Genomic DNA, 1153433 nt, shown 5'->3' on the forward strand with positions numbered 1-1153433 from the left:
GGTTCTCAGCTCTAGGGGTGAGTGGGGGGGCCCTTTTGGGGGTCTTCGAGTAGGTTATCAAGAGAGCTGGGAGAGGGGGTTTCTCTCCAGGCCCAGGGGGCGTTGGCGAGTAGGGGGAGGTTTAAAAGTTAGAGATAGTAGGGTTGTAGGGACCAGGGGTTATTTACCCCTGGGGTATTTAACGGTTAGCTCAACTTCGTTGGGGTTTTGCCTCTAGTAGGGGCCTTTTCTTTCCACAGGTAGGTCCCGGCTCGGGGGCATAGGTAGCGGGGAGCGGCAAGGGGCTTATTGTAGTGCACCAGTAAAGGTTGGGGCAAGATGGTAGGGCAAGGTGCAAGCAGGGAGGGGTTGGTGGATGCGAGGGCGCTGAGGGAGGCCCTGGACATAATTAGCAGGGCAACTAGGGCCCAGCTGGAGGGGGCGGTGGGGGAGGTCACGGGTGAAGGGCAGACAAGTGGGGGTAGGCCGCAGCGGAGAGCGGCAGCTGATGGGGCTCTCGCGGCAGTGGTGGCTTGCACCCCCGCAGCGGGGAGAGGGGAGGTTTGGGAATCCAGGGGCAGGAAGATGAGGAGGGAAATAGACAGGAGGGCGTCCGGGGAAGAAGGAAGTTTGGGTGGGCAGCCACGTGGGGAGGGAATGGGGGATAGCACTAAGGGAGCAGCGAGTGTGCAAATGGAGGTGGCTCAAAGGAACCACGGTGAGGCTATGGTGGAGGGGCAGAAAGGGGTGCAAGGGCAGCGGGGAAGAGGGGGGAAATACCTACGGAAGAGTGCGGGTGGGAGAAGGAGAGGGAGGTCCCCATCAATTGAGGTGGATAGGGCGGGGTGCGGAACGGCCCCCCCGGGTAGGGTGAGTGAGGGCGGAGGGCGCTGTGCAGCCCCCGCTGGGCAAATGGAAGTAGAGGGTTTGAGAGCGGCCCCTACTCGGTCAGCGTACGGAGAGCCTAGAGGGTGCAGCACGGCCCCTAGCAATGAAGAACCCAGGGTGGAGGTCAGAGCGCCTCGCCCGATAGAAGAGGACCAGGCAGGGGTTTCCACAGCCCCACCGGTAAGACGTCAGAGGAGTGGCGGGGTGGACACCCCGGGCTCGCAGGAGGAGGAGGAGCAACTCGACTGGGGCACGAGCTCGCAGCCACAATGGTATTTGATGGGTGATGAAATGGGTTTGGAGGATTATGTGGGGCAGTGGGAGGTGGATGGTTATAGGTCAGCGGGGAAAAGGGGCGAGGAGAGAAGAAGAAAATGGGCTTGGGATAAGGAAAGACAGGTGCAGGGGGGTCGGGGGGCAAGTGGGAGGGGGAAAGGTTGGCTGGGTGAGTCTGCTGACATGTTTTGTCCCCGCAGTAGGAGCCCGATAAGGAAGGAGATGAGGAGCATTGGTGTGGACGCAAGGCAGCAGATGGCGGGTGCAGAAAGAGGTGAGCAAGAAAGGTATTGGTCAGCTGCATGGCGGGGGGGTCGGGAAACGAAGGGTCGGGTTTGCAAGGGCTGAGGAAAGAAGTTGGTGTGCAGGCCATTGGAGCCTTGGGGGTTGAAAAGAGCATTTGCTCAGTGGAGATTCAGACGGACAAGGTGGTAGAGCCATTGGGGCTCGACGTGCAAGAGGGAAAAGAAAAGGGGGTTGAAATGAAAGGAAAAGAAAAAAGATTGCCATACATGGGGATAACAAAACCATTGGGGGCGCACTTGATGGCGGCGACCAGGGAAAAGATCCAGGCGGGGGAATTTGTAGACGTTTTTAAATTGCTCCATAGGGAAGTGAGAGCTAAGGAGGGGTCTAAAGAAGAGGAGAGGGAACTGGCTGCGCGACCAAAGGTACCGGTGACCATTGAGAATTGGACGTCAGCATTTATCATTTACGCCAGTGTTTATTGTGAAAGATTTCCTGAGCGTTGTGTGGCCCTACTTAAATATATGGACATAATTGGGAAGGCTTTCACGAGTTTTGGGGGTTTTGCGTGGGTGAGGTATGACGAGGAATTCAGAGCAAGAATGGCGGAGGACAGTCAAGCGGTCTGGGGGGAGATAGACATGGATCTTTGGATGCAATGGATGGCTCCAACGAGGCCTGCCCCGACACTACACACAGCAATTGGGCTGCCTGTGCCCTTCAGGCCCTTTCTTGATCGTCCCGCCCATGAAGGGGCGGGGGGAGGGGGCAGAGGGCAGTCCTCAGCGGCATGTTGGGCGTTCAACAAGGACGGCTGCACTAGGACCCTGTGTAGGTTCAGACATGAGTGCAGCAAGTGTGGTGGAAAACACCCGCTTACACAGTGCTTCCAACAGGGAGACAGGGGGAGGGGGAGAGGTGCGGGCAGAGGGGTTGTGGGGAAAGGCTTTTACGCCAATTAAGGTGGGGGTTCTGCAAAAATGGTTGCAATTTTATCCGGACAGGGTTGGGGCGAGGATTTTGAGTGAAGGGTTCAGTCAAGGTTTCAGATTGGGGTATCAGGGCCCAAGGGTGCGCCGGTGGGCTGAAAATCTGAAGTCAGCCAAAGAAAATGTTGAAGTGGTAAGGCAAAAATTGAGCAAAGAAATAGCAGCGGGAAGGATCGTGGGGCCATTTGATGACCTGCCGGGTGACCTGGGGGTGGTGCCCAAGAAAGCTCTGGGGGAGTTTCGGTTAATACACCATTTGTCTTGGCCGGAGGGCATGTCGGTGAATGATTTCATTGCCCCGGATGAATGTAGGATTGTTTATGCAAGTGTTGACCAGGCAGTAGAGCTGGTAAGGAAAGAAGGGCGGGGGGCCTTCATGGCCAAGTGTGACATCAAAGCGGCGTTCAGGTTACTGCCGGTGCACCCGGAGGATTTTTGGTTGCTAGGTTTGCAGTTTGAGGATCGCATATACATAGACAAAGCCTTGCCAATGGGGTGCGCAATTTCCTGTGCGCTGTTTGAACGTTTCAGCTCATTCCTGCAGTGGGTTTTTTTCATTTAAATCGGGTTGGGAGAGTGTGCTGCACTATTTGGACGATTTTCTGTTCATTAGCGGGGCAGATAGAGAGGGTGAGTGCAGGGGGATGCTAAAGTTGTTCCAGGAGCTAATGGAGGAGTTGGGGGTGCCGTTAGCGGAAAACAAAACAGAAGGGCCTGCAGTGGTGTTGACATTTTTGGGAATTGAACTGGACTCAGTGGCTATGACCTCACGCTTGCCGCACGACAAGGTGAGCAAACTGGTAGTGTTGCTGGAAAAGGCAGTGGGGGCCAAGAAAATGACGCTGGTTGACATGCAGAGATTGGTAGGGCATCTGAATTTTGCATGTAAAGTGGTAGCCCCAGGGAGGACGTTTTGTAGGAACATGGCGAGGGCTATGGCGGGGGCAAAGTGCCCACATCACCGGATAAGAGTATCGGGGTCAGTGCGGGAGGACTGCCGAATTTGGCTGCGTTTTTTGGAGAAGTTTAATGGGGTGACAATGTGGTTGCAGGGGGACCCGGTGACATGGGAGGTACAGATATTTTCGGACGCGGCAGGAGCGGGGGGTTTCGGAGTGTTTTGGGGGGGAGAAATGGTGTGCGGAGAAATGGCCGGAACTGTGGCTGAAGGAGGGAAGGAGTATAGCATTCCTTGAGTTTTTCCCACTATTGGTGGCATTGGAGCTGTAGGGGAAGGATTTGCGGGATAGGAAAGTGAATTTCAATGTGGACAATGAATGTGTGGTCCACGTGGTAAACAGGCAGTCAGCAAAGGATCAGAGGGTAGCGAAACTCATGAGGGAGTTTGTGCTGAGATGCATGGAACTGAATGTGATGTTTAAGGCAACACATGTGCCGGGGAAGGATAATGGCATCGCTGATGCATTATCTCGTTTTCAATGGCAGAGATTCCATGGATTGGCTCCAGAGGCGCATCAGGAGGGGCAGCAGATTCCTGAAGAGCTGTGGAAGATAGGAAGATGAGAGCGCTGGCTTTGGTGGAGGGTTCATTGGCCAGGGCGTCTAAGGAGGCGTAAAGGAGGGCATGGGAGGATTTTATTGGGGGGGGGAGCGCGTAGTTGGAAAGGAACATGGGATGCAGAAGAGAGGAGGAGGGACGATGTCGTGAATTTCCTCCTGAGGTGTATGGACAGGGGCTGGTCAAGAGCGACTATAGCGGGGAAGTTAGCTGGAATTGCTTTTTACGGGAAGTGGTTTTGGGGTTTTCAGCCGAGTGGGGGGGAAATGACGAGTAGGATGTTGGAAGGATGGGCAAGGGAAAGTAAGAGGGACAAGGACAGGAGGAGACCGATATCGGCGGAATTGCTGCAGAGGTTGGTTAAGGCAGTAGGGGGAATTTGCTGGTCGGTATGGGAGGGGGAGTTGTTTGCGACATGTTTTATGTGGCTATTTTTCGAGGCCTTTCGGGTTTCGGAGTTGGTGGGGGGAAAAGGGGATCTGGGGGTCTGCAGTGGGAGGATGTGCACATTACAGAATTGGGTTTGGACATAAGGATTAATAAGTGTAAAACGGACCAGAAGGGAAAGGGTTCCTGGGTTTTGTTGGGGCGGGGGAGTAAGGATCTATGCCCAGTGCTGGCAGGTAGGCTGTGGAAGGAGCGGTGTGGGGTGGAGACAGGCTTGGTGTTCAAGCATGAGGATGGGTCATCGGTTTCAGCGGCACAAGTTTTTGGGGTACTGTGTAAGGCTCTGCGGGTGTTGGGAGAAAAGGGTGAGGATTTTGGTACACATTCATTCAGGATGGGCGCGGCATCAGAGGGAAAGTGGTTGGGTTTCACAGAGGATAAGGTGAAAAGTTTGGGGCGGTGGAAGTCTGGGAGGTACAAGGGGTACGTCAGGGATTTTCATAAGGGAAATTGTTGAAGGATAGGGGTTTAAGCGGGGCTGACAACAACGTGGGGTTGGGGTATTGTATTGTGGTGGTAATTTTGTAATTTCTTTTTCAGATGCTGTGCGAAAGGAGGGGGAGTTGGCGCAAGTGTGGATTGTCGGCCATTCAATTGTTAAATGGGCTGGGAAAGAAGCGGAGAAAAGGGTTCTGGGCAGGCAACTGGGGTGTAGCTATAAGGATGTGGTGGTAAAATGGCACGGGTTAGGGGGCCTGCGCTGGGACCAGTTGCTGCCTATGCTGGCAGGGTTGCGGGAGAGCTACGGGGCGCCGGAGGTGTTGATCATTCACGCTTGGATTGGTTGAAGAGTTGGAAATAAAGGACAGTGGTTGGGGGGGTGGGGCAGAAAGAACACCTCTGGGGAGGGTTTTTCTGTTGCCAGGGGCATGGCCCCTTTTGATGTGGGGGGAGGGAAGCACAATGGGGGAATGACACGGGAAAGGAGGGGGTGGTGCTGTTTGCACAAGCGGGCCACCCCGGGGGAACAGGTATTGAGCCTGGAGGGGCATGGCCCCAGGGAGAAAGCGGGACGCCTGGGAAAGGGGTAAGGAGATGGTAGGGTCCAAGGGACATTTAGGGAGAAAATGGCTTTATTTAATTATTTAATTGTTGGGGGAAATGAAAATGTGTAATTAGCTAATTGGTGGTTTAAATATTTCGTTAGTCTGTAAGGCCATGGAGCCAGGTGAGCATTAATTGTAAGCTTGGGCCTGTCACATTAAAGCAACCTTTTCCACTTTTAAATGAGTCTGGGCTTTTGTGCAGTAAGCCGAAAGGCACGATATGCTAGAGATCTTGAAGGGAAGCTGTCAAGTCATATTCTGTCATTTGTGTGTGGAAGAATGTGGCTGATCAATCTACCTCTAACTAGTGCCGTAGTTTGTGTAATGGGAGTTAGCCCTAGCTATGCTTTGCCACAGTGAAGCTGGCCAAGATGCTCAGCAGAAATTCCACAATTTGCGATTCTCTTGGAAATCCTTATTTGGTTTCCTTGTGGGCATTGATGTAAATTGGATGAAGGTTGTGACAGAGACCTTCAAAACTGTAGGATTGGAGCATAGTGCTTCGTCTATGCCCTCCTTTCCGTCTGTGACGAATTTGCCGTTAAGGTGCCCATTGAGTGGAAGTTGAACCCCTAGTGTGATATATGTACGGTCCTCCAAACTCCCCTTGCCATCCCTTGGGGACTCCTCCGTTACATGCCCTGCCATTACCCAGACAACAATCCAAAGTATCCATCATGGGGAGTGAAGGATAGTGACCAACACTGTATTTAGCTGGAAGAAATGAGAACAGTGGGGGAAAAAAGGAAAATCTGCCCAAGGGAAAGATTACTATGCAAACAAAGCCATGCAGGTACAGAGTGCTGGGCCCCAACTGCAGTTACACTAATGGAGTGGGGTTTTGTGACATGTGCTCTTCAGAACCATAAAGTTAGATAAAAATTACACATCGGAAGAGGAAAGACCCAGCGTCAGGGTCCACGAAGTATGCGCAGGCCTTGTCTGTGACTGAAAAAACTCACTTGCTGCATTGCCAACAGGAACGCAGGATCAATCCACCTACATGACACTAATCCCAAGAGGGCAGACAGGCTCTTTCAGACCTCAGGCGAGTGGCAAACTAGGACCTTAAAACCTCCACAACACCTGAGCCGAAGTGAAACCAAGAGGAATACTCCTTGGGATGAGCAAACATGAACAACATATTTTATGAGGAAAGACCACCACCAACCGGTACACTCTCTGAAGCACTTACGGTCAATGCTCAACTATAAAAACAGGCAGGAACTTTCTAACTTGGAGGGTATTAGGATGACATCCAGAGTCTTAGTAGTGCGACAGAGAGAAGAGAAACAGCAAGATGGTATCTGTTGTGGCCATGCCAAATAGCCACATTGAAGTGGGGACCAGGTTTAGAGGACAGGCTAGAGTAGATGGCTTACTGGGAGCCTTGGCCCAAAGGACGGTGGAAGCCAGGCTTTGAGAAGAAGCTTTAGAGTAACTTGCGTGGGGCTCTAATGCAGATACTCGTAGCTTCAACATAACTGGCATCAAGTAAGGAAGTTTGCAATAATGGATAGAATCCTTGGCTTGGGGTGTCAGTTATTGCAGCCTGACGAATACCTAGTTAGGCTCGAAGAAAATCCTATCCAGAGGAACCCTCAACTCAGTAAAGCTTCAGGAAATCCCAAATGTGGAAGCTACACTTCTTGCATCAAGACACCACTAGGGCATGAGAAGAAATAGAACTGGTCTTTCCCAAATCAGTTCATCAATGCTACAGAGTCTCTGAGGACTACCCAACATCTGGTTTATCTGTCAAGGAAAAGACAAATTCCCCAGGACAGTTATCAACTTGAAGGATGCTCCCCAGGGTGTTGCCGATGTGGAACTTTATGAAGTAGAAATAGGGGCTGCACATTCGACAAACCCCTTCACTGGAGTTGCTTTAACCTGCCATGCTTTCTCTTGTGTCTTTTAATTTCACGATTTCAGGCAATTCCCCTCCCCGTAGGATTTTCTCCAACCCTTTCCTGCTGGTAGTAAATAAAGGTGTTGACTCTGTGTTGTGTGTTCTGTTGCATCCAACCCTTGACAGTTCCTTTTCCAAAAAGTACTTCTCGCAGAAACGCACAGGTTATGGGCAGCAGTTCCAGTATCAGTCCAATCAATGCCATTATAGAGCCTCCCGCTCCCACACTGGATAATGGATAAGTTCAGGATGTTATTCCTTAATCAGATCTTTCCCAGGGAAATGGCCCAAAATGTCGCCCTCACAATTACGACGGCTGAAAATTGTGACTTTTTCTTTTTGACCTCCCCTTTCACCATATATACGTGGGGGGTATGTAATATAATGGTAATATGGGGAAGTTTGAGGGGTCTCCCCCCGCATATGTATGTGGTGTAAGGGGGGTTTAAAATGAAAGATTTTTTTTTTTAAAGTCTGCCTTTTCGGCCTTCGTAATAATAATGGTCGCAATAATCACTTAGATCCTTTCCCAGTCTGGTTGGCCCAGGACTGGTTGTGCTCCATGGATCTTCAGGATACATACATAAATGACCAGCAAACCTCACATATTATTCAGGTTTGTTTTGTGTGGGGACAGGAACCCCTCTCAGCCGAGAGTGGGAGGTCTACCGTGGTGTCATCCAGAGCCATTGCTACCCCAGTGGCCCACTTGTGCGAGCATATTCATGTGCAGACTGTGATGAATGAAGTGAATTCATCTCTTCTCCCCAAAGGGAAGCCCCCCTGAGGCTAAGGAGGTGAACCCGCTCCGCAGCATCCTCCCAGGGGGTCGAGGCAAGTGGGACCTCACTGGCAGAGACTCCCCCCTTAGGGTACAAACTGTGAGGAACTCCTTGAAACCGGAACCATGATGGCGTACATGGGACTATCAAACGTATTAAATAATGGCAAGTACCATGACTGGGCCAAAGAAGATGCAAACATGCTATCATCCTGAAGAAAGAGAAATGGTTTCTTTAATAAAAAATGAACCATTCTTTGAGATGAGTGTTAAAGGTCGAAGACTCGCCAGGAAGAGGAAGAGAATGAGTGCAAGAGGAACGTACTTCAAAGCACAAAGCAGGGGACGTCTCCTGCAAACAAGAATCTGAGAGGAGGCAGAGACCTTGAGCCCCTGCGAAACTGCAGCAATTGGCACGGCTCCCCATTCAAAAGATGAGTAACTGAGAGGAAGCACGGAGAACGCCAGACAGAGACGCAGACAGAGACGCGGCGGTAGTGCAAAGGCGAAGAACGAACCGTGAGGATCCCTCTGGCAGTCTCTAATCATAAAGCAGGTAGCTGGGAACCGGGGTTGCACAGGAAAGTAACAAAGCATTAGTACAAGAATCTGAGTACTCAACTCTGTACCGATGAGAAAGCTGAAAAAAGAAAACTTACGAAGTTTGAACTGTGACCAAGAGAGAGAGAATGATAACGTTCCCTGAGACGGAGAGGAATTGAAGAAAAAAAAGGCTTAAAGTCAACATTAACAAATCTGAATATTTCCAATAAAGGAAAAGAAACCATAGAGAAGATCCCAAGAAGTAATGATAAAGCTAATATACATATCAAAAGTAGAAGTGTGGGAATTAAGAAGGAAAGAATACGAGGATCTGCAGGCCAAGATAGCCTTTGTGATAAGTCAAGGAAAGACACTTCTAAAAAGAAAGTTAAATAGCCCCACTTGAGGAAAGAGCAACATGAACTAATCAGAAGAGTCGCTAAAGACTATTAAAGGAACTCTTTTGAAACCAAGAAGAGAAGTGCGAGAAGCATCGAACAGGAGAAGGGAGTCATTCTCCTGTCCTTACTTTTGTTCATATAAGTGATAGGGTCAGATAGTGCTCGCTTTTGGACATTCCAAGACGAAAGATGAGCGTTTTAGTCAGTAAAATAGGTAGGGAATACCCCATAGAGATGGGGAAAGTTAGGGCTCCATATTATTTTTTAAAACATCTAATTCGAAATTTCCTCAAATAGTCCATGTCCTTCTCCTGACCCTTCACAAGACCCATATCTCTAGCCTTGCCCCATTTCTCAGTTACTTGCCAGTGTGTCTTTTCATATTCAGAGACCATCAGACTGATGCAACAAGTCAACAGCGAAGGCCAAGCAAACAAATCTGCATCAGTGCCCCACACGCACGCAGAGCGTAAGAAACCGGCTAGGAAAGACAACCGAGAAAGAAAGCCGGATATAGAAACCACAGCCCTGCAGAGACCCAACTGCAGCAGCGCACTGCCAGCTGAGAAAGACACCAGCTGCAGCCACACACAAACACAGCGCATTTAACCCACCCCGCAGAGCTGGAAGTGCCCGCTGGCAAACGTGTGCAACAAATCAGAGGTCCCCTGGACTACCCCGGACAAAAAGGTTAACCCCCCTCAACCCCAAACTTACAGGGATACCCCATGTGAACAAGTCCCGAAACACGAACTTGAGCACTGGGCTTCCCAAGCCGCCATCTTTGGTATCCAGCGAGCCTGTGTGAAGAAAGTAAGTGGAGTTTAGCCCCCTACTGCGATGTGGATCTGACAGTACAGATGTCAGTGTTACGCATATAACTTCTTTACTAGTCAAAGCTCTAGTGCAAGTAACGTGAATGAACATTAGGATAAATTCAGCTAATTCTCTCAGAGGAACAGCCACCAGCACCCTCTCTATCTCGAACTCACCAACTCTGTCACTCTCAGAACACACAGAGGGTGCACTCACTCAACATTCCAGATGACACTCTAATGCCATGGCACACACAAACCCAGCAAGCAAAGAGATAAACACCAATGCTAACATATCTCCCTCCTTTACAAAACAAAAAGGAAAGCAGCAAGGGGAACCCACCCAGACACTAAGACCCTCACAAGACACCATTCCAGCCAACACCAACCAAACCATTCCAGGCACGTACGACAACAGGGAGGAAGGTCCCCCCCCCCCCCGCAACCTTGTGGAAAAACATCCCGCGACAAAAGGACGCGACGAAAGGACGTTGTACCCCCTCAATAGGCTCCCAGCCCCAGCATACCCACCAAAGGCTCCCAGCCCCAAAAACAACAACAACCTCCTAAGCGACACTGACCACCAGAAGACATAAGTACGCAGGAGTACACCAAAGAACAGAGAAAAGTATCAAAACTACTAACCAACAGAGCGTCAGACAGACGAGCTGCACCCCACCTAACATGGAAAGGAGGATGAGGAGAAACATGCTCCACAACCGAAACACAGTGCCTGCCGCCTGTAGGCACACAACTAAGCAAAGGCGCAAAACTCCAAAATTGGCACAGGTCAACCAACCCTGAGTGCCGAGTGTAATACACCCCTCCACCCACCCCTTGCCCCACAAATCAAAACGGGTAGCTAAACCCACCTTTTGGTGCCTACTTATGCACTTTTACATCCAAACACCAATCCGTACATAAAAGGCACACACTTTGCCATCCAAACGTGCATTCTGTCTGTAAAACGTAACTCGCCTCACCCTTCCGCTCACTGTAACACAAAGTGAGTGCAACACTGACATTGACCATGCTCTAAAAGTTTAAGGAAAGCTCAACCTTTATCCCTTAAGTGCCAAGGACGAGATACCTCATCCTTGACACTTAAGTGGTTAATGAAACAGAAAATGTTAGAAGGCATTGAATGGCGAAATATCAAAATCACCAAAAAAAGCCTTGGCACTGGGGGGTGGGGGGGACCCATGGCAGTTTTAAACTTGATATAAGAAAGTCCATGCACTACAGGAAATGGCATGCCTGTGAAAAATAAAAGGTTCGTGGAAAGCATAAAACACTTCAAACATTGCTTAACCATCACTGTGGTTCACAAGAGGCCACGTCATACAATACTAGCAATCCATCTCCCATCCCACATGCTCACAAAAAACCCCCACAATATAACAACAGACCTCACATCCCGATTGACCTAACACAACAGATCAAACTAAGCATCTAACACTAGCCGAACTAAAACGATGCATTCATGAAATAAAATGACCCAACACGACTCCCACAGTTAATGTCCAACCGCAACGTCACAAAATTGTCAGGGCACTCTCCAGCTGCATCAGTCACAAGGCAATAGTGACAAACGTCCCTGTGATGGGCCGCCTTAATAGCACAGTACCTCATAGTGAGGAGTTCAGCAGGTGCAACAGGCAGTCCACCAGCGACACACTTCTTCAGCCATTTGTGCTCTGGCTCCTCCGAAGGATCACCAGACACCCCCTCTTCTAACACCATTGGCAAGTGCCGCGGAATGGGGAACCCAATGCAGCTAGAAGGCCCGGGACCACAAATTAGGGCAAAAGGGGCAAACACAGTACATACAAAATATAAGATAATCGCGGAAAGTCAGGAGAAGGGAATCCTCTCTCTTCCCCCACCTCTGCTCACATAGTGTGAAGACAGAGGGGAAAGCAACATAACACCCAGACCAGAACAGAATGTTCACACCAGAGTGTGAGAAAGGATGGGCAATAACAAAGAGCCAAAGGGGTTTAGCAATAAGCAACAGGGGGGGAGGAAAAGGAAAGAAGAAAGGAACGCCAAAGATGCAAAAGAAAGAATACAGAGGTGTGAATAACTGTCGGTGCCAGCCAGCCGGCTGGCTTGGGCTACCAAGCCATGACAATATGCATTACCTCATGCCACACTTCGCGAATATAAGGAGGGCCAAGGGAAGCTGCTCTCGAGCCCGATCAGCACTCCGGACGGAGTGCATGCAAAGTCATCTGCGTTCAGAGACTGCTTTTCTTCACCCGATCCCATCCAACCCTAAGAAGGAAGAAAGAAGCATACAACGGGAAGAAGACAAGACAACGCACGCTGTCATACTGTCGTGGGAAGAAGATGGCGGCACGGTGCAGGAGGACAACTGATCCATCTGCCCAAAAGAACAAAAGAGATGAGACTTTGTTTATACAGGAGTACATTTTATGAATAAAATTGCAATCATGTTTTATGATTTACTTATGTATTGTGAAATCAAATCCACAGCCGTTTTTTTCAAACACTAACCAAAGTCTCAGCCTATCATCAGTACAAACCCACCTGGGGAGGTGTAGGGTCCTCGCTCAAGCCTGGGTGCGTGGCGCAGCAAGGAATAGGCGGACAAGGAGCTCTGCCCCATACATGTAACTTTATAGAATTCCCAACATGAACTGCCCTGTCCCCGCCCCCCACGTCACTTCCCGTTCCTTCCCGCTCACTGTCCCTCCCACCCCCGTTGTCCTGGAAACGTCAACATGACATATCCCCCCTTTTTAAACGATTACCAAACTCTTCGCAACAGGTAGCGGTCTGGTGAGCCTCTAGTCCATTTCCTCAATCCACCGACGAGGTCTGTTCCGAGCTCGCTGCAGTCGTGCCAGTCCTGGCTTCGGTGACGTTCCACTCTCAGCAGTTCCTTGTCCCCCGTCCAGCTCAGATTCGTCTGAGTCCCCCTGGTCGCCTAAGTATGGGTCATCAGGCTCATAGTCCAGGGGAGCTTGCACTCTTCCACTCAGATGTCTCGTCTCAGGTGATGGAAGTTCCTTGAAGTGGGACGAATTGCGGGTGACAGATCCTGCTGACCCTTGGGCCGTTATCGACCCTTTCTTTTGTGTGACGAGAAGGGGCTCCTCTCTAAAGGCTGCCGTGTGTTTGTGAGTCACTGGTTGGCGAACTGCTACCACATCGCCTACTTCAATTGGAGATGGCTGCGCTTGCTGACGGCCGTCGGCATACTCTTTCATCCAGGCCTTGGCTGCTTCATCTCGCTATCGGACCTCCAGGTCTAATGCCGGCTGTGGGCTGATCACTTCGGCTTGGGGAATACGTGTTTGTGTATTTCCCCCGAACATGAGTTCAGCAGGGGTATTTCCTGTTGATGTCCGCAGAACGGGGCCCCATTGTCAGTCTTGAGCACCTTGGGGACTCCATATGCCGTGAACATGTGGTCTAGCGCTGAGACAACATGATGGGCGGCCGTGGACGAGACCAGCCGCACATCTGGATATCGTGAGTACTCATCCATCACGGCTAACACATATTTCCCCCCTTCGATGGGTCCAAAGCAATCAGCCGTGACTGCCTCCCATATGTTCTGCGGGAGCTCTGACATGCGCAAAAGTTCTGGGTGTTGGTTTGGTGTGATGACGCTACAGGTGGGACACACTTTTATGGCAGACTCTACCCGGGCGTCCATGTTAGGGAGCCACACCTTTTGACGGAGCATGCGCTTGGTGGAGACCATGCCCCTCTGAGTCTCATGCGCTAATTTGATGACTTTCGCTCTCATGGCCTCAGGGATCACTTGTCTGCAGTCTTTGAGTAGCAGATGATCGTCCGGCACTGCCAGCCCTTCTTTAACTAGCAGGAGCCGTTCCACGTCTTCCCATACTTGGCCTCCAGCTGCTTTCCCTCTTTCTCTGGCTCGTCGCCACTGTCCAGACTCTAGACCGTTGCAAATGATATGGCAGGCCGGGTCATTCTCCATCTCTCTGGCGAGTTCCTCCAAGTTGACACCCTCCGGTGTGGTTTGATGGACTAAGTATCTTAAGTATCGGTCAGCCACTGATGGTTCTGGTGTGCTCTCTCCCCTTGGTCTTCTCGATAGGAAGTCGGCTGGGTTCTCGCCTTTCCCTGGCCTGTGGATGATGTCAAATGGGTAGTCTTGAAGTCTTAGCCCCCATTGGGCGATCCACGGAGGCATTTTGGCTTTTGGGTTGCCGTATAGAAATAGCAGAGATTGGTGATCCGTGACGACTTGAAATGGTTTCCCGTACAGGAACAGATGGAAATGCTCGCACGCCCAAACGACGGCAAGCCCCTCCTTCTCTGCTTGGGAGTGTGCCTGCTCGGTGGTTGACAGGCTGCTGCTGGCATAGGCCACTATGTGTTTCTGCGAGGGTCTCGTGGGTCGAGTTGTGCAAGGATGGCTCCCAGCCCTACGGGGCTGGCATCAACTGTCAATTCCGTACTTCTGTTGGGGTCGTAATATGACATGTTTTCTGCCTTCGCCACTCTCTCCCTTATTGTCTGAAGGCATTTTGACAGTCGCTGGACCACTCAAACTTTTCATCCTGATGGGTGAGTTTCCTTAACGGCTCGCTGACTGAGGCGAAGTCACGAATATATCTGTTGCAGTAACTGGCGAGGCCCAGAAAAGACCAGAGCTCGGACATGTTGGTTGGAGCCGAGGTGTCTTTCAGGGCTGACACTTTGTCTGGGTCTGGGGTCATCCCTGATTCAGAAACGACATGGCCAAAGAATTTTAGGGTGTTCTTCCGGAACTCGCATTTGTCCTTATTTAGCGTGAGATTTGCATCATGTAGGGCCTTGCAAACTTTCATGAGTCTTGTCGTGTTTGTTCACGTCGGTTCCGAAGACTAAAATGTCGTCTGAGTAGTTGAGGCTTTTCAAGATGTGTTTGATTATGTTGTGGACTTCTGTTTGGAATGTCTCTGCTGCCGAGGACACCCCGAAACTTAGTCTTTTGTACCTGAAAAGGACGACGTGAGTGACAAAAGTAGTTATGTTGAGGCTCTCGGCATGCAATACCATATGGTGGTATCCCTTTTGTAAGTCCAGTTTGGAGAAGACTTTTGCCCCATTCAATAAATGAATCATATCTGTGATTTGGGGTGCCGGGTATCTCTCTCTTTTGATGGCTTGCTTCGGGCGCCGCATGTCGAGCATAGTCTAATGGCTTCAGATCCTTTCTTCGGGACTGGGACAATCGGAGAAACCCATGTGGTGGGTCCAGTGGCCTTCTCGATAATGTCCTGTTCCAGCAATTTTCTTAGCTCGTCCTCCACCTTCTTTTGAATGTTGACAGGGATTCCGCGATATGGCTGGGCAACAGGGCATATGGAGTTGTCCACATGCAGTTTGATCTGCCTGTTCTTGAGTCTTCCGATACCTTTGAATATCTTAGGGTACAAGTTATTTATAATTTCAGCTGGGTCTATGTACTTGTGGACCATTATGTTGTAGAGTATGTGTATCAGGCCCATGTCAGAGGCCTCACTTCCCGATGAGCTGGGATCTGACTCGGTAGGGGATTGTTCTACCAAGTAGCGTACATGTCGTCTTGGTCTCCGTTCAGGTCGCGCACGCATCACAAACCTCCTTCTCTCTCTCCTTCTCTGACGGTCTTCTCCAGAGTCTCTGTCCTTTTGGTCACCCGGGACTGATGCTGGATGATGGAGGTGCTAGGGGCTGGATTGATGTTGAACGGCCCCCCGTATTGACTTCTTGTGCGAGATGTGTTGTCTTTGGGTAGCTGTCTCCCTCGGTCTCGGAATAGCCTACACACTGTCTTGAAGTGTCCTTCGCCGAAAGACGTGCAGCGTTGTCCGACGTCGGGGCATGTTCCTTCATGTGGATATTCAAATCCGCACTTGTAACAGAACAGTTCTTCTGATTTCTTTTCTAGCTGCAGTCTGTTGAGGTTCTCTCCGGCGGGGGTGTTTCCGAAGATTTCTACGAGAGTCAATTGCCCTTTGAACCCTGGCCAGCGCTAGGATTTCTTCGAGTGTGCAGGATTTCTGGAGCAGTTTCCTGCTGAACCCTTGAGACTCGCATCCAGATATGATTTGTGACCTGAGGGCCTCAGTATTCGAATAGCTTGCAAAATCGCAGTGTTTCAGCTTAGTGCGTAATCGCATCACATAGGCATCCATGGTCTCCCCTTTCGCCTGCTTCGTGCTGTGAAACAGGTGCCTTTCGTAGTCAACGTTGGTGTGCGGCGCAAAATAGGCTGCCAGCGCGTCTTTGAGATCTTGTATTGAGTCTATGGAGTCCTGGGGCATCTCATCAATGATGTCGCGTGTGGCAGAGCCTACAGCCAATTTCAGGAGGCATACTTGCCTTGTGTCTGCGACTGGTCCCGTGGCTCCCATGTAGGGATCAAAGTCCCTGATCCATTTAGTCCATCTGGGACCCATGTTGCTTGTGTCGGTTACGTCAAATGCACCCGGCATCTGGGCTGCCAGTGTGTCTGGAATTTGGTATGGCACATGATCGGGCGTTGGAACTGCTGGTGCTGGGGGCCCATTCCCCTGAGCTTGTGCTCCTTGTCTGTCGTCTTGACCTGACATTCTGCCAGATGTGTGTCTGCTTCCGGGGTTCGATTTGCCAGTTGTATCCTCCCTCTCATTTACTGGTGTTGGATGGCTGCCTGGTAGGGCACGAGCACCATCAGCTTGTCCTCCCCTTAGGGTGTTTACAGCACCACCTGCTGTGACTTTGTGTCCTGGGCACCTGCCTATGTCCTTTACTGGTGTGCATGCACAGCATTTACTGCTGCCCCCCTTCCTTATCCTGTGTGGGCCTGGGGTGCCACGTGAGATCACTGCTCCCTCAGCACGTGGTGCTGGTGCCCAGATCTCCTCCCTCAGAGAGTCCGGAGCGGCATCAGTGCTTTCTTCTGTGAAAACACGTGTCCTGCTGGTGGGTCATACCTCGTGTTGGCCTTCCCAGCGCGGCCGGGGCTCCCGGCTCTTATGCGGGTGGTTTCCGTTGCAGCCAGCTCACCGCCGCGGCCCAGACGAGGCGTAGTGTGCGGGCGGGGCTCCCTGCTCCTCGCACTTTCTTCTCGTCTCGGGCAGGGCTCCGCCTCGGGGTTCTGCTGCAGGTGTGTTGCCCCTTCGAGCGCTCTGCCCTTCTTCGTGAGTTGGCGGGGCGGATCGCGCCTCTCTCACCACGAAAGGCGCGCTGCCCTGCATCCCATCCTCGTCCCCATTGTAGGGACCTCGCTCGAGACCTGGGCGTGTGGCGCAGCAAGGAATAGGCGGACACGGAGCTCTGCACCATACATGTAACTTTCCCAACATGAACTGCCCTGTCCCTGCCCCCCCACGTCCCTTCCCGTTCCCTGTCCCTCCTGCCCCCGTTGTCCTGGAAACGTCAACATGACAGGAGGGTTTGTGTTATACATGTATAATTGCCATTTCTTGCTCCTCAGTTTCTGCACTCCTCGGCACCCAATTCCAGTATTACGTCCCACCCAGCTGGACAGCATTCAGGAAACATGCTCCGTCTCCTCACCCACGCAAAAAACAGCACGCTGAAGCATGGACACGGTGCAAACACGCACCATGCTTGAAACGACCGCCATCATCACACTCACCCTCTAGAGATTCTGCGACATCATCAGTCCTCCGAAGAAGCTAAGCAAAGCAGAGTTCTGCGTCTGCAAGAACACTTTGGGCTCCAATCTCCCACACCAGCCCTCACCAACACGCAAAACCTGCACACTCCTCTTCAGCTCTGCATTGCCAGTAATTTGGTGAGTCTCACGACCACCAAAATTATATTTGCTCAACCATAGTGACCACTGAACAAGCTCTAAAAGTTATGTTCAGCTGCCACTGTGTCACAACTGTTTTCTTGCCTGCCGCTGCGTGGTCTCCTAACCGCAGCTCGCAGTGCTGCTCTTCTTCTACCCCTCGTATAAGTGATACTCTCGCCCCTTGCAGGAGGGACTGACCTGCTAGGTTCAAACACTGTCCTGCCCCTCGCAGAAACTGTTTCTCTGCCTCTTGCAGAAATGATTGGCCTCCCTGGCCCCACACCGACACTTGCAGCACTTGCACGCATGCTATGCTGCTCCCAGTGTGATGTCCATGTGATGGGTGTCACGTGGATGAGCTAATAAAAGGAGGAGGGAAGCCCGGGAAAGGCAGTCCCTGGTCCAGCTCATGCAGCAGTCAATGTGTGCTGTGTCTTTCTTCCGTGCTGGCGCCCTGTATCACGCTCAGCTCCCCCTACACCCAGCATCACACTGCTGATGAGGTGGGATCGTGGAACCCGCGCAACGCAACCCAATCTGCATCCGCGTCCCCAGGTGACCTGAGGCATGCTGAGTCACTCGCGCCTGTAAAGTCGGGGCCTAGGTGGCGTGGAAAAGAAAAAAAAAAGCAGCAACGCTCTGGCAGAGCACTCAAGTAAGTGCATTCATTGACAGCTATAGCGGGACCCGCACAGAGCCCCACAACCTAACCAGCCACCGCCTAGCGCACCCAGAAACGTGTGCAGCCGGTTCAAAAAATAAAAATAATAATAAAGGGAGCAAAGAACCTTTTCCTTTTACCCGTCACAGTGCACAGGCAGAATTTTCGCAAGCCGCACATTGGGACAGCCCACAAGACAGGCAAACCAGGAGGTGCACAGACTCCCACAGCCCCCAGAGGCCACCTACGCCAGGATAGACGCTACGCACAGCTACTCCAGGCTCACAAACCAAGAAGCTAAAATCAAAAGAAGCCCCATGGCCCACCACCCACATTATCCACACGCCCACCTCGGCAAGAGCATACAGTGGGTGACAACACACGCTGGTGAAGACACCAACCACACGCTAACACGTAGCAGCACTACGACGACAGGATCAAGCCCACCCCATCATTGCGGATGACCTCACAACACCGCAAAGACAACATGGCCGCAACCCCGATACCATCACATGGTTATATGCCACACAAGGTACGTTCATGCAGCCCATTCATCTGTTTGGTCCACATACTAGCCTTCACTGGGAACTATGGATCAAACAGTTCGAGTTATGTCTCCTCACGCGCGACATCAACAGCGAGGAAAAGAAGACAGCATTCCTCATGCTCAATCTAGGCACGATGGCACTCCGCCTATTGAACGCCTTACCAAACCGAGGCACGTTGGACGATTATGAGACAGCAAAGACGTACTCACAAGAAAATTCAAACCAAAAGTCAGCCCCGACTTCGAGAGGTTTAAAATGACCCAGGCCAGGCAGCGCCCGCAAGAAGGCATTGATGACTTCCAAAGCCGCCTGCGTGAAATGGCGCTAGCCTGAGACTTCCCAAACAAAGAATTCTCAGTGAGGCAACAAGTCATACATGGCCTGTCCTCTGACAAACTCAGACGCGCCATACTTTCAGAAACTGACCTTCCGTTGGACACCATCCTGTCAATGGGACGACTGCGTGAGAGGACAGACGAACAAGTCACTGAAATGGAACAAATGATAAGCCGCCTGCCACTAGACACCGAACCAGCGAAAAACAATGCATCAACAATCAACGCTCTAAAGCAGCAGAAAACTCGACAAGGCCAGCCCTGCACCCGGCCAAAACACTGCCTATGGTGTGGTGGACAACATAGCAGAAGCGAACCGTGCCCGGCATATGGCACCACGTGCCACAAACGCCACAAACGTGGGAAGGTCAACCACTATGCATCAGTCTGCCGAAGCTCCAGGCAATCCAGAGACTACTCACCCCGGAGGAACACTCAAAACCACAAGAAAGACTCCAGACCTCGCAGGCCACCCTGAACGACATGACCGCCAACAGAGAAGACAACCAGGCAGGACACGCAACGGCAAAAGTGGACGCGCCAGCGCCATTGATGGCGAGAACATTGACAGTTTTAGCACCGACGAACGATTCAGCAGGGAACAGTCCCCAGACCATGAGAGCAGGCCCAGGAACCCCAGAAGAGAGAAAGAGTGCACATGATTTCAGCAATAAAGTCCGGTCATGGAAAACAGCCAAACGGGAACAGGCCACGACGATGCACCATATCTGTAGGGAACACCCCAGTAACAATGATGATTGACATGGGAGCGACAGTAAATGTCATGCCAACAGCCAGATTCAGCAAACTTGACCCCAAACCCACGCTCCGGCTGTGACCAGTCCTGCTCTATGCCTGCGGCTGCAAAAAGCCCCTTCCAGTCACCGGATATTTCAAGACAACACTAGCACACGACGGGGAAAGCTGCAAAACGGCATCTATGTCGTAGATGCTGGGATAGAAACCCTACTCAACTACTACAACAGCAGAACTGCTCAACGTCACCCATTTTAATGTTGCCATTCAACCTGATAACATTAAGTACCTGCTAGCGAAGCAAAAAAATCTTTTCACAGGTATTGGCTGCCTCAAAAGCAGGTGGATGAAACTTCACATCGATCCCACCATTGAACCACGCGTGGTACGACACAGAAGCGTACCCTTCCACATGAGAGCAGCGGTCGAAGCAGAACTCAGCAAGCTGGAAGACTTCAGAATCATTGAAGACCTCAGGACCCCTCCCCCCCTGGGAGTCACCAATGGTAGTCATGGCAAAACCAAAGCACCCAAATGCAGTCGGCACATGCATCAACATGCGGCTCCCCAAAACTGTGATTGGGAGGGAGAGACACATCACGCCGACAATAGATGAGCTGATCGTTGACCTGACCGACACAACCATTTTCAGCAAGCTTGATCTCCGATAAGGCTACCACCAGATCCGCCTAGTGAAAGAGTCACGCTATATCACCACTTTTTCCTCACACCTGGGCCTCCAACGCTACCGTCGCCTCAACTTCGGCATCTCTTCAGCAGCTGAAGTGGTTCAACACGAAATACGAAAAGCCCTACAAGACCTGCCAGGAGTGACAGACATCAGCGACGACATCCTGGTATACGGCAAAACAGAGGCCGAACACACTGAACGACTTGCAGCGACCCTACAACGACTAGAAGACTCAGGGCTTACACTCCACGAACAGAATTGTGAATTTGGCAAACGTTCACTAAGTTTCTTTGGATATGTCTTCAACGAGCATGGCGTCTCACCTGACCCCAGCAAAGTTGAGGAAATCAAAAACACGAAAGCCCCAACCACTGCGACCGAAATTCGTAGTTTTCGGGGCATGGCCACTTACTATGTTCATTTCATTCCGGACCTGGCAACCACGGCCTCCCCCCACAAGAACTCATGAAAGCCAAAACTCCATGGCAATGGGGCGAGGAGCAAGAGCAAGCGTTCAGAAAGATCAAGAACTCTCTCTCCAGCGATGCCACTATGGCGTTCTTCGACATATCCCGCATAACAGAAGTACTAGTAGACACAAGCTCCGTGGTGCTAGGGGCAGTGCTAACACAAAGAGACAAAGAGGGGACAATCTTCCCCATCGTGTTCGCGAGCAGAGCACTCACATCAACTGAGAGAAACTATGCACTTTGAAAAAGAGGCGCTGGCAATTATCTGGGGGTGCAAATACTTCCACATGTACATCCTGGGACACCCAGTAAAAGTGATGACGGACCACAAACCGCTAATTCCCATCTTCGGAGGACCAGCACCACACTCCCCACCAGGATTGAGCGCTGGCTACTCCAGCTACAACAATTTGACCTGGACGTCCAGTACCAAGCAGGAGCTGAAAACCCGGCGGACTTCCTGTCACGACACCCCCGACCTGCCACTACCACAGAGCACAAATCCACAAAAGTGACGGAGGAACACGTGCCAGGTCATCACATGCGCCAGGCCCAAGACCATGAAGATCGAAGAGATCCAGGCCGAGACAGACAATGATCCATGCCTTCAACTCGCCAAAAAGGCAATCCTAACATGAGAATGGAGGACATTCCTCACAGCAGTCGCACGAAAGACACTCCCAGCACAAGAGTTGTTACAGGCATTTTTTGGTATATGCCACAAACTATCGATATCACTAGATGGCCTCGTCCTGAAAGGCCACTGAATTGTGCTACCTGCCTCCCTCCACGAAAGAGCCCTCAGACTGGCAAATGAAGGGCACCAGGGAACAGTCAAAACGCAAGCATTCCTCAAGTCCCGCATATGGCTGCCCCACATGCAACACAAGGTCATAGCGCTCGTGGAAGCGTGCACGGCATGTCTGTCCACACGCCGACCAGGGACACCTGAACGCATTGAGTGCCCCCCCGCTCCCCAGATCGCAAACAAAACGTACCTACTTGTGGCAATCGATGAACATACCAGATATCCAGAAGTTGAGCCTGTTGCCTCAACCGACGCCGCGTCGGTCACCACCGCTCTAGAAAAGATGTTTGCGACGCACAGCATCCCATCCTCAATCCGAAGTGACAACGGGCCCCCCTTCACGAGCAAAGGATTCAGAACCTTTACGGACGGTCTGGGAATCCGCCGCAACCATATCACCCTGTACTGGCTGCAAGCCAACGGAGATGCAGAAAGATTCATGGCCTCAATTAACAAATCAGTGCGAATCGCCAAGGACAAAGGGCAGCCATGCTTACCAGAACTCTACAGCTTTCTCCAAGCATATCGACTCCCCCGCCCCATTCAGCAACCCGAGTCAGTCCAGCAGCCATGATGTTCGGAGTCCCCATCCAAGGAAGCTTACCCCTACACCACTCTGGGAGGCCTCCACTGGTGGACCTAGGAGTGGAAAACCGATGGCACAAACACAACGCCAAGGAAGACGAAGACGGGAGAGCCATCCCAAGCAAGCTCTGAGTGGGAGACACAGTATTTGTGAGACGAACAGGACCCAAAAAGGGAAGATGACCCTCCCCTACGAATCTGCACCCTGGACAATAACTCACCGGGAGCACAGCCTCGCCTCAGCCACCAGAGGGCAAGAAACAGTAACCAGAAACGTGTCCCACTTCTAACGGACCCTGCCGACACTATGGGAAGAGGCGAATGTAAACTCCAGCCCCACAAAGGCCTGCCCCACACCAGGGAACAGCCCCACAGCGAACAGAAGGCCAGAGGAGGATCCAACTCGAAAGTGCCCGGATCCCGAGGAAAGAGAGAAAAGCGCAACCATGTCCCAAACCCCACAACGAGGGCGAGGGGAACACTACTCACTCCGAAAACGACTGGTGCCGTCAACCAGACTGCAAGGCTATGTACTGAACGGCATCTACTCCCGTGAGGGAAGCTGAAATCACGAGACGAGCAATACCAAGAAGACAAAGACAGCCCAGGTCAACTGTTCCAATATATAGACTATGGCCCTGATCACGACTTTTGCGGTATTAGCCCTACCGCCGAACTCCCCGGCGCTAATAGCGCCAGGTCACGAGTTCGGCAGTAATGTAATTCCCCATTCTCCATTGAGCCCATTCGGGAATGCCCCATTCCCCATTGGTCTCAATGGCGAAAATTCGCACTCTTACTGCCGGCGGATTTCCCCCCAGCCAAGAGCTGGGGCGAAATCCGCCAAAGTCCTGATTTGGCGGACCCTTAAATCTGGCGGTAATAGCGCGACCACCGGATTTAAGGGTTACCGCGAAAGTCGTGATGAGGCCCTATGTTTGTTCTCCCATGTTCACTGTGTTTGTTTTGTTCATCCAAAGTTGGAAAGGCATGTGATGTCCACGTGACGGGGGTCACGTGGATGAGCTAATAAAAGGAGGAGGGAAGACTGCGAAAGGCAGTCCCTGCTCCAGCTCACGCAGCAGCCACTGTGTCCTGTGTCTGTCTTACGCGCTGATGGCCCGCAGCACGCACAGCTCCCCCTACACCCAGCATCACACCCAGCAGAGCTGGTCGCCTGGCCCTCACAGATCCGGAATGCATACTCCCTGCTCCAACACTGCCTCTAGCAGAGTCGGAAGGCGCTGTGCCCGTTTCCAGCTCGCCGAAGCTCCTGGAAAGAGAGGAGGGCCTTCTGCAGTCAGGGAGAGAGGTTGGGGGGGAGGTTGTTGCTGTTCCTGCTATCCCCCTCTCCCAGCACAGCCTTCGTCCTTAAGGTTCTTTTTAGCTCATTGCCAGTATTGCCAGAAGCGTAGCCAGGATTGTCTATCCAAACGGGGAACGGGGCCTGTAGCTAATGTAGTTGGGCCCACTGCACTGGGTCTGAAAGTACAGTTGATGCTGAAGCCACAGTTTAACGTAGATAACTTCTTTACCAGGTTAAACTCTAGTATAAGTAACCTACAGGAACATTTGGATATATTTAGATGAGTCTCTCAGACGAACATCTACTGGCACCCTCTCTTTCTAACTCACCAACTCTATCACTCTCAGAACACACAGAGGATGCACTCACTCAACATTCCAGATGGCACTGTAATGACACCACACACACACACACACACACCCAGCAAGAAAAGAGATACACATGAATCCTAACATCCCTTTCTTATGATTTTTCAATCACACATACACACTTGGGGTAGAGACGACGGGGACAGATCAGCCCAGCAAAGTTGTCCAATCCTCACAGGGGAGGGGTACTTAAGATGGAAGCAGGAAGTGCAGGTTTTTCAGGATAAACCAGAGGTGGAGGATGATCAAGAGGCCAGCATGGGGAAGGTGGGAGTAGCGGCTAGTGGAGGTGAGGTGAGGTAAGGTGAGGAGAGAGAGAGAGAAAGAGAGAGAGAGAGAGAGAGAGAGAGAGAGAGAGAGACAGAGAGACAGAGAGAGAGAGAGAGAGAGAGAGAGAGAGAGAGAGAGAGAGAGAGAGAGCGAGAGAGAGCGAGAGAGAGAGAGAGAGAGAGAGAGAGAGAGAGAGACGCAGTGGCAAGTGGGGTTAGAAAGATTAGAGAAAGGAGGGTTTGTTAAGTGGATGTAAAGAGTGAAAGAAAGGTGTTTAAGTAGTTGGAGGGAAGCATAGTAGTGGTGTGGAGAACGGGAGTAATTGCTTGGAGGAGGAGTAGTGTGGAGTGGGAGGAGAGGTAACATCAAAGGGTGGAGGCAAGATCAGGATGATTTAAACAATGAAGGGGAGGCGTGAGCAGGAAATAGAGTAGAAAGAGAGAGGTGAGAGAGGCTGTGTGAGGACAGCCTGATATAAACCAGAATAAATGCAAGGACCTACCCAAAATAACCATTAGAACACCAACCGTTAGATATAGTACGGACAGTTAGGAAGACTCTCTGGTGGAGTTCAGACCGCCATCGTCTTAGTTTACCATTTGTAGCATAAGGCAGCCTATAGACAGTAGGGATTCATGTTCAATAGCACTACCCAGGGGTTACAGAAGCCTGGGTCAAGGACGGTCAAATCCAGACAAGAGAGAGAGGGAAAGCCACAGGCCCACAAAAACCCTTCAACTGTCTCTATGGCAGAGTGATTTCTGTGCCATCTGTGACAGTTGACCCGTCATCATTATCAGTGATTTCGGCCTGAAGTAGGGTCCACTATTTTTTCTTTAAGTGCATGGCAGAGGTGGCATTGCATCCGAGGAAAGTTGAGAAGATCTTTGTGTATCTGTACCTAGACCAGAGGTCTTCAACCTTTGGCTCTCCAGATGCATTGGACTACAAACCCCATTGGTTCTCGGCAGCATAGTAAATGCTGCAAGATCATGGGTGTCATAGTCCAAAACATCTGGAGAGCCGCAGGTTGCAGATCCCTGATCTGGACGATGAACTAATCAAAGCAGACTCCCACCTGAAAGCAGAACAACACTTTGACTATAGCAAGTCTAGCAAGATTGGGCCTTCAAGAGACAATGGGGATCAACCGAGCACTCGACACACACAAAGTGAGATTCAGCTTCTTTATTATTACAAGGAGGTTTGGGTGAATGCCTTGTGCTTGGGTTGGATCTAAATTCAAGAGGCTGGAGAGGGTGTGAGGATCGGTGATGTAAATAAACCTTTGAGGGTGGAAGCTAACGGGGACTAGTGCCACAGTCCAAGGCTAGTACCTATTTTACAAAATGCGGTTCCAGATGTATACATTCTGTGCTGACCATTTTATTTTTTGTTTGATTTCTCATGAGTCTTCTGGGTTTCTGGTCTGTAAACTCCACACATCTACCAGCAAGTACTTTTGATTCCCGCTTTCCTTAGTTGATACCCATAAATGATTAAGGGCAGTCATTTCTCAACCCTGTGCCTGTGCACTTGTCAGACCACAGCCATTTTCCTAGTGGTTTTCTGGCTCACACCAGGCCCTGAGCAATAACCCCCAGCAGGCTTCGAATCCACTCCTCCTTAAGGACCTTGCTCAAAAGCCTCCTGTTGACTTTTGGCAATGTCTGTTTCCTTGAAGTACTCTAGCCCTTGGCAGGACCTGCTAGACAGCCCCCAGTATGCTCTTGGAAATGTGCTTCCATGACTGACCTGTACCGCTCAATATTTTGCTCCCCTGGTTCCCTCTCACCGTCTCTTCACCTTCCCTCCTTCATTAAGTGATTCAAGAATATCAGTGATTAGTTGGCCCTGGGTTACATTATTGATCTGGGTCCGCTGGTCCCATCTCCTCCCCAGCTATTTACACTTTTCTCTTCACTGTGCCCATGGGATGTGGCGGTCTCTGATCGCAGTGTCTGCATACATATGGGGTTGTTGGCTAAAGGTTTAAAGGCTGCCACAGCCATTTTGAAGTCAAGCTGAGCTGTCATGGTGTCTCAACATCCTGGTTTCCCCCAAAGTTACTATGTCTGTGTAGCTTGCGAGCTGTCGAATTAGCCTATTGTTAACTGCTGTCGGTGAGCAAACTACGTAAAGCGCAACCAAGCGTGCCAACCCCAACTACAGCATGCCTGGCTCATGAACCTCATGCTCACTTCTATGCAAATAGTTATTCTGTCTGATATATTCCCTCTTGCCCCAGCTATCTGGAAGGACACGCTCACTTGGCCTCCACATATGATTTGTGACGCTTCCTGTAGTCCCTTACACATTAGGTTGGGGGGGGAGGGGGTTGTGGTTTCCACCATATACCACTCCTATGGGTCACCTCACAGAACAGGTGGTTTTGTTTGGCCTCCTACTGCCTCTCAACATGTCCATCAAAGGTCACTTAGTCATAACATTTTCAAATCTGTTCCCTCTGTGAACCAGGTAATTCAGTTCTTAGCAGCATTCGAAAATAGTTAACCATAGTCAGAAAATTCTGTAAAGAAAGGAATCTTTTAATAAATCAAACCATGGTGATGGTATGCCATGCTATATATAAAACTTCTACTAACATTGCAATAGAAGGAGAGATACTCCAACAGGTGGGTTCTCATGACTAATTTGGGTGTCGAAGATAATGCCAATTGAAAAAAGTGAGCTAATCCTCAAAAGACGTGTGGGTGCAATCCATACACTAAATGCAAAAACAGGCTATAGTCTATCAGTAACAGTCATATATGTCTACACAACCCAGGCATGGTCTGCTGCACTGTATGGTTGTGAGATCCTGGGATACGATGCTACGTCCACTTTGGCCACTATCAAAACCAAATTTATTTTAAAAAAACGTGTAACCTTCCGAACAGCACTCCCTCATACCTTAATTGTTGAAATCTGGCTTTAGAGTGCTTAGGTTTGTGACCTCTTCAATGCACCTCCTTTTCTGGCTATGCTTAACTGCCTCTGCTAAATTTATTTTAAACAGCAAAGCCTTTAGAGGTGCAGTTGAATTGGCCAATGGTTAATCATGGAAAACTGTACAGACACTTGTATAACATACTGCAAAGCATAGGGATGCTATATCCTTTAACTGAAATTGTTGCTATCACGCAAGAAATAAGAGAACCCTGAAATCTGAGCTGGAGACTCTTATCTTTGGATCAACTAATTTCATAAGCTTTCAGGGTTACCTTATTTTTAAGTCTAACCCAGATCTGGAACTCTACCTTAAATCTATGTTTCCGAGCCCTATACATTAAATGCGTATACCCCTTTGCGGACAGGTGCGTGTAACCTGCTGAACCTGTTCATGATAGGGATTGAAGAATTCCCAGGAAGTGCGGTGTGAGAAAACTCAGGCTGTCCTCACATCTACTCCCCTTGGATCCTCTGTGCAGGTGGCCAGGGTAAGGCCATCGTTTTGGCATCCAGACCCTGGAGAAGCGAGGGAGGATCACCTAAGTCGAGGGTCCTTTGGGATTGGGAATGAGATGTTCACAGGTGAGACTCGGTATTCAGCCTTTCCCTTCCAGGAAGAGTCCTCTATTCCAGAGGCAGTTATGGGATATTGTTACCCATGTCCCATTAGCCTAGAAAATAGATATCGCCCGTCCAGACGCACCAGAAAGAGGGTGAAATGGGATTAAGGGTAGAATAAGCAATACATGGTATCCCCCTTTTCCCATTGACGACCAACCTAATCCTCCCTGACATTTCCCCAAATGTGATACTTGACAGTAGTGAGACGAGGAAGTGGAGACTGAGAGTAATGCACACTAGACCATGTAACCACTTCAGTACAGGGACGAGGAAGAGGCCTGTAAAGTGTATTGAAGGTCAGGCATGTCCTCTTAATCATCGCCAGGCAAATTCAATTTGAAGTATTCACCTGCAGCCTGTTACAAGGTTACAGGTGTATAAAAGCAGACAGCATGTGGAGCAAAGGAAGAGACGGGGAGACCTGTGGGAAGGAGACCAACAGGAGACCTGTGTTTGGAAGAGGCAGCCTTGGTGGGACCTGTGGGGTAGCCAGGATGCCGGCCATAAATCCAGTGTGCAGGAGCCCTGCGGCGAGAGACCTGGAGCTGTGAAAGCGTCACAGGGAGCAGGACACTGTCCGCGTCCAGTTGGAGGCAGTGGAGCACTCAGCGGGGCAGAGACAAGCCCCTGAATACGAGCGGGTCTCGTACAAGTGGGCTCGCTGACCTGCAAGGCTGGAAGAGAGAGTGAGAGCAGCCGGGGAACATCACTGCAGAGCGGTGAGTGTCAGGAGAGGCAGCCGGGGGCGTTCCTAGCTGGTGGCGAAGCAGCAGTACATTACCAAACGAACGGAAAATTTACAATTAAAGCTGCAAGTACATATTCAATATCGAACCAAATGGGAATTTAAAATTAAGCCTATTGAGCATTTATTAAACAACAAACTGAATGAAACATAACCATTGAGCACATTGCATATTTGATTAATACTGAGCAGAGTGAACTCACACAATTACGCTTGTGGAATATAAAACTAATTGAAGCTTTATGGGCAAAGCAAGTGATAAAAGACTGCCAAAGGGAAAGTGCCCAAGCAACAACAGTATCTAAGAAACTACATCAGTATGAAAGAGTGCCATAAAAGGTGGGATCAAAGTAAGACCACCACAAAGTGATCGTTATGAACAATTGCAGTGCAGCAAGGCCAAAGACTGGCAAGAGGTGTGTGACATACTCTGGCAGAGACAGGGGAATACCAAGGAGAAGCTAAAGAAGTGTACATTTTATACCTAAAGCCAAGAGGCCACAATGAGAGGGATCCTGATTGCGTGACCTGTGGTGGGTGGACCGCGTGGTCCGACAACTGCGCCTAAAGCAGTGAGCCCTGAACTGCAAGAACCAAAAAGGCATTGTGGAATAATACTAAAAAGGGGCACTGCCAGTGAATGGATGAGGCAATCCAACAATATGAACAAGCCAACCTTAAATTGTGTTAACCTTTTTGTTTGAAGGATTGAAATAACTATATCTGGCAGAGTTTAAGTCTTGGGGAAGGGAGCCCTGAAATATGAGACATTACACCTATTGTCTTGGGGCAAAACTTCAAGACCATTTTTCCTTTGAAAGATATTGCTTGGAATTTGGGGAAGGGGCCCCTGAGGACTGTGTGGAACTATATTACCTTGAGTGGAAGAAAGGTAATTCTAAGACTTCTGTGGAACTTTCTTGCACTTGGGAAGGGAGCTGAAGAAGAAGCTGAGAGCTGGAAGCAGCTCCAAACTTTGTGTTGACCGTTATTTCTATTGACTTTGACATCCCTACACACTGTTTATCTTTAGTTGTGAGGGCAAGGATAGGTTTTGGACACAGACAGACTTTTAAGTTGAACTCTTTGACTCAGACTTTCCTTAGTTTCATTCAGGTAGGGAAATCCAACCTTAGCCTAAGGCAAGTTAGGCCTTCAACCATCCTGACATTTTAGTTAGTAAATATCTTTTATTTCAATTTCAAGTCTGTTGTCTGTGTCTTACTTCATTATGCCTTCACAGCGGGTCATAAGCGTGCATGGATAAAGTCCTTGCCCTTTGTTGCAATATTACTCATAAATGGACAAGGGGGTTCTAGTAATCTTTGTCCATATTGCATTTAGGAAATCAAAACAGATCTGCATGTCCTAATGATTTTCCCTGCATGTGCTAAGACTGCGAGGAGTAGGCTCTACCCCATCTTTGTCAAATATCAAACACCCAGCACTTTAGATACGTACGACTTATGCAAATCTGCAATTTTCAAGGATTCTTTCGCTGTTTTTGGTTTTCTACATAAACTTCCTTGTGCAACCGTTCAAATTTAATCTCATGTTTTAATGATTAGCTGAGTGAGCTTTGCAAGTATTGTATTCATGTAAATTCATGCTAAATGAGTACCTCTTTTTGTACTGCTTTTTTGTGCATAACGTACATGCCCTTTTTAGATACAGCTATTTTAGGAGGAATGTCCCACTTTTTCTTTTAAATCATTATTTATGTTCTGTACTTCTGCACAATTTGCACTATGTCTCACATCTGCAGTATTGCATTTTTATACTTTTATGGGCCTTGGCCAAAATAAAGTTATTATTGATTGATTATTATCAGCTGTCTTAAACCCAAGCCTAGGAAATCCACATAGACTCTGAATATTTGGTGAGGAGTTGCACTTCAAGGGCAAATGTTTTGTCATGCTCTGGTAATGCATGCATTAGTGGAGTCCCTGGGAAGCCACATGGACCATATTTCATTTCATTTCATTTCGTCACTTGTATAGCACCTTTCACCATGGGTATGGTCCCAATGCCCTGTCGGTTGAAAGCCACCGGAGGGTCCGAAGCATGGGAAAGTTAGGAGGTGCTAATATGCATGTGTGCATTGTGGCCATTACAGGTTAGGAGGGCTTGGCTGAGTCCCTGCTAACCACCCATGTCTAATTGGCATGTGTGTGGGTGGCGAGATGTACACTAGGGAGAATTGCTGGAGGGTGTGTGAGAGAGGAGAGTCAGTTGTGTGTGTAGCTAGATTTCAGATTTTTTGTCGTGAAAGGTAGCTAAATTCTTATGGCAGAAGTGTTGTGCATAATGTCAATTGAGTTGTATGTGAAAGCAGATGAATGCGGGAGTGTGGTCTTTGGCTAATTCCAAAAGTGTGGCGTACGAGAGGAAAAATGCATTGTTATATTTAAATGAAAGCCTACAATTGGTACATTTGGTACAATCCTAAAACATCTGGGTTGATAAATCACCTACCATGCACTCCATACATGGATCCCATAAAATAAGTACACCAATGTAAGTGTAGTAAGAAGGCTTCTTACTTTACATCCCTACACCTTTTTTGTGCCACACAGGGTGGGGCATTTTCAGGCTAATGTCCTTTCCCTAAACGGGTACCCTGCTGATACCCCTTTAGCAGGCTCTAAAGAAGGAGGAGATATGTAACAAGTTCCCCTGCTTGTACCTGGGAATTTTCGATGCGGTGGTCACAAAGACCAGGTTCACTGCCTGCCATGTGATGCTCGGCCTAAAGGTGGTACATGGTGAACCCTCGAGCACTCCTTCTTAAACTAGCCCCTCATAGGCAGATTATGAACCACATCATTTAAGGTTTCGGCTGTAGGCCAAGGTCGCCCTTTATCTCCGCTTAACTGGTGGAAAATCTTTGTAAGTCTTACTGTCAGCAGGGGGACTTGAAGCAGCATGCCAGAGGCACTTGGGGCAGAGCCTTTGCAGCTTCTATCCTGTACATATGCAAACCCCCCAAGATGGTGACCACGCACCACAGCCGAGGTGCATTGCACTCGGGTGAACTCGGTAACACAGAACCACTGCTCCAATCCCACACCAGTCATATTAACGAGATGCAGGTTTCCTCACTCCGAAGGGGGATGGCACAATGGAAAGAGCTAAGCCCCCTATAAGAGGAAGATCGAGTTTGACAGAAAGGAGAGTGTGAGGAGTTGGGGTCAGATTTCTGGAGCTTGATGGAGAGAGGTGGCGGAAGAGAGAATGAAGAAGTTAAGGAAGATAGGAGAGAAGGTGACGAAAGGCATTTCAGAGGAGGTTGGAGGAGAGGATAGGGGAAGTCAAGGAAACATCAACGTGGAGAAGAAAGAGACTAAAAGAGACGAAAAACACTCCTAGTTGGTGGTGTTAGGAACTGATAAGTGAAGAGTAATTCAGAGGGAAGTGGTACAGAGTCAAGAGGAGGTGAACCCAGTATCTAACCAAGGTGAGCCTTAGATGGGTTAATTTATGAGCATGTCAGGAAGCCTCGAGGGGGCAGGTGGTGCAGGAACATTTCTACCAGGCCTGAGACTGTTGCTACCTGCCGAGGAGGAAAGTGAGAACAGGGCTTTGGGGAGTAACGCCATGACCCTGAGACAGGTAGGTGGCGAGAAAGCAGAGCTCGAGCCTCTAGGGCAAATCAAATTACCAGCCTTTTGGTGCCCAGGGATTCTGCCAAACACAGGCTACACAGGCCACAGGCTAAGGAACAGAGACTTAAGAGCAGGGTTCTTCCAAGACGCAAGGACTGGAAAAGGTGGACCATGGACCAAGGAGATTGGAAAGAAATGTGGGGGACACTCAGAAACCCAAAGAACGTTGGATGGTTTTTTCAGAATAATAAGCTGCTTGTAAAAACTAAAGTTCTCTGGATGATAACGGTAAAGTGATTTATTCAGGATACATCGGTAAGACACCCTAGTGCAGCACGCCTCGCCTCTTTCACCACACACTGCGCGTCACCCACTTCTCCTGGCATTTCCACGAAGAACTTTCGACACAGAAAGTGGAGTTCCAATGGAACAGGAAAATATAGGAAAAGAAACGTACAGGATACATCCTATTGCCGCAGGAACCCCGAACAAAAGCAGATTAAACATAAAAACAAAAAGAATAAAGCAAATTATATACCCTATAAAGTAACCTACAGCGTACCTATGTATGAGCAACATGTGTGCAGTACTACACTAGTTTACCGCCACTCAATACAATGCAAAGTCCTCAGAGCGGGTGTTCTTCTGGATGGAGGAGGTGCCAGCTAGCATAGGCAAAGGCTCACCTTCTCCCAATGAGACTGATGGGTGCCCTCAAGTACACCCTCTGGGAAATCCCCACTCCTGTCCAAAGCAGGTTCACAAGAACCATCACCAGTCTTTCACCCTTCATCTGCCAACAAATCACAGTTGTACTAATCTGGACCATGTGGCACCTCTTTCCTACTAGTGTAGGAAGAACCCTTGTTTGTCCCCTGACTCCTATGTGAACCTTCCAGGACAGCAACCTGAATCTAGCTCTATCCCCCACGGCCCTCAGTTAGGACATGTTCTCTACCTACAGCTGTGAATCTAACCGGTCTAAAGAAAACCACATTCCCCTTGGAAACACCAAAGATTTACTCACCATGACCAATTCCCCCACTTTTGTGACTAGGGCACTTGCCATGCATCTAGAATCATGCGTCCTCTCTCCCCTTGTAACTACTCTGGTAAGATGCAAAAGGTCTTTGAATCACAGATGGATCGATTTCACCTAGGGCTGCCCCCGGCATCCAGAGAGGATGAATAGTGAGGGACTCGCCCTCTAATACTAATTAAAAATGTGACCCGTTGCCACATGACTGAATGTCTCTGTATGCCTCTCGCATGTGCCCACAAAGATTTCTCCCAGTCAAAGCCACAAGCAATAGCTAATTGCAGATCCTCTTTGACCAGGTGATTGACCCGCTCTACTAACTCATTAGCCTTAGGGTTGTACAGCACTGTCCTGCAGTACACAATCCACTTCTTCAAATACCTCTGTATTTCCCCTGGAACTATATATACACACCATCATCTGAAACAATACTCCTGGGATAACCCACACTAGAATAAACCTCCTCCAAGAATTGGGTGAGTCTGACCATGGTGTTGATGTCTACAAACACTATTCTGAACAAGTTGGATGTGTAGTCTATCAGGCCTATGCCAAACTTACTCTCCTAGCCCATAATGCCCAAGGGACCAATTCAGCCAACACCAGCTTTTTCCAACACCTGTTATGGGGTTCTCATGGGTATAAGTTCTTGGGAGTAGGTTGTATGGGATTTCTCACTCAGGATTTATGCATAGCACTCTCCCATAGACTCTTCCACCATCATGTCCATCCCGGACCACCATAACATGGACCTCAACCATTGCTTGGTTAAGTGTCCTTGTTGAGCCAACTACACCACGTTCATATGTAGCACCAACCGCTCGTCTTGGTGAACTTGCAAAACTCGTCCCTAACCATGGAAAAGGTCAATATCCTGGGGGTTTCTCTCAGCCAACCTTGGTCAACATAGCCCATCACCTCTGTCAAGTCCCTGTCCTCGGACCCCAGGGGGGGGGGGAAGAACACACACACACACACACACACACACACACACACACACACACACACACACACCCACCCCCCCCCCCCCCCCCCACCACCACCACCACGCACCCTTCACTCACACCTAAGGGCAAGGGAGTCAGAGACACACTATACACTGCCTTGGACCTTCCTGGCACAGGGTTGGAGGAGAGCCAAGGTCTAGCAGCACTAAGGTGAGCAAGGACCCAACAATATCCCCCATGGCACCAGGGCAAGGTCTCATACGAATTACAGCTTTTTTTTTTTAAATATTTTTATTCAAATTTTTTTTTAAACCAAACATACATTTCAACTGTTTCAATATACAAAACGCATCATGTGTCATTTAGTGTCCATTGGAACTCCCCAACTCACCCCCCCCTTCAACTAGAGCCGAATCTTCCATGTCAACTGCTGGAGCATTCTCGGGCGGAGCAGTGTCTAAGAAGTCATTTCCCAAGTCTTCTGTTTCGTTGTTACTCTGGCAGGAATTAGCTATGGAGGACACCAATTGCCGCCAGGCCAACAGGGGGCCCACTTCCTCTTCGCCCCCCCTGGTGACCGCCTCAAACCAGACAACAGATTCGGCTTCCGCCCACTTTAAGAGGTCTGCCCACCACAGTTCCACCCTGGGTTGACGGGCCGCCTTCCAGCCCATTGCGATCCTGCGCTTGGCCAGAACATAGGCCAGGTCCTTCATTTTACTTATGTGTTTGGAGTGCCTGGGTCTGGGAAAGAGCCCTAGCATACATGACCAAGCCGATTCTACATCCAGCGCCACTCCCCCGCCAGCCAGCCTCGTTTTGGCCTCGTTCCAGAACTTGCGCACTTCCGGGCAGGCCCAGAACATATGCAGCAGCCCCGCGTCCACCTCCCCACACCTAGGGCATTGCTGCGTGGCTGGGCCCCCGAACCTTGCAATCTTCCCCGGGGTCAGGTAGGCCCTGTGGGTAACATACAGCTGAAGCTGTTGAAATCTAGCATTACGAGACACCTTTTTATGGTATCTCTGTGCCCATTCCCATTGCCCATCCAGCATAGGTCCTCCCACCTCCTCCTCCCATTCCTGTCTTAGTCGGGGCAACTCCTTCCCCGCCCTCTCTCGTAAGAGTTCATATATTCTCGAGATTTCGTGCCCGCCCTCTGACACATCATACATGGTTTCTAGGGAGTTCTCAGGGTCCTTCGCAAGCACTGTCTCGGGCCATGTTTCCCTAGTCTTATTAATAAGCCTGGCATAAGTAATATATTGGCCTTCATGCACCCCCGCCTCCTCCTGCAACCTCTGGAAGTCCAGCGCCTCACCACCCTGCCATATATCCCCGAGGGTGGCCAGGCCCACCTGCTCCCAGTATCTTCGAACTGATTCGAATAGCTGAGGGTCGTCCCCGCACAGGACCACCAGGGGGGCCTGCCGAGAGTATGGTTCTCGGTCACCCATCATCTTCCAAGTCCTTTGCCAGATCTCCCAGCCCAGTCTCTCAACAGCCGTCCCCTGCCCACCATTTGATCCCTGCGCAACCACACCACGTCTTGCAGGAAGTACGGGGCCGAATCTCCATGTAGAAGTCGCACCTCTGCCGAGTCTTCCACTGAGAGCCACCTAGCCACATACAACAGCTGCCCCGCGAGGTAGTAGAGCTCAAAATTTGGCAGGCCTATGCCACCTTTGTCGTACGGGTTCTGGAGCTTCCACAGGGCCACCCTATTCCTGGAGCTTCCCCATAGAAAACCCCTGCACATGCTGTGTAGTTTAACGAAAAGGCTTTTTGGTATCAAAAACGGGATGTTCACAAAAAAGTGCAAAAGTCTAGGCAGGACCACCATCTTGAGCAAGGCCGCTCTCCCCATCATGGTCAGGGGCAGTTTGGCCCAAAAAACCATGCGGTTTTTAATCCCTTCAAGCGCTCTTTCCGTATTGTGTTTGTGTTCTGCTTCTATTTTATGATAGATGTTTAATCCCAGGTACCTGAACGTTTCTGTCTGCCATGGTATCAGTAGAACAGGCAACCTCTGCGACGGGACGTTCCTGTATCTGCCCAGAGGAAAGAGACTGGACTTTCCGAGGTTCACCGATATGCCAGAAAGGGTGGCATATCGCTCCATTACCTCTAACACATACTGCAGGTTTTCCTCTGGATAGCGCAGGTAGAGCAACATGTCGTCCGCATATAGTGATATCAGGTGCGTGCCGCTATTCGTTCTTATGCCCACCTCCCCGTATTGGTGACGCAGACACACCGCCAACGGTTCTAATGCTAGTATGTATAGCATAGGCGACCAGGGGCACCCCTGTCTGGTCCCTCTACTAAATTGCCAGGCGTCAGAGATTATGGCCCCAGTTTTAACTCTCGCCAGCGGGGCGCTGTAGAGCAGCTGGACCCACCTGAGGTATCCCGGTCCCATTCCGAATCCCTTCAAGACCGCTTTCAGCCAGGGCCATCTTACCGAGTCAAAGGCCTTGACTGCGTCCAGTGACACTATGGTTAGCTCACCCGATTCCCTTTCAGTCTGATCAATAACATGGTGTAGCCTTCTGTGGTTATCTGTAATGTTTCTACCCGGGACGTAACCTGTCTGGTCTGGGTGTATCAGCTTCCCAATCACCCTCTTCAACCTGTTGGCCAGCACCGCCGTGAGTATTTTGCTGTCCTGGTTGAGCATGGACAGTGGTCTGTAAGACCCGCACTCGTCGGCTGGCTTCCCTGGTTTCAGGAGTGGGACGATCACGGCCTCGCGGAGGGACGACGGGAGTTCGCCCTGCTCGTAGGCCTCATTAAAAGTAGCTAGCAGTGGTTGGATTAGCTCCTGCTTATATGTTTTGTAGAACTCGCCAGGCAATCCGTCTGTGCCAGGCGCCTTACATGTGGGCAGATTCTGGATCACTACCTCCAGCTCATCAGAGGTGATAGGTGCGTCTAACTCTGCACGCTCTAGGTCATCTAGGGTGGGCAACTCTGTGTCCTCCAATGTATCGCGTATAACTTGTCCCATTTCCTCCCCAGTGTCCTCGTACAAGTGCCTATAGAACTTGTGGAACTGCATGTTTACCTCCACTTGGGTGTTACACATGCAACCTCCATCGCCCTTGACCTCACTAATCACCGAGCGGGGAGTCTCACACTTATATAGCCAGGCCAGCAGTCTGCCTGGCTTGTCGCCACCTGCATGTATCCTCTCAGTGTATCTCCTGTGATTAAGTCTGCACAGCCTGTCCCAGAGTTCACTGCAGGTAGTCTGCAAGTCTTTTATCCTAGTTCTATTGCCATGAGCGGTGTTTTCACACCGCGTGAGGTCTTCTAGCTCACTTTCCGCTGCTCGGAGTTCCTTTTCTACACCCCCCTGGAGCCCTTTAGCCTTAGAAATGGCCGCCCCGCGCACCACCACCTTAAACGCTTCCCACAGAGTGCCCATCGAGCGTACACTGCCCGTATTTATATCAAAGTATTCCTCAATGGAATCCCGTAGGCCTTCCCGAAACCCCTCATCCTGTAGCGCCTCGGTCCTAAGCCTCCATGTCGGGATCCGCGGTCTTGGGGGCTGGTGTTTCCATTCCACTATCAGGGGCGAGTGATCAGATAATACTCGGGCCCTATATTCCGCCCCCACTATGTCCCCAAATATCTCGGCCGTCACAAATACGTAGTCGAGCCTGGTGTGCAAGTTATGTGGCGCTGCGTAGTGTGAATATTGCCTATCCTCTGGGTGCATTCTCCTCCATACATCCACTAGGTTTAGGTCCCTCAATAATGTTCCTAGCGCTCTGGCCGGCGGCGACGTTTTTTCCCGCCCTGTCCATTGATCTATCCATCCTAGGATTCAGGGTGCAATTGAAGTCCCCCCCCCCCACACTACTGTACTCCCTGCCAGGGGTCCCATTGTACCATAAAGAGTCCTAAAGTAAGCTCCCGTATCGTTGTTGGGGGCATACACGTTTACAATGTGCACTTCCCTGTTCTCCAAGAGGCCCGTCACCACCACCATCCTGCCCTCAGAGTCTGCCGTGTGGCTAAGCACTCGGAACGGCACGTGCGGCGCCACCCACGTGATGACCCCTCTAGCATTTGCAGAGTACGCAGCCCCCACCACCGTGCCCTTCCATTTCTTCCTAACCATCTCCTGCTTCTCGCTAGTAAGGTGTGTCTCCTGCAACAGGGCTATATCTATACGCATTCTCTTTAAGTACAGCATTACTTTATTCCGTTTCAGGTAGCTGTTGAGGCCCCGTACGTTCCAGGTCACAACTTTGAGGTTACCCGACGCCATCCGTTCTGGCCGTCCCCATCCCAACCCTACTCCCGATGCTCCCGTTGCTAATTAGTTTTCCGGCTCTTTCCCAAAAAGTTACAAACGGAGTCCCCTTATCTCATCCCCCCCATCCACCCCACAGCACACAACTCCCACCCTCCCCCCTTCCTACCAACCCCCAACAATTGCCCAGCTCCATCCCTGGATCTCAGGCCTACCCACTTCTGGACCTGTCCCATATTTGAGGACCCGGACCCTGTAGGGCGTCACCAATCTAACGGTGACCTAACTAAACAAACTTCTATTGGGGTCAGAGAGCGCTTCACGGGAGCCCTATCATCTATGTCAGGAGAGGCGCGCCCGACGGGACCCGCCGGCAAATACCTTGGCTTCCGTCCCACCAGCACAACAGCATCCTATATTCCAGTCCCAATGTCATAACTATGGCACTTAGGGTGCTCTCGTCACGTATTACTTATCCTCAGCCTCTTCCGTCTGGGCATCCGGTTCTTGAGGTTGGCCCTGCAAGTCTAGCCAGTCCATCGCCTCAGTAGGAGTCTCGAAGAACAAGGATTTGTTCTTGTAAAATACCTTCAGCCTGGCGGGGTAAAGCAACATGTAGCGGAGGCCTACTTCCCTGACCCTCCTCTTTACCGCTCCGAAGTTCATTCGATTCCGCTGCACCAGGAGCGTATAATCCGGTACGCCGTTATATTCCCCGACCCCCTTTCAATCGTTCCTCCTTTCCGAAAAAATTCAAGAATCCTCTCGCGGTCACGATAATTCAAGATCTTCGCGATCAGCGGCCGTGGGGGGGCCCCCGGGGCTGGCCTCCTGGTCAGGGCCCTATGCGCCCTTTCTACCGCAAACCCCTGGGTCAGCACCCCGCCAGTTATCTCCTGCAAAAGCATTGTTTCGACATATTCCGTGGGATTCGGGCCCTCAATTCCTTCTGGGACACCCACTATACGGATGTTGCTGCGTCTGGCGCGCCCTTCTGCTTGCTCTGCTCTATCCTCCAAGTTGCCGACTCGCTGAATCAGGGCATGCAGCTCCTTAGCATGTGAAGCGCACGCCTCCGCGTTCGGGATCAGCTCCTTTTCCAGTGCCCCCGTGCGCTCTGCGATCGTACGCACATCTTGTCGCAGCAGGTTCACCTCTTCCTGGACCGCTCCGATCTTGAGGTCCAGGCCCACTTGCAGCTCCTTCATGGCCAGGCCTAGCTTCGTTTCCCAGGCCACCTTCAAATCAGCGATTGCTGCCAGCACCTCCTGGATTGTGCCCGGTGGGTCCCCCGCGACTGCAGGGGCGCTCGGGGGAGACTTGGTGTAGGCCTCCATCGTGGGCTGCTTGGCCCGGGGTCGCCCCGCTTTGGCAGACATCTTGTCGCGACAATTAGGCACGGTCTCATCGTGCTGTCCCTCGTTGGAGTCTGTCTTGTCCACAGCCCCCACAGTGTCCGCTCCCGCTCCGCTCTTCGAACACGCTTCGGGCGGCAAGCGAAAAGTTCATTATTGGGGTCTCAATAGTTTCAGGCCCAAGACCACCGCTCGCGTCGTCTTCTTTGTGCTGGCCGCCATTTTGTCTGCGTCTTCAGTTCTGGACCCGCTGCACTGCGGCGAGGATAACTCGAGTCCGAAGCACTCCCCACGCACCAAACTTTCGGCGAATGTCGCCACAACCTTCATGCACGGATGTGTGGGTTTGCAGCGCCGGCTGGTCACTGCGTGCACCCCTTCTTCCCAGGATCGATGCCGGATCTGCAGAGCTCCGTGAAGACACAGCCTCCTACGTGGCCATCCAAGCCACGCCCCCTCCTCATACGAATTACAACTTGGGAGAGAACCCGGCAGCAATCTTAGAGCGGCACTTATTTCAAACCCGATCCAACGATCCAAACAACCTGTCCGCGTGCACGTGCTCAGCGTTCACACTGCAATGCTCCCACCAGCTTGGGGGTCTCCTTGCTTGGAGGGATTGGATTTACCGGATTACCTGAAGCCACACTTCACTTACCCGATACTCGCTTGGGGACCAGGACTCAGGAGAGCATCTCATGATTTGAGCCATCCTCCACAGCTACAACAGAAAACAAGGAAGGTTATCCTCTGCAGTCAAAAGGACTTCCCTGGCATATGGGACATTGCTAGATTCTCTTTGTAAGCCATTCGTATTCCACCGAAAACATGATTGGTTACCCTTCGCATTAAGATGGCTTACTCCAGATTTAGACATTGATAAAGGAGCTCAACGGAATCCACGGGGGTCTGAACCTTCTTCACATCCAATTTTCCTACGAGAGAGAAATGCAGATTGCCTTCAACTTGAAACTCTTCACTGTGCCTAAGAAGCAGGGGCAAGCAGGACCACGCTTTGAGCAGTGACAGAATTATCCAGAGTTTCATGGCCACCTATATCCTCACCTAAGGTAATCAGTCGGAATATGGGAAAGGGTGGCGTCTAGAGGGAGTGGGAACGTTAGTGGGCATGTGCTTGGAGTTGTGTTGTCTCACTCCCAGGCAGGCAAATGGTGAGCGAGCACGCCAGACACGCTAGCTCGAGCTACTCAATAGGAAGGGGGAATTCAGACCGACTAAAGCCAAACCAATCCCATCTGCTCGGAAACCTACAGAGGTGTCTCACAGGCCCTTGGGGATTTCTGGAAGAGGTGGTGGGGACTCCACGACATCCCTGCAAGGCTGCAAAGAATCGGGTGAGCGTCGCACCAATGCACTACCGTCTAGTCTTGCCATCTACTCTTCCTTGCCCTTATCCACGATGATGACTTGCCTGTCTGGCACCTAGACAGTCTGTCACAGGATTCTCCCTACCTGGACCGTACACAACTGTAAATTCGTATTCTTGCCAGGATCCCTTAGTGTTGTGGTGTGTAACCAGACCAGACCTGTGGTGGCCCGCTCCCGGGTCAGCAGAGCGGGCCACACAGATGTCGGAATCACCCAACTAGCACCATCTGGGGCTGCGGTCACGCAGCGCATGAGTCCAAGGGATCACCCTGGGAGCTCTGGATCACCGGAGCAGCACACACGAGCTGGGAGCCCCGAGCTCACCGCAGTCCCGGCTCTGTGGGCACCCAGGCCGGGATGCGCCTTCATTCACACTCACATGGCCCTAGCATACACAGGGGACGGTGTTGCCCTGCAGGGGCACCCTCCTCGTGCAGGGCCCCGTCCCTGGGCCTCCTGCATGCGGGGTGGCACCAGCATGGTGCCTGGAAAGAACGACACCGGAGTCAGCTGAGGATCGACTGACGAGCCGGAAGCGGCTCGTTCTTTTTATTAACTTGGTCACATGGTTGCCACCATGTGACCATACAGAGATCCTTGGGAGGTACCATGTTCCCCAGGAGGGGTGACATGCAACACTCCTCCGTTTTCATAACAAATCAAAATGCAAAATCACAGCACACTGCACACAATCATGCTAGTATCATAACTCCTACTTGTCTTCACACCCTTGGGGGCCCAGGTTGTCCACGGGGTGACGGTCTGGGTTGGCGAGTTACTGGTGACACATTAACATTCCACGTCCAGGCACACCCTTTATTAACCTGGGTGAGGGGCTCTTGTACCCCTGACACAACACCATCACTCATAGCTGGAACCCTGCCCTCCCAAACACAATAATGCAGTATCACACCACATTAGTACAGGTCCGCGGGCCAACAGTTCGACTTCCAGCGAGGACGCTTCAGGACAGTGCGGGGTTCACGGATGGGTAAGGTCAGCAGAACACATTTGTGGCTGGATGCCGGCAGCCAGATGAGAGTTCAGGGCTGGCAAACCCGCACCTGGGAGTACCAGGTGCCACATCGGCCTAGTCCGTAGCTGGTGGGCAAGCCTTGTGGCAGGATTGTGGTGGTGGTAGCCAGATGATTACAATGTTCAGGGGCTGGGAAAACCACACCTGGGAGCACCAGGGGCCACACCAGCCTTGTTCATGGATGGTTTAAGGCTCACCGTTGCAGGGTACTGCTGGCGGATGGCAAGCCACTCATTTCACTTCCCCTTCCACCCAGGGGCTGCTGACAGGGAGATATTGGTGACCGGTATTTGGGGCCACCTATCCTCTTCCGCTCCCTCAGTCAGGTGATTCTGTGACATGGGCGGGTGCACAAGCACTCCTTATGGCACCGCTGCCCTGCCGGACTCCTCCTGGCAAAATCAAGAAGCTCTGTGAGCAGTGACCAGATGGGCCTGTGGGTCATCCTCTTGCGCCCCCGACCTGGTGGCACACTAGGTTGATGGGCAGCGCTTGTCACATGACCTACTCCTTTGTTGCTGTGAGGGCCGCAGCGGACCATGGCCTTCTCTACCTGCGACCTGGAGCCCTCTGGGCCCATTGTCCCCAGTTAACCTAAAACCCAACACTGGCCATCTGTTCCCATTGGCCGTGCTTGATGGTGAGCGGTGCCCACCTCACTGGCCACTGGGTCCTGGATTTAGCGACCTCCTCGTGGACAGGCACAATGCTCAAAGGGTTTGTAATCTGCACCAGCCTATGAACTCCCTTGTTGATTTCACCTCTGCAGGCTCGGGTCTTGTTCGGCCACACCCCTTTCTTATCTGGGTCGCTGCGGGCCTCAATGTCCTTTGGGGCTGTTCACAAAGCCGGTCTCCTTTTGGGCACCCAGGCTGCTGAAGCTGCCCATTGCCAAGGCTACAGGCACGCTGGAGGACCCACAGGTCTGCTGTGTTGTCAATCATCTGCAGCTCCTCCATTTCACTGCTGCAGGCCCGGTCTCGACAGCCCCGTACACTTCTTTCTCTGTGGGGTTGCATGCTGCCCTGTCCACCATGCCGCAGGGTCAGCCAGGCTCCACCCACGCTGCCCCGTGTGGGAAAAGCTAACATGTCTCCCGGCCTGTGTCACAATGGGGCCATGCCCCGTTTCTTTGTACTCCTGCGGGTGCAGCCTGTCACACCCGTTGCAGGCCAAGGGAAAACTCCTGTTCTCCCCTTCAGGTAGCAATACTGCAATGTATCACCGCTGCGGCCCGATGGTTAAGGCCACGCCCCTTTTTCAGGTCGCGCACGGCCCATGGCCCGGAGTAACACTTTTTTTTTCTTTTCTGTTTTCTCACCGCCACAGCCCCGGGTAGCTATGGGTCCGCCTCCTCTGTGAACCCCACCGGGGTCCTCCGACGGCCATGCGTGGAGGACCAGCTGCAGTCCTGCACTCCTTCACCGATGCAGGCCTGTACCTCTCCGGACTACGCCCACTACCTTTGCCCAGCTGCCGCACCTCCACGCACCTGATGCTGCAGCTGCTGTTGCTTCTGCCATTTGGCCATCCGCTGCCTCGGGCACCAGGCGCAAGACTGAGCATTTGCTTCTGCAATTTGTAAAAGTGTTAATCGTCCATGTTTTGCCTGTAACTGGCGGTAGGTTCCACAGTGTTGATTTATCCTCCAGGCTAGAGGCAAGAGGCTACCCAGGACATGTTATCCATAGAGCACGCAAAAGGCCAAAAAACATGAGCAGAGAATCCTGTCTTACTCCCGACGCCACGCGAGAATTGCAAAGAGAAGATAACCTGTGTAACCATACTCTACAAACAGAATCCTTTCAACCAGCAGAATCTTTTTTTTTGCATTTAAACGCAGCAGGAACCTGAAAGACCTTTTGGCCAATACTTGCATTGAACCAAGTCCACCACCAAATCCGCAATCAACACTGTGGAACCTAGCGCCAGTTACAGGCCACCACAGATGCGGAGCCTGTTCTGTATGCTGCCTCACCAAGAACCTAAAAACCATTGACCTAAATGGCAAAACATGGACGGTTAACACTTTTACAAATTGCAGAAGCAAATGGTCAGTCTATGCAATCCAGTGCCCATGTAAGCTACTGTATGTAGGTAAAAGCAAACGAGAAATAAGACAGCGGATTTGCGAACATAGGTCTTGTATTAAAAATGCTATACCAGACAAACCCATGATGGCACATTTCCAACAAAAAAACAACAGTCACAATGACATTTTTTGGTTCGTTCTTCAAACAGCCAAAAATCCATTCAGAGGAGGAAACAGAGACTTAACTCTTCGTAAACTAGAACAGCAGTGGATTTTCCGTCTACATTCAGTAAAACAAGGCTTGAACGTTTCTATCGAGTGGAATCTTTTCTTCAAATAAACTGAACACTGTGGTCCTTATAACTACTGTTGTTCACAGACCAATTTACCCAGTAATCCCATGTTATTGAATCAAATTTACACCTCAATCACATAACAAAATTCTCCTTGCTGAAACATATGTTAACAATTTGAAAGTAAAAATTGAATAACGTTTTTACCAGCGACATAAAAATGTGGTCCACTGTGTTTTTTTCTGAGTCTTGCATATGTTTTCAAACTGTACAGAATAGTTTCTTTTTTGACAAGAGATCCCTGATTGTGAACGTAATAATTATTTATATATTTTTTCGCAATGAAAAAGTGTTCCTCACATGTATATGTAAACATCAAACACTTAGACACTGCATTCACCCCGTCAGATGTCATCGAACGAAGAACAATAAAGCTTCATTCAATTGCATCGACGCGTAAAACTCTCAATGGGCATGCGCATAGCTTTCCCACTACCAGGCAACAGACGGAGCTACAGCTCGCCATTTACTGAGTTGAAGAAAGCTGTTCCTCGATCAAATTCTGCGCTGCCTGGCAGTAAACCACCGCATCGCCAGCCCCATAGACGAGGTAAGATGTTCACTGAGAGCACTTCACATACTCCTACAAGCCCATTCTCCACTGATCTTCCGATCGCAATGGATTTCCGTGTCGCTACGCACACGCTATATCAATGCATGCGCCACATTAAGCACCTCCGATGCGGTGTGTATCATCAATTCTCGAACCAATTTTTGTTGTCTTTTTAGAGGCCATAAGGTCCCATAGTGTCATCTAACATCACTCAGACACAGATCTTTTTAACGCCATGTGTAAAGATAAAAGAAAAATACCCATGTCTCCAGCACATATGGTCAATTAACGTGACACTTCCTTATGTCTCACACTATATGGCAACAACCACATTAGTGATGCTACTTTGGATATTTTCGTCAGTCGACCCTCTAGGACACAGTCACCACCACTACTAACTATGATATTATCATATATGTCAGTTACAGCAGTGTACATCACTAAGAGATGTACTCATATTCTCCTTATTTTTAGGCGACCCCGCTTGACATTCACAATCTAATGACTAATTACATTGTGACGGGGGCGTGGCTGAGAGGCCATGAAGTAGGACGGGTTTCCTAGAGGGCTCCTGTCGATCCAACATGATCCTGAGTTGAAACTGCATGATCAATGAGCGTTCGTTCACAGATGAGAAAGGCCTGATGTGTGAAATGACGGAGCACACCCGGTAGAAAGCTGGAGTTCTAATATGGACATATAGACAGTAATGAGTCACTGCAAGCTTGTACCCAGTGGGAAGGAAAGTGAATCAAGATGGCCGGCGCTGGAGAACAAAGGGCTGCCTGATTACCGCAGCGAACAAGCAGGGTCGGAAGAACGCTGCGAGGGAGCATGCACATCTCAGAAACGCAAGAACATTGCAGGGCTCTGGAGACCCGAGCAAAGGTGACACTAGGACATGACAGAAGGAGACCCACATTGCCCAAGAGACTGCTGGAGAGCGGATCGGTTCTGGCGAGGCAGGAGACGGGCTGAAGTGGTGCCGAAGAGAGAAAGACTAAGGAGAGAGCCCACGTGTGTGAAGAAGGAAAGCACCAGCAGCGCTGGGAGAAGAGGCAGGAGTCTGCTGGAGCCGTGAACGAAGGCACAGGGGCACGGTCCATAAGTGGACAAAGGCAACAGGCAGAGGGCCCTGTGGAAAACAGCATAGCCTAGTCAGGCAAAGAAAGGCTCACCTCTAATACACAAGCGCTGGAGCCCTGAATGGGGAATATCTACATCAGCTGGCAGTGAAACTGACAAGGTATTCGCACGAGCGGACCCGAACTGTAGGGATACCTGCCAAAAACACAACACCGGACAGCAAACAAAAAATGACACTGGAAGTCATGCAGTGAGAGACGCTGTGTAGTAAGGCTGCAAATGGGCACTCCCAGACTCGACAACATAGTGCATTGGAGGAGGGCAGGAGGGAGAGACTACACACAAGCTAACACAGACTGCAGCGCAGTGCACAATGCATGCACTCAGACAAGAGCTTGATCCCCCACGAGGACTGGACGGGAAGGGTCTTTGGCGATGACTGGGGTGCGAGGAGCCGCAGGAAAAGAGACAGAGTCCACGGAAGCGTGGGGTGCACGGAGGGCACCCAGCTGTTGTTAGAAAGGATTTGGCAGGTGTCACTGCAAACACCAGTAGGAGGCCCGGGTGCATTGCAGCCACTGGAGGGGTGCTTGGGTATACGTAATTGGTGGCGGGCACCAAGCGGGGAGCCTTTGGTAGCGCCAAAGAACTGTTAATATGGAGTAGCAGCACCTTGGTTTCGCTGCAAACTTGGGCAGACTGCAAGTAGAGATTGAGATGCCCAGTACCTGAGCAGGGAAGCGCTCTCTGGGGCAGTTTTGTACGAACACACTACGGGCTGGAAGATAAAAGGCTCAAGAGCAGCGGGGGCAATGGAATATAAGCAGTGGATGTGAATCACTGCAACATCTACGGCGGAGAGGAATGGCCTCGGAGAGAACAGTATTGTTAGAGGCTGTTATGGGACATAAGCGCTGGGGACATTAAATGGCCACAGTCCATTGATGCGGGCAGGGCAGCGCCAGGACTAGTAACACTGGGCGCCTGACGCCAGAATCAGGTCCCTGGCCCAACGTCCAGCAGAGGGACATGTGGGAGTCCATCACAAGGAGCTGGAACCCCTGGACACTGCACTATAGGAGGCGGGCACACGAGCAGAATCACCCCGTGCACATAAGAGGTGCAGAGGGCATAACCCGTGGCACAACTTGAAACGAGGGCCCCGCTGGAGCTTGTGTTACATAAGATCGCTGCAGACTGACTAAGGCATGCCAAGGAGGAGGCTGGTTGAGCTTTTGAGGTACTGATGCCCCCATGCTTGTGTAAGGCTTTGGATATTGGGACTGGGTGTGCGCCCACCCCCTACTTGTGGAGCATAAGAGGTGGGCAGCCCCACAACATAGGGCTGCTGCGTCATGTCTAATAAGCCACTAAGACAAAAAGTGAAGCAACCTACGCTGGACGAATTCGCCAGGACACCGCGGGGCCCGGAAAGTGCCAGGAGCAAAGACAAGCCCCCCGCAGGTGGCATGGCCGCCGCGGGTACAAATCAGGAGGTCCTGGCTGTGATTGCAGACTTGAAAGCAGACTTGAAAGCGGCCTGGGAGGCCAAGCTCGAAATCGTTGTGTCTGAACTGAAAACAGCGTTGGACCTTAAGGTCGGTGAAGTGCAGGAGGAGATGAATCTACTCCGACAAGATGTAAGGTCCCTGTCGGAGCGCACAGAGAACCTTGAGAAGGAAGGGAGTTCTAACACAGCGGACTGCGCCTCACACAAGTCGGAACTGCATGCCCTGGTACAAAGAGTGGGCAACCTGGAGAATAGGGCGGAGGAAGCGGAAGGACGCGCCCGAAGGAACAACATCCGCATTGTGGGCTTGCCGGAGGGAAAGGAGGGCCACAACCCCACGGAGTTTGTCGAAAACATGTTGCTACAGGAGATACCTGGAGGAGTTCTGTCTCAAGGATTTGCTGTGGAATGAGCGCATAGGGCTCCAACGAGGAAGTCGCTGCCAGGCAATCCGCATAGGCCGGTTATCGCCAAGATCCTTAACTATTGGGACCGGGAAAGGATACTGGAACACTTCCGCAAAGGTGGAACAATCAAGCGAGGGGAGGCAAACATAACAGCTTACCCGGACTATACCCTGATGGTGCAGCGAAGCCGAATGAACTTCGGGGCTGTTAAGAGGAGACTGAGGGAAGCGGGCCATAAGTACATGCTACTTTACCTGGCGAAATTGAACGTTTTTCATAAGAACAGGACCTTGTTTTTTGACACTCCGGAGGATGCCATGGGGTGGCTTGATATGCAGGGATGCCCCCAGGAGGCCGACATTCAGACGAGAGAAGGAGGAGGAAGAGATAAGTAATGAGTAATGGGAGCACTGGAAGATGGTGCGGCGTAAGACTATGGGACTTGACTATAGTCAATGACGTGGCCTGTTAGTAGATGGGACCAAATTAGAATAGATAATGTATTGTGCACTGTGACTGTTGCTTTATTAAGGAGCCTCGTAGGGCTAGTCCTCACACCCCCATTTAGTATTAATAGTTAAGTGGCCATTAGGGCGACTTCACCCTACTGAGGTATGAGCGTACTAGGCAGGGCTAGATGTGGGGGTGACTGAGATCCAGGGATGGAGCTGGGCAACAGTTGGGGAGGGAGTTGTTGGGGAAGGGACGGGTGGGGTGAGGGGAGGGAGGTGGGGAGTTTGATGTGTATATAGTTTTGGGGAGTTTGAGTTTAAACACGAGCCTATATAGAATAGCCCTAGAATTGTATCTGTATTGCGCAGGCGGATGGGAGTGGCTGGGAGGGAGGGAGATGGGTACTGACAAGCTATGGGGGATCTTAGAATAGTGACGTGGAATCTCAGGGGACTTAACAGTTATTTAAAAAGGAATAAGGTCATGCTGTATTTGAAAAGACAAAAGATAGATATTGCATTGTTACAAGAGACGCATCTGACACGGGAAAAGTTGGAGTTGGTGAGGAGTAAATGGAAAGGTACTATAGTGGGGTCTTCATATTCAGCCTATGCTAGGGGAGTACTGGTCTGGGTGGCGCCACATGTCCCGTTCCAGCTAATACAGGAAATAGTGGAAACTGAGGGGCGTTTAGTCATAGTGAGAGGGTTGGTGGAGAATAAAGAGGTGTGCATTGTAAACACGTACGCCCCCAATCAAAACACAGCGGCGTACTTCCGGACTATGTGCACCAACCTAGGTTTGTGTGTGGGCAGCGCAGTGATCTGGGGAGGGGATTTTAATTGTGTGCTGAACCCCAAAGTAGACAGATCGGATAACAAGATGGTCAGGCCCGCCCCGGCAGCTAGGGCATTGCAGACGTTGCTAGATGACTTTGAATTGGTAGATGTGTGGAGAACAAAGCATCCTAATGAGAGGCAATATTCACATTACTCAGCCCCGCAGCAGTTGTATACTAGACTTGATTATGTTTTTGCCACGCCAGATGTAGTGATAGAGATCATTCACATAGAATATAAAGCGAGGGTCCTGTCGGATCACTCGCCCCTGGTTCTGGGGTGGTAATATTGCCGCCGTAGGGCGCGGATTCCGACATGGCGTCTCCGTGCGGAGGCGCTCAAAGATCCAGTTTTTAGAGAGGATATAAGAGATGAGATCATTAACTACTTTGAGGTGAATACAGGCAGTGTTGACTCAGCTGGGATACTGTGGGAGGCCTTTAAAGTGGTGATGCGGGGTGTGGCCATCGCTAAATCGAAAGGTCTGCAGGGGGGGGTCCTGGCTGGTTTACAAAGAGTGGAAGAGGAATTAGAAAGAGTACTAAAAAGTGGAAGCGTAGACACCGAGCTGGTGCTCAAACTACAGCAGCAGTGTGCGGAACACTGGGAAAGGCTCTGCAACCTTAATTACAAAAAGTACGTCGAGAGACAACATGCGGGTGGGGATAAAACGGGCCGTCTCTTGGCGTGGTTATACAAGAGTGAAACCCCTAGGCCCCCGATTAGGACAATAACCAGAGAAGATGGTGAGGTAGTGGACACCCAAGAGGGAGTCAATAGGGAATTTGCGGATTATTATAGGGAACTATATGAGGACAGAGGAGGAGGCAGCCGGGATGAGATACTGGAAAGCCTGCAGGATATAGGATTGCCCAAGATCAGTGCAGAAGAAAGAGAAGAACTAGATGCACCAATTACTTTAGAGGAGTTGGAGGAGGTTGTTAGGCAGCTGCCTACTAGTAAGACCCCGGGAGCAGATGGATTCCCTAGTGAATTTTATAAAGCATATAGGGCAGAAGTACTCCCCCCAATGTTGGAAATGCTGAATGAGGCGTTTGAAGTGGGATGGTTGCCAGAGTCGCTCAGAGAAGCGATCATAATACCGCTCCCAAAACCTAATAAACCTGGACATAGCTGTGGATCATACAGGCCGTTGTCGATGCTGAACCAGGACGGCAAGATATTGACGGCTGTCCTGGCGAATAGACTGCGGAAAGTAATTAGCAAGTTAATACATCCAGACCAAACGGGCTATGTCCCGGACAGGAACATAACTCACAACCACAGGTGACTCCATCGGGTGATCGAATGGGGCTGTGACAATGAAGGAGAAATGGCAATTGTGTCTTTAGACGCAGTAAAAGCTCTTTCGACTCGGTTAGATGGCCGTGGCTGCTGGCGACTTTGGGAGAGTATGGAATGGGGCCGGGGTACATCAGGTAGGCGCAGATGCTGTATAGTGCGCCGCTAGACAGGGTTCGAACAGGAACAGTGATATCTGAGAGATGGCAACTTAGCAGGGGCACTAGACAGAGGTGCCCCTAGTCCCCGATGTTGTACATTCTGGATCTGGAGCCCCTGGCACTATACCTAAGGCAGCAATACGACACGATAGGTATTGAGGTAGGAGGGGAACGGCACCTGATATCCCTATATGCGGATGATTTGTTATTATACTTGAGATAACCGGAGGAAAATCTTCAGTATATTCTGGAGGTGATGGAAAGGTATGTAAGGCTGTCCGGTATAGCGGTAAATCCCCACAAATCTAGCATTTTCCCGTTGGGCAGTTACAAGGGAACCTCTGTAGAAAGATTGCCGGTGTTACTGGTGCCATGGACTGTGGGCTCCTTCGAATACCTTGGAATAGATGTGTACCATACGGCGGAAGAGGAACATAGGCGTAAAACCGAGATGGCCATTGGAAAAATCCGCAAATGTATGAGGTTTTGGGAGAAGTTGCCCTTAGCGATGATGGGACGGGGAGCGATGCTTAAGATGGTGGTTCTGCCTAGGCTCCTACATTATTTTAGTAATATTCCACACATGATTCCCAAGGGGTTTTTTGTTCAACTGAATGGTATGTGTAGAGACTTCCTGTGGCATGGTACCCGGAATAGAGTAGCGCTATGGAAGTTGCAGAATTTTCACGAGAAAGGGGGTATTAAACTACTGAATTTTGAGGTCTATTATATAGCGAGCCAATTACAATATGTGGCCAAATGGCTCTCTGATGAAGCGACCCCTGAATTTAGATTGTTTGGACAGGACTGTACCCCGTTTTACCTGAAGGAAATTGTCTGGTTGCCTGAGTCAGAAATGAAGGAGCGCCCGGGGATGATGAGGCTGGGGTGGAAAATGTGGCGTCGTGTATGTATGATGATGGGGGACCCGCTCCCCTGTTCCCCGCAGGTACAGCTGGTTGCTTTGGCGGGAGGGGATAAGCAACTGAGGGTGATTATCAGAACCTACTGGGAGTCGGCTGGGCTGGTAACGTTGGGAGATATATGACAGGAGGGGACCATCAGGGATTTTGAAGGACTTGGGGAGGAGGCGGGATTACATGGGGGCCAGTATGTTACGTATCACAGGTTGGTGCGGAAGATTCGGATAACGTGGCCTGAGACAGTATTGGCGGAGGAACCAGACGCCATTATGGGGATGATATATGACACAGCTGAAGGGGGCATGAGATCTCTAGATTGTATGAGATGGTAATGACTAAGGTTGGAAAGGAATTGACACATTTGAGATTGGATTGGGCAGCAGAGGTGGGAGCCCAAATGGAGGATGGGATGTGGGAACGGGCCCTGGGATACCACAAGAAGGTATCTAGGAATGCCAGACTGCAGCAAATACAGCTGTACGTAACGCATAGAGCGTATATGACCCCGCTGAGGATATCTAAGTTCAGAAATGCTGGGAGACAGGCCTGCCCTAAGTGTGATGAGGAAAATGCTGATATGACACACATGTTTTGGTCATGCCCAGTAATCGAGGGTTTCTGGAGAGAAGTGGCACAAAAGCTAGCAGAGAAAGGGGTCACGCTAGCCATAGACACGGCCTGGGCCTGCCTGTTGGGAGGGTTCCCTAGGGCACGAAAACTGAAGCATGTTGGGAAACTAAAAGACTTGGCGTACGTGCTAGCAAAGCGAAGGATAGCTATGGGATGGAAAAAGTGTCATAAGCCACGGGCGGAGGTGTGGTGGAAGGAATTACAGAAATGGGCGGAGGCTGAAACGGTGGTATGGCAAGGGGCAAGTAGCATGTCTTGGGAGGAAGAAGTGGGTACCCTGATGGCATGGAAAACATTGATATCTGGACTATTTGGAACAATATTAGATCCAGAGGAATCTGATGAAAATGACGCCCTGCCGCGTGTAGTAGATAGTGAGAGTGAAGGTCAAACAGGCTCGAAAAGGGGGGTGGGATCAGGGGGGCAGTGAGCAAAGACCAATTGATGTTAATGTAATAGTTGTGGATTGCACTGCGTGTTTGGTTTGTATTGTTGGTTGTGTTGAAAAATTAATAAAATTATTTAAAAACTAATTCATTGTAACAGCTTCAATTTAGCCCTGCTTTGCCTGGTCCAACAGCAAAGTGCCAGGTATGTGTTTCCTATATTAATCACCTGACTGCTGTAAGATGCATACATATCAGACAACAAGGTAACTTTTGTTACTCTCTTCCTAGATCCACTATCCAATAGGATCCAACTAACCTCGCCAGAACCACAAGCGGCTGACGTTCATTCATTTAAGTTCATAAGACGACAGTATCAAGGTAGGTCTCTGACCTGCAGCCTCTTTTTAATATACTTCATTCCTCTTGGTCACTCACCCCTGACACACATCATGTCATCTATTTTTATAGGTATTTTACACTACCTGTTCTCCTACCAACCTCGTCCTGATGACAGTTCGGTCCCTTCAGCCACCTTGCTACAACAGAGCAACTCCTGAGCGTCAATAGTATTCCGAACCAGAAACACTGATCACCTAATGTGTCGACAACAATGGCGTACTACTATCAATAAGTAGTACATGAATTTGCACAAATACCTATGCTAGTAACCTTCACTATAATGTATAGCTAAAACATATTTTTTCTCCAGCCCTCTGGGCTCATGTGTCTTTTTAAGGCATCATGTTATATTATAGGCCTGCACCTTTTTCATGTTTGTCAGTATACAAATTAAAGTAAAAGTTATTTGAACTCAGTTTCTCTTGTTTTGTGACCTTCTGGCTAGTAGTTGTGAAACCTAGCTTGCTGCACCTCGCACCTACCCCAAATACGCCTTTGAACAGGGGTCGCTTCTGACTCTTTGTCTTTCCTATATGGCCTCGCTTTGCGCAAGGAGCCTACAACTTCATAACATCCCACTAGCTGGCCTCCCATAGAACTTGAGGCTGCAGCCTTTGCTGAGAACCACGTGGGTCTTCAATTAGTAGAGGGAGCAGTGGCCAGGGCGCCCTTGTTGAACTCCTCCCCAATGTGTAGAAATGAAAGAAAACACCTGTATGATGATGATGTTAAGGTGATGCATTCAGGCTTCATTGGGAAGACAACCCGCGCCACGCCTCAGGTAATACTCCACTCGTCATTTGCATCTTCTGGAATTTTCTAGAGGAATGTTGTATATAGAACCGTGAATTGCACGGGAAGAGGTAATGCAAGGAAAGAAAGTTACAGGATAGAACTGTGTTCATTAGAACAAGTCCTCCTTTCCCTTCTAAAGTATTTGTATTTTCTAATTGTACTAATAGGTGAGTGCTACGAAACAGACCCCTGAGGGGGCTTCACAAAGAGACAGTGCTATGAGAAAGTTTTGGTCCATATGTTCAAAGGTGATTGTAACAATGACATGAACTGGGTAAAGTGCATAAAAACGACGTGCCAGTATATACAGTTAAAGTGCGTACAGCAGGGGGCTCCCCTGGAGCGGGGCTTATGTAGTGGGTGGGGATGTTCACGGGAGAGGAAATAGATTTGAAGGGCAACAGGGGAGCGTTGCAATAACAGAGGGCAAAGAGCGGACGTGGAAGGAGGCACAGAGGGGATGGGGGACAGAGAGATTCGGTGACGACTAGTAGCATAGTGTGGGAACCGGGGCACAGCAGGTGTAGATTAGTGAGGGAAGAGGCTACGCCAAGGCTACATGTCAAGACCAGGAGAAAAATTTGAATATATATCTGTTGCATGGAGATCCAGCCAGCATCGTCAGTGAGAACAGTAGGGGGAGTAGCCGGGAATGTACATATTGCAAGGAACAAAGTTGAGGGTGGGCTAGTGTAATAGTTGAGGCAACTGTGTAAAAGGGTTGTGATACAAGTGTTAATGGAGGACTAGGTTGGAAGGTGGTGATTTTCATTATGTTAACGAATGTGACGAAGTCACGTGCCACAGACTGGAGGATGGGAATATGGTGAATTTGGGGCCGTGTACTACCAGCCATTCTGTGTTGTAGGACATGCAGGGGGTACACAGAGGATCCCCGAAGCCCTTCAGTGCATCACCAGACTTGAATATGTTACTTCTTCCTTTGATATTGACAGCTCCTGGACAACCCCGAATAGTGTGTCTGAGTACGCAGAAAAAGGCTTCCTGAGAAGTATATATACACATATATATATATATATATAAAAAACTATGGCTCGAAGGCGGGTTCTCATAAGAAGAGATGCCGACACCTTGGAGTGCTACGTTCTGAGAAAATACACGAGGTCAAGATGGTCCACTGACTTCTGCAAGATATACAAACCCTTCCAAAGCCCAGAAACACCTTCTATTAGGCTGGAAGTTGACCTTCCCGCATCCTGAGGAATTTCAGGAAAAGCCAAGACTCTGCTTAAACCTGCGACCCGGGATCCCCCCAAAAAATAGGAGCGAGAATGTGAGCAACTTCGAAGAAGAGAAATGTCGCATAATTTCGACCCAGCTCAGCCACTGTAGTGCTTCACAAAGACGGAGTGCCTAAGCCTTTGCAAACTTGGATCCACAGCAGCGCAGGCATCCACAGAGCTCAGGTCTGGAACAATGAAACATGGTTTTAAAAGCAGAAGAACGAAGCATGTGTCATTTGTGTTCCCGCTCTCAAGCCCTCGCTCACGAAGCCCAGGATGGAATGGAGGAATGTGTACTTACCCAATGTGTATGAGAAGACCCTCCAAGCAATGCCGGCTGATGGCTAACACAACAGGGCCATCTAGATCCAAGATGGTGCCCAGGGCCCTCAGTGAGAGGATCTGTGTAAGGCCCAGCTCACAGATCAAAGACAGCAGAGAGCTTTGTAGTTCCCTGAAACTTATGAATCGATTAACAATCCTGTGGGGGTCAGGTGGCATGGTCCAATAAAAAGGGTCAGTAGGACAGATCAGTGATATTGGAAGTAAGGGTTGCTGGAGGTGCAGCATTACATGCTGACTGCCTGGATTCAGTTTGGTCAGATAATGGGCTAAAAAGCCACCTTTTATGTGTTTTCTCCATGCAACACGTGCTGAGTGCTAAAAAACAGTCAGATGGTGTGACTGAGAAGAGTTCATGGACCAAATGACTTCAGAGTTCTGTAATTATCCCTGGATACAAAGTGAGGGACTGGGGCTTGAATCTGGTGCTTTCATGAAAGAGCTGAACATAACATGATATGATATGATATGATATGATATGGTATTTGTAACGCGCCTATACACAAGTGTTTCAAGGCGCGACGAGGCAGGGAGGGAGGGAAACAAGGGGAAGACAGACAAACGATCCTACTAGGCCAGGTGTCATTCAGATCGCGCAAGTGCAGAGGTAAGGGGAAAAGGAGGAAGTGCAGGGGGAGGAGGTGGGGGGGAAAGTGCAGTACAAGGTAAGTAGCGTAAGAAATAATAATGAATAAATAATAAATAAAAAGGGCCAGCTGGTGGCAAGTGCGAGGTAAGTGCAGAGCAAGTGCTGGGAAGGGGGCTGTAGGGTACAGTGACAGTCCCACAGTGCACGGGGAGCCAGGGAGGCAGTGCAAGTGGAGAGTGGCTGGGCCCTGGACCGAGGTTGCTGAGAGTGGCCCAGATGCAGGTTTAGTGCTGAATTCAGTGGGGGGTTAAGCAGGTTTAGCAGGGGAGAGGGAGAGAGAAGGCAGAAGCGAAGAGGAAGGTTTTGAGGTGCTTCCGGAACCGGAGATGGTTCTCCTCAAGTTTCAGGGAGGCAGGAAGGCTGTTCCAGAGGGAGGCCCCTGCTGCGGAGAGAGATCTACCCCCAGCTCGTTGCTTCGAGAAGCGGCTGACCATGAGGGAGTTGGAGACGGATGAGCGAAGGGCTCGTGAAGGAAGATATTTAGGAAGAGAGAGTTGAAGGTATTTAGGTCCCTGGCCCCAGAAGGCCTTGTGGACAATGCAGAGGGTTTTGAACTTAATCCTCGCAGCCACTGGGAGCCAGTGAAGGGATTTCAGTCCTGGAGAGTTACGGTCCCTGGGCTTGAGGCCAAGGATAAGTCTCGCAGTTCTGTTCTGGATAAGTTGCAGAGGGCGGAGAGTGGAGGCATGCAGATTAAGATAGAGGCTGTTGCAGTAGTCCAGCCTTGAGAGAACCAGGGCTCGGGAGACAGTGAGCTTCTGGGGGAAGGAGAGGAAGGGAAGAATACCTCTGAGGAGGTGCAGCTGGTAGTGTGACTTCTTAGAGACGTCAGATATATGAGGAGAGAAGGAGAGTGTGGAGTCGAAGATGACCCCGAGGTTTTTAGCCTTGCAGGTAGGGGCAGGAAGGGGGCCAAGGGAGGCCGGCCAGAGAGCTGCAGGGAAGGAGGGAGTGGGTGTACCGATGAGTAGAATCTCAGTCTTACTGGCGTTCAGGCAGAGGTCATTGGCGGCACACCATTCCTGGATAGCAGACAGACAGTCGGAGATGAGGGAAGGAGAGGAGGAGGCCGAGGGTAGCCTGAAAATGAGCTGGGTATCGTCGGCATAGCACTGGAAGTAGGGGCAGAGAGCGGCGATGCGGTGGGCAAGGAGTGCCAGATACTGGTTGAAAAGCCAGGGAGAGAGGTTGGAACCCTGGGGGACACCACAGGTGGAGAAAAAGATGTCAGAGAGGAAGGAGCCCATTTGGACCTGGGAGGGTCGACCGGAAAGGAAAGAAGTCAGCCATGCCAGAGCCTGACCAGTGATACCCAGGTTATCACGGAGACAGTTGAGCAGGATGGCATGGTTGACAGTGTCAAAGGCAGAGGAGAGATCGAGCAGAATGAGAACACAGGGAGTGTTGGAATCGAGGTTCAGGAGCAGGTCCTCACGGATGTTCAGGAGAGCAGTTTCCGTGCTTCTGGCCGCTCTGAAGCCGGATTGATGGTCATGAAGATTACCAACAGATTCAGCATGGAGGTTAAGCTGGGAAATGGCCAGTTTCTCCAGGAGCTTACCCAGGAAGGGAGTAATGGAGATTGGGCGATAATTGGCCGGGCAGGAGGGGTCGGAAGAGGGTTTCTTGAGGAGGGGGTGCACAAGGGAGTGCTTGAGGGGGGATGGGAAGACTCCAGAGGCGAATGAGTGGTTGCAAAAGTCAGCCAGGGCAGGAGCCAGGGAGTCGATGTGGTTCTTGATGGTTTTGGAGGAACAGGGGTGAACCTGTTTAGACGAGGCTTTCATAGATCGGACTTGTCTGGAAACCTCATCAGCAGAAAAAGGTGGAAAAGCAGAGAAGGAGGGCGGAGGGGCGGCTGCAAGAGAGCAAGAGGAAGAGCCGGGAAGAGAGGGAGGGGGGAGAGAGGAGGAGAGCGAGGACAGGATGTCCTGAGTTTTTGAGATGAAGTGCGAGGCCAGTGCAGTGCAGAGGGCCTGGGAGGGGACAGGAGAGGTAGAGACTGCAGCAGGGTTGGCCAGCTCCTTGCAGATTTTAAAGAGTTCGGCCGAGTTGTTAGATGCCTCAGAGATGCGGGCTTGGATAAGGGCTCTCTTCTTGGTGAGAACGGAGAGCCGGTATTGCCTTTGGAGCAGGCCACAGGCCAGTTTGTCAGAGGATGAACATGAAGCATGCCATTTCCTCTCTGCCACCCTGCACTTGCGTTTTAGGGTGACGAGATCCGAGTCATACCAGGAGTTACATTTGGCTTTGGGCTTCAGGCGGATTCTCATGACGGGGGCAAGGATATCGAGAGTATCAGATATAGAGGAATAGAGCATGGAGAGGGCTGTGTCAGGGTGGGAGTCAGCCGAGGGGGGAGGAGGGGGCGAGAAGGTAGCAGCGAAAGCCTCAACTGACACGCGCTTCATGGGTCGGATGACCGAGAAGGTGGGTGGCAGTGAAGAGGGTGGCTTTGCCTGTGGGGAAGGGAGGGAGAGGTGGGAGGATAGGAGAAAGTGATCGCTCCAGGAGAGAGGAGTGGAGAGAGGGAGGGAGAGGGGAAGGTCAGAAGAGATCAGAGCATCAAGAGTGTGCCCTGCAGAGTGAGTAGGCCCAGATGGGAGAATAGAGAGTGAGAGAGAGTTGCAGAGTTCGCGAAAGAGACCAGTGGGGGGACAGGAGGCATCGAGGTGGATGTTGAAGTCACCGAGAAAGAGGAGTTGGGTGGTTGAGGACAGGAGTGAGGAGGAGAGGTCAGCCCATTCAGAGAGGAAGGAGGAAATTTGACCAGGTGGCCGATAGATGATAGCCACGGTAAGGGAATGGCTAGGAGAGAGAGAGAGTCGGCAGACAAGGCATTCAAAAGAGGAGTAGTTCTGCACAAATTAATGGAAGAGCAAGCAAAACCAATCCAAATCTAAGAAGTAGAAAGTGAGAAAAGATGTTCTTTTAGTGATGAATGACAAAGAGAAAAAGAGGTCGAGGACCTTGTTTTGCTTTTCCATCACGTGTAATGACCCCACAACCCTTATTACACGGACCAAACGTTCTTAGACTTAGGCAATAATACACACCTAGACTCACAACTGGAATATTATTGGCTCTTTACAGGCCCCTTATTCACGCTTAATAAGCATACTGATAACTAGTGGAATAAATGCAATTGGTTATACATAGACACACAGACAAGGATAGCTACAAACAAGGTCTACATCACCGTTAGTGCAGGTGAAGGAGAAAACTTCATCTCGGCCACTACGACACTACCCAGTCCCGAGGCAGGTAGGCAGAGCGCTCGCACATGTTAATGGGGTCTGGTGAGGAGCATCCTCCCTCTCAGTGAGACTTCATCATCTGGGGTTCCAATTCTCTTTCTACCATCAGGATACCTCTCCTCTTACGGGGGAAAAATCCATGCCTACCTAGGTTGCCAACCGTCCCCGGCCAAAGGACAGACAGCAAGCATTGGAAGCAAAGAGCGGAAACATCCAGTCATTAATGGAAAAATCCAGTTAATCTCCTGCACGCTTGTTCCCAGCACCCCTTATCAATGCACCAGCACATCTTCAACTCCTTTCTCGGCTCGTCCTTGAGTGAACAATACAACTATGCTTCATAGTGAGCTCATCTGTTTCCTAATATAATCTTGCAACCATTGAAGAATTCATGTCTGCCTTCTGAGCTCAAAGAAATGTAGACTTTCATTGCGGTTTGGAAGTGAATGTCCAAAATGGCATGTTTTAGCTCATTTTCGCACACACATTACACTCCACCCTTTCGATAATCAACTGCCATATCCCAATGAACGAAAAGGCAGTTTCTGAAACCGACGAAACATCCCCATCAAATTCGGGATGCAAGAAATGCAACAACAAACAATTAAAACAAAAAGCACAATAAAAACCCAAACAAAAATATAATGCGATAGCCCCGGAATCCATGAAAACACCTGATCCAACCAGCTCCCGCCCTGATCCTTAGTGACTTGAGAAATCGGGTCTTTTAAACCTCCAATGTGCTTCTCAATAGAATGGGAACGATCATCCAAATCAAAACAACACATCTCTCCGACAGCACTGCAACCCAAATTGTGCTTCAAAAACAAATAATCAATAGCAGCCCTTTTCGGCAAAATAGCTTTTCTAAAATTTCTGTTGTCTAACAGCAGCTCAGTCAAAGCTTGAGAGGTCTCATTAAGTCCTTTTACTACCACACAAGCCAACCTAATTAAGAATTTATAGCCCCCAGCATCTAAACCAAAACCCCCCACCAAGGAAATTGCAAGTGCTAACACCTCAGCTTCAGACAACAAACGAACATTAGAATCACAGTCAGGAGACAGGCCAAAATGATGAACAGCAAGCGTACGAATAGCAGGCTGCAAAGGAAACATCCTTAAGCTAAGGCGTGTCAAAGCACAAGGGCCACCAGAAATGTTAGCAGGAATATAGGAGTAGGTAATATTACTGCAGAAAAATTGCCAACCAGTAGGAAGCTTAACATGGCGAATATGACTGGCCGCTAAGACAGTAAAATTACAGAATGTGTCATCAGACACATCAGTACAAACAGACATAGATCGGGTACATAAACGCTTTTCAAAGTCAGTGCCACTTCGAGCATTATTAGTCAATTACAATTGTTGACATTTGCCAATGTGCTATGGATCACAAGTCATTAGGCAACAAACTTCAGCAGGAGTGATATTGTAGGTGACAATACGGGTCATATTTCTCCATTTGCGATCTGTGTCTGCACAAAATCTGCAGTGCTCATAGACAGAAAAAGAGCCTCTGACATGAGAGAATCATTATTCAGTACTCTGAAAACGTGGCGTAACACAGGGCACAGGGGAGGCATAGGCACAGACACAAGTCACGTTGAAATCAAATTTGCAGCATCATGAACATCAGCCAAGAAGTAATGTGAAATGTTCGGCATACGATGGGCCAAAAAGACCCATACATGTTCAGATTGTTCGACAATTGGAGCATACCCATGCCACATTAAAGACACGGAAGCTGTGGAAGGGGGCAAAACATGGCCATGCCTATGCCCATGACGTTTCCTCCAGGAGCCACGATACAATGCAGTGGAACCAGCAGCAGGCAGCATGGTAACATCAAAGCCGTCAATCGTCATCCAGATCCCCGAAAAAGACTTCACACAAATCCGCAAGCGCAAACACCCCTCCAGGATCTGGAAAAAAGAATTTGAGAAAAACATGATATCAGTGGAGTACATCACTCACATTTCATTTGTCAGCAGGGACATGGCTATTTCCTTTACCCTGGTTCCATCACAAGAACAACCTGGTCCGCTCCTGCTGCAATTACATCTGCCGGAACCGGTGGACCACTGGGTTTCTCAACCCAAACTTTCGCTCCCGGAATCATTCTGTCTGATGAGCCAAAACTTTGCCCCCACGTGTAGTTATCACCATGGGTGGCTCTGCTTTCCTCACCTTAGACAATTTTACAGGTACAATGATCAATTGCGCCACCCTATCACCATGATGGATAGTAGCATGTTTCCTCCACTATTGATTCGAATCACTTTTATCTCTCCTTGATAGTCAGCATCAACACACCCCCCAATCCCCCCAATACTTGGATTCCCCTCAATGCTAGTCCAGATATAGGGGCAATTATTCCATATGTTCTGATGGAATTTGTACTCCAATTCCTATGTCAATAACCCTGATTGCAAAGGAGAGCGAATATTCAAAGACTACACCTAGATTATAAGACGAATTAGAGAGAGGCGGGTTTGGATAGGATACAAAGGAAAACATTATCCGACACTGGAGAATGAATTGCAGTAAGACAAGCGGAAAGATGGAAAGAGGAAATAATAGGTTAAAGGGAAATAGTGTAAAGAAAAGAAAAAGGAGAGGACCGAGAACAGAGCCTCAAGGTAAAGCGAAAGTACATAAGAAGATTGCCCAGACCAAGAACCAGCATAAGTACGATCAGTAAGACTGACCCAGAGAAGCCTAAAGAAAGCATGGAAGAGGAAATGGAGCGATCAACAGCCTCAAAAGCTGCAGGAGAGAGCAAGGAAGAAGCCAAGAGTGCTTAGCATGGCCAACAGTGAGCTAAAGTAATTAGAAACCTATAGTAAAGCTGTCTCCTTAGAATGGACAGGATAGAAGTCAGATTGCTGAAGACTGAAAAGAGAAAAGAATGTTGATTAAAATAAGTGAATACCTGTGTATAAAACACTCACTCGAGAAACATGGAGATTGAGTGGAGCAGCGAAGTAGGGTGATAAGTTGAGTGAGAAGAGGGGAGCATTTGTCCTTCCCCTAATGTTTTCTTCTTCTTTTCCGTTTGAGGTTTTCTTTCGCTATGCATTTTCTCTTACAATCTTGTTTCAAACTGGGTCTGCTGTTTTCCTGCTCCATCCGAACATCTTCACTGACATTCCCTAAGAACCTTCCTTTTCATTGGGCATCTTCTTACAAGGCCTACTTCCCTTTTGCTTGGCTCACTTACTCAGGACTGGCCTGCTGGTCTCTCACTGTAGTCTCCCTTCTGGTTCAGCATTCATTTGTGCCTGGTGTCTAGAGATTGCTTATATATCTCAGACCCTCCGCTCGTTATAACGCAGGCTATGTGCTATCTTCCAAGCGTATGTCCCATGTATACCAGACTCTAGTTCCAGGCTGATGCCAGGTGCCTCGCTCAAGGAGTTGGCATTGTTCAGGGTCGGTGACGAAAATCCACCTGGGCAGCCGCACTGGTCTTCCACACAGATCTGTACAGCCACTTTAGTCCCTGTTGAGAGCCTCCACCTCCCGATTTTTCCAGTTCTTTGATCCAGTTCTCCTAGGCCACCATGCCCTGGACCTACAAAACCCACATCAGTGACTAACGGGGGCCATTGCAGGATGCAACTGCAAGTTCCTGGACATACCCAGTGCTGGAAACCTCTGCCACATGCACCATCCACAAACAGGTGGTATGAGAAGCCAAATGATGACATTCCTTTTCCAAGAGGGGAGGATAAAGAGGATGTGATGACCTGACTACTGCCCTCCCGGAGTACTGCCTTGCATAGCGGCTAAAGCGCCCACTCAGCTGCACACTACTACTAAATTAGCAGTGATCCCAACCATAAAGGTGAAACAGGCACAGCCTGACGGGTATTTCTCCTTCACTGTTTGGGGTGGGGCTGGCTGAGGGCAGGCTACACTCTTTAGCAGAGGTGCCAGCTGGCACAGAAGCAGCACAGAAAATAGTACTGGCGTATTAAAATAAAAAACTTTCCAACCAAGGTTCTACAAAAATAGGATCTTTAAACAAACAAAAAACACTAGTAAAAACATTTTAGGAACATCAATGTAACGGAAAACACAGAGAAAGCAGACTTTAAAATAAAGGGACACTCTGGGTTGGTAGACAGGCTGCTCGGGCAACGATCTGTGCTTTTAAGTGGGTGCCAATATCATGTTTAACCAGTGTTCTAGAAGTAATGGTTTAGTTGCAGGTGTAAAATAGCTCCTAATGTAATTAAAATGTTTTGACCAAGTGTGACTTTAGCCACTTGATTTATAAGCAATATGTGTGCCTGTGTATATGTTCCTTGGACTGAATTCCTGTTAAAATGAGCGTTGGCAAAGCCAGCAGTTTCTGGTGTCGTATAGACATCAGAAAGACATGTTCCAGGCAATGCCATGACATACCTATGTACTAACACTATTTGCCAGCTCTTGCCATCTCATGGCCAGGTAGTACCATTATGGCAGTTCCTGGAAAATGTCTACTCCATGCCTACAAAAAAAATCCTAAACTGTTGGCTTTGCCAGTGCTGGTTTCTAATTAGTTTCTTTCATTAAATAGCTTTCCCTGAGAATACACACCACTTTGTTACTCAAAATGACCTTCCTGCTTGGAAAGGGTCACATAGTTTTCTATACTGGCCACTGATTGGTAGTGCTGCTGAATCTGCACATGTCTCACAGATCCTGTTTTTAGGAATGTGTGAGCAAATTACTTCATTCAGCATATCACTTTCCTGCCAGAACTCCACTCTGGCCTGTGATGATTCCAATGGAGTCATCACAGATTCCCCAGAGGGAACCTCCTCCCATTTGGCCACAGAACGGCAGCTGCTACCTGATCCTGACCCTGCGGGCGGCTATAGCAGGGAGGATCACATGGGAGGAAACAACTACCGGGAGATGTAATGACTTCACTGGACCAGTCACAGTGCCCCCCCCCCTTTCCCATGAAAAAGACCCCCGGACACCCAAAACCTTAATGGCCTATTGTCAGCAAACATTTCATCACTGTAGAGGAAGTCAAGAAACCTTTTCTCTACATCATTCTAGTCATTGAAGGGGATTCCCCTTATTTCCCAAATTTTCAACAATTCCAAACAGAAATTCCCAGTTTACTCTATCGACTGCCTTTTCGGCATAGTACTATACATTGATGGAACCATAGATCGAGTCTGGAATATATTTTTTGTGGGCGTGAATATTATAATTACCAATGTCTAATCTTGAACTAAGAACTTCCCCAGCCAGTGGGCCCCATGTAACTGGATTGTAGCGCCCTGATACCTGAGGGCATGTGTGCGCTGTATAAATGCAAAAAATAAAAATCAATAATGTGCAGCCCTTTAGAGAAGGATTCAACATTTGCCAAAGGTCCACTTTGCCCAACCAGTTGAGCGGTCTGTCTTTTGCAGCGATGTGGGTGGGGGGTGGGTTACTGGGGGGAGGGCAGAGGGAATCTAACCAACCTAGGAGGAATGTGTTACATTAAAATCCACTCCCAAACATGTCATATGAGCAAGATAGGGTGAGCATCTGGTATACAATTCTACAAAGAAGGGTGTATCCCTGTAGGAGCATATATATTAAAAAAGGACCATTTCTGTGACTTAATTGTTCCATGTATTAGTAGGTATCGACCTTTGGGATATTTTAGCTCACCTTCTAATAGGAGTGTAACCTATATTGCCAGAAGGATGGTGACGCCCACATTTGCTGATGTATAGGCGCGTAGTTACTTTGGAAGAGCCAGCTATTTCGTTTCTGGGTGAAGGAAATTGCACGTTGGGCCTCTTGTGCAGTGTTCTCGGATTGACTCTTAACATTTCAAGAGAAGAAGTCAGCCTCACCCATACTTACGTGTGGTTACTGCTCCCTTCATTAATCTTGTATATGCCCTAGTTATAACATGAATCGGGCAGGTATTTCCAATCTTTTAATATATCTTAAGTGCTTAAAGAATATCCCAGGGTACCAGCCCAACCAGTGGTACAGGTCAGCTCGTGCTGAAGACTCAAAATTCTCATAATGACCATCCTGGGCCTGTCCTGCTCATATCCTTATCAAGGCCTGGCCCACAAGGATGGTTTATTGCAGAGCTCTGCAATCTTTGGCTCTCCAGATGTTTTGGACTACATCGCCCCTCTTCCCTAGCATAGTCAATGGTGAGGGGTCATGGGAGTCCTAGTACAAAACATCCAGAGAGGTACAAGTTGCTGACCCCTGATTTAGTGGCTCGTATTTATCGATTTATTATAACATCCTATTTAAACAACTGGTTGGGAAAAATCTTCTGTCCCACCTGGTATCAAATCCTTCATACTGGACCCCACACCGGCCCAGCATTGCTGAAGCAACTGGCGGAAACATATGGTTTTGCATATTGCAAGAAGTACTTTCTTGAGACGTCTGCGAATAATCCTGTGTTCTAACAGAGATCTGAGTTGTACCTCGATGTGTGTTGTTAATCCAATGCGTTTTTGGGTCGCAGGATGGGTTTTGAAGTACTGCTTTTATAATTGAATGGCGAAACTGCAAGTACCTCTCACATGCAAGGGTTAAGACAGAACTGGAAAGGCTTCTCCCACGTGAAATCATTCCAGAGCATTGTTGTAAATTTGAGAAATTTCAACTGCAGTAATGTTACTAAGCCCCACCCAAACAATGCTTATTTATTTCTACAATTGCATGCGCAAGAGTCATTTAATAATTTCAAATACAATTCCACCCCCTGGTGGATCTTTTCGGTAAAGGTTTATTCCTAAACCCCGCATTTGAGGGGAAAAAACATTTGAAGGACAAAGCGTAAAAGGAAGGATGTGGAGTGATGCACATGTGTGCATGATGGAGTCAGTTGTTTGAATGCATTTATGGCAACCTGCTTCTCCCTCACCACAAAAAAAATGTTAAGGGAAACCCAACATTGATTGAATCTCAGGGCTGGGCGTGTACCCGACTAAAAAAGCAAAGAAGGGTATGTTATGATAGGTTATTACCCAGAGGTTTCTAAGCGCGGACCCGGGGATCGCACCTGTGGTGCTCTTTGTCGTCTTGCTACTAAGGCGTGTACGTTGCCCCTGCGCTATCCTCTCAATCCTCGTAAGTACTTTAATGCATGTACAAACTAATCACAAAACATTTAAATTAAAAGTCAAACTGTTCATTATACAAATAGGACGTGGATATGTGTAAATGGCCTCAACGCCAACACCCAAAGTCACTCCAGTGCAAAAATATATTAAAACGAATATTGACAAATTCAGCCGCATAAAATGCATACAGATACAACAGAATGTAGATACATTGAAAATCAGCACGTGATGTGGGATTGTTGCGTCACTCTGCGCTTGCCAGTTGCTATGTCAAATGCTTGGACTGTCGCTTTGAGGGATGTGCTCTGGTACCCCCATACCTTACTCTTGTAAACCATGATGCAGCGTGTCACCCCTGTATAGCGCCTGTCCACCCGGGTTGTAATTACTGGCTTGACTCTAGTATTTGTATAGCACATTAAAGGGTTTATTCACAATTGTATTGCCCCCATGTCGACACGTGTTTCGACCATTCGGTCCTTCACCAACCTCATATTTTCTGTTCTTGGCCATAACAATTTTGTTTGGGATGGACAACTATGCCATTGCTTTATTGTATGTTAATTCATATTGTTTATGTATTTCATTTTGAAACATGTCATGGGTAATAATCACAATGCCTACATTGGAACAAAACATTACTCAATATCCATGACAATTAATGGTAATTGTATATATGTAAGACCAGCCCTGTCTTGATGACGACCGAATGGTCGAAACACATGTCGACATGGGGGCAATACAATTGTTAATAAACCCTTTTTGTGCTATGCATATACTAGAGTCAAGCCAATAATTACAACCCAGGTGGACAGGCGCTATACAGGGGTGACAGGCTGCATCATGGTGGACATTGAAAACCATTTGCAGTAAATCTAGTGGCTCACAAACAGTTGTAAACCTGGGACAAGTTCATTATGTATGTGGCACCATTAACTAATATGTTCTTGGGAGTGTGCAAGGGCCCACCGTTTCTTCTGACACAGCAATCTTGGTGGAATTCAAGTGTGATAAAGTAATGAGCCAACTTAGGTTTCGCTCTGGTGGCCCCGTCCATCCTCAGCCCAGCCTTCCTCAGGGCATAGACGTGGTTGGCCAGGCTGAGTGACTCAATGGAGACAGATCTTTGGTTCATTAGGGAAAGCAATCTAGTCCCCATTAATAAATGTGTCTCTCAAAAAGCTCCCCATGCTGATACGGATGCTTGAGCTGCACCCCGGAAAGTGTGACAAGTGCACGGATTCCATTATCACGTCTTGGGCAAGACCTGTGTGGAATTCTGCTTTGCCCCTCCATGGATGCATGCTTGTCTGTGTGCTCGTGTGACGTCACCACAGTGTTCCCACGCCCAGCGTTCTACTGGTGTCATTTGGAGTTGGCATGTCTGGGTGGTGGGAGCCGGAAGGGTCTTTTTCCTTTCATCTTGCCATGTCGCGACTTATGCCATGTAATGTGATGCTTGAATAAAAGAAACATAACTGTAGACGTACCTGATGTCCCCACTGTTCTCCATGTGACGTGACATGTTTCAGTAGTGCATGATGCGTGCCTGTGCTGGAGGTTCCAGGGGGGCAGGTGACAGTAGGAAAGAAGTTATTGGGTGTACATTAATGCCGTGGAAATGTCTCCAGGTAGGCGACTTTTATTCCCTGGCCCCTTAACATTCTTTCCCCAATTATTCTAGCAGGGGTATCATTATTTATTATTGCCTCCAATCCTAGAATATTGGGGGAAAGTGTTGGATTTTCTAGAGGGTGCATTTTTTGGTAAACGTCGCCCTCTGGCGGCCATTTTTCCACGGCGACACAATCACCGGAGACCCATTGATGGCATGGGAGTTCCGCTGTAGACGCTACTGGGAGAATGTATTGGCAGTTTGCATGGGAAGAATTCTCCGGAAGGTTAGGTTGCATGGGCAGTAGTAGTGTGTTGCATGTGAGGGCTATGACTAGTTAGGAATTAGGTATGGAGCTTATGATTACTTGAGTGGAATGTTGGAAGCAGGAGTGTTGCAGGTGGGTTTGCTGTACATGGTTACGGATGACCTGCTTGTACTGGCTTCCTAGATGCTTCTTATGATTTTACGTTGCTGTGCAACAGTGCGTTGCACATCTATGGTTAGTGCTTTTTAACGTGTCGTATCATATCCTCAGTCACAGTGAAGTAAGTTTGTAGTGTGTTTGTGTGTGAGAGCGGGGTGTGTTGTGATGTGTCGTGTGAGCATTTTCTATTGAAATGTAAGTGAGGAGATGTGAAAGGTATATGTGTTCCCTAGGTATAGGGTTGTAGTTCCATGAGGGAGAGGATGTGTAGTGTTCTGGTTCAGGTGTTAGAGGGAAAATATGCAGTAATGTGCAAGTGTGGATGCTATCATGGTGTGAAGAGACATTCACACCTAGGGAATGGTGCTCAGCCAAACAGGTGGCTGAAAACGTAGGCGAGAACACACAGTACACCGCCTGCATTTTCCCAGCCACCTGAGCTCTTTCCTGGGTGCCGCCATCTTGATTGTGCGTAGGCAACAGGGAACCTCTCCCTATTAACTCCCCACTCCAGCACCCTCCACAAGCTCCCCTTAAGACATTCCGCACCCTTCCACTAGCCCCTTCCCTCCCTACCCACGTGCCTGCTTGATCAGAGCTTCCTGCTCTAGTCGCAGCATTCCATCCCGTTCTCAGCCTCCATCATAGAAATAGAAAAGGGACTCAATCCATTTTCCATTTACTATGGCGGTTGCCATTTATTTTTATTTTTTTCACTGGAGAGTGGGCTTGTGCAATATGTGTGGAGCCAGTCTCCATTAAACATAAATAATACAAATATTTGCACCCTGGACACACCCTTGTGTGCAAAAAGCTATCACCACCTTCACTCGGGTCTGCCTAGCCTCTGGCTGGCGAGTTGTTCCCAGCTGGGGCATAACATACACACACATTCTGGGGGGTGGGGGGCAGGGGACACCTTTGGGACTTCGGTGCAGACGCAACATAACCCAATGCAAACCGCCAGAAGGCTGAGTGCCAATCCTTAAAGCCCTTTAAATATATGTGTTCTTTGCTCTTAGATTTATTTAAAAAAAGAAAAACAAATAATCACTGTTTAAAAAAAAACAGTCACACTTTCAATACTTAAAGCTCAATATAAACACTTTTTCAGAAAAACAGTGTTAGAAATAAAGTATTTGTGGACTATTAAGACTAACCGTCAAACATTTGAGATGTAACAGCAGGGATTTTAACTAAACAAAGTACTATTCACCTTTTTGAAGCTTCCAATGTAATTGTTGTAACGAGGCTTTGATATTTTGTAATTTTTTGCATCTTTGCATCCTTTAGAATCCACAGCAAATTATTTTGCTATTGCTTGCATTTCTGCCAGATTCATGATAGCTTTATGTCTATTGCTGAGCAATATGATTCAGTCTTTTCTGAGACACAGTAAGGTTTTCGGTCGTTGCAAAACACTGAAGCTTCTCTCAGCCTGACAGGAAGAAACTGGAACAGTTAAGAGGATGTGCAGCAGCTTCCCCTGTGCAAAGAAAGCTCTTTGGGAAGATTCCTTAGAAATATATCTGCCAGTTTTGGGACTGAAGATACTTGTGGATGCTTGATAAGGTTGTCAATTGTGTAGAGAGGAGAACATATTTGATTTCTGGGTATTTAACAATCATTTCAGAGTGTTAGATCTCTCTGCCCTTCCAGCCTGTTAGCTGGGAAAGAAAGCACGGCGTCGCCAGTTGCTCACCGGCGCATCCACGACCAAAGACTTCAGCGCAAAACTAAAGTGTATCCTAGCAGTCGAGTGCTTCACTTACCCCGGATGCAGCGCGGTGCCTGGAAGGTAGCCTGGCAACGCTGGCGTCCTCTACACTACAGGAACACTCGCCCTGCTGTGACGGTATCATGCAAACCAAGTCACGTGATACAGTCTTCATAAGCTCCTCCCTGTACAATCACCGGCGCTTCTGAACTTTTTTCGGTGGCGTTTTGGATTCGCTTCCTGTTTCCTGATCATAGTTTTTCCTGGTCCTCCCGGTTTTGACTTCGGACTGCTTTGTTTGCTCTTTGGGATTTGCCTTTTGATCTTTTGCCTTCCTCCTTTTGAACTCGGACTGTCCCTGATTTTGCCTTGGATTCTGAATTGGTCTGCACTGCCCGCTCCCTGCTCGACATTGGCCTGACATTGGATATTGCCTTGGATACTGATTTGGTCTGCTTTGCTCGCTCCCTGCACGACATTGGATTGTTATTGGACTTTGCCTTGGATTGCTTCCACGCTGCTACCTCACCTTGAATGATTTTGGCTTTGTTTTGGTTTTTTGCCTTCGTCCCTCACAAGTACACGGACTAGAGACTTCCGTGGTGTACGTTGTGGGTTGTTTGCTTCTTAAGCCTCGCGACTGAGGCTTCTACGAACTTCCTCTGCCCATCCGGACCCTTGTTACCAAAGGACAGGAGTCCAACACGGTAAGACTATAAAAGTAATTAGAGACTCCTAGTTATTCTGTTGATGCTTATTGATAAGTTACTCATTGCCGTATTCTTTGCTTAGACTGCAGGTGTCAGCATTACCAGCCGGTTAACTTCTTACCTGAGTTAGCAGGTTAGTGGTATTCCGTGTATGCTGTTTGTATTGGCCTTATTGTTTATGCAAAGTTTGATACTTGCTTTGTCTTCAGCTGGTGGTGTTTCCTCCTGAATACCGAGTCTACACTTCTACGGCGCCTGGGTCATCAGTCTCCTGTCTTTCCAGTAATAGACCATTCTGGTTGTTATTTCTAATAGCCAGACAGGTACATTATTTGGAAGACTTTGTCCACTACACGACAAGGCAAGTCGCTCCATATCAAGTGCTCCCTTGGTTTGACAGATTCAGAAGCCTTTAATATGGATGCGAACGAGACCTTGACCACTATTTTGCAATTAGTGGCCGACCTTCATAATGATATGACTGCTGCCCATTCCGTCACCCAACGACGGATCGATGAGCTACAAGCAGGTATGCAATCCCCAGGCGCACAACTACCACCGTCTGACATGGCATCTGGGTCAGGTGTAGGACCACCGGCACCAGGGGCTGGGCCAGTGTACATGACGGCACAGTTCCCATTGGCGCCTCCAGAACGATTCAACGGAGATCCTAAATCTTACAGGACCTTTTTGAATCAATGCAGGTTGCATTTCGTCAGTAGACCTGCTTCCTTTCCTGACTCTACGACTAAGGCCGCCTTTTTGCTTTCCCATTTGGGTGGTACAGCAGCCGCCTGGGCTAACCCATTGCTAGAGGATGGCAGTCATTTGCTGTACAATTGTGACGCCTTGATAGAGGCAATGAGTCGTGTGTTTGATACACGATATGCTACTCAAGCTACAGATCTAGAGTTATTGGGCCTCAAGCAAGGGGAGATGCCTCTTCTTGCATATTTGGCCAAGTTCAATCAACTAGTGGCAGAGACCGGATGGCCTGAAGATAAGAAGGCATCCCTGTTTTACAAAGGCCTTTCGGAACCCCTGAAAGATACCCTGGCCACTGTTCCGGTTGTGCCAAATACCTTCCCTGAACTTCTTGATTTGGTATTACAAATCGATTCAAGACAAGCGGAAAGAAAAGGGGAAAAACAAACTGTTCCTCCCACGTCCTTTTCACCCCCCGCTCCTACGCCTAGACCTTCAGAACCTATGCAAATAGGTGTATTACGGGGACCTCTCTCCGCTGAGACGAGAGAACACAGGCGGAAGAACGGATTGTGTTTCTATTGCGGGGCCTCAGATCATCTTTTGCGTGTTTGTCCCAAGAAACCAGCTAAGAAGCAGGGAAACGCCAAAGCTCGGCAGTAGAAGGGGTCCAGCTGCCGGGCATTTCTTCTATGGACTCTAATTCTTCCATCCCTTATTACCTCTCGGTTACTCTCTCTTCTGACACAGGTGGTCCAAAAGAGGTCTTGGCCGTCCTAGACTCGGGGGCTACCGGCTGTTATATGGACGAAAGTTATGCTCGAGAGTTGGGATTGCCTATTGTGATTAAACCTTTTCCTGAAACCGTGAGTGCTGTTGATGGGTCTTCATTGGTTTCAGGTCCCGTAACAGAGCGTACAGCCACTTTGATGATGACCACTAGCTCAGGGCATATTGAAAATATAACTTTTGATATCATTGCGGCTCCGCAGCTTAAGTGCATATTGGGACTGTCTTGGTTACGGTTACATAACCCCGTAATTGACTGGCAATCGGGGGAGGTGATGTTCCTTTGTGATCATTGCGAAAACAACTGCTTGGAAAGTACTCTCGACTCATCGAAACCTAGTCGCGCCTTGCTTGATACCGCTTCCATTGTGGGAGCTGTTATCAACACAGCTTTACCAAAAGAATATCAATAATACAAGGACGTTTTTGATTCAGTTGCAGCAGACATTCTGCCACCCCACAGGACTTATGATTGTCCAATAGAACTGGTACCTGGGGCAAAGATACCATCCGGGCAAATATACTCTTTGACACCCAAAGAAGATTTAATCCTAAAAGACTATATTGAGAAATCCTTAGAAACTGGTTTCATTCGCCCATCAAAGTCCCCGGCAGCCTCTCCTTTATTTTTTGTCCCCAAAAGGGAGGGGGACCTACGCCCTTGTATTGATTATCGGGCTCTGAATGCGGTTACCATAAGAAATCAATATCCACTCCCGCTGATCTCTGTCTTATTGGATCAACTCGGAAGTTCAGTGGTGTTCACTAAACTGGACTTGCGTGGGGCATATAACCTAGTGAGAATTCGAAAGGGAGATGAATGGAAGACCGCGTTCAAAACCAAATATGGGCTTTTTGACTATTGCGTGATGCCTTTTGGGCTGTGCAACGCCCCGGCCACCTTTCAGTATTTCATCAGTGAAGTGTTCCATGATATGCTGGACCGTTATCTGGTGGTTTATCTGGATGACATTTTGATCTATTCACCCTCTCTGGAAACACACATTTCACATGTAACCAGTGTATTGCAGCGATTAAGAGAAAACCACTTATTCGCCAAATTGGAAAAATGCATATTTCATGTACAGGAGGTGGAGTTCCTAGGTTACAACATTACCAACCATGGGGTGCAAATGAGTCCCTCTAAGGTATCAGCAGTGTTGCAATGGCCGACCCCTGTTACCTTGAAAGAGCTTCAGTCCTTTTTGGGGTTCTCTAACTTCTACCGACGCTTCATTAAGGATTTCTCAACCATTGCTGCCCCCCTCACGGTTTTGACCAGTTCCAAAAAGTCTTTTTGCTGGAATGGGGAAGCTCAAAAGGCGTTTTAAAGTCTTAAGACCGCATTTACTACTGCACCTGTACTCCAGCATCCCAATCCGGCAAGGCCTTACATTGTGGAAGCAGATGCCTCAGGTATTGCTCTTGGAGCGATACTGTCGCAATTATGCCCCGAGACCAACGGGCTTCACCCGGTTGCATATCACTCCAGGAAACTCACCTCATATGAAAGGAATTACACTATCACAGAACGAGAGTTGTTGGCAGTAAGAGATGCTTTCATGGTATGGAGGCACCATTTGCAGGGTACCTCAGAACCTGTCCAGGTGTTTACCGACCACAGAAATCTGCTTGCACTCCAGTCCGTTAAAGTGTACTACAGCTCGGCATGCTCGCTGGCACAAGTTTTTCTCAATGTTTAATTTCACTATCTCGTATCGCCCAGGAGCCCTCCATTCTAAAGCTGATGCACTTTCTCGTAACCATGGTAGTCCTGAGCCCAGTAACATGGATGGGGTTCCACTTTTACCTAATCAGGTGGTATGTGGTTGTACCCTCCAACCGTTCTTTATAGACAAGCTTCGAGACTGGGTGGAGACATCTCCCACGGAAATAACCACTCTGGGGTTGGAGATAGTGCAGTCCCTCCCTTATAAAGATGGGAAGGTCTATCTACCCGATATTCTTACTAGACAACAGGCGATGCAATGGTGCCACGATTCGTCTATTGCCGCCCATCCGGGTATCCGGAAGACTCTGGATTTACTAAAACGTTGGTGTTGGTGGCCATGTATGGCAAAAGATGTTACAGACCATTTGTCAACCTGTGCGGTTTGCGCCCAGTGCAAGTCCCTTCATGGCAAACCAGTAGGCTTGTTACGGCCTATGCCCATACCCGAACTGCCATGGACCATGATTTCCATGGAATTTGTTGTGGAACTACCGCTGGTGGAAGGCTATGACACGATATGGGTTATCATTGACTATCTCACGAAGATGGCCTTGTTCGTTCCTTGCAAAGGAATCCCTACAGCTCCTATTCTGGCGAGCCTGTTCTGAAGCATGTATTCAGGCGTTTTGGTCTTCCATCAATCATCATTACTGATCGGGGTTCACAATTCACTTCTCTCTTTTGGCAAGCGTTAACCTCCACCCTAGGTATTGATGGTAGATACTCCAGTGCATATCACCCACAAACCGATGGGCAGACTGAACGCGTAAACGCGACTATGGAACAATACCTACGCTGTCTTATCAGTCAGCTTCAAGGTCCTTGGGTCTCGCTTCTGTCCTTTGCTGAATACGCCTATAATGACTCTATACATACTGCGACAGGTGTTTCTCCGTTCTTTGCTATGTACGGAATGAATCCTAGAGCCCTTCCTATACAGTTTGAGCTTCCACTGAATAACCCTGCTGCTCTGGCTTGTGTGAGGGATTTGTCTGAAACACGCAGAAAAGTTCGACAACATTTACTCCAAGCTCAAGCAAAACTGAAAGAAACGGCGGACACTCATAGATCTCCGGCCCCGGAATACAAAATAGGTACCAAGGTGTGGTTGTCCACGCGTAACCTGCGAATACCAGGTCGCAAAGCTCTAACACCTACGTTTGTAGGGCCGTACGTCATTTCGGAAATCGTTAATCCGGTGGCTATCCGGTTGAAGCTCCCATCTACCTGGAAAATCCATCCGGTGTTTCATGTTTCTCTTGTTAAACCTTGCCATCCTTCTACCAGGCTTCCATCTCGCCCGCTTCCTATTAAAGTTCATGGTTCAGATGAATATGAAGTGAACGCTATTTTGGGCACACGGATAAGCAGGGGTAGACGGTTTTACCTGGTGGATTGGAAGGGGTACGGTCCGGAAGGTCGTACCTGGGAACCGGCATGTAATATACATGCTCCAGCTCTAGTGTCCCAGTTCTGGTCTGCCCGAAGGGTGAAGGCCTCTTTGGGGGAGGATACTGTTAGATCTCTCTGCCCTTCCAGTCTGTAAACTGAGAAAGAAAGCACGGCGTCGCCAGTTGCTCACCGGCGCATCCACGATCAAAGACTTCAGCGCAAAACTAAAGTGTATCCTAGCAGTCGAGTGCTTCACTTACCCCGGATGCAGCGCGGTGCCTGGAAGGTAGCCTGGTAACGCTGGCGTCCTCTACACTACAGGAGCACTCGCCCTGCTGTGACGGTATCACGCAAACCAAGTCATGTGATACAGTCTTCATAAGCTCCTCCCTGTACAATCACTGGCGCTTCTGAACTTTCTTCGGTGGCGTTTTGGATTCGATTCCTGTTTCCTGATCATAGTTTTTCCTGGTCCTCCCGGTTTTGACTTCGGACTGCTTTGGTTGCTCTTTGGGATTTGCCTTTTGATCTTTTGCCTTCCTCCTTTTGAACTCGGACTGTCCCTGATTTTGCCTTGGATTCTGAATTGGTCTGCACTGCCCGCTCCCTGCTCGACATTGGCCTGACATTGGATATTGCCTTGGATACTGATTTGGTCTGCTTTGCTCGCTCCCTGCATGACATTGGATTGTTATTGGACTTTGCCTTGGATTGCTTCCACGCTGCTACCTCACCTTGAATGATTTTGGCTTCGTTTTGGTTTTTTGCCTTCGTCCCTCACAAGTACACGGACTAGAGACTTCCGTGGTGTACGTTGTGGGTTGTTTGCTTCTTAAGCCTCGCGACTGAGGCTTCTACGAACTTCCTCTGCCCATCCGGACCCTTGTTACCACTGGACAGGAGTCCAACACGGTAAGACTATAAAAGTAATTAGAGACTCCTAGTTATTCTGTTGATGCTTATTGATAAGTTACTCATTGCCGTATTCTTTGCTTAGACTGCAGGTGTCAGCATTACCAGCCGGTTAACTTCTTACCTGAGTTAGCAGGTTAGTGGTATTCCGTGTATGCTGTTTGTATTGGCCTTATTGCTTATGCAAAGTCTGATACTTGCTTTGTCTTCAGCTGGTGGTGTGTCCTCCTGAATACCGAGTCTACACTTCTACGGCGCCTGGGTCATCCGTCTCCTGTCTTTCCAGTAATAGACCATTCTGGTTGTTATTTCTAATAGCCAGACAGGTACATTATTTGGAAGACTTCGTCCTCTACACGACGAGGCAAGTCGCTCCATATCAAGTGCTCCCTTGGTCTGACACAGAGCTTCTCCCTGATTAGTGGAAGAGTGGAATGGAAGAGTTCAGAAGGGGGACTATAGGAGAGTGAAAAAAGGGAGTAGTGGACAGTAGGATAGTAGCTAACAAATTAGTGTGAGAGTGGTGGAAAAAAGATGATCATGGAGGGGAAGCATTTAAGAGGGAGAGTGCGGTATAATGTCCAAAAAATAGGTTTATAGATCCAATTACTCATTTGGCTATTACCATGCCTGTTGCAGCATTTTAGACTCCACTTAGAGCAAGCACTGACAAAGCAAATAGTGTTGGTCTGACGTAAAAGCATTTTATTTGCATTAGTGTTAATCTCCAGGTACCCATGCTAATTACCACCTATTTCCATCATAGGCCCAGAAAGTACCACTGTTTGTCAGGTATGGGCATGATGTGCTCTGGTACTCACACCATGGAACATATATTTCGACCGTATACCAAGTAACGCAATCAAAAGCCCAAGGACTTACAATTTAAAAGTTTTAGGATCAAAATCCAAGGTACTCATACCATCACCGGTTATTGCCTTCAATACATCAGATTCTCGCACAAGTGCCGTCCAATGCCGAGGTACTCAATCAATTATTGAGGCTATGCAAAATTCGCATAGTAGAGCCAGTGTCCATGATGTTCAGTTAGGAGGCAGTGTCAACTTCCATTATGTCGAGTTAGCAAAGAGGTTCCTGGCTATATTGTGCCCATTTAGCACAGCAGTGCAAGATTTGGTTTCACTCAATTATGATTATCCATTTAGCACAAAAAGGCCAGATACCAATATGCCAAGTTATCACATGCAATGGCAGATTAAAAAATGCCCAACCATCACAGTGATGTCACAGTCAATTATTTGTAGTTTTCACAGTAGAGCAAGATTGTATTATGAACACCAGCATAGTAAGCCAAGACTTCAGTATGCTTGGATAGCACTGCACTTCTGCATATTCTGTAGGGGGCTGTATGTGTGTGGTGCTGGGGGAGTGGTAGTGTGCAGTGCTCGGGCACTGTATGCTCAGTGGATTGAAGTGTAGTGTGTGCATTGCTGTGCCACTGGCAGTGTGAAGTGCTTTTTTTAATGATGTGTGTGTGCAGTGTGGTGATGTACATGCGCAAGTTTGGGGGTGGGCATACAGTGCAGTGGGGTGTATGCACATCGCTGCGTTGGCTGTATACTCAGTGCTGTTTGGTGTGGATGGGCAGTGGTGTGTATGTGCACTGCTGCATGGGGTGTATATGCAGTGATGGGCATTGCTGCCTATGCAGTTCTGGCATGTTTATTGTCAAAGCGTAATTGGGCATATGTTATGCCTGCTTCATACTTTACAATTAAAGGTGTTTCTTAATGTTCACCACATCTCAGAATGCATGTCCTTTTAATTTACCTAATTAATCTAAATGAAATGCATTCAAGTGCCATTCTCACACTTTTTAAAGAAGTTCTGCTTTGCCAACTTTCAGCCAAAATTAAAAACAAGCACTGGCAATGCAAACCGTTTGGGCATTTGTGTAGGCATGGGAAAGGCACTTGCCAGGAACTGCTGTAGTGGTATTAACATGCCATCGATGGCAGCAGGTGCACACTTGTGTGATGACTTGGGCATCTAATAGCAGTGTTTGGCTAATGCCAAATACTTATACAGAAGCCAAACTTGTTGGCTTTGCCAATGCTTATTTTTCATAGGACTTCAATGAAGGACATGCATAGTGCTTATAAATCGAGTGGCTGAAGGCAGACTTGGCTAAGACAGTTTTATTACACAAGTTGCATGCTTACACCTCCAATTAATTAATTAACTCTCAGAAGATTGCTTTGAAAAAATATTGGCAGGCACTTTGAGTGCAAGGTTTTGATGGTAAGTCTTGATTAAAACAAGCTCAAAGAGTTCCCCTAAGGAGGTCATATGAAGTGGGGAGGGGCAGGAACTGGGCAGAAATGGCCATAGAGATTAGTGTGGCCATATGCAATCAATGGATGGGCAAATAACCAAACAACACCGACAAACTTTGTGTCCCTCCTCATATACAATTTCTCCCTAGCTGTACTCTAAAGCAATAGTTTTGGCTTATAGGTGGTGCAAGGCCAAGGGTGGAACATTAGAAAACTTCAATGCATCAGATTCTCAAAGCTTTTTTGAAGCAAGTGAGATGTGCTTGCGCATCTCCTCACTTCAGCCACAAAAAGAAGCCCAATGCACAAGGGTCACCTGAATGAGTGCAACCTAGATGCACTCATTCAGAGGCCCTTTTTCCCCCCTTTGCGCATTTGCGTGAATAAGAGGGAGTTTCAGGGCATTTAAGTGCCTTGAAATTAGGGTCATTACGGCAAAAGGAGTAGGGAGGAGGCGCCAGTCATGACAGGGTCTTTTCTGACTCTGTCATGATTTTATATTTTAAGTGTGAGAGCCCCTGTAACTCCTCAACAAAGGCACAGAGGATCTAGACAAACACCAAGAAACAACCAACCACCAAACTGGTACAGACACAACCCACACACCTCACCTTCACTGGACCGCCAGGAAAGGCATCCAACAATGAGTTATCCAAAGCACACATTCTACACTGCAGCCTGCTCAACTGAAGGCGGCATTGAAACATGACTATCAGACAACTATAAAATAATTGCTCATGTAGCCATACCCGGCAATTATAAACTAATATAATCTAACAGAGAAAGCAGATGAGGAGGAGGAATTGCTGTGGCACACAAAAACCAAATCAGCTTGACATATTTACCTTCAACAGACATATAAAACTGCAAACTCAGCGACCAATCCAACCTACTCTTCCTTCTTATCTAGAGACTGCCCACCTACAACCCTAACCTTGCCCCAAATGTCACTGTTGCCATAGCCAGACTAGCTGTAAATCATGACAACATCATCGTTCTCAGAGATTTCTACATGTGTTTTGAAAGAGAAAACGAAACCAAAACTAACTCCCATCAGCAAACTGCTGGAAATTGTCCATCTCAAACAAATGGTGAACGGACCCACCCACAGAGCTGGGCACACCCTCTCCACTCCCACTAATCATCCGGAGGGACCATCATATGATCCCATTCACAGTTAGAACACCAACCCGTATCATACCCACAAACATAAAGCAACCAATGACAAACAAAAGAAACTGGAAAAGGCTTGATCTAGAAACTCGAACCCAACAAATAGAAACCATCAAACCCGATTACTCTCAAATACATGAAATGACACCAGACACAGTTGAAAAGAACTTTCACACCTGCATCACAGATGGATTAGACCAATTAGCACCTTTACAAACGTTCAAACCTGCACCAAAAAAAAGTAGTCGCTATACAGTTCACACAAGAAATTTGAAAACTCAAGAAAATAACCCATCAAGTAGAAAAAACGTGAAAAACTACAAGCAACTGGACAAAAATAACTACCAAATACAAATTTATTCATACAGATCGGCAGTCTTCAAAGCCAAGAAAGCATATTACGCTGCAAGAATCCAATCGGCAACAAACCCCCAAATGGAAATGTACAGAATTATCAAGGAAATATAAAACCCAACCTCATTCAGTAACAACACTGTACCCTCGCAAATGTTATGTGACAATATCGCCGACCACATTAGAGCAAAAATATGCTCAATCCAGCAAGCCATAGAGGCATCCAGTAGAACAACTAACACCACCCTCCCAGAAACCAGATCGCCAATAACCAGCGCAACATTCACCCAATCCAAACCAGTTAGCGAGAAATCCTTCAGAAACCTACTGAAAGAAACCAATAGAGCCGGATCCCTCATGCCCATGCCCACTGCATATCTATAAACAGCTACTCACCCATAAAATACCAGCCATTTACACCGACTACTAATTAACCTATCCCCTAACACTGGAACTCTATCAAAATTATCCAAAACCAGCTAATATTAAACCACACTTACAAAAGGAAGCAGGAAAAACAAATGACCCCGAGAAGTGCAGACCTATGTCAAGCCTACTCTATCCAATGAACATCTTGGAGAACCACTTGTACAAAGAACTGCTCAACCATGTGGAATCCAACAGAATACTTGACCAATATCAGGTTGGTTTCAGACCGATGAGAGGAACTGAATCAGCACTCCTCTCCATATGCGACAACCTAAAGATGAATGCCGACAACACTCAATCTGCCCTCATACCTCTGGACATATCAGCTGCCTTTGATACAATCAAACAGACATTACTGAAAAGACTGGAAGAAGCAGGCATTCAAATACAGCACTTCAATTGCTGAAATCTTTCCTCACCAACAGAACCTACCACCCTCCGTTCATATCAAACACAAAAAACTTCACCTGTGGTATATGACAATGATCAAGCCTCTCTCCACTTTACGTCAATATCTACATGCCCCCCTTAATGAAGCTCATACAAACCTATGGACTGACACCTTACTACTATGCAGATGACAACCAACTCATTTTCAAGATGACTACCAAAAACAACCCTGACAATGCCCTCAATAAATGCCTCCCGATATGAACACCCGGACGGCAAACAACAACCTTAAACTAAACCCAACGAAAACAGAAATAATGCTAACCCCACTCGACAACAACCTAACACAGACATCTCTCACCTGTCCCTCATGTATGGGAACTGAACCTGAATCGTCAACCATGACAAATAACCTGAGGAATACTCATGGACAGTGGTCTCACCCTGGAACCACAGGTCAAAGTAATAGCAAACAAATAATTCTACCATCTTCGACTAATAAGAGGGACCTTCCCTTACACCTTCTTCCCACACAGTACATCGTTATCGTCTCATTGGTATTATCAAGAACAGAGAATGCAAATAGCTTCTACCTAGGAATGCCCGAACACCTCACCAAAAACACAGCACATCCAAAACACAGCAGCAAGACTACTCCTGAGACTAAATAGAAGAGATCACCTCAGCCCTGAGAATTCTACATTGGCTACCAGTCAAGAAACAAATCAATTTCAAATCCCTCTGCATTGCCAATAGATCACTACACAGACAAAAATCCAAATTCCCCCAAGCAGAAATCACCCAATACTAACCCAGAAAATCCTTAAAGTCTAGTACCAACCTCCAAATAGAAACAAGACACTATGAGAAAACTGAAGTAAACTGCTTTCACCATTCTCATAATCAAACTATGGAACTCGATCCCGAATTAAATGAAGACGACAGAAGACCACCTAATCTTCTGGGAAACCGCTTACAACTTGGTTATTCAAAGTGCCGAGATAAAAACAGATCAACAAGAACTATACAATGATCACCCTCATGTGTAGGCCATTTCAACCCCATGCGATGTCCAAACCTTGGGCAGGCTCCTATACCCATATTGTGCTGAAACCACATCCACAAAGGCATTGAAACCCTAGCCCCAAGGGACAGAACCGTCAGGACCCTACAACCGAACACTCCTCAATTCTCGGACCGATGTTTCAGGAAACATGCACACAAGTTTGGATCAAGAGGACCCAGAAAACCCAATAACCCCTGGACAACACCCAGCCCCTCTAGATAATTACCCAACCCAGTGACAGCTAACGGTCCCCTACACAATAAGTTCTACCATACTGATCTATTTCCTTCATTGTAGTCTTGTCCCACAAATCCAATTCGAACCTCACGCCAATGCAAATGTGAATGCCCTACAAAAAGAAAACAATAGCATAGCTGCATAGTATCCAGAGACCACTCAACACCCTACTAACCATGTCCTCTTCTCTACCACCTTCCGTCACCACACACTTGGCACCCACGCCCAGATGGCTAGCGATCCATCCTGCTAAACACCCAAAACCGCACATCACTCTCAAACCAAACTCCAAACCCCAACAGCCTCCAACACCCAACAACACAAACACTGGATCACGCCCATCCGGAAACAGTAAGCATGCAGTGTACAAAACAAAGCACACCCAGAAAGCACGTGCAGCAATCACTTGGTTGCTGGAAGCCTGTCATACATTAGTGTCGGGAGAGCGCTCCAACACTAATATATGCAAGGGGGCTCAACAAAATGCTCAGGTCACTTTGCAAATAGGGTGATCTGAGCAATTCTGAAAGCAGCAAAAATTAAATGAGTGCATTTGCTGCGCTCCTTTCTTTTGCACTGCTTTTTGATAATCTGGCCCAATGTATGACTATACTATCCCATGAGCAAATAATGATTCAATATTCCTCCTAGTTGGAGAAGGAAACCTTAATGGTTGAATTCTCTGCTAAACTACATTACACAGTCACATACATTTTATTTGTATATTAATACTTGTTTTTAACTCTGAACTATGCAAGGCAAATGTTAGTTTGTGGACTTAACACTTACATCTTTTCACTGTCCTTGAAAAGATGCTCTGCAGATTATCATGGACGGTTGGGATTTGCCCTGCAGCCTCTTACATAAAGGTGGGAGGGGTTGTGACAGCTGTGCATCCACTCACCCCCTACTCTACTGATACAATGACCTTACTGAGCAGTTCATTGGAGGTAAGCAGTGTCTGTATATATTTCAACCATTTGGAATAGGAAAGGCACATTTCTAAAAGAATGCTCTGCGCCACAATTCGAAAAAATAAATAGCCCTTCTTTTCCTTTGCTCCAAATTGTGGGGAGGGTGATAAAACATATTGTATGCCCCCTGCTTAAAATTGTACGGGGGATTTATCCTCCCTGTCCCCCCCATTTCCTCTGCCCATGCCTGTCACAATGAATGTGCAGACAAAAAAAGATGCCCCCAAGGAAGGGGAGTGTCTGCTTTGCAGGCAGGTGAATGGTAAGTAACTGCAGACCTGTTTTCCTGAAGCATCGCCCTTGGGTTCTGCTATGCAGTTTCATTGTGTTCCCACCTTAATCGAACATGGTTGTGCAGGCAAGTTCTAAGTTGTATTTCTTTGTACCTATAGTGCACATTAATGTTCTGTGTTCACATTGCCCATTTTGGCTCTGGAGACTATGAAGAGAAATGCTTTCTGTTGTTTCCTTGCCTGCTTCTCATATCAGAATGCTTTCCATGCGGTCAATACTGGTAGTTATTGACTGCATTCCAACAATTCCGATTGGCAGAGAGGCGCACAATAATGACATCCATGCGCTGATAACAAATATATTTTAGTATACCAGTATGGTTCCATTTAACTCCAATTCTCTTATTTATATTTATTTATTTGTAATTTATTTATTTGTAAAGCGCTGAAAGCCCACCGGCATCAGAGCGCTGACAAGAAGACAGGACAACGAATAGTGATAAACAGGACACAAGTAAATTGACCAATTTTCCTCAAAGAGATTTAGTCTGTTCCGCGGAGTTAATTGAAAAGTAATGTTTTCAATTTTTTACGGAATGAAATGTAGTTGGACTCAAGCTTCAGTGAGGTGGGAAGTTCGTTCCATTTTTTTATACTTAGAGTCGGAAAGGCTTTTCCAAGTCCATGCTGCTTTTTTGTTGTGAATGTTTGCAGTTGGCCTGTATTAGAGGATCTGAGCCGCCTAGTTGGGGCATACCAGTTGAAGTGTTTCTTAAGGTAATGTTGGGTGTCCTGACTCACGTTTGAGCTATCATGCTGCAACATTTGGTGCTGTGGGCTTATAAAATCCAAGATGGCCAAAAAGCCCACATGTACGCCAGAATAGGAAAACTGTGCAGTACTGGCATGGAAAACATCATGATGGCCAGAACTTCCCAGAAAATGCACAGGGAAATGCATGAAGAATAGGCTGCCACCCATTTTTGCCTATGTTGTGAGCACAGGAGGGCACTGCCTAAAACCACCATTGGGCTACCCACACAGTAGCCTGAAACCATTGGGAATGGCAATGCTGATTGCCAAAAGCAAACCAGAACTGTGGGGAATTCATTTTCTTGAATCCCAAAAATGGTTGCATTACCAGTACTCACCACTATCAGAAAGCCGGCGTTTTAAAACCACCAGACTTTTGTGTAAAACTGAACAAATGAAACAAAACCAGACCAAGGAAAGACTTGCTAAGAGGTGGATACAATGTAAAACTATATTCTGAAATGACTTGAAGGAAGTAATTATTTAATGTATATTTAAAAATTGTAAGTGATTTAAACTGGGAACAAAAAGTGACATTTTAGCTGAAACCTGGCTTAATGAAACTGAATTCTGCCTGACATCTACCCCCACAGGAGTTAAAACCTGCTCAGCCACTCTTCCCCTTGCCAAAAGGAGTTGTCACCTCTCTGATTAGATTAGGGGTGGAGCAGCTACAGGGAGTTTAACAAAGGCCTGTCCTGGACTCAAGCAAATGTTATATTGGGGGCGTCGTAAAAGTGGCCTCCTCTTGGCAGAAACGGGGAGGGGCAGCCCCCTCTGAGGACAGGCTGAGTTTAAAGAAAGTGGATAGACTGGTTTCTCCACCATGTGACCTGGGAAGACACACCCCTGTTGGCCAGAATATGATTTTAAGAAAGATGTCTAACTCATGGTGCGGACTTGTCAAAATTATGTAAATGATACCATAATTCTTGTGATTTTTCTGCCCACATTTTAAGAGGTTTTAGGACCCGGTGGTATGATCTGGGGGGTTACGAGCGGAAAAGAGGTTCTCACTCCAAATGTCTGCATGTTAAAAATCTGACACTTCATCAATTAATGTCCATACTCCTTGCGCACATGTGTGTAAATTTGGGTAAATGTCCGATATTGCAAAACCAGTTAAAAAGCGCAAAATGTTGCCATTTCTGAATGCAAGCCCCCAGGAAGAGCAGATTTTGAACAGAGTATACCTCATGTGATATGTGATGGGTGCATGTAATTTTAAACAACTGTGTATCTGTGCAATATGTATTTGAATCAAATATAGATTTGTGGGCAAACTGACCAGGGAGGATCCTCTGACCCATAAAACCTACAGCATCACTCTGACTCACATTTCCTTCCCCCAATCATGGGAGAGGGGAGAATTGGGCCAATGACAAGTAGAGAGGGGCAGGCTTAGCTAGGCACACACCCATTTTCAAAACACATAAAAAGAGACTGCTAGGACAGGTAGAGACATTCAATTCCATTTGCTGCAGAGCATGCTGACCGACGACTTCACATCCAGAGATCCAGACTTCAAATCCATCAATCTCCAAAAACCAGAACTTTACTTCAGAACTTAAAGGAAGGGCCTAAACCTACAAACTGAGAACTCTTCTCAGCAGGCCTCAGCAACCTCAAATCATTGCAAGCTACTCACAGCCGGGCGAGCTGCTTGAATCCCTTGCCAAGAACTTTTGCTAGGACCAGTGCAGAGATCCAGGAGCCGTGCAGAGACCGCTGTATCCGGACAGACCAGTGCCAGACCAGACCAGACCGTGCAGAACCGCAGACCCAGAGACCAGATCGCTGTGAAGTGCCGCTAGCCTGATTGATCAGATCCGTGGCGAGGCCTATTTCAAATTTATATTGTGAGTACCTAGCAGAACTGTGCAGAACCAATCTCTTAGTTAAAATAATCTAATCCAAACTATTTTAACCTAAGTAGAACAGCCTCCTAGAAATCGTGTCACTTGTCATTTTGTAAAGCTGCACCACTGTCACTTGTCAATTCTGCAGCTGCAAAGCTGTCACCTGTCATTTTGAGTTTACTTTAAATCCGAAAAACTACCTTTATTTAATCGTTCATATCTCTGGAACCGTTTGGGCTACGAACTTGGTTTAACTTTCCTCTGAAAACTTAGAATCTCAGCTTTTCAACAAGCCTAGAACCGACCTGCTACTCTTTATAATTCACGATTCACGCACTCGCGAATTTTACCGCGATTTGCGATTTGGTTAAAAATCCAGCCACGTGTAACCATCAGCAGTCATTTCTTTCCTTGCTAAAAATTAGTTTGCCTCTTAATTACCATCTCTGAATCATTGCTAAAGTGAGCCTGAACTTATCCCAAGTAGCTACCACTCCCCCTGAACCTCCTAAAGGGAATTAAAACCATTTTCAGCATATTTCTCACTTCATTGCCATCACCTTTTAAAAGCATTTTGGGCCTGTGTTTCAAACTTCTATCTGTGGTCTAAGCTTGCTGGGGTGAACTGAATTATATTTGATTGCATTCCTGAGAACTGTGTGCTCCTCTTTCCATCTACTTCCATGTCTTACATTACATAGGGGAGGGGGTGAATTGCCAGAGAAAAAGTGATTATTTTATCTTTTGCTAAAATCATATCAAGTATTTCTGTACTGCATTTTATTCCTCATTGCTTTTCCCTTGAAATCCTAAAAGTAGTTTTGCTACTTTATCCATCCTATACTAACTCCTCATTGATTGTAAAGAAGTGTGCTAGTGCCATATAACCCGTTGTTGATCAACATCATATGTCTAAGTGTACTATCAGATATTAATTTATTATAAAGTGTGATATATATATATTGTTTAAATTCTCAAATAAACCTTTTAAACTTGCAAAACAGAACTACTTCTTGGCTCAGTGGGGTCAGGGGGATTCTAAGAGAGGGGTGTTATATAGGGGTAGTCATCCAGAACTCATGAACTGGACATAAAGTTATATCAATAAGGGTTTCCATTCAGTATCCCAGACTAGGCATTGACTTAGCTGTAGTGTTGAATTGAATCTTCTTACAGTAAGCTGGCGCATTACCGTATAAGCAACGGTGAACCATTGTGAGAGATTTACACATGATTCTTTCTTTCATGGCCAACCAGTGGAGGGCCTTCCTTTCGCCAGTGATGTGTTCCCTCCAAGTTCTTCCTGTGATGGTCCTGATGGCGTTATTTTGAATCACTTCACTTTTCTTCACGCAATTGCTGTTTGCTCCTAGAAGTAGGGCATTACCATAATCCAATCTGGATAGTATTGTAGCACTAGCGATGGTCGTGCTATTCTTTTGGTCTAATAAAGGTCTGATTTATTTTAGTAATATCTGGTGATATTGACAGTTTTTCTTTAGGTAAACTGTGTGGGCTTCACCACCTAATGAAGCTTGAAGGTATACTCCTAAAGTCTTCACTTTTTCAGAGATCGGTATTTGGGTGTTTTTAATGGAAAATGAGGAGTAGAGTGGACTCAATTGTCTTCTGGCCTGTGTGGAACCGAATATCATGAGCTCGGTTTTAGAGCCATTTAGACACATCCAATTTGCTTTCATCCAGCATTCTATGATGTTATATAAAGATGAGAGCATGTTACTGTCCTTGTCGTAATCCCCACTAAGTTCTAAGACCAGCTGGGTATCATCAGCAAAGTTCGTAAAGAATATACCCATTTGGGAGAGCATGGTACAGAGGCAGTGCATGTAAAGGTTAAAAAGAAGTGGGGAGAGACTGGCTCCTTGTGGGACGCCACAGTCTACCGGTTAGATGTTTTATTTCCCCAGACAAACCTCGATTGCCTGTTTTGAAGGAATGAAGCTATCCATTCGGTTGCCCCTGATGAGTAATTTCCTGATTTTTTCAGGGCTTCTCTGAGTTTTGTGTGGCCCAGCAAATCAAATGCTGCCGAGAGGTCCAACAATATCAGTAGGCCTGATTTGCCTTTATCTAATATTGACAGCATTTCTGTCTGAAGATCTAGTAGGGCAGATTCAGTACTATGGCTGGATCTAAATCCGGACTGCTGTGGATGTAGTAAATTATTTTCATCCACATATTTTTGTAGTTGTTCTGTAGCAACCTTATCCAAAATTTTCAACAGAAAATTGCAGTTGGTTATAGGTCTAAGGTTGACTGGGTCTTGCTGGTTGAGGTCCGTTTTCTTTGGCAGGGGGGTGACCGTAACAGTTTTGATGATGTTGGGTACTGTTAAGTCCCTAAAAGAGGTGTTAGCCATTCTTGTAAGGAAGGGGGCGAAGATAGCTATGTTGTCCAAAATAAATTTTGGGGATAATACATTTTCCAAACACGATGTGCATCTCATGCTGGAAAGTGTTTTTTTCATTTCATCAAGAGTGATGGATCTGAAATGAAATTTGGGGTTTTCTGATTTGGTCTTGTTCTCTAGAAGATTGGTGTCAAATGAGGAATTTGTAGTCTGGCAATTTATGATGTTTTCTGTAGCTTTGACAATTTTATTATGAAATGCGGTTTGGCCTTTCTCGCAGTCCATGTCAGTTGGTTGGAATGGTGGAGTAAGCGTGGTAGGTTTGTCCAACGATTTTAGGATCTGGAAGAGCTTTCCAGTGGAGTTTGCCGCCGTACTAATGATGTTATAGTGATTTTTCTTCAAATCTATAATTTTGGATTTGTAAATGCGGTCTGCATTCTTCCAATTTGCTTTATTAGTTTCTGAGGGTTCTTTAAGCCATTTCCTCTCAAGATTCCTTTTGTCCTTCTTGAGTTCAATTGCTTCTGCATTAAACCATTTTTGGTGGTTAGAGTTGGGTCGGACTTCTTGTTTTTTAGGGGGGCGTGGAGGTCTTATTATTTTGTCATGCCTTGATTGTATGTTGTTATTAAGTATTCACAAGGGTCTTCATCCTTGGTGGTGTTCATGATTTCCAACATTTCTTCTGAGGGCATGCTACTCGTAATTTTTTTAAAATTCCTGTCATAAACTGATTTGGGTATATTAGATGGTTTTTCCTTTTTAAAGTTCAGAGTCAGGGAAATTTCAATTTTGAAATGATCTGACCAGATGCATGGATAGGTGCCGAGCATGGTTACTTTAGAACTGTTTGTGACAATCCAGTCCAGCTGGTTCCCTGTAATAGCCGTAGGGCCTTTATTAATGATGTTAAAGTCAATATTTTGTAGGTCCTCTTCTAGGGTTAGGGCCTGTTGGTCATGTTGATTTCCTCTCCATCTGTTTATGTCGCCCATCAAAATGGTTTCTGATTTGAGGTTATTTAGGATGCTCACAATTTCATCATTAAATTCTGATGTTAAAGATGGAGGTCTGTATAAGGCTATGATATTTATACAGTTATTTTGGGTGGGGGTCAGTTTAAGGTGAATGACTTCACATCCTGAGCACTGAATCGGGGTGGCAAAGAGCTTAATAGAGTTTTTTGCGATGATCGCCACTTCTCCGCCCTTTCCGGATTCTCTGTTTTTGAGGTAGATGTTGTAGTCAGGTGGAATAGCAATATCAATAGTGGGTCCAACAGGTTCTTGTAACCATGTTTCCGTTAGACATAAAATGTCTAAATTCTCATCGATAATGTAATCGTGAATTTCTTGTGCATGTTTGGTCATTGACCTGGTGTTTTGTAATGCAATTTTAATATTGGCAATACTGCCCTCTATCTCATGAATTGTTTCAGTGTATATATCAGCTTTGGGTGGTATACTTCTGGTCGGCCTTACATTTAGTTCGAGGGGCTCAGGTCTGTATCTAAGAAATTCCTGGACCATGCCTTGCTGTTGTAGAATGACAGCTTGAGACAGGAGATCATTGATATTGGGGTAGCCCATACCTGAATTTTGGCTGGCAGTGCCTGTGTATGAAATCCGGCAGCGATTTCAGCCGTGTGCCGTGGGACGCCGTGGACCGGCGTAGACCGGCGTAGACCGGCTTCGTTGCGGAAGCGCCGGCGCTGAGGCGCCTGACGTTTCCTTCAGGCGACGTTTGGGATTCTGGGAAATGTAGTTCCCAGTGGTGGTTCCTTGTGTCAGTGCTAGAGTCTGCGTCAGCAGAGAAGCCTGAAGGCGCGCGAGGTGCTTCTTCACTTAAGGTAAGTGAGCAAAACAAAAACAAAGAGCGGATAAACAGAAAAAGATGCCTTTCAATCTGACTAATTACTCCAAATGTGTGCTGGCTTGTATCTAGTTTTCGGATTTCAGCTTGCAGTACAACTGTTTAGAGAGAACAGCTTAATGGTACAAATCTCTTGCTTCAATCCTTATGGGACTGAGCTTTTATTTCTATTGCAGTTTGACTAGGCGCAAGGCACAACACTAAAGTTCAGTGCACTAAATGTTGCCAAGAATGCTACAGTATAGCGCGCAGCGCACAGTTAGCGATTACTAGCTGGCCACCTGGGGCAGACTAACCTGAATGGGAGGTATTGCAGGTATTAGTATGGAGGTCCGCCGGGTCTTGATGGGCTCGACTGGCCTTTTAAGCTATCCACCTGGGACGATGAATGGTCCATGTGGGCAGTTTCTTTGGCTGGGCGTTCCTGATGGTGTTCTGTTGATTTATACCGTGCACGGCTACCACCATGGCAGTCTCCAGGCGCTCTATTGTGAGCTGTCCTTCTGAATCCTATCACCCAGTATTTCCCTAGCAGTCTGCAGACACCCTAGTCTGGTGCCAGGTGAAACTCTGGGATGCATCGCAGTATTGGCTTCTGTCCTGCAATGTGCGCAGTTAGTTCCCATCCTGAGACTTCAATATGTCTCTGGTAGTCTGCAGACACTTTGGTATGATGGCAGGGTGGCCCCTGTGTCATGCGTCACTGCACTACCTTTTGCCTGTGGTATGAACGGTTTGGGTCCATCCTAGGACTACTGCACCTTCCTCTTTCACAGTATTTCTCTAGAAGTCTGTAGACACCCTACTTTGGTGCCAGTTTGAACCACTGGCTTCTGTCCTGCAATACACAGAGTTTGGGCCACACTGATGGCTACTTCACCTTCCTCTAGTCACATCTACTAGAATGGGTCCTGGCTCCTGAAGAAAAATATAATTCTACATTCAGGTTGGAGGTGTCCTGACTGTGATGAGTCAGAAATAAAAGCCAGACACAAAGATGTCATGTTGTGGTTAATTACTTGTATTCAATGAAAGGTGGGTTGGGAAAATGCCCCTCTGATCCTATGCTGAAGAGGAGTTTCCCTACATGTAAACCAAAACTAAGGATTTGTCTGTGTCAGGATGTCAATAACTGAAAAGCCGTCCTTGTGTCCAAAACATCCTATCCGTCCCTCACACTACAAGCCAATCAATAAAGGGTGCACTTGTATTTCATTGGAGCTTGACTCTGTACTTTGACTTTTCTGTATTCAAACAAACATCCTAGGGGCTTGGTTCTGCACCTTTCCTTTTCTGCTTCAAATAAACTTCTTGTATTTTCTGTATCCGAAATCTCAAAACATCCAAACTGTTGTTGGCGTGGTTGCTAGAATGCCCCACGGTCCCCAATTGCTTCAGGTTGACTGACCGGTTCTCTTCAGCAGCTCTGGTCCTGCTTGCACTTCTGCAGCGTGGCTCTGTGGCTCACTTCCCACTCTGGAGGCTGCAGACGTCCTTCCGGCTTCCTTTCCGGCTCTGTGGTCACATGACTGCTTCCCTTCAAGTCCCAGTCTGGATAATGCTGCTTCTTCGAGCTGCCGAGCGCCCAGGAACTTTCTCACGGTTCCCGGCGTCTCCATGGCACTTCCTGCTCTCACTCTGCATTTCTCCTTCTGCTTCTGAGGATGCCTCTGCTCCGCTGCACCGGTATGTGTCTCCCGCACTCTAAAGCCTTCTCTTTGGAGTGGTATCTTCTCCTGCGCTACCTCTGTAGTGTGCCAGCTTTACATGTGCCGTGCACAGGTATTTCTGTAGAACAACTAGTCTGCACATTGAGCTTCAGGCATCTGTTACCTTGTACCAACACCTTCATCCTTCTCATCTCAGTACTTAGGGGACAATTGGAGTTGGAGTCCATAGATGTCGGATTTATAGTATTTAGGTAGTTTTTCTCCATAGATGTCGGATTTATAGTATTTGGGTAGTTTTTCTCAGTAGTTTAACATGAGCTGACATTTTCATACAAAGATGTATTGAAAGTCCCTACTGAGGTCCGTTAACCCTAGAATTCTTCGACCGAACCTGAGTTTGCGAAACAATAAAATAAAGATGAGAAAGGCTAAGGAAATTCTTGGCCACCCAGGTACCTGATGTTTGACCATGTATTGTTAACTATTGTCGCCTTAATCCTTCAATAATAGACTCAGCTTAATGAGAATGATTTTGTTTGATCCCAATCTATGACCCTTACAAGCGATTTTATTGCAGCCAATCTTTTCTCATTCGTCCCCCATTGTACTTCCTTTTCTGAAATGGTGAACTATTTGGATTGCCCTGTCCTGTTCTTAAAAGGCATGATTGTAAAATTGTTGTCCAACTCCAGACCATGTTGGATTTTCAGGATACATTTGCATACAATGATTCTAAATGTATGCACATTTTTTCTCATGAATTTTAATGAAGGATACCCTGAAAACCTGTCTGGTTTCCCTTCCTCGAGGCATGGAGTTGGACAACCATAGAAGTACTTGAAGGAAAAAAAACGTATGTCACCTTGAATTTCCTCCATAGAAGGTATGTACATGGAGAAAAATCAAGTCAGCAACTGTTTGGACTTGGGAAACGTGTACTATGTTTTATCTCCTAAAGGCACCTTTCACTGGTTAAAGGCGCTACATTTGAAAGGACTGCCATCTTGCACTATGGCTTTGAACTTCGGTTCCGCCACACATACTAAAAACAAAAAATAGATGTTTATCAGTGCAAGTCCCTATCCTGCCCTTGGCTTGATTCTGGGGTGAAAACTCTCCGCAACAGTGGGGGAGGGGCAAGGCCCGTGCAGCGATGTATTCTACCCAGAGAATATTGCTAATTTAGGACCCTATGCTCGCAGTGGCAGATTGTATGTGTTTAAGACAAAATGGCACCCAGGTGCCCCTCAGTTAAGATCACCCTAAACGAGACAGTTGTTTAGAATTGCTTTATTTTAACAGCGGCCTGGGGCGGATGCGTGGGTGAATTACCATGGTTATGTTTCTTAACCGCCAAATTATAGTGCAGGTGAGCCCATAGTGCATGTGAGCCCACGAGAGAGAATAAACACCTTTATCTTGAACAGCAAAGACTTTCATATTTTTCCAAGGTGAACGAAGGGGAGAAGCCTGGGAAACTGAGCACATGTTCAAAACAGTAAAGCTATGTGCAGTTTAGAGGTCAGTGTTTTCACAGCGCAGCATGGAGGACGCATCGAGGCTCGCGGTGCTCTGGCTGTGCTTTGTGCTGGCAATTCTTGCTGCGTCACCGAGCAAAGCTGGCGGCGACCACGAGGCCCCCGCTGGATCTGCGCACGCCATGCCCAGCGACGCTTTCCACAACAAATCCGTCATCACAGACCATCAGTAAGTAACGTCGCGATAGACTGCACTTACAGTCCAACTTGGATGGCTTTGGTGCCCTCAAAAGACCAACAGTGGAGGTGGAGGTTTGTTTTGGTACATAGACTTTCACAAGGTTTGGTGCTGCCTGGGGCCAAAGATTTGGTGTGGCCCCCTTACTATCTTTTGCCCTGGCCCAGCGGTAGCATGGCACCACCAAAAGGAGATGCAAGAAGTCTCCTTTGAGTTTGTAGGTGGACTGGTGGAACCCAAATTAGGTTTCTTTTCAGTGCTTTAACTGGCAACCGAAATCGAGGGGAGGCTCTTTGGGGGGGCGTTTGTTGCATGGCACCCCTGCAAGGGGCCATGGTATCGTCTAGTGTATTGTGTCATGGTCACATGGTTACCCATGTGACCATCTTAATAAAAGGTCCGAGCTGCTTCCGGCTCGGCAGTCGAGACCAGCGAGACTCCGTGGTGTGTGTGTTTGTGTCAGCGCCATGGAGGCGCCCCACCACGTGCGCTGGGCCCAAGGAAGGGGCCCAGCTCCAGGACGGTGCCCCTGCCGGGCAACGCCGTCCGGACGGTGCCCCTGCCGGGCAACGCCGTCCCTGTGTGTCTCCCTGGCCCTGTGAGTCGGGCCAGGGTGGCGACCCCGGCCTGGGTGCCCCCAGAGCCGGGGCCGCGGTAAGCCGGTTGCCAGCCGGCCATGTGTGCCGCTCCGGTGTCCCGGAGCGGGTGGGATGAACCCCCACCCTTCATCGTGCGGCGTGATCGCCGCACTCCAGCGTGTTGTGTCGGGTGCTACCCGACACGAGCATGGGGCTGCCCGGTGGACTGGGACGGCCCCCAACAATGGCGACGAGGTCGGCCCTGCGTGCCCCGAGGATCGAGTGCACGGGTGGGCCCATCATCAACTGGGCCCACAATGCAGATGGGTGCGGCGGTGGCCGCGCGGGCTGCCCCCCCTCCAATCTGGGGGAGGTGTGATCTGCGGCGTCGGCCGCTAGAAAAGAAGTGATGCGGGCCCATCTCCAACTGGGCCCGCAAAGGTGCTGCCTGCCCGCATGAGGGAGGTGATCGGCCCCCACCACCAACAGGAAGGGAGAGGGCGCCCGCGAGCGGTGCAGTGGAGGATGAGCACACGCGGTGTCGCCGGATGGAGAGGTGAGCGGCCCCTCCCCCAGCATGCCAGCTGGCCGCCCACCACCGCGCGGCTGCCCCATCGGCGAGACATGAGGCGGGCCCAAACCAGCTGGGCCCGCGTGGAAAAAAAAAAAAAAATGTGTGTTGCAGGCCCGAATCCAACAGGGCCTGCAAAAGGAACGAAGGAGGCGGGCCCAGCACCAGCTGGGCTCGCAAGCACAATAGTGTGCTCGCCCCGAGGAGCGGGCGGAGAGCTGCCTGCCCCCCCCCACCCGCAGGCCGCGGCAAACATCGCCGCCGGAAAAGAAAAAAAAAAGAGGCGGGCCCATTATCAGCTGGGCCCGCGATTAGAAAAAATAGGGGAGTGCTCGCTCTGAGGAGCGGGCAGAGGAGTTGCCCGCCCTGCCCCTACTGGCAATGGAGCGGCATCCGCCGCAGTGGGGGAGTCAGCTGCCCCTCCGCTGTCCCCATTCCCATCTGAAGGGGGACGGCCCGCGAGGGTGTGTGTGTGCGCACACTCCGAGGAGCAAGGAAAAGAGGAGTGGTGGCGGCTGCAGCTGCAACAACGAAAGGGGGCTACCGGCTTTCCCCCAACGGCAAATAAACGGCAGGCATGAAGGAGAGGAAAGGAGGCGTGCGGAGGGGGCCTCCTCCGAAGACTTTGGACTTGGCCGATGTGGCCCCTGGGCCTACCCAGGTGCGGCTTTGCCGGTGTTGTGTGACGGTGTTGTGACTGTCCTAAACAAACCCTGGTGAGGGTGCGAGCTGGCTTCCGGCGACTCCATACGGAAGATGGACATCATGAGTGACATTCCCCGGAAGACTGTGAGCCGGCAGACATGGACTTGCTTAAAAATGGTCCAGTTAGTGGGCAATGTTGTGTGGTGCCCACCTGCAGGCTCAGAGTGCTTTATGTGGTGCCAGTAGCCCTCACTGGTGCTGTTTAGTGACATGAGAGCCACTCACCCAGGTTAATAAAGGGTGTGCAAAGTAGTAGAGTGGCTCAAAGAGTAGTTGTTGTGGTTAGGTGGGGATTTTGGGGTTTTCGTTTGTTGTTATGAAAAAGGAGGAGTGTTGCATGGCACCCCTGCAAGGGGCCATGGTATCGTCTAGTGTATTGTGTCATGGTCACATGGTTACCCATGTGACCATCTTAATAAAAGGTCCGAGCCGCTTCCGGCTCGGCAGTCGAGACCAGCGAGACTCCGTGGTGTGTGTGTTTGTGTCAGCGCCATGGAGGCGCCCCACCACGTGCGCTGGGCCCAAGGAAGGGGCCCAGCTCCAGGACGGTGCCCCTGCCGGGCAATGCCGTCCGGACGGTGCCCCTGCCGGGCAACGCCGTCCCTGTGTGTCTCCCTGGCCCTGTGAGTCGGGCCAGGGTGGCGACCCCGGCCTGGGTGCCCCCAGAGCCGGGGCCGCGGTAAGCCGGTTGCCAGCCGGCCATGTGTGCCGCTCCGGTGTCCCGGAGCGGGTGGGATGAACCCCCACCCTTCATCGTGCGGCGTGATCGCCGCACTCCAGCGTGTTGTGTCGGGTGCTACCCGACACGAGCATGGGGCTGCCCGGTGGACTGGGACGGCCCCCAACAGCGTTGCCTCAAAGGGGGCATGGCGTACCTGGCGACTGCCGGCTTAGGTAAGTGTTGTCGACCCCCGCCAGGCATCCCTTTGCAGCGATCATCACGCTTGATGATCCCTGCATCTCTTAGCTAAAGGCAGCGGTTGAAGGGAGTGAGAATGGTCGGGAGCGGTGCTCCACTACTTTTATTTATTACTGTTAACAGCACCCCTACTGTTGACAATCATTTTCACCACTCTGGAACTGTTCTTTATGAAGTTAAAGCACACTTCTCCACTTTACCCCCAGATATCAGTTACACCTAAATTGAAATCTATTTCAACTCAATTGGCTGTCAACCAGCATGACTGCAAGCCTTGAAAAATGCGTTGCACGTTTCTCCTTTCCTTTTTACTGTGTCCCCCGCCGGAGTCACAGTTCCACTACTTTTTGGCACACTTCCATCACTGGCTAAAGGGATGCCTGGAGGGGGTCTGCTCCACACTTTTCTTCCTGAACGGAGGCGCCCACAATAGCCAGGCATCCCTTTAACTAGGAGATGCAGTGATGCACCATGCTTTCCTCCTGAGTCTTCTGTGAGCACTTGATATTAGCCTGCATGAGTTTCATGCAGTCATAGGATTCCTATGGAATCTTCCTCAAATGATTACCTTCTAAGGAGCCAGTGGATTCCGTAGGCATCCATTAGTAATCCCCAACTACAAGTGTGATTTTCTAGCAGTGTTTACTGTTTTAAAAGACGGAGTAAGTAAAAATAGTATGCATGCGTTTTACGCAAAGCCTCCTTTTCATTCATTTGTATGGCAGCGAGGGGATATGGAAAGGAACATCTGATTCTTCCTCCCCCATCCTCTCCGCCAAGCAAAGGTCACATTTTCATGATGGCATAAATGATATGGTTCCTATGGAATCCACCTGCTTTTTACACCAGCAAAAATCAAGCATATTCTTTAGGAATCTATTGTAAATGCTGCCTGCCAAGCATAAATGGCATGTGCCGTTAATCAGCTTCCACTGCGAAGTGCAAAAGGGTTGCTTACGGATGATTTCGTGTGATGTTTACACCTTTTTTAAACATTTTGCAGTGCAAATTAAATAAATTACGTGGCGGTGACGGGTTTGCACATAAGTGCAAAGGTAGGCGTGCCCTCTGTGCAATTTACGTGGACTTGGCGCATGAACTCAAAGGCGTTTTCATCTACTTTTACTCTTTAGCTTTGCACTTCACCTTGTAAATAGTGCAAATTGCAAGCAGGGGAGAATACAGCACTCCAGTGCTAATGTTGGCGGTCCCCTGTATGCAAATTGCATATGTTTAATGACCCATGTTTCTACATGCTATTGTAGAAAATGCCAAAAACCTACATCGCCCTACTTCGTCCAAAAGGCTTTCTGGGGCCAGGGCCAGCACTACATCCAACTCTCTCTTCCAAAACAACTTCTATCGCAAGCCCTTCTGTCAGCCACCTCAAACTCTCTGAGGGTCAGACCCTCCTCCATGCAGAAAGTGGGGGGTAGATCTCTCTCCTCTGCGGGTGCCTCTCTCTGGAATGCCTCCCTCCCCCTCTCAAACTTGAGCCGGACCACCTGAAGTTCTAGAAGCAGCTCAAGACCTTCCATTTCACCTCTGCTTTCTCTCTCTCTCCCCTCCCAACCTACCTTTCTGCTGCGCCGACTGGTTGCCTGGCTACCCTCATAGTCTCACTTCCCACTTTCCCTTTCCCTGGCACTTCCCCCGCTCCCTTTCCCCTTGCACTTTGCGTTATCGCACTTGCATGATCTGAATGACACAAGGCCTAGTAAGAACGTTGTTTTGTCCTCACTCTGTCTTCCCTCCCTTGTCTTGTCACGCCTAGAAACACTTGTGTACAGGTGCGTTATAATTGACATATCATATCATATAACATCATACATGTTACCAAATGGAGCGAGTAAAACCAATTTCTAACTGATCGACTAATTTCCACCAAGGTAGAATGAGGGCCAGTCCCTCAAATAGAGGGTCACTATCAGGAGCGCAGAACAATGTTACAAGGTCATGCCACTCATTAGGAGGTTGCAAGTTAAAGTCATCGTTTTCTGGGAGGCATTTTTGTTTGTACTGGAAGGCCTTCTAGTCCAGCATTTTGCATTGTGCATGTTGGTTTTATATATGTTGTCGATTTAATAACTGGCAAAGGGACAATATACATCGAAAAACGCTGCTTTATCACATGTTCTGCCATGTTACGTTGTGTGTAGGTTTTTTTTGGGAACACATGGTCCACAGATTGGCAGTTTAACATTATACAGTTACTTGAGTGTGTTTACGCACGTCATGTGAAATGAGCCACATACAGCCACGCGGTGACCCTCAAAGCTTGTTTAAATCCATACCACTGAATTTTTCCAGTGGTCGAAGTGAGCGGGAACGGTCGGGAGCAGCGTTCCACAACTATTCTTTTTTACTGTTAACAGTTCCACTACTTTTTGCACCCATTTTCTCCTTTCCCGGACTGTTCTTTCTGAAGTTAAAGCACACTTCTCAACTTTACCACCCAATAGCAGTTACAGCTGAACTGAAATCTGTTTCAACTCAATTGGCTGTCAACCAGCATGGCTGACACCCTTCGAAAATGTGTTGCACAGTGTTCCCCGCCTACCCGCCCCATCCCACACCCGGGGTAACAGTTCTATGACTTGTTTTGGTACACTTCTACCAGTGCATTTTTCAAACTAGTCACTGCTGTCTGACACTTCATGCCTTTTGCCTATTTGACGCTTAAACGTGCAGCACACTTTTAATTCTTACTCTGCTCTATGTATGGTTGGGACTGCATATGAATAAATAGCCTCTTATTTCTTGCCGATGTGGCAATGTTATGTCGGGTCAGTGACGCTTCACACCGCTGCTTCACAGCGCTTTATCAATAATCAGCCCTTCAGTGTTCTGCATCAGTACTAATAATCCAATTCAGCAAATGAGAAGCAAAAATGGGATCCCAAGGAGAACAATGCTGGGAAAAAATGAAGACAAGCAGGAGGATGGCGCAACAACAAAAACATGATGAGGGTTGGTTTGCATCAAATATACATACTATTAGGGGGAGGGGAAATGAGAGTGCAAGGGCGGGCTTTGGGGGGTATTATATTTGCACAGTAAGGCAAAAAATGCACACAGAAATTCCCTTAATCAAAAAAAAAAAAACACTCCGGTGAAGTTTCCAGAACCATTGTAAAGACACATACTTCCAGCAGCCAATGGCAAAGGTTAAACATAGAACTTTTGTGAAAGAAAAAATGACTGGTCTAGAAAGTATATGAGCATTTTCTGGCATTTGTGGACGAATAAATATATGCAGTAGCATGACCAGTGAAATATTCTATGTTGTCTAACTCCTTGTCACGTTAAGGTGATTTATGACAATCGTTTCTGCCTAAAAACACAGCTGTCTGAAAAGTGATGCGTTAATTGCAGTGAGTGAGATGGTCCTTACCTAAATTATTGTCCTATTAAAGTGATTTACAACAACAGTGTTTGCCGGAAAAGGCACAGGTCTTCATTGAGTGGGCCTTGCCCCACCTGATTTCTAAGCAATAAGACATCCCAACACACAGCCTAGAATTAAAGCACGCAGCTTGCCTCGTTTTTCTTTTGTATTTAAAAGGTAGAGACAAATAACAAAATTGTATTCATTGTATTGGGATCATTTGCAAAAAAATGTAATATATGAAAGTTGTAATGTAAAAAATACTTTATACGGGGTGGGAGTTGGGTGCCTATAGACACATCAAAAATAAGCACCCCGGAGGAGCATTACATCGACCCTTTATCATTATCGGCTGTCTCGGGGTCACAAACACATACTGTTCCCTTTAAATTATTTGTATACAATACAAAAACATGTACATCGAGAAAGTCACAATGAATCCAAGAATTGTGTTGTGGGGGTTAGTAAGTGCCTAATCTAATACACAGCTTTCTCTGCTCAAAAGTAGTTGTGTACAATTATTCTACACTTCTTGTGCGCCCAGTTGTATTTACAATTTAACCAGCATGAATCATAACTCAACTGGATAGCTCAGGATGTAGAGAACATTAATGTGCACTATACTAGATCTCCATGTCAAGTAATGACATTCATAAAGCAATATCATCACCTGTCGACAGTCCGGTGGTAACCGTGCTGGTAAAACCGGCAGGTAACCACCGGACCCGTAATGAATTTCCGGCGTCTGACTTCCCGGTGCCACCGGGCTATTCCGAATCCGGTGGCCAGGAAGTCAGGAGCTGGTCATTTTGTTAGTCCCCATTCCCATGCGAATGGGGACACGGGAGCACCGGCAAAGAGTGCCGGTGCTTCCGTGAGAACTTCGCGGGCGGGTGCCTTCCTGCCCGGCAGGTCTGACCATGGTGGGTGGGACGGCACGGCGGGTGCCTTCCCGCCCGGCAGGTCTGACCCTGGCGGGCGGGACGGTACGGCACCCGCTCGCAGAGTTGTACTGTGCCGGTCCAGAAACAATGGTGCCGGTAGGCTTACCAGCACCACCGGCACAACGTTGCCGCTAGGCTTACCGGCACCATTGTTTCCGCACCGGCACAGATGTAATGAGACCCACATCAACACATTCTGACCCATCATGTCATCAAGTTGGCCTTCATCATGACAAACTCATTCTTAGTGAATTTGTCAGGCACAATACATTGTAGAGGGGGATATTGATATGCAGGGAAAGTGTACATTGTTGGTACCAAATGTTACAGAGGTCAAGTCAGTAGTGCCACCGTCTGGCAGAGAAAGGCCATGGGTGGTAGCCCAACATCAGTAGCAAAACCTTCTCCCGCATTCACGTGAAAGAAGGGCCAGAGTAGACAGCTGTGTGACCTTTCTTGCCTAAGGCTCAACAACATGGCCTGGCTTTCCATAGAAATACAGGTCTGTTCGCTTAAAAAACGTGAAAGTACCATTTTAAGTGCTGAATGAAAGATTAGATGTGTAACCATTTTAAGTGCTGAATGAAAGATTAGATGTGTAACCTAAAATGGATGCCAAGTGGAGTGAGTGCTCTGCTGCCTTCCGTAGAGTGCTGCTGTGGGATTTGCCAGGGGGACTGGAGAAAATATTTTTTTTTGCTGAAGGATGAGCAACAGTTGGCTTAGGTGGGATTTTAAGGGCTGGTTGAAGGATGATTGGTTGGTGTATGTCTTGTGTCAGAGTGATAACTTCACACGCGTGTAAGCAAGTTTGATACAAATGAAGCTACCTGGGCAAACGTGTATTTTCTGATTCCTGAGAACTTCTAGAATTAATCTTCTCTGTCATTAACTCTAGGCCAGCAGCCGCCACGGTAAAGTCTTGGGGCACTCGTTTTTTCCTAGAGCCCCAGGATGGCATTACACCTGGAAAGGCTGGTTTCAGGACGCACCGTCGTGAAGCGTGGGCCCCATGAGAGATGCATTGGGCCCCTGGAAAAGCTAGGATGGAACAGGAGTTGAGGCGCAGTGATGGAAATAACATATCAGGTTAATTTGTTAAGTGTACACTCACTCCATGAGTGATGTCCTGGTGCTATAGGTAGTTGACATATGGTCTTTGCTACCCAACCCAATGGCACTCTCTTTAGTAACCTCAAAAAGATGAATGGGCGAGTAGACCTGCTGGCATTTGGAACCTGGGTGAATGAGAACACATGCAGACCCCAGTAGTGGAGGCATTTGTCCACTGAAACAGATCTTTGAGCAAGAGTATTCCCCATGGGAATGATAGGCTGACAACCGAGGGCCCCCTAGGGTGCCCTTGGGTCCATTTCCAGGTCTTTGAGGGTGGGTAGACTCAGTGACCGGCATGGGGCCTGCATTATTAGGGTTGCTTAGATTTCATCTAATGGAGCTCAAGCTTAGGACTATGGCCTATGCAGCCTCCCCACATACACCAATGGATGGCGGTGCAGAGGGAAGGGAGGATGTTAGAGGTTTGCTTACACAGTTGACTGCTGGGCTTACTCGTTGGAGATCTAGGGAAGTGCTGGTTGTGTGCGTGCGCAGTTCCTCTGTCCACCATCCTAGCTAAAAAATAGTAATGAAAGCTAATGATCCAGCTGAGTGCAGTGAGGGTCTTGGTAGGTCACAATAACATAGAACCTGCCATACTGATCATCCCTCTTCTCCCCCTAGCCACATTGAAGAAGATCTGAAGCACCAAATTGGCGAGATTGACCTGGAGACGCTATCAGAGGAAGAACTTGAATTTTACTACTTCACGTAAGTCGGGTTTCACTGTTCTTTGAAACTTTCCCAGAAATGCCAGATTCATATATATAACATGATATGATATGATGGTTGTTTCTAACACGCTTAATACCCAGAGGTTTCTAAGCGCAGACCCGGGGATCAAACCTGAGGTGCTCCGTGTCGTCTTGCTTCCAAGGTCAGCATGTTGCCCCTGAGCTATCCTCCCGATACATGACCACCCACACCACCCTCCTGTCCTTAAGGAAATCTCTGTTGACCCACAGCAAGAGGCAATGTAGCCGACGTTCTGTGTTTTATGCTTATGTTGTCTCTTATAATGCGCTGCCTGCATACAGGGTATTTCAAGAGTATAAAAGAGTTACAAGTTACATGAAGGAATGCATGCATATTGGTTTCAGCTCTGGTGGTACACTTGTGCTGGGGTAAGAAAGCTGTTATAGTAAATGTCAAACTACAGAACATACATGAATATCTTTCAAAGTAGTCCATGTTGCCTCGTGCATCCCAAATGCCCTCTATGGAACTGACAAATGAGTTGTCATGTAAGAAGGCTGTATCAGAAGTTGGGGTGATGCCATCACTTTGTAAACTTAGTTCTAAAGCCACATCACCCCCACCTTAGCAGTAGAGTATTAAAATGTTTTTGAAATTTGGAAGGGAACACCATGCTCTGTGCATTGTCCTTAATCCAGATGTGTCACGGCAACTTGGAGTTCCATAATCTTGCCTAGGCTCTTGGATTGCTGGCGTGTTCCTCTGCATGGCCACAAAATGCCCCACTGTCTTCAAATATCCCAACTGGTCATGTCCGATGTACCCGATCCCCTTATCAATCACCCACAAACCTCTTATGTTCCACTTCCTGCCGCGTAGGGAATCTTTGCAAATAAAGTGATCCTATGTTACTACATCCAACTAAAGAATGTGTTCCCTGATACACCCTCAACTCACGCCTGTGACCTGACCAAGCCAGTTGTGGTTGAGCAGACACACTGACTCCAGGAGAGGGAATTGGGGGCATCAGTGAGTCAATCCTCTAATGCAATGTGAAATTCTGACAAATGCAGTTTTAACAACATTTTTAGTTTTGGCTGTTAGCTGGTGCTCTAAGCATTGCCAATGAGCCATCATCATTGGGTTTGGAAGTGAAGATGGGAGAGATTGGGATGCGAGGAGGGACACCGCCATTCGGTGTTGTTCGGACTTTTACCCATCCATTGACTGCCCATGGCCAAGTTAGTCCCTATGGCTGTTCTCACCCACGTCCTGTCTGTCCCTGCCCAAAACGCACAGCCCCGGGATCTCTTTGAGCTATGCCTGTGCTTTTAAGGGGATCCTAAAGTTATTTTTAACAGACTCAACGACTTCCATACGCTGACTCAACCATCGCCAGCCTGTTTCTTGTCATATCCAAGAAATTGTTGGGACCACTGCTTCTTTCCCAGATGTTGATCCTGAAAGGTATGTACATCCTGAAAGGTATGATTAACTATTGAGTGCTAGGCACAGTGGGACCCATTCTCACCATCCCTTCACATCATCAATCAAATTAACCTCAATTTCATGGCTTCTGCTGGAGACATCTTCATATGAGCAAACGGATTAGACTTCTATATGGTACTGGACTTAAGGCCCCACCAAATAGGCCTACGGAATATCCACAATCACCGTGTAAGAGAGCTGGACATCTATTGAAATTAGATTATTTGCATACTGAATTTCTTAATCGTCCCGAAAAGACACTGGAATTCACTGTTCATTTGGTTGACAAACCCAACTCTTCTTTGATATTGAGGGATAATGTGTACATTTTAAAAAAATCAAATATGAATATGTTTGCAAAGCAGAAACTATTTCATGATTGTATTTGTTGGAACACAATTTATGGCTGGCTTGTTAGCGAAGGCTGCTGGACCGTAGTTCCTCACTCTTTTATGCAAAGCATGACAACCTGCTATGTGCTTTCTCCTGTGTCTATTTGCAGTCTTCATGACTTCGACCAAAACAAGATGTTGGATGGACTAGAAATACTGGCAGCCCTTAGGGAAGGTCTGCTTCATCATGTCGGCTCCGTCTTCACCCCAGAAGAACAATTGCAGCACTACACAGGTGAGTGAATAGAAGTGGGCGGCTCTGTCACAGCTGTTAAGATCATCAGTTTCCTAAGGTAGGGAATGTTGTACTTCCAAATTTTCCACATTTTAGCCAGTTATATATATTTCATTTAAATGTATAAAGCACAAAAGGACAGCCTGAAGGTGTGGCAGGGTGCTGTGAAAAACATTGTGTAAACAATAGAGTTGAGCACAAAGTGTTCTTCATGTGAATAAGGTATGATACAATATCGAATACTATTTTTAGAACATTGTTCTCCTACAGCAGGGGTCTGCAACCTTTGTCTCATTAGATGTTTTGGACTAAAGCTCCCATCACTTCTAGGCATCTTAGTCAATGGTGAGGGATCATGGGAGTCATAGTCCAAAACATCTGTAGAGCCACAGGTGGCTAACCTACAGTAAAAGGTTGAAAATCACAATGAACGGCCCTGCCCTGAGGATGGTTTCTGCCATCCACAGCAAACAGTTTTGCACCTTAGAATCGTAGACTGCAGCAAAACTAAGTGCTACACTTGGCACTGTCCTGAGATCGTTCGGGGGAGGTCGGCAAAGGAAAAGCATGTTGGAGCTTAATTAAGAATGGCTGGTCATTCAACATTATTTGTTTAATTTTAGATTTGGGTAGCTGCACCCTATACGTAATATAAACCATTTGATTTATTACAATTCTATTAAGACCAACATGAAAATATTTTAGCAGTGGATGGCATGCCATTGTCTTACAGACCAGTCACGTTGCGTACATAAACTCTACTTTTGTTGTGCCAGATGGCCACAGAGAACCAAAATCCTTCAATTTAATGAATGCTCCTCAAATGTGAGTTATATTGGGTCTGCCCTGCTTAGAAGCCCATAACCCGAGTATCGATTGGAAGGCAAAATGGCTGACCTTTTCCACTGATTGCATTTAATCGTGCTACGCAAATCCACCCAGTGCATCCAATTATTTGCCAGCAGCAACAACCTGATGCTCAGAATGGGTATTGGGACTCATTGGGGAGTATCCAGTCATTGCATCGAATATAAAGCATTGAATGCCAAAAGCATCGAAAAAAAGCATCAAATGCATTTTTTTCAAAGGTAAAGTTTTTATTTTAATTATAATGGGGTTTAAGGGGTAAAAAACAGGGGTTGGGGGCCCATTAAAAAAAAAGGAAAAAAAATGCATTCAATGCTTTTTTTTGTTGCTTTTGTTTAGATGCTAAGGCATTCAGCGCTTTGGCATTCAATGCAATCACTATAAACAATTGGGGAGCTTCCGTCCATATACCAAGAATACAAAGATGCGTTCAGAAAGGATCAAGCAAACACACTGCTGCCACACAGGCAATTCGACATCCAAATGCATCTAATTCCCGGGGCCAAAGTACCACTGGCGGAACACGAAAACAAACACCTTCGCATTTATCTGGATCAATACCTGGCTAACAGGTTTATCCACCCGTCAATGTCCCCTGCAGCCTCGCCGCTATTCTTCGTTCCAAAAAAGGAGGGGAACCTACGAACCTGCATCGATTACCAAAAATCGAATCATATTACGGTAAAGAATAGCTACCCTTTACTGTTAATACTGGTTCTTTTGGACCTAGTCAAATAGGCTGTTGTACAAACAAAACTGGATCTCCGGTGGGCCTACCATCTTTGTTTGTGAAAGAGGGTGATGAATGGAAAACTGACTTCTGCACCAAATATGGCCTCTACGAATATCAGGTTATGCCCTTTGGATTATGCAATGCTCCGTCAGCGTTCCAGTATTTTATGAACGATGTCCTGTGCAAATTATTAGACATCTGCGCCATTGTTTATATTGACGACATTCCGGTGTATCCAACAACCATAACTGACCATGTGAAGCATGTCAAGGTGGTGTTAGAGCGACTAAGACAACGCTGACTCTTTGCAAAAGTAGAGAAGTGTGCATTTCATGTAACAGAGATCGACTTTCTGGGTTTCATCCTTTCACCACAAGGGATACGTATGGACAATAGGAAGGTTGAGGTGATCCTACAGTGGCCTTCTCCAAAATCAGTGAAAACCATCAAGAGTTTTCTAGGGTTTGCACATTTTTACAGACGCTTCATTCTGGGATTCTCTGATATTCTTCATCCAATGACCTCCTTATTGCACAAACATAAGACCTTCCAGTAGAACAAGGATGTGGAACAATTCTTTCAGACCCTGAAACAACAGTTCACAGTGGCACCGATTTTGCAGCATCCCAATCCTGACCTCCCAGTCATTGTGGAAACCGATGCCTCAAACGTTTCCATGGGTGCAGTCTTGTCGCAACAAGACCCAAAAACTGGGCGACTACACCCCATCTCCTTTTGGTCAAAAAAGTTTACTTCAGCAGAAAGAAATTCTGCCATAACCGACAAGGAGCTGCTGGCTATCAAGGCTCTGTTTAACGAGTGGCGGCACTGCCTTTTGGGGGCCAAACTTCAGATCAGGGTCTTCACCGAGCATAGAAACCTACAGTACCTGAAGGCATCATGGGCCCAGTCTGCCAGACAGCTTCTTTGGGCACTTTTCTTTGCAGAGTGTTATTTTGTCATATTTTACTGGCCAGGGTCACAAAATGGGAAATTGGATGCTTTATCACACCTAGATTGCAAAAGAGATTAATAAGATCCAGACTATGGACCCCCAGAGCCCATGGCCATCATTCCAATTGATGCAAGAACAACTGACCTGATAAAATTGCAGAATGAAGTAAAGCAGGCCCTGTCATCTGAAGACTTCCAAGCCTGGGTAAAAGAGCATCCGGAGCGACATTTAACAAATGATCTACCATATCACCACAAACATATGTTTATTTGCAGGCCCCCACTCTGTGGGCGAATACTTCATAGTTACCATAATACCTTACTGGAGGCACACCCCATAATTACCAAGATGAACAACTAATTTGAACAGCATTATAGGTGGCCCACACTACGACAGGACGTCGTTCACGATGTAAATACCTGCGATGTGTGTGCACAACAGAAAACACTGAAAAGTAAACCCCAAGGTTTGTTGCAACCAATGCCAATCCCACCAGCTGTGTGGCATACTGTATCCCTGGATTTCATAGTCGACCTACCTCAGAGTCATGGATGTAACACTATGCTACTAGTAGTCGATATGCTCTTCAAAATGGCCCTCTTCCTTGCACTTCCAGGAATACTATCAGCAAGTGCATTAGCAACACCGACTGCATGGATTTCCCTCAGTCATAATCTCAGATCGAGGAAGCCAATTAATTTGACACTTTTGGAACAGGTGTTGTCAAAATTGATGTCCGTCTAGCTATCAGTAATCCGCAAACTGATGGACAGACAGAACACACCAATCAGACTCTTGAGCAATGCTTACGCTGCATACTACCATATTCTGATCAAGAATGGGTGGACCTTCTATGGTTAGTGGAGTGCACGTATAGTACCACACACAGCACTACAGGGTTCACACCACATTTCTTCCTACACAGGATGCATCCACGCACCTCAGTGTATGTCCCTCCCGAGGCCTTAGAGATGTGTGCAATACAAATCTTACATAACACCATCATCACACGCTCAGACAAGCCAAAATCCATCTCCAACAAGCTAAAGAGACATACACAAAATACGTCTATAAAAGAGGGGGGCCAGCACCAATATACCAGGTGGGAGACCAGATATGGTCAGCCACACGTCACATCCAGCTAAAAGGACCAAGAAAAGGTCACCCATGATACATCGGTCTGTACTTGATCACTGCTATTGTAAACCCAGTGGTGGTCCGGTTAGATCTACCACCAATGTTAAAAACCCATCCAATATTCCTTGTCTCTTTATTAAAGCCGGTTCATCCAGGCACATGCATCCCCTTAGCTAAACCACTTCCAGTTGTGGTAAACGATGAGGGGTCTGAATACGAAGTGCAAAAGATATTTGATTCCAAACAGGGTAGAAACACTCTCTACCATCTCATTGACTGGAAAGGTTAGTGGGCAATAGACAGGTCTTTGGAGCCAGCCACAAATGTACATGCCCCACGACTAGTGGTCCGCTTTCACAGGGATCATTCAAACAAACCAGGACCCTGACATACCACCTTGGGAGGGGTGCTCAGGGGGGAGTGCCATCATGACCATGACCCCCAGGCCCCGAATTCAGTCCCAAATGGCTGACCCTATACCCACATCAGCATACACGAAGGCTGCTCTATGGACAGTCCTAATGCATTTTTACAGGAAAGGGAGACCGTTCAAAGATGGCCACCTGATTAGTGGCAGACTAAACAATTCCAATATGTCACGCAAAAATCACAGATCAGGCAAAGCATGTTCCAGTCTTCCAAGGGACCCAGGGCTATATAAACCCTGCCCTGGGTCACACCTGTGCTTGGTGTTGTATTGCAAGCATGAACGGCTTGCACAAACGTTTACTGTGGGCTTCAACACTCACCTGATTGATGCTTCCAATACGGTGTTCTCCGTCCTCCGCATTTTGGATCATCAGCATTCAGAACCTGCAAAGAGAAAAGAACGCAGATCAGTTTACAACTTACTTGATTCATCACAGATTCAGCAGAGCGTCTCTGATGGCAGTTCCACACAGCGCTCTTCGTCAATACTGTGCAAAACTCCCTGATAACAGCAGCTGCTCACATTGCTGCAAGCATACTCCACGCATAGAGCCATGTTGACTTACCGCTTTATCTAAAATGGCTTTCCAACATTGATGAGCTTCCTGGACATCGCGGGATCCGCTAGGTGCAATCATCTGCAAGACAGAAAAGACAAGGATAGAAAAGGACATTACTAGCATAGTCTGCAAGAAAGAAAGGGCAAGGAGAGAAAATGACATTAATTGCAAGCAGCAACCAGGCTTTAAGGACATGTAGCAAACCAACATAACAGGAAACGCAATACTCTGCAAACAAAAAGGAAGAACCATTTAAGGGCACAGTGGAGTGTTGCATGGCAACCTGAAAACAACAGGGAAAAGATATGGACCTCCCCCCACCCCCCAACCAGGGATGTAACTGGTGTACAAAGCATATGCAGAGGCATTCCAGGGTGTGTCAGCCTGTCAAGGAGCATATTAGCATCACTAGAGAGGGAAGGGGTAATTAGGAACGCTTCTCGCATACCCGCGGCCACTAATTGTTTCCGCTGTATTTTCCCTGGGAACACAGCTGACGATAATCTCCCGGGTACCAAACTAGCAAAAACGCATCCAAAAACTCTACCCCTTTTGTTGCGGGTGAGTGAGTGTGCCTTTTCAGCGCCACACGCGGTCGCACCAAGCAGAGGTGTTGGCATAGTAGTGAAGCCTTCATCCATCCCTGCAAGACACCAGGTACGCATTACACGCCCTTACTACTACTCTGCATAAAATCATCTCTGAGGCCCACCAGGACCACTGCAGACCACTTTTGCCCACTTCTGCGCTGGATGGGCTTTTTGTGTTAAAAGCACCTCCTCTTCCTGGAGAACCAGGACCGCTCACATAGGTCCCTTAAAGTGGCAGTCATTCACTGTTCGTCGTAAGTCACAAGCAGCAACTCTGTCCACTTTCGCCCACTCCTCGATTCCGATCACAGCCTCCTGGGCTTGAAACGACCTGTCTCAGTTTTCTGAGTTGGAAATGCCCTCCCTGTTACTCCTGTAGAGGTGCACCCGAGGGTTTACTGGTTGATATGAGGCCTGCCTCCAGGTCTCGTTTCAATGAGTGTGTCATAGATGCAGTCACAGTATCCAAGACTGATCTAACACATCCCCAGAAGTGCATGGTAGTTGTGCAGAAACTCCTGTGTGGTTTCACAGTGGTTTGCGACTCTGGGGCATCCCCTTTAAGCGTGAAGTATACTCATGTCTCTGATCCTGCCATACAAATTGAAAAGAAGGAACTCTGTCGTAGCATCAGATTCTTGAGAATGAGGACCACTGGGTCTTATGAGCGAAAAGTGCATACATTTAAAACCATCCTATACAAACTGGATACAATGTCATAAGCTCTTGATGCATCATAGAGATTCCAAAGCCATGCTTGGAGCCTTTGCGGGCGGGGACTCTGGTGTGTTTTGGTCCCTTCTTAAAGTCCTGGGAACTCAAGTCTAACTGCAAGCTGAACCGATTTCCATACACGTATGGGTTGACCACTTTTTAAAACTGTACGATGGCAATCAGGAATTTAGTCCAGTGCTGCTGCCTGACATTCCGGATACTTGGCATTTAGACATTCATTATGAGGAGATTTTGGACATTGTTAAAAAGAGTAGATCGTCCAAGGCCCCTGGTCCTGATGGTCTTTCGAATAAAACCTTCAAAACGAATCCAATGCTATGGGCAGTAGTATTAAATGGTTTGTTTAGAAATATTATGTTGACGCTATCTATTCCTTTCTCATGGCATGGTGCAATAGTAATACTGGTGTACAAGAAAGGGGATAGAGTAGATCCCAGAAATGATGGCACAATTTCATAACTGGACACTGGTAGTAAGATCTTTTCAGTCATAATGTTAAAGGAATTGCAGGCTTGGCCAATTAGGGTGGGAGTGCTAGACATTCATCAGGCTGGTTTTAAAGAGGGCATGGGGGGGCGTGGCCTGGAGCACCATCAATGTGGCTACTCCTTTTATGGCCTCTGTGAGAAGCCTGCTGCTTCGGTGAAATTATGCGGTCCCTATGAACGAAATGAGCTGCTGAGGTTACCCTAGGCAACTGGAATGGCTGGGGCTTCAGCGACCTAGAGTTGGCCGGCTGATGTGCACTCCTTGCTCCCGTAATCATCCGGCGAAGGCAGTGCCCCGCAGCACCCAAGAATCCAAGATGGCAGTCAATGCCCTTGGTGCAGAGAGAGGGACTTGCGCTCAGTGACGAATAGAGGGATCGGATAGGCAAGGAAGAGGATCCAGGTGGCAAATAGACTTTGACATCCCCAGAACCTAAAGGGTGACTCGAGGGTCGGGGACAGGCGGCATCTGCAGTGATAGCGGAACACTTCCCAGCAAGACGGACACAGGAGGCAGGCTCCCCCCCCTTCCTTCGGACTATATTGGGACTCAGACTCCAGATCCCGGGCGAAAGACGCGTCGGTGTGCTCCAGGTCCCTGGCGTTTTTGAGACTTGGGGTTCCATTGTACAGCTGGTCCCTTCGAACAGGAGGGACCTGATCTTGTTGAATCTTCAGTCTGCTCGAATGGCATCCCCTCCCCACAGCGCACTTCAAAGGTGCCCACGGGTTATACAGATTAGCACAAACACACATGCTAAAGAGACCCGTGGTGGATGCTGAAAGGACATGGTGCTCTAATAGCACGAAACGACCCTGTGCTTCACCCCAGTTTAGGAGGATACTCACTTCCCAACAAAGTGGGATGCCTACCCCGCACAAAGTGAACTGGAACGCCCAGGGAGCCTAGTCCCTTTTACACCTTCTCCATGCTCTCTCTCCCTGCACTGTCTGGGGGGTGCAACACACCAACCAAGTGAGACACCAGCCCGCCGTGAACTTTTTTGGGGATAGGAGGATTCCCCTCCACCCCCCAATGTGGGCCCTGTCTCCACTGGAGTAGCAAGGTGGTTCCACATAATCTATCCAGAGCTGAAACTTACGGGGACAGGAACCATTCATCAGCTACGCACTCAAGATCCCCAGTGATAAGGACAGGGTTGGACGCACACTCCCTATCCCGAAGGTGCCCTTGACAGCTTCAGTCTTCTCTCTGTGGCGAAAAGGCCTCCGCAGAGCCCACCAGGCCTTCATCGCCATGTCAAAACACTCCAAGACCCCCAAGAGTGCAGACATCTCCACCATGCTACTCCCCACAGAGAAGGGAAAGAAACTGGAGACTCCCAAATCCTCACCCCAAACCTTACCCGGGGGCACTGGGCAACTGGCGACTAAGGAAGACATCCAGGCCTTCATGATGGACATTAAATCGGAGTTTCGATCCTGTATGTCAGAGCTCACCACTACGCTCGCGCACATGGACTAGAGGGTGTTGGAGGTGGTACAGAGGATGGGAGAGTTGGAGGACCTGACACAGGAACACTCAGCGATGCCATTTGGAATGCAACGTAAGATCCAGGCCCTAGCTGACAGGAACGAGATCCTGGAATACAAGCAGGAGGACATGGAGAACAGGGCCTGACGGAACAACATACGTATAAAGGGGGGGTCCCCTCCTCGGTCCCAGACCAGAATCTAGCAGAATATGTGGGGGACCTGTCCCAGTCTCTCTTGCCACATCTCGAGAAGTCCCAACACAACTTGGATCACACCCACACACTGCGCCCCACGAAGAGGGTTGGAGACAGACTCCCCCCAGATGTGATCACCCGGGTCCACTTTACACCACCAAGGAGGCAATAATGGCGATAGGTCGCTCCGGAGATGAGCTGTCATTTCAAGGATCCCCCTGCACATCTTCCAAGAGTTAGCCACAGCAACAATACAGAAGCGGAGGGTCCTGAGGCCGCAATGCTATTTCTTCGAGACCAATCGGTATTGCTGGCTGTTCTCTACTGCACTCCAATTCTCCTATAAAGTTGTCTCACGAAAGATCGCACATCTGGAAGATGCGGAAGTGATCTTGAATCCCACTCTGTCGGATAACAGGAATGTCTCTCCCCTCAACTCTCCTGAAGGCATTGAAGACCTCCTTCCCAAGGTGAAGCGGACAGCCTGGTCGAAAGCCCAGAAAGGGCAAAATACAAAAGGAACGTCCCCCTCGGCCTGACTGGTCAGGTACAGGGGGCTGTCCACGCAGCCACTTCTGACGTAGCCCTAGGATCAATGACTCAGCCAGTCGGCCCAAGGGAAACCAGGGCGATAAGGAACCCAAGGCATTTATAGCGGGCCTCACACTGTCCATGCCAGACTCCAAGGTGGATGGCATCTAAAAACCCTTGGAGTGAACTGCAGGCAATTTTGTTCTGGTTTGTTAAGGAAGTTGCTGACAGGGAAATGTCGGTACCCTACCAGTTCATTGTTACAGCTTCAAGTTGGAAGCCTAAGTTAAAAAACCCTGGTTGCACTGTGGAGCGATGGAAGTGAAAGGGGTGAATGGCGACTAAATCGGACCTGGCCTCCCCAGCCACTCGCCAAACTCGAATAAACGAGAGGGCCCTTCACCCCACCAAAAATTGAACTTTAACTCAGTAAACGTAAAGGGCCTGAACTCTCCCTCCAAATGGAAGGCAACATTACAGCGGCTTCAAGATATGGGAGGGTCAGTGGTCTTCCTTCAGGAAACTCACATATTGCCACAGGACTTTACACTCCTCCAAAATAGGCGGTTCCCTCTTCAATACCTGGCTTCTAATGGAACTAAAAAAGGGGGGACCACCATACTCCTGGCCAAGGGAATCCAATTCAGTGCGCTAGAGACGCTATGTTGCCCGGATGGACGATAAACAGCAACTAAAGGCCTTACATATTATTGGGAACCAGATCCCACAACGTATCCCCTGACGTCCGAAAACGCCAGGGGGCTCGTTCAGGGAGAGACTTTCTCCCAGAGAGCACGGTCTGCAGAATAGAATCAACCTGTCAGACCAAGGGCTCAGATGAAAGGGCCGGCCAGCAACAGAGCTAAAATGGGAGAAAACACACAGGTACACTGATCATGTTATGGCATAACAGAAAGTAACCATCTTCCCACAACACACTTCCCAACTCTTACCTGTAGTCCAGAATGGTAGACTGGAAACCTATGTAGGCTGCGCCTGACCTTGTGGGGGTGTAAGGATATGCCTAGTGAAGTGCAGGATCCCTCTTTGAATGGAGCTCCGATGAAGATAGCCTGACCCAGATGGAACGAGGGCGCAACTAAAAAGACCAAAGTCAATGTTAGTGAGCAACCAATCCGAAGGAAGTGAAGAAAGTTCCCAATGAAATCTTTGGAAAGGTAGAAACAATTAAGTCACAAAATCCAGTCAATCCTCAGAAGAAAACCAAAAGGCAGTCCAAAACTTGCAGTGTCCTTGCAGTTGTAGGCAGATCCTGGCATGAGGTGAGTGATCAGAGCGTTGAACCAGCAGCAGAGATGAAATCAACCAGAAGATCAGGAGCAACTGAAGGAAAGGGGCGTAGATGACAACGGGCAGGACTCCGGCGCACAACACAGGGAGAAGGCGTGAGAAGGGACGAAATTCTGAATTCCGTGAGCAAAGGTCCAGTAGCTGCGTTCACAGTGTAACAGAAATGGAACTGGGATAAGGAACACCAAAGCAGAAACAACTCAAGTGCGGATAATACTGTGTCAGTCTGTGCATAGGGACCAAGCGTCAGAAATGAAACGTTGAATGAGAACGCAATCCAAAAAGGCAAAACAGGTCAAAATATCCGGGAGAGCAGCCGTGGGGGTAGGAATCCGGGCGTAGAACCAAGGGACTAGAAGACAAAGAATCAATCCGGAAAACGAAGCAGGAGTCCTGGAACCTGGTATAAAAATAGTGAAAAACAGCAGAATTCACAGCAGCCTTGCCGGGACGAACGCGATGGTTAAGGAGCGTCACCCGGCAACAACAAGGAAGCTTTAACCTCCTGCTTCCGTATTGCGCATGAGGCATGATGACGTGCTCGGGCTGTAGGGCTGCTGGGAGACGTAGTCCATAATGGCGGATGTCATTGGGAAAGATGCCAAGGTAACCGCCAATGTCTTTGCGTTACCGGGAGGAGTATTCTTTTGATGGCAGAACCGCATTTCCTGACATATATGGACAGCTCTACTCCCTGTTTCAGTTTACACCCCCAATGAAGGTTACGAGGCGTTCTACGAGGCACTGGGGGCTAAACTTCTTCCTTTTATAGAAGGCCAACTAACCATTGGAGGGGACTTCAATGGGGCCCCAGCCCTCCTGTGGGATAAATCACACTCACTGGCCCCCAGAGATTACAAGATCGCCACTGGACTTCTTCATCTCTTTCGGACGCTCAGAGTGGTGGACTCATGGAGGGTATTACATGAAGGCGAAAAGGACTTCTCCTTTTTCTCGCACGTGTATCGGACATCATCCTGGATAGATGTGCTGCTGAGCTCTCCGCAAATTCTCACTTTCGTGGACGAAGTGACCATGGGAACAACTGCACTGTCAGACCATGCTCCGAGTAAATTAACACTCCGAGCCCATAACCTGGATCCGCCTGCCCGCCACAGCTGGAGTCTATACGACACAATCCTGAATGACATGCCATTGCGGGATGCTATAGCCAAAGTGATACGGAACTACTTTCAAGAGAACTCGGCGGAGGACAAAACCCCAGCCAATACTTGAGACGCCATGAAAGCCGTAGTCAGGGGTGAACTGATCTCCCATGGGGCAGCATACTGCTAGCGTAAACAGCAGACCTGCATACAGCTGGAGGAGGAGGTCTGGAAGGCCGAGAGCAAATACAAGGGGGGCCGATCACTGAGGGTCCACCGATCTCTGCAAGTAGCCCGGAAAACGCTGAGGGCCCACTATGCAGAGGAGACGGCTCATCTGCTGGCGAAATCCAAACAAGACTACTAAGCTAAAAATAACAAAGCAAACAAACTTCTGGTGGACAAATTAGCCAAGGCTAAGAAAAGGAACACCATTGTATGCTTACAAGACCTGCAAGGCATGGCCCATTACTCGGAACACATCAGGCTACAATTAGCAGCGGCCCACCTCTTGGAAACGATGTCAGCAACCCCCCGCAATAGAGATGGACAGGTGAACTACTTGCGGGGCGCTTCTCTTCCTCATCTCGAAAAGCCCGACAGAGTGGGACTGAACGCCCCAATCACAGAGTGAGGAGGTGGAGGCAGCCATCAAATATCTGAAGCCCAGGACCCTGATGGCTTCATGACAAGGTTTAACAAGGTGCTTCGCCCCCAACTGATAGCCCCGCTAACGGCCCTCTTCAGGTCTTTCGGTGAGTCGAGATCCATTACTCCATCCATGCAGTAATCTGTAACCATCATTCTCCTCAAACCTAGGAATGACCCCAAAGATGATACCTCATACAGACCCATTTCCTTATTAAACATTGATGCCAATATTTACTCAAAGATTTTAGCGAAACGCTTAACTGCCATTCTTCCCAAATGAATCAACGCTGACCAAACAGGGTTTGTAAGTAATCGGTCAACCGGGGACAATATTCGTAGAGCCCTAAACCTAGTGGACATCGCAGTGCGGGCTTCGCATAAATTGGCCTTGCTAGCTTTGGACGCCTCCAAGGCCTTTGATAAAGTAGACTGGTCCTTCCTACAGTTGACCTTAGAAGCATTTCAGTTTGGCCCAAATTTTTGTAACATGGTCTTATCTAACCACCAGTCCCCGAAAACCTCCCTAGGAGTGAATCACAATCTCTCTGCACCCATCCCCCTGACTAGTGGAACGAGACAGGAATGCCCCCTGTCCCCACTCCTGTTCACTCTGATTGAGTTCCTTGCCCAGCTCGTCTGTATGGACCCCAACATCAAGATTTTACCAGTTGGTACCTCCCAACACAAAATCTCGCTCTATGCGGATGGTGTACTGTTGTCCATAAAAAATATCTGCTCCTCTTTAGAATCCTTCCTCCAGGAACTATGCAGATTTGTAGAAACAGCTGGGTTTGCTATTAATTTCGAGAAGTCCTCAGCCTTGGGAGTGGGCCTAGGACAGTGGAACTGAAGGCCCTCACGCCCCTATAACCCATTCGTTGGAACAGGAAATCAATACGCTACATGGGGGTTTGGATCCCAGCCCATCCAAAAGATGTGTACTCAACAAAGAATTAGAAAAGGACCTGGAAGGGTGGTCCGCCCAGGAGATATCACTTATTGGGCGGATCACGGCCTGTAAGATTAACCTTCTTCCACAGTATCTTTATCTTTGTTATTCCCTGCCCATTGCGATTCCATTACCCCTCTCACCCCCCGCATTTACAGAGGAAAATGCTCCGGTTTATATGGAGAGGGAAGAAGACAAGAGTCTCTCAAAACCTAATGAAGGGCAGTTCCCGTATGGGTGGTCTGGTGGTCCCCGACTTGCGTAAATACCAAGTGGCGTCCCAACTACTGGTGCGCTTACAGGCCTGGGGTATAACAGGACCCCTGAAATGGGTGGAGTTGGAGCAATCCTGGCTCCCGCTTCCTTTCTGCTTCCTTCCGTATGTCCCGACCCCTCTGGGGAGAGCTTGGCCCGGGATCCTGGCTTCCACCAATAATACCCTTTGCATATGAGTATGGTCATTAAAATCTAAGGGAATTGTACGAGGCATGGGCCCGAACTCCCCAATCTTCCACAACCCTGCGTTTTCCCCCTGGATTACAACCTTTGAATTTTAGAAATTGGATCAAAGGAGGGCTAGAATCCCTGGGGCAACTCTTTCAGAACGGTCAACCTTGCATCTTTGAAAGTTGCAAATAGACCTTTCATTTGGCCGAGACGGACAGATTCTCTTACTCTCAATTTCGGCACTGGTGTACGCACCCTCTAGTTCAATAGGGAGCCACACGAAATCTTAGTCCCCTTGAACTCATTCTGCAGGGGCACCCATTGGAGGACCAAACCTGAGTAGACATATGGACTAGAGCCCACTCCTACTCATTCTGCATCAAAAACCGTGAATGTGCTCATAAGTTGTTCTTTCACTGGTACTATCCCCCTGTACGCCTGCACCAGTTTCAAATATCTTTCATGCCTGTTGGCATAAGTGTGGACAGCTTGGCACATACTTTCATATGTGGTGGTCCTGTCCCACCATGCAAACCTTTTGGAACCACTGCATTTCTGCCATAGAAAGCATTTCCAAGGTAACACCTCCTAGGAACCCAGAGGTGATTTTACTGGGCGCACCAACGCCGGGATCATACCCAAGGACCGGGAACACTGCCAGACTCCTTACACAACTTTTACTAGCAGGGAGGATCACGATTGCCTGCACTTGAAGGACCGCAGAAGGCCCCTCATTGGCCTGATGGTGGATCAAACTATGGGATATTTTAGTGGCAGAGAAAGTCACTGCGGCAAAAGCGGGCCTTGTGCATAATTTTACAGAAATTTTGGCCCTAATCATAGAGTATGACCGGATATTTCCAGCACAAACTCACAAACCCCGGTCCGCACAGTTAGCCCTACTGGATAACGCTGGTCTGGAAACGAGTGACCCTGAACTGCTGGGCATGTGATCCAAGGGGTAACGTGGGGGGGTTAAAGGAGAAGGGGGGGATCAAAAAGGAATGGGGCCATTCGGCCATAACTGATTTCTGAGTTATGATAATTCGTAAGCCTTGTGTTGTATCCACTTTTACAACCATTTAAAATACAAAAAAAATGTTTATAAAAAAGGGCATTGGAACCTCACAGCACCCAACGCTATGGTGACAATTGCACCTGAACGGTTAATCACCACTATCTTAAATATTTGAATTGCCTTGCATGCAAATACTAGGATCAAGATTCGGCTAGACCAACAAGGCCATTTTTCTAGGTGGATCAGGATGTATCGTGGGATTCTCCAGGGTTGCGTCCTGGTGCCTTTTTTAAATCATTTTTATATCCACAATATTTTCTCTTGCTTAGTTTACATTAGAATGAATCTGCCATGCCTAGGCTTAATGCGTTTACACTATACTAACCATTCCCGATGTAACATATGCCATTCAAGCATATCTTAAAAGTCCATATCGGTCAGTAATTCCAAGGCTCACTTCTGTCCCCCTTCTTAAATATCGGAATTACCACTGATTGCTACGAGGAAGAGGGTGTAGGACCCTGTGACTTATTAATGGTCATTGAAAAGGCTAAACATATTGGTAACTTTCTTCTTTTGTATTTGAAAGGCATATTTGTATCAGATGGAATGAGAGGTATGCGTGGTATAAGAACAGTAGCTATGTTTCATCGATTACACAGACTTCTAATATGCGTCTTTGTAGACGTGTAATTGTCAACCTTGTTCCATTGCAGAGTCACTGTGATGGCGTAGTAGCATAATTACAGCACCTACTTTCAATTTTAGCTCCTGAAGAGGCCTTCGTCCTACAGCATTTCGCTCTTTAGAGACTGAAAACGTTCAGCCGGTAATTAACTGTTCATTGACACTGGAACCGCCATGCGCTGTGTGAAGAGAAGTGTGGGTGGAAAGAAGTAACTTGAAATTATTCCGCATTATTGCGATAGTGAAGGTGAAGGTGACCACGTAGAACCATGCTCATTCTGTTAGTTAAAATGATAGCTGTTGTTGAAGTGGAAGGGCACACAGAGGTGCACTTGCAATTTGGACAGCAGAGCACTGATAAATTGCATCAGCTGAGTAGAAATATACCTAAGCATTATATATATATATATATATATATATATATATATATATATATATATATATATATATATATATATATATATATATATATATATATATATATATATATATAAGCTTTTGATTTAATGTGCAGAAGACTACATTCTAAGAACCAATCGTGGGGGAAGGGCAGTACCTTTAATTACCATCTTGATTCATCCAGCATAGAGGTAGTGAAAGAGTATAAGTATTTAGGCATATTTTTTAAAATAACCGAAACAAGCAAGTGGCGACAAGTACGCTTTACTCACAAGTGCGTTTACTTGACAGCCGCGACGGTCGCTTCTCCATCGTTCTTATCAGTTAAACATACTTAATAGACTAACTTTTAGCGCCGAAACATTTCTCTTTGTGATTGATTGGTACAGAATTGAGGCTCTTATTTGCAGAAGGATGCTTGCACTGCCACAGGGGGGTAGCCATTGGCATAATTCGGCATATGCTGGATTTGGTGTCCATTAAAGCTTGTGATGATTGGAAATTATTATTGCAGTTGTATGGCAAACCTTTGTCTCCCCCCTTCTGTTTCTTTGTTCTTGAAAATACAGGAACAATTGGGGCCTGGGTCTCTGCATGTAATGCTAAATTAGCTGGTGTGGATTCTACTGCGGCAGAGTTAATAGCTTTCCCTAACAAACATAGGGACGAAATTTCTCCTGTAGATAATCCGGCCCATTGCCATAAAAGGCGCACTGAACTATGCAAAGCGCTTTAAATTCGATTTGCTTGGTCATCGGGAGCCAATTGCAGTGCAACTGTTAGGAAGCAATTGTGCAATAAGAGACCTATGATGCTCCTTCCAGTCTGCATGTGTTGAATGTATCCTTGTTGATGGGAGGACTTTTATTCCATCAATAAAGGGCAAAGAAAAAGCTACAAAGAAATGTTCTTTATAAATAATAAGCAGTACCTTGTGGGAGAGGCTTGCAGGCGATTTAGTGTTGTTCAACTGGTTAAGAGTAAGTGATACTGGATTAAATGAGAGAAGAACTATTTGGCAAAATGATTTTCGGGAGACGGTGGGTGGTAATGCAGGGTTTAGACCTCATTGTGCATAATTCATACAGCCCAAGAAAGATTATCTTTTTTTTGACAACTTTTCCTTGTCTTTGACCAATATGTTATCAAACTTTTTGATGATTTTCATAAATATTTGTTTTTATTTCTCCAAATCCTTTTGATGTAAATGTATCTTTGAATGCAAAATATATCTTTTAAATAAACTTTTGCACCACTAAAGTTGAAAACATATTTCAATTGTTAACTTTTTTACCCCGTTAATGGGTATTAGAACCCTGTTAGCGCATAAATGGGTATTCGTACCCAAGGTGGGAGAATAACCCGTTCCTATTCGCAAACTGGCTAGCATAGCTCCAAGATTTCGTGTAGCCTGCACATTTCAACATTGCTTTTCTTTTTCCCAAAAAGCAGCACACTATCAGTGCTTCACCTCACTCTAGTAGCTTAATTTAAAATTACATTTTCCTTTAAATACCGTCCCTTTTTGTTTGTTAGTCTGTGCTATTAGGTGGCACTGAAAGCGCTGCCTTAAAATCCAAAACTATTGTCATTAAAATAGGAGCTTCAAATGTGGGCTTTGAATGAGGGTCTGTAATGATTTTCCAATGGAAATGACATTTGAGGAGGGATACACAGTTGTAATCCTTCCCATATCCTTCCCATTCCCTGCCCCTAGCCAATGTATTCCTTATGGCTAATCCCACCCATTTCTGCCCATCTCGGAACTCTTTGATTTGTGGGAGCTCTTCCATGGAAGCATCCATCTTGGATGATTGTCTCTAAGGAAGCTCTCTGGAAACAAGCCGGCCATCTTTGATTGAGAAAGATACCATGCATCTTCCAAATAAAATAATATATTGTTTAAAATAGGGAAAGTAATTTGCATTTTGGGAGCTTGTTTTGATTTGCAATGAAATGAGGGCTAGTTTATTGTGAAATCATATTAAATTCACCATTATTACAAGTATAGTGCTCTTGAACCCATCTTCCAATGATAATGCACTAGGGTTAATCTGTTTTATTTTGGCCAGCCTCCTCGTGCTTTTAAACATGTATAGAAAACAGTTTATTTTAATTTATTCCTGAGTTTTAATTATGGGATATTGCATCTTGTTGTCTTTGGTTATACTTTGTTGAATATATACTAAAATGGGCTTTAAGACAAAAAGCCAGGCATGTTGCTGTTATTGTGTTAACCATGAGCATTATTTCACTGGGACTTGTGCTCACCCTTCTAGCCTGAGTTTCTCACCCACACAAGGCTGGCCTGCTTCTGCAGCTGCCCGCTCCCGGTCTTGCAGGTGACGTCATTACAATGAAATTCACTGCCATGTGCCGGGCTCGGACAGGGAGGGGCAGGAGGGGAGCGCTGCTTGCTGATGCTCTGTCATCTGACTCCGGCCACAGACTGCTTACGGCAGAGCAGTGCAGGGACCATCCCTGCACTCACGAGTTGGCTCTTCAATGTGCAGAGTAGCAGAACCGACCCTGCAGTGTACACCGTGCATTTGGAGCAAGGTTGGTCATCAAAATATTCCATAAACCGTGGCCCGCTCGCCATGTATCCTCACGACCACACTTCACAACTGAATTCTAATTAGGATGAAACAGGGCAATACTATATTTTTCAGCAGTAATCGTGAAAATGCGTCCACTTATTCCTAAAATAATGTACTTTCTACGGTCCATTATAATGCATTGTGAGCATAAGCAGATCATCTGGTTTCAGTTCCATTTAATATTTTTCTCAAAATCGAAAAGAAAATAAGACACATAAAAGTGTACGCCTTGAAGTAAATGTGCTTCTGACAGTGTGCTTTTTTGGCTTTTAATGCCAGTGCTTGTGGCCCAGTCACGGTCCCCTGATTCAAAATACATTCTTACAGATTGAGTTACTTGCTCAGTTTTCATTGTGTGTGTCTTAGTGACTAAGCAGGCGCCTAATATTGTCTTTACTTTCAACATTTGACTCTGCGCCGTCTGATGACGATGTCTGTTGGACTTCGAAAGCTAATGCATTGTTCCATCGCTGCATAATACATCCAGTTAGTCCATTAAATGGCATCAAAACCTGCATTTTGTGTGAACTTCACCCTACCAAGAAGGGCACAATATGCCTTTTGGTGAACACAGAAACCATCCCAATTCATAGAATCTTAGACTGTGCCTTCTACAGTCACTGAACTTCAATTATTTCACATAACACATTTTGGGAAAGCCAGTAGTTCTACTTGTTTTTTTTACCAGACGTGTCCTGTATTGCTTCGATAAAAGGGTCTATGTGTTGCAGTGTGCGAATGGTGGAACCTGCCTAAATAGTGTTGTATGACGCACTGGCGCCCAAGCCATATTTTATGTACCGGCGTGGAATGCACTGCACTGTATTGTCCAGATGTGCAGCTGACCAGTTAAATGCTTGACTCTGACATGGGGAAGAAAGCGCTACAAGAGACAGTGGGTAATAATATGTTATTATTGCACTTAAAAGGCAGGAATCGTACTTAAAAGAACATTTTGTTTTATTATCGTTGCATGCGTGGGTCCAATGATCACTTGTCATAAATACATCCTCTTTGAGCCTTCACTTGCCGTGGTACCCCTCTTAAATGCTAGGCATATTGTTACCCAAGGGCACCCTAAAGGATGGAGAACCGTGAGGCTAATAATTATTTAAGCATCAGCATTAGATCGATTAGCCCCTTAATATATTGTGTGTGCCATGGCAATTATATCTAGGGTGCCAGTTTATTCTTTGCCAGGGCTGTGTAGCTGAAAGAGTGGCTTGAAGCCAGTGGTCGAAGTGAGTGGGAGCTATCGGGAGTGGAGTACCTCTACTAATGTTACCTTTTCAGTAAGCGCCAAGAGACAATTCAGTTTGTGGTGGGCACTATATAAATAGGTGATCCAATCCAAGAGGGTTCCTGGAAGGCCTCTTTTCACTAGGCCCAAGAGCAGTGGTCCTCTACTTTTTAAATTAGCTTTTACAGCTCCTATACTTTTAATTTAAAAAGAAACCGTTCCGGAAAGGTTTCGTTTTAAAATAAAAGTGTAGGAAGAAGTTGAAACATGCACTTTCAGTGCGCTGCACTGAACTTTCCCTTAAACAGCAGGTACAAGTGTTTGGGGGTGTGTATTGTCTGTGGGAGGGGACGTGGTGATGGGGTTTGTGGGGAGTTGCTGTAGGGCAGCAGGGAACATAGTTCCACTACTTTTCGTACACTTTGACCACTGCCCAAGAGGCACTGCTGCGCGCCTTGCGAGAAACGCCTGAGCTCGCCAGGTGATTGACTCATGGACGCTAGGCAAGTACGTGCTCGCCCCACCTTCTGCTAGGCGCGGAAGAAAGCCCCCCTGCAGGTGAATGAAAAGCAGAATGTCGTCTGCCGGCGCTCGCAGCTCCTGTGGGGCAGCCCCGACTTCTGAACTGTGCCCAGGTGCTTACACTGTCGGCCGCTGTGACGACACCTGTCAGTGCATGGATCAGTGGGAGGAGGCGGCGTGAGCGGATGTGTGTGTTAAAGCGGTCGCGCCCCTTGAATTGTTTACAGAAGTACTTACATCTAGGCTTCTAGAGTCTTCGCTGTCCGCACAGCCCAGTGCCCCACAGTATGCTAAGCCCTATGGCCATTCCCACCAAGTTCCTACCTCTACCGCCCAAAACTCCTCCTCCTTGGAAGTCTTTGAGCTCACTCTAATCCAGCCTTACCATCAAACCGTGTGCTTGAAGTGCCTGCCAGTGTTTTTTTCAAATGTGAGAGTTAATGGCTTAATTTGGAATTGTAAACCTGCTATTGGTGCAATAAAACCAGGTCTGCTTCAGCCACTCAATTTATGAGCACTGCGTGTCCTTCTTTGCAATCTTGTTCAGTACTGGTCATTGGGCCGGCTCTCGGCGGATCTGCCATCCGGCACCAGATGTGTAGCCGGATCCCGGGATCCAGGCAGAGTCAGCCGCCCAAGCCCATGAACCGCGCTGGAAAACTTTAAAAAATAAAAATAAAAAAAAAGCGTCCGCGACGGCAGCATTGCCTTTTACCGCAGCTTTGACACTGGTGTGTAATGCACAATGCTCGCTACATGTACAACTGATTCCTTTCAGTTGTACATGTAGCGAGCATTACACACCAGTGCCAAAGCCAGTGCTAAAAGGCAATGCTGCCGTCGCAGGCGCTTTTTTCTTTTTTTTTAAGTATTCCAGCATTGCTGCATGTCCACTACGAGCCCCGCCCCTCTAGACCACACCCCCTCGCACCATCCCTCCTCAACCCGCCATCTCCTCCCCCACCCCCGGCCCTTGTGTTGTGGGATCCCCCACGACATTTTCCCCATTTCCACCACTGGTCTTGTTAGAAACATTGCCAATAGTTTTGGCTAGTGTAGTATTAGGCATTTGGCAGGTAACAAAAGCCCTAACTATTGGCATTGCCAATGCTTGTTAAAATTAGTAATAGGAATAATGCACTATGAATCGGCATGAATTATATTTTTTGCCATGTTATTTTTTTTTATTTTTTGTGATTGGTCATGGGTTCTTATAGATGTATAGACTTGGCCCTCGTGCCATGCTGGCGTTATGGGCCTCCATGCCTCGTTAAAGGCCTGAGCGAGTGCAGGGCCCATAACTGCCGGTATGGCCCTCTGGCTAAATCCTAGAGCTATATTAGTCGCATAGCTGTGATTAGTCAAATAACATTGGAACATTTATACATTTTGTCAAAATACAATTTAAAATAGAAATGATGAAAAACGGTGGCATTTAATTAAAAAAAAGATGACTGTGGAGGTAACAACATTTATTCTGCAACCCAATTGCGCTCAGTTATTTTTTCTCTATACCACCATGGACGTTCTGGACAAAGCCTCTTTGCCAGCGGTAAGCCGCCTGTGGCCCTCCAGAGGTTTTGGCCTGCAGCTCCGGACAGCACTACTCAGCATAGTCAATGGTGGGAGCGCCTGTTCTTCTTCTTGCTGATAGAGTTTTATCCATCAGCGGTGATCTTTGGATACCGAGGCTTGAGCTTCATTACTCCATCTTCGCGGGTTGAGTATGTAGTCGTGGGTTTGTGTTCTTCTTGGTCTGTGTGGTCTTGTCACAGTAGAGCTGCTTTCACTGGGTCTTCGCAGTGATGAGAAGTCAATGGTGGGGGTGGGGGGTCGGGGGGTCATGGCAGGCATGCGCCGGCGCATCCGAGGGAGTGCAGCTTGCCCACCGCTGCCCAATGCCCTCGACCCTCACACTGCAGCAGGGTACTTCTAAACTGCAGGCATCAGCACAGCAGCAAAGCATTCTTCCGTGTTCCCTCTCTCCCCACTAACCCAATGCATCCCCTCGCTTTCAGACCCTCCAGAGCGCCTGGAGACCATGCAAATGGCGGCCGCGCGCAGTATACACCCCAATAGCACAGCGTGAGCATGGCCTCTGTAGCGATAACATTGCCTCTGCTGGACCTTTGCACGTATGGCCGCTTTTCTGTACTCTGACCCTCTTGTTTGTGCACAGGGATGACGGACGAAGTTCTGGAGAAGGACGACCTCGATCAAGATGGGTTTCTGTCCTACGTGGAATACATGCATTCCCAAAAGAGAACGGCAAGTCCCACCACCATCCTGGATAAAAGCGCCAAGGACAAGAAAGGCCTCAAAAATTCTGCTTAGGGATGCAGCAACAGAGTTTGTTTGGACTCGTGTCCTGTTTTTAGCAATGCAAAATATTGGATACACACAGGCGGCAGTTACATTTTCATGGGTCAAGCCCTGATGCATGCGAGCTATGGCGTGTAATAAACAAATACATAAAAATAATAAAACATGATGTTCTTGTGTTAATTGCTTACCTCAGAATTTGCAAGTGCTCACACACACACACACACGTTCCGTAGTGTTTTGAGTTATTTAGATGTTCTTGAGTTTCTCAGAAAACTTTAAAATCCCGCCATTTCCCTTGCATGTGAATGTTCCATGCCTGGGGAGGCCCCCACCTTGCAAACTGTTTTTTTCTTTATTGCACTAGTGGGCCAATCACGGAGGTCCTGGCTTGACACAGTAGTCAGGATTTTTCTGACAGAGCGGGCCTACCGAGAATACACCTAGGAAAAGGGCAGGGATCCAGCCAACTAAAGAAGATATATTTATTTTGGGCATTTTGTTTCGCATGATCATGTGGACTGGGCCAATCTTTGAACTATTATATGCTGGTGTACACTCCTAACTAAATGCCTGAAGACACAACTCAACCAACTGCCCTGTTCTAATGACTCTGAACGCAAAGTATTTTGAGCTATAAAAAACGACTGCACTTTCAAAACAAACCATAAAACAAACTGTGTGATAAGGATACCTGCGTGTAGCCATTATTTAACAAGGGCCTCAAGCTTGTTGTTGAGTGTTTTTGCAGGTTTAAAAAGAAGTCATTGTGGAAATTAGCAGTTTGAACTAGAAAGGGGGTTTTCTTTGTGATTCAATGTGTTCTCTTAAATAGTGTGATTGCCAACAAGGAGGTGGAGGAGGGCTTATGAGTCCCAAAGCACCCACTGCAATGTACATCTCTCAAACACTTGCTAGGAGGAATTGACCCATGTAAATGAGCAAATGTCACTACAACTAAGTAGTAGTAAAAAATGCATGTTAATATTACCCAGCTAAATGCTATTCAGTTGATCGACAATCGAGAAAGATTAAAGTGATGCCCTGTGCAAGGAAGGCATGTTATCAAACAGTGAAGACCGACACAAGTGATCACAGTTCAAGGCTGTTTATTGAACAACAAGGATTGTTTGAACGCCTATCTAAACCTAATTTTAAGGATGGGAGCAAGCTATGACCATCAAATAAACACTACAGTCCTAGTGGAGTCTGTCAAAATAAAAGGGCATATACTAGTAAACCTATTGCCAGTCCTTACTTCTAAATACAAATGGTGAGAGATAAAAATGTATGCAAAAGAAAAGTTTTCAAGAAAGAATAGGTCCGGATGGTTGAGATGTTGGCTACCCTTCCCCACATTTTCAGCACGGGGCAAGGTGGCACATGCAAGCTCTCACACTGGCTTCTTGGCCAAGAGGTAACAGTTCAACATATAGGCATCAGGTCCTTCTGCCAAAGTCCCTCTCCCAATGACAGTCTCATATTGCAGAGGATATGATGTTACAAACAAAACACAAAAAGTATTTTCCTTTGTCAGGGGTTTCACAGTCACAAGTTCACAACTGGTCCCCCTTGTTCGGGCTCGGACAATGGGTCCTGCTCGTTCGGGCTCAGACCCTCTTTTCCACAATGTTTCACATTCACAAGTTCACCACTGGTCTCCCTTGTTCGGGCTCAGATCCCAAGTTCACCACTGGCCTCCCTCATTTGGGCTCGGACAATGGGTCCCCCTTGTTCGGGCTCAGATCCTCTTGTGAGTCCCCCTCATTCAGACTGAGACCCCTTTTTCCACAATGTTCACAATTGGTCTCCCTCGTTTGGGCTCAGACCATGGACCCCCCTTGTTCGGGCTAAGATTCTCTTGATTTCAGAATCGGCATTCAAAACAATGTGTTTTGCTTAAACCGTTGCAGGACCACTTCGATTCACTTCACACACTTGTTATCATCAGTCTTCTGCTTTCATTTCTCTTGGCGGGATACCTTACAGAGACTTTCAATTGAGCACCCACATGGTGCCGGACCACTCTGTCAACAGTTTCGTATCTTTCCTTCTCAAGTTTAAACATTCATCAGCAGTTTAGCTTTACTCGTGTCTTTCATCACGCGCGTTTAACAATGTTCGTTCCACTGCTCGTTATCCAATGTTGTCGCTTGCAACCTTGACTTCAACACAGACCTGTCTTGCATCGATCTCCCCAACTCACCAGCTGTGTTGATCTCTTTGCCGCTTCTTCGTTTGACGAGCCAAGGAAGATACCACAGCGTCTGCTGCCCCTGCCTGCCATGGTCAGTCATGCGGAAGGGCCCCCAGTATCTCCGACAGACAATGCAGGATTGTTCAGTCTGGTTTCCCGGCCTTATGCTTTCTGCCTTGAAGGATTCTTGAAAGTAATGGTGTCTTGCTGGAAAGGTCAATGGCGTTTACGAACCCTCCACGGTTTGCCGTCTTTCTCCCCTTGCTCAGCTGCGGATTTGAAATTGCTGTACCTTCGTGTGCTTTGCATCCCTCAGAGTGTGCTCTCGTGCTCCGCTTTTTATCCGTGTGGGGAAGTTTAATGGTAGTCAGGTTTAAATGATTGTTAGTAATTACCTGACCTTGCCTGACCATTGTAGTGGGACATGTAAGGTACATGGCTCAGGTGTGAGTATGTGTTCTCCCAGACTGGGCTTTCCATGTGAAAGTGTTCGTGCAGGGAAAGGGAGGGGGTAGAGCTTCCATATATTCTACCTGGTAGGATGAGGTAAAAATGTTACAGGGAAGAGACGGATACTGCATCTCACCATCAGGCGTTCCACTCCCACTTTCCGAAGACCCCTCACTCAGGTGATCCTCCCGCACTGGTCCATCACCCAAGAACTGGATCCAAAAGCAATGGCCGTGTCCTGGCCACCTGGATGACAGATGCCCGGGGACTAGCGGGCGCAACACTTTCTGGTTTCTCACACCTGACAGAATTAAGAGCATATGCATGTTTTTTCTTCTACCATAGAACAGTCAAAAGAGTGCAACATAACTGCTGATTATAAAGCCTGTTAAAGCTAGTAAAGAAGAAAAGCACTATAAAATGTTCTCACATAACATCACTAGTACCCTGGTAGCTGGAGGCACACCTATAAATGTATGATGTTTATTCAGATTGTGTTCAAGAACGTTAGGGGGGTGCAAGGGAGATGAACCAACCCTGACACTAGGCAGTATACTAAAGTAAAACAACACCAGGTGTCCACAGTCTTGTAGAACACTCCCGTCCCTCGCACATCCTATGTGTTGTAATAATACAACCAAATATTTGTGTAATTCAAAAAAAATTCTTAGTACATAACACGTAACTTATACATTGTATGAGTTTATAGACTTCAAACATGATTTTCAAACAAAAATGTTCAAACATAACTTTTTCATTAAACATGGTATTTCAATACAACAGTTAAAAGATTCTTCAAGTGAAAAGAAATAGACTTAAAGTTAGAGATCTATCTAAACCAGTAACAATTATTCTCATTGTTCTACTCCTGTTAGATTGTCCATATTAGATAATAAATCTCTATCTTGCTCAACGCGTTTCGGGATCTGTTCCCTTCTTCAGGAGCTGTACTTCTTTCTTATCTATAAATAATTAAATCCAGAAATAATATTTCAATTATCATGTTCATATATATTTCCAAGATTCAATATATCTGTCATAACATACTTAGGATAGGCTAGTCACATGGATGATGCTCCAAAAATGAGTATTTTTCTATTGCTCAAGGACGCTGTATAATGTAGCTAACATAGGATAAGAATCCCTGCTGGATCTGTATCAACCTGTAATAAGTCAATTTATTGAATTTTTCTTAAAGAGGAGAAGAACCTCCATTTTCAAAAGCTAATTACACTGAAAAAATTTCGAATAGAGAGAATAGTTGGAGATTATACCTCTCTTGAATAAGAATTCACAAATACTCTTCACACAGAAGGTTCCACAGTCATGTGCCTCAGTTGATCGGGTAATTTCAAGCTGTTACCCAGTTAATAAAGATTCTGCTTTTCTCATTCTCGGGTGCTGTCAACACTCAGCGTGGGTGGATATATCTCCCCTATAAGGTATAAGCAGGTACTCTATCACTCTTAGGTTGCATGCCCTTGGTCTTGTTTATCACAGTTGTTAGGCTATTGTCATAAATAATAAACTTAAAACCGGTAACCTCCCTTACCTCATTGTTCAGTATTAGAACCCTTCTTATTGACTTATGTTGCCCATGTTCAGTCTTGATTATTCTCAGTCTCTTGTTCGTATATCAACGGATATTCTATAATGTAACCCATAATGTTTTTAATGTATCGGGTGCAAAAAGTAAATGATAAAATGTTTTGATTTATCAGATGCTAAAAGTAAATGGTATGATAATATTCAGTAATTTGGAATGTGTTACTAAATCCATATTAATCATCTGTTTATCTACTTGTAACAAAGTACGAGTTCTTTTTTCTCATATTAGCGAAGCGTGAATGGAGAAGGATCCAAATAACCACGCGTTATTTTTGTAGATGCTACTGTAGATCTATTTTAAGAGCATCATCCTAATGCACATCCCTCCGCTTATTATGCTCACAATCTAATTCTTGTGACTCGTGGTGAGTGTACTCTTACAAGTGAAATCATATACTTTTCTATTGGTACTGTCCTGAGCATTAACATATTGTTCGTTGTTAGGTATTGACTGTGATATTTTTTTCAATATAACCACATTATAGAATTTCTAACATCATTTCATCATTAAGTCATCTATCACCTACTTTTGTAATGATGTTCCCCCGTCTATTTTGTAGGCAAATGGGCTAAGGCTAAACTCTTCATTCATCCCATCCAGTGTAAGGCTGTTCAGCATCTCTATCCAGTAAATCTCTCTCGGATCCATCCTCTTTCCATGGTTGCCTCCTCTGGAAGCATTGTAGGTTGTGACGTAGGTAAACAATCATGATGTCATCACGTTCATATCATGATGACGCACGTATATAAAGAGCGGCCATTTTGAACATCGCTCCTTTTCCTGCAGCATTATACCAACGGTCACTACTACATTAAGGAGGTAGGCACGGGACAAATCTACCCTTATACTTACCATTATGAATAAGGAGGAATTCTCTCTTATCTATACATCTGGGTTATATTATAGAATATCTGTTGATATACAAACAAGAGACTGAGAATAATCAAGACTGAACACGGGCAACATAAGTCAATAAGACGGGTTCTAATACTGAACAATGAGGTAAGGGAGGTTACCGGTTTTAAGTTTATTATTTATGACAATAGCCTAACAACTATGATAAACAAGACCAAGGGCATGCAACCTAAGAGTGATAGAGTACCTGCATATACCTTATAGGGGAGATATATCCACCCACGCTGAGTGTTGAAAGCACCCGAGAATGAGAAAAACGGCATCTTTATTAACTGGGTAACAGCTTGAAATTACCCAATCAACTGAGGCACATGACTGTGGAACCCTCTGTGTGAAGAGTATTCGTGAATTATTATTCAAGAGAGGTATAATCTCCAACTATTCTCTCTATTCGAAATTTTTTCAGTGTAATTAGCTTTTGAAAATGGAGGTTCTTCTCCTCTTTAAGAAAAATTCTATAAATTGATTTATTACAGGTTGATACAGATCCAGCAGGGATTCTTATCCTAAGTTAGCTACATTATACAGTGTCCTTGAGCAATAGAAAAATACTCATTTTTGGAGCATCATCCATGTGACTAGCCTATCCTAAATATGTTATGACAGATATATTGGCTCTTGGAAATATATATGAACATGATAATTGAAATATTATTTCTGGATTTAATTATTTATAGATAAGAAAGAAGTACAGCTCCTGAAGAAGGGAACAGATCCCGAAACGCGTTGAGCAAGATAGAGATTTATTATCTAATATGGACAATCTAACAGGAGTAGAACAATGAGAATAATTGTTACTGGTTTAGATAGATCTCTAACTTTAAGTCTATTTCTTTTCACTTGAAGAATCTTTTAACTGTTGTATTGAAATACCACGTTTAATGAAAAAGTTATGTTTGAACATTTTTGTTTGAAAATCATGTTTGAAGTCTATAAACTCATACAATGTATAAGTTATGTGTTATGTACTAAGATTTTTTTTTGAATTACACAAATATTTGGTTGTATTATTACAACACATAGGGTGTGCGAGGGACGGGAGTGTTCCACAAGACTGTGGACACCTGCTGTTGTTTTGCTCACATAAAAGCACTACATAATCATTGTCATGTTCCTTAAGAAATATGCCTCCAAAATATTGACTAACATGTGTGATAGTTACCTGCTTGTAGATCTTGTTTGGCACATGCAAGTATCTTCTTACTATTCATAATGTGCATAATAGTTGCAAAGCTGCATGTATTAAAGCCCCCTTTCAAATGGCCAGTTAAAGCCTCCTACTCTGGTCTGTGCAGGGAGTATTCACAGGTATTTCTGATGTCTATATACGTTTGTTTTCAGCATCAGGGCATTTCTGTAAAGGCTTCCAGAGCTGTTCCTTATACCTGAGAGCCCCATGTGTGAAGGAGCTCTTAATGTGGGTGTACAGCTTCTGTGGACATGTATATTTCGGAATGACAATCTAACAACTTTTAGTCAGAGAAGTGAAACACTGTATAAAAGACGTATGTTTAATAGTGTGCCCATGCACCATTTCCTTCCGCGGTACAAAAATAGGTGAGGCCACTGTACATCATCAAATGGCGGAGACCAGCCGGCAGATAGAGCCCCGGGGCAGCTGGGGGTCTCAGGGTGTATTTTCCTCCTGTACTGTATGTAGTTCCCTGTGAGATTGTATAGATCCCTTCTTCGCCTGTTCGTTTATATGCACGCTCTGAGGGATATTGAGTACCATTGAGTTGGGTAACAATAAACATCTGTTATCTGTCAATAGCACCAAGATGCCCCACTGGGGGTGAACGTGCGCTTCACAAATACACCTGTTATGTTATTCCTCTAACCCAAGAACAGCAGGAGCTGCTACCTTCACATGTGTTTCTTCACTGCAGGTTAGGTGGCAGATTGGGCCCTAGGGAATTTAGGACAGCCCCTGTCCCTTGGGCCATATCAAGGCATAGCCTTATTGGGCCTCTTACATTACCAACGTCTAGTCACATCACTGTTAAGGGGACGAACTGGAGTCATACAGCGTTGTACTCCCATCACCCTCCACAACAAAAGTGAAACCCAAGGCTACATAGCTTGCTGCCAAATGGAAGCTTTGTTGTTTCTGCATGTACTCAATCTATTGAAACACACAAAGGAGTTGAGCCCAAGGTCTTGCACACAAGAGAGGATCTCTGTCCTCTCTCTCTCCCTCTGCTCCTTTCCCTTTCTCCTCCTCTATCTCTTCCCTCTCCTGTGACCTGTCCCTCTCTCTCCCTTTTTACCTCTCCCTCAGCTCCTCATACACTCTCTTCTCCTCTCTCCTCCCCTCCCTGTATCCTCCCCTCTCTCAAGTCACAGATGGCCTCAAGAACACACCAACACTTGAAGACAGTTCAAGGGTTTTTATTGAGATAATTGTGAAGGGGTTCACTAAGATCCGCCCCCCTCGCTCTCTTTCATCTCACCAGGCAGTTTACTCCCTAGCTAAGGCATCCTTCAAGCCAAGGATGGTTACTAGAGATCAGTAAGCCCTACTGTGTAACAGCTGACTGGCTGGTCTGGATGACCCATCTCTCCCTCCCTCTCTCTCTTAGAACAATCTTATCCAAGGCACCCTATGAAATAGTACAAAAAGAGATGCCTTCCTGACGCTCTGGTCACACTTGGTCCTTTCATTGCACGCTATTGTACTCCTTGCCTGGATTGTCCTATCTTTCCTTTCTCTTACTTGTATTCTCCTCCCTTTCTTCCTCCAACTCTCCTTCATTTCTCCCTATCTCTTGCTCGCTCCTTCTGTTCCTCTGATGTTCTTTCTCGAATCCTACTCGCTGCCCCTCTCTGCTACAATTCTCCACATTTCACAGCAATAAGCTTACCGCTCCACACCACAACTCTTACCTCTCCACACCACTACTCTATCCTCTGAACCCTACTAGTACACTACACTACCCTACACGTCACCTACACCTTCTTCTACAAACATATCCTCCGTTCACTCTGCACTCGCACGCCCATTCACTGACAACCCTATTTCTGATAGTCTCACTCACGCCTTGCATGCACACTCACACCCAACAACCACTTTCTCCCACCAACCAATACCTCATCTTGCACACACTTCAGCAATCCTCTTCCACATGTAATAGACTTTAAGCCCCAGCCCCTTTTTGAACACTAGTCAGCCTGCATTGGGAAATGGCAGCCTGCCTTGAATACAATCAATATCCCAGTTTCTATTAATGCCAAACAGAGGCTCTGAAGTGCCGGTTTGATATGCGGACAGCTCCGCAGTATGGCTGGAGGCAAGGGTGTTGCTAGGTCTGGAAAAGATCAGGGGCTACGCCAATGTCAGGACTGGTGGAATTCGGGGCTAGCTATAGCCTTTTGGTTGTAGTCCCTGAGCTTCTATCCGGGGCTACGACCAAAAGATGTGTAACGGCCCACTGATCTCGATGCAAGACTTTGTTCTCAGCCACTTTCTCAAAAATCACGAAGAAGGCAGCTTGGTCTCCTCTATTGATCAGTTTTTGTAATATATCAGGTGGCACAACTGGGTGTTCTCTTCTCTCAGTGATAGCCCTCTGCAAGGCTCTTGATGTTGGCAGCTGATAGCCAGTTGGCCTTCTACCAAGGCATGCAACAGGTCCTCCGTGAGTGTTCGTGCTGAGCCTGCTTCCCTTCCTCCTCTGGACCTATGTGTTTCCTCCATTCTTGGAATGCTTAGTTACTTGAGGGGGCCTTGTAATCCGCTTCCATTAGCTTGAGCTTGCGTCAACTGGCTGATTATCTCCTGGGCCTCCTGTATCTGCCTGAAGAGACTCTTTTCGGTTCTTCTCCCAGGGTAGTCGAAGTCCTACTAAGAGATTCCAGTTCAACCCCAATCTCTCAAACCTAGTGGTCGAAAGGTTCAGTACTTGCAGTTTTCTAGGCATCTCCCCTCTCTGAATATCCCCCACTGTCTAACACATGACTGGATTGTCATGGTGGCCATAGGGGCAACAAAATATATATCTCCCTCGCACCCACGTCACATTTAGTCCTTTCCTTGCGCGCTGTTTTTCTCCTTGCCCTGATGTTCTATCTTACCTTTCACTTCCTCCTCCTTTCTTCCTCTGACTCTCATTCATCACTCCCTCTCTTCCATTCCCTCAGATGTGCGTTCTACTCCTACTCTCCCTCCCTTTCCACACAGCTGCTCTTCCATCTCCACATCACTGCAATCTCCTCTCCCCACTACTGATCCCCCACCCTCCCTTGCACCCTCTCCACAATACTATTACACTCCACCCACACCTTCTCCTACAGTCACCCCTCGCCCCTTTCACTCTTCCAGGCACACTCCCATTCACCTCTTATTTTCACCTCACATGCACACTCACCCAAGTACCACTTTGACTGAACAACCAAAACTTCACTGTGCGCACATCTTCACCAATCCTCCCCCAGCCTTCTCTGCACCTTCGTTCCTTAGCTTGGTATTTTGGTCCGCCTTCTCCTTGCTTGACCTCACCTGGACAACGCACACCTTCTCATTTCCTGTGCCCCTCTTTTATCCTCCTCCTTCCCTCTCAATTGGTTCTTCTGCTGCCTTTCTTCCTCCCAGGGGTGGGGTTACAGGTAAGCACACACATATATTGGGGTTTAAGCCTTGCCCCCTTTTTGTACACAGGTCTGTCTGCATTTGGGTATGGCGGCCCACTCAGAACACAATCAATGTGCCAGTTTATATTGGGGCAGAACGGAGCATCTGAGGTGCCGGTTTGTTATGGGGACTGCGCTAACGGTCCTGCTGAAGGTAGGAATAACGCCACAGTTCATGTCACACAGAGCTTCTGGCTTGACATGTGGACAGTTGAGCTGGAGGTAAGGTACCTGTCACAGTCCGTGTCAAATACAGTGCTGGTTTGATGTGTAGATTGCTGCGCAGTTCCCTGCTGCCTCTCTCTCAACTCACTCTTTCCTCCACCGTTAGGCATTTTGGGTGATGTAGTACAATAGGACAAACGGAGCAATACTGGCCAGCCTTGTGCAATACGGGTATTGGGCAAGAGCAGGTGATAGTCCGTTGGGTCAGCCAAGCACAGGCAGAAGTAGGGTCAGAGACTGGAGCCCTACCAACTCTCATACCCCACCTCTGGGGCAGGACTGGCCCTCGGAAAAGAAAACCTGGTAGGCCTCCAACCCCAGGCTGAGAGGGGTTCCCATCCCCTCTTCACAGTCAGGTTACCTCCTCTCTCTTTCTCCCTCACCTCTTTTCTTTCCTCTTTTCTCCTCCCTTCCTCCTCTATCCCCTACTCTCTCGCTGCTTCTCCTCACTCCTCCACTTTCTCTTATCTCTCTACTCCAATCGCTGTCTCCTCTCTTCCATTCTCTCCCTCCTCCTGTCTCCCCTGCTTTATCTTTCTTCCCCACTCTCCCGTCCTCTCCCATTCTCTCCCCTCACCTCTCTCCTCCTCGCCACTTCACCCCTCCTCTTTCTCTCCTCATTCATCTCTCACTCCCACCTATCCCTCTTTATCTCTGTGCCCTCCTCTCTCCCCCTCTCCCCTTCTATCTCCTTTCTCTCTCTTGTTGTGGCGTGCCTCGGGCCGCCTCACTCACACACATACATGCACTCACTCATAGAGACACAGAGAAACGTCTGCTGTTTGCAAGGTCCCGGCGGCAACTGCCGTACAGACCATCTTTATTGATAGAGTGCCTGCGCGGTCGAGAACGAGGCTCGCGCATGCGTACGTGTACTTCACGACATAACATCTCTCTCTCTCTCACCCCATCGGCTTCACTTGCAATGAACTACACTGGACTGCACTGCACTGGATAACCACCCAAGCCCTGATCCGCTTCGGCCAAGTGGAAAATACCAGTGCACTATCCTACCTGCCCCAGACTATAACAATTCACAGACATGCGTCAAGGGCGCCACAGCATTCCCCAGCTCACAAATGAGCCGACACTCTGCTCTTCATTGATCATTGGTTGAGGAGCCACGGAAGATTCTCTCCTTGCATATTGATAGGAGCCCACCTTCTTCTTCAGCACTTCCTGAGGACAGTGTTCAAATAGTGTCTGTGGTTACAGAACGAGCAGGCGCCGAGTATGCCAACTTCCTGACTCTTTTGCGCATGCTCCGATCCATAGTGAACCATGAACGTTCATGTTTGTCCTGCTCGTTGTTTCCACAGCCTCATATACGCAATAACGTGTAGCCCCTATGACATGAGCCCTACATATCTCTATTGCATCCATCCATAGGGCCATTTAGTCGCCACACAAAGGGGTCGGCGGTTACTTGGTGAAGAGGTTCACTCCCATAGTTACATAGATGAGTCAGTCAAGCACCTTCGAGTGCTATACTAAAGATTTCAGAGAAATAAATATTCAGAAGAATTTAAGGAGAGGTCTGAAATAAGGTGGTACCTAAACCAAGACCCGGACCAGCAAGTAAATTACTTGTAGATTTATTGGTAAGTATATGCCAGGAAGTCACCGGCACGTCTCTCTGTGCCAGCGTACACTCTCCAACTGTCATTGTTGGAACCCCTGTTCAGAACACAACACATAAGCACTCCACACTCACTGACATCACAGCATTCCAGGTCAGTGATGTCACAGCACTCAGAGATACACTACAACACGTCTCCCTCCTTACATTTCTGAAGCAAGAAGGATCTATCTCCCAACTCTAATATCCCCACTCAGAACAATACCCCCACATGTACGTGTGGCCAGCACGTAAATGCACCAACACACCAGACCCCAAATGGACACCATTAAAATGCCCCAAAGGCACTGTCCACCTGGAGGTCGCTCAACCCCAAAACACCATACCATTAAGTGACCGGATGCCAACCAACATAAAACAACACTAAAGGAAACTACGCCTAGAATAACACCAAAACCACGGCATAAACCTAACGTGGAACCCCAAGAATCTGCACCCTAACCATGCCCACAAACAAAACTGGAAAAATAAACTGCACCTTAACGTGCCAGAAAATCCATCCAACTACCTAATGCACACTAACCATGCAGAGGAATACATTCACCAACACCACCGAAGAATACATAATACATTCAACTCCACTCCGTTCCCACAAAACACAACAGATGAGGAACCCACTGAAGTAGAATAATGGCTAACACCTCCCCTAAAACCTGAACTGGAAAACATTCGAGGAACAAAATAATAAACTAAGAACTCCACCTGTCTCAAGCTGCCCCTTGAAACCTAGAACCTGCCACGCTCCAGCCTTCCCCAAAAGTACATTACGCTAACACTCCAAACCTTCTGTGCACCAACAACCTTCCACCCTAGTCTGCCCCGTAGGGCACCAGGGCTGCCACCCCCAGGCACTATCCCAGCTCAAAAGAGAGCAAAAACAACCACATCACCACTAAACATCAGTCCACAACAGCACTCATCCAGAGCTCACTCACACACACAACACCATCAGAAACCACGGACCACCACAGCAGCGCCAACATATTCCTTGAACCACAACACCACGAGACCCCTAATCCCTGCCAACTACCCACGGCAGTACATCAACACACACCCAGGACCCCTAGTCCAAGCCAACTGCATTAACGCAGTACATCGCCACCTAACGCGAGACCCCTTGTCCCTACCAGAACTACAGCACAGTAACACTGCAGTACACCACCTAAACAATACAGGGCAGTAGCCCCAGTAAGACTGCCATTGGCAACAACACCCTCACTCACCACAAAGGACCCCTAGCCCATTGGTAAACTGCATCAACACAGTACATTGCCACACACACACACACACACACCCGGGACCCCTAGCCTAAACGAGGCTACCGTACCCAGAAACCGACAACCGAAATGCAGAAATCTACTATTCCACGGAACACACCCTTTGCGCAACACATCCCAAACAGGACCACCTTGCCCCTAAAGCAACTGCCCAATAAGATTACTTGACTCGCACGGCCAGAGAAAATTACTTGACTCACACGCCACAGCCTTCACACAGAAGACGGAAAACACAATAAGAATAACCCAAATGATGATGTCATTAATAGACTTCACTGAACGACGAAAGATGGAGTTCCCATGCAGGAAGTCAAAATACATGCAATGCTGATAGAACCCCCAAAGTACAACACAAAAAATGGACCATCACAAGTCCAACCCACCCGCGAGTCTTTTGTCGACCAGCAACCCACTGGTCGAACCCACCTGCGAGTCCAGGTCAAAAGACCAATTTGGCCACACCTGTAAAAGAAATGGTGTTCTTAATTAACAACAAGCACGAATTTAAAAACTTTAAAAATCCCAGATACCATACAATGATAACAAAAAACTGCAACTACGTGTCCTTCTTCCACCTGCAAGAAAATCATTAATCATGTTAACATACCAAAACATTTCCACTTGCACTCACACACGGGCCGCGACCCCTACACACAGATCCATACTGTCCCCAACTCTCATACACTAAATCCTACACAATCAAAGGCCACAACATCAAGACAAGACACCACACAAACACCAGCCTTACACACAAACAGCTAACTTAAAAACATTAAAAGGTCCTCTTCCAGTGGAAAGACTGACAGGAAGCGAACATCGTACCCTCCACGGCTCCAAACCTCATTCTGTAACACCAACAGATGTCCAGATAGCCAGGTGGCACCGCCGAACCAAGAAACTGCTCCGTCTTGACAGCACTCCCTGTCATGAGCCCCAACTGAAAATCCACGACCCTGCTCAACGACATTTTAGGGCTGCCCCAACACACCATTCCTGGGATCCAATCCTTCCCAGACAATTTATAGCTGCACACAGCAACTTCTACAGGAATTGGACACGTGCAACTGCCTTCCGTCTTCATCGTTGCTACGCAACCCAGTCCTTCACGACTCCCGTCCAGCAAACAAAGGCTGTCGTCGCAGAGTTCACAGCACGCTTCATATGCGGCACACTTCGAATCCTCCTCTACTCTCAGGCACACACACTGGAACACCAGCTGATGACACGAATACAAACCAATATACATGATCTTATAGTCCTAGGTCTTTACAGATCAAACATTTGCAACATATAATTGTTCACTTCATCCCAATAGTTTCTAAGCACCGGGCAACCGGACCAGATATGTACCCAATCGCCCCACACTCCCACCAACGCTTGTTTAAAATTGAAGGCTTCATTCTATGTAAGCCGGCTGGTGTATAGTGCCATTGAGTTAATACCTTATACCAAAATTTCCTAACTTGGATAGACCTGGTGTATTGGGGTATATCTTTCCACAATGTCTCCCACTCAGCTTCCGATAATGACTCCCCTAGGGACAGATGCCAGCGTTGTGTGTATTTCAACGGAGTTGTGGGAGTGATATCAGCCATCATTTTATATAGGTTGGAGATGAAGGTTGTGTCACCAGAATTGGTAGTTACACATTTTTCAAAAGGATTTAGATCTCCAACTGCTGCTTTCTTATATGGTGGAGCTAATATTCAATGCCGAACCTGAAAATATTGGAAGCAGGAAGATTCATGGAGCCTCATTTCTGATTTACACAATACAAGATTTGGGTTCTTTTCCCTGAAACATATCACGTGATCTAATTCGACCGGCCCGCTTCCAATCTGCAAATGCGCGGGGTTTGAGGCCTGGTGTGAACTGCGGACTGTGGAATAAAGGTGTAAGAGGAGAAGTAAAGGTTGTGAGGTGATATTACCTAACTGCTGTGTCCCATACGTCCTCGACCAGTCTCATAATCACACTGTTATGAATGTTAGGGGGCCGGTCTGGTTTCGGCAGCCACAACACATCTCGGAGCCCTGACCCACCTAATGCCCTCTCCATCTTTTCACAGTTTTCTGCATTCCAATCTTTCATGACTCGGATTTGTGTGGCTTGATAATATTTCAGGAAATTTGGCAGAACTAGACACCCCCCCGCCACCCCTTGCTGATGGGATCATCAATGTACTCAAGGCTGGCCGTGGAGATTTCTTATTTCAAATAAATTAAGTAATCGCCCCATTCAATTTACAGAAAAAGGAGGGGGGGATCCAAATTGGTAATGCTTGAAACATATATATGACCTGCTGTAAAATGACCATTTTAACAGGATTGATACTGCCCAGCCAAGACACCGAAAGCGGTCCCCATTTTAACATTTGACCTTGAACTTCTTGTAGCAACCAGGGTTAGTTGGCCCTGTATAACCCTTCTAAAGTGGGTGTCATAGTTACACCAAGTGATTTAATCCCTGCATGCGCCCACCCAAAAAGCGTTTGTGAGTATAAGCGTTGTATTTCCTCCACAGGGAGGGGCACATTTAAAATTTCAGACTTGCTGATGTTTATCTTGAACCCCACTACAGATCCGAACTTCGCCAAATCATTTAACGCTGTGTGCCGGATTAGGAAGGATTAGAAACTAGAAGTAGCATATCATCTGCATAAGACATTATTTTATGTGAGACACCACCAAAATCTATCCCCTGAATAGTGTCCATCTGTCTAATCTTGGCAAGAACTGGTTCTAAATGTAAAGCGTATAAAAGTAGAGAAAGTGGGCACCCTTGTTTGGTCCAACACTGTAGAGCCATAGGGGAAGATAGTTGCCCGTTGATAGATAGTCTGGCGCTGGGATGAATATAGTTTGCTTGTATCATATGTATATATTTTTGACCAAATCCCATCTTTTCCAAGGTCTGAAAAATAAACTATCACTCGACCCAATAAACTACCACTCGACCCAGTCAAAAGCTTTCTCCGCCTCTAACGATAGCAGAATCGCCAGCATGGATATATTTTCAATTTTCTTCAAAATAAGACATGTTCTCCTGATATTGTCGTGGGTATGACGATTTTTATTAAAACCAGATTGGTCCGGGTGTATTAATGAAGGGAGAAGATCTTCCATCCTATCAGCCAATACCTTAGTGTACATTTCTGCGTCCAGATTAATTAAAGCTATTATCTACAGATACACGTATCTTTACCAGGTTTGGGAAATAAGACACTTTTTGCTTCCTCCATGGTGGGGGAAATACAACCAGACTGTGCAAAAGCATTGTATAGTTAGTTTGGGAACCAATATATTCCAGAAGGTTTTATAAAACTGCGCTGGGTACCCATCTGGGCCTGGAGATTTATTTAACAGCAAATTATGTATGATCTTGGATACCTCTTCTTGAGTAATATCACCTTCAAGCAACTCCTTATCTGCAAGCTTTAACTGGGGAAGAGTAACTGTATCTAAATATGCTTTTTGAGATAACAGGATCCAGAAGTTCCAACTGATACAAGTGCAAATAAAATGTGTAGAATTCTGCAATAAAATGGGGGGGTCTCTGTTACCATCTCACCTGAGGGGAGACAAATCGATTGTATAATCTGAGCCGTCATTTTTTGCCGCAGTTGTCTAGCTAAAAGGAGGTCTATTTTATTGGCTTTTATCTAATATTTCTGTCTAAGATACGACAGGGACTTATCTGCTTTTTTAGTTTTAAATAGATTTAACCTGCCTGCCACCTTTCTGAATGCTTTTTCTTATGCCACCGGCTCTGTATTTGTTTCCATTTTCTTCATTGCAGATCTTACATCTTGCTCTAATTCTATTTCAAAGGTCCTTTTTTGTTTTAATCTAGAGGCCCCTTCTGCTATCAGCACCCCACGTAAAGCTGCTTTAAAAGCGTCCCAAATAACGTTTGCACCTATTTCTCCAGCTAGATTAAAATCAAAGAACTCTACTATCTTTTCTCCGATCCTTTCTCTAACCACTTGGTCTCCAAGTAACTCAAGTGGGAATTCCCAGGCCCATAAGCTTTCTTTCCCTTGTGGAATATCCAGGTCAATGGAGACCGGAGCATGGTCTGACAGCGCAATAGTATGGCATGTTATTTAGGTGATATGGCCTGAAAGTGGAATTGAGGACCACGCATAATCTATCCTTGAGAATGAGCGATGGACATGTAAATGAAAAGCATTTCCTTTTTCTGACCCTCTAAGCATAGGCCAGACATCTACCAGGGACATATTAACACATTTTTGTTTCAGGGTGGAAGAGGGGGGGATTTAGCATAACATATGACCGTGCTCCGATCTGGAATAGGATCCCAAGCCATATTAAAATCTTCTAGCAGAAATATTTTGCTGACCGTAAAAGCATCTAAATCTACAAAAGTCGTTTTTAGGAAGCCTTCTTGACCCAGGTTAGGGGCATACATAGACACCACCATCAACATCAGGGGACCCAATTCCACAATTGTGAATGCATACCAGCCTTCTTTGTCAGCCTTATTGCGGAGTACTTTAATACAAACCCCAGCCCTAAATGCTATGAGAAACCCCACCACCTTCCCCTCAGCATTTGCATGTAAGATTATTGTATAATGTCGTAGTCAGAGTTTGTGCATGTCTAACCTGCAAATGTGAGTCTTGTGTAATGCCACCCAGTCCAGTTGGAAGCGCCAGAAAGCTCTCCAATTTTCTCTGTTTCGTCTGAGTATTTGGGCCCTTAATATTCAATGTAAGGTTGCAGTTTCAGTGGCTGAAGATGGTGTCAGGACTTAGTCCATCTAAGGGATGGTTCAAGATCTCCCGTTCTAGGATGGTTCTGCGAAACCTGCAGCTGGACAGACCAGTCACCTCAGGACACCAGCTACAGCATGTCCTGTGGAGAGGACAGCCACAGTGAGTCCCACAATGTGGAGAAACCTTCAGGATACAGCAGACGCTGTGCAAGGGTGAAGTAACTGCAGTCAGAGGTCAGCAGGTGGATTTTGTGATGCGTTCAAGATCAGGCTCAAGGAGGGCCCCTCTTTATCCAGGAGAGCAACAGCAATGATGATCTTTGGCCACAAGCCAATGACCTGCAGAGTCCAAAGCCCCAGCTCAGGATGATGACTAGTGTGCAACAGAGAGCCCTAGCCAGTGAATAGGCAGCCAAAGGATGTTCCAGAGACAGCTGGCTTCTGGTGCTGGGCTTAGTACTGATTGGTCCCACCAGTCCAAGGGCCAAAGCACAGATGAGAATCTTCTATGGTCATAGGAAGAGCACCAGGGCTTCACAAGGAGATGTATTTGGCAATGCTGGTTGTCTGTAGCAGCAGTCATTTGGGTCATCAGTACAGGCTTTTTGGATTCTTGGCTCCATACGTTGACTCCCTTAATGGCTTCATGGCTCCTGTTCTTATACCAACTTCAGGCTGCGGGCTGCCAGTTGTGTAGCGTGCAGCCCTTTGAGATGCTATGGTGTGCAATAACTCACACAACACTTGTGTTACACTTCAATTACTCGGCCACACATAGCCATCTTTAATTATGCCCTTGGTGACACAGCCTGCTGCACCAGTGGTAGCGTGGTCACGTCACCATATCCCTTCTTAACCAGAACATGATAGAACACCATCAACATTGCCTTAGTTATCTAAACGGATACTAGTATAATTCTGTGTCATTCCACCACATAGGCCTGAAATCTCACCGGCAAACTTCTTGACTTGCTGGCCGGATATGGTTGCTCTCCCGATGGGCTCTTCTAATATTCGCCCTAAAGTCTATCCGGACTCCGGCTGCAGGCTCTCCTGATGTCTCGCTCTTCTTGTTTTTCTTGCTTTATGCTGGTCTTTCTTTGGCCGTGTATAGTTGTCCTCTGGATCGGGGTATGACCTACCGGCGGTTCCACCCACCTAAACCAACTTCAGTTTCTTGTAACGCTTTCCTCGCCCCTGGTAGCAGTTACCATCGACCCTCTTCAGTATGTCACAGTCCATGGAGACACTTCGTATGGTAGGCACAGCTTGTGTGTGGCATGGCAGTTTTTCACCAATGCGGTATGTCATAGTTGAATGTCTGACCTCATTAGACTCCATTGTGCCATTTCTCTGTCGTTGTTTGCCTTTCGTGCTGCCGTCATTTTCTCTGTATTCACCACTGGGATCTCCCTGGAGCAATATTCGGGAATCACCAATTGTACCTTGCTCGCCATTAGCACCTCTGTGGGTGATACCCCTGTCGCTGAATGCACGGTCATTCAGTAGGCAATTAAAAATGTCACCATAGCCACCATCAAATATGAGCCTGCTTGCAGGGCAACGTGAAACACCTTGTTGATGGCCCTCATAAATCGTTCCATGTCTCCATTCGCTCTAGGCCAGCAGGGTGTGATTTGGATGTGTATGAACCCTTGTGCCTCCATGAATTCTATAAATGGTTGCCCCTGAAACGGTGCTCCTTTATCTGACCTTATCTGGAAGCCCTTGCCTGGCAAGTATGTCTTGCAAAACCAGAATGACCCATTCCGCAGGCATGGACCGTATGAATTGCACCTCTGGGAATCTGGAAAACCCATCTAGTAGCACCACAAAATGCTTGTATTGTGCCAAAGTGCACGCTCACCACCTGCTATGGTGCCGTCGCCCTCACCAGAGACTCAATGGGAGGTGGGAGGATTTGCCACTTGGCACATACACCAGGCAATAACTCGTCCACCTGCTTGTTTAGGAACCAGATCGTATTCCTTAGCCTTGCCTTGGTCTTCGTGGCTCCCTGGTGGTCCATGTACACTATTTCCAGCACTCAGGGTATCAGTACAGGTAACATCATTATTCGGGATCATCACAGCAGGACATCTTCCTTGCCTACCCACAACTCTGCCCGCACTCTCCAGAGGCCTGCCATGAATGCCTTTGTTCCCACTGTATATCGACGATGTTCATCTGGGAGCGATCTCCATTGGCACCCATTGAGTTGCACGATCATGTGCATCATCCTTCCATGCTGTCTTGTCGCGTGCGTGATCTGCACCAGTGTCATGGGTTTTGGGACTGCCATTTGGGTCACCATGTGCACTAGCACCTCCACCTTCTCGATCTCTATCCCAGCTGCTGGCTCTATGGCTATGGGGGTGTCTTGACAGGCAATAGGGTCAAAGAACACCATGTTTGTTTCCATAGCTAGCGCAGCCTTAGATTGTTTAAACGCTTGCTGTGCTAAATTGGACCATGCTCAGTCATCAACCTTATTTACAAGGGCTCTGAGTGGGTCTGCAATGGTGGCCAGGTTAGGGATGAACCTGCTGCAGAAATGTCCCATCCCCAGATAGCTTCTCACTTCAGACGGGTTGGACGCTGGTCGGAAGTCCTGAATGACTGACACTTTCTGCAGATCTGGTGAGATTCCCTCCCCATGGAAGACACAGCCAAAGAACTGCACTCTTGCTTGGAGGAAATGTCATTTCTCCCTGTGCAGCAGGAGATCCTTGTCCTTTAGGTGTTGAAAGACCGCTGCCAGCAGCTCTAGGTGCTCCAGTTCAGTCCTAGAACAGACCACTACATTGTTGCTGATGTTGATGACTCCACTCAGTCCTCAGTCCCACAAGCACTCCCTGGATGGTATGTTGGAAAACCTCAGCTGTGGAAGAGATGCCGAATCTGAGCCTCTTGTACTGGAAAAGTCCAATGTGCGAGGAGAAGCTTGTGATGGACCTAGATTAGCCATGCAGTGGCAACTGATCGTATTCAAACCTGAGATCTATGGTTGCGAACATTGCTGCTCCTTGCAGGCTGGCCAAGATGTCGTCTAGGGTGGGGGTTGGGTGCCACTCACTCTTGATGTCCCTATTGGTGTGACGCATGTCCACACATATCCATAATGCCCCTGGTTTTTTGGGTTTCGGGCGACCACTATTGGAGACAGCCAGGTCATGGGCCCTTGAACATGTTCAATGATGTCTGCTTGTGCCATGCTCCTCTTCCACTTTCTTTTGTGCATGAAATGGTATGAGTCTGTGCTGCAGCACTACAAGCTGAATGGTTTTGTGTACATGCAACCTCACCTACTGGCCTTCCAGGCACCCTATGAAACCCCTCTATAAGGTTGTTGTACTCCCCACATAGCTGTTCTACATCTGTGAGGTAGACCTGGAAAGCGAAGTGGACCAGTCTCAGTATCTCCCCGATTGTACAGCTCAGGAGTGTGTCCTTTGACTCCCTGGTGATTTAGAACACTACTGACATGCCCTAGAGTGTGTCACTATCACCTGGAATGGCCCCTCCAGCGGAATGGGTGTTGTATCGCCGTAACTGAAGATTCTCATTTTCTGTGGTTTATCGTTTTTGCCACAAATCTATGTGGGGGGCGATCCCCCCTTATTAATTATTACCCTAAACCCACCACCCCACCCCCCTATATATCTGCAGCAAAACCAGTCACCCAAAAATGTGATCAAATCAGCTACGGTCAAATTGGGTAATACCGTTCGTAGCAGCATGAAGTTGACTGACGTGCCTGTGTCGATCAGCACCGGTACTTGCATGTACAGAATTGTGCAGGGAGCCACTAGGAACACCTCAACCCCTTTTTATGCAGTAGCTCCTGGCCTGCTTTATCATCTTAGGCCCAGGCGCACAAGCACTCTCCCGAGGGGGAGCCATGGCCAGGCACCTCGCCTGGTAGCAGGGTGAGGACAGGAGCACTGTTCCGCTCCTCAGGAGGTGTCCTGTGTGCACCAGCACGCTGCCGTACTGCGATCCAGATGCGGTTTCCTTTGGTTTGGGGCAGCGGCGGGTGGGGTGCAGCATACTTTGGTCCGACTGGGAGGCCTTGGGCACCTTCTCCTCCACCTCGTCACCAATTGTTGTGTAGCACACACACCCCTTTGGGAGGATGCGGCGTGCAATAACTCACACAACACTTGGGTTACACTCCAACTACTTGGCCAAGCCTGACTGTCTGTATTTATACACTTGGTGACATGGCCCACTCCACCAGTGGTGCGTGTTCACTTCACCATACTGCCCAGCCCACCAATGACAAGGATCTGCATCATTCAAACAGGTAAGGGCTGTCCAATCATGGACAACCACAAACCCGGCATATGCCCAGCAATAGACACTTCCTGGCAGGAATAAGAATTGGTACTAGACAACCTCAAATCCAGTCCTTACCTTTTCAGCCATACAAAGACACTAGTCAGGGAATCTAAGCCGAATTCAGTATATTGTGCTAGAAATAGCATGATGTGATACAAAAAAGATGGCACACACTAGTGCACCAGAAAAATATGTAAAATATGGTTTATTGCCACCAGCCTGTCCTGGGCACATCAACGAGGATTGTACAGAAAAAACAACCCCCAACTTTCATCAAAATAATTCCAGACAAGCCACCTTTGCTGAATGATGGCCTGTCAAGAATGACTGCATGTGCATACAGCGCATGTCGGTGATGGTGGACCAGTGACCAGCTGGTGGGATGGGTGAAGGGTTCGCAAGGTATGCCGGGGGGAAGGAGGTGCATAGGAAGAGGATCGAGGGTAGGTAGCGGACGAACTGGAGGGTTAGGATGGGGGTTGCGAGAGTGTTCCACACACAGGAGAAGGGGGCAGGAGGAGAGGAGCCTAAAGGGATTGTGGGGTTGTCCCTTGCACGGGAGGAGAGGTTTGGGGACTTATTGGATGGTTTCTACAATTGGTACTATCACACCTTGGATTTGTTATTCCAGGCTGCCCAAGTAACGGAGTAGCAGATCGCTGTCCCTCAAAATGATGTGTGCACAAAGGGATTTCCCGAAGGTACTGAAAATCTGCCTACCACATGGTATTGAAGAGTATGGTAAGGACCCATAGGTCTATTTTGTGGTTGCTCAATTCACAAATTCGGAGGGCTAATACATCAACCACCTGCTCTTCTTGAAACAGTAATCTAAAAGGTATTTGCAATAAATCACACCTTTTGGGGCTGAGATTCCTTGATGGGTTTACCAACAGACACCAATGGTATTTATCCTTTTACCCTTAGGTAACACAGGCGAAGCTCAAAACATACTCATAAAAGGTGTGCGTGCTCAGTGGAGCAAGAAACTATGCCAACATTCACAGCAAAATATTAACTAAACCTAATGTCCAAACCATGTAAAAATTAGAAAGCACATTTGTATTATCTAAACACAACCCTTTTCCTGTTTCTAGGTGCTTCCTGTCTCATGGGGAAGATAAATAGGGATACAGCAGATGTTGCTTGCCCTCCCGCCACGTTAAATCTTTCCCCCTCACAGTACGAGCTGTGATAGATGTTGTGTTAGTCCCTCCAGAGTCTTGGATAATTCAGAGTTAGCAGCTCTCCTCACAATGATAAAGCTCAAATTAATATTTTAATGTCCAGCGAGATCTTTCTTTTTCTTTTTTAGCATCCAGTGAAATTACAACTTTTCTGGGCAGGCTAAGGGACTTTAGGTGGGTCTTTTGCTGGTTACTTTGGTCATTGAGTCACGGTTGACTATGGTAAAATCCACCAAGAAATGTAACATCAAACAGGACATTTCTTAAGCTCCTACACTGTGCTTGCAAGCACTTTCCCTATTCATGGGGCTCCTAGAAGCCCTCTAATTAGGCCTGGATCAGGCTGTACCCTGAAACTTCCACAGCCATCATAGTTGGATGTCGGTTAAATGTTCCTCAGCAAGTCATGCAGGCCACACCTCACGGTCTGGTCCTATCCCGCGGTTCTTCGAAATGGGGTGGTTCCTAAATGCCTGAAGCCTCCCTGGATCACCCCCTCTTAGAAAACGATCCTCACTTCTTCGTGAAAACTGTAGACCAATCACCAACGCCCCTTTCCTTTATCGAAATTCTTGGACAAAGAAGCCTTTCTACAGGTAGAGGAGCATAAGCTCCTGGGAGACTGGTAGTCTGGTTTCAGACAGCATTGAGGCTCTGAGACAGAATTCCTTGACCTAAAGCGAAATCTGCCGAACATTTTGGATACCGGCAGTGCTGGTATGTTAATGTTGTTGAGTCTACCGGCCACATTGACACCTCAACCACTCTATTTTACTTAAACTCCTCAAAGCGGGGGTGTCAGCAGACGTCTTGCACTGGATCTGTTCAGTTTTACACGATAGACCATCTAGATTAAAGGTATACTAGTGTGCACCATACCCAGCCAGCAAAGACAGTGGTGTCCCAGAGGGGCCGTGTCTTTCTCCACTCCTGCTTCATTTTAACATTAAAATGATACATAATGTATTGTGCCAGAAGGGTACCCACATTGTCTTTCCCCTACATGGCACACTGAGGGAGAATTGTGACAAGATTAAAGATCTAATCAGCAAAATTGCGGAACAGATGCGAGATAAAAGGCTCAGTCAATCTAAACCAGAGGTTCTACTATTAGTCCCTAAATTCCATCATGCTAAAATGATTTCCTTTTACAGTTCTTTTCCCATTCACAAATCTTTCCATGTCAACGGTCTGGGAGATGTCTTCGATTTTGCTCTCTCTATGGAACCTCAAGTTGGTTCATTGTGAATTCGAACTATTGCTTGATGCTTCTCCACCAAGTTAGAACTTTCTATCTCAGGGTCCTTGCGCCACTGTTGGCACCACTATTGATGCAGAAATGGATTATTGTAATAACATGTTCGTTGGTACTCCACAAAATACTCTTCAATGATTACAAGTACTCTTCAATGGCACTGCCACTGTTGTTACACATACCCCTATATGTGACCACATTTTCCCAGCCTTTAGAAAAGTACATTGGTTCCCATTCCAAGCCACAGTAAAGTTTAAGGCACTTATTCTGGGTCTAAATGCTTTCATGCACTTGCCATGGTCTATGTAATTAACAGGTTGAAGTGTTACTCCCCTTTAAACCCAAACATGACAATGAGGACATCTGTGCACATATTTACTCCTTTTCAAGTTTCGTCCATTATTTCTTTCTTTCTATTTTGATGTGAATAATTGGAAACTACACGTGAAATAAAGCATTTGTAAAAGCAGCCCTTACTTTTGAGCCCATCATCCTTGCCATCTGTTAGAATTATTATCAGTTGTATTGGTAAAATGACCCAATCTGGTAGTCAATCTAAATGTAAGGCATATTACGATTGTTCACTAAGTAGTTACACAAATGTTCCAAATATGGAGCATTCTGTTAAATATATTGTATTGCATTATATTAGATGTGCTTTGAACAAAACAATTTATATAGGAGAACGAATGATGATATAAAGCCCATTTCCTGGTGCCTTACAATTTAAAGATGTTTTATGAGGTTTAAATAGGATAACCAACAGTTGGGAGCGAGTGAATGAGTTGGTCAACAAAATACTAACCCACAAAAAGCATTGGGGGAGGAGCTACTTGTAACAGCCAAGGAAAGGTGTGGTGGGGATAACCTGGGCCAGGCAGGGAACGAGGGAGTTGCCAGGAGGAAGTGTGGTGCCTTCAAGTACAAGCCAAGGGTTGCTTTGGAAGAGGCTTGGTGCTACCCAAACCAGGTAGGGGTGTGGCGTTGGGGGGGAACAGGGTTCAGACCCATCTAATGGGAAGGGAGTGAGGGCTACCAGGACCAGCAAGGATGAGGACGACTACAACCAGATATGGGAGTAAGGGGTAATTGGGACGAGAGGAGGGGATGGGGGAGTGGGGCAAGGACAAGTCTGAGGAGGAGTGGACCGGGTCGACTAGGGCAGGGGTTCCAAGACCCTCTGGGGGTGGATGGGAGACTGCTGGTAACGAGGACCAGCCAAAGCAACAAGTGGTGGGGTCACTTAGCAGTGAAGGCAGCCTGGCACCATTTGCAAGGGGGAGGAGAAGGCGGAAGAACAGGCTAACAGGCCATGCTCGCCATGTGCTCTTTAACATGCCCCCCTAGTCACATATGACACAGCATGGCTCACACATATTTGGGCTGTACCTAGCAGCATATTCTCGAATTCATCCCAGTGGGATTCTGGGGATAGGCCAGGACGCAGGCAAGGCAGTGGGCGTTGGACAGGCAGGTGGAATGTCCTAGACCCCTCCCCCCTACATCTACATGGCATGGCAATCAGAGAGGCTACAGCTTCTCACTCCCTTACTCTTCTCTGGATCCATTGCAGCCTCACACATGGCACGTGTGGACTAATATGCATGTTCCCTCGGCTCCATGGGATTCTGGAGGCAAGAGCGGTATGCTGGCAAGGCAGAAGAAATCTGTTTGTTTGAGAACAAGGCAGTTGCATGGACCTGTCCAACTCCAAGCAGAAGTTCTAAGGGGCACAGGCCCCATATCCAATGCAGCCTCACATGTGGACCAACCAGCAGGTTCGTTCGACATGTGTCAGAGATAATTATACAACCTTTTTCCTACACAGTTTGTGTTCAGGTGTAATTTCATTCTTTTAACAGTTAGATTTTGGCATGCTTTCAGTTTCTTAAAATGATTCTCTACACCAAAGACACTGCAGTCACCCGGACCGGGTCCCTTCATCCAGGATCTTATTTAGAGCACCAAATCTAGTTTGACAAATCTCTATGCTGAGAAATGCACGTTGTGGGATTTCCCATCAAGAGTACAAGTATACACACATTCTCTAGCATGACAAAATACAATACACATTTGCCATTTGTGTTGTGGAAAGATGTCAACATCTAGCATGTTCACATTGTACATTCCTCACGCACCCGAGGTTCATGCTTCAGGAATGAGACTCTCTGTAATATGATCGGGTCACCCCAATCCGTTATGGTGTAAAAACACTGCCTACTACCAGCGTAGTTATACAACATAAACCGAAAGGCAATCATCTTGTGCTGGTGCTTATTCAACACTGTTAAACAGAATACTTCAAAACATACTTTTTATAACAAAACATGCGTTGTATTATTATGCACAAATTCATATTAAAAATGTCATAAAACATATTACAATCTTAAATCTGTAATTACAGATTTTAAAGAAGTGTCCAAACTTCTAAAAAATCAATTATAAAAACAGGAGATCATACAATGTTACACAATAATATCCAAATAATACAAATGTCGCCTTAAACAGTGTTATACAATATTGTGTGAGGGGTTAGTATGTGCACAACAGCCTTACACATGAACACTCTACTTTTTTAAAAGTTGGAACGACTCTCCATACAGGGTAAGATTTTTATCATTTACAGATCAGAGATTGCACAGGTGTTCACACCACATCTTTAAGGCTATTATCTTATCTGTTCCACATTCTATCACAGCGATGTAGTACTCTGTGATCAGGAATCATGACTCATATACTTATCTTTTTGGAATCGTGACTCTTCCTGATGTAGGCCAAACATCAATAATATTAAAAAGAATAAATATGTTGACACTGTGTTTCGGCCTGAGTTCAGGATCCAACACCTCGTTCCCTTTCATTTCTTTTACAGCCTTCATCAGAACAATACGATGATTATGGTGCATTTAACTCTCAGCAAGACAATTTGGACAATTCTGAGAGTTCAGATATCCCTCAATTACTCACAAGCTCTCCAGTTGAGGGATATTTGTGTAGAGAGATTCTACATCAAATGTGACAAAAATGTCTCCATCTCTTACATTAATTTGTTCCAAGAGAGATCATATCAGCAGTATCTCTAAAGTATTATCTAATTTTTAATACGATCGGTTTAAGAAAGAAAATCTACATCAACTGATTATGGTCTAAGAATCGAATCTATGGCTGAAACTATAGATCGACCAAGGGGATTAGTGGAATTTATATATATACCTTGGGGAGTGCATAGAAAGCTGGAATTTGTGAATTGGATTTATACAAAAATTGTTGTTCCTCATCATTAATCCATCTTTCATCAGATGCCCATTGTGTCAGTGTTTTAGCTTCTTCCCAGAGTCCTTTTGTTGGATTTACCTGTAATTTCATGTAGTGGGTTATGTTCTCAGAATGCATTTCTTATTAACCGCTACACACCCATAGGTCTCAGAAACACCAGAAGACATTATCCCACAGAGTGGTACACAATTTATCGAGCTCGGAAGGATGAAAGGATGAGCTGACCCTGCCGGGATTCGAACCTGCCACATCAGGCTGCGCACATATACCCGGGGCAAACGCTTAGCTCACTGTGCTATCTATTTGTAGAGATTTTGGCTCCTAGTTCAAACATTATTTTTGGTTTTCCTTTTGGACATTACAAATATCATACTGGTTGCTAGGGCAAGATGTGCACAAGTGGTTTCTAAAACGGAATAGGTAGCTGTTTTATTTAATAAGAATAACGGTCTTTCAAGAATGTTAGGATGACTGGCAGAATAGGAAATCCCTATGCTGGATATCTAATTTTGTTTCCTATGGATTTTAGCTGCGTGCCACATATGACACATTACCTGCAGTACAACTTTGGTTGCAATATATAGGAGTTCCAATGTACGAGTCGGCATACTCATGCACCTCTTGCCCACCGAATAGCCGCCCTCTGTTCCAACTTCCAGTGCTATGCAGATGACACTCAGCTCTCCTTCAGACTCCCCTCAGCCGCCTCTATGCCTTCTCTCCTTCCAGACTGTCTTTCTGAAATTCAGGAGTGGTTTGGCACCAATGATCTCTGCCTTAATGCCAGAAAGACGGAGATCCTCCTCACCAGAACACCAGCTCTCTCCTTTCCCCTCGCTCTACGGCCACCCACCCTGGGCCCTCTTCCTTCTCCTACCTGTGAGGCTAAGAACCTCGGGGTCATTTTCTACTCCACCCTTACAGCGCCTCAATGCCTCTGGGCTGTAGTGCGCTCTATAAATGTAAAAATAAAATAACATTTTAAAAAAACCTCTCCTCTCCTCACATCTCTGACGCCTCTAAGAAGTCAAACTACCAACTACACCTCCTCAGAGGTATACTTCCCTTCCTCACTTCCCCAAAGAAGCTGTCTGCAGAGCTCTGGTTCTCTCTAGGCTGGACTACTGCAACAGCCTCTTTCTAAATCTTCCTGCCTCTACAACTCATCAGAACAGGACTGCAAGGTTTGTCTTGGCCTCAAGCCCAGGGATCATATCTCTCCAGCTCTGAAATCCCTTCACTGGCTCCCAGTGGCGGCAAGGATCAAGTTCAAGACCCTTTGCATTGTCCACAAAGCTTTTTGGGGCTTGGGACCACACTACCTCCAACTCTCTCGTCCTAAATATCTGCCTTCTCAAGCTCTCTAATCTTCCACCTCCAACTCTCTGAGGGTCAGTCGCTTTTCCAAGCAAAGAATTGGGGGCAGATCTCTTTCTTCGGCTGGAGCCTCCCTCTGGAACAGCCTTCCTGAAACTGGAGCAGAACCATCTCCGGTTCTGGAAGCAACTCAAGACCTTTCTCTTTGCTTCTGCCTTCTCTCTTCCTTTCCCTTGCTGATCACCTGAGTGTTCCATGCACTGGTCACCCTCTGAATTCGGGCTCAGGTCCCTGCCTGTCCAGCAGCAATTCTGCACTGCTTCTTGGCTCCCCTGTACTTGTGATCTGTATCTGTAACCCTGCAGTCCCCTCCCCTGTGCTTATTTGCCACCAGCTGGCTGCACCTATGATTACCTGCACTTGCTACCTGCTGGGTGCACTCTTGTTTTTCTCCTTGTCCCATATTTCTCCATCCCTCCCCCTACCCTCAGCACTTCTACCCTCTCCCCTTCCCTGCACTTGCGTGTTCTGAATCACACAAGGCCTAGTAAGATCGTGAGAAACACTTGTGTACAGGCGCGTTATGAATGCCATATCATATATCATACGCTTATAACCCAAACACGTGTTTCACTGCGCATACACCTTCCTCAGGGGGATTAACTCATATTTTATATTTCTTTCAAGACAAGTGTGGCATAATTTGTTAGAAGAAAGAGGAAAAAAAGCATGAAACAATTCCTTCTTTTCTCCAATGTGTTTTTGTTCTAATTGAAGGCTACCTAGTGTATATGGTAATGGTTTTAACCTTATGAATTGTGTTTTGAAGCGCTTTATATTTTTGTTTTCACCCATTATAATTTCAAGTTTCTTTGTATGCTTCTTAAATTGAGATTTGTTTCAAATTAATGTATATTCTGAAAGAACAAAACAAGAAGAATCTTATGTATTTCTATAGATTTGCATTCTTTGGGTCCTAATTAAAAATTACTTATATATTTGTTTTTGAGTTATTACTAATTTACAATGTATTCTTTTGGGAATTAGTACATACAAAGAAGGGGAATCACTTGCATACCTTATTATAGGAATGATGTGTTGCATCTTTGATAATAGTAAGAGTATTTCCCTGTAAGCCATACTTATTTCACACAGCTTTTTTGTGACATTTGTGTGCCATTTTGGCTGCTCTGCTCATTTTGGTTACTGACGTCATCCTGCCTGCGTGTAACGAGTGCATGCTGATGTTACGCCATCTTGCTGCCTTGTTTGTAGTTTTGATTAAATCCTTATATGCTTATTCTGTAATTCTTACTTTTAGATCACAAATAGCTGTCCATGTTATGTATTCAAATTGCTTCATTTTGGCATAGCATACTTTCCCAATTACCTCCTATGAATAGAAGCTTTACGTGTTTGATTCCTATACATCTGATGTCTTTTAGCATTTCTTGTGATTGTTTCATTGCCAATATACGTCCATTGGATATTTTGAATTTTTTGCTTTTGCTTGCTCTGATGTGTTCCTGAATCCCTGCTTTACATTGTCTTACTATGCTTCCTACATATCTCAGTCCACGTATGCATTTATTATTTTTTTTTATTTGCTTCAAAATTGCATAACCAATTTTTTTTAGCAAGATCTGAAAAGGTACAAATTAAGATGTACAATTTATGATTTTAAAATATTTAACAGTACCTATTTAACAGTACCGTTTTCTGGCAGGGACTCCGTCAGGAATTTTACGGCAGCAATTGTGCATCTAATTTGTGTCCTGATATCAGAGATGACAACCAACCTTCATCGTCAAGAAGTTCAAAATCATAAAAAAGAAGTCTGAAATGTCCAGAGCGGAGATCTTTTAAGGCCGAACAAGATGTCATCAGATGCCGACAGTGATTCGACCTTAGAGTGGTGTTTACAATGCTGACAGTGATTTTCAAGAACCTGGCCCGAATTGCAAGGATTTCATTCATAGGATGTAAGTTCAAACGAATTCTCAGGAATTGGTCCCTGATCTGCTTATCGGGGAACTGTTTCATGTACTCGCTAACTGTGGTCAGTCTTCGTACTTCTAATGGAAGATGAGCTACCGACTGGTAACTACTAGCCTTCTTCAACGTTTGGGTCCAATCGTAGTTTTGAAGTTTCTTTTTCACTTGTGTCGGGTTGGATAGCAACTGCTCTAAAGATCTTCCAATTTCGTCTAGCAGATGGATCGTAGTTAAGTGCCATCGGGACAGAATTGGGTTAGTCCTGGAGGACATTTCTTTGAGCACCATTTCCAGAATAGCCGGACGGGATGGGTGGTGGCACTTTCCGAACAGAGCAAGTCTATTCCAATCCACCGTGAATTTCAAGGAATTCCGACCCTTTCCCTCCGTATGATAACCATCGGAGTAGAAGTTGGAATACACAGTACCTTCTTCCAAAATCTCCCCTTGAGTCGGGTCCACAAGGAATCAGGGAGGTTAAACAAAGCTTCTGCCCCATATGTCACAAGAGGCACTCAGTTGGCCCTGTAATATTTCACTGCTGGCAAGATTGAAAAATGTCAGAACTTTCTGTTCAAAACAGTTGCTTGACTAGTCAAGGATTTCATCCTTCTGACAAGGTGATGTGACATCAGTGTCTCAACGGTCGAATTGCTCAGCCAGACCCCCAGATATTTGAAAGATTCTACCTGGTCAATTTTTTCTCTGATTTTTAGTCTTCAAGCCAGCGCCAAATGTCAAGATCTTAGTTTTTCCCCAGTTAATTTCCAAATCATTCTCTTGGATGTAACAGTGTAGGGCGTTAAGTTGCTGTTGCAACCCAACAGGGGTCTGATCAATTAACACTATGTTGTCTGCGTATAACAGGCGGGAAAGATACTCTCCTCCGACCCTTGGGGGAAATGATCTAGTGGTCGAGAAAGCGTCTGGTAAGTCCTACAGGAAAAGATTGAAGAGTGCAGGGGCCATAGGGCATCCCTGCTTAACTCCACTACAAGTTCATATTACATTAGACAGGGTTCCAGCTTTGTTCAATCTTACCTTTGAGGAAGTACCGGAATGCATAGCCTTGATCGGGTGGAATATTGGTTTTGGGCAATTCTTTCTTGCCAGTTTTGACCATAGTTTGCACCTGTTGATTCGGTCAAATGTCTGAATTAGGTCCACAAAGACCATATAGATCTTTGGTTTCCGTGGACCCGAGTTCCCTTTTAGCGATTGCAGCAAGAGGATGTTTATCGGTGTGCCCAAGCCTTTAACAAAACCAGTTTGGAATTGGGGACCACTATCTCTCTCCTCCAAGAGCTTGGATGCTGATGAGAACCAGCTATTTGGGGGAACAAGATGGATATAAAAGTGGCCCAATCGTCTGTAAACTCTTTCAGCATACAATTTCATAGCCCGTCAGGGCCAGGTGCTCTCGAGGCTTTCAACCTTTTGATTTGTGTAATGATGTCACTTACACTGTCGGGGGTAATCCATGGCGATGAGAAATCACTTATTTCGCTGAGCTCTTCATTCTCAGAAGCTGATGTATACAGAGTTCTAAAATGAGTTGACCAAGTCTCTTCACTTATTGGATTTGATTGGTCAGCTCTTGTTGATGTTACTTCAGCCTGGATTAGTGCCCTAAATCTATTTGGATCTTTACCTGCCAATGCTTTTAACATGGCTTCCGCGTTGTGTTGGTATCTTTGTTGTTTTGATGCCAAAAGCCAGTTTTTGTAATTTGACTTGGCGGTCCGAGCTGTAAGGTAGGCCTCTTATGATCTTAATTTCTCTGCTATACGTAACAGCTTTCGCAGATCTTTGCGTCGCGCAACTAGTTTTTTTTATTTTTTAAAGATTTTCTTGAATTTTACAAACAACCAAACCAAACAAACAGTGCATGTTCCAACAGTTTCATTACACTTTCTTAACTTCTAACCACTACTCGCTCTAACCCACCCCCCTTTACGAGTCTATTGCATTAAACCTTCAGTTTCCGCATCCTGTGGTTTGGTCCCCTCCTCTACAGGCTCAGCCGGGTCAGCTAATGACCCAAACAGTTCGGCTATCAGTGATTTCCAGGCCATCAGGGACTCATTCTCCTCCTCCCCCCCTGTGCTACTCGCTTCTTGCCATGCCATGGTTTCGGCTTCTGCCCATTTTTGCAAGTCTTTCCACCACACATCTACCTTTGGCACATGGCATGTCTTCCATCCCATGGCAATCCTCTTTGCAAGCACATAAGCCAGATCCCTCAGCTTACTCACGTGCCTGAGCTTCTGTGAGCTGGGGAACCCCCCCAGCAGACAGGCCCACACTGTATCCACTACTATCTATCTTGACCCCTTTTTCTTCCAGTTTCTCTTTCACTCCCCTCCAGAATCGCTCTATGATTGGGTATGACCAGAACATATGCACCATGCCCGCGTTCTCCTCATCACACTTGGGGCATGCTTGTCGCCCTGCATTTTCAAACCTCGATATCCTCCAAGGCATCATATAGGCCCTGTGTGTTATGTACAGCTGAATCTGTTTCATCCTCGCATTTCTAGACACCTTCTTATGATACCCCTGCGCCTGTTCCCACATCCCGTCTCCCATTGGGGCCCCGACCTCCATTTCCCAGTCGAGTCTCAACTGCGTGACCTCCTTCCCCGCTTTAGACATCAACATTTCATACAGTCTGGAAATCTCGTGACCCCCCTCAGCTATGTCATATATCACGTCTATGGTGGCGTCTAATTCTTCCTCCAACACAGTTTCAGGCCATGTTCTCTTAATCCTCTGTACCACTCTATGATATGTAATGTACTGGCCCTCGTGTTACCCAGTTTCTTCCCGCAGCCCCTCAAAAGTAATACTTGAGCCCTCCTGCCAAATATCACCCATTGTTGCCACCCCAGCCGGTTCCCAGTGGTTCCTGAGTATCATTCGTAGCTGAGCGTCTGCCCCCGTCAATACAACCAATGGTATCTGCGGTGAGCATGGGGACGGGTCCTCCATCATTTGACATGCCCTGCGCCACACCTTCCACCCCAGTAGCATCTTTTTAGGGCGCCCCACCATTTCTGCCCTGGGTACCCACATCATCTCTTTCAAATAAAAAGGTGCACAATCACGCCCAAACAGCCTAAGTTCAGAGGTCTCTTCATCAGAGAGCCATTTGGCAACATACTGTAACTGGCTTGCCACATAGTACGTCTCATTGTTGGGCAGCTTTATTCCTCCTTTGTCATGGAAGTTCTGAAGCTTCCATAACGCCACTCTGTTTCGCGTGCCATGCCACAAAAAGTCCCTACACATGCTATTCAATTTGGTGAAGAACTTCTTAGGAATCAGATACGCTATGTTCCCGCAGTAGTGTAGGAGCCTCGGCAGGACCACCATCTTTAGCATTGCTCCCCGCCCCATCATCGCCAAAGGCAGCTTTGCCCAAAACTGCATGCACTTCTCAATTTTCTTGATGGCTACTTCTGTATTGCACCTATGCTCTTCCTCCACGGTGTGATATATGTCTATCCCCAGGTACCAAAATGTGCTAACCGCCCACGGTACCTGCAATACAGGTAACCGCTCCGCTGGAATCCCCATGTACCCCCCTAATGGGAACAAGCTAGATTTCTGGGGGTTCACCGCTATGCCGGACAGCACAGCGTATCTCCCGAGCACTTCCAGAATGCACTGGAGGTTTTCTTTTGGGAATCGCACGTACAGCAGCATGTCATCTGCATATAGGGAGATCAAATGCCGCTCCCCTTTCACCTCGATGCCTATGGTGTCATATTGCTGCCTCAGATATATTGCTAGAGGTTGCAGGGCCAGTATGTAGAGCATTGGGGACCACAGGCATCCCTGTCTAGTACCCCTGCTGAGCTGCCACCTCTCCGATATCACAGATCCTGTCTTAACTCTAGCCAGCGGTTCGCTATATAAAATTTTCACCCACCTTACATATCCAGGCCCTAACCCGTAGTGCTTCAGGGCCGCCAGCAGCCATGGCCATTTAACGGAGTCGAAGGCTTTGATCGCATCCAAGGACACAATTGCCATTTCCTCATCACTTTCTCTGCCAAACTCAATGATTCTCTGGAGTCGCCTATGATTATTGGTAATGTTTCTATGGGGGACGTAGCCCGTTTGATCCGGATGTATTAATTTGCTAATAACCCTCTTCAGTCTATTTGCTAAGACAGTAGTTAATATCTTGCCATCTTGATTCAGCATTGACAAGGGTCTAAAGGAACCACAGCTGTGCTCAAGTTTCTTAGGTTTGGGGAGAGGTATTATGACAGCCTCTCTCAGTGACTCCGGTAAGCGTCCCGTCTCAAACACTTCGTTTATCATCTCTAGCAGTGGGGGGAGGACCTCTTCTATGTATACTTTGTAAAATTCACTTGGGAGCCCATCTGTCCCTGGGATTTTACTAGTAGGCAGTTGCCTCACCACCTCCCCCAATTCTTCCAAGGTGATCGGGGTGTCTAGGTCCTCTCTCTCCTCCTCGCTTATCTTGGGCAACCCCATATCCTCAAGCCTTTCCTCCATCATAGCGCGGCTACTTTCCCCATCATCTCCGTATAATACTTTCTAATAATCCACAAATGCTTGATCAACTCCCTCCTGGATGTCCTCTACGCTACGGTCTTCTCTCTCTATAGTTCTGATTATGACTCGGGGGGGGTCTCACTCTTATATAACCACGCCAAAAGTCTCCCCGGTTTATCACCTCCCGCTTGCTGTCTCTCTATGTATTTTTTATAATTAAGGTTACACAATGTCTCCCAATATTCCGCACATTTTTGCTGTAGCCGAAGTATCAATTCTAGCTTCTCCGCTGTATCGTCTCCGCCCTTTCAGCCAAAACCCCACCTTGTAGGCCCTTGGATTTCGCTATGGTCACACCCCTCATGACAACTTTGAAGGCCTCCCATAGTGTTCCCGCAGAGTCCACGCTCCCAGTATTTGTTTCCAAATAATTTACAATCTCCTCCCTCAAGTCCTCTCTAAAAAAGGGGTCCCGCAACGCCTCCACTCAAAGGCGCCATGTCAGGATCCTCGCTCTTGGGGGGGCAGTATTGCCATGCGAGAATCAGAGGCGAGTGGTCCGAGAGAACCCTGGCCTTATACTCTATATGTACAATCTCTGCTATCATTTCAGGGGATGCGAAGACATAATCCAGCCTCGTTGATAACTGCTGTGGAGCAGAATAATGTGAATATTGCCTTTCCTAGGGGTGCCACACTCTCCATGCATCTTCCAACCCAAAGTCATCTAGCAATGTCGGTAAGGCCCTTGCTGCAGGGGCCGGTCTATCCATCTTCCCATCCGATCTGCCCACCCCCGGGTTCAATACGCAGTTGAAGTCCCCTCCCCAGATCACCACGCTTCCTATCCATGCGCTCAGGTGCGCACTCAATGTCCTAATGTACGCTGCTGTGTTCTGGTTCGGGGCATTCGTGTTAACAATGCTTATCTCCCTGTTCTCCACCAGTCCCCTCAGCATAACCATCCTCCCGTCTGTCTCAACCACCTCTTGCAATCGCTGAAAAGGGACATGTGGCACCACCCATATAAGCACTCCTCTTGGATAGGCAGAGTACGATGAGCCCACCAGCACCCCTTTCCACTTCCCTGCGATCGTGTCCATCCTCTCTCGTGTAAGGTGGGTTTCCTGCAGCAATGCAATATCTATTTTCTGCCTGCACAGGTACAACATAACTTTGTTCCTTTTTAAGTAGCTATTGATCCCCCGCACATTCCATGTAAGTATCTTAAGGTCCCCCATGGCCTGTTACAGTTCCGTTCCCTCTCCCACAGGTGTAGTTTGACTTTGAATTCCAATTCAATCTGTATAGGCTTGTATCCCATTCTAAATTCCCTTTAACCAAAAACACACCAAACTTCCCGCTCCCCCTCCCTCCCGCCTCCCGTCCCTTCCCCAACATCACCCCCCCCCCCCCCAACTGTTGCCCAGCTCCATCCCTGGATCTCAGGCTCCCCCGCATCTAGCTCTTTCTGGCTCTCGCCTGTACTCGAAACTCTGCAGCGTGAGGCCGCCCTAGTGGCCAACCTACTACAACTATAATTTGGGGGGTAGGGTGCTTTCGCCCTGCTGCCCCTATGGCACATCGGATTGTCTACACATTGCTATACAATTTGAATATATGTACACGCCACTATATTCCAGTCCTTCAAGTCCATTACAATCAGCAGTATTTTATCAAAATATCAGCCTCCTACAGCCGCGCCCATTGTTCTTAGCCTTCGTCTAGGCACCCCTGGGATGCTCACTCGCCACCTTAACAGTATGCATACCGTATCCCAGTCACTTATTGCGTCCATCTTGGGTCCCTTCCGTGTCTTGTTCCGGGCAGCCCTGCAGATCCAGCCACGTCGTTGCTTCTTCCGGAGTGTCAAAAAAATACATTTTGCTCTTGTGCACCACCTTCAATTTCGCAGGGTACAGAAGCATATATTTTATACCAGCCACACGCAGCCTCCTTTTGATGGTCACATAGCTGTACCGTTGCCTCTGGACCAACATAGTATAATCCGGATACGCCGTGATGGTGCTCGAGGCCCTTTCGATTGTTCCACCTTACTCCAGTATTTTCTCGCGGTCTTTGTAGTTCAATATTTTGCCGATTATCGCCCAGGGAGGGGCCCCTGGTCTCGGCTTCCTCATAAGGGCTCTGTGTGCATGCTCCACTGCAAATCCCTGCGAGAGTTTGCCAGCCCCAATTCCTTGTAGGAGTAGGTTCTCGACGTAGTCTGTCGGGTCCTGGCCCTCTTCACCCTGCGGCAAGCCCACCACGCGAATATTGTTTCTCCTCGCTCTCCCTTCTGCTTCTTCTGCTCGAGACTCCAAGTTAGCCACCTGTTGTTTAAGGACATGGATCTCCTTTGCATTGTTAGTGCTGGTGTCCGTGTTAGTTTTCACCGCACCTTCCAGGCTGCTTGTTCGTTCCGCCAGCCCCCTGACATCTTGCCTCAGCAGGGAGACTTCAATGCCCACTGCTTCAATTTTAGCCTCCAGGGAAGTGCGCAGGTCCAACATCGCAACCCCCCAAGAGTCTTTCAGCTCTGTGATGGCCTCTAAAATCTGAGGATTATCAGCCGCTGTGGTGCCCTCTGCTGGTACCATCGGGCCTTTGGGTGCGATGGTCGCAGGAGAATGTTGTGTTTTGGCAAAAATATCCATTGTGGGTTGTTTATTCTTGTCCTTGCCCAAGGCGCCGACATTTTGCGGCCTTCGTTGAGCCTCTCTATCGCGATTCAGCGTCCGTGTGCCTTCCCGACCATCTTTTCCACCCTTATCGGCTGTTGTAGTGATCGTCAAGCAGTCGCACCATCCGCCGCCTCTCGCCGCAGCTTGCTGCTCATCAATGCCGAGCGAGCGCTTCCCGTGCCTATCGTGGTGCGGCCTATCTGTTCGCACCCCCGCTAACCCCGGGCTCCTGCATTCCGGGTCAGCACACAAGCCATTGCGACACAAGGCTCACCGCCACAGGGGTGTCGCTCCGTCTCCACTTCGCCATCATCATTCTTTCCCCGCGGCTGCCGCCTCTATTCCACCTCTTCGGGTGCTCTAGTTTCGTTTCCTTTGTTGATGGCCATCTTGTGTGACAATGGACCGAGCAGCTGCTGTCGTTCGCTGAGCAATTCCTCCAGAATCCCACTTACGATTCTCTCAGTCTTTATACAGTGAGCAGAACACACGTTCCAATGCATGTGTGGTCAATCCTGGAACCAGTGGCGCGTTTTTAAAGGTAGTTTTCACGGATCATATGTCGGATCCTCTGGAGCTGCTCAGGAAGCATGTCCTACTGCATGGCTTCCCAAGCCACGCCCCCTTCCGTCGCGCAACTAGTTCAGCGTTAAAAGCATGTTTGTGATTACAGACCAGCTTGCCCTTTTTTGGGCAGTGTGAAAATTGTTCTAAAAGCAGTGAGTAATCAACTGATGCACCCACTTGGCCTTGGGTCGTCGTCAAAGATCTTATCCTTGGAGAGGAAAGTTTCAGGCGCAACCACCCCATTGCAGGTGTCAAATGAGATCACCATTTGATCCCGAGCTTGGATGCCCATGGTCTTCCAGTCAAGCAGCAACAGATGGTGATCACTGTGTAGTGTCTTGATGACTTGAAATTTCTCTACAAAGGGTAGGAAATTCTTAACGTAGATATAATCAATGACTGAAGTACTGCACCTGTCTTCCCATGTCGGCTGAGACGGGATGTCACCTGGGCAGTTACCATTAAGCAAGTGCATATCTCTTGAATACATGAGGTCGGACCAAAGGTTACATCTCATGTGACATTGATCATCAAAGTTCCAGGCGTGTCCCTGTGTTTTGGTAACTAGATCCGATATATTAAGGTCACCGCATAAGATATGTGAGGCCTGTTGGTGGATGTAAGCACCCTCTAATAGATTAGCAATTTGGTCCACAAATACTTCACTGGCAATCGAGACAGGGTTCCAATAAACGTTGATTATGGTTATCCTCGATGTAACTTTAGGGCCTAACCGAGTTGCTTCGGTTTACCAGTCCATCTCCGAAACTTTAATAAGAGAGCTCGTGCTCGTACATTTCACAGGTTTTAGAGGACTACCTGACCTGACCGCAGTCAGGAGGCCCGCAGATGGACGACCAGTATTCCCCTTGATGATCGGATTGGTGGATGTATCAAAACCATCAGACACAGGCGTTTTCCTCAACCAGGTCTCCTGTAGGCAGAACAGGTCGTAGTCCCCCAAGTTTATGTCACTTGGCGATGTTAAATGGGCAAACCCCCTAATGTTCCATGAGGACAATTTTAAACCAGATTGGAAATGGGTTGGAATAGCACTTGCCCACTCTTGTGACGATTCTTTAATGATGGATTTGGGTTGCTACAAACTACTCGGCTCCGAAAGGGCTCTCGCCATCCAGGACCAGTCTGTAGAGACCAAAGTGGACTTCTTAATGGAAGATTTAAGTATGCATTTCAATATGTAGACCACACATTTGGTGTTCCAATTTATTAAGCCTTCTATTGTGTGTTGATCATTTGTTTGTATTGAGCAGCCAACTGTCATTTGCTTGAGTATTTTCCTTGTCCATTTTTAGAAAACTCAGACATCTTTTTTTATTGTATTTGCCTTGTGGTTTGCTATTCTTGTTTTTTATTTCTTTAAGTCGTTAGCCGAAATCAAAATGCTCCAATGTATTTTCAATATTTTGGTCACTATGAAAGTCTGTACGGTTTGTTCCGTTATAAATCTTATCATATGTAATTGATTTTGGTTTTTGTTGAATCTTTTTATTTGGTTTGCTTTGAAAGGGGCTTGATAATTTTTTCTTCGTTATCTGTTTCTTTGAATTTGTTTTGTGTTCTTCTGCCTTAGATTGATCATCTTCAAAATTGTTAATTTATTTTGTTCTTAGGAATTCTCCATATGGTAAGATGTTGTTGATGTGCCTTAGCTGATGGCTCGTCACATGGAGGATGGGGTTACCGGATGCTGGTTTTATATACATTGTGATTTTTAATTTGTCATTGGACATTTACAGTTCTAAATACAGAAATCAAATATTGGTTATACTGTAGTTTATGGTCTACTGGATATTATAATCGTTTTGATTACAGTATCCAATATTCATCCAATGTATTATTTTGCTCCAGTCCATATCAGGATGTCATCTGTATATCGACCCCAGTAAACTATATTGTTGTTCTCGGTGAACACTGGATGTATCCAGGCATGTTGATTTCATAGTTGCTCATAAACAAGTTTGCATATGATGCGTATACTTGGCACCCATTGCAGTTCATTGGTTTTGTTTGTAGAGCTCTATATTTAAGAAAAAGAGGTTGCTTTGTGGGAATTCTCACATATTTCGTATCATTTCATTTTGTTGGTATAATGATATAGATCTTGTTTTGAGAAAATAGTTTGCATTATCATTTCAGGTTTTTTACATGTGTATAATGAGGATAAATCCAGGGTTAGAAATGTGTAGTTTCCATTACATTCTCCAGTTGTTTTATCTCATCTTTGGTGTCGCTTATATACCATGAAAGATTTTGTGCTAGAGGGTAAGGAATGTGCCTATGTATTTTGATGCCGGTTCTGTTATTGAGGCTATCCCATTGACTTTTGGTCTGCAAGGAGGGACATATGCATTTTTTGTGGATTTTAGGAAGGAAATAGATGGTTGTTAGTGAAGGATATTTGACGTACAAACATATTGTTTCATCATCATACAAAAAACCTGCTTTGTGCTAGATTTCTTCTTTGGATTGCCATGTTTGTTGCGTTTCTAGAAGGCTGACTTTTTGGATCTTTGTGTAACATTTAACATCTGATAGTTTGCCTGTTTGCTTTTTGTATGTAGTTTGTTCTTGTTATTATTACTCCTTTTCCTACTTTGTCTGCGGGTTTCATTATTAGATCATTGTTTTTGTTGAAATGCCGTAAAGGCTCAATTTTCTTCGTTTGTCAAATTAAAAGATATCCTTTTTCATTGCTTAAAATGTCTGCCTTTTTAGATCTCGCATTACTAGTTTGTTTAATATGTCTATGGCATTGACTTGTGCTAAACATGGAATAAATTTCAAATGAGTGTTTCATTTTTTTTTCCAACTCTTTTTATTGAAGAAATGTTGTCAGTTACAGGTATTCACATATTTCTTAAATACATTTTCAGCGAGTACAATGTGGAAATAGTAACATGTGATATAGCTTCTCAGCACAGGTATGGTTTGTGACAACCCCTTATCCCCCTAGCCCCCTCCCGCCCCTTGGACATGCTCTTGTCCTGGTCATATTTAGTGTGTGCTGTCCGCAGTGCCATGTTTATTCTTGCGTTTTGCCATGGCGTAAGGTGCATCAGAGTCCATGTGCGGGTACTCAGATGTACGGCTCTACTAGTTCCCAGAATCTGTCTCCCCTGGCAGGAGGGTGCCCTGCCTGTCTCTTGAAGGCCACCCTCTCGAGTCTACATGCTTTGGAGAGTGACATGAGCCATTCGTTGTGAGATGGTGGTGTTGCCGCTTTCCAATGTGATAGCAGGAGTTTGCGCGCTGTGAACAGGATCAGGTTCATAAGCTTGCGTGTTAGGGCATCATAATATCACTCTGCTCCGTCAGCGCCCAGGAGCATGGCGGTGGGAGTGAATGCAATGTCCGCCCCCTCAAGTTCTGTGAGCCGTTGGTGGACTTTGTGTCAGTATGGGTCTATCTTGGGACATGACCAGAGCATGTGGCCCATCGCTCCTATGCCCGAGCAGCCCCTCCAGCACCTTCCTGTGGGTTGGAGCCCCATTTTGTATAGTTTGATCGGGGTGTAGTATACTCTGTGAAGGATTTTATATTGTATTTCTCTATTTCTGAGGCATAGAGAGACTCCCAGGATAGCTGCAAAGCCAGTTTGCATGTCTGAGCCACTTATTGGTGTCGCTAGGTCTTCCGACCATTGTGCCGCTAAGGCTAGAGTATGACTTTTGTTGTCTGTTATTGACATGGTATAAAATGTGCTCATTCATGAGAATGCTTCCGGGTTCCGTTCCATTTCTTTCTCACATGGAGCGGGGGCCGTGAATCCCCTGTTGTGTGTTTTAGTATTGTAGCCTGGATAGTTTAGTAACGTTGCCAGTCCCCCTCCCCGAGTCCTAGAATGATTTGTGCGTCTCAGAAGTCCGTCATCATATTATTATCCTCCATGATATCCATAACCCTATGTTTGCCCACCTACTCCCTTGGTTCTGGTGGACGATTTGTGGTGACCCATATGCTAGTATTGACCTTATGCTGGCCCACATCGGAGTTGCTTTAGTGGGAACCCCGTTTTGCCCCGATTCTGTGCCATTGCTGGATTGTCGTTCCTATGGTGGGGTGCGGTTTGAGTTTTAATGGGAGTTTAGGTGGTGGTGTGGCCATTATCTCTATGGGCGTGAGCGGGGCCATCGCAGCTAATTCCATAGCCCGCCAGTTGGATTCATCGTTTTCGTTCAGCCAGCGTTTCATCCATGTTATTTGAGCTGCTTGATGATCGTGCATCAATGAGGGGGCACCTAGTCGCCCGTTGGCTTTGCTCGCTTGCAAGATTGGGAGACGGAGTCAGGCTTTCTTACCTCGCCATATGAAATTTGTGACGCTGCGTCGACTTCTTTAAGTATGCTTGGAGTTGGGTAATTTGGGCGCATCATGGTTATATATATTAGCTTGGGGTAGGAGTTCTTCTTTAAGGCGTTTATCCTCCCATTTAGGGATAGCGCCAGGGTGTTCCATCTCTCTAGGTCCACTTTGATGTTGCGGAGGACCGGTGGGTAGTTCAGATCGTGTAGATCAGCAACCGAGGCGCTGATTCATATTCCTAAGTATTTAATGGACTGGAGATGGAGGGCAAATCGAGCCACCCCTCCCGGATCCCACAGTACATCTACCCTCAGTGGCATTACCACCGATTTGCACAAGTTCACTTTGTATCCCACCATCAGGCCTAGATCCTGAAGCAGTGATTTGATGTAGGGCTGGGTAGACTGAGTCTTGCTGATATATAATAGTAAGTCGTCCACGTAGAGCGATAGCCTGTGCTCCTCGATCCTTGGTTTATACCCTCCCACTTTGGATCTGTACGCAATCTTATAGCTAGGGGCTCAATTGACAGAGTGTATAGTAGGGGTGAGAGCGGGCAGCCTCGTCTGGTTCCCGATTGCATGGTGAATTCAGCGGATGCCACCCCGTTTGTAACTAATGAGGCTGTTGGGCCCGTGTAAAGGAGCTTGATTAGCTGGACTAATTGTGGGGGGAAGCCGTACCTGGGTAAAACTTGGAACATGAACTCCCATTGGACTTTGTCGAACACTTTTTCCGCGCCGACTGCTAGGATGGCATCCTGCTGGTCCCTGTTGCCGGCTATAACATGTAATAGTCTGCAGATATTGTCGTTGGAGTGCTTGCCCTTTATACATCCTGTTTGGTCTTTGTGGATTATTTGTGGTAGGGTGCTCTCTATTCTTTGGGCCAAGCATTTCGCCAGAATCTTGGCATCTGAGTTTATTAGGGAAATCAGTCTGTATGACCCATAGAGTTCAGGATCTCTCCTGCCCTTATGAAAAACTATAACGTTGGCCGCTAGCATTGATTTTGGGATCCAATTTTGGGCGAGCGCTTCTCGGAATACTGGTTCCAGTTTCGGGGCTAGTTCCTGCACCACCTGTTTGTATAGATCGATTGGTATCCTATCGGGCCGGCGCCCTTACAGTGGGATAGCAATACTATCACTTGTGCTGTTTCCGCAGCTGTGATGTGGGCGTTCAGTTTATCACATTTGTCTTCAGATATTTTAGGTCTGGGTACCGAGTCAAGGAAGGCGTCAATGGCCTGGGTGGAGTGAGTGTTCGGCGGTGTGTGTATAATTCCCAGTCAAATTCAGCGAACCTCACATTGATCTGTTCATCCCCCACTACCAACCTGTTTGCGTTATCCCTAATGGTGGTGATCATTTGAGTGGCTTGACTCTGTTTGAGTGCTAAGGCCATCATATGGAGAGGCCGGTCGCTCTCATAGAAGTATTGCTGTGACCAGTTGTGTATGATTTTTGGGCTCTTGCTGTGGAGAGTCATTTGATCTTGTTTCTAAGTTTCCAGAGCTGGGGTTGAAGCTGTCTATCGCGGGATGCTTTGTGTCATGTCTCCACCATCTTGAGCTTGGTTGTCAGCCGGGTCGTCTCCACACCCCACTCCTTTTGTTTGAATGCCCACCTTGAAATGCATTGCCCCCTTAGATAAGCCTTCCCAGCACCTATATGTGGTGTAAATTCCTGGGTCTCGTCTTTCACCCAGAACTCTCTAGATCATCCGGTATTTTCTCTACGATTTCAGGGTGTTGTAGGGACTGTAGATTTATGCGCCATGCTGGGGGTTTGCGGGGCATGTTGGGGATCGATATGTGTAATGTCACCAGGGCATGATCTGAAATGGTGATCGGCAGAAGAACAAGTTACTTACCTACTGGTAACGTTCTTTCGATTGGATGTTCCTCCAACGTATTCCACATCTTTGACATGTAATGTCCACAGCTGTGTAGTTCAGAAACTTTTTCGGCAGAGGGCATCCGGCGTAAGGTCGATGTCCCTTGAAGGCCTCCGTCAAGGGCGACGTCACCGAATGTTATAAATAGGACGCACGGCGCCCATAGCCTCAGTTTATGTTTTTTCCCCCCATAATGTGTGGCACCAATCCAATGCCTGCTTGACTGCACAGAGCCTTGCGGAAACGTAAGCTGCAATCGAATAGGAAATTCTCCAGAGGGGCACGCTGGGAGGGCGATGTGGAATACGTTGGAGGAACATCCAATCGAAAGAATGTTACCAGTTGGTAAGTAACTTGTACTTCTAATGGATTGTGTCCTCCAACGTATTCCACATATTTGACAGACTTCCAAAGCAGTACCAGAAAATGGAGGAGGGAAAATAATTTAGAGTACCCAATCAGATGGAGGAGTAAAGAACCGCCTTACCAAAGGCCATATCTTGACCATGGCTCGTATCCAGGGAATAATGTTTAACAAAGGTGTGGATAGAAGCCCATGTGGCTGCATCACAAATATTCCGAATAGGAACTCCCCATTGTAGGGCTATGGAAGAAGCCACGCCCCTAGTGGAGCGAGCTGGCAGCCCTTCAGGAGGGTCCCTACCCGTCAATCGGTAACATTCAGTAATGGTGAGGATAATCCACCTGGACAAGGTCTGTTTGGTAACAGCCTGGCCCAATCGGTGTCCAGCATATCCCACAAAGAGTTGATCGTCCACTCTGACCCTGGACATCCTAGAAATATAAAAGCTCAGAGGTCTCCTAAGATCCAACCTATGGAGTCGCTCCTCTTCCCTACCAGGATGAGGAGGATAGAAAGAAGGAAGAACCACTTTCTGGCTCAAATGAAATCCAGATACTACCTTAGGTAGAAAGGAAGGACGTACCCTTGTGGAACACAGTAAAGGGCGGCATAGAGGAAAGTGCCTGCAATTCACTAACTCTGCGAGCGGAAGTAACCACAACCAAGAACACTGTCTTGAAAGACAATCTCAAAGGACAAGAGTGCAGAGGTTAAAATGGAGCACCCATTAGAAATTTCAAAACCAAATTCAAATTCCAAACCGGCACCTGGAAATGGGACAGCGGGAACACAGTCAGTTCTTTAAGAATTCTTCTTAAAGGAAGAGCATTCTTCAGACGAGCGCTTAAATATAGACTGCGCCGCGAGGTAACCTTTAATGGTACCTACTTGAAGGCCCCTGTGGGCCAAAGAAAGTAAGAAAGACAAAACCATAGGAATGGAACACTGAAAAGGATTAATATTTTGTCCTCTGCACCAGTCGCAAAACCTATGCCAACAGCAACAGTACAGGGATTTTGTTGCTGGCGTCCTGGCCGAAAGCAACACCTCCATCACATCATCCGGGAGGTCCCAATCCTTATATCTCAACCTTTCAGATACCAAGCATGAAGGTTGAGAGTTCTGACCTATGGATGGAGAACCTGACCCCCCCCTCTCGCAAGAGCAGATCCTCTCGGTAGGGAAGACGGCGTGGAGGGCAGATGGACATTTCTAGAAGGTCCGGGTACCACACTCTCCTGGCCCAATCCGGAGCAATGAGGATCATGTAGGAACCAAACCTCCGTAACCTCTGTAACACTTGAGGAATGATGGGGACTGGAGGAAACGCGTACAGCAGTGGGAATGACCAATCCACTACGAATGCATCTCCTAAGGCTCATCTCGGAGGTAATTCCCTTGAGAAGATTCTCTCGCACCTCCAGTTGGCACTAGTGGCGAAGAGATCCACTTGTGTGTTCCCCAAAGGGCGAAGATCTCCAGAAGGACTTCCTGAGTCAACTCCCACTCATGTGAGATTGTGCTCTGTCTGCTCAGATCGTCCGCCGCCGCATTTTCGTCTCCGGCCAGATGAACTGCCGAGATCGAAATTCCCTGCTGGATGGCCCAGAACCAGAGCTGCATTGCGTCTATGCACAACAGGAGTGACCCTACCCCCTTCCCCCTTTTTTTGTTGTTGAGGTAATGCATGGCCACTGTGTTGTCTGTCATGATCAGGACACTCTTCCCCCACACAGACGGCAGAAAAGCCTTCAGGGCTAGCCTGATGGCCCTCAGCTTTAACAGATTGATTTGGAGTTTGGACTCCGATGGAGACCAACGACCGCTGGCGGTCAAGTCGTTGGCATGAGCGCCACATCCTGTGAGGGAAGTATCCGTCACTAGACTCCCTCGGGCCTGGGTTGCCAAAACGGCTCCCCCTTCATCAGGTTCCCTTCGTTGACCCACCACACAAGATCCTGTGAGACCGAGAGTGGAATCTGAACAGGATCTGACAACTTGCCTGAGAACTGCGACCACTGCATCTTGAGGACCCATTGCAGGGATCTCAGCCTGTCACCAGAAAAATGCAGGATGCCATGAAGCCCGACAACCTTAAGAATTCGAAAGCCGGGAGACTCTGTTTATGTTGAAACTTGTCCACCATCTGCACAATGTGAGGAGCCCTCACCTTGGGAGTCAAGCACTTTCCCAAGGATAAGTCAAACACAGCCCGATGTTGAGAAAGTGTCAGATGCGACTTCTTGAAATTGAGTGAGAATCCCAGCTTGTGGAGGGAGCAGCAGGTGAGACTGAGGTAATCCAATGCTTGCTCGGGAGAAGGCACATGGATCAGCCAGTTGTCCAGGTAGGGGTAGACATGAATCCTCCCCCCCCCCCCCAGATACGCTGCCACCACCACCATTAGCTCGGTGAAGACCCTTGGGGTGGAGGACAATCCGAAGGGCAGGACCCAAAACTAAAGGTGCAAGTCACCAGCCGCAAACCTCAGGCACTTTCTGTGCTTGGGATGAATTGGCACATGAAAGTAAGCATCCTGTAGGTCCAGAGACACCAACCAATCCTGAAGTTGAAGGGCCTGGAGGACTTGAGAAAGAGTGACCATCTTGAACTTGTCCTTCCTGAGAAGTTTGTTCATCCAACGCAAGTCCAGGATGGTTCTCAATCCCCAGTCTTTATTTGGGATAAAAAAAATAAGGGGAATACCATCCCTTGTTCCTCTCTGCTACAGGCAGCAGTTCTATAGCGCCTTTCTCTAGCAGGGTCAAGATTTCCTGCACAAGGAGCAGATCCAGACGCTTCAAAGAGAGATTCCCCGGTGGATTGTCGTGAGGCTGCTTTAGGAAGGGAAGACAGTAGCTGTGGCTGATAGTATCCAGAACCCACGCATCCGAAGTAATGGCTTGCCACTCTTCGAGATGCTGAGACAGTCTGCCCCCAACCGGCGAACCATGGGACATAGCCTAATGACTTTTTTGGAGCGGCAGTGCCTGAAGGCAAAGAGGCAGCTACCTGAGCGGATTTGGCACCTTTATTTCCCCGACCACCACGGGTACTTTTACGCTGACCACTTTGACTGGCGGCTTCTCTCGTTCTACCAAAGGAGGAGTAGTAACAAAAAGAACCTCCCTTACACTGCTGTCCCCTAGGACGAAAAGGTAGAGGTTGACGCACAGCTGCGCTTAAAGATTTTGCCGCAGCTTTCGAGGTTTGCAACCTCTCAAGGCTCTCGTCAGCCTTGCTGCCAAACAAATGCACGCCATCAAAGGGCATGTTCAAAAGACGGGCTTGCACATCCGGGACAAAACCAGACTTCTGCAACCACGCAAACCTGCGTATAACGGTGCTCACAGCCATGGACCGGCTAACACTGTCGGCCGTGTCCAAACCCGACTGAAGGGATTCACACATGGCATCCTTGCCATCTTGCACGAGAACAAGGAACCTATCCCTTTCTTCCTCCTCGGGAATATGCTCAGCCACCAGAGAAACACAGTTCCACAGTGTGTGTGAAAATCTTGCCAATGCACAAGTGGAGTTGGCTGACTTAAACGCCATACTCCCTGCAGAACACACCTTGCGTTCCCAACCGTCGAAGCGTTTGTCGTCCCTATCAGGAGGGATGGTAGGGTACGCCGCCTGCCTCGAGGTGGCTGTAGCCGCCTGAACCACCAAACTCTCGGGAGTGGGGTGAGACGAAAGGTAGCTGGTGTCGCTACCGGAAGGGCAGTATTTTTTGGTCAACGATTTGTTAACAGCCGGAAGAGATTCCGGTGACTGCCAAGCAGCTGCCACCCTTTTTTGTAAAGTCAGATGAAAAGGTAACACCAGGTCAGAGGACGGACCTTGATCTAAGATGTCCGTTAGATCATCTTGCACAAAAGCTTAAGGAGGACTGGACCAACCCAGAAACTCCATGACCCTAGCCATGAGCCACCTGTAGGACGACTCTGCATAAGCCACTGGCATCATGAAGAGTTTGCCTCAACTCTTCCAACTGGCTGTCTCCTGAAAAGACAGAAGCTACATCAGGCTCAACAGTGTCCAGATTGACGTCTGACCTCTCCTCCTCCTCATATATGTCATCCAGAGGGAGGTAAAAACCCTGCCTTGGGATAGAAGAGGGTCTGGAGTCCACCACCAGCCTCACAGACTTAGAAGTAGCCTTCCTAGAAGTATCCACAGCATCTGGGACCTCCATCAGTACATTTCGGGCAAAAATACCTGAAGGCGTCGAAGGCGCTGAAGGCTTTGGCATCGAGAGCGCTGACGGCTGTTGTGTCGACATAGAGAACGGCGCCGATGGCACCGAGGGCTGGAACAAAGGCACAGCTTTGACCGGTATCCGACGGACACAGCACCGATGGAGTCAACGCCACCCTTGAGCCCTTGCCTTGTTTCTGCAGTCTCGCTGGAGACGAGGACCGAGACCGGGAAGCACATCTCTTGCTACTATCCTGAGACTTGTTTGAACGAGACCTCGAAGGTTCCCGATGAGTCACGTCGAGGACCCAAGCCCGAAGGCGTGCGAGCCACAGTATGAGACCGTTCCTTGCCGGCTTCGTCAGAAGGCACAGACGGAACTGTGCTCTGCGATTGAAAAATCACCAACATCTGCTCCCAAAAAGCAGCCCATTCCTCTGTAGTCAAGGACTTGGTCTGACAAGCCACTTTCGTCGCAGCACCATCTTCCGAGGAGGACGGGGAAGGCGAACGGTGATGGCTCTTCCTAGAATGCCGAGACGAGGACGACAAATGGCGGGAACCACTTCGGGACCAAGACCCCCGGGACTCTTCCCGATGCGGGGAATCGCCCCTCAAGTTGTTGGTGGACATCCCCTTGGATTTAGATTTACGGGACTAACTGGGTTTAGAACCCCTACCTACCTGAAGCTTTCCCTTATGCTCCAGCAAGGCCTTAGCAGTTAGCGACTGGCATTTGGAACAGTCATCAGTGTCGTGACTCTCGCCCAAGCACCACAAAGAAATGCGATGCGGGTCGGTGATCGACATTTTAGACTTGCAGTCCCAAGTCTTGAAGCCAGAATGTGGAGTCGGAGGGGGTCGAATAAGAAGCATCTTCACAAGGTGAAACACGAGGAGCGCTGAGTCTCTGAAGCAAACACGTTTGCGGAAAAAATTGAACTGAGGCTACAGGCGCGGGGCATCCTATTTATAACATCCGGTGACATCGCCCTCGACAGAGGCCTTTGAGGGACATCGAGCCGACGCCATCGATGCAGGACGCCCTCTGCCGAAAAAGTTTCTGAACTACACAGCAGTGGACATTACATGTCAAAGTTGTGGAATACTTTGGAGGACACAATCCATTCAAATGTTGCATTCTGAAACCATGTGCACAGTATTGGCTGGCATCAGCCAGTAGTCTAATCTTGAGTAGAAATTGTGTCAGTTGGAGTATTATGTGTAGTCAGATCGGTCCGTGTATGTATTTCACCATATGTCCACCAACTGCAAGTCGGTCATCAGTGCACAGAGGGCAGCTCTCTTTTTCGGGTTGGGTGTGTTGTCGCGTGCTTTCCCTTGGCGATAAAGGTCCAGGTCGAGGGTTATGTTCATGTCCCCACCGATTAATGTGATGTTCCGCATGTATTGGGTGCATTTGGCAAAAGTGCGCGAGAAGAAGGCGGGTGCGTCTGAGGTGGGGGCATAGATGTTAAGTAGGGTGATTGGTTGTTGTTGTAGCTGGCCCTGTAGCAGTACGACCCGGCCCTCGTTGTCGTCGTAGGTATGTTGGGCTTGAAAAGGTACCCGTTTGTGTACTAGTACCGAGACCCTCCAACCCCCCCGTTTCCCATGGCTTGGCGTGTGTTCCGCAGTGCCTACCCATCCTCACGATAGTTTTTCGGATTCAGTTCTATTGAGATGGCTCTCCTGGAGTGGGACTGGGATAGAGTGAGTGAGTGAGTGAGTGAGTGAGTGAGTGAGTGAGGCCATAGGCCTTTTGGGAACCTAACATTGGGTGAGCCTGTCCTCCCGCTCTCATCCAATACTAGACTTATAAGCCCATACATGGGGATGGTGGGAGCAAACCTGTGATTTGCTGCCTCTTCCCATGTATTCTCCTCGAGTCCTACCAGGAGGGAGATGGCAGTTGTGAGGGAGGTTGTCTCTTGCGTTTCTTTCCTCGTGTTATTTTGGGGACGCAGTTGAGATGTCTCCTTTCTGTTATCATACTTCTGTTTTGCCCCTTACAGAGTGCCAGCTTTCTGCTGGTAATCTTTGGATGGACGTGGGAGGGTCATGTGTTAGCCCGACTCTGGGTTAGACCAGTTTCAGGGTCTTCCAGTGCATTTCCTTTGTTCAGCATCCCAGCCACAGGGCCCTCTTCCCGTTTTGTGCCATTTCCCCCTAGCCGGTGCGCGTTCCTGTCGTTGTTGGGTCGGGGGTATTCTGGGCTTGTTTTTTCCATCGATGCACTGTCAAAGTCCGTCGACACAAGGTTCTTTTGTTGAAGTAATTGCCATGCAGTTTCTGGGTCCTCAATTGACTGCCACTGTCTGTCGAACTGGATGCAACATATTGCAGGGGATTTAAGATAGTGCCTGTGGTCAGTGTTTTTAAGTGCCTCGAATAGGGGGTTGAAGCCTCTTCACCTTCTTGCTACCTCCATGGAATAGTCATTGAATATTCTTATTTCTGTTCCATTCAGGCGTATCGGGGAAGCTGTTATGTATGCTTTTAGGATGGCCACTTTGTGCTGGAACTTTAAGAATCGCATTTTTAGGAATCTTGGGCGGTCAATAGGTGCTGGCTTTGGGATCGGCGCGCAGTGTGCCCGTTCAATGATGAGGTCCCTAGCATTGGCATATGGAGGGAGTTCTGCAGAAGTTCGTTCATGAATGATTCCATGTCTGTCCCTTCGGTGTTTTCTGGGACACCGACAACCCGCAGGTTGTTCCGACGCAATCTGTTTTCCTGTTCCTCCATCTTCTTGCCCAGTCTTTGGACCTCGCATATTACTCCACCTAGTTCTGATTCCGTGGTAGTCTGTCTTCTAGGGCACTAAACTGCTCGTTTTCTATAGTTCTCTCAGCTTGTGTTGCTAGCCGATTTTGCACTTCTTGAAGGTCCCGCTTGATTTCAAGCACTGCCGTGTTTGTTTCCTGCGTGCGTTGGCCAATTAGCTTCATCTCGGCCAATATGGCCTGCAGTTGGGCTTGGACTTCCATGTTGGACTTGTTTCTCCCTGATCGCCTTGGTAGTCCCCCTGGTAGGGCGGTATCTGGGGTGTCCTTGGTTTCTAGGGCACGTATTCCTTGTTGCATGTCCCCTTCTTGCGCTCGCGTTTTGCGGGATGGTCTGTAGGGAGTCTCAAGGGGCGCTGTTGTGGTGAGTGCCCCACATGGTGGGTGCAGCGTTTGAGTTCTGTGGATCAGTTGCCGGGACTGGTTTCCCCAGTTGTGGGGCCTTGCGGGCCCGCCGCGCGTGGGGCAGTCTGTGGTGGTGCCTGCCGTCGTCGTCCTATGCGGGTCAAGCCTGTGGTTAAGTGGAGGTGCTTTTCCAGGGGGTGCAGTGGGATGTCATTGGGAAGGCAATGTGTCCTGCGCTTGTTTTTGTCTCTGTTGGAGTCTCGACTATTCCTCTGAGCAATCTGTCTCTACCCACCCTCCCACGGCTTTGGTACTCCCGCTGTTGAGTGAGGCCGCGTTTCCCCCTACTAACAGCTTGCAGGCCTTGGGTCTCCCGGGGTGCTTGCTGCCCAGCCTGCCAGGTAAATGTTGTGTGTTGTTTCTGTTGATTGTGTCGCTCAGCAGGAGTAAACGGCCAGGGATCCTGCACTCTAGGCTCCTGCTTTGAGAAGCCTCCCGTCCATTGTATGTATTGAGGTTCCCGTATTCTGGCCTCTTCGTTGCAGGTCCTCATGCTGTCCAACGGGGTCTCTCCCGGTCGACTGATTGTTTTGAGAGGGAGGCTAATGGCCGCGCCCTCTGTTGGTGCTTAAGTGCTGGTGGATTCGCAGGATGGGTATGCTGTTGCAGGCTTCCTGTTGCCCAAGTTAGCTGATTGTTCCCTGTGGGATGATGTGGTCGCCCGGCCGCTGCGCTGGCTATGGCCATCATATATATATGATATGCCATTTATAATGCACCTGTACACACGTGTTCCTAGGCGTGATAAGACAAGGGATGATAAGACAAACGATTTTACTAGGCCTTGTGTCATTCAGATTGTGCAAGTGCGAGAACGAGAAGTGAAAGGGGAAAAGGAGCGGGGCGGGTGGAAGTACAAGAGAGAGGGGAGGGGGAACAGGGCAACAATGCTTTGAGTAAGTGCAGCCATGGCAGCACGGCTCTGGATAGTGCAAGGAGAACAAGAGACTGTAGGGTTACAGCAGCCCCTAAGTGCATGGAAGGCCCGGAGGCAGTGCAAGGTTGACTGATCAAGAAAGAGCCTGATACCCAGTGAGACTGAGGGTAGCCAAGCAACCATTCGGTACAGGTAGGTCAGCAGGGGAGGGCAAGAGAGGAGCACAGGAGAAGACAAACCTTTGAGCTGCTTCCAAAACTTCAGGTGGTCCTGCTCAAGTTTGAGCGGGGTAGGGAGGCCATTCCTGAGGGAGGCATCTACAGAGAGAGATCTACCCCTTTCTCTCTGTATGGAGAAGAGTCTAACCCTTAGAGAGTTGGAGGTAGCTGAGCAAACGGCTCAAGAAGGACAGTATTTTGGAAGAGAGAGTTTGATGTAGTGTGGGCCCCGGACACGGCCCCAGAAAGCCTTCTGGACAATGCAAAGGGTCTTGAACTTGATCCTTGCAGCCACTGGGAGCCAGTGGAGAGATTTCAAGGCTGGAGAGACACAGTCTCTGGGCTTGAGGCCAAGGATAAGTCTCACAGTCCTGTTCTGGATTAGTTGCAGAGGGCGGAGAGTAGAGGAAGGCAGATTGAGAAAGTGGTTGTTGCAGTAATTCAGCCTAGAGAGAACCAGGGCTCTGGAGACAGTGAGCTTCTGGGGAAAGTGAGAAAGGGAAGAGTCCCTTTGAGAGGTGCAGCTGGTAGTGGGACTTCTTGGCGACGTCCGAGATGCAAGGAGAGAAAGAGAGAGTGGAGTCAAAGAGGACACCAAGGTTTTTTGCCTTGCAGGAAGTTGAAGTAAGAGGGCCCAGGGTGAGCGGCCGAGTAAGAGAAGCAGGGGCAGGGGGTCCCACTGAGAAGGATCTCCGTCTTACTGGCATTAGGGTAAGATCGTTGGAGGCGCACCAATCCAGAATCGTGGATAGGCAGTCAGGAATGAGCCAGAGAGGAAGCTGAGGGGGGCCTGAAGGAAAGCTGAGTGATCCGCATAACACTGAAAGTTAGATGAGAAGGTAGAGATTAGGTGGGCCAAAGGGTCCAAGTAGAGTTTGAAAAAACAGGGTGAGTGGATAGAGCCCTGGGGAACGCCACAGGTAAAGAGAGAGGTGGCAGAGAGAAAGGGACCATGTTGGAAATGGGAGGGGTGGTCCAAGAGGAAGGTTACCCAGGTTCTCACAGAGTCGATTGAGAATGGAGTGGTTCACCATGTCGAAAGCAGAGGATGAGGACAGAAGGAACGCTGGAATCAAGATCAGAGAGCAGATCTTCACGGGTGTTCAGGAGAGCAGTTCCCGTGCCTCTGGCAGCTCAGAAGCCAGGCTGATGGTAATGGAGACAACCGACAGATTCGGTGTGGAGAGTAAGCTGGGGGATGGCCAGCTTTTCCAAGAGTTTGCCTAGGAAAGGGGTGATGGAGATTGGGCAATAGTTAGCCAGGCAGGTAGGAACGGCTTCTTGAGGAGGGGGTGCACAAGTGAGTGCTTAAGGGTAGAGGGGAAGTTCCATTGGCGGAAAAGTGATTACAGAAATTGGCCAAGGCTGGAGCAAAGGTGTCAATATGGTCCTTGATGGTTCTGGAGGAGCAGGGGAGCACCTGTTTGGACGACAGTTTCATAGATCAGACTTGTCTAGAGACCTCATCAGGTGATGTCGGAGAGAAAGAGGAGAAAGGAGGAGAGATGACCAAGGGGGCACAGAGAGGGAGAGGAAAAGGTGATAGAGGACAGGATGTCCTGAGTTTAAGCAGAGAAGTGAGAGGCCAGAGCCTCTGGGAGAGAACAGGAGAGGTAGAGACAGCAACAGGAATAGCCAGTTCCTTGCAGATTTTAAAGTGTTTGGCCATGTTGTTAGAGGCCGCAGACACAGCTATGAATGTCTGTCTGATCTCTTCTTGGATAGGACAGAGTCTGTATTGCCTTTACAGCAGGAGGCAGGCCAGTTTGTCAGAGGATGCGCCCGATAACCTCCACTTCCTCTCAGCCACCCTGCACTTGCGTTTCAGGGCGGCGAGGTCGGACCATACCAAGAGTTGCACTTGGAGGTAGGCTTCAGCCAGATTCTCATGATAGGGGCAAGGATGTCCAGGGTGTTGGAAATAGAAAGATGCAGACTAGAAAGGGCTGGGGTGAGGGTGTGAATCAGTCGAAAGAGTAGGAGGAGCAGAGAAAGTAGAGGCAAAGGCGTCCACTGACAAACGCTTCATGGGCCGAATGACCGAGAAGGTAGATGGCAGTGCTGGGGATTGGGGGTGGTGTTGGGGGGGGGGTTTGCCTGAGGTATAGAGAGTTTCAGGTGAGAGGAGAGTAGAAAGTGGTCAGTCCAAGAAAAAGGAGTGGTTAGAAGGTTAGAGAGGGGGGTGGCTGAGGTGATGAGAACATCCAAGGTATGCCCAGCAGAGTGTGTCGGGCCAGAGGGCAGAATGGAAAGTGTGGGTGGGCTCTTGCTGGTTGTTCATGAGCATGTCATCTTCAGGCTTCCATTTGCAAGTGTGCATGCTTCCATGGCTCGAGAACACCTTACCTAAATCCAATGTTAATTGACACCTGCTCTGCTGAAAGTTCACAGAACCATGCATTCAGTGTTTCACATACTGGTCCTATTGAAACAATTTCCCTGTCAAAATCCCTTGTGCTGGTTTGAATTTCACAGACACATTTTTAAACAAAGTGGCTGGTGCTGGTTGCGTCCAACGGGTTACAGTGACTGCAGGTGATCATGTTCATAGAGATAAAGCCTTCACACTATACAGGTTGTAGGCCTGATTATAATTTGGGGCAGTGCTTCTGTGTATTACATTTGGTCTGATGAAGTCATTATATGGGTGAAGGTCTGACAAGTCCATCTTAAAGTCAGTAAAGGGGGGGGGGCTTCCTAGGGGGTAATATGATTCCCCACCAGCCCCCTCAGGGGGTATATCACCCTGCTAATGCAAGCCTACCTTCTTCAGCTACCAGACAGCCTTAGTCAGATGAACATTTGGGCTCCTCACTCCCAACACCAGGTGTCCCTTTTTACTGGCTCCCCACCCACTTGCAGGGTCCTCTAATGGTCGGTTTCAGGAATCTCCTATGGTTAACAGGATGGGTGACTTTTAACGTTGGTCATTTACTGGAGAGCCTCTGTTTACTTCCTCCGGCCTTGGATCCCATTCCCATCACTTAGTCTAAGACTAGGGACTTTGGTTTCAGGATTGCTACTTCTGGAATTCTTTTTCTTGCAGGAGGCCTGTGTGACAGATTCCAAAGCTTAGGTGGTTCGATAATGGCGAGCTACCATTTAGAGTGCAAAGGAGACAAAACGGTACCTTTTACCAGCTGTTCACTTAGTGCAATGGGACTAGTTTACAATGCTATTGTGTTGAGTATTACTGTGAAGAACTGTAACAACCAGTTGGCTGCGGTGGAGGCAATCAAACCATGCTAAGCATGTGCACTTCCACCGTGTCTGCATTTGGAGCAATATTTTCACTTGTTTTTTCATTTTGAAAACAGCACAGGCAAGGAATGGAGCGCCAATGCTACTGAGCAGGTGGACGTATCGCATTGCACCCGGACCCCCTGCGAGAACTAGGGTTTTCTGAATCCATGGGGGGGGGGAAGGGAAGTCATAACAGTGCCAAGTATTGCACCATAGGATGCCCCAATCAGGGACATTACATCAACAGACCAAGGGTGCAACAGAATATGGTCAATTTCTATGTGCAAAGGAAACACCCACCGTAATACATTATTATTGAAGATTGCTCTAGCATGTGCATTCAAAGAAAGCATTCAGAAACCTCAGAAATGTATGATAGGTACAAATGTAAAGCGAAGGCAGTCTGTGACATTACAAAGGATGTCTGCGTTTATTTAGAAAGCGCCACCACCTGGTATATGGAAAGAGCTCAAATAGGATGGAGGGCGTGTAAACTGCAATGTGAATAAAGGATGTCTGAGCAATAAACGACCTCACCCTTCTCAATGCATCCTGCTGCACTCTTGCACCACACAAGAATCAGTTCACGGAACGCAAATTGTATACACCACTCAATACAAGGACATTTGAACAAGTGACTGGAGATGTACTCATAAGGCAGCAGCCAGTGGTTAGTGGGACACACTACTCCAGTCCTGTAATAATTAATGTTGACGTGTAAACAGTTCCAGGGGTGTGGCGCGGGCTGCAAGGGCTTGCCTAAAATTGACCAATTTGTCCAAATCCCGATTTCCCAAACTGACTTCAAAGTAATGAACAACCCTTTGACCAGACACCAATAAAGTTATTATTCCTTCATGATGCGGGGCGGTCACAGGGCTCAATTCTGTTGCCAAATATCCCTGTGGAGTGACGTTACCACCAGACCTTGCATAGATTAAAACACAGCTAATGACGATAGGAGAAAAGGCAGGAAAGAAATGGATCCTGCAGACATTTGGAAGGTGAAAAAAGTATTTTACATTTCATCATTTGGGAGCTGCAATTTTCGAAAAAAATAAATAAAAGGTTGCCCCATGTACACTAAATGCTACCATAGTCAAAACCAAACACTTGCTTTACCAACACCTGTACCAATTCGACAAATAATCATGAACGGCTAATTAGCGGCGTGTCTATCAAGATGTGAATCGAGAAGGAATTAAAACCCTGGAACACAACGCACTGTGCAGCGCATCTACACCTAACACGATGATGTAAAGAAAAGCAAATGCACCCATAAACAAATCCACTGCGAAGACAGTCATAATGTGGATATTTAAAACAAAAACAGAATTCAATGTCCCATCATGTTTTTGCATCACACAGACAACTAGAGATACAGAATCATTCGATACATAAAATCAAAATATTTCATTTTTTTTCTTCGTCATTGTAGATCAATTGTGAAGAATACCTTCCCTCGAAATGATGTTAGACTACAGGTCCCAGGTTCGGATGCACATTCCAGTTAAATAACGTTTACATACATATTAAAATGGCATAGTTTAAACATTCAACCATTGACAAGTTAACAGCATTTGTGTGTGTGTGTGATGACACTGAGGCTGGCTGCCTTTTGATGCCCGAATGGTCGCGATAGCTCATGGTCGTGATGTGCTCAGAAGCAGAACACAGTTACACTTCCAATTGATTGGTGGGTCGTTCACACTGAATTTTACAAATGACATCAGTTTAATATTTTACACACATAGATAACCATTAGGAAAAGACTTCACAATAACAAACGTATGGGTTTGGCATGCCTGACCTCAGATAAAATATGTTCATGGTGATCAAAATGTGTGCTTTCAGCCTCAACCACAAACTGATCGCTTTCAATCACTGGAGCCAATTCGAGGTAAACTATACAATGCGTGGTTTAAGGATGTGGAGTATTCTCACGAAACCCCCGATAGACCAAAGGAGGCAGGTGGTTTCATACAGCTGCAAGCTTCCCTTTTCTGGACTCAACGTTTCACAAAGAACTCACAACTAGACAAAATGTTATTTACAGGAAGGCTTCTTTCTACTTGTTGGGATGGAAACAGCCTTACCAGCAATAATAAATGGCTGTTAGGAAACTTTGGATAAAAGGCATTGTCGTCTTTCAATGCAAGAGGATCATTGAGCAGCTTTGGCTGGCCTGGGCCATTATTCCGTATGAACGCAGCAAACCGTCGGGAGGATGCACGACTTTGCATAGGGTTTCCAGCTTCGGGCATCCCATTACTATGTGGAGAGTAGGACTATGGTTCAGCATCACCTCCAATTGTTATAATGTGCATGCTATTCTAAGACGGACAAATAGAGCTGCATCCCTCCGATGTTGTGGCGACAACACAAACAACATAGTAGTGGTATCTGAACAGTTTGACATCCAGCTCACCGTGTGCTCTTCAACACTCGACCATTCATCATTTTACCCGACCTATGCTGAAACGTGAAGTCTTAAAACAATCTGGAGTAATACATTTATATGTCATCCATTGCTAGCAAGGGAGGCCCAATAAAACGTGGCAATGTTAGCTTTATGCTGTGAACAAATATATGGAAAAAAAAGGGCTGGCTTTCTCAGATAAAGACATTAGTTTGGCAGTACAGATACTGCTTTCAGCTGAGAAGGATTACTGTAATTCTCTGTAGGAAGGAATCCGTAAGGCCTTCGTACTAAAGTATGCAACATCCCCCGTTATCCTCAGCACAGAATTCAAAGCTACAGCTCAAAGGATCCGAACGCCTTTCCGCAAAGGAATAATGACATTGCGAAGACCAAGTGATTGTCCGCAAGACTCTGTACACAAATGTTCTCAGCATGAAAAAGTCAAACACAACAGATCTGTTGCAGTCAAATGGGAAAAAACTCTTTAATGTCCTGAGCCCAAGTCTATTCCACGGATGCCTTCACTGAATGCGCCCCTCAGTTGCGGCCAAACTTTCCCATTCTTTGAGGGAATGTACCCGAGGACGTCTGATCCCTCTTGCTCATGGGTACTACTTCTTTCTTTTGGAGCATTTTGGGGTCCAGGAAATCAAATTGAATCTTGATTCCAAATCAAGCGACACTCGGAGGCTTCTTTGTGGTGAGGAGACCCTTCTCAAACAGCATCGTGGTTAAGGCAATCTGCAAAAGGAAGTACAGGAAAAGGTAACATGACTGACTCGGTCAAAAGTAAATCACCATAGATATGCAAACTAGGCAGCACTACACATTTCTAACCAGTTTACACCATTTAAAATGACGGAGACAAGAGAAATTTCACACAAGTAGTGCCACAACACCCTTCATCATAGTTCACAATATTAATATAGTATACCTTTATTGACAGACTAGCAATAGCTCCTTTGGATTTGTAGCACATCACCCTCACACATCGTAATAAAAAGGCATGGACATCTATTAGGGATTTTGAACTGTTAATGCTTTGAAGGATAGGTTCTCTCAAAAATGGTATTGCTCACAACTATAGGCCTTTAAAAATATGTACACAACTTTTTAAAATAAAGTTTCTCTGTAAAACGATCAAGACATGTATTCAACAAAAGTCCTGCTTTTTAAAGCAGTGCAGGCATCCATTTGGTAGAGAGTGTAGCAGTTGTATAACTGTTTATTTCATTCAATGCCCTGGTGGCAATAATCAAACACAATCCCCCTCCAGAGAGCGTGTTACTGCTGTTAGGGCAGTGAATTCAAACACACAAACACGTTCATAGAACTACACAGTCCTATGAATGATATTGGAAACGAGGCCCGGTCAGCAGAATAAAGGCATTCTGCTGAAAAGGGCCTGTCTGCTGTATTAGTATAGAATTCATAGGACTGTGCAGTCCTACAAACTTTCTAAAAAGGCAACCATACACAGTTTAAGTAGAGCATGTTTGCCTTGCTCTTTGAAAGGGACTCATGTGGTCTAGTGGTGAAGTGTTGAAGTGTTAGCCCTTAAAACCACACAACTTGGGATTCAAGTCCCGGCCTGTGTAGTTTTTGGGTGCATCACATTTTGTTTTTAATTAGGCACATATACAAGTAACCCACAATCCTCTGTGTAAAAAGCTAGGGTGATACCAAAGTCTCCCCAATGCACTGCAAGGAGCTGTATGCAATTGTAAACACATGAATTCAAAAGGGAAACAGTTTCCCAGTACTGATAGTCTTAAGGGAGGATCAGTTTCCCCATAACATGTGAGCAAAAGGCAAAGGACATGAAGGTGAAGGCTTTACTTCCCTTCAAAAAGTCAGGACAGGATCAAAAACAGAGCAAAAAGAATGGGGTTCTGTAGGAAATTATGCAAGAAATGTTGCATAAAAGAATCTTTTCAACAGATACATGTCAAATATCGTGCACACCCAAAGCCTGGCTTCACCATTTATATCACATCACAACATTTGAGAATTAGTCCTTTCTAATGAACGGAACATACATTTAACCTAATTGGCTGCAGGCATTCAGAACCAAGATTCTTTACTTTAAAAGACAGCCCCTTTAAGAGCAGATTTCTGGTCATTCCTTCTTGCGGGGAGGATTTTCTTAGTTTACAGTAAATACGATTCTTGATATCAAGTGCTAAACTACCGGTAAAATAGCTCAGTGAGTTAAGTGCTCACCCAGATATGAGTGCTCAACCTGCAAGACAAGGTTTCATTCCCAGCAGGACAGAGTCCTCCGTCACCCTGGGCTTTGGAGCTATACAACATAACCCTTTCAAAGTCCATACATTGTGAGGAGTCAGAAATGGGAGATGGACACAAAGGTAGAGTTTTCTAACAAGATGCCATTTTATGAAACAAAAAGGGGTGAGACAAACGCCTATCTTTCCCTAGCCTGACAAGGATGTCCCTGTCTAGGAAAAGACTAAAGTAAAATGATCTTCGACAAAATAACACATCAATTCAAACTCAAAAGCTTAAGAAAGTACTTCTTGTGACCAGGGTTGGACTCTGGTGCCCTGCTGGCATACCTCAGGGAGAGTGCCTGTCTCCCATTCTGTTAATTATAAAAGCTTTAAAAGCGAAAATAGCATCATCTCAGTGCGAAGTAAAGTAAGAACCTTGGGCATCCTGTTGGAGGCCTCCGTGAATGTAGATGCTTATGTCAACCAGGTTAGCCAGAACTGTAATTGCTTCCTTCGCCTGCTCAAGAACATCCGCCCCTTTCTAACTGAAAAGAACTGTGCAATCATCGCCCGAGCCACTATCCTCTCAAGTTTGGATTATTTTAATTCCTTGCTAACCGGTGCCTCCAGTTCTAGTTTGAAAAAAATGCCAAACTCTACAGAATGATGCCGTGCGCATCATGAGGAGAATCCAGATAAGAAACCACATCTCAGATCATAGGAGGGACCTCCATTAGCTCCCGGAGCAGCAACGCATAAACTTTAAAATTGGCACCCTGGTGCATCGCTGCCTATTTGGAACGGCTCTTCCGTACTTAAAATCTTTGATCTCCCGCTACACTCCCACCAGAGCACAGCATTCCTCTAACCTGGCGCAGGTGAATTGTCCTGGTTTTAAGTGATCAAACAGACTTGGTAGATCGTGTCCCTTAAGCGCAGCCAAGTTCTGGAACACACTGCCATTGGCGCTTAGGCTGGAAGAAAATATGAGGGCCTTTCGGAAAACATTAAAAACCTTTGTGTTTAAGTAATTTACTACTCATAATCTCTTCTGCCCCTCGGGACCTTGATTGCCCCATCTTATTTGTTGGTATGATTGTGCAACTGTTGCGCCCCAATGCCTGCAGGCTTTTGGCACACAAAAAATAAATGAAAAAATAAAATAAATTCAGGAATAGCTTGAGCAAAGTTCAGATCCAAGAAAGTTCAGTGCAATAACCAAGTTCCATTCAACATAGCACAAAAGGTATTTTCCATTCAATATATCCTTCCACTCGGTAAAGTGAATATCTCTATTCCGAAGGCGTTTTCATAAATAAAAGCAACTGTTATTTTTCCACAGTGTCTTGCTTAGCAAAACAAAAGTCTTTTCCTCAAAACACAAGTTCATAACACAGGACAAATGTTCATTTCTCAAAGGCCAAGCATTGGTTAGCATATCATTCTTCTTCAAAAGAACCACTTTCTGAAATACAACAGTTCATGAAGACAAGGTAATGGAGTTAACACTTCTTTTCCCCCACACCTTTTTGACCACAACTACAGTACATTAAAATCATCTTCTCCCCTGCCAGGACTAACAACTATTGGTCCCTTTCCTGGTTTACTCGCCTGCAAGGATAAAACTCCTACTACAATTTTACGTTGTGGTAATGCTTGTTCCAAAACTCTCCACACCAGTATTGTAAGTGAGGAGGTTTGAACAACTGCTTCTCTTTGTAGTCTCTCGAAAAAGTGGGTTATAGCTTTTACCAAATTCATATTCCATAAAAGGAAAGTTGCTCCCTTACCGTCTCTGTATTATTAGACCACCTTTTGACTGTAGGCAATGCAGATTATAGTTCTCTCCCCCTTGATCTCTCATACAAGAAGGGCTTTGCTCCTTCAACCTTTGATTTATGCTTATGCAACCTCTTGGCTGCTGGAAATGTGGGTTACAATTGTCCCTTAATTGGTATCCCTTATTAAAAGAGTTACGCCCAGTCTGCCTTGGTATCACTCTTCTGCAGCTTCGACTAAGGGTTACAATTATCTCCCAACTGGTATCCCTTTTTAGAAGAGTTGCACCCAGTTCACCTTATTTCATTTGTACGGTATTCAAAATCATCAAATTCACTAATTGGCCTATTTTGTAGTGCCCCAGGATCACCTGCTTCAGGCCAACTCACCTGTATGCCTTGGCATCTCCTTCTGACTCGCGGGTGCTGTTTCAGAGCTCTTTGGGTCCCTCTACACTTCTGCGGTACGCGCAGTCTTTCAGGCAAGCTCTGACAGCTCTGTGTGATCTCTGATTCAACTTCCATACCAGACCGGTTCATGGCGTGTCGGGAGCTCATCTACCACATGGCATAGCTTTCTTCAGAGACGTTTCTAACTGTGCATTCTCTGCACGGCCACTCTTCCTCTGCTTCCAGAGTGTCTCACACACGCAATCTGCTGCCGCCACTATTATAACACCATCAGCTTCTCCTTCCTCTCTCTTCCCCTGCACCTGAAACTCATTTATACATTCAAAGGTCCCGCTCAGGTTCTTTCTACTACAACAAATAGACCGCTCATTATACTTCATCCACTCTGAATCCCTCTTTCTCATCCCAGTATAGCAGGCATTACAGGACTTGAAATCCCTAGTTATTATGTCAAAATTGTCATTTTGTTTACAATAAGCCATTAAGGCTTTAGGAACATTAGGGGAATCATTTAGATTGGTCTCCCACTCCCTTCGAGATGTGTCACCTCTCATGTGATCCTCCCACATAATACCACCCCCAGGGTCAGGATCAGGTAGCAGCTGCCTTCCCCTGGCCACATGAGAGGAGGGCCATGTTGGGATCTTAGGGATGATCTCACTGGATTCATCACTGTATGAATACATTGGATATTAGCAGTAACTCCTATAATTGCAATGCTTAGGAGGTAGTAAGCGAAGGCTGCTTGACAGTAATAGCAGCAGTTAAAATGTTGGCGCACACAACTGTATTTTGAAAACAAATGCAGTCTTAGTAAAATGGTGAAATACTTGAATAAATGCCAACATTTCTCTAAGTGGATGGTGGTTTAGATTACGGAGTCAAATCTGAGCCTACCTGGCAAAAGGTGAACCTTTGCTTTGATTTAGTCCCTGAAAGAAATGTCACAGCTCTAAACGCATTAAGGAGCCTTAAAACAAAGCTCTACCTGAAGGAAAAGTTACAGCATCGCAAGACAGCCTGTTCCTGTGCACCCCAAAGCTGAATTTGCCCAACATCTGACATTCACATAAATGCTCCCATAAAGCAAATGCAACAATGTCAAAAGATCTACCCTCAGTGAGCAAAACCACAAAAGAAAACAAATATGTCCTTTGTTTGGTTTTTAAATGCAAGGTTTGGAAAAAGAAAAATGCTTCTCTCATGGATACCCCTTATGACAATGACTCGGAAAGGTTACCAAGACAAACAAAGATGGATGCAGCCTGATAAGTAATCTCCCAAGGACTAATGGAGTCGGGAGAATATTACAGGGGGATCAGCAGGGGAAAAGTTGGCAGGTCCAGGCCAGCGGAACATTTTCTCTGTGAAGACAATAAGCCTCCTTGCTGGACTCGACTCCTGTGTCTGCATTTTGCATACTGACCTTAGCGCATCTGTCATTGAGCACATTCTTTTTTAAACTCCTGTGCTTACCCACCCCAGGTCCTGCGCCCCTTTCTTCACCCTCTGCATCTCCCCAAATACACTCGCCTCATGTGGACACCCCTGAAGCATATCACTTCCCACAGCTCCCTCCACTCCTACTGCTGTTCCTTTTCCCCCTCCAGAGTCTACGCCCTCCCTCCCCAACCGACGCCCTCCCCTGTCAAAGGATGCATGCCGAATGGATGGTTTGCATTCTATTACGTGCATTGTCCTTTTTTATCATTCATCACCGGGGACAAATCGCAAAGATCAGTGCATTTTCTTCCAAACACATCAGTCCACTGAGAGTGTGCTTCTCCCCAAAGCCTACAATATCACTATTCACTCATGACCGTGCTGAGCCATTGCCTTTGGTATGTTAAAAGGAGACCTTTCACACTTCTTATGCCCAGTGTGTGCAATGTGTGGGAGCTTAAGTCTTTTTTAGCTGTCCTGACCTATTTGTGTCAACAGTGAGGCTTTCACAAAGAATTCCTGAGTACTGCAATTCTGTTTTTGATGCCTCTTCTACCCATAGAACTACTTTTAGGAAAATATGTTCTTTTTACAGCTTTCCCATTTTTTTCACTGTGCTCCTCAACATATCTGCTTGTGGATTGTGGGACTAAACAATGTTTAACTCCTTTAGGTTTTAGGGCCACTTATCAGTCTTAATATTACCAGTGCACGGAGCCCCTGTCCCCTATTTATGTCTGGTAATGTACTCCCACACCCCATTCCGGGGAGACTTTTCTTTCCATTCTTTTATTACCTTTTGAACATTTTCATGTAACTAGTGGACCACAGTCAGCCTGGTGGCAGTGATGAGTTTATTTTTTAAAAATGTGGGTACACTCCTTTGCACCTTTCCGTTTTAACCGCATGGCAGCATGCTGGGTACTACAGTGCCTGAAATGGTTGGCCATGTTGGTTGAAGCTCTGTCTTTGCGTTCAACTGTCCTTTTGGCCATTTTCCTCCAGGTCAATGGAAGGATGGGGCCCATATATTGGGCTTCCTATTTGTGGGCATTTGACAGAGTCTGGGGAAGTAGCCTTTCCATGTGTTTGGCATTCCACAGGGTCTGGCAATTACGTGCAACATCCTTTTTTAGCATTCATCACCAGGGACAAGTATAATAGACCTGTACATTTACTTCCAAACAGATCAGTCTACTGTCAGGGGGTGCTTTTCCCCAATGCCTGCACTATCACTATTCACTCAGGACAGTGCTCAGCCATTGTCTTTGGTATGTTGAAAGGAGACCTTTCACACTTCTTATGCCCAGTGCGTGCAATGTGTGGGAGCTAACGTTTTTCTTTTTTAGGTGTCCTGACCTATTTGTGTCAACAGTGAGGCTTTCACAAAGAATTCCCGAGTACTGCAATTCTGTTTTTGCTGCCTCTTCTACCCATAGAACGACTTTAAGGAAAATATATTCTTTTTGCAGCTTTTCCATCTTTTTCACTGTGACCCGCAACATATCTGCTTATGGTTTGTGGGACCAAGGACACATTTTAAGGGAGTGAGGTCTTTTACAGCCTCCTTTTCTAGTTTAACTCCTTTAGTTGTTTTTGGGGGGGCACTGATCAGTCTAAAGATTACCAGTGCAGGGGGCCCTTGTCCCCCATTTATGTCTGGTAATGTAATCTGTGAGGCAGGCATGGTATCGCAAGTCGATACTTACACAAGAGCTGCAAGTTTCAAAACCTTTATTGATAGTTTAAAAGCGGTTGGAAAACTACTATCTTGCCTTAGAACTAAGATGTGAGTATTCTCGACCATCAAACAAAAAGAAAACACAGTCCTAGTCAATCCTTAGTCAAAATAAAATGGCCTATAACAAACCTAATGCCTGCCTTCTTTCTAATACAATAAATGTGTAAAGGGATTGTATAACACAAAAAGGAAAATCAGTGTTCAAAAGAAATGTCCGTATGGGTAAGTAAACTCCCTTCCCCACGTTTTGTAGCACAGGGTAAGTTGGCACACTCGGACCTTTTGACACACTTTGGCTTCGGACACAAGGATGCAGCTTGTTTCGTGGACCAGGGCCCACTTGGCCTTCCATGAAAAGTCACTAGTTTCCACTAGACCTCTCTGCTTTCTTTCACACCAGTCCAGGTCACCTTTCAACTTTCAATAAAGTTCAACAAAAGTTTGTTTCCTTCGGTTTACCACAATTCAGTACAGGTTTCCCTCATCCGGGCTCAAACCTTTCAGTCACAATTTATGGGGTTTCCTTCCCTAAGCTTCAATCACACTTTCATAGGCTTGCCGCCTTTGGGCTTAAGCCTCCTTTCACTTTCCTTCTGCTGTCGAAGACTTTCGAAACTGCGAAGCTTTTGCTCATACCTCGGCATGACAACTTCGAACTTCTTTCCTCAAATGTCACTTTTTCTCTCCTACACCAGGGCCTCTTGGTAAACGTAGTTTCGAGCACAGTACTTATTTCAAAGTTCAAAGATATCTGTCGCATCCAGGTTTCCCTTTGCCGGCAACAAACCTAACAGATCAAAGGCCTCTCTCACATCCAGGTTTCCCTCTGCCGGGATCAAACCTAAGAGTTCAAATCTTGCATCTCAGTTTCTTTCTCTTCCCGACGCTTCTACGGCCTCAGACATTTGACCCGAGATTTTCAATTGGGCAATCTCCTTTCGCTGGACAACTCTGCTACTTTGTATCCTTCATTTTCAATTTACAGTTCTTCACAATGCTTTGCTTTCTCTTGCGTCTGATCTGCACACGCTCAACCTTCATTCGTCGGATACTGTTGCAGTCAAGTTTTATTTAACACAGACCAGACTTTCATTGCTTTAATCAACTCACCGGCTGTGTTCATTAGTTTTCTTGTTCCACGGCTGATACCACAACTGCTGCTGCACTTCCCCCAACTCTGCAGTTCACCCAGGAGGGTGGCTGGTATCCTTAAAACACAAAAAGAGGCTTGTCTCTTCTCTCCACCTGGGCTTCCTTGCGCAACCTTCAAGGCTCTTCGGAGGTAATGATCTTTTGCATATTTCTTACTTACCTGTGAATTGCTTATTGCGTTCTTAAAAGTATACACAGCTATTTACTTACCTTTGAATTGTGTCCCAATATTCTAGAAAGTAACAGTTGATATTACTTTATTATTCCTGAAACTGAATAAGTGTAAAAGTCTACCAATAGAGTTGTACTCACTTTGAATAGCATACTGTCATTCTAAATGTCGAACATTAGGTTCTTTCTTACCTTGAACTGCTTACTGCCTTATGAAAAGTTGTTAGAGTTTATGCTTACCTTAGAATTGTGTCCCACTCTTCTGAAAAGTAACATTAGTATAACTATTCCTGTAATATAAATAGTGCAAGAGTGTATAACCAATAGGGTTGTACCCACCTTGAATAGCTTACTGCCATTCTAAATGCATATCCTGTGTTCTTACTTATTCATAAAGTGCATACTGTGCCTCTGAAAAGTAATTCATAAATTCTTGCTTCCCTTAGAATTGTGTTCCACTATTTTGAAAAATAATATGGTGTAACTATCATTTCGGAAAGAGGAATAAGTTACAGATGCTGCAAGATACATACTTCTAACATTGTTGGTATAACTTTTATTCCTGAAACTGAGTAAGTAACATAGCTGATTACCAATAAGGTCTGCTTACCTTGAATTACATACTGTAATTCTAAAAGTCTACTAATGTGGTTTTACTCCCCATGAATAGCATACTGCCATTCTAAATGTGTATCCTGAGTTCTTACTTATCCAGGAAGTGCATACTGCCCCTCTGAAAATTAATTTAGAAGTTCTTGCTTACTGTCGAATTGTGTTCCACTATTCTGGAATGGTGTAACTGTATACTTTTTTATTTTTTATTAGTGTTTTGGTTTTAAAAGAAACCTTTTCACTACACAGAAAATACAAAAATATTTGGAGTTTCAAATACATAATATAACACACACAAAAGAGGAATACAGAAGAAAAATGTATATCAATTGGACAAACAAGACTATTAAAATAGTTACCTTATAATCAATTGAAAACATGCCAAAACTCGTCCCTTTTATAGTAGAACATTCAAAATTTCAAACATCTAAAATAATCCAATATAGATGAAGCACCTTTGCTACACTATTACCCCTCATTAGGTCTGCCCAAAGGGCATGCTCGCCTTCCGAGGTCCTAAGGTTCTGAAGGAATTTAAAATGTTGATATTTTATGTGTACAGTCGCTTCACAAAACAAAAATCAAATGTTTTCTGGTTTCTTGGAAATGTTGGTTCTTGCACAATTTGCATGTTTTGTTCTGCCTGTTCTGTTCTGCTCTGTTCTGTAATCTAGGCCCCATGATTTCTAGGGTTGGGAGAAGAATTAGTCTAAATCTCATATACACTGATAGTGCTTTATAGCATGGGAATAGATATATATTTCACAAGGCACTTTCTTTTCCCCAGAAAGAGACCATACTCTTTATACAAGGAATAAGTATCTAATTGATTGACCGCCAGGCACCAATCTAGCCCAAACAGTTTATTCTTCAATGTATCAGAAGTTTCCCTTAAATTGATTTCTTCCAAGCTTAAAGTCTTGAGTATGAATTTCATACTCCTATCAAAGATATTTAAAGATGGAATACTCTTTTCATTAAGCATAACGTGTAAAGAGTCAAAGAGGGAGTTAGGCGGAGGAACTAGTATCTTATAGTGAAGGCGCAAATTGGACCCGGAGACTCTAGCTGCCAAATATACCAGCCCAAACTCGAAACGCTGTGGGGGGAGACCTAGCCCGCTCTTCCGGATGGTTCCCCCTAGAGAGTTCAAAAATGTACCATGATCATATAGGGAACATTCCAAACTGTATATTAAGCATGGCACCACCTTAGCCAAATAATACTCACGAAATGGAAGCAAGGAAAAGCTGCACATAGAAATGCGCAGTCTCTTAAGCTGAACAATAAAGGATTTTGATCTCAAGACTTCTTCAACTGCCCTTCTACGCTCTTCATTTGTTAAATTGAAGCCCAAGTATCGCATTGAAGAGGTTAAAGCCAAACAGGCATTACCCACTCCCCAGCAGATCACCTTGGGTTTCCTATTTTTGGGAAAACATAAGTATTGTTGACTTGCTATCTGTGAAATGCGAGAGGGACACACAGGTATAGTTTTCCGACAAGTTGTCATTTTATTAAAATAAAAAGGGTGAGACCTATCTTTCCCTAACCTAACAAGGATGTCTCTGCCTAACAAACATAAGGCTAAAGATAAATGACAGTGTCCAAAAAGTATCTGACACTCAAACCAAAATACACAAGATCATACAAGTTTTATTTGGCTGTTTTATATTCCACAAAATAAGATACATCTGAAATCAAAACGTATAAACAGTAATCCTTGTGATCAGGGTTGGGTTCTCTTCCCCTGGATCGAATCAGGAATATTTGGAACAAAGTTCAGTTTCAATAAAGTGCTCTGCAATTTTCATTCAATATATCCTTCCAATTGGCAAAGTGATCATCTTCCAAAGGTTTGTTCACCAATCAGAGCAATGTTTACGCAAACTCCTGCTTGATAAAAAAAAGTCTTTCTCCCAAACTCAACTTCATAAATAAAATGCAAGTGTTCATTTCTCAAAAGGCCAAGCACTTGATAGCTCATCATACTTCTTCAAAAGAAACTTTTGTCAGGATGGTTGAACAATCACTTTCCAAAATGCAACAGTTCATCAAGGTGATGGAGTTAACATTTCTTGTCCACCACAGCCTTTGACCACAACCACAGTACTTTAAATCATCCTACTGGTACACTTCCCTGCCAGGACTAACTACAATTGGTCCCTTTCCGGATGTACTCGCCTGCTGGGATATAACTGCTACTACTACAATGTGTACTCTCTGCTAATGCTTGTTCCAAGCTCTCCACACTAGAATTATAAATTAGGAGATTTGAACCAACAACTCCTTCACTTGATATTCTTTTGACTCAAAGAGGGTTACATCTCTTCCCAAATTGATATTCCACAAGAGGATAATGGCTACCTTGCTTGTCTTTAGGTAATGTAGGTTACAGTTCTCTCCCCCTTGGTCTCATAAACGGAGAGCTTTCCTACTGCAGCCTTTGTTTTTGGGTTGTGCAATGCTGGTTACAGTCGTCTCCCACCTGACATCTCTTTTTGGGAGAGTTGTATTCAATTTGCCTTTGTATCACTCTTCTACTGACTTGAGTGAGGGTTACACAAATCTCCTAAATGGTATCCCTGTTTTGGAAAGTTGCCCCAATTTGTCTGTATATCAATCTTCTCTGACTTTGGCAATGCAGGTTACAATGTTTCCCTATTTGGAATCCATCATTAGGAGAGTTGCGCCCAGTTTGCCTTAATTCAATTCTTCGGTATTCAAAATAGTTATCACCTGGCGGTTCTCCTTCAGAGTGCCCCGGGCTCACTGGTATGCCTTGGCGTCTCCTTCTGACTCGCTGGTGTGGCTGCTGCTCTCTTAGGTTCTGACAGCCCCTTTCGGTCTGCCGCTGTGCGCGCTGATCTTCAATGGAATACTCGCAGCTCTGCACACTCTCCGGTGTGAATGCTAAACCGGAGTAGTTCACTGCCTGTCAGGAGCTTCTCTCCCACAGAGCATGGCTTGCTTTAGCACTGCTTCCCCCTGCACGTCCTCTGCATGGCCACGTTCTCCCGACCTCTGCCACAACACCAACATCAGCATCGGCTTCTCCCTGCTGCTGCTCTCTTTGCACCTGAAAGGCCTTTAAGTTTTTAAAGGTCCTGCTCAGGTGTTTTAAATTAAAACAACTAAACCACTCATAACGCTTCCCTAACTCTGAGCCCCTCTTCCTCGTCTCGGTACTAAGGGAATTATGGGATCTGAAGTCCATAATGTTCTTGTTTGTTTTATTCTTAGTTAACCCAATCTGATTCGTTAACAGAGTGTTCAGACTTAGGAGATGTTATTAAAGGAGTTGGCGTTTTACCCTTTAGGTTTAGGACCTTAATATAAGGCAGAATCATAACATCTATCAGATGTGATATTCACTTCCTGATTCCCCAGGGCACCATTTTCATGCTCTTTAAAAGGGTCTTCATATTTGGTACTTTGTGTAATTCTGGGAAAGGAAGTCATACAGACACTACATACCATTAGATATTTAGGTATTAGGGAAATCTCATCCTCGGAAGAGGATGAAGTCTGCATCTCTCCTAACTGAGTCACCACTTCATCCCGACAACCGTCTCCTCCCATGTGATCCTCCCTCATGCTACTACCCCCAGGGTTAGGATCATGTAGCGGCTGCCTTCCCCTGGCCACATTGGAGGCTACTTTACGCTGGGGTTTAGTGAGGACTCTGCATGCAGGATTCCTCACATAGCATTAATGGTCATATTGTTCTCTACTACATAGTTGGTAAAAGCTGTCAACTTACGTTGAAGCCCAAGAGGGGTAAGTAATAGAATACATCGTCAGCAAAAACCACCCAATTTATTTGTAGAGATCCAAGTCTGATGGGATCGGAGATTATGGATTTCCATAAGTTGTCTATGTCTGATAAATATATGTTGAAAAGAAGAGGGGCAAGCAGGCATCCCTGTATCATGCCCAACAGTGTTAATAGGACAGGACAAATAGCCTTCTTTCGACAGCCTAATCTTTACAGATGGAGTAAGAATAACAATTTTACCAATGGGAGGGGCACCGTCTTCTTTACCAATCTATGCCAAAAAAAGAATAGTTCCATTTAAAATGGTTCCTACATTTCTCCTAAAACCAATCTGTCCTGGAACCAGGATTTTAAGTTTGCAAACCCAGAGCTCGAGCTCCTTCAGGACCACAGCATCAAAGATTTTACTGATGGCGTCTGAAAGGACGGCAGGTCTGTAGTTGGATGGATATAACGTATCGCCCTTTTTTTTAATATATGGGAAGAATATATGGTACACTGCATGAAGGCGGAAATCACTCTCGTTTCCAGAATTTCCCTAAATAAATTAGCTAGAATGGGGCCCAGAGGCGAATCTTGCTTTAGTGTAATCACGGCTAAATTGTCTGGACCCGGGCCCTCAACCCTTTACTTTTCTTTATAAGACGTTCGATATCTTCTGGGTCAAAACCTGTCCATGGGATAGCCTGCGATATGTCACTAGGTAAATCGGGCATCCCGATTGTCCCCGAGTGTTTGAAAGTGGTGCTATCCAAGTATCCTCATTTCCTATGATCACTTCCCTCCACCACATCTTTCTCAACTCATTTAGTAGTGAGTTTCCAGAATAGCATTAGATATTTGTTTTAATAACTGTCAATTGGCCATCTTTAACACACAAATGAAATTTCATACTTTTGACATCATTCCTATATCGTTGCTTAATTTTCCCTCTATATCAGGAAAAACATCTTCCTCTGATAAATTACAGTATCAAAGGTTTCGAAGCTGTACGGTTTTTATTTTTTGGGCTTTTGCTAGTTTTGCATCATGTATATGATTATTCTGATTGAATATTGGTCCCCTCGGCATCACTCAAGCCAACTGAGCCACTGCAGTATTAAGATTCTTACAGGAGAAGAATTTCTGCATACTAGATCTTCCTGCAGCTTTCCTTATTTGTAAGGTAAATCTATTTAATAGTCAGGTAGTCCATCTCACACTTAATTCTCTGCTACATATTTCCAAGAAAGGCAACTAGGGGCTGGATTCTAGTTTTGTGTGTGCAAAAGCTAGCTTAAAGGCTAGGGGTCGATGGTCACTGGAATACACTAAGAATCGATTGTGCCGAGCAATGGGAGACAAGTATACAATGCTTTTCTTGCATCCTCCACTTTAGGCAACACCAGAGAGCGGTCCCAGATTCCCAAAGAGTCACACCAGGATTCCCCCTTGTTGTTTGGACTCCATATTCAATTTTTTCAGCACTAGGCCTTTTAAATTGCAAAGTTCAACTACACACACTGCATTCAAATCCCTGCCTATGATATTAGTGGCGTGACACAACCCCAGCCAAGAGTCTAATATTAGAGACACCTCCTCTTGATATTTATTGAGTGCCGTTATAAATTTAAAAACAAGATTTCCATATTGGTTTTATATATTTTTACCCCAGTGGCCAGAATCCTGAAATAAGTATCACTAAACAGGAAGGCCTCTAAACCCAAAATCATATCAATAATAGTAGACAGACCCCCACTAGGTCTGCCCAGGGAGAACTTGTTTGCTGTCTGAGAGAAAGGCTGAAAACCATTAACAAAGATAGGTAGGGAGGACATTGTTTCCTGAAATATATGCGTCATATCTATATAACAAGGACTCTAGATTAGACAATTCGCACAAATTATTAAATCCGGAACAATTCCAAGACACAATACTAAGAGGCTGACAGTTAAAGGTTCTGCTGGATTCCTTGGGGCTTGAGATTCTTGCAGATTGCCTCCGATAACCAAGACCAATCTCTCACAGAGCCAATCACCTGGCTGATAACCCCTCCCGAATTAGTGAGAGAAGTAAACATCCCAGCGCCCAAATTCCATCTGTCTATCTGTGCTTGATTCAGGAAGTGAATTGCGTCGAAGCACATTGATCTTAAAATGTCAGCCTGGTCCCACATTAGTTATGCAACCAGTTTCGAGTAGAAAGACACTGTTATATTCAAACACGAGAGCGGGATGGCAATAAAATAAATAAATGTCTACCAAGTTAAAGGATCTTAAAGCCAGAATTTCTGTCAAAATAGTTAAAAGCTTTGCTCGATTTAAATGTACTGGCCCATTGATTTGGAGAATATTCTGAAGCCCAAGAACACAGTCTGCCAATTTCTTAAAGTTTGTGGGGGCCCTCTCTCCTTGGCCCGCCAAATCTTCTGAGCCGTACATCACATTAGAGTTTACTAGTCCGATGGTTATTCCATCTCTGTGCTCGTCTACATTGATGGTATGGGTGAGAGGTGAGTGGTGAATCACAGCAGGCAGCTATAGTCTTTCTTTTGTGTAAAGAGCCATTGTCTTTTGCGGTTCTTCTATAATCACCGTCGGTATGTCCCTTGTTTCTTGATGACCAGAATTGTGCAGTAGCTCTTCATTTTGAGGCTCGAAGAGCTTGGGGGAGGCACTCAGCTGAGAAATATTCTCCAACAAGGGCCTGTTAGTAAAATTAGAGGCCAATTTTAGGATGTCGTCTTCTGTCGTCTCTAGATCCACAACCCTTTTGGGTGAAGTCAAAGGCCCATCTCTCACGTATATAACTGTTTATTTTGCTCCATCATATCCCAAATTCTTTTGAGAAAATCTGTATTATGCGAGACAGATGCCTTAGTATTATCAAAGTCTGATAATGGATTCTACTAGGTGGAGCGCTGCCACCGACAAGGGTCCCTAGGTGTTAACATTGGAAATTGTCTCCATACTCCTTCTGGCCTGGCGCCAGGCAGGGTTACAAAAGCCTCCCCCCTCCTCCCCCCCGACTTCCAAGCTCAATCTGTGTGGCATTGAAATGATTGGAAATCGACACTTTAGCTCTCCCCTGTATAGTGCGCAAGTTCTCGATGTCACATGTCAAGAGATCCACGCATATTTCCTGACAGGTGGATGAAGGAGGCATCCAAGACAATAGAATCTGATAGGTCGACATATAGAGCGTAAGACACACCCTCTGGTGGAATAGATGGTTTGACAGCATTCATGTTTGCGTTGGGTGTATAAAAGTCAGTCATTTTTCCCTTGTTTATTTTTAAGTATGGGCTTAGGAGTAATGGCTGCATTTGCATTTGTGGCCAACGACCGACTTTCACTTCTGTCGGAAGGCTTCGGCACATCCGCAAATGTTAGTTCAACCTCTGTATTGTTGGAATTTGGGGGTGACAGAGCATTACGTAGATTGTAGTGTGACGTGGCCATAGCTCGTTTCGTTATGTGTAATATCACAGCCCATGTAACCGCTCTAAAAGGAGAACAGCAAACTTCAATTGGAAGTAAAATGTTGCTCAAGTCCCTCGCCCCACTCTGTCTCAATTCTTTCAAAAACAATCCACAGGCAATAGGCAATCAGTGCAGGCTCTTACCAGAACCCATATTAGTTACCCATATTAGTTAGGGGAAGGACTACTGGTGTGAAACAATCAAATTTGTCAGTTAGGATTCTCGTCTTCTCTCCTCGCTCCGCCAAAAAGCCAAACTGCAGACGTCCCATTAGAGCGCGACACTGAAGTCTTTTATAATGATTATCGCAATCAGGTGTGAGCAGCAGCTGAGCAAGGCAGCGAGGCTCTCTGCCAAACTCCAGACTTCACCAGACTTCCCACAAGAGTAACTGTATCATAACTATCACAACTGTAAGATAACTATCATTTCTGAAGAATAAGGTACATATGTTGCAAGATACCTATTTGTAATATTGTTGGTATTATTATATTATTCCTGAAACTGAATAAGTAGCATAGCTGATTACCAATAGGATCCCATTACCTTGAATTACATACTGTCATTCTAAAAGTCTACTAATGTGGTTTTACTCCTCATGAATAGCATGCTGCAATTCAAGACGAGTATCACTAGGTTTTACTAACCTTGAACTGCATATTGCTATTCTAAATAAGGTTAATACTTTGGATTGCATACCATAAGTAGAGTGCTGGTTTTTGTAATTGTGTTTATGAATGGTAATAGTAAGTTACCTTTTTAATGAATACTCTCTGCCTGTATAAGGGATACATTACTAACTGTAATCGTATTTCTGATGCTTGTATCTGCTTAGATTCATATGCTATGCAAAGGCAGACATCTAGTGGTAGCCGAGGAGTATTACATTTTTTGTTTCCAAACCCAAAAAGGGACGTGGCGTGCCAGTAATACTATCCCTAGTGTGACGTCAACTGTTCCCGTGGTCCTTCACGTGTCGAGGTACCTCAGACTGTTTTGTTTCTGACATGAGTTAGCATGAAGTGTAGTGCGAGTACAGATGTAATAAAGCATATACGAGTAGGTAAAGCCAGAAAACATCTATGCCCTTTCTACTCCACAGAGGAGGAAGGGTGGGCGGAAGGGTGCGCGCATGTGATCTAAGTAGATACAAGCATCAGAAGAACAAGTTACTTACCAACTGGTAACGTTCTTTCGACTGGATGTTCCTCCAACGTATTTCACATCTTTGACATGTAATGTCCATAGCTGTTGACTTTGGAAACTTTTTCGGCAGAGGGCGTCCTGTGTCGATGGCGTTGGGTCGATGTCCCTCGAAGGTCTCTGTCGAGGGCGATGTCACCGGATGTTATAAATAGGACTCTCAGCGCCGTAACCTCAGTTTACATTTTTTCCCTCAGAACGTGTGGCACCAGTCTCAAGCCCGTTTGACTGCACATAGCCTTGCGGAAACAGAAGCTGCAATCACATAGGAAATTCTCCTGAGGGGCAGGCTGGGAGGGCAATGTGGAATACTTTGGAGGAACATCCAGTCGAAAGAACGTTACCAGTTGCTAAGTAACTTGTTCTTCAAATGGATTGTGTCCTCCAACGTATTCCACATTTTTGACAGACTTCCAAAGCAGTACCAGTAAATGGAGGGGGGAAAAGAATTTAGAGTACCCAATTAGATTGCGGAATAAAGAACCGCCTTCCCAAAGGCCATATCCTGACCATGGATTGTATCCAGAGAATAATGTTTAACTAAGGTGTGGATTGAAGCCCATGTAGCGGCATCACAAATATTCCTAATAGGAACACCCTGCTGGAGGGCGGTGGAAGTAGCCACGCCCCTAGTGGAATGAACTCACAACCGTTCAGGAGGGTCCTTACCCGCCACTCGGCAACACTCTGTAATGGTGAGGATAATCCACCTGGACAAGGTCTGTTTGGTAACAGCATGGCCCAATCGGTGTCCAGCATATCCCACAAAGAGTTGATCATCCACTCTGACCATGGACATCCTAGAAATGTAAAAGCTCAGGGTTCTCCTAGGATCCAACCGATGGAGTCGCTCCTCTTCGTTACCAGGATGAGGAGGAGGGTAGAAAGATGGAAGAACCACCTTTTGACTCAAATGATATTCAGATACTACCTTGGGTAGAAAGGAGGGATGTACTCGCAGTACAACCCTGTCCTTGTGAAACACAGTCAAGGGTGGCTTAGATGAAAGTGCCTGCAATTCACTCACTCTGCGAGCGGAAGTAACCGCAACCAAGAACACAGTCTTGAAGGACAGTAATCTCAAACGACAAGAGTGCAAAGGTTCAAACGGAGCAACCATGAGAAATTTCAAAACCAAATTAAAATCCCAAACCGGCACCTGGAAAGGGAACAGCAGGAATACATTAGAGTCAGTCCTTTAACCCCTTAAGTGCCAAGGGTGAGGTATCTCGTCCTTGACAGTGCATACGCAGTGCCAAGGATGAGATAGCTTGTCCTTTTTGGCACCTTTTTTTGAGCGATCCCTGCAAAGCAGGGATCGCCCAAAACTGTAATCCAACCCCCGGGCTATGTGAGGGGGAGGTCCCCCCTCACTGCCAGGGGGCTGGATTACCTTCAGTTTCACGTCAGCGTGCGTAATGCACGTCGGCGTGAAACAAAGTAATTTTCCCCACAGCAGCCATTTCGGGCTGCTGTAGAGAAAATAGAATGCGAGTGTTCACCTTTCTCCCCCTCGATCTCCAGCTGTATCACAAGCCGGAGATCGAGGGAGGTGTCGTTGGATTCTCCCCTTTCCAACGACACCCTGTGTGACAGCATTGCTGCCCGTGGATCGGCGCAGGGCGCTCGATACGCGGGCAGCAATGCCCACTGGACCACCAGGGAAAAGTTTGTGACGTGGAGAGGGGCTGCTTGCAGTAAGCAGCCCTCTCCCCCTCCCAGCCCCCAAAGCATGGGAGCCCATATATAAAGACCCCTGGGGGCAGACAGGTGACCATCAGCCCCAAGGGGTGGGGGCATAAAAAAAGGGGGGGTTTGGGGGCCCTAGCCACCAGGGATTTTTTCGGAAAGGGTGTCGTTGGAAAGGGGAGTTTCTCCCCTTTCCAACGACACCCTGTGTGACAGCATTGCTGGGCGCGGAGAGGGCACAGAGCGCTCAATTCGCGGCCAGCAATGCCCACTGGACCACCAGGGATAAGTTTGTGACGTGGGGGGGGGGCTGCTTACAGTAAGCAGCCCTCTTCCCCCTGTGGCCCCCAAAGCATGGGGGCACATATGTGCTGAACCCTGGGGACAGATGGCTGATCTGCCCCCAGGGAAGGGGGCAAAATAAAAAAGCGAAAAATAAATTAAATCACCTGGGATGGGGTTTGGGGGGGCCCTAGACTCCAGGGATTTTTTTGCCCCCCTGAAAGGGTGGCGGCCCTCCCCCTCCCACACCAAGTGGAAAGGGGGGCACCCCTTGTAGCCCTCCCTGGGGGCAGATTTATGCCCCTAGGCAGGTGTACATTAGGTGCCCCCCCCATCCAATTGGAGGGGGGGTACCAGGAATAAGGGTGCAGGCCCCTCAAAGGATGGGGCTTTCATGTTAGCCCCCTCCGGGGCAGATGGCTGATCATCTGCCCCCAGGGAAGGGGGCAAAAGAAAAAAAAAACAAAAAAAAACCAAACAAAAAACAAAAGGGAGTTTTGGGTGGGAATGGGGGGGCACTAACCACCAAGGATTTATTTTACGGATAGGGGGGTAGCCCTCTCCCCCACATCCCAAGGGGAAATGGGGGCACCCCTTGTAGCCCTCCCTGGGGGCAGATATCTGCTCCTAGGAAGGAGCATCTGCCCCCAGGGAGGGCTGAATGAGATGCCCGCACTGCATTTGGTGTGAGGGGGTAGAGGCTCACCCCACCCCATTACATTAGAAAATTACCTCCCGGTTTAGGGTGCCCCTCAGCCCGCCCTAAATTGTAGTGTACCAATTTCCATTTTTTTCTTTGCTTACTTGCCTTGGCGCAGAGGGGCACATTGGTGTGCCATCTGGCCCCAGGGTGCCCAAACCTTACTGCCCCACCCACCGGGGGGCCTGTCCCACACATTTTTGGTGACCCACTCCCCCCCACCTCAAATGGAGGGGGGTGTACCTCACGCAGCCATTTGTAGGAGGCCCAGGGAGGCCTGCATGAGGTGCCCCCGCCACCCATTTGGGGGGAGAGGGCCATCACAAATTGTGGGACAGACCCCCCAGTGGGTGGGGCAGTGAGGTTTGGGGCACCCCAGGGCCGGATTGGCACACCAATGTGCCCCTCTGCGCCAAGGGGAGTTAGGTTACCAAAGAAAAAAAAGGGAAAATGGTGGAACGCATTTTAAGGGGGGGCTGTGGGGCACCCCAAAGGGACAGGGAATTTTCTAATGGGATGGGGCATTGACCCTCCCAAACCCCAACCCGCAATGGAGTGGGTGCCATGTCATGCAGCCCTCCCTGGGACCAGATATCTGCTCCTAGGAAGGGACGCCTGGGGCCAGGGAGGAGTGCAGGACAGCCCCTCCCCTTATCTGCCCCCAGGGAGGGCTACATTTTGCTGGTGTGACCATAGGTAACACGTGTTTTTTGTTTTGTTTACAGCTTTATCTACGCGAGCAGCTGCAACGTTATGCGAGTACTGTTTTTTATTATTCTATGGTTAGGGCCCACTGTCAGTGGGGTGGGTGAGACTGGGGCTGGATTGTTGGTGGTTTGGGTGGGAATGGGCCGTCTGGGCAGATATGTTGGTGGGCTGGGACACAATTACAGGGGCAGGCCACAAATTGCCCCCAGAACATTGGTGTTTCCCTGGGAGCGGATCCCTCCCATGTGGGTTGTCCGTCTGCAAGCCCAGGCTCCACCTCTGGCTGTGCTACGTTACAGATGTCACCTCCGGGGAGGAATGGGGATCCTGCTGGTGCTCCCTGGAACTGCTGCTGTGCTTAGGGGACATAACACCCACATGGTACATGGATGTCCAAGGCCAGTGACATCACCTCCAACGGTCCTGGAGTTGCGGCTGGGCTGCATTACAGCTTTTCCCTTCGGGGAGGTATTGGCACACTGCCGAGACTCCTTGGGGGGAGAAGCTGTAACGCAGGGCAGCCAGGGCTCCAGCAAAGTCGGCGGTAATATCCCTGGCCTTGGGCACCCTTCTCCCATGTGGGTCTTTTCCGGGTAGTTCTGGATAATAAATTCTGGGCCGATTTGCGTAAGTCAGACTTCTGTGGATTCCCACGGGTGTCCCCTTTTGGGAAATGCATGGGGTTCCCTGTTTTCCTTGCTGGCTTCCACACCCTAGGCCTAAATCTGTAGGTTGCCCACATGAACAAAATGGGCCGTGCTGAAAGGCTTGGGGTTACCCTTTTCCTTTTGCTGCCCCAGTAGGTGCACCCACACATGGAATGCACAGAGGTCGCCAACAACAGATCTCATACCTTCCCGCGTTCCCACAGGTGTCCAAATGAAAACGGTACCTCACATGTGTGGGTTCACCAATCTAGCCGCAAAGGGAAAAGGCTAACCCACTGGTAACCACAAAAGGGTTTGGGGAGATAACCTACAGATTTAGGCATAGGGCGTCGAAGCCAGCAAGGAAAACAGGGAATCCCATGCATTTCCCAAATGAGGACACCCTTGGGAATGCACAGAGGTCGCCAACAACGGATGTCATACCTTCCCGCGTTCCCACAGGTGTCCAAATGAAAACGGTACCTCACATGTGTGGGTTCACCAATCTAGCCGCAAAGGGAAAAGGCTAACCCACTGGTAACCACAAAAGGGTTTGGGGAGATAACCTACAGATTTAGGCATAGGGTGTCCAAGCCACCAAGGAAAACTGGGAACCACATGCATTTCTGAAAAGAGGGCAACAGTAGGAATCCACAGAATCTTTTACCCAGAACCCCCGACAAAGTGAAAAATGTGGGTTTTTTTGGCACATTTCAGACTTTGCCGGAGCTTCTGGGTAATAAATTCTGGGCCGATTTGCGCAAATCATACCTCTGCGGATTCCCACGGGGGCCTCTTTTTGGAAATTCATGGGGTTCCCTGTTTTCTTTGGTTGCTAGGACACCCGAGGCCCATATCGGTATGGTGTGCCCTTCTGCCGAGTTGTGAAATTCAGGTGTGAAAACAGACTTGGGGTTACTTGTGTTTTAGGCTTTCCCCTTGGCGCGCAGGTAGGTGCACCCACACATGTGAGGTACCGTTTTCATCGGGACACCTGTGGGAGAACGCGGGATGGTAGGCCATGTGTTGTTGGCAGCGGGATTCAATGGTTGATTCGAGTGAAATGTGTGGAAAATGCGTTATTTTCCCACATTTCAGACTTTGCAGGGGTGTCTGGGTAATAAATTCTGGGCCGATTTGCGCAAATCATAACTATGCGGATTCCCACGGGTGTCCTCTTTTCGGAAATGCATGGGGTTCCCTGTTTTCCTTGGTGGCTTGGACACCCGAGGCCCATATCTGTATGGTGTGCCCGCCTGCAGAGAGGGTGAAATTCAGGTGTGAAAACAGACTTGGGGTTACTTGCGTTTTAGGCTTTCCCCTTGGCGCCCAGGTAGGTGCACCCACACATGTGAGGTACCGTTTTCATCGGGACACCTGTGGGAACGCGGGAAGGTATAACATTTGTTGTGTCTGTGTGGTTTTCATAACATTTTGACCCATTTGCTGGTGCCCTTTGTCACACAACCCTTTCATTTCCCAAATGTGCCCTACATTTAGTGGCTGCTTTAGGCACCATACACTTTTGTAACCTGCACAAGTCACCTACCCATGAAAAGGTCTGCCTGTGCTCTTTCAAAAAATTAATGCTTACCGTTCCTCACCACATTGGTTTTCCTGATTTACACATGCTAAGTGCGTCTGTTCAGGACATAAGCATAAAACTCCTGTGTACCATGGCTCAGTGTTTGGCTTGTGGTACTGCTTGTTTTGTAAAACACTACAAAAAATGTGCGCTTTCCTAACTGCAAGAGTCGAGGGAATGTAGCAGAGCATTGCTTTTCTTAAAATTCATAGAAGCCATTGCTGTACCAAGCCAACCATGTCCAACACATACCTTTTTTCGGTCATTTTCCCACTTTTCCCCCAATCTATGGCATTTTCCCCTACCTAGTTATTTCCCGACCTACGCAAATCACCCCTTCCTAAACTTGGAATTTTTTCTACTTTACAGAAATGTATGCCTTTCTGTCCTCCAATTCGGCTTTCCTACCCTTTTCGTCCATTCCGTCCATGCATATCCAATTGGCCAAAAGGGCCAAAATCGCCTACCTCTCACAAAACGATTGATAACCACATCAAAATAATGTTTTTTCGTTTCCACTCAACCTATTCTTCAAAGCCAGGAAATTGGGGAATTCAGCACAGCAAACCATTTGTTCCTAGCGCTTACAAGGAAAAAACCACAGGCTTCTTTGTACATCATTTTATTGGCATTTTTTGAAAAAACCCAAAACTTTCGCCCTTTTTGCTCATTTTCTCTCACCCCCTACAGCAACCTAGGATTCCTGGGTGGCATTACGACTGCCTACATGTGGGAAAAAAAGGAGCCACATTTGGCCGAGATATCTCATGAAACAAAAAAGTTACAAGCCATTGAATGGCCACATACCGAAATCAGCAAAAAAGGCCTTGGCACTGGGGGGAAATACCCATGGTACTTAAAGGATTAAGAAATTGAGAAATCAAAGGAATCTTAAAGTAAGAACATTCTTCAGACGAGCGCTTTAAGATAGACAGTGCCGCCAGGTAACCTTTAATGGTACCCACTTAAAGGCCCCTGTGGGCCAAAGAAAGTAAGAAAGACAAAACCTTAGCAATGGAGCACTGAAAAGGAACAACAGTGTGATCTCTGCACCATTCGCAAACATTACGCCAACGGTACAGGGATTTTGTTCCTGCTCTCTTTCTTGTGGTGGGGACTACTAGAGAGTCGGGCTTCAGTTGCCAGGGTTTTAGGGGGCTGGTCTAAACATCTTTTCGATGCGTGGGTTGACTGCCTGTGTCAGATTGGCGGTATGCAGAGAGGGCTGAATACGCCTCTGGACCGATTTAAGCAAGGGGATAAACTGTGCTGCAGATTTCTTATCCCCAAGGATGTCCTCAACAAAGTCTTTAACGACCTGGGCTTCCTGGGTATCTATCTTAAAGTGCTCTCTAGCCTGGATGATGTATATGTCATCATCATCATAGTATCGTGTGTCCCCTGGTCCTCTTGGACTGAACACGAACCATGGTCATGCGAGCCTTGACTGTCATAAAAATATGTGTATTGACCTATATCTTGGTATGACGAGGTAGTGACCTGCGTGGTGTCCACGCAGGCTTTATTTGGCTGCGGGTTGTATGCTTGCTGCCTTGCCTTGTGGGGAGCCCTGAAGATTGTAGAGCTGTTTGGGGTGTTGATCAAAAAAGTTTATAAAACTGGACATTCTTCTCATGAGCCTATCGAATTGTTATGGGGTTCACTGGGAGGAACTTGGCAATACAGAGCGAGCAGTTTTAGGTGGTGGTTCTGGGGCAGAGGTCTTCTTATGATGTGTTGCCCCTGAAAGGGTGTCAGGGGTAGAGTAATCCCTATTTTTTGTACATTGTGACTTTGGGCATCTAAGATTTTGAGTTTTTCGACGTCCTGGCCTTTAATAGGGTGTCAGGATGTGTTTCGGTATAAAGTCTCTCACTCAGAGCTTTTTGTCAGGGCGGTCCACGAGTCTTTCGACGCCCGGTCGCCGGAACCGGAGGACTTCTCAAATTTAGACCCGGTGTCGGAAACAGATTCAGTCGTCAGTTTCAGGGGTCTGTCGTGTGGTTGTTTGCGACAGCGGTGGACCAGGTGACAGGGAATGTTCGGACCTTCTCATCGACACCGCGTGTGGCTTATCGGTCGATGGTGTAATCGACATTCGGCCATGGGGGTGTGCTTGGTGTAGTGCGAACTGGAGGTGCCTGAGCCGCTGGGTGTCGTCCCCGTAGCACAACCGCTGGCCTGCCTGTTGGGTTCAGGGGCTCGCACACGGGAATCCGTGGGATCTTGATCGCCCTCAGCGTCACTAGGGATGCAGATGCTGCCATCGTTGGAGGCTCCCTCGACGTACATGGCTGCCTCTGCCTGCATGGCGAGGTGGGCCCAGCGTTTAGTCTTGCGGTCCTTTAAAGTTCTGGGCCTGAACAGTTTGCAAGACTTGCACTGTTTTTCGGCGTGGTCCCTAGGAAGGCAAAGGTTACACACCCGGTGTGTCTACTTCAGGGAAACTTCCTGTTACAGGAAGTACAGAATTTAAAAGGAGTGTTTTCCTTTGTGTATAAATATGTCAGGCTGGCAAAATAAATGGGAGTATAGGGGAATATGCATTCTCCCAGTGAGACTGGAATATGAAACCCCCCGCCCCACTCTCCCTACTGTGCAGGGCTGAGTCCCAATGCGGCCTTGAGGTATACAGGCCAAAGATCGTCAAGATGGGAGTCACTGTCGATGGATGGTCTTGTCCTCGGAGCTCTTGCTGGAGATCTTGCGGTAAACGGTTGTCGAAAGGACAGAAAGAAACACGAAGTTTAAACTTTACTGAGTAATGGCATCAGCCAAGAAGGAACTCTGCGATATGCGTCCGACTACAATCTGGACCTCGATGCGTGAAGGACCATGGGTACAGTGGACGTCACACTAGGGATAGCATTACTGGCACGCCCTGTCGACGTCCCTTTTAGAATTTCGAAAACAAAAAATGTAATACTCCGTGGCTACCACTAGATGTTGGCCTATGCATAGCATGTGATCTAAGCAGATCCACAAGCCTCCTAAAATAAGCCTGACTGCTCTGTCCATGTTACTATATTACGCAGTGCAGGTCTAAACTAAGAGTTGGAGTTTACTGTATTGCCTAAGGTATAGTTTTATAAATCCCCTTGTGTGGATTTTAGAAAAACTGCCCTAACACGCTCTACCCCCATACATAGCACCCCCCAAAATACCATCTGCATTTTTGGAGGGGTGGGGGGAGGAAATCGGTAGAAAGTGATTCAGTGAAAGCATAGGTCAGAAGAACAGAGCTAGACCCACCAGTACCCCGTACACAAACATGCTTATGACCCCCTGAGTCAAGAGAGCAAGAGCAGGTGGGGCCAGTTTCCCATACCTAGCAGCACTACACTGGAATGCCCTACCACCACCGCTGCGAGCAGAAGTCTCACCTAGCATTCCGAAAAGCAATGAAAACCATGCTCTTCAACTAAACCTAGCTTATACCCTACTCTCACCTGGAACGCTTCAACGTGCTGAATGATTGTATAACAAATTCTCAATGTACCCTAATCCCATTCCCCTTGCTCCGTTACCTGAATACTTGAAAATCTGCTTCCATGACATGTATGTAACCTTTATGTAACTAAGACTGCCACAAGTAAAAGTGCCACGATGCCTTTGGGCTGTATGTGTGCTATACAAATGTAAATAAATAAATAAATAGACCCCCAATATCATATTTGTTGTTACTTACAGTTCCATGTCATTCCATCACCAGGTTTTATTTTCGGAGAGTTTCTTGCAGCTGCTTTTTGGCAGCCAAAACTCAGCACATATATTTTTTAATTTGGGGTGTCCCCCCAATCACCCTTTCCCAGGTTATGACCTATTCTCCACACACCCTACCCCTTACATCCCTTTACCTCCTGTATTTTTTTCTGAGTTTTTTTCACCCAAAAATAGGCAGCAAAAAAACCCTGGTGATGAATGAACGTCATACCGTTACACTTACAGGTGTAAAAGTGGCAGAAGCCCTGCACATTAAATGGCCATGCCTCTGTTCCCTACACCACGGTTGGCCAGGGGCAGACATGATCTTTGTCATGACTGGCGCTTCTAAAATCTTAATACATTAGGATCAGCTATCTTCAAGATCAATAAAAAAGAAAGGATTGTTAGTATACTTGAAAAACCCTGTAAAGTAGTTAAAGAGCCACAACCCCTGCATCTGGTGGAACGGAAAATATGAAATATGTGCCATAGTACCCATTATACACAGGGCATCATCACTTCCGGTATAGATACAAACATCTGGCACAATCACGTTTTTTAAAAAGTGAATAATCGGCAAGGGGAGAACATTCATAAGAAAAGCCCACTCCCCACCTACATGCATTCCTCTCATGGCAGTTCATTTAATGACAAACACAAAAAAAAATCAAATTTGTTAAAAGTAGCACAGTTGTGACATTTAAATAACGTTAACGTGCACCAACCTTTTCATCCAGATTTTCATACGGAAGACTGTTCACAGGTACATGTTTTGGGTAGGAATGGATGAGGAACTCAATTGCTTCAGCATCCTATGTGAATGAGTGGAAAGGAAATATCACCATTGAAAAACACACGGTACACATGAAAATATACACCGTTCTGTCCATGCGTGGGTGCTCTGTCGTTTCACACCCCTGGCTTGTCCTTGAGTTGCAAGCCTTATGAAATCTTTAAACAGTATAATTTACAACACAGTGGCATCACACATGAGAATGTTTCTTTCAAGGGAGGTGGGGACCTCTCTATAGATTCTGTGGCAGGAGGCATTAATAAAGTTTCATATAGGGCATCATAAAGACAATCAGACAAAAGGTATACAATAGGTTGAAGTCTAACAGGTTCAACCAAACAAAACAAGCAACTAAAACAATTGAAAAAGTCAAAAGTGCATTTTTTTAGTCTAGAGAAGAGCAATCATTTTAAAGGAAAGCCAACAAAATGATGAAACATTATCCAATAACTAAGAAAAGGTAAGTATGCACACATGAAATCTAAATTTGATATGCAAAAATAGAAATTAGTTCCAGTTCTGCATCAAATTCTACAATCTTCATGGATAGAATACCTTACAGACGTATTGGTATACTTCTTTCCTTTGAACAATGCACTACATTCAAAGCCCAGATTTAGTGATTTATTATACACTATAGTATCTCCAATAAAGCTTAGATATAGGAATTTACCAGAGTGTAAATGATATCAAAATCCTGCACCCTGAAGACGGGCCACACTAAGGTAGATAAGTCAAACACGTGACATGTGGGTGGAGATAAGCAATGAAGTCATTCTTCATTAACATGGCCATTCTTGCTCACTCCCTGCCTAATGCAATCCTGACTGTTTAAATTAGTGATCTTAACCTGCCCAAGATCTTGCCTGCCCTTCAAAATGAACTTGATTCTCACCTCTTGCATCACTCTTCAACCTACTCACTCAATTCTCTTGATCGAGTGTTCCTCTCCTCCTTGAATCTTAATATTAATCACTTTCCACCCTCAACGGTAGCATCTCCGTTCTTCATTCCTTTGCACCGCCTCTCCCCCAATCTCCAAATGTAAATGTAATCCATACTCCCTAGTGCTGATGTCTAGTAGTTCTATCTTGTCTCTTTTGCACCTCAAATGGCCTCATCCATTGACCAATACGATGACTTTAATGTGGTTCATGGCTCCCTTCTTCGCCCATCTTGCTCAAGAGGGTATTTTATTTTCTAATTATGCCGATGACACACAATGTGTCATCCCTCTTACCGGTCAGCATGACTGGGACGAGAAGGAACTCAATCGCATATTTTCCATTATCGAACAATGGATGATGCTAAATAACCTTGCACTTAATCGCGGTAAGACTGAACTTATGGTGGTAGGATCGGAGGGCATTTTAGCTAAACTTGATCCAGCTTACAAGCATTTCCAGTTAGGGGATGATCAAATCCCCACCCTCCCTAAAGTAAAGATCCTGGGTGTGATCCTGGATCAGTCGCTCAACATGAAGCCCTATGTAGCCAGCATAGTCTCATCTGCCACCTACTACATCAAATTGTTGGCACAGTTGAGACTGTTTATCTCTCAACAGATTGCTGAGTCTATCGCCCGAACGATTGTAGGAGCCAAATTGGACTTTTGTTGCAGTCTGCTGGCAGGTGCCAGTAAATCCATCATCAATCGTCTCCAGGTGATTCAGAATGACGCGGTCAGAGTCGTAGTGGGACTCTCGTATAGAGTCCATGTTTCTGAAGCACGTTGAGCTTTGCACTGGCTCCCTGTGGAGTCGCGGATACCCTTTAGACTTTTGGTTATCACCTTCAAATGTCTTAAGGGAGCAATGCCCCCTTACTTACAAAGGTATATAAGAAAAAAACCCTGCAGCAGAAATTTACGATCTAACAATCTTAACCTCCTTAATCAGCCAAGATTCAAAACCAAAAAAGCGCAATTGGGTGCCTTTGTGTTTGCAGCCCCGGCTCTCTGGAATGCCTTGCCTAGTCACCTGAGCAATTCCACAGTCCTGAGTAATTTCAAAAAGGGTCTAAAAACATTCCTTTTTAAATAAGCATCCATCTTATATCCTCCCTCCGGTAAACCTTCTGACCTCAACATACCTTTTGCCTGTTTTTTTGTCCACGGGTCTATGGGTGCGCAATACAAATGTTATAAAGTAAAGGTAAAGTAAAAAGTTCATCAACCCTTTGATTTACACCATTTCCCCCGTAGCTTCACCCCCTCCTCCTTACATCCTCTGAGCTTGCAAACTTCCCAAATCTGACTTCTCAAAAAAAGAAATGCACGGCCACAAAGTCCAGTGGTGTAAAGACCATGCCACCTCTCTTCTCCCATCTTATAAGGATTTTCTCCTCTCCTTGCACTCAGCCATTGACTCTGCCAAAGCGTCCTATCTCACCACTCCATCAGCAATTTACACTCACCGCCAAACTAAAAGTAATGCTGACCCCCTACTCACCCCACAGCAATCTCTTCTGCCCTCTGCTAGTAACTTTGAATCATAATTCTGCAAAACTGACAAATCCTTTAAACCACACTACCCTCTTTTCTCTACCAATTTATGTGTCCTACCTCCCCCTTACACACTCTCCTCCACTTTCGATTAATTCTATTGAGCCTCCCTTCCCAAACTTGCATCCATTCTCTGGTGCCCTCACATGCCTCTCACACATCGGAAGAGCTACTAACTCTCACCAATTGCTATCTCTCCTCTCTTTTCAACCTCTCTTTCTCTTGGCTTCTTCCTGCCTCCTTTAAAGGTGGCTACTATCATTGTAATTCTCAAAAAACACCAAAAGCCGACCCTGATAATTCCTCCCATTACCAGACAGTTTATCATATCCCTCACTAGTAAAAGTCATTGAACAGGGTGTCTCCAACAGAGCCTTTTCCTGCATCAACGCTAATAATCTAAGACACCTGTTACAATCTAGATCCCGTAGCCAGCATTCCTTTAGAATTAGCCTCACTCATGTGTGGCACTGCCTCGCCCCTGTGCACCACTTCAAACTATCTTCCATCCCGGTCACCTGCTACATCTGACATGTTAGACCACCCATCTCTCTCATTTAGGACCTTGGCATCCAGGGCTCTGCTCACAAATGGATAGCCTCAGACCTTGAACCAAATGTTGTTGATTGCTTGGAACACTACCACTTTTGACACAATCCCTCTCCCTTTTGGCGTCTTCCAAGTCCCCACCCTCTTCTCTTCACATTTTACACCCCCACTGAGCTAAATCGGCTCCCAATTTGGGCTCTCTTATCCCTTTAGTAGCAATACCCAAATCATCATCTCCTTCCTTCTGGATGCCTTATGCTGAACACTTCTACAAATTGAAGCAATCTGCCTTTGGCCCTCTAGCGACACCCTGCCCTACCATCACCTAGAATATTCCATTGCGAGCTACTCTCCCCTTCTGCCAAGGCCCACAACTTTGGTGTCCTCTTTAATAGCAACTTCCACCTCCACCACTTTATTACTCAGACTGCAACTGCATCCAAGGTAAATCTTTCATACCCCAAAAAATCGACTCCTTCAACTCCACTCATTAATACTCTGGCAATTAGCCATCTGGACTATCGTGTCATCTTCCTTGTGGTGCTCTCCCTCAACTTTTTCTCCATGTTCAACATGATTCCTACCCTATCTTCCCACACTTCCAATCCCACACTTCCAAATAGTACCTTTTTGGTGGTTGTCTCTCAATGTGAAATGGACCTCTGCTTAAATTATAAATGCTTATATTTAAATCCATGTATGGACTTGCCCCTGGCCCCTTATCTAGCAAACACTACCTGTTGCTACACACCCTCCTTGGGCCCCAATTTCCTTCATCCCACACCCTTCTTCCATCTCCTCTCATTTCCACTGCCCCTCGCTCCTGGCACCATGCCGCTGGATCTCACTTCAACTTCACATCAAAAGGTCCACAACTATTCATTCCTTCTAGGCATCACTGAAGCTCCACCTCCTCAACCTAGAAGGCGCACCACCTGCAATATGTCTCCACCCTGACCTTCCTGCGCCCCTCCCTATGGTCCTTAAAATCTATTCTAAGAATTCTGCATTGTGTCGGTTCGGTCACTGTTTTCTGTACTATTATCCTCCACTCTCACCCTCCACTGGCCTTCAACCGTTTGTCAATCCCTCTATTGTAGATCACCAGACTCAGGACTGCTTTGGCAAAAGACAAACATTGTTTGTGGGCTTGTGGCTTGGCAAAGCGTTGTTCCTTATACAATTCCACACTGTTTCACCAATCTGCACCAAATTGTGCAGAGTTGCCTGTAACTATGAGGGAATGAAAGCCCAGGCAACATCGGGTATGTCAGCTAGTTGCTTATAAAGGTGTTTCTGGTTGCAAGACATGTATCCCATTAAAAAATAAAAACAAGCAAAATAAAGTCTAATTAATCATTTTTATGGAGGAGATATACACACACACACACACAAGCACACAGTTATTCATCCTTTATTCACAGACGAGCAGAATTCCAAGCAGTAACTGCATGCAAAATTAGATGCTCCATTGATACAACTGCAGTCGGGCAAAGAAGTTCCCTTACAAGGATCTTTCAGAAACCCTACTGGTGTAGGGTTATGGGAAACCAACCTTAGTGGACCTGCAAGGTTTATACAAACACTGGCTACCACCGCAAGCATGTATCTTCAAATTCTGTTGCATCACCTACAAGGCTGTCACCCTGAGGTCCCCAAGCTACCTCGCTGAGAAACTAAGCATCTCTGGAGGCCTGTGATCCACCAGATGTAAGGAAATGTGCAGGCTTGAACTCAAACAGTGCAGGAAGTAAAGCAGAAGACAGGCCTTCTCTGATTACACTGAAAGATTCTGGAACCTCCTCCCAGTCAACATCAGACTTGCCCCATCGCTTCTACAGTTCAGGAAAGAGCTCAAAACCTTACTCTTCAAGGAATGGCTCATTCCTAACATCAAAGTCCACACACTCTGCATTTCCCACCCTACCCAAGACTCTGATCTGCTCCCCACTGTCTCCTCCCCTGGTTCCTTGTAGATCCCTTGCTGCCAATTGCCCATCCTCGCCCTCCCCGGTTAGCTCCCTGCTCCCTTTTTATCTGCTTCCTGCATGGTCTTCTTCCCACTATGATTGTAAAGCGCTCTGTTGCTTCCTGATGCTAGGTCCGTCTAACCAAACTCTCACTTGGCAAAGTGACTGAGCAGCAAGGCTACAATTAAGGAAATTAAGAGTTCAAAGTACAGTAACACACTCAAGATAACACAGATGCATTAGGCTTGTTACTATAAGTATATATCATATACACTTAATCACATATACATTAACAACAAAGGTGTCTAATTGGGACACCAACCACCCTTCAGATCATCAATATAATAATTAAACAATAACTTGTTGCACCTAAAGTGGGGAGGAAAAAGAGGTTAGAATACAATCAAACGTACAAAATTACAAGCAACACCAACACTTTGAAAATAATCTTATGCAGTTCAGTCCTAGCCTAGGAACAATTGTTCATCAACAAGTTAAGTAAGCAACTTTGGATACTTAATAAGACATTTAACACTTGCAAAAGCCATCCGATGGAATATAATGGACTCAATGTATTAGTCCAGTGTTAATATGGATGTCTAGAATCTGGGCCGGTGGACAGATTCTTAGGAGGCCATCCTAGTTATGGTGAAGAGGGGAACTCAGGTTAGCCAAAATCCAATCAAGGGAGCGTGGCGAGCAGTCAAGGCTTAGCCTCAGTAAAGTGTGATCTGGGGTCCAAAATGCGTCCACACAGTACACAATAATTCAATTTATACAGGAATGTACTGTTACGCTCACCTGGCTCCCACAGAGGCGTCGATCTGAACTGGACAGCTGCGGTCTCCACCAACGTGACGCGTAGGGCCGAGATGACGGACTGGCCCACCTAGCTTCGTTTGCTTGGCCCGTAGGAATATCCTTCTGCAAATGGAGAAAGGGAATTAACCACCCGGGAAGTCTAAATTCCCCCCACCCCCGCTGTTCTCCCCACAGATCACCTTTGATGCCCCCTCCTATAGTCTCACCTGATGGTTTGAAAAGATGAGCTCTCCATCCTGCATTGAGCGCAGGGGCGCGTTGATAACCAGTTGCTTCACTGGCTCGAAGGAATCGGTGAGTTCCAGAACAAGAATGACTCCGAAAAATATGTAGTTCGTAAGAGTTCACATGTCTGACTTTCACTCTTGTCCGATTCCTTGCAGTTTGCAGCTTGACCCCAGCGAAGAGTTCCTCGTGGTAGCTGACGAAGTTCAGGTAAGGATTTGGCTTATCCTACACAGTTCAATAAAATAAGGCCAGAATTTAAGCTGCCTGTTCCCTTATTCAGGTGTGGCGAGAAAATATGAAGTTCGAGGAATTATGCCTCCAGCGGTAAAATTAGGTAAGTCTATTGCGGTGAGGAGAGTTCCCCTTATTGTCCCGTTGTCTCACCTTGCCGTCCTTTTGTTCCCCTTAGGGGCCGGGGTGCGGCGAGGATGCAATGGAGACTGCGCCGACCCGTGAAGAGGAATAGTACCCCCGGCGGTAATCAGGTAAGTCTATGGGGGTAGTTACTATTGCCTCTGTTTATTTCCTTGGCTCACCTTTGCTGTTCTTGTGTTCCCCTTAGGTGCCAGAATGCGGCAGAACGTGCAGATGGATGCGGTGGATCGTGAGGATGCTGCGAGGGCCATTGAGTTCAGCACGGCACTGCAGCAGACGAGGCGGCGCGCGTAAATGCTTCTTTCTTCCAGTTCGAAGGTGCGGTGGATCCGGAATCCAGGTAAGGATCGAAGGTTTGCTCTTATTCTAACCTTTCTCCTTCTGTTCCTCCCTTTTTCTAGGAGCTGCAGACTCGAGGCGGGCGTGGCAGAAGACTGGATGCAGGCTTGCAGACACGGTGAGCGTTACGCTGCTGGATGCAGAATAACGCGAAGCAAGCGTGTGCTGCTCTTCGGGCGTGGTTTAAATAGCCTCCAAAAGTAGTCCCATGTGAGTATTCTTCCCCAGCCCCACCCGAGTAAAAAATAGTCCCTAGGTAAAATAGTCCCTTCCAAGCCTCATTTGGCTTGGAGCTCTGCAGCATGGTCTGCACCAGGTAAGCTTGCAGCATGGTCTGCATCAGGTAAGTTTACTCTATGAGCCTGGCGCCTATGGCGCCAGGACTGACTCTCCATATGAGCCTGGCACCATAGGCGCCAGGACTGCACCCAAACAGCCCCTAAAAGGCGCTTTTGGGCTTGCTCAAAACAACTTGATGCCTGCTTCCGGGGTTGCTGGACCTGGTCTGGTTCCCCGGGGGTAGGCATCATGACATGTACACAAATACTATATTTATTCTAGACCCAAAACGGACACTAAAAAAAAGCAGGTGATATCAGTCAACACTCAATAATAAACATATATACAGTCAGCTTAGGTTCTTAAAATTAATTTAATGACTTAAATCAATAAAATAAGGTAAGTTATGCAGTAAGATGGAACCATGTCACAAGAAATATGCCTTAGCTTCAGAAGTCCAATCTCTATGAAGAGTGGGCCTTGTGAACGAAAGTCACAATGCTTCTTCCCAGAATGTATCAGATGCAGGTAAAGTACTTGCTTTGGTGATTGTTCAGGGGAAGAGATGCAACAAAGTTACTGGTAAGTAAACGTGTTCTTATTGTTCAGGTAAAGCTGTTCGGGTGTGATGACCAAAATGCAGTTGAATGGAAGGATACAAGGAAACTTGTTCTCAATTTTATCCTATGAGGACAGGGGGAGACAAATGCTTTTCATTTACTTACCCCCTGACTCAGATTTTCCCAGAAGACTGGATGGGTCGGCTAGGGGCTGGAGGTTGGTTTTCCTGCATTGGTTCCAGTGAGAGGTGCTCAGGAGCTGCGAGTGCAAGGATTCTTCCAGTTTGGTCCAGGAGCAGAGAGCAACCCTTGGCGATGGTGAAATGCAGAAAGCATCAATGCAGACCTCTTCAGGAAACTTCACAAAACAGGGAAGGAGAGTTCCAGTGATGGCCACTGCAGACAGGCGAAGGCAGGCGTCCTTCCAGTCATGTTGAAGAAGACCTTCCAGAGAAGGATCCCTTGAAGCTGAGAGGCTGAAATTTGGCAGCAAGGCGACTTAAACCACAAGCTGGTGACAACTGAAGTTCCGGCTGAATGGCGACTATTCTAGAGAGGTACCCCACGTGAGAACTGGTCAATCCAACTGGTGTTCCAGGGACACTTCCGAAGGCTAAGGACGGCTGTATCCTCTAAAAAACATTGAGCCTGGTTGGTCCCACCAGTCCAGGGGCTGAGGCACCGCTCATGGTCTTCGCAGATTAGGTAAATCAACAGGGCTTCACCGGGCCTCTTCAGGAGTCTTCTTCGGATCTTCAGTCGGCTGTTCTACACAGGATTCTTGGCTCCAAAGTTGATCTCAAGAAATGACTTCAGGAGGAGTCCTCTTATACAAAATCATGGCTGTAAGCATGTCCAAGCTCACCAATGGTAAGGATCTGCACCATTCAAACAGAAAGCAGTGGTCCAATCAGGGACCAAGGTTGGTTTCACTTATGCCCCACACCCAGACTTTCAGGCTCCATGATTGTGGAATGGGACCAGACACACAGAAAGTGCATGGCCTTATATGGGATTTACTAACTTGGCAAGGAAGGAAGAAGGCCAAAGAACAAGCAAAAAATCAAGTGGTGTGGCCGTTTTAGGGATCTAGCCATGTTTAGTAGCCATACACAGTAAAAGAAATAACACAAATGGTACAAATATATTTGCGGCCACCAGCTTTTCTTTAGGTACATGTAAAAGTAACTAAAAATCCCAAGTGTAATAGGCTACGGTGATGCAAATGTATCCGAATTGCACAGCACTGTAAGATGCAGTGTGCAATGTTAAAAAGTTCCAAAAGTGTAAAAGTTATAAGGGAAAACTACTGATAGTCTGAAGGACTGTTTCCACAAAACAAAATGAGCAAAAGGCAAGGGGAGTGAAGCTGAATGTGTCACTTCCCTTTAAAAAGTCAGGACAGGTTCAAGAGCAAAATGTTGTGGGGACCATAGAATTACAGAAGGAAAAGTTGCCAAAAGGGAAATATGTTTCCTAACAAAGTGCCGTTATCAATCAATTTTATTCGGAAAGCTCATACATTTACAAAAGAAAAATACTCAAGAGGGCTTGGAGGGCCCTGAAGGTGGCCAGGGCTAGTTTGGAGGCTCATATGGCAAGGGAGAACATCTGTAGCAATTCTAAATACTTGTTACGCTCACCTGGTATCCACAGGGACGCCACCCAGCTGGGTTACTCGCTGGTATGCTTCTCAGCGTTGCCCTGATGTGGTCTGCGGGGAAGGTCCCTGCCTGAAAATACAGGAGGACTGTGTTCAAGACTGACCGACTGGGGTAAGTATCCTCCCTCCACCCCCGTATGCTTTCAGTCCCTCTGGCGCCCTCTCCTCACCTTGTGGTAGAATTAGGCGTGCTCTCCGTCCTGCCTTCTTTGCAGGGACGCGTTGTCTTTCATGGGCGAGTGCGGTCCAGTTACTTCACTGACGCCGGCCCATTAGATATTGTTCAGGTAGATCTTATTGCTGTTCTTTAGTTTTGTTGCTATCCTGCATGCCTTTCTTTGTTTAAAATGTCTCTTTTTTTCTCCCTTAGGTATGCGGAGCTTCAGCGCGGCAAACTGGATTGGTTGAGCCCCGCTGGTAAATGATGGCGCATTAAGAGCGCTATGATGCGGTAAGTAAGCCCTATGCGCAGCGCTGCAAAGTCTTGCCTTTGCTAACCTGTGTTTTCCTTCCTTGTAGGTCGCATTGTTCTTCAGCGCGAGTGGAATGTCCGGAGTGGTGCCAGCCGAGAGGCGACCAGCCAGGTAAGCCTTTTGAGCAGTTCGTAATTTACAAATGTCTCTACTGCTTTCTTTAATGTTGCCTCTATCTTCCTCTTTCAGGTCGTTCTGTCCGGGAGACGCGCAGATTCGAGGAAGCTGTTCTCAGTAGCTGTGAGTGTTTAAAGATGAAGGCTGCAGGTAAGATGCTACTGCTAATGATGTTCCTTTTGTCTCCTAGCAGGTTCTACTTCTCTGAGGTTCGAGGGAATAGCTGGACACGGTGAGCGACACGTTGCAAGCTGCAAAGTAACACGAAGCATGTTCTGCAGTCAGGGTGTGGTTTATATAGTCCAGGTAAAGTAGTACCAGTGAAAGTAGTTCCAGGCCTGCCACACCCAAAACACTAGACTGCATAGCTTGGTTCTTAGGAACCAAACTATGTGGATGCCTCCATGTTGGCTGACAATACAATAAAGAAGTTCCCAAGCACATTGTTGCTCATGGTGTATGAGCCTGGCGCCATAGGCGCCAGGACTGGCCCCATGAGGGCTTTTGAAGAGGACGCCAGGCTCTAGAGGCTCAAGTCCAGACTCCACCTGGGCAATGGGTTTGCCAGAGAGGGTTTGGGGCGAGAGTAGTGACAATACTAGGCAAATCTATTACGCTAAAGGAAACATGTGCTAATGTATATGCAATAATCTGATGTTAGGTAAGACTTGATGCAGTCACACTGTGTGAGACTACACAACGCTTATTTGCTTGGTATTAGGTAACCCACCATTTGGTATAAGTCTGTACTACACAAGTTGGTAGTGTGACTGAGCAGCCAGGCCCATCTCAAGAGGGGTAAATGTGAGCTGTAACAAATTAAATCCGTAATTACAAGTAGCTAGGTAACACTTGCACTCAAGGTTTCTGTTATAAATAATTATTTAATAAAAACATACATTTTTAAATAAGCGTTCTTTAAAAAGGCAATTCATGTAACAGTGCAAATATACTTTAAAATCACTTTTTAGCATCTGAACAAGTATTCTTTGGTGTTATCTGCAATGGAGTTGTACACATTCACATTCTGTTGTTCCCACAGACCGAGGGACACTAAAGATACACTGGCTTGAACTCCAATGGGGCCTTCAGTCAGTAGTTGAAAGTGTGCACTTGCCATTTGTGCTTCTCCCTCAGGGATGAAGGCTAAGGAGGTAGTGTGGTCCCCTAAAGGGTTACCCTTACATCTGGGACCCCCTTTCACATGATCTACAGACCCGCAGACAAAACATTTCCAAAATGCTCTCTGGAATGGGGGTTTATGTTGACCTCCCTTTGGTTTGGCACCAGATGGTTCACTAGTCTACCAGGTTTCCCATGGAATTTACCCTTGTTTTGTTTGTGGCCCTCTTTTGGATGGTTGGAATTAGAATTCTCTTTACCCTCTTTCTTGTGCTGCTTCCCCTCTTCCTTCTAGTGAGTTGCCCCAGTGTCTTTATGAGTGGCTCTGTTGGCTACCCATAAGTCAGCAGCTTGTGCTAGCTTTTTAGGACCAATTTCCTTTGAGTCAGCCAAGTGCTGTCTCAGCTCAGGAGAGCAGGCATCAAAAATAGATTGAAGCAAAAAAAGATGTCTCATTCCTTCAAAGGTGTTTACTCTATACCCCTTAACCCAAACATTCACATACCCAGGTAGCCCAAGGGGTGCGTGCCATCAGTATTTTTGAGGGTCCTAAACCTCTTAAGGTACTGGGAAGGAATTTTCCCAAATCCGGCTATTAATGCCAGCTTAACGGACTCATAATCCTTTATATTCCTGGCACCCAATTACATAACAGCATCACAGCCGTTCAGAGGGAGTCTAGACATGAGCCATGGAATCAAATAATTCCCACTTATTCCTTGAAGACCATAGGTGTATTCAAACATACCCAGCCAATCCAACACAGGTTCATACACACTCGCTGCTTCTTTGGCAGGCAAGGCCTCTTGGCACTAGTAGATCTAGAAGACCCTGAAAGGAAGCCGAATCAAGGGACATCTTTCTCATTTTCATTTCATGCTGCATTTCTCTTTCTCTTAGTTTCACCTCTTGATGTTTGGTTTCAACTTGTACATCCAGTTTCTTGAACTCCAATCTTCGTCTCTCAAGTGAAATGCAATCTGGGTTTAGATTTGGACCTTGTGGGATCACAATGGAAAGTAACTTAGGTACAGGGGCAGGCTGTGGAAGAGGGTGGCTCCCTTCTCTGCTGTTGCTGACTGGAGTTTGACTCTAAACTAGCATCCTCATCATTATCTTCCCCATTATTTGGGTGAGTAGGTGTTATAGGCCAACTACCCAAGCTTTGGTGATATAACAACCTTACAATCAATTCACATTTTTTTCCATCAGAGTCAAACCCCTTGTTTTACACATATATTTCAGTTGTTCTACTGTCAAGCAAGTCAGAGCTGACTCATTAAAATATCTATATTTGGCATGTTACAATTGCTTAACTTTTTGGTGGAGCTTAGCCTTGTGACTGGCCTAGTTGGGCACAAGTACAACAAATAGTCAATGTAACCACTTTACGCCAATCCCACTGCCTGCAACTAGTGTTAGGTAAGAATTGATGCAGTCACACTGTGTGAGACTACACAACACTTATCTGCTTGGTATTAGGTAACCCACCTTTTGGTTTGGGTCTGTACTACACAAGTTGGTAGAATGACTGAGCAGCCAGGCCTATCTCAAGAGGGATAAGTGTGAGCTGTACAGTTGTACATATGAAATCCATAAATACAAGTAGCCAAGTAACATTTACACTCAAGGTTTCTGTTATAAATAATTATTTAATTAACATCAATTTTTAAATAAGCGTTCTTTAAAAAGGGAATTCATTTAACAGTATAAATATACTTTAAAATCACTTTTTAGAATCAGAACAAGTTTGTGGATAATCTTTGAATATGCTTCTTACACAATTCCTACACCCTGAGGTGAATTCAATCACAAGGACAGTATGGCATTTATATATCACACTAGTTATACGTTGCAGATTCTGAGGTTGTAGAAAGGAAAGATTTAAGGACGGAAAAAGGTTACACAGGTTCTCAGTAAATGTGAGGACAACTAAATCTTCCAATGAAATCTAGATCAGCCTTTCCTAGCAGTAACAGTCTAAAACAAGTCACTACATATGAGGGACAAACAATATCAAAGTCAATGGGCTAGTAGAGTCTTCAGGGATCCAGGAAAGCCACAGTCAATTTGAGCCGAGGCACTTCTTAGAATCAAAATCTTGCACAAAGTTAGAAAATCACTTGTAGGGTCTAAGCCTGTGAAAAGAGAGTTTGAATCAACTCTAAAAGTAAGCCACTGCAATTCCCAACTGAGAAAAGCAAAGCTAAAAGACAAGCAGATAAGTAGCCCAGGTCTAAACAGTACCTCTGGTTTGAAGAAGAGTGATTCAGCTGGATTCTGTCTTGCTACAGCGGTGCAGACCCCGTGTTCCTGAGCCTCAGTGTGGGGACAAGAGGGAGGACGGCTGGAGGGCTCTTGCGGCGGCACTTGGGAGGTCGTCGGCAGCTACAGGCTCTTTTTGGTTCAGCGGCACTTCGCGGTTTCAGCTTTTAGTAAACACCACAGTCACGGATCTTGGATACCAGTTGGGCTTCCTTCACTCCTTGGGTCCTGCACTCTGGTGAGGGGACTCAAGCTCCGATTGTCCTGCTTCTGGAGGGTCCTTATGAGACTCCTGGAGTTTCTGTCAGGATTTGAGACGTTTCCCTCGACTACGGATTGCTCGACCCCTGGCATTCGGTTCTTGCCGCAATTAAGTAGTACAGCCAGTCAGAAGAGATGGTCCAGTGGAGATTGTCTCTGGGTTAGTTGGTCCCACTAACTCAAGGGGAGAAGTCGTCCCTTCCGGAGCTTCTCTTTCGAAATGAAAAAGCAGTTTTCAGCACAGCAGCAGAGCTTCACCAGGCAATGCAAAGGCCCAGGAGGATGCAGCAAGCAGAAGGCCTAAGGCACTACTGGTGGCTAAATATGTTTCCAGTGAAAGTATTCTTCAATTTGAAGGGACTTCAGAACAAGAAAAAAGGCAGGGCCAATTTTGACGTGGAGGTCATTCTGAATAGCTGTTAGTCCCAGACAAGCTCCACCTTTTAGAGTTTGAAATCAAGCAACTATGCAGGACCTCCGTTATACAACGGACACTCTTCTGAATCAAAGCACAGCATCAGCCTGAGGCATCACCATAATCCTTGCACCAACACAATATAGAATGAATAAGAAACTGTTAATCTTTGTATCTTGCCCAGGTTAATATCATGTGAAATACTAACCACTGACCGTGTGGCCTTGGGTCCTCCGGGTAAACCAATTTTTTTCTGTATGGACTGGAGAGAACTGAATCGGATCATAGCATGTTGCCTCTTCAACTGCTGATGATTGTGCATAGTGCTGTGTTTACATTTAGAGCAAGACTAACCACAGCAAACAAACCAGAGTGGTGAATTTTATACAGTGGGCAACTTTGTGCAGCCAGAGCTTTCCTCAGAGTTGCTTGTGTCAGAGTCATGAGTTTCTATAGTGGGCATGCTTTTATGTTCGTCAATGAATTACGAATAACCAGCTACAAAGCAGGTGGTCCTTCACAAAGTTAAAATCAAATACCCTGCACAAAGGAATATAATCAATGAACAAATTGTTATGGAGTTTTACTAAACTCCACCTATGGTAGGACTGAAGAAGACTCTCCTTTACAGGGCTTCAACTCTTAGTAGAGGCCCAAACTACCCAAGAGGTTTGCTAGCTATGGCTTGGCAGCAAGGCTTAGTCTATGAGGTAGAAGGGCTGTAGTAGAGTACAAAGACCTTTGAGTGTACAGTCAAGAAGACACTTACACACTTGCAGTTATATATAAATATTGTTATTTATTAAACGTACTAGGCAATGTTAGGTTTGCTTTTCAGTTCAAGTAAGTAAGAGGAACTTAATACATATATACAGTAGGAATTTTGCAGTTGTAAATCAATTCAATGGTAAACCTCATGTTAGCATACAGGTAAGGGAACGAGTTTCTTAATGTTAGCAAAAGTACTCATCAAGCAACAATCACAGAACAGTAGTACTGGTAGGTTAAACAACTTTGCACACACTTGTAGAATAGTTGGAGGCAATTCAAGTTAAGTAAAGACCTTGGCAATCAATACTTGGAATCACTGTTTCAGGAAAGAATGAATGAATCAAAACCAACACAAAGCAGGTAAGACTAGGCTTTAGTAGCCCATCCCTTGCTAGTTATGAGTATCTCAGTGTCAGATTGGGGGCTAACACAGGTAAGGCACAAGCTGTAGAAAGTCCACAGAGTTCCAGAAGACGACTTGTAACAAGTAAGTACCCTTTCTTTGTTGGGAAAAAGGTGCGGGCACTTCCGAGAAGGCTCCTTGTAGGCACAAAGGCGTTATGCCTGGGCAAACAAGTCTGGGCAAACTGCCAAACAAAGGAATCATCACTCCAGCAACACAGGAGCATCAAATCAACTCTAGGTAAGTTCTACCAAGAGTCTCACAGTACCATAAACGTGAATAAGAGGATGCAGAACAATGCCCCCGCGATGTCGCAGCAGCAGACCCGGTTACTGGATTCTTGGTCGGGGACACTGAAGAAGGAACACTGGATGGATCTTGCAGCAGCAGTCAAGCGGCTGTCAGCAAAGCAGTCGTCATGGTTCTGTGGTTTTGGCGCCTTTTTCGAAGCAGCACCATTGAAGAACTGTTACCGCCCAGTCAATTCAGCTTGCTTTCTCGGCCCAGCCTTCTAGTGAGGGGACTTCAAGGTGCATAAACTTGCCTCTGGAGGTCCAGAAGGAGTCCACCAAAGTTTGGAAGGATTCGATCTTCGGAAGGCACTACACTGCACAATAGCTACAGATCCCAGGTTATTGGCGGTTTGCAGCCGGTGAAGGTCACAGCGTGCTGTGGGATGGCTCAAAATGCAGGTCATCTTGAGACTAGTTGGTCCCATCAGTCTAAAGGAGGAGGTCATCTGGTTTGGAGTCTCCCTGTCGCTTGGAACAGAGGGCTGGAGGATCAGCGGTTACTCAGATGGCTCTGGCGGTCTCAAATTTTCTGCAAATATCCAGGTCTTTGGAATGGATCTTCCAGTGGTCGATTCTGGCTTCAGCATCCAGACCCTCACCTTTTATGCAGGAACCAAGCCATTCAACATGCATGCTTCCATTCAAACTTGGGGGGGTGAGGCTTTTGTCCCCACAGAACAGCCAGGGCCCCAGTTTGAACTAGATCCAAGCAGGCTCCCTGGAGGACAAAGACCTGAGGAGTTTCTGTGTTGTCCCAGTTTTCCTGTTCTCCCAGACACAGTGGTGCCTTTGGTCTGTCTTCACAATGGAACTTTGGCAAAGGCAAAAGACAAACAAGGACCTCCCCCACCCTGCACAATAGAAGGACCAAGAAAGAACAAACCACAATGAGTTGGTGAAAAAAAGATGACGGGATCCATTTTGGATCAATGGTGTTCCATGATTCCCTTACCGCGGCTGCAAATGCAGCCTGCGTTGTACGTTTCACAAAATGGGTACAAAAAGTATCCAGTGCCACCAGCCACACAGATAGATGTATTACTGTAACTATAAAGTTACAGGAGAAGTGAGAAAAGGGATATAAAGTATCCCCTCAGCACTCCACATAAGGTGGGTTGTGCTGATCTCACAAGAAAAGCATAGGTAGGATAAAAAGTATCCCCCTATTCTGGGAAACAGTCGCTATCACAAGGAAATCAAATACAACCAAAGAGGGATGCTCGAGGAGCTTCCAGCAGCACTACACATAAGGTTCTGTGCAATAGGAACATTCAGTTGCCATAGCAAAAGATGGAGGAAAGCGGACTCCATCAAAAGAAACCCAAAAAGGGGTGCCCAGAGTACAAAACAAGAATGAGGGAGGAACAAGGTTCCCACTCCCTCAGGAGTGTCAGAAAAAAAAACAATAGTTCAGCAAACAGTGCTGGGGGACTCACCAGGTGAGCAGAATATCCCACAAGATTATACTTAACACAAATAATTAGCCATAACATCTCCAATCTACTGCACTGTACCTGTAGGTCTACTTCAAGGTTCTTGGGATCTTCCTGATGGTACACCCTGGAATTGTCTGTTGTATAGTAGAGTCTGCAACAGCTTGCTTCGCTACACAACCTGCAATGTGGAAATCCAAAATCAGAATACAAACAGAAAAAGGCATATTGTAAACTGTAGAAAACACTGTCATTTAAGGCAGTCATTTTTGTTAGGCAGGGACCTTGTTTTGTTGTTAACAAGGGGTGCCAACTGGGGACTCCGTTGGGTGGTCCAATGCTACCCTTGCAACTCCTGATTCAGAAATTGCAGAGGCAGCAGTGGAAAAGGAAAGTAAACAAGGCTCTGATAAAATCCATGTTTACTTATAACAGTGCCAGCCCCTCCCTGCTCTTATTCGAAGCTTCCTAAGATCTTGTGGCAGGGGGTAGGGGTGGGAACCTCCTCACCACTTTAGTATGTTCCCATCGCAGTGCGAGTAGCAAGACGAGTAGGTCCTGGAAGAAAAGCAGCGTCACAGGCTCAGAGACGCGAAATGCCGCTGAAGGCATTTACTCCTGAAACGTGGCCAGATGGAGATGTGCATGGGGAGCCAGGTAAGTACATGAGTTTTGGGCAGGACCGGGACCATGGGAAGCAGCACACTACCTGTGGTGATTATACCATATATACAAAGCGTTCAGTAGCAGTGGATGGAATTATTCTGGCATGTAATGCTGCTCTTGGCACATGATGGCAGCATCTGCATGATTAAGGCTGTACCTCCCATATAAGGACTGTCCCATGTATGAGGCAATAATTGGCATTATATGACATTACCTAGTTTGACGGATGCATGTGCCATATTCTTACTGCAGCTGGATATTTCAGGCTGCGGATTGCATACGATTATACAAAGCATACAAAGCCTTAACCGACATTAAAAGGCATCACACTGAGGCCTTTAAGGATGCAACTGTCCTATGATGGCAGCATGTGCATTCAAGAGGCTGTACCTTACATATGGTGATACACATGTATATGGAGCACTTAAGGGTGTACTTTACCTATGATGGCAACATTTTTGCATGTGAAGAAACTGTAAAGAGGATTTTCCTTAGGCACTGTTTCCAGGGTGGAAAATTCATCCACCTCACTTGGTGCACAGGTATACAAGGCTCCCCAAAGGATGGGGGTCATAACTGCCCAGGCCAAACTCTCGGGAGGTGAGCAGGATAGTAAGAAGGTACAGCAAACCCTTTAATTAATACAAAATAAAAGATTGCCCGTTAAGATGAATTTCCAAAGTTCACCCTATGGGTGAGCTTTGGGAGGCTAACCTATGGTGGTGAACAGGGAGACACAGAGTAGCCAAACCAAATCAAGGTAAGGAAGCAGAGTGGCAAGGCTTAGTCTCAGGAGGGCTGTGAGTGGTGTAGGGCTAAAATGAGTCCACACACAACACCACAAATAGTTCAAATTAGACAGGCAAGTACAAAAATATACAATGATTTATTAGGCCTTTAAAATGCACACTAAGCAAGTAAAACATCTAGCCAAATACAGTCAAACATTTACTAAAAAACAGATATATACATTCAAATTTAGGAGAAAGGCCATATGATTCAATAACCAGAGAAACACAAGTATGTATGTTGTCCCCACTTGTACATCCCGCAGCACTTTTGCTGGATTCTTGGATTTTTTTTACCAGTCCTCCTTTTTCCACGCTGTTAGGTAAGTGTTTCTAAAACACAATTAGGGCTGGACTCTAAGACTGAGCTCTTGGTTTCAGGGCCCCAGCCTCTAATATATGTCTGCACTATCCAAGGTTGGTAGAGTGGCAGAGCAGCCGGGCTTATCCTAGGAGGAGGAATGTGAGCTGTAAATCAGTACAAAGAAATCAGAACATACATAGATCCAAGGAAACACTTACACACAAAGTTATATCAAAAATAGTCATTTATTTAATATATATACACAAGGCAATAAGTCACTAAATTCTGTATCAACTAATACCATCAAATGCACATCAGGATAAGACGAAATAAAGCAGGTGAGTAAATTACAATCTACTTTTTTTTTCTTTAAAAAAATGTTTATTGTGCATTTTGGTTAAACCAAATAACCTGAACACAAGATAATAAAACACATTTACAACAGTACATAGAACATAATAAGATCACAGTTCCATTCTACTCATTACACAACAAAACCTCTAACTAAAATTTCAGGCAGTCACGTATAGTATGGCTCATCAAGTGACTGTGGTTTCATGGAGAGCCAGGGACAATTCTCATGCAAGACCAACCAAGCACTTTGCAGCTTCTTTCCAGACGCAATAGGCTGCCCCTGAGATCACAAGGGAGTTTGCCCCGTATAATGAGCACCAAAATTGGTCACCTTGGATGTTATCATAGTTTGAGACAAAACGTAGACATGCCCTACGATAGATATGGTCAAGAGTGGTACATTGAGTCAATATATGGTATGGTGGCTAGATTTGATGTGCTTACCACAGAGCTGGCACAGCTGCTTCTCAAGAACCATGTCAGACCAACTCCCAAAATACTCGTAAGTTGGTAAAACATTTAAACGTAAGTATACAAATCAATTCTTTCATTTTTTGGGAGCAAGGTATGGTTGTATAGGTGCAAGGGCCATCGATTTTAAAGGCCTGCTGTGCAAACTCTGCATATCGCCTTTTCTGAACAAATTTGTGAAGAGAATTGGTACAATCCCAGTCCCAGGTTTTCCTTTTCAATAAGTTCAAATAATCAGGGAAGTCCATTCACTTTGAGAGCCAAAAGACTATCTCTTCACAATGTACCTCGGCCGTTTTAATCAGTGCTACTGGGAAGGGGTTTTGGCAGGTTTCACCCAGGCCACGTGCGCCCAGACGTAGGAGCTTACAATCTACTTGTACAATCTACTCTTGTAATCACACATTAATGACTTCAATCAAGTAAGTAAAAGCATTTTTTGAGATAACGCAGAAATACTTTGTTATAGGTAAATCAAGAATGTAAAGGACCAACATTAACAGGTAAGCAACACTGTATCAATTATTTGTAAGACTTAGGCAGTCTTTCAATAACTAGAAAGAAGTTCTTCACTTCAGGTTTTGGAGGGAAACAAGCAATGCCAAAGTCAATAAGAATGGACTATTTCCTGTTGGGGGAAAAAGCAATGCCCAAATAAAGAGGTATGCAGCAGCTCTGATGAACGTCTTCCTTGTACACGTAAGCAGCAAGTTAGTTGGTTTTAAAGTAAGCCTCCCTTTAGGTGCACAAGCTATTAGGCCTGGGCAACTGAATTTGGGTGAACACCCAAACAGCAGAAACAGCACTCCAATGACAAACTAGTGACACAAATGGGTAAAGGTAAGTTTACAAAGAGCCCCACAGTACCTGGAGAGTGAAGACGATGATGCAGCTGGACACCTTCCTGATGCACGGATGCAGAGCCGGTCTCCTGTTCCTTGGTCGTGGTGACGAAAGGGGGAACTCAGGATGGGATCCTGCAGCATTAGTCGAGAGAGGGACTTGCCAGCAAAGGATGATTCTTACTCCTGCATCGGTTTGCGGTTTTGGCTCCTTTTTATCAGCAGCAGGGGGGAATGGTCACTGCCGATTGGAATCTTGATTTCCCGTTAATGCACTGCAGTGAGGGGACTCTGGGGAGAGGATGTTTGCTTCTGGAGGTCCACACGTATGCCATCAAAGTTCAAGTGAGATTCGTCCACAGCAAGACGATGCACTCCAAGATGGTCAAGGTACCCCAGGATTGGGGTTCTGCAGCCCAGGAAGGTCACAGGACGTCAGGGTATGGCTCAAATTGGAGGTGGTCTTGAAGCTGAATATGCCCACTAGCCCAAAGAAGGAAGTCGTCCTTGGATGAGCTTCCCTCTCGATTCGAAAATGGGGACAGGACAGCAACAGTGCTGCAGCCGTGCTTCTGCCGGTGCTGCAGGTGTCTCTGGTAGTCTAGTGCTTTTGATCTTCAGTTCCAGTGGTTCTCTCTGCCTTCTGTCCAAAAAGCCTCACCTTTTATGCTGGAACCCATTGATTCAGTCCCATGGAGCTGTCAATCACCTGGGGGTGGATGTCCTGCAGGGCAGTTAGCCTCCCAGTTCAAACTGGATTCAGCTAGGCATATCATCAAACAAAGGCCAGCAAAGTTTTGGGATCCCTCACCCTCACTTTCTGCCTGAGCAGACACACTGGAGCCTTGGCGGGCTTCACAAAGGAATCCAGCAAAAGACAAAACTCAAAGGAGACCAACCCCCACCCGGAATGGTCGAAAGGCCAAAAAGGAGCGTACAAACGAAAAATGGTGAAAAAAGACGACTGGTGCCATTTTGGGAAAATGGTCACCCAAGGGTGCTTTACTGCAGCTGTGAAAACAGCCTGTGAGTAAGTTAAACACACACTGTAGAAAAATAGATCCACTGCCACCAGCCATTTAGGTTTGGCTGTTACTGTAACTGGAAAGCTACAGGCGCAGTGGGAAAGGAAATGCAGTGTAAAACCCCAAGCACCCCACATACGGTGGTCTGTGCTGATCCCACAAAAAGAAAGGTTAAGTAAGTATCTCACTATCCTTGAGGACATGTGTTCTCTCATGGGAAAATAAAATAAAAAAAGTCCAAGGGAACCCCCAGCAACACTGCACAAAGGGTCATGTGTGCTGCAAAAAATCAATTACAGACCCCTGTTGTGAAATACATGGAGCAAAGCATGACTCCATTGAAGTAAAAAAAAAAAAAAAAAAAAAAAAAAAACACAAAAGCAAAACAGGGTTCTCATGTCACCGCAAAAAGAATTGAGTGGGAAAAAGTTCCTCTCACTCAGGAGAACAGATCAAAACAATCCCAGAGTCCAGCAAAAGTGCTGGGGGTCTCAGGTTGAGGGAAATTGGCACAGAAAATGAAAATTCTCCCCAACACATTCAACTCTACCTTTGCGAACCTTTTATTTCCCTTTTGGTTGAATCGTTTTGTAGTCATGCTTGCCTCCAACTTTTAAGGCATCTGCAATTTATCATTGCAGCACGCAGCACTTCGTGTTGCTGGCAGCTCCTTGAGCTGCCCTTTTTATTTTCCTTGTGGTAACAAATGTTACCAAGGATGGGGGATACGTTCTAATCCTACCTAACTTTTATATTGTGGAATCAGCCCAGCCCACCTTATGTGGAGTGCTGAGGGGACACAATGTATCATTTTTTCCACTTCTGTAACTTTTTAGTTACAGTGGCAAGTTTATCCGAGTGGCTATTGATAGTGGACATTTTCGACCCACTTTTGTGAATTTTACACGCTTTCGCAGCTATGGTAAGGGACACATGGGTCACCATTGACCTAAAAAGGTGCCTGTCTTCTTTCACCAACTAATGAGGGGTTGCCCTTTCTTGAGCCTTCCTCTGCTAACCTGGGTGGCGGAAGCTCACTCTTTTGCCTTCATTGGGTTCCCATTGGGAAGCCCTCCCAGAGGTGCCAGTGTGTGTGGGAGGACAGGAAGCTGGGAGGACACTGAAACTCCTCAGGTCTTTGTCCTCCAGTATGTCTGCTTAGATCCAGTTCGGACTGGGTGCCTGGCTGTCCCAGTGGTACAAGCAAAACAAAATAAGTTATGACTGGAAGGTTTAGAATCAATCCTAACCACTGGCATTGCTCCGGGCAACCCTCCAGACCATCCTTTTTTTCGCCTGCCGAGCCATTACCAAAGGGGAAAGACCATATGCAAATCAGCCTTGGTCCCACCCCAAAAGGGGCAGTGCAGCCTGAATTGCTTGGTCACATCCCTTCTGCACGAGACCACAAGCATCTTCTAAGATTTGACAACTTTGACAGGGTCTGCTTTCCTTTGTTCTACCGCCAAAGGGTCAATGGTCGCCCAGTGTCCACAACTGACTTTTGAGACACTCATTCCCCAGATAGGGTAGGACTCCCAAAGAGAAGGCCTTCCTAAAGTTGAGTACCTACCAGTATTGCTAATTAAGTAAATCTTAGGTGATTAATGATTTGCTAACCTGAAGCTACTCTATACTTACCGGTTTATCATCTAAAGGACTAGAATTGAACTGAGTATAGCAACAGCAAATATCTAATGTATATATCTGTGTGAACAATTTTTACTTACCAGAACTGTAGTGATTTTAACATTGTCCTAGCATATAGAACAAATAACCATATTTGTATAAAACTACAGTTTGTGTGTTCTTGACTAAGTGTGCTCAAAGGTGTTTGTACTGAACTACAGCTCTTCTCCCACCTGGACTAAGCATGGCTGCTCGACCATAGCTACCAAACCTTTTGGGAAGTTCAGGCCAAACCTAAGAGTTGGAGCCCTGTATTCCTAAGAGTGAGTCTTCTTCAGTCCTACCATAGGTGGACGTTAGTAAAACTCGCTAACAAGAATAACCACAGAACGGTTTCCCCAATGCTTAGTGAGTTCAGCCCCAAAATGGTTTGGAGCCTAGCGCCCTACAATCATCAGTTACAAAGTTATACTTTTCAGGTAGGTTTACTAAGAGAGCCGATGATGCCAGTGGTTATGATACAAAAGTCAAAAAGGTAAGTAAAGTTTAGTCAAGTAAACTCACTCAATCTCAGCCACTAGGATAGGCCTAAGAAGGGATCATTGACCAGACACTGATCGAAGTCAGGAAAGAGTGACTTGAGACAGGACTTTATGCCCATGAAACCCTATGGAAAACAAGGTGGGGACAGGCATGTTAATTTACCCCCCCCCCTACATGCCTCCCCCTGACTTCGAATTCTGCAGAAACCACTGCTGAGATTCCGTAATCCTTGGCCCGACAAGGGAGACCAAGGGTCGTGGGTGCATAGATCACTTTTGGATGCAGGACTTACTTTTTGTCAGTCGCAGCGCTTAGATCTCAGTACCTTCCAGCAGAACACCCAAACGAAGAAACAAAATGAAGATTTCTAAAGGCAACCTCGGGACACCTCTAGGATGTAAAGATGGATTGCAACAGGAGTCACCATGATCAGGAGGTGAAATTCAATCTTCCAGGGACAAACAAAGGAGCAGGCCCTGCACGGCTTCCATTGATGCAAGAAGGCAGAAAATGCAGGAGCAGGCGTGTTGTATGAGTTGAAGGTCCTCCAAGTTCCAAGGTTGCACTCAGAACTGCAAAGGCTGCAGATAAGTAGCCCAGGAGAGAGCTGGTCATTCCACAGGGTGGTCCATTGACACTTCAGAAAGCTCACCAGGCACGGATCTTCGAGAAGGGGGTCGAGACTGGTTGTTCCCACCAGTCCAGAGGTTGAAGCACCGACGAAGGCCTTCTTGAGATCAGGACAGAGCTTCACCGGGACTTGACTGGGGGCAATGCTAGTCAGCTGCACCAGTCGTCCCTGGGTCTTCCGCGAGCTGCACTTTTTTAGGGGCCTTGGCTGCAAAATAGTTATCCTAAATATTTGGCCTGGAGTCGCTAGCAGGAATACCAATGGCAAGGATCTGCATCAATCAAATTGGCTGGGGCTGTCCAATCATGGTCAGCCACTGGCCAAGAATTCTGCCCAGCAACAGACACTGAGACATGGATGTGGGCTGGAACCCATAGGGAGGTTGTGTGCCAATGATTTCGACAAATACTAATTGGGAGCATATGCTGTGTTATCTGTGGTGTATTATATGGGTTATTAACATGAATCACTAACATGAATTACTAAAGAGGGGGTGTGAAGGCATCTTGGAGTAAGACAGACAACAGATTCTGAATTAACAATACAACTTTATTAACCTAAAAGTCAGGATGGAAAAAAGGACCATCTTGCCATGTACTATGGTGGGATTTCCCTATCAAACCAAAATCTAAAGAAAGTCAAAGTCCAAGAGTTCAATTTAGGAATCTGTCTGTGTCCGAAATCTATACATGCCCTCAGAACTAATCTATCACAACTAATCTATACAATGTGTAAGGATGTCAGCAACCGACAAAACATTGTTAAACGCACACAGTTCGGATCTCTATCCAGCTCACAGCTTTCTTTCAGCTCCCTTCCTCAAGTATAAAGAAGATCCAACACAAGTCTCAAGATTGCCTTAAGTTCAGGATGATCTAGAATTAACCAGTACTCAGGGTTTCCTTCCCAAGTCCCAAAACAGTTAAAAACACAACATATCCTGAGGCTCTGCCCCCAAGTCCATAAGTAGTTCAAACCTCAGAGTTCCCTTCCCCCAAGATGTACTTTCAATGATATATTGATATAATGGTGTTTCCCAGTTTACTTAAAAGGTCTGCGCCACACTTGCAACATCTGCATATGGTTAGTCTTTGTACAACAAAATGTCTTGACTGAAAATTGCAGTTTGTTTGGGTTGATTTGTTAAAGTTCATCTCCAAAGTTCCATTCACTTTGGAGTCCAATATACATTGGGTTCACTTGCACTGTAAAACTTCTATTCACTTTAAGGTTGCATATGGGTTGGTTTCTTTAATTAAAAGTTTGATTGATTTGTAGATTCAACATATATGAACTTCACTTGCATTGAGCTTGGCACACAGTGGGTTTATTTAAATTGTAAAGCTTCATTCCTTTCAATTTTCATAGGTAACAGTTTGTTCTTTCAGTGCCGTATTTAATAAGTATGAAGATATATTTGTTAAGCTTTGCATTCGGTTTGGGATTCAATATTTGTCAAAGGTTTTCATTTAAATCACGTTGTTATATTCAATCAATTTCTTTGTAATATGCCTTTGTAGTCTGCCTTTAAACATGCCCAGCTCTCAGAGGCTTGCGAAAATGGGTTTTCACGTACACGCGACCACTCCGTAACAAAGTATGCTCAATTGTTCAATGGTTAACAAGTTCCATTGTACGCTGGTTAGCAGGGATTCAGATCGGAGACCTTCAAAAACAGGTCATCATTCACACGACGACTGATACAAAATAACCTTGCACGCAAGATCAAACACTTGCATAACAGTTTTAAGCTTTCATAGAAACTCACTGGTTGCTTCGTTGCAAGTTCCCCACAGCGCAGATCTCCCGGCCTTCTGTTCTATGACTCAGGGATCCACTTCCTGCCCCTCAGGCACTCCTGGGTCAGCTTCTGTCCCCAGGAGACCGAGCACTTCGAACACCCGGAAAAGGGGCAGCCTCCCTGCACGGCTTCCCTTTCAATGTTCATTCGGCTCAACAGAGACCCAGCTCCCAGACTGCTCTCCCCTGTACCGTTGGCATGCTCCACACGTACTCCCCGCTGCTTCTCTTGTACTCTCTGCTGCTGCTCCAACTTCACCGCCAGTGCTTCTCTCCTGACATTACTTGATTGGGCTTTTATACACCTGTAGCCCTTTAAGAGGCTGCAGATGCAAAGGTACAACTAGCCCTGCCTGGCAATCATTAAGGAGACATGCCTGACCTCTACTACTACTACTCAGCAGGCCTCTTCCTCGTCCCAGTACCAGAGTGGTAAAACACCTAGTTTTCATTACTCCCGACTGCCTCTTCTTCGTCCCAGTACTGTTAGTAGTCATAAATGTGGAAGTCAGGGGAGTTGACTCATAATACCCCATGAAGACGGGGGCAAGGGTTGGGCGGGTCAGTAGTAGGAAAAGGGGGATACCATGTCTCTCCCAAGGGCATCCCACTTCCAGTCCCCAAAGACCCTCCACCCAGGTGATCCTTCCTCGCTTGTCCACCACCAGGGTCGGGATCCAAGAGCGATGGCCTTTCCCTGGCCACCTGCACAGAGGATCCATGGGGAATAGGAGTAAGAATGCCCTCAAGTTTCTCACAGGGTGTAAAGTCCAGGGAAGGTAGGAGCTTGTGAGAAAGGTAGGAGCCCTGTGCTGATCTGCTTGGTGAATCAATATTGTAGTGCTCTTCCTGCAACCGTTCCATGGTTCCTGAGGGACAGAGCTCCTGAAGTCCCGATGTTCGTGACAAAGATAAGCTGGGGTTGGATCCCTGGCATTAGTGCTGGTGGATTTGACTGTTGTCGCATATTAAGGTGATGCCTGGGTGTAGGCTCACGCAATCACTGCTGGACGAATACGTTTTCTTGTTGCTTGTTTTTATTGGTCATTTAGAGGGAAATTAGTTGCCCGGGTCTTGCAAGCATGTATTGGTACATTTGTATGACGAGAAAAAGCCAACACATGTTTCGACCATGGGTCTTTATCAAGGCAGAGAAGTGCAGGATGGGGGGGGAGGCGGGTGCTTGATTTAGTAGCCGAGTAGCTTCTGGAGTGCCCAGCAGGGCTTCGGCGAAAGGTCTCGGCTCATGGTGATCATATGTGTCCAGCAGTGATTGCGTGAGTCTACACCCAGGCATCACCTTAATATGTGACAGCAGTCAAATCCAGCGCCACTAACGCCAGGGATCTAACCCCAGCTTATCCTTTCTCACAGGGAGTGATTATAGCGTTAAGAACTGAGATGGGGTGATTTTGAACCAAAAAGCTGATGTAGGGATTAGATGTGCAGCCTGCAGACGTTAACATTATAATATGCATGTACAAAACAGCTTTTCTTGTGAGGGTTATATTCAGAAAATAAAAGCAGACATTAAAAGGTGAAGATGGGTGCTAAAAAGCACTGCAATATTCCCAAAGGCTCTGTCAAGTGTTGAAGTTGGGGGTTGGAGTGAAGGAAGTGACATCGCCAGATAGGTGGTTAAAACGTGAAGGCTCCATATGTGATATAGGAGAAAGGGCTGGATTCTGGAGAAAGGTTTATAATGGGCTGTGAGCTGGAAGGCTGGGCTTTTTCCATGGGTCTTTTTGATGGAATCCAGAGCTAATGGGTGTTGGCAGGCTGAGACTTTAAAAAAACTGGGCTGAGATTTAACAAGCTCTCATTTGGAGCAAGGCCTGGGGCTGTTGGTGTCTGAAAGATGTCATCAAGTGAGAAAGCAGGGCTGTCATTTGGTAGCTGTGCTGTTCCTGCATAAGGCGTCTTTCCAAACCTCGCTGGGGCTTTGAACTGGGACTGTGAGAGAAGGCGATATCTGGGTAGCTGACAGCACGACTGAGTTCCAAGCAGCTTAGTGTCCAAAAGAATCCAGGGCTGGATGGTGGGGGGAGCTGCTGAGTGAAGCTCGAAATTGCCTTCTAGCCTGCATCAAGTGAGTATTAATAGGTGTTAGGCAAGATTGTATGCAGTACCCTTTGGGAGACTACACCAACCTTGTCCTCCGGGCAACAGTTAACCTACCCTTTGGTATAAGTCTGTACTACACAGGTTGGTAGTGTGGCTGAGCAGCCAGGCTAATCTCAAGAGGGGTAAATGTGAGCTGTAGGGTTTTTAAACAGAGATTCACAGTGACAAGTATGCAAAAAAACACTTACACTCAAGGTTTCTTGATTAAACAATGATTTATTAATTTAACAGTCAGTTCAATAAGCCTTCTTCAGAGTGGAGCAAATATATGTAACACAAAAATATACTTCAAAATACACACTCAGTTTCAGTAAATGCCCTTTGAGGATGGCACACAGATGCCTCCTACACCCTAAGGTGACTTAAATTACTAGGACACTGTGGACATTGAAATATCACTGGTACATTTAGAGCAATACTAAGTTTGGCGGGAAAGACATTTCTTTAGGGAATACAACTAAGGTTAACAAATATTCCTAAGCAGGTAAGTACTTTTTGAACCCTCCAATGCAAAGTAAATGAACCCTTTCCTGGGGGAAAAGTAAAACACAAAGCCAGAGGTAAGACAAGTCTTTCAGGGAGCCAGGACAGCCAATGTTAACGAAGCAAAAGTCTAGGCAAGCTGAAGCACTTCTTGTGGGTAGGTAAAAAGTCTTACACGATGTTTTAGAAGTCTTTGTAGAAAATAGAAATCACTGTAGGGCCACAAGCTGGGAGGCCTGCGAGGGGCAGAGCTGCAAGCAACTCTGCAAAAGCAACCAAGCCAAGTCTCAACTGAGAGCTAGCAAGGCTACATAGCAAGAGCTAAGTCCCCTCAGTTTTACAGTACCTTTTGTTTGAAGAAATTGGTTCCAGCGGGCTTATGTTCCAGTGTAGGTCTGCAGATCCTATGTTCTTGGGCCTCAGTCGTGGGGACAAGAGGGAGGACGTCTGGGGACTCCTGCATTACGAATGGAAGGTCGGCGGCAGCAATGGGCAAACTTCAGATCAGCGGTACTTCGAAGTTTCAGCTTCTCGCGCCTGTCGCAAAAAGCACCATTGCCGTTTGCATATACCACTATGGCCTTTTCTTGCATCTGGTGTCCAGCACTCGTTGAGGTGGCTCAGGCTTGGCCAGTCCTGCTTCAAGGGAGTCCGGAGGATCTTCCAGGAGCACGGATCTGACTTAAAGACACTCACTCGATTCTGGTGTTCCTCTCCCTGGCAATCGGTTCCTGCAGCAACAATGGAAGTACAGCCAGCTCTGAGAGGATGTGTCAGGATTAATCAGGTGAGTGCAAAGGCAGCGAATATGGCAAGGGAAATGTGCACAAAATAGCACAGTGAATAACCTAGAATCAAACTACGTGCACACAAGAACCAAAACTCATTTATACTAAACCCAGGAGTACATATTGAGTGAAACAATAATACAAATATATGAAAAGGGATGTGGGGTAAGCACTTAGAACCTCCTTATGACTGAAAGGAAAGTCGGCAAACTCCTTACCCACTTTGCTATTACAGATACTGCCAGCGCTAAACCCACGTAGAGGGCAAGCAAGGACAGGATCTGTGAGCTGACACTCTTGATGATATTGAAATAAAGAACTTAAAACAGTACTCACGAGGACTGGAAATACCACTAGAATGTCAGTGAGCCCACGAGCCCTGTTGATCAAACAGGGACCCAGAAGGCTATAACAGCAATGGGTGGAGGATAACTAAATACATAAGACTCAAGACAAGGGGCAAGTAAGAATTGTGATTATAGAATAGTGAGGAAAACAAAGGCATTCACACAGGAGCTAGCTACAACAGTACACCACACCTAATAATCAATGGAAATAAATGCAGAAGTGCAAGGGAAAACATGGAATGGATTCCAATAGAAAATAAGGAGCAGGAAAAACGATATTACAAAAGGCAAACTTCTCCCACCCCTCCAAGGAATAAAGGCAGGAAGCTAAATGTATAAAGGGAAAGACTAAGGCATCAACCTTTTCAGTAGCAAAGGACAGCATCAAAGAAAAAGAGAACAGGCAAATTGGGCTGCATCAAAGGGGAAAGCACTGAGAAAGGCTGCCTGCAGACAGAGGAAGACAGAAAGGGAAATCTAGGAAGCAGAAATCAATTAAGCACATAAATTAGAAATCCAGGGCAGAGGAACAAGAAACAGGAACTAGGAACCAGGCACAAACACTAGGAACCAGGAACAAGGGACCAGTCACAACAGGAACACTGCAACAATGACCAGCGCTGGACTGAAGTAAATGGAGGCTTTTAAAGCTCCTTAACGAGCACACCCCTCAGGTGTGCCGCCTGCTGCACCTGCAGCCACAGGTGTTGCCTATCCTCCACCCAACCTTGTCCTGCAAGGGAGGAGGTGAGGCAGAGAGCCGGGCATTCTGGGAAGCATAGTCATTAGATTAACGTAGCATGCTGGCTGCCAAAAACCTGGAATGGATCCGGAAGGGAAGTAACTTGGAAAATAAGGTTTTAGCGCTCCCAATTCATCACAGCACTGTAGCATAAGGTTCGGAGGGAAAGTCCAGTAGGGGATAAACCCCAAATCATGCCCCCAAGTGGTGGGAATGGGAGCGAAGGGCGCGAGCCGTGACAGGATGTCCAGATGAGCTTATCTTGGGGTCGATTGGTTCCACCAACCCAAGGGGAGAAGTCGTCCTTTGCAGGGCTTCTGTAGTTGAGGCGAATTCAGAGCTTCAGCACTGCAGCTGGGATTCAACAGGCAAGCCAACGGTCCAGGAGTTGGAGCAGGCGTCTCTTCCAAGTTCTACTTCGGATTCCTTCGTCCAGTGGTCGAAAGCCTCGCCTTTTATGCAGGTTTCTCCCATAGTTGTCAATCACACAGCAGAGTGGCTGTCCTCCAAGGACAGCCAGCCGGCCAATCACCTTTCGGTGCATTCCTGTAACCAAGGGGATTAAGCACTGGCATTTTCGGGCACCTCCCTCACTTCCTGCCCCTGCCAGATACGCTGGAGCCAGAGGCGGGCTTTACCAGTGAATCCCGCCAAAGACAAAACGAACAAAGGGACCAAACTGGTTTGTCGCACAGAATAAATCTCAAGAAGGACCTTTACAACAAGAAATGGCGAAAAAATAAGACCGGGCCATTTTGACAAAATGGGGACCCATGGGTGCCTTTCTGCAGCTGCGAACGCAGCCCGCGCTAAAAACACACAATAGTAATAAAAAGTAACCCACTGCCAACAGCCATTAATTGTAGAAAGGGTAACATGAAAATGTTACATGAGAAACTAGACAAAGGGGATACTAAGTAACCCCTCCAGCATCCTATTGTAAAATAGTGTGTTCTGGGTCTAGAAAGCTACAAATGCAAGTACAGTCAATTTCACTTCACTGCTCTTGGAAACAGTAGTTATCCAAGAGAAGGTATTTAAACCTTTGGGAAATCTTAAAGACTTCCCTGTGTCACTGCACTGAGGGTGCTGTGTGCCACAATGTAAAGATGACGCCTATGGAGTTGTCAGACTTCAAAGTCAAAAGAAACAGAGTCCAAATCACAGAAAAAATACACGACAGAGTGAGAAAAAGGTCTTACTCTCTCCAGGTTACAAATTAAAAGTCCTAAAGTCCAGCAAAAGAGCTGGGGATCTCTAACGTAGAAGGGAATTAGCACATTTCTGAGAATTCTCCTTAACAATAGGGACCAAAGCAACTGGAATCTCTTGCAGGGGTAATTTGGCACGGTCAAACCTACTCAAAAAGGCATAACTGCACCTCTATCTCTGAGGCACCCGGAGATCAAGGTAGTTGACTAAATCAAACTTGGTTATGGGATTTGTTCTGCTATGCAAGAGAGTCCATTATCTCTAATCTCATACTGACCCAGCCTTGGCTAAAGGTCGAGGGGTAAATGGGAGTTGAAGCTTTATCTAAAACACCTTTGCTTTTATGAAAAAAACAAAACTAAAGTGATTACGAGGGTATCTCCTAATTTCACCCCCAATCTGTTGATAGCAAACAGGGTGTAAGGTGGGAAAGCAAATAAAGGTTTCATGCTGTGTTACACACATTGTCAATGAAAGTCAGTTAAGGTTATTCCAGGACCAAGAGACATCTATCAATGTGGAATTGTATGTTCTATTCTCCTTCACTCCAACAAAATACACAGATGAATTTATATTTTGCTGGTTGGTTTGAAATGTGCTTCATTTTCTATTTTTAAACACGTTTCATTTTCTTACCTATAACCAATGCAAATGGAAATGTTTATCAACGTGTTAACGTATCTAAAAAGCTTCATATAAAAGCATGGATTTGTGACCATGTGTGGTGGGCTGTTATTGAGTGGCCTATTCGCTTCATGATATGGGATACATTACTCACCGTAATCGTATTTCTGATGCTTGTATCTGCTTAGATTCAAATGGTGTGCATAGGCCGACATCTAGTGGTAACTCGAAAAGGGGCGTCGAACTAGGGCGTGCCAGTAATACTATCCCTAGTGGCCTAGCACAGTACTAAGCCTTCTAATGTCTAGACAAAGAGCCCAAAATCAAATATAACTTTGATAGCAGAAAAGCGTCAGGGAATATACTTCACAGACCACCCAGTCCTAACCCCTTTCCCCCCCCCACACACACCCAAACACACCCAAACACACACACACACACACACACAGCCACGTTGCCCAGGAAAGCAGAGGCTTTGTTTGAAAATGGGCTTTTCATATGTGGTAATTACGGACCCGAGAGGACAGGAAGAAGGTCAAAAGACAATATGGCCAAAGGGAAGGTAAAAATATAGTGGCACTGTAATTTTAGAGAATAAGAAACACTTCATGGCATTTGCAAAAGTGCAGGAGTTTAAAGTGAAAAACATGGCAGAAAAATACCCGATGCCACCAGCCCATGCTGGACACATTTCATTTGTAACCACAGTCACAAAAGAAAAATTCATAAGAATACTAAGTATTCTAAGCACAATTCACTTAAAGGTGATGTGTGCTGCTTTAAAAATACAAGCAATCCACTAAGAGAGCCAGTCTCCCAGTACCGCCAGTCTTAGGGACTGGTCAGCCTTCCCCTGAAATTTAGCACAAAGCAAAGGAAGTAAAGCGGAGGGCTTTACTTGCCTCCAAAAATGTGGGTCAGTAGTCAAACAGAAAAAAGAAAGGGTTTCCCATATAAAGTTCTATGGGAGGAAAGCAGCAAAAAGAAATTCTTTCATTCATAACAGATTGTTTTAATGGAACGATTTAAAACAAAATGCCCCATTACAAAAGAATTTCAAATATTGAAGGTGTGCCACAGTCCATTGACCGTTTCACTGCCCAAGTGAACTTGATAACTGTATGTTGACCCTGCTGAAATTAGGGAAAATCGTTTGACTCAGTGTTGTAGAAAGATATCACAGACCTGATTATGCCATTCCGTAGAAGCCGTACACGCGTTCCTCCATTTATTAGAACTTCTGCAGGTTGGACAGCTCCATTTTTCCAATTTACTGCAACTCCATGTACACTGTTAGAATGCTCAGCTGTCGGCAAAAGAGATGAAATAACTTAGTGCAAAACTTAATATAAACCCCAGCTTCAAAACATCAAAACCTTTTCTAACACACGCACAGAATTATGTGGTGGATCAGGTATGAATGACTCAAGAAATATAGCAAGTGCAGAAACTAGAATTCGGTCATGTTTTCTCATAGGAGATATTTATTTTATTTATCATACATAAGGCTCTTTTCTGTTACACACATCATGTCAGTTCTAGAAATGTTACCTTAAATGGAGAGCAAGGTCTGCAGATGCACAACACATTTGCATATGAAATTCCCTGTTACTACCATGTAGAGAGTCCTAGGACAACCAGGAGACTCAACCCCAACCATTGGTAAATATTCTGGGGTGCATCAGTGGTCTCTTCACAGGGATGCCGACAGACACTTGGCAAAATACTTCTATTTGAATATGAGAGTTTTCTACTTCAGTCCGGCAAGCAGCTTTTCTTACGTTGATGCAAGCTGATTTTCCATTTCCAACTCAGAGAAGAAGTAAAGGAGATGGGACTATTCAGAGGAACATCACTGTAAAGGCCATGTATAAGGAACATGTATGTAGCAGTACTAACCACACTGTAAATTGCTGAAACAAAACAGAACAGGTCCACACTTCAATCTCTGAGGTGGTGCATCTAGGGAGGTTTGGAGAGCTCTTTTCTATGACTGTAGGAAGCCAGTAAACTTTCTATACAGCCTTGCACTTAATTTTAGAAAGGTAGCGGGCGCCCCTCTCTCGCAAGAACAGACATGATAACCTGTTCAGTGGTTATTAACCACTTGAGAGTTCGCAGCCACTGCTTTTACTCACTGTGCCTTTCACAGATGGGAAATATCCATTTGCATATCAGTCTTTGTCCTGCCCAGGGGCAGTCCAGCACCGAAATACAATGGCAATTCCAATCTGAACGAGAGTACCACCAGCAACCCCATACACGTGTTTCACCCTTGTTGGGGATCATCAGTGAGGTGAAGCTGATGCCTCTCTAATCACAGTGAGAGGGAGACCACGTCTGGTTGCCCCCAGGAGACCTAGGGTTACCAATCCCAGGTTCCTTAACAAATAGTTTTAGAAAGGTAGCGGGCGCCCCTCTCTCGCAAGAACAGACATGATAACCTGTTCAGTGGTTATTAACCACTTGAGAGTTCGCAGCCACTGCTTTTACTCACTGTGCCTTTCACAGATGGGAAATATCCATTTGCATATCAGTCTTTGTCCTGTCCTGCCCAGGGGCAGTCCAGCACCGAAATACAATGGCAATTCCAATCTGCGAGAGAGGGGCGCCCGCTACCTTTGTTAAACAGCCTTGCACTTAAGCCTGCAAGTTACACACACAAATGGCTGAATTCAGTAACCTTTTATCAAGGACATGTTTTAGTTTTGCTTCATCAAAAACAGTTTCTTCAATCTTCACAGCTTCTCAATTCATTGCATAAGTGAAATATTTTGACAAAGTTTAATATTAACAACAAACCACCTCCAGTTGGAATAGTTTAACACATTTTTAAAAAGCAACACTGTAGCGCCTCCTTTCTTCATGCTGCTGGGGGCAGGGGGATATGTGTGCATGCGTGTGTGTTACTGCCACAAATATACATTCCTCCAGGTGCTTGGATGTTGCTGGGCACATTCTCAGAGGCTAGCGGTCCACTATTGGATAGCCACCCCCAAGTTCGAATGTTGAAAAAGTGTCCTTATTGGGAGTGTTGCCGTCGCACCCAGTCTATTTAATGGCTATAAGGAGACAAACTGGACCCAGGAACAAAGTCAACCATTGACGCTGGAGAGATTCAAAGAAGATGCCGTTGACTGAGGGATGTCAGATGACTGCTGCAGAAACCAGCATTGGCGCAGTCAATACCACAGCATCACAAACCTTGACCTTCTAATCGACAGGGAAGACCTCTGCAAGGTGTCTTCCTCCGTAAGACTGGTGGGTCTTTCTTGAGGTACATTCCATGTTTTCGGTTGTCGAGATTGCATCTTTGCATTTCCTCTGCAAGGCCGGGATCCAGCTGTTCATCACTGCAAGTATGTCAGGCTGGCCAAACAGCTGGAACATTTCATGTGCATTGTAACGGCTCTGCTAGGACTCTGGAATTCCGCCATGCTGCGCAATTCCAGGAGCGGAGGGTTAGGTTACATTTTCATATGTATGCTAAATCTCCCTCACCTGTGAGACCCCCAGCACTTTTGGCTGGACTTGTTCCTGAGTCAGTGGAAATCTTTTTCCCCACCCACCCTTTCTTGTACTCTTTCCATGGAAGTCATTTTTGTGACTCTCTATTTTTGGAACCATACCTTCCTATAACCTTTTGGGCATCTACTTTTTATTATTGCAGAACAAAGCACTTTTCTTGAGCTTCCCTTTTCCGATTTACCTTGTGTGAACTAATGTTCCCAATGGTAAAAGGATACTTTTTATCCTTTCTACAATTCCCATTGTGAGATCAGCACACCCCACCTTACGTGGACTGCTGACGGGTTTCGTAGTATCCCCTTTTTCACTGGTTCTGTAACATTTCTGTTACAGTGACAAGCATACCTTGATGGTTGGTGGCAGAGGATGTGTTCTACCGACTTATGTGATTTTTACTTGCAAGCTGTCAACCCAGCGGCAGTAACGCACAGAAATGTCACTTTTCATTTTGAATGGTGGCTGTATTCTTTTTTCACCATTTTTAGTGTTCTTGTACTTTCTTGGTCCTTCTTCTGCCGTCCTGTGAGGGAGAGGACCTGATTTGATTTTGGATTCTAGATCACAATCAGGGAAACGTGTGATTATACTTTCAAGTTTCACCCAAAGTGTTGCTTCAGACACTATTTTTAACACACATAAACACTGTTTGGGGTCCACAATTTTCAGTGTGGCTGCTGATTCTTGTTTTTGTTCCAGTTAATGGGTGACCTCAGAGAGATATTGTTATAGACGGTTCCTCATGGTGTGTGGGGACTTTCCGTCCTTAGGCGTGGGATGAATTTGGATGGGAACACTGTTACCCATTTGGGACCAGCGGGGTCCGTTAAAAGAAAGTGAAAACTTGGAGGCACATTTCAAAGAGGAACTATTTTTAGAATTTTATTGACCATCATATGAAGTGTGTGCTGTTGAGAATTAAAAATGCGGAACTTCATCCATAGTATATTGTCGTATGGTGTTGTTCGCACGGTATCCCTGGTTTGCTTCTGGGATATCCTAGATTAAAATTTCGTCGACCGGTTTCGATGATTGCTGCTTATCATCTTCTTCAGGACTATAATTTGAACTTGTCCCTATGAGATCAAGGGTGGGGAAGTGGCACTTGGGCCATACATCCCATCTGCCTAAGAGAAAAAGAGAGAAAAAAAGACCAAGAGTTGGTTTTTTTTCTTTTTTCTTGTGGTCACTGTAGTTAATTTCCTATAGTTTTAATCAAGAGTGATTGCTTTAGTTATTTAAAACATTAAATCATGTATAAGAGTTTTGCGATATTCGAACAGTTTATTGGCTACTTGGCTATATTAGACTCGTTTTAGTAATAATGCAAGTTTATTTACCTTTAAGGCACTTTCTGCCAGGTATGTCGAAGTTGTTCAACTGTGCAGCTTTTTTGTAGGGACTTACGCAAAAACCTGTAACACAGTAAAAGTGGGAAAGTGACTTTTAGACTGCTGGCATGCCGTGTTGGTACCGCTCCTAATTGGTGCATAGAGGACGATATACTAATGTGTGCCCGGTGATCCCTTCTTCACATTATTTAGAAAGGCTCGTAACGACTACGGTGTATATTCTATATGAGTTCCCTTCGTATATACGGCCCCCATTGTGTGCTACTGTTTACGTTCGGGAGGGGTGCAGTTCCATGCGGTGCGAGTAACGGGTGCGACCCTAATGGGAGGACCGACATAGGTCGTGGCTCACTATCGGTCGTTCACTGCTTATCCGATTACGAGAGAGATGGGCGAGGACCATCCCACTGTTTTGCAGTTCTCATTGGGTGAGGGGAAGGGGCTCAGTGGTGCGACTTGGCATGGACGTGTTATTCAGTCACAATGCCTCGTCTCTTATGTGAACGCCCATGCTTGATGGTTGTGAGCGTGCAGTTTTCTTAGGCGCTAGGCTCGATCACCGTACCTTATCTATTACAAAAAAACGCCTGGGGGAACATTGCTGCTCGTGGTTTGTAGGCGCTTAGTGCTATCGCAGTGTTCCATCCTTTAGAGGACGCCTGGGACATGTCTCTGCTCAAGAGTGGAGCATATCTGGTGTCACACAATGAAAGGGAACGGAGACTCACTGTGTTGCTTCAGCCGGCGGATGCTTGTGTCTGGCCGTGAAGTGCCGTAGATCGCGCTTGGTGTTTGCAATCGGTTGCCTGGTGACAGCGGCCCTTTTTCAGGAGTCCGTTGTCGCTGTCAATAAGATGTTTTTCTGTCGGCCATTTTGGAGTGGCATAATTTCTATTTCAGGAATAGGGTTGTAACGTTAGTTGAATCCGTTACAGGCTGGTGTATTTAGTAGCTAGCACTTAAGGGTGTTAAATGTTATTTGATCACCTGTTCCTCTTGTGCACATAACTCTATCCATAATGTTTTCACTGGTAAAGGAGATTATTACATATAATCTATTGTGCATCACATACAAAGTCGCAGTCATCATAGAACATTGATGGTAGTGATTCAATTCAACTTTTTTTTACACATGTATACGCCTTTTTCTTTAGTCGGTGGTGATTTTTGGGCTAAGTAGGCTCGGATGTTTTTGAAGATTAATTTCATAATATTGTTGTGATAGTCTGATTTTTAAAGGCATATACACCACATGACGGCGGAAGAGGTTCCACATGTATAAAATATATACATTATCTTTGTTCAGAAGGTTTTAGCAAATCATGTCCATAAAGGGACTATATATATGGTGTTGGATCCTGTTGTTTTTTGTTTCTGGGTTCATTTCATAAGTGCCAGGTCGTTCCACTGGATGTCTTCATTTAGGCCATTTCTTACTGTGTTAAGTCTGAAGATCCAAAGTTGTTCTCGCTTCAGCAGGATTTTGCCGAAGTCTCCACCTCGTCTTGGTGGAATTAGTTTCTCGAGAATGGTCCAAGTAAAGTCCTCCTGTGTATGTCCTTTTTCAATGAAGTGGTTCACCAGAGGGGCTGTCAGTTTCTTTGTTCGAATACATGATTTGTGTTCAATAAGTCTTTTTTTCACTTCTCGTGTTGTCATACCCACATACCGGAGGGTACATGGGCACGTGATGAGGTAGACTACTCCTTTTGAATTGCAGTTGGTGAGACTTCGTTGTTGCCATGGTGTTTTCCACCCAATGTCAATGGATTTGCTCCTAGAGGTTTTTTCACACATGGAACAACCTCCACATGGCGTATGTCCCAATGGTTTACTAGTTCCCCAGATTGTGTTCTCTGCTTCTTCTTTGTTTGGTTTTTTCAGAGTGTGTACTAGGGCATCCCTTAGGTTTCTACATCTTTTGATGGCAAAAGTTGGTAAGGCCATGGTGCTGGAGCCCGTATTGAGGATAGGCCAAAGTTTTTTTATTTCTCTTTTAATCGAATTGAACAGTGGAGAGTAACTTATTACTGCCGTTATTTGTTCTTTTTTTTCGTCCTTTTTGTGTTGTTGGAGCGTAATTTCCCTAGGTATATTTCTTGCCCGTTTGCATGTATCGTTAATAATTCTTTTTGGATAGCCTCTTTTCTTCAGTTGTTTTTTCAGGGCTCCTGATTGTACTTTGAAATCTTCTAGTCTTGTACATGTTCGTCGGTACCTTAAGAATTGTCCAAATGGGAGGTTGTCTCTCATGGCTCTCGGGTGATAGCTGTTGTATTGTAAGAGCGAATTTCTGTCGGTATCTTTTTTGTGTACTCGTGCTTGTAAATCATTTCCTTGACTAAAGATCTGAAGATCCAGGAAGTGTGTTTCTGTTCTGTGAGCTTCAATGGTGAACTTTAGATGATCATTACAATTGTTCAACCACTGATGGAATGCTTTTAGTTCTTCTTCCGTCCCTTGATATATCATCAGGACATCGTCGATATATCTTTTCCAAACCCTTATTTTTTCGTGATAAGGGTTTGTGTTTGCGTATATAAATTCTTTTTCAAAGTGTTCCACATACAGATTCGCTAGGCTGGGTGCAAATGTTGCACCCATAGCTGTTCCAGAGATCTGTTGATAAAAGGTGTTTTCCAGAATAAAGAAGTTTCTGGTTAATGCTATTTCAGCCAGTTCCGTGATGAAGCCCGCATGTCCTGGTGTTATACTTTGGTCACTGGTCAGAATTCTTCTTACCATTTCCACCGTCTCCTGCTGAGGAATGCTGGTATACAGGGCTTCAATGTCCATTGTCACCAGCCATTGATTAGTGCTGTCAAAGGTCAGGGTATTGAGCAGGTTTAGTATAGCCGTTGAATCTTTTACGTAGGATGTCATCTTGGGGATCCTCTCACGTAAAAATCTGTCCACATATTGGGATGAAGGTTCCAGTATTGAGTTAATCCCCGATACTATTGGTCTTCCAGGTATCGGTATTATCCCCTTGTGTATTTTTGGTAGTGCGTAGAATGCTGGTAGCCTCGGGTGTTTTGGTGTGAGGAAGGAAGCTTCCCTTTCATTGATATATTCATCATTTAATGCTTCTTCCACAATTGGTGCAATGAGTCTTTTTAAGGGTGCGGTGGGGTCACCGGGGAGGGCTCTACAACTGGTCTGATCTTGTACCAGAGTGTCGACCATCTTTTGGTAGTCATATAGGTCCATAAGAACCGTAGCCCCACCCTTATCTGCAGGTTTTATTATTAAAGTGTCATTGTTTGCCAATGTTTTTATGGCCTCTACTTCTGCTTTACTGCAATTCTTGTGTGTAAATTTTAGTTCTTTCTCCATCATCTCCACTTTTTTGAGGAGTGCTTGTTCAAAGGTATTGCACTCAGTGGTGTTACTTTCCGTTGGTGGGAAAAACTGTGATGCTGGGCGGAGATCTGTGTATTGCTCTGTTTCTGCTTCAACGGTATCTTGAAAGAATTGTTTTAGTCTTACTTTTCTGATCAGTTGTTTAATTTCGATTCGAGTTTGGAAAGGATCAAACTGAGCAGTCGGTACAAAAGAAAGTCCTTTCTCCAAAATGCTTCTTTGTGTTTCTGTGAGTGCATGGGATGATAAATTCATGACTAGGGAAAGTTCGGTTGTTGGAATCCTCTTCCGCGGCTGCGGGTTGTCATTGGGGAGAAGGGTTGCCAGCGCGGTCTCCCTCGTTGGTTCCCTTGTTGACCTAAAAAATGTACATTGTTAGTACCACGTCCTTGTCCCTGATTGTTCCGTGGCTGACCTCCTGTAATCGGATGTTGTCGTTGAGTCCTTAGATCTTCATCTGAGCTCATGCTTGAATTGTTGGAGGAGCCTCAAGGGAACCAACGAGGGAGACCGCGCTGGCAACCCTTCTCCCCAATGACAACCCGCAGCCGCGGAAGAGGATTCCAACAACCGAACTTTCCCTAGTCATGAATTTATCATCCCATGCACTCACAGAAACAGAAAGAAGCATTTTGGAGAAAGGACTTTCTTTTGTACCGACTGCTCAGTATGATCCTTTCCAAATTCGAATCGAAATTAAACAACTGATCAGAAAAGTAAGACTAAAACAATTCTTTCAAGATACCGTTGAAGCAGAAACAGAGCAATACACAGATCTCCGCCCAGCATCACAGTTTTTCCCACCAACGGAAAGTAACACCACTGAGTGCAATACCTTTGAACAAGCACTCCTCAAAAAAGTGGAGATGATGGAGAAAGAACTAAAATTTACACACAAGAATTGCAGTAAAGCAGAAGTAGAGGCCATAAAAACATTGGCAAACAATGACACTTTAATAATAAAACCTGCAGATAAGGGTGGGGCTACAGTTCTTATGGACCTATATGACTACCAAAAGATGGTCGACACTCTGGTACAAGATCAGACCAGTTATAGAGCCCTCCCCGGTGACCCCACCGCACCCTTAAAAAGACTCATTGCACCAATTGTGGAAGAAGCATTAAATGATGAATATATCAATGAAAGGGAAGCTTCCTTCCTCACACCAAAACACCCGAGGCTACCAGCATTCTACGCACTACCAAAAATACACAAGGGGATAATACCGATACCTGGAAGACCAATAGTATCGGGGATTAACTCAATACTGGAACCTTTATCCCAATATGTGGACAGATTTTTACGTGAGAGGATCCCCAAGATGACATCCTACGTAAAAGATTCAACGGCTATACTAAACCTGCTCAATACCCTGACCTTTGACAGCACTAATCAATGGCTGGTGACAATGGACATTGAAGCCCTGTATACCAGCATTCCTCAGCAAGAGACGGTGGAAATGGTAAGAAGAATTCTGACCAGTGACCAAAGTATAACACCAGGACATGCGGGCTTCATCACGGAACTGGCTGAAATAGCATTAACCAGAAACTTCTTTATTCTGGAAAACACCTTTTATCAACAGATCTCTGGAACAGCTATGGGTGCAACATTTGCACCCAGCCTAGCGAATCTGTATGTGGAACACTTTGAAAAAGAATTTATATACGCAAACACAAACCCTTATCACGAAAAAATAAGGGTTTGGAAAAGATATATCGACGATGTCCTGATGATATATCAAGGGACGGAAGAAGAACTAAAAGCATTCCATCAGTGGTTGAACAATTGTAATGATCATCTAAAGTTCACCATTGAAGCTCACAGAACAGAAACAGACTTCCTGGATCTTCAGATCTTTAGTCAAGGAAATGATTTACAAGCACGAGTACACAAAAAAGATACCGACAGAAATTCGCTCTTACAATACAACAGCTATCACCCGAGAGCCATGAGAGACAACCTCCCGTTTGGACAATTCTTAAGGTACCGACGAACATGTACAAGACTAGAAGATTTCAAAGTACAATCAGGAGCCCTGAAAAAACAACTGAAGAAAAGAGGCTATCCAAAAAGAATTATTAACGATACATGCAAACGGGCAAGAAATATACCTAGGGAAATTACGCTCCAACAACACAAAAAGGACGAAAAAAAAGAACAAATAACGGCAGTAATAAGTTACTCTCCACTGTTCAATTCGATTAAAAGAGAAATAAAAAAACTTTGGCCTATCCTCAATACGGGCTCCAGCACCATGGCCTTACCAACTTTTGCCATCAAAAGACGTAGAAACCTAAGGGATGCCCTAGTACACACTCTGAAAGAACCAAACAAAGAAGAAGCAGAGAACACAATCTGGGGAACTAGTAAACCATTGGGACATACGCCATGTGGAGGTTGTTCCATGTGTGAAAAAACCTCTAGGAGCAAATCCATTGACATTGGGTGGAAAACACCATGGCAACAACGAAGTCTCACCAACTGCAATTCAAAAGGAGTAGTCTACCTCATCACGTGCCCATGTACCCTCCGGTATGTGGGTATGACAACACGAGAAGTGAAAAAAAGACTTATTGAACACAAATCATGTATTCGAACAAAGAAACTGACAGCCCCTCTGGTGAACCACTTCATTGAAAAAGGACATACACAGGAGGACTTTACTTGGACCATTCTCGAGAAACTAATTCCACCAAGACGAGGTGGAGACTTCGGCAAAATCCTGCTGAAGCGAGAACAACTTTGGATCTTCAGACTTAACACAGTAAGAAATGGCCTAAATGAAGAAATCCAGTGGAACGACCTGGCACTTATGAAATGAACCCAGAAACAAAAAACAACAGGATCCAACACCATATATATAGTCCCTTTATGGACATGATTTGCTAAAACCTTCTGAACAAAGATAATGTATATATTTTACACATGTGGAACCTCTTCCGCCGTCATGTGGTGTATATGCCTTTAAAAATCAGACTATCACAACAATATTATGAAATTAATCTTCAAAAACATCCGAGCCTACTTAGCCCAAAAATCACCACCGACTAAAGAAAAAGGCGTATACATGTGTAAAAAAAAGTTGAATTGAATCACTACCATCAATGTTCTATGATGACTGCGACTTTGTATGTGATGCACAATAGATTATATGTAATAATCTCCTTTACCAGTGAAAACATTATGGATAGAGTTATGTGCACAAGAGGAACAGGTGATCAAATAACATTTAACACCCTTAAGTGCTAGCTACTAAATACACCAGCCTGTAACGGATTCAACTAACGTTACAACCCTATTCCTGAAATAGAAATTATGCCACTCCAAAATGGCCGACAGAAAAACATCTTATTGACAGCGACAACGGACTCCTGAAAAAGGGCCGCTGTCGCCAGGCAACCGATTGCAAACACCAAGCGCGATCTACGGCACTTCACGGCCAGACACAAGCATCCGCCGGCTGAAGCAACACAGTGAGTCTCCGTTCCCTTTCATTGTGTGACACCAGATATGCTCCACTCTTGAGCAGAGACATGTCCCAGGCGTCCTCTAAAGGATGGAACACTGCGATAGCACTAAGCGCCTACAAACCACGAGCAGCAATGTTCCCCCAGGCGTTTTTTTGTAATAGATAAGGTACGGTGATCGAGCCTAGCGCCTAAGAAAACTGCACGCTCACAACCATCAAGCATGGGCGTTCACATAAGAGACGAGGCATTGTGACTGAATAACACGTCCATGCCAAGTCGCACCACTGAGCCCCTTCCCCTCACCCAATGAGAACTGCAAAACAGTGGGATGGTCCTCGCCCATCTCTCTCGTAATCGGATAAGCAGTGAACGACCGATAGTGAGCCACGACCTATGTCGGTCCTCCCATTAGGGTCGCACCCGTTACTCGCACCGCATGGAACTGCACCCCTCCCGAACGTAAACAGTAGCACACAATGGGGGCCGTATATACGAAGGGAACTCATATAGAATATACACCGTAGTCGTTACGAGCCTTTCTAAATAATGTGAAGAAGGGATCACCGGGCACACATTAGTATATCGTCCTCTATGCACCAATTAGGAGCGGTACCAACACGGCATGCCAGCAGTCTAAAAGTCACTTTCCCACTTTTACTGTGTTACAGGTTTTTGCGTAAGTCCCTACAAAAAAGCTGCACAGTTGAACAACTTCGACATACCTGGCAGAAAGTGCCTTAAAGGTAAATAAACTTGCATTATTACTAAAACGAGTCTAATATAGCCAAGTAGCCAATAAACTGTTCGAATATCGCAAAACTCTTATACATGATTTAATGTTTTAAATAACTAAAGCAATCACTCTTGATTAAAACTATAGGAAATTAACTACAGTGACCACAAGAAAAAAGAAAAAAAACCAACTCTTGGTCTTTTTTTCTCTCTTTTTCTCTTAGGCAGATGGGATGTATGGCCCAAGTGCCACTTCCCCACCCTTGATCTCATAGGGACAAGTTCAAATTATAGTCCTGAAGAAGATGATAAGCAGCAATCATCGAAACCGGTCGACGAAATTTTAATCTAGGATATCCCAGAAGCAAACCAGGGATACCGTGCGAACAACACCATACGACAATATACTATGGATGAAGTTCCGCATTTTTAATTCTCAACAGCACACACTTCATATGATGGTCAATAAAATTCTAAAAATAGTTCCTCTTTGAAATGTGCCTCCAAGTTTTCACTTTCTTTTAACGGACCCCGCTGGTCCCAAATGGGTAACAGTGTTCCCATCCAAATTCATCCCACGCCTAAGGACGGAAAGTCCCCACACACCATGAGGAACCGTCTATAACAATATCTCTCTGAGGTCACCCATTAACTGGAACAAAAACAAGAATCAGCAGCCACACTGAAAATTGTGGACCCCAAACAGTGTTGATTTTGGATTCGGCAGGAATCCTTTGTGTGAAGAGTGTCTGTGAAGACAGGAAAGGAGGGAGGAGTCCAAAACTTGAGTCCTTTCTCTTCTTTGGAACCAGTTCAAAGGTTGATTGTAGCATGTGTGCCGATTGGCTGGGTTCCTGGATAAATGGCCTAGATCTGGAAGTTGAAGATAAGTCGACCACTGGAGCTGAATCCAATGAGGAAGAATAAGAAAACACAGCTGCAGCTGATTCCAGCAACCAGAGATGGCTGCTGTATAACAGCCGACTGTGCGGACCCCTATCACTATGGGACCAATCAGTCTTAAGAAGACCTGCATTTCAAGAAATCCCACAACGACCTGTGACCTTCCTGGGCTGCAAACCGCCAATACCTTGGGACCTCGAGGCGGAGTGCTGTGCAATGTCTTCCTGTGAAAAAATCTCGCAGAAACTTTGGTGGATTCCTGCTAGACAACCAGAAGCAAGATTCCTATCCTTGAAGTCCTCTCACCAGAGTGCCGGACCGAGATATCAAGGCGAATCACTCAGACGACAGCCGTTCTGCATCTGGTAACTTGAAAAGCATGCCAAATGCGCAGAGCCGCGAGATGCACTGAAGAATCCTCTGCTGGAATCCTTTTCTCTTGACTGCTGCTGCAATTTCCCATCCACTATCCTTTCCTTCATCACCACGAACAAAAAATACAGAGGCCAGGTCCTGTGCTGCTGCATCATGAAGGCATCCGTCTGCAACCTCGACTTCACTGCTGAGGTACTGTGCGGCTTGAGGTAATATTCACCTCAAGTATTTGTGTCGCTCCTGTGTGGCTAGTGTAGTGATTTGTGTAGTTGGGAGTTCACCCATACCATTCACTCAGGTCAAACGCTGTAACACATCTAGGGAGCCTTCTACGAAGTCCCCGAATACTTCCACCAACTCTAAACTCTGTACTTACTTGTTAGCTGAGAAATCCTCTGGCACTCTGACATTCTTGCTCTGCCTGCAATTGGCCCATGGACCATCCAGGATCTCCCTTATGCCTGTGAGAACACCAATGGCCTAGATTAGGGAAGGATGGCTAAAGTAGAAAGCCTCTGTACAGAACAAATAACAAATGTTGCAAAGTATTTATTTGTTGGTGCTGTAACTGTAGATTCATAAAATAGAATGTTAAAAGTGTTACAAAGTTATTACTTACCTGTGAATTGCTTGATGCCCTTCTGAAAAGTATTACAAAGCTATTTTACTTACCTTTGAATTATGTTAAAACATCTCTTTGCCGTTGTACCTTCGAACTTCCCACCTCCTCCTTCAGATGCTCGCTAAGCTCTACAGAGCATATGATCTAAGCAGTTCCACAAGCTCCAGAAGGGATACATTACTCACAAGCACCAGAAATACGATTACAGTATCTGCTTACTCACATGTGCCCACCCCCTTCCTCCCCTACTGGAGTAGAAGGCGCAACCTCATGTCAGAAACAAACAATCTGAGTGACCTCGACGCGTGAAGGACCATGGGTACAGTACACATCACACATGGGATGGTATTACTAAACACGCCCTGTCGACGTCCGTTTGAGTTTCGAAAATAAATCTTGTAATACTCTGTGACTTCCACTAAATGTCAGACAATGCAGAGCATGTGATCTAAGCAGACCCACAAGCTCCAGCAATATGACAATGCATTACTTACCGTAAAAGCATTTCTGATGGTTGTATCTGCTTAGATTCACATGCTGTGCATAGGTCCGACATCCAGTGGTCACTGCGGAGTATTGCATTTTGTTTTTCGTAGTCGAAAAGGGACGTCGACAAGGCGTGTCTGAAATACTATCCCTATAGTGACGTGCGTTGTACCCACAATCCCTCACGCGTCGAGGTCCCTCTGTTTGTATTTTTCTGCCCTGAGGGAGCCTTCTAGACGTGAGTGAGTACAGAAAAGAGAGATATAAAAGGAAGTCTATGTTCCTTCCATCCGAGCGGGGAAGAAGGGTGGGCGCATGTGAACAGATACAACCATCAGAAATGCTTTTACGGTAAGTAATGCATTGTCTTCTGATGTTTGTTAATCTGCTTAGAATCACATGCTGTGCATAGACTAGCGAGCAGTACCCGGAGTTGGCAGTGGGTTATGAGAAGGAACAGTAGAGAAAAGATGTCTTAATACTGCCTGTCCCACCTCGGAGTCAGATCTCGAGTGTGCATCTAGACAGTAGTGTTTTGTAAAGGTGTGCACAGAACTCCAGGTAGCCGCTTTGCAGATGGACTCAAGGGGAACATTTGCAATGAATGCTATGGACGCCCCCGTGCCTCGAGTAGAGTGTGCTCTAGGCTTAAAGGGCAGTTCTCTCTTAGCAAGAGTATAGCAGAGAGTGATGCATTGAACAATCCATCTAGAAATAGTGGACTTTGAAACTGCATCCCCTTCTCTTCCTGCTGCCACCGAGACGAAGAACTGATTAGTCTTCCTCAGTGGTCTGGTTCTTTCCATGTAGAACATGACCGCTCTGCGCACATCTAGTGTGTGCAGAGTTTTTTCTCCCAAGTTGGAAGGATTTTGAAAGAACGTTGGCAGTTCTATAGACTGGTTTACGTGGAATTTCGATATGAATTTCGGAGCAAACCTTGGGTGCGTGCGTAGAACCACTATCTCTGTGAACTGTAACGAAGGGGTCTAGAACAGAAAGAGCCTGTAGTTCACTTACTCTCCTGATGGAGGTGATAGCTATAAGAAAAGCAGTCTTGAGAGTGAGGTGTTTAAGAGATGCTTTGTGCATGGGCTCGAAAGGTGAGCCCATGAGTCTGGTAAGTACCACGTTAAGGTCCCATCCGGGAGCTGGGTCAGCTATCGGGGGGTGTATTCTTTTTACTCCCTCCATGAAGGCCTTTATAACAGGGATCTTCCACCACGACACTTTGAGTTGGGAAGTGGTGTATGCAGAAAGTGCCGCTAGGTGGACTTTAATGGAATTGAACACTAGACCTGAATCCAATAAGTGGGTCAGGTATAGAACAATATGTGTGGGAGAGCAGTCAATCGGGTTGATGCTTCTTCCCCTGCACCAGATGACAAATCTCTTACACTTGCTAGAATAGCAGTGGCGAGTGTTAGGTTTTCTGGCTTCCCTGAGGATGTCCATGCATCTCTGTGGGAGCTGTAGATGTCTGAATTCTATGATCTCAGGAGCCAAGCTGCTAAGTTCATGTTCTGGGGGCATGGATGCAGAGTCCTGCCCTTGTCTTGTGACAGCATGTTGTACGGGCAGGGGAGTTTCACTGGGGGAGATAGAGACATCTCCATCAAGTGAGCGAACCATGGCTGTCGGGCCCACATTGGGGCCACCAGTATCATGGTCACTTGTTCCTGGTGCATCTTGTGCACCACCTTGTTGAGAAGGGGAGTCGGGGGAAAAGCGTAAACAAATTTCCCTGACCATTGTATCGACAGACCGTTCCCCTTGGATTGGTTCTGGGGGTACCTGGAGGTGTAACTTTGGCATTGTGAGTTCTCCAGGGTTCCGAACAGGTCTATTTCTGGGAATCCCCATTGTGTGAAGACGTTGAAGACGATGTCTTCGTGTAGTCGCCATTCGTACTCTTCGGGCAGGGGGAAATCTCTGCTGAGTTTGTCTGCCAGCAGATTGAGTTCCCCTGGTACATGTTGTGACAGTAGGAACATGTTTTGTTTGAGAGCCCACTTCCATATATTTTGGGCCAGTTTGGACAGTCCTGGAGAGTGGGTGCCCCCCTGCTTGTTGATGTAGTACATGGCTGTGGTGCTGTCTGTAAGGACCATCACTGTTCTACCTTGTAGGTGTTCCTGGAAGGCCTTTAGCGCCTTGAACACAGCTAGTAGCTCCAGTAGATTTATGTGTTTGGATGCTACGTTCGGAGTCCACACTCCGTGAGCAGTCTGATGGGATAGGTGAGCCCCCCATCCTGTGAGAGATGCGTCTGTGGTTAGAGTGGCTTCCGCCGCGGGTGTGGCAAAGGGTTTCCCTTTTTCCAGGTTTTCCTTTGTCCACCACCGTAGCGAGAGAACCAAGGCCTGCGAGACCACCACTAGATCCTCCCATAGTCCGCTGGCCTGACACCACTGGCTGTTGAGCCACTCTTGCATTGGGCGCAGGCGCGCGTGAGGTACCAAATAAATACACGACGCCATCATGCCTAGCAAGCGCATTGCTTTGCGTACCGTCACCTCTCGACCGGTCACATATTGAGGGATCTGAAACAGCATGTTTTGGACCCTCTCGTTGGAGGGGAAGACGAGGCCGTTCTTTGTTTGAATTAGAGCCCCTAGGAACTGTTTGATTTGGCTGGGGTCTAGGCTGGACTTCTTTTCGTTGATGGAGAAGCCCAACTGGAACAAAAGGTCTACAGTCTTTTGGGTATTGGAGAAGCATGTTTCGTAAGAGTCCCCTGTTATGAGCCAGTCGTCGAGGTAAGGGTAAACTGGGATGGACAACCTGCGCAGGTGGGCCGCTGCCACTGCCAGCACTTTCGTGAATATCCTTGGTGCCGATGCTATGCCGAAGGGTAGCACTCTGAACTGGTAGTGTTTGCCCTCTATCATGAACCTGAGGTATTTTCTGTGCGCTGGCAACATTAAAATATGAAAGTATGCATCTTTCATCTCTAATGTTGTCATGTAATCTCCCTGTGATAGCAGTGGGATCACTTCCTGTAAGGTCACCATACGAAACTTTTGGGGTTTGATAAACTTGTTCGCTGGGCGCAGATCTAATACAGGGCGCATGGTTAGATCCTTTTTGGGTACAAGGAAGTACACTGAATAAATACCTTCCGTTACCTGAGATAGAGGCACGACCTCGATGGCTCCTTTTTCCAGCAGTTGTTGTACTTCTTGGAGAAGGATGGCAAGGTGTTCCGGTGTCATGCGTCGTCCCCTCGGGGGTCTGTATGTTGGGGAACTGTTGAATTCGATGCAGTATCCGTGGGTTACGGTGGAAAGTACCCAGCGGTCTGACGTTATACCCTCCCATGCTGGAAGAAAGGATGTTATCCGGCCCCCGACCGGTGTTGCATGGGAGGGGACGCGAATCTTCGCGTCACTTGGTGTTGTTGGGGGCTTGGGAGCCTCTGGGGGTGGATCCCCGACCTCTCCCTTTGCCCCGGCGCTGGCCTCTTTGGCTGTACTGCCCACTATTGGTCTGGAAATTGGAGTCAGGGTGCTGTTGGCGTTGGCCACGAAAAAAGCGTTTGTTGCCATAGCCGCGTCTGGTAGTGGGCTTAGAGATCTGGTCAAGAGTTTTGATAGTATCGAACTCTTTTTTAGCCATCTCCAGAGCCTCATCCACCGCTTTCCCGAAGAGGTTAGAGTCTTCAACAGGTTTATTTATTAAAGACGCCTGTGTCTCCGGTTTGAATCCTGAGTTGCGCAGCCATACATGGCGTTTTAGGAGTATTCCCTGAACCAGGGAACGTCCCGCTGTCTCTGCAGCATCCAGAGAGTTTTTTTACAATGCTCTGGTTGACCTGGGTTCCTTCGCCAATAGTTGATAGCAGGCGTGTACGTAGTGGTTCCGGCGCTTCTTTGGCGTCTTTGCGCAGTTTGGCCCACTGTGCGTCCGCATAGCTAGCGAGCAAAGAATTGTTGTTCGCAATTCTTGCCGAAAAGGCAGCCGAGGATGTAACTCTTTTTGCAAGGGCATATAACCTCTTGCCCTCCTTGTCAGGTGGTGCCTCACTGGTGGAAAGTGGTACCCCTGCCCTCTTCCTTGTATTAGTTACTACCAGGGAATCCGGAATGGAATGTCCCCTGATGTACAGCGGGTCTGAGGGTGAAGGAGTGAAAAGTTTTTCAATTCTAGGATTAACCCCTCTGATTAGTGCGGGTGTGGACAGCGAAGGGATGATTCTTCTCTTCACCGAAGTGAGGAGGGGAATGGTCTGGCTGACCGGGGGTTTCTCCTTAATTACTCTTTCCACAAAGTCTAATTCAGGAGAGAGCTCCCCAGTGTCCAGTTCGAAATGTGCTGCCGCTCTGCGCAACAGGGCATTGAATGTGGGCTGATCGTCAATGGGAGACGTGTTTCTAACAGGTGAATTGTCAGGAGGATTTAGGTTCAGGACATCAGTGTCGGAATATACTGATGGGGATTGCCAGGGGTGAGAAGGTCCTTCTTCTGGATCTTCTCCGAAGCCTTCTCCTACCATGTCTGGGCTGTCTTCCAGACCTTCCTCCTGGTTCCGTCCCTCTTCATCGTCCATAAAATCATCCTCCTCTTCCTAGTAATGTTCCTCCCCAGTGAGGTCATACACCTTATGGAAGTCTGAGGCTGTGTCCTGGTGGGGATTGACTAGTCTCGGATATTTGGCCCTGGGGTCCTCCTGAGGCCCTTCTCTTGGTCTCTTGGGAGTGGGAGGGTTCTGGGTATTCATAAACCTCTCCATTCTCTCCATGCAGAGATGGAGCCTTTCCATGGTTTCATGGGGTACCCCTGAGCGGTCTAGCGGGGGAAAAGTAGTGTCATCTAGTTGAAAACGGCTCGACCTCTCCCATAACGTCGAGGAAAGTGTCCCGTCGCCCTCCGAAAAGCCTTCAGGTGTGCTGGGGGTCCCCTCGACTGAAGGGGGTAGTCCCTGCCTTTCTTCGGGCTTTTTCGGCGTGTCTTTCGACCTCTGCGTAGCGCTCGACGTGTCTTTCGGCGTACGCTTCTGGGCGTCGGCTACCGCGATCCTCGCCAAGCTCTCAGCGACTCGTTTGTCAGCGGAGGGCTGTGGTTTCGACGTTACGGGTGTCGATCGCTCTACGGCGGCATGCGCTTTCTGCTGATGTACGCCGGCCGATGATTTGGGGGCGGCGCCCTTATTTGCCGAAAGCCCAGTCGCTGGTCGCGGCTGTGGTTGCGAGAGGGGCTTCGAACCCGAACGGTCCGAGGAGGCCGCCGATGGAACCTGCGTCTCCTTGGGCGCTGATGCTCTCTTCGCCTTCGACGAAGAAGAGCCATGGGCTGTGTGCTTATGTGTGGTCTTGTGTGCGTCAGTGTCGCCGGGGTGTTCATCCCCATAAGCAGGGCGTGTGCCGAGCCCGTCGGGGCCGGGGACAGACGACGAAGCGCGCAAGCGCTCTTTAGGGGGGTTTTCGACTTCCGTAGCGGAGGTCGTGTTATCACGTTCCTCGTCACTGTCGGTGGTAGCAGCGGTGGGTGAAGCATCGGCCTTCGACATAGCGTAGGCCGCCCACCTCTTGACCCTACGGTCTTTTAGAGTCTTTGGCTTAAGAAGCCGACAAGCCGTGCAAACTTCCTCTTTGTGATCGAGGGGCAAGCAGCGGTTACACCGTGAATGCTTGTCCTTCCAAGTAAACTTGCCCTAGCAAAGCGGGCAAAACCTAAAGGGTGTCCTCTCCATAGCCGAGGCAATAAATCGTGATAAACACCCCAAGGGAAAGGAAGGGGAAAAGGAAAGGCATTCTCAGAAAAGAACCAGATATGTCCCACGACCCCACTCTCCCTACTGTATATGGCCTGCGAGGCGAGGCCAGGCCACGTGTTCGGCAACGCCGAAGGATCTCCTCCGCTCGTCCCCTCCGTCGAAGATCTTGCTCGGCGGAGACAGCTTCACAACTGCGTCGAGGGAGGGATCGATATGTTCTATATTAAATAGGAAAACGACCAAAGGTCGAAGAGATGAAATCTGCAATGTCTCTCGAGGAGCTCCGCGTAAAGGCGACCAGTAGCTGGGCGGAAAAAAACAATCTGAGGGACCTCGACGCGTGAGGGATTGTGGGTACAACGCACGTCACTATAGGGATAGTATTTCAGACACGCCTTGTCGACGTCCCTTTTCGACTACGAAAAACAAAATGCAATACTCCGCAGTGACCACTGGATGTCGGACCTATGCACAGCATGTGATTCTAAGCAGATTAACAAACATCAGAAATATATATATATGTAAATACGTTTACTTACCTGTAACTCTAATAGTGTGTTAGTGACCTTAGTGTTTATAATAAATAACTATATTTTTTATAAAACTACAGTGTGTAAGGGTATTCTTGACTATAGGTGTACCCTTTAGGTTTTTGTACATAACTACTGCACTCCGTAGACTAATCCTGGCTGCTCGACCATAGCTACCATAGCTACCAAACCTTTTGGGTAGCTCAGGCCAAACATAAGAACTGAGCCCTGTACACCTAAGAGTGAGTCTTCTACAGGGCATTGGTACAAAACAATGAATCCAAACACTGCAAATCCTATAACGTGGGATTTGTTTCACCGCATTTCAGCGAAAATATAGATGGGAGATAGGGTTAGGTTCATAATTAAGATGGGGGGAAGGAGGATAGCGGGGTCTCCTCCCACATAGAATTGCTGTAAAATAGGGTAAAAGAAAATGAAAATCAACGTCATATGATTTGCAGTAATGGGTTCGATGTTATCTTGTAGATCATTCTACAGTCCTACCATAGCTGGACTTTAGTAAAACTCCCCTACAATATGGACCGAGAGCACACCCCTAGCCTCATGTATTTTCCTACTCCAAACAAAAAAGGGACCCAATATTCTGCTCACAAACTTTTAGGGCAGTTTTTCTAAAGTCCACCCAAAGGACTTTATACAACTATTCTACTTGGCAATACAAACCTGCCTCTCAGTGATCTAGTCTTGGATGGCCAGTGCACACTTTAAGCTCCACTCCTCGAACACTGAATGCCTACTCCTCATCAAAAAGCTATTCTCACAAACTAGAAACAGAAACATTAAGAACAAAGACCATTCATAAGTAAAAGGCTTCAGGTGTAAGCACAATGCACCAAACATCAGAATCCTTAAACAGCATCCACCAAACTCGCAAACACATCAAGCAGAGAGTACCAAAAAAACTTCTATGAAGCACATGCAATGTACAAAGGCTGCATACATCCCCAACGCCTGATGCAACACACTCAAGGATAAAAGGGATACTAACTAGTTGACACTACTTAAAGGACAAAGCAGGAGCTACTAGATGAACATCAATGAACCATGTGCTTAACAATGTCATTAACTATCCAACTTCAGACGAACATCAGTGAAACATAATGCTATACACTTACTACCCATTCTTACAATCTAACTGCTTGCAACTCCATAAGGCCCGTCAAAAAGAAACAAATATTTGGGTACACAGAAAGAGCCTACAGGCTTCAAAGCACCAAAACATGTAAATACATATGCACACACAGACAACAGGCAAGACACTTACAGAAGGATTGCTAAACTATACCAGCTCTAACTCTACGAGAGAGATGCTCGTGGGGCCAATGCAAACCAGAAACGTCAAACGCATACTTACAAAAACCAGACCCCACACAAACGTGAACTAACGACAGCACACTAGGGTACATAAGTTCACTAAGAAATTAATGAGGTGACACGAGTACCCAATGCGCACACATGTTTTATTTGCCCATGGATGTGTACTGTCCCCATGCTCAAAAGTAGAAATTGTCCACCTCAAGAGGCCCTCTCCAGTTCATTTTCACAAAAAGTAGTAGTTAAGGGTGGATTTCGTTTCAATGTTCAATGCTAAAAATTCAGAGGGTGTAATTAATGTTAGGATAGATACTATACCTTGTATGACACAGAACTCTTATGTTCCCTTTGTAACCAATGGAGAACACCTCGAGTTTATCCTGAGAGTTTCTGGGCAAATGGTTAAAAAGCTGAAGGTAGGTTTTCCCCCCCGTTGGTTCCAGTGAGGATTCCTCCAGTTGGGTCCAGGAGTGGAGTTCAGCCCTTTGCGATGGAATAATACAGAAAGCACCAATGCAGACCTCTTCAGGACACATCAGAAGATGGGGGATGGAGAGTTCCAGAGAAAGCCACCGCACACAGGCGACAGCAGGCATACTTCCAGTCGTAGTTGAAGAAGACTGTCATGCATGCTGGACATATTACCTCTGGACCTGGAAAACCATCTTCACGCAGAACGGGTTATGCTCATAGAACTGCTAAACTGTTCTATTCTAAATGGAGGTTGTTTGATGTACTGCCGGGAAAACGACGTTTGCATTATTCATGTTGTTGAATTCACGTGATTCAAGGTAGTCACGTGTGTTACTGCAGTACGTTCATAAGGAGCGTGGAGACGTTGCTCGCTGCTTCTGATTGAACCAATATGGCGTTTGGTAGCTGAACTCTTGATCTGCGTCCTCGCATCTTGCCAGTTACTTCCTTGGCTTTCTTCAGCATGTTTTTTCCACACGCAAACTCCTGGAGCTGCTTTCTAGAAGTTACAGCAGTTTTTGTTCACGTGAAATTTCTACACGCTATCTTTGGCAGTCGTCCATTAGAAGACCATCAGACGGCTTTCCTTCACACGCGAGTTTTGGCAGCACTGTCTGCGTGCACTTCAGTCACGTGTATTCTCACACGCGGGTTCCTGATATCTTCTCATGCTGCTTTCCTGACTGCGTGTAAATTGTAGCGTGTAAATTCCCACGCGGATGCTGGAACTCTCCAAGCGCAACTGTCCTGGCTGCGTGTACTTTGTTCACGGGTAAAACCCCACGCGGACTCTGGAACTCTTCAGGTACGGCTGTCTGGCTGCGTGCACTTCTGTTTGCGTGTAAAATCACACACGGTCTACTCTACTCTTTACACACTGTGGTTGCATGTACTTTTGTTGCGTGTAAATCAGCACGCTTTCTACTGTACTTGCAAGCGCAGCTGTTTAGGCTGCGTGAACTTTTGTCACGTGTAAATCTGCATGCGTTTTTTTTGGACTCTTGAAACGTGTAACTCCACTCGCATCCCTGCCACCTGTGATGAGATAACAGGTGGACTCATTTAATTTCTGTTCTACGTGGGAAAGGAAGTATTATCAACAAATGTTTATTTGAAGGTGATTGTGCACAGTACTTTGGACACTATCCTGTGGTGCACCAACCCGGTATCTAGCGTGAGCCTTGTGCCGTTCGGGATAAGTCTCCCTTACTAACCTCCCCTCCTTTGTCGTTGTTTCAATTCCTGGATTTCTTCTGAGACTTGTTGGTGGAGATTCCAGTTCTAAGCCTACAGGTTAGTGTTGTCATTAGTGCTATTGCTGTGCTATCAGTGAGAGTTTAGTTGGGACAACTTCTCATGATGCTTTATTTATCCTAGGATGACTTCCTATAATGCTCCCACGCTCTTTCCAGTGATCCCTCTCTCTGCCTGTTTTACTAGTCAGAGAGTTGTATCATTTGTAAGGTCTAATTTGACTTCACTACTATCAAGCCGTGTGAATTCAAGAATCCGGAAGAGCCCTACCAATTGTATCCTTTTTGGTTACCGTATCCTTTTCATGAGATAGCTTGGTGATTTATGACAAAGACCTTCCAGTGCAGGATCCCTTGAAGCTGGGAGGCTGAAATTTGGCAGGAAGGTGACGTACACCACAAGCTGGCTACTACCGAAGTTCCAGTGGCGAATGCAGAACAGCGATGAGTGTAGCGAGGTAGGCCACTGGAAGCTGGTTGGTCCACCGGGTAGTCCAGGGGTTGATGCACCGCTCAGGGTCTTTGCAGATCGGGTACTCCAACAGGGCTTTACTGGGCCAGACCCAGGAAGAGATGCCTGCTGGGCCTCTTTGAGAGTCTTCTTCGGATCTTCAGTCGGCTGTTCTTCTACACAGGATACTTCTCCAATGCTGATCTCTCAAAATGGCTGTAGGAGTCCTCCTCTTATCCAAAACCCAGCCTGGTAGCAAGCCCAAGACCGCCAATGGCAACGATCTGCACCATGGAAACAGCCAGCAGTGGTCTAATCAGGGACCACTGTGGATTTCACTCATGTCCTACCCTCAGACTTTCAGGCACCACCGATGTGGAGTGGGACCAAACCGTTTCACCCCCTTCCTGGACCACACACACACAAAGGCATCACTAGACTACGAAAGCTGGGGCTTTCCCGGGCAAGTGCATGACCCAATATGGGATTTCCTGACCTGGGAAGGCAGGAACATGGCCAAACAACAATATGGCCAAAGAACAAGCAAAGGTTTTGTGAATTGGTCATTTTAGGGCACCAGCCAAATTCAGTAGCCATACGCAGTAAACATGAATGTGCACACTTGAAATAACACAAACATTGTAAAAATATAATTGCTGCCACCAGCTTGTCTTTAGGCACATATAAAAGTAACCACAAATCCCAAGTTTAAAAGAGTAGGGTGATTCAAAAGTATCCTCATTGCACTGCATTGTAAAATGCTGGGTGCCATGTTAAAAAGTTATCTAAAAGGTAAAAAGGCAAAAGGGAAACCGTTTCCCAGTACTGATAGTTTGAAGGACTGATCAGTTTCCCCATAAGAAAATGAGCAAGAGGCCAGAGGAGTGAAGCAGGAGGCTTCACTTCCCTGTAAAAGGTCAGGACAGGTTAAACAACTAAAGCTAAAAGGTTTGGGGTCCATAGCACCATGGAGGGAAAGTTGCTAAAAGAGAAATCTTTCCTAACAGCAAGTGACACTTAAAATACATATGGGGCCATCCCCAAAATGACAGCACAGTACCGATTGCTCACCTGTGGAGTGATGGAAATCTTGTGGGGGGGGGGAGTGGTTTCTCACTTAGCTGTGCCCACCGTCACAACATACTTAGGGTTCTTCAAATGTTACACCTCGCCCGTGTTATATCTTATGAAGGAACCTCTTAAGCAGGTACACGCAGTGGGCAGGTGTAGAAAACATGTAGCTATATTTACATATAGTTATAGGAATCCAGTTACTCTTGTGTCAGATGTAAGACAGGGTAGACACCCTTTGGTCCATCCTCGGGCATACCAGCTCTTGGCAAACTGCCATACGGAACCATACATACATTACACTCACCCAAAATTCTTCCCAATGTCAGTTCATTCTGCTACCATGCATGGAGCACTAAGACGATATCATCACACGTCATCCATACATAACACTCCAGACTTAGTTGACACACACACTGCCGATATTGCCCAGCGATTGGGAAGTGGGAGGAAGTTGGACTTGGACTCCTGTAAACCCTTAAAATAACATTATCAGGTTAACTACGTGTTTTAAGTGAGGGGAGCATGTCCTTTAACTCGCCATTTTCTGTATTAAGTCTTTTTACCTCTTGTGAGCGATGGGGGCAGGCAGTCGTGCATGAACTCCTTTGCTTTCTGATCCACTCCGGCATCCACTGGAGCATGATCAGCCAGCTTTCTAATCAACTTCTGAACCTTCTTCATGAACTCACTTCTGCGAGGGTCATCCTTTGGGAGTAAAGAGACAGGATGGAACATAAAATTGCATGAAAGTGTTCCTATAAACTAAAGACGGGTACAATCATCAGCAAGATGTCTCTTTAGTAAGTATGTAAGAATAAAACATCCATGCCCTTGCTTTTACACAAACAATGATCGTGGTCTGAAGGGCTACTCACCAAAGAATCCAGTCTAACATCAGTCATCTTTATCTGACAGATAATAAAGTACAGGCAAAGGTTTTGCAGTATGCAGTGCTCTACAGGGATCCATGTGATCACTGCGACTTTTAAATGCTGAATCTGAACATTTTGAATGTCTTTTTCTCGTATTGCCCAATTATATGTGGGGGAGACCCGGCGCAGCCCCCTCCCCGTACACCTACTACATTATATATTACCCTAACCCACCCCCACATATAATTGCGGCGAAATTTCATATTCTGCATTTTCGGGGTCGCAGTGCTTGTATGATCCCCTCTACAGTTGTCATCTTTCACATCGATGCACAGAACAATCACATGATCTAAAATGATGAGCCCACGTGGCTGTTCAACTTGTGCCAGATAGGGCAGAGGGATTCCGTCACAAACAAATAAGTTGTCTGAGATTGAACGGTTATCAGAATGATGCCATTTGGTTCATTCCCATACCTTTCCTCTTCACTTGCGGTACCAGAAGGTAGACCCTACACAACAGTTGCTGTAGGAGCTAGTGCTTCTGATCCCAAGACAACATGCGCCAGTCCAACAGCTCAAGGGTGTTGTGCCTCTATAAATGCTTTTTTCATTAAAAGGAGCAGTGGGTCCACACTGTACACTTACACATTCACTCTTGCAATCAAAGACTGACCTTTCCATTGGTGCCCCCATTACTTCTTTGAAATTCTTACTGTTTTGCTTCCATATATACCCACCCATATTGGGGGAAATTTACTGTGATAGTGTTTGAAATGACCCTCACATACCCTTTCCCTTAGTCAGTGGTCCAAGCCTATAGTGGAACTATGTTCTCTGCTGACCTGCCCACGTCCCCCACAAACCCCATCACCATGCTCCCTCCCACGCCCAATAAAACCCTGCAAAGAAATGTGCCTGCAGTATAAGGGAACACTCAGTGCAGGGTACTGAAGTGCAAGCTTCAACTGCTTCCTACACTTTTATTTTAAAACAAAACCATTTGAGAATGGTTTCTTTTTAAAATAAAAGTATAGGAACAGTAAAACGTAATTAAAAAAAAGTATAGGAGCAGCGCTTCCAACAGCTCCCACCCACTTCGACCACTGCCCTTAGTGCTCATTTTGCTGTGCAAAGACACTTGTACGTGCGCCTTGTGATACAGAACTAAGAAGAGAAGATCTTTCACATGACAAGAGGATGAGAATTCCTAGCCACAGGGAAAGGACATAGTAGTTCAGCGATTGTGGATTGGCCCGTTTGAATGAAACATGGGCAAAGAATGTCATCCTGCAGATAGCTTACCGATTTAGGTAAGTGACTTAAAGCTCTTTAGGGTGTAGAACCCAATGAAACCTTCAGGTTAGATTCATATTTATAAACTGATGCAAACTTTCCCTTGCAGTTACGACCAGAAACCTCTTTAAGCATTGTTGTGACAATGTGACTTTTGGTCATTGTGTTTGTGCTTTATAGGGTCACCTCAGATTTTTGCTTTTCCCCCCACTTTTACTCTTTTGGATCACAGACCTATTTTTGGTTGCATGGGGAACTTCTACTTAAGTACTCCTGACACTGAAACCCTTTTTGACTCCTTAAAATGACATGGCCGATCACCCATATGGCTCCCAGGGTGCATATTAAGCACCCCATTTGTGTCCTGGGGAGATTAGAATACTCTACATTGTCTTTTGGTGGCAGTTGTAATTTAGTTTTGCTTCACTACAGGTGCAAGTCGACTTGCCCCATTGGTAGTCAAATGTACATTTTGGTACCCATTGGGATACCAATGCACTCTTGGCCATTTAGTTTTAGAGACTTCCTTTCTTCAGTGGAAGCGCTATCCTTGAAAATAGCTTTTGTGCAGACGTGGGCTCTTTGGGAGTCCAGCTATACACCCTTTATAGTGTCTTGAACTGGCTTATAACAGTTGCGGGATTTAGATAGGCCATGTTACATTCTGTGGGGGTGGTTGGGATTGTGTGGTGGATTTAGGGGCCAATCAAAATGGCTGGCCGCCTAACTCTTTGTTTGTAGCCTCTAGTGTGATTGGTGGCATAAGGGAAACAAGCAAATATATGCAAAATGAATGTTGATGGGAACTGTAATTGCAAGCGAATCAAATATAAAGAGGCGGAGTCGGCACTGAGTCTTGAGTGTCTTGGAGGAGACACTGTGCTTTTCGCTTTGTTGCTGCTGTTTGGAGTCCCTCGTCTAGCTCACTGTCAGCCAGGAGGCGGAGCTATTCTTTCAAAAACCCAGTGCACCCGCAGAGCGGTGTGGAGTCGGCACTGAGTCTTGAGTGTCTTGGAGGAGACACTGTGCTTTTCGCTTTGTTGCTGCTGTTTGAAGTCCCTCGTCTAGCTCACTGTCAGCCAGGAGGCGGAGCTATTCTTTCAAAAACCCAGTGCACCCGCGGAGCGGAGTCGGCACTGAGTCTTGAGTGTCTTTGGTGTATTTGGTCCTTTGGTTCCGTGGACCCCGCTGGTGCGCTGGTGTTTTCTCTCTTTTGTTTTTCCCGCCTGCATTTAAGCAAGTGCGGGGTTTTTGTAACTATTCTGATGGAAAACAATGAAACAATGGACGAGCCTCAGAACCGGTCAGGCCTACGCCGAGGAGGAGGAGGTAGCTCTACCAAAACCGCGGTAAGAAGGAAAGCTTCGGCATATATAATAAGTGCCGATAAAAATGACAGTCGATACAACATCAGCCTTAAATATTGCCGATTTATTAAATGCTTCTAAAATATATTCATCGGCAGGCGGTAGAACCGAGACTTGTATGCAACAGTGTATGCAGGAGTGTATGCAGAGGCGTATGCATGAGTGTTGTAAGAATGGCGAGAATGGCGAGTTTGGTGAAATTGGTGAGGTGAATGAGTGCTGCGCCTATTGCGAGCCTGAGCAGTTTGAGAATGGGACTGAGAATGAGAATGGTGCTGAATTGGCTAATAACTCTATTAACGAAGGTGATAATGATTGCTTCATTACCGAAACTAAAACCGAAACTGAAAAGCGAATTGAAACTGAAATTCAAAGCGAAACTTCTAAAACAACTATAACAAATAAATCTCCATTTACTACTGGCTTTGTGTCTGAACCTAGCACTGCCACTAAAGATGGACCCCGAGAATGTAAATATTACTCATGTTCTGAGTTTCCAATTGACGGCAATACAGACAGTAATACAGACGGAAATAAAATGGTACCAGTAGAGATCTTTCCTCAATTGCGTGTCTTAGCTGCAAAAATTGTCCAATGTATAAATGGAGATAATATGCCGAATACCCTGCCTCAGCCTCGAGAGTTAATGTGTGGTGAGCGGACTCAAGTCGAACCTAGCCCTAAAACAGGCCACACGACTGAAAAACTTTCATTACAAATAAGTGACGATGAACAACCCCAATTTGGCAATTGTAATATACTGGATCAACAACCACTTATCAAAAATCAAGGTATAGCGAACTATGAAAGAAGGGATTCAATTAGCGTGGCTGATAAACTTTTGAAAGATTTATTAAAAATGAACTTGGATTTCCACAATCGGACCAACAATAAACAAAAAAGCTCTTCCACATCAAATAAAGGGGGTGTTATGACACGGTTGTTACCTCATGATGATGCATATACGGAAAATTTCGAAATAAGAAAAAATTTCTCGGTAGATCTTGATACATCTATAACATCTCGCAGTCCTGCACACAAAAGAAAAAGAGGCAGAAATAGCCTTTCAGGCGACATAGCCTGCTCACAAACAAGATCTCCAAAACAGTCATATACACTTCATTCACCAATAAGATTTACAGCAATTGAAAACAAAAATCAAACGCATAGGAAAGGACTAAGCGAAACTTCGACCCTCGCAAACGAGAATAGAAATATTTCATCTTCATCATCGACTTCTTCTACTTCTGATATTGATGACTCGTCTTTAATGGAAAGACCTTTTCCAAAAATAAGACGAGGGTATGGGAAAAAGAAAACGTCTTATTCACAAAAAGAAAAGGGTGTTTCTGGACTAAATATATCTGACATACAAACAACGGTTATGTCCTCTATGAATATTGTACTCTCTCCGTACCTCAAACTATATGAACAAATGGATGGAAACATTAAAGACTTAACCACGCTAATAGCTTTGCTAAACACCAAAGTTGCAAACATCGAAGTTGAACAACAAAGAAGTCAGGACAACCGAAAACAAGAAAAGATTCAAAATGCCAACTTCCTAAAATTAATCTTAAATGCTAATCACAATTCACGTGAGGACAAAAAATTAATAGCTGAAGTTGCCCGAGAAGCGCTGAAGCTTTTTAATAAACCTCACATACCTACCTCAAATGATGGTGCTAATAGCAATTCTAGTGCAGATAACTGCTGCAATACTCCTATTATGGAGAAATATCATCTGTCAATAGTGCACCTAATCTGGAGTGCGGAAATATTGAACAGGTATGCAAAAAGAATAACCTTTCACTTCTGGAAAAAGATAAAGAAATTTCAATAGTGTTTGTAGAAAAGGATAAAGGAAAAATCTGGCAAGGATGCCAACCTTTGTCAGAAGAATCATTTACTGCACCCAGGGCTGAGCGCGAGATTTTACTGGATGGTCTGCAAGAGAAAAGGCTGGATAGATCTAAAAAGGCCTTGAATGTTTCACCAGAAGAGCGTGCTTGTACCCTACAAACTAAACAGAGTGAAAATAGAAACATTGAAAGCTTTGAAAATCCTCAGGCTGAAGATTTAATTGAAATAATAGAAATAATTGATGTACAAAATGTCAGCGAAGATCGGTCCAAAACATGTGCTAAAGTTAGCGCAAATGAAGATCTTGGTACTAAAAAAACAATAAATGATAAAACAAAAAAATGGATAAAGTTGTCTCAAGTGAGATTAAAGATCTGCAAGAAAATAATGTAGGAGCGCCTAAGGTTCTTTTTGATATATTTGAAAAAAACAGCCTAAAACAAGCTCCAAATGGAGTTCTGCAAAAAAAGAAATCTAAAAATCAAAAAAGAGTGAAAATAACAAATGGGGCTCGAGCTTTCTTAAGGAATTTGAAATCAGTTACTGTTAACGTATCAGCTAACAACTGCGATACTTTGAAAAATATCCCGGAGCCACCCCAAGATCTCGAAATACAAAATGCACCATCTATACCTCCCAATATAGATCACAACACTGGAACGGAGGCTGAAGCAGCCGACATTGAGACTTTAATGAATCTCTCAACGTATGAAGATCCACAGGAAGTCAAAAAAATGGGATGCGATAATGAAAACGAGGAGATTGATCTGGCTCCGTCTAAGACATCAACAGAATCCATCGAACCAACAAAAAAAGGAGAGGAATTAGCGTCTGAGCGACTTTGTGAATGGGTGACTGAACCAAAAAAACTCACCTCTGACTCATATAAAGAAACAGTCAGTCCTTTTAGAACCTTAGATGAAAAAAGGAAAAAACTCACATCTATGTTGTTAAGCCAAGATAACATCACTCTAAAAAAGAATATCGCTTTGAATTACAAACCAGCTGACGCAGAAAGAACATTGGTAGAGGACAAATTATTTCCTACAAACAAATGTGCGACGATCAATGCGTCTGCAGATCGTAATTTCCGTAAAGGGAAAGAAGACCTCTCTAAAGTTCAAAAAGTGCCAACACTAATGGCGAGAAAAACAATATCAATAAAATAAAGGCAAAATACTGCCTAAGTCTTGAACGAATTCTGAATATTAAGGATGGACTCACAATGAAGAGAAAAAATGTGTTAAGTCTGTTCCATCATGTCCCTGTGTTACGTACCATCGAGTCTAGTGACATTCAGGCTGTGGAATTCAAGGATGATACTGCATTGGACAGAGTGTTCTTATATGTAAATTCTAGACTTGTTTGTGAAACTCTACTGCAAGGTGCTGCAGCTCTACTACCTTGTGTCTTTGACATTGTGGAAGTAGACAGTTCCAGCACGACCAAAAAACCAAATGATGTGGTCCTTTTGACAGAATGTCAGCGAAATGAAGTTCCAAATGAAAAGCAATCAAATTCGCAAATAATTGAAGATGAAAGTTGGAAAGCGGACTATAAACAATTCAATCTGCTTCGAAATGAACAGTTCAATAATCAAAAAGCGAAACAATCTGAGTTAATCCGGATTACAGTAAGAAACACTCATCAAATTCCACAAAAAAAAGGAAGCGAAGAGAACCAAGTACTGCATAATGAGTGGAACTGGTTAGCAGCAACTTTAGCGAACAGTAACCAAAGTTAATGCTTACTGAAGCCGAAAAATGTTAGCCTAGCCATTGGCTCGTGGAATACAAGAGGTTTTACCCATTTATATAACTTCAAAGAAAATTGGATCAATGAGATAGATATAATATGCCTGCAAGAAGCTTGGTTGGATATCTGCCCAATTGCAGAGGATTATGAAATAGCACTTAAACCTGCTATTAAAGGGATAAAAGGACGTCCAAGCGCAGGCATTCTCACTCTTGTAAAAAAAAAGCCTCTGGTTGTAGGCTGATGCAATATAACAACATATCATCCTATATTCAAGTTGTTACCATCAAAAGGAACATTAATGGTGACAAACATCTGACACTTTTTGTCATCAATTTATATTGGCATCATAGTAAAGCTGGAACATCGTCCTTTGTTGAACAAATTATGGATACAATTGACGAATTAATGATCAAAGATACCAGTGCTGGCCTGATCATATGTGGAGATTTTAATCTGGATTTTATAGAAAGAAGCAAGAATGATCTCTCAAGGAAACAGAATTTGATACAAAAATGGTCCGAAGAACTAACCTTAAGGAGAATCTCCAGGCTGAATGGTAACGTCGAGGGAGACATACCTGCCAAACCAACCTGGCAAAGAAATGAACAGAACTCCATTTTGGATTACATTTTTGTATCTGAAAATGTATCATTCCGGATTCTAAATTTCGAAGTCTTTAACACACAAGTCAGTGATCATAATATGATCATAGCACATCTTGAAATGCCACAACAATTATCCTCAACAACATGGAATTGGAAAATAATTCCCAATAATAGTGGTAATAGATTAAAACTTAATTCACAACATGTGAATATATTGAAAAAAGATTATGAGAAACAAATTGACTTGTTGGGTGTAGATTATACTCCCCTGTTAGAACAGTATAAGATTTCTAGAAACCCAAATGGTATTCAGTCTCAAAAATACTCACATATTTATAACCCTGAAACTGTCATGAGAAAGAGAGAAATGCGCAAGGCCCTGCGACAATTAAAAAATGACAGTCATTTGGATGCCCTGAAGACGAGGAAAAAGATCAAACAAAACTATAAGAACTGGTTGATAGCACATCGTGCCTTAACTGAACAACATGATGCTGAACAAATAATGAAGTCTATGAAAGAGAAAAACTCTGCAGATTTCTGGTCAATTATTAATAACCAATCTGGAATACAGACAGCATCGAATAAGAACATGGTCACTGAACATAAATGGATTGAGCATTTTTCAATCCTATTCTCAAAAAAGGGTAACACTCCTGACCCTCCATTACCTGTTCTCTCTTCTTGGGATATTCAGTTTGATCAGGTTGAAATTTTGTCAGACATCAAAAAACTTTCCAACTCTCAAGCACCTGGTCCGGATGGCATAACAAATGCCATGTTAAAATCTGACCCGGAAGCCTGGGCTGAGTTTTGTAAGGTTCTGTTTGATAAAATTGCTATGGAAGGTATCACCCCTGTGTCATGGAAAAAAGCCATTGTTGTCCCAATATTCAAAAAGGGCAATCGATCAAACCCAATGGATTATAGGCCTATTGCCTTGTTGGACGTATTAGGTAAGGTTTATGCAACACAACTCCAGCATAAACTGATGGATTGGCTAGTCTCAACCAATCATATTGACGCCAGACAAAGTGGATTTGTGAAGGGTGTTGGTTGTTGCCTAAACTTAATACTCATTAACTTAATAAAAATGGACATGATCATGAAAAAATCGAAAAGTGTACCTTGCATTTGTTGACCTGTCTCATGCTTTTGATAGCATAGACAGAGAAACCCTTTGGACAAAATTAAAAAGCTGGAATTGTCCAAATAGCCTGTTACATGCCATCAAGGATTTGCATACCGATACTAAAATCTATATTCGGTTGGACGCAAGTGGCACTCTATCGGAACCCATTCGTACCTACTGTGGAGTCAAACAAGGGTGTCCTTTAGCGGCAATAATATTCAATGCTTTCATCTCTGACATTGGTGATGCACTTGGAAAAGCAAAAGGATTTGACCCGAAAATAATCGACACTGCTTTAAATGGGATCCTATATGCTGATGACCTAGTCCTAATGGACCTTACACCCATTGGACTACAACGGAAACTACATGTGTTGGAAGAATACGTCCAAGCTAACGGTTTTCAGATAAATCCAAGTAAATCTGTCATTTTAACATTACAAAATCTGACTAAAGGTACATCCAAGAAATTCAACTGGTGCCTTGACGGCGAAATACTCCAACAGGTAAAACAGGTAAAATACCTGGGTATGTGGTTAAATTCCAACATAAATGATCATACTTGGGTTGAGAAAACAAAATCAAAATGTCGTCAATTAAGTGCCCAAGCTATGGCCTTAGACATAAAATATGGCAAGTTCTCACTGGTTCCGACTTTAAAGTTTTACAGTCTATGGTGCCGAAACTGCGTTTGGATGCCCTGCAAGTTTGTGGGATAATCTTGAAAACATCTTTTGGGGCAGAATTCTGAAAGTTGGTAGAGGATTGCCGGCAGTTGTAGTAAGATACGAATTGGGGCTGATTTCAATAAATGCAAAAGTTACATGGAACAAATCTTTTGCAAGATAATCCTGCCAAATGGTGCACCGCAAATGAAAATTCTACATAATCTGGCTGACAAACAATCAAATACAATTTTTTCAGCCTGGATAAATCAATGTCATCAAATCCTAACGGATATAAAAAGTGATGTAATCACTTTGATGGAAAACCCAGATGCTGTAAAAAAAAAGTTATGGGAAATCGATTGAATCAGCACCTGCACAGACAGAGCCAAATATTCGCTCATGAAAAACGTTCCCCCAGAAGGAAAAGCCTACAATTCAATCTATAAATATCTCGAAAAATGTCCGGACAAACAGAAGAGAATCCTGCTTATGAAATTCAGGCTAAATCAATTTAAGACAAAAGAGGTAATTAGACGATGGACCAAATATGAGAAGCTGAACCCGAACTGCAGATTCTGTGACCATTTTGAAGAGAATATCAAACATCTGGTTTTAACTTGTGAAGCTTTCTCCACGAGAAGAATGACACTGTTTAATACAATTGTGGCAAATAAACCTCTTCATACCATGGAAGAATGGTGGGTGGAATGTTTTACAGATGTTAATAATAAACTAACATACGCCTTGACCTTTCTCCTTAAAAACATTGAAGATGACCTAGCCAAATCACATGAAAAAATGGACTTAAATATTGGCTCGTGATTTGTGATGTATTTTGCCTAATTCAGTGTTCATTTCTTTTATTACTTTTATTATTTTAATCGTTTATATTGTTTATATTCCTTACTTTGTGACATTCTCTGTCTCCTTTTGCCTATTGGTCAATTATGATATTTTTTATATATGAATAATTAAATGTGATGTCATTTTCTTTAAAGGTTTTTTATAAACTAATAAAAAGAAATTAAAAAAAAAAAGAAAAATATAAAGAGCATGTTTATTCGAGAAAGACTATAACTCAATATTATTATTAGACCCAGTACCTGAAATAATAATCAATTTTGAAAATGTTTGCCGGTAGGCAAAAATGGAAAAAGGTGGCTTAGAAATGAATGTATTTACTCACGCATTTGATACCTGCTGAACTAGCAAAACATTTTGAGACTTCCTTTCACTGCCAACAACATATTAGAGCCCGCAGTTAAGGTGGCTCCAGATGACATTAAAGTTGGAATTATTTTCGATGAACATAGCTGTTTGGGCTATCTCATGTAGACTCAAAACGGACATGCAGTGTCTGAACCTGCATGGCTTTACAGGGCAAGCCATTGTGTTAACCTGGGAGGATTGAATCTCCCCTCCCCCGCCCTCTTCCCCTAACTAGAATCTTTCACTTGTTGCAGTGAGACCAAGGAGCTCAAAAAGGTAAAAAGAGATTTGAATTTATGAGACGGGGGAACGTTTGGGAATATGTTTTTTGTTCATGTCTGTTCAGTTGACAGTGCTGCTATTAAAGGTTTAACGAACCAACCTCATCTGAGAAAAAGTCATGTGTCTGTTCTCCATGACAGCGTTCTCTGCAACAGCTGGATTAGGCAAGCCTGTGTGTGTGGGTATAATTAGGGGAGACCCAATTCCAGCACTCAATCCTACAGGAATTGCTAGAAGAAGCAGGTTTACTCAGCCGCTACAGGATGTCCTGCCATGTGTAAGAGTGGCCCAGGGCTACAATGAGACACAGAACACTCCACTAATTTCAGTTAGAGAAGTAGAACATTAAACAATACAAACTACGCAAAGAAAGAATTACCTTCAGGTAATTATGATCACACAACTACTATCAAATACACACATACATCAAAGATTGGGGGTTCCAGGTCGAACCCCTACACTTTACCTTAAAGACTGTTAAGCAACATTTAGCATAATCATTACCAATACTTTAACCCTTTAAGTGCCAAGGATGAGATAGCTCGTCCTTGGCACTTAAGGGGTTAAATAACCTTTTGTGGTAAAGCGAAGAGGTGGAAAAACAGTATATTCAAAACCAGTAATCACAGGTCAGCAATTAAAGTAGAAAAATAAAGGTAAAATACTAATGAGCAATCCTAGATTAGAATCCCTAACACTTAAGTCCAGCCCTGAGATGGATTGGGGCTCAGTGCCCTGGAGTCACTAGTAGTTGCACAATATACATTATTCAGGTAGGGGTAGTATTAGATTGAGCAATGCCAGTTGTTGCAAATAAGTGCCTGATTCACGGAACGTTTTCCTATGGGACTGCAACATTATAAAATGCTTCTGTGATTCAGACCCCAAGTGTTCCAAATGTTTACAAAGGTTCAGCTAAATATCTCACCCAGTCCCATCACATTAGTGAAGGCTTGGGGAGGAGGGGGCTAGATCCTTGACTGACCACCACCGATCAGAGTCAGGCAAGGGAGAGATGGAGCCAGGACTTTACTCACAGGTAACCCAATTGGAGAGGTGGAGGGTAGGTATGTTAATTTACCCCCTTAATCTGATTTTCCCGGAGACCACTTCAGGGGGTCCAGTATTCATATGGTCCACATTCTTTTGTGCTTGGCCCAGTCAAAGGAAGTAAAGGGGTTGTGGGTGCAGAGGTTGTTTTCCAACGCTGGGTTTAGTTTTGTTCTGGCACAGTACCCGTATTACAGTTCCAGAGATTGGCCAGCTTGCCACCCTTGATGAAATGTAGCAGACTCTTACAGAGCAGACAACCCCAGGAGAACTCCAGGGAGCAAAGACAACGGAATTCATCAGGAGTCACCAAGGTCAGGCGGCGATCTTCGGTTGGCGAACTAAGAAGCAGGACATTGTGATGAATCCAAGATGATTTCCTCAGAAAACCTGGCCTAGGACCCATCTCATGTGGCAAGGGAAGGCAGACGCTTCCTGATCCGGACCCTGGGGTTGGTGTTCTGCAGGAGGATCACATGAGGGGGGAAGCAAGTCATAAACCCTTTAATAACTTCCCCAAATACCCTGCCATCTTAATGGCTTACTGTAAAATTCTATTCTCAAAATGGTTCGGAGTCACAGGTAGGGATAAAGCAGACCTCTTGCTCTGTGAGCATACACTTTTATATACAAAAAGAAAGTCCGATATCTCCATAGGTGTCACTAAACACTCTTCCCACAACAAAAGTGGTATCAGTTATCACAAAATTTTATTAAGATTCCATATATTTCATAAATCATAAAAATGATCATAGTACATAAAACATATACATTATGTTTAAAACCACACAAGTAGAAACACCATAAGTGAGTAATGTTTGCAGTTATTCCTTAAGGATGTTACACTGTGTGTACATCTCACACTCTGATCCCTATGCCACACTACTAATGGCCTATTTCCTATTGGTGTAATACAAACAACCCCATTCTTACTGTAAAATTGAAACTGTGAAAGGAAAGGGTACTTTGCACATTGAGGACTTCAGGTTTCACAATGGCCAACGTACTGGGACAAAGAAGAGGGATTTGGAGAGATTAGACTGCAAGGTGCTGTCTAGTGAATCTAATGACCCACACCTGTGAGGGTCTGGTGAGTATAAATGTCCCCCGCCCGGGTGCAGGGCAGGAGGAGAAGCACTAGTGGGAGGTGGAGTGATAGCAGTAACTTGATGTTACAGTTGAAGCAGAAGCTGAAGGAATGCACCGATGCCGCAGCTGCTGTGATTTGTAGATCAGATGGCGGTTCTGAGAGGGTCTCTACCTGCAAAGACTGTGTATGCAGAGGTTGCGCAGCGGGAAGCGTGGTCTGTGAAAGCTTTCCCCCCGAGATCTGTAAATACAGAGGTCGCGCGGCGGGAAGCGTTAAGTTGGAAGGCTTCCCCCGTTTTTTAAGGGGGCTCCACTGGCAGGTGAGCATCGGAGTGTTCCTAGAGCGAGGAACGCTCCCTTTACCGACCGACGTAAGCCGTGGGAAAAAGAAAAGTATTTTTGCGGTAAGAGTGCGGCAGTGAAAGCCGAAGACCCAGAGGCAGCAGAGCGAGCAGGTGCGTATGCGGCACCCAGTGAGTTCACTAGCCTTCTGTGACCCCGGAACGCAGGGTTATCGCCCGCTGGCCAAATATTAATACTTTGAATACTGGACTGATGTAAAGAAGCTAAAGTGGCAGAATAAGAACTTTGGGAACATTATACTTGTAAAGATCAGGGTAATTGCCAAAGCCAAAAGAGGGCAATCTTAAAGAAAGTTTATGAGAACCAATATTGCCAAAGCCAAGATCGGGCAATCAAGAAACAAGTTGATTGTAAACCCCTTTGCCAGAGTGAGAAAGAAGCTGACTTAAATACGCATTGTCTAAGTCCGAGAAGAGCAAGTGTGAGTAAAAGCCATTGTCAGCACTTGGTTGATATAAGAGTGGGAAAACATAAGTGGCAGCAGATCTGCCTTTCTGATAGAAAGTATTCAGGAATAGGTGCATAACCTGCATTGCATGTAGCAATCACAAGTGTGGAACAAACAGCACCAATGTATTTCATGTCTTCCATGAAAAAGTACCCAAAACTGATGATGTGGAAAGTCAAAAGACTTTGCTAAGTTGTTTGAAGTAAACTTTACCACAGAAGTACTTGTCCTAGTGTTAGTAGTTGTGCATTAGTCCTGGTAGGCTGGGACTTTGTAGTTGTCGACCTGGCAGGTGAGTGGACCAGTTAGAAGCTATTGAAGTACGACATTGTGGTTAAAGACTGAAGAAGTAGTGGTGGCAAGACCATGAAAGTATATGCTGAATTGTGGTGGAACTATCCTGACAAATCCTTATTGCTGATGCATTTATTTTGTAAACTCTGTTGTGGAGCCATTGTATGGGAGCGAGGGGTCCTCAGGCCCCCTCGCGTCGTACGCTCCTCAGTACAAGGCTTGGACCGCGTGCCTCTGGTAGTGGTATTGCCCCTTGCCCTTATGTAAAGTTAACTACGGTTGACTGCTGCATAGATGGGACTACTGAGCAGGATACGGGGCATCCATCTTTTGTGCCCCCTTTCGACTCCATCTTGGGTAAACAGGCCTCACTGCGATAGTACAGCAATGCTCAGCTCCCCTTTCCACCGCAGCAGCCAAGGACAGACACACACCCACACAAGGCGCGCAGGCAGCTGGCTGGCCCCCACCCTTGCACTCCCCCTGCGAAGCAAAGCTCTGCGCTTCCATTCTCACGCTGAAGCTGGAGAAAAGTTGCAACAATCAATATGCTACAGTCAGGGCTGGACTGGGAACTAAAAGAGGCCCTGGAAATCATTACTGGGGACCAAAAGAGGCCCTGGAAATAAAGTTCAAAGTGGCCCTATATGACACATTTTCAGCAAGCCCAATGCTTTTCCTATGAGAAAATTTGGAAATACCACAGAAAAGAGGCCCAGGGTGCAAAGGCCCACCGGGAAATCCCCAGAGTTCCCTAAAGGCCAGTCCACCCTTGGCTACAGTTTTCTTCCTCTGAGATCACCGTTTGCCTGAAAAACGGCATGTGAACCAAGATGAGCTAAGCACTTTCTGCTCGATTCGCTCTCATAAACGTGCAAGCCACCCTGCACCCCCTGTAAGGTATTTCATTCAAGTGCCAGACCCTTGCCTGTGCTGCGAAACCCACCCAACACACCCACTACTAACCTTAAGCATTTTTATTATTATATATGCTTTTACTTGCACTAATGAGTTTGAAACCTAGAAAGAGATGCGAAACATAGCCTGATTCTTTTACATGCACAATAAAGGTCAAGGCCTTCAATTAAAGCCATGAATGACCCAATTGTACTGACAATAATCATTGTGTGTAACTTATGTAGAAATGTGACAAGTAGCATAAAATGTTTTAAATAATTTGTCATTTAGTATGCAACAATACTAGCTTAGGTAGTGACCACAGTGACCGGACCCTGACCTGCATGGAGCTCAAGATGTTTGACGTCTGTCAGCTACTCAGCCAACCAGGAGGAAGAGATGCTACCCACACCTACAGCACCACACCGTCTGGCCAATCAGGTCCATTTAGTATTTTTTGTTAGAGTTACTTTAACTAATATACATTTGTTGGCACTGAGGTAAATGAGTTAAGAGTTTTTTGGGTTATTTCCTAGCTGGAGAAATAAACCATCCTTTGAACTCTTGCAGCCGGGTCTCAGTGCCTCTTTCCCCAACAAGGGGTTTTGCCTGTTATTTTATTTATTTTTTCTCTCACACATAGTAAGATGGGGAAAGGCACTTACACCATCCTGACAAAATCATTTTTGTTGACACAGATGAACTGTGAAGTATTATTTTCAAAGAAGTAGCTGTGTGGCACTTTCTGCTTCAAGTGGAGAGATGAAGACTTGTTGCATATTTTGAACTGTTGGTCAAGGTCTGAATAAGAGATCGTTTGAAGCAAGAAGAACTTTCTTATTAGAACTTTGTTGCCAGACAGAACTTTCTTATTTTGAACTGTTGATTGAAAAACCTGTTTGAATCTGGGGAAGGGAATCTCACCCAGGTTATAAGGAGAAACGGTTATCAAGTTTATATGGAACATAACTGTTATTTCTGTTATATTTGAATTTCATTCATTACCTTGTTATGTTTGTTGTATGTATAACTGTGAGGGACAGATTCCTTTTGCTAGACTGTTTCCCTTAGTTTATTTTGATAGGCAGGGAAATCCTTGTCAGGGTAAGGATAGTGAGGCGTTTCTCAAAACCCCTTTCAAGTTAATAAAATGGCATCTTATGAAAAATCTTTACCAAGTTGACCCTTCACACCATGCACTGCTTCTGTCGAGACTGGAAGGCTGAAAATGCAGAAGCAGGTATCTAAACACAAGTTAAAGATCCTTCAAGTTCCAAGAATGCACTCGGAACAGTGACAGCTGCATCAAAGTTGCCCAGGAGAGAGCTGGTCAGTCCACCGGGTTAATGTAAATGTTAAATAACCTTTATAGGGCGCAACTCGCCTGTGGGCCTCAGTGTGCAGCAGTAAGAGCAGAAACAGGAAGTCTAGAAAAGCAGAAAGGGACGGGAAAAAGTAAGGAGCTTAGTCGTTGGAATTAAAGAGATACGTTTTTAGAGCTCTTAAATGAGGAAAGTTCAGGGCAGAGAAAAAGATGAGTGGGCAGCGTATTCCACATGGTGGGTGCAATAGAACCAAAGCAGGTGCCGCCAAATCGAGCCAGTCTATGGTGAGGCTGCTTGAGTCTATTAGAGCTGTTAGATCAGAGAGGACGGGAGATACATGGTCGCCTAATCCTTTTCTTCAGATAAAGAGGTTCTCTGTCACTGAGACACTTGTAAGTAAGGGGAATAATTTTATAGGCGACACAATGTTTAACTGGAAGCCAATGCAGGGATCTATGAGCCTCAGTGACATGATTCCTCTTGCCAGGCCACAAACGGCTCAAACAGCATTATTCTGAACCACCTGTAATGAGGCCAGGTTGGACGCAGAAGTGTCTGCCAAAAGACTATTTACATAGTCCAGTTTTGAGTTGGCCAGAGCAACACCGTGGTTATCAGCATTAGTTGTAGAGAGGAAGGGCTTGATTTGCCCAATAAGGAGAGTAGTGTAGTCACAGGATCTCTTCACCTGGCTAACATGCTTGTTCATGCTAAGAGAGGCATCAAAATAGACACCAAAAGTCATGACCCATGGGCTGGTTTTAATAGAGGTATCGGAAATAACAAAAGGCGGCAAACCTGGGATCTATCATAAGTTCAGTTTTGTTCCCGTTAAGGGTCAATGAGTTGTTAATCTTCCACTCCTCAATCATAGTATAGACAGAAGTGATCCTCGACCGATCCCCTCTCATAGTCGCCATTCAGCTCGATCAATATCTGGGTATCATCGGCGTAGCTAGTGTAGCCCACGCCGATGCGATCAAGAAGATCGAAGAAAGGACGAATATAGATGTTAAAGAGGGTGGTCCAGGGACACTTCCGAAGGCTCAGCATGCATGGATCCTTGAGCAGGGGTGGAGACTGGTTGTTCCCACTGTTCCAGGGGTTGAAGCACTGATGGGGGCCTTCTTGAGATCAGGACAGAAGAGCAGGGCTTCACTTGGACTTGGCTGGAGGCAATGTTGGTCAGCTGCAACGGTTGCCCTTGGGTCTTCAGCAGGCTGCCCTTCTTTGTACGGATTGGGGCTCCAATGATGATCTGAGGAATGGCTGCAGAAGATCTAGTTTTATCCAGGATTTGGACATGAGTCGCCACCAGGCCCACCAATGATAAGGATCTACACCATTCACACTGGCAGGGGCTGGCCAATCATGGAAAGCTACGGGACAAACATTCTGCCCAGCAAAAGACACTCTGCAACATGGATGTGGACTGGGATATCACAGCCACACACAAACTGCCATCTTACCAGGGAAAGTAGGGGTTTTCCCCTTGAAAGGGCTTTCCATTTATCGCAATTATGCACTGAGAGAGGAGGAAGAAGACCAAAGGACATGGCCAAAGTCAGGTGAAAATCTCATGGAAATGCCATTTTAGAGTATGTGCTGACCTTTACGGCATTATGCAGCAAAATGGAAAAGTGTAGGGAGAATGTTCATTTCTGTGCTAATTCCCTTGAAAATAGAGACACCCAGCTTTTTTGCTGGATTTAGGCTTGTGACTTTTTCCACCTGAGTGAGTGGGACCTTTTTCTCACTTGTGTTTTTCCGGACTAGGATTTTTGCATTTTACTGTTTTATGGAGTTTGACACTATACAAAAAGCAGATGCTCATGGAGATTGACACAAAGCACCTTAGGTGCAGTGCCAATGAAAAGTCCCTTGGACTTTTCTGAATGTTTGAATAGATTTTATTGGGTGAACTACGGTTCAATAATAGTAAGATTATCCTTTATCCCACTTCTCATATAACATTGTTTGTTACACAAACCTACTTTAAATGGATAGTGGCAGTGGTTTAATTTTTACTACCAGTGTGGATTTCTGCCGCAGGCTGGACCCTCAGCTGCAGTACATCACCCATGGGTGACCATTTTCCCCAAATGGCCCAAGTCTTCTTTTCTTGACATTTTCAGTTTGTTAGTTTCTTCTGGGCTTTTTGTTAGTTGATGCATGTTTGATTCCTTTGTGTGTTTTGCCTTTGGCGGGTTTCAGCCCTGAAGCACGCCCAGTCTCCAGTGTGTCTGGAAAGGCAGGAATTGAGGGAGGGTCCCGAAAATTCCCTGTCCTTTGTCTCTAGGTGTGCCTGAGTGAAATCCGTCCTGATTGGCTGGCCGGGTGGCTGACCTGAAAGGACAGCCCCCCTGCTGTGTGATTGACAGCATAGGCTGTTAATGAATATGAAATAACATAAAAAGCGAGGTTTTTGGGACTAGAGGAAGAGTCGACCACTGGAGAGGAACATCCGAAGAAGACCACCTGACGAGACACTAGCAACACCGTCCTGGACCGCGAAGTGTCCGGTGAAGCCCTGCAGCTGTGCTGACCCTGTTTTCATATCAACTGGGAAGACCCATACGGGACGGCTTCCTCCCTTGGGCTGGTGGGACCAACTAGCCTCAAGACAAGCTTCCATTTGGTGCAACCCACGACTTGCTGTGCCTCACCAGAGCTGCAGAAGCCCAATGCCAGGGGTCCTGTGACCATTGACGAGTGCATCGTCTTGCGAAGTCCGAATCCCACCAAATCTTCGTGGGCCTCCAGAGGACCCCACAGAAACAGGACATTTTGATCCAGAGTCCCCTCACCAGAGTCCAGGACTGAGGGAGCAAGCTTCTTCCAACCAAAGATATTCGTTCTTCATTGACACAGAGAAAAAGGCGCCAAAACACTGAAGTGCCGCTGAAACAAAGGAAATCCGTAGCTGAGGAGTCCCTCTCCCAAGTACTGCCACAGGAGCCCGCCAGACGTCCTTCCTTTCATCACCACGACCAAGGTCCAGGAACAAGGGTCTGCCAAGTTGTAGCAAGGAGGAATCCAACTGGAAAATCTTTCTCCGAATCACAGGTACTGTGGGTCTTGGGGTGTTCACCTTTTAGCCTAAGTTGTGCTTCCTATCTTGCACAATGCTTTTGTTCCACTTAAGAGTTGATATCAACTTGTGCTCTCTACAAAGTAGCTCACTTGAGTTACTGTGATTTCTGCTATACATGCTAACTTTGTCAAGACTTTACCCAAGAAGAAGTGCATCAGAACTATTGACTTTGTCCATTAACTTTGGCTGTCCTGGCTCCCTAAAGGCACCCTTCTAACTATACTGGCTTTGGCAGCACTTGTTCCCTCACAGGTTATACTTGTGGACACTATTATTGCTGGGTAAAAGTTTATCTGCCTCCCTTTGGGAGATTGTAATTGTTTTACATTGTGGAAAGTATGTTCTAAACCTGATTCTAACCTTTCCTTCCTTTACAACTCAATAACTGAATAGGTAACTGAAAATAAGTGTAATACGGACCTTAACTGAAATCACACGCGTGTGCTGGAAAACGTGTAAGCATAAAGTATTTACTAACTTAAATTGTTCTTTACAAATTGAACCCAAACTTTGATTGTATTTTACTAGTGGATAAAACCTTTTAAAGAATGTTTATTTAAACCTTGTGTATATTATAAATAAATATTTATATATAACTTTAAGTGTGTAAGTGCTACTTGTACTTACGGATTTCAATTGTACAGCTCTACAGCTCTACAGCTCACATTACCCCTCTTAAGATAAGCCTGGCTGCTCAGTCACACTACCAACTTGTGTAGTTCAGGCCTATATTAAAAGGTCAGTTACCCAATACCAAGCAGATAAGTTGTGTGTAGTCCTCACCAGTTGGACTGCAATAATTCTTACCTAACAAAAAGTGCACAAATAAAAAGTCAAAAAACACAGTAGGAAAATATCAAGGTAATGCACAGCTTTAAAAATACAATAAATCCCTTAGGGGAAACACAGTATCCTAACACTGATAGTCTTACGGACTGATCAGTTTTCCGATACAAAATTAGCACAAAGCAAGGGAAGTAAAGCATATACTTTACTTAACTGCAAAAAGTCAGGTCAGCAGGCAAACAATAGCAAAAAGAAAGGGTTTCCCATAAAAGTCCATAGGAGGAAAGCAGCAAAAATAAAATCTTTCCTAACAGTTAATGACGTCACCTGGAAGGGTTCTGAAACCCCACCACCCGCCAGCTCTGCAGCAGCAGCACTCCCAGCACATGCTGTACCTTTTATTTGGGCACCGTATGGGATGGGAAGAGTAGCCCAGAGCTTTGCACCAGTATCCACATGTCTCTGCTGGAGAGCAAACCAGCAGCACCGCCTCACGAAAATAAGCCGATTACCACCAAAACTGGAATTTTACAGAAAATACTGCGACATGCGAGTAATTCTGTGAGAGCATGTGGCAACTATGTGCCAATGCAGGACTCTAACTTTTAGATGTTGTATTACCAGCCACTCTTGAACATTCCCTTTGTCTTCCAATTGCTCGGTTCAGAGAAGTGCTGAGTGACTGATGCCGTGGCGCATGGAGGTATGTGAAAAGCAACATTGTGTTTATGTGCTTTCATTAAGCAGACATCAGTATTGATGTGCACTGGGAGACATTAATGCAATCATAGCTGACTGTCCCACTGAGTAACGCAAATATTCACACACTCACTGTCGCACACTCTTCCACTCCATGTCACACTCATACACATGCCATACACACACAGTCAACCGAAGAGTCACGATCACACACACACACTTTCACACATACATTAACCCACACAGACTATCAAGATTTTCTTTTTGCAAAATACCTTCATAGTTTCCAATGGAACCCCATTCTTTTTGCTCTGATTTTAATCATGTCCTGACTTTTTGAAAAGAAGTAAAACCTTCAGCTTAACTTCCAATTTTATCATGTATTTTGGGGAAACTGATCAGTCCTTCAGAATATCAGTACTGGGAAACATTGTTTCCCCTTTGAATTTTTGTATTTTTAACATTGCACACAGCACAGTACAATGGGGATACCTTTCCAACACCCTAGCTTTTTATACATGGGACCTTTGGTTACTTTTATATGCGCCTAAAGACAAGCTGGTGGCAGCAGTTGCATTTTAACTGTTTTAGCATTATTTTTTGGTATTTACATTTGCGTGTGTGGCTTGTGCCATAAAATGGCCATGCCATGAGATTTCTGCTTGTTCTTTGGCCTTATTGTAGTTAGGCTTTCTTCCTGATCTCTTAGGTCAGGCAAGTCCTTATAAGGTCTTGCACTTGCCCGGGAAAGTGGAGTGAGTGAGCGAGCGAGCGAGTGAGCGTGCGTGCGTGCGTGCGTGAGGGGTCTGGGATCGTCTAGTCCCAGTACACATCAGTAGTTCCAGAAAGTCTGCTACTGGGGCGGATGTGAAACCAGTTGTCGTCCCTGATTGGAAAGCTAAAGGCGGTTTGAATAGTGCAGATATTTACTATTGCTGGGCTTGGACTTGCTCAGAGGAGAACTTCTGCAGCTATTTTTGGGATCCATGTTGGAGCCAGGAATAGCTCGAAGAAGAGCAGACCCACGATGATCCGAAGACGGCGCCTGAAGGGGTTCAGCATCCCTTCCAGTGTCCAGCACGGTGAAGCCCTGCTCCTCTGTCCGATCTGTGATGACCCTGAGCAGTGGGTTCAGCCCTTGGATTAGAGGGTCAAACTAGTCTCGAAGCCTTGAAGGATCCAGCCTTTCAGAGTTTTCAGAAGTGTCCCTGGACTGCCCGGTGGGCTGACTAGCTCCCTTGTGGGCTACCTCACCAGAAGCATCACTGTTTCGCATTGAAGTCTTGAACGTTGGTGGTCACCAGCTCGTGCCACAAGTCACCTTCTCCCTGAATTCCAGCTCCCTATCTCCAAGGGAACCTTGTCCTGGAGCAGCTTCTGTGAGCACAACTGGAAGGACACCTGCCGTCGCCTGCAACAGTGATCATGCTGGAATTCGCCTTCATCCTGTGAAGTGTCCAAAGAAGGCCTGCATCATTGGATTCTACATTTCTTCGCCGACAGGGGTTGCATCTTGCAGTTTTACCCGACCAGAAGAATTCTCAAATCCGCAACTCCTGGGCACCTCTCAGCGCAACAAAGGGCAGAAAACCGAGCCCCCGGCGATCCAGAATGACATCTGGGAAAATCAGAGTCTGGGGTGTAAGTAAGCATCAGTGTGCCTGTCACCGCCCCGTCCTCCATAAAATAACATTGTGAACCAGTCCCCTTGTCTCCCCTCACATTTGGTCATCGAACCTCGGTCGGACATCCTGCCCCTGGGTTAGTCTTGGGTCTGGAAGAAAGGAGAGAACTTACCTATACTTCTGTAAATTGTTATTGAACTTTTAATTAGTTCGCAACTAATCGCCACCACAAGCCCAATGGATCCTTTTTAAAGAGAACTCATAACTGTGAGAAACACTCTGTTGAACCATGTGACCTTTGGTTTGGACTTCTAAGGTTAGGATATTGTACTTGTGAGTGGTTCCCATCATAATACGTCATCTGCATTACTTACACATTGTTTGGTTGAGTTATTTGATGTCTATTAAGTGAAGCTAATGGTGATTGTGTATGACAAACATTACATACCTGTAATCGTCTTTCTGATGCTTGTATCTGCTTAGATTCACATGCTTTGCATAGACCGACATCTATTAGTTAGTGCAAAGTATTACATAACTTGTATTCGAAAATCTTAACGGGACGCTGATGGGGGCACGTTTGTAATACTATCCCTACTGTGACATGCACTGTACCCATGGTCGATGTCCTTAGATTGTTTAAAAACTCACCCGAGGCTGGATGAAGTGTATAGTAAAAGCATAAAAAGTGGGAAAAGGTTATGTTGTATATGTACCGTCTACTCCCAACAAGGGGAGAATGGGTGGGTGCATGTGAATCTAAGCGATACAAGCATCAGAAAGGCAATTAAAGGCATGTAATGTGTGAACTGAACTGCATGTAGCTGCTCTACAGATGACCTCCAAAGGAACATTTGCAATAAAGGCCAATTTCGCAACAGTACTATGTGTAGAATGTGCTCTAGCTGTAAATGGTAGTTAATTGTTAGAGAACCTGTAACATTGCTGTTTGCATTTTTCTATGCATTTAGAAATGGCTTCCTTTGGGACAGGACCTCATTCTCTACCGGCAGCTAGGGAAGAACTGGTCTGTTTTCCTGATTGACTTTGTCTTGTTGAGGTAGTGCATGACAGCTCTCCTAACATCTAGTGTACGGTGGGTGTTAGTGAAGAATTGATGTAGTAACCCTGTGGGAGACTACACCAGCCTTATCCTCTTGGTATTAGGTAACCCACCTATTGGTATAGGTCTGTACTATGCAAGTTGGTAGTGTGACTGAGCAGCCAGACTTAACTCAAGAGGGGTAAATGTGAGCTGTAGCAATGAAATCCACCAATACAAGTATCCCGAAAACACTTACAATCACGGTTTTCTAGTAAAATAACTATTTATTTATTGAACAGTCAGTTTTAAATAAGCATTCTTTAAAAGGGCAATATATGTAGCAATCAAATACACTTCAAAATATGTTCTCAGAATTGACACAAAGCAAGTAGATACTCTTTAGAGATGCTTCATACACACTTCCTACACATTGAGGTGAATTCATTTTGACAGTAATGGCATTTATATCACTAGTACACTTTGGAAAATTCTGAGGTTGGTAAACATGAAAGGTAAAAAGGAAAGAAAAAGGTTAAACGGGTTCTCAAAGCATTTGAGCACTTTAAATCTTCCAATGAAGTCTAGATATAAACCTTTCCCAGCAATATTAGTTTAAAATCAATGTATCACCTATGAGGGACAGTAAGAATCAAAGTCAATGGACTAGGAGAGTCTGCAGGGAGCCAGGACAGCCAAAGTCATTTGGAGAAAAGTCATTGGAGCTGAGGCACTTCTTCGATAGTAAACGTCTGGCACAAAGTTAGAGAGTTTGTTGAAGAAAAATCACTGTAGGGTCATAACTGTTCCACTTGTGAAAGTTAGAGCTGCGATCAACTTCAACTCTAGAAAAAGCAGCTACTGCAAGTCTTAACTGAGAAGAGCAAGCTACAGACACTGAGGTAAGTACTCCAAGTCAGAACAGTACCGTTCGTTAGAAGAAGAGGTTCCAGCTGGCTCCTGTCTGGTTGCAGCGATGCAGATCCTGTGTTCCTGGGCCTCAATGGTGGGGACAAGAGGGAGGACGTCTAGGGACTCCTGCAGCAGCAATTCGATGGTAGGCGGCAGCTATGGGATCTTTTCTGATCAGCAGCACTTTACGGTTTCAGCTTGGGTCGTCCTGCTTCTGGAGGGTCCTGAGGAGCTTCCTGGAGCTTTTGGCCGGCTTACAGATTTTACACTTGACTACAGATTTCTCGACCCCTGGCACTCGGTTCCTGCAGCAGCAAAGAAGTACAGCCAGTCGGGGAAGGTCTTCCAGCAAAGTTCATCTCAGAGTTAGTTGGTCCCACCAATCCAAGGGAAGAAGTCGTCCCTTCCGGAGCTTCTCTTGTCGAATAGAAAAGAGTTTCCGCACAGTAGCAGGGCTTCACCGGGCAGTTCAATGGCCCAGGAGGATGCAGCAAGCTTCGTTCACGGTTTCTTCATCGGGTTGTTCTTCCCAGTCGTCGACTCTGTCTTCAGTCCCAAAACCCTCGCCTTTTAAGCAAGTTTCTCCCATTCATGCACAACCTAGCTGTCACTCACACAGCAGGAAGGCTGACCTGCAAAGACAGCCAGCCAGCCAATCAGGACTGTGTGCATTCAAGTTTCCCTGGAGACTAAGGACAGGAAGGTTTCGGGCACCTCCCACACTTTCTGCCCTGGCAGACACACAGGAGCCAGAGATGGGTATCAGTACTGAAGCCCGCCAAAGCCAAAACAAACAAAGCGCTCAAACCTGGATTGGCGCGAGAGTAAAACCCAAGTAAGACATCACAAACAGAAAATGGTGAAAAAAGAAGACCGGGGCCATTTTGACAAAATGGTCACCCATGGGTGATATACTGCAGCTGAGGATTCAGCCTGCGGTAGACAAGAACAATGGTAGGAAAATTAAAACCACTGCCACCATCCATTTGAAGTAGTGAGGGTAACATGTTACACGAGTATGTAGGAAAAGGGGCTACCAAGTAACCCTCTAGCACTCCACATAAGATGGGGTGTGCTGGACGTAGGGAAGTAAAGTCAATTTCACTTTACTATTCTTGGGAACTGTAGTTCACCCAAGAAAATGTATTTAAACCTTAAGAGAAATCTAAAGGATTTCTCTGTGACACTGCACTGAAGGTGCTGTGTGTCACCATACAAAAAGTAGATACCTATGGAGTTTGTCAGACTCCAAAAACAAAGGAAACACATAATCCAATTCAGATCAAAATACATGAGAGAGTGAGAACAAGGGCTCACTCTCTTCAGGGTTGAAATTAAAAAGTCCTATAGTCCAGCAAAAGAGCTGGGGGTCTCTACGGTTGAAGGGAATTAGCACATAAGTGACAATTCTCCCTAACACTGGGCTCTCTTCAGAGTTCTGCAGGTCCTGAAAGAATGCTGGCAGTTCAATAGATTAGTTGACATGGAATTTTTAAATGAAATTTGGTGAGATACTTGGGTGCGTTCTTAAGACAACCTTGTTTTTATGTATTGTGATTAAAGGTTCTCTAATGGACAATGCCTGGAGCTCACTTACCCTTCTTATAGAAGCGATAGCAATAAGAAATGCAGCTTTGTAAGGGAGATCTTTAAGGCTTGCATTATGCATACGCTCAAAAAGGGGGACACATGAACTTACGTAGAACAATTTTTAAATCCCAAACTTGGGGGTGGATTTGCAAGAGGGCGATATATTCTTTTGACCCCTTTCATGAAGGCTTTCACGACTAGAATTTTCCACCATGAATCCTTGCTTTGTGAAGCTGTGTATGCAGAAAGTGCAGCTAAATTGACCTTTAAGTAATTAAAGACCATACCTGATCCCAACAAGTGAAGTAGATTGTGTACTATGACAGATGGTGAAGAGTCAATTGGATTTACATTTGACTTTCTACACCATACTACAAATCTTATCCACTTATTAAATTTGCAGTGACTAGTGTTTTGTTTATGTGTTGCTTTTAATATTTCCATGCATCTGCTAGCTAAATTAGGATGTCCGAACTCTATGGCCTCAGGAGCCAAGCTGCCAAGTTGGTTGTGTGAGTATGTGGATACAGAGTTGAACCTTGATTCTGTGACATGTTTTAAGGGCAGTTTAGCTTTATTGGTACTCCCGGCATAGTTGATTACTCTGTGCCCTGACCTGGTGAAAGTGCTGCGGTGCTCCCCTGCTCCGCCCGCTCAGCCTTGCCTTCACCGGAGGTGTTTCGCTCGCGACGCTGGAGCTGGGAGCCTGCCGGCCGACACAGGGAGAGGAGGGAAGTTGAGCCGGCGCCGGCGGGAGAGGTCCTGTGTCCTTGTAGAGATCCCAGCTGACACAGCACAGAGGCTGCCAGTGATCTTCCCGCACACAAGGCCACCCTTGAATCCTGCTGGGGGTTGGGGGGCGCTGAGGTGGGTGACCTCCGCCCTTGGCCCTCTCTCCGTGGGGGAGAGAATGATCCACTAAGACTATTCTTAGCTCCAGCCATATTGGCTAAAAACTGTTCCATGGCCCCGTTGGCCGGGGGGACCCAGGCCTACAAATGTCCCCCCCCCCCAGTTAAATCTTGGCCCTTCCCCGTTGGAGGTCTGAGCAAAAACTTCAAAGGCAATTTAACGAGTGGCTGCAAACCCTATGACATGCCGACTGATCCTTCCTCACCCCCCACTCCCACTCAGAGCCCAACAGCAATGCCAAATCCTGTCCCGGAACATCAAACTTTGAGGATTGTCTCCCTGAATGTTAAAGGATTGAACTCTCCTGCCAATCGCAAATCAATTCTGCAAAAACTCCAAAACGATAATGCAGCAGAGGCTATGCTTCAGGAAACACACCTTTTACCAACAGAAGTTGGGCGTTTATGCTCCCATTACTTTCCAAAACAACTCCTCGCATCAGGAAATACCAAAAAAGGTGGCACAGCGATCCTCTTCAGGAAAAGGTTAAACCCCCAGATATTGGACACTATGCTTTGCCCCGAGGGCCGTTTCATAGTCGCAAAGTGCCTATTGCTGGGACAGTTCTACTCCTTCGCTTCAGTATATGCCCCAAACACAGGTCAAGCTGCCTTCTACGATGCTCTGAGCTCCACGCTCTCCACCTTCTTAGAGGGCTAGATAGTGATTGGTGGTAATTTTAATGGAGTTCCGGATCCCACAAAGGATAAATCGCATCCACCCTCCTCTGGAGACTTCGCTTCAGCACTGGCACTGTTGCAGTTATTCAGAACCCTAGAGGTGGTGGACTCATGGAGGATACTTCACCCCTCGGAAAAAGACTTCTCTTTTTACTTCTATGTTCATAGAACATTCTCCAGAATAGACCTCCTCCTGGTATCCCCGCAAATACTCACATTCCCCAATGACGTCACTATAGGCTCAAAATCCTGTCCAATCACGCCACGGTAACCCTATAAATTCGAGTACATGAACCATCCCCCGCCGTGCAAAGCAGATGGACACTATATGTCCCAATACTCAACGAGATGCCGCTCAGGGACTCAAATGCCACCACATTTAAGAACTTCTTCAAGGAAACCCCAGCAAAGACACCTCCCCCTTTAACAACTGGGACGCTATGAAGGTAGTAATACATGGGGAACTGATCACCCAGAGAGTGGCCTTCCACAAGAAAAGGCGACAAACCCGCCTGATCCTTGAGGAGGAACTCCAAAAAGCAGAGAAGACCCATAAGGAAAAAGGTTGGTCCCCCAAAACACAACGAGCTATCTGCATGCCACAAAAGATGATCGAGGCCCACTATGCCGAACACACCGCGCATCAAATGGCGAAGGCTAAGCAATTTTATTATGCTAAGAATAACAAGGCAAACAAACTATTGGTGGCCAAACTCGCCAAAGCAAAAAGAAACAACACGATCATTGGTCTGCGGGACTCGCAAGGCAGAATTCAATATGCTGACCAGGACAATGCCTGGCAACAGACCCCCTGACACAGGTGATGACCGCCCCAATACGCGATTTGGAGGAACAGAAGGCGGCACTCCCCCGACTAAAAGACTTAGCCCGAGAAACTTTGGAAGCTCCGATCTCCAGCGAGGAAGTAGACGAGGCGATAGTCTCTCAAATCCTGAACCCCTGGCCCTGATGGCTACTGAACCAGATTCTATAAGATCTTCAAGCCCCAACTACTCGCACCATTGGTACAATTGTTCAATTCATTCAGAACCATGGGAGTTATAACCCACTGCATGCAAGAATAAATCACAATCCTGCTACCTAAACCGGGAGGCGATCCGAGAAATCCTGCCTCCTATAGACCGATTGCCCTACTCAATATTGACGCCAACATCTACTCTAAGATCCTAGCGACATGCTGATCCCATATCTTGCCGGGTATAATTCACGCCGATCAGAGCGGATTTCTTAAGCATCGATCCACGGCTGACAAAATTCGCAGAGCCCTAGACCTGGTAGATCTTGCTTCCTGGGACTCCCAATGATTAGAGCTCTTGGCACTTGACGCGACCAAAGCATTTGATAAGGTAGACTGGACCTTCATGAAGCTCACCCTCGTAGCATTTGGGTTTGGACCGGAATTTTGTACTATGGTACTGGCTAACTATAAATCGCCCAAAACCCTTCTTAGAATCAATGGCACCTTTTCCACCCCTATCTCCTTGACCTGTGGAACCAGACAGGGATGTCCACTATCCCCACTCCCATTTGCGCTGATCATGGAGCCATTTGCCCAATGGATCAGACTGAACCCCCTGGTCAAAGGCCTACGGACTGGCACCTCGCACCACAAACTAGCTCTCTACGCGGACGACGTCCTACTGACCATCACGGAGCCCCGTTCCTCCTTGACTCGGGCCTCAGCCGAAATAAATAGCTATCGAAGGGTCACAGGATTCTCCATCAGCTTTCAGAAATCAGCGGCACTGAGAATAGGGATATCCCCTGGGGAGCGAGAGGCCTTGATCCCAATGTACCCAATCCAATGGAAGACGAAAGCAATTAACTACCTAGGGGTTCAAATTCCAGCCAACCCGAAGGATGTTTACGGTGCAAATTTTCCCCCATTATTTGAGGAACTATAAACCCATCATAAACACTGGGCGACCCAAGAAATATCATTAATGGGCCGTATCACGGCCTGTAAAATAAATCTTCTACTGAGATTTCTATATGCATGCTCATCCCTTCCAGTTCCGATCTCGGCACCAGCCCTCCGAAACATACAGAAGAAAATGCTACAATTCATCTGGAGGGGGAAAAAAGCTAGAATCCCTAAAGACACAATGCTGGGTAATGCAAAGCTAGGCGGCCTTGGGGTCCCGGACCTACAGAGATACCAGATGGCGGCCCAGTTGGCTTGCGTCCAGGCAAGGCAAACGCTTACCAATCGCCCCAGGTGGGTGGACCTCGAACAATCACGACTACCTCTCCCACTGCGCTTCCTTCCGCACATCCCACCTCCAGCACAGCGGCAATGGCATGGACTGCTGGCGACCACCAAACACACCATCTCTGTCTGGGATAAAACCTTAAAACAAAAGGGGACTCCAATAGGACTTGGACCCTCCTCTCCAGTGTTCTTGAACCCAGCTTTCTCGCCCGGGGCGTCCCCCCAAAACTTCAAAACCTGGATCACAGGGGGACTAGAGATCCTGGGACAACTCTTCGAAGGAGGACAACCCTGTACCTTTGAACGATGTAAAGAAATCTTTCAGCTTCAGGAAAAGGATAGATTTACATACATCCAGCTACGTCACTGGTGCTCCCACCCACAAACCCGCCAAGCAGCCACCCGTCCCCTCACAGTAATTAAACTAACTCTCAAGGAGCTCCCGACCCAGGGCAAAATCTCCACTCTATGTGCCTCATTACGAGTCACCCGGTATGGAAATAACGGTGGCGGCAAACCCGCCGCCACCGCTGTTTCCATACCGGGTGATCTCGAGTCCTGCAGGCGGAGGTGTCTTTCCCGCCAGGTCTGACCTGGTGGGTTTAACACCGCCCACCTGCAGGTGGACGTGGAAACACCGGCACCATCACGAGATGGTGCCGGTGTTTCCGTGGTGCCCATTCCCATTGAGTCCTATGGGACTCAATGGGAATGGGGATTTACCGAATTCCGCCTCCGGAATTCCCGGGTCACCGGGGTTGTAATGCCCCGGTAATTCCGGGAATCACGGAGGCGGAATGGTAATACGAGTCCAGCGGTAACCGAGCCAGAAAAACCGGCAGGTTACCGCCGGACTCGTAATGAGGCCCTATATAAACGCCTCCAGAAGGATTTTATAACCTCCAAAACCCGATCTATAGCCCAATTGGAGGCAGACCTGGGCCACCCCATAGAGGACCAATCTTGGGTAGACATTTGGACCCGTGCCCAGTCAACATCAGCAAGCATTACGAACAGAGAATGCGCATATAAAATCCTTCTATGCTGGTACTACCCACCCAAAGCCAAACTGCTATCCAAATGCCTTCTGGCGGGCAGAATTGTGGTAGCCCGCTCATGGAACTCTGTGGAGGGTCCACTCCTGCCCCTTTGGTGGGTGAAAGTTTGGGATGTCCTAATTGCAGAACAGGTGATGGCAGCCAGGGCAGGTCTCCATCGCTTTCGGAACATTTGGGGCCCAGTCCTGGACTTCGCCGAGACTTGCCAGCCCTGATCTATAAGCCCCAGCTGGCCCGAAGGATCCTAAACGATGGGGATGCCCCACAGGAAACGGGGTAGGAGGAGCAGCCCAACGACCATGGGGAGGGAGGGGAGAGTAATAAAACATGTTTTTATTGCAATGCGTGTCATGCTTTGTCAAAAATCCTGGATGGTTATAAACATGCCTTGTTCAAAAATAAACATTTTAAAAAATATACAATTCTAAAGAAATCATACAATTTTTAATATGGGGCAGCAATCGCCAATGGGGTGATAATTACAATGAAAATGTAAGCAATGCACTTAATTAACATTCTCCTAGAACATGTACAAAGCACACGTGAATAGCAGCACTTTTGGAGGAGGATAGATAGCACCCAAGTTAAGGTTTGCCCCTGCTATGTTCCCTGAACGCACAAATAATCAAATTCGGAGTGGATAGAAGAAGCAGCAGGTAATCAGGGATAGGAGGCAGAAAACAGAATCAAAATCCAACCTTCCCTCACAGAATAAGAGGACTTTAAACCCTTAGCAAAGGCCCAAAATTACACTCAAATTTTACAAATAATGTGTGGTTAAATTATAATATACATATGTTTTATCACAATAGCATGTATGTTATATCACTGGCAATCACAAGGCAATGGATTAGCAAAAGGCATACAATTCGAAAATGAGTGGAAAGTTTAGAGCATGCTGCAGCCATTACCATCATTACCATCGTGGCATGAGCGGGTGCTGCAGCTGCTGGGACTACGTTGGTAAGACCCTCCTGGGCCTATATTTTGTGAAGAACTTGTGTGCTCCTCTGGTGACCCCTGCCCCCCTGCTCATTGCTCCCTTGTTGTGTTTTTCCCCCGCTGTTTGTTCCTCCCGCCTCCCTCCTTGCCTGCCCACCCAACCCCCTCCCTGATTGGCTCTCCCTACCTACAGGCCCTCCCTGGGCAACCCCCTGCCCGGCAGCCCCACGGCTAAGGGCCCCTAGGCAAAGGGTGGTTCCTACTGGCGGCTCCCTGTAAGTGTCTGCAGGTGTCCGCAGGGGATGCCAGCTGCCAGTCACCTTCCTTTCGGATTGTCCTGCCTACCCCATTCCACCTGCAGGCGGTTCTTTCCACCGTGTGTTTAAATTGCGACTGTCGGAGTACTTAAAAAAATGTAAATATTGTGAAACCTAGGCCATTCTCCCTCTATTCAGGATTCTCAAACTTAGATGTGTCCTCCCTCCCGTCTTAAAATGTACTTTTTGTGATCTCTTTAATCCTGAGTGTCGTCGTGTCCCGCTGCTCAAGTTCTTGCCTCTCACTGTCCTGTCTGCCTGCCCTAGCTGTCCTTTCTAGTGTCTCTCCCTTCCACCTCTTCCCTCTCCCACATACTCTATGGTGTGTTCTGTCTCTCCTACCTTGTCCAACTGCTTCTCTAATGACTATCCTGCTCTCCTCACCAAATCTGGTAGGAAGAAGTTTAAAAAGGACATCCTGGTCTCCAACCCAGGCCTCCCTATCGCTGACACCTACACCAGTGCCTCATCCAAGGAAACTCTCACCGACATCCTCTTTGTCGTTCCTTCCCCAGACCTATGGACCCTTCATATGGTCTCTGTGCTCTCTCTCCTTTCTCTTCCTCTCCCATTAATGGTGACACCTGGTGGGACGCCCTCCAGGAATCCTTCCATTCCTCTAAGTTTATCATTAATGTTTACTCTAATGGAACCGTCTTGGTCCAAGGCTCTCAGGCCAACCTTCACCACTTTGATAGACGCTTCTCGCGCCTCATCAACTTCCTTTCTTCTCCCGATGTCCCCTCTCCCCTTTCCGTGACTACCTCGCCTCCCCCGTCTGCCTCCTCTTCGGCTACCTTGCCTTCTCCTTCCCTCTCTGCCCCCTCTCGGGGGCCTTCTACACCTCTAAAGGGCGTGCTTCTGATTTGTACCCCTCCCCGGAAGTCCTTCAAGTATGGCAACCTTCGCCATATTGCCACTCTAAACTCTCGCTCTGCGGTCAAACACTCCTCTGATATCTGCCGCCTTCTTGAAGAACTTGACCTTGATGTTCTCGGTCTCACTGAGACGTGGTTCATGGCCAGCTCTATCACTAGCTTTGACACGCTCCTACCGGACGGCTACAAAATCCTCTGCGCACCCAGATCCAACCACTCCGGCCTACTCCTCTTTTGAATGCCTCGTATGCAGGCTCTCTCTCTCTCCCCTAGCCAATCCCTTACTGTGGCTACTATCTATCGGCCACCTGGTCAGATCTCCTCTTTCCTCTGAGTGGGAGGACATCTCCTCCTCACTCCTGGCCTCAACCACTCAACTCCTCCTTCTTGGGGACTTCAACATCCACCTGGATGCCTCCAGTCCTTCCTCTGTACTCTTTTGCTACCTCTGCGACTCTCTCTCACTCACTAGTCTCCCCTCTGGCCCGACTCATTCTGCAGGGCGCACTCTGGATGTTCTGATCTCTTCAGACCTTCCTCTCTCTGTTCCTCTCTCCAGTCCTCTCTCCTGGAGTGATCACCGTCGCCTCTCCTCTCACCTCACCTCACCCTCCCTACCCCTCAGGCCAAGCCACTACCATCATTGCCACCCACCTTCTCGGTCATCTGTCCCATGAAGCGCGTGTCAGCTGAGGCCTTCGCCACCACCTTCTCACCCCCACTTTCCCCTTTGGCGGACTCTCACCCTGACACAGCCCTCTCCACGCTCCACTCTGCTATATCTGATACTCTTGATATCCTTGCCCCTGTCATGAGAATCCGCCTGAAGCCCAAAGCCAAGTGCAACGTCTGGTAAGACTCGGACCTCGTCAACCTAAAACCCAAGTGCAGGGTGGCCAAGAGGAAATGGTGTGCTTCATGTACATCTTCTAACAAACTGGCCTGTCGCCTGCTCCAAAGGCAATATTGGCTATCTGTCCTAACCAAGAAGAGAACTCATATCCAAGCCCACATCTCTGCGGCATCTAAAAACTCAGCTGAACTCTTTAAAATCTGCAAGGAACTGGCCACTCCTGCCACAGTCGCTACCTCTTCTGTCCCTTCCCAGGCCCTCTGCACGGCACTGGCGTCTCACTTCATCTCTAAAACTCAGGACATCCTGTCCTCACTCGCCTCCTATCCCCTCCCTCACCCTACTCCCTGCTCTTCCTCTGGCCCTTCTGCAGCCACCTCACCTCCCTCCTTCTCTGCCTTTCCCCTGTTCTCTGCTGACGAGGCTTCTAGACAAGTCTGATCTATGAAAGTCTCGTCGAAACAGGTTCACCCCTGTTCCTCCAAAACTATCAAGGACCTCATGGACTCCCTGGCTCCTGTCCTGGCTGAGTTCTGCAATCACTCCTTCACCAGTGGAGTCTTCCTATCCCCCCTGAAGCACTCCCTTGTGCACCCTCCTCTTAAGAAACCCTCTGCTGACCCCTCCTGCCCGGCTAACTATCACCCAATCTTCATCACTCCCTTCCTGGACCAGCTCCTGGAGAAACTGGCTATCTCCCAGCTTAATCTCCACACTGAATCTGTTGGTTGCCTTCATGACCATCAGTTTGGCTTCAGAGCTACCAGAAGCACGGAAACTGCTCTCCTGAACATCCGTGAAGACCTGCTCTCCAACCTTGACTCTAGCACCCCTTGCGTCCTCATCTTGCTTGATCTCTCTTCTGCCTTTGACACTGTCAACCATGCCATCCTTCTTAACCGTCTCCATGATAACCTGGGTATCACTGGTCAGGCTCTAGCGTGGCTGACTTCTTTTCTCTCTGACCGACCCTCCCAGGTCCAACTTGGGTCCTTCCTCTCTGCTATCTTTTTCTCTACCTGTGGTGTCCCCCAGGGATCTAACCTCTCTCCCTGGCTGTTCAACCAATAACTGGCACTCCTTGCCCACTGTTTCGCCGCTCTCTGCCCCAACTTTCAGTGCTATGCGGATGACACCCAGCTCATTTTCAGACTATCCTCGGCCTCCTCCTCTCCTTCCCTCATCTCTGACTGTCTGTTATCCAGGAGTGGTGTGCCGCCAATGACCTCTGCCTTAACGCCAGTAAGACTGAGATTCTCCTCATCGGCACACCCGCTCCCTCCTTCCCTGTAGCTCTCTGGCCGCCCTCTCTTGGCCCTCTTCCTGCTCCCACCTGCAAGGCTAAAAACCTCAGGGTCATCTTCGACTCCACACTCTCCTTTCCTCACATCTCTGACGTCTCTAAGAAGTTACACTACCAGCTGCACCTCCTCAGAGGTATTCTTCCTTTCCTCTTCTTTCCCCAGAAGCTCACTGTCTCCAGGGCCCTGGTTCTCTCTAGGCTGGACTATTATAACAGCCTCTATCTAAATCTGCCTGCTTCTACTCTCCGGCCTCTGCAACTTATCCAGAACAGGACTGAGAGACTTGTCCTTGGCCTCAAGCCCAGGGATCATATCTCTCCAGGACTGAAATCTCTGCACTGGCTCCCCAGTGTCTGCGAGGATTAAGTTCAAAGCTCTCTGCATCGTTCACAAGGCCTTCTGGGGCCTGGGGCCTCAATACCTTTAACCCTTTCTTCCTAAATAACTTCCTAAATATCATCCTTCTCAAGCCCTTTGCTCATCCGGCTCCAACTCCCTCAGGGTGAGCCGCTTCTCCAAGCAACGAGTTGGTGGTAGATCTCTTTCTTCAGCGGGTGCCTCCCTCTGGAACAGCCTCCCTGCCTCCCTTAAACTTGATGAGAACCATCTCCGGTTACGGAAGCCCCTCAAAACCTCTCTCTTTGCTTCTGCTTTTTCTCCTCCTCTTCTCTGCTGACCTCCTGGCTGTAACCGGAACTGCACTGGCTACCTGGACACCCTCTGATCTCGGGCCCAGGTCCTTCAGCCACCAGCGTCACACACCTGAACTGCCCACCCGGCAACCCCTGCACTTGGGGACTGTTTCTGTATCCCAACAGTCCCCCTACCAGCCCTCGACTCCTGATGCCCGCATTTACCCATGCACTTGCCACATGCTGGCCGTTTAGTTATTGTTATCTTTCCCATGTACTGAACTGTCCCTGCCCCCTTCCCACGCACTTGCGCAATCTGAATGACACCTGGCCTAGTAGGATCGCTGTCCGTCCTCCCTTTGTTCCCCATCCCTTGCCTCGTCGCGCCTTGAAACACTTGTATACAGGCGCGTTATAAATGCCATATCATATCAAATGACACGCTGGAAAACTTGCAATTTTCTCAATTCCCACTTTAAATTACCCAAACGGTTTTTAATAAAAATGGGTGAAATACTCTGATTTGATGTTTTTGGGCTGGGGGGAAAATGTATATCACAGTGACAAGACATAAGTGAAAGGAGGTCTCTAGCTAAAAAACTGGATGAGATATGCAAGATAGAAAAAGGGTTGGTTTGAGTAAAATGAAGCCGCGATATAGGAAAGAAAATCAGTTGAGCCAAGAACAGGTTTACTTTAAACTATGCTATTCAGACTACACCACCAAACAGGGACACAGTAAGATCCAAGGTTGATTTGCGACTTCAACCTTATCACCCCAGCGTCCCACCCTAAGTGGAAACTAGTCTGATCACTCAAAATATTACTAAGGGCTTGGGATTTACACAAGACAAAATTAATAAAGAGATGGCGCTAGCACTTTAGAAAGTCAAGAACAGGTACAGCGATAATTCTAACAGTTTCAACAAATTACCAGGGTATAAATATGACTGCTTATAGAGTGGGATAAAGACAAAGGCAAGGAAAGGTAAGCCATGTGTTTCTGTGGGGGGGGGGATTACTCTCAGTCCACTTTTGAGTTTTGGGGATTTTTGGACAGGCAACAGATTCTGGTCTCCAGGGCTCGGGTCACCAGGTAGCAAACTCTCCTGGCAAAAGACAGCTGGATGGCAGAATTTCAGCAGGCATGCAGTTAGTGGGCTGCAAGCCGGTCTGATTTCAGGATGCAAAAGGTACCAATGCTGTCCCCTTTTTGTTAATGGGATAATAGTGGGTTTTTTTTCTGAATCAATGGCCTTGCTGGAGTAGGAATCAGCTATGCTTGGGTTTTGCATTGGGCTCTGGAGTAGGGTCAGCAATACTTTGGCCTTGCAGGGAAAATCTGGAATCGGCAAGATGAATGGAGATCAGGAACGCCGGCGCAAGAAATTCAGGCGAAAGTGTCTGTGTGGAGCTCTGTCATGGACTCTTATTTATAATGCATAGTGACATCACAGAAGTATATGCCTGGGCAGGCTTAGCTAAACACGCCTCTAAACCATTGGATTGGCCAGGGGTGCTAGTCCACGCCTCTTTCTCAGCTGGTTGGATTTCATGGACAGGATGCCAGATTTATGATGTGAGTATTATAATGATCAAAACCTCCCACAGTTACTTCAGCTAAAATGCGATTTTGCCACAAATGGTACATTTATACCGTTGAAGTCTTAGCAAATTACATTAACAGGTTTTATGCAGACCATTCCAGTCCAACTCAGCCATCTGTGAGACATTGTTTCACCCTTCTACCAGTTTTTCACGCTTTTCGGTGAGAATTATACCACTCAAAATTCTATAACTTTATCCCAGGGTGTGGATTATCATTAGGCATGTAAGTATTATAATTTGCAATGGCACCATGGATACTTTCCTTATAATAGCCAATTGTCTGCCATTTCTATTCCCAAGGTGTCAGGGGAAGCTACAATGTCTTAAATTAAAGTCCACAAAATCACATTTAACTGCTAAATGTTCACCTTTTTGCAAAGTCCTGTGGCAAAGATAAAAGTCTTAACATTTTTATTAATAACATAGTCCTTGGAAGCAAATGTCAGTATTGTTCGCCATATATGGACATGCCTTCCCAAGGCGATCCCCTCAACCCAGGGTTGTCACAGATGTTCTTTGAAGCTTCCTCTAGAAGTCATGGGTAGTTGTGACTTTTCACCTCGCACTTCCGTGTACCAGAGGTTCCATTGTCAGAGGGCTCAGCCCAGACCAAAGTCTGGCCCAAATAGCAATTATCACTTGTGTGCCAGTATCTACTGTGAGGGGCCTTTTGTTTCTGGTATCCTCTCAGCAGAAACCGGTTTTTGGGCTGACATCCCCCCATGCAGCCACTGCAGTTTGATTTCATTTTATTTATTTTTCCTCTGAATTGGAAGAAAACCTGCTGAATAGAACTATCTCATACATGTATTTTCACAGCACAATCCCCTTTCACATTGCTAGGCAGGGAGAAGTTTTTGTTCAACATAGTATCTTCCAACAGGCATTTTCTTCTTTAGTTTGCAAAGGCCCATTTTGACACGTGGTGAAAGTGGGCATATTCCTTTCAAATTCGGTTTTTGCATCTGCCTTTCCAATATGGATCTGTAGCTGTAGGCAGCTTGTTTTACACAACAGAGCGGCATCATTTTAGAGGTGAGATATTCCCTTTTTCAATGGGAATTTTGGGCTTGCAGCAAAGCAGCGCTGCTTTTTTCACTCCATTTCTTTAAGACAAACAAGAACACACCCTAGTAGCCTTTCTATGGGTGCTTCCTGTTCCATCTTGCCCAATGGCGCTTGGCAAAACAGTGCAGCCATCTTTTTGTTGCTGAAAAACGCAGTTTTGGTGCAATGGTGCTCACAGGAGCCAGCACATCAATTTTGCTGGTTCTGCTGAAGTGCAGCTTGGTTATGGAGAAATTCTGTTCAGTGGGTCAATGTAGCCCACAGATTGAACATCCTAAGTAGCTGGGAGTACCATCTTTGACGTGCCCACATTGGGCAACTAAGATCATTGTCATGTTCTCCTGATGCATTCGGTGGATTACTCTGTTCAAGAGTGGTGTCGGGGGGAAAAGCGTATGCAAATATCCCTGACCATCTGATCCACAGAGTGTTCCGCTTGGACTCCCTGCGGCAGGAAGTAGGAGGCATAAGTGTGGCATTTTGAGTTTTCTTCTGTGGCAAACCTATCTATGTCTGGAATACCCAATTGGGGGAAAATGCCATCTACAATGTCTGTTTGTAGTTCCCACTCGTGTTCTGAGGGCTGATCTGTTTTTCTGCTTAGTGTGTCTGCTAGGAAGCTGTGTTCGCCCGGAGCGTGTCGTGACCTGAAGAAAATGTCTCTGCAGGCTTCATTTCCACATTTCCACATTTTCTGAGCTAGTCTGGACAGATTTAGAGTGCGTCCTGCCTTGTTTGTGGATGTAAAACATGGTGGTTGTGCTGGCCACGATAATGAGGGTGTGCAGTGATTTTAACGAATTTAAAATAACAAATGAAATTATAACCAACTAAATATCGAAAAATAAATAGATATAAGGTGGGAATAGGCGGTGGGGAAACGGGCTTTTGGGAGGGGGACTTCCAAATAAAATGTTTTTTTTTTTAAAAACAGTATGTTTTTATTTCGTTATAATGTCATTCGTTAAATTTCATTAGTTAAAATCACATGCAACTGATGAGTACATTCTTCCCTGCTAGATGACGCTGGAAAGCTTGTAGTGCTTGTACACTGCCAGCAACTGTAGGACATTGATATGCTACTTTGCTAGAGTTTGTGTCCACATGCCGTGCGCTGTATGGTGGAGGAAATGCGCTCCCCAACCTGAAAGTGATGAGTCTCTTGTGAATGTGACTTTTGCAACTTGTGTTGGCGGGTTGACAAGTTCTCGCTTGTCCAGCATGGAAACCACAGTCTGCGAAACCTTCACTAGATTGTCCCAATTCCCTTGCGCCTGCAACCAATGTTTCGGTACCTATTCCTGTATTGCACACGTATAGCCTTGTTTCTGGAAAAATTAAGATGCAGGATGCCATCATACCAAAAAGGCACATTACATTCCTGACTTAACTGATGGGATTTGTAGTAAAATGTTTTGGACCCTCTCGGAGTAGAAGACTAAAGCATCTGTTTGAATTATTGCCCCTAGAAAATGCTTCACCTGACTGGAAACTAGACTTGACTTTTCTCGTTGGTAGAGAACTCTAGTTGGTGTGAAAGATTTATTTTCTCCCTCGTATGTTGCCGACATATTTATGGTGCATCTCCCGTCATGAGTCAGTCGTCTAGATAAGGATACACTGGGATGGATTGTCTGCACAGGCACCCTGCTAGAACCTTTTTGAAGGCCCGAGGGGCCGACGCAATCCCAAAGTGGGGACATTTTTAATAGGTAGTGTGTGAACCCATCTTGAATCTTGGGTACTTTCAGTGAGCTGGTAACATTGAAATATGAAAGTATGCATCTTGCACATTCAGTGTTGTCATGTAGACTCCCCTTTTGAGCAAAGGAATGACTTCCTGCAATGTGTCATTCTGAACTTTTAAGGTTTGACATAAGTATTTGCCAGTCTTAATTTGAGTACTGGGCATTAGGTCCTGTCTTTCTTTGGAACAATACACAGAATAAATACCCTTGTTTACCTCCGATGTAGGGAGGAGCGCTATGGCTCCTTTTTGCAGTAGAGCTTCTATTTCTGCTTTGAGGATCTGTTGGTGTTCTAGAGACATCTTCCTGTATCTTGGTGAATGATTGCGCGCTAGGTGTACAAATTCTGGGGTTATATGGGAGGAGAGCTGAATAAGCGAGTCATTGTTTGGTGGGAGTAGCCAAACCTCTGCCGGTTTGGCCTCTACCCCTGCAACGCCCTCGACTGAATTGTCTCTGAAAGGACGATTTTGATGCTGGCAACTGTCCCAGATTGGTTTACCAAGAGCTGGAGGCTGCTCCTGATGTATAGGCTGACTGGGCTGAGGATCTTGCATATCCCTGCCCAGGAAAAGTACAGCGCTTGCCATGTGACCCTCTTCTCTGGAAGGGTTTATTTTCAATCTGCCCCAAGGTTTTAAGTGTTTCATCTTCTTTTATGGCCGTTTCACAGGGTGTCCTCTATCGCCTTGCCAATCAGGGCATTATCCTCGACTGGCATTTAATTCATGTAGACTGGGTTTCTGATTTAACCTCCGAAGTTCTGAGCCACACATGGCATTTTAGAAGTGTTGCCTCTGCCACTATTCTACCGGCTGCGTCTTTCACACGTCGAGGTCCTCAGATTGTTATTCTTTACAATGGAATTTTCTGTCTGCTTGCCTTCAGATAATGTCTTAAGTATTTCATACCGTAGAGGCTCATGGACTCCGCTTACTCTGTCTTCCACCTGGTTTCATTGTCCTCTATTAAAACTAGCCATGAGAGTGGTATTATTAGAGATACACATTTGAAAAGCAGCTACCTTCTTCCCAAGAGCATATATCTTTTTCCTTTCCCTATCCGGTGTGTTATGGAGAATTCTCAGAAATGTGCTAATTCCTCTCTACCTTAGAGACCCCCATCTCTTTTGCTGGACTCTAGGACTTTTTCATTTTTACCTGGAGAGAGTGAGACCCTTTATCCCACTCTCTCAGTAGTTTAATGTGATTTTAACTGTTTTTTTTCGTTTTTGGAGTCTGACAAACTCCACATGCATCTTTTTAAATTGGAGGACACAGCACCTTCAGTGTAATACTACAGGGAAGTCTTTCAGATTTCCCCAAAGGTTTAACTACCTTTCTTTTGGATAACTACTGTTTCCAAGAGCAGTAAAGTGAAATTGACTTTACTTACACTTATACATTTCTAGACCCAGCACACACTATCTTACAATAGGGTGCTGGAGGGGTTACATAGTATCCCCTTTTTCTAGCCTCTCATGTAACATTTTTATGTTACCCTTTCCTCGATGAATGGCTGGTGGCATTGGTTTACATTTTACTACCAAGGTGTGTCTTTACCACGGGCTGCGTTCGCAGCTGCAGTAAAGCACACTTGGGTGCCTTTTTTGTCAAAATGGCCCTGGCCGCCTTTTTTTCCCCATTTCTTTGAGGCAAGGTCCTTCTTGAGATTTACTCTGCGTGCCAAACCAGGTATGGTCCCTTTGTTCATTTTGTCTTTGGCATGATTCACGAGTGAAGCCCGCCTCTGGCTCCAGGGTGCCTGGTGGGGGCAGGAAGCGAGGGAGGTGCCCGAAACTCCCTGTGCTTAGTCTCCTAGGAGACAGGAATGTACTCCTAGGTGATTGGCCGGCTGGCTGTCCGGCAAGGACAGCCACCCTTGCTGGGTGATTGACATTCCAGGCTGGAATGAATGAGAGAAACCTGCATAAAAAGACAAGGCTTTTTGGCTTGGAAGGCAGACTTGACCACTGGACAAAGGAATCTGAAGAAGAACTTGAAGAGGCTGCCTGCTGCAACTCCTGGACTGTTGGTTTTCCCGGTGAAGCCCTGCTGCTGTGTTGAAACTCCAAATTCGTATCGACAGAGAAGCCCCTGCAAGGACGACTTCTCCATTTGAGTTGGTGGGACCAATCAACTCCAAAGTAAGCCAGCAGGACATCCTTCTCGGAGCTGGTTGAATTCCCAAAGAGTTGCTGCTGGAAACCAAAACGTCAGGGAGAGAAACAGCAGATTGTGTGCGTTGCTTTTAAGTTGGCCAAGAGCTCCAGGAAGATCCTCCAGACTCCCAGGAAGCAGGACTGACTGAGCCTGAGCCACCTCAACAGAGTGCTGGACCCCAGATGCAAGGAAAGCCCATCTCGACAGCCAAGAACTGTGGTGGTGCTGTTTGCGGTAGATGGGAGGAGCTGAAACACTGAATTGCCACTTGCTTGAATATTACCGGTTGCTGTCGGTAACTGCCCCGTTGCAGTGCAGGAGGCCCCAAAAGTCCTCCTTCTTGTCCCCACGACTGAGGCCCAGGAACACCAGTATCAGCAGAGCTGCACAGGAACAGAAGTCATCTGCTGCATTTTCTTCTAACTAAAGGTACTGTAAAGTCTAAGAGAACTCTTGTTGTATATTTGTTTCTGCTCTTCACAAGCCTAACAGCGTGTGGCCCTAAATTGATGATTCTTCTTCACTAAAGACTTCTGAAACATTGTGCAAAGACTTTTCTTACTTACCTGCACGAGGTGCTTCAGCTACATAGACTATTTCCTATTGACTTTGGCATACCACGTTTCACTGAAAGACTCTTCACTCCTCTGACTTTGGGGAGGGTTGACAAGTAGTTGCCTGCTTAAGAATATTTGTGATCTCTTGTTTGTTCTAATAACCTTTTCTTTAACACATTTCAGTGCTATTCTAAATGCTAACAGTAACATATCAATGTCCACAGTGTCCTAACTATTGATGTCACCTAAGGGTGTAGGAAGTGTCTGTGTGGCATCCCAAATGGGTGCTTGCTGATTTAGGAACTAAGAGTGTGTATTTTGAAGGTATTTGTGTGTTGCCATTATATTGCTCCCTTCTAAGGAAGGCTTAAACAACTGACCGGTAAATAAATGTTTTATCAAGAAACCTTGAGTTTAAGTGTTTGTTTGAATACTTGTCGCTGTGAATCTTTGTGTAACCACTCTACAGCTCACATTGACCCCTCTTGAGATAAGCCTGGCTGCTATACCACACTACCAACCTGTGTAGTTCAGACTTATACCAAAGGTTGGGTCCTATTGCCAGGAGGCTGTGATTGTTGTAGTGCACCCTAAGGGTACTACCCCAAATCTTTACCTAACACGGTGGGGCCTCAGAAGTGACTAACAGGCTACCAGCCCTCTCGTGGGTGGTAGTTACTATCAAGGAATCCTCCTTAAATTGACCGTTAAAAAAAATTGGGTCTGTGGGTGCAGGCTTAAAGGGCTTCTCTATACAGGGGTTGACAGCCCTAGTGTGTGCTGGAGTAGAAAGGGACGGTAATATCCGCCTCTTAGCCGATTGTAACAAAGGGATATACTGGCCTATTGGTTTCTTTTCGTTCAGGATGTCATCAACAAAGTCAGTATCCTCTTGGGACTCATGTGCCAGAATTTAAAAGAAATCTGCTGCCTTCTTAAGGAGGTTATTATATAACATCTGATCATCAATGGACGAGAATGAAATGGGATCATTTGTGACATCCGGAGATGGGACTGCATAATCCTCATGCTCTGTGCCAGGATCCTCCTCCAAAAAAAACATCATTCTCATCTGCATCAAGATCAATAATGGACTCTTCATAGGAGCCAGTGGGTTCCAACCTAGATGGAGGTTCTCTATCCTGCTGAAAAATATGTATGCTTTACTGGGTGTTTTTCCAGGAACTCCATAAAGGAAGCCATCTTGTTGCGGGACCTCAAATCTATCCTTAATGTAAGCTCTACCAGAGAGGAAAGGAGAGGAAAAACGATACCCTCCTCTTGACCTCCTTGTACCTGTGTTTTGTTTTGTAGTTAATCCACTAAAGGGGAGGTGGGCCCCATGTATTCTGACCTTGGTGCCGAAAAAGTCTGTTTTGGCACCTGCGGTGGTTGTTTTGGTGACTGGCAAGGTATTTTAGGAACAGAACCACTTTTGTTTGGCGTATGTTTGGACTTCGGGGCAGGCACCGAAAGCGAAGCACTGGGCACAGAGGATTTTTAGACAATGAGCCGCCAACTGATGGAATGAGGTCCACTGCGCTCTTTAAACCTTTCAACAAGGGTGTTGAAATGTGTGGCGAGGGTGAGGTGTGTTTCTGTTTGTGTCCAACAGGGGGTTTCTTTTGCTTCAGGGTCACCCTCCACCCTACCCTGTGTTTTATAGGTTTGCCTCGGTCGCCAGGGGAAGCCTCCATGCGGGATGCATGCCGTTCGGAGCTAGGGACTGGCACTCAGGAATCTTCCATGTTCCTCCACGCCGGTAGGATATTCCAGCTGCTCAGTACTTTGACCGCCGATCTTTGAAGGTTTTCGGCTTAAAGAGCTTACATGCTTGACATTCAGTCTCCTGGTGGTCTCTAGGAAGGACATGCATTACTTACCGTAATAGCATTTCTGATGATTGTATCTGCTTAGATTCACATGCTGTGCATATGGTTCGACAACCAGTGGTAACCGCAGAGTATTGCATCTTGTCTTTCAGGGAGCGAAGGGGATGTCGGCATAGGCATGTCTGTAACACTATCCCTATCGTGACGTGTGTAGTACCCAAAATCCCTCACGCGCCAAGGCCCCTCCAATTGTATTTTCTCTGCCATGAGGGAGCCCAAGGCTATAGTGAGTGAGTACGTAAAGGGAGAAAGTAGTAAGGCGTCCATGTTCCTTCCACCCCGAGCCGGGAGATAGGGAGGGCGCATGTGAATCTAAGCAGACACAATCATCAGAAATGCTATTACGGTAAGTAATGCATGTCTTCTGATGCTTGCTAATCTGCTTAGTATCACATGCTGTGCATAGACTAGCGAGCAGTACCCGGAGCTGGAGGTGGGTTGTGAGAAGGAACAGTAGAGAAAAGATGTCTTAGTACTTCTTGTCCCATCTGAGAATCAGACCTAGAATGAGTGTCTAGGCAATAGTGTTTTGTAAAGGTGTGTACAGAACTCCAGGTTGCCACTTTGGAAATGGACTCAAGAGGAACATTTGCAATGAATGCTATGGATGCCCCAGTGCCTCGAGTAGAGTGTGCTCTAGGCTTGAAGGGCAGTTCTCTCTTAGCAAGAGTGTAACATAGTGTGATGAATTTGACAATCCACCTTGAGATAGCTGATTTAGAGACAGGGTCCCCTTCTCTACGAGCTGCCACTGAAACTAAGAATTGTTTAGTCCTCCTTAGTGGTTTAGTTATTTCCAGGTAAAACATGACAGCCCTGCACACGTTTAGTGTGTGAAGGCTTCTTTTGGCCATGTTAGTAGGGTTCTGGAAGAAAGTGGGTAGTTCGATTGACTGGTTCACATGGAACTTCGAGATGAATTTAGGCGCAAACCTGGGATGTGTATGCAGAACTACCTTATCTTTGTGGACTGTGACAAAGGGGTCTAAAACAGAAACAGCCTGTAGTTCGCTAACCATTCTGATAGAAGTGATAGCCACTAAGAAGGCTGTCTTATAAGTCAGGTCTTTCAGACTTGCTTTATGCATAGGTTCAAAGGGAGCTCCCGTGAGCCTGGTCAAAACTACATTCAGATCCCATCCAGGGGCTCAGTGAGAGATGGGAGAATAAATCCTCTTAACCCCTTCCATAAAGGCTTTAATCACCAGTATTTTCCACCACAATACCTTTTGTTGTGATGAGGTGTAGGCTGACAGAGCAGCCAGATGAACCTTTAGGGAATTGAAGACTAACCCAGAGCGCAACAGGTGGGTTAGATACAACACAATGGGTGAGCAATCGATGGGATTGACGCCCTTGGAATTGCACCAGATGACAAAACATTTCCATTTGCTGGCATAGCAATAACGTGTATTAGGTTTCCTCGCTTCCCTGATTATGTCCATGCACCTCTGAGGGAGTTGCAGGTGTCCAAATTCTATGATCTCAAGAGCCAGGCTGCCAAGTTCAGAGTCTGTGGGCATGGGTGTAGAGTCTCCCCCCTGTCCTGAGAGAACATGTTGTACGGGCAGGGCAGCTTGACTCGTGGGGAGAGGGACATTTCCATCAGGTGAGCGAACCAGGGTTGGCGGGCCCACATGGGTGCCACCAGTATCATGGTAACTGGTTCCTGGTGCATCTTGTGCACTATCTTGTTGAGAAGGGGAGTCAGGGGAAAAGCATAGACACATTTCCCCAACCAAGTTATCCAGAGACCGTTTCCCCTTGGATCGGTTCTGGGAGTACCTGGAGGCGTAATCTTGGCATTGGGCATTCTCCTGAGTAGCGAACAGGTCGATCTCTGGGAAACCCCATTCTATTCTGTGAAGACGTTGGACACAATGTCTTCATGCAGTCGCCATTCGTATTCTTCTGACAGAGGAAAATCTCTGCTGAGTACGTCTGCCAGAAGATTGAGTTCCCCTGGAAAATGTTGGGACAACAAAAACATCTTGTGTTTGAGAGCCCATATCTAAATGTTTTGGGACAGCTTGGATAGCCCTGGAGAGCGAGTGCCCCCCTGTTTGTTCAGGTAATACATTGCTGTAGTGCTGTCGGTTAGGATCAGCACTGTCTTCCCTTGCAGTTGCATCCAAAAGGCTTTCAATGCTTTGAACACCGTTAATAGCTCAAGTAAGTTTATATGATTGGACGCTACTTGAGCGGACCACACTCTGTGTGCTGTCTGCTGAAGCAGGTGAGCTCCCCACCCCGTGAGAGATGCGTCTGTCGTGAGAGTGGCTTCCACTGCAGGGGTGGTGAAGGTCTTCCCCTTCAAGAGGTTTTCTCTTGACCACCACTGCAGAGAGAGAACGAGGGCTGGTGAGACAACTAAGAGATGTTCCCTTTGTCCGCTGGCCTGATACCATTGGCTGTTGAGCCACTTTTGCATGTGACGCATGCGCTGCCGCGCGTGGTGAACCAAGTAAATACATGACGCCATCATCCCTAGCAAACGCATGGCCTTGCGTAACATCACCTCCCGACTGGCTACATATTGAGGAATCTGAGAGAGCATGTTCTGAACCCTCTCGCTGGAGGGGAAGACAAGACCGTCTTCTGTCCGAATTAGCGCTCCCAGAAATTGTTTTAATTGGCTGGGGACTAAGCTGGATTTCTTTTCGTTGATTGAAAAACCCAGGCTGAAGAGGAGATCTACTGTTTTTTGGCTGTTCGAAAAACAAGCATCGAACGAGTCCCCCATAATGAGCCAGTCGTCGAGGTAAGGGTAAACTGGGACTGATAGTCTGCGCAGGTGTGCTGCTGCCACTGCCAGGACTTTGGTAAACACCCTTGGCGAGAGGCGATGCCGAAGGGGAGTACCTTGAATTGGTAGTGTTTGTCCTGGATCATGAACCTTAGTATTTTCTGTGCGCTGGCAACATTGAAATATGAAAGTATGCATCTTTCATGTCCAATGTTGCCATGAAGTTCCCCTGTTTCAGAAAAGGGATCACCTCCTGCAGTGTTACTATGCAAAACTTCTGGGGTTTTATAAACTTGTTCGCTGAGCGCATATCTAGAACAGGACGCATGGAGAGATCCTTTTTGGGTACAAGGAAGTACACTGAATAAATACCCTCGTTTACCTGAAGAATAGGGTGTTACACCATCCACTGGTCACCTTACCCGTGCAGCCACTAACCCTCCATCTCAGGTTTTGATCTGCCTTCACCTTCTAACCTCATGTCCTCACTCCCTCAAGCAGCACGGCAGCGGCTCTACAACAAGAACACACGAGGGCGTCCAACGCGCTATGGTCATACTCACCCATTGCAATGTTGGCAGCTGCCCTGGCGTCTTGGAGACAGTCGACGGAGACGTCGGCCCTTTTCTTTGCTTCATCACGCCCCCAGGAAGACCCAGCAGCGTTTTTGAAAACTTGGGTAATGTGACAAGGAAACATGCTACATCATCAGTCACGTGATGGGGTCATGTGACACTCCTAGGCCCCTTCAAAACCGGAGAGGGAACGCTCATTCAGTGCTTCACAGCTGACCCAATCAGGCACTGTTTGGCGTCTTCCTGTCTCCACATCTCGATTCTGGACTACGGACTGTTCTTCTTGGATTCCTCCGTCAAGCCCTTGGATACTGTTTTGCTCTGCTGTTTCAGGACCTTTGAACTGTGTTTTTGGATTCCTTTGGATTACCCCTGGTTTCAACGAATTTAGCTGGCTTTTGGCCTTGGAACTCTTAACAGACTGTTTTCGGATTTCCTCTTCTGTTACATTTTGGAGTACCCTTTCCATACAGGTCTTGTAGTGGCTATTTCTACAACAATCTACGCCTACCCGCTGCCGCTTGCTACACTCTGCAGCCACACGGAACACCTCCATTCTCATCTGTGCTCTTCCCGTCCCCAGACTCTTGGTAAGCCCATTGATATTTGTTACCTCGCTATTCAGTGTATTGTTTACCATTGTACTGACCCATTGCTTTCTTTACAGCGGTCGAGGGGTCACCGGTGTTCCTGGAGTTCTTCGGCACTCAAAAAACCTGTGGCCTCAAGGATCGCTCAGGAAGTTATTTGTATCTTTCTGAGTGGAACTTGTGGACAGAGGCCCCATAATCTTCACGACCATCAAGTCATAACAGAGGGACCGCTTCTATGGCGTCCTTTCCCAGCAGTGCTTCCACCTCTTGGATCAGGATCTCCAGATGGTCCAGTGAAAGGCACCGTGAGCGCGGCGGTCTGAACTGTGGAGGTCGGGCGAATTCCACGCAATAACCGTGGGCGACCGTCTTTAAGACCCACTGGTTGGAAGTTATCCCCTCCCATGCCTTGAGGAAAGATGTTAATCGCCCCCCCGACCGGGGAGACATGGGAGGGAACCTGGACTTGGTGGTCATTTCTGGGCAGAGGCTGTGGCTCCTCTGGGATTGGGGCCTCTGCCTCTAGCTTTGCCGCGTTTCTGTCCCCTTGAGTGGTAGTAAGTGGGGCTTCCAGATGTTTGATTTGTGTTGAAGTTACCCGTGCTGTAGTTGTTTTGACCAGCATGGACTTGCCCTCGAAAGGACCGCCGAGAATTATTACCCCTCTGGGAGGAGGGTTTCTGTGTAATTTGGTGCAAGGACCTTATAGTCTCATGCTCCTTCGTGGCTGTCTCCAACGCTTCATCCACTGCTTTCCCGAACAGGTTAGTCTCCTCAATGGGTTTATTGATGAGGGAGGCCTGAGTCTCAGGTCTAAATCCTGATGTACGCAGCCATGCGTGTCTTATCAGAATGGCGAGAAGCTTTGTCCTGGCGGGTTCAGGAACCTCCTGGAGGCCTTCCTGCAGCAAGTTCCATTAGGCATCAGCATAGCTTATTAGCAAACCGAATGGTGTATGCAGCTGCTGATGTGACACGTTTGCCCAGGGCATACAACCTTTTAGACTCCTTGTCTGGTGGCGATTCCCCCGTGGCAAGGGGTACCCCTTCTCTCTTTCGAGTGGTAGTCACTACCAGCGAGTCTGGGATGGCGTGCCCTTTGATATACAGAGGGTCGGAAGGAGACGGTCGCAATAATTTTTCGACTCTCGGGTTCACTGCCTGTGTCTGAGCAGGTGAGACCAATGAGGGAGCTACCCGTCTCTTAACAGAGTTAAGGAGGGGGATGGATTGACTCGCCGGAGGTTTTTCCTTAATGATATCCTCCACGAAATCCTGCTCAGGTTCCGCCGCTTCAGTGGCAATTTTGAAGTATTCAGCTGCTTTCTTCAACATGGAGTTGCAAGCCATCTGGTCATCCACAGGGGAGGCCTGGCGAGCTGGGGTGGACAGAGGAGAGTCTCAGAGTCCTGATCTTGCTGTGTCCAAGGGTCTTGACCTTCCTGCTGGGTTTCCTTCCAGTTCTCCGTCGTATCCGGTTGATCTTCCTCATAGTGTTTGAGAAAAGAAGCTTCTTCTTCTTCATTATAGATGTCTCTATACGTGTCCATATGGACCACGTCTTCTTGTTGGAAAACCTTAGACTGAACTTCTTGAATTTGGAGGATAGGGTCTACCCGAGCCCTTTGCAGCCGATCCATACAACACTCGAATTGTTCTGTAGTCCATTTAGAGGACCCAGATGGGCCTACACGAGGAGAAACGACGTTCTCCGCACAGTGGCGTCGAAAGGAACCTCTCAGGGTGTCAGAGAGGGGCTCTTGACTATCTACGCAAGTCTCATCGGAATCGGGAACCAAATCCTCCGAAATCTTTTCCGCGGCCAGGCCCATAACCTTAGGCGGAACCGGAGTAAGGCCCCACCGCCGCTGCGATCCTTCCGATGTACTCTGGATAGTCGCTGAATCGTCGTGAGACAACGGCCCAATGATTTGTCAGCAGTAGAGATACCGTCCGCGGCACTAGAAGGCCTAGCGGTCGGTTTTCCGGGTAGAGGCCTAGCCGTAGTTTTCAGGCCTACTGAGGCCTTGGAAATTGCCGAAGCGTTGGGCTCCCGAGCTTCGACGCGTGTAGGTTTTGGAGTAGCACCCTTGGTCTATTTCAACTGCCCAGTCGCAATGCGCTGCCGCAGATGCAGGGAAGGCTTTGAATCTGAATGATCCGAGGGAACCGGCAAAGTTTTCAGCGGTCCCATTGGCGCTTTCGCCTTTTTCGACAAAGACGTCGAAATTGGCGTAGGGGTTGTGTGCTTAGTGCGATGCGCTTGTACGCCCCTGTCGCCGGGTGTAGTCCCTGTAGCAAGACCAGAGTCGAGCCTGGAAGGGTCGGGGACAGGCGTGGCAGACCTAGAAGTGTCCGCCTCAAGGTCTATAACATCCGCATTGGACGTTTGGTCATCCGAAGTACCCCCGTCACTTTCAGCTGGCGTGGCGGTGGAGGTGGACTCCACGCGTGACATACCGTACGCGTCCCACCGCTTTACACGGCACTCCTTAAGGGTCTTGGGCCAAAGGAGTTTGCACGCCGCACACCGCTACTCGTCGTGCTCTAGGGGGAGACAGGCGTTACACGTCCTGTGTTCGTCCTTCCAAGGATATCTGACCCTACACTTAGGGCATAATCTAAAAGGAGTCCTTTCCATGGCAAAAGGGAAGGATGACCAGACCGATAGGGAAAAGAGGGGAAAGGAGGAAAGACATACTAAACAATATGGCCACCCCAACCCCACTCTCCCTACTGTATAGGTCGGCCAGAGGGCCCGACCACGTGGAAATTCCGGCCGCCGGATCTTAGGCGCCGAAATCCACAGCCGTAGACGATTCCCCCATAGTCTTCGTCGAAGATGTTCTTATTGGGCGAAGTGACTTAACGGGGAATAAACCGACAATTCGGTAAAGATAAACAATGTCTAGTAAGAGCTCCGCTATAGGGCGACCAGTTATCTGGGCGGAAAAAAACAATCTGAGGGACCTCGGCGCGTGAGGGGTTTTGGGTACTACACATGTCACAATAGGGATAGTGTTACAGACACGCCTATGCCGACGTCCCCTTTCGGTCCCCGAAAGACAAGATGCAATACTCCACAGTTACCACTGGATGTCTGACCATATGCACAGCATGAGATTCTAAGCAGATTAACAAGTATCAAAAACAATGGTTACACATGCTGTGTGCATCCTTGCAGGGCAATGTTTGACTACACAACGGGTAACATTTTAAAAGAATCTTCTCCATTAACAACGCTGGGGGACAGTGATACGAAATGTATTACGGGTGAAATGTGTGGAAACATGCTCTAAAAATGTACTAAAATGTCCCGTTCCCCCCCCCTCCCATTCTCCCTATTGTGTAGGTCAAAGCCTGAAAAGTTGTAGGCCATCGGCGAGGCTCTGAAATCCCTGGATGTTGCAGAGGTGCCGTCGAGAGTCGCAGATTGCATCAAGCATAATCACTCAAGGCAGTGATCTGAAGAGTTATTTTGTTTATACTGTTTTTATACTTTTTTTTACACTATACACAAAACAAAAACATACTTCACAAAAGACAGCAACACCACCGCTCCCTCCCACAGTGCACATAGAAATAATTACATCCAAGGAAAGCAGAAACACCAGGCTAAAAGGCAGATTATTGGTCAGACCCCTCGGATATGTCACTGCTAATCGACAGAAAGTATCCAACACACGGGCCCCAAAGGTCTTTCAGTTTCGAGGCGGGATGTACCATAGTTCAATAGCCCGTCTTCATCGCATAATGTAAGTTATCAGACCCCCACTGGTCATATGCGGGAGGACGGCCCCTTCCCCACACCAAAGTCACTCTCCTCTTAGCCAACAATAGTAACAAACCCAGCAAGTTGCTTTGGCAAATCAAGCATATAACCCAACAATGCTACAATAAGGGACGGCCCCACCCTTACCCGTGTAAGTCCCTCGACCAATTCAAATGCTTGTACCCAGAAATAATGGGTATGGGGACAATCCCAAGCAAGATGTAGAAAGGTTGCCGGAGAGGCTCTACATCTTTGGCACGAGTCTGGCGCTTCGGGAAATAACTTGTGTATATCTATTGGGGTCAAGTACAACTGGTGAAAAAAACAAGTTGCTATTGATGGCCACCTTGCGTGTCTGCATAAAACAATATTTCCAAATCATCATCCAAGCGGGGGGCATCCAGAGCACCTTCCACTTAGCCCGAGAATCCCCAGCCTACCCCGCAGCCCCGTAAATGATAACAGCGTACAGCTTGGACACCAGTCTGGCCCTAGTTCGCGTGCTCATCATCCCGTGCAGGACAGGTGCAACAGAGGGTCTACTGGGGGGAAGTCTGCGAACATATCTTTCAATGCAACACACAGCCAGAAATATCCAAAGATGTCTAGTGCTGACACCGTCCCATTGGCCTTGAATTCTTCCAATGTAAGGAACTGGCTGTTCGGGAAGATGTCCCGCCAACTTGCCAGGCCCAGCCTGTCCAAACATTGCACAAACTCTCTCTCTCCCGTAAGTGGAATCCCCGGGACATGCTTAACTGGGAGAAGCGGGGAATAAACCAGCTCATTGCGCATTTTACCCTCTATCCGTTCCCAGGCATTACAGGTTAAGCTGAAACATGGTACGTGATCGTAGTATCTGCTGCGGCAAAGTAAGAATAACTGCCCTCAAGTGCGAAAGAGCGACCATTGCCCTCTCTATTTGCATGTGCGCTCTGTCTGGAGCCAGGTCATACTAATGCGGCAGAAAGGATGCTTGTGCTGCTGTCCAATACACTTCAAAATTGGGAAGTGCAAGCACTACCTCTCCAAGGGCGCTACTAGCTTATACCAAAGCACCCAGGCCTGCTTCCCTTGCCATATACAATTTGGTCCAAAATATTTAAGCAATTTAAAGAATTTGGCATGGGTCACTATGGGTACTCTGAGGAGGGATTGTCAAGCAGCACAGTGTTAAGTCGGCAGGGGCATGCTAAGGAGGAGCAGTGGTCTGGCAGCGAGGGACTGGATAAATGGGAAACAGGTAGGGAGCCAGGTGAGGGGCCGGGGCTAACGTGGCTGTGTTTTTGTTTTCTCTGGTCGGATCACGTGAGAACGTGATGTGCGGGACGAGAGTAGCCAGAGAAAGGATGTGAGGTGGGAGAAGAGGAGGAGCCGACCACTGCAGGAGAGGCGCATCTTTGGGCATATCAGTTGGTATGGGGTGCCCGGCTGGGGAGTACAGATCCAGCGCTGCAGTCACCCGGATAGTTAAGGGGCCACCAGGGTACGGAGAACCGGCCTGCCAATGGGTATACATTGTGCCATAACCGAACGCTGCAGAGCAGTACCATAATTCCTGCGGAATGCTGCCAACAAGGGATTTTTGTTACTTCCTGCAGAACACCGCCAACAAGGGATTTTTCTTACTTCCTGTGGAACGCCGCCAACAAGGAATGTTCTTACTTCCCGCGGAACGCCGCCAACGTGGGAGCACCAACAGGACTTGCCTGTTCTTTTGGGTTTGAGGAAGCAGGATAACGCCAGAGGCAACGCTACCAGGTTTGGAGCACGGCACAGCACGGGGAAATAAGGGTTGGGAGAACGGATCAAGAGGGTTGACGCAGTGAAGTAACCTCCACCCCTCCAAGGCTGAACGATATGGATTTTCTTATTTACCTTGACAGTGTGCTAAAAGTGCAATACACCACCTTAAACCGTATTACAGCCTCAGTGTCCTTTTATCCAATACTCGGACCAGGTGACGGATACATTGAGGAATGTATAGTGAAATCCTGCCAATATTACCATTTTAATTACTGATATTTGGCCAAAAAAGGACAAAGGCAGATTCATCCACCTCTGAAGAAGTGCCTCAGTACGTGCCAGCTTCATCCCGTAGTTCTTTTGTTAAAACACTTCTGGCAACCTAGCTACCACTACCCCGAAGTATCGGGTGTCATCAGAATGCCATTGGAAGTCAAACTCCTGCTGAAATCTCTCAGTCCCATCCGTTAAGGGAAACAGCACTGATTTAGATGGGTTGATATTGAGCACTGAGAAGCGACCAAAAACCAAGATGTATCTCATTATAGGTGCTAGATTCGCTACGAGATCCGTAATGAACAATATTAAATCATCTGCCTAAAGTGAGGTCACCAATTTGTGCGTAAACAGTTGCACTCCTCTGACTATATGTCTAGTGCGGATCAATTCCGCAAGGCGTTCCTGAAGAGTTATTAAAGTAATCTAAATTTAAAGGAGCAGTGACAAGCAGGGACTCCGAAACTGGAACTCTGCGAAACTCGACCAACACAATGGCAGAAAAATAACAATCTGAGGACCTCGACGTGTGAAGCACCATGGGTACAGTACACATCACAGTAGGGATAGTATTACAAATGCGCCCCTCAACATCCCTTTTTCAATTTTGAAAAAATGTCATGCAATACTCTGCACCAACCACTAGATGCCGCCCTATGCAAAGCGTGTAATTTTAAGCAGATCCACAAGCTACAGCTATTTGTTTTAAAGAATATTGTATATCACTTCATTTATTGTTCATTTGTAATGCGCCTCTACACGTGTGTCTCTCAAGGCGGAACAAGGCAAGGAAGGTGGTGGGGGAGGGGGAAACTATATTACTAGGCCTTGTACATTCAGATTGTGCAAGTGCAGGTATTTCTAACGCGCTTAATACCAGAGGTCAATTTTAAGCGCGGATCCAAGATTCGAACCAGTGTTGTGCAGCATTGTCTTGCTTCCAAGAACCGTGCGTTGCCACTGAGCTATCCTCCCTTCACTCTCAAGGGGCAACAAGGCAAGAAGTATATTTTTTCCTGCTAGATTCACTTTTCAATGTATTCTAAGCGCTTAAAATAACTGTTATTAACAGTCTACATTGAATTAGTGTGTGCTATCCTTTGTGGAATCATTGAGTGCCCTTGACCCCTATCCACGTACTTTGGTTGGGTTTTGGCTAACCTCTCGGAGCTCCCTGTTCATACATAGGATGGCCTCCCAAAATCTCTCCACCCGGCCAGATTCTAGAAATCTATCTGAACACTGTCAGACCACATACTCTACCACACAATCTCAAATGCTGCTTGACTGTAACGTTCAAACTGTTAGACACAAAGATACACTCAAATTTACAGTCACAGGGAAATACAGCGCCACACAGAGAACAATGTGATGTTACAAATATATACAAACCACCATAGGTCCAAATATAAATCACATAACTTAATCAGTAAAAAAGGTACTTTTTTTAGATGTAGTAAATGAGAACCAAATCACAAGACAATAGCGTAACATACCCTAAGATGAAAGGGCCTTGTGCCAAAAAGTCACAGGAGCCACACAATGTTTTTTTACAGGTATGTAGTCGCTATGGGTAGGATTTCAGTAGGCTTGTGTTGGTGATAGTTTCAAACAATTTCAAAGTTCTACAACAATTTTACCAAAAGTTAAGCAAGAGTTCTCCTTTCTTTCGGACCAGGATACCCGACCCAGGTTCGACGCCCAAAGGTGAGTGGAATAGAGGAGACAAAGGGAATTGTTCCAATGTTATACTAAAGGAGGACAGTGGGCACAGGCACACTGATGCTCACTTACCCCCCTCAACCCCCAGACTTTCCCAGATTTTGTGGATCGTCTGGGGGCTTGATCTTCCACCATTTGACCACACACAGGTGACAGCAGCCATCCTTCCAGTCGCGGTCACAGCAGCTGCTCCAGGCCAGGCTCCCTTGGTGGTGGAAAGATGACATTCGGGGAGAAGGCTACTTTTGGCACAAGCCGGTGACCACCAAAGTTCCGGACTTCAGTTCGGTACGGCGATGGTTCTGGCGAGGTAAACCATGAAAGAGATGGTCAGTCTTCCAGGCAGTCCAGGGACACTTCTGAAGGCTCTGAAGGGCTGGATCCTCGAGAAGGCGTCAAGACTAGTTGGTCCCACTAGTCCGAGGGTTGAAACATTGCACAGGTTCTTTGGAGGTCAGGTAGAGGAGCAGGGTTTCCCCGGACCGGAGACAGGAAGGGATGCTGGGCCACTTCAGGATTCGCCTTCAGATTTCCAGGAGACTGCTTTTCCTGAAGGGATTCTTGGCTCCAACATTGTGAAGAAATGGCTGCAGAGCTCCAGTCCCATTCTTGGGAGACAGACATACATACATAGGTAAATACACGCACGCAAAAGCTGCAGCTTTCCCAGGCAAGTGCATGACCTTAGAAGGACTCTGCTGACTTGAGAAGGCAGAAGGCGGCCAAACTACAATATGGCCACACAACAAGCAAATATCTTTCGGCATTGCCATTTTAGGGCACTAGCCATGTTTAGTAGCCATACGAAGTAAACACGAATTTGCACACTAAAAATACTGCAAACACAGTAAAAATATAACTTCTGCCACCAGCTCGTCTTTTGGCACATATCAAAGTAACCAGAAATCCTCTGTGCAAAAAGATAGGGTGATACAAATGTATTTTACTTATGCATTGGACATTTGTAAGGCACGTATACAACAAATGGTGTATCAAGGCGCCACAAGACAAAATAAGGGCAGGGAAACAAGGGAGAAAGATACAATAACGGTCCTACAAAGCCGTGTGACATTCGGATCGTGCAAGTGCAGTACAAGAAGTAAGGAGGGGGAGGGGAGTGCCTGTCTGTGCAAAAAACAAAGTGCTAAGGTGGGACAGGGTAAAAAGTGAAGAGGCTAGGTTTAAGTGCTAAGTGGAGGTCAGAGGGCAAGTGCCAGGGAATACAGGTATGTGCAGTGAAGGGGGGCTGGACTGGGATGAGGGCCTGGAGCCCTGTAGTATTCAGAGGGAACCGGGCAGCCAGTCACTGAGGCAGGGGAAGGTGTTAGGAGGGGGAGAGTGAAGGAGGAGGAGAAAAGGAGGGTCTTCAGAAGCTTCCGGAACTTAAGGAGATCCGGCTCAAGCCTGAGAGGGGCAGGAAGAACATTCCAGAGGGAGACTCCTGTGGAGGAGAAAGATCTACCCCCCCCCCCCAACTCTTTGCTTAAAGAAGCGTATGATTTACAGAGAGTTGGAGCTAGCAGACTGAAAGGCTCTAGCAGGGAGTTATTTAGGGAGAGAGAGTTGGATGTAGCGGGGTCCCAGGCCACAGAAAGCCTTGTGGATGATGGAGTGGGTCTTGAATTTGATCCTAGCAGCAACCAGGAGCCAGTGGAGAGAAATTAGGGCTAGAGAGATGCAGCCTTGGACTTGAAGCCAAAGATAAATCTGTCAGTCCTATTCTGGATTAGTTGAATGGAACAAAGGGAGGATAAAGGAAGATTGAGAAAGAGGCTGTTACACTAGACAAGCCTAGAAAATACCAGAGCTCTGGAGACATTGAGTTTCTGTGGAAGGTGAGGAAAGTGAGAAAACCTCTGAGGAGGTGCAGCTGATAGTGGGCCTTCTTGGAAAAGTCTGCGATGTGAGGAGAGAAGGTGAGAGAGGAATCAAAGATGACACCAAGGTTTTTTGCTTTAAACAAGGGTGAGGGGAGTGGGCCCATAGAGGGCAACAAAAGGGAGGGAGGGAAGATGGGAGCTGGGATCCCAATGAAAATGATCTTAGTCTTACTGGCATTAAGGCAGAGATCATTGGCAGCGCACCATGACTGAATAGCGGTCAGACAGTCAGGGATGAGAGAGGAAGAAGGAGGGAGCTTGAAGGAGAGCTGCGCATCGTCTGCATGACACTGGACGTGAGCAGAGAATGAAGAACTCAAGTGGGCCAAAGGGGCGAGGTAAATGTTGGAAATCCACGGTGAGAGGATGGAGCCTATAGTGACGATGCCGGTGAAGAGAGTCATAGGGGAGAGAAAAGGGCCCAGCTGAACCTGGGAAGGTCAGGTGGAGAGGAAGGAGGTCAGCCAGTGTAACGCTCACCTGATTCCCGTAGAGGCGCCGGTCTTGACTGGGCGTATGCCGTATCTTCAAAGGTGATGTGTAACACACGGCTGGCTCTTTGGGCTGGACCTCTGTGCACTGTATGTCTAACTCGAAGGGTAAGATGTCTGCAGATAGAAAATATGGGATTAATGAACTGGGTTATTGAATGTCTCTCTCTTCTTCCCTTTCTCTTCTCCTGTAGAATCCCAAAGGTCAACGCTCTCACCTTAGGTAAGTGAACGCCGTGCTCTCCATCTGCCTCGGGGCAGGGTGCTGTAACCAGTTTCTTCACTGGATAAGGGGAGCAGGCCTCTTGACTTCAGAGGACTGCTGTCCGTCGTTTACTGCACGAACGGTAAGTTTCGAGTAATTCTAATGTCTTTAAAAGTCTTTAGTAATGATGTCTCTTGTTTTGCAGGGTTCCGGCGATGGCGGATGACGGGCTGAAGTGAGTTGAAGATGGAGCCCGTGTGATGAATAGAAGCGCCTGGAAGCACGTAAGTAAGCGCTTGTTGCCTGCTTCACGATGCGCTCTAACTGTCTTTTTATTTTGCAGGTACAAGTTCGGAGCGGCTGCAGGGTGCCGGAATACCCACTGGGTTAGATGTGGAAAGGAGTAATGGCACGTGAGTATTAAAGTTCCCCAATGTCTTTAAACGCACCTTGTTTTGTCTTTCAGATGCGGGATGCAGCGCCGAAGGCCTCCGGAGCGTGCGAAGAGTTGGTGAGCTTTTGTCTTTCAGATGCCGGAATGCAGTGCGAAGACCTCCGGAGCGCACGAAGAGTAGGTAAGCCTTTGTCTTTCAGATGCCGGAATGCAGCGCGAGGCGTTGATGACAGCCGATGGACCAGGTAAGTGAAGCGCTGTCACTGAAGACCGTAATGCTAACCTGTTCTTTCTTGTCTTTATAGGTGTTGCTGAAGACTGGATTCAGGATGGTAAGCCCTTTTCCTTAGGCCCAGGATCAGATGCAGAAGACACGATGAGCGTTCTGCTGCAGAGGATGCAGAATAAAGCAAAGCAAGATTCATCCATCAGGTGTGGTTTAAATAGCCTCCTGTAGTGCTTAGCTGTCTCCTTCCACAGCCACGCCTAGGTAAGAAAATAGTTCCTGCTTTCCAGAAGAGTTCCAGTGTTCTGAACCTAGGGAGTGGCTCCTGCCCCACCCAACAGGAAAAGTAGTTCCAAACAGAAGAGGATCAGAGGCTCAACTGGCAGGCAAGTAAGCAGCATGGTCTGCTGCAGGTAAGTCCACCCAAGCATTATGAGCCCGGCGCTTCCAGCGCTGGGACTGGGCATATTTATGAGCCTGGTGCCACTGGCGCCAGGACTGGGTCCAAAAGGTCCCAATTGGGACTGGTTGGCCCTCAGAACCTGGGTTATGGATCTGCTTCCAAGGGAGTTGGGAAAACCCTGACCTTTTGGAAGCAGAGATCATGACAGCCAGTCCAGTGGCAGGCCTATAATGCCAAGGGTATCAGAGCCCATTTGTCAGGGTAGCATGATTGACTGTGTTGAAGGCAGAGGAAACCTTCAGAAGGATAAGAACGGAAGGGGAATTAGAGTCAAGATTAGAGAGCAAGTCATCAAGGGTTTTCAGCAGAGCAGAATCCGTGCTTCTGGCTGCTTTGAAGCCAGTTTGGTGGCCGTGGAGACAGCAGACAGATTCGGTGTGTTGGGTCAGTTGGGAGATGGCCCGCTTCTCCAGGTGTTTGCCCAGGAAGGGGGTAATGGAGATAGGGCGGTAGTTAGCAGGGAAGGAGGGGTCAGAAGAGGGATTCTTAAGATGGGGATGCACAAAGGAGTGCTTGAGCGGTAGAGGAAAGGAGACAGTGGCAAAGGAGTGGTTAAAGAAATCAGCCAGGAAGGCGCAAGGGGGGCAATATTATCATTTATAGTTCTGGAGGAGCAGGGGAGCACCTGTTTGGAGGAAGAGAGAAGTAGGGAAGGGGAGAGAGGAGTCAGGGGAGGCATGAGTGATGGGGAGAGTGGAGGGAGGGGGGGTAGACGAGAGTGAGCACAATGTTGTGAGTTTTGGAAAGGAAGTGGGAGGCCAGAGAGGTACAGAGGGTCAGGAAAGGCAGGGGAGATGTGGAGACTGCAGTAGGATTGGCAAGTTCGTTGCAGATTTTAAACAGTTCGCCAGAGTTGTTAGAGGCCCCGGAGAAGCAGGCTTGGATGTGAGCCCTCTTCTTCGAGCAAATTGAAATTTGCCTTTGGAGCAGGAGACAGGCCAGTTTGTCAGAGGATGTGTCTGATGACCGCCACCTCTGCTCAGCCACTCTGAACTTGTGTTTCAGAGTGGCCAGGACAGAGTCATACCAGGTGTTGCGCTTGGAGGCAGGCTTCATTCGGATCCTCATAACAGGGGCAAGGATATCCAGGGTGTTGGTGATAGAAAGGTGAAAATTAGCAAGGGCAGAGTCAGTGTGGGTACTGTGGCAGGAGTGGGAGGGGGAATGAAAATGACAGCAAAGGCAGCAACTGACACTCGCTTCATTTGTGCAGAGGCTTAGCCGGGGGACCCAATAGATCCAGATGAGAAGACAGGAGTGAATGGTCAGACCAAGAGAGAGGTGTAGTGAGAAGGTTGGAGATAGGAATGTCTAAGGAGATGAGAGCATTCAAGGTATGTCCGGTAGAGTGCGTCAGACCGGAGGAATTAATGGTGAGGAAAAGAGCGTTGCAGAGTCTGCAGAAGAGTCCAGTGGCCGTCTCAGGAGAGTCCAGGTGGATATTGAAGTCACTGATGAGAAGTTTGGAGGTAGAGGCCAGAAGGGAAGAAGTGAGGGCATACCAATCCGAGAGGAAGAGGGTGAATATGGTGGCGAGAGTCAGCAAAAGGGTTTGAGAGACGTCGAGCCTGCAGACGAGACATTCAGAGGAGTAGGACTGAGTGGGCATGATAGTAGCAGGGATCCAATCAGGGAAGTTCAAGACCATGCTGCCTCCAGGCTAGTTAGGCCTGGGATTGGTAAGGATCTTGTAACCCTCAGGAAGGAGTGTGTCAAAAGGAGTGACAGACCTGGGAGTGAACCACGTCTCGGTGAGGGCGAGAACGTCAAGGTCAAAGTCTTCAAAAAGGAGAAGGATATCAGATGCGTGTTTGACGCCAAAGCGAGAGTTGAGGGTAGCTAGGTGGACCTGGCTACCACCTTTGAAAGTCTTCCGAGGAGGAGTACAGGGACATGGTACGCCCATCGGAGGTGGAGAAGAGGTAAGGGGGTGGCCGCCGGAGGAGTGACGGGAGAAGCGAGAAAGTTGATGAGATACAGAAGATGCCCATCAAGAAGCGGAAGGTTGGGCTGAGAGCCCTGGGCCATGACAGTGCCATTGTGATAGACAATGACACACCTAGAGGATGAGAAGCCCATTAAGAGTAATTCCTATCTGGTGCCTCCATTAATGGGAGACGAGGAGAGAGGACAAAGACCATCTGTAGAGTCCATAGGTTGAGGGAGGAAGCAACAAAGAGGATGTCAGTGACAGTCTGCCTGGAAATAACTTGCCCATAGGTGTCAGTGATGGGCAGACACGGATTGGAGACCAAGAGATTATTTTTGAACTTTTTCCTTCCAGGCTTCGAGAGGGAGGTAGGATAGGTGATAGATTAGCAGTTGGAGTAAACAGGTGAGATGGAGAGCACCATGGATGGATGGCGGTAGGACTGAAAGAGGACAGAAAGAACTGCACAATCACGACAAACTCACTGGGCGGCCTAGCTGCAGACAGATGCTGATAAGACAGGTGCAGACAGTGTCCTTTCCCGACTCTTCACGGCTGCGTCTGGCCAGTTAGGCTAAAGGGATAGATGCATAGCTGTAGCGGGTGAAGGCCTTTGGTTCTTAAGTCAATGATGCCTTCAGGTAGGTAGATTTCCTCTCCGGCTAATGCCAAGCGGCCTAGCAGTAGACGAGTCAGGTGCAGATTGTGTTCTCTCTGGACTCTTCAGAGCCACCAATGACTGTAGACCCCATCCAAGGGTCAGGAGCGCAGAAGAAGTGGGCGATAGGCTTTAGGATAGAAGTCAGGCGGTATAGCAGCAAGACAAGCGCAGAAAAGAAAAAGTTGTCATTGTGTCCAAGATGCCTGTGTGCTGCAGTGAGAATGTGTTTGTAGCGCATGTTGTACGGAATCCCGGGCTCACTGAAGGGGCTCTGGGGGCCTGCTCTCCGAGCTCACTGCAGGCGGTCTGAGGGTCTCCCCTCGCAGCTCACTCAAGCAGATTGGGCTGCTCTTTGCTCTCCAGACTCAATGCTGCGGGTCTGGGGTTGATGCTCAGTGCTGCTGGTCTTGAGGGTCCGGGTGCATGCTCTCCCAGTGACTGCTATCCCTTTGCCTGGATGTGAGAAGGCAGTGGCCGGAGTGTGTGAACTGCAGCACTCTCGGTCCCTAGCGCTGGGTGAAGTGCGACTGCGTGGAGAGGCATATTACATGAATGTTTGCTGTGCAGTCCGGGGAGGGTCTCCAGGCACAACTAATTTTTTCCCCCCATGGGAAGATCCGGCCCTGTGTATCCAGTGGTACCCACCCCAACCGATGCCGTTCCAGTAACCCACCGCCGTCAGTGCTTTGACTGTGCCCCGTCAGACCCAGGCCTCACCTCTGCTGTGCGGATCCTTCAAGTATTGACTTTAGCAGGGAGCCGTCAATCAAGTCTAGCACTTCTAGGGCCACAGCATATATCTGCACCGATCACGGTCCAAAGGGTCAACGCTCTGTCAGGAGCAGTCCGGTGCCGATTTACTTGCGAATGGTGCCATCCTAAAGCCCGTCCATAGTGCAGTGGACAGTCAAAGCGCTGCAAGTGATTTAGCTGGCGGGCAGTTTTCCAAGATGGCGCCTGGGTCTTGATGTGTCTCAGAAAGGTTTGTTGTTCTCTGGCTACCCAGTGCGGTATCCCATCGGCGTGGTAGCGTAATGATCAGGAGACTTTAAGCAATCCGGAACAGAACTTGGGTTTGCCAAAATGCAGTGATCCAGCAGGATTTCGAAGGCAGAATATGCACGGCCAGATGGAGCTATCCCCATTGCACTGCATTGGAAGATGCTGTGTGCAAGGTTAAAAATACAAGAATCAAAAAAGGAAACGGTTTCCCAGTACTGATAGTCTGAAGGACTGATCAGTTTCCCCATAACATGTGAGCAAAAGGCAAGGGAAGTGAAGCTGAAGGCTTCAATTCCCTTCACAAAAGCCGGGACAGGATCAAAATAGAGCAAAAAGAATGGGGTTCCATAGGAAACTATGGAGGGAAAGTTGCAAAAAGAAAACCTTCAACAGTTAGGTTTAAACTTAACACATAGAGACACAAATAATGTATGTATGACAACAGCAATGGTCGGTGAAGAATCCAACACACTCCTAAACTAAATATGTGGTCTCCCACCTGATGGTAGGCACTATAAAAAGCTAAGGGGTAGTAAGAAAAAGGAACCATAGACAATAAATCTATTGTCATTATGAGGATCCAAGATGCCACACAGGAAAAAAGGGACCCCGAGCACACAGTAGCATAAATGTTGCAAATGCAAGCTATTTATTCAAATATCATCTACTGGGAGATAAAAAGGGGTTCATTTGGTTTAATGGACAAGCTCAGATGGCCATCTAAGATTAGGTTTAGGTTAGATTTGTACTACCGGACCTATAAGATCTTATTACACTCCTTCAAAATAGATTCAGTAATAACCAATCGTTCTATACTGTAACTTCGAGCACTTTCAGGAGACCCGAGTTTGATGCCAGGAAAAAGTCAGCACTATATGTAAAACGTATTGCAGCCTTTTGTAGCAAACTCCAGGAACTCTAGGGTGACCAGGAAAAATAACAGTATAAAGGTAAGCACCTAAATTAGGACCATATACTCAGAAAGGGTTGCAGTGGCAGAGGGACTTAATTAGAAGTACCCCTGACCACAAAAATAAATCAAAGATCGTAGAACCCAAGGAAGACCAAGAAAAATGTTTAGGGGCCTAATTAAATAGGACAACAGAAAGCCAAAATATTGAACGTAAACCTGAAACCCAGACTATTAACCTACCACAGTACAGTCCCCCAAACTTGACAAGTGGAACTACATTCAAAGCAACCTAGCAGGACACCATCACCCGCGGCTCCCATCTGCATCACGAACCGCATGTGCCTCAACCCGACTCCTATACCCTTACTAGCAAACAGAAGCGGTGGTTTTCATTTAACATTACCTTAGGTTTCATGTCTTTCCTCTTTCCACTCTCTCCACCGTACCCCCTTAGAGGACCTAGCACCAAGAGGACTCCCATACAATAGAAGACCTGCTTTCATTACATTAAGCATAAAGATTGCATTTTCGTGAGAATGATTCCTGTTCCATTGCCTTGGGTTTTAAAGGATTTATAATTGGGCACCTTTGAGCCAGCAGTTCAGGCCTGCATCACTACTAGGAAAGGTTTTCATTATTGCAGCTTTCGCATCTCTTTCAAGGGGTTCCACAGATTATTTGCAGTTTTATGATCCTGGCCCGACTTTTGCACGCAAGGTCTTTTTAAGCTTACTTGTATGCTTAACTCATTTTGTTTCAGGGGGACTCATTAGTGCTTGAGGTAAGCAATGAGGGGGACCCAGACCCCCTTGACGTGTCAACAATATTAACATTGCTTAATGACACCAGTTTTATTAGGGGGGAGGATGGAGGGACGTATGGAGGAAAGGGGACTATAGACTAAGAGTACGTTAGTCACTACGGTGACTAACATGTAATTACTTGTACATCCTGTCCCCTTTCTTCAATACTGCATGGGCGATTACAACTGAGTGTAGCCCCAGAGTGGAAAGGTGACCCTCCTTAAGAAAATAAGTTCCTTAGAACCGCTTGTCCAAAAGCCGCGTCTGACCTAGAGCCAGTGCCCAAACAGTAGTGCTTACAGAAAGCCGAACGGGTGGCCCAGGTGACCGCCCTGCTGATGACCTGCCACAGTACCCGTCTCTAGAATGCAACCGCTGTGGCCTTGGCTCCGACAGGGTGGGCATGCATGTCCGCTGGCAGTGGTCTGTGCTGCCCATCATAAGCCTCCTTGATGGCAGCAACCATCCATCTTGCGATAGAGGCCTTGGATGCCCGATAACCAGGCTTTGACCCACCGAATGGGACAAATAGAGCATCCGACTTGTGGAAGCTCCTGGTCCTGTCCAAATAGAATTTCAGAGCGCATCTGACATCCAGACAGTGCAAGACTCTTTCAGCATCGTCCTTAGGATCAGCGAAGAAGGTAGGTAACACTATCTCCTCATTTAGATGAAAAGAAGAGGCTACTTTAGGTAGAAACGCAGGGTGTGCTCTCAGGACCACCTTATTCCTGTGGAACGTGGTGTAGGGTTCTGACACCACCAAAGACTGGATCTCGATGACCCTACGCGCTGACATAAGGCCAACTAACAGAGCTGTTTTAATAGTGACTAGTCTAATGTCCGCGGATGCCATTGGTTCAAAAGGCTTATGCGCCAGGGGGCCCAACACCACATTGAGGTCCCACACCGGGTGTGGTTTCCTTATGGGTGGGTAGAGCATGGCAAGGCCTGCCAGATGCCGTTTAACCATCGGGTTGGAGGAGGAGAACAGCTCCTCCTCCGAGTTCCTGTAGGCACCTATAGCTGCTAAGTAGGTGCAGCACGTGTCTATTTGCACCCCTGAGTGTGCAAGGTGTGCTGAGAAGGAAATCAAGAGAGGGGGTTGATCTCCCTAGAGTTGGCCCAATGACAGAACCTAGTCTATTTACTCTTGTATTGGCTCCTAGGAGCCTTGCTCTTAGCGCCCCGAATTATTTCTAGGTTAGCCCAAGACAGGCTCAGATGTTTCAGAGTGACCTGCTCAGGAACCATGCTGCTAAGGCTAATTTCTGCAGAGCCGGGTGGATGACCCTGCCAGCTGCTGCGAGAGAAGGTGAGCTGGCCCCAACGGCAGGTGAATGGGTGGCCTGTCCGAGAGGCTGATGAGCTATGAGAACCAAGGTCTCGCCGGCCACCATGGAGGTATCAGAATAATGCAGAGGTGACGTGATTCTCTTATCTTGCAGATCACCCTGTGGACCAGGGGAGTGGGACGGAAGGCATATGCTGTCAGGCCGTTCCAATGTATTTGAAATGAGTCGCCCAAGGAGCCGGGCCAGCCCTGTCAGGACGCGAACTGCGGGCACGTCCTGTTGATGCTGGTGGCAAAGAGGTCCACCTGAGGATGCCCCCAGCTGGTGAAGATCTCCAGCAGGACCTGATCATTCAATAGCCATTCATAATTGTCCACTCCCAATCTGCTGAGCCTGTCCACTTCCAGATTGGACTCCCCAATGAGGTGGATAGCAGTCAGGTAGATGTCATTTTCCATGGCTCATTCCCACATGTTGACCGCTAGGGTGCACAGCGGGGGGGGGGACTGGTGCCACCTTGCTTGTTGACAGAGTACATGCTGGTGGAGTGGTCTGTCTTGGTGATGGCAACCCTGCCCCCAAGGAGCAGAAGGAAACCTTTGAGAGCTAGCCAGATGGCTTTCAGCTCCAGCCAGTTGATGTGGAAGCCCTGCTCCTGCAGAGACCAGACTCCATGGACACAGTGATTGTCCAGCGTGCCCCCCAGCCCGCCAGGGAGGAATCTGTGGTGATGATTACTTGAGGAGGCGCCTGCCGGAAGGGCCTGCCAGTCCGCAGGTGGCAGTCCCTGGACCACCATGTGAGGTCTGGGTGGAGAGATGGAGGAATACTGACGAGCTCTGCTTGGGAGCCCCGCTCCCGATTCCACGAGGCTGGGAAGTGCAGCTGCAAACTCCTCATCCTGAGTCTCGTGTGGGGAACGGCCAGTAGGACAGCAGCCATGATCCCGAGTAAATGCTGGTACCACCAGGCCGAGGTGAGCTCTCGGCTGAGGAATTGACCAACGGCCCTCTTGATGGCCATGATATTGTTCTCAGAGGAGAAAACTCTCTCGGAGATTGTGTCCCAGATGAGGCCCAGAAAGGCCAGGCTCTGCTTGGGCTGCAGCTGAGACTTCTTGAGGTTGATAGAAAATCCCAGCTCGTGGAGTGTGGTCATGAGAGCGGAAGAGGTGTGATGCACCGCTTCCGGGGAATTCGCCCTGACGAGCCAGTCATCCAGTTATGGGTAGACGTGGTGGCGCTGAGCCCTGAGGAGGGCTGCCACTGCATTCATTTATCTGGTAAACACCCTGGGGGCTGAGTTGAGGCTGAAGGGTAGAACCTTGTATTGGAAATAGCAGCCCATGATCCTGAACTGCAGAAAGGATCGATGGGGCAGCCAGATTGGGATGTTTAGATAAGCGTCCTTCAGATCCAGGGAGCACATGCAGTCTCCCCTGCACAGTGTCTCCGCATTGAGTGCTTGCATAACAATTTTGAATTTTTTAAGAGGGAGGGAGATGTTGAGGGTGGAGAGCTACAGCACAAGTCAGGCCAGCCTGGTTCTTCTTTTGTATGGCGAAAATCCTGGAATAGAAGCCCAAGCCTCTCGGGGATGTTGGGAGTACCTCCAATACCTGGCTCTCGACGAGCGACCGAATTTCCACCAACAGAGCTGCTGTCCCAATCTGTGGAGGGGAGAAGGGAGGAGAAGGATCTGCAAATTTCTGATGCCAGAACTGTGCGTGAAGGGCATGCCTGCCACCCACTGGAGACACGTGGATCCGAAGGGGCACATCATGCCTTCTTTCCCTCTGAGGCTGTTGCAGAGGAGGGGGACTGAAAGAAGCCCTTGCTCCCCCCTTTTGCTGTTTGTGCCGGTACTGACTCGTAGAGTGGTCAGGCTGTCTAGACCTCCGTTCTTGGAGCGTTGGTGCGACTGGGTGTACGTCTTGGGCATGGCCTTCGTTAGGATAGATAAGGACTTCGCAGTTTGGGAACTGTTTTTCTTGTCATCTAGTTCCTCATCGGTGGTGGAGTGAAAGAGGTCACTACCCTTGAATGGAAGGTCCAATATGGGTTCCTGGATGCCTGGGTTAAACTCAGTAGCCCGAAGCCAGGCAGTCCTTCTCATGTCAGTGGCTTATGTATATGGCCCAGCCAGAGGCATCGATGTGGGCCACGGTGGACTCCATGATGTCCGGTGCCACCAATTTGGCCTCTGCCAGCCCCGCCTTGAAGCGTGCCTGGCTCTGCACCGGAAGTTCTGGAAGGAAGTCAGCTACTTTGCGCCAAAGCCTCTTGTTAATGGCTGCCAGCATGGCATCTGCGTTGGATGAACGAAGGTGCAGTGAGGCGTTGGAATGAAGCTTCTTTCCGTACGCCTTCGAGACCACCTCCTCGCCTAGTAGCGCCGAGGACGAGATGGCTGAAGACGACTGAGGCTTTAAGTAGAGTGACGCTGCAGCGATCAACGAAGAGTGCGGTTCAGGGTGTGCCAACAGCAAGAGTGGATCCCCCTCCAGCTGCCTATACTTGGCGTCGAGGCACCAACTGACAGGCTGGGCCGAGTGTGGCTTGTGCCACCTCTTTTTGGCCAAGGTGACAACGTCCTTCTGCATAAGGATCTCCGTTCTAGCCGCTGGGCGTTGAGTGAGGACCTCGGCCAGGACCCCCGTCTCTGGTTTTTTAACCTCTGGTTGAGGGAGCCCCAAATACTCTGTCAAACCTGCAAGCAGCTCATGGAAAGCCTTGGCTGATGATGGCGTGTCGGGGTCCTCCTCGTCCAGGTCCACCAGGGTGTCCAGCTGGTCCGGAGCAGGCAGAGGAGTGCTGGGCACCGAGGGGAACTGGAGCAGGTGGCTGCAGCGGAGGCTGGTGCGGAACCGCCTGGACTGTGGGAGACAGGGGATCTGGAATCAAAGGGACCGACAAAGGCAGTAGGGGCTGCCGGAACCATAGGAGTAATGACTATAGGAGCAGGAGGGGCTGGAGGGAGCATGTCCCTGATCGCATTCCGAAGGATGGCCCGCAACTGAGGATTTCTCATCAAAGTGAGGTATCTTTGAAAGAACCTTCCCTCACTGACCGGTGGGGTGGTAGGTGATATTGACGAGGTAGCAGGTGGCTGCTGGGGCCGGTGCGTACCCTGTCTGGTCGGTTGCGAGGTAAACCTGCCCTGCGCAGCTGATGGATAAGCTGCAGGCCATGTACCTGATTGACTCCAGTTCTACCTTGTAACTCGTTCTTCCACCTGCTGTACTGCAGGGGGCGGTATCGGACGAGTGGCCATTTTGTCTGGCACGGCAGCCATCTTGTCAAGCTGCATCACACGTGCCGAAGTCGTGGTGCTTGGATGACTGGACCTGGCCGCCTCCAGGACTCTTGCTGGTGGAGCATGAAACCTTCCCTGGACCTCAGGACGGGGCCTGGTAGGCGTGTTGCTCTCAGCAGTACTGCTGCATGCAGGCGTCCCCTCAGACATTTTGCCAGTACTAGGGCGTAGCCCCTCGGGTGTAAACCCGGTGATAGCACCTTGCGGTCCCTCAGCACTGTCTCCAGAAGGATCGGATGGCCCCCTCGGCCTGGCGGCCGGTAGCTGTAGGGGCCTCGGTACCTGTGCTGGTGCAAGTACCTGAAATGTTTCTCCCGCTCAGGCATTTCCTTGGAAAGGAGTCACCCTTGTGGGGTTCGATGGAAAAAAGCGGCCCTACCTTAGGCCTTGACTTGTGTCTGACAAAGTCCTTAAAGTCCTCTCGAGGCGACTTCTGGAAGAGCTCCTCCACCTGGCTAGCCTATTCTTCATAGCGTGTGGTGTATGCGCATCACACGCGGTTACAACCTTCCCAGCCGAGGTCAGAGCCAAGGCACCGGAGGCAAAGAGCGTGGGGATCAGACACAGGGAAGAGCCACTCTCAGGATGGACACTTGCTGGAGCCCGCTGAAGTCGGCATGCGCCGGGGAGGGGCGTGGTGCCGGAGGACCAAGTACCTGATTGACAAAAAGAAGATAGAAAGACAGAAAAAAGTATTCACGGAAGCGCGTGGTATTACATGTCTGAAGCCAAACCCAGGAGTGCTGATGAAATCGGCCCGTTCCCGTTGACGCGGAACAGGGGACTGAGGTATGGCGCCAATGGGAAGACTCTGGGGAGTGCATGCTCCCAGGGCCGTGCCTCTAAATTTAAAGGTGAAAAAGGGTTTTGTGGTGAAAAAGGTTCCATCTCCCTTCCCTAGCGAGGGACGCCCATGCATGCAGTATGGAGGAAAGGGGACGGGACTTAAGAGTACACAAGTTATAGGGACCCTGCAAAGGACTCCCCAATAGGACAGCTGCTTAGATGTCCTAAGCCTGTGCCAGAGGTATGGACACCCAAATACCTTATAAAATGCACTCCAGTCACACTGGAGCGACTCTTCGACTTGAGTTAAGTTATACCTTGAGCCCCACCGTACCTTGGGTCAGATCAAGCGAATGCAGCTGGATTCTTTCCTGTGCAGCAGCGACGGACCCAGTCTCCTGATTGCTTGGTCTGTTGACAAAAGGAAGGACCTCTGAATGGGATGTCACAGCAGCAGTTGTGAGAAAGGACCCTCAGCAAGGATTTCTTTGGTCTCCCACATCTGTCTGCGGTTTTGGCGCCTTTTTATTAGCTCCAACAAAGGATGGTTATTGCCCGGTCGATCTCCCTCGATTCTTCAGTCCTACACTCTGGTGAGGGCACTTGGATGAGTGGGCTTGTGCCTCTGGAGGTCCAAAGGGTGCTCACCAAAGTTCTGGGCGGATTCGTCCACATGAAGACAGACTGCAAATGGGTCGGAGATCCCCTGGTATTTGCGGTATGCAGTCCTGGAAGGACACAGCACCTCGGGGATGGCTCGATCTACAGTTCAATTTGGGGCTGGTTGGTGCCACCAGCCAAAGGGAAGGAGTTGTCCTCTTCAAAGTGCCTCTGTCGATAAGAAATCAGGGTCAGGGCAGCAGTGGTTACTTTACAGTTACTGGAAGGGTCTGCAGGAGTCTCTGGTCATCTTGAGCTTTGGATCTTCTATTCCAGTGGTCAACTTTCCTTCTGTCTCAGGAACCCCACCGTATATTCGGATTTCCGATTCACTCCTCTTCAAACTCTCCCAGCAGTTTACAGAAAGAGGCGGGTGGCTGTGTGTTAGGGAGAAGTCTCGGAAATTTGCTAATTCCCTTCTACCTTGGAGACCTTTTTCCCACTCATGTATTTTTCTGTGATTTGGACTCTGTTTCTTTTGACTTTGGAGTCTGACAAACTCCATAGGCATCATCTTTACATTGTAGCACACAGCACCTTAAGTGCAGTGCCACAGGGAAGTCTCTTAGATTTCCCAAAAGGTTTAAATACCTTCTCTTGGATAACTACTGTTTCCAAGAGCAGTGAAGTGAAATTGACTTTACTTACATTTATAACGTTCTAGACCCAGCACACACCATTTTACAATAGGGTGCTGGAGGGGTTACTTAGTATCCACATTGTCTAGTTTCTCATGTAACATTTTTATGTTACCCTTTCTACAATTAAGGGCTTGTGGTAGTGGTTTACTTTTTACTACCATTGTGTGTTTTTTCTGCGGGCTGCGTTCACAGCTGCAGTAAGGCACCCATGGGTTCCCATTTTGTCAAAATGGCCCGGTTTTCTTTTTTCGCCATTTCTTGTTGGAAAGGTCCTTCTTGAGCTCTACTCTGGCTCCAGAGTGTCTGGCAGGGGCAGGACGTGAGGGAGGTGCCCGAAACTCCCTGTGCTTAATCCCCTTGGTTACAGGAATGCACCCAAATGTGATTGGCCGGCTGTCTGTCCTTGGAAGTCAGCCACCCTGTTGTGTGATTGACAGCTAGGCTGGAATGGGTGGGAGAAATCTGCATAAAAGGTGGAGTCTTTTTGCTTTGAAGGCAGAGTCGACAACTGGACGAAGGAATCCTAAGAAGAAGAACTTGGAAGAGACGCCTGCTGCAACACCTGGAGCATTGGTTTGCCCGGTGAAGCCCTGCTGCTGTGCTGAAGCTCTGAATTCACCTCGACTAGTGAAGCACTGCAAGGACAACTTCTTCCCTTGTGTTGGTGGGACCAATCAACCCCAAAGTGAACTTGTCTGGACATCCTCTCAGAGCTGGCTGTACTTCCACTGCTGCTGCTAGAACCAAAGTGCCAGGGAGAGGAACACCAGATTGACTGCATCGCTTTTAAGTCAGACCCGAGCCCCAGGAAGATCCTCTAGACTCCCAGGAAGAAGGACTGACCAAGCCTGAGCCACCTCAACAGAGTGCTGGACCCCAGATGCAAGGAAAGTGGTAGCCGAAAACTGAAGTGATGCTATTTGCTATAGATGCGAGGAGCTGAAACCACAAAGTGCTGCTGATTTCAAGTTTGCCCATTGCTGCTGCTGACCTTCAATTCGTAGTGCAGGAGTCCCCAGACATCCCCCCCTCTTGTCCCCACAACTGAGGCCCAGGAACAAAGGATCTGCAGGACCTACAACTGGACTTGAAGTGCAGCTTGGATCCATTTCTTGTAACCAAAGGTACTGCAAAACTAAGGGGACTTACCTCTTGTTGTTGTAGCCTTGCTAGCTCTCAGTTGAGACTTGTCTTGATTGCTTTGCAGAGTTGCTTGCAGCTTTGCCCCTCATAAGCCTCCCAGGCTTGTGGCCCTACAGTGATTTCTATTTACTACAAAGACTTCTAAAACATTGTGCAAGACTTTTTACCTACTTGCAGAAGTGCTTCAGCTCACCTTGACTTTTGCTAACTTAACATTGGCTGTCCTGGCTCCCTGAAAAGGCTTTTCTGACCTCTGACTGTTTTACCTTTCCCACAGGAAAGGGCTAATTTACTTTGCATTGGAGGGTTCAAAAAGTACTTACCTGCTTCAGAATATCCATTTAACCTTTTTTTATTCCCAAACCCTTTTCTTTGACACTAAACTCAGTATTGCTCTAAATGTACCAGTGATATATCAATGTCCACAGTGTCCTAGTTATTTAAGTCACATGAGGGTGTAGGAAGTGTCTCTATGCCATCCCCAATGGGTATCAACAGATTTATTGAAACAGAGTGTTTATTTTGAAGTATATTTTTATCTTACATGTAATTGCTCCCTTCTGAAGAAGGCTTATTCAACTGACTGTTAAATAAATAATTGTTTAATCACGAAACCTTGAGTGTAAGAGTTTATTTGGATAACTATCACTGTGGATCTCTATGTTATAACACTACAGCTCACATTGACCCCTCTTGGGATAAGCCTGGCTGCTCAGCCTCAAAACCAACCTGTGTAGTACAGACTTATACCAAAGTTTGGGTTCCTATTGCTAGGAGTACAAGGCTGATGCAGTCTCCCACAGGGTACTGCATACAATCTTGCCCAACACCGATGGCAAGCGGTGAGGATCTATTGTAGAGTTGTTACATTGTGTATTTGCTATGCTTTTGTGCAACTAAAAGCCTTCACAGGGCTAAGATCCATTAGAACAGCAATTGTAACATGCCTAATATGGATAACTTCAAACAGGAAGCCCTGGTCACTTTAACAGTAGATCAACTGAAAGAAACTTGTAAGGTCAGGAATCTCCCTGTCAAAGGAAAGAAAAATGAATTAATTGCAAGGTTGTTGAATCACCAAGGTTTGGATAGTAGGCCTGTAACTCCTACTAATCCAGAACATGTGGAAATTGATAATGAGGATGATAATTCAGAGTCACACTATAATGTCTTAGAGGAGGGAGAGGAGTCCCAGCAAGGGAGCTCCTCTTTGCCTCAGCAAGCCCATTTGCCTCAACCTTTATCCACTGGGACCCCACAAGGTCTATCACCGAGTCCAGAATATGTGTGTCTTGAGAAAATGAGACTTGCATTGGAATTTAAAAGGTTACAAGCTCACGCTGAAGCCAAACATCAGGACATCAAGCTCAGGGAATTGGAAATGTAACATGCGCTTGAAATGAAAAGATTGTCTCTTGAAAATGTTTCCCTCCCAGAGTTCTCTAGGTCCTGCAGTCCCAAGAGGCCTTGCCTGCCCAAAGAAGCAGTGAGTATGTATGATGTTAAACTTGATATTTTAGATTGGTTGGGTGCCTTTCAGTACAATCATGGGATTCAGGGTCTAACAGCGAATTAGTTGATTCCTTGGCTTTTGTCTAGGCTCCCCCAGGTTGCAACTGATGCTGTAATGGAGGTGGGGGAACTTGAAAGACTGGAGCATGAAAATGTGAAGCTAGCTTTGATAGCCAGATTTGGGAAAACTCCTTCCCAGTACATTAAGAGGCGTAGGACCCTCAAAAATACTGATGGCACCCCTTGGGCCACCTGGGTGTGTGAATGTTTGAAAAACATAGATGGATTGGTTAAACGTTACAGAGTGAACTCCTTTGAAGGAATGAGAAATCTGTTTTTGTTGGAATCTGTTTTTGATGCCTGCTCTCCTGAGCCGAGACAGCACTTGGCTGACATAAAAAGAGATTTATCCCAAGAGGCTAGCAACTGCTGCTGACTTGTGGGTTGCCAACAGGGCCACTCAAAAAAAGGATGAGGGGAAGCAGCACAAGAAAGATGACAGAGAGAATTCAAAATCTAACCAACCAAAAGATGGCCACAAACATAAGAAGGGTAAACACCTTGGGAAACCAGGTCAGTCTAGTGAAACCTCTGGTGCTAAACTAGAGGGAGGTCAGCAGAAACCCCAATTCCAAAGAACATTTGGTAAATGTTATGCTTGTGGGTCAACTGACCATGTGAAAGGGGATCCCAGATGCAAGGGTAAACCTTCAGGGATCTACACTGACTCCTTAGCCTTCTTCCCCGAGGGAGAAGTTCATTTGGAAAGTGGAAACTTTCATCTATTGACTGAAGACCCCATTGGAGTCTCAGCCAGTGTTTCTTTAGTGTCCCTGGGTCTGTGGGGACAGCAGAATGTAGATGTGTATAACTATTCCAGATAACACAAAAGAATATTTTAGGGACAGTGTACTTGTGAATGGTCAGGAAACCCCTGCCATTAGAGACACTGGGGCCAGCATTGCAGTGGTGGATGAAACCTTTTTCAAACCTGAGGATGTTGCTAACGCACCCAAAAGCCCCACTAAGCTTTCTGGAGGCCCTGTCCAGATGGTTCCAATACTACCAGCTCTCATCCAGTCCAACAATAGGACTGTAAGAATACCCGTCAGTGTACAGAATGAGATGCCTGGGAGAGTTCTGTTGTGGAATTACTTAAAAGCTCTTGGATTTGTAGCAAGCAGCCACAGGCCTTCCAGTAAAAGGGAGCAGGAGCAGACTAGATTGGCCAGAGAGGCAACTTTAGATGACTCTTAATGGGTAGTTCCAGAAGTACCTATAACTCCCAGTCCACAGGAAGGACACCCTCCTAATTCCAGGACAAAGAAAGAGACAAAGGGGAAACCCAATGTCTCCGGAAAGAAGAAAGGTATCATACCTGAACATAGGACAAGGACACCCCTGAGAGGACAGTCCAAGGTCACACCTGTGACCCCTCCACCAGCTGTGGCTGAGTGGGAGGACCAACTAGAGGATGGTGAACCAGCTACTGGCGACACAGAGCTGGAAGAAGCCCCTCTGCTGTTGGAGATCTGGATCCTAAAGACCATCCTGAGATGCAGACTTTACTTGCAGAAGGTGGCCCCTGTAGGGCAGACTTCAGCAGAGGTCAAAACGAGTATCCTACTCTTTAAGGACTTCACCAACATGCAGCTTCCCAGCTGGAAGGGCAAGAGCCAGGGAGACACTGGCTGTACAGCGAGGATGGCCTCCTTTACAGTGAGTCTAGCCCAGGGCACTACAGAAAACGTGTAGTGCCTCGGGAGGCGAGACCGCAGTTTCTACAGTTAGCCCATGAGATTCCTTTAGCTGAAATGATTTCTCTATTTCTACTGGCTCAAGATGGGGTCTGATGTAGATAAATTCTGTAGAAGCAGTCACACTTGTCAGACATCTGGCAGGAGTGGAGCCTACAACGTGGCACCTTTGGTGCCTCTCCCAGTGGTGGGAGTTCCTTTTGAGAGGGTAGGGATTGACATTTTCGGTCCCCTAGACCCTCCCACATCTTCAGGCAACCGATTTATATTGGCTGTGGTAGACCTTGCTACCAGGTATCCTGAAGCCATACCTATGAGGACTGTTACTGCCCCAGCAGTGGCTAAGGCCTTCCTTGGTATTTTTAACCACAGTTGGTTTTCCTAAGGAGGGTATCTCAGACAGGGGGACCAATTTTATGTCCCAATACATGCAAGCCATGTGGGAAAACTGTGGAGTGACCTACAAGTTCTCAACAGCCTACCATCCCCAAATCAATGGGTTGGTGGTGAGGTTTAATAGACCTATGAAGAGCATGATGGGTGCTTTAGAAGAACCCCTTAGAAGACAGTGGGACCTCTACTGCCATGCCTTCTCTTTGCTTATAGCGAAGTCCCTAAGGAAGGGGTTGGTTTCAGCCCCTTTGAGCTCCTCTATGGTCATCCAGTTAGAGGTCCATTGGCCCTAATCAAGGAAGGGTTGGAGAGTGTCACTGACTATGTGTTAGGTCTCCGAAGGAGAATGACACAAATGATGACAGAAGCTTCAGATAACTTGAAAGCAGGTCAGACTCCGATTAAGAATTGGCATAACCAGAAGGCCAACCTTGTTGAGTTTACTCAAGACTAGCTAGTTCTAGTTATGGTGCCTACAAGGCAGAGGGCCTCAGACAAATGGATTGGACCCTTAAAAGTTGTGGGTTTAAGCTTGAGAGGTCAATTATTTGGTGGACTTTGGCAATCCCAAAGAGGCCCCCAGGGTCTTTAAAACCAACCACTTAAAGGCATATGTCCCTAGACCAGAACTACGAGCTTTGCTTCTAGCATCTTGATCAAGAGGAGGTGGAGAGTGAACGTCTACCTGACCTCCTCAGGGGGACAACATTTAGATGGAAAGTTAATTTCTCTTCTGATCTGACTCTGCAACAACAGTACACGTGCAAAGTCCTGTTAAATCAGTTTGCCTCCATTTTTTCACTGACACCAAGCTTGACCCCTTGGGGCAGCATGATATACTCACCGGTGACTGTCTCCCTGTCAAAAGCACGGGTTAAAGAATGTCAGACCATGTAAGAACCCACATAAAGGAAGAGGTCAAGAAGATGCTCGATCTTGGGGTAATATAGCCATCTACAAGTCCATTTGTACTAGTGCCAAAGGCAGGATCCAAGGAGTTGAGATTCTGTGTGGACTATAGAGCTCTTAATGCAGTCACCATGACTGATGCCCATCCTTTACCTAGGACAGATGAGCTGTTGGATAAACTTGGTTCAGCCAAGTTCCTCAGTACATTTGACCAAACATCAGGCTATTGGCAAATAGCTGACAGACCATGACAAGGAGAAAACTGCATTGTCCACCCCAGGAGGGCTTTACCAGTTTAAGGTTATGCCTTTTGGAATAAAGAATGCACCTGCTACATTCCAGAGGATGGTGAATAATGTTATGAATGGGATGGAGGACTTCTGCATGGCATACTTGGATGGCATTGCACAGTTCTGCCATACTTGGAGAGAACATCTTGACCACCTTGGATATGTTTTGCAGGCTCTTGAACAGGCCCATCTGACCATAAAGGCAATTAAGTGTCAAATTGGTCAGATTAAAGTGGTCTACCTGTGACATGAGGTAGGAGGAGGTAAAATAAGGCCATTGCCTTGCAAAGTACAAGCTGTACGAGATTGGGCCACCCCTAAGACTCAAACCTAGATGAGAGCCTTTTTAGGTCTCACGGGTTACTATAGGAACTTCATTGAGAATTATGAGACCACAGATTCTCCCTTGAATGTGATCTCCTCACCCAAATTCCCCAAGAAGGTCAGGTTGAATGAGGAGTGCACCGAGGCATTTGAAGGACATAACAAAGCCCTTTGTCAAGCTCCAGTCTTGAGAGCCCCTGACTACAACTATTCCTTTATTATACAAACTGATGCTTCAAATACAGGAATAGGTCCAGTTCTGAGTCAGCTGAATGACACCCTACCTGCTTCATCAGTAGGAAACTGAAGGACTGTGAAACAAGGTGGGCAGCCATAGAACGTGAATGTTTTGCCATTGTGTGGTCTTTGAAGTTTAGACCATACTTATATGGATATACTTTTGTAATTCAAACAGACCACCAACTCTTGAGATGGTTAATGAAGATGAAGGGGGAGAATCCTAAATTGTTAAGATGGTCCATAAGCATTCTGGGGTTTGATTTCACCATAGAACACAGGTCAGGGTTTAATCACAAAAATACTGATAGTCTCTCCGGAAAGTATGACCGACTGGAATAAGAGACTCATCCAGGAGTGGTTTAAATCCTCCTGTCCATTAGTCTGGGGGGGATGATTGTTAGGGAGATTTCTCAGAAATATGCCAATTCCCTTCTACCTTGGAGACCCCCAGCACTTTTGCTGAAATTTAGGACTTTTAATTTCTACCCTGGAGAGAGCGAGACCTTTTCCCCACTCAATCATGTATTTTTCTGTGATTTGGCACCATCTTTACATTGTAGCACACAGCACCTTCAGTGCAGTACCACAGGGAAGTCTCTTAAATTTCCCAAAAGGTTTAAATACCTTCTCTTGGATAACTACTGTTTCCAAGAGCAGTGAAGTGAAATTGACTTCACTTACATTTGTAACTTTCTAGAACCAGCACACACTATCTTACAATAGGGTGCTGAAGGGGTTACTTAGTATCCCCTTTGTCTAGCTTCTCATGTAACATTTGTGTTACCCTTTCTACAATTAATGGCTGGTGGCAGTGGTTTACTGTTTACTACCATTGTGTGTTTTTACCGCGGGCTGAGTTTGCAGCTGCAGTAAGGCACCCATCGGTGCCCATTTTGTCAAAATGCCCCGGTCTTCTTTTTTTCACCATTTCTTGATGGAAAGGTCCTTCCTGAGATTTTCTCTGTGCGCGAAACCAGGTTTGGTCCCATTGTTTCATTTGTCTTTGGCGGGATTCACTAGTGAAGCCCGCCTTTGGCTCCAGAGTGTCTGGCAGGGGCAGGAAGTGAGGGAGGTGTCCACAACTCCCTGTGCTTAATCCCCTTGGTTACGGGAATGCACCCAAAGGTGATTGGCTGGCTGGCTGTCCTTGTAGGACAGCCACCCTGCTGTGTGATTGACAGCTAGGCACGAATGGGACAAACCTGCATAAAAGGTGAAGTCTTTTAGCCTGGAAGGCAGAGTAGACCACCGAACAAAGGAATCCGAAATAAGAACTTGGAAGAGACACCTGCTGCAACTCCTGGAAGTTGGTTTGCACGGTGAAGCTCTGCTGCTGTGCTGAAGCTCCGAATTCGCCTTGACCAGAGAAGCCCTGCAAGGACGACTTCTCCCCTTCGGTTGGTGGGACCAATCAACCCCAAAGTGAACTCGCCTAGACATCCTCTCGGAGCTGTCTGTACTTCCACTGGTGCTGCTGCTGGAACCGAAGTGCCAGGGAGAGGAACACCAGATTGATTGCATCCCTTTAAAGTCAGACCCGAGCCCCAGGAAGATCCTCTGGACTTCCAGGAAGCAGGACTGACCAAGCCTGAGCCACCTCAAGAGAGTGCTGGACCCTACATGCAAGGAAAGTCCGAAGTGGTAGCCGAGAACAGCAGTGGTGCTATTTGCTATAGAAGCCAAGAGCTGAAACCGCAAAGTGCCGCTGATTTCAAGTTTTCCCATTGCTGCCGCTGACCTTCAATTCGTAGTGCATGAGTCCCCAGACGTCCTCCCTCTTGTCCCCACGGCTGAGGCCCAGGAAAAAAGGATCTGCAGGACCTACAACTGGAACAGAAATGCAGCTTGGATCTATTTCTTCTAACCAAGAGGTACTGTAAAACAAAGGGGACTTACCTCTTGTTGTTGTAGCCTTGCTAGCTCTCAGTTGAGACTTGTCTTGGCTGCTTTGCAGAGTTGCTTGCAGCTTTGCCTCCCAGCTTGTGGCCCTACAGTGATTTCTATTTAATACAAAGACTTCTAAAACATTGTGCAAGACTTTTTACCTACCTTCAAGAAGTGCTTCAGCTCACCTTGACTTTTGCTAACTTAACATTGGCTGTCCTGGCTCCCTGAAAAGGCTCTTCCTACCTCTAACTTTGTGTTTTACCTTTCCCCCAGGAAAGGGTTAATTTACCTTGCATTGGAGGGTTCAGAAAGTACTTACCTGCTTCAGAATATTTGTTTAACCTTCGTTTTATTCCCAAACCCTTTTCTTTGACACCAAACTATTGCTCGAAATGTACCAGTGATAGATCAATGTCCACAGTGTCCTAGTTATTTAAGTCACCTGAGGGTGTAGGAAGTGTCTGTGTGCCATCCCCAGTGGGTATCACTGATTTATTGAAACTGAGAGTGTGTATTTTGAAGTATATGTTTGTGTTACATATAATTGCTCCCTTCTGAAGAAGGCTTATTCAATTGACTTTTAAATAAATAATTGTCTAATCAAGAAATCTTGAGTGTAAGAGTTTATTTGGATAACTGTCACTGTGGATCTCTATGTTATAACACTACGGCTCACATGGACCCCTCTTGGGATAAGCCTGGCTGCTCAGCCACTCTACCAACCTGTGTAGTACAGACTTATACCAAAGGTTGGGTTCCTATTGCCAGGACGACAAGGCTGGTGCAGTCTCCCCTAGGGTACTGCACACAATCTTGCCTAACACTGTGCAATCAGGAGAGCCAGCCCCCCCCCCCAGTGGGAACTGGTTCCATTCAGGCACTATGGCAGACAAGGGACAGGGGAGTGTAAAACTCCTCTACTTCCTGCCTTTGCAGACACACTGGAGCCTAGGCGGGGACACCCAAAGGTAAAACTCACATTCAGACCTCCACCTCCCAGAATGGTAGAAGGGCTAAAAAAGGACAACCACGCAAGAAATAGCACAAAAAAAGGGGCCACAATGTCAGGACATAGGAGACCCTTTGGTGCATAACCGAGGCTGTCAATACAGACTGCAGTAAAAAAGAGCACCAACGTTGGTAGAACATGTCCACTGCCACCAGTCATAACTATAGGGTTGTCACTGTGACTAAAAAGTCATAGGAGCAGAGCGAAGGGGGATACTAGATATTCCCTTACGACTCCACATAAGATGATGTGTACTAATCTCTCATAATTTAAAGTTTAAGGAAGGGTTCAAAGTATCCCTCTATCCTTCAGAACAGTAGTTTTTGGCTAGTCAAATAATATCAAAAGGAGAACCCAAAGGGTTCCCAGCAACGCTGCACAGAGGGAGCCGTGTGCTTCAAAAGTGTAACACAGATGCCTAGAAGAGATAGGGAGGAAAGCAAGACTCCAGAGAATAAGGTAACACAAAAAGAACAGAGTTCCCAAATGTCAGAGCAAATACGAATGAATGAGGGAAAAAAGCTCCCCTCATTCAGGAGGGAAAGAAAACATTTCCAGAAGTACAGCAAAATAGTATGTTCACTTATGTATTGTCCCTGGTGACTGTTCCATTTACTCCCCTCCACAACCTGGTCAGAATGACCCTCAAACTCACCTCCCATTGTAAGAAGCTCACTGGCTCACTGCTTCCCGTCAAATCTGATTTCCTATCTATTGTTCGGATCAAAAGAGCATTGTTGTGTATATATATATATATATATATATATATATATATATATATATATATATATATATATATATATGGAACAATGCTTTTGTTAATGCTAAAATAAAGATTACTTGTTTTTACCAATGAGGTAGCAAGGTCTTGAGTGCTTGGGTGACTTAACGTGCTCTTTGGTTTTTTGCAGTGTTACAACCAAAGTTAGTATGTGTTTTTGATGTGTGTGTATGTGTATATATATGGTCACCTCGTCGTTTAATTGCTTCTGTAGCAGATTGGAACCCAAAGTTCTTCACAGCCTGGTGGTCTTCGAATAGCGAGGTCACTAATAGAAACTGGAACCACTGGACCCAGCTGCTAACCCTAAATCTAATGGTAAGAGCAGATATCCCCAATGGCCCTGACTTACCTAGGGTGTGTCTCCATCTTGATCAGGGTTAAAGGGTATGGTTAGCATATCTATTTTTGTGTCCGCATTCCATTCTATTGGGTGTAAAGTCCTACTCTGCAGTCACACTTGCCTTTGGTGCTGGAACACGGGTACATGGGTATAGGCATCCTGTATGGGGTTTCCCTACACAGCCGGGACAGGTAGAAACCCTTTTCCTTTGCGGGAAACTGAATTGTTATATTACAAAAAGGGTCACTAGCCAATGCATCAGACTACCAAATTGAGCTCTGTTTCCTATGATAAAACTTTGAATACCTGGACAAGTTTTAAAAATGTAGTAAAAACTGTGCTTACTCAGATGAAACAGAGCTGAAAATGTGTTTCTAGGTTAGGGTTGAAGTCATTAAGTTGTGTCCCCTTATGGATAACTAATCTAACACCAACCCCTACCCCACTTTAGCAATCCGAACCGTACTGCATTGAACTGTATTTATTTGAAAGTTTGGTAGATGCCCCAATTGGACATTTTAATTGTAAAAGCATATAGGTGTGTGTATATGTTTTTACTGGTAATATTCTAGCCTAGTGAATCTATGTTGTTAAATAAGTACATTTTCATACTAACCTGTGATGGTTTGGTTAGACATTTGTGTTGGGGTCTTGCAGGTCCATGAAAGTGGGCTTATAAGATGCCTACACCAGCAGTACTTTTGAAAAACACTCCTAACAAGCCCATACCATCATATTTTTATGTTACATGTTTACATTGCCGGAGCGGAGTTAGATTAAACTACAGTGAAATGTGTGAACATTTTTAAGATGAAACCTACAAAGAATAACACATCCTGCTAAATCAAATAGCACTCTGAATCTTTCAAGCATTTCCAACAGATGAGTGAATTAAGGGTCACAGATGAGAAGAGAGTTCAACCTGCAGATCATATGCTTGAATCCCAGCAAGGCTGAGTCAGCCCTTCATCTGAAATCTGTAAGCACCAATAAACTGGGTAACAGGAATACCCATTATACTTAGTGTAACAAAACCAAGCACTGCAACAAGAAACGCTACGAAAGAATAAAAAAATAAAAACGAACAAAAACAAAGGCCCTGCCATATTTTTCACAAAGAAGACTAGGAATCCTCAGCACTGTATCTTCCTTTAAACATATGTATCAAGAGAGAAGACAAAAGGCACTAAATAGTATAGTGTGTCTGTGAGGGAAAAGAGCAACTCCACGCATAAGAGTAAACTACACTTTTGACAACACGTGAAGGCAGGCGACCTCGTGGAGCTGCACTTCACCAAAAAGGTTCTATGCAATTGCCTTGAAAACAATCGGTCGAGAGAGATTTCGCCTGAATTGTTTGTTTGTGTTTGGGACATTTCAACACAAACGGGTGCAGGGGTGACCCCTCGCTTTTCACCACCACTTTTTTTTTCATTACCCCCACCCCACATACATTTGCATTGAAATTCGCCCAAAAATATCTGACGAATTCTCCCTCGACCAATTCTGCTGAGGCAAAACCTCACAATGCACACCAAAAATATAGTTAAGACCTGTCTGATGCCAGCAGATGGTCAAAGATATCCAAATCTTTGATAACATCACACTCGAGAGTAGCACTTCTAGAAACGTGAAACTTGTAGAGAATTATTTAAACTTTGAAGAATATAAAGTTATCTGGGCAAAAAAGCCTTAGAAAAAACACAATAGGTTTCAAAATTTTCCATTGATGGACCTAAAGAGAGTTTCAGGGTAGATACAAAATAAAAAATAAACTAGTTGAGAGACTGCTCAAGACAGTAAAACAAATTCTGAACTGCACTATTAGGTCAGGATTAACCTCTCAGCAGCTCAGGTCAACTTGTCTCTGCGATTACTTTCATAATCAATTTACTTCATCAGAGGAGATGGATGATTTCCTTTTTGCCAGACAAATGAGCACGCATTTGTTTGTTTGTGTATTTGTGTCACTGTGTGCGTCAGTGCAATATTATAAAATGTACCTTTTCAGAATTTTGCACCCCCATGTATTCCAGGTAGTCCAGCGGAAGACCCTGACGGTACTCCACATCATCTTCAAGAGCAACCTCCAATGCTGCTGGAAGAAGCTTGAAAACAAACAGAAAAACACAGCAAAAAAACAACAGTAAGTCATTCTGAAACAGAATTATGGACATAAAGTAGCTGTAAAGTGTGAACAAGGCACAAATGGAATCCGACCACTGCATAATAAAACAAGTCACTCACTGTAGTGATTTTTATATAGTGTTTCTCGTCATGCATAGACTCCTGGGATATCAGCACCTTTGGCACTGAGAATGGAACATTTCTTTAAAGCATTAAAGAAAATCATCAATGGAAGACTATGGTCAGACGTGGCTCCACACACGCATATGCCCCCCACCCCTTATGAACATACCAACCTCCAAACTTTAGTCCGGCTCTTTCTGCGAATGTTACAATAGAGAGAATGGGAGACAGTGAGGCCTTTGTAGGAAAGGCAATAGGGATGTCACTGATACATCCGGTTCTTCTTTCTGCAGTCATCTGAACTAGATTATTAAGCAAATCATTATGGAGGAAATCAGCAACTACTCTATTAGGCCAAAACTATTCTTGAGTAATTAGCCAAAAACAGCATCACACCTGGAGCTGCTTATAAAACGCATGTGCTATAGCCCGAAAGTATATCTGCAAATTACTTATATGGACACTGGTCATCAGTAGACCATGGGCTCTGCCTTTATCCTTGCAACATGTGCATGAATGCATGCTTGGGGTGGGGGAGGGGTGTCTTCTGAATTGTGCTTGCCTCCAGAATACAAGTAACTGACTATAAAGCCACAATGTCTTGAAAGCCTGCTTTCTGGTTGAAAGGTTGCCATGAGTCCCAAAAAGGGGACCGGAGACTGCAATTGCTTCGTTTTGTCGATCTGGACTAAAGAGCCCATCCTATGTACATCCCGATGATGCCTTTTTGACTCCAAGGATGGATTTAGTATAGAAGACAGAAAAAGAGGTCTTGTTTCATGTGGAAATCAGACAATGTTTGCCAGAAAAGAGGTTTGGGTCCTCTCCATCACCTTTTCGTTGCAGAGCATAGCTCCCCAGCAGAAAATGCCCAAAGCTTGTTCACTCATCTTGAAGATACAACAGAAACCTTCCAAATGAGGAACTTCAATATGCATGCGTTTACCGGCTCAAAAGGCTTATAGTCTAGGCCCACAAGCACACTGCCCAAATAGAAATAAATGTGCAGTAGCACCTGGAGCGTTCCACGTGCCAGATGGAATTACCAAAAACAATCTCAGACCCAAATAACCAGACAGACTCAAAGAATATGGCAACATGCTACTTTATTATCAGCTCAAATAAAATAGTGAAACCTGGAGAACGGACAAATTGCAGTTCACAACCTCATCTATATTTCAATATACAAAGGTTTTATACCTCAGTGTATGTCAGCTATGACATCATCCTACGTGGCAACAGTAAAAACCTATGGAAAGGAGGGATTGGTTAAGGGAACATATACTTGTACATTGTTTAGGTGTAACATAATTGGCTGCCCCTTATCTGGTAGGCCCACCTTGAACTACCTCTAAATACGTATAATACAGATTAATAGAATAACAGCAGTGGATGAATCACGTGCAAGGAGTCCACAATGTTGTCAATTCTGACCTTTTATTTAGTGCTATTTAATACATTTATACTGGGACTATTACTCCTCTTGGCCTCTGGAGACTTGGTTGCTCTGTTTTGTATATGCGTTCTGCATCTTTAATTGTTCAATACTTGGCACTTGCAAATGTTTTCTCCTTTAATCTAATAGAAATATGTCATGCGTATGTAGCTTATCCTCTTTGACTCCCATTGTGCCTTGCCATTATTTCTTGATGTAGCATCCTTGATCCAAGGTCAATAGATACTCTTTGTTCCTCGCACAAAGCTGTTTTTCAGCACCTTTCAGCTCTGCAGCTCTCGTCTGTCTGAGGTAGTTACGTTACTTTTAACACAAGTCCGACATACATCTTTCATCAAGGCTGCTTTACTCAGGTTCTATATTTTCTCCTGCAGCAAGCTTCTATATATCACATCTAGCTTGCGTTTCTTCATGTATACATTTCGGATCCAATACCAATACCAATCTCAAAAAACTCAGTTCCAACTATAAGGCCTTCAACATTGATGGCAATACCATCACAGTGGCCAAAACAGTGAAAACACTAGGCTTTCACCTTGATGCAACCATGTCACTAAAAAAACAAGTCAACTCACTAGCATCCTCCACCGCCTACACATGCAAGCTAATTAGGGCAAGTAGAGCCTTCCTCACCCAAGCTAGCTGCATCATCATAGCCAACGCCCTAATACTATCCAGACTGGATTATTGCAACGCCATGTACCTAGGAGCCAACAAATGCATAACCAACAAACTACAGACACTACAAAACAACGCTCTCAGAACAGCCCTCAACCTACCCTCTAAGGAACACATCTCCAACAAAAGAAGAGAACACAAATGGCTTAAAATCCATGACCGCATCTCCCTCAAAACGGCATCACTCACCCACAAATGCTTAAACAACGCAGCCCCCCCCTATCTCGCACCCAGAATAAAGAAAAAAACGTCCACCCGCCCCACCAGATCGATCAATTCCTACTGCCTGCAGGTACCCAATTTCAGACAAAAGAAAACCGGCGGCAGCAGCTTCCCTGTCCTGGCAGCCCAACACTGGAACGCCCTCCCACTCCACATTAGGACTGACCAATCCTACTATAGCTTCAGGCGAAACACCCTCACTTGGCTGCGGGCCAATGATCCTCACGACTAACCCTGCCATCTAATCTGATCATGCCAGTGCTATAACCTGACTACCATGCACAGCCTTAAATTTGTAAATATGTAAATGCAACCGAACTGCCCCTACGCACAGTATTAATATGTAAATTTGTAAGCCTTCGCTCAACTATATGTATATATGCACATCCCACACAATGTAACTGTAAATGCAATGCACTTTTTCTCATGCCTATCTTATTCTGTAACCAAGTTTTTAAGTAATCCTATCTTCCTGACCTCTGTTGCGCCCTGTTACCTCTGGGTTTTGCGCGCTATACTAAATAAATAAACAAACAAACAAACAAACATTTACTTATTCCCTTATCACTTATCTTCTCAATGAAGATGATTTCTTCGTATTCACATACATATTTATCTTGTTATGCATTCGTATATCGTTTCAGTGCATCCTTGAGTCTTCTCGTTGTGACGTCACTTTGCTCTGGTCTGATTTCTCTTATAGCTCTTCTATGTCCGGTGGTGTATGCAGACCTCCTTCCACCATGTCAGGGTGAGGGTACATTCGATATGGTTGTCTGAGTGCATAAAGTCTCTCGTATCTTCGATGCAGTATTGGGACGATACCTGGTGTCACACGTAGTGCTCTCTTGCTTCTATTCCAGTATGTTTGAGGTGAGGGGTGGGCACTAGAGAGGATGTGTACATCTGTCTCTCTACAGAAAGATAATGTCTTTTCACAGTAGGAATGAACACTTGGATCATTGCCTTTTGCAAAAAAAAAGTTTGTCTTGCATTTCCTGTATGAGCCAATGATGCTAGGTAAGCCCAACTGGACTCAACACGTTAGAGTGAAGCAGCCAGATGAAAAGTAAAAGGCAGAAGTTAATCAAATGCGCATTAAAGGGGATTGCAAGTCTCCTCTGGGACCAGAGGCAGAAAGTAAGCCATTTGGTTATATCAGGGTGAAACATGTGGACTCTCCATTAGCTAGTGATATTTGACTTGTGGCGAGTGAGAAATGGTGTGCTGTGCATATGTTTAGAATTGAGGTGGCAAATGACTTTTTATGGCTGACTAGAAGCTGGCCGGTTGAATTTTTGCCCTCTGGTTACATGCTGAAGTCTTGTAGAAGGCTTACTAGCCACCAGAAAAGGCCTCGAGGTCATTGTCCAACAAGCGGGAGCGACCACACACTACTTCTTAAGGCTCTTGCTGCCAAGCTCAGCTGCTGAGGGCAGGAGATCAGATCCTGACCCCGTTGTCAGAGCGGGTCTGGTCTCTACAGTAGCGGGAAAATCTAACAGGGGAAGGCGGTCCAAGAGCTAGTGCCTATTTGGCCTGTTGGATGCCATCAGCAGAATCCAACATCCTGTGCAAAATCTGCACTTGACTTTGTGGGCGAGGGGGGATTGGCAACACGTAAGCAAACACATCCAACAAGCGAAACAGAACAGAGTTTCCTATGGAAAGAAGACCACACTTATTGTTATGCAGAGTCACAAAAAGTTTGACAAATGCATAACCCCCACCCCCTCAAGATGGTATTTACAACCTAGTTATGCAGATCCCACCAATGCGTTCCAGCAGGGGAGGTGATCTGGTCAGCCTCCTCAGGCAGTCAGCTCTGCGGTTGTCCACAACTGTCAGATGCAGTGCCAAGAGCATCATGCCATGGGCAATACCCTTGTTCAGATCTCCTGAGCCAAAGTGGAGTGGAACAGGATTGCATAGAATATCACAGTCTCATTGTGTAATACACAACCCTCTTGCCCTTAAAGTGTGGAATTAAAGTCTCCAGGTTCAAAATGATTATCTTTGGCATTAAGACTGAGGAAGAAAGTCCTCTTTTGCTCACTTTTGTAGGTGCCCTCCATTTTTATGCGGCTCTTTTATGGCGTCAAGACATTATGCAGTGAAACCCCTGGCACATATTGTTGTGGCCCTCTACGGACCCTTTTGGACCCCAAAGCTTTGGGTTACCACCAAGGAGCCCCCTTCGTCTCACTGGATACCCAGAAAGTTGTGCTGGTTCTGGTTGTTGACATTATACTTTAGCATCATGGATGTAAGAGCTATAGCACCTTTGGCACAAAAGAAGCGCTTCTTCATGGAGTTTTGCAAAATGGATAAACTGGATTGATCTATAGTTGTAAATCCAGTAACTACACATCTGTGCTTTGTTGCCCTTGAGTGTGATTGGGTGAAGATTGGGAAAGGACATTACAGCAATTTTCATGACTTGAGCACCTGTCTTGCAATCTGTGTTCCCTCCCAGCAATCCTTGTGAGTTTGAGTGACTCACAGTCTAGACTGTCTAATTGCCCTGTGCACTTCTTTCTTTGATAGCCTCGGTTCCTTCTGGTTTCGCTCTTGGTACTCTTCATACCGTCATTGAGAGGCCCTTTTGTCTGGGTCGCTGGGCCTAGGTGTGCCCAAATAGAAGGCCTTCGCAGTGGCTGAAGACCGGGATGTTTACCACTAAAACGGCCCCAAAGTATCCAGTCTCGCTGCTCCCCAATAACCCTCCTCTCTCTGCCCATTTGCCAAACCAGGAGGATCTCGTTCCAAACGGCCTTCTAACTGCAACCTCACTCCTCCTACCCCTCTGGCTAGTCAAAGCTGGCCTGCCACCTCCTAGATGCTTTTGCATGCGCTCAGTCCTCCTCCCTCCTGGTCCACCAGGAGTATGACATTCCTGGGGTTCATAGAGGGGGAGGAAAGCAATAGTGTGGGGGAAAAGGAAAACACAGACTGATGGATCAAGATGGTGAGCCAAATGAAGAAAAGAGGGAGAGTGGGGCTTCATATTACACATGGCAAGCAATACCAAGCAAACAAGGCATTAACGGACACTGGTATGCAACTCTACTGCATTGTGTTGGTTAATTTTAAGTTATGTATGCATGGGATATTTGAAGGGCAAACCTAGATTGGAAACAATGGAATGCTGAACATAGGAGATGCACCCAAGTAAATGCAAAAAGGGTGAAGGGTGGGAGTGGTAGGGTAGAAGGGGAGGGGAAATCTCAGAAGAGGTAGAATTAGGGTTGACTGGAGTGTTCGGTGATTGGCAAGATGGTGGAAATCAGCAGTGACACCTGGTTCAGACTTCAGCACCTGACTAGGGGTGGGGCACTGGCATAGCAAGTGTGTGGAGTGTAATATTTGTCTTCAACACAACAACCCCAACAACAATTTTTTTCTACTGTATGTTAATAAATGTAGTCTGTGGGCAATGGGCTGGTTCTGCTACTGCTTGAGGGTGGGAAGAGTGCACCTGCATACATCCTAGTAAAGTGCTGAATCCTATATGATATTGTGGTCTGGTATAATAAAGCAGAAAGTACAGAGGAGGATAACTACTGAGATGTTTCAAATTTTCAGGTAATACTGTAATTGTATCAACTGTTTCAATTATTGAATGAAAATCATCTGTAGAATGTCTGACTACTGAACAAATCAAAACTTGCATCAATTATCCAAGAGAGGAACAGTGGGGGCAGCCACGCGGTTTACTTATGGAAAGGTGCAGCAAACACATAAAACAAACTAACTGTAACCAACTAGTGTTCGCTCATAGGAGAGGAGGCCGGCTACATCCCGATTTCACCCTGAACCTTAAGGACGTCGCGCTGGATAGGGAATTTGCCTTTAATAGCAAAATGAAGCACCCTGCCACCGAGACCACAGAATTCTGCAGTTTCAACTCCATCTAACGGGTGATTTTGTCAAGAACATAATGGAACGGGAAGCATTGCTTTCTCATGCTTCTCTGGTGAAGCCTATGGCCTGTGCATTTACATTTGAGGGCTGGAAAAAAGAGGATTGGGCCAACAAGACCAGAGAAAGGGCAAGCTTGGTCATGTAATTGATGCTGAAAGGGCTTGTACTACCTTCCTCATCAGGTATTCAAGTTCTCGGTCATCTAATCAGAAGCCATAACTTGAGCCAGAGACCTTTCAAGCGTAGTGTGTCAGGAGTGGGAACACTCATCTGTGATTGGGTAGCAAAAGGGCCAGATGCATTTTTTCCCTTCACACCACCCCACCGCTTAATGTCTCAGCAACAAGTACAACTAGGTGAGACAAGGAGAGTGTATAAGATGACCTTACACCTAAGGCTGATACATTCCTTCTGATATGAATGCACCGATTGTAATGAGTATACACACAGGCATGACTTTCCCCAAATCATAAGGGACACATTTGCCTGCACCATACATTGATTGCTAAACAGGGGAACGAAGTCAACCAGAATACAAGTCTGAATTGATTAATTAACTGGGCCATTAAAAGCATGTCTTAGGCTTGCTTCACCTGCTTAGGGAGTGCTCTTATTGCTGCATAGTTGAGATGGTTTGTAACAAAGACCTCATTTCTGCAGATACACAAATGATGGCTCAATGGCTTTCTGGGCTTGTAACTCTCTTGCTTCCGATGATTTTGCACCCTCAACCTATTGTTGGCACCATGCTTGCCATGTATAGGTTTTATATTTTTCATCCTGCCAACCTGGGCCTGGTGGACAGCTGGAAGAGTGAATAGGAAGATCCCTGAAGAAGTGTGGGCTTTATTCCCAGTGCCAAGCCCAGGGGCGATAGTCTGAATAAGCCATGTAACCTAGGACATCCTTCAGAGTCTCAATAGGGTTTTGGAGCTTGCTCCGGCAGCAGGAATCCATGGGGGGTTTGGCTGGGTGGGGGTTTTGGAGTCGTTTGCATAATACGCGTGGTGGGCAGAATTTGAGGACAACAGTTTTTCAGGTTTTGATTTGACCTTGACCTAGAGGATATTTCCAATGTGAGCAAACCATGAACGGTGTCTTATCTAGGGTCTCAGTAGATGTTGAACAATCGAATACCCTTTTTATTTTTCCACATAGTCATTAAAGTTAAGACAGGCTGTGGTCTTGAAACTTCCATGTAGTGGTATTCCTTCTGTTTGCCACCTGGGAAATGCTTGTTCTATCCAGTATTGTCAAGGTGCCTATAGGAAAGAGTTCAAAGCCTCAAGAGCCAAGTCAAGGTAAGCTCTCAACTGCGGTAACAATCGCACATACATTAAAAAGCATAGGCCATTGTGGGATTTGTCCTGAGAGGACCATGCCAGTGCCAACGGTTAGGGGAGTTTTTCTTAAAGTCTACCAAAGGTGAGACTTTATAAAACTATCCCTTGGATACAGGCCCCAAGTCTGTACTTCCAAAAGGGTTGGTAGAATGGCAGAGCAGCCAGGCTTATTTTAGGAGGAGGAAGTGAGCTGTAGCGAAGTACAATGAACTCAGTAAATACATAGGCCCAAAGAAATTACACACCTGTAGTTATAGTAAAATAGATATTTATTTTACATACACAAGGCAAAGTTATTCAGGTAAGTACTATTCTAACTAATAAACACATTAGGAAACACGCAATACTTCAGGTGAGTAAACCAATAGTAGGGCATTATACAGATCATGAAAACAGTTAAATGGTAACTAAAATCACTTGTTATAGCAACTCAGAAAATGTTCTGTTGTAGGAATAAAAAGGTTATTCAGCACTAGCAATAGCAATTGAACACTTTTACATACTTGTAATACTTTTCAGAGGCCTTAAGGCTTTAGCAGTCCATCCCCAACTATGTTCTTCAAAGTCAGATTGGAGAGAGAGCAGGTAAGGCACATCAGCAGAAAAGGCAAGAAATTACAAGCAAGTAGTATGCTTATGAGGGTCAAAGGCTCCCTATAGCCGCGCAAGCGATAGGCCTAGGCTAACGGTATGGGTGAACGCCCAAACACCGGAATCGGCACTCCAGCAACACAGAAGCAACAAAATGGCTTGAGGAAAGTACTACCCCTGAGGAGTGATGAAGATGATGTAGCTGGATTCTTTCATGGTGCAGCAGCGGTGGACTCGGTCTCCTTGGTCTTGGTGACGAAAGGAGGGACTCTGGAAGGGATGTTGGAGCAGCAGTCGAGAGAAGGGATTCTCACCAAAGGATTCTTCATACTCTGCCAATCTGCAGTTTTGGTGCCTTTTTACAGGCTCCAAGGATGACGGTTTACCACCTCGTCAATCTGCCTCGTTTCTTCGATCCTGCACTCTTCTGAAGATACAACGTCCTTTCATCACAGTGTTTTTTCTCAGGGTTTTTTGCTGCAAATTTCTTTTTTTTTTTTAAACCCATCAAATTATTTATGGGGGGGGTTAGTAAATTATATATATGGGGTGTGGGTGTTTGGGAATAAATACAAATTAAAAGAAAATGGGGGAGTTGGAGGGGAACTGACCCAAAAATAATTTTGAAATAATTCGATGTTTTTTTCGTCAAATAAATTGCGGTAAAAAACCCTGCGAAAAAACATCCCGCGATGAAATTTCATGGAACCCTTCTGAGGGGACTTTGAGAAAGGGGATCTTGCCTCTGGAGGTCTAACTGGAGACAACCAAAGTTCTGAGAGGATTCGTTCATTGGAAGACAATGCACTGGTCAGAGGTACCCAAGATATTAGCGGTTTGCAGCCCAGGAAGGTCTCAGCACGTCATGGGATGGCAAGTCTTGCAGGTCGTCTTATGGCTAGTTGGCCCCACCAGCCCAAGAGAAGGAGTTGTCCTATTCAGAGTTCCTCTGTCAGTTTGAAAACAGAGTGGGGACAGCAGTGGTCGCTTCACGGTTGCTAGAAGAGGCTGCAGGCATCTCTGGTCGTCGTCTTCGGATCTTCTTTTCCAGTGGTCAACTTGCCTTCTGCCTCAGGAACCTCACCTTTTATTAAGATTTCAGGTTCATTTTCTGCAACCTCACCCTGCAGCTTACAGAAAGGGAACAGGGCTGTGTCCAATAATGACAGCCAGACCACCCTCCCCCCTCCCAGTGGCAACTGTTATCTTTAAGGCACACCAGAAGACAAAGGATAGCAGAGTTTTGGGATCCTCAAATGCGTCCTGTCCTTGCAGAGACACTGGAGCCTCAGCAGGCAACACAAAGGGTTCCCACCGAAGACAAAACTCAAAAAAGGACCTCCTTGACCCAGGACGGTAGAAGGACGACCAAGAAAGCACAACCACACAAGAAATGGCGAAAAAAGAAAGAAGCCACCATGTTGGAACAAAGGTGACTCTTCTGTGCATAGGCACAGCTGTGAAGATAGCCTGTGAGGAAAAATAGCACAAATGTCAGCAGAACACGTCCACTGCCACCAGTCATACTTGTATGATGTTACTGTAACATAATTGTTACAGGAGTAGAGAGAAAGGGGATACTAGGTAACTCCTCAGCACTCCACATAGGGTGTTGTGTGCGAATCTCTTCAAAGGGAAAAGCTAAGAAGGATAAAAAGTATTCCTCTAACCTTGAGAACAGTAGTTATGCAGGAAAAAAAAGAATATACAAAAGGCTACCAGCAGAACTGCGTGCCTCAAAAGTGTGACACAGATGCCTTTAAAAAGTAGGGAGGAAAACATTACTAAAACACAATGAACAGGGTTCCCATGGTCGGAGCAAAAAAGAACTAATGAGGGGGAAAAGACTGCTTATTCAGGAGAACAAGAAAAAGGTCCAGAAGTCCAGCAAAAAGTGCTGTGGTTCTCACAGGAAGAGGATATTTGGCATACAACTGATAAATCTCCCCAACACCAACCTTCATAGTAATATAATGTTACAAGCAATTCGCTGAAAAGGACAGAACAAATCATGTTATGGCATAATAAATAATGAGCCTGATGTATGACACACAAAGAACAGCTGATGGTAACAGCAATAGTCACTGTCCGTCTGTGTAGCTGGCACCACTACACCTCGGTGCCTACATTGATTCTATGAATGTTGAGAATCTTACCATACTGATTGCTTTATAAAGTAAGTGGTCTCAAACACAGTGACTGCAGGCGCCCATTCTGTGGCGCCATCAGTGTGTGCATATCTAAGGTATGTTACACCCTCATCTGAAGGGAGTGATAGAGCCCTGCCTGCAAAGTTCACTTGGGCCCTGCAACTACAGCACCACCATTAACTCCTCAGGTGGAATCATGAGTGCTTTTATTTAATAATGTTTTTTATGAGTGCTTTTATTTGATTAGGTTAATACTGCTTCACTCATTCTAGTCCACTCATGCCACTCACACCGGAAAAGTCGAAAGGAAGTGTCATGTAGAATATGGATAGATCTACCCACTAAGCCACATTTACTTAGAATGTCCCTAGCACACTATGTTCAGGGATGCAGATCCCAGCATCCGATCAGAATGAAAGAGTAGAGGACTTTCGAGAGGTATCAGACACTTAACTGTAACATGACTTATGAACTTGTTCAAGTGTTTTTTTTATTTTGGTTATAAACTTTGTTCAATGAACAAAGTTTTAAACTAAAGACAATGTGCATCATGCACTTTATTTTGTAATCAGAAACCATTACATCAGTTCAGAGAGAAAAAACATCAACATAAAGTGTGCAGCCAATGAAGCATTGTCATATATCTCGATGGGTTCAATATTCTAGCAAAACACATAAATCTAAAGGTACACCAAAACAGATCTAACATGAATCACAACAAAACCAAATACCTGCTCTCAAGGTTGTTTCCTCCACCCCTCCCCTCATGCCCCCAAGGTATTGACATTCATCACAGATCCCACATGGTGGTCCAGAGTGTCCCCTATGCAAAAAATCAAGGATTCCTTTACAGTACAGCATCCAAATTAAAAGAAATCCACAAAGTAGATTGCTGGGAAGCTTTGGGCATAGGATTCATGTAATTGTGCTACCCTCAACATGGCAAAACGTTTCAAAATGTGAACATGGATTAGTGATAAAGGAGGTAGGTGTACATTCAATCACATGCATTGATTGTATAAGTTTTACACCGCGCCTGGATGGGAGCATTTTTGGTAAGAATGTTCATTTCTGCTGCACAAGGAAAGCCCTCCAACCATGAACCACAAGGTCTAGTTAAGACATCCATGCAGTGATTATAGCTTTTCTCAATGAGAAAAGCTCCATGTGTATAACCATCTGTTTGGCTACTTTGACATTATGTAGCAGGATGCCATTGCATAAAGCCAGAATTTGAGGACAACCGACATTTGACACTTGACTACTTTTTCCAGTTTGTTTCTGAGCTTGGTCCAAAGCAGAGGTTGACACCCTGCGGGCTCAAAATATGTTTTAGACTACAATTCCCATGATCCCTCACCATGGAATAGACTGGGTAGGGTTTGTGGGAGTTGTAGTCCAAAACATCTGGAGAGCCAAAGGTCACAGGCCTCTGGTCCAGAGGATATGTAGTTGGGACAAGCCCAACTCATATAGGCCATTATTCTCAGGCCTGCAAAATCATGTTAGAAATTTGGGGACTATCTGAGCAACAGATTATGTAGGTGGGCTAGGATATAACAAACGCTATTAAGATTCGTCAGTTGGAGCGCTCTGTTCCTAAAACAAGTGGCCATAATAGGTACAAGATCCTAGTAGGCTACAAATTCTGCATCTTTTTTTCTCTATGAGATCCTCCCCCTCATGACCTTGCCAGGGTGAATACCCTCTTCATATCTCGAATAAGCAGAATACAAATTAGCCTGATTCTGGAGTTTTTCTTCTGGATCAGTACATTCTCCTCCCTTAAGCTTGAGTTTGCAGGTGGGCATTGAGAAATCCAGTAAGTTCAGTAAGTCATTTCTGACTCTTTCGCAGACTCTGATAGATCCATAGGCAATGTGCTGGCTTTTGGCATACCCAGCTAATTTTCGATTACAGTGAGACCTCTGAGGTCCTCCTGAAGGCAGCAACTGTATCTTCATGTGCTATGCTACATAGGGGTACTACCAAAGTGCTCCATTTTGTCCCAATCGAAGTTCCCTCAGCCTGTAAATGTGTTGGGGGAGGCGGGGGGTCACATGCTGGTGGAAGCATTATATGTTTTTTACTGCAGTGTTGTATGTTGCCTTTTCACTACATAGGAAAAAAGTGTCAATCAATTAGTTCTTAAGCCATGTGAGTTACCCGATTTGCTTTGCGGTTGGCCTGAGTGTGTTTTCACATGGGCTATCGCTAGGGCTCACAAAGGGTCCCTAGGGTGAGTGCATCTAGTTTCGACTGGATGAGGGTCTCTAAGACAACCCAATCTACATCCCGATATGTGTGTGCGCTCATGAAAGTGGAGTTTGGCTTGCCATGTCCTGATTACATGGCAACCAAATCTTTGAATGGTCTACAGATGCTGGTCGGATGCTAATATAGCCTAAGCCCTTTGTGTGTGTGTGTATATGTCTGTACGGACCCTGGCCCACTCCTTGGGAACTATCTGTAAAAAAGTTATTGTTGTGGAAGAGGATGTCCTTGAAATCTGTGCTGGAGGTATGTGCTGCTTCCTGCATATTGTTTTTTTATTTTAGCAATTTCATATGGCACAAATAGAAGTGTTAGAATGTATATATATTTTTTATAATTGAGCCCTGGTGCAGGATTCTTAAAGCTAAAGAAAATAAATTAGAATAAAGGACCATTGCCTGTGTTCATGCAAGGGATTGTTTAATCTAGTTTAGAAGCGCTGTGCCCACATAAAAGAGGGTTGACAGGCGTGACCCAGGTGGAGTAGTGGTGTGGGGGCTGCCAACACACTGCTGCAGGCAATGCCAGACTGCATCTGACATACACAGCTGACCAACTTAAAATAAGAGACTGCCCCCTATGCTGCTGCTACCTGCTGGGCAGCTCCCAACATAGGCAGGCCAGCCATATAAAAAACATTGGACCTTCCTCCCCCCACCCTCACACACTGCTGCTGCTGCTTGCTGCATACTGCCTGTAAATCAGAACTGCTTGCCAGAACCATCTCAAGAGCGCCAAGAACAAGAAGAACATTAAGAAAAGGCAGCAGCAAAGACCTTAAGACAGCCCCGGCCTGGCTGCCTCCGAAATAAGACGTTTTTATACATTGTTTTTTGCACAGTGCACTGTATGGACTTTGTATGTACTTTTCAAAGACTTTTTCACAATTTTAAACAACTATTTTTATATTGGTGAAGGGGTTTTTAGATACGCAGCTGCTTAGGGTTAAGCTGATTGTATATAGTGCCTTGTGATTTCCCCTTTCTAAAATAAAATAATGTAAAACCCTGCTTGTGTAATGACGAGAAAAATGTAAGTAAGCATACAACTAAATGAGCCGTACACCAGCATTCCATGGTCCGCCTTTACTTTTGTGAGACGGTTACTTTAACGTAGTGTCTTTTTTCCTTGGGGGTATTTGGGGAAAAATCCTGCCCTAATCTTTGACTTTGTCTCCCTTTCCCACATCACAGCGGGCTCACCGAGAGGATCTTTGACCCAGGTAAGCAGGGTTGGAGACAGGTAAGAGGTGGGTCAAGTATTCAGTCGATGTATATAATAAGTACGTTGTGTGCCCCCTAGACCAGTCTCCTTATAAGGTGAGTGGTACGATCCACCCGCTACACAAACAACAATAAAAAGAGTAAAAGGAGGACAAAACAGCATGAAAGTATAAATATTTCTTAGTAAAAATAATATACAAAATGTATAAACCCATAAAGCATTCATACAAATACACCAGAATCTTATGTCAAACCATTCCAAAAAGCATAGGTCAAAATGTTCTTAAAAATGTGAACCACATTTATTACTCACAGTGAGGCCCTGGTAAGATTCTCAACATTCATAGAATTAATGTAGGCCAACGAGGTGTAGTGGAGCGTTGGAGTTTATTAAGAAAATAATTGACTGTTTCCACTCCCACCCCGCCCCCCAACTCCATGGTTGCCTTGGGAATTTCCAGGTTCAGAATATCAGCACTAGGCAAAATTAAACAAGGCACTTTATAAAAAAATAAAATAAAAAAAAAAGTGACTCAAATGACAGGCAATAAAGCATAGTCAAAATAGGGGAGTTGTGGTAACCCTCCCCCCAAGCCCCCACCTCACCCCCATTATCAGCTTTGCTGCTACACAGGATACTGTTCAAGGAACGATTTACTATTCTTCAACATACGATAATAGACAATGTGTGTCTTTTTCTTTATATGTATATTGAAATTTTGTCAGGGTCCAACAGAAGCCTAATGACTTGGCTCCAACGCCATTGTTATGGCTTTGAAGCGCTGTGGGGTGGAAGGCCCTTCAGAAGGCCATAGTCCGTGCAAACATAAAATTTAAAAGAGCATTACATTGCATGCACATAGTGAAAAATAGGCTATTATTCAATTACTAGCATAGAGAACAAGTTTAAAACATTGTTTAAAAAATCATGCAGAGCATTGAGAGAGGACTATGTCAGTGACTATGTGAAAACTGGACCACATTTTTCATTGGACTCAGCAGTATTCTGTGAGTTGCAGCACAAAAGAAGGACTGGGTATTATAGTCTATCAACCCCTAGGGCAACAGTCTATTGTTGAGAGCTTTGCTATACTTTACATGCAGAACAAATGCACACTGAATAACTTGGTCACATGCAAATTAAATGCACAATTGTCTGATATGTTAAAGAAGCATTCAGTGCATGTCCTCTTGTCTATACCATCGAGTACACATGTCTCTCAATAGATACAACTGTGATGCTTGTAATACATAGCCATCTGTATAGAATAACAATGCCTCACAATCTAGAACATCACCATTCTCCAAGACTGCAGTGCTCTAGGGAACACTCACTCACTCACTCACTCACTCACTCACTCCCCCCACCCGAGTCACTGAATATTCATTTCCCCATCAGGACGAGTCATGTGCGCCTAATCCTGGTCTAGAGGGAATTCAAGTGAAGTATTATGCTCCTGTGGGGACCTTGCAATCCCTCTGGAGCAATCACAAGCCTACCACACACTTTGCAGTCTCATCTGCTACACATCGCAACACACATCCACCCATCGGGTGGGCCCTAATTCGAACACATACATGAGGTGTAATGGTGTGGAAGGAGGAGACTGACACACAAGTGGCATGTTTTTGGTCAAAGACTTATTTTTACCAAATGAAAGAAGGAAACCCAACTATACCCAACTCTAAGATGGGTTTCCCTGCCTCACCAAAACTAAGGAACTGTCAGAATGTCCGTAACTAAAAAAGTCCACTGTTCTGTGTCCAAATCCCACTTCCAGTTTAGTTCATTTAGAAGTGTAAGGGATGGATCAGCCTCTTCCTTCCCCTGGCCTTTAAGGCTTATATTTACAGTTCCACAAAGTAGGGGGAATGGCTTCCGCCCCCAGGTCTTTCTCAGAATGGGAAGATCTCCCTTCCCCTGGCCTTTCTCATGCCCCTGTTGAGCCCCTCCAGTGACTCACTTGGACAGACCTGGTATTGAACCATACCAGGTACTGTGACGAAGAAGAGGGCTTGTTGCAGGACCTTGTCCTCATGCACGGTTGGGTCCTTGACCCCTGGGTATGTTTGACCGAGGACTCTTCACAGTGGACACTGCCCTACCAGGAATACTGCATCTGTGTATACTTTACTGGTTCTTCATAGTATCCCTGGTACACTCCCCTGCCAGGAATACTGTTTCTCCTCCACAGGGTCCTTGACAATGTTATTACGATTTGTGATTCTTGGGTCCCAAACCCCTTCACATTGGTTTCTCTTGCTCATGTCCTCAACCCCTTCACACTGGCTTCTCGGGTCCCAGGCCACTTCACATTGGTTTCTCAAGTGCCCTTGAGGTCCCTGGCGGACCCTGTACCTTCTGTATTGGCTCCGGTGTCATCTCGTTCTTGGGTCTCTTTGCGTCTTCTACGGTTCTTCTTTGTTGTTTCCTGTTCACGCATTGCCGTACGTGGCTCTCCAGCACTTCCTGCGAGCCAGCCCGGTTGTGCGTACCGACTTCCTCAGTGCTCTACCGCGCCTGGAGCCTTGGCCTCTTCTGGCCTTCAGTCCTCTTCCAAGCAGGTAGGGACGCCATCTCTCTTTCCACCATGTCCTGGTCAGCAGGTGCAGGTCTTCAGTCTGCGCAGTGGTTGCCTTGCTTGCGGTGCCTCCTTGGAGGGACTGACAATATTGTTAGTCCTTTTTCCCCTTTTAAGTACCACAGAACACAAAAGCTAGACTACTCAATGAGGCGGTACAGATCTTCTTCCCAGTCTCAGTATATTGAGGTGCCAGTTCAGTAGAACCAGTCCTGATCTTCCTCGTCTCAGTATATTGACGGAATAGTTCAGTGGAGTCAGCCCCAATCTTCCTCGCCCCAGTACTGGTGGTACTATTGCTATAGCATAAACACATGGAGCAACTTATGTGATCAGAGGAAGAAAAAGAAGGTGAGGGAAGAAAGGTGGGTGCGGGTGTATCATACTGTGTTATCCCATGATGCTCCCTGTATCCCAGAGGGGAAATCCCTCCCCATGAGATTGACCTGCTGAGTACCACCCCCAGGTGCACCTTCAGATAGAGGCCTCACATGCCTGGCCTCATGGAAAAGGTCTCCCCCCTCGGGGAGAAAGGATGACATCATAGGATTTGTCAGAGGATATATGGGTGAAGAGCTAGTCGGTGTAAAGCATAGTGTATCATGTAGTAACATCAAAGTTTGTGTTGTACACTGTCTACCAGTGTTATTTTTAAGCAGCCTTTCTGAGATGTAATATCATGATTGTGAATGTAAACGAGTTCCTGTTGTAATTAAAATAGCACAGGAGTGTGTCCTTGCATCCGTTCCTTGCACTTAGGTCCAGTTAATAACAAGTACTAACAAGGGCTATAATTTAGGATTTTGTGTAGGTAACAGATTCTGAGGCACCAGCATCATACGATTGGGCACTTGCACCATTTTCATGCTGTTGCTATGCCATGGCCAGGTCCATTTTTTCAGCGCTTGGGAAAATTACTTGGTTTCTAGCTACTTCTATTATGTAGAAACTTCAATGTTTGTGTTGTATAGGGCCTTCCAGTGGTATTTTTAAGAAGTCTTCTGAGTTGTAATGCCTCAATTGTGCATGTAAATGAGTCCCTGTTATAATTAGAATAAGGGGGATGTGTGTCCTTGCACCTTTCCTTGCACTTAAGTCCTGTTAAAAACAAGTACTAACAAAGGCAAATGTTTTGGCTTTTGTAAAGATATTCTGTAATGGAAGTGGTCTTGTATTGCGCCTGGCTGCCACTATTGGTGGCCTCGCTGAGCTTGGCTCTGTAAGGAAAAAGGGGCGTGGTGTCCATTAGTGGGACAGTGTGAAAGGCAGATGTGAAACCTGTGGTGTTGATGGGTGCAGGTTGGAAGTACCCCGCTCCTGAGTGACAAATCTGCTTTCAATGGGTTTGGCGGAGTAACTTAGGAGTATGTTATTGTTGGGTAAGATTTTCATATCGATGATAAATCTTCCTGACCTGTGTCAACCCCAGAACGTTTTGCTTTGACTAGGTAACTATTTTACCTTGTCCCTAGGTGAAGTGGAAGCTTTTTCCCCTCTCACCTAGTCTTTTACTCGGTTCATGGGTGACCTTTGTATGTCTCACCATAGTATATGGTTGAAGTTATAGTTTCCTACAACTTTTGGGCTTAGGTTGCGATGCCCCTTTGGGCTCCCCTTTTCATTTCATTTTGAGGTACTTCAGTGAACTACATTTTATATAGTGAGCCAGCACACCCCACCTTATGTGGCAAGCTGGGGGGATACAATCTATCCCCTTTCTTACCTACTTGGTAACATGTTGTTACAATTGCGAGTTTACATGAATGGCTGGTGGCCTTTATTACTTGCAGGCGGGTAATTCAGCCTCGGTAATGCACAGAAGCTCCTTTTGTCGCCATTTCTTGTGTGCTTGCTGTTTCTGAGATCTTCTCCTGCCGTTCTAGGCGGGAACAACCTCAGTGGCTGTTCTGTCTTCGGTGGGAATCCTTTAGATTTCCCGCTCAGGCTCCAGAGTGTCTGGAAAGGCAGGAAGCGAGGGAGGAGCAGCCCTTTGTCTTCCACGTAGCTCGAAAGGAAACAACTCCCAGTGCGAGGCTGGCTGTCCTGATCCCGAAAACGGACGACCCTGACCCAGAGCCTGGTGAGATCACTACAGTCAATAAGACCTGCATTCTGAGCCATCCCACGTCATGCTGCAACCTTGCGGGCTGCAATACCCGGGACCTCGAGCCATTGTGCGGTGCACGGTCTTCCGAATGAAGCTGAAACTTTGGTGGCATCCTGCTGGAACTCCAGAGACATGATTTGAGTCCTAAAAGTCCCCTCATCAGAGTGCTGGACCTTGCAAATGACGAGAATCTGACCAGCGATGTTCAGTCTTCCCCTGGCTCCTGAAAAAAGGGCACCAAAATCAGAGAGCCGCATCCAGCCACAAGGAAACTCTTGCCTGGAGCCTTCTCTGTTGATCCCTGCTTCAAAATTCTTTCCAAAGTCTGGTCTTCCGTCTTCAAGACAAAGGAATCCATTGACCAGGTTCTTGGCTGCATATCCTGAAGTCTTCGTACGGTGTTGGCTGGGGTATTTACTTACCTTAAGCCTGTGCGATTTCTGTAAGGCTTTTGGGGTGTTTTCTGTGATTAGGAGTCCTCTCGTCCAGTTCACCCATGCCCACTGCTGGAATCCTCCTTGGGTGTCTTCTTTAAAGTTCCTGGACCCTAATTAACTTTAAAGTGAACTACTTACTTGTTTGAACAGTCTTCAACAAGAACTTGCCTGCAACAGTAGCCTACCTCACCCTGCCTACAGCTGACACCTAGACCACTATGGTCCCTCTTCTGCCTCAGAAAACTCATGCAATAGAATAGGGTAGGACTGGATAAGTAAAGGATTCTGTCTTGAAAAGAATAAAAAGTCTAAAGTACTTACTTGTGAAGGAGTTAGTTGGAACTGCAACTCAGAGTGAACCGTTACAAAACTTCTTACTTACCTTTAATGTGTGTTGTGCCATTCTGAAAAGTATATAGAAGGTTAATTTACTCACCAGTGAATTGTTTGTGCCCCTTTTCCAAAAGTAATGCTGTTGGCTTCACTAATTATTTCTTTAAGAGAATAGGTGTTGAAGTTCCCCAACTGGGTCTTGCTTCCCCCAACTTGCTGTATAGCCTGTTTAGAGTAAGTCTGCCTTAGGTTTTACCAACCTGGAATAACATTGGGTTTTGCTTTACCTTGTCTGTTTTATACAGATGCTTAAACAGTCTTAGGTCTATACATACCTTTAAGTTGCTGATAGCTCCTTTAAAAAGTATATAGGTTTTACTTTCCTTGGGTTAGCTGTGTGCCATCCTAAAAGAAGTTAAAAAGTTATTGCTTAACTCAGTCTGTGTTCCACTGACCTGAAAAGCAACTGTAATATTATATTACAACATTAGGTTTTACCTGCCTAGAATAGCTGCGTGCCATTCTTAAAAAGTGTTCTGTAGGTGTAGCTGACCATGGTCTGCCGGGTGCATCCTAAAATAGTGTAAAGAGTTCGTGCTTATCTTAGACTGTGTTCCACAGAGCTGAAAAGCAACTGTAATTGTATATTACAGGACTAACTCATCTAGTATAACTCTGTGTTATCATAAATGTAGTTATAGGTATATACTGTTCCTTGAATCTGTGTTCCACTATTCAGAAAAGTTTCCTGGTAACAGGGATGGCTGATTATGCAATTCCTTAACTGAGTGTCACTGCATAACTGACAGGGTCTACTACCCTTGAATTACTGTAACGTAATCTGCAAGTAACTAATGGTTTTACTCCCCTAAATTGTAATTGTTTATTTATACAGCGGTTATACACAAGTGGAGTGCTTCAAGGCAGGAAGGGAACAAGGGAATACAGAAGTCATTCTTAGGCCTTGAAGTTTCTGAATGATCTAACAAAAAACTAGCGTACTAGGACCGACATCATTTCTCCTGGTGCAAGTGCATGAAGTGTTTAAGGTGTGACCGAGCTAGAGAGGGGAGACAGGACAAACAAACTTACTAGTCTTAGTACATTCTGGTCATCCAAGTGTACAGATGGAAGAGCGAGGAAGGGGGAACAGGGCGAAACAAGTGCTCAGGGCTTTGGGTTAAGTGGCAAAGAGGATACCCCTTTTCTGGGGAAGTGTGGTAATGCTGAACCTAGTGCAGAGGCCTGGAGGCAAGTGCAAGACTGGCAGGGGATCCTAGGACCTGTAAGGCTCTGGAGGTGCACCAGGTGACCAGTCAGCAAGAATCTGAATAGAGTTTGGGGAGAAAAGGAGGTGTTAAGCAGGAGAAAGGAAAGGAGGTTAGCAGGGGAGAATAAGAGAGAAGAGGATGGTCTTGAGGAGTTTCCAGAACTTCAGATGATCCGGCTCAAGATGGAGAGAGGCAGGAAGGCTGTTCCAGAGGGAGGCACCTGCAGCGGATAAAGATCTAGCCCCACATCCCAAACGGCTCACCCACAAAGAGTTGGAGAACGACGAGCAGAGGGCTCTAAAGAGAGTATTTAGGAAGAAAGCATTGTAGATAGTGTGGGCACTGGAACCAGAAAGCCTTGTGGATTATGCAGAGGGTCTGGGACTTGATCCTTGCAGCCACGGGAGCCATTGGAGGGATTTCAGCACCAGAGAGATGTGGTCCCTGGGATTGAGGCCAAGGATAAGTCTTGCGATTCTGTTCTGGATGAGTTAAAGAGGACGGAGTAGCCGAAGGAAGATTGAGAAAGAGACTGTTGCAGAAGTCCAGCCGAGAGAGAACCAGGGCTCTGGAGATGGTGAGCCTCTGGGGGAAGGTGAGAAAAGCTAGAATACCTCTGAGGAGGTGCAGTTTATAGTGAGACTTTTTTGAGATGTCTGAGATGTGAGAAGGGAAGGGTGGAGTCGAAGATGACACCCAGATTTTTACCATCATTAGCAGGTGAGGGCACAGGGCCAAGGGAGGCCAGCTAGAGTGAAAGTGGCAAAGCGGGAGCAGGGGTTCCAATGAGGGCAATCTCCATTTTACTGGCATTGAGGCAGAGATCATTTGCAGCACGCCAGGACTGAATTGCACAGTCAGGGATGAGCAAGGAGGTGGAGGTAGCCTGAAAGAGGGGTGCGTGTCATCCGCATAACACTGAAAGTTAGAGGTAAAGGTAGAGATCCTGTGGGCCAAGGGGGCTATGTAGACATTGAAGAACCAGGGGATAGGTTAGATCCCTGGGGGATACCACAAATAGAGACAGTGATAGAGGAGAGAAAGGGCCCAAGTTCCACATGGGATGGACGGTCAGAAAAAGGAAGTGAGCCATGCCAGGGCCTGATCTGTGATGCCCAGGGTATCACAGAGACAGGAGATCAGGATGTTGTGGTTTACCGTATCGAAAGCAGAAGAGAGGTCAAGAAGAATTAGGACAGAAGGAGAGTGAGAGCAGGTCTTCAAGGGTGTTCAGAAGAGCAGTTTTCGAGCCTCTGGATGCTCTAAAGCCAGACTGATGGTCATGGAGACAACCAACAGATTCCGTGTGAAGAGTAAGCTGAGAGATAGCCAACTTCTCCAGGAATTTGGCCAGGAAAGGAATAATAGAGATTGGGCTATAGTTTGCTGGAATAGAAGGGTCGGCAGAGGTTCTTTTTTAGCAGAGGGTGCACAAGAGTGTTTGAGAGAAGTGGGGAAAACGCCAGTGGTGAAGGAGAGGTTGAAGAGGTCTGCCAAGGCTGGAGCGAGAGTGTCAATATGGTCCTTGATGGTTTTGGAGGGGCAGTGGTCCACCTGTCCGGAGGAGGTTTTCATAGACCAGACTTGTTTAGAGACCTCATCAGGTGTGAGAGGGAGGAGAGAAGAGTAGGGGGGAGGGGTGAGGTCGCTGAGGGGGGGGCAAGAGATGTTGGTGCAAGAGTCGGTGAAGAAGAAAGAGGACAGGATGTCCTGTGTTTTTTCCGTGAAGTGTGCCACTAGGACCGAGCAAAGGGCCTGGGTGGGTGCAGTAGAGGATGCGGCTGCAGTAGGGTGGGCCAGTTCCTTGCAGATTTTGAAAGGTCCGGCCATGTTGTTCGATGCGGAGATGCAGGCTTGAATACAGGCTGTTCTCTTGGAGCAGACGCAGAGTCTATATTGCCTTTGAAAAAGGTCAAAGACCAGTTTGTCAGAGGGTGCGCCTAGAGATCCCCATTTCTGTTTCGCTGCTCTGCACTTGCGTTTAAGGGCAGCCCGATCGGAGTCGTACCAAGTGTTGCACTTCTTGGCAGGCTTCAGTCAGACCCTCATGACAGGGGCAAGAATGTCAAGATTATTGGAGATAGAAAGGTGAACATTAGAGAGGGCTGTGTCAGGGTGGGAGTTAGTTGCAGGAGTAGATGGAGGAGAGTAGATTGAGGCAAAGGCAGACACTGACACTCTTTTCATGGGTCGGATGACCTTGGAAGCAGGAGGCAGTGCAGAGTGTGCCAGTGCTAAAGGAGAAGAGAGCTTCAAGTGCAGGAGAGTGAGGTAGTGAAAGGGATAGAGAGAGGGATGCCTGTAGAAATGAGAGCTTCCAAGGTGTGGCCAGCGGTGTGTGTTGGACCAGAAGGTAGAATGGAGATGGAAAGAGTCGCACAGGTTGCGAAAAGGTCCTGAGGAGTCAGGAGAGTGCAGATTGATGTTAAAATCCCCCAGCAGGAGGAGTTGGGAAGAGGAGGAAAGTAGAGACGAGGCCAGGTCAATCCATTCCAAGAGGAAGAGGGTGGGCTGGCCTGGTGGCCGATAGAAGGTGACCAGAGTAAGATAGGAGACAGGCGACAGGGAGAGCCTGCAGACCAGGCATTCAAAGGAAGAATAGAAAGATCAAGGCTACTCCACCTCTTGGTCTGTTGGGCATGGGTTCAGGGAGCTGTGTGTCAAAAGTCATGACAGAGCTGTCCTTAAACCAAGGCTCAGTAAGAGCAAGAACAAAGTTTCAGAAGTTCAAGGAGATGGTAGATGTCAGAGGAGTGCTTGACAGCAGAGCGAGAGTTAAGTATGGCCACATGGAGCAGATTGCCACTTTTGAAGGACTTATGGGTGGGGTTCAGGGGGGTGGGGTTCCCTCCATAAGCGGCAAGAGTGCCTGAGAGATAGAGGTAGGAAGAGGCAGAGAAGCCAAGGGTGACAAGGATGTAAGTGAGGTGGTGGAGGCAAGAGAGCCCGGACAGAAGTAGATGGCAAAGGGCCAGTGTAGGAGGGGCCGCAGGAGGCAAGGGAGCCCCAGATGCGGCAGCCCCGGGGTGGCAGGGGCACCGGAAGGGAAGAGGCTGACAAGGTTGTCAGTGCAGTGCATGTTGGAAAGGGAGCCTGTACAGTTGAGAGTGAAAAGGTAGTAGTTGTGAGAAAGGCAGTGAGGTTAGTAGGAGGCAGGGTGGTCAAGGTGGGCATAGCTGGCAAGGGAGATAGAGCGGCAGTAGAAACAGATGGCAAGGGAGCCTGTGAAGGGGAAAGTGGAACGTTGATAAGGGGAGGAAGAAGCCTATCAAAAAGTAGGAGGTTGGGTTAAGGCCCTTGTACCAGGATGGTACCATTTCAATAGACAAATGGACCCCTGTGGTGGAGAAGAAGGCAAGAAGGACCTCCCAGCGGGTGCCACCATTTATGTGTGAGGAAGAGAATGGAGAGAGCAGAGCGATCATATGAGGAGTCCATATGTCGGGAGAAGGAACAACAAAGAGGATGTCGGTGAGAGTGTCTCTGGCAGAAGCACTGACGTAGGTGTCAGCGATACAGCGACAGGCAGGCCTGGGTTGAAGCCCAATGTGCCCTTTTTGATTTTCTTCCTGCTAAACTTAGTGAGAGGTGAAGGATAGGAGATAGAGAAGCAGTTGGAGAAGATAGGAGAGATAGACATTGCTATAGTGAGGGGCACAGGCAGTGGAACACTTAACCAGGCAGAGGAGTAAGGAAGAGGGAAAAGACACACAAGGAGACAAAGGGAACGAAAGAGGGTAAGGCGACAGATAATAGACCAGAACAGAGGGTGTAGCCAGTCAGCGCAATGCAGGGTGTACGTACACACACACACACACAATTTTTAACTCGCAGCAGAACATTGCAGGATGTGTACACACCTACATTTGATTTTTTAACAAGCAGCAAAACAATGCAGGATGTGCAGTGGAAGTGTGAGCAAAGGAAGGTAGAAAGAGATTGGCGTTTATGACCATGTGGTACTGGGAAGAGATGCCATCTGATTTAGATTAGAGAGATTGTCAGGCATGGCCCAGGCACAGAGTCAGGAGGATGCGGCAGGCAAACAGAGAAACAGTCCACACTCACGCGATATGCGGGGGGGATCCCATAGTCCAAGGGCGCATGGTTGAGGTACCCAGTCTCAAGCTGCAGACAGGGCCTTAGATGTGTTTGATAATGTGTGATAAATGTGTTTGATAAGGTCTGACTTACCTAGAAATACTGTTCGTTTTCTAAATAAGGTATATGCTTTGGTCTGTGCACTTTAAAGCATAGTGTTGTGTTTTTATAATGTGTTTATATGATCTGTGGTGGTACTTATTTCCCCCCAAGATTTATCTGGGCCTACTTGTATTTAAATAAGCCTTTTATGTTTACAATACATAGTGTTTCTTTGGCCCATGTGTACTACAATTTCTTTGTACTGATGCTACAGCTCTCTCGCCCTCCTAAGATAAGCCTGGCTGCTCCATCTACGCTACCAAATATTCAGGTGGTACAGCCTTATACTAAGAGTGGAGTCATGTACTGTCTTAGTTGAATGGTTTCGCTAAGCCCTTTGTTGGACTTCAGAAAAACTGCCCTAATAGTCCAAAGTCTGAACGATTGCAGCGCTTTGGGCCTATTTAAATGCTCACGTGGGAGAGTGCAACAGGGCTAAAGAGGAGAGCTTAGTAGTGGCTTGATTGGTGTTACTGTGCTTGCGGCTAGGTTGTAGTGTTACTGGTGTTAAGGGTGTAGTGTTAAGGTGGTAAGAGATCTTAGAAGGGGGATGGTTAGTCAGGGGGAGAATGCATGGCTAGGCAAAACAACCTGCAACCCTTTACTCCCACCACTGGCTTTGTTAATACAGATCCTGTTTTACTAGCTCACACTGGACCTGTCGATCCCGCTCGCTCTCACACATCGATACATTGAATCCCATGTGCAATAAAATAAGCATCTGTGAATTGGCAGATGAGAGGGAAGGGGCAGTCTGAAAACTCCAGTCCATTACCATAAATTGCAGCTAAGGGTTATGGGAGGCAACAACCTTTGGTTAGAGAAGGGGCTACTTGAAATGTGGGTCTGCAGTCACCCATTTTTCCTTGCTTAGCATGCTGGTTGGTAAGCTGATAAGTGCCTCAAAGATCAATCTACCATGCTCAGCTGCTGTGCTCAGTGGCCTGCTAGGAATTATGCCCATCAGGGCAGGCCCAGTCTTGGCAGGGCAAGAAAGCATTGGCCAGGTGTTTGTCAAGGAGGGGCTAGAATCCCTGCTCGTTTTATCCAGAGGTCTACCTTGCTGTCTCCCTAAAGCCCCAAGCTCTACTCTCAGTCCAAAATGAAAAGCCCCCTTCCACTGCCACGAACAGACACAAACTCACCAGGTTTATACGTGGCACCAGGCCTTTGGTATCAGAGTGATAACTGCAACCATGCAGGGGATTCTTCATGAAACACAGAGGAGAAAAGATGGAGGGTGGGGGTGGATTTTTCAAAAATGTGCTCCAACCTTGGCCTAAATAAGTGCACAGGGAGGTGCCACAACAACAGGATGGTGAAGAGCAGTGTTGGCAGTGACAGGGATTATGGGGGTGAAGGATATAATGGACTTTCCAATAAGGCTGCAATCTCTAGTTTGCAGTGTATCTGGCATCTTTTTTAGCTTAGGGTCTCAGGGGTTTTTCCTTACTTTTGCCATAGTTAAAGTGATGGGAGCAGGCCAGAAACAGCCAAGCTTTATTCATCCAGATTTTAAGGGCCGTCCTTCCAGGGGTAGGGAGCGGATGTCCGAATTAGCATATTCACATAGTGTGAGCTGTTCCTCACAGGCGATCTCCTGGAGCCAGGTATGGTTCTGCCTCACCCTTTAACAGCTATTTACAATACAGAATAGAGGCGGAAGGCGGTCAGGTTGACTCTCTTAATTACGTGGGGGTATTGACTTAATTGCGCTCTTACCCTTACAACCTGTACACAAGTTAGTAAGATGTCTTGGGGAAATGTTAGACAAGGCAGCAGAAGTACCAGCTCCTAAATTGGGCAGCTGCTGTGTGCGTCCTCTGTGACAAAAAAACAAAGGTACAATGCCCTCCCTCTGTCTCATGCTAAACCAGATGAGACATTTAAACAGGGGATGTACAACCGAGAGAAGAAGACTGCATCTCCCTGAAAAGTTAGCAAAACAGCATGTGTGTGGATAGGATAAGGCATATTGTAAATGCCTGGGCTACTGTGTAAATTGGGCTAAAGCTGCTTTAAGAGATCCTTTTTGTCTACCCACACACAGATTTGTGAGGCACTGACATTTTATTGAGTACTTGCACCCTTTTCTTGGTATTTGGCATGTTATGGCCAGGTTCAAGTGGTAGTGCTTGGGAAGAGTCGATTCCTTGATTTCTATCTATTTCTATCACGTTGGAACAAGTTGTGTTGTATAGGACCTGCCAGTGTTGTGTTTAAGCAGTCTCCTGAGATATCATGCCTTAATTGTTCCTCTTGTAATTAAAATAAGACAGATAAGACATGTGTGTCCTTGCAGCTGTGTCTTGCATTTAAGTCTGGTGAAAAATAAGTACTTCCTCCAACATAGCTCACCGCAGTGGCAGGCCACAGGAACGGGAAAGGACCAGAGCAGCCCATCTAGACGAATTGACCACGCCCACTGATAAATGATATAAAGCCATCAAAAACATTAGCCCCTCTTGCCAATCCCACATGGTGACCAAGAGTAGAGGTAAGTGCTGTGATGAATCAGCAATGATTGATACCACAAACCTGACCCGAGACCCATCTCATGTTGCCAGGGGAGGGCAGATGCTTCCTGTTCCTGACCCTGCGGGTGGTATTTTGCAGGAGGTGCACGGGGAGGGTTGGGCGGTAGACTGGTCAGGAAGACTGGGAAACCCCTTATTTAACTTTCCCAGAAATCCCACACTTCTAATGGCTTATTGCTAAATAGAAACCGAATTCTGATGGTTGGGACTACAAGTCCCGTAATCCCCTAAGTACTGGGACGAGAAAGAGGAGCCATCAGCAATGTAGTCCACTCGTTAAGCATAATGACCTACCCCTGAAGGGAGCAGAGAGGCTTAAAAAGGCCCCCTCAGGTGCAGGCCATTAGATGGAGATGGAGTGGGAGCTGGAAAAGTCGCAGCAGTAGCAGCAGAGCAGCTTTGTTGGCAATCCAAGCAGAAGCTGGTGGAAAGAAGGGATGCCAGGACTTTGACCAAGATGATTTCAGCTGCCTGTCCTGTCCTGAGAGACCCCTGTTCCCCCTAAATCTGGAGTTCAGAGGTTGTGCAGTGGAAGGCATGAAGGAAGACTGCTTTTCCCCATGTGATCCTAATTGCAGAGATTGTGCAGCTTTTTCTATCCCAGAGGGCCTGTTTCAATTTAAGGTCATGCCTTTTGGATTGAAAAATGCACCTTGCACTTTTCAAAGAATGGTGAAACATGTCCTGAATGGGCTAAAGAACATCTGCATGGCATACTTGGATGATATAGTAGTGTTCAGCCCCACTTGGGAAGAACATCTTTCCCATCTTGAACACGCGTTGCAGGCTATCCAACAGGCCAATCTGACCATAAAGGCAAGCAAATTTCAAGTTCGTCAGAGTAAAGTGGTCTACCTCGTGGTAGGAGGGTGTGAAAAAAAAGACCTGACCCAGCAAAGTACAGGTTGTACGCTACTCAGACACAAGTGAGAGCCTTCTTAGGCCTCACAGAGTATTACAGGAATTGTATATACGGCTAAAGAACCATAGCATCCCCTCTAGATACCATATGTTCTAAATATCCTAAGAGGGTGAAATGGAACAAAGAATATCACAAAGAATTTCAGGGGCTGAAAGATGCCCTCTAACGATCCAGTGCTGAGAGCTCCAGATTACACTCAGGCCTTCTTTGTGCAGACTGGTGCCACAAATGCAGGAATTGGGGCAGTCTTGAGCCAAATGGATGACACAGGCAGGGAGCACCCCATCTGCTTAATTAGTAGAAAATGAAAAGATGCAGAAACGCGGTGGGCAACAATTGAGCATGACTGCTTTGCAATTGTGTGGGCGTTGAAGTTTAGACCATACTTATATGGGTCTACACTCAGAATTCAAACGGACAACCAACCTTTAAGATGGTTAATGCAGATGAAGGGGTAGAATCCAAAATTGCTCAGATGGTCCATTAGCCTGCAGGGATTTCTCTTCACCATAGAGCATTGGTCAGGTACCCAACATAAGTATGCTGATGAACTCACTAGAAAGTATGACCGACTGGAACCAGAGATCCTTCCAAAAGTAGATTAGATACTCCAGTCCCTTAGCCTCTGGGCGGGGGATGTGTTAGGAAGATTTTTAATTTTTATGCCAACTCCCCTCTACCTCTGAGACCACCAGCACGTTTTGCTGGACTCCTGGATCTTTTTGTCTGTTCTCCTGAATGAGGGGAGGCTTTTCCCTCATCGATTCTTTTGTTCCGACTATGGGAACCCTTGTTCATTATGTTGTTACTTTATTTTATGGAGGCATGCTTTCCTCTACATTTCCTAAGGCATCTGTGATTTACTTTTGCAGCACACAACAACTTTTGTACAGTGTTGCTGGAAGCCATTTGGGCTTTCCTTTTTATTCTCTTGTTTACCTTGTGAGAGAGGATAGGGGGATGCTTTTTATCCTTCTTACCTTTTATTTTGTGAGATCAGCACACCCCACCTTATGTGGAGTGCTGATGGGTTACACTGTATCCCCTTTTTCAATGCTCTTGTAACATTTCTGTTACATTGACAAGCATAACTGAATGGCTGGTGGCTGTTGTAATGGGAGTTTTCCTAAAGTCTACCTGTGGTAAGACTTTGTGTAAAACTATCCCATGATGTACAGGCCCCAACTTCTAGTATACGTCTGTACTACTCAAGGCATTGGTAGTATGGCAGGGCAGCCAGGCACATCTTTTGAAGGATATGTGAGCAGTAGGTAAGTACAATGAACTCAGTAAATACATAGTCCCAAATAAACTCTTACACGCATGCAGTTCTTGTAAAATAGATGAACAAGTTACTCACCAACTGTAACGTTCTTTCGATTGGATGTTCCTCCCAGGTATTCCTCAGTTTGGATATTCGTATCTTCAGCTTTGTTGCTTTGGAAATAAAAATTGCCAAACCAGCGGTCACTGTGCTTGCGGTCGCGGCGTCAATGTCCGTCGAGGGCTGCCGTCGACGCAGTATAAAGGGCTCGAGCCACGCCCGTTGGCTTCAGTTCTGGTTTTTCAATATAACCAGCCGAGTAGTTGATCAGGCATGTTTGTAGACCGAAAGCTCTCAAGGAATTCAGAGCGCAATTGACGTAAACTGTAGGGCGGGGTAGGCTGGGAGGGTCTATGAGGAATACGTGGGAGGAAAATCCAATCGAAAGAACGTTACAGTTGGTAAGTAACTTGTTCATCGAATGGATAATGTCCTCTCACGTATTTCTCATCTTAGACAGACTCCCAAAGCAGTATGAATTTGGAGGAGGGAGTACTAGTTAATCCTAATCATGGACCGTATGTAGAACGGCCTTAGCAAAGAGACCCCCTTGTGCTGAGGTGGAATCTAAAGAGTAGTGTTTCACAAAGGTGTGCATCGAGGACCAGGCGGCCGCTGCACAAATATCCTGCACCGGGACAACCCTCTGAAGAGCGGTTGGAGTTGCCATGCCCCTAGTTGAGTGAGCCTTTAGCCCATCTGGAGGCTCTTTTCCAGCTAATCTGTAGCATTCGGTAATTGACAAAATTATCCATCTGGATAATGTTTGTTTCGTTACTGGTAAGCCCAATTTATGTCCAGTATACCCAACGAGATGTTGGTCAGTTTGCCGAAATGTTGCCAATCTAATGATATACAAACTGAGAGCCCTTTTTGGGTCCAGTCTGTGTAGCCTTTCTTCCTCCTTACTTGCATGAGGGGGAGGATAGAAAGAAGGCAAAGTGATCTTTTGGAACAGATGAAAGTCAGACTATTTTAGGTAAAAATGAAGGCCTGACTGAGTATAACCTTGTCTTTGTGAAAGATGGTGTGAGGAGGTTTACAAGAGAGAGCCTATAATTCACTCACCCTGCGGGCTGATGTAATTGCCACTAGGAGGATTGTCTTCGAGGTGAGAAGTCTTAGTAGACAAGAGTGCAAAGGCTCAAAAGGAATGCATGTAAGGAACTTTAAAACTAAATTTAAATCCAAACGGGTACCTGAAATGGGACTGGAGGGTACACATTAGTGAGACCCTTCAAGAACTGTACAATCAATGGCATTTTAAAGTACGATACTTCCTCTGAGGTGCGCTTAAAAATCGACAGCGCTGCCAGATATCCTCTTATTGTGCCAACCTGGAGCCCCAGATTGGCTAAGTGTAATAGAAAGGAAAGAACCACAGGTGTACTACATAGGAATGGATCCACATCCTTGTCTTTGCACCAGTTCCTGAACTTGTTCCAATACCACTGGTACAAGGAATTTGTTGCTGACCTGGCCGAAAGCAAACTCCATTACGTCGTCCGGGAAATCCCAATCCTGTTATCTCAACCTCTAAGAAACCATGCGTGAAGGCTGAGTGTCTTGACCTCTGGATGGAGAACCCGACCTTCCTCTTGCGAGAGAAGATCCTCTCTTTGTGGGAGACGCATTGGAGGGCAGATGGACATGTCCAGAAGGTCCGGGTACCACGTCCTCCTAGCCCAATCCGGGCAATTAGGATCATGGTTTTCCTGAACTTTCTGAACCTCCGGATAACGTGAGGAATCACGGGGACTGGAGGAAAGGCTTATAGGAGTGGAAATTCCCAGCCCACTACGAACGCGTCCCCTAGAGCTCCTCTTGGAGGAAATTCCCTTGAGCAGTACAGTTCACTCATCCGGTTGACCGTGGTCGCGAACAGAGCCACTTGAGGGGTTCCCGAAAGGGTGAAGATCTCTTGAAGGACTTCCTGAGCGAGTTCCCACTCATGGGACACTGCTCTGCCTGCACAGAGCGTCCGCCGCCGTATTCTGCTCTCCGGCTAGGTGAACTGCTGATAGAGAGATTCCTTCTTGTATTGCCCAGAACCAGAGTTGCATTGCCTCTCTGCACAGTGATAGTGACCCTACGCCTCCTCTCTTGAGATAGTACATGGCCACTGTGTTGTCCGTCATTATCAGGACGTTCTTTGCCCGTACAGAGGGCAGAAAGGCCTTCAGCACTAGACCGATTGCCCTCAGCTCCAAAAGGTTCATGTGCAGTTTGGACTCCGGTGGAGACCAACGGCTGCTGATTGGCAGATCGCTGGTGTGGGCTTCACACCCCGTGAGTGAGGCGTCCGTCACTACTGTCAATCTACAGCCATGGTTGCCAAAAAGATTCTCCTTTGAGGATATTGTCCTTGCAAGTCCACCATAGAAGATCTTGAGCCACTCTGGCCGTAATTTGCAAAAGATCTGACATATTGCCCGAAAATTGGGACCATTAAGTCCTGAGGGCCCATTGAAGGGATCTTATTCTCAATCTGGCCTCTGCACCAGAAAAATGCATGATGCCATGAGACCGAGCAACCTCAGAAAATCAAAGGCTGGCAGATGCTGGGCATTCTGGAACTTTGTTACCATCTGCAGAATGTGGTGATCTCTCACGCTCGACGAAGTATCCAGGACTGCTCTGATAAATTGGAGTCTTTGGAATGGTATCCAATTAGCCTTCTTGTAATTGAGGGAGAAACCCAGTCTGAGTAAGAAGTGGCAGGTCATGTTCAGATGTTCCTGGGTTTGTTCGGGTGAACGTGCCCTGATTAACCAATCGCCCAGGTAAGGGTATACATGAACCCCCCTCCCCCTCTCCCGATACTCGCTGCCACTACCACCATCAGCTTGGTGAAAAACCTTGCGGCGGAGGTCAACCCGAATGGCAGAACTCGAAACTGATAGCAAGAATTGCCAATCGCAAACCTCAGGTACTTTCTGTGCTTGAGATGGATAGGCACATGAAAGTAAGCATCCTGAAGGACCAATGATACCAACCAGTCTTGGGGTTGGAGAGCCTGAAGGATCTCAGAAAGGGTTACCATCTTGAACTTGTCCTTCCTGAGGAACTTGTTCAAGTTTTTTAAGTCCAAGATGGGTGTCAATCCTCCGTCCTTTTTTAGTATGAGAAAGTATGGGGACTACCAACCCTTGTTCCTCTCCGTTACAGGTACATGTTCCATTGCACCTTTCTCTAGCAGGGTTAAAATTTCCTGCAACAGGGCAGATCTGGAATTTTGACAGATTTGCATCCCTGTGGATGATCGCGAGGCCTTTCTTTGAAAGGGAAGGCAGTAACCTTGGGCTACTGCTTCCAGTGCCCATGCATCTGAAGTAATGCCCCGCCATTCGTTCAGATGCTGAGAGATCCTGCCTCCCACTGGGGGTCTTGTGGGTCAAGGCCTCAGAGTGCCTTTGCGGCGGCTGAAGCAGCGGCTGAGGGGACAGATGTCGCTGCTGGGGCTGATCTAGCACCCTTTCCTCGTACACCACGAGGAAATGTCCTTTGTCTTCCTTGACTGGCCTGTCCTCTTACTCTTCCAAATAAGGAATAAAAACGAAAGACGACCCCTCCAGGAAGATGAGCCGGAGTAGGAGTGTTGCTTGAGGTTTTCATATGGATGCGCTGAGAGACTTAGCCGCCTTAGAGGTCTGCAGCTTCTCCAAACTTTCATCCGCCTTGCTGCAGAACAACCTCAAGCCATCAAATGGCATATTGAGAAGTCTGGCCTGCACATCCGGTGCGAAACCCGACTTTCTCAGCCACGCAAATCTGCATAGCACTGTGCTAGATGCCATGGACCTGCTGATGCTGTCAGTTGCAAGGAAGCACTCTCGCTCCTCGCCCTCAGGAATATGTTCAGCCGCTGCAGTAATACACCCTGTGGGATTGTATGTGAATCTTGCAAGGGTGCAAGTCACATTTGTTGACTTTAAAGCCATGCTGATCGAAGAAAAAAAAACCTGCGAGACCAGGCATCAATTATCTTATCATCCCTATCTGGGGGAATAGAAGGGTATGCAGATTGTCTAGTAGATGTAGCTGCTTGCACAACTAAGCTCTCAGGTGTAGGATGCTTAGTTAAGTATTCAAGGTCAGAAGAAGAGGGTCTGTATTTCCTAGTGAAATTTTTGTTCACTGCTGTACCAGATTCTGGGGTTTCCCATGCAGCCATAACCTTCCTCTGAAGTGCTGTGTGAAAAGCAAGAACAGGACCTTTTTGAGGTCCAGGAGTGAGAATGTCCGTCATGTCATCCTGTTCATAAGTAGGTGAATTTCTGTTCCACCCCTTGAATTCCACCATTCTACCTTGAATTCCTCCTTCCCCTTGTGCCTCCTCCCGTTTCCGCTCTTTACAACTCCTAGCTCCCCTTCACTGGAACTCCTTACCTCTCTCAATCTGCTCTATTCCTACCTTTTCCTCATTCCGCACGTCCCTTCTCCATTCCCCGCCATGATTCCCCTCCTCTTGCCCTCCCCCCCTCTCCCACCCTTCCCCTCATAATCAGCTCCCTCCAATTCCCCCTCCACTCTTATCCTCTTCGCTTTACCCCTTCTGTCTCCCTCCTCCACTTCTTTCCCATCCCTCCCCTCCCTCTTCCTCCCAGTTCTACTCCACCACTTCCTTCCCTTCTGTCTAATTGCTCTACACACTGTTTTGTTGGTCCGATTCAAAATTCTATTTGCTTCTACTGTTACTGTTATTTTTGTTATTGTTAAATGTATCCCGTTAAAATGTGCAGCGCTTTGGAGTAAAGAGCTATATAAACCTTACAAATACAAATACAAATCTATTCATAAGATTTCGGTATGCGGAGTCTGCATGATCAGCAGGGTAAGGGTTGTTTAATTCTAATTCAGGAGACGTTTCTAGACCACAAGCTGTTTGCAGACATTCTTAGAGGTCAGACATCTTGGACTGAGGGTCAATTAGTTCTTCAGGAACACCCTTTGTGCCATATTTTACCCCAAAAGGGGAAATCTCATACGAGGATTGTTCCTCATAAATAGACAAGGTCGAAGTAGCCTTCGCTGTAAGTTACGTCGATGAAGGTGTCGACGCTACCTTATACACTGGCGTTGAGTAAGTCTTTGACAGATGCGTCAAGGAGACCTTTGACATAGATTTCAATGACGGTTCGTCACCAGACGCCATTTTGTCTGACATCGCCTTCGGTTAATGCACAGATAGGCCCGTCTTGCTCTTTTTATGAGGTGTCAGTTTTCTCTCGACAACAGCCTCGACGATTTTTAGTTGGATTTAGAGCGTCTAGTCTCTGATCTTCCTCTGTCATTTTTGGAATGAGCTGGGGCATGGTCTTCCCGCGATTTCTTCGAGGGGGTCTGGGTCGCGTTCTGAAAGATTTGCATCATCGAGGCTCTAAATGCCTCCCATTTTTCAGGGGAATCATGTTTTGATGGACATTCCATAACCCCGGTTTCAGACGACGACTAAGAAGAAGAGGGAGTTCAGTGTCGCCTATTCTTCGAAGACGACGACGATTTTCTAGACCGACACTCGACCTAGATTTCTTCGATTTACGTCAGGACTTTTCCCTCGACTCTGCAGAGTCCTTATTTTTCTTCGAAGCGGTCTTCGAACATTCCTCCCCCATCGCCAATTTAACTTCGTTCCTTGAGAGCTTTGTTGGGCATAGCCCGACAGGAACCGCACTCGTCAACTCGATGGTCCGGACTGAGGAACCAGAGACAAATTCGATGGTGGTCAGTTATTGACATTTTCTTCCCGCAATTCTGGCATTTTTTAAAGCCAGTTTTCGGGGTAGAAGGGTTTGATGAAGAAGACATCTCGAAAGACTGATGCGCCGTATTCGTACACACGAAGCAATAGCTTTTGGAAAAACGGAACTGAAGCCAACGGGCGCGGCTCAAGCCCTTTATACTGCGGATGACGTTGATGCCCGACGGCAGCCCTCGAGGGACATTGCCGCCATGACCACAGCGCCCCCTGGTGTGGAATTCTTTTTTCCAAAGCAGCAAAGCTGAAGATATGAGTATCTAAGATGAGGAATACATGGGAGAACACAATCTATTTGAAATCTATTTTATATACACAAGGTAAGGTTATTCAGGCAAGTAAGTACTACTTTAACTACTCAACCCAGTAGAAAACAAATGCAGGTCAGTAAACCATACATAAAGAATTATACAATTCATGAATACAGTTCAAAGCAATTGTTCTAGCAACTCAGAAAACTTTCTGTTGAAGGAATAAAAAGGTTAAACCACACCAACAATAGCAGGGCAATAATTTACTTTTCAGAGGCCTTAAGGCTTTAGCAGTCCATCCCTATCTAGGTATGAGTTTTTCAAAGTCAGATTGGTGGTAAAGCAGGTAAGGCACAGAAGCAGAAAAGGCAAAGTTCCAGAGCATTCTTCCATTACAAGTAAATAAAATGCTTTTGTGGGTCAAAAAGGTTTCAGGGACCTTGGTAAAGGCTCCCTATGGGTGCACAAGCGTTGGGCCTGGACACATGGCATGGGCGAACACCCAAACACTGGAATCAGAACTCCACCAGCAAAGGAGCGACAGAATGACTTGAGTCCCAAAGAACCCAAGGAGCTGTGAAGAAGTTGCATCTGTATTCTTTCACGGTGCAATAGTGGTGAACCTGGTCTCCTGTTTCTTGGTCGCGGTGAGGAAAGGACGGACTCTGGAAGGCTTGTTGCAGCAGCAGTCGGGAGGAAGTACTCGCAGCAAAGGATTCTTGGTGCCCCAACATCCGTCTGCAGTTTTGGTGCCTTTTCACAGACTCCAGAGATTTACCAGCCAGTCAATCCACCTTGATTCTTCGGTCCTGCACTCTGGTGAGCGGATTTTGAGGGAGGGGGATCTTGTCTCTGGAGGTCCAGGTGGAGCTAACCAAAGTTCTGGGAGGATTTGTTTACAGGAAGACTATGCACTGCAATATGGTCAGAGCTCCCCGGGTATTGCTGGTTTGCAGCCCAGGAAGGTCACAGCATGTTGGGGCAAGGCTCGTCCTGCAGGCCGTTTTATGGCTAGTTGATCCCACCAGTCAAAGGGAAGGAGAGTCCTCTTCGGAGCTCCTCTGTCAATTTGAAAACAGAGTCAGGACAGCAGTGGCCTCTTTGGGGTTGCTGGAAGGGGTTGCAGGCGTCTCTGGTCGTCTTCTTCGTTTCTTCTGTTCCAGTGTACGACTTGTCTTCTGCCTCAGGATCCTCACCTTTTATCTGGAATTCACACTCATCCTCTGAAAGCTCTCCCTGCAGTTTACAGAAAAGAGTGGGTGGCTGTCCAATCAGGGAACTGGTTTCTCTCACGCACACTAGAAGACAAAGGATAGCAGGGGTTTGGGATCCTACCTTGCTTCCTGTGCTCGCAGACACAGTGGAGCCTCAGTGGGCTACAAAAAGGGTTCCCGCTGAAGTCAAATCTCAAACCCAGACCTCCCCCACCCAAATGGTAGAAGAACAACCAATAAAGGACAAGCACACAAGAAATGGTGATAAAAGAAGGAAACCACCATTTTGGGTCAATGGTGGTCCTTCTGTGCATAACCGCAGCTGTGGAGAAAGCCTACGGTTAAAGGTTGTACAAAAGTCAGTAGAACACACCCACTGTCACAGCCATAAATGTATGCTTGCCACTGTAACAGAAATGTTACAGGAGCAGTGAGAAATGGGATACTAGGAATCGCCTCAGCACTCCACATAGGGTGGTTGTGCTGATCTCACAAAAAGGAAAAGCTAAGAAGGATAAAAAGTATCCCTCCATCTTTGAGACCAGTAGTTTTCAAGGCAAATACAAATATAAAAAGGAGAGCCCAAAGTACTCCCAGAAACACTGCACAAAGGTGCTGTGTGCGGCAAAAGTGAAACAGATGCCATAAAAAATATGAAAATCTATAAAATAAAGCTCCTGTGGGATACCCAACAAAATTAAAATAAATCCAACATACATATATCCTTCAGTCCTGCATCTTCACACACTACTCGCCACATATTTTTCTTGCAGAAAAGGAAGAAATGTATTCTGTGCTTGAAGAATTTGTTTTAATTTATCAAAAAAACGATTAAAAGAAAAATGTCTCAATAGACCACAGAACAATCTCACAACCAATGCAGGTGGACTCATTTGTACAAGAATTTACATGTTTGGGGGTTAGTAAGAAAATGAATAATATGTACACAATAAAAATGGAAATGCTTTGAAACAACACATTTTTCTATGACACAGCCATGTGTCTGGACTAATAGCTTGTAATTTAAATTCTTCCTCCGGCCATTTTCTATTGATTTGGTGACTTCTAATGGCCAAATGTAACAAGCGTCCCTGTGATAAATTGATTTCAATATCACGAGCTTCGTCTCAGACCCATATTCGTAACCCCAATGTACTGTATCCAACACAAAACAGAACAATGTCAACAAACGTGTTTCAGCCTCTAATTAGGTGGCTTTAACTATCCCGCCCCACAATTTAACTAGGCCTTCATCAGGACAAACAACGAATCACACTTTGTAGCACAGATGGATCATGATATGTTCCCAATCTTTTCCTGCGAGAAAACAACATACCATCAGTTTCACCTGTCAATCACTCTCTGCAAATTATGTTGCATTCGAACGGTTGGAAAAAACTAAATTTACTTGGCACACTGGATTGTAATCCCTTTCCCAAGCTGTATATGCTCATATGCAGGACTGAAGGACATATGTAGATGGTTGGATTTATTTTAATTTTGAGGTGTCTCCCACAGGAGTTTTTTCTCATAGATTTTCTCATCCCGTTAGAGTAAGACATTAGTCGGGTCCCCACCTGCTATAGGTTAAAAAAAAATATATGAAGGCACAACGACATAAATCAAAGTAAAACACAATAAACAGAGTTCCCATGGTCATAGAGGAAATAATGAAGGAGAGGAAAAAGCCCCCCCTCATTCAGTAGAATACATTTTTACTCACAAGCTGTGTTGACAGCTGCGGTAATGCACAGGAGGGTCACCATTTCTTGTGTGCTTGTCCTTTCTTTGTCCTCCTTCTGCCGTGCCGGGTGGGGGAGGTCCTGGTTTGACTTTTGTCTTCAGCAGGAATATTTTGGGAAGGCCGCCGAGACTCCAGAGTATCTGTGAAGACAGGAAACGAGGCACAAGTCCGAAACTCCACAGCACTTTGTCTTCTGGCATGCCCGATTGGAACCAGTCCTAAAGTTTGAATGTAGCATGTGTGCTGATTGGCTGGGTTCCTGGATAAACGGCCTGGATCTGGAAGCTGAAAATAAGTCTAGAACGGGAGCGGAATCCGATGAGGAAAAAGAAGGGAAGATGGCTGTAGTTGATTCCAGCAGCCAGAGATGCCTGCTTTGCAACTTCTGCCTGTGCTGACCCCTTTTCCATGCAACAGAAGGGTCCCGAAGTTGATGACTCTGACCCTTAGAATGGTGGGACCAATTGTTAGAACAGTTTTTCTAAAGCCCAACCAAGGGCTTCATAAAACCATATCTGAGGGAGTAGAAAACTCCACTCTTAGTACAAGACTGTACCACCTCAGAACATTTGGTAGCATAGACAGAGCAGCCTGGCTTATTTTAGGAGGGAGAGAGGACTGTAGCTTGGTACAAAGAAATTGTAGCATACATTTGGTCCAAAGAAACACTGAAACATTATGTATTGTAAAAATAAAGGGTTTATTGAACTACAAGTAGGCCCAGATAAATCTTGGGGAAATAAGTATTATAACAGATATAAACACAATTATAAAAAAACAACTCAATACTTATGGGTTACAACCCAAATTATAACCTTAGTTAGAGTACACTAAGCAGTCAAGGTGAGTCAAACCTAGAACACATTCAGAATGGCAGTCCGCTATTCTTGGGGAGTAAAAGCAGGTCATATATACTTTTAAAGTACAAACAGTAATTCAAGGGTAGTAGACCCCGTCAGTCATGCAGCAACACACAGTCACAGAAATCACTTAATAATCCAACCTAGTCACAAGTATACACCGTGCAACAGATATTACTTTGTAGAACACAGTTCAGAGCGAATAATGTAACTCTTACTTTCTGGAGGGCCTTAAGCTACTCAATTCTAAGTATGAACACTCCATAACTATTTTAGAATGCACTAAGCAATTCAGGCAAAGCAAACCCCAATGTTACCAGTTTAGAAGAGTAGCAGCTGTTCAAGGTAAGTAAAGAACCATATACTTTTAAGAGGGGCTACCAGCAACTCAAAGACAAGTACTAACTTCAAGACTGTTTTAGAAATGCACTAAGCAGATCAGGGAAAGCAAAAGACAGTTTTGCACTTTAAGAATGACAATCTGTTATTTAGGGCATGCTAACCCTATTGGTGAACTTTTACACTCATTCAGTTAAGAATAATAAAACAGTACCACTACTTATTACTTTTCAAGTGACTACTTATATGGATGTGGCTTGCACCGACACTTATAAGCATAAACCCTAAGACTGTTTTAGGTGTGTATAAAGCAGATCAGGGAAAGCAAAACCCAATGGCACACTTTAAGAAAGACAATGTATTTCAAGGTAGGTAACCCCTATTGGTAAGCTTTTACACTTATTCTGTTCAGAATTATAAAACAGTACCAATACCTATTACTTTTCAGACAGGGGCATACTTTTAGAGGGGCAGAATGCTCCTCAAGGGTGAGTATAAACTTAAGGGCACTTTGCAACATATTCTACTACAGCGAAACAGTTAACACTAATTTATTTAGCAAGTAAGTACTTTTACACTTGTTATACTTTTCAAGACAGTATCCTGATCTTAAAAAGTCCTTCCCTAGTCTATAGCATGAGTTTTCGCAGAGGCAGAAGAGGGACCCTAGTGGTCTAGGAGCCAGCTGTAGGCAGGTCAAGATAGGTTTCAGTTACAGGAAAGTCAGAGTTCCGTAGGAGATCTTCTTAAACAAGTAAGAATTTCCTTCAGAATTAGTTAGAAGTGCTCAGGGACTTCACAGAAGACTCACTATATGCGTTCCAGCATTAGGCCTGGGCAAGTGGTATGGGCAAACTCCCATCTACACTAATCACCCACTCAGGCTCACGGGATTCACACGCGACTTACGATAAGTATTACCCAATCCAACAGAGTACCTTAAAAGAAAAGAAGTTCTTCAGAGTGGATGCGATCAGGATGCAGCAGCAGCACAGGACCCGGTCCCTGGAAAATTGGTCTGGAGACGAAAGAAATGGACACTGGATGGGAAATTGCAGTGGAAGTTGTCAGAGAAGGCTTCCAGCAAAGGTTTCTTCACGGATTCTCAAAGCTCTGTCGATTTGGTGCCTTTTTACAGGAGCCAGATGAAGAACGAATATCGCCTGTTGGATTCTCTTCACTCTATCGGTCCTGCACTCTGGTGATTTGAATCAGGTCTCTAGAGATACAGCAGGAGATCACCAAAGTTTCGGAAGGATTCAGACTCCGGAAGACCATGAAGACTGGCTCGAAGTCCCAAGGTATTGCCAGTTTGCATCCCAGCAAGGTCGCAGCACGTCATGGGATGGCTCAAAATGCAGGTCTTCTTGACACTAGTGAATTGGAAGGAAGGGTTGTATCAGGCTCATGTTACACAGTAGGGTCTCTGGTCACTTGAACTTGCTACAGACGTCTTTTCTTCATCTTCCTCTTCGGATTCAGTTCCAGTGATCGGCTTGTCAGCAGCTTCCAGGTTTGAAGTATTTATCAGGAATTACATCACAACTTCTGCAAACTCTCCCTGCAGTTTACAGAAAGAGGCGGTCTGGCTGTCCAACCAGGACAGCCAGCCCCCCATTGGGAACTGGTTCCTTTCAGACAAGGTGAAAGACAAAGAGCTGAAGAGTTTGGACTCCTCCCTCTCTTCCTGCCTTTCCAGACACTCTGGAGCCTCGCTAGGGAATACAAAGGAGTCCAGTTAAAGATAAAACTTCATCCGAGGTCGTTCCTGCCTAGAATGGCAGAAGACGTCCTAGGAAACTACAAGCAAATGAAAAATGGTGAAAGAAGGAGCCCACCATTCTAGCAGAATGATGGCCCTCATGTGTATTACTGAGGCTGATTTGACAGCCTGCAAATAATAATGACTAAAAGTCACACAATTAAAACCACTGCCACCAGCCATTCAAGTAAACTTGCAATTGTAACACAAATGTTGCCAGGTAAGTATGAAAGGGGATACATTGTAACCACCCAGCACGCCACATAAGGTGGGGTATGCTGGCTCACTAAAAATAATGCAAAGGGGATGTGAATCCCACTTTACCTCTTGGGAACAGTAGTACACCCAAGAAATAAGAGAAACAAAAGAAAGGCACTGCATTTAAAATGCTGTGTGCTGCCATAGTACATTAGTCAGTCAGTCCAAAGTTATGGGAACCTATAATTCCAATCATACACTACAGAGAGGCATAAAAACATCACCCACATAAAAAGAGTAAAAGACTAGGTGAAAGGGGAACACGTGTCCTACTCACATAGGGACAAGTTAACAATTACCAAATCCAAGCAAAATATACTAGGGTTGACACAGGTCAGCAAGATTTATCATGATTAGGAAAATCTTATTCAACACCATTCAGTCCTAAAGAGACCTGCATTTCTAGCAATCCCTCGACGAGCTGTGACCTTCCTGAGCTACAAAACAACCAATACCCTGGGACCTCGAGGCTAAGTGCTGTGCAACATCTTCCCATGAACGTATATAGCTGAAACCTGGGTGGACTCCTGTTGGACCTCCCGAAGCAAGGTTCCCCTCCTTGAAGTTCCCTCACCGGAGTGCTGGACCGAGATAGCGAGGCAAATCGATCAGACAATGACCGTTCTTCATCTGGTAAAGTGAAATGGGTGCCAATTCCACAGAGCCACGAGAAGCACTGAAGAATCCTCTGCTGGGAGCTTTTCCTCTTGATTGCTGCTGCAATTTCCCATCCAGCGTCCTTTCTTTTGTTACCACGACCAAGAATCCAGAGACCGGGTTCTGTGCTGCTGCATCTTGAAGGCGTCCATCTGCAAGCTCTTCTTCACTGCTGAGGAGCTGTGTAGTTTGAGGTAAATACTTATGAAGTCTTGGTCGCTCCTGTGTGGCCAGGATGGTGATTCGTGTAGTTGGAAATTTGTCCATACCTTTCGCCTGGGCCTAACGCTGGAATGCATCTAAGGAGCCTTCTACGAAGTGCCTGAACACTTCCACTAACTCTAAAGTCTGTTACTTACTTGTTTGATGAGAAATACTCTGGAACCGACTGCTGCATTTGTGCTTTATTCTGACCTGCTTAATTTTGGCTACTGGACCAGCAGTGTCCCCTGTCTGCCTCAGAGCTCTCATGCTCTAGATTAGGGAAGGACTTCTAAAGTATAAGGCCTCTGTGAAGAAATTATAACACATGTTGCAAATTACTTACTTGCTATGTGTTAGTGCTGTAACTGCATATTCCTGAAATAGAGTAAGTTACAAGTGTTACAAAGTCCTTGCTTACCCTGTGAATTAATGACTGCCATTCTGAAAAGTATTACAAAGTTATTTACTTACCTTTGAATTGTGTTCCACTATTCTAGAAAGTAACATTGTTAGTATAACTGTATTATTGCTTGAAACAGAATAAGGAATAGTTAACTACCAATAGTGTCCTATTACCTTGAATTACACATGGTCATTCTAAAAGTCTAATAATGTGGTTTTACTCCCCTTGAATAGCATACTGCCATTCTAAATGTGTAACATTGGGGTTTACTCACCTTGAACTGCATACTTGTATTCTAAATGTGGTCAAATACGTTGGGTTACTTACCCTAAGTATTGTGTTGGTTTGTATATTGTGTGCATGACTTATAATAGTACTTACTGGTCTACATAATTCTCTTTGCCTGTGTATATGTAAAATAAACCATAATTTTTGCAATATTTCAGTGGGTAAGTGTTTCTTTAGACCACATGTATGCTAAAAGTTCTTAGTACCTTCCTATAGCCCTCTCTCCCCACTAAGATAAGCCTGGCTGCTCTGCCACCCACCAGTACCATGAGTGGTACAGGCCTATACTAAGAGTTAGAGTTTCTGTATTGCCCAAGGGATAGTCCTATAAATTCTTAAGTAGGTGGACTTAAAAACTGTCCTAGCAGTGAAGCACAAAATAATTCAATTTAGACAGGCAAGTACAAATATATTTATTATAGGCCCAAAAACACACACTAGAACAATGAATCAAGATGTTAGTAATATCACACAATACTCAATTATCAAACATATAAACAGTCACCTTTATGTTTGTTGGAATGCATACAATAACTTAGTCAACTAAAAATAGTGATGCAGTAGAATGAAACCAGTTCACAAGAACATGTCCTAACTTTATAAGTCCAATCCCTATAATGTATAGTGCCTTGTTATCAAATGTCACAATGCTTCTTCTAAAGAGAGGGGACAGATGTAGGAAGAGTTCTTGTGGAGGTGAAAATGTTCCAGAAGATATTCACTAAGTTACACATATGTAAAATATTATTCCCATCAATCAGATAAAAGCTTTTAGATCGGATGATCAAAGACTGATGGAATGCAAAAATTAAAGTGTTTGCTAAGGTTTATTCTAAAGAGAACAGGGGGAGGCGAATCATTGCAATTACTTACCCCCCTCACTCTGATATTCCCAGGTGACTAGGTATGTTGACTAGGGAGGGGAGGGGTAAGAGGTCACTCGAGGTAGGTTTTTCCGCCGTTGGATCAAGTAGAAGATGCCCAGGTTCTGCAAGTGCAAGTATTCATCCGGTCGGTTCCAGGAGCAAAGTGCAACCCTTTGCGAAGAAGAAATGCAGAAGGTACCGGTGCAGACCTTCTCAGGACACTTCACCAGATGGGGGAAGGAGAGTTCCAGCGAGTGCTACCAGAGACTGTCAACAGCAGGCGTCTTTCCAGTCGCAGTTGAAGACCTTCCAGAGCAGGATCACCTGATGCTGAAACTTGGCAGGAAGGCGATGTGTGGCACGAGCTGGGCACCACCGAAGTTGCTGCCACGGATGTGGAACAGAGATGATTCTACCAAGGTAGCTCCCACTGGAGAGCTGGCCAGTCCACCGGGTGGTCCAGGGACACTTGCGAAAGCTCAGGACGGATGAATCCCAAAGAAAGCCTCGAGACTGGTTGGTCCCATTGGTCCAAGGGTTGAAGTACCATTCAGGGCCTTTGCAGGTCAGGTAGTCCAGCAGTGCTTCAACAGGCCAAAAGCAGGAAGGGATTCCAGGTCTCTTCAGGAGTGTCCACGGATCTTCAGTTGACTGCTCTTCTACACAGGATACTTGGCTCCAAAGCCGATCTGAAGCAATGGATGCAGGAGTCCTCTTCCTATCCGAAATCCTGGCTGTTAGCAAGTCCACCAATAAGGATCTTGACCACTGAAACAGCCAGCAGTGGTCCAATCAGGGAGCACTGTGGGTTTTCACTCACGCCCCACACACAGATTCTCTGGCAACACAGATGTGGAGTGGGACTAAACAGTCCCATCCACTTTCTGCCTCCCGCCCCACAAACATCTGCTGCCACTAGCAAAAAGACTAGGGTGATACAAAAGAATGCCCATTGCATTGTAAGATGCAGTGTGCACTGTTAAAAAGCTACCAAAAACGTAAAAAAAGAAAAAGGGAAACACTTTACCAGTACCGATATAGCGGTCTAGTCAGTTTCCCCATAACACATTAGCAGGAGCCCATTAGAAGCTCTGAGAAGTGCCTCAACGAGCATTTACCGCCATCTGCCTTAAATGACATTTTCGAGCCAGCCGAGTTCCATGATCCACAACCGACTTCAACGCTGACCATTGTCAAGCTAGAGTCGCTTAAAGACAACAGAGACGTCTCAACCAGTGCTCCAGAACCTCCGAACAGCACTAACAATGATTCTGACCCGAGCCGCTGTGTAGGCCAGCCTGCAGCCTTTCGTCCAGCTCCGCTTGCCGAACCGTCTTGCCACCTGATACCCGCAGCAGACTCCGGTCTCGAACTCTGTCACAGAAGCCTGCAAAGCGCCCTGAAGCCGACTCAACCTTGTTGAGCGCCAAGAACACCAACAACAAAAGGTATGATATGGTTCTGTCCCACTGGTCCTTCGCAGAAGGCCCCTGCAGACAGTTTAAGACCCTTCTCCCCTTTTGCAGAAGCCAAGAAACCCTTACTGACTATTGTGGTTATTAACCATACCAAATACCCTGCTGTCAGTATCCAGAGTGCATCCCTTTTCCTTCTTAGAACTGTCTGTCCTATGTATTCCTTTTACTGGGTGGGTTGTATTGAGCAGTGTTATGTTGTGTAATAATAAAGTTGATATTTTTATACAACCTTGACTCGACACTCCTTTTATCATTGGGTAATAATTATATTTTCGCTGTGCTACTACTAACCGATGATCCACAAACTTTAGAGGCTAAAAGCCTGCCTTTCCGTCCATGTAACCAAAATTGGACAATGAGATTTATAATTTTAATTGTATGCTTGTTGATTCCAATCTGGTGAAGGTGTGGTGTCGATTGATGGTTTAGAAACCCCTGCACCACTTATACCTCAGAATGTGATCAATGACAGAGCTGTAGAGCCCAAACATGATGGCTGTGCACCCCTGAATTACTGCCCCTGGAGAACATGCACAGCACTTAAAATACCCACTATGAGCTCAGACAGGCATAAAGTTAATGGCGTCTATGATGCTCTGAAAAACATGAGACTTGATTAAAAGTTCAAACCAAAGAACTGCTGCTTTGGGTCTGCAGAGCACCAGAAGTGAAATTGCATTTACACAGAAATGCATATAAAATAGCGGACAAGTAGCAAAAATCAACTAACCACTTTAAAACATTTACCATTATAGGAACACATATGCAATGAAGAATTACAGGTAAGTAAAGATCTTATGTGCTTTTAGGGAGTTTAGAATATGTCCATGACAAAGACAATAGTTTAGCTCCTGGTTGTACGGAAAAGTTGGGTAATAACAGAATTTCAGGGGAGTTAGACAACCTTAATGATAGCTAGGATGTAGGGATCCACAAGGTTTGTCCGTAACCTAGGTTTGTTCCACTGATCGCAGGCCCAGAAGAACAAGGTTGCAGAGCTGACCCAGAAGATTGAAGCATAAATAGTTAGTGTTTTATGTTACTTTAGAAGATGGTCTGCACACAAAGCCCCCAAGGTCTGAAGATGGACAATTTTAGGAAGGATATCTCATTAGGCAACTTTACCCCCATATTCTATGGGCCCCCAAACATTTTTCTTTTGAACTTGTCCTGACTTTTTACAGGGCCTTCAGCTTAGTGAACGAATGGGCCTACCTTAGTGAACCAATTCTGGGGTCGCTGCCAACAATCTTCTGTATGCATGAGGTCATAACCAGAGTGCTTTGCAACAGGAAAGGTAAAGGGAAGAAAACAGGAACAAGGTGTGCCGCAGATCTAATATGGCGTAAACCTTCTCTCAACAGAAAGAGCTCTGGGCTCACTCCCTTGTGCTACTAAGTCCCACCCATCTTCCTGTCTGTTGCATTCAAAGTCTATCTAGCTCATGGTCCTCCCTGTGTGGTTCCTGTTAAAGTGGCAGGTCTCCCTTGAAGCTGCTGAGAGACCAGACTCCCTGGCTCCTGCAAACCACATTCTCATACCTTATGAATGGGGTCCCCCTAGCAGGGTGGCCTAATGTAACAACAGACAAGACAGACCAAGACATGACAGTTCTCTGCCATCGATACTGAGAGGTGGGAGCTGGCTTCAGATTGAAAAAGTTACATATGAAAGGCTGTTGGGTTTCCTGTCTCCTTTGGTATCCCTCTGCAGCCAGGCCCTTTGTGGGCCTGTTTGGTATACCCCCTGTTGGTATGATAATCACTGCCACCAGCTGCAGGGCCTAACAAAAGAGCAGGGCATTTCCATGGAGCCTTTGGTAGTTAATCAGGCTGAACATGGCAGGGGGAAGGCCGATCCTCCCCCTTCCTGTGGATGACATTGCACACTCCTTGGTTGTCACATTCCAGCTAAATATGACAGTGACGGACTGTGCCTGTAGACGTTGTCCAACCCCGAATACACCGGTCTATGCTTTGTCATGGTGTGAGTATAGGAAAATGTGTGTGGATTAGCCCCACACATTTTCTTAAGGTCGGTCTATCATCATTCCATTTAATAAAGAAATTTAAAAAAATCCAGGCTAGCGCACGCCCACAATGCGGATGCTCTAATTCCTCACAAGCTCCCTCTCCTCAATGTCACACATAGTGCCCAAGCACTGCTGCATTTGACTTTCGATGTTCAGCTCTGCCCTCTATGGCTCTCACTTGTATTTTTACTTATTTGAAGAACAGGGTTGTCAATTTCTATCAGAAAAGACTTACGATCAGGGACCACTGTGGGTTTCACTCATACATGCACTTCAGACTCTCTGGCACCACAGATGTGTAATGGGACCAGCCAGTCCCACCCACTTCCTGGGTCCACACACAAATGGCATGTACTAGCCTGCGAAAACTGCAGCTTTCCCGGGCAAATGCATGGCCATATTAGGGTTTTCCTGACCTGAGAAGGCCAAAAAGAAATATGGCCTAAGAACATGCAACAAATCTTATGGCACTGGCCACGTTTAGTAGCCAGATGTGGTAAATGTGAATGTGCACATTAAAAGTTCTGCAAAAATGGTAATATAGCTTTAGGCAGATGCTTCAATTGTCTCTTGAACCTGAAGATGGTGTAGGGGCTGAGATGTTAAAGTGAACAATGGTGCGATCAGAGGGGGAGTGTGGGGGGGGGGGGTTTATGGGTGAATTAAGAAGTCAGTGGAGTAGAGAGAAAGACAAGGTCAAGAGAGCTCCCACCAGAGAAGCTAGGCTGGTCATCAAGGGAGTAGCCAGACAGAAGTGAGTTAAGTTCAAAGCGTGTGGCTATGGCGTGCTTGGGTAAGGTTTAAGTCCCCCATCATGACAATGGGGATGTCAGTGGGAAATGTCAAGGAAAATTTTCAGATCTGGGAAGGAGTCGTCGAGAGGACCAAGGGGTCAACGGAGAGCCAGAACAGCGAAAGGAGTAGGAAAGAGGAGTTGAATGAGGTCATATTCAAAAGTGGAAGAGCTAATGATAGAGGAGGGCATTGGTGAGGGCCTTCTTGATAGCAGCTAGTGTAGCAGATTCATGAGAGAATATTCAGGTTTCTGTGACAGCAAGAAGTTAATGTTTAGGGTGAAGAGAGTCAAAATGGAGCAGGTTGAATTTCTGAATTGGGGGTATAGCTAACCAAACAACAGTTAATGGGCCCGAAACAGGGATGTACCTTGGTACTGTGAGTTAACAGCAGCTCCTTAATGAATGGACAGGCTCTCGATCGATTGATTCCTATGTGTGGGAACATTAGTCGGGCAAAGGTAGAGCACTACAATGTCTCTGCATGAGCAGGGGTTTTGGCCCTAGGCCCATACAGGGAGTTGCCCCTTTGCTATATTTGGTCCTTAGCGGCAGACACTCTGGTTGCACACATAGAAGAGACTTAATAAGGGAGGCAGTGTGTCACAAGACCCTCTAGGAGCCATTCTGTGTGCTCACTTTGGCGACCATCCTTCCAGCTTGTATGCAGGCAAGTTCCTGGCTGTTGTAAGCTCTGGGTGCTTCATTTTTCAAGCAGGAACCTCAGATGATGGTCAGGATCCTCACCAACACGTACACACACGTGCACATGTGCGCACACGCACTTGTCCCTCTGCTATGCTTTGGTCCATGCAGAAACAGGAAGCAGAAACTAAGTGATGGACAACTGCTCTCTCCAAGACCCACTTCTATAAAGTCCATAAGAGGCCCAGAGTATATGCCCACATATCCTCCCATGCAAGTCGGCCTCGTGAGCCACCTTATGTTTGAAGGGGTAATGGCCCTGTAGGCTACCATGTGGGATGGTGCAAGATGACATTATCATGGAGACCATTAGGCTAACTGAGGTAGACTGCTCTGTCTGATCACAGGGATGAAGGGTTGAACTGGCCTTGCCAGCATTTGAACTTGTGTATTACAGGCTGGCCCTGTGTCGGAGGTGAGCAAGCGTGGGCTATCCCCAGGACAAAGATACAGTGCGACGACCTATTCATGTTTACTCGTTGGGGTGCATGGTCACCCAGTATTCTTGTTCATAAAGGGGCTGCAATTGACCACCTTTCATTTTGTCAAAGTATGTACTGTGCCCCCTCCACCTTGATTGATGGGTTTATCTTTCCTACTGGCCCTACCCACCTCCAGCTCAATCCGCTGCATTCAACTTCGCTCCGACTCGTGGCATTATTGTTATGGGGGCAACCAACTGCTATGACGATGCAACTTGTTTCTTGGCTGTTGGCTGCAGCATAGGATGTCCCATGCTTGAGGGTAGCTTGACGATGGAAATGGGGTGATCCAGGGACTCCGGGGGCTGCCTCCTGCTCTGTAATTCAGGCCCTGGATGAGGTATATGGGGATCTTCAGACATCGCACCTCATCCGTAGCCAGGCTTTTAAGACCACCCCCCACTTAACTGGAAGTCACCAAAACTGCCCGATGCAAGGACAGTGAATGAGAAGAACAAGTTACTTACCAAACTGGTAACGTTCTTTCGACTGGATGTTCCTCCAACGTATCCCTCACCTATGACATGATGTCCACAGCTGTGCTGCTTCGGAAAATGTACTCGGCAGAGGGCGTCCTTGCGTCGAGTCGATATCCCTCGAAGGCCTCAGTCAAGGGTGACTTCGTCGGGCAAGTAGCACGCAGGGCGCCTGTAGCCTCAATTCATGTTTTTCCCCCCTCACAACATGTGACACACGTGCCTAGACCACAGCATCGACTGCACTTAGCCTTGCGGAATGTAAGCTGTAATGGCAAGGGAAATTCTTGAGAGGGGTAGGCTGGGAGGGCTATGAGGAATATGTTGGAGGAACATCCAGTCGAAAGAACATTACCAGTTTGGTAAGTAACTTGTTGTTCGAATGGATTGTGTCCTCCAACGTATTCCTCATCTAAGACAGACTCCCAAAGCAGTAATCAGGTTTAGAGGAGGGAAAAGAATTTAGACATAGCCAATTACATGGCAGAGTAAAGCACTGCCTTACCAAAGGCAACATCTTGAGCATGGGCAGTATGCTTAACAAACGTGTGCATAGAAAACCACGTTGCAGCTTCACAGATATTTTTCACTGGCACACCCCACTGAAGGGCTGTCAAAGTAGCAATGCCCCTGGTGGAATGAGCTCGCAAGCCCTCAGGAGAGTCCTTACCAGCCAAATGGTAGCATTCCGAAATAGCGAGGATAATCCACCTAGACTATGTCTGCTTAGCAACAGCCTGTCCTAATCGGTGTCCAGTATACCCCACAAAGAGCTGGTTGTCCACTCTGATTTTGGCCATTTTAGAAAGATTAAAGCTCAAGGTTCTTCTAGGATCCAACCTATGGAGCCTTTCCTCTTCCTTACTAGGATGTGTAGGAGGATAGAACCGGGGAGTACTACCTTCTTACTCAGATGAAATTCTGACACCACCTTAGGTAGAAGGGACGGACGTACTATCAATACAACCCTGTCCTTGTGGAACAAAGTAATGGGTGGCTTAGAAGAAAGTGCCTGCAACTCGCTCACTCTGCGAGCAGCAGTAACTGCAACCAGGAAAACAGTTTTCAGTGTCAACAATCTTAACGGGCAAGAGTTCAAACGGAGCACCCATCAGATATTTGAGAACCAAATTAAGGTCCCAGACCGGCCCCTGAAACGGCGACGGCGGGAAAACATTTGTGAGTCCTTTCAAAAACTGAGTTATCAATGGAATTTTAAAATAAGAGCATTCCTCTGAAGAACGCTTAAATATAGACAGCGCTGCCAGATAACCTTTAATCGTACCCACTTGAAGACCCCTGTGGGCCAAAGAAAGCAAGAAGGAGAGAACCTCCGGAATCAAGCACCGAAAAGGATTTACATTCCATCCTCTGCACCAGTCACAAAACTTACATTACCGACAACAGTACAGGGACTTCGTTGCCGGCCACCTGGCTGAAAGCAACACCTCCATCAAGTCATCCGGGAGGTCCCAAACCTTGCCATGGGCTATAGTATCCAAGGCCCACACATCGGAAGTAATGGCTTGCCATTCTTCGAGATGTTGCAACAGCCCCCCCCCCCCCACCGGTGAGCAATGACTTTTAGAACCGACGCGGCAGTGCCCGACGGCAAAGAGGCAAATGCTTGAGCGGCTTTGGCACCCCTACCTTGCCCACCACGAGGGAACTTACGTTGGCCCCTTTGACCGGCCATCCCTTTCGCCTTTCCAAATGAGGAATAATAGCAAAAGGAACCACCCCTCCCATTCCTGTCCCCTAGGCCGAAAAGGCTGAGGTTGCCGTACAGCATTTGGCAGCTGCTTTGGAGGTCTGGAACTTCTCAAGGCTTTTGTCAGCCTTGCTGCCAAAATGTTGCAAACCGTCAAAGGGCAGGTTGAGAAGACGGGCCTGCACGTCGGGTGCAAAACCCGACTTCAGCAACCACGCAAATCTGCGCATCACGGTGCTCGCAGCCATGGACCTAGCGACACTATCTGCAGTGTCCAACCCGGACTGAAGGAATTCACACATGGCATCCTTGCCATCCTGCACAATAGCCAGAAAGACATCCCTTTCCTCCCCTTTGGGAATATGCTCAGCTGCCAGCGAAATGCAATTCCACAGAGTGTGTGAAAACTTTGCTAAGGCACAGGTGGAGTTGGCCGATTTCAGCACCATACTCCCAGTGGAAAACACATTATGAGCCCATCCATCCATGCGCTTATCGTCCCTATCCGGAGGGATGCTAGGGTACGCGGCCTGCTTTGAGGTGGGCGTAGCCACTTGAACCACCAAACTCTCGGGAGTGGAGTGAGCCGACAGGTAGCCGGGGTCGCTACTGGATCAGCAGTATTTCCAAGATAGCGACTTGTTAACTGCCGGAATAGTCTCCAGAGTAGTCCAAGTAGCAGCCACCCTCTTTTGTAAGGCCACATGAAATGGCAGCACCGGGTCAGTGGACGGACCCCGATCCAAGATGTCCGTAAGATCATCTTGATCAAACTGTACCAGAGGCCTGGACCAACCAAAGTACTCAACAACTCTCAACATCAGTCTGCTAAGAGGAATCGGCATGATCACAGGGCCCGGGCCTACCAAACTCCATCTCAGGAGACGTGTCGAGGCCACTGGCATCATGCAATGATTGATGCAAATCCTCAATCCGACATTCCTCGGAAATGAGACATTCCGGAACACCAGGTGTCCCATAACATCCCACGAGGATGGCGAACGGTGATGCCGCTTCTGGGACCGCCTCGCCGAAGAGGAAGAGTCGCACAAAACCAATCCGGGAACTAGAACTCCTGGACGTCTTCCGACGAAGAGAGTCCTCTCATGAGTCGTCGGTCCACAGACCAGTGGATTTCGATTTAAGGGGCTTGGAAACTCGACCTACCTTCAATTTCCCCTTACGCTCCGGCAAGGCCTTGGCAGTCAACGACTGGCATTTCGAGCAGTCATCCATAGCGTGGTCCTCAGCCAGGCACCACAAGCAGATATGGTGCGGGTACTTGATGGGACATTTTGGACCTGCAGTCCCGACACTTCATGAAGCCAGACCGCGGGGTCGTCTGGGTGGAAGAAAAAGACAATCACACGATATGAAGTAGAAGAAACGAGGCACGCAGAATTCTTGGAGCAAACACGTTTGCGGAAAAAACGGAACTGAGGCTACGGGTGCTGTGCGTGCTACTTACAACATCCGATGGCGTCACGCTCGACAGAGGCCTTCGAGGGACATCGACAACACCATCGACGCAAGGGCGCCCTCTGCCGAGAACATTTTCCGAAGCAGCACAGCTGTGGACATCATGTCGTAGATGAGGAATACGTTGGAGGACACAATCCATTCGAAACAAGTCGCTAGTGGGCCAACCATCATGAGCTGCATTGGTCAGTTGGAGGGACCCAGGTAATGAATAAACAAAGGTTTGCAAGCACAACTTAAATGCAAAACGGTAGAAACTGCACATTTATGCTCATGGGGCTCTGTTGAGTGTCATTTGAAATTAGAAGTGCATGGGCAAGTAGCGGTTTCCTTAGAGGTCGGCCGAAAGGGAACCATGAGACAAGTATTTTGAAGATGATGGACACAGGTTGTGAGACCACAGATAGTGGAAGAATGGGATGGTCAGCTAGTCAATACACAGTAGTTGGAGAATCTGCAGTCCGGGTAAGGCATACCCTATTAACAGAGCACTTTCTCACTTCAGACTCTGAGGTTCACAACTAGACCATTAGCCGACACAGCCCCAAACCTTCTCAGCTATAAAAGGGAATAACAGCAAAGGGGAGGTGTGGGAGCTAGGTTTCACAGTGTGGAGATACTGGCGAAGGTCACAGTGTAGTGATACAGTGAGGAGAGAGGGTAGAGCAGGTACAGAGGATGAGGAGAACAGAAGGAAGGCGCAGAAGAGAAAGTAGCAGAGGGGAGAACCAGAGGAGAGTGGAGAGAAGGGGACGAGGAGAGGAGAAAGCAGAGAAGAGGGAGAAAATGCCAAAGGAGATGGAAAAGAGAAACATGGGAAGGAGAAAGAACAGCAGTGGGGATGGAGAGAATAAAAGGGAGAAAGAAGGCGAAAAAGAAATAAAGAGTGAAAAAGGCAAAGTGGTAAAGCAAAGGAGGAGGGAAGGAGAGAACATATTGATGCAATGAGAAAGCAGAGGGGGGAAAGGGAGGGCAAAGGGGAGGTGGTCAAGAGACTGAATGGAGGGATCAGGAAGGCCGCGGGGGAAGGAAGAGAGGAAAGACGCTTGTAAGTTACACTTCATCCTGACGGGGCAAGCTGCAGGGCACCCACAGCATATGGCTCACGTCAGAAAAAGCAATCCTTTCCCTCCCTCCCTTCCTGTACATGCTTCGGTCAGCAGCACACTGCTGCAAATGGTGCTGCACTTTTAGTAGTCTTTGCCTGGCTGGTCTACAATGGTCTCAGTTTCCATTTTCAACTGCCAGTTCCCATTAATATGGAGCAATATTATCCTAGTATCTGTACTGTACTTCGTTTCTCTTTACAATGCTCAAATAAATGCAAAAAAATACAATACCTTTTCAAGTAGGTCTCCCCAGGAATTCTTCTGGTATGAGGAAACGGTGATGTGAAGAGAGTGCACATCAGGAAAACAGTCTCCTTGATGGATAAATCCCCGAGGGAAATACAGCATGTCCCCTGCTTCAAGTACTGTGTCTAGAATAGGCTCTCCAATTTCTTCTTGGCTGAAATTGGCTGAAAAGAACATTCCATGACAACAATGGCTACAACAGAAATCATTCAAGAATGTGTGGTCTGAAATGGAGCTGAGGGAGTGAGTAATAGTACCAAAAGGTGTTGCAGCAGCATACTTTTTTGGGTACGACATCCATTCATTGCCTGTTTTTTTTCATGGCAGTTTTTGCTGCGATTTTTTGTACTGCAAAAGCCCATCGGAAAATATGGGGGGGGTTGCAAAGCGATATAAGGTGTTTGGGGATGTGGGGACTAGATTGTAAATAGGAGTGAAGGCGGGTTGGGGGTGCGGGGGGTAACACCCGCGCCCCAACAAAAACAAAACAATTTGATGAGTTTTTGTGGCCAAAAATCAGCAGTAAAAAATGCAGCGAAAATAAAACGTGTTTCTATGTCATTCCATCACCTGTTCTGCTGTTTTGCCAACTGTACAATCACATTTGCAGAGCTATTCTTCTACTTTTCGTGACTGGGTATCAGAAATGCGGGAAAGGAGGGAATAAAGGTTAACCGCCCTCAATTGCACACCACTCATCAAGATGAAAAACAAAAGGAGCAGGAGAATTTCCGGAACCAAGTTCTAAAAGCTTTCATCCAAAACATATTACCATGATTAAAACCTGCAGCCTCATCCAGAACGATCAACAAGGCAGTGCCCTTTGTGAAGGCATCATGAAGCAAGACACAGACAACAGATTCAAAGTTCAAAAGGAAATACTTGTATTAACTTAAATGTCAGGATGGTAGAAGGCCCATCTTGCCCTATGCTAAGGTGGGATTTCCCTACCGGAACGAAACTATGGAAAGCCTGAGTCAAAGAGTTCAACTTAAAAGTCTATCTGTGTCCAAAACCTACCTTTGCCCTCACAACTAAAGGTAAACAATGTGTATGGATGTCAATAATTAAAGAAATGGTGAGAAACAAAAATTTCTGAGCATCTTCCAGCTCTTAGATTCCTCTTCAGCTCCCCTTCCCCAAGTACAAGAAAGTTCTACAAAAGTCTCAAGATTACTTTTCCGAGTTTCGAGGCAATGGAGTTCCACACAATCCTCTGGGGTTACTTCCCCAAGTTCAAGGCAACACAGTTCACATAACGAAGGGGTATTGAGGCTCCGTCTTCGAGACATCATTTGAAGTTTATCAGCTCTCAATGTTCCCTTCCCCAAGATTTCAATGTAGCCACTTGTATTACAGGTTCAGTCTTGCAAAGTTCAAACACAAATCTAGGTTGACTTGCTTTACCAATTCACTCACAGTGCTCCTTCTTGGTTTAGTTCACAATGTCTGACTTTTACCATTTAGGGCTCACTGGTCTAGTCGCAGTTGTCAGATCACATGGTCCACCCCATCACAGGTCACGCATCCAGGCACCCTCACTGGTTTCTCTTTGTCAGCCTCTTGGCTCTGTGTGCACTTTCACACCCTGCTGGTTTCTCCTGGTTAGCCTCTAGGCTTTTCCACCACGTTACACAATTCTTGTCAGTCTTTGAGCTTGCTGCACTGTATTCATTCATACAATGTACTTTGTGGTGGCCTTTCTCTCGCCCCACCTTTGTATTGCATTTCTCTCACACTTGTGCTCTTTTCGGTAAGTGGCTGGCAAATGGGCGCTTTCATCTGTTATTAGCTTTGCCCATAAAGTTGTATTCAATTCTGCATACAATCAGCCGACTAACTTAATTTCAAGGATTGCACTTAGATCAATATTCATTGTATGTAATTCAGCTTTGTTTCAAAATGTCATTCAATTCAGTATTCAATAAGCGCCTACAGCACTTTATTGCCTATGTGTAGCCCGCTAGGAGGGGCCTGGTGCTGAGTGACTTTCCCTGACACTCACCAGTCCTCGTGTTCCTCTCCGGGGCTCCGCTTCTCTTCTTGTAAGGTCAGTGGACCGGCCTCGGCGAGTCACGCTCATCTACCCGAGGGGGTCCCCCACACGCCGGCAGCTCTGCAACTCTGGCATGGACACGGACCACCTGACCACAGCAGCAGCATTCTCCACTGATGCTTCCGACTGGTTTAAATGCTTCTTATCAAACCGTACCACCAGAGTCTTCTCTCCCTCGGCCACAACAAACCCATCTCCAATATTGTGTGTGATCCCTCAGGGATCCTGTGTCTCACCCACATTATACAATATCTTCACGAAGCTACTCTTCGACCGCTTGGACAACTTGGGTGTCGTCTACACCAACTATGCAGACGACACTCAAGTCCTATCCCCCTCACTGGCTGTTACGACCACGACTCCAAACTGCTTAACAACATCTATCTTGAATTCAAAGCCTGGATGGCCACAAACAGACTTTGTCTCAATGACGATAAGACCGAGTTAATGATCGTGGGTACGCAAGCACGCCTGAATAAACTAGACACCAGATACTCCTCTTTCGTCATTGATAGCAATATAATCAGCGTCTCCAAAGATATAAAAACATTGGGGGTTTACCTAGACTCAACTCTCTCACTTACAAAACAGGTCAACAGTGTTGCGTCCTCCACGGCCTACACCAATAAACTGATCTATAGTTGCAAACCTTTTCTTTTCACAAGTAGCTGCCTAACGTTGGACAGAGCACTTGCTCTATCGAAAATTGATTACTGCAACACACTTTTCCTTGGCTCCTCAGAACACAACCTGAACAAACTCCAAGTGCTACAGAATATCTCACTGAGAGCAGCACTTAGTCTCCCAAGATCATGCCATATTTCTAGTCACAGACATCACGCCAACTGGCTACCCATCCGTGACAGAATCACTCTACGCGCCCTGGCCATCACGCACAAATGCCTCACAAACTCAGCCCCAAAATACCTGGCAGACAAAATTTGCCTACACCAACCCGCACGCACTACCAGATCATTGCATGCCCACAACTTAGTGGTTCCAAGATACAATCTAAAAACAGCAGGAGGGGCCAGCTTCCCAGTCCAAGATGCCAAACGATGGAACTCTATCCCCATCCCCCTCAGACAGGAAACCTCCTTCCTCACTTTTAAAGCTGGTATAAAAACTGGCTGAGTAACAAGCCTCCTCAGTAAGATGTACTCATTAGGCTTGCCGATTACCTTCTTTGCTTTGGCTAAATCGCCCGATAGTGTACTATTGTATTTCTTTGCATGTTTCTCACATTTTGACCCATCTGTAACCAGGGTCCTGTTTGTTGTTTTGTTGTTCTTATTATGTATGCCTGTCTATGTCTGTAACCTTTAAGCTGTTTCAAGCGCCCAGTTACCTCAGGGTTCGGTGCGCGATACAAATAATAAACGAATACAAATACAAAAGTACGGACGGCGTCCTTTCTTCTCTCCTCGGTAGCAGCTCCAGCTGCTCTTTCTCTCCAACATGCAGGCTTCCACACCTCTAACGGCTTAACAGCCCAGATTCTGTTTGCTTCCACAGGTCTCTGGGACATCAGCCGGCATCCTGGCTTCCTCTCAGGTCCCACCACGGCTGCATCCTCACGGCAGAGGCCCCTGCTGGTCTCTGCCACCCAGGTCTCCCTGTTGCTCTCTTTGCTGCTTTTTGGTTCTCCTTTTATGCACCTGCAACCCCTTGACAGGTTGCAGGTGGGGATCTTAAATTGGGCTTGCCTGACCATAATTAAAGCACTCTACAGTCATCTTCTTCGTCCCAGTACTAGAGTGCGGAAATTAGGTTTTAGTGTTCATCACTCCTAGTCACCTTCTTCATCCTAGTGCCGTCAGAGGTAAAAACGTGGGAAAAAAGGGGAGAAACTTTACAATAGCCTATGAAGGCCGGGGGAGGGCTAGGTTGATCTTCAATAGGGAAAGGGGGATACCATGTCTCGCCTGCGAGCTCCCCACATCCAATCCCCAAGGACCCTCAACCTAGGTGATCCTCCCTCGCTTGTCCACCCCCAGGGTCAGGATCTAAAAGCGATGGCTTTTCATGGACACCTGTGCAGAGGATCCATGGGGAATAGGAGTGAGAATACCCTCAGATTTCTCACAGGAGGTAAAGTTAATACATAGCATTTGTCCCCCCAGGTTCTCCTAAGAATAAACCTGAGGTATTCCATTCCACTGCATTTTGATTGTTGCGTTTAAAACAGTGGTACCTGAAAGATAGAAACATTATTCACAAGAACCGTATCTACTTAAGATACTTTCTGGGGTGGAGCATTACGGCTTTTGGGCACAAGGCTCCACTCTTCATAGGGATTGGACTTCTGAAGTTAAGGAATATTTCTTGTGACTTAGTTCCAGCTTACTGAATAACTTACCTTTTTTGTTGACCAAGTTATTGAATGCATTCATAAGGGCCTATGGTGATATATATATATATATATAAAAACTCACTGTAATCCTATTTCTAGTGGAAGCTGCGGAGTATTACAGTTTGTTTTTCGAAACTCGAAAATGGGTGTCGACCTAGGGCGTGCCAGTAATACTATCCCTAGTGTGACGTCCACTGTACCCATGATCCCTCACACGTGTAGGACCCTCAGATTGTATTTTTCTGACATGAAGAAGCATGAGGACTAGCATGAGTACAGAGTATCCAAACAGATATAAGATAAGACTATAAGCATCCATGCGCCTTCTCTCAGAGTGGAGGAAGGGCGGGCGCATGTGAATCTAAGCAGATACAAGCATCAGAAATACGATTACGGTGAGTAATGTATCCCTTCTGAGGCTTGTGGAATCTGCTTAGATCACATGCTGTGCATAGATTAGCGAGCAGTGTTAGAAGGAGGTGGGATGTGAGAAGGGTCATGAGCAAATAAATGTCTTAGAACCGCTTGTCCCACTTGAGTATCTTTCTTGGAATGAGTGTCAATGCAGTAGTGCTGAGTAATGGTGTGAATAGAGCTCCATGTAGCTGCTTTGCAAATGTTGTCAAGGGGTACATTTGCAATGAAAGCCAGAGTGGCCCCAGTGCCTCTTGTAGTGTGGGCCCTTGGCGTAAAAGGCAGTGTTTTTTCTGAAAGGGAGTAACACAGCTGGATACATTTGACTATCCATTTAGAGATGGCACCTTTAGAGACGCGATCTCCTTCTCTGCCTGTAGCTATAGAGACTAACAGTTGATCTGTCTTTCTTAGCGGTCTAGTCTTGTCTACGTAGTAGAGGACCGCTCTTCGCACATCTAGTGTGTGTAGTTTCACCTCAACAGAGCTTTTGGGTTCTTGGAAGGCCGGCAGCTCAATGGACTGGTTAACAAGGAATTTTGAAATGAACTTAGGCGAGAACCTAGGGTGAGTTCGTAGAACCAGTTTATCCTTATGAACAGTAAAGAAAGGATACTGCACTGACAGAACCTGAATTTCACTGCCCCTTCTTATGGATGTAATGGCTAATAAGAAGGCAGTCTTATAGGTCAGGTGTTTGAGACTAGCTTTATGCATGGGTTCAAAGGGGGGGGGGGGGGCATGAGTTTAGCAAGCACCACATTAAGGTCCCACCCTGGTGGTGGGTTGGAAATTGGATGGTGGAGTCTCTTCACCCCTTCCATAAAGGCTTTGACAACGGGCACCTTCCACCATGACACCTTGTTATGGGAGTTGGTGTATGCTGACAGTGCCGCCAGGTGTACTTTGAGTGAATTAAATACCAATCCAGCAGGTGGAGCATGTAGGTAACAATATTGGAAGGAGTGCAATCAACTGGGTTGATTTGTTTATTCTGGCACCAAACAACAAATCTTTTCCACTTATCAAAGTAACAGTGTCTTGTGTTTGGTTTCCTTGATCCTTTTAGGATATCCATGCATCTCTGTGGTAGATTGAGATGGTCGAACTCTATGACTTCAGGAGCTATGCTGCCAAGTTCATCAAGCTGGGTTGAGGATACACTGTTTGTCCTTCGTGCTGGGATAGTAGGTTGTGCCAGCACGGGAGTCTGATGGGTTCGCAAACTGCCAGTTTGCGCAGGTGCGGGAACCACGGTTGTCTCGCCCACATGGGGGCAACTAGGATGAGTGTCATTGATTCCCTTTGCATCTTGTTGACCACTTTACTCATCAGAGGGGTTGGTGGAAAAGCATAGGCAAACATCCCCGACCAGTTCATCCATAGAGCGTTCCCCATGGAGCCTGGCTGGGGGAACCTGGATGCGAATCCTGGGCATTGTCTGTTTTCGCTTGTGGCAAATAGGTCTATAGTGTGGAAACCCCACTGTGAGAAGAGGTTTCCTACGACTTCTTCGTGTAGACACCATTCGTGTTCTTCTGGGAGTGGGTCTCTGCTCAAAGCGTCCGCTAGTGAATTGAGATCCCCTGGAACATGTTGAGATGACAGTTAAATGTTCTGTCTGAGTGCCCATATCCAAATTTTCTGGGCAAGCCTGGACAGATTTGGTGAATGAGTGCCCCCCTGTTTGTTTATGTAAAACATTGCGGTCGTGCTGTCCGTTAGGATCTGTACTGACAGGTTCGATAAGTGGGGTTTGAACGCTCAAAGCGCTCTGAAGACTGCCAGAAGCTTTAGCAGGTTCATGTGATTGTTGGCCACTGTGTGAGACCAGAGCCCCTGAGCTGTGTGGTGAAGGTGGTGTGCTCCCCATCCTGACAGGGACGCGTCTGTAGTGACTACAGCCTGTATTTCTGGATCGTAAAAGGGTTTCCCCTTGGAAAGTTTCTCTCTTGTCCACCAACGAAGATCTGTACTAGTGTTGGCGAAACGACCACTAGATCGTCCCATTGACCACTTGCCTGAGACCACTGTTTCGCCAACCATTCCTGCATGGGACGCATGCGCAAGCGCGCGTGGGGAACCAGCTAAATACATGCCGCCATCATGCCTAGCAAACACATCGCTTTGCGAACCCTTATCTGACGACTAGACTGTATTGAGGCATTTGCTGTAGTAGGTTCCGAATTCTTTCCTCTGATGGAAAGGCCAACTCCTCTGGAGTGTTTAGGACAGGTCCTAGGAACTGTTTGGAGGTGCTTCGCACCAGGCTCGATTTCTTCTTGTTGATTGAGAATCCCAATTCGAAGAGGAGGTCGATTGTTCTTTGGATGTTGGATCTGCAAATTACTGGGGTCTCCCCCGTGATGAGCCAGTCGTCCAGGTAAGGGTACACTGGGATTGCCTCCCTGCGTAGGTGCGCACCGCCACCATAGCTAGTACCTTGGTGAATACCCTTGGAGCTGAGGCTATACCGAAGGGCAGCACCTTGAACTGGTAGTGCCGACTGTCCACCGTGAAGCGCAAGAATCTTCTGTGCGCTGGGAACATGGAAATATGAAAATAGGCATCTTTCATGTCCAATGTTGCCATGTAATCTCCTTTTCTTAGTAGGGGAATTACTTCTTGGAGGGTAGTCATGTGAAATTTTTGAGGCCCGACATACTTGTTTGCAGGGCGTAAGTCTAATACTGGGTGCATTATTAGATCTTTTTTTGGCACAAGGAAGTAAGTTGAATAAATACCCTTGTTTACCCGATTGCCCGGGACGAGTTCTATAGCGTCCTTTGCTAGAAGAATGACAATCTCCTCGAGGAGGATTCTTTGGTGCTCCAAGGAGTGTATTTTTTGTCTTGGCGGATGGTCGCAGGGGCGCTCCAACAGTTCAATGCAGAATCTCGCAGACACTGTGGACAGCACCCATCTGTCCGATGTGATCCTTTCCCATGCATGGGTGAAGCTGGAAATGCCCCCCCCTACTAAGGATGCATGGGAAGGGACCATGAGCGGAGCGTCACTGTTTGTTGGGAGGCGTACCGCCTCTACCTGGGCTGTCTCTCCCTCTACCACGGCCCCTTTTCTGAACTCTGGCGAAATTCTGGGTAGCCTTTTGGTTGCTTCCCCACGATGGTCCTTGCCCTTGAGAGTAATTCGACCCTCTCTGGGAATTCTGGCCGCGGGAGCAACAAAAATTATTATTCCCTCGTTGGTTCGTGGGTTTATTGGTTAGCTGTCCAAGCGACTTAAGGGTATCATATTCGTCTTTGGCTGTTTTGAGTGTCTCTTCCACCGCTTTCCCAAACAAGACATTTGGTTCCACCGGCATGTCGATTAGAGTGGCTTGTGTCTCGGGTTTGAACCCTGACTGCCTTAGCCAAGCGCGTCTCTTGATGACTGTGCTCTCTGTGATGAGCCGGCCTGCATTGTCCGCTGCGTCAAAAGTCGCCTTGAGAATTCATCCGGACACCGATCTCCTTTCTGACGCAATCTGGGCCAACTGGCCCTTTAGAAGTTCAGGTGCGGAGGCAATGAGGGCAGCTACCTGCTCCCATTGGTGACAATTGTAACTTGCCAGCAGAGTGGTGGTATAAGCAATTCTTGCCTGGTAAGCTGAGGTGGAAGCCACTTTCCTTCCTAGCCCATATATCCTTTTGCTCTCCTTGATTGGGGGAGCTTCCGAGGATGCTAGTGGTGTACCGGCCCTTTTTCTGGTGGTTGGGACCACAAATGAGTTGGGTTTAAGCTGACCCCTTATATAAAGTGGGTCGGAGGGGGCGGTCCTGAATAATTTCTCTATTCTTGAGTTGACTGCCCGGGTAAGGTTAGGGGTGAGGAGGGAGCGGTCAATTCTGCGTTGGATGGATTTCAGAATTGGTATGGCTTGAACAACTGATTTCCTATCCTCCATAATTTCCTCTGCAAAGTCCCTCTCTTCTTGAGCCCCTTGAGTGTCTATCTGAAAGTGCTCTGCAGCTTTAGCTAAGACCTCATTCAATAATGGCTGATTATCCACAGGTGAGACATTCACCGGTGGGTCCTTGGGAATAGGGGAGTCGAGACTGTGGGCCTCTGCCTTGTCTTCCTCCTCCTCATCCTGGTCCTCATCGTCCCCATAATAGTCGACCCCTGCCTGGTCGTCCAATATCTGTATGTCTCGATCTTCATTATACTGAAGATAAGGTTGAATAGTGAATGGGTCTGAAATCAGGCCCTGAGCTAGAGTCTCAGTGTGAGGTCTCTTGCTAGGAGGCTGAGGGTCTTTGGATCCAGAAGGAGCAGAGGTAGTAGGGGTATTCTGATAGCTCAAAAAAGTGATCAGGATTCTTCTAGTAAAAGTTAGCCCAAAAAGACATTCTCCTCATCACTCTGTCGATGTCTTCAGAGCTCCATTCCTTGGAACTGGGAATGACCACCTCTTGTTGAGGTTCATCTTCCATTCCCATATCCTCTGGAGTGGGAGGGACGACCTTAGGCCTAGTGACAGGGTCAGGGGTCTTGGTTTTTTCAGAAGATCTATGTTTGTCCTTCTGAACCTGGTGTTCAGATGTTTTTTTTCTGTTGTTTGTCCCCCTTACCATGTGTGGAGGCATGTTTCCCTGACTCCTTGATGTTCCCTGAATCTTTCAACTCCTGGCGTCGAGATTCGGAGGTGGGTTCCGTAGGGTCTAGGGATTTAGAGGGGGGATGTCGAGACTCAGAGGCAGACGTGGAACGAATTGATGGAGTCGATTTTGAACGTGCTGCTAGACGACCATACCTCCGTGACTTTAGGAAGCGTGGCACCCTTAGACGGTTGCTGTGTATCATGAGGCGATCGAGACCTGGAACGACCAGAGGACACCGATTCTGCGGACCGCTCTCTTTGTGCCTTTTTCTGCCGATCGCTCGACACACGGGAGGGGTTAGTGTGTTTAGATGTAGGTGTATGGGTAGCGCTCATGCTGCCGGGTGTGGTCCCCATAACTGCCAACCCGGACAGTCCTCCGAGGTCGGGGGCTCACGCTTGGGTGTCTAACGACACTCCAGTGCCCTCGCTGTCCGAAACGGCGGCGTTGCTGCCATCACTGAAGGAACCCACAGCGTCCATGGCCTCGAGTTGCCTGGCGTAATGAGCCCAATGTTTGGTGTAGCGGTCCTTAAGTGTTTTAGCTTTAAAGAGCTTACACGCTCTGCAATTGGCTTCGGGGTCGTCCCTCGGCAAACAGAGATTACAGGTGTTATGCTTATCTACCCAAGGGAATTTACAGTTGCACTTGGGGCAGAATTTAAATGGAGTACTCTCCATATGTTGATATATGGCAGCGGGCGAGTGTATGTGGGAAATAAACGAGTGTGAGTATGTCCACCACCCACTCTCCCTACTTGCAGGGCCGAGGCCAGAGGCCATCCGAGGCCCGGGCCGAGGCCAGAGGTCTTCCGAGGCCCAAAGTCCGTTGTGCAGTCTCGACGGCTGTTCGTTCTTCAGTACCGGCGTCGATCTACAGAGTATCGACGTGGGATAAGAGAAACGGGGACATTTTGAATAATTAATGACAAATGGCTGAAAGCCAGGGATCTCCGCAACTATGCTTCCGACAAGTATGGTGGGAAAAAACAATCTGAGGGTCCGACACGCGTGAGGGATCATGGGTACAGTGGACGTCACACTAGGGATAGTATTACTGGCACGCCCTAGGTCGACGCCCATTTTCGAAAAACAAACTAATACTCCGCAGTTTCCACTAGATGTCGGCCTATGCACAGCATGTGATCTGAGCAGATTCCACAAGCCTCAGAAATATTTTTATAACAGGGTGTTGTGCAATATTATCACCGGCTTCTTTCATTTTCTAGTGTGTGTTTTGGGCCTAGTTTAAATATAGTATTATTGTACTTACCTATATAAATTGAATTATTGTGTGCTTCACTGTATGGACTCCTTGTGGACCCCTGACACCATTCACACTCTCCTGAGAATAGTCTTGACCACTCGCCATTGCTACCTTGATTGGGTTTGGCTAAACTCTCAGAGTTCCCCTGTTCACTATAACTGGGGTGGCCTCCTAAACTCTGTCCACCAGGCCAGATTCTAGAAATTCATCTCAACAGTGGACCCTCACGCTTTGGCTAACCTCCAGAAGGCCGTCACCTGGGCGGGCTGCCGAAGAAAAAAGTTGTAATCACCAGTTTGGACTTGACATAGCACTTGAGGTAATCCGGAGCCTTCCTCCGAAAGATGTCCTCCCACGCATCAGTCGACTCCTGAGGGATTAAAAAGAAAGCGTGTGTCACAGCGTACGGACATCCCAGCGATGATGTGGCCCAAACACTCTAAAACAGTGTGTGGGTCCTCTGCTGCAAACGACCTGGGGCACCTGGTGCACACTGAGAACCCCACTTTACCCAGCATAAAACAAAAGGAAGCAGGTGAAGAAACAATAAAAGAAAAAAGATTGAAGTTACTGCGGGGAAGCAGTTAAAAGTCATGAAAAAGAGAAAAAAGGTAGAGAGCAGCGTCAGGTGACAGTCCCGTCCGACGCAGAGAAAGGGGCTAAGGTAAACGTACGCAAGAGGCAGGGTTATGGGCAGCTCACACTTACCCTTTATGACTATAGAGAGCACAGGGTGGGCCATGTGCACATAGTGCGCCCTGCCCATAGGGTCTTCTGGCATCTTGTAGAGGAGCAGGGCTTCACCGGGCAGGTCACTGGAGGGGATGCTGGTCCACTGCCGAAGTCGTCCTGGGATCATGAGCAGGCTGCTATTTGTTGATGATGCTTGGGCTTGCTTTCAAGCCAAGCCCATGGGTGGGCTTGGCTTGAAAGCAAGCCCAAGCCCACCCATGGGAAGGATCTGCACCATTCAGACAGCAGTTGAACAATCATGAAAAACTACTAGTTTCCCATCTGCCCCAGCAGCAGACTTTCTAGCACCAATCATGTGGACTGGGACTAGTCCCAGCCCCCTTCACTTCAGTGGGCTTTTGCTCACATGTTATGGAGAAACTGTCTAGACCCTCAGGCTGTCAGTACTGAGAAACTATGTTTCCCTTAGTCTTCTGACTGTTACTTTTTTTTGGTAACTTGATCATTGCACAATGCATCTTACAATGTAGTACAATGGGGTTTATTTTGCATGATCTTAGACTACACTCAAAGGGATTTTCTGGTTACCTAAGATGTGTAAACTGGTGGCAGCAGTTACTTTTTTCCAACATTTTTCGTTAGCGTTTGGCAGTATCTAGTGCCCAAACAGGGCTATATTGTCCCTTAGCCATTTTTCCTTTCAGCCTTTTTCCCCCCGACTTTCTAGGTCAGGAAAATCCTTTTATCGTCCTGCACTGCCTGGAAAAAGCCTGGCTTTTCGTGGGCTAGTGCAGGGCTTGGGTTTGGGTCCTAGGATATGGGCGAGGATTGTCTGGTCCCAATCCACATACTGGTGCATGCTTGCTTGAGACCCACAGTTGTCTCTGATTGAAACACTGCTGGTGTGCATGTGTGGGAACGTTCTTGCCAATGGAGGGCTGAGTCTGATTATTCACCTGATGTGGGGATAAGAAGAGGTGTCCTGTAGCTATTCCAAAAACCAGAAGGGGTACCTATGAGAGTATCTATGATGAGGCTGGCAACCAACTCTTGGTGAAGTCCCAGTGAAGCCCTATCGAGCTGCCAATCCCAAAATCCCGAAAGACCTTTGTCGGTGCTTCGATCCGCTGTACCGGTGAGAACAACTGGGCCCGATGTCTCCTGGTGCCCAAGCCAGTTAAAGTCTTGGGAAGTGTCCCTGGGCCATCCAGTGGGCTGACCAAGTACAAAATTGTGCGACCGCGATAGGAGCCTTGTGGTTCCACATTTTGTCCTACAGAGGTCGTCTCTGCCAAATTCCAGTGTTCCAAAATTCAAGGGAACCAAGATGCAAGGCTTAATTTGACCGTAACAACTGTGTCCTATCCTATCGCCTTGCAACAGTGACAATCACCAGAAACTGCTTTCCCGCATCCTGTCGTGTGCCTAGTGGAGTCCTGCACCCGAGTGAGCTGCATTCTTCAACTGGAACATGTTGCACCAGCATCAGTGACCTACGGGCGACTCACTCAAACCTGAAACTCTTGGGCACCGAAGTCAGTAAGAAACAGCGGTAAAAGCGACCTTGGGCGACCCTCTGAAGAACTGCTAAGTCCCAAGAGAACGGGAGTACGGGGGGTGAGTAACAGTTTAACTTACCTGAATCCCCATCTCCCTTTTTAAAATGTTTCCTAACTTTTGAAACGTTTAAATTAGTTTGGCTTTGCCACTGCTAGTTTGCGCAAGCAGTCCGAAAGCTGGGGTCTGTTTTATTTGCTAGAATTCTATTTTATCTAACTTTTGATCCCATCTCCACATACTCGGTACCAATCTCCTAACTCCCCCACCCCCTGACTTACAGAACAGTGCAGAACTTTCTGAACTTTGGGTACAAGGCCCCATAAAAATAGGGTTGGACTTAAAAAGTTAGGATTGTAAATCCTGTGGAAAGTTTGTGCTATCTCTAACCATTTGCCTTTCCTTTCAGGTATTTGGAGGACGAGGGTTATTGGAATGTTTTGCAGCAACTACAGGGACTGTGTATAGGTTTGTGACTAATCCCAGGGGATTGTCACTTCTCCCATTGGGGGAGCCCCTTCCCATGAGGCCAGGGAGGTGAGGCCGCTACCCGATAGTCCCTCTAAGAGTCGTACTCAGCGAGAGGATCTCAAGGGAAGGGGAACCTCATATAGGACCAGTGACGACTATTATGGGAGAATGCAGTATTTACAGCATTTATACCCTACACCCCTACCTCCCTTATACTCCTACCCTACACCCACCTCTGCACTTCCCAATACCTCTATGTATTGCTGTAAAGTAGAGGATCCCATCCTCGTAAGAAATATTGAAATGACAAAGAGTAGGTTTTACCTAGCTGGAGTACATCAAGAAACTGAGTCGAAGAGAAACTCACCTAACCCTTTGGAGAGAGTAATCCTGACAACACATGGATGAAGATCTGCAGAGGTATAAGGACCAGACCGCGGAACCAAGGTATGTGCTCCATTCAATGTGGACACTTTAAACATATAAAAAGGAAAGATTGTCTGCAAAACGCACTCAATCTTCCGTGGAGGAGCTACAAGATCCAGCACGTACCACGAGAGAAGAATGCCGACTGGGACGCTGAGAAGGGAGCGGGAAGCTACAAGGCACGTCTGGCGAGGGAGAATTACTCGACAGTCCTAAAGAGAGAAGCTCTAGGTGTTTCTTACAGCAGAATAGTGCAAGAAGGGAGAGCCGTGCCACCCAAAGGAAGTGTACTGCTGCAGAGCCGCTGCAGGCCAGAGAGAAATCATGAGTAACGTGGGAAGCCCCACAGCTGATCGCAGACACCAGGGAAGACCCAGGATGGTCGTGGACCAGGAGAAAAGGTATGCTTGCTAGCCCCCCCCCCCCCACTCCCAACATGGTAGTGGAGAGTCCAAGAGTACAGGGGCTGGGATCCTAACCAAGGGGGAAGGGGTGTTGGCTTACCTTTTGTCGCACGATAGTACTTGGCAGAAGAGTGAACCAAGTCTATCAGAATGGAAAGTCACAAAAACAAGGCAAGTCTGGGACCCACAAGAAAGCCGAAGACAGGGTCTGGGACCCTAACCAAGGGGGAAGAGACATTTTCATACTTTGGATCGCACAATAGTACTTGAAAGGAGAGAACCAGGTATATCCAGAAGGAGGGCCACACAAAAGAAGCAAGTCTGAGGCCTGCACCCATAAAAAGGAAGAAAGATACTCAGTAACTCTTCATAGTCACAGTACCTGGCAAAGCGATAAGCCAGGTGGACTGTGTATAACGAAAGGTAAAGGAATCCAGGGTAAGAAGCCATAAGCCCTGAAAACACAAACAAGCCTGAGAAAGGCCTGGGGAAGGGAGACATTCCACCATCAAGCATTGTGTAATTTGAAAAGCATGGGAAAGGATGACAATCCCCCTACAGAGACTTGAGCAGCCGAAAACCTGAGAAAGGATAGGGGGAGGGAGTTTTCCCCTTAACAAAACTAACTAGGACCAGAGAGGCGGGCGTCATCCCCCTGGCCAAAGAGCTGAAGCCGCTTATATGCCAAAGATGATATAGTGAAGACAACTATGATAAAGAAGGAACATTTCTTGTGAACTATGTTTTGGGGAAACCTGGTGAACCTGGAACTTTATCTGGTTTACAAACAGCATTTTAAACAGAGGAAGAGAGACATCCCCTCAGACCATAGTCTCAATGTGGAGCTGCTGAAACCCCCCCACCACCTCCGTTGTTTAGTTCAAAGTGTAAGGGAAAGGACATCTTGACACAGGACGGTGGACTCTTTACTTTGGACATCCTGACAGATTCTGTAGTATTTTCAGTTGAGGTAGGGAAACCCTTCTTACTATTAGGGATAGTTAGGGGTTTTCCTCCTTTATTTTCATCTAATAAAGGTCTTTGCCAACCACCATACCACCATTGTCTCAGACTCCTACTTCTGCACCCCTACAATGTTGTATAGTATTTTAGTATTGCGTTATAGCATTTCTTGCTAGTAGTAATTTTTCATGAGTTTTCTGGGCATATAATAAAAATGAACAAGTTACTTACCAATTGGTAACGTTCTTTCGACTGGATGTTCCTCCAATGTATTCCACATCTTTGACATTTAATGTCCACAGCTGTGCACTTCGGAAACATTTTCAGCAGAGGGCGTCCTGCGTCGATGGTGTCGGGTCCATGTCCCACGAGGGCATCCGTCGAGGTGACGATGTCACAGGATGTTATAAATAGGATGCACTGCGCCCGTAGCCTCAGTTTAAGTTTTTTCCCCCAGAACGTGTGACACCATTCTGATGCCTGCTGGACTGCACCTAGCGTTGCAGAAATGGAAGCTGCAATCGCATAGGAAATTCTCCTGAGGGGCAGGCTGGGTAGGGCGATGTGGAATGCGTTGGAGGAACATCCAGTCAAAAGAACGTTACCAGTTGGCAAGTAACTTGTTCTTCGAATGGATTGTGTCCTCCAACGCATTCCACATCTTTGACAGACTCCCAATGCAGTACCAGTAAATGGGGGAGGGAAAAGAATTTAACATACCCAATTAGATTGTGGAATAAAGAACTGCCTTCCCAAAGGCCATATACTGACCATGGATTGTATCCATGGAATAATGTTTTACAAATGTATGGATTGAAGCCCAAGTAGTGGCATCCCAAATATTCCTAAGAACACCCTGCTGGAGGGCGGTGGAAGTAGCCACGCCCCTAGTGGAATGAGCTCTCAACCCTTCAGGAGGGTCTTTACCCGCCAACCGGTAACACTCCATAATGGTAAGGATAATCCACCTGGACAAGGTCTGTTTGGTAACAGCCTGGCCCAAACGGTGTCCAGCATATCCTACAAAGAGTTGATCATCCACTCTGACTCTGAACATGCGAGAAATGTAAAAGCTAAGAGCTCTCCTAGGATCTAACCGATGGAAACGCTCCTCTTCCTTACCAGGATGAGGAGGAGGGTAGAAAGATGGAAGAACCACCTTTGGACTCAAATGATATTCAGAGACTACCTTAGGTAGAAAAGAAGGACGTACTCACAGTACAACCCTGTCCTTGTGAAACACAGTAAAGGGTGGATTAGCTGAAAGTGCCTGCAATTCACTCACCCTGTGAACGGAAGTAACCGCAACCAAGAACGCAGTCTTGAAGGACAGTAATCTCAAAGGACAAGAGTGCAAAGGTTCAAACGGAGCACCCATGAGAAATCTCAAGACCAAATTCAAATCCCAAACCTGCACCTGGAAAGGAGACGGCGGGAATACATTAGTCAGTCCTTTAAGAAACTGAGAAATCAAAGGAATCTTAAAGTAAGAACATTCTTCAGACGAGCGCTTAAAGATAGACAACACCGCCAAGTAACCTTTAATGGTACCCACTTGAAGGCCCCTGTGGGCCAAAGAAAGCAAGAAAGACAAAACCATAGGAATGGAGCACTGAAAAATGATCAACATTGTGATCCCTGCACCAGTCGCAGAACTTACGCCAACGGTACAGGGATTTTGTTGCAGGACGCCTGGCCGAAAGCAACACCTCCATCAAGTCATCCGGGAGGTTCCAATCCTTATACTTCAATCTTTCAGATACCAAGCGTGAATGTTGGGAGTCTTGACCTTTGGATGGAGAACCTGAGCCCCCCCCCCTCCCCCCCCATCTCCCCCTCTTGCACGAGGGCTGATCCTCTCGGTGGGGAAGACGGCGTGGAGGGCAGATGTACATTTCCAGAAGGTCTGGGTACCACGCTCTCCTAGCCCAATGAGGAGCATGTGGGAACCAAACCTCTGCAACACTTGAGGAATGACGGGGACTGGAGGAAACACGTACAGCAGTAGGAATGACCAATCCACCACAAACGCGTCTCCTAAGGCTCCTCCTAGAGGAAATTCCCTTGAGCAGAATTTCTCGCACTTCCGGTTGACACTGGTGGCAAAGAGATCCACTTGCGAGGTTCCCCAAAGGGCGAATATCTCCTGAAGGACTGCCTGTGCCAACTCCCACTTGTGAAAGACTGTGCTCTGCCTGCTCAGAGCATCTGCCGCCACATTTTCGTCACCGGCCAGATGAACTGCCGAGATCGAAATTTCCTGCTGGATGGCCTAGAACCAGAGCTGCATTGCCTCTCTGCACAACGGGAGTGACACTGCCCCCCTTTTTTGTTGAGGTAATGCATGGCCACTGTGTTGTCCATCATGACCAATACACTCTTCCCCCGTACCGAGGGCAGAAAAGCCTCAGGGCTAGCCTGATGGCTCTCAGCTCTAACAGATTGATGTGGAGTCTGGACTCCGACGGAGACCAACGACCGCCGGCGGTCAAGTTGTTGGCATGACCGCCCCACCCTGTGAGGGAAGCGTCATCACTACAGTCCCCTCCGGGCACGGTTGCCAAAACGGTTCCCGCTTCATCAGGTTCCCTTCTTTCACCCACCACAGAAGGTCCTGGGAGACCGAGCGTGGGATCTGAACAGTATCCGTCATCTTGCCAGAGAACTGCGACCAGTGCATCTTGAGGACCCATTGCAGGGATCTCATCCACAGCCTGGCCTCTGGCACCAGAAAAATGCAGGAAGCCATGAGGCCGAGCAACCTTAAGAATTCGAACGCCGGGAGACTCTGGGCATGCTGAAACTTGTCCACCATCTGCACAATGTTATGAGCCCGTACCTTGGGAGGCGAAGACTTCCAAGGACATATACAACACAGCCCCAATGTACTGGAGCTATTGGGAAGGTGTCAGATTTCTTCTTCTTCTTGAAATTCAGGGAGTGGCCCAGCCTGTGGAGGGTGCGGCAGGTGACACCGAGATGATCCAAAGTTAGCTCGGGTGAGCGCGCCCGATCAGCTAGTCATCCAGGTAGGGGTAGACGTGAATCCCCCCTCGCCTGGGGTACGCTGCCAGCACCACCATGAGCTTGGTGAAGACCCTCGGGCGGCGGTCTATCCGAACGGCAGGACCAGAAACTGAAAGTGCAAATGGCCAGCCGCAAACCTCAGGTACTTCCTGTGCGCGGGATGGATTGGCACATGGAAGTAAGCATCCTTGAGGTCCAGAGACACCAACCAATCCTGAAGTTGAAGGGTCTGGAGGACTTGAGAAAGAGTGACCATCTTGAACTTGTCCTTCCGTACGAGTTTGTTCAATCAACGCAAGTCCATGATGGGTCTCAAACCGCAGTCTTTGGGATCGAAAAATAAGGGGAATACCATCCCTTGTTCCTCTCCGCTACAGGCATCAATTCTATAGCGCCTTTCTCCAACAGGGACAAGATTTCCTGGGCAAGGAGTGGATCCGGAAGCTTCAAAGAGTTTCCCCGGTGGATTGTCATGAGGCTGCTGAAGGAAGGGAAGACAGTAGTCGTGGGCTATGGTATCCAACACCCACGCATTTGAAGTAATGGCCAGCCACTCTTCGAGATGCTGAGACAGTCTGCCCCCAACCGGCAAACCATGGGACATGGCCTCATGACTGTTTGGAAGCGGCTGCGGCAGTGCCTGAAGGGAAAGAGGCAGCTGCCTGAGCGGCTCTGGCACCACGATTTCCCCGTCCACCACGGGTACCTTTCCGCTTGCCCCTTTGACTGGTGGCCCCTCTCGTACTACCAGATGAGTAGTACCGAAAGGAACCTCCCCTCCACTGCTGGGAGGTTGACGCACCGCGGCGCTCTAAGACTTTGCCGCAGCTTTTGAAGTCTGAAACCTCTCAAGGCTCTCGTCAGCCTTGCTGCCAAATAAATGTGCGCCATCAAAGGGCATGTTGAGATTACGGGCCTGCACATCCGGAGCAAACCCCAATTTACGCAACCACGCAAATCTGCATATCACAGTGCTCGCAGCCATGGATCAGCTAACCCTTTGGGCCGTATCCAAACCCGACTGAAGGGATTCACACATAGCATCCTTGCCATCTTGCACGAGAGCAAGGAAACCATCCCTTTCTTCCCCCTGGGGAATATGCTCAGCCGCCAAGGAAACACAATTCCACAGAGTGTGTGAAAACCTTGCCAAGGCACACATGGAGTTGGCCGATTTCAAGGCCATGCTCCCAACAGAAAATACCTTCCGGGCGAAACCGTCGAAGCCCTTGTCATCCCTATCCGGAGGGATGGTAGGGTACACTGCATGCCTCGAGGTGGCCGTAGCTGCCTGAACCACCAAACTCTCAGGAGTGGGGTGAGTAGACAAATAGCTGGGGTTGCTAACAGAAGGGCGGTATTTCTTAGTTAGATTTTTATTCACAGCCAGAAGAGATTCCGGGGACTGCCAAGCAGCTGCCACCCTTTTCTGCAAGGTAGAATGAAATGGCAAAACTGCCCGTCAGATCATCTTGCACAAAGTCTTCTGGAGGACTAGACCAGCCCAGATACTCCGAGACTGGTGCTATGAGTCTCCTATAAGAAGAGACTGCATGAGCCCCATGCTCAGCTTACCAAACTCCACTTCCGGGGAAGTGTCCAGTCCACTTGCATCATGGAGGGTCTGTCTCAACTCCTCCAACTGACTGTCCCCAGAAAAAAAAATTGGAGCATCATCAAGGTCACCAGGTTCCTCAACCTCACACCTTTCCTCCTCTTCAAAAATATCATCCATAGGGGGTTGAAAGAGCTTGGAGGCCAAAACTGGCCTCACCGACTTCGATGTAGCCTTTCTTGGAGGATCCACAATGTCTGAGTACTCCAACAGCAAATTTTGAGAAAAAATTCCCAAAGGCGCCGATAGCGCTGAAGGCTTCGACATGGAGAGCGTCGACAAACTCGATGTCGGGATTGCCGAAGGCTTCGGCGTCAACATAAATGCCGACGGCGCCGTGGGCTGATACGACAGCAAGGTGTCGATGTCCGAATCGGACAGACACTACGCTGAACGAGTCGATGCTGGCCCCGAGCCCTCAATAGGTTGCTGCGGTCTCGCTGGGGATGAGGACCGAGACTTAGAGACACATCTCTTGCGACCCTTCGATTCCTTGTCCGTATGGCACCTCGACAGCTCCTGATGAGTGTCGCGTCGCGAACCCGAGCCCGAAGGCGTGCGAGCCACGGAACAAGACCGATCCAGGCCGGCTTCGTCAGAAGGCGCAACCGGACTAGTGTCTTGCTATTGAAAAATCGTCATCATAGATTTCTTGAACGGTGACCATTCCTCCGGAATCGAGGACTTCATTGGGCACGTAACCTTCCTTGAGGCACCATCCTCAAGTCATCGGTGGTAACCCCCTTGGACTTGGAAGTCCGAGACTTAACAGGCTTCAAGCCCTTACCTACCTGGAGCTTCCCCGTCCGCTCCTGAAAGGCCTTTGCAGTCAGCGACTGGCATTTCGAGCAGTCGACAGTGTCGTGCGACTCGCCGAGGCACCACAAACAAATGCGGTGGGGGTCGGTGAATGACATCTTAAGACTTGCAGTCCCGGCAGGTCTTGAAACCTGACCACGGAGTCGGAGGGGTCGAAGAGAAAGACATCTTCAATGAAGAAAACACACGAGGCGTGCTGAGTCTCACAAAGTTAACACCTTCACGGAAAAAACAGAACTGAGGCTGCGGGCGCCGTATGTCCTATTTATAACATCTTGTGATGTTGTCATCTCGACGGAGGCCCTCGAGAGACATGGACCCGATGCCATTGACGCAGGACGCCCTCTGCCAAAAAAGATTCCGAAGTGCACAGCTGTGGACATTACATGTCAAAAATGTGGAATGAGCTGGAGGACACAATCCATTCGAAGTTACTTTAATAACTGTCTAAGTGTAATCCTGGGTGCTTCATTGTGTGGACCCCTGATCCCACTGACCTCTCTTAGCCTTGGCCTCTCTCCATGCTACCTTGATTGGTTTGGCTCAACTCCCAGAAGTTGCTTGCTGTTGAACAATAATAAGCGTGGCCTTCTAAACATCTGTCCACCAGGCCAGAGTTTAGAAATCCATTCTAACAAATTGTTGTACAGCGGTGAGGATAAGGTCTAGGTAACCCCAGTGTTGTCCACTAGTATTGTGCCTGGATTATATTTACACCGAATACTGAGATTTGATTTGTGTGGTAATATAACAATCACCTACTGTACTTAGAATACTGTCACTACATCTACTTAAAATGCTTCTAAGGTTGATCACTAAGAAATTGTGTGTTGAAAGAGGGCTTCCAACATCTGGCAAAAAAGCAGATTTAATACAGAGAATTCTGGATCAACAGGAAAGTAGGATTGCGCCTTTACCTTCCAATGGTGATCTAGGAGGAAATGGGCTGCTCCCAGTAGCAGTAATGGTATTACTGTTACTGCCACCACTGAGAGGGAGGGGGAGGAGGATGATATGATTCTCTCTCTAAATGCTTCTGTTACCACTTCAGAAGATGAGGCCTTGTGGGAGTTAAACAAGGAGAAACTTAGGCTAGGGCAAAAAGAGCTTGTGTTTAACATGGCTAAGCTTGGTTTTGAGAGGGTGAAGAAGCAGAAAGGTAGAGATCAGTTGGAACTTGCCAGGATACAAGCTTCACATAGCTCTTCCAGAGGGTCTGGGACCTGTTCTGGACCTTCTTCTCATCCCATGGTTCCTATCTGCTCAGTGTATATGATGGGAAGAAGGGCATCATGGATTGGCTGACAACCTTTGAGTATGCCTGTGAGGTAAACAAAGTGGGTGAGGCTGATAAAAGTGCATGGTTGATCAGTAGGCTACACCATTCTGGCTCACTGCCTTTATGGAAATGTAGAGGAAAGCTTAACGCCATAAAATAAAGTAAAAACTTAATGAACAAGGGTTCCCATACTCCGAGCAAAAGAATGAATGAGGGGCGTGGAAAGGTACCACTCGTTCAGGAGAACAGACAAAGATCCAGGAGTCCAGAAAAAAGTGCTTGGGGTCTCACGGGTAGAGGGGATTTGGCATAAAAAGGATACATCTCCCTAACAGGAGTCAAATCAAAAAGGGCCAACATGAGTGCAAATCTTGGGAAGGCCTCAGGACACAGGCCTGTTCCCATTTTGAGGGTGAACCTCCTGGGAAACACAGACGTTATTGGGAAGGTGGGCTCCTGTACAGTGAGACCATAGGAGGTTGGTGGCCTCCCTTCAGGTATGACCCTTCCTCCTGCAACTGGTGCATGACGTACCCCTTGCAGTTCATCTTGGGATCAAGAAGATGAAGGAGAGGTTATCCATGCACTTCTATTGGCCTACGATGGGAGCCCAGGTAGAAAGCCATTGCAGGAGTTATGTCACTTGCCAGATTTCTGGTAAAAGTGGTGCAAAAATTCAGGCTCCATTAGTACCCTTACCTTTAGTGGGTACTTCCTTTAAGAGGGTAGGAATTGATGTTGTTGGTCCCCTTGTCCCTTCTACATCCTCAGGCGGCAGGTTTATTCTGGTAGAACCTGATCATTCTACCAGATATACTGAGGCAATCCCACTGAAGACAGTAACTGTCAAGTCAGTTGCTAGAGCATTGCTTGGCATCTTTACTATGGCTGGATTCACTAAGGAGGTTGTGTCTGACAGAGGCAGCAACTTTATGTCCAAGTACATGCACGTCATGGGGAAGGAATGTGGAGTCTAGTTTTTATCAGCGTATCATCCACAGACAACTGGCTTAGTTCAGAGATTCAACCGAACTCTCAAATGCGTAATTGGAGCTCTTGAGATCCTAATCATGAATCTTATAGGGCCTAGAGCTTTGCAGGAGAAATGGTCAGGCACTTTGTGAGAAACCTGAAGGTATTCTCACTTTTACTTCCCTTGAATCATTTGCTCAGGTATCCAGGAAAAGGCCATCGCTCAAGGATCCCGAACCTGGGGGAGGAGAAGAGGGAGTAACACTTGGGTGGAGAGTCCTTGGGGATTGGGGTACCCACAGGTGAGACAGACGGGACATGGTATCCCCCTTTTCCTGTTGTGGACCAACCTAACCCTTCCCCAACCTTTATGGGTTACTATAAACATTTTCCCTTCATGTCCCCACATGTGATACTTTATAGTACTGGGATGAGGAAGAGGCAACTAAGTAGTACACGCACCAATTCACCACTCCAGTACTGTGACGAAGGCGATACCTGCAGAGTGTTGTAAGAGTCAGGCCAATCCCATTAATCAAAGTCATACCCAATTGAGAGAGCACACCTGCAACCTGTTAATTGGTTGCAGGTGTATAAAATGAGAGGCAGAGAACACCAAGCAACAAGGAAGCCTGTGGGGGAAGAGACCAGCAGGGGAGCCTGGTCGAGAGGAGGCAGTCGTGTTGGGGCCGGAGAAGGAGCCAGGACGCTGGCACATATCCCGGAGGACTTGCAGGACTCAGAGCAAGTGCCGCAGGTCTGGGAGCCTCCGTAGTAGAGAGCAGGGAGCAGAAGCTGCGAGAAAGCCAAGAGAAGAGAGGACGCTGCCGGCATCTGTGAAGAAGTATTCGGGTAGCCGGCTTGCTGAGGGAAACACCCGGAAGACTAGCTGGGCTCGTAGCAGTGAACTTTCTGGCTTCAGATTTGAGAGGAAGCAGTGGGAGCCGTGGAGAGGTGACGCCTGAAGCCGGTGAGTATTGGGGAAAATACACGAGCACCGGGGTGTTCCTATTGGACCGAAAGGAAGTAACAGTCCGCGCAATTAAGTAAAACATATGCATAATGAATGCCAAATTGAGTAGACACTTTAAATTAAGCAAAACAAATGCATATTGAATACCGAACTGAACTTCAAATTAAACAAAACCACTGACATTTTGAATACTGAACAAATTGAACAACGAATTGAATGACATCTTGAACCTAAACATTAAACATTGAATGGAATAAAACCTTATGGGCAAAGCAAACAGAGAAGCGCACAAGTGCCCATGTGAACGTGAATGACAGAAAAGGGCGCAAGTGTGAGAGAATGCCATAAAAGGTGGGGTATGAACAAACTCCTCCTCGCCCAAAGTTAAATTGTATTAGGGAATGTAGTGTGGAAAGGCAAGACTGGAACGAGGTGTGCAACACGTGATGGCAGAGCCACAAGGCTGACAAAGGGAAGCTGGAGGAGTGTAAAGCAGCCCATAAAGCCAAGTGGCTGTTAACTAAGCGAAAGTGATTTTGTGCATGGGAGCCAGTGCCAAGGGACCTGGGTGGGCTGAAGAGCCCAGGGATCCTGGTTTGCGTGACCTGTGATGGGTGGATCGTGTGGTCGGACAACTGCGCCTAGACCAGTGACCTCAGAATGTTGAAAACCAAAGACATTGTGAAACAAACCAATGAAAGCACTGTAAGTGAACTGGTGATACAAACCAGAAGGAGGGTCAAGTGGACCCTGAGGTGTATGAAACCTTTTGAAGGGACCGAAGCATGTCTAAATGGTGAAGATAAAGTCTTGGGGAAGGGAACCCTGAGACTTGAGAAACTGCACATGTGGTCCTGAGAACTGAGTCTCAAGATCTTTTGTTTTTTAACTGTATTGCTAGCAACTTGGTGAAGGGATCCCAGAGGATCGTTGCAAACTGTATCACGTTGAAATTAAGAGAGATAATCTTGAGACTTTTTGAGAAACTTTCTTACCCTTGGGGAAGGGGAGGTGAAAGAGAGCTGGGAGTTATAAGAAGCTCAGAACTTTGAGTTGACCACTATTTATCTTATTATTGGCATCCCTACACACTGTTTAGCTTTAGTTGTGAGGGCAAGTATAGGTTTTGGACACAGACAGAATTTTAAGTTGAACTCTTTGACACAGACTTTCTTCAACTTTATTCAGGTAGGGAAATCCCACCTTAGCATAGGGCAAGTAAGGCCTTCTACCATCCTGATATTTGATTTAATGAAGTATCTTATTTTGATACTTGTTTGTGTCTTGCTTAATGATGCCGTCACATCTTACAAAGTAGTGGGGGAACTTGGCGAGGTGAACTATTTATTTATTTATTACATTTATTATACGCCCAGGTTACAGATCCGATTGTTGAAAGCCAATTGACAAATATAGTTTCATTTAAAGTACATTAAACAACAAAAACATAGGTTATTTACAATAGTAAAAAGGAAAGAAGCCAGCAACGTAGGCAAGGAAGTTGTGGACAGTAAGTGTGGCATCTGTTATGTCAATTTGGTTACATAGCCAAGTTTTTAACAGTTTTTTGAAGCCAGATAGGGTTTCCTCTTTTTTGATGTTGAGCGGGGTGGTGTTCCAATGTTTGGGAGCTAGATGTTGGAAACTGCTCCTTCCTGCTCTGTGTTCTTGAAACAGGGCAATTCTAGTAGGAGTTGGTTATTAGATCTTAGGGATCTGGTAGCTTCTTTTTTGGCAATGGCTTTGTTCAAATAAGTGGGAGCTTTGTTATGGTGGGCCTTGGGAGACTGAGAAACCTGAAGGCACTCTCACGACTATTCCCCGGGGAACTTCTGCTCGGGTGGCCTGGGATGGGTCATCACTTTTGGGGCGGACAAGCGAGAGAGGATCACCTGAGTGGAGGGTCGTTGGGGAGAGGGCGTCGGAGGGTGAGACATGGTATCCCCCTTATCGAACACTGACCTACCCTAACCTCAACTTTTATAGGTTACCAGCATTCATGCCCTATTCTACCCCATGAATTCACACAAAGTACTGAGAAGAGGAAGAAGCCTCAAGGAGTCATGCATACTTCCTATAGGTAACACCACTATAGTACTGGGACAAAGAAGAGGGATATGATATGATACGATAGGTTATTTATAACGCAGTTAATACCCAGAGGTTTCTAAGCACGGACCCGGGGATCAAACCTGTGTTGGTCCGTGTCGTCTTGCTTCCAAGGAGAGCACGTTGCCACTGAGCTATCCACCCGAGACATCCTCCTTGGATCTTGAAGAATACAAGGTCGAAAGTCAGGCAATGGAGATCTAATTGAATTGGTCTAAATGGAGTCAGTCAAACCAGACCAAGGAATCACACCTGAAACCCCTTGATAGGGCTCGGGTGTATGAAAGGTGGATCACAAGTAAGCTGGGAGAGCGAGCAGCGGGAAGGCTAGCCCAACCCGTGATACACCAATGGAGAACGGAACGCAGAGACACTGAAGGACTGAAAGGTGAAGTGGAGTGTGGAAGCCGTTTCTCCAAGGAGCCAGTGAAGTGGGAGAAGGGAGCCGTGCAGCGTTCCGGTTCCTTTGTTATGGCCGTACAGTGCTCGTTCCCCTGAGTGGAGAAACCAACCAAGGAGTGTCTGAGGGGTAGGGGTTGAGACCCTGACATCAAGTGTAAGAAGTTCAGTGACCGAAAAAACTGAAGGAAATAGCAACGTGAATGGTGAGTTTCAGAGCATGCAAGAAACCCGGCGTGCACATGGAACTTGCTGAGCTAAATTCTATCAGAGTGGTCGTGTGCAGCCGGTACATTCTCGAAAGTCTTAGAATAAAGCATAATGAAGAAACAAACAAATGCAATGCTAACAACGGATTGTCTAGAAACTACATATCAGAGTGGTCACGTATGAGAAATGTATATGTTTTCAAAGGTCTCTGAACAATTAAAGACAATTTGAAAGTAACAAGAGGTGTCAGTGCTAAGAAAAACACATTATGAAAGCTGTTTGTGAGCAGCAGAGGAGGAGGAGCAATGAAGTGTGAGCAAAATGTCTAAATGGAAGATAAAATTTAACAAATAGAAGAAAAGGTTATGAGTGCCAACAAAGTGGTAATTGGGCAAGACAGTAAAAGAGATGCCAAAGAAGGTAGACAACCAATCCTTGAACTATTGAGTCTTTAAACTAATAGCTAACAGCCAAAAAAAAAACAAGTAAAGATGCCAGAAAGCCTGGGCAATGGAAACTGCTCGTACAAACTGTAGTGGGTGGACTGTGCAGTCTGTCAACTGCACCTAGAACAGGGAGCCCCAACAAATCCAGGAGAATTATTAAAGCAACCTTAAAAGCAAGAAGGAGCTGAATATTATGGAACAGTTTTGTGCATCAGTGATTCAAGCTTGGGGAAAGGAACCCTAAACTGCTATTGGACATTGTGAGACTATTTTTATGAACCAGTATTTCGAGCTTGGGGATGGGAACCCAGAGCTCCTATTGGAACAGTGTGAACCCAGTTGAACATTGTGTATTCAAACCAGAGTCCTGGGCAAGCATATGTTTTGACACAGACTTTTGATTTGGACTTGCGGACATGCACTTTCCTTAGTTTCCTTAGGTAGGGAAAATCCCACAGTAGTAATAGGGCAAGTTAGGCTTTGCTCCATCCTGATACTTAGTAAAGATTCTACTTAATAAAGATGCTACTCAGCGCTCTGAGGCCTGCAGGTGATTTAGCGCTTTATAAAAATTAAATAGAATATTATAGAAATCTGTTGTCTGTGTCATCTCTTGATACCATCCCTGTCTCACAAGACCTGGCCAGGCTCCAAAGTGTTTAACACAAATAGACTGAAGGCGCTTATCCCTCAAGTGGAAATGGCTGCTCTGCTTTTGGCTTCAGATAGGGAGGAGGAGGAATCTGAATCTCTTCATGACCTGTTCTAGTGCAGTCCTTCAGATGGCTCCACTGAGGGTGTCAAATTGTCCCCTCAACTGACCTAAGCTGAAGGGCGAGGTGAACATTTTCCTTCAGCAATTTTTCCCCATGTTCCCACTTACTCCAGGTTTGACACCTTGGTGCAAACATGACCTTGACACTGGAGATAGTGTGCATATCAAAAGTAGGAGTTATAGAATGTCAGATAGAGTAACATCCCACATAATGTCTGAGGTCAATAAGATGTTGGATCATGGGGTGATTGAGCCCTCTAGCAGTCCTTGGTCCAGTCCTGTGGTTCTTGTTCATCTGATTTGATATTCTGCACAGACTATAGAGCTCTGAATGCTGCCACCAAGACGGATGCTCACCCCCTACCATGGACAAATGAGTTAGTTGACAAGCTGGTTGCTTCCAAGTGCCTCAGCACCTTTGATCTCACTGCAGGGCATTGGCAAATATCCCTGACAGAAAATGGCAAGAAGATAGCATTTTCAGCACCAGAAGGTGTTTACCATTTCAGGGTAATGGCTTTCGGATTGAAGAGTACACCTGCCACATTTCAGAGGCTCTTTAATCATGTTCTGAAAGGGTTAGGTGATTTTTGCCTCGCATATGTGGATGATATAGCAGTCTTCAGCCCCACTTGGGAGGAACCTGTGAAACACCTGGGAATTGTGTTGCAGGCTCTTCAGAAGGCTCACCTGACCAAAAAGGTAAAAAGTTTTCAAATTGGTCACGGTTAAAAGGTCTACCTTGGGCATGATGTTGGTGGGGCCAAGATGCAGCCTCTTCCCAGTAAAGTACAAGTTGTATAGGACTGGGCACCCCCACCACCAAAACCCATCTGAGAGCTTTTCTAGGCCTCACTTGGTACTAGCAACATTTCATGGCAGACTATGCATCACAGCTGCCCCTCTGACTGCTCTCAACTCCTAAGAAGAGCAAGAGGGTATCTTGGAGTGACAAGTGTTAGAAGGCCTTCAAAGGCTTCAAGGATTCCCTTTGACAAGCCCCTGTCCTCAGTGCCTTGGAATGTAAGAGACAATTCAGTGTTCAGACAGTACAATCACAGCTAGATGAGAAAGGCAGGGAACATCATATCTGTTTTATCATCTGGCAGCTTGAGGACCAAGAGCTCAGGTGGTCTGCTGTGTAGAAATAATGTTTTTCTATTTTGTGGAGCCTTAGACAGTTGAGGCCCTACCTCTATGGGACTCACTTCCTTGTGCAGACTGACCATAGGCCTTTAAAGTAGTTGATGAATGTTAGGACTGATTTTCTATACTCTGGCCTGGTGGACAGATGTATAGAAGGCCAACCTAGTTTAGTGACGGGGACAACTCTGGGAGCTATAGCCAAACCAGTTCAAGGCTGCAAGGCGAGCGGTCAAGGCTATGTCTCTAGAGGTGATAAGCCTGTAAGGGTCCTCAATGAGAACACAGTGAAAAGTCAAGGAACACACTTAGACATTCAGTTGTATAGGGTTATCAAAACCTACTAGCCCACTAGCGTTGGCAAGTAGTTTTTATGAAGGGCGAGAACCATTTGCAGGATACTCGACCTTGCTGGCGAGTATGGGGATGTTAGAAACATATTTTGCAGTTACTGCAAACACAGTTTGTTTGCAGAAACATGCAAATTCAAGTTTCACTGCATGCTTGGCAGTATTGCACCAAATATGAAGAATGCTTATGGAGACATGCACCATTTAAAAAAAAGCACTAGTAAATATTTTGTCACCAGTCATCTTGGAGCGAATGCATTTCTCTTAGGTCGAGAATGTAAACTAAGGAACTCACCCTGCAGGTCTAGTTGGATTTTTTATAATTTGCAAGGCCTGTTCTAAAAATACTTCTTTATTTGTAGCCATATAAAACTAGGAAAATATTATCACACAAGATTATATATATATATATATATATATATATATATATATATATATATATATGGGATACATTACTCACCGTAATCGTATTTCTGATGCTTGTATCTGCTTAGATTCACATGCTGTGCATAGGCCGACATCTAGTGGAAGCTGCGGAGTATTACAGTTTGTTTTTCGAAAGTCGAAAATGGGCGTCGACACAGGCGTGCCAGTAATACTATCCCTAGTGTGACGTCCACTGTACCCAAGATCCCTCACGCGTGTAGGATCCTCAGATTGTATTTTTTCTGACATGAGGAAGCATGAGGAGTAGCGTGAGTACAGATAATCCAAGCAGATAGACAGAAAAGGTAAGACTACAAGCAATCATGCGCCTTCTCTCGGAGGGGAGGAAGGGTGGGTCGCATGTGAATCTAAGCAGATACAAGCATCAGAAATACGATTACGGTGAGTAATGTATCCCTTCTGAGGCTTGTGGAATCTGCTTAGATCACATGCTGTGCATAGATTAGCGAGCAGTACCAGAAGAAGGAGGTGGGATGTGAGAAGGGTCATGAGCAAACAGGTGTCTTAGAACCGCTTGTCCCACTTGTGTATCTGTCTTGGAATGAGTGTCAATGCAGTAATGCTGAGTAAAAGTGTGAATAGAGCTCCAAGTAGCCGCTTTGCAAATGGTGTCGAGGGGAACATTTGCAATGAAAGCCAGAGTGGCACCAATGCCTCTAGTAGAGTGGGCCCTTGGCGTAAAAGGCAGAGTCTTGTCAGAAAGAGAGTAACACAGCTGTATACAGTTGATAATCCACTTCGAGATAGCGCCCTTAGAGACGCGATCCCCCTCTCTGCCTGTAGCTACGGAGACAAACAGTTGATCTGTTTTCCTTAGCGGTCTGGTTTTATTTACATAGTATAGGACCGCCCTACGCACATCTAGGGTGTGTAGTTTCACCTCAGCCGAGCTTTGCGGGTTCTGGAAGAAAGCCGGAAGCTCGATGGACTGGTTTACATGGAACTTGGATATGAATTTAGGTGAGAACCTAGGGTGTGTGCGTAAAACCAGTTTGTCCTTGTGGATAGTAAAGAAAGGATCCTGCACTGACAGAGCCTGAATTTCACTGACCCTTCTTATGGAGGTAATGGCTACTAAGAAGGCCGTTTTATAAGTCAGGTGTTTGAGACTACTTTTATGCATGGGTTCGAATGGGGGTCCCATGAGCTTAGCTAGCACCACGTTGAGGTCCCATCCTGGCGGTGGGTTCGAAATAGGAGGGTGAAGTCTCTTTACTCCTTCCATGAAGGCTTTAACCACTGGTACTTTCCACCACGAGACCTTGTTATGGGATGTGGTGTAAGCCGAGAGGGCTGCCAGGTGTACTTTCAGCGAGTTAAAAACCAACCCTGCATCCAGCAGGTGGAGCATGTATGTCACAACGTTGGAAGGAGTGCAATCAACCGGGTTGATTTGTTTATTCTGGCACCAGATAACGAATCTTTTCCACTTATCAAAGTAACAGTGCCTTGTATTTGGTTTCCTGGACTCCTTTAGAATGTCCATACACCTCTGTGGTAATTTGAGATGTCCAAACTCTATGACTTCAGGAGCCATGCTGCTAGGTTCATAGAGTTGGGTTCCTGATGCACTGTTTGACCCTGTTGCTGGGACAGTAGGTTGTACCAGGCTGGGAGTCTGATGGGTTCGCACACCGCCATCTTGCGTAGGTGTGGAAACCATGGTTGTCTCGCCCACATGGGAGCAACTAGGATGAGCGTCATAGATTCCTTGTTCATCTTGTACACCACCTTCCTGATGAGAGGAGTTGGTGGAAAAGCGTACGCAAACATCCCTGACCAGTTCATCCACAGGGCATTCCCTTGGGAGTCCGGCTGGGGGAACCTGGATGCAAATCCTGGGCATTGTTTGTTTTCGCTTGTGGCGAATAGGTCTATAGTGGGGAAACCCCACTGAGAGAAGAGATTTCTTACTACGTCTCTGTGAAGGACCCATTCGTGTTCTTCTGGGAGGGAGTCTCTGCTTAGAGCATCCGCTAGGGAATTGAGCTCCCCTGGAACATGTTGCGATGACAGGAAGATGTTCCGTCTGAGTGCCCATATCCATATTTTCTGGGCAAGCTTGGACAGATTTGGCGAACGAGTCCCCCCTTGCTTGTTCAGATAGAACATGGCTGTCGTGCTGTCCGTCCTGATCTGCACCGACAAGTTTAGTAGATGGGGCTCGAACGCCCTTAGCGCTCGGAATACTGCCAGAAGCTCTAGCAGATTGATGTGGTTCTTGGCTACTGAGTGAGACCAGAGACCCTGAGCTGTGTGGTGGAGATGGTGAGCTCCCCACCCAGTCAGGCATGCATCTGTAGTCACCACGGCTTGTACTTCGGGATCGTAAAAGGGTTTCCCCTTTGCGAGATTCTCTCTTGTCCACCAGTGTAGGCTCTGTACGAGTGTTGGCGAAACGACCACTAGATCGTCCCAATGACCACTTGCCTGAGACCACTGTTTCGCCAACCATTCCTGCATGGGACGCATGCGCAGACGCGCGTGGGGGACCAGGTAAATGCATGACGCCATCATGCCCAGTAACCGCATAGCTTTGCGTACTGTTATCTGTTGACCTGACTGATAATGCGGAATTTGCAGAAGTATATTCCGAATTCTCTCTTCCGAAGGGAAGGTCAATCCTTTCTGAGTATCTAGGATAGCTCCTAGAAACTGTTTTGAGGTGCTTGGCACCAGACTTGACTTTTTCTCGTTGATGGAGAAGCCTAATTCGTGGAGGAGGTCGATAGTCCTCTGAATGTTTGACCTGCAAATTCCTGGGGTTTCCCCCGTTATGAGCCAGTCGTCCAGATAAGGGTACACCGGGATTGCTTCCCTGCGTAGGTGTGCAGCCGCCACCGCCAGTACCTTGGTGAATACCCTTGGTGCTGAAGCTATCCCGAAGGGCAGTACCTTGAATTGGTAGTGGCGACTGTCCACCTTGAAGCGCAAGTACTTTTTGTGCGCTGGGAGCATGGAAATATGAAAATAAGCATCTTTCATATCCAAGGTTGCCATGTAATCCCCCTTTTTTAGGAGGGGGATTACATCTTGTAGCGTGGTCATACGGAATTTTTGGGGCTTGACATATTTGTTGGCAGGCCGTAAGTCCAATACTGGGCGCATTGTCAAATCTTTCTTTGGCACAAGGAAGTAAGTTGAATAGATACCCTTGTTTACCTGGTGTCCTGGGACGAGTTCTATCGCGTCCTTTTCTAGCAGAATGGCGATCTCCTCGAGAAGGATCCTTTGATGCTCTAGGGAGTGCACTCTTTGTCGTGGAGGATGATTCCGGGGACGCTGCAGTAGTTCTATACAATATCCTGCGGATACTGTTGACAGCACCCATCTGTCTGAGGTGATCCCTTCCCAAGCCTGGGTGAAGGTGGAAATGCGTCCCCCTACTGGGGTTGCGTGGCAAGGGACCCTGAACTGAGCGTCACTGTTTTGGTGGAGGCGTGCCACCGCCCTTGTTGGGGCTGCCTCTGCCTCTTCCACGACCTCTCTTGTTACCCCTGCCGTAACTCTGGGTAGACTGCTGGTTGTTATTCCATTGTGTACCTTGTCCCTGGGCATAGTTGCCTCTTTGTGAATTTTGGCCGCGTGGGCGACGAAAATTATTGTTCCCCCTCTGGTTAGGGGGTTTGTTGGTAAGCTGGCCAAGGGATTTGAGAGTCTCATATTCATCTTTGGCATTTTTAAGTGCGTCTTCGACCGCTTTCCCAAACAATAGGTCGGGTTCCACTGGCTTGTCTATTAAAGAAGCCTGGGTTTCTGTCTTGAATCCCGACTGCCGTAACCACGCATGTCTCTTGATAACAGTACCTTCTGCTATCAATCTCCCTGCGTTGTCAGCGGCGTCGAAAGTTGCTTTTAAAATGCAACCAGACACGGCTCTCCCCTCTGCCGAGATCCGAGCCAGCTGGCCCTTTAACGGTTCTGGAGCAGAGGCAATGAGCGCCGCGACTTCTTCCCATTGATGGCAATTGTAACTAGCCAACAGGGTGGTGGAATTCGCAATCCTTGCTTGGTAGGCGGACGTTGAGGCTACCTTTCTGCCAAACCCGTAAAGTTTTTTGCTCTCCTTGTCGGGAGGAGCTTCTGATGAAGATAAGGGCGTGCCAGCCCTCTTTCTAGTGTTGGTCACCACTAGGGAATCTGGTTTAAGATGTCCCTTTATATACAGAGGGTCAGACTGGGCTGCCCGGAAAATCTTTTCAATTCTGGGGTTGACAGCTCTGGTGAGGTTAGGATTCACCAGGGAAGGATCTATTCTTCGTTGGATGGATTTGAGGATAGGGATGGTCTGAGCGACCGGTCTTCTCTCTCCTACAAACTCCTCCGCGAAGTCCCTTTCCTCCTGTACACCGTGGGTGTCGATGTGGAAGTGTTCCGCTGCTCGAGCGAGAACCTCGTTAAGGAGGGGCTGGTTATCAACTGGAGAGTCAGTAACAGGGGCTTCGCTTTGTACTGGGGAATCTACTCTGTAAATTTCCTGCTCATCTTCTCCCTCCTCCAGGTCCTCATCCTCTGCATAGTAATCTGTCCCGGTTTGTTCTTCCATAATTGCAAACTCCTGGTCCTCTTCAGGGAAAACTTGTCCCTGATAACTGGGGAGTGGAGTAGAATATGGAGTGGAGTAAGGCTGAACCTCGAAGGGTTCAGGTCTTTCGACCCGGGGCTTTTTACTTAGCGGGATAGGATCGGAGGAGCCTGAGGGTGTGGCCCCTTGAGGGTTATATGAAAGAAAGTGTTTTGGGTTCTTATCATAAAAATCAGCCAAGGAAGACATCCTAGACATAACCCTGTCTATGTCTTCACTGGACCATTCCCTGGAACAGGGTATTACTTTAGCAGGTGATTTATTTTCAAGGGTAGACTTGTGTTTGCTTGTCTGCTTAGGCTTTACAGGGGTGTAAGGCTGTGCTTTCCGCTGTTTCCCCCCTTCTCCGTGCGTGGAAAAATGTTTTCCCTGTCCCTTGGGGGCCCCAGAGACTTTCGACGCCTGGCATCGAGGGTCTGGAAAGGTATCTGTGTGCTTCGGGCGTGGGGCCTCACTGGTGTTAACCGCGGTCTCGGTATCTTGGAGCGCGGCCTGGGGGTGGAAGTCGTCTTCGTCTCCCGACGATCGAACTTCCGTTAGTGTGTGTAGCGAGGCACTCTTGGCAAGAGTGGATGATTGCCTTGCGTCGTGAGGCGATCTCGATCGAGAGCGCCCAGAGGACACCGAGTCGGACCGTTCTTTTTGTGCCTCTTTCCGGGAAGTCGACGTCGTCGAGGTCCGGTTGGTCTTAGTGTGTTTAGTGTGTGTTAGGTGTGTAGCGCTTGCGTCGCCGGGGGTCTTCCCCATAGCCGCCTTGCCGGACGACCTTCCGAGGTCGGGGACCTGCGCTCGTCGGCTGTCTTTCGACGCCGTAATGCCCTCGCCGTCCGAAAGTACGGCGTCGCTGCCATCGCTGAAGGCGCCCTCCGCTGCCATGGCCTCCTGCCTGGCGTGGTGGGCCCAACGCTTTGTCGAACGGTCCTTAAGTGTCTTAGGTTTAAACCTACTACACGCTCTGCAGTTCGCTTCGGGGTGATCCCTCGGCAAGCAGAGATTGCACGTGGCGTGCCTGTCGACCCAAGGGTATTTGCGATTGCACTTGGGGCAGAATTGAAAAGGGGTACCCTCCATACGCACCTTAAGGCAGCGGGCTGCTAAGTGTAGGAATATATATAAATGTAACTATATATCAAGAGTGAAGAGTATGTACCACTCCCCACTCTCCCTACTTGTAAGGGCCGAGGCCAGCGGCCTACTAGGCCCGGGCCGAGGCCAGCGGCCTACCGAGGCCCAGATCCGTCGTGCAGCAGTCGACGGTCGATGACTTCTCCAGCCGTCGTCGAGGTTGAGGGTCGACGTTGGGGTGGGGAAGGGAATGAATAAGAATTAAAATTATAATAACAGCAAAAGTATGGCTAAGGCCAGGGAACTCCGCAAGATGCTTCCGACCAGTATGGCGGAAAAAAACAATCTGAGGATCCTACACGCGTGAGGGATCTTGGGTACAGTGGACGTCACACTAGGGATAGTATTACTGGCACGCCTGTGTCGACGCCCATTTTCGACTTTCGAAAAACAAACTGTAATACTCCGCAGCTTCCACTAGATGTCGGCCTATGCACAGCATGTGATCTAAGCAGATTCCACAAGCCTCAGAAATATATATATGTGCTAGAGCTTCTGGCAGTTTTCAGAGCACTTCAAGCGTTTGAGCCCCACCTATTGAACCCGTCGGTGCAGATCCGGACGAACAGCACGACAGCCATATTCTACCTGAACAAGCAAGGAGGGAGGGAGGGACTCGTTCGCCAAATCTGTCTAGATGTCGGCCTATGCACAGCATGTGATCTAAGCAGATTCCACAAGCCTCAGAAATATATATACATACACATACACTTTCACTGGAGTAGGGCAAAATACATAAACCCTGCAAAGGAAGGTAAGAAACGTTTTCCTACACAAAGAGACCTTTTACGAACACATCTTGCAGATGGCGAAGGGGGCCACTTTTGCTCCCAGCCTGGCCAACCTGTATGTGCACCAATTTGAACAGGAGCACATATATCCAATGACTAACCCCTTTAAAAAACACAATGATATGGCGCGCTATATCGATGATCTGTTTGATATCTTCATGATAGTTGAAGGAACAGTAGAAGAACTAGAATCATTCCCATGGCTAGCTCACCGGACAAAACCAAAATCTGAAGTTTAGTCTTGAACCAAGCAAACTAATGATATCTCCAGATCACCCCAGTGAAGGACCAATTAACATCCAAGGTATACAAAAAGAGTACTGATAGGAATTCCCTCCTGGCATATTCGAGCTGACAATCTCCTGTTTGGCCAATTTTTGCGATACAACAGACATGTATCAAACCAGGGGATTATGTGGCCCAGGCTAGTAATCTGAAGAAACAACTGGTCAAAAGGGAATACCTGGAAAAACAATTGTCAACTCGACATACAAGAGAGCCATGAATATTCCAAGAGAGATCAACCTCCAACAACGTCCTAAGACTCCAGCCAGAACCAACATACGGTCGTCTTTAGTTACTCTCTCCTATTTAATAGGATAAAACGAGAGAGAAAGAAATTTTGGCCTCGGCTCAGCACAGGAACATGCCCCCTTCCTGTATCTTTCTTCGCCCTCAAACGAAGACAAAACATCAGAGACAGACTTGTACAAACCCTTCCCAACGACACCCAGTAGAACGAAGAAAGCAATGGGCAACAAACGCTCTGGTCAACTTGGCCACCAGTGGGCTATGCCCATGTGGACAATGCTCTATGTGTGCCCAGACACATCAGAGCACGAGTGTGGAGTTTGGGTGGAAAACCCCTGGCAACAAAAGCATTTCTCCAACTGCAATAGCCCGGGGGTTATATACCTGATCACATGCCCATGCGAATTACAATATATGGGCATGACAGTAAGACAATTCAGAAAAAGACTGAGCATAAATCTTGCATTCGAACTGGCAAACTGTCAGCCCCGCCAATACCACATTTCAAAGAAATGGACCACACCCAGAAAAGTTCGAATTGACTATTCTGGAGAAATAATAACCCCCACGTCGGGGGGGGGGGGCATCTTCACCAATATGCTCCATAAAAGGGAGCAACAACGGATTTTTAGGCTACACACACACACACACATTGATGGCCTCAATGAATCAATTCAGTGGCATGACTTAGCGGTGCTAAGTTAAACTAACAGTTAACTTGGACATCTTTCAAAGCTCACACTGACATGGCACTAAGGACAGAGGATAGATGGCATTCCTGATATCTGCAAAAACCTCCCAAGATGTCAACCCCGAAAGAGATACACTTTAGAAGCGATATGAGGCCCCGCCCACTTAGGCCACCGAGTAAAACCGATGCTGTGCAGCGCTCAATCCACAACATTAGGCGCAGCCGGCATAAAACAGTGCTAAATTAAACTAATAGTTAACTTGGAGATCTCTCATACTGACATGGCACTACAAAAGATAGATGGTATTCCTTATGTGTGCAAGGACCTTCCAAGATGTCCGCCCCGAAAGAGATGCGCTTCAGAAGCGATCCGAGGCTCCGCCCACTTGAGCCATAGGGAAAAGCCGTTGCTGTGCGGCACTCAATCCACAAGATTACGCACAGCCGGCACTACACAGCATTGGATCCGGATGTCAGAACAAAAGAACCAATACTACGGTAAGGTAATAAGACCACAAGCTTCATTGCTGGTGATATGATAAGCAATTGGGCATGTTGAGGGTCGCAATGCAGGGGTGGGTGGGTCTCTCTCGTCTCCCTCTGCCCGCTTAATTTTGAGGAGCCATTCCCCCAATATCCATTGAGCGTTTTGCCCCTTATGTGATCATGATGGCGGCAGATGGTATACCTAACAACCTGTTCTCTGATCCCGCAGGAAATACATAAGGCACCATGTATCCCACACTTGGGCAAGCAAATAAATGTGGTAAGGCTAATGTAAAATACACTAAACTGCTGCCACCAGCTTGTTCCTTAGGCACACCTCGAGTAACCAAAAATCCTCTGAGTACTGCACTGTAAGATGCATTGTATAATGATAAAACGTTACCAAAAGTGATAACAATGCAACAAGACTAAGGGAAACAATGTTTCCCAGTACTGACAGCCTGACGGACAGGTCCGTTTCCCCATGACAAATGAGCAAAAGCCAGCATAGTGAAGCTGAAGACTTCACTGCACTGCAAAAAGAGCAGAGCAGGTTCAAAAATAAAGCTAAAGGTTTGGGGGGGGTCCCTAAAAATTGAGGTAAAGGTGCTGTAAAGAGAAATCTTTCCTAACAATGAACAAGAAAGGAAACAATCCTACGTTGTTCCGGTGGTCCATAAGCCTCCAAGGGTTTGAATTCACCATTGAGCATAGGCTAAGTGCTCAACACAGCCATGCTGATGGGTTGTCCAGAATGTATAACTGACCTGAACATGAAACCCATCCAGGCATGGATTAGTTTCTCCCCTGTCCTTAATCATGGGGGGTGGGGAGGGGCGAGATATAGGAAACATTTCTCCTTCAGCAACTTTCTCCCCATAGTCTATGTACCCCCACACTTTTTGTTTTTGTGTTTCATCTTGACCTGACATTTTACAGTGAAGTGAAGCCTTCAGCTTTTCTTCACTGGGCTTTTGCTCACATGTTATGGGGAACTAACTTGTCCCTCAGGCTGTCAGTACTGAGAAACTAGGTTTCCGTAAGTCTTTTGACTGTTACTATTTTTGGTAACTTCTGATCATTGCACAATGCATCTTACAATGCAGTGCAAATGGGTTTCTTTTGTTTAACCCGAGACTGCACTAAAAGGGATTTTTTGGTCACCCAAGATGTGCAAAGGGAAAAACTGGAGGCAGCAGTTACTTTTCCTGTATTTTTGGTTAGCCTTACCGTGCTTACCACGTTTGGCTACCAACAGTGGCTAGTGTCCAAAAATGGCCGTGTCGCAAGGTTTGTCATTTGTTCCTTGGCCATTTTGCCTTTCAGCCTTCTTCCTGACCCGTCAGGAAAATACACTTATGGTCATGCACTGCCTGGGAAAAGCCTGTCTTTTTTCGCGGGCTAGGGCTTGGAAGTGGGGTTCCAGGAATGGGTGGGGACTGTCTTGTACCAATCCACATACTGGTGTCTGAATGTCTGGTGTGCATGCTTGCATGAGACCCACAGTGGTTCCTGACTGGACCAATTCTGGTGTGCTTGTGTGGGGCACATCGGGCCAATAGAGGGCTGAGTCTGATCACTCACCTAACTTTGGGATAAAAAGAGGTGTCCTGCAGCCATTTCAGCAGATCAGAAGAGGGGCCAAGTATCCTATGAAGGTGTGAAGACAGAAGGAAGACCCGGAGACGATCCCTGATGAGGCTGGCGACCAATTCTTGCTGAAGTAAATCCAGTGAAGCCCTGTTGAGCTGCTAATGCCAGAAGACTATGGTCAGTGTTTCCACCCTCTGGACCAGTGGGAACAACAAGTCCCGGCGTCTTCTGGTGCCCGAGACAATTGAAAATCTTCGGAAGTGTCCCTGGGCCATACAGAGGGCTGGCCAACTATGTAGTTGGGCTACCGAGATAGGAGCGTCATGGTTCTGTGTTTTGGCTCAGAACTTTGGGGAATGTCAGCTTGTCCTACGGAGGTTGCGTCTGCCAAATTTCAGGGTTCCAACATCCATGAACCCGAGATACAGGGCTCACTTTGACCACGACAACCATGTCTTCTCCTGTCGCCTTGCAACAGTGACAATTGCCAGGAACTGCTTTCCTACATCCTGTCGTGTGCTGAGAGGAGGCTTTACCCGAGTGAACTGCATTCTTCAACTGGAACACGTTTCACCAGCATCTGTGACCATCCGGGACTCAATCAAACCTACAAATCCTGAGTACCAAAGTCGTGAAGAAACTGCGGGAAATGCGACCTCTTGTGACCCCATGGAGACCTGCTAAGTCCCAAGAGAAACCAGAGTACGGGGCTGAGTTACAGTTGTATTTACCTGTACCCTTCCGTCCACTTTTAAACGTTTTCCTGACTTTTGAAACGTATACATTCGTTTGGCTTTGCCACTGCTTGTTCATGCAAGCACTCCAAAAGCTGGGGACAGTTGTATTCGCTAGAATACTATCTTATCTAACCTTTGGACCCATCTCCACATTCCCAGGACCCCTCTCCTAACTCCCCCCAACCCCCGACTTACAAAACCGTGCACAACTTTGTGAACAAGGCCTCATTCAATTTAGGGTTGGACTTCTAAAGTTAGGATTATAAATCCTGTGGACAGTTGGTGCTATCTTTAACCATTTGCCTTTCCTTTCAGATATTGGTGGTAGGGTGGGGTATTGGAATGTTCTGTACCAACTACAGTAATTGTATATATGTTGTATAGTATTTTAGTTTTATGTGATAATATTACTTGCTAGTAGTCATTTTTCATGTGTTTTCTGGATCTATAATAAATGTGTTACTTTTATACCTATCTACGTGTAATCCTTGGTGTTTCACTGTGTGGACTCATTGTGGACCCCTGCCCCCACTTACCTCTCCTCAGATTTTGCCTCAGCCTCTCTCCATGCTACATTGATTGATTTGGCTAAACTCCCAGAAGTTGCTCTCTGTTCACAATAATAAGGGTGGCCTCCTAAACATGTGCCCAACAGGCCAGAGTTCAGAAATCCATTCTAACACCTTATAGGGGATTTCCCGACCTGGGAGGGCTGCAAGGTGGCCAAACTACAATATAGCCAAAGAACACGCGAAAATCTTGTGGCACTGCCATTTTAGGGCAATAGTCACGTTTAGTAGCCAGATGCAGTAAACGCAAACGTGCACAATAGAAATAAAAAAGAGGATACAAATATAACTACTTTAACCAGTTTGTCTTCAGGCACATATACAAGTAATCCAAAATCCCAAGTACAAAAAGTTAAGGAGCTACAAAGCATCCCCCATTGCACTGCCCTGTAAGGTGCTGCGTGCAATTGGTAAAAAACACAAATTAAGTAGAGAACACGTTTATCAGTACCGAAAGTCTGAAGGACTAGTCAGTTCCCCCATAACAATGAGCAAAAGGGAAAGGAAGCTGAAGGCTTTATTTACTTCCCTTCAAAAAGTCAGGAAAGGATAAAAAACAAAGCAACATTAATGGGGTCCCATTGAAAACCAGGGAGGGAAAGTTGTAAAAAGAAAATAAATCTTTTCTAACAGTGATCTGACATTCAATTAAAAACTGCTTATGTAAAAACATGTGTGGTAAAATGCACTATTTTAGCCCATTATTCAAATACATTTCTTCGGAAGGAGACCTCCCTGTACCATGCTTGGTTTATTGGGGCTCCCTCACGCTCATTAGTGGGGGAAAACATATTCCCTTTGTTAGGAAATATTTTCTTTTTGGAGCTTTCCTCATGTTGAAATGGATTTTCAGAATCCACCCAGTGGTGGGTTCTGAGCGGCAAAGCTATTGTGTTATGTTATACAGTATTTGTACTGTGCCCTTCCCCACACATAGTGCTCTTACGGCGCTTAGACCTTGTCCCAAAGCAGAGCGTGTTGTGAACCTGCACGGGTGTTACCAGACCTTGGTTTGAGGGTAGGGAAAGGTGGGGATGGAATAAGCTGGGATAGGACAAACGTGATTGGGGAGAACGTAGTAAGAAAGGGGGAGAGGAAAATAAGAAATAGATTCTGTGAGGGAAAACAGAAGATAAAAGGGTGGTGGAAAATTGTTGTGGTTGTATGAGTGTGTGTGTGTGATAAATGGTTATTATCAGTGGTAAATGCATACAGTATGTGTTGTTCGTTTTATGATGGCATAATCTAGCCCAGTTAAGTCTGGGCACCAGATAAAGTTGGCATTGGTTGTTTGATGGATTTGAGAAGTGCTCAAGCGGGCCCTAGTATTGCGAGGGCTTTTACCAGGTCGGTTTGTACCGCCACCCATGTTGCAAGGCAGAGTACTGGTTTTGCCAAGTAAGCTAAATAAGGAGTCAGCTCCCAGTATAAGACGTGTAAAGATGAATGCACTGGGAATAAACATTAGTTGTGTAATCAAAAAAAAAAAAAAAAGAATGCACTGGGAAACATGAGGAAAGATAGTTCTGTCCAGTGATGTCATACCTATCTCTAAATTAAGGGCTGATATAAAATGAAGCTAGGCAGATGGCTTTAATCATTTAAGTTGGAGTATTGTGAGGTAAGGCACGTCTATTGGAGTGGGCCAAAGGGCTCTGGGTGCCAATCATCTAGCTGTAGCTAACCAGCTATGGTGTATTTTTATATAGAATATCTAGTGTTCAACAGTTTGTATTTTCAAAACTAATAAGAACATAATACAGCAACAACCATTCATATAAACAACAATCATTCAAAATCCGAGTATGCTAAACAACTGGTTGTTTATAACAATGGATTATCCAACTACCTCTAATTAAGAAAACCAAAGAAAGGAATAGAAGTATAGAAGGAAGAAAGAAAAAGAAAAGGAAGACAGCCTTGAAACTTAGAACCAAAATATAACATTTGCAAAAGCCATTAGTAACAGTTATGAAAATATTACACAACAACTCCACAAAAGATCAAGTAATATCCCACTGAGGTTATATAAGTAGTATGTGCCTGCTATGCATGTTAAGAGGGGCCTAGTATTCGGTGTGTAAGTACCATAGATCAGTAGAAGCATGGGGGGCGTGGCCAGGAAGCCATGTGAGAAGACGTGTCCATCCGGGGGCTCCTGTAGATCCGCACATTATCCGACTGAAAAACATGCAAGGACTGAAGCAATTAGGCAGTGACGAGAAGGATCGTGTATATGAAGCTTGGGTGCACGTGTGGATACATTTTGGCACGGACCCGTACTGTAAGAGCGCTGCCAGAAGCTGGGGGAAAATCTCGAGGTGAGAGCGTAACGAAGAAGAAGATGGCCGCCGCCGCATAATCAAGGAACAAAGGAGAGGCTGGCCTGGGCGCCTGGCGACTTGTCTACCCGCGCGATTGCAGCGGAGGTGCGCAGCATTGGAGGAGCATGGATCGGGTGTGCTACAAGCATTAAGGGCACCCGACACCCAGTCCGAGGCCCGCGAGGCGTGCAGCCTCTGTAGTGAAGCGGCTCCGTGCGACGGGAGTCGCTGAAGCAGCCTGGTGCAGGAGCATCAGGATCGGGAGGTGTGCAGCCTGCACGAGCGAGCGAGCGGCTCCGGGCACGTGGGCTTCAAAGCCCGATTCACTGCTGCGAGGAACAGCACGTAACTGAAGGGAAGCCGGGCCTGGTTAGAGATACGTCGTATCTCGTGTTACGGAGGATCGGCCGCGGGAGCAGCAGTGCGGCCAGTGGACGGCTGGGGCATTGAGCCCTGACATTAACGCGGATGTCTTCCTGGAAGGCTACAAATGTAGCGAGCGCTCCGAACACGGAGTGAGGCCCCTGACATTTTGTAGCCCAGGCGCCGGGGCTTTCAATAAGCGTACAGCTGAGGCCGAATGAGGTGAAGGCAGGGCTTGACAGGAGGTGAGAGCCTGCAATACAATAGGGTAAAAAGTGCAGTTAAAGATCCCAGAGGTTGCTGAAAACACACATGGGCACTTCTGAAAGTGCTGGGAGTGCCCTCAGAACTTTTCAAATCCTTTGAAGAAGGAGAAGCGCAGTTCCACCCGTTATTGGACTGTGAGAGTCGAGGGAAAGAAGATAGAATGGCCGGAGGGGCCAGGGAACAAAGGAGCTTGGTTGCTTCGTGACAAAAATGTAACGGTAGCGAAGGGAAAGCAAAAAGGTGCACTGGGACACCCTGCTGCAAATCCAAGCATGGACAGGAGGCTGCCCCTGACGGGAGAAATGTCTAATAAGCCCCTGAGAGCGAAGGGTAAACAGCCCACGCTGGACGAATACGCCAGGACACCGACTGGCCCGGATGGAGCCAGAAGTAAAGACAAACCCCCAGCAGGGGAAATGGCCGCGGGGGGCACAAATCAGGAGGTCCTTGTGGCGATCACGGATCTGAAGGTGGCCTGGGAGACCAAGCTCCAGTTGGCTGTGACGGAATTGAAGACGGCAATGGAACTCCAGGTCGGGGCGATGCAGGAAGACGTGAACCTCCTCAGGCAGGACGTGAGGACTCTGGCGGAGCGCACGGAGACTCTGGAGAAAGGGATGGGCCCTACTGCGGCAGACTGCGCTGCGCATAAGCGAGAGCTCCATGCCCTGGTGCAACGTGTGGGCAACTTGGAGAGTAGGGCGGAGGAGGTGGAAGGACGCGCCCGGAGGAACAACATTCGCATTGTTGGACTGCCAGAGGGAGCTGAGGGTCACAACCCTACGGAGTTCGTGGAAAAATATGCTGCTGCAGGAGATCACTGGGGGAACCCTGTCTCAGGGTTTTGCAGTGGAAAGAGCGCACAGGGCCTTAACGAGAAAGCCGCCGCCGGGAAATCCGCCCAGGCCAATGATCGCCAAGATCCTCAACTACCGGGACAGGGAAAGAATCCTTGAACACTTCCGCAAAGGGGGTACAATACAACGAGGAGCGGCGAGCATAACTGCCTACCCTGATTATACCCTGCATGTACAGCGAAGCCGTATGAACTTTGGATCGGTCAAGAGGAGATTGCGGGAAGCTGGGTACCAATACATGCTGCTCTACCCGGCCAAGGTAAAGGTTTTTTTTATAAGAACAAGATGCTGTTCTTCGACACTCCGGAAGATACTATGAGGTGGCTGGATGTGCAGAGCTGCCCTCAAGAGCCAGATATTCAGAAGGAAGACGGAGCAGGACGAGAGAAGTAAGCTGCGGGCCTTGTTGGGCTGCGGACTGTGGGACTTGATTATAGTCATTGATGCAGTTGGAGAGCAGGTACGCGCTAGTTGGTAGGAAACATGATCCGTGAGCACGGAGACTGCTGCGAGAGGAAGGAGCCTCCTGGGGCCGATCTTTATATCCCCTTTTAGAGTTTAGTCTGGTCACTGATAGTGAGGTGACACCCTGTCGGGTTCTCAAATTGGGCTTCCATGGGAGAACCAAAAAGGGGGATGCCTGAGATCCAGGGATGGAGCTGGGCAGTTGGTTGGGTTGGGGTTTTGGGGTGTTTAAGTTTAAAAATGAGCCTTGGGGGAAGAACTAAAATCAGCAATCTGTTTGGTGTGGGGGGGAGGGCTGCTTGGAAGGGGGAAGGGGAGCTATTGAGGAACCATGGGGGACCTTAGGATATTAACGTGGAATGTTAGAGGGCTCAACAGTTATTTGAAGCTGAACAAGGTTATGCTGTATCTGAAGCGACAGAAGATAGACGTCGCCTTGCTACAGGAGACGCATCTGACGCGAGAGAAAATGGAGTTGGTGGGGAGGAAATGGAAAGGGACAGCGGTGGGTTCGTCGTACTCTGCTTATGCAAGAGGAGTACTTGTCTGGGTAGCGCCACATGTCCCATTTAAGTTGACTGAAGAAGTTGTGGAGGCGGATGGGAGGTTGGTTATAGTGAGGGGGCTGATAGAGAACAAAGAAGTATGCATTGTAAATACATACGCCCCCAACCAAAACACGGCGGCATACTTTAGAACGCTGTGTACCAAGCTCAGTGCGTGTGTGGGGGGTGCAGTGATTTGGGGTGGGGATTTTAATTGTGTATTGAATCCTAGGGTAGACAGGTCGGATGATAAGACGGCCAAGCCCAACCCAGCGGCTAAAGTATTGCAGACGCTGCTGGCGTACTTTGGCTCGGTAGATGTGTGGAGAGCGAAACACCCTGACGAGAGGCAATACTCGCACTATTCGGCTCCGCCTCAACTACATACGAGGCTTGATTATATCTTTGCCACTCTGGACGTAGTTGCGGAGAGTAATCATATAGATTACAAAGCAAGAGTTCTCTCTGATCACTCGCCCCGGGTCCTGAGGTGGCAGTATTGCCCCCAAGGGTGCGCATACCAACATGGCGCCTCCGGGCGGAGGCGCTCAAAGACCCAGTCTTCAGAGAAGACATAAGGGACGAGATTATTGCTTACTTTGAGGTGAATACTGGTAGTGTAAAGTCGGCTGGTACTTTATGGGAGGCTTTTAAGGTTGTGATGCGGGGGATCGCCATTGCGAAGACAAAGGGATTGTTGGGTGGAGTTCTAGCTGATCTACATAGAGCTGAGATCGAGCTGGAAGGAGAGTTGGAAGGTGGCGGGGCTGATACAGAGGTAGTCTTCAAATTACAACAGAAGTGCGCGGAATACTGGGATAGGCTCTGTAGCTTAAATTATAAAAAGTATATAGAGAGACAGCATGCGGGAGGAGATAAAACGGGCCGACTCCTAGCGTGGTTGTACAAGAGCGAAACCCAGAGATCCCCGATTCGAATTGTAACCAATGAAGAGGGCGAGATGGTGGACACCCAGGAAGGTGTAAATAGGGCATTTGCGGAATACTATAAGGCATTATATGAAGATGATGAGGGGAGCAGCCAGGAGGAGATAGATGAGGTACTGGAAGATATAGGCCTGCCTAAGGTCAGTGACGAGGAGAGGGAGGAGCTGGATGCTCCGATCACTCTGGAGGAAATGAAAGAGATTGTAAGGCAGTTACCCACCAGCAAGGCTCCAGGTGCAGACGGGTTCCCTAGTGAATTTTATAAAGTGTATGAGGAGGAGGTGCTCCCACCCATGCTAGAAATGCTTAATGAAGCGTTTGAGGTGGGACGGTTGCCGGAGTCACTCAGGGAGGCGACCATAATACCGCTCCCCAAGCCCAATAAACCGGGACACAGTTGCGGTTCCTACAGGCCCTTGTCGATGCTGAACCAGGACAGCAAGATACTGACAGCTGTCCTGGCCAACAGAATGCGGAGAGTAATCGGCAAGTTAATTCACCCTGACCAAACGGGCTATGTCCCGAGCAGGAACATCACTCACAACCATAGACGACTCCACCGAGTGGTCGAATGGGGGTGCAGTAATGATGGCGAAATGGCGATTGTGGCATTGGACGCAGTTAAAGCGTTCGACTCTGTTAAGTGGCCGTGGTTGTTGGCGGCCCTAGGAGGGTATGGAGTGGGGCCAGGTTATATTAGATGGGCTGAGATGTTATACAGTGAACCGCTGGCAAGGGTCCGTACGGGTTCAGTGGTGTCTGAAAGATGGCAGCTGGGCAGAGGCACTAGGCAGGGGTGCCCCTGGTCCCCGATGCTGTACATACTGGCCCTGGAGCCCTTAGCAATATACCTCAGGCAACAATATGACCCGATCGGTATCGAGGTGGGAGGGGAGCGTCACCTTATATCCTTGTATGCAGATGACTTGTTACTATATCTGAAATACCCAGAACAAAATCTGCGGTATGTTTTGGAGGTGATGGGGAGGTATGCCAGGCTGTCCGGTATAGCGGTGAACCCCCAGAAATCTGCCCTATTCCCGCTGGGTAGCTATGTGGGAACTCCTGTAGAGAGGTTGCCGGTGTTGCAGATCCTGTGGGCAGCGAGCTCTTTCCGCTACCTTGGAATAGATGTGTATCACACGACGGAGGAAGAACATAGGCGCAATACTGAAATAGCCATTGGGAAAATCGGGAAATGCATGAGGTTCTCCGAGAGATTGCCCTTAGCGATGATGGGCCGATGTGCTTTGCTTAAAATGGTGGTATTACCTAGGCTTTTGCATTACTTCAACAATATCCCATACATGATACCTAAGAAGTTTTTTGTTAAGCTGAACAGTATGTGCAGGGAATTTTTGTGGCACGGTACCCGGAACAGAGTTGCATTATGGAAGCTGCAGAACCTTTACGAAAAAGGCGGTATTAAACTGCCTAATTTTGAGGCCTACTATGTAGCGGCGCAACTGCAATATGTGGTTAAGTGGCTCTCCGATGAAGAGACCCCTGAACACAGGTTGTTCTTCGGGAGGGACTGTACCCCTTTTTACTTGCGGGAAATGATCTGGATGGCTAGCACAGACATGAGGGAGCGCCCTAGAATGCTGTTATTGGGGTGGAACATGTGGCGCCGAGCCTGCCGGATGATGTGGGACCCCTTCCCGTGCGTTCCGCAGATACCGTTGGTCGCACTGGCAAAGGGAGACAGGCAGCTGAGGGTAATTAGCAGGACATACTGGGAATCAGTGGGACTAGTCACTTTGGGGGACATTTGGCAAGACGGGACTAATATAGAGTTGGGGGAACTGGGGGAAGTGGCGGGATTGCACAGAGGCCAATATGTCACTTATATGATAGTGCAGGAGATTCGGAGCAGATGGCTTGCAACTACTTTGGCGGGGGAACCGGATGCTACTGTTGGGGTACTGTATGATATATCGGAGGGTGGGCATGAGGTTTCTAGATTGTATGAGATGTTGATGGCTAAGGTTGGGAGGGACCTGGTGCACTTGAGATTAAAATGGGTAACAGAGATGGGAGCCCCGATGGAAGATGGGATGTGGGAACGTGCTTTGGGATATCATAAGACGGTGTCGAGAAATGCCAGGTTCAAACAAATACAGTTATATATAACGCAGAGGGCATACATGACCCCTCTGAGAATATCAAAGTTCCGAAATATTGGGCGCCAGGCGTGCCAGTGTGACGAGGAGAATGCCGACATGATACACATGTTCTGGGCGTGCCCGGTAATTGAATGCTACTGGGGTGAAGTGGCACAGAAACTAGCAGGGAAGGGGGTCACGCTCAAAATAGACTCGGCCTGGGCCTGCTTGCTGGGAGGGTATCCCAGAGCGCGAAAACTCAAACATGTTGGGAAAATGAGAGATTTGGCATATGTGCTCGCGAAACGAAGGATTGCTTTGGGATGGAAGGTGGGTCATAAGCCGCGAGTGGAGGTCTGGTGGAAGGACCTACAAAAATGGGTGCAGGCTGAAACAGTGGTGTGCCAAGAGGCTAGTAACGCGGGGGAGGATGAAGAAATGGGCTCCCTCATGGCATGGAAATTATTGATAGCTGAAATGTTTGGAGCAGTGTCGGCTCCAGCTGAATCTGAGGGCAGCGATACCCTGTCACACGGAACGGATACTGAATGTGAAGAACAAATAGGCTCATAAGGGGGGGGGGGATTGGGAGTGCGGTGTTTATGTTGTTAAATGTGTTTAATTACGTTTTGTTGTATTGTTGTTTGGTTTGAATAAAATAAAAATATTTCAAAAAAAAAATCAGTAGAAGCATAGGGATGCCTTGTCTAGCGTCAAGACAGCAAAGTGTCCAGAGTTTATCAAACCTACGCCTACCACTCATAAAATTGTCAGTGGAGTGATTAATGCCAATAGTGTAGCTTGACGTATAAAACTAAGATGCTTACTCCAAAAGGGCTAAAACAACATATTGTAAAGAATTATCACAATTTTATATTATATAGGGCAGAATATTTTTAAATGGCAGACCACTATTACCTAGTTCAGTCTCCTGAAGAGAAACCCAGACCCTAGGTAATGCGGGTGGGACATGTTAAAAGTCTAGGCTCTGTTTGCTTAGAAAATTCCAGAACCCACCTTCCAAAAAGGTCCAGCGATTGTAGAGGACTGTACTAAACAGTGCTGCTGTAGGTTTAAAGACCCAGGCACGTGGCCCCTCTCTCACTTAGTTCACAAAATAGCTTGGCTATAGTTCCGCCACATCTCGACAATTCCCCCTCCTCAACAAGACCTTTCCAGAATGTCCAAGCTGTATCCCCTACCTGGCAGCGACTCCTCATAATGGACGTAGTTATTACAAGTCCTAAAACTCACTGCCATATTTCATCAGAGACCAAAACCTAGCAGTTTAATTATCTGGCCAAAGCACACTTGAAAGCTTCAAGTATCCCATAAAACACAAAACAAATCTTGATCAACTCCTCAACAATTAAATGCGTAAATAGAAACTAGATGGTTATTTCACATAGACAGCAAGTTGATTTCACACGTATAAATCATTTGGGGGAACAAATTGGTGTTGGGACTAGCATATCAAATCAATGGCCAATGTTTCCACATTAAAGCACAGGACTAAGACATACAAGTTATTGTACACTGAACTCCAAACAGTGTCGCCCGCCAACTAAGTTTAATTTTCACCCTTTTCATAAATATCTGCTTTTTTTCATTGCTGAAGTCTTAGCCACGTCAAAGAATGCTTGTAGCTTCAAACACATAAATCACCCACTTTTTATTTGCATTCCCCAAGCTTCAAGCCTTTACATCATTTTGCAGATTGATAGAAATAGTAATTCACAACCATCTGAACTACACTTTCCAGTACAGTATATGGGTCTTAGCAGGCCATCTAAACAATGCGTAAAAATGTAGAGCAAACCAGCTATATCCGTTAGAAATGTCAAGACAAATCCAATCAATGAAGAGTAGTACAGCAGTAAGGCTTAGACTTACGCATTCAATTCCATCTTCTTCATGTCCTGGAGGTCTTCTGAGGCCCCCTGTCCCGCTTGTATCCTATCATAATTCTAATTGGTTATTTATAACGCACTTAATAACAAAAGGTTTCGAAGCTGGGGATCGAACCTGTGTTGCTCCACATCGTCTTGCTTCCAAGACGAGCACGTTGCCCCTGAGCTTTCCTCCCGAGACCTGGTTGCCAAGGGTGTCCAGCTGTCCATTCTTCAGAACCATACCAGAATCTGTAACCGCGTACTAGTCGGACCCAATCCCGATGTCGAAAATTACCCCTGTGTTAAAATGGATTTCCAAAATCTGGCAGAGTGGACAGATTTCAGAAAGCCACCCTAATTATAGTGAACAGGAGAACTCAGAGGTTAGCCAAATTCAATCACGGTAAGCGTGGAGAGTGGTCAAGGCTTAATCTCAGGATTTGAGTGGTGTCAGGGGTCTACAAAGAGTCCACACAGTGAGGCACATAATCATTCTGCTTAGAAAGGCAAGTTATTTATTATAGGCCCTAAACAAAAAATAAAAATGAATCAAGCAGGTTATTACACAACACTCAGTTATCAAACATATATACAGTCACCTTTGGTTTGCAGAAATGCATACTATTCAATTAAACACCTGAAAGAGTAACGATGCAGTAAGGAAAACCAGTTAACAAGAATAATACACTTTGTTAAATGGGACCTTGTGCCCAAAAGTCACAAACGTTTCTTCTCAGGAGAGGGGACAAAGGTAGGAAATGGTCTTGTGGTGGTGAAAAATGTTCCAGAAGACTTAAGAATATAAGTAAGTAAGTAAGATGCTTTTTCCATCTCTTAAAACAGCTTTTGGAACAAATGTTCAAAGCGAAGGAATGGAATAAACAAAAGTTTATTCTAAGGTATATTATAGTGGAGACAGCGATGGCTGTAACTATTGCGATTACTCCCCACCCTTACTATATCAGAAGGATTTTGTTGGTATGCTCGATGAAATTGCTGGTCCCAAATGCCACCATTCTTCTCCCTTTAAAAGGCGCGAATGCTGTGATTGCTGAAGATATGACCCAATTAGGCCCTGAAAGTAAGAAGACTAATGGAGCTGTAAATGGGCAAGTTATTAAGGAAAAGATCCTTCATGATCTGAACAAGTGTAAAACATATCGGGACTTTTGTGACTGGGTGGATTACTTTGATGAGATCACCTCATATGACTCCATGGATAGGATGGATAAAGCATGTTGGCAGATCTCTCTCTTCGGCGGGTCCCTCCCTCTGGAACAGCCTCCCTGAGTCTCTCAAACTTGAGCAGAACCATCTCCGGTTCCGGAAACAGCTCAAGACTTTCCTCTTTGCTTCTGCCTTCTCTCTTCCTCTTCCCTGCTGATCTGTCCGATCCTGCACTGGTTACCTGGCTACAATCTGAATCACGGGCCCAGGTCCCTGCCCTCGAAGTTGCGCACCTGCACTGCCTCCTGGCAACCCTGCACTTGGCGCTGTATCTGTAACCCTACAGTCCCCCTACCTGCACTATCTACCACTTGCTGTTTGGCACTGAAGCTTGCACTGCCACTAGCTGGCCGTATTTCTTGTCTCTTGATGTTTAGATCCTATGTCCTGCACTTGCTCCTCCTCCCCTTCCATCAGCACTTTTTCCCTTTCCTTTCCTCTCCCCTGCACTTGTGCGATCTCAATGTCACTGGGCCTAGAAAGATCTTTCTCTTGTTCCCCTCCCTTGCCTCGTCGCGCTTTGAAACACTTGTGTATGGCTGCGCTATAAATAAAAGATCATATCATGTCAATGTATCATGCCAAACTAACATGACGATAAATACCAGTGGGGTAAATACTACAAAAGAAATCAGCGCATCTCAGTCTGACATCATATGGCCTGATGCTGGATCTGCTGTGAAAGGAGCAGCGGGAGAGGCTTCTGTATCGTCACAAAAGATTAGAAAGCGGGCAAATCCACCACTCTGATTACGTCTCCTCCTGGTAGGGATATTCACGTTAAGAAGTCAGGAATGCCTCTGATAACTGATCCCTCAAGGAGAGTTTACCATGGGCTGTAGGAACATTGTGATCACTAATGTAGTAAAACTAGACAGGGTAGAAACCAGAGAGGCACTCAGAAACAATGTTTTGTCTTGGCTACACACTAAAGTGGGCCCTGGTTGTGTCAGAGGACGGGACTTCAGACTTTTGCAATGGTGGCATATTAAGGAATGGTGCACCAGGACCAATACAGACTGCATTATTGTAGGTTATGGCTCTCAGCCTCCCTTCATTTCTGAGCTTTTGTAAAAATCGGACAAATGTGTCATCCACCTCCAACTTAAGGATTGTGCTCAATTAGTTAACAATAATTATCCTTCTTTAAATTACTGTTGTATTTCTTTTGCCCCTTCCCCTTTGAAATTAATCTAACTCTGATGTATGTTTGTGATTGTATGTATTGTTATGTGTAGCGCCCTTATGCCTCCAGGCCACACTGACGCTATATAAATAACTACAAAAATAAATCTGGTAGTCCAGCAGGGCCTCACCGGGGCAATTGCAGGAAAGGTCACCAGGCCTTTTCAGGAGTTGCCCACAGGTTTTCAGTTGGCTGCACAGCTACACAGAATACATGGTTCCAATGCTGACCTACTAGAATGGCTGCAGGAGTCCTCTTTCTATCCCAAATCCAGGCTCATGGCAAAAACCAGCCCATCAATGGCAAGGATCTGCACCTCTCACTCAGCCAGCAGTGGTCCATTCAGGCACCACTGTGGGTTTCACTCATGCATGGACACCAGACTTCTGGCACCAGGATTGTGGAGTGGGACCAGACAGTCCCACCCACTTCCTGGGTTCACACACACATGGCAGGCACTAGCCTGTGAAAACAGCCGCTTTCCCAGGCAAATGCATGACCATATTAGGGATTTCCTGACCCGAGAAGGCAGCAAGAAGGCCAAGAAACAAAGAATATGATACGATATGGCATTTATAACGCACCTATACACAAGTGTTTCAAGGCGCGACGAGGCAAGGAAGGGGGAAACAGAGGGAAGACAGACAACGATCCTACTAGGCCAGGTGTCATTCAGATCGCGCAAGTGCATTGGAAGGGCGAAGGGGGAAGTGCGTGGGGATGAGGAGGGGACAGTGCAGTACATGGGATAATAGAATAAATAACAATAAGTAAAAAGTAAGGCCAGCAAGTGGCAAGTGCAAACATCAGGTGTCAAGTGCTGGTAGTGGGGCTGTAGGGATACAGAAAACAGCTCCTAAGTGCAGGGGTTGCCACGAAGGCAGTGCAGGTGAGCAACTGGTGGGGAGGGGCCCTGGGCCAGAGATCAGAAGGTGGCCAGGTAACCAGTGCAGTTTCAGTTTCAGCCAAAAAGTCAACAGGAGAGAGGAGGAGAAAAAGCAGAAGCAAAGAGAAAGGTTTTGAGGTGCTTCCGGAACAAGAGATAATTCTCCTCAAGTTTCAGGGAGGCTGTTCCAGAGTGAGGCCCCAGCTGAAGAAAGAGATCTACCCCCAAATCGTTGCTTGGAGAAGCGACTGACCCTGAGGGAGTTGGAGGCGGAAGAGTGAAGAGCACGAGAAGGAAGATATTTAGGAAGAGAGTTGAAATAAATTGAGGACCCAAGCCCCAGAAGGCCTTGTGGACAATGCAGGGGGTTTTGAACTTAATCCTCACATCCACTGGGAGCCAGTGCAGGGATTTCAGTCCTGGAGAGATACGATCCCTGGGCTTGAGGCCAAGGACAAATCTTGCAGTCCTGTTCTGGATGTGTTGCAGAGGACAGAGAGTAGAAGCAGGTAGATTTAGAAAGAGGCTGTTGCAATAGTCCAGCCTAGAGAGAACCAGAGCTCTGGAGACAGTGAGCTTTTGGGGGAAGGAGAGGAAAGGAAGAATACCTCTAAGGAGGTGCAGTTGGTAGTGTGACTTCTTAGACACACCAGAGATGTGAGGAGAGAAGGAGAGTGTGGAGTTGAAGATCAACCCGAGGTTTTTTAGCCTCACAGTTGGGAGCAGGAAGAGGGCCAAGAGAGGCCGGCCAGAGAGTGACAGGAAAGGAGGGGGTGGGTGTGCCGATGAGGAGAATCTCAGTCTTACTGGCGTTAAGGCAGAGATCATTGGCGGCACACCACTCCCGGATGGTGGACAGATAGAGATGAGAGAGGGAGAGGAGAGCCTGAAAATGAGCTGAGTGTCATCCGTATAGCACAGGAAGTTGGGGCAGAGAACGGCAATGCGGTGGGAAAGAAGTGCCAGGTACTGGTTGAACAGCCAGGGAGAGAGGTTAGACCCCTGGGGAACAACACAGGTAGAGATGGAGATAGAGGAGACGAAGGACCCAAGTTGAACCTGGGAGGGTCGATCGGAGAGGAAAGAAGTCAGCCACGCTAGGGCCTGACTGGTGATATCCAGGTTATCAGGGAGACGGTTGAGCAGGATGGCATGGTTGACCGTGTCAAAGGCAGAAGAGAGATCAAGTAAGATGAGGACACAGGGGGTGTTGGAAGCGAGGTTGGAGAGCAGGTCTTCACTGATGTTCAGGAGAGCAGTTTCCGTGTTTCTGGCAGCTCTGAAGCCAGACTGATGATCATGGAGACAACCAACAGATTCAGTGTGACCAACCTTCAGGTTGAGCAGGGAGATGGCCAGCTTTTCCAGGAGTTTACCCAGGAAAGGAGTGATGGAGATTGGGCGATAGTTAGCCAGGCAGGAGGGGTCGGCAGAGGCTTTCTTAAGAAGAGGGTGCACAAGAGAGTGCTTCAGGGGAGAAGAAAGACTCCAGTGGCGAAGGAGTGGTTGCAGAGGTCAGACAGGGCATGAGCCAGGGAATCAATGTGGTCCTTGATGGTTTTGGAGGAACAGGGATGAACCCGTTTTGACGAGACTTTCACAGATCGGACTTGTCTAAAAACCTCTTCTGGGGAGAACAGGGGAAAGGCATAGAAGGAGGTGGCTAAGGAAGGGCCAGAGGAACAGCAGGGAGTAGAAGGAGGAAGGGGAGAGGAGGAGAGAGAGGGAGTTTTGGAAATGAAATGAGAAGCCAGTGCCGAGCAGAGGGCCTGGGAAGGGACAGGTAAGGTCCAGACTGCGGCAGGATTGGCCAGAGTTCAGCCGTTGTTAGATGCCGCAAAGACGCAGGCTTGGATGTGAGCTCTATTCTTGGTGTGGACAGAGAGCCGGTATTGCCATTGGAGCAGGCGGCATGCCAGTTTTTCAGAGGATGCACATGAAGCACGCTATTTCCTCTCAGCCACCCTGCACTTTCGTTTAAGGGTGACGAGGTCTGAGTCGTACCAGGAGTTGCATTTGGCTTTGGGCTTCAGGTGGATCCTCATGACAGGGGCAAGATGATCGAGAGTATCAGATATAGCAGAGTGGAGCATGGAGAGGGCTGTGTCAGGGTGTGAGTCAGCCAAAGGCGAACACGGGGGTGAGAAAGTGGCGCCGAAAGCCTCAACCGACACGTGCTTCATGGGTCGGATGACCAGGAAGGTAGGTGGCAGTGATGGAGTTGGCTTGGCCTGTGGGGTAGAGTGGGTGAGCTGGGAGGAAAGGAGAAAGTGATCACTCCAGGAGAGAGGGGTGGTCAGAGGGATAGAAAGGGGAAGGTCTGAGGAGATAAGAACATCCAGAGTATGCCCTGCAGAGTGAGTCGGGCCAGAGGGGAGAATAGAGAGAGAGAGTCACAAAGTCCGCGAAAGAGTCCAGTGGAAGGACAGGATGCATCCAGGTGGATGTTGAAGTCTCCAAGAAGGAGGAGTGGAGTGGTCAACCAGGAGGGAAGAGGAGAGGTCCGCCCCCTCAGAGAGGAAGGAGGAGATCTGACCAGATGGCCGTTAGATAGTAGCCACAGTAAGGGAATGTCTAGGAGAGAGAGAGAGAGAGAGAGAGAGAGAGAGAGAGAGAGAGAGAGAGAGAGAGAGAGAGAGAGAGAGAGAGAGAGAGAGAGAGAGCCTGCAGACGAGGCATTCGAAAGAGGAGTAGGCCTGAGTAGAAATGACAGAGGCAGGAATCCACTCGGGGAAGATCAGAGCTACACCCCCTCCGGATGGGTTGGACCTGAGCGCAGACAGAATCTTGTTGCCGTCGGGGAGGAGAGTGTCAAAGCTTGTGACAGAGCCAGCTGTGAACCATGTCTCGGTGAGACCGAGGACATCGAGGTGAAGTTCCTCCAGAAGGCGGCAGATGTCAGAGGAGTGTTTGACAGCTGAGCGAGAGTATAGAGTGGCAATATGGAGAAGGTTGCTGCCCTTGAAAGACTTGTGGGGAGGAGTAAGAATCAGAGGTACGCCCTGTGGAGTTGTAGAAAAAGCCTGAGGGGGGCAGAAAGGGAAGGAGGAGAGGACAAGGTAGCCAAGGTGGAATGAGCAGAGGGAGGCGAGGAAGCCGTGGAGGGGGGAGAGGGGACAGTAGGAGAAGTAACGAAATTGATGAGGCGCAGGAAGAGTCTATCGAAGAGGAGAACGTTGGCCTGAGGGCCTTTGACCAAGACGGTACCGCACATAAATATTAATTATGATCTTAGAGGAGTGGAAGGAGGCCAGGAGGGCCTCCCACCGGGTTCCACCATTAATGGGAGAGGAAGAGAAAGGAGAGAGCACAGATACCATTTGTAGGGTCCATAGGTCTGGTGAGGGAATGACAAAGGATGTCAGTGAAAGTTTGCCTGAAGGAGGCACTGGTATAGGTGTCGGCGATAGGGAGGCCTAGGTGGGAGACCAGGATGTCCTTTTTAAACTTCTTCCTACCACACTTTGTGAGGAGAGCAGTATAGTCAAAAGAGAAGCAGTTAGAGAAAATAGGAGAGACAGAGAGCACCATAGAGTAGGTAGGGAGAGGAGAGAAGAGGAAGGGAGAGGGAAGGGGAGAGTGCTAGGGAAGGACACAGGGCAGGGTGCAAGCAGAGGTGACAAGTGAACAATTGGACAAGACGACAGACACTCATGTTTTTTTTAAATACTTTCACAAATGCAATTTTAAAACATGAGAAAACACGCCTAGGTTTGAGAGTCCTAATAGAGGGGATAAAGGCTTAAGTTTCACAATGCAATTTTAAAACATGAGAAAAACATACCTATGTTTGGGAGTCCTAGGTTTGAGAGTCTGCTATGTGGATAGGAGTAGGAAGGGTAGCGTGCAGGTCAACCCAGGTGGATGGCTGGCCACTGGCCTCCCCTGCGGACACCTGCAGTCACAGCCAGGAGCCGCCTCAATAGGAGCAGCCATTTGCCGACGAGGGGCTGCCCTGGGCAGGCCAGTAATGAAGGAGGGGGTGGCCAATCAGGGGGGAGGGAAGGGAGACAAACAAGAAACACGAAGGAAGAGAGTGGAACGAGGGGGCACAGGGACACATGAAGCAGCCCCACAAATGTTAAAAGGGCCCAAGGAGGGTCTTACCATGGGCAGGAAGCGTTGCCTCCAGTCACCCGCTCAGCCAAAGGAGAATGGCCAAAGGTCAAGCCTAAAAACCCTGTGGAATGGCTGATTTAGGGCACTAATCACATTTAGTAGCCAGCCACAGTAAGTGCAAATGTGCACATACAAATACTGCAAAAATTGAAGAAATGTAACTGCTGCCACTAGCTTGTCTTAAGGCATATATAAATGTAACCAAAAAAGTAAAATGTAAAAGTCTAGGGAGATACAAAAGTATCCCCATGCAGAGCATTGTTATATGCTGTGTACCCGTTAGAAACGTTACCAAAACAAGTAAAAAGGAAAGACATGAGGGGAAACAGTTTCCCAGTACTGATAGTCTGAAGGACTGACCAGTTTCCCCATGACAAATGAGCAAAAGGCCAGGGGAGTGAAGCTCAAGGCTTCACTTCTCTGTAAAGGGACAGGTTCAAAAACAAAACGGCCCCTGGACCTCCCTCGACCGGACATAGCGCAATAGTAAGTGGGTCCAGCTGATTCAGGAATGCCTGAAGTGGTTGCTGAAGATATGATATGGCATTTGTAACGCGCCTATACACAAGTGTTTCAAGGCACAAAGAAAGAGTAAGGGGATAAGTTAGCATTTCTATTCATGTCCCCCACACCCTCTCGCCACAGGGTTGCTTCATAAGGTTCTCACCCCATCTCTTCCTTGCCTGGCTAGAATCGGTGGTGGTCTGATCAAGGATCCCCCCTGGGCATTCCATAGAGTTGTGGGACTAGGACAGAAACAGATTTGAACTTGCAACACTTACCTGCAGCCTGCGGCTTTGGGGCAGTTATTGTCACAATCCAACAGCAAACCCACCTCAACAGTAGGACTGTGGAACTGGTGACCTTTGGGCACTATGCCTCACTCCCTGTCAGAGCTGAAATTATTTTATCTGTAAGGTGTTCAGCTCATTTTTAGTCTTTACTGGTTTTGAAACTGTTATGGAGTTTTGCTAAAGTGCACATATGGTAGGACTAGAGAGGACTCACTCGCAGATGTAAAGGGTTCCAATTCTTAGATTTGGCCTTAACTACCCAAAAGGTTTGGTAGCAATTGCTGAGCAACAAGGCTTACTCGAGGAGGGAAGAGGACTGTAGGAAGGCACACAGAACTCAGAGCATACAATGTAGTTCAAGGAAACACTGACACACTAAAAGTTATATAAAAATAACATTTATTTTATATACACTAAGGTTATGGATGTGAAGCAATGCAAGTACTATTCACAGTAAAATAACAATAGAATAAAAGGTTATATGCTTTAAATCAGGATGGAATAACAGGAGGCACACTTTAAATCAAAGCAGGATTAAAGTAATATGAAAACTCTTGTAACAGATGAGCAAACTGTTAGATTGCCAACTTAAATGAACCCCTGCTTAACCATGCATCAGATGTCCAACCCTATGCTAGTTGAGGTGAGGTTCACAGAGTCAAGGGGGCCACTGGGGGCCCAGTGACTAAGGACTAGGGGGGAAGGAAGCAGGTGAATAGTAAGCAGAGAAAAGTCTATGAAAAAGTACTCTTGTTTGCATGAAAGTACAATAGTTTATAGCTAAGATAGGCCCAATGGGTTTCTCACTCGAAAGGGACGTACAGAGTCCGGAAGAGGGGTACAAGTAACAGCTTAACTGCAGTCCTCCTGGAGCAGTAGAACACAGCAAGACCAAGAAGGTAAGCACCAAGGCCTGAGACAGTTCCTTTTCAGTGAAGAATTTGCTGCAGCAGGTCGGGCCACCAGGTGAGGCGAAAGTTGTCCCCTGTTTGGGTTTCTTGGACTGGGAGGTTGAAGAAGGTCCTTTGAAGGGAGCAGACGGACGCATTCTAGCAGTGGGATGCCTAGCAGTGGAGTTTTGCAGCACAGATGTGTTGGAGCCCTTCACAGGATTTGGATGCAGATCGGTTATAATGCGGTGGAGTTTGTACCCTTTCTTGGTCCTCCTCTCGGCTGAGGGGACCTTCAGGAGCAGGATTCCAGTCACTGGAGGTCCAGAAGGATGTCTGCCAAGTTACAGATGGAACCGGCCTTCAGCAGAAGTTGCACCACAAAATGGCACAGGACCATGGGTATTCTGGAATTGCAGGCAGGGGAGGTCGCAGCTCATCCAGGAATGGATCAACTTGAAGTTGGTCTTGGTCAGTGGAGGAAGTCGTCCTTTTTGGGTCTTCACTGTCATTCAGATATTGATGTTTGGACACAGCGGTTACTCAGGCAGCTGTGGCGGGTCACTGGAAGTGGCTGCAGACGTCCATCTTCTTTGTTGGATCTTCAGTCCAGTGGTCGACTCTGGGGTTTAGCTCCAAGACTCTCTCCTTTTATGCTGAAGAATTGGCTAAGCCCACTAATCGCACAAAAAGCCTCTCCTGCAATACTGGGAGATGGGCTGTGGGGCTGGGGGCAGACTCCCAGTTGGACCTGGTCCGAGCAGGCACATTGTTGACAAACACCAGGGGCGTTTCGGTCACTTCCTTTCCTTTCAGACACCCCAAGGGCCTTGGCTAGCTTTCCAAGGCAAACTTGCAAAAGACAAAAGACTAATCAAGACCACCCCCACCCTGCTAGGTAGAAGGCGGCTCAAAGGACAAGTCAGCAAGAGTTGGTGAGAAAAAAGTACAGCCACCATTTTAGGGGAATGGTGTCCACTGTTACAGCTGCAAAGGCAGCCTGCAACACAAGTTCACAAAAGTTGGTAGAAAGTATCCACTGCCACCGCCACTTGGATGAACTTGGCACTGTAACTAGAAAGTTACAGATTAAGTGGGAAGGGGGATACATTGTGTCCCCTCAGTACTCCACAGAAGGTTGGGTGTGCCAAATCCAGAAATTAGAGGTCAGGTCGGATGAAAAGCTGCTCCGATAACAAAATGTTATTACAGAAAATAACGCTTCACAGAATGTTCTTTGTGTTGCAATAATAAATTGCAGATGCCATAAATGTTGGAGGAAAGCATAGCTCCAAAAGATGGTATCAAAACAAGCTACAAAAGGTTCCCAAGTACAGAGTAAAAGCCTGACTGAGTGTGGAAAAAGGGTACAACTCACTCAACAGAGTCCCTGCAAAAAGTGCTGGGGGACTCACAGGAAGAGAACATTTTACACAAAAAGGAATTCTACTCACAGAAACCTACTGTTTTTTTATTCTCACTTGCTTTACACCCCATAGTCATTTACAGTGTTGCTTCTAACTTGACTAACTATTGCGTAACTGTTTATGAAGATAATTGTTGCTGTTCTCTAATAGAACTCCTGATGGTGAATGCACATTTGTATACGATAGTAGTTGTGTAATAAAACGTACATGTCGTTTTCATTGCCTATTGTATTGGGTTACTTATATAGCGCTCTTTCCCCATTTGTATGGCCTCAATGCGCATTGTGATTGGAACGCCCTCCTTGACCGCAGTCAATGTGGTGGAGGTTCTAAGAGTTTAGATGAAGAGATGCGTGTTTGCATTTTCGCCGGCTTAGGACTTGGTGGCTGGCTAGGCTCCACTAAGCAGCCCAAAGGTCAGGCACGTCGGTGGGTGCTGTTGGTGGCTTAGGATAAAGTGCTACTGCTGAAGATTCGATGTGTGCCCAGCTATACCGAATGTTCTTTTCGTTGGTAGTTGCTGTATGCTAGCGGCAAAGGTGTTGAGGTATGTCAGGGGTTTCAGTGTGGACTGCTATGTGCGCTGCTAGACCGGAATGGCATAGCCGTAGCTGCATTCTATGGTGCATGGATGTTTGACCGTGCCTACGGCTTGTGTCCACAGACGTGGTGTAAGGTATACGTACCGTATGCTTTAATGTAGTTCAGCTGCAGTGTTCTTTTTCTTAGTCCAATGTGGATGGCATCGTCTCATTGTTCGTGGTCTCCCTGGAGTGAAAGTCTGAGCAGCAAGGGAGAGTGCCGCAGGGTGGAGGGCGTGGGGATGAGGACGACGATAGGGGAAGAGGGAGGACAACTGTGAGGGTAAAGGTTTGTTGTGGAGTGCCTTTGCAAGCTGCTGTCATTCATGAGATATTTAGAGGGCAGAAGTGAATGTTTTTCTTCAGCGGAGTGGGGTTTATTGCGGTGTGCCTCAGCGAATGCTGGCGGCTTTCCTGGTGTATTTATCGGGTAGGAGTGTTGTTGTGGATGTGGGCGATAGTTTGTCAAAGTGAGCGGATGCGAACGCTGCTGTTATCCGTGTTGTAATTTGAGGAGGAGTAAGGTTTATTGCGGTGTGCCTCAGCGAATGCTGCTGGCTTTACTGCAGTATTTATTTCGTAGGAATGTTGTTGTACATGGGGCGATAGTTTGTCAAGGTGAGCCTCTGCGAATGCTTCCGGCATCTGTGCTGTAATTGGTGTATAGGAATGTTGGGTTCAGCAATATAGTTTAGAGAGGGGGAGGGATTCAAGAGGATGTTGGGAAAAGCCAGGTTTTTAGGGCCTTTCTGAATATCAGGAGATTTTCAGTATTGCGAATGTGTAGGGGTAGGGAATTCCACATAATCGGCGCTTGGACAGATAACGAGTATCTGCCCAGCCTGGAGGAGTTGTGAAGTCGGACCATTCGGCGATATGCTGTGCGAGATCCGAGACTCCTTGAGGGCTGGTAGCGCAGGATTTTGTCTTGAAGGTATTCCGGACCGGTTTGGATGGCACGGTGGGTGATGCACATGGCTTTAAAGGTAGTGCGTCGACCAATCGGGAGTCAATGGAGGACTTTTAGTGTAGGGCTGATATGTTCTCTGGGAGGTAGGTTAATGAACAGGCGTACAGCAGCGTTTTGGATTCTTTGGAGTTTCCTTAGTTGAAACGGTGGAGCGCCTAGGTAGAGGCAGTTTGCGTAGTCTAAGCGGGACAGGATGATGGAGTTGATGGCCGAGAAGCGGTGAGGATAGGTGAGGTAAGGGAAAATATGCCTGAGAATCCGTAGATGGAAGAAACAGGTTTTAGATATGGAGGTGGTGTGTCGGGTGAGTGATAAGTCTGTCCAATGTGCATCCAAGGTTTTTTACCACATTTGAAGCTGCCGGTGCGGGTCCTAGTTATTGAGGCCACGGAATCGGTTGAGGAAGGAGGGCTGTTTTCCCGCAAAGTAGGATTTCAGTTTTCCCAGGGTTGAAGATGAGGTGGTTGGTCGTCATTCAGTGGTCAATATCTGAGAGGCATGATGACAGGTCCGGATTTTAAGGATGATCTGGAATTGGATGATCTGGGTGTCGTCTGCGTAGTTGTACCAAGTAAGATTGTGGGAGCGGATGATTGCTTGCAGGGGGTTTTAGGTAGAAGTTGAAGATTAGGGGAGATAGGGATGCTCCTTGAGCGACAGAGTTTTTTACTGGTCGTAAGGTGGATGTGAATGGGTGGAGGTCCATGATTTGTGAGCGATTTGAGAGGAAAGAGGAGATCCATAAGAGGGTCGTGTTTCTGATTCCTAGTGTTTGCAGCCTGTCTAGTAGGATAGTGTAATCAATGGTATCGAAGGCTGCGGAGAGGACAAGTAGGATGAGTACAGCACAGCCTTCTGCGTTCGCTGTTCTTTTTAGGTCGTCCTAGATCGAGGTTAGGGAGGATTCTGTTCCTCAGAGCGGCCTGAAGTCCAATTGCACCAGGTCTAGGAGGTTGTTGGCTTCAGTGAATAGGCCAAGCTGCTTGCATGCTGCGTGGTCCATGAGTTTGGCCATGAACTGTGTGTTGGAGATTGGCCGGTAGTTCTGGGGGAGGAGTAGGTTTTTTGAGGATGGGTTTGATGTAGGAGGTTTTTAGTTGTAGCCGGGCGGTCTGTAGATGAGTAGGAAGCTGTGCGAGGTGGAAGGTGAGAGTTGCAGTTTTACCATGATGGATTCGTAGTCTCTGGTGTTGGTTGAGGTGTCCTTAATTATTAGTGGGAATTGGTGTTTGTGTAGTATCGAAAGTCCTCCACCCCTTTGCGATCTGTTATGGACAGTAAGGTTGTAGCCGGGTGGGAAGTTCTTGTGCGCAATGGGCTCGTAGTCGTCCGCTAGCCAGGTCTCAGTAATGAAAAGGATGTCTGGGTTTTCTTCTGTGATGAGGTCAGAGATGAGAATGCATTACTTACCGTAAAAGCATTTCTGATGATTGTATCTGCTTAGATTCACATGCTGTGCATAGGTCCGACATCCAGTGGTCACTGCGGAGTATTGCATTTTGTTTTTCGTAGTCGAAAAGGGGACGTCGACAAGGCGTGTCTGAAACACTATCCCTATAGTGACGTGTGTTGTACCCACAATCCCTCACGCGTCGAGGTCCCTCTGTTTGTATTTTTCTGCCCTGAGGGAGCCTTATAGACGTGAGTGAGTACAGAAAAGAGAGAGATATATAAAGGAAGTCTATGTTCCTTCCATCCGAGCGGGGAGGAAGGGCGGGCGCATGTGAATCTAAGCAGATACAATCATCAGAAATGCTTTTACGGTAAGTAATGCATTCTCTTCTGATGTTTGTTAATCTGCTTAGAATCACATGCTGTGCATAGACTAGCGAGCAGTACCCGGAGTTGGCGGTGGGTTATGAGAAGGAACAGTAGAGAAAAGGTGTCGTAATACTGCCTGTCCCACCTGGGAGTCAGATCTAGAGTGTGTATCTAGACAGTAGTGTTTTGTAAAGGTGTGCACAGAACTCCAGGTAGCCGCTTTGCAGATGGACTCAAGGGGAACATTTGCAATGAATGCTATGGATGCCCCCGTGCCTCGAGTAGAGTGTGCTCTTGGCCTAAAGGGCAGTTCTCTCTTAGCAAGAGTATAGCAGAGAGTGATGCATTGAACAATCCATCTAGAAATAGTGGATTTTGAAACTGCATCTCCTTCTCTTCCTGCTGCCACCGAGACGAAGAACTGATTAGTCTTCCTCAGTGGTCTGGTTCTTTCCATGTAGAACATGACCGCTCTGCGTACATCTAGTGTGTGCAGAGTCCTTTCTCCCAAATTGGAAGGATTTTGAAAGAACGTTGGTAGTTCTATAGATTGGTTTACGTGGAATTTAGAAATAAATTTCGGAGCAAACCTAGGGTGAGTGCGTAGAACCACTTTATCTTTGTGAACTGTAACGAAGGGGTCTAGAATAGAAAGAGCCTGAAGTTCACTTACTCTCCTGATGGAGGTGATAGCTATTAAAAAAGCAGTCTTAAGCGTGAGGTGTTTAAGAGATGCTTTGTGCATGGGTTCGAATGGAGAGCCCATGAGTCTGGTAAGTACCACATTAAGGTCCCATCCGGGAGCTGGGTCAGCTATCGGGGGGTGTATTCTCTTTACTCCCTCCATGAAGGCCTTTATAACAGGGATCCTCCACCACGACACTTTGAGTTGGGAAGTGGTGTATGCAGAAAGTGCAGCTAGGTGGACTTTAATTGAGTTAAACACTAGACCTGAATCCAATAGGTGGGTCAGGTATAGGACCACATGTGTGGGAGAGCAGTCAATAGGGTTGATGCTTTTACTCCTGCACCAGATGACAAATCTTTTCCACTTGCTAGAATAGCAGTGGCGAGTGTTCGGTTTTCGGGCTTCCCTGAGGATGTCCATGCATCTTTGCGGGAGTTGTAGATGTCCGAACTCTATGATCTCAGGAGCCAAGCTGCTAAGTTCATGTTCTGGGGGCATGGATGCAGAGTCCTGCCTTTGTCCTGAGACAGCATGTTGTACGGGCAGGGGAGTTTTACTGGGGGGGATAGAGACATCTCCATCAAGTGAGCGAACCATGGTTGTCGTGCCCACATTGGGGCCACTAGTATCATGGTCACTTGTTCCTGGTGCATCTTGTGCACCACTTTGTTGAGAAGGGGAGTCGGGGGGAAAAGCGTAAACAAATTTCCCTGACCATTGCATCGACAGACCGTTCCCCTTGGATTGGTTCTGGGGGTACCTGGAGGCGTAACTTAGGCATTGTGAGTTTTCCAGGGTTGCGATGTAGTGATAGTAGGAACATGTCCTGTCTGAGAGCCCACTTCCATATATTCTGGGCCAGCTTGGACAGGCCTGGAGAGTGGGTGCCCCCTTGCTTGTTGATGTAGTACATGGCTGTGGTGCTGTCTGTAAGGACCATTACTGTTTTGCCTTGTAGGTGTTCCTGGAAGGCTCTTAGCGCCTTGAACACAGCTAGTAGCTCCAGTAGATTTATGTGTTTGGATGCTACGTTCGGAGTCCACACTCCGTGAGCAGTCTGATGGGATAGGTGCGCCCCCCATCCTGTGAGGGATGCGTCTGTGGTTAGAGTGGCTTCCGCCGCGGGTGTGGCAAAGGGTTTCCCTTTTTCCATGTTTTCCTTTGTCCACCACCGTAGCGAGAGAACTAAGGCCTGCGAGACCACAACTAGATCCTCCCATAGTCCGCTGGCCTGACACCACTGGCTGTTGAGCCACTCTTGCATTGGGCGCATGCGCAGGCGCGCGTGAGGTACCAAATAAATACACGACGCCATCATTCCTAGCAAGCGCATTGCTTTGCGTACCGTCACCTCTCGACCGGTTACATATTGAGGGATTTGAAACAGCATGTTTTGGACCCTCTCTTTGGAGGGGAAGACGAGGCCGTCCTTTGTTTGAATTAGAGCCCCTAGGAATTGTTTGATTTGACTGGGGTCTAAACTGGACTTCTTTTCGTTGATGGAGAAGCCCAATTGGAACAAAAGGTCTACTGTGTTTTGGGTATTGGAGAAGCATGTTTCGTAAGAATCCCCTGTTATGAGCCAGTCGTCGAGGTAAGGGTAAACTGGGATGGACAACCTGCGCAGGTGGGCCGCTGCCACTGCCAGCACCTTCGTGAATACCCTTGGTGCTGATGCTATGCCGAAGGGTAGCACTTTGAACTGGTAGTGTTTGCCCTCTATCATGAACCTGAGGTATTTTCTGTGCGCTGGCAACATTAAAATATGAAAGTATGCATCTTTCATGTCCAATGTTGTCATGTAATCTCCCTGAGAAAGCAGTGGGATTACTTCCTGTAAGGTTACCATACGAAACTTTTGGGGTTTGATAAAGTTGTTCGCTGGGCGCAGATCTAATACAGGGCGCATGGTTAGATCCTTTTTGGGTACAAGGAAGTACACTGAATAAATACCTTCCGTTACCTGAGATAGAGGCACGACCTCTATGGCTCCTTTTTCCAGTAGTTGTTGTACTTCTTGGAGAAGGATGGCAAGATGTTCCGGTGTCATGCGACGTCCCCTCGGGGGTCTGTAGGATGGGGAACTGTTGAATTCGATACAGTATCCGTGGGCTACGGTGGACAGTACCCAACGGTCTGACGTTATCTCCTCCCATGCAGGAAGAAAGGATGTTATCCGGCCCCCGACCGGTGTTGCATGGGAGGGGACGCGAATCTTCGCGTCACTTGGAGTTGTTGGGGGCTTGGGAGCCTCTGGGGGTGGATCCCCGACCCCTCCCTTTGCCCCGGCGTTGGCCTCTTTGGCTGTACTGACCACTATTGGTTTGGTAATTGGTGGCAGGGTATTGCTGATGTTGATTTTGTTGTTGGTGTTGGCGTTGGCCACGAAAAAAGCGTTTGTTGCCATAGCCGCGCCTGGTAGTGGGCTTAGAGATCTGGTCGAGAGTCTTGATAGTGTCGAACTCTTTTTTAGCCATCTCTAGGGCTTCATCTACCGCTTCTCCGAAGAGGTTAGCGTCCTCGACAGGTTTATTTATCAAAGACGCCTGTGTCTCTGGTTTAAAGCCTGAGTTGCGCAGCCATACATGGCGCTTTAGGAGTATTCCTTGTACCAAGGAACGTCCTGCTGTTTCTGCCGCGTCCAGAGAGTTTTTAACAATGCTCTGGTTCACTTGGGTTCCTTCGCCAATAGTTGACAGTAGGCGCGTACGTAAAGGCTCCGGTGCTTCCTCGGCGTCTTTTCGCAGTTTGGCCCACTGCGCGTCTGCGTAGCTTGCAAGCAAGGAATTGTTGTTGGCAATTCTTGCTGAGAAGGCAGCCGAGGAAGTAACTCTTTTTGCAAGGGCATATAGCCTCTTGCCCTCCTTGTCAGGGGGTGCCTCACTGGTGGAAAGTGGTACCCCTGCCCTCTTTCTAGTATTAGAAACCACTAGGGAATCAGGAATGGAATGTCCCCTAATGTAGAGGGGGTCTGAGGGTGAAGGAGTGAAAAGTTTTTCAATCCGTGGATTGACCCCTCTGATCATAGCGGGAGTGGACAGCGAAGGTATGATCCTTCTCTTCACTGAAGCGAGGAGTGGAATGGTCTGGCTGACCGGGGGTTTTTCCTTAATCACTCTTTCTACAAAGTCCAATTCTGGAGAGAGTTCCCCGGTGTCGAGTTCGAAATGCGCTGCTGCTCTGCGCAACAGTGCATTGAACGTCGGCTGATCGTCAATTGGAGACGTGTTCCTAACTGGAGAATTGTCCGGAGGAGTTAGGTTTAGGACATCAGTGTCGGAATACACTGATGGTGATTGCCAGGGGTGTGAAGGTCCCTCTTCTGGGTTAACCCCGAAGCCTTCTTCTATAATGTCTGTTCTGTCTTCCAGACATTCCTCCTGGTTCTGTTCTTCATTGTCCATGAAATCATCTTCTTCCTCGAAGTCTTGCTCCTCCCCAGTGAGGTCATATACATCTTGGAAGTATGAGGCTGTGTCCTGCTGGGGATCGACTAGCCTCGGATTTTTGGCCCTGGGGTCCTCCTGAGGCCCTTCTCTGGTCCTCTTGTGTGTTTGAGAGGCCTGGGTGCTCATGAACTTTTCCATCCTCTCCATACAGAGGTGGAGTCTTTCCATAGTTTCATGGGGTACCCCAGAGCGGTCTGGCGGGGGAAACATAGGGTTATCTAACTCGAAATGGCTCGACCTCTCCCAAAGCATCGAGGAAAGTGTCCCGTCGCCCTCCGAAAAACCTTCTGGTGTGTCGGGAGACTCCCTGCCTGAAGGGGGTAGTCCCTGTTTCCCTTCGGGCTTTTTCGGCGTATCCTTTAACTTATGCGTAACGCTCGACGAAATCTTCGGCGTACGCTTTTGGGCGTCGGCTACAGCGATCCTTGCTAAGCTATCGGCGACTCGCTTGTCGGCGACTCGTTTGTCGGCGGAAGCTTGAGTTTTCGACGCTATGGGTATCGAACGCTCTACGGCCGTCTGCGCTTTCTGTTGATGCGCACCGGCCGATGGTTTGGTGGCAGCGCCCTTGTTTGCCGAAAGCCCAGTCGCAGGTCGCGGCTGCGGTTGCGAGAGGGGCTTCGAACCCGAACGGTCCGAGGAGGCCGCCGGTGGAACCTGCGTCTCCTTTGGCGCCGAAGGTCTTTTCGACTTAGTCGAAGAAGAGCCGTGGGTTGTGTGTTTATGTGGATCTTTGTGTGCGTCTGTGTCGCCGGGGTGTTCATCCCCATAAGCAGGGCGTGAGCCGAGCCCGTCGGGGCCGGGGACAGACGACGAAGCGCGTAAGCGCTCCTTAGAGGGGGTTTCGACTTCCGTAGCGGAGGTCATGTTATCGCGTTCCTCGTCACTGTCGGTGGTAGCAGCGGCGGGTGAACCTTCGGCCTTCGACATCGCGTAGGCCGCCCACCTTTTAACCCTTCGGTCTTTTAGAGTTTTAGGCTTAAGAAGCCGACAAGCCGCGCACCTTTCCTCCTTGTGATCGAGGGGCAAGCAGCGGTTACACCGTGAGTGCTTGTCCTTCCAAGTGAATTTGCCTTTACAAAGTGGGCAAACCTAAACGGTGTCCTCTCCATAGCCGAGGCAATAAATCGCGATAAACACCCCAAGGGAAAGGAAGGGGAAAGGGAAAGGCATTCTCAGAAAAGACCCAGAGATGTCCCACGACCCCACTCTCCCTACTGTATATGGCCTGCGAGGCCAGGCCACGTGTTCGGCAGCGCCGAAGGATTTCTTCCGCTCGACCCTCCGTCGAAGATTCTTTTCGGCGGAGAACAGCTTACAACTGCGTCGAGGGAGGGATTATTAATATTAGAGAAAAAACGACCAAAGGTCGAGGAGTTGCAATGTCTCTCGAGGAGCTCCGCGTGAAGGCGACCAGAAGCTGGGCGGAAAAAAACAATCTGAGGGACCTCGACGCGTGAGGGATTGTGGGTACAACGCACGTCACTATAGGGATAGTGTTTCAGATACGCCTTGTCGACGTCCCCTTTTCGACTACGAAAAACAAAATGCAATACTCCGCAGTGACCACTGGATGTCGGACCTATGCACAGCATGTGATTCTAAGCAGATTAACAAACATCAGAAGTTGAATTTATTTTTGGAGACTGACCTGGCATTGATGAGTATGCAGGATAGTTGGTGGGGTGTCCTTTTAGGTGCTGGGCGGGTAGGGTTGTGAGTGGTAGGGGGGCTGGAGTGAGGGGGTGCAAAGAGGTGGGTGGAGCAGGGTGAGGGGGAGGTGCAGTGTGGAGAAGGTGTAACTACGGGAATGGGAGATGAAGGCAGTGGGTGTGGGTGGGGAGATGAAGGCAAGGGGTGTGGGTGGGGAGGTTTGGGTCCTATAGTGTTTGCGATCTGGGCTGTAGAATGGGTGATGCTAGGAGGGGCATAAAGTGCCTTTGGTCCAGGCCTTTCCTTGGCTTTTGGACAGTCCAAGGGGTGTGGGTGAGAGGGGCTGTGGAGCCTGGGGTTTTGGCCAGAGCTGCTCTTGCTCCGCTGAGACTGGGGAAGCGCGAGTTGGACGTGCTATGTTGTTCGGAGAGGGTGAGAGCAGCTGGTGCGGGTGAGTGGTTGGTGGCAGGGTGGTGTGTGATGGTTGTTTTATATGGCTCACTGTGCGGTCCAGTATGTTCCAGGGGACAATGTTCTCTGCTCCCCCTCTCCATCTTGCCACTCTAATTGAGTTTTATAATGAATCTTAAAGGCCTAATAATATCTGTCTAACTGGAATTATCGGAGTGCTCTGTGTTTCTCATTGTAACCCTCCTGACTCTAAGCCGTACCGGTCTGCGCCCCTACCTGGGTTTGGCTAGCATTCAGTGTCTTTTCTGTTCACCAGAATAGGTTGGCCTCCCAGAATTCACCCTCAAGGTGGATTCTGATAATCCATCTTAACACTTTCCATCGTCGAGTACTGGAAACACATGCCATACGATGGGCACATACAGTTTCCAGACTAACTTTAAAAATGAGGGCACTTTCTTGCTAAACTCAAAATGTCAGTTGAATCATACCAACGATACTGGATCAGGCACATCAGATTACAGCTTCACCACTTCTGCTATCGTTTTGCCACTTTTGTGCTGGTCCATCAACTTCTGCCATTAAGACGGCCTCCATGTTTGAAACAATAGACTATTTGTGAGCACTTTTTACAAGAAACACTGTAAATAAAGACAGTAACAGAGCAGAGTAATTCCTTGACAGATGCATTTAAAATGGTTGCGTGTTAGATGGGTAACCATTTAGAAACGGGGGGCATGGATCTAGAAACATTCAGTCAGGGCACCACAGACTAACAGATGACACATTGATACAGAAATTCTATATATTAGGTACTGTTCTGCATTTTGGGGTAAATGCAAGAGGGCAGTGGAGGTGGGAAGAGGATGCCAAGAGGAGAGATCATTCCCCTGTAGGCTTCTGGAGCCCCTTCTTTCAATCAGAGTATTTATAATGGGAGTTTTTTTTTTAAAGCTGGGAGCGAAGCTATAATTCTGAACACTAGAAGTAGCTTTTAGACTGAAAGAATCCTCATCTGGTGAGAGAAATTAACATTTTGATAAGCTTTGCAATTGTGCATTCTTTTTTTAGCTTTCACCACTTGGATTAATTGACAACATTATTTCAGTGCACTGTACTTCAGTGTTCTTTCTGTTACAGGAAAGTAAACGCAACACCATGTCTGTTGACCATTTTTTGCAGCTTTGCACAATATTATTTTAATAAATTGTCATGTAGGTGTAGGTTTAGTAAGAAAGCCTGAAATGCCGGCAGCAGATGGCCATTTTGACAAACATCAGAAGAATAAACATGAAATTACAGTAGGCGTTAATGATGTATCGAGACTTATAACGATAAACAGACAACTGCTGTGTCATAAATCACCCAAGGCGAGAAACACAACTATACTTACTACTTGAAAACTGTGGCAATATTTCAGTGCTTTTCCTAAAGGTTGAACAGAAAGAAAAGAAATCAGCAATGTAAGTAGGACTGAAAGCAAATCAGAGCTTGTGGACACCTCTATAGTTTCACAACTGGCAAAGAGACTGTGGATCTATCAAAATCTTTCAAGTGGCAGTCCAAAAAGATAAAACATTTGAGGCCCTGAACCAATTTTGTATCAAACATCATGTATTATTTTTTACAAAGTGACATTGAGATACCCCCCATTGCAATAGTGAAGACAGTTGTTGGATGTATGCTAGCAAATTAGCTGCTCAAAGAGGCTCTCGGCCAATAAAGCTCATTGGATAGCCACAATAACAGAATCAACAACAAAGAACAGCTTTAGTCACATTAAACTCTCGGAAAACCATATAGACAATTCCAAAGGCAGGCAATTATAACTCATTGTGACTGACCTACAGTACCCAAATCACTTCATCCTTTTCCTCGGCTTACTCTGTACTTCTTCCTCTTACTCATGCTGACACATCCTGATATTCTCCTTAGTTTTCAGCGCAAATACAAATGAAATGTATACAACCAAATATATACAATATAAACACAAGCCGGTACAAGTTACTCACTGCAGTTAGTGCCAATCTTCAGGGCCCCTTTCGTCTATACTCCGGAATGTCCAGGTGAAAGGGCGGCACACCAGAACACTCTTGCTCTGAAATATGCCGTACTTGGAAAAAGGAGCCCTGAAGGTTCTTGCGTTGTATGATCTGCCCATATGTGGGTGACTGCTCCCTCCACCTCAGTTTTTCGCTCTTTGCCACACCAAAATGTGAGCGGTTTACTGGACGAGAGGGTGACAAAGTACCAGCAAGGAAACTACAATGATGAATATATCTAGCTTCATGGAGAAAGATTTACTAAATGCATGAGTATGCATGGAGGCTGCCCAGGAGGTGGCACTGGTAAGGACAATATTGGAACGCTGACGAAATAGGCTTGGCCCTTATCGCCTATATACCGTTTCTTGCAAAACAATTCAGAAACCAGGAAGCCATTCAATGAGAAATTGAGGACTTCGTCACCACTGCCAGGAGAACGATCACCACAGAATAACAGCCAAAGAGATGTTCACTTCGACCAGAGATGCCTTTTCAGCCCTAACCATCCTAAACTCCTCCTCCAATTCTGGCCTTCCCCCGCCTCCCAGACCTCAAAACCTCCAATAACAAGCAACTTCTAAGAAAAACATTTACTAGATGCATAGGAACGGAAGTTAGAGAATTATAGAGAAAGAGCAGTCTATTCCTGTTAGGGCAGTTTTTCTAAAGTCCACCTATTCAGGACCATATATCCCTTGAGCAACACAGAACTCCAACTCATAGTCTAGGCCTGCGCCACTCAAGTTAATTAGCGATGGCAGAGCAGCCAGGCTTATCTTAGGGGGAGAGAGGGCTGTAGGAAGGTACACAGAACTTTTAACATACATATGGTCCAAACAAACACTTATACACTCTAAGGTTATATATAAATATTAGTTTATTATATATGTACAGAGGCAAAGAGAAATCTTCAGAAAGGTATTATAACAATTAGCAAATACAATATAAAACCAATGCAATACTTCTGGTAAGTAAACCACAGTGTAAAATGAAAATACTTATAGAATGGCAGTATGCACTTCAAGGTAAGTAAAACCACTGTTATAGTAAACTTTGTAGATTATTCTGTTTCAGGAATAAAATGAAGTTACAAGATCAACATAAGCAGGTAATAATTTTTCAAGACTTGGAATACTTTTCAGAGAATTTAAGGGTTTAGCAGTCCATCCCTATCTTGGTATGTTTTCTTCAAAGTCAGCTATAGGAAAGTTAGAGCTCCAGAGGATTCTTCTGTAACAAGTAAGTACTAATCTTTTAGTTGTTCAAAAGTGTACAGGGACTTTGTAGAAGGCTCTTTGAATGCACACCAGCATTAGGCCTGGGCGAACGTGTATAGACAAACACCCAAATGCACAAATGACCACATGAGCAACACAGGGGTGGGCAGGACGACTCTAGGTAAGTATTACCTAGAATCTCTCAGTACTTTAAGAGCGATGAACATGCTGAAGCTGAAAGCCTTCACGATGCAGCAGCTGCAGACCCATTCTCCTGATCCCCAGTTGTGGTGACAAAAGGGTGCGGGGGGACCACCCTTGAAGGGATTTCACAGCAGCAGTCGCGAGAGGGGACCCTCAGCAAAGGATTCTTTGTGCTCCAACGTGTATCTGTGGATGTGGCACCTTTTCTCAGACACCAGTGAAGAACGGTTACTTCCCGGTCGATTCACCTCGCTTGCTCAGTCCAGCAATCTGGTGCGGGGACTTTGAAGTGTGGAATCTTGCCTCTGGAGGTCCGGAAGGAGTTCACCACAGTTTCAGGAGGATTTGTTCTTTGGAAGACTATGCACTGCAGGTTGGTTGTAGGTCCCAGGGTATTGGTGGTTTGCAGCCCAGAAGATTGCAGGCCATCGTGGCATGGCTCAAATTGCAGGTCGTGTTAGGTCTGGGTGTTCCCAACAGCCTAAGTCGTCCCCGTCGGAGCTCCTCTGTCGCATGGAAGAAGGGGTCGCACAGCAGCGGTCACTCAGAAGGCATCTCTGGTCGTGGGAAGTAGCTACAGGCATCCTTTCCTCTCTTCTTCCTCTTTGGATTTAGTTCCAGTGGTCGACTGCCTGTGCACCAGAAATCCAGGAACCCCAGCCAATCAGCACTCATTCTACATTCAAACTTTGGGGGGGGGGGGTGGCAGTCCCTTTAGGACAGCCAGCCGCCTAGTTGGAACTGGTTCCAGGCAGGCATGCCAGAAGACAAAAACCATCAGAGGTTCGGGGTCCTCCCCTGCTTCCTGTCCTCACAGACACTCTGGAGCTTTGGCGGGATTCTCAAAGGATTCCCGCCGAAGATAAAAGTCAAACCAGTACCCCCCCCCCTCAGCCATCACAGCAGAAGAAGGACCAACAAAGGACAAGCACACAAGAAAAGGTGAAACAAGGAATACAGTGACCATTGTGGATCAATGGTGACTCATCTGTGCATTACCGTAACTATGAACACAGCTTGTGGGTATAAATGACACAAAAGTGGGTAGAACACACCCACTGCCACCAGCCATTCAGGTATGTTCATCACTGTAACATAAATGTTACAGGAGCAGTGAGAAAGGGGATACAGTGTAACCCCTCAGCACTTCACATAAGGTGGTGTGTGCTTATCTGACAATACAACATGAAGAAAGTATCAAAAGGTATCCCTCTATCTTTGGGAGCATGTGTTCTCACAAGGACAAATAAAATAAAAGGGGAAGCCCATAGAGCTCCCCAGCAACACTGCACAGAAGGTGCTGTGTGCTGCAAAAGTAAATTACAGATGCCATAGAAACTTTGAGGAAAGCATGACTCCAAGGAAAAATGAAAAAAAAAAGTGTTACAAAAGATTCCGACAGACAGAATAAAAGAATGAGTGAGTGGGAAAAATAGTCCCACTCACTCACAACAAATACAGAAGTCCAGCAAAAAGTGCTGGGGGTCTCACAGGTGGAGAAGAATTGGCATAAAAATGAAAAATCACCCTAACAATGGGTGCGCCTAGAACAGGCCATGACACAATCGCCCCTTATATACTTGCCACATATAGCCGCTACAGCCCTGACAAGTCGGTCCCCACTTCTATCATACAAGAAAGCTACACTTAACTATTGGGGAAGAGCCTTGCGAAACAAAGGAATAACCCCTGGTTTGGGCCCATTATCAGCCATACTTAAGAATCTGCACTTTACCTAGGGGCTCACAGAAAGGGACTTTCATAATTGCAAACAAGATTGACTGAAGCACATTTGTTCCAATTGTATAAACATGCCTTGCCCCTAACCTTTATCGAATGTAAAGAGAAATTCTCCATTTCAGACACCGAGAGGTTTTGGTATTCGCAAATTAGCCATTGGTGTCCACTCGTGGGTTAAATCAGCAGCTTTCCAGGCCCCCATTGCACTGGAAGTTACATTAGGGAAGGATTCTCTCAGAGATGCATTGCCAGATTATAGCCACCAAGCCGAAATATATGGCTAAATGGGAGACCGACTTAGGTCATCCCATTGAAGATCTCACATGGCTGGATATTTGGGCTCAAAATTGCTCTTCATCCAGATGTATCACAAATAGGGAGTGCATGTTCAAATTAACCTATGGGTGGTAATACCCCGACCCCTGCCATATTACACAAATTCAAACATAACCTAGATCCAAACTGCTGGCGTTAATGTGGCTTCTGTGGCTCCTATTTTCACATGAGGTGGGACTGCCCGATGGCCAGGGCCTTTTGGAATAAATAGTAACACTCAAAGAGATAAGGGGCAGGAGTCTAATTGAACATGGACACGTTGAATATTCGGTTGGGATATATCCGTAATCGGGTTCTTCCGCAAAGTTAGTTACCCACCTGTTAGTAGCAGAAAGAATCATGATTGCACAAGGTTGGAAATGGATATATGTGATGACTGCAACCCCCATAATTGCGATGGACGAAAATGCTGACTTTTTTTTTTAAGTCCCTTTACATCCCCCGCACGACCCCATATTACTATTATATCACATACCCCCCCCCCCATGTGGTGTAAGGGGGGGGAGGGCGGTCTAAAAAAAAAAAACATTTCATAATTTCTGCCATCGGAATTATGTGGGCGACATTTTGGCCCATTACCTTGGAAATCAGATGACGACCTGATTCTAGTCCTTCTAGTCGTGTGGTGGTCCAAGGTGTGGGATAGTTACAGCTTTCCATGGATAACCAACACCACACGTTTTGGGATATCTAGCCTCCCAGACGATTTTGATCAGAACTAACCAGCACAAACACACAAACGATTCTAATTAGAGCGTTTTACGACACCGAACAAGTTCAAAAGAGTTTAGATAAGATAGGACAGCAGGAAGGATGAAATAGGGAAGGGGAGGGTGATTTGAGGGATTTGTCCAATCAATGCTAAGTGTATGTAATGTTGCCATCTGTTGCTGTGACCTCTGTGCTGTAGCCAAATCTGGTTAAATAAAACTGTGTAAAAAAAGAAAAAAACCCTTGAAAAACCCTTTCTCCTTGAAATGTGACACTAGAATAAGCCATTTCAGCCAACAAGACGCACATGTCACAGTGCTATCCAATGGCCATCCATGATGTTCACCCCCAATTAGGAGGAACTGAGCAATGCATTTTGGGTGTACAAATTGGCTCAGAAGAATGCATTCTGCTACAGAAAATTTGTCTTATTTGCATAAGGTTTAAGTTACTTACCTGTAACTATTGTTCTCCAGCACGGCTCTGTCATGGATTCACAAGTTCATGAATATTACCTGTCAGGCTTGGGATCCTTGGTAAAAGAAAAAAAAAATCACTTTCACTTCAAAACTTTATTTCTCCTCTAAACCAATCACTGTCCTCTGGGTCATACTGTCCCCATCCAATGACAGTCCTCCCCCTAAGCCCCTCCTCTGGCAGTCATCTTCAGATTTGGTAAGCACGTAAAGGCAGGAGCTAGCAAGGCTTCTATCAATAAGCTTCAAGTTGTTCAAAATGGTGTGGTGAGTGGTTTCAGGTTTTACCGCACGCGCCCACATAACATTCTCGCCACGCACTTCATTGGCTTCCAGTGGAGGCACGTATCACATTCAGGTTACTGGTAATCACATTAAGTGCCGAATGGGTACGATGCCGACCTAATTACAAGATCATATCCAGGAAAAACCCAACTACAGAAGCTTGAGATCAAAGAACCAAAATCTCTCATTTCTGCCTAGATGCAAAACTAAGAAAGTGCAGGGAGAAGCCTTTTTTTTGGCATAGCCCCCTCCTTGTGGAATGCATTACCAGTTTCTTTGAGAAACCACCAGTCCTTATGCATGTTTAAAAAAGAGCTTAAAACTTGGTTGTGTAGAAGTAGCCAGTCTCTTCGCCTGGCCCTTTCTGCCTGGTGAGACATCGTTCTCCCCTTAATGCCTGAACCTCATTTGTTACATGCCATGTTTCTGTCTTGACCGCGCCCTCACACCTACGGGTTTATGGTTGCGCATTAGAAATAAATGAAAGTAAAGTATGACCAAGAAGAGCCGCACAGGGGTTCGTATGGAGGGTTCGCATGTGAATCCCTGCTGCAGAACAATAGTTACAGGTAAGTAGCTAAAACCTTTTCCAGCATGAGGTCTGGCATGGATTCACATGCTCATGAATAACGAATACATAGCAGTACAACATTACACAACCACAGGAGGTGGCAAGGCTCAACAGAAGCGATGAGCTCTTACCTCTGGAACAGGCTCATCTCAAGCGAACACTGCTTGGTCAACTCTGGACTCGTCCCTGGAATCCCTGTCGATGCAGTAGAACTTTGTGATGGTGTGCGTGGACCTTCACGTAGTAGCCCTGCAGATGTCCAGCAGGGGCACACCAGACCGAGGATCGCTCTGTTGCAGTGGGCTCTCGGACGGCCGGGCAGTGGTCGGTTCACCAACCGATGACAGTGCGTGATGAAGCCGGAGAGCCATTTTGAAATTGAAGCCTTGTACAATGACTTCCCATGGTTCATAGGACCTAAATACACGAACAGTCTTGAAGTCTTCTGAAAACTCTTTGTGCATATCACGTAGAACTTCAGGGCACGAGCAACGTCCAGCGAGTGCAAGGCCCTTTCCGTCAGTGACAAAGGTTTCGGGAAGAAAACAGGTAACACCAAAGGCTCGTTGAGGTGGAATTCCAACGGAACCTTTGGCATGAAAGAGGGGTGCGTACATAGTATCGCCCTTGATTTGTGGAAAGTCAGGTAAGGTTGCTTGCAGAATAGGGCCTGGATCTCACCTATACATCTGGCAGAGGTGATGGTCGCAAGGAAAGCCGTCTTCCACAAGAGAAACTTGAGTGCGGCCCGATGCAAAGGCTGGAAGGGGGGCTCCCATGTCAGAACCATGTTGGGTTCCCACGGAGGGGCAGGAGCCTTTACCGGCGGGAAAGATCGTAAAAGTCCTTTGAGAAACTGGTTGATGAGTCTGTGGGACCACAGCAAGGATCTTCCTGGGGATCTCATGTAGCAGGAGATAGCGGCCAGATGCACCATGATGGCGACGTGCGCCAAACCAGCCTTTGCCAAGGGTAGCCAGTATGGGAGGATCTGTGGAGCCATGACCCTCAGAGGGGTAATCTTTTGCGACCAGCACCACGTAGCAAAATGCTTCCACTTATGACCTTAGCACTTTAAGGTCAACAACGCGTTGGCGAGGACCTCCCTGCAGTCCGCTGGCAATTCATGACCTCCAATCACTAAGGCTGCATGAGCTAAGCCTTCAGGTTCATCGATCCTGGGTTGTGATGAAGGATTGCGCCTCCCTCTCTGGTGAGAATATCTGGAACCACCTGCAACTTGACTGGAGACGCCGCTGACAGGCAGAGAAGGTCTGGGTACCAAATCTACCTCGACCACACCGGGGTGACGAGTATCATCTTGCATTGGCACTGTCCGTGTGTTGATGATTCATAGCAAGAGGGGGAACACGTACAGAAACAGTCCTTCCCACAGGAGGAGAACGCACCCCCAAGCTCCTAGGCTGGTGGAACCTGCTGGCGAAATTCTGGCATTTGGAGTTCGCTGCCGTCGCAAACAGATCGATCTGGGGTCTGCCCCATTCGGCAAACAGGCAGTCCACCTTATCCTGACGAAGCTCCCACTCATGACAGGAGCAGAGTTCCCTGCTGAGGGAGTCTGCGATGGTGTTCCTGACTTCTGCCAGGTGGAGAGGAACGAGGAACCTCCCCTGTCCGACGGCCCAGTGCCACAAGTCCTAGACCTCCTTTTAGAGTGCCGGGATGGAGTGCCCCCGTTTCCTGATATAGAACATGGTGGCGGTGTGGTCCATTAAGATCCTCACCACCTTTCCTTTCAGAGGCGATAGGAATGACTTGAGGGCTCAGAACACCGCCCGTAGCTCCAGGATGTTGATATGCAGATCCTTCTCCTCTGGCAGCTGCAGGCCTCTGGCGTGCAAACGTCCGGTGTGCGCCCCCAACCTTCCAGGGATGCATCGGTGGTGACCGTCTCCTGGTATGGGGGTTTTTGAAATCCTGTGCCTTGGGCGATGTGGGAGTGTACCCCCCACCACTCGTTCGCCCATTGGAACTCCTTGTTGAGAGGAATCTTGTCTGTGAAACCTCTGGCATCTTGGAATTCTTGTAGTAGTCGCATCTACAATCTGCAGAGGCGGACGAGGTAGATGCAGGACGACATTATGCCCAGTAACGACTTGATGGCCCGCATTGTGGCCGTCTTCACTGACGACAGCCGTTGCACTTTTTCTTGAATAGCTAGACTCTCTTCCAAGGGAGACACCAAGCAAGAAACTGTGCGGAGTCTGGCGCCTAGGAATAGCGCGTTCTGCAATGGCATTAAGCAGGACTTCGGATAGGTGATGGAGAATCCCAGATCCGTCAATAGTCTGTGTGCTTGTCGGCCAGCTACCGTGAGCGAGCACGAATCAGCCAGTTGTCCAGTTATGGGTATACATATATGCCCTGCAGACATAGATGGGCCGCCACTGTTGCCAGGCACTTCGAGAAAACTCTTGGGGCCGACTTCAAGCCGAACGGTAGGGCCTTGAACTGGTAGTGCTGGCCCTGCACCATGAAATAGAGAAATTTCCTATGTTTCTTGTGAATGGGTACGTGGAAATAAGCGTTCTGCAGGTCCCACAACGTCAAGAAGTCTTTTTCCAGTTGCCCGAGCACGTGCTGCAACATGACCATCCTGAATTTCTAGGACAAGTACTATTTGCAGACGTTGCAAGTCCAAAATGGGCCTTCAGCCCCCTGTTCTGACTAGAAAGTATCTAGAATAAACTCCGGAGCCCCGGAGCCGTTGGGAAACTAGCTCCATCACCCCTTTTCGAAGCATGGCTCGTACCTCTTCCAGAAGCGGAGGGATGTGCTGTTGTTGCCGGGGAACCGGCAGAATACGAGGACACCTGCTTTGGAACTCCAAGGTGTGCTGGGCGAGAGCATCCAGCACCCATCTGTCGGTGATCTTTCTCCACTCGCTGACAAACCTCGCCAGCCGGCCTCCCACCGGGGTGCATGAGTGGGGGCCTGACGTCTTGGCAGGTTGACGCTTGCTTGGGCGCAGGCGTCATGCCCTGCGGGCGACACTGTCCTCCGCTACCGTAGGCCTTGGAGCGGCCTCTTTAGGCTTCTTGCGTCGAGGATCGAGAAGGCAGGCTGTACGACATGGAGAACCCTTTCAATGTCTTGCTTGATTTTCCCCTGGAGGAGCGAAAAGACGAGCGGTACTGCTGGAGAGTGCCGAGGGAGCGGGCCATCTCCGTATCCGCTTTGATGGCCTGGAGGGACTCATCGACAGCCTTCCCAAACAGATTTTCCCCATTGAAGGGCATGTCCAGCTCCTTCGCTTAGACCTCCTAATGGAAGTTAGTGGCATTCATCCATCCCTGCCGATGAAGGCAGACAACGTTTCCTATTTGCTGAAACCCTGTGTCGGCAACGTCCACTGCCACTGTGATGGCGTGGTCCGATGCCACGTCTCCTTCCTGGAAGAGGGCAAAGGCCTCCATCTGCTTATTGTCGGGGAGGAACCAGCCCAGCAGCCCTTTAAGACGAGGTAGCAATGCTTAGAGATGGATGGTGATGCAGAATATACTCAAACATCAAATAATAAAAACTGACTCAGGAAGTTGGCAAAGTTCAACAGTTTTAATGTCAATTATCTATGGGGGCGTCAGATGACACTTCCTCTTCTTCGGCAGAGGTTGACCGGGGACCTGGGAGACAACAGGTATCGGCGCCAGAGGCATTCTCATCTGGATCTCTGACACCAAGGTGTGGAGAGTCGATAGAATGGATCGGGGTTGGAAGCCCGCAATCCAAATGTTCGAGGGAGAAAAGACTGAAGATTATTTTTCTAAAATAATCTTCAGTCTTTTTCCCCTGAACATTTATAACTTGGACCCCACCCACATCCCCACCACCACCCCCACCCCACAACACCCCCAGATCCCTACTTACCTTGTGTGTCCCTACAACACCTGTTCCCTTTCACTTCCGTGATCGGGAACCGTTGCCGCAGGGTCCTTTTTTTGGGGTGAGGGTGGGATGGTTGCGGGGGATACCCCCGCTCACAATATAGTGAGCAAGGGTGTGGGGGGACACCCCTGCAGCCCCCAGCACCGAATGTGTGATTTGGTCGAACTTTTCGGCAGCTCGGAATTTTCGAATGGCCGAAATTCAGCTAAATCACACATTCAGGCTTTTAAGCTCGTCATTTTGGCCAGTTACCATAGAATATCCAGTGCCTCGGCTGAGAAGGCAAAACGGGGAAACTAGGCCCTGCGCCGCCGTCCTAGTCATCATCCTCGTGGACTCTATACATGGACTCCTGATCTTCATCGTCCGTGGACGAGAACTCCACGACTTGGGAGACCTGGGAGGGCTGTTTTGGGATCTCTTCCCCCCAAACCCCAACACAGGCTCTTTGAAACAAAAATGTAACTTTTCTCATCGACAAACATGAAAAAAAACACGCATATAGCTCAGAGAGTAATTCGAGCACTCCCAACACTGAAGCGTGCTGTAATAATCTGAAGATGGCTACCAGAGGAGGGGCTTAGGGAGAGGAGCGTCATTGGATGGGGACAGTATGACCCAGAGGACTGTGATTGGTTTAGAGTATAAATACAGTTTTAAAGTGAAAGTGAAACTGTTTTTTCTTTTACCGAGGATTCCCAGCCTGACAGGGAATGTTCATGAGCATGTGAATTCATGCCAGACCCCATGCTGGTGAACTATAATGCATTATTCCAAAATGGATGTGAACCTCCAGGAATTGCTACTGGGTGGCGCTGTGACGTGTGTAGCCTTTTAGCTGAAATGGCCTATTATAAGGTAGCATAAGCAGAATAGCCCTCTCTGCTACAACTGCTTATACTATGCAATGCTGGAATGAGTTATTCAAGGGCTCTTCAACACCATACAAGTTCATATCCAGACTGGCAGTGTTTTCAGGCCATACCAATGGCCGTTGAATGAATGAATGAATGACAATGTCAAACCAGAGAATCAAAGCAGAGAACTACAACGCTTTAATCCTTTTAGTTAAAGAAAAACGTTTTGAAGTGACACAGGTCAGGAATATTTCTAAGATCAAGTGGAATAGAGTTGCAGGTGAGCGGGGAACAAACATCAAAGCTAGTACAGCCAAAGTTCTGTAGTTTATAACACTGTTGAGAAAGCTTTTACAGAACATTAGAGCGAATGGCCCTGGTAACAGAATATTTGCCAAATACCCGGGAGCTTGAGTAGACAGGCATTTGTATGCCAGAGATTACATTTTGTGCACTGGTGTTTAACCGTGAGACAGTGCAAAGATGTGCGAGCCTAGCATACATGTTCTGCTTAGTTGCTTTATAAATGTTAATTGTTAAGACGGATTTCCAAAGCAACCTTGGGGTGGATTTTGGGAGGCCAACCTATTATGGTGAACAGGAAAGACACCAACGTCTAGCCAAACTAAATAAAAGGTAGGTAGCAGAGCGGGAAGGCTTAGACTTAGGAGGTTGTGTCAGAATGGTCTAGGTCTACGTTAAGTACACACAGAGCAACACCAATATTTCCAGTTAGATGGTGAGCACAAAAATAGACAATGATTTATTATGCCTTTAAAATACAGCAATGAAAACTTAAATGAAGTTTTATCGCAAAACTATCATCATATACAAATATACATTCACAATTCTTCTATTAGAGAACACCAACACTTTAATTTCAGAAAAAAAGTTATGCAATAGTTGGAAGCAACACTGTAAATAGCTATGTGGTAATGCAAGTGAGAATCAAAAAAACAGTAGTTTAAAAAAACAGTCTAGTTAAATGAGTAAAAATTAGAACACTTACCTTACTTACATATTAACCTTGGACAAGGTCCCTAATCCTTAATAATTTCAATATTGAAAGGTCACCAGTTCCATAAGTCACAATGTTCGGGTGGGTTTACTAGTGGATTGCGACAATAGCTTCCCCAAAACCACAGGCAAGTGTTCCAAAAGGTAAGTATTAAGATGATTTCTAAAATCAGGCCTGGTGGACAGATTTTAGGAGGCCACCCTAGTTATGGTGAACAGGGAGCTCAGAGTTTAGCCAAAATCCAATCAAGATAGCGTGGACAGCAGTAAAGGCTTAGCCTCAGGAAAGTGCTAGTGTGGTCAGGGCCCCCCAATGGGCCCACACAGAATAACACAAAATGAATCAGCTTAGACAGTTGGTTATGAAAATACAGTGATTTATTTAGGCTTTTAGAACACACTAAAATAATGAAACTAGCAGGTATTAATAGCACACAATACCATATAAAACAAATGTATACATTCACTAGTAAGTTACAATACACCACTAAATAACTAACCAAGTGAAACAGGCAAGTACTTCAGATTGTTAGGCAGAAACCTGTGCAGTTCCCTCTGGGACCACTGCAAAAGATTTAGGACTACAGGTGTTTGGCAGTAAACCCACTTGGTAGCAGTCTGTACCACACAGATTCACTTGGTAGCTGTGGCTGAGCAGTCAGACTTCCCTCAAGAAGAGTTAGGCAGTATACAGAGTATTCACAATAGGTCAAGAGAACACAGTAGAACACGCAAACACTGACCAGGGCTTGGTGTAACAGAGATATAATTATTTATTTAAAACCACATCTAGAAAAAAGCACAGGCACTAATAGTAAGCAATTCCAAAATACGGTCACTAAAAGATATACACTCCCTTAAAAGAATATTAGACAAGTCTTAAGTAAAGCCCCACTTATTTTGCGATGAGCGCTTTACATAGATGGCACTCTAATAATTTGTTTAAAAAAAAGGGAGAGAAAAGCAGAGGATAAATTGAAACAGATCCCAACACTTTTTCACGAACACACAAGAGGAAAAGGCAAAGTAACACCGTGAATTCAGAGTCAATAGGCTGGATCCGCTTTAAGAGGATCAAAACGAAATGTGTCCAAGGTCACACGGTTGCAGTGCACAAACGTCTCGTAACGGTTCAAAAAAGGAGTTGGACCAAGAAAGGGACCAGTTAGAGGGTCAAGGCGGCCAGCCCAGTCCAGAAGGTTGAGGAGTTATTATTACCTTGTTGTAATCTTTAGAAAGGGAGGCCTGGCGGACACGGTACCTTAAAGTGGTGAGAACACTCCAGCGGGGGCAGTTGCTCCTGGCAGTGGGTGCAAGTCGGTGCTTCGTCCGGGGGAAGAGAGGATCTCGTCGTGGAGGAAGACAGGAGTCCGTTGCAATGCCAGGGAAGAAACCAGCCGCGGAGTTTCTCAGGTACAAGGAGCGGTCCGGTGATTCACGGTTCAGTGGTGAGGGGCTATCCGGCTGCCGGGGTGCTTGGCACGGGCAGTTCGACCACAAACCGGGCTGGGGTGCGAAGAAAGAAAGGTAAACTGGTTGTGCCCACCAGTCAGGGGAAGAAGCCTCTCCAGCCGGGAGATCTTCTCTGTCGTCGGGAAGTGGTGAGTCGGTTCCGAAGGGCTCCACCGGTGGTGTTGTCGTGTTAGGTCGGCTCAGCTTCTCCCTCGTCGGATTCTCAGGTCCTGTGGCGACTTCTGAAGTTCCAATCCCCAAAGCCCTGCTTTTATGCAGAGAACCCCCATTCACTCAGCCTAGCTGTCACTCAAACATGCTAAGTGGTGAGCTGGCCGGCTCATCACTTGGGCCAATCACACAAGAGTGCGACCTGAGTTACCAAGGTAACTCGGTCCAGGGTGCCTAAACCCCCTCCCACACCCCCTGTGGTACCCAGACAGAGTGGCACCACTTTTGGAGGCTTCTGTGGAGAAGCCCGCCAAAAAGTGGCACAAAGGGATCGACTTGGGTTGGAGTCACAGAAGAGATCACAAACGCCATTTTAGAATCGAGTCTTGGCAAAAAATACCAACCGGAGAATTAATATTAATTAAATAAACCGGCGGTATGTTTGAGGCTATGAGAATTAAATAATTAAAGTTGGTAGCCTCGAACAATGGCAAAATCCCATAGGAAAATATTCGCAGTCGAATATAAAAAGTAGTTTCCACTGCCACCAGCCAAAACTCGATCAGAGGGGGACAGAGACGTGCCCCCTCGACTAACAGACCCCGGGGCAACCAAATTGCCCCGACCAGTACTTCCACAATATGATGGTTTGTACTGGTTTCTGTTAATAATTTGGGACTAGTAAAGCCAATGGTGACTTTACATGCCCTGGGAGACAGTAGTCAGTCCCAGGGTATGGAGTCTTTGGTGGGGTGTCACTATGACACCCCTGGGCTACTGCATGGAGGGTGCTGTGTAACACACATAGGAAAAACACATGAGACTCTATGGAGTAAAGGACCCCATAGCCCATAAAACACATTACCAATCAAAGGAATACCATTAATCATGTCCAAGAGTGGGAGAAAAAAAAAAAGTCTCACTCTTGGCAGGAGGAAAATAAACTCCTGAAATCCAGCAAAGCTGCTGGGGGCCTCACTAGGTTAGGAAATTCAGCCTAAAGAGAGAATTCTCCCTAACACAGATGTAGGTAAAAATGATTAGAACCAGTTACAAGTACACTTCAGAAGTCTAAGCCTAAGCTGTATGAGGTCTAGTGCCCAAATGTCACAGTTTCCACACAAGGTTTCTCACAGGAAGGTGTTTTCTAAAGGGATACAATGGACTTGTGGTGGTGCTAAGAAGGATTTCTAAAATCTGGCCTGGTGGATAGATTTCAGGAGGCCACCCTAGTTATAGTGAACAGGGGAAACCTGAGCGGTTAGTTAAACCCAATCGAGGTACGTCTTAGTCTCAGGAGAGGAGAGTGGGTTCATGGGTCCACAACGAGTCAACACAGTGAAAAACGCAATGATTCTGCTTAGACTGGCAAGTACAAAAATACTATATTTATTATAGGCCCAGAAACACACTAGAAAAATGAATCAAGCAGTTAATATCACACAACACTCTAAATATAAAACATATATACAGTCACCTTTGGTTATAGAAATGTACACAATTCACCTAACCACCTGAAAGGAAGGTAAGTAGGTATGCAATAGGAAAACCAATTCACAAGAATAGAAGACATGACTTTATAAATCCAATCCCAAATTTTAATGGGGCCTTGTGCCCAAAAGTCACAAATTTCCTTTAGGACAGGGGGCGCAGTTAGGAAATGTTCCTGTGGTGGTGGTACATGTTCCAGCAGACTTCTCAATGCGCTTACAGTTAAGTAAGGTACTTTTTTAAATCTTTTAGAAAAGCTTTTTAAGTAAAAGGTTAAAAAGCTAATGAATCAAAGTTCTTCACAAACTTTTAGAATGGCGGAGATAGGGGCAGCAGTAAGTATTGCGATTACTCCTGGCCGGTACTCATATTTTCCCAAGTAACTTGGCAGATCGACTGGGAGTCGCTGGAGGTAGGTTTTTCTGCTGTTGGATCCAGTAGAAGCCGCCCAGGAGCTGCAGGTGCAAGGAAGATTCTGGTCGGGTCTAGGAGCCAAGTACAACCCTTTTCGACGAAGCAATGCAGCAGGCACTGATGTAGGCCTCTTCAACACACACTACCAGACGGAGGGGGAACTGGTTACAACAATAGTCACCAAACACAGGCGATAGCAGGTGTCTCTCCAGTCGCAAATTTAGACTGACTTCCACAGCAGTATAACTGGATGCCGGGAAGCTGAAACTTGGCAGGAAGACTCCTTTTAGGACAAGCTGGCGGCTACCGAAGTTTCAGACACAAATGGAGAATGGCAACGCTTTTGGTATGGTAGCCCAATTCAGAGCTGGTCGGTACACCGGGTGGTCTAGGGACAATTCAAAGGCTCAAAGCTGCAGGAATGCGAGAAGCTGTCGAGACTGGCTGGTCCCACCAGTCCAAGGGTCGAAGCACCAACAAGGGTCTTCTCAGATCAGGTAGTCCAGCATGGCTTCACTGGGGCAGTTACAAGAAAGGTTGCAAGGTCTCTACAGGAGCAGTCCACGGGTGTTCAGTCAGCTGCACAGCTCCACAGTATCCATAAATCCGTTGCTGATCTCCTTGAATCCGTTGTAGGACTCCTCTTCTTAGCCTAAAGTCAGGTGAGTGATCATATTCAGTCCTCCAGTAGCAAGGGTCTGCACCGCTCACTCAGCCAGTAGTGGGACAATCAGGGACCACTGTGTGTTTTACTCATGCATGCACACCAGACTTATAGGCACCAGTTTGTGGATTGGAACCAGACCGTCACAACCCACTTCCTGGTTCCACACACAAATGGCATGCACTAGCCCGCGAAAGCAGCAGCTTTCCCAGGCAAATGCATGACCATATTAGGTATTTCCTGAAATGAGAGGGCAGGAAGAAGGCCAAGAAACAATATGGCCAAAGGACAAGGGAATAACCTTGTGGCATGGCCCTTTTAGGGCACTAGCCACGCTTAGTAGCCAGAAGCAGTGAATGTGAATGCACACACTAAAAGGTCTGCAATAATGAAGAAATGTAACTCCTGCCACCAGCTTGTCTTTAGGCACATATAAAAATTACCAGAAATCACTGTGTGTAAAGGTCTAGGGTGATAAAATATTATCCCCATGCACTGCATTGTAAGATGCTGTGTGCACTTTAAGAAAAGTTACCAAAACAGGTCAAACGTAAAAGACAAAAGGCAAACATAGTTTCTCACTACTGGTAGTCTCAAGGACTGATCAGTTTCCCCATGACAAAATGAGCAAAAAGGCCAGAGACGCTCTGTAAAAACTCAAGCTAGGTCAAAAGCAAAAGGTTTGGGGTCCATAGAATATGGAGGGAAAGTTGCCTAAAAGAGAAATCTTTGCTAACAGGTGGTGATTCAAAAAGGTTCCAAACTATTTCTAAGTTCAGCAACAATGTTAGAAAATGGGTCAGTTCTCTCTTTAAGACCCCAAAACTGACCCAGGAGCAGATTACATGACCGAGGTTTGACGACCAAAGCTAAATAAGGAGATAGTAGACCAAGGGCTATGCACCCAATGTTTTCTTGCAGAGGACAAGGGGGAAGCAGTCACAGGTATGCTTGCCCCCAACCCCCCCAAGGGGTTTTGATGGATTGTCTGGGGGTGGGTGTCTGGGAGTTGGGAGGAAGAAGGAGAACCAAAGGGAACGTAGTGTTGCATTGTTTGTTCTGGTGAGAGATGCCAGGGGTTGCAGGTTTGAGTGCTCTTCCCGTCGGGTGCAACTGCAAGATGCAAGCCCAGTCGATGAAAGAGTGCAGATTTTCAAGATGCAGACCTCTTGAGGAAACTACATGGGATGGAAGAGGCAACAGGCATCCTTTCAGTCACGTTCAAATAAGTGGTTTCAGGACATGTTCCCTTGATGAGATGAGAGGAATCTGAAAATTCAAGAGAAGGTGGCTTTTGTATGGCACAAGTTGACGACCATCACAGTTCAGGGCTTGAACGTGGAACGGCAACGATTCTGGTATGGTAGCCCACTGGGGAGCTGGTCAGTCAAGGGACACTCCTGAAGGCTCTTGGGGCATGCAACCTCAAGAAGATGCCATGACTAGTTGGTCAACTAGTCCAAGGGCTGAAGCACTGATGAGGGTCTTCGAAGATCAGGAACGGGAGCAGGGCTTCACCGGGCCAATCACTGGAGGGGATGATGGTCCACTTCAGAAGTCTTCTTCGGATTTTCAATGGGTTGCACTTCTTTGAAGGATTCCTGGCTCCAAAGTACATCACAAGAATGGCTGCAGGAGTCCTTGTAAGGACAAGTAAAGACTGACCTGAAAGCGGAAGCCGATTGTTGCTCTGAAGGTCCCAGGGTATAAGGCTAAGCCCCAAAGAACATTGGACGACCTGAGGTGACAGGGCAGCGTGCGCTCAAAGGGCTGAGCATTTTCCAATCCAATGGGTGCTGAATGAAACTGGATTCAGTAGAGGATAAGCGGGATACAAAGAAACTCAGGATCCGGTCCTTCAATAGTAGTGGAGAAGCACGGATGACAGCGGGAGTGAGCGCAGCAATGTAACAGAGCAGAGCCCAGCAGAAAGGAGAATGGAACAGGAGGGCCAGAGAAGGATAGCAGATAGGAAGCGAGAGGCAAGGAATGAGAGAAACTAGGACAGCATCAGTGCTTAGTAGGAGTGAACTGCTGTTGTGGTCTGTATGTATGAAGCAGCCGGAAAGTCCTGTGTGGCGCTGCATGGAACTCTGACATCTTGAAAAAAGCTAGAACGCTTCGCCTATAATTAGTTTCAGTGCGAACAAGGTGCAATCTTGAAGGGGAGAGAACTGTGATGATGTCTTTTCCTCCACTGTTCCCGCAATGACTAAGAGGTTGAATGATTCCCGACAGTCCTCTTATCCAAAACTGGAGTTGCAAGCAAGTCCAAGCTGACCAATGGAAAGATCACCATTCAAACAGCTGGCAGCTGTAATTCCTAGCACCAGGGATATCGACTCGTACTAGATGTTGAGATGGGTTTTTAAATTCTGGCCTGGTGGACAGAGTTTAGGAGGCCACCCTAGTTTTATAGTGAACAGGGGAAACTCTGGGGGTTCAGCCAAATTAATCAAGGTAACCAAGCTGAAGAGAGGAGACTACAGTCAGAGGGCCACAATGAGTCCACACAGTGAAGCAGTCAAGGATTACACTTAGTAAGTATAAAAATATTGTATTTATTATTGGCCAAAGAACACTATAAAAATTAACAGAGAAGGTAATGTTATTACACAATACTACGGATATAAAACACTAGCAGAAGTACCCGTTCTCCGAATGAATTCTGTAGATAGACAGAACACTCATCAATTTTTGAAAATGAATGATCCTGTAGGTGGCAGTTCCGCTTCATCCTGGCGTGGTGCAATCAGTTGCGGTGCAAATACCTCGGAAACCGTGCATCCTAGGGCCTTGAAATGTGTTTTTTCTTGACCTTGAGTTTTGTTCCTCGTGTCAGGACCGGTTGAGAAACCTTTGTTTCAACCCCAGTGAACATAGTTTACGTTTTCGTTGGCAGGCACCATCTCACAAAAATCATTTGGAAAAGTAATTTCACCTAATGTGGCAAAAATTAGGAAACTTACGGAATGCTACCTGTCTTCACCTTCGTCTCTCCGGTCCATTCGCCTCGCACACATTTTTTGTTCAACCTAAGTTGAATGGAGCCTTGTGCCCTAAAGTTCTCAAGTAGTTTTAGGAGTTGAAAAAAAGTTAGGGAAATGTTCCTGTGGATGTGAAGATTAGTCCAGAAGACTGTCCAAGGAGTTACTGGTGAGTAAGATGCTTTTATATATTTTTGAGGGCTTTTGGAACAAGTGTAACCAAAGCCAAGAGTTATAAATCAAAATTCTTCACGAACTTTTAAAGGGTGAAGATAGATAAGTATTGTTACCGCTCGCCACCTGTACTCCGACTTTTCCTCAGATTTGGCCGATTGAAGGAGGTCCGCTGTAGGTAAATCTTCCTGCCGTTGGATCCCGTAGCAGATGCCCAGGAGCTACAGATGCAAGCAAAGTTCTGGTCGGGTCCAGGAGCAGAATGCAACAGTTTCCAGATGATGAATAAAGCAAGCACTGATGCAGGACTCTTCTGAACACTCTACTAGATGCGATAAGGCCAGCTTTAGTGATGGTCACTGATGCACAGCGACAGCAGGTGATACAGATGTCGCAGTCGAAGCCGGCTATCTCAGGACTCGATGTTCGGATGCCGAGATTTACCAGGAAGGCTACTTGCAGGACAAGCTGAAGACCTCTGAAGTTCTGAGTCAAAATGCAGAACGGCGATGCATAGCCCAAACTGGAGTTGGCACTGGAGAGACCCATTTTATGGCCCAGGGACACTTCCAGAGACTCCAAGCTGCAGGGCCCAAGAAGATGTCGAGAATGGTTGTTCCCACCAGTCCAAACGGTTGAAGCACCAGCGAGGGTATTCTGAGATCAGCCAGACAGTTCTCAACCGGGAGAGCAAAAATAATTGATCCCCAGGCCTCTTCAGGACAGGTTCACGGGTCTTCCTTCATCTGCACAGCTAAACAGGATACTTGGCTCCTCTTCAGATTTGGAGAAATGGCTGCAGGACTCCTCTTCTTATCCTAAAGTTCAGGCGAGCACAAAAACTCAGCCCAACTAATAGAAAAATCGGCCCCACAGAGACACCAGAGCAGCAGTCCGATCAGGGACCAGTGTGGGCAAACTCATGCATACAGTACAGAGATACCAAAACCAGTTTGTGGACTGTGACCAGGTAGTCCCAGCCACCTTCCTGGTTTCCAACAAACATGGCCTGCATTAGACTGCGAGAAGCAAGGCTTTCCTAGGCAAAGAAAGGACCATAAAAGGAATTTCTAGACCTGGCAAGGAAAGAAGGCCAAAGAACAAAATGGCCAAAGAACACGCGAAAAAACCCTGTGGAATGACCATGTTAGGAGACTAGTCACAGTTAGTAGCCAAACATGCTAAACGCGAGCGAGACGACTAAAAATACAGTAAAAATGTAACTGCTGCCACCAGCTTGTCTTTAGGCACATTTAAAAGTAACCAAGAATCCTTTGAGTGCAGGTCTAGGGTGATATAAAAGTATCCCCATTGCACTGCATTGGAAGATGCATTGTGCAATATGAAAAAGTTACCCAAAACAGATCATTTTAAAACAAAAAGGGAAACAGTTTCCCACTACTGATAGACTGAATGACTAGTCAGTTTCCCCATAAAAAATGAACAAAAGGTCCAGTGAGTGAAGCTGAAGGCTTCATTTCACTGTAGAAAGTCAGGACAAGGTGTAAAAACAAAAGCAAAATTGTGGGTGCCCATAGAATACGGGGGAAAAGTTGCTCAAAGAGAAAAGACGTTCCTAACACAAGACAGTCCCAGCCCCCTTCCTTGGCCACATGCACACACAAAGGCACACTAGCCCGCGAAAGCAGCAGCTTTCCTGGGTAGGTGCATGACCTTATATGGGATTTCCTGACCTGGGAAGGCAGGTAGAAGGCCCAACTACAATCTGGCCAAAGAACAAGTGAAAGTCTTGTGGCATGGCCATTTTAGGGCACTAGCCAGATTTAGTAGCCACATACAGTAAACTTGAATGTGCACATAAAAAATAAAGTAAAAACGTAAAAAGGTCACTGCGGTCACTTGTCTTTAGGCACATATAAAAGTAACCTTGTTGTATGTTCTTAAAGTACTTTCCTTAGGGTCTGGTCTCAGCTCATGGTGCACATACATGGGGCAATAAGTGGGCCTCAAACAAACAATTTATTTGTATACATGAAAATACACTTTAATGTTATTAACATTCTCTGGTGATGCGGTTTCTTTCTTCCTTATTTTCCTTTCCTTCCCTGTTTGTGCCTCTGATTTGTATGCATTGTGGGTATTCGTATGTATTGGTTGTGCTAGCACAAGTGCGTAGTAAGTCTTGAATTGTTAACTAGTTATTACATGTTTAACATTACTCAAAACTCTTGACAAGGTAGCATTCATTATTTTACTATCCAAAATTACAAGATTATAAATATTGTACTTCTATGGTGCATGTGGCTGCCATTGTCTAGGTTTATGTATGATTAGGTTCCTGTATTAACAACAGTGCAATATGTTTTGTGTAGACGAGTACATTCTTTAATAGATTAAGTAGTTCATAATAGATCTCCCGATCACCTCTGACATCTTGTTACCAACATTATAAATATTAACACAACCCCTTGTAGGGACTTTATCAAAATTAATGTAATATGTGATGTCATCAGTGATGTCATCAGTTATGGTTTCTTAGCTTACCATAACTGGTGAATTTATGAGGTTTTTGGTTTTACTTGTAACCATAACGTCACTTTAACAATGTTTTTTCAGTGAATTTCATAGGTTATTAGTGCAACCTAATCATAACGTCCCTATAACAAAGGTTTTACAGTGAATTTTATAGGTTTTTATTAGTGCATGCTAATTTCCTACAAATTACTAATATCATAATTACCCCATTATAGCAACATTTGTGTCCAATTTACAAAGTTTCACCATAAAACTCTGCCATTTCCCACCTTCTAGCATCATTTTTAACACTTCTATACACTATTTGCAACTTTTTCCACTGTTTTTGTGTTTGTTGATGTCATCGTGACCTCTCCGGACAGTGTCACGTGACCTTGCATGCGTGGCATGATGGCGTGCTCACGAACGTGTCTGTGCTTCGCAGTTTGGGACTGCACTTTCTACTGATCTAGGCACTTTCAAGCTCAAACTATTCCCCTTGCACAGCTCCTACGCCTATTCTTACTCATTATCCATTAACAATCTAGTACAGAGCACATACTTGGAAGAATATTAGCAAAACTGCTATTTATCTAAAAAATGGCATCAGCTATTGCCATCCCTCCTCCCCAAGAGCCGCCACCAACAGCACCACCACCAGCTGGAGGAACTACACAACAAAAAAAACGCAGTACTTCCAAAGACAATGAAGAGGACCAAGAAGATGAGGTAGAGGAAGTGCCTACCTCTAACAGCAAGAGAGAATCATGTGTGTGGCAGTTCTTTACCACTGTTGGGAATGTACCAAAGGCTAAAGCTACCAAAGTGAAATGCACCGAGTGTAGCAGACTACTTAGACAGTACTCTTATGTGACCACCACCATGCGCCGCCACACCCAATCCAACAACAGCAATGCTCTCGGAAAGGCTGTCCCTTTCTTAGCAAGAAGTAGGATGTCTTCCTCCACCTCATCTTCCTCAACTGGCCTACTTCTGTGGGAAACAAAATCCCACCAGCTACCTTGCAAGCAATAAAAGAGGCTGTTGATCCATATCTTTCAAAGACAAGAGACCTCTGTATATACTGCAGAACACAACTCTGCAGGGGGGAGCAATTTCATAGTGCTTTTGAAGCTGTAATCAAGGAGCATGAGAAATCCTGCCCTCTACCTTAGATCTAACACAAGCACAACATCTTCCCCTGTCCACCTGCCCCTCCATATTAGAGCCTGGTGCCTCTTCCCTCATTCCCTCCCCACCTTACGTTCTAATCACTCCTGCAAAAAAAAAAACAAAAAAAAAAAGGTTCTTTTAGGAATCGCCTTTCAGTTAAAAAAAAGCTTATAGACCATCTATTTTTTCTTTTATTATTGATTTAGCGGAGCAAGTCAACCTTTCAATTTATACAATAAAAATATAAAAATCATACTTTGCTCAATATGTCTTTTCATATGAACTCATTAATCATCTATTAAAGAAAAAATAGAAAATGAACCATAAAACAAAGGAAAGGGGAAATGTTTTCGTTAACAATAATTAAGCTGTCCAATATTTTCCCATTTTCCTATTTACAAGATAATAATGTGCACTTTGTTATTGCTTCACATACGTATCAGGTGTCACTCCCTCCTGAAAGATTTAACAACTCCAGATAGTTCACAATAGCCACCTTTAAGGAAGTGTGTTGACAATGAAAAAGAACATTGCACATTAATTCAGGTCTTATAAAACAATCAATAAAGATGTGTTTGAAGTACTTCACTCTAAAAACCAACAATGGAGGGCATTCCGTCAACAAATGTTTTAAAGTTTCCGATTGTTCATAAACCTTACAGTTTCTGCAAAGCCTCATCTTTGACAAGCATGTTTTGCATTGACAATATGTCATTAGTAGGCTATAATCATGCCTGATGCGACATATTGACACGCACTGGGGTAGGTACATGACATTTTGCCAAAAGTATCGTTTGAGACACGACCAAAATAGTTCTCCTCTCCACACTCTCGCTTCTGCACCATATATTAACATTGTAACTGCTTTCCGCTTATAAAATGTTATGGCGAGCATGAGGGAAAATGTACCATTTGGCCTGGATGATACGGGCCTGTGCTGTCACTGTCTTAAGTTTTCTGCGTATTTCAACATAATATGAAGCATCGGCAGAATGATTGTTTATACTGAGTCCCAAATATTTATATTCTTCTACCACTATAAGGTTGTTTTCTTGAAGAACCCATCTTGGATGATTTTGTCTCCCGGATTGGGCAGTGGAATTAATCAAGATTTTACATTTTCACTTATTGATTGTAAGACATTTCGCTTCTGCATAATTACCTAGCTGGTTTAGCAAAGCCTGCAAATCCCTGGGTGTTTTAGCCAGCAACACCAGGTTGTCTGCGTAAAACAACCAGAGGATGCTCTGACCACACACTCTAGGAGAATCGGACACTACCTCAGCAAATGAGAACCTCATATCAGAGGTAAAGAAATTACAAAGGGGTGAGGCCAGTATACAGCCTTGTTTAAGGCCCCTGTGGGTTGGAATCGGGGCTGAGAGAGTTCCTTTTGTTGATAATCTAATTTGGATTGCCGTATTGCTATGTAATTGATCAATCCAATACCTCAAAGCTGATGGACACAAGGCCTTTCACAATTTGTCTCTCAGGAGTTTCCTTGAGATTGAATCAAACACGGCCTGAATGTCTTTAAAGGCCATGTATACTGCGTACTTCTTTTCCCTTTCGTGTAGTTTAATCACATGCAATGCCATCAAATTTACAGTTGTTCCCAAGCCAGCAACAAAACCAGTTTGAAAAGGGTCTGTCGTGTCTGATATGTTCACCCATGAGATGAATTGTTTTAAAATAATCCGGCAAACAACTTCCCTGGAATGTCAAGGAATGTTACAGGTCTGTAATTTTCCAGGGCCTTTCAATTACGCTTCTTGTATAGTGGCACCACGATGGATTTTTGCCATGAAGCCCGGACTTTGCCACTACGCATCACTTGTCTGAATACCGTCATTAAGATTGACGCCCATGCCTCAGGATGTGCTTTCATAAGATTAGAAAAGCCGTCCGGGCCAGGGGCATGCAATGTACTTAACTTACTTATGTGAAATCTTCAAGATCAAACTTGATGTCATATTGCCCACCCAAAACATCAGTCTCTCACGTAATTAATGTTCATTCTGCATAGAATGACTTGTAATATTTCACCCAAACTTCTTCAGAACAGCATTCATTTGAACATTCATCTGGTGTGTGCCTTGTGCTTATCTAACAGACCCAAAATAAGTGCAGAGTTTTCAGTTGTCAGTATCCATAACATGATTTCAGAATCTTGTTGGTACAACTTGGCCCGCCTGCCTCTCACCCAGTTTTTATATCTGTTTTTTAGTGTTCTTAAATTTCCTTGAACATCTATTAAGTTCTTCATAATAGCATGACTATCAGCACAATACTGTGCTCTTCTGGTTACCAGTTCTGGGTCATATGTATGAACGTGGCTGATGTGTTCATCACAATCCAAACTGGTGTACATTTATATTTTTGCAACACTGCAACATATAGGCCACTTGACAAGGTGAGGTCTGGGTATAAGATGTTAGAGGGATATAATAATTGTCTATTTAGATCTCCCAGTGAGTCTGGTGTCCATCTGAAAGATTTTTAGCATTAACAGCAGACATATTTCGAATACAAGACATCTCAGATCTCGCTTCACAATTTTTACAGGACCAAGTCATAAATCATGATCACTGCTCCTCTGACTTTTTATTTGAAAGGATTCTACAGATGCAAATAGATTTCGAATCACATATACATAATCTATAAATGCTAATTGTTTTTTCCTGTGCCATGTATTCTTCAGTGGAATATCACCAGAAACGCCACCATTCACCATCAATAGTTGCCTTTCCTCCATTAAAGCCATCCAGCGTGTTGCCACTGCTGACAATTGGGTAGCTGGGTTTACTAAACACTTGATATTGAGATCTCCTGCAAAAAACATGTATTGGACCGGGGGTCAGCAGTTATACAATCCAATACCTTTTCGACATCCCTAAAATATTACTCATCTGTGATTCCCACATGATTCCAGTATGTATTAACCAGCACTGTTGTGCTAGCAGTAAATTTAATTTTAACTAATTGGAGAAACATATTTCGGGACAGCCATTGAGTGATTTGTAAACTTGCTGTTCTGAATGCTTCCATTAAGCCAGTCATGGGTCTCCGCCTGGCCTGTATTTTTGCAGGAATCAAAGATATAGTGTGGTTTTCCCAAACAGGTGGCGTTGTTAACCAAACTTCCTGCAATGCTATAATGTCGTATTCATTCAGAGGATTTGACTCAATGAATGTTAGATGTTTATATCCCTGCGTATTGCACGAGGCAAATGAGCGTGATAGTAATTTTACAGAAACGGTTTGTTAATTTGAATTATATATCCCTGTCCATGTTTTGAGAGCATACAAGTTTAATTCCCTGATACATTGTTTGGTCACTCGTGTCATTCTCCAACGTTTGACAGAGGCTGTTGCCTTGCTAGGTCCCTGACCAGTTGTTTACTAACCAGAAAACACAACAAATACAGTTCTTCTCTGGCCTGCCAAATTAGATTCATCACGATGCCCGATGACATCCATAGTTTAACTATGGTCGAATTACGTTAATCTATGAATTCTATTTGGTTGATGTCACTGGAGCATACATCCTTGAGCATCCGGTTCTCAATCATGATATTCAACACACTTGATCTATTTAGATCATAATCTGGAAAAGGCTTCCCTCTGCATTGAATTATCAGGTACTGTGTTGCTCTCCTAGGACTTATCTGTTTTGGTCGTAGCTGTGTTTCATCAACATAAGACCCCTCGTTCTTAGCCAAACTTCTACACGGAGTGTAGCCTGTTGTGAATCTGCTTCTAGCTCCATTCTAGGATGAGTAAATGTTACAAGACTTTTTGAATCAGGTGCTTCTGAAGCAGAGCGATTCATGAAGAGTCTTACTGAGCACGCTATTTCTTCTCTTCATTAAATGTTTTGTAGGTAGACCATTTTCCTTCTGATCTCTATCTGATGTTTTATTTGCTAATGTTAATTTTCCTTGCTCATCTAAGGTTAAAGTATTATCATTTTGGGCTGACTGATCTTTATATGGCGCTTTCCTTATTATCTCAGTATTTGAGGGCGTGAGATAGTGTTCCCACTCATCTGCTCTCTTTCAACTACTTTAAGTAGTGTGCTCAGCGATTCATATTCTAGATTTTCTTCAATCAACACCTGTTCGTTACTATGATTTTGACTATTTGTTTTTGCCTCGTGTTTGTTTCAAATTATTTTATTGTATTTCTTCATTACTGCTGTACTTCGGTTTCGGAAGGGATAGCTTGTTGATAAATTGATAGGTGCTTGACCGTTTCATGATTGCCTTTGTTTTTGCTTTTTTTTGCGCTGCGATGATTTTTTTTTTTTGCTGAGAAAACATTTTATAGAGACTTATCTCTTCAACTGGGTCTGGTGTAATCAGTTTGATAGCATTTAAGGAGGAGACTGACTTCACAATTTCTGCCACCTTTCCTAAAACCCTTGCCGTCTGATCATTGTTTTAAAAAAAATGTTCTTTTTGCTGCAAGAGCCTTTTGAATCACATTCAGGTAGTTGCGTCATTACCTTGGATTCAGTTGGTAAACTTTTTTCTATTTTCCCTTCAACGATTCCTACATTACCACAATCAATTGGTATGTTAAGAGGGCATTCCCCACTTGCAGCAAGAGTATCCCGTCCTATTTGATGACCGCCTTGTTCCCCACTTCTTCCTCTCGCTGCTTCACCCTCCTGTCATTGCACAATTTGAAATATCACATTAAATTGTTCGTATAATCTTGTGTCTAGGGTCTCGTATAGCTTTGCTAAAGTGAACAATGCGGTATTCATTGCCTGTAACGTTATTTCAGTTCCCACAGTCACAGCTGGAGATGACACTTCCAGAATGTGTTGGGAAGAAGCTCTCGCCTTTTTTGGGGTTGGCTGTGTGAAAGAAATGGATAACACTGAGGATTGCTGAGCTGATGTCGAAAACAACCAGGGATTGAGATAATTCACTCACAAGAGGGTGGGGGTTAGACCTTCACTCTCAGCATTCATGTTTGATTCAGCTGTGGTTTGCTGGGAGGTGGAAGAATTAGCTTGCCTCCTTGAGTGAGTTCGATCCTGCGAGATCAAATGTGAGTGCAGTGTAGTTGCTATACTGGGGGAAGAGGGGACGTGGTCCTTGTGAACCTGTGCTAAAACTGCTATATCTCTCATCGGCTCGATCTAAGGCACATTAATTTACGCCAAGACCGAGCCCAACACAAAATCCGCCTCCACTATAGAGTCCGGGGGAGTGGATACATCGATTTTGGGGTGTAGGACTCCAGTTATAATTGCATTTTCATTTCTGATTTGTACTTGTTCATTGGCAATCGCTGTTTTCACACCAGTCACACTCTCGGTAGGATGAAACCTCGGAATATCAGACGTTGCAGATTCAGAACGCGGCCGGTGTAACGTATTCAAACTTCTTGTTAGATTAATTTTATGTGATGTCCGTTTAGGTGTAAAATTATTGGCATCAAACAAGCAAGTCAATTCTAAAGGAGGAGGCGTCCGTGACAAGAGCATAAATACACAGCATGGCTTCCCAAGTTCCAAAATCGAAAGTGGATGTTAGGAGGTAAGAAGCGCCTTCAATTTGATAGATGAAAACAAATTGAAACAATATTAGAGATAAAAAGTTATTCACAATGGTAAAACTGTATCAGCAACTTGACAAATTCTTTATGGACTTACCCACACCCACTCAACCACCTCAACTACCAACTGCACTTTCAAAATGCACTTCCGTAAATGCGTGCTCGCAAACGCGCCCGCAATCTGTTTAAATGGGATTGTGGGTATGAGTGAGCGGGGCTTATCCTCAAACAGGTTTTTTACCACAATAAGGACCTAAAAAAAAGAAACAAACGTGTATAAGCAGAGACATGTGATTATATTTGTTAAAAGTCCATATCCCAGGGTTGGTGCTTATCCAAGATCGTACCGTGATGTCAAGGTTAGGTAATCAAAGTCCACCACCACGTCAGCCACAACTGCACTTTCAAAATGCACTTCCATAAATGCAGAGTAGATTCCATCTACTTTACATTTCCAGAACATAGACTCAATAAGATTTTCAACATTTCCATTAACATTTTGTGTTATGCTAATGGAAATAATGTGGTGTTCATCCCTGCTGCTCTTTCTATCAATCTACTAGCCCACATATTTAAATTACATATCCATCATCACTGAGCCCTTCTCACTTTACCACCTGGTAATGCACATCTGCTCACCAGTAAGCCATTGACTATATGCTGCTGTTAAATTGCCTTTTAGCTACCCTTTGTCTTTACGTTGCATTTTGACCATTACTTGACCCCCTTATGAATGAAAATGTTCCATTCTAGCCACTGCTTCTGCTAAATGCATCATGATCGCCTAAGCACTGAGTATTTTACAGCATATCAGCCCTTATGCCTTGCTGATTGCCTCACTTTAATCATATATCTGTGCCTATTGTAGCATGTTAGTCATTACCTATTGCTAATTGCCTCATCTTAGTCATATATCTGTGCCTATTGCAGCATGTTAGTCATTGCCCATTGCTAAATTGCCTCATTTTAGTCATATATCTGTGCCTCCTACAGCTTGTGAGTCAAAGCTCCTGCTACAGGCCCCATGTTAGCTACAAATCCTCTCAAATGTCTCTTACTAGCTACTGATCAATGATTTGTGCACCTCAACCAGGTGTCTAGTCATGTACCTGCTCACCTTCACTACCACGTGCATCATACTGGCATTTAACACAACTACTGACCACTGCCCATTTCTCCAAGCCTAGTACACCTAGCGCTTCTCTATCAATGTCCTCGGGACTGCCACCTTCTGATACTATTTCACTAACTAAATTCCTGCCTTCCCTTCCATCAAGAGGCAACTAAACTTAACCCTACTGCCTTGACCTTACCAAGCAACCCCTACTCGCGTATACCACTCAAATGGATCCAGCTCTTCGCCACAAGACCTGCACCTAACCAACCATGCCCGATGAAAATAAGGAACTCCAGGTTAGGCTCTAGACTTAAGAAAGCTTATCCTTCCTCAATCAACCGTAGAAGTAAAACTACCACTAAAACATTGCCCATGAAGAAAAAAAATTATAATCTCATTAACAGTAAAGCTAACAATGATCCCACCGCACAAGCGAACACTACCTTAATGAAAAGTAATTTGGATAGTATCACCCCTCTCATTAAGGGAGCGTTCCTAAACGCTAGATTCTTGACAGCTCAAGCACTAGACATTGCCGACCTTTTAACTATGAATGATCTCGACTTCTTAGCCATAACAGAGACTTGGCTTCACGCTGCGGCTGGGTCATCACTCTCACTAGCCATACCTGACGGCTATACCATCATCAGACTACATTGAGAATCCTCCAGAGGCGGCGGTGCCTTTATTGCCAAAACCCAATTAAGCCCAAGGTCGATACCTAACCAACCATTCCTATCAGGAGAACTCTTGTCGAGAACTCTTGTCCATCAAGTTACCCCTCACGGCATCTCGAACATTAACCATACACCTCATGTATAGACCACCAGGACCACTATCTACCTTCGAGGAAGATAGCACACTTCACCTCACAGCCAACACCAAACCTGGTTCCCAAATCATGCTGTTGGTAGACAATCTAGCCCTCCACAACCCAAATGATGTCAATCCATCTGCTCTTGCAATATCCGAATTAGGCTTATCGCATCGCATCTCCACTCACAGTAAATGGAGAACCCTAGACTGGATCGCAGACTTCAATTGTGACGCTAATATACTCTCCAATACGGTTTCCGGTCATATTAAAAAACATCCAAAAAGTGTTAAAAAAAACAGGTGTTTGGGGGGGGGGGGAACACCCCCCCCCCATTTTAAACAAAATGAATGCTAAAAAAAATAAAAATAAAATTGGCAAAATTGCGTCGACATAATGGCATTCGAAAATACTACTATAAACCCTCCAATACACCTTGCACTTGGTATGACCACCATATCTTGCATCTGCTACAAAATGTGTCCTGTAATGAAATTTGCTTTGTAACCAGATTATGTCTTCTTGTAACATCGCCACGATGCCCCCGGGCTGATGTGCACTTTAAACAAATTTGAATAAATAAATAAATATAATTTCATTCACAATACAGGACAGCAACCGTCCAAATCACTGCAATTCACCGGCACCACCCGCATTCACCAGAAACAACCACAATTTAACAGTAGAGAAATTACTCCCACTATTACAACCCATTACCAGTCACCCTATCCCTAACACGGACCCCTTATCACTAGTAGATGTGTACAATCATACACTACATTATGCCATTAACTCAGTAGCGGCACTAAAAATGCGCAAAGCCAAACCACGTGCTCACCTAATCTTGTAGTTCACCCCTCACCTCAGAACCTTAAGCAAAAAGAAAATACTGAAACCTTATGGAAGAGCCTTCCCTTAGCAAACAACAAAGAAACATTCCTAAAAGCTTCCTATAGTTACAAAACGGCCATTCACCAAACCAAAAGTGACACCTATAATGACAGAATCAAAGCCAAATCAAACACCAAAGAACTATTCAATATCGTTAGAGAATTAGAATTTCCTACACCATCACCGGACACATGCACCAAAGACACAACATGGTGCACTAACATACAAAAGCGCTCCTTGACAAAATAGCACTCTTACAATCTGAAACTGAAACTAAAAAATACTCAGTCTCACCGACAGCTATCCACACAAGCCTCAAGTATCCTTTCCTAAACCCTGCAACCTATTCACCTTCTCCTCGCTCTCCACCAAGGATGTAGAGGGCGACATCTGCCCAGCAACCATCATCAAAGAGGCAGCGAGGGATCTTGCACCCTTCATCACAACTTTAATAAACGCATCTTTTAAAACTGGCACGGTCCCCACCAATTTCAAAGGAGCGTGGGCCCTCCCATTACTAAAAAAAACAAACACCCTTGATCCAAATATCCCAACTAATTATAAACTGATAACTCCAGTACTGGTCCTCTTAAAAATTTTAGATAGGGCAGCATACCTTCAAATTCAGGAACATCTCGAAAGTACATATACATCAATAGCTAGAGCGCTTATCCTATCCAAATTAGACTATTGCAACGCCTTGTACCTAGGAACCAATCAGCGCAACATAAAAAAGCTGCAAATATTACAAAACAATGAGCTTAGATCTGCGATGAACATCCCTAGAACACATCATATATCCAAGCTGAGACGTAACGCATACTGGCTCTCAGTCAACGACAGAATCGCTTTCAAAACCCTTTCACCCACTCACTCGCACATGTCTATCCAACTCAGTGTCAAAATACCTGGCTGACAAATTCTCACGAAACCTCTCAGCACGACCTACGAGGCCCATACACTTACACTGCCTTAAGGTTCCCAGGTTCAAGCTACAGAAGGCAGGTGGTAGTAGTTTCTCTGTTCTTGCAGCAAAATTATGGAATTCTCTGTCCCCAGCACTAAGAGCTGAACCTTCACACTTTGGTTTCAGGAAGAATGTAAAAATATGGATCCACAACGAGAAAGGCATTATGTCATAATTCTCCTGCTATCTTGCACATGTCTGTACCTATCTTTAATGCACTTCAACGATTCCATGTATTGTCTTACCCATTTGTAATGTGTAACTCATTGTAACTTTAAGAAATGCGCCCAGATACCTATGGGTTTGGTGCGCTACATAAATAAACTAAACTTTATAAAGGCTGAGCATACGTCAGCTCGAAAGGCAGCAATGAAAACTGGTAGTCCTCTCCACCCACAACAAAATCCAACTTCCTCCTTTGTTTGACATTGAGCTAAATGGAAGAAAGCATTCTGGAGGCCAAGAGACACCAGTAAGCCCTCCTTTATGGTGCCCCATCGGATAAAGGTCCAAGCCACCATCTTGACCTACTTATTACAAAGAAAACTGTTTACCAGGGGAAGGACTGTAAAATAGCCACAGACCACAGTCTTTTTTGGGCAGCAGTGCATACGTACGGTACCAACATTTCCAGAGTTCTTTAGCCAAACTTGTTTGGTGACATATTTGTGAAAGAGTCCTGCATCGTCCTGTTTAGACTGACTAGGTGGGGAAGTTGATGAACTCTCGAGGGGCTACAGGGCACTCTTGGAATGGGAGAAAGTACCCAGCTGAATCTATTTGCAGGAACCACTAGTGAGGGCAATCCGCTTCCAGACCAGCAAAAAGATTGAACTCTGCCTCGCCCTAAAACCCTTGCTTACAAGACACAAACAGAAGTTCATCTTCATTAAAGGATCTTTATTGTAGATGGACTAGAGGTCAAAACAGTGAAGGTATGACCATGGGAAGAACAGAAATATTGTCAAACATGTCTGCCGGAAAGCCTGATTAGAACAGCTCCCCAATGGACATACAATACAACCCGTGGCCCCAATGCACTGATCCAAGATTTCCAGAAGACAGAAAAGTAAAAACCAGAAAAACTGTCTTCTCAACTCATGCTTCCACACACTGGAACTCTGGGACCACGAGGACACTTGGGTCTCCCTTAGTAATGTTACAGAACATTCAAAACTATTTTTCATTATCCTTTGTTACTCATCTAACAATCGCCCTGGGATACTGCCTCAATTTGCCCCATGCTTCCATCATCCAATACAATGTACACATCTCCCCTTCAACCAGTGCAACACAGTAGCAAACATCTGTAATCTGTGCAGCTGTGGATGTTGCCATTCAACAACATTTAATTTTAAATCGTGGAAAATCTCCCCATATCTTACATGTGATACAACAGATTGCAAGCCAACTATAAATACACACAAAACAAAGGTAGAATTGAGTTTAGAAGAGAATATGCATCATGGAAAATGAGTTACAAGACAAAGTGGTAATAAAGGGGTGGGTGGAAGAGGTGATCTGTAGTCAAACTGCTACATAATCCAGTCACATTAAAGGGCACAATAAAAACAGTACAGAGTTTCCTCAAGCAGTATTGCCCATACCTTGGCTCATAAACGCGCCAGTGCTTCTTCCCTTCCAACTGGACCACAAACGCTTCAATGTCGTCATAGTGAGGTGCAAACCCCTGAGTGCCAGCGGGGGTTAAATACCTGCAGAAGAAAAGTAGTGAAAACTGAAGGGTCATCGCCACTGCGTTTAAGAGACACACGTTCCACCAAATGGGCACTTACGGTTGGAGCAATGAGTGGCAGAGAGTTTACACAAAAAGGATATGCACACTCATTTCACACACCAAACCAAATATGTCAATTATTAAGCCTTTTACATTTCCACATATCCATGACCTCAAATTACCATTCTCAAGAAATTCACTATTAACGCAGTCTATCATAAGCGAGAGATGGTAGGAATTGACCAGAAACCCTCAAAGTAGGGACAGGGACACAAGAAACGAAGGAGAATGCATTGTACAATGTTAGGCAGAAACCTGTGCAGTTCCCTTAGGGACCACTGCAAAAGATTTAAGACTACAGGTGTTGGCAGTAAACCCACTTGGTAGCAGTCTGCACCACCCAGATTTACCTGGTAGCTGTGGCTGAGCAGTCAGACTTCCCTCAAGAAGAGTTAGGCAGTATGCAAAGTATACTCAATAGGCACTCAGATACAATAATACAAGCAAACACTGACCCGAGCTTTGGTATCAAAGTATATCATTATTTATTTAAAAACACAGTTGAAACACTCCAGCACTCTTATTGTAAAATATTCTAAACAGTTACTATTATGGTATGTACACCCCTTTTTCCCTATTAGAAAATCACAGTAAAACACCACTTATTTTCATACAGAGGTGAGCGCTTAACTAGATTGCACTCTAATAAATTTGTGAAAAAGGGAGGGGAAAAGACAGAATATGAAGAGGTACACCACTCTACGATTCCAGAACACTGTTAGCAAGGCAGAGAGCAAAAAGTCACTGGTGAGCCAAAGTCCAAAGGCTGGGCCCACTCTTAGAGAGAGCAGAGCACAAATGCGCCCAAGATCACACAGTTACACTAGGCTTAGAAAGTCTTGCAGAGGGTTCAGAAAAGCGTTTAGAGAGGCTTAGAAAAGTTTAGCCAAGGTGTCCCAGGCTAACCCAGGTTCGAAAGCCGGAGACTAAATCTACCCCGTACAGTCGGTAGCAAGGGAAGCAAGGCGGGACACGGTACCTTAAGTGGGAAGGATCCTCCAGCCGTGGCAGTTGTTCCTGGTAGTGGGTGCAAGTTGCAACGTCGTCCAGGGGAAGAGAAGATCTCGACTTGGAGGAAAGATGAAGTTCGTTGCACTACCAGGGCAGAAACCAGCCGCGGAGTTTTCCGGTTAAAGGTGGTACCTTTGTCTCGCGGTCGCGGTAAAACGTGGTATCCCGGTTGCCGGGGTGCTTGGCACGGGCAAGGCGGCCACGAGATACATCGGGAAAGCGAAAAGTTGGTGAAACTGGTTATCCCCACAAGTTAAAGGAAGAAGACTCTCCGGCGGGGGATCTCCTCTGTCGTTGGGAAAAGTGGTGAGGCAGTCCAGCAGGGCTCCACCGGTGGCGGTGTCGTGGCAGGTCGGCTCAGCTTCTCCCTCGTCGGATTCTTAGGTCCTGTGGCGACTTCTGAAGTTCCAGTCCCCAAAGCCCTGCTTTTATGCAGCAAACCCCCATTCACTCAGCCTAGCTGTCACTCAAACATGCTAAGTGGTGAGCCGGCCGGCTCACCACTTGGGCCAATCAGGACGGAGTGCGACTTGAGTTGCCTCGGCAACTCAGTCCAGGGTGCCTAAATTCCCCTCCACCCCTCCTAAGTACCCCAGACACAGTGGCACCACTTTGGAGGGCTTCTGTGGAGAAGCCCGCCAAAAAGTGGAACAAAGGGCTCGACTTGGGTTGGAGTCACAGAAGAGAACACAAACGCCATTTTAGAATCAAGTTTTGGCAAAAAATATCAACCGGAGAATTAATATTAATTAAATAAACCGGTGATATGTTCGAGGCTACCGTAAATAATTAAATAAAGGTAGCAGCCGAAAAAAATGGGAAATCCAATAGGAAAATATTTGCGGTTGCATATAAAAAGTAGTATCCACTGCCACCAGCCAAAACTCGATCAGGGGGGACGGAGATGTGCCCCCTCGACTAACAGACAATTGAATTGCCCCAGCCAGTACGTCCACATTATGATGGTTTGTACTGGTTCTGTTCAGAATTTAAGACTAGTAAAGTCAATGGTGACTTTACATGCCCTGGGAGACAGTAGTCAGTCCCAGGGTATGGAGTCTATACTGGGGGGTCACTATCACACCCCTGTGTCACTGCACTGAGGGTGCTGTGTAACACACATCACAAAAACACATGAAGCCCTATGGAGTAAAAGACCCCATAGCCCATTAAACACATCTAGATTCAAAGAAACACACTCAAATCATGCCCAAGAGTGAGGGTAAAAGAGTCTCACTCTTGGCAGAAGAAAAAAAATAAACCCCAAAAATCCAGCGAAGCTGCTGGGGGACTTACTAGGTTAGGAAATTCTGCCTAAACAGAGAATTCTCCCTAACATACAACCTAAATAGTTCCCATCTTCATCACTTTTTAGGTCCTACAGTAACTATGGCTTGGTATGCTGCATGATTATTTGTCCAAGAAGAAGAACATGGCCCTGTGTCTTCCAAGCTGCAATTGACCCAATTCATCCTGGGTTTCAAAGATATGTGTAAACCAGTTAAAGTGCTGCAATGTACTGACTTTCTCGTAGTCATGTATTCATGGAACAAAAATGATTGTACACAATATGAAAAGGGGCTCATGTACACTTCTCAAAATCCAAACACAAATAGATCAATGGTTATTGTGTAAGAAACTGTGAAACATGAAATGGTCTCATTTTGCCAACAGAAATGTAACACTCAATTTTCTAACTCACAGAGATTTGCCATTTTCTTTCAATTTACAAACACATGATAGACAGAGCTATGGCTAACACTTGTTTCAAGCTCAAGAGCATTCTCCGGCCGATATGGGTAAAGACTGCATCAACAAAATAAAATATAAAACAAAAAAAAGATTGAATTTGAGAGCAAGAAACAAAGTGAAAATTATCAGCAAAATAATCTAGTATAAAAACCATGAACTGGCGGTTCGCGGGGAACCAGGGGAAACCAATTTTAACTTCTTGAATTTCGACCACAGCAGGTATTCTTATTTCAGTAGCTAACACTACATAACCTCAGCAAAGGTTTGCTCTGCACACCAATCTCCAAAATGCTCCAGTTTTATATCTCTGGCACAAAGCTGTGGCTTGATTGACCTCTCCTACCACTGGAGAGACTACTAAAAGCAGAATGAAGTGTCCAAGTGTATCCGGCAAGCTTTAAGCACTCTGTGATGAAGTTGATTGCAACATGTGTGTTCCGAAGAGCAGGTAGACTGACTGGTCGGTCGGGCTCTGTTTAAGTACAAAGGAGGTGGAGTGTTGGGTAAGATTAGTGCAGGACTACACAATACTTATCTCTTGGTATTAGGTAATCCACCTTTTAATCTAGATACACAGCTTGGTAGTGTGACTGAGCAGCCAGGCTTATCTTAAGAGGAGTAATGTGAGCTGTACAATGAAATCAGTAAATGCAGGTATCCAATTAAACACTTACACACTTAAATTTATATAATAAATATGTATTTACACTCAGATATTTAAAGCATTCTTTAAACAGAACTAACTAGCAGTAACATTAATCCCAAATTAGGATTCAATTAAAAAATGGAACAATAAATAGGTGAGTAATTCATTCATAGGTTACACATTTTCCAGCAACAAGGATGATGTTATTTGATTTTTTATCATCTTTGCAGTATTGAGTATGTAAAGGAGGGAGCGGTTAGGGTTAGATCAGAACATACTGGTGTTCTATGAAATCATTCTCCCAATAGGATGCAGGCAGTCGTTTATCCCAGCAATAATGGTGGTCAACAATTAAAACCTGTAAGGAAACTAATACTGCCAAAGCCAATAGGTTCAGAAGTGGGCCTTTAGGGAGGCAGGACAGCCAAAGTCAATGGGCAAAGTCAAAGTTCTGATGCTCTCTTCTTAGACAATGTCTTTAAATAGTCAGTAATTCAAATAGAAAATCACAGCAACTCAAGGGGAGTCACCTTGAAGAAGCACAGGCTGTGCAAGTGAGTTGAGGTCAAGGTAGGGTAAAATAGCACTCCCCAAGGTAGGAAGCAACCCAAATGGCAAAAAGATAATGTATCTCAAGCCCCACCGTACCTTTGAATTGAAAAATGTGTCCCAGCTGGATGCCTTCTGTTGCCAGGCAACAGACTCTTGTTCCTGGTCCTTGGTCATGGTCATGAAAGGGAGGACGTCTGGTGGGCTCCTGCAGCAGCACTCGAGAGTGGAACTCGGCAGCAATGGATTCCTCAGGGCTCTTTGTGGTTTTGGTGCCTTTTTCTCAGTGCTAAAGAAGAACGAACAGCTCAGGTTAGAAGTACCTTGATCCTGCTGCCTCTCTCCTGGACTCTGGTGAGGGGACTCTGGACACAGATTTCCGGCTTCTGTAAGTTCCCCTGGATGCCCAAGAAGTTTTGGGTGGATTTGCACTTTGGAAGACAATGCACTCTCAGATGGTCGAACTACCCCGGGCATTGGGATTCTACAGCCTTGGAAAGTCGCAGCAAGTCGGGGGTTGCACCAAAATAGGGTTTGTTGTGAGGCTAGTTGGTCCCATAGCCTAACAGGGCTTCACCGGGCACTTTGCAGTCCAGGAGGGTGCTGCTTGCATCTCTTATCTTCTTCGGATGTTGTCTTCCAGTGGTAGACTCTGCCTCTAGTTCCAAAAACCTTGCTTTTTATGCAAGTTCACATTCATTCACAGCCCTAGGCTGCTGTGTGGCACAATGCAAAAAGCAGATGCCTATGGAGTTTACCAGACTCCATAAAACAGTAAGAAACACAGAAAGTCCTAATCGGAAAAACACATGAGACAGTGAGAAAAAAGACCCACACACTCGGGAGTTAAAATTAAAAAGCCCCGAGTCCAGCAAAAAGAGCTGGGGGTCTCAAAGGTTAATGGGAATTGGAACAGAAATGAAAATTCTCCCCAACACTCGAACCTCCCCAGATTAAGGGACAGTAGGATTTAAACCATTTGCTGAAAAGGGCTGGAGACCCATTGCCCTCGCAGCCGCCAGAGCGGTCTCTGCTGAGGTCTACATCCCTGCTGGCAACAGGAAGACCTCTTCGATCATGGATCTCCGTGTGACCAGCTGACTGCCCAGCCTCCTGCTTCCCGTGCTTAAAGCAGGATCGTTCTCATATTTGCTGCTTCAGGCAACATTTGTGCCCGGATCGCCACGTATAGCGCTGGCTCCGTGGTTGTACAACATTACTATGCACACCTAAACTGGACTGAGATGGCCGCCACACTCGATGTGCCCCACTTCCCTGTTATGCTGTTTTGATGGGTTGCTAGGCAACCAGCTGCTTCGCTGGCATTTATCCAATAGGCTCTGCCAGCAGGCGGAAGCCGTCCCATGTCGAAGGCCCAAGTAAAAATCCCTGTCCCGAGCTGGGCGGACCAAGGACCAGCTCACTCACTCGGTGACCCTCACCAAAAACTACTGAAAGAACTTTTTGGACCTAAACTTGGGTAATCGCTAACCTATAGTGCACGTATCCACTCACACTGTTAATCTTACCTTTGGTACCTCCGACCATGTGCTGTATCTGACCATTCCGCTATTGACCCATCCGCTGTGCGTAATCTGTACCGAAGTCCACCCCATAATATTCAGAGCTTCAAATTAACTTGACATCTTTCGCTCACATTGTCTGAATCTATTTGTGACCCACACCAGCCCCTCTTTACCACGCTATAACATTGAGCCTTTCTGACTACTGCCTAAAAGTACTCCAACGTCAAACCCAGGTTATCAGGTTGCTACCAATCGCCCAGCGCGAACAACCATTCTACTAATACGTCATACATCCCTTGCCACTTTAACATCCACCTACCTTTGTGCTCTTGTACTCACCACGCACCGTGCTGGCTAGGCCTGCTCCATTATTCGCACTCGTTATTGCAACAATTGATCACCGGTATTGCTCGCAACTGTTTCATATTTTGTGCAAAATGTACTTTTAACTACATATATGTCTTTCAATTGATCTTTATGTGTGTCACTCAACTGATCTTTGATATCGCTGACAATGACTTCCTTTTTGTGTGCAATGTACTCTTAATTATATGATACTCACTGCATAGCTCTACACACTTTGCACATTTAAGTGCTAACTTGCACTAACTTCTTCACATGCCCCGCCGCTAAATGCTCAATGCTAATCTTGAAGCTTTGACTAATCAAATTGCCTGACTCTTCTAATTGCATCCAGATTATGACATACTGTCTACCTACCTAATTTGGGTAAGGCCAACTGACTAGCCTAGTATGCCACCTATCTGCCTGAAAAGCATATAATGCTCTATGCGCTATAATTGTCGAACAACCTGAAATGCATTTTCTATGTTCTCCAACTGTTGAATGGTTAAGCCAGTCGCTATTCTCTGCTCCCTAATTATTGAATTGTTAGGCCAGTTGACTATCGCCTAACCCTACTCAATGGCAGTCCGAATGTAGTTAGTGTTTTTTAAAGGCCTCGGATCTATCAGATATGCAAATTGCCTGTACAATTAGATTAGCCTGCTCTAACTGTTGAATTAACAGTTCTAACTGTTGAATTGTTAGCCAGTTGATATTCTCTGCTCTCTAATTATTGAATTGCTACGCCAGTCGACAATCCACAAACACTATGCAATATCAGTACTAATGTTGTTAGTGTTCTAAAATAGGCCTCTAATCTACCATATATGCAAATTGCCTAAACAATTATATTAGCCTACTAGTCAAGCCTATGAAAAACATTATACCTACTTACATCCGGCTTGCTGCCATGTTGATTATAATGACCCTTCTCGCCTCAGTTACCTTTGCCAATAATGAAAAGTATGTTACCCTGCAACCTACCTATCACCACCTCTCTAGACCAAGTAAGAGCAGCATCTCCCTTACTATGTCTACATCATTACCCTTCCATGAATCTATAGGACCTACAAAATTCTTGCCATCCTACCTACCACAGCCTTCCAAACTATACTCCATCGCCACGCCAACAAGAATACTAATTCCCTCACGCCCATCCAATGGATCTAACGCTATGCCACAAAACCAGTTCCTAACCAACCACGTACCACAAAATTCCGGAACTTTAGACTAGGTTCTAGATTCAGACAGCAAAAGTCCACGCCTACCAGGAAAAATACCTTAAATGCGATAAACAACACAGTCAAAAACATCGATATCCGTTTAAAGATACTATAGGGCCTCTAAACAGTCCTAATAATATTGCTATAGCCATCAAGGGAGCACTTATTAATGAACGGTCATTAACAGCACATGCCTGAGACCTTTGGTGACCTTATCATTTCTAATGAGTTAGACTTCCTGGCCATAACAGAAACCTGGCTACACACAGCAGCAGGCCCGACACTATCTCTAGCCATTCCAGATAACTACACCATAACCAGACTTGATAGAAAATCCTCTAAAGGTGGCGTAGTCGATGTTCTTTCCAAAACCCACCATGGCCTTAGGGCATTGCCGAACCTTCCATTCCCATCGTCCAAACTCCTATCAATGAAGCTCCCACTCTCAGCTTCACGCAGTCTAAAAATCCACCTTGTGTACAGACACCCTGGCCCAATATCTACCTTCGAGGAAGATATCGCACAACTCCTTTCCGCCAACACTAAACCAGGATCACAAATGTACTTGGTGGCTTTAATCTAGGCTTCCAAGACGCAAATTATGACAGTGCCTCTACAGTATCAAACTCGATCACAGAATTAGGATTCTCTTATTGCATCACCAAACCTACACACAAAGGAAGTATTCTAGACTGGATTGCAGACCTTAATTGCGAAACTAACCATCTCGTTAATGCACCATGTGCATGGACTGACCACCACTTGGTCTCTTTCACCTTAAAGTCTACTACTCAACTGAACCTGCCTATTGCCTTGCCAGTGCCGACAATCACCAGAAATAACAAGAATATTACAGCAGAGAATTTACAGCTTCTTTTGCAACCTATCATTAATCATTCGACTACCAATACTGACCCCTCAACATTAGTAGAACTATACAACCTAACACTCTGCCAAGCCATCAATACGATGGCTCCACTGAAATTGCGCAAAGCTATGCCTTGCGCTTACCTAAACTTGTGGTTCACCCATAGCCTCAAAACCCTACGTAATAAAAGAAGAGCCGAAACCTTATGGAAAAACCGCCCCTCAGCTTCCAACAAAGATTTATTCTCACAAGCCGCTAGTCGCTATAAGACGGCTATCCTCCAAACCAAAAGTGACACTTAAAACAATAGAACCTTGAATGCTAAATCGGGCATAAGAGAATTATTTACCATCAGAGAGCCTGAGTCATCTACACCCCCCACTGAAACATGTACTAAAGATAAGACTTGGTGTACCAAGATACAAGAAGCTTTGCTTGATAAAATATTGATGCTCCAAGCTAAAAATCAAAAAACTTAGCATTTCCAATGAATCAGCTCTTCATAAATCCCAGCCTCCAACTACAAAACCAGGCAGTTTATTTAAATTCACTTCTCTATCCATCAACGAAGTTGAAAACATAATAACTAGCCTCAAACCATTTAGATGTCAGGGTGACATTTGCCCCGCTATCATCATCAAAGAGGTAGTAAGAGATCTTGCACCTTTCATCACCACTTTCATAAATGCATCATTTGAAACTAGCATAGTCCCATCCAATCTGAAGGATGTGGAGTCCTCCCTCTGTTAAAAAAACCTAATCTTGACCTGGACATTCCCACGAACTACAGACCTAGCACCACAGTGCCTTTCCTGCAAAAATATTAGACAGGGCTGCATATTTACAGATACAGGAACACCTAGAAACTAACAATCTTCTGTGTCTGCGACAATCTCGGTTTAGACCTATACACGGCACCAAAACTGCCTTAATAAACTTGAAAACACAAATGGACGACCAAAAAGACAAAGGGAACTTCAAAATAATGCCCTCAGATCTGCCCTCAACATACCAAGATCTCATCACATATCAGAGGCCAGACGCAAATCTCAATGGCTATCAATCAAGAACAGAAACTCATTTAAAACACTAGCTCTTACCCATAAATGCCTCTCCAAATTAACACCTAGATACCAGACTTGCAAATGTACTAAAAGCCAATCAGATCGACTTACCAGATCCTCACAACTACATTGCCTCAGAGTCCCAAGATTTAATCTACACAAATTGGGCGGTATCAGCTTCCCGGTGTTAGCTTCCAAACTGTGGAACTCCCTACCTACAGAATTCAGAGCAAAACCTCCCTTGTCCCGATTCAGGATAAATGTAAAAAACTGGCTTATCTTCCAGGAGATTCTATAAATGTCTGCCTCCTTTTGCTAAATTTCCATTAACTGTCAACATCCTTACCAGATGTACCTGTACATATGATGTGTATATAACTACAGCTACTTACATTGTATCCAATATTATACTACCTCATGCTTGTACATAACCTCTGTATGTTTTCGTTGTGTTGCATACAACTCACTGTGCAACATTTTATGGTAACCATTGTAACCATGCAACCTTATGTAATTCGCCCAGAGACCCGAGGGTCAGGTGCGTTATATAAATAAACAAATCAAATCCACTCCTGGATAAATCCCTTGTTCCAGTCGTTCATACTTTCTGGAGAGACCAACAGCATTTTGGCGATTGCATCCAGACCTATGCTCAATGGTAAAATCAAACCCTTGGAGGCTGAAGACCATCCAAGTACTTTAGGATTTCCCCCCTTCATTTGCATTAACCATCTCACGGTTTGGTGGTCAGTTTGAATAAAGAAAGTAGAACCATGCAAGTATAGCCTATACATCTTCAATGACCACACAATGGCAAAACACTCACATTCTATAGTTGCCCACCTTGTCTCACGGTCCTTCAGTTTCCTACTGATGAAGCAAATAGGGGTTCTCTGCCTTGCTCATCCAGTTGACTTAAGACTGCAGCTATCCCTGTGTTGGAAGCATCTGTTTGTACAAAGGCTATAATCAGGCGCTTTTACGGCTCGAGCTTTGCAGAGAGCTCGCTTCAGCCCTGCAAATGCCTTGGCACACTCCTCACTCCATCTGACCCTCTTAGGAAATTTGGGAGAGGAGATTACATTCAGGGGAGAAGCTATGCTCCCATAATTCTCAATGAAATTTCTGTAGTACCCAGAGAGACCTAGAAAGGCTCTCACTTGGGTTTGAGTAGTGGGGGTGGCCCAGTCCTGTACAGCTTGTACTTTGCTAGACATGGGCCTAACTCCACCTCCTCCTACCTCATGTCCCAGGTAGACCACTTTGCTCTGACCAATTTGACATTTACTTGCCTTTATGGTCAGATGGGCCTATTCAAGAGCCTACAACATATAGCCTAGGTGATGAAGATGGTCTTCCCAAGTGAAGCTGAGCACTGCAATGTCATCCAAGTATGCCATGCAGAAGTCCTCTAACCGATTCAGAACATGGTTCACCATCTTTTGAAATATAGCAGGTGCATTTTTCAGTCCACAAGGCATACCCCTAAACTGGTATAAGCCTCATGGGGTGGAAAAGGCAGTTTTCTCCTATGAATGGTCTGCCAGTGCCATTTGCCAATAGCCTGAAGTCAAGTCAAAAGTACTGAGGAAATTGGCAGCTCCACGTTTATCCACCAGCTCATCTGTCCTTTGTAAAGGATGGGCATCAGTCTTTGTGACTGCATTCAGAGCCCGATAGACCACACAGAATCTCAATTCCTTGATTCCTCCTTTTGGCACTAGTACAACTGGACTAGACTAGCCCATGGACTGGTAGATTGATCTATAACCCTGAGGTCAAGCATCCTTTTAACCTCCTCCTTTATGTGAGTTCTGACATGATCAGACATTCTGTAGCCCCTGCTTTTGACAGGGAGACTGTCACCAGTGAGTATATCATGCTGGCCTCAAGAGGTCAAGCCTGGTGTCAGAGAAAACAGGGAGGCAAACTTAGTTAACAGAGCTTTGCACTCCTCCTGTTGCTACAGAGTCAGATCTGAAGAGTGTTCAACTCCTTCAATTGTCTCATTTGAAGGGTGTCCCCTGAGGAAATCAGGAAGAGAATCACTTTCCTCCTCCTCTTGATCAGAGGCTAGAAGCAAAGCTCCCAGTTCTGGTCTAGAGACATAGCCCATCAGACGGTTAGTGTGAAAGACTGTAGGGGCTTCCTTGGGGTTGGCCAAGTCCACTAAATAATTCACCTCTTCAAGTGTGCCTACAACCCTGAAGGGTCCTATCCATTTGTCCTGTAAGGCCCTCTGCCATGTAGGAACCATAACAATACTAACTGGTCTAGAGTAAACTCCACCATGTTGGCCTTCTGGTCATAGCAATGTTTGACCAGAGGCTGACTAGCTTTCACATTTTCTGTTGCTTCAGTCATCAGAAATACCATCCTCCTCCTGAGACCTAGTACATAGTCAGCGACCAGGACTGGCTTTAGGGATGGAGGACTCTCCAAACCCTCTTTGATCAGGGCCAAAAGGCCTCTGACAGGATGACTGTAGAGGAGCTCAAAGTGTCTGAAACCCACTCCAGCTTGAGGCACCTCTCTATAAGCAAATAAAAGGCATGGCAGTAGAAGGTCCCACTTTCTCCTCAGGGGTTCTTTTAAGCCACCATTCAGGCTCTTTATTGTTCTTTTTTTTCATTTGATTTTTTTATTATTGATGATTTGGTTTATTGTAAACCTTTCAATATTTCACATAATTTCCAAGGATTATTGCAATTTCAATTACAACACATTAAAAACCTTTCAAAGTAGAACCTTCTATCCGGAACTGTACGGTTCGTTTGTTCACCAATTATCAGTACCGTCCATCGTTCTTGTGCAGTGAGCGGCATAGTATCAGTTGGTAACATCTCCTAATATTTCGTCCTTACAGGGGTCAGGGCTTTACAATCCATTAAAAGATGGTATAAAGATTCTTGGCAGGTATGATCATCACAAAATCGACAGGTCTGTACTGGTCCAATCAATTGTTTCCTCTCTGCCAGCACCTCTCTTGTTGGTAACAAGTTTAACCTCAATCGAAGGAAGAGGTCACAGATCTTTGAGCAAGGAAATTGCTGGAGGTACCTGGGTAGTTAGTTCAAGGCACAAATTTCAATAGGGCAGTTGATGGATAGTTTATATCTCGCCTTTGCGTGTTGCATGTCAATCCAATCCTTCCATTGTATTTTCTTCTTAATTAGCAAAGGATTACTCTTCAGAGTTTCCATAGTGCATCCCAACGCTTCAATCCACTGGATGCATTTAAGTTTCCAGCCATTAAGGATCGTATTCTGGCACGTTTACGATTGTTTTGCAGAAGAAATCAATGATTTCCACAGTACCATTGAGTGCATTGATTGAGCCGCAATCTCAAATCTTATCCGTGGTACTGGGAAATATTGGGGGAGTGCAAGCACTTTTCGCCAAAAAAGCCATTCCAAAAGGTCCCAAATGCACCAGGTTAAGTTCAGGGATGCTTCTGCGCTGAATGTCAATAACGGGACCACCACCTGTCGGTAAAAAGTGAGCGTTGGGGTCTCATATTTCTTATGCAGAACAAGAGCTTGTCAGACTAAAGACTGTGCCTTCACTCTCAAGGCTGAGTCCCACTCGTGCTCACCAATGCTTGAATTGATCCAAACTCCCAGATATTTTATCGTCAGGACTTGCACCAATGTATTGGGTGCCAAAAATACGGCAAGCTTTCGTTTGCTAGCTCCTGGTTGGCTGGAAAAAAACATTGTTTGCATCTTTGCAGTATTTATTGTTAGTCCTTTCTGATGAAAATAGATGACCAAAACATTCAATCGTCTTTGAAGTCCAATCTGGGTATTATCTAGAAGGACTAGATTGTCGGCGTAGATCATCCATGGCACCAACATACCATTTAAGATGGGGGTATGGGCTCTTATGCCGTTCTGATGTACCGCTATATCCGAGAAGTATAAGTTAAATAGAGTGGCCGCCAAAGGGCAGCCCTGCTTCAGGCCATTCCAAGTGGCGATCTTCTTTGTCACAGCCCCACGTTCGGAAAGTCTCACCTGGATCGAGGTGTTTGAATAAAGGGCATGTATAGCGGCTAGCAAGTCTGGCGGCCAGTTCCAGCTCCGCAGTTTGTTCATAGGTAACCTCGGTCAACACTATCGAACGCCTGTTTTAGGTCAATAAATACTGCAAAGAATTTTGTTTCTACTCTCATTGTTTCCAGTTTTAACAAATTCAGCATCTGAATGTTAACATTGGTGCCAAAATCCTTCACAAATGCAGTCTGTTTGGGATCCCTCTAGTTTTGGATTGGCCAACTGGTGAATCGTCGCAGGAGCATAGCGGCGAACAGTTTTCCCAGCGGGTCCAATAGTGCTATTGTACGATAGTTGGTGGGGATCGTCCTATCCCTTTGTTTAAAGATCATTATTAAGACTGCATTTTTCCAAGTCTGGAGAATCTGTTTGGATTCCATGATTGCCTCGAATAAAAATTGACAGATCAACCCAGGCATCTGGATTAGATTTTAAAATCATATTGGTCAGGCAATCAGGTCCTGGGGCTCGTGAAGATTTGAACTGCTTGATTTCCTCTCTGTCGTACTCGATTTTCCATTTTGTTTGTTGGTCTGCCCATTTAGCTCTCTTAGCATACAGATCTGCAAAATGCTTCACCCAAGCGGACTCAGACCGCTGAGATGAATAAATCTGTTTGTTTGTTCTGCCCGTTCAAAAGGGACCACAGTGTTCTAGAGATGTTATTGGCCATGGTTTTAAGCATGCACTCTGCGTCCCACTGCAGACATTGAGCTTTGGACACAGAGACAATTTTTATATCTTTGTTTGATTCTTTCAGATCAGTTCAACCGATCTTCCTGTGCCTCGAATTTCAGTTTCCGTAGTTCGGCTTGGTACTCTTTTCTTTTCTCAACCAGCTGTTGGTGGTAAGCATTGTCGTTGGTGGAGGCTAATTTAGGGCCTTTTTAGGTCCCTAATTCGGTATGGGACTAACAGCCAATCGTACTTCAATCTAGCGTTCCCAACCTTGCCACTGGTCAGGTATTTTGTGGTCAGCAAAGCAACAACTTCTGGGTTTATTCTGAGTCTATTCTTCCCATTGGCTACATATAAGGATGGTAAATGCTTCAAAGTTAATCTTTCTTGGGCTAGTTTCCAAGTAAGGACCAGCATCCGATGTTCACTCTTAGTAGTTAGGATGACCTTTATAGTGTCCAACTCTGGGATCAATGATGAGGTAGTAAAAATATAATCCAAGTAGGCTAACAAATTTCCCTTTTGTAAAGTAGGAACCGGTGGTATATCCTCAGTTAGAAGTCTATTGATCAATAGAATAGATCTGTCCTGCAGTTCGTTGAACCATAGCCCTCCTGGGTAATTTTTCTCTCATGATCAGGACACCTGGGGCATTGAATAAATTAATATTCAAGTCTCCACAGAGGATGAAATCTATAGATTTAGATCGGAGTTGAAGGTCATCCACTGCCAGGAGTAAGGCGTTGATCAAGACATTATCATTGATACCAGCAGGGTTGCAATATAGATTGCAGATAGCCAAGACATTATGCGTTCCTCTACACTCATCTGATTTATGTAAAATGGTAATCTGTTTAAATGCATTGAGATTGAGAGTTTCTTGAACAGATAATACATTTCCTGACTTCACAAGGGTCAGCAGAACGGAAGAAGGTTGCCCCGCTGGCCCTAAGAGCGCCGGGTTAAGAAATTAAGGTATCCATCACATAAGTGTTGTTTTCGTACCCACGTCTCTTGGAGACAGATGTCAAAAGTTTGGCGTTCTGCATTCCCTTGCGAAAACAGGTGCGAGAATCTGCGTGTATTCCACGAACATAGCTTCCAAGGAAGTGCCTCTGCTGATCTTCGTTGCTAATCCACTTGTGAAGATCTTGTACCTGCTTTGCTCAGTCTACTTAAGTCACAGAGATCCGCAGGAGCTGTCTTTCTCTCCACATTTCTCACAGTCCTCCCACCTTTATGCTCATCCACAACTAAATTGATCAATAAATCAATAAATGATGGTTCCTCTTTTCATTCCCAGCTTCGTCTTTTGCTTACTTTTGCAGATGATTACAAGGCTTGTTCCGTGACCTAGTCTTTAGCATTTCTCCAGATCTTTTATCAGACACCTTCAACTTCACCAATGATAAGTCGCTGCCGAGTTCAAATCCTAAGGGGAGGAAGTCATTACTTTGGTCCAAGATGGCAGAATGTACCCACATATATGTAAGATGCAAAATCACCCTGTCTGTTAGTTCTTCCTCTACAAACTAGATGATTTTGATGTCCCTTGACGCAATACGTTTCAGTTTTGGGAGAAAATGAAGTAATTTTAATACGTTGCATGATTCAGGATCAGGCCATCCACAGATCTTACAATCCGTTCAATAACGAGTGTTAGAGCTGGCGTCCTCTGTCGTGGCAGGTCAAAGATGAGTACATTTTTGTTTTTTTCCCTCCGATACATTAGCTGTGACCCACTCCTTCACCAATTCTTCTCTTTGGTTTTTAATTGTGAGGAGTCGCGTCTGGTTGATTGTCATAAATCTGGAACTTCTAGAGGCCATTAGTACATCAGATTGGGCTGGTATTTGCAAAGAGTCAATTCGCGCAACGCTAGAGATTTCTAGTTCGCCTTCAAATATCTCCTCACAGGATATTTCTCATCTGGAAACCATTTCCTGTCTCCCATCCACTTCCTCGTCTGACATGTAGTCAGGTTACTAAAGAGGTTTCTTTGTTCAGGTTCATCATCCTGTAGCATGCTTCCCTCTTGAATGGTTTTAGCTGCGTGTATCGCTGTTTCCCTTCTTTCAAGCACTTTGTTCGCTTTTTAGGAGGCAATCTTGGTGTCTCCATAGGGATTTTTAGATTTTGCAGGAAGGCTCTTGATCGCTTAGCTCTAGGTTTAAGAGATCCATGTACATTTTTCGTTTTCTTCTGTACTATTCTCGTGGTTGTGGAATTTCCTGCCATACTCGCCGCTTTCTGCATTTGAAATTTGGAGAAAGCTTGTTTCTTAGGGGCGGGTAGTTGTGTAGATGATGACCGAATATTTAGACAAGGATCAACTTCAATGAGATCAGGATTGTCCAGCACTTCTACCACTCCATTACTAGGCCGCGAGTTGGATGCATCGCAATTCACTCACCTTAGATGGTGCCTTTGCACTGACAGCCAGCTCATCATAATCAACTACAGGGGAGGGAAGGGGAGCATTGTAAGGTCCACCACCCTTGTTCACATTGCTACTTGGGTACTTTGTGTGCAATTGTTCTAATACTTGTGTGATAGATGACCCAGCATTCATCCAAAGATCTATCTGATTTGCTGTAGCAATTACAGGTTGATTTGAGCGTCTCTCTCATTGTAGGATATTCACCATGTCCAATATCGCTGTCATCATTGTTGTCTTGTCTGCATGCTCCCCCCTAGCCATATCAAAAAACCATGCTTGCCACTGTGCTGTTAGTTCGGCCTCTATATCCATACGCGCTTGGATTTTGGTAGCAAAGGTTTCTAGATAGATCTGTTTCGAATGGATCATGGCTAGGAGGGTTGCTTGGTCCTTCGTTGCCTCGCTGATGGCTTCATATCATTTCAAAAACGGCGACAGAGAAATAGTAATTGCCGCCATTATGTTGTAATGCAGTTCCATTATTGTGGTTGGAATGGACGGACAAGCGTCCTTTTCAGTCGATGAGCCTTGGTGGACAGACGGATGCAGCCATTTCTCATTTTCAGCCGGATTCAATATATTTGGAAAACTGAATGGAGTTATTTTCTGTGTCACCGGCCCATACCTGGAGATGGGGGGGGGCGGGATCTCCAGGCCAGGATATTTATCTTGGGGCCAGAGAGGTGAAGTCTGCTGTGACTGCTATTTTATGTCCATGGATGTTTGCAAGTCACTGTTTCTTGGCTTATTTATATTTTAATCCGTCAATTATTTTTTATTCCTTACTGCCGAGATTGCAGGTAGTCAGGACAGATGGTGTGGACGTGCAATCACTTCTTTTGAGGCCCTTGATGTACCAGGGTGCCAAAAACAGCGTTTTATTTGTGTTGACTGCTCATCAAGGCTTCAATCTCTACAATATCAAGAGATAGCTCTGCCGCTTGCAGCAAAGGCCTGTTATTGGAGTTAAGCACTGCCTTCATTGTTGTTGCATCCACGCAAGCTCCATTGACCAGACAAATAGGGGAAGGTCCTTAAGTTCTAGTGTCTTACCCTAAACGCTGACAAAACGGAAGTCCTTTTCTTCCCAGCTAAGTCTTCTCCCCCACCCCCTCGTCCTCAAATTCTCTTTTCCCCTTCCCAACTCCCCATTTCTCCCCCACGCCCGCAATCTTGGCCTTCACATCGACTCTAACCTCTCCCACCATATCTCTCTCACTGCCCGCTCCTGCCGCTTCAACCTCTGTAACATCCGTAAAGTCTGACCCTTCCTAACCATCCATACTACTATACTCCTAATTTCCTCCCTCATCTTCTCTAGACTCTTCTACTGCTCCACGGTCGTCTTCGGTCTTCCATCCACCATTCTGCCGTTCACTCTGCCTTCTCTCTCCTCATGTGATTCCATCTCCTCTTCTCTCTCCTGTCTTAGCTGGCTCTCCTTTCACTCCCATCTCAAATTCAACTTTCTCTGCCTCGTCTTTAAATCCCAACTATGGTCTTGCCCCACCATACCTTTCCTCTCTCCTTACTTTCCATACTCCCTCTCGCCCACTCCGCTCTGCCGATCTCTTCCTACTCACTCAACTTCCCCCACCTTGTGCCCCATCCCGCTTCCGTTCTTTTCAACTTCTTGCCCCTTTCCACTGGAACCGTCTCCCTCTCTCTATCCGCTCCATCTCCTCCTACCGCACTTCTCTAAAATATCACCTCCTCCAATTACCATCCTAACGCCTTTCTGTCTCTCGCACCACGGTCCTGCACCACATCCTAGATCCTTGCTGTCTCTCTCACCACGGGCCTACACCACATCCTATATCCTTGCTGCCTCTCTCACCACGGTCCAACAATACTCATGTTATGCCATTTTGATCATGTAAATTGTTCCATATACTGTTTTCTGATTCTTGATTCATATGTTGTCAATGCGTGTTATATATTCTCTTTTGTCCTTATGTAAAGCGCTATATAAAAATGTATAAATACAAATACAAAATACAAATACTGGCACTTCAACCGACATCGGTTTGGAGTAGAGGTGCACAGGAGCGCCAAACACAGTCAGCCGATCCATTTAAAAAAGGGGGGAGTTTAATGTAATCACATTAGCTGGTAACCCTTCTTTATTGGGTGCAGTCTCGGCGCTACTCGGCTGCCTCTTCAAGTGAAAGTCGAAAAGGACTGAGGGGACGAGGTGGGGACTCAATCTCTTGAGGAAAGTATAAGCTCGAGCTGCAAGAATCAAATAACTTAAGGGTGTTGCAGCCAGGCGTGTGTGTTTTCAATCTCTTTGGTGGCCATTTTAATAGCATTAGCATTGAAAGGTAAATTATTCGCCAGCGTACTCACCTCAATTTGCATGAAAGGTATTTGCACCATTTCGTGGACGTCATCCACATATTTCTGATACTTTGTTATCGGCTCCAAATCTTGCTTGGCCATCACAACAGCGGAAGTAGATCAGCATCTTCTAAGCTAGTTACGCGCTCTCAATCAGGGGCCGGCCATAGACCCCAGCTCTCCTTGGTCCTCCGCTCTAACTCTGGATTAGCTCTGCAGAAACTCTTGTGACGGCACTTCGCGCCCAGCTCAGGTTTTATAGAGTTGGAGGCACATTAAAGTCACAGCGTGTTTGAGTCCACAGCCACAAAGTAAAGTAACAATCCTCGCCAGTCATGCCGGATTAACTCTGCACCAACTCTCGCGCCTCTTCATTGTTCTGTTAAACCTCTCTACCAACCTGTTTGTTTGAGGGTGGTAGGCAGTTGAGAACTTTTAAGTTGCACCACAGTTTTTCCACATGGTGTGCATGTAGTGGGACATACAATTAGACCCCTTGTCAGAGAGAATTTCCTTAGGAAACCCAATCCTGGCAAAAATACAGAGGAGGGCCTTAGCCACGGCTTGGGCAGTAACAGTTCTCATAGGTATGGCCGCAGGGTACCTGGTAGCATGGTCTACCACAACCTACATATATTGTTTGCCTGAGGAGGTTGGAGGGTCTAGGGGACCAACAATGTCAATCCTCACCCTCTCAAAAGGAACTCCCACCACTGGGAGGGGCACTAAAAAGGTGCCGCATTCTTGAATCCACTTTTGCCAGAGGTCTGGTAGATGTGGCAGCTTCTACAATGTCAACATCTGGACCCATCTTGGGCCAGTAACAGTCTTAGAGAAAGCCTCTCTTTCGTCTTCTTGGAACTCAAGTGACCAGCCAGAGGTATCGCATGTGCTAGTTGTAGTAGCTTGGATCTCACCTCCAGGGATACTTACCAGTCGCCTGAAGTCCCCTGGGGTAGATTCTTTAGGCTCACTGTAGAGGAGTCCATCCTCCCAGTAGAGGCTATGCTTCCCTGGTTCTTGCCCTTCCAGCTAGGAAGCTGTCTGTTGTCTAAGACCTTCTAGAGAGGAACACTCTTCTCTGTCCTCTGCTGAAATCTGCCCTAGATGGTCCACATTCTGCAAGGAAAGTCTGTGTCATGAACCGTCGTCTACGTCCTTTCTGGACCTCCTGGTCCCTGAATCGCAGGGGATTGCATGCAGTTATCCTTCCAACATGGCCGCCCGGAACAGAATACTCCGGATCAGTCTATGCGTTCCACGCTGCTCATCCTACAAAAGAGTCACACCCCCGCGGCTCTGCGCGTCTCAACGCTACCGCTACCTGTAGTCGGACGTGCTTAGTCGGAGTTCGATCGGGGCTCTCGCTTGATTCCTTGTTCCCAGTCCCTTGAATTCCCTCCTGTTCCCTTTCCTCCCCAATCTCCTGGAAAACCTTCTGCGCTCGATTCACGGTCTTCCGTGCCTCCGAGCGTACCTTGATTACTTCCTGGAATTACCCTGGACTTGTAGAAAGCTCCTGGAAACTGAACCGCTTCTCTCACGCTGGACGCCGAAGACCGGTGTTCGGGACTATACAAATCCCGGACCGTAAAGAAGAAGAAATCCCAGAAGGTCACAATTACACAACAGAAACAGGTGAGAAGGGGAGAGACTTGTGACAGTCTGCAGCTCAGGATGGTGTCTAGGATCCAGATCTTCGAAGGAGGGAAGGAGCTCCTCCAGTTCTGTTTCACTATTAGCTTTCAGGAGTTGGTTTGTCCACCATCTCCAGTCTCAGCTGGGGATGGTGTCACTGGAGTGAGCTGGGAATGCCCTCTCGGGGAAGTACTTGTTTTCAGAGCAGGTTTGGGTGCGAGACCCTTTTTCTTTTCAGAGACTGTAGATTTCTCTTGGTCTCTTTCTTCTTTCTTGAAGTGGAAGGTTGGCCTATCGGCTGATTTGAGATTTCTCTCTGATCTTAAACCGAGTCTCTCAAGGTTGCTTCTCTGGCCAATCTGGTCAGCCCCAGTTTCTTTTTGCTGGGAGGTCTGGGGGTCCTGAAGACTACTTTAGGAGTTTTCAAGTCATTCCCCAACAGAACTTCTCCAGGTACTTCATATTGCACACTAACAGGAATTCGTACTGTCATGTTACTGCACTGGATGAGGGCTGGCAAAATAGGAACCATTTCGATCAGCAAGTTTAGTGGGACCTTTGTGTGCCTTAGCTCCATCCTCACGTTTGAAGAAACTTTCATCAACCACTAAGGCTGGCCCCAGTGTCTCTGACGGCAGGAGTCTCCAGGCCATCTACAAGTACACTGTCCTTATAATATTCTTTTGTGTTGTAAGGTTTGGTGTTGTACACATCTATATGCTGTTGTTCCCACAGACACTAAAGAAACACTAGCCTGAACTCCAATGGGGTCATCGGCTAGTAAGTAAAAGTGAGCACCTGTCAATGGAGCTTCTTCCTCAGGAGTGAAGGCTAAGGAGACACTGTGGACCCCTGAAGGTTTACCCTTGCATCTGGGATCCCCTTTCACATGGTCACCAGACCCAAAGACCACACATTTACCAAAGCTGTTCTGGAATAGGGGTTTCTGGTAACCTCCATCAGTTGTGGCCAAGAGGTTTCACTAGCCCTATAAGGTTTCCCATTAAATGTACCCTTATGGTTTTTGTGGCCCTCATTAGATGGCAGAGGATTAGAATTTCCTTTACTATCTTTCTTGTTCTTTTCCCCCTCATCCTTTTTCTGAGTTGCCCCAGAATCCTTATGAGTGGCTGTGTTGGCTACCCATAAGTCAGCAGCTTGAGCTAGTCTCTTGGGATCAAGATCCTTAAGAGTCAGCCAGGTGCTGTCTCAGCTCAGGAGAGCAGGCATCCAAAATATTCTCTAATAAAAACACATTCCTCATTCCTTCAAATGAGTTGACTTTGTACCCCTTAACCTAACCATCAACGTTTTTCAGGCCTTCACAAACCCAGGTTGCCCAGGGGTACCCATCTTTCTTTTTATGGTCTCTAAACCTTTTAATGTATTGAAAAGGAGTCTTCCCAAATCTGGCAATAACAGCCTGTTTGACTAGTGCATAATATTTTCTGGCAGCGGCACTGAATTCAATAATAGCATCACAACCATTCTGGGGAGCCTATACATGATCCATGCAACTAAATCATTCCCACAAATATTCTGCAAACCATAAGTGAATTCAAATGTACTTAACCAATCCAACACATCAAGTTTAGGATTATACATACCGCCTCTTTGGGTTAGCAAGTCTCTTGGGACTAGTAGACCAAGAGACATCTTTTTCATATCATGCTCATGCTGCATTTCTCTCTCTCTGAGCGTTCTCTCCTTGTCTTTGTCCTCAGACTGTGCTGCAAGTTTCGTGAATTCTAGTTCCAGTCTCATTCTTTCAAGCGAGAGACATTCTGGGCTTATATTGTGAGCCACAGGGTTTGTGATAAGAGTCTGTTGAATTACAGGAGCGGGCTAAAGAGGGAAGTTACTCACTCCTTGAGGATCTTCCTCATCTTCTGACCCATTTGGCAGATTGGAGCGAAGCTCAAAATTATTATTTTCATAAATTATGGGCCTACTCCCAGGGCTTTAGTGATTTAACAATTTGGTAATCAACTCATTTTTTCTTCCATTTAAACCCAGTTCCCTTGTCCTAGGATAAATGTTTCAAATGTTCCATTGTAACTTTATTTTGGTGGAGTTAGCCTTGTGGATGGTGTATTTGGGCACACATAAAACCAATAGTCACTGTATACACTCTACACCAATCCCACCGCCTGCCACCAGTGCTGGGTAACAATTAGTGCAGTCCAACTGGTGTGGGGCTACACAAGACTAATCTCTTGGTATTAGTTAACCCACCTATTAATAATGGCCTGTACTACACAAGTTGGTAGTGTGACTGAGCAGCAATGCTCATTTTAAGAGGGGTAATGTGAGCTGTAGAGCTGTAAATGAAATAAGTAAATACAGGTATCCAATTAAACACGTACACACAAAAGTTATATAATAAATATGTATTTTATTTATACACAAGAAATTTAAAGCATTCTTTAAAAAGCAGTAAATAGCAGTAAAATTAATCCCAAATTAGGATTAAATTAAAAAAACGGAATAGGTGAGTAATTCATTCATATGTTACACATTTTCCAGCACCAAGGGTGATGTCATTTGAGGTCTGTATAACACTTATTCTGTATCACCTTTGCAGTATTGAGTTTGTAAAGGATGGAAAAGTTGGGGTTAGATCAGAACAGACTGGTATTCTATCAAAACAGTTAGATTCTCCTAATGGGATGCAGGCAGTCTTTTATACCAGCCATAATAGTCTTCAACAATTAAAACCTCTAAGGTCAAAGCCAATAGGTTCAGAAGGGGACCTTTAGGGAGCCAGGACAGCAAAAGTCAAAGTTATGATGCTCTCTTCTTAGAAAATGTCTTTAAATAGTCAGTAGTTCAAATAGAAAATCACAGCAACTCAAGAGGAGTCACCTTGAAGAAGCACACGCTGAAAGGCTAGTGCAAGTGAATTGAGGTCAAGTAGAGATAGGGTAAAATAGCACTCCCCAAGGTTGGAAGCACCCCTAATGGCAAAAGGATAATGTACCTCAAGCCCCACAGTACCTTGGAATTGAAGAATATGTTCCAGTTGGATGCCTTATGAATGCAGTGCAGCAGACCCTTGTTCCTGGTCCTTGGTCATGGTGACGAAAGGGAGGGCGTCTGGCAGGCTCCTGTGGCAGCACTCAGAGGGACTCAGCAGCAATGGATTCCTCATGATTCAGCAGCTCTTTGTGGTTTTGGCACCTTTTTCTGAGCGCCAAAAAAGAACAAACAGCTCTGGTTAGAAGTTCCTTGATCCCTCGGTCCTGGACTCTGGTGAGGGTACTCTGGATGCATATTTCCTGCTTCTGTCTGGTCCTCTGGATGCCCACAGAGTTTTGTCCGGATCCGCACTTCGGAAGATCATGCACTCACAGATTATTGAGGTACCCGGGGTATTGGGATTCTGCAGCCTTGGAAAGTCGCAAGTCGGGGGTTGCACCAAAATAGAGTTTGTCTTGAGGCTAGTTGGTCCCACCAGCCTAAGGGAGGAAGTCGTCCCTTACAGGTCTTCCCTGTCAATTCGAAAACGGAGTCAGTACAGCTGCAGGGCTTCACCGGTCATTTGCAGTCCAGGAGCGTTTGCTGGCGTCTCTTTTCTTCTTCGGATGTTGTCCTTCATTGGTCGACTCTGCCTCTAGTCCCAAAACCCTAGCTTTTTATGCAAGTTCTCATTCATTTACAGCCCTAGGCTGTCAATCACCCAGCAGGGTGGCTGTCCTCCCAGACAGCCAGCCAGCCAATTGGTACTGGTTTCACTCAGGCACACCTTGAAACAAAGGACAGGGAAGTTTTGGGACCCTACCTCACTTCCTACCTTTCCAGACACACTGGAGCCTGGGTGGGCTTAGCCTGCCCAAGGAAGAACACACAAAGGACTCAAACACGATTCAAACAATAGAGTAAAAGCCCAGAAGGAACTGATAAGAAATGGCGAAAACAGTAGACAAGGGCCATTTTGGGAAAATGGTCACCCTTGAGTGCTGTACTGCAGCTGAGCATTCAGCCTGCAGTTAAATGGCACAACATAGTAAAAAAGAAAACACTGCCACCAGCCATTCAAGTGAGTTAATGTAACAAAATGTTACATGAGGAATGGGTTAAAGGAGTTACTATGTAAGCCCCCAGCACTCCACATAGGGTGGCTTGTGCTAGACCCACAAAGGAAAAGGTAAGTAAGACAGGGGTCATTTTACTATTCTTGGGAACAGCAGTACACCCAAGAAAATACTGTTAAACATCAAGAGAAGTCCAAGGGACTGCTCAGTGGCACTGCACAAAAGGTGCTGTGTGTCACAATGCAAAAAGCAGATGCCTATGGAGTTGACCAAACTCCATAAAACATTAAGAAATACAGAAAATCCTAATCAGAAAAACACGAGAGTGTGAGAAAAAAAAAACACTCACACAGAAGTTAAAATGAAAAAGCCCCAAGTCCAGCAAAAGAGCTTGGGGTCTCTAAGGTTAAATGGAATTGGCACAGCAATGAAAATTCCCCCTAACAGTGCAGTGCGCAGGAAATGTGTCACTGAACCATCATGGAGTGAGCATGTGCACCCAGTAAGTGCTGAGTGGGAACACTGCCTATGAAGTTAAGGGGGGTGGGGATCTGTGGCAACGTTGTGCAACAGGCTCTTTTCTGCATAGAGGAAGCTTTGAAGCTTGCAAAAGCAAGCAATGTTGCTAAGCAGTAGACTCTGGGGATGCCATCTGAAATGGGAGGAAGAGGGGTTCTTCACTGAGCATATTATTCCAAATTACGGCAGTACAATATAGTTAAGAGACCCACCCCACAGAGGAAACAAACGCTGTACTAGAGGACAAAGGGTGGTTATATACACACTGCTGGACAGAAGCCTCAGGCATTACCTATTAAATGATGGTGAGTGGAAAATATTAGAGTTCCTCTTTTCTCAGACTTTTGCCCACAGACTTGCTCACCATCCGAAGTAGTTTTAAAATCCACTGATTGCCTTTGCACATGAACTAGTGTCATCACTACATGATGCTGCTAGTTGTATTGGTATTTGTAATGTTTAGTGTTCCTTCGTCTCACCTCCATGAAGGTGATTTTTTTTTCTTTATTCTGAGGTAAGTATGTGAAAGCATTGGGAAGGAGCGATGGGGAAATAAGGCCGGGTGGGGGAAGATGCACCACTGGATACCACTATTTTTTGGAATGTTATAATTGCAATGCATTTGGCAGTAGGTTTGCTCCACTTCTGAATTGTAGGGTGAAACAATGTGGAGAGACATGCCTTCACTTAAAGGCCGCACGGATCGACTTCAGCTAGAACACAAAAAGTAGGGCAAGCCTAGCATCACCTGTCCAAGACCGTCAAACTGCACTGAACCAAATGATACCTACGTGTTGGCGCCGCACATACTCCCGAAGTTCTCCTGCAGGACAGATAAGAAGTTCCACACGGTAAGAGAGAAGGTCTGTGGATTCAACATCCTCAAGGAACAGCCATTCTGGGAATTAAAAAAAGACAGATACAAAGATCAATTATATGAAAGCGCTTGCTTTATGCCATACAAGACAACCTACAAAAAGTGAAAGGTGTGGCACTTAATCTAACTTCTCTAAGCAGCGGTAGAGGTCAGAAGCATAAAGCAGGGGGTACTTCTAAAGGTGTTACTACACGACTGGGTTGAACTCTGCTGAATACATATCGTGTCATCACCCCGCTTCCACCCCCTCTTTTAGTAGGTGGGAAAACATTTTTGTGCCAGTCGAAAACAAAATAAACCAGTAAAATAACGCTAAAGAAACATGCACATAAGTGTTAATTAGACATCCCGTTTAAGCAGAGAGCACAGGTAGTCCATGTGCAGCTTCTACAACTTCAGGGTCTTATTTCCCAGCTTTGAAACACTGCATTTAGTTGCTTTTTCGAATTGCAAATGGCCCAATATCCCATTTGGTTTTTCCCAACTGAGCTGGATATGCAAATGTCAACAACCATTAATCTAGGTTGCTGGTTTTTCCCTGATCAAACATTCAGATGACTTCTTACCAAGTGGTTTTACTGTACCCGAGCTCCAGGTACTCCCAAAGAAAAGTGTTAATTCTTAATCCATGGAGTCCCTCCAATTAAATCCAGGGAAACAGGACTGGAAACTAAAAAGGCGTTCATTTTAATCGTACTGACTAACTGTCCAAGAGGATCTAGACTTCGATTTAAGTATTTTAAAGGAACACGCCTATGAAGACGATGAGGTTCAAGTTAGTGAGTTTTCTTTGAATCCAACGGCTTCCAATTCCTCTTTTTCTATTTCAACTTCTGCCCATGTTAGCTCAAGTAGTTCCACACGTTTGCCACCTTCACCTTCTTTCCAGACCCTGGAATGTAACAGATCGTCTCCACTGAAAAACAACCAGAATGCTGATTCTGTATTCCAGACTCAACATGAGGACAGAGATCTTCACTCTAGGCCTTCTGATGTAACAATCAAATTATCTCATTCATTGGATACTAACTTATCAAAGTCAAATAAACCTCTTGTTTATTAATATGCCGGTTGAGTCCTTTAGGGTCTGAGACTCTGAAGTTACCCAGACTAAAGTTGATTCAACATGTGCAACAAGAAACAACGTTCAGATATCCCAGAGAGAAGATCAGTTTTGGGAAAGGAATGATCTTCGAACAAGATGCCGGGAGGTGTCTAGTTCAATAGTTTTTTGTGTTTTGTTTAGAGACACTGTTTTCTCAAAGAAATCAGATGCCCCTAAACAGATAACATTTGTTCTCTTTTATACAAAATCACTTGATTGAGATCAATTACTTCAACTGATTTGTTACAAGTAGAATTTGCCATTGATACCCGCACTGATTTGGTGATTTTTACATCAAATTTGTTAATTACCTTTTTTTTTTTAGAAGAAGAAGCAACATTTTTTTTACTCTTAGGTTACGATAGATTCGAATGATAACAGCGCTATTAAAAAAAAAGCTTGTCAAGTTTACATAAAGAAGATGGCTTATATTCTAATAAGGATATGCTGAGAATTCGAGTTTCCCAAGACGGTGCTTCAAAATGACAGGTTTTGTTGCCCACAAATGTTGAACACTCATCAAATGTAATAACTGCCTGGCCGGCTGTTTCACATTCCTTACATGTGAATGGATCTAATACTGCAGGAAAATTAGAATTAGTTATTAACCGGTTAAGTATTATTTATTTGAACACTTGTGGGCATTCCCATCTTTTGATGAATTTCCCTTCTGCTTTTTATTCCATCGCCCTCTCAATTATCTGTCTCCAAGAAACGCGATTATTAGATGTCCCATTTATTGATGGTTACACCATTTATTTTTAATTATTGTGTATATATGGCCTTATAAAAGACGTGTACACATTTCCATCCGTATTACTACCTATACAACAGCACCATTTTTAATACTGTTGCTCAGAAGGGTCTGATGGGTAGGCCCTATGCGGGCCTTATTTGTGCAATACATAACAATTTAGGCATGGTGATCAATATTTGGAAGACGGCCCCAAGTGACATTTTGGGCATCAAATTGAGCTGGCTTGATTATGCCACTAATATCAAAAATTATTGTTTACTTCTAAATGTGTACTGGAATCTCAAAAAGCTATAACTTTGTTTCTAATTGTCCTCACTGATATTCTTGAAGAATGGTATTTAAACGTCTTTATACATGTGATTGTTTTGGGAGATTTTAATTGCGAGTGCTTCCATAGCAGGTTTTTTCTAACCTTCTTGCCTCAGTTTCGTTTCAGCAGTTTATTTCCTGTGGCAGGGCCTTTCGGAACGTGATGAATTTGTGCGGGCTTACCCTTCAAAATGGTTTCGTTCAGGGTGACATGCCACTGCATTATAGCTGCCACAATTATACTTATATTTATTTCAATCTTCTTTGGATTATATTTTTGTTTCCAACTCCTTATTTGACAGTTGTTCTAAACTGAACGTATTAGAGAAGAAGAAAAGTGATCACTCTTTTGAGCTTGACTACTGAGATTTTGATGGTTCCGAAAGTTAGAGAAGAAAATGCTATTTTTCATAGAAATTAAATCATCAGAATTCTGCTTTGTTGTGGAGGCCTTGCTTAGCGTGGCCTCTCAACAATTATTTAAGTGAAAGTATGGTCAAGGCAGAAAGGTTAAAAGATCCCCTTTACTTAGCTGAATATGGTCAGTCTTCTGAGAAGTCTGCTTATAGACAGGTCTAATGTTTTGGGTTATCATCCAAAAAATCATTGTTTTTAGACAACAATTCAAATGCGGTAAAAAGAAATGAGATTTAAAATTAGACAACTATCTTGTCTTCATCCTGAATTATATGTTAGGAGTGTGAAGTATTTAAAGCAAGTCTACAAAAATCGGTTCAAATCCCATAAGATGGCAGATGGGGAGCAGTGCAAGTGGGTCTAGGTCACATGGCCTAAGCCCCGCCCACATGGTGCCTTCCTGGTTGCAGCTCTTTTTCTCCACTTAGCGAGCCCTGCCACCTGGTGCCTTCTTGTTGCAGCTCTTTTTCCCTATTTAAGGAGCCCTCCAGCCTCTTTTCCTTTGCAGATGGGGAGCAGGTGCAAGTGGGTCTAGGTCACCTGGCCTAAGCACCATCCATCTTCTTAGACCTGCCTCTTCGTTTCTGCTCTTAACGGGCGTCTTTCGCCTGGGCGTCCGAAGCAAAGGGCAGATGAAGAAAAGGGCAATTCCTGTTTCAACCTGTTTGGACCAGGACGTCCCAGGGCCCGAACCACTGCTCAGACAGCACGTAACAATGCACAACATGCGTTTACTCCCTCTGTGCCACAGGCCAACCCCACCCCATCTGATCCCCCCGTGATGTTCCTTTGTGCCCTCCCTTCTCGCACACAGGTGTTGCCTGTTTTGCTTGATTCTTCTACCCTGCTCCCCCTCCCCCACCTCCAGCTCTGGTTTCCCCATCACCGTCTTGTGGCCAATGCTGGATTTGACTTTTATGGACTTCATTGATTCACGGTGTGTCAACCTTTCTCAACTCTCATGCTGGACTTCCTTTGCATCTTGTACTCATGGTGGCCCTGAATCATGATGTTCCCATATTCATCTTGTATGCTGGCTTGCAACATTATGTTTTAATACTGACTTCTGCAATTGTATTCGCTCTCCACTCTTGCTTCTCTACTCTTTTTGACTGCTTAGTCTGTTCTCTCTGCCTCTCCCTTTTCCCATCTCCTCCCCTTACTTTCTTCTATGCACTTACTCTATCAGAATTGCCCCTGGACCTAGTATGATAGCAACCTCGTCTGTCTCCTCCCCCCTGCCCTTACTTTTCGTTTTTTACTCCCCCTCTGAAATGTCGTCAGGCCTAGCACGATAGTCGCCTGTCTGTTTCCATTTCTCTCCCACTCTCCCCCTCCTTTCCTTATCTATGTCTTAGCTCTTGCATTATCTGAAATGTCGTCAGGCCGAATACAATAGTTAATATCACATCCTTACTGTTCATGGCCTGTAAGAATGTCATTGTATTTCCCCCTTCCCTCCCTTGCCTTGAAGCGCTTTGAAACACATTGTGTATGGGCGCTATATAAATAAACTATCATATCATATCATTACTGTGTGTGGACATTCCTCAGGGCAGGCTGCCTCACCTGCATGTATGCATTTCACATTGCATTCAATTTACAGGTGTCAGTACCACTAGGTAAATAGACTACTGGACAATGCAAAGCCAAGGATGGAGGGTGTGCGATGGTACTCAATGAATTCATGGAACAGACTACTGAAAACGCTATGCCCCATCTTAGTAGTCAGTGGTAACAGATCAAAAGAGTAAACCTGGATCTGACAAGCCAAGTCAAAGTTCAAGTGAAATACACACCTGATTAGATTATGCAAAATATAAAAACAGAACTGTGCAAGGATCAGTCAGTTTCGTGTAAACATTTAATAATTTTTTTAATTCAATTTTAAATGGCAATTTATTATGAATAACATTTCATATTTGAAATACGTTCTTCACACAATATATTTCTGTTGTTCCTTTCTTTGCCTTTCTGGCGATCACGGAGGCCCTAAACATATCGACAGATCGGCCATTGATCTATATTTTCAGAAACATAGAACCAGTAGGAAGGCAAGAAATGCCCCAAGCTAAACATGTGCTGTGCATTCAAAGTACCAGAAGGGATTACCACAATAACTGATCTCGGACCCAAATAACCAGACAGGCTCAAAGAATATGGCAAAATACTACTTTATTAATTGGCTCAGTAAAGTAGGGAAAGTTCGCTAACAGACAGATTGTAGCTTACACACTCTCAATGCATTTCAATTACACAAAAGGGTTTATACCTCAATGTACGTCAGCTATGACATCAGACGTGGCAAACATTAAAAACCAATCGGGCGGAGGGATTGGTTAAGGGGGCATATATACCTATAGTTCATTTAGGTGTTAGTAACATCATTGGCTGCCGCTTATCTGGCAGGCACGCCATGAACTACCACTAACTACGTATAATACAGATTAATAGCAGAATAACGGCAGCACATCGGCTTATGCAACAATGTATAGTCCGCCATTACATAGGCTCTCATTATTGGTTGGCACTCTTCTAACCTGGGACATTCGGCTCGTTAGCAGCACGTAACCAAAACAAAACCCAGGTGCTGGGAACAACGCCAGACAACTGCCCACATGGCTAATTAGCCTACCATCTCATCAGTTAGGCCCTAATCCAAGGCTGCTTCTTCGTAGTTGACCTTGCTGACTGTTCCATTCCTCTGAACTTTAAAGGGAGTGAAGGCCTATTGCTATCTTCGTCTAGAGCTTTATGAATAGGCCTTGTTTTCTGGTCTGGCACCAGGTGAGAGACCACCACAATTTTGTCCATCCTTCCCTTCTATAGTGCATTTTGGTTCAATCATATTAGGTGCTATTACTCTCTTCGGCCTCAGGAGACTGTTGCTCCTTCTTGCATGCGATCTCCATGTCTTGAATTGTACAATACTTGGCACTTGCAAATGTTCACTCCTTTACTTAATCTAAGAGAAACATGTTCTGCGTACATGGTTTATCCTCTTCGACTCCTTTCAAGCATTGCAGTTGCCTCTTGCTGTGTCGTCTTTGATCCCAAGCCAACACACATTGTTCTTGCATGAATCTGTATTCAAGTGCCTGTCAGCTCTGCAGACTTGGGTTTTCTCCTTCAGGCTTCTCGCTTACTGTTATACAAAGCTGACGTCCATTTTCTCATCATGGCTGCTTTACCCGTGTTCTTTTTTCTTAGTTTAAGCAAGCTTCTATATGTCTTATTTGCATTGCGTTTCTGCGTATATACATCCACTGCATCTCTCATCGCTTATCTTCTAAGTGCATATGATTTCTTTGTATTCGCATACATGTTCACCTTGTCACTTCAGTCAAGTCTTCAATCTTTAAGTATTCATATATTGTTTCAGTGCGCCCTCGTCTCCTCTCTTCATGATGTCACTTTACACTTATCAGTCTTCCCTTCTATGTTCAGTGGTGTCTGCAGACTTCCTTCTAATTCAGTTCAAGGGTACATTCAATACGGTTGTCTGAGTGCATAACATCTCTCATACCTTCGATGCAGTATTGGGATGATACCAGGTGTCATGCACAGTGTCTTCTTGCTGTTCTTCCAATATGATGGAGGTGAGGAGGTAGGCTCTATAGTCGACGTGTACACCTGCCTCTCTACATTCCACCTCTGGTCAGGTCCTCGAGCACCTCCTCAATTTTCTTCACCTTTTCTTCACATTGTGGTTTCTTTGGAATCCACATCTTTGTCACCCTCCTTAGGTCAGCTGCATTCTTTATATGTTCATCCACACTCCAGGTCATATGGCAACACTCCCCAGTCGGTTGACAGAACACCCAACGTCCCACATAGTTCTTATGATCCTTGGGATAGTACAACTTTGTTCCCGGGGTGCCAGAGTACTTCCGTTTAGGTGCTCATGGGTGGTGCTTTCGGTCTGTGTATGCTCGTCAGTCACAGCATTCACAGTGATCATTATCTTCATCCCAATAGCTTTCTTTGCTGTCTTCTTGCACTAGCCAATAGTTATCCTTATAAGACAGAATCCCAGCAACACTAACACTAGTATTGCTCAAAGCAGTTTGAAGGCATACGCCAGCCAGGTTGGAACCCACGAGAATAGAGCTGAAAACCAATCTCCAATTTCGGTCTCATCTACTTCTTCCACTATTTTCACAAGCAGGGTCGACAGCATAGTTATTGCTTCTGTCAGGGTTCCATTTTATACATCATGGGCAGCTATGTATGTACAGCAAGAAGGCCCGACCTTGGCGCACACACCACCTTCCAATGCTGTATTTAAGTCCAGGACATACTTGTACTGGAGGGTCATGAGTCTTATGGCCCTCAATTCTTCTCTAATCGTATTAAATCCATTTATTGTCATGTTAATTGTTTGTAGAAGCTCCCAGCACGTGATTTGTAACCACTTGCCGTTCATTGCAGTTAGAATTGCTGGCATGAATATGGCTGTAAATATTACTGCCGTCCAGATTTGTGCTCATCTGGTGTCCCGTGATAAGCTTCTATTGATTTTGCTGAAAAATAGTTCTCTCTCTTCTGTCGGATGAGGTTGAGCGACCTCTTCTTCCTTTAGGGTGCATCCATTTTCAGAAAACTGTCTATGTGGAGATCACTTTGGGGAATCACCAATGCAGGAACATGGATTATCACTATAGAACATATTCCTCCCCAATTTTTAGGTAGTTTCACATAAGATTTAGCTCCACAGGCCCAATAGTGGTCCAATAGTATGGCAGTTCCTTCATTCATTCCTGGTACATTAATTATTTGCTTGCATCCTTTATTATCTCCAACTTTGGCCAGTCCCCTGTTTCTGAAAAACAGTCAGACATTCTTCACCGGTAGTATGGATACAGGTCCTGCTTCATTTTCAACCCATGTTCATAATTTTGAATACTTGGCCCATTCCTTTAGGCATTCATCGTTCACTATTTGCTGCACGATCTGTATTGGTGCTGTCATCAATAAGTGTGCACTGCATGCTAACATTCCTTCTTCCCATCCTGTCTGGTGGCTACTCGTCCATATACCAATAGCGGAGGTCTCTCCCAGCATCCTGGCAATCCTGGTGTTTCCCATGTGTCTGCACAACGCAGTCTCTTTTGTTCAACAATCCTTATCTGTTCTCCAGTCGGACCGCTGAATGAGTATAGGAGCATTCTGCTTTTCCAACCTGGGTCTTTCTCAATTTTCATGACAAGAGGACAATCTTCCTTCAAATTGTCCTCTTGTCATGCATACTGGTAGATGACTAAGGTACTTTACATCATGTATACATATTTCTCTTGCTATAAATGTTCTTGCTGTGCTCATGGTATAAGGGATGAGAGAACATACAAAGCAGCTCTCATCTGATGTTCTTCTCCCCACTTCCTCCACGTGCCAATACCATGTGAATGATCAAGGTATGGAAAAAGTTACTTACCTGTAACTGTTCTTCTCCAGCATGGGTCTGGCATGGATTCACATGCTCATGAATATTCCCCGTCGTCAGGCGGGGAATCCTCGGTAAAGAAAAAATCAGTATCAGTTTCGTTTCTGATCTGTCTTTCGTAGTAGTAACCAATCACTGATCTCTGCGTCATACTGACCACAGCCAATGACTGCCCTCTACCTAAGCCCCGCCTCTGGCAGCCATCTTCAGATTTGGTAGTACGTGAAGAGGCACTATGACCAAGTGAAGAGCCGCAGAGGGGTAGGTGGGAGGGTTCGCATGTGAATCCATGCCAGACCCATGCTGGAGAACAACAGTTACAGGTAAGTAACTTGTTCCTTCTCCAGCATGGGGTCTGGCATGGATTCACATGCTCATGAATATAAGAATAAATAGCAGTACACACATGCACAACCACGGGGGGTGGCAAAAGGCTCAACATTAAGCAATACAAAAAACTCAACATTAAGCATCTCTTACCTCCTCACCAGGCTCACCTTAAGCGAACAGGTTGCGCAGCACTGCTTGGCCGACCCTGGACTCGTCCCTGGAATCCCGATCGACGCAGTAGAATCTCGTGAAGGTGTGCGTCGACCTCCACATAGCAGCCCTGCAGATGTCCAGCAGGGGCACACCAGATAAGAACGCCGTAGTAGCAGCGATCGCTCTGGTCGAATGGGCTCTCGGACGGCCTGGCAGCGGTCGGTTAGCCAACCGGTGGCAGTGCAAGATGCAGCCGGAGAGCCATCTGGAAATAGAAGACTTCGAGAGCCTTCCCTTGATTCAAAGGTCCAAAGTTCACGAACAGCTGTGATGTCCTCCGGAAACTCTTCATGCGGTCCACGTAGAACTTCAGCGCTCTAGCCACATCCAGCGAGTGCAAAGTCCTCTCGGCCGGCGACGAAGGAGACGGGAAGAAAACAGGTAACACCAAGGGCTCGTTAAGATGGAAGTCCGACGGCACCTTGGGCATAAAGGAGGGGTGCGTCCTAAGCACCACCCTCGAGGCATGGAAAGTCAAGTACGGTGCTTTGCAGGATAGGGCCTGGATCTCTCCCACTCGTCGTGTGGAGGTAATGGCCACCAGGAATGCAGTCTTCCACGACACAAACTTCATCGGTGCAAAGTGCATCGGCTCGAATGGGGGCCCCATGAGCCTGGTCAGCACCACGTTAAGTTCCCACGCCGGGGCCGGAGCCTTCACCGGCGGGAACGACCGGAACAGTCCTTTCATAAACTCTTTTACCAGTCGATGGGACCACAGGGACGTCCGTCCTGTGGTTCCGGTATATCTGCAGATCGCCGGCAGATGAATCTTAATGGAGGCATGGGCTAGCCCAGCCTTTGCCAGCGATAGCAGGTACGGCAGCACTTGAGGGGCCGTAATCCGTAGGGGGTTAATCTTCTGTGCTCGGCACCAGACAGAGAACCTCTTCCACTTATGACCGTAGCATTTGAGAGTCGAGGACGCCCTGGCCTTTGCAAGAACCTCTCTGCAATCGGCCGGTTTATCGTAGCCTCCAAACTCTAGCGCTGCAGGAGCCAAGCCTGCAGGTTCAGCGACGCCGGATCGTGGTGGAAGATGGCGCCTCCTTCTCTGGAGAGAAGGTTCACGTCCGCCGACAGCTTGATGGGAGGGGACGTTGACAAGTCCAGAAGGTCCGGGAACCAGATCTGCCTCGGCCACGTCGGTGCGACGAGGATCATCCTGCACCGGGACCTCTTGAGCTGGCTGATGAGTCGAAGCAGCAAAAGCAACGGAGGGAACGCATACAGGTATAGGCCGTCCCAGGGGAACGAGAACGCATCGCCCATGCTTCTCGGCTGGGGAAACCTGCTGGCGAACCTCTTGCACTTCGAGTTCGTCGCTGTTGCGAACAGGTCGATTTGGGGTTTGCTCCATCGTCGGAAGACTTGATCCACCTGATCCTGGCGCAGTTCCCACTCGTGACACGCGCGCAGCTCCCTGCTGAGCGAGTCGGCGATGGTGTTGCTTTCTCCTGCCAGGTGGAAGGGAACCAGGAACATCCCCTGGGCGACCGCCCAGTGCCACAGATCCTGCGCCTCCTTGGATAGGGCTGGGGATCTGGTGCCTCCCTGCTTCCGTATGTAAAACATTGTCGTGGTGTTGTCCGTGAAGATCCGCACCACCTTGCCCTTGAGCGACTGGAGGAACGATTTGAGAGCCCAGAATACGGCTCAGAGTTCCAGGACTTTGATGTGCAGGAGCCTCTCCTCCGGGAGCCAGAGGCCTCTTGCGTGGAGATCTCCGGTGTGGGCGCCCCAACCTTCCAGGGAGGCGTCCGTCGTCACCGTCTCCTGGTACGCCGGCATCTGAAAGTCCTTGCCCGCCGTGAGGTGCGCTCGAACGCCCCACCACTGAATCGCCCGCCGGAACACCTCGTTGAGGGGGACCCTGTCTTCGAAGGTGCCCGTCGCTTGCATCATCCTCAGGAGGGACTTGATGGACCTCACCCTGGCCACCTCCGTGGCTAGCAGGCGCTGCACTTTGCCTAGAATGGTCTTCGTCCTTTCTTCCGACGGGGCCGCCAGGCGCCTCACTGTATCGAGCTTTGCTCCCAGAAACAGGGCCACCTGCGACGGCACCAGGTGGGACTTTGGGTAGTTTATGGCGAATCCCAGGTCTGCGAGTAGCTGGACGGTCCTCGCAGTGTGTTCGACGGCGAGTTCCCTCGTCCTTGAGCGGATGAGCCAGTCGTCCAGGTAGGGGTAGACCTGAATCCCCTGCAGGCGCAGCCGCGCCGCCACTGGTGCTAGGCACTTGGTAAAGACCCTGGGGGCCGACTTCAATCCGAACGGTAGTGCTCTGAATTGGTAGTGGCGTCCATGGACGGCGAACCTGAGGAGCTTTCGGTGACTTTTGAGGATGGGAACGTGGAAGTATGCATCCTCCAGGTCCAACGACGATAGAAAGTCGCCTTCCTCCAGCTGACCCAGTACGTGCTGGAGGGTGACCATCCTGAACTTTTGTGACCTGATGTATTTGTTCAAACGACGAAGGTCCAGGATGGGGCGCCAGCCGCCCGTCTTCTTCCTGACGAGGAAGTACCTTGAGTACACCCCGGACCCCCGGAGCCTCTTGGGGACAAGCTCGAGGGCGCCTTTCCTGAGCATCGCCCGTACTTCCAACAGCAGTTGCGGGACGTGATTTTCCTTCCTGGCCACAGGTGGAACGTGAGGGCACTTCTTCAGGAATTCGATAAGAGTGTCCTCTTGCCAGGGTATCCAGCACCCAACGGTCGATGGAGATGGACTTCCACACGCCGACGAACTTCGTCAGCCGGCCTCCCACCGGGGTGCTTCGGTGGGGGCCCGAGACCACGGCCGGTTCAGTCCTGCTTGGAGGTGGTGGCCTTGCCGCCCTGGCCACCTTGCCGACGGCGGAGAGGTGCTCCCTGCTTGCCGCGACCCCTGTAGGCCTCCTGAGATGAGGAGCGTGCCGCCTGCCAGGAGGACGACGAGCCACCGCTGGATCCCTTGGAGGCACCCTGTCTGCCTCCGGAGCTCCGAAAGGGCCGTCGTTGCTGAAGGGCTCCTAGGGCGCGGGCCATCTCCGTGTCCGTTTTTATGGCTTGGAGGGATTCGTCCACCGCCTTCCCGAACAAGTTGCTGCCGTCGAACGGCATGTCCAACACCCTGGTTTGGACGTCCTGACGGAAGTCGGTCGCCCGGAGCCAACCCCGTTGTCGTAGGCAAACACCGTTGCCCAGCTAGCGGAACCCAGTATCGGCAATATCGGTTGCCACCGTTATGGCGTGGTCCGACGCCACCTCACCCTCTTGCAGTATTTCCAGGGCCTCAGACCTCTTGTCGTCCGGCAGGAAGTCCAATATGGGGGCCAGCTTAAACCAGAGCTCCCTGTCGTAACGGGCCACGATCGCCAGGGCGTTGGCCGCTTTGATCGTCGTCGCCGCTGCCGAAACGACCCGCCGCCCCATGGCGTCCAACTTCTTTCCCTCGCCGTCCGGTGGGGAATTCGACGTCGAGGCTCCTGACCCCGCCGCTTTCTTCTTCGCCGCCGCCGAGACGACCGAGTCTGGCGTTGGCTGGGCCCTGAGGCACAGGGGAGCGGTTTCGGGGACCCGGTACTTCTTCTCGTACCGGTCCCGTTTGGCTGGTGCCATGGAGGGGTTTTTGAGAACAGACAGGCCCTCCTCCCAGATGTCATCGATTAGAGGCACCGCAATGACAGTCTTCCTCTTGGCCTCCCGGCGCTGATAGAGGAAACCTTCCTTTTTCTGCTCCTCCGGGCAGAGCTGGAACAATTCGGACGCCCTGGCGATCATGGCGTGGAATGAGACCCGTTCCGTCATCGTCGCCGTCGCCCTCAGAACCCGTCGTTGAGCCCAACGCACCGTCATCTCCCGACTCGTGGGAGGATGAGGAGGGAACTGTAGGCCTTACGGGGTGAGCGGAGGAGAGGGTTGGGTCCTCCGTCATTTGTTCTGAGGACTTCCCGATGGGCCAGGTTGCGGGTCCTCCGGCCTGGGCCGTGGGAATCTCGTCCTTATCTCAGAGCATAAGGACTGGATGGCAGACAAAATGGCCGCCGAGCCATCCTGAGGCCTAGGTTCCGGCTGCGCCGGAAGGGAAGGTTGCTCTTCCTCGCCATTGTCGTCTTCCTCGGTTATCTCCCGAGGTTCTTCCTTACGGGATCGAACCTTCTCGAATTGGACTTCGAGGTTCCTCACGGCCTCGGTCAGTTCCTCCTCCGAGGCTGACTGAGCTCGAGGAGGCTACCGTGCCCCCCCTCGCTTCTTCCATCATGGCGGCCACGACGATGGGCTGAAAAGAGGATTCCCTCCTTGGCGGCAGGGAAACTCTAGTCCCGGAGGCAGTCTCCGCTGGCGGGGTCTCTGCCGGCTTGGCCAGAGTCGCCGCGATCGCCTCGATAGAGGCCTTTGCCTGCTGGGTAGGGGCCCTCACCACCTTAGGTGCGTCCCGGGCCTTCTCCTTCGGGGGAGGGGCGACGCCTCGCTCCCCCTCTTCCGAGATTGGACGGGGCTTCTCCCGAAGCTTACCCGGGGTCTCGGACTTCCTCTTCCCCGAACCAGAGCGCTGGCTCGTGGTTGACAGTGCCGGGGAAGGTGCGCCCTGTCTGGCGACCAAAGAGCCCGACCTTTCGGCGCTCCTGGAGCCAGCAGACTCGCGGCGCTTGGCCTGGTGTTGGGCCCCCGTACAGGACTTAGAAGCCCGCTCGGACCCTTTCTTCTTCTTCTCACCCGTTGAGCCCTTCTCCAACCAGCTGGCGAGACGGGATCGACGGTCCCTCATGGTCCGCTCCGACAAGTTCTTGCAGAACTGGCAGTCCTTCTCTACATGAGTCTTGTCCCCATGAAGACAGTAGAGGCATTGCGAATGTTCGTCTTCCTTAAACACATTCTGCAGCCCGCATCCAAGGCAGCTGCGAAACAGCTTGGGTCCGGGCGACGAACTCGCATCCTGGGCCATCTCGAAGTAGGCCGCGAATCTTCTGGAATCCTCCAAGAAGTTGATTTGACGAAATTTTCACCCTTGAGGGGCGCAGGAAAATCCCGCAACGGGTAGCCGTTAACGGGAGTAGAAACGGTGGAGCTTGAGGCTCGATTAACCGAAAAAATGTGAAAATTCACCTGAAAAAGCGCGAAACACGCAGTAAAAGCTCGAGAGCTAAGCTCGAGGACTCCCAACACTTGAACGTGTGGTAAGAATCTGAAGATGGCTGCCAGAGGCGGGGCTTAGGTAGAGGGCAGTCATTGGCTGTGGTCAGTATGACGCAGAGATCAGTGATTGTTTACTACTATGAAAGACAGATCAGAAACGAAACTGATACTGATTTTTTCTTTACCGAGGATTCCCAGCCTGACGACGGGGAATATTCATGAGCATGTGAATCCATGCCAGACCCCATGCTGGAGAAGTATTTATATCCTCATGATCTTCTCCAGCATCCCTCTTAAGTCGGATAATTTTCTTGGAAATATCAAGGAAAATATCACTAGTACTTTTGTTAGGGATAGAAGTAAATGTTTCATTGGTAAACACACATCTGTATTATAGAACATTTGACGAAAAGCTATAATAATAAGAAAATAAAGACTGCACATTGTACAACACGTAACCACAAGAAAGATTGCAGAAGAATGCATACGTCTTACTGCTTTTTGTGTATTAATAGGTCTTCCTGCTAGCAACGCGTCTTTCACAAACTGGAAAATTTCCATTGCCTTTTATCAATGCGTAATTCCTCTTACCCTTTATAACAATCACATTCTTTTCGTACTATTATTGCAATGATGATCCTGCAAAGATAGACTGTTTTTAGGATTTCCCAAAAGTGTAACAATATCAACGTGCTGTCTCCTATCCTAGAGTTGGATAAGATCGAAGTATGTATACAAAAACAGAATGCAGAAATGTGTGTAACATTATAGGCAACGTGTCATGTGTGGTCTTCGTGTTCCATCTACAAAGCACTGTCTCTTTAGTCTAACTGGAATTGTTCAGTGAACACTGCAAAGTTCGTTCTTTTCCCTTTAAAGTTAGGATTAATCAAAATTTCAAGTTGTTTTAACTTCATCTGTTCTTTTTGGCTCTTGGTAGCCGATCTCGTATGCATTCGCAGAAATTCTTCTCTTGCTTCACTGTCAGTGGGTGCAGGAGGGGTAAGGGTCTCTCCTTAGTAAAGCTTTAGGTCATTCAGGTGCAGCCAAGCTTTTCTTCCTTCGATCATCACTGTGGTGGGAGTGACCCCCTCTACTAGGTATGGTCCTTCAAAATGGGGCTTATTCCAAGTGGTACGAAATTCTTTACAAGCAATTGGTCACCAGGGTAGAAACTAGGTTGCTTTAACAATCTACGGGATCAATTGTTTGTGTGTCTTCTTCACTCTTCTTCAACCCTTCCCTCCTTGATCTGTTGGTAAATAAAAGAAACACTAGCGTTCATATTTGTCAAATAATCACGCATCTCATCACCTAATGTTTTTGCTACACTATAGGCATTAGTTTCTATTAGAGTGGGAGGAGCAAGAGGCAGTCTCATGCGGCGTCCAGTCACCAACTCATGAGGAGTCAGGTGGTGATCTGTGCCAGGCTGGTTTCCCAGTGCAAATAATGCAAGGGGTAGGCAATGTAGCCATTCCTTCTTCAAAAAAGTAATCTTAATCTTAGCTATCCTTTCTTTAAGGAGTCAGTTTAAACACTCAGAGATACCTTTAACCTGTGTTTATGGGCAGATGAAAACTTTTGCATTATGCCTAATAGAATTACTATCTGTTCGAACAATTCATTTACAAAATGCAGCCCATTATCAGACTGCAGGACTTCGCACACACCCCATCTAGGAAACACCTCACGTACAAAAAACTTGCCAGCATATGTAGCATCGGGGTGCGTGCATTGACCTGCCTCAATCAATTTGGAAAACAGACATACTACCACTAACATGCATCTGTAACCATTGCATGTTTGTAATATATCCACATAATCTATATTTAGATGCTGAAAAGGACCATTAGGTGTGGGGATTGCTCCTCTCACTATTCGCAAAGTGTGCCCTGCTGTGAATTTCTGGCAGTTCATAAACTGTGCAACATGTTCTAATATATTTGGTGAAAACCAGTCTCCCGCGATCACGGCAGCAATACTCTCTCTGGTTGCATGCGTGGGATAGTGAAGCTCCTCCAGCGCCACTTTCAATAATGCTAGAGGCATAACTGGCTTTCCAGTACCATCTTGTATCCATATAGCCTGTGTGGGGGATAAAGAACACCCCTGTCTTTTCCATCAATCCTGCTCTTCCTGTGGAGCTCGGCCTCTTGCAGCTCAATTAACTGTACAATGGACAACATTAAAACTGCCTTTCACCATCATAGCATCGCCCTGACATTTGTTCAACACTTTCTACTTCAAAATCAGAAATATTTGGAAAACATGCTGCCTTTTTCGCTTCAACATTTACGGCTTTGTTACAGCAAGAAATCAGGTCTACTCTCATACTATGGGCTGTGCATTTCACCATGGCGATAGCCAATGGGAGTTTTAAATCCTTAATGAGTTTGTCCAATAGAGACGCATGTTGCAATGGTCTGCCGCCTGCGCAGAGGAAACCCCTCCTTTTTTAGCGTGACCATTCTGCATGTACATTTGACGTCACATACACTGTCACTACTTCATTTCGTTGGAGCGCTGCAGTAAGCGCCACTAATTCCGCAGCCTGTGCTGAACAATGTGAAGGCAATCTTGCACTAAACACTACTTCAAATTCACCACTGTATTTTTAACTTCTGCTGATCCTGTATGTCTTTCTCCTGTCGTTTGATACATTTTCGAAAAACCATCAATGAATAGGATTTCCCCCCCCTCCAAGAGCATTTTCTTTAACATGGGGAATATCGTCATAAAAGTATACGTTGTGCAGTCATGTACTGTGAAAGCATCATGAAGTATGACACAGACAACAGACTTCAAATTTAAACAAAAGATGTTTATTGAACTGATACGACAGGATGGTTGGAGGCCTAACTTACCCTATACTAATGTGGGTTTTCCCTACCTGAACAAAACTAAGGAAAGTCTGTGTCACAGAGTTCAACTTAAAAGTCTATTCTTGTCCAAAACCTATCCTTGTCCTCACAACTATAGTAAACCAATGTGTTGGGATGTTAAAACCCAAAAGAAACATTGTTTAACTCAAAGTTCTGAGCTTCTTCCAGCTCACAGCTTTCTCTCAGCTCTCCTTCCCCAAGCAGAATGATCCATGAAAGAAAACATCTCAAACGTTACCACATTCCAAGATAGCCACCGACACCAGAGAGATGTGTCGACATCTTCTCGTACGGTCCGGAGCTCTATCATGGTTTTCCACCTCCCCAAAGCCTTAGGAAGCCCCATCTAGGAGCTAGACCGAAAGCAGCAGATCCCTGGGCCATTGTCATGATGCCTACCTCCAAGGAGCCAGGTCCGACCCAGCAACCCCAGAGGCAGGCATCATTTCCCCCAGGGAAGTGCCAGCGGGCCCAAGCTGGGGCCCTTTGTCACAGTCCTGGCGCCTTAGGCGCCAGGCTCATGTTGGACCCCTGTCCTGGCGCCTTAGGCGCCAGGCTCATAAAGCTAGACATGTGCTCAAGTGTTTTAAGGTGCACTTACCTGATGCAGACCATGCTGCTACATCCAGGCCCTCTTGAGGCCTGAATGGAACTACTTTACCTGTGGAACTACTTTCCCCTGGGTGTGGTCGGGGAAGGATACATACCTGGAACTTCATCCAAAGCTATTTAAACCACGCCCGATCAGCAACTCACGCTTCGTGTTGTTCTGCTCCTCGCAGCATGACGCTCACCGTGTCAGCTCCTGCATCTGGACTTCAGCCACGCCTGTCAGCATCCTGAGTCACCTGCTAAGAGAGAATTGGAGAGCGAGAAGACCTTACCTGCTAAAGCTGCATCACGGAGACTTCACACCGACGATCCTGAAAGGGAAGACATCATTTTAAAAGCATTTCGCTTCGATCGCTGCAGCGCTGCATTTCACTCACCTTTCCTGGGCACCTCCATCTTCAGCAGCGATCATGCGGATCCGCAGCCACTTCCCAGAGCCTAGAGAGAAAAAGACAAGAACACAAGGTGAAAGAAGGAAGGGAATAGGAAAAGCTCAGTTTTCTTCTAAGACTTACCTGTTGGGTCATTCCCATTTCATTTCGGGTCCTGCCGCTTCCTGGCATTCCGGACCCCGGCCCCTATGGGGAAAAAAGACAAAGACATTGAATGAGCGAATGCAAAGACATTACCCGAACGCTTACCTGTCATTTACTGGAACTGCACGTTTCACTTCGGGTCGGCGCCATATCTCCGGCATTCCGAACCCCGGCCCCTAAGGGGAAAAAGACATAAGCGTTAGCGCTTGCTGCAATAAGACAATGAACATTATTATTAAGCTTGAACTTTTGAACTTGCTACAGAACTCTTACAGCGCCTTACCTGAATAGTCAAGCTTATTTGAACTCCCATCAAACCTCAATCCAGTGAAGTAACTGGGTTTCAACGCGCCCCTGCATCAGAAGCAGGATGGAGAACTCATCCTTCCAGACCCTAAGGTGAGACTTCACGGGGAATCGAGGAAGGGTATCGTGGAGGGTTGGAAGGGAGTGGGAGGCTTGAGCATTATTCCGTCAGTAGGTAATACTCCCTTTTCACGCAGAGGGGAATATTCCTGCGAGCCAGTGAGTCCATCTTCAGAGTCCTGTGCTTCACCATAGAAGAAGCATCAGCACTCGAAGCCAGACCTGCGCCTCCGTGGGAATCAGGTGAGCGTGACAGAACGCGAAGCCTACCCACAATTTCCCACCCGGGCGCTATGGAGACTTCCGAGACAGATCAGCTGGCCCAGCTTTTGGGAGAATTACGGGCAGAAGTGCACTCAGCCCGCCAGGAGACTAACGCTCTCAAAAGAGAACTGATCCTATCCAAAGAAAGAACAGGTGACCTGGCCAAAAGGTTATTGCAGGCCCAGGCAGGGCACACTCCTTTACCTAATTCCAGAGATAATTCCACATCAATGGGTTTGAATAACCCGATACAAATCAATCTACCTGGACACATGCCTTTGGCCCCGCCTGAACGTTTTGCGGGGGATCCCAAGAAATATGCCGTCTTTATGAACCAATGTCGTTTACACTTTCTATGCAGACCCGGGGCCTTCCCCAACGACCAGACCAAGGTAGCCTTTATACTATCGTACCTCAGTGGCAGTGCCGCCGATTGGTCTATTCCATTGGTAAATCAGGATGATCCCCTTCTCCAGAATTTTCAGGGTTTCCAGGCCAGCATGGAAAGATTGTTTGCTCGACACTCTCAAGGACAGGCCCTTGATAACGAACTGCTATCCTTACGACAAGGTAATCAGGATCTTCTGTCCTACGTTGCCACCTTTAATAGACTGGTTGTGGAAACTGGATGGCCAGAAAACAAAAGGATCACATTGTTTCATCGAGGCCTGCGCGGAGAGCTTAAGGATGTTCTAGCTCAGATAGTAGATCCACCCCAGGTCTGCGCAGACTACATAGACTTGGTGGTTCAACTTGATCACAGACTTCAAAATAGAAAAGCAGATCGGTTCAAGTACGAAACCCGAGTACCGATCAAAACCCACGCTAACTCCAAGAGTACCGACGTATCCGAACCTATGCAAATCGGCGGTGTTAAAGGACCATTAACACAGAAGGAACGAGAGAGAAGGCGGCAAATGCAACTTTGCCTGTATTGCGGAACTTCCGGTCACTTTCTTCGAAATTGTCCGGTTAAACCACCTAAGAAGGTGGTTGGAGCCACTGATAACGATTTATTGACACCTGATTCGGGAAACGACCTAGCCCGACAAGCGTAGGGGTCCGCTTGCCGAGCTTGAAAACAAACTCTTTGACCTCGCATTTTGTCATGCCAATGGTGCTCGTGGACCCAAAACAGCCTCAGCTGTTGCATGCTATAAAAGCATACATCGACAGTGGAGCTATTGGAAATTACATAGACCGTGAATTGGCTTCCAGGATTAAGCTCCCTCTCCGCCCGAAAGTAACCCAAGAAGTCATTACTACAGTAGATGGAACCGAAATAGCCTCAGGGCCTGTAACGCATTCCACTGTTGAAATGACACTGGTGGGTCAGGATGGACATCGGGAAGCAATCGTGTTTGATGTGATCAAGGCCCCACAATTTCAAGTAATTCTTGGAATTCCTTGGTTAGAAACACATAATCCCAGAATTGACTGGCGAGCAAAGAAGATAAGTTTTCCTGATTGTGAACCAACTTGTTACCCAAGAAATCCAGTTATGGGTCTAGCCTCAGCAACTTCCACCCCTGTACAGCTACCGTCAGAATACCAAGAATTCCAAGACGTTTTTCAGAAGGAACAGGCTAACACGTTACCTCCCCATCGGTCTTATGATTGCCAAATCGATCTGGTACCCAATGCTCAACTACCTTGTAGTAGGATTTATGCTCTTACGGAACCTGAGAACCTACATTTGCGTCAGTATTTGGATCAGTACCTAGCCAATGGTTTTATTCACCCGTCCAAGTCTCCTGTCTCCTCAGCTCTGTTCTTCGTGCCGAAAAAAGAGGGCGACCTTAGAACATGTATAGACTATCGCGCCCTAAATCAAATAACGATTAAGAATCGTTATCCTCTGCCCCTGATCCCTGAGCTTATCGACCAGGTGAAAGACGCTTGTGTGTACACCAAGTTAGATCTCCGAGGAGCTTATCACCTGGTGCGTATAAAAGAAGGCGACGAATGGAAGACTGCATTCCGCACCAAATTTGGGCTCTTCGAATATCAGGTGATGCCCTTCGGTTTGTGCAATGCACCTGCCGCCTTTCAGTACTTTATGAATGATGTTCTTCGGGAACTTATCGACGTCTGTGTCATTGTTTATATCGACGACATTCTGGTGTACTCCTCTTCAGAATCCGATCACAGAAAACATGTTAGGGCAGTTCTTGAGAAATTGCGCCAGCACAGACTATTTGCAAAGCTCGAAAAATGCGTTTTTCATACTACAGAAGTGGAGTTTCTCGGATTCATCCTGACACCTCAAGGAGTCCGAATGGACTCGCGAAAGGTGGACGCCATCCTCAAATGGCCATCTCCTAGCTCGGTGAAGGGAGTTCAGAGCATGCTCGGCTTCGCCAATTTCTATCGAAGATTCATCCCGGAATTTTCCCGAACAGTCCAACCCATCACAGCTCTCCTAAAGAAAAATGCTTTGAATGGACTCTTGAGGCCGAACAAGCCTTTCAGGACCTGAAAACCAAATTCACCTCTGCACCTATATTGAAGCACCCGCACCCAGATCTCCCTTACATTGTGGAAACCGACGCATCCAGTTCGGCCATGGGAGCTGTCCTGTCGCAAAGAGACCCAGAAACTAACCAACTACACCCTGTGGCCTTTTGGTCCAGGAAATTTTCTCCTCCTGAAATCAACTACGCAATTACCGACAAAGAGTTACTGGCTATTAAATCTGCTTTCAAGGCTTGGCGTCACTACCTTCTCGGGGCAAGACACACCATCACCGTAATTACGGACCACAGAAATTTACAGTATTTAAAGACGGCCAAGGCTCAATCTTCACGACAACTCCGATGGGCTCTATTCTTTGCGGAATTTGATTTTGTAATTACCTATCGCCCTGGCTGCAAGAATGGTAAAGCGGACGCCTTATCCCGGATTGGCATGGAAGAACCCAATTCGAGTTTAGAACCAGTGCCAATCATACCTGAACAAAGAATCTTAGGCCTAACTTCATTGCAAACTATTGAGGACATCCAAACGCAAGTAAAAGAACTTCTAGACTCTTCAGCCTTACTGGAATGGAGTCAAAAGGGTCCTCATTACACCGTTAAGGATGACTTACCCTACTTCCAGGAGCGGTTGTTTCTGCCTAGTAAAGAATTGCAAGAACTTGTTATTGCCCATCATCATGAATCATTAATGGAAGGACACCCTGGTATCGCTAAAACGGAGGAAAAAATCAAACGCCCCTTCTGGTGGCCTTCTTGGAGAAAAGACAAAGTCTTTTGTATTGTCTTGCGGAATTTGCACCCAAAACAAGGGTCAAAAGAAAAGGCCAGCCGGCCTACTTCAACCCTTGGATATTCCGCCGGCACCATGGCACACCTTGTCAATGGACTTTATAACTGACCTGCCTCCTTGTGCTGGTTACAACACTATCCTTGTAATTGTGGATCTATTCTCCAAAATGGCCCACTTTATCCCTTTAAAAGGTTTGCCTTCAGCTTCCACCTTGGCCAAGGAATTTCTGGAGAATATAGTTCGCATACATGGTTTCCCTTCCATATTAGTCTCGGATCGTGGAAGTCAATTTATCTCCCATTTTTGGAAGAAGTGTTGCCAACTAGCACAAATAGATGTGCGGCTATCCACCAGCCACCACCCCCAGACCGACGGACAAACCGAGAGAACCAATCAGGCTCTCGAGCAATATCTTCGGTGCATGTTACACCAATCCGAGTTAAATTGGAACGACATCCTTTGGATTGCAGAATATGCATACAACAATTCAGTGCATTCTGGAACCGGACAAACTCCTTTTTATACTTTGTATGGTCACCATCCTCGGACCTCTGATCTAGATCCACCTCTGACCCTGGAAATGCCCGCAGTAAATCATCTGCATTCCACAATAACCCGAGCCTTCAAAGAAGCTGCAACTCATTTACAGCAAGCCAAGAAAAAGTATTAAAAAAACGCTGATTTGCACCAAAGTAAAACTCCTCCTTACCAAGTAGGAGATCAGGTATGGCTAGCAACGAAATATTTACCCCTCAAGGGCCCGCGAACCTTCAATCCCAGATTCATAGGACCTTATCCCATCAAGGCTATAATCAATCCCGTGGCCTTTAAACTGGATTTACCGTCTAACATGCGTATTCATCCAGTTTTTCATGCATCACTTTTGAAGCCAGTACAACCAGGGACCCGACTGTCCAAGCCTCCAGACCCAGTTCAAATTGAAGGGGAATTAGAATTCGAAGTTAAAGACATTTTAGACTCCAAGGTGTTAAAGTCCAAACTCTTCTATCTTGTTGACTGGAAGGGATATGGACCTCAGGAAAGATCGTGGGAGCCTAGTAACCATGTTCACGCACCTCGATTAATACAAAGGTTCCACCGGAGATTTCCGAACAAGCCAAAACCCCCGGAGGGAACAACCTTGGGAGGGGCCTTGAGGGGAGGGGGGGGGGGGTACTGTCATGATGCCTACCTCCAAGGAGCCAGGTCCGACCCAGCAACCCCAGAGGCAGGCATTTCCCCCAGGGAAGTGCCAGCGGGCCCAAGCTGGGGCCTTTGGACACAGTCCTGGCGCCTTAGGCGCCAGGCTCATGTTGGACCCCTGTCCTGGCGCCTTAGGCGCCAGGCTCATAAAGCTAGACATGTGTTCAAGTGTTTTAAGGTGCACTTACCTGATGCAGACCATGCTGCTACATCCAGGCCCTCTTGAGGCCTGAATGGAACTACTTTACCTGTGGAACTACTTTCCCCTGGGTGTGGTCGGGGAAGGATACATTCCTAATCGGTGGAAGGATACATACCTGGAACTTCTTCCAAAGCTATTTAAACCACGCCCGATCAGCAACTCACGCTTCGCGTTGTTCTGCTCCTCGCAGCTGGACGCTCACCGTGTCAGCTCCTGCATCTGGACTTCAGCCACGCCTGTCAGCATCCTGGGTCACCTGCTAAGAGAGAATTGGAGAGAGAGAAGACCTTACCTGCTAAAGCTGCATCACGGAGACTTCACACCGACGATCCTGAAAGGGAAGACATCATTTTAAAAGCATTTCGCTTCGATCGCTGCAGCGCTGCATTTCACTCACCTTTCCTTTGCACCTCCATCTTCAGCAGCGATAATCCGGATCCGCAGCCACTTCCCAGAGCCTAGAGAGAAAAAGACAAGAACACAAGGTGAGAGAAGGAAGGGAATAGGAAAAGCTCAGTTTCCTTCTAAGACTTACCTGTTGGGTCATTCCCATTTCATTTCGGGTCCTGCCGCTTCCTGGCATTCCGGACCCCGGCCCCTATGGGGAAAAAAGACAAAGACATTGAATGAGCGAATGCAAAGACATTACCCAAACGCTTACCTGTCATTTACTGGAACTGCACGTTTCACTTCGGGTCGGCGCCATATCTCCGGCATTCCGAACCCCGGCCCCTAAGGGGAAAAAGACATAAGCGTTAGCGCTTGCTGCAATAAGACAATGAACATTATTAAGCTTGAACTTTTGAACTTGCTACAGAACTCTTACAGCGCCTTACCTGAATAGTCAAGCTTATTTGAACTCCCATCAAACCTCAATCCAGTGAAGTAACTGGGTTTCAACGCGCCCCTGCATCAGAAGCAGGATGGAGAACTCATCCTTCCAGACCCTAAGGTGGGACTTCACGGGGAATCGAGGAAGGGTATCGTGGAGGGTTGGAAGGGAGTGGGAGGCTTGAGCATTATTCCGTCAGTAGGTAATACTCCCTTTTCACGCACAGGGGAATATTCCTGCGAGCCAGTGAGTCCATCTTCAGAGTCCTGCGCTTCACCATAGAAGAAGCATCAGCACTCGAAGCCAGACCTGCGCCTCCGTGGGAATCAAGTGAGCGTGACAGCCATCCAGTGGACCAAAGGAAGGCCAGTGTGAGTGAAGCCCGGCACGACCAGTGGAGTGAAAAGCCATGGAGGAGGCCCGCCGCAGATCTCGGAGAGGAGGAGGAAGAGGAGAACTGGTCCGGAGGGCAGACCCAGACGTCCCACACGCCTCAGGCAAGCACGCAGTGAAGAGGGCGCTCAGTCCCGAGTAGTGGAAGTGTTGCGTCTGACCCAGAGTGCAGGACGGAGGCGAGCCCAGGAGGCCAGAAACCCTCAGGAGGGAACACGTGAAGGGGGCACCTAGCCCCGAGCAACGGGGAGAGGGAAGCGCCGTGCCTGACCAGAAATGCGGCAGCCAGTGGAAGGGTGAGTGCCCAGGAGGAGCGGAAGAGGAGGCCTCAGACCGGGGCAGCCTGCCAAAGAAAGAGAGCGATCACCCCTGGAGGAAGCAGCTCGCTGGGCAGCAGAGGACGGCACACGTTGCCAGGGAGCAATTAAGCGGCAGAGGATGCCGCTGATGACTTCTGTTCCTGTGCAGCTCTGCAGATCTCACTGTTCCTGGGCCTCAGTCGTAGAGGGAAGACGTCGGGGGACTACTGCAATGCACTAGGACGGTCAAAACTAGCAACCGGCAAACTTCACTTTCAGTGGCTGTTTTGCGTTTCAGCTCATCGCGACTACCGCAAATAGCAACAATGCGGTTCCTGGCTGTTGAGATTGGTTTTCCTTGTTTCAGGGGTCCCGCACTCTTGAGGGGGCTCAGGCTTCGTCAGTCCTGCTTCTTGAGAGTCCGGAGGATCTTCCAAAAGCTCTAGGCCAGCTTAAAAGCAACACACATAATCTGGTGCTCCTCTCCCTGGCTCTACGGTTTCCAGCAGCAGCTCCAAGATGGATGTCCAGGTGGCTTACTTTGGAGTGGATTGGTCCCACCAACTCAAAGGGAGAACTAGTCCTTGCAGGGGCTTCTCTGTCTATGCTTCACCGGGCAAACCAATAGTCCAGGAGTTGCAGCAGGCGTCCTCTACAAGTTCTTCTTCGGTTCCTTCGTCCAGTGGTCCACTCTGCCTTCCAAGCCAAAAGACTCGCCTTTTATTCAGTTCTCTCCCTTTCATTCCAGCCTAGCTGTCACTCACCCAGCAGGGTGGCTGTCCTTGCCAGTCAGCCAGCCAATAACCAGAGTGCATTTGGGTCTCCTAGGAGACTAAGCACAGGGAGTTTCGGGCACCTCCCTCACTTCCTGCCTACCCCAAACACTTTGGAGCCAGAGGCGGGATTCACTCCTGAAGCCCGCCAAAGGCAAAATGAACAAAGAGACCAAACCTGGTTTGGCACGCAGAGAAAATCTCTAGAAGGACCTTCCCACAATGACATGGTGAAAAAAGAAGAATGGGGACCATTTTGTCAAAGATGGCTCTGCGCCATTTTGAAAAAGATTGCTCCGGCGGTTGCTTTACCGGAGCCGCAAAGGCAGACCATGGTAACTGTAAACCATGGTAGTTCAAACGAAACCACTGCCACCAGCCATTCAGTGAGGAAAGGGTAACATAAAAATGTTACATGAGGATCTAGACACAGGGGATACTAAGTAACCCCTCCAGCACTCTATTTTAAGATAGTGAGTGCTGGGTCTAGAAAGTTACAATGGTAAGTAAAGCCAATTTCACTTTACTGCTCTGGGAAACAGTAGTTTATCTCAGAGAAGGTATTTAAACCTTGGGAAATCTGAAAGTCTTCCCTGTGCCACTGCACTGAACGTGCTTTGTGACACAATGTAAAAGATGATGCCTATCGAGTGTGTCAGACTCCATAACCAAAAGAAACACAGAGGTAAAATTCACATTAAAATACATGAGAGAGTGGGAAAACGGGTCACACTCTCCAGGTTAAAAAAAAAAATCAAGTCCTCAAAATCCAGCAAAGTTGCTGGGGGTCTCTAAGGGGGAGGGAATTAGCACATTTCTTACAATTCTCCATAACAGGCCCTAAGGGATGTTTGGCGAGTTAAGAGGGAAGCAGAGAAAGGGTTCACTTGCTTGCTTCTCCCATGTCCATCAGATGTTTGGGTGTCGGCTGGTATGATGGAGGGGGTAGAAGATATAGAATTAGGAATGATTGCCATGTCAGACCACGCACACATCATCGCAACCCTGCAGGGCTGCGGCATACGAACGGGACCGTGGTAGTGGACCTTCCGCCAAGATACACTTCAAGATGCAATAATGACAGAGGTAATAGGCAAACAAATAGATGACTACTTTGTGAGGAACGCCACAGAAGGAATAACAGATGAGGGTCTCTGTGATGCCTTTGAGGCAGTAACGCAGGGGTAATTTATGACATTAAGGGCCCAGAGGTGAGACAGCGAGAGGCAATGGAGAAGGAACTAGAGGCCCAACTGCGCAAGGTGCTCCAATCAATAGCGGGAACAAGGGGGAAGAAGAACAGGGAACTATATGAGAAATTGAAGAGGCAAGGAGCCAACTGAATCTCCTACAGCCCAGGAAGGCAGAAAGATCCCTACTGGGAATAAAACAGGTATTACGTCCAGGCCACACCTGAGGAGAAGAGAGGCCACCATGCACCATCATACGCATTACCCAGTCGGATGGCACAATGACGACAAGCTCAGAGGCAACAGCAGCCTTTACGGGGTTCTACAGTACTCTGTACACCCCATACCACCCAGACCCAGAAGCGGTAGAATACCTGAGTCAACTGCCCTAACCTAAATTGACTGCATTGGACAGGGAGCGATTGGAGGAAGATGTTAGCAAAGAGGAGGTTAAGGCGATAATTAGGGCTGTACCCAAGGACAAGGCTCTGGGGCCTGATGGATACCCGGGAAGCTTTTACAAGAATTACTTCCAAAAATTAAGCCCACGGCTTGCAGATCTTTTTAATTCGATTGGACGGAAGGGATGTGTGACACAAGCCATAGCAGAAGCCAAGGTGGTAGGATTTGAAAAGCCCAATAAGGATCCGACGAAATGCAGGTCTTATAGACCAATTGCTCTGCTAAACATAGAAGCGAAAATGTAAACAGGCGTCTTAGATGCGAGACTAAACTCATACTTCCGACCCTGATCAGGGAGGACCAATCAGGCTTTATCAAGGGACGACAGACGTGGGATAGTACGAGACTGTTAACACATTTGGTGGAAAAGGCGGCTGTACAACGGGTCCCCTCTATGTTGATCTCACTCGACACCGAGAAGGCTTCTGACCACGTGGAATGGCCCTTCCTATTTGCAACTATGCAACAGATGGGAGTGGGTGTAAAACTCATGCAGATGTCAAAGTCAACTACAACCATCCTACGATACGCCTCTCAATCAACTCCCACATATCCCAAAGCATAAATATTACAAGGGGAACCAGACAAGGGAGCCCCTGATCCCCGCTCCTGTACGCAATATAACTGGAACATATGATAACTACAATTAGACAGAACCCACTTATTTGGGGTATCCCATTCGGGGGAGGAACATAAGAAAATGGCATTCGCAGGCGACATGATGATATCCCTAAATAAAATAGTCCCCATTCGCAGTCGCTAGGGACAGTGTAAAATATTTGGCTGTCCGCATAGCCAGCTCAATACTCAAAATATACAAAGCAAAGTACCCGGGGCTTCTTGGTCAAATTAAGACGAACCAGAGGAAGTGGTTGACCCTGCGGATCTCATGGATGGGCAGGATGGCCACGATCAAGATGGTGACGTTCCCCAGGGTGCTATATCACTTTCAAGCACTCCCCCTCCGGGTTCCACGATCCTTTTTTAAAGACCTCCAGAAGCTGGTCTCTTGATTCATTTGGCTCAGCAAAAAACCTGGAGTGGCCCGGATATGCCAATGGCGCCTGTTGTATAGTGCTGGGTGTGAATGCAGGTGTTTGGTGACGCAAGAGAGAATTTTGGCGTGTCAGAGAGAATGTGTTGGTGTGAGTGAAGGGATGCTTGGAGTGCAAGGTTCCAGAGAGCTCCTGCCTGGGTGATGGGAGCCAGTGGTTCAGATCTGTTATCTTACAGCAACCCAATGTAACAGGGATAAAGCTAACTGATGGAACATACCCAATGCGTCCAAGGATCATCATTATTCAGCGCCCAAACATAAAGGGGAGGTGTACGTCTCCCGAACTTTTCTAAATACTACAAAGCAGTGCAATTAGAAGTACAGAGAATGGCTAACGGGGGACAAGACAAAAGCCTGGGTGAGGATGGAAAAGGTTGAAATTGTTGTTACATAGGGCGGGGACAGACCGCAAATCACTTGGTATATATGGGAGGCGCGTCCACGCGTCCACCCCCCTTCACACCTCTCAATTCTCCCCTGGGATGACACAGGGCTCATTCACACAATGGCATATGGTGGGCTGCACAAAAGTGGGGGATGTTATGACAGGAGCATTCTGGTGGAAGCATTTGTTTTGTTTCCTTGTTTCCTTCACCCTACCTTTCACCGTCTAAGGGGTATTCCCTTGAGTTCTACGATGTTATGGCACTCCAGGTTGCTTTGGGCCTAGTACTGAATGACTTAGCAGACATAAAACTACTGTTTGCATCTTTTTTCACTCTCCCTGCAGAAACCTGTATCTTGTTTTTTCCTATTAAGTACATGTCAAATTAATAATACATTTGTCTTACTACTAATTGACACATTGTCATCATACTTCTTTTTTTGTTTCTCTACCCATACGATACAGGTGATTGTTTAGCGACTTCATTGTAAGTGCCAGTTTAAATGTCGTCTTATTTGAATATTGATTAGTTACATTCTAGTGGAAGCATTTGTTTTGTTTTCTGAGAGCAGAAATAAGGCCTTTTGAAGACAGCAAACGACATATGGGGTTAACCGAGAAGGACAGACTGGGGTACTACCTGCTGCGACACTGGTTGATGCACACCAGGATGAAGAGGACGGCCACACGGGAGCTGACATTACCACACACACACAGGGGATAAACAGATGGTCTCAAAACTATATGAAGAGATGGGAAATTAACACTAGGAGAAACCATTCCGAGAGACCATTGGGAGAACTTACCAAAACTAACTAGATCAATCGTACTCAGGGAAGCATGGTATAAAGTAAGGGCAAAATGGCACTACACCCCGGAAAGACTTCCTGGGATGTATCCCAGCTTCTCACAGGAATGTTGGAGGGGATGCACAGGGAAGGGTTTTGGAGACACATATAGTGGGAGTGTCCAGAATAAAGGGGATTCTGGAAAGAAGTGGGGGCCCGAATACAATCAATCAATGATCCCCTTTCCTTCGACCCCCACCCCAAGGGAACAGATGTGTCGTCTCTTCAATCCAGAATTCTCACTCCCTTCTAAGCCCCTGAAGAAAGCCTTCATGGTAATGCTTATAGCGGCCTTGCTGGTATTGGCCAAATGATGAAACAGAAATAGCCCCCAACATGGGTAGAATGGCTACATAGACTATGGGGAATACTAGCGATGGAGTGGATTACATATAGAGTGCAAGGTGATGCTGACCAGTTTAGACAAGACTCTGGGGGTAGCCCTGGAATATCTCAAAAGGAGACTATATGACAATGGTGCCCACAAAATCTATACATTTTGTAAATAATGTGAATTACCTACAACCAATGGAAAAGATGTGGACTTATGTGTCTTTAATGATGAGGCAGTGTGGTGATGGGGGGGGGGAATGACAGGGGGGGGGGTTGACAGTTACTGTTCACTCTAAGAAAATGCCAACCAAAAGACAAGTATAGATCAAAAGTGTTGCAGTGGTTTTGTTAAGCTTGCCACGCGAGGTCTTTAGCTTTCACCATTTCTCTGGTCTAAGCGCATATTGAACCATCCGCACCACTACCAAAATGTGCAGTAGCACCTGGAGCGTTCCAAGTGACAGATGGGATTATCACAATGACTGTTCTTGGGCCCAAATAACTGGACAGACTCAAAGAATATGGCAAAATACTACTTTATTATCAGTTCAATAAAGTAGGGAAACCTGGCGAACAAACAGATTGTAGCTCACACACTCTCAACGTATTTCACTTACACAAAAGGCTTTATACCTCATTGTACATCAGCTATGACATCATCCCATGTGGCAAACAGTAAAAACCTATCGGGTGGAGGGATTGGTTAAGGGAACATATATACCTTTAGTTCATTTAGGTGTTAGTAGCATAATGATGTTTGCTGCCCCATATCTGCCCCATATCTGGTAGGCACGCCTTCGACTACCTCTAAATACATAGAATAGATAATAGCAGAATAACAGCAGCGGAATGGCTTCTGCAACAATGTATAATCCACCATTACATAGGCCCTCATGATTGGTCGGCACTCTTCCAACCTTGGACATTCGGCTCATTAGCAGCACGTACGCAAAACAAAACCCGGGTGCTGGGAACAACATAAGACAACTGCCCACTTGGCCAATTAGCCTACATCTCTCATCAGTTAGACCCTAAGCCAAGGATTCTTCATTGTAGTTGACCTTGTCGACTGTTCTCTTCCTCTGAACATTAAAGGGAGTGAAGGTGCATTGCTATCTTCGTCTAGAGCTTGAATATGCCTTGTTTTCTGGTCTTGCACCACTTATGAGACCACCATGATTTTGTCCATACTGCCTTCCATTTGGTGCTATTTGATTCAATTATATTAGGTGCTATTGCTCTCCTCAGCCTCTGGAGACTTGATTGCTCCGTCTTGCATGTACTTTCAATGTCTTTAATTGTACAATACTTGGAACTTGCAAATGTTCACTTCTTTACTTCATCTAAGAGAAATATGTCCTGCGTACGTGACTTATCCTTTCAAGGCTTGCAGTTACCTCTTGATGCCAAGTCAAACAAATATTCTTTGTTCTTGCATGAATTTGTATTCCAGTGTCCGTCAGCTCTGCAGCCTTGGGTTTTCTCCTTCAGGCTTCTTGAATACTTTTAATACGAAGCCAACGTCCATTTTCTCACCATGGCTGCTTTACCCGTGTTCTATTTTCTCTGTTTAAGCAAGCTTCTTTATGTCTTATCTACCTTGCGCTTCTGCATATATACATATATAATCTACTGCATCTCTTCTCACTAATCTTCTCAGTGTATATGATTTGTTCACCTTGTCACTTCAGTCACGTATTCATTCTTTAAGTATTTGTATGTCGTTTCAGTGCACCTTCATATCTTCTCTTCATGATGACACTTTACACGTTACACTTGTATGATGACACTTATAGCTCTTCTATGTTCAGTGGCATCTGCAGACTTCCTTCTACCACGTCATTTTGAGGGTACATTGCATACGGTTGTCTTGCGTGCATAACGTCTCTCATATCTTCAATGTGGTATTGGGAGGATACCAGCTGTAATGCAGAGTTTCTTTTTGCTGTTCTTCCAATATGACAGAGGTGAGGGGGCAGGCTCTATAGATGATGTGTACATCTGCCTCTCTACAGTGCTATTTCTGAATATGAGTTGGGGTTTATTGCTGCGGACTGTACAGACAATCACTATATTATAATTAATTTGGATTATGGTCTGAAGAAGAGGTTTAAGAAACCAAGCAACTAGAGCATTGTTGGAAAGTGAAGGCAAGTGCAGTTTCCCCTGTAACAAGGCAAACGGGGAGCTAACGCATTGCACTCCAGACATCACAAGGAAAGACGGGTCTTGTGGAACAGGCAGGTACCAGAGAATAATAATTTGAGAACATCCACTAAAACACCTCCAAATCAGCAGAAGCCAAAATGTATGTCATAAAACCAATCACAATAGAAATCTTTTAAACACGAGTTTCACAGTTGAGCACATTTGGACCATGTTACACTAACCAATAAAATACAAATTAAATATCTACATACATATTAGAAATGAAGGCCTCAAAAATACAAAATGTATCTTGGATTGACAAATAGTTCTCAATGATACAAAGGTAGCAATATAAAAAAAACTGCCTTTTCCACCTTAACAAGACATGGCAGGATGACCAACTATCTTGTCCTTCAAAATATTCCAAGAAATGAGTAGATAAGGGTTCTAAAAGAAGACTGACTTTTGTAACGCCACTGAAGCTTTGAGCAAAGATACTGTTTGGATATCCTTAAGAGGAAGATGGAAAGACAAACCGAATAGAACCAAGCACCCCAGATGGTGTTCTGAAGTGTACAGTCTCTACAGACCCTTTAATTGCAAAGGATGCAAATTGTTGTTACACTTTTTATTGGAAACTATCAAAGACTCTCCCAATCCCCAACTTAAGTATAAAAGGCAGTCTAAAACAGATTAAGTTTCTCCCATTGAACGGGCCCACAGCTATATGCAGTAGAAAATGCCATCTCTTATACACGCTGTAACACCCTATACAAACCAGCCTGAAATACTTGTGGATCAGAAAAATAACCTGGACTCACAAAACAAAATATTAAGCAGCTATGTGAAAGTACATTTGGGTTAAGAAATAGATTATGAAGTCACCTTGTAGTAGTCCCATACGACAAATGGCAGGGCACGGCCAGGAGGATTGTGGGTTTCTCTCTTTCCATCCGTATAGCTGGTGACATCCAGATTTACTCCAAACTGGACACAATTCTGGACAAAAAGAGATAAATGTGGCAGAAGTAAAAAATATATCTCCTGTTACAGCTCGGAACAGTCTATCGGAAGGAACCATTTACTCAGTACAATGATCCTTGTCCTTAGTCCTTGTCCCTCCACTCTGAATGGGGAAGTCCAGGGATGCGGGCAGACAGCGTAAAAGAGTATGCTTTGCACACAGAAATGGGCATAGAACAAATAACACAAACCCAGTAATTTCTCTACATGCATACTGGAGGGGATGGTTAGGGGGGGGTTGAGAAAAAGGGAGAGAAAGAGCAAGTGAGAAAGAGCGAGCACGAGATAAGGACAAAACCTTAGTTGCAGGGATGTTAAAATGAGAACTTAACACAACAAAACCCCTGAAATTCAGCTAAAGCCACCTTAACGTCGGGCCGCCTGTTGCAAAGCCTATGACCACAATATCACAGATTTCCCTGAAGACATCACTAATTACATCATCTATGACATCACTCATGGAATCTATGATTAGATTACAACACTAACTGGCTATGGCCAGTGCCCATGATCTTTGGCCATGCCTACTATATAGTTTAACACAATAAGAGGCCACTAGACAAGGCCTTCAGCCATGGTTAGTGGCAACCACCTTCGGACATGCCCATTGTATATTTTACAACAATAACCGGACACTAGCCATGGCCTATGGCCATACCCACTGTATATTTTACCACATTAAGCTGCCACTAGCCATGGCTTTCATCCATGGCTAGTGTCCATGGCCTTCGGCCGGGCTCACTGTATACTTTACAGCATTCATTGGCCACTAGCCATGGCCTTCAGCAATAGGCAGTGGTCCCAGCCTTCAGCCGTGCCCACTGTATATTGTAACACCATCTATGGCTTTCGGTAATGGCCAGTGGCCGACCTTCAGGTAATGCGCATTGTATATTGTACAACACCAACCAGCCACTAGCTATGGGCTTCGGCAATAGAACCTGGTCCCCGACTTTGGCTGTGCTTACTGTATATTTTCAAACACTAACTGACACCAAGACATGGCCCGTGCCCACCTTATATTTTACAACACTCATTGGCCACTAGCCATGGCCTTCGGCCATAGGCAGTGGTCCCAGCTTCGGACGTGCCTAGTGTATATGTAACACATTAAGGGGACACTATCTATGGACTTCGGCCATGGCCAGTGGCTACGTCATTCGGCCGTGCCCACTGTATACTGTACAACACTAACCAGCCACTAGCCATGGCCTTTGGCCATGCACTGTGTCCACAGCCTTGGCCACGGCCTAAATTGTTATTTAGTTAAACAAAGCTTTTATTAGCCAAGCCCTAAATGATATTAGGTCTGATGCCATCACAGATGTAATAAGTGGTGTTCTACATCATGTAAACAGTGATGTCACCAGTAATGTCTCCAGTGATTTCATCAGTGATGTAATAGATAGCTCAGCGGCAACGTGCTCGCCTTGGAAACAAGATGACGCAAAGCAACACAGGTTTGATCCCCGGGTCCGCGCTTAGAAACCTCTGGGTATTAAGCGGGTTATAAATACGCAACCAAGAGACATATTCCTTTAACAGCACCTCGATGCCCCCAGGCTGTGTGCGTGCTTTAAAAATGCAAATAAATAAATTATGTAATTAGTGAAGTCATCATTGTGGTCAAAGGTTGCACACCAGGGGGCGCAAAGTTAAGGTGGCTTTAGCTAAATTTCAAGGGGCTTTGTTGTGTTGTTCTCACCTAAACTTTTTTCCTTGAATTTCAAGGGTTTTGTTATTCCATAGATTTTTTGGCACCACTGTCAATCACAGACCGATTATGACCCGTTTTGACAGTGGTATTGTTATGTATAAAAGCAGGCTTTGAGAACTCGCAATTGTTTTAGGCAAAGTGTAGTGATATTACATTATTTGCCAAGGATCACACACTTTGGTTAAGCAGTGTGCTACAAGCACCTTGTTTTATGGCCGGTCTCTTGGTGATGCATCGCACAACCCCAACTAACAGCATTTAAGCAGCACAGAAAAGGGAAAACATAACCGGCTGCAAGAATAACATATGCCCAGGTACTTTTGCCCCACAGCGAAAATAAAAAGCTTGCAACCATGAACATACGTACAGTAAGTTAACATATATTGTGAAGAACCTGAGGGAGTCCTCACTTCGTAGCCCAATATATCCTCCTCTCAGGTGGCCAGGGAAAGGCCACTGCTCTCGGATCCGGACCCTGGGGGTGGATATGCAAAGGGGGGGATCACTTGGGTGAAGGAAATTTGGGGAGTGGGAATGAGGCATGCTTGGGTGAGTCATCGTATCCCCCATTTCCCTTTGATAAAGAGTCAGATATCCCCCCAGACTTTTGTAGGATATTACCAGTCCCTTACCTATTCTTGTAGTAAATCATCTCCCAGTAGACACTAGTTACGTACTGGGACAAGGGAGAGACAACCAGAGCCATACATCCTTTCTTTATTGACTCATACACATACACATTTACACATACCTATTTTCAAACTGTTTTTGTATATTATATGCTTCTTTGTACACATTATGTAACCAAGCTTAAGTTGTCTTGACCTCTACTGCGCCCGGCTAGCAAATGGGTTTGGCGCGCATTACCAAATAAATAAACAAACACAGACACCACTCTGGTACTGGGGACAAGGAAGAGGGATGCCGAGTACCAGGACCGTTATATAGTGAATTAAGTTTGCTGGCACCTGAGGCCCAGGAAGGGTGGGGGGAGGGAGAACAGTATAAATGGCCTGCTCAGGTGAGGGTAAGGAGATTGCCTATGGAATGCTTGCAGGAGAAGCTGGAGGTGAAGCAAGGGAGACGCGGCCCGAGGCACCTACGAGCTGCAGAGTCATTGCAGTGGAAGTGGATGGTGGCAGGAGCACTTGGAAGGTCTTCGGTAGCAGAGCTGATCTGCATACCTCCAGAATCTGAGGGATTCCTTCTCTATAGAACCGAGCCGATGGAGATCCTGGAGGAGAGGCGCACCGAGCCGGGAGCGGTGACGGCCACAGCGAGCCTGCTGCCATGGAGAACAGCACCTGGAGACAGTATACCCAGTGAGTCGAAGAAGCTTGACTCTGGGACGCTGAGGTGCGGACCACAGGGTTGCAGGAGGTCGGGTCGCTCGCAAGTGAGCAAGGACTGTGTGGGCGATATGAATGCCGGTCAAGAATGAACTGAATCATGTTGATAACCACGATAACCTGAATCTGCTGAGAAAACCGAAGGAAAGGTTTTGTTGTGAATACCTAACTGTAAACGTAATGAACATGACAAAGCCAAGAGAGGGCCAGTGAAACTGTAATATTTGAACTTGTGAATACGCCCATGAACAGGGTAAGAGTTCCCAGCAGGAGAGTAAACTGGGAATTTGTTTTTGGTTTATTCATCGTGACTGGTTTGAACAACAAAAAAAACGTTTTGAATACTGATTCGATAGAAAGCAAGTGTGATTGAATACCGATTGGATGAAACGCAGTTTGGTGCAAATCCCTGATAAAAAGGAACTGTATAACCAGAGAGAACAAGCATTGGCAAGTGCCATAGAGATATAAGGAACTGTGTAACTTGAAAGAATAAAGCCGGGGCAAAAGCCCTGGAGAAGAATTTGAAAGTACAAGTGAATGGTGGCAAAACAAGTAGTAAAGCATCCAGAGGATGTGAAATGAGAATAAGACTAGTACCACAGTGAAGCTGAAATAGTGTGCCTGTGAAGAAGTAGTGAGTAAGGTGTGTCAGTTGCGTGACCTGTAAAGGGTGGACTGTGTGGTCTGACAACTGCACCTAGACTGAGTATACCCACCTAAGGAAAAGCCACTTAACTCACCCATGAGCTTGTGACTGAATATGAAGTAACTGAACTTTATAATATTGATGAAATTGGTGAAAGGCAACCGAGCCAGAAGAGCTGGGAAATATCCCAAGGAATTGTATTGTTTTTGCAACATTGAAAGACTTGAAAGATTGGGGAAGGGAAGCCCCCTTTTACAACCAAGAGCTGGAAGAAGCTCTGAACTTTTATTTGAACACTTCTCATGTTTTACTGACATCCCTACACATTATATACAATTGTTTGTGAGGGCAAGTATAGGTTTTGGACACAGACTGATATTTGCTTTGGACTTGCAAGTTGGGCCCTTTTTCTGACCCCTTTGTTTCTTTAATAAACGTTTATAGCCCAAACTATATTCAGTTGTCTGTCTACCTCATGAAACCTTCACAATATATTAAACTGAAATATACAAATTAATTTCAATTGGCCTTCCCCTTAGAGGAAAGTGTGCAAGACACAATAGATTGGACTTTAAAAAAAAAAAAGTAATGAACACCAGAAAAATAACCTGAGAGGAAATGTTTCAATAAATATGCTGGAAAAGTATAAAAAGTGCTCACTTTTTAAACCCAGCAACATGTAGTGAAATATTCCATGGAAAACAAAATGCAATTATGAAACAAGTGCGTGTGGTCTTGTGAGTAAGCATCTGCACTGAGAACACGAGAACCCAAGTAAAATCCTAGTAGCCTAATACTTGTGCAACCTTGCCAACCTCAAAAGAAATAAGGGGTTGCGTCCACCCTCTAAAAAAAAATTACTCTGTCCACCTACGTGCCCTTTACATGTTCCCTAAAAAGCAGTCACAATCAGGGGGAAATAACTGCGCCAATGTCCAGGATTGTAACCTCTTTTGCCACCTCCTGGGCAAATACTCGTGACTTGCCCTTTCATCATTTCCCCTCCTCACCCCCATGTCTGGCTTTCAACAATACTCTGCTTTATAAAGATAACTTGAAAAGTACACATACCATAGTGTCATTCAAATATATAAATCCTTATAAAAAGAAGTTATGCAAAAAGTGTACAATTGTGGCATTATTCCCCATCTTGACTTGGAGACTACAAATACCAGAGAGCACTGGGAACATAGAAGATCTTTAAACCATATTGAGGCATTATGACATGCATTACTCACCGTAATAGTATTTCTGATGATTGTATCTGCTTAGATTCACATGCTCTGCATATAGTCCGTCATCTAGTGGAAATTGCGAAGTATTGCATCTTTCTTTGGAAGATCGAAAGGGGACGTCGACATGGGAGTGACTATAACACTATCCCTAATGTGATGCGTAGTGTTCCCAAAATCCCTTGTGGGTCAAGGTCCCACTGGTTGTGTTTTTTCTGTCGTGAGGGGGCCTTATAATCATTGTGAGCAAGTACAGAAGAGAGAAGGTGGTGTAACAAGTCCATGTTCCTTCTACTCCATGAGGGGAGGAAGGGTGGGCATATGTGAATCTAAGCAGATACAATCATCACAAATGCTATAACAGTGAGTAATGCATGTCTTCTGATGCTTGTGGATCTGCTTAGAATCACATGCTGTGCATAGACTAGTGAGCAGTATCCAGAGATGGTGGTGGGATGTCTGAAGGAACAGTAGCAAAGAGGTCTTAGCGTCACTTGTCCCGCCTGAGAATCAGACCTAGAGTGTGTATCTAGGCAGTAGTGTTGTGTAAAGGACTGCAATCAAGAGGAACACTTGCAATGAATGCTATTGCAGCTCCTGTGTCCCAAGTAGTGTGCCCTCTAGGCGTGAAGGGTAGATCTCTCTTGGCAAGAGTGTAACACAGTGTGATGCAGTTTACGATCCACTTGCATAGCGGATTTAGAGACAGGGTCCCCTCCTCTACCAGCTGCCACTATAACGAAGAACTGGTTTGTTTCCTTAGTGGCTTGGTCTTTTCCAGATAGTAGATAACCGCTCTCCTTACATCCAGTGTGTGGAGGCTTCTTTCAGCCGCGTTAGTGGGGTTCTGGAAAAAGGTGGGTAGTTCTAGGGACTGGTTTACATGGAGCGTTGAGATAAATGTAGAGGCAAAGCGAGAGTGTGTGCGCAAAATCACCTTGGTCTTTGTGAATCGTGATGAATGGGTCCTGAACTGAAAGAGCCTTCAGTTCAATAACTCTCCTTATAGGAGGTGATCGCCACCAGGAAGGTGGTCTTGTAGGTGAGTTAAGGCTAGACTTGTGCATTGGTTCAAAGGGAGGCCCCATTAGTCTGGTAAGAACAACATTCAGGTCCCACCTGTGAGCTGGGTTGGAATTTGGTGGAGGAAGTCTCTTTACGCCTTTCACAAAGGCTTTAATTACAGGAATTTTCCACCATGAAACCTTGCCCTGGGACATGGTGTATGTCGAAAGCGCGGCTAAGTGGCCTTTAGAGAATTGAAAGCCAGTCCTGAATCTAACAGGATGATATACTTAGGTGAGCATTCAATAGGATGGATGCCCTTGCCATTACACCAGATGACAAAGTGGTTCCATTTGCTGGAGTAGCAATGCCTGGTGTTAGGTTTCCGAGCTTCTTAGAGTATGTCCATGCATCTTTGAGGGAGCTGGAGGTGCCCGAACTCTAAGACCTCAGGACCCAGCCTGCTAAATTTCCCAGACCATGTTATCCAAAGACCGTTCCCTTTGGAGCAGTTCTGAGGGTACCTGGAGGCGTAATCTGGGCATTGGGCGTTTTCCAGAGTAGCTAACAAGTCAATCTCTGGGAAGCTCCATTCTGCGAAGACGTTGAGTACAATGTCTCCCATTAGCCGCCACTCGTGCTCTATGGGTAGGGGGAAGTCTCTGCGGAGTACATCTACCAGAAGATTGAGTTCCCTTGGAACATGTGAAAGGAGGAACATGATGTGTTTGAGAGCCCACTTCCATATGTTCTCTGACAGTTTGGACAGCCCTAGAGAGTGAGTGCCCACTTGTTTAAGTGTTTAAGTAATACAACGCTGTACTACTGTCTGTGAGGACTAGACCGGTCTTCCCTTGGTGGTGTGTCTGCAAAGCCTCCAGGGCCTTGAACACTGCTAGTAGTTCCAACAGGTTGATGCGATTGGATGCTAATGTTGGGAACCACACGCTGTGCGCCGTCTGTTGAAGGAGGTGAACTACCCCCGTCAGAGATGCGTTTGTGGTGAGAGGGCTTCCACTGTAGGGGTGGCAAAGGTTTTGCCCTGCAGAAGGTTTTCCCTTGACCACCACTGCAGCGACTGAACGAGGGCTGCAGAGACAACCACTAGATCGTGCCGCTGGCCTGACACCATTGGCGCAAGAGCCACTCTTGCATGAGGTGCATGCGCAGATGAGCGTGAGGAACTAGGCAGACACAGGAAGCCATCATCCCTAACAGTTGTATGGCCTTGCGTACAGTCACCTGGTGACTGGCTACATAGTGAGGGATCTGGAACAGCATGTTATGCACCCTCTTGGTGGGAAAGAGCTCCCAGAACTGTTTGACTTGATTGGGGTCTAGGCTGGATTTTTTCTCATTGATAAGAAACCTAGGTTGAAGATAAGGTCTACCGTCCTCTGCGTATTTGTTTGGCTCATAACAAGGGATTCCTACGGAACATGCCAGTCGTCGAGGTAAGGATACACTGGGATGCACTGTCTGCACAGGTGAGCAGCTACTACCGCCAGTACCTTTGTGAAAACCTGTGGCGCTGAGGCAATGCTACCTTGAACTGATAGTGGGTGACCTCTACCATGAACCTGAGGTACTTTCTGTGTGCTGGCAACATTGAAATATGAGAGTATGCATCTTTCGTGGCCATGTAATCCCCCTGGTGCAGTGGAGATATTACCTCCTGTAGTATTGTCACGCTGAATTTTTGAGGTTTGACATACTTATTCACTGGGCGCAGGTCTAACACAGAGCGCATGTGAGATCCTTTTTGGGTACAAGGAAGTGCACTGAATAAATACCCTTGTTTACCTAGTGAATGGGGACAACTTCTGTGGCACCCTTTTCCAGAAAGACCTGAACCTCTTGCAGCAGGATGCACAGGTGTTCTGGTAACAGACGTCTGCTCTTCGGTGGGTGGTATTGAGGTGGTCAGTGAAACTAGATGCAGTACCCGTGGGTGACGTTCTTTAACACCCACTGGTCTGATGTGATCCCCTCCCAGGCGTGAATGAATGAGGACAAGCAGCCCCCAACCAGGGAAGCATTGGAGGGGACATGAACCGGCGAGTCACTTTGAGATGGAGGCCAAGGAGCCTCTAGGAGTAGAGTTCCTGCCTCTACCCTTGCCTCTACGAGGACCTCTTTGTTCATATTGGTTGTTAGAAGAGCCTTGGCCAGGGGACCAGGGAGTACTCCCTGAGCCATATTGTCCATGGGGAGAGCGGGATAAGATTGCCCACGAAAGGATAGGTGGGTGTTAGAGCCTCCACGCTGGTGGAAGGGCTTAGCTGTGATCTGGCAGAGCGACTATTGTTTCATGCTCTTTTTTTGCAGTCTCCAGGGCGTCATCAACAGCTTTTCCATAAAGTTTGGAGTCCTCAACTGGTTTGTTGATGAGGGAAGCCAGAGTTTCGGGTTTAAAGTCTGAGCTTTTCAACCAGGCGTGTCTTTTAAGTAAAGTCAACTGGGCTAGAGTGCGTCCAGCGGTCTCAGCAGAGTCCAGAATGTTCTTTAATATGTTGAGAGTAACCTGTCTGCCCTCTGCCATGACCGTCAGCAGGTGTGATCGGGTGGGCTCTGGGATATCTTGAAGGCCATCCTGGACTGGGCCCCATTGGACATCGCTGCAGCTTGCCAGAAGAGTAGAATTGTTTGCAATCCTAGTATAGTAGGCCGCAACGGCAGTGAACCATTTACCCAGGGCATAAAGCTTTTTACAATTTTTATCTGGAGGGGCTTCTGCCAAGGACAGTGGAACACCCGCCCTTTTCCAAGTGGTAGTAACCACCAGGGAGTCCGGTGTAGCATGCCCCCTTATGTATAGTGGGTCGGAAGGTGATGGGCGGAACATTTTTCGACCGCCCGTGTGACATACAGTGACAACAAAGAGGGGGCTAGATGTCTCTTTATAGAGTTGAGTAAGGGGGAGGCTTGACTAGTCAGAGGCTTCTCCTTGAGGATATCAGTGGAGCTGAATTTAATACATTTTTGTAAATTCAAATATTAAGGGAGGGAATGTTCGAATTTCTTCTGACCCTTCCTTTCGTTCAAATTGGTTTCTACAAGTTAAATAGCACATTTTGCAAGCCTTGTAAAAAAACCAATTTAAATAGAGATTAAGCGCTAGTTCACAAACCTAGAATTGGGTTTACAAGCATACTTTTGGGCTTTTAAAAATAGGCTTACCAAAATAGTATTGAGTCTCCCAGGATACAATTGTCATTGCAGCGTTTAAACCGCGGTAAAACAAAAAAATTGCTGTCTTCATAGCAGCGTGATGACGTTATCGCGCTTAATTTGCGTGACAAGCTAATGGGCACAAGATGCTGCCATCTTGCTTGGGGCCTGATAACTCGCATTGCCCCAAGCTCAAATGTAGCGCAACCACTCTTTCGCGCTTGAATTTTTGCTTTTCATTATGCTAATTACGCACATTAGATCAAAGAAAACATTATTTCAAGTTTGGAAACAATTGACATTGAAGAAAATTCAGATTGCGTGCAGTTATTGACACTTTACTCAATGGTCTAGCTATTCTAGACCAATGAAAATACGCTTATTCAAGTTCTCGCGTGAGCAACGTGTTAATTGTGTATAGTACTAGTTTACGTAGGACTAAAGGCATCATGCAGGTGAGGCAAGCATCTCATTTGAGCCTTCTGTGCCCCACTGTTTGTTTTTGTACTTAGTGGAATAGCACTCTCAGCGCCTTTTTTTCTGTTCCCCCCCCCCCTCACCTCCCCTGCATCCACTTCCTTGCTCCGGCTCCCTGTCCCACCTCCCAGCCCGCACCCTCCCCCGATTGGCGGTTCTGAGCAATGCTGTGTGTAGGTCCCTGCTGTGTGCTTCCATCACCATTTCTAGCATCGTGCTGGTGAGACAAGCATCTCATTTGAGCCTCCTGGGCCCCACTGTTCGTTTTTGTACTTGGTGGAATAGCGCTCTCAGCGCCTTTGTTTCTGTCCCCCCCCCCCTCACCTCCCCTGCATCCACTTCCTTGCTCCGGCTCCCTGTCCCACCTCCCAGCCCGCACCCTCCCCCGATTGGCGGTTCTGAGCAATGCTGTGTGTAGGTCCCTGCTGTGTGCTTCCATCACCATTTCTAGCATCGTGCTGGTGAGACAAGCATCTCATTTGAGCCTCCTGGGCCCCACTGTTCGTTTTTGTACTTGGTGGAATAGCGCTCTCAGCGCCTTTGTTTCTCTGTTTCCCCCCTCCCCAGCATCCACTTCCTTGCTCCGGCTCCCTGTCCCAACTCCAAGCCTGCCCCCTACCCTGATTGGCGGGTTGCTGGTTATCATTCACCCTCCCAGTCCCTGCGGCTAAGGGCCCCAGGCAAAGGGCGGCTCCAGCCAGTACCTGCAGGTGCCTGCAGCGGTAGCCAGTGGCCAGCCTTCCAACAGGGTTGGCCGGCACGCTACCCTACTTACCCCTGTCCACCTAGCAGACTCTCAAACTTAGGTGTGTTTTCTCCCGTTTTCAAAATTGCATTGTGAAAGTATTTAAAATTGCATTGTGAAACCTAGGCCTTTTTCCCCTCTATTAGGACTCTCGAACTTAGGTGTGTTTTCTCCTGTTCTTAAATTTGCACTGAGATAGTCTTTTAAATCTGAGTGTCTGTCTTGTCCAATTGTTCAAATTGTGTCGCTTCTCCGTCTCCTTGGCTTGCACCCTGCCCTGTGTCCTTCCCTAGTGCTCTCCCCTTACCTCTCCTCTTCCTCTTCTCTCCTCTCCCTCCCTTCCTCTTCTCCTCTTTCCCTACCTACTCTATGCTGCTCTCTGTCTCTCCTATTTTCTCTAACTGCTTCTCTATCGACTATCCTGCTCGCCTCACTAAATCTGGTAGGAAGACGTTTAAAAAAAGGACACCCTGGTCTCCAACGCAGCACTCCCTATCACTGACACCTATACCAGTGCCTCCTCCAGGCAAACTTTCACTGGCATCCTCTTTGTCGTTCCCTCACCAGACCTATGGACCCTACATACGGTCTCTGTGCTCTCCTTTCTTTTCTTCTTCGATTAATGGTGGCACCCGGTGGGAGGCCCTCTTGGCCTCCTTCCACTCCTCTAAGGTCATCATTAATATTTATGTAAATGCTGCCATCTTGGTCCAAGGCCCTCAGGCCAACCTTCTCCGCTTCAATAGACGCTTCCCACGCCTCATCAATTTCCTTTCTTCCCCTGCTGTCCCCTCTCCCCCCTCCAGCGCTACCTCGCCCTCTCCTCCTTCCCTTTCTGCACCCCCATCGGGCTTCTTCTACACCTCTGCAGGGCGTACGTCCGATTTGTACACCTCCATGGAAGTCAAGGACGGCAACATTCTCCATATTGCCACTCTCAACTCTCGCTCAGCTGTCAAACACTCCTCCGACATCTGCCACCTTCTGGAGGAACTTGACCTTGATGTCCTCGGTCTCACTGAGACATGGTTCACGGCCGCTCTGTCACAAGCTTTGGCACTCTCCTCCCTGACGGCTACAAGATCCTCTCCACGCCCAGGTCCAAACGTTCGGGAGGGGGTGTAGCCCTAATCTTCCCAGAGTGGATTCCTGCCTCTGTCATTCCTACGCAGGTCTACTCCTCTTTCCAATGCCTTGTCTGCAGGCTCTCTCTCTCTCCTAGCGATTCCCTTACTGTGGCTACTATCGGCCACCTTGTCAGATCTCTTCCTTCCTCTCTGAGTAGGCGGACCTCTCCTCTTCCCTCCTGGTCTCAACCACTCAACTCCTCCTTCTTAGAGACTTCAACATCCACCTGGATGCTTCCTCTCCTTCCTCTGGACTCTTTCACAACCTTTGCGACTCTCTATTCTCCCCTCTGGCCCGACTCACTCTGCAGGGCATACTCTGGATGTTCTGATCTCCTCAGACCTTCCCCTTTCTATCCCTCTCACCACTCCTCTCTCCTGGAGTGATCAGTTTCTCCTTTCCTCCCAGCTCACCCTCTATACCCCCCTACCCTCCCCAAGGCCGAGCCAACTCCATCACTGCCACCAACCTTCTTGGTCATCCGACCCATGAAGGGCGTGTCAGTTGAGGCTTTCGCTGCCACTTTCTCACCCCCCCCCTTCCTCTTTGGCTAACTCACACCCTGACACAGCCCTTTCCATGCTCCATTCTGCTATATCTGATCCTCTCGATGTTCTTGCCCCTGTCATGAGGATCCGCCTGAATCCCACAGCCAACTGCAACTCCTGGTACGACTCCGACCTCGTCACCCTTAAACCCAAGTGCAGGGTAGCTGAGAGGAAATGGCGTGCTTCACGTACATCCTCTGACAAACTGGCCTGCTGCCTGCTCCAAAGGCAATACCGGCTTGCTGTCCTCACCAAGAAGTGAGCTCACATCCAAGCCCGCGTCTGCAGCATCTAACAACTCGGCTGAACTCTTTAAAATTGGCAAGGAACTGGCCAATCCTGCTGCAGTTTCTGCCTCTCCTGACCCTTCCCAGGCCCTCTGCACGGCACTGGCTTCTCATTTCATCTCTAAAACCCAGGACATCTCTTCTCTTCCTCTGGCCCGTCTTCGGCCGCCTCCCCTCCCTCCTGCTCTGCCTTTCCCCTATTCTCCCCAGACGAGGTTTCTAGACCAGTCCGATCTATGAAAGTCTCGTCAAAACAGGTTAATCCCTGTTCCTCCAAAACCATCAAGGACCACGTTGACTCCCCTGGCTGACTTATGCAACCACTCCTTCGCCACGGGGGTCTTCCCTTCCGACCTGAAGCACCCCCTGTGCACCCTCTCCTTAAGAAAACCTATGCCGACCCATACTGCTCGGCTAACTATCACCCAATCTCCATCACTCCTTTCCTGGGCAAACTCTTGGAAAAGCTGGCCATCTCCCAGCTCCATCGTCACACTGAATCTGTTGGTTGTCTCCATGATCATCAGTCTGGCTTCAGAGCTGCCAGAAGCTCCTCTCTTGAACATCCGTGAAGACCTGCTCTCCAACCTTTATTCCAACAACCCCCCTGTGTCCTCATCTTACTTGATCTCTCTTCTGCCTTTGACACGGTCAACCATGCCATCCTGCTTAACCGTCTCCGTGATAACCTGGGGATCACGGTCAGGCCCTGGCGTGGCTGACTTCTTTTGCCTCTGATCGACCATCCCAGGTCCAACTTGGGTCCTACTTCTCCTCTAAATCTACCTGTGGTGTCCCTGGGGTCTAACCTCTCTACCTGGCTGTTCACCCAATACCTGGCACTTCTTGCCCACCGCATTGCTGCGCTCTGCCCCAATTTCCAGTGCTATGCGGATGACACTCAGCTCATTTTCAGGCTTCCCTCAGCCACCTCTTCTCCCTCTCTCATCTCCGACTGTCTGTCCACCATCCAGGAGTGGTGTGCCGCCAATGATCTTTGCCTAATGCCAGTAAGACCGAGATTCTCCTCATCGGCACACCCACACCCTCCTAAACTGTCACTATCTGGCCGGCCTCTCTTTGCCCTCTTCTTGCTCCCACATGTGAGGCTAAAAACCGTGGGGTCATCTTCGACTCCACACTCTCCTTCTCTCCTCACATCTTCGACATCTCTAAGAAGTCACACTACCAGCTGCACCTCCTCAGAGGTATTCTTCCTTTCCTCTCCTTCCCCCAGAAACTCACTGTCCCCAGAGCTCTGGTTCTCTCTGGGCTGGACTATTGCACCAGCCTCTTTCTAAATATGCTTGCTTCTACTCTCTGCCCTCTGCAACTCATCCAGAACAGGACTGCGAGACTTGTCCTTGGCCTCAAGCCCAGGGATCATATCTCACCAGGACTGAAATCTCTGCACTGGCTCCCAGTGGCTGCGAGGATTCAGCTAAAAAATTCTCTGCATTGTCCACAAGGCCTTCTGGGGCCTTCAACTCTCTCTTCCTAAATATCTTCCTTCTCAAGCGCTTTGCTCATCCGCCTCCAACTCCCTCAGGGTCAGTCGCTTCTCCAAGCAACGAGTTGGTGGTAGATCTCTTTCTTTGGCTTGTGCCTCCCTCTGGAACAGCCTCCTTGCCTCCCTGAAACTTGGAGAATCATCTGCGGTTCCGGAAGCACCTCAAAACCTTTTTATTTGCTTCTGCTTTTTTCTCTACTCCTCTCCCCTGCTGACTTATTGTCTGAAAGTGAAACTGCACTGGTTACCTGGCCACCTTCTGATCTCGGGCCCAGGTCCCCTTGCCCGCCAGTCGCACACCTGCACTGCCTTCCTGGCAACCCCTGCACTGGGGGACTTAACTGTATCCCTAGAGTTCCACTACCAGCACTTAACATCTGATAGCTGCACTTTCCCTTGCACTTGCCACCTGCTGGCCGTACCTTTACTTATTTATTCTATTATCCCATGTACTGTCCCCTCTCCCTCCCCCTCCCATGCACTTGCGCGATCTGAATGACACCTGGCCTAGTAGGATCGCTGTCCGTCTTCCCTCTGTTCCCCCTCCCTTGCCTCGTCGCGCCTTGAATCACTTGTGTATAGGCGTGTTATAAATGCCATATCATATCATAAGAAATCCCACAAAGGGGAAAAGAAGAACCCTAAGATAATGCAAATGGCAGAGTAGACAAACGAATTACAGGTAAAATGTCTCTTTACAGATATGACAATATATAAAATGGAAAAGATGATAATTATGTCACAGGGAGTGGATCATCTCTGTATCAAAATTCAGGCCTGAATTGCATGTGTCCATTATATTTATCCAGTTTGCTTCTCTACATCTTAGAAGCTTTTCCCCGTGTCCTCCTCTAGGTGGCATATTGATTTTATCTAGTCCAAAGAAGGCTGTCTGCCGAGTCCTGACTGTGTTCCTTCTGAAATTGGTAGGCCCAAGTATATTTCAAATCCATGTTCTTTATAGATCTCAAATGTTCAGATACCCTGCTTTTGAGGGGGCGGATGGTACTTGCAATGTAGATTTTAGTTCAAAGACAATAGATTCCATAAATTACAAACTTCGTATTGCAATTGAGAAGTGTTTTATTTGGCGAATTGTCCCATTGGGGGCTAGTATTTGCTTTTTCCCATTGTCTGAATGAGGACAAATGCTGCCTTTCCCACATTTAAAATGTCCATAAAGGTTCTGAAGCTTCCGTATTTGGTGGAGGCCTGTTGCTTGTTTCTGTGACGAAAAATGGGATGGACTTATTACATTCTTAATGTTCTTAACTCTGAAATGTTAAAGGTTTTTCATCTAGGAATGGCAAGAGATCTTGGTCTAGCTTGAGAATAGACCAGTGCTGTGATTGAATTTTTCTGACTAAATTGGCTTCAGAGCTATATGCGGTGATGAATCTCACTTTGTTAGTGGTTGCAGGCGAGGTTGATTTTGGCTTAGTAGAAAGATCAGATCTGGTTCAAGATGCGGCTTTAACCAATGCTTTTTTTAATTTACTTTTATTTAAACTGCACAGAATTCAACATAATGCATTTATATTACGAATGGATACCCCAACAGGCATTGTATCGATTGTCGTTATTCAGGTAACAGGTCAACAGAACATTTACAATGTTTCATTCTCAACATTTTCTGCACTTGTTCCATTACTCAGGTATTGACAAAATCCTCCCCATGTATTTCTCGGACGAGTAGTTTGCGATAATAAAGTGGAATACACCTCCTCTTGATCATTGGCCCATGTCATATCATTCATCCATCCATCCATTCCTCAGCGGTGGGGAACTTTACTCTTCCAACGCATCAGTATGGCATGCTTAGCCAGTAACCGACCTATATTTAGGAGTTTGCGTTTTGCCACGTTCATCTTAAGCGTATAACCCAGTACACATATTGACTGTTCCCATTCAACTGGTTGTTCCACCATTGCTACCAATGCATCACATACCTTGCTTCAGTATTCAGAAAGCGCCCCACAGGACCACATGATGTGCATCAAATCAGCATTACCAACCTTGGGCACCTCCCCTCTGCTGTTGCATACATTTTCTTTATTCAAACTGGGGTAAGATGTACTCTATTTAATATTTTGAAGTGTAAAATAAAAACCTGTACCTGGAGTTTAGCAAGACTGGTTTTGTGACTTGCACAGTTGTGACCAATGCCACTCTGAACGTGACACCTAGGTCCTTTTCCCACTCTCGGACATCAGGTGCTTGCACGCTCCTGGACGCCAGTGCCAATTTGTATAGTGCCGTGGCAGTTTTTTTGGTTGTGCCAGTGGAAATTATATCATTCAGACACAGATGCAATGTTGGTTCCTGTGGGAATATGTCCCACACTGCTGCTCTTGAAGATCTGAGTCTGAAGTGTTGCAGTTTCTGCATTGGAGTGTCACCTACTTGCAACTGAATAAGCCTTCGTGGTATAGCTCCCCAAACAGTGTTATGCCCGCTTCCTGCCAGTGTGTGGACAGTGTTATGATTTTCGACGGGTCCAGGAGGGTGCGCCCCAGATGGGCATTTTCGGGCTATACATTATGGTGTTACGAGGCTGTTGAACCAGTCTCGACCACGCCTGCTGCGTGGCCAGTACCGAGTTCAGATGGTTACTATTTCCCTTTTTCCCAGTGGCCACCCCATGTAATAGTGTGACTTTTGGTTCCCCCTGTGTTTCTAGGTCAATGTACGGCATTCACGGCTCGCCTTCTACCCAATTTGCGGCATAGTATGCTTGGGTTGCCAGGTAGTACATCTCGTAGTCTGGGGCTGCCAGTCCTCCCTGTTCATATGATTGTGTGAGACGCCTCCAGCTGGTTCTCGCCTGCCCCCTCTATACAAATGTGGTGCAGGCGCTGGTTATTTTTGCAAAAAAGGACCTACCTAGCCATAGTGGTAATGTACTAAAGAGGTAGAACAGTTGGGCAGTACAATCATTTTCACCAGCACCACTCGTCCCATCAACGAGATAGGAATCTGGTTCAAGCGCTCAAGTTTGGCACAAACTGCAATCATCCGCGTATCATAGTTAAGGGAGCGAACCAGGCTAGCTGTACGGGCCATCTCTACCCCCAAACATTTGATCTGTTGCGGGGTCCATCGTAGCCTGAATAAGTTGTTGGGTGGCTTTGTGCTGTTAGTGCGAATAGCTCAGACTTGTTGGTGTTCAATCGGAGCCCCGAGAATCTCCCAAATTCCTGAACTGCAGCTATCGCACACTGAAGATATTTCTCAGGGTTCCTTACAAACATCATAATGTGGTCTGCATATAATGTTATTAACTCCACCCGCCCCGCTACAGGGATGCCAGCTCTTGCATGCTGTGCCCTCATAAGATCAGCCAGGGGTTCAATTACAAGCGTGAAAAGCAGGGGGGAGAATGGGCACCCTTGTCTGGTGCCACCCTCAAGTTGCAGCACTGACGACAACACCCTGTTCACAGACACCCTAGCATGAGGTTGCATGTACAGGATTTGTACCCACTTGATGAAGTTAGGACCAAATCTGTAATTATGTAGAACTCAAAACAGGAACGGCCAAGACACGGTGTAGAAAGCCTTCTGCATATCTAGGGATATGGCGACCCCCTCGGATTCCTGGGGGATCTTTGCTAGAATATTATAGAACCTACAAACATTTGATGCAGTCGACCTTCCCAGCATGAATCCTGCCTGATCCTTGTACACCATGTCGGGCATCACCGGGTTAAGTCGGAAGGAAAAGTTGTTGGCGAATATTTTCACATCTGTGTTAATAAGGGACAGCGGGCGGTACAATCCGCGGTCTTCAGGCGGTTTTCCGGGTTTTAATAACAAGGTTATGACCGCTTCACGCATCGATTCCTGCAGTAAGCCAGTATCCAATGCCTCAGTCCAGACCGCCATCAGGCGTGGTGCGAGCGCTTCCATGAATTCCTTATAGAATTCAGCCCCTAGCCCATTCGACCACGGGGCCTTGCCACCGGGAAGGTCTTTTATCACCACCTTTATCTTGTTGAGTGTTATGGGGGTCTCAAGAACATTACGCGTGTCTGCCAACAATAGTGTCGTAGGTATCACAGCAAGGTATTCGTCGATCTCCACATCAGAGGTTGTGCTGTGGTGAGGTTGAGGGGGGGATGGGGGGGGAGTATGGGTCGCTGTAGAAGTCATAAAACACCTGAATGACCTCAACCACCCTCGTGACAACCGCCCCATCTCGTCTGGCGATACACGGGATGGTCGTACTGCCTCTCTCTGTGCGCACCATTCGTGCTAGAAGTTTGTCCAGTCTTTCTTGCTCCCAGTATCTACGAGCCACTATCGGCCTATCAAAATAACATAATTCCCGGTCTGCTGCTTCACAGTATTTATCTAATTATGCTTTGATTTCTACGGACACCTGTGGAGACGGCCTATTCGAGTATTCTGCACGTGTTGAGATACGTACTCTTCTCGCCGAATGTCGCAGAGTACCCCAAATTCCGTGGACATTGCCACACCATGCATATACATCTTGAATGCTTGCCACAAGACAGCCTGCTCGCTCACTGACCCTTTATTAGTTTCAAAGAAGTCTGAAATGTGTTGTGCTACGCTAGTCTTGAAGACTGGGTCTAGTAATGAAGTGGGTTTGAATCGCCTTTGCATCCTCAGGGGTGGGGGGGCACTATATGGGACATCAATAGTGAATGATATATACGGAGTGCATGTCATGCACAGATGGGTAAAAGGAGAAAGACCTCTGTGTTCCATGCAGTGATCGCCAAGCATCTCTCAGGCTCAGGTTGGCTATATGCGTATGTATTGTACGCGCCACATTCGACAAGGGTCTGGGTGCATTGTACGTATGGTCAAGTCCATTTTGAGCATAGTGTTAAAGTCCCCACCACAGATCAGTTGCACAGTCGGGTACTTAGCGCATTTCCTAAACACCTCGTCATAAAATTCGGAATCATCTATGTTGGGACCATAACCGTTTATCAGCAATATTTCAGTACCCCCAGTTTCCTCTGCACTAAAACGTATCTGCCACAGACATAGCTCTCTGTAGCATAATGTGTAAAAGGAAAAGCTCTGCGAACAAGAATCATAACCCTTCCGGCCTTAGTTGAGTAGGAGGTGTAGAAGCGGTGTTCCCCCTCAACCAGGGCCGAACTTGCGTGCCTGGTGATCTAGGAGATGAGCCTCCTGTAAGAACAGTATCCGGGCTCCTGATCTTTTCACATATGCTATCACCTTGCATGCTTTCATAGGGATGCCCAGACCCCAGACATTCCAAATCAGCAATTTAACCGCACTGGGTGCGTGATCAGCCATCATCTCTCACATGTTGGCGAGTGAGCTCCGTGGACCTGTACCTGTTCGCGCTGCGGCTGCTACCTGCTGTACCCTTACTGTGCATTTCTTTTACTGTCTCACCCCAAACCCCTCCCCCCCACCCCCCCTTCTCCCTCTCCCCACCCTCACAGTGCCCGAACTTCACCTATGTAACACCCCTCCGCCTCATTCCCACTATTCCCTACATCTAAACTCACAAAAATATGCACTTGCATTGGGGGCAACTGCTTCCGTGGCATACAGGGCCCCGGCTGGACCATCAGAAAAATTCTATCCGGTCTTACCACCTTGCTAACATTATCCTGCGTTTCCAAAGCACATCATGAATATACTGTGTTATTGCTGGATACGGGACTTGTCGCACGTTAGAGTTTCACAAAAGCGTCATGCAATCCTCTGTTCGCCCCTTGTATCTGATGGTCTAATCGCAGGTTCAGGTAGGTCTATCAATCTGGCATCTTCATGCAAACATTCGCTGTTGCTGTCCGTACCAAAACGGCGCTGGGTGTGCAATTCTTTCAACGCCTTTGTATACAGCTGTGCTATATCCTTGCCATCATTCAGCCTCTCCAGGCGGTTGTCTCTCAGGCAAGGGGATATTGGCCTCCACAAAAGAGGCTGACTCCTCTGGAAAAGCGAAGAAGTAGGTCTTGTTCTTAAACTGCATGCGTAGCTTCACCAGGTATAGCACAGCATAAGGTATATTGCGTTTTCTTAGCAGCTTCTTCACTCCTATGAATGTGCGCCTCTCTTGCTGAACTGCAAGCGTGTAGTCCGGAAATATGCGGTTTATGCTGGAGCTCAACCTGAGATCTTGTTTCTCCCTGGCAGCCTTTAACACCAGATCCCTGTCTCTGTAGCTATTATGGGCAGAGGGAGCCCTCCTGGTTTAGGTCTTGCAGTCAGTGACCGACGTGCTCGCTCGACCACGAACATAGGTGACCAGTCTGGGTCTCCCAGCAGGTTTCTCAGTAGTTCCTCCACTGTCTGTCCATGGGCCCCTTCAAGGCATCCTCTGGTACCCCTATGAAGCGAATGTTTTGTCTCGACCTTGCTTCTAGGTCTTCACATTTAATTTTCACGGTGCCCAAGCCCTTTGCCATAGCGGTCACAGTGCTTTGCAATGTTTCTATAGTGTCTTCTGCAACACCAATCTGCGTTTCGGCTTCAGTGATGCGCTGTGTGGCTTTTTCCAGTTGGGCCCGGATCGTATTAACATTAATGGTGATGCCATCTAGTTTGTTATTTACAGCAGCAAATCCTTGCTGCATGATATTGACGACACCTTGCAGGTCAGCGGGTATCGCCGTCTCCGCCATCTCTCCTCTGTTTGCGTTCTCGCTGTCGGCAGTCACTTGGTTAGTAGTTGGTTTAGTGAATATCTATCGTACCACCTTTTTTGGAGTGGCCACCTTTAGGCATTATAATGAGTTTGTGTCCTTGCGGGCAGGGCAGTTTGGGGCAGTGGACCAACAAGTTGGTTTGTGTTTAGTGCCCCTCCGGGGAGGATACCAAGGTAGAAGTGTGTGGTGTCCCCAGAGGACCAAAAGCAGATTGGGGACGGGTGGTGGGTCTCCCAAATTGCTACAGAGCCTGTGAACTTGCTGCTTTCTCAAGACCGTATCTTGCCTTGCCCCAAAAGCATAACTAAAAGCACTGCTGATGCGTCTATTGCAGTCTGCCCCCTCTTTTAGCTCAACTACAGAACATTTCAAGTGACCTATCTTGGGAGCTCGTACCTTGCTGCGTGGGGTATCCAGCGGAGATTCGTTGCCAGTTGTAAGTATGTTGGTGGGGCTGGATGTCAAGCGTTGTAGCGCCTACCTGTAGGACAGTGCTGAGGTGCTCGGCCACTAGATGCGTCCCGCGCAGCATCTTCTTCCTCCCTGTCAGAAGGGAGCCTTCGGGCTGTCCCCACTAGCTTAGGGTGTCTCGCCTTACTCCGGCGTTTTCTCCATACGGGCCAGTGCGTAATTGCGCGTCCCACGACGTGGGACGTAGAGACCGGTGAAGGGTGCCAGCAAGGCCTCGGATTGGAGACCTTTCCACTTTTGTCCTGAATAGTGGACAGTGGCGTAGTCGGCATGGGCGCCGCCTTGCTCCTCTCTCCATCTTCCCCTCCACGCGTGCCCACAGGACTGGAGGGCACGGCCGCCGGCAAGTGGTATTCTAAGGTGGCTGGGAGAGTGCGGGGACACAGCACAGTGCAGACTGTAGGCCAGGGTCCGCATATATCAGCGTTGCTGGTGGGGACCTGCAGTGTGCAATGTGTGTTTATGAGCGTAGTGCGGGACAGGCCCACCAACTTAATTCGTCAGGGGTGCTCAGGTCTCGATGTGAGCCGGAGTCTACAGCGGCCGTCTTCAATCACCTCCTTAATGGCTGCGTATCGCAGCAGGTACACGCAGTGTGCTGATATTGTGAGTGTTGTCCAACAGTATGACCCACTGCTGGACAGATTGTAAGGAGTCTTGGCGTCTGCTGCACAGTGTACCAACGTTGGATTCTCTGGGAAGTGCTGTCCCTCATGGATTTACAGAATGTGCAACTGCCGAGTGCGGACGTGTTTCAAGGCAGCGCTGCTGCGGTTAAGGGCCAGTTCCCTCTGCTGCAAGTCCCGGTAATGACATGATTGTTCGGGATAGCGTCCCCTCCCCGCCTCAAGGTAGGACGCGGGATAGTGGATGTAGGGGAGAGAATCAGGATCAGCGCCACCCGCCTCCACTACTTCGTACCCATTGGGTCTCCGGGTCAGGCTCTGAGCCCTCCTCGCCTTGTCACAAGGCACGGGCAGCAGCTCAGGTTCTGCAGCGGACTGTGAGTAGCGGGCTCTGATCGTGTCCGTCCCCGAATCGCAGTCTGTTACAGGCGACTCCAACGGATCCGCGCCGCAATCTGGAAAATGTCTGGGTTGGCCAAGCAGGAGGAGTCACACGACCAAGCATGGCGTCGCAAATGAGCCGGCCGGGCCCGGTGTCAGACTTCAATATCTCGAAAGTCCTCGGGTCAATTTGCCCGGTTTTTGGCCAGTATGTGCCAGCTCGCTTTATGTCCCTTCTTGAGAAGTCTGGTGGAAAACCGGACGGGTTTTCTAGCAAAATTTCGCCCGGTTCTCTGCATGCCAACGGAGCTCATGCCAGAGCTTACCTGCTGCTAAGCACGCAACAGCACCCTCCCATCCAATGCTTTTTGAAGGTTTCTCCTTTTATATACTCTTTCCTCAAACTTTTGAATTGTGTTTGCATGTTTTACAAATTCGTTATTCTGTGTACAATTGCATTTTATTCTCAAGAGTTCTCCATGAGCAGGCTGTCAGAGACTTGTTATTTAATTAAATCACTCATCTTAGAACTTTTTTGCAGGGGCCATTGACACGTCATTCGACGCATGGTCGCCTGAACCCGAGGGCTTTCCAGATTTGGTCGCAGTGTCGGAAACAGACTTTGACATCTGTTTCGGGAGCCTGTCGCGGGGTGATTGCGACCGCAATGGCCCAGTGGACATGGATTTATCGGATCTTCCCTTCGACACCACGTCTGGATTACTGGTCGACGGCGAGGTCGACCCTCGGCCATGGAAGTTGTGCTTAGTGTGGCGTGTAATGGAGGTGCTTGAGCTGGCGGGTGTCGTCTCTGTAGAAAATTTGCCGGTCTACCTGTTGGAGTCAGGGGCTCGCACGAGGGAATCCATCAAGTCCCGATTGCCCTCAGCGTCACTTAGGATGCCGACATTAATGGAGGCTCCCTCGACTTCCATGGCGGCCTCGGCTTGCATGGCGTGGTGGGCCAAGTGTTTAGTTTTCCAGTCCTTTAAAGTTTTTGAGCTGAACAGTTTGCAGGACTTGCACTGTTTTTCGGTGTGGTCCCTAGGGAGGCAAAGGTTAGTTACACACTCTGTTTGAATCCTTCCAAGGAAATTTACTGTTACAGGAAGGGCAGAATTTAAAAGGAGTATTTTACGTAGTGTGGAAAGATGGCAGCCTGGCGGAATACAAAGTAGTATAGGGGAATATGCATTTTCTAAGTGAGATGGAATATGACCTCCCCCACTATCCCTAATGTACAGGTGCAAGGCCCGTTGGAGCCTAGGTAGGCCGCAGACTGGTATCGTTTGTCGTAGACTAATGTCTTGTCCTTGAAAGCCGTCGCTGGAGATCTTACGGTGTACGGTCATCGAAAGGACAGAAAGAAAAACAATCTGAGGGTCCTCGATGCATGAAGGATCATGGGTACAGTGGATGTCACACTAGGGATAGTATTACTGGCACGCCCTGTCAACGTCCCTTTTCGAGTTTCGAAAACGAAAAATGGAATACTCTGCGGCAACCACTAAATGTCGGCCTATGCATAGCATGTGATCCAAGTGGATCCACAAGCCTCAAATATTATTACGCTAGCGGCCGTGTAGTTATGGTTAAGTTGCTCAACCCAGAGGAAGAGCACTTTTTGGGCGGCTTATAACCTTGCCCTTCCTGGACGAATCCTCACAAAACTTTGCAAAGGAAGTGTATGGACTCGGATTGATTCTGCAAGATTTGGTGAGGTTTCGTCCATGGGAGGCAAAGTTATACGGGAGGTCCCCAATTGTGTGGTTTTTCCCGTAGACACAATGGAAAAAAGAATTTTGCTCACGCCTACAGCCCAAACACTGGACGGATTTTCACCAAATATGCAGCAGGAGCGGTGGCTTGGTATGAAAGCTATATATATTTTTTTAAACGGCCAAAAAGTAGGTAAAAGAAATTTGTGATATCTGGGTTCAGTCCGTGAACAAGCCTCCGATTGGTCCAAAGGGCAGAGGGATGTTCGCAGACATCGGATGCGCCCAATGATTGGATGGTGAAAAGCGCGAGGTGCGTCACATTTTTAAGAAAACGCATGCCATGTTGGATTCACAGACAGCCACCGGTGTCTGCGGACAGGGTGGTAAAAACATTAAAAAACACAAAATTGCACTTATCAAACTAATGAAACAATCTCTGGGGAGGTGAGCGGTGATGAGGATGGGACATCTCCGATGTCCGCAAACAGTTCGGGGACAGCCCTTTGATGTTCGTGAACATCTCAGATGCTCGGGGTCATCCATACATATTCAGGGTTGGTGAAAAGAAGTTTTTGGATGGCATATAACTTTGGCGCCACTCAATGAAACTGTATGAAAGTTTGTTATATTATTCTAGCCGTGACCTTGAATAGTTCTACAGAGTTTGGGGCCGTTTTGTCAAGAGGGAACAAAATTATATTGAAAGGCTTATAAATTTGGGGCCGTTTCACAAATCTGCACAAATGTTTGCAATAAGATTTAAGACAGATTTGAATGTGTTTTGCAAAGTTTGGTGGGATTTTGTGACGAGGGGGCAAAATTAGAGGGGGTAGGATGTTTAACATTTTTAGATGGGTTATAACTTTGTTGCCGTTTGACGAATGTGCACAAAAGATTTTAGAAGGATTATAGACCCAACCTTTAATTGTTCTGCAAAGTCTGAATGGATGCCGTCAACTGGGAGCCAAGTTATATTTATTTATTTGTAGAGCGCACTACAGCCTGCAGGCATCGAGGCGCTGTATCAGAGTTTAAGAAGGCTTAAGGGTTACAAAGAAGCCACCCAATGAAAGACTTGTTTACATTTCAGAGTCAATGGTTACATAGTATCACAGAATACAGGTCTAAACAGTCAGACAAAGAGGTTTGTTTTAATGGTTTTGCGAAAGGCTGAGTGGGATTCAATGAGCCTGATGTGAGGTAGTAGAAAGTTCCAGAGTGTGGGAGCAACTGTAGGGAAGCTGGAGCCGCCACCCCGGGCTTTACATGTTCTGGGAACAGATAGCAGGTTGGAGTAGGGAGATCTGGATGGTCTAAGGGTGGTGGGTTTGGTGATCCTGCGTGCCATGTAGATGGGTGCCAGGTCATGGAGGAACCTATGAGTCAGGGCGAGAGCTTTCAAGGTGATCCTTTCCCTAACTGGAAGCCAGTGAACCTGTCTTCCGAGTTCTGAGATGTGTTCTCTGCGCGCAAGACCAGTGGCGGCTCTGAGCGCGTTGTTTTGTACTATTTAAAGCTTGGAGACATTCTCGACAGAAGTGCCTAAGAACAGCCCGTTCCATTAATCAAGCCTGGATCCGATTATGACCCTGGCGATAGTGAGGCAGTTTTGTTGGGACTGGAAAGGTTTTACTGAGTTGATGAGTTTAGAATGGTAAGCGGATGTGGAGGCTATGGCGTTGACCTGCCTGTTCATGGGCAAGTCAGGTTCCAGGTAGACACCTAAGGTTTTGATGGAGGGTGACACGGTAATGGGGATGTTGTTGATGGTAAATGAGGAGTAATGGCTGTCCAACTTGCTCAGGGTGGAGGGGGAGCCAACCAGCAGGAGCTCAGTTTTCTCACTGTTGAGACATAACCAGTTTTCTGCCATCCAGGATTGGATTGTGTGTATATGGAGTTCAGAGTGTTCTGGTCGGACAGGTAGTCACCCGAGAGGGGGATGAGTGCCTGGGTGTCATCTGCATAGTTTGTATATGAGATGCCCAGGGAGTCCAGGATTTTGTACAATGGCCTTGTGAAGAGGTTGTAGAGGGTGGGGGCTGTGCAAGAGCCTTGTGGAACCCCACATTTGATGGTGCTGGGGTCAGCGCTTGATCAGTCAGAGAAGACCGTTGTTTCTCTGTCCTTTGAGTCAATCCATATGCACGCACTGTCAGAGAAGTTGGCTGCTGAGGAGAGGTGCTGGCATAAGGTTTTGTGGTCGACCAGACAAAGGCCTCCGATAGGTACAAAAGCAGAAGGAGCACAGGTTTGCCTGCGTCTCTGAGGTCGTCAGTCTGGTTTTTTAGGTCAAGGAGAGCCGTTCCGGTCCCATGACGTGGTCTGAATCCTGATTGTCTAAGTCCTAGGAGGTGATTGTCTTCTAGGAATTTCTGTATTTGCAGGTAAGCTGCTTTATCCAGAAATTTGAGTAGGAAGGGGACGGTAGTGATGGGCCTGGGATTTAGGGGTCAAGGGAGGGCTTTTCAAGGAGCGAACAAACCCACGCTTCGTTTAGTCCCACTCGGACGTAGCCAGAGGGAAATGAGGCATTGATGAATGCTGTGATGATAGGGGCAAGGGAGGGGGCACAGTCCTTGATGACTTGTGCTGGGCAGGCATCGCCTTTGCAATTGGAGGGTTTGATGGATTGGAGTGTGATGACCTCCTTTTCACTCATGTCTTTGAAGTCAAACAGAAGGGAATGGTTGGAATTAGCTATAGGCGTATGGTTGCCTTGTCTGCTAGCGATCAGTTTGGTGAGCTCCCGTTTGTGGGCGAGGATTTTGGCTTGAAGAGTTTCCAATTTATTTAGCATGGCGGACTAAATGGAATTGCACCAAGCTTCATCCTTCACAATAGGTGATGGAGGGGAGGTGGGGGTCTCGAGCTCTCTGAATATGGAAAATATTTCTCTACTTCCGGATTTGGCGTTGGCTAACCTAGTGTTGAAGGAGGTGGCTTTGGCATTGGTGATGGCGATTTTATATTGTTTAGAGATAGTTTCTAAGGCAATTCTGGTGTCCTCAGTGGGGTTGTTAATCCAGGTGTTGAGTGCAACCCTTTTTTTGCCACGCATTTGTAAGAGATCCTGGGTGAACCAGGCATTGGAATGCTTAGATTTTTTGGCTTTTTTGAGGGTGAGAGGTGCCACCAGGTCGACGGCCTGGGTGATGACCTTCTTGGAGGTTATTGGCAAGAAGATCAGGGTCACCAGAGAAAGGGGGTAGGAGAGCGGGTACCTTAAGGTGCTGGGACAAGTTGTTATGTGTGAGCAGTTTTGAGCTGCGGGAGAGGGCTGCTGGAAGAGGGATGGTGGGCGGTTGAAGACCTTTGGAGGTGACGATGTTGAATGTAATACAGTGGTGATCAGACCAGGGTAGTGGGGTGATCACAGGGAGGCTGAGAGAGCAGTTATGGTGGGCAACCCAGTCTAGGGTGCGGCCTTTAGTGTGAGTGAGGCTGGAGATGGCTTGCGAGAACCCTAGGGGGCAGAGGGCTTTCTTGAGAGCTTTAGCGTGTGGGTCTTTAGGTCTTTAAGGCCTATATTAAGGTCCCCCAAGAGCAGGATTTTAGATGCGTTTTTTAGGTTGTCTGAGAGGGAGTGGGTTAGAGCATATTGGAAGTCACTGGAAGGGCCAGGTGGTCGGTAGATGAGGTGGAAGGTAAAAGGTGCAATTTTCCGAGATCTTACGTTTGAGTAAAAGGTAATCTGAGCTCGGATCAAGGTCCCTCTGAATAGTCCTAATTGATAGGGATTCTTTGGCGATGACGGCTACCCCACTCCCTCTGTGGGTTGAGCGGTCCTGTCTGTAGATAGTGTACCGAGCAGGAATGGCTAGGGTGAGGGCAGGTCCAGATGAATCAGTTAATCAGGTTTTGCTAAGGAAAAGGAGGTCAAGGTTGTTCTTGCTGATTAGATCATGTACATCTAGTGCATGAGCCGGTAAGGATCGAGAGTTCATGAGGGCACCTTTTAGGTGGGCATCGGATTGGGGAGAGAGGGGAGGGGGGTGGAGGAGCTGGTACAGGGCAGAGCAACCGACTGCAGGATATTAAGAATTTCAGCACATTGCAGTGGGGTGCAAGAGACAGGTGCGGGCACAGTAATGTTGGCAGTGCAACATCAGTATATGACTATTATATGTATGTAGATTTTCACACTTTTCAAAAAATAAAACAGCTGTGGATTTGCAGGAAAGTTGTGCAAGGAGCACTGGCAAGGACTTCAAAGCATGGTTTTGCAAATGTGTCTGTCTTATTTTTTGAAGTGTCATAATGTAGGTACAAAAATATGTGATATACCATTTGTGAATGAGGTATAGGCAGTGGGCCAGATTGTCCGAGTCCTAGCTTGTGGCCATGGGCAGTGGCCAGATTGTCCGAGTCCTGGACTCGGACAATCTGGCTAGTGGCCATGACCACAAGAGACTGGCAATGCGGTTAAAGTGGCATGGCCACAAGGCTCTGGCTATGTGGTGAAGTATTTGAAAATCGGGATAGGTTTGAACGGGAGAATACGTTCTGCCTGTGGCTAAAATTCTGTCTGTGGCTACAGCCCGAAGTGCTGCACAGGATTGCATCAATAGATTGCTGTGACTATTGATGCATAGACTCTGAGACAATGCAAATCTACAGATAATTACCAAGCACGCCGAGCCAGGTGCCACGTGGTTACCAGGCCACCCCTTGAAATCATTTCCCACCCTTATTTTTTAACCTTGTGGGACAAGATTTGGGAATTGTATGCTGGACTCATTTCCACAACCTCTCAGCAATGACTGGCCCACAATCCATATGCCTTAAGAAAGACTCTAGAGAGTCGAATTGCGTGTCGGATGAGTTCTAAAAATAAATATAGCATCAAGAATGGTTTTGAAGACTGCTTCATTACGACAACAGTTACTTATTGAATAACCCAGTGCTGAGGTCAGCAGGGCTCACTCTCTTTCGAAGTATTGCAATGTCATCTTTCATGTACTGGGTGTTTGTTTTAGCAGTGCACGGTGGTGGTGCGAGTTATGGTTGCTTAGCTTACCATAACTAGCACATTTTTGGGGGTTTTCGGTTTTACCTGTAACCATAATGTCCCTTTAACAAAGTTTTTTCATTGAAAATATATAATATACCTATTCTAAGTTTACAACACTAAGCACTTTTCATGGACAGGACAATATACCATTTTGCACAGGGATTTTATGTGCATTGAGTATTCATTCTTAATAGCTTGGCCATTATTTATGCTGCCATAGATTTATTTCATCTACCTAAGTATAGAGCACTATGTATTGTACGTATGTATGGAAGAATCTTTAGAAGTCATTTGTATACTTGCAGTATTTTGCACAGGCATGTACATTGTGAATAAGGATTACTGTCAATATTGGTATAGACTGATTTTAATGATGAAGATATCAGAGACTTACCTCATTCATTTTACCGTACAGCATTATTCTCTTCCATTGGGTGGACCAACACGATGGTATGCATTACACATCAAAATGTGCATATGTTTTTTTACTTTGGTAGTGGGAACTATCAGCGACAACACAAGAGTCTTCTCTTGAAGATGAGCTTACAGCACGGAGCACTTTTAATCCTAAAAATGATGATTATACACCATGCATCGTCTGGGATTCATTGCTTACTTTGCAGCTGGTAACATGGGCCACTCCACTCTCACACATTATTATTACCACAGCGGACTACCAGTTTCCTCATATCATTGGGAGGAGACTTTAATTCTTTCTGCCTAACAGCATCCCCAAGTGCTGACTATTTTTACTTTGAAAAACAATGTAATTAACCTGAATGCATGCATAGTATATATCATAATGCCTGCTCCGGGGTCGTTTACGTTTGTGGAACATGGGCAGTAAATACATACAGGGTAATTCATAGAATTTCGCACAAAAGTGGCGCACGCGGATGGCGCACAGCGTCCCCGTGCGATACACTGCGCCAGCCGCATGCGATAAAATCAATTTCATCGCACAGCGTATTCATGGATTCCAGCCTCCAAAACCAGCCGTGGCGCAGCGACCCTGCAGCAGCGCCAGTTACGCCCCCAAGAACGCCCTCGCGATGGAAAACCCTTCAAAATTCCCAATTCATCGCAAAGGGCTGCGCTAACCCTGGACCAGTTCACAGGGCTGCCAAACAGCAAACGCCAAGCGGGGAACGTGTATTTCAGTGGTTCGCGGGAAGTATCACACGCGATTGCCCTGGGTACGTGTACATCAGGGGTGCGCGGGAAGTATCACACGCAAATCAGCAGGGTACGTGTATTTCAGGGGTGCGCGGGAAGTATCACACGCGATTCTATCAGGGTACGTGTATTCCAGGGTTGCGCGGGAAGTATCACACACAAAATCAGCAGGGTACGTGTATCTCAGGGGTGCGCGGGAAGTATTACACGCAATTCCATCTGGGTACATTTATTCCAGGGGTGCGCGGGAAGTATCACGCAAAATCAGCAGGGTACATGTATTTCAGGGGTTCGCGGGAAGTATCACACGCGATTCCATCAGGGTACGTGTATTCCAGGGGTGCGCAGGAAGTATCACACGCAAAATCAGCAGGGTACGTGTATCTCAGGAGTGCGCGGGAAGTATCACACGCGATTCCATCAGGGTACGTGTATTCCAGGGGTGCGCGGGAAGTATCACGCGATTCCATCAGGGCACGTGTATTTCAGGGGTGCGCGGGGAGCACTACACGTAAATTGGCCCTGGGGGTCCTCCCTCTACACCCTCCATGGCCCCTGCAGCCAGCCCACACCACAGGAGATCAACCTGCACCCCTGCCCATGTCCCGCAGGCAGCCCATCCACCATGGCCATGCCCCCCAGCCAAGCCACATGTCACCTTGCACTACTGATCAACAATGCATGTCCCCCTGCACCCCCAGCACTGTGGGGCACCCTCCACCAGGCCCCTCTCATGTCCAACTCATGTCTCCTTGCACCCCCACCCCCCAGCATCCAGGGGCACCGTCCACCAGGCCCCCACTCATGTCTCCAAGCACCCCCACCCCCCAGCATCCAGGGGCACCCTCCAACAGGCCCCCACTCATGTCCCCCTGCACCCCCACCCCCCTGCATCCAGGGGCACCCTCCACCAGGCCCCCACTCATGTCTCCTTGCACCCCCACCCTCCAGCATCCAGGGGCACCCTCCACCAGGCCCCCACTCATGTCTCCCAGCACCCCCAGCCCCCACCAGTCAGGGGCACCCTCCACCAGGCCCCCACTCATGTCTCCCAGCACCCCCACCCTCCTGCATCCAGGGGCACCCTCCACCAGGCCCCCACTCATGTCTCCCAGCACCCCCACCCCCCAGCACTGTGGGGCACCCTCCACCAGGCCCCCACTCATGTCTCCCTGCACCCCCAGTATCCAGGGGCACCTTCCACCAGGCCCCCACTCATGTCTCCCAGCACCCCCACCCCCCAGCATCCAGGGGCACCCTCCACCAGGCCCCCACTCATGTCTCCATGCACCCCCACCCCCCTGCATCCAGGGGCACCCTCCACCAGGCCCCCACTCCTTCCTACCAGCCCCCCACACCCCCCAGCAGTGCGATTCGCCTGTGTACGTGTATATCAGGGTTGCGCGTGTAGTCTGCAGGGTACATGTATTTCGGGGTGCGCAGGAAGTTCCACATTCGATTTCAGCAGGGTACGTGTATTCCAAGGTGCAAGTGAAATTCCACACGCGAATCCAGCAGCCTACGTGGATTCCGGGGGTGCCGGCCAGTCCTACACGTGAATCCGCCGTGTGGGTCCTCCCAGCTGTTCAACCGACACCCTCCACGGCCCCTGCAGGCGGCCCACACCACAGGGGACTACCCTGCACATGTCCCGCAGGCAGCCCATCCACCATGCCCATGCCCCCCAGGCAAGCCACATGTCACCTTGCACTACTGCCCACTAACGCATGTCCCCCTGCACCCCCACCCCCCAGCAGTCAGGGGCACCCTCCACCGGGCCACACTCATGTCTCCCTGCAGCCCCACCCCCCACCAGTCAGGGGCACCCTCCACCAGGCCCCCACTCATGTCTCCCAGCACCCCACCCCCCAGCATCCAGGGGCACCCTCCACCAGGCCCCTACTCATGTCCAACTCATGTCTCCCAGCACTCCCACCCCCCAGCACTATGGGGCACCCCCCACCAGGCCCCCACTCATGTCTCCCAGCACCCCCACCCCCTGCATCCAGGGGCACCCTCCACCAGGCCCCCACTCATGTCTCCCAGCACCCCACCTCCCAGCATCCAGGGGCACCCTCCACCAGGCCCCTACTCATGTCCAACTCATGTCCCCCTGCACCCCCACCCCCCTGCATCCAGGGGCACCCTCCACCGGGCCCCCACTCATGTCTCCCAGCACCCCCACCCCCCACCAGTCAGGGGCACCCTCCACCAGGCCCCCACTCATGTCCAACTCATGTCTCCTTGCACCCCCACCATCCAGGGGCACCCTCCACCAGGCCCCCACTCATGTCTCCCAGCACCCCCACCCTCCAGCATCCAGGGGCACCCTCCACCAGGCCCCCACTCATGTCCCCCTGCACCCCCACCCCCCTGCATCCTGGGGCACCCTCCACCAGGCCCCCACTCATGTCCAACTCATGTCTCCCTGCACCCCCACCCCCCTGCATCGAGGGGCACCCTCCACCAGGCCCCCACTCATGTCTCCCAGCAACCCCAACCCCCAGCATCCAGGGGCACCCTCCACCAGGCCCCCACTCATGCCTCCCTGCACCCCCACCAGTCAGGGGCACCCTCCACCAGGCCCCCACTCATGTCTCCCTGCACCCCCACCCCCCCAACATCCAGGGGCACCCTCCACCAGGCCCCCACTCATGTCCCCCTGCACCCACACCCCCCAGCACTGTGGGGCACCCTCCACCAGGCCCCCACTCATGTCTCCCTGCACCCCCACCCCCCAGCATCCAGGGGCACCCTCCACCAGGCCCCCACACATGTCCCCCAGCCAACATGTCATCACAATCTAGATCCCTGGCCCTTATGGTCAGCCTCCAAATGCCAAACACCCACCAGAGTATTGCATCCACCCACTTAGAAATGGCAATAACATGATAGAAACCCAATTGCAAGTTTGGAAAGGAACACATGTCCCTCACATACACCGAATGGGTGTCAGTGAATGTCAAAACCCATATCATGATATGCATGAAACCAATGAGATGATACTACACATTGAAGTTTGAAGAAAAAAATATGTATTAAAAGCAACATAAATTGAATAAAAAATAAACAAACAAAAATGGGAATTAAAAAAAAGAAAACCAGCATGTCCGTGAAATAATGCAAAACCACAAATCATAATCCAAAGGAAAGGTGTCCAAAGTCACAGTCCACAAAAGTAAATCCAATGGAAAATTAAAATCGAAAACCATTGCTCCATGAAAAATGAAAATCCAACAGTCAACTATATACAGATAAACAATCCAGGGTCCATGATCCCAACAGAAGAAATGAAACCTATCTAATAACACTACCTAATAAAAAAACTATATACAAAAATGTGGCCCATTGTCCAAAAGGTCCAAAAAAAATGCAAAACCAAAGGAAACCTAACACTAACTACAGAACTATTTACAAGGGCAGCGGGCTAGTCCGACGGCTCACTTCGGGATGTTCCGGGCCAGGGCATCATAGAACTCCTGCTCAATGTCCCGGAGGCGGTCCTCCTCCATGGCCCCGAGGGTCCGCAGGGCCGTCGACATGTTCACCTCCAACTCCCTGCGGATTGCCTCGAGACACTCGGCCCGCCTCAAGGCCCTGCGCATGGAGTTCTCCGCCCTGACCATCGTGAGCCGTGCCTCTTCAGCCCGCTGCCGCTCCGCATCTATGGCGTGGCACAACCGCTGCCACACGGAAGCCACTTCCCGTCCTGGGTCCTCCTGCCCTCCGGCCGATGCCTGCCCCTCCGATGTCAAAGGCCCCGAGCCATCATGGCTCCCACCTCGTTGCTGCTGCTGCTGTGCCTCTGCCTGTGCACTGCCTCCTGCTGCCTGCACATCCTCCACTGGCTGGGGTGCAGTCGTTGATGTGGCCACCCCTGCTGGACGTCCGACTCCCGACTGTGGCAGGGATGCCTCCTCCACCAGCCTGGCCGCACCGTCAGAGGCAGCTCCACAGGGCACCCAGGTGACTAATGGGTGGGAAGATGGCACGGAGGACGACTGGCGCATAGGGGGTTCAGTTCAGGAGGGGGTCTGAGCAAGCCCCATCAAACGGAGGAATCCGGCCTGGGTGACCTGTCCCAGTAGGCCGACGCGGTCAACGAGCCATTCGAGATGACGTGCAGTCTCCTCATGAAAAGACTGCAGGTCACCTCGCATGGCCCATTGACGCAACGCCACACCAGTCAGGACAGGCTCAACCCGGATAGCCATGTCCGCAGGCAGAGGAAGGCCAGTTGTTGTGAGCTCATCCCCTGCCTGAAAACGGGTCTGGACGTAGGCATCCCTGCTGGTGCAAGATGATGCAGTGACAGGATCAGGGACAGGATTGCACACAGGCACCTCCGCGGCGGCATCTGCTGCCTCCTGTCCCTGCTCCTGCACTGCACTACTAGCAGCAGTGGAATCCCCACCTCCAGACCCCGTCTCTGTTGCTTGCACGGCCTCCTCCTCCACCAAACCCCCCACCAACCTGGATGACTCCGTGCCATCTTCCCCCGTTGGGCCTTGTGGGGTCCCAGCTGCCCCTTCTGCTGCCGAGGAGTCCAACTCCGACCTCCGCCTCTTGGACCTCCCCCCGGCAGCTGCGGCCTGGGACGCGGCACTGGACTCCTCACTCCCCGACGAGATCACAACCTGGGAGGGGAGCCGGGCCTTGCGTCTCCGGCTGGCGGTGCGATCCCCGCCGCTGTGCTCCACAGCACCTTCTCCGCCCTCTTCATCAGTTGACGCTGCAGACAGGGAGAAATAAAACACAGGCATCAGGGCACTGTACAATGGACACATACACACATGACAGTTGTACATGAGTGGCATTGGCAAACCTCAGACATGGCATCACAATCGCCAACACACATGTCATTTCAACTTGCACACATGGGCCATACCACAGCCATATCGCAACTGCCTGGCCCATCCATACACATACAACAGCATGAGCAGGCAAAGGTGAGCCAGACATCATATGCAACACAGGGAGTGCACTACACATGCACACACACCACCACACTTGCATGCATGTGTACACCTCTGCCAACTGTCGCAGCGTTCAGATGGGCATCCATGTCACATCTGCCAATCAGGCTTCCACATCCCGCTGTCACATGCATCCATGTTGCATCACTGTTGCACCCTTGTCAAATACAAACACATGCACATGTACACAGTGCTGATACATGCAGCTGAAAGCAACATACATGTGTGACATCACGAACATGCCTACTTACATACACATTCATCCAAACGTGTGCCCACACAACTGCATTTGGCATGCAAGCCTACACACACAAGCACCATCCATGTCTCACACATGACAGCCCTCGCATGTGTTAGCCTCACGGCCCTGTACACCCCCACCCATACTCGGCCCCATACAAAGAGATGTGCAACCTGCACACTACTGGCACATCACCACACGCACAGCTTACAATCATGATGCATGTACACTTACCGCTCGACTCCAGACGGGTCTGCCTCTCAAGGACCTGGACGTGGAGCGCTGGGGATATGCGTTCCAGGACCCTCATCTGATCTTCCGACAAGTGGTCCTGGCCCTGAGGTCCTCCCAGCGCTTCTTGACATGTTGGAAGTCGCGGACTGCCACCCCCTCCGCGTTGATGGCAGTCACGATGTCTGTCCAGATCCGAGTCCGTCCTTCCTTGTCGGCACGCAAACTTCCGAAGAGGGCATCATACTGCCCCAGGACTTGCTCCACCAGGACACCAACTTCGGTGGCAGTGAAGCTGGTGCCCCTCTGCCTCTCTGGCCGGGGGTTGTCAGTGGTGCCAGATGTTGCAGTGCCCGACATGACAACCCCAGAGGCAGGAGTGGGTGGGCAACTGGGTCCTGGGGCTGGGCTGTGGAGCGATGGAATCCCAGTCGGGAGTCTTCGGTTCCAGCAGGGGTGGTCACAGCAACAGCACCCCTGGCTGATGTGCAGGCAGCAAATGGCAGGGCACGTGGGCAGCATGCAATCAGGCAGCAACAGATGGCAGGTGGGAGCATGCTCGGGGCTCTGGGGGGCAGTAATTCGGCCTTCTGGGCAGGAGCGTGGTCTTCCGTGTGCTTACGCATGGCCAGCTTGATACGGAGTGATTTGGCACGTGAATATCCAGCACGTCTGCGTGTAATTCGAGGAAAGGGCCTTAGCGCGTAAGCGCGTCAGCACACGTACGCAAATTCATTGGCCCAAAGGCCAACACCGCGTATGGGCGTCTGACGTGCGTGCGCGGGCGTTTCCCTGTACTCGGGTGCATATTACACGTCCAATGACTGCACGTCAGAGTGTCAGCGTGTGTAATTGGAGGATGGGGTCTTAGCGCGTACACGCGGAAGTGACGCTGGACGTGTGGGCATGTTTAAAAGGTACGTGTAGAACGCCATTTCCTTGTACGTGCTTTTCGTGGAGAGCGAGTGGGTGAAATCTGTATTTCTTGTCGGTTCACACGCGATTTACTTCACGGCGTTCCAAGTTCGTACTCCCTGTTACCTCTGACAGCTTTTTCTCTTCTTGTCTTTTTCCTGGGCCTGTTTCCTCAAACAGTGTTCACTTCTCCTGTTGTCCTGTCTCCTCAGACAGCATACAATTCTTCTTTTGGCGGGGGTGTTGCCAACGCGCACACGCGCGTATTTTACACGCGATTTTTCCTGGCAGACGGTGAGTTGCGCATGTATTTGACATCTGTGCTTGCCCCGTGTGTTGCCTACCCCTTCGGAGGTCATTCTAGGCTGCGTGTGAAATGCATACGTTCATTTTTGTGTTTCTGGGTGCCACAGCGTAGTGCAGGTTTTTTTTTCCACGCACGTGGTCTAGGAGGGGTTGTGTGCACATTATCTACCTTTTTCAGGGTGCCTGTGCGTTGCGTGACCCGTCATCATCCCCCAGGGGTCACATACAGCCTTGCTAGAGCACTAGGGTACGAATTCTATCTAGTACCCTACCCCTCTGACCCCCAACTGCTCAGGACAATAGTTGACTGCAACTCCCATACGCACAACAACATCAGTGCCATGGTTGGGAGGCGAGCACGCGGTAAGGGTGGCAAAGGTGGGCGAGCCACAAGAGGTGGCCGTGGTGGATACGGTAGGGGACGTGGCCAGGACTTGCAGGGTGCCCCTAGCCCCCCCATGTGTGGGTGACCAGTCAGGGACACCCATGCCCCCCCCCTGGTTGAGGGTAATGTGGCTGACACCATCCCTGCTCAGCCCTTGTTGGACCAGCCCATTGTGGCACCAGACCTGGCACTGGGTGACTCCATGGCTGACTTCCAGGTCAGCAGCTCTAGGCCACGTGTTGCGGTGCACGTTGGTGTCACCAGCCCATGTGGATCTGGGGCAGCTATGTCATCTGCTGCCCCGAGTAGGCAGGGTGGGGAGGCTGCAGGGGCAGCTGCGGCTCCATCCACCCCAGCTCTGAGTGTCCCAGCCAGGACAGTGTCGGTCCTAGTCCATCCTGCTGACGTTCCCCCTGACCACATCACACTTCAGCTAATGCCTGCACCAACTCCCATGGTGAGTGTTAATTCCCACACTCCTAGTCCACAGTCCACCAGGGCTCCTGCCCCTAGTGTCCAGAGCGGCGTAGGACACTCAGTATCACCACCACCTTCCAAGCGTAAGAGGAAGAGTGCTCGTCCAGTACAGGCTGATGCCCCAGACACGGCTACACAGTCCGGCCCACCAAGGAAGCCCTGCTTTAATCGGGTCGAACTTGATGCACTTGTGGAGTATGTGTCCGCACATGACAGCGAAATGGTGATTACTGCAGGATGCAAGACCACACCTGCACAACGTCAGGCACACTGGCAGACCATTGCAGAACTCATAAGTGCTCTTTGATTCGTGAGGCGCACAGCTAATGATTGCTACAAGCACTGGAATGACCTTAAGCGCAGGGCAAAGAAAAAGCTGGTCTCAAGTCATGCCGCAACTCTAGTGACTGGAGGTGGGTCTCCGGCAGAGGACATAGAACTCACTCCACATGAGTATGTTGCTGGGACCTACGTCACGGAGGAACAGATCCAAGGCGTGGGAGACCTGCCAGATTACGAGGCATTGTCCGGTGAGTGCACATGCATGTGTGTGTCATCCATGTGCATGGCGTGTGAGTGCTTCTGATTGAGTGCCAGGTGAGGGGGTGTGTGCCTGAGTGGTTTGGGTCACCCATGTGCTTCATCCAAAACATTCTGCGCACCAGGATTTGGGTGTTGCAGTATCCCTTCTGGCAACAGTAGACATTCAGCCCAACCTCACGCCAGTTGCCCTTGAATTGTCATCTTGCCACAACATAGTTGCATGTTATTCTGTGTTCATTCAGGCTGATTGTCTGCATTCCACCACTTTCACTAGGCATTTCTCAGTCCTATTGTCACATGTGTGAAATGGCTAGGGTACATGCCATCTGTGTGATGGCATGTGTCATGTATGTGTTTTGGACATGCCAATCACAGGCCAATGTGTGATGGCACTGCTAGACGGCATGCAGCAAATTTGTTGGTCTGTCATCAATGTGTGCCATTTGCCTCCCCTTCGTACGCAGTGACAGTGCATGCATGGGAGGGTTATAGTCATGTGGGACATGTGTCAATGAAGTACTGTTTCTGTTGCTTCTCAGCCCTAATTGTGTTCCATGTTGCTAATGCCTGTTCCCATTTCTTTTCTTTCATGTCTTTGCAGGGGATGACGCACTTGATACTGCTGGGGTTGTGGAAATGGTGCAGACCCAGGAAGGGTCTCAGGCCCTACCGGGCACCAGTGAGGGACGTGGTGTGGTGGTGGGTGAGAACCCACACTTGCTGCAGGCCGTCATCTCAAGGGGTGTCTCTGGGTGCACCTCCCCCGAGCTCTATTCAGGTGTCGATTCGGATGATGAGACCTATGTGCCGTCGCAGGTAAGTGTCTCTGGGAGGGATTCTGCACTGTCCAACCCACCTGCACCAGGGGTAGAACCCTCAATGGGGATGTCAGTGTTGGTAGGTCAGCCTTTGGTGGTTACGGATGCAGGGTCACACTCCGCTACATCTGATCCTGTTCCTTGGCCAGCAGATCAGAGGGGGAATGCAGTCCTGTAGCCTCAGGCAGTGCCGGCACAGCAAGGCGCAGTTCGCCTTGCCCCAGACAGGTGTGGTGCCCGCCGACGCGGTGGCCGTACGCCACTAGGCAATACCGCATGGGAGCAATCCATATACGGTATGGCAAACCAACAGGCAGCATCAACTGAGATGATGGCTCAGGCCATGGATAGGCTGGCCACTTCCATTTTCCCCCAAGAAAGGCTAATTGAACAACTACAGCAGTCAACAGACTCCATTAGCCAGTCACACAGGGAGGACATGTTGGCGTCCAACAGCGACAGGCGGGCGGCACTGGAGACTCTGCGGGAAGCCATTTCCATTGAGTCCCAGGGCCACAGGGAAGCCCTGAGGGTGGAACTCCGTCAGCTCAGGGCAACTCTGGTTGAGCTTGAGGCTTCAGCTAACACGAGGACAGAACAGCAGCTGGAGCGGCTCACACGTACGCTCTCAGCTGAGATGCAGGCAACTAGGGCGGAGGTCCGGGCATCCCGTGAGTTGTTGCATGGGGACCTCCAAAATTATCCTCCAGAACCAGACCTTCCACAGCCGCATGCTTGCTGCCATGGAGGACCAGACTAGGGCTTTGCGTGGGCTGCCTCCCAAAGTGCCACCACCTTCTGATGCAGCTGCAGAGGGTGAGGAGAGCGACAGCAGCGATTCTCCCACAATAGGGTAGCCATGCAGGCCATGAGCCCCTGGAGGTGTTTTTTTTTTTTCTCGCAAGATCCACACAGGTGGGTTTTGTGGGTTTTGGTGTGCACCCTGTCCTCAGACCTCCTGGGTGGAGCCTCCATCCACCCCTCCCCCCGGGCACATTAATGGGCATTTTTGATTTTTTTTTCTTTTTTTTTTGTGGATTTTTGATTTTCTGGACAGTGTGTTGCCTTGTGTGGCTCCCGTGGGCATACGTTGTATTGTGGCTGGGCACATGCAGGCTTGTCCTGAATTTGGGTCAGATGCTTGGGTTTGTGTGACACACACCCCCCTCCTGCTTCCCGTTTCCATGGGATTGCAAAGGGTGTGCCCAAGTGACATTGACTTACACGGTGACGTTGGACTCCCATTTGATGTGTGGGCAGTCTGTAGTCAATACTGTGTATACATTCCTAGTGCATATTGTTGTTGTAATGTACACTGCATGGTGTATTGATATGTGCCTCTGCATCCATCTCATCCTCCTAATTTGCAGGTCCATTTCTCATGTCTTCACAAGACGGTCTACTTTGGGACTGGAGTCCATGTTGTAAGCAGTTATCAGATAGTGAGGCTACCAATTTTTTAAGTCTGTACTGTCATGTTTATGGTAGGTTGGAGGTTGTGTAGGTGATTGGTATTCTTGGTAAGTATTTGGTAATGTGTGTTGTTGGTCCTGCATTACTGTGAGCATTTCATGTGTGGCCAGTTTTCCATTAGGGACACTGTAGTTGGTGACACTTGGGGCATGCTGTGGGAATTAATTTGTTTGCTCTCACATTGCATGACATGCCATGGTGTGTTGTGTGGCCGTGCCGGGGAGGGGTTGGGTGACATGGCACTGTTCTCATGTTGTATTTTGCAAGTGGGTATTCATTTTTGCTGCATGGAAGTGTCTCTTTTGATGACACTGCATTGGTGGTGTTTGTGTAGGTAGGGATGCACACATTGTGACACTTCCAGATGAACAATCTCAGGCTGCTATGGTTCTGACAGTTGACTGTCCCTTTGTTCATCATAATTGTCAGATTGAGTCATCATTGATTGTCAGATGGTATGTGCCAGGGCTGTGTGCACTCCACAGGGGTGTGCTTTCTATGTGAAGTAATTAGCCACCAGCTGCGTACGGGCTGCCTCACCCCGTGCCCTTTCCCCTCCCAGGCGCAGCGGGCGTGCATGTGGTTGGGAATGTGGGGGCACCACCATGTCCACAGCCAGGCCCCGGCGTGTTGCAACATTGTGCAGGACACATGCTGCCACTATGATCCTGCACACTACTGGGGGAGCGTATAACAGCTGCCTGCCAGAACGGTCAAGGGAGCGAAAGCGTGACTTGAGCACTCTGAATGTGCGCTCCACTATCCCCCGTGTTGCAATATGGGCTGTGTTGTATCTTACCTAGGGAGGCGTGATGGGGTTCCGAGTTGGCGTCATCATGTGTGTGCTCAGAGGGTAGGCACTGTCCCCTGGGGAGGTGGTGATGGGGATCATTAGTGGGGTATTGGCATTACTCTGTATCTGTCATGCATGCGTGTGCTGTGGCATTTCTACTCACCAAGCAGCCATGCATCGCCATGCCGCCCAGCTTCCATGTCCCGGTTTAGGGTTGACATCCTGTAAATGAAGCTGTCTTGGGTGGACCCTGGATAGTTGGCATATACTGAGGTGATGATTCCCTTGGCATCACATACTACCTGGACGTTGATGGCATGCCAGTGCTTGCGGTTTCTATAGATGTGCTCAGATGCCCTGGGGGGACGTAGAGCCACATGGGTGCAATCAATGGCACCTAGCACTTTGGGGAATTGTGTCACCCTGTAGAAATCCTGGCTGACAGCCTGCCTTTCTGCAGGTGTTCTGGGCAGGTATATGTGCCTGCGGACTGATGGGCGTGCAGTGATGATGGCCAACACCTGGTGTAGGCACCGTGACTGCGAGGCCTGTGACACCCCCCCCCACTATGGCACTTGTCCGCTGAAATGATCCGGTAGCCAAGAAGTGCAGTACATTGAGGACCTTCTCCAGGGGGCTGAGTGCTTGGGAGCACAGGGTGGGTGATGTGAGGTCATCCTCCCACTCACTGCCCAGTCGAGTATTATGTGTGATGGAAACCTGTACCTCCCATACACCTGGTCATCTGGCATACCAAATAGGCTGGTTCTGGGTGTGAAGATTCTGGCCCTGACTATCCTTCTCCTCCTCCTCCTGCGGTATCCCACGGCCACTGCTGCTAGGAACAGTATATTCATCCTGGCGTCTGAGCTTGTTTGTTGTTTGCGCACTCTTTTATGCTGCGCGGGACGTGCACCTGCTTCATGCTGGCGTACGTGTTTCAGGATTGTTCCTTTTATTTTTTGGCGCGTTGTAGGCGAGCGTGTAAATATTCCCGCCCACCCCAGGAATACACGTAACACGCTCTCCCAGGCCCAGTCACGAGTAAATAATCCTGCCCACCCCTGGAATACACGTACCCTGCAAATTTGCGTGTGAAACTTCCCGCGCACCCCGAAATACACATACCCTGCTGAAATCGCGTGTGGAACTTCCCGCGAACCCTGTAATACACGTACCCTGCTGATATCGCGTGTCAGACTACACGCGCAACCCTGATTATACACGTACACAGGCGAATCGCACTCCTGGGGGGTGGGAGGGTGGTAGGAAGGAGTGGGGGCCTGGTGGACGGTGCCCCACAGTGCTGGGGGGGTGCAGGGCGACATGAGTGGGGGCCCTGTGGAGGGTGCCCCTGGATGCAGGGGGGTGGGGCTGCAGGGAGACATGAGTGGGGGCCTGGTGGAGGGTGACCCTGACTGGTGGGGGGTGGGTGTGCAGGGAGACTTGAGTGGGGGCCTGGTGGAGGGTGCCCCTGGATGCAGAGGGGTGGGGGTGCAGGGAGACATGAGTGGGGGCCTGGTGGAGGGTGCCCCTGGATCCTGGGGGGTGGGGGTGCAAGGAGACATGAGTTGAACATGAGTGGGGGCCTGGTGGAGGGTGCCCCTGACTGGTGGGGGGTGGGGGTGCAGGGAGACATGAGTGGGGGGGTCTGGTGGAGGGTGCCCCTGGATGCTGGGGTGTGAGGGTGCAAGGAGACATGAGTTGGACATGAGTGGGGGCTGGTGGAGGGTGCCCCTGACTGGTGGGGGGTGGGGGTGCAGGGAGACATGAGTGGGGGCCTGGTGGAGGGTGCCCCTGGATGCTGGTGGGTGGGGGTGCAAGGAGACATGAGTTGGACATGAGTGGGGGCCTGGTGGGGGGTAGGGGTGCAGGGAGACATGAGTGGGGGCCTGGTGGAGGGTGCCACACAGTGCTGGGGGTTGGGGGTGCAGGGGGACATGAGTGGGGGCCTGGTGGAGGGTGCCCCTGGATGCAGGGGGTTGGGGGTGCTGGGAGACATGAGTGGGGGCCTGGTGGAGGGTGCCCCTGGATGCTGGTGGGTGGGGGTGCAAGGAGACATGAGTTGGACATGAGTGGGGGCCTGGTGGGGGGTAGGGGTGCAGGGAGACATGAGTGGGGGCCTGGTGGAGGGTGCCCCACAGTGCTGGGGGTTGGGGGTGCAGGGGGACATGAGTGGGGGCCTGGTGGAGGGTGCCCCTGGATGCAGGGGGTTGGGGGTGCTGGGAGACATGAGTGGGGGCCTGGTGGAGGGTGCCCCTGACTGGTGGGGGGTGGGGGTGCAGGGAGACATGAGTGGGGGCCTGGTGGAGGGTGCCCCTGGATGCTGGTGGGTGGGGGTGCAAGGAGACATGAGTTGGACATGAGTGGGGGCCTGGTGGGGGGTAGGGGTGCAGGGAGACATGAGTGGGGGCCTGGTGGAGGGTGCCCCACAGTGCTGGGGGTTGGGGGTGCAGGGGGACATGAGTGGGGGCCTGGTGGAGGGTGCCCCTGGATGCAGGGGGTTGGGGGTGCTGGGAGACATGAGTGGGGGCCTGGTGGAGGGTGCCTCTGGATGCTGGGGGGTGGGGGTGTTGGGAGACATGCGTTGGTGGGCAGTAGTGCAAGGTGACATGTGGGTTGGCTGGGGGGCATGGCCATGGTGGATGGGCTGCCTGCGGGACATGTGAGGGGTGCAGGGTAGTCCCCTGTGGTGTGGGCCGCCTGCAGGGGCCGTGGAGGGTGTAGAGGGAACAGCTGGGAGGACCCACACGGCCAATTCACGTGTGGGACTCCTCGGCACCCCAGAAATACACGTAGGCTGCTGGATTAGCGTGTGGAATTTGAGTACACGTATCCTGCTGAAATTGCGTGTGAAACTTCCCCCGCACACCGAAATACACGTACCCTGCTAATTTGCGTGTGAAACTTCCCCCGCACACCGAAATACACGTACCCTGCTAATTCGTGAGTGAAACTTCCCGCGCAGCCCGAAATACACGGACCCAGGGCAATCGCGTGTGGAACTTCCCGCAAACCCCGTAATACACATACCCTGCAAATTCGTGTGTGAAACTTCCCACGCACCCCGAAATACACGGACCCAGGGCAATCGCGTGTGGAACTTCCCGCGAACCCCGTAATGCACGTACCCTGCAAATTCGCGTGTGAAACTTCCCGCGCACCCCGGAATACACGTGCCCAGGCCAATCGCATGTGGAACTTCCCGTGAACCCCGTAATACATGCACACGCTATTTTTCACACAGCGGGTGTCCGTGTTTGTCGGTACCCCTTTGCACCTCAATTGTCCTAGACGGCCACCGTATGGACCATTCATCATGGCTGTATAGTTGTGCTTTTTGTTGGCGCACATTTATTTCAGGCGCAGGGACGCTATCGCCTGCTTTCTTGTGGCGTACTTGTTTGGCCCTGTGCGCGTCTTTCACCGTGCGCTGGTTTGCGCGATTCGATTCCATGAATAGGGGTTGTAGGCGAGCGTGTGGGCGTTCCGCGCACTTGCCTCCTGTACTTCCCCCTTGACGCCCATATTTTCACGCGTTGTTCCCCATTCCGAGTGTTACGCCCCGTGTTCCGCCTACTTTTGTGATGTGCGCCGCGCTATGTGCGATTTCGCAGTGGCCGTGGTGCACACCGTTGGATGACCTGTGCGCCGGCGTGCGCCGCGCACTTTTTCTGCGCACATCCAATGTTTTTCTCGCGCACGGACTTCCATGAATCGATGTGCGCTGGTTTCCCTGCGATTTTCGCACTTTTACTGCGAATCGCACGTTTGGCACCTCTGCGCGGGAATTTTTGGCGCACATTAATTCCATGAATCGACCAGATAATGTTGTAGAGCGGAACATGGCTGCCGTTTCTCTAAATCATTGCAAAGCGACCTAATTGAATTGCACAGACCATTTCTTTTACTCATGCAACATGGCTGGTATTTCTTCCACTCCATACAAGTCTGTACTCCCTTTCTATTGTTTTCACTTGTATATTAGAATGTGTTTTATGAATGGGCAGACTATGTGAACAAGCGACGGGATTGTTGTGAAACGCGTCATGCTGTCACGCTTTTTGGCTCTATTTTTGGGAACATCAATGTGATGGTTTTAAAATGCATTTCAACAATAAAAAAGTTATTTTAACTGATGGACTCTGACTAATAGTTTTGGAAAACAGTCTTCTGGGAGTTGAGGAAAAGTAAGGAGGAAATATATATATATATATATATATATATATATATTTGCAGCTCCTTACCCAGAGATAGAAGCACTTTCATGTGGGCTTCATGACATACTTGACCTTTAGAATGCAATATTTTCAAGGAGTGACAGTAGCATGATTAAAAAAGAAAATAATGCAGATGTTGTGTGTTTTCTTAGTGTGTTATGAGATACTTAAAACTAAGAAAGCACACGGTATCCAGGACTGTGGTCTGTCTCCCACCCATGCAGTAACTGGGCAGGACCCTTCCTCAGTTTCTGCATGGATGTGATTCCCGAATGCCTATCGTGTGAGGTTTTTTTTACCCCCGACGTCACTGTAGCTGTAAGAATATAAATGTATGAACTACAAATACCCTCAGTTATACCCCCAGTTATTATTATACCTGCAGGTTTCTGTAGTCCATACTAAACTAGGCATCCAGGTCTCCTATCCGTGCAGTAACCTGGACCGACCCTGCTTAGCTCACACCATGTTGCTCTAAGTGGTAAAGTGGTCTTGTGTTCATTTATGGGACAACATGGTCTGAGGGTGCAGGCACCTTTCTCGCTTTGAAGCTAAGCAGGGTCGGCCCCGGTTACTTCATGGATGGGAGTTCTCGTGCCCATTTCCAGCATATGGACTACAGATAGCCGCGGCTATGTGTAGTTTTATAGCTGCGAATATTGGGAAAAACAGCCCTCACTGAGTGCACCCCGCATCAGTGCCAGCTCCCCCCACTCTCCAGATGGCCTCCTAACCTCCCCTGCTCTCTGCCCCCACAACACACAGTGTTTCTGTGATGCAGTTTGCTTTTGAGATGTTGGCCTATAGCCGAGGTTACAGAAAAGCTTTGTGTTGCAAACTCAGTCCCTAGACACCCCCACCATTGTCTACCACCTCGAGCCTGATGGCAGTTGCATGTTTTTGACTTGCAAATAGCTTTTTTCCTGAGTTTCATTTTCCTATATCCTCGGCCATCTTGTGCATCAAGGACAAAAAAAAGATGGCGGCTGTTTAATTTATAAACATCCGGTTTCTTGGCAATTTACCCGAGATATAGCTATCAACTTTGGAAAAGGGGGCACCCCCTACTCTATCAAATATTTTTAAAACTACTGGATGGAATAACCCCAAACCACAAAAAGGACGCGAGTCAGCGCTTCGTGTCCAAGTTGCGTCACACCTGGCCAAATCTGTACAGTGCTTTGGACTGTGCATTAAAGTAAAAATGTACTTTGTCTATGGGAAAATGAATGGGGACTAGGACGCAATTGTTTTTCTTTGGTTTGTTTTCTTAATAACTTATTTTTTAACAAATCATTTCCAAAATGTGCAGTCTGGGGGTCCCAGGCATACCTAGTTGTCTTCACAATGTCGACCAAATCCGCTGCATGAGTAAAACGTTATTAGCGATTACTTTTATTGGGTTTCCTATGGGAGTCCGACTTACCTAACTATAGAGCAGAGTACTGTTCCCCCTGACTAAATTGCTACTTCTTTGATTGCTCATTGTGAGGTTTACTCCTCATTAGATCTGGACTCCGTCTCTAGTGCCCGTCTGGCCTCTGCTGAGTCCTTAACCCCTCCTAAATGCTCTAGATCGAGAGCTCGTCATTCAGAACTCTGGTTCAACTACGCTCTTCGGGCACTTCGCCTTAAAAGAAGGCAAGCAGAGTGTAAGTGGCATTCCACCTATGCCCCTTAAGATAAATTGATGCTGCGCCTGGCCTCTTTTTATGCTAAGGCTGTCCGTGAAGCCAAGTGTGCCCATTTGTCCACTTTTATTGAAGACTCCCTTAACTGACCGAGGGATATGTACAGTATTGTGCGCTCTCTTTCTTCCATACCCTCTGAGGATGTTTTCCCTTCCCAGGCTATGTGCGATTCCCTTGCACATTTCTTTGTGGATAAAATCGATACAATCAAAACAAATCTGCCCTTCTGGTGTACATGTAGAGCAGACCTTTTCGACCATGCATATCTGGGAGTCGGGTGACCTGTGGTCTTATTTTGCGGTTTTCTCAGTGAAAGACATTATGCCAGCTACGGCCAAGCTCAGGTCTGCCTCTTCTAGTGAAGCCATTCCCCTTTTATCAGGCCCTCTATCGCTACACTTATCACCCAAGCTATTATCTATTATTTTACCACAGGCACCATTCCGGCTAGTCCTAAATACACGTTGGTTATTCCCCTTCTGAAAAAACACACTTTGGACCGTTCCATATTAGCTAATTTCAGCCCCATTTCTCTTCTTCCGTTTTTGGCTAAACTTCTTGAATCTTTGGTGGTCCCCTGTCTTAGCCTATTTCTGGAAAGCTCTTCCTTATTTGATGTTTCTCAATTTGGTTTTAGTGCTGGCCACGGGACTGAGGGAGTGCTTGTTGCCGTTGTAGATGACAGTTTGCGATTCCAGGGCGAGGGCGGCATGGGAGCTCTTGTTTTACTGGACCTCTCCGCCACCTTTGATGATGTTAACCAGCTTGTCCTGCTGGAGCACCTTGCACAAGCAGGTGTTGCCAGTACAGTGCTGGCATGGTTCAGATTCTTTCTATCTAACCGCGCCCAGTCGCTTGCTCTTCCTCCTTTTCGGTCCACTCTTGTTCCTCTCACGTGCGGGTTCTCCAGGGTTCTGCCATCTCACCCATTTTGTTTATTGTGTACATTCATTCCCTGGCCAAACTCCTATCCGCCCACGGATTTCTTTTCTATTCCTGCGCTGAGGATGTACAAATCATTGTGCGTTTGGATCTCGCATTGGTGGAGACTGCCTCTAGTTTCAGGGCCTGTCTGGCGGCCGTGGGGGAGTGGATGAGTATCAATTGGCTCATGCTGAATGGTAGCAAAACTGAGGTGTTGATGGTAGCCCCCCCCCCTTCTGCTACTGCTCGCTGGACCCCTTCATTCTGGCTCCCTTCTCTTGGCCCTTTCACTGTCCTGGTTGCTTGGGTTAAAGATCGTGGGGTTAAGATCTCTGCCTCCCTCTCGGATGACAAACAGATGGGCTTGGAATGCCAACAAGGCCATTTGCAGCTGGAAATCTTGAGGAAGGTCCTCCCATATATCCCACCACAGTTCAGGGCTCCTGTGGAAGCATCTTTGGTGCTGTCTGCCCTGGACTATTGTAATGGCCTGTACCTGGGCCAACCGGCTTATTTTATCAGGCATCTTCAGCTTCTGCAGAACTCTGCGGCTAGGGAGGCCCTTTCTGCTCCCTGTTTTTCCCATGCTCCCCCCATACTTTGTCGTCTGCACTGGCTCCCGGTCCATAAGCGTATTTTGTTCAAGTCCATATGTCTGGTTCATCAAGCCTACTATGGTCCCGGAGCAGGGTACTTGCAGCAGATGTTCGTCCATTATACCCCTGGCCGACTGCTGAGGTCCACTCACCTGTGCTTAGTTGATGTGCCTCTCGCACGGTACACTCGGATTGGCGGTCGGGCCTTCTCTATTGTCGGGGCGAGAATGGGGAATTCCCTTCCATTATTTCTTTGCACTATTGAGGACAAAACTGCTTTCAGGCGAGTTCTGAAGACATACCTGTTTTGACCATTGCGGTGTTGTTTGCCTCCCAGTACCAAGATTCCCTTGGTCGAACGTTGCGCTTAATGCATTCTGAAATATATATGATTTGTTTTGAAACTCGAAAAGGGACATCGACTGGGCGTGTCAGTAATACTATCCCTAGTGTGACGTCTACTGTACCCATGGCCATTCATGCATCGAGGTCCCTCGGATTGTTTTGTTTCTGACATGAGGTAGCATGAAGTGTAGCATGAGTACAGATGTAATAAAGCAGAAAATAGCGATAGAGAAAGAAACATCTATGCAGCTTCTACTCCAGGAAGGAAGGAAGGGTGGGCGCATGTGAATCTAAGCAGATACAAGTATCAGAAATACGATTACGATGAGTAATGTATGCCTTCTGAGGCTTGTGGATCTGCTTAGATCACATGCTATGCATAGATTAGCAAGCAGTATCTGGAGAAGGAGGTGGGTTGTGAGAAGGTACAGCAGCAAATAGATGTTGTTAGGCAAGATTGTATGCAGTACCCTGTGGAAGACTGCACCAGCCTTGTCCTCTGAGCAATAGTTAAGCCAACCTTTGGAATAAGCATGTACTACACAAGTTGGTAGAGTGACTGAGCAGCCAGGCTTATCTCAAGAGGGGTCAATGTGAGCTGCAGAGTTGTAACACAGAGTTTCACAGTGACAAGTATCCAACTAAACTCTTACACTCAAGGTTTCTTGATTAAACAATTATTTTTATTTCACAGTCAGTTTGAATAAGCCTTCTTTAGAAGGGAGCAATATATATAACAAAAAATATACTTCAAAAATACACACTCTCAGTTTCAATAAATCAGTAGATACCCATTGGAGATGGCACAAAGACACTTCCTACACCCTGCAATGACTTAAATAATCAGGACACTGGACATTGATATAGCGCTGGCACATATAGAGCAATACTGAGTTTGGTGTCAAAAGGTAAAGGTTTGGGAATAAAACAAAGGTTAACAAATATTCTTAGGCAGGTACGCACTTTTGAACCCCCCAATGCAAAGTAAATTAACCCTTTTCCAGCTACACAGGTTCTAGAATGTGTGACTTTTGTTGAGGGATAGTTAAAAACACAAAGTCAGAGGATAAAAGAGTCTTTCAGGGAGCCAGGACAGCCAATGTTAATTGAGCAAAGTCTAGGGGAGCGGAAGCACTTCTTAAAGTTAAGTAAAACATCTTGCACAATGTTTTAGAAGTCATTGTAGAAAATGAAATCACTGTAGGGCCACAAGCTGGGAGGCTTGTGAGGGGCAAAGCTGCAAGCAACTCTGCAAAAGCAACCAAGACAAAACTGAGAGCTAGCAAGGCTACGCAACAAGAGGTAGGTATCCCTTAGTTTACAGTACCTTAGGTCTGAAGAAATTGGTTCCAGGTGGCTTCTGTTCAAGTTGTAGTATGGCAGATCCTGTTGTTCCTGGGCCTCAGTCGTGGGGACAAGAGGAAGGACGTCTGGGGACTCCTGCACAACGGTTTGAAGGTCAGCGGTAGCAATGGGCAAACTTCAGATCAGCGGCACTTCGCGGTTTCAGCTTCTCGCAAATAGCACCACTGCGGTTCTAGGACACTTGGTGGACTTTCCTCACATCTGGGGTCCAGCACTCTGTTAGGGTGGCTCAGGCTTGGTCAGTCCTGCTTCATGGGAGTCCGGAGTATCTTCCTGGAGCTCGGGTCCGACTTAAAGACGACACACTCGATTCTGGTGTTCCTCTCCCTGGTAATCAGTTCCTGCAGCAGCAATGGAAGTACAGACAGCTCCAACAGGATTTCCAGATGCGTTTTTCTTAAGGTTGCTTGGTCCCCCCAACCCAAGGGGAGAAGTTGTCCGTTGCAGGGCTTTTCTAGTTGAGGCAAATTCAGAGCTTCAGCACTGCAGCAGGGCTTCACCGGGCAAACCAATGGTCCAGGAGTTGCAGCAGGCGTCTCTTCCAAATTCTTCTTCGGATTCCTTCGTCCAGTGGCCGACTCTGCCTTCCAAGCAAAAGACATTGCCTTTTATGCAGGTTTCTCCCACTCATTCGCAGCCTAGCTGTCAATCACACAGCAAGGTGGCTGTCCTACAAGGACAGCCAGCCAGCCAGCCAGCCAATCACCTTTGGGTGCATTCCTGTACCCAAGGGGATTAAGCACAGGAAGTTCCGGCCAGCTCCCTCACTTCCTGCCTCTGCCAGACACGCTCGAGCCAGAGGCGGGCTTCACCAATGAATCCCGCCAAAGACAAGACGAACAAAGGGACCAAACGTGGTTTGGCGCGCAGAGTAAATCTCAAGAAGGACCTCGATGTGAAGAGTTTTTAAGAAGCCAGAATATCAAAATAGAAACATTAAAAGGAAATCCTGATAAAGCAAAGAAAAGACTGCAGGAAAAAGATTGGGAGGAAACAGAGTTGAAAAGGAAGAATAAACACTGCAGTAACATCATATGGGAAAGGAAATCAATGAATATACCACCAGAATATTTGAGAAGGTTTCCATCGTCCCATAATAGGGACCTGTTCATACGGTGCAGACTGAAAATCTTAGCCACAAGAGAGGTTAAGCTAATGAGGAAACAGATTAAACTCCAAGACGCCTATTGCCGTTTCTGCAAAGACAAGGACTGCATGTAGACTATCAAGCACCTAACGCTTGAATGCAAAGCCCTGAAAGAACTAATATTTAAATAAATAATAATAATAATAAGCCCTAGGTTAGTATACGCAGTATGAGGACATGGGCAAGTAAGAAGAGTATTGGGAAAGAATTTTAACTGCTGATAAAATTGGTAGAACTATTGATGTTTTGAAATTCGTGGAGACACTATTGAAGAAAGAATAGTTAGAAAGGAAAATGGACAGTGGAATGAAGAATTTGGAAAGCACTTTTGAGTGCTAGATATTTATGAGCATGTTAAAGTTTGAAAAAATCAGGTTAACCAATAAAATAAAAAAATAAAATCTCAAGAAGGACCTTTTTAACAAGAAATGGCGTAAAAAGAAGAACGGGACATTTTGACAAAATGGGCACCCATGGGTGCTTTCCTGCAGCTGTAATTGCAGCCCGCGGTAGAAAAACTCAATGATGGTAAAAAGTAAACCACTGCCACCAGAACATTAATTGTAGAAAGGGCAACATATAAATGTTACATGAGAAACTAGACAAAGGGGATACTAAGTAACCCCTCCAGCACACTATTGTAAGATAGTGTTGTCGGGGTCTAGAAAGTTACAAAATGTAAGTAAAGGCAATTTCACTTCACTGCTCTTGAAAACGGTAGTTTAACCAAGAGAAGGTATTTAAACCTTTGGGAAATCTTAAAGACTTCCCTGTGTCACTGAACTGAGGGTGCTGTGTGTCACAATGTAAAAAGATGATGCCTATCGAGTTTGTCAGACTCCAAAACTAAAAGTCCAAATCACAGAAACATACATGAGAGAGTGAGAAAAAGGTCCTCCTCTCTCCAGGATAACAATTAAATGTGCAAGAGTCCTGAAAACAAGCTGGGGGTTACGAAGGTAGAAGGGAATTAGCACATTTATGAGAATTCTCCCTAATAGATGTTTTAGCACCACTTGTCCCACCAGTGAGTCTGCTTTAGAGTGCGTGTCAATGCAGAAATGCTGCGTAAAGTTATGAATGGAACTCCAAGTAGCTGCCTTGCAAATAGCGTCTAGGGGGACATTTGCAAGAAATGCTAGAGTAGCTCTGTTAGAGTGTGCTCTAGGAGTGAAAGGAAGGGTCTTTTTGGATAGCGAGTAGCAGAGCTGTGTGCATTTGCCTATCCATCTGGAGATGGCATTATTAGAGCTGTGATCACCTTCCCTACCTGGGGTGTTAGGTAAGATTTGCACAGAACTGGTAGATCTTCCTTTCCTGGTTCAACCCCAGGACTTTTTGTTTTGCTTTACTAGTGGGATATTTTTCCTTAATACCTCAGTGAGTGGGAACCTTTTTCCACACTCATAATCTAACTCTTTTTATGGGTGCCGTTTTTAATACTCTCCAGAGTGTCTTTTTAAATTTATCATCTTTAACAACTTATTGGCAATAAGTGCCTATTGTTGCTGGGTTGCCCTAGGGGCTCCCCATTTAACTTTCTCTGGCTAACCTTGAGTGAACTACAGTTCCCAAGGGTAGAAAGGATCTTTGGCTCCCTTTTACATTTTGTTAATTGAAACTAGCACACCCACCTTATGTGGAGTGCTGAGGAGATACAATGTATCCCCTTTCACCTTAAAACTGTAACAATTCTGTTACAGTGACAAGCTTACCTTCAATGGCCGGTGGCAGTGATACCTTGTATTAATTTGGTGCACCTTTACCGCGGGCTGTGTTCACAGCTGCAGTAAAAGGACCTAAGGGTGTCTGTTTTTACCAAAATGGCCCCGGTCTTCTTTTTTTGCCATTTTAGTGTTTGTCGTTTCTTGTTCCTTCCCCTGACATCCAGGGTGGGAATTTCCTTTGTGTGATTTTTATCCGCGGCAGGAGTCCCCTGCACTCCCGCCCAGGCTCCAGTCTGTGAGAGCAGGAAGTGAGGGAGGAGTCCAAAACTCCCCAGCCTTTTGTCTTACGCCTGGCTTGAATGGGGACAAATCCCAGTGGGCGGCTGGCTGTCCTGATTGGACAACCAGACCGCCCCTTCTTGTAAAATGCGGGGAGAGAATGCAGAGGTTGTGTTGTAATTCCTGTTAAATACTGCAAACTTGGAAGCTGAAGACATGTCGACCACTGGAACTAAAACCGAAAAGGAAGATTAAGGAAAAGCAGCCGAGACGATTTCCAGCGACCGGAGAGCCTGCTGTGTAACCGAAGCCTGCTGTGCCCTTCCTTCCAATCGACCTGGGATCTCTGAAAACGACGATTCCGACCCAGAGCCTGGTGAGACCCACTAGACTCAAGAAGACCTGCATTTTGAGCCATCCCACGCGTTGCTACGACCATGCGTTGTTGCAATACCCTGGGAACTCAAGTCATTGTGCGGTGCACAGTCTTCAGAATTCTGAATCTCGCTGAAACTTCGTGGGCATCCTGGTGGATCTCCAGAGACACGAATCAAGTCCAAAAAGTCCCCTCACCAGATTGCTGGACCTTTAAAACGACGAGAATTCAACCACGATTTTCTGTCTTCTGTGCTCCTTGAAAAGGCACCAAATCCGCAGAACCACATTCGCCGCAAGGGAAACCTTGCCTAGAGCCTTCTTCATCAATCCCTGCTGCAAAGTTACTTTTGAGGTCTTGTTTTCAGTCACCATGGCAAGGAATCCACTGACCGGTATTTGGCTGCAGACCTTGAAGTTCTCTCCTGCTGCAAAATCTTCTTCAATGCTGAGGTACTGTGTTGGCTTGGGTATGTACTTACCTTAAGCCTGTTAGGGTTTCTGTGTAGCTGTGGGTTGTTTTCTGTGATGGGGAGGCCTCTCACCCACTGCACCCAGTCCCACTGCTAGAATCCTGCTAGGGAGTCTTCTGCGAAGCCCCTGGACACTCTTCTAACTCAGAAGCAAAGTACTCACCCGTTTGCCCAGTTTTCCTAAGGAACTCTGACTTTTGATACTGAAGAACCTATTCTGACACTGCCCGTTGGTCATTAGTCCTAGTGACCCCCCTTCTGCCACTGAGAACACTCATGCTCCAAGAATAAGGGAAAGACTTTGAAGGGATTGGGACTTCTGCCTAGAAAAGAAAATACGTGTTGCAAAGTAACTTACTTGTAAAGAGTTTATTGGTAACTGTAATTCTGTGTATAGGCGCGTTATAAATGCCATATCATATGATATCATATCATAGGAGTTGTGTACCTTTGGACCAAAATTATTGCTGGATTCAACTGTATTCTATGCATACGCAGTGCCAAGAGGAGAGTTAGCTGGAGAGGTGGTCTCTGCACAAAGGGGTATGCCTGGAAGTTAATTACTGCATGATGAGCCTGGGCATGTTGAAGCCATGCCCAAGAAAAAGCATGCAGCAAAGCCAATGCGCTAACTTTACTTTGCCCCAATATATGGGAAGGGTTGTAGGTCCTAAATCCTTTCTCCAGGTTTGCAAAAGCTCCTTGAAACCCCCCCCCCCTCCCACATTTTTTGGTTTACTCATTTGTGTCGTGGTTGCTGAAACCCTAGGCAGGTGCGCAAAGTGCTTATGGCCCCGCTAATCACTGTGCAAAGTCCTTTACTCACTCCCCCTAGACCCCAAACGGCCAAATTCTATCAACAGTTTGACGAATCTGTACATGTCACCACTTTTCCTCAACAGGGAGCACCTTCCCATGAGGCCAGGGTGGTGAGGCCGCTGTCTGATAGTCCCCTTAGAGGTGGTACACAGCAGGAGGCTCTCATGGGGAGATACCCCCATCCCGGGACAAGGACGACCATCTAGAGCATGGGCCCGATGGAATCCTTCCACCTTCACGTACCCTTGCCTCTTTTCCATCTAATAACTCCTTGACTAAAACCATGTGTTTTATTGACCTCTGCAACTGTATTTCGCTCTTCCGTCTGCTTCCCTGCTCTTTTTTCACTGATTATTCTGTTTTCTCCTCCTCACCCTTCTCCCTCTTTCCTCCCTCCCTTACTTTTTTCTTTGCACTTACTCTTATCAGAATTGTCCTTGGACCTAGTACAATAGCAACAATTGTTTGTCTCCTCCGCCCTCCCATACTTATTCTCCCCTCCCCCAATCCAGCACTATCTGAAATGTCATCAGGCCTAGTACAATAGTCACTTGTTTTGTTCCTCTCCTCCTCTCTCCTCCCCTTTTCTCACCTTTTGTATTATTCCGGTTCTACCAGAAATGTCATCAGGCCTAGTACGGTAGTCGCCCATCTGTTTCCCATTTCCTTCCCATCTGTGTCTTAGATCTTGCACTATCTGAAATGTCGCAAGACCTAGCATGATAGTTAATTTCACATTCTTGTTGTTCATAGCCTGTGAGAATGTCATTGTATTTTCCCTTGTTCCCTCCCTTGCCTTGAAGCACTTTGAAACACATTGGGCCTGATTCATGGAATTGTTTTATAATGGCGCAATGCCATAGGAAAACGTTCTGTGAATCAGGCCCATTGTGTATAGGCGCTATATAAATAAACTATCATATCATATATCATCGACATGCCTCATCATGGTTAATTCTGCCTCAAGGTAAACTCCCAGGGTTTTGGCATGTTTGAGGACAGGGATGGTAGAGCCGTCAATGGTGAAGGAGGCGTAAGAGGGGTTGAGAGCTTTAAAGTGAGCGGGAGAGCCTACAATGATTAACTCGGTCTTCTCATCATTGAGGCAAAGATCATGCATAGCCTTCCAAGACTGAACGATGCAGAAGACTTTGTTAATGGTGTTAGAGTCATTAGTGTAGTTGCCGGAAAGGAGGATGAGAATTTGTGCGTCGTCTGCAAAATGTTGTGTAGGTGATGCCTAGGGTGTCAAGTATGTCAAAGAGGGGTTTAGTGTAGGTGTTGTAGAGGGTCCGGGACGGGCAAGACCCTTGTGGGACACCAAGAGGGATAGGGTCGGATGAGCGATTGTCAATGAATACTCTGGAGGTACAGTCACTTAGGAAGGATTTGATCTATCGGAGTGCCTCGGGTGAGAAGAACAAGTTACTTTCTTACATGGTAACGTTCTTTCGATGGGATGTTCCTCCGACGTATTCCACATCTTTGACAGTAATTATCACAGCTGTGCTGCTTCGGAAAACTTTTTCGGCGTAGGCGTCCAGCGTCGATGACGTCGATACGCTCCCTGAAGGACTTCCTCCGAAGGTCGACGTCAACGGATGTTACAAGTAGGACGCATGACGCCCGTAGCCACAGTTGTTTTTTCCCCCAGAACGTGTGGCACCAATCTTCTGCCAGTGTGACTACAGAAAGCCATGCGGAAACGTAAGCTGTAATCGCATAAGAAATTCTGTAGAGGGGCAGGTAGGGAGGGTACGATGTGGAATACGTTGGAGGAACATCCCATCGAAAGAACGGTACCAGGTAAGAAAGTAACTTGTTCTTCGAGGGGATTGTGTCCTCTGACGTATTCCACATCTTTGATAGACTCCCAAAGCTGGACCAACGTAAGGAGGTGGGAAAAGAATTTAGGAAATTTAGAATGCCCAATCAAATTGCAGAATAGAGAACTGCCTTGCCAAAGGCCAAATCTTGCCCATGGATAGAGTCCAGGGAATAATATTTCACAAAAGTATGGACAGAGGCCCATGTGGCCGCTTCGGAAATATTGCAAATCGGAATACCCCTCTGTAGTGCAGTGGAGGCAGCCATACCCCTAGTAGAATGGGCCCGTAAACCTACAGGAGGGTCCTTCCCCGCCAAACGATAACATTCAGAGATCGTCAAAATGATCCATCTAGACAAGGTCTGCTTAGAAAAAGTCTGACCTAACCGCCTTCCAGCGTAACCAATAAAGAGCTGATCGTCCATTCTGACCCGGGACATCCGTGAGAGGTGTAGAAACTCAAAGCTCTCCTAGGATCCAACCTATGGAGCCTCTCCTCTTCCTTACCAGGATGTGGAGGATAGAATGCTGGAAGAATGACCTTCTGGCTCAGATGGAATTCCGACACAACCTTCGGGAGAAAGGAAGTCCGTACCCTCAGAACAACCCTGTCCTTATGGAACACAGTGAAGGGTGGTTTGGCGGAAAGGACCTGCAACTTGCTCACTTTGCGTGCGGAAGTAACCGCAACTAAAAACACAGTTTTAAAGGACAACAGTCTCAATGGACAAGAATGTAAGGGCCCAAACGGAGCTCCCATTAGGAACTTCAAAACCAAATTCAAATCCCATCCCGGCACCTGGAAAGGGAACTGTGGAAACACATGAGTTAGCCATTTTAGAAACTGAGATAGCAAAGGGATTTTAAAATAAGAACATTCCTCAGACGAGTGCTTAAATATAGACAGTGCCGCCAGGTACCCCTTAATGGTACCGATTTGCAGGCCCTTGTGGGCTAAAGAAAGCAAAAAAGACAAAACCAAACGAATAAAACACTGGAAAGGATCCACATTCTGTACCCTGCACCAGTCGCAGAACTTCCTCCAACGGCACAGGGATTTCATTGCGGGCCTTCTGGCCGAAAGCAACACCTCCATTACGTCTTCAGGGAGGTCCCAATCCTTATATCTCAGCCTTTCAGATACCAAGCATGAAGGCTGAGAGACTTGACCTCTGGATGGAGAACTCAACCCCCCCTTCCGTGAGAGCAGATCGTCTCGGTAGGGAAGACGACGTGGAGGGCAGATGGACATTTCTAGAAGGTCCGGGTACCACGCTTTCCTGGCCCATGCCGGAGCAATGAGGAGCATCGAGGAACTGAACCTCCGCAACACCTGCAGAATGACGGGCACTGTTGGGAACGCGTACAGCAGTGGAAGGACCACTCCACTACGAACGCGTCCCCTAAGGCTCCTCTTGGGGGAAATTCCCACGAGCAGAATCTCTCGCACTTCCGGTTGACACTGGAGGCGAAGAGATCCACTTGTGGGGTTCTCCAAAGGGCGAAGATCTCCAGAAGAACTTCCTGAGCCTGCTCCCACTCGTGAGACACCATGCTCTGCCTGCTCAGAGCGTCCACCGCCGCGTTTTCGTCTCCGGCCAGATGAACTGCCGAGATCGAAATTTCCTGCTGGATGACCCAGAAACAGAGCTGCATCGCCTCCCTGCACAGTGGGATTGACCCTGCCCCCCCCCCTTTTGTTGAGGTAGTGCATGGCCACTGTATTGTCAGTCATAATCAGGACATTCTTCCCCCGCACAGACGGCTGAAAAGCCTTCAGGGCTTGCCTGACAACCCGCAGCTCTAACAGATTGATGCGGAGTCTGGTCTCCGATGGAGACCAACGACCGCTGGCCGTCAGCTCGTTGGCATGAGCGCCCCAATCCATAAGGGATGCGTCCATCACGAGCGTCACCTCCGGCCACGACTGCCAAAACGGAGCCCCTTTGAACAGATTTCCTTCGACGGCCCACCACAGAAGGTTCTGGGCGACCGAGGGCGGAATCTGAACGGTGCCCACTGCAGAGATCTCATCCGCAGCCTGGCCTCTGGCACCAGTAAAATGCAGGATGCCATGAGGCCGAGCAACCTCAAGAACTCGAACGCCGGGAGAGACTGGGCACGTTGAAATCTGTTCACCATCTACAGAATGTGATGAGCCCTCACCTGGGGAGGCAAAGACTGCCCCAGGGATGTGCCGAGCACTGCTCCGATGTACTGGAGCCACTGGGTAGGTGTCAAATGGGACTTCTTTAAATTGAGGGAGAAGCCCAGCTTGTGAAGGGAGTGGCAGGTGACGGACAGATGATCCAGGGCTTGCTCGGGAGAGCGCGCCCTGATCAAGCAATCGTCCAGGCAGGGTTGGATGTGAATCCCCCCTTTCCTGAGATCCACTGCCACCACCACCATCATCATCAGCTTGGTGAAGACCCTCGGGCGGAGGTCAATCCAAACGGCAGGACCCGAAACTGAAAATGCGAGCCGCCAACCGCGAACCTCAGGTACTTCCTGTGCTTTGGATGAATCGGCACATGAAAGTAAGCATCCTTGAGGTCGAGAGACACCAACCAGTCCTGAAGGGCCTGGAGGACTTGAGAAAGAGTAACCATCTTGAACTTGTCCTTCCTGAGGAGCTTGTTCAAACCACGTAAGTCTGATGGGTCTCAACACCCCGTCCTTTTTTCGGGATCAAAAAATATGGGCAATACCATCCCTTGTTCATCTCCGCTACAGGCACCAGTTTTATGGTGCCTTCCTCCAGCAGAGATAGGATTTCCTGCGCAAGGAGCGGATCCAGACTCTTAAAAAGAGCTTCCCCGGTGGATTGTCATGAGGCCTCTGCCGGAAAGGAAGACAGTAGCCGTGGACTATTATCTCCAGAAACCACACATCTGAAGTAATCGCACAACATTCTACAAGATGCTGCACCAGCCTTCCCCCAACCGGCGAACCCTGGGCCTTGGCCTCATGAATGAGCGGAAGCGGCTGTGGCAGTGCCTGAGGGCAAGGAGGCAACTGTCCGAGCGGCTTTGGCAACCCGAGTACCTTGCTTTCCACCTCTGGTACTCCTACGTTGGCCCCTTTGACTGGCAGCTCCCCTCGATCTACTAAAGGAAGAGTAGTATCGAAAGGAACTTCCCCTCCATTGCTGTGCCCTAGGCCGAAAAGGCGTAGGTTGATGCACTATATCGCTCAAAGACTTTGCTGCAGCCTTTCTGCCAAAAAGATGTACACCATCAAAAGGCATGTTGAGAAGCCGGGACTGTACATCAGGAGCAAATCCCGACTTTCGCAACCACGTAAATCTGCGCATCACGGTGCTCGCCGCCATGGACCGGCTGACACAGTCTGCCATGTCCAGACCCGACTGAACGGTCTCACACATGGCATCCTTGCCATCCTGAACGAGGGCAAGAAAACCATCCTGTTCCTCCCCTTCGGGAATGTGTTCGGACGCTAACGACACACAATTCCCCAGAGTGTGCATGAATCCTGCAAGGGCACAAACTGAGTTGGCTGCTTTTAAAGCATTACCCCCAGAAGAAAATACCATCAAAGCCATCAAAGCGTTTGTCGTCCCTATCAGGAGGGATTGTAGGGTACGAATCCTGCTTTGCTGGGGCTGTAGCCACCTGCACCACCAAACTCTCCGGAGTAGGATGCGTAGACAAGTAGCAGGGGTCACCACTGGCTGGGCGGTATTTTTTCGGCAAAGACTTGTTCACTGCCGGGAAACTCTCCGGAGCAATCCAAGCCACCGCCACCATTCTTTGTAAGGCCATGTGACATGGCAACACCGGGTCAGTGGGTGGACCTTGGTCCAAAATATGTCAGGTCATCCTGCAGAAAATCCACAGGTGGAGCCGACCAACTCAGATATTCCATCACCCTCAACATGAGGCACCTGTACGATGAGTCAGCATGCGTAGCAGGTTCAGGCTTTCCAAACTCAACCTCCGGGTAAGTTATCAAGACCACTGGCGTCATGCAAAGACTGACGCAGGTCTTCCAACAAGTCATCAGGAACCTCAGGTGGCACTCTTCCTCAACCTCTGAAATGTACTCCAAGGGTTGGAACAAGTCCACCCTGGGAGGAGGAACAGAGTATGGGTCGAGTATAGGCCGCACAGGCTTGCTGAGCTCCTTCCTAGGAGCTTCCACAGCTCTCAGGGGTACCTCTGGCAAAAATTCCTCTAAGGCGTTGAGGGCGCCGATGGGAGTGGCATCGACGTCGACCGAGGCACCAACGACTTCGACAGAGCCCCGAGCGTGTCCTTCGACAGCCTCGGCGCCGATGGCTTCCTCGGAGCCAGAGCCTCGAGAAATTCCCTCGACGGACATGGCGCAGATGGCGTTGATGCCTTCTTTGAAGGCCTCACAGACTCCCAGGTCCCGGTCCTCAATGCCGTCGAGACCGTTGAACGGGCACGGTGGCGATCCTCCTTCTCCGACCGGGACCTCGAAGGTTCCCGGTGATCGTGCCGACTGCCCGAGCCCGAAGACGTGCGAGCATTGGCTCAAGAGCCTTCCTCATCGACTTCTCTTGAAGGCGCGGACGGAACGGTGCCCTGCGACTCAAAAATCGCCATCATCTCCTTGCGGAAGGCGTCCCATTCCGCCGGAGATGAATGCTTGGTGGGACAAGCAACCCGCCGTTTGTTGCAGTCAAGGACGAGGAAGGCGACCGATGACCGCGCTTCCATGCATGCCTCGAAGAGGCAAGGAATGGCGTGACCCACTCCTGGAACAAGACCCCCTGGACTTACGCCGACGTGGAGAGTCACCCCTCGAATCGTCGGTCGAAAGTCCAGCGGACTTCGACTTACGGGGTTTGGAAACCCTTCCCGTCGACAGTTTCTTCTTCCGCTTCCCGCAAGGCCCTCGACGTCAAAGACTGGTATTCGTCGCAGTCATTCGTTACGTGGCTTTCACCGAGGCACCAGAGGCAGACGTCGTGCGGGTCTGTCAGACACATCTTGGAACCGCAGTCCCTACACTTCTTGAAGCCCGACTTCGGGGTAGCAGAAGACGAAGACATATTTTCGTTTAACACAACAATATTCGAAGAACCGATTCACAAGAGAACCGAGGCGCGCTGAGATTTCGAAGCTAACACGTTCGTGGAAAAAACAGAACTGAGGCTACGGCCGTTGTGCGTCCTACTTTTAACATCTGGTGACGTCGACCGTCGGAGGAGGCCCTCGAGGTATCGACGTGATTAACGCAGGACACCTACGTCGAAAAAGTTTTCCGAAGCAGCACAGCTGTGGTAATTATTGTCAAAGATGTGGAATACGTTGGAGGAAACAATTCCCTCGAAGTGGAAGATTACGGAAAGGTTTTGGCAGAGTAGGTTGTGGTCCACGAGATAAAATGCAGCAGAGAGGTCTAAGAAGAGTAGGACAGCCGCATTGCCAGCATCTCTAATGCTGTCAGGTTGCATTTTTAGATAGGTAAGGGCCGTTTCGGTCGGAAACCAGATTGTCTGACACCAAGGAGAGAGTGTTGTTCTAGGAATTGCTGGCATAGTAAGTAAGCTGTAGTCTAGGATTTTGAGAAAGAAGGGTACTGTGATTATGGGCCTGTAGTTGGTAGGATGATTTAGAGGACCTCTCCATGAACACCGCGCGACAGTCGACGGTCAGCCATGGGTTGTGGGCTTAGTGTGATGGCAAGTGAGAGTGCCTGGGCCGCCAGGTGTAGTCTCCGTCACAGGGCCACTGGCCTGATTATTGAAGTTGGGGGCCAGCACATGGGATTCCGATGAACCACGGTTGCCTTCGGCATCACTAAGGACGTTGATGCTGCCTTTGCTGCCTCCCGTCACGTAAAGGAGGCTTCGGCCTGCATGTCGTGGGCGGCCCAGCGTTTAGTTCGGCAATCTTTTAGTGCAGAAAAGTTTGCAGGACTTGCAGCTTTTCTCAGGGTGGTCCCTGGAAGACGGTGGTTGCACACCCTGTGAGTATCTTTACAAGGGAAGTTCCTATTGCAGGAAGGACAACATTTAAAAGGGATATATTCGATTGCTAATGGAAAGGGCAGTGCAGCGACAAAAGGGGAGATAGGAGGTCAGTAGAGGCATTCTCTAAAAGGGTACAACTATATGAAACCTCCCCCTACTCTGGAGGACCGAGGCTCGAAGAGGCCCGTGAAGGCCGCAGTCTTTGGTTGCCGTAAGTCATGCGTCGTCGATGATGGAGCCGTATGTTGAGGTCTGCCGAGGCAGATGATGATGCCGGGGTAAACGGGCAGATGGCAAAGGATGGAAAGGAAGTCTATGAATAAACTTAGTCTAATCAAAGGTGTTAGCCTGAAAGTAACACCGCAACTAGCGGCCGACTACAATGGCAGAAAAAAACAATCTGATGGACCTCGACGCGTGAACGACCATGGGTACAGTAGATGTCACACTAGGGATAATATTACTGACACACCAGTCAACGTCCCTTTCCGAATTTTGAAAACAAATCATGTAATACTCGGTGACTACCACTAGATGTCAGCAAGTGCATAGCATGTGATCTAAGCAGATCATTAAGCCTCAGAAATGTATATACACACATATGGCCGGATGAATTGTGAAAGGGATTTGAAGGGTGGAAAGGGTGGAGGAGGAAGGTCTACCAAGACCCACTTTTATAAACAACTGGTACTAAAAGGTTTGTCAAGGCCCCGCCTCGCTCATCTCAAACAATTGCAAAGCATGAACATTCTCATAGGGCGAAGGTAGTTAATTGATACCCTCTTTAAACCAAACGTAATTCACATGGGGCTTCTGACCTGGATATAAAATCAATGGAATACAGCTTAAAAAGGGAAGAGTAGCTTATGTTAGAGGATATTGAGAGGAACATGCTCCTGAAGCTGCCTCAGTTTTCGCAGGTGGCGCACAGATTCCCTTCAGATGAGCAATAGCTTACATTCAAATGAAAACCACTACGTATTTCGAAATTGAGATCTTGGAAGCATACTCCGGGGCATAGAGACCACCACAGGGCACAACTGAATAGCAAATAGACTTTGGGTGGTCCAGGTTGAATTTTGGAGCCGAGAACATATGCTTTATACAAGGTTCCCTCTGCTCTGGAGGAAAGATTTGGGAAGCTGGAAGAAATACGTAGAAACATCCAAAGAACTTTAACAAACACTTCTGGCAGAAAGGAGAGATGGTCGATTAAACAGCACTTGCCGCACAGGCTTAGCATGAGAAACTGGTCCTATGGGAATCTATTCGTCTCTGCCCCTCAACCATCTCCCCGCCCACTCCGAGTTCAGAGTTTCATTGCTAGTCAGATCCGGATACTGCCTTGGGTTGAGACATGCTGCCCATCTTCCTGAACAGATTGTACTGTGGTTCTGCCTATTCTTCCAATCTGTTACTGATGATAAAATATCACAACCTGATCTGCAACAGAAATCGATGTGGAACACTAACTTCTATTCAATTACCCTAAGACCATGATAACCATTCCTGGAACAGGGCTGTTAGGCATTCGCCTACCTCTCCCGCTGCGTGGAGGTTGTGCCCAGCCTTTTCTGTATGGAAGCATTGGCGATTCCATAATTACTGTTCCATCCGAAGATGGCAGCGATCTTGGAAGCCAATCTCACGTAGCCTTGAAGTCATACGTCCAAGATGGCTGCTGCCATTAGAACAGAGCTGGAGGAACGCCACTGCTTCATAAAAGGCTCAGGTAATCGTGGTGTTGTAATGCTATACTTAGGTTGCTTGCGCTTCTATTATTCTCTGCTCCACCTTGCTCTCCGTGCCGCCATGGCTTTCATTCCTTTTTCCGCTTTTCTTTGCCTTTGCTCACGGTCCGCTCTGGTGTGCCTACATTTCCTGGAAATCTAACTGTCCTTCCTACACCGTCATCCACGCACTGTATCTTCTTCTGCCCTGTGGTACCGGTCCTACAACCTCTTCTGGGCATTTCGTTGAGTCTTGTCGTAATTCGGAATCCTTGGATTGTCGGTCTGCTGAAGCAACTCCAAGCTAAAGACATACTCACTATCCTCACCGGATACCCGGAACTTGGAATAATGCCAAGGAGGTTTTTTTCTCCCTGTAAGGTGTTTCCTCCTTCAACTCGGGTGTTGTGCTTCTGGAGAAGCTCCATCTGCTCTCAGTTTTAATTCGGAGATGCGAGGTGGCTTCTCGGGCAGACAGGCCTTCTCTCTTCACAACTTCACCGAGAGATATACAAGAGGTAAGGCCTGTAGGTGAGAGCTGTACAAGCAGACTAAACACATACCAACTGTCGGATCACCCACTCTACATTAGTAGAACTCGAAGGAGGGTCTATAAATGATGGGTTTGGGTGATAAATCAATGTTTCAAGATTTTTACAGTTTCTCTGCAGGAAATAAGCTCATTCAACACAGTGTTATGCTCCCAGATGTGGCCATGACGGGGGGCCCTCCATCATACACAACTTAATCAAACATTTGGGAACATTTTTGCAGATCCAAAAGCAAATCTTAATAGCAACTCAAACTGTTACTTTCACGTTGTTTCCAGTTAGAAGGATGTGCCCATGGACTAGGGTCTCAAAAGAATTGGGTCCATAAAATATTCTTTCAAACTCAAATTAAGTTATTCTAAACATTCTGCTTGGTGGACTAGGATGCACTGCATGCTACCACTGCACACAAAAATAAATTCAGCTGACAATAAATCTACCTTCATGTACTAAAGGTACACTGGAATTATAATAAAGGAGTATGAAATGACAATATTAAAGAACATAAACAAGTACATGCTGAAAATAATACAACTAAGAAAGCAAATGTCAATTTGACAGCAACCGATGTTGGGAGCAGCTAGATCTGCTTGTATTACTCCAAGGATTAGAATAAGCAGTGTTGCATAGCGATTTGCTATGCAATTCTGTCAGTTTGCTAATCAAATGGACATGTGTAGCAAAGATAGCTATTTAAGTTGCCCTCTTGAATGAAAGCACAGCCTGCCTGCATTCCTCTCTTGCCCTCTCTTCCCCCTCTTTTCTCTGTTCACTTCAAATCCGATTGGCGAGAAAGTGCCACAGGAATCATCTCCTCCAATCTTAAGTGCCAAAGGCATGTGCGGGAGTGCTAATACGAGAATTTCTTTTTCTTTTTCAAATAATTTCAAACCAGAAATAATTGGGATGGTACTTTTAATAAGCTTTCTATATCCTGTCTGGCAAAGACCAGTATGTGTCAACTTTATATTTTTTTTTTTAAAAGACAGTCCTGTAATTCCATTCCTAAAATGTAGGTTGTTACATAATGCATAGAGTATTGATACTTTAAAACAATGCAACATCTCCATGCTTTACAATAAAATTTAGGTTAGTGTATCTAAATGTCATTGTGTCAACTATATTTCATTTTGTTGGGGAAGATGCATCATATTGACGAGTGAACACTTTTGAAAATGTACATGATCACATGATTAAGTGCTTTTGATGGCAAACCTAGTTCGGTAACCTTCAGGTTGCATACATCTTGGAACTGGTGCTCAACCCATGAGCGACCCCATACTCCCTTAGTTTCTATATTATTAACCAGTTGCTTTATACCAGGTATCCTGAAATTGCGATGACCACAAACTACAATATTTCATCTAGTTTGCTCAGTTCTCTGCCTGCTACGCAATCCACTCTGCTTAGTCTCTTTCTTTCCTCTTTGATAATAAAATACAAAAAGTGAACTAGATGCTTACGCAAAGTAGTGATCAATAGTTCAATTCAATCTTAACATCTACAGATCTATTGCAATATCAAACACTGTAGTTAGCCCTCAGAGCTCGCTTTGCTTAAAGATTATAATTGCATTATATATTAGCAACTGCAGGAGACAGCTGGCCAAACTGTTTTCAGAGCTTTTTTATCATATCTATTTATTTGTGTCCATTTCATGCAGCTAACCTTTCACATTTACAGACACTCCACTGTGGCTTGCAAAGTCCTTTCGCCCAGTCGTATTGTCGAGTAAATTTTATGAAGGGTGAGGAGCATTTGCAAGAGATGCTTGAAACTTATGAAACATTTACTTTGGAGTAAATGTCAAACAAAAGTTTCACTGTGCATGGCTGGCCTCTGGGTGGCAGTAGTGTGCCAAACAAAGCGGGTTTCTAGTGAAATGCACCATTGTACACAAATCGCATTTTAAATGTGTTGTCCTCCATTGCAATGGTTCGAGTGCATTTCTCTTAGGTTGAATAGGGAAACTAAGTTACCTGACCTGCAGGTCTAGCAGAATTTTAAAGAATTTGCAAGGGCTGTCTCCTCTAGCTAATGTCTTATTTCAGCGGTACGTAAAACTGCTGTATTTTTGCTCATTTCATATCCTGGGTACAAATAATTTCTGGCGACATTAACAATATTAGTACAAAATCGCTAACCAAATGGGTCTGTTTGCTAATCAAAACAATTTTAATTAGCAAACACTGCTAATCAATTTTTGAAAACTAATTTATGCCTTGTACCCTGCCAGCCTAAACCAAATTAAAGCAGGAAAGATGTAACAAACAAAAGGCTGTATTAAACATTTGAGCTTGGACAAAAAAGAAGTTTGTGCTGCATTTCTTAGTTATTTAAATGGACATTCTATTGCTTAAGCAATTACCATTTCAGTAAAGTATTAACTAAATTGTGAATTTTGAAGGAAACAAACATTGAAACAAACCCAGTCTTACCTCCCTTAGAATCCTGTCAAATTCAGCAGTAGAAAAAAGGCCTTTGTAGTAATCAGGGTTATGCCTATGGATTACTGCACAGCGTTTCTCCCAGGCTCCACTGTAGAAAGAGAATATGTTAAATGCATTGTGGTCAGGGAATGAGCACTTACAATTTGCTAGTTTTTTGTGATCTAAAAATGTCCTCCGTCCTAACAACATTTATTTTAAAGGGTCAGTTCAGGTCATAATGTTGTGGTCCCGGGCATACAGATAAGCAGCGTTCCAGCCCCTTTCACGGCCTAATAATAGGCAAATACTGTAAACAAAAAATAAGAAACATATCAGAGATGTCCCCTGCTTCCACTCGCATAGCTCAACGAATATATGCCTATTAGTGGTACCTATACACTTAGGGCAGACCTTAAGAGGACATCCTTAAGGAGGTATCAATACAGTCCGAGCATAATTGAATTTCCATTCAATATTAAATAAAGCACAAACAGATTTAGAATCTAATCAACAAAAAAGTGATTTATTCCAAAACATACACAAATTCAAATAATGTCATTAATTTAAATGCTGCGTTGATCCCCCCCTTCCTACTTAACTAAGTCATCTGTGATGGTGAATAACAATGTATCATTGCATAACCGCTTATGCAGTGCATAACAACATGAAACCTCTACAGACACAAAACAAATCATAACACAATGACCTTAAAATGGATTAGTTTAACAGAAAAGAATGTTCGTCTTCAACACACATCTTAAAATTCCATAAGGTTCGGATCATTGCAAGTATCCTTTGGCATGTGAAATACAGTTCCAAATATATTGTTCTGTCTGACATCACAATCTGAACAGTATAACATTTGGTACATGTAATGGTGTCGAAGGAGGAAGCCGACACAAAAATGGCATGTTTGTGGTAAATGACTATTAATGTAAAATTGCATTTATTTTATTGTTCATTTATAATGCGCTTAGTACCAGCGAGTGGTTGCTCAGAGCGGGATCGGGATTCAAACCTGTGTTGCGCTGCATTGTCTTGCTTCAAAGACAAACGCGTTGCCCCTGAGCTATCCTTCCTCCCCATGAAAATCTCAAAGAACTGTCAGAATGTCAGGCCAAATGATAATCCATTGTCTTGCGTCAGAACCTACTTCTAACCCTTACACCAACTAATATTGTCCAACAGAAAGCCTTTCTTCAGGAGAATGACTCCCTTCTCTTGGTGTATGGGTAGCAGTCCCTCAATGTTCTCTTGTAAAGACAATGGCAGGGGGAATGACTCGCTTCCCCCGGCCTGTAGCAATCTCACAGAAAGTTCTCTCTACAATAGAATGATGCCCTTCTCCTGGTACATGTATGATGTTCTGAAAAATGTCCTCTAGAACATAAATGCCAGGGGATGACTTCTTTCCCCTGGCTGGTAACTTCAGTAATTTGTGCAGTCAACTTCTTTTACCAGGAGAATAGCTCCCTTCTCCTGTTATCGAAAGGCTCTTTCCGATGCCAGGGAAAATAACTCCCTTCCTCTGGCACCTCTTCAGCATACATGACTAGCTTTGGTTTCCCCACCAGGAGAATGGCTCCCTTCTCCTGGTGTTTGAGAGTTCTTTTCTCACTTGGGTTTCGCCTTTGCACCTTTCCACAGAATCAACAAAGTGTCAAGCCTTACTTCTCTCTGGGTCTCAGACCCTTCTCTGGTGGTCAGTGGGCTTACCTCTGCCACTGGTATGAGCAAGATGTCCTTGGATGCACTCTTCTCTTTCATTCGGGTCTCAGATACTTCTTTGCTGGTTAGGGGGCTTATCCCTGCCACTAGTACGAGGAAGATTCCCTTGGATGCATTCTTTAGTTCTGTTGGCATCCCAGACCCTTGAAGCACTACCCTGGCATGAAGCCGAGACCTCTTAACTCCCCTCCCCCCGATGTCCCTACCTGTGCTTCATGTTACAGGGCCGGTCTCTCCAGGGAATGGGGTCAGTCTCCGTCCCGCTTCCTGCAGCAGTCTTCTTTTCTGCATCTCTGGCGGCTCTTCATGTTGAGGTTTCTTGCAGTCTTGGCAATGTACGGTTCACCTCCTCCTGGAGGTTGTGCGCTGCCTCTCCAATTTGCAGATGGCCTCGGTCCTGCCAACGCAAGACCAGTCATGGACTTTCTCAGCTTCCTGCCGGCTTCATATGCAGAACCCTTCCCACAGGTCCACCACGTACTTCTAAACTCCTGGGTTCTCCGACCAGGAAGGAAGTCGAAGACCTGGTGTCCTCCTTTGCTTTCCTTCTTATGGGGCTTGCTCCGCCTCAGCATAAAGCCAACACCTGTTGACAATGGCTCATTGGTATTCCTCATGCCTCAGTTCCAGGAACGTCAGTAATCCTTATGCTTTCAATGTTCTTCTTCGTCCTAGTACTTTCTATCTTCATTGTATTCCTGGTCTCACAGAAATACATTGGTTTACTATCAATATAGTGGTTGGCAATTCAAAATGGATGGGGAAGTGAAGCGATGTCAGGAAGGGATTTTATGTAATGTGTTGTACCCAATGTCCTTGTCCTTAACCCCAGAGTGGGGTGGGGGGTGGTTGTCCCTCCCTATGGCCCCCTCCCTATGGAGTACATCCGCTTTATACCACCCCTAGGGGGACTACTGGGTAGCGGGCGCACCTCTCTAGCCTCATGGAAAAGGGCTCCCCCTTGGGGAGAAGTGACGATACCTAGCAAATTTTCACAAACATTACAGATTAGCTGTATTTATTTATATCATTTGTAAAGCGCACATACAACCGGAGGCAATGAGGCGTTGTTGCAGGTACAAGTCAAGGAGGCAAACTTAGTCATACAGTAAAGTAATTGTTGCATAGACAAAGATGAGCAAAGGTAATATTACAGTTACGTTGAGACATAACATTCTCATACATATTGGTCATACTGAACATACTATATGGTGGTATAGTATGGTTGAATTGCTGACATGATGGGTAGGGAGGGTGGGTTATGAGAAGAGCTGAGTTTTGAGGGCTTTGCGGAAGATCCAGTAGTATTTTACAGCCCACAGGGAAGGGGGTCATTCCAGAGTTTGGCAGCATGGTAGGGGAAGCTGGAGCCTCCAGCTTTACATCTCTTCACCTTGGGCACAAGACGTCTGTGTATGGTCTCCTGGTGGGCCTTGATGAATGGGCTTTGGTGATTCTTTGTGTGAGGTAGGGGGGCGCTGTATTGGAGGCACTTACGGGCAATGGAAAGTGGTTTAAGGTGATCCGCTCTTGGATGGGCAGCCAAGGAGCCTCTCTTCTAGCTTTGGAGATGTGTTCTCGTTTCGGGATATTAAGGGCTGCTCTCAAAGTGTTACTTTGTATAACTTGCAGTTTTGGGATATTTCCAACTGAGGTGCCTGTGAACAGGGCGTTACAGTAGTCGATCTTGGAACCAACGATGGCCTGGGCAATGGTGAGGGAGTGTTTTTTGGTGAGGAAGGGTCTGGCTGCGCTGGGGACCTTAGTGGCATAAACTGCAGAGGAGGCCATGGCGCTCACTTGTCTGGACAAGGTGAGTGAGGCGTCAAGATAGGCTCCTAGTGTCTTTACTGTAGTTGAGACCGGAATCACACACTGGTCCATCAGGAAGGAAGTGTATTGAATGTTAAGTGACTTGCAGGCATTGGGTGTGCTGATGATTAAGATTTCCGTCTTGTTGCTGTTGAGGCAGAGATGATTAGCTGCCATCCAGTGGATCAGGATTTGTGTGTCGTCGGTGTAGTTGGTGTAAGCTACGCAAAGGGAGTCTAGGATGATAAAGAGTGGCCTGGTAAAGATATTGTAAAGGGTGGGGGCGATGCAGGACCCTTGAGGTACACTGCAGGTGATGGGGGAGGGTGAGGCATTGGCCTTGTATGAGAAGACTCATGACTCTGCCTTCCAGGAAGGATGCAATGCAAGCAGAAGCATGCGGGGCGAAGTTGACGTGGGTGGTAAGGTTTGGCAGAGGATTTGATGGTTGACCAGGTCGAATGCTGCAGATAAAGCCTAGGAGGAGCAGCAAGGCACAGTTTCCTTCATCCCTGATCTCATGAAGCTGATTTTTCAGATCGAGAAGAGCAGATTCTTTTCCATGTCCTGTGCGGAAGCCGGATTGGTGCATCCCTATGATTATGTTGTCCACCAAGTAGGCTGCACGGTCTAAGATCTTTAGTAGAAAGGGGACAGTTGTAATTGGCCTATGGCTGGATGGAATGGATGGGTCCAGTGAGGGTTTTCCAGGAGGGGGAGGACCCAAGCTTCTTTGAGGCTGGCTGGCATGGTGCTTTTGGAGAAGGATGCGTTCATGAAGGCTGTGATGACTGGGTCTAGCACGTCAGCACAGTCTTTGACGAGGGATGCTGAACAAATATCCCCTTTGCATTTAGAGTTTCAAGCTTTGGATTAGCTTTAAAACGTTGCTTTTGGCGTGGTGGCATAGCCTCTGAAGGAGAATTGATTGGTAGAGGGAACTGGGAGGGGGAGTGCAACTGAGGTTTGTGGCTGTCGGGTCATTATTGAATTTGGCTTGTTGTGAGTACTTTTAGGTTCAGTGTGTCCATTTTACCTAAGAGCGCTGATTGACCGTCAGAGCACCACGTAGCATCTTTGGCGAGGGAGGTGGGGTGGTGGATGCAAGTTCCCTGTATATGGTAAAGATTTCTTTTGTATGTATCGGAGGCGGCCATGCTGATTCTAGTGTTGAAGGAATTAGATTTTTCTGCAATAGTGGCTGCCTTGTATTGTTTTGATATTTCACTGAACTCATTTTTCAGAGAATCAGTAGGGTCCTTCAGCCAAGCGAGCTGGGAATGTAGTTTGAGAGTACGGAGTTCGATGAGGTCCAGTGTAAACCAGGAGTTCCAATGTCTAAACTTGGATTTGACTGGGTTAGGGGTGCAAAGGTATTCACAGCTTTTGAAAGGATTGTGGTATATGTCGCCACTAATGCATTGGGGTTGGACACAAACAGGGGCTGGATGTCTGGGGTGTTAAGTAGGGGAAGGATGTTGTCTCTAGTGAGTTTACGTGAGCTTCGAGCTACAGAAGGAGTTAGAGGGTTGGATGTGGTTTTAACTTTGGCGGGCTGAGGGATAGAGGTTAGGAAGGGGATCTAGACATACCATTTTATTAATGTTATTTGAATTTGTGTATATTTTGGAATAAAGATGAATGAAAAAATGAGGTGCCTGGTATCCTGTCTTGACACCCCAGAACCCATAGACCATAAACAAAAATGTCACGATTCGGATATTATTTCTAATGAACTAATCATTACCCTATGGGAAATCAATAAAAAGACAACTCTCTAAAGAATCAGTTCCAAAATGGCGATTATCACCTGCACACCTCATTTATTTATAAACAACCATTTATTCAACAATTGCATAAAAAAAAGTTTTAACAACAATTTTTCTAAATCCATTGGCTAGAACAATATACCATCATTGTGCATGCATTTATAAAATTGTAGCGTCTCTCACAACCTAGCCACAAGCCAAAATGTAGTTCAATCCCTTGATCAAAAAGATTGTCAGTATCCAAATGGCATACATTTGTGGTATGTCGACACACGTTTTGGTCCTCTCTATGCTTATTGTCATCTGGCTCTGATTATTGGGGACCTTCATCAGGACAAAACATATTTCAGCCACAATAAACGTATTCCCATGTGTGCAAATGCATATTTTTTTCCTGTGAATGCAAATTAAAAATCCACTTCTTAGTGAGCTTATTCAGAACATATTGCCTCAATTAAAATACTCATTGGGCTCTCTTATTTTACTGATGTAATTAATCTATCATTCTTGCTTAAATATAAAATATATGTGTATAAGTCAATGAACATTATTGTGCTCCAGCTACAGTAACTGGCCACATTTCTGGAGTTAAGCACTAATACGTTACCACTGTGTTCACAGCTTTCAACTCCCTCTCCGACAAAACCATAACAATCTTGTCACACTCAAACTAACCCATAAATGGAAACATTAAGACATTATGGAGTGAATGGTTTGAAAACATACCTTCCCTGGTATTTAAAATGCAATGCTCCATCACCCGTTTCAGTTTGATCGAATACATTATGACCAGTTTTTCTAAAGTCCATCCAAAGGGACTTTATAAACCATACCTTGGGCAATACAGAAACTCCAACTCTTAGTATAAGGCTGTACCACCTGATATTTTGGTAGCAAGGCCAGAGCAGCCAGGCTCATTTTAGGATGGAGAGAGGGCTGTACAAAGAAGTTGTAGCATACATGTGAGCAAAAAAAAACAAAAAAAAAATCACACACTCATGTTGTGTGAAAATAATGCTTCTTTGTATATACATAGGCAAAGGCAATTCTTTAGAAAGGTAAGTACTATTATAAGTCAAACAATAATAAAAACCAACACAATACTTATGGTATGTAAACCAAAGTATGAACCTTATTTAGAATAGTAGTGTTAGGGAGATGTATCATGTTTATGCTTCATCTTCTCTCCTAGCGAGACCCCCAGCACTTCTTTCTTGACTTCTGGACTTTTTCCCTTCTTTCCTGAATGAGTGGGGCCTTTTTCCACTCATTCATTCTTATTCACTCTGTCTTTTGGAACTCTGTTCTCTCCGTTTTACCTGTACTATCGAGTATACTTTCCTACACATCTCTTTTAAGGCATCTGTATTTTACTTATGCAGCACACAGCTCCATATGGGCAGTGTTGCTGGGAACCCTTTGGGTTCCCCTTTGAGATACTTTCTTTAGCTATACTTTTTACAGTTCTTAAGGATAGAGTTTTACTTTGCATTTCTTCTAAAACCATATATTCTGAGAGATTGGCACACACACCACCTTATGTGGAGTGGCAAGGAGATACTTAGTATCCCCCTTCGCTCTGCTCCTGTGCCTTTTTAGCCACATTGACAACCATCTAGTTATGGCTGGTGGCAGTGGACGTGTTCTACGAACTATTGTGTTATTTTTGTTCACAGTCTCGGTTGTGCACAATAGGCTCACTAAGTACTAAACTTGGTGGCTCCTTTCTTTTTTCGACATTTCTAGCGTGGTCCGTCCTTCTACCATTCTGGGAGGGGGAGGTCTGTGTGCGTCTTTGGCGGGGACCCTTGGGTGTCCCTGCCTAGGCTCCAGTGTGCCTGGGCAAGACTTTTTCCATCCCCTGCTCTTTGTCTGCCTGAGTGCCTGAATGGAAACGGCTCCCAGTGGGGGCCTGGATGTCCCAATTGGACAGCCACCTGCCCCTTTCTGTAAACTGCTGAGAGATTGCAGAGGTGTGTGTGCTAAAACTGAATAAAAGTAGTTTCCTGAGGTGAAAGACAAATCGACTACTGAAAACTGAAGTAGCCGAAGAAGGTGGCTAGAAGCGACTGCAGTCCCTTTGCAACACCGTGAAGAGACCACTGCTGTCCTGACACCGTTTTCTATGTGACAGAGGAACTCCGAACAGGACGACTTCTTCCCTTTGACTGGTGGGAACAACCAGTTCTGGGACAAACTACAATCTGAGCCATCTCCCGAGGAGCTGTGCCTCTCCAGAGCTGACGACCGCGAATACCATGAGACCTCTGACCGAATTGAAGTGCTTTGTCTTAGAAAGGCTGAATGCGTCCAATTCTTTGCTGTACTCCTGGTGAACCTCAAGGGACACAATCCGACTCATCCAAGTTCCCTCACCAGAGTGCTGGACTCTAGGAATCGAAGAAGGTTGACCTGGCGATTCGTGTCCTTTGATGGTGCTGCAGAAAAGGTGCCAAAACTACAGACTGACCAGATAAGCTGAAGAAATCTGTGCCAGAGGTCCTCCCTCGAGGCTCTTGAGAGATCCCGCCCATTGTCCTTCCTTTCGTCACCAGACCAAGGAATCCGGAGGTCACATCCAGCGCTACTACATCGAGGAAAATCCAGCCACAAACATTTGTTCAAACCTAGGGTACTGTGGGGAGAAAAGGTATTGCTTACCTTAATCAAAGAAGTCGCTCCAGAGTGTTGGTGTGCACATAGAGGTGTCTATGTTGTCCACTCTTACCTCTGACCCAAGCTGCCAGCTTGTGCTCCTTTTGCCAGTCCTTTAACAGGGTCTCCGATGTTGTGTTATTCTTCAAGCATTTTGAACTAGGGACTAGAAGTATCCCAAGGAACATTTGCCCTTCTTCATAAGACCTTAAGCCCTCTTCGAACTGACTTTTGCTGCTAGCTAATTGGACTTAAAAAGAGTTTGTTGGCTCTGAAACCACCTCTAAAACCTTAAGCTCTGCTACTGTGACTAATCAACTGTGTTCCTTCCCAAAAGATATGATCTTATGTGGTTTTGCTAACTAGAGAATTACTGTATATCTTTGTCTGATCGCCAGTGTGTGGTATTACCGATAATACGGTATAACTGTCATTACTGTCAAACTGTAACAATTGTAACCATGGGTAACTACAAACTAAGCAGTGGTCTTTGAAAAGTATCTAAAAGTAATCTTATGTGTTTAGGTTATATGTGCCAAGTATTTTAAAACATCTCGTGTACATATAATAAATATATATTTTATATACATTTATTGGTATAAGTGTTTCTTTGAATTGCATTACTAACTGGGTTCAGTGTACTTTGTACTTACCTGCAGTTCACATCTTCCTCATAAGTCTGACTGCCCTGCCACTCGACCAAGGTTCCATGAGTAGTACAGACTGATATTAAAAGTTGGGGTTCTATAAACAATTGGGATAGTTTTAGGAAGTCTCACCCCAAAGTGGACTTTAGGAAAAATCCCCTAACACGTAGTATGCAGTTCAAGGTGAGTAAAACCTAGTGTTGCACATTTAGAATGGCAGTATGCTATTCAAGGGGAGTAAAACCAAATTAGTGGACTTTTAGTGACAGTATGCAATTCAAGGTAAGCAGACCCTAATGGTAGTAAACAATGTTACTTATTCAGTTTCAGGAATAATATAGTTATACCAACAATGATACAAGTAAGTACCTTGCAACATATGTAACTACCCCTTTCAAGAAAGATACAGTTACACCCATATTACTTTTTAGAATAGTGGAAACAATTCAAAGGTAAGCAATAACTTATAATTACTTTTCAGAATGGCAATATGCACTTCAAAGAGCACTAAGAACAAAGTATTACACATTTAGAATGGCATTATGCTAATCAGGTTGAGTAAAACCCTATTAGTAATAAACTCTTACACTTTTTCTGTTTCAGGAACCAATGTTACTTTTCAGAATAGTGGAACACAACTCTAAGGTAAGTAAATCACTTTGAATAATTTTCAGAATGGCAATAAGCAATTCACATGTAAGAACTTTGTAACACTTTGTAATGTATTCTATTTCAGATATAACCAGTTACAGCACTAACACATAGCAAGTAAGTACTTTGCAACACTTTTTCTATTTTTTTTGTCAGAGGCCTTATACTTTAGAAGTCCTGCCTTATTGTAAGGCATGAGTGATCTCAGAGATTTAAAGGGGACACTGGTGGTCCGGTAGGCAAGTCAGGAGTTACAGAGGATTTTTTGTACAAGTAAGTACAGATTTTAGAGTTTGTCGAAAGTGTTCAGGGACTTCTTAGAAGGCTCCCTAGATGCGTTTGAGCAATAGGCCAGGGCAAACGGTATGGGCGAACTCCCAACTACACAAATCACCACCTTGGCCACACAGGAGCGACACAAGACTTTAGGTGAGTATTACCCTCAGCCACACAGTACCTCAGCAGTGAAGAAGAGTTTACAGACGGATACCTTCACGATGCAGTAGCACAGGACTCGGTCTCTGGATTCTTGGCCGTGGTAACGAAAGAAAGGACACTGCATGGGAACTTGCAGCAGCAGTCGACAGAAAAGGCTCCCAACAAAGAATTCTTCAGTACTTCTCGCGGTTCTGTGCATTTGGCACCCTTTTCAAAGTACTAAATGTGTAACGGTTGTCGTCTGATCAATTTGCCCACCTTAGTCCAGCACTCTGGTGAGGGGACTTCAGTAGAACCTTGCTTCTGGGAGGTCCAACAAGAGTCCACTGAAGTTTCAGCGAGATGTGTTCACGGGAAGATGTTGCACAGCACTCAACCTCAAGGTCTTGGAGTATTGACGGTTTGCAGTCTAGGAAGGTCACAGCTAGTCGTGGTATAGCTGGAAATGCAGGTCTTCCTGAGGCTGATTGGTCCTACCAGTCTGAGGGTCGGAGTTGTCTTCTTCGTGACTCTTCTGTTGCATGGATTAAGGGGTCAGCACAGGCAGCAGTTCCACAGCAGGCATCTGCGGTCGCTAGAATCTGCAGCAGCCGTCTTTTCTTCTTCAGATTCAGCTCCAGTGGTCGACTTGTCTTTTGCTTCCAGATCCAGGCTCTTTACCTAGGAAACCAGCCAATGAGCACACATGCTACGTTCAAACCTTGGGGGGTGGTTATCCTTTCAAGACAGCCACCCTCCCAGTTAGGACTGGTTCCAGGTAGGCCTGCCAGAAGACAAAGGGCGGAAGAGTATAGGACTAAACCTTAATTTCCTGTCTTCACAGATATTCTGGAACCTCAGCGGGCTACTCAAAGGGTTCCCGCCAAAGACAAAAATCAAACCAGGACCTCCCCCTCCCAGGACGGCAAAGGAGGACCAAGAAAGAACACGCACACTAAAATTGTCGAAAAAAGAAATAAGCCACCATTCTAGATGAATGGTGACCCTTCTGTGCATTACTGCGGCTGGTTTGCCGTCTGCGAGTAAAAATCACAAAAAAATCAGTAGAACACGCCCACTGACACCGTCCATAATAGTAAGCTTGTTACTGTAACATAAATGTTACAGGAGCAGTGAAAAAAGGGGATACAGAGTAACCCCCCTCAACCGCCCAGCACTCCACATAAGGTGGGGTGTGCTGGACTCACAATATAAAATGTAGAGAGGGTAACATGATCTCTCTCTACCCTTGAGAACATGTGTTTTGCAAGGTAAGTAACTGTAACAGAAATGTTACAGCAACAGTCTCAGTACTCCCCATAAGGTGGGGTGTGCTGATCTCACTATGGGGATTGTAGAAAGATTCAAAAGTATCCTTCTACCCTTGGCACCATTAGTTCACACAAGGAAACCAAGAGAAAATAAAAGGGCAGCCCTAAGGGCACGCCAGCAAAACTACACAGAATGTGCTGTGAGCTGCAATTGGAAAATGCAGATGCTCAAAAAGTTATATGAAAATATAACTCCGATAATAAAGTATGGAGAGAAAAAGGACACCCGTATAAAGAGTAAAACAAAGGGTGAGTGGGTAAAAAGATTCCCACTCACTCAGGAACATAGAAAGGTAATACACAAGTCCAGCAAAAAGTGCTGGGGGTCTCACCGGCGAGGGAGATTTAGCAAAACATATACAGAAGAAAGTAAGTAGTCAATCTAATATTGCTTATAATGAAGATGTTGAAAATATCACTGGATTGAAGCCACGTTCAAAATGTACCCCTCCTCTCATATTATTCTGCCACAAATGGTTACCATTGAAAATGGGTCGTTTAGAGATAAGCATTCAGAGAAATTCATATGTCAGAGAAATCATAGAGCAGATAACCTGTCATCAGCAGAGAGAAAAGCAAAAATAAAAAAATACATTGCTTATCAGTCTTTAACCATACAACACGCCGATACAGGAAGTGGCATAGTTATTATGATTACAAGAGATTATGAGAATGAATGTCTTAGGCCCTCATCAGATGACCAGGCATATGGGAGACACACTAGTGATCGCACAGCAAGATTAACTAATGAAATACGACAACAGAACAAGCTATTTATCAAGGCTGGATTAGCGAGGATGAAAGAAAGGCCAATTATACTTGCATTCGATACTCTTCCAAAAATCCACAAGAATATAGAAAATCTCGCCGGGACTCCCATTGTGGCAGCGTTCGGATCCATATTGGGACCATTATTGTTATATGTGGATCACTTCATTAAGCCTTTCACTGAAGTCATGCCCTCATCATTTGTGAAGGAAGGACTCAAAAGATATTACAATGGTTGAAAAGATGGTGGTGCTACCATCAGGTATACGTGTATCCTTGGATGTGGAAGCACTACATACACATACCCCTCAACAAGAGTTTGAAGGGGATTACCGACTACCTTAATCAATATCCTTTACCTCAGTGTCCCCACATGCCAGATTAACTAAAGAATTATTTTCTTCATAAACAACAACGGCGCAAGAAGCAACATGGCACTAGTATGGGGCTACCTTTGCTCCTAGTTTAGCCAATCTTTACATGGAAAAATGTGAGAAGACACACATTTATGATGTAAGGCAAAATCCCAACAGTACACAGATTACATTTTGGTGTTGTTTTATAGACAATATATTGTTCATATGGAACAGGGAACCATCCTCTTTGAATGAATTCTTCCAATGAATCAACTGTAAAGACTCGTATTTGAAATTCACAATTCCTTCAAACAATACAAGGCTTATATATTTATTTTAAATATGTACTATTGTGCACTGAGCTATTGCGAAAAACCAACGGGCAGAAACAGTTTACTACACTACAAGAACTTCCATCCCAGGGGTCTCCAGGATAATTTACATTCAAACAATGTTTAAGGATCAGTTAAAATCTCACATTAAGCGAGGATTATGAAAAACATGCTCAGGTCCAACAGCAATGCCTGCAGGTGAGAGGCTCCCCTAAACAAGGAGTGTAAACAAGCAAAAAAGGGGGCATGGAATGTGGATCGAAAGACACTTCTTGCACTGAAAGAGACATCAGAAATGAATAGATTTGTGTGTGCGTCACAATGTTTAGCCGAATTAGTCATTGCATCCAAAGAATTATTCGGAAAAACGGGAATCTAAATCGGAACAGGTTGACATCCAGGTCGTTGCTGGTCTATAAAAAGCTGTCAAATTTGAGAAATAAAATGGATCGAGAAAGACAAAAACACTAGGGTTAACACACATATTACAACAGCATTGGGCTTGCCACCAATACAGGGACATTACGAATGCGGTTCTTGTGTGGTGTGCAGGTTCACCAAGACCACAAAGGTTTTTGAATATGGAAATATACATTGAGCCCTTCATCATCACACCAACAGTGCTAGCTGAAATGTAATATGCGTCATTCGATGCCCCTGTAACCGATAGTATGTCGAAAAAACAAAACTGGTGAAACAAATAATTTGAGCATAGGTCATGCACCAGAAATAGGGTGGCTGACAAACCATTACTGGAACATTATATAAGAAAAGGGTGCACTGAAAACTATCTTGAATTCACAACAGGTGTACACTCATCCAAGCCCCGGCTCATTCTCTTCTTTCCCAATCCTGCTTTCTTCTTTCTGTCCCCAAGCCACCCTGCGCCTCATTTTCATTCTTTTACACTTCTTGCACACAAACACTGGAACACCCTTCCTTTACATATTCGCTCTTGCTCTACTTTCCACATCTTTCAGATTCTGTTTAAGGCTCATTTGCTTCAATCCCTTACTCATGCTTAATCTCGGTTGCTCATGTTTTCCATACCTCTCATTTTGAAATTGTTTAAGCGCTTTGGCAAAAGTGCTCTATAAATAAAATAAATACAAATATAAGGGGAGGTAATATTGATTAAGTAGAGTTGAACCGCAATGAATATATTGTCTCGACACTGGCGCACAGGCTCAATATCTGTATTGAAAGGAACAATATATAATATGACTAGTTAGCCTTAATAAATTTAGTGATGAAACAGCGCAAGTAAAACTCCTATTAGCTGTTACACCACAGATTTGGGATGTACCAGCAGCTAGGTTTGACTGCCCTCATCGGGCTCCGATGTCTAGTGTCTTGAAATGTACTCAAGCCAATGCAGTATGCCATTTATTAATGTGTTGTAAGGAAACTTTTCTGAATATATGAATTCACTGATGCACGACTATGAAGATTTGTGTTGTATGTAAAATACTACAGAGTGCAGCACAATAACGATTGGCACGGGGACAACATGAATTGTGCCATTTTATTGTGATTTTATTTCTGAGTAACACACTGGAGACACGTGCATTTTGAATTAATACACTACAGTAATGCATTTGATTTTTCATATAATGGAATAGAGGAGCTGATGGTTGTAATACATAGTAAAAGCTTGCTTTTCATGAGGTATGGCCTATCAAGATAAACGATGCCATTTTGAATTCCAACGTGGCAATCGTTTAACATCTTTAAAAAGGTACAAATTCACTTATGTAAAAAATTATTTGACACGATTAAAAAGAGAAGCATATTAACTGTTTGAAATGAAGATATGCAATATGCTTTTCTCATCTCTACATGATTTAGTGGAGCTATATGAATTTTTACTTATGAAGGTACCACTGGAATGTATTTTACTATTGTTTTTCATACAATGGAAAAGAGGATCTGATGGTTGTAAAACATATTGCCCCTATTAGTAATCCTTACTGTATATAATAACAAAGGGGAGTGAGGCACGCACTCCAAATCCTGGCCAATATACTACCTGAAGAAAGAAAAAGAATAACTGGGTTAATTCCCAAAGTGTCCAATTCACTGGGCTAGATCCCAAATGTTGAAAGAATGTTCACAGGGTTGGATCCCTTCTGCTGCATTTGTACTGCTGGGAGTCTTTCCTTGGTCACCTGAATTGAACAAATGATTTCACTACAGCTCCCATAATCCTTACAGACTGCATTAGCAACTTAATTGGATTCACCTGAAAAGAAAGGCAACACAGCCTCCCTGAAGAGTGTTGGGACACGAAAGTGCTAGGAGGAGGAGAACAGCAGTACAAATGCAGCAGAAGGGATCCAACCCTGTGAACATTTTTGCAACATTTGGGATGTTTGGCATATCGCTAAGAAGACCAATGGCCATTTTTTATTTCAATATGGCCCCCGTAAATTGTATCTTACATCTCTAGTGTTTGACAGACTGTAAACTTACATTAGAGGAGCCTTATCAGTGGTCTAGATTTCACATGCCACAGAAATACAGTGTCTTATTGGCATTATCCAGGCACTCGCTTTTAGTTTAGGTTATTATTTGATAATGCGCTCCAAAGCCAGGGTTAGCCGGGCGCAGCAGATACAAGAATACTTAAGCTTGAGTTACATGCATAGGAAACATACAGAACATAAGCAGCGATACAAGAATACAAGGTGTAAGAAGGACTGTTATAGGGTAACAGGGCCGAAAGGTGGTAGTAGCTCCCGATTTAGCGCCTCACCACTGAGTTTGAGTCGTCATTAGTCCAAAGCCAACTTTTCACATTGCATCTGAATCTGGTGTAAGGTAGATTAGCTTTCAGTGCAGAGGGTAATGCATTCCAGGCATGAGCATCTTTAACAGGAAAGCTTACTCCACCCGCTTTGTATAGTCTAAATCTGGGTGTTTCAAGTAGTAAGTGGTTAGAAGCTCTAGTATGTTAAGTAGTGGTTTTTCTGGTCAGTCTAGCCACAATGTAAGGGGGCGCGGTGTTATTCAGGGCTTTGTAGGTGAGGGATAGCGTCTTGATAAGGACTATCGCTGATTTTTAACCACTGGTAGTCTTTCCTAATGTTGGAAATATGGGCTCTACGGGGTATGTCCAGGGCTGCTCTCAGCGCATTGTTCTGGAGTATTTGCAATTTGTTTATGACTGTTTTACTGGCACCCGCATAGAGGGTGTTACAATAGTCTAATTTAGACATTACTAGGGCATTGGCTAGTGTGATACAATTAGTTGTGGAAAGGTAGGGTCTTACAGGATCTAATTAATTTGCAGGTGTAAGCTGTGGAGGAGGCAAGGGCATTAGCTTGTTTTTTTAAGGGTTAGAGTGGAGTCGAGGTAGAAACCTAATGTTTTTAACCTCGGTTGCTACTTTAATTATGTTGCCGTCTGTGTTGAAGGCACGGTAGTTAGGATTAAGTTTTTTGAGGTTGGAGTCGGAGCCCATGATCAGTATCTCTGTTTTGTCATCATTCAGGAAGAGGCCGTGGGAGGTTATCCATGCCTGAATGAGGAGGTAGCTCTTGTTTACAATATACAATGTTGCCAGAAAGTGGTATGAGGATCTGCGTGTCATCCGCATAATTAGTATAGGTTACCCCCAGTCTATCAAGTTTGTCGAAGAGTGGCTTAGTGAAGATATTGTACATGGTGGAAGAGACACATGAACCTTGTGGGAAGCAACAGGTGATTTGAGTTGGGTCCGCTGATGCTAAAGGGGAGAACACTCATCGTACGGTTGGCTAGGAAGGATTGTACCCAGTCTATAGCTTCACTTGAGAAGTGGGCGCCAGACGCTAAGTGGTTGCATAACACTGCATGGTCCACCAAATCAAAGGCCACTGATAGGTAAAGGAGTAGGAGCATAGCTGTTTTACCTTTATCCTTCAACTTGTCGATTTGTGTCTTAAGGTCGAGTGCCATTTCGGTACCATGAAGTGGTCTGAATCCGGATTGGCGAGATCCTGGTAGTTGGTACGTCTCCAGATAGAGTAGCCTACCTCCAGATCCAAAACTATCTATGATTTTAAGGAGAAATGGGACCATAGTGATGGGCCTATAGTCGGTAGGGATAGCTGGGTCAAGGGTCTGTTTTTTAAGCAAGGCTTGCTGTGTGCTTAATAACTTGTGCTGGGCAACTGTCGCCTTGGCAGTTAGAGGGCTGTAGTGATAGGATCACCTTTTCAGTTTCCAATATGAAAATTTTGGTGAATCTGAAGGGTTCATGGCTACTTTGGGTGGCTGAACTGGGTGCGTCAGTTTGGTGTGAGGTATGGGTTTTAGTCGGGCTCAGGGCGGCGTTCTTCTTAGCAATTTCAGTTTGGAGGGTGACAATTTTATTTGCCAAGGCATTTTGGATGCTAGCGCACCAATGTTTGTCCTTGGGGACATTGTCTACAGGAGCAATAGGATTTTCCATTTCCCTGAGGATAGTGAAGAGTTCTTTCGAGTTGGACTTAGCCTTACTGATCCTCTTGTTAAACGAGGATTTTTTGGTTTGGATAATTTCCTTCTTGTATTTATTGGCGTGGTTATCATGAAGGGTTTTGTTATCTGCCGAGGGTGTGTGGTGTGCCTCCAGATGGCTTGGAGTTTACGTTTTTGGATTCGTAATTCCTTAAGGTGCGGGGAGAACCACGAGTTGAGGTGGGATTCTCGTTTGCTTTTGCGTAGTTTGGTCGGGGCAATAGTATCCAGAGCTATGGACATGGCACTGTTGAATGTCTGAACTAGTACATTAGGGTCATGGTTGATATCATTAGTGATGAGAGCTGGCAGGAGGAGTGGGAGTAGTTTTTCGGATGGGATTTCTTTTTTTACTTCTAGTTGGCATAGATGGTATTATTTCCTGGTTGTTTGGTTTAGGATGCTCAATGGTTGAGGAGAAGCAGATGAGGTGGTGGTCGGTCCAGGTTTGAGGTAAGATATTAGAGATGGTGATATCATAGTTTCGGTTAGCTATCCAATCTAAAGTCTGTCCTTTTATGTGTGTAGGGGCTAGGACTTTCTGGCTGAGGCCGTGATCAGCTAGTATGGATTGAATGGAATGGGCTTGTTTGTCCTCGTTATCATTGAATCCCAGATTGAAATCTCCTAGTAGGAGGAGTTGGGTGGATTCTTTGATGTGGTTGGTAAAGAGGCTAGATAAGTCCTCCTCAAAGTTGCCTAAAGGACCTTGTGGTCTGTACAGCAGTAGTACAGTTAGAGTGCTATTATTGGAAATGGGTATTTTGGCCAAAAGGAGTTTGCAGGATGTGATTTCCGGGTGAGGGGCGAGTCTTGCGTCTAACTTGGTTTTGGTGATGATGGCTAGGCCCTCTCCCCTGGAATTGGGCCGATCAACTCTTAGTATATTATAATTGTCAGGTATGGCAGTCATGAGTGCGGGACCTGCGGTGTCATGGAGCCATGTCTCAGTAATAGTGAAGAGGTCTACGTTATCCATGGCAAGTATATCGGCAATTTCAGAGTTATGGGCTATAAGGGACCTCGCGTTGATGAGTGCTCCTGATAGGGTGGGAGTTGTCGTTTTTTCTTTGGTGGGTCTAGGTTTGGGAGTGTAGGGCCTATTTTGTTCATAGGGGGAGTCCGTCTGTGTTTTATGGTGCCTTCCTGCCATCGGTGCAAGAGAGTCAGAATCAGGCGTAATTGAAGTAGGCGTAAGGCCAGCTGGTCTAGTTCTTTTGTTTTTGATGTCATAGAGGCGAGGCAGTCTCGCTCTAAATCGTGAGTTTCTATCTTGCAGGTTGCAGGGTATGGAGTTATTCAGGGTCATTGTTATGGCAATGGTTAGGAGAGTCCTGAGCAGGGTACAGAATGTGTATATAAGGGCAATTTTAGTAGTACACAAGATGGGCTAAGTCACAAAGGGCGGCAATATTTATCAGTCTCAACGCATAGATCAAAGCTATCTAGATTCGGCAGTCACCAGCAATGGCAAAAATGCATAGAACAGGGCTACCTAGATTCGACAGTCACCAGCAATGGCAAAAATGCATAGATCAGGGCTACCTAGATTCGACAGTCACCAGCAACATATGTGCTAAATAACAGATATCATGACGCATGACTAAATTCGCCCTCATATGGCGAGTGTGTGTGCAATGGCTTATAAAGGGGTGGTTGCAGGTCATTCCATCAAACTGAAATGGGTGCTGTAGCTTTGCATTTAAAATACAGGGGAAGTATTCTTGAATAAATAAAATTGCATAATATGTCTCGATAACCTTTCCATTTATGGGTTAGTTTGAGTGCGACAACCTTGTGATGGTTTTATATATTTAACTGAAGTCCGAGAGGGAGGTCAAAGCTGTGAACACAGGAATTTACAAAATGTTAGTAGCTCAAGTCAAGAAATGCAGTCAGTTACCCTGGCTGGAGCACAATATTGTTAATTGACTGATGAATCTGGACAATTTGTCCCTTCTCCCCAGAGCGGAGGCACCCCATTAGAGGCTAGGGAGGTGAGCCCACTAAGCAAGAGACTTCCATTCTGATCAGGAACTCCCAGTCCAAAATGCAGTTTCTGCATATGTGGGTGCTGGAAAGACTTTGGTATCTCACGTTGTGCCCATGACCAGCAAGGACCCTTTTTTCACTCGTGTGGCTTTAGGTAATGCTCAGCGTCATCTGAATGCCATAACCGAAGACAGACACGTTTATTTTGTTGCTGATGACGTACCTTTGATCAGAGGGCCAACCAAAGAGATTCGTACTGAGGGAGGAGGGAAATCCTTACACAGAGGCTAGCCTCTGGAGAGAAGTTGTCCTGGAGGGGCAGAGCCACACTGAGCCATGGAACCAGCAGTGGCATGGAGTAGGAAAGGATTGCTAGTTTGAGGCTGAAGGGCGGTCGTCCTGACCGAGCGAGAGGCTCAGGTTGGGAAAGACGGAGACAGAAGCACAACTGTTTAAGCTACTGGGGCAACCATGGGAGAGCAGTGGTGGGCCTGGCACCCAGCAACCGATGCAGAGACCAGTAGGACGAAGGGGCCCGGGTACGCGAGTACCATATGGCAAGAGTATTTGCCACCGATCCAAACAGCACCCGGGAAGTGAACACTCCCGAACTAAGAACGCTGCTGGAGGCAATGAACTTTGGTTTCCCAGATCGAAAAAACCCAATGAGGTTACGGGCCCAGAGTATCACAAAAACACGGTTGGGAAAGCTGACAAAGGTACGAGAGCTTGAGAGCTGACACCCTATGCCAAACAGAGCAAAAGACATACAAATACTTTATTCATAGGCTGGAAAAGCTGTCAAAGGTCCGAGAACCTGAGAGGACTGAACGGGCTCACCCCCCATGTAAAACAGAGTGAAAGAGAGATTTATGTTTTATGCCAAGGTTGTGAAAACCGACAATGTTACTGTGATGCCGGAAAAGCTTTTGGAGGGACAGGGCCATCTCGTCCTTGTCCTGCCACTTCTCTGTTGGCATTTTCTGTGCGTCTTTCTGCACGGGAGTCCAGTTTGGACCACTGACAGTAGAGCCCTTCATTTTTGTACCTTTTGGTGAAAAGTACCCATAAGCTACCCTTAGGGCATCCATGGGTAGGGGTACTCCTTTGCAACACTAGCATATGTTTTTGGGCACGTGTGTTGCCCAAAAAACAGGGTATGGGATGGCGGCAGCTGCATGCTTATTTGACAGTGGCTCTGGGTATTCTCCTTACTTTGGATACCCAGGCCCTGACATAGGCATCAATGGATTCCTACGCAAAGGCAAAATGGCCACTGGAGCCTCTTGGTTTATTTTGTCCTTACCCCTTGTTTCTGAAAGGCCTGAGAAGCCCTGGCTCAGTTCCCTTCCCCTGAATGGCTGTCGGGTGGAAGGATCATATATGGCTCTGGGTCTACCTCCTGCCAGACTGGTTGGCGCCTTCCCAGGGACTGCTTGTTGTGGGTGGAGCCTGTATGAATGGAGTATGGAGTTAAATCATATTCTGTGTTGTGGGTGTCTGGTTTAGGGTGTGACACACAATGGCTGAGCCAGCCCTGACAAACTGGAGTGAATGCAAGGAAGTGCTCTGAGGGGCTGGGGAGTTGCCCTAAATCCACATCCTGTGTTGTGGGTGTCTGGTTTTGGGTGAATGGCCTGAATGCCCATGAGCCTGATCGGAAGCTACCTGCATGAATGCACTTGTGTGCGATTGGCTGGCTGAGCCTGACCCAGCTTGAGTGAATGGGGAGTGTTCTGTATAACAGGGGACCTCACACTTGCTTCCTTGTCAGAAGCTGAAACAAGAAACTTAAAGAAAGAAGCTGAATTCATCTTAAGTTTGTAGCCTAGGTCCAGCTGGAGGAAGAAGTCTGTGGCTGAAATTTTTCAAGTAATTCAAAGGCTGCTTTGCTGACTCAAGGACTGAACCAGAAATGACTTGGATAGGAGACCTCTTCCCGTAGCTAGGAGGGAACATCGTGCAACTGCTGCTCTTCACCCAAAGTGTCCTGGATGCGAGTCCTGTGTGGCTGCGATCCACAGACGGAATCTTCGTGGGTTCAAAAGAGGAGTGCCTGGACATCCTGAAGCCAAGAAGTCCATCTGTGTCACCCAGAGTCCGGAGGAGTGTTCGTGACCGCTGGAAGCCAAGCTGCTGAGTATCACCCGGAAGAGGGGGTACCCTGGCATAGTGCTGCCAGACACCCACAGTTGCCAAAGTTCCAAATAACTGAAGAATCCTTCAAGGGGCACTGCTGCCATTAACATCTGTCCACTTTCCCACGCCAGAGAAGGTCCATGGTCACTGCTTGCAGAGGATTGTCCGCCGGTAGGTTTCATGCCATCAATTCATGAAGAAAGCATCCTGAGGGTCCAGGCTTGGTGAGGGTCCGCAGTGCAGTCCAGTGGTCAAGTCCAAGTCAGCAGAAGCCACTCTGTCATCCGTGGTGCAACTGCAGCACTGAACAACCGAAAGGTGGTCAACCGCGAAATAGCAAAACCTGCTACTGCCACTGTATCCGTCGCCACCGAACGTCATCAACGACCAAAGGACTTCTCTTCTTCAGCCAAGACTTGGCGATGTCCACAGCAATTGTCCTCTTTGTGGGACGTCCACAGCTGGAGTAGCAACCCAACAATGGAGACCACGATAGACTTGCATTAATGCCTTTCCGACACTGCTTGGTTCCCATCTTCTGCTGGACACTGACATCCTAGCAGTGACTCCTTCCAAGCGGGAGCCAAGAAACTCCACTTCGCCTGTCAAGGCACCAAAGGTACTGTGACGAGGAAGAGCACCTTCCATACTCGGAATTCATCCAGCGGTCCCAGATTCGTCTTGGATCCTGTTCTCCTGTGGCTTCAGGTACTTTGGGATAGTGGGATCCATAGAAAGAGAAGCAGACTATTAATGGACACTGACATCCTAGCAGTGACTCCTTCCAAGCGGGAGCCAAGAAACTCCACTTCGCCTGTCAAGGCACCAAAGGTACTGTGACGAGGAAGAGCACCTTCCATACTCAGAATTCATCCAGCGGTCCCAGATTCGTCTTGGATCCTGTTCTCCTGTGGCTTCAGGTATTTTGGGATAGTGGGATCCATAGAAAGAGAAGCAGACTATTAATGAACATATTTGGACTGGGCTATAATAAACAAAGTAAAGTACACCTTAACTTTTTCCTGCAGGTTGCGGGGATTCTCACACAGTAATTCCTTTATTCTGCCAATGTTCTGAATATTGCCTGCCTTTCTACATTAATGTCTATGAAGTTACACAATGCTTAGTAATTCTTATGCTTTTAAATAACTGTAATAACGGTCAGAAGTTGGTGCATTTTTACTGAATACAAGTATACTGTGCTACCACATAGAGTTGTATATATTATTCAGACCCTCCAGCTTATAGCGATTTTGTGATCCCGCAAAATGCTGCGAAAACGGCCATTTTGCGCAAAATGCAGCAAAAACGGCAGTTTGGGGCAAAAACAGCAACTTTAAAAAAAAATGTTTAACTTTTTTTTTTAAAGTCATCTGCAAAAATTATTGTTTTGAAAAAAATAATACTCAGGGTGCCAGGTTCTCAACTTTTTTGTACACAAGAAATGAAATGCAGTAACACATCTCATCACTTGCGCCCCAAAAAAGTGCAGCCCAATCCACAAGGATGGCCTTTTTCACCTCCTTGATCAAATAAAGTGGCACTTCTGTCAATTTAAAAGCGCATCCCTCATTTCCAAGCAAGATGCACTTTTAAATGTACAGAAATTGTAGGCAACCCTACGCGCACGGGATGTGGGGCTGCCACTGCATGACAGGGTCTTTCCTGACCCTGTCATGCATTTCTTTTAAGGTATGAACCGCTGCTGTGTCGCTTGCATTTCTGTTCCTCAAACAGGATAAAAATGCATTTTTTGGATCGCATTTTACAGTGGCAGGCACCTGGAGTGCCTGTCCCTGTGAAAGGCGCTGGGAGCTTGCAGAACACGGTCGGGAGAGCGATTCTATTCAAAGTACTGCCCATTTTGATGACAAAAATCTATCGAATGTTACAATTTGACCTATTTCGTCCAGTACTATTCGATCGATTTTTATAAATACTGAACATGTGTTGCGGGGGTGTCACCCGCTCCCCATGTTCAGTATTTTTGGTCTAGGGTGGTTGCAGAACTGTTTTCCCCTTTTTCCTCAAAATTGGAGGCAGGGACAGAAAAAAAAGAAAATAACGAAAAAGGGACCCTGCAGTGTCGGATCCGACCCGCGTTAGAGGGACAATCTGACACCGCAGGGTTGCAGGGGAAGCTGCAGCGACCAAGCAGTTAAGTAGGGGAGGGGGTGGGGTGGTGGTGAAAGGTACATTTTGTGTTTGGCTGAAGTGCAAATCAATTCACAGCGAAATTGACTACGGTCAATTCTGCCGCAAATAATTACACTTTGGTCAAACAACTCAGAACACCATTCAAGGCAGCTGGCCAGCGCACAATTTTCGCTACAGCTCAAGCCTGTGAAAATGCGCCAGTCACCTTTGAGAATAAGGTGACCTGCTCATTTCCAAAAATGGGTTGTCTAAAAATAGCATATCCTCTGTTCTTTTTTTAAATGCCCCATTATTTGAGGAACTCGGTCAAAATCTACATTTAAAAAAAATAAAAAAATTGGTTACACTATTAGAGAGAGGGAGAGTGATGGGTGAGATGTGAAGTGATAGGCAAGAAAGCAGAGGGAGAGCAGTGGATCAGAGGAGGAATCAGTGATGCAGTGGGCAAGAAATCTGAGAGCGAGCAGAGGTACGGAAAGTAGAGGGAGCATGTGGTCAGTGAGCCAGAAAGCAGAGAGGAAGCGGTTGGCGAGAAAGAGCCAGTGAGCTGCAGATTGGGAAAAAGGATGAGGGAAGAGTGCGATAAGATGGGAGAAAGGATGCAAGATGCAGAAGCAGCACAAAAGAATGAAGGACTGTATATTGCGAGAGGAATTGTAGAGTGTAAGGTGTGAGTTGGGAGTATGATTTGGAGTGTGGCAGGGGTTGGACAGTGCAAATTGTGACTTGACAATGTGACATAGCATGTGAGTATTTGTATGACAGAGTGAGAGGTTAAGGAATGTAAGTTGTGATGGAGAGTTGGTGAGATGTGTGTTGGTGAGAGAGGTGTTTGGGGGATTGGAGAACATTTTCAGCATTACAATTGATAATGATCAATTTAGTTAATACTATTAAATAGGCAGGAACATTAAAGCAGAAATGTAGCCAAATCAAACACTGTTCTGCCAAGCCAGAGACATCTGGGACTCTTCCTATTAAATTAATACAAAAGGTACATAATAATGATACCCTAGCTCTCGTGTAGCCTTGCACTCTGCCTATTTCCTGCAATGTGGCAATCTTACACCCTCCAGATAATACAAAATGTCCCACAAAAATGCCGCAATAAATAAAGGTTTGTGCTGCAAAATTGGCCATTTAATGCCGCAAAATCCTGGAAGGTCTGGCTCGACGGAATTGGTGAGTTCCAGAACAATATTGACTCTGAGATTCCCGGCAAGATGCCGTAAGTATGTAGTTCGTAAGAGTTCAAATGTCTGACTTTCACTCTTGTCCGATTCCTTGCAGATTGCAGCTTGACCCTAGCGAAGGGTTCCTCGTGGCAACCGGTAATATTCAGGTAAGGATTTTTATTATCCAACACAGTTCGATAAAATAATGTCAATATGTAACCTGTTGCTTTCTCCCTTATTCAGGCGCCGAGAGAAAATATGAAATCTCGGGGAATAATGCCTCCGGCGGTAAAATCAGGTAAGTCTATTGTAGTGAAGAGGTTTCCCCTTGTTTGTACCTTTGTTTCACCTTGCTGTCCTTTTGTTTCCCCTTAGGGGCCAGAGTTCGGCGAGGATTCAGTGGAAGCTGCGCCGACCCGTGAAGAGGAATAGTACCCCCGGTGGTAAAATCAGGTAAGTCTATGGGGGGTAACTAATATTGCCTCTGTGTATTCCCTTGGCTCACCTTGCTGTTCTCATCTTCCCCTTAGGTGCCGGAGTGCGGCGGGAGCATGCAGAAGGATGCAGTGGAATGTGAAGATGCTGCGAAGGCTGGTGAGTTCAGCGCGGCGCTGCTGCAGGTGAGGCGACGCGCATAAAATAACTTTTCTTCCAGCTCAAAGGCGCGATGGATCGGGAATTCAGGTAAGGATCAAAATGTATTGCTCTTGTTCTAACCTTTTCTCCTTCTCTCCCCTTTTTCTAGGAGCTCTGGACTTCAGGCGGGCGTGGCAGAAGACTGGATGCAGACTTGCAGGCACGGTGAGCGTTACGCTGCTGGATGCAGAATAACGCGAAGCGTGTGCTGCTCTTCGGGCGTGGTTTAAATAGCCCCCAAAGTAGTCCCAGGTAAGTATTCCTCCCCAGCCCCACCCGAGTAAAAAATAGTCCCTTAGGTAAAGTAGTCCCTTCCAAGCCTCCTTTGGCTTGGAGCTCTTGCAGTATGGTCTGCATCAGTTAGGTTTTAATCTATGAGCCTGGCGCCATAGGCGCCAGGACGGTCTCTCCATATGAGCCTGGTGCCATAGGCGCCAGGACTGCACCCAAATAGCCCCTAGCAGGGGTTGTTGGGTTTGCCTAGTATAACTTGATGCCTGCTTCCGGGGTTGCTGGACTTGGTCTGGGTCCTCGGGGGTAGGCATCAAGACAGCACTATAGTAGATAGACCTACTTCATGTGAGGCTCTAGTAGATTTAGTCTTGTAAGTGGATTTCAGATTAAGTGAAAGAAGGAGTGAGAGAAGAAAGGGTTTAGGAGATGTAAAGAGTTCAACGGGTAGAAAAAGTTAAGGAATTGTCGGGTAGAGAGGAAAGAGACAAGGTAGTAGTTTTAGGAGTTACTAAGAGGGGTCCGTTGACTAAAGAGGAAAAGGAAAGAAGGAGACAAAATAACTTATGTTTATATTGTGGAAGAGGCTGGCATTTTTTGAGTAATTGTCCTTACACTCCCACGAAATCAAGGTCATCTGGTTTTAGTTCTTAAGTAGCTGCCAACACTCTTCAAGCTGCAGTACCTCACATTACTATCAACATATCCTTGTTTTTTGAGGGAATTCTAAAGGGTTCTGGTCCAGCTATGATTGACTCAGGGGCAACAGGTAATTGTATGGACAAAGGTTTGGCTAAGTCATTAAAGATTCCTTTGGTGGAGAAAGAAAAATTGGATCAGGTTATAGCGGTAGATGGGTCTTATTTGACGTCTGGTCCTATTACACATGATACTGTTCCCTTACATATGGTCATTATGGAGAATCATGGGGAGGAGATTATTTTTTAACTTATTGATGCCCCTCAATTAAAAATAATTTTAGGGATGCCGTGGCTTACTTCACACAATCCGTTAATTGATTGGGGAAGGAGAGTAGTGGAATTTAACTTGGAATTTTGTAAAGAGTATTGCCAAAAATGTGTAAGAATTGATTTTGAAGAAAGTGCTGATAGATTGGAAGCTTTGAGTTTAGCTAATAGTGGTGGAGTGAGTCATTCTATTGGAGCAGTTATGGAACACTCCCCGAGTGTTATTCTGATTTTGAAGATGTTTTTGATGAGAAAGAAGCTGGTGAGTTACCGCCACACAGGTCTTATGACTGCAAGACTGAGTTAGAAGATGGAGCATTATTACCTAGCAGCAGAGTTTATGCTTTAACTTAGAAAGAGAATGAGTTTTTGAAAGAGTATTTACAGGAAAATCTTGCTAAGTGTTTCATCAGAAATTCTCAATCTCCTGCTGCATCTCCTTTATTTTTTGTTCCAAAAAAAATGGGGAGTTGAGAACTTGTATAGATTATCGCTCCTTAAATAGAGTCACTGTTAAAAATAAATATCCCTTGCCTTTGATCTTGGAAATGTTAGATCGCATTGAAGGAGCGTATCACCTTGTCAGTGTTAGACAGGGTGACGAATGGAAGACAGCCTTCAAGACACGATTTGGGTTATATGAATACTTAGTCATGCCTTTTGGGTTGTGTAACGCCCCTGCAGCCTTCCAATTTTTTATTAATGATATTCTCAAAGAATTCCTTGATATCTTTGTAATTGTTTACATAGATGATATTTTGATTTTTCCCCAGACTTAGAACACCGGAGACATGTTAGATTGGTTTTAGATAAGTTGAGAGAGAGAGAATCATCTTTTCGCTCAACTTGAGAAAAGCCAATTTCATTCTGAGGTGATTGAGTTTCTTGGGTTTGTAATCCCTCCTTCAGGCCTGGAAATGGACGACAAAGGTTCAGGCAGTTAAAAATTGGCCAACCCCAACTCGAGTGAAGGAGGTTCAAAGCTTTTTGGGTTTTGCCAACTTTTATAGAAGATTTATCGAAGGGTTCTCTCCGATAATTCCGCCAATTACTAACCTGCTTAAGAAAGGAGTTCCATTTTGTTGGAGCGAAGAAGGCGAGAAGGCTTTTCAGGAGTTGAAAAACAGATTAATCTCAGGTCCTATATTATTGCATCCGGATCCATCCAAGCCATTCTTTGTGGAAGCTGACGCTTCTAATTTAGCCATGGGAGCAATTTTATCTCAGAGACATGAACATACTGGGCAATTACATCTAGTAGCTTTCTTTTCTCGAAAATGTTCAGAGGCCGAAAGGAACTATACTATAATGGATCGTGAGTTACTTTCTATAAAGGCTGCATTTGTTGAGTGGAGGCAGTACTTAATGGGTGCTAGGCATGTGGCTACAGTTCTTACGGAACGGATCATAGGAACCTTCTTTTCTTGAAGTCTGCTAAGACTTTGACTCCCAGACAGTTGCGCTGGTCTCTGTTTTTTGCAGATTTTGATTTTATTGTGACATTCAGACCTGGAAAGTTGAATGGTATGGCGGATGCCTTGTCTAAGCAATTTCCAGGTAGTGAACAAGAGTTGGAAAATATTGTTAAATTAGTAATTTCAGAGGATCATTTTATCTCTGCAAGCATTTCCATAAGTAATGAATTTAAACAAGAAATTCAAAATGCAATGGATGAGCAAAAAATGGAAAATTGGGCTCGTCAAGACTCGGCAAGATCAATTCATGAGGGGTTGCCATTTGTGGGTGATAGGTTATATTTACCCAGTGAAGAGTTGAGAGAAAAGATTTTACATGAATGTCATGATTTAAGTATGGTGGGACATCCGGGATTTCGAAAGACTTTAGATCTGGTTCAGAGACAATTCTGGTGGAAAACTATGAGAGTGGATACTTTAAATTTTGTCAAAACATGTGAAGTCTGTGCTAAAGCAAAAGCATCTTGCAGTAAACCGGCTGGTTTTTTTAGAGCCTTTACCAATTCCTCCTCATCCATGGCATACTGTTTCAGTGGATTACATAGTGGATTTGCCAGTGGATCATGGTTGTTCTGTCATTTTGGTCATTGTTGATTGTTTGACTAAGGAAGCTCATTTTATTCCCGTCAAGGGTCAAGCTTAGCGCCAGTTCTAGCTCAGAAATTTCTTCAGGAGATTCTTCGCTTGCATGGACTACCCAGTAGTATCATTTCAGATCGAGGCTCACAATTTGTTTCCAAGTTTTGGAACGCTTTTTGTAAAGAGTTAGGGATGAAGATTAATTTAACATCTGGATAGCATCCCGAATCCAATGGTCAGGTGGAACGTGTGAATCAAGAATTGGAGAAGTACTTGAGATGTTTCTGGCATGAAAATCAAAGTTGGGTGGATCTTCTTTGGTTGGCAGAGTTTGCTTACAATAATACCTCAAGAGATTCAACTTCAATGTCTCCTTTCTTCTGTAGCAGAGGGTTCCATCCACGATTCTTACGTGAATTGATGAGTTGAGTCATCTAATCCGGCTGTGGGGGAGAGATTGCAAACCATGCGAGAGATGGATTGGAAAGAGCAACTAGATCTTTATTGTCTAGTCAGGAGAGTTACAAGAGATTTGCTGATAGAAAACGTCATCCTAGTTCTGATTATGAAGTTGTGGATTTAGTTTGGCTTTCTACAGGGTATTTGAGGTTGAAATGACGTAATAAATTCAGTTCACAATGTGTAGGACCTTTTGAAATTGAAAAAATTATGAACCCAGTATCTGTTAAGTTATGTTTGCCTGCTGGTCTAAAGGTTCATCCAACATTTCACGTTAGTTTACTCAAACCAGTGGTGAAAGAAACAAGGTTGAGTTGAGTTCCTCAGGGGATTGTTTTGGAAAATGATTCTATGGAGTTTGAAGTAAAAGCAGTTTTGGACTCCAGAAGAAGTAGAGGGAGGTTACAATATTTAATCGACTGGGAAGGTTATGGTCCAGAGGAAAGATCCTGGGAGATGGCAGAACATGTTCATGCACCCGATTTGGTTAAAAAGTTTCATTGTAAGTTCCCGACAAAGGTAGGCCCTGTGGTCAGGGGTTGAGAAGGGGGTGCTGACAGGTTTCATTTCACTGTCAGGTTGCTTTTCATTTATCTGGGTTTCATTATTCTTTTTGTTTTTCTTTAAGTTGAAACTGTTTTCCGTGTTAGTTGATGTTTATTCCTTAACAAACATTTAATCAGAGGGAGATTGTCCCAATCCAGCATGGAGGGAAGGAAGGAGGGAATCAAACAGGGATCTGATTGGTTATCAAGATGTTACAAGGAGATTGGAAGATAAGGTGACATGGGAGCAGTTTCAAGGTTCTAAACTGCCTTTCATTGTTCAACCTTCATCAGGAAGGTCCTGTATTATTCAATTCAGAATTTTGGTCTGAGTTTCTAATATTTAATGAAATTGGAACTACAAAAGAAGCAGGTTTGGTGTTAGATCTTCGTGGGACAAGACATGCAGAGTTTTGGTGGGAGCGCAGCGCTCAAGTCAATCTTTAATGACAGTCGATCTGTTATTTGAAATTAATTTAACTCAAGTCAAGTTAAGAAGTAACCTTTCAAAGCGCTTTTAGCTTGGTAATTAGTTAGGTATTTAGTGAATTGCAAGACTATGCATCCTGACTTTACTTCAAGTGAAAAGTAATTTCTTACTAGTAAAACTGAAATTAGAAGGAACTGTAATCTAAATTGGATCAGAAGGCCAGCTACTGCTTTACCTCATGAAAGGAGCTTTAAAAGTAAATCCTTCAAGTTATGTGCATAGCGGCGATTAAACTAGTTCGTTGTTATAATGCTATACACTTGCGCATGCTCTGTGAAAGAGATTGTATTCTGACCATGCGCGGTGGATTATTGAACACCAACACTTTAATGTACTTTTTGTGATTCATTTAGAGTTCATATTTGTAAATACGCATGTCGCATTCATTTTGGTTCGTTACTGTTTACCTGCGCATGCTCAGATGAGGAGAGTTTTCTGAGCATACGCAGAGAAGAAGTGAATGACAATTTATTATTGCGTAATCCTTTTGAACTATCGTTTACGGCATCGAGTGATCGCTTTCACTCCCCGTTGACATTCGAGTGAGTGATTTATGTCAAGTAAGTTGGCTCACATTCTGTAAATATAAAAGAACAGCAGTTTTTCATTACACAGGCTCAGTTTCAAGCAGTATAAATAAACGGAGTCTTCCAATACGCATGCGTAGAAGAGCACAAGAGAAAGGTTGTTTCTACACGCATGCGCAGAAAGTATGAAAGCAAATGCAGTGACTTTGAAACTTATGAGAGGAAACTTTCAAAAGGCTTTTCATAAGACGTTTTTTCCTTTAATCTTCTTTAATGATGTTTCTGATTTGTTTTCAATATACTAAGACTTGAAACTGAGATAGAGAGCATTCAAAGTAATATGTTGTTGCAACTGCATCCTTTCTTGATTGAAGAAGCAAAGGTTATTGGTTAAAGCAAATGTGAAATTCTTGTTTTTTAAAGAACTAGTTAAGTGAACCAATTTCAATATAATTTCATGAACTAAAGTGAAAGTCATGGAAAGCATAACCTCAGTACAATTGCATTCAGAAGTTTTCTTCAGTATTCATCAAAACAGTTAGAAGCAATAACAACACAACACTTCGAGCTCTTCAGGGAGGCTATACAGGTATTTCTAAACCCTTAAGGGGGATTGAAGGAGAAAAGTAATAAGCTAATGAGATTTTAATGTAATTCTTTTTATTCTCTGCAGGTTCTCGACAACAAGAGGAGTGACCTGTGTCTTTTGTTGTTTTCGCCACTTCCCCCTTTTCCTTGGAGTTGTTAAGACTGCTGCTGTTTAATTTCAGTAGTTGCCTGCACAGCTCTGGGGGACCATGGGGGCTCAGCAGCTTCTGCGTATACAGGTTCAGGACCGGACATTAGGATAAGGACTGAAGCCAATTTTGTTTTGAGACTTAAGCACCTTTCATTTTACTTTGTTAGGCAGGGACCTTCAGTGGTAGGGCCAGATAGGCATGTATCATTAATTTAAAGAAATCCCTTGAATCATGACCCACTGTAGTCAGAGTCCTCCTTCGGTTATGTCACATTTGGTGCCAGAGTGGGATGAAGGACAGCTGAGATGAGATGGAGACCTCCTCCTTTTGACCAAGTTGGTAGAGAAGGCAAAAGTACCTCTAACACTGGCCACTCACCAAAATCAACAATCTACAAAGAGGCAAAACATTACGAAAAAAGGAAATTCGGCAGAACAGCATTCTGACATCTAATCGCTAACATCTGGAACAACATACCCAAAGTAATTACACCACAAAAGACCACATCACATCACCTTCAGGAAATTGCTCAAAAACCTGGCTATTCAACAATGACAACCTAGAAGGGACATCAGCAACAACAACACCGCAGTCAAACAACTAGAGTGCAGACGAGATGGACCAAAAAGAACCACAGAAAAGAACCTGGCTAGATACCATCAAGCAGCTTCCAAATGGCCGCGCCAGAGACCCCAACAAACCGACCGACTTTACTAACCTTTCCCTTCCTGCTCCTCCTACATAGCTGACGCCACTACACCAGATCTTGGACTAACCGTACTCCACATAAACAAAGAACCACAGCTATGTGCACACCTAGGGTGAACCACTCACATAACCCAAAACCTGCAACAATGCAACTAGACACCAAGATACCGGATCACCTCACAGCTACAACCACCAGTGACTGTGGATCCCTTATGGACACGATCTAACCAGAGCTCACGATCAACCCGTCATAACCACACAACACACTAGCTCCAACACAAAACACTACCACACACACAAGCCACAGAATCTTACTTTCAGATTGAGGGGACTAGACTTCAGCACGTCTCCAAGCAGAACAGCTTTTTTCCTCTGCAATTCTGTTTTTATAAGCTAGAAACTGGGTCATCCCTCAGCTTCTGCACTCTGGTTTATGATGCAGGCCAAAGAGGTTCAAGCGATTAAGATTTTATGGATCTAATTTGTCTGAAGCAGACCACCACAAGTACTGCTTGGAGTGCATGGTTGCCACTCCCCATATGCTCCTCCCCTTCAGCCATTAAGAATCAGGAGCAATGAGATGAATGCAACACCTAGGTGCTATTAGATGGCCAAGAGAAGTTGATTGAGAGGGTGTAAGTGAGATTTTTCCACATTCCTCTAGCGAGGGGTATGCAATCATCTATCCTAAGGATAAGACATGGTTCCCACCAAGAGATAGATCAAACTCTTTGGGTAGCAATTTCAGAGCAATCGGGCTTCATTGAAGGGAGGAAAGAAGGCTGGTGGAGAGGTACGGTAATTTTCAATTGAATATCCAAAGGAGGACAGCACACATACGCTGAAAAATATGTACAATATCTACTCTTTATTACAAGGTTACAAAAAAAAACAGTTCAATTAAGTACTACATACAGTTGGATACAGTAGATCTAAAAAAAAAACAGTAAAGGGCATGCCCTTCCCATTCAAAAAGCTAAATGGTGAGGATTAAGAGATCAATAGAGGCAAACTATGCACATTAGTCATGTTAAGAGCCCACAAATCAGTACATCAGTCACTGAGTTCCCCAGAACCTCTACTACACAGCAAAACCGGTAACACTCAGGTGTAGCACCTACAGAGAGTGAAGTGGTTAAAAATATTTGAACAATGCCGAGAGGGCCACCAAAACTCAGATAAAACTAGTCAAACAGCACTGGGCGTGAACAAGGCCTAGTTTACTCTTAGAATTAAATATAAACACTCCAACCAACAAGGAATAAAGTTACACTATTGTAGTCTATGGGAAGGGAGTGAAAGGCAGTTATTTGACACATTTGATTGCCCAATAAATTCAGCCTTTGGTGAGAATCTCCAGGCACCCCTGGGGGATGCACAGAATATGTCTGAAGTCACGTAAGCATCCTTTCAAGTCTCTTTGCAGGAGTGCAAAATCTTAAAGGAAAGTTTCCTTATGTCGAGAGGAAAATGAGACCTTCGTCACCGGGAGTATTCCACAGGGCTTCTCCCAAGATGGTTTCCTCCAAGATTAATGAGGCATGACAACCAGTCTTATGCAGAAGTCACAACCAGCGAGATCAGTCTTCCAATAGTTTTTGACCAATTATATTGCTTCAGCCAAACAGTTCTCTGTTCCTTCTGGCTCCATCCAGGAACTATATGGGCATCTGTTCATAAGGTCCAGGGACTATCAGACTTAAGAGCTTTATGGAGTTGTCACATATTATGTTACGATACTGGGATTTATACTACAGACCCCTGTCATTTGCATGGTCTCTTGGCAGCCCTACGGACAAGCAGAATACCAGACACTTATTCACTAGAAACAGGCAACTACTCCCAGGCTTCAAATTTGAGGGGAGCTGGAAGCTATTGAGCTCCGGCTTCTAACATAGTAGAGCCTGGTTAGCTTGAACCAACAGTTACCAGGAGCTACTAGTGCCAATTGGTGGTTTCCAAACATGTAAATGTGACATTAACTTTCAGTATTGGAGAATGTTAATAAAGAAGAATTAGAACCCATCTAATATACATTTAAACACAATGGACAAAAAGCTAAAGGACCATTTCTAGTAGCTCCTAGTTCCCCTGCGGTAGCTCCTGCCTACAGGGCGATGCCTGACACCCAGGAGCTGGTTTTAGCTCCTGCTCATTGAAACTCAATTTCAAACCCTGTGCTCCCAAACAAAAAGAAAACGGGGTGCACAAGTACTCCCAGTAAAAATAGGAAACTGACACTTGGGAATCTGCCCCCTGCTTACCCACAGCTTCACAGTGAAGTTTGGATCTGTGGGATGAGTAGAGCAGTACCAAAGGAAAGAGCTCCAATTTCATTACTGCCTGATCTGAAGAGGAAGGTAAAGAATGTATCTTAATTTACATGGATTACTACTGTAAGTGCAAAGAAGTATGGATTTCAAAACATATTTCGGAGTTAACATAATTTTTACATCCTCAAAGAATGCCCCCATTGGAAATGGGGTTACCTTTTTGCTCACTAATAAGTGTACTCCCAATGAAAATACCCCCACTTCAAAATCTAATCTGGAGCCCTGTATGCAGGTGCTCAAGCAGATCTGAAAGAGGAGGGTGGGGATAGCTTGGTGGGCAGGGATAGGTTGGGACATGGGAAGAAGAGGGGTTGTTGCTGGATGACCCCAGGTTCCCTGAACTCTGTGTGTAGGACTGGTACTAGGTGTTCTGTGTCAAAAGCATACAAGCATTTGTGTCTAGAGAGGAGCCTCGTGTGCTTATGGTCCTATTAATAATGGCCATTACTGTCATAGGACAGAGGATTGTAGAGATGTAGCATACTGTTGGGAGTTTTAATTAAGTGCAAGTGGATTAGTTGCTATGTGCACAGTGTGTTTCAGCATAGCGTTTGAGAAAGGTAGTGTGGGGAGGCTAGTGGAAGGCCTGGTGGACAACTTGGGGCCTCCATCCAATGTGGCCATGGGGACGACTCTGTAGTAGTGCCCTTCGAGTAAAGCACTTCAGAGGAGATGTCCTGAGGCACCCTGGTGTGGGCTGGTATCGCCGTCAGTGGATGTTGTGCAAGTTGGGTGGGGAATGCACAGGCGAGTGCAGGACCCCAAGCTGAATGCAGTAGTTGGGGGGCCAAATTAGACAGTGGGTGACACTAGCTCCTGGGAATCGATCAAAGTACGTATTCTAGAGATGGGAGCCCTGGTGGAGTCGCACAGAACAACCCGTAAAGGTGCATTATCTACAGCAAAATTATGCAAATCATATTGAGCACCAGGGAGCATCAAGAGAGGTCAAGAATTGCATTGGGCAATATGTTGTTCTTGTTCCTTTGCAGGTCAAGCCTTCAGGACAGTTAGTGGGCCATATGCAGAGAGGTCGGCTTCATGAGAGAGAACCTTCACTCTGATACAAGGGGACTAACTGGATGCTTTATCAAGGCATCTTAAAGATGTGGCATTCCCCAAGATAATGCACCAGAAAAGTCACCCTCCAGAACTGCATCAGGTAAAATTGTGCATTTCGCTTATGTGGCTGCTTATGTGAATGCCAGTTCCGCAAATGCAAACAAAACAATATTATTACTTGCCTGCCATGGATGAACTATCACTAGTCAATGGTTTGCGGCAAGAGTGAATTCTGGAGCCTGCAATAAGACTGCATAACTTTGAAATATGAATGACCTTATCAATCCCAAAACAGAAAAGATGTGCTGTGGTATTAAAAAATGCAATTGTGAGGATGCCACTTGGGCACCTTCTGTGGCATATCAGAACCGCGTCCATGATGCTGGTCTGTAATCAGGTAGAAAAAGAAGAGTGATTTTGATGGCATTTCTCTGCCCTTTTGAGCATCCTTAAAAAAGTATTAATCAACTCTTGGACTGTAGAAAAGGGATAAAAGAGCTACTTTGAGATTAGGGCCCGGGTTCACCACCCAGATATTAGGAAAGGGGCCAGGGCGTAATGGAAAGCTTTTGGTGGCTGGCTTGGTGAGACCTCAAGGAACAAAGAATTATAAAAAGCTGAAGATTTTTAGGGGGGCGCTGTTGCGCACGATGGGAATGGCCGCCTGATCAGTGCGCTCCGACCCGCGAAATATCCGACATGAAATTAATCCTTCAACCGGGGCCTGCTGTGGGGTGCTGAACACACTGAGACGTGCAATGGGTGTTGGTGCACCTATGTGAAAAATCCCAGATCGATTGATGCCCTGGATGTGGAGCAGCGTCGAGTTGCGTTTTCTGCAGGGCGGAGCAGTGACGCGAGCCAATCCCCAGAACCGGAAGATTGCTGCCTCGGGCCGCTGACGCTCTGGCCACCTGAAGCATAGAGTTGGCGGGCCTTGAAAAACGCATAGCAAAGCTCGTAGGGGGCAGCGGTGTGACCCAATCCGGACGGTCTGGCTCCCCCCCATCCTCATCCGTTCCCAACCAAACAAGGAGTGACCGGATTGCTGCTGTGACCGCCCGGGGAGACGGCCATCCTATCGCAGCCTTGAGGCGAGCCGCGGGCTGGGGGCTCAGGTGGGGCGGAGACTGCAGCGCGGACCGAAGGGGCTTCGCTCGTTCTCTGCCACCCCTCGGGTGCGTCTGCCTCCGGGCGCGGACGACTGCTGTGGACCCCCCGCCCTCATCCGTCCCCAACCAAACGAGGAGTGGCCGGATCGATGCTGTGACCGCCCGGGGAGGTGGCCATCCTGACGCGGCCTTGTGGTGCGCCACAGGCTGAGGGCTTCGGTGAGGCGGAGACTGCGGCTCGGACCGGGCGGACTCCACTCGCCCTTTGCCGGCCCTCGGCTGCGTCTGCCTCCGGGCGTTGACGATTGCTGTGAGCCCTGTCTCAGCGGGCCGGGCGGTTGCTCGTCAGTGGGAACCCCAGCGAGAACAGGGCGAGAGGCACAGGTATGCTGGGGATGGAGGGACACCGGGCTACCCACCGCCCTGTTCAATAAAAACCTTGGTGAGGCAGCGGGAAGTCGCCCTGATGTATCCTGTTGCAACGGCTAATCCTAGGGCCGTGGGATACTGAGGTCTCCCTGGGTGATACGGGAGGGCGTTGCCGAGTGGCCCTGCAGCATAGTGAATGGCAAAATCTGGACGTGGCCACAATTGCACTGAATGATGCTGCACTGAACGCTGCTTGAGTGTTGGAGCCTACAGGTGAGGATATTCCAGGCTGCAGTGCCGGACTGAATAATTGTGGACACTACACTTTTCCATTAATTGTTGGGCACACGGTTGGCACATTACTGTAATGCCTACATACTCTGAACCCAGTAACGTGGGAGAACACAACCCATTGGCAAAGGCGGGCGGACGGACGGAACGCCCCGGCTTTGAGACATTACTTGCACTGGGCTTGTCCTGGTGGTGCTTTGTGATACGGAATACTCTCATCCCTTAGCAGCCCAAACTGACCTACGGCAGCAAATATTGGCTGGAGCGCCCAGCAAATCTAGGGTCATGGGGAACACAAGGAAACAGGACAAGATGGCGGAAGGAGCAAGCACCAAGAAGAAGGGGCCGATGGACTTGTACACAAGCAGTCAGGTGGGAAGTAGTGAGTCTGACCCATCAACAGCAACTAGCAACGTGCCCGACACAGAGAGTGGAGATAAAGTCGAGTACCTGACCAACTTAGTACAGAATGGTTTCCTAGCACTGAACATGAAGCTAGATGATATTGTAACAACGATTGGAACATTGAAGACCAAAGTCGACAAACATGATCAACGGCTGACTGAGGCGGAGAATAGAATTGGGAATACCGAAGACACAGTGACCCGTCACGACCAGGACATTGCCCAGCTCAAAGAGAGCCTGAATAAATTACATAACAAGTGCGAGGATTTGGAATCGCGCTCGAGGAGAAACAATGTGCGCATTGTAGGTGTTCCAGAGTCATTTGGCAAGGATAAAATGGAAATACAAGTAGAAACACTCCTCAAAAACCTGTTCGGAGCGAACTAATTTTCAGAACACTTCCTTAATGAACAAGCACACCGCACACTGGCTCTGGTTCCGAGACCTGGGGCACCGCCCCGCACAATCATTGCAAGAATGCTCAATTATAGGGATAGAGACATGATCCTTCGGATGGCAAGGGAACTTGGGACCTTGCACTATGAAGAGTCTCGCACACACATTTACCCGGATTTTGCTACTGGAGTTCAGGCAAGTCGAAGATCCTACGAACCAGTCAAAAAACTACTAAGGGCTCGACAGGTTCCATATGCTCTCATATTCCCAGCCAAGTTACGTATCCAATATGGAGGAAGGGCACACTTCTTTGAAACTCCCGATGCGGCCCTTGCCTACGTGGAGTCCACCATTCCGCTGCCCCCCAGGGGCCACGGGCCTGATCAAAACTGAAGAAATTTGCCTGTAGTTTAGGCCTAAAATTTGACAGGGCAAATTCGTCCTAAATATGTAACCTTGAGGTCTCGGAGTGTTTTGGCCCCCATGGGGGCTCTAAGTAATGTTCAGCGGGCTGTGAGCCCGATCGGGTAGCCTTGTGACGGCAACATAGCACCCTCAGGAATGTTCCTAACAGTTATTAGGGTCCATGGTCAAGTTGGGGCAGATGATGTGGGTGGTGGGGGGATAAGGGAAAGGGGAATGTTTTGCACCATTGCAACCACCTAGATGAGTTTGAGTCCGGGAGGAAAATATGCAATGTGAGAAGTTTGGAGTTAATCGAAATATGGTCTCGCAGATACTGCTGTCACTCAATTGTTGGTTACTTGTACATTTATGGTCGCTACGGCGCAGCACATTGTGTAAGTTTAAAAAATGTGTGACGGGTTGAAGATAAAACTAATGTCGTGGAATGTCCGGGGCCTTAACAACCCTATGAAGGCTAGGAAGGTTGGTAATTATGTAACTAGGCACGGGCCTCACATTTTAATGTTGCAAGAAACACATGCACAGGGCTCGATCAACGAGAAACTACTGGTGAAATGGGGCAAACTGCGCTATTATACGGACTATTCGTTACAGTCCAGAGGGGTCTGTACTCTTATACATGACTCGCTGGGCTTTGTAGCCAAGGGCCATTTAGCGGACCCAATGGGTAGGTACGTACTGGTTTGGGGGGAAATAGCAGGGAAACAAATAACCCTAATGAACACTTATGGCCCCAACCTAGACCACCCAGATTTCTACTTGCAGATGTTCGAGATCCTCACTAAACATGATGCAACTACTGTATTATGGGGAGGGGATTTTAACGTGGTGTTAGACCAGACCCTGGACAGATCCGCCAAGGTAACTAGGGTGCCCTCTAAGGCGGCAACAACCTTAAAGCAAATCATCCCACAACTGTCCCTGCTGGATGCATGGAGAGTGCTCCACCCAAATGGCAGGCAGTATAGGTTTTACTCTTCGGTGCATGATAGTGAGTCACGTACAGACTATTGGTTTATATCTTCAAACATGGCACATGCCCTACATAGTTGCGAAATCCTCCCTCGCACACTGTCTGACCACTCCCCGGTGACATTGGAGATCAACCTGAGAGATGCCCCTAGACCGACACGGAGATGGAGAATGCCCAGAGATATTCGGAAAGATCCGAATGTCGTTGAAACCTTGCATGCTGAAATTGCTAATTTTTTCATGGATAACATTGGGTCTGTGGAACATATATCATCAATGTGGGAAGCCTTTAAAGTCTGGATGAGAGGGGCTCTGATATCCAAAACCACCGGGCTCCTGAGAACTGTGCGCAGTGAACTGGAGGGGGTGGAGAGGGAAATAAATGCACTGGAAGAAACCTACAGTCGCACGCACAGCGGGGATATCCTGGCTGAAATACACAAATCTCTTAGAGATTTTGACAGACTAGCTGTAAGGGAAATACAATATATAGCAGCCCCTACCCGGGCTCGAAGATACGGAGAGGGGAATAAGGCAGGGAAAACGTTGGCTAATTTGGTTAAACAGTAAAAGCATGCGACCCAGATTACAGCGATACAAACGGCAAATAACGAGATAATAACGAATAAACAGGGAATTAATGATGAATTTGTTAACTTTTACAAAAATCTCTATGCGAACAGGGATAGGAAATCCCCTGATGAGATCAAAAGCTACCTCGCCAAACTAAATCTCCCTAAACTCTCAGAGGAAAGCAAATTAATGTTGGAGCAACCTGTAACGGCAGAGGAGCTCACTGAGGCAATCAAAGGGCTCACGCCTGGTAAAGCACCAGGCTCGGATGGGCTGGGTGCCGAATTTTATAAAGAGTTTCGGGAGGAACTGGTCCCTGTGCTGCTGGAGGTGTGGGGGGAAGCCCTGGGAAAACAAATATTGCCCACAACAATGCGTGAGGCTATAATCACTGTTACCCAAGACTCGACGTCCGCCACAAGATATGTCATCCTATAGGGCCCTATCCCTGATAAATGTGGATGCTAAGATCTTTGCGAAGGTGCTGGCAAACCGCATGCTACCCATCACGCCCACGCTGGTGCATACAGACCAAAGCGGGTTCATTCCCCAAAGAGCCACAGTCCTAAATTTGCGCAGATTGTTTGGCATAATGGCACAAATTGACCCGTAAAGGCAAGCAGTCGCGGTGTCCCTTGACGCTGAGAAAGCGTTTGACTCTGTCTCCTGGGAGTACCACTTTCTAGTGCTTGAGGCGTTTGGGGTGGGCCCCTACTTCATCAAATATGTCAAACTGCTATACACCAACCCAGGTGCAAGAGTATGCACGAACAGAACTATATCTGAGCTGTTTGAACTAGGCAGGGGCACCAGGGCAGGGATGCCCCTTCTCCCCCTATCCTTTTCACCTTGACAATAGAACCCATGGCGGCAGTGATCCGTTTGAGGCATAGCAACAGGGGCATAACACTGAAAGGAGCCACCCAAATAATATCACTATATGCGGACGATACATTGCTGTATATCCGCGAACCAGATAAAAATATTGGCCCTATCATGTCGGACATCAACAAATTTGCAGAGTACTCTGGATACACGGTGAACAACGCCAAGTCAGAAATGTTCCCACTCACCCCCTCCACAAAATGCCCTGCTCTGATGTGCAGCCTCAAGTGGTCGGAACGCCATATCGGATACCTGGGAGTACTGGTCTCTAGTAACAGACAGACTCTATATACTGATAATCACGAGCAGGCCCTGCAAACACTTACTACCAAACTACAGGTCTGGGGACACCTCTCGATTTCATTACATGGCAGAATTGCCATCCTTAAAATGATAGCACTCCCTAAACTACTATATATATTTGTAAACATCCCTATATGGCCGGGAAGGGAATTTTCTCTAAGCTCCGATCCATGGCAATATCATTTGTGTGGAACGGAAAGGTGGCTAGGATCAGCTGGGAAAAAATGACAGAACCATATGAGACTGGGGGGATAGCGGCGCCAGACTTTGAGCTTTACTACATGGTGGCGCAAGCACAGTTCGCGAAATATTGGTATGACGAAACAGATAACTCACCACACACGTGGATAGAAGAATATACCACTGTACCCACAGATGTTAGATCAGTCATCTTTGATACAAGACACAGGGATTCGTGTGACTTTGACCCTGTGAGCTGCACCATGAAAGCCTGGGGAGCTATATATAAAACATTGAAAATAGAGATCCCATATAACCCCGAGATCCCTTTATGGAACATTCCCCCCACATTTGATATCAGTATACAGGGGGCCTGGGACCCTGCTACAGAGATGAAGGTGGGAGACTTGTATATAGATGGGAAGTTTGTAACCCTTGCGGTATTTACGAAAGGAATGGGAGGAGGTCGACTCCGAACGTTACAATATTATCAAATGAGATCGGCATACCAAGCACATTGGCCATCCTTCCCTGACGAACCCCCCTCCCACCCATGCACACAAATGATTACAACACAGGGCGGGCTGGGAATATCCAAATTGTATAGGACAATACAGGCCCATACTTCCACGGCCAACCAAATGAAAGAGAAATGGGAAGCGGATATGGAAATGCCAATACCTGATGATAAGTGGGTAAGATACTGCGCGCTTAAAAAAAGGGTGTCCCTCAATGCGGGTTTGCGCCTAATACAGTTTAAAATCCTTAATAGATTGCACTAAACCCCAGCCAAAATTGCTAAATTCACACCTGATGATTCGGGTAAATGCCCCAAATGTCGGTCTCCGCAAGCGGAATCCTATCATATGTACTGGGCATGCCCAGTCATTGCACGGTTCTGGGAGAGGGTCGCAGCTATGTTGATGGATGTTACACAGATTCCCCCGCACTTGACCCCCCAAAAATATCTGTTTGGGGATATTGGAAAATGCTCCGAAAAGATTAGAAGACTGTTTAATGTGTCGTGTGTCATTGCCAAGAAATGTATATTACAAGAATGGAAAAGTCCGAACCCCCCCACCATGGACACTTTCTTGCGTGCACTGACGTATATTAATGAATGCGAGGAACAGTACGCGCTGACACAGCCAACCACAAGTCGACCGAAGGACATCTGGGGCCCCTTCAGGGTGTATCTATGCTACATGTTCTCGGACACTGAAACGGCCGAATGAAATGTGCACTGTTCTATATTTTTTTTATTTTAGATATTGCTGTATTATAAGACCATATGTTGTGTTGTCTGGGTGTTGCTGTAACTGCTGAGACCATCAATATAAAAAATAAAATAAAAATAAAAATAAAGCTGAAGAAAAGACACCAGATAGGAACTAGCCACTGCACATGGCTTGAGAAGGCAAGGTTGGTGGTGCGGGGATCAGGCAATGAAGAGAGGCCCGTTTCTGGTTCCGGTTCTGCAGGCACGGTGAGGATCATCAGGTAGACAAGGCCTATGAGAAGGAGCTGTGATCCAGTTGTCCCCACCAGATCAGGGGACGGAGCACCGTTGTGGGTTCCTGCTGGTGTTCTTTGAAGAGGCAGAGCTTTGCCGTCTGATTGTTCGGGTTGGCATGAGGTGCTGGGTGCAGAGCTCCAGGCCTTCCAGAGTGCAGGGTCTGTTTTTATCCCCCTTGGGGACAGTGAATGAACAATGCACCCAATCTCACACAGAGCATAATTCAAACAGACCACCCTTCTGCTTTCCGGAAAAGTCTCTCACATAAGGAATGATGAAACACTGTCCCAGACAGCAATATGCAGATGCCAGTCAGAACTGGTTTCATGCTCACTAAAGTCCTCAGTGCTATTCATGCGACTGCTGCGGTCTTTAAGGAAAACAACTACAACCACCATTTTGATGAATGGTGGAGGGGGTCAAAAGGGACGCAGACAGGTAAAATAAAGTCCTCCCAGCGGAACCATGTTACCTATGTGAAGAGGCTACTGTCAGACTAGCCAAAGGTATAACAGAAGGAGGGTACACTCTCTGGGAGACCAAGGGGAACCTTTCGGATATATCCCTGCCTTAGAGACTTAAGGACTGCTCAGGCAGATCACAAATGCATAGAGCCACACTCTCAGTCAGGCTTTGGATTAAGCCTGGCTTGTTGAAAAGAGGAGGGTTGGGAGGATAAAGGAACCCAGCAAAAAGGAGAGGGTACTCTCCAGTTAGACAAATTAACTCCAAACATGGAATTGGGTTGCTTTCATTTAAACCAAGGTCTGAATCACTCCACATGTAAATATGGTTTTGGCAGTTTTTGCTCAGATGCCTTTACAAACCAGGGCATCCAGTGTCTTCAAACTGGGGTTCAGCATGGCAGCACTTGAGCTAACGCTGCCACAACATGGAGTGCAAGTGAATTGCGGCCACAAATTTCTTCATCTTTAGGGACTTTGAAAACCTGACGGTGAAGCACTCTCTCTCTCTCTCTCTCTCTCTTCAACCAGAAGGAACCATGTCCAGTGCACCTTTTCCTGGATATAATGAAGATAACTGGATACAATCTTCAGAAGGCATTTATGTTGGTCTTTACTTCCTAGAACTCACCTGTGCTGGTTCACATGTATAACCGTTCACTGCATCCTCATGTCATCCCAGTGTGGCTGTCGCCTCTGCTGAACCCTTCAATTGAATCATCTGTGTAGCGGACCCCTGTACTGGTCTCCCAGTGTAGAAACCTCCAGTGGCGTTGCCTGCTGCACTGCTTCTGACCCCTGACAGGTGACAGGTGACCTCTGAGCCAAAGGGTCACCAGTGCTGGATATTTGATCTGCCACAAATGACGTCTGGTTTCTCTGCCTATATTTCTTAAAAGGGTCTTAAATGGGTCAGCTGGGCCTTCAGGTCCACTTCTATGCAGTCAGGGTGGCTGTCTGCTAAATCTGCTACCTGGCTATCAAACCATGGCCATCTCCAGCTGCTGCCCAAGGACTATCTGCATCATTGTCAGCTTCACATGGGTCTTCTGTTGGAGGTACTCCAATTCAATTGTGAAGGTTTGTTCCTTTTGTGCGTAGCTATAGGGCTCCTGTGCCATTTATAAACAAAGGGTTGCCTGGACAGAAAATCCCTGGTCCTCCAGGCTAGTAACAATGGAAAATCAGCAAAATGGACCAGTAGGATAGGGAATGGTACTTTTTCTACATTTATCTTTTTATAAATACCAATAAATGTCACTCTTTAAATTCATATTCATTTTATTATCATACACAGATAAAATATCAATTCTAAAAACATATCAAAAATATTTATCAGAAATTCAACTCACACACAATCGCTCCTACCATCCATTCACATTGCTTCAAAAATTGCATAAATCACACCTAACTCGTTAACCCATTGGTCAACATTTAATCTATTTCCATGTGCAAATGTCCTCCACTTAAATGACAGATGGTACTGTGTGTCTAATCAATTACACAGATTCAGAAAAGTCTACATATGTTTCGGTTGACTGGTTGGACTTCCACAAATTCATCCACTTGATAAAGCAACCTTCTTCAGGACCAAAATGGGGAATTAAATCATTCCCATTTAACCAAGTAGGGTGAGTTGCACCACCTAAAAAAACAATACAACAAATTAGTAATCTACAAATTAGACCATTCCCTCATTATTTTGTTTGTTTACTATATATGATTCTAACAAGTAATGATTAGGTCTCTGTCTCTACAGTAGTATTTTATACAAAGCAGAGAGGAAGATGTTTGGATTTAATCCTATTCACATCTCTATGTGGAAATTCGTATGTCTCCTCCCACATCAAGAATGCAAAAAAAAAAACCACACATTTTTGTTCACTTTAACCATAAAACTCAATGACTAGAATACTTACTAGAAAACGCAAAACACAGCGTTTCTGCTATCTCTATCTTATCATTAGAAGATATTGTTAGTAAGTTGAGGGGGGTTCTTCATAGCCCAGTTGAGTCTCAGCACTTAACACGGGGACTTCAGATGATGGTATACCCGTTACTATCCTGCAATGATGATGATATATTAGAGACTCTGTTAAAGAGACCTTGCCTACTAAAGTTCTAATAAAAGGTTAGATACTTACATCTACAACCGTTCTGGTAATTATTTTTTTTTATGGAATTCATCTGTATCAGATTCGGTATCTACGGGCAGGCCTTCTCAAGATTGATATCTAAATGCAGGGCACGTCCTCTATGTCAAAGGGCCATCATGACAATGTACCGCCACGATTATCCTGTGGCAACAAAAAAGGTATCAAAATCACACGCTCCTTTTCCATGATCCCAAGATAATATCATTAATATTCGCATTGGTATCATATTCATCACCATTTACTAAATGTTGTGAATGTTAATATGTATAACTCTGTTTAACTCAATATAGGCGGGCAAATCATTCTCGTTTACTGCCTATACATTATATATAAATAGCAGCAGTCTATGCTTCGTACATTATCACTATTCTGCACTTTAAACCCGGCTTCATTACATGAGAGGACTCTCTTTGTCCCTGCAGTCATCTATAAAATAGTAATCTCTAGATTCACTTGCACACGCAACGTGCTAAAATGGTTCACGCGTAGAAAATCAGGAAAACCTGCAATTTATTTGTTACAACTATTAGCACAAAATACACGTGCTATGTCCTAGGTAACTCATTTATACCAAACGTACAAATAGTACAGGACTAAGTACTTTTACAATATTATTCTACCAAAGGGCATCCACTAGAAACTCACCTTCAGTAAAACTGGACCCATTTCATCTGAGTCGTCTCACTTCAGCCTGTAGTTGATGCCGCCGCCGCCGCCGTCGCATAGATTGCAGAAGGCACCCGGCCAATTAGTAACTTTATACAGCCATGTATGGAGATAGAAAGAGGGCTAAAGCACTGAGTGTTAACATTTTCTTCTCTACTCTATTTCTGAAAATGATGCCACTTCAGTAAGCCGACAAATCAGGATACAAGTACCTGAATCGCATCAGCAAAGTAAAAACAAAGGATCCTGACAATTATACAGACAAATATGAAGGTAAATATTACTGTGTTCTTCCGTACTCTAAATTGGACACGTGGTGCCACTTCAATATTGCACCACAAAGTTAGATGCAAGTATTGAAGTCAAATTGACAAAGTCAAACACGGAATCCTGCTCATAAGTTGACATCTAGGGACATAGTACGCAGCTACGGACTGAAAAATATTTTATTATGTACTGAATTTTTAAGAATGGATATAACCAAGTATATTTCTATGGGAATAATATATTCCAACATACATCATATTTAGTATAAGGGGAGATTAACATGATCACCTCTAGTTCAGACCACAGTTGCAAACTTGTCCTCCCTCATACTAAAACCGGTATCCCCTATTTAGCCCAGATTTACCGTATTACCAAAAGGGAGTTATTTTCTCGCTCCACATAGAGCCACAGTACTAAAACCAATTAGTTTCCGAGACATTTAGAGCATTATGAGTGCATTCCACTCCACAGAAATGTTAAGGCCGTGTTTCACAGTATCTAGACGGTAGATCCAGCGCTGTTCTATTTTATGTAGAATAACCGCCATATACACTTTGGAGTACGAACCATTTTAAATCCATCTCTGTGTGTTCATATTGTATGAAGTGATAGACTAGTGGTTTATCTGCCACTCTGTTACTTCTACAGCTACGATGTTCTCCTATACGCTGCCTTACTTCTCTCGTGGTCTTACCCACATACACTAGATTACATGGGCATAGAATTATGTAAATTACATTCTTAGTTCGACAATTGGTGTGTGTTCTTAACTTCCACCTTATATTTCTATAATTAAGCTCTAGGCGTGTCTCCGTCAAGGGACAGGACACGCAATTGCCACACTTCTGGTGTCCCACTATGGGCGGTAGTCCCCATTGATTGAGAACCGTCGGTTCACAAGTTTTCTCAGTATATGTATGTACCAATTGTTGCTTCAAATTAAAATTCTTCTTAAAAGAAAACATGGGCTTCTGTGACAAAGTTCCTGCTTGTCTAATCTGGTCCCAATTACGATTCACTATCTTTTTGATATCGTTACTCACTGGGTTAAATGTGGTCTCACACACTAGTCTGTCCTGTTTTTGTTTTGTCTGCGGAGCCAGACACAGATCTCTGTGTGCTGGATGCCCTTTTCAGGTTGTCTTTAACAAGTTTTTTTCGGATATCCTCTTTCCAAAAGTCTTTTTTTCAGGACATCTGCATGTTTATTAAATTTGTCCCTTGTGGTACAGTTTCTACGAATCCATAGAAACTGCCCATAAGGCAGATTTTGGCGCAGACTCACAGGGTGAAAACTGGAGAAATGGAGGAGTGCATTTTTGTCTGTGGGCTTGTAATACTGAGTTGTTACCAACTTATTAGATTTTAAGATCAACAGATCCAAAAAAACTGACTTGTGTTTGATGCGATTCCATCGTAAACTTAATATGCCTATCACAAGTAGTCAGCCATTGATGGAAAAGTATAAGTGCATCAATCGTGCCTCTCCAAACAATAAATATGTCGTCAATGTACCTATAACAGGCCCTTAGGCCTAAGCAAAGGTCATCTTGTACTAAACTGGCACATCCAGAACCAAACTGTGCCCTTCCCCGCTGGTGACGTCACTACTAAGATCTGCGGTCTCCCATCTGGGGCATGGTGAATGCAACTCTTGTGCTAGATTGCTCTGGTGCGTCCTCGCATGTCTCTTGGCCATCTTGCTTCTGCCCGATTGGCCTTCGATGTCCTGTGCGCAGACCCTTTAACTGACCTGCGTAGGATAACATTGCCCCAGGTCATTTGTTTCCTATGGGCCAGAAGACTTACACTGGAATTTGAAAGTGAAAGTCTAGTTGTCTTCTGTGAATTTTTTTTTTTTTTTAACATCTCTATTAATTTCAATATATAAAACATAACAATTCAATACAAAGAAAAACCAACAAATTTCCCTCCCGCCTCCCCCCTCAACCCAGTCGTAGCGTAAATAGAATCCGAAGTTCAAAGTCCCCCTCCAACCTCCTCAACCATGGAAGTCCAGCAACTTCAGTCTTTGGGGGCACCATTGCTCCCTGAACTCCTCCTTCAAATAGTCCAGAGTCTCACCCCAATCGGCCGCAAAACTTTCCAACTTCCCCACCTCCGCGTACGCGGCCCATTCCAGGGAGACAATATCCCATAATTTCCTAAACCAGTCCTGCTCCACGGGGATCACCAGGCTTTTCCAGTTTTGAGCGATTAGCCCCATCGCTGCAAGGGTAAAAATCACTTTTGCCTTGCGGCTCCCCTGAGCCCCTACCTCCCCTTCCTTCACAGTCTTCCCCAACAAAATCTCCCGTGGATCTTGGCCGTCTCTCAACCCCAGGGCAGTAGATTGGGCTTGTGCCATGTCACGCCAGAAGGGTCTAATACGCGGGCAATCCCACCATAGCTGTGCCCACCTCCCCACATCCCCTCCAGCAGGCGTTGGAGGCCGTTGGGTAAATCGCATGCAACCGGGCAGGGGTGTAATGCCAGCCATATATATACGTATACCATGCTTCCTGTAACTGAGAAGCCCTAGCCACCTTGGGAATTAACCTCCACAATGCCTCCCAATCTCCCCACTCCATCCCCCCGCCCCCTGCTGCCCCCATCTCTTCATATCTGGCCAAGTAGCCTTCGGGGTCGAGCTTTCTAGCAGCTTATATAAATCCGAAATAAGACCTCTGGAACCATCATGGGTTAGGAGATAGCTCTCAAATTGTGTCAGCGCGCGTGTTGCTGCCTTCTTAACTTCCGTTGCCATGACCCAGTGCCTAATTTGAAAGTATCTGAGCCTTTCCCCCTCACCAACTCCAAATTGTAGCTTACATTCCCCAAATGTTTTTACTCCCTGGGCAAGAAACATATCTCTAAGGGTCCTACATCCTCCCTCCACCCACCTCCGGAACGCCCCTCTCTCCAGCCCTGGTGTGAAGTCCCCGTTGTTAAATAGCGGCGTAAATGGGGACGGGAAGAATGAAATCCCTCGCCTCTCCACTGCCCTGTCCCATGTGTCCACCAAACCCTTCGTAATATCGCTCAAATATATATGAGGCGGCCTCAGCCCTCGGGGGAGCCACAGTACTTCACCCAGATGGTGTTGGGCCACTGCCCTATCCATTTTCACCCAGTGCTTATCATAGCCTGCTGCAAACCATTCCCTGATCACCTGGAGAAGCGCAGCCTCGTGATAACGCCTAAAATCCGGTAGACCCAAACCCCCACGTCCTCTGGACGCCGTGAGGAGGCGCCAAGAAACACGCAGCCTCCTTCCTTCCCAAACAAATTGCCTCGCCACTCGGTCCAGTTCTTTAAAAAAGCTCGCGGGGATAGACGGAGGGATTGCCTGGAACAGATAAAGTATGTGGGGAAGGATTACCATCTTTAGTACTGCCCCCCTCCCGAGCCATGAAATCCTAAGATTGCTCCACCTACTCAGGTCTTTCCTGATAGCATTCAACAAGGGGAGGTAATTCGCACTAAACCAGCCGCCTAGGGAAGGGGTCACCCGAACCCCCAAGTAGCGTAATCTACCCGGGCTCCACTTAAACGGGGAGAGTGCCTTCAGTTCTTTTGCCTCCCTAAGAGATAAATTCATCAGTTCGGACTTCTGCCAATTAATCCGCAATCCCGACACTCCCCCAAACTCGGTCAACACCTCTATGCATGTCTTGACAGATCCCTGCGGCTGCGTTAACATGAGGAGCATGTCATCCGCAAAAGCTGCGACCTTGTGCTGATGTCCCCCGAAAGGTACGCCCTGAATCCTATCTTGACTCCCTTACAACTATCAACAGGGGTTCCAAGTATATAGCAAAAAGCAAAGGAGACAGAGGGCACCCCTGTTTCGTTCCCCGCTGAAGTCTAATTGGATGCAATACCTCCCCGTTAACTGAGATCCTTGAGCTAGGGTTTTTATAGTTTGCAGCGACCATATTTATGAATACTGATCCAAGGCCCATTGCCTCCATAACCAGGAACAGAAAACCACTCCACCCGATCAAACGCTTTTTCGGCGTCGAGCGTCAAGAGAATCGCCGGAGTGGCCGTCTTCCGTGCTTTCTCGACTATGTGGGCTACCCTTCTGATGTTGTCAGCCGTCTGCCTCCCAATCACAAACCCTGTCTGATCGGTTCCATGTAATAATGTCGCCACAAAAATCTCGCCATGAAAAAATATCGAGGAAAAATGGCCGATTTTTGTGGCAACATTATTGCATGGAACATGCGGGGGACACCCCCGCAACCCCCAAACTTTTTTTTTCTTACATTTCTTTTTTTTTGACCCTGTGCCCATGTATATGGTCAACCGTATAATATCGCCGCGACCTTTTCCCGGCGATATTATTTACGGCGACCATATATATGGGGATAATATTACCTGATACCGTCTGATCCTGGTGGATCAGCGAGGGCAGGTGCTTTTCCAGCCGTCTGGCCAATATTTTTGTATATATTTTGGCCTCCGTATTTATGAGGGCGATAGGCCGATACGATGTACACTCCTCGGGGTCTTTACCTGCTTTGTGTATGAGTATTATTTTGGCCTCCTTCATCGAGGGGGTTATACCACCTCTAGACCCGAAAGAGTTGAACAATTGTGTTAAGTGTGGAACCAACAAGTGGGAGTAGGTTTTATAAAACAACGCCAGGTAGCCGTCTGGGCCAGGAGCCTTACCACGGGGGAGCTGCTACAGTGGCTGTAACCTCGTCTTCAGTGATGTCTTGGCCTAACTCACTCCGCTCGGCGTTAGACAGCCGCGGATGGGGGAGAGCCCCAAGAAAATCCCTCTGCGGTCCCAGTGCCGTATTCTGTGAAGAGTATAATTCCTCATAGAACTCTGCCAACCTCCCCTTAATCTCTTCTGTCCGAGTGAGCCTTGCCCCCCTCTTATCCCTCATGGCCACAATAACATTCCGTTCCCTATTCCCCCTCAGTAAACGTGCCACGAGTGAGTCCGCCTTATTGGCCTTTGCATAGAATCTTTGTCTTACTCTAAGCATAGCTGCCTCGGCCTTTTTAGTCCTCAGGATTCGCAACTGACCCTCCGCTGCCCTATACTCCTTGTACACTTTTCTGGTGGGGTTCTTCTCCATGCGCACTCTGGCGGCCTCAAGTTCACCTTCCAACTGTACCTCTAACCCCTTTAATAATCCATTTCTCTCCACCTGTAGGGCGATCAATTCCCCTCTCAAGGTCGCTTTAAAGGCATCCCACCTAGTCTCCAAGCTTGTATCCACGCTGCTGTTCCACACCAAGAAATCCCGGATCTTGCCATCTATCTCCTCCCTCATCGCCTGATCCCTCAGGAGCGCCTCCGGGAATTTCCAACTCCACACCCCCTGCCTGCGCCCCCCCAATCTTAGTGCCATTCCGACCACCTTATGATCAGCGATCCCCATGGGGCCTACCTCTACTGATTCCACCCCTCCAATCAAGCTCGCAGACACCCAAATGTAATCAATACGTGACTGAGTTCTATGCACTTCTGAGAGAAAGGTAAATCCCTCCTCCTCACCCCTTAGAGGCCTCCACACATCCCGCAGACCCGCTTCCTCCCACCGTCCCTTTAAATGGGGCGAAGCTACTGCCCCTCCGCCACCCCTTCCCTGCTGTGAGCGGTCCCCCCCTCCTATCCCAAGCCAGGTTGAGATCACCCATCAGAACCACCTGCCCTCTCGCAAATTCCTGTAAAGTGCCCAAGGTCTCCCGGAGGAACCGATCCTGGCCCGCATTTGGGCCATACACCGAAGCTATCGTGTATGGAGCGCCCATGTACTCGCCCCTCACCATGATAAACCCGCCGTTCTTGTCCCGGAGGGTATCGTGCACCCGAAAGTCCATCCCCCTCCCAAACGCCAAGGCCACTCCCCCTTTCTTCGTGGGACCCGATACAAACAATATTTGCGGATAGCCTTTCAACTGTAGACGATGCTGGTCCTTCTGCAGCAAACGGGTCTCCTGAATCGCCAAAATGTCTGGTCTCTGGGACCTGGTGAACTGTTCTAATTTTGTGCGCTTTAAAGGGGAGTTCAAACCCCTAACATTATGCGTTAACCACCTGAATACTGTGTTGGTGACTCACGCGCATGCCCTGCTCAGCACCTGCCCGCCGCACCCGGTCCCACCCTGCGCCCCAATCTCCCTCTCCCCCATCAATAACTTTGGAGCCTCCACTACCCCTCTGCCCCGCACCTCCATGCCTCACTCCCTTGAAGTCCAAGCCTACCCCCTGAAAGCTACGATCCCCACCCAACTCCCCCCCCTCCCTTCCCCCACCCTGAATCCCCAACTTAGGGTGAGATCCCCCTCCTACCCCCATACCAACACCCCAGAGCAGCTGCTCCCTCTGCTCCCCCCCCCAAAATCGGGCCACATCGCCCTTCCTGATCCCAGTGTGTTGCACCCCCAACCCCAAAGCCTATCTGCCACCTTTACGGGTCCACCACCCCTACCCATCAGGTTGTTGCGAATATCCCTCCCCATGCCAGCAATTATTCACTCTACCTCGGACCCTTCTCGCCCTCCCTAGATGATCTACCATTCCCTCGAGTGCCCTTCTGCCTTTTGTCCCCCACCGTTGACCATTCCCACACTTTCTGCCTTGGCCTACTACTTGCCACCGAACCCTCACCCCCGGAGGACCTCCCCTCCAAGTCGATTTGCAACACAGCGGCCCCTTCCTGGACAGACGTTATCCGTTTCTGATGGCCCTCCCAGTCAAACACGAGGCCAAATGGGAAAGTCCACTTATAGCGCACTCCTTGCTCGTTCAAAACCTTTAGCACTGGGGCCATCTGCCTCCTCTTTATCAAGGTGACGCTTGCCAGGTCTTGATATAAAGCTATACGATTGCCTTTAAACACTATTGGCTCTTTTTTCCTCGCCGTCTGAAGAACTGCCTCTTTCTGAGCATATCTGGTGAAGGCTGCGAGAACGTCCCTCGGTCTCGGGAAGGACCCCTTGGATAGCCTGCCCACTCTATGGACACGGTCCAGCTCGATGCTTCCCGGGGCAGCCTCCCCCAGTATTTCTGCAAAAAGGCCCTGAATCTCTTGTTTTAAGTCCTTGTCCAAAACCGACTCCGGAATTGACTTCACCCTTATGTTGATCCTTCGGGATCTGTTCTCTAGGTCCTCCAGCTGTACCTCCAGATTGTGGGTTGCCACGTCAAGGCACTCTATGGCTTCGCTGTTAGCTGTAGAATCCTTTTCCACTTTCTGAAGCCCCCTTTACAACAGATCAGTCCTCTCCCCCAGCTGCCTTAAGTCTCGCTTGATCTCCCCCAGCGCTTCGTTTAAATCTGAGCGCATAAGCTGGAACTGCTCCTGGAATGTCTTAGCCAAGCTGGAGTGGAGAGCCTGGATCTCACCCACAAAGTCCTGCCTATTTACCGGGGATAAGTCCCGCCTCTCCCTTGCGGGTCCCGTCCCCTCGAGCCCTTCGGTGCTGCCCTCTGAGCCATCCCCTCTGTCCTGCACAGACCATAAGGAACGGAGGGTACTTTGCGGGTCCCGCGGGTCCTGCGATTACTTGCCGCTTTTCCCTTTACTCCGTGCCGCCATCGCGTCAATTTCCAGTGCACAAAGTGGGGTCCGGCGCTTTCCTCCCCTTCGGTCTTTCACCTCCTGGTGGAGCTACCCTGCTCCCTGATGACTTCACAAGGACTCGCCTGCCCACGCGCCTCCTAGCGCGAGCTGGCGACGTGCCGAAAACCTCCCCCTCGAGAGCCTTCCCCACCAGAGCTTTAAAATGTTTGCGGCGGCTGGTGCTCCCAGGGATTCTCTGCGCCAACGGACCACTAGTGTGGCCCCCCTGGGGAGCTACAAATGGGGGTGGGGGGGCTAGATGCCACAAGAGATAATCTCAAATTCAATGCGAGGGATCGCACCGCCCGGAGTGATCCTCAGTAACCAGCCTTGACCCTGGAGGACATATCAGTACGCCCCTGAAGTAGAGCCTTGGGGCAGGGGACAATACGGGCTTCTCAGATGAAGTCACCTTCTCCCGAGTAAGATCCAAGAGGGGGGGGGGGGCGGGGGGCCCGGGCTTCACTGCCACCTTTGTCGCCTCCCCAGCCTGAGCACCCCCCCAGCCTGAGCACCCAACACCCCGGGAGCGGCTGGGACGGCCCCCCAAAGACTCCTCCTGTCGCAGATCTCTCGCAGGTGGCCGGGGACCCGCCCGCTCTACCTCGGGCCTCCCCGACTCACCGCAGTGACTCCAGCAGCTGAGCTCGTCTCCTGGGCGGGGACTCGGCCGATCCTCCGTCTCCCTCCTTCTGCCGGAGCCGCTGCAGCGCCTCCCGTGTACCCGCGCTCCAGTTGTTGGTCTCCGCTCACCGCCTCCTCGCGGCCCCCGGGCCCGAGCACCCCCGGCCAGTTGACGCCTGGCCCGCGGCGCCCGCCACCCGTCCAATGCCGCTCCTCAAGCTCAGCTCCGCGAGAGGCGGGCTCCTCTACGACGGCACAGGCCGATCCGGGGCACACGTTCTGCCGGGATTCAGCCCTCCTCCCTTCAATCGTCTGGCTTCTCCACACACAGGCGCGCCGGGGGGTGTCTCCCTCAAAACTGCAGGTGGGACCGTCTTGTGGCGGGGTGGTGGACCACACAATCTCTCCCCACGGGGCCGGAGGGCACGTCTACCCTCTACCAGCCGCCATCTTGGAATCGTGAATTTTTTAAAAAAAAATTGTATAGACCAGTGAGACCACTTCAGTTTTCTCCATATCCTGCTGCCATTTTAAATATGTACTTACCTACACATTTCACACATACTCTTATCCAGTTTGATTATATAAAGAGTATATTTTTACAGATGCATTGTTTGGCCCTTTCCTTATTGGCTTATAATCAAATGTACTTACTATACTTTTAAACCAGTTCACTCCTCCTGAAGGGATGCCTTGACTGATAATGCCATTCAACCACTTGTCAGAGTGAAACATCCAAAGGCCAAATAGAGTCATACATCCAGGTCCTAACACACCTCAAAGGGCTCATCCGACTCCATATTTTGAAGACTGGGAGGAGGAGCATACTGCTCTAAAGCTTTTGTTGGTATGCAATGCAAAGCATCGATTTTAGCATGTGGCCAACATTCTGTTTGTCCATAAATAAAATTGTGGGAGATAGTTAAAGTAAACAAAACATTGCATGGGGAGTTACACCAAAAACGTTCTCTCGTCAACAGTACGAAAAGGGACCACATTATACAGTTACAACTTTTTTTTCCCAGTTGGAAAAAAAAAAACATACTTAAGTCTTTTCATATAAGGAGTAGTGCCATTTGGAAAGATATTCAACCCTAGTCATTGACATTCTTAATATTTACAGTTATGCTGGACAGTAAATGGAGCAGATCCGATTTGAAAGGGGGAAAGTGAGCTTTACATGACAAATAGACAAACAGCAGAGGCAGGAGTGAAGTAAACTGCCAATGAACGATGATCACACGTGGAATAGGCTGAGCAGCAGGTTTAATTACTCTACATTCTGAGTTATGTTTACAAGTCTGAAGCATGTTCTACTTTCATTAAGTGTGCTTCTTTGCACCTCCTCTTTACTGGTGCTCTAGGCGCCCTACCTGAGGAAATCCTTGGTGGGGATGGGGGCAATCATCCACTCAAAGAGCTTGGCAGCTCGGTCTCTGCTGTTCTGTACGGCTGCCAGACCCTCGAGGACAGATTCCAGAGAAGGGCCAACGTGCTTCTTCACACTGCCTGGGGGACTCTAAAAAAGACAAGAACATTATTTGTCAGCGGGATCAGTAGATTACCCTTCCTTACTAAGCAAATCTATATTTTTTTGTCAGTTATTTATTCAACAAAACACCAGCAACAGGTTACAAACTAAAGAGAAAAAAGTTACTATCAAAATTCCTCCGTGCAGTACCAGGACACCCCTTTTCCGCTGCTTGATTTAGCAACTTTGAACTCCATTGATCACACCACAACAACAAAATCATAAAAAGGACTCACTTTTCTTCCCCCACCCCTTTCAACAAATGCTGACAGGGAAAAAATAGCAATGGGCAAGGTCCAACAGGGAGATCAGAAAAACACTTGGAGGCTCCCCCCCGCCCCCACCCGGGATATCCTCTTCTCAATACCTGCTCTCCAGAGTGACTCCAAAATAAGCTTCCAGACCCGCCACTACAAGACCACATACCACAAGCAACACGCTGGAACTGTCTGGATGGAAATGTGGATCGTATGTGGATCGTATATGGAGCCCACGTTGCTCCACGTCTACCGTACAATCTCAATCAAGCCTTTCCCCTGTCTGCATAGAGGACGCCTTCCCAGCACACTACGACTACGTAGCATTGTCTGTACACCATAAGATCTCATACACTCCCTGTCATCAATCTTCACCCTCCTCCATTGTGCGTCCAGAACTCCACAAAGATACATTCTTACCACCCCTAAACGCACCAGAATAGAATCAATGTATTTATGGTGAAAGGCCTGGAACTCCATGATCACCATCCATAACACTTCCCTCTTAGAGGGTAGGCTAAAAGGAGCCTCAAGTCACTGGAGTTCTGTGCATTATATAGGCCACTTGCCCCACTGTCCAATGGCTGCAATCTAAATAGCTCTCTGGTACGTTGCCAGATGAGAGTTACAGGGTCCGTGCTGCCGCCAATGCCCTGTGCTACGCCCCTTCATTATGCTGCGCCTGAAGAGCCTACATTGCTCCAAGCTGCTGCAGCAGCCACCTCACATGCCAGTGCTGCAGTAATTGTATTTCTTTCCCACTGTCCTTCCCTGCCACCTGCTCTAGACACTCCAAGCAGTGCATTGTAGTTCCTGGTTCAACCACGGTTCTTAGCAGATAATTGAACTGATCATACTGCCACCTCCTTACTCAGAGCCACCAGGCAACTGGTGCCCCAACTGATACACAAATACCCCTAGTATTATGGGTGCATCACTCGAGTGAGCCTAGTCTCGTCCTGGGGAGAGTGGGAACACAAAGAGAACTACATCAGAGATCTCTCTGGAGGCTAGCAAACGAAGCCACTGATGCCCAGTCACTAACCCTCTAAATGAGTCTAGTCTGTGGGCCCCTTCCATTCCTGGAGACCGAATTTACCAGCTCCTTGAAAAAGCCGGCCTGGAGCTAAACAGTGGCGTGTTGACCAGAGTTACCTTTGCAACCTATAAAATGTAGATCCTACAGGGTTCGAAATTGAGGAGAGCTGGGAGCTATTTAGCTCCTGCTTGTACACTAGATATGCTAGAGGAGCCTGGTTAGCTTGACACAAACTGCTACCAGGAGCTACTTTTGACTCCCCAGGCCAACTGACACCAAACGCACACAGGCATTTGAATTTAACTCTCTGCGTTTGGGACAATCTAAAAATAAAGTTTAGGGCCCATCTATACGACATTTAAAGCACAAGGGTTTGTAAATAATGGACGGAATGATAAGTTTGCATCTAATTTGGAAGTATGATTTGTGGAACGCTCGCTATGCACTTCCTCTTCATTCCCCGGTGGTAGCTCCTGGTCACTGGTATGCTAATACCCAGGACCTGCTTTTGGCTCCTGCTTATCTGTTCTTAATTTTAAGCCCCGTGACCTGAAAAGAAAATTGCAGCTGCCTTTTAAGATACCTTTTATAGGTTAATGTGGGTAAAATATATAAAGTTGAGGGCGAAGGTTTTAAGCAAAAGCATAAAGCGATATTCAGTTGTCTCTGGTATGATTAGTCAAGGCAACACTGCGGTCGTAGGCTGAATCACATTCCACAATTTAGTCCCAGGGCTATGAACTTTTGAAGACATGCCAAGGAGGACATCTGATGGTTAGGTTGCAGACACAATAACTGGGGCTCTCAAATCAGAGTGTGGACACTTGCAATATAAATTATGACAAACTCACTTTAGCTTCATGTTCTTCAGTTACAGAAGATTCGAAAACAGGGCATTTTTCACTTTTGTAGGGCACTGAACTTCCTTTTGAGGCACAGAGGTACTTGTGCATGGCAATACACCAATACAACACATTTAACAATACTGGAATTATTTAGACACTGGTTGCCTTAAAAGGGCAGAGTGCTGCTCCCTGCCTAGGAGTCCTAGGTTGGCCCTGCCAAACTGCCCACCTTAGGCACATACATGGAGTGGATAGCAGCACAGGCGAGGGGGATCCTGGATCCTCAAACTGATCTCAGACTGACAAGCAGGAAAGGAACAATGAACCCAGCCGAAATAGCATGCAAGCTGAAGGGACAGCTATCGCGTGACTTTTATTAGGTGAGCTGTTAGAAGTATTTCAACAGGTAACCAAGGCTAACATTTCAAATCAGCCTCTGAGGCATGAAGCCTGCGATTTACACAACCTGCTGAAAAAGCTAAAAATACTTTTGATCTCTACAATTCATCATAGTATCACCAATGTTATAGCACACATTTAGGTCCCAATAACCCTGTAAATGATTTATAAAATAACAGTGTAACCCCTAGCAATCAGTTTAGTAGTGGGCTAAGCAGCAGGACTGTACGACTATAAAATAGAATACAGACACGATGTAGGAGAGCATGTGTTGGAAAGCAAGTAATGCAAAAAAGGGCATCAACAATCATGCAGACATGCTAGTTGTGAGGGCTATAAGGAAAGCCTAGGTAGCTTGAAGCAGTCCTACTCAGCCCTTGCCTGCACGTTCCACACATAATAATAGAGCTTAACTGCCATGAATGCCACAAACCCTTCCAACAAAATGAGGCCCCAAGTTGCAAAATGTAGAAATAAAACACACAGATAAAGATTCTTGGTTGGAATAGGGGTGGGCAGTTGTTTCAGCACACACTAGGTCACATTTGATGTTTTCAGTGTTGAGCCCTCATAACAAGCTCTCCCATCCAGCCTTTAATTACTTTGCAGAATTCTCTTGCACCATTTGCATCCCGACTTGCATCACACTCTGTAGTGCGATTAAGGGAAAGAGAAACGTGTAGAGCTTTCAGCCACTTTTGATTGGGTGATTAGGGAGGGTTTGTGGGAGGAGTCACTAAAGAGGACGTTTAATTGGAGGCACTAGTTAGAGGCTCTTTAGAATGGTAATGCTTTCAGAGTTCAGATATGCCCAAACAAATAACTCTAGGGGCAATTTTCGGTGGGGATGAGTGTCCGATAAGGGTGCAGGCTAGGTCCCAACCTATTTAGGCGGCTCTGGTATGATTTAGAGGAGTTTACAGTTGTCCAACAACTGGATTTGCACAGAATAGGAGGCCAAGACGTCCCACTCATGCTACTGGTGAACAACACAGTGCTACTCAGTCACATGATATGATCTGATATGGCATTTATAACGCGCCTATACACAAGTCTTTCAAGGCGTGATACATGGAATTAGCAATACATAAACTACTCGTGGCCTTTTGTATTTACTGCATTTGTAAGAAAGTGCTCATTAATGGGAGCAAAGCAAAGGCATTGGTGATGGGCTCAGCTAAATAAATGCCCGAGGGGGAGTTTTTGTGCAAATGGGTGGATAGTGTGAGGTAATAGACCACTGACTACCCGAGTGCCACTTTCATAATAAAACTGTGTGGCTGTGCAGGGGGAAAGGCGTGGTACTACATTGGGCAAATTAGTCAACAGTGGCCTTAGGTTGAATAGGAGGTTTGGGGGGCATTCCCCTGCAACAGCCCTTGATGTTCATCAATGGATGCCTGTCCATACGGCTACACATGGTGCAGAAGTCTGGGGCAATGAAACATGAGCAGCGGTGAATGTGGCTGAAAAATCATTTCTTATAAGTCGCTTTTCATTATGAAAGGGATACCTTCTTCTAGGACTGGGGTGCGTCGTGGAACACACCCGGCTTTCCAATTGCACGTTTTTAAACCCTTCTCTTGTTACATTTCTATAAAAATGGGTAATATTTCAAACTTAGTGGGTCCCAATGTAAGTCTGCCTGTGCCCAATTTCGAGAACGTTCAATATGTTTGGCTTTTTTAAATGCATTTCTCTGCATGGCTACGCTTTTTCATTGTATACTCTTAAGCGTGTTCCCTGCTGTATGTTTTATGGTGCTTTAGATAAGACAACCATCCCAGGCCATGCATACTATTGATTCACTCGAAAATGCTCTCCTTTTTTCCGCTATGGTAATTAACTGTCCAGTGTGTGTTTCGACATGATCTAATGAAGAGGTCTATGGCACTTCAAACGGTAATGCACTGTTCCAATTCTACATAATATTTCCAGTCAGCCCAATAAAAAGGTATCATGCATTTTGTGTGCTTTTAAAACGGATCTAACCTTACTTTACTTCGAACTGTAACAGACAGTGGGGTTTTGAAGGAGGTGGACACACACACACACAGGCACTATACAGAGTTTTTCAGAAAAGCAAGCAGCCTGTCCGAATTCTCCCACATCCCATTGGCCAATGTATACTCAAACAAATATATCAAAAAAACAAAGAGAGGTCGACTAAAAAATGTTCATTGGGATAAAAGGGTGCATGGGCAGAGGGAACCAATAAGAGCATTTACACACATTGTTGTATCATGTGCAGAGTTGGTAGCTTTACCTTCAGCCTGTGGCATCCAGGTTCCGCTGCGGCTTTCACTTCGGGCCTCAATGGTATGTTACTCAGCAAGCCAAGTCCCCGTTTCCTTGTTTTGGCTTTCTTCTTGGCTTTCGGCACTTCCTCATCATTTGAACGCATAAAGGGAATTTGGACTTGTTCCTCCTCCAGTGAAGTGTTTGACAAATGTACCCCGACACTGGGTGATGGGTACATTTCCAGGCTACCCCCTTTCATATGCTTCAACAGCATTTGCTTTTTTGTTCTTCTTCGTTTCTGCGCTGACTTGCGCTTGGAAATGCCATTAACCTATAATAGATAAACAGTTGCCAAACAGTCAGTCAATGGAATACTTCTGAATGAAGTCTGAATTTAAAATAACAGTCTTTGCATTTTAGCTTAACATTTCACTTCACAGAGAATGTAAAGAATAGCACACTTCGGGGTGCGTTGTAGGGGTTCCAGATAAAATTACGATTCCGAGTTCTGAATTGGTATTGACCAATGGTTGTCAAAATATCACCTGCCTACAACACAGAATCCTGCCCTTTGCAAGCCAAACTTTCACAGTTGAAAGTTGGTCCTCAACCAGCGCAATGGGCATGTGTATAAAGTCCTACCCACCATAAATCCAACAAAGACCACTAGCTTTCCTTTAGCAAGTAGCTTGATTTGCAAGACAAGGTCAGAGGAAAACAAGCATCGACTAAGCTCAGTGGCTTAAGTTTGGTTTTGAAGGAAAACATTTTGAACGTGGAGAGTAATAGTTACAAGTAACAAGCTCAGGAACAGAACCAATGAAATTGATCATATTTTCAAGTGCCGACAGCCATGAATCACTTCTTAAGGTTTAGTAGGTTGAGCATGTTCTACAGAGCTCCACATGTTAACCGTAAGAAACCTGTTTAAATTATGGTAAGTCAAAATAACTGTCTCTTGGTGCTTGCATTAATCAGTGTTAATATTACCCAACGATATAGTATTTAATCTTGCAACCTCAAGATGGATAAAAGCTTGAGTCATCCCTACACGAGAGCCCTGAAGGTTAGACGCAGATCCGTAGCAGGCTCATCAACACAATTTGCCAAGCTCTCTCACCGAAATAAAGTCACTGGGAGAAGAGGCAAGAAAGATGGACTAGAGCGTAAACCAAACACTGAATAGTCTTTGTGTTTTTAATTAGCATTGTTCATTTTAACGTCAATCCTACACAATTTATCAACCTCAGAAGAATGTCAATTGCATTACACATACCAGACACCTGATGAACCCAGCTCAGATCAAATCTATGGAGCTTTTAGATACTCTATTCATGATGTATCCCCAATAAACGTTACCCCCTGCATTGTAAGAAGACCATCAGGCTCAGAATGAAGGGCAGAGTCAGCAAGCCTAGAATGAGAATAACCTTACCCAGCTCTATTTGCCTTGCAGAGATAGCAGCATTTTATCTAACAGCCCTGCTGCCTGATCTGCCTAGAACACTTATGCAGAGAGCAGTGCGTTACCCTTCTAAAGAGAGCTCTGCCTTTTTTTAAACCCAGTTTCTAATATTGCCTTTCAGAAGTAGATGTTTGCCCACCATATATTGGTAGGTTTAGTGCGCTTATAATTGGAATGTGCCCCGACCTCTTCAAATTCTTCGGCGATCGCAGTCTTTTAATAATATTCAACTCAACAATAGATTACATTAAATACACGTCATTCAGAAGTCTTCATTTCTATTGGCTGCAAATAGAAAATTACAAATTATTTTCTTACGATTACACAAACATGTTCTGTAGAAACTGAGAAATTCTCGAATTACATCACACTTGGAATTTATGGATTAATTTCATGCGAGTTTTTGATTATACACAATTTTGTAATCTCCCCTTTTGCAGACAACTATGCATTGAAAATCATCACAAATCACATCTTTCACATAAAAGTATCACGTTGATGTCACAAGATTAAATGCTACAAGGTAGAACTTCAAACCTATTTTTTTTTAAAAACACAAACCACTTTGTGAATCAGCTTCGGAATAGGTCATCATGGAGCACAAATTATACAACTATATGATATGGCATTCATAACGCACCTATACACAAGTGTTTCGCAGCGCAGCGAGGCAAGGGAGGGGGAACAGAGGGAAGACGGAGACAACGATCTTACTAGGCCAGGTGACATTGAGACAATTAAAATACATAGCAGCCTGCAAAATCTGTACAAAAGCCTGGAAATAATGTTCTTATTACAGTCTAGTTGTGACATCACAAATGACCTGTAATAAGAAAATGACATCGCAACTGCTCCGTAATCAGTTATTACGCTTCAATTGTGATGTCACAATACCTTCTGCTTGAACCAGCAGAGAGAATGTGTGCACTACTGGAGATTGACTTATATGACCAAGAATCTGCATGTTATTACTTATTTTAAAGCACAAAATTAAAACATTTTAAATATATTTTATTAAACTGCTATGGGACTGCATTTTTGCTTTTTCAAATCCTAACTGGTTCAATGGATCAGCAAATGGGAGATCTCAAATTATATTAAGCAAGAGATAATGTATTAAAGGGAATGGCAGTGTGTGCCTATGCATAAATAAAAGGAATAAAATACGCCCATCCATACACAAAAAGGATACTGCAAGTCACTGTGGAGCTCCTCTGACTTGCAATATCCTCAAAACGTATGGTAGGGGTTCATTATCCCATATATAATGTTGCATCAGTGCTGGCAACGGTTAAAGGCCGACTGGCAGCTGGAATTTGGGTTCCATTAGTTTGTTGCTCCAGATAAGATTTTGAGGTGGGAGTATTTTACTCAGTATTTTTGAACTTTGAGAGTAAATGTGATTTTTAGAGGGTAAAAATGACTTTTCTCCTTTGCAGGAGAATAAAATGTATGTGACATCTAGCGGATGTGCGCAAAAACAGTATGGAAATCATTACTATGTGGCAGCTTTCCTCATTGTCACAGAATACATCTTTAATTATTTCTTTAAGGTCTAGCCATTTGATCTCTCCTGTATATATTTAAATGTTGAAATCACAAAAACCTAGCCAACTGCATAGTAAAGCAAACGTTAATTGTATTGTGTGTTTTGAGGTTCTATAGCAGAATGTTGAGGTTTAATGAAAGTCCTCATTTTCTGGAGCTATTACTACCTAATGGTGTGCCACTGTTATGATATAACAGCACAGAGAGGCAAGGATTCCACGCTAAATTCTATATCTAATTAATGGTCAAATGGTTATTTACATAACACTTTTGGCAAAGCACTGTACATAGAAAATATTTGTCACAATTATCACCAAACCAAAGTCAGTACTCCTTTATCGACCACCTTGAAAGGATACTTTGGCCTTGCCGGGATTTGAACCTGCAACCTACAGATTGCAGCAATGACAGCTCAACTGGCTGAGCTATCTTATTGGCTAACATCGTTCAGAGGTCGGTTAACAGAGTATCGATTGAGGTACAATAATCACAGTACCTAGATGTTGGACGAACCATTCATGAAGTGCTAGATAAAATTAAATACCTATCTGGATTATCACAGGGACAGGTTTTGCTGAGTTTCTATTTCAATTACCAATGTAACTCATTCGTTTATTTTTTAAACGGCGCTTGCACTTCCTGGAGAGTCAGGTTTTGGATGTTTTTATTGTAGACTTGAAGATTTGAGAGGCTAGAACATCTGTAATTGGTGTAATGACAATCACTCACCCTTGAGCAAAGACTCTGCTGCCACTGAGCATTTATAGTAATGTACCCCATTGACTGCGAGGTTGAATGGATGTAAACTAGACTGCATAGTTATCATTTTACACACTGTTTTTATAATTAGAGTGTAAATTAAATTACAAGTGTAAAAATTACGTGCCTCTGCATGATTATGTACACAGCACCGGAAACATACAATTGTGCAATACTGGTTTGCTTTCACTGGGGGAAAAAAAAGCCTATTTTGTTACAAAGTATTCATTCTCAATTGCAAATGAGTTTTCCATTTTATTAATTATACAATCCTAAAATTCTAGGAAAATAAATATGCACAGTGCTTCTGTCTGCTCCACGAGCATCAACCCAGAAGCTGAATGGAAAGAAACCATTCCTTTATCACAGTGTATAGTTTCTTTTTTTGAAAGGCTTCAATGAAATACATTTGGTTTCTGAGGTGGCTTGCAATTACATACTTGTAGATAAAAATCAAAAGAAGCCTTCCGGTTTCTGTCAAGTAACCTGACCTTTGCACTGCCCTCTGCTCTAAACCTGTGTGTAAATGCACACAGGAAAATAATAAAGCTGTCGCATTTACAAGATTTTCATGCGTAAAAAGGCTATGTACGCACCTTGTCTGGAGGCCTGGTTGACAGGAATGCATGCGTCACTTTGTAATTGCCACATTCCCAAGCTACAAGGCAGCTGCTGAGAGGAGTCAGTAGACTGGCTCAGAATAGTTACATGTTTGTTCTCTACTTTCATCCAAACGGGCTATATCTTCCTCTCCCCCTCTTCTATTCTTCTCGCCCGACTACCTTCCCTACTGCTTGAAACTTTGGTGTCATTTCTCGCTCTTCCTCCCCAAACCTGCCACGGCGGTCAGACTTAATCTACTCAACATTAGAGATTTTCGGTTGACCGTTGGCCACCTTTCTGCCTTGCAAGGTCAGGAAATCCCATATAAGGTCATGCACTTGCCCAGTAAAGCTGCTGCTTTTTACCATTGGTGGGCTAGGACTTGCCTCTGGGCTGGATTTTGTATAAGAGCTGCACTTGTGCAGCCATTTTCATCAGATCAGCATTGGAGCAAAGAATCTCACGTAGAAAAACACTTGAATGAAAGAAGAGGAGTGCCATCCCTTCCTGCAACTTGCCTGGTGAAACCCTTTTGGACTACCTGATCACCGACTCGGACCAGTGCTTCAGCCCTTGGACTAACCAACTTGTCTTGACGCCTTATCGAGTATCCAGACGTTCTAAGGCTTTGGAAGTGTCCCTGGACCACCCGGTGGACTGACCAGCTCCCTTGTGTGCTACCTCGCCATAAGCGTCGCCATTCCGTGGTTGCACCTGGAGCTTTGGTGGGTGGCAGCTTGTGATAATAAACGCCTTCCCTCAGAATTTCAGCATCCCAGCATCAAGGGATCCTGTCCTAGAGAAGCTTCTTCAACCACGACTGGAAGGAAGGACGTCTGTGTGCGGTGACAGTCACTGGAACTCACTCACCTTCTCACCTTCTGTGAAGTGTCCTGAAGAGGCCTGCATAGGTTAATCTAGCATTTCTTCATCGCCAAGGGTTGCATCTGAACCTGACCGGAAGAATTCTTCCACCCGTAGCTCCTGCGCACCTCTCGCTGGACCCATCAGCGGGAAATCCAACCTCCAGCGATCCCCAGTTGACCCATCAAGTCCGTCGGTAAATAAACGCAAAGCATTTGTTTCCCCCCCGTCCTACATCGGATAACATTGGGAACGAGTCCCTTTGTATCCTAATCTTCCATCCCACTGCCTTGTGGTCGTTGAAAGATAAGAACACAATTTACTTTTCGAGTAAACTTGTTGAATATCTTTTCTGAACTATCACCAACACAAGTAAAATTAGAACTTACCTACAGAGAATTTATTCTGGGGAGAAGCGTTGTGGCTCCTGTGACGTTTGGGCACAAGGCCCCATTCTTCTTACAGATGGGGATGTTGAAGTTAAGAGAATTCACTAGAGACTTGGTTTCATCTTTACTGTATTAATTGACTTGCCTCCTGTGTTGATTAAGCCACTTGAATGCATTGAACACCTATGGTGAATGTATAGATGTTTATTATTGAGTAATGTGTGATATGACCTTCTACTTTTTATTTTACTGTGTGTGAAGGGCCTGGAATAGTGTATTTTTATATATACCTGTCCAAATCGAACTATTGTGCATTATATTGTGTGGACTCATTGAGAGCCCTGACCCCACTCCTGCTCTCCTAAAAACAGCATTGACTGCTCTCCACGTTTAACTTGAGTGGCTTTTGGATAATCTCTCAGAATTCCCTATTCACTATAACTAGGGCGGCCGCCTCAAATCCGTCACCCATCCAGATTCTAGAAATCCATCTTAACATTAATATATAATTAATCATAATAGTAGAGCAAAGCAAGCTCTGGAGACTAACTACAGTTGGTAAGCTATTGCAGTAGGTCTGTAGATGTACAGACAGGCCGGAACTATTGATTAGTACTTTGCATTAAAACATTTTTTAAAAGGAAACGCCTTAGCTTTGGGTATTCATTACATAAGAGGAAAGAAAGTAAGAGACTAAGCAGAGAGGATGGCGTAGCAGGGAGAGAACTGGGGAAATTAGGTGAAATATTGTAGTTTGCAGAAATCAGGGATGCTGGTATAAAGCAATAGGTTGATAATATGGAAAGTCAAAGAGTATGGGCTCAACTCATGGGTAGAGCGTCAGTCACACAGATGTATGGAACCAGCAGGTCCCAGAACTAGATTTTCTATTAACAGCATTAGGCTGTGTAATCGTGTACCGGAATGCTTACACGGCCTAGTAGGTCTGTCTCTATCTTATATTGTTCAATTTATTTTCATTCCTATGTTTCCTCCCTGTTGCCCTGTGGGCCCTTTGAAACACAATTTACTTGATGTACAGGGGCCTTACAAATGTACAATCAATAAATACATTTTCAAAAGTGTTAATTTGTCAATATCATACACCTTCCCTTTCAAAACAAAATAAAGTTGACACTGAGATTTAGATACACAAACATAAGCTTTACTGAAAAAATAGAGAGAATGCATTGTTTTACAGTGGAAATAATGTAAGTATGCTTTATGTAAGAACTTAACATTTTTAGGAATGGACTTTCAGGACCTATAAAGAAAAAAGGAAAATTGAAGTGAACACATTCTGGTCTTTGCCAGACAGAATCTTGATTACATCTGCTCTGCAATTATTTGAAATAGAAAAGACCTTTTCTTGGCTAGCACTCCCACAGAAGTCTCTGGGGGGCGATTACTGCAAGACTCTTCATCACTCCCTTAAAACTTGCAGTTAACAGAGAAAGGAAGGTGGGGAGAGCCCAGAGGGCAAGAGAGTAATGCAGGGTGAACTGTGTTTTCATTGAACATGGTCATTGAAATCACCATCTGTGCTATGCACTAATCAATTTAATTAGCAAACCTACAAAATTATATAAACATTGTGTTGGAACACAGCTTATTTTATGCCTCGTCATTAACATTTCCTCAATGAAAACAGTATACAAAAGTTAGGTCACCTTTCCACCTTTTGTGCGTTGGGACCACAACCGTGTTTCACATTTTGAACTGACAACCTTCTATTCACTTTAATTGAATAAACCTGTGTCGGGGAGTTTTTCTAAAGTTCACTTATTGTAGGACTTTATAACTGTCCCGTTGGTACACATAGCCCCTACTTCTAGTATAAGTCTGTACCAGTCAAGGTTTTGGTAGGGTAGCAGAGTAGCTAGCCTTATTTTAGGAGAAGATGTGAGCTGTAGGTCAGTACAGAAAACTTAGAGAATACGCAGGCTCAAAGAAACACTTAAACACTTAAGAGTTGCATAGGAATAGTTATTTTATATATATATACACCAGGCAATGATAAATCTTCAGATAGGCAAGTACTATTTCAAAGTAAAATAACACAATAGAAAACCAAAGTAATAATTGAGATAAATAAACCCCAATAAGTCAGATGAATGCAATTCAAAAGGTAAGTAAAACCACTGTTCTAGTAACTTCAATTATTCTTTTGTAGGAATAAATGTATGAACACCAACAATAGCAGGTAAGCACTTTTCAAGACGTATAATACTTTTCAGAGGCCTTAAGGCTTTAGCAGTCCATCCGTATCTAGGTAGGAGTTATTCAAAGTCAGATTGGAGGGAAAGCAGCTACAGCACAGTTGCAGAAAAGGAAAGTTCCAAAGGATTCTTCAGTTATAAATATCAAGCTTTTGTTCATCAAAAAGGGTTCAGGTGCCTCAGGAAAGGCTCCCTGCATGCTCAACAAGCGTTAGGCCTGGGTATGCTCACAAGCTTTAGGACTGGGCGAACGTGTATGGGTGAACACCCAAACACTGGGTGAAATCGACACTCCAGTAATAAGGTAGCGACAGAATGACTAGTATTAACCTGAGTCCCACAGTACCGGGAGGAGTGATGAAGATGAAAAAAACTGGACGCCTTCACGATGTAGCAGCTGTAGGCAAAGTCCCCTGTTCCTTGGTTGTGGTGACCAAAGGGGGGACTCTGGAAGGGATTTTGCAGCATGCAGTCGAGAGAGGGGACTGTCAGCAAAGGATTCTTCATGCTTAAATGTGGATCTGTGGTTTTTGCACCTTTTCAGAGACACCAGTGAAGAACAGTTCTCATTTCATTGATTCTACTCACTTGCTTGGGTATCAGGTAATAAAATTGCGTCAAAAATGTTGGCGCCGCAAAAAAGCTGTGGTTTGACCTGGTAAAGGTGTACCCCATTGTACCATTTAAGAGGAGCAGGGTTTGCGGGGGTGTTCCCTGCTCCCCTTAAATGGTATAATGGGTCTGGCGGTTGCGGGGGTGTCCCCCGCATCCTTTACATGATTGTGGCGAAAAGAAACACAGCATTTTTGCCGCTATATTTTGTAATCACAGCCCATTTCTGCCGCGATTTTAAGACATAGAATCCTTGCTTGGTCTTGCACTCTGGCGAGAGGACTTTGAGGACGGGGATCTTACCTCTGGAGTTCCGGAAGGGGCCCACCAAAGTTTCGGGAGGATTTGTTTGTGGGAAGGCTATGCACTGCAGGATGGTCACGGGTACCAGGGTATTGGCGGTTTGCAGCCCAGGAAGGTTGTAGGTCGTACTGAGGCTGAAATTGCAGGCCGTCTTAGGACTGATTATGCCCACCAGTCCAAGGGAGGATGTTGTCTTCTTTGACTCTTCCCTGTCATTTCAAAACAGGGGCAGGACAGCAGCGGTCACTTCAGCAGGCTTCACTGGTTGCTGGAAGGTGCTGCAGGCATCTCTGGTCATTTTTTTCCGTTTCTTCTGTTCCAGTGGTCGACTTGTCTACAGCCTCATGACCCTCCTCTTTTATCCAGGAACCCAGCCAACCAACACTCATGCTACATTCAAACTTGCAGGACAGCCAACCTCCCTGTTGGAACAGCAGAGTGTCCGACTCCTCCTCGGCTTCCTGTCCTCACAGACCCACTGGAGCCTCGGCAGGCTTCACAAAGTATTCCCGACTAAGACAAAAGTCAAACCAGGACCTCCCCCACCCAGCACGGCAGAAGAAGGATCAAGAAAGGACAAGCACACAAGAAATAGTGAAATAAGAATACAGCCACCATTTTATGTCAATGGTAACCCTTTTGTGCATTACCGCGGCTTTGACACAGCCAGGGTAGGACAAATACACAAAAGTCGGTAGAACACGTCCACTGCCGCCAGCCATTCAGGTAAGATTGTCACTGTAACAGAAATGTTGCAAGAGCAGGGAGAAAGGGGGTACAGTGTAACCCCTCACTGCTTGCTACACTTAAGTTGGTGTGTGCTGATATCACAAAAGAACATGGAAAAAAGAAAAAAAAAGTATCCCCCTATCCTTGGGAACAGTAGTTCTCACAAGAAAAATAAAAGAATAACACTGCACACATGATGAAGTATGCTGCCAAAGCAAATTACAGATGCCTTAGCAAATATAGAGGAAAGCATGCCACCATGAAATAAAGTACAAACATAATGAGCAAAGGTTCCCATAGTTGGGACAAAAGAATGACTGAGGGGATAAAAGGTCCCACTCATTCAGGAGTACAGACAAAAAGATCCAGGAGTCCAACAAAAAGTTCGGGGGTTATCACAGGTTGAGAGGATTTGGCCTAGCAATGAAAAATCTCCCTAAGAACCTGCACCTCTGTGTCCTTAAATGCCACATTCCTTGGTTGCCAACCACAGTGCAGCGAATCACACATGGTCATGGTACGGTAGAAGATCCGGTGTGAATAAGGAGAGAATAATAATCTTTAACAGGTGCATAGTGCTTTCAGTTATACCATGCTTTTCAGGTTATCTGAGCTGGGCACAAACTCTTTGATACTGCTGTGCTGAACGGAAATCTTTAACCTAGCTGACAGGGTGCATATATTAATCATGTTGGTGTGATCTGCCAGTGTTAATGTTTGCCATGCTGGAATTCAGCAGGGCTAGCACATTGGTTCTCAACTTCTTCATTTGGACAGGCCAAAGAGGAAGACGGAAAGACTAGAAGATAGGCAGGCAGCTAAACCCCATGGCCCACTACTCTTTTATGCATGCTTCCCACTCTGACTCAAGACAGCAAGGAGCTTGCACACGTGTGCTGGTGGTAGCATGGGATAAGCATGCCGACACCGAAGCAACACTGTTGTGCCAAAAAAGGCACTTCTGTAATTGCATTCCAACCCATTTCCTCCTCTGCCATCACCAGATCACCCTTGCCACGGCCTCAAAGGCAGGACTCTAATCACCCATCACTATGACACATACATTAGAAACAATGATGTCCCTAGGGAAGAGATCCATGCGAGCTCAGCCCTGACCCCACCAACAGCAACAAAAAAAAACAAACAGCACCTTCACATCTTCTCCCACAGACCTAAGAACACAATCCAAAAAGGTACATGCGAAAAATGCACCCCAGTGACAGAGAGAAGTGCCATGCCAGCTTCAGGACTGGCATAGGATGGGGCTCATGCAGCCTGTAATGTTTGGCCATCCACATCTGCTTGCATCAAAAGGTAAAGAAGCATTGGATATTTTTGAGCAGTTCTAGAACAAACACATGGTCATCTACACAACAACTGGAACTGGGGACACGCTGTATTCTATAGTGTAGCAATGTGTGTTTTGGCATTACAGTTGCACTGAATGACCTGGGACTATCATTGCATACATGAAAGCATTATCTGATTAGGAAGGGCAGTAGAGGGTTGAATAAATAAAATGCATACAATGCAGACATAATACCATGATGTAGTTTGAACATATATTCATACAAACACCCCATGCCATCAAAGAGTAGAAAAGAACAGGAAAGCATTGAAACAGTCATCATGGCATGGAAATGATGGATCTAGTTGTTAAGAGCCATGTGGAAGAGCTAAATACTTGAAATAAGGGTCACATGATCAGAGCGTTAACAGGCGTTTCAGTGTGATGAATGGGAGTTTATGCTTAAGAGCATGTGTAAATAAGGAGACAATGGAAGATCTATATCAAGATTGGGACTATTTAGAATTTGGAACAGAACATGAGTTGTGAAAACGCACTTGTTTGTTCAGAGCCCTGAGGAAGTGCTTCATGCTTGAAACACTTGTCAGCTCAAGAAACCAAATAATAAATTAGAGGATTGAATGTATTACCAATCAATGGACTTTTTTAGAATTGGTGAAATTGCGATGGATTAGAGGCTTGTGCACTGATTGAAACATAGTCTCTAAAGTGGTCTAGTTCAGTATTGGGTCCTTTGGGGGACTGTCAATTATTTGGGTTTCTCTGCGATACCAAGTACAAGGAAGTGCTCGCTACTAGCGCATAGAGCAGGTTTGGTTCCCCAATTTCTGTTTTTTTCAATTGTAGGAGCAATCGATCCGGATAAGTGATCATCAAGGGATTCAAGATGGCATAGTTTCAGTATGTGTATGCTCTTTGACTAGTTGGGTATAGACAAAAGACAATGCTCAGGTGTCTTTGTTATCCTCTACTCATGAATTAAAATCACCTAGCACTCAAAGCAGTGGTTGGGGTTTAGTAATATCATTAAGGAAAGCGATATGGTGTTCTTCAAAGTGTGGCATACTATTAGGGCGGCTGTATTGTATAATTATACTAATTGAAGAACTTTGATTAATCTTCATTTTTATAAACAAAGTTTCACAGTCCTCAATATACACAGTGTTCACTGAATGGTAATCCAAACCTTCCTTAACCATTAATGCTATCCCACATTCTCTGCCCAGATCGATTGGACCTAAACATCTTATATCCAGTGGGGAGAGCGTGAGACGCCTGATGAAGCCATGTTTCCGAGATGGCAAACATATCTAGGTCTGAAGTATCAAGATAATCCGCAATGCGGCCCTGTGCTGTACAAGCGATCGTGTGTTAAGCAGGGAGATCATGAGACGCTGTTTAGGGGCACAATTATTCACAGTTAGAGGGTCTGAGTTTGTAATATAAATCTGTTATCCGAGATAGGCTGCTCAGATGGAGTCACAGAGGTTATCCTGTTTATTAACATCGAGTGTGCCGATTCTGGTGGACGATGTTGAGATAGTACAAGAGTCAGGGCTAGGTGGTTGCAGTATTTTTACAGGTGCGGATGTTGGCACACAGGTAACTGCAGGAGTGGTTACTTCAGTAGTCCATGAGCAGGATACGGAAGGAGTTATCATGATTTAGTTCAAAGTTCTGAAATGGGGTCTCCACCAGCCCTTCTGAGCACTCTAAAGAGGGTGAGACAATCGATTTCTGAACCCACAAGGGGTCTTCCTGCGCGGATGTATTTCGGTCTGATTGAGACAAGGAAGTAGTAAAATCCATGGCCAAATAGCGGGAAATCTCTGCATGTCCAGTGGTATTCTGAGCAGGAGATGTTCTACTATTTTTGCGACCAATGTTTTCTAAATGTGTGATAAGATCAGACATATTGGTTGTGATGAGCACAATTTGGAGGAACATATATTTAGTGGAGGCAAGTTGCGAAATAGACTTGAGGTATACCTGGATCGTTGAGAGTTCAGCACAATATCTTTGCCAGAATCAGCCAAGATAAAGTGTTATATTCTAACAGAATACACACAACATGCATACAAAGCTTGCATTGCATTTGGTCTATTCTTTTAGCGAAGTTTCTATATAATTATGAACGAGATACAATATATTAGTAGCACAAACATTAACCGCTGCACCAAGAAATAGGCCTCTGAATGTCTTCCATTTTGTTTTAGTGTTTCTGCCATGTTGAATTAAAGTTTCAGTTCTGCATCCAGGGAGCCCTGGCTGCATGGCTCAGCAGAGCAAATTATAAGCTTTTATTCTAATAATTAGGCTCCTGGTACACTATCTCATGAGAACCTCCAAAGAGATGATAATGGCAAGCTATAGGTGCGAGGAGTTGCCCCGGGAGGCGCAGTATCTGGTCTCACAGAGAAGGGTGGTCTTGGAGTTATTTTACTGCCAAGAATGGAAGGTTTCGTTCTCCTTGCTGACTGCACATAATTAGGTCACCTGCTGGGGGATGAACCCCAGAATGAAGTTTGTGTTGTATTAACAAATGGGGAAGAAGAAAAGTACTACCCCATCAGAACAGGACTAGGCACTAACAAATTAGCTTAGAGGAATGTATATGGAGAGACATTTTCTATATGCAAGAGCCAATTGAGTGCTTAGAATACAGTTACAAATAATAATATGATTTCATATTCAATGAACTTATTTGTATCGTTTTGTCTTTAAATATTACTGACTGTTGTGGGTGGAGTGAGTTTTCAGTCGAGGGACTGTTGACCTCTACCGGCTGTGAAACTCTGTAATAAACCTGTGTTTGCTTACAACTCGTGCGTCCCATAATTGTTTCCTGGAGAGTCACTTAAAGGGTCTTGTTATTCAGCTGGTGACCCTGATGTGATTTCCAGAGCACTCCAAAGAGGCCGGGTCAGGCCACAGGCCATGGCGCCCACCTTCAGAGAGCAGATTCAGTGTGCAACAACGGAGAGGTGGTAGGCGCCATGTTTCCCTAAAAGGCTGCGTGGTTTCTGGATTGCGTGCGCCAGGCTTGGCTCTGTAGGCTGATTTGAAGGACGTGGCACTGGGAGGACTCAGAAATCACCTACTAAGTAGGGCACACATGTTGGTTAAGATACAGTGTGTGCGTCGTCTTCTCTTTCTTTCTTTCTCTCTTTCACTCTCTTTCATTCTCTCTCTTTCTCTCTTTCTCTCTGTGTAAGGGAACTGAGGAAGGATCTACATCAAGGTTTTTGGTATATGTGGTTAGCATTTATATGATTAAACCGATTTTATTGAGTGGTTGCGAGTATTGGAGATTGTAAAGTTTTACAGTTTGATGGTAGGCATGGCCATTGGGCAAGTGTGGACTGAGTTTAGAGTAGCATGGACACACCATTGGAACATATTTGTAATGCGCTCCCACAGTATAAGGAAACTATTTTGAAGACCACTGAGTGGGTACAGGGAACGATCAGGAAAATGTTCACACCATGGACTGAAGAACGCACACATGATAAGAGCTTGCTGGAACACATGCATACATATTTGTTATTTTTGACACACAATCGACAGAAGTATTACATAAAATGGTTATTCCTACATCCGAGTCCCTATGAATAACTTGTTCGCCCTGTGTTGATTTCTACATATGTAGTTGTCTCATCAGCACTGGTGTTTGCTGGTGTGACGCCTACAATTGGGGTGTAGAAGTCCTCTCCCTTTCCTCCCTCACTACTTTCTTGTGCTTATGACATACAGGCAGAGAGACTAGCAATCAACCTGAAAGAAAGGAATTATCCTAACAAAATAATCAAACAAGCTAGAAAGAGGGCAAGAAACATACCAAGAGAGGTGACCCTTACCCAGCATTGGAAGAAAGAGAGAGGGGAAGACGTCATCACAGCTGTCTTCAGCCATTCACCAGTCATTAACCGCCTCAAAAAAGAAATAAAAAAGGCCTGGCATTTATGGAATGTAGAAGGCAACAATCTACCGACGCCCCTATTCGCTATCAAACAAAGAATGAATCTAAGGGACAGTCTGGTACACACGTGTAAAGAAACAAAGACAACAGACACACCCACACTTTGGAACACAGCAAGACCACTAGGGCATGCACCCTGTAGCAACTGGTCTGTATGTCAATTCACAAACCGCACCACCTCCACAGACATTGGTTGGAAATATCCATGGGAACAAAGGAGCTTCACTAACTGGAACACCACCAATGTCGTGTACCATATCCAATGCCCATGCAACAAGAGATACATTGGGATGACAACCAGGGCTATTAAAACACAGATATGTGAACATAGATCCAGCATCAGGACCAAAAGACGCACAGCCCCTCTAGTGGAACACTATATGGCGATGGGCCACACAGAAAATGATTTGACATGGACAATACTAGAAAAAGTAACACCACCAAGAAGAGGTGGCAATATAACTGCGCTCCTACTGAGGAGAGACCAGATGTGGATTTTTAGACTTCAGAGCCACAAGATCAGACTTAATGAAGAAATCTGCTGGCAAGCACTAGCAGTACAGTGATCCCCCCAAGACAGGTATATTCCCCTACTTTGGCTCTTTTCCTATTTTTTCAGTACCACTGTACAGGAAGGACCCATCATGGATGCAGCAATTTATTGTTACAATACTAGGTTACACACATATTAACACCAAACGTAACCAGGCCGCCCTAGATCCTGTCCATACCCGTAGATCGGTGCATGGATCATAGACCTAGACGCTATGACATGCAGTGCCATACGTAACGACTACTACTGAAGTCACTGTGGCAATACGAGAGTAGTGGATACCAAATACACAGCAGAAACCACAACTACCACAATCCCCCTGGAGTTCTCCATCTATCTAATACAAACTTGTGGCATACAAATAGGCCCCTTATGATTTATTTGGGCATACCATCAGGCCTGTGACATTGCACAAACGGGTGCACAAATATTCATTTAGCTCTAATCACGAACATCAAGCACGCACATGTAGCGCCTGAGTGAGCCACGTGACCAGAGACTACAACTCCAATGAGCATTAGGGCTATTGCTGGAGTTCCCATCCCTAGACGACCACACACAGAAGGCAAGATACCTTTTTTTTGTTTTTCCAGTCAGGCACATTTGGTACCAACATAGCGGCGCAAGCACCTATCTAGAACATTGAGAAAGCACACCAGCGAGCTGTAAAACTGCAGTTGGCGCATGTACGAACCACAACTCCCACAAACGCTTGGGAGTTGATGTAGTTCACCTCACCGTATACCAGTGAAGTAAAAGCAGGAAATATAGTGAGCGACCCACGTGACCGCAATTCGGCCATGAAAAGACCACAACTCCCAGGAGTACCCGGGAGTTGGTTGTAGTCCTAACCGCTGCACACTAGCGAAACGGGGTAGAACAATTCTCAAGTCTACCCTTACAAATAAATAAAAAGGGCACAGCTATCCCTCAGCTGGGATCACTCTTTGCTAACTCACAGAACACGCAATCGGAACAGCCAATGTGTCACGTGACCGCAGCCTGTTACTACAAATAGGGTGCATCTAAAGATCGCGACTGAACCGACAACAATTGAGACGCGGCGGGGTGAAACAGGAAGGTTAGAATAAGAGACCTCGAACTTACTACTATCAGATAGTCTGTACATTGGTGGGTACTTGTTTCAGAAGCCACCTAGACTGGAAAATCCCACACAAGAGGGGACATTTGTAATATTAATAGTAATTGTAGCACGGCTTAATCCAACACCTATAGACATCTCATTTTTAAGAAAAATAACTGGAACTGTACACATCTAACACAGTGAAAGTGTATCCTAGACACTCATACACCGGGATTTGTATTATAGGGTAACCAGGAACCCACTGAAGATTAGAATCCAGCAACATACTACCGTGGATCAGTAATGGGAACCCAGACTCACAACAGGTAAAGTGGGTTTCCGATTCCTTATCTATGAGTTGTCATTAAGGGTATAGTGGTTTTGAGAGCTATTCCATTTTGAATTTACCCTTAGATACCCGACTTGAGTGAAACCACAGAAGACACTCCACGTCAGGATCCAATTGCCACATTTAATTTATGACAGCTGCAGTAGCAGTGAAACACAGGCCAACACAGATAAGGGGGAACAAAGCCCACAAACACTTACCTACCTTCAATAAGCACTTTAAGACTGATGATTCCCCATCTGTCTTTTTTAAACCCCGTAGGGCCCAGGAAACTACCCAGCATGCCCGTTGGAAACCCAAAGATTTCCTCCAGACACCCACGAAAGGGAGAACTGAAAGAAATTATATATGTTACGCAGAATGCCGTAATGCATCACCTGTCCTGAAGAAAGCGGCCATTGATCGGAACCGCTGAAACCGGTTGACTGTTACTAAGTAGTTTTGGGCTGATGACCCTTACTCCGATACCCACAATACTTCGATGAAAGGGCTCGAATAAAAAAGCATCATAGTGATCCAATCTAATGGAAGAATACACCATTGTTAGATGGACACTCATTTTTGTATACTTACCGACCATTTGGTGGAATTGTTACTATTTATAAGACACATATTGGAGGCGGTAATATTAGAGAAGAAAACCGACAACCAATAAGTGCGCACTTGACCTTTTTAAGCACAGGAAAGTAGCGAATGAGGAAAGGGAGAGTGTCATGATGCCTACCCCCAGGCATCCGGACCAAGCCCATCAGCCCCGGGAGCAGGCATCTAGACATTTAGTAAAACCTCAGTGCCCCGGCTAGGGGCTATCTGGGTTCAGTCCTGGCGCCTTAGGTGCCAGGCTCATAGTAGGAATCAGTCCTGGCGCCTAAGTAGCCAGGCTCATAGTCATTACTTACCTCAGGCAGACCATGCTGCAAATGACTCCAATCCAACATGAAGCCTGAAAGGGACTATTTTTCTACAGGGACTATTTTTTACTCGGGTGTGGTTCTAGGGACTTCTTACCTGGGACTACTTTTGAGGCTATTTAAACCACACCTGACCAGCAACACACGCTTCACGTTATTCTGCATCCAGCAGCGTAACACTCACCGTGCCTGCAGCCTGCATCCAGTCTTCTGCCACGCCCGCCTCGAATCCGGAGCTCCTAAAACAAAGAGGAAAGAAAGGGACAAGGTTAGAAAACAAACTTATTTCTATTCCACACCTGATTCTGGATCCATCTTGTCTCCGGACCTGTAAAGAACATCATTTCTGCACGCGCCGCACCTCCAGCTGCAGCGCCGCGCCATACTCACCAGTCTTCACAGCATCCTTCGGGTCGGCGCTGCCTCCATCATTTCTTCGCCGAACTTCGGCACCTAGGAGACAAAAGAAAACCACAAGGTGAGCCGAGGGAACCAACAAATATAATTCTTACCACCATAGACTTACCCGATTTACCACCGGAGGCATCCTTTTGTGACTCTCCATATTTTCACATGCCGCATCTGTTGAGAGACAAAACACCACGTTTTCCTCATGCAACATTTACCAGACAGCGCCGGGTGACACGACTCTTACCTGAGCGCCACCAGCTGCCACAAGAGCATCTTTTCACGAGCCAGCTGCAAGACAAGAAAGGAAGGGGGGAACAAGAGTGAACATCGGACATATTGAACTCTATGAACTTAATACTTACTGGTCCTCAGCAGGAACCTCAGAGTCAATACTCTCCGGAACTCTCCCGAGCCTTCAACCCAGTGAAGTAACTGGAATCGATGCGCCCCTGCAAATCCACGCAGGATGGAGAGCTCATCTTTCAAGAATATAAGGTGAGATTGCTGTGAGGGTATTTCGGAGGTGATTAGTTGGGGAGGACTGTGGGGGTGCCATCACTTGAATCCACAAGTGGCTAAATCCATCTCTCCACTTGCAGGAGAATATTTCTACGGGTTAAGCAGACAAGATTAGGAGGGCAGATCCAGTCAGTCATCGCTGCACTACGCATCACATGGGTGGAGACCGCAGCTGTCTGGGTCCGACCGACGCCCCTGTGGGAGCCAGGTAAGGGTCACAGAGAGGACTTCTATACCCCAATTGTAGGCGTCACACCAGCGAACACCAGGGCTGATGAGACAACTACATATGCAGAAATCAACACAGGGCGAACAAGTTATTCATAGGGACTCATATGTAGGAATAACCATTTTATTTAATACTTCTGTCGATTGTGTGTTAAAGATATTAGGGTATAGACAGGAGGCGACAACCCCTTGACTCTAAATGTATTTACCTATACATATTTGTTAACAACAGTGAAGGGAAAACAGTTGAGGAATCTGCAAATTTGTGTAAAATGTTTGTAGAAGAAGAAAGTATCCAGAGCGCCCGAAGCAGCATCAGGGAAACCAGGGGGGACAACCAGAGGTTCACGAAAAATGTGTAGACAGATTTCTGAACTCTGACCTGGTGGGCAGAGGTTCAGAAGGCCAGCCTAGTTTCTTGGAACAGGGTATCCTTCTGGACAAGCCAGACCAATCAAGGTTGCATTGGCGGCGGTCAAGGCTAGGTCTCAGGAGGGGTGAGGGTGACTGAAAGACCTCAATGAGCACACAGAGTAAAGGACACTTACAAATCACTCCGTCAGGTGTATATATATATTAAAAATACAAATACATTTATTTAAAGGCCTTTGAGTTTCAACACACAAATCAAATCACAGCAATACTTCTAAGCCAACACAATCCTATCAATATACATATACAAGACCAATGGGGTCTAAAGGGTTAATGCACAAAATGGGTCAACAACCTAAAAGGGGAAGGAAACAGGTGGTGCAAATAGTCTTTAGTCCCTTCTGCATCAAACACAATCCTAACTGAGAGGCAGTCCAATCCCTAAGAAGAGTGTAACCTATTGCTGAAATGTACTTGCAATGCTGGCGCACGCGGTAATGCAGATGGGCAAAACGGGGTCTCTTCAAGGGTCTGTAGCAGCTCAGGAAGGTGGGTGAGGTGATGAAGAATAAGTTCCCACTATTCGTGGAAGGTCTCCCCAACAGGGCAGAACAGGTTCCGGAGTTCAGGAATAGTTTGCACTAGCAGTGGAAAGGAGAGGGGCCCTCAGGAGCCACTTGTGCATAAAAATGGATGGAGGCACTAGGGGCCACCGGTTAGGGTTGTAATTACTCACCGACCCCCGGCGCAATCTGAACCAAACTTCGGCAGTCGAGCCCACTTCGGTTGCTGGTTCAAGTGCGGCAATTTGGCAGCTCTGCGGCTTTCAGCGACAAAGATACAGCGTTGATTCCCAAATGGGACAGTGGCGGTTTCTCCGCTCCTGGTGGATGGATCAGGCCAGTTTCACTACTGCAGCAGGCTTCAGGGGCAAGAGGGACATAAAAGCAGCACACCTGCAAAGTTTGTCACCGGGCGACACAGTAACCGCGTATACTCCGGTTCAGGCGCACTCACTTTACTCCAGACCTGGGAAACGCCAAGTATATGAAATTCGATGCGACAGTGCCGTGAACACAGAACTAGCAAGTGTCTCCATGAAACAGCGGCGATATCAGGGTAAAGGTCCTGTGCAAGCTTTTCAGCCCTCTGTTTGACCCAGGGACACTTCCAGGAAGGCTTACTTGCAGGGTTTGATGAAGGTGCCGAAAATAGTTGGTCCCAATATTCCAATCGGTCGAAGCGTCTTCGCAGACCTTCTAGACGACCAGATGCAGAGGGATCCAGCGGGACGACAGCAGGCTCAGGGTGCCAAACCTTCCAGCGTGTTACCAAAGGTTCCTCGACTCGGCTTCTTAGTTTCAGGATACTTGGATCCTATCCTTCGTTCAGTGAGAACTGCAGAGATCGACATGGTATGGATGTTTGGAGCCTTCTCTTATCCAAAATCTCCTTTGCGCCAGAACGAAGAGGACCCAATGGGAGATCTGCTCTCAGACAAGCATACCATACATGGACCAATCATGGACCACGGTGGTCCCAGGCATTCACAGCACACAAGACTCTCTGGCAGCCAGGATGTGCATTGGAACCAGACAGACCAGCCCACATCCTGGAAGCACACAAACAAGGGATGCAGAAGCCCGTGAAAGCTTGGCGTTTTGCAGGAGAATGCATGCCCAAATAAGGACTGACCCGAGCCAACTCGCCCTGGGGAAGGTGAAGGGGCAAGATGGTCAAAGGACAGGACAAAGAACCTCGTGACATGGCCATTTTGGAGCCAGGCCACCTATTCGTGCCAAACATGGTAACCACAGTTTACCTGCCAGGAAATGGTTAAAACCATACTAAATGATAAGCTGCCACCAGCCCTGTCCAAGGCACATCTGCACTTTTCCTAAAAAAAATCCTTCGAGAGTATCTAAGGCCTTTGGAAATTACTATTAGACCCAGGGGCATTGTACTGTAAGGTACTTTGTGCACTTGTTACATGTTGCAGAAAAGTTGCAACATTGACAAGGACTAAGGGAAACAAAGTATCCCAGTACTGACTGTCTTTAAGGGCATGTCAGTTTCCCCATAAAAATTGAGCTAAAAGCCCACGGGAGTGCAGCAGAAGGCTGTGCTCCTCTGGTAAAGTCAGACTATGGTGTTTAAACAAAGCAAAAAGTTGGGGGGTACACAACTGGAGGGAAAATTACACATGAAATGGAAATCTTTCCTAACAATAGACATTGAGGACAAAGCTTGCGGGCCGCTACAGAATAAAATACAAAGAGCAAAGCGGGAGCAATTACGGAAGGGAGGTAAAAACAGGCTGGAGATACAAGAGAAGTGCATGCCTTCTATGTGCAGAGGAGTGGAGGACAGGACAAATTCTCCTTAAAATACATAGTAAGGATATTAACAATGTGTCCCTAGCAGACACAGGTAGTTTGTGCAATGCAGGAGACAAATGGCACAGTAAGGATAGGGATGAGTATATGAGTAGGGGTTTTAGTGAGCAGGACGACAATGGAACTGGAGGAGAATTGGAGGAAGAGGAGTTAATGTCATACAGGAGAAGGCTCTGACCGCTGCCAGGCAGATGGCCGTGGCTAAGGAGAGAGATGGATGCAAGTCATTTTTAACTGTTAATACTTACTGGTTCTTTTAATTATACCACATCAATCAATTCGGGACAGCACCATCAATCGCAACCCATCATCCCAAAATATTCGTATTAGCCTGCTTTTATTATTGACAATCTAAGAATCTTGTTTTGTTCCGTTTTTTCTCAACTGCTGCTCTCCTACGATTCACTGATCAGCGCCAATCGCTCATTTTAGAGTCTAACCAGCTGGGTTGCCCTTGTCCTGATCGAGTGGCGTCTCATGTGCCCTAGAGGATGTTGCTCTTGTCGGCAAGTCTTGCTTCAGTTTGCTCTGGTGTCTAAGGTCGAGCAGGTAAAAAAAAAGGCAGAAGCAAAGTTGACACAGAAATAACTAGCGGTATCGTACAAAAATGTTGCCCTCATTTGTGCACCCCCGCAGTCACTGCGACTTTGGAAGCACACAAAATGAGGGTGACATTTACTGCGCCCAAGCAGAGCAGGGATTGCGGGGGTGTCCCCTGCTCTTCCTGGGTGCAGTAATGGGCGTCGGGAGTTGCCGGGGTGTCCCCCGCTCTTCCTGGGTGCAGTAATGGGCGTCGGGAGTTGCTGGGGTGTCCCCCCGCTTACCACTTCGGAAAGCGGGGGACACGTATGAAAAAAAGAAAAAAGAAAAGCACCCTGTGGCGTCAGCTCCAACCCATGTTAGTGAGAGGAGCTGACACCGCAGGGATCGCAGAGTGTGGGCGGAACACGCAGAAGTGTGCCACCCTAAAGGTAAGTGGGGTTGGGGGGCTGGGAGGGGTAATGCAGGCCAGGGGAAACGGGCACAGTGATCCGTATGATCACTGCGCCACGCCGTAACTGCCGTCAGCATTTTCGGCATCACACTTGCGGGCGGCGCAGTGATCACATACATCCAAACTAGCAAAGAAAGTTCAGCGTTGAAAGCACAGTAATAACGAACACCATGGAAGGGCAGCCTCATCCTAGTCCTGCACAAGGGTGGGGGGAAGGGTCTGCAGAGTTTGGGAGAGGAGCAGGTGACTTCACAGAGGAAGGTGATGATTCCAGAGGGGCAGAGGAGGTGAATTTGGGGCAGCAGTGCTGTTCTTGCAGGAAAATTGGCCACTTTACATGGGAGCGTAGGAGCAGACCAGCAACACATTTCAATCAGAACTTCCCAGCATATCATCTAGCCTTTTATCAACAACCACAGTGTAATACACAACAGAGAGTTCGCCCCACAAGTACCAAACCCTCCACTTGTGCTGCATATATCCCAGGGCAAGTTCAGCAGCCGGTGCAACACCCGGTACCAAATCCTACCCAGTCACCCGTCCAACCGTCATATAAAAATAACCTGGCACAGTGACGCACTACATGGGGGCAAGAGTGTTTGGGGGCAGCGCTTTCTGACTCCCAGGATCAAACACATTTTCACAATAGGACAGCCTACAGGTAGCCGTGGTGTGCCCAGTACTATCCGTAACTGCAGACCCGGACAAGGAACCCCGGGTGGGAGTAAAGATAGGGAATAGAAACTGTTGCTTTTTGGTCGACAGAGGAGCAACCAAATCCTGCATTAAGTAAGTGTTGTTTCCCCAGTCAGATGAAATAATGGACACACTGATTTTCTGAGGCTGTGGTATCAGTCCCTTTCACTGAAGAATTACGTATCATCATGGGTAGGTAGGAATTATGCCAGGTATATAGCACATGAGGGCTGCCGCACTTGTACACGCTCTCTGCGCCCACAGAGGTGTACCGCTCCATCTAGATTTGTTTCTGCATCGGGTGGGATGACAGCTGTATTAGGATGCATGCTTGAGATTAAGGACAGGATTTTATGGGTATCCTGCAATTCCTATTCAGACCAGCTGTCTAACAGGACTGGACTCTGGGCACCATTATCAAAATATTTTTCGAAGCAGTAATAACTAAAAATGATATGATCATTTTGCATGGTGATGATGAGGAGGAGGATCAGGAATGGTGCACAGTTTTATGCATTGACCCAACAGAGTCACTGAGGGATGTGTCTTTGGCGAACGGCTGTTCGAAGACACTGAAGGAGTAGAGATGATATTTGAAATGTCCGTACCGTGCCAGTGCAACAAAGTGAAGTGCCTCACACCCTATTCCTTATTACCACAGTATCAACTCTACACAGGATGATTTAAGTAGGGTAGTGCAGAAGTAAAAGATTGACACAAGGGTGGCATGCTGATTGCTACATACTTTTGAGAAATGAAAGAAGGAAATCTAACTATGCTTAACTCTAAGAAGGAGCTTCCCTACTTCAAATAAAACTAAGGAGCTGTCACAGAATGCCCACCTTCTGGTGTACAAATCCTATTTCTATCCCTTACACTTATGAATGAACTAAACTGGATCAGTCTCTTCTAAGTCCAGAAGACCGGCTCCCTTCTTCTGGACGAACTAAGTTCACAAGTAGGGGGAATGTCTCCCATCCCCGGGTTGCAATTCCCCCCTTAAGAAAAACAAACAAAGTTCCAAGTCCAAACCTTGATACCAAGAGAATGGCCCCCTTCTCTCTCGCAAATACCAGGGGAAATTACTTCCTTCCCCTGGTCTTCTTAGGCTTCTCAGAATGGCAAGAGAATGCCTCCCTTCGCTTGGATTTTCACATTGTCCACAAACACACCAGGGGATAGGACTCCTTTCCCCTGGTTCTCTTCCTGCTGTTTGCACTGCCAACAGAATGCCTGCCTACTCTTGGCTTTTAACAATGTTCACAGCGCCAGGGGGAATGTCTCCCTTCCTCTGGCCTTTCTCACACAGCCAACCTGGTTCACTATCCTAAAAGGTACTGTGACCATGAACCTCAATGTTGATCAATATCTGCCAGACTCACAACTCCTCTTCATATTTCTGTTTTTTCTCCACCTTGCTAGACTTGGTTTACCTTCCTGCCAAGTACTACCCTTTGGCAAAACGTATGACAATGTTTCTTTACAGCTTTCAGGATCCCAGATACTCCATTGTCGGCCTTTAGTGCTCTCATCTTGCCACTGGCCTCTCCGGTCCCCAGCGCCTGTCCAGCAACCTGCGTACCTTAGAGCTTGGTCCGCATAGGCTGCAACTCCTTTCAGGCGCTTGCCATCAGCTGAGGGACTTTTGCGGCTCTCATGGGCTTCCTCCCGACTGTGGCAGCTCCACTCTCTCCCTGGCTGTGTAGTCTCTAATCCCTGCACTCTCCAGGCTTCTGGGACGCTTGAAGCTTCTATCCGCCAGCTTCTGCTTTAGACCGGCTTCAGATCTCCCAGCTCCCTTTGCGGCATCCCAATCTCCATCAGTGTTCATGCTATGCTGGTACTTGCTCTTGCGGTTTTTCCTCCTCGGATTAGCCTCAATACAATGTCCTTCTTCCCTTTTTATTTCATAGTTGAAGTTGGCTGTTCTAGATTGTCTAGTCTGCTCACTCTGGTTCTGCTGGTTGCTCCTTAGCACTCCGTGCCTCTTCTTTGTCTCAGTACAATCATGTTCAATCTCTACTGGCTGAGTTAGAGATGTGTTTCCTCATCCGAGTTTTGCAATGAAATTCACATGGGTAGTGCCTACTTTTCCTCGTCTCAGTAGAAGGTAGCGGGATGGCATAGTATACCTTACACAGATGGATCGAGGTATGTGGGACTATGGTACCCCTTTCAGGGTAAGGTGCCAAGATCCCTAAGATGTCCTCCCTTGTCTCATAGGTGGTTCTCCTCCCCATGCACAATGCACCACTCTCAGTGGGTCGATTGGACTGTGGCCGCACCGCCCTGGCACCATGGGGAGGGACCTATGGATTTGTCACAGTACCCAGCAAGTTGTGGACAAATGAGCCACATGATACAGGTCTGCTGAAGAGCATAGATGCAATGCATACTAAATTGAAACAGGAGCAGTTTTACCTCAAGTAAAACAGTACCCCATGTCAAAGGAAGCAGAGGAGGGTAATATTTGTACCCTAGAAGCTTTATGGAAACAGGGCATTATACAGCCATCAGAATCCCCCTGTAACAGCGATTTATCCTGTCAAGAAAACAAAGGGGTCACATTAGAGGATGTTTCAAGACTTACACCCGTTGAACAATATTGTAAAAGCAGAATTCCCAGTGGTCCCTAATCCTGCCACCATCCTGTGTAATATACCCACAGAACCAACATGTTTTTCAGTGACTGATCTAAAAAATGCATTCTTCTCCATTCCACTCCACCCATAGTCCCAGCCTCTTACTTAGCTTACCTACATGGGCCAAAGGCTCCAACACACTCAGTTGCCCCATGGGTACGGCGAGTCCCCTAGTATATTTAACAGGGTGTTACAAATGGATAGAGGTAACTTGCAAACTAAAAGCACAGTGATTCAGTACGTAGATGAACTTCTAGTTTGCAGCCCAACAGATGTACAATGCAGAAGTGACATATTGGCAGATAAATGTTACAAAGTGGAATAAAATAAACTACAGTATTGCCAGCAAGATGTAATTTATCTTGGACGGGTTATATCATTAGACAGGAAAATAACACTAGAAAGAGCAGCAGCAGCTCAGACCACATCAACGCCTACCACAGTAAAACACATGCAGCAATTTTGGGTCTATGTAACTACTGTAGGGTGTGGATGTTTTACTATTCCACGTACACCAAAGCAAAAGAGCCCATTGCCTGGACAGAAGAGATGACCAAATAATTTCAGGAGCTAAAAAAAGTGATCAACAGTTCACAAGTCTTAGCAACACCAGATGATAAAAAACAATTATTTTTGTTCTCACATTCAAACGGTCAAGTGATGACGGCGATCCTCACACAGACTTCCATGGAACATAAGACGCAGGCTTATTACAGTGATCTTCTGGGCCCAGGAATGCAAGCAGGCACTAGCAGCAGCTGTGTTCACGATCCACAAATCACACCATCACCATGGGGTGCTCCATTAACCTTTTTGTAGAACATGCAGTTTTTCGCAATACTAGAAAAATCCAAAACCACTCTCACCACCCAACGAGCACCCCGCTATGAAGTGATTTTGTCCAAATCCTCCAATAACATTGTCAAGTGCCACACTGTCAACCCAGCAAAATGTATTGCAGAAACAGGTCAGCCAAATAACAGTACACGACTACCAACATACAAGGACATCATGGATGAAAGTATCAGAATAATGGAATATGCGCTCGAGGAAGGGGAAGTCCTCTTCATTGATGGTTCATCAAAAATGTATCAAACTTCGGAAAGAAGGCACATGGGGCAGCAGTAGTAGCACTTGAGACGCGTTAGCTAGGATAACACTGCCCTCAAACTAATTAGCGCAAGCAGTAGCAGCAATGACGTAGCAATGACAACCGCATTAGAACTAACCAAGGGCCATGGGGAAATTGCCCCCCATTTATTCAGATTCAGCATGTCAAATCCACAGTACACTTGGGCTCATCTAGATGCAAAGGAGAGGGTTCAAAAAACTAAAATCAGAGGGCACTACTTTCTAGATTGATCGATGCATTAGCACTCCCTCTAGCAGTGGCGACAGATTTATCTGCAAAGGAAGCAGCTTACCTAGAAGACCAAGAGGACCGAATACCTTCAGGAGGTGCCAGTTCATAGTGTACAAATTAAAGGACCCTATAACGTTGTTCCCCTGGACAGTTTATTGAATTACAAGCACAGCCTACCCAACAGCAAAAAATTATTATGTTCTAAAAGGGGATGTTCTCTCTCTGCCACTGACTTTACATGGCGACAGAATGTCACAAGGAAACCGGTTATGCCCCAAGAGCTGCTCAATGTGGCACTGGAGCCATGGCATTATCCAAAGTGCATGTCCAGGGAATACATTGCAGCAGACCTACAAGAGGATTGGTTCATTCCAAACCTTCAAGAACATGCTGCTGATTTTATAACTAACTGTATAACATGTCAAAGATATACCACTCCTTGAGCCCTTAAGACACTTAGGGCTATGTTGCCCCACCCCTCTGGGCATTTCCAGCATATCGACTATTTGGACATGATTAGCAGGTGCAGTAACTATGGTTACCTTGTTGTTAGTCCATTTTTCGCAATGATTGTGGCAGGTCCCTACGCCAGCCGTGATGTGAAATCCGCATCCAGATTTTTGGTGCGATGGGGAATTGGTGACTTCCTCAGGTTTGACAACGGAACCCACTTCTTTAATGATACGTTTCAAGAAATGTGCATGTTATTAGGAATTAAGCATACCCTCAGGCTAACGGCATTGTAGAAGGAATGATGTGCCTCCTTAAACAGAGGCAAGGAAAAATGTGTGCAACTCTAAAGAAATCATGGTTGCACCGTCTCCCCATTGGTTTTTTTGCTCTTTGAAATCCGCCAGGGCAGATCACCACCTCACTCCTCACGGAAGAATGGCAAAAATACCACAGGTTACTCTACTGGAGGGCGTGGCTATCCAGCCATGGTGTAGGAGGTGCCTCGCTAGGCAGCTCCTGTCCTGCTGATCCGAAGTTCATCCGCAAAAACGTTTGCTAATAACGACTCCCGAGCTCCAGAAATGCAGGCAGGGCGTCGGAAGAAGTGCGCCATACTCACTGAAGGAGGCGAAAGCAGCGCAAAAAGAATCTCCAAGTAAATGAGCTTTGAAGAATCAAACGCTTATGGAGATCGGCAACAAGATGGCGGACAACAAAGGAACAGATAGATACAGTTTGTGACACAAACAACTGGGTCTGTGTAACAGGAACCCGGGAAGGGATTGGCACTATGGAATATGGAATCAGGACCCGGCTGGCAGCAATAGCGGCGGCATCAGCGGTTCGCAGCCTGTGACTGCAGCAGAAGCACCCACAAACGAAGGGGCACAGCGCTGCAAAGCGTTAGAGGAACCGGTGGCATCACAGGACACCGGCATGTAAGGATAAGGAACCTATGGCCCTGCAAGCACCAGCGTGAAATAACAACATGGCAAGCTGAAAACAGAAGAGAAAGCCGCGCTGGGGACAGAGCACTGCAGGGGCACAAGATCGCAGCAACCCGCCGCACCGTGGAACACACAGGGCTGTGCTTCTAATTCCATGTTAATTCTGGAGCTACATCAAAGTGTCCTCCTTGGGAAAAGCTTTAGATGTGGTAAACTGAGCAGTTCGATCTGCATCAGCTGGCAGTGAAACTGACAAGGTATTTGCATGAGCGGACCCGAACTGTACAGATACATGCCAAAAACACAACACCTGACAACAAACAAAAAATTACACTGGAAGTCATGCAGTGAGAGACACTGGGTAGTAAGGCTGCAAATGGGCACTCCCAGACTCAATAACATAGTTAGTGCATTGGAGGGCAGGAGGGAGAGACTACACACAAGCTAACACAGACTGCAGCGCAATGCACGGTGCATGCACTCTGACAAGAGCTTGATCCCCCACAAGGACTGGACGGGAAGGGTCTTGGGCGTTGACTGAGGAGCGTGAAGCCACAGGAAAAGAGTCCATGGAAGCGTGGGGTGCACGGAGGGCACCCAGCTGTTGTTGGAAAGGATTTCGCAGGTGTCACTGCAAATACCAGTAGACGGCCCGGGAGCTTTGCAGCCACTGTAGGGGTGCTTGGGCATAAGGAATTGGTGGCGGGAACCCGCAACGAGCCTTTGTTAGCGCCAAAGAACTGTTAATATGGAGTAAGGGCTCCAGCCACAACAAGACTTGTAACTCGACGGGAGGCTGGGTGACAGAGGCAGGCACCGAAGGGGGAGCCCCATTTCTCACAAATGAGGAGTAAGCAGTACGAACTAAGGAGCTAACACAAAGGCTCCCCTACACAGGTGTCACCACACTAATGTGACAAGCGCTGCTGGAGAAGCTACAGACCCTTGGGTGGGTCAACACAAAAGCCAACCCTGGGCTTATATACAAAATACAGTAACAAGCACAACCACCGGTAGGCGGCAAGGAAGAGCCTGAATTCCACTGAGGAGCAGAGGACTGCTTCACCACAACAAAGCTGGAACACCTGGGCAGACGCCCCAGCTGTCAATAGCCCAACTACTGGGCCCTCGGCACAAAAGTCAAGAGGAGCTTAACCAGAGCAGCCCGCATAACACACAACCAGACTAGAGAATAGAGGAGACAATCCCAGCAGTCACCGAGATGGCAACCAAACAACCCAAATCGAAAGGGAAGAAGCCCAACATGGACTAATACACCAGGACATCCCAACCAACGGATGGCACCAGCAACAAGGAGAGGAGCCCACAGACAGATACAGGACCAACGAGAAGTGAAAGACAGATCCTAGAGGCAATAGCAGACTTAAAGGTCACGTGGGAAACTAAACTGGAAACAGCTATGGTAAATCTCAAGACGTCTCTTGAATTGAAGATCGATGCAGTACAAGTGGACGTTAACCTACTGCGACAAGATCTTAAAGTGATAGCCGAACGCACAAGCGAGCTGGCAAAAGAAGTTCAGTCAAACACTACCACCTGCAAGGCGAACGCCTTTGAGATTCACACACCGCGCCAACAAGTGAGCAACTTGGAAAGCAGGGCCGAGGAGGCCGAAGGAACAACGTACGCATAATAGGGCTCACAGAAGGCGAGGAAGGCTTAAACCCCACATCATCGCCAAAATACTAAATTACCAGGACAGGGAAAGAATCCTGGAGTACTTTCGCAAAGGGGGCACCATAAGGAGAGCATCTGTGGCAATAATGGCATACCCGGACTACACACTCCAGGTGCAAAGACGCCGACTAAACTTTGGAGCAGTAAAGAGGAGATTGCGGGAAGCAGGCTTAAAATACATGGTGATGCATCCTGCAAAACTTAAAGTCTTTCAAGTTACTCTACTGTATGTTGTTCCTGTTCTAAGATTGTACCCATCACAAGGCAGGACTATGTATCCCAGACATGAGCCCTAATGGAACACTGACAACTGCTGGACAATGGGACTGGTCACCCCCCTGTTGACAGGGCAGAATGGACTGTGCTTTGTGGATCTTTGGTCTAAGGAAGAATCACTGGGAGAGGTAAACGATAGGAGAGAGGGCCTGACGGAGCTACTCCCTCAGTAATCCCCACAAGGGGCCAATTGCCGACAAGTGGATTGGTCCTAGAGCTCTCCGGCGTATGGAAGACAAACAGTGTTTCAGTCATGAGCTGGAAAGGAATTGAGGAATCCATCCCTTCAGGCATTAATGCAGGATGAAATTATGAGGTACCGCTCTGGGTCTGAAGAATATATGGAAAGTGAGGAAGTAGTACATGGGAACATTGAAGTGAGCATGTTGTGGGCCTTGGCACCTGTGAACCTTCCTGAACAGTTCTCTAGTAAACGAAGGTGGTGTTCCTACCAACTCAGCCTAGGTCGTTTGGCAGTGCGTTTCAAGATCAGACAACCATGGTGGATGCTCACACCCGGGCTACCCTCAGTCAGTAACGAGTACTTCGGTGTGAGCATCAAAGAACTTTGCCACCCACTCTGCGCCTCTTTCTTGCGGGACCCAAGTAGCATGTAGCAAGGAATCCCTGATCGAAGGCCCGATTCATCGCAGAACCTGCCATGGGAAATCTGTGCATTAGCAGGGGTGCACATAGCGGGGGAGCACAGAACAAACCAGCAGTCTGGTTTCATATGCCTTGCACTGACCAGAGAAAGAAGGGGCCTTGCTCTCCCTCTACAGTGGGTGATATCACCAGCACTTTTATGAGGGGAATAACTGGTCTTACTACCCACCATGCAACAGTTAAGAGGCTGGATTTTTTGACAGAATAAATAGAAGAATGTCTACCAGGATACCGGATGTACAACTGCCAAACGTATGACAGGAGTGTGCACCTCCAAAGATATACATTGAGCCAGCAGACAGTTCTAGTTCTGTTAAGGCCCCAAATCAGCTCATGTCCTCAGACTAAAAAGAAAATCAATTTACAGAGTGCAGCCGGCCATGGAATAGGTTCATTTGGTGTTCTTGAAGTGTCATGTGGAGGATGTATTTCGTATTGAATTGTATTGCATTTATATAGCCAAAAGCACTGGTACAGAACAATAAAAAACAGTGAAATCAAAATGGGCAAAATATTCCATGTGAAGAACAGAGGGAGGAAAAAAAAAAAGAGTAAGGTTTAATTGTTAGAGAGAGCAGCTAGAAGGCAAACTTTACGATTAGAGTAAAAGGTACGAAGGGAAAAAGAGGAACAAATAGGGAGTTCCAATGTTTAGCGGCAAGCAGGACAAAAGAAGATGCACATGGAGGTTTAGGAACAGAGAGAAGAAACTGACTCTGGGAACAAAGATGACTAGAGCGAAATAAGTGAAGAAAGATAAGGAGGAGCAAGACCATGAATACACTTGAAGACAATCGAAAGAAAATGGTAAAGAAAACAAGACTAAAAAGGGAGAAGAGATATCAAGAGTGTAGAGGGGATATGATCAACGATCTAGGAGAAAGAAAAAAGAAGACACATAGAATGAAGAGGAAGAAGATTGGAAGCAGGAAGACCAAAAAGAAGAGAGGAACAATAGTCAATACGAGACCAGGCAAGAAAGAAGAAGCCTAGTGGCCTGGAAGGAAAGCTTGGGTCGAGCACAACAAATATTAAAGAGAGCCTGGCAACAGGATCGAGCAGTAGAAGAAACATTTAAGGAAAAGGAAAGTGAGGGGTCAACGATTACACCCAAGTTATGAGCAGAAAGGAAAGAAAAGGAGGAAAGGGGAGGAGAAAGAGTAGCGGGAATGGTAGTGGCAGGAGAGAATAGGACCTCTGTTTGAGGGATCGAGATGGAGAAAATGTGAAGACTGCCAATTTTGAACAGCTAGGACAGTTAGAAACAGTGGGCGCTGGGTTCAGTCAGTCCAGTCCTGGTGCTCTCTTCAGAGACCAGGATTTGGCATGCGGCTGACTGAATAAAAGCAACCTGGGTGGGTGCCATGTCGGTTGATAAAACTGTGTGGTTGTCATGTATGACAGACCCAGGAGATTCATCCCTTCTCCCCAGGAGGGAGCCACACCCTTTGGGACAAGGGAGGTAAGCCCAATACGATTAACATCCCCTGGCAGACAGCACAAGCAGGATCTCACTAGGGGCTACCCTCTGCCTCCCCACCCCCATGGGACTAGGAATCCCCAAGTAAAGCTGCTATCACACCTCACTTTTACTCAGAGTCCCAAACATTTATTGGACGCATGGGGATTGAACAGTGCCCCAATGTGCAGGGCCGTTTAAAAGGTGACTGGTTTGGTTTCTGACCCAGATCTATTAAAGCCCCTAACTGAAGAACAGAACCAATGGGGCCTCCCCTGTCCTTCCAGGAAGGAACATAGAAGGCTTGAGGCCCATGCAGAAGCAGAGACACAGCCTGAGGGCGAAAAACAGCAGCCTGCGCTGCAAAGGGAATGTCTCCCTTCCAGGAGGAGCCTGGAGGCAGAACCACAAAATCAACGTGGTGGGTGGAAGCTGGAGGGCCACGGAAACCTGCTGAGTCCAGGTGGAAGGCAGAGAGCCCAAAGTTTCCTAACCAAGGGAGAAACGAGCCACTGCCAAAGCCGCCCGCTAGCGTCCAGCAGTCCCATTGCTAAAGTCCTGTTGGTCGCATAGAGGAGGAACAGAGTGAGAAGGACCAACCACGAAGACGTCATAGTCGCAGTTCCGCAGTGGCCAATGAAGGTGCCTCCCCTGACGAGCACTGCTGTAAGAGAACAGGTATGCGCCAGAACAGAAGCAGTGGGAGGATGCTGGTGAGGCACAGAAGCAGCTTACGAAGGGCTGACACAGAGAATGCCCCATGAGGGAGTGAAAGCAATCTGAGAATCAGATGGCCTGAGGCCAGAAAATCCATGAGTGGCTGACAGACTACCCCACGAAGAGAAGTAAGACAATTACCCAACGACCTGAGAGGTCAGAAAGCACACGAGGGGCTGACCCAGAGAGTACCTCACAAGAAGGTGAATATCCTATAATGCCGGGCTAAAAGATCGAACAGAGGTAAACGAGAGACTGAAAGTAAAAGCACAGCATGCAGGATGCACCAATACTGTGCGCTTGTCAACAAAGAGCAGTTATAGAGCAGGCAAAGGGGGTGAACTAAAAACACACGTGGGTGGGGGTCGAAGCCAAGCACCAGAAGCCAAGTAGAGCAGGAACTAGCTTAGCCAACGTTTATATTGATACGTTTGTTAGTGGTAAGGATAAAACATAGGATAGAAGGTTTGAACACAGGCTGGAATTTGTGCCAGACATCCTGACAAGGACCACATTATTATTTCCTTTGAAGATAGGGAACCCATCATCATAGCTATATGGCTAGTTGTGGTTTTATTGTTTTTTAATAAAATCGGTTGAACCATGTCTTCTTGTCCATCTCCTATGTCTGACTTGCCACACTTGAAAGTTAGTGTGTCACCATGGCACATGTATGATGGTGCGTAAAGACAATTGCCTTCACGATATTGCATTCAGATGAGGTCATGGTGAAGCAGAAAATGGGAAGGGATGTTTGCAAAAGACTGAGTGTTTTTGTCTACAGTTATTAACTTGGGGGTCTGTTTTACGGGTGAGCCAAACATCCATGTGCTAAGAATTCATGCTTGCAGCTGTAGTAGTTGCTCGTGCTTCCGCGAGCTCTTGTCTAAGGTTCTAGAAGTAGAATGTTGATGTGTTGATGTTCGGGGGGTGGCGGTTGGTTTGGGGAGAGAAAGGAGCAGGGAAGAGATGATGTACGGAGTTCGGGTTTGAGAAATAAATACTTAAATAACTTACCTGTGGAGGTCTCGTTATTACACTGGCGACGAGGATATTCAAACCCGACCCACGCGCCTTGCCAGCCGTACATCATCAGGAGCTTCAGCTGGTTTTCGGGGCTGCGCTCCCGGACGTGGTCGAGCGCGGCCTCCGACGTGAAACGTGTCAGCTGGCCAGCGCTACCTTGCTTTCAGCGGCCGGCCGAGCCGCGCTCCCGGAGGAGGTCGAGCGCGGCGCATGGCACGGAGTGCAGCCGTGCTTGAGGCTGAGCGGCTGCTGTCACGACGAAGAAGATCCTGCCGAGCCGCGCTCCCGGAGGAGGTCGAGCGCGGCTTGAAGGAGGGTGAGGTCGAGCCGTGCCGTGGACAAAGGGACTGAGAAGCAGTATAGGTGAGAGGCGGACCCTGGGAGGGGGCACAGTCCGGCGCTCTTCATAGCGGAAGGCGCTGAAAGTACTCGAGGTCCTGCTGTTCGACTCCGCCCACTATATGACAAAGTGAGCGGAAGGCTTCCTGTTTAAAAGGGGTGTGGCTGCAATACCTGAACTGCAAGGAGAGGAGGTTAACTCTTTGTGTGCAGACATTAAAGGAACTGCAATTTTTGATACCATATTTTCAAGAGGAGGGAAGTGACTAGAGCCTGCCTGTGTAACATTATTCTGCAAACCATACCACCTATTTTCTGTAAAAAGGTTTTGGTGTGGAGTACTATCTTAATAGTGGGACAAGGTGTATGTTTTAGCACCTTATTGTTCACGGAAGTGCGCAGAAAATTTCACTAATTTCATAGCAATTGACCCCTGTCATTGGCTATGTCGGTGCCCGTGACCATGCAGCACAGCAATGCCCGTCCTCCCCCAGCCTTTCTTCCAAATCCGAGGGAGCCCCCCATTGCATGGGAGCTTTGGGTGGACACTTTTAAGGTATACCTCAGAGCGTCAGGTGGTTCCAGGATGTCTGATGATGACAAGGAAGCGACCCTACTCAATTGCCTTGGTACGGAGGGTTTGAGGGTGTTCAGACACCTTCCGGGCCAGGATGTTTTGGCTTTGTCTTCAGGAGAAGGAGATGGTGAAGGGGGGCAGGCAGTGATTTTGGCATTTGAGACTGCTCTTAAAAAACTTGACACGTTTTGGCAAAAGAGCAAACATTGTGCTTGAGAGGTATCATTTCTTTTCAAGGGCACAAGGTCCTGGCGAGAACATTGATTCGTATGTGACGGCACTGCGCACCCTCATTTCTACTTGTAAGTTCACGGGCATGGCAGAAGAATACATTCGTGACCAGATCATGATGAGAACTAGTGACTCAAAGGTTAGGGAGAGGTTGTGGACAGAGAAGGATCCTCTGTTGGAGAAAGTAATAGAAATAGCCCGTGCCCTGGAGGAGTCAAGGAAGAGTGTCAAAGAAGTGACGGAAAAGGCGGACATTGTACACATGGTTCAGCCACGCAAGAATGAAGAAAGTCGAGCCAGGGACAAGGATCAAAGAGTCACGCCGAATAGCAGAGAATTCTGCAAGAAATGTGGTTGGAGGGGTCATGTTGCTGGTGCTAGGGAATGTCCTGCTTCTGCCGTTGTGTGCAGAAAATGCAAGGGAAGAGGACATTTTGCCCGCATGTGTAAGGCTATACCACAGAAGGAAGTGGTGCGGATGGTGGACCCCGAAGAAGATGATAGTAATGTAACGGTTGTAGGATATGTTAGTCCCTCTGTTAGGGCGGATGTGCTTCCAAAAGAAGGTGCACTGTTGAGTGTGGGACCGTCGGGAAAAAGTGCGTGGGCTACTCTTAATGTGAATGGAGTTCCCCTCAATGTGTTGGTTGACACGGGTTCTCCATACACTAGGATTTCTCCTGAGATGTATAAATCTAAGTTCCATAAGGAGGTGTCTAGTCTTAACCCGTCTGATATTAATCCTTGTGCGTATGGCCGTGTTCCAATTAAAGTATTGGGATATGAGTGGGTTGAAATTGAATTTCATGGCAGAAAAACCAGAGGAAAACTGTATGTAGCTTGTAAGGGTGATCCGGTTTTTGGGTGGGAGGAGCAGGCTGCCCTGGAGATGGAGATTCGACCTGGCAAAGCTGTCCCGGTTTTGTGCGTAAGCAAGGAAAGAGAAGGTAGTTTGAGTGAAGGAAGTGTGTTGACAGCCGATAATCTCCAAAAGAAATTTCCGTCAGTTTTCTCCTCCGTCCTGGGCAAGTTGCGGGGTTTCTCACACAAGATCGTGCTCAAGAGGAATGCTGTTCCCGTTGTGCACAGAGTTAGGCGTGTACCCATCATGGCACGTGAAGGTCTCCAGACAGAACTTAAAAAGCTGATGGAAGCTGGTGTAATAGAGGAGGTAGAGTCATCAGAGTGGTTAGCCCCGGTTGTATTGGCACGTAAATCCGATGGTGGTATGAGGATGTGTGTTGATCTAAGAGATTTAAATTCAAGTATCTGGATAGACAGGCATCCCTTACCGAATATACAGGAAATGCTTTCACTTGTGGGAGGGGCATCTTGTTTCTCCACCTTAGATTTGTCATCTGCCTATCACCAGGTGGATTTGCACATAGAATCACGACCTCTTACATCGTTCATTACGCCATTTGGAGCTTTCCGTTTCCGGTGTATGCCATTTGGTTTGGCATCCGCCTCCGCTGTTTTCCAGCGGGTGATGCAAAAGTTGTTTTGCGGAGTGGATGGTGTGGAATATTTCCAGGACGATATCTTGGTGTGGGGCAGGTCACGTGAGGAACACAATGAAAGGATTCTACGAGTTTTGGGCATTTTGGAGAAGAGTGGTTTGACGGTCAAATTAAGTAAGTGTAAGATAGGGGTGGAGAGTGTGACTTATTTAGGACACACGCTGGATGCCAAGGGGATACATCCCAACGCTGAGTTGGTGAAGGCGTTATGTGAAGTATCTCCACCCACCAGTAAGGACCAATTACGGTCGTTTTTGGGATTGGCTGAATATTATAGTAGGTTTATTCCCACGTACTCCGACAAAACTGTGGCCATGAGAGCGTTGCTCAAAAAGGGCGTACGTTTTGAGTGGTCAGGGTCATGCCAACTAGAATTTGAAGGCTTGAAGGCTCAAGTGGACCAGGCTCCATCGTTAGCTTCCTTTTCTCCATCTAGGAAGACGGTTTTGACAGTGGATGCTAGTGAGTATGGGGTAGGGGCAGTTCTTGAACAGTGTTTTGATGGATCGTACCGCCCCATTGCTTTTGCGTCTAGGGTTCTTAGTGAAGCAGAACGTAGATATGCTGTCATAGAGAGGGAGGCCTTGGCAGCTGTCTGGGCATCCAAACATTTTAGAACATTCTTGTGGGGAGTAGAATACACATTACGCACCGATCATAAACCCCTAGTGCATGTTTTGACATCTAAGGGTTTGTTCCAGGCATCGTCTAGAGTGATGCGCTGGATGGCAGACATGAGTGAGTATAATTTTAAGGTGGAGTACTTACCTGGCACTAAAAATATGGTTGCAGATGGTCTATCTCGTTTTCCCCGGCATGATGTAAGTGCGGAAAACTCAAAACAGGCTGTGATGAGTGATGAATATGTGTTGGTGGCCAAGGTGTTTCCGGCAGTAAATGAGCAGGAATGGGGTAGAGAATGTGCGATGGACCATGTGTTGAACAACATCAAGACTGCTCTTACTACCGGTGCAGGCAAGGATGAATTGGACAAGTCGTTCGGGCAAGTATGGACAGAGCTGTCTGAAGGTCCGTGGGGCATTGCCAGGGGTACCAGGTTAATACCACCTGAATCTCTTAAGGCCAAGTTGGTGGAGTTGGCTCATGAAGGGCATATCGGGAGATCTATGACGAAAAGAAGGCTGAGAGAAGGGTATTGGTGGCCCAAGATGGATGAGGAGGTTGAGAAGGTAGTTAAGGATTGTATGGCTTGTTCAGTCAGTGATAAAAGTAAGACAACGTCGCCCCAACCCGTACAGCCTGTGGAAGTGCCGCAAGACGTGTGGTCAAAAGTGGCAGTAGACATTATGGGTCCCATGGACACTTTGGGTGGAGGTTTCAGATATTTTGTGGTGTTAGTGGACTATACCTCTAGGTGGGTGGAGGCCACGGCCTTGTCCTCGGTCACCACTGAGAAGGTGATTGACTTCTTGTCAGCAGTGTTTGACAGGGAAGGGGTTCCGGCTGGAATAGTCTCCGATAATGGTCCCCAATTTGTATCAGTCGCCATGCAAGAGTTCTTCTCCAAACTAGGAATTCGTCACCATAAAGTGGCTTTGTACAATCCAGAGGCCAATGGATTAGTTGAACGGATGAACAGGTTTGTGAAAGGGGCAGTTCAGTTGGCCATCGCAAATGGTCTGCCGTGGTGCAGTGTGGTGACTGAAGCTCTAAAAGCCTATAGGGTTACCCCTTCATCCTTTACTGGAGTGTCTCCTTTTGAGTTAATGAGAGGGAGAAAACCAGGATCTAAACTAAGGGTGGCCGCTCTTGGGGGTGGTGTACAAAGTTGCATCAACATGCAGGATGTTCTTGACAAAGTGCGTGTTAAACAATCCAGTTTTTGGGAATCTCAGCTTAAAAAAAAGAAACCCCTGCGTGTACAAATTGGTGATCTTGTAGTGGTGAAAAATCCAAGATTTGTAGCAAAGGGTTTGTCCAAATTTATGAAACCAAGAGTTGTGACCAAAGTAGGTCATGGATACGTTAAATTGCAAGATGGTACCAGATGGAGTTTGAGAAGGGTGGTCCTTGTTAAGGGAAAGCTGGCGGGTACTAAGGAACCGTGTTGTGAGGGAGGTGGTGATACAATAGGAGTTGATCCAGAATGTGCCTCTGAGGATGTGGTTCCCCTAGAGAGGGATAAGGATATGGCTGTTCATGGGCAGGATGCTCGGGTGGGGCATGGAAGTAGGCAGGTGTCTGCCTCGGAAAGTGATGATGTTGTGCCATTAGAAGGAGCACATTGTGCTAAGGGGAAGGATGTATATTCTGAGTGTGATTCTGATAAAGGTGCTTTTGGTTTGACTGGTGTGGATGCAAGGGTTGCAGAGGAGTTGTCAGTGCTTGCATCAGATAATGCAGGTTTAGTTCCACACGGAAGGGGACTGTGTGAAGACTCTGCCCTTGCGGAATCCTCCAACAAAGTGAATAATCGCCCAAACCGAATAAAGAATATTCCAGCGAAATACAAGGATTTTGTTTTAGAATTTGCAGATGATTAATGCTTGGACTGTAATCAATTATCAATATTCCATATAGATATATATAGGCCTCTTATTGCATATTAAGGATTCTTCCTGTCCAACCTTTGCCTTACCTATGTTCATAATTAATGAATGTTCATTATGGAGGTTTACAGGGGGAGATGTGTAGTAGTTGCTCGTGCTTCCGCAAGCTCTTGTCTAAGGTTCTAGAAGTAGAATGTTGATGTGTTGATGTTCGGGGGGTGGCGGTTGGTTTGGGGAGAGAAAGGAGCAGGGAAGAGATGATGTACGGAGTTCGGGTTTGAGAAATAAATACTTAAATAACTTACCTGTGGAGGTCTCATTATTACAGCAGCCATGTTCAGTTGGTAAGACGTTATTACATCACCGGGCTTTTTTTGGAATATGTTGGGCCAAAAAAAACATCAATAAATATGGGGGGGGTGGAATAGGGACTATAAAATAGAGAAGGGAGTAAGGGGGAAACCCCCCCACAAATCTAAAATAAAAATAAAAGATTACTTTTTTGGCAAAAGATATTTGGCAAAAAAAAACTCAGCAGAAAAATAAACGGGCGATTTGAGAACATAGAACCCTTCAGTGTGCCTCCTTTTCGGGTTGCCTAGCATGCTTTTCCTTCACAGCTAGCCTAGGGAGAATGTAACCCTCCTAGCAGGTGGATATGACCAGCCACCTGAAAGGAGAATACACTCCTGGCACCAGCTGTATGCTGGATGCAGCAGCACATGCTTGGAAACAGTACTGTAAGCAGTGGAGCATCACTATTTGGTTGTGGTAACACTATACAGCAGAATAGCAGGTATTCTCAAGCTCATCTATATGCGCAAGTAGATCATGCAGTGTAGTTTTGATACCTTTAACTAGAGTGGCAAAACGCAATGATGTATGAGATTATGCAAAAAAAACAATTCTGCAGCATGTGCCTTTCCGGCGCCTACGAGCTGGTTTGCTCATGCCAGCATTGAAATGTAAACAAGTTGGAACTTTGAAAGAGGAAAGAAGCATCTGTTGCAGGGAACTGTTTGTTGGGACCACCTGTCTGGAGGACTTGCGAGTGGCGCACCACCATTTGTGCCCCACACCCTCGGCCCTCCTATTTGGTTAAGGCATACTTATCGGCCTGCCAGCTGCAGACACATACAGTGTCGTCCAAAGTACTGCATCCCTCCTCAAGCAAGCGCCAGGGCACTGAAGAACGAGCACAGCCATTGGTGCTTGTGGTGCTCAGGCTGCTCATGTGCTGTGCCTCCCTCTGCCATTTTGGAAATGACTCCATCGCCACAATTGCTTTGCCCGCCTAGGCCGCACCTTCAGGTGAGCAACCTGCTGCTTTTAGTGCCAGCCAAGGCACCAGTGACAGACCTGGCACTCACCTGATTTACTGTCAGATCCATCACCAAGAGTGAGTTTGGACCGCAGCAACTTCATAGTTGGCCCACCCATTGAGGGAAAGGCAATGGGGCCCCTCTTCTACTGCAACCACTGGCTGGAGTCATTTTGGAACGATCCCCGTCCACCAGCATGCTCAATGACATGCTGTCTGGGGCAAAGGTACACAAAACCAACATTTTTATATTTTTACTTTTAGAATATATACTCTAGACTAGAGTTTAATTCATTGCAGCAGCCATTTTAGGATATGTTTAGTGTGAACATTTATATATTTAGGTCTTAGTGCAGGGTTAGTTGGACTTGCTAGAAATGACTTTCGAAGGTATAGGCCCCTTAATCACCTCAACTTAAGCAGGCCCACCACTTGAAGAATGAGTGCACGTGTTCTATATAAAGCAAGTTTATTGTACGATTTTCCCTAGGAGCTATTAGATGGTGTTGCAGGGCTAAACTAACCCAAGTCTCAGTGAACTACATCAATTGATACATTTTTATACATGTTTGACAACAGTTAAACACTCCAAAATGTTATTACCACCCACCGCTCAAACATGATTGTTCAAAAGATTTACAAAGAAGTTCCATCTTTTCCAAATCCATTCTCTCTCATTGGTCACTAACAATCACTACGATCATCTTCAGCTCGTGTGCGAAGCCTGCCTTTACAGGGGATTGGTCCGCGGGGGGTAAAGAAATCATGATACAATGCAACATTCACATACAACATAATTAATTAATGAGTAACAACTGGCCTATATGCTTAAGTGTGTTTGCACATGGTCCTCTTGAAAATATTAGCAATACGCGGAAGGCCTGCTTAACAGGTTTTTCTTGGAACTACTAATTGCGATCTCATTGGTCCCAGACTCCTGGCTCATCTTAAAACATACTAATTTTTGCAAACATTCCTCCAGCATATACAGCTCCTCTAGTTTCAACCTGTAAAAACTACTGACCACCGGACTCCCTGGCCTCGGGCCTCATCTTTATTGCTGGCCTAGGCAAATGGTCAACCCACTCTCCACAACTTCAGTGCAGTGAGCGAGATTACATCTGTTCCTGTTTCAGAACGGCTAAAATCATAAACCTTTGTCCCGTTCATAAACTGACCTTTTTACTAGATGACTCCTTCTTTCTCCACCACCCACGCCCAGAAAACCAGAATTTCCCCAATACTTGAAATTCATTGTGCAGCTGCTATCCGCGACGTTTGGGAAGTTATTCATTCACCTGCCCTCTACCTTCTGAAAACCTGGCAACGTCAGTTTAAAAGTCAAAATGCATTTTGCAAAAGAGCCACAAACTACTGTGGTTTTTGATTCATTTGCGAGAATCATGAATTTCCCATGTATTATTGCGCATGTATGTTTTTTACATTTGGTGGGTTTAATATTTTATCTTTCTGAACGCATGCAAGCTAATATTTATCAATTTCTATAATACTAAAGTAACATATCCCACCCAAAATTACCTACACTCTATGCATTTAAAATGACAACCTGACACCCAATTTGCCCCCGCCCCCCAGTCAGCAATATGGTGCGCGCAACATAAACCCTTTGTAATCATGAGGACCCTGCCTGACCACCCCAACAAGTGGCTTTCTGGGACTGCAACACATGGTACTGTTTGTTAATATGATTTATTTAGAAAAAGAGACTGCCTGATGCACTTCTATGCTGCTTGGATGGTAACGACAACAAAAATAAAAAAATAAAAAGAAAAGTGTAAATATTAGGACACCAGAACATACGCTGTCCAGAGAGGTTATTGGCAGGTGTCATTATTATATCCATTTTTGTAATGTAAGGTGTCATGTATAGCGCCTTTCTGCCATTTTAGTTGGCTTTGCTGCACTGTGTTATTGTAGGCACTATATGCAAAATGATTTTTCTATTGCAATTAGGGGGAATTGGGGACCGTTGTATCCCCTCATGCCACCCTACTTCTCTATTGACACTGTGCCACCACTGGCTCCTATCCTAGAACTCTGGTAGTGCAGGGTTTGAAATTCCCGGGAGTTATTTAGCTCTGACTTCTTGCCTCACAGAGCCTGGTTAGCTTGACACCAACAGCTGCCAGGAGCTACTTTTGGCTCACAAGGTCAATACCATGCAAACACACCTATATAACATTAACTTTCTGTATTTGGCAATATGTCTAAAGAAGAGTTAGAGACATCTAAAAGACATAAGCTTCATGGATTGCACAACATGGTTTGCATCATACATAGAAGTTAGATTTGCGGCACAGTATGCAACAGCTCCTGGTTCCTTAGGTGTAGCTACGGCCTACTAGATAATGCTTTATACTAGTAGCTAGCTCTAACTTCTGCAATCTCAATATCGCCCCCTGTAGTGGACGCAGTCTTAGTCAGTATAAGATAGGTGGCCCAAAGCCCTGAAGGTACTCCATGGTGTATATTGGTTGAATGGGGAATTCCTGTTCGGTATGCTAGGTCAACTCCCTGGCGCCCATTTGCATCCGTGTCTGGCCCAGGCACCCTTGCTTGGAGGCCCAGTCTCCCATTACACTTCTCCAATTTGTCAGGCCTTCAGCAGTCTGGCAAGTTAGAGTGGGTCTTTTGCTGTTGCCATATGTAATACCAGGACTTCAGCAGCTGTCATAACGATTTGAATACATGTAATACATTTAATTACACAAGGTGCATTAAGCATATGATGTAGCTTAAAGTTAAATATAACAGGAAGAGGTATTTCTTTTACAAAATTGCCGGATGCATAGAGAGTTGGTTTGTGCAGCCATGTGTATGAAAAACAAGTAAATTATATTTCAATATTTTGTGAGGTAATGACAATGTACATCCTAAGTTACATAGACCAAGTTAAACTTGTGATAAGGCCCACATTCATTAAACTGTCATCACCAGTAAGAATTACACAAAGAATATTTCCTTTCCATATGTAACTTTGAAATGGCTAATTTAGCTGAAAACTCGAATGTGCAAATCCAGGGTTCATCCCTCAGGACACAGATTGCAGAGGTAAAAGAGATCCCACCAATAAGAAGCAAAAGAGCCACTAAGATGATTAGTCACACCCACAGCCATTTTATAAAATACCAAGAGAAATCCAGCTAAATGCAAGCCAGATATTGGAATTAATTCAAGACCGTGATCATGCTGCTTTGATGAGGAGTTTAAGGTCAGAGTTCAGGATGCATGGGACAGCTAGTTTTGACCACTTTCGAAGAACAGATGTACACATTAAACCCTGAACTTGACCAAGCACAGCAATAAGGTTTCATCTATTATTGGTTTGTTCACAAAAAGTACCCTATTAAATGAAGCCTTTGTTCCTAAGACCCTGACCAACATTATCAATTCCAAAACTTTAACAGGAAATGAAAGGTGCAGCCACTTGAAACGAAGTGTGTTTAAAATGACAAAATAAAGAAATACATTCAGACCCTTTGCTCAATTAAATAAACAGGCCTAGATTTGAATTCAGCAAAGCCTCACAATCATATATACATCAAAAGGATATATTAATATGTACGAATGAATAATGTCATATTTTGAATAACGAAGACAGTGTTCTGGTAGGCTTGAATGCTTTTTCAGTGAACTGGTTCATGGTAATGTGAGTTAATTAGTCTTGGGGGGGGGCGGGGGAGCCTGCTAGTCCAGTTTTCCTTGAAGAGAAGGAGAGAGCAACTTTTTTTTATAGTAGATCATGCTGATGATAAATGTAGCATGTTTCTGGTTGGGTGAGCACAGCTAATTATTTCTGTTATTTACAGACTTCTCTTTCTGGAATGAAAGTATCTTTGCAGGGTCCTGTGGCCAGATTGACCCCACTTGCACTGTGGGGTGGACAATATGCTCGAGGATATTGTCTGGGTTGGGATTACCAAGATGTCTGGAAGGACCTGGTGTGAGAATCTAACCTGTTCTATTTCATTTCTTGTATATATTATCCATTCATACAACAATTTATATAATTTGTACAAAGGATTTTTCAAGTAATCTTAAAAATAGAAGCATTTATTCTTTAGACATAGGCATTCTTGTGTTGTCCAATGCATTTCGGCATATAGACTGTCTTCAGGGACCAATTTCTACAAAACATAACCAACGCAATTTGTAAGTGTTCAACAATATTGTAATGGTATTAGATTTAGGTGCGTTTATACACTAGCTGTATTCACCTGCCGGTGTTGTCTATTGTTCCTTTATGCGCTACATGTCTTTGTGTTTCTTGGCACTGCTGGGCTACTCTTAGATCTAAGCCTTAGACCTCCGTGTTTCATTTGTGATTGGATTTTAAAGCATCCTTTTTGTCTGGTGATCTAGATTTCCTAACATGCTAAATAAATAGCATGGTGCATTGGTTTTACATACCTTGTGAAGACAAGGTGTACTCCTGTTTCAGTTACCATTTCCTGCTGTACTATGGATGTATCTGGCAACAGAAGGGGGCAGGGGGTAAGTATTGGGGTTCAAATGGCCATTTTATTTGGTTCCTCTACTCTGGGTGAAACCTTATATAGGTCTACAGGTTTCTCTAGCACTTACCTAGTTTCTGGGTACCCAAGAACAACAGGATCCTTCTGGGGTCGATCTCTGTGTCCGGAAGCTGGCTTTAAATACGGGCAAATAGAAATAAATGGTGCAGGCGGTTGTGGGCGTGATGACGTCATTACGTTGATAATGTCATTGCGTGCCGGCCGCCATTTTGTTTTCACACACAGATGGAATGTGTTGTCTACTTTGCTTTTAAATTGTATGCATTGTATTTATTTTGTCCTGCGTTTTTAAAGGAGAGTTCCGGGACTTTTTTTTTAATTGTCCCTACGGGTCGGCCATGTGTTTGTAAGCATAAATCGGTAGATCGTAGGAAACTTTCCTATGGACCTTACCCGACTTTTCGCCCATTATCGCACTCGAAATCAGCCTCCATTTTGTGATAATCCTATCATTCCGCCGCATCGACCTGGCTCACCTGCCTTTGCGGCACTAAATCAAATCCCCCGCCCCTGAAACAGACTTTATCAAAACATTCATATTCCCCGCCTCTATCCGTGACGTGACTGAGCTGCGTAGGCAAACGCGCCCAGGCGTCTTCTACGCGACTCCACACAGACCCCGGAAATCAACACAGATCAGCTCACAATACAGCGCGCCACAATTCGGAATATGAAACTGTACTTTGAAATCAAACCGCAAGATTGTAAATGTGGTAAAGTACATTTATTTGACATCAAATGTTTAGAGAATATTCAGCGATTTACATTTTTATTTGCTCACGTTCCAAAAAGTTCGTATTGAGGAACGCGATGGTCCTTTGCTGTACACAAGGTCTTAGAGCATCTCACAATACAGCGCCACAATTCGGAATGTGAAACCGTGGTTTAAAAGCAAACGGCAAGATTGTACATTTGGCAAAGTACGTTTATTGGACATCAAATGTTTAGAGAATATTCAGCGATTTGCATTTTTCTTTGCTCTCGATCCAAATTAGTTCGTCTTGAGGGAAGCGATGTTCGTGTGCAGTACACAGGGTGTTGGTTTACGATAAAAATAAGCTCTTCGGTCGCACTGATAATCGCATGGCTGTTCCAACAACCAGGCACTAGGCCACCACAACGGTAGGTATGTTGCATCTAACCGTTAGTACCGCGTAAGGGCATACTTGTACTTGGCGATCGTCCCATAAAATGGTCAGGGTGGTAACGTTGTTCACGCGGAGAAGCAACTGGCGGCTGTAGAACCCGTCCGCAGGTGTCTGGTACTCGTGACACAGACAGTAGTGAATGATGTACCTAAAAACATAAAAAATGAAATTAGTCTCACCATCAGATCCTTATTAAAATTATTCATTTCATAGCGAGGACAGCGCTACTGGGTGTACACAAGTGTTTAAAGGCGTGGCGAGGCATGGAGGGGGGGGGGAGTGGAGTACAAGGTAAGTAGCATAAAATAATAAATAAATAGGGCCAGCTGGTGGCAAGTGCAAGGTAAGTGCAGAACAAGTGCTGGGAAGGGGGGGCTGTAGGATACTGAGACAGTCCCCCAGTGCAGGGGTTGACAGGGAGGCAGTGCAGGTGGAGAGTGGAAGGGCCCAGGACCGAGGTCGCAGACAGTGGACCAGTTGTAGCAGGGGAGAGGGAGAGAGAAAGCAGAAGCAAAGAGGAAGGTTTTGAGGTGCTTCAGTAAAAGCAGATGTTTCTCCTCAAGATAGTGCGCGGTAGAAAACAATATGCCACATAGACAGACAAGTACAACTGAACCCGTCTTTAAAGCCACTGTATAGTAATGAAATTGCGGTATAAACTCATCAAAAGTTACTTACATTATATTTGCATTTTCCATTGTGTCTCTGTGTAGGGCAGACCCGAAACACCACTCCTTCTTTGCCGACGTTACTTCTTCTAATTAACGTGGCTCATCGTTTCGTTTCTGAATTTTTATTCATTATCTTTTCTTAGTCTTTCAGGATGGTCCCGGCCTGTCAAGGTCAAATCACAATAGAACCTTATATTGGGTCGTGGGCCGTTCCGCCACCCGAGCAAAACATCAAAGCAGCTGACCTTCACTTTGAGCGAGCACACATTTCTAGTTAGCTGCAGTTAGTTTTAGGGACATCTTGTCTGCGTGCCTTTTTTTTTATTGTCCCTATGGGTCGGCCATGTGTTTGCAATACGGAAACATTCTATAATTTTTGTAAAAATGATTTATATTACTGTTTGGTTTAATTGCAATGGGCCTGCAACATGAGGAGACTCGAGAGAACAGACAATCAAATTACAATCATTTAAACCGTGATGTGTATTTCTCAATGAGCTCTGCTTTAGGTGGACATGGAACAGAGGCAATGTTGGGTGGCAATGCAGTTGTCCCCTGCATAGGTTCGTTCACCACTCCATGTATGTGCCTATCGAGGACATCTACGATAAGTCTCTCAATAAACTCATATTGCATATCCTCAAACACTGGTTTGATCACCCATTGTTTACTTCTTTTAGTGAAGGCCTTATTGTAGCGAAGCGTCCCTAAAGTTCCGGTCGTCCTACTTTGTTGACGGCCAACATTATGGTTATGTGCCAAGACCGCTAAAAGAGTCCGATTTATCATGCCTTCCATGCCAAAATGCAATCTTTTGGGCCTGTACTTGAGGCACATATTGTGGAACACCTCCAAATCTCCTGTGTGGCAGAATTCCGTGAGTCCCCTCAAAGCTTTTGTTATAGTTTTATCAAATACAATCTTTTCAATGGCTTTGTGAGTGGGTGATGAAGGAATCAACCACTTCTTCTTCCGTGCCTCCTCTGTGGACAAATGGCCATGTTCACATTTGTGGAAATGCTCATTTGTCGACCATCGATGTACGTTGCTACAGTGCAACATTACTGACCGCCATTTTTCCAGTAGAATTTCCAACGACCCTTCACATGTTTTTGAGCTCCACCAAAGATGGTTGCTGATTGACTTGGACCACTGTGAAATACCTTGCAATTCTTTTTTTTTACCTGCAGCAGACAATTTTTTATTGATTGATTTTGCAAGATGCCAAACGTCAAATTGGTGATTTATATTTTTGTACTGTTCTCTCATTGTCTTGGCAATTGAAACGTGTCTGTCCGTGGCTATCAGGTCGATCACCATTCCCCGCGATTGTAGTTCTTGCAATGATGCTACAAAGCCAACTTTCTCCATGGCCACTGAGGATGTACTTTGTGACACCTGCACGACCACCGAACTCACAATTTTCTTACTTTCCATGTCCTGAAAGTGGTAGGTGCAGTACTTGGCTGAAAATCCTGGGCTGTCGCACTGTCCATCACCGGCTAGCCTGAAGCGTTTGCCCGCGAATGTACTTTCCATTGACATTTTTTCCATTCTCCAAGCTTCGCTGATGGCTGGAAATAGATAATCGGTTTGGTATTTGTAGAACTGACTTTTCGCAATGAAATGGATTCCCACAAACTGAAAGAAATACTGTAACTTTTTAAAACTTGAACCACTAAAAAGTGCGGCCGCTGCACAAAGTAGATTGCCTGCTGGCAGTTGCCCCAGCATGGGTTGTGCAGACCATGCGAACGGATGATATTGTGTACAGGTGGCATGTATTTTAAGGTTAGTGCCTCGAATTGCACGAGTCACATTAATCAATGGCTCCCCACATACTTCCCCACCAACCGAATGCCCACATTTCATCATCATAATAATATCCATCAAACAGCTATCGAATACAATGAATTTGGCCTCTTTCCTTATACTGTCACTCTGCATCCCAGCTGGTTCGGCCTGTAACGTTGAGGACATGTCACTCGCATGAAAGGTACAATCTCTGATATCGTCTTCCGCTATGCTGAGTGATATTGATGGTGTTTCATTGTCGTCCACGTCATTCTCTTCCATTGCAACATCTGTTCCTTGTCCGGAGATGGGAGAAAAAAACAATGTCTTCAACTTTCGCGCGCTCTTATTTTTTGCGGGTGTGGATTCTGTTAATTGATCTCCGACTGCATCCAAACTACCAGGAGGACATTCACTATCAATGGCTGGTGGTGGTATAGCTCCGTTGTCAATCACTTCATATTCTTCCCATTGGCACGATGCATCTACAGTCTCAAGTCCCTGCCAAAAGGTTTGACAAGCAACATCTCTCGTTCGCTTCACTGTCTGTGTAGATCTAGTTCTTACACCCACTCGCAACTAGAGGACAGATTAGAAAAGGGATGTTCAGTTTAAACACAACTTACAGTATTGAACTATTGACAGTGAAAGACAACATAATATAGTGAACAGGACACTAACCTTCTTTTGCTTTCTTTTCTTTGAAACTTTCTTGCCTCGAACTTCAACATCTGGACGCTGTTGCTCCGACTCGTGTGTGCATGTCTCCACTTCCTCTCGCGCTGCAACGACTATATTTTCATGATAAGCACATCCATCACTCACTGAGGCTCCATCGACTCCCTGAAACATAGAACTTTCATTAGTATGTATAATAATATTGAAAACACAAAATGTACTTGGGGACCAATACCCATACGTACATCTCAATAGCAAAACACGAATGAACGCATTGTGTAGAACATTCAAACGACAATAGTTCACGCATTGTTGATCTAGTTAGATTGAACTGTCAAGATCCATACCTCGGGCTCCGCATAGACTTCCATTGATGATATTATTGAAGATGACGCTTCAGCAACTCCCTGAAACACAGTAATTGCATTAGTATGCTTTTCTATTTTGTTAAAAAGAACATAAACTTTGAGCAGGCGTCAACGGCTCATCTAAATAGACCTGCACAAATGATCAGTTGTCTAAAATAAATAATGGATATGTAAATATGATTCGATTTGCTCGATCGTTGGAAGTGTCACCACCCAGAGATCTGCATCAACTACTAGGGGTGATGTTCTTGTAGAAGAAGCTCCGTCATCTCCCTGAAACATAGTACTTGCGTTAATAAAGAAGGAAGTATAGCGGATGTAATCACGTCATATGATTTCGCTTGATCGAACTGTCAGTATCCATACCTCGAAATGCATAAGAACATCAAGGGACGATGTAACTGCGGTGCACACTTCTGCAAGCTGTTGCGCCGACCCGTAACTGCATGCTCCCCCTTCTACTTGGACTAATGCTCCATCGACTCCCTGAAACATAGGACTTTCATTAGTAATGAACACAATATTGAAAAAAGAAGACAAATAGGAGGGCGACGACAGAAGGACATATCAATGGCTAAAAACGAAAGAAACATTGTGTGTAACAATCACGCTACAAGAATGCAAGATCTGATGATCTCCATCGATGGAACTGTCCGGAAACGTACCTCGAGCATCTGAGTGACATCTACGGTTGTCGTCAATGCGTTGGACTCCTCAGCATCTCCCTGAAAGACAGTACTTGCATTATTTTGGATAACAATAATTATAACTGAAAACAAAGACTAGAGGACGAGTACAAGGGTGTACCATTAGGTAAAATAATTACACGATCAATTAAAACTATTGATTTACATGCCTAAAACAAGTCAGTGTCAGAATAGCTAAGTAAGATTACCCGATAGGCGCTTGAAGTGGCTGATGACTGCAATAACGACACGGATGGAGAATCTTCCGCCTTCATATTGAGTGGATACATAAATGGGGAAATTATTGTTAGCTAATGCTACACACTACCGCAAGGCCGAGAGATAAATACGTAAACTTGACTCACCAGTGGAGGGATGTGGACGAATAGAGTGGGAATAGCGGTTGAGAGCAATTTTCGCCTCGCTCGCGGTGTTTTCTTCTTTATTAGCAATGATGTGGAGTACATGTCTGGGCTAAAGTGCCTGCTGCAGATGCGGTATCGATCACCCCTCTTGTCCGCAAAGACTTCTAGGACTCTACTTTCTAGCTCAGAGGCTGGATATCCGCAATATCGGACCCATTCTCTTATCTGATCTATTGTCTTAGGGAAAACATGCATTATAGTACCTTCAGATTTGTTATGGGTCTTCGAAGGGCAACCGCCAATGGAACAGGCAGGCATTATGGAAAGTTCTGAAAAGTAAAGATCAACAATTCTCTATGAATACCAATGTGTTAAAACAGTAAATGACACATAAAAGGTTCAATGCAAGGTCCGTTTTGGTTCTTGGAACTATACACGTTATTCACATGCGGATAAGTATTTCAATAACTTTCAAAAAATAGAAAAAGTAATTTGACTAAACTCAGAACATGTGACTAGTTCCTTGCATGTACTGTCGTGAACGAAAAGAAAACATGGATGCAATTTGATGACTACTAGCAAATAGATATAAATTAAAAAATTGGACGCAAAATGATTATGGTACATGGACTTACCTTGACGAACAAACAGTTAGATGCAGGGATCAGAGTAGTTTCTTGTCGTAGAACAGGGAGCAGTTCACAGGTTGCAAACTGACGAGTTTGCTCAAAGTGGTCACGGAAGTTCACAGAGACGAAGAGCAGATAACCAGCACCTTCACGGGTTGACTAGCAAAGCGCAAAGAAGTTCTCATTAGAAATATGAAGTGGGTTATAAAGAATTCGAACCAGGGGTGTGTTTGTGAATGAATGACGTGTATATGTCGTGGCATTATGTGGATTGCAGGGGGCCGTCCAGCGTGAGGGGGATGCTTGGCAGGAAACACGGGGTCTGGAGGTAGACATGGGAACAACAAACCCATGCTCTATAGACCACTTTGAAGTGTACATGGTCTTTGGCACCTCTTGGCCTTTATCGCTCCCTGACAGCTCCACTTGCCAGCAGCTCAAGTACCCCGGTGCGAACTGCCTTTGATAAGGCGGGGGGTGGATCGGGGCGGTGGTCGTGCAGACAAGACCCGTTTGCCGCAGGGCCTCACCAAGCAGAGGCCATCTAACTGAATGTAAGAGGATGGCTGCAGGATCTACTACATGGAAGGCAGGGGGGTGAGTTTATAAATACCTCACCCTCCCAGGAGAATATACACTAGATTCATTTAAAAAATCAAAACAACTATTGTTAAAATATATGTTGGGCTTTATTTTAGATTTTAATTAAACATAAATAATAAACATTACACATTGTAAAGTTGAGGTTGCAGCACATCGAGGGAAAATCCGCGGTATTGTCCACTGTCACTGGGGAAATGTTGTCTAATGGCAAGTACCGCACAGGCAGGTATTACTCTCCGAACGCGGTGTCCGAGCCTCCCGTGAAGCCACCAAGTGAAGCAACGATAGGCCACCAGCCTGTACCACCTGTGAAAAAAAAAGATGCAAACTGTATTAAACTGACCAAACTTTCTTATCAATGTCGATTCAGGTAACACATGTCATTTTCCTTAGAAAAAAATTATATCTAGAAAATGCACTATATGGAACCAATTTACATGCGTTCCAATGATATGTAAATGTAATTTTATATGTGGGAGACGACCATGAAATAGTGGTGGCATCACTGACATCACAAACAGAGTATACTTACTCGTTACTCGGATTACGCGGACGAACAGTGCCACGAAGTTCGTGCATAAGCACCATCATCATCCTCAACACTGTCCGTGAGAGGCAGGCTTCCCTGAACTCTGGCAGCTCGGTGATGCATTGCGGACTTTTCTCGCCTTCCTGCTGACTTTGCTCGCTTTCCGAAATGTAGGCCAAGCACCCGGAATTTTCACGGCAGCAGCAGTTCTCCTCCTCAGTTGGCATTAGCTCGCACCGATTGCACGTGCACCAGGTGGAGACGCCGTCCATGCGACATGGTCCAGGCTCTTCATCCGTTGACTGGTCCTCCCAACTGCCGTCCGAATCCCCATCGTTTTCGCGTGCTTGCCTTTCCAGTAGTTCTTCCTCGGTGTACTCGGGCTCGTACATATACGGCATTATTGTGGCCATTGTGCGGTAAAGATAGTAAAATAATTTATAGCGGTGGTACTGGTATCTGTTCACACGGGCTACAAGCGGCGAAGGTAGCTGACCAGAGCACTGAAACGAGTCACAGAATACTCAAAGTAACACAGAGAGAGGAATGGAATCGAAAATCTGCTGCTGTATGTTGTGAAACGGTCTGTTTATACTTATTGGGGAAAGAGGCGTCCTGCCATTTCCATGGCAACACGTCAATAGCTGAGGCGCAGCGATTGTTGACACGAGACGTGCTTGAAATGGGCAGTACGCGTCTGCTGATGTCAGGCTCAGGGGCGGGGGATTTGATTTAGTGCCGCAAAGGCAGGTGAGCCAGGTCGATGCGGCGGAATGATAGGATTATCACAAAATGGAGGCTGATTTCGAGTGCGATAAGGGGCGAAAAGTCGGGTAAGGTCCATAGGAAAGTTTCCTACGATCTACCGATTTATGCTTACAAACACATGGCCGACCCGTAGGGACAATAAAAAAAAAGTCCCGGAACTCTCCTTTAAACACCATTCGGGATACATGGTGTTGAGGAATTTAATAAATCATTTCAAGGTTGCTCCACTCGTATTTCTTTTTATATGTGGAGTCCTGATATGTTGCAGTATGGGGGGGAAAAAACTCTTGCCTACAGTTGGAGGGCAGGTATCTTGGAGAACATTGGGTATCCACTTACATACATTTTGCACAGTGTATTAGAACAACATTACATGTACAGGTGACATTATTTAGAATGTAGTCATTTTATTTTATACATATTTTTGTGCGATGCTTATATTAATGCAAGATAGTTTTCCAGTAGTAGTGATTGGCGTATTGGTGGAGGCATGCAGAAGATTAAACCATGTGTTAAAGCCTAATATGGTCTGCAGACTTTTCTTGGTACATGAAATGCTTCTTGTTAGCAATTACCCACTCCATTGCATGTGATGGCACGTGCCTTGGTAACATTGATGCACAATAAGGGTTTTCTTGTGCAGCGATAATAATGGGTGTTATGGATGAGGTTCACAGTTTAATATTGAAATAAAGCATTAGATGGTTTGTGGGCTTATCCTAGTACATGTAATGGCACATGTCAATCATTTCACACTGTAATGCATCACACCATGCTATCTGTCAACAGTTCCTTGTATTGGCCCGTTAATTAAATTAAAGAAAACCTCCATAATTGCATTCCTTAGTCATTCCTCCTGGATGTAAGGAGTGCAATCTTTCTATCAAAAAGGTTTCCCTTTGGTCAAGTAGTATGTGGATAGTGTACCCCCCTCATCTCTTTTCTCAATCGTTTCTAATATTTGAAATCTCATTTGGGATATCTGGTGCCTGGCTTCAAGGAAGTGTCTTCTCACTGAGGATCTCAGGTTACCTGCGCTGATATTAGACCGGTGTTCGTTCCAGTGGAGTTTGGCTTTCCTTGCCGTTTGTCCAGCGTAATATTTCCCACACAGGCATTTAATAATGTAAACGATATTACTGGTGTTGCATAACATTTCAAAGAGATCTTCTTTCATGTATGCAGGTGAAATATAGTGTCACCTTTTTGTACTAGACTGCAGTTAGTGCATTGGAGGCACGGGAAGGTACTGCATTTCTGGGGTTTTCTGGGTGGTCTGTTGCTATCGCTCCTGAACAGCATGTGTCTAATGTTTCTGCTTCTTGTATACGCGAATACAGGTGGTGATTCATATAGCTTACCCAGTGTCCTGTCCTGAGATAGATAATGCCAGTGTTTGTTGACAATTTTCTTTACTCTATTACTTTGTAGGGAGTATTTTGTGACAAATTAGTGGAGGTTGAGTCTTGGTGTTTTTTTATCACTACTGTCTCCCTTGTGATTATATGGTCTCTAGGGAGTTTGTGATTTCATCGTCAGGGTAGCCTCTTGCTTTGAATCTGTTAGCCATGTCTCGTAAATGTCTTTCACAATCTGTTTCGTCTTGGACCATTTTCGTTACCTAGGGAAATTGGGTTAGGTTAGACTTTTATGGTATTGGGGGGATGAAAGCTGAGTCAATGAAGAAGGTTGTTGCGATCTGTTGGTTTACAGAAAAGGGTAATTTTCAATTTGTCCTATTTGTGTTTTACACTAACATACAGGAGTGAGTCTACCGTTTCTTTACTGTATGTGGTAGTGAATTGCAGCCTGTCATCCATGCTGTTCAAAGTCGCTTTGGAAAAGTGCAAAGTCCTCTTCTGTTCCTGACCATAGTCCGAAGACGTCATCTACGTATCTGCCCCAATATTTGACGTAGTTACACCAGATGGGATGTTCAAGGATGCGTTCTGTTTCAAAAGGCTTCTTACATCTGCTGTGAAGTGTGTGGTGTCCTTGATATATTTATTTGTGGTTTGGATTAGGGGTTGAAGGAATGAGTCTAGGTATGTGCCCAAGGGTTGTAAAATTCTGTTAGTTGCTGGCACTTTTGGGAGACCCGGGGGTCTCACTGGGTTTTTATGAATCTTGGGTAAGGTGTAGAAGATGGGTATCCTTGGATGTGGTGCGGTGAGATAGTTCCTATTTCTATCCGAGATCCAGCCTCTATTCTCTGCATTGGTGAGACGTTTTTCAAGGTTGGATCTTATCTATTTTTTCCCAATCTATGGTGTCCGATCTTGATCTATGGGGGCATGTATGCTTCTATCCAGTAACTCTGTCTCACATTCTCTGTTGTAGTGTTCGGTGTTAAGGACGACCAGTCCTCCACCTTTGTCTGCTGGTTTGAAGGTTAATGTGGTGTCTGAGAAAAGGGTTTGTATGATGCTCAACTCTTTGCAGCTGAAGTTACTGTGTTTTGGAGATGCATAAGATAGTTTTTGTAGATCATTTGTCAGCATTCTTTTGAATAGGTCAATGATGGGAAAACTGGTTGGGGGATAAAGGTACTCTTGGGTCTAAAAACAGTGAATTCAAGTTCTTCAATCACTTCTTCCATACTTTCACTGTCTTGTTGGGCAAAAAAAACCTCAAGTCTTAGTTTCCTTGATGTTTTGAACATAGACTTTTTTTCCACTTAAGGCACTGTAAGCAGGAACAAAATGGAGGCATTTCTGTACTAGTTCTAATTCTGTTTGTGCGAGTTGTCTCTTGGATAATTAACCACTACATTTTCTTTGGGTTCTGGTGTTTTGTGGGACGTTATATTTCTCTTCCTATGTCCCCCTCCTGGACCTTTGCCTCTTCCACTTTAAACAACAAATGATCAGGGCGACCCCGTAACCACAATGACCCTATAGGTAGTTTAAGGAGGATGCTCACAATAACAACACATTACATAATTTGAACAATTCAATGAGATGGACAGATCAGTGGGTACCAGAATATTGCCAACATTTAACATACACAGTACTTAATAGTGACACTTGGTACATGAACAAAACATTTTCATAGATAGTTCCTCTGTCCCGAATGGTTAATGCGGGAAAAAGATTAAATATAGGTTTGTAAACACCAAAAACAGTGAGTGCCTGCTCTCTATGATGGGGACTGTGTTGTTTAAAAGTCGACACAAACGTGTTTCGGCCTAGAGCCTGTTCTGTGGGCTATAAATTGGTGGGCCTTCATCAGGACGCGGAATTGATGTCTGGTCTCAGGTTGGCTGTGCTAGAAGACAAATTTAATATGGATGAGTATGTGTGTGTGTACAGGAACATTTCTTTCAAATGCTCCAAAAGTAGCAAGAAACAAAGCCCTCGGGAGTGCACGCTTACCGTGCCTTAAAACATAAGCACATGGATTCAGTGATTCAAGTACGCCTTGGCCGTAACGACCCCCCTGTGATCCATCTGGGGGATCTCAAAAGAAAGTGGCCTTGTATCAGTGCATTCCCTTCCACGCAGTAATATAAAGAATATTGGGAAACAAATGTGTCACTTAGCAGCCTGTTACTGGTCTGTGAAATTCTGCAAGGGTGCCGGCTGGTGTCTGTGCGCGATTTCAGGTTTGCCACGTGGGCTGTCAAGTCTAGAAAAAACATGTAGGAGCATAAATGATTGCCTCCAACTATTAAACATAATATATATGTCTGACAGGTGCCCAATGGCTTTAATGCACATGTCGTGCCAGGGGATAGTGTGGCAACATTTAAAGTGCCCACGGGCTTCTAGTGAACGTATGCAGGGAGATACTTGATCCCTATGACATTCATAGGTCGAACTCCTGTGCTTTACCATGGAGGAGACCTTACCTCTGATCGTGGAAATGTAAATAATGCAGGAGTCCGTGCTCGTCCGTATGCAGTAAACAGATCAGAACACATTAGTCGCCTCTGGGCGTATTGTATGGGATGGCGTCATGGAAACCGTGCCGAGCAATGCTCACACAGCCCCTGTAATGGCAACGGCAGAGAACGTTCCTCTCACTGCCCATACGTGATCGGCCATATTTGAATGTGCTTTCGTATGTAGGCTCGCACTGGATGGGAGATGTTTCCATGAATGGGTAATAATAATAATGAACTCTCAGCGAAATTGACCGGAGAGGAATTACTTTATATCGGCAGAGGGTCAGTGGTGATAGTGGCCCGGAAGGAATGGATCTGCTATTTGTTGCCGAAGGGTGCAAATGCTGCTGAAAAGGTGCTCAATGTTGGCACAATCTCTAGATCCAGTGTGCCAAACTCAAAAACGCAAATCAGTCTTTGTACAACCTTTGCCTCTTCCTCCCCTGCCTAAGAAAAACACTTGCTGTCATTATGGTGTGCTCTATTGCGGTATTGCTACTGCCAGTGCCTGCTCTTGTGGTTTATCTGTTTCAATGGTTGTGGATTCTGACTATGCTGCTCCGATCGGCTCAACTTGTAGTGGCTCTATTGTTTTGTGGTGTGTTCTGTTTGTAACTGTCCATCCATGTGCACATTACTTTGTTAAAGGTAGTCATATGTGTCCCGTCTCGATTTACAGAGCTTCTTGCCTTCTAATTCAGAGCAGTAGTCCGTTAGGTTGTGGTTAATGTCTTCCAGTATTTTTTCTAAATCTGTAGCTGAGAGGGCATTTGTAAACTCGATCTGTAGTTCGGAAATTTCTTTGCTTAGATTCTCTAGTTCATTTGATAGTTCTTCTAACGTGAGCAATAGAAGACCTGGGGAGCATTTATTGAGTATCTGTTCCCATTTGCGAACAACTCGCGGCTTACTTTGTAGAGTATTGGTCTCAGGGAATGAGTAGGCCTCCTGGGATCCGTTGGGCACGGTAATATTTGGTACAGGTAAAAGCATGTCATTTTTATTGATTTCCCTGCAAATTAGTCTTTCTAGGTTTTTGATCTTGATACTGGGGTCATCGCGCAACCTGCGGCTGCATTTATTTTCTGTTTGCCAGTATTTAAAGCCAGCCTCTGGACACAGAGATCCACCCCAGAAGGATCCTGTTGCCCAGAGGTGGCTGAAGTACCCAGAATCGAGGTAAGTGCTAGAGAAACCTGTAGACCTATATAAGGTTTCACTCAGAATAGCATAGCATAGAGCAGAGATCTTCAAACTGTGGAGCGCGGCCGTATCCCGGGGGGCTGAGGAGGGTGGGGGGCACGGGAGCCCAGCATAAAATGTCCCCTCACAAAAAAAATATGATTGTTTTTTTTCAGGTTTTTTAGATTGGAGGAAATGGGCAGGGGCGGCTCACATGGTCTGACTGGACCACAAAACAGTCTCAGGCACCAATGAAAAAGTGGCCTGCAGTTGCAAATTGATATTCATTCCTTTAGTCACAGACTGTTTGAATAGTAACCAAGGGGGTGTTTTTTGTTAAAATGTAAGCAAATTGTGATATTTAAAGAATATTTATTCAGCAACAATGGTCAAAACTACTAGCTCTATAGTGAAGTAACTTATCAAACTGGCCCACATTGGCCAAAAAAGTGGCCCATTTTGACTGGCCTACGCTAGCATTTTGCATTTTTGGAACAGATATTGCCCTATAGGCCAGTCCGAGCCTGGCGGCTCACCCAATGGCCCCCGGTTGCCAGTCAAAGGATCGACACCAAAGGGTCGACAGGTCAAAAGGATCGGATTTTTTTTTCTCACTTTTTTTGGGGGGGGTTCCCCCCAAGCCCCTTTTTTTTGCTAAAAATCACTTTTTCCCTAAACGAAAACCTAAGAAAATTTGACCTTTGACCTGTCGACCCTTTAGATTCGATCCTTTGACTAGACACCATGCCCCCTCACCCAATATTGCAGGAGGTCGAGGATCCAGCCCAGTGAAACACATAGCACTCCCTCAGCTGCTTTTTCCAGCTGAGGGAGTGCTCCTGGGCTGGCTGAACTGTCAAAGAGAAACACTGTTTCCCTTTGACAGTTCAGTTTCCCAGCCGCACATGCTCGCTGCTGAGCCATGCAAGGCTGGGGATGTTTTGCTTCGCCAGCGTTGCATAGCTCATTGGAAATGCTGGCTGGGGCACTGCAGAAGGTACATTTATGTTTTATTTAAATATATGCATGGATGTGAGTATGCTTGTGTTATGAGTGAGTGTATGGTGATGGGTGCTTGTATGAATAATAGAGTGAGTGTATGGTGATGGGTGTGTGTGTGTTGGTATGTTGAGCTGATTTTGGTGAGTGGGTGTAGAGGGCGAAGGAGGGTTGTACAACAAAGACATTTTAAAAATGCCTTTGTTGCACAATCCCCTACCCACCTGCTAAAATCAGCTCTCCTGAGGCGCTGTGGAGCCCAGGGGGTAGAGATGGTATTTTCTTTACTGGATATCCATCATAGATGCCCAGTCAAAAATACCATGCTTTCCCCCTTCGCCCCAGAGCCCAAATTGCCAACTGTTTTTAAGTATGCTCTAAAATGCATAATTTTAACCCATTATTTAAAAGGAATTCACAGGGGGAAAAACCCCCGAACCCGCCTTGATTGGTTCTGGCTCCCTCGCTGCGCTCGGTTGCTATGGCATTTTTGTGGGAAATATTTATGCTCCTCCACTTAAAAAATTCACAAACTCCCACTGACCCTCGGGCTGTGTTGGGAATGGGGTGGGGGGAGCCCAGGGACTGTGCTGGGAGCAGGTGGGGAAACCCAGGGACTACACTGGGAGTCGGGTGCGGTGGGGGCACATAATAGTTCATAGTTCATAGCCATTTGTACATATTATCCATTTGGCATATTTGGGGGGGGCCCAGTCTGCCCAGATGTTGCTCAGGGGTAGAGGGGAGGCAGGTCAAAGAGGTTTGAAGACCACTGGCATAGAAGAACCAAGCAGAATGGCCATTTGAACCCCAATACTTACCCCCTCTCCCAAGCTTCTGTTGCCAGATACATCCATATGACAGCAGGAAGTGGTAACAAACAGGAGAACAGCTGGTCGTCACAAGGTATGTAAAACTAATGCACCATACTATTTAAGATGTTAGGAAACCTAGATCACCAGACAAAATGTATGGTCTAATGCTTATATCTAAGAGTAACCCAGCAGTGCCAAGAAACACAAAGACATGAGGTGCATAAACAAACAATAGACAACACAGGCAGGTGAATACAGCTGATGTATGAACACACCTAAATGTGCTACCATTACAATATTGTCAAATACTTACAAATTGCGTTTGGTTAGGTTTTGTATAAATTTGTCCCGGACGATGGTCTATATGACCGGAATGCATCAGACAACACAAGAATGCCTATGTCTAAAGAATAAATGCTTCCATTTTTAAGCTACCCTAAAAGAAATCTTTAGTACAAATGATATCATTTGTTGTATGAACGGTATGAACTGATAATATATACAAGAAATGAAATAGGTGAGACTCTCACACCAGGTCCCTCCATACGTCTGGGTAATCCCAACCCAGACAATATCCTCAGAAATATAGCATGTTTGTCACTTTTAGGCTGCCTAATTTACTCACTTGTTTCCCCCTCAAAGGCTTGGCTCGTGGTTTGGCTCATCAGGTTCTTGGCTTGCCCAGCTTTAGGACCCAGTCCATACGTCCTATAAAGCCCTAGGCCTTGTAGGTTCTATTAGAATAGCGTATTTTCCTTGAGCTAGACCAACTCCAGAAGCCTTTTGATCAAACCAGGCTTTCATTAGAGACTGACTTGCTTTGATGTTTTTCTTTGCCTCATCCATGGTCTGTGCCATTCTTCTCCCGAGACCTAGAGAATAGTCTACCTCAATCAAGGCTTGACTTGATGATGAGGCTTCCCCATATTGTTTTGTCTAAGGCCAGGCGACCCCTCAAAAGGTAGCCAAAGAGCAACTCAAAGGGGCTGAATCCAACTCCCTTCCGAGGTACTTTTCTGTATGCACAAAGAAGGCATGGTAAGATGAGATCGCACTTCCTTTTTAGGGGCTCTTCCAGAACCATCATGCTAATTAACATTTTGTTGAAGTAAACAAATGGTATCTGGATGTTATGAAGTGGAAAGCGTGCATGTTATCCCACATACCTGCCACAGAGCTTGCATGTAATGAGACAAAGTTGGCCCTGTGTCATTGAAGACCTCATTGAGGAATATTACCAGAGTAACAAATACACAGGAGAGCCCTGGACACTGCTCTGACAGTGAGTTATCATTAGCAGAGCCTCAGGATACCTGCTGGCATGGTCAACCTGCTACCCAAGTAGGCAGGAGGGTCCATGAGACCAACTATGTCAACCAGCCTCTAAAAAAGAACCCCAAACCTGGAAGTGGGTCCTTCACATTCGTCACCCTCATTGTCTGAGGTTTAGCTGGGGTGAAATGATTTAAAGTAGCCCTCTAGCTTGACCACCCATCTTGGGCCAGAAGAGGTGAACCTCTCCTTGGTTTTTCTTAAGGTGTCCAGGCAGAGTCACATTGTGGGCTAAATGGAGTAAAAATAGGCAATGGGTACCACCAACCTCTAATGGTATTCTGGCTAAGGCTCAAAGTAAAGGAGCCCATCATCTCAGAAGATCATATGTTTTCCAGGAGCTAACCTTTTGGTACAAGCCCATTTTCTCAGGACTTCATCAGAAGGCCACTCTTGCTTTCAGCCAGAACATTGTATAGTTAAAGATGCTTTCCAAGGTCAAGTAGTCCTGCGACTGTATGGTCTTCCACTAAGGGAACAACCCCTGCTGTTGGTCTGGGCTCAGACACTGGCTTCACTACAGGAGGTAACGTTCTCTTCTTTCTCCTGGTGGCATTGGGCTTCCAGTTAGCCTTCTTTGACGCTGTAGAGGACTGACACTTCTTTGGTGTGGTGTCAGACTTGTCGGCTTGGCCCAGTTGTGTGCTTGTGATCTAGTGACCACAGCAGCATCAATTGGGGAGGTGTGGGGGCGGGGGGGGGGAGGCTGGTGCCACCAGACCAAGATTTTCCAGGTCATTCCCCAACAGTGGAGATGTAGATACATTTTCCTGGGCACCCCCGGGAATTGAAGCAGACTATCTACACACGTCTACAATTATTTGGGCAATGGGATATTGTCTGGGGGTGGTGGGGGGGGGGGGCTGGTGGGGGGTGGAATAACAACAAGTCTGGTGATCTGAGGTTCTATGGGTAGATGGATCAGAGTCGTGCCCATTACTCTCCTGCTTGCCCCAGAGTCTCTAGGAGCACCGGTATCCAGGTCACGGAGAGTGCAGAGAATTCCTTGGTACTTCTGCTGCAGTGGCAGAGATGTTTTCTCAGACATCCAGGGAGACAAAAAGTTCTGAGTAAGTCCCTGGACCCAGGAAAGGGTGTGGCTTGGACACTCTTTGGGGTTTCTTTGCACCTAGGATCAAGAGCTCCACGGTCTCAACAGGTGGAGTGAAAATATAGGGAAGGGCTTCCTGACCTCCAGTGGGCGGGCATGCACACCACTAGCCTTATTAAACTCGAATTAACTTAACTCTTATTATTTTGTGCACCCATTTGGAAGGATGTTTTTCATAGTTAGGCTCAGACTCTTCATCCTTCCACAGACCCCCCCCCCCCTTCTTAAACACTCTGTGGAGGTCAGCTGAAGTGGCTAGCTTCTTTGGGTCAAGTTCCTTATAGTCAGCAAGGTGCTGACTTAGCTCTGGAGAACAAACATTCAAGAATGCTATCAAAGGTGCCCACCTTGTAACCTCTTATCAAACCATCCATTTGTTGTGTTAAAGATTCTTGTACCGCACACTGTCGCCACTTGTGTGGCCTCTTGGCGCTCTGGTGAATCTGCAATGGGAGGAGTTGGGGTTTGTTAGTGGGGTTGAGAGGGAGAAAGAGCAAGGGAGCTTAGATGCGGATGGCAGCTTCAGTTCAGAGGAACCGGTCACTGAGCGTTGGTGTGTTTTTGGTTGGTAGCAGTCATGTGGTCTGGTTGTGTATGGTTTGGTTTCAGGTTGGGTGTTGTGAAGAGCGTGCAATAGAGGTATGGTTGTGTTTAGTTATCTTAAAGTTATGCAGACACCCAGGTCGAACAAGTCACACTATAATCTTTCTTGTACCCCCTGTACTTCAGGTTATTCAGTCTGATGTTCAGATCAGTTTCAATCTGCTCAAACATTGCTTCTATGCTACTTTCGGGCAGCTTACCAATCATTCTGTACATATGGCGTACGTTGCTGTTAAGCAGTGCCTCTATAACTGAGGTTCGCCTTGTTGTGGAAGTGATGTCATCCACTGATACACGGGACCAGATTGTAGGGCAGCAGTAAGAAAGCTAAAATGACATAGCTATCATAGCAGCAGCCGGAGACAACTGCAGTACTCCTCTCGGAATCAGCAAAGGTGGAGTTTTGGATTACTTAACAGTAATCTTCATTATTCCTAGTCCTGCCCTTCCTTGTCACAGTACTTACATGTGAGGTGACCCACCTCGATCACAGGACCCCCTTCTTCATTTTCTATTCTTATTTTGTGTATGCCCTGGGAGTAAAACACTCCAAGGATCTCAGCATACCACAGTTAATAACCAATCCTTGGGCCCACTCAATCCATGCCAGGAAAGAAATGGAGGTGGTAGGGAATGTAAGTACTGTGGCGGGGTAGAACAGGACTAGGAATAATGAAGATTATCTGTAATTAATCTGAGCATTAACTCCATTTTGCTCTTCCTTGTCCCACTACTTTTGCACGCGATATACCAACTTCAGTACGGATGGGGCAAAAGAAACACATGGACACCTAGTTGTCATCCCCTCCACCCAACACCAATTTCTTGAGCTAATATCAACCAGTGTGTTCAGCGCATTTCGCTACACCCAATACCAAAAAACAGTTTTGCAAATTCAACCCAATAGTGCCTAATAAAGAGGTCCAGATTTGCCCATGCAGCTCCTCTGAAACAATGTTATGGCTGGACACACCCTGAGGCAGCCATTGCCGTAGGTTGACCTTGCCTGAATTCTGGGTGGCAAGGCAGTCCCGCTAAAGATTAAGCCATGCTGATGGTTTCTCTAATCTATCTATACTACAGCCTTCCTACATGGACTGATTCTCCCCCCCCCCCCCAAAGGACATAAACAAGCTATCCGATCTTCTTAACGACCCTGATTTTTCAAGATACTTTAGGAACACCCTCCTCACATCCAAACGATACCATGCCACTTCATCGGAAGAGGCTGGTTAATAAAAAGAAATAAAAAAACAAGAAAAAAGGAGAGGAAAGCGATTTCCTGAGACCGATGAAACTTGGAGATAACTTTGGGAAGAAGTAAACACTGGGTGACATCTGATAAACGGAGAGTCCTCTTGAACAATGAAATAGAGTGCCTTGCACACCAATGTCCCCAGTCTTCTGAAAGATAGCCTCAAAGGGAGCAGTCTGTGAATCCCACAGGACCAATGGAAGGTGCCAAGGAGGTTTCTCAGCTTCTGCCACCGGCCTAGAGAGAAAAACGTTTCATAAAATGGGAAACTACCCTTTATCTCCCCGGTGTTCCCTCAATGACAGGATTGCTACTGACTGAAGGGTAGAGATGCCACTTGCAAAAACTGAGGAAAATTACGGATACCACATTCCAAGGGCAGAATATTTTTATGATCACACCAATGCTGGAAGTTCTTCCAGTGTCTGTCATAATTCTTAAGAGCGGAGGGGCGCTTGTCATTCTGGACTGCTCTAGTGAAACCTTTAGAGACCCTTTCGCTGACTTTTCTGCCGTTCAAGTCCCTGACACTGTAACCCTTTCCCCCCCAACCTCCTACCCCTCCCCCACAAGAATTTTTTTTTTAGATTCTCGCTGCCACCATCACAGACCTTAAAACGGGATAAGGTTAATTCAGAAGAAGATAACCCTTGGAAATCGTTAGTTCCAGAATTAGAATCTGAAAGCCCAAAAAGGAGCTTTCAGAACGACCTTGGCTGCAGAGTCCCAGATCTTCAGAACTACTTTGGGAGCAAAGATTAAGGAGGAAAAGCATACAGCACAGGAGCCCTTTCTGCCATTGAATGGCTACTGCATCCTCTGCCCAGGCGACTTGAGAAGGGAAACTGTACAGAATCTCCAGGGCTTGGCATTCTCTGGAGAGGCCAAAAGATCCAACCTGGAAGTCCTAAACCTCTGCACACGATGAGGAATGTCTATGGGAGGAGTTCCCATGATGCAGCAGGGAATATCTTGCTCAAATGGCCTGCTTCCAGATGGTCCCTTGTCCTGTAAATAGGTTCAGTTCGGCTCATGCCCACAAGTCCAAAGCCAGATGTTTGTAGAGTCTGGAGCCTGTTCCCTGCCATTTGTTGATATACGCCAGGGCCGTAGTACTGTCTGTCTGCAAAGTCACTGCCTTTCCCTGAAGAATTGGGGAGAACAAGCTCTCTCCAAATGGAGGAATGATGGGATTTGTATTCCAAACACTTCTCCCTGGTGCCTCTACCCCTCAACCACGGTACCTCCAACCCACTTCACTGGCATCGGTTGTAACGATGGACAGCAAGGGCCCCTTAAGCAGAATAATCACTGAATAGGTTGTGGTTTTGGAACCACCAGCTCAGATTGGCTCGCAGAGACTCGGAAACGGAAATGAGAGAGTCAAGGAGTTCTCGCTCCAATTATTGTGTTGATGGTACAGAAGCGGTCTTGTGGGCAAGCCCAATGAACCAGGAATACACCGGACGCCATGTGCACCAGACATTTCAAGAGTCCATGGCAGGTACGCCAGGCAAGCACAGAGGGCAGACTGCAAGTTAGATGATATGCTTTCCTTCCATAGTGAGAAATTGTGCCCCAATAAACTGATGGCCCTGGAATGATAGGAGCTGGGACTTTTCCCTTTTGCTCACTCTCTCTAGAGTTCTGCGAGTCTCGAGAACATTTCAATGCAACTGATCCCGGGTTGACACTATGAATAGCCAATTGTCTAGGAGGGGGGGGAACACATGAATGTCCAACTGGTAAATCCATGCCACTACTGGCCTCAAGATCTTGATAATAATTCTCAGAGCTGACTTCAGACCAAATTGGAGAGCCCTGTACTTAAAATGGTCCTTGCCTATGTCAAACTGTAGGATGGTTGATGGCTTCCCCAGACTGGAATATGGAGGTAGCTACTCCTCAGATCCAGTGAAGCTAAATAATCCCCTTCCAATCAGGGGAATGATTCTCTGAAGACACTATCTTGAAATGTTTCGTAAGAAAGAAGCAGTTCAGTCTCCAAGTCCAGAATGAGCCCAATTGTCTCCATTGGTTTGGGCACTGAGAGAAATCCGAGGGCACTCTCTCACATTTATCTCTTTTAGGACCTACTCTCAGGTAACCAAGAGAAAGGATAAGATACCAGATCTTGACCCCGGGGTTGGATCCACAAGGGAGGATCACCTGAGTGGAGGGTCCTTGGGGACTGGCAGGGGTGGGGGAAATGGGTCACAGAACACCCATGGGCGAGACCCAGTATTCCCTAAGTCATGAGGCCGACCTTCCCCATCTTCCCTCTAGTTTTATGGGTTATTGCCAACCCTGTAGCATCTCCCCTCCTTCACTCTTGCAAAGTGCAGAGGTCAGAAACAAAGTACAGTAATATCACCTTCCTATCAAGAAACATATTCCAATGCTAGGGCGAGAACAATACAACAGGAAATAATATATACTCCCTATCACAGAAACCATTTGGGGCGGGGGAAGAAAGGAGAACTGTTAGGCAAGTTTGAATGCAGTACCCTTTGGGTGCACTACAACAACCCTGACCTCCTGGCAATAGGAACCCAACTTTTGGTATAAGTCTGTACTACACAGGTTGGTAGTGTGATTGAGCAGCCAGCCTTATCTGAAGAGGGGTCAATGTGAGCTGTAGGGGAGTTACACAGAGATTCACAGCGACAAGTATTCAAATGAACACTTACACACAAGATTTCTTGATTAAACAATAACAGTCATTTTCAAGCAAGTCTTCTTCACGAGGGGAAATATAATAGTAACACACAAATACACTCCAAAATACAACCTCTTAATATTTCTAAATCAATAAATACCCTTTGGGATGGCACACAGACACTTCCTACACCCTCAGGGGACTTCAGTAACTAGGACACTGAACATTAATATATCACTGTTTGCATTTAGTCAAAGAGAAAGGCTATTAGGACGGACCAAAAGATCTCACAAATATTCTAAAAGCAGGTAAGTACTTTAGAAAAAAAAATGCAAAGGTAGTTAACCCCTTCCTGGAAGGAAGACCAAACACAATGTCAAAGGAAAGAAGAGTCATTCAGGGAGCTAGGCTAGGCCAAAGTCAATTGGGCAAAGTCTAGCTGAACTGAAACACTTCTCAGGGGTAGGTAAAAGTCTTGCACAATGTTTTAAAAGTCTTTGTAGAAAAGAAGAAATCAAAGTAGGGCCACAAGCTGTTTGGGCTTGTGAAGTAAAGAAGCTGTTAGCAACTCTACACAGCAACCCAAACAGGTTTCAGCAGAAAACCAGTGAGGTTACACGACTGTACAGTACCTTTGGTTAGAAGAAAAAGGGCTTTGGCTGGCTTCTGTTCCTGTGCAGCTCTGCAGATCCTGTGTTCCTGGGCCTCAGTCGTGTGGACAAGAAGGAGGACGTCTGCAGGACCCCTGCACTGCAACGGGACGGTCGACGACAGAAAAGGACCCACTTCTATTCAGTGTCACTTCGCGGTTTCAGCTCTTCGCGTCTAAGCAAATAGCACCACTGTGGACTCTTGGCTGTTCTTTCCTTGCATCTGGGGTCCAGCACTCTGTTGAGGTGGCTCTGGATCGGTCGGTCCTGCTTCCAGGGAGTCCGGAGGATCTTCCTGGAGCTCTTGGCCAACTTAAAAGCAACGCGCACAATCTAGTGTTCGTCTCCCTGGCTATTCGGTTCTAGCTGCAACTGCAGTGGAAGTTCAACCAGCTCCGAGAGGATGTCCTTACACAGCTTCTCTAGTCTAAATGAATTTGGACAGCACAGCAGCAGAGCTTCACCAGGCCAACCCACGGTACAGGAGTTGCAGCAGGCGTCCTCTTCTAGTTCTTCTTCGGATTCCTTCGTCCAGTGGTTAACTCTGCCTTTCAAGCCAAAAAGCCTAACATTTTATGCAGGTTTCTCCCATTCATTCCAGACCAGCTGTCAGTCACCCAGCAGGGTGGCGGTCCTTGCGGACAGCCAGCCGGCCAATCGCCTAAGAGTGCATTCCTGTCTCCTAGGAGACTAAGCCCAGGGAGTTTCAGGCACCTCCCTAGCTTCCAGCCCCCGCCGGACACCCTGGAGCAAGAAGCAGGCTTTACTGATGAATCCCGCCAAAATTAACGAGGTGACCAAACCTGGTTTGGCGTGCAGAGTAAATCTCATGAAGGACCTTTCCACAAAGAAATGGCGAAAAAAGAAGACCGGGCCATTTTGACAAAAATGGCACCCTTGAGTGCTTCACTGCCGCTGTGAATGCAGCCTGCGGTAAAGGCACACCACCGTAGTAAAAAGTAAACCACTGCCACCAGCCATTCATCGAGGAAAGGGTAACATAAAATTGTTACATGAGAAGCGAGACAAAGGGGATACTACGTAACCCATCCAGCACCCTATTGTAAAATAGTATGTGCTGGGTCTAGAAAGTTACAATGCAAGTAAAGTCAATTTCACTTTACTGCTCCTGGAAACAGTAGTTTATCCAAGAGAAGGGATTTAAACCTTGGGTAAATCTGGAAGACTTCCCTGTGTCACTGCACTGGAGGTGCTGTGTGACACAATGTAAAAGATGATGCGTATGAAGTTTGTTAGACTCCACAACCAAAAGAAACACAGAGAAAACACATAGAATTAAACGTACAAAGGCCCAAAGTTCATCAAAATAGCTGGGGGTCTCTAAGGTGGGAAGAATTCAGCACTAAACTGAAAATTCTCCCTAACAAGATCAATCACGAGGACATACACTTCCTACTGTAAACCTCAATCCACCGGTCCTCCCTTTCCTAACAATGCCTTACCCTCCCTTCCCTTAGCCATCACAGACTATTTCCGCTCATGTCCTATCCTACCCCATGAGTCCCCACAAAGTACTGAAGAGGAAGAAGCCTCAAGAGGAATGCCCACTTCTCATAGAGAACACCAATGTAGGACTTGGATGAAGAAGAGGGATTTGGAGGAATACAGCAATGAAGGTCAGGCATGTCCCATTCATTGTGTTAACTATGGCCAGGCAAAAGAGGGCAATGATTCACACCTGAAACCCCTTGACAGGATTCAGGTGTATAAAAGGTGGAGTTCACATCAGAAGGAAGTTTGTCAGGAGAGAGCAGCAGGAAGTCCAGTCCAGCCTGTGATGAGCCTGTGGAGAGCGGAGCGCTGATATGCTGAAAAGTTGCAGAGTAAAACAGTTTTCCGAAGCATGGCGAGAGAGCCGTGTCTCCATGGAGCTTATGAGGTCGGAAGAAGAGAACCGTGTGGCGGGTCGGTCCCTTCATTGTGGCAGAGCAGTGCTAGTTCTCCTGGGCAAGGAAGCCGACCCAGGAATGTCTGAGGGGCAGGAGGTGAGACCCTGACCTCAGGTGTAAGAAGCCGTGTGAGCGGATAAGCCGTGAAATCCAGTAGCGCAACCAGTGAGTCAAGTAAATGCAAGAAACCCGGTACGCAAGCAAATGAAAGTTGCTGATGAAAGCTGTTGAAATACATTGCATCGGAGTGGTCGTGTGCAGCCAGCACATTGTCGAATGTCTCCAATCTAGAGACAATGAGAGACTTAGCGAATGTGATGCCAGCAATGGACCGTCTGGAAACTAGCTAACAGAGTAGTCATGTATAAGGAAATCATATGCGTATGAAGGTCTCTGAAAAATAGAATTTGAATTCAAAGTATTACAAGTAAGAACTCGATAAAGAGATGTTAGAAAACAGCAGAAGGGGGACCAGTGAAGTGTGAGCAAAGGCTCAATCTGAAAAATCTATTAAAAACGGAGAAAGAGGCTACTAGTGGAAGCCAACAAAATACAATATATGAAAAGAGGTGACAAAACAAGTCACCTACCAGTGAATATTTGGACAAAAAGCTTTCGCAAGAAATAAGGCAAATAAGAAACCAAGTAAGAACCCAATGAAGCAACCAATTAAGAAACTACACGGGCAACTGATTGCGCGGCCTGTAGTTGGTGGACCGTGCAGCCTGTCAACTGCGCCAAGACCAGGGAGCCCCAACCAACCCGTTACAATTATTAAAGGAAGTCATGAACGCTGCACTTTAAGAAAAAAGTGCTTTTGAGCTTGGGGAAGGGAACCCAGAGCTATTGCTGAGTATTGTGAACCAACTGACTTGTGAGCAAGTGCATTAAGCTTGAGGAAGGGAACACTGAGCTCTCATGGAACTTTGTGAAATTAACAGAACATTGTACGTCAAGAACAAGTGTGTTTTGGACTTGAGGAAGCGAATCCCACGAATAGGCAAATTAGCTATAAAAAAAAAGCAAATACTGGAACTGTATCCTGAACTTGGGGAATGGAGCCAGAGGTAGCTGCATATTTGTTTTTGGACACTGTTTAGTTAACTAAGAACATCCCCACACTGTGTTTAGTATTATACGTGAGGGCAAGCATAGGTTTTGACAAAGACAGCTTTTTTGGTTTGGACTTCCAGACACAGACTTTCCTTAGTTTATTTAGGTAGGGAAAACCCCACCTTAGTTATAGGGCAAGATAGGTATTAAACCAACCCAAAACCTTCAATAAAGGTTTTAAGAAACAGTTACTCTTGTTGTCTGCGTCATCTCTTGATAGCATCCCTCTCTCGCAGCACCATGAAGTCTATGGAATAGAAAGTCCTGCCCAGTTAATTCTTGTGGACCCTTCAAATGGCTTTTTTCTAAAAAAAGGTTATCTGTAAACTGGAGTATGTACAATCCCTGATGGGGTTGGAATAGAGCTGAATGTTGACCCAGTCATCTGTAGAGATTTTGGTCCAATCAGAACAGCCCTCCTACTGGCCTTGCGGAAGCATCAGAGTCTTTTTAGCTGCAATATCTGTCTTCTAGTTTAGGAGGTATCACTGGACAGAAAGACCGTCTTGATTTATATGACCTGTTACTGGGGTGGAAAGGTTTAAACTCTCAACTTTGTTTCATAGCTTCCGGCATGCTCGTTGGCCTTGAATACTCGGTGAACCTGGTCCTCCGAGGTATCCACGAAAACCATTGGGCCCTCGAAAGGGATCCTCATGGGCATAGCTTTTTGATCAGAGTCGGCGTGCCAAACCTTAGTGTGTACAAGTTGTCATCCTGCAATGAAGGCCCCCAGGGTCATCACAGACGTCTTGACCCAGTCATATGTGAGATTTGGGATACATTCGATCTGAGTCCTGATGTACTGGAGTGAGATCAGTAACATCATGTAAGGCCTTAGACAGTATTGTAACCCCCGATTCTCCCTGGAATGTCTCTGCTGTGCACAATGAGCATGTCTCTGTCCGAATGGCCACGTATGCTACTCCATAAACTTTATTCAGAGGACCATCCACCTGATCTGTAGTATCCCTGATGGTTTCTTCTGGGGTCATGGAAGACCTGCCAACCATTCTACGCAGAATTGATTCCACCTGGAGGGTTTGCAAAATAGACCTGTCCTGCCCTACCAGAAGATATAGCGTGCCCGTGCATTTAGAAAGCCACCTTCTATGGCCCTCTCCAATCTTTCAGAATCTCACCCTTCACCTGTGGCAAAATTGGGTAGCCGAGAATTTAAGGTGCACTTGAACTGGGGCAGAGGAGCTTTCGTTCTGTCAGCAGGAGAGGAAGGGACAGGGGTTTAGGATATGATCCCATATAATTTGCCACCTGAATGATGACAGAGACCAGAGCTTCCTTAACTAAATATTTCCATTTTTGCTTGCTCTCTAAAGACGACTCCTGGGAAGAATCAAAAGGAAGGAGCAGGAGGAACTGGGGGATGATGAAGAAGAGGGAGATCTCTTGCTCCTTTTCTTCTTAATCCCCCCCTGCTTTATTGCTTTCCTGAAAACTGAATTTCTTTTCAGAAAGACTCACTGTTAGGACAGTTTTTCAAACGTCCTACCAGACTTCATAAAAACCATATCTGAAGCAGTACATAAGCTCCACTCTTATTATAAGGCTGTACCACCTGAGAATGTTTTGGTAGCATTGACAGAGCAGCCAGGCTTATTTTAGGGGGGAGAGAGGGCTGTAGCTTGGTAGAAAGAAATAGTACCATACATATGGTCCAAAGAAACACTGACACACTATGTATTGTAAAAATAAAGGGTTTAAATACAAGTAGACCAAGATAGTTCTTGTGGAAGTAAGTACTAGAACATCATATAAACACAATCATAAAAACCAACTCAATACCTATAGTATGCAAACCAAGGTATAACCTTATTTAGAGGAGCAAGAAGCAAGCCAAGGTGAGTCAAACCTAAAGTTATACATTCAGGATAGTAATATACTGTTCTTGGGGAATAAGACCAGCTTAGATATACTTTTAGAATACAGTGCGTATTTCAAGGAGAGTTGACCCTCTCAGTCATGCATTGACACTCAGTTATGAAATCAGATAATAAATCAACCCAGCTATAAGTATACTCCTTGCAATTCTACTTTTACAACACAGTTCGGAGCTAGTAAAACAACTCATACTTTCTGGTGGGGCATTAAGCGATTCAATGACAAGCATGAACACACAGTAACTATTTTAGAATGCACTAAGCAAACCAGGGAAAGCAAAACCCTATTACACTTTAAGAAGAAGACAGTGTTATTCAAGGTAAGTAATTGACCCCAAGACTATTTTGGAAATGCTCCAAAAAGTATCAGAAGTGGCACAACCCAGTGTTACAAGTTGATAAGAGCGGCAGCTAATCAAGGTAAGTAACCATATACTTTTAAGAGGGGCTTCAAGCAAAGACAAGAATTTACCTCAACTGTTTTAGGTCAGTACAAAGCAGATCAGGGGGGAGCAAACCCCAATTACACTTCAAGAAGAACACAATGTTATTCAAGGTACGAAAACCCGTTTATTGAGCGTTTACACTCATTCAGTTAAGAATACTAAAAAAGTACCAACACTTACTTTTTAGAAGGGGGGAAAACACCAAAGTTACACTTTTTAGAGGGGCAAAATGCAACTCAAAAGGTAAACATAAACTAAATGACACTTTGTAACTTCTTCTTTCAAAGAGATAGTTACCGCACTAATTCTTTCAGCAAGTAAGTACTTCTACTCTTGTTCTACTTTTCAAGACAGAAGCCTTTTCTAATCCAGTCCTTCCCTAGTCTATGGCATGAATTCTCTCAGAGGCAGAAGAGGGACCCTAGTGGTCTAGGTACTAGCTGTAGGCAGGTTGTGATAGGTTTCAGTTGCAGGAAATGATATGATAGTTTATTTGTATAGCGCCTATACACATGTTTCAAAGTGCTTAAAGGCCGGGGGGGACAAGGGAAAATACAATAACATTCTTGCAAGGCCTTGAGACATTAAGAATGGGAAATTAACTATCGTACTAGGCCCAACGACATTTCAGACAGTGCAAGAGCTTTGAACAATGATTAAAAGGAAGGGCGGAAAGGGGGTGGGGGTGGTGGAGGGGAGATGAAACAGACAAAATCGTACTAGGCCTGATGACATTTCTGATAGTGCAAGGGTACTGACAATAGGTGAGGGAAGGGAGGGAGAGGAACAGACCATGACTATTGTACTAGGCGTGACAAAGTGTCTGAATGGGATGGGGGGGGGGGAGAAAAGTTCCATAGGAGATCTTCTTAAACAAGTAAGTATTCATTTTCAGAGATAGTTAATGTGATCAGGGACTTCAAAGAAGGCTTCCTGTATGTGTTCCAGCATTAGGCCTGGGCAAGTGGTATGGGCAAACTCCTAAACACACAAATCACTCACTCAGCCTCACAGGATGCACACCAGACTTAAGGTAATTATTACCCATGCCCACACAGTACCTTAGAAGAAAGGAACATCTCCAGAGTGAATGCCTTCAGGATGCAGCAGCACAGGAACCTGTCCCTGGATTCATGGTCTGGAGACTAAAGAACTGGACGGGAACTTGCAGCAGCAGTCATCAAAGGAGGCTTCCAGCAAAGGATACTTCACGGATGCTCGTGGATCTGTGGATTTGATGCCTTTTTAAAGCAGCCAGATGAAGATTAAATATCACCGGTCAGATTCTCGCCACTCACGTCCTGCATTTTGGTGAGGGGACCTCAGGGATTCAAATTGAGGTATTGGCGGTTTTCAGCCCAGCAAGGTCGCAACACATCATGGGGTGGCTCAAAATGCAGGTCTTCTTGAGACTAGTGTATCGCAGTAACCTCTGGGTTGGAGTGATCACATTCGGGACCCCCAGGTCGATTGGAAGGAAGAGTTGCATCAGGCTACGGTTACACAGCAGGCTCGCTGGAAATCGCTACAGACATCTTTTCTTCATCTTCCTCATCAGTTTGTACTTCCTTGGTCGACTTGTCAGCAGCTTCCAGGTTCGGAGTATCAGGAACTACAGCAAAACTTCTGCAATCTCTCCCTGCAGTTTACAGAAAGGGGCGATCTGGCTGTCCAATCAGGACAGCCAGCCCCCCACTGGGAGTTGGTACCTTCCGGGAAAGGTGAAAGACAAAGGGCTGCAGAGTTTTGGACTCCTCCCTTGTTTCTTGCCTTCTCAGACACTCTGGATCATAGGCGGAGAATACAAAGAATTCCTGTCGAAGTCAAAACTTGCACTGAGGTCGTTCCCACCTAGAATGGCAGGGGAAGATCTCAGAAACAAGCACACAAGAGATTTTTTGAGGCTGATTTAACAGTGTGCGAGTAATGATGATTAAAGTCATAAAAGTAGTTCTGCTGCCACCAGCCATTCAAGCAAACTTGCAACTGTAACAAAAATTTTACAGGTAAGGCGGGGTGTGCTGGTTCACGCATACACAATGTAAAGTGGATGAAAAGCCAGTAGTTCACCCAAGTACATGAAAGAAATTAACAGGGGACCCCAAAAGGCCACTCAGCACAAGCCCAAAAGTTGTAGTAAAATAGAACTTCAACCCTACACTACGGAGAGACAAAAATAAAAGGAATAAAAGAATAGGCGAGGGGAAAAAGATTCCTCTTCACCTGGAGACAAGGTAATATAGTAACCAAGTCCAAGCAAAAAGTTCTGGGGTTGACACAGGTCAGGAAGACATTATCACAAATATGAAAATCTTATCTAACACTCATTCCTCTCAAGTCTTTTTCTGTTTCTCTCAGGGGACATGGAGGACGGGGATGCTCTTTCCTCTGAATGCTTCCTCTTGGCAACATGCATCCCCAGCCTGACCTCTCTCATACATGGCGTTTTCACAATTGCCCTGCACCAGAACTTGCATAAAATAATCTAGGGCCCGCAAATCTACTCGGTCAGCCTGCCCAACATGGGCGACACTACTCCAGTGATGTGTGTGTCTTATTTTCACAGTTTACACCAGAGGAGAGATTATACTTCTTCAAAAGGAAGGATATTAATGTTCTGATCCTTATATTGACCATAATGGCTTTCCTCACCAATAGGTTGGTTACCTCTAGGAAAGGCGTTTGAGTCTTACAACAAGCCATTCGATATTCTGGTATCTCATCCTTCAGAGACGGGGAGTATTGTGTCTCTCCAAGCGCAACCCTCCTGCTCCCTTGCTGGCCTTCTCCTCCCAGGTGATCCACCCAGGTAATACCACCCCCAGGGTTAGGATCAGGAAGCATACGTCTTCCCTTCGCCACCTGTGAAAAGACTTTAGGCAGGGATTTTGTGAGGATTCATCACAAGCGTCACAATATTGCGCTCTCTCGCAGGTGCTGGATTGCTTGTTTATTTGTATAGACTGCTTGGGACATTACACCCATTGCCGAGCTGCCACAATCCTCAGCTCAGAAGTAATCTAGGTTTGACTTATGCAATTGAGACTGCTGCAGACAAGTGTCTACCAGGTATGGGCTGGGGTTTGTTGCGAGGGGCAATCCCAAACTAACAATTGTCATTTAAACGCACTTTACGTTTTGGCTATTAAGTGGCGTTGAACCGCCCCTTGTAAGCCAAATGTATTGCATTAGAGTACAAATAGGGAGAAATGGCACAAAGCGTGTAGGTGTGGTTATTTATCCACCTATTGACTGCCCATGTCCATGCTAATCCTCTGGCCATTGACACCCAGTCTCAACCCTCCCCCCAAAATCACATCCTTCTGGGATCTCTTTGAGATAGCCTATCAAGTCTTAGCAACAAACTTTGTGCTCAAAGTGCCTGCCAATGTTTTATCAAAGCAGACTTCTGAGAGTTCATGACTTAATTTGAGCTGTAAACACACTAATGGTGTAATAAAAAAATGTAAAAATAAGTCAGGTCCGGTAAAGAAATTAAATTATCAAGAACACAAATGCACATGTGACTCACCATACGGTTTTATGAGCAGTTAATGAAAGATTTAAAAATAATAAACATGGCAAATTCAAAGGGAAACATGTACGTCCAAAACAAATAGTAAGGATACACGTTCCCAATATTAAGCACAGTTGTGACACATAAGTAAACACAGATAAAATTGGCTGATGATTGTTTTTTGTATAACAAAAAATAAAAAAAAGTACAATCATTTTTTGGGTTGCGTATTCACACGATAGAAGGCTTTAGAAGAACCATATGCATTTTGGGTAAAAACCCTTCATCAGAGGTGAGCGTAAACAAAACATAATTAGCAATACTGCAGGGGCACACAGTTAATTCTTAATCAAGCACAACAGTTTGTACAGCAAGGCAGCAGTACCTTATTCTGATATAAAGATTCCAATGACACAAAACAATTAAAGTCCAATAGAGCACACAAAGATTTCTAGCATGTCAGTCAAATTAAAACCCTTACAGTAACAATCCGTCTTCCGAAGAAATGAAAGAAAACATCCACAATCACTAGTGTATCCAAAGTAACACTGCTACCAAAGAAACATGCTAACCAACAACAACTTACAAATACCCGAATACTATGAGATAATGGTTTATTTGTATAGCACCTATACACACGTGTTTCAAAGCGCTTCAAGGCACGGGAGGGAGCAAGGGAAAATACAATAACAAGGCCTTGAGACATTATGAATGGGTAATTTACTATCATATAAGGCCTAAAGAAGACATTTCTGATAGTGCAGGGGCATTGACAATGATGGTAGGAAGGTGGAGGGGGGGGGGGGGTTGAGGGGTGGGAGACGGGAGAGGAACAAGCCAAGACCATCGTACTAGGCCTGACGACATTTATGATAGTGCAAGGGGAATGACAATAGGTGGGGGAAGTGAGGGAGCGAGAGAGGGCAAGGAGAGGAACAAACAGTGACTATCGTACTAGCCCTGATGAAATTTCTGATAGTGCAATGACATTGGCAATAGGAGAGGAAAAAGGGGCGGGGGGGGGGGGAGAAGGGAGAGGAGCAAACAGTGACAATCTTACTAGGCCTTGCAGAAATTCTGATAGTGTAAGTGCATAGATTATGGTGAGGGAAGCAGGAGAGGAGAGAAGATAAAGGCAAGGGAGAGGAAGAAAAGAGAGAACCAGTGAGTAAGGTGAACAGATGCAAGCCAACGAAATTCAGTGTAAGGGGCAAAAAACAAACAGGTTGAATGAACACCGCCCTGATACAAAAGTAAAAACTGAACACATTATGATGCAAGAGTCCAGCATGTGCATGCCATGAAGCCGTTGATGGGCATAGCATCATTCAGGACCCCTATGATTATGGAGATATCAGGAGTACTCAAGAACCCGGGAAACATCCTGCTCGTCACTAAAAGAAATAAAACACTTCAATGTCACACCGTTTACTAAAAAGAGACCCAGAATGTCATACCCCTAAAAGTTCCCAAACTCACCAGAAGTATGAAGACCTCCACCAACACACTATCGAGGCATGCAGCAGTCAAACACAAGCAGTGGGCTGTGGCAGAGCCGCTTTACAAGGAAGCGACATGGTCCCGTACCGTTATATCTGTTAATAGCAGATCGATATCTAGTATGTTAAGTATCAAGAAGGCGATGGAAATCTTGGTCGCCATCTTGAGTAGGTGTAAACAACAGCAAGTGAAGGTATACAAAAGGTCCTACACACAAACACAGAGTGAGTGCAAAGTACATTGAAGTCAACAAGAATTAGGTTGATGCTAGTCACCATCTTAAATAAAATAGCCAATAAAAGCCAATCATTAACAGTTCAGATAAAGTACAATATACAGCGACATTCAAAAAAATCATCTACGTGAATACCCAGTGAGTGTATAGTACATTAGAATCAAGATAACGTTGGCATATATTTTATTTGTATTGATTCACAATGGAACCTTTACAAAACATACACATATTACAATATAATTACAAAACGGACTCACACATAAGACCTTTGCCCAATTCTATCCAATTTCATTATCATTTTCATGGTCTCTTGTAATCCTACATTTCTATAAAAACATACCATAGAATAAACTCAAACATATGCTAAAATACTCTCTAAAAGCTACAATTTTATAATCGTTGGGTTTTTAAGTCCCTCCCAAGACTCACTTTCGTGGCTAACTGATAGACATAAATAAAACCAACTTTTGACAATACATTTCTAAACCCGCAATAAATACCTAAAAATGTTCTAATATCAGCAAATTCCTTTGTCTCCTAAAACGTTTTCTTTTTATTGGACATGCATCTCCTAGCCTCGTTTTCTTATTGCTTTATTAAATGTTCAAGGATCACTTCCCAGACATGGTACAGCACCATGTGCACAGTTTCAAGGTCAGTATTAAACAAAAAACCCAAAAGTCAACACTCTTAATTGACTCGTAGCTTCCCACAAACTATCCCAGCTTTGTCATATAAGTAGATCCCTTCTTAGGACACAACGTTAATACGCGTTTAGGTGTTTCGATGCCTTCTTTTATCTTACAAATACGACATATTATCTGGTCAAATGGGAGCTTTGTGTGGGCCCCTCGTAGAGCCAGCAGTGCCAATTGATTTGTACGCAGTTTTAACACAAAGAAGGACTAGGGTGTTTCAGAAGATACTGTTGCGTTTTAAGATAATAGCGGCCAATGCCCGCAACAAATTTGAAGTTGTATAGAGATTGCAAATGTGTAAAGTTGTTTAACCAATCCCACTGCTCTAGCTTGTTTTTGTATACGTCCTTCCACACCTCAAACTTGGTGCCACGCTCAAAGAAGGGGGTCCACTCGATATTGAAAAAACAATTCTCGTTCAATTTGACATATTTATTATGACTGCCAGTTAAATACATCGAACCGATGAGCTGCAACAATTGGCGAGCCACTAGATTTAATATATAGCGTGCCGCTTCTTATATTTACTTGGCTTAGAAGGGAGACCAATCCCAATTCTAGTTGCAAGTATGACATTGGCGTGGTAGGTGGCAGATTTAGCAGCTTCCTCCAAAATTGTCCTTCCACCTCATTCAGCCATGTCAAATCACTCATGGCAAGTGCTTCGAGTCCATACAAAATGGCAGGGGAGAAACTGCTTATACAACTTTAAAATCCCTTCTAGTGAGTATCCAGCGGTTTGTTTTTACAGTCCACGATAGCTTCATAGTCAGCGTCAGCTCTCACCTCTTCTCCCAGGTATTGGTAACTGTCGACATACTCAACGTGCTATCTGCAAACAAACCCTGGCTATGGAGATATTGTGAAGAAAAAGTATGAGTAAAGGAATAATAAGAAAAACAGATGAAATGCAACATTATGGATTTTATAGAAGACAATTCAGGTCAAAGTCCAGATTCACGCCACGAGGGCTAACGGACAAAGTCTCAATCAAGAAGATATCCCGTTGATGTAATGAACGGGTCACATCACCTCCTCTCTTAAGCAAAACTACTTGCTCCAGTATCACAAATGGAAGTTGATCAACCGTATGTCCCCGCTCCGATCTGTGACTTATGTTCAGTCCAACAATATTTCACTTTACGGGTAGTCCACAGGGACATTTTAAATTGTAGATCACATTCATTGAATCAGGTTGCATGGTCACGTAAAGGGATTTCTCTCCCAGTGGAAGGATGTTCAATCCTGGAACCCGTCATAATGTTGTTACAGTGTTGTTGACAGAACCTGGAGGGTACCGGTGAGCGGGGGGAGGGGGTCACACCATATGCAAGTAATGAAACAAGGAAAAAGGAAGTGGTGGTAATGCACCTGCTCTCAAACTAGAGAAATCAACTTCACTCAGCCTAGCACTTACCTGTAGTGACCCACCGTTAGTCCAGCCCATCAGTCAGGCCACCCCCTAGTCCTATAGAGCGAGATCCAATTGTAAGTGCCGTTTGGTTATTTACCCACCAACTGACTGCCCATGGCCATGCTAATCCATCTGGTCATTGCCACCAACTCCCCTCCCCCACCCAAAACACATCCTCCTGGGATCGATTTGAGATAGCGTTATCAAGTCTTACTATCAAACGCTGTTCTCGAAGTGCCCGCCAGTGTTTTATCAAAGCAGACTTCTCAGAGTGAAAGACTTAACTGGAGCTGGAAACGCACTACTTGTGTAATAAAAATGTCCACCAGGTCTTCCTTCAGCCACTTCTACTTATAAGCACTATGGGTGGGTGTTCTTCAATAAAATCCTGTTAAAAACCGGCATTGGCAAAACCAATGGTTTTGGCTTGTGAATAAGTGTTATGCATTTGCCAAGCACTGTTTTTATATGCCCAGGTACTCACACCATTTTGCAGCTTCTACCATCAATGGTCAGTTATTACCACTACAGCAGTGCCTGGCAAATGCCTTTCCCATGCCTACACAAAAGTACAAAATGTTGGCATTGTTTTCATTGTGATTTTGTCAGTCATGACAAGACATAAAATAAGCTGCGTTACCTAGAAATTTGCTATGCAATCATTTAGGTTTGCTAATTAAACTGTAACACAACTAGCGTTCAGTGAAAGCACAGCTCGCCCTGCATTCTTTTTGTACTCCGGGACCTCGACCCTCTTTTCTCTGTTCACTTCATGTTCAAAAGGGGCTAATGAAGAGAGAATGCAGCAGTAATCATCTCCTTCACGCTTAAAAACGTCAAAAGCCTGCGTGTGAGTGTAAGTTCTTTTTCAAATAACTACAAACCAAAATTAAGTGGACTGATACTTTTATTAAGCTAACTAAATCCTGTTTGGCACAGACCAATATGTGTTAACTGTATTTATTTTTTAAAGACAGACCAGTAACTCCATTCCTTGAAAAAAAAAAAAGTATTGCTACTGTAAACCACTCCATTTTTTCCATCTTTTCAGTAAAGTTAAGGTTTGTGTATTTACATCTAGTGTCAACTAGATTTCACTTTTGAAAATGTATATAAACAAATGGCCAAATGCATTTGATGGCAAACCAAGTTCTGTGAGTTGCTCGTAGCATTTATCTGCACAACTGGTGTTCAACCCATGAGCTGATCCCAAACTCCTTGTCATCCTATATTTGCAACCTGTTGCTTTATACTAGCTACCCTGAAAGCGAGATGGCAACAAACTACAATAGTTTACCTAGTTTGCCCAGTACTTCGTCTGCTATGCCATCCACTCTGCTTAGTCTCTTCCTTTCTCTCAACGTACATAATGATCACACAAGGCTAAGTAGATATTTACAAATGGTGATCAATAGTTCCATACAGTCTGTACATATACAAATCTGCAGCAATACCATACACTGTTGTCCTCCAGAGTTTTTGATTGCATTATATATTAGCACCAGCGAGAGAGATCTGGCCAATCAGGAGGCTGGGAACACCAGCAGAATTTGCAAGTAGCCACACTCATTTCATACCGGCCAGCTTTTCCCTGCCCAGCTTTCACCCTGTCCCAGAAGGCGGTGCCCCAGGCCGAGTCTCCACCGGAGTGCCACACCTCGAACACCCGGTCTCCTGCAGGTCCTGGAAATAGTAATTTCCAATCACGGACATTTGTGTAGTTCCTTTTAAAGGGAGCCATGAATTGCACAAAACCTGGTTCCCTTAAAAACCCCGAAGTATCAGCCCACCAGATGGCGGCTCAGAATAATAATAGCGATAAATACTGCTTTCAGGGGTGCTCAGGGATGGAATGCTGAGCTTGAACTTAGATAGCTCGGGCTTGAGGGCTATTAACGGCCACTCTGTCCCCAAAAATGATAAACATTAAATTGAAAACAGTGGATATCAATGACAGACAAGGGCCATCTTGTCCACCTAAAGTTGACAAGTATCCTGCATGCTGCAACACCATACTATGTACTTAGTCTCAGGGTATGACTTTTCTTTACCATTGTGAACTTTTTGATTTATGAAACTTCTGAACTTACCTGTATGCAGACCGACTGAACCCGGCTGTACAGAGCCATGCTTTGAAATCTGATTTCAGATCTAATTTATCATATCCATTTGTGTCAATTCATGCATCTAACCTTTACATTGTATAATCCTCTCACTAATGCCTTACTTAAGCAGCACACAAAGTGGTTGTATTGTTGGTTGTATGTGACTTGAAGGGTGAGGTGGGAGAGCATGGGGTCGGTGGGAAGCAGAGGACAACGGGAAGAGGGTGTGACATGCAGAACATAGTTCCACTACTTTTTTATTTTATTATTTTTTTAAATCACTTCTACCCCTGCATAAAAGAAAAGCAAAAGCAACTACCAGGTTGCAAAGAATAAAACCAGTAGTAGGAAAACTACTCCCGCATGAAATGGGACACGTTGAGCGTGATGTAAAAGCATTTCATCCTCAGGGATCCACCCCAGTCTTCGCTTCTCTAAGTGACTTGCACATGTCGATATAACAATAACAAATATACATTAACCTTTATTGGGTCACTGCGCGCTGTTTTGATCTATTGACTAATGTTGTGACAGCCAGATGCGATGATCACGCTCACTCGGAGTCTTAGCTTATATGACAACACAACAGCCTGGGAACACTTCATGCCTACTTTTGCTGTCACTTTGAGGAACGTGCGTGGACTATATGGGTTCGGAGAGAACAGTTCTCTATCCCTTCACATTGGACATTTACAGTAGTGAATGGCTAAACACTGACCTTGTGTTTAAGGGGGTGCTTGCCCGATTGCTCCCGGGACTGCTGCTGATGAATAGCGAAAGCGGAGACACGTGGACCCACCATTGCACAGGGAGGCAGCAACTCCCCGATTACTTACTACCGACAAACAAGCTCAACCGAGTGTGGAAAAAGACCCGAGACCAAACTGTCCCACAAAACAACTGGGACAACTTGTACACGCGAGAATTGGGATACACAGCACACATATTCCGATGAATACCTAACAGTAATTGCAATGTCAATTTAAATATAAACATGTGGTTTACAGGTATCAGGTACCGAGCTGCGCAGTAACATTTGTGTGTCAATGTGAGCACGCGAAGGCTATATTTCTCCCATAAATGCAGTCAGCACGGCAGCCATGTTGGTATGTTTGAAGTTGCTGTTTTTAAAGAGCGTACACAGCATCACAACGCATTGTGTTGAAAATAATCCGGGCTGTTCGATACGTGATCGTTCTCATCCTAAACGAATGAGCTAAAACCCCAATTAAAAGATAAATTCATATCTTAATTATGTTAGCTAGAATAATTAGACAAAACGGTTTAACATCCAATAGACTATTGGCAATGGGAACAAAAACGTCCTCAATAAAATAGAGAAGGCAAACTAGTCCTGTTTTTCCCTCTTGATTCTGGGACTTGCAGTTTTTGCTCAGTTTTCCATTTGAAATGTAATGAAACTACAAGTCCTAGAATTCCAAGCAAGAATATGACTGGATTGCCTTCTCATGCGAGGCCATGAGAAATGTGAGAGCTCTGTCCCATTCATGTATGCAACAGCCGAAGTATTGTCTGCATACATGCCAAAGTTATTGGATGTTGTAGCCCCCACCCCCTCTGTTAGGGGCTTGGATAGCCCTAAATCAAACACGGACACCAGCGTGGATGGGCAGTACCCTCTTTATTGAGATACATGCATACATGCCAACATTCCAACGCACCTAGGAGGGAGTTTTGAGAGAGAAAATCGGGAGACGTAGTTTTCCCCAGAGGAATGTATTGTCACTGGAATTATTTTAGGCTGGAGAACTTGAAAAAAAGCAATATTTCTAACAGAAAAGTTGGGAGCCTCCAGCCTAAATCGGGAGTGTTGGCATGTATGTACATGGATTAACTGCTGTTTCTCCGGCACTTCCCTTCGTGACGTTTCCCCAAGCAGGAGCTGCCGTAAAGGGATAGTCACCCGTAACAACACCCCCGGACAAATGTCCTTGCAACAACTTGAAATTAGCTATCTGGCAATGCTGTCAACATTCCTCCACTAACCTGAGAGGCCTCCTGATGCTTTTCTGGGGTCGTCATCGCAGCTCCAGGTGTGAGCCGCCGTCAGCGTCTCCCTCAGGGTTTGGCTGACATTGAACCTGTGGTCCGAGGGGGACCCACGCTTCATCATGAATGTCTATCTCTTCTGGGTCTGGATCATTGGGGGGCGGGCGGCCTGCCTTCTGCTCCTCTCGTGATGTGTTTGAACCTCGAAGTGTTCCGAGTCACTTCTTTTTCTCCATTTGCAGCTGTTATCATAGTTCCTTTTACAGCAACTACTTGTAGTGGCTCAGGTGAGAACTGCGGGTTTGTCTTTTTTGTTACAACTTTTTGTACCCATACTTCGTCTTCTATTTGGAACTCTTTTGTCTGCGCCCTCCTCCTTCTGTCAGTCTGTTCCCGTGTTTTTTCTTTTGCTTCTTCATCTCGTCCGATGACTTCCTGGTCTGCCTCGGGCCGTTCTGTTGGGTTATTGACTAACCGGGTCCTGACCTGGTACTTCACCATGAGTTCTTTTGGTAGCCTCATGATGCGTGTTTCGGTAGTCCCTCAACATCCTGCATAGTGCTTGATGTGGGTCGGTCCCTTCAATGCGTGCCCTTTGTATGGTCTTTTTGATGGATGCCATAAACCTTTCTGCCATCCCGTTCGCCTGCGGCCATCTTGGTGTTACTCTTTGGTGGCAGAATCCCATGTGTTTTGCGAACACCCCAAATTCATGTCCACTGAAAGGTGCTCCATTATCTGATTTTATCGTGTCCAGTATTCCCCACTCGCTGAAGACCTCATCAAATGTGGTAGCGACATGGGCAAATGCTGTAGATTTGACACGTTTTACAATGGGAAACCTGGAGTGTTCATCAATGAATAATAGTAGGTAGTCACCTTCCTCCTGTGGTCCATAGAAATCGACCGCAACTCTTTCCCATGGATGTTCAGGAATTGTGGTTATTCTGAGCGGCACTGGGGGTTCTGGTTTTAATGTGCACTGGCATGCCGTGCAGTTCTTGACCCACCGGTCGACCATATTGTCCATGAAGGGGAACCAGACATTGCATCTTAACTGTCTTTTCATGTTCTCCGCCCCACGATGACCTTCGTGTGCAGTTTTGATGTCCTCGGAACGCAATGTAGTGGGAATGACTATCTTGAAACCCCGTAATAGAATGGACTTGCCCTGGACCGCTAGTTCCGAATGTACTATGACCAGTCTCTCGATCTCGTCTCTGCACGCCCCGGGGTGTCTTTGGACTGCTCTGCGGAAATCTTTCCATTTGTTATTTTCCGTAAGGCTAATTGCCAGAGCCATGGATGGGTCTGCGGCTGACGCAACAGCAATAGCTTCAATGGATATGGCAGGCGGAAGTGCGTTCGCAGTGACGTAGCTGATATATTCCGAATCACCTTGCCTTGGTGTTGGACTGCCAACTGGGTGCCTTGAGAGGTAATCCGCAGGGTTGTTCTCACCTCCTGACCGGTGGTTGATGTCAAAGTCGTACTCTTGTAGGCGGATTCCCCACCTTTCAATTCTGGGGGGCATTTTTGTGCACGGATTGCCAAAGAGAGATAGCAGGGCTTGATGATCTGTGATTAAGGGGAATTTCTTCCCAATAATAAAATTATGAAAATGCTTGCACGCACAGACAGCTGCTAGACTTTCTTTCTCTGCCTGGGAGTAAGCAGATTCTGGTGGAGCTAGGGCTCTGCTGGCATACGCAACCACATGCCTCGGATGAGTGTCTTGTCCACTGGTTTGGGCACGGATGGCCCCCAGACCCACCGGACTGGCGTCTACCACTATTTCGGTGTGCCACTCGGGGTCGAAGTATGCACATTTTCTGGCTTCCGTCAGGGAATGTTTGATCGTGTCGAAAGCCGATTGGCACTCATCGTCCAGGTGAATGTGACATCCTTTTGTAGTAGGTGCCTGAGGGGTTCAGTAATGGAGGCAAAGTGTGGAATGTACCGAGCGCAGTATCCGGCTATTCCTAGGAATGCTCGGACGTCAGCAACTTGGGTCGGTTTTCCTAGGTGAAAGATGGTCGAAACTTTGTCCGGGTCAGGGGTCATTCTGTCCGCTGAGAAGATGTGGCCAAAGAACTTGAGCTTGGCATTACTGAAACAACACTTCTCAATGTTGAGGGTTAGTCCGGCTTCTTGTACCACCCTGCATGTGTTTCGGAGGGCTTCATCATGTGCACTGCGTGACTTTCCAAAGACTAGGATGTTGTCACTATAGTTGAAGGTCCCCTTGATGGGTCGTATTATCTGTCGGATTGTTTCATGAAAAACTTCAGCGGCAGAGGAAATTCCAAAGTTTAACCGCTTGTAGCGGAACAGTCCATCATGTGATGCGAATGTGGTGTTGGGTCGTGATTCAGGGTGAAGCACAAGTTGTGGTAACCTTGATTCAGATCCAATTTAGAGAAGAGAACCGATTTATTTAGTTGCACTATCATGTCCGCGATTTTAGGACCGGGATGACGCTCCCGCTGCATGGCTGTATTGGCAACCCTCATGTCCACACATATCCTTAAACGACCACCTTCTTTTGGGACGATTACAAGAGGGGAAATCCATGGCGTCGGACCAGTGGCTGGCTCAATGATGTCATTGCGTAGCAGTTGATCCAGCTCTTTTGAGACTGCCTCTTGTAGATGGAGCCCTACTCTGCGTGGGTGTTGCGGGACTGGTCGGATAGCTGGGTCAATGTGCAGCTTGATCGGCGGGCCTTTCATCCTGCCCAGGCCGTGACACAGTTGTGGAAATTCTTTGATAATGTCTTCCTTCGTGATGCCGGTGGTGCCAGGAGATTCCAGGTCCACGTTGTACACTTGTCCTTGTTTCCTGATATGTGTCTCTGATGACTCGATGACATCACTGTCTCAGACGGGTATGTTGATTAGTCCTAGACATGACACCGTTTTGTAGCTCAGCAGACATCGCCCTTTTCGTGGGGCTCTTGATGACGTGAATGACGGTGTTGGTAGCCTTGTCACCAAATGTGAGCCTTCTTTTGAATGAACCTACACTGTGTAATGGGGCATCTGCTCCCCATTGATATATCTTTGAGGTTGATAGGGTTAGTGTGGGTTTGCTGTGAACTAGTTGAAATTCCTTCTCCCCCATTAAGTTCACTGTTGCCCCCGATTCAATCGGAAAACAAAACTGCTTATTGCCGATGTCTATCTGTATTCTGGATGCCTCCTGAGCTTCCCCCTCGTCCATAATGAGATTGACAAACTCATCCTGGGCATACAAGTCGTAGTGGTCACCTTCATAGTCAAGGTTTCCTTGTGTTTCGAGCGGAGGTCTTTGTCGCACCAGAGGTGGGCCGTCATACTCATCACGCAGTTGCATGTTGTGCTCTTGTGTCACATATTCCTAACTGTCATCCTCAGGATATACTTCCTCTACCACTAGCACATATCTTCTCGGCCCTTGCTGGTAGGAACGTGGCTGGTGAGATTGTCTTGGGAATATTCTTTGAATTGTTCTGTATTGCGGGGCTGCACCCATGCGTGGTGTGGGAAACGGTTTTCCTTCCCTACACACAGACTGAAAATGTCCTTTCCTGCCACAGTTGCCACATTTTTGGGAGAGAGCGGGGCAAGCCCCGGCATGCGGAAATGCCATCCCACATCTGTAACATTGTCTTTGCATTCGTGGGGTCACTGTGTTACTTAGGTTACTGCTTCTTTCGTTACCCTTGAAGTTGCCTACGTGGATAGCTGCTATGATGTCACTTTTGTCGTGTTTGGTGGCTGTGTTGCTTGTCATGTGTGTGGCTTGTTTCTCCACTCTCTCCAGTATTCGTGCCATCTCACTCACTTCCTCAATGGTGACAGATTTTTTTAGAAGTTGTTTGTGTAGTGCAGTTGACACACACCCTTCAATTACTCTAAGTTGAATCGCTTCATCTAGAGAGAACGCATCAAACTGACAGTGCACACCTTTGACTCAAAGTCTTGTGATGAACTCATCCACCGTTTCGTCATTGCGCTGTGTGCACTGGTTGAAGACATATCTTTCATAATCCCTGTTGGGGGCGATGACAAGACATATGTTTAGTGCTGTTATGAGGCTCGCGAAGTCAGTGATTTCCGTTGGTGGAATAGTTTTGATCAATGTTTTTATTTCAGTACCCGCCATGTTAATAAACATGCTGCGCAGGTGTGGGGAGGTTTCTTCCCCTGCGGCATCTATGAAATTATTGAAATCCTCCAGCCAATCCACCCACCTTGCTCCTTTATCAGCTTGTGGTGTCATGGAGAAAGGGGGGGGCATGCACCATGCCGTGGCAGTGGACCTCGTGAATGTTGGTGCTGGTTGTGAGCTGGAAGTCACTTGGTCTCCTGTAGTACTCGTGATTTTGTTGATTGATGCTTCACGCGGTATTCACTTTGTGCTGGTCTTGTTGTTGTTCCTCTTTGGCTTATGGTTGGCCTAGAGATGTCTGGGTGGCCTGCGCCCTGTTTCTCTTTGTTGTGATTCTTAAGTCAGGGAATGAGCTTGGGCTTGCTTTCCGGTGTTGTCTGGTGGTGGGATCACCACAGTAGTTTCCTCGTGGGTCCCAAAGGAGGGGGGTTACTGGGATGAGGAAGATGATTTCAGTAGAGGAATGAGGATACAAAAAAAAAGGCTCAGCAGGCTGGTTTCAGAGTCAGGACACAGAGGGATCGCTCATGTTTACTTGGCGGCAGGAGTGTACACGGCGGGATTGCGTGTGTGTGTGGAGGTGAAGGAATCCGGGTGCATCACACGCGTGTGTGCGTAGCCGGCTGCAGGAGCGGAGGACCATTGGCTAGTGGAATCACTAGCATTCGTCAAGGAGCACATGCGGAGGGATCGCCAGCGTGTGAAGAAGGAGGACCGCTGGTGGGACGTACCTCGTCGCCAGTTGTTAGGGGCTTGGATAGCCCTAAATCAAACACGGACACCAGCGTGGATGGGCAGTACCTTCTTTATTGAGATACATGGATTAACTGCCGTTTCTCCGGCACTTCCCTAGTTCCCCCACGTCACTTCCTTTCGTGACGTTTCCCCAAGGAGGAGCGGCCTTAAAGGGGCAGTCACCCATAACACCCTCCCTCCGGCCTATGAGTGCGGTAGCCCCGGATCGCCACAGAGAACATGGAGACACTGGTATCTTGGCCTAGAACTGAGCATGCACTGCCCTGCGCACGCGGTGATGCCCCATTTATTGACGCGGCAGAGTTACATCATTACGCCGCATCGCTCTTAACCCCTTAAGTGCTAAGGAAGAGCTATCTCATCCTAAGCACTAAATTTGCAGTGCGGAGGATGAGCTAGCTCATCCATTTTAGCATTTGAGTTTGTGCAATTGCTGCAGCATCAGTGAATCAACACAGCCGGTGAGTTGGGGAGGCCGATACAAGACCAGTCTATGTTGAAACCAAGGTTGCAAGCAGCAATATTGTATGGCAAGCGTTGGAACGAACATTGCTAAAACGCGTGTGATAAGAGACGCAAGTGAAGTTTAACTGCTGATGAGTGATTGAACTTTAAAAGCAAGATACAATACCTTGGACAGATTGGTCCAGCACCACATAGGTGCTCAATCAAAGGTCTTTGTAAGGTATCCAGCTGAGAAGTGGCAAAAGGGAACTGTGGAAATCTCCCTACCAGGTGCCTCTGAATGTTGGCATGTATGTGACACTGAATGTAATTTCACTCGCCGCAGCCATTTTGGCTGTGGCGAGTGAAGAAAGAGGTAGGTTTTTCCCTCAATCTCCAGCATTTATATGCCGTTTTGATCGAGGGAGGTTTCGTTGGAAAGGGTAGACTCCCCTCTTTCCAACAACACCTACCTTGAAGCATTGCTGGGTGCGTAATGCTCGATCCACGCCCAGCAACACCACTAGAGCACCAGGGATGCTTTTCTTAAGCAGTGGAGTGAGGGGGCTGGCTGCTTAGTATAGAAGCAGAAAAGAAGGAGTTTTTGCAATCACACTGCGCACACAAACTCTAAAGTCAATAACAATCCTTTAGGATTTTAATTTGAGATGCTGGGCAGTCTAACACGTATTTCGAGCTTAAAGGCTCTTCTTCTGAGACTTCGAATCTTGAAGAATATTGCAAAATACCATGCTTGATATGAGGTATAAGTACAAAGGTTGTGACAATCACAGGCTTCTCTATATATGTGCGGTTGCACGTACGCCCACTCAATTGGATGTGGTTGAATCAGTGTCTCCGCTGCGAATGCATTTCTGAAGCAGGCCTAAAGGATTGTTATTGACTTTAGAGTTTGTGTGCCCAGTGTGATTGCAAAAAACCCTTCTTTTCTGTACAACTTACACAGTGGGTGATTTGGCAGGTCCTCACTACTTGCTTTCACCTGCAGCTGATTCAAACCAATCCAAAATTCCAGTCCTTGCGGTAGATCTCGCCAGTCCCCATCTGCCACTCTTTTTGGTTTAGTATATAAGCAGCCATCTCCCAATCCGGCCCCCAAAGCATGGGGCATTGTGTTTTGCCCATCCTGGGGGCAGATGGGCAGAATGATCTGTCCATCTGCCCCTAGGGAAGGGGAAAATGAAAAAAAGAAATTGATTGGGGTTTTACTGGGGGTGGTGGGGTCATTAGACCACTAGGGATTTTTTATATGACAGGGTGGTGGCCCTCTACCCCCCTACCCCAAATGGATGGAGGAATGTTATGGAGCCCTCACTGGGGGCAGATTGTCAGTGTAATCTGACAGTCTGCCACTAGGAAGGGGTACATTTGTTTTTACTGGGGGTGGGGGGTCAATAGACCACCAGGGATGGCTTGTATGTATGAAAGGGGGGAGTGGCCCTCTCCACCTCCTGCCCCAAATGGATGGTGCATGTCATTTAGCTTGCATGTAATGGGGGGAGTGGCCCTCTCCTACTCCGGCCACAAATGGATGGGGCATTAATTTAGCCCTCCCTCGGGGCAGATTGGCAGTGTAAATGTGTTTTTACTGGATGGTGGGGGTCACTAGACCACCAGGGATGAGTGTGTGGCCATGAATAGAAAGATGCTGGCTGCTTTGCATAAAAACAAAGTGAATTGCTGGGCGCGGATCACTGGTCCGTGCACAACAATGGCACTAGACATTGGTGTGGTGTTTATTTCCTGTGAACAGTATTTTCACAGCGGAAATGAGCACAATAGTAAGAGGGCATTGCGTGTTCTGAAGGAATGAACATTGTGACTACCCTCCGTTCCATTTGTTTGTGCAGTTAAATATGGGGTTAGCTAGAAACCTATGATAGTAATGCAAGAATTCATTTTTTGCAGAGAATGTGATGCACACGTGCTATGGTGCTCATTTTCTTTGTCACAATAGTCACCCTGACAGTAAAATGTGTAAAAAGCATGAGACTATATATAGCTTTAGACAGTTTCAGTGTTTGATCATGGGCTAGTGAGCAAAGGAAGGAGCATGATAGTTTGGATTGGGTTTTACTGGGCTGACCACAGATAATCAATGTTTTTGTTTCGTTTACAGGTCTAGTACTGTTGAAGCTTCTTCTTCGTTATGTAAATAGAGAATCTGCTCTTTTCAACATTGTACATTATACAGGGGTGGCGGATTGTCATTGGGGTAGGTGAGACTGGGGCAGAATTGTTGGTGGCGTGCGTGGGAGTGGGCATTCTGGGAAGGTATTTTGGTGGGCTGGGATGCAATTGCAGGGTCAGGCCACAAATTGCCCTCATTGCCAGCAGAATATTGCTGTTCCCCTGGGAGGGTAATTTGGAGGTTTGAACCACTATTTTGCCAACCCTGGGAGGCAGCAATGGTCATTTGGCCATCTGGAAAAGTATATTCTGGGTCGTGAGAGCGTGGGGGTTACCACATGCCCATTGCCCTCATCCACATTTCCCATCAGGTTCAATGCAAAGGAAATCTCCCTTTTCTCACTTTCCCGCAGAAGCTCAATCTCTAATTAAGCCCTGGTTCTCTCTAGGCTTAATTATTGCAACAGCGTTCTCCTTAATCTACCTTCTTCCACTCTGCGACCCTTTCAACTAATCCAGAATAGGCCGGCAAGACTTATCTGTTAGGCAGAATCCTGTGCAGTGCCCTTAGGGACCACTACACACAATTATGACTACAAGTGGTAATTCAAGTTCACCTTTGGTACAAGCCTGTACTACTATATTAAAGTGGTAGTAGTAGCGGAGCAGCCAGGCTTATCTCAAGAGTATATGAGCAGTAGCAGAGATTACACAAAGGGAACACAATTGCTGTGACTCAAGCAAACAATGACTCAAGGTTTCAGGTAAAAAATATAAGTATATTTATTATTTTTAAACCATTTGTTATAAACACAACACTTCTATTAATTAATTAAACCACTCGTAAAATACACTACGACCAACCAATTCACTTGGTACAGTATAACTCAAGGTAAGTACCCTATGTTTTAACGGACCTGCGTTGTGAAACAAAAGACGTTACCGGGAATACATATGCAATCACTTTTTGCCAGTAATGACAGTTCGGTCTTACTAAAGATACGCGTATCCGCAGCAAGAAATGTTACCGGGGCAAAAACACACTTAGCACCTGAGTTAACCAGAGAGAGTTAGGGGCAGAAATCATAGGAAATACTTTTGTCAGGGCAGACAGAATCAGAGAACACTAGTTGACAGGAATTCAATAGTCAATAGGCCGGAGCCAGTGTCAAGTGGAACTGGGTTCCTGCTGTCGAGGATCACACAGTCGGACAGTTCAAGATTCAACGTTGCCAGGAGTACTTAGATATTGTCAACAGAGGAAGCAAAAGTTATAAGAAGGAGGGAAGATAATGGCAAGCCTTGGAGGAGGAGAAAATGGATTCACCCTAGCTTCTCGAAGCATAACACAGTACCTTATTCAAGGAAGAAGCTGGTGCCACAGCAGTTGTTCCTGGTAGTTTCCTGCAGACCCACGGTTCCTGGAGCTTCGGCAAGAAGGAGGACGTCTGGAGGGGTCTGCACTACGCAGGGATGAAGCCAGCAGCAGCGACGGTGAATAAAAGGTGCGCTCCTTGAAACCGGAGAGGCTCTTCAGATGGCTATCCGGACCACTACAGCAGTGTGCAGCGATTTCGACCAAGAAGAGGACCCTCTGCCTGTGGAAGATGAGCTTGTTGACCCCACCAGGCTCAAGGGAAGAAGACTCAGGACTGGATCTTCTCTGGTCGTCGAAGGGTAGATAGCTCAGGACTGCAGCAGGGCTTCACCGGGACGGGATAGTTGCAGTAGCCATCTTCTTCTCCGCTTCTCTTCGGTTCCTTGTAGTTCCAGTGGCGGCTCTGACTTCCAGCCCAAGAGTCCTGCCTTTTATGCGAAAATCCCCCATTCGCACATCCTGGCTGTCAATCACGCAGCAGGGGGGTTGTCCAGCCCGGACAACCAACTCAGCCAATCATGGCAAAGTGCGACTTGGCTTTCCTAGGATATCCTGTGCAGGGGGTGACTACACCCCTCCCTCACATTCAGCCCACCTAGACACCCAGACACCTAGAGGAGGGCTTCTTGGCAGAAGCCCGCCAAAAGACGGTGAACAAAGAAGGCAAACCTGGTTTGCCACGCAAAGTAAAACACAAGAAGGACGTTCACAAAAAGAAATGGCGAATAAACCCGACCGGAGTCAAATGAAAAAGTATTTAGTCAAGCGGGATATGTTCGAGGCTAATATAATAGCCTAAAACAATACCACATTTATATAGTATAAACACGGTAGAAAAGTTAGGGTAGATACCACTGCCACCAGCCAAGTCTAAATGTTAAAAGAGCAAAACAGGCTCTAGGAGGTACAGATAAAACGGGCGAAGAAGTAACCCTTTCCAATACTCCATGTAAGATGGGGTGTACTGGATCTGTGGTTAAATGACTAGGTAAAGTTAATGGCAACTTTACCCTTTTCTGGGGGACAGTAGTCAGCCCCAGAAATGGAGTCGGGGGGAAGTCTAAAAGACAACCCTGTGTCACTGCACTGAAGGTGCTGTGTAACACACAAAAGAAGGGGGTTACTGAAGTGGTGTACTCCAGAGCCCACAATCACAAAAACAGATGAAATACACATGGCAAAACATGGGTAAGAGTGGGGGAAAAGCTCACACTCTTACCAAGTGACAAAAAAAATTACTCCAGAAATCCAGCAAAGCTGCTGAGGGACTCACTAGGTAAGGGAAATTAGCCATTGAATAAGAATTCTCCCTAACATTATCCTTGGCCTCAAGCCTAGGAGCCCATCTCTCCTGCCCTAAAAAGTCTCCACTGGCTCCTGGTTGCTGCACGGATCAAATTCCAATCCCTCTCCGTCATCCACATGGCTGTCTGGGGTTGGGGACCACTCTATCTGCAATGCTCTCTTACAAAATATTCTCCTTCTAGACCTCTTCGTTCCTCTGGCACCAACTCCCTGTGTATAAAGCGTTTTGCTAAACAGAGAGCAGGAGGTCGTTCATTTTCCTCAGATAGATCCCTCGTGTGGAACAGCCTCCCCTTCCCCTGCATCTTGAACAGGACCTTCTTAAGTTCTGAAAGCTCCTCAAGACTTTCCTCTTTTCCTCCTCCTTCCCCGCTCTGCTAACCTCACAGTTGCTGTGATTGGTGTCTTGGACCTTTATCCATCCTCGGGCCCCTGGCTTCTCACACCCAATCTCCCCAGCTTCTTTCTACCTTCAGCACTTGCCTCGGCACACCCTCCACACTGGAGTCTTGCACTTTTTCACCCAACGCAGCTCCTGACCGTCTAGCACTTATTATACCTTGCACTTCATCTGTGGCTCACCCTTGAGCACTGACACATCAGCACCTACCCACTGCCCTCTTCCCTGCTGCACTTGCACGTTCAGAATATTCACAAGGCATAGTAGGTTTGGCCGTCTCATCCCCCACTGTATTTCTTCTTTTGTGTGTACTATTTGTACTGCAATCCCATGTCGCCTCCCTGTTGCCCTGTGGGCGCTTTGAAACAGAATGTACTCTCCTTACAAGCAAACAATAAAGTCAACTAAACTAAACTTTGCAGTTTACCCTTTGTGGCAGATCAATGGTATGTCCCATTTATCTGGTCCAAGGAGGGGATAGGTTTGCAGATAGCAGCATGCATGTTTGGATGCCTTTTTGCTGGGCCGACCAATGATGATCATTTTTAATTTCTTTTATTTACTTTTGTAGCAGGCTGAAGCTTTTGCTGGCTTATTTAAGGAGTCCAAAATGTCCTTTCATTATTATACATTGGGCGGGAACAGGTGGTGAAGAGGTAATTGTAGAATGATGTGTGTGCCCTGAATTGAGGATGTTGGCTACTTAGCATATAAACAAACTGCCTTTTGGAAACATAATAATGACCACCACTTTCTCAAATATGTTTGTGCTAGTAATTCAGACGTACATTTCTTCTGAGCATAAAATGCACACTTGGTATGGAGCACTTTCCTTTTATTAGAATGGTCACCATTTGAGTTGACCATCACCAAGTCCAGCAGTGGCCCAGGGAGCCTCGGCAGGGTCCCCATCCCTCCCCGGAGGGAAAAGCTATAGCGCGGCACAGCAAAGATACAGGATAGCTGGGGGTGCTGCCCCTGGCCTTGGGCGCCTGTCTTCCATGTGGGTTCACCATCCCCAAGTCCAGCAATGCTCCCAGGGAGCCCCGGCAGGGTCCCCATTCCTACCTGGAGGGAAAAGCTCAAATGCAGCCCAGCCAGAGCTCCAGGATGGTCATGGGTGATGACCCTTGCTTTGGGTGCCTGTCTCCCATGTAGGTCAACCACCCTCAAGACCAGCAGCAGTCCTAGGGAGCCCCGGCAGGGTCCCCATTCCTCCTTGGAAGGAAAGGCTGTAACACAGCCCAGCCAGAGCTTCAGGATGGCCGGGGGTGCTGGCCTCCGGCTTTGGGCACCTGTCTTCCATGTGAGCCAACCATCCCCAAGCCCAGCGACGGTCCCATGCAAAGCTGTGTAATGCAGCCCAGCCAGAGCTATGGGCTGGGCTTGGGGACGGTCGACTCACATGGGAGACTGGTGCCCACATATCAGCCCCCCCCCCCTGGAAAGGACGGTGACCCTGCTGGGGCTCCCTGGAACCACTGCTGGGCTTGGGGATGGTAAACCCACATGGAAGACAGGCGCCCAAGGCCAGGGACATCAACCCCAACCATCCTGGAACTCTGGCTGGGCTGCATTACAGCTTATCCCCCTGGGGAAGACTCTCTGCTCCATGTTCTGAGCCAGTATTGGCACCTGGCAGAGTTGATTGTGGCAGCACCCCTGGCGACAGCTATACTAATATTCAAGGACATTTCAGAATCCAGCATGATTTCCCTCTCAATAATTTCCAAAAGATCTTCACAGTCCCGCCTCTGTTCCAGAGCAGGGAGCAGTGCCTGAAAATCTTTGAGCAGAGACTGAGTGACATACCTAGAGAATCCTTTTCCACAGTTCTAAAATGGCTAACCTTTTCTCTAACTTCTTCCGTGTATATGCAGCATGTAAGTATGTTGTCACATGTTGCAATACTGTTCTTGATAGTGAACCTTCTTGAGACCAGAGCATGAACATTTTGTCACCCGTGCCTTTTACCCATTATTCATGGTATTTCCTAATATTGGGTGCATATCTCGGTAATGTTTTGCACAAGTGTAGCAGGGGTGTGTGCCCCAAAATGACAAGTTGTTTTTAACTGTCAATACTTAACGGTTCTTTTATTTTGTTATTACGTCAATTAATTATACCACATCAATCAATTTGGGCCAGCACCATCAATCACTGCCCATCATGCCAAAATATCATTCAAACAATTTCCAAGCCTGCACAACAATATTATTTTTACTTTCTTCATTTATGGTTCTATCAATTCGTATTATCCTGTTTTTATTATAGACAATCTAAGAATCTTATTTTGTTCTGTTTATTCTCAACTTCTTCTCTCCATGATTCATTGATTGGTGCCAATCACTCATTTTGGAGTCTAACTAGTTGGAGTACCCAGCGTTACCCGTGTCCTGATTGAGTGGTGGTTCATCTGCCCTAGAGGATGTTGCAAGTTTTGTCTTCTTGTTGGCAAGTTTTGCTTCAGTTTGCTATGGACTCTCATGTGCCCTGGAGGATGTTGCTCTTGTCCCCATGTCAGCAAGTCTTGCTTCAGTTTGCTCTGGCATCTCATTTTCCCTGGAGAAAGTTCATATCATATCATATCATATCATATTGATTTTTGCTTTGCATCAGATGGAGCTTTTACAAATGATGTTCATTTTTTGTGCGGTATGTGTCAGTCAGTATGTGGCTTCAGAAAGATTGAATGATTGTGCTTTCTTTTCGTGAATGAACTTAAGTAAACTGTAACCTTGCCATTTCCCATATTTGGAGTGGCATGATAAAAAGAAATTTAAAATTCTTTTTTTTATTCCCTTTAAAAATGCTTTAATATACTCTTTCAAATTGTATACAGTAGTAATACATTTTAAAGGAATAACCAACATGTCGAACATTTTGGTTCAGACACTTTTCAAAATTCTGCCTCCTTCTAGTACCTACTGTAGTGAATCGGGGTGAGCATCAGTAAATGAGGGTGTCTACGGAGTACATTTTTTGCATCCAAATATAGACTACAATCTTGCTCCAGAGAAATGAGGAATCCATGCGAAATTTGGTAGCAGTGGGTTCAACGGTGTGGATTTTTTATAGCCAGAAAAAGAATACACACACACACACATACATACATACATTCATTCAGATTTATTTATAAAGATAACCAGCTAGATTATTGCTATTGTTTTATGATTCTTAGTTTAAACAAATCCAAAGTTTTACACTAACATATTTATAACCCCAAACAAATGTGCACTATCATTTTCTATGATCGTCTTCTCTTACTTTCTCTAGTAAAGGTAACTCATCTCCAGTTTATCACATCTTGGAGTTTGACATGCATTCTTCAAATCGGCCTTGCCTCAGGAATCCCTAAAAAATGCCCCATCTGGGACTGTAATGCATGCCCTTCTGTCCCCTTGGGGCTAGGGATCGAGGTAACTTTCTCTCTCTCTTAACACAAATCAGGTTACTATATATATTTACACTTACAATATAATCCCTCCCTTTTTATTTGCCACTTTCAATGCTCTACTTACATTCGTTGCTCAGTTCGAGTCCCTCTGTATCGACTCTTCCCCAATCACCACTTCGACTTCAGTCCCTGGGTTACTTGCCGACTGTCTCATTTTCACACATGTGTTTTTTCTCCACACTCCACAGGACATACTGTGATCTTCTGGCTAATTGTGGGAGACGTCAAAAATCAGAGTCTGGATCTGAACCTGGGACACTGGATCAGAACCATCTGCACTGCCACCAAATTGTGCAGTAGCGCCTGGAGCTTTCCAAGTGCCGGATGGAATTTCCAATAAATGATCTCAGGCCCAAATAACCAGGCTGACTCAAAGAATGTGGTAAAATACTACTTTATTATCAGCTCAATAAAGTAGGGAAACCTGGCGAACAAACAGATTGTAGCTCACACACACTTGAATACATTTTGGGTACACAAAAGCTACCTCAATGTACATCAGCTATGACGTCATTCTATGTGGCAAACAGTAAAAACCTATGGGGTGGAGGGATTGTTTAAGGGAACATATATACCTACAGATTATTTAGGTGTTAATAACATTATTGGCTGCCCCTTATCTGGTAGGCACGCCTTCAACTACCTTAAACTATGTATAATAGAGATAATAGCAGAATAACAACAGCGGATTGGCTTCTGTAACAATGTATGGTCTATCATTACATAGACCCCCATGATTGGTTGGCATTCTCTTCCAACCATGGACATTTGCCTCATTAGCAGCACATAAGCAAAATGAAACCCGGGGTTCGAGGAACAACGTCAGACAACTACCCACTTGGCCAATTAGCCTACCATCTCTCATCAGTTAGGCACTCAGCCAAGGCTTCTTCTTTGTAGTTGACCTCATTGACTGTTCTCTTCCTCAAAACCTTAAAGGGGTTGAAGGTACATTGCTATCTTCATCTGAAACTTTATCAATAGGTGTTGTTTCATGGTCTATCACCATGTGTGAGGAGACCACGATTCTGTTAATACCAGTGCTATTCGATTCGGTTACCAGTCATTTGGTCGAAAACCAAAGGATCGAATGCCATTTGATCGACAGTCAAATGGTCGAAAAAAATGGTCGATTTTTTTTAGTTTTTTTTTTATGGGGGGGTTCCCCTCAAACCTCCCTTTTCTTTATTAAAATATTTTTTAACCAACCAAAACTAAAACAAATATATAAATAAATAAATAAAAAATTCGACCTTTTTTTTTCCGACCATTTGACTGTCGATCAAATGGTCATTCGATCTTTTATTTTCAACCATTTGACTGGACACCATTCGATTCAATTATACTGGGCGCTATTACTCCTCTTGGCCTCTGGAGATGCGGTTGCTCAGTCCAGCATATGCTTTCTGCATCTTTGATTGTTCAATACTTGCCACTTGAAAATGTTCACTCCTTTGCTTAATCTAAGAGAAATATGTTGTGCGTATGTGGCTTATCCTCTTTGACTTCTTCTGTGTGTTACAATTACTTCTTGCTACAGCATCCTTGATCCCAAGCCAAACAAATATTCATTGTTCTTGCACAGAGCTGTTTTCCAGCGCCTCTCAGCTCTGCAGCCTTGGTCTCTCTCCTTGAGGCTTCTCGCTTACTATTTATACATAGTCGACGTTCATTTATCATCATGGCTGCTTTACTCACGTTTTATTTGAGCAGCAAGCTTCTATACGTCTCATCTATCTTGCGTTCTGGGTATATACATCTACTGCATCTCTTCCCACTTATCTTCTGAATGTATATAATTTCTTCGTATTCGCATATATGTTTACTTTGTTACTTAAGTCACATCTACATTCTTTAAGTATTTGTATATCGTTTCAGTGTGTCCTTATGCTTTCTCTTCATGATGTCATTTTGCACTTGTCAGACTTCACTTACAGCTCTTCTATGTTCAGTGGTGTTTGCAGACATCCTTCTGCCACATCAGTTTGATGGTACATTCAATATGTTTGTCTGAGTGCATACCGTCTTTCATATCTTTGATGTGGTATTGGGATGATACCTGGTTTCCCTCACAGTGTCTTCTTGTTCTTCCAATATGACGGAGGTGAGGGGGCGGGCACTATATATGATGTGTACATCTGCTTCTCTACATTTCCATACCCCTTGTCCTTCTTGTTGCAGCGGTGGGGAAGGCATTCTTGCTCATCCATCCTGGTTACACCGTCATTTTTCCTCCTTTTCTAAGCCATTTCATAGTTCCTTTCTTACTTTTACTGTCCTCCTGGTCCACTTCTTTCTGTGATCTCCGATTTTGATGTTCTTCTTGCTAATATTTTGCCTATTAGCTACCCCTTCTTTTTACTCATCGACTTTAATTTGCATCTTGTTTCATTCTTCCTCTGCCTTCCTTCCTTTTCTGGATTCTTATCATCTTTTTGCCCTTTTTGCCCTTGACTGTCCTCCATCGCATTGATTGGGATCTTCTCTTGATCTCATCTTCTCTTCTGCTCTGTGTAATGCCTTAGTTTCTTCCCTTCCCATGTATTCTTCAGATAACTTTGTTCTGTCTTTTACCTTCTCTATTACCTCTTCCCCTTCTTTGCCCTCTTCATCTAACTCCTTTTTTTGCTGTGATCTCTTTTGATTCCTCAACTCTTCTGTCCTCTATCACTTCTTCTCTCCCCTCCCTCCCTCCCTTCATTCTCCAAGCTATCTGCTAACTCTGCACTTACTTCCCTTCAATCAGCTCTCTCTTCCACTCTGGATTCTCTTTATCCTGCTCATCCTTTTATTCCTTCATGTAAACCACTGTGTCCTTGGCTTACCCCTTATCTCCTTGCGCTCCATTTTTCTCTTTGAAAACCTGAGCACTGCTAGAAAAAATCTCAGTGCTCTCATGATCTGGTATGGCTTTGTTCTGTTAATTCTTCTTACGATTCTCTTCTTGCTAGCAAAAAACAATATTTGTCTTTGCTGACTTTACCTTTGCCTCATTATCCCATCATCTCTATCAGCTACTTATAATTATTCTTTCTCCTCGTTCGCCTGATCCCTCTCACTCTTCCTCACTTTCTGCTCCCAGTCTTGCTGATTGTTTCACCACTAAAGTCTCTAACATTTGTGCCTCCTCTGCTTCCTCATCTCTGCCCCCTTTCCTTCCTCCTCCCCCTCCTCTTCTTCCCCTACCTTTTCTGTATTTCCCCTCTTACTGACTCTGATACTGTCATATTGCTTGCTCGTGCTCATCCTACTGCATCCCCATCTCATCTTATCTTCACCTTCCTTCTCTTCTTCCTCCACTCCAATCTGGTTTTAGGCCTTCCCATTCTACAAAAATAACCTCTTGCATGTTTCTGACTTTATTCTTTCTGCTCCACACAATAAGCATTCTTCTAATTTGATTTTACTTGATTTAGCTGCTGCTTTTAATGGATCACCCTACCCTACTATCCTCTCTTTCTTCTCTGGGTATTTCTTCTTCTCCTCTTGCCTGGTTCAAATCTTATCTCTCTGGACGCTGCTACTCTGTATCCTGGCCCATCCAGCTTTCTCCTCCGCTTTCACTTCAGTATGGTGTTCCCCCAGGCTCTTTCCTTGGTCCTCTTTTGTTTTAATTGTACACTATTCCTCTCTCTTCTCTCTTCTCTTATCTCCTCCTTCAACCCCTTCTGTCACTTTTATGCTGACAACTCTCAAATCGTCTTTTCTTTCTCTGAGTTCTTAGACTCTCTTCACTCTCAAGTTTCTGCCTGTCTTTCTTCCGTCCAATCTTGGATGGCTTCTCACGTTCTCCATCTTAACCCTTCTAAAACCAAAGTTCTCTTTTCCCCCTCTTTTTCTCTCAACCCCTCTTTTCCTCCTTCTTTTCTTTCTTTTTGCCCTTCTCAACTTCCGTTCTCTTTATCTGCACAGAATCTTGGCGTTCTTTTTGATTCCTCTCTTTTGTATTCTCAAATTTCTCTTACAGCCCGCAACTGTTGCTTTTTCTTCTCTTTAATAGTTGCTGTGCTCGCCCCTTTCTTTCTTTTCATGCTAGTAACCTTCTTATCTATTCTTTAATTGTTTCTTGCATTTACCACTATTCTTCCCTTTTGATTGGACTTCCTGCTTCTCGACTTACCCCTCTTCGTTCTATGTATAATTCTACTATTCGTATACTTGTTGGTCTATCTCCCAGCTCTTCAATTTCTTCCTCACTTCTTACAGGTTCTATTTTACCATTTGAGTCTCATGTTCTGTTCCACTTCCTTTCTATTGTCTGCATGGTCTTGCTCCTCCTTATCTTGCTTCTCTTGTTTCTTTTTACTCCCCCACTTGAATCTTTTGCTCCCAGTATACTTATCATCTGGTTGTTCCCGTGTCTCCTTGTGCTTAATCGCGTTTTCTCCCTTTCTCTCTTCTCGCTCCTCTTCATTCGCATTCCCTTCCTCTTACTATCCGTTCCTCCTCCACCTATCACATTTTTTGTACCCGTCTGGAGGCCCATTTTCTTTCCGCTCCATGATTTGATGTTGTTTTCTGCCATTATTTTCTTTGTTAAATTGTAGTATTTCTTCTTTTAAAGGCACTTTGTCGAAAACGCGTTATTAATTCAATAAATAGAAATACAAATACAATTCAGGAGTGATTATCTCCCTGTCCTTTTTCTGAGCATACAAAACACTGAGTGATGGGGAGTGTGGTACTACAGAGACCTTTAGGAATTCTGCCTCCTCACTACTATTTTTCGGTGTACAATCTGCAGACATCTAAACATCAGCCTTTGTTCTACGATGTTCTTAGATGCCTTTTATCAAAAAATGATTTGACCTGGGAAAAGTACAACGTTTTGAAATGTCAATGACAATAACAGTACGAGAATTTGTTGTTAAAACATATTTTAAAAAACAGGGAGATGGCAACAAATGCTCTTAACTTTACAGGATGCATCTACATTCTGGGTTTTGCTGTCTGATAATAGAGAATGTTGTGCAGTAGCACCTGGAGCATTCCAAGTGCCAGATGGCATTACCACAATAACTGATCTCAGGCCCAAATAACCGGATAGACTCAAAGAATATTGCGAAATACTACTTTATTATCAGTTCAATAAAGTAGGGAAACCTGGCGAACATCAGATTGTAGCTCACACACTCTCAAAGTATTTCAATTACACAAAAGGCTTTTTACCGCAATGTACGTCAGCCATGACATCATCCTACGTGGCTAACAGTAAAACCTATCGGGCTCAGGGATTGGTTAAGGGAACAGATAATAGTAGCATGACAGCAGCGTATTGGTTTATGCAACAATGTATAGTCCATCATTACATAGGCCCTCATGTTGGTTGGCATTCTCGTCCAACCTTGGACATTCGTCTTGTTAGCAGCACGTAAGCAAAACCGAACCCAGGTGCAGGGAACAACGTCAGACAACTGCCCACCTGGACAATTAGCCTACCATATCTCACCAGTTAGGCCCTAAACCAAGGCATCTTCTTTGTAGTTGACCTTGTTGGCTGTTCTTTCCTTCATAACTTTAAAGGGAGTGAAGGCACATTGCTATCTTCATCTAGAGCTTTATGAATAGTCCTTGTTTCCTGATCTTGCACCACGTGTGATGCTTTTTTCCATCCTGCCCTTCTATTTAGTGCTATTTGATTCAATTATACTGGGTGCTATTACTCTCCTCGGCCTCTGGCGACTTGGTTGCTCTGTCTTGTATGTGCTTTCCATGTCTTTAATTGTTCAATACTTTCTACTTGCAGATGTTCACTCCTTTGCTTAATCTAAGAGAAATATGTCCTGCGTACATGGCTTATCCTCTTGAACCCCTTTCAAGCCTTGCAGTTGCCTCTTGCTGCGACATCCTTGATCCCAAGCCAAACAAATATTCTATATTCTTACACAAGTTTGGATTCCAGTGCTGACAGCTCTACTGCCTTGGGTTTTCTCCTTACTATTATACGAAGCTGACGTCCATTTTCTCAACATGGCTGCTTTACCCATGTTCTACTTTCTTCGTTTAAGCAAGCTTCTATATGTTTGATCTACCTTCGTTTCTGCATATATACATCTACTGCATCTCTTCTCACATTTCTTTTCAGTATATATGATTTCTTCGTATTCGTATACATGTTCACTTTGTCTCTTCAGTCACACCTCCATTCTTTAAGTATTTGTATATCGGTTCAGTGCATCCTCATGTCTTCCCTTCACGACGTCACTTTACACTTGTCAGACTACACTTATAGCTCTTCTATATTCAGTGGTGTCTACAGACTTCATTCTACCACGTCAGTTTGAGGGTATATTCGATACGGTTGCCTGAGCGCATAACATCTCTCATATCTTCGATGCGGTATTGGGATGATACCAGGTGTCATGCAAAGTGTCTTCTTGCTGTTCTTCCAATATGACAGAGATGAGGGGGTGAGTTCTATAGATGACTTGTACTTCTGCCTCTCTACAATGTCAATTTCTTTTACAAACCAGTCCCAATTCTAGTGATACTGTAGTCAAACATTTTAATAAGATGCATACTTCAGAATCTGTCACTGGTGAGCACTTGGGCACCTTTACATTTGATCTTTTATCTTTAGAGGCCAGAAAGGCTCTTTTACAGAGCTCTATACCTGTAATGCCATTGTAAGATTAAAGTGCTCCAGGTGAACTTCTAATGCAGTCTTCTAGCCTCATTGGCTTATGCATTGCACCCATCATTTGATAATATTATTCCCACTGTTTGGTCACCAACGTTATGGACATTCTCCTATATCATCGATACTTTGAAAAAGTGGCATAGAAGTGATACAGTAAATTATCAACCCATAGCTTTGTTGGATGTTCTTTGCTTCTTAAATAATTAGAAGAATGGATACAGGAGGTAAACTCTCCCCATTTACCAAAGTGGTTTTTTGAAGGATATGATTATTGCAATGAATGACCACTCATTATATGCAATCAAATATGAGGCCCTGAAGGTCAGTAATATTTCTATTCATATTGCTTTTTAGGATAACATTTCCAGTTTTGATAGTGTAGTAAGAAGACCACTGTGGAATAAGCTTTTACTTCAGAGTCTCCCAAAAGAGCTTTTAAAACTTTTCATTTAATTTCATACCACTACAACTATTCAGATAACATTATACTCTGTAACCTCTGAAAGCTCTTTAACACAGCCTATCATATGAAATGATATGATAGGTTATTTATAACGCGCTTAATACCAAGAGGTTTCTAAGTGCAGATCCGGGGATTGGACCTGTGTTGCTCCGTGTCGCCTTGCTTCCAAGGCGAGCACGTTGCCCCTAGGATATCCTCCCGAGACCAGAGATAACTACGCGAGGCCTTAAGCAGGGGTGTGCACCCTGACTTTTTACTTTACATCTGCCTGATCTTAATCAGTCCTTAGATGAGGTAATAATGTCCCTATGAAGTTAGGGAAAGTCAGGTGTACATGGCTTGCGTATCTACTTGTTTTTGAAAAAACCTAAATTGAACTCCAATGAAATTTAGATCAAAATTGGAGATATTCAATTGAAATCAGTGCGTGTCCAGACTCTTTTGACTGGGGTGGCCCAAGTGGGGCACTGACTTATGCAGGGGTGGCATGCAGTGTGGGTGCACTGTGAGAAACCTGAAGGCGTTCTCACAAGTAATCATCCCTGGGGATCCTTTGTTAAGGTGACTAAGGAAGGACCATCACTCTTGGATCCTAACCCTGGGGGAGGACAAGCGAGAGAGGGTCACCTGGGCAGGGGGTCCTTGGGGAATGCAGTAGGAATGCCTGAGAGTGAGACATTGTATTCGCCCTTTCCAATACCCCCTACCTGACATACTCTCAGTCTTCATGGGATATTGCCATCCCAGTCCCATCCTACCCCAGCACTTTCCCTTAAGGAAAAGATGGAAAACATCATCCACCTGTCTAAATAGACCCCAACCAATCCTCCTACCTAACACAGAAAATAGACAGCAGATAAAGGAACCCATTTACCCACAACAACATATTTTACCCCCTTTCCTGACAGCGTTTTGTCCAATTTACTCATAACCCATATGGAACACTACAACTCCCATAATTCCTATTTCCCCTTTGTCTGCCATCGTACTGGGACGAGGAAAAGACAACCAGGAGTATTGAAGATTAACCATAGGAAAATACAAGCAGCAGCCCTACCTACTGTATGGCAATGTCCCGCTAACGAGGACAGGCAAGGTCAGGCACAAGACCATTATAATCCTGTTAAGGAGCCAGCAAGGTATAAAAGGTGGGTCCAGAAACACTCAGTTGAGCGAGCTGGGGATGCTGGAAGGACCGTGCAAGCCAGGAGGAAGAAGAAGCAGCAGCTCGGAGAAGCCTGGGGAGTCTGGAGGAGAACAGAGTGCCAGCACACTGACCCAAGCGCAGGAATAAAAGGCAATATTATGCATTTTGCTAGTACTCAATGTATTGACTCCTGCAGTATGAAGCGTTGAGTCAGGCCATATGCTATTCAAAGGTGTGACGGCATGTTGAACTTGGATGACTGTTAAGCTGTTAACCCTGTGAACGAAGAACTTGATTGTGTGTAGGGCCTTGAGCCCACTAGCAACACTGCTTGCCGGACACTTCCCATACATGAACCAATTGAAGGTTATTCAATCTATCAGCCTGCAAGGGTTAAGTGGTTTGCCAATACTTCCAGGATACAAACTTGTGACATGCAGCTTGCACACAAAACACTGCAGCAGGTGCATAAAGCAAAGAAGCTTCTTTACACATTATAGTCAAATGACATATTCTATGGGTTTTCTTTCTTGAGGGTAGGTGGAAATTAACCATTGATATAGGAGAAATGTAATTCTGAAGGGACAAAGCAGAGTAAAATAGAAATGTAATACAATGGAATGTGACTGGATTTTGTACAGCGCAATGTCTTCTATTTGAATGGACTCTTTGCAATGTTGAGTCCCTTTCAGTCAAGATTTCTATCTCGCCCAAACACACCATTGATTTTCATATTGCGTACCAGCCACCTGGACCTCTAGCTGACTTTCATGAGAATCTTACCCATCGCCTTGGTGAAAATCTTAAAACCTCCACCAAAGCTATTCTTCTGGGGGATTTCAATCTGGGTTTTCACAACATGAAAGATAAACAAGCTAAAGCCCTAGCCAAAGGTTTACAAGAACTGGGCTTCCAACAAAAAATAAACAATCCCACCCATTGCAAAGGGCGCATCTTAGACTGGGTAGTTGACCATAACTGTGATGTGGACATCAGCTCCAATACTCCATCTCCATAGACCGACGACCACCTTATCCACTTTCTCATCCCTCTCCACAACAAAGCTGCGCTAATTCTACACCTGTCCCACTTGCCTTAGCAAGAAGTTCACACAATCTAACTAAAGACGGGATCCTCCCTCTCCTAGACCTTCCAGCCCTACAAGCCCCTCTTTCCTCAGACCCATCTGTGCTGGCTGAGGTCTATAACACTGCGCTTAGCACAGCAGTAGACACCATTGCCTCGCTAGAGGTCAAGAAAGCCAAAAAAAAGAAACATGCCATTTCCTGGTTCTCCACCAAACTCAAGAACTAAGTGCTATTAAGCGCGCAGCCTTGAGCAAATGGCAAAGGACACCACAGGATGCCACATTGTCCGCCTACAAAACACTGGCGACTCAATCCAAGAAAGCTATCATCGTAGCTAAATCCTCAACCTACAATGAAAGGTTCTCCAACGCCACCTCTGAATCGAAAGAGCTGTTCTCTTGATGTGTGAGTTTTTTTGTTTCGACCATTCGGTGAAGGAACAAAGGTCTACAGTTGAGCCTCTCCAAACCTGGAGACCTCCCTTGACATCTCCAGGTTCAAAGGTTGCTCCATAAGAGTCTAACACCCCTCTCTTTCCCCCTGTACATTTTAAAGTTGGCACCCCGGCTTCTAAGTAATACTACCTTTATCACATAGCTTAATGGTACTACAATCAAGACAGCCGACCAATGAGAGGTTTAAGATGGAGAAGAAAGAGCGTTGCAGCAGGTAGAAGTAATAACAGGAGAACTATTAAGAGGACGGAGAGAGAATATAGCGTCCGTTGGAAGGGTACTGATAGGGAGATTTTCAGATCTGCCTTAATCAGAGCCCTGTCCCCATACAACCCTTTCATCTGGTAATACACAATCCCCCTTCACACCTGGGTTCCGAATCATCAAAGCCTTGGTTCTAATAAATAGGGTCCTCTCCCCCTTCCACTTTTACATTCAGCGACTGTCCCTTTGAAAGTCTGGCCAATGGACAACCTCTCTCCATGGTGGGAGCCTATTTTAAGGGCTCCTTTCATCAGAAGCGGCATCAGGGGAATGCCTCTGTAGATGACAGGCCAGTAAGAGGACAGGTTTCTTTAGGGTAATTAGGGCTCTCTGGGAGCTAGAAAGTTGCTACTTCCTGCCTGAAATTTGCCATGTGCCAATTCCATCCCGTAGCTGGCACAAGCCTGGCAAGGCTATCCCAGTTTTATTTCTCTGCTGTAAATAGTATCTGCAACTGCCAGTGGCCCGAGATTTGTAGGGCAAGCTCCAGCAGTACAAAGCTACTACAAAGGAAATAAAAATGTCCTAGATTGGCCTGTTTTTTTTTTACCATCGGGGAAGTCAAATCTATTTTACATTAGTACCCGGCGAGAGTCAATCAGATTGTAACAATCTATCTGATTGGTCCTCGCCGGGGCTTTACCCGACCGGGAATCCCTCATCCCACTACGTTCCTTCATGTCCCTGGCGGGGATGGCAGCCACTCAGCCAATGAGGAGGCTCGGAACAGGGTAATCCCTGCTGCGAGCCACCACACGGCTGGAGGCTGCTATCCTCCCTCACCGGAGATCGAGATAAGTGTTTTCCCTCCCCCCGCTCCCCTCAATCCAAACAATCCCCTCCCCACCCTCCCAACCCCACTTACCTTCTTATTGGGCCATTTCAGGAGTGGACGCGCTGGGAACACTTCTGTCTCCAGTGCATCCCCTCCCGATCCGTGACAGGCTGTCATGGAAGAAAGAAGGGACTTCACTCAGTCCCTTCTCTTCTTTCCATGGCGGCCATTCATTTTTGTTCTTTACTTTATTAATGGGCACCATGGAAAGAGAGAAGGGACTACATGTAGTCCCTTCTCCCGTTTCCATGGTGGGCATTTTTTTGTTTATCTTTTTTCTATTTTTTTCAATGGCCGCCATGGAAAGGGAAAACGGACTTTGTTTTTAACATTTTTTTTTCTGTTCGGAAATGCTGGAGCGTTTCGCAACAGAAAATAAATACTTTTAGTAACCCGGTCCTATGGGCTGGGGTACTAATAGCAATAAGCCCCTTGCTGCTGGAGCATTACCGAGTCAGGTAATGCCTCAGGGCCTTCGTTAAGGCCCAAGTGGCCCCAGGCCATTACCTGACTCAGTAATTCCCCTGCGGTGCGGGGCTTATTGCTCAATTGAATAATCTGGCTTTTCCACTGGATACTATAGCAGTACAGATTCTGTGGAGGGTATTTGGCTTTTGAAAGGTCCTTTACGTTTTGGCATTTTCAATGAGTGTTTTGCATGTGTGCGTGTGTGGGTGTGTGTGTGTGTGTGTGTCTTGTTTTGTTCCTGAGTGTGATTGTAAACATGTATGCGCGATAGTTGGTGGCTCGGAGTGAGTGTGGGCACAAGTCCATATCTTTGTGCAACAGTTATGCCGGCATGTCTATGAGAGGGCAAGTCTGCGTATGTGAATTGCTCTGAGTGAGTGTGCATTGCATGAGAGTGAACACCTGCATATGTTGACAGTGCATGTGCATATCATGTCTATGGCATTTATGGGGAATGCCTGAACATTTGAAAAAGCTACCTTGGCAGAACACGGAAAAAAAGGTGCCAGTGCCACACAGTTGAAGCATATGTTGGCTTATGACAATACGAGGTAAGTAGTAGTAGCACCTGGCCATACATAGCAATTTTGTCATGCGGTCTGAATACTTACAATGCATGGGTATCAGGTAATAATGTCCCCATACATAATGTCCCCATACATAAAGTCGCCGGGAAAAGCCATTGGCGACATTATATATGGTAACATTAGGTACCGGGACGGGTTGCAAGGATATCCCCTGCACCCATTAAAAAATAAATAAAAGAACGGGGAACCGGTGCATGGGGGCCTTTCATGGCAGAACCCGAGCAATGAGTGCAGAACCTATGTATAGAATGGGGCATTTTAGCAGAAGTCCTACTGTGCGACATCAAAGCCCCCCATTTATACAGCATTACAAGCGTGCATGCATATGCACTCATGCAACCATGCACATATCCCAAACCACACACCCTTCTTCTGTTCAACACTTATCTGCACACTGCTCGATTCGAATTCAACAGTGTTAGGTTCATTGGTGATGGATTGAAGTATGTTTAGCAACCTGTGTTGCAGATAACGCTTCTTCATCTATGGGGGGCTTATCAGGAACAGAGTAGCCCGCAGGAACCAGTGCAGGCAGGTGGAGGCGTGTAAAGAATGGGCTGAGGACCACAATGAAGTGAACCATTCCACCTGGGGACAGCAATGTATCATCAAAACAAAAGGGGTGACTTCCAGAATTAATCGAACACATGGGCCTCATTACACGGTACGCGGTAAAGTCCGGCCTTTACCGGTGTGGTGTTATTAACGTGTCCGCCTTCACAAGAGGCCGCTAATTGCATGCGATTACACGGACACGAGCACAGCGCCATGCCGGTAATGACCCTACCGCCATGCCGCTAAAGACCCCAAAAAGAACCTTAGCGGCACCGACGAAAGCGTTGATAGCACCTCCGAACTCCTGCAACATGCAAATAGTGGTCACCGCTATTAGCGGTCACCGTAAAATTGCGGAACCGGAAATAGCGTCATCGCACAGGAACGGGAAAGAGCACGGCAGCCATCTTTAAAAACACAATCCATTGCCATCCTCTGCCCCCAGGACCTGTTTCCACACCAGTGCCATACATAGCCTCAAGGATACCCTCACAATGCCCAAGGTAATCAAGAAAGGCACAGACCGCCAGCGCAAGGAGAAATTCACTAATGAGGAGCAGATAATGCTGATGGAGACCCTTGCAGCAAACGCAGATGTTGTCTTTGCAACTGACATGCGGCGGGAGACCCTGAGTAAGAAAAAGGACATCTGGGCAGAGGTGGCCCTGAAAGTCAGTGCGGTGGGCACCACCACCCGCACCGTTAAAGACTGCAAGAAGCGGTGGGACGATCTCCGCCTCCGGGTCCGCAGCATACTGTCTGTTAATCGTAAGCTGGCCATGGCCACAGGAGGTAGCGCTGATTCTCCCATCAAACTCAGGGAGTGGGAGGAGACCTGCGCCAGCACGATTGGCGTAGAATCCATCGAGGGAGTCGGGGATATGGAGGGTGGTGCGTCGACAACATCAGATGGAGGGGAGTGTACACATGAAACAATGCACTGTGAAAGGTGAGGCCCCCCACACCCCCATGTGAGCCCAGATCCACCTCATGCATGCGGCCACAAACATACATGCACACAACCCTGCCCATGTGAGTGTCACACCCCAACACACAAACATGCACGCATCACCACAGACACGTGCCACACAGACCCATGCATGGATGACCCACTCAACAGCCCCATGACCCGAATGCCCACTAATGAAGTCCCAATGCACTGAACAGCATGATGAACAGAATCTGCATGAAGCAAGTTGAACCATCACCAATGCCATCCCCCTCTTTGTCCCCACAGGCACACACACCGACAGCGATGAACAGGACACAGCGACTCAGGCTCCCCCTGCCAAAAAACAAGCCAGGGCACAGGAGACAGGGAACACCACCACCACATCAAGGGGCACAGGGAGGAGTGAGCACCTGCAGAGGGGCAAACAATGCAAGAGTGCCACTGCACCAAGACCTGAATCTACGGCTGCAACAATTGCCGCACCCACTGCTGTGATCCCCCCAACACAGGAGACACCCACGGAGGGCCCACTCTCCGCCGCCACCAGTTCGACTGGTGAGGCAGCAGCCACTGCGCCGCTGTCTGACGTGGAGGACACCAGTGACATCCCCATTCAAATGCAGACCCACAGCCCCCCAGGATCCAGAGGAGCAATCCCACCGCCAACACCACGATCCAGTAGCCATGGCCAGTCTGGCAACGACACCACGGCAGGGTGCTGGAGCGCACAGGTGGCCTCACCTGATGGCCGAGACATAGAGGAAGGTGCAGCAGCCACCCCACGAGCTGGCCACAGTGGCCATGACCTGGCCACCATCAGGCAGCGCCAGGAGGATATTACAGCGCTGATTGGCCAGCATGTAGATGAGGCTGCCCGTCTGAGGGAGGAGGTGAGGGAGAATGCTAGGCAGTCGAGGGAGGGCATGGAAGCCTGTACCAGCAGGCTCTGCGAGGAGACGGCCCAACTGAGGCAGGCCCTCACGCGCATAGCGGACGCGATGGTTCGACAGTACCCACCACCACCACAGGAACAAACAGGCACCTCCTCCTCTGCAAGTTTGAGGCAGACAAGCCCACGCCGCCGCTCCTTGCGCACCATGAGGCGCACACCCTCCCAACCTCCAAATGGTGGTGGTGGGAATGGGAATTAGGGCCAGCAGGTTCTAGCTGGCAAATGTGCAGCAGGACACCAAAGTTGTGCATGCCTCACATGGGGGTGTTGTGGGGGGAGGGGGAAAGGGTGTTTTGGGAGTGTTGTGGGGGAGGAGGGAAAGGGTGTTTTGGGAGTGTTGTGGGGGTGGGGGGAAAGGGTGTTTTGGGAGTGTTGTGGGGGGAGAGGAGAAAGGGTGTTTTGGGAGTGTTGTGGGGGGAGGGGGGAAGGGTGTTTTGGGAGTGTTGTGGGGGGAGGGGGAAAGGGTGTTTTGGGAGTGTTGTGGGGGGAGGGGGGAAAGGGTATTTTGGGAGTGTTGTGGCGGGAGGGGGGAAAGGGTGTTTTGGGAGTGCTTTGGGGGGAGGGGGGAAAGGGTGGTTACATATTTGTGTATATGAACTTTATTGGGGAACAGGGCCCATTGCGCGCTTCAACACAAGGACCAGTGCACTAATACCCACATCCATCCAACAGAGTTGAACCATGTGATTCAGAATATTTGGTTGATCAGATGCTGACGCAGACTGCGTCCCTCCTGGGCATTGCCTGTTGCATGAACTGCAGAATCGTCCCCTCCCTCCTCATCCCCAACCTCATCCTCATCAGGTGGTTGCATTTCGACGTCAGGGGGCAGTGGCACATTCCATCTGATACACATATTGTGCAGCATGACACATGCCATGGTTATCTTGGCCACCTTGTCATGGCCGTACAGGCACTGGCGTAACAGGGGCCTCCGCACCCCCTGCGGTGCCGGGGGCCCCGCCAGCACATGTCCTGGGAGGGGGCCCCACTGGAGAAAAAAAAAAAATTCAAACATGTTTTTTTTTTCTTTTTGAATTCAGTCTTCATTCATGAAGACATTATTTCTGTAACAGAAATAATTTCTTTATGAAGGCAGTGTGACTACAAAAAGAAAATGTCTTTTGAAGTCCGAGGGCTCCGCCCTCCCCATGGCATGGAAGACGCTAGGCTTGAGGCCTCCATGTCATGGGGTGGGGGGAGCCCTATGATTTCAAAACGAAATAGGGCCTCATTACGAGGCAGGCGGAATGGGTTTAACAGCGCCGGTAAAGGTGCCGATGCCGTTAATCCCATTCCGCCCTATTACGAGGTTCCCTTGCGGGACCCGCTCTGGACGTCTGGTCAGACCAGACGTCCTTTGCGGGTCCCGCAAGGGGACCAGGGAGCTAACAACAGGCCCGTTATTAACGGGCCCGTTGTTATCTCTCTCCCCATTCCTATTGAGCCCTATGGGGGCTGAAATGGGAATGGGGATGTGTTCCCTGAATGGGGAAATACTAGGGCATCCAAGGTTGGAATGGCCCCGTATTTCCCCATTCAGGGACCAAGGACCCGGACCCGAGTTTGAGGGCAGCGGCCTCCAAACTCGTAATGAGGCCCATAGTTTATTTTTGAAGTCACTCTGCTTCACAAAGAAATTATTTCTGTTATAGTTTGGTCCATAACGGAAATAATTTCTTTATGAAGTCAGAGTGATTTCAAGAAGAAACAATAGACTTCATTACGGGTTTGGTGGTAACCGTGCCAGTGCTACCGGCAGGTTGGCATCGGACCCGTAATGATTTACTGGTGCCCAACTTCCGGGTAACACCAGGGGATTACAACCGCGGCGGTCTGGGAAGTCAGGCGCCGGCAAATGGTAAGACCCAATTTCCATAGAGTCCTATTGGACTCTATGGGAATGGGGACCACGGAAGCACCAGCACCGTTAATAACAGTGCCAGTGCTTCCATGAAAACTGCGGGTGGGTGCCATTCTGCCCGGCAGGTCTGACCTGCTGGTTGGGACGGCAACCGCCCGCAGAGCTGTAACATGCCGGTCCAGAAACAACAGCGCTGCTAAGCTTACCGGCACCGTTGTTTCCAGACTGGCATATTTGTAATGAGGCCGAATTTCATTTTTAAGTATTAGGGATCCCCTTAACCCCATGATGTGTGCGCATGTGAAAGTATGGTGAACGGGTGCACACTTAATTGTATGGGTGGGTGCCTGGGTGTGTGTGCACCTGTATGGTGAAAGGGTGCACACTGAAATGTACGGGTGGCTGCCTGGGTGTGAATGTATGGTGAAAGGGTGCACACTTAAATGTATGGATGGCTGGGTGTGCGTGTGTGTATATGGTGATTGGTGTGTGTGCGTGCATTCAGGGGCGCAACAAAACCTACATTTCAGGGGGCTAACCTTTCAAATGTTGGGAGAGGCGCTAACTTCATGGGCGGTGGGGGAGGGGCAAACTTATTTGTTTGGGGGCATCTAATTTCTTTACTCATTTTAATAAGACTATTCTAGTGCAGCTTCAATGTTACAAGCAGTTAACTCTCTCATTTAAGGTTGAAAGCACCCACTTATGGACTGCTGTGAGAATGAGTGGTCTCCTGTTCCCTCTCTACCCTTCCAATCACTCCCCTGGCATGCAAGTATTAAACCCACATCACAATTTCAATTGCATAAAACATTTGCCATTTGAAAGCAGGTACTAACAGTGAAATGCTTTATGTCAGTATTAGCTGGGCTCTTGTTAACAGGGAAACCCAGGTGCCATTTAACATCTGTGCCCTGTTCTGTCTGGCAACTGCTCTAAAGGTCAGCCAGGTCGAGTCAACAAACATAGCCCAAAGTTTCAGGGGGATTGCTGAATCCCAGTCAACTCAATGGTGTTGCACCAATACTTGTGTTTAATGTCTTGATTACTCATTACTACTAGCCCTATTCTTCATCGTCCCAGTGTGCATGAGAAAGTACTTGTGTATAAGGCACTCTGCCTCATACACAAGTACTGGGATGAGGTAGAGGTACATGGAGGTAATGCCTGACTTAGCTACCTGTACTCTTCATTACTCCTAGTCCCACTCTTCCTCATCCCAGTACATACCCATGAGGCAAAGAGCCTCATACGCAAGCTCCGGGACAAGGAAGAGTGACATGGAGGTAATTCTGGGCCAAGGAGCTGATTTTGGAGGTTGGGGTAGGGGTGGTAGGGGAAGCAGATGTGTGGGGGGGAGGCAGGATTGTGCAACAAATCATAATGCTGTCCATGTCCAGGTTAAGCAGGCATGATATGTGGTATTAGTGGCTAGAGGCATTTTGGTGCAGCCAGTCTAGTCATTCCTCAGTTTGGTATGTCTTTTTTTTTAACTGGGCATTTCTGATAAAGCAGTCCTGCTAAGTGAATTACCTGGCTAGACTGCCATTTGGGTGCTGCCAGTCTAGCCGTTTCTTAATGCGGCATTGTATATTTTTCTGGGCATCTGTGATCAAATGATATGATATGATATAAGTCATTTAAAATGCACCGGTACACAAGTGTTTCTAGGTGCGACAAGACAAGGGAGGGAAGATAGAGGTAGGACAAGACAAACGATCTTACTAAGCCTTGTATCATTCAGATCGTGCAAGTGCGAGAACGAGAAGTGCAAGGGGAAAGGGAGGGGGAAGTGCAAGGGAGAGAGGAGGGAAAACAAGCAGCAATGGCCTGAGTAAGTGCAGCCAGGGCAGCGTGGATCTGGGTATTGCAAGGCGAACAAGGGACTGTAGGGTTACAGTTACAGCCCCTACGTGCTTGGTAGGCCCAGAGGCAGTCCAAGGGTGACTGATCAAGAAAGAGTCTGGAATCAGTGAGACTCTGAGGGTAGCCAAGCAACCAGTCGGTACAGCGGACAGGTAGGTCAGGTAGGCCAGCAGGGGAGGGAGAGAGAGAAAGCAGAGGAGAAGAGGAAAGTTTTGAGCTGCTTCCGGAACTTCAGGTGGTCCAGCTCAAGTTTGAGAGGGGCAGAGAGGCTATTCCAGAGCGAGGCACCTGCAGAGGAGAGAGATCTACCCCCACTCTCTGCCTGGAGAAGTGTCTAACCCTTAGAGAGTTGTAGGTAGCTGAGCGAAGGGCTTGAGAAGGAAGATATTTTGGAAGAGAGCATTGGATGTAGTGAGCCCAGGCCCAGAAAGCCTTGTGGACAATGCAAAGGTTGTTGAACTTGATCCTTGCTGCAACTGTGAGCCAGTGGAGAGATTTCAGGGCTGGAGAGATAAGATCCCTGGGCTTGAGGCCAAGGATAAGTCTTGCAGCCCTGTTCTGGATTAGTTGCAGAGGGCGGACAGTAGAGGAAGGCAAATTGAGAAAGAGGCTGTTGCAGTAGTCCAGCCTAGAGGGAACCAGGGCCCTGGAGACAGTGCGCTTCTGGGGGAAAGTGGGAAAGGGAAGAGTTCCTTTGAGGAGGAGCAGCTGGTAGTGGGACTTCTTGGTGACGTCCAAGATGTGAAGAGAGAAAGAGAAAGAGAGAGTGGATTCAAAGATGACACCAAGGTTGTTTGCCTCACAGGAAGGGCCGAAGGCGGGCAGCCAGAGTGAGAGGGGGAAAGCAGGGGCAGGAGTCCAAATGAGAAGGATCGCCATCTTACTGACATTAAGGCAGACATCGTTTGAGGCACACCAATCCTGAATCGCAGATAGACAGTCAGGAATGAGCGAGGGAGTAGAGGAGTCTGAGTGGAGCCTGAAGGAAAGCGGAGTGTCGGCCGCAAAACACTGAAAGTTAGAGGAGAAGGTAGAGTTCAGGTGGGCCAAAGGGGCCAAGTAGAGGTTGAAAAACCGTGGTGAGAGGATGGAGCAGAGAGAAAGGACCTGATCTGTGATGCCCAGGTTCTCATGGAGTTGATTGATCAGGATTGATCAGGATGGCGTGGTTGACTGTGTCGAAAGCAGAGGAAAGATCAAGGAGGATGAGGACAGAAGCAATCCCGGAATCAAGGTTAGAGAGCAGATCTTTAAAGGTGTTCAGGAGAGCAGTTTCCGTGCCTCTGGCAGCTCTGAAGCCAGACTGAAGGTCATGGAGACAATCAACAGATTCTGTGTGGAGAGTAAGCGGGGAGATGGCCAGCTTTTCCAACAGTTTGCCCAGGAAAGGTGTGATGGAGATTGGGCGATAGTTTGCCGGGCAGGCAGGATAGGCAGATGGCTTCTTGAGGAGTGGGTGCATTAGGGAGTGGTTAAGGGGAGAAGGAAATGTTCCAGTGGCAAAAGAGTGATTACAGAAATCGGCCAAGGCTGGAGCGAGCGTGTCAATATGGTCCTTGATGGTTTTTATGGAGCAGGGGAGCACCTGTTTGGATGACACTTTCATAGATCGGACTTGTCTAGAAACCTCGTCAGGTGTTGTCAGAGAGAAAGAGGAGAAAGGAGGAAGAGAGGTAGAGATGGCCAAAGGAGGGCCATGAGAGGAAGAGGGAGAGGAAGAGGATATGAAGGACAGGAGTTTTAGCAGAGAAGTGAGATGACCGAGCCATACAGAGGGCCTGGGGGGAACAGGAGAGGTAAAGACCGCAAAAGGGTTGATCAGTTCCTTGCAGAGTTTGGCTGTGTTGTTAGAGGCCACGGGCTTGAATGTGTGTTCTCTTGTTGATGAGTGCTAATGCTTCGACTGGCATTTTGGTGCAACCAGTCTAGGTATGTCTAAATGTGGCCTGGCATGCTTTACTGTAATGATATTATGTGTCTACACTGGTCTATATTGTGTAGCCAGTTGGACATGTTTTCATTGTGGCATGGCATTTTTAATAGCAAAGTATTAATGTTCCTGTGCACTGTTGGTGACTTGCATCGATGGGATTGGTGTTACCCTACAAAACAATTGCAAATACTTTGGCTTTTTAGGCAATTTTTCTCAGAAAGTGTGCTGTATATTGCATTAAAACACATATTTATATATTTTGCCTAGTGCAGTGTGTGGCATATCCCTTCAGCAGCACGTCCGTGCGTATTTCACAAGCGTGATAATCTATGCCAGCCCAGAGTTTGGCTTGACCGGTGATTTGTTGCTGAGTTGGGGGGGCCCCCTCAGCATGGCTCGCAGGGGGGCCCCCACATTTTGTGTTGCACCACTGCGTACAGGAGTGCCCCACCCGACCTACTTAGGCACCGGAACCGTGTCTTCAAACGGCCAAATGCCTGCTCAATCACGATGCTGGTACGGGTATGTGCACGGTTGTATTCCTCTTCGTGCCTGTTCTGTGGGTTCCGTACAGGGATAAGGAGCCACCTCTTCAGGGGATAGCCAGCATCACCTGCATGGGTGGAACAATGGGGACTTGTTACTGGTCACCTCAATTCCAACCTGTACATTTCACACTAATTCTGTTTGCATTTTGATTGGCATGCACGAATCCCAGCATGCATGGAGACGATCAGTGTAACTGCAATGTGAGAAGGTAAACTAGTCCCTGCAAGTGGACGTGTACCATGCATGCCTCCGGCAGTATTTCCCATGTCCTGGGTGTGGACAGGTCCTAGATGTTCCTGGGCCCAGACATCCTTTGTACCACACTGCTAGTGTACTGCCATTATGATTCCGATGTCCCCATGCTGTGAAGCGACACTTCAGTAGTGGTGTACGGGTGTGGTTCAGTACAATGGCTACAGGTGATCCCTTTGCATGCACTCAAGGGCGCATATCTGTTGTGATGTTGTTCAACGCACATTTACATTATGCATATTGGCTGCATGTTGCTGCTTTGTGTCATATAGGGTATGGTATGATGCGCAATGTGCATGTGGATAGATGTGTCATGTTTGGCGTTATGGATGTCTTTGTTGTGCAGCTTACAACTTGCATGTGGTTTTGTGTCTGGTCCATTGTTGTGCAGCTTACAACTTGCATGTGGTTTTGTGTCCAGTCCATTGTGGGCTGCCTTGGTGGACATTGGCATACATCTGTATGTCCATTTATTGTGCGGACGACAGTCCACACCCAGTTGGAGTATGCATCTCCACCCCCCCAATCACACCCAGTTGGAGTATGCATCTCTCCCCCCAATCACATCCAGTTGGAATATGCATCTCTCCCCCCCAATCACACCCAGTTGGAGTATGCATCTCCCCCCCCACCAATCACACCCCACATCACACTGCCATGTGCTTGCCCTGCTACTCACCAAGTAGCCATGAACGTTGTCCAGCATGTCGCTCCATGTAGCGTGGTATCGTTGAGTTCCGCAGGACCATTGAATCATGGGTTGATCCAGGATATCGGGCACAACAATGTGTAATTATCTTGTTTGAGTCACATACCATTTGGACATTGATGGAGTGGAATTGCTTTCTGTTTCGGTAGACTGCTTCATTGTGATGTGGGACCACCAATTCCACATGGGTACAGGCAATGGCCCCTATACAACTTGGGATGGCTGCCAGTGAATAGAAGCCAACTTTGGTGTTGGAGATCTCCTGGGCAGTCCGTGGCAGGGATATGTGTTCACTTGTGTGCTTCAGGAGGGCATCGAGCACCTGGGTCAGCGTGCGTGAGAATACTGGTTGTGAAATGCCATGCATCTGCCCTACTGTATGCTGGTAGGTGCCTGTGACCAGGAAGTGGAGCACAGTTACCACCTTCAGTAGAGGGGGGATGGCAGTACGGATGTCTATGAGGCTCACTATGTCGTTGTGAATCATTTCCACAATGGTGGTGATGGTATCCCGGTCCAAACGGTACAGGGTGTGTATCTGCTCAGGGGTTAGGTTGAATGGACTGGCTCGAATCCTGGGGATTGCTGGCTGCCTCTGTGGTATGACTAGGTGCACTGGTGGGGCTTGCTGGGCCTGTCTCGCCACCCTCCTCCTCCTGCGTCTCCTCTGTGCTGCCTGTTGTTGTTGGTGCTGCAATGCAATCATGTCCTCCAGCCCATGTAATGCTGCAAGTATTGGAACCATCTTGGTGTGGGAAGGAGTGTGGTAAGGGGTGTAGTGTGCTCCTTTTCTGCTGCCCCAGTCTCCATTGCCTCCACCTGTGCTGATTGTGGCCACCTGTGGCAGGTGGGAACACTACTCAGGTCTCTTAACCGGTGGTTTGCGATGCCGGTATTTCCTCCATGCCAGTATGGGCTTCTTTGCCCAATACATGCCGCTATTTGCATGTCCGCATGGCTTGTAATGGCCTGCTATTCACGCCATGCCGCTATTGCCGACCTGAGGGCTTGCGCGCCCGCGGACTGGCCGCTATTAGTGGCACCGTTCTTAGCGGTGCCGCTAATAGCGGTTGTCCGGGTCGTAATTAGCAAGGGATTTTAGCGATACCGGTAATCCCTTACCGGTATCGTTAATCCCTTACTGCATAACGTGTAATGAGGCCCATGGTCTCATCTACAGCATCTGTTATTTTGCAGCACATGCTTGTAATAGCTGGCACATCCTTTTCCATTGTGTTGTGCGTTTGTGTTTCAACTCTTAATTTCTGTTAGTAAAATCTGAGGATTGTCCAAATGTAGGCAGCACATAGTGTAAGAGGAAATGTGTGCTTGTAGATGTGTGCCTGAAATAAATAAATAAATCCCAATTATGCACACAATTTCCAAGCTCCTTTTGACCACGGGCACCTCAGGTGATTCTGGGTAGTGGTGACTTTGTGCAGTGTTTCCATGAAATCCTTTACAAGCATGGCCATGTGCTGTTAGCCCATAGAGCCTTATTACATTTAAAGCAAGAAAATAGTAAAGTAGACCTCTAGTTAAGGGACATCCTCGTGTTTCTGCATGTGTATTGTCTAAATGCTAATGGACATTAGTTTTATGTAGCAATAAGAAGCCTTTGCCTCCTACGGCCTGATTCATGGAACGTTTTCCTATGGGATTGAGCCATTATAAAACACTTCCATGAATCGATTGCGCCATTATAAACCACTTCCATGAATCAGGCCCCTATTCTGCAGAGAGTCTGTGCATGCTCACGTGATCTGTCCACTTTCCTATGGCAAATAATGCGGATTAGCGCCCTTCAATTTGTTCTCGTGTTCTTATGCTTGAACCCATTGTGGTCGTTAGTCAACGCCTAGTCAGGCATTGCATATAATAGCAGAGTAGGAGAAGTCATGTGGCATGACACAGGGCCAAGTATGCTGAGCCCAAACTCCTGCTGCTGGATCCTGGGGTTAGATAATCTTGCTGGAGATACCAGGGAAAAAACAAACATGTAGACCATGGGAAGGGAACGATTCCGGGCCATATGATATTACAATACTAAGCGAGCAGGGCCAGCCAGATGGTGGGTACAAAATGTTACTTACCATTAACACGGGCGGTTAACAGAACACTGTTATCCCCTGGGTCACTGGGCCCGTGCCTGTCTCCTGGACCTCCTGCCTTGGCAGATGGGCCTTGATCCCCCAAGCCTCATCTGAGTTTGATGGCGAATTAAGACTGTCCGCCAAGTGAACACCACACAGGTCACATAGCCCATCCACTGCCGGCCCCGCCCAATCATGTAATCTATACCCCCGCCCCCATCACTCCAGCACATGCGCTGAGGGAGGGCATGTACGTTCAGGACTGGCCGGGAAAGTGAAAGCAGCAAATGTTGCTATTTGCTGCAGGGCTAGGCTAGCATCATAAAATCAACTTGGTGCCTGGCTTTGCTGGACAGCAGCAGGCCTTGAGCACCGCACGCATGCAGACTGTCAGTGGCAGTGCTCAGTCAGACTGTGTCTAATTCTGAGCCAGGTGTCATGAAAGAAACATACTGTACACACACTACACAGTATTAACTTTATTAAATGATGCAGCAGGAGTAGCATCATCATGACTGGCGGCAGAAGAGGTGTTCATCGTCAGACTGCTGGTGGCGGCGCCCCTTAGAGTCTGGCACGTCAGGCAGCCACCTGCACTGCCTGACACAAAAACCGGCCCTCTGGAGACTGACTTAACATATCTAATGGATTCATGTTGATTCCAGACCAATCTTATTTTGGTATACCTTATGGACAGAAAATGTAGAGACCATGACCAAGGTCCTAGTTAGCTACTTGCTGTCACTTATAGGTTGGAGTAAAGTTGGATGGCTTGTTTTTATTAGATTTCTCTTGTATAAACTGGGTTTGGGAGCTTGTTTTGAAGACACTAAGCTGTTAGTTAAGCTATCTAAATAGATTCTAAAACTAAAGTATATCCAGTTCTCTGCTGATACTAGGGAGACAGAAATGGCCATTGTGTCTCAAGTCAGAGTATATCTGCCTTCGGCTCCTATGATGGAAATGCCTAAGTACTTGATCTTTCTGACAAAGGTACAGCACCACATTTTTCGAACTAAGTCTAGGCTCAGTGTGTTACTGCTGGCGGAACGTACATGCAGATGGAAAGCAAGTGTCACTCCATTTTGGGTCTGGTGGGCACCAGAGACTTTAGCACATTTTATTGTCTTCTGCCCAAACTGGTCAGATATCAGCACGGTGTGTCTATTGGGTATTTTAAGGTAAAGTGGTACAAGGCACTGTAGACCAAGCTTGTACGGAGGTGAGGGTGGCTTTTGCCCTACACAGTTACCTGTTCAGGGCATGGCAAAGAAGTCGTCTGCTTGATATTTTAGAACATATGCTTTTCTCTGGATGACCAAACCTTTGCATCCTTTTTGCTTCTTTGAATTATGGCTAACTCTTTGTCTGCTATTTTGAGATCCAATCTGAAGTACCTTTTTTGCTTTGGCCATTAACTACACTTTCTGCACTTTATTTGTTCTTGGCAATGCCAAAATCACTTTGTATCTAATGTATCTTGATATTGTGATCGATAATACATTTTAATGTTTGCTGATGTGTTCCATTGCACCCAAAAGCCCTGGTTTTGGGACCCCTGAATTCCAGTGTACCAGATAACCCCAGACCACTGATCATAAATCTGCTGGACTCCCGATCGATCAAACGATCAGAAAGCAGGGCCTCCCTTCCTTCACTTCTAGGTCACGTGATTTGTGCTGCAAGGTGCCGGGAGTGATGAAATCATATCCTAAAATGAGCGTGGGAGACCTTGGAATGGTGCCATTCTGCCTGGGAGCGAGTGAAGTGTGTGAGTTAGGGTGACCTCGGTTTCTCCCCTGAACCCCTGTCTGCTCGTACCAGATGCAGTGTTACATAGACATAGATGTGTTAATTAGTTTGTAAAATAATTACTATTTGTTCGCCATCAATGATGACTGAAGAATCAACCATGTGGACGAAGATTAACAGCTTGGGCTGAGACCAATGGCCTGGCATCCCCTATGGAGCAGGTGACCTATGTGTAGGGCCTCACCAACCAGCAGCGGGGATTTCTACTGTATGTGATGATGTCACTGATGATTCTGTGTACCGTTATAATATGCTGCACAGGCCGATATTACCAGAACGTTCCACAACAGCAGAGTTCTCTGTTGGCGCTTTTTCCTTTTGTATGGAAAAAAAACTTGTTTTTCCTTGCAAGAGGTATCTTGGGCCCTTTTCCCTAGTGTGTTGTATCTTTTTTGGTGTGGGAGTCTAGGGGCTTTCCGACACTGAATTCTGTGCATCCTTTAGTCTCGTGTAATTTCTAGGATACAATTTTACTCAACTTGCTATTCGCGAACTTGTTTTAATCAGTTTAATTGAACTTAGAAAATTGTTGTACATTGCAAGAGGAATGTTTTATTTGAACTTTTATGGCAAACTTTGCTGAAATAAAGTCAATCAATCAATCACTGTTGTGGTATGTGGTACCAGGAAAACTGAGCTCACGTCTTTGCTTCATTGCTTGTCCACCATGCTCGCTCCCGGGCAAATCATGTCACCTCACTGTTCTTTATTGTCCTCATATGTTCAATTTAGGAGTGTGTGCACAGCCATGCCTCAGTTGAGAATGCGGGCTATGCAATGGAAGGTACATTGGTAATTGCTTTATTACAGTATTGGCGTTTCTCCGTATATAATAAGACTAATGGGTGACTGAGTGTAGCTACTTAGCTAATTGGACCCCTTAGTGAGTATCCTGGTTTTGCAAGAGAAAACCACGCGTGGGAACCGTAAGGCACAGGAAACACAGGAGCTATATCTACATGTAAAAAGGTGAGTATCCTGCCTGGGCCATGGTTAAGGGTGCAATATGTATGTCAAACAATAATGTGTTACTTCGAAGTGTATACTTCATAGCTTAAGTACCCGGCTTCGCCCGGGATGTCAAGTCTCGGATTTTTTTTCATTTCCACCGAAAAAGATGAACAAATATTGTTGTTTGCCACAAAGGAAAAATGCGATACATGTTAGTTTCACTAACTAATTGAACACCAAATATTCATTTTTCACCGATTTAAATTCTCACATTAATATCATATTTGTATGCTTACTCTGATTATTTGCAGTGTTGTTAGCAGTCGTAAAAAAAAGCAAGACCAGTTTATCACAGTCAGCGCGATGGTGAACTGGATGGCCTATCGAGCTAGATATAGTTGAATTAATTCAGGAATGAAAGAAAGAACATTCCATGCAAAATTCATGACGCCAGACTTCACTGTTCATGAGGAATTTTGTCCCCAAGATCAACGCCATATACAAACCCACAAACGCAATTTTTTTATATATATATATATAGATAGATAGCTGTGACACCCAGCATTGCTCGTGTCCTGATCGAGTGGTGTCTCATGTGCCCTAGAGGATGTTGCTCTTGTCCTCATGTCAGCAAGTCTTGCTTCAGTTCGGTCTGGCATCACATTTGTCCTGGAGAAAGTTGCTCTTGTCCTCTGGTCGTGCTGCTGTTTGTTATGTTTCAGAAGCTCTTGATATTGATTTTCGCTTTGCATCAAATGGAGCTTTTCCAAGGGATGTTTGTTTTTTTTAGCAGCATGTTTCTGTCACTCAATAACTTCAGCACATTTGAGAAAATGTCCCAAAAATATTTATTGATTGTGCTCTCTTCTTGTGAATGAACTTCAGTAAACCGTAACCTTGCCATTTCCCATATGTGTTGAGGTGCGATAAAAAAAAATGAAATTTTGTTTTTGTTCTTCTCAATTTCTTTTTGCACATACGATTTTTGCATCCAAACAGATGATCTTTGCCCAGACAAAAGAGGAATCCATGCAATATTTGGTCGACGTGGGTTGAACAATGTGGATTTCAATAGCTGGACAAACATACACACATACATACATTCAGCTTTATATATGGGATGCGCTATTCCTCAGGTCTCTTAGGGCCAGTGCTTGCTTTCCCCGGCCCCACTTCCTCCAAATATGCTTTTCTCTTCTGAGGCAAGGCTCAACACACTCAGCCCATGCCCCCAAATTGAATTTATGATCAGGACCCGTTAGGGCTCCATTCAGTTTCTCATCCCATTAAAACGCTGCGGAACCACTTCAACCACTTTAAAGCAACTTTGAGGCGTGTTAGGGTCAGAAGTGTGAAGTTGGATGGGCATTTGAAATGTGTTAGGTTTATAAAGGGGTTTGTAAAGGGGTGGAGGAATTAGTGTATTGGGTGAGTTAGGAAGAGATGAGGGGTATGAATATTTGGAATGTGTTGTGCGATGTGTTAGTGTGAAAGTGGAGGGAGGGTCTTGGAGCAGAAACCATAATATACTATGTGTCACGGCTGTGTTGTGGAGCATGCAACATTGCATCACAATTGTTTCCTATCTCTCTGGACTGTCCTGGTGGGCACCTCCTGTTTGACGTAGATAGTGGAATCTTGCCATAAAGCGCCTAGAAGCCTGCTCTATCGTGCTGAGAGTCTGGATGTGGGAGGTATTGTACCTCTATCTCCTGGGATGTGTTTGAACCACGGAGTCGGGACTCATCAGCCATGACAAGAGGCAACATCCAAAATCACCTGTCACATGTCAGAGCTGGGTGGATTTGAGAGCATACACACGCATGGGTTCCACTGCAGGGAACGTGCGCATGGGACTGGGGCATAACATTGTCTCAGGCTCCAATGAAAAAGTGGCCCGCAGTTGCAAATGGCAATTCCTTCCTTTTGTGACAGACTGTTTGAGTAGTACCCAACGTTGATGCAAAATGTGCATTTTAAAGAACATTTGGTCAGTACCACTGCTCGAACCTACTAGCTGCATGGTCAAGTAATGAAACTGGCCCAGAGGGGCCAAAAATGTGGCCCCTTGAGCCAAAAAACTGGCCGACACTAGCGTTTTGTGTTTTTGGTTCGGGCATTGCCCTATTGCCCTATGGGTCAGTCCGATGCTGCATGCAGTAAATGCTGCACTCCCATTCGACAGCACAGGTGGTGGTCAGGGCAACAACAGTGGAAAGGGATTTCCGAGAGATTGAAGGGAAGTATGTCATGCCAGGTCTGCCTGCCCATGCGAATCCTGGGGAGCTGCTATCCCACAGGACAGTTCTGTGTAAGAGAGGCGGAGCCCCAATGAGGTAGGGGGCTCTGCTGGTGCGCGTTGACCCGCGCGGGCCTAGAATGTGGTGCGCAGCAATAAAGGACACAACCAGTAGTGACGGTGTATAAAACCGGACTGGTGCCTGCTGCGCAGTTCCGGTGATTCCTTTCTTGTTCCGGTCCGGCCCCCAGCACGTGACCTTGGTCTCCCGCGATACACGTGACATCACAAGGACCATGAAATCATGCGTTGATCCTGGAAACAGAGCCCAGTAGCCAGGGATGCAGAGTCTGGCTTCACATGCCATGCATACGTGTGTAAGGCACTGCTGCTTATAATTCTGAAACAGATACTCCCCAGCCCGGGGTACCCCTGGGGTGTGGGTGCAGAACAGGGATTTATATGGTTTCCAAAGCTGAAGAAGCTGTATTCCTTGACACTCACGGTGGCTGGGGGCAGGGGCGTGTGCTCTTGCACATGGGGCACCACTCCATATCTGACTGAAAAGCTGAAGAGGTGGCACCCGGCGAGATCCTGGCAGAAACAATATTTGTACTCAAGGGGGTCTCGGTATGAAAAAGTTTGAACACCCCTGTAGTATGCGCACGTTCTTTGCCCCAGTGTCCGCCTGTTGTAATGCCTTTCACTAGACATCAGGAATCATCACTGAAGCACAGACCAGCTTCGGAGTCTAGGTTAGTTCCAGGCAAGGCTTTATTTCACATATGTACATTATGTACATTACTCCAATTTCTCTTGTATATATGTACAGTCACGTATAGACTCTGACAGGAACATGGATGGGTATAAAAATAACTAACAAAGGAGTGGACCCACCGGCCATCCAGCCATCCTCAGCTCAGACCCCAACTGACACTCCCAGAACAATCACACACAGATCCACACAACATTCTCCTGAGCTGCATTCATGCACCAACATTCTTACAGCAAGCACCCAGGCCAGTGGCAAGACAAGACTACACTACAACATCTCCCTTACATACTAGATTCAACACACACAACATGTTGCCGTATCCATTTTGTTTTGCTCTTTCGTTTCCCTTGTAGGTGACTGGCGGTGTCTCTGACTGATTTGGCTTCACTCAGCAGTGTTTGCTGCCACCTTTTTGGTGGTCGTAAGGATATGTTGTGTTACTTTCACTTTTCCGCTGCATTCCAACAGATAAATATGAAGTATTTTCTGCATGCAACATTTATCATTTGCATCATTTTTTACATATCACACGAGATACATATCACCTGCTGTACCTATTCCTATTAATATGGGTTGATGCTAAAAACAGAATGTCGTTTAAATCGCTGCCGTTTTTAACCTTACCCCCAAATTCATAAGTGTTGTATGTCACCCCTCCTGGGAGCATGATAGCTCCCAGGACTTGTGCTTGGGTCACATGACCCACCTAATAAAAGGGACGAGCCACTTCTGGCTCGTCAGTCGATTCAAGCTGACTCCTGCGTCTTTGATTTGTTTGCAACAAGCTGGTGTCCCGCAGCCTGCTGAGGCCCTGTCCGCGTGGCCCAGCATTTAGATGGTGCTCTTGCCGGGCAACACCATCCCAATGAACTTGATCCGGAGGCCGCAGGGTGCCCCCTAAGGTCTGCCATCTACGGTATGTGTATCGGGTGATCCGGATGCAGCAGGATACCCTCTGCGGTCTGACGTATGCATGACTGCAGAGTGGGAGTTCACCTAGTCACTAGTAGTGACCCATGTGTAGGCCGCACATTGGCGACAAGGGCTGGTCTGGGCCCGGACGCTGGAGTGTGCGGGCTGCTAGAAGTCCGTGTTTGTTTTTGTTTTGTGTTTTGGACGTCGGCGGCATCGGCCACGTGTGGGGAGGTGGCAGTGGTCGCAAAAGAAAAGAGGAAGAGCTGCGGGTGGTCTAGGGGCCCATGCTTTGTTATAGCACGGGCCGTTTGGTGCCTGCAAGGTGGAGAGGCAGCGGCCTTGGCCACGTGGGAGAAGGCCTGCAGCGACTCCGAGAAGAAGGGCCGTGGCCCATGAACACCGAGGCTGATGGTGGTCCCTGAAAAAGAAAGGGGGCATGGCATGGGAGAGTCCTGGGCCTGCGGCAGTGAGAGCGCGCTGCTGATTCCAGCTGGCAACTCCCTGCGGTCTCCGAAGAGTAAGCAGGGAGGAGCAGCCGGTCGTCACGTGCCTGCTCTGAAGAAAAGAGCCTGCGTCGAAGAAAAGAACTAAGGAGGTCGGCGCGGAAGGTGGCCGTGTCCTATACACACCAGGGGCAGAGAAAAACACATATGAAATAACATGTTGCCTTCAACAACGAGTTGGCGGCCTGCGGCAGCCCCGATGAGAGGGGGCGGAGCCTCCTAACACCCGGGCCTGCGGCGGAGCAGGAGACAAAGGAAAGGCTGAGGCCTATCACAAGAGGAGGATGCGTGGCCATCCAACACCTGGGCCTGCGGCAGTGAAACGAATCAGTGCAGAACGGGCCACAAAATCAGGCTATGGTCTCTGAAAGGAGCTACGGTCCCCAAGCCACCCAGTGTGTCAGCTGGAGAAAAATAAAATCAGGGCTACTCAATGCCGCCGTGTGTATTGTTCACCTCATTTAATCCCCAACTGCATGTCATCCACCTTGCAGGCAGGAAAACGACCAAGGCGGGAATTCACTTATCAGGTGTGGCCCAAGGACAATGCACATAGAAGACTACAGGCCAGCTGGGGGATGAAGGTCCGTGAGCCCCATGTCAGTGCCTGTGGAAGAAATGGGCTGCATGGGCAAGAGTGAGGTTACAATCAGCCCACTCCATTGGAGCTGTGAATACAGAGGCCCCAACGTGATCCGGGGCCCAGGAGCGGTGACTGGCAAAGTTGGATAGAAGCGCAGAGGAGGGTTGCAGCTCTCGCCAGTGCTTGTGCGCCCTTTCCCGGTAGCAGTGTCTGGCAGCGGCCCCAAAGGGAAGGGTGTGGCCTGTCATCCTGCCACCAACCCGGCACCCGGCCATGGGTCTGCCCCTACCAGCTAAGGACTAGGCCGATGTGGCCCCTGGTGCACCCAGGTGCAGCTTTGCCAGCCCTTGAACTCTGATCTGTCCGGAGGCGATCCTAATGGAAGTTGGACTTGCAACCTGCGGACCTGCAAATGCTTAAAGTGGACCCAGAAGTCATGGGTGTGCAGTCATAATATCGAGAAAAAAAATGTCGAATTACAATAATGTCGAAAAAATAATGTCGAAAACCAAAATGTTGATTTTTTATTTTTTTTATTTACATTTTTTTTTGGGTTCCGGGGCTAAAAAAAATGGGTAAAACAAAAAAGAAAATACAAAAAAGGAGGGTTGGGGGGGGAACCCCCCATTTCGAATAAAAAGCAACCAAAAAAAGAAATTCGACATTTTTTTTTCGACATTATTTTTTCGACATTATGACTTTCGATTTAATGACTATAAACCGTAGTCATGCACATGAAGGATGGCAGCCCGCAGATCCCAGACATGCTTAAAATGGTCAATATGGTGGGTGAAGCTGTGCTCCTGCGCTTGTGGGTCTTTGGGTTGAGGGGTGCCAGGCGCGAGCAATGGTGTTTTGTCAGTGGTGTAAGTTCCACTCACCCAGGTTGATAAAGGGTGTGCATGAATGTGGAGTGTTCAATGTGTCACCAGTAACCCACCAACCCTGACTGTCACCCCCATGGGTATCAAGGCCTAAGAGGTGGGGTAACCTGGGATTCTAAGTGTGTAGAAAGTAGTTGCACCTATATTCCTAGTAATATTGGTTGTATTTGTGGTGTGATGTCCTGTTTGAAGCATTGTTTGGTTTTTATGGAGAAGGAGGAGTGTTGTATGTCATGCCTCCTGGGAGCATGGTAGCTCCCAGGACTTAGTGCTCGGGTCGCATAAAAGGGACGAGCCACTTCCGGCTCAGTAGTTGATTCAAGCGGACTCCTGCGTCTTTGATTTGTTGGCACCATGCTAGTGCCGCGCAGCCTGCTAAAGCCCAGTCCGCGTGTCCCGGCTGGGCAACACCGACCCAATGACTTGTACAGTCATGTGATCATGGCCAGGGTTGCAGCCTCGGTATGGGTGCCCCCACTGCCGAGGCTGCCGTGTGCTCGGTGCCCCAAGTCACTGTATGTCTATCCGGTGATCCGGATGCCGCAGGGTGCCCCATGCGGTGTGCCATCTACGGTATGTGTATCTGGTGATCCGGATGCCGCAGGGTGCCCCATGCGGTCCGCCACCTACGGTATGTGTATCCGGTGATCCGCCACCTACTATGCCGCAGGGTGCCTCATGCGGTCTGCCATCTACGGTATGTGTATCTGGTGATCCGGATGCCGCAGGGTGCCCCATGCGGTCCGCCACCTACGGTATGTGTATCCGGTGATCCGCCACCTAGTATGCCGCAGGGTGCCCCCTGCGGTCCGCCATCTACGGTATGTGTATCCGGTGATCCGGATGCCGCAGGGTTCCCCCTGCGGCCATCTACGGTATGTGTATCCGGTGATCCGGTATGTGTATCCGGTGATCCGGATGCCGCAGGGTGCCCCCTGCGGTCTGCCCTCTGCATGACTGCCGAGCGGGTGTTCACCTGGTGACCCAGGCGCTCAGTGCAGCCTGCCCGGAAGCCCATGGTCAGGCCGCCACAGTAATGACCTAAATGACCTTTTGCATGAGTAGAGACCGATGGCAGTGGATGACAGTGGCTATTTACAATTTTTTTTAGCAAACTTGATTGCTTGAAAGGGGCACAATTATGGTTTAATTTTAAATTGCAAAGTATAAGGAACAGTTTTACAGTGAGTTCTCACCTGGGCGTTAAAAGCTGGGAAGAAAGAATCAGACTATTCTGTGAAATTTGATGCCACAGTCCCTTATGTTTTGCTGCCACCTGCTGGACAGTTGTCCATAAACATTTTGAGAACTAAGTTTATTCATTCAATTGTGTATTCTTGTGAGGAACATCAGCAATTATTTAAATGTCTAAGCAGAGAATAGAAAGATTTTCCAAATCTTTTCATAATGTCACACACTCAACAATTCATCCTTTTGCGTTTGTACATTTCATGAATACATTTAACAAATGGAGCGCATGTAGTGCCCATCAGATAATGTTGCCAAAGCCCATGCAATATGATTACGATCGCAAACGCCACGCCCTATTGAAATGTTTTCAAATGGTTTTACATATTGTCTTACCCACAGTCGTGTGTCTGTAGGATATAACGATGGCACAATACTGTCTATCACTGCTGTCAACGTTTACCAGGGGGGAGGCCAGAGATCTTGACAGAAGGCCTGATTCTGAGCTCTGCATAAAAGTAGTGTGAAAAGCCGACATTCTCCCCTCCAGAATCCAGCACCACCATTCTGAGGTGGGTGTAGGATTCAAGGGCACCTGTCATGGCCAAAGCTCATAAAATCCATCCTCGTGGGGGCAGCGTGTGCGCAGTGTTTAATATGTGGGGGTGTTTGCCATGGCTCAACCCTGGCACTTATTTCAGAGCCCCTTTAGTTTTTGTCTCAAACTCAGTTTGATTACGAAGTGGTGTTTTGGCAACTTTATTATTTTAACTGCCAGTCACATTATAAACACCTATAGAAACAGAGCAAAATGTAAATGATGATTGTGTTTAAAGACACACTCACACGTAAAATAACATACTGCTGTCTTGACATGGGACAAATGTTTAAGTTGATTGGTATTTGTCATCACACATCTGCCCTAGTGAGTACATCCATCAACCACACTAAGCCAGTGGGAGTTGCAGCTTTGCCACCGTGGGGAGCAGCCGGGGGTGGTGGCAACAGTGGGCGGGGGGAGCGTGTCATCGGCGGGTTCGAAAATATTTGAACCCTGGCACGTATTCTTTTTACAAATTAAGTACTGCGTGTGTGTCACTGTCACTGCAAGCATTTCTCAAAGGTTTGTCACTTTTCTTCATTATGGAAGTGTCTTTGTGCCTTCATTAAATTAGAAATGAGGCCCAGCCACCTGGGAATATCACAACATGTAAATACCCAAGGGTATATACGAACTCTTGTTGCATTTAAGATGTTTTTCTGTGCAAATGCGACCACTTTTCATAAAAACAAAACGTTATTGTTATTAAAAAAATTCTTTATTTTATATAATGAATGAAAAAAAGTATGAAAGCAGTGTAGAAATAATTTCATGCCATTAAATATACATAGCTAAATCTATGATTCAACAATACATTTTATTTATACTACACACACAACCTGCTGTGATCAATGCCATGACTCATACAAACCAACCACATCCATTCCCATACATAGTCCATTCATACTGTGCAAACAACGCAAGATAACTGAATTGTGTAAAAAACAATAGGTCCCACAATTCGACCTGAGTTGCAAAGTGTCGTTCTACCATTAAATACACCAAATCCTTACAATACTGGCATGTATCAATATACAGTTCTGATTCAATTGATTCTCCACCAACGTCATAAAATCTATCCAATTTGTTGTCCAGTGGAGCTTGTGCCAATAAAGTGTCGACTCGAGTTTCGGCTCGGTAATCAGCATGGTTTTCATACCAGAGCCATCTTCAGGACATAAAGAGAATCCATTTGTAATCACATTGGTGTGAGTTGACAATTTAGAAGAAGAGTGTCTGCAATACCAACATCAGATGGAAAAAGAAGGGGAAGGACCAAGGCGAGGGTAGGGGGGTGGAAGAGAGGGGAAGGATGAGGAGAAGATGCACCTTTTCATTAGAGTCTAATTGCAGACATCTTTAGAAATTGCGCATTGCCTAGCTACTTCAAAAGCAATGTCAAAAACGGTCACAAAAACACCCTTAACCAGGGGAGTTGCTAGGTCTGGAAAAGACCCGGGGCTAAGCTGATGTCGGAACTGTTGGGACTGGGGGCTAGCTAGTCTTTTGGCTGTAGCTCCTGAGATTCTATCCGGGGCTACAACCAAAAGATCAGGGGCTATAGCCCCCTTAGCCCCCCCTAGCAACGCCCCTGCCCTTAACTCATACAGTGTTTAAGAAAGTGATTACATTCAAGGACAATGAAAAGGGGCATAGTGGCCCCACACCTACACCCCTTTGTCTCTTACATGCAGAACCAAATAGGTGGCACACAGTTGAAAATTGAAAAGGAATTGCATAGCTTACACAGGAAAGACTTGTGCAGTAGATGTTAAGAACACCTCACCGGTGCCGTATTTTAACTCCTTTTTTTTAATGCAAAAGCAGAGCCCTGGAAGTAGAATGGCCTTGCAGTGTCTTTGCTTCATTCCTGACGGTCATTAAAGCTGTTTTAGGGCTCTAAATCAGGGTCCTGCAAGAGATCAGCCTTCGATGTCAATTCACCACCTTCTTTCTATCACAGAATATAAGGGTGCTATTAGCAAAAGTGTTTCCTCCACAGAGCGAAACCTTTCCAATTTCACATGGATCTCTGAATTGGGGCCAGAGCTGTGATTTAATACTGGGGGGTATGGCTCATAAAATGTGGCAGAAGGTGTTTTGCATGGGGACCGAAATCCCGTGAATGTCTGGATTTACTGCACGGGGTATTTTAGGCATGATTTCTCTCTCTGCAGAATTACCACATGAAATACTGCATGTGGTTTTTCCCTTATCCTTAAATACGTTGAAGCAGTTACATGTGCAGCCATCGCGTTACTACCTACATCTTCTGCTACGTTCTTACAAACTCTAATTAAGGCCCCTACGGCCCTATTCTGATTTCGGGGATAAAATCGAACGAAAATGATGGCTAGAAGTTAAATGCGGATATGTGCTGTTTTCACACAGATGGGAGATGCTCGTGCAAGACTTGGCTCTATGCTTGGAACAGCTCTGAGTTTCGGAGACATTGATACGGCGAATGCACCCTTTATAAGCACACATTAAACACATTAGCTCTCAGGAGTTTGATTAGCAACACAACTTCATGAGCTACCGGTCAGTAACTAATTCCAAGAACACATGAACTATTAAGTGGGTGGCAGATCGGTTCTATATTCATTTTTCGACATTCATTTTTTCGATGGGATTTTGCTGGTTTTTTTCTCTTGAAAAAACCCATTGAAAATGTCTTTTTCCTTTTTGGGGGTTCTCCCCACGCCTACTTCCCCTATTAATTTAACTCTATACCCGCCCCTGCCCCCACTCCTTATATTCCCTTCCCCATACCCTCCATGGGTAGAAAAGGTACTGCCACTAAATAACCCTACCGAAAACCCAAGCTTCTGCATAAACCGTGGGGATGGTAATGACAGCACACCAGAATGTACGACAGGGGAAGTGATATGCGCCACAGTAAGTCAGTAAAACGGGGGCAGGAAAGGGTACTGCCACTAACCAACCCTACTAAAACTCACCATTCTGCAAACACCTCTCAAACTTGAACTAAACACAACCATACCTCTACAGCACAAAAAACGGCACGCACTTCACTGTACCACAACAACAATAGAAACCACACATAGCCTGACGCAGCAGCACATAGCAGCTACCAAATAAAAAACCCACCTACGCTCAGTGAACGTTGTCAACCGAACTGAAGCTGCCAACAGCACATCACAGATCTCTTGCTCTTTTCTGACGCGCAGTCCTACTTACTTACCCTCCCCCTTGCTTTACAAATCCGCTTGAGCGCCAAGAAACCACGCAGGTGGCAACAGTGTGCGGTACAAGAACCTTTAAGATAACATAACATAACATAACATTTTTATGGACTCTACTTCACGCTCGATAGACTAGTGCTACCTTAATGCTCAATGCAGGACCATGGACATCAGTGCATTTAATGTGAGCTCTGGTTTTATTTCACATTTCTTTCTTTCTGTTTAAACCCAGCACTGTTCTGTTATGATGATTGATGTTTAATGTTAAGCACTGAGTGCTGAAGTCTTTAACATTCATCAAATTCCTGTATTTTACATGAGATTGCTGATAGCTGCCTCTTGCAGCACATTTTTATCTTAGGTTTCCCATGCATTTCTGCATGAGGAACCTACTGACAACTGCATTAACATCTGTTAACCTTCTGTGCACTCTGTTAGAACAGTTTTTCCAAAGTCCAACTAAGGGCTTAGTCAAACCATTCAATTGAGACAGTACAAGACTCTACTCTTAGTATAGGTCTGTACCACCCGAGATCATGGTAGCGTAGACAGAGCAGCCAGGATTATTTTAGGAGGGAGAGAGGGCTGTACAATCAGTGCAAATGAAATTGTAGTACAAATGGTCCAAAGAAACACTGAAACACTATGGGTCTCATTATAAGTTTGCCGGTCCAGTAACAACGGTACCGGTAAGCTTGCCGGTACTGTTGTTACCGGTTAGACAAACTACAAGTTCTGCTTGCGGGTGCCTTCCTGCCCGCCAGGTCTGAATGGTGCCGGTGCATCCGACCTCCCAATTCCCATTGAGCCCTATGGGAATGAGGAGCATTTTTTTCCGGTGCCCATGGATGGGCAATTACCGGGTCCGACGGGGTCGTAATGACCCGGTAATTGCCCGTTCGTGGGTGGTGGAAAAAATCGCAAGTTTGGTGGCAGCCTGCCGGTTATACTGGCAAGGCTACTGCCAAACTTGTAACGAGGCCCTATGTATTGTAAAAATAAATGGTTTATTAAAATACAAGTAGGCCCAGATAAATCTTGGGGGAAATAAGTACTATCACATTATATGTAACCACAATTATAAAAACACAACACTATGCTGGAAGGTACACAAACCAAAACATATAACCTAATTTGGAACACCTAACAGGAGTTCTAGGGAAGTCAAAACCAATAGTTACTTTTAGATTACTTTCAGTAATACCAGGGTAGTAGACCCTATCAGTTGTCCCGTGACACTCAAGAAGAAATCACATAGAAATATCAACTGGACAATATACTTTTCTGATCTAGTGAAATACATATTCTAGGAACAGTATAAACCTTTAACTCTGATTCAGGATAACACAGTTATTCTAGGGGAGGTGGACCTTGAGGTATAATATTCAATTACAGTTGCTTTTCAGTTCACAGACTAAGCGAAGCAATAACTCGAACTTATTTTAGGATAACACAGTTATGCTCAAAGTAAGTAAGACAGGTGTAAACCTAAGACTCTTTTTGTGTCTGTTTAAAAAAGACCAGGGAATGCAAAACCCAATGTCACACTTTATGAATGACTCAAAGTTATTCTTGGTAGGTAAAACCGAATGGAGACTTATTTTGGACAGGCTAACAGAAAGTCAGGGGAAGAAAAAGCCAGTTGGGGACACCCAAACATTTATCCTAACAGGAATAGTGAAGTGGGACCAACAGCATTACTTTTGGGAAGAAGCACAACCAAATCACAGGTGAGTAATATACCCTAAATAAAAGGAAGGTAGGGCAAAGGTAATTGTCAACACTAACTCTCTATCAAGACGATTTCATACTTTCTTCACAAAATATATTTATTTTTAATGGTTATAAAATAAAAATTTCATAAAATTAGAAACAGTGTACACCATTAATGCATTCATCATAACACTCTAAAGACACAATCCACAATGGAAATGAAAACACAAAAAACACACAATCAATGTCTACTAAAACGGTATACACCTTCATTAACGGGTAAAAACAGTCTGTAGGGTTGAATCATATTAGAGTAATATACCCTTACATCTACTTTCTGTTAGAATGGCAAAATAGTTTCTATGGAAAGAAAGATGTTACATATACATTTCAGAATGGCAAAACATTTCTAAGGTAAGTAAAACAACCTTATATATACTTTTCAGAATGGCAGACCATTTCTAAGGTAAGTAATAACTTGTGTAACTGTTCACTCTCAGAGTTACAGTTACCAACCAACTAATTATGCAAGTAAGTAACTTTTAAACACCTATTCTCTTTTCTAGGCAAAAGGCCCAATCCTTGGAAGTCTTTCTCAGTGGCACAAGGGGGGTCACTAGGGTCTAGTATCCAACAGGCAGGTTAGGATAGGTTCTTAAGTAGAAAAAGTCAGAGTACCTAAAGAAGACTGTTAGAACAAGTAAGTACTTTACTTTAGAGTTAGTTGAGGGTCGAGGGGCTTCACAGAAGACACCCCAGGAGGATGACAGCAGGGGCCTGGGTGCACTGGAAAAGAGGACTCACAGAAAACACTCCAAAACTACACAGGAATCACAAGAGACTTAAGGTAAGTAAATACGCAAGCCAGCATAGTAGCTCAGCACAGAAGAAGATTTTGCAGCAGGAAGACTTCAGGATCTGCAGCAAAAGCCTGGTTGTTGAATTCCTTCATCAAGAAGACAGAAGAGCAGACACTGGAAGGACCTTTGCAGCATGGATCACGGGGAAGGCTCTAGGCAAGGTTTTCCTCATGGCTGGATGCAGCTCTGTGGATTTGGCGCCTTTTTCAGGAGCACAGAAAAAGACATAGAATCGCTGGTGGGATTCTTGTCGTTTGCAAGGTCCAGTATTCTGGTGATGGGATATTTTGGACTTGGATCATGCCTCTGCAGATCTAGCAGGATGCCCATGAGGTTTCAGCAAGATTTGGATTTCAGAAGACCCTGCACAGCACAATAGCTTGACGTTCCATGGTATTGTGGTATTGCAGCCCCGCAAGGCTGCAGCATGGTGTGGGATGGCTCATAGTGCAGGTCTTCTTAAGTCTAGTGGGATTCACTAGGCTCTGGGTCAGGGTCATCATTTTCGGAGTCCCCAGGCTCGATTGGAAAGAAGGGCTATAGCCAGCTAGGTTTACACAGCAGGCTCTCCGGTCTCTGAAAATCATCTCAGCCGCGAATTCTTCGACTTCCTCTTCTGTTTTCATTCCAGTGGTCGACTACCTCTTCAGCGTCCAGGTTCAGACTTTTATGCATGATCCCAGCCAATCAAACAGCCTTGCAACATTCAAACTTGGGGCTGGGGGGGGGGGTTAGCAATCCTTTCCGGACCGCCAGCCTCCCAGTGTGAATTGGAATCTTGCACTCAGGCTGGAAGACAAAGGACTATGGAGTTCTGGGCTCCTCCCTCGCTTCCTGCCTTCACAGACACTCTAGACACAGACACTCTAGAGCCTGGTTGGGGAGTCCATAGGACTTCTGCCAGCTGAAGATAAAAATCACACAAAGGAATTTCCCAACCTGCATGTCAGGGGAAGGAACAAGAAAGGGCAAGGAAAACTATAATGGCGACAGAACAAGACAGTGACCATTTTGATAGAATGAGCACCCATGGGTGCCTTTACCAGGGCTGTGCAAACAGCCCGTGGCAAAGGTGCACCAAACTAATACAAAGGTTTACTGCCACCAGCCACTAAAGGTAAGTTTGTCCTTGTAACATAAATGTTACACTCAGTAAGGTGGGGGGGGGGTTCTGGTCTCACTTAATAAAATGTAAAAGAGATCCAAAGATCCTTTCTACCCTGGGGAACTGTAGTTCTCACAATGTTAGCCAGAGAAAGTTAGAATGGGAGCCCCTAGGGCAACCCAGCAACAATAGGCACTTATTGCCAAAATGTTGTCAAAGAGGATAACTTTTAAAACGCACTATGGAGAGTCTTAAAAATGACACCCATAAAACGAGTAAAAGATTCTGTGAGTGTGGAAAAAGGTTCCCAGTCACTGAGGTATAAGGGAAAAAATCCACGTTCTGGGGTTGACACACGTCAGGAAGATTTATCAGTGCTATGAAAATCTTACCTAAAACACTCTGCTTATGGAGACCGATACCCATTAGGACACACATAGAAATATTGTTTGTAGAAGTAAGGCAAGTATATAAATCCAGAATACATTTATATGGCTTGACCAACTAGATGCATTTGTCATGTATATTTCATGTCTGTTATTCAAACCTAAGCTTACTGCTGATGTATATGTCACCAATGCCCACTTACTTTGTTTTCTGTAATGAATGTACCAAAATCATTATCTGCGGGAAGACTGCTCTCTTCCCACAACCCACCCCTTGGCCATCCTCCTTAGGCCCTCCCCCTGCTCCATCGAACGCAGTAAAGGACTTGGAATGCACCATACATGCTGATCTGACACTGGCACCACATTACCTTTTGTGTCGAAATACTGTTATCTGCATCTCCGCATTCTCAGACATATTTTCCATGACCTCTTCTACCCTGACAGAGTCACTGCAATCATGGCCGTCGCCCTCTCCCGCCTAGACTACGCCAATTGCCTCTATGTGGGCCCCCTCGCACATCAACTCAGAAAGCTCCAACGGGTCCAAAACACTGCAGCTAGGCTCCTCCTGGCCCTCAGTCCCAGAGAGCACATCACAGCAGCCCTCCATGTCCTCCATTGGCCCCCTTTCGGGCGACAAGCCACTTTCAAAGCCATGTGCATCACCTACCGTGCCCTCCACAAGACAGGCCTAGAATGACTTCAACAGAAACTCGTCCGTTACCAACCCAATAGAAACCTGCACTCAGGCACTGCACTTCTCCTTGTGATCCCTCCGTTCAATTCGACAAGAATAGGGGGATCCGCCTTCTGCATCCAAGCACCCTCAATCTGGAAACAATTCCCCTTAGCGTTCGACGCATAGAGGATCACCTGGCCTTCCGAAGGGCCCTCAAGATATGGCTACTCCACCCTGCATCCTGACAAACCCACGCCACACTCTCACCATGAAATTTACTGAGCGACAGAGAGAATAAACTCCAGCAGACCACAAGACAGAATCCACCCCACATCGACGAAACCAAGAAACCAGTCATAACACACAGGTATTTATCTCACTCCATGCTTATGCAAGATAGCCGTAGACAAGGTCATCCACCCCCACGCATCCGCTATCATACACCATTTAAGACACATTTCACAGCACCACTTCCATAAGAATGCAGCTATCCCCCATGACATAAACGCTGTCTAGCTAGACACATAATGAGTCTCCTGAACTCACATACTCTCCAGACAACCTCACAGCACCCATCAACTTACCAGCTCAATATGGGTAGCTAATAGGTAGTTGGCCACTCCTACCCACCTTCGTATTGGCTAAAATGCACACACGCATTCTAAACTCCTCTGACACATTTTCCATACCAAGGGTGTTCACCTACAGTGCTTTGAGACCATACCAATGGGAAAAGGCGCTATACAAATGACACATTACAAATATTCGAGCACATTATATTCCTATTTAGTGATAGCTCTGGAATCTGTAAGCATATACTGACATCTAGTGGCATTTTTAAGAACGTTTCCTTATAGCTATTGCCATGTTTTACCTATAAATTGGTTCATTAACCAAAATGAATCAAGTCAAGTCTAGTCAAATAAACCTTTATTCAGCATGACAACCCTCAAATACAAACATACATATATAACAATTTCCATAAAACAAACAAAAACAAGTTCTTCTGTCCACACTATACTCCTTAGACTTACGGAAAACCCTTTCGGGGTCTGTTTTCCTCAACTGATTGATTCTAGTGAAGATGATTTCATCCATCGGGTACATTCTAAGGGCATCTCTTTCTTTTCACTTATTGAATGGCGCTACCTGCTACTAAGCACAGATGATGGGGGCTATACCCCCTGACTGACCTTTTGTATTCCTGCAAACACCAGCACTGCAGCCCAGTGCGGCACATGGTATTTAGTGCTTGGCATGCTTCTTAGCGCTATAGTTTCTCCCTGTCCATTTGGATCATTAGGAACCCATATGTGGTTAACGGCAGGCAGGCCTTTCTCTAGGATAGTAAATCAAGTACACAAATATACAAGTCAATACCGACCTCATCTCTATCCGAATGAAGACGAACCAAGAAAGGTCCCCACAGGGTCTATTTACGTGTGTGTTGTTTCTACAATAGCTGCTTGACTGGACATAAGTCGTGATTAGCCAATCTGTGGCTCAGTGGACTAATGCATCCACTAGAGGGGCCTGTGTTTGTCCTTATGGTCACAGGTTCGAATCCCTTCATCCTTCCAAGGTGGATAAAATGAGTACCATTAAGTTGGGTAACAGTATACATCTGTTATTAGCGCCAAGATGCCCCTTGGGGGTGAACGTGCGCTTTACAAATAACCTGTTATGTTATCTATGGAGGAGATCTGCTATTTATATCATACATGTGTCTACTATTTAACTTAGCCTACCTCTGGGCTGAACCTGCTGTGAGGACTTCCAACCTGAATTTTCGCTTCTCCATTGGGTGGGGCTAATTGTTCAAGTTTCCAGAAAACAATGAATGGACCAGAGTGGGAGATCTCACGCGCATGCACAGGCGCAGCTGTGCATGGACCCGTGAAGGATGTGGACAGACTGAGCTAGAGCAAAGTATTTGATGCACTGTCGCCTTTGGGGCAGCAGACAGGCCTAAGGAAGTGGGCTGCTAAGCACTGCCTCACCCGGGTGCTGGGGGGAAAGCTAGAGCGGCCCGGCCAAGACACACACAGGATTCCTTCATTGCAGCTCTCAGTCATGAGCCAATCAATGCAAGCTTCATTTCAGAAATGAGTTTCTATAGTAGATGATGTTGTCACATAAGCAGACCAACCAATTTTATTAATAAAACTTGATTGATGGCAATTATAAATCAGCAAGAACATGCTACTGATAAAAACAATTGTAACAAATCACCAGAAAATTAAGAAAAGGCTTAAACAGGGTCGGACTGTGCCATGAAATTGTCTCGGGCACCAATGAAAGAGTGGCTCCAGCGTTGCAAATGGCTATTCATTCCTTTTGTGACACTGTTTGAATAGTCCCCAAGGGGGAGTTTTTTTGATAAAATGTGATGCAAATTGTGCATTTTAAAGAATATGTATTCAGCAACACTGGTCAAAACATTTAACCGCATAGTGAAGTAACTTATCAAACTGACTCACATTGGCCAAAAAAGTGGCCACTTTGACCCAAAAAACGGGCCAACACCAGCCTTTTGCGTTTTTGGTTCAGCCATGGGCCGATTGCCCTATAGGCCAGTCCGAGCCTGGGCTTAAAAAGGAAATGATATCACCATGTGCCTCAGGTCTTCGTAGACCTCTCTACCAAAACACCGAAAATATGCCATCTAAGGACGTCCATCGTTCAGGTTATCCCTAATCGCTGAGAGGAAACAGCGCCGATTTGAATCATTCCACACCACATTATATCAAACTCTATCTAATCTAGCCAGGCTTAGAAGCAGATGCATATAACATAATACAGTTAGGCATAAAGTGTGCAGGACCATCATAGGTCTATGCTAGGGAACAAACATCAACAGATTGGATGTTGTGGTCGAAGCTCTAGCAATGAAGCTAGCATCAGTGAAGGCCATTTGTTAATGTAGGGTAGATTTACAGATCAAAAGGGTATCAGTCAGCATTTCATAAGGATCTGTGGCGATTCACATTTGCCAACTCTCTGCAGGTCCTCCTCGCTCACCTGCCCTCTCGCCCACTGCTTTCAATGAAGGGGCATCCCCCATTATCCAGTTCTGCCTATTTATACCATTTCTTCCACTCGCCCCCCCCAACTTGTAATGGAGGGCTTGCCCTTATATCCCAAAACCCCCTAGTCCTCAACTTCTGATGTGGGGCATACTCCCATTCCCGTATTCCTCATGCTCCTGCCCCATCCCCCAAATCGTCACTTACCCGTGGCTGTGCTGGATCTTTGGTCACCTCCTGGAATTCTCCATGTTTCTGGGGGTTACATGTCTTTATATCGAAATCCGTTTTAGTGAATGCACAAATCTCGAGTATTTTATAATGAAAACCTTTATAGTGAATGCATTTTTTATTTTTTTATTTTGGAGGGGTATTCCCTAAAACCCTTGTTTACCAAGGGTAAATGTCTTTTGGATCTTTAAATCTCAATTGTGGATGATATCAGTCGCCCACCATACTGCTTTAATAAGTTCAGGGTGACCCCAGCACGTCTTCTCAAAATCAACTTACTTTTGATCAACTGGGGTTTCCATGACCCGTTGCTACTGAACCCAACCCATGGTAGTCAAAATAGTTTACATTTTTGATATTCTCACCTGCCAAACCAGGTTCACTCCACTCATAGTCCCAAGACATGCCTGGGTGCAGGAGTCCCTACATAGGTTCAAGCTAATTTAAACCCTGACTCCCTCTCTCTCTTTTGATCTCTCTCTCTCTCTCTGTCTGTCTCTCTCTCTTTCTCTTGGGTAGCACATCAGTGAGTTGTTGGCGAGGGCAGAAGGAGGGGACCTTCCCCATACTTTCAAATAGAGGGCCTGAGCAGTCCATAACGAGGTGGCCTTCTGTCACAGGCTTAACATGGGCCTTTATCTTTCTGTTGCAGTACTTCCAAATGCCTTCAAGGAACACTTTAACACTGTCACTCCCCCATCTGCACAGACTCTGTCCACCATCTACAGACAAAGCTGTTACTGTGGTATGACATTGAGCTTCAGAAACATTGTATGCCATAGTTTACCATTTTGGTTTTGTAGCAGGAACCCTCATTTCACAAAACAAGGCTGTGCAAGCAATCTGAATCTCAAGCATCTACATGTGTCCCACATACACTTAGTAACTCCCAAAGGGGTCTTACATAAGTATTAGAAGCATGTGTACATAGGATACAAAGATTGAGTAACCACTGCATAGTCTTTACAAATGCAATCCTTGCAGCATGTGTGTCCAGGTGAGCTCAGGCATTTCATCCTGTTTTGTAGCTGATACAGACACCAAAAAATAGGGTTGTGGCCTGTAGGGAAATCGAATTCAAAGAAAAGATGAAGAGCAATGCACCATTTTAAAAACAAATATGTAAGCAGCAGCCTGTGCACAGCATTTGAAAAACACACGTGCAAGCACAATGTGCAATGTTTGCACCCCCCTAAAAACACATTATAATTGACAAGGCTCGAGATAAATATTTCCAAGTACCAGAAAATAGCCTTCAACTCTAATTAAAATGGAAAACTGCTCAATCTGAGGGGGCAATCATTGCATTTTAAAGTGACAGGCAAATAAAACAACCAATACAATAAATAAACTGGTGTGGTTATAAAATCTAGGAGAACATGAGAATGTAACTTTAAAAGTCAAATTGTGAATGAGACCAGCTTTAATGAAACTAGGACTGAGTTCTGGCATGTGGTATTCCAATTCACCTTCGCCAGCAATTCACGGCTGGGCACACATTAAAAGTAATGAGAGGATTCATCCCAAGGCCAAATGGGCCTTTTCAGCACTTGCATGTAGATTATGTTGACATGATTCAAGTATGTAACGGGTACAGATACTTAATTGTTGTGGTGTGTCCATTCTCTAGATGGATTGAGGCAGGTCCATCTACACACCCAGACTCTACCTGTGCAGCCAGATTTTTAGTGAGAGAGGTGTTCCCCCGGTGGGGGGTATGCAAGATCATGAGAAAAGATAATGGCCCTCACTTTGTTCATCTAATTTTCAAACAGATTAGCTTGCTGCTTGGTATAAAGCACACGTTCTTGTCGGCTTATCATCCGCAAGGTAACGGAATCTGTGAGAAGCTCAATAGCCTTTTAAAGTAAAGGATAGCTAAGTTGAAGCTGACTCTAAGAAAGGGATGGTTGCACTGCCTTCCTTTGGCACTGTATGCACTTCGGCACCAACCCGGTTCTGACCATCATCTTACGCCACACAAGATAGCCACAGGAAGAAGAATGAGAACTCCTTTGACACCCGAGATAGAGCTAGATGTGATGCCCAGTCAACAGGAGAAATTTTAGGGTCTGAGATGCAAAACTATCTGAACTGCATGACATCTTGCTTTACTGTAATTTCAGACCAGCTGCAGCGACGACGAAAAGGGTACAGGGCAGCACAGAACACAGAAGGAGATACTACTACAGACGCAGCTCAAGGACTTTGTGTTCCATCCATCTTCCCTGGAGACACCATCCTTATGAGGAATCATACAAGGAAAAAGTGGGACGAGCCAAGATTTAACAGTGGAGGACTGCACTCCATCTGCAGTGAAACTACAAGGAAGAAGAGCATGGATTTTTCTCTGCGATATCAAACCCTACATCGGAAAAGGCCCTCTGCCTGCACCCCAACGAGAGGAATCGACAAGCGACGGGGAAGAACCACAGCATGTGCAGACGAGATCCATTACGAGGAAGCAGGACGCATGATGAGACAAACAAAGACAAAGAACATTTTACAAATTGTGGCTAAAATTGGACACTTGCTCTAAGCAAAAAAGGTTATAAGGACATAAAAAACGAACACTCTGTGCATCCTAGTTTCAGGGTGAAGAAGAAGAATTGCACGCATAAGCCACAACATAGCCTGTGAACTTTGAACATTGGACTAAGGCACACTTAAATCTTGATGAGAAAAGAATATGCCAAATTTTGACAAAGGACACTTACATTGGAAGCAAATACAGTATCCCGACTCATTCTACACTGAGACCCTATTCAGAATCACTTATGATGTCTCGCAGTAGCAACATCGCCAAGGATGTGGTCACCTAATTTGATCTAGTGCTAAGATGATACCCGTCATTGGTAGGGAGGCTCACCAATGTCACTGACTTTCTTCAAGATCCTGAAAACGAAAAGACAATAAGAAGACTGCTTACTGTTATTGCCGAATGATTTCTCCTACTTCCTGAGTACAGTCAGAAGGAACCAAATGTCCCAAACACAGACAGAAATAAATGAGCTTATCAACACATTGCTCTTTTGCATAATCAAAGACTGTCCAACTCTTATTGGAAGAACAACAGATACACTCACATTTCTTCGAGATCCAGCCAATACAGAACACCTAAGCCATCTCCTAAATAAAATTGTAATCCTAGTCACACTCCACGTGACCGGACAGTGCAGATATTGTTTACATTAAAGAGAGAGCATACAATCCTGAAAAACTCAACAAGACAGGACAGATGTCCCTGTCACTAGAAGACAGCAGGTTAGCTCACAATGTCCTTTTTTGTCTAGTCACTGACTTTCCAGAGCTAGTGGGGAGACCGATCGATGTTGATGTACTCACATTCATCAGAGACCCAGCTAATGTTACACAGATGGGCATGCTCTTGCATGGAATCATGTTACAGATAGAGCTCTCGAACCATCAACAGAACTATCTGAGGAGATTCTAAGAGTCCTCTGGCGAGGGACGTATCAAGGAAGCAGAGTCAAGGACTTCAGTTATTGTATTTGTTGTTATTTTGTCCCTATTTCTTCATACTGACCAGCGTACAATATGTACACAGGACGGAAGCAAATCCGAGGCGTGGACTGGGAGCTTACTTACTTTGAACATGCACAGTAAAAGGACTTACTGAAGTGTTATTTAATTTGATTTTTCCCATAGTCTAGCAAAGGAACTGTATCCTGAGATAAGACACAACTCATCACCCGCAAGAGGGGGGACACATGTGGAGCACCTGACACTCTTAAACCCAGAACTTGATAGACAATATTTGTTAAGGGAATACAATAAAAGTGACATTTGGTGAATGATCGAGATGGGGGTCCAGAGCAGCAATCTGGTCCTCCCAAAGGAGGAGAGATGACCACGCTTCTCTGGAAGTAAGTGCTGCCGCCTGACATACAGAGGCATAATGTATCTATGTATCATATTCATCATTGTTTTACTGTCATTAACGATCAGAACTGCCTTGTTTATTGGTACACAAAGTGTTCCAATTCCAGTGCACCCACCTAATGATGCACGTATGAAACCCACAAAAGCACCCAGACCTTACATAGTAATTCCAGTCACTATAAGATCTGACGGAGGAATGAATGAACTTTAAATGGATGTGATTAGCAATGACACACACACACTTGTGGTAACAAACAAACAGAAAAGCCAGAGACAGGGTCGGTACAGAATGAATGAAGAAAGGTTACTGACAACCACATGCATGCAAACACTGAATGCACACAAAACAGGCCTTTTGTCAATGACTACAGAACCACAAGCCAAAACAGTAGAGAAGAAGCGATTGCTTGCCATAAGAAACTCCACAACAGACATTGTGGAAAGACAAGAGGAATCGGAGAAGAAACCAACAGAAATGATAATGATAAACACCCCTCAGACAACACTGATGGAGAGAAAGACAAACTCAAGGAAGATCTCACAAGCACAACTAATAGTAGACTCATTATGGCCGTTCATAGCCAAAGCCAGGAAAATACAAGAAGAACGGAAGAACAAAACTGCAGAGACTGTATTACCAAGCATATATGTTCCAACACAAGGGACAAGTACCAGTTCTACGATACAACCATACACTGGACCAGTGTCAGGGTGGTTGGTATGGGCATTTGCAACCAGCAGGAGAAGGATGTATAAAGAGAGGGAAAGAGCTGCTAAACTCGTGTCCACTCAAATGGCACAGACGAGGAAGCCTGCACCATGGAGCGAGATGCCTAAGAATCCTCCAGCAAGAAAAAGCCATACAGATGCATTTAGGGATGTAGTCATAGCCAACTACAGGAAAACACCACTAAGAATCAAGAGAAGCATGCATGGAGATCACAACAAACTCAATGACTACGGATAGCACAGCACATCTGGGAAACAACATTTGGTACCAGCATATGAAAGAAGTTGGAAGACGATATTCAGAAGGGGAATGCTTTGTTTGTGCACTCCTACCATACAGCTTGGGGAAATCTAAGATCTTCGTAGCTGTAGAAATTGATGTCCAGACAGCACACTGTCTGTCACACGTAGCAATGTGCAAGACCAGAGGCCAGTTCATGGGTAGTGATGCCTCACTGAAATGGGCAACTGAAGCAACTGATCCAAATGAAGATGATTATGTCCAGGACATAAAGACAAGAAACAATGGAAAGACAAAACACATTGTGATCAGATATGAGAAGCCTGGAGTTAAAAGAGCAGAAATCAGAAGAGAAGCGAACCAGAAGCTAAATGTACAAGGAAAAACTCCAGAAGAAGCTCAGAGATGGAAGAATCGAGGCCAAATGCAAATTTGGGAAACAGTGCTTTCACCAGACGGATGGGAGAAAGGAGTAGTGATATGCCGAGCATGGATGTCTTCGGTCACTACGAGCCCACCATCAACATAGTGCGAAATGGATGCAAGCCATTATGGCCGAAACTTGCAGAACTTTTGACATGGGTCGAAGACAGAGGAGGACCCTTGCAGATAGTGCCACTAGAAAGCCCAAAATTCTGCTTCTGGAATAATGACACTAGAAAGATGGGAGAGAATAAGAACTGTGGACGAATCTTTGATGTTCTAGGGATGGTGCATGGAACTGCATTAATTATGGATCATTATTGGGCATGCAGATCCAAGGCATACATCAGACTGCCAAGAGACTGGGGAGGTATATGCACAATAGTGAACGTGCACGTTCCAGCATTAGTGATCCCAAAAAGTGACCTGAATATTGACAGTGTCCCGAAAGCAGATGCTCACCTGAGGAAGAAGAGATCTGTGGAACTGATAACTTGGATGAAGAGAGAAAATTACTTCTCTGCTAAATCAGAATAAGCTTTTCTTGCAATCCCATATGAACACAGGCTGTTTAGCCTCACCTCATCAGTGTTCACAACGATTTTCATGCCGAGAATCCAAGTTGGAGTAAATACTAAATGGTTGCAGATAACCAGATGGGAGTTACTGCAGACGATCAATACGACCATACAAGGATTCAATGCGATCAAGGAAGAGCTAAGAGCCATCCGATTGATGACTCTTCAGAACAGATATGTCCTTGACATGATCACAGCCATGGATGGAGGAGTTTGTGCAAAAATCGGAGAATCATGTTGCACATTTAGACCATCTCACGATGAGGAGAATGGAACCTTTACAGAAACCATAAGTATGCTGACAAGCCTGCAGAACCAGATGATCAATGAAACTGACGAAGCTGATGATGACAGGTGATTTGGATCACTATTCTTGAGGGTCCCGCAATGGATGGCAGATGCATTGAAGTTCTTGGGAGCCCTGTTAGTGATGATATTTCTAGGATTTTGTGTTATCAAGATAATAATCTCGCAATGCCATAAGACTGAGAAGAAAGCCATAGGGATGAAGATCATGATTGATGTCAAGCCAGGATAGAAGCCCGACTGATGAAGAAATAAGAGACTTTGTGAAGACCAGCATTCACGCACCAGAAGGAACAAAGTTTCTCTATCCCAGGAAACACAGAAATTATGTGGGAAGATGGGTTTACTGTAGCCTAAATGGACAATGTCAATTAATGACATGGAATAAAGATGAACATGTAAGAACAGCAGGAAGCCTGAAAGGAGTAATAAAAATATGGACACCAAAGAGACAATTCTTCAAACCATCATGTATAGACCCAGAAGATGAAGAAGGAATGAACCCAGGCAATGGAGTGAAGATAAATACAGAAGAATCGAGTACGTTGAATCCAAAGACGGAGGTGAAAGTGGTCGATGAATCCCCCAGAGGGGGGAGTGTAGAGGAAGTCCAGAATAAAGCCTGCACTCCAGTTGCCCATTTCGAAGTACCAGGAACGATCACACCAAGATATGTGACGTATGATGAGCAGATAAATCAGCAGAGAGCCGCAGTAGGGCTCTGCCCAACACCTATCAGAAGAGCAACACCTATTGAAGTAACGATACCCAGACAACCACGGACAGTAAGGTATCCATTAAGAAAACCCTGCCAGCAAATGAGACAAAATGAAGATCGCCTAAGTACAGTCCCGGAAGAAACCAAAAGGTCTTAATGGAAGACAAATTGTGACGTCATGGGGACCTGGACAGACGTACAGATAGAAGAAATAACGACCCGAGAATGACACAAAGAGACAAAACTCCATGAATAAGGATATTGTAAACCTAAAAGGGAGAACAATGTTGACATACCAAGAAGCTTAAGCTGTAAACAGGATGAAGATATTCAACCAGCTAACACCTGTACATATGCTTGAAACCGCAAGAAGGCTAAGAAAACAGTACGGTTTGCTATGCGAAGTAGAAGAATAGTGCGGCAAGCGCCATTATACATAATCTACCTCAAAACGAAGCACAGTATTATAAGTGCGATTCCACTTTGCACGAAAAAGCAGAATCAACTCAGGTTACTAAAGGCCGAATGAGCAGAGATTCATATTCTAGCAAAATGAGAAGAGACGGCTGAATCGAAACTCGGCAGATGCAACTCGTGCCAGGAGAGCCAAGGTCATACCAATAGAAGGAACGAACAGTAGCTACATATAATTGAAACTTAAGAACAGAATATCCTGTCTCTGAAAGGTCAAGATAAGGAGGCATAGGCACAAATTAAGAGAAACTAGACAAATTCACGGTGTGGGAAGCACATGACCAGTTGAGTGACGAGAAGCACAGGCTCACACCTACGCTTGGCATCCACCCAGGAAGAGATATCAGAACTTTTCCAGACAGAAGATGCAGTTTTGAGGCCAACCACAGTAAAATAATTGACACATAGTTGCTGAAGTGATGATTGATTGTAACCTTAATTGGAGGAAGGCTGGGTAACTAGGGGGCACCCTGCACCTAGCTGACCATTCTGCGTGCTGCTCAGCAAAGTGGAAATGTATGCATGGGGTTGGTGCCAACCCAATCACAATGGACTAAATAATCTAGGGTCCAAAAGTTAGTAGAACCAATGGGACGTTGTACTTTTAGTGACGTCTACAGTAGTCATTTTTGAAGGTAGGGCTTAGACGCTCACCTGACAGTGTTTACCCAATCCCCTTACTCTGTTACCGTATACAGATATAGTACCTATATTAAAGTTACCTTTTCCTAACCAATAGAATTGCATATTACCTTTTGAGTCTTATACATCAATTATGATGAGTCTTCAGTATAAACGCTAGGATTTGTATGAAGTTCATTGGAATTGAAGCGAGAAGGATGATCGCATCACTGCTGATTTCCATGACTCCCCGTTTTTTGTACTTGTCATTAAACTGAACTCCCTTTGCCAAACCATTGAGTTGTCCTTATTGATTGGTGTTGGTGTAATGCATCTGCACCCCCATCCATCTCAAGGGTGCAGCTATCTCGCCTTAAAGTACTTTGGAGCAAACCTTGGCTCTATGGGCCGGCCCGGGGTCTCCGGAGTACAGAACCTTGTGCAAGTCCCGGGAATACCACTGCCATTGTTTGCTGCTGCTTTACCTCCCCTCTAATGGGTTTTATTGGGGAGATGACTTGTCACCTCATTGCACAGTGACAGATCCTCATGTAACGATCTATTTTGCCACTGTCCCTCATCGACAGGATTACAAGTGGAATGATTTGCCTTCGCTATTGTCTATATAGGAATTAGTCCCTAAAACATCTGCCTTTATAAATGGGAGGTAGGGAGCACGATCATTGCTTAGAAAATTCCAGTTTCAACCCTGTATGAAGAAAGAGGTGAACTGCCCCGTTTCGAGCGCTAAAACCGTGACTGTGTGGACCTGTAACGTTATAAGAGCTAAACCCAAATGTGGAGCAATACACGCCCTCATTTTTCATGGAAGTTCTATTCTATTCTCTTCTGAGGAATTTTTATTAAGGGCCAACTCGCCCGCAGGCCTCAGAGCGCTCACAGAAAATACAAACAGAAAAAAAGAGACCCAAGCGTGGAGCAATACACCACCCTCATTTTTCATGGAAGTTCTATTCTATTCTATTCTAAGGAATTTTTATTAAGGGCCAACTAGCCCGCAGGCCTCAGAGCGCTCACAGAAAATACAAACCGAAAAATAGAGACCTAAGTATCTCCACCATCGAACAGGTGAGTTTATAGAGCTTTCCTGAATTGGCCAATCGACGGAAGCTGCCTGATAGAATGGGGAAGATAATTCCAGACCCTTGGAACCCAGGCATTAAAGCTCAAATCTCCAAATCTCTTAAGTTTGAAGCACGGTTGCAGTAGCAGCTACTTGTTATTGGACCGCAGCATTCGCCTGTAAGTCAGTCTCCTAATTCGTGATCCAAGGTAACTAGGAGCAATACCAAAGGAGAAAGTTAAAGTTGGGGGACACGTTTACCCTCATGGATCGAAATATTGATGTGAAGCCCAGAGCTAAACACACTTTCTGGCTATCAACCATCGCTTAGAAAGGCAGTGCTGTATTTGGGGAACACGGGATACATAGCATACTTCAAACCAAATTTCCACGGAAGAGGAAAGCTACTAACGTTTGACTCTTGAATATGACCCGTTATACTTTTAAACGCCTGCTAGTTTTTGTACTAATGCTCTTTTTATACAAATACTGAACCCACAGACTTCATTTTGTGAAATAGTTCTGTGAATGTGCTGAGGAGCTGTTGCTGTCAAGCGAGCCATGCTCTCATAGACTACAAACAAAGCTACCTGGCTCCCAGCAATTTCATCCAGCTTTTTTGTTAAAGCAATTGCCTTATTCTGCATGCCTGTAATTCATTTTAATGGCTACGATTGAGAATAATATTTACACATTTAAAGTGCTTCTCCGGCAAATATATTGCAAGTCTTACAGAACTGCCCTACTGCCTTTTTTTTACTGTTACACTATTAAAGTTCTAGTTGTAATGTCAATTGTTTTAGACCCGCAGTTCTAAAATGAATTTTTCATACACAATGATCGCTCTTTATCCGGAGCAATGTCGCTGCAAATGTGTTCTTTCAACGTTGCAGGGCATTTTAATGTGGCTGTTGGGATTATGCAAGTCTCCTAATAAGGAGAGGTTAGGGATGAAGTGCAATGCACTGTCTTTTGACATTTTTTGACGTACTTTAAGCCTTTCAAAACAAATCCGTGGTCTACCTTTCTGTCGCTTCAAGTCGTAGACATCTGTGAAATGCGTAACATTTTTAATTAATATAAATATTTTGGCCACAAGACACTGAGGGCCCAATTCTTAAATGGGTGTTAATTACTGAAAATGTCGTAAAAAGTGGTAACAATATTTCGGTAATGAACACACATTCTGAAGATGGGGCATTCTTCCGAAGTCCGACTGAATGCGCCACTTTCGGAGTATGGGTGCCGGTTGCTAGGAAGGGCAAAAAACGGACCTAGTTATCTGTCGTTTTGCATGGGTATTCTTGTGACACTCCTACAATTTCGTAAGTGTGTGAAATTGGCGCCAAAGTACGGTACCAAATTGGTGTCATACAGGAGGAGTGCCACAAGAAGAGACTGCTCATGGTAAAGGGTTAGTATTTTTAAGTACTGTCCTTTTTTTTTTTTACAGGGAAATAGATGTGAGGCCAACCCATAATGGTGGGGTGGTGGTAAGTAGCCTCAAGGTATGCACGCAGTGTGGATACCGCAGCGGATCTTGGAAGTGATGACAGTTATGAGTTGTGTGAGGCAGCATTATCTTCTTAGGGCAATACAGCCATCCAAAGCAGGCAATGTGTCTCATGTGTTGGTGTACAGCACCCACTAGTATGTAGCTGGATGCAAGGTTCATATTTAAGCAAAGATATCTGTGATTTTGCACCCCTTTTGAAAGTTGGCAAGGAAGAGCACAAAGGGGTACACCACATAAAAAACTGCCTTGTTGTCGGGCAGCACTTCTTCTGCTGCATGTGTTGCATTGGTGTTTCATTTTTCAAAATGTTTTTTTAACCCCCACCACAAGTCCAGCTTCACACAAGTCTTATGTGTCATGTTTTATGTGTGGGTCCAAAGACACCTTTGCTTGGAAGTGTGACAACAACCCACAGTCTGTCCCTTTGTCGTGCACTTCAGTGTACTTGTTGGTCTGGACAGATGGCAGGTACTGCGGCTGCCTATTTATCAATTTGACGTAGGCATGCCAACAACGAAGGACAGCAACCACTGATGAATGTGGGCCTGATCATGACTTCGGCGGTAACCCTTAAATCCGGCGGTAGCACTAATACCGCTGGATTTAAGGGTCTGACGAATCAGCTCTGAGCTGGGGGGAAATCCGCTGAAACATTTGCGCTATTACCGCCGGCGGGAAATCCGCCGGCGGTAAGAGCGCGAAAATTCCCCATTGAGCCCAATGGGGAATGGGGCATTCCCGAATGGGCTCAATGGGGAATGGGGAATTACTTTACCGCCGAACTTGTGATCCGGTGCTATTAGTGCCGGGGAGTTCGGCGGTAGGGCTATTACCGCCGGCGGTAATACTGCCGGCGGTAACGCCCAAGTCGTGATCAGGCTGTATCTGAGGGAAACGTACGATGTGAAGAGCAGCAGGGCAGACGAGAAAGGAGGCAGAGAAATAAACAACGCATATATCGAACTCGGGTGAATGTATTTAACATGTCAGCTGAAGATGTAATTCGTCTGTACAGACTGGACGCTGGAGTCATTTTCTACTTGGTAGAGCTGATATAGTGGGATTTGGAAGCAGCCACTAATAAGGCCACAACCATCCCACTAGTTGTGAAAGTACTTGCAGTTCTTCATTTTTGGGCCAGTGGGTCATACTAGGGGACTGTAGCCACATCAAGCAGGGCTGTCACAACCTGCTTTTTGTAAAATGTTGCAGGTGATCTTGCAACAAATTTCTAAATTCATTAATTTCCCACATACTGCAGTAGAGTTGGCCAGCGTGAAGTGCAGGTTCTTTGCAATAGCTGGCTTTCCTAACGTTGTTGGGGCAATTGATTGTACACATGTCCGCATAGTACCCCTGATGTGCAAGGGACCAAATGTTCAGGAACAGGAAAATGCTCTATTCCCTTAACATTCAGACAGGGGACGTCATTTCACCAAAATGCCTGGGGTAGCAGAAGTGACATCACATGACCCTTGACCTCTGATGACATCACAGGAAGTGATGTCTTTTGACCCCAGCACGAAGTGACATCGCGGGAAGCGATAGAAAACAACTGTTTACCCCTTGACAAAACATGAAGTGGCATCACATAACATTGTTTCCAAGTATACTATGAAAAATATGGTTACAATAATCACTAACGTGATATACATTTCGTACAAGAATGGATCATCATATATACCGGCAGAAAAAAACATGCTTTAACTGCAACTTGCGAAAAGCAAAATACATGGTCCGAAATGGATGCTTATTCTACTCTAAATGCTTTCTGGAGGATTTTGTCTGCATTGTGAATTTGAGGTGTTTAAGAACAAACTAAATCAGTGACTCACCCCCTGAAGGGTGCTTGAAATAAACCTTTAATGAGGCTAGCAATTATTATTTAGAATTCCAGAAAGACACATTTTTTTGTCGTTCCTATTCTTTCTTATTTAGGGTCACTACTCAAAGTGTTATACTTGTGGAACCCCCTGTTTTTTTTAAGAAGCCTGAACAAGAAAGCCAGCCACTCTAGAAACAAAGAGGCACATGGCATTGGCCACAGGCCAGGAGCTTCAATTTGTAATTTTAGGGGTAGCAAGGGAGACCTCAGGGGTCGCAATCGTGACACCTGGCGACCCATAAATGACGTCCCAGCATACAGATGACATGTAGTACAGACTTGCAAATAACTCATTGCTATGGTAATTTTCCAGGTTCTGCACATGATTCATATATTTTACGCAGCAGTAACCTGCCTGTGGTGATGACTACCATGTCTGCAGACCAAAGCTGGCTGCTTGGCGATGGCGCATACCCACTGAAGCCGTGGCTCATGACCCCAATTTTTAATCCACACAGTGCTGCTGAACAGAACAGAAATATAATGCAGCACATATCAAAACAAGGAACACAATAGAACGTACTTTTGGACTTTTGAAAAGTTGCTTTTGGTGCTTGCATGTGTCTAGAGGGGACCTTATGTACGCTCCAGAGAAAGTATGTAAAATGATTACATTTTGCTGCATGCTACACAATTTAGCAAATCGCTGCAGATTATCAGAACCAGCAAATGGAGTTTCAGAGGAGGAAGACCAGGACCCCATATTCAATGAGGAGTATGCGGCTGAAGGCAGTGATGTTCGCCGTAATGTCATTGAGAATTTGCTCATGTAATACCCATTTATGCAACCATGTCATTAGTAAGGTGCTTATTAAATATCGTATGGGATGTCCCTGTGCAGTTTTCTATGCATGCAACTTGTATAATAAAAGGCAAACACATTCGTATAACGTTTGCATCTTCAAACAATGTTTATGCACCGGTGTGCACACAGCGACAAATCTTCGCACTGTGACATTGAAGGTGCGTAGGATTCCATATCTAATTCTCAACATTCAATACTTTGCAATAACATGCTTAAACAATCTGCGAAGTGCAATGAACATATGTCGTTCATATACATCTCAATATGTGCCAGTGCAAACACCTCAATCGGATACGTTATTTATGTAAATAAACATAGGTATTCACAGAAGACCACCACATCTCCATGCAACTGAACCGTAAAACTTAAAACATTAACCTACTGGAGCTGGTAGTGTCACTTTTTAAGTTGTTTTCTCCTACACTCACGCTGCGGCCTGCACACTCTTTATGGGTAGTGGGTGCATCACATTATAGCCCTACAACACTCTCGTCTTCAGTGACAGGGAGAGCCATGATGGCTGTCAGCAGGTTGTACTCCTTTTCCTGTACTTGTCATAAGTCAGTGAGAGTTTTTAAGCACAATGCGTTTGCTTTGGCAGCGGCCGAGGACATTTGGACGGCCTCCTTCATGGGCGCGCATGATCTCTGCATTTTCCTTTGCAAGTTGACGTTGCATTTCTGCACTCTTGGCCGCAGCACTTGCCACACGATCAACAGATGCACGCAGTTTACCGATATCACCTTGTATGTTACTCAATGTTCCTGCGACAGCATGCATGTCGCCATGTGCCACCAAATTCCCTTTCTTGAGAGTGTCCAGTTCACTTTTCAACTAACCTCGAATATGCTTCCGTGCAGCGGTCTGCTTTTCAGTGCAAGCAAGTAAACGCCCATCATCTTGTAGGCCCTGGCCAGTTGTTATACCACTGGCCTCTTCCTCCTGTGTATGGGTGAGGCGGGTGTCTTCAACCATTGTTTGTTGCATGGGCACTTCCGGAAGTAAATGGACAATATTTTGTGCATCGCTGCAATCATCAAAGTGTTCATAATGTACAATGTCAGTATCACCCTGCTGTTCTTGTGACACAGTGACATCCTGCTCTTCTTGAGGCACTCTTTTGACTTACTGTGCCACGGGCTCCACACACATATGGCCTGTCAGTGAGGGACCTACACAAAGCAAGACAACAAGACACATATCAGGCCTCATTGCTCCATTGGCATCAGAAAGTGAGATTACTGCAAACTTGTAGGCATCTACGACTTCTTTCATGTTGGAAACTACATGCAGGTAACGTTCTGGTTTGACCAGACTAATGTATATTCACACCTCCCCAAACCCCCAAAAGAATTGACTGACCACCATCAATACGGTTTGCACGCATAACATTTCCCCAACTGCCATGCAACAAAATTCTCTATATAAAAAGTGGTGAAAGAACCTCAAGATATTGCACTTACCAATGCTGCTCAGAGTATCCATGCCTTCCAGGCCCTCAAGGCTACCGGCATCCATGACAGCAAGCACCTTCAGTTCGGCCGATGACTAGATTGGGTCGTACAGAGAACCACCTCCAGTGGCCTTACTGTGCTCCTTCCTTTCCACATATTTTTCTCGAACCCTGCCTCAAACATCGTGCCACCTTTTCTTCAACTCTTCCACAGTGCGCAAGGTGTTGGATACCGCATTGACTTTAACAGCGATGGTGTCCCACAGCTTGTTCTTTTCTGAAAGAGGGGTTCGGAGAGCCAATACACCAAATTGCACGGCTTCGTGGGCTATCACCTCATCCGCTAGGATATGCCAGGCCACCTCACTGAACTTTGCCTTTCCCTAACGTCCTCCACTTTGAACATCCACATCTGTTGTGTAAGTATCCGTCATGGTACAGTACACCACTGTCTCTCCCCATTGTACTGTTTGGCCTCATTCCGTGGACTCCCCTATACTCCTTGTTAATTTCACAGGGACCCCTGCGCTCAAATCCCTCACACCTTTACTTGCCCAGAGCCCACTCTACTGCACTGCTTTCCTGATAGCCCTTCAAAAAATCAAATGTGATAATGCACAATGCACACTGAAGTGCACTGAGGTCCTGTTGTGATGTTTAAAAAAATAAATGTGGGCCATTTAAGGTATTACCCACTTACAATTACCCCACAATGCCGGGACTTTAGAGATTTCCCCACCCTCTTGCCAGGCCGAGTGCACATGCAATTGTTATGCCCTCAGCAACAGTTTTGTTAAATAACGAATCCCTCCAAGCCGCCCATTACAGCAAGAAACAGGCAGATTGGCAGCAGACGCAAGGGCCCACATAAGAATAGCAGTGGTGCCTGGACGTCAAGAAATGGCGCAGTGACTCGTGCTATTTAGCATGCTCACTGCGGCAAAATGAGAATGAATCGAGGCCTGATGGCCCGAGTCTCAGGGGGTGTTAAGTACCGAAAAGGTCGTAAAAAGTGTTAACAACCTTTTTGGTACTTAATACCTATTCTGAAGGTGGCGCATTCTTCCGAATTCGGTATGAATGCGCCACTTTCGGAATACATGTGGCGGTTGCTAGGATGGGTGGGGAACCAACCTAGCAACCGCCACATGTGATACCTGCCATTTAAGACGGGTATTCATGCGGCACTCCTCCACTTTTTAATGTGCGTTAAAGTGGCGCACATATACGGTACCATTTAGGTGCCGGTATTGTGGGGGAGTGCCGGTCGCATTGCAGGTGGGTGATTAAAGATCAGTGTTTGGGGGGGTGGGATGGGTGGACACTGGATATTGGTTACATTTACAATTGCATTGAACCCTGTCTCTCACCTGCATACCAGCACTACCTCAAACTCAAAAATAAATGTGCTGCAAAAAAACAGCACAAAGAAAATGTTTCTGCTTCACAATGACATTCTTTAAATGTCCCATTCCATGCGGCGGTACTCTGGCGGAAGGAGGGAAAAATCCCTCCTTCTGCCAGAGTACCGCAGCATGGAATGGGAGGTAGAGCTAGCATGCAGGTGAGAGACAGGGTTTATCGCGATTGTAAATCTAACAAATATTCTCTACGGGTGCCGTTGTGTTCTTGGCAGCACATTCGTTAAATAACGAATATGTAATTATTTAAGGAAAGTGCTCATGTATACCCGTGTTCTCACATTACTTTAATAAAATAATGATTATTCCGTTATTTAAGGAAAGTGCTGCCGAGATTTTTCCATTGCACCCTTTGTAGACAGAAACAGGCACAATGAAGGTGGTGCACTGTTGTGCACTACGAGGGTGCCCAGGCCCACTTGAGAATAGTGGTGGAGCCTGGGCGTCCAGATTTGGCACAGTGATTTGTGCTCTTTAGCATGCTCACTGTGCCAACATCAGAATCAGGCCCTGAGGGCTCGATTCTGATCAAGGTGAAGTACCGAAAAGGTTGCTGAAAGCGTTAGGTATACCTTTTTGGTACTTAAGACCTATTCTGAAGGTGGCGCATTCTTCCAAAGTTGGAATGAATGCGCCACTTTCGGAATATGTGTGCCGGTTTGCAAGGAAGGGCTGAAAACCGACCTAGCAACCGGCACTTTCAGTATTAGGAATTTTGCATGCCAATTCTTGTGGTACTCCTTCACTTTCGGAACTGCCTAAAATTGGCGCTGATGTACGGCACCAAATTAGTGTCTTTCTTGTGGAGGACTGCCACAAGAAGCATAGATTTATGAGTCAAGAGATTGCTCATGGTTACAGGTGTGTATTTTACAGCACTGGACACACAAAATATTTTTACTCCCAGGTGGAAAATACCAGGGTGCCCGCAGGTTATGTGCTGGCGTGTTTGGGAACAGCAGAGTTATTTAAAGGAGTAAGATAGGTCAGTGGTGTAAGTGCTTACTGGAGCGATGTGTTTGAAAGACCTGAACACAGTTGGTGTCCGTAGGTTATGCAATGGGTTTGGGAAAAGCTGGGTTTTGTTACAGAGATGAGATAGCTAGCTCAGTGGGTTGAGCGGTTGCTGCAGCGATGTGTGGGAGATCAGCAGGTCTCAGGTTCAGACCCTGGCAAGGAAAACTGAGCTTTTCAGTTTTACACAGTTGATAAATTAGTACTGACTATGGTTTGGATGATAATTGTATGTGAATATGTGCTATGTACAGCACTTCAGAAATTCCCCAACAATATTTGCTTCAATCAGCAGCTTTGTAAGCAGCAAGTCAGGCGCCTGGCTTTCCATTTCCCTTGCTACAGTTATTTGATACTAGGCTATTACTCTATTCTCCTTCCTTTTCATTCTCTTGCAGACCTGCGCCCCTTAGCCCATCCTCCTTTAATTGTTTGCACCCTCTTCCTTGCACCCTGGTACCTAGAAATACAAAATGCAAATAACTTCAGTAAACGCCAAAACTATTGGCATTGGCAATACTAGTTTATTATATGTCACAGTTATTTCATTGACTAATATTGTACAAATATATACTTTACATTAACCTAATACAATAGAACTCATGGAACTCAATGTAAAAGCCCATGCAGGCCAAGGGAGCGGTAATGTGCGATGCAGGACTGCATTAGAAGCTGCCCATCCAGGGCCGGTCTTAGACCAGATTGCACCCCAGGCGGGAAGCATTATTGGTGCCCCACAAAAAAATGACAACAAAAATTGTTTGTTACAAATGTTGTTAATGGGGCACTCAATAAAGAACTAAACGGAAATGTAATACAAAATGCATACATTTGATACTAGTCTTAGAATGTTGCCTCTATTATGTGTCCAAAAAGTTACTTTTCTTGAATTTGACATTGCAAATTCCAAGCATAAGCACACATTTCTCACAATTAGATATGAGAACATGTGCTTACGTGCCTAAGTTACAGACTGGTCTCAAATGCCAGCTTCACTGTAAAGTGTGTGGGCCTAGACACGTCATTTTATATCACTGTGATTTATCTGACAAATTCTGAAGAGCCTAGAAGTTATTCAGTTCATACTGTACCATACATGCCAACATTATCCATTCTATTAGAGCACTGCTAGCGCAGTCCTGGATTTAACTTTGAATTCTGGGACCTGTCGTCCTGGATTTATAATAGGGAAATCCAGGACGACAAGTCCCAGAATGCAATGTTAAAAGCGGACTGGCCTATCATCCCTTAACTGGAATAGATACGTTGGCCTGCATGGTGTATGCTATTAAAAAAAGGCTCCTTCATGTTATTTTGTTTCATGTATACATCAGCTTTTAGAGTACCAACTTTGGTTGGGTGATATTGTATATGTTCTATGTAAAGTGTTTTGGTGAAAGCTCTATATAAACAACATATCATTATCATGACTTTATTTGTGAAACTTCCCTACCGAACACCCTGCTCTCGTACAAGGTGTAGTCAACCCATTACAAAATAGAGGCATCCACACTGTAGATTGGTGACCACTCTACTCAAGCAGGCCTGGCAGAAGATTTATGAGGGCCCATTTCAACATGATGGTTGTGGGTCCCCTGCTAAGAGTGAAAAAAGTCTGCAGCACCCCTGGGGTGCATACATTACAATGGTGGCAAAGACAAGGTTAATAGACACTGATTATCATGAAGTGGTCAGCCTCTAGGGAGCTTAAACACTAAATGCCCACTAAAGAGCTCTAAACCCTTCTTTGTCAGCAAATGGCTGATGTGGAGGAACCAGTGTTAGAAGGCACTGAGGTGATAACACTTCTGTATAACCTGTGGGAAGAGAAAACACAGGTTTAGAAATGAATATATTGCAAGACTGCTGACTAGCAACTCGGGGACAGTTGCTGGGGGCCCCCTGAGGCCCAAGAACCCTTTCATTTGAAAAGGTTGAAAGGCCCTGACAGCGTCCCTGTACTCAACTACATGAGCCTTTGCTCGGTATGCAGTCCTTCAACCTTCATTCACCACCCATGTAAACTACAGAGGCCTCAGAAACCACAGTTCACTGCCCTCTTTTGCAGTGTTCTTAAAAGCTTCATATCTAAAGAAGTGCCATGACCCAGAGGCCAGTCTCCTATCCTGAGAGTTCAGATCTTGCCTGCCTGCCTGAAATAAATCTCGGCACAGAACTAGTTCCCTTGACTCACTCATCTGCGTGATGCCACAGGGGGCCCATTTACCTTCTGTACTAGTGAAAATTTACACTGGGCCTTTCTATCACATCACTGGAGTATGATTTAAAAATTACCATTTACATAAATTACATGCATAGCATACATGATATCTCTGATGAGGAAGACATTAAAAGTGCCTCTGTTCTGTTCCACGTTCTCGTCCCGCTGTGGGGGAACCATTACAGCACCTAGATAATATGACACTCCAACCTATAATGTACTCACTGCAGAAGACAAGTGTTACACCATCGTCTTGCTTGCTGGTAAAACTGTAACTAAAACAAGAGGCCCAGGCTGGGAAAGGTGAGGCTGAGTTTAGCTCGGTAGAATATTGCATACCTCCAAGGACAATAATGAATGTAGTTTGTTTGTCGCCACTTGTGGTACATCCGATGTATGCAGCTGTGTCTGCCTGTGCTGTAAGATTCGAGCAAAACCCTGCTTTAGGGGACTAACACAGTGCTTTTAATACTGCTTTTTAATTTTGAGATTCCAAACATTGTACTGTCGGAATAATCACCCGGACATAACACTACCTACCGGCTATTTGTGCAGTAAGTTCTCAGCTCAGTTGGTTTGGCGACAGGGGCACAGAAACAATTTGTCAGGCTAGTGGGGTGAAGTAGGACGAGAGGGGGAGTGGGTGGCAGCCTGCCAGGACCGGAGAAACAACGTCCCACACAACACAAGGTTAGAGATCTGCACCCGCAATTTCAGCCCTTCCTGAGGCTTAATTTGATGTGTCATTACTGATATGCACTGTTTGGAATGGAAGACCATTGCCAATGGCACTGGCAGTACGGAATACACTGTGTAATATTTTATGCTCTTATGGAGGGGATGGATTGTGGAGTACAACCTAAATCTTACACAATCAAACACCGGATTGTGTATTTCCTGAGCACAATCCTGGCTAAAGGGATGGCCTTATTTTCAGTGATGTCACATACTTACATTACAGAAGCATGAATGGCTTTGCATACAACACTTAGTCTTTATTTCACTCCAGGCAGACAACATCTGACACAACACAAGGTGAGAAATCTGCAGACCAATGTCCCACACGACACAGGCTTAATTTTTGTGTGATTGTGATACCAATGCATTTGCAGTCTGCAACATTTGGAATGGAAGCCCAGTAGCATTATGGATTATACATTGTGTTATATTATTTTATGTTTGTATGGACGAGAGGGATCGTGGGGTGCAACCAAAATCTTACCCAATCAATAAACACTGTATTGTGTATTTCCTGAGCACAATCCCATCAGCTCCGGCTAGTGTCACTCTTGGTAGACGGCTTCACTGGGACTTGGCCTCCTCCCGAGTCCTGCCCTGACTGGACCTGCTGCTCCTCTGACTGGGTCTTGATCCTCCAAGCCTGATGACGATTAATCTCTTCAGAATGTCCGGTCGCTGCTGTTTGGATGAAGTATCAGCTGACTGAAAAGCCCAGCCAGCTAAATAATCACCCTCCGACTGCAGCGCATGCGCTCTGGAGGAGGAACATGTGGTTAGGCCTGGTTCGGCCCTGAAGAACTGATAGGCAACAGTGGCGTCGGTAGGAGGGAGGATGGGGGGGGGGCTGGGCTCCTTTGAAATCCTGTGCCCCCTTTGTTTTCCCCCTATTTCAGCTAGGTTACCTTCTCTGCACTATCTGCAGTGCTGTGTCCACGAGCATAGAACACACACAGGGCCACAATCACTGCTGCCGCACAACAATGAAGAGCTGTTAAGTCACTCTGCAGCCAAGAGCAGCCCCTCCAATTAGAATGTAGCGCACAAAACCACTAATGTTAGTCATTAGTGACTTAATGGTTTATTGCCTACATTCTAATGGGAGGGCAGGTGCACAAAAGGGGTGTGGTATCTGGTGTGCACAAAAGATTCTCTGAAGGAGTACTTCTGAGTCACACATTGCTCTTTTATAGGCGCCCCCCTACTTTTGTCTGTGCCCCCCATACTTTTGTCTGTGGCCCCCTCTGTGCCCCTCCTAAATTTAATTCCTGGCGATGCCACTGATAAGCAACAAATGCTGCTTTTCACTAGGATCATAATTATGCCATGGAAACCCCAGGTGCACTGCTAACCTGGATTTTCCCACTCAGTCTGCTTTCTAGTAGCACTTTGTTTTTTTGTAGGTAGGTAGTAACGTAGAGTACTCAACTTTAGCACAAGCCTTCCTGCTTCCCGCTCTTTTTCACCACTTAGCAAGCCACGCCCACCTGGTGCCTTCCTGCTTGCCGCTCTGTTTCCCTACTTAAGGAGCCCTCCAGCTTCTTTTCCTTTGCAGATGGGGAGCAGGTGCAAAGTGAATCTAGGTCACCTGGCCTAAGCCCCGCCCACCTGGTACCTTCCTGCCTGCTGCTCTTTTTCACCAGTTAGCAAGCCCCACCCACCTGGTGCCTTCCTGCTTCCCGCTCTTTTTCACCACTTAGCAAGCCCCGCCCAATTGGTGCCTTCCTGCTTGCCGCTTTTTTTCACCACTTAGCAAGCCCCGCCCACCTGGTGCCTTCCTTCACCATCACTGTCTTGTGGCCAATGCTGGATTTGACTTTTATGGACTTCATTCATTCACGGTGCGTCACTCTTTCTCAACTCTCATGCTGGACTTCCTTTGCATCTTGTACTCATGGTGGCCCTGAATCATGCTGTTCCCATCTTCATCTTGTATCCTGGCTTGCAACATTATGTATTACTAATGACTTCTGCAATTGTATTCGCTCTCCACTCTTGCTCCTCCACTCTTTTTGACTGCTTACTCTCTTTTCTCTCCTCCTTTCCCTTCTCCCTTTTCCTATCTCCTCCCCTTACTTTCTTCTATGCACTTACTGTATCAGAATTGTCCCTGGACCTAATATGATAGCAACCTCGTCTGTTTCCTCCACCCTCCCATTACTGTTTTTTTCCTCCCCACCACACCTCCAGCACTATCTGAAATGTTGTCAGGCCTAGTATGATAGTCGCTTGTTTTGTTCCTCCCCTCCCTTTCTGCACCCCTCTCCCTCACCTTTTGTTTTTCTCCGGCTCTACCAGAAATGTTGTCAGGCCTAGTACGGTAGTCACCTGTCTGTTTCCATTTCCTTCCCACTCTCCCCCTCCCTTCCTAATCTATGTCTTAGCTCTTGCACTATCTGAAATGTCGTCAGGCCGAGTACAACAGTTAATTTCACATCCCTACTGTTCATGACCTGTAAGAATGTGGTTGTATTTTCCCTTGTTCCCTCCCTTGCTTTGAAGCGCTTTGAAACACATAGTGTATAGGCACTATATAAATAAACAATCATATCATATCATATCAATGGTGCAGCCTCAAGCATCATGCAATTCTGGGGGTGTCAGGGCCCTTTTGGAGGAGTTGGACAGGCGCCCCCTAGAGCCAGGCACCTCAGGAAAATCGCCTGCACGGCCTGATGCAAAGACTGGCCCTGTGCCCATCGATACATTGCACGTTGTGCTATGTCGATGCTTCCGAACTTTTAAGAGCTGAGGATCAAACCCTATGCGGCAAAGGCCATGCAGGCCAAGGGCGAGGTGTTGTGTGATGCAGGTGTTTGGCGACAAAGGTGGCGAGCATGCAGTGCACCCGTCAACCAGCAGCGACCGCAAGGTAAGAAAGGTGAGGGGTGGAGGGCGCAGCCATTACTGCATCCCACAAAACTGCCTCAGCCCAATCTCCTACTATTTCATAGGCGCCTCTCTTGCCTCATCAACTTCCTTCCTTCTCTTGCTGCTCCTTCTACCACTTCTCTGGCTCCTCTGCCACCTCCCTTTTTGGCCTCTCTGGCTCATTTTCCAACTACTAGCTCTCTGGCCCCTCAGCCACCTCTGCCATCCACCTCCCTGACTTCCCTGCCATCTACTGCTTTTCTGGCTCCCTTGCCAGCCACCTCTCCCATGGCTATCTTGCCACATACAGCCTCCACCCCTCTGGTTTCCTTGCCATCCACCACCTCTCTGGCTCCTCTGCTGCCTGCTCCTTCCACCTCTTTGGCTCCTCTGCCACTTCCAATGGGTACTCCTCTCTCTTGTACCCCTCCCTGGAAGTCTTTCAAAAGTGAGAAACTGCTTAACAGGGCTACTCTCAATTCTCGCTCTGCTGTCAAACACTTCTCTGACATCTGCCCTCTCTTTGACCTCCTGGACCTGAATGTTCTCGCTCTTACCGAGACATGGTTTAAGGCCAGCTCTGTTACAAGTTTTGACACACTACTCTCTGAACCCAGGCCCAGATGTGGAGCAGCCCTGATCTTTCCTGAGTGGATCCCTGCTTCCATTATCCCCACTCAGACATATTCCTGCTTTGAGTGCCTGGTTTGCGAGCTCTCTATCTCTCCCGCCTCTCTCTGACCTTGGCCGCCATCTACAGGCCACTTGGCCAGGTCACCCTCTTCCTCTCTGAATGGGCTAACCTAACCTTCCCTTTCCTTTCCTCTGCCTCTCAGCTTCTCCTCCTTAGGGATCTCAACAACCACCTAGACTCCCCAGATCCCTCTTCTGGGCTTTTCCGCAACCTATGCGACTCTCTTTCCCTTTCCATTCTATCCACTGGTCCGACACACTCAGCTGGACACACCTTGGGTGTTCTCATCTCTTCAGAGATCGCTCTCTCACTGCCACCTTCCTCCACGGCCATTCGACCTACGAAGCAAGTGTCAGTGGCCGCCTTTGCCTCCACTTTCTTTCTCCCACCTACTCCTGCGGCTGACTCCCACTCTGACACAGACCTTTCCAACCTAAACCTTTTGATCTCTAACACTCTGGATATCCTTGCCCCTGTCATGAGGATCTGCCTGAAGCTTGCCACCACCTGGAACTCTTTGTTCGACTCCGATCTGGCGAGTGGAAGTGGCGGGCATCAGACACACCCTCTGACAAACTGGCCTGCCGTCTGCTCCAAAGGCAATACACACTCTCCATCTTCTCTAAGAAGAGGGCTCATATTCAAGCCTGCATCGCTGTGGCCTCTAACAGCACTGCCAAACCTTTCAAAATCTGCAAGGAGCTGGCTAATCCTACTGCAGTATCTATCTCTTTTACGCCCATCCCAGGCCCTCTGCATGGCTCTGGTTTCTCATTTCACCACTAAAACCCAGGACATCCTGTCAGTACACCCCTCTTCTTCTCCTCTATCACACTCTACCTCTCTCAGGCCCTCCTTGGCCGTCCTCCTCCCTTCCTTCTCTCCTCCCTCTCTCCAGTAACACCTGATGATATTCCTAGACAAGTTGGGTCTATCAAAGTCTCATCCAAACAGGTGACCCCCTGCTCCTCCAGAACCATTAAGGACAACATTGTCTCTTTTGCTCCAGCCTTGGCTAATTCCTGTGATCACTCATTCGTCACTGGTTCTTTCCCTTCTCTTCTCAAGAACTCCCTTGTGCGCTATTAAATAAGCCTTCTGCCGAACCCTCCATTCCGTCAAACTATTGTCTGATCTCTATCACCTTTTCCCTGGGTAAACTCCTGGAGAAGTTGGCTATCTCTGAGCTAACCCTCCACACTGAATCTGTTGGTTGTCACCTTGACCATCAGTCTGGATTCAGAGCAGCCAGAGGTATGGAAACTGCTCTCCGGAACATCCGTGAAGACCTGCTCTCTAACCTTGACTCCAGCTCTTCCTCTGTCCTCATTATCCTTGATCTTTCCTCTGCATTTGATAGTCAACCACACCATTCTGACTAATCATCTCTGAGAGACCATGGGCATCACAGATCAGGCCCTGGTGTGGCTGACCTCCTTCCTCTTGGGCCGACTTGCCCAGGTTCAGCTTGGGTCCTTTCTCTCCAACACCTCTCTCTCCACATGGGGTATTCCCCAAGGCTTTATCGCCTCACCCTGGCTCTTCAATGTCTATCTGGCCCCTTTGGACCTCCTGATCTCTACCTTTTCCTCTAAATTTCAGTGTTTTGTGGATGACACAGAGCTCTCTTTCAGGCTGCCCTCTGCCTCCTCCTTTCTCATCCCTGACTTTCTATCCGCTATGCAGGCATGGTGCGCCTCTAACGATCTCTGCCTTAATGCCAAACTGAGATCCTTCTCATTGGGAACCCTGCTCCCTCTTCTCCACCCTCACTCTGGCCACCCTCCTTGGGCCCTCTCCCATCACCCTCTTGTAAGGCAAAAAACCTTGGGGTCATCTTAGACTCCACTCTCTCCTTCTCTCCCCACATGACGGACCTTGCCAAGAAGGCCCATTTCCAGCTGCACCTCCTCAGAAGTATTCTCCCTTTTCTCACCTTCCCCCATAAGCTCACTGTCTCCAGAGCTCTGGTTCTCTCTAGGCTGGGCTATTGCAACAGCCCCTTTCTCAATCTGCCTAACTCTACTCTTCACCCTCTTCATCTCATCCAGAACAGGACCGCAAGATTTATCCTGGGCCTCAAGTCCAGGGACCGCATCTCTCTGGCCCTGAAATCCCTCCACTGTGGCTGCAAGGATCAAGTTCAAGACCCTCTTCATCGCCCACAATGCTTTCTGGGGTTGTGACCCTCACTAACCTCAACAATCTCTTCATAAATACCTTCCTTCTAGAGCCCTCCGCTCGTCTAACTCTAATTCTCTGCAGGTCAGTTGTTTCTCCAAGCAGAGAATGGGGAGTAAATATCTCTACTCTGCAGGCGCCTCCCTCTGGAATAGTCTCCCTGCCTCTCTCTGTCTTGAGCCGGATGTCCTTAAGTATCGGAAGCTCCTCAAGATCTTCCTTTACTCCTCCTCTTTCTCGCTCCCTCTCCCCTGCTAACCTACCCTTGCTCCTTCATCCATCTGCTGACTGGTTACTTGGTGTCCTCTGGGTCTTAGTGAACACCAGGCCCCCCGACCAGTCCCCCTGCACTTAGAGACTTGGCCCACCTTGCACTGCCACCTGGCTTACGTTGCACTACTTGGCTGGGTTGCTCCCTGTAGCCCCAGCCTTCCTTGCACTTAAATCAGAGCGCTGCTGCTCTGGTTGCACTTCCCCTGTACCCTCTCCCCTGCACTTCTTGTTGCGCACTTGCATGATCTAACTGACACTAGGCATTGTAAGATCGTTTGTCTTGTCTTCCCCTTGTTCTCCACCCCGCCCTCCCCTTGCCTAGTTGTCCCTTGAAACACTTGTGTATAGGTGCATAATAAATAACAAAACAATCAATCAATATCAAACAATTGACTTTAGAAGTGTTTATAGGGACCATATATGAGCTAGATCCCCTGTTCATGCAGACACATGTTCACATTAATTTTGAACCTCTTGAGGGTATTTTCTGTTCTCTGAGTTGTTGCGAGTTTGGACCTGAATTTCAGACCTAGTACTTCAAGGGATCTCCCTCTGTGTTTCAGTCTTTTGAACATGGGTGTAGTTAGGTTGTTACACTAGCTACACCGATTAAATCTGGAAATTATAACCAGTTCTATATTGTGAGACCTGGCAGTTTCCAGCGTGGGCACTTCGTGTCTCATTAAGAGTTTGGTGGATTTGATGGAGGTTAATCTGCCAATTCTATTTAGCTTTATCACCACTCGTTTTGACGGTCAATCCTCCAAATTATGAGTGACAGGGTGGCAGTGTTAGTCTACATTGTGGAGTGCCTTTGGTCTCCAGTGGGCTTTCCAGGTTTTACCACGGGTGGTAATTCTGCTGATTGAAAATACTCTGTTTTCTGGAGAAAAGACTGCTGGACAGATGGTAGATGTTGTTCCCCATATTTACCTTCCAAGCCTGTAATATAGCAGCATAGTATACATAGCAGTCATTCTGTGACGAATTTGACCATCCGCACGATGGGTGTGCACACACCTGGGCTTTTTTGAAATTTTAAATGAAATCGAATGATGGTAGATCAACCGCCGAAAAATGTGTGGAGCTAATTCGCATACATTTTCCTATGCTCAATGCACGACATACACATAGACCTGTGTACTTTGTGGGGACACAGCCTACAGGTGCAGTCCCCCCTGTCATATTTAGTTGCGATATGACAACCAGGATTATACCATGTCATCTCAGAAGGGGCAGGGCCAAACTTTCCCCGGCCATGGCCACCCTAATTAACTAACAAAGGCTCCATGGATGCACCCTGTCCTTTTGTTTAGCTCAGTTGCTGGTGGCAGCTTCACATACACTAATCAGAGTTTAATTCAAACAGCCCCACATGGGGTCTGGCTGCAGAGGCTAACAAAGGAGGCAGGAAACCCTCAACACCTTTTCATATGTACTGTGTCAACCCGATGCCAGTTCCCGCCTTCAGTGTCGATTGACAGAGAAAAGTCATGTATGGGACTGCGTGTTACAGTATTTATCCCCGCAGGGATTCTTCATTCAGAATGTACGAGCATGTAGATTGACGGAGGCAGAAAGTCTGGTCTCACCCCAGCTTCAAGGGAGACCTGCCGCTTTAATCAGGAACCACAGAGATCTCCATTGACCAGAGAGACCCTTTGATCCACAACAGACAGAAAGATGGGTGGGACTTAGTATGACGTGTTTTCACCCCTTTACATTTTCTTTTGCAAAGCACTCTGGTTATGACCTCATTCATACAGGAGGTTGTTGGTGGGGTCCCATGATTGGTCAATGAAGGTAGGCTTCTCCTACACCAATCTCTGTGGTCTATTTGGCTTTAAAAGAGGGTTGAGCCTCTATTTTGGGCAGATCATCTGAAGACTTTGCAAGGAGTAGCAAGAAGAACTCTTCATTGGACCCTGGATGAAGGTACAGTCTGCCTTACATCTTCCGCCAGTGAAGGAAGGCCAGGACTTCCAAGATGGAAGCAAGATCTCACCCCTAAACATCTCCCAGGGAACAAAGGGAGATAATGAATCCAGAAGGACCCTTCAGCAGCTCCAGAACCAGTACCCAGCCAGCACACATTGTGCCCTGCTAGGCTGTGCAGCAAGCTTCCTAGATGAGAAGTGCCAGAGAGTCTCTGAACTAAACCAAGGACAAGGCAGCTGCCTGCAACACTCTCCTCGACTATGGGCAACCCACCTTAAAGGACCGACACAAGCCCAATGAAGAAGCTAGAAGAAGTGCATCGACAAGCATCTACTGACGTACACCTTAAAGGAAACATTTGAGCCAGTCGAGCCCTTCAAACTGCAACCAACTCCTCCGCTGACTTTTGTTATGCTGTAGTCGCTAATGCCATCCGAGATGCCTCAACCAGTGCTTCAGAACTGCCGACTAGCACTGAGACAACGATTTCTGACCCTGAGCTGCCATGTAGGGCAGCCTGCGGCCATCCGTCCAGCTTTGCTCATCGAACTCCTGCAGCCTGATACCCGCAGCTGTCTCCTGTCTTGAACTCTGTTACAGAAGCTGCAAAGTGCCCTGAAACTGACTCGACCCTGTCGAGCACCAAGAACGACTTCAGCACAAGAGGTACATTGTGGTTCTGTCCCCCTGGTCCTTCTCCAAATGCCCATTGGCCCCTTGTGACATTGTACGACCCATTTCTCCCTTTTGTTGACACTGAGTATCCTTGAACTATTACAATTAATTACTATACTAACCAGCTTAGTCACCCAACGATGAAAGTACTGCTGCAGGCAACATTCAGACACTGCTAGGTATTGTTAAATAATCATGGATTTAGACATAGAGAGTCAAGTGACCCATTGCCCCCATCACTAGATGATGTGGTTTTTGTGTTCTGGGGGCTGTCATGGCCACAGGCCCCAGAACACAAAAACCACACCATCTAGTGATGGGGGCAAGGGGTCACTTGACTCACTTATGTCCCTTTGAGACCGATAAACACAGGGGCCTTGGCTGGACTCAGTCCTGGCACCTTTGGCGCCAGGCTCATATAGAGATGTGATCAGGAACGCTTTATTTCAGCGCAGGAGTGCTTTTACTTTATTTCAGTGCAGGAGTGCTTTTATTTTACAAGAACTTTCCAGGAGCTGAAAGCCTTTATTCCAGAAAACATCCTCATGTGCTGACTCATCTGGTGTGGCTCCCTAGGCCTGGTCTTCATGTGCTGACTCATCGGGTGTGGCAGGGTGTGGCAGGCAGGTTGAACCTGGTGGGCGTGGCTTCAGAAGCTCAGCTATATAAGCTGCTCCATCCTTAAGGCCAGTGCTTCATGTTACTGTGCCCTCACATGCAACATGACGCTCACCACCGCTTGGACCAGTTTACTTACCTTTGAAACCAGGCGTTCTCCTACATACTCACCTCCAGGAAACCAGTGCTTCATCGCTTCATCTGCAGACTAATTTCCTGACACCCAGTGATCTTGATCCCGACACCGCAGCACTGCACTCTGCATCCACGAACTCGGACCCTGTGAAGAAGAAGAAAGACAAGGTAAGAACATCCATCCTAGGGTCGGGCTGCATTTGAACCCTGCATGCCTCCCCCTAGTTAACAACTTACCAGCTACTGTACAGCTGCAGCTTCATTCCTCATTCCCTCCGGCTGCCGCCTCGAGCTCCGCAGCTTCTGCCGGGCCGGCAACATCATCTGCCAGGGAAGAAAGCAAAAGAGCAAACATCAAAAGTGGAACGGACAGCAATACAAGACAACAAACTTTACAATACAACAAAAACAGACGAGGAAAGACAAAGGCAAACAGGAACACTTACCTGAAGTATAGTGGTTTAGTCGCAGCAGGACTAGACTACCACGTGCAAGGGAACAGTGAAGGAACTCGGTCCAGATCATACAAGTGCCCCTGCCAGAAGCAGCAGGACGGAGTGCTCGCCAAAACTAATCAACAGGTGAGCTTTCGAGGGACAGCGCATCCCACGGGTACCACAGTTTGGGGGAAGGGGTCTGGAAGGGGATCAGCCGCACAAGCTGGCATACTCATGCCCCCCTATTCTCCACGCAGGAACAGTCCCGAACAGCATCACCTATTACCACCAGTCACCACATAAGCGCAGAGGGCGAAGTCGGACGTGAGCAACCTCACCCCGGGAGGGCTCCAACCGTGCCCCAACGCCTCCACAGAGACCAGGTGAGCATAACAGAATGCAAAACCTCTTCGAATCTCTGCCTGGGCTTTATGGAAACTTCTGAAATGGACCAGTTGGCCCGATTACTGGGAGAGTTATGGGCTGAAGTTCATGCCTCAAGACAGGAAACCAATGCCTTGAAGAGGGATCTAATTGTGAACTGGGAGCGGACAGATGAACTAGCAAAGCAAATGCTCCAGGCACAGGCAGGCCAGGTCCCACTGCCGGGGTATGCCCCTCCTGCCACGCCTCCACAGCCCACACCAGTACAGGTGGTTTTTCCTAGGGGGGTTCCCCTGGCACCACCAGAACACTTCACAGGCGATCCAAATAAGTACGCCATCTTTATGAATCAATGTCGCCTACATTCTTGTGCAGACCTAGGGCATTCCCCAATGATCAAGTGAGAGCGGCATTTGTACTGTCATATTTGGGAGGTAGTGCAGTGGTCTGGTCAATACCCTTGGTAAACCAGGATGATCCTTTGCTACGAAACTTTGGAGGATTCCAGGGTGAAATGGAGAAACTATTTGCACAGCATACTCAAGGGCGGGTTCTGGACAATGAACTGTTATCACTATGGCAGGGTAATCAAGACTTACTAACATGTATCACTTCCTTCAATTATCTGATAGCACAAACTAACTGGCCAGAGCAGAAAAGAACTACTCTCTTTTAACGAGGCTTGCAAAGGGAATTTAAGGACATATTAGCCCAAGTAGTAAATCCCCCGGAAAGAAGTGCTGAATACATCACCTGACAGTGCAGCTCACTCACAGATTGTAAGATCAGAAGATGGATTGGGCCAAGGACGAGGGACGGTCGGTCTACGTACGACATAGTGAGAATCAAACAAAATTACACGGTCAGTCCGAGCCAATGCAAATCGGAGGTTTGCGGAGCGCACTCACAAAGGCAGAAAGGGAGAAAAGGAGACAGCAGCAGCTTTGTTTGTGCTGTGGTAAGGTAGGTCACTATCTCTGAGAATGCCGGGTGAAACCACCCGGGAAAGCAGTTGGAGCAGCTGACAAGGGTGAAGAAGAAACTCCAACGCCCGGCAAGCGTAGGGGTCCACTTGTCGAGCGGTGAAAAGGAACCTATAGAGATCTCACATCTAGTCATCCCTGTGCTCCTGGTAAACCACAAGCAACCATCGAAAATACATGCCTTGGAGGCATACATTGACAGTGGGGCTGTGGGAAATTACATGGACCAAGATCTGGCTACCCCTTCCTCTCCGACAGAAGCAGGTTTCGGAAAACATCACAGCAGTTGATGGATCTCAGCTATTATCCGGCCCAGTGATGCATTACACCGAGAAGGTCATGCTTCTGTGTCAGGACGGTCACCAAGAGGACATCACCTTCGATCGTATTGGCGCTCCTCAGGTCCAGATGATATTGGGAAGGCCCTTGCTGGAGACCCACAATCCCAGGATTGACTGGTGTAAACGACTTCTGACCTTTCCCGAGGATATGCCGACACCTGTTATAACAAGGGATTCTCATTAAAAGGTCTTACCAACCCAGGTTCGTCGAAGAAAGAAACCATACTGGGCCTCACCAGTTCACTACCACCTGAATACCTGGATTACCAAGATGTCTTTCAAAAAGAGCAAGCAAACACCCTACCTCCGCTCAGACCGTATGACTGCCAAATTGATCTGGTACCTGGAGCTCAAGTTCCCTGCAGCTGGATTTATGCCCTAACAGAACAGGAAAACCAGCATCTAAAAACCTACCTCGATCAGTATCTGGCAAATGGCTTCATTCGTCCGTCCAAGTCCCCTGCATCCTCGCTCCTCGTTTTTGTGTGTAAAAAGGAGGGAGACCTGAGAACTTGCATTGACTACAGAGCACTTAACCAGATCACGGTAAAATAACGGTACCCATTACCGCTTATCCCCAAGCTCTTGGATCAAGTCAGAAACGCTCAGATATATACAAAACTAGACTTATGAGGGGCCTACCATCTAGTAAGAGTAAAAAAAGGAGACGAGTGGAAGACGGCCTTTAGCACGAAATATGGCCTTTATAAATATCAGGTTATGCCCTTTGGACTATGTAATGCCCCGGCGGTGTTCCAATTTTTCATGAATGACGTGCTCCGCAAACTGTTGGACGTCTGCGCTCTTGTCTATATTGATGACATTCTTATCTATTTGACCACCAAGGAGGACCACGTCAACCATGTCCGGGCAGTTTTGGAGAAACTGCGGCAACATCGGCTATGTGCCAAATTGGGGAAATGCTTCTTTCATGTGACAGAGGTAGAATTCCTCGACTTTATTCTCACACCACGGGGCGTACGCATGTACACACACAAGGTAGACGCTATCCTTAACTGCCCCTCACCGACATCCATAAAGGGAGTAGTGAGTGCACTCGGGTTCGGCAACTTTTATCACCGGTTCATTCCCCGGGTTCTCCCAGATCGTCCACCCAATCACCTCTTTACTATGGAAAAATAAACAATTTAATTGGTCCGCAGAGGCAGAGAAAGCCTTCTAGGAGCTAAAACAAGCATTTACCACAGCACCAATTCTTCGGCATCCTCGACCAAAACTACCATATGTGGCCAAAACTGATGCTGCCAACATAGCAATGGGAGCAGTTCTGTCACACCGAGACCCCGAAACGGGTCAGTTGCATCCTGTGGCATTCTGGTCTCGCAAGTTTTCAGCCCCTGAATTGAATTATGCAATCACTGATAAAGAACTGCTAGCAATTAAGGCAGCTTTGAAAGCCTGGAGACAATATCTGAAGACTGCTAAAGCGCAATCATCATGCCAACTCCGCTGGGCTCTCTTCTTTGTGGAATACGACTTTGTCATCACCTATAGACCTGGAGTATGCAATGGAAAAGCAGACGCCCTGTCTCGCATGAGTGAGGGTGAAGAGGTATTCCCCACACCAGACCCTGTGGCCATCATCCCTAAATGACGAATCCAAGGCATGATTGCCGCAACCACCACTCTAGACAACTTAAAATCTGACCTGCAACACTTGATGAGTCCACCAGCGCAACAGGAATGGCTAGAGCAGGGAGACAGGTATACCATCGTGGACAACCTACCATACTACCAAGGACAACTGTACATCCCGGATAAGAAATTACAGAATCAAATCATCGCAAACTATCATGATTCATTAGTAGAAGGGAATCCAGGAATAGCCAAAACCCAAGCTAAAATAAAGAAAAATTACTGGTGGCCAACTTGGTGAAAGGACATGGTCCAGTTCATCACAACCTGTGGCACCTGTGCACAACACAAGGACAGGACTACCACAGGACTACCACATGCAAGGGACCAATGAAGGAACTCGGTCCAGATCATACAAGCGCCCCTGCCAGAAGCAGCAGGACCGAGTGCCCGCCAAAACTAATCAACAGGTGAGCTTTCCAGGGACAGCGCATCCCACGGGTACCACGGTTTGGGGGAATGGGTCTGGAAGGCGATCAGGCGCACAAGCTGGCATACTCACGCCCCCTCTTCACCACCCAGTAGCAGTCCCAAGCAGCATCACCTATTACCACATAAGCGCAGAGGGCGAAGTCGGACCAGAGTGACCTCACCCCCGGGAGGGCTGCAACCGTGCCCCAACGCCTCCGCAGAGACCAGGTGAGCGTAACATAGAGACTGTGAAAGGCATGACCAAGGATGTTCCATCACATCCTATGTCAAGAGAGGGGACTTCCCCACAGCACTAAGGTTAATAAACCTGAGTTGCTGACCAGCCTCCGAACTTGGGTAGAAGCAAGGGCGGTTGGGGAGAAGACTCCAGGGGATGGGTTAGACCCTGTGTATCTGAATGAAGAACACCTTCCGGGAGGCGTAGTGGAAGATGACGAGGAAGAAGGCATGGGCAGTGTTTCTCCCCAACCATCCCATCGCAGGGCAAGTGTGGTTTCTCAACACTCTAGAGTGTCATGTGGTCAGGGCTAGTGCGGCATCCCGCAGGTCCCAGGCCTTGGCACAGTCTCTAGGTGGCCCAATAATTGTCCCGGCTGTTAACAATGTAGCAACTAGAAAGCTCCTGTTGGAGGAGAGGAGACTAGTCATGGAGGAACAATACAGCAGGACAATGTCGCAATGAAGTAAGACAGAGCCGCCACATAGCTGCACAGACTGGCACTCGACAAGAAGAAGGAGGCCAACATATCCACCTCTAGTGAAAGCAGTGGTAGTGGCTCAAACCAGGGTACCTTGGATAAACCCTGGCACCAAATCCCCCAAAATTTAGTGCAGGATTATGAGCTGGGGAAGGATATTTGTGACTGGTTTGAAGTGCTCAAGCTTAATTTTCAGCAACAGGAGGTTGACGAGGTAGTGTGGGGTGCAGCCCTGATGAGTCGCTTACCAACACCAGGGACTGATGTAATTCTATTGTTAACTCCAGAGGAAAGGCCCGTTTATGAGAGCATGAATGTGGCCCTCCTCAGGAAGTTCTGTAAAACCCCAGAACAGTATCTCAAGAGCTTCAGAGATCTCTGTAAAGAAAAGTGGGCAGACATTTGAAGCATTCATACACTTGTCACTGAAATATCTGAGCAGGTGAGTGGCTGGTAAAAAAGTTGACACATGTAAAGGGATGTACAATTTGATTCCTTGCGAGCATGTAGACCTACACCAGCATCTTGTGGCCAAGACTCACAGACCCTAGGGAGCTTGCATAGGCTGCCGACAGGTTTGTGAGTAGTCAAGTCCAGAAAAAGGCTCAGGCAAGAACACCCAAACTGTGAGAGAAATCTTTGGACAAAAAAGTTTACGTGGTTGAGAAGGACAAATGTCCAACCCAATCCTCTTCGAAGTCAAGTCCCCAAAAGAAAGAAGGGAAATCCCAAAACTTTGGTGCAGCCAACACCCTGAAAAGAAGAGCACAGGCACCCCTAATACTGGGACACCTGCGTTCTCACCACCCAAAGGTTATTTTGTGTGTAAGGAGCTGGGCCATACGAAAGGGGGTCCTGCTTACCCAAGCAAGCCATAGTGAATGTTGGACTAGTGGAGGAGGCCATCATTTTTGTGGGCCTCCTAGAGGAGGACTACCCACTAGGCCAAGGAGTGGATAAATGTGAATTGGTTACACTGTGTGGGAACAGTATCGGGTCTCCAGAAGGGATCCCGGTTTCCAATAATACTCAACTCAGAACATCTGTATATCAATGGACACATGACTCCTGCGGTCTGAGACACCATGGCTAGCCTCACTGCTTTTACCAGGCAGTGGGTACAGCCAGGCCAGTATATTGATGGGCCTAATTGTAGCGTCAGTGGGTTTGACGGAAAGAGTCCTTACTGGCCTCTTGATGATAGTAGAGTTTAGCTGGCGAGGTGAAACGACCCATTGCTGTGTAGCGGTGAAAGACTCCATCCCTGTCCTGGTATCCAGTGATAGCCTCGAATACATAGCATTGAATACTAAAGCCTTGAAAAAAAAATGCATCGAAAAAAATCATTTTTTTTGTAGGTAAAGGGTTTTTTTTCTCATTAAAATGGGTTTTAAGGGGTAAAATAATTGAGGTTGTGGGGTCCCCGCCCATTAAAAAAAATGAAAAAAAAGATGCATTTTTTCGATGCATTTTTTTTTAGGCTTTTGCATTCAATGCTTTTGCATTAGAGGCTATTACTATAAACCCCCTGTCCCATATCTGTTGGGTAATGATCTTCTTGATCACAGAGGCTACGAGATTGAGGGCACGAAGAGGTCACCAGATTGAAGACTCTCAGAGTCTTAGGGCCTGGAGTGCTTCCAGAGGGCTTGTTGGAGGGACCAGCGTGGTCAGTAGTCCCTTGTCCAGTTCCACAGACTGCTGAGTCACCTACTCTTGTGGAGGTGGGGCCAGTAGCCACTGAGGACCTTACTTTTGTAGCAGGGGACTCAGTGACTTCAGAGCTGCCCGGCACTGCGCATATCTGAGTGTTACGCTCACCTGGCTCCCACAGAGGCGTCGATCTGAACTGGACAGCTGCGGTTTCCACCAATGTGAAATGTAGGGCCGAGATGACGGACTGGACTGGCCCACCTAGCTTCGTTTGCTTGGCCTGTAGGAATATTCTTCTGCAAATGGAGAAAGGGAATTAACCACCCGTGGAGTTGAGTGTAAATCCCCCAACCCCCCGCTGTTCTCCCCACGGATCACCTTTGATGTCCCCTCTTATAGTCTCACCTGATGGTTTGAAAAGATGAGCTCTCCATCCTGCATTGAGCGCAGGGGCGCGTTGATAACCAGTTGCTTCACTGGCTCGAAGGAATTGGTGAGTTCCAGAACAATATTGACTCCGGAAAATGTATGTAGTTTGTAAGAGTTCAAATGCCTGACTTTCACTCTTGTCCGATTCCTTGCAGATTGCAGCTTGACCCTAGTGAAGAGTTCCTCGTGGCAACCGGTAATATTCTGGTAAGGATATGTAACCTGTTGCTTTTTCCCTTATTCAGGCACTGAGAGAAAGTATGAAGTTTTGTGGAATAATACCTCCGGCGGTAAAATCAGGTAAGGCTAATGTGGTGAGGAGGGTTCCCCTTGATAGTCCCTTTGTTTCACCTTGCTGTCCTTTTGTATCCCCTTAGGGGCCGGGGTTCGGCGAAGATGCAGTGGAAGCTGCGCCGACCCGTGAAGAGGAATAGTACCCCCGGTGGTAAAATCAGGTAAGTCTATGGGGAGGTTACTAATATTCCTCTGTGTATTCCCTTGGCTCACCTTGCTGTTCTTGTCTACTCCTTAGGTGCCGGAATGCGGCAGGAACATGCAGGAGGATGCGGTGGAATGTGAAGATGCTGCGAAGGTCGGTGAGTTCAGCGTGGCACTGCAGCAGGCGAGGCGACGCGCATAAAATAACTTCTTTCTTCCAGCTCGAAGGCGTGATGGATCGGGAATTCAGGTAAGGATCAAAGGTATTGCTCTTGTTCTAACCTTTTCTTCTTCTTTCTCCCTTTTTCTAGGAGCTCCAAACTCGAGGCGGACGTGGCAGAAGGCAGGATGCAGACTTGCAGGCACGGTGAGTGTTACGCTGCTAGATGCAGAATAACACGAAGCATGTGCTGCTCTTTGGGCGTGGTTTAAATAGCCCCCAAAGTAGTCCCAGGTAAGTATTCCTCCCCAGCCCCGCCCGAGTAAAAAATAGTCCCTAGGTAAAATAGTCTCTTCCAAGCCTCATTTGGCTTGGAGCTCTTGCAGCATTGTCTGCATCAGGTAAGTTCTACTCTATGAGCCTGGCGCCTATGGCGCCAGGACTGACTCTCCATATGAGCCTGGCGCCATAGGCCATAGGCGCCAGGGCCGCACCCAAATAGCCCCTAGCAGGGGTTTTTGGGCTTGCCCAAAATAACTTGATGCCTGCTTCCGGGGTTGCTGGACCTGGTCTGGATCCCCGGGGGTAGGCATCATGACACTGAGCTCATATGGTGTAGGACCAGATGAGCTCAGATCTGAAGGGCCTGCCCAAGCTGGATAAGTTTGCATCAGTTGGGGCCTAGATCAGACTGACTTCTTTAAAGCCCAGAAAGAGTGTCCCATTCTGGTGGGCCTGCAGAAGCAGACAGAGGAGCAGGCTAAGGGTGAGGCCCCTGGCCTGTTCAAAGTGTACTGGGGGCGTTGACTCCTGTACAGTGAGCCATAAGACTCTGAGGGCGAGGGCACCAGAAGGTTAGTGATTCCCCAGTGCCACAGGAAGTTCCTTTTGGATTTAGCTCACCAAATTCCTATAACAGGTCACTTGGGCCTAACTAAGACATCGGACCTGTTGTCTGCGCACTTCTGGCAGCAGTTTGGTGTAAAGGTTAAGGAAGGAATTTTGCAGCACGGCAAAGTTTGCCGTAGTGCTAATAGCATTCCATATTAACACTAGGGCAAACTTTGCACTGGTGTAAACATGCACTGAAAATATACCTTTTATGCACCTGGGCATTTTTTTGCCCTGGTGTTTGTACCGTGCCAAACTACACATGTCACGCTGAAATGGTCTTCTAATATGTCCCAGTGTCTTTAGAAATAAGGCAAACTTTGTGCCATATGCTAATAACGTGCAATTTTGCACTTGCACTGCTTGCAAAGTGTCTGTGATCTGGCCCCATGCACACACTCCTTTGAATGATTTTTTTGCCTGATGCAGAACCATAGCATTTAGTTGTGTCTGTATGAAATTATTTGTTTTCTGCTCCATATTACAGTAGGTGCATTTTGCACTTTCTAATCAATGTCACCAGCCACAGCACCTGAGAGCAGCAACTCAACTGCCCTTGATGTTGACTACAGAAAGCTAGTACCTCTGCAAGCAGGTTTCTGCTGGATTGTGCAGCTTTAAGCTACCCAGCAAAATACACCGTTTCGTTTTGTTTGTCCTGTACTCCCACAGACTTGCTTCAGACACGCCGCCCTTCATCTCCTCGAGTGCACTGCGCAGACAGCGAAGCGCTCGCAAGTGTCACGTTAATTGATAAGGCTTGCTGTGAGCGCCGACAGCCCTCTGACTCAGACAGGGACTGCGGCGTGATGTGGACTGTGAAGGATTGCAGGGAGGCCAGCATCAGGAATTCTGCACGAGCTCGAGGCCCTGTGCCCCCTCTCCTCTTGCTGCGCCATGGAGTGGAGCAATAAACAGGGACAACAACTTAGTTTATTTCTTGAAACTGGTTGTCCTTTTTTTATTGGGCCTTTAATAAGCATGGTCAATTATATGCAGTGATATTGAATTAGTGTTCACTCGTGTATGTATTGATTGATTGATTGATATTTTATTTCTATCGCGCTCGTACACAAGTGTTTCAGAGCGTGACAAGGCAAGGGAGGGGAACAGGGGAGAACAAAACAGCGATCGTACTAGGCCCAGTGACATTGAGAACGCGCAAGTGCATGGGAGAGGGGGGAGGGGAAAAGTGCATGGGAGAGGGGGGAGGTGGAAAGTGTGAAGCAGAGGAGAAACAGATAAATAACAATAAATAAATAATAAAGGCAACAAACAGTGGTAATGCAGCCAGCAATTTGCAAGTGCTAGGTTTAAGGCAGCAGACAGGGTAGGTCCGATAAGTGCAGGAAGAAAAAGGGGGGGCTGTATGGGTACAGATACAGACCCCAGTGCAAAGGGTGGCCCGGAGGCAGTGCGGGAGGGTGACAGGATGAGCAGGTACCTGGGCCCAAAAGACAGAGGGTGGCCAGGTGCACAGTGCCAAGAGAGAACAGATCAGCAGGGGAGAGGGGGAGCGAAGGCAGAAGAAAAGAGAAAGGTCTTGAGGGGCTTCTGGAAACGGAGATGGTTCTCCTCAAGTTTTAGAGTGGCAGGGACGCTGTTCCAGAGGGAGGCCCCAGCCCAAGACAGAGATCTACCCCCAGCTCGTTTCTTAGAAAAACAACTGACCCTGAGTGAGTTGGAGTTAGCGGGGAAGTGCGCAGTTGAGCAGCACGAGGAGCAATTAGAGGAGAAGGGAAGGAGTCTTGGAGACGCAGGGACAGGGACATCATTTCAACAAAATTCCAGGGGTAGCAGAAGTGACATCACACGGCCCTTGACCCCCTGATGACATCACAGGAAGTGATGTCATTTGACCCCACCCCAAGTGATATCGCGGAAGCGATGGAACACGACCTTTCACCTGTTGACAAAACAGTAAGCGGCATCACATAGCATTGTACACTACGAAAAATATGGTTACGATATCACTATACTGTGATGGACATTTCATACAAGAACGAATCACCATATGTATCGTTAAGATCAGTGTTTATAGGCCCATATTACCAAATTACTGTGAATGAAAGCAGACGCCCATGACCAAATGATAATGATGTGTTATTATATAGCACTTACGCTTAAGCTCTTTATATAGAAAAAATATACACCCAATATCACCCAACCTGTGTTGGTACTCATTTATCGACCTCAGAAGGATGAAAGGCTGAGTTCAGGCGTTTAAGAACGGACAGACTAAATCAGTGACTCACCCCCTGAAGTCTGCCTGAAATAAACCTTTAATTATTCTAGCAATTATTGTATAGAATTCCAGAAAGACACATTGGCCCTCATTCCGAGGTTGGTGCTAGTCATGGCGCTGTTAGCGCCATGACTAGCACCAATACTGGTACCGCCACCGACTTGGTGGTATGGGGACTTACCGGTCTATTCCGACCTTTGCCGGACCGGTAAGTCCCCATTTGAAAAGCCATTCCCCATTCCCATTGTAGCCCCCATAGGGCTCAATGAGAAGGGGCAAGGCGTCAATAACGGTACCGCAAATTGCGGTACCGTTATTGACCCATGTATCCCTTTGCGGGTCCCGTCCATAATGCCTGGTTTTACCAGGCATTAAGGGAGGGACCCGCAAAGGGACCTCGGTATAGGACGCAAAGGGATTACCAGCACCGGTGTCATTACCGGTCCCCGGTATCTCTTTGCTGCATGTGTTAGACTTGTGGCACTCCTGTTCCTATTTTTCTTCTTTTTTTAAGGGGCCTGAACAAGAAAGTCAGCCACTCCAGAAGTAAAGAGCCACACAGTGCTGGCCACAGCCCAGGAGCGTGCAAAAAAAACCCCAAAACTTATTTTTTCCTTTTTTTTAGAGGTCGCAAGTGAGACCACAGAGTGCGCAAGGGACTCTGGCGACCCCTAAATGACGTCCCTCCGTAGGGAAGAGGACCCTGGACCAAGAGGGTTTAGAGCACAAGTGGAAAGCAAGCCGGGTGCAGCGCAGGTGGTAATGATGATTAATAAAAGAGAAGCGGAGAGCTGAAAAGAGGTTTCAGCATCTTTAAAGTCCGTGCACCTCAAGCACCCACATAAATGTGGATAAGAGCTTGGGATGTTAGAAGAACAAATCAGAAAGGAGCAGAGTGAAACAGCCAACAGACGAGGAGGCATTTGGCACATGCATCGTAGCCCAAGCGGTCAGGCCACCGCCACTTTAGGTAGAAGTGTTACAGAAAAGCAGTGGAACCGGCACCCCGGAGGGATTGGTGGGGTATGGTGCTAGCATGGACCAATGTCAGGCCAGGTCAAGCAACACAGTATCTACCTCGCCATGGAACCCAAGCCTGGCGATTTGCGTAAAAGAAAAGAGCATTTTGGGAACATAAGAATGTCCACAATTTTAAATTTGAAACTTGTCTCTGATAGTGATTTAACACGGGATATCGATTTGGAAAGATTCGCACCGGGATGTGAGGCTTTGGCTGTTTCTGAATTCAATCTTAAGTACTGACTCTTCTGAAGCGTTGGCTTAGGAACACATCTGGGAGTTTCTTGAGCTAGTCCGTGTCTGAGAGGTTGGCTTGGGAAAAGATCTGGGAGTTTCTTGGGCTAGCCCCGTAGGCCCTGGGACTGAGAGAGCTGTGGCAAGACAAACTTTGCAAGAGCTCCGCTTCTCTAGTTCCGTCCTCTTTCCTAACCTGCCAACACACGCTCCGTCTAGTTTCCGTCCATTTCCTACCCTGCCAACACAGGTGTGGGTGGACGGGATGCAAAACAGGATGGGTACTCAGGATTGATTTTCTTGGGTTTCGTGCTTGGGGTAATTTCCTGCACTTAGTTTGCATTCTTTTAATGCTTAGTAGCGCAGCAGGAGTTATTAGCTTCAAAGAGAGTTCAAGTGAAATGAAGAGGCGTGGTTCAAAGGTCAACAAGAACAGTAAAGGAACTGTTAAAGTTAAAGTAATGGAACTACTAACAGTAAACACTTAAAAGTACTGGAACACTGCTCCCACGAGTTCCTGCTGACATCAGCCTCTGCATTCATGCAGAGCACCAGGAGAACCTGTAATACCATGGGCTACAAAGGCAAACCTTTGAAGTTTACACGTAAGCATGAGCTCTGCTGGTCAAGCGCCACTCGGTAGAATAGCAGTCAGCTGATTAGCATGCTATAGGCCAAGTATTCAAATGTGCTCCTCACATTTCCACCTGAAAAGCACACATATGGTTCTCTAATAATGGCTGTGATATGAGGAAGCCCTCAGAAGAGCAACAGCCTCTTTGAAGTAAACATCATGAAGCAAAGAATCAGGTATTAAATGAAATCATTGAGGAATATCAGCCAACTAATGTGAACTGCATGTGACTTTGACGCAAATACAGATGAAGTACTCAGGAACATGCTGCTGGTGTGGAGCAGGAAGATACATGTGATGCACATGGATCCCACTCTGGAAGAATCCATCAGATAGCCAAGAATGTTGAAGTGGGAGCCAGACATGCGAGTACAGAGAAACATGTTAAAGAGGAAATCAACCTGTGATCAACGAAGAGGAGTGAAAGTAATTCCATGACCAGTCAGCGAAAACTCAAAGAATTGACCAGGAGACAAAAAGGAGGCTGCCTCCAATGCAGAAGCGGGAGTCATTGTGCCCACGACCCACAATTCCCAGCAAAGGACACACCTGCACTAAATGTTCCAAGATAGGACACTTTGCAAAGGCCTGCAGGGCTCATAAGTCCTGTGTGGTCACATATCAAGACGCAGGCTGAGGCCATGGATGGGCATGTTATGGAAATGTTTTTTTGCATGAAGTGTGGGGAACCACGGAAGAAGAAATCTGAACCTATGTGGTATATACATCTGGTGGGGAAAGATGGAGCAAATGTTGGCAGCTTCTGCTGCTGCCTTCAAGATCATCTCACAGGAAACCAATGTGCAGAGGCACAGTTATGGGAGAAGAACCCGCACAAACTACACGCAACTAACAAATAGCTTTCATCTTGAAAGAGGACACAATCATGCTATAGTGCTAAGTAAAGAGTGACATTACACTTAAAGTGCAAGCTCTCTCAGGAATTACATCGTCCCAATCGATCGTGCATGTATTTTTGAGAATACATCGATCAAGGTGAAAGCTATTTGTTAGTTGTGTGTAGTTTGTGGGGGTTCTTCTCTCATACCTGTGCATCTGCACATCGGTTTCCTGTGAGATGATCTTGGAAGTCAGCGTACCTTCGTTTTTCTCACATTTACACATGCGAAACTCACGGGTCAGGAACCACCATCTTGTGATAATTGTATCCGTTGATCCATCACTCTAAGTTCAAAGGCCCTTGCGGCAGTAATTCAAATCACCTGTCCCTCAAGCTGACATCACTAGTCCCTTATGCCCCTTTTCACAACGCCAATTCACATCTCATGTCAATGGCCCTCATTACGACCCTTGCGGAAATCGACTGACCGGACCGCCACAGCGTAAATAGCGTTTCCGCCATTGCACGAAGGAGCAAAGTGCGGCCCATTCCGACCCATCGGGCACGAGCACCACGCCACGGCGGAAGTGCAAAGTCCGCGATGGCGGAAATGACCCCAAAACGGCCCACACCGCCGCCGTACGGCGCCCTAGGTGCAATACCGCCACCCCTCTCAGCGGTCACCGCAGTGTGCGCCTACCGTAAAGTACGGTGACCGGAAATATACGGAAACGGAAGCTAAAACATGGGCCCGGAACGGGAAACATCCCGGCGTACACCTATAAAAACACTAAAACCACACAACCACTAAAATCGCCACCCTGAAACACACCCCAACCCGTCAACCACCCTAGCGAAACCAAGAAAAATGGGAAAAGCAGCGAAGAAAGCGTGCGACCGCAAGCGGCAGGTCCACTTCTCCCGTGAGGAACTCACCGTGCTAACAGAGACCCTCCAGGAGAATGCTGCCGTCGTCTTCTCCACGAAAATGACCAGGACGGCACTTGCAAACAAGAAGGCCATATGGGCTCTGGTGGCACAGCGGGTAAGTGCGGTGGGGACCGCACCCGCACCCCACAGCAATGCCGCAAGCGATGGGACGACCTGCGGATACGCGTCCGCAGCATACTCTCTGCCAACCGCAACATCGCCACAGCCACCGGGGGAGGTCCTGAATCACCCATCAAGTTGACCCCCTGGGAAGAAATCTGTGCCTCCACCATCGGAATGGAGAGCATAGAGGGAGTCGGAGGGATGGAGAAAGGAGTGCAGACATCCGAAGATTCAGGTAGGTGGACCAGATAAAACAATGCCAAATCCACACAGTCCATCCATGTGAAGTACCATGCGTCCACATAGTGCAACAGAAACACATGTCCAGGAGAACGTCCACACACATCGGCCTGATAGCGCACGTTAAAACCCACAATAAATACATAAATAATTAAAAACCCCTAAAACACGCACTACACGTGCAGCAGGCACACCCTAACTGCAGGCTGCCAAACAACTGCACCCTCACTCCACACACAAATCAAAGCACCTCCAAGGCCCCGACCCAAATCACCCTCAGGTACCACCCCAATGCATGTGATACAATGCCATTCCAATTCCCACAGACCCATCAATAACCCTCGCCCTCCTTTACTCCACCACAGGGTCCGATCCAAACGACGAGCTACAGGACACCCCTACCAGCACACCTGCAAAGAGGGCCAAGACCAACGGCCAGAGACCCTCCACCTCAGCTGCACGCATCAAGACACGGCAGCAGCACAAATCAGGTGGCAGCACAGAGGAGGGAACATCAACAGGCACCCCAGCAGCCAGCATGCCCACAACACCACCACCACAGGTCCCCCCAATGGATGCCACAGAAGGCACTGCCTCAGGTGGCAGCAGCACCATAGGCGACACCTCATTGATGGCAGCATGCTCGGACACAGAAAACGGGGATGCCGAAGTCAGATCCATCCATGACCTGTCCCAATCCCCCTGTCTGTCCCATCCCGTACAACATGAGGATACCACGCAGGGGCACCCACAAGACGACGACTGGCCATCCCCCACAAGCCCTGTGGCAAGGCAACATGAGGACAACAGCCCCTCTGCGACACCGCCGCAAATGGCCATGGCCCAGCAGAGGCAACAGTCCCTCGACCAGTTGATCGAACAACAGCAGCAACTGGCCACACTCCTCAAGGACCATGCCGATGAATGTGGGGGCACTAAGGCAGACATAGAAACATCAACTGAGACACTTAGGGCAGAAATGGAGAGAGGCACAGAGACGCTAAGGGCACAAATTGAGAGAAGCACCGAGAGCCTGAGGGGGGAACTGCATGCGACGTCCAAAGACGTATGTGCCGAACTTGCCGCAGTGCGCCGTGTGCTCACTGAGCTCTCGCAAACCCTTAGGGACATGCATGGACGTGAGCAGGCAGACACATCATCCGTTGCAAGTTCCGTCCAGGGCAGCCCCCAACGTAGATCTGGAAGGAACCTGCGCTCCACAGGCAGGGGTGCCCCTGATACCCGCAGAGGGGGCTTGCAATAGCGACTGCCCACTTACAATGAGCATCTTTGGACACTGGTGTTCGGGGGGGAGGTAGGAGGGTGGAGGGGGTGTGTTGGGCTCACTTGGGTGGCGGGTCGATAGGGTGTTCAACATGATATCACATATGCCATAAACAGTGCACGATCAACCAATGAGATGTGTGGACATTGATCTTTGTGTACTAGGCCATCATAGGCGTACAGTCCATATTGTGCATGTCCCAGACACACACAGTGCCACGAGTCCCGTGTCCATGTATCAGCCACCAGGCGTGAGTGCTAGAAGCATACATCAATGAGATGCTGACGAATGTCACGGGCCTCCGGTGCCTCGCAGACTCCATGAGGTGCTGCCACATCCCCACCCTCATCATGACCATCATCAGGTGCTTGCAGTTCTGCGTCAGGGGGCATGGGCACATTTCTACGTACGCACATGTTGTGGAGCATGACACATGCCATCACCATCTTTGCAACCTTCTCATGGCGGTACAGGAGTGCCCCGCCAGACCTGCTGAGGCAGCGGAAACGGCCATTCAGTAGGCCGAATGCCTGCTCAATGACTACACGGGTACGTGAGTGGGCATGGTTGTAGTCCTCCTCATGCTGGTCCCGTGGGTTCCGGACTGGTGTGAGGAGCCATCTCTTCAGTGGATATCCAGCATCACCTGTATGTGGACGAGAAACGTATGATGTGGAATGCCATTGATACGTACGCACACCCCCCCCCCCTTCCTGCCAGTACATTGCCAATTCACATACCCCACATAATCATGCATGTAATGAGACTCACCGAGTAGCCAGGATCTGTTCCCTGCGTGTCGCTCCATGTAGCGTGGTATTGTAGAGTTCCTCAAGACCATAGAATCATGGGTTGATCCAGGGAATCGGGCACAACAATGCGTAATGATCCTGTTGGAGTCACACACCATTTGTACATTCAGGGAATGAAATTGTTTTCGGTTGCGGTACTGGGCCTCCATGGCATGTGGGACGACCAATTCAACATGGGTGCAGTCGATGGCACCAATGCAACCCGGTATGCCGGCAAGTGCATGGAATCCCACTTTTGTGTTGGTAATTTCCTGCTCCGAGCGTGGTAGAGAGATGTAGTCGTCTGCGTGCTGCAGGAGGGCATCGAGCACTTGGAATAGTGTCCGTGAGAACAGTGGCTGAGAAATGCCATGCAACTGTCCGACTGTGTGCTGGTAGGTGCCTGTGGCCAGGAAGTGGAGTACAGACACCACCTTCAGTAGGGGTGGGATGGCGGTTGGGCTATCTATCATGCTGACTAGGTCAGCCTGTGTCATGTCCACAATGGCGGCTATGGTGTCCCGGTCCAGACGGTAGAGGGTGTGGATCTGCTCATCAGTGAGGTTGAACGGATGTGCTCGGAGGCGTGGGATTGCGGGCTGCCTGCATGGTGGTAGTGGCTGTGCTGCTGGGCCTTGCTGGCCCTGCCTTGGCCTCCTCCTCCTCCTGCGTCTCCTCCGTGCGGCTGGTTGTAGTTGTTGTTCGTCTTCTTCTTGGAGTCGGAGCACTTGCAGTGCTATCAGGTCCCCCAGGGCCAACATCGCGAGTCCTGCCGGTAGCATTTCGCTGTGGTTGTGGGAGGAGACTGGCTGTGCAATTTATGTGTTTCCAGGCTGTATGGCCTCCACCTGTGGTGATTAATTCCACCTGTGCAAACTGCTCTCCCCTTTGGCCGAGCACGTCCCGCGCACAACGCTGCAATTCGGGGAATGGTATCTTGCTATTGCAATCATGTATTTGTACCCGATGGCCGTGTAAGATTGGTTGATATGTTCATTCTGCTGTGGTCCCATTGTTTCCCATACTATCTGTGCAGTCGCGAACGGACTTGTGAAGGGTCAGTGGAACGTAGTACTCGAGTAACGGTGGGCCCTCATGCATCACTGTACCGAGTTGCAACGACGGGCGGGGCGTCCCATTTGTGGGTGAAGGCAGTTGCCATTTTCACACACAGCCGCACTCGATGGAATAATTAGTGATTTCAAACGGCCACAGATGCCTTTTCGACGTGATGTTGCAAATGAGGAATTCGAAGGGCGGCGCTTTCGGTTTCCAGCTAGCGGCGAGGAGATGCCCACAGGTCTGACTGCAAATATAACGTTCTATTGTACTATGTCCTTGAGACAGGGCCCATGGCGAGGGAGCAATGATTGATATGAATAGTTTGGGATGCGCAATAGCTACGTGGGCGATGAGGCCGTCCGTTCCGAAATTCATGTTACTTCACAACACTGGATTTACGGGCTGGGGCACTGTGGATTTAGCAGGCTGCATTACGCACAGACTCAATGGATGTTTCTAATGTTATGTGAGTAATTATTCATGCGTTTTGATCCCGGGATGAGGGAATGATGAATGGATGCATGGGCAGGTGATTTGATACAGAGTTTGCCATGTACAGGGCTTCTTGGGATCTATCCGCCTCCCCTACGCTATGTGATGCAGGGCTGCCATAGTGGGACCATCGTCTATCTGGCCTTGTTGAGCCCTCCCTGTCTCGACGCGCCCTCAGACACTTGTGTCCATGCACGTTAACATTCCCATCTGATGGATTCTGTTTTGACAGACGCATGCACAGGTACACTCGTTTGTGATGGTGTTTGCACCTCGATGTAGATGGTCATGAGTCGCAAGTGGTTTTGGGGTGGTGATGATCCTTTTGAGTGGGCTAGCATGCATATGGCTGTGGATTTCGTGTGATCATTGAAGTGAGTTGTTCGAATGCAGTTCTGATGGCCATTCTGTTCTTGTTCTTTTCTTTTGGTTGACAGGTATCTCCTCCCCTTTTGCCACTGCCATCTGTATGCCACTCCTGCAGATGGATTTTACTCCCGACACCTGCTGCTTCGTGTTAATCGGTGGAGCAGCATTACGATCTTATGGGACGATCGCCAATGGCCCACATGCCCTTACGCAGTACTGGTGGCTCGGAGCAACATTTCGGCCTTTCAGCTGGACTAGTGCCTCCCCATTGGGTCGGCCCTGCGGTTCTGTGCGCTTCCATGTTGCCTTTTCGTACGTGAATGTGGCTCTGTGTGCCATGGGGGAACAGGGCGACACACAGGTAGTGGCTGGTCATTTCATGCGGATGCAGCCCACAATGGTGATTGGTGTTTTGTAGTTCATGGCCTGATGGCTGTATGGGCTTGGTGACTTTGATGTGCATTAAATTTCTATTCTGATTTGGCCCGTGTAGCTTTTTCCTTTGCAAGTGATGTGGCATATGCCTATTTGGGGGGCGATGTATTGTGAGGAGATCTGCATTGGGTTCCAGCTTCGGGGTTTAGTTGCGTGGTACTGTGCTGGGCGCGTTTGCCTACGAAGCACAGTGAGGTCAGGGATGGGGGCTGCCAATATGACTGTTTGAATGTTGTCATGCTCAGGGGCGGGGGATTGGGTTTTGTGTAACAGATGCCGGTCAGCCAGGTGGACTGGTGGAATGATGTGTTTTTCGGAATATTGCTGGTCACAGGTGCCTGTGTTTGCGTGCGTTTCTTGGTGGGGGACTGTGGTCATGTCCATTGGGATGGCTTCTGTATTCGTGCCATCTGTGCCCTGCATCTCCCATTGGCCCCTCTTGTGTTTCTTTTGTTCGTTGCCATGCAGGGGTGACTTGTACATTTCAATGGTTGCATTGTGACTTCATTGCACCTACGGGGAGTTGTACTTTGTGGGCAGGGAGCGGTGTACAGGCACTCAGTGGGGCCGTTTACGGTTGATTCGCGATGCCGTACTTCTCGCCATGGCGGAATGGTACATTACGCCATGCCTGATGGCGTTAGGTACATGTCCGCTAGGGTCGGAATTGGCGTACCCTTGCGCCATGGTGGTGTTTGCGGTTTGGCATGGCGCGCGCGCGCGTGCTTGGTGCAGTTAGCGTTGGCGTTCACTACGGTGTCGCTAATGGCTTCGTACTTTCCGGTGACGGGTCATAGTCGCAACGAGCGCTATTCGATGGCGGAATTGCATTTCCGCCATCGTTTTCACCTTTCCGCCAGGGTCGTAATGAGGGCCAATGTCCTTTGTGCGCAATCTATTAACGTGTCTCCATGGAAATGTCAAGATGCCTCTTATCTCGCTAACTAGCAACAAACCCTTTCTGATTAGGCAATATTGGAGTTTGTTGTTCTTTAGGGTCAGTGTATTTCACTCCGAACCACCACAAGTTCTTTTTGTTCTGTTAAGCTACCTAGTAATAACAATGTATTGAGAAGAGGTATTTACACGTCCTCTAACAAATTAACTGTGTAAGTGCTTTGTATATAAAAATGTTTCTCTGCTTTACAAATGTCTTTAACAAACCATATTAAAATGCTATATTTACATGACTTCTTTTTTACATGTGTCAATGTGAAATTTCAAAGTTTATACAAAATATTCTTGCCTTGCCCTGTGGGTTTTTGTAACATGGCTGTTTCCTGTCTTATTTTTCTTTTACATTGCATTTTAAAGTAAAACCTTTTGTTACTCTATACAAATAAAAACCTTTTTATTTTTCTCACAGTTGATTTTATACTTCTTAAAAAATCAGGAATTATGCAAACAATTCAGCCCTATCCGTAAGAGCCCAAATATACAGAAGAGGAAATGGTTGATAGAGAAAGAAACTAAAATGATGGAGACTCAGATGAAAGTTGTGATGATCAATCACCAGAGCCTGATCCTAGGCGCATGGAAGATGTTTCCACCTGGTATATCTGCCATCATTGTGAGGTGATGTCAACTTTGGTGGAGAACTGCTGTTGTAGAGAAAACCTGGGCTTCTTGGCCTACAGAGCCAAAGAAGACACACCACCACTATGCGTTACCCAGCTGCATGACTTCAAGGCAGTCTGCCTTACAAGATCTGTGTTACGAATGATGATGGTCTGTATACACGAACTTCAAGCAACAGTTCACCCTCATAATCAACTAATGAGTATGTTTCCTCTATATACGTTGTATGTTTGAGCACCGAGACCGTTAACATTCAATGTTGTTCTCCTACCACATGATAACTTTGACGGATCACTGACAATAGAATATTTCTTACTTTTGAAAACATTTCTCATTCTAAACTCAAGCCAAAGTATTCAACATTGTATTTAACGACCTACAAATTAAACTTTAAAGTTAAAATCAATATTCCCTGAAATTCCAAACTTTTTTTTACTGCAGTGGGTGTTCACATTTCTAATTCATCCCTACTTGAAAACAATAGTAATGTCAGCACTTTGCTCATAGACAGTGCAAACAAGATAAATGCAATTATTGGATTCATTCAAGTAAACTATTTCTGTATCTCTTACACAGATGGCACAAGGGTTTACATGGTGGATTCATGGAGGACTGGGATTTTGCGTTCAATGAGAAATACTTGCCTGTGCGGTTTGTGACGTTTGTGAGAAATTCCACAATACAAGAGATTTAAACAGACAGTACCTCAACCACAGCAGTACAATTTGTAGTTTTACAATACCATCAACCTTACAAAACTAAATAAAAGAAATTAGGTAATATGAAAAGTCATTAAATCTAAATTGTAAGTCACTAACACGTCCAAACATCTAATATTCATAAATGTATGCTATACCAAGAAGATCATGAAATATCGGTGTCCTTTAACAAAGTTCCTGGCATATTGCACTAGTTTCATTGTTATCCATCCCCCACTCTCCCTTACTAAAGGCAGTTGTAACCTGTGCCCATGTACTCACGGGGGGGTGTGGATGGGAATGCACAAGTTGCTGAATACCTTGTACACCTCAAAGGGTTCTTTGGCATGGGGACCATTGGCTACATGGCCACCTGAGACACTGTGTATCCAGACTCCCCTTTGAAGACCCTATCCCTGCAATCAACATATCTCTGGTCCTTTGACTAGGTTCCGGGCCTATTGCGCTCACCTCATCCACATCCAACCCACTTCGATATTAATGGCAGATCGTACCTGTGACTGTGTGCTCGCAAGGGGGATGGGTGGGTGGGAACAAACAAGATGTTAAATATAATGTACACCTGAAAGGGTTCTTTCACATGGGGACCATTGACGTGGCCACCCAAGACACAGTGGCCCTCATTACAAGTTTGCCGGACCACAAACAATTGTGCCGGTAAGCTTACAGGGTCAGAACTGGTGGGCGGAAAGGCACCCACCCACAGACTTTCACAGAAGCACTGACACCATTATTAATGGTGCAGGTCCTCTATGGGAATGGGGATCAACATCTTACTGGCGCCTGATTTACCGGACTGCCGGGGTTGTAATGCCCGGGTTTTTCCGGAAAGTCAGGCGCTGGTAAATCATTACGGGTCCGGCGGCTACCTGCCAGTTTTACCGGCACGGTTACCACCGGACCCGTAATGAGGGCCATTGTCTCCAAACTCCCCTTTGAAGACCCCATCCCTGCAATCAACATATCAATATATCTCTTTTTCCTTTGACTAGGTTCTTGGCCTTTTGTGCTCGCCTCATCCTCATCCACTTCCATTCCCCTCTGGTATCAAAGGCAGCTCGCATATGTGACTGTGCACTCACTGGGGGGCTCAGTGGGTGGGAATGAACACAGTGCCAAATCCAATGTACACCTCAAAGATTTTTTTCACATGGGGACCATTGGCCACATGGCCACCGAAGGCACAGTGTCTCCAGACTCCCCTTTGAAGACCCCGTCCCTGCAATCACCACATCTCTGTGTCCTTTGACTAGGTTCTGGGCCTATTGCGCTCGCCTTATCCACATCCATCCCCTTCGGTATCAATGGCATTTCGCACCTGTGACCGTTCAAGGGGGCTGGATGGGTGGGAACGAACACATAACACATTCACATACACACCCACTTTTCTAAGCGTTTATAAACACCTTGAAAGTTAGCAAGAAAACATCTCTCCAATCTGCAATGGATATCGTCATCTAGCTGCTTGTTACCTTGGTTGCTGAATTGGCTCCTCTATTTTTCCAAGTAAACGGTTAGTTTTGTGGAGTGACATCATTCTTTGCTTTGTACTTTTTTAGTGTTTTTTACTCAATGTTCATCGTATTTTGATTTTAATGTATCTGAAAGACTCCAGCATTATCAACCCTTCTCTGTATTCTTATCTCTGGAATTACCACATCACATGACAGTGTATTGTTTGGAAATGTAATGTTTCGTAATCCATGTTTTCAATGCATCTTTTCTTGTTTGTTTTAGGTGGCTCAAAGGATGTTCAGTGTACCATCAATACATTTCTTCTTGTAGTAGACTAATGATTTTTGAGTAACTTAATTGCCGCGATGGCAAGACCAGGTAAAAGGGCAAATTTTTGCAAAGCTATGTGATGGCTGAATAACTCACTGTGATACTTTATTAATTGTAATCTTTATATTTTTTTCAAAATTGTCTGGACAATCCAACAATGCCTTTATGTATCATTTTTGGTTGTCCTAATATCAGCCATGTCAAAACCCCTGGTACAGTGATGCATGTTTTACCAAAGACTATTACGTTAATAAGAACATGGTTGTTGAACTGTGTATGATATCCAAGATTGAAAGCAGAGCCAAGGATGTCTTGGGGGATGTGAGGGGCAACCAATTCCACGTCTGCAGCATGCACTCCTCAGAAGATATGCACGAACTATCAAAGTATGCTAAAAAGCATTGCCCCAGGCTCCTTCGTAAATTACTTCCTAATGCAGTTCCACCTGAATTTCAGCACACGTGAGTAGTGAACGTTGAAATATTTATGTATTGAGACAGGGCCAGCGTTGTGATCCTGTTAAGTGGGGGAGCCCACCCATGGGTGCCTGCGGGTGGGCAGACACCCTCCCCGCCTCTCCTTACTTGCAACAATGGCGGCCTCCAGGCTGCAGAAGACAGCGGCAAGCCGCCGCTGCGTGGCAGAGGTCGCCATAGGGCAGTGAAGCACATGGGCATCCCTATCATGGGGTGCCGCCAAGCTTCACAACACGGCTGTGAAAAGGATATAACGCCGCCACTAACCCACCAGGGATGTTTGAAATGTATTAAAGGCCCCATGAGGGTAAGATATTGGTTAAGGTAAGTGGCCAATGATGGGAGTGGGTGGGGTATTCAAATAAGCCTGTGTGAGTGTGTAGGTGTTGGTTAGTTGGGTGAGGACAGGGGGCAGTGGATGTCATCCGAGGGACCAGTGAAGGCGATAGTGTTTTGGAGTGGACAGGATACTGTTAAGGAGGGGGTCTGAAGATTGTTTGTGCGGGAGAGCAGTATGGGAAGTAGAGGTAGAGTGGGAGTAGAAGTAGTAGAGTGGGCTAGTAGTAGTGGCATAGGAAGTAGTGGTTGGGAGTAGTGGTAGTAGGTGGCAGCAGTAGCGAGCAAAGGATATTAATAGTAGAGTGGGAGTTAGTTGCAGAAGGGTGAGCAGGGCACCATATCCCTGGGTAAGCAGGGCACCATATCCCTGGGAGTTCCTGAGGGATACATAGGGGCTAGTATGGAAGGATAGCAGGGTACCATATCCCTCATAGGTTTACAATAGGGAGAGAGATGACCAGGGGAGCATATCCCTGAGTAATCTGGAAGGTGGTAGAGAGAGGTAGAGATGTTAACAGAGTATGAAAAAGTTCTGCCCACAATCGTTCTACAGTTAAACATACATATCCTTCAAAATAATGTTTGAAGTATCTGACTCTTGTGGGTAATAATTTGTCACAATCTACCACTAGATGTTTCATGGTTTCAGGCATCTCATTACAGAACCGGCAATTAACTTCATCTTTAGTTATCATTTTCCATTTATATAAATTGTCCTTAGTAGGCCAAATATTCAGTCTATATCGTAAAAAGTCTGCACGATGGCTGGGATTAGAAGATCCCATTAGATAGGCTTCTGGTCTACCATGTAATTTTAAGCAAAATAGATTTTGATAGAATTTTTGCAGCTTCATGCAACTTTCCCTACTTTGATTCCAATCATAAATCCAAAGTTTGTATTAGGCTTTATTTGGATTCTCTATTAATAACGTCAATGATATTCCAGCTCTGTGCAAAGCTTTTTGTGCAGTATTACGCCATGTATCATAAATCCATCATCTGCCATTTGGAGATGCTTAGATATTAACTTCAGTAATCCATTATCAATTTCATCCAGTATACAGTTCCCGTAGAACATGTGCATTTTCCATTTATACATTGCGTATGAGGATGTAAGACCTGGTTCATGTCTAATAATGGATAATATTCTAATATAGTCTAATATAGATAATATGAGTGTTTTTTTCCAATATGAGCTTTCCAGTTTAGACCAGTAGGCATATGATTGAAATGATTTGGTTTCTGAACCATAAAATACAGTTGGTACAAGCTTCTGTTTATAATACACAATTAACGGCTCAATTGAAAATGTACAATACTTTGATCTTATGATGGTCATTTGCGATAATGCCATGAGTTGTTTGGTTTGGATATGGTCCTCATAGGGTGTATCTCGAGGATGGTTATTCACACAGACATCTAGATATATGTATGAGGCCACGGACTGTAAGTTAACATTCTGTAGTTGCCACTTATGATGTTTATTTTTTTGGCTTGCATTGCCAAATTGCATTGCTTGTGTTTTCATTGTATTGATGTTAATACAATTTTTAAAGCATATCTATCTAATGCATTCAACAATGTTTTTAGTCCACTGGGTGTCTTAGATATGGGAATCATGTTATCGGCATAAAGTAGCCAGTTAATTTCTATGCCCGACAACCTAGGTGCATCGGTGATATGTCCTTTAAAGCAGGCACCTATATCCGATATAAAGAATTTAAACAGCGCAGAGGATAATAGACAACCTTGCTTGAGCCCCAGCTCTGTTTGTATTGGTCCCGATAATAGCCCATCATTCCTCAGACGGATCTGTATGGTTGTACTTGTACTGATAGCTCCACTATCCATTTTAATATATGCCACAGACATCCTTGTTCTAATAGTTTTTTGTAAAGTATCTCTCTTGGTACAAGGTCAAAAGCAGACCGGAAATCAACAAAGGCCACATAAATGGCTTGTTTGTGCTGTTTTTCATGATGTATGGTAGATCTTAGTGTTATTAGGTTGATTGTCGTGCCTAGTCCTGGAACAAAACCAGTTTGGAAAGGATCTCTCAAGTTCCTAATATTCAACCATTTATTAAACTCCTCCAATATGAGCCGGCCAAATATTTTCCCCGTGCAATCACGAAGAGCTATTGGTCTATATGATTTCGGGTCTGCTCGATCTCCCTTCTTAAATATTGGCAAGATGATCAATTTTATTCACGATGATGGGATTTTCCCAGTTTCCATAATATTCGTGAAGATCAGATACAAAATTTGAGCCCATGCCTCAGGATTACTCTTCAACCTAAAGTTGTGTAGTCCATCCAGGCCGGCAGCTCGAGAGGTACTCAATTTTGTTATGCAATATTGTATGTCAGTTATGTCAAAATCTAATTTGTAATTATGCTCTATGATATTAATGTTGATTTGGATCTCAGGCAAGGGTGTCCGGTAGACATTGCGATAATGGATATTCCATGTGCATTCAGTTATAGGATTAATTTGAGTCACTGACTGATTTTGATGTGAATTTTCATTAAGTAGGGCCTATATTCCGCCCGAAGATTTCAAAACAATCAGTTTCATGAAGGACTCGCCATCCTTTTGGTATTGGATGGCTCGTCTCCCTCTTTGCCAGTTTTTTTAGGCAATTTTGAGTAGTTTTATCTGAGGGTATCTGACATCAGATGAGACATATCTCAAATTCCGTATGTCTTTTCGTAACTCAGCCTTTTTTCCTTTAACTCATGGTCAAAAGCATGGAGGTGGCCACCATTGTGCTGTTGTACGTGCAACCTTATTATTTAAAAATGTGCATCGCCTACACATAACAAGCGCGGCCCTGATTTTCAGATCTTCTGTATACATTTGTTAATATTTGACCATATTGCACTAGTTTTGATTTCGTCCATCTCACATGATTGCATGCATTGTTTACCATTATGTTTTCCATGTGATGATTTATCATTGACTCATGTTGGATGTCTGGCCAATTCCATGTTAAACATAGCTGACTGTGGTCGCGCATTACGGATGGTTTTATATTCAGGGACACTACCCTATTCAGAAATTGCATATCTACATAAATATAATCTAATATGGCCTGTTGGCAATCTCTCTGCCATGTTACACGCAGAGGAGTATCCCCTTGGAACCGTGCCATTCAACATTGCGTAGTTTCTCTCTGTCATTAGAGTGGGCCACCAATATTCTCCCACAGTATACTCAGGATTTCCTTGTGATAATAAATGGAGATTTAAATCTCCCATAACAAGAGGATGATTTATGGAGCCATCTAACAACAAGAATGGTATTAAAATATTGGAAGAAGGCATCAGAGGTGAATTTCTTTTGCCCCAATAGATTTTTACAATGGGAATGGTGAGATCACCTCTTTGTATTTTTGCTACTTGAAAGTTGAGGGATGGGGTGATGTGCGATTGTATTTTAAATTGTTTGTCCTTTCTAAAGGCCATAAATAGGCCTGCCATCGGCTGACCCTGTGCCGCACTTCTGGACTGTTACAATATTATACAGGTCCCATATTGGGGTGGCAAGGAGCCAAGTCTCCTGGAACACTATGATGTCATACCTAAACAGAGCCTCACATTTGGAGTTAATAAAGTGTCTATGTCCTCTGGTGTTCCATGAGACTATGCTGATTGTGTCACTTGCTGTGAGTTGTTATAATCTTTTATGATTTGCCTGTTCTTGCCATTTTTCCTGTAGTTGATTCTGGGTTATCTTTTGTTGTTCATTTTTACTGCGTCCATATATTCCTGCTCATGGCATTTTCTTTATTGACTCTATCTCTCTATTTAATGAGATGTCCTGACTCAGTATACATCCCAGATTGTACAAAGAAGATTGTGCTTGCCACAGTGTATTTAATACTACTCATGACTGAATGTACCATCTGGCTTCACTTAGATCTTTATGATCTATAAATTCAACTAACCCAATATCTGTTGATGTTAAATCCTCTAGTGCTTGTATTTCAGAACATGTGTTTAAGATGCTAGTGCGATTCAAATCATAGCTCCGGAATGAGTAGTTTCTGCATTTTACCAGGAGGCAATGGTAATTTTTTTTCTGAGCCCTTTTTTTGTCAATTGGGGGATGTGATCCTCTGTCAGAGTTAGTTGGTGGGACATATGCACCATTTGTATATGTATTGATGCCATTTCTTTGCGCATCAGCATATGGAGGTCTGTTTGATGGCTCTCTCTGATTTGGATTAGGTCCCTTTAGAAGTAAGTTAATATTTGGTATTGTAGTCTGTAGATACTGGCTATTGCTTGGGATTGGTGTGAACTGCCATTATTCTTATTTTGAGAGGATTCCTGGGACTGCGTTCTATACAATGCTATGGATGATCTTATTTCCTCTCGTAGTTCTTGTATTGAAGTATCTAGCGGCCTTACATTTTCTGATTGACCGGATTCTGGTTTGTTTACTGCCTTATTTTGTGGGGCGGCAGGCACAATCGAAGCTGGGGCTGCTATTTGAGCTTTCCCAGGTGATTGTATGTCTGCAGTCTGCATGGATGACATAGTTAGAACTACTAAATCATCTAGCGGTTTGTATGTTGCTGGCTGAGAATTTGATTGATTTCTTTTTGCCGTGCAATTGGATGCCTTCTTTTTTGGTGCAACTGTGGCGATTTTTTGGAACTCGCTAGTTCTGTCTGATTTTTTTGTTTGCGGCCCTTTAGGTTGTACAATTTTTCTCTTTGGTTGTACTACATCTACAACTCCTTCTTTCTGTATTTTATTGACATCAATAAACAAAATGTTAAAAGGATTTCATGATTTCATTATAGATGCATCGGTAGCAGGCCTATTTTCATTAACTATACCACCTGTGATGGAATTCTGTGGAACCTCCATTGTGTGCTCCCCCAGTATGAGGGATGTTTTTCTCAGTCTGTCTATATCCAACAGGAGTGTCACATTTAATTTGACTGCTGATGTCATAGGAGGCCGATCAACGTGAACAATTTTGCAGCAAATGTCTTTTTCTTGATTTCTTAATGAGACATGTTGAACATTCAATGCTATATTGTGTCTTTAATGATCCTGTTGCTGGTTCTTGTGTACTTACCAAATTAGATTGAAATTGTCGGGATTTCAGTTCTATAGTTAGCTGCATCAACAATAATGTTTGTCTGTTTACTTTCTCATCAAGTGTCTCATATAGCTTTGCTATGGTTAGAAGAACTGTTGTGGGATATATTGACCCACTCAACAGCATTTCCCCACATCACCAAGCTGCATTTGTGCAAGAAACAGCAACCTGGCTGTGCTGGCTCCTGTGCGCACCAGGACCTCAAAACTGTGTTTTGGCAGCAACAAAAAGATGGCTGCACCGTCCTGCCAAGCACAATTCAGGCAGGATGGAACAAGGGGGCCCACTGAAGTAGCGTGCCAGTGTGTTCTGAAACATATAAATGGAACAAAGTGAAAAGGCAGCACTGCTTTGCTGGAAACCCAAAATTCCCCTTCAAAATGAAACTTTTCCACCCTTTAAAAATGCTGTTTTGACGTTAATTCCATCTGTTCTGTCTTAAACTACTGTGATTAAAAAAGCCCTGCCATGCCCAGGATATTTCATTGTGCCTCAGCAAAACCAGGCATAATCCCTGAATGACAGGCCCAGTCAAACCAGCTCTGAGAGAAATCAACCAGGAACTTTACTTTTACTCGCATGGGAACACGCGTTTGTTTCTTTACAAAAGTATCCAAAGCAGCAGTTCAAAGAGAATTTAACTCTCTGAGTCAGGTCAGTTTCAATATATCTGTGCTTTAGACAAAACTCCTGATTTCAGGAAAAGTACTATGTCTGCAAAAACAGTGTGGGAATCTGATGGAGCTGCCAAACGCAATTTAAAGAAAGAAATGCTAGCAGTTTTCAACACATGTGGAAAAATGGGCTTTTGCAAAACTAAAGGAAAGAAAATGGCCTTTTTGAAAATAAACTGTTGAATGAAAGCCTGCTTATTTAGCAATGTGAAGGGGCTTTGTTGCTGGTGAAAATACATACATGGGCTATTTTCTTTCACAGGTCTGTTTTAATTCAGGACCCAAAATCAGAAAATAAAGGTTTTAAAACACATGGGCTGCATTTCAAAGCTCTCAAAAACCAGTTATTCCAGTTGTCAGCCTGAAACTTTCCCCTGAGGAAGTGAGCCACACCATAAACTCTCAGCAGAGACTAACAACCCACTGATAATTACAGGGTGGGAAATAATGTAGTCTAGAGAGAAACCGACTGACAATGGGATGCCCAGGGCAAGGAAGTTGGAAGTGTGAAGAGGCAATAAAACCTCCAATCAAGATGAGGAACCCCCACCTTGCTTTGAAGGAAATGACAGTGGTTGCAGTTGAAGGAAGGGAAAAAAATGATGTGGTGACAATGGACTGCCATTTGTTTACAAAGACTGTTTCATAAATGAACTTTAAAGACTTTTATCTCAGCAGCAAGACTTGGTAAAAATTTAGAATGTTTGCAGTGTAAAAGGGCATTTTGGGGCTTTCTTTTAAGACTTGGTAGAATTCACTGATACCTTGGGGACAGAAATGGGAAAATATGGCGGATTACAAGAAAAGCATCCATGTTGCAAATGCACATTTTTGTACATACATCCCTGATGATCATCCATATCCATGTATCAAGTTATAGAATTTTGAGTAATATAAATCTCATTGAAAAGCACCAAAAACTGGTAAAAGGGCATGACACGGTCTCACAGACTGGAGGATTGGACTGCAATGTGCTGCACAAAATATATAACCTGCGTATATAATTTTCTAAGAGATTGCAATTGTATGAATGTATGTTTGTGGCAAAATAGGATTTTAGGTAAAGTAACTGTGGGAGGGTTTTGGACATTGTAAAACTCACACAATAAATCTGACATCATTTTCCTGAAATTCAACCAACTGAGAGCGAGGCAGAGACTATCACCCTTGTCCAATCCATTGATAGAGGCGTGTTTAGTTAAGCCTGCCCCAGTCCTATACTTGGAAGATGTAACTAGGCATTATAAATAAGAGTCCCTGACAAGACACAGACACACTCTTCCTGATTTTCCTATGCAGGCGTCCTGTTCCTGTTCCATCCATCCAGACTCCAGATCCCAACTACAAGGCCAAAACATTGCTGACCCAACAATAGGGCCCACTGCAAAACCCAAGCATTGCTGATCCTGCTCCAGCAAGGCCTCAATTCTGAAAACCCGCTAAAATCCCCAAATAACCTAAGGGGAAAGCTGTGGTGTTTTTGGGAAGCATCCTGGTCCCAATAACTGCATCCAGAGGTACCTCTGCCATCCAGCTGATCTGTAGTATCCGGTGACCAGAATTGGCACTCCAGAACTGCTACCCGGTGACCAGAACTGGCCAGCTGTTTGCCAGGCGCCCTGCCGTGTAGTGACCAGAACCGTTGACTGTCCGAAATCCAAAAACTAAAAAGTAGACTGAGTATTAATTGCCACCCCATCTGAACCCATAGCCTATCTTGTCTTTGTCCTTGCACTCTTTAAGTCATCCTATCCTTATCCCGATAACTTGTTCAAACTGTTAGAATCATTCTTGCAACCCTGCCCTTGATTTCTAGTGTTAGCGTCACGTTCTCTTCATTTCTGTCTTGCATAGATCCTAAGTCATTAGCGATATTGTGTTTAAAAAAAAATAATTTTCCCTTAAGAAAAGGGGTACACTGCGTGAAAGGTTACAACTGCAGCATAACTTTTATATTCACGGGTGGCATTCCTCTTTTTTTAGCCATTAAATCTAGCTTAAGTAAGATTTGCCTTTCAATTTTAAAACCGATTCCTGATTGAAATCCTTAACACTGTATTCATAGCACTTAGGGTATTATTTAGGGCAGGTGCTTCTGGGAATGTGAATCGATTGTGTGTGTTTGATTGATGTTCCCGTTTAAAGTATGGTTGTTCCTCAGTAGGATCATTAAATGTTGTTCACCGAGGGGTGGGTGCTACAAAGGATAATGATCTATTTGTACAGCCGGAGGATGATTTGTCAAAGATTACTGGAGACTTTGACAATTCAAACCCCTTTTCGCTTTGTACTTCACTGTTCTCTGTTATGGCTATTACGGGTTTGCTAGGAGGTATCTCGATGTCTGTCTCATCGTAAAATTGTATTAGATCACATGTGTTGGAACACATATACTTAACTATATACTTAACTTCATGCAAAGCACATTCCTGATTGTTACTGGTATTCATGAAGTTCATGATCTCATCATCAATCTCGCTGGCCACTGCTAGATTGTTATATGCATCTCTCAATTGATGTTGTGCTTGCACAGTACACATTGCTGGTGCTTTTGGGGAAGAATTACAAACACCTGTAGGAGTGCCAGAATTTAACGCTGTTAATTGTGTTGAACACAAGTCACCAGTATTACATGCTGATTCAAGTGTCATGTCAGTGACTTCACCTGAAGGCTGTGTATCTGACCCACTGGTGTATGCTATGTTTCTATTATCCCTAGTTCCTTCCTCACTGGTGGGAACAATGACATCATCTGTGTTCACATTTAGCTCAGGTGTTTCTAACAGAGCAATCCCCCCCAATTGATTTTTTAGGGCCAGCTATATAAAAGGCATGGATGTCCGCTGTTAGAGACATAGACCACTGAATTTTATGAAGTTTTCTTTCCTTGCTTAACGCGGTCAAAAACATTTTCCTGTTATGAGGATCAGTAATAATATAAGCGTCCTTACCGTGAGCTGGCATAGCGGTTTTTAATGTGTAAATGCTAGTAGAGATGCTCCCGCAATGTGCTTCCCAATCTAAATATGTAACACCAAGGGCATTGCTAGGTTTGTAAAAGAACCGGGGCTAGAGCCCATTGCAAGTTTGGACTTCACATAACTACATGATGTGAACGGGGGCGCCACGTTGCGATTTGAAGCGTTAATATTGCAAACTATGCTGCTCAAAGTGCTCATTGCTCATTTGGAAATTTTGCGACTCCAGAACTTGAACATTCATCCAGTTGTGCTATGTAATACTTTATGAGGTTATATAAGACAAAGAAAAGCATTTGGACAGGGCAGCCAAAGACTTGGCATGGATTGAGAAGTTGTATTAAAGCAGCAACTGGAAAGATATCCGTTTGCTACATTAACCATACAGCCACTTACTGCTGGTTGTTGGACTGACAGGGGGTAGCTAGTGGGCTTACAAAGTGGTGGGACATAACAAATGTAATTATGCAATGTAGCGAACGAGCGCAGCAAGCAAGCCTCTACTTGACAACGGTGGTAAGGGGGCCAGAGGGTTCTCCCCACCCCCTCGCAAGAACATTTTGGAAAAAATGCTATCAAAATCACACACATTTCAGCATGATTTTTCCATAATAACCAGCATAGTACATATGTTTCTTAGTGATCTAAATGGCTGCTGAATACTGTACCACTAATAAGCTGAAGCAGGCGGGTGGAATACAAATACCCAGTATAACATAACTAACAAATGAAAAGCATTTTCAATTCCAACATAACTTTTTAAACAAGAACATTTATGGGTTCATTCCATTTGAATTTGCATATAGTTGCATTTAGTGGGGGCTCCCCAGAGTTCCGTGAAGGCCAGTCCAGCACTGAAACTAGCCATCATGTAAAAGGTACTGAACGGGTGAAAGGGCGTGTTAATTATTAGCTGGGAGAGGCTATACAAAAATCAATAATAAATAATTCTGCTATACAAATCAAGTGGCAAGTAAAAAGAGAAGCAGCTCTACAGCTCAACAAGAAGGTGAGATAGAGAGAGAGAGGGTGGAGAAGGGAGATTGGTGGCGGGAAGAAGCAGAGGAGCAGGAGTGATAGCAGGAGTTAGGAAAGAGGAGGTGGACCCGGAGGAGCAGGAGTGAGAGTAAAATGAGGTGGGGAGGAGGAGTGAGAGCAGGAGGAGGAGCAGGAATGAGAACAAGATGAGGTGGAGCAGGAGTGAGAGCAAGAGGAGGTGGGGAGCAGGAGTGAGAGTAGGAAGAGGCGGAGGAGCAGTAGTGAGAGCAAGAGGAGGTGGAGCTGGAGGAGCAGGAGTGAGAGCAAGAAGAGGTGGGGAGCAGTGGTGAGAGCAGGAAAAGGCAGAGGAGTAGGAATGAGAGCAAGAGGAGGTGTAGGAGCAGGAGTGAGAGCAGGAAGAGGTGGTGCAGGAGGCAATGGAGGATCAGGAGTTGAAGCAGGGGTACGTGGAGCAGCAGGATTGAGAGCAAGAGGAGGTGGAGCAGCAGGAGGAGGTGGGGGGACAGGAGTTTGAGCAGGAGTGAGAGCAAGAGGAGGTGGGGAGCAGAAGCGAGAGCAAAAGGAGGCGGAGGAGCAGGAGGGAGAGCAGGAGGAGGTGGAGGAGCAGAAGTGAGAGCAGTAGGAGGTGGAGCAGGAGGAAATGGAGGATCAGGAGTGGAAGCAGGGGGACGTGGAGCAGCAGGATTGAGAGCAAGAGGAGGTGGAGCAGCAGGAGGAGGTGGGGGAGCAGAAGTGCGAGTGGGAGGTGGAGCTGGAGGTGCAGGAGTGAGAGCAAGAGGAGGTGGGGAGCAGGAGTGAGAGCAGGAAGAGGCAGAGGAGCAGGAGTGAGAGCAAGAGGAGGTGGGGGAGCAGGAGTGAGAGCAAGAGGAGGTAGAGCTGGAGGAGCAGGAATGAGAGCAAGAGGAGGTGGAGGAGCAGGAGTGAGGGCAGGAGTGAGAGCAAGAGGAGGTGGAGCTGGAAGAGCAGGAGGAGGTGGGGAGCAGGAGTGAGAGCAGGAAACGGCAGAGGAGCAGGAACGAGAGCAAAAAGAGATGGGGAGCAGGAGTGAGAGCAGGAGGAGATGGAGCTGGAGGAGCAGGAGTGAGAGCAGGAGGAGATGGAGCAGGAGTGAGAGCAAGAGGAGGTGGAGCTGGAGGAGCAGTAGTGAGAGCAAGAAGAGGTGGGGAGCAGGAGTGAGAGCAAGAGGAGGTGGAGCTGGAGTGAGAGCAAGAGGAGGTGGAGGAGCAGGAGTGAGAGCAGGAGGAGGTGATGCAGGAGGCAATGGAGGATCAGGAGTGGAAGCAGGGGGACGTGGAGCAGCAGGATTGAGAGCAAGAGGAGGTGGAGCAGCAGGAGGAGGTGGGGGAGCAGGAGTGCGAGTGGGAGGTGGAGCTGGGGGAGCAGGAGTGAGAGCAAGAAGAGGTGGGGAGCAGTAATGAGAGCAGGAAAAGGCAGAGGAGTAGGAATGAGAGCAAGAGGAGGTGTAGGAGCAGGAGTGAGAGCAGGAGGAGGTGGAGCAGGAGGAAATGGAGGATCAGGAGTGGAAGCAGGGGGACGTGGAGCAGCAGGATTGAGAGCAAGAGGAGGTGGAGCGGCAGGAGGAGGTGGGGGACAGGAGTTTGAGCAGGAGTGAGAGCAAGAGGAGGTGGGGAGCAGGAGTGAGAGCAGAAGGAGCTGGAGGAGCAGGAGTGAGAGCAAGAAGAGGTGGGGAGCAGGAATGAGAGCAGGAGGAGATGGAGCTGGAGGAGCAGGAGTGAGAGCAAGAAGAGGTGGGGAGCAGTAATGAGAGCAGGAAAAGGCGGAGGAGTAGGAATGAGAGCAAGATGAGGTGTAGGAGCAGGAGTGAGAGCAGGAGGAGGTGGAGCAGGAGGAAATGGAGGATCAGGAGTGGAAGCTGGGGGACGTGGAGCAGCAGGACTGAGAGCAAGAGGAGGTGGAGCAGCAGGAGGAGGTGGGGGAGCAGGAGTGTGAGTGGGAGGTGGAGCTGCAGAAGCAGGAGTGAGAGCAAGAAGAGGTGGGGGCAGTAGTGAGAGCAGGAAAAGGCAGAGGAGTGGGAATGAGAGCAAGAGGAGGTGTAGGAGCAGGAGTGAGAGCAGGAGGGGGTGGAGCAGGAGGAAATGGAGGATCCGGAGTGGAAGCAGGGGGGCGTGGAGCAGCAGGATTGAGAGCAAGAGGAGGTGGAGCAGCAGGAGGTGGGGGACTGGAGTTTGAGCAGGAGTGAGAGCAAGAGGAGGTGTGGAGCAGGAGTGAGAGCAGAAGGAGCTGGAGAGCAAAAAGAGGTGGGGAGCAGGAGTGAGAGCAGAAGGGGTGGAGGAGCAGGAGGGAGAGCAGGAGGAGTTGGAGGAGCAGAAGTGAGAGCGGGAGGAGGTGGAGCAGGGGGAAATCGAGGATCAGGAGTGGAAGCAGGGGGGCGTGGAGCAGCAGGATCGAGAGCAAGAGGAGGTGGAGCAGCAGGAGGAGGTGGGGGAGCTGGAGTGCGAGTGGGAGATGGAGCTGGAGGAGCAGGAGTGAGAGCAAGAGGAGGTGGGGAGCAGGAGTGAGAGCAGGAAGAGGCAGAGGAGCAGGAGTGAGAGCAAGAGGAGGTGGGGGAGCAGGCCTGAGGGCAAGAGGAGGTGGAGCGGGAGGAGCAGGAGTGAGAGCAAGAGGAGGTGGAGGAGCAGGGGTGAGAGCAAGAGTGAGAGCAAGAGGAGGTGGAGCTGGAGGAGCAGGAGTGAGAGCATGAGGAGGTGGGAGCAGGAGTGAGAGCAGGAAAAGGTAGAGGACCAGGAACGAGAGCAAGAAGAGGTGGGGAGTAGGAGTGAGAGCAGGAGGAGATGGAGCTGGAGGAGCAGGAGTGAGAGCAAGAGGAGGTGGAGCTGGAGGAGCAGGAGTGAGAGCAAGAAGAGGTGGGGAGCAGGAGTGAGAGGAGAAGGGGGTGGAGGAGCAGGAGGGAGAGCAGGGGGAGGTGGAGAGCAAAAAGAGGTGGGGAGCAGGAGTGAGAGCAGAAGGGGGTGGAGGAGCAGGAGGGAGAGCAGGAGGAGGTGGAGCAGGGGGAAATGGAGGATCAGGAGTGGAAGCAGGGGGGCGTGGAGCAGCAGGATCGAGAGCAAGAGGAGGTGGAGCAGCAGGAGGAGGCGGGGGAGCTGGAGTGCGAGTGGGAGATGGAGCTGGAGGAGCAGGAGTGAGAGCAAGAGGAGGTGGGGAGCAGGAGTGAGAGCAGGAAGAGGCAGAGGAGCAGGAGTGAGAGCAAGAGGAGGTGGGGGAGCAGGCCTGAGGGCAAGAGGAGGTGGAGCGGGAGGAGCAGGAGTGAGAGCAAGAGGAGGTGGAGGAGCAGGCGTGAGAGCAGGAGTGAGAGCAAGAGGAGGTGGGGAGCAGGAGTGAGAGCAGGAAAAGGTAGAGGACCAGGAACGAGAGCAAGAAGAGGTGGGGAGTAGGAGTGAGAGTAGGAGGAGATGGAGCTGGAGGAGCAGGAGTGAGAGCAAGAGGAGGTGGAGCTGGAGGAGCAGGAGTGAGAGCAAGAAGAGGTGGGGAGCAGGAGTGAGAGCAGGAGGAGATGGAGCTGGAGGAGCAGGAGTGAGAGCAAGAGGAGGTGGGCGCAGGAGTGAGAGCAGAAGGAGGTGGAGGAGCAGGAGTGAGAGGAGGAGGCGGTGGAGCAAGAGGAAGTGGAGGATCAGGAGTGGAAGCAGGGGGATGTGGCGCAACAGGATTGGGAGCAAGAGGAGGTGGAGCAGCAGGAGGAGGTGGGGGAGCAGGAGTGCGAGCAGGAGGAGGTGGAAGGGCAAGAGTCATACGATGAGTATGAGGAAGAGCCGGAGGAGGAGGGAAAGCACTGGGGTGTAAAGAGCAAGAGAGTCACTTTGGGGTAGAGCCAGAGACCAAGGAAAAGTAAGCTCCGAGGGAAGACTTCTTTCTTACCCTCAGAACAGGGTCAGGTGACACCCAGGCGAGCCACAATACAGCATTTATCAAAAAGGCTAGATGCCATAAGCCCACTATGCTGGTGACATGTGCAGTACAAATGCAGAGTAAAATAATATTACATACAGACCAAGAGAGTCATCGTGGGGGTAGAGCTAGCCAGCTGAAGGGGAACACTTAGGTCCAGTATCCAAGTGGAGTGTCCTGCATAGGGCTAGGGTCCTGTGGAGGAAGTGAGGACAGCAGATTTCAGGGACCAGCAAGGAGTGCTAGAAAGGTTGTTGAACAAGTCATGGGTGCTCTGTGTCTTTATCTCCATGTCCCCAGAGCTCGCAATAGCAGAAAGACAGGGAGAGGCTCAGCATTGGGCAGCTCTGAGTTGACCATCAGCTCAACCCATGGACCTGTGGATTCATGGACAGTAAACACTGATAGGTAGAGCTCGTGCTACAATAAGGCACCCTAATCGGAGGGACACTAGTGGGCACTTTTTGAGAGAATGTTTATGAAAATGGCACTTTGTTTTGGACGTAATAAATAGTTGCATTGGCAAGGAGAATAGGACGAATTTGAAGTGCTTGGTAGGTCACAGGCACTATGAGGTTGCCGCAATGTAATTCCATGGAAATCTCGAGTGAACGATGCAGATCAAGTGTGGGTTTCCCCAGTGATAATGTTAACTGAGGAAGGTGTGAGTGTGTAGGCCAGGCGGGGGCCCCAGCCTGCCTCAATTCAGCGGCCACGTGCGCCGGCCCCAGAGCCACTCAGCAGCTTCTCAGCACCTCCATTGTGCTCCCAACCCCAAACCCAACTTGGGCAGCTTCGTCCCCCACCTCGATCAAGATGAACAGGCTTCCCCCAGATGTTTTTCTAAGGTTTGTCTTTCACGCAATGTGTCCAAATATGAAAACAGCCTATTGAGGCCGGGCTTAACTCTCTAGCAGTGACTGCATGACATTGGGCTGCTGCTGCAGTTCTTGGCTCTTAAGGGGGTGCACAAATTTACATACACAAAAAAGTCTAACAGAGAAAAATATTTCCATTTACTTATAATAATTGTAGGTTTTTGGAGATTCTCAGGATGGCAGATGTGATGCCACTTCCAGCTGCCCATTAATGGGAACTTTTCATACTGACAGTGGTGGAAATGGGAAAAATTGGTGGGGGATCCACAAGGGCTAGGGGGGAGTTTGGAGGAGGGGGCAGAGTTCTGAGGAGGTGGAGTTCAGAGGTGGTTGGAGCTCCCAGTTGTTCTCCAATCAAAGGAAATGTTCAAAATAATAGTTTTAAAACTCCACACTATGTATACTCCGACCCTATACTAGTAGTAGACGTCTACTTCCCACCCTAAGTCTCCTAGCAGCACCCTAGGGAAATACTAGAGTTGACCGCTAACCGACGGTGAACTCTAGTATTTCCTGGTAAGCACCAGCTAGGCGACGATAAAGAAAAAAACGTTAAGTACAGTACATGGTTCAACGCTCTGTACAATGGAAAAGTAAAACCTAAGCAAATATAACCAATGGTAATATAATGTGCTGTGCAGTGGCGGGCGGAGGCAAGCTGCCCCCCAGAGGCTCTTTTGAGAACCTGACCGGGACTTTTGTCACTGGGACACCTCTCCCGTTCACCACCTCAATGAGGGTGTCCAACAGGAAAGGTGTCCTGCTGGGAGGACAATTGCTGTGTAATTCCTGCTGAGCACGGTCATTGTCCTGGTGGCAGGACACCTTACCCTTTCCAAACGGGAGAGGTGACCTGCTGCCAGGACAATGCCCCAAGGAGCTCTGTGAGCTAATGTGAGCCATTAGGCACTGATGGGAGGGAGGGGGGCTATTAGCACAGACTTTTGTCCCTTCAGAAATGTGCACGGGAGGGAGTGATCAGCAGTGAGAAGGGTGCATAATGCTGCAGGCTTTATGAAATAATGACTATGGCTTTTCCCAAGGGGGATTTGTTAGGCTAACATTAATCTGTATGATGCTATTGTGACCTTGCATGCAGAATGGGATGGGGAGAATAAAACCAAAGCTATCATGATGTAAATATATATAGTGTAAAGTCAATTATGAAAGGATCGTTTCTGTTGCAATGTGCTTTGCTTCCAAGGCATTGCTTTAAATAAAGTATTATTTAAGCACATGAAATGCAAAGGGAAACCTTAATATATATCTATATTAACTAAACCTGTGAAGATGTGCTCAGTTGCTTAAATTGTCCACATCCGGGTTTCACCATTTAACCAAAGCTGTGATCTTGGGCAGATCGTTTAATCACACTGTGTATTATCTGCAGCTCTGTGATTCACTCCAGAGTTTATGTTTATATATCATGCTATTATTTTTTTTAAAAAAAGCCTGATTATAGAGTTTCTCCATAAGTAAAAACAGTGCAATTTAGGTTTTTTGCACCAAAAAAGTTATTTGCCACTTGGCTTACTTATGGCAATTTATTCTAAAGTCGCTTCTATGGTGCCTCCAAGTATCAACGACTGATGATGCTCCTTGTGACGTCCTTTTCTGTGCCATCCTGTCTGTTGGTGCAATCCATATGCAAGTTATGAGGTTTGTATGTATGTTGCCCCGGAGCGCCTGGACAGAGCTCCAACAGATGCGTTTCATGCATCGGCAATGATTCTGCACTGCAGCTTTATATGTGATATGTGTTAAAATGCCATCTGCCGCTAATCTTACCAAAAAAGTAGATTGGGGCAGGGTTTGGCGGTTTGTGGTCGTGAATGAGACCATATGGAATTCAAATTGCAATGCTGGATACTGCCCTGGTGCTCTGTGGCTGTGCACATGGCAGATTTAATCACCAAATCTGTCCTGTGCACAGCTACAGAGCACATTACGTTACCGTCAGTTATATTTGCATAAGCTACAAAGCGCTTTTCGTTGCGTTGCTTAGCAGTGACTGAAGTGCTAGTAAAAAAAATATATATACTGCAAAGCAAGGCAACGAAAAGCGCTTTGTATAACTGAAGCAAATATAACCGACGGTAATGTAATGTGTTCTGTGGCTGTGCACAGAGCAGATTAGATCACCGAATCTGCCCTGTGCACAGTCACAGAGCACATTACACCATCGTTGGTTATATTTGTTTAAGATATACAAAGCGCTTTTCGATGCGTTGCCTAACAGTGACTGGAGCACTAGTGAAAAAAAAAACAATTGTTTGGTACAAAAGCAGACTATCAGACGACCGTCCCCAAGGGCTGTAGCAGGTCATCTGAGAAAACCCCCTGCCCGATTTTCCAGCGAATGGGCAGGGGCAGGGCTGCACTGGGAATTAAAAGCAGGGGCATATACACACAGACCGAACAGCTACCACGCATGGAGCAACACGGGAGCGAAAAGGTTTGAAACACTCGGGCAATATGGTGCCTTTTACAGCATTCATTTAACACATAGGGTAGGCCGAATACAAATGTCATATGCATAGAGCACGCACAGTTCATGGTCTCTGAATGCAATAGCATTTGGCTATAAACATTATTTCTGCTCTTCCCCGTTAGCACAGAACTCAAAATAACTTACAATTTATACTGTGGCACCCAACTGCACCCCCTCCCTGGGGGTCACACAAGCAGGTGGTGGCGTGTGGCAGGCAGCTTGAGTTCCACGCAGCAGAGAGCACCAGTGTCTGCATGCAGGGAGGCACGTGGCGTCTGTCACACCTGCTACTGCCTACTGCGCAAGTGCGCATACAAGGAGAGACCCAGCAGGGCATGTGCGTTTGTGCCAAAGCGGTGGCTCCTCTCCCTGCGCATGCGCAGCCTGTGCAGCCATGGACAGCAGCAGCAGCATGAGTAGCAGCCCAGGAGGCAGCGATGTTCGTGTTAGGGTGTGTTTTCTAATCACACGAACGTTGCTGCTGCCTCCTGGCCTGCCTGTGCCGCCGACCCGCTGTCACTAATTTCCATTTCAATTCCCAATTTGATTCCCAGGCAAACAATGTTTGGGGCTAGCCTTTGCTTGTAGCCCCGTGATCTTCATCCGGGGCTACAAGCAAAGGATCCGGGGCTATAGCCCCTCTTGCCCCCCCCCTAGCGACGCCCCTGTGTAACACTGAAACACTTAAAAGCACTAGCTGGAAATCAGAGTACACTCTTACCGCTCTTTAAGTGTCTCTGCCCTCTGCTCTCCCGCTAGACAGCGAAGCAGCAAACAGACTTTTGCAAACGCACTTTGCTAAACGCGTGTGCGCATACGCGCGGTCACAGTATCTTTGAATGGATTCTGGTGTGGAGGTGGGAATGGAGGTGGGGCGGGCACTCTGAGCAAAAGAGGTAAGGTGGATGGTTACTATGGATGTACTCCCACAATAACAGTGACAGTGGCAAAGTCTTCTGCTTTTTTTCTCTCAATATTGCCTACCAGCCCAAACCAATCCAGTCCGTGGTTCAATCAGCCTGTACAATGTAGAACGTAGGACGCCAAAAGTTTGCGTTGTGTCTTGCAATGAGCGGCTCGGCAGACAGCGGGCAGCAGGACAGTGATACAGCAAACACACTTTTGCAAACACACTTTGCTAAACGCAAATGTTCATACACACGGTACAGTATCTTTGAGTGGATTCTGGGTGGGAAGGCGGGAATGGAGGTGGTGCAGGCACTCTGAGCAAAAGAGAAAAACATATAAGGTGGATGGTTACTATGGATGTACTCCCACAATAACAGTGACAGTGGCAAAAGCTTCTGCTTCTTTTTCTCTCAATATTGCCTACCAGCCAAATCAATCCATTCCGTGGTTCAATCAGTCCGTAGAACGTAGAACGTAGGATGTCAAAAGTTCATGTTGTGTCATGCAATGAGCGGCTCGGCAGACAGCGGGAAGCAGGACAGCGAGACATCAAACACACTTTTGCAAACGCACTTTGCTAAATGCGCGCGCATACGCGCGGTCACAGTATCTTTGAATGGATTCTGGGTTTGGAGGCGGGGTGGGCACTCTGAGCAAAAGAGTAAAAAGAGGTAAGGTGGATGGTTACTATGGATGTACTCCCACAATAACAGTGGCCCTGGCAAAGGCTTCTTCTTCGTTTTCTCTCAATATTGCCTACCAGCCCAAACCAATCCAGTCCGTGGTTCAATCAGTCCATAGAACGTAGAACGTAGGATGTCAAAAGTTTGCGTTGCGTCTTGCAATGAGCAGCTCGGCAGACAGCGTGCAGCAAGACAGCGAGACAGCAAACACACTTTTTCAAACACACTTTGCTAAACACGCGCACACATACGGACGGCCACAGTATCTTTGAATGGATTCTGGGTGTGGAAGCAGGAATGGAGGTGGAGCGGGCACTGAGCTCAAACCAATCCAGTCAGTGGTTCAATCAGTCCGTAGAATGTAGAACGTAGGACATCAAAAGTTTGCGTTGTGTCTTGCAATGAGCGGCTCAGCAAACAGTGAGCAGCAGGGCAGCGAGACAGCAAACACACGTTTGCAAACGCACTTTGCTAAACGCTATTAATGCTACATTTCTCTTCCATCACTATGATAACAACTATTATTTTGATGCAGAGTGATACAGGAACTTCGATAACATACTATTCTTGTATTGCATCCGGTCAGAAGGATGAGGTATGAGACGTGAGAATTTATTGAACTACATTAATAATTATTGATTAATAATATTTTGTTTAAACGTAATTAGAGAAGTGATAATTAACTCACAATTGTTAATAATTTCAACAAATTGGAAAGCATTAATTCAAAAACCTTTCTGTGTTGTTCACCTACGCACATGCAACAATGACAGTAATCCATCACAAAACCTTTGATTGTAGAAGAATTACACGGAATCTTTCACTCTCTGGATGGTCTATGTGTGTGTTAGTAAACTGTTTCTGCATACCGAAAGCTCAATAGATGCAAAAAACAATATAATACAACATAATTTTGGAGACAACAATGTATTCACTTTACTTTGCAGGATGACAGTGCAGTGCTAACTCTCACACCAATTTAATGTTTTCACTAAAAAGCTTCTTCAAGTGATTTACCACCTCTGTTTTCTATATATAACTGATGTAAAGTTGACAATGTTAAAAACAAAATTCTCAAGATTTACTTTTTGTGATCAAAGAATGTAACATTACATTGTTTAACTTTTAAACAATTTTAGTTGAATTTGTCATGTACAAGGAGTGTACCACGGAAGGGGTCGAGATTGAAGAGACACATGGACCACAGGCATACCTATGATATTGTAAAAGATCATTTATCATCTATATTTATTTTCATGTCATTTTTATTACATGAGAATGGTTTTTCATACAGAAATTAGGTTCTATTTGTCATTGTACATATGTATCTTGAAATGGAAGAGTAAAATGCTTGGTTTCTACTTTTTCAAAATGCTCTTTTTCAGTTGGGTGGTGAAGTCGGCAAGTCCAGACTGACTGTTTCAAAGCACACTTGGAAAACAAGGGTGAATACCAAAAGGTTTTCCCTTTTTTAAAAGGTGTTGTTTAGAATGTATTTAATTGATATTACATTTTGAGGTTGAAATTCATATGTTCTGTAAGTGTGCAAAAATTAAGCATGTTTTTTTAATCAATTAGAGGTATAGGAAGAAGAAGAGCAGAAAGACTCAGACCACACCACTAAGTAATGACGCTGCTTGCTCACCCAATGTCACTTGGGAGCAACTAACATTTGAGGCTCAGCATGCTCATCTCAAGCTCCAGAGTCAGGGTGCAGATGTCCGGTGGCCGGAATTTGTACTGAATGTCACCAGTGAACCATGGAAAGTAACCGTGGATCATTGTTTCAGCACACAACATCCCCCAGAAGTGACAGGCAACACCGAAGATATTTCATAATTACTTACAGACACGCTCACACAATCCACACACTCTAAACAATTGAAATCAAAGAAAGACATAATGTTCCCTGTTTCCCAATACATTCTGAAAATCTGGAAATATCACAGATTAAAATAACTGAAGCATCTTCGGAATTGATTGATGACTGTGTTCATGATCAGGACTTCACTCTTCGTAGTGTGGAAGTCTTGTCCACCACCACGGAATCACAAACCACTGTACTACAGGATGATTGGCTATTGTGGCAGCCAAACTATCTTGTATTAGGCTGCTGTCTGCTATATGGTTAAATGCAATCATAAATTACTTAGGAGGATTTGTGGGAAGCCACTGGTGAAGTTTACTCATGTAGTGAAAGGCACCAACCTGAAGAACAAGCATAGCTGTGTCCACCAACCTATACATTTTCATTGTCCCCTCAACCTGTCCTTGGAAAAGTGCCTTCTGAAAATGCACTTTTTTAATATGCTTTGTTGTTTAATGGCTCAATGTAAGTAAAATTTCAAGTTTCTGTAAATTTGTAGGACTTTAGTACTTTGCTAAAATCCCATGCTACAAATATCAGAGAAATGTCTTGTTCCCTCATATTAGCCAGGTCTGGAATCTTGAACTGATATCAATGGACAATGCTCTTGCAGGCAAAAGGCTCAGGCTTGCTGGTGATGGACAATGTGGCAGTCCTGTTTTTTTCTGCCAAATACTGCACTCATCACTTCCAAGACATGCACAGCAAAGAAATAGTGAGTTCAGTTGTTTTGCAAGTGTCTGAATGTACATCTTCTGTTGCCATGGAGAAATATGGTGTCATTAAATGAATTGCACTTCTGCAATCATGGGAGATGCAAATAGAACTGATTGACACTTACAGGCACATTGGAATAGCAAAGGCCATGTGAGAGCAGTTACCACACATAAAGCATCAATTTGATATTTGGCACATTGCTAAATCAAAATCGAAAATCTAAAAACAGCTGCTGGTAAACAAAAAGTGGAACAGAAGACATTTTAAAATGGTCACAATCTATCAGCAACCATCTTTAGTGGAGCTCAAAAACATGTAAAGGGATCTGTAGATATTCTTCTTGAAAGGTGCCGTTCAATGCTGCACCATTGCTCAAACATGCACTCTTGGTAACAAAACAAGCATTTCCACTAATGTGTACATGCACCTTTGAGTAAGTAGCAGGAGCGCAAGAAAAAGTGGTTGGTGCCAGATGCCCTCCTCACACAGCACTCATGAAGATTGAGTGCAACAAAACACTTTCAAGAGACATGAAGGGACACACTGGAGATTTTGAGGTGTTCCATAATATGCGTCTAAAGTACAGGGGTAAAATGCTGCCTTTCAGCATAGACGGTATGGAGGCCAGAACAAGACTGGCTGTACTTGCACACAACGAGAGCGTTGGTAGGGAACAAGCCAAAATTGCAGGAACTTTCAGGATGCTTCATTACACCACGGCGTTTACAAAAAGAAACAATCAATGAGTGGCAAAGCCAATTTTATAGCAGATGGATCTTGACTTTGTTATAGATCTGACATTGGGCCTCATTATGAGGTCGGCGGTAAGGGGTTAACGGCAATCGTAAGGGTGCCGTTGCCGTTAACCCCTTACCGTAACATTACAAGGTCCCTTAGTGGGAGCCTCTAAGGGACCAGGGAGCTAATAATGGGCCCGTTATTACCTCCATCCCCATTCCCTTTGAGCCCTATGGGAGCTCGAATGGGAATGGGGAATGCTTCTCAGAATGGGGACTTACCGGGTCCTCCAAGGTTGGAATGACCCGGTAAGTCCCTATTCCGAGAACCCGGACCCGGAATGCGGTAAGGGGGTAGCTCCAACCTCGTAATGAGGCCCATTGACTGTGATGGCCATGCAAATTCACAGAATGGCACCCGATTATGTTCCCAGGGCCCAGTCTATGCCACATAACATTGCTAATGTGGTTTGTCCTCCAAAACTTGAACTTGTTGAAAGATTGACTTCAAGATTCAAATTATGGGGCTGATTCATGGAATTTGTGCGCTGAAAAACAGGGATTTGTGCGCCGTTCTGCCCGCAAATCCCCATTTGTTAAACAGGGATTTGCGGGCCGAATGGCGCACAAATCCCTGTTTTTCGGCACACAAATTCCATGAATCAGCCCCAATGTGTTTTCTAGTCTTTCCAATTTTATCCAAAGCAGGTTTCAATCATTTCTATAATGTTTGAAAACTGTATTGATCACACAAACAATGTAATTATATAATTCTTGAAATGCAAATGTTGAAGAATTTCTTTTGATTTAAGTATTATTTGTGATGTAATCTTAGTAGAAATGTATTAATAAATCTGTGTTACACAAACTTTTCTTTATTTTTCCCCTCAATTTCATTGATTGATATTATAACAATAAATGAGAATTCAATTATTTTAAGTCTGTGCCTTTTTTGAAAAATCATGGAAAGGTCTTTTATGATTATGAAAATTCTAGATGTATATATGTCATATTAAAATGTTCACTATTAGAAATGGAACATCAATAGAAAGGAATGCATTGAAAAAATGTAATCTTTACAGTAAGACAGGTGCCAGATGTAATATTACATTTGTTACTATTTATCTTGCACACAGAACATGGATTGACAGGAAAAGAACAATTTGTTTTGTGGTTGAAAGTAATTTTTCATTATGGCAGAGCTGAAGTTGAGGGTACACCCGTGTGGACAGAGTGCCCCCACTGTTGTGTTAATGAGTCCACTCCTTTTTTTGGACTTGAATGCTGCATTATAGTATGATTTTACTCAATGGCGAGCAAAGAGGCTGACAATGTATGGAATTTTAGCATGCAACAAAGATGCATTTAATTGTAAAGTTTGAAGACCATTCCTTCTCTGTCACATTGCAAAGACATGGAGGCATTATTTTCAGGGGAGGAATGGCATATTTTGGCATGGGGGCAGGTGCAGTTGTCTGGCCAAAGTCCACAATGCAGCAGACCCACTGTCCAGAACAAATAACCTCTCACTCACCCACACATTCCTAAATATATATAGTGAACATTATTGACATTACTGTCCTTTTATTCAACACATCTTTCAGCTATGTTTGCTATTTCTTAGAGATCTCGGCCCCAGGGAACCTCTGCCACATACCAAACATAGTCAAATTATTTGACAGGATAATACAATTTGGTGAAATTGGAATGCTGGGATATGCGTCCAGGTTTCCTCATGTCCCCGTTTGCAGTTTAACAGTAGGCTACATCTACTCCCATCCATCCCAGCCAATCTATAGTTAGTCCAATGTAAAGCATTTGGAAAGCTGTAGAATGCATTGGTAGTGCCAACCCAGGAAGTCTCGCTTCAGTGTGAGAGCCAAACAGGAGCTGGCACAGTAAAAAGATCCATACCTGGATTACTGCCTACCCATAACACATAACTCATACCTGCCACTCTACCTACCCACTATTCACGCCTCCACGACATAAGACCCACACTTGGCATCTTGCCTAACCATGAGTACACATTATATGAATGGTAAATATTGTAATTATTTATGGAGTAACCCTATAGATTATACACCCATATGGCTAAAACGTTCCACACAGAAAATTAAGAGGACTAAGGCATGGTAACCAATAGTGATTTGCTCAGGATCATCTAATGTGTGAAGTGGGAAAGGCAGGGTTTTGAGCACTGGCTGTCATGTATCAACGATATCGACCCCTCTGGTCTGCCTGGTCCCTCAGTCAATAAGGATTTGTTCCGTTCCCTTGAACATGGCCGACGCTATGTTCATGCACGGTCCAGTCATTCTGTGGACTTCATGCTTCCTTGAAAAGGGACACGCCCCCGCGCCTCCGCGCGTCTGAACGCTTGCTTGCCTGCGACTCGTCCGGCAAGTTGTGAGCTATCGTCTCCCTTTTTCCTCGCATCCCGGTATCCTTCTGCCATACTCCTGGTTCCCCCTTTTTTCTACCTTCCTACGCCTTATTGTGACTTCTACTATCGCCTATTTTCCTGACCCCTTCCTGGACCCCTCCTGGAACGATTGAACGTATCCGATTTGCGGCACTCCCGCGAACGGAAGCAGCAGACCAGCGTGTCTCGCCTGAACCACGAAACCACAGCGAACGGGAATCACGAACCAGCGCTGTCTCCGAAGTTCAGCAGACTGGATTGTGAAGACTCCAGAGCCTACCTCTAGAAGGCGCGTTCGTCCAGGAGAAGGAAACCTGAGAACCCAAGGAAGAAAACCACCAGAAGCAAACAGGTGAGTCCAGAATCTGGGGATTCGGATTCTGACACTGGCTCCTGATTTCACAGTTTAAATTTAGACTGAATGGGAGACTTTATCTCCTACGTCATCTTCAATATTAAAATCAGCAAAACACTTTCTGCACAATTTTTAAAGGGTTAAACTAGTACGCCTTTCAATAAATCTGACTTTCAGTGAAGCAAGGCACATGATATAGCAACTTGACATAAAATAAAACAAGTCTTAATTAAAACATATGTTCATAAAGCATGCATTACCTTGTGAGAACAAGAAAGGAGTCCAGCCATTTCCACAAGGCGTTGCATTGGCTTGCAGGTCGGGCATACATCTTTTGCAACAGTGACTCAATCCACTGATCTACCTTTCTTGATTCATACCTGTGTCTCATTTACCCTATTTTCCATACACATCCCCCTCTGGTGTTCATCCTGTGCACCACATCCTTGATGCCCCTTCACCTTCGGCTTCATTACAATTCATTTTTAGACCTCTGTTACCCTTTTATGCCATTCCTTTACTCTACTCATTTCCCTTCCCTTACCTTGCATGCACTCCCTTACCTTGCCCACATTGCTCAGTGACTAATTCCTTGTAACTCACTCCCTTCCATTGCCCTGGTTCAAATGAAAATGGTAGATCACCTTTATTTGCCAGTCCTCCTCTGCCAGACATAACAAGAAGTTATGGTCGGGGACTTAATGGTAATTGTGGTTAGGGGGTCTGCACTTGGACAACACACCGAAAGACGCTGAGTGGACTTGCCATTTATTTTGCTCCCAAGGTGCACTTTCTTGTAAAGTTTGGTGCATATTTCAACTCATGAAAGCAGAGGGAACTGCGAGGGATGTCATCCTGGCATATGGTGACGGAGAGGAAGTAAGAGTGACCTATTGTATGTATTTGTGTTTCCCAAGAAGCGCAGGTGCTTTCCTTCCAATACACTTAATGTTTTAGAAAGGGTCATGGTAACGGGTGAAAATTAAATCATCTCCGATGGCCGCGTTTTCACATCCTTCTCCAGGAAATGCCTAAAAGGTACACTATTGACCATTATGTGCATAAAATATGACCAGTAATGGTATGAAGCACTACTGTAGATAAACCATTTCCAACATCACAGTGAAGTTGGAAATGGCAGAAAGAATGTGTGTGTTGATCTACCTGGTTTTGCATTAGGTAACGTTATGACATAGGTGATGACAGGGTATGCTTGGATATGCTGTCAGGAGAATAGGTTGAGCATATTGTTTTGATTAGTGAGGTCAGCTTGAAGGGCGGGTGATCCGAATTACTGCCAAAAAAGGCACTTGAACTTAGGGCAATGGATCAACAGATAAGATTACAACAAGATGGCGGTTCCCGACCTGTGAATTTTGAATGTGCAAATGTGAGAAAAATAAAGGAAAGATGCATTGGACATTTTTAAAGATCGATCGATGTATGCTCAAAAATATATGCCCGAATAAATGGGCCAATAAAGCTCCTGAGAGAACTTCCCCTTTAAAGACCGATCCACAAGAGGCAGCATTTAAACCCATCGTAGAGGGCCATACCAGCCACGATTGTATAGCAAACTAGATCATAATGCTAAAGAACAAGTCATGTCCAAACATCCATTAGACCATGCTAAGATAATAAACACTAAAAAGCTGCTTGAATGACATACACCTCAAATAGGGAACTATCCCCTTGAAACACAAGGTAAGAACAGTACCAGTGATAGTTCAGTCCAAATTTGGGTTGCCACCTTAAAAAAACAAGTAAAGAAAATAGGGCAAAAACACTCTTTTTTGTTGACAGGAGGTCGGGGGGGACCTGGCTCCTTACTCGTTGTCCTTTCTGTCCACCATAAAAAACCTACACAACGAAGGTGCCTTCAAACCAGTGGAGGCCACAGCGTGGCTCATCCGAATTGTAGTCACGAGGAAAGATACATTCAATTAGCTCACACTTTGTGTGGATCTGGGAAGCATCAAGAGAGAGGTCATCTTGGCAACTTCCCTCAGCCCAGCGTTTTTGAATTTGTGTTATCTTCGAATGGCACAAATGTTTTTACCAAGTAGGCACAAGGCGCACATACCACCTATTTACATTTCAGAGATGCTCAAAGCATCTCACTGCATTTATCACTGGGTTTGGGGCTTTGTAGTTATCAAGGCTACATTTTAGACCATGTTCTTCAGTGTTATGATATGTTATGTTGATTTATAAAATGCACCCCTACCACCCAAGGGCAGTCTCCAGGCACTCACATGGCTCTGTAAGAGAAGATGGCGGGGCGTGTTAGCGAGGATAGAATGGTAGGATAGGTTCAGAAGCAGGAGAAATTGTTATCTTTGAACGTTGTCTTGCGTGTATGAATTGGTTCGAGAGGCTCTGCAAGTTGTAACCATATGGGTAGGACACAGTGCCTTGGATGTGGGATAATGTTTGTGTTGGGCGTGTGTGTTGTATGATATTAGGGTGGGCCTTTGCATTTGAGCACTGGTTAGTTGTATCCATAATGGGTCCAGAGTCACGGATGACTGTTAGGGATTTGATTGTGTTGTGTTGGTGTGCATTTGTGTACTGTCAAAGGATTTATGGACTATGTGGGAAGGCGTTGGGTGTGAACATTAGATTAGTTCTTGGTGTGGCATTGTGTAATGTGGCTAGCCCCATTCCGTGTACAGTGGTTATGTTGAAGGAGCAGGAAAAGGGGGAGATTGATTAGTAGATCAGTTAGTATGACAATGATTTTGTTGTGCGTCTTCGGTTGATGCTCAATGGTCCTTCCAATATTCTTGGTTGTGGTCTGTCAGCTGAACCCACCTCCTCTACAAGCATGGAGGCTGACTTCCCCTAGAGGTTTGAGGGCAGAGGGTTGGATGTACCTAGTGTGTTCCTGGTTGCTCTGCGGGATTTAATCGTAGCAGTTGGGATTGGCCTGTTTTGCTGTAGGCTACTGAATGGGTGTACAGCTGGTATTATAATAAAATGAGGAAGTGGTGCTCGACCAGTCAACCTGAGTTTTCTGGTGGGCCAATGTTGGGTGATGCTTTGATTTAAAGCTTGAAGGCAGTGAGATTAAGTAGTCCCTCCCTATACTATTGGACATAGAACCAAAGTAAAAGGCTTTCTTTCCTGCTAGTTGTCACGTGACTGGGACTGCAACACACCGACCAATAGCAAAACCCAAGGAAGCTTATGCAGAATGTCCATGTTCGGATAGTGATCCATGTTAGACATAAAGCTATGGTGCAGACGTGAGTAACCAGTCCATGGAGAAGAATGGTGCAGGCATGAATACACTTGGCAACAGAAAGGATGAGAGCCGAAAAACTTGCCAAACCCTAAGTGTCTGTCATATGCATTGTATGGTCACCATATGTAATGTGTAGTCTCACATTTATTGCCATCACATGCCAAGAGCCTTCTGCCATCCAATGCTAGTTAATGCCTTGTGTGCATGGCACTACCTCATATAGCCAGCTGCTGCTATCATATGCCATGGGCATCCTCAAATGCACCAGAAATTGCAGTTAATCCCTCACCTGAATGATATAATCACAACATAAATTGCAACCATTTTATATGCAAATGACAGCCTCAAATCCACCATTAATACCCACTTAAAGCCTCATATGCATGGCATAGTCACCACATAGATAGGCGTAACCTACAATTTCCAGTAATTGCTATATGTTAAATATCTAAGTTGTCTCTGTACCATTGTCTATTGCTAGTTAATGCTGCATGGTATTCAATACAACTAACTGTCTGCCCGTTTGCCAAGGCCACACCCTCAAACTCCCTCAAACTGCCTGCCTGAACTTCCTGGCTACGTGCCACACTACATGAACTCCTCCCATATGGTCCCATAGTGGTTACAGCTCCAGCTGCCTGCATGCCTGCAACACTTGCATAAACCTGTTCATCTTTTTCCCCCGGCTGGCAGCTTCCCCCTGTGCTCACTGAATTGGCAATGTCATGCTGATGGAGTGGGGGTGGAAAGAGGAGCTCCCACCTTTTAGCCCCCGGCTAAATCTTCAGCAGCCAAAAGGAAACTGCTGAGGTATTAAGGGACAGCCAAGGGGTGGAATCTCCTGATAAATAACACATCTTTGATCAGAGACTTGCTTACTTTCATTTTACAGTACTGCCTTGTAGCCTACAAGCCAGGTGGTGCAAGGACAGTGTCAGAGGTAGCAGGGCTGCTGCCAGGGATTCTAGTAGACACCCAATGCACCCCCAAATGACATCCCTGACAAAAAGATCAGGCCGGTCCCTGATGACCAAAAATGTGCCATATTACCAAACTATACTTATTAACAAGGTGTTAGTAAATGTACAGCAAGGCAACAGCGAGTCCAGGATCCGATAAGTAATGATAACATATTTTTTTGTTGTTGTAGAAAAGTTTATTCAGAATACAGGTTCCATTAAACGTACAGACCATTGTTTTTGTTGGGTTAGAGAAATAGGAGATGAAATTGCCTTCCTGTAACATCCTAGATATATGTGCCAGCCATTGGATTGCCAGTTTATTTCTGTCCCACGCCATGATACGACTCAAAATGTCCTTAGTTAAAATTGACTTGTCTGAGGACCATACCCCCAGCCAAAGTCTGACTGGTTCCAATCTTAGATCGTCCTCTAAGAAAAGGAAAATCAAGTTATTTGTGGACTGCAAAGTTTGGCATGGACAATGCTAGGCCCAGGAAATATTTTGAATAGGCATTCTCAGTGATAATCAATTGGCAAATGTTATCAAAGCCCAAATGCTTGCCCTATAGGTCGCTATTGCTTTTGGTTTTGCTATTAGCACACAGAAGCATCTGTTTTGGTTGTGCTTTGTAGGTTGCAGAAAATCTCTTTAATCCAACAATGGAATGGAGCATCCTAGTCACCTGATTGGTGGTGCATGATTTGCCAATAAAACCTTCAGACAAAAAAAACCTCCAGATATATAATGATTCCAGAGTTTGTAGTTTCTTGCTCTATTAACGGAAAGGGCATATTTTGGCCTTGTTGGGGCGCCCTTTGCTTTACAAATGAAGACTGCCAATTTGTTTACATTTGTTGCTGGTTCTAGGTCAGACAAGAATAAATTGTCAGCAACCAATCGTTTTAATAGGGCACATGGTGTTCTCGCCAGAAACACTCTTGTCAGTGTATGCTAGAACAGGGGCTTGTCTTGAGCTAAAATGAGGGGTATCCACTTAAATAACTATATTTAGATGCTCTGTCAGACCATTGATGTAAAGAGAAAAGAGCAATGGGGCCCGGACACATCCCTGCCCATCTCCTGTTTCCACTCCGAACCAGGGAGTACAATGACCATTGGGATCAGAGTGGATGCAATCTGAGCTGTTAGATTGTATAGCAGTGATAATGTAAATTAAATACATTGGGCAATTCATGTCCCTTAAGTTTGAACCAGTAGACTGTAAAATGTAGTACTGAGGCTCCACATTAAGAAAGGTTGAGATTGATATGATCAAATAGAGATTCAATGCCTGCTCATTAGTGCCTCACCGCCCAGAAACCCAAGTTGGCTATTGGCTCGGGTGTGTTCTTTATCTTCCCAGTCTTGTAAACGAGTCAACACAGCGAATCTTTGAACTGTGAATCAAGGAGGGAAATGGGTCGATATGCTGCGGGTGATTCTTCATCCCTCTTCTTGAAAATAGGCAATATAATGGCTCGGCCCCATACATTTTAAAAGGTTCCATGCCAGAACATGCAATTGAAAATCTGCGTCAGAAATGGGGCACAAACATCTTCTAATCAGCAAAACAGATCAGAAGGATTTGCGTCGGATACCTGGTCATTTCCACCAAGCTTGCAAACTCAGTGCGGTCAGAATGTCTGTCTAGGAGAAGCGAGATTCATGGTCAGCGAAGAGCTGTACATCCCTACTATCATCTTCCACTAAACTAGTGGGTCTAGAAACTAAAGTGATGCTCCGACGTTTTCGGGAACGTTGGTCATGATCCTTGTGGCCTTACAGATCTGTTTTGGAGCCTGGTTCACCAGTTCCCAAAACCGTCTTGAATTAGGTTGTGTCGCTGCCGTGATCATGTCTTTCCAGCTTTTTTCTTCTAGTATCTTTTTCCTAGCTTGTCTAGCTTTTACATAGGTGGCTCTAGCTCGCGCTACTCGCCTTCTATCGGGATCTGTGGATCATAGGGCTTCCAAGAGATTTGATTTATTTTTTGTATCATCATTAAACGAAGCGATCTCAGCCCGGGTTTTGCCAACGCAGGGCGCCCTTAAGAAGGCATCACCGATGTTTAAACATGCATGTGCATAGGCAGTAAGCACCTCTTCAGCAGAGGAGCCAAATTCCAATATGGACAAGTAATGATGTATTGTTGAACCTGCTGACTGATCTTCGGATCACATAGGAGTATTTTCGAATTATTACTTAAATCTAGATTACCAATTTGGTGGTTGTTTTGCTCCCCCCCAGGTACTCAGATCGGATTTGCATTGTTGGGGCAAGTGGATGGTGGTCTATCAGCATGTTCATGGGGACCTTCAATTCCCTAACGCTTTTCCACCTTTTAACCGATATACATCGATATAGGTTTTACTCTTAAAATGAATAAAGGTATGTTTACCTGGGATGTCATGTCCTTTCTGCACATTAATCGAGTGTAGGCACCATTCCCATAGCCAATTATACAAGGTAGCCATTTGAGCATGAGTACGGAGCCAACATACTAGGTGAAGGTATGGCAAGGGAATGATCCTCCGCTTCATCAAAAATATTATCAGGAGGGCCATTCCCGATTTTCAGCTTGAAATCCCTGCCTAAAATAAAGCTGGGATTTTTTTTCCCTTGTTTGCAGTAATCAAATAGTTAATATTGCCTTTTAAGATGGATAAGGCAGAATTGCCATGCATCTTAAAAGAAGAGTTATACAAATGTCCTATGTATATTAATAAGACTTCTTTCTTCATTTGGAAGTGAAACAAGAGCTGCTTCCCAAGATGCTTTAACTAAGATTGCTAAACCCCCATATGGGCGCCCCCTAGGTTTTTTATCTACTTTAATCTGGAAGGTAGCATAACCTTCTAGGGATAGTGGGCCCATTGCCCACGTTTCCTGGAGTGAGATTACATCAAAACGTAGTTTTGGAATATCGTCCATGATAGCTAATTTGTCGTGTCGACCTGCCAAATTCCACGACAGAATCCTAAAAGTACCTCCCTTTTTTTCTCATCAGTGTGTGTACAGACAAAAGGATAAGAGGTAAAGACATTAGGCCTCATCACGAAATGGGCGTTAGCCCTTAAATACGGCAGTAACGCTAATAACACTGCATTTAAGGACTAGCCCTATTGTGAGTTGGGCGGAAAGGTTGGAGTTTTACCTCCAGCTTCTTGCCGCCGGACCCGTAAATATTTACCGGCGCCTGACAACCCCAGCGGTCCGGAAAGACAGGCGCCGGTAAATAGTAATTCTCCATTCCCATAGAGTCCTGCAGGACTCTATGGGAATGGGGAACACGGAAGCACTGGCACCTTTATTAACAGTGCCGTTGCTTCCGTGACGGTCTGCCTACCGTGTCTGCTGTGTCCGGCACGGTCAGACCTGCCGGGAACGACAGCTCCGGCAGGTAGACATGTAGTATGCTGTTTCGGAAACAATGGTGCCGGTAAGCTTACCAGCACCATTGTTTCCGGACCGGCATGCTTGTGTTGATATCGCTGGTTAGTGTGCTAATATTACACATTTTATTTTTTTTGCTCCTGTGTCTTCTATTCCCCCTTTCAATCCTCATTCCTAAAACCAACCCTTCCCTAAATTTCTCCAGGCACCTTTGTTTCATTCCTCTCCTTCACCCTTTTTTCCTTTGTTACCCATTGCCACTCTTCTTCCCCCTTCTCTCCTTTCTCCCACTTTTTTTAACCTCATGAGCCCTTTTCCCTTGCCCCTACACTACCTTACTTCCCTTTAGTTTTCTTCCTATTTTCGTTCCCATTTCCCTGTCCCTTTTTCTTTTCCTCCCATTTCGCCCTTTGGTTCTCCTTTCCTGGCCTTTCCATCTTATATTTCTTCCATCCATTTTCCTCTTTTCCTTTTGTTCTGTTCACTATATGTTTTATTTTATTTTTTAATGATTAACTTTCAAGGGCTGTCCTATTTTTGTGCATATGATTGCTTCATATCTAATGTTCTTTAATTATATGGTATGATTGCATTTATAGTAATTTTATTTAACATTGCTATTATTTAGTAAAGTGTTATGTATTTTTATGACTATTACTGTCCTTCATCATCACACGAGAGCACTAACATTTAGAAGTGTGTATTTTATGTTTATTATGTGCTGACGTCATCTCGTGATATATTTGATTCCTCATTGCATCCTGTTGGTTTCACCATTCTTCAGTCTGGGCAGTTGTGCTGACGTTGGTTCTACCTGGAATCTTAATAAAATCCTTATTTTGCAGTATCATATGCTATACTGTTTTTAGCTCCAATGTATATATACATCTCCTAGATAGTCTTGAAGCAGGGATGTTGCTAGGTCTGGAAACGATCTCGGGCTTTGCTAATGTTGGGACTGTCAGGACTCTGGGCTAGCTAGCCTTTTTTTCGTTGTAGCCCCTGAGCTTATATCCGGGGCTATGACCAAAAGACCCAGGGCTATAGCCCCCTCACCTACCCCGCCCCCCCCCCAACAACACCGGTCTCTTGAACCTTAGTTTTTTGTTGTTTATTTTTCTAAGGGTAGTTGATTACTCCTGACGTTGGCGTTGTCCAAAAAAGGGTTGATCTCTTCTTATTTACCACATTGATCGAACATTTCTGACTGAAGTTGTGCCATTTATTATCATTAATCTGGGTGCATTGATATTGAAACCACTACCATGGGATGATTCTTGCATCAAAGACATGTGTGCTTCTGCACCGTGATGGATTTTAATAAGCACTGAGATCTCCGAGCTCTGTTTTTGTCGCCATGTAATAAATAACCGTGTTTAATTGCACTTGCTAAACCCTTTGCTGTAGTTATGTATGTGCTTTGCTTCGTGCTTACCCACATATGCATTTGTTATGTCCATTTACTTTTTGAATGGTCCCTCTGTGACTATGATAGCAAGTGCATCAACTGCACGCATTTGCATATGGTGCATTGTTTGATTTCATTAAGCCAAAGGAAGGAAAGGAATGCTGGCTAGGTTCTATTTAGGTGGAGAGCATCATAAAATGAAATGCTTCTATCACCCCAGTGACTCCGTATTTCATTTGCGATGTTTGTATAATGCATGCACTATGCTAATATTTCGCGCATTGTGCTTTTACATTTACTGAGTGCCTGGCTCCTGTCCGGGTGAAGCTAGACTTAACTGATGTACTGTCATTAGAGTTAAGCCTGTAGCAGGGGTTGATTTTGCTTTTTTGTAGCCTGACATGGATGGTATTGTCCCCGTTCGAGACAGAGCCAGCAAGCAATCCCACGCAGATGGAATGGAGTGCAGAATTTCACCCAAACTGGTGTTGGTACACATTTATCTTTTTTTTTATTATTTTTTTTTTTAAAATGGGCTGGTACACATTTATCGAACTCAAAAGGATGTAAGGCTGAGTTGAGGTGTTTAATAACAGACCATAGGGCCTGTTTCACAGAGCATTTTCCTATGGCATTGCACAATTATAAAACAGTTCCATGAATCCGGCCCTAAATCAGTGACTCACCCTCTGAAGTGTGCCTGAAATAAACCTTTAATGAGTGTAGTAATTATTGTATAGAATTCCAGAAAGACAAATTATTTGTTATTCTTAGTTAGGTTAACTGCTAAAAGTGTTACACTTGTGGAACGCCCTGTTTCTTTTAAGAGGCCTGAACAAGAAAGACAGTCACTCCAGAAACAATGAGCCACATGACGCTGACTACAGCCCAGGAGCTTATATTAAAAAAAAAAGTTTGAAAAAACTGTTTAGGTGTTGCAAGGGAGACCACAGGGGTAGCAAGGGAGACTTCAGGGATCGAAGCTGCAACCCCTGGCAACCCCAAAATAATGTCCCTGGCCACGAGGTGTGAACGTCACCACTTACTGAAATTCAGAGCCTGTGCCTGCACTAGCATGGGAGATCCCAGAATGGGCGGCAAGAATATAACATGGCTCCTTGATCCCAATCATTTGGTGCTGGTCCACACCCGCCCCAGTGCATGCAAAGCAATTTATTGATATCAATCATAACACTCAGTTCCCTACTGTTGTAACACATTGTATTTATTGCCGTAAAGGGAAAGCATAAACTCCTGTTAATTCCTAAAAGTGCCATTGAATTACAGGCATGGGAATCGTCATCAATGTCCCTGAATACATGCAAGAGGAACTGGTACAAGGAAATCCCCTGCACCAAAAACAGAAGAATCAGCCATCGAACAAATTTGTACTGCCTTTATTAAGAAATCAATGACAAGGATTGCAGTATGAACAATGCAGCATTCTCCACACTCGTTCATTGATCTTGAGCCTGCTGTCCAGTTTTGTTAATACATGACATCACAAAATGAAGTTACATCCTAGAAAACCTATCAAGGGTCGGGATTGGTTAGTAAGGTAAACTATACACACTTTTATAAGGGGTTAGTGTGGCAATTGGAGAAAACATATCTGGTGGCTCCTCTTGCGACCACCTCTAAATGTTGCAAATACAAACGTTACAGGTTAGTGTGAGGTGATTGAATGGTGCAACTAAGTGTGAGATTGATGTGGAAGACGGTTAAGGATTGGGCAAAAAGGGACTTCTCAGCCTTGGAGCTTTGGAAAGTTACAAGGCCAAGTGCTGCAACTATTCAAGCTAGTGAGAATGGCCCTGAAGGTGCTTCATGTTCTCATCAAGTTACCATCTCCGACCTCCTAGGCCTTGAGATTGAAAATTTGGCTTTGAACCTAGTATTACTTTTGTATTGTCCTGCCTTCAGTTCGATGGGAATAGTCACCTCTGTCTTGCTCGAATGAATAAGCAATGTCTTACCGGTTCAGCTCACGTGAGTAGGGACCACAAAATGGATTTCTCCTGCTGGCAATTGTGAGGATTGTCAGCTTGTATTCCCTGCATGTGTCCTATCTCTTCTGGGAACTTGAAAATGTCCTTCTCCCGGTGTCCGTGGCAAGGCTCTGCACTGGAAGCCGGTTCTGCATGCTTCCGTGGGACCAGACTGTCAGCTTTTCTCTGTATCCTCGAGACCTTTCTGATTCTTCCATTTACTCAATCTACTTGTGGCTTCCATCTTGATTTATATGGCTGCCCATGTTAGTTGCGTTTAAGCATTAGCAAGCAGTTCATAAGTGTTCTTGCGTGTCCTGCAATTTCCGCATGGCAAAGGTGTACGTGTGTCAGTCCTCTAACTATGTAAGTCATAAGCATGTTCTTCGTATCTGTATATATATAGTGTCTGCGTAATTTCATGCAGGGATGTCGATGTACTTCATGTCTAATGTATCTATGTCATGGTGTCAGTTGTGACATCATCCACTTTCTCTGAGGTTACAGTCAGTCCACTTGTTCCATTGATTGCAGCTGTATCTCTTTAACACTGTCATCATGTAGGGTCTGAATGTTTGTGTGAGAAGTGTTTTTCACACCTGCGATACATCGATGGTGGGGATGAGGGGCCCAGGAATGATGTACATCCTTTGTTTCTCTGTCACCGAAATGAGAGCAGTATACGTGCAACGAGGGCACGTTTAGGTCTCCCTCTTCAATCCCCCCTCTGGTTAATAAATTGACCACACTTCCTTGACCATTCTCTCCATTCATGTGCGGCTTTGGGATCTATACTTTTGACACTCTTCCCAAGTGTCTGTGATATTTCACTTATTTGTCTAAGCTCCAGGTCATACAGCAGCAGCGTCCATCGGGTTTGCACCATACCATCTTCCCCAATAGTTCCATGGATCTGGGGGAAATGGGAACCTTGTGCCTGGAGGTAACAAGGACACTGCTTTAGGTGTCATTGCAAAACGTCAAAAGCCTGTGTCTCACAGTCTGTTTTTGTCCCTATGTCCAGTAATATTTTCATCCCTATTGTCTTTTTGGTAATCTGCTTGCATTGTGCTATAGCTACTCTAATAATGCTGAAGGCAAATAATACTAGCACCAAGGCAGCTATGAGTACCTTCAGTCTGCTCGCCATACACCATGGTATCCAGGAAAAGATGCATGTCAGCCAATCTTCTTCTTCTCCTATAGGGTTTGTCACTGTCTCCATTTTGGCGTGCAGGTCTGATAATTCCATGATTGCGTCTGTGAGTGTCCCATTCTCTCCATCGTGGGAGGGAACGTATGTGCAGCAAGGAGGCCCGATCTTGGTGCACACCCACCTTCCGTAGCTGTGAGGAGATCCAGAACGTATCTGTTCTGTAGGATCATCAGTCTGACAGCTCTCAACCCTCTTTGATAGAATTGAACCTCTTGACGGTCGAGTTTATTTTCTGCAACAGTTCCCATCTGGTGATCTGGAGCCATTTGGTGTTCGCGTTGGCCTGAATTCCTTTAACTGCTGATGCAAAGAACATTTTGGTTCTGCTAAACAGTTGGTACTCTTGTTCAGAGGAGAATTGCCAAGCATTTCGGTGCTGGACTGCTCCTGGGCAGGACAAAGACTGATATGCAGGGATATTTCTTCTCTGTGAAAGGGACAGTAAACTAAAGACCTGGTTGAGACTCTCCCAGCGGCCATCCACCCAAGAACAGGTCAATGGGCCGTGTTCGTGCTGGTAGAGAGACTCCCAGACCCCCTTTGTTTTGTATATTAATTAACTTTGGGTCTCACCCTAAGTTACCAGGGGAATCCAGACGTGGACCCCTTGCTCACTGTTCTCAGAGCGGCACAGCTCCACCTCACTGATGAGGCCTGACTAGGCTGAAACACGTGTCTGGGGTTACTGTTGGAACTCTTGTTCAGAGGAGAATTGCCTAGCATTTTGGTGCTGGACTGCCCCTGGGAAGGACAAAGACTGATATGCAGGGATAGTTCATCTCTGTGAAAGGGACAGTGAGCTAAATACTTGGTTGAGACTCTCCCAGGAGCCATCCACCCAAAAACAGGTCAATGGGCCGTGTTCGTGCTGGTAGACTCTCAGACCCCCCTTTGTTTTGCATGTTAAGTAACTTTGGGTCTCACCCTAAGTTACCAGGGGAATCCAGACGTGGACCCCTTGCTCACTGTTCTTAGAGAGAAACAGCTCCACCTCACTGATGAGGCCCGACTAGGCCGAAACACATGTCTGGGGTTGCTGTTGGTACTCTTGTTCAGAGGAGAATTGCCTAGCATTTTGGTGCTGGCCAGCCACTGGGCAGGACAAAGACTGATATGCAGGGGTATTTCTTCTCTGTGAGAGGGACAGTGAGCTAAAGACTTGGTTGAGACTCTCCCAGGGGCCATCCACCCAAGAACAGGTCAATGGGCTGTGTTCAGGCTGGTAGAGAGACTCCCAGACTCCCCTTTGTTTTGCATATTAAGTAACTCTGGGTCTCACCCTAAGTTACCAGGTGAATCCAGAGTTGGACCCCTTGCTCACTGTTCTTAGAGAGGCACAGCTCCACCTCACTGTTGAGGCCCGACTAGGCAAAACACGTGTCTGGGGTGGCTCTTGGTACTCTTGTTCAGAGGAGAATTGCTTAGCATTTCGGTGCTGGACTGCCTGGGCAGGACAAACACTGATATGCAGGGATATATCTTCTCTGTGAAAGGGACAGTGAGCTAAAGACTTGGTTGAGACTCTCTCAGGGGCCATCACCCAAGAACAGGTCAATGGGCCGTGTTCGTGCTGGTAGATAGACTCCCAGACCCTCCTTTGTTTTGCATATTAAGTAACTTTGGGTCTCACCCTAAATTACCAGGGGAATCCAGACTTGGACCCCTTGCTCACTGCTCTTATAGAGGCACAGCTCCACCTCACTGATGAGGCACAAATAGGTCAAAACACGTGTCTGGGGTTGCTGTTGGTACTCTTGTTCAGAAGAGAATTGCCCAGCATTTCGGTGCTGGACTGCCCCTGGGCAGGCCAAAGACTGATATGCAGGGATATTTGTTCTCTGTGAAAGGGACAGTGAACTAAAGACTTGGTTGGGACTCTCCCAGGGGCCATCCAACCAAGAACAGGTCAATGTGCCGTATTCGTGCTGGTAGAGAGACTCCCAGAACCCCCTTTGTTTTGTATATTAAGTAACTTTGGGTCTCATCCTAAGTTACCAGGGGAATCCAGACGTGGACCCATTGCTCACTGTTCTTAGAGAGGCACAGCCCCACCTCACTGATGAGGCACAAATAGGTCAAAACACCTGTCTGGGGTTGCTGTTGGTACTCTTGTTCAGAGGAGAATTGCCTAGCATTTTGGTGCTGGACTGCCCCTGGGCAGGACAAAGACTGATATGCAGGGATATTTCTTCTCTGTGAAAGGGACAGTGAGCTAAAGATTTGGTTGAGACTCTCCCAGTGGCCATCCACCCAAGAACAGGTCAATGGGCCGTGTTCGTGCTGGTAGAGAGACTCCCAGACCCCCCTTTGTTTTGCATAGTTAAATCACAATCTTACCTGGTGACGTTTGTATTTGCAAACACAACACTTACAACCAAACAAATATCAGTACTGTTATGAATTGGGGCAAGAATCACCTGATTTCAACCAGCAAATGTCCAAATGGACATCAATCGTCTTGGCTGGAACAGAAAGCTGGAGGCAATAAAAATGGTGGACAACTCAAAATGGCGCAGTAGTCAGCCTGTTTCAGGTTCATTCAATGCAATATTACAGTGTGATGCAAATGTGCTTAGGCCAACATTTATTATGAGGCGGTATTATAGAAAATACATTTTCACATTTGAGATAAGCATTACTTATTGGGTAAGAGCAATTAAACATGAGGTTCCTCAGAAAATGATGTTAGCACAGAAATGCCCTGAGTATTTTGATGAAGACATGGCGAAAGTGCCAGGTTCATTATGGACAACAGGCCCCTATGACGTAGCCCTATTGAAGGGGGTTGGAGAAGTGAAGATTAAACTGAAACCAGGAACAATTTTACTTCGAACACGACAGTATCCTATGTCTCGAGAGGCAGATGAAGGTATTTTTAAGACGATATCTGCTATGGAACAGGGCATCCTAGTGACGTCAGAGTCACCATGTAATACCTCAATTTATCCTGTGAAGAAAGGGAAAGAGGGGTTGTGGCATCTAGTGCAAGATTTACACCCGATTAACCAGATTGTAGAGGTTGAGTTCCCTCTAGCTCCTAATCCTGCGATGATCTTTTGTAATATTCCTGTTAAGTCACGATATTTAACTGTGATTGACTTGAAAAATGTGTTTTTCTCAATCCCATTGCATGAAGACTCACAAGATCTGACGTTATTTACGTTCAGACAATCTCATCTGAAAAGTACTTGCCTACCCCAGGGGTACTGTGAGTCCCCGTCGATTTTCAATAGTGTTCTGCAGATGGATTTAAGCAATATTGATTTGGAAAGTGTTGTGTTGCAGTACGTAGATGACATATTGGTCTGTAGCACTCCGGAGGAAGAGTGCAAACGCAATTCAGTTCAACTGATGATTATCTTTGCAGACAAAGGATATAACGTACACAAGGAGAAATTGCAGTATTGTCAAGAAGAAGTACTATACATAGGTCAGTTAATTTTGCATGAGGGAAAGAAAGTTACTTCTGAGAAGGCTCAGGCTATTTTGAAAACTGTAAAGGTACTCACGATAAAGCACATGCAGAGATTTTTGCAACTGTGTATCTAAGTAAGAGCATGGGTCTTTGATTACAGTTCATACATAAGCCCCTTGTTGCGAGTTTTGAAGAAAGCACAGGCAAATGGGCAAAACATTGTTTGGACTGAAGAAATGGAAGAAGGATTTGATGAGTTGACAAAGGCAATTTGCACAGCTCCAGTTTTAGGGATTCCCATTTATGCTGAGGAATCCTTTTTGTTCTCGCACACGAATGGCACTGTTATGAGGGGTCACGTTCCATGCGAACAATCTTTGGTAGCCATCGCGTTCACCATTGAGAAGGCTGCTAGCATAGTAATGGGGTGTTCCATTACCTTATTTGTTGTAAAGGCACATTGACTTCTCAGCGGACTTCTGCCTATGAGGTAGTCATATCGAATTCGGCGATTAAAATAGTCAGATGAAAAATAGTGAATCCTGCCATGTTTGTAGCAGAACCACTGGCAGAGGATGAGCATGCACATGATTGCTCGAACTATGAGGAATTCTATGAAGAACTCCCGAGGGTGAAGGAAAATGCGTTGGCAGCTGGGGAGATTCTTTTTATTGACGGCTCTTATAAAATCGATCAGAATGATGGACAAAGATATACAGGTGCCACTGTGGTAAAGCACATTGCCAATGGAGAGTTTGAAGTATTGATAAGTGCACGACTACTGTCTCACTTTTCGGCACAGGCTGCAAAATTAGTGGCACTGATTATCGCGCTCGAGAGACACGCAGAACAGGAAGTTACGATGTACAGTGACTCCGCCTATGTGACGTCAACAGTGCATGCAGGATTAGCATGATGGAAAAGGAGGGGCTACCTCCGAGCGGATGGCACTCCAGTGCAACACGCAGCCTTTTTGCATAGACTCATCAAAGCGCTACAACTCTCAGTAGCCATCGCAGTAGTTAAATGCGTGGGAAACACTAAAAGAGCAGACTTTATCTCATGTGGAAATCTGTCAAGGATGGCACTCTGTTAACAGTGGCACTGGACACCCAGGAAGGGTTTGGGTGGTTGTGCCGACGTAAGGTGGACAGAAAAGTACACACACAACTGAAAGTAAAGAGAACGAAGAGTAGGCAAGTGTAGCAAGGAAATAACGTACAACAGAATGGATTCCCTCTTGGGGTGTATGCAGATATAGGAAAAGAGTATTCCACGGACCTTAGGAAAAACTCTAGCCTTCTGCACAGTTTGCTATAACAGAGGCCCATGCTGTTTGCTCATGGCTTGGAACAACAGCTATGGGTGTCTGTAATGCAGAAACGAGAAAAGGGAAGGGGCAGAGGTTGCCTGACGGAAACCAACAGACAAGCTCTGTACAAAGGGGTCTACAAACAGTACAAGAGAAGACACTAACAGACACATCCAGGAAAAAGGAAGTTGATAAGCAAACTAGCAGAAGGAAATGAAGGGAAAGCCGTTTAACAGGATTGGATAGGGATAAAGAACAGAGGGTTGAAAACAAGGAAGAAAGCAAGGGAGCAGCAGTCAGGAAACAGGGGGACTGCAATAACTGAAAGTAAATAATGTAGGTGAACTGTTGTGGATAGCAGAGGACGGTAGGGTACAAGGTTGAGAGCTCAGAGGAGCAGGAAAGCAATGAGCAAGCCCAAAGGAGCAGGGCTGTAAGGAAGGGGGCCCAGAGGGAAAGGCTTAGGGCAGTGGAGTGAAGCAGGCTGCACGGCAAGGAGCCAGAAAGGCCGGTAGCAAGGAGTAAGCCCAGAGGAGCAAGGCTGCTGACTGTAGAAGGCTGCAACGGACTGTAGAAGGCTTCTAGGCTGGAACCCCAGTGTACAAAGGCTTTAGATTGAAGGCAGCCGAGCGTGATCGGCTGGATGGCAGGAGCCTGGAAGCCATGGGCAGAAGGTAGCAGCAGAGCGTGATCGGCTGCAAGGCAGGAGCCTGGAAGACAAGGGCGGAAGGTAGCAGCTGAGCATGATCGGCTGCAAGGCAGGAGCCTGGAAGGGCAAAGGCGGAGGCTGGAAAGCAGCAGAGCATGATCGGCTGCAATGCATAGAGCCCGGCAGGGCACTGGATCCAAAGCAGGAGTAAGGAGGAACCGCATACAAAGATCCGTAGCTCGAAGCAAAAATGTGCTAGAAGGACTCTTAATGCAAGAGACTGAGCCCCTGCAGGCAGCGGCTTTTATACCGCCCTGCCCAGCACAGAGGCAGGCTAATTGGTCGCACCTGGATCAGCACACCTGCATACAATATGCCTCCTCCCTCTCTGTTCCTGAGGTGGTGGAAGCAGAGCTGATCCCTAGGGCTTCTGGGGATTGTAGTTCCGATGATGACAAATAGGAATAGCCAGGAATAGATAGTTATAGCCAAGTGCATTGTGGTAAGTGTAGTTTGTTGGGAAAAATAGAAAATCAACAAAGTCTCGCAAATGGTTAATAAGGTCCAAGAAGTGAATAGCGGTTGATCCAAGAGTTTTCTGTAGATAATTGAATAACCATTAGTCCATAATGATCGCCAATGTATGCGCCCATGGCGCAGGCATGACAAAATCAAAAGGAAGATGAGGAAGCAAAACAAGTTGCATTTTCAGATGTTATTATGTTGTTTGATACGCCTGATGTGAACAAAAGCATGGTGGTGATGATGAGTGTGTCGGAGTGTTATAATAATTTGTCTTGGACTCAATTGGTAGAGATTCAAGGGGAAGCGCCTCAAGATGCGAAAGACTTGTGGACACAGAGAGGGTGTTCTTTAAACCCCTCTGAAGCATTGTGACGACAAGACAGCACTGGTAAACCAGTGATGCCTGTAGCCTTATTAAGGGTGGCATTGAAACAGCTACACTACCCTGTGCACGTTACTAGAGAGAGCCTCGCCTCAACTATTGCAGAGGATTGGTTTGTTCCAAATATAGTAGAACACGTTGCATTTTATGTAGCAAATTGTATCGTATGTGAACAGCTTACTGCTGGGCACACACTGCGCACAAATAGAGGAGTAATTCCAAGACCTAATGGTCCCTTCCAGAATTTGCATATCGACATGATGCAACTATGTAATGGATATAGATAAATGATTGTAGTGGTATGTCCCTTTTCAAGGTGGACTGAAATTGGACCGTGTACACACCCAGACTCCACCTGTGCAGCAAAATGTTTAGTATGAGAAGTATTTCCTAGATGGGGACTATGTGAAGTATTAAGATCAGATAATGGGCAGCATTTTTTAATGAAGTCTTTGAACAAATAAGCTTGTTGCTTAGCATAAAGCACAGGTTTTCATCGCGTATCACCTGCTAGCGAACGGGATCTGTGAGAGACTCAATGGCTTGCTTAAAGACAGAATAGCCAAATTGAAGCTTACCTTAAAGAAAGGATGGTTGCATTGTCTGCCACTGGCCTTGTATGCATTGAGAAATCAACCAGGTTCAGACCACCATCTTACCCCCCATTAAATTGTGACAGGGAGGTGAAAGAGGACACCTCTCACACCTCCGTCTAGAACCAGAAGTGGTGCCCAGACAACAGCAGAATTGTTAGGAAAGGAGTTACGTGATTACTTAACATGCATGACTCAAGTATATCTGTCATTTTAGATCAGCTCAAGCGGAAGGGGTGTGGGGCAGCTCAGAACACAGAAGGAGATGCTACAACAAACGGAGTTGAAAAACAATGTCTTACTAAACTTTTCCGCAGTAATTCGGTCCTAATCTGAAATTTCACAAGGAAGTGGCACGAGCCAGGTTTCAACAGCCCCTTCAGAGTGAAAGATGTGACACCGTCTGCAGTCAAGGTGCAAGGCAGACATGCTTGGATATTTCTTGGAGACGTGAACATCTATGCTGGAGAACCCCCTTCACCTCCACCCCTGTCGGAAGCAAGCATTGGGGAAGAACCACAGCATGTGCAGACTATGGGCCTCATTACGACCTGGGCGGTAAGGGATTACCGGTACTGGTAAGGGCACTGGTGCCAGTAATCCCTTACCGCCCAATTCCGAGGTCCCTTTGCAGGTCCTCCCTTAATGGCTGGTTTTACCAGCCGTTAAGGACGGGGCCCGCAAAGGGACTTTGGAGGTAATTATGGTACCGCAATTTGCGATACCGTAATTACCACCTTCCCCATTCCCATTGAGCCCTATGGGGACAAAAATTGGAATGGGGAAGGGCCATGGTGAATGGGGAATTACCGCCCCCGCAATCCTTGGAATGGGGTGGTAATTCCGCCATTCACCATGGCAGAATTGGTAGTTTACCGGCAGCAACCATGGCGCAAATAGCCCACACAGGTAGTACATGTAAAAACACCCAGTCCACTGACAAATGTTTCTATGATTGGTCCAGTAAGGAAGAACAATGCTGACATATTGCATGAGATGGTTAGAGAAGCTCGTAAGAAAAGAATGAGACCTAATAGAAATGCTAGGGAGGATGATCATGAGCTAAATGATTACCTGGACAGTACAGCACACTTGGAGAATAAATATGGTATCAGCATATGAAAGAAGTGGGAAGAAGGACTTCAAAGGAGGAATGCTTTGTATGTGCACTACTGCCTTATAGCATGGGGAAGTCTAAGATCTTCATAGCTATTGAAACAGACGTCCAGACAGCACATTGGTTTTCACACATAGCACTCTGTCATACAAGAGGTCAGTTCCTGGGCCGAGATGCCTATCTCAAGTGGGCAACTGCCTGGACAGATCCAGATGAAGACGACTATATCCAAGATACAAAGACAAGGCTAAGAGCTCATACTAAGAATCATTTGATCAGATACAAAAAACCTGGAGTGAAAGGAGCTGTAATCAGATGGGAAGTAAACAAAAGACTGGAAAGTCTAGAAAAATCTGCAGAAGAAATTTGTAGCTGGAAAAACAGAGGCCAAATGCAGATTTGGGGATCAGTGCTTTCACCATTTGGATGGGAAGAAGGAGTGGTGATCTGCAGAGCATGGGTGGTCATCGGTTGTTATCAACCAGCCGTTGACATAGTGCAGAATGGCTGCAAACCTCTATGGCCAAGACTTGCTAAGCTACTGACCTTGGTCGAAGATAGAGGAGGACCCTTGCAGATAGTGCCTTTGGAGAGTGCGAAGCTGTGCTTCAGAAACAATGGCACAAGAAAAGTTGGAGAGAACCAGAACTGTGGTCAATTTTTTGATGTACCAGGAATGAAACTTGGAACAGCAGTGATCATGGATCACTAATGGGCTTGTGGATCCAGAGCATATATGAAGCTACCCAAGGATTGGAGAGGACGATGTGCACTAGTGAATGTTCATGTTCCAGCGATGGTGATTCCTAAAACTGACTTAAGTCTTGACAGTTTCCCAAAAGCAGATGCTCACCTAAGAAAGAGGAGATCTGTGGAGCTGATTAATAGAATAAAGAGGGAGAACTATTTCTATTCCAAGTCAATAAAAGCTTTTGAATCCATTCAATATGAGCACAGATTGTTCAGCCAGACTTCGTCGGTATTCACATTGATCTTCCTGCCGAGAATCCAGGTTGGAGCAAATACCAAATGGCTGCAGATTACCAGATGGGAATTGCTGCAGACAATCAACACTACCATAAAGGGATTCAATGCCATCAGAGAAGAGATGAGAGCCATACGACTGATGACTCTTCTGAATAGATATGTCCTGGACATGATTACAGCTATGTATTGAGGTGTTTGTGCAAAAATCGGAGAATCATGTTGCACATTCATACCTTCTCATGATGACGATAATGGCACCTCGACAGAGGCCATAGAAATGCTGATGAAACTACACATCTAGATGATAGACGAAGTAGAAGACATTGCTGATGACAGCTGGTTTGGATCACTCTTTTCCTGGATTCCACAATGGATGGCAGACATGTTCAAGTTCCTGGGAGCCCTGATTGTGCTGGTATTGCTTGGATTTTGTGTGATCAAGATAATAATCACACAATGCGAAAAGACAGCAAAGAAAGCCATAGGGATGAAAATCATGATTGATGTTGAGTCAGGATGGAAGGCCAGAGGCTTGACAGATGAGGAAATTAGAGAATTTGTGAAGGCCAGTATCCATACACCTGAGGGAATGAAATTCCTGTATCCAAAGAACCATAAGACATTTGTGGGAAAATGGATCTATTGCAGCCCAAGTGGACAGTGTATGCCTATGACTTGAAACAAGGATGAGCATGTGAAATCAGCTGGATGCCTAAAGGGAGTCATAAAGATATGGATCCCAAAGAAGCATTTCTTCAGACAAGGATGTCTAGATATGAACGATGATGGGAGAGTGGTCGATGAATCACCCAGAGGGGGAGTGTAGAGAAGGAGCCAAGTACCCCCACCTCAACCACTTCGCCTATGTTGCCTATATGTTGGAAACCAGAGTGTGAGACACGTGTGGTACCAGTGAAAATACTGATACTCAAGAGAATCCTGGAATCAATGAAGCAATGTTCCCATGGAGAAAGCTGACGTACATGGAAGAGATGCAGAGACAAGAGAAGTGAAGATATTTTATAAGGCATCAAGAAAGTATTGAAGATGAGTGACATCTTGTGATCAAGATGAAGAAACGTATGCTACAGAAACAATTAATATATCAAGTCATTTTACACATGTACAGATGCAAAGAAATGCAAGCAGATGAAGTATTCTTGAGGCTAGCTTTATAGTGAATAGATTGCGGCATTTGCCAACATATATATATATATCTCATTTCTTGCTCCACTGTCAAAAGTAGTAATAAATCTTATCTTTTCTTTATTATGTGTCCAATTTTCCCCCTTTTTGTCATTAGTTTCTTTGATTTTTGTGAGGATATCTTGTCTCGTTTGCTTGTTACACTGAATATAAGCTTTGTTGATAATCAACTTCTTATATCCTCTAGCTTGAAACTTGGATGCTGTTATTTTCGCATTTTGTTCAAAGGTCGATGTTTCACTACAGTTCCTTTTCATTCAGAGAAATTCTCCATATGGTATGCTGTTTTTAAGATTTTCAGGATGAGCACTTTCTGCATGCAGAGCCGTATTTGTGCTTGTAGGTTTTCTATATACCTCTGTGGTGATTTCATTATTGACAATTTTTATTTTGATGTCAAGAAAAATAACTTCCGTTTCACTATGGTTCTCTGTGAATTTTAGGCTTGTACTTCGCATATTAATGATTTCGAAGAAATCTTTCCATTCGCCTGTTGTTCCTTCCCATAGTATAAAAAGGTTGTCAATATAACGTCGCCAGAGAATTATTTTATCGGTATATATTTCTATGGTCTCGTCTGCAAATAGTTTTTCTTCCCATGCCCCCATATGCAAGTTAGCAAAATTAGGAGCCACTGCTGTCCCCATTGCTGTACCGCACACCTGTGTATAGTACTGGCCGTTGAACATAAATGCATTGTGCGTTAAACAAAATGTCAACATTTCCAACAACATAAGTGAATGTTCTCCAAAACTTAGCGATCTTGTTGATAAATATCTTTTAATCGCATCCATCCCTTCTTCATGGACTATACAAGTATACAAAGAGACTACATCTAGTGTAACCAGGAGATAATTCTGTTTCCATGGTATTGTGTCTATTTGCATCAAAAAATCTGTATCTCTTGTACATGATGGTAGAGTTTCAACAAAAGGATACAGAAAGTTATCCAAATATTTAGAAGTGTTCTCTAGGAAGGAGCCAATTGATGCCACTATCGGCCTGCCCGGTGGCCTGGTACTGGATTTATGTAGTTTTGGTATAAAATGGATAATCAGTTTTATAGGAAAGTCTTTGGTTAAGTACTTTCTGTCTTTCCAAGTAATGAGGTCTGCCTCATGCTAATTCCTTAATTTGTTGTCATATTCTGTTTTATAATCCAGATATGGATTTTTTGCCAACCTCTGATAGTGATCTTCATTTTTCAGTTGTCTCAACGCTTCGTTATTGTAATCATCAGAATTCAAAACCACTACATTTCCTCCCTTAATATGCAGCTTTTATTACTATATTGTCGTCACTCTGTAAATTGGTAATTGCTTTTTCTTCTTCTCTGGTGACATTATGATTTATTTTACATGAGTGTGAGGCGAACTGTTTAAGTTCCTCTATGATAAGATCTTCAAATAAATCAATATGCGGGGTGCTTTGTGCTTGTGGATTGAATTTCGATTTTTTCCGGAGAGTACTTGATACTTTCATATCTGTCAACAAATTGGTTGGTACTGAGGCAGTCCATTGGTCCTGATTGTTAGTATCATTTGACCCTTCATCTCCTCCTGAATTCAATGTTTCCAATGTATGCAACATTGGAATATCCTGTATTGTTAATTTTGACGGGATCTCATTACTTTCTTCTTCATAATGTTTTGACTCATCCACATTTGCAAAGAACTTTGCTAATCTTAGTTTTCTGGTAAAGCAATGCAGATCAATTCTTGATTGTGTATAGTCATACTTTCCCATCAAACTGAAGGACAGTCCTTTTTCCAAAACGTTCATTTCCATATTGGTTAATGATTTATTTGACAAATTAACCACTTGCAATTTTTGGTCCATTTGTATTATTTCTTGTTTTTCCCAGAGCGCATCTGACGGCATGATGATTGGCTTCTTTTTTTGGGATTTCCTTTGTCCTCTTTGCCCTCGTTCTTCCTCTTGTTTGGTTTTTTACTGTATTGATTTCTTCATTGTGTTGTTTTTCCCACTTGGTGCAACAGCCCCATCTCTTCTAAAAAATTCAACCTTGTTGCTGTTTCTTTGCCGTTGATTGACATTGATACGTCTGCATTGATACGTCTGTGGAAGAGCCTGCACTTATTTCAGATTCTGAATTTGGGTCCACATTTCCTGATTGCAGCTCTTGTTGTTGAGTTTGGAAGCTTTTTTTACTATGTCATATTTTTTGGCAAAAGTGTATATATGTCCTGTAGCGTAATCCTCTTTGTCACGTAAAAACTTCCTTTGTTTCCTGTCTTTGATTACATCTTCATATTTGGAAATGTTTTTATCCATATGTATTTTTAGCTCCTTGGCTGTGCTCGCATCTGGTCCTGTGTAGACTGTTGTTTCCAATTCCTCTATACTTTTTAGTGTTTTGACTCTATCACTTCTTGCATATTTAATCAATGTACCCAGCATTTTGAAAGAACATTCTTTGGTCGCTTCCCTCCATTCTTGTAACATTTCTGGGTCAGGATCTTCGTATGTGGGGATAGTGAAAATCCTTAGCCTTCTCTGTATTCTTTTATTGTCTATGTAATTTTGGAGGGACTTAATCTCCCACCATTTGTTTGTTTCCTTTTTATGTAGTTTCTCTAATGTATACATGTTTTGTTGTATTGATTTGGATTGACTGTGTTGCCCTTGTTGTGTTGGCTTTTTTGTTATTTGGGGGCCTATCGCTTCACTGAACAAAGCGGAAGCTTCCGCATCCCGACTGCTTTCTTTGTCCACCATAGTTATTACTGGTTATTCGTGTTAACAATGGTAATGATGGATCTTCGCGTGAGTCCTGCTGGATTGTGTTCAATCACTTTTAAATGGGTCATCTGACGTGCATTTCATTTCAATTTACTCCACCCGTTGTAAAGGAAAAATCAATGCTTCCAAATTAATGTTTCTATAGCAGCGCAAACAAAACAGGCGTTACAACTTACCGTCTGCCTTCCCTCTTTCGGGTCCTCCAACTCAGAAGCTAAAAGACTGCTGGCTGAGTGATCCACCATCTGCCGCGTTGTTTATCTCGTTGCACTTTCGTTTTTCCTCAGGATTCGTGTAGAAATGAGCGGCAGCGCTATCTTCGATCCTCTGACAAAAAACGTTTCCCAAATTGCTAATAGCGTGCTCAACTTCAATAAAGACCTGATATTTAAAACAGCACGGGTGCCTGCTGTTTTACGTGTTGGGACACGTTAACATGAAGGAAAAACAAGAACTGCAATTACGCGGTTCACAGCGGCAATCCTCCATTTTAAATCCAAAGAATCACGTTTGGCCATCTTCTCTGTGATAAAAGTCCTTTTTTAATCAGTAAGTGGACATATAAAGAAAACAAACACACAATTACGCGTTTCACCCAAACTGGGCTTCCTCAGATTGTAAATGAAACAATGGACTTTCTTTTGCATTTAACCCAATATTGAAGTGGGTAAAGAATGGATGTTTCTGCTACGTATTACAGCAGAGCTGGACTAAAAAGGGAAGGCCGCTTTTCCAGTATGTCACAGTTAAAAACAATTGAACGAATTAACAGGAGAGAAAGTCAGAACGGTAAGGCTGGACGAGCCCCAAGAAGCTAAGGCCTTATCAGGCTGGGGTGAGCAGACATTGGATACAAATCGTGTGAAAGAATGAAACTCCTGTTCAGAAGACATGGACAAAAACAAGGAAGACGTCAGAGGTCTATTAGAAAATAGTATTTTAAATGCACTACATCTTGATTATGTGGTCTTCAGTCAAGTGGAAAGATGAAGTTGGATGAACATGACGACCACACCTACGCATGAGGGCAGAGCGTGCTTTCACTCCCCTGAATTCTCCAGAGCAAAAGAACACTCCCAACGACAAGTTCAAAGCCTTAATTGACAGCAGACCACTGAGGTGATGATAGATGAATTTGCTAATTGGTGGGAAGCTATGGTTAAGACTAGCTCATCAGCACCCGGAAGACCAGCCTGCGTGCTGCTAACGTAGGTGGAAAAGTACTGACGGAGGTTAGAGTGCCAACCAATGGTAGGGGGACACGTGATTAACGGTCCTTTCGTTTGTGTAACCAATCGGACGTTGTGTATTTAGTGACGTTCATAGTGACCTGTTTAAGGGCAGGTCTTAGTTTCCCCACCTGATGTTAAGAAACATATCACTTTTCTTCACTCTCTCAGACTAGTATGGATATTATACTTAGATGTTCCTTGAGAAACAATCACTTTCTTCACTGGGTTTTTGTAGTTTGTCATGAGGGATGACGTTAGTAAATACTTAGGTTGACGTCATCAATGACGATTTTTTGCTATAAAAGAATGCTTTTTGCATTGAGAGACCTTACGCTGAGATGTCCGTTGATGTCCGTTGTACTCCGTTATAGATAATTGATATTAAAACAGTTATCTTTTTGCCAGCTACCTGAGTCGTTTCAATTATTTTTGTTTGAGTAACTTCTGCATCCCCTTCCATCTCAAGGGTATTGCTACCTCATCTTAAAGGGCTGGGTTCAACCAGTTCAGACATGTGGACCGAATCAGCCAGATATGCATTTACGTGTTCAAAATCTATGTCTGCACTTCACCTGAGTCTTTTTACCTCACGGGCATCGCTAGTTACTTGCCCAGATCGGGCTTCTTCAGTAATAGTGGCAATAGGGGTTGCGTTAACATGTACTATAGCTTGTGTGTGAGACAATGCAACCTTTAGTAATACAAAGAGCGTAAAGTGGTATAGACACCAGAATGCAGAAAATACAATTGATCTTGCCGCAACTTCCATTTCTTGTAAGTATGTATGCCCCCTGTATTGTCCATAGAGTCCACAAAACCGCTTGCAAAAACCTTTCATGTTTATTGTTTTTACTTGTTAGGCCAATCAGGCTCTTCTGCTGTAATATTGTGCCAATACAACTAGAAACAGTAATTTACAAACAAATCGTATTTTGCACTACTAAGCAATGCAATAACAAGGGTGTCGCCCTGTGTCAATATTGGGTAGGTATGGGCCACGCAGAGAAGGAAAGCATAAAAGAACACCTTAGGTGGCATCATTTGTCTGGATATGGCTACAAGTTTGTAAAAGTGCTCTTCAACGCTTGTGCAGGTATAAAATGATCCACCCAAAATCAGTCCAAACATTCACAATGATTACCTAGTGTAAGGAAATGACAGTGTGCCTAATCTAGATATTCAAATTGCTCTTGTCCAGTTCTTGATCGTGTCTGAATTTGTCATTGTGTTTCTTCTTCTCCTTGTTGTTCTTCTCCTTGCGTCAAATCATCTATGTGTTGTGCCGAGAGTGTCTCACATCTGCAGGGCTTGATGTATCCAAGGTAGTTCCGGGCCTTTTTCCCTGCTAGCTTTACAGCCCTGTCTCTTACTTGCTCCAAGGTGAAATGACCATCAAACCTAGGTTTGTACCAGGACCTAACAAAATTTCTTAGGAACACTCGGTCTCCCGATAAAGAAGTGGTTGCCTAAGCAGTTCAGATTGTTCTTCTGATGCTTTGTCTTCATCATCCTTCTTTTACCTCCCCCAATGGGACTTAAGCTGTTGAGAGATAAAAGAAGCACTACCCATCATTGAAGTGAGATATTCAGGCATTTTATCACCCAGAACAGTAACTGTAAGTTTGGGCATCTGTCAAGGCTCTAGTGGGACGAGCAAGCGGGAGGCGCATGCATCATGCTGTCACCACCTCATGAGGGGTTAATGGTGGTCGGATCCAGGTTGATTACGCAATGTGAACAAGGCTAAGGGCAGGCAATGTAGCCATCCCTTTTTTAGAATTACTTTTATTTTTGCAATCCTTTCTTTGAGCAGGCCATTGAGGCGTTCACAAAATCCCATTCGCTTGCGGTTGATAAGCGCAGAAAAACATATGCTTAATCCCCAGCAGGGCTGTGATGTGCTCAAAAACTTAATTTACGAAGTGAGGTACATTGTCTGAAAGCAGGCCCTCACACCCACCCCCCCACCCCATCGTGGGAACATCTCCCTGATGAGGAATTTTGCTGCACTAGGGGCATCCGGGTGTGACCATCCACCAGCTCCGATCGAGTGAGAAAAGGGGCATACTACCATGATCATGTATCTGTAACTCTTGCACACTTGGATCATGTCCACGTAATCCATGTGGAGATGTTGGAAATGCTCATTAGGGCGCAGTATTGCTTCTCGCACAACGCAGAATGTGTGACCCTAGTTGAATTTTTAACATACTAAACAAATACTCATAAAAGTGGCAATATATTCCGTCAAGTTGGGACATAACCAATCTTCCTCAATACGTGCTGCAAGAACATCCTTTCTAAGGGTAGCAGGATAGTGCAGCTGCCTGAGCGCAATCTGCAACAACGCTGAGTGAATCACCAGCTTTCCTGTGCTTTCCTGTCACCACAGTGCATCTGTAGGGGGTATTGAACACCCTCTCTTTAGCCATAGCCCTTACTCCTTTGCTGGTGCTCGTCCCTGAAATTCCACTATTTGAGTAAGCGGGTAATGAACTGCATCCCTCTCGCAAAATCATGCTAAGCGCGTATGCGTTTATTAGGTGGGGTGTCAAACATGTTTATTTCTGTAAAATATGCTGCTCATTTTGCTTCTGTGTCTGCGGCTTCATTGCTCCTCATGTGTGCTTGGCACTTCACAACACCTATGGTTGATGGGTGTTGCAGTGCGTCTTTGAGTCTAGCCAATAAGGGCGTTTGCTGCACCGGTGTGCCGTCAGCACATCGATAGTCCCTCCTTTTCCAATGTGACAGTCCTGCATGTACTGTTGACAACACATATGCGGAGTCGGAGGACACTGTGATCTCCTCATCCTCATGTGCTTCTAATGCCATTATAAGAGCTACTAATTCTGCCGCTTGCACTGAAAAATGTGAAGGCAATCTTGCTCTCACCACTATTTAAATTATCCAGCTCTGTTTCAGCTTTACTACTAGGCCCCAGTATGCCTCTCTCCTGTTGTCTGGTCAATGGTAGAAGACCTGTCAATAAGGAGTACCTCTCCCTTGCTCTGGGGATGTCGCCACAGTGTTCTGTGTACGTGGTACAGTCATGTACATAGTCTCCCTCCTCTACTAGTTCTGGTATGAATGTCGCTAGGTTTACAACTCTGCATCTTACTACTTTTATTGCTGGATTTGAGATGATTACCTCATATCCAGATGCTCTCTGCATGGTCAATGTGCTCTTGGGCTTTTCAAGGATGGCAAAGAGGGCATGTTTCACATACAGCGTGGTACTGCAGCCCATTGTGACATTTACTGATTTCTCTACGGCAAAGGCAGCAGGGTAATGTCCCCACATTACTGGATCTAAATGCCCACTATAGTAAGCTATTGGTGTATGCCCTAAAGTCATTTTTTGTGTGAGCACCACCATCATCACCACTCCGTTGGAGTGTGACAACAAGTAACATTCTTTGCTGTAGTCGTGAATCCCTAATACTGGGGCTGTGCATATTGCCCGTTTCGATTCTTCAAACGCTTCAGTCGTCTCCTTTGCCCATGTCAGTTTACTGTCCCCCCTCTGGGCGTCCCAGAGCCCCCTTAAAAGGTGTCTAGTGTATGTGATGTAATCAAACACCCAGCCCTTGCAATAATTACAGAGACCCAAAGATTGCTACATTTCCCTCACAGTCTGTGGTGGTGGTGTTCAGAATAGCACCTCTGCTCTTTCTGGGGTTACCTTTCTCCCTTCCCGTGATATTAACTGTCCAATGTACAGAACCTCGCTTTGGCAATATTGTAGCTTTGCCCTGTCCAACTTGTAACCCCTCTCTGCTAGCAGTGTCAGCAACTGTACTGAGTCCTTCCAACACTGTTCTACTGACCTGCTGCATATCAAAATGTTTTCCATGTACTGGATGACTGTGCTGTCCAAATGTATGTTCCCTATAGTAATATACATAATATAGAAGGTGACTCGCAATACCCTTGTGCGAGCCTTGTATGTTTCCACTTTTTATTTCTATATAGGAATGACATCAGATCCTGTGACACCTCATGAAGTGGGACAGAGAAGATAATCCGTCTGTGTCCAAAACCTATCCTTGCCCTCACAACTAGAGCTAATAAATGTGTAGTGATATCAAAGTCAAAAGAAACAGTGTTTATCGTAAAGTTCTGAGTTTCTTCCAGCTCACAGCTTGCTTTCAGATCCCCTTCCCCAAGTATATGAAAGTTCTCTACAAGCATATAAAAGTTCCATTAACAAAAAGTCTCAAAGTTTACCTTGTCCAATTCAAGGTTATATAGTTCAAAACCAATCCTTGGGGTTTCCTTCCCCAATTTTTAAGTTGCACAATCCACAAAAAGGTTCTCGAGTCTTAGTTCCCAAGAGAACAAGTGTAATACTCAATCCTCAGGATTCCCTTCCCCAAGACTTCAATTGCTTTAGTCCTTTCAATAGTATTGTAGTGGGTTTATTGGGGTTGCTGTGTGGTGTCCATTAGTTATCACCAATCAGGGCTGTCTGGTATAGGTGCAGTTATCAGACTGCATGGTCCACCCTCACAGGTCGCGCAGCCAGGATCCTTGGTTTCCTTAGCCCATATGCAGGTTTCTTGTCAATGGCTCCTGTGCTTGACTCCTTTTATTGGCCTCTTGGCTTTAGGATGTACTCTTATATTCCTCTGGCTTCTCTTTGTTTGTCTCGTGGCTCTGCCACCATGTATTACACACCCCTTGTCAAGTTGTAGCTTTACCACACTGCACTCAGTCATTACAGTTAATTGTTAAGGCTTCCTTCAGCCTTTAATATATTCAACTTTCAGGTTAAATGTAACTCGTTTTGCAACATAAATTCATTATGGTTGAATTTCAGTTCAGAGTTCAAGTGATTTTATATTGCTTAATTATATCCGGTTTGAACCGTACACTTGTTTGCTTCAAAGTCAAACTATGAGTGAGTTCGATATTCAATGTATTTGTATGCCTTAATGTTAAGTTTTCATATAGTTCAACATTCAATATGTGCTCAATTTGCAGTGGCTGTGTGTACTCGTGCATCTGTAGTGCATACACCATGGGCTGTTGTGACTGTCCTGGTGCCTGTTGTGCTGTCGCCATTTGCGGCGCATGTGTCTGCATCTGCGTGTAATCTTAGGCATAATAGTCAGGCTGCTCGCCCTGGTATATTATTTGAAACATTGCCCCCATTTTGTTGCATTCCATCTGTACTTCTACACATTTGCGATATGTGACCCGCTTTACTCCACGTCCAAAATTGTGGTGGACCTCACATGGGTCTCACCTGTCCCCTCTTAAACGCGTCTCCACCGTGCTTCATCGGATACCAAACTCTTCTTCCCCGGAGGACCCATCTCTTCCTCATGGCCAATAGTTAGCATCTCCTGCTCTCGCAAAACTTCCCCCTGCCACCTGCTGCCGATTTTGTGTGTTCTGAGTAACTACTCCCTCTCTGCTCGTCAACATCACTCCTTCCATTGTATATTTTGACAGCTTTGTCTGTCCTACTTTCGCTGTTCCCTGTTTTGTCTCCTGGCGTTTCTTTCTTGTGTTTTCCTGCATTAGTCGACAATAATGTACTATAGTCAACTGATTCTTTGACCATGGCTTCGCCTCCATCTCCACTAATCTCGTTAATTGCTTCTGTACCTGCTTTGCTAACCATTGGCTTCATATGTGATCAAATAAACCTGTTTTATGCCATGGTTCCTGCATCTCGAGATGCCAACTTTCTTGCATCGCTTGAATATATTAAACTGGGTCTTCATCCTCATGCATTTTGTGTGCCATAATCGTGCTTAAGTCAGATGTGTCTATGTATTGTTCTCTCAGAGCCTGCCGTATGGCTTCTCTGCAGTTATTGAACAGTGCGCCATTGTGTACCGCGTTCTGTGTCGTCGCTCCTGGGTACACCGCCTGTTTCAAAACATCATCAGCTACCTCTCCAAGAATGGCTGATAGTAAGCTCTTCATGTCCCCCACTGCAAACGTCGTCCCTGCTGTCAGTCCTTCTAACTCATATATCCATTTCCCTGCTCCTGCAATCAACGAAAGTACCTTACACCTCAAATTATCTTTGTCCATCTGTTGCCATGTTATGTATTGTGGTCATCCACCACCCTTTTCTAGCAACGTAAACTGTGTCAGCTCTGCCCCTCTGTCATGCTTCTCTGCGTCCTTTGTGGTAGTGAAGGCTTTCCTCATACTGGCTCTTTTCCAACCCGGTAAGGCTCTCAGCCTTTGTTCATGTGGAGTAAATGTGTCTGTTCTATGCGACCTGCCTTTGGAATGCTTGAGGCATCTTTCGGGTTCTGACTTGCCCTTCTCAATGTCTTCCTCTCGGCCCCACAGTTTTTTCCCGCTCTGGGCTTACTAACTCCTTGTGGTGTCTCTCTCTACCTCTCCCCCTTTCCCACTCCTGTCTTCTGTCTCTTTCTTCTTACTCTCTATATCGATGGTCTTTAACAAGCATTTCTATTTAGAGTTTCCCCTTCTCCCACTTCACTTGCAACTGTCGCTCTTTTTCCTCCTCTGCCTTTCTCGTCGCCTTTTTCCTCTATTTCCTTCTTCCTGTTCCTCTCTCTTTCCCCTCTTTCCTTTCCTTCTGCTTTTTCTGCCTCCCTTCTCAACTGTTCATATTCCTCTTTCTCCTCCAAGCCCCCTTCTCTTCACTTCCTCCATTATCTTTGCACATTCTCTGTCCTCTTCCTCTTTCTGTTTCTGAACTTCCTCCTCAGCGCTTCTATGATCTACTGGAGCACTTACATCCAATTTGAGTAGTATCTGTACTCCTACCCACTTGTTTGGATGGACTGTCACTCGTTATCCCCACTAGGTCCCGATATGACTTTGTCACTCCCAGTCAATTTCGCTTGCAGGTTGCTGCACTCCTTGCATTCATCAATCATAGTCCCTATTCTCTTATTCGCTTCCTACGTGCCACTAGGTGTGTCTTCGCTGCTATTCGCGGGTTGTGCATAAACAGGGTTGGTATATCCTGCTGCTGCTTTTCATTCTTTCAAAGAGTAAAATCCCTGGTCTTCTGTCATAGGGGTTTTGGTTTGAGGAGGGGGAGGAGGAGCCATGGGCTCTTGGCCCCCCACATTATGCTGGCTCAGCATCCACTCTTTCTTGGTTGGGTCCTCTTCCCTGTCCTCAAACATTTTCCATTGCTCCAATATAGCTAATCGATTACTCATTTTTTTCCCTTTATATACAGCATGTAAATGCATGGTCATGTGTTGCAGCACAGATTTGGAAAGACTGCCCTCCCGGGCCATGGCTTTGACATTTTGCCCTCTGTATCACAAGTCCATTCTGCGCTATACTTGCATATTGTATCCTGATTCTGCGGAAGGGACTTGCACAAGTGCTTAAGGGGTGTATCCCCCATGGTGGCACGTCACTTTCTGACTGCCGATACTTACTTAACCTCAAGTCAGGATTTTGTACACGTTTCATAAATTTTTGAAATCAAATATATATCACAATAATCGTCAATTCTTAATCAAATTCTTCAAAACCACAACAGCTTTCAAGATGTTCCACCAGCCTCTCTGGCTCAACAACGTCAAAAGGAGCGTGCTTCGCGCACCGTCCAAACTCTATTTCTCCCCTTTTAATGGCTAAGCCACAATCCTTTCATGTGCTCCTCAAGCCCGACACAAATGTTATAACACTCTTTTACAATTTCGACATCGCCTCGTCAAATTAAAAACCACTGTTTTCTCGCAAATTTGTCCCATTTTCTCTCACCAACACATCTGTGCCCCACTAAGGGCCTTCACACCCACATCAACACGCCATGTCCTATTAACAACCTTTTGGGTGACGTCACAAGCCAAAGGTGAAAATCCCAATACTTCGAATGCACTCTCAAATCCCACAATACCCCAAGACACAACACACAAACGACATATAACCGTCTTCCTGCTTTTCAAATCACAGGGGAATCCAACAATTATTTGGTCTTCATCCATACCGGAGCATAGGAATACATCTAAGAAACCACCTTGCGCGACCTAAGCGACCTAAACTAGCGCCTAGACACAGGAACCCATACATAATTCATCCGTAAACTAAGCTGACTGCCTAGAAACAGGTATCCATACAGAATTCATCTGTAAACTAAGGTAGTGCCTAGAAACAGGGAAACCTCATCATCCGCATAACTAATGACGAGAGGGTCCCCAGAATGGTCCTCATGTCCCCTATGCGCATGTCAGCCCGAAGGAATACAAACGAGAGATGCCTCTCGCTGTTTGGTCAACCACCAGGTGAACCAGTGTATCCCACGTATGGGAACAGATATTCACTTAGACAACCATTGAAACCATCGCCAGCTGATGTCTTTGCAAAGACACGTGCGGCATCACTGGATCAGGTTGACTGATAATAACAACCCGCTTTGCTGAAGTCACTAGTGACAAGACGACATAGCAACGTTAGTCACAAAGTAAACTCACACGCCTGCACGAAGTTACGCAGACACACACAAAGAACATGCTTACACCGTTCTGCAGATATACAGACACATATACATACTTTCAAAATCTTTTCCTTTTTATTAGCCAAACGCAGAAATGCAAGAGAACAAAGCACACGTGGAACTAGCTTGCAACCACTTCATTGCAACTAGCCATGAGGAACTACAGGAACGTATAAAGAACCTGTAAGGCCCTGATCATTACTAATATAGAAAGACAATACTAGAACACATAGGCGAACCATAGAAGGACTGTCAGGAATTTGCATGAAGTTATAGGCCTCAAAATATGGAAGAAGAGATGTAGACTCTACAGCGCAAAGCCTATAGCCAGTGCTCGCAGCCAAAAACAAGGGCAGGTGGAAAATTCCTGATTTTCAAGGCAGTGAGCCACCTGCGAAATACAGAATAAAATCCTCAATAATTGCAGATCGAAAGGCTTAGTTTCATGGTCCTCACCCACGTGACCCAGCCGACCCGAACAATGGCCTTATACTCATGGTGGGAAGAGGAGCTGTTCCCAGCGTAGCAGACAAGACAGATACAAGCATTGTCTGCAGAACTCTGTAAACTGCAGGCACTCTCCCAGGCTAGGTGGCTATATCAGTGGCAACAATAGGGACACACAGGGCCTCATTACAACTCAGACGTTAAGGGTTAACGCCACCGTTAACCCTTAACGCCTGATTCTGATTTTAACGCCTGCTTTTAGCAGGCGTTAAAATCCATGGCGCTAACCTGCCATGGTGCTAATTACGCCGCCGTAATTTACGGCGGCGTAATTAGCGCCTTCCCCACTCCCATTATGCCCTATGGGGCAAAAATGGGAATGGGGAAGGGAAAATGGGAAATGGGGATTTACCGCCCCACTCACCTTGGAATGGGGCGGTAAATCCGCCATCCACCATGGTGTAAACGGAGTTTACACCATGGTGGTAAAGTTGGTGCACTTAGCACCAAGGTTGTAATGAGGCCCACAGTCTTTCCCATTACCTTGAAAAGGTCCACAGAGCGCTGTGAACAGAACAGGGACCCGGGCCTGGGTAGAACCGCTCCAGCCATTCCAGAGGCCCCAACCCGGGGGTGGTGTATAATGTTGCAGGGACCAATGGTCATCGTGTGACCCTGAAACAAAGTAATATATAGATTTTGGGAAGTCTCAGGCGAACTCACCTGGCATGGGAAGACCAATGGAATAACACACATAGGGGATTTCCATAGGTGGTGTCACCCGAGCTACCCAATGGATACGGCCCTTAGGTTTTTGGAATAGGATGGTGGTTGTGACGTCACTAAGAAACAAAACCAAGTGACGCAGGCTCAGGAGCTGTATGATCCATATCTTTTGGGGGATAAAGACGGTTTATTTGCCCCATGGCTGAGTTCTCAGTTATTGCCGGGAGGCAGGGTTCGGATGGGCCTAAAATACTCTGCAAACTTGTGACATTATTGGTACAAACACCCCACGTCCTCTGGTATACTGTTACACTAAACTAGCACCTAGAAAAGAGAAACTCACAAATAATTCATCCGTAACCTAGCTAAATGCCTGGAAACAGGTATACTTCACAAATAACACAAAACAAATCACAAACAACAATTTCCCTCCCCAATATTTGTTTCATGGCTGAATCTATACTTGCACTCCGTGGATCAACTGAATCCCTCGGGCACCATCTCTCCCACAATCTGCCACTCTGTCGTCTGGTCTGCTTGGCGTCCCACAGGGAGCCAGCAGGAATTACTCCAAGGCTGCTCCTGACGACCTCTCAGTTTCCACGTGGTGTTTTCAATCCACAAGTCGCGGGTCACAACGTATTCCTTTGAGCATGCAACAGGAAAAAGTGGTTTTAATTGCCGGGGGTCTTAGCGCCCATCCTCTGCTACCACCTGAATTACAAGCAGGGTAAGCGTTATCAATATGCCCAATTACATGCAAGAGGAACTGGGCCAAGGAAATCACCTGCACCAAAAACTGAAGATCCAGACATAGGACAGAGAATTCAATGACAGGGATTGTCCTATCTCTTCTGCTAACTTGAAACTTTCCTTCTCCTGGTGTCTGTGGCAAGGCTGTGCACGGCCTGCATGCTTCAGTGGTATCAACCTGTCAGGTTTTCTCTGTATCATCAAGTCCTTTGTGCTTCTTCCATTCATCCAATGTACTTGTGGCTTCCATCTTGATTTATGTGGCTGCTCATGTTAGTTGTGTTTAAGTGTCAGCAAGCAGTTCATATTTGTTCTTGTGCGTTTTGCGGTTTCCGCTTTGCAAAGGTGTATGTGTGTCAGTTCTCTAAGTATGTGAGTCACAAGCATGTTTTTTTTGTGTCTGCCAGCAATAAATCTAAGTGTCTGCCTAAGTACATGCAGGGATATCTATGTACTTCATGTCTAATGCATCTATGTCATGGTGTCAGTTGTGATGTCATCGACTTTCTTCAAGGTTACAGTCAGTCAACTTGTTCCATTGCTTGCAGCTGCATATATTCAGCACCGTCATCAGGATAGGGTCTGAACAGTGAGTAGCATTTCTCACACCTGCGATACATCGATGATGGGGAGGAGGGGCTCAGAAACGATGGACACCACTCGGTTCTCTGTCGCCGAGATCAGAGTGGGATTAATGCAACGAGGGCCACGTTTAGGTCTCCCTCTTCACCATTATAAAAATCATTGGGTTGTCCTAATCAGGTCCTCTCTCTGAAGCCAGAAGCAATACTCAACATACAGCATCCTCATATGTTTGCTTGAGAGTACCCGCAAGGGACTTGCGAAAGAGCACTCTTATGCATTTAATAAGGAGCATGCAGATTAATGATCAAATCTGGAACCCTCTCCCTTTTCCCACACCCCCCTGAAACTTTATGGAAAATAATAAGGGAAAATGTATAGGCTGGCCAACTGCCAAAGGGCGCATATTTAAAATACTGTATTTGTATTTGTTTATTATTTATATCGCGCACCTAACCCTGGGGTAACTGGGCACTTGAAAAACTTAGAGGTTGCACACATAGTGAGGTAATATACATTGATGGAGATATAGCAATAGAGACCCTGGTTACAGATGGGTCAACCAACAGGCGGCATTGTACAAGGCATAAATAGACAGCGGGTAAATCATTAAAAGCGGTAGCAGTTACTGTAGAGGCTTGTTGCTTAGCCAATTGTTAATACCAGCTTTGAAAGTGAGAAAGGAGGGTTCTTGTCTGAGAGTGATGGGGATGGAATTCCAGCGTTTGGCAGCTTGGACTGGGAAGATGGCTCCTCCAGCTGTTTTAAGTTGAATCTTGGAACCACAAGGTTGTGAGAGTGAGATGATCTAGTGGTACGTGTGGGTTGGTGTATGCGGATTTTATCAGCCAGATATTTAGGAGCTGAGTTGGTGAGGCATTTGTGCGTGATGGCCAGAGTGCGAAGTGTGATTCTGTCTTGAATAGGCAGCCAATTGGCGTTTTGTCTATGGGTAGAGATACTGCTGGATCCGGGTAGACTGAGTGCTGCTCTCAGTGAGTTGTTCTGGAGTACCTGGAGTCTATTTAGGTTGTGTTCAGAGGATCCTAGAAACAAAGTATTTTAGTAGTCTAGTTTAGACAGTGCGAAAGCTCTAGCTAATATTAGGCAACTACTTGTGGATAGGTACGATTTACAACTGTAGATCAGTTTGTTTGTGTAAGCTGTGGAGGATGCCACGCTGCTAACTTGTTTTTTTAGAGATAATGTCGAATCAAGGTAGACCCCTAGTGTTTTTATCTCGTTGGGTACATTGATTAGGTTACTGTCAATGCTGAAAGAGGAGTACCTAGAGTCAAGTTTATTCAATTGTGCCTGAGTGCCCACGATCATTAACTCAGTCTTGTCGTCATTGAGACAAAGACTGTTGGTGGCCATTGAAAGGAAGCGCCCCCAATTTCAGCACGATCCTCCCCGCAATGAGAGACAATAAAGGACTCTCCCGTAGTGGGAATAAGGCCAAGACAGAGTGCGGGTGAGCGTAAATGGGAATTTATCCAAGAATAGGGCATGCAAAGAACTCTGCAACCTCCGAGAGCGCTCTGTCTGACAATAGCAAAGACAGGCGTATTTCTAATACAAAAAACGTCATCAGCACCTACACACTATAGGGGGCACAAGTTAATTGGGATTGGGTGGCGTCGACTAACTATAGGTGATGCTGCAGCGTGGTTGGTCTTGGCGTGAAGACGTCACTGGTCAGCCTCGTGGGTTGGGTTGGGCCTGGCAGGCCGGCTTGAGGTCATCCGCGCGGTGTTGGTATGCTGGGGCAGCCTGTGACAATGACGAATACCTTTCCTGTCTCATTTGCCCTAGGCCATGCACACTGCAGTTATTCAGAAAACGACATTTAAGTTCATTAATAAATCGCTCAGCAGCTTATCTTATAAAATAAACGCAACACATGAGGAATGCACCTCGTGAGAGGTCTGGTGGTTGTCGGTTGGGGTGAGATTTACCTGTGTCCTATTGACCGGTATTTTAGGTCGCGGGACGGGGCTCTGGGGCCTGGGCCGAATGATACATGTCTGTCTGCTGCGTTAGAAGTTATTATATAGATGGGTCTCTGTGTCTTGTCCCAATGATGGGGATCGTCCTTGCACGGGGTCAGGATTCTTGGGGGGTCTAGGGGGGTTTGTGGGATTTATGAGAGGGTGCTGGTAGATCAGTGGGTTCAAACGTGGGTTTATTACCGTGCTGTAAATAACACAGGTGGCGGGCTGTGGCCTTGGTTGCGGCGCCGGGGCCTCTGACTCTCTGAAGTAACGCCAGCTTGGTTGGGGGAGGTGAGGGAGCGCGGCACAAGTCTTAGCTTTTTTATCTGGCAGGCTTGGTAGGGTGGGAGAGGGAATGGCCTTGCATATATCCACAAAGGTATTTTCCTCGTGCGTTGCTGATCAGTGAATGCAGAAGTTTTATACTGTTCTGCCTTATTTTGACGTTATTTAGACACACATATATATTTCAATTTCGTTACACATTTCTTTAATACAGTCGGTTCCAGTACCTTTTCATTACCTAACATTATATTCACTACATTGTGTGCGTATTGTATGTACATTAGACGTTATACGAGGGATATCTAGGTTATGGCCTACAGAGATTGATGCTCGCCGCTTTGGGTGATTCAGAAAACATATATGAGTTCAAGTTTCTACATAATATTGAAAAAACACTTTTACAGATAGAGGTTACACGTTTGGTCAACATCTTTCTCCGTGGTTATAGCAGCACTAGTCCAGACCTGGAGGGATATCATATAACGTTACATTTTTATAGTTTATTCACATTTTAAACAGAGGTAGTTCATTAATACCAATACTTGAATTGTTTTCTACCTTCTTCAGATAGTGATGCTTCAGCTTTTTTCCCCGTTACCCCGGCCTCGCGGTCTGGGTCATACGGGGTGCAATATTACATTGTGAATGATAGAATGTTGCCGTGTTGGCATCTCGGGTTTAGCTCATCTCCGACTTTCTCATGGGAACGCGCTCGCAGCGGATCTGCCAGGGCTGCTGAGGCGGCAGAGATGCATGAAAGGCCCTCCAAAGGTGGGGGCCTCGTTACAGTGTGCTGAACTCACGCCATGTTTGCTAGACAAGATGGCGTCTAGGCCTAACTAAATTTTGGTAAATACAAGGAAAGGATACGTGTGGGCAATGTCGTCGGCGGGTGAATCCTCCTCCACCTGGGCCCGGGTGGCATGAGGGGACGCTCACCGAGTCATGGTCCTCACCTGGGGAGAAGGCTGCAGGTGAGGAGGGCCTCGCGGCCAGTCCTCCCCTACATTTCCCCCCTTTCGTTACTAAAGTAACGAATTCTTTAGCTCTTCCAATCTTCTACATTCTTGTTCCTCTATCACTGCGTCATCCCATGCAGGGGTTCCTTTTCTAGGCATCCATGCTCTGCACACCCCCCTTAAGCTCTCACCTCTTCTAGCATACTCGTCTGGTGTACAGGTTAAATATATACAGTCGCCAGTTTCTTCCAAATCTACCCAGACCTCCTCATACCATTCCAGTTCCACGTCTCGGGGTTCCTTGATAGTGGTGTGCCATAGTTTATCTACTATGAACTTATCACGATACATAGGCACTAACTGGTACTTGGGAGTGCTATCTGTTCCTGTCTGTACATGTACTTCTTGTGTTGCCTTAATCGTACCACCAGAGTTGCCCATTGTCACCATCATCATTGCACCATTAGGGACTGCGTTAGCACAACATCGGAGGCCCACCTGGCACAGGCAGAACACCACGAGGAGGATCACCACAATTGGTATCAAGAACTTCATTGTCATTCCAAGCCATGAGGGAACCCAGGAGAAGATATTGTCGAACCATGAGCTATCTTCAGCTCCACCTTCCATCTTCATCTTCTCGCCCAGGTTATGTACTGCTTCAATGACGTGGGACAGGGACCCATTTTCTGCGTCTTCGGAAGGTACGAACGTGCAGCACGCACTTCCTATTTTTCGGCAAACACCTCCATCGATTGCTGTTAACAGGTCCAGAACATACCTGTTCTGCATGGTCATTAGTCGCAGAGCTCGTAGTTCCACCTTTATTATGTTGAACCCTTCTTCAGTGTCATTGGCCAACTGAATCAGTTCCCACCGTGTGATCTGGAGCCATTTTGCATTTGCTCTTGCTTGGACACTTGAAACTAGTGAGGCAAAAAACGTTTCCGCGGAGCTGAACAGGCGATATCTGTCTGGGATCTGTGCCAATAAATCGGATGATGCTTGTGATATGTAGTTCGATGCTCGCTTGTTCCGTGATAGCTCCTCTCCTTTCCCTCCGGAGGACAGGACATAGAGGTGCGCTTGTGCAGTGGGAGAAGTCACATCCTGGTTCACGTTTCCTTGCACCCTTTTATTTCCGTCGATGTGGCTTTCTGGAATCACCATTAGGGCTGAATGCAAAGTGGCCATTGAGCAGCTGCCACTCCAAGCTTGGGGAAGGTGCAAGTAAGCCTTATTTCCGCATACCCAGTATGTGTCCATTAGTGCTGCTGTTCCTTTTTTCATGTCTGGGATGGTGAGAGTTTTGTTACAGTTCTTATTCGTTCCCATTGCCACTTTTCCTTCTCCCTTGAAGCATAGTTCGTTTTGTATTTCACTTTGTAGCTTGAAGGGTTTCTCCATCGCTGTTACCCATGTTAGTTTAGGGATGTGTTCTTTCCATGTTGGCAAGCACGTTTTCTCCATCCACCGCAGCTTGTCTGGTTGGACACCTCTCAGTGCTTCCGCTTTGCATAGTACTTCTTCGTCTTTCCATTTGTTTTCGGAAAACAGTGTCCCTTGTATTGCAAAGAAAGGTTCTTTAAGACAGACCACTCCAGACGCTTGTGAATAGCACGTTTTGTTGTTCTGTAGCATTTTGAAAGAGACATCGTGTGCTTGGAAGGTGTTCTTTATTCTACACAGTGTGAGATGAAGGAGACATTGGGCATCCACAATGGGCAATTCCCTTGGCAACAACACTTTAGGTGTGCCTGATGCATGGGGGATGAGCGAACAGACATAACAGCTTTCATTGGTTGTCTGTTTGGCTGTTGTACTCATATCTGCATACCATTTATTTGTTTGGTGGGGGTGTCGTGGGTCTTCCATCTTGTCTAACCCTAACCCATAATACTCATCATACCCCCTTCTACTTGTCTCTCTTTTCCGCCTACTTTTCTCCCTCCTTCTGTACCTTTTGGTTTCGATAGGTGTAAGAATAGGCCCCCCTTCCTCCTTCCCACCCCCCTTTTCTAATTCTTCATGTAGGAACTTGCGTTCTGTCATTGTAATTACTTTTCCATTTTCCTCAATAAACAGCAAATCGCTGTTTTGGATCGGGGCGGGAAGGGTCATGGGGTTGTTATATATTTCAGGTAGGGACATTGTGTCATTTTCCATTTTTTTATTCCTTGATTGTGACAGGGCAGCAGTGGGTGGTGTAGTATAGTAACCCCATACAAAGTGTGATCCGTCCCAAACCAAAAAATCACCCTCTTTAATATTCATGTTTGCAATTGAGCTCGTTCCAGGGGTAAGGGTGGTGTTATTCCCCCCTCCCCCCTCGTTCATCTCGGTAGAGATGAACGCTATGACCCAATGTGTTATCAGGCAAAATATTGAGATGAAGAACACAATAACACACATTGATAAACCACATTCATATGAATATGTCAATCTATCTACTAACATTTCTCTAAATCTAACACATCTATTAGTTGCAGGCTGCCCATTTGATGCCATGGTAAATCCTGTTTGAAACACAAAAGTGCATTAAGTACAACCATGTAAACATTTCTAACGTTGTGACGTTGCTTCGACAAAATATAGGAATGGGTGAGGGAGGGGGTGTGTTGACAGACAAGGTAACTTTACAATCATCATTATCCGTACATTATTTTATATATATAAAAAATGAAAGTTGAGAGACAAAAACTTCTTCAAAAACCAAAAAATCTCACAAAAACCTTCAAATGTTGCAGTCAAAAAATTATATATACATGTACATATTTATTCCAGTATGTTTGTTGTGCGCCAGTCGCGTTCACTGTTCATCACTTAATGCACACAAAATTCCCATCATTCATTCTGTACAACTTCACTGTCCGCTGTTGCCTGTGCCTCGTCCTGCACCTCGCTTTCCGCGGTGCTGTAAGCTTTACGTACGTCCGTCAAATGCACCCAGTATCGTAGGCCCTTCACCTTTACTGCTGTGGGCGTGCAAAACACTACCTCATAGGGGCCATGGAAACGTGGTGCATTCCACCTCCGCACAAAACTTCTGACATATATAAGGTCACCAGGCATTAGTTGTAATGGTTGTTCAGGCAGCGTCTCTGATTCTGTTGTGTTCCCCTCCTCTCTTGTAGAGGGGGGGGCTAGTTGCTTCGCAATTACGCGCGCTGCCCGTGTCAGTTTTCTCAAGTACTCTGTGAACTCCTCTCCCAATATCGCTGCGCTTCTGTGTGCATCAGAACGCTCACGGAGAGGCGAATGCGCTGTGTGCATTCTCCTTCCCGTGACGATCTCGTGCTGGGACAAGTGGTGGTCCTTACTTGGCTGATTTCGTAACTCGAACAAGGCCAAAGGCAGGCAGTACATCCAGGTCTTTTTAAGGGAAAAACACAGTTTTGACAATCTGCTTTTTAATAAACCGTTCATTTTTTCCACGACGCCATTACTTTGAGGATGATAAATCGAACATAATTTGTGCTTTATTCCCAATAGCGTAGTCACTTCTTTGAATAGTTCATTAACAAAATGCGTGCCGTTATCTGAGCGAATAACGTCGCAAATTCCCCAGCGCGGAAACACTTCCCGCACTAGGAACTTCGCGGCGCCCTTCGCATCAGGGCGTGCACAAGGGCCTGCCTCCACCCACCTCGAAAATGGACATACAACCACAATCATGTAGCGAGCCCCGTTACACCTTTCTCCCATGTCTACATAATCAATGTGGAGCTCTCTGAATGGGCCATTTGGTTTTGGTATCGTTCCTCTTAGTGTGCGCAATGTCATACCTGAGTTGTAAATCTGACATGTCGTGCATTCTAAAGCCAGCCTTGTGATGTGTTCCTGGAGGCAAGGTGCAAACCAATCTTCTTGTATCTCCGCCATTATGTGTTGCTTTGCGTTGTGTGCGGGAAAGTGTAGTTGTTGAAATGCTATTTCTAACAACGTTACTGGCATTACCGCTTTTCCTGAACTTTCTTGTCGCCACAATAAATCAGTCGGCGATTTGCTGCATCCCCTCTTAGTCCACAGCAATTTTTCTTCTGCACTAGCTCCTTCTTGCAGCTCTATTATTTCCTGTGTGGGCATCATGTTGTATCCTGTTGGGACCTCCTGGCTTGCTGTGTGGTGCAACATGTACTCTCCTATTTCGCCTTTCTGTAAATACGAAGCTGCTTTGGCAGCGGCGTCTGCTGCCGCGTTCCCCAAAGATATAAAATCTGTATTTGTGGTGTGGGCTTGGCATTTTACGATGGCCACTGCCGTGGGGTCTTGCAGGGCCTCAATCAGTTCTTTCAATAATTCTGCATGCTGAACCGGTGTTCCATCTGCTCGTCGGAACCCCCTCCGCCCCCACCGTGCCAACCCGCCGTGGACTGTTGTTGTCATGTATGCTGAGTCTGTATATATTGTCACTGCGCACCCCTTGGCGGCATGCAATGCTTCTATTAGCGCTATTAGTTCTGCTGCTTGCGCTGAATAGTGTGACGGGAGGCGGTGTTGCACTAGTGTTTCGTATTCATCTTCCTCTAATCGTACCACTGCCATACCCACATGTTTCTCTCCTGTCTCCATGTCTATTGATGCTGACCCGTCCACGAAATACACCTCTCCCTCGTTCAGGGCATTCTCAAAAATCACTTGATCCTGACCTTCGTCACCTGTGTACGTGGCGCAGTTGTGGTTCTGCATGTCCTCTACGGTGCATGCCTCTGTGATGAATGTGGCCGGGTTCACTGTTTTACATCTTACTATATGGATGTTAGCGCTGGACAGTATTATTTCATACGCTGTGGCGCGTTGTGTTGTCAATGTGCTCTTTGATCGCTCTAATATTGCAAAGAGTGAGTGTTCCACAAACAGTGTCACCGAACAGCCCATCACTATCGTGGCACTTTTTTCAATCGCGAATGCGGCTGCAGCTAGGGATTGCTCGCACGCGAAATGACCTTGCATTACTGCATCTAGGGTGCCGCTATAGTAAGCCAGTGGTTTGTGCCCTAACGATGTTTTTTGTGTCAGTACTGCTGTCATCAGTGTACCTTTGCAGTGTGAAAATAAGAAGAATTTGCGCCCATAATCTGGATTTGCCAGTACTGGAGCACTTGATATCAGCTCTTTTAGTGAGTTAAATGCTGTGTTCATCTCCTCTGTCCATTCTATGTGTTTGTTTTCTTGTTGTGCTTCTTTTAGTGCCTGTAACAAGGGCCTTGTGTACGCTGCATAATCCAATATCCATGCTCGGCAATAGTTGCACATGCCTAGAAATTTCTGCATCTCTTTTACTGTTTTGGGCTCTCCAACTGTTCTAATCGCCTGTGCCCTGTCTGGTATGATCCGCTTGCCATCCTTTGATATCAGCTGACCCAAGTATAGGACCTCTGTCAGACAGTATTGTAACTTCCCCTTGTCCACCTTGTACCCTTTATTGGCCAATAATGTCAGGAGTGTTATTGAGTCCTTTCTACACTCCTCCTCAGTTTGTGCACAAACCAATAAATCATCAACGTACTGAATCACTGTGCTTTCTACAGACAAATTCCCCAGATCTTCATGTAGTACCCTGTTGAATATGCTTGGGCTCTCGCAATATCCTTGTGGTAGTCTGCAGTGTTCGAACCTCCTCCCCCCTAGTGTGAATGCTGTTAAGTACCTGCTCTCTTCTGCTAAGGGAATCGAGAAAAATGCATTTTTCAAGTCAATAACTGTGAAGTGGGATGCCGTTTTCGGAATGTTGCACAGTATTGTCGCCGGGTTCGGGACTAAAGGGAACTCCTTCTTAATCACATCATTGAGTGGGCGTAAATCTTGTATCATCCTCCATGAACCTCCCTTCGCCTTTTTGATTGGGTAAATACATGTGTTGCATGGGGAGTTTGAGGGCACTATTATTCCTTGTGCTAGTAGTGCATCTATTGTCTCTCTGATCCCTTCTTCTGCTTCGCGTGACAGTGGATATTGTTTCACCCGGGGTAGGATTGCTCCCTGTTTTAGTTTTATTACCACAGGCTGAACCCCATGTAGTAACCCCACATCGTGGGGGCCATTTGTCCATAGGTTAGTGGGTACTGACCTCATGTCATCATCAAAAAATGTATGTGGTGCTCCTACTACCGCCATTAATTCAACTTTAGTTTTTCTGGCTGTGACTACAATGTCGCATGGCATTGCTAGCTCCATCACTATTTCGCCATCTGTCTCATTGTCAGAAAATAGCTCCTCGTCCGAGAGCTCTCTCAGTGGGATATTTGCATTTGTACACAGTACTGTCCGCCACTCACATCCTTCCATGTCAACGCCAATCACACATATTCTGTTTGCTGATACGTGTACTGCGTGTAAATCCAACGATAGCACTGACCCAAGAGCAGTGTCGGGGCTTGCTATGGGACGAAAAAGGAATTCGGCTGGAATCCTCCAATCCATCCTTTTTAGTTCTGGTACTATGAGAGCCAATGTTCTCATGCCCTCAATAAACATCTCCTCGTTTCTTGGTAACCCTCTGATCTCTTGCATGATTGTGTGGCCGTGTATTACTGCTAATATGCGGAGGGGGCATATGCCTGGCGTTGAACATACGATACCGCTCCCTGTGAATGATATTGTCATATTTAGTTTGCTTAGGAGATCTCTCCCCAGCAAATTAATGGGAGAGTTCTCATAGTACAGTAAGGGTGCTTTCACTGTTTTACCCCCTACTGTCACATCCAATACCTCTGTGTAAGGAACTTCAATTACAGCCCCAGAGAACCCCTGCGTCTCTAAAGTTCTATTAGATAACGGGAACCGGCCCTCTCTAATTCATGATTTCTCCGCTCCCGAATCCACCATGAATATGAACTGCTTGTCTCCTATCTGCGCTCCTATCAATGGTTCCTCTGATGCATTGTGGGTCGTAGATAGTACTGGACACGCAAGTGTTCTCTGTGGGCTGTCCTATGCGGGGTGTCTCATTGCCCCCCCTGGATCGAAAATGTTCCCCGAAACTACTGACACTCCACTGTAAGGTGCGGGGGCAGGCGCTCCATTAGCTACTGTGGCGAAAGCGTTACCTGGCGTGTATTGCACATTGTCATTATTCTGTGGGTGGTTTTGTGTTCTGTACTGATGTCCGTGTAGTTGTGCGTTACTTCTTTGTCCTACATTGTCTGGTTGCTGGTACTGTCCCATGGGGAGGCCGTAGGGGCTTCCTGGGTGGGGGTGTCCGTACTGTTCTGTCTCTTGGAACCCGTTGTTTTGTCTGCTCCTGCACTCTCTTGAGTAGTGCCCCCATCTCCCACAATTCCAGCAGCTCCCCTGTGGACCTCTGGGACCCTGCCACCCATTTCCTCCCATTCCTCCATACCCTTGTCCTCCTCTTCGACCCCTGTACCCACCTCTTCCCCCTCGTGGGGCCCACTCTTGCCACGTTGGACCTCCGTTCTGCTCCTGCTCGGTCCACTGTCGTTGTCCTTGTCCTGCCCAATTCGCTGCTATTCTTCCTTGTATTGCTATTTGCCCCTCCTCTCCTTCTTCTCCCTCCCTCATGAGTGGGAGCCCTGCTACCGCTGCTGCGACCTTCACCAGTTTTGATTGCACCAACTTTGCCTCGTCTGCCAACCTTTTCTGTGCTACTTCCCTCTCTCTCTCTTTGATCCGTTTGCAGTGGTGTACTATTATGCTTTGGATCTCTGGCCACCCCTTTGCCTCAACGCCCGCTATTTTATCGAGTGCCTTCTGCACCTCCTTTGGGAGCCCTCTCTTAATAATAAAATAAAATAGAGAGGTGGATTGGTGCCAGGGCGTGCCCGTTTCCGCTCTCCACATCTCCTGCACCCGGAGAATGTAATCCATAGCGTCCTCCCCGTCATTCATTGTACATTGCATTACTGACTGCAAATCAGGGGTATCTGGGAATGTCTCCCGCAGTGCGTCCCACACCCTTGCTCGTACAGTATTAAAAGAAGCCCCATCATGGCGGTCACACTCTAATGTCACAGCCGGGAACCCAGCCTTAGCCCATACTCTGTCCGCCTGGTCTCCTACTGCGGATACTAGTAGGCTCTTCACATCACCTACTGCCAACGGTATGCCGGCGGTATGTTTCTCAAATGCATATATCCACTTGCTCGCCCCTCCTGACAGCTGGGGCAATAACTTCATTAAATTAGCCTTATCCATCTGAGCCCATGGTATGTAGTTTGGTCTTCCACCCCCTCTGTGGAGCAATGGAAGTTGTAACTTCCCTTTTCCAGTTGCACCCTCCTTTTCCTTAGTTGCTGCTGACTCCAATGACGCCATCTTCCCCACCCTATTTCTTAGTCGTCCCATCCATTAATCGTCTATGGTTCCCAGTGAACATGCACCGTCTACCTCCTCGCTTTCCCCTCCTACTGCCATGCTCAACCTATCACTCTCATCCACCCCTCCTCTGACATCACATAACAAATCCTCTCTGATCCCTCTTTCTCGTGACACATCACCAATGCTCCCTTCTACTGCTCCCACCTCTATTATTCTTGTCGGTTCTTCCTCAATTCTGAACAGTATTTCCCCCTTTTTCCACCCCTCCTCAATTTGTCTATTTTCGCTTGACGCTCTAGACGTGCGTCCTGATGGTGTGGGGGCGCACGCTGTGCGCTCACATATGTCTTTTATTCTTGAGAGTTCATCCCTTGCCACTGTAAGCCTCGACTCTAAGTCGCTCGTTAGCTTCTCTATGTCCACCCTCTGTGTGCTTCCCTGGGCGCGCTCTCTGGTGCTTTCGTATGGCGGGGGTGCGGTTGGTCTTTGTGGGGTACTAGTTGAGGGGGGAGGCACATAAGTAGGGTCGCTATATCCTGCTGCGGGGGCGGGTTTATGTAATATTGGGTACAAACTAATCACCTCCGCAGGTCGTTCTGTACTTAGCTGTTCCTTTTCCTCTCGCGGAATCATCAGTGGATTATCCGTGGTGGAAGGTAAATCAATATTTGGTGCCGGAGCTTTGGGTGGGGGTACTTCCTCAAACAATCTCCAGAGATCTAATATCTCCTTCCTATTTTGCCATTGCTTCCCCTTATACTTGAGGCTAATACATGCTCGTACCATATCAAGAACGCTTTTGTCAAAGGACCCTCCCTCGGGCCAAATCTGGGGCAGACCCTCCCCTTTCAATTCTGTTACCCATTGATCATGATATTTATTTATTCGTTCAGCATATCCCGGTAAGCTCCTACAAATGTGTGACAAGGGAGTTTCTGCCCCCATTCTCTAGATCACTAATGCTACCGTGTTCACCTTCTTTACTTTTAATTAGGTGTAGATATGCGTATGTATACCGTTATGGCACAGACAAGAGCGGACCTCTCAATAATTGTCACCCACTTTTACTCACTGCGCAAATCCTTTCTCACTCACCATAGCTCATCTCCTTCCCATTCCCAGGCACTCTCATGTGATTTCACTTGCACTGATTAATTACTAGTTACGGCCAACACTCTCTGGCACCACCTCGCGGTCAACCATTCGTCTCCAACATTCACACGGTGCGCGCACCCTTCACAATGCTTTTCCACTCACACCTTGTCTTCTTTCCTCCCTTTCCTCCCTGGCCAGCTGTCCCTGTTTTTCTGCTAGGTTACTGTGTTCACGTCTGTACGTGCCACCACTTAGTCCCCACTCCTCACGATGTGCTCCCTATTTTATAGTTCTTATACAAGTATATCAACCTTATACCCTTTTCTCTTTCGCCCCTTACCCCGTGGAAATGGAAAAAAAGAAATAGAGAGAGTAGCAATCACTAAAAATATTCCCGGTGTCTCCTTTTGCTAGACACCAATAACTTATTTCTTACTTCTTCATATATTCCCAGTACTAGTCTAGATAGCACTATGCGGCGCCGCCTTCCACCCCCTTTCGGAGCTAGGTTTCCGTCACTTCTACCACGTCACTTATTTCTTACTCCTAATGGCCATATGCAAAGAAAGAATAAAGAAAGTTTCAAGACCCGTTTTTAGTAGACCCCCGTTATTCTTCTCCTCTACCTATCCCCGTTCTCCTGTTCACAATTTCCCCTCCTTTCCCCTTTACGATCGCTCGCACTCAGTACTCACGTGCCCGTCTTGAACCGATAGTCTCCGAAACTGGGTCCGTCCAGGCAGTGTCACCGGTAACTCAACGGTCAGCCCCTGGCTCCGGCGAGCGGCACTCAAAGGGGATTTTTTTCCAATCGGGATCCCGTACCCTTTCTCATTGAGTGCGCACTTCTTATTATGCCGGTCGCCGTTGGCGGGCGGCCTCCCGGAGCCGGCTCACCGTGCGTATCCCTTCTCGACCGGAGATTCTCGTGCCACAAGGGGGTCGTTAAAAAGGAGTTAGGAAAAATAGTTTGGAGATATCACGCTATCGGGGTCACCACTGAAAGGAAGCGCCCCCAATTTCAGCACGATCCTCCCCGCAATGAGAGACAATAAAGGACTCTCCCGTAGTGGGAATAAGGCCAAGACAGAGTGCGGGTGAGCGTAAATGGGAGTTTATCCAAGAATAGGGCATGCAAAGAACTCTGCAACCTCCGAGAGCGCTCTGTCTGACAATAGCAAAGACAGGCGTATTTCTAATACAAAAAACGTCATCAGCACCTACACACTATAGGGGGCACAAGTTAATTGGGATTGGGTGGCGTCGACTAACTATAGGTGATGCTGCAGCGTGGTTGGTCTTGGCGTGAAGACGTCACTGGTCAGCCTCGTGGGTTGGGTTGGGCCTGGCAGGCCGGCTTGAGGTCATCCGCGCGGTGTTGGTATGCTGGGGCAGCCTGTGACAATGACGAATACCTTTCCTGTCTCATTTGCCCTAGGCCATGCACACTGCAGTTATTCAGAAAACGACATTTAAGTTCATTAATAAATCGCTCAGCAGCTTATCTTATAAAATAAACGCAACACATGAGGAATGCACCTCGTGAGAGGTCTGGTGGTTGTCGGTTGGGGTGAGATTTACCTGTGTCCTATTGACCGGTATTTTAGGTCGCGGGACGGGGCTCTGGGGCCTGGGCCGAATGATACATGTCTGTCTGCTGCGTTAGAAGTTATTATATAGATGGGTCTCTGTGTCTTGTCCCAATGATGGGGATCGTCCTTGCACGGGGTCAGGATTCTTGGGGGGTCTAGGGGGGTTTGTGGGATTTATGAGAGGGTGCTGGTAGATCAGTGGGTTCAAACGTGGGTTTATTACCGTGCTGTAAATAACACAGGTGGCGGGCTGTGGCCTTGGTTGCGGCGCCGGGGCCTCTGACTCTCTGAAGTAACGCCAGCTTGGTTGGGGGAGGTGAGGGAGCGCGGCACAAGTCTTAGCTTTTTTATCTGGCAGGCTTGGTAGGGTGGGAGAGGGAATGGCCTTGCATATATCCACAAAGGTATTTTCCTCGTGCGTTGCTGATCAGTGAATGCAGAAGTTTTATACTGTTCTGCCTTATTTTGACGTTATTTAGACACACATATATATTTCAATTTCGTTACACATTTCTTTAATACAGTCGGTTCCAGTACCTTTTCATTACCTAACATTATATTCACTACATTGTGTGCGTATTGTATGTACATTAGACGTTATACGAGGGATATCTAGGTTATGGCCTACAGAGATTGATGCTCGCCGCTTTGGGTGATTCAGAAAACATATATGAGTTCAAGTTTCTACATAATATTGAAAAAACACTTTTACAGATAGAGGTTACACGTTTGGTCAACATCTTTCTCCGTGGTTATAGCAGCACTAGTCCAGACCTGGAGGGATATCATATAACGTTACATTTTTATAGTTTATTCACATTTTAAACAGAGGTAGTTCATTAATACCAATACTTGAATTGTTTTCTACCTTCTTCAGATAGTGATGCTTCAGCTTTTTTCCCCGTTACCCCGGCCTCGCGGTCTGGGTCATACGGGGTGCAATATTACATTGTGAATGATAGAATGTTGCCGTGTTGGCATCTCGGGTTTAGCTCATCTCCGACTTTCTCATGGGAACGCGCTCGCAGCGGATCTGCCAGGGCTGCTGAGGCGGCAGAGATGCATGAAAGGCCCTCCAAAGGTGGGGGCCTCGTTACAGTGTGCTGAACTCACGCCATGTTTGCTAGACAAGATGGCGTCTAGGCCTAACTAAATTTTGGTAAATACAAGGAAAGGATACGTGTGGGCAATGTCGTCGGCGGGTGAATCCTCCTCCACCTGGGCCCGGGTGGCATGAGGGGACGCTCACCGAGTCATGGTCCTCACCTGGGGAGAAGGCTGCAGGTGAGGAGGGCCTCGCGGCCAGTCCTCCCCTACACCATCCAGGCTTAGATTTCGAGATAGATTTCGTTCAGTAGTTTAGAGTCTTGGTCGTAACAGCTGGTGAAGGGGATGAGGACTTGGGTGTCATCTGCATAATTGGTATAGATGACACGCAGGTTGTCTAGATAGCCGAAGAGCATCTTTGTAAATATATTATATAGTGTAGGTGACACACAGGATCATTGAGGGACTCCACAGAGTATAGGTGTTGGGTCTGCTGAGGCTAATGGGGAGAACATTCTGGTGGTCCGGTTAGAGAGGAAGGATTTGACCCAGTCAGATGCGTTAGCGGAGAATGCTGCAGCTGTGGTAAGGTGTTTGGTGAGAACTTGGTGGTCGACCAGGTTGAAGGCAGCAGATAGGTCCAGGAGTAGGAGGATCGCTAGCTTGCCTTTGTCCTTCGCCTCGTCCATTTGGATCTTGAGGTCGTCAGTTCCATGTCTGGGTTTGAAGCCCAATTGTCTAAGGCCTAGGAGAGCATTCTCCTCTAGGTGCTTCTGAATTTGCAGATAGGCCACCCGATCCAAGATTTTTAGAAGGAATGGGACGGTGGTGATGGGCCTGTAGTTTGAGGGGATATTTGAGTCAAGGTTGGGCTTTTTTAAGAGAGGCATGACCCAGGCTTCCTTAAGATTGTTAGGAACCTGATTAGACGAGAAGGAAGAATTTATCAGAGTGGTGATGAAGGGGCCTAGGTTTTTAGCTCCCTCCTTTATGATAGAGGCAGGGCAGATGTCCCCCTGACAATGGGAAGGTTTTAGGCTTTTTATGATATCTTCTACTTCCTTTGGTGTTACTTGTGAAAAGGTGGAAGGGGTGCAGGATTGTGATGTTTGCTTAGAGTCCGAGGAGGACTGGGAGCCGTTAATAAGGCTAGCCTTTTTGGTTTCAATCTTGTTTTGAAGTAGAGTGATTTTGTCAGCAAGGGTTTGTTGGATTTTTGTGCACCATTCTGCATCTTTGATACAGTCGTGCGAAGGGGGAGCAGGGATTCGAGCTCTTTAAGGATGATAAAGAGCTCCTTGCTGCTAGATTTGGCATTGTGGATTCTGGAATTATAGGCTTCTTTCTTGGTCGAAAGGATAGCTGCTTTGTAGATTGCGGAGGCTAATGTGAACGCTGTTTTGTTAGCATTTGTGGGTGATTTCCGCCACGTGGATTCCACTGATCTTTTGGTGTTTCTGAGGCTTTTTAGTTCAGGGGTGAACCACTTATTAAGGTAAGTGATGAGTTTGGCTTTCCTGAGTTTAACCTGTGCCTGATTCAGGTAGCCAAGTTGAGATTAATGATTAATGGGTGTTTATACTACTCCAATTCAGCACCACAGTTTGTTTGTTTGTTTTATTATTTGTAATGCGCACCAGACCCGGGGTTATCAGGGCGCAACAGTTACAAGAATGTGCGAAGCTTAGTTACAGTGATAGATAGAATGAAATACTTTACACACAAAAACAGGAAATACAAAGATTACAAAGCAGTAAAAGAATTAGAATTCTACCCATAGGGATCAAAGGTGGGCAGTGCTAAATTGCATTTCAGTTACACAGGCACAGGTCATCCCAGGGTAGAGGTTACATCGCCCGGGTTTACTGGTCGGAAGATTTGAGCCATGTGATAGTATCAGATCTGAAATTCTGGTAGGACTGGTCTACTCTCAGTGAAGGGGGCAAGGAGTTCCAGAGTTGGGTCGCTTTGACGGGGAAGCTATTACCTCCAATCGTGGAAAGTTTGAATCTGGGAATGGACAGGCAGTTCAGGTTAGCTAATCTAAGGTTAGGTCTTAAGGATGTCCGTCTGTGGAATCTCTCAGAGAGGTAGATAGGTGCTGCATTGTTAAGTGATTTGTGAGTGAGTGACACCGTTTTTAGTAGGATTTTGTCGTTGGTCAGGGGCCAATTGTTCTGTCGCCTACTCTCAGAGATATGATCTCTTCTGGATATACCTAAAGCCGCTCTTAGGGCATTATTTTGGAGGGTTTGGATCCTCCTGATGATGGATTTGTTTGAGCCTATGTACAAGGCATTACAATAATCTAGACGGGACAGAATGAGGGCTTTGGCCAGGATGAGGCAACTGCCGTTAGAGAGAAAGGGCTTACCAGTTCTAATGAGTTTACACGTTTACATGTGTACACCGTAGTGGATGCTAGTGTGTTAAATTGTTTAGAAAAGGACAAGGTGGACTAGAGAATCCTAATGTTTTTACCTCCTTAGCCACCTTGATGAGGTTGCCGTCAATTATAAAGGAAGAGTAATCAGGGCCTAATTTTTTTTAGGTTGGTGGAGGTACCCAAGATGATGAGTTCAGTTTTATCATCATTCAGGCATAGACCGTGCGTTGCCATCCATGCCTGGATGATGAGGTACACTCTACAATAGCCTCAAAGCGCGTAACCATGTCCAATGTAAGATGCATTGAGTCCCGCTCATGGACTGGAGGACCTTAGTCCATACTTCTGAACTCACCCGCTTGTGGAGGGAGACACAATAGAGTCAGTTCCTTCAAACGCCAATCCACTTCCCAGCCAACAGGTGTCAATGGAGAGCAGACCCGCAAAACGAAAATCTTTTCATTTCACCCTCATTTTCTTTTCTAAAGGTTGACAGGTATATTAGTCTGCTGGAATGAACTAAATGGAAAATAGTTTGATATAAGCCACTGAGTGCCACCCGATCATGCTAGAGTCAAAGGTCAGTGCCCGACACTTTATGAAATTTACGAGAGGGATTAAAACCATGTGTCATGACCTATTAATATATATGAAATTCCCAAACATGCGGTGCCATGCGTATTACATTATAATACATGGCAGCCTGCAGTATCTGCATAAAAGCCTGGAAATAATGTTCTTATTACAGGCTAGTTGTGACATCACAACTGAACTGTAATAAGAAAATGACATCACAACCACTCTGTAATCAGTTATTACGCTACAATTATGATGTCACAATGCCTACTGCTTGAGCCAACAGAGAGAATTCCAGCTGTCACTGCAGCAATTAATTGAAGCCGTGAAAAGCTTTTCAAATTCCTTGCCTGCAGTATTGTTTTCAGTGTCATTTTACAGCCATTTATTTACAAAGATCTGTTTATGCTACAATGGTTAATTTGTGAACTGCCTGAGTTTAACACATCTGAGCATCTGAGCACACCTGCATCTTATTACTTATTTCAAAGCACAAAATAAAAAAATACATTGAATACATTATAGTAAACAGCTTGAACTATTTTTCTGCAACACATTAGAAGCTGCATTTTTGCTTTTTTTAAATCCAGATTCTATATTTATTGTATGGATTAGCAAATGAAAGATCTCTTACATTATGTTATGCAAGAGACGAGGTATTAAAGGGAATGACAGTGAGTGGCTGTGTATTGTAAGGAATAAAATACCCCCTTCCATACATAAAAAGGATATTGTTGGTTTGCAATTGTCATGATGCCTACCCCCAGGCATCCGGACCAAGCCCATCAGCCCCGGGAGCAGGCATCTAGACATTTAGTAAAACCTCAGCAGTCCCGGCTAGGGGCTACCTGGGTTCAGTCCTGGCGCCTTAGGCGCCAGGCTCATAGTCATTAGTTACCTCAGGCAGACCATGCTGCAAATGACTCCAATCCAACATGAAGCCTGAAAGGGACTATTTTTCTACAGGGACTATTTTTTACTCGGGTGTGGTTCTAGGGACTTCTTACCTGGGACTACTTTTGAGGCTATTTAAACCACGCCCGACCAGCAACACACGCTTTGCGTTATTCTGCATCCAGCAGCATAACGCTCACCGTGCCTGCAGCCTGCATCCAGTCTTCAGCCACGCCCGCCTCGAATCCGGAGCTCCTAAAACAAAGAGGCAAGAAAGAGACAAAACAACACGTTTTCCACATGCAACATTTACCAGACAGCGCCGGGTAATACAGACTCTTACCTGAGTGCCACCAGCTGCCACAAGAGCATCTTTTCACGAGCCAGCTGCAAGACAAGAAAGGAAGGGGGGAACAAGAGTGAACCTCGGACATATTGAACTCTATGAACTTAATACTTACTGGTCCTCACCAGGAACCTCAGAGTCAATACTCTCCAGAACTCTCCCGAGCCTTCAAACCAGTGAAGTAACTGGAATCGACGCACCCCTGCAAATCCACGCAGGATGGAGAGCTCATCTTTCAAGAATAGAAGGTGAGATTGCTGTGAGGGCATTTCGGAGGTGATTAGTTGGGGAGGACTGTGGGGGTCCCATCACTTGAATCCACAAGTGGTTAAATCCATCTCTCCACTTGCAGGAGAATATTTCTACGGGTTAAGCAGATAAGATTAGGAGGGCAGATCCAGTCAGTCATCGCTGCACTACGCATCACGTGGGTGGAGACCGCAGCTGTCCGGGTCCGACCAACGCCCCTGTGGGAGCCAGGTGAGCGTAACAGAACGCGAAGCCTATCTACAAATCCCCACCCGGGCGTTATGGAAACCTCAGAAACCGACCAACTAGCCCTATTGTTAGGGGAACTTAGGGCAGAAGTGCACTCCGCGCGCCAAGACACTAATGCCCTCAGGAGAGAACTGATTGTGTCAAAGGAGCGCACTGATGATCTTGCTAGACAATTACTGAAAAACCAAGCTGGGCAAACACCATTACCTGGATTTGGGGGGAATCCAACTCCTGTTTCATCGAGCAATCCTGTGCAAGTGGTTCTACCAGGGAGCATTCTTTTAGCTCCAACCAAACGTTTTGCTGGGGACCCAAAAAAGTTTGCCGTGTTTATGAACCAATGCCACTTGCACTTTTTATGCAGACCTGGAGCTTTTCCGAACGACCAAACTAAAGTAGCCTTTGTACTATCATATCTTAGTGGCAGCGCAGCGGATTGGTCAATTCCATTAGTTAACCAGGATGACCCTCTTCTTCGGGATTTTCAAGTTTTTCAATTGAGCATGGAAAGACAATTTGCCAGACATTCACAGGGACAGGCCCTGGATAACAAACTTTTATCATTACGACAAGGTAACCAGGATCTACTAACCTATATTGCCACTTTCAATAGGTTAGTGGTGGAAACCGGATGGCCAGAGGTAAAACGAATTACATTATTTCATCGTGGACCTCGGGGTGAACTCAAAGGCATTTTGGCCCAAGTTGTGAACCCACCTCAGGATTGTGCAGAATATGTAGACTTAGTGGTCCAGTTAGACCACCGACTTCAGAATAGAAAGGCTGATCGAGCTAAGTTCGAGAATCGGGTATTGGTTAAACCCAATGTTACCCTCAAAGGAACAGATGTATCAGAACCGACGCAGATCGGGGAGGTCAAGGGACCCTTAACTCAAAAGGAAAGAGAAAGAAGACGGCAGATGCAATTGTGTCTGTACTGTGGGGCCTCAAGACATTTTCTACGGGATTGCCCTATGAAAACATCTAAAAGAGTAGTCAGAGTTGCTGATAAAAATCAAACAGAGCCTGATTCAGGAAACGACCACACCCGACAAGCGTAGAGGTCCGCTTGCCGAGCTTGAAGAAGGATACTCAGACCTCGCACTTCATCATACCAATGGTCCTTATAGATCCAAGGCAGCCATCACGTATGCACGCAGTGAGGGCATACATTGATAGCGGGGCCATAGGAAACTATGTGGACCACGAGCTGGCTTCTAGGATGAATCTATCTCTCTGCAAAAAGACCACTTCGGATGTCATCACCACAGTCGATGGAACTGAAATTGCCTCTGGGCCTGTAACTCATTCCACCGCAGAGATGACACTATTGGGTCAGGATGGGCATCGAGAGACTATTGTGTTTGATTTAATCAAAGCCCCGCAGTTCCAAATAATACTGGGGATACCTTGGTTAGAAACACATAATCCTTGTATTGATTGGCGAGAGAAGAGAATAACCTTCCCGGATTGTGCACATACTTGTTACCCGAAAAAAACCTTGAACCAAGGCCTGGCCACAGTCGCTACTCCAGTCGTGCAGTTACCTCAGGAATATCAAGAATTCCAGGATGTTTTCCAAAAGGAACAGGCAAACACCCTACCACCTCACAGATCATACGATTGTCAAATCGATCTCATACCCAGTGCACAACCTCCATATAGTCGGATCTACGCCCTTACGGAACCTGAAAACCTTCACCTACGACAATACTTGGACCAATACCTTGCTAATGGCTTCATTCGTCCATCCAAGTCCCCTGCATCTTCAGCTTTGTTCTTCGTGCCTAAAAAGGGAAGGTGACCTCGGAATGTGCATAGACTACCGCGCATTAAATCAGATCACGGTTAAGAACCGATACCCATTGCCTCTGATCCCCGAATTACTAGACCAAGTAAAGGACACTTGCATCTACACTAAATTAGATCTCCGAGGGGCATATCACCTGGTACGTGTAAAGAAAGGCGACGAATGGAAGACTGCTTTTCGCACTAAGTACGGGTTATTCGAATACCAGGTGATGCCCTTTTGGGTTGTGCAATGATATGATATGATATGGCATTTGTAACGCGCCTATACACAAGTGTTTCAAGGAGCGACGAGGCAGGGAGGGGGGAACAAGGGGAAGACAGACAACGATCCTACTAGGCCAGGTGTCATTCAGACCGCGCAAGTGCAGGGGTAGGGGGAAGGGAAAAGTGCAAGGGGAAGGGGAGGGGGAAGTGCAGTACAAGTAAGTAGAATAAAGTAAATAAATAGGGCCAGCTGGTGGCAAGTGCAAGGTAAGTGCAGACAAGTGCCTTCCAGTATTTTATGAACGATGTCCTTCGTGAACTCATTGACGTCTGTGTTGTTGTATACGTAGACGATATTCTAGTGTACTCCTCTTCAGAATCAGACCATGTGAAGCACGTTCGTGCAGTCCTTGAGAAACTACGCCAGCACAAGTTATATGCAAAATTGGAAAAATGCGTTTTTCATGCTACGGAAGTTGAATTCCTTGGATTTATCCTGACTCCAAAAGCAGTCTGAATGGACTCTCGAAAGGTGGATGCAATCCTCAAGTGGCCATCACCCAGTTCAGTTAAAAGGGTACAAAGCATGCTCGGATTTGCTAATTTCTACCACGGATTCATTCCGGATTTCTCACATGTTGTACACCCTATCACAGCACTTTTGCGAAAAAACAAACGCTTCTTGTGGACCGAAGAAGCTGAAAAGGCCTTCCAAGAGCTGAAAGCGAAATTCACGTCTGCACCTGTCTTAAAGCATCCACGCCCCGAACTTCCATACATAGTTGAAACTGATGCATCCAGTTTAGCCATGGGAGCTGTCCTATCCCAGAAAGATCCTGAAACCGGTGAACTTCACCCAGTAGCATTTTGGTCCAGAAAGTTCTCGGCACCCGAGTTAAACTATGCGGTTACCGATAAAGAATTATTAGCCATCAAATCTGCCTTCAAGGCTTGGCGGCATTATCTTCTTGGTGCCAGGCATACCAGTACGGTAATCACCGATCACCGGAACTTGCAGTATTTAAAAACAGCTAAGGCCCAATCGTCACGTCAACTTTGAGGGCATTGTTCTTTGCCGAGTTCGATTTCGTGATCACTTATCGACCAGGTTGTAAAAATGGCAAGGCAGATGCCTTATCCCGAATAGGGATGGGAGAAGCATATGCGAACCCGGAACCGGTGCCTATAATTTCAGAACAAAGAATTCTTGGCATAACCACTCTATAGACACTAGAGGATATTCAAGTAAAGATCCAACAACTCTTCGATCCAACAGCCCTGAAGGACTCGGTGAAGAAAGGCTCGGACTACTCAGTCATCAATGACCTACCTTATTATCAAGGGCGACTATTTCTACCACACAAGGAACTACAAGAACTAGTCATCTCCAATTATCATGACACCCTGATGGAAGGACACCCAGGTATCGCAAAAACTGAAGCTAAAATTAAGAGACAATTCTGGTGGCCCACCTGGCGAAAAGACGTAAAGTCATTTGTAATGTCTTGTGGCATTTGCGCCAAAAAAACAAAAATCAGAAGAAAAAACCAGCTGGCCTCTTACAACCTTTGGATATTCCACCTACACCATGGCACACCTTATCGTTAGACTTTATTACAGATCTACCTCCATGTAATGGATTTAACACCATTCTAGTTATTGTGGATCATTTTTCCAAGATGGCCCACTTTATTCCTCTAAAGGGATTACCTTCTGCTTCAATTCTGGCCAAGGAGTTCCTCGAAAACATTGTTCGAATACACGGATTTCCTTCCGTATTGGTCTCTGACCGAGGTAGTCAATTCATTTCACATTTTTGGAAGAAATGTTGTCAACTGGCGCAAATCGACGTGAGGTTATCAACCAGTCACCATCCCCAGACCGATGGTCAGACGGAGAAGACCAACCAGACCCTTGAACAGTACCTACGTTGCATGCTACACCAGACCGAAAGTAATTGGAAAGATATTTTATGGATTTCCGAGTACGCATACAATAACTCTGTACATTCAGGAACCGGACAAAGCCCCTTTTATACCATATATGGACATCACCCTCGAACCTCAGAACTAGATCCGCCTCAGCATTTAGAAATGCCTGCAGTTAGTCATTTGCATTCTACTATTACACAAGCCTTTAAAGAGGAAACAGAACATTTGAAACAAGCAAAAGAGAAATATAAGAAAAATGCTGATCAACATATAAGTGAAACTCCACAATACCAGATTGGGGATCAAGTTTGGCTGGCTACAAAACACATACCTTTGAAGGGACCTTACACTATTAAGGCCATTATCAACTCGGTAGCCGTCAAATTGGAATTACCCTCTAATATGCACATTCATCCTGTCTTTCATGTTTCACTTTTAAAACCAGTTCAACCAGGAACAAGATTAACCAAACCACCCGACCCCATCTTGATAGATGGAGAACCTGAATTCGAGGTAAAAAATATCCTGGACTCCAAGATGGTTAAATCAAAACTTTTTTATTTAATCGATTGGAAGGGCTACGGACCACAAGAAAGGTCATGGGAACCTAGTGACCACGTCCATGCACCTCGGTTGGTGAAAAGATTCCATCGGAACTTCCCAGACAAACCAGGGCCCAGGGGAAGAACAACTTTAGGAGGGGCCTTGGGGGGGAGTGCTGTCATGATGACTACCCTCAGGCATCTGGACCAAGCCCATCAGCCCCGGGAGCAGGCATCTAGACATTTAGTAAAACCTCAGCAGCCCCGGCTAGGGGCTATCTGGGTTCAGTCCTGGCGCCTTAGGCGCCAGGCTCACAGTAGAAATCAGTCCTGGGGCCTAAGACGCCAGGCTCATAGTCGTTACTTACCTCAGGCAGACCATGCTGCAAATGACTCCAATCCAACACGAAGCCTGAAAGGGACTATTTTTCTACAGGGACTATTTTTTACTCAGGTGTGGTTCTAGGGACTTTTTACCTGGGACTGCTTTTGAGGCTATTTAAACCACGCCCGACCAGCAACACACGCTTCGCGTTATTCTGCATCCAGCAGCGTAACCCTCACCGTGCCTGCAGCCTGCATCCAGTCTTCTGCCACGCCCGCCTCGAATCCGGAGCTCCTAAAACAAAGGGAAAGAAAGAGACAAAACAACATGTTTTCCACGTGCAACATTTACCGGACAGCGCCGGGTAATACAGACTCTTACCTGAGCGCCACCAGCTGCCACAAGAGCATCTTTTCACGAGCCAGCTGCAAGACAAGAAAGGAAGGGGGGAACAAGAGTGAACATCGGACATATTGAACTCTATGAACTTAATACTTACTGGTCCTCACCAGGAACCTCAGAGTCAATACTCTCCGGAACTCTCCCGAGCCTTCAAACCAGTGAAGTAACTGGAATCGACGCACCCCTGCAAATCCACGCAGGATGGAGAGCTCATCTTTCAAGAATAGAAGGTGAGATTGCTGTGAGGGCATTTCGGAGGTGATTAGTTGGGGAGGACTGTGGGGGTGCCATCACTTGAATCCACAAGTGGCTAAATCCATCTCTCCACTTGCAGGAGAATATTTCTACGGGTTAAGCAGACAAGATTAGGAGGGCAGATCCAGTCAGTCATCGCTGCACTACGCATCACGTGGGTGGAGACCGAAGCTGTCCGGGTCCGACCGACACCCCTGTGGGCGCCAGGTGAGCGTAACAGCAATCTGGTCATCTATCCCACCTCCTCTTTGATCATTGCCACTATCTACAGGCCAACTTGCTCTACCACCATGTTCCTCTCTGAATGGGCTGATTTCTCCTCCTCTCTCCTCACAACCACCTCTAAACTCCTTCTCGTGGGTGATTTCAACATCCACCTTGACTCCTCAATCACAGCATCCACTCTCTTCCACGACCTCTGCACACCTCACGCTCCCTCTCGATTCTCCCTTCTGGTCCTACCCACTTGGCTGGACATCCTCTTGATGCCTTCATCCACACTGATCTTTCACTATGCCTCCACTGATCAACCGACTCTCCTCGTCAGACCATTGTCACCTCTCCTCTCACATGGATCATCACGGCCCTCTGATCACACCTCCCCCAGCCCTACCAACCTCGGTCATGAACATCCGTCTGATGAAATGAGTGTCAGCTGCTGCCTTTGCATCTACCTTCATTCCCTCTCACTCCCCACTACAGACTCTACTTCTTACTCTGCTCTCAGCAACCTCCATCTTGCCATTACTAATAACCTTGACATTCTTGCCCCAGTCATGAGGAGCCACCTGAAACATGCTTCCAAGCGTAACACCCGGTATGACTCTGAACTTGCAGCCCTGAATTGCAAGTGCAGAGCTGCAGAAAGGAAGTGGCAGACCTCAGGCTCACCCTCTGACAAACTGACCTATCGCATGCTCCAAAGGCAATACAGACTCTCCATTCGTGCCAGGAAAAGGGCCAACATCCAGTCTCGTGTCTCTGGTGCATCTAACAACATGGCTGAACTCTTTAAAATCAGCAGAACTAGCCAACCCTTCCGCAGTCTCCTCACTTCTTCCCTCCCAGACCCTCTGCAACGCACTGGCCACACACTTCACTGCAAAAACTCAGGACATTCTGAGCACCCTTGCGCCCTTCTCCCCCTCCCTTCACCCCACTATCCTGCCTCCCATGGCCTCCCATCCTTCCTCTGTCTTTCTCACCTCCTTCCCTCCTATCACACCTGATGAGGTCACCAGAGTTGTCTGCTCCATGAAGGTCTCCTCCGAACAGGTCTCCCCCTGATCCTCCAGAACCATTAAGGACAATATTGGCTCTCTTGCCCCGGCACTTGCTGATTTCTGCAACCACTCTTTTGCTACTGGATCTTTCCCTTCCTCCCTCAAGCACTCCCTTGTGCGCCCCTCCTGGAAAAACCTTCTGCAGACCCGTCTTGCCCAGCCAACAACTGCCCCATATCTATCACCCCCTTCCTTGGGAAACTCTTGGAGAAGCTGGTCTTCCCCCAACTGACCCAGCACACTGAACTTGTTGGTTGCCTCCATGATCATCAATCTGGATTCCGAGCATCCAGAGGCACAGAAACTGCTCTTCTGAACACCTGTGAGGAACTGCTTGCATCTCTTGATTCCAACTTTCCAGCTGTTCTCATTCTACTTGATCTCTCCTCTGCATTTGATATGGTCAACCACTCCATCCTCATTAAACGGCTCCATGATACCCTAGCTATCCCGGAGCAGGCACTGGACTGGCTGACCTCTTCCTCAATGACCATTCGTCCCAGGTTATTCTGGGCTCTTTCTCCTCCCCCACCTCTATCTCCGCCTGTGGTGTCCCCCAGGGCTCCAACCTTTCTCCCTGGCTCTTTAACACCTATTTTGCTCCGCTTGCACACCTCATTTCCCCTTTCTCCCCTAACTTCCAGTGTTACCCAGATGACACACAAAACTCTTCTTCAAACTTCCCTCTGACCCTCTGCTTACTTCCTTATCATTCCTGATTATTTATCTGTCATCCAGTCCTGGTGTTCTTCCAATGACATCTGCCTCAACGCCAGCAAGACTGAAATCCTTTCTATTGGGACTTGTGCTCCCTCAATCTTCCCCTCACTCTGGTCATCTTCTCCTTCAACTGAAGCCAGAAACCTTGGAGTCAGGACCTTGCCAAGAAGTCCCACTTTCAACTCCACCTCCTTAAAGGAATTCTTCCTTTCCTCAATTTCCCCCTAAGCTCAATGTCTCTAGAGCTCTGGTTCTCTGGGGGTTAGACTACTGCAATAGCCGTTTCCTTAATCTACCCTTTTCTTCTCTACGACCCCTGCAGCTAATCCAGAATAGGGCGGCACGACTTATCCTTGGCCTCAAGCCCAGGGACTGCATCTCTCCAGCCCTAAAAACTCTCCACTGGCTCCTGGTTGCTGCAAAGATCAAATTCAAATCCATCTGCATCATCCACAAGGCTGTCTGGGGACCACGCTATCTCCAACTTGCTCTCACTAAATACTTTCCCTCCAGGTCTTTACGTTCCTCCTGCACCAACTCTCTGTGTGTCAAGCGCTTCGCTAAACAGCAAGCTGATGCCCGATCTCTTTCCTCAGCAGGCTTCCTGGCCTGCACTTATTTATTGGCAGCTGACCACTCCACCAAGCCACTTACAGCTGCTCACTCGTTAGCATTTCCCTCTTGATACACCTAGCACTTACCACATCCACCCCCACTCCATCATCCCTTCTCTCTCTGCACATTTGCATGTTCTGAATGCTCACAAGGCCTAGCTGGTCTGCCTCTATGTTTCATTGTTATATTTGATTTTCATCCCCTTGTTCCCTCCCTGTTTCCCGGTGGGCACTTTGAAACACAATTTACTTGATGCATAAGTGCCTTACAAATGCACAATCAATAAAATTAAAATAAATAAATATTGCATGCCACCTTAGAGTTGGCTTTTGGCCCTGTTCCTCTGTTTGGTCACAAACTCCACGTTGACTTGCAATAAATATCCTCATAATTTACGGGTAGGAGATACTTTATATGTTTTCAGAATACCTGCAGAATGTCGCTCTGGAATGGTTCTAGTGTGTTGGTCGTTGGTTTCCCTGTGGTTCCAAGTGGCGCTGGACAAGAAGACAGAAAAACAAGCACACAAAAAAGCACACAAAAAAGGGGTGAGGAATTATGCTGTGATAGCGAAAAATGTAGCGCCCCCTACCTTACAATGGGACCAGATTTTTATATTTTTAGGGCAAATAAATGCCACGCCCTGGAGTCTCTCTACTGCGTTAGTCCTAGTCAACTAACCATGATTGCCTTATTTCAGCCCCGGCCCTGCTAATACACACCAGATTCCGGTAACATTATGGGGGTAGGATGTGAGGTGGGGACTGGAGAGCTGTCAAAACGCCATTTCGAAGTGCATTGCGGGACAAAACCCTGGCCGAGTTTGCTTCAGGGTAAAGCCATGTGGTGCTAAAATAGATGTTGCGCTTCTGTGCTGTGGGAAATGGAACAATTAGCAAAGAGATACCAAGTAAACATCGGACTTTATGGATAGGAAGCTAACGAGCCCTTGATAGAAAACACACGGAAAAGAAACCCTACGCCAGGCCGACCTGCTTTCTTACACGCTTTTTCCATTCTCCAAAACAACACAAGTGGGAAATTCCAAGCTGGAAGGTTCCGCTTGGAGGCATGACCTCTGAGGTCCCCAGTGAAAGTAGTTAATGTTAGAATGCAAGTTACCCTGTAAACAAAATGCCAGCAATGTTTTTTTCCACAGGGACGCTAATCGCACCGTGCATGAAAGATAGTCTTGGTCGACAGACACGGATGATAGTCTTGGGTGCCAGACATTATATTTAGAGAATCATTCCAAGCGCTGGCGGTGGCTCCAGTCTAGCTTAGTGGCTGCGTGATCTTCACCCCCTCCCCCCTCGCTTCCCCAGAGAACCTTTGCAGGCATGACAGCAGAAGGTACAGCAGGCCGGTGAACAGAGCAAAGGGCCCGAGGCTTGCTGGCATACTTGGCAACATTCTGCAACCAAAAAGATATAGGATTTTTCAAGTTTCAAAAATAATCCTTAGCATAACAATGACATAACAGGAAGGAAATTACAAAACGTCCATTGTCGGCATCACTGGGGCATTCTAAAATGCACAACATGGAAAGATGATGAAATGTTTAAAATGTATAATTGTGAATGGTAAATTAACACCAAATTCAATTGCCTAACTTCACAGAAGGTAATCACACAGAGCTGGTAGGCAATGTTTGCCACTGCTCTGTAGCAGCAGCCCGGGCAATACATATGTATTCCTGCTATGCAAGATGAATAACTGAACAACATGGAGAGTGATCCCCTCCTCAGACTGATAGGCAGATGCTGTGTGATGGTGGCACGCTCTGCCACTTGCCTTTACTGGTGGTTCACATAAGGTCTGTCCCGGCAAGAGTGCAGGGCAGAGTCATGCAGCTGTCAAGTCAGTGCATGGATCTGAGTCCATCACTCAAATGTATCACTTACCCGCCCACCGCACAGACAGATTAATTGCCTTACAGTCACCTAAATTACCTGCCACTGTAAAAAGCAGTAGGATATGTCACCCAAATCTGTAGGCGGTTGGACTGCTTAAAAAGCAGTAGCCTTCTGCCTAAATCGGTAGGGTTGGCAAGTATGTGCTGGTGTGCGACAGAAAAAACAAGGTCTGCATGCCAATGCTTTTGGCTGTACCCAGAGTCTTTGAGTTGGGGTGATAAGAATGTGCCTACCCTTTTAATCTGTACATATTCATCTGGTCATGTATACATCCTGGAAATATCCCAGTATTACCCCGGTAATAGGGATTGGCGCAATTAGGGGCACCGCTGGTGCCAGTGATTCTGGCATTCATTTGCCGGTAGAGGCTTGAACTCCCGGCAGGTCAGGCCTTCCGATAGTTCACTGCCCCCAACGGCAAACTTGTTTTTCCACGGTTGTGAAAAAATGCTGATGCCGGAATTCCCAACATTTTTACCAGCATTTTCTGTGGACCGGAGAACTCCTAATGAGCCCCTATGTCTGTGCTAGTGTCTAGTCTGAGCTCCGAAATGAGTCTCTGAGTACTGGAAACAGCTAATCATATTCCTGGGAAAAGGGCCCTGAAGAAAAGCGCAGTAGCACACTTCCCACATTTTGTCGCCGGGGTTGCCATGCTGTATGGCGGCCCAGGCCGGGACTTTTGGTTTCCCTGGAACTGGGACCACAGAGGAGACCATTTTTGCAGCATCCCTGCTCTGTGGAAATGTATGGTGCAATGCATGGACTGACCATGAGCAAACCTCCAAACTATTATTGTTCAGCCTTTCATGCCAGAAGGGCAAAGACCATATGCAAACCAGGCTTGGTAACAGTCCGAAAGCGGCAGTCCAGCCCAAACCTCTAATTCACATACTTTCCACACAAGACCACAAAGAGCCCTGGAGATGTTTCTGCCTGATTGGCTGTCATCAATGTGGTGTAGCAAGCAGGGGAGTTGCTAGGCCTGGAAAAGACCCGGGGCTACGCTTATGTCGGAACTGTTGGGACTGGGGGCTAGCTAGTCTTTTGGCTGTAGCTCCTGATATTCTATCTGGGGCTACAACCAAAAGATCAGGGGCTATAGCCCACTTAGCCCCCCCTAGCAACGCCCCTGGTAGCAAGTTTTAGACACACGTCTGTACACACTCGTCCTCTAGAAAAAGGAACTAGCGCATTGTAACATGCAACCTGCGAGCAGGTCAAACATGTGACTTCTATGTATACAAACTTGAACCAGGAAATAAGTAACTTAGGGGGGTAATTTGCAACAGCAGGAGTGAGCAATTGCACATCCACAGACCTGATATTAGCACAATCCAAATAGATGCAAATGTGCAAAACACGCATGCACGATGGCAATAAGGCAGAAAGTCATGCAAATCTGGCGAAGTGCGTGCGCCAAATGGGAGTGTTCATCGAAATGCACATGAAATGGAAGGACACACACAAGCAAATGAAAAGAATACAAGATCATGCAGAATTAAAGTGAGTAACAAGCTAATTCAGTAACGACAGCGGTTAATCAACTGATTCATTACAATATCAGATCACATTTATTAAACTACTTCACTTCATGTGCAAAGTTTAGCAGAATGTCGAACACCCACAGAAACATACTGCTGCAGAGGCTGATGAGGAGGTTGGAGAGGAAGGGGATCTACAGAAAAAGGGTTTGGTTATTTGGCTTGCTAGAAGAAGAGGTCTGCATGAGCTACAGAGTCCCACCAAATGCAATCCTCAAAATGTTGTAAAGGTTTCGGGGCCCCTTGCATCATGTTATATGCTCTGCCCAGCTGCCATTTCATTGCATGTGAAGTTTGTGACTGTTAAACCTTTCCTGTGGCGTTAAGCACCCATTCCAACGAGGGCACCGGGTAGTTCCGATAGGCTGGGACGGGGCTAATTGAAAGTATTTTCATTCCATTCTCGGCGTCCCGTTCGAAAAGACTGTTCCAATATGGCTGCAATGGAAAGGGAAGGCAGGGCTCCATATGGAGTCCTTCTCCTTCCATGGCGGCCTTTGACGCCACCAAAATGAAGTAAGTGAGTCGGAGGGGGTTGAAATGTGAAAAGAAAAGGGGTGACGGAGGGAACGGATGGGGGAACCAGCCACCAGGTGGCTCGGCACGTGAGTTTAGATCGGCAGTTTCAGTCCATGTTCATAGCCACCTGATTGGCTGGCTCCCCCCATCAGGGTGCTAATTAGCAGCAATAACTTCCACAGACCGGCTGGGATCACATTCGGCATTTCCCCAGCATCACTGCAGGCCCTAGATGTGGAAAAAACTGCATGGCCAAATGCAAGTCCAAAAACGCCTTTTCCAGATAATGGATTGGTTTCCAGTGTGATTACTTTTATTGATCATGTACAGGATGCTGTTGGAGCACCTAGGGCCAGAAAAAACTTATTTCAGAACAGGAGGTTTTAGCATTGAGTCAATCTGTAGTGGGTGTCTGATTGACACAATGCCATCGTGAATGCCCATGCCAACTATTCTTGGTCTATCCACAACATCTATATCTCCCGGAAGGTAATCATCGTGCAGTGATCTGGAGTGGATGTGACTTGTGAACATGGGCTCCTTTTTGAGCATGTGTGAAACTATGTAAAGGGTTGGGGGGGGGCTTTGCATGGGCTCTGACAGTGGCATCCTATGCTCAATTCTACAGATTGCAGAGGTGATATCTCCCTACAACATTTATGACCAGCTACCAATAGTGGTGGGATATATATGTATTAGCAACCACAATTCCATAGGTAGAGTATGTGGGGGAATTAGGCCAGGGGGATCCATCTACAATTGCAAAACAATAAGTCCTAGACAAGCCCATTTGGCAAGGTGTTCATCCAGTGTCACAAGCCCACCGTGGTACTTCTATACTACTGGGAACAGCGGATTGCTTATCAGGAATTACCTGGTTGCCAGGTACCTTAGCTGGGGTGACATAATGCGGTCAACTAATAGCTCCAGGGCATATAACAGACAATGGCATCGCTGAAGACACTGTTCATGCCATCTGACCAACTAGAAATAATAGAGTTGCAATGATTGACTTGCACACGTTCAGTCATCTCACATATATTGAAACTGAGCTGTGAAGCCCTGCAGCCTGTTGTCTATGTGCCTATTTGCCAGTACCTGCTTGGAAGGGTGACTGACTGCCTGTGGCTCCCATGTGTGGGTTAGATTCTCAAGTGGGAGTGGAGATGGTATCGTCGGTTGATATCAAGTTTTATGCCGAGCAGCATACAACCCATGGATGCTTCAGCGTGCCAATGAGATTCTTCCTAGCTGGAGTCTCTGCATACTGGTGCATTTGTGCTGTCATAACTTCCCCTAAGTAAGTGACCATTGTGGCATCTAGATAGCATGCAGACCCTTAACCCGTTCCTCCCCAGGTTGCTGCGGATAGAGGACATCTGACCTCTGATGTTCAACCATTCCACCCTTTCCCTTAGGAACACTTTGACTTGTTTCACGGAGGTGGTAATTTAGTTGTGTGAGTCAGTCCAAGGCCATCCTAGGGGGCTCCCATCATCCAAATTCCCTTCAGCGTGACATCTCTTTTTGGATCCTACTTCTCATGGTTTTGTGGGTGCTTAGGTGTAGTGCCGTCATGGGTGGCCGTGGGGGCTGCAGGGCTTGTATGGCCTCTGTCCTCTGCAGGATGGCACAAGGGAGACAGTAACATTTGTACTGATGCCAGTGACGCTGTGATCAGATGACATTTTAGGCCCACCACTTGCATTTACTTACAATCCATGTCTTTGCTGCTGGCCACCTGTCTGCACATAGCTTCCATACAATGTATGCAAACTATGTGGTTAAGGAACCAAGATGGCAGCAGGAATGCAGTGAACCTTCCACAACATCCTCATGAATGATCTCCCTCCATTTTTATCATTCTTCCATTCACGGAAAAATCAGTACACATTGGGCTATCTAGCGATTGAGATTGTCAGGCTCTCAAGGCGATCTTCACTACTCACCATTATGAAGATCTGGTTCCTTCTGCTGAATGTCGCGGCATGCTGGTAGCTCTATCAGAGTTCTGCCGTAGTATGCGCTGCTGATCACGGCTGTTGGCAGACCCGGCCCACTGGCAGCTATGCACAAATTTGAACAGGTACAGCATCAAGTTGAGGTCATGAACTTGGGTGCACGGCCTACTGTTATATGTCCACCCGGCCTTGCAATACGGTAGCTCTGGGCCACAACAGAGATATCTTCCTGTGCTGGACACCGCACTCCTTCAGGAAACTTGCAAAAGTCACCCCTTGAAATGGCAGACCGGTATCAGTGAACACTTCCTCCCGGGAACTCGTGAGATGCAAAAAACTTCTCCGACACTGGTATGATGTTTTCAAATGATGTCGATTCCATGAACTCCACATCCGGATATCTGCTCCATTCATCAATGGCCTCTAGGAAATGCACAACTCTCCCTTTCGAACCAAAGTCCATGTGCACCACCTCCCATGGCCCGGTGCCCCATGACATCAACTCGATTTGGGGTTCTCTCCACATGGGGGCCGCCACCTGACACCACACACAATTCCTCACAAACTCATCCACCAGCAGTTCCAAGTTGGGAGCTATCCACCAGCTCTTGCACGACATGGAGTTTGGAGTGTTGGAATCCACCACCAGCCTGACAAATTCCTCGACTTCCATTTCGCCATTCTCTGACTCCACTCCAGACTTCCCAGGATGTCTTGACAGGTAATCAGTGGCGTTGTTTGCCCACAGCCGGTACACAAGGAAGACATCGTATTCCAACAAGGCTAACATCCACTACTCAATGCGAGCCGGGGCTTTGATGATGATCCCGACATAATTGGTAACAACGGCTTATGGTCGGTCACCACCATCACCGGTCTGCCCAACAAATACACTCTGAAATGCGTGTACCCCCAGAGCACTGCCAGTGCCTCCCGCTCAATTTGGGAATACCGCTACTCTGTGTCCAGCAAGGTTCAGCTTGCGAATGCCACCAGCTGTACATCACCCTTCGAGTTCTGCTGGGTCAGCATCGCTCCAAGTCCAAAAGGGCTTGCATCTACCACAATCTACAATGCTACAGCAGGGTTGAAAAACACTATAGTGCTATCAGCTGATCATCTTGATCTCCTCAAACGCATTCTGTTTCAGTGGGACCCACTGCCATACACACTCTTTCTTCGTCAGATTTCACACTGGCTCAGACAGCGTCGCTAGATTCCGGATAAATCGGCCACAGTATGTTACCATACCAAGGAAGCTCCTCACCTCTGTGACCGACTCTGGTGGTATCGCCTCCTTGATGTCCTTCACTTTCCGGGGATCCTGCGACACAGCTCCTTGCTGAAATACGAATCTGAAAAACTCAATCTTTTCCTTGAAAAATTCACATTTATTCTTGTGGAGAGTTAGACCCATCGACCGGATCCTTTCCACTGCCTTCTCTAGCCTCTCCATGTGCTCAGTCTCAGACTGTTAATCTCACTGATGTTAATCACTCAAGCCAGGTCGGGCAGCACCCCATATATGATGTTTTGGAAGACCTCCATGGCTGACGATACACCAAAACTGAGACGCTTGTATATGTACAAGCCCTTGTGAGTTGTAAAGGTTGTGATGTACCGTGACTCGGGTGTAGGACACCTGATGATAGCCCGCCCTCAGGTCCAGTCTAGGTCCAGTCTTGCCCCTTGTAATTCTGCAATGATGTCATCCAGTGTGGGTGTGAGGTGCCTTTCCCGCTTGATAGCCTTGTGGGTAGACGCATGTCTACACAAATCTGAACTGACTCTGGCTGAATCAGCGTCCGTTCCAATACTATCGGTGACACCCACAGGGTTGGCCCCTCTACTGTCTCGATGATGTCCATCTCAACTAGGCGTTCTATCCTTTTGTCCACAGGGCCCCCGGGCGGATGGACTCATCAATATGCAGTTTCTTTGGATCCCCTGCCAGTTTTCCCACGTCCACAAATACCTCTTCAAACTTCTGCAGCAGCTCATGAATGTCTTCCATGTAGAACCCATATGTGAAGTTGACAATTTTAAGGGCCTCGGCACAATTTAGTAGAGTGTCCTTGCTGACATCAGTGATGAAAAATCTCACCTTGATGGTGTTTGGCCCATGACCCACTCTCGAAACAAACGCTCCTTTTAGCAGCAGCGGCTGTTCACCACCAAAGGTGAAGATTTTCACTTTCGCCCTGGCAAGGGGTGGCGGGCCTGGCAGCCCATCACAATGCCTGGCAGCCCCTCAAAGCCATCACACTCACAGACGGGCCTGTCTATATCAGTACCGGGATCTCACATGCATCCACCGACAATGCACATCTCAACTGCCTCTTCTTCCTGCCTTTGGGGTCAATGAGATTGGAGATGAAGAACACATCTTCCTCCTCATCATCTGGGTCAGGATCATGATTTGGCTGGTCTTCATCCTGATCCACCTGGGCTAGCCTCGGGAACAGTGGCGGCCGCTTACATAGGGCGGGGGGGCGCCGCCACCCCTCCCCGCCACTGAGGTAAGAACAAACAACTCTTTTTTCCTGTGCGGATTCATTGCGGAATTAAATAAATGTTTGCAGCACGGCAGATTCATGATTTATTATCCTGCTGCTCTGCTGGGCTGCAGTGCCAGGCCTGCTCCTGCCCAACCACTACAGCAGCGGGGCGCGTCCGGATCTACGTAGACTTCGTTAATTTAATGTACATGTGGAGTGCGTGGAGCTCGTAGTTCCACGCACTCTACGTATCACATCCTCTCATTTGGGAGGCTGTCGGGGCGCTGGAGGGGTGGCCCCTCACTGTTTGTATTCTGCGCAAAAAGCGCAGTAGGAGACCTCCTCGGGTTGTCATTGGCTGTTTATCAGCCAATGACAATCCGTGTGTGTGGAGCCCCACAACCTTCTTCTGGATTGGAGCTTGTGTAAGCAGTGCAGGAACGGGACTATGAGGAAATCAGGCCTCGCTATAGTGCTCCGTCGATTTTTTGTTTCCTTTCTTCCTTTAAGCTCCCATGGTTATTTTAAAAATATGCAGAAACTCAACCGCATGGTCTGATCCTCGGCAGAAACTTGTGACTGGACGCGCCCTTGCCCCTTTCAAGCTTCCCAGTTCCCGAGTGTCCCATGAAAACAGCGCAGGCGTATTAAGATAGCGGAGAGGTAAGAATTACTTTCTTCTTTTTTATTTTTTCCGTTCTGCCAGCCTAATATAATTCTTTGGAGGAACGACGGAATTCAAATGGGGCTTGTGAAGTGCAGCAGCTCTCACGGAGCTGTGATACGTAATGGTGTTTATCTGAACACATAGGCCGCAGATAAGAATCTCCGCCTTTGATCTTGAGAACTCCTGCCTCTCCCCTCTGCTCTGGCTGACAGCTCTCTGGTTGCATCATTGCTTTGGCAATTGCAGTGTTGATCACACTGCGCCATGAGACGGCATACAGAGAGCTGCTAGCTTTTACAGGAGTGGGCCCGTTCTAGCCTTTTGAGCACTCGCTAGGTTGCGAGATTACAAAACCTTTTCCCCCTCTGATTTTCAACACGTCCATTGATCGTTCTATGTGCCATGTACTCACGCAACATGGGTGAAAACATTGGGTCGTAGTACAGAAACTGCAATAGTCCTGCATTACAAAAATAATAACATTTCGATGCATTTTTGCACAAGGCTGAGAGGGTTAGGATTAAAGCATATGGTTCCCTTGTGCAAAAGCACATTAAAAGAATATGTTTTCTGCAAAAGGTCAATTTTAGCAGTGGAGCTAATTTAACCTGCAACGATGAATACTTTCTATAATATTCTGCTGTTATGCATTCATACTTTTATTGTACAATATTTCTTGATTTTAGCAGTCTTTCTGAGGTCCCTGGTGTTGTGCCATGTTCCACAGACTCCAATGGCCTGATTTACAAAGCATTTACAATGGAATTGCACCCTTATAAAACGCTTTTGTAAATCAGACTCCAACATATAAAGGTCACGTTTTTATATAAAGCCTAGAGCCCCCAAACTAGCCTCAAGAGTGTTATAGCTAAGTAGTCTTTTAGTAAACAATAGGTAACCATCCCCAGGTATGTATGGCACTGCCCTGAGTAACCAATTGAGCGTCTGCTGTTTTTAGTTTGGGCTATTAGGTGGCACCTGTAAGCCAAAACTATTGCATTAGAGTACAGATAGGGAGAAATGGCATATGAGGAGGGAACAAAGCGTGTAGGTGTTTCATTATTTGACCACTCATTTCCAGCCCCTACCCGCCCAAAACACCTCCTTGTGGGAACTCTTTTAGCTCAAATTAAACAAGCCTTATCATCAAACCTTGCACTCAATGTGCCAGCCAGTGTTTTTTCAAAGCAATCTTATGAGAGTTAATGACTTAAATGGAGTGTTGCTTCTGAAAAGCAATTGGGTAGAGCCGTTGCGGTACTTGCACCTTATTTTATGTTTATTAATAATCAGCCTGCGATTACAAAACTTGCATTATGATGCATTTATACAAGGCCTCCAGGCTCCAGTCCTAACAACGTCATTTATATCATGCACCTCCTTCTGAAAGTTGCAGAGTTACACTCTGAAAGTTGCAGAGTTACACTTTAATTTACTGTCATCTGTTCATTGCTGTACTTGTACTCTTTACTGACTATATAATGATGAATTTTGTATGCATACATCATAGTACCAGCTATTCTCAATACAAGCTGCTGTAAAATACACCATCACACCTAAGAATAATGTACAACTATTAGTATGTAAAACTTAATGCTTTTTATGTCATATTTCGGTGGCTTTTGGACAGTAAATAGCACATTTTGGAGGCCATTTTTCAAAATAAATTCCGGGGAGAGAACCCCCTACAATCCCCTTGGGTGGAGTGGGCTTGTGCGCTGCGCATGCTCGCTCCCAAATTACGCCTGGGAACTTTACGCCCCACCAGCTTTAAAACTCACCAGCCGCCACTGCTCGGGAATCGTCTCTGAGCAGACATGCCCATCTTGGCAGGGCCTCTTGATGTGACGACTGGCCCTGGGGCTTTGCGCATGCATGCAAAAGGATTGACTGCCTCACATCTCCCACACACTCGCCCTTTGGGGTGGCACTCAGCCACATGTGGGAGGTCGTAGCCGCAGAGCGTGCATTGAGTCAGTGTTCTTGGTCCCCTATCTCTTCTTGGGCCCATTCCGAACCACCACCCCTGGTGCCTTACTGGTGCCTTATCACCCAGACATGCTCCAGCTTCACCATATTCATGGCCTTGTCCATTCTCATGTCTGCCAGCTCATAGGATCGCCCCAATTCTAGAATCGGCACCAGGGTGAGGCCCGGCTCTTTCAGAATCTGTTGTAACAGCTTTCCTGAGGCCCACCCCTGAATCAACTGGTTGCACACCATCTCCTCCACCCTGACCCACGCACACTTGGCCACCAGTAGCCTCAGCCTGCTGTGGAATGATTCCAGTGACTCGTCATCCTTCTGCTTGGCCGCGCACATCACAAACCTCTCGTAACCAAATTTCACCAATGGGATAAAACGGTCTCTCAGGGAGTCCTTAGCCGCCTCATAGGAGTCATTCACAGACCGCAATGTCTCATAAAGCTTCAACACATGCTGGTCCCACAGCATACAGAAGGGTCGACTTCTTTGCCTGGTCATCCACCTCCCCAACCGTGGCAAAGTACATCTCTAGGTGCTTCAGCCACAAGCTTCAGCTGGGGCCCAGAGCCGCTGGCACCCCAGACACATCAAATTCTGGCACGGGAGCCCGTGCCCCTCTCTGACAATGCACATGGACCACTGCTAGAGCACCGGCCCTCAGGTGCTCCAAAAACTGTTCGAGCGGAGCACATGCACTTCCCTGGCTGGGAAGCTGCAACCTCCTTTTTGCCAGCTTTACAGGGCATATCTCACCTTCTCCTCTTGTGTTGACACCTCCGTCAGCTCAGCTGATGCAGCACGTGGCCTCGGGTAAGCAACCTCCTTGTCGCCATTGTTATATGGCCACCAGGCTTTGCAATATGCTAGATCCTGGGCCCCTGTTAAGGAAAGCGTCTCGTGGGCGCTGAGTACCTGAACTTCCAGTTGATGGTCGTGGTGAAGAAGCCAGGCTGTCCGACTGATGGTTGCTGAATGTGTGACGCGAGGAACCAGCGCAACACCAACCCTGAAATCAAACAAGGCTAGCGGTGTGCCGGCTCCCAACGCCACGGATACGCACTTTCCTGATTTGCGTGGCGTCGGGACAGTGCAAGCACTGACAGGGAAGGCGGGTCTTGACTGGATGGATCCACGGATAGTAGCAAAAGCAATGCTCCAGTAGTAGCAGTAGTCCGATGGATGAAAAATGGCAGGGGAGGAAGCAGGTGGAAGAGGCGGAGAACACAGGAAGGCAGGAGGCAAGTAACCGAACTAATAAGCAAGGGAAAAGGAAGGATCAGGCTCCAGAAGCTGAACAAGGAGAGGAGCAGACAGGCAAAGGGGGGCTGGAAGGATAAGGACCCCTGGGGCAGGACAAGGAACCGGGGGACCAACAGGAACAGGAAGGAACTAACAGGGAAGGACGAGGAGCAAGGACTAAAAGGCTGGACAAGGTGTTACTAAGGAGTAACACGGGCGAGGACGCGATCCGTAAACAAACCGCGTTGAGACGCGGTTTGTTCCAACAAACTGGCCCTTAATATAGGGCAGGCAGCACCCGGGAGGCTTGGAACGCAATCTGCGCCGTCCCCGGGTGCTGACGCGCCCAGAACGAGGCTTGGGAAGCAAGCCTGCAACTTCCCAAGCGCTCTGTGGACTGCGCATGCGCGGAGGGCGAAAGACGGCCTTCCGCGCCTGCGCGAACCATGCAAACGGGAAAACCCAGAAGCGGCATGAGCCGCAAATGACCGAGGGCCCCCCAACCTATATCGGGGGTAGATGCGCCAGGATGGGAAGCGCCGGGACCTGCAGATGCGTCCAGCACCGCGCCCCATACCCCAGGTGAGTGGCATGACACTATGTCCCCTCCCAGAAAGGCCAGGGGACCCAGGCTTCCAAGGGAATCGGAGGTGGAACTCGCGCACCAGACGGGGTGCATGCACATGACTGAAAGGTTCCCAGGTGCGATCACAGGCAGGGTAACCCTTCCAGTCTACCAAGTACTGAAGTACACCCCGTCGTATGCGCGAATCACAGATCTCTTGTACTTCAAATTCAGGCACTCCGCTGACATCAACAGAGGCGGGACGGGAAAAGGATCGCTGGAAAGCGTCAACCACGTAAGGCTTCAAAAGGGAGACATGAAAGACAGGATGAACCCGCCAGGCCTGGGGCAATTGTAGACGATATGCTACAGAGGACAAACGCTTGGTAACCTTGAATGGGCCAAAATAACGGGGAGCCAATTTGGTAGGAAGATTACGCACTGGTAGATTTTTGGAGGACAACCATACTAAATCACCCACATGGAGTATGGGTTCAGGAGTGCGCCGCCTATCAGCTTGTTGTTTCATGCGTTCCTGTGCCTCTGCAAGAGTTCTGCGTGCCAACGAATGTTGCTTCTGGAGAGTAACAACCAGATGATCAGCAGATGGAACTGCACTGGGTGGTACAGGATGAAAAGGCACCAGTTTAGGATGCTGACCAAAAGAACAGAAAAACGGACTAAATCCGGTAGCGGAATGTTTTGTATTGTTATAAGAGGCTTCGGCAAGAACCAGATGTGTTTTCCAATTGGTCTGAGTGGCATTAGCAAAGCACCGAAGGTAGTGTTCCAATGTTTGATTAGTTCTCTCAGTCTGGCCGTTGGTGTGTGGATGATAACCCGAACTCAAGGCTCTGTGAATGCCTAGATGATTGCACAACTGACTCCAGAAAGAGGACAGAAACTGGGATCCACAGTCGGAAATGATTTTCTCTGGTAGTCCATGTAACCTATAAATTTCTTGGAAGAACGCTAAAGCCATCTGGGACGCTGTGGGTATCCTGGGGAATGGAATAAAATGGGCAGTCTTGGTAAAGCAGTCTACTACCACCATAATGCAGGTATATCCATCAGACGGAGGAAGGTCCACGATGAAATCTGCGGCAATGGTATGCCATGGGTATGGAGGTATCTCTGTGGGATGAAGTAACCCCAATGGCTTTTTTCTTGGAACCTTGGTCTGGGCACACATAGGACAACTCTTGACATACCGCTCGATTTCTTCGGCCCAGCCTGGCCACCAGAATTGCCTGGATATTAGTTCTTGAGTGGCTTTTATGCCACGATGTCCACCCACTCGGGAACCATGGAACCCGTGAAGTACAAGAGTCCGAAGAGAGACAGTGGGTATGTATAATCTGTTCCGATAAAAAAGCAACCCATTGCGTTCGGTGATCTGTGGTCGTTTCAAGAGACTCGACCGAGCTGGATCTATTCGGGTGTCTTGTACTATTGTCTGGAGATGAGGGGTGAGCGTAAGTAGAAAATGCTTCGGAGAGATCAATGGCTTGTTATTACAGTCGCTCTTAACGTCTCCTTCCATGGAACGGGATAAGGCATCTGCCTTCAAGTTCTGAGCACAAGGAATGTAGGTTATGTGGAAGTCATAGTGAGAGAAAAAGAAAGCCCATCGGGCTTGGCGAGAGGTACGGCACTGAAGAGAACGTAAATACTGTAAATTGCGATGGTCGGTACGAACTTCCACCGTATGTCGTCCTCCGAGGAGATGATGCCTCCATTCTTCAAATGCTGCTTTTATGGCTAACAGCTCCTTCTCTATCACGGCATAGTTCCGTTCACTGGGAGTGAGTTTACGGGAGAAATATGCCACAGGATGTTCCATGCCAGATTCGGATTGCTTCTGCAGGAGAACAGCACCAATAGCGAAATCGGAAGCGTCTGCTTCTACGATGTATGGTGTCTCGTCATTGGGATGACACAGAATGGGTGCTGTACTGAAGGATTTTTTCAAGGTGTCAAAGGCCATGGTAGCCTGCAAATCCCAAAGAAAAGGTACTTTGCTGCTGGTTTATCGAGTTAAAGGAGTCGTAAGCTGTGAGAAATGGGGTATGAACTGTCGATAAAAGTTGGCGAACCCTAAAAATCGTTGCAGAGATTTTAGATCGAGAGGTTGGTTCCATTCCTGAATGGATCGTATCTTAGCGGGATCCATGAAGACGCCTGATCCACTGATTACATAGCCCAAGAACTCCATGCTTCCCTTGTGAAAAGAGCACTTCTCTGCTTTTGCGTACAGTTGATTCTGGGACAACCGTCGAAGGACCTCTCGTACGTGTTCCACGTGTTGTTCTTGGGAAACAGAGAAAATGAGGATATCATCCAGGTATACCCAAACTGAGATGCCAATCAGGTCACCAAATACGTGGTCCATAAAGCGCTGGAAGACCGCCGGGGCATTACATAAACCGAATGGCATTACCCGGTATTCGTAATGCCCGGATGGTGTTTTAAAGGCCGTCTTCCATTCATCGCCTTCCTTTATCCGGATCAGATGATAAGCTCCACGGAGATCTAACTTGGTGAAGACTTTAGCTGTTCGAAGCGATTCCATGATATTCCGGATCAATGGCAGTGGGTATCTGTCTTTTCGCGTAATATCATTCAATTGGCGGTAGTCAATACAAGGACGTAAAGTACCTTCTTTCTTCTTCACAAAGAATAAAGGAAAACCAGCAGGAGATTTCGAAGGTGCTATGTATCCCTTTTTGATGCAGTCATCCAGATATTCCTGTAAGACTTGTTTCTCGTTTAAGGACAAGGCGTAAATCTTCCCATGAGGTATTACCGAACCTGGTATCAAATCAATAGAACAATCGAATGTTCTGTGAGGAGGTAGAGGTATATCCCCAGGCTCGGAAAAGACCATCCTAAAGTCATCGTACACTTGAGGAATGGGCAGCAATGAGCAAAGACCAGGTGGACTATTGCTTCTAGCAAGAGGTGTGGAGATGACGATGTTCTGAGACCTGTCAGGCAAACAACAATTCTGAAGGCAATGAGCGGAAGCAAAAACCAAAGTGCGTGTTCCCCAATCGATGGTGGGATTGTGGCATAGCAGCCACGGTAAACCCAAAACTACTGAATATGATGGTGATTTGATGACGTCCAGGGCGATTCTCTCACCATGTTCCTTAATCTGGACAAATAGACCCATGGTATGTTGACGTATAGGCCCCGAAGATAAAGGAGTCCCATCAATCACCTCCACTGGCAGAACATTCTTCCGGGAAAACAAAGGTATACCATGCCTTGCTGCGAAGTCTTCATCGATGTAATTACCAGAAGCTCCACAGTCCAATAAGCCGAGCACTTTCACCTCTTTGCTTAACCATGTCAATTTGATCTCCAGAACTAATAAAACAGCAGGTTGCATGGGCTGAAGCAAGGAGCAGAGGCCGGAAAGGACTGGAGGCGAAGAGAGACCTGTCGTTGCCTTTCCAATAGACGACAGGTCTTTTAGTTTTCCGACTTCCTTTGAGGGCGTGAAGGGCAGGTACCCAAGTAATGCCCAGCGGCTCCACAGTACAAACATAGTCTTAGAGACCTTCGGCGTTTCCGTTCAGCTTCAGATAACGGACCCCTAACAGCCCCCAACTGCATGGGTTCTGGACCGGATTCCGAAGACCCAGGAATCCCGGTAGACGTGTTTGTGGGTCTGGAAAACAATCTCTCGGTTCGACGTCTCTCTCCTCTTCGTTCTGCTAGTCTGTGATCGATCCGCAAAACTTGTTCCACAAGTTGTTGAAGGGTGTCGGGCTCAGGAATGTGTAATAATTCGTCTTTATATTCTTCTCTCAATCCCCGACGAAACAGAGTCTTTTGGGTTACTTCAGGCCACTGGGAATCGGTGGCCAATTGCCGAAAGCGGCCAATATAAGCTATTATGTCCATGGCTCCCTGCTTGAGGTCCATCAATTGATTCTGTGCCGCGGAGGCCAGATTGGGTGATTGAAAAACCTCTAGAAATGCTTTTTCAAACGCTGCAAAATCGTTGAGAATGGGACTATTGGCAGCCACCAAAGGCGTTGCCCAAGCAAGTGCGTTCCCAGTCAAATTACCCAGAATATACCCGATCTTGGCCTTGTCAGAGTTGAAGTAAGTGGACCTGAAGAGGAAGTGTATCCTACAATGATTACAAAACTCGACCACACGTCTTGAATCACCATCGAATTTGATTGGTGCAGTATGAGCCATTGCACCTTCACCCTGAGGTGTAGTCCCGGTACCTTGTGCCACCAACTGCCTCAGACCAATGTTCTCTTGATGGAGTGCAGTCATCTCGGCTCGAAGGGCCCGCATCTCTTCCCTGAGTTCCTGGGATTCGTCCATCTCAAAATCAGAAGGCAGGCGTCTCAATCTGTTAAGGAAAGCGTCTCGTGGGCGCTGAGTACCTGAACTTCCAGTTGATGGTCGTGGTGAAGAAGCCAGGCTGTCCGACTGATGGTTGCTGAATGTGTGACGCGAGGAACCAGCGCAACACCAACCCTGAAATCAAACAAGGCTAGCGGTGTGCCGGCTCCCAACGCCACGGATGCGCACTTCCCTGATTTGCGTGGCGTCGGGACAGTGCAAGCACTGACAGGGAAGGCGGGTCTTGACTGGATGGATCCACGGATAGTAGCAAAAGCAATGCTCCAGTAGTAGCAGTAGTCCGATGGATGAAAAATGGCAGGGGAGGAAGCAGGTGGAAGAGGCGGAGAACACAGGAAGGCAGGAGGCAAGTAACCGAACTAATAAGCAAGGGAAAAGGAAGGATCAGGCTCCAGAAGCTGAACAAGGAGAGGAGCAGACAGGCAAAGGGGGGCTGGAAGGATAAGGACCCCTGGGGCAGGACAAGGAACCGGGGGACCAACAGGAACAGGAAGGAACTAACAGGGAAGGACGAGGAGCAAGGACTAAAAGGCTGGACAAGGTGTTACTAAGGAGTAACACGGGCGAGGACGCGATCCGTAAACAAACCGCGTTGAGACGCGGTTTGTTCCAACAAACTGGTCCTTAATATAGGGCAGGCAGCACCCGGGAGGCTTGGAACGCAATCTGCGCCGTCCCCGGGTGCTGACGCGCCCAGAACGAGGCTTGGGAAGCAAGCCTGCAACTTCCCAAGCGCTCTGTGGACTGCGCATGCGCGGAGGGCGAAAGACGGCCTTCCGCGCCTGCGCGAACCATGCAAACGGGAAAACCCAGAAGCGGCATGAGCCGCAAATGACCGAGGGCCCCCCAACCTATATCGGGGGTAGATGCGCCAGGATGGGAAGCGCCGGGACCTGCAGATGCGTCCAGCACCGCGCCCCATACCCCAGGTGAGTGGCATGACAGCCCCTCACTGATGGACACACACAAAGTATTCCGCCCGGGCTTTGCATGCACTCTGTGGCGCATGCGCGGGACTGCCCCATTTATTCCCTGTGACGGAGTTGCGTCACTCCATCGTGGGTGTAACGTTACCACGTCACCACACCTACGACACTTTGGAGACAGCACTGGGGGTGGGGCTTAAGTGCACCACACACATGCTTTTAAAGGCTTACATCAAAAACACAGTTAGCCCATGTTGTAAGTTCCTAAATCTGTCATTATTTGAATTCAGTGCATTTTGTCCGGTAGTTTGTACAACATGTATTCAGTCTAGTAGGTGCAATGTCTCAGAAAGTTACCGAGTGTGAAACGTTGCCTTAATATTACATGACAATATTGCCCTCTTTTTTAGGTTTGTCCAAAGAAAATGACTCCTGTCCAAATAATATATGCTGGCACTGACACAGTAAAGGCTTTTCATGTTGCTAAGAGTGTTAGATTCACATATGGATGGAGAAAGAGGATGATTGCACATGCTGAATTTGCTGCAGCTGGAGAACCCACCAGTACCTCTTGAATGTGGCGTCATGCATAAGGCTTTTTCTGGTGTAGAAATAAGTTTTGGAAGTCAGCATTTTGACCAGTTACATGACTATGTAAGAACAACTGGGTGATTAGAATTGAGTATAGCATACGCATGACTCCTGGTGTGCATACTCTCATATTGGCAAGAGACAGTTTAGAACAGTACGGTTAATATAGATAGTAACATACTGAGCTTATGTATTCACTACAAATAAAAGAAACTAAACTACAGGTACATATATCATTACCATAGTCACAACACAAGGCCGCAAGTAGCTATGCCTTCAATGCACACATATACACACATTTTCAAAGTGCTTAGGACAAAGCTTGCTTATTAAAAATATTATTCAGATACATATACTAAATTTTGATTAATGGTGGAAGGCCTAAAAAGTCATATAAAAGGCAATCATTTGACTTTAAACAATTGGAAGGCCCAAAGGGGTATTTTCCAATTTGCTGATGCACACCAACCCCAATTGGAAAACAGTTCATTTTCTAAACTCATGAAGCAATTAGGCCAAGCAGATAAACATGAGACAAGAATCCTGATAGATAGGGAAGGACCAGGACTCAATTATATTGGGAAGTTTTTATGAATAAGATAACCAACAAATAACCAAGATACTGCAACCACGTCAGTGTCCGGTGAGGTAATGTACGACTCTGCAAATTGTACTTGAGATTACATTTAATTGGCCCTTAAAACAATGAGTTCATGTAAGACTAAGACTCAGCATATGGCAATGGAGATTACAAATAATGAACCCCAAAAACGGTATAAAAGGGGGCATAAGAATAGGTTCAGGAGAGCAGCCTAACAACCTGAGAAGAAGGAGATTGAGGTTCCGAACCACAGCTGTGCAGCAGTGAAAGCAGGGAGAGCGGCCCAGGAGATCTGCAGATGGGAGAGGCCCAGCAGATATGAACTCTGACAAAGATGCTAGCTGCTTGCAACTGAAGACATGGGTATGATCAAGCCGAGTCAAAATAGAAACACATTCTTTTGAATTCTCTTTTTGGAACCACACACTTCCTATTCAAATTAAACCAATAATTAACATTATTCAAGGACATACAAGGAAAGGCATTCAGGAAAGCATTTTCAGAGCGCCCAGTGAAAAACAAGGGGCCAATTGAGAATGCTGAGTGAGAGGCAAGGAAAGGCCATTCAGGAACACATTTTGAGAGTCCCTTGTGAAATACAAGGAAGAATTTGGGAAACTCTGTTTTTGATTAGACAGTACACAAAGTATAGAGATAGAAGGGGCAATCTAAACAGCACAGTTTAAAATTAACATTCCAAAACCTATGTTATAGGCTGTTATGATACGGGGAGCGTCGGACCCTCCTGGGTCATCTACACTTACCCGTTATTATGTCCGGAGGCGTTCTGCCAGACATGGCACGGTTCTATCTCACAGAATACGGCGCTTTGCGGCCCCATTTCATAGACGCTGGAGGTTACAACAATATGGGTCGAGATGCGGAAGAACTACGTTTCCTATCATCCTTGGGTTTCCGGTTTGTTTCATCCAATGGGAAATGTGGAGCCTCGCATTGACTTGTATTTTACGTTCTACGAAATGCGGAAGTTAGCTTCCTATTGAAGTTAATATGGTGGTTTTGTTCTACCGAAGTTCCGTCTTCTCTTACTTTCAGAACCTCGTTCCTTGTAGTGAACCTTGCCTGCTACTGAGGACTCCATAACTGGTTCCTCCTTCTTTGCCAGATCCCGGTTGTTCTGTAACCGCGGTAGTCCTTTATTCACTTCTTGGACTTCCTTTCTTAAAGATCAAACTTCCTGTGTACTGGACCTTCAGCCTGCCTATGGACTACTCTCCTCGAATCTGCATTTGTCACTGGTCTCTCCTTCCTGTGTACTGGATCTTCAGCCTGCCTACGGACTACTCTCCTTGAATCTGCATTTGTCACTGGTCTTTCCTTCCTGTGTACTGGACCTTGATTGTTAAACGGATTGGCTTTGGACATTCCCTCTCTGCAGCGGCTTCTGCCACATCGCAAGTATTTATTGTTCTTTACCTGGATAACCTCATACTTTTCTTTCTGTGTTTACAAATTACTTTACTGTTATCTTTGTCACCTACAAGTCTGGTTGCATCCTTTTACCCTCCTGATACTTACCTTTCCTCGTGCACAAGAACGCACTGCAGGGACGTGCACCACCCAGACACTAGTGTGATCCGTGTCCCGTCGGGGTTAGTTCCCCTACTAACATTACCTATATGTTGTTTTTCACCAGTCTTTGTGGACTTTCTCTTATCCTTATTGAATCTCCATTCGACTTTCACACGGTAAAACTATAGACTCATTCCTAGTTACCAGACATTTATTGACTCTGTTCTGTTTAGTTGAGCTTACCACTTTCTCATTGTCATCTCCGCTCCAGGGTCAGGTTACCTAGAAGAAGATTTAGCTGCTATTTAGTGCAGGTATTATTATTTGTGATATATATCTGTTTTACCCATTATCATTACCTGATATTAAAACCTTGTTGTTTTCTTTACAGACGGTGTCTATAGCGGTGTGTGTTCCCGCTCTTTTGAGTGATCGGTCTCCTTGACTGTCTGTTCTGAACAGACTGGGGAAATATTGCTAAAAAGAGTTATTTTCCCTCAACAGAGAGGAGGGCCTGGTTTAGGTCTAACTAAGGGCTCTACTATCAAGTCACGGGCCAGGTTTCTGCAGTATCACCAGGATTACCATCCCGGTGAGTGACATAGGCACACCAAGGGAGGCCGTTTCATTTTTGATGGGGACCCAAACAATAAGCACGATTCAGGTTAGGTCTGCCTGCTCACATGTTTGTGCAGCAGTACATTTTTAGGTATACGATGTACAGACAGAGATATTTTATGTTGATTGAGATGGTTCACAAAACCTGGAAGAGTGATTGTTTTTAATAAATACCTTTTTATAGTATAACAACTCGGTATTCTTGCAACTCGTTCAAAACAAAAACCAGTGTCTAAGATAAAAATTGATATATTTGTTGTTAATGAAATGCACATGTAAAGTATTCTGGGACAGGACATTTCCTCCTAACGACAGCAGGAAATAACGAAAGAAGCATGGTATAAGTTGACCAGGAAATAGAGACACAACAGATTCACAGACTTACGCCAGTCTTTCTATCTTTTATTGACTGCTTGATAAAGCTACATTTTACTTTTATACTGAACAGACATTTCTCTGAGCAAAGCTCTCACATATGTCAGACAGATACATTGAAAAATATGAAGGGCATTTGGTTTCTTACCAAGATTGTGTAAATCTTCACCTTGGGGGAGCCTTACTCTCTTTCAGGGCAAGAGGTCAAAGTCACCAAAAGTGGAATTCCTGTCAGCGTGAGATCTTGCCTAACATTTGTAGAACTCTATCACTTGACCTTATTTGTGTATATCCTGTGACATGTTTTCATGTTTGTAAGGTCCTCAAAAGGAGTTATACACAGCATATTGCTTACTGGCACTTGTAGAAGGGGATTGAGCCTTCTCAGTTGTATTTATAATTTAAAAATGACAGTTACCGGTGGTTCCACTGTATTCGCTGATGTATGACCAAGGTTAGTTGTGTGTGATATGTGGCATGGCTTTGTGAAAGTTTCACAATGATAAAGAAAACTAAGTGAGGGCATGCTTTTTATTTATCAAATTATATTAGAAACTAAACTGCATTGGAAAAACAAAAAAGGGATAAAGAGCACCTGGCTAGGCCCTGATGTACCCAGGTGGGTAGCTATTTAAATACAAAAAATCAGGGTGTGAGATCCAAACAGCACATTTTTTCGTGGTATATTTAATTTTTTTTAAAACAAAAGCAAGACAGATTTATTTGATACATTCTCTTCTTGACATGCCAAAGCCAGAAAAACGGACAGTTTTTAGTTTATACAATGTGGGGGCACTGCTCAGTACTTTCCTCTAAAATATCGACGGAAATTTTAACATAAATATACAATCTCTTAAATCAAATCTGTTTTGTGACAGAGGATGACTGTATGTATCCCTGGATAGCTACTGGTCTCAGGATCTCAAAACATAACACACAACAACAAGTGGAACAACAAAGCGGAACAGGACGTTGTGTCGTAGATCGACACTGTAGTGTTTCGGCCAACAATAGCGGTTGATAGGTGCTAGTTGGTGGGGTGGCCTTCTTCAGGATAGAGGCTGAAGAATACTCTCTGTCCGTGTAGTATCCTCACACAATATGGAGGTGAGACTTCATATATAATCCTTCAACTTCTATGGATTGGCCCGAGGAGCAACGTATTTACACAGCTCTCGCCAAATTGGTGACCATCATTCGCCATTCGTTGACGCCACCACCTCCTGGCCGCCAGTCCATGTCCAGGACACCAAGGGTACTCCCTTAAGCCTTGTGATTGTGTACTCATCACACCGTCTCACTACCGACTACCCATAGAAGTTGAAGGATTATATATGAAGTCTGACCGCCATATTGTGTGAGGATACACACCGACAGAGAGTATTCTTCGCCCTCTATCCTGAAGAAGGCCACCCCACCAACCAGCACCTATCAACCGCTATTGTTGGCCGAAACACTACAGTGTCGATCTATGACACAACGTCCTGTTCCACTTTGTTGTTCCACTTGTTGTTGTGTGTTATGTTTTGAGACCCTGAGACCAGTAGCTGTCCAGGGATACATACAGTCATCCTCTGTCACAAAACAGATTTGATTTAAGAGACTGTATATTTATGTGAGAGTTGTCCATCGTTATTTTAGAGGAAAGTACTGAGCAGAACCCCCAGTTTGTATAAACTAAAAACTGTCCGGTTTTTCTGTCTTTGGTGTGTCAAGAAGAGAATGTATCAAATGAATCTGTCTTGCTTTTGTTTTTAAAAAACTTAAATATATCACGAAAAAACTTGCTGTTTGGATCTCAACGCCTGATTTTTTGTATTGGAAAAACAAAAGAAAGGAGAATGAATCCCAAGTAAAGGTGGGTTGAAGAAAGGATGACTTCGGAGGTTATACTCCGACTCTTAATTTTAATTCAGAAGCAACATTACCAGGGTTTGTGCTTATTATTGTTTGACAAATTAGCTTTTCTCTGTGGGTTGGTTTTCTCACAAACATTAGCAGCAGCAGTCATTTATTTCTTGTTTTCTTTACTTATTGAGCATTTTTTTAGCAGCCTATACAACAAAATGGTGTTTCCGGGTGCCACGAGGCAAATGTGGGGAGGGAGCAAGGGGAGTAAATAACATTGGCAAAAACAGTAAATATACAATCATGGTCCTACTAGGCCTTGGGACATTCAGACGTGCAAGTGCAGTGAAGAGAAGAGCAGGAATGGAAAGGAGGCAGGGGCAAGGTATGGACAAGTGCTGGTGGGAGCTCAGGAGGGAAATGCCAAGGGGTGCCAATGTAGGAGGCCACTGGCTAAGTGCTAGGGTTGAGGAATCCCAAGGGTTGGATGCACAGTAACGATGTGGTGGGCCCGCAAGGGCAGTGCTGAAGGGGGGAGGGTGCTAGTGTCGACTAGGTAGAGGGCCTGATAACCTGTGAGGTTCATAAAGGACAGGCAGCTAGTCTCAGTGGCAGTGGGATGATTAGAAGGGAAAGAGGAAAGGAGGTAGAGAAAAGCAGAGTTTTGAGAAGTTTACAGAACTTGAGGAGGTCCGGCTCAAGTCTGAGAGGGGTAGGGAGGCTGTTCCAAAGAGACACACCAGCCGGAGAGAGAGACCTGCCTCCCCCTCTCTGTTTTGAGAAGCGTTTAACAACCAGAGATGGAGTTAGGAGAGCGGGGGGCTCTAGAAGGGAAGCATTTAGGGAGAAAAAGGTGGCGATAGCATGGTCCCAGGCCCCAGAAAGGTTTGTGGATGATGCAGTTGGTCTTGAATTTGTTCCTCAGAGCCACCGGGAGCCAGTGGAGAGATTTTAGGGCTGGAGAGATGTGGTCCCTGCGCTTGGAGCCAAGGATAGGTTTTGCAGTCCTAATGTGGATTAGCTGAAGGGAATGTAAGGATCAAATGGAGAGGTTGAGGAAGAGGCTATTTCAGTAGTCAAGTCTAGAGAGGACCAGAGCTCTGGAGACGTTGAGCTTCCGAAATTGAGCTACTGGGGTAATGTGAGGAAAGGGAGAATGCCTCTAAGGAGGTGAAGCTGAAAGTGGGCCTTTTTGTTAAGGTCCAAGATGTGAAGGGTGAAGGAGAGAGGAGTCGAAGATGACCCCAAGGTTTTTGGTCTGACAGGATGGCGCAGGTAGAGGGCCCAAGGGGGGCAGCCAGAGGCTAGGAGGGAAACAGAGCCCAGAGGTTCCAATAAGAAGGTTCTCCGTCTTGCAAGCATTGAGACAGCGATCATTGGCCGCACCCCATGCCTGGATGGCGGTCAGACAATCGAGGATGAGAGAGGAGGAGGAGGAGGTAGTAGAGAGAAGTTTGAAGGGAAGCTGTGTGCCATCAGCATAACACTGGAGTATTCAGGAAGAGAAATTAGGAGATAGCAAGGTCCCAGGCCCCATTACCCACAGGTCCACTGGTCCTTTTCCCAGTTTATACTTGGTGAGGAGTGCTGATTACCCTCAGTAGTTGAGGGAGCATTTGGTGCCAGAGGCATGGGATCCTGATGAAGCACTTCCATTATAAATGATACCACATCAGCAGTGGCTGTCGATCTTTTCAGTGGTGGAGGAGGAATATTTTCTCTGAATTTGTGCGAGTGATCAGAGGTCCACAGGGTTCGCTCTGTGAGAATCATTTTAAATAATGGGCTGAAATGGTGCAATTTAAAGCAGAAACACAGATTTAAAAAAGAAATTGTTTAAAAGCCATACAATTACAATCAGTTCTTTGAAAAAAATCCAATATATGAAAGCCATGCCACAAACAATACACAGGAGCATTGTGCACCATTTTCATCATGCTTGTGTTCACAATGTTTTTCAGCATTTTCACTGTGATGCAAGTGTTTATGGGGCTTGTGTTTATTACATATGCCAACATTGCCCTGTAAAACACTTCTCCTGGTTCCTGTAACAAATTATATGCCAGTATTTCCAGTATAAAAGATTTTAGGATGCTGATCATTCCGCAATATATGCCAGCACTGCTACCCTACTCACATGTCTATGATGCTTGTTTCTATGATATACATGCCAACACTGACCTGTAAAACACTATTTTCAAGCTGCCTGTGCCCAAATAAATGCCAGCATTGCCACTGCTTCATGGTGGCGCCTAGAATATATGTCAATATGCCACTATAAATCTCATTCTTGGGACCCTCCCACTCATTGTGCTTTTTTGCTGTCCGGTTAAAACACAAATGTGCAAACAGATCCAAACATGTGTGCACACACATTCAACTCTCTTGCGCACATACACGTTGCAGTCATGACCTTTAAGCACATACTTCTTTTTGCCACCTTTTTAACATGTGGTGAGCTAGTGTTCTTGTTCTCTCTGGTCCGTGGCTCCAGCCAGTCCACACGAGTAAGGCAGGCAGCAAAGCCTGTGACATGGGACCCTGGGGGAGTTTTAAAATATTATAACAGCACCTACGTTATGGCCGAAGATGTTTTTGAGGAAAGCCAAGTTAATGGATAAAAATGAAAGTAGAGTTTTGAAAGATCAGCTCCTATATCTCAATGTGCTGCAACCACTTGCTGCTTGCATCTAGGCTCCTGCACCAATGAAAGTAGGGAGCCTGGGATGGTGAAAGTAGAGTGCATTTCACAAAGCTCCGTTGACCACGCTTGGGTAGCTTGGGTTGCATGAATTGTAGCTTGAAAAAGCAAGTGGGACCTTCCTGCATTAAATTGCAAACTGCAACGTCAATACAAGAAAGGGGCTAAGTGGGTGGTAGCGGGCGCGCCAGGACACGTTGAAGGGACTTGGGGTGGCAATGAACTCTACATGCCCCCTTTAAGTATAAAAAAAAAACACCCCTCCCATTAAGGAAATGGATAAAGACTTCCTGTTTCTAGCTCATGGTGCATGTCCAGCTGCATTGGACCATAATCCCATGTAAGGTTGAGTGGCGTGAACTGACATAGCATGACTTAATGTAACATTGGATAATATAGAATAAGAAGGCATGAATGCTACATAGAGTCTGATTTGCATGGATATAAAAAAATGTATCCAACCGCCTTCAATTTTTCCAAAGGCAAATGGACAACCACACAAATATTTTACATTGTCTGTAGCATACATTAACGGCTGCTCCAGACAATTTACAAACAATCGAGCACTTACACACTGCACAGAGCTCTACATTTTCAGATCTGCACACATCAACATTGCAACATAGCATCCTTGCCCAACTCTTTATATGTCTCTGTTTGCCCCATCCCCCACCTCTTGCAGATCCTGAAGTAACAAAAGACCATGAAATGGCAGAAGTTGTACTACACAAGCCCCAATAACACAACATAATTACAGGGAATAGCAAAGATGTTCACTCATTCTCTTGCACAGCTCTGCCCGGCCCTTGTTACTTTGGTGACTGGCAGTAGCAAGGGAGCCACGTCACACATTCCACAACGTCACCTAGTAGCTGTAAGTTCACCTCTAGTTCTGAGCCACAGCAGCAAGGCATTGTGGATATGCAAATTAGCTCAAATGCAAACCTTTTTCTCCAGGAAATTGATTTTGTCTAAGAAGGCAATGCTACTTTATACATAGCTTAATCAACCCAAGACAGACATTTGCAAGGCTGCCAGCACAACTATGCATCTTGTTTCACCCTTATTAGGGGTCAGACCTTTTTAAACCCACCATAATTTTCTTGATGCTCTATATATATTAAATGTAGTGCTTTGGGACTGGGCTAGGCTCTATTTTGTCCCTAAAATCATTAACTCTGCCCAATTGTAAGAAGGGCTTTTCATGAATAGTGTGAAATTAATCACTTCTAGGACTCCCAATGTTTGAAGATAAGTGGTAAAGTGCAGGTTTAAATCAATGAGTAAGCTTTTTATGCCTCACTTCGCTGATCTGTGACATTTGTGTCTCATGGTTCAGGCAGAGTAGCAGATGGGAGGAGAAATACTTAACCCCTCCTCGTCCCCCTGTAAAACCATTTGGTTTTTACGCCACCTCAAGATTTTCCAGCAGACCATTGGGCATGAGCCAAGTTCCGCTCTCTCAGCCCTTCTCTGCTGTCACTGCCGGTGACAGTGGAAAGGCCTGGAACTGAACAGGAGTTGCTGCAGATACCGTTGCAGATGCTGCAACTGTTTAGTATCCTGGCTGTGGGTCCTTTCCTCTGCACTGGCAGAGATATGCTGCACCATGTCTCCTATCTCCTATGTAAGTATGGAAGCTCAGTCCTCGAGCTCATCTGGGCTGGGAAACCTGCAAGGGTGGGGTGGCATACAATCACTTCCCCTTGGAAACGTGGGCTTGCCTGCCAGATCTGGAGAGGTAATACCCGGCTGCACAGGTGCATTATTTATCGTTCTGGTACAGTGCAATCCCTGATAGGCTCCATATTCAGATATGAAGGGCTACAGCAGCCCCCCCAATGCTTAGAACAGCAGTTCTTCACAGGATCAGGCGTGCCGAGCTCTAAAGAGTTGTATTGTCCACTTTAAATCCCTAAAAATTGGCAAATTCTCCCAATAAATATAAATAGGGAGTAAAAATACTCCTATCATAAAATAGGAAAAAGACATGTAGAATCTTGCACCCCTGCTTTCACCCTTATGCTCCATGGATATGTTTGATCCAGGAGTGCACGTAGTACCACAGGAAGAAACTATTTTAACTGCCTGATTGGAAGACGTAGACGTGTATCTTTTAATGTGCATGAATAACTAGGTGCAAAGAAATAAATATAACAAAAACATTTCTGTTTTTCAGTTAAAATATTTTTACTCGCTTATAAAATACTCTCATTGGGAACTGGACTTATATCTTTACTCATTAAAAATCATTTTCTCCCAACTTTAAAGAATAGGGAGTAAAATACTCCTACTTCCAAATCTAATCTGGAGCACTGGAAGCAGCTGAGATGAAATAAATGCTGTTGCCTGCACTTGTGCAGCGTGGGCAGGGATAGCAAGGAGGGCCGGGATTGACAGTTTATACTTGTGCTGCTCCTGGCAACTCATGTGGCAGGCACAACAAGAACCTCAGGGATGCTATATATTAGAACCATGTTGACTGGAGATAGTGACTACGGCAGACCTGTACATGGAAGGTCAGTTCATCATTCTAAGCTCATGGAGGGCATGGGCGGGGCGCATCCCCATTAGACATGTTCCTATACTTTAGGCTGAAAAATGTGCTGACTGCAAAGTTCCCACCCATCCTTTCCCTCACAACAGCCATGATGGGTATCAACTGTGTCATTGGTATCCTCCATGACACAGCTGAGGCGCAGGGGGACGATTGTACATCAGGCTAAATCGTGACAGCGCGACAAGTCTAGCACAATTGAACTCGAAATGGGAAGGCACCCTGGCGGTGGGCATAGTAGACAAAGAATGGGTATATGCATGCAGACTGGTCAGGAAAATCTCATTTAATGCAAGTTTCAAGCTCACTCACTTCAAATTCCTGCATCAGATGTATTAGGCTCCTGTGCACCTCACTAAGATGTACCCGCAGATAGAACATGTAAAAAGTGTCCAACGCTAGACAGATACTTGGTTCACCTAGCCTGGTCCTACAACAAGGTGCACAGATTTTAGTTCGAGGTGTTTGAAGCTGTAAACAAGATCCCCCTTGAACCTCTAATAGGGTGATGGAACATCATGAGAAATGCACCACCACATGCTAAGACACTACCCAGCCTTCTGCTCGTGGTGGCTCGCAAGTGTATCGCTAGGCAATGGAATAGTGAGTCTGCCCGACATGGCGTCCATGGCTGCCAGAAGTCTCTGTAAGCTAAGAGGGTGACTACGTGCGGACCCGGCCGCTGAGTGCAAGGCCCGTGCGGACACTGCCGCTGAATGCATGGCCCGTGCGGACACGGCCGCTGAATGCAAGGCCCGATATCTGGCAGCTGCACACATACTATTTACTCAGCCGACCTCCGCAAGAGCATTACATTGACCCATAATGTATTGTCCCAATGGGCGTCCCAGACTCACAAAACGAGAACGGCATGCCGCTACGTATTGCATCAGCCTATAGGAGGATACGTACCCTATCCTTTGTCCATCACAATGATGAATTCATGCATTCCTGCGTTTCTAATGTTACGTTTGTTACTTGAGATTTTATTTTCTTCTTTTCCTTTTGTACATGAAAAATTCTAATGGCAAGTTTTTTTTTAAAGTGTGGGAGCTCTGTTGTCTTCCGGTTCCTGCGGTGTAAAAGTGGCACAGACAAGTTTTGGTGCCAGGGGGGTGGATAGTTCCTGAAGGGATACCAAGATTCTAAATGATTCATGGGTGAGCCCTCACACCCCTCAAATTTGCACCAGATACCAAGCATAGCAAGGGCACCCAAAATAATTCGGGTTCGGGGATGGGGCAGCCCTGGTGATCAGCCTTGTGAGTGGCACGCTGCACGAGTTGGTGCACCACAGAGTTTTCTTTTTCTTTTAAATCAGGGCTGGTGCTCAGTGCCAGTCCTGCGGATATTTAAAGAACAGACCCTGTGTGGCGTGCTGTGCTGTACGCATTGGCATGCCACTCACATAGTTGTTTTGTTTTAATTGTAGGCCTGGTGTTCAGTCAGAACACCAGCCCTGCTGAGGCATGGGGGATGTACGGGGCATATGGGAGGAGTCAAGAAGGGTGGCCCTTGCCTCTAAGCCCCCTAGTACCACAACTTGGTGGTAGTCCGACAGCAGACACTGAAGAGAACTGTGCCTGATTAGCAGTAACAGACATTGAGAAAGGAGTCTTTTTTTCTCCAAAAGGGGCAGCCATCTTACACACTCACTTCCTGATATGACTAAATACCAGGACTCCTCCCATGCCTAGCTCTTCATTGAGGTGTAGCTCTGCCAGGCTTAACATTAAGAGCGGTCTAAACTTTTCCCTGATGTGGTGGCCTCAGTGATAGATGTTATCCATAGTCATTTCTACCCACAACTCAGTAAAAGGCTGCAGCTATGAACAGCATAATTTATGCAAAAACAAAGAGGTGATGGCTGGAAGGTTTAGAATGAATCTTGACCACTGGCGTTGCTCTGGGCAACCTTCCAGACCACCGTTCTTCGCCTGCCAAGCCATTACAGAAGGGGAAAGACCATATGCAAATCAGGCTTGGCCCCACCCCAAAAGGGGCAGTCCAGCCTGAACTGCTAGGTCACTTCCCTTCTGCACGAGACCACAAGCATCCCCAAACATGTTTTGCCCTTGTTGGAGCTCATCAGTGAGGAATAGCTTTGGTCTCTAGACCGGGCAGGCACGGGACCCACGTCTGGGAATACCCGTCCCACTCAGGGTGACAAAGCAAAAACAAAGAGGTGATGGCTGGAAGGTTTAGAATGAATCTTAACCACTGGCGTTGCTCTGGGCAACCCTCCAGACCACTGTTCTCCGCCTACCAAGCCATTACAGAAGGGGAAAGACCATATGCAAATCAGACTTGGCCCCACCCCAAAAGGGGCAGTCCAGCCCGAACTGCTAGGTCACATCCCTTCTGCACGAGACCACAAACATTCCCAAACATGTTTCGCCCTTGTTGGGGCTCATCAGTGAGGGGTTGCTGTTGGTACTCTTGTTCAGAGGAGAATTGCCTAGCATTTTGGTGCTGGACTGCCCCAGGGCAGGACAAAGACTGATATGTTTGGGATATTTCTTCTCTGTGAAAGATAGTGAACTAAAGACTCTGGGTAAGGCTCTTGTAACCAGGACTCATGTCTGGCAGAGAGTCTCCCAGGACCCCCCTTGTTATCGGCATATTTCAAGTAACTTTGGGTCTCACCCTAAGTTACTAGGGGAATCCAGAGGTGGACCTCTTGCTCACTATTCTTAGAGAGGCACAGCTACACCCTACTGATGAGGTTCAACCAGAACGAAACACGCGTCTGGGGTTGCTGTTGGTACTCTTGTTAAGAGGAGAATTGCCTAGCATTTCGGTTCTGGGCTGCCCCAGGGCAGGACAAAGACTGATATGTTTGGGATATTTCTTCTCTGTGAACGATAGTGAGCTAAAGACTCTGGGTAAGTCTCTTGTAACCAGGACTCATGTCTGGCAAAGAGTCTCCCAGGACCCCATTTGTTACCAGCATATTTCAAGTAACTTTGGGTCTCAACCTAAGTTACTACGGGAATCCAGACGTGGACGCTTGCTCACTATTGTTAGAGAGGCACAGCTACACCCTACTGATGAGGTTCAACCAGACCGAAACACGTGTCTGGGGTTGCTGTTGGTACTCTTGTTCAGAGGAGAATTGCCTAGCATTTCGGTGCTGGACTGCCCCAGGGCAGGATAAAGACTGATATGTTTGGGATATTTCTTCTCTGTGAAAGATAGTGAGCTAAAGACTCTGGGTAAGGCTCTTGTAACCAGGACTCATGTCTGGCAGAGAGTCTCCCAGGACCCCCCTTGTTATCAGCATAATTTATGGGCAACTGATAATGGACTAGAATACCTACCACCTGGATATCATCTCTTTATAAATGCTCGCACATTGGAACCTGTTTAGCTGTGTTAGCACATTGTTCACAGGCAGCAGCTGTTAATCGACTTTCTCATCATATGTGTGCCAGCCCAAAGCCGGGCTACACCTTATAAACAAAGCCCATGGTTTGATGAAGTCCCATGCCTAACATTGGTGACTCACAGAGGGATCCCAGGTGCCACCACAAGCTAGAATGTGTCAAACTTGGAGGAACGGTGTGGGGGATCCCCGAACCAACCTCACGGAGCCCCTGCACTAAGGCATGGGGCATTCACAGGGATCCACGTGTGCACTGAGTGGACATAGGGGTATGTACAGTCCTTCGCGGGACAACTCCTATGATGGTGTAGTTGTCAAAAATGTCCTAACTCTCTTCACAGTTAGGCCCAAACAACCACCCCAGAAATTGAGGTTTTGTCCTTTAAGGGAGTGAAGATACCGGTGTATGTGTCCACCAGCGAGTGGGTAAATGTATTGCTTCCTCCAGTGCCATTGTTGAATGAGGAAAACAAATAATTAATTTATTTGATGTCGTTACTGAAGAGATTTTCTGGAATGTCGAACGCTTGCTCTTACTATGCGGATACCTGGTGTTAAATGCTGAGGGAGTTCTTTGGCATTCAGTACATCTGCACCGGCTGCACGGATAAACTAGGCTCAATGCCCAAGGAAGGGAAACATGTGAATGCACCTCCAGATAGATAAACACGAACCCCAAGTTCCTGCGGGAGACACATGAGGTTTAAACTTGGATTTCTCTCTATGTGATTTTATGACAAACAACAGAACCCATTCTCCCATCTTAGCTAGCATTCTCCTGACATCAAAGACACATGTTGGGGAACATGGAAAACCTACTGGAAAGCACGCAACAGAAATGGGGTGCAGGGAGGGAGGCTTCATGGGGAGAAGAAGTCATGCAGTCACAAATATGAAGGCATTATGAAACCAATATGGCAGCCGGCATTAAAATAACTTTAGGACTCACTCCATACCTGCCCACATGACCACAGTCACACGAACCAAGCCCAAAGGATCAGAGCCCATACTGCACAGAGCATTTTCCCAAGTACCCCCCAGGTTTTTCACTTTACGAGTGTGGGTTGTTCATGAAGTTGGAGGAAGTAGTGTGGGGAAGAGTGACGAGTCAGCGGGTTTCTGCTGAGATTGGAGGCTGGAGAGGAGAACAGAAGGTAGGGAGGAGAGAGACATTGCAGGAGTGGAAGTATTATCTGCAAAGGAGAGATAGCACTCAGCACTCATGAGATGCCATTAGGTCGATCAAAATGTGAGGCACTGTAGGAGCATGGGCTGTGGGGAGAACCACTCTCCTACCAAACTACTGATCTTTTTTCATCTCCACCCTGTTTCTTCTTTCTTCTTTCACGATCAGCCATCATTCCATCTCAAGAATCTCTTTAACCACCCTCACTTTTAGTTTTTTCATGAAAACCACCTCCATCCATGCTCCAGAACTCTCGCAAAGCTCTTCAGGCAGCTGAGTGGCTGTGGAAGGAGTCTCGTTCTTCCTTGGGTCTCTTCATACACTTTCCTCTGCATTCTTCTTGTGACCTCGAACTAATTGATCGTAAGCACCTCTATGATCTATGTCTTACTACTTCACTATGACGTCTCACTTTATCTCTTTTTACTATACTTAATCAACATTTTACACCCACCCAAGGCTACTGAGCCTGCCCTTAACTCTTTACTTTTTGACTCTGACTTTGCTTCGAAATTCACTTCCAAGACTGAAAACCTTGGATCTGCATGTACCCCTTCCTCTGCTCCATCCTCAACCAAATGACAACTCCCGGGCCCCTCCCTGTCTTCTTCTTTTTCTTCCTTCACACCCTCACTAAGACATATTTGACTGTCCTTCTGCAAATGGCTAATCCCATTGTCTTCTACAAAGGGCCAATCCAACTCCTGCACCCATAGAGCCTCTCCCATTGGCACTTGTTCATTTGTTTTCTTCTTCCTTCTTTAAGACCTTTTGCCACACTTGAATTTGTCTTTCTCATCTAGCAAATTCCCCCTCGTTTAAGCATGCTTTAGTGCTCCTTATCCCTAAGAAGGGGTCTCTGGACCCATCACCCCTGTCTAGTATTCTATTTCTCCTCATTCCTTTCTTTCACAACTCTACAGAGGTGCTGCAAATGCTCAACGTTCTTGCTTTCTTGACTTTATTTCACTCCTGTCCCCACTAGAGTCTGGTTTTTGCTCTTCTCACTTAACTGAAACAGCTGTTACATGTCACTAATATCTTTACTGCTGCTTAAAAGAATAAAGTCTCATCTCTTTTTTATTCTTTTGAACGTATCTGCAGCTTTTGACATGGTTGATTATTCTATACATTTCACATCTCGTTCTTGTCCTGTTGTCTTTGATTCTGCGCTCTCTTGTTTTTAATACTGTCCCTCCATACAAACGACACAATTACACAGTTCCAGAAGGCCCAGTCCCTTTCCTCCTTCTATTCTCCTTCTATGCTGTCCCTCTGTCATACATCATTTCCACCTACAGATGGAGCTATCACTTTCATGTTGATGATTCCCAAATCTTCTTTTTCTTTTGATCCTTTTCTCACTTACAAACCACAATGTCTGATTGTCTTTCCATTGTCAAACATTGGATCCTCTTTCCCCCATTACATCTTAGTTTGTCCAATTCTCAAATTCTGTTCTATACTCCTCAATTTACTAATTGTCCTTTGCCTTAGTATATCTTTTCTGCCCAGCCCACTTCCCCTCTCTTCCTCCATCCACACTCTTGGTGTAACTTTTGATGCTTCCATGTCTGTTTTGTACTCACACTTCTTCATTTTCACATATCTGACAGTTTAAACTTTACAGAATGCGTACATTCCACCCCTGTCTTACCTTTCAGGCCACAAAGACTCTTATTCCGACATTAGTCCATCTATGCCTTGACTACCGTTCCTCCCTTGTACTTGGTCTTCATGCGTACAAGCTTTCTTCTATGTAATTACTTTCCCGTCTTCCACAGTGTTCTACCATCCTCCCTTCTCTTGCTACTCTTTATTGGCGTCCCTTTGTTGCTCAACGTCGATTTCGCCATCTTTATGTTGCATTTAAATGTGGGAATAGACTTCCTCCTCCCCATCTATCCTCGCTTGTTACACTTAGTTCTCCCTCTTAAGTTTTTCATTTCTCTTCCCTTCACCCATTTGCCTTCCCCACCGTGTCCAACCACGTCGTCCATCTTTCTCCATAGTAGCCACCAAACTTTGGAATGCACCCCCCCCCCTTCTTCTATGCTTAGTCAGCAATATTGCTAACTTTCACAATCTTCTAAAGTCTTAATTACCCTCTTCTCCTGACTCCCAATTGTTGACTCATGCTAGTCTCTTTTACTTTCAACAGTTGTTATTTCATTCCCTCTAGAGTGCTTTCATGAAAGGGCTTTACAAATCAAAATAAATAATACATTAATAAATAAACGTATTTTATTTAACTGTTCCTCAGACTAAAGTTATCAGTGCCACTTTAGTTTCTCAGCTGGACTAAGAGAATGTCCCATTTTTGGTGTTCCGGAAAGAGTTCCGGACAGGTTTCCCTGTTCCTCTGACTCACTATGCTCCAGTCCCTTCTCTCCACTTTTCCTTCATGAACTGCTCCAGGTTCCATCAGTTAACTATCCACGGTTAGGTAGATCGTCCTTCTCGGTACTGGCCCCACCGCTCTGGAACTCCTCTCCCGTGGATCTTCGCCTGACCGTCAACCACCAGGCTTTCACAAAAAACGGCCAACCTGGCTCTATCGTGTTTAGCTCCTTTCTCGTCTTGCTGCCTGTCGCGCGGCCTGGGTGTAATGGCACTATAGAAACCTCATAAATATGGACATAAGTATAAAACCGGGAGCTAGACAAATATGAAAACATTACATGGCATTACTTCAAAGGTAGACTTGACATATATGGTACATTGCTGATATAAGACTTACACTACGTCATTTGATTCCAAGACACGCCCCCTGCCCAATCTCCAAAACTGTAGTATAATACTAGCCAATCACCACCACAATAGGACATTCTTGTGCAAGATGTGCATTTACATTGGTTACAATGGAAACTTGAAGCCGCCTTTCTCAGAGCCCTCGTCCAATTACCTTAAAAGAAGCGCAGGATGCGTTTAAGGCGAGTGTGCCCTCTGCATCAGGGGGTCAAAGGGCAGCCTTTTAAATCTGTTATTGTCTCTTTCTCTCGGGCAATGCTGATGCGAATGGAATCTCATATCACAGAGAAGGAGGAGCAGTGTCAGCGTGATAAATTGCACGCCGTTAAACCTGACGTGCCAGCGCACAGGCTCCAGGAAGGAAAGGTTTTCTTGATTGCCAAACAGTGTAGCGATGCATTTCGCCTTGACCAGTTCTATTAGTCCTTCCAATAATTACACGAAAGGGAGAAACTGGTGTGCTTTATGGAGAAGGTTTTGATTTGATATCCACGGGCAGAAAAGGACCGAGTAAACACTAACTTTGACATGAAACTAGATTTTTTCCAAGAACTTTACAATTGAGTAGGTCAGTGTCCTGTACCTTTGATTCACCTTCAAATGTTCCAACACATACATTCTCGCAGGACTAAAAGAAAAACAATGGAATTTTCTGCACACGTTTTTAAAAGCTTCTATGACGCTAGAGTGACTCAAGTGTTGAAATGTGTTTGCAACAGATAAAAACTGATATCATTACCGTTTTGGCATCGCAATGGGAGCAATAAAATGTGGCACCTGCGATGATATCAAAATATGTGGCTTGTTTACATAACCCTCGTTTCCATCTCCTGAAAAGTGCTTCTGGACATTGAAGGAGGTGCGGATACCCAGCTCTGGCCAATGGGCTGGCTCTCGCCCGTCCCGAGATCCGGCGTCAGATCTCTAGCCGGATCTCGGGATCCAGCCTGCCCCAAACCAAAGCACTCTTCATCCTGCTGGAGGCCCCGCTGTTCATCTTGCCATCGGGTACCAGGCTCGCCGCTCCGAAACGCTCCTGCGAGTCCTGCACTGGCAAGCAAAGCAAGTTGCACCCAGCCCCCCCACCCCCCGAGGTCATCAAGGTATCTTTGACCATCAGCGAACCTGGGGGGTTGGTGTTATCTGTGTTCTGTGTGAGTGCACTGCAGAGCAGATTAGATCACTGAGCCCCCAGCTTCGCAGGCTCGGTGATATACTCTCATAGCACAGTGCACCCGCAACTCCGTGCATTCTGGCACTTTCTGTTTCCTAACAGTGATGAATGCAGGCCAGGACCAGAAGTACCAGGGTGCACAACAAAAAGAAAGACTGACGAACTGCAATGCAAGTATCTGACGATGGCCTTGGGCTGGGCACCTCAACTCAAGTCGCTGTGTTTCGTACATCTGTCGGTTTACTGCTAAGAAAATCATGCTTTTCGATGTAGATTTGCACCCCGCAATGCCTTCTGGGAGGGCGACAGCTGTGTAGCATTCCAGTGTTCTGTGAGTTTGCCGCCCCTTTCCAAGACTATTATTTGTATAGCAGGAAACACGTCATGCGTGTTTCCTGCATAGGCAGTTCAGTTGACCATAAAAAATAATGGAGGACGTTGCCTCAACACTGTGTGTGCAGTGTCTCTTTTATTGTGCACTCCGTAAGCCCACGGGCAGGCTTCAGCAGACCACTCTACACTCTGTAATCATAGAGAGCATGCCAGTTTAAAAGTCCTTTCTCCTGTTTACACCCTAAACGTGATCAAGCGGTGTGTTTACCGTGAAACGCGTCATTTTCATGTGCTTTCTATTTTTGTCCATGACATTTAATTAAATAAAGGATTTTTTTAACTGCCCAGCAACAACTTTTTTTTTTTTGGCTCAGTGTCTAGCGTGGACTACTCTCTCTGGACTGCTTTCTGGAGTGCACTCCACTTACTTTGTACTCAGGTATAAAGTTTCTCTCATATATATATATGACAAATGTGTGTATTTAGCAATACAGTGCGCTGTACCATGTTACTTAATCAACACCAACAAATAAAGAGATTTTTCTAAAGACATTATTGTTCACACAAAAATCAATATTCCATAAACTCTGTATTGCGCTTAACTCATTTCAGTAAATCCCTTCCCTTCATCAGGAGCTATTCTTTACATCAATCTCTCTCCCTCAATTGCATTCTCGATCCTTCGATCCATTAGAATAAAGAGTATTTCTATCAATAATTTCATTTCAACAAGGTTTTGTTAGCCATTCGCAAACTTATCTTTACATCTGTCATGACTTGTTAGCTGATATTCACCTGGTGTCTTACTGTCACAGCCCAATTGGTTGTTAGTTCTCTTTAGGTTGGGGGGTTTATCATCCTACTCCATAGGGGATCTTCTATCTGGTAATATAGATCATTCAATGTCTATAACTTCATCTGTAATAAGTCTTGCGATATTATATGTTCTTATCATTAACTATTCTCACCTTACCAGGATTGTGGTGGTTAGTCCCGCTGCACCCTCTAGAGTTTTGATGTTCTTCCCAAGTGATTTGTGGTTCAAAAAGTAACTATAGCAGAAAATGACTAAGTATCAGGTTATGGCCTTCATGGTAACATGACTACCTACTGTTAATCTAGCTTGTCTTACCTATGCTTGGTATCTGCAATGTAATCCTTCTAGGATGGTAGGATATTCACTCTGTTGGCCTTGACTCCACCTTCGTGTGCCTGTGGGTAAAGGTGTATACCAATGTTATGTATAAGATAAGTATGTATGTAATAAGATATGGTATCTCGCATCCAAGTTCTAGGGAACTAAGGGACTTTGAAAATCCAAGGCTAAGGATCTTACCTCGCCACTCCAGTCACTGTGTAGGCTTCCCTCTTTATCCCGCAGTAACTCGTGGTTCAAAAAGCATGCACGTTATTTACATGGTGACGTCATCACGTACCCATGCGATAACGTCACAGACATGCATTGTCAGCGTCTGGTCTCCTATTAGACACTTCTGGTCTCGTATCCAAGCTTGTGGTTTATTATATGTAAATACCGCTCTTGACAGAATTTAATTCATAGTAGCTGTAAATTTTCTCCACTGGCTTGAACCTGGCTTGTACATTATTAACATTCTGTATTAACAGATAATTCAACCCGTCATAATGTTAGTGTCTGCCCTCCATGTATGTCTATTCATGTCTTTGACATAACTTCTAAGCATATGTCTTTTAATATATAAAAATAAATCTCACCATATGTTTAATCGCAGTATGTATTATACTGTACATATAGTACACTAGCCATAACAGCTGTGTGTTGTGTCTTGGTGGCCTATGTACCCATGTAAAGACAGTTCTCGTGTGTTATCAACCAACAATGTCGTGCTCACAATCTTGAACAATGGGCCTCATTACGACCCAGCCGCTAAGTGCTTAACGGCGCCGTAAAAGGCTGCGGCGCCGTTAAACACTTAGCGCCTAATTACGAGGTCTCTTTGCGGGACCCGACCTTATTGGCTGGTTTTACCAGCCGTTAAAGTAGGGTGCAGCAGAGGAACTTGGTGCTAAGTACGGTGCCGCAATGAGGCCCAATGTCTTGTTCATACTGTAACAATGCTTTCCCTTGCAGCCTTTAAAATAATCAGCTCCTCTCTTTGAACCTATGTACATACATAGCAAAGACTTCTTTATATGATGCAATATGGATACATAGCATTTGGTGATATCCTGAATTAAAAAAAAAAGTGATTTGTTTAACTACAAATTTAGATAATGCTACTTTGGTCAGCCTCTCTTGATCCGACAAATATAGGACAATAGATTATATCTAGTGTGTAGTACTGTATAGATGGTCTCATCTTCTTGATTAGCAGTAGTGTTTACAAGGTAACGCAGATTAATCACGTTGAGTAAGTAGTTTTGGGTGATATTGGATTACCGGAACCCCCCACACAGCACCACAGAGGTTTGTCCATCAGAGCTCATGTTCAATCAATCGCAAGATCCGTACGTGCTTGGTTCCCGTGCCGAGCATGACCCTGGAAGAAGATAGGTCGAGACGTGCCTGCGAATTGAACAGTGCAGGCAAGGAGAAAATGAAAAACTATGCGGATACAAGAAGGAGAGCATGAGAGCATGATATCCACGTAGGAGATGCTGTGCTGGTGTGCCAGAGACAGACCCAGAAGGACATGCCTGCGTTTCATCCTAAGCCTCTGTGCGTGACGACTATCAAAGGATCAATGGTCTCCAAGGAGAATGACGCTCTCCATGACCCGGAACTCGTCATTCTTTCAGAAGTTTGGCCAGCCTTTTACTGAAGAGATGTCGTTAGAGAAAGATCCCAGTGACTATGATCCGTCGGACAGCTGTTCCGAATACATAGACGCTGATGTGGATATGGCTGACAACAGTCACTGTGAAGTACCTGCGCCGCTTGCAGCTCGAAGTTCATCTAAGAGGGTGATGCGCCAGCCTACAAGGTGGATTGAAGACATTGAATAAATGACTGCATGTTATGGTTTATGTGGGGGGGGGGAGATGTAGCGTTCTAGTGTTCTGTGGGTTAGCCGCCCCTTTCCATTTCTATTATTTTTATAGCAGGAGACGTGTCATGCGTGTTTCCTGCATAGGCAGTTTAGTTGACTGTAAAGAATAAAGGAGGACATTGCCTCAACATCCTTTGTGTCGGGTCTCTTTTATGTTGCACCCCCTAGGACAGCAAGCCCATGAGCAGGCTTCGGCGGACCTTAACAATATTTATTTCACTTTATTTCAATAATTAACCAGCGTGTGGATGCATGCAGGAGAAAGCCCAGAGCACGTGGACTGAATTCCATAGTGGTGTGCATTTTTTCTGCATGACTCTTCTGGCCTGGTGCCCTCATTTAGGGTGCACCACTGCCTTGGAAGTGGTTTAAAGTGAAATTGATACACAGTGTGGAGTTTGGAAAAGAAGCATCATGAAAGAAATTGAAGCATATTAAAGTATTATTTTGAACATTTCCTTCCCCTCAGAACTCTGCCTCCTCAGAACTCCACCACCTCTTTCAAACTCTGCCCCTCACCCTGACCCTTGTGGGATCCTCCTTCACATATTTCCATTTTTTCCTTTTCCACCACTGCTGACCACATTGGACGGAGGGACAGCTTACTGCATTTTGCTGCAGTAGATTTTCGTTGACATTATTACTGTTAGTGTATTTATTCAGTGCAGATCTTGCTTCGGGAAGCAACAGAGCGCTATACAAGTCATAGAGGGAAGAACATGGTGAGGGAGGTAGATGCAAGGGAGCCGGGAGCTAACAGCGGGAGACGGACTGGGCGAGCAATGTGGCAGAAAATAATTTACAAGCAACCAGGGGAGGAAACAAGGGAGAGCAGATCACCCAGTCTCCGGTTAGCTTGGGAGTGGCGGGTGTGTGGACCTAGATGTTAGGGTGTTAGAGAGGAGCTATTCGTTGAATAGTGGTAAAGAGGAGTGGTACAGCAAGGGTTGTGGTGGAGAGGTATTGAAGGAACGGGGTGTGGAACAAAGGCCATGGGGGCTGCCCCCATACAAATGCTACCATAAAATGTGGTAAATTGGTCCATGCAGTTAGATGTACTGGATCCTCATTTACGTCAGGCGGAATCACCGCAGGTATGTAGGGTTACGTTACAGCTGCGGTATCATCAGGATGAGCACATCTATGCAGATAACCTCACACACTCCCATGGTTTCTTTGGGATGACCACAGCTGTGCAAATACACCCCACACACACCTGTGGTATTAGCAGGCTTATAGGAGTTATGCGGACACAGCACATAACCACAGATATTCCGTCCTCGTGGAGTGCGAGGCATTCACATATACTAAATCTGATTATACAATGTGGAAGCATCACCAAAAGGTTAGACTAATTAACACCAGATAGACTCACTTGCCTCCGCAGTAGAAAGGGGCTACACGGATACAAAACTATTCCACATTTCACCTTGAAGGCCACAGAGGTCTATTTCACTGACCTCAGGCAATTACAATAGGAATTGCTGGGAAGCTGCTAGAGGAGGAGAAGGATCAGGCAGACCACAGAGAGGCATAGCAGTGGAGGATAGCTCAAAGGATTCTCAACCCCAAAGTGCCACCCACAGACATATCTGTGAAAAATATATTGACCACCTACAATCTTTACATGTATCCAAGTCATCATGTGTGACATCCAGAATGACCTGGAACCCAGCAACATGCTCAGAACCACATTGGTGCTCCAACGTTGCGCTGTTGGCTCGTTCAAGTGCACTGCACCCTGATGCATGGCCCACCACAACCAACCTCCTGCAATAAAGAGCAACATTTTTTAACTTACATTTTAGAAAGATTTTCTATTCTTTTTTCAGTTTTTAAGATTTTTATACTGCACCAGACCAGCATCGTAGTCGTCTCGGTGTTGTCTAACATATGGTGTATTATCGCACCCGTGCCAGGGGTTTCCAGATCATAGTCTGCAAGGAAAGGACAAGTGGAAATGGAGTGGAGAAAAAAAGGGAGAACAAACATAAAGGAGAAAAAGAGAAAGACCTAAACCAGTAGGTAAAATAGAGTGGGGGCAATGTATGTGAGAGGTTGGGTACACAATGCTGCAATAACACTGGAACGGTGAAAAATTGGGCAGTAAGTTAAGCATAACTTCAAAAAGGAATTGTACATAAGGGAGAATCTACTTGAGGGCAAGTTTAATATATAATATTACACATTATAGTGTATGGCTGTGTGATGGCTCTGGAATGAGCTCAAATGACCCCTGAAAGCATGTCAGCTTTCATCTCCTGAGATTATGTTTAATTTCTCCCACAAAACAGACTCCAGCATAGTAATTCTGAAAATATCAAGCCTTTTGCCCTAAAGAGGGCGAATGTATGTGAATAGCAACAAACAGAGTGGGCAGGGAAAGATGGGTCCAATGTCTGTTCTTCTGTATGCAGTGACAGTCTAGCAGCCTTTGGCTCAGTAATGGTCTGGCCTTTTACGCTCCTCCCAGTATCCGCCTCTCACGATGAGCCTGGACATGCTGGAACCAGGCACATGGATCCAGGGGATCAAAGGCCTTCCACTTACTACTCCAGGCCACAAAAGGCCAAGTTCTACAGACAGAAGTGCTGGCCGGAGCTCGGGGCACTTGCAAATAAAGGGGAGTTTTGAACAGTGGCTCCTCTGGGAGCAAAGCTCTGGACTGTGCTTTCAGGGAGTTCTTGAGGTCAGCTAGGAATTGTATGGGGCTGGTCATGGCTGTGTCTGATGCAGGGCTCCGCTTGTGCTCAAGCTGGGCTCTTCTGCAAAATCCAGCATGGCCTACCATTCATCCTCGACCTGGTTTGCAGTTACCTTGTCCTCGTCCAAAAGGGCAGCATGGAAATCTTAGGGTTATTGACATGCCTACGTTGTGTCTTTTGGCCCATTTTGTGCACTGAGTCATGTGTATCCTTTATCTATTTATTTATTATGGTGTTTTTTGGAGTGGTACCTCTCAATTTGGCTGCTTTAAAGAGCGTGTCAGCCTTGTTCAGAGCAACAGGAAATTCATATGACAAACATTACACAACATGTCAAGTTTTTTTTTATGTATTTGAATTTATAAAGCGCACATAGACCATCACTGGTGCCTGGGCACTAAAGGAGGATTTGCCCAAATGCTCACACCAGAACACCAAGTCCAGGTCAGCATAAAGAATATACATCAAACGGCCAGGTTCTCAAGACCTTTATAAAACTTAAACATCATATTGTGCTCTTTCGTCTAAAGGCAAGGAATTCTAAAGCAAAATAACAGGCATAAAAAGCACACCCACCAACGTGTTAACAACGAAACATAGGCCTAAGCAAATAGTTTACAAGATTGGCATGTAGGTCATGGGGTACGGAAGGCGTTCTGAAGTTAGTAGCCTGAAATGCTGGCTGATGTAGCTGCATCATTTTGATTTTCATGCAGAGACATTTGAATGTACTTATCATCTTGACTTTCAGCCAATGCAAAGCTCACCCAGTACTCTCTGCATATTCACCCTGCACCCATGAGGAGGCTTCTTGTCCTTGCTTGCCCTCTGTCGATTACCTCAATCCTATTGCCTGTATCATCACTTCACTGCTCACATGTCTGGCAACTGGTTCAACGTAACTAAGAACCACAGACAGGTGCTATTGACTTTGTCTTTTCTCTTTGTAACTAAGTAAGCACTCTTGTAACAGTGCCACGATGCCCCAGGGCCGCTTTTGTGCGCATTATAAATTCAAATAAATACATTCCTTAGCATGAGTTATATGGTCGGACAGTAAACGGCCTACAATCTACCTTTTGGCTGCATGCATCGCCCATTGCAAGTGATTTATTTCCATATTTTGGGAAGCCCCGGAAGCAGAGCGTTGAAATAACCCATGCAACTGGTCATAGTACTATTTAGTACCATTGCTTTCAATGGGAACGTACGAAAAGGTAAACTATGCCTCTAAGCACTTTTACATGGTACAGACATGTCTGCAGAACAGAGGCTACGTGGTCAGAAAATGTTAGCTCTGAATGTAATTTAACAACTAGGTTGTCCTTGTGTTAAATGGTGCCGGATAAGAACGGAAGCTGTTTGGCCAGAAGGTATCCAGCGGAAATATAGGCAGATGTCAAGGAGCTAATATATCCGTCTGTGAATTATTCCGTTTGAAATGTTATTGACACATTCAGGCATCCACTCTTCGGAGACGTGCATAGACTTTATTGGGAGTCACTCGTTTGTCTGACTCCAAACACATCCCATTTTTAGAGTGGTTTACATACATTTGAATTGAAGATTTAACGGTTCCACTAACTGGTAATCATGCGAAGACATAAACATCGAATAACAGGAGGAGCACTGGGCACTGTGGTACCCCACAAGGTAAAGCTTCGCGTTAAGACGTAAAGGGAGTCAATGACACCCCTCAGGGAAGAATGAAGGGATCCATCACAGCGCCAGACCCTCAACCCCAATTCCAGACAAACCAGACAGAAGCAGCTGTCCATCTCTGGTATCGTGGGCTGCTGAGAGATCTAATAATATTAAAATAGACACACCGTCACCAGCTGTCCATCTTAAATCATCTTCAGCACTGAAAATATAGCAGGACGTAACATTACATAACCAGCCTGCATAGCAAACACCAGCATTGTGTCCCAAAAAACTAAATGAAAAAGAGATTAATAAAAGAAAAAACTTAAAAGAAAATTACAAACACTAACAAAAACCTACCCTGTAAAAAAGAAAGAACATGCAGAGTGATGTAGAATGTCACTCTGGGTAAATGAACATGGGTGTCCAGGGAGTAAATTGTCACAATCTCAATGTTGAAGAATGTTTTGGAAGAAAAGGCCGTGAATGGCGGCCTAAAAGTCACCATTGTACCAAAAGTAGCTCAGGGGGACAGGGCCTATTCACAATATCTTATACTTGTCTTTGCAGGTTCGACAGCCTTGTGCTATACTTCTGGGACCTTCTTGAGGAGGTGAGTCAGCATCGAGTTCATGAGCTCTTTGACTGGTTGCAACACGCAGTGCAGTCCAAGCAGAAACGGTCCATGGCACAAAGAAGCTTTTGACAGAAAGTAGATGACCGGGTCAGGGTACCTCATAAGGTGAGTCCAGCTAGTCAAAACTCACACTGTAGGGAGCTTAGCTAGCAGCTACGGGGGTTCCTCCACCTCCAATAAACAGTGTCCCGGTTCTATGCAGCCAACAGTGAGGCTCTGGCCCAAGAGTAGTCCCCCCCTTGTTCCCTAGTTAGTGTGGACAAAGCTGTCCTCTGCCTTCACCTCTATGGCAGAGGTCTTTGGAATGGACTGCACACCCAACAAAAGTCGAAAAGTGTATCCTTCTTCTTCTCTTGATGGTCCAAAGTTGAATCAAAGATTGAGGGGTGCCACTCATTTTAAATGCAAAATGCTACAGGGGATTGATCCAAAGCAAGCCTGCAGCAAGTGGTCCAATCCCTGTTGTTTTAACAAGTGGCTTTTGCAGTATGACATCACACTCAAAGTACCTTTCTGGCAGGAAATGGAGGGGACAGAAAAAAGGAAGAGAGACCTAATTGAAACCAAGATAGTGGGACCCCTCTCCAGGCCTACTATCCCTCTTTGGCCACTCCAAGCACACCCCTTCCATTTCCTGCTGACTTCAAAGGGATTCCAGTGGTTAGCACCCTGTGTGAGGGAGGATTTTGTTATGTCAGTGCTGCCTTTGAAGCATGGCTCCAAGGGGACCACCAGGGAGGTTCCTGTGCCCTGAGAGGAGGGTGTTACCCATCATGATGGTGAATCAAAGGTCAGCGTCCTGGCTATTGTCCCATGTGGCGGTAGTGGAGAAAGACCGACCAGACACTAATTCACACCTGTCATAGCTGTCTCTGCTCAAAAAGCTGACACTGGTGTGATATCAAATTGTTTTGACTTTATAAATGTGTGATTTTAGCAGACACCAGGCCAAACCAGGCATAGCTTATATTTAGAGTTAGGTGCCACCAGAGTCTAAGACTGCATATTGTGTCTAGATTCCACAATCATTTGAATTTAGATCAGAGGCACAGACAGTTGAAATGCCACCTCTGCCTACAGGGACGCCGTGACCCAGCAGCTGTCATTCATGCACAGGTGATCTTTGATCCTGCTTTGTGCCACTGTAGAGCTAGAGCAGTAGATGTCAGGGGACTGGTTAGCACAAGGCCTGATTAGTAGACCTTCCCTTCAGTGAATTACTGGCATAAGTTTAATATTAAAAATGAAGAAAGATAATGCTTTCAGCCTTTGGCAGATGGCACCCTGTCAAAGTGAATACTTCTTTCTAACTGCATGTGCAGACTCGCTCCTACACATTTCTTTACTGTAAGAGGATTCAATTCAACACTACAGCTAAGTCAATGCCTAGTCTGGGATATTGAATGGAAACCCTTATTGATATATCTTTATGTTCAGTTCATGAGTTCTGGATGACTACCCCTATATAACACCCCTCTCTTGGAATCCCCCTGACCCCACTGAGCCAAGAAGTAGTTCTGTTTTGCAAGTTTAAAAGGTTTATTTGATAATTTAAACAATATATATATATATCACACTTTATAATAAATTAATAATTGAAAATCACACTTAATCTGAGCAGTAATCAATAATGGATAGTCCGGCACTCTCATTTTTGGACTCCTGGCTTCTGTGCAGCCTCTGCTCAGAAGAGTCCAGATAAGATTGGGCCTTCTGTAATGCCAGCAGTTGCCTACTCGCCAGATCTTGGCCTTCAGCACATTTGTCCTGCATGGCTCCCATATGTAAATATAAATATGCCGCTACCCTGGCAATCTTGTGGTGCTCATCCTTGGCCTTAGGGGCCATATATAGTTCACTCAGGGCCACATGTAGGGGACCCTGATCTCCCCATATATCTGACCCTGTTTCAGTGATCTGGGGTGCGATTGCCTGCAACCAGACCGTCTGGTCCTGATGAGTCCACTCACCTCTCACAAATAGCTTATGTAAGAAGTGCTCTCTGGCTATTTTCATATCTACCAAGGTCGTCATTCTGGAATTTGAGTTCCTTCCTGACTTACAGAAGTTTGTATTTTATTTTTGCAAAACAGACCTTTTCCTTAGAGCGTTCCTTTGAGGAGTGCTTTACAGCGTAACACAGCGTGGTGATCCGACCGGATATGTGTAACCCAAACGGCCGGCTCGAGCCCCCAATTTGTAAGAGGATTCAATTCAACACTACAGCTAAGTCAATGCCTAGTCTGGGATACTGAATGGAAACCCTTATTGATATATCTTTATGTCCAGTTCATGAGTTCTGGATGACTACCCCTATATAACACCCCTCTCTTGGAATCCCCCTGACCCCACTGAGCCAAGAAGTATTTCTGTTTTGCAAGTTTAAAAGGTTTATTTGATAAGTTAAACAATATATATATATATATATATATATATATATATATATATATATACATCACACTTTATAATAAATTAATAATTGAAAATCACACTTAATCTGAGCAGTAATCAATAATGGATAGTCCGGCACTAGCACACTTCTTTATAATCAATGATGAGTGGTTATAGGATGGATAAGATAGCAACAATACTTTTATGGTTTCAAATGGATGCAAGGTGGAATGAAAATGCAGTACAGAAAAAAAAACTTGATATGATTTCAACAAAACAATGTAATCACTTTCTTCTGGTAATCCACTCCCCCCCTTTATGCAATGCAAGGAAATGGAAGGAAAGCACACAGTTCTCAGAAATGCAATCAAATGTAATTCAGTTCACCCCAGCAAGCTTAGACTACAGAAGTTTGAAACACAGGCCCAAAATGCTTTTATATGTGCTGGCAATGAAGTGAGGAATATGCTGAAAATGGTTTTAATTCCCTTTAGGAGGTTCAGGGTGAGTGAAATATACTTGGGATGAGTTCAGGCTCACTTTAGCAAGGATCTAGGAGTAACTAGCAGGTTAAACAAATTTTTGGCAAAGGAAAGCAAGGAAGCTGCTGTTTTCACACGTGGCTGGATTAAGCTTGTTGAAAAGCTGAGATTCTAAGCTTTCAGAGGAAAGTTAAACCATGTTCCTAGCCCAAACGGTTCCAGAGATACGGACGATTAAATAAAGGTAGTTTTTCGGATTTGAAATTTTAAAAGTTCAAAGCGACGGGTTACAGCTTGCAGCTAGAAAATGACAGGTGACAGCTTTGCAAATGACAGGTGACAGTTAGGAGGCAGTTCTGGTTAGATTAAAATAGTTTGGTTTAGATTATTTCAACTAAGAGATTGGTTCTGCACAGTTCTGCTAGGTACTCACAATATATTTTAAAATAGGCCTCGCCACAGATCTGGTCAGGTTTTGGACTGGACTCCGGTTTTGGTCTCGGCACTTCACAGTGATCTGGGTCAGCTCTCTGGTCCTGCTAACAGTGGTCTGGGTCACTCTGGATCTCTGGCCTCTGGTTCTGAATACTGCTCTGCTTTCTCTGGGTACAGTACTGCTTCTGGATCTTTCTGCACTGCTTACTCTGGACCCAGCGCTGATCTGCACGGCTCCTGGATGCTGCTACCGCTGTTAGGTTTGCTGGATGCTGAGGCCTACTGAGAAGAGTTCTCAGTTTGTGGGTTTAGGCCCTTGCTTTGAGTTCTGAATCAAGTTCTTTGGAGTTTTAAAGTCTAAGTGTTGGATCTAGTATCTTCTGGATGTTGTGTGGTCCGGCAGAGCGCATTGCAGCAAATGGAATTGAATGTCCCTACCTGTCCCAGCAGTCTCTTTATATGTGTTTTGAAAGTGGGTGGAGAGGCTAGCTTTCTAGGCCCAACCCCTTCAGAGTTCTGATAGGTTGGAGAATTCTTTGCGTTCTCACTGGAGAGCAGGATTGTGTGTCAGAATGATGTCATTTAATGGCTTGCAGAAATGACACTCCCCTGTCAAATTGCACACAAATCTATATTTGATCAAAATACACATTTCTCAAATACATAGTGGTTTGTCATTGCATGTACATATTACCTATCACATGAGGTATACTCTGTTCAAACTCTGCTCTTCCTGAGGGCTTGCATTCAAAAATGGCAACTTATTTTCGATTTTAGTGGGTTATGCAACCTTGGTTCTTCATTAAAAATTATACACATATACACGGCCTGTCCTTACATACTCCAGTAAATTCCCATGTTTCTAGCTTAAACACAGAGTCTGTAGTATCCATAAATAGCGGGGTTTTGCCCCAGAACATCACACAAATTCCCAACGCGTCTTAAAACGTGCACAGAAAATTCACAAGAATTATGGTATCATTTAAATAATTTTGACAAGTCCGCACTGTGAGTTATACATCTTTCTTAGAATCATATTCTGGCCAACAGGGGTGTGTCTTTTCAGGTCACATGGTGTAGAAACCAGTTTATCCAGTTTCTGCCAAGCTCAGAGACCCTGCCCCTCCCAGCTTCTGCCAAGAGGAACCTATTTTACAGCCCCCCTAATAAACCATCTGCCTGAGTCAATGAAGGGCTTTGTTCAAAAGGAAGCCATTTACGACTACCCAAATAAACCATCTGCCGGGGCCCTTTCTTTGGTTTCTTGCAATCCCCTGGTAATTCAATCAGAGAGTGTGTGACCTCCTTTTGGCTGGAGCAACAGAATGCAGCCAGGCCTGGGAATGCATTTGTTTGGCAAGCCCCCACTCCTGTCGGGGGTAGCTGTATGGCAGAATTCCAGTTTCCTTAAGCCAGGTTTCAGGTAAAATGTCACTTTTTGTTCCCCAGTTTTCTGCATTCAAATAAAACTAACAATTTTTACACATGCAGCTAGAATGCTGATTCTAAGTTCAAAACTAGGACATTTTAACAGTGACAAACTATGTGGCAGTCACAAGTCTGTCCCTCAGTTTATTTACACATTTCGATTTTTGGTCATTTTAAATCCAGTTTCAGTTTAAGCCGCTGCAGACCTGCAGAGCTCAGCCAGTCTTGTTATAAACCTTCAAATCACTTCAGAATATAACTTTACATTGTATCCACCTCTCAGTAAGTCTTTCTTTGGCCTGCTTTGGGTTCATTTATTCAGTTTTACACAAACGTCTGGTGTTGTTTTAAAACGCCGGCTTTCTGATAGTGGTGAGTACTGGTAATGCAACCATTTTTGGGATTTAAGAAAATGAATTCCCCACAGTTCTAGGTTGCTTTTGGCAATCAGCATTGCCATTCCCAATGGTTTCAGGCTACTGTGTGGGTAGCCCAATGGGGGTTTTAGGCAGTGCCCTTCTGTGCCCATAACATCGGCAAAAATGGGTGGCAGCCTATTCTTCATGCATTTCTCTGTGCATTTTCCGGGAAGCTCTGGTCATCATGATGTTTTCCATGCCAGGACTGCACAGTTTTTGTGGTAGGGCTCGGATGCATGGGTAAAAACATCCCACAAGCCCCCCTCTTGCGATGGCCATTCTGTTTCACTGATGGAATTCGCAAGATCTGGGATGTTCTCCTCATCTTCTTCTGGTAGATGGCACAGTTCAGCATCTTTTTCTCCATCCGGTCGGATCGGTCGGTTCTCCTCGCCGGTCCTGATGGGAATATTGGGCGGTACCCCGTGCCCCTTGCGTCTCTGCTCCCGGTCTCCGGATCGTCCTCCTTGGCCAGTCTCCAGGTTTTCTTTCTCCTAGGACAACAAAGGAAGACCGGCAATACCTATTCATAGATATTTTTCCCCCACCATTGATATAGTGCGGTGGCATATAAATTTATAGTCAAAACATATGAGCATGCACATTTCTTCTTGCATTCAAAAACCAAAACACCCACATTGAGAAACTCAGAATTTGATAGGCGATATGTAGGATATTTTAAGTAAGAACTGAATTAATCTGTGACAGTACCCTCTAGGATTCCAGAGGATTCCTCCAGTTGTTGCAGAGTGTGCCTGGGATGGCAACACTTTAGCTGATTTATATGTACCCACTTGTCTTCCCCCTCTTCCAAACCGCCTTTGGGGATGCAGATCTTGTAGGCCACAGGGGAGATCTTGTCTATAATCTCAAAGGGTCCCTTCCATGTAGGCAAACATTTTTGCTGTTTGGCCTGGTTCCTTTGGAAATTGTATAGATAGACCCGGTCCCCCACCTGATATTCCTTCCTGGAAGTTTTCAGGTCATAGTGGGTCTTCATACTCTCGGCTGATCTTTCTAGATTCCGCTGAGCATAGGCAAAAGCATGTTGAAGGTGTTTCCTTAAATTCTCCACATACTCATGAGTTGTGGAGGCATTTATAAACGTTTGCTCATGGGTTCTGTAGAGCAAATGCTGAGGAAGCACCATCTTGCGTCCAGTCATCAACTCAAATGGTGACAATTTGGTTGCAGATGAAGGGGTAGATCTGATGGCCATTAGGACCAGAGGTAATCGGATATCCCAACTTGGCCCAGAATCTGCCACAAACTTTTTTAAGATGCTCACAATTGTCCGGTTGTAGCATTCCACTGCTCCAGAAGAAGCTGGCCTGTAAGCAATGTGTAGCTTTCTCTTGACCCCCAGTATCTCCCACATCTTTGTCATTACTTCACTGGTGAAGTGGCTACCTCTGTCTGACTCAATCCTTTGAGGTAGACCAAAACGGAAAAAGATGTGGTTAATCATCAGGGCAGCTGCTGTTTCTGCCTTGTAATTTGGGGCTGGGAGACATTCCACCCACTTGGTAAACAAGCATGTAACGGTCAACATGTATTTGTTTCCTCTAGATGAGCGGATTACAGGGCCTACAAAGTCGATTTGCAAATCTGACCATGGCAGTGTCATCCCCCTCTTTTGGAGAGGCGCACGGTGCGTGAGGGATGAAGGCTGACATTGTGCACACACAAGACACCCCTTCAAGTATTGGTCGAGGTCCTGCCCCATGTGTGGCCAGTATGCAACCTCTCTTAAGATTTCCAATGTTGTGTGAAACCCCCTATGACCGGCGGTGGCCGCATCATGGGCGTGACTTAACATTAGGCTTCGGAATGAGGTAGGAACCAGCCACTGATTGTGGCCAGCTTTGGATTTCCTTACCAACAAACCGTTTTGGATCCGGAACATTTTTGGACATTTCATCAACACTCTTAGGTCCTCTTTCCCAATGTAATCGGTATCCGTCAGGGGAAAGTTCTCAGGGTCCTCAAAGTGTTGGTAAAACTTACCAATAATTGGATCCCCCTTCTGAGCTGTAATCAAATCAGCATCAGGGGTCTCCTTGCTCCATTGGGCAGTTGAAAGATCATTGTGAGCATTTCTCTGGGACCTAGTGATAGCAGTGACCTGGATTTCCCCCAACAGGGACTCTATTTCGATTAGATCCCCTTGGATGGCCCCGGTTTTGGCCAGCTGATCAGCTAAGTCATTTCCAGTTTTGTCTGGTCCCTCTACTTTGGAATGACCCTTGATCTTTTTCCAGTAGATGGTCATCCCATTCGATGTGACCAGATCATCAATGTTTTGGATCAACTTCCCATGTTTCAAGGGTTTGTTGTTAGCAAATAACATGCCTCTGGTTTTCCAATTAACCAGGTGCTCCACGAACCCGTTCCGTACATAATCCGAATCTGTGATTATGACCAGTTCGTGGAGTTGATGCTGGATAGCAGTGAGGATGGCCTGATGCACAGCCATCAATTCTGCCACCTGACTACTTCGGGGACCAATTTTGTATCCAGCGGAGGGTTCTGGGGACTCATTCACCCATGCATTCCCTACGCCGGCCACCAGTTCTTTCTCCCCGTTGTTGTCAACATGGTAAGAGCATCCATCCACATAGACAGTGGGCATTCCCTCACACTTGTCCTCTTCAAAGACTTTGTGTGGGGAATTAAGGTATGCCTCCGTGTTGTCCTTGATTTTTAGACTTTCGTCCTCGAGACAGTTTTCTCTGGCACAATCATGCAAGTCAGCCAGACCTTGTGCGAGGGGACTCTTCTTGTTTTGGCCATATCGGACCTCCACAGGAAAGCCTCGCATTGACAGAATCCAGGAAGTAATTCGGGAATTACTCACATTTCCGGCCCGGATTCTGTCACTTTGGAGATATTGCAGAGGCTGGTGTGGAGTCTCCACTATGATGTGTTACCCCTGGATAAACGGGCGGTAATTCTTCAATGCCCACACCGTTGCCAGGAGTGCCTTCTCACAATCGTTGAATTTTTCCTCCACAGAGGATAAAGTTTTGCTCGCATAGGAGATTACTTTATTGACCTTGTCATGCTTTTGGTATAATACTGCCGTCAAGCACGTATTAGAGAACCCCGTCTCCAGGAAGAACTCCTTGTTTCTGACAGGGTAAGCTAGGCAAGGCGCTTGTGAGAGGCTTCTTTTGAGTTGTCTTACTGCCTCGGCTTGTTCTGGACCCCATTCCCACTTGACCCCCCCTCCTTCAGGTGATGAATCAGGGGTCTGGTGATCTCTGCGTAGCCCTCAATGAACTTTCTGCTGTAATTAGTCAGTCCAAGGAGGCTCCTTAGTTCCCGCAGAGTTGTGGGGTCTTTCAGTTTCTGAAGTGTTCCACTTTCTTTTCCTGTCGACAGAGACCCTGAGGAGTAATCTCATGCCCCAAGAAATTAACACGGGTTCTACACCACGGTGCTTTCTGAAAGGAAAGTTTTGCTCCGGCGGCCCTCAACTGGGTCAGAACATAACGGATCTCCGCTATGTATTTCTCCACAGATGAACTTTTGATGAGGACATCATCTACATAAGCCAAGTTACCCCTTGCACCCAGGTCGCGCATGGCCTTGTGTAGGAAAATGCTGAATTCATTGCCGGAGTTGAGGTATCCGAAGGGAGTCCGGGTCCATGTGTACTGCTGGCCCCCAAAGGTAAAAGCCAGCTTGTATTGGTCCTCCCTACTGACAGGCACAGTCCAGTATCCATTGGTCAGGTCTATTGCAGTGAATACCTGTGAGCCCTGGATCTGGGCCAGCCCTTGGTCAATGTAGGGCAGAGGCCATCGGGAAGTATGGACCCGTTTGTTGAGCTCCCTGAGGTCGGCGCAGAGTCTCCACTGGCCGTTTGGCTTCAATATTCCCAGCACCGGATTATTGAAGGTGCTGTGGACTGGACGGATTATTCCCCGGGACTCAAGGTTCTTAATTATTTCAGTAAGGGACTCCATTGATGCGAGAGGCAAGCGATATTGCTTCACAAACACAGGAGTCATGCCAGGGTCTGTGGGGATTGTTGTTGTGTGGATGTCAGTGCGACCACAGTCATATGAGTCTACCGCAAAGAGATCTTGGAAATCCAAGAAAACCTGTTTCAACTTTTGCTTTTGTTCCAGAGTCACACAGGCATCAGCTAGGTTGACTCTCTCTTCCACCATCTGCCTGAAGCCTGGAAAGACTTCTGGTTTCGCTATCTCAGCGGCCTCCTCCAGCTGGGTGGAGAAGTCCCTGGTCAGAGTGCTGATTTGGACTGGAGGCCTCAGGTGGGAAAGGCAACCCTCATGGACCTGGAAAATCACCTCATCCCTCCTGAAGTCACAAGTCACATCTTCCTTACCATAGGGGCAGGAAGTGTACACCAGGAAGTTCCCCCCATGCCGGGTAAAAATCCTGTCTGGTGTTGTATTGTCATCACTGTCACTGTCAAAACAGTCCTTGGGGATTGGTCCTAACAGTTCATTTCCTAAATTGATGGAAAAATGTCGGTCATCAACCGCCATTCCAATAATGGTGCCTGCGGCTAGAGTAATACTCTTTAAGTCGCTGTTATCCACCTCTATTAGAATGGTGTCATGTTCTATGTTGACTAATGGAGTTGGGTTTACCCCCAATCCTTGCTGTTGGAGAGAAGCGTTTAGATGTATGTAAGCATCAGGGTTTTTCAAATGTTGTCCTCTTTTAGCTTTCACTTCCAGGGAGAATTGTCGGGTCCTTTCTGGGATGGTGACTTCCTCTTTGATCTGAATTTCAACTGCATAAGGTAGCAAATGAGCTGACCTAAATGCTTTTTCTGGATCATCAAAGCCCATGGGATTATCCGCTAATCGGGACCAAGCTTTGAAGTTTATTAGGTCCAAACTAATGGCAAAGCGATTGAGAATGTCACTGCCTAAGTAAAAAGCGGCAGTGACGTCTCGCACGACCCAACAATTGTGGACTATGCTCTTGTTGCCAATGGAGATTTTGAGCATACACCTGCTTGGCAGGAGATGTTTGGAATTGGGTGCTTCCAGGTCCATTTCCCATTTGTCTATCAGTTTGAATGTGGGAATGGCTGGATCTTTTGGGAGTTGGCGGAACATGGCTTCGCTGATGAAGCTCTTACCATCGTTCACGCACACTCGAGCGAGAACAGAGTCCTTGCCATCATTTAACTGAACAGGGATGAACAACTGCTCTCCAATTTGCTGAATATCAGCCAGGCTCTGAGCTGATTTCACATCTTTCTGGACTATAGGAGTGGGAGTTTCTGATTGTGGATTAGTAAAAAATTTCAGGGTGTTTCCTTCCAGTGTGGAATACCACTTTAAACTGGAAGGAAGGTTGATTTTCAGAAATAGAGAGGACCCCCCCATCACCAGTCTGTTGTCCTTCTGCTATTACTGTCACGTCTGGAATTTGGTTGTTCTGGAAGTGAAATTCTACTTGGTCAGATTTTTGTTCAACCATGTGGCAGGTGCCGTTTAAACTAACATGGTTGACACTCTATTTTAATTTTATTGGTCGGCTAGTCTGGGTCCAGAGGACCTTGTTTACACAATCTATTAGGGGTGACAACCTTCTCAGGAGGTCATTCCCTAGTAAACAAGGGGTGCCCTCTGGAGTCACTACTATGACCGGGTGTTTCACCTTGTGTCGCCCAATTTTAATATCCAAGTCTGCAGTCCCCTCAACGGGAATTTCCTTCCCGTCAAAGTTCTGCAGTTGTCCAGGAAGAGAGGTGAGAGGAATTCGGTAACTCTCCCCCCTTCCTGCGTTTAGTTCCTCAAAGGCCCTTTTGGACAGAAGGGTAGCTTGGGATCCAGTGTCCACCAGTGCCAAAATTGTACCCTGCCCCTGTACTTGTACCGGGGCATAGTATCTTCCCTCCTTCTCCTCAAGGGGGCACAGATAATGCACATTTTTGGACAACTGGTGGGCTAACTTTCTGGTTTTGGACATGGCGAGAGAAGAGATTTGGGCAGAATTCTGTGGAGAGCCTTGGGAATCTGAAAGAAAAAGTTGGCAACTGGAGATCAGAGCCATTGTGGGTTCCCCTGGTTCCAGTTCTGGGCCGCCCCGCCCTTTTTGGAGGCAGTCATCCGGATGGATTTGAACCAGGGGATTTTGGTATTGTGGGTTCTGGGATGAGATGATGGGCGGCGGTAGCTCAGTCTCCATATCTCCCCAGTCTGGATTGGAATCCCTTGTGACCCATTTTTCTTTGGGAGGAGTTCCCCCATCTCTGAAGGAGAAGATCCTTTTCCCGGGATCTTCTGAGGATCCCTCTCCCTCCAATTGGAAGACCTGTACTTCCTCCACAAAGTGGGTCTGTTTGGGTCCTTTGTTTCTGCTACCCCCCCCCTCTGCTCCTTGGGAGGCAGGCATTCAGGGGCAGGAGATTTTGTTTCCGGTTCCTGGTTTTCCAGGGGCTGTTTAGAAGTTGGGAAGGAAGCTTCCTCCAAGGTTTTACACCCCCCTTCCCCTTGTGCCTCCTCCCTGGGAACCGGTGTGTTATCGGGGTGCTGCCCCCGTCATTGTTCTGGAGTACCAGGTCCAGAGTTTGGGGCATTCTGCGGTGGCATGCTCATCTGAGGGTTCTGTTGAGCCCTCAGTATGTGACCCAGATCCCGTGCCATATTTTGGACCTGGCGCTCTAACTGGGAAACCCGCTCAGGCTGATACGGGGCTCTATTTTCTCCCCTGGGCTGATCCCGGGAAGGGTAGCTATCCCTTCTCTGGTAGTACCCCTGGTTGGGAAGATTTTGGTACCCCTCCACCTTTGGCCTCCCCTCTCCTGGATTAGGTTGTCTGGGCTCAGGGAATTGGGGAAAGAAGGATGGATGATTTTGGGGCTGGAAATTGGGTGGATACCTGGGGAAAAAGGTCTGCCCAGGATTTGGAGAATTTCTGCCCTCCTGGGCGAAGTTAGGTGGGAAGTTCCCCGGGTCAGGTGCTTGGCTGGATCCCCCCCTTTGGGCTGGAGGAGTCCACACATAACCCAGGATTGGTCGGTTTCCCTTATAGCGGGGACTTACATAGTCAGGGGAGCGGGGGACCCCATTTGTGGCACTACCTCCTCGACTCCCTGTCTGTGACTAGCCCGAGGGCCTTCTGGGCTGTGAATTATTAGGTGCAGGTAGGTTTTTAGGCCCCCCATCTCCAAATCCAAAACGGGGGTGACCTTTACCTCTGCCACCTTGGCAGCAGCAGGGGTGCTGTTGGTTTTGGGATTTTTCTGGGTATTGCTTTTATTTTCTATGGGCTTCTGCACCTCATAGATCCGGGTAGCCTGTTCAATGACCCAGTCTAAAGATCTTTTCTCATGAAAATCTCTCACGAGCTGGGTCATTATATATTTGGGCAAGGCATGGAAGAATATATTGACAAATTCTCTGCTGTCTGTGCGCACCCTTCTGGTGGTCTGCGCAAAGGCACGTTTCAGTTCTTGCACGAATTCTTGTGGGGCCTGATCCTCCCCACATTGCAAATTGTAGGCTGCCTTGCGAGCCTCTTGAGGATTTCTGTGAACAGAAAAATGTTTCAAGATTCCTCTTTGCTGCCATGATTTGATGGGTACCCCCCCCACTGACCTAACTGGGCAGAGGTTTTCAGGATGCCCTTAATGGGCCTACTCTCCTGGGGTTCCCCACTAAATTGCACTGTGCTTGGGTGCCCATACCCACATGCCCGCCCCTCCATACCTGGGTGGTACTGGCCTATGAGCCCCATGCTTCTGGCTGGATAGTAATCTGCCATCCCTGTGGCCCGGTGCTCATGTGCGCCAGGGGACATGGGGGTGGCAGAGTCCAGGGACTGAGAGAGATAAAGGCCTCTGGTACTAGGGCTCCTGAGGTTATGCTCAGGAGTTTCCCTTTCCCAGCGAACCTGGTCTCTATCCGCCTCTGCTCCCTGTTGCAATGCAAGAGCCTGTGGTTTCAGTTCCTCAGTGAAGGCCTTACTAGACTCTATCAGTCGCTCCTGCATCGCTACCTGTTGTTGGAGCCTATCATTGTGCTGACAGAGAGCCTTATTTTCTCTCTGTGCCTCCTGATTGGTCCTGGAGTACTGGGCCAGTCTCTGCTGCAGGAGGGTTACCTCCTGAGCTGTGTCCCTATTGGCCTGCTTCTTTCTTGCCAGAGCAACCTCCACCCTCCTGGTGTGCTCTAACAAGTTCTGGTGTTCTTTTTGGAGGTCACCCAGTCCCTGGAGGGCCAGGTGATTTTCTTCCATTTTCCTTTTTAAGTGGCAGACTTCCTGGCCTAAGGTGTCCCTTTCCTGACCAAGAGCTTGAATTTGTGGCGCCAGGTCGTCCCTTTGCCTTTGGAAGGCACCAGCTTTCTGGCGCTCCTGATCAAACTCTGCCTGGGTATCCAGGTCTTTCAGGATCAGTTTATTGCTCTCCTCTTTCTCTCTGTCTAGTTGGATTTGCAGGGTGGCTACCTGCTCTGTGCATGCCCTGTTGAAATTGATCTGTTGCTCCAGCTTTTTCTGGCTCTGCAGGAGGGAGTCCAAACTGTCTTGGCGTTCCTTCTGCAAAGCCAGAATTCTGGTATCCTGGTCAGCCTTTTCCTGTTGCAGGATATCCATATCCTTCTTTATTTTAATGATGTGCTGTCTACTCTCATTTTCGGACTCCTGGCTTCTGTGCAGCCTCTGCTCAGAAGAGTCCAGATAAGATTGGGCCTTCTGTAATGCCAGCAGTTGCCTACTCGCCAGATCTTGGCCTTCAGCACATTTGTCCTGCATGGCTCCCATATGTAAATATAAATATGCCGCTACCCTGGCAATCTTGTGGTGCTCATCCTTGGCCTTAGGGGCCATATATAGTTCACTCAGGGCCACATGTAGGGGACCCTGATCTCCCCATATATCTGACCCTGTTTCAGTGATCTGGGGTGCGATTGCCTGCAACCAGACCGTCTGGTCCTGATGAGTCCACTCACCTCTCACAAATAGCTTATGTAAGAAGTGCTCTCTGGCTATTTTCAAATCTACCAAGGTTGTCATTCTGGAATTTGAGTTCCTTCCTGACTTACAGAAGTTTGTATTTTATTTTTGCAAAACAGACCTTTTCCTTAGAGCGTTCCTTTGGGGAGTGCTTTACAGCGTAACACAGCGTGGTGATCCGACCGGATATGTGTATCTGGTCAGCTGGCACGCTGTATTAATCTGCACAAGTGATAGATCTAACCCAAACTTCCGGCTCGAGCCCCCAATTTGTAAGAGGATTCAATTCAACACTACAGCTAAGTCAATGCCTAGTCTGGGATACTGAATGGAAACCCTTATTGATATATCTTTATGTCCAGTTCATGAGTTCTGGATGACTACCCCTATATAACACCCCTCTCTCGGAATCCCCCTGACCCCACTGAGCCAAGAAGCAGTTCTGTTTTGCAAGTTTAAAAGGTTTATTTGATAATTTAAACAATATATATATATCACACTTTATAATAAATTAATAATTGAAAATCACACTTAATCTGAGCAGTAATCAATAATGGATAGTCCGGCACTAGCACACTTCTTTATAATCAATGATGAGTGGTTATAGGATGGATAAGATAGCAACAATACTTTTATGGTTTCAAATGGATGCAAGGTGGAATGAAAATGCAGTACAGAAAAAAAACTTGATATGATTTCAACAAAACAATGTAATCACTTTCTTCTGGTAATCCACTCCCCCCCTTTATGCAATGCAAGGAAATGGAAGGAAGCACACAGTTCTCAGAAATACAATCAAATGTAATTCAGTTCACCCCAGCAAGCTTAGACTACAGAAATTTGAAACACAGGCCCAAACTGCTTTTATATGTGCTGGCAATGAAGTGAGGAATATGCTGAAAATGGTTTTAATTCCCTTTAGGAGGTTCAGGGTGAGTGAAATATACTTGGGATGAGTTCAGGCTCACTTTAGCAAGGATCTAGGAGTAACTAGCAGGTTAAACGAATTTTTGGCAAAGGAAAGCAAGGAAGCTGCTGTTTTCACACGTGGCTGGATTTTTAACCAAATCGCGAATCGCGGCAAAATTCGCGAATGCGTGAATCTCCATTACGGCAAAAGTATGAGGTTCTAAGCTTGTTGAAAAGCTGAGATTCTAAGCTTTCAGAGGAAAGTTAAACCATGTTCCTAGCCCAAACGGTTCCAGAGATACGGACGATTAAATAAAGGTAGTTTTTCGGATTTGAAATTTTAAAAGTTCAAAGCGACAGGTTACAGCTTGCAGCTATAAAATGACAGGTGACAGCTTTGCAAATGACAGGTGACAGTTAGGAGGCAGTTCTGGTTATATTAAAATAGTTTGGATTAGATTATTTTAACTAAGAGATTGGTTCTGCACAGTTCTGCTAGGTACTCACAATATATTTTAAAATAGGCCTCGCCACGGATCTGGTCAGGTTTTGGACTGGACTCCGGTTCTGGTCTCGGCACTTCACAGTGATCTGGGTCAGCTCTCTGGTCCTGCTAACAGCGGTCTGGGTCACTCTGGATCTCTGGCCTCTGGTTCTGGATACTGCTCTGCTTTCTCTGGGTACAGCACTGCTTCTGGATCTTTCTGCACTGCTTTCTCTGGACCCAGCGCTGATCTGCACGGCTCCTGGATGCTGCTACCGCTGTTAGGTTTGCTGGATGCTGAGGCCTACTGAGAAGAGTTCTCAGTTTGTAGGTTTAGGCCCTTGCTTTGAGTTCTGAATCAAGTTCTTTGGAGTTTTAAAGTCTAAGTGTTGGATCTAGTATCTTCTGGATGTTGTGTGGTCCGGCAGAGCGCGTTGCAGCAAATGGAATTGAATGTCCCTACCTGTCCCAGCAGTCTCTTTTTATGTGTTTTGAAAGTGGGTGGAGAGGCTAGCTTTCTAGGCCCAACCCCTTCAGAGTTCTGATAGGTTGGAGAATTCTTTGCGTTCTCACTGGAGAGCAGGATTGTGTGTCAGAATGATGTCATTTAATGGCTTGCAGAAATGACACTCCCCTGTCAAATTGCACACAAATCTATATTTGATCAAAATACACATTTCTCAAATACATAGTGGTTTGTCATTGCATGTACATATTACCTATCACATGAGGTATACTCTGTTCAAACTCTGCTCTTCCTGAGGGCTTGCATTCAAAAATGGCAACTTATTTTCGATTTTAGTGGGTTATGCAACCTTGGTTCTTCATTAAAAACTATACACATATACACGGCCTGTCCTTACATACTCCAGTAAATTCCCATGTCTCTAGCTTAAACACAGAGTCTGTAGTATCCATAAATAGCGGGGTTTTGCCCCAGAACATCACACAAATTCCCAACGCGTCTTAAAACGTGCACAGAAAATTCACAAGAATTATGGTATCATTTAAATAATTTTGACAAGTCCGCACTGTGAGTTATACATCTTTCTTAGAATCATATTCTGGCCAACAGGGGTGTGTCTTTTCAGGTCACATGGTGTAGAAACCAGTTTATCCAGTTTCTGCCAAGCTCAGAGACCCTGCCCCTCCCAGCTTCTGCCAAGAGGAACCTATTTTACAGCCCCCCTAATAAACCATCTGCCTGAGTCAAGGAAGGGCTTTGTTCAAAAGGAAGCCATTTACGACTACCCAAATAAACCATCTGCCTGGGCCCTTTCTTTAGTTTCTTGCAATCCCCTGGTAATTCAATCAGAGAGTGTGTGACCTCCTTTTGGCCGGAGCAACAGAATGCAGCCAGGCCTGGGAATGCATTTGTTGGGCAAGCCCCCACTCCTGTCGGGGGTAGCTGTCTGGCAGAATTCCAGTTTCCTTAAGTCAGGTTTCAGGTAAAATGTCACTTTTTGTTCCCCAGTTTTCTGCATTCAAATAAAACTAACAATTTTTACATATGCAGCTAGAATGCTGATTCTAAGTTCAAAACTATGACATTTTAACAGTGACAAACTATGTGGCAGTCACAAGTCTGTCCCTCAGTTTATTTACACATTTCAATTTTTGGTAATTTTAAATCCAGTTTCAGTTTAAGCCGCTGCAGACCTGCAGAGCTCAGCCAGTCTTGTTATAAACCTTCAAATCACTTCAGAATATAACTTTACATTGTATCCACCTCTCAGTAAGTCTTTCTTTGGCCTGCTTTGGGTTCATTTATTCAGTTTTACACAAATGTCTGGTGTTGTTTTAAAACGCCGGCTTTCTGATAGTGGTGAGTACTGGTAATGCAACCATTTTTGGGATTTAAGAAAATGAATTCCCCACAGTTCTAGGTTGCTTTTGGCAATCAGCATTGCCATTCCCAATGGTTTCAGGCTACTGTGTGGGTAGCCCAATGGGGGTTTTAGGCAGTGCCCTTCTGTGCCCATAACATCGGCAAAAATGGGTGGCAGCCTATTCTTCATGCATTTCCCTGTGCATTTTCTGGGAAGCTCTGGCCATCATGATGTTTTCCATGCCAGGACTGCACAGCTTTTGTGATAGGGCTTGGATGCATGGGTAAAAACATCCCACAAGCCCCCCTCTTGCGATGGCCATTCTGTTTCACTGATGGAATTCGCAAGATCTGGGATGTTCTCCTCATCTTCTTCTGGTAGATGGCACAGTTCAGCATCTCTTTCTCCATCCGGTCGGATCGATCGGTTCTCCTCGCCGGTCCTGATGGGAATATTGGGCGGTACCCCGGGCCCCTTGCGTCTCTGCTCCCGGTCTCCGGATCGTCCTCCTTGGCCAGTCTCCAGGTTTTCTTTCTCCTAGGACGACAAAGGAAGAGCGGCAATACCTATTCATAGATATTTTTCCCCCACCATTGATATAGTGGGGTGGCATATAAATTTATAGTCAAAACATATGAATATGCACATTTCTTTTTGTATTCAAAAACCAAAACACCCACATTGAGAAACTCAGAATTTGATAGGCGATATGTAGGATATTATAAGTTAGAACTGAATTAATCTGAGACAGTACCCTCTAGGATTCCAGAGGATTCCTCCAGTTGTTGCAGAGTGTGCCTGGGATGGCAACACTTTAGCTGATTTATATGTACCCACTTGTCTTCCCCCTCTGCCAAACCGCCTTTGGGGATGCGGATCTTGTAGGCCACAGGGGAGATCTTGTCTATAATCTCAAAGGGCCCCTTCCATGTAGGCAAACATTTTTGCTGTTTGGCCTGGTTCCTTTGGAAATTGTATAGATAGACCCGGTCCCCCACCTGATATTCCTTCCTGGAAGTTTTCAGGTCATAGTGGGTCTTCATACTCTCGGCTGATTTTTCTAGATTCCGCTGAGCATAGGCAAAAGCATGTTGAAGGTGTTTCCTTAAATTCTCCACATACTCATGAGTTGTGGAGGCATTTATCAACGTTTGCTCATGGGTTCTGTAGAGCAAATGCTGAGGAAGCACCATCTTGCGTCCAGTCATCAACTCAAATGGTGACAATTTGGCTGCAGATGAAGGGGTAGATCTGATGGCCATTAGGACCAGAGGTAATCGGATATCCCAACTTGGCCCAGAATCTGCCACAAAATTTTTTAAGATGCTCACAATTGTCCGGTTGTAGCATTCCACTGCTCCAGAAGAAGATGGCCTGTAAGCAATGTGTAGCTTTCTCTTGACCCCCAGTATCTCCCACATCTTTGTCATTACTTCACTGGTGAAGTGGCTACCTCTGTCTGACTCAATCCTTTGAGGTAGACCAAAACGGGAAAAGATGTGGTTAATCATCAGGGCAGCTGCTGTTTCTGCCTTGCAATTTGGGACTGGGAGACATTCCACCCACTTGGTAAACAAGCATGTAACGGTCAACATGTACTTGTTTCCTCTAGATGAGCGGATTACAGGGCCTACAAAGTCTATTTGCAAATCTGACCATGGCAGTGCCATCCCCCTCTTTTGGAGAGGCGCACGGTGCGTGAGGCATGAAGGCTGACATTGTGCACACACAAGACACCCCTTCAAGTATTGGTCGAGGTCCTGCCCCATGTGTGGCCAGAATGCAACCTCTCTTAAGATTTCCAATGTTGTGTGAAACCCCCTATGACCGGCGGCGGCCGCATCATGGGCGTGACTTAACATCAGGCTTCGGAATGAGGTAGGAACCAGCCACTGATCGTGGCCAGCTTTGGATTTCCTTACCAACAAACTGTCTTGGATCCGGAACATTTTTGGACATTTCATCAACACTCTTAGGTCCTCTTTCCCAATGTAATCGGTATCCGTCAGGGGAAAGTTCTCAGGGTCCTCAAGGTGTTGGTAAAAGTTACCAATAATTGGATCCCCCTTCTGAGCTGTAATCAAATCAGCATCAGGGGTCTCCTTGCTCCATTGGGCAGTTGAAAGATCATTGTGAGCATTTGTCTGGGACCTAGTGATAGCAGTGACCTGGATTTCCCCCAACAGGTACTCTATTTCGATTAGATCCCCTTGGATGGCCCCGGTTTTGGCCAGCTGATCAGCTAAGTCATTTCCAGTTTTGTCTGGTCCCTCTACTTTGGAATGACCCTTGATCTTTTTCCAGTAGATGGTCATCCCATTCGATGTGACCAGATCATCAATGTTTTGGATCAACTTCCCATGTTTCAAGGGTTTGTTGTTAGCACATAACATGCCTCTGGTTTTCCAATTAACCAGGTGCTCCACGAACCCGTTCCGGACATAATCCGAATCTGTGATTATGACCAGTTCGTGGAGTTGATGCTGGACAGCAGTGAGGATGGCCTGATGCACAGCCATCAATTCTGCCACCTGACTACTTCGGGGACCAATTTTGTATCCAGCGGAGGGTTCTGGGGACTCATTCACCCATGCATTCCCTACGCCGGCCACCAGTTCTTTCTCCCCGTTGTTGTCAACATGGTAAGAGCATCCATCCACATAGACAGTGGGCATTCCCTCACACTTGTCCTCTTCAAAGACTTTGTGTGGGGAATTAAGGTATGCCTCCGTGTTGTCCTTGATTTTTAGACTTTCGTCCTCGAGACAGTTTTCTCTGGCACAATCATGCAAGTCAGCCAGACCTTGCGCGAGGGGACTCTTCTTGTTTTGGCCATATCGGACCTCCACAGGAAAGCCTTGCATTGACAGAATCCAGGAAGTAATTCGGGAATTACTAAATTTCCGGCCCGGATTCTGTCACTTTGGAGATATTGCAGAGGCTGGTGTGGAGTCTCCACTATGATGTGTTCCCCCTTGATAAACGGGCGGTAATTCTTCAATGCCCACACCGTTGCCAGGAGTGCCTTCTCACAATCGTTGAATTTTTCCTCCACAGAGGATAAAGTTTTGCTCACATAGGAGATTACTTTATTGACCTTGTCATGCTTTTGGTATAAAACTGCCGTCAAGCACGTATTAGAGAACCCCGTCTCCAGGAAGAACTCCTTGTTTCTGACAGGGTAAGCTAGGCAAGGCGCTTGTGAGAGGCTTCTTTTGAGTTGTCTTACTGCCTCGGCTTGTTCTGGACCCCATTCCCACTTGACCCCCCCTCCTTCAGGTGATGAATCAGGGGTCTGGTGATCTCTGCGTAGCCCTCAATGAACTTTCTGCTGTAATTAGTCAGTCCAAGGAGGCTCCTTAGTTCCCGCAGAGTTGTGGGGTCTTTCAGTTTCTGAAGTGTTCCACTTTCTTTTCCTGTCGACAGAGACCCTGAGGAGTAATCTCATGCCCCAAGAAATTAACACGGGTTCTACACACGGTGCTTTCTGAAAGGAAAGTTTTGCTCCGGCGGCCCTCAACTGGGTCAGAACATAACGGATCTCCGCTATGTATTCCTCCACAGATGAACTTTTGATGAGGACATCATCTACATAAGCCAGGTTACCCCTTGCACCCAGGTCGGGCATGGCCTTGTGTAGGAAAATGTTGAATTCATTGCCGGAGTTGAGGTATCCGAAGGGAGTCCGGGTCCATGTGTACTGCTGGCCCCCAAAGGTAAAAGCCAGCTTGTATTGGTCCTCCCTACTGACAGGCACAGTCCAGTATCCATTGGTCAGGTCTATTGCAGTGAATACCTGTGACCCCTGGATCTGGGCCAGCCCTTGGTCAATGTAGGGCAGAGGCCATCGGGAAGTATGGACCAGTTTTTTGAGCTCCCTGAGGTCGGCGCAGAGTCTCCACTGGCCGTTTGGCTTCAATATTCCCAGCACCGGATTATTGAAGGTGCTGTGGACTGGACGGATTATTCCCCGGGACTCAAGGTTCTTAATTATTTCAGTAAGGGACTCCATTGATGCGAGAGGCAAGCGATATTGCTTCACAAACACAGGAGTCATGCCAGGGTCTGTGGGGATTGTTGTTGTGTGGATGTCAGTGCGACCACAGTCATATGAGTCTACCACAAAGAGATCTTGGAAATCCAAGAAAACCTGTTTCAACTTTTGCTTTTGTTCCAGAGTCACACAGGCATCAGCTAGGTTGACTCTCTCTTCCACCATCTGCCTGAAGCCTGGAAAGACTTCTGGTTTCGCTATCTCAGCGGCCTCCTCCAGACTGGAGGCCTCAGGTGGGAAAGGCAACCCTCATGGACCTGGAAAATCACCTCATCCCTCCTGAAGTCACAAGTCACATCTTCCTTACCATAGGGGCAGGAAGTGTACACCAGGAAGTTCCCCCCATGCCGGGTAAAAATCCTGTCTGGTGTTGTATTGTCATCACTGTCACTGTCAAAACAGTCCTTGGGGAATGGTCCTAACAGTTCATTTCCTAAATTGATGGAAAAATGTCGGTCATCAACCGCCATTCCAATAATGGTGCCTGCGGCTAGAGTAATACTCTTTAAGTCGCTGTTATTCACCTCTATTAGAATGGTGTCATGTTCTATGTTGACTAATGGAGTTGGGTTTACCCCCAACCCTTGCTGTTGGAGAGAAGCGTTTAGATGTATGTAAGCATCAGGGTTTTTCAAATGTTGTCCTCTTTTAGCTTTCACTTCCAGGGAGAATTGTCGGGTCCTTTCTGGGATGGTGACTTCCTCTTTGATCTGAATTTCAACTGCATAAGGTAGCAATTGAGCTGACCTAAATGCTTTTTCTGGATCATCAAAGACCATGGGATTATCCGCTAATCGGGACCAAGCTTTGAAGTTTATTAGGTCCAAACTAATGGCAAAGCGATTGAGAATGTCACTGCCTAAGTAAAAAGCAGCAGTGACGTCTCGCACGACCCAACAATTGTGGACTATGCTCTTGTTGCCAATGGAGATTTTGAGCATACACCTGCTTGGCAGGAGATGTTTGGAATTGGGTGCTTCCAGGTCCATTTCCCATTTGTCTATCAGTTTGAATGTGGGAATGGCTGGATCTTTTGGGAGTTGGCGGAACATGGCTTCGCTGATGAAGCTCTTACCATCGTTCACGCACACTCGAGCGAGAACAGAGTCCTTGCCATCATTTAACTGAACAGGGATGAACAACTGCTCTCCAATTTGCTGAATATCAGCCAGGCTCTGAGCTGATTTCACATCTTTCTGGACTATAGGAGTGGGAGTTTCTGATTGTGGATTAGTAAAGAATTTCAGGGTGTTTCCTTCCAGTGTGGAATACCACTTTAAACTGGAAGGAAGGTTGATTTTCAGAAATAGAGAGGACCCCCCATCACCAGTCTGTTGTCCTACTGCTATTACTGTCACGTCTGGAATTTGGTTGTTCTGGAAGTGAAATTCTACTTGGTCAGATTTTTGTTCAACCATGTGGCAGGTGCCGTTTAAACTAACATGGTTGACACTCTGTTTTAATTTTATTGGTCGGCTAGTCTGGGTCCAGAGGACCTTGTTTACACAATCTATTAGGGGTGACAACCTTCTCAGGAGGTCATTCCCTAGTAAACAAGGGGTGCCCTCTGGAGTCACTACTATGACCGGGTGTTTCACCTTGTGTCGCCCAATTTTAATGTCCAAGTCTGCAGTCCCCTCAACGGGAATTTCCTTCCCGTCAAAGTTCTGCAGTTGTCCAGGAAGAGAGGTGAGAGGAATTCGGTAATTCTCCCCCCTTCCTGCGTTTAGTTCCTCAAAGGCCCTTTTGACAGAAGGGTAGCTTGGGATCCAGTGTCCACCAGTGCCAGAATTGTACCCTGCCCCTGTACTTGTACCGGGGCATAGTATCTTCCCTCCTTCTCCTCAAAGGGGCACCGATAATGCACATTTTTAGACAACTGGTGGGCTAACATTCTGGTTTTGGACATGGCGAGAGAAGAGATTTGGGCAGAATTCTGTGGAGAGCCTTGGGAATCTGAAAGAAAAAGTTGGCAACTGGAGATCAGAGCCATTGTGGGTTCCCCTGGTTCCGGTTCTGGGCCGCCCGCCCTTTTTGGAGGCAGTCATCCGGATGGGTTTGAACCAGGGGATTTTGGTATTGTGGGTTCTGGGATGAGATGATGGACGGCGGTAGCTCAGTCTCCATATCTCCCCAGTCTGGATTGGAATCCCTTGTGACCCATTTTTCTTTGGGAGGAGTTCCCCCATCTCTGAAGGAGAAGATCCTTTTCCCGGGATCTTCTGAGGATCCCTCTCCCTCCAATTGGAAGACCTGTACTTCCTCCACAAAGTGGGTCTGTTTGGGTCCTTTGTTTCTGCTACCCCCTCTCTGCTCCTTGGGAGGCAGGCATTCAGGGGCAGGAGATTTTGTTTCCGGTTCCTGGTTTTCCAGGGGCTGTTTAGAAGATGGGAAGGAAGCTTCCTCCAAGGTTTTACACCCCCCTTCCCCTTGTGCCTCCTCCCTGGGAACCGGTGTGTTATCGGGGTGCTGCCCCCGTCATTGTTCTGGAGTACCAGGTCCAGAGTTTGGGGCATTCTGCGGTGGCACGCTCATCTGAGGGTTCTGTTGAGCCCTCAGTATGTGACCCAGATCCCGTGCCATATTTTGGACCTGGCGCTCTAACTGGGAAACCCGCTCAGGCTGATACGGGGCTCTATTTTCTCCCCTGGGCTGATCCCGGGAAGGGTAGCTATCCCTTCTCTGGTAGTACCCCTGGTTGGGAAGATTTTGGTACCCCTCCACCCTTGGCCTCCCCTCTCCCGGATTAGGTTGTCTGGGCTCAGGGAATTGGGGAAAGAAGGATGGATGATTTTGGGGCTGGAAATTGGGTGGATACCTGGGGAAAAAGTTCTGCCCAGGATTTGGAGAATTTCTGCCCTCCTGGGGGAAGTTAGGTGGGAAGTTCCCCGGGTCAGGTGCTTGGCTGGATCCCCCCCCTTGGGCTGGAGGAGTCCACACATAACCCAGGATTGGTCGGTTTCCCTTATAGCGGGGACTTACATAGTCAGGGGAGCGGGGGACCCCATTTGTGGGACTACCTCCTCGACTCCCTGTCTGTGACTAGCCCGAGGGCCTTCTGGGCTGTGAATTATTAGGTGCAGGTAGGTTTTTAGGCCCCCCATCTCCAAATCCAAAACGGGGGTGACCTTTACCTCTGCCACCTTGGCAGCAGCAGGGGTGCTGTTGGTTTTGGGATTTTTCTGGGTATTGCTTTTATTTTCTATGGGCTTCTGCACCTCATAGATCCGGGTAGCCTGTTCAATGACCCAGTCTAAAGATCTTTTCTCATGAAAATCTCTCACGAGCTGGGTCATTATATATTTGGGCAAGGCATGGAAGAATATATTGACAAATTCTCTGCTGTCTGTGCGCACCCTTCTGGTGGTCTGCGCAAAGGCACTTTTCAGTTCTTGCACAAATTCTTGTGGGGCCTGATCCTCCCCACATTGCAAATTGTAGGCTGCCTTGCAAGCCTCTTGAGGATTTCTGTGAACAGAAAAATGTTTCAAGATGGCTGCCTTATAGGTGGACCATCTTAAATGATTTTGGTCCTCCAGCCCCGCAAAGAAACTGGAGTATTCTGGTGAGAAGGTCCACTTTACATATTGAATACAGCTTTGGCTGTCCTTCAAATGGAAAGTCTCCATCATTTGCTCGTAAAGCTCCAAGTGTTCCCAAAAAGAATACTTGGCGTTCTTGTGATAAGGCGTGATGACACTCCTTATTGCCTTTATTTGCTTCAATGGGTCCTTAAGCAAGGCCCTTTTTGCCTTATTGGCCTTTTTGGTTCGGTTAACCCTGGTCCATTCATCCTCTGACTCAGAGGCACTGCTCCCAGAGGTTCCTGTCTGATCTTCCAGGTTTTCCTGGATTCTGCGAGCCTGGGAGTGGCTGGCAGAATGTGGGGACCTGGTCTCCTGTGTCCTGTACCGTTCAGAGGAGTCTTCAGATTCCTCTTTGCTGCCAGGATTTGATGGGTACCCCCCCCACTGACCTAACTGGGCAGAGGTTTTCAGGATGCCCTTAATGGGCCTACTCTCCTGGGGTTCCCCACTAAATTGCACTGTGCTTGGGTGCCCATACCCACATGCCCGCCCCTCCATACCTGGGTGGTACTGGCCTATGAGCCCCATGCTTCTGGCTGGATAGTAATCTGCCATCCCTGTGGCCCGGTGCTCATGTGCGCCAGGGGACATGGGGGTGGCAGAGTCCAGGGACTGAGAGAGATAAAGGCCTCTGGTACTAGGCCTCCTGAGGTTATGCTCAGGAGTTTCCCTTTCCCAGCGAACCTGGTCTCTATCCGCCTCTGCTCCCTGTTGCAATGCAAGAGGCTGTGCTTTCAGTTCCTCAGTGAAGGCCTTACTAGACTCTATCAATCGCTCCTGCATCGCTACCTGTTGTTGGAGCCTATCATTGTGCTGACAGAGAGCCTTATTTTCTCTCTGTGCCTCCTGATTGGTCCTGGAGTACTGGGCCAGTCTCTGCTGCAGGAGGGTTACCTCCTGAGCTGTGTCCCTATTGGCCTGCTCCTTTCTTGCCAGAGCATCCTCCACCCTCCTGGTGTGCTCTAACAAGTTCCGGTGTTCTTTTTGGAGGTCACCCAGTCCCTGGAGGGCCAGGTGATTTTCTTCCATTTTCCTTTTTAAGTGGCAGACTTCCTGGCCTAAGGTGTCCCTTTCCTGACCAAGAGCTTGAATTTGTGGCGCCAGGTCGTCCCTTTGCCTTTGGAAGGCACCAGCTTTCTGGCGCTCCTGATCAAACTCTGCCTGGGTATCCAGGTCTTTCAGGATCAGTTTATTGCTCTCCTCTTTCTTTCTGTCTAGTTGGATTTGCAGGGTGGCTACCTGCTCTGTGCATGCCCTGTTGAAATTGATCTGTTGCTCCAGCTTTTTCTGGCTCTGCAGTAGGGAGTCCAAACTGTCTTGGCGTTCCTTCTGCAAAGCCAGAATTCTGGTATCCTGGTCAGCCTTTTCCTGTTGCAGGATATCCATATCCTTCTTTATTTTAATGATGTGCTGTCTACTCTCATTTTTGGACTCCTGGCTTCTGTGCAGCCTCTGCTCAGAAGAGTCCAGATAAGATTGGGCCTTCTGTAATGCCAGCAGTTGCCTACTCGCCAGATCTTGGCCTTCAGCACATTTGTCCTGCATGGCTCCCATATGTAAATATAAATATGCCGCTACCCTGGCAATCTTGTGGTGCTCATCCTTGGCCTTAGGGGCCATATATAGTTCACTCAGGGCCACATGTAGGGGACCCTGATCTCCCCATATATCTGACCCTGTTTCAGTGATCTGGGGTGCGATTGCCTGCAACCAGACCGTCTGGTCCTGATGAGTCCACTCACCTCTCACAAATAGCTTATGTAAGAAGTGTTCTTTGGCTATTTTCATATCTACCAAGGTCGTCATTCTGGAATTTGAGTTCCTTCCTGACTTACAGAAGTTTGTATTTTATTTTTGCAAAACAGACCTTTTCCTTAGAGCGTTCCTTTGAGGAGTGCTTTACAGCGTAACACAGCGTGGTGATCCGACCGGATATGTGTATCTGGTCAGCTGGCACGCTGTATTAATCTGCACAAGTGATAGATCTAACCCAAACGGCCGGCTCGAGCCCCCAATTTGTAAGAGGATTCAATTCAACACTACAGCTAAGTCAATGCCTAGTCTGGGATACTGAATGGAAACCCTTACCCTTATTGATATATTTTTATGTCCAGTTCATGAGTTCTGGATGACTACCCCTATATAACACCCCTCTCTTGGAATCCCCCTGACCCCACTGAGCCAAGAAGTAGTTCTGTTTTGCAAGTTTAAAAGGTTTATTTGATAATTTAAACAATATATATATATATATATATATATATATATATATATATATATATATATATATATATATATATATATATATATATCACACTTTATAATAAATTAATAATTGAAAATCACACTTAATCTGAGCAGTAATCAATAATGGATAGTCCGGCACTAGCACACTTCTTTATAATCAATGATGAGTGGTTATAGGATGGATAAGATAGCAACAATACTTTTATGGTTTCAAATGGATGTAAGGCGGAATGAAAATGCAGTACAGAAAAAAAACTTGATATGATTTCAACAAAACAATGTAATCACTTTCTTCTGGTATTCCACTCCCCCCTTTATGCAATGCAAGGAAATGGAAGGAAAGCACACAGTTCTCAGAAATGCAATCAAATGTAATTCAGTTCACCCCAGCAAGCTTAGACTACAGAAGTTTGAAACACAGGCCCAAAATGCTTTTATATGTGCTGGCAATGAAGTGAGGAATATGCTGAAAATGGTTTTAATTCCCTTTAGGAGGTTCAGGGTGAGTGAAATATACTTGGGATGAGTTCAGGCTCACTTTAGCAAGGATCTAGGAGTAACTAGCAGGTTAAACAAATTTTTGGCAAAGGAAAGCAAGGAAGCTGCTGTTTTCACACGTGGCTGGATTTTTAACCAAATCGCGAATCGCGGCAAAATTCGCGAATGTGTGAATCACGATTACGGCAACAGTATGAGGAGTAGCAAGTCGGTTCTAAGCTTGTTGAAAAGCTGATGAAAGTTAAACCTTGTTCCTAGCCCAAACGGTTCCAGAGATACGGACGATTAAATAAAGGTAGTTTTTCGGATTTGAAATTTTAAAAGTTCAAAGCGACAGGTTACAGCTTGCAGCTAGAAAATGACAGGTGACAGCTTTGCAAATGACAGGTGACAGTTAGGAGGCAGCTCTGGTTAGATTAAAATAGTTTGGATTAGATTATTTTAACTAATAGATTGGTTCTGCACAGTTCTGCTAGGTACTCACAATATATTTTAAAATAGGCCTCGCCACGGATCTGGTCAGGTTTTGGACTGGACTCCGGTTCTGGTCTTGGCACTTCACAGTGATCTGGGTCAGCTCTCTGGTCCTGCTAACAGCGGTCTGGGTCACTCTGGATCTCTGGCTCTGGTTCTGGATACTGCTCTGCTTTCTCTGGGTACAGCACTGCTTCTGGATCTTTCTGCACTGCTTTCTCTGGACCCAGCGCTGATCTGCACGGCTCCTGGATGCTGCTACCGCTGTTAGGTTTGCTGGATGCTGAGGCCTACTGAGAAGAGTTCTCAGTTTGTGGGTTTAGGCCCTTGCTTTGAGTTCTGAATCAAGTCTTTGGAGTTTTAAAGTCTAAGTGTTGGATCTAGTATCTTCTGCATGTTGTGTGGTCCGGCAGAGCGCGTTGCAGCAAATGGAATTGAATGTCCCTACCTGTCCCAGCAGTCTCTTTTTATGTGTTTTGAAAGTGGGTGGAGAGGCTAGCTTTCTAGGCCCAACCCCTTCAGAGTTCTGATAGGTTGGAGAATTCTTTGCGTTCTCACTGGAGAGCAGGATTGTGTGTCAGAATGATGTCATTTAATGGCTTACAGAAATGACACTCCCCTGTCAAATTGCACACAAATCTATATTTGATCAAAATACATAGTGGTTTGTCATTGCATGTACATATTACCTGTCACATGAGGTATACTCTGTTCAAACTCTGCTCTTCCTGAGGGCTTGCATTCAAAAATGGCAACTTATTTTCGATTTTAGTGGGTTATGCAACCTTAGTTCTTCATTAAAAATTATACACATATACACGGCCTGTCCTTACATACTCCAGTAAATTCCCATGTCTCTAGCTTAAACACAGAGTCTGTAGTATCCATAAATAGCGGGGGTTTGCCCCAGAACATCACACAAATTCCCAACGCGTTTTAAAACGTGCACAGAAAATTCACAAGAATTATGGTATCATTTAAATAATTTTGACAAGTCGCACTGTGAGTTATACATCTTTCTTAGAATCATATTCTGGCCAACAGGGGTGTGTCCTTTCAGGTCACATGGTGTAGAAACCAGTTTATCCAGTTTCTGCCAAGCTCAGAGACCCTGCCCCTCCCAGCTTCTGCCAAGAGGAGCCTATTTTACAGCCCCCCTAATAAACCATCTGCCTGAGTCAAGGAAGGGCTTTGTTCAAAAGGAAGCCATTTATGACTACCCAAATAAACCATCTGCCTGGGCCCTTTCTTTAGTTTCTTGCAATCCCCTGGTAATTCAATCAGAGAGTGTGTGACCTCCTTTTGGCCGGAGCAACAGAATGCAGCCAGGCCTGGGAATGCATTTGTTGGGCAAGCCCCCATTCCTGTCGGGGGTAGCTGTCTGGCAGAATTCCAGTTTCCTTAAGCCAGGTTTCAGGGAAAATGTTACTTTTTGTTCCCCAGTTTTCTGCATTCAAATAAAACTAACAATTTTTACACATGCAGCTAAAATGCTGATTCTAAGTTCAAAACTATGACATTTTAACAGTGACAAACTATGTGGCAGTCACAAGTCTGTCCCTCAGTTTATTTACACATTTCAATTTTTGGTAATTTTAAATCCAGTTTCAGTTTAAGCCGCTGCAGACCTGCAGAGCTCAGCCAGTCTTGTTATAAACCTTCAAATCACTTCAGAATATAACTTTACATTGTATCCACCTCTCAGTAAGTCTTTCTTTGGCCTGCTTTGGGTTCATTTATTCAGTTTTACACAAATGTCTGGTGTTGTTTTAAAACGCCGGCTTTCTGATAGTGGTGAGTACTGGTAATGCAACCATTTTTGGGATTTAAGAAAATGAATTCCCCACAGTTCTAGGTTGCTTTTGGCAATCAGCATTGCCATTCCCAATGGTTTCAGGCTACTTTGTGGGTAGCCCAATGGGGGTTTTAGGCAGTGCTCTTCTGTGCCCATAACATCGGCAAAAATGGGTGGCAGCCTATTCTTCATGCATTTCCCTGTGCATTTTCCGGGAAGCTCTGGCCATCATGATGTTTTCCATGCCAGGACTGCACAGCTTTTGTGATAGGGCTTGGATGCATGGGTAAAAACATCCCACAAGCCCCCCTCTTGTGATGGCCATTCTGTTTCACTGATGGAATTCGCAAGATCTGGGATGTTCTCCTCATCTTCTTCTGGTAGATGGCACAGTTCAGCATCTTTTTCTCCATCCGGTCGGATCGATCGGTTCTCCTTGCCGGTCCTGATGGGAATATTGGGCGGTACCCCGGGCCCCTTGCGTCTCTGCTCCCGGTCTCCGGATCGTCCTCCTTGGCCAGTCTCCAGGTTTTCTTTCTCCTAGGACGACAAAGGAAGAGCGGCAATACCTATTCATAGATATTTTTCCCCCACCATTGATATAGTGGGGTGGCATATACATTTATAGTCAAAACATATGAACATGCACATTTCTTTTTGCATTCAAAAACCAAAACACCCACATTGAGAAACTCAGAATTTGATAGGCGATATGTAGGATATTTTAAGTTAGAACTGAATTAATCTGAGACAGTACCCTCTAGGATTCCAGAGGATTCCTCCAGTTGTTGCAGAGTGTGCCTGGGATGGCAACACTTTAGCTGATTTATATGTACCCACTTGTCTTCCCCCTCTGACAAACCGCCTTTGGGGATGCGGATCTTGTAGGCCACAGGGGAGATCTTGTCTATAATCTCAAAGGGTCCCTTCCATGTAGGCAAACATTTTTGCTGTTTGGCCTGGTTCCTTTGGAAATTGTATAGATAGACCCGGTCCCCCACCTGATATTCCTTCCTGGAAGTTTTCAGGTCATAGTGGGTCTTCATACTCTCGGCTGATCTTTCTAGATTCCGCTGAGCATAGGCAAAAGCATGTTGAAGGTGTTTCCTTAAATTCTCCACATACTCATGAGTTGTGGAGGCATTTATCAACGTTTGCTCATGGGTTCTGTAGAGCAAATGCTGAGGAAGCACCATCTTGCGTCCAGTCATCAACTCAAATGGTGACAACTTGGCTGCAGATGAAGGGGTAGATCTGATGGCCATTAGGACCCGAGGTAATCGGATATCCCAACTTGGCCCAGAATCTGCCACAAACTTTTTTAAGATGCTCACAATTGTCCGGTTGTAGCGTTCCACTGCTCCAGAAGAAGCTGGCCTGTAAGCAATGTGTAGCTTTCTCTTGACCCCCAGTATCTCCCACATCTTTGTCATTACTTCACTGGTGAAGTGGCTACCTCTGTCTGACTCAATCCTTTGAGGTAGACCAAAACGGGAAAAGATGTGGTTAATCATCAGGGCAGCTGCTGTTTCTGCCTTGCAATTTGGGGCTGGGAGACATTCCACCCACTTGGTAAACAAGCATGTAACGGTCAACATGTACTTGTTTCCTCTAGATGAGCGGATTACAGGGCCTACAAAGTCTATTTGCAAATCTGACCATGGCAGTGCCATCCCCCTCTTTTGGAGAGGCGCACGGTGTGTGAGGCATGAAGGCTGACATTGTGCACACAAAAGACACCCCTTCAAGTATTGGTCGAGGTCCTGCCCCATGTGTGGCCAGAATGCAACCTCTCTTAAGATTTCCAATGTTGTGTGAAACCCCCTATGACCGGTGGCGGCCGCATCATGGGCGTGACTTAACATCAGGCTTCGGAATGGGGTAGGAACCAGCCACTGATCGTGGCCAGCTTTGGATTTCCTTACCAACAAACCGTCTTGGATCCGGAACATTTTTGGACATTTCATCAACACTCTTAGGTCCTCTTTCCCAATGTAATCGGTATCCGTCAGGGGAAAGTTCTCAGGGTCCTCAAGGTGTTGGTAAAAGTTACCAATAATTGGATCCCCCTTCTGAGCTGTAATCAAATCAGCATCAGGGGTCTCCTTGCTCCATTGGGCAGTTGAAAGATCATTGTGAGCATTTGTCTGGGACCTAGTGATAGCAGTGACCTGGATTTCCCCCAACAGGGACTCTATTTCGATTAGATCCCCTTGGATGGCCCCGGTTTTGGCCAGCTGATCAGCTAAGTCATTTCCAGTTTTGTCTGGTCCCTCTACTTTGGAATGACCCTTGATCTTTTTCCAGTAGATGGTCATCCCATTCGATGTGACCAGATCATCAATGTTTTGGATCAACTTCCCATGTTTCAAGGGTTTGTTGTTAGCACATAACATGCCTCTGGTTTTCCAATTAACCAGGTGCTCCACGAACCCGTTCCGTACATAATCCGAATCTGTGATTATGACCAGTTCGTGGAGTTGATGCTGGACAGCAGTGAGGATGGCCTGATGCACAGCCATCAATTCTGCCACCTGACTACTTCGGGGACCAATTTTGTATCCAGCGGAGGGTTCTGGGGACTCATTCACCCATGCATTCCCTACGCCGGCCACCAGTTCTTTCTCCCCGTTGTTGTCAACATGGTAAGAGCATCCATCCACATAGACAGTGGGCATTCCCTCACACTTGTCCTCTTCAAAGACTTTGTGTGGGGAATTAAGGTATGCCTCCGTGTTGTCCTTGATTTTTAGACTTTCGTCCTCGAGACAGTTTTCTCTGGCACAATCATGCAAGTCAGCCAGAACTTGCGCGAGGGGACTCTTCTTGTTTTGGCCATATCGGACCTCCACAGGAAAGCCTTGCATTGACAGAATCCAGGAAGTAATTTGGGAATTACTCACATTTCCAGCCCGGATTCTGTCACTTTGGAGATATTGCAGAGGCTGGTGTGGAGTCTCCACTATGATGTGTTCCCCCTTGATAAACGGGCGGTAATTCTTCAATGCCCACACCGTTGCCAGGAGTGAATTCTCACAATCGTTGAATTTTTCCTCCACAGAGGATAACGTTTTGCTCGCATAGGAGATTACTTTATTGACCTTGTCATGCTTTTGGTATAATACTGCCATCAAGCACGTATTAGAGAACCCCGTCTCCAGGAAGAACTCCTTGTTTCTGACAGGGTAAGCTAGGCAAGGCGCTTGTGAGAGGCTTCTTTTGAGTTGTCTTACTGCCTCGGCTTGTTCTGGACCCCATTCCCACTTGACCCCCCCGTCTTCAGGAGATGAATCAGGCGTCTGGTGATCTCTGCGTAGCCCTCAATGAACTTTCTGCTGTAATTAGTCAGTCCAAGGAGGCTCCTTAGTTCCCGCAAAGTTGTGGGGTCTTTCAGTTTCTGAAGTGTTCCACTTTCTTTTCCTGTCGACAGAGACCCTGAGTAGTAATCTCATGCCCCACGAAATTAACACGGGTTCTACACCACGGTGCTTTCTGAAAGGAAAGTTTTGCTCCGGCGGCCCTCAACTGGGTCAGAACATAACGGATCTCCGCTATGTATTCCTCCACAGATGAACTTTTGATGAGGACATCATCTACATAAGCCAGGTTACCCCTTGCACCCAGGTCGGGCATGGCCTTGTGTAGGAAAATGTTGAATTCATTGCCGGAGTTGAGGTATCCGAAGGGAGTCCGGGTCCATGTGTACTGCTGGCCCCCAAAGGTAAAAGCCAGCTTGTATTGGTCCTCCCTACTGACAGGCACAGTCCAGTATCCATTGGTCAGGTCTATTGCAGTGAATACCTGTGACCCCTGGATCTGGGCCAGCCCTTGGTCAATGTAGGGCAGAGGTCATCGGGAAGTATGGACCCGTTTGTTGAGCTCCCTGAGGTCGGCGCAGAGTCTCCACTGGCCGTTTGGCTTCAATATTCCCAGCACCGGATTATTGAAGGTGCTGTGGACTGGACGGATTATTCCCCGGGACACAAGGTTCTTAATTATTTCAGTAAGGGACTCCATTGATGCGAGAGGCAAGCGATATTGCTTGACAAACACAGGAGTCATGCCAGGGTCTGTGGGGATTGTTGTTGTGTGGATGTCAGTGCGACCACAGTCATATGAGTCTACCGCAAAGAGATCTTGGAAATCCAAGAAAACCTGTTTCAACTTTTGCTTTTGTTCCAGAGTCACACAGGCATCAGCTAGGTTGACTCTCTCTTCCACCATCTGCCTGAAGCCTGGAAAGACTTCTGGTTTCGCTATCTCAGCGGCCTCCTCCAGCTGGGTGGAGAAGTCCCTGGTCAGAGTGCTGATTTGGACTGGAGGCCTCAGGTGGGAAAGGCAACCCTCATGGACCTGGAAAATCACCTCATCCCTCCTGAAGTCACAAGTCACATCTTCCTTACCATAGGGGCAGGAAGTGTACACCAGGAAGTTCCCCCCATGCCGGGTAAAAATCCTGTCTGGTGTTGTATTGTCATCACTGTCACTGCCAAAACAGTCCTTGGGGATTGGTCCTAACAGTTAATTTCCTAAATTGATGGAAAAATGTCGGTCATCAACCGCCATTCCAATAATGGTGCCTGCGGCTAGAGTAATACTCTTTAAGTCGCTGTTATCCACCTCTATTAGAATGGTGTCATGTTCTATGTTGACTAATGGAGTTGGGTTTACCCCCAACCCTTGCTGTTGGAGAGAAGCATTTAGATGTATGTAACAGCAGGGTTTTTCAAATGTTGTCCTCTTTTAGCTTTCACTTCCAGGGAGAATTGTCGGGTCCTTTCTGGGATGGTGACTTCCTCTTTGATCTGAATTTCAACTGCATAAGGTAGCAATTGAGCTGACCTAAATGCTTTTTCTGGATCATCAAAGCCCATGGGATTATCCGCTAATCGGGACCAAGCTTTGAAGTTTATTAGGTCCAAACTAATGGCAAAGCGATTGAGAATGTCACTGCCTAAGTAAAAAGCGGCAGTGACGTCTCCCACGACCCAACAATTGTGGACTATGCTCTTGTTGCCAATGGAGATTTTGAGCATACACCTGCTTGGCAGGAGATGTTTGGAATTGGGTGCTTTCAGGTCCATTCCCCATTTGTCTATCAGTTTGAATGTGGGAATGGCTGGATCTTTTGGGAGTTGGCGGAACATGGCTTCGCTGATGAAGCTCTTACCATCGTTCACGCACACTCGAGCGAGAACAGAGTCCTTCCCATCATTTAACTGAACAGGGATGAACAACTGCTCTCCAATTTGCTGAATATCAGCCAGGCTCTGAGCTGATTTCACATCTTTCTGGACTATAGGAGTGGGAGTTTCTGATTGTGGATTAGTAAAGAATTTCAGGGTGTTTCCTTCCAGTGTGGAATACCACTTTAAACTGGAAGGAAGGTTGATTTTCAGAAATAGAGAGGACCCCCCATCACCAGTCTGTTGTCCTACTGCTATTACTGTCACGTCTGGAATTTGGTTGTTCTGGAAGTGAAATTCTACTTGGTCAGATTTTTGTTCAACCATGTGGCAGGTGCCGTTTAAACTAACATGGTTGACACTCTGTTTTAATTTTATTGGTCGGCTAGTCTGGGTCCAGAGGACCTTGTTTACACAATCTATTAGGGGTGACAACCTTCTCAGGAGGTCATTCCCTAGTAAACAAGGGGTGCCCTCTGGAGTCACTACTATGACCGGGTGTTTCACCTTGTGTCCCCCAATTTTAATGTCCAAGTCTGCAGTCCCCTCAACGGGAATTTCCTTCCCGTCAAAGTTCTGCAGTTGCCCAGGAAGAGAGGTGAGAGGAATTCGGTAATTCTCCCCCCTTCCTGCGTTTAGTTCCTCAAAGGCCCTTTTGGACAGAAGGGTAGCTTGGGATCCAGTGTCCACCAGTGCCAAAATTGTACCCTGCCCCTGTACTTGTACCGGGGCATAGTATCTTCCCTCCTTCTCCTCAAGGGGGCACAGATAATGCACATTTTTGGACAACTGGTGGGCTAACTTTCTGGTTTTGGACATGGCGAGAGAAGAGATTTGGGCAGAATTCTGTGGAGAGCCTTGGGAATCTGAAAGAAAAAGTTGGCAACTGGAGATCAGAGCCATTGTGGGTTCCCCTGGTTCCGGTTCTGGGCCGCCCGCCCTTTTTGGAGGCAGTCATCCGGATGGGTTTGAACCAGGGGATTTTGGTATTGTGGGTTCTGGGATGAGATGATGGGCGGCGGTAGCTCAGTCTCCATATCTCCCCAGTCTGGATTGGAATCCCTTGTGACCCATTTTTCTTTGGGAGGAGTTTCCCCATCTCTGAAGGAGAAGATCCTTTTCCCGGGATCTTCTGAGGATCCCTCTCCCTCCAATTGGAAGACCTCTACTTCCTCCACAAAGTGGGTCCGTTTGGGTCCTTTGTTTCTGCTACCCCCCTCTGCTCCTTGGGAGGCAGGCATTCAGGGGCAGGAGATTTTGTTTCCGGTTCCTGGTTTTCCAGGGGCTGTTTAGAAGATGGGAAGGAAGCATCCTCCAAGGTTTTACACCCCTCTTCCCCTTGTGCCTCCTCCCTGGGAACCGGTGTGTTATCGGGGTGCTGCCCCCGTCATTGTTCTGGAGTACCAGGTCCAGAGTTTGGGGCATTCTGCGGTGGCACGCTCATCTGAGGGTTCTGTTGAGCCCTCAGTATGTGACCCAGATCCCGTGCCATATTTTGGACCTGGCGCTCTAACTGGGAAACCCGCTCAGGCTGATACGGGGCTCTATTTTCTCCCCTGGGCTGATCCCGGGAAGGGTAGCTATCCCTTCTCTGGTAGTACCCCTGGTTGGGAAGATTTTGGTACCCCTCCACCCTTGGCCCCCCCTCTCCCAGATTAGGTAGTCTGGGCTCAGGGAATTGGGGAAAGAAGGATGGATGATTTTGGGGCTGGATTGGGTGGATACCTGGGGAAAAAGTTCTGCCCAGGATTTGGAGAATTTCTGCCCTCCTGGGGGAAGTTGGGTGGGAAGTTCCCCGGGTCAGGTGCTTGGCTGGATCCCCCCCCTTGGGCTGGAGGAGTCCACACATAACCCAGGATTGGTCGGTTTCCCTTATAGCGGGGACTTACATAGTCAGGGGAGCGGGGGACCCCATTTGTGGGACTACCTCCTCGACTCCCTGTCTGTGACTAGCCCGAGGGCCTTCTGGGCTGTGAATTATTAGGTGCAGGTAGGTTTTTAGGCCCCCCATCTCCAAATCCAAAACGGGGTGACCTTTACCTCTGCCACCTTGGCAGCAGCAGGGGTGCTGTTGGTTTTGGGATTTTTCTGGGTATTGCTTTTATTTTCTATGGGCTTCTGCACCTCATAGATCCTGGTAGCCTGTTCAATGACCCAGTCTAAAGATCTTTTCTCATGAAAATCTCTCACGAGCTGGGTCATTATATATTTGGGCAAGGCATGGAAGAATATATTGACAAATTCTCTGCTGTCTGTGCGCACCCTTCTGGTGGTCTGCGCAAAGGCACGTTTCAGTTCTTGCACGAATTCTTGTGGGGCCTGATCCTCCCCACATTGCAAATTGTAGGCTGCCTTGCGAGCCTCTTGAGGATTTCTGTGAACAGAAAAATGTTTCAAGATGGCTGCCTTATAGGTGGACCATCTTAAATGATTTTGGTCCTCCAGCCCCGCAAAGAAACTGGAGTATTCTGGTGAGAAGGTCCACTTTACATATTGAATACAGCTTTGGCTGTCCTTCAAATGGAAAGTCTCCATCATTTGCTCGTAAAGCTCCAAGTGTTCCCAAACAGAATACTTGGCGTTCTTGTGATAAGGCGTGATGACACTCCTTATTGCCTTTATTTGCTTCAATGGGTCCTTAAGCAAGGCCCTTTTTGCCTTATTGGCCTTTTTGGTTCGGGTAACCCTGGTCCATTCATTCTCTGACTCAGAGGCACTGCTCCCAGAGGTTCCTGTCTGATCTTCCAGGTTTTCCTGGATTCTGCGAGCCTGGGAGTGGCTGGCAGAATGTGGGGACCTGGTCTCCTGTGTCCTGTACCGTTCAGAGGAGTCTTCAGATTCCTCTTTGCTGCCAGGATTTGATGGGTACCCCCCCACTGACCTAACTGGGCAGAGGTTTTCAGGATGCCCTTAATGGGCCTACTCTCCTGGGGTTCCCCACTAAATTGCACTGTGCTTGGGTGCCCATACCCACATGCCCGCCCCTCCATACCTGGGTGGTACTGGCCTATGAGCCCCATGCTTCTGGCTGGATAGTAATCTGCCATCCCTGTGGCCCGGTGCTCATGTGCGCCAGGGGACATGAGGGTGGCAGAGTCCAGGGACTGAGAGAGATAAAGGCCTCTGGTACTAGGGCTCCTGAGGTTATGCTCAGGAGTTTCCCTTTCCCAGCGAACCTGGTCTCTATCCGCCTCTGCTCCCTGTTGCAATGCAAGAGCCTGTGCTTTCAGTTCCTCAGTGAAGGCCTTACTAGACTCTATCAGTCGCTTCTGCATCGCTACCTGTTGTTGGAGCCTATCATTGTGCTGACAGAGAGCCTTATTTTCTCTCTGTGCCTCCTGATTGGTCCTGGAGTACTGGGCCAGTCTCTGCTGCAGGAGGGTTACCTCCTGAGCTGTGTCCCTATTGGCCTGCTCCTTTCTTGCCAGAGCATCCTCCACCCTCCTGGTGTGCTCTAACAAGTTCTGGTGTTCTTTTTGGAGGTCACCCAGTCCCTGGAGGGCCAGGTGATTTTCTTCCATTTTCCTTTTTAAGTGGCAGACTTCCTGGCCTAAGGTGTCCCTTTCCTGACCAAGAGCTTGAATTTGTGGCGCCAGGTCGTCCCTTTGCCTTTGGAAAGCGCCAGCTTTCTGGCGCTCCTGATCAAACTCTGCCTGGGTATCCAGGTCTTTCAGGATCAGTTTATTGCTCTCCTCTTTCTCTCTGTCTAGTTGGATTTGCAGGGTGGCTACCTGCTCTGTGCATGCCCTGTTGAAATTGATCTGTTGCTCCAGCTTTTTCTGGCTCTGCAGTAGGGAGTCCAAACTGTCTTGGCGTTCCTTCTGCAAAGCCAGAATTCTGGTATCCTGGTCAGCCTTTTCCTGTTGCAGGATATCCATATCCTTCTTTATTTTAATGATGTGCTGTCTACTCTCATTTTCGGACTCCTGGCTTCTGTGCAGCCTCTGCTCAGAAGAGTCCAGATAAGATTTGGCCTTCTGTAATGCCAGCAGTTGCCTACTCGCCAGATCTTGGCCTTCAGCACATTTGTCCTGCATGGCTCCCATATGTAAATATAAATATGCCGCTACCCTGGCAATCTTGTGGTGCTCATCCTTGGCCTTAGGGGCCATATATAGTTCACTCAGGGCCACATGTAGGGGACCCTGATCTCCCCATATATCTGACCCTGTTTCAGTGATCTGGGGTGCGATTGCCTGCAACCAGACCGTCTGGTCCTGATGAGTCCACTCACCTCTCACAAATAGCTTATGTAAGAAGTGCTCTCTGGCTATTTTCATATCTACCAAGGTCGTTATTCTGGAATTTGAGTTCCTTCCTGACTTACAGAAGTTTGTATTTTATTTTTGCAAAACAGACCTTTTCCTTAGAGCGTTCCTTTGAGGAGTGCTTTACAGCGTAACACAGCGTGGTGATCCGACCGGATATGTGTAACCCAAACGTCCGGCTCGAGACCCCAATTTGTAAGAGGATTCAATTCAACACTACAGCTAAGTCAATGCCTAGTCTGGGATACTGAATGGAAACCCTTATTGATATATCTTTATGTCCAGTTCATGAGTTCTGGATGACTACCCCTATATAACACCCCTCTCTTGGAATCCCCCTGACCCCACTGAGCCAAGAAGTAGTTCTGTTTTGCAAGTTTAAAAGGTTTATTTGATAATTTAAACAATATATATATATATATATATATATATATATATATATATATATATATATATATATATATATCACACTTTATAATAAATTAATAATTGAAAATCACACTTAATCTGAGCAGTAATCAATAATGGATAGTCCGGCACTAGCACACTTCTTTATAATCAATGATGAGTGGTTATAGGATGGATAAGATAGCAACAATACTTTTATGGTTTCAAATGGATGTAAGGCGGAATGAAAATGCAGTACAGAAAAAAAACTTGATATGATTTCAACAAAACAATGTAATCACTTTCTTCTGGTAATCCACTCCCCCCTTTATGCAATGCAAGGAAATGGAAGGAAAGCACACAGTTCTCAGAAATGCAATCAAATGTAATTCAGTTCACCCCAGCAAGCTTAGACTACAGAAGTTTGAAACACAGGCCCAAAATGCTTTTATATGTGCTGGCAATGAAGTGAGGAATATGCTGAAAATGGTTTTAATTCCCTTTAGGAGGTTCAGGGTGAGTGAAATATACTTGGGATGAGTTCAGGCTCACTTTAGCAAGGATCTAGGAGTAACTAGCAGGTTAAACAAATTTTTGGCAAAGGAAAGCAAGGAAGCTGCTGTTTTCACACGTGGCTGGATTTTTAACCAAATCGCGAATCGCGGCAAAATTCGCGAATGTGTGAATCACGATTACGGCAACAGTATGAGGAGTAGCAAGTCGGTTCTAAGCTTTTTGAAAAGCTGAGATTCTAAGCTTTCAGAGGAAAGTTAAACCATGTTCCTAGCCCAAACGGTTCCAGAGATACGGATGATTAAATAAAGGTAGTTTTTCGGATTTGAAATTTTAAAAGTTCAAAGCGACAGGTTACAGCTTGCAGCTAGAAAATGACAGGTGACAGCTTTGCAAATGACAGGTGACAGTTAGGAGGCAGCTCTGGTTAGATTAAAATAGTTTGGATTAGATTATTTTAACTAAGAGATTGGTTCTGCACAGTTCTGCTAGGTACTCACAATATATTTTAAAATAGGCCTCGCCACGGATCTGGTCAGGTTTTGGACTGGACTCCGGTTCTGGTCTTGGCACTTCACAGTGATCTGGGTCAGCTCTCTGGTCCTGCTAACAGCGGTCTGGGTCACTCTGGATCTCTGGCCTCTGGTTCTGGATACTGCTCTGCTTTCTCTGGGTACAGCACTGCTTCTGGATCTTTCTGCACTGCTTTCTCTGGACCCAGCGCTGATCTGCACGGCTCCTGGATGCTGCTACCGCTGTTAGGTTGGCTGGATGCTGAGGCCTACTGAGAAGAGTTCTCAGTTTGTGGGTTTAGGCCCTTGCTTTGAGTTCTGAATCAAGTTCTTTGGAGTTTTAAAGTCTAAGTGTTGGATCTAGTATCTTCTGGATGTTGTGTGGTCCGGCAGAGCGCGTTGCAGCAAATGGAATTGAATGTCCCTACCTGTCCCAGCAGTCTCTTTTTATGTGTTTTGAAAGTGGGTGGAGAGGCTAGCTTTCTAGGCCCAACCCCTTCAGAGTTCTGATAGGTTGGAGAATTCTTTGCGTTCTCACTGGAGAGCAGGATTGTGTGTCAGAATGATGTCATTTAATGGCTTACAGAAATGACACTCCCCTGTCAAATTGCACACAAATCTATATTTGATCAAAATGCACATTTCTCAAATACATAGTGGTTTGTCATTGCATGTACATATTACCTATCACATGAGGTATACTCTGTTCAAACTCTGCTCTTCCTGAGGGCTTGCATTCAAAAATGGCAACTTATTTTCGATTTTAGTGGGTTATGCAACCTTGGTTCTTCATTAAAAATTATACACATATACACGGCCTGTCCTTACATACTCCAGTAAATTCCCATGTCTCTAGCTTAAACACAGAGTCTGTAGTATCCATAAATAGCGGGGTTTTGCCCCAGAACATCACACAAATTCCCAACGCGTCTTAAAACGTGCACAGAAAGTTCACAAGAATTATGGTATCATTTAAATAATTTTGACAAGTCCGCACTGTGAGTTATACATCTTTCTTAGAATCATATTCTGGCCAACAGGGGTGTGTCTTTTCAGGTCACATGGTGTAGAAACCAGTTTATCCAGTTTCTGCCAAGCTCAGAGACCCTGCCCCTCCCAGCTTCTGCCAAGAGGAACCTATTTTACAGCCCCCCTAATAAACCATCTGCCTGAGTCAAGGAAGGGCTTTGTTCAAAAGGAAGCCATTTATGACTACCCAAATAAACCATCTGCCTGGGCCCTTTCTTTAGTTTCTTGCAATCCCCTGGTAATTCAATCAGAGAGTGTGTGACCTCCTTTTGGCCGGAGCAACAGAATGCAGCCAGGCCTGGGAATGCATTTGTTGGCAAGCCCCCACTCCTGTCGGGGGTAGCTGTCTGACAGAATTCCAGTTTCCTTAAGCCAGGTTTCAGGTAAAATGTCACTTTTTGTTCCCCAGTTTTCTGCATTCAAATAAAACTAACAATTTTTACACATGCAGCTAGAATGCTGATTCTAAGTTCAAAACTATGACATTTTAACAGTGACAAACTATGTGGCAGTCACAAGTCTGTCCCTCAGTTTATTTACACATTTCAATTTTTTGTAATTTTAAATCCAGTTTCAGTTTAAGCCGCTGCAGACCTGCAGAGCTCAGCCAGTCTTGTTACAAACCTTCAAATCACTTCAGAATATAACTTTACATTGTATCTACCTCTCAGTAAGTCTTTCTTTGGCCTGCTTTGAGTTCATTTATTCAGTTTTACACAAATGTCTAGTGTTGTTTTAAAACGCCGGCTTTCTGATAGTGGTGAGTACTGGTAATGCAACCATTTTTGGGATTTAAGAAAATGAATTCCCCACAGTTCTAGGTTGCTTTTGGCAATCAGCATTGCCATTCCCAATGGTTTCAGGCTACTGTGTGGGTAGCCCAATGGGGGTTTTAGGCAGTGCCCTTCTGTGCCCATAACATCGGCAAAAATAGGTGGCAGCCTATTCTTCATGCATTTCCCTGTGCATTTTCCGGGAAGCTCTGGCCATCATGATGTTTTCCATGCCAGACTGCACAGTTTTTGTGGTAGGGATCGGATGCATGGGTAAAAACATCCCACAAGCCCCCCTCTTGCGATGGCCATTCTGTTTCACTGATGGAATTCGCAAGATCTGGGATGTTCTCCTCTTCTTCTTCTGGTAGATGGCACAGTTCAGCATCTTTTTCTCCATCCGGTCGGATCGATCGGTTCTCCTCGCCGGTCCTGATGGGAATATTGGGCGGTACCCCGGGCCCCTTGCGTCTCTGCTCCCGGTCTCCGGATCGTCCTCCTTGGCCAGTCTCCAGGTTTTCTTTCTCCTAGGACGACAAAGGAAGAGCGGCAATACCTATTCATAGATATTTTTCCCCCACCATTGATATAGTGGGGTGGCATATAAATTTATAGTCAAAACATATGAACATGCACATTTCTTTTTGCATTCAAAAACCAAAACACCCACATTGAGAAACTCAGAATTTGATAGGCGATATGTAGGATATTTTAAGTTAGAACTGAATTAATCTGAGACAGTACCCTCTAGGATTCCAGAGGATTCCTCCAGTTGTTGCAGAGTGTGCCTGGGATGGCAACACTTTAGCTGATTTATATGTACCCACTTGTCTTCCCCCTCTGCCAAACCGCCTTTGGGGATGCAGATCTTGTAGGCCACAGGGGAGATCTTGTCTATAATCTCAAAGGGTCCCTTCCATGTAGGCAAACATTTTTGCTGTTTGGCCTGGTTCCTTTGGAAATTGTATAGATAGACCCGGTCCCCCACCTGATATTCCTTCCTGGAAGTTTTCAGGTCATAGTGGGTCTTCATACTCTCGGCTGATCTTTCTAGATTCCGCTGAGCATAGGCAAAAGCATGTTGAAGGTGTTTCCTTAAATTCTCCACATACTCATGAGTTGTGGAGGCATTTATCAACATTTGCTCATGGGTTCTGTAGAGCAAATGCTGAGGAAGCACCATCTTGCGTCCAGTCATCAACTCAAATGGTGACAATTTGGTTGCAGATGAAGGGGTAGATCTGATGGCCATTAGGACCAGAGGTAATCGGATATCCCAACTTGGCCCAGAATCTGCCACAAACTTTTTTAAGATGCTCACAATTGTCCGGTTGTAGCGTTCCACTGCTCCAGAAGAAGCTGGCCTGTAAGCAATGTGTAGCTTTCTCTTGACCCCCAGTATCTCCCACATCTTTGTCATTACTTCACTGGTGAAGTGGCTACCTCTGTCTGACTCAATCCTTTGAGGTAGACCAAAACGGGAAAAGATGTGGTTAATCATCAGGGCAGCTGCTGTTTCTGTCTTGCAATTTGGGGCTGGGAGACATTCCACCCACTTGGTAAACAAGCATGTAACGGTCAACATGTACTTGTTTCCTCTAGATGAGCGGATTACAGGGCCTACAAAGTCGATTTGCAAATCTGACCATGGCAGTGTCATCCCCCTCTTTTGGAGAGGCGCACGGTGCGTGAGGGATGAAGGCTGACATTGTGCACACACAAGACACCCCTTCAAGTATTGGCCGAGGTCCTGCCCCATGTGTGGCCAGTATGCAACCTCTTTTAAGATTTCCAATGTTGTGTGAAACCCCCTATGACCTGCGGTGGCCGCATCATGGGCTTGACTTAACAACAGGCTTCGGAATGAGGTAGGAACCAGCCACTGATCGTGGCCAGCTTTGGATTTCCTTACCAACAAACCGTCTTGGATCCGGAACATTTTTGGACATTTCATCAACACTCTTAGGTCCTCTTTCCCAATGTAATCGGTATCCGTCAGGGGAAAGTTCTCAGGGTCCTCAAGGTGTTGGTAAAAGTTACCAATAATTGGATCCCCCTTCTGAGCTGTAATCAAATCAGCATCAGGGGTCTCCTTGCTCCATTGGGCAGTTGAAATATCATTGTGAGCATTTGTCTGGGACCTAGTGATAGCAGTGACCTGGATTTCCCCCAACAGGGACTCTATTTCGATTAGATCCCCTTAGATGGCCCGGGTTTTGGCCAGCTGATCAGCTAAGTCATTTCCAGTTTTGTCTGGTCCCTCTACTTTGGAATGACCCTTGATCTTTTTCCAGTAGATAGTCATCCCATTCGATGTGACCAGATCATCAATGTTTTGGATCAACTTCCCATGTTTCAAGGGTTTGTTGTTAGCACATAACATGCCTCTGGTTTTCCAATTAACCAGGTGCTCCACGAACCCGTTCCGTACATAATCCGAATCTGTGATTATGACCAGTTCGTGGAGTTGATGCTGGACAGCAGTGAGGATGGCCTGATGCACAGCCATCAATTCTGCCACCTGACTACTTCGGGGACCAATTTTGTATCCAGCGGAGGGTTCTGGGGACTCATTCACCCATGCATTCCCTACGCCGGCCACCAGTTCTTTCTCCCCGTTGTTGTCAACATGGTAAGAGCATCCATCCACATAGACAGTGGGCATTCCCTCACACTTGTCCTCTTCAAAGACTTTGTGTGGGGAATTAAGGTATGCCTCCGTGTTGTCCTTGATTTTTAGACTTTCGTCCTCGAGACAGTTTTCTCTGGCACAATCATGCAAGTCAGCCAGACCTTGCGCGAGGGGACTCTTCTTGTTTTGGCCATATCGGACCTCCACAGGAAAGCCTTGCATTGACAGAATCCAGGAAGTAATTCGGGAATTACTCACATTTCCGGCCCGGATTCTGTCACTTTGGAGATATTGCAGAGGCTGGTGTGGAGTCTCCACTATGATGTGTTCCCCCTGGATAAACGGGCGGTAATTCTTCAATGCCCACACCGTTGCCAGGAGTGCCTTCTCACAATCGTTGAATTTTTCCTCCACAGAGGATAAAGTTTTGCTCGCATAGGAGATTACTTTATTGACCTTGTCATGCTTTTGGTATAATACTGCCGTCAAGCACGTATTAGAGAACCCCGTCTCCAGGAAGAACTCCTTGTTTCTGACAGGGTAAGCTAGGCAAGGCGCTTGTGAGAGGCTTCTTTTGAGTTGTCTTACTGCCTCGGCTTGTTCTGGACCCCATTCCCACTTGACCCCCCCGCCTTCAGGAGATGAATCAGGGGTCTGGTGATCTCTGCGTAGCCCTCAATGAACTTTCTGCTGTAATTAGTCAGTCCAAGGAGGCTCCTTAGTTCCCGCAGAGTTGTGGGGTCTTTCAGTTTCTGAAGTGTTCCACTTTCTTTTCCTGTCGACAGAGACCCTGAGGAGTAATCTCATGCCCCAAGAAATTAACACGGGTTCTACACCACGGTGCTTTCTGAAAGGAAAGTTTTGCTCCGGCGGCCCTCAACTGGGTCAGAACATAACGGATCTCCGCTATGTATTCCTCCACAGATGAACTTTTGATGAGGACATCATCTACATAAGCCAGGTTACCCCTTGCACCCAGGTCGGGCATGGCCTTGTGTAGGAAAATGTTGAATTCATTGCCGGAGTTGAGGTATCCGAAGGGAGTCCGGGTCCATGTGTACTGCTGGCCCCCAAAGGTAAAAGCCAGCTTGTATTGGTCCTCCCTACTGACAGGCACAGTCCAGTATCCATTGGTCAGGTCTATTGCAGTGAATACCTGTGACCCCTGGATCTGGGCCAGCACTTGCTCAATGTAGGGCAGAGGCCATCGGGAAGTATGGACCCGTTTGTTGAGCTCCCTGAGGTTGGCGCAGCGTCTCCACTGGCCGGTTGGCTTCAATATTCCCAGCACCGGATTATTGAAGGTGCTGTGGACTGGACGGATTATTCCCCGGGACTCAAGGTTCTTAATTATTTCAGTAAGGGACTCCATTGATGCGAGAGGCAAGCGATATTGCTTCACAAACACAGGGGTCATGCCAGGGTCTGTGGGGATTGTTGTTGTGTGGATGTCAGTGCGACCACAGTCATATGAGTCTACCGCAAAGAGATCTTGGAAATCCAAGAAAACCTGTTTCAACTTTTGCTTTTGTTCCAGAGTCACACAGGCATCAGCTAGGTTGACTCTCTCTTCCACCATCTGCCTGAAGCCTGGAAAGACTTCTGGTTTCGCTATCTCAGCGGCCTCCTCCGGCTGGGTGGAGAAGTCCCTGGTCAGAGTGCTGATTTGGACTGGAGGCCTCAGGTGGGAAAGGCAACCCTCATGGACCTGGAAAATCACCTCATCCCTCCTGAAGTCACAAGTCACATCTTCCTTACCATAGGGGCAGGAAGTGTACATCAGGAAGTTCCCCCCATGCCGGGTAAAAATCCTGTCTGGTGTTGTATTGTCATCACTGTCACTGTCAAAACAGTCCTTGGGGATTGGTCCTAACAGTTCATTTCCTAAATTGATGGAAAAATGTCGGTCATCAACCGCCATTCCAATAATGGTGCCTGCGGCTAGAGTAATACTCTTTAAGTCGCTGTTATCCACCTCTATTAGAATGGTGTCATGTTCTATGTTGACTAATGGAGTTGGGTTTACCCCCAACCCTTGCTGTTGGAGAGAAGCGTTTAGATGTATGTAAGCATCAGGGTTTTTCAAATGTTGTCCTCTTTTAGCTTTCACTTCCAGGCAGAATTGTCGGGTCCTTTCTGGGATGGTGACTTCCTCTTTGATCTGAATTTCAACTGCATAAGGTAGCAATTGAGCTGACCTAAATGCTTTTTCTGGATCATCAAAGCCCATGGGATTATCCGCTAATCAGGACCAAGCTTTGAAGTTTATTAGGTCCAAACTAATGGCAAAGCGATTGAGAATGTCACTGCCTAAGTAAAAAGCGGCAGTGACGTCTCGCACGACCCAACAATTGTGGACTATGCTCTTGTTGCCAATGGAGATTTTGAGCATACACCTGCTTGGCAGGAGATGTTTGGAATTGGGTGCTTCCAGGTCCATTTCCCATTTGTCTATCAGTTTGAATGTGGGAATGGCTGGATCTTTTGGGAGTTGGCGGAACATGGCTTCGCTGATGAAGCTCTTACCATTGTTCACGCACACTCGAGCGAGAACAGAGTCCTTCCCATCATTTAACTGAACAGGGATGAACAACTGCTAACCAATTTGCTGAATATCAGCCAGGCTCTGAGCTGATTTCACATCTTTCTGGACTATAGGAGTGGGAGTTTCCGATTGTGGATTAGTAAAGAATTTCAGGGTGTTTCCTTCCAGTGTGGAATACCACTTTAAACTGGAAGGAAGGTTGATTTTCAGAAATAGAGAGGACCCCCCATCACCAGTCTGTTGTCCTACTGCTATTACTGTCACGTCTGGAATTTGGTTGTTCTGGAAGTGAAATTCTACTTGGTCAGATTTTTGTTCAACCATGTGGCAGGTGCCGTTTAAGCTAACATGGTTGACACTCTGTTTTAATTTTATTGGTCGGCTAGTCTGGGTCCAGAGGACCTTGTTTACACAATCTATTAGGGGTGACAACCTTCTCAGGAGGTCATTCCCTAGTAAACAAGGGGTGCCCTCTGGAGTCACTACTATGACCGGGTGTTTCACCTTGTGTCGCCCAATTTTAATGTCCAAGTCTGCAGTCCCCTCAACGGGAATTTCCTTCCCGTCAAAGTTCTGCAGTTGTCCAGGAAGAGAGGTGAGAGGAATTCGGTAATTCTCCCCCCTTCCTGCGCTTAGTTCCTCAAAGGCCCTTTTGGACAGAAGGGTAGCTTAGGATCCAGTGTCCACCAGTGCCAAAATTGTACCCTGCTCCTGTACTTGTACCGGGGCATAGTATCTTCCCTCCTTCTCCTCAAGGGGGCACAGATAATGCACATTTTTGGACAACTGGTGGGCTAACTTTCTGGTTTTGGACATGGCGAGAGAAGAGATTTGGGCAGAATTCTGTGGAGAGCCTTGGGAATCTGAAAGAAAAAGTTGGCAACTGGAGATCAGAGCCATTGTGGGTTCCCCTGGTTCCGGTTCTGGGCCGCCCGCCCTTTTTGGAGGCAGTCATCCGGATGGGTTTGAACCAGGGGATTTTGGTATTGTGGGTTCTGGGATGAGATGATGGGCGGCGGTAGCTCAGTCTCCATATCTCCCCAGTCTGGATTGGAATCCCTTGTGACCCATTTTTCTTTGGGAGGAGTTCCCCCATCTCTGAAGGAGAAGATCCTTTTCCCGGGATCTTCTGAGGATCCCTCTCCCTCCAATTGGAAGACCTCTACTTCCTCCACAAAGTGGGTCTGTTTGGGTCCTTTGTTTCTGCTACCCCCCCCTCTGCTCCTTGGGAGGCAGGCATTCGGGGGCAGGAGATTTTGTTTCCGGTTCCTGGTTTTCCAGGGGCTGTTTAGAAGTTGGGAAGGAAGCTTCCTCCAAGGTTTTACACCCCCCTTCCCCTTGTGCCTCCTCCCTGGGAACCGGTGTGTTATCTGGGTGCTGCCCCATCATTGTTCTGGAGTACCAGGTCCAGAGTTGAGCCCTCAGTATGTGACCCAGATCCCGTGCCATATTTTGGACCTGGCGCTCTAACTGGGAAACCCGCTCAGGCTGATACGGGGCTCTATTTTCTCCCCTGGGCTGATCCCGGGAAGGGTAGCTATCCCTTCTCTGGTAGTACCCCTGGTTGGGAAGATTTTGGTACCCCTCCACCCTTGGCCTCCCCTCTCCTGGATTAGGTTGTCTGGGCTCAGGGAATTGGGGAAAGAAGGATGGATGATTTTGGGGCTGGAAATTGGGTGGATACCTGGGGAAAAAGGTCTGCCCAGGATTTGGAGAATTTCTGCCCTCCTGGGCTAAGTTAGGTGGGAAGTTCCCCGGGTCAGGTGCTTGGCTGGATCCCCCCCCTTGGGCTGGAGGAGTCCACACATAACCCAGGATTGGTCGGTTTTATTAGGTGCAGGTAGGTTTTTAGGCCCCCCATCTCCAAATCCAAAACGGGGGTGACCTTTACCTCTGCCACCTTGGCAGCAGCAGGGGTGCTGTTGGTTTTGGGATTTTTCTGGGTATTGCTTTTATTTTCTATGGGCTTCTGCACCTCATAGATCCGGGTAGCCTGTTCAATGACCCAGTCTAAAGATCTTTTCTCATGAAAATCTCTCACGAGCTGGGTCATTATATATTTGGGCAAGGCATGGAAGAATATATTGACAAATTCTCTGCTGTCTGTGCGCACCCTTCTGGTGGTCTGCGCAAAGGCACGTTTCAGTTCTTGCACGAATTCTTGTGGGGCCTGATCCTCCCCACATTGCAAATTGTAGGCTGCCTTGCGAGCCTCTTGAGGATTTCTGTGAACAGAAAAATGTTTCAAGATGGCTGCCTTATAGGTGGACCATCTTAAATGATTTTGGTCCTACAGCCCCGCAAAGAAACTGGAGTATTCTGGTGAGAAGGTCCACTTTACATATTGAATACAGCTTTGGCTGTCCTTCAAATGGAAAGTCTCCATCATTTGCTCGTAAAGCTCCAAGTGTTCCCAAACAGAATACTTGGCGTTCTTGTGATAAGGCGTGATGACACTCCTTATTGCCTTTATTTGCTTCAATGGGTCCTTAAGCAAGGCCCTTTTTGCCTTATTGGCCTTTTTGGTTCGGGTAACCCTGGTCCATTCATCCTCTGACTGAGAGGCACTGCTCCCAGAGGTTCCTGTCTGATCTTCCAGGTTTTCCTGGATTCTGCGAGCCTGGGAGTGGCTGGCAGAATGTGGGGACCTGGTCTCCTGTGTCCTGTACCGTTCAGAGGAGTCTTCAGATTCCTCTTTGCTGCCAGGATTTGATGGGTACCCCCCCACTGACCTAACTGGGAAGAGGTTTTCAGGATGCCCTTAATGGGCCTACTCTCCTGGGGTTCCCCACTAAATTGCACTATGCTTGGGTGCCCATACCCACATGCCCGCCCCTCCATACCTGGGTGGTACTGGACTATGAGCCCCATGCTTCTGGCTGGATAGTAATCTGCCATCCCTGTGGCCCGGTGCTCATGTGCGCCAGGGGACATGGGGGTGGCAGAGTCCAGGGACTGAGAGAGATAAAGGCCTCTGGTACTAGGGCTCCTGAGGTTATGCTCAGGAGTTTCCCTTTCCGAGCGAACCTGGTCTCTATCCGCCTCTGCTCCCTGTTGCAATGCAAGAGCCTGTGCTTTCAGTTACTCAGTGAAGGCCTTACTAGACTCTATCAGTCGCTCCTGCATCGCTACCTGTTGTTGGAGCCCATCATTGTGCTGACAGAGAGCCTTATTTTCTCTCTGTGCCTCCTGATTGGTCCTGGAGTACTGGGCCAGTCTCTGCTGCAGGAGGGTTACCTCCTGAGCTGTGTCCCTATTGGCCTGCTCCTTTCTTGCCAGAGCATCCTCCACCCTCCTGGTGTGCTCTAACAAGTTCTGGTGTTCTTTTTGGAGGTCACCCAGTCCCTGGAGGGCCAGGTGATTTTCTTCCATTTTCCTTTTTAAGTGGCAGACTTCCTGGCCTAAGGTGTCCCTTTCCTGACCAAGAGCTTCAATTTGTGGCGCCAGGTCGTCCCTTTGCCTTTGGAAGGAACCAGCTTTCTGGCGCTCCTGATCAAACTCTGCCTGGGTATCCAGGTCTTTCAGGATCAGTTTATTGCTCTCCTCTTTCTCTCTGTCTAGTTGGATTTGCAGGGTGGCTACCTGCTCTGTGCATGCCCTGTTGAAATTGATCTGTTGCTCCAGCTTTTTCTGGCTCTGCAGTAGGGAGTCCAAACTGTCTTGGCGTTCCTTCTGCAAAGCCAGAATTCTGGTATCCTGGTCAACCTTTTCCTGTTGCAGGATATCCATATCCTTCTTTATTTTAATGATGTGCTGTCTACTCTCATTTTCGGACTCCTGGCTTCTGTGCAGCCTCTGCTCAGAAGAGTCCAGATAAGATTGGGCCTTCTGTAATGCCAGCAGTTGCCTACTCGCCAGATCTTGGCCTTCAGCACATTTGTCCTGCATGGCTCCCATATGTAAATATAAATATGCCGCTACCCTGGCAATCTTGTGGTGCTCATCCTTGGCCTTAGGGGCCATATATAGTTCACTCAGGGCAACATGTAGGGGACCCTGATCTCCCCATATATCTGACCCTGTTTCAGTGACCTGGGGTGCGATTGCCTGCAAGCAGACCGTCTGGTCCTGATGAGTCCACTCACCTCTCACAAATAGCTTATGTAAGAAGTGCTCTCTGGCTATTTTCATATCTACCAAAGTCGTCATTCTGGAATTTGAGTTCCTTCCTGACTTACAGAAGTTTGTATTTTATTTTTGCAAAACAGACCTTTTCCTTAGAGCGTTCCTTTGAGGAGTGCTTTACAGCGTAACACAGCGTGGTGATCCGACCGGATATGTGTATCTAGTCAGCTGGCACGCTGTATTAATCTGCACAAGTGATAGATCTAACCCAAACGTCCGGCTCGAGCCCCCAATTTGTAAGAGGATTCAATTCAACAATACAGCTAAGTCAATGCCTAGTCTGGGATACTGAATGGAAACCCTTATTGATATATCTTTATGTCCAGTTCATGAGTTCTGGATGACTTCCCCTATATAACACCCCTCTCTTGGAATCCCCCTGACCCCACTGAGCCAAGAAGTAGTTCTGTTTTGCAAGTTTAAAAGGTTTATTTGATAATGTAAACAATATATATATATATCACACTTTATAATAAATTAATAATTGAAAATCACACTTAATCTGAGCAGTAATCAATAATGGATAGTCCGGCACTAGCACACCTCTTTATAATCAATGATGAGTGGTTATAGGATGGATAAGATAGCAACAATACTTTTATGGTTTCAAATGGATGCAAGGTGGAATGAAAATGCAGTACAGAAAAAAAACTTGATATGATTTCAACAAAACAATGTAATCACTTTCTTCTGGTAATCCACTCCCCCCCTTTATGCAATGCAAGGAAATGGAAGGAAAGTACACAGTTCTCAGAAATGCAATCAAATGTAATTCAGTTCACCCCAGCAAGCTTAGACTACAGAAGTTTGAAACACAGGCCCAAAATGCTTTTATATGTGCTGGCAATGAAGTGAAGAATATGCTGAAAATGGTTTTAATTCCCTTTAGGAGGTTCGGGGTGAGTGAAATATACTTGGGATGAGTTCAGGCTCACTTTAGCAAGGGTCTAGGAGTAACTAGCAGGTTAAACGAATTTTTGGCAAAGTAAAGCAAGGAAGCTGCTGTTTTCACACGTGGCTGGATTTTTAACCAAATCGCGAATCGCGGCAAAATTCGCGAATGCGTGAATCACCATTACGGCAAAAGTATGAGGTTCTAAGCTTGTTGAAAAGCTGAGATTCTAAGCTTTCAGAGGAAAGTTAAACCATGTTCCTAGCCCAAACGGTTCCAGAGATAAGGACGATTAAATAAAGGTAGTTTTTCGGATTTGAAATTTTAAAAGTTCAAAGCGACAGGTTACAGCTTGCAGCTATAAAATGACAGGTGACAGCTTTGCAAATGACAGGTGACAGTTAGGAGGCAGTTCTGGTTATATTAAAATAGTTTGGATTAGATTATTTTAACTAAGAGATTGGTTCTGCACAGTTCTGCTAGGTACTCACAATATATTTTAAAATAGGCCTCGCCACGGATCTGGTCAGGTTTTGGACTGGACTCCGGTTCTGGTCTCGGCACTTCACAGTGATCTGGGTCAGCTCTCTGGTCCTGCTAACATCGGTCTGGGTCACTCTGGATCTCTGGCCTCTGGTTCTGGATACTGCTCTGCTTTCTCTGGGTACAGCACTGCTTCTCGATCTTTCTGCACTGCTTTCTCTGGACCCAGCGCTGATCTGCACGGCTCCTGGATGCTGCTACCGCTGTTAGGTTTGCTGGATGCTGAGGCCTACTGAGAAGAGTTCTCAGTTTGTGGGTTTAGGCCCTTGCTTTGAGTTCTGAATCAAGTTCTTTGGAGTTTTAAAGTCTAAGTGTTGGATCTAGTATCTTCTGGATGTTGTGTGGTCCGGCAGAGCGCGTTGCAGCAAATGGAATTGAATGTCCCTACCTGTCCCAGCAGTCTCTTTTTATGTGTTTTGAAAGTGGGTGGAGAGGCTAGCTTTCTAGGCCCAACCCCTTCAGAGTTCTGATAGGTTGGAGAATTCTTTGCGTTCTCACTGGAGAGCAGGATTGTGTGTCAGAATGATGTCATTTAATGGCTTGCAGAAATGACACTCCCCTGTCAAATTGCACACAAATCTATATTTGATCAAAATACACATTTCTCAAATACATAGTGGTTTGTCATTGCATGTACATATTAACTATCACATGAGGTATACTCTGTTCGAAATCTCCTCTTCCTGAGGGCTTGCATTCAAAAATGGGAACTTATTTTCGATTTTAGTGGGTTATGCAACCTTGGTTCTTCATTAAAAATTATACACATATACACGGCCTGTCCTTACATACTCCAGTAAATTCCCATATCTCTAGCTTAAACACAGAGTCTGTAGTATCCATAAATAGCGGGGTTTTGCCCCAGAACATCACACAAATTCCCAACGCGTCTTAAAACGTGCACAGAAAATTCACAAGAATGATGGTATCATTTAAATAATTTTGACAAGTCCGCACTGTGAGTTATACATCTTTCTTAGAATCATATTCTGGCCAACAGGGGTGTGTCTTTTCAGGCCACATGGTGTAGAAACCAGTTTGTCCAGTTTCTGCCAAGCTCAGAGACCCTGCCCCTCCCAGCTTCTGCCAAGAGGAAGCTATTTTACAGCCCCCCTAATAAACCATCTGCCTGAGTCAAGGAAGGGCTTTGTTCAAAAGGAAGCCATTTACGACTACCCAAATAAACCATCTGCCTGGGCCCTTTCTTTAGTTTCTTGCAATCCCCTGGTAATTCAATCAGAGAGTGTGTGAACTCCTTTTGGCCGGAGCAACAGAATGCAGCCAGGCCTGGGAATGCATTTGTTGGGCAAGCCCCCACTCCTGTCGGGGGTAGCTGTCTGGCAGAATTCCAGTTTCCTTAAGCCAGGTTTCAGGTAAAATGTCACTTTTTGTTCCCCAGTTTTCTGCATTCAAATAAAACTAACAATTTTTACACATGCAGCTAGAATGCTGATTCTAAGTTCAAAACTATGACATTGTAACAGTGACAAACTATGTGGCAGTCACAAGTCTGTCCCTCAGTTTATTTACACATTTCGATTTTTGGTAATTTTAAATCCAGTTTCAGTTTAAGCCGCTGCAGACCTGCAGAGCTCAGCCAGTCTTGTTATAAACCTTCAAATCACTTCAGAATATAACTTTACATTGTATCCACCTCTCAGTAAGTCTTTCTTTGGCCTGCTTTGGGTTCATTTATTCAGTTTTACACAAATGTCTGGTGTTGTTTTAAAACGCCGGCTTTCTGATAGTGGTGAGTACTGGTAATGCAACCATTTTTGGGATTTAAGAAAATGAATTCCCCACAGTTCTAGGTTGCTTTTGGCAATCAGCATTGCCATTCACAATGGTTTCAGGCTACTGTGTGGGTAGCCCAATGGGGGTTTTAGGCAGTGCCCTTCTGTGCCCATAACATCGGCAAAAATGGGTGGCAGCCTATTCTTCATGCATTTCCCTGTGCATTTTCCGGGAAGCTCTGGCCATCATGATGTTTTCCATGCCAGGACTGCACAGTTTTTGTGGTAGGGCTCGGATGCATGGGTAAAAACATCCCACATTACCTAGATAAGAAGGCAGCGACAGCTCCAAAGCCTAGAGAAGACCTTCTGGTTCATTCAGTAGGAGGAAAATTCAGGTAGAGTTGACACACAGTTTCAACATGGCAAATGCTTTCCTTGCCCTGCAGTTGGCAATGCATGGAACCCTCTCACAGACAATCAGTTTCACCCATTCTACTTTGAATCCCAAGTGAGGGCGAATGTCTAAATCTTCCCTATGCCCTCCCTTCTAGCTCGCTGATAGTAATCTGTCACAAACTACCCTTAAATCCCCCTCCCATCAACACATAATGAGCTGCAGGTTTGCTAAATGATCAGAAATTGAATTGCCTCAAATTCTTTCATTTTTTTGCATGAACCTCTTCTCAGGTTTCCAAGATCAATTCTCATGTGGTCATTCCAAGATTACTGGACCTTGTCTTTGTATCATAGGCCTATTCCTTTTTCTAGCTAGTTTTACGCAGGACATTGGTAAATAAGGTGGTGGACAAATTATCATCAATATGTGGTTAATCATTTTTAGTCAAGTGCTCTTGTGATGAAGTGCTTTTGCGAGATGTTTCTGGTTCCTCAAAGGATGCAGAACAAACAAGTTGCCCGTTTGTTCCTCCACTCTCCTAGCCTAGATGCGGGGAGTGCTTAGGACAAAATATGCTAGTTCCGCCATACTGCACGTGCACAGGTGTTTGTTGTAGTGTTTTAGAGAAAGCTGCGGCATATTTGCAGGTGGCCAATGCCAATGATATCTACGGAAGGGCAAGGAAAAGGTATGTAAGACAAGGAAAGAAGGGCCAGGAGTGGTGAAACAGGAAGCAAACTGCTTGTAGGTAAGTTTCAGCATGGGTGAAACAGCAGATAGGAGTGCCTGTGTCCTACAGGCAATGAGGCACAAAACATGCCAAAACAGATTGCTAGTACATGTGCAAGCAGGTGTTGAGGGCTGTATTTTATTTTAGGGGTGCTATGTGTCAGAGAAGAACATGATGTTGTGGGCGACAGGAGTGAGCGGAGCTGCGCGTTTCATGGCCTGTGTGAATGTGGTGGCCACTTGCAGCTTTCAGGGGGGAAAATACCACACAGAGACGATTAGTGTTTGACTAATCTTTATTTTCTGACGTGGCAACTGCAGGCTCGGGAAAGGGGAGCCCTTGCGCATGCGCCAACAATCCTGGCCTCTAATTGGCCGCCGGCGTTGATGACGGCACGGCCTCGCTCCTTAAACCGGTCCCTTGCCAGACATGTGTCACCTTCCCTTTTCGGCAAAGAAAAAAAACCTATACACTCACAGTTCATGGATCATATTTCTTCAATCAGACGTACAGGTCGCTTGATGCAACAGACGGGTCTTGTTGCAACTTCATGTAGCGTATCTACTTCTTGATCCCCAGGGTTTTCCTCAGGTAGGACAGCCCTGGCATGGAGATCTGGCGGTGATCATTCATCCCTTCACATGAGTAACCACAAGATGCGTAGGGTCAAATCTGCAGTCAGTTTTCTTGCTTTGTCTCTGGCGAACAAGAACTTTTTCTCCACACTGAATGTTTTGTCGGGGTAATTTCCCAGGGGTCGGCAGGGCCGTCCGCGGACCTCTGGGGTTGGGGAGGCCCCAACTCCTCCCATGTCCCAAAGGAGTATGAGGCACACACAAGAGCATAGAGTTACTGCTGTTTATTGCACAAAACAGACAGAGCCAGGTTCTCGGATCACAGGTACCCAGAAAACATCTCATTCATGGTGGGCTTGCAGGCCCTTTTTCTAGCCAAATGACGCGACTACGTGCGTCACCTGGAAAAACTAGCCCCTAAATCTAACGCTATCTTGGGTTGGCTCCCCGAGTGGTAGGGTCAGTATAGACCCATACAGAAGAAAAGGTTATTGGTAGAGAAGGGGTCAGGTGGTACGCTTGGGTCGTCCCTAATAGCTGCTATATGAGAATTGTTACAAGGGGAAAATTAGTTATTGGCTAAACTATAGTGGCGTCAGTGGTTAGCCCCTCGTATTCTGATTGGTTCACCCGCAAGCCCCCAAGCCTGGGACTGTTGCTGTTCCCAGCTCGCAGTGTACCTGGTGTTGGCAACAATGTACGACTATGTGTCAGTGGCGTATAATAGACAGGTCTGACTACTGGCTGTTGGGTGTCCCCTTCCCATCGCTGTCAGTGACCAACTTGTCACTTCGTTGTTGCAGTCTGTGTCCCAGATGTGAGACCCCAGAGCTTCTCTGGTCCTTGGGGCTTGGCATCGTATCAGGTCGGCCTGGTCACATGTTGGGAGACCGTGGCTGGAGCAGAATTATGGATATTTGATTTGTATTTCGGCTCTGAGGAGCGTTTAGCAGTAGCAAGTGTAACCTTGGCGTGGGGAGTGCAGCGTGTAATATTGCAACTTTGTGGCCTTGGCTGTGGGGCTCTCGTCAGGGTTTGTTCTGCATGATCAGCATCTTGCCGCTTCGTCTGAGCTGCTCCAGCTTGGGGACTCTGGTTTGCTGCCTACCTTGGCCTAGCTCATGGGCGGTGGTAAACAATCCATAACACGGGGGTCTCGAGGGGCGACATGGGTTCTTATGCATTAGTCCAAATACAGGGCTACATCTTCATGGTTTTAGTAGCAAGGAAGCATCTGCAAGCATGTAAACAAGCTCTTCTTGCGTCTTGCGTTTCTGCGGTGCTGTAGTTAGCCTATATAAAAAATAACAATGATGCATATGTGAGTGTGGGTGATCCTCTACGTCATAGCACTGAGTATGTTCTTCGTGTGGGTTGGTGTGTGTCTGATCCATGTACTTGGTGGCACATGTGTTCTTGTCCACTGGCTATGTCGTCATGTCATCTCTAGCGATGTTGATATTTGTGGGTGATGTCTAATCGAGTTGGTCCATAGGGTCGGTGACAGCTCCACCCAAGGTCCCAGCATGTGGTTGGGATGACGCGCAGCTTGCCTGGGTGTGCGGGGTGTGGCCACAGTGGATCTTGACGTCTGGGGCTACAGTGAGCGGGTCAAACTCCTCCCGCGGTGGGTGCTTAGGTCGTGACGTCATAGGCCATGGTCTGGACGAGAATCGGGGGAAGGGATTGTCCCATTTTCCCTCTTCAGTTCCTCCTCTGGTCGACTTGACCACAAAATTATCCACTCTCTTATCTCCTCTAACTCGTCATGCCTTAGTTATTCCTGCCAAGTGTCCGTATCGGTCCACACAATCGTCAAATGACAAGTACATATATACACATCCACCACCGGTTTGCAATAAACCCATTTTCCAACAGAGCTCCTTGGGTTCCTTGGATTCTCAACTTTGATGGATAGTGGGTACAAGTCAGCTTCTACTATCTGTTGGCGTAGTCGTTCACGTTCCTTGATGATGACGTCTGTGCATTTGGCGTCTTCAGCTGGCATTAGGACGTGCATGCTGATCATTTCCTCAGCAGTGCGCTTTCATCTTGCCTTCCATAGCTTTATCCCCATCAGAGAAGCCATTCCCAGAATCACGCAGCCTGCCACAACCTTGAGGCCATCTGAAAGCCATGATGGCATCCAGGGCCAGATGTATGAGAACCACTCTCCATCCTTCTTCACCCTCTTTGCTTCCTCTTCCATCTTGGCGTGCATCTTGGCCAGCTGTGATACCGCTTCAGATAACGTGCCATTGTCCTCGTCGTTTGCAGGAATGAACGTGCAACATGAACTTCCAATTTTTGCACAAACACCTCCTTCCATTGCTGTCAGAAGGTTCAGCACATATCTATTCTATAGGGCCACCATCCTAATCGCTCTTAGTTCTTCCTTGATTGCGTTGAATCCGTTAACGGTGGAGTTAATCGTCATCATCAGCTCCCATCTTGTTATTTGTAGCTATTTTGCATTTGCAGATGCCTGCACACCTGGATGTATGATGGAGGAAAAGAACATTGCTGCTCTGCTAAATAGCCTGTGTGCTGGTAGAATGTCACTCAGGGCTGTTTCTGACTGTCCCCACAGGTAATTTCCTGTCAGTGGTTCTCCTTGTCTTTTCACTCTGGATAAGTGTGCAGTGCCGCTCTGTGACTTGCTTTCTATCATCTTCAGTGATCTTTTCTTCCTTTTGTTCCTTTTGTCCATCTTAGGGAAGTTCTCCATGTTGATGTGCTTTTGTGGCACCACTAGTGATGGTACGTTGATGTGTACCAAAGTGCACACTCCATTCCATAACTGTGGCAAGCTGCTGTATGCTTTGGCTCCGCAGGCCCAATAGTGGTCCATCAATACTTCTGTTCCCTCACCCCCCTCAGGAAGCTTGATCGTTCTCTTGCATCCTTCATTTGTTCCAACATCAATTTCTCCATCATACTTGTAACATAGTGTGGGTGTGGTAAGGGGAATTATTGTTATGGGTTCTTCTTCTTTATCTAACCATGTTACCAATGCTGCACTCCTTGTCCATTCCTTGTAGTATTTGTCATTTTCTTCTTGCACTGTCACCACTGGTGATTTTGCCAACATCAAGGGTTTACTACCCACAACTCCATCCACCCATCCGTTCTTCGTGTATACTTTGCCATATATTAGCATTAGTGGTCTTTCCGAGCACCCTGACTCACCCCAATCTCTCTTGCGCTCCACTGGCATGGCAGGTAGCTCAGTGTAACCTCTTTTGTTTCTCCTTTGTCGGGTCCATCTGTTATGTACTGGAGCCCTTCTGTCAGCTGCCAAGACTTGTCAAACATCGGTAGTGTTTTGATGAAGTTGTCTTCATAGGGGTATGTCGACCTTGATTTCCCTCTTAGTGTTGCTCTTTTCCCTTGAAATCATCCTCGCGTTTGAAACAACGCTAAATATAACAGGCATTCTGCAGTTGTTGCAGGTACTTCAGTTGCCACAAAGGTTCTTGAGGCACTCATGGTGTATGGGATCAACGAGCACACATAGCAGCTGTCGTTTGTCGTGTCCATACCAATTTTGGACATGTGCTTGTTGGAGACGTGTGCGGATTCTGTGAGGTATGTGGCCACCAAATGTACATCAATAGAAACACTGCATTTATCCCTCTTTATGTTTGACCCTGTGCTACTTGTACCACCTGACATCGTGCTCCTTGCATCCATGGTAGGGGAAATATTAGTAGTGGGAGATGCCATCACATAAAAAGCATATTATGCCTGCCAGACAGCGGCAGTAATTAGACCAGTGGTGAAAAATATCCCTAACATCCTTATTACAGTTGCTATTACCACTGGCATTTCCCTCTTACCTTTGCTGTGGTCCTGCAGCTACTTTACTTTAGATGATATAGGTGCCCGTCTGAAAATCTCTCAAAATATGCGTTTTTACTGTTAGTACTTTTATTCAAGCCCTGCGTATTAAGTGGTCGTTCAATGCCCAGGCAAAAAGCTCTTCCCACGCTTTCCTTACTGTTCTATCTCTTAAAGCAGGTAATGCTGCGTGGAGGTGTGGAAACGAACATACTATTAGCATGAGAAACACGTTATAATAGATGCAAATTCTCTGTGGTCTTAAATATTTTGGCCTTTTTTTAATATATACAAATTGGTGTGATAGAGCTTCTGGGATATCGTCTGTGGGCAGCATTTGCCCCTGGGCAGCGACGCATGTTCCTTGTCAATCACTTACATACACAATAACAATGCGCAATACCTGCATGTGTGAGACAAAAAGAGAAGAGTGCATGCACGTGTTTACACAGTGTGGTGTATATTGCGGATTCCTTTGACAATGTTCTTCATTGACTGGTGGCTGGTCAGTGTCAATTTTTAGTTAAACATATTTATTTTTGTTCTCTTGTCAGATGTTCTTAATTTATTGTTCTTGTGTGGTGGCGCACTTTGTCTGGGATCTCGTGATCATGGGATGGGCTATGGGTGGCTCCATCGGTTGTGCTTTTGGGGTATCTGGCGCTTGTGCTGTGTCGTTGTTGTCTGTTTTTGTTACTGGAGCGTTGGCCCCTTCGTTGAGGTGAGGGCAGGTCTGTGCTTTGTAGGGCTTGATGTCGTGAATGTGTGTCCACACGTCCTTGTCCTTGAATTTCACAGCTCTAGGGGCTACTCTGTGCACTATATGGGGCCCTGTAAATCTAGAGGCGTTCCACTTTCTCTGATAGTTCTTTAGGAGAACTTCATCTCCTTCTTTCACTGTCCACTGTGCAGTCCGTTCCTGTTCCTTGTTGGTTGATTCTCTCTGTTGGTTGTTCTTTCACCCACCCTGTGTCGTTGGATCTGTTGAGAGATGAAAGCGGCACTAGTAACCAATGAAGAGACATACTCGTGCATTTCCTCACCAAAAACAGTACTTGTGTTATTACAATCCCTCATTGCCCTTGATGGTGGTGTGAGTGGGAGGAGCATTTGGTGTCCGGTCACCACCTCATGGAGTGTGAGGTGTTGGTCCGAACCTGGTCTATTTCTTAACTCAAACAGGGCCAGGGGGAGGCAGTACAGCCAACTGTTTTTGGTTGTTTGCTGGATATTTGCTATTTCCTCTTTTAGGAGACCGTTGAGGCATTCACAGACGCCATTAGCTTGTGGGTGATACGCACAGGCAAACATATGCTTTATTCCTAGAAGGGCAGTTACGTGTTGGAATAATTCATTGGCAAAGTGGGGACCACTGTCTGTCCTGAGTACTTCGCAAACTCCCCACCTCGGGAATACCTCCCTTACCAAGAACTTAGCTGCATCTGCATGAGAGCACGGACCGGCCTCGATCCATCTTGAAAATGGGCACACTACTAAAATCCTATATCTGTATCCTTGACATACGTTGATCATGTCGACGTAGTCAATGTTTAGGTGCAAAAAGGGTCCTTCAGGCCGGAGTCTTATGCCTTTGATCACCTGCAGCGTGTGACTGGCCGTGTATTGCTGACATGTGAGGAAATTGCTGATGAAATTTGAAATGTGTGAGTTTAGCTCGGGGCAGAACCATGATTCTTTTATTCATGCTGCAATTACTTCTTTCCCCGTGTGCGTGGGATGGTGTAGTTGGGCCAGAGCTGTTTTCAGTAGTGCCAGGGGCATCACAACCTTCCCTGTATTGTTCTGTCGCCATAGTGCATCTGTGGGGGACATAGTGCATCCTCTTTTGACCCAGAGTTCCTTTTCTGCCATTGGCGCTGCTGCCTGCAGCTCCATAATATGTCTCTCTGGGATGTGTGTGTACCCATCCTTCATTTAATTATTTATTTTATTTATTTATTCACATTTGTTAAGTGCACAGCAGCCCGTAAGCATTGTGGTGCTGGTTACAGTGGTTACTCAAATCTTAGTTACATACAACGTATAGTAGGCGCAGTGGAGATGATGCGCTTGTTACCGTGGAGTGACATAGCCTAGTTATATACATACACATACCATAAGAATTAGCATACTGGCATGGCAATGCAAGTTATGGGATGTGGTGGTGCAGAAGTTGGGTGAGCAGGAGTGGATACTTAGTTGAATAGGGCAGTTTTTAGTTTTTTTCAGAAGGCATGGAGAGATGTTTCGGCTCTGAGGTCGGTAGGGAGTGCGTTCCATAGCTTGGGGGCATGATGTGGGAAGCCTATTCCTCCTTCCTTAGCTCTGTTAATTTGGGGCACTGTAAGTTGGTTGGTGTACCCACGTCTGATGGGCCTTGTTTATGGTGTTCTGGATAGTGTGTCCGATAGGTATGAGGTTGCAAAAAGATTGATGCATTCGTGGGTGGTGGAGAGAATTTTGAAATTGATACGGTCTTTGACTGGGAGCCAGTGGGCTGATTTTCTTGCTTGTGTAATGTGTTCTCCTTTGGGTATACTAAGAGCTGCTCTAAGAGCGTTGGTTTGGGTGGTTTGGAGTCTAGCTAGGTTTTGTTTAGATGTGCCAGCTAGGAGGGCATTGCAGTAGTCCAATTTGGCTTATGTGGTGGCTCTGGCAATAGAGAGGCAGTTGTCCTTGGTTAGAAAAGGCTGTATAGCATTGATCAGTTTAGTTCTCAATGCAGAGGCCGAGACTATGGCGCTAACTTGTTTGTCCATGGATAGTGTAGCATCTATGTGGACTCCGAGCGTTTTGACCAAGGAAAGAACTGGGATGACACAGCTGTCGATACGGAAGTTGAGATATTCATCACCTAGTTTGGCTAAAGTAGCCTTTTGACCAAGAATGAGGATTTCCGTTTTGTCCCCATTAAGGCAAAGCCCATTCGTGGCCATCCAGGCTTGGATAGTAGAGTACATTTGCTGAAGGGTTGTGGCGTCTTGGCGATAAATCCCTTGTGAGGGGAAGGAGCACCTGAGTATCATCAGTATAGTTTGTGTATGTGATCCCAAGGGCATCCAGTTTATCAAAGAGCGGCTTTGTAAATAGATTATACAGAGTAGGGGCTGTACAGGAGCCATAGGGGCTGTACAGGAGCCCTGGGGGACACCACAGTGGATGATGGTGGGTTCTGCGTTGGCTTTGTTGGAGAACACATTCATAGCTCTGCCTTCCAAGAAGGAAGTGACACATTTTGCTGCGTGATTAGAGAAGTGCGCAGCATGCGTGAGATGCTTGGTGAGGGTGTTGTGATCAACCAGATCAAACGCTGCTGAGAGGTCAAGGAGCAAGAGAAGGGCAGGCTTGCCCTTGTCTAGGATATTAATGATTTGTTTTTTTTAATCTAATAGGGCAGTTCTGTGTCCTTTGCGGAACCCTGACTGTCTCTTTGCTAAAATCGAGTTAGTTTCGAGGTACAGTTGGATTTGTCTGTGAGCGGCTTTGTCAAGTATGTTGAGGAGAAACAGGACGGTAGTTATGGGTCGATAGTTGTTAGGTTGAGAGGGGTATAGGGTTGGCTTTTTTAGGAGCGGGCACACCCAGGCCTCTTTAAGGCTGTCTGGAACTATGCCTGTTTTGAATGAGGCGTTGATGAAGGCGGTAAGGAGAGGCACGAGTTGCTCAGCGCATTCTTTGATGATTTTAGGTGGGCATATGTCACCCTTGCATTGTGAGGGTTTGAGATGTTTGACAATGTCTATTACATCTACTTCAGTGATTTCAGTAAATGATGTACTGTTAGTTCTTTAAAGATAGTAAAGAGTTCTTTTGTTTGTGAGTTAGCAGAGGCGCTCCTGTTGTTGTAGGCATCTGACTTAACATTAACACCTGTCTTACCCCCTTCTCTTTTTGTTTTTCTGGCAGGTTCCATGTCTCCCCAAAATATGCAGCATATTTTGCATGTGTGTCTGGTGTTTCGTTACCTCTTGATATTGGATCGTCACCATTAGTGTGTGCCTGACACTTCACCAGAGCTACCTCCTCTGGGTAATTAATTACTTCTATTAGTTCACCCAGTAGCAGAGCATGTTGTACCGGGTTACGGTCTGCTCTTCTGAACCCTCTCCTTTGCCATTTTATTAATCCTGAATGTACTGTTGACGTAACATATGCACTGTCAGAGTATATAGTTATTCATTTCTCATTGCTTTCTTCTCAGAATGAGCGCTACTAGTTCTGCTGCTTGCCCTGAATAGTGATGGGGTAGTATGACACATTTTACTGGTATGTAAATCCAGTCTTCCCTCAATCGCACTACTGCTGCTCCTGTCCTTCTTATTCCATCACTTTGATCAATTGTTGATGACCCATTGATGTACATTATCTCACCCCCCTCTAGGGCATTCTCTTCTACTTTCCTGGTACATGGGTAGAATTCAATCACATGTGCGCAGTCGTGTGCATACTCTCCATTTTCCACTTTCTCTGCTAACACCCGTGCTGGATTGACATTACTGCACCTTACAATTTTCAGCTCAGGTTTGGACAGAATCATCTCGTACCCTGTTGCTCTTTGGGTAGTCAGCGTGGATTTTGGCTTATTTAATATTGCAAAGAGGGCGTGTTCCACGTACAGTGTGGTGGAGCATCCCATGGGGATTGAGGAGGATTTTTTTACTGCAAATGCTGCTGCAGCTAGGCTCTGTTCACACGGGAAGTGTTCCATCATTACAGGATCTAAATGGCCACTGTAGAACGCCACTGGTTTGTGTCCCATGCTTGTTGTTTGTGTTACCACTGCTTTCATTACTGCACTATCACAATGTGAGAAGATGTAGAATTCCTCCTCATAATTAGGAGTACCTAGTACTGGTGCCGTTGAAATGGCGAGTTTGAGCTCGTTGAATGCATCTGTCATTTCTCTTGTCCACCCCAACTTCCTTGCCCCCCTATGTGCCTCCCTGAGGGCCTCTAGCAGTGGTCCTATGTATGAGCTGTAATCAAATACCCATACTCTGCAGTAGTTGCATAGACCAATAAATTATTGTAATTCCCTTACTGTCTTCGGCTGTGGTGTATTCTTTATTTCTTGTGCCCTTTGTGGTGCAAAGTTCCTTCCCTTTTGTGAAATGATCTGCCCGATATAAAGTACCTGCTCTTGACAGTACTGCAGTTTCCCCTTGTCAACCTTGTATTCTTTCTCAGCCAGCACTGTGAGCATCTTTACAGAGTCCCTCCTGCACTTTTCCTCAGTGGTGCTGCAGATGATGATATCATCTACATACTGTATTTTTTCTTCCTGTGTCAGCACTTGTAGTATGTGCAATCCCAGAAATTAATGCCAAACGAAAGTCCAAATGAGATGAAAAAAACCTTTTGGTTTATTGTTAAATTATATATAAATGTATTCTTCATGTATTGATTTCATACATAACATTTAACATATGCATGCGTGTTGTGCAGTTCGTGATGATTACTCATCCATTTATCATGTATTGATTCCATACATTTATGCACATTTTACATTCCCATTTTGCACATTCATCCTATGCATATTTAATCTCCCAACACGTGTTTCTCCACAGCATTGGCCGTGGTTCCTCAGGAGAGATTCTGAACCAAAATTAAAGGAAAAAAGGTTTTTCTATTAGAAAAAAAAGATTTGTAGTTTTTTGGAATGAAACAATTAACAACGTGTAGTTCAGAAAGAAAAAAATATTTTGAGAGATAGAAGAAATAGGACTTGTTGTGTGTATATATGGTTAAATTCACTCACCCCTTTATAATAGTTGCTTTATTTGTTACTTTTTGTATCAATACTTTTGATTCAGGCAAAATTCTTGTCGCCAAAGCTGATATATCTGCAAAAGTTCAGGAGGACAAATTAATTATCCGATGCCCTGACATTTTTTTGCAAATAATTATTTCTTTTTACTTCCAAAAGAAAGGTGAACTAGTGAGCCAAAATGTGTTCACCAATTGGGACAGGCAGTTCAAATTAAACAGTTTGTCCATGGAGAGCTTTATATATCAGTGAACTTTTAGCTTTTAAACTAGTCACCAAATAGTTTTTAGATACTTTAGAGGTTAATATAGTTTGGAGGCAGTTAGGCTGTCTGATGCAAGTTTTGCATTTCTTGCCTTACAAAGAAATTTTAATTTTACCTTAATCTTCTTTTCTTTTTCCAATTGAAGACAGCATCAGCAAGGTCCGATTGCCTTGCTCAGTTCACTAGGATCCGCGATGGATCTCTTTGTTTTTCTTTTCCGCTTTTATAGCACGATTTGGCGCATCATGACGTCATCGTGTATACACGCCGCGATGATGTCATATGTTCCAAAACGTGCAACGGCCATTTTGCAATGAATAATTCACAGCGATTCTGGCGTTTTGTATGTTTTGTTTTTGAATGCTAAGGTGTACCTTATAATTATACATTATGTAATGTTGGTTTATTATTTTGTACATAGTGTAGGATTGGTGTTTGCATATAATTGGTTTATTTATATTGTCTAAAGGTGGCAAAGCCTAATACTAGTATCATAATTAGTGACCATATGAAAGAAGTAAAAAGGTAAGATATGTTTGAGTAAAATGAAAAATGATGTGCTTAGAAATCCAGTTGGTTTCAAAAAGATGATACATGCTTGCATGTGGGTGAACAGAAGAAAGAAAAACAATTTTTTGAAAATAAATAAACATTGCTTTCCAACAACAAAACAGCTTTTTTGAAAAAAAATACATAAATAAATATGTGGATTAAATACAAACATCAGCATAGTATACGCCAAAATTATTATGTGAAAGTGGTTAAAACCTGATGAAACCATAATGACTTCTACATCTTCAGAGATTAAACCCATTGTACTTAGATTGTCCATATCTGTTTTTCCTGTGTCAAAGAGTCTCACTTATTTGTTTAAAGCTAATGGGCCATCTCGTGTTCCGTGTTTAGTCCAGTGTGACAAGTGTCCAATATACAGATCCACTTCGCTTCTATTCTGCCTAGTAGGAGTTCTCTGTCCCCACCTCTTTCTGGTTGGGCAATTTTTTCTAGGCCCAAAAATGTTATGTCCTTAATGGTGGATGGGTTGTGCTCTTGGAGGAAATCAATGGCCATGGGATATCTTGTGTCTTCATTTTTTATTGCTCTTAGGTGTTCATCTACATACTGCAGCACCGTGCTTTCCATCCCTATGTTTCCTAGGTCCATTTGTATTAATCCGTTAAAGATGGATGGTGACTCACAGTACCCTTGGGGTAGTCTAGTGTGTTTCCATTTTGTGTTGCAGTATGTGAAGCTTGTTAAATCTTTTGAGTCAGGGTGCAGTGGTATGGAGAAAAATGCATTTTTGAGGTCGATCGCTGTGAATCGTGACGCCTCTGCTGGTATTCCGCACAGTATAGTGGCTGGGTTAGCTGCTATCGGGGTACTCTGTTTCCACAATGTGGTCAAGAGGCCTCAAATCTTGTATGAAACGCCAAGATCCTCCCTTTGCTTGCGCACAGGATACACTGCAGTGTTGCACGGGGATTCTGATGGTACCAATATTCCTCTATCTACTAGGGCAGTTATTGTCTCGTAGATCCCCTTATCAGCTTCCTTAGACAGTGGGTACTGCTTCACCCTGGGCAGCATTGCACCTTTCTTTAGCTTTATTTGTACTCCTCCAATGCTTTTTATGCACCCCACATCATAGGGACTAGTGGTCCATAGAGAGGCGAGTACAGCTGCTAAGTCCTCCTCATAGGAGGGTACTTGTGTAGGGATGGGTGCTTCTAGTGCCATTGCCATTTTCTGTGCTACCTCCTTGTAGGTCACTCTCAACCAAACATAGACACTCATCTGGAACACCATCTCTCCATTTCCTACTTCGTCTGAGAACAGCTCCTCATCTGACACCTGCGTCAGCCTGCATCCTTCAGCTAATGCTATTACTGTTCTCCATGCTTTCCCTTCCCCATCCCTGGCATGAACTGCAATGTAGTCTCTGGTTGCTACAATGCTCTTGATGTCCACTGATATTATTTCCCCTTCCTCCTCACTAGTGGGCCTGAAAAGGTATGCTGCTGGTCTCCTCCACACCTTGCCCTCAATTCCTGGTAGCCATGCTATTACCATGTCTGTTCCATATTGGAAGAGGTCCCCATCCACTGGTTCTGCTCTTGCCACCGTTTTGCCACAGTAAGCCTGGAGTATGTGTCGTGCGGTGAGCATGTGTATTCCTGGTGCGGAGCATACTATTCCCTTGTCAGTGAAGGATATAGTCATGTTCAGTCTGCTCATGATGTCTCTCCCAGGTATATTTACTGGTGATTCTTTGGAGTATAACAGTGGTAGAGATTGGTCGTGATCTCCGACAGATAAGGAGATGTTATCAGTAAAAGGAACCAGCCTCGAGCCCCAGAGAATACTTGAGTGTGCATGGCCTCGCCTGACAAGTTGAACTCCCCTTCCCTAATACAGGATCTAGTGGCCCCTGTATCAACTAGGAAAGAAAATGTTTTCTCACCTATCGCCACCTTTATGCGTGGTTCCTCCGCAGGGTTAGGTGTTACCGACAGGATGGGACACAACCAGGACATCTGTGGGCTGTCCTATTTGGGGTATAGTGATTGTCCATTCCCTGTGTATGGGTTGTGACATAGTATCATCACCTTTCCCAGTTGTGTCTATTGTCCTGTATTTGTGTGAGCTGTTGTACTGTCTGGACGTGTTGTTGTTGTGCCATAGCCATTTGCTGTTGTGATTGTTGTTGTACTGGTTGGTACTGCATTTGTGGTGCAGTGGCCGTCGTATATGTTTGCTGCTGCGGTTGTGGTGGCACTTGTTGCTGCGCTTGTGTCTCTGTCACCTGTTGTCGCTATGGTTGTTGATAGTATTGTTATCCCCCGTTGTAACCCTGTTGCCCTTGCTCTCCCCATCCTGCTTGTGTCGGTCTTGCCCTGCATGTGCGTGAAACGTGCCCTACTAGCCCACATGCCCAGCATGTTGGCGGCTCTCGGGCTTGCCACGGGTATCCTCCAGTGTTTTCTGAGTACCCCTGCTGTCCATATTGGTTGTAGCCTCAGAACCCTCCCCCTTGCTTGGGTGCTGCTGGTCCAAAACCCCTCCCTCTTGCTAACCTATCCCTCCCCCTGAAGTTGTTTGTGTGGCTGTTTCCCATTTGTGTATATCCTCCCCCCATCAGAGGAGCGTATGTGTGTTGGGCTGTATATGGAGGCGGTGGTGGCAGTTGCTGTGTCGTAATTTGTGCTTGCTGTGGTGGTGCTGCTTGTTTTTGTGGCTGCTGTGTAGTGGCTGGTACTGATGTCACCTGGGCGGGGCTTGTTATTAGTGCACCTTCCATGGCATATTTTCAGAGTTTCTTTTGGACCAGCTTGGCCTCATCTGCCTTCCTGTCTTCCTCTTTCTGTTTCACCTTTTCTTGCCATAGCCTACAATGGTGTACTATTGTTAGTTGTATTTCTGGCCATGGTTTTGCTTCTATTGCTACCATTTTTTTAACTGCCTCTCTACTGGTTCTGGGAGCCCCTGTATCAGTATGTGGTAGAAAATTGCTAGTGTTTTGTCCAACGGTTCCCGTGTTTCCAGGCGCCACTTCTCCTGAATTTCCTGAATGTAATCAAAAGGGTCCTTAATCTCACGAATTTTGCGTGACGTTATTGCCCCATGTCTGAAGTGTCTGGATATTGTACCCTCAGCGCTTGCCATAGTGCGTGTCTGCAATTTTCAAACGGTGCCCCATCATGCGACGTGTCAGTGATTGTCACTCCTGGGAATCCTGCCCTCTTCCAAATGTCATCTGCTGCGTCACCCAATATGGAAATTAGGAACCCCTTGACATCGCCCACTACTAAATTGTGTCCTGCAGTTTGCATTTCCATTTCATATATCCATTTCCCCGCCCCTCCACTCAAGGACGGTAGTCTACATTTAATGTTTTCCTTGTCTGCATGCTACCATGGGACATATTGTGGCCTTGCCCCCCCTTTCTAGTAACAGCATTAATCTGTATTCTTTTATCTCCTCCGGTGTTCGTCTGTGTGGTGATGTGTGTGCGTGTATTTGCTCTCCTCTTCCATGTCAGAAAATTATTTGAGAAAGTCAGTAAGGTGTTGTGTAAGCCGAATATCTCCTATGCCCTTATGGCCTCTCCGCTGACCCACCTGATCCTTGTCGTGTGGGATGGCTGATCCCTCCATTCTGAGTCCTGAGAGATTTCTAAGCCTATTAACATATGGCATGTGCTGTGCTGGTGGTGTCAGTGGTCGTTGTGTCTCTTCTCTTTGTGGTCTTTTGCCTTCCTGTCCTCTCTTACCTTCTTCTTCTGTCTTACACTCCCATGACGACCCTCAGTCTGTGCGTGTTATGTATAATTTACTTAGCCCTCCTCACTCCCATCACTTCGTCCTCCACTAGATCCCTCTTCCTCCTCACTACAAAACCTGTCTGAAAATGTAAATTTTGTGCTTCAGTGTTTTCCCCCCACTGTTACAGTGTCTAAGGAGGTCATTACAACCCCGGCGTTAAGGGTTAACGATGGCGTTAACCCTTAACACCGGATTCCCACTTTAACGCCTGCTTTTGGCAGGCGTTAGAGTCCATGGCGCTAACCCGCTATGGTGCTAATTACGCCGCCGTAATTTACGGCGGCGTAATTAGCGCCTTCCCCACTCCCATTCGCCCTATGGGGCAAAAATGGGAATAGGGAAGGGAAAATGGGAAATGGGGATTTACCGCCCCACTCACCTTGGAATGGGGCGGTAAATCCGCCATCCACCATGGTGTAAACTTAGTTTACACCATGGTGGTAAAGTTGGTGCACTTAGCACCAAGGTTGTAATGACCTCCTAAGTCTATGGGCCTCATTCCGAGTACGGCGCTAACCGATGGCGCTATTAACGCCTTGGTTGATGCCGTACCCGGACCGGCAGCGCCTCGGTGGATGGCGGAATTACCGCCCCATTCCAATGTTGGCGGGGCGGTAATTCCCCATTCACCAAGGCTCTTCCCCATTCCCAAATTAGCCCCCATAGGGCTCAATGGGAATGGGGAAGATGCAAATAACGGTGACCGTTCATTACGGTCACCGTTATTGGCTTGGAGGCCCCTTTAGGCCCTCGACTTTAACACCTGCTCAAAGCAGGCGTTAAGGGCGAGGGCGCAAAGGGAACTCGGAGTATGGCGGTAAGGGATCACCGCCACCGGTGTCGTTACCGGTGGCCGCTATCCCTTACCGCCATACTCGAAATGAGGCCCTATGTCTGTGTACTCGCCTGTCTTCTGCGTGTCCCCCTGTACTTGTGTTATTGTTACCTCCTTATTGTCACCCGCATGTACCCTCCCCTCGTGTGCTTGGCTTGTTCCTCTTAGCCCTTGATTGCTTCGTTTGTCTCCTTCATCCTCTAACACCATTCTTGCCCTGCAAAGTTCGTTCATTATCGCTGCACTTACCTGTTCCAATATCCTTGCGTCTCCATCCTTGTCGTTCCATATCCCGCCCTCCTTTGCCAATATACTCTCTATTATTCTCCCTTCCTTGTATTTTCATGAGCTTTCTGATATAATCTTCCTCTTCCATAGCGTCATCTCCCTGTCGTTCTCTTCCTGTTCCTCTTCTTTCCTCCTGATGTCCCGCTGCTCCATGCGTGCTACTCTTTCTGCAATCCCCCTTAGGCGGTCCTCTTCCCGTTTTCTTCTTTCTTCCTCTTGCTGGTTTAGCCTTGCTCGCACCTCCTTTCCTTTGTTCCTCTTCGCCTTTCTCTCCTGCTCTTCTTGGTCGAGCTGTCTAATCAACAGGCTCCACGCCTCCCTCAGCTCTGCTAATTTCGCCTCCAACACTGCCTCTTCTTCCCTGGTCATGCTTCCCTCTTCCCTTGTACTTACCTCGCCCCCTCTCTGTGTGTGTCCTATCTCCTCCTTACCTGCCCTTTTTACCACTTCTTCCTCCTCTCCTGTTAATGTCCCCCAAAGTTTCAGTAATACCTGCGCCGCTATCCATTCATCTGGCCCTATACTTGCCAAATCCCTTTGTGCCTTTTTTATGCTCCTGGGGCTTACCTGTGCCGGTTTTGTGTCTACTGTGCTCCCCGCACTCAGCCCCTTTTGGTAGTTGTCTGCTGGTGCGTATGTCAGTGGGCTGTATGCAGGGTTTGAGTACCCTTCAGCGGCTGTTAACTGTGATTCTGTCGCTTCTCTCAATTCCCCTTATTGGATACAGCCCTTCTATTTCTTTCTTCACTTCTTTAACTGTGGGTGTCTCTCCCTCGCTTTCCTTTTTTATCTCTGCAACTGGGTATTATCCTTCTGCTCTTCCTCACTCTCCTCAGCGCTGGGAGGAGCTTGGGGGCGCCCCACCCACCCTCCTCGCTCACCTTCTCCTTTTTTACCTCCTGCACGCTGAACATCCCAGGTACACCTGGTACATATCCCTGAAAGATTCTCCAGAGATTGAAAACTTCTAGGTGGCTTGCTAACTTTTTCCCCTTATATGTATTATGTAAGTATGCTAGCAATGAATGTTGAGTGGACATGTCAAAGCTGCTGTTGGGTGGCCATGGTATCCTAATTCTGTTATCCGTCCCTTGAGTCCATTCAACACTGTACTTTACTATTTTATCTCTGTGCGGTGTTAGTGTTGCGCAGATATGCTGGAGTGGTGTACTTAAAGTGCTGGCTCTGTATCCTGCCCCTACCCCGTAATACATAGACATTTTGAACTTTCAATTTTTAATACCGCAGTTACCTGGCCCCATAGGTTGGGCACTTTCGACTCTCTGCTGCAAGGAAGAGCAGGGTTAATATTACTATACTTTCGTCCTGGGCGCCACCGCTCCCTTGTTCCTTACAACACTATCACCTCCCTTTACACACCTCCTTTCGGAGCTAGGGCCCCCTTCGACCTGTGGCGCGCTAAGCCCCCTGCAGCTTCGCGCCCCACGCAGTGTGCTTTTGAGCCGCTCTGCCTTTCCAGTGCTGCCGCGGCTCAGCGCACCTGCAACGTACTTCTAACTCCTCCTCCTTCCTATCTGACCTCACTGCCTGCGCAGTGTATGCCCTTCTCTTCCCCCTCCCACTGGCTGCACCGCCTCTCAGTGCGACCCCTTAATCGAGGACGTGCTGGCGTTCTCCGTGCGCACCCGCCTCTCCCCCTTCACCTCTCCTTTATTGCGTGCCTGTGCTCTGATTACGCTGAAGAAGACTGCAGTATCCTATGCAAGCCCTATGGGTGACATCACCAATTACTACAAAGCGTTACTGGTATGTACAATCACAACGAAAAATGCGCGCCTTTGCCAATGTTATTCCCCACAATCTCCACAGCTGTCTTCCCACCATGCCTGGTGTGGAGTATTCATTAATCACTTCGGTATTACAATTGGACTGCACCCGCTGTGTTACCTCGCGTGTGATACGCTCCCTCACTAAGGGAACTTAACCAGCCAACTATCTTCCGCAATCTGAGAGAGACTCTAGCTACCTCCTGTGGGAATATGTCATCTATTCACTGAGCTAAAACACTCAATCAATAGGAATCCTAATCTATTAATTGATCTACAACGCCAACTCATAGGAATGCCACACCCACTTATAAAGGTGTCCGCGATCTAGACCAATCAGCGTGATTTGCCAGTCACAAGTGTGTGCTCGAAGCCCCACCCAGCTTGCTCTGTAACACTAGAGGGGACGGCCTTCTTTCCAATCCCCACTGCACTCTACACATCGTTAGCCGCTCAACGACCAAAATCTTTTCTTAACACGCTGCAAAACCACCCGCCACCCTAGTTACAATGTCTCCTGCCACCCACACAACATTACACTGCTGGTTGCGTGTGCCATACTCACATCGGGCTCTCGCCTGCCAGTGCCGCTCGACTGCAGGCACCCCTCCCAATCAGCTCACCACCTCCACTCGTCTGGACCCCGTCTGGGCACTCGCCAACCGTGGGCGGGATACTTCTGAAGTCGGCTCCCGACGGCCAATCTCTGGATTGCACTGTCTGGTCATCTTGCAGTTCCGCGATGGTCCTGTAGTCCTCCTAAGGGGGCAATGGCAGAGGGGGTCGCGTTGCCGGGCCACCTTGACGCAAGCGGCCTTGCTGTGGTCTATCTCACCATCTCAGCAGTGCGTCCAACTTGTCAGGGTAATTTCCCGGGAGTCGGCAGGGCCGTCCGTGGACCTCCGGGGTTGGGTAGGCCCCAACTTCTCCCGCGTCCCAAAGGAGTATGAGGCATACACAAGAGCAAAGAATTACTGCTGTTTATTGCACAAAACAGATAGGGACAGGTTCTCAGATCACAGGTACCCAGAAAACGTCTCATTTGTGGTGGGCTCGCAGGCCCTTTTTCTAGCCGGATGATGGGACTACAAGCGTCACCTGGAAAAACTAGCCCCTAAACCTAACGTTATCTCGGGATGGCTCCCCGAGTGGTAGGGTCAGTATAGACCCATATAGAAGAAAAGGTTATTGGTAGAGAAGGGGTCAGGTGGTATGTTTGGGTCGTCCCTAATAGTTGCTACATGATAATTGTTACAAGGGGAAAATTAGTGATCGGCTAAACTATAGTGGCGTCAGTGGTTAGCCCCTCGTATTCTGATTGGTTCACCCACGAGCCCCCAAGCATGGGACCATCGCTGTTCCCAGCTTGCGGTGTACCTGACGCTGGCAACAATGTATGACTATGTGTCAGTGGCGGACAATGGACAGATCTGACTACTAGCTGATGGGTGTCCCCTTCCCATCGTTGTCAGTGTCCAACTTGTCACTTTGTTGTTGTAGTCTGTGTCCCAGACGTGAGCACCCGGAGCTTCTCTGGTCCTTGGGGTTTGGCATTGTATCAGGTCGGCCTGGTCACGTGTTGGGAGACCGTGGCTGGAGCAGAAGTACAGGTATTTGATTTGTATTTCGGCTCTGAGGAGCGTTTAGCAGTAGCAGGTGTAACCTTGGCACGGGGAGTGCGGTGTGTAATATTGCAACTTTGTGGCCTTGGCTGTGGGGCTCTTGTCGGGGTTTGTTCTGCATGATCAGCATCTTGCCTCTTCGTCTGAGCTGCTCCAGCATGGGGACTCTGGTTTGCGGCCTACCTTAGCCTATCTCATGGGCGGTGGTATACAGTCCATAACACGGGGGTCACGAGGAGCGACATCGGTTCTTATGCATTAGTCCATATACATGGCTACATCTTCATGGTTTTAGTAGCAAGGAAGCATCTGTAAGCATGTACACATGCTCTTCTGGCATCTTGCGTTTCTGCGGTGCTGTAGTTAGCCTATATGAAAAATAACAATGATGCATATGTGAGGGTGGGTGATCCTCTACGTCATAGCACTGAGTATGTTCTTCATGTGGGTTGGTGTTTGTCTGAGCCATGTGCTTGGTGGCATGTGTGTTCTTGTCCACTGGCTATGTCATCATGTCATCTCTAGTGATGGTGATATTTGTGGGTGATGGCTAATCGCGTTGGTCCATAGGGTCCCAGCACATGGTTGGGATGACGCGCAGCTTGCCTGGGTGTGCGGGGTGTGGCCACGGTGGATCTTGACATTCAGGGATGCAGTGAGTGGGTCGCACTCCTCCCGCGGTGGGTGCTTAGGTCGTGATATCATAGGCCATGGTCCGGACGAGAATCGGGGGAAGGGATCGTCCCATTTTCCCTCTTCAGTTTGATTTCACAGCATGCCCCTTGACGTCAGCGTATTCTTTCATGTTTCTTTTCTTTGCTGTGTCCACCATTCGCAATTCGTCCTCTCCTCTCGTTGGCATGGTTGCATTGTGTGGCAGTCTGGTTCATGTCCTTCTTCCAAATAGCGATTCTGATGGGCTCTATCCCGTTGTTCCATGCAGTGAGTTCCTATAATCTTGCAGCATATTGCATACTGCCTGATTGAGGGCATATATTGTAGTTCATTCTGCTACATCCCTTTCTTAATGCTCCTCATGAATTGCTCGAGCATGCCATTCACTTGAGGCCATACCGATTTTATCTTCCTGTGATATATGGCCATGTGATCCATGAATCGGGAGAATTCGATGCTGCTGAATGGAGGTCTGTTATCGGATATCAGCACCTACAGGATACCCCATGTCGAGAAGATTTTGTCCAGCTCCAGTATTACTGCATTGGCCGAAGTGGATGATAGTAATTGAACAAGGGGAAATAGTGAGAACTCGTCCATGACAGCCATCCAGTATATGTTTTCTACGAAAGGTCAAAAGAAAATCAATGACGAGATGTGTCCAAGGCTGTTCCAGTAGTTCAGACATCCGGAGTGGTTTGGGTGCTTTTTCTCCAGACAGAGATGACATGTGCTGATGGTGCGTTCCACCCCTTCATCTATTCCTGGGAACCACTTGGTCCCCCTTATTTGCCACTTGGTAGCAACGATTCCTCTATGCCCTTTATGCGTGCTCGTTCAACGACTGATTGCTGCAAGATTTTTGGAATGACTATTCGATGTCCTCGCATCACGAGTCCATCCGCCGGTATTGAGAGTTCTTCACGTATGCGCTAGAATGTAGTTTATTCCCCCGTGTCTCCTGTCTGGTCTCTTGTTTCTTCGTTGCTCACTTCTCTCTACCATCCGGACCTTATGATGTCTCTTAATCTCTTTAGGAGAGCATCTTGTTGAGTGTGTTCTTGTAGGGTTCTGATTGTGACCACCCTCTGAGTTCCTTGTTGCGTGAGAAAGTTGACATATTCTTCTGCCATAGATGTCTCTGATGAGATGCTGTACAGGGGTGACGTGACATGAAGTGTGCAGGGTTATGCTCCTTGCCTGGCTTGTGTCTTATGGTGAGATCAAAGTTGTGTAGTCGAAGACCCCACCTTTGTATGCAGGGTGGCATCTTGCAGTGTGGATTACCATAGATGGTCACTAGCACCTGATGGTCAGTGACAATGGTGAAAGCCTTTCCCAGGAGGACATTTGAAAATATTTGCAGGCCCAGACGACTGCTAGTCCCTCCTTTTCTGGCTGAGAGTACTTTGTTTCCACCTCCGACAGCTTTTTGCTTGCATATGTGGCCACTTGTCTCAGTGATTCTTATTCCGGTCTGTGTTGTGCCAAAATGGCTTCTACCCCTACTGGACTAGCGTCTACTGTTAGCTCTGTGCAAAGTTCCTGATCAAGATATGCCATGTGTTCCTCAGCCACTATGTCCTGTTTGATCTGTGTAAATGCTACCTGGCACTCTTGAGTCCACTGAAAGGCACGCCCCTGTTTGGTGAGTTCTCTGAGTGGGGCATTGACTGTGGAAAAATCGGGTAAAACCTTCTGTGGTAACTCACCATTCCGAGAACGATCTGACTTCACCAACATCGTCCGGTGGTGAGATCTCTGCTGTGGCAATGACTTTGCTCGGATCGGGATTCATCCCTCTTTGCGCGAAAACATGCTGAAAGAACTTGAGATGTGCCTTGTAAAATGCGCACTTTAATTGAATCTTAGTCCTGCTTCCACTAGCGCAGTGCAAACTCTGTGCAGTGCCTCGTCATGCTCTTCTGGAGTGGCACCAGACACCAGGATGTCGTCACTATAGTTGAAACAGTTTATGAGGTGACAAATAACCTTTCTTATGCTTTAAAGAAGTATCTCTGCTGATGAAGAGATCCCAAAACTGAGTCTCTTGTATCTAAAAAGCCCAATATGCGTGCTGAAAGTAGTGATGTACCTTGATTGCCCGTCAGTCTTTATCTGATGGTAACCGTTGTTAAGGTCAATCTTCGAGAAAATCTGGGCTCCATTCAGCAAGCTGATCATGTCGTCAAGGTGCATTCCAGGATGTCTTTTGTGTCCAGTGGCTTTGTTTGCCTGTCTCATATCAAACCATATGCGTATCGCACCAGGTGTACCTTTTTTCGTAACTGCTACTATGTGAGACACCCAGGGGATAGGGCTGTTGGCTGGTTCAATTAAATCATTTTTGTATAGGCACTGTGTCTCCCTCTCCACCTGTGCTTGAAGGTGAAAAGGTATCCTCCTTGGGTGTTGACCGACAGGGGTGACAGACTTATCAATGTGCAAAGTTACTGGGTCCCCTTTCAGACACCCCAGACCGCTGAATAGCGCTGGAAAGGTCTGCACGACAGAATTGTTGTGCTGCATGGTGTAGGTGACTGCTGCAATCTCCATTTTGGGAGCGGTGGGGCTGCCTAGCAAATTTCTTCTGGTGACCTCACCCTGCAATATATGTAGTTCCGTTTAGGTCTGTCTTCCTTTATACCAGAGAGTCGTGGAGAATTTTCCATGGTTGCACATAGGGCCTTTTGCTCCCCATTGAAATACTCTCCACTCTGATGGAACTAGTCGGGGAGGATGTGTCATTTTATTGTACTCCAAGATGCATATGATGTTAAGGGTGGCACCTGTGTCAACTACAAAGTTCGCCGGGTCATCACCTATAAGCATGTTGACGTCGCTCTCAGCTGAAGTTGTCACTGCTTTCATCATGTATGCATAGTCATGAGGTTCTCTTTCTACAGAAAACAGGGACGACGAATACCTGACTGTAAATTGGCGCAATCGTCTCACCACATCTCGCTGGGTGCTTGTGTCCCGTCTTGGCAGAAGAAGGGCATTGCACATGACAGCCAGGTGGTTTTCTCTGCCACAGATAGTGCCTCTCTGGCTAAAAGCCGGACACTCAAACCTTGCTCATGTGGAAATGGAAGCCTGCAGCGATAACACCTGCCTGTGGAGACATGGCTTCTTGTGAGATTACCCGTGATGAGGCGGTTTTGTGCTCCTTGAGTCACTTGATCTATTTGGTCCCTTGAGGGTCCTTTGTTGCTTTCCATCTAAGTCGCTTGCGTATCAGCTCATACTTCTGTCCTGGCCATCTGCAGTATGGTGTTCTGAGGAAGAGGAACTCGCAGCAACTTCTTCCTGAATGCTGATGATAGACAGCCATCAATAACTCTGAGGCGTATTGCTTCTTCATTTAAAAATGTGTGGAAATCACTGCGCGCCACCGGCTTGCAAAGTCTGGTCACAAATGCATCCATGGTCCCACCCGTGAGATGGCATGCAGTGTTGAATGTGTGCCTTTCATGGTCTATGTTTCACTGTGGGTCGAAATAGGTACATAGCGCCTCCTTCAGACCAGCATACGTTTTGATCTCATTTGGCGGGAAAGTGCGGATGAGGTCTTCTACCATGTTTATGAGTAGTCTTCTTGCAAAACAATCAAGTGCATGTTCATCATGTGCCGCCAAATAATTGTCAAAACGACGCAGCCATCTCTCCCACCTTGGTCCAAGGGATTGTTGATCCTGCATGTCAAATGGTATTGGCCTGCGAAAAAGGCGCTCGCATCGGGCATGTTATTGTCATGGCTTTCTTCCCGCTCTTGTTCCTGCACTGACATCTTGCAGGTGGGCTGGTTAATATCTGGGTTTTGTCTTGTAGGTTATTTTTATTTATTTTTTAATCGGGCAATATAGGATACCTCACACAAGATATCCAATCTTCGTGCCCATTATTGTGGCCTGTGTGAATGCACTGGCCACTTGCAGCTTTCTGGAGGCGGATAGAAAAAATAGACCTTTGGAATCCAATTTGGTTGCACTTTTTAATTAAAATATATTTATTCAATAAAGTATACTTAAGGATGCTGTCTCCTCAATTATAAGTACTTGCTGCTCATTTGGGGGGTTACAAATACTTGCTCCTCATTTAGGTACTTTTTTCCCCAAGTTTTTCAATTAAATTCTATTCATTCATTCAATGCCATTCCTTTTAGGGCGATTTGTTTTTCGGGAATATTATAACTTTATTTCTCTATGTTCAATGTTTGCTCCTAAATTCAATGCTTGCTCTTCATTTAGGATTATGATTACTTGCCAATTGAATTATGTTCATTCAATGGTTTTGTAATTGAGAATACTTTCTTTTCAATTGTATGTGCTTCCTTCTCATACTCAAATTACAATACTTTCTCCTCACATTACAATACTTTCTCCTATCAAATTACAATGCTTGCTCCTCGACGTGTTTTTCCCCGTCTTTATATCTGAAGGTTCGTCAGGAGGTGCAATTTTACTCTTGCATGTGGACAAATTGTGTCTGCTTTAAGTTCTAATGGTCAAAATCCATTATTTACTTTTTCAGATCAGTAAATTGTGGCATTATCATTTATTTGGTCCTCTGTTTAGCTGCTGATTGTAGTGCGTCGCCTTCCTAATGGTGCGATTCAGCAAGCAAGCATTGTAATGTGAGGAGCAAGTATTGTAATTTGAGTATGAGAAGGAAGCATTTACAATTGAGAAGTATTCTCAATTACAAAACCATTGAATGGACATAATTCAATTGGCAAGTAATCATGATCCTAAATCAAGACCAAGCATTGGTTGGGATACTTCCTGAGGAAGCATTCAAGGGGGCCAGATATCAGCGTTTACATTACAGGTTCCTCACATTTCTTTGTGAATACTTGACTGAGCAGCAAGAAACTATATGCGTAGTCAAAAATTTGATCATGCATGTTCATAGCAGTGGAAACCTTCCCCAAGTGGTTTGATATTTTCTGTGGAAGACTGAACACATACAAGCCTTCACAATGTGCTACAAGTAGGAAATCCATCAACTATCGCTAATAACATTTTGAAAACTCTTTTTCTATTTCTAAGGAATCATTCCATTTGTTGTGTGCACTGCATTGATGCCGGTTACAGCATCCCTCATACCTTTCACTCTTTTCAGTCAACAAGGCAGGTGAAAACAGATTATTTTGGAGCCCACAGATGTCTACGGACGGGTGAAGAGCTTGACCATATCCCTGAAACCATGAGCAGTTTTTACATTTTTATCAGACATGTTCTCTGCACATACCATAACACAATAAACCCCTAATGCACCAAGTGTGGTGCATTAGGGGTTTATTGTTCTACCGTATAACAAGTGCTCTTACAAGTTGGGACCAGATTAACCCTATGCTGCCATATTTAGGAAGGATACACTTTGATGTTTGAGTACCATTAGTATAGTAAGTGTCAGCGTAAGTAGGATCACTTGGGGGACCTGAGTTTGTATGGTGTCTGCGTAGTAGAGATATGCAAGAATGCCACCTAGGCCTTTGTACACTCCACTTCAATAATGCATTGTGCGGATTCAAATACAATGGGCCTCATTACAAGTACGGCAGTGCAGATAAAAATGGCGGTAATGCAGCACTTATTCCTTTGCCGCCATATTATCGCCAGACTCGCAATGAGGCCCTATGTTGGAATCTTTTTAGGCTAAGCATCCGTCAGAATCTTCTCTGATCATTTCTTTCTTGTATTGATTATCTACACAAGTCTCCATCCAGGAGCGGTAGGTACCACACTGAGACACATTTGAAATGGTGAGGACCTACTCATACAGTGGAATTCAGGAGAGAAAATCCAGACCTTTACCGTGTTCTGTCAACTTCTGGAGTCCTAATGCGCATGCAGAAATTCACCTGACCGGCTCAGGCTATCAATTTTTCACTTCTTCAAGCAATTATTTAAATATGCTCTAAATTAGAGGAAGGAGCTGTAGAAAGGATGGCAAGCATTACATTGCGTTCTGTGAAGCAGAACTGTGCCTTGCGGATCATGGAATGCCTGGTTGACATCCTTTCTCACTGACAGACCCTCTTAGGTCCAACTGGGGTCTTTCCTCTCTTCTATCCCTCTTTCTACCTGTGGTGTTCCCCAGGGGTCAAACCTGTCTCCCTGGCTCTTCAACCACTACCCGGCACCTCTTGTCCACCGCATCGCTACTTTCTGCTCCAATTTTCAATGTTATGCAGATGACACTCAGCTCTCTTTTAGGCTCTCCTCAGCCACCTCTGCTTCTTCTCTCAAACCAGACAGTCTGGCTGCAATTCAGGAATGGTGTGCCACCAATGATCTCTGCTTTAATGCCAGTGTTGTATTGGGACACCTGCTCCCTTCTTTCCTCTCTCTTTCTCTCTGGCTGCCTACTCTGGGCCCTCCTTCTGCTGCTTCCTGTGAGGCTAAGAACCTTAGCGTCATCTTCGACTCCAGCCTCTCCGTCTCTCCTGACATCTCTGATGTCTCTAAGAAGTCAAACTATCAGCTGCACCGCCTCAAAGGTATTCTTCCTTTTTTCACTGTTCCCTAGAAGCTCATTGTCTCCAGAACTCTGGTCCTCTCTAGGCTGGACTGTTGCAACAGCCTCTTTCTAAATCTTCCTGCCACTACAATTCGACCTTTACAACTTATCCAGAACAGGACTGCGAGACTTGTCCTTGGCCTCAAGCCCAGGGGTCGTATCTCTCCAGCTCTGAAATCTCTTCACTGGCTCCCTGTGGCTGCAAGGATGAACTTCAATACCCTCTGCATTATCCACAAGGCTTTCTGGGGCCTGGGTCCACTCTACCTCCAACTTTCTCTTCCAAAACTTCTTCCTTCTCAAGCACTCCGCTTATCCCCCTCCAACTCTCTGAGGGTCAGACGCTTCCCCAAGCAGAGAGTTGTGGGCAGATCCATCTCCTTGGCTGGGGTCTCCCTCTGGAACAGCCTCACTGCCTCTCTCAAACTTGAGCAGAACCACCCCTGGTTCTGGAAGCTACTCAAGACCTTCCTTTTCACTTCCGCCTTCTCTCTTTCTCTCCCCCGCTGATGCACCTGACTGCTCCACGCACTGGTCACCTGGTCAACCTCTGAACTCGGACCCAGGCTCCTGCATGTCCAGTTGCAATTGCACTGCCTCCGAGCTCCCCTGCACTTAAGGGTCTGTATCTGAAACCCTACAGTCCCTTTTCTGTGCACTTATGAGCCACCTGCTGGCTGCACTTGTGAGTTAACTGCACTTCCACCTTCCCCTCCCCCCTAGCACTTCTTCCCTTCCCTCTTCCCTGCACTTGCGCGATCTGAATGACATAAGGTCTAGTAAGATCGTTATTTTGTCCTCCCTTGTTTCCCCCTACTTGCCTTGTTGTGCCTAGAAACACTTGTGTACAGCTGCGTTATAAATGCCACATCATATCATATCATGATGTTGGCACTGTCTGTTTTCACTGAGATCTCTCGGTTCATTAAGATGTTCAACCAATACCTGGCACCTCTCTCCCACTGCATTGCTGTTCTCTGCTCCAACGTCCAGTGCTATGCGGATGATACCGAGCTAGCTTTCAGGCTCCCCACTGATTCCTCTTCTCCTTCTCTCATCCTGGATTGTCTGTCTGCAATCCAAGAGTGGTGCACCGACCAATGATCTCTGCCTGAATGCCAACAAGATGGCGATCCTCCTCATCGGCACGCCTGCTCCCTTCTTTCCCTTTGCTCTCTGGACTGCCTGCCTCCGACCTCCTCCTGCTCCTACCTGTAAGGCTACGAACATCAGGGTTATCTTCGACTCCACACTCCCCTTCTCTCCTCACATCTCCGACAACTCTAAAAAGTCAAACTACCAACTGCACCTCCTCAGAGGTGTTCTGCCTTTCCTCTTCTTCCCCCAGAAGCTCACTGTTTCTAGAGCTCTTGTTCTCTCTAGGCTTGACTACTGTAAGAGCCTCTTTTAAAATATGTCCGCCTCTACTCTCCATCCTCTGCAACTCATCCAGAACAGGACTGCAAGACTTGTGCTTGGCCTCAAGCCCAGGGATTGTATCTTTCAGCACTAAAATCTCTCCATTGGCTTCCAGTGGCTGCATGGATCAAGTTCAAGACCCTTTGCATTGTCCACAAGGCCTTCTGGGGCCTGGCACCAAAATATCTCCAGATTTCCTTTCTGAAGTATCTTCCTACTCGAGCTCTTCACTCCTCCACCTCCAACTCCTTGAGGGTCAGTTGCTTTTCCAAACAACGAGCTGGGGGCATATCTCTCTCGCCTCCCTGCCTCTCTGAAACTTGAGCAGAACCATCTCTGGTTCCAGAAGCAGCTCAAGACTTTCTGCTTTGCTTTTGCCTTCTCTCGTCCTCTTCCCTGGTGATCTCCTGACTGCTACTGCACTGGTTACCTGGCTACCCTCTGCACTTGGGGCTGTATCTATAACCATACAGTCCTTCCTACCCCTACCTGCACTATCTCTCACTTGCTGTTCTGCAATTAACCTTGCACTGCCACCTGTTGGCCGCACTTCTTGTTTTTCGATGTTTTGATCCTATGTCCTACTCTTGCTCCTCCTCCCCTTCCCCCGCACTTTCCCCCATACTCTCCCATGCACTTGCGCAATCTTAATGTCACTGGGCCTAGTAAGATCGTTGTCTTGTCCCCCCTTGCTCCCCTCCACTGCCTCGTCGCACCTTGAAACACGTGTATAGGCGCGCAATAAATAAAATATCATATCATATCAAGATACATACATCATAAACTAGAAACCTACAATTACAGGCACATGGAACTTTTTGTCCTCTGTAGCACCCATCTGCCATGCGTTTACAGCCAACGGGAATACATGCCCACTTGCAACATTCTGCAATCATTGTAACCTTTTGGACTCACTGCTTGCTGAAGTTTACGTTATGCAGTGAATGCATTTTGCTCATTATGAAGGGTGATTATTTCACAACACGCAGACAGCCAACATTGGGATTGCGTAGAATGCAAGACACTACAAACCATTATCTGCATCCTCTGTGACATTGGTTGTGGGGATTAGACGCCATCTGTGAAATTCTCTGGCGAGATGACTTTAATCCTTAAAAATAGCATCTGGCTCTCTGGAGATGCAAACCTTACCATAATAGGAAAAGTGTCATTGCACATATTGACAGAAAAAATGTGTTCCCATCTGTATTTTAGGAAATAAAATGCCCACGCGAATGCCACCTTCTGTTGTGACAGGTATCCATGGATACTGGGCACATATTTTCGTGATGTCTCATTTTATCATTAGAAGCGTTGCTCAGGCCATGGTCTCACGCTCAGCCCGCGGCTGAGAGCTTACGCAATGTGGCATGGCAGCAGAATTAACCTACATGTGCCTAGTAAAAGGCTTGCTTGGTAACAAGGTAGTGTGCTGGAAATGAGGTGACAACGGAAATATGGATTAAGTACAGATCCCCTATTGTACCAAAAAGCATGTCCTTATTTTCTGACATGCAGCCACTAAAATGCACCCCCACCCTTCCGATTGTCACACGTCACTCCCAAATTACACCTCTGTGTCGCGAGACAAAACCCCTCCTCAATAATAATAAATCATTGGTAAACAAATTAAGTTGGTTTCATGGGCCTCATTCCGACCCAGGCGGTAAGGGGTTTACGGCAGCGTAAACAGCGCCGACCCTTACCGCCTGATTCCGAGGTCCCTTAGCGCCATGGAGGATTTAACACCTGCTTTTAGCAGGTGTTAGGGCCTCATTACGACCCAGGCGGTAAGTTACCGCCTGGGCCGTGACTTTACCACCATGGCGTAAACTACGTTTACGCCATGGTGGTTGGCGGACTTACCGCCCCATTCCGACCTTGGCGGGGCGGTAAGTCCCCAATCCCCATTTACCCTTCCCCATTCCCATTTTTGCCCCATAGGGCATAATGGGAGTGGGGAAGGCGTTAATTACGCCACCGTAAATTACGGTGGCGTAATTAACTCCATGGTCCCTTAGCGCCATGGATTTTAACACCTGCTAAAAGCAGGTGTTAAAAGCGCCATGGCGCTAAGGGACCTCGTACTCAGGCGGTAAGGGTCGGCGCTGTTAACGCTGCCGTAAACCCCTTACCGCCTGGGTCGTAATGAGGCCCTTAAAATCCATGGCGCTAAGGGACCTTGTTGTTAATTACGCCACCGTAATTTACGGTGGCGTAATTAACGCCTTCCCCACTCCCATTATGCCCTATGGGGCAAAAATGGGAATGGGGAAGGGTAAATGGGGATTGGGGATTTACCGCCCCGCCAACCTCGGAATGGGGCGGTAAGTCCGCCAACCACCATGGCGTAAACGTAGTTTACGCCATGGTGGTAAAGGTACGAACCAGGCGGTAACTTACCGCCTGGGTCGGAATGAGGCATTGGCCCTCATTACGACCCTGGCGGAGGACCATGGTGCAATTTGCAACATGGTCCATGGCGCAGAGCTGCCAACTCCGCCATGGGGGTTGGCGGACTTACCGCCCCATTCCGACCTTGGCGGGGCGGTAAGTCCCCAATCCCCATTTACCCTTCCCCATTCCCATTTTTGCCCCATAGGGTATAATGGGAGTGGGGAAGGCGTTAATTACGCCACCGTAAATTACGGTGGCGTAATTAACAACAGGTCCCGTAGCGCCATGGATTTTTCCGCCCGGAAAAACCAGGCGAAAATACCACCATGGCGCTACGGGAACTCGTAGTAAGGCGGAAAGGTACGCCATGCATTACGCTGGCGTAAAACCCTTTCCGCCAGGGTCGTAATGAGGGCCATTGTAATTTAAGTCCTTTACAGAAGAAATCTAATGTGAAAACACAGCTGTTGCTACCCAAGGAAAAGGTTCTTCTGTCACTTGTTTTTAGGGCAGGCCTTGCCTGAATGCAGTTTTAAACTGTCCATAGCTGCCCACTGTGGTGTAACCAGCCTGCCGGAGTCTGAGGGCCCACTGACCACTAGCCCTGTGTTGCAGAAGTTCTGTTTGTACCACCTCACATGTATTTTGCAAGGGGCAATAATAGACTAACCATATGAATATTTTTCTGATGGAAGGTTATCATTCCAAGGTGGACAGTCTGGTGCATTCCTATTGTACTCCTTCAAAATACCTAGCTCAGAGTGGGAAAGGGGACAAATAGCACCAATGAGTGTTCCTGTCTGTGTTCCATTAAATTACAGAGAATTTCATGAATCAGAGATCTCTACATTTGATAAAACCCTTTCATTACAGACTTGTTTATGTGTGAATCTCTAAACACATAGGGCCTCATTATGACCCAGGCGCTAACTGTTTAACGGCGCCGTAAAAGGCTGCAGCGCCGTTAAACACCTAGCACCTAATTACGAGGTCCCTTTGCGGGACCCGACCTTAATGGCTGGTTTTACCAGCCGTTAAAGTAGGAACCCGCAAAGGGACATTGGTGCTATTTACGGTACTGCAATTTGCGGTACCGTAATTAGCCCCTTCCCCATTCCCATTGAGCCCTATGGGGCAAAAAGGGGAATGGGGAAGGGCCATGGCGGCATGAGGAATTACCGCCCCACCAACCTCGGAATGGGGTGGTAATTCCCCATTTCGCCATGGCGGACTCCGGCATGGACCATGGTGCTAATAGCACCATGGTTTAGCGCCAGAGTCCTAATGAGGCCCATAATATGTTTGGTACTCACATCACTGTTCACAACACTCACCTTAACATTAAAATGTTTGTAGTGTGAAAAACCAGAGGGTGTTTCACAACCTGGTCCCTGGGGATCCCATACTCAGGGGGGCAGGGAAAGGCCATCGCTTTTGGATCCTGATCCTGGGGGTGGACAAGCGAGGGAGGTTCACCTGGGTAGTGGCTCCTTAGCGAGTGGGGGAGAAGCACCTGATGGTGAGACATGGTATCCCCTTGTTTCCACAACCCACCTAAACCCTATCCCTTCTTATTTTATGGGAACATTCCCATAATTCCTCCCAACTTCACATTTACAACATTACTGAGCCGAAGAAGATGAGGAATGGGGCCAGGAAGATTACCTCTACTGAATTGCAATGGCTCTGTCCCTTTTAATGAGACCAGGCAGAGTCAGGCACGTAATCCTATCTATACACACCTGTTACTTGTTAACACTCCCTTTCAGGATAAAAGGCGGCGTGCACAGGCACACTCTGAGCGAGGCTGGGTACGAGAAGGAGCAGCTCTTTTGGGGCTGATGTGAACCAGGCTATGGAAGCTGGAGGGCCAAGGGGCTGATCGGCGGTGGCACAGAATGAAAGAGAGCCAGGCGAGAAATCCACACTTTCGGGAATCCATGAGCATTCCAAGGCTGAACTCCACTGAGCAGAAAGGAGAAACTTTCAAGATGCTTCAGAGCGGCCTGCTACCCTCCAAGGTGAACGACAGTGTTGGGGAGGAGCAGGGAAGGCATTGGTAATGCGCTTGATTGCTAGATGAAAGACGCTGAAGAAACAAGCCAATTAACACAATCAGTGAGTTATCAGAGGCAACCAAAGCCCTGTTTGTACTTTAATCACAAGTTGAAGGTTGCAGATTTGCAGATAAAATGCATAGATGGAAAGGACAATTGCTGAATGATGAAGAAAGTATACAAAGTAACAGAGTGGTCCTGCGAGGCGGAATCACACTTTCAAAATTCTCTGTGAAATGTTGTGAGTTGAAGTGTATTAAACGGGAATCAAAGGCAAGAAAGTATCCGCTATCCTGAGAGAAAGATTTATGAGAGAAAAGCAAAGTATGTGAACTCTGAATATGCCGGGAGGGCAAAGTATATGAATTTACAAGTGAAAAACAAAGTATGTGAACTCTGATTATGCCGATAGGGCAAAATATATGAACTTTGAAAGAGGCCAAGTGGGCAAAGTAAAGAGAATAAGAAACTACAAGTACCAAGAAGCATTGCGAGAACAAGAAGATTGTTGATTGTTGAATTGTGTAAGCAAAGGTCGAAGTGGCCATGCAGAGATATATGTAAAAGCCTTGCCGTTTCGAAGGTCTTCGACATTGGAAGTTCATGTGAAGGAAAATGGGCAAGGGAATCCCCACAAAGTGAAAGACAGGCCTGAGGAAAAAAGGTGAATGTGAAAAGCGAGGCAGGTTCGAGCCCGGCGGAGGGAAGCCTGTACTGGATTGTGGCAAAGTAAAAGTCAAGAACAGAACTGTGTGTTTATGAGGAGGCGACAAAGCCTAAGACTGCCAAAAGCTTGAAGCCCAAGCCTGAATAGTTGAACTGTACCAGTAAGCCAGAGTGTGCAAGACTGATAGAACTGTGCATCCACCTATCCTTTTTAAGAAACTCTCAAGACCCCATGCTGTTGAACGTTGAGAAGGGAGTTGTTATCTAAGCCATCTGGCATTTCTTTTAAGACACAATTTTTTTTTTTTATCCCCTTAAAACATTTGGCAATTGAGAAGGAGGGCAAGGTTAGGTTTTTTTTAGGATAGGCCTTTTAATTTTGACTAGACTGACCTGGACATGTTTGCATTTTGTTTAATGGTCGAGACTACTCCCATTCTAGAGCTAGGGTCAGTTAAGAATGCTACCTCCCAATCAAAACACCAAAATAAAGTTTTTTAAAACTTGTATCCATGGTGTCTTTGTCTACTATTGATACTATGCCTTCCTTACAGTAACCATGAAACATATACACTCATTCGGACAGCTTATGTTTTTGGATGCAAGCATAAAATGGCTGCATCAGCCACTCAAATGGGCTAAAAGGGCTCTTTTGCTTCTTGTTTCTGGAGAATTTTAGATGAGGAAGGGCTAGGTTTCAGTGTGAGTATGCCCATCTCGAATACAGAAACATATTTAGGGAATTATATCTATAGAGAGGAAAGGATACCCTACAAGAGATACCCAATAAACAATGCACAGAAAGCATACACAAAAAGGATTGTACCTCTTACAAACTTTAGCTTGACCAGTAAGAAGCTGATGAAGCCTTTTAAACAAAACCGGTTTGTTATGCATCGTAAAGGGTCCACAGTTCCTCAGCCACTACCTCCTCGCAATAACACAGACCTCAGCAGGGCTTTCAGGATGGCCGCCACCTGATAAGCTCAGGCGATGGCAGTAAAATCCTTTGAAAATATCCTTCACCCTGGGTCCTCGTCCAATCCCCGGAACCATCATACGCAAATAACTAAGACTGGGGCACCTGATGATATCTCTATTCCCCCACTTTGAGCACCCTGCGAGCGGAGTGGGGCTCTTCCTAGCAGCGGCCTTGGCGGGGTCCCGCGGGTGGGGTGGGGGAGGAGCAGAAGCTGCACGCCGAAGTGCAGGCAACGGACTGTGTGCATAAATCCTGCACGGCAATCGGCATTCAAACCTGTCCAGGAGCCTCTCTGCTGATCGTGCTGCCTGAGTGTGGCTCCTCCACCAGTTCCGCCCCACGGCGCAATGCCAGGTACCAGGCCACCCAGAATGGGGGAGAACGAGCGAGTAGATCGGGCTCGGCGGCAGTGGACTTCATCACCCATGCCCCGCACTGGGATGCACCTTGGCGACCTCCGGATCGCCCCCTGCCCCTCCACCGCGGCGGCTGGCTCTGCAGCCTGGGGCAACACCGGAACAGGACTCCTGGATGCGGGACATGGCCCCCAGTGAGCCCGCTGCCCCCGCGCAGGATCCCTGGAGCGAGCTATCAACCAATCCAGTCGATGTCCGGTGGACCTGCAGCAATGATATCAAGGTGAGCCCCCTCTGATGCCACCACAGAAGGGGACCAATCTAATCCTGCAGCTTGGTGGGTGGAGGTCCCCTGGGGGAGCCCCCCAAAGCACCGCTACCTGATATACATTGCAGACTTGGGTGCAACGCCAGTCCTGGCCTTCGCAGATCCCGGGCCCAGCAGCAGCTTTGTGCGACATGGGCGCGGGGATGTAACCTCCGGGCCCCCTCACTTCAACGATAGGCCATACGATCCACACCAGGCTCCACGCACCATTCTCTGCTTCTTCTGACAGAAACGGGCTCATCGGACACAGGGGATGGGGCCGCAACAGTGTGGGAACCCCACTCCCAGCGCCCCGGACCTTGCAGCTGCCACGTTTAACCCCCCCCGAGCTGCCCGCAACATTACCGACCACCGGAAGACCACAGCGGCTGTCAGCAGTCAGTTTCCCCCTCTGAGCTTTCACTGAACACCAGCACCCACCGGACTTGCTGTACAGTAACCCCCGCTGACAACATTGCACGGCGACCGGCTCCTGTCTTACATCCTCACACTACTAAAGCACAGGGGGATCTGTCCTGTACAATAGCCAAGGCCAGGACAGCAGCCTCGGGGGCTGTACCTGGACAGCCCAAGCACCATAATAGGTGGAGGTCCCCGGCGACACTGAGAAGACCCTATCCTCCCCATACTGCAGGAGCTGGCCTTAAAACACGCGCCAGGCTCCACTAGCCACTACACCGCTACTGTTGATAATAGTAGGGCTCTCTGGACACGTAGGATGGGACTACACCTGCGGGGCCCCTGCCTCACACCACAAAACTAAGAGTTCTCGCACCTGGCCTCTGTGCAGTCCACAAAACTAGGAGTTCTCACACCTGGCCTCTGTGCAGTATAGTCCGCTGACTACCATTTTAGGAATACAACAGCCCCAAATTACAGGAGGACCCGCAGCCTGCAGGCAGATTCCCCCACCAATATACCCCCCAGCACAGAGTGGTGAAGTGAGCCCGCGTCATACATCCGCATCCAACCCCCGGACCTGGTGCACGAAAATCCCAGTTGAATACGTTGCACAGTGATCACTTTCCGCCTTATATCCCCACTCTGTTGAGCCTCATCTCCAATCGGGGGCCCCTGTTTACCCTTGGCCCAGAACAAAAGGGAACCCAGCTGGTACAACAGGTTAGATCTGGCCCCTGGTACACCAAAAATGTTACCAACGGCTCAAATACACTATGGCACCTCGAGGGCACCAGACCGCGGATGAGGGGTTCTGAATGCACCACAGTCTCAGGCGCATGAGCGGACAACAGCTGGAGGGGGGCACAGTGTCGCCTAAACTTGAGGTGGCTACCCGGCACAGTTTGCCACGTAGCCGGACGCCATCAGGACATAGAGAGTCACGAAGCACCAGTGGGGACCCCCGCCCAGAGCACATCAATCAGAGGATGACCCCATCATGGGAAACCCCAAAAAACAAGCCAGGATGGATCACTTTGCACAATCAGATCCACCTCAACAACCACCATCTCCTGGTCAAAGCCAAACGCAAGCCCAGATAGGCGTGGCTGCCCTGAATCAAACACTATTGGCCCTAAAGAGCATCACGGACAATCTGGGGGCTAAGATAGATGCACTAACCTGTAAAGCGGACATCTCTGCTATTCAAAATGACAAACTCTGGGGGCGCATGACAGAGGCAGAACAGTGGATAGCGGAAGGTGAGGACAAAATCGCCACTGCAATGAGAAATGGTTGACCTGCAACAAACTGTGAAGAAAGTGCTTGCTAAAAATGAGGACCTAGAAGGGCGCTCCAGGCGGAACAACATTCGAATCCTGGGAGTGTTGGAGTCCACCCCAATCGACAACATGGAAATGTTCATAGAGTCACTACTGGGGGATGTCCTGGGCAACCCCCCACTCTCCTCGATGTATATGGTAGAACGAGCACATTGGTAACTGGCAGCACGTCCTCCTCCAGGCGCTCCTGAACGCCCGATCATAGCCCAGATCTTTTGTTACAGGGACAGAGACACCATCCTTCGAGCTGCCAGGGAAAAAGGAGAACTTCGGTGGGGATACGCCACCATACGGCTGTTTCTAGACTTCAGCCCAGCAGTCCAAGACCAGTGGAAAACATTTCAGAATGTCAAAACCATCCTGCGTAAAAAAAGATGTTAGGTACGTAATGATGTACCCAGCTAAACTCCGGGTCCAACATAATGGCTCAACTGTGTTCTTCACCTCGCCGGAGTCTGCAGAGCATTTTGCTGCGGGCCTCCCCAACCTGGGGGATCCCCGGTCCGCTCACCACCTCACCCTTTATCAACTGCTGATTGGAGACAATCTACTACACGCCCCGGTCTGAGATACGACAACCCTGGGGATTTGGGCAGGACCCAGGTGCAGCATCACATGCCACAGCCACTTGGAGTGAATAAGTAGCCCCTCGCGCTCTGCTACCCACAGCCACTGCGGCCTGTTTGAATTTTGATTGCAATTTGGGTTTAGTAAAGGGTTGGGGGGTGGGCTGGGAGCCGGTAGTTTACTGTTTCTGGCATGGGAGGATACAGGGAGGGGGGAGGCCAATGAACTGGCCTGAATGTTTGCTGGTTTGGGGTGTTAAGGCTTCAGGGATGCCTTCAATGACTCACACATGTTCCATTGTTACGACGCAAGCAGGTACAAGGTATATCCCAAAACATGAGCCACGTGCACTTCACATAATGTCATTATCCATGACACCACTACTGGTGTGACCGATCCACTGTCGAGCGGGTGTATGGGGACGACCCTAACCCGCTCACATGGAACATATGGGGGCTTACCAACCACAAAAAGCTGCGACTAATCAAAAACTATAGCAGAAACCATGGGGCAAATTTGTTATGCCTACAAGAGACCCATTTGGCTCGTGGTGCCCCCCTCTCCAGACTGCCAGGATGGGGCATCCATAGATATGACTCCTCCTTCACCTCACACTCCAGGGGAGTCGCCATTTATGTACATAGTTTGTTGCAATATAGACTACGTGAGCGGATCAAGGATGAGGAAGGACAGTTTATTATGTTAGCGGGAGAGATGCTGGACACTAAATTTCTCCTGATCAATGTTTATGCACCAAACATTGATTCTCCTGAGTTCTTCCACCAATGCGCCAGACATATACATAAATTCCCAGGCTACAAGACCATTTGGGCTGGTGATTTTAATCTCGCCCTCACGCTAGACCTAGACAGATCGGCAACAACACAAACGGCCCTCCCACAGGCGATCAAAGCATGGACCTCTATCTCCCAATATCACAATCAAACTGATGTGTAGCGTAGCAAACATGCAGACACCAGGGAATACACGTTCTTCTCAGGAGTACATGGCAGCACCTCTAGAGTCGACTATATAATGGCCACCACACGAATGTTGCGACTGAAGGCCATATGCCGAAACATGCGTGCATTGGAGATCAAAATACGCGAAGGGGAGAAAACAGACAAGGGACACTCGACACACCCGAATTGCGTCGGGAACTGCGTGCCCAAAGCGAGGAGCTTTTACAATTGGCCAACAGTGAGGATAAGTTTATTGGGGACCCAATAATGCGGGCAAGGCACGGGGAAGGAGACTGACCCAGTAGGACCCTGGCATGGGCCATTCACAAGGAATGTCCGGCCACCAATGTAGCAGAAATATAAGGCCCAGATGGAGGTCTTATTAAAGATCTACAGGGGTTCAATAATGCATTTAGGGAATATTATGAGCGATTATATAACACTTGCCCCACTCCCTGACACGACGAACTGATCTGATATCTCAATGAGGTTGCCCTGGGATGGCTAGACCAGGACCAGGGGAGTGCTCTCAACGCCCCCATTGAGGAAGAAGAAGTACGCAAGGCCATTAAATCATTACCCAGTGTAAAAGCCCCTGGAATGGATGGCATAACGATATAGTTTTACAAGGCCTATGTCGAACTGGTGATCCCACATCTGATGGCCATGTACGATAATGCCCTGGCCACCGATATGTTAACGGAGACAACCCTGTTCCTTCCAGGTAATGGTCCTCCTTAAGCCCGGGAAGAAACCCCAATTGCTATCGTCATACAGGCCCTTATCATTAATAAACACAGATAATAAAATACTGGCCAAAATACTAACAGACTGCATCCTCCTTCATATGCCGGCATTGGTGCTACCAGACCAAGCTGGCTTCATACCGGGCAGATCTACTCAAAACAACCTTAGGCGCTTATTTACCCTCATGCACAATATCAACCCTGAGGTACCAATGGCAATCGCCGCCCTCAATGCCGAAAAGCCCTTTGACTCCGTTGAGTGGCCCTTTCTTTTCGAAGTCCTTCGACGTTCTGGGTTTGGGCTCACCTACATCAGCTGGGTTAGACTACTATATACAGCTCTGTGGGCCGCCATATACACAAACAGGACAATCTCGATGTATATGCACCCCACTCGCGGCACCCACCAGGGATGCCCCTTCTCCCCGGTCCTCTTTGCCCTCGCGATGGAACCATTGGCCTGTCACATTCGCGAGCTTCACTCACATCGCGGGATCCGTGTTCAGACACATTTCTATATGCCGATGATATCTTTCTATATATTAAACACCCTGGGCGAAACTTAACACCATTGACTCAGGAGGTAGTCAGATTCGGGGAACACTCTGGGCTGAGGATCAATTGGGACAAGTCTGAAATCCTTCCTTTAACCCCGGTGGTGCAACAGATAGATTCCGGTGGTGCCCACAAGGGATATGCTACCTTGGCATAATAGTCTCCACCACGTGCGATGGGCTATGGAGAGACAATTATATCGGCCCTTTAGAAATCATTGAACATAAAATAGCGGCATGGATACGTCTCCTGGTCACACAAGCGGCACGCGTAGCCCCGGCCAAGATGGTCATACTCCACAAGCTCCTGTATGTCTACAAAAATGTACCAGTATGGCCCCCTCTTGGTTATTGGAACCGCACACGCAGCATGATGACCAGACTGGTTTGGGTGGGGAAGCAACCTAGGATAGCCCACGGCACGCTGATACGTCCTTATGAGACCGGTGGTCTGGAGTATCCTGATATGTACATATACTATCTGGCAGCCCAACTACAATACATAGATGGTTAGAACTCTCCTAGCACTGATTCCCCACACTCCGTACTGGGGAAGGCTGTTGCCGCTCCCGACAAATTGATGGGCATGCTCTGGGGAAACAGGTCTGCAGCTCCAAGGGGAGATATCCAACCCATAGCGGTATCATGCAGCGCCTGGGACCGTATGAATCAACTACTGGGCACCACCCCCACTTACCTCCTCAATCTACCACTGTATAATGTTATCGGGATCCCCCTCACGCATGAGAGATCATTCAGGGAACACTTTCAAGGTTTGGGAGCTCAGACTATGGGAGACTTAGTAGATAATGGGAGATTCATACTGTGGGAGGAGCTCTGCGCAAGGGGTGTGAACAATGCTATAACCCTGCTACACTACTACAGGCTGTGCAGCATTTTGAAAACGAAATGGCCCGACATCCCATCGGCCCCCACCCCTCAGCCTGCGCAATGCTACGTAACCGGCCCTACCAATCCCAGGAAGCTGGTATCCACCATCTACAAACTGGTCAGATCTGGGAAGGTACCGAAACACCACACTTACTAAATGAAGTGGGAACCTGCCTGGGAAAGGCTCTGGATGACGACCAATGGAAACGCATCTGTATACAAACACGATACATCTCCTTGAATGGGCGGTACAGACTCATCCATTACAAATTCATACATCAGATCTATCATTCCCCGTTCACCCAGAGTAAGTTCTTTCCTGAGAGAACCCCCACTTGCAAGAGGTGCGGAGGTGAGCCAGCTGACTTTTACCATCTTGCGTGGTCCTGCCCTCGCATCAGATCTTTCTGGAATACTATAGCAGAGACGATCTCTGAAATGCTACCTCCTGCGAAATATGACTCACCCGAACTATGGTTCCTGGCCCTAATCGAAGGTGGAACCCGCACTGAGAAAAAGTAGTTAGGTGTGGCTACAGCAGTGGCTAGGTATCTAGTGGCAAGATTCTGGGGTCGACCCAACCGCCCCGAATACTCAAGGTGGCTAGACGGCATGAGGCTGAGTGAACTAAGAGAGACCAGATACGCTGCCACACTATCAGCTTCTGGGCACCCATTTGACTATTGCCCCCCTTTGAGACAATACCTGTTGGACATTGCCCAGAGGGCGCAGTCCCCAGAATTAACCCCAGAGCACTAACTTATACCTGGTGGCTCATACCCACGATGCCAGCTACACTGGACCACTGCAACTGCTGCCACCACGTGTTCTCTATGTGATACCTCCAAATAATGATTGAAATGTGATAATTGTTGCCGTTTATATTTGCAAATATGTGTGAGTCGACAAAGGGGGGTGGGGGAGATGGGGATTGTTGATCTGGTTTTGGCCTATACTTGTTGTTGGTAAATCAATAAAAGAAAGTTTAAAAAAGAAATAACATAGACCTCAGGGGTTATTTCTGAAAAAAGAGGGGGCCCTTTCTTTATCTAACAGTGAAAGTCATGGTGTGGCAATGTCGAAAGGGTGTTTGGCCTAGTGGATGTACAATTTGAGACAACTGTGTTTAAGTGTGGGCACAGTATGGCATACTCATCAGAGCCACTTAAACAAAACGTTCCAGTGTGCTATTGTATGCACATGGGACACATCAGACGAACGCAGGCATATGTGCTGTTACACAGAGGAGCACCACATAGACGCCATTAACCAACAGTGTGATGACTTGTGCAGCGCACAAACCATTGCTGCACACATATCACTGCATTGATTTACCATTGACTACTGTCTGCATGGTGAGACACAATGAACCCGGCTTTCCTTATCAAAGAGCCAAGTCACATTGAGGTGCCATCTGGTGTGCGCTAGTCAGTGGTTGGCTTGTTAAGAAAACAAAAAGGCCTTTGATGCTGAGCGGATGCATTTAGTGCATGTCCCAAAGCAGCCACTAGAATACCTAAGCAAGAACATGACAGCTAATCTTCCCAGGCATGCACCATACGTAAAAAAAGTAATATACAATTAAAAGGTTAAGGTTTGTCAAATAAAAAAGCGTGAAAAAAAGAACATAGTTTAAACCTTTTTCTGTGTGGCACGTTAATTCTCTTGGAAGAATGCATAGATTTGGTCAGCTAACTAATGATCCATGCTGGCCTTCAGAATAAAAATGCCCCATGCTGAGTGCTTAACACTGATATGTTAAGCACACACTGTGAAAAAACAATGGCTCGTTGAATAAGTGCTGAGGTGATGTTGTCCACTGTAATTGTGAGGTTGTTCCAAATGGAAACTAGTGTTGATTTGGTGCCTCTCATAGGTCGAAAATTGGCTTGTGAGCAATCTAGTAAGTTATCGGTTTCTACCAGCTCCAATATTTGGCTGTATACATAGCTCTCTAGAATGTTGGCTGGGTGTGGTATCTGTGAGATAGGATGAACAGTAGAAGGCTCTTCTGGACCGTCAGCAGTGTGTTTTAGAAATGGTTTGTGTGATGGAGTCAGTACTTGACCCAGTCATGGGGAAACAGGTACCTCTTCCAACATGGAGCAGTTGGACTACCAGGGTATATGCCAGCAACAGTCGTGCCCTGGAGGTGTGGTGAGGGAGTTGGGAGGGGCTAGGTTCTCTGCCCCTACCCCGTATGTGCTGTGGTTGCTAGCCTTGCACCATTTTCTTTCACCCAATTTATTACTGCTTTGATGCTGGCCTAACTTTTGTTTTGTTACAGAACTTCAAATACCAACATGCCTAGCAGCCACCTGAGACCGTAGCTGAATGCTGAGAGAGAAACCAGTGGCTCAAGCTCAAACCCATAAACAGCTCCATTCAATGAATGGTTGCTGGCAATAGACAAAAATCAATCCTGCCAGCTGCCTCATTGTAACTCTTTCCGCCAACAGTGCATGACAAGACTGCTTGTTTATGGCCATAAATTTTGTTTAATGCAGTTTGATAGTGGAATTCCTGCAAGTGACCGGCAGCCCTTGAAATTTAATGTTCAGGAACAAATCTGACTTTTACCAGTTTCTTCGAAAACCCACAGTCTGCATCAATCGAATTGTAGTCTTAGCATGGCTGTTCACCTTGTACTCAGGTATTGCTAAAAGATTGAAGAGATCAGTATTGTTATTACCTTTGACCTCAAGAAACCTACAGCGGCCATAATAACTTTGTTAAGCACCAGGAGGCTGAGGACACTCCAGATGGAAGGGAACAAAACTGAAAAACCTGTTAGTTTCAACAAGCGTCCTTGGATGGGAGCAATCGGGATGGCGATGTAGGCATCCATGAGTTCCAGCCAATCTCTTGGCCTCAAAACGTCTCTCAAAAGAACAATCTTTCCATCTTGAAATGTCTGTAAAGAACAAATTGATCGAGAAGATTGAGATTGAACACCTGATAAAACCGTTTGTCTTTCTTCCTTAACAAAAAGATGAAAGAATTCGGGTGCGACCCCAATTTACGTCTGTCCTCTTCTTTTCACATAATTGGCGACTGTCAATTAACTAGGGGTGTACCGAACTTCGGCTTCAAGTAAGTATTCGGCCAAATTCCGACTGAAAAAAAGCTATTCGGCTCTGGCCGAATAGTTTGTCATTCTCATTTGAATACAATACAACAAGAACTCAGAAAGGCAAATATAGACTTCAGTTTACAAAACTGAATAGAATTAGACCAGCAACTTGGCCACAAGACCAGAAAAATTGCTATCACACCGCTGTAACATATCTTATATTGTAATTTTCTCTTTAGGGCATGTTTTGTTACATATTCTTAGACATGAAAGGTGCTCACCTTTTATATCTAGTCAGCAACAATACAGGAAAATCTTTTCTTTTGGCGACTGTTTATATGCAATGTGCACTTTCTTCAGTTGGAAAAGACAAACTGAAAGAAATGTGCATATTTCACTTTAGGATACATTCAGTTCCTGTCATGTCACTTCCCCTTGCGTACGTCACAGTCCCCCCTTTTTGTCACAGTCCCCCCTTTTCTTTTTTTAAACGACTTGAGTTCTGAGTTTAACATTATTTGATATTTTATCAGGAATGATAAGGTGCGTATGTTTGTGTATTGGCGAGAAGGAGTGACGGGGATAAGTGAGAGGTGAGCAGCATTTTCTACCTATGGGCCACGCCCCTGGAGAAACATTAAGAATTCACAATAGGTAGTGGAGACTAGCAGGGCTGGGTTATGTCAGGCAGAGTAAGATACCCCCCACCTAACAGGCCTCTCAGAGGAATTTGTGTTGGGTAATCTCTCCAGTTCCAACGTGGGTCAGTGTGTGATAGTGGGTGATAGGTGTGAGGACTCTGTATGAGACAATCAAAGAGCTATGCTCTTTTGGTGGAATTTGTAGGATGTAGAGTTGGGAGAGCCAGAGGATTTCTGGGATGGGCCAAGTCGGGCCAAGCCCTGAAGTCTGGCTTGGCTCCAAGTGGCAAACTTGGGCTGAACCGGCAAAATTAGCATGTAAGTCTTGGAACCAAAGACACCATTGCTGACACTGTGCCGGCATACAGTGCAAGCCCCCATTATTGGCATCCTGCCTCCCCAACAACTGCAAAAACTTGCTACTTGGGGCCTGCGAACCCCTTACACAAATAGCATACATGGCATTCCACCTCCCACCCTAACAAAAAAAATCCCCTACCTAGAATTGTGCTTGCCCATCCCTACTAAGCATAAATGCCTGCATGGCCTCCCACCTCCCCAGACCACGCAAAGATATAGCACCCTACACCTACTCAGCAATCAGACAATGAAGGTTAAATCTGCCCTTTTTCTGGCTTTTATACTTTAAATAAAGATGCTGCATTGAATACAATGAAGAGAAATGCTAGTATAGAATGCAATTAAAATGGTACTTTTTTTTTTTAATAAGTGTGTTTTTTCAAATTTGGAATATGATTTATTAATTAAAGCAACTATTCAGCTTCATATTCGGCTTCGGCTGAATAGTTCACAAACTATTCGGTATTCGGCCGAATACTAAATATGCTATTTGGCACATTCCTACAATTATCCCGATGCTGAGGCTGGTTAACTTGAAATGGCATGGAGCCGAACTCTGTAATATCTGATTCACAAACTCCATGTGGTATCGCATTTCTTTTAAAGAAAGTCATAACAACATTTGCAATAGGAATGTAAGGAGAAATTGTTGCACTTATGTCCAAAATTCACTGTTTCATCTATCCTCCTGGGCCTCTACACCATTGCCCCTTACCTCTCTAAGGAAGAAAACAGCTGTATGCATGTATCTGCTTCCTCTGTTGCCAGTGTTCCCTTATCTGAGAGAGAACTCCCCATTCGACTGGTCAAGCAGCCCCAATATTATCCATCGTCCTGGTGGTAACCCAAAAGTGGAATACCTGCTTTAAAGAAGACTGGACCTTAAGGATCCAAGGCAGTAAGGGTAGAGACAGCCTTGCCTCCCTCTTTCACATCCCATCACCAGGAAGCATATTTGTGGATGTATCTAAAGCCTGACAGATTTGGATTGCTTTTTATCAGGACACCCTTCTTCCTCTCATTCATAAAGCAAGCACTGGTTTCTCCAATGAAACAGAATGTCCACGGTGCACATCCATTGATGATCTATGGTTCAAGGGCTCTTCTTTCAGCCCTGACCTCTTTAGCCAGGTCCAGTATTTTTAAAAGGAGCCCAGTGGATATGGCTAAAAAATCATGGCATGTGACCCATACTTTGTCCACCCTCTTTGATATATCTTTCTCGTATCTCGAAAAGAACATGTTCAACTTTTGATCTACCAAAGGTGTAGGCCACTGCTTGCCATTCATAGCTGATATTAGGGGTTCACCCCTCATTTATTTCTAGAAATGATGTCTAGATTTTTTATGCATGAAATGCTGAGCTAAACCGTCAAGATGAAGGCAGGTGAACCACTTCAGGGATTAGTGTGCGCCATGTCACAAGGATTAAACATGGCATCCTCCATGTGGTCAAGGACAGCAGAGGTGCTAGGACCTGCATCAGCATTTACCCGAAAGTAATCACGAACATCACTCAAAGGGTAGAATCGAGTGCAGTCATTCGAGGGTCTTGCTGCGAACCATCAGCCCCAGGTGATGAGTCTGGGGCTGTATTCAGTCGTGCCCTCCTAAACGGAACTTCGCCTCCACCCGGGAGGCCCACAAATGAATCTGAGTCAATTATCAAAGGTGTAGCATCGCAAGCTGCATCCTCATCATAGCGCAGACCTTCTGGGCTCCGGGGCTGCCTTTAAAATAGAGTGCCCCACATAGCCTTCATCGTAATTATGGCATGTCTGCACATGGTCATGGCAATGTCTATGCGCGTGACCTTTAGATGGCCCCTTCATTACTGATTCCCCAAAAATAACAGATAAGGCTTCAACAAGAAGAATACATGCCATTGAGTCCTTGAGGCCTCAGACTAGCGCGTACACCGCTTTGGATACATGCTCTGAAAGAAATGCTGCACTGTTAGCCCTACAGGTTTCCTACTTGGCTGGCTCTACATTTTCCATGGGGCCCTGCCTGTGAGCCTCCTTCTGAATGTCAGATGGCTTTCTGCAATCCAAGGATCCTGTCCATGCCATGCTGAGACTGTAGATGTTGCCCTTTCCTTTGAAGGCCCAGGACCTTGGCCTACACATGAGCAGCCATTTCATCTTAAAAACAGTCAACCTGAGAGCAGCAGAAGGTGAGTCTGGAGTAGAGTGTATATGTGTGTGATGTTTTGGTATGTGACTGTAGTAAGGGCTATATAAGGCTGCATATAAGGGCTACAGACTAACAATATGATTGACTTATTGCAATACACCTGACTATTATTTGACAGTGTGTCTTAATGGAATCACCAAAAGGAGTGGTGTATATTGTGCATTCCACTCAGGGCTCAAGTCGAGGGTACACGCGGGTGGAGGGAGACTCAACCCCCCAGTCCACAGCTAGAATGAGAAACATTGAAAGTCCTCTTTAAATGTATGAATTAAAGCTGACCTCGGAACCGCAGTCGACAGGTTTGCAGGCTGGACAATTCACCACTGCACTAAAACCTGATGAAAAATAACAAACAACTAAAGGTGATATGTCCCATTTCGGTATTGCAAGTTGCAGGGAAAACATTTGTATGAAACATGAACGCCTATCAACGTTTTAAAAAATGCTATTAGGAGAAAATATCCTATCTTGGTCTTGGTTTTGTGTGTGTTTTGATTTTATGAAAAGCAAGTGCCATTCACCCTCTGCAATTTGGGTGGTTATGCAAAACCAATTTAATAAAATGTGAATATTTCACCTTGATATGCTAATTTCTAGTGACGTTACATCCCATTCCGTTTGTTGATGAGTCCCCCCACTTTAATTTTTAGGACTTCACCCCTGATTCCACTCGTGTCCTGATGAAGTCCGGAGCATCAAAGTGTCACAGATAATGGTTCATATATTCCAGCTGAAACACATGTCGACCATATATAGGTTTGTTAAGAAATAGACTCACTGTCTCAAAAAATAGTCAGGTGTATTGCAATTAGTCAATCACAGTGTTAGTCTGTAGCCCTTATATACAGAAAGCGTCTATTTTTTATGTATTTGGATTCTGTCTGTGTGGTTGTGAATGGGTGTGCATGACCAGTGTGGTGTGTATGTACTCTACAAAGTGAAGTGAGTGTTATCATTTGTGTCTAGATTTTTCATATTGTAAATTATTGGAAACAAAGGTAATGTATTTTCACTACTTGAGATGTATGATTAGAATGAGAGTATGATCAGTTCTGTCTATCACTTTAGGAATCGATCTTTATTCATTATGAAGCATTGTTGTCACCTGGTGAACAAGACTATACCAGGAACCCTTATATATTATGTCTAATAGCCAACTATACAAGTGTTTAATACAGACAAAGATATTGGGAAGGTGGCAGGTCATAAGAAAATGTGTAAACCATGGTTGTGGGGCCTCTATTGAGGCTCTATTGGAGGCCTATGTGAAGAGTATGCTCCCGGCTATATTATATGCTTTGGAGGCACTACCTGAGAAACTTGTAGTATGGCAGAGGCAATTAGAAGGGCGTATATTACGCTCTTAATTAGGAGTACCATGGCCAATCCCGGTTGAGGGCTTGCGCCTAGAGCTAGGTCTGATATCGTTGAGAACATGTTGGAAGATAGCAAGGTGCATGTTATATTGAAGAGTAAATTGTAAAACGGGCGAAGCCTGTACACTAAGGAGCACCCTGGAGTAACATGTGAAGCATATCCTAGCCAGACCAAGGGGAATTTGCACACATTCGGCACATAATGACTTGTGTTACACCACACAACAGCACCTTCAAGATGTATGCATCCCATTGACATGGGTAGATGATACTGAGGAATTTAAAGTTAAGTTTAAAAGGCAATCAGCACATAGGCGTACGGTTGACAACATTGGAGAACTAACTAGGAAAAAGAGATACACGCACTATGCAGGGCAGAGTTTTCCATTGAACACCCCTATTAGTTATCTGGTAAAACGATGAAGCACGAAGTTACGCAGATTCATATGTTTGAATATTTTGCCTGTGCTAGAGTATGTTGGCGCATGGAATGGAGCTCAGAGAAAAATGAAAATGCAGGCTATATATCATAGATATCAAAACGTCGAGACATATACTGACTGGCTGCGAAGTGTTGCTTCTCCAGTACAGGAAAGGGTACGGTAGATTTCTCAATGCAGAATGGGGTCATTCCACTGACCAATTTTGGTCCACTATCCACTATTTACATGGGGAGTTCACTGGTCATCTCTGCCGCTTTATCTTATATATGGAAACAATTTTTAGAAAAACTGAAGTTTGTAGATGAAATAGAAATGTGAAGGAAAATGTTTTATTGTGATTGTGTTACATGATGAATTTTGGGAGGGATTGTTATTTGGAGTGTGTGACGTGATTGATTTTGTAGGTAATTTAAATTGGCTACTGATGAATCGTAGTGAGTTTGTAATATTTGGGATTTTATTGAATTATTGGATGAAATTGTATGGGAAAATAGTTTTGGTTATTTCTCTTTTTGTGGTGCATAAGCATGTAAAATGCTATAAGAGTTTGATAAAAAAAAAATGTAAAGTCTGTTTGCAATGCGCTAAACGTTCCATGAATTAGACGCTAAATGTTATTTGTTGCATTTCTTACCCAGAGGGCCTCTGTAATGCCTTTGCACTCTCTTTGCCCGTTTGGCTGAGTTTCTCTATTGAAAGGGGCCCCTAAGGGTCCCTCGCGTTATGGAAACAAGGCAAGTCACCACACCTGATAGATACGCCAGACACAAGGTTGTATTCCCAAGCTATGGTTTATTGCAAAGCAAATAGTCTCAGCTGGCCAACTCGGTCTCACGCCCCGCGACGTGTATCTCTAGACCTCGAGAGACGCAAGAGAGCGAATTACGTACATCAGTTACATATATACAAAATGCATATCATACAATCAGCTGTGTGCATGTTTAACACCCCCCTTTATTGGGTTTCTTTGAACTCGGTTTGATGATGGACACTTCTGACGAATATGACACCTTCAAATATCTATTCTAGTAACAATATGCAACCTTGCAAGTGCAGAGACATCTTTTCTTTGTTGAACAGAACACAGTGCTTCTGTTCTTGTAAGCGAGCTACATACGGGGGAAGAGTCACATTCCAGACCTTGCTATCTATGAGGTGCTATTTGTGTCCTGGGAGCCGACACGCTCTACAGGGCTCGGAAAAGGGGGGCCATAAGAAGAGCATAATTCAAGCCGTTAGCTGCTTTATTCTAACATATTCTACCATATAATGAGACTGGCTGGCAGCTGTGAAATGATTAAATACCCTGTGGCTCTGCTTCAAGGCTACATTCGGGAGGGAGCCGGGCATTCCTCTCCGGAGCTGCCTACGTTGTGTTTCAACTAACTCTTATTAGCCTCGCGGCCTTGCGGCTTTGTCCTTTCACGTTCAGACAACAATGTTAACAGTCGAGCAGAGTAAGCAGAAATGTGCTGCGAAGCAATTTGAACAGAAAGCAATGAGCAATCGTTAGAAAATAAAATGGCTATCCTTGTTACATCAAAATGGCCGTTCATTGGTCAAACTCGGAAACCTGTATTTCTATCGTTTCGTACATGAGACGGTTGGCCTTTGGCCACCAAAATGCGTTTGCCGTCCATCGTGAGAGGTGTCCATTTTTCCTAGACCGCCAAACGTCTCATTCATTCATGGTATCCTCCTCTGATGACGATAAGTCTGAAGTACTTATGTCTGAATTTTGCCTGCTATTATAAGCATCATCATCGTCATTAATATCTATAGCCATTAATTCTTTCACTGTTTTCATTTCATTCGTGTCTCTGTCATCCCGGCCATAAGTTTGTTTTCTTTTTGTTATCATATGCATTCATCCCTTAGTACATCCCTCAGTTATCTCAATGCAAACTATCGGTAGGCAGTGTATGCAACAACAGCACATTATGAATATTCCAAACACTACTACTAATATCGCTATCAACTTCCATCCCCAAGAACGCAGTATTTCCCAAAACCAGGACTCTATTCCCCAGCCCCCTTCTTCAGTAGGGAGTTCGGAGCTTAGGACATGCATTTTCTTTATTGCTTCAAAAATCGTAGGGGAGTAGTCATCTACGAATGCGCAGCACGCTGATCCCACAATCTTGCAAATTCCCCCACGATCAACCAGGATTACATCGAGAGCCATTTTATTTTGCAGTGTCATTAACCTAATTCATTTTTCTTCCAACGTCATGTTAAATAGTATATCTGTCGTTGTGTTTATGGTATCTTTTAGTATTCTGGACAGCTGCCTTATGTTATAGGAGTTCACTATCTGGGACAAGAATGGAATGAATGATTTTGCTACGTCCTTCGCTATCAAAACACCTTCGCTACTCCTTTGGGTTCTAGATCTGGATAGCCTGGCCATGTCTGCTGTTTCTAAGGGGAATACTCCCGGGAACAGTAAACCTAGGTAACATGTACCTCCCCAGTTTCTGGGCAACCAAGGATATGCTTTTTCTCCACATATAAAATAGACTGGATCTCCCACATATACTGGTTCTATTTCCCATTTTAGTACAGCTGTATTCATGCATCCAGTAAATGTTCCTACTGAATAGGAGCCTTTCTTTTTTAGACAAAACGGGACAGTTCTCTGGTTGTAATTCACTGTGTAAGAAGGGGGAATTGCATCTTTGTTCCCGTCTTTTTCTTACACGAAACGTCATCACAGATGTATTAACTGGTGGGACTATCTATCTTGTCTATTTTGTCGTGTTATTTTTGGCGTACTTTTTGGCGTAGGTTCTGGGATCATCACTTGTGCTTTATGGAATATGGAACAACCCACAGGCCTCATAATTATTTCCTCAAACTCATTCATGTTTGTTCTATCTAATTGACTCGTACTACTCTTATTCCACTTCCCATAAAACATTGCACTTAAAGATGCACTGCATAAAGAACTTAATGTTAATGGCTGTACATACCAACCTATTCCTTTCCCCGCATGCTGCGGTAAATGGGCGCATATCCAACAATTATTTTTCTTTAGAATTGCATGCGTCATGTTCATGATGAGTAATAGCGTATTGTTCCCATACCCTTCTCTGTGTCTCTCTTCCATTGGGGACAAGGTATTAGTAATCACCTGAACCGGGCTTTCGGTAGTGGATATATTAACTATTGGTAAAAACATTCCCAATGGGTGTATAGACTCCACATACCATAACACAAAGGCTGTCGTTATTGGTGCTACCACACTCATGAAGTACATGATTATTGTCAAAGCCAGCATACAATTTTTTTTTACCATGCGTTTTCCCTAAGTTTACAGTCTTTATAGCTAACTCATTCTCAGCAGTGGTGCAGGAGGAGGCTGAAACCGGTCCCGACATTTTTCTCACCGTCCTTCTTCCTGACAAAGTTCGTCGTGGATATCTCTCTTCGTGGCACTTGTCCGGATGTCAATAAGTTCAAAGGAATTGTCAACAGTTTAGTCTGCCAGCCCTTTGCAGCCTGGTTTGCTTATTTGTTCTAGACAAGATCACTTATTCTCTCTCATACTGCTCAGAGGACTTCTGAACAGTTCTCTATTGTCTTTGTACCATGTGTGCACAGCTTGTTCGCTCTGGTTCAGGACACATGTACTTTTTATGATCACACTGAGGAGCCGCGAGTCTTGAATTGTCCGACTTGCACAATTCTCACGCTTCTCTCCTCTACACCTCTAGTTCCTTCTCCGTCCATGAGTGGAACCAGAGGTTAGCATAAACACCAAAGAACTGTGGATCACTCTGTCTTTCAAGGCCACAAATTATATTGCCTCACTCCTGGTATTGTGTGATCCGTGAACAGTGCCGGTGCACTTCCAGATCCAGGCTCAGAGTCAGCCTGCGGCGCAATGGCAGATGCTGGTGTGCGCCGCGACAGTGATGCGGATTCGGTCTTTGTCTCTGGCGCAATGGCAAGTGCTGGTGGGCGCCAAAGGGGTAAACGTTTAGTATCTGTCGTTATTTGCAATGCAGATTTCGTGTCAGTCAACTGTGATATAGGTTCTGCTGGGCAACGTTCGGGCACTCTTTTCCCTTCCCCCTTTTTGGCAATCTTTTCAGGCTTTGTTTCGAGTTTCACTTTCCGCTCAGACAGATTTAGCGGCGGTGGACAGGCAGCAGTTTCTTTCATTTCTGGGACCGCTGTCTCTTTCCGGTCGTCCGGATTGGGCAAGTCTTTCAGTGAAGATGGGATCTTTTTGGCATGGGTGGCATTGATCCACGACTTCCTCCCATCCACCCGTATTGCCGTCTGCGTTGCCAGAAGCACTTGATAGGGGCCGCGCCACCTGGGTGCTGACGACGATTTTCTCTCAAAGTTTTTAAGCAGCACCCAGTCTCCTGGCTCCAACGCGTGCCCCGGATCAGTATATCTTACGGGTAGAGCCTCCTGCACCTGCTGGTGAATCAAACACAATTTCTGCATTAAAAGGCCACAATAAGTGCTAAGTACGGGATGTTCCACTTCACTCAGACGGTTTGGCTGAGGTGCGCACCAAACATTCGCCGGCCTCCCCATCACAATCTCATACGGGGAGAGCCCAGTTCTAGCCTGTACAGACGTACGCATGCACAATAGCGCTATTGATAATGCATCCACCCAACTCAACTTGCTCCCTGCACATATCTTGCTAATTTTTGACTTGAGGATTCCGTTGTGCCTCTCAACAAGATCGGCCGAACTCGGATGCCTCGAACTATGAAATCTCTTATCAATCTGAAGACCTGCACATATCTGTAATACCACTGCGCCCACAAAATTTGGACCGTTATCTGACCATATGACACGGGGCAAGCCAAAACGGGAAAAGTATTCTTTAAGCATTACTTTTGCCGTACTCATTGCTGTGCAATCTTTTAAGGGATATGCCTCCACCCACTTGCTGAATGCACAGATCACCACTAAGACATATTTCAAGTTTTGGCACCTCTCCATCTCTATGAAATCAAAATGGATTACCTGAAAAGGGATAGAGGGCGGGCCAAAACTGCCTATTGGAGTCACTGTTCTCTTTCCTACATTGTGTTGTAAACACGTAATGCAGTTCTGCACCAACCTCTCTGCGTTCTTCTTTATGTTTACATGCTGCCATACCGTAGATAGGTGCTGTATTATTTTTTTTGCACAGATGTGGGTAGGGCTGTGAGCCATTGTGACCATTGCAGTCACATAAGAATTTGGCAACATCCAATTTTTAGCTCCCTTGTCCACCCAACAACCCTCTAAATCTAACTCAGCAGAGCCCTCTGCCGTGGCTTCGGCCTGCATCTCTTTGACAGTGGCAATTCCATCTTCTATCATACAGGGTACTTCCTCAGTCTGGACTGTCATCATTTTATTATTCAAATCAGTGGCAGTTTGTTTCGCAATTCTGTCTGCAAATGCGTTTCCCTCTCCCACTTTGCATGTTATCTTTTTATGTGCTCGCATTTCACTATTGCTAGGCGCTTTGGAAACGTGAGTGCAGACAGCAATCGTACAATCAAAGGGCCATGTTGAATTCTGGCCCCATGCAATGTCAAGAAACCCCTCTCAGCCCAGAGTCGACCAAAGTTATGAACCACCCCAAAAGCATACTGACTATCAGTATAGATATTCACGTTCAAATTTTCAGAAATCTCACAGGCTCTGGTCAAAGCTATTATTTCTGCGGCTTGTGCCGAGTTGTAGGGAATTCTTTTGCTTTCTACAACGCTCTCTAGGGTAGTGATAGCGTAAGCGGCAGTTGATGTGCCATCAGGTAGTTTAAAACAAAAGCCGTCACAAAATAACTCTCCATCTAGCTCCTTTTGTGGGATGTCACTTAAATCAACTCTCCCCTTCGTTTCTTCCTCAGTGACCATTAAGCAATCATAGGGTGGTCATTCGTTGTCACCAATTTCTTTTATGGGCAATGGCATTAATTCTGCAGGATTCAAAGCGCTACACCTCATGATTTGGACATGGGGCGCGAATAAGATAATTTCATATCTTGTCAGTCTAGCAGAGGTGAGGTGTTGCGTCTCTGTCCTATTTAATAGGACATCTATGGCATGTGGCACCATCAGAATTAAAGTATGCCCCAATACCATCCCTTCCGTTTGTTTCACCGATGCTGCAGCCGCCGCGATAGATCGCAAACATTGTGGCAGTGCGCGCGCTACAGGGTCCAGCGCGGAAGAAAAATAGCTGCACGGCCTATTTCTTCCACCTTGTTCCGGTGTCAAAACAGCTAATGCACATCCTTCATTCTCGCATACAAATAATCTAAAAACTTTTTGATAATTCGGCGTGCCCAGAACTGGAGCAGAACATAATGCAGTTTTCAATTGATCAAACGCTCTCTGACATTCTTCATTCCACTGCAAAGGCATCACCTCATCCTTCTTAGTTAATAGCACCATTGGCTTCACAATTAACGCAAAATTACCGATCCACTGCCGGCAATAAGAAGCCATGCCTATTATGGCTCTGACTCCTTTCTGTGTCTTTGGAATAGGCATACAAGAAATACTTTCTATGCGTTCTGGCGTTAGCCTTCTCCCTTCTTTCGAAAGTAGGTAGCCCAAATAAGCTACCTCCTTTCGATTATATTGAAACTTCTTCAAACTAGCTTTATGGCCATGTACCGCTAGGTGTGACAGTAGTAATACGGTGCTCTTTTTACAAATCTCTTCTGTATCAGCAGCGATCAACAGATCATCTATGTATTGCAATAGTACACACCCCACTGGTAATTCTAGCATGTCTAGCTGCTCTTTTAACGCTCTACTGTAAATACTCTGACTTTCGTATATCCTTGTGGAATGCGCGTGAATGTAAATGATTGTCCCCTAATGTGAACGCGAACAAATATCTACTGTCCTTGTCCACCGGAATGCTAAAGAAAGCGTTTTTTAGATCAATTACGCTAAAGTATTCTGCTGAGGCAGGTATCATTGTCAATATTGTAGTGACGTCTGGGACCAAAGGAAATTGTGGATCTACTACTTTATTTAGCGCACGCAAATCAATTATGAAACAATATGGTACTTCATTGCCTCCTTTCTTAAACACTGGAAGAATCGGGCTGTTACATGTACTGCCTGAAATTTCTTCAATTACCCCTAATTTCACCAAATCTTAAACAATACTTTTCAATCCATTCTCTCCGTTTTCCGAAATGTTATACTGGGGAATTCTTGGCAGTGTAACTCCTTCTTTCAAAATGATCCTCACTGGCTCTATCTTCAAGAATCCTACATCGTTGTCATGCATCGCCCATATACAGGTTGGCGCTTTTCTTAACTCTTCTGGCAAGGTTTCAGACATGAATTCTGACACAGGGGCATCTTGTGGCCAAATCGTCAGAAACACCCCGTCTGACGTACAATGTATAATCGCACCTAGCTTTTTCAATAAGTTCAATCCCAACAAGTTCTCCCCACAATTTTCTGTTAGGAGAAAGGGACAATGTGCAGGGAATGGTCCTATAGTAACTGGGACTGGTTGGGACACTGGGTTTATAACTGGTGTACCTGCGAACCCTACAGAAACATTCTTTTGCCCTGACAGTGGTATATCCGGATCCAAGTGATGGTCTATTGAACACTTTTGCGCTCCTGTATCTACAAGGAAGCGGTGCTCCTTATTCCCGACTCCCATTTCTACATAGGGTCCTCTCTGATTCACGGGAATAGACACTGGTTCCGACCCTTGTCCTGGGCTGTCCTATTGGGGAAATAACACAGTATGTATTTGGCTGCGTATGGAAAATGTTCCCATTCTTTCCTCTATTTTCCCCACTCTGATTCCCATACTTTTGGTTTTGCTGACCCTGACTCTGGTTAGGAGCACTTTGGTTTTGGGCTTGGTTTTGATTACCTTCGTTATTGTGGTGCTGCTGCATACTATTCCTATTTGGTCCATTTGCTCCTTGGTGCCCTCTGTGCAGTCTTCTCTGACCAGGTCCATTTCTATTCTGTAAATGTGGACAATGCGCTCGCCAGTGTCCTTCCTCCTTACAGTATGCACACTGATTTGGTCCCAATGGCCCCACATGCATATTCAAATTACTCCTCCCTTGTGCATTCCATCTTCCTCTACTTTGTCCTGCTACTTGCTGCAGTAACACCCTTGTTTTCAGATGTACTCTATCTTTCTTCTCCTGGTCCTTTCCCGCATTCACTCTCGTCTCATAATATAGGGCCATGTGCAATACTTCGCCCAGCGTTTTTGCTTGCCATGCACTTTCTGATGTTATTATTAGGTTCTGAATTGGTAGTCCCAACCCCCTCACATATTTATCAACAAATAGCCTCTTCCCCACTTCCGTGCTCACATCCTGCCCAGTGAAGTCTGCGAATACTTCTTCGAATTTATTGAAATAATCTGTTGCTAACTCATCCTTGCCTTGCACACATGCAGTCAACTTGTCCCATTGAATTCTTTTCTCTGGGACAATTTCTTTTAATTTCTGTATTATGCGTGCTGGTAATGCTACCATGTTCGCTCCTGGTGTCCCTCCAACCACTTTATTCCTGTCTTCTATTATCAAGTCCGCCCATGTGGCACCATAGGCCGTTACGTCATCCACCTTTCTTATTTGCTTCCATATATCTGTTGGCAGGATCACTGGGAATATTAGGTCTATGTCACCCATGGTAAGCATGGATGATTGTAGGCAGGACTCTACTTCCTTGTAAAATCCTGCAGGATTCTTTCTTATATCGGGAATCGTCTGCTTTATGTTGTTCACCTCCTGTCTGGAAAAGGGGACATGTACATACTGGGCGGTATAATAGGCTGGCGTTACCTGCGCCGCTATGGTGCCCGTTGCGGGAACCTCTGTTTTTGGCACAAAGGTAGGTGCGACCTCCCTCATAGGGAATGCCCTTCTTACTGTTCCTCCCCCTTCTCTCATGTGCAATAATATTCCCAGATCAAGCGATAGGGCTGTTTCTCCTGTCCCTCATTCTGGTGCTCTCTTATATACTGCCATTATTTCGGGTGGGTTGGCCTTGCCGTTTTTTATATCTTTGTCTATTAAATGTTCAGCCATCGACTGCAGTGCTTTTCTTTTCATGGGCATGGAATATTCATAAAATATCTCATGTATCTCCATTGTGGGGATACTGGGATCCGACATCCATCTGAACGCCTCTCGTATACATACTTTCAATTTGTTGCCCCTCTGTACTGATGACATTGAATGTTGTCGCTGTATATATGGCTCTACCGCTTCCTTCCTATCTCTCCCTATATCCTTACCCCTGTACCCAGGTGCAGTAAGCATTTCAGCATAATCATTATCCAATTCATTTTAAGCTCAAAAAGTCCATACACATGTTCCCTCACTTCTTCATCTCTTTGTCTACAGCGTGCTAATGCGTTTAAGTCTAACAATCGCTGCAGTGGTAATTTCCTAATTAACTGTTCCCATCTCTCCACCAGATATTCACCCATGCATTCCAAAACTACCTGTCTTTCGTTGCTTCTTCGGAAGTCATACATCGAAGCCAATGCTGCCGTCCCATCATTCCCGTCTATATACATTTCTGCCTGTTGCTGCAATTCCACCT

General features: G+C 46.4%; 2 protein-coding genes and 1 long non-coding RNA gene across 3 annotated transcripts; 2 read left to right on the top strand and 1 right to left on the bottom strand.

The window, feature by feature from the left end:
- Positions 1-45177: 45177 nt before the first annotated feature.
- Positions 45178-53821, top strand: LOC138468517 (uncharacterized). Its single transcript, XR_011268296.1, has 3 exons — positions 45178-45308; positions 53300-53389; positions 53480-53821. It is a non-coding gene; the product is annotated as an uncharacterized lncRNA (long non-coding RNA).
- Positions 53822-93989: 40168 nt separating this feature from the next.
- On the top strand, positions 93990-127402 carry LOC138468516 (multiple coagulation factor deficiency protein 2 homolog). Its single transcript, XM_069609016.1, has 4 exons — positions 93990-94243; positions 103098-103184; positions 105160-105284; positions 127110-127402. The coding sequence occupies exons 1-4, from the start codon at positions 94080-94082 to the stop codon at positions 127262-127264; spliced, it is 531 nt and encodes a 176-aa protein (XP_069465117.1). The 5' UTR covers positions 93990-94079; the 3' UTR covers positions 127265-127402.
- Positions 127403-185737: 58335 nt separating this feature from the next.
- On the bottom strand, positions 185738-789224 carry RIOX1 (ribosomal oxygenase 1). Its single transcript, XM_069607921.1, has 15 exons — positions 789057-789224; positions 705204-705509; positions 700240-700385; positions 644514-644613; positions 576940-577053; positions 544220-544326; positions 518550-518657; positions 484610-484644; positions 412516-412694; positions 357591-357695; positions 273360-273501; positions 248314-248434; positions 231837-231936; positions 214847-214933; positions 185738-187565 (listed from the first exon to the last, which is right to left on the bottom strand). Exons 1-15 carry the CDS (start codon positions 789138-789140, stop codon positions 187497-187499), a joined length of 1803 nt encoding a protein of 600 aa, XP_069464022.1. The 5' UTR covers positions 789141-789224; the 3' UTR covers positions 185738-187496.
- Between the last annotated feature and the right edge of the window lie 364209 nt (positions 789225-1153433).

The sequence above is a fragment of the Ambystoma mexicanum genome, chromosome 4q (assembly GCF_040938575.1).
Source record: "Ambystoma mexicanum isolate Mex_15411 chromosome 4q, UKY_AmexF1_1, whole genome shotgun sequence".
NCBI lineage: Eukaryota > Metazoa > Chordata > Amphibia > Caudata > Ambystomatidae > Ambystoma > Ambystoma mexicanum.

What these genes read in the sequence shown, in the direction of transcription:
- LOC138468516 (XM_069609016.1), top strand. Translation starts at nt 94,080, where the DNA reads ATGGAGGACGCATCGAGGCTCGCGGTGCTCTGGCTGTGCTTTGTGCTG. An exon ending in TCCGTCATCACAGACCATCA is followed by an intron (nt 94,244 to 103,097) that starts GTAAGTAACGTC and finishes TTCTCCCCCTAG; the next exon opens with CCACATTGAAGAAGATCTGA. An exon ending in ACAATTGCAGCACTACACAG is followed by an intron (nt 105,285 to 127,109) that starts GTGAGTGAATAG and finishes GTTTGTGCACAG; the next exon opens with GGATGACGGACGAAGTTCTG.
- RIOX1 (XM_069607921.1), bottom strand. Translation starts at nt 789,140, where the DNA reads ATGGTGGGTCCACGTGTCTCCGCTTTCGCTATTCATCAGCAGCAGTCC. An exon ending in TGGCGCGTTTATGAGCCAAG is followed by an intron (nt 484,645 to 518,549) that starts GTATGGGCAATA and finishes TTCAACCTTTAG; the next exon opens with GAAAAGCACTGAAATATTGC. An exon ending in GGGTGCAAAATTCTGAAAAG is followed by an intron (nt 273,502 to 357,590) that starts GTACATTTTATA and finishes TTACTCCCAAAG; the next exon opens with GATGACCCTCGCAGAAGTGA.